Source organism: Dasypus novemcinctus, chromosome 13 (assembly GCF_030445035.2).
Source record: "Dasypus novemcinctus isolate mDasNov1 chromosome 13, mDasNov1.1.hap2, whole genome shotgun sequence".
NCBI lineage: Eukaryota > Metazoa > Chordata > Mammalia > Cingulata > Dasypodidae > Dasypus > Dasypus novemcinctus.
Genome location: NC_080685.1, coordinates 12,265,973 through 13,419,405, shown reverse-complemented (window position 1 = coordinate 13,419,405; position 1,153,433 = coordinate 12,265,973). Strand labels below are relative to the sequence as shown.

At 39.9% G+C, this 1,153,433-nt stretch overlaps 3 protein-coding genes, 1 non-coding gene and 6 pseudogenes across 6 annotated transcripts; 8 read left to right on the top strand and 2 right to left on the bottom strand.

The window, feature by feature from the left end:
• Positions 1-32,276: 32,276 nt before the first annotated feature.
• On the bottom strand, positions 32,277-32,380 carry LOC111759075 (U6 spliceosomal RNA). The gene has a single exon (XR_002793169.1). It is a non-coding gene; the product is annotated as a U6 spliceosomal RNA (small nuclear RNA).
• A 21,210-nt stretch (positions 32,381-53,590) lies between these two features.
• ACTN2 (actinin alpha 2) lies at positions 53,591-126,055 on the top strand. Its single transcript, XM_058309494.1, is given in 23 exon segments — positions 53,591-53,936; positions 84,337-84,451; positions 85,709-85,828; positions 86,427-86,513; positions 89,927-90,014; positions 91,730-91,808; positions 94,743-94,824; positions 98,374-98,459; positions 99,886-99,978; positions 101,728-101,958; positions 104,342-104,489; positions 106,030-106,180; positions 109,009-109,117; positions 111,161-111,301; positions 113,008-113,190; positions 116,636-116,701; positions 116,704-116,772; positions 117,586-117,765; positions 118,373-118,454; positions 118,457-118,533; positions 120,645-120,710; positions 122,359-122,517; positions 123,960-126,055. Coding segments are annotated over 23 exon segments (2,697 nt in total). The 5' UTR covers positions 53,591-53,810; the 3' UTR covers positions 124,119-126,055.
• LOC139436322 (V-type proton ATPase 16 kDa proteolipid subunit c-like) lies at positions 54,008-69,468 on the top strand (annotated as a pseudogene).
• An 18,770-nt stretch (positions 126,056-144,825) lies between the features above and the next one.
• On the top strand, positions 144,826-146,172 carry LOC101432968 (SH2 domain-containing protein 4A pseudogene; annotated as a pseudogene).
• An 8,326-nt stretch (positions 146,173-154,498) lies between these two features.
• Positions 154,499-258,607, top strand: MTR (5-methyltetrahydrofolate-homocysteine methyltransferase). 3 transcript variants are annotated; one of them, XM_058309491.1, is made up of 33 exons: positions 154,499-154,691; positions 165,330-165,541; positions 170,272-170,361; positions 171,793-171,862; positions 174,063-174,155; positions 174,506-174,612; positions 177,203-177,262; positions 178,018-178,112; positions 182,651-182,751; positions 183,850-183,911; positions 185,193-185,260; positions 186,813-186,892; positions 189,993-190,105; positions 194,237-194,377; positions 197,268-197,453; positions 205,483-205,662; positions 207,083-207,199; positions 207,519-207,659; positions 221,542-221,631; positions 222,870-223,022; positions 224,336-224,443; positions 225,469-225,569; positions 230,089-230,156; positions 230,711-230,831; positions 236,892-236,973; positions 241,498-241,596; positions 242,630-242,705; positions 245,412-245,567; positions 247,376-247,572; positions 250,801-251,001; positions 251,711-251,903; positions 253,242-253,354; positions 253,714-258,607. In XM_058309491.1, exons 2-33 carry the CDS (start codon positions 165,332-165,334, stop codon positions 253,798-253,800), a joined length of 3,759 nt encoding a protein of 1,252 aa, XP_058165474.1. In that variant the 5' UTR covers positions 154,499-154,691; positions 165,330-165,331; the 3' UTR covers positions 253,801-258,607. The 3 variants fall into 3 exon arrangements, with proteins under 3 accessions (XP_058165474.1, XP_004473195.2, XP_058165475.1); XM_004473138.5 differs by lacking the exon at positions 154,499-154,691 and adding an exon at positions 154,793-155,233; XM_058309492.2 differs by lacking the exons at positions 154,499-154,691; positions 251,711-251,903; positions 253,242-253,354; positions 253,714-258,607 and adding exons at positions 155,026-155,233; positions 251,417-251,592.
• A 117,702-nt stretch (positions 258,608-376,309) lies between these two features.
• On the bottom strand, positions 376,310-377,058 carry LOC101434130 (U11/U12 small nuclear ribonucleoprotein 35 kDa protein-like; annotated as a pseudogene).
• A 6,468-nt stretch (positions 377,059-383,526) lies between these two features.
• RYR2 (ryanodine receptor 2) lies at positions 383,527-1,119,286 on the top strand. Its single transcript, XM_071207362.1, has 104 exons — positions 383,527-383,736; positions 580,408-580,527; positions 640,895-641,041; positions 680,163-680,237; positions 682,995-683,073; positions 684,944-685,056; positions 699,477-699,576; positions 700,241-700,337; positions 725,498-725,572; positions 735,307-735,463; positions 754,179-754,343; positions 760,560-760,681; positions 766,887-767,070; positions 769,279-769,414; positions 781,778-781,873; positions 797,360-797,478; positions 798,025-798,158; positions 799,586-799,827; positions 803,798-803,990; positions 806,284-806,500; positions 808,113-808,217; positions 812,612-812,715; positions 826,861-826,944; positions 842,803-842,962; positions 846,084-846,231; positions 859,667-859,875; positions 861,853-862,027; positions 875,648-875,856; positions 876,310-876,662; positions 877,243-877,357; positions 879,474-879,634; positions 881,429-881,588; positions 881,976-882,062; positions 884,225-884,451; positions 887,903-888,707; positions 891,070-891,270; positions 897,029-897,134; positions 898,428-898,571; positions 900,160-900,433; positions 904,352-904,466; positions 905,932-906,064; positions 906,289-906,392; positions 911,125-911,260; positions 911,764-911,950; positions 914,135-914,240; positions 918,660-918,780; positions 922,000-922,169; positions 923,380-923,600; positions 926,240-926,330; positions 928,238-928,378; positions 929,763-929,926; positions 932,078-932,156; positions 934,082-934,171; positions 934,993-935,130; positions 937,959-938,036; positions 939,243-939,318; positions 944,002-944,125; positions 944,587-944,702; positions 947,859-947,923; positions 950,433-950,554; positions 956,887-956,936; positions 976,392-976,452; positions 978,228-978,466; positions 979,937-980,018; positions 984,447-984,577; positions 987,520-987,840; positions 989,136-989,376; positions 1,000,371-1,000,458; positions 1,002,798-1,002,890; positions 1,008,447-1,008,617; positions 1,009,713-1,009,772; positions 1,013,590-1,013,724; positions 1,014,846-1,014,882; positions 1,015,703-1,015,814; positions 1,023,531-1,023,627; positions 1,024,985-1,025,088; positions 1,026,551-1,026,602; positions 1,031,323-1,031,376; positions 1,032,613-1,032,636; positions 1,045,880-1,045,979; positions 1,047,279-1,047,358; positions 1,052,009-1,052,085; positions 1,052,880-1,052,953; positions 1,064,425-1,064,505; positions 1,064,941-1,065,029; positions 1,066,424-1,066,552; positions 1,071,454-1,071,558; positions 1,073,493-1,073,574; positions 1,075,487-1,076,784; positions 1,077,563-1,077,633; positions 1,079,221-1,079,368; positions 1,082,167-1,082,253; positions 1,083,446-1,083,664; positions 1,085,258-1,085,388; positions 1,086,664-1,086,706; positions 1,089,345-1,089,478; positions 1,092,496-1,092,556; positions 1,096,948-1,097,094; positions 1,099,491-1,099,625; positions 1,111,620-1,111,776; positions 1,113,282-1,113,346; positions 1,115,387-1,115,487; positions 1,117,066-1,117,117; positions 1,117,887-1,119,286. The coding sequence occupies exons 1-104, from the start codon at positions 383,689-383,691 to the stop codon at positions 1,117,980-1,117,982; spliced, it is 14,937 nt and encodes a 4,978-aa protein (XP_071063463.1). The 5' UTR covers positions 383,527-383,688; the 3' UTR covers positions 1,117,983-1,119,286.
• Positions 650,996-661,272, top strand: LOC139436321 (E3 ubiquitin-protein ligase makorin-2 pseudogene; annotated as a pseudogene).
• On the top strand, positions 685,699-688,029 carry LOC105747570 (SUMO-activating enzyme subunit 2 pseudogene; annotated as a pseudogene).
• LOC139436320 (holocytochrome c-type synthase pseudogene) lies at positions 784,789-785,412 on the top strand (annotated as a pseudogene).
• Positions 1,119,287-1,153,433: the final 34,147 nt, after the last annotated feature.

The window sequence follows — 1,153,433 nt, the reverse complement described above, 5'->3', positions numbered from 1 at the left end:
CAAGTGCTATTATCAGCTCTGACGACTAGGAAAACAAGTCAAGAGGTAGGCCAGTGTAGGAAATCCCATCCTAAAAAAAGATGTGGATGTCTTCATCCTGTTGGTGAGAATCCCTAGCCTTGACTCTGGTCACAGTCTGCTTGGACATGTGGGTGGAGTCTCACGGGGTGTGCTTTCAGTTTAGGCACCTAGAGGATCGCTTCTATCGGGTAAGGCCATGTGGCAGCCCTGTCTGAGAGCTAGGCTGGGTAGGCAGCCCTCTGCGCACTCTGATTCAAAGGGTGAAGACTTCTACCCTCAAAAAAAAAAAAGTTTATATAATAATATTGCTTTCTCCTTGGAGGTGGTGAATAAAAGAAAGAGGAGAGTTTCTAAAAGAGGGAGGATGAGAACGGACCTGTGCCGCTCTGTTTTGGCCTGGCGCTTGCCCGCTTATGCACGCTAGCCTCTGCTGGATGGATTAGCAGACTGGCAAAATGCCTGTAATTAAAAGGACAGTTCCTAAATAAGCCTGTTGCTTTGGATGTGGACATAGCTTGAAGGTTCTCAGTAGGCTTTAAGGTGCCTTTCCAAAATGACGTGTATGCACACCTCAAATTTATCTGTAGAACCAAAACTGTGAACAAGACTGGCTACAAAATCTACAGAGCCCAATTTAATGTGCAGATGCAGATGCCCTTCTTCAAAAATTACTAAGAATCTCAAGTCATCAGCCACGGCAGAGCATTAAACCAAACAAAGGACACTTCCAAGCATGGCCCCCCGGGAGCCTGCCCAGGTCATAGACCCAGGAAGCGGTTTTGTTCACCGTCTTTCCTTTGCCAGGTTTTCAGAGTGTGGTTCTCGGTAGCAGCACCAGCAGCATCTGGGAGCTTGTGGGAAATGTACAGTCTTAGGCCCCATCGATGTTTTAACAAACCTTCCTGGTGATCTGTTTCATTGCCCATAGACGGTGGCTAACCTGATGGACTTCAAGAATGGAAACAATCTTAGGGATCATTTGGCCTAACCACCACATTTGATGAGGAAATTAAGGGCAGATTGAGGCAGAGAGTGGCCTAGAGTTCATGTTTAACTCTCTTCTCCTCTACTCCATAATTCATAAGGCACCAAATGGGCTATTGCATTAGTTAATTACTCATAGTCACCTTACCAGTAAAGCCAGCTCATATCCCAGTTTTAAAGATGAGGAAATCAAAATGCCATAAGTGTTCAATGAGTCGACAAGTGGGGCTGGGATTCAAACCCCAAAGCTCCTCAATCCCCTACTGGAGGGCCTGTCCTTGGTCTTCAGTTAATATGATACAGCTGACAGGTGGACTGAGCTGCTTTCCACTCTACAACAGCTTCAAAGCACAACAGTAACCAGCACAGCCTGACGGTTCCAAGAAATGTGCAATTTGGTTTAGCTCAGTTTGGGGTAATGAGGAAGGACTTATTGAGGGTCCTGTTGTTTTTAAGAAGCTGATATTCGCGAGACGTCCAATGGATGCGTTGTAGATCTTAACACCACCACTGCACTAACATCTTACAGCTTATGAGGTGAGGCTCAGAACACAGAAACCTCTGTACTCGCCGAGGTTCTCTGAGCGTCTGTAAAACATGGTTCTCTATCCTCAGGTCTGCCCCTTGCATTCCTGTCATTAAGTCTCTTTGAAAGCCTTGGCCACGGCTTATCATTTTTTCCATTCTTAGGCCAAGGCTATTTGTAGTTTCTCCACCTGTCACCATATGTGTTAGGCTGCAAAGGCTGAGTGCAACTTCATTAATAGCATAACACGAGCTCAAGCTCATTTAGAACACCAGACTTTCTTTGAATGTTCCATTTTTGGGACCCTATACGAGCTTTCGTGGCTTTTCAGCTGTGATGTTTCAGCTGGGCCTGGTAATTCGTACCTAGATAGGAGCATATTGTGTTAGCTTCTTTCTGTAAGTTATCTGTGATCTTTGGTAACTAAATAATTGCATAATAAACTCACCATTAAAGAAGATAATGTATCTGTTCAAACAATATATAGATGTTATAAAAGAACTGTTATAAAAGAAATACCAATGGAAAGAAAGCAGGAAAACAGTAGAATAGAAAATAAGAGGAACACTTGATTTTCAGAGTGCAAAATGGCAAATAGTCATGAATAATACTAAACTTTAGAAATTATAGAGATTATTAATAAGAAAAGAAAGTGGAATCTTCAAACAGGGAAAACACCGTTGATCAGCCACCCAAAGGCCATTATCCCTTCCACCTTTTTTCCTTGCTAAGAGAATCCTAATTTTATTCAGGAATAGGGCAGTTTTACACTGGGAGCAAATAGAAGGGGCTCGGCCCCTTAGGCCAGAGGGATGAAACTTAACTAATCTAAGCCAGCCATGGTCATTTCATAACTTATCTGCAGCACCTCCTCTCAAGGGGCTGGCCCTGGTGACTTGCTCTCATCAGGAACAGCCTTGAACGCTGAGACCAATGTGCTCTGAAGAAGGCCAGGTTAGCCTCCCTGACGATCAGGGAACTCAGACAGGAGAAGAGAGAGAGAGAAAAAACACACAAAGAGGGGGTCCAGGCACCCCCAGACTCATGAGTGAGGCCAGCACCCACCAGCAGAATGCCGCTCCATGGGAAGCTCAGGCCAGACCTGCAGAACTAGCCGGCCAGTCCACACACCTGAGAACGACAGCAGATTGTGGCAGTTCTAGCCCACTGCATGTGGGGTATGTTATATAAAAACCACAGCCAGTCCACCATCCCCCTGTCTCACGTCGTCACAGTTCTGACCAACAAGATTGGCTGCTGGAGCACTTCTGCAAAGGGGCGTGAGGAAGAGTTCCGCCCTGCCCCCCACTTCTGGAATTGGGGTGTTGCTTGTGAGGATGACTGAGCTGCTGCAGTTGGGGGTAAGCCTGAGAGGAGAAGCCTGTGAGAAGACAGAGGACCACCTGCTGTGGGGAAGAGCAAAAGGCTAAAGAAAATCTGGGGCCTTAACAAAGTTGCTCATTAACCACTCTTGGATCTCCTGGCTCTCCTGGGTGTCCTCTAATGTGGAGCAATACATTTCCTTATTGTTTCTGCCACTTTTAGTAGCTCTTCTGTTACTTGCAGCCAGAAGTTCCTGAAACAAAATAAATAAGGTTTTTGGGTTTTTTGTTTTTTGTTTTAGAAGCTTTCATTTTCACATTGCTTTTCTACAACACGTATGTTCTCAATAAGAGGATGAAAAAGTCTTACTCTTTTTATATAGAAAGCAGAGATCATATATGCAGTACCTAAACAAATGCACACATTATCTGAGGTATTTCAACTTCAAGTGAGGGAGTGGAACAAGGGGAGGGAAGGGACTAAAAATCCCTGTGAGGGTAACAACGAAAAAAAGGTTGAGAAGCACAGCTTTAACATAAAAAATCTGAAACTTAGGTAAGCAGCACGATGTACTGAAAATGACTTTAAATTTGCTGTCAGATGGCCAGCTTCATGACTGGCAAAGTCACCTAAATGCTTTGGCTGCATTTTTTTTTTGTCTGTAAAATTTGGGGATTGCATTTTTGATCTCTACAGGTCTCTTCCAGTTCTATAGTTCATCATTTTGGGTTTTCTTTCTTTCTTTTTTTAATACAACATTTTCTACCTTTAGAATATACTATTATCTGAAGTATTCAGTGTCAATAACACTGTTTAACCTTATAGAATAAGAAACAAGGGAAAAATAAAATAGTGTTGCCCATCATGGAAGTCAAAACTATTTGTCTTCAATTTTCTCTGTACAGGGAGCGCCTCAAGACCATTTACTAGAAAACTTAATTTTGTTTATCTTGCTGATGATAAGGTTCTGAGAGCCATATGTGATTTGTCCCAATTAATGTGTGATAGGGCATTTTTGGTTGATTGGTGCTAGGTTATAGGACAACATGCCCTTCTCCCAATCTATATTCTCCCCTGCCCTCAAACACACAGACCACATTTGTTTGTCTCGATCAATATGCAATTAGAGATTGTATTTTGCAACAGAAAAGGTTGTAGGTGGGGAAGGAACCTGAAGGGGAAGAACGTCAAAAATTGACCAGACTCTGTTTATAAGCCCAGGCATTGAAGGGGACTTGGGGGGCACTTTGTTTAGGAAATGAAGGCTAAAAGTTGAAAAAAGTAACTATCCACTCAATCAGGGCTACTCGGGGTTCCAGATGTTAAAACTGGAAAGCAGGCTCATCTCCTGACCTTGACATGGAACCCGACGCTGCTCGGACACCCCAGTCCTGCAAGCTTTGTGGCCTGGGGGTTGGTGCTCTGCTGATGGGCAGCCACTGAAAGTGGCTCTGAGGGCAATCCACCAGCCGGTGGCAGGGGAAGACCATGCCAGGCACTGGAAGAGAGCAAAGCTAACCAATTACTTCATGTGCACAAAAATAACTATGGGGTACTCTGAGGGGGCCTGAGACCCTCTGGTTGTGCATATGGGGGGGAGGGGGGAGAGCCAGGACATGTCGGGTTAAGAATGAAATCCTGTAGAAAAGTTAACTTGCTAATCATTCAGTGTTCCCACATGTATTAGTCAGCCAAAGAGGTGCTGATGCAAAATACCAGAAATGGGTTGGTTTTTATAAAAGGTATTTATTTGGGGTAGGAGCTTACAGACACCAGGCCATAAAGCCTAAGTTACTTCCCTCACCAAAGTCTGTTTAGAGCAAGATGGCTGCCGATGTCTGCGAGAGTTCAGGTTTCCTGGGTTCCTACGTTCCTGGGGCTTGCTTTCCTTTGGGTTCAAGGTTCCTTTCTTCCTGGGGCTGGCTTCTCTTTCCTCTGTGAGCTTACTTCCCAGGTCTTCAGCATCAAACTCCAACATCAGAAATCCCCAAATCTGTTCTTTGTCATGCCTTTTATTTGTGAGTCTCCAGCACCCTAATCATAACTCATGTCATGCCCAGTATAGATCAGATTACAAGCATAATCCCTTATTTCTTTTTGGAATTCATCAATAATATTGAACTGCTACACCACGATCTTCTTTTCAAATAAAATTAACAAAGCAGAGGTCTGGAGTGCTTGTTTGAAATTCACACAAAGTTGCTAGAGGGCATACCATTTCCAAAAATGTCCTGGATTTTTGTTACATTCAATTTTCTAAGGATGCACTCAAATCAATGGTAGAATGCAGACATTGTGATATTTCATTTAACTTTGGTCAAACTATTCTGGTTATGTTCTCCTCACAGTATTTATTCTGATATCCACTTTGTGCAGGGTCTGCTATTACTAGGATGTCAGAAAAACATTGAAGGCTGGATCTACATGAGGCAAGTATTTCCAAAGAGCAGTAACGGGCCCTCTGCCCCCAGCCCCACCTCCGGGTTGTCTGTCTACAGAGCCAGGTAGAGCAAGAACTCAATGACCTCCAATCAGGCGTCTCGGGACCACCCCGCTCAATTAGGCAAAAAGCAAACATTTGGGAGAAAGGGTGGGAACCGAGGCCATCCCTATAGAAACCCAAATGGCCACACAATTCGGTGGTAAGGTCAGGCCAGCAACTCCGTGGATCCTGTGGGTCGTTTGATGATTGCTGCTTCTGTGGGGCCCCCGCCCCCCAAAATTAAAAGAAGGGAAGTTTGGGGGCCAACACTGGGGGGATGGGTGAGGACTCCTGGCCCTTTTTGGGGCTTTCTTGCACCTCAGATCTTCTAACTAGTTTCACTCTTCTTGGGTCTGTCTGAACTACAGTCTTTAAAATTTCCTTTAGGGAGGGGTTATTAATGGCAAATTCTCATTGAAGATTTCTGGGTTCTCTGAAAATATCTTTATTTTACTCTGGGCATTAAAAAAAATTTGCTGAATATGAATTAGGTTGACAGTAATTTTCTTATAACACTTTAAAGTAATGTTTAACACACTTCATACAAATTTTATTGTGGCAAACTATATACAACATAATATTTATCATTTTAACCATTTTTAAGCATACAATTCAGTGACACTTATTAAATTTATTATGTCGTGCAACTGTCACATCTATTTCTAAAATTTTTTCATCACCCAAACAGAAACTCTTTGCATGAAAGTTTTAACTTTTGATGAAGTTTAACTTATCTAATTTTTTTTTCTACTTGCTTTCCATGTCATATCTAAGAATCCATTGCCAAATCCAAGGCCATAAATGTTTACTCCCATTTTTTTCTAAGAGGTTTATAGTTTTAGCTCTTATATTTAGGTCTGCGATCCAATTGGAGTTAATTTTTCTATATGTATTTGATATGAGGTAGGGGTACAACTTCATTATTTTGCATGTGGAAATCCAGTTGTCTTAGCACCATCTGCTGAAGAGACTATTCTTTCCCTCATTTAATAAACTTGGCACCCTTGTTGATAATAAATTGGCCATAGATATGTGGGTTTATTTCTGGACTCTAAGTTTGATCCCATTGGTCTATAGGCCTATACTTACCAGTACCGCATTGTTTTGATTACTGTAGCTTTGTGGTAAGTTTTGAAATCAGGAGGTATGTGTCCTCCAACTTTGTTCTTTTTCAGGATGGTTTTGGCTATCCCTTGATATTCCATACAAACTTGAAAATCAGCTTTATCATTTCTATAAAAAGGGCCATTGGAATTTTGACAGGAATTGCATTGAATCTATAGATCACTTTGGGTAGTATTGACATCTTAAGAATATTATTTCAATCCATTAACATAAGATATCTTTTCAATTATTTAGGTCTTTAATTTCAGTATTGTGTAATAATTTTCAGCCTACAAGTCTTTCACCTTGGTTAAATTTATTGCTGGGTATTTTATTCTTTCAGATATTATTGTAAATTAAATTCTTTCCTTAATTTCCTTTTTGGATGGATGATTACTGGCACATAGAATCAACTAATTTTTGCATATTGGACTTATGCCCTGCAATATTGCTGAATTCATTTATTAGTTCTAGTAACATTCTTGTGGATTCTTTGGGGTGTTCTGTCTGAAGGACCATCTCATCTAAAAAAAAAAAGTTAATTGTACTTCTTACTTTACAATCTGGATGCCTTTTATTTCTTTGTCTTTCTAACTGCTTTGGCTAAAACTTCCATTACAATGTTGAATAACAGTAGTGAAAGCAGACATCCTTGTCTTGTTCCTGACCTTAAGGGGAAAGCTTTAAGTCTTTTACTATTAGTAGGATGTTAGCTGTGGTTTTTCATAAATGCCTTTTATGATTTTGAAGAATTTCTCTTCTATTCCCAGTTTTCTGAGTGCTTTTTTTAAATTATATTATCATAAAATGGTATTTGGTTTTGTCAAATGCCTTTTCTGAACCAATTGAAATGTGTTTTTTCTTCGTTCTTTTGATGAGGTGTTTTTCATTGATTGATTTTCTTTTCTTGGACCACCTTTTCATTCCTGGAACAAATTCCACTTGGTCAATGGTGTGTAATCCTTTAAATATGCTGTAGGACACAATTTACTAGTATTTTTGTTGAGGATTTTTAAGTCTTCATAAGGGATATTGGTCTGTAATTTTTTCTTTTCTAGTGATTCTGTATCTGGTTTTGGTATCAGGGAAATGCTGATCTCATAGAATGAGTTAGGAATAAAGCAAACTACTTCCTTACTTTCTTTTTTTTTTTAAGATTTATTTTTTATTTATTTCTCTCCCCCTCTACCCCTCAGTTGTCTGTTTTCTGTGTCCATTCGCTGTGTGTTCTTCTGTGACCGCTTCCATCCTTATCAGTGGCACCGAGAATCAGTGTTTCTTTTTGTTGTGTCATCTTGCTGTGTCAGCTCTCTGTGTGTGCAGCGCCATTCTTGGGCAGGCTGCACTTTCTTTCCCGCTGGGTGACTCTCCTTACAGGGCGCACTCCTTGCGCATGGGGGTCCCAAGTGCGGGGGACACCCCTGCGTGGCACGGCACTCCTTGCACGCATCAGTACTGCACATGGGCCAGCTCCACACAGGTCAAGGAGGCCCAGGGTTTGAACTGCAGACCTCCCATGTAGTAGGCGGACGCCCTATCCATTGGGCCAAGTTCGCTTCCCCCTTACTTTCTTATTTGTTTTGTAATTTTAAAAATATGAAGTCACATCCTTTTGAACTTGAGTGATGGGAATTTTTTGGCACCAGTTTTTAAGGTGTGTGTTCCTCCAGACACCATTTGTGTCTGTTTCTACCAGGTGACTATGGGCACTAGCAATTGGTGACCATATTTGTTTTATTTGGGTTTGGCTTGTTAAACAGCTTTATTGAAGTATAATTGTATAATAATCAGCACACATTTAAAATGTACAACTTGGTAAGTTTATTACATGCTATAATAAATACTGTCAATATAATGAGCATATCCATCACCCCTAAAAGTTTTCTTGTGCCCCTTTGTAAAGTCTTACTCTTGCTCCTCCCCATCTTCAGGCAAACACTTATGTCACTATAGTCACTATAGTTTGCATTTTCTAGAATTTTTTGTAAGAGGAATCAAAAAATATATATTATTTTTTGGTCTGGCTTTTTTTTCATGCGGCATAGTTATTTCGAAATTCATCCATGTTGTTGTGTGTATCAGGAGGGATAGTCCATTGCATTTGGGTTTTTTTTTTAAGAGTTATTTTATTTACTTATTTCTCCCCACCCCTTTGTTGTGTCTTTTACTTGCTGAGTCTGTTCTCATCTTTCTTGTTTCTTTAGGAAGCACCAGGAGCCATACCTGGGGCCTCTGATGTGGGAGGGAGGTGCCTAATCGCTTGAGCCACCTCCACTCCCTGCATGTGTTGTGTCTCTCATCGTGTTTTTCTTCCCCATGTCTCTCGTTGCATCATCGTGTTGCATCAGCTCGCCACACCTGTCTGTTGTGTCAGCTTGCTGTCTTCTTTAGTAGGCATCAGGAACCTCTGCTCCCTGCTTTTGTTGTGTTTCTCAATGTTTTTTCTTCTTGTGCCACTTGTGTCAGCTGGCTGTGCCTGCCCTTCACGCAGCTCACTGTCTTCTTTAGGAGACACCAGGATGTGAACCAGGGACCTACCATGTGGTAGGCAGAAGCCCAGTAGCCTGAGCCACATCTCCTTCCCTCCGTTGTATTTGAATTTGTTTCCTGGGACTGCTGTAATGAGTTCCCACAAACTGAGTGGCTTAAAATCACAGAAATTCATTCTCTCACAGTCTGGGGGATAGAAGTCCAAAATCCAGTGGGGCTGCACTCCCTCCAGGGGCAGCAGGGGAGGATCCATTCTTTGCCTCTTCCACTTCTGGTGGCTGTTAGCAGTGCTGGAAAGGGCCCTCATCCCTCCAATCTCTGTCTTCTCCACTTCTGTGTTTTCTGCTCTGTGTGTCTCTTATAGGGAAACTTGTGATTACACTTAGGGACTGCCAAGATAATCCAAGACTATTTCCTCATCTCAAGATCCTTAACTTAATCATATCTGCAAAGACCCTTTTTCCAAGTGAAGCAACATCTACAGGTTCTAAGGATGTGATGTAGATACCTTTTGAGATGCCATTTTATGACTATCACAGTACGGATAACCATTCACCTGTTAATGGTCATTTAACTTATTTCCAGTTTTGGGCTATTATAAATACTTCATGTACAAGTTTTTGTATGCACATATGCTTTTATTTCTCTAGGGTAAATAAGAGTGAATTGGCTAGAAAATGTGGTCAGCATATTTTAACTTTATAAGAAACATCCACAAGCAGTGTATGAGAGTTCTAGTTCTGCATCTTGGCCAACACTTTGTAGGTTCAATCTTTTAAATTTTATCCATTCTCATGGGTAGGTAATGTTATCTTGTTGTGCCTTTAATGTCTATTTCCCTAATGACAAATGACATGGAGTGTCTTTTTTCTGTTTATTTTCCATCCCTATATTTTCATTGATGAAGTATTTGTTCAGTTATGTTGCCTGCTATTTAATATCATCCATTGTGTCTTTCATTATCATAAGCTCTGTTACTTTTCTTTGCAGGCTTTCAAATTGTTCTTTATGTTCATCCAGTTTCTTATTATCCTTTATCTCTTTAGTCATATTTTCCTTCAACTCCTTGAATTGATGTAGTGCATGATTTTCATTGATTAGTTATCTTAAATCCTGTTTCATCAGGATTTTGGTTTGTTCCTTTGGCTGGGCCATCTCTTCCTGTTTCTTAGTGTAGCTTATAATTTTCTGCTGATATCTCAGCATCTGAGTATGTTGGCAGATTTACTCTGACAGTCAAGTTTTCTCTCTTGCTTAGTGGTTTTGTTTCATTGCTCTTCTTTCATTTTTGGCTCAACTTATTCTAAATCTTCAAAATCTCCTAGCTTAAGTTATCAAAATAGGGCCAACAACTCACTAATGGGGCACAGATCTGGTCCAAGAAATCTGGGACCAGAGACGCCTGAAAGTGGTTTTTCTCCTTGCAGTTTCCCAGCTGGCCAGCAAATGGAGCACATCAGCGAATTTTTCAACGGAGGTAACTCTTTCAAACTCAACTTGCACATGATTCTAGTCTGGCCAGAGCCAAGATTCAAAGTGGGCTCTGCTGGCCAAATTCACTGAAGAGAAATGACTCTCTACCCTCTGGCACACCCTCCCTCTTCCGAGGGAGGAAGATGTCTGTTTTCCTCTCAGTTGGATGCAATGAGCCATGGCTTTTATAGGTGCCATTCCTGGCCACTAGGATGAATAACTCATGGTTTTGGTTTTGGCTTCTTGATCTCTCTGTCCCTTACCCTCCTGGAGGATGTGCAGCACTCTTCTGGTCTGCAGATCCCCAAAGCAGCTCCCTTAGACAGCTCTTTGCCCTTCTTCCATTGTTTTTGTGAGAAAGTTGAGCCCTGCCTCCCTACTCTGATGCCATCTTTCTGGAAGCATCCTTCTTTTTAAAATTTGTTTTGGCTGCTATAGATCCTTTGCATTTCTATATGAATTTAAGAATTGGCTTCTCAGTTTTCACAGAAAGTCTTCTTTGATTGTAATTGTATTGAATCTATAGATCAATTTAGGAGGAATTACATCTTAACACTATTGAGTCTCCTGACCCATGAGCACATTATATCATTCACTTTATTGAAGTCTTCCTTAATTTCTCTTAGTGATGACTTACACTTTTCAGTGTACAGGTCTTTCATATATTTCATCAGATTTATCCCTCCATAGTTCATATTTTTAATGCTTTATACAAGTCATTTTAATTACATTTTCTTATTGTTCATTGATAATTCATAGAAATACAATATATTTTTGTATGTCAATCTTGTATCCAGGAACTATATAAAACTCATTTATTAGTTCTAGTAGCTTTTTTTTTGGTACAGTCCATAAAATTTTCTACATAGATAAGTCATCTATAAATAGGATACTTTTCCATCTTTAATCTAGATGGTTTTGATTTATTCTTCTTCCCTTATTGCACTGCCTGGAAACATTAGTATAATGTTTAATAAAAGTGGTGAGAATGAACATCTTCGTATTTTTCTTAATGTTCGTGGGAGGAAGCATTCAATATGTCACCATTGAGTATGATATTAGCTGTAAGTTTGCCCTTCAGCTGGTTGTGGAAGTTCCCTTCTCTTCCTGATGTTCTAAGAGGTTGTTTTATGGTTTTTTTTTTAAATCAAGAATGGATTTGGGGTTTGTGGGATGTTTTTTCTGTGGCTATCAAGATCATTTGAATGTGGTTATCAAGATCATTTGGTTCTTCTTTATTAGTTTTTTTAAAATTTGGTGAACTATATAATTGCTTCAAATATCACCCAACCTTGTATTCTTGAAACAAACCCTACTTTGTCATAATATATTCTTTTTTTATGTATTGCTCAATTTGATTTGCTAAAATTTATTTTAAATTTTTGCATATGAGTTCATGAGAAAAATTGGTCTGTAATTTTTTTCTTGTAGTGTCTTTGTCTGATTTTGGTATTGGAGAAATACTGCCCTCATAAAATGAGTTGGGAAGTATTGCTTCCTCTATACATTCTAGAGGAGTTTAATTAGAATTGATGTTATTGATATAATTAATCAGTTAAGCCATCTGGAGCTTTTTTGTGGAAAGATTTTTTCTTTTTTTTTGTTTTTTGTTTTTTCTTTTTTTTCCTATTCTTTTGTGGGAAGGTTTTTAACTACACTTTCAGTTTCTTCAATGAGGGGGCAGGGATTCAACATTCTACTGATGTGGACCAATCAAAGCCTTAATCATTATTTAATCAAGTAAAAGCAAAACAAAATGTGTAATGGCCTGTATCCATCATTGCAAAGTCATTCAGAACAACTCCAATGTCCCCAAAATGCCTCATGTTACACCAATTCTTCCCTCCTCTTCCCCTCAGTACTTCCAGTGGCCACTGCCTCTATATCAATGTTACAAGTTCTTCCATTGTTAGAATGATAATAATAAGTCTACTCTAATCGATAGTTGCATTGTTCATTCCCATCTTGAAGATTTTAGGATGGTGATGCCCACTCTGTTTCTGATTGAGAGGGGCTGAGATCCAACGAGCCAGATGGGTATAACTGTCTTGCTTACAGTTATAAATACACTGTGTCTGGGGATGAGCGTTGTCCATCATCATCATTTTGTTAGTTGTCCTGGGTGAGTCCAATGAACTGGAAAGTGGGTGTTGGCTGCAACTCTGCTGAGAGTCAGGCCCCAACCAACATATGAACAGCCAGAAAATTTAAGTCTCTGGTACATATATTTAATAGGTATAGTGCTAATTATAAGTTCAAGTAAAAGGGACAGAAGAGCCATGCATATGGGTATTATAAATCAGTCTAACTCTGTTACATTGGGGAACATATATTCCAAGGTGAGGCCCACTGACAGTGTGCCAAATTCCTGAGATTATCTGCCATGTCTATAGTAGCATTCAATGAGATCCTCCTGAGACGTGGATAAACGTAACCTCTGGAGTGACCTCCTAACTCACTTTGAACCTCTTAGCCATAAAAACGCAATTGTATTTAATATTCCCCCCTTTTGGTCAAGGTCTTTTACCAAATGCATTGCTAGTTGGTGCTTGGTAATAATTCCTTAGTGCCAGGGAGGCTCATCCCCAGGAGTCATGTCTCATGCTGGGGGGAAAGTAGTGAGTTGATATGCTGAGTTTGGCTTAAAGAGAGGCAACATTTGAGCAACAATGAGTCTTTCAGGAGGTAACTCAGGCAGTATATAGTACAAAGCTAAGTTGCAATTTCACAAGAACACGGTATATAAGTACAAGCATCAATATCAAGGACCTGGTGTATTGGTCTGTCCTCCTTCGCTAGGCACTGCCTACATACTCTAGGGATTCTTGCCACTCTGTTAGAGAATGTAGCAGGATTTCTCAGAATGGGAATTCAGTTTTCTTTTGGTTATTTTGTGGGTCTCCACCCACTGAGACAATATCCCATGACCACTTGAACATATTCATATTCCATACAGACAAGACCTAGGTGCACCTCTCCCCATATATCCCCATCACTGACACCCTGTACCAGTGATCCTCCTCCCCTGCCACAGCTGCAACCCTTCTGCCATCTGAAGCCTTCCCCAAAACAAAACCAAACAAATAAATGAATATAAATATTAAAAAATAAAATACAGAAGAGGACTTGGCCCAGCGGTTAGGGCGTCTGTCTACCACATGGGAGGTCCGCGGTTCAAACCCCGGGCCTCCTTGACCCGTGTGGAGCTGGCCCATGCGCAGTGCTGATGCACGCAAGGAGTGCCGTGCCATGCAGGGTTGTCCATGTGTAGGGGAGTCCCACACGCAAGGAGTGCGCCCCGTAAGGAGAGCCGCCCAGTGCGAAAGAAAGCGCAGCCTGCCCAGGAATGGTGCCGCACACACGGAGAGCTGACACAGCAAGATGACGCAAGAAAAAGAAACACAGATTCCCGGTGCCGCTGATAAGGATAGAAGTGGTCACAGAAGATCGCACAGCGAATGGACACGGAGAGCAGACAACTGGAGCAGGAGGGGGGGGGGCAGAGAAATAAATAAAAAATAAATCTTAAAAAAAAATAAAAAATAAAAATAATAAAAACAAAATACAATAAGTAAATAAATAAAAATAAAAATTTTCCCATTGTATCTTTCATCACTATATGTTATCTTTCATGTACAGTGACAATTTCTTCTGTAAGTTCCCCCAGTGTCTTATTTTCTTTCACTTTATTTTCAAAGAAGCTTTGGATTAAAGAAAAGTCACAAGAATATATAAGGTATTCCCATATACCCCATCCTATCCCCTTGTCACATGCTCCCCTATTGATAATATCTTACCTGAGTATGGTACATATGTTACAATTGATGAACAAATACTGAAGCATTGCTACCAACCATGGTCAACCATTTACATTATGGATTATACTCTGTCCTGCATACTTCTATAGATTTTGATCAAAACTTATAATGGTCTGGATCCATCAGTGCCAGATCATGCAGAACAATTCCAATGACCCAAAAATGCCCCATGTTCTATCTATTCTATTCTTCCTTCCTCCTCCCCTCAGAACCTATAGTAACCACTAAGTTTCAATTTTTTGAAGAATAAAGTTCATAGTTACATGCGTTAATATTGAGGGTTTGATATATTTGTCTGTTTTCTTTAATTACATACTATGTTCTCTAGAGATTCTTACCTCTCTAATTGAGAACATAGCAGGGGTCCTCAAGGTGGGAGTTTAGTTTATTTTGTGAGTCTCCACACTGAGATAACACACTATGACAAAATGGACATTTTCATATTCCACAGAAGCATGCCCCAGGTCACCCTATCTCACAGATCTCCCCACCCCTGACACCCTGCACCAGTAACCTTCTCCTGCCATAGTTGCCGAAAGAACTCTCCCATCATTGTAGTTTTAACCACAAATCCCCAGAGTTTACCTGTTTCTTCCTCAAGTCCTCTCCCCAGTTCCATGAATAGGCCAATGGAAACCCCACACACACTCCCCCTCACATTCCAACTTACTTCATTCAACTTAAGGCTTACTTCATTTAAAGTAAGGTCTTCAAGATTCACCCATGTTGTCCCAAGTGTTAATACTGTATTCCTTCTTATAGCTGTAATATTCCATTGTATGTATATACCACAATTTGCTTATTCATGGACACTTGGGTTGCTTCCAACTTTTGGCAATAGTGAATAAGGCTGTCATGAACATTCATGTCCTTGCTTTCATTTCTTCTGGGTTTATACCCAGCAGTGGGATTGCTGGTTCATATGGCAGTTTTATACTTAGCTTCCTGAGGAATCACCAAACTGTCCTCTACAATGGCTGCACCAATCTACATTCCCACCAACAGTGGATGAGTGTTCCCTCTCCTTGTTGGGAGGCTTTTGATGTCTGATTAAATCTCTTTACCTGTTATTAGATTTATTTCTTCTTTAGTCAGTGTAGTTAGTTTATGTGTTTCTAGGAATTTGTCCATTGCATCTCGGTTCTATAATTTGCTTTATACTGTCCTCTAATAAATCTTTATATTTCTGTGGGGTCAGTATTACTGTTCCATTTTTCATATCTGATTTTAGTTATTTGTGCCCTCACTCTTTTTTCTCTGTAATCTAGCAAATATTTGTCAATTTTATTTATCTTTTCAAAGCACCAATTTTGGTTTTATTGATCTCTCTCTTGCTTTTTTATTCTCTACTTTGTTCATCTTTGCTCTAATCTTTGTTATTTCTTTCCTTCTTCTCACTTTGGGTTTAATTTGCACTTGTGTTTCTAGCTGCTCTAGATCTTAGGGTAAATCTCTGACTGAGATACTTTTCTTTGTTGATATAAGCATTTATGACTATAAATTTCCCTCAGTATTGTCTTTGCTGCATTCTGAAGTTTGGCATGTTTTGTTTTTGTTTTTATTTGTCTCAACATGTTTTCTAGTTTCTCTTATAATTTCTTCTTTGTCCCATTGTTTGTTTAAGAGTATGTTAATCTAGAGTGGATGTGGCTCAAGCGATTGAGTGATTGAGTGCTTGCTTCCCATATGGACGGAACCAGTTTCATTTCCCAGTGACTCCTAAAAACAAAGAACAAGTGAAACAAATGAAAAAACCAACTCAGGGGAGCTGATGTGGCTGGCTTTCCAGGTACAAGGTCCCATATTCAATCTCCAATACAAAAAAAAAAAAAGAGTGGGTTATCTAATTTTTACATATTTATGGATTTTCCAAGTATCCCTTTGTTACTGATTTATACCTTCATTCTACTTAGTTCAGAGAAAATACATTGTGTGATTGTAATATTTTAAAATTATTGGGACTTGTTTTTTTACCTGATATATGTTCTATCCTGGTGAAGGACACATGGGCACTATAGAAGAATGTGCATTCTGCCATTATTGAATGAAGTGTCCTATGATGTCTGCGATGTCTAGTTAATTTGTGGTATCATTCAAATTTTTTATTTTATTTTTGATCTTTTGTATAAATGTTCTACCCATTATTGAAAGTGGTATATTGAAGTCTCCTAGCATTATGTAGAACTTCCTATTTCTCCCTTCAAATCTGTGAGTATTTGCTTCATATATTTTGGGGCTCAGCTGTTAGGTGATATAGTTTTATAATTGTTATGTCTTCTTTTTTAATTGACCCCTTTATCAGGATATGGTATCCTTCTTTGTCCCATGTAACCGGTTTTTTAATCTGATATTAGTACAGCTACCCAGCTCTCTTTTGATTACTATTTGCATGGAGTATTTTTTCCATCCTTTCACTTTCAACTTGCTTGTGTCTTTGAATTGAAGGTGAGTCTCTTGTAAACAGCATATAATTGGATCATGCTTTTTAAATCCATTCTGCCAATCTCTGTCTTTTGACTGAGGTGTTTAATTCATTTATAGTTAAAGTCAATAGTGATAATGCAGGACTCTCTTCTGCCATTTTTCTATTTGATCGTTGCAAATTCTTGTCCCTCAACTCTTCCACTAATGCCTACTTTCATATTTATTTGATTATTTTGTAGTACACCTTTTTGAATCCCTTTTTATTTCCTTCTATATGTATTTTTCAAATATTTTCTTTGTAGCTACTGTGGGGATTAAATTTAACAATACAAATTGATAACAATTACATTCGATTTGTTAGCAAGTTAAATTCAATAGTATATACAAACCCTGCTCTTTTATCCTACCTCTTTCCACCTTTTTGTTGTACTTGTTACAATTTTGTACTTGAAGAAATCTTTTTATATTGTATATCCAAACCATAAATTTATCATTACTTTTTAAGCATTTGATTTTATAACTTGTAAGGGGCAAAAAAGTGGAGTTACATACCAAAATCACATGATAGTAATGGAGTTGATAATTACCCATATGGTTACTGTATTAGTCTGTCAAAGGGGTGCCAATGCAAAGTACCAGATATCTGGAAAGTTGAACTCAAGGTACCATAAGAGGTACTTTCTTACCAAAGTCAGCTGCCACATTTTGAAGCAAGATGGTAGGTGGTCTTTGCCAGATTTCAGCCTTTCCCACTGGGCTTCCTTTATCAGTCTCAGCTCACTTCACAAGGTCAGCTGTAAACTATCATGCAAATAGTCCATCTCCCTCAGGGCCTTAGCTGTTTGAGCCTTTTCCTTTCTGTCATATGGTAGGATCAACATGACAAAGTTCCCTTCTCTGTGTGTCTTCTTGAGTGTCTGTTTATGTGGGCACACCAAGGGGATGGGGACTCAACCTGAGTCATGCCTTACTGACAAGATCAAATCAAAACCCTAATCTTAACAGATAATTTTATCAAGTGCCCCGGTCAACTGAAGCCGATATAATCAAAGGGCATCACACCCAGAAGAATAGATTAGTTTACAAACATAATCTTTCTCTTTTTGGGATTCACAAAAATAATATCAAACTATCACAGTTACCTTTACCAGAGATCTTTGTTTCTTTACGCTGCCTCAGTTCATGGTTTAGTGTGTTTTCCTCCCAGTCTGAAAACTTCCTTTAGTTTTTGCTTGTAAGTCTAAAGGTGAAAAACTCCTCCAGCTTTTGTTTATCTAGGATTCTTAATCTCTTCCTCATTGGAAAAAAAAGATTAAGACCCCATCCTGAATGAGTTCCTTCTTACAATGAGTTTACAACACAGGAATGGATTAGATTTAAGAACATGTTTTTATGGGGTACATCATTTTCAACGTAGGTTCAAACCATCACACTCCACTCTCTGGACCCCAGAAAGGTATATTCTTTCTACATGGAAATCACATTCATTTCATAACAGTATCCCAGAAGCCTTAAGCCAATGCTCTGTACAAAGTCTAGAAACAATGCTCTGTACAAAGTCTCAACAAAATTGTTTCTGGGAGCACAATTCCACTCTGTCTGTGGACCTGTGAAACCTAGAAAACAAGTTATCTGCTTCCAATATACAACTGAGGTACAAGTAAAGAATAAATATTCCCATTCCCATAGGGAGAAATTGGAAGGAAAACTGGGATCATGGGTCCCAAACAATTCCTAAAATATGCATGGCATATTCCATTAGATGTCAGGGTCTGAGAGTCATCTTTGGAATGACATTTTATCCTCCAGTCCTGATGGAATGGCACTTCTACCCCTTCCAATCACTTGTACATTGGCTGTGCTCCTCCTGAACACCAAGAAAAAGTCTCCACCCTTTTCAAAATTGGTATGGCAGCCAAGCATTGAGGTGGCAGGCAGACTCTTCACAATCCCCAGGGCATGGATTCCACCCTCTGAGAACACTGAGGTAACAGCTCTATTCCTGAACAATGGGGTAGAAGGCCTGCCATCTCCAAGCCCTGGGGCAGACTTATCTTTTCCACACACATCTGACATCTGTCTTCCATCTGACATCAGAACTCAATTTTGCCAAGTTCTCCAACACTTTAAAACGAGGACCACCTTTCCTCCAGTTTCCAATAACACGTTCATCATTTTTTCCTAAGACTTCATTGGAAAGTAACCTTAGCATCCATATTTCAATGAACATTGTTTTCTAAGCAATCTAAGGCTTTTCTATCAAGCACCTCACAATTCTTCCATCTTCTATTCATTACCCAGCTCCAAACCTGGTTTCACATTTTTGGTATTTGCAATAGCAGCACCTACTCTCCTGGTACCAAAATCTGTGTTAGTTTCCTAGGCTGCTTTAAAAAAATACCATGAAATTGTTCAGCTTAAACAATAGGAATTTATTAAGTTACAGTTGTTTTTTGTTTTTTTTTAAGATTTATTTATTTATTTAATTCCCCTCCTCCCCCAGTTGTCTGTTCTCTGTGTCTATTTGCTGCGTCTTGTTTCTTTGTCCGTTTCTGTTGTCGTCAGCAGCACAGAAAGTGTGGGCGGTGCCATTCCTAGGCAGGTTGCACTTTCTTTCACGCTGGGCGGCTCTCCTTATGGGTGCACTCCTTGCACGTGGGGCTCCCCTACGCGGGGGACACCCCTGCGTGGCACGGCATTCCTTGTGCGCATCAGCACTGCGCATGGGCCAGCTCCACACGGGTCAAGGAGGCCCGGGGTTTGAACTGCGGACTTCCCATGTGGTAGATGGACGCCCTAACCACTGGGCCAAGTCCGTTTCCCCCTATTGAGTTACAGTTTTGAGGCTGGGAAAATGTCCAAATCCAGATATCATCATTGCAGGGCTTTCTTTCTGAAAGTCAGCTGCCAATGATACTTGGCTCCTGTCTCACGGCAAGGTGCGTGGCAGTGTCTGCTGGTCTTCATTTCTCTTCTGTGTTTCGTGGATTTCATCTTCTTGCTTCCATGGCTTTCACACTTTCTCTCTGTATTTGTTCTGTTTTTAAAGGACTCCACTAATAGGGTTAAGACCCAACCTGAATGAGATGGGTCATACCTTAACTGAAGTAGCTTCATCAAAAGGTCCTACATACAATGGGTTTATAGCCACAGGAATGAATATGATATAAGAATATGTTTTTCTAGGGTACATACAGCTTCAGATCACCTCAATATTCCTTATGTCTCTTTCTCTCTCTCTCTTTCTTTCTCTCTCTCTCTCTCTTTCTTTCTTTCTTTCTTTCTTTCTTTCTTTCTTTCTTTCTTTCTTTCTTTCTTTCTTTCTTTCTTTCTTTTTCTTTCTTTCTTTCTCTTTCCTCCCTTCCTTCCTCCTTCCTTCCTTCGACTTCTAGGATTCCTTTAATGGCATATATTGGTATGCTTGATGATGTCCCACAGATCTCTTATGCTCTATTTTTTAAATTTCATTTTCTGTCTTTCTGTTCCTCAGCCTAAATCATTTCAATTGTCTTGTCTTTGAGGTCACTGATTCTTTTTCTTCTGCCAACTCTAATATACTATAGAAACCCTCTAAGAAATTTTTCGTTTCAGTTATTGTGGTCTTCAGCTCCAGCATTTCTGTTTGGTTCCTTTTTATAATTTCTATCTCTTTATTGAGATTCTCATATTGTTCATTCATCACTTTTCTGATATCCTTTAGTTCTTTCTCTATGTTTTCTTTTAGCTCTTTGAGCATATTGAAGATCATTTTTTAAAAGTCTTTTTCTGATATGTCCAAAGTCTTATTTTCTTTGTTGATGGTTTCTGAATTTTAACTTGTTTCTTTGGATATCCATCACTTCCTGCCATTGTTTGTTTTGTAATCTTAAATAATTTTACTTATAAAATTTTCCTTTTGAAATTGAAACTTAGCCTAGTATTATATACTGCCTAAGAGTACTTCCTGAGAGCCTCCTTGTTGCTCAAATGTGGCCTCTCTTTAAGCCAAACTCAGCATATAAACTCACTACCTTCCCCCCAGCATGGGACATGATTCCTGGGGATGAGCTTCCATGGCACCAAGGGATTACTACCAAGCACCAACTAACAATGCGTTTGGAAAAAGACCTTGACCAAAAGGGGGAAATGGTCAATACAAATGAGTTTTATGGCTAAGAGATTTTAAAGTGAGTCAGGAGGTCATTCCAGAGGTTATGCTTATGCAAATCTCAGCAGGATCTCATTGACTGCCACAGTAAACAGTGCCTCAAATAGCAGGGCTCCTGAAGGCTCTAAAGATATCCAGAAACAATAAGCAGGGCAGACAGGAATTCAGCACACTTTTAGTGGGCCTTACTTTGGAATTTATGCTTCCCAGTGTAACAGAGTTAGTCTCATTTATAGGCTCTCTACACATGGCTCTTCTGCCCCTTTTATTTGAACCCATAATTAGCACTGTATTTGATAGATATATGTCCCAGAGACATAAAACTTTGATCCATCTATGTGCTAATTGAGCCTGAATTTCAGCAGAGTTTCAACAACTACTCTTCAGTTCATTGGACTCACCTAGGACAATTAGCAAGAAGATGATGATGGACAACACCCATCCCAAGGAACAGAGAGAGTCTGTAACTGCAAACAAGATAACTCCATCCATCTGCACCATGGGATCTAAGTCCTCTCTCAATTAGAAGCAGAGTGGGCATCACCATCCCCCAATTCTCAAGAATGGGGAATGAACTATGGACTAAAGTAGAATTAGGTATAATATGGGCTCTTTTTTGGGACATTGGATTTATCCTGCATGACATTGCAGTGATGGATACAGGTCATTTTATATTTTGTCATAACTTATAAAATTGTGTGGGACAAAGTGTAAACTAAAACATAAACTGTAGTGCATGGTTAGGAGCAATGTTTCAATATGGGTTCATCAATTCTAAGAAATGTACCACACTAATGAAGGATGTTGCTAATGTGGGAAAGTGTGGGAGGAGGAGGGACAGGCATATGGGAATCCCTTATATTTTTTTATGTACCATTGATATAATCTAAGGCTTCTTTAAACATTAAAAAAATTAATTATGTATTTTAAAAATGATGCTAAAAATACTTTCATCATCTTTGCAAAATATCTTTGCTTTGGGGTGGTGTACTCTTTCAGAGCTTAGTTCTCCTACCCAGAAGACCAGCTCAAGGTGAAAGGGCAGGATCATCTCCATCTTTTCTGAGCCTACATTTTGTCCTCATGGCCTTTGCAATTCCCCCACTTATAGGAAGTTAAATGTATCCTCTCCTCCCTAAGAAATAGACTTTCTGCCCTCTCTAATCCTTTATTATACATCTTGAAGCCAGTAATCCTTTGTGGTACCCAGGCAACTTTGACTGGATTGTTTCTTATACTGCTTTAGGTCTGCACCAGACACTTCTGTCTGCATAGCAAGTTCTGAAAGAGCAAGACAGAGATGTTTGTCCTGGTTAAGTCTTATAGGCTGCAATCAGACAGGTTGGCACTGACATATAGGCACCCCAGCATGCTCATCGGGTTTATTTTGCTCTCTCCAGATCAGGGCTAGGGAGCTACAATGTGAGCAGAGGCTGGCTCCACACATACCGGGTAGGGGTAGTAGGAGGGGCCAGCAAGGGCCCCACGACCTTCTATCATTTTAAAGTGTTTTCTTGATTTTGCACCTTCCCAATTACCACAACATTTAACGGTTTTTCAGAGCTCTGAGGGAGATGACTTTGCCAGTTTTTGCTAGTTGTTCAAAGATTTTGTGGGGGAACATAATCTTGGACCATTTTATGCAACCATTGTGGTTAAATGGAAGGCCACTCCACTGTCTTTTGACTTTCTTTGTTTCTGTCAAGAAATAAGTTGTTATTGTTATCTGTTTGTCGCATGTCTTTCTCTGGGTGATTTTTTAAGATTTTTTCTGTATGATTGAATTTGAACAATTTATTGTAGTTTTCTTCATGTTTCTCGTGCCTGAGCTTCCTTGAGTGTCTTGCATCTGTGGTTTTGTAGTGTCCATCATATTTGGAAATATTTCAGACATTATCTCTTCAAATATTTTTTCTATCCCCTCCCCTCACTCCTTTCCTTTGGAATTCTGGTTACTTGTTTTTAGCCTGATTAACGTTGTTCTATCACTCACTGATAAAAAGAAAAAAAATGGATTTATTAGTAATCTCTTTTCCTTCTGTTTTAATTTTGAATAATTTCCCTTGCTAAGTCTTCAAGTTCGCTAATCTTTCCGGTGGCTATTTTAAACCAAACTCTTGGCTTTAGATTTTTGAAAGTGTAATTTTGGGCTGCTTGTCCAAACCAATGTGAGGACCAGCTTATGCTTAAAATTCTTTGGGCAGAACTTTTTTCCCATCCACTCAGCACTAAGATATGCTAGACTACTTTCTTTTTTATCTTCTGCCAGGCCTTCTAGTTTCCTATTCACTGATTATATAGCCTTTTGAAGTTTATGCTTTTTGAGTGTGGATCTTGTATTAGATTTTTTTGTATTGAGTATGCTGCAGCATTTGTCTTCTATGACCTTCACTCTCCATGTCCACAGCATCTCAAAGATCAGGATCACTTTGTTTTTAGCAAATGCCTTCAGATTAAAATTCAAATTCTGGTGTTTGTTTTACATCTCAAGGTTCCCACTTTCACTTGTTTTGCCTTGTTGGTATTTCTTACTTCATTGCCATCTCATAGGGCATTAATGCATTTAAAAAGATATTTTTAAATATTTCATAGAGTTTTTGTTGTCATTGTTTACTTTGTTCATTATTTTTCTTTCATACATTCTTAATTTATTGATTTTGTTCAGCTTCTTTCAATCTCTAGCCTTGATTAGAAATGTTCTGACATTGTCTAGGTAAGAGAATGAATAGGGGAGGGTGAAAGGGACCTTTTCATCATCTCACAAACTTCACTATGCAGACAGTTACCTCTCTCTATAGATAACATTCATCATATCACCTTCTCAAAGGTAGTTTGTCCTGTTATCCATATAGTATTATCCTCTTTTTAAAAGGTTCCTCCTCTATGAAACAAATTTTACAAATTTCTTTCATATTATTCATAATATTTCATATTATTTCTCTTGATTCTCATAAACCCTGGTGAAGTATGCAAGTCAAGAATTATTCACATTTTACAGCTAGAGAAGTTAAAACTTGGGAAATAGTTTATCCATGGTTTAATGGTTAGACTATTGTGTCAACTCAGCCAGGTAATTGTGCCCAGTTGTTTGGTCAAGCAAGCACTGGGCTAACTGTGATACAAGGGCATTTATGGACTTTGGTCACCATTGACTTTACTTCAGTGGTAAATCATAGATAGCTGGTTATAATTACATTAATCAGGGAGGTTGCCATCAGCAGTGAGTGACGCTTAACTCAATCAGATGAATCCCTTAAAAGGGGAAGTGATTCCAGCATTGAGTGAGAACTTCCCAGCTCGTCTTTGGACAGCCAGGGTTTCCCAGAACTCGTCAAGAACCTTCACTGGACTTTCAATGAAGCCCTGGTTGCAGCCTGCCTGCGGAACCTGGACTTGTGCAACCCCACGGCTGCGTGAAAGACTCTTATAAAATTGCATACTATTGACAGACTTTTTTTTTTTTTAAGATATGTCTTGTTGATTCTGTTTCCCTAGGGAACCCTGACTAATACATGTGGTTACACAGATAATTAGTAATAGTGCTGGACCTGAATCTAAATTCTCAAGGCCTCGTGGTGTGCTGTATGAATTAAACCTTACAGTAAACAGCTTGGTTATATATGCTTCTCATCTGTATTTTTTAAAAAAGTTTAAACAGGTTAACTGGTTAATATAATCAACAGATTAATCATAAATATATAGCACAGATTGTTTTAATATAGCAATTCTCTAACTTTAATGTGCAAGCAAGTCAAAGGTAGAGATTGTTAAACTCCAGTTTCTAATGCATGGAGTCAAGGTTTGGATCAAGGTTTAATTTTGTAATAAGATCCCAGGTGAAGCTGAAGGCCTGAAGAGAGCCTACTCTTTGAGCTGTAAGGGTTCAGAGAATTTTTCTAAACAAACAATAACTTATGTTGTAAGTGTCTGTAAAGTGTGATAGAAAAGATCCTGGTCTAGGTTCTGATCTTAAAGAACGACCCACCAGAACTTGAAGCGACATTAGGGATTTTCTAGCCCAGGTTTTTCTTTTTCTGTATGTGTGGAAAACTGACTCAGAGAGGTAAAGAAACTATCTAAGGTCTCATGACTCGAAACATCAAAACCTGAGTCACCCTGACTCTGACGCCTGCTTTTTTCTGCCACAGCATCTTCTTCCCCACATAATTATCAGTTATGGTAAGAATTGGGACAGACCTCATAATCTCTCAGGCATTGGTATTATCATTTGTAAAATGAGAGGGTTGGGCATGATCATTAAGATTCTTCTATCTCATGTATTTGCTAAAGATTTTATCCACTTTATTTCTCATATTGGAGAAAATTAGGAGAAGAAATGTGTTCCCTCTGCTGCTGTAAAACTTTAACCCTATGGCAAATAACCCAAGCACAAAATAGTGCTTAAAATAAAATTTCCAGTGGGAATATTCCCTGTCCAAAGCCAGAAGAGAGCCCTCTGATCCTCAGGTCCTGTGAAGTGAGAAAATTGCATTGCCTTTGCCTCATAAACATCTTACTTCCAGTTGAGTTGGCTTAAGAACTAAATTATAGGGGAGACTTGGACCTTGGCTTACTTTCTGTGACTAAGCAGTGACTCCCCCCCAAAAATCTTCATTCCATCACTTTATTGTTGCCAAATCTTCCAGCAGATAGCTTTAATAACCCTTCAACTATGATCTTCCTTCACTTCCTCACTTCTTTGTTTAGACTCTCAGGGACCATTATGAGGGACTGAGAACAAAATGGACTTTGAAAGATGCATTTGAAGATTTTACTTGGATAAGGGAAATAAAAATCCCTAACCATTTTACATTTGCCAGAAAACGAGTGTATTTGCATGAACATTCAGAATAAGAGGATTTTTAAAAAAAGAATAAGAGGATAATCAAGGCTTATTACTCAATATTACATAGAAAATAAGTAGATGACTAAAATAGAATAGTAAATTTTCAGGCTTTCTACCACAGAAAGACAACTAGCCTTTTGGTATATTCAAGTAGATCAATGCATCCTGATTCCAATTAGGGATAGTTACCAGACATTGTATGTCCTCCCATGGCCCACTGGGTGGACTGTGGGAGAGTGTGGGCTATGATGTGGCCATTGACCATGAGGTGCAGTGGTGCTCAGAGATGTATTCACCAAATGCAATGAATATCTCATGATGATGGAGGAGATTGTTGTTATGGGGGAAGGAGTGAGGTGAGGGGGATGGGGGTATATGGGGACCTCATATTTTTTTAATGTAATATTAAATAAATAAATAAAGACCAAAAAAAAAAGAGGGGAAAAAAAAAGAACCAGCTATGCATTTTTAATCTCCAATAATGAAAGTTTCTCCTACCAATAGGTTTTTTCCTTTGCATTGACCCTCATCTCTATGAACATATTTGAGCAGCACATTCTCATTGGGCAATTTCATCTATGCTAAGACTGATGCCTCTAAAATCTTTCCTTCTAACCAGATCTCCCTCCTGTCCTACTGAATTCATCATCTTCTCCACCCCTTCTCCAAATTCTACCCCCAGTTCTGCTCCTTTTCCTCTCTTGGCTGAAGGAATGGCATTTCCATCTACTACCCAAGTCAGGAACCTAAGGGGAAGCCTCTAATCCTTTCTCTACCTTCCCCAAATTCATCTAATCAACTAATAAATCTTCCTCTTCTACCTTCCATATACCTTGTACCCTTTTCCTCTACTCCATCCCCATTGTCGCCATCCTAGCTCCCTTCTTATCCTTTGCCCCTGGAATGATTTTCTAACATAATGACCCAATCATGGGGCCTTAAGAAAACTCTTCAGTAGGTTCTCTTCACCTATAAAACAAAACCTACACTCTTCAATGTTGTACACAAGGCCCCTCCTCACGGCTTACAGCAGCTTGGGGCTTACGTGTTCAGTCTTACTTCCCACACTCCCTATCCTGCCATCTCACGTTAGACTCCCTCACTCCCAGGCTCTACCAAGCCTCTGTGCCTTTGCACGTGGTGTGCCTTCTTCCTAAACACTGTCCTCAAGCTTATCTACCTGAAAACTCCTGACCACCCTTCACATCCCAGCTCAGATTCCACTCCTCTGTGAAGCCTGTGCTTTCTCACCTAATCACATCTGGTCCTCCCGCCCCATCCTCCCCCACATTTGTGTGCTCTTCCATTACAGCAGGCAAATTATTGTTCTGTCGTTCTGCACTTCTGTGATTCTTTCCCCTTTGATCTATGGCTCCTCGAAGGTGAGAGCAATTTATTTTCTTCTTGTATCACCAGTGCCTGCTGTGGGGCTTGGTACTTAAAATATGTTAAAAAATATTTAATGAGTAAAGAAGTGAATAAATAATATTATTGCATATCACTCTCCCTTTTTGACTAGACTTGTCTGAATTGTTGGACAGAGCCAGAGCTGATCTAGAGAAAGTTATAGAATTTTTCCACTTATTATATGATAGTCTTCCTAAATTGGAGGAGGCCAGGTAGGTGGATCATTTAAGAACAGTAATTGGACTTACTTTCCCCCAAGCATGTGATTGGCAAATTCTTTTGCCTTGAGTTTCCTATTCTCTTTTGGGGAAAATCACTAGACTAAATTCAAGAATTGCATCAGAGGACATTTGACTAGCCTGGATCAGAATTAGCCAGCTAAAATGAGATGGAATTAGATTATGCTTTCAAGAGAAGCAGTATAATATAACGAGTAGTTAAGAAGTTTGGAACCAGACAGCATTTACTAGTCATGGACTGATGAGTCATTATTTGACAATTATTTATTAATGACCTACTCTGTGCTAGGCACTGTTCTAGATTCTGGAGATAATGAGATCTAACATTAGGGACACTTGTAGCACCTGTCTGGCAAACATCATGCCTTTACCATATGGTGGATATTAGTATTAGCAATTCCATACTGATCCCGACATTCAGAATTACAAAGTATTCAAAAGTCTTCACCCACCTTCCTCATTTCCTCCTCCTTTTCTTCTAGCACCATGTTCTCTTCTTCTTTTTTTTTTTTTTTAAGATTTATTGTTATTTATTTTTCTCCCCTTCCCTCATTGTCTGCTCTCTGTGTCCATTCGCTGTGTGTTCTTCTGCGTCCGCTTGCATTATCTGGCAGCACTGGGAAACTGCCTCTCTTTTTTTTGTTGCATCATCTTGCCGCATCAGCTCTCCATGTGTGCAGTGCCACTCCTGCGTGGGCTGTGCTTTTTTTCACGTGGGGCAGCTTTCCTTACTGGGTGCACTCCTTGCACATGGGGCACTCCTATGAGGGGACACCCCTGTGTGGCATGGCACCACTGTGCATCGGCCAGCTCACCACATGGGTCAGGAGGCCCTGGGGATCAAACCCTGGACCCTCCATATGGTATACAGGCACTCCATCAGTTGAGCCACATTCACTTCCCCTGTGTTCTCTTCTTTATCCTCTAACTTCCTACATCCCACTCTCCCAAGCCTTTCCATTTTCTAAAAGTCTATCTTAAATCTCATACCCTACACTCCAAATTCAAACTCACCACATCCAACTCAGACATTTGCTGAATAAAACAATTGGCATGGATAGATGTTTATGAATGGGCAAATTTGACTCTGTAGTATACTGGCTAATCCCCAACCCTGACAGGTAGGTGAGAGTGCTCTCATGGATCTAACCTGGCCAGCATAGACCTTGAAGGGCAAGATTGGCAGGGGAAGATTCAAATTCACCAAAATGGACAGTAGGGAGAGTAAGTGGAAGGGAGGGAGTCCAACGACATTGCCCAGACAAGAGAGGAACTGAGGCACATAGATGGAGTGCAAACCAGAGTATAGAAGAGCTGGGGACATAAGAGTAGAATCTGGACTGACTGAGCAAGAGGGAAGAGACCTCCAGAAAGGGGAGACAGGGCTGCTGTATGTGTGTTTCCCATGCTAGGATGTGAAGGTAATCCTTACATTCCTTACCTTCCATAATTCCCTCCCCCCCTCCCTTGCCTGCCACCTCCCTCCCCACCCCCATCCTCACAGAGGATCATGATCCAGAAGTTAAGTCAACATTAGACAACATAAGACAACAATGCTGTCTTTAGGAAGAATAATCTCTGTACGGTGATATAGAACAATATCCAATATATAGTGTTACATTAAAAAGAGCAAGTCACACGATAGTTCGATCTTGTTTAAGTTTTTTTAAAAAAATAGTATTTGTATATGTGTAAATATGTGGAGAACAATTTTGGAAGAATTCACAAGAGTCTGTTAGTCTGGTTGCCTGTAGGTTCAGGGAAAATTATTAAATTTATAATTAAAAAAAAAACAATTCTGATACTCTCAAGTACTGTTGACTAGCTGCATCTGTACACTGCCCACCTATCCTTTTTCATTTTTAAGGAGCCCTGAACCTTGTGGCAACTCAAGAAGCCCGTAAACATCATCAATAGGAAAAGGAATATCAGCTGACACATGAATGGCTGTTGAAAATGCCAAAGATTTCCTGTTGTTTAAGTCTGTTCTTGACAATAAGTAAGAATAATTGGAGTGAATTTTATCTTTCATTCTAATGCCCACGTTACTTTCTGGTACTGTGAAAAAGACCTACGTGTTTAAACTGACTGCAAGCTCAATAGAAGCTAACTGTGTGCAGACAAAAAAAATCAAATGGAAACTTCAACTGGATTAAAAGATGTGCTGTTCAGTTCTTGATGATATGTTGTTCTCTGAATTGAAAAAACACAGCTGGGATAATAAAGGCTACCATTTATTATAAATATAACATGTACTCACTGTAAAAATCAAACAGTACAAAATTGTATGAAATAAATAATGGAAGTTTCCCATTTCCATCCCCTGCCCATTCCCCATGAGTCACTGATATTACCAGCTTGGAATGTTTTCTTCTGAACACAAACATTTTATAGACATATATAATTTTCTTATACAAAGAAATCACTCCTGAAATTTGCTTTTTTTCTGAATCACAGTCATCTAAATTTATAGATGTACCGTAACTTCCTTAATTATCCCTTAAGATGGACATTTCTCACTGGAAACAATGCTGCAATGAACATGTTAGTACATAAATCTTTAACAATTATGTGAGTTTATCTGTAGGGTAGTTTCATAAAAACAGAATTCCTGGGTCAAGGGGCACATTTATAATTTTTGAGAGGTAATTACAAATCCCTTCCAAAAAGGTTTCATGGAAATCACATTTTTGAAAGCATCATATATATATGTAGGAGTGTTTTCAGAAAAATAAAAGTTAAGAAGGCACTATGACATAGCTGTTAAATGTATGGGCTTCATAATAATTCACTTCTTATTGGAGTTGTGTGACCTGGGACATTAATGTTATATTACATCACCGAGTCTCAGTGTCCTCATCTATAAAATGGGAACTATACTTCCTTCTGGGTGGCTGTGAGGATTAAATGAGATAATTTATGTAACATGCTTACCAGTGTTTGCCACATAGAGAGCTCTTAATAGATGCTGGTATGGTGAATCTGGAAAGAAGTGTCAGTCATGAGGTAATAGAAAAGAACTCTGTGAGAAATATAGTGGCTATATCTACTATTAATGTCTTAAAATATTGAAAGATCATCATGTGGAATCGGATTAGCCATCTTCTCTGAAGCTCCAGAAGAAAGCTGGGGCTTCTACTGGGTAGAAGTTAAAGTAACTCTATCCAAATAGGAATAAGTACAGGAGTTTCTGATTATTTGATTTGGTGGGTCCATTAAAGGAAAAAAGGAATGCAAATTTATTAATTCAAAATTTGATACAGAGTCTTAAAAAAGGTCATGCAAGTAAAGGTCCCTGAAATGTAAACTTCAGTAAATCAGCTTCCAGATGAGTAACCATGGAAAGTGACAAGCCTCCTAGGATAGAAAAATTATTTTCAGGGTCATACCAGCCATGTAATAGTGAAAGTGAGAAAGTAATTTTTTTATGGTGTTCTTCAGTCACTTTCTATGCCAGGTGGAAGTTGAGACTAGATGCCATCCCATAGAGCTTGAACTTCTCAGTTTCCATGAATGTAAATGTTAATAAATGTATAAATGTCCTAAATGTGTATATATCAAAGGAAAAGAAAGAATAAGTAACTCACAATGCGAGTTATTATCAATTTCAATAGTTCTTAATATTTATTTCTCTTAGGAACAAGAATTGCGTGATGATAAAGCAGTAGAAAAATGGAACGAGGAAGATGCAAGAAAAGATGATGAAAGGGCATAGGTAGTAATAAAAATGGAATAAGGAAGGCATATGGTTGGCATATGTTTAAATTTTTAAGTAACTCCCAAACTGTTTTCAAAAGTGGTTGTACCATTTTACATTCCCACTGTAATTTTTTTTTTAGAATTTTTATCCCCCTCCCCTGCCCCCATTGTTGTTCTGTCACCTCTGTGTGTCCATTCTCTGTGTGTGTTTCTGTGTAAGCTTGTCTTCTCTTTAGGTGGCATCAGGAATCAATCCTGGGACCTTCCTGAGTGGGAGAGAGGCACTCAGTTGCTTGCACCACCTCAGCGCCCTAGTCTGCTGCATCTCTTATTGTCTCTCCTCTATGTCTCTTTTTGTTGCATCATCTTGCTGCACCAGCTCTCTGCACAGGCCAGCACTCTGTGCAGGCCAACACCCTGTGTGGGCCAGCACCCTGCATGGGCCAGCATTCCTGATGGGCCAGCATTCCTGATGGGCTGGCTCACCACCCAGGCCAGCTTGCCTTTACCCAGAGGCCCCAGGAATTGAACCCTGTACCTCCCATATGGTAGATGGGAGCCCAATCACTTGAGCCCAATCACTCTTCCCCATTCCCATTGTATTAGTCAGGGTTCTCTAGGGAATCAGATCAACAGGATTTGTGTAAATAGTGTGAGATTCTGTAAGAGTCTCTCATATGACCATGGGGATGCACAAATCAAGGTTCCACAGGCAGACTGCAAACCAGGGTCTCCGATGAAAGTCCAGTGAAAGTCCTCGATGAGTTTCTGGGAGATGTTGGCTGTCCAAAGGCAAGCTGGGAAATTCTCTTTGAATGTTGAAATCACTTTCCCTTCTAAGGCATTCAACTGATTGGATAAAGCATCACTCATTGCTGATGGCAATCTTCCTGGTTGATGCAGATGTAATCAGCTATCTATACAGTAAACTCACTGATGACTAAAGTCCATAAATGTTCTTGTATTATAATTAGCCCAATGCTTGCTTCACCGAACAACTGGGTACAATTACCTGGCTGAGTTGACACATTAGTCTAACCATCACACCACAAACAACATATTAAAATTTCAGCTCCTCCACATCCTAATAGCTAGATTTCATTGGATTTTCTCTATAGATGACAATGTTGTCTATGAATAAAGAGTTTACTTATTCCAAACTGGATAACTGTTTTGAATAGAAGTGGTAAAAGTAGTCATACCCATTTTATTCCTGATTTTAGGGAGAAAGCAGTCAGTTTTCAACAATAAGTATGATAGTTATTGAGGTGGGGTTTTTTTGTTTTTTGTTTTTTAAATATGGAATGTTTCACAAATTTGTGTGTCATCCTTGCACGGAGGCTGTGGTAATCTCTGCATTATTCCAATTTTAGTACTTGTGCTGCTGAAGCAAGCACAGTTACTGGTTTTTGATAGATGCCTTTTTATCAAGTTCAGGAAGTTTCCTTCTATTCCAGTTTGTTGAGAGTTTTATCAATAATGGATGTTGCAATATGTCAAATGCTTTTTTGCATCTATTAAGATGATTGTGTGGTTGTTAATTTTCAATCTGTTAGTATGGTGAATATTGATTGCCTTTCAAATATTAAGCCAACCTTGCATTCTTGGAATAAACCCCACTTGATAATAATGTACCATTTTTTTCTGTAGAAGGGGATAGTCTGAACCAGCCTGCCACCTTTCCCTGTGACCCACAAATAAATCCTGTGCTCAGTTAGATGTGTTAACCTGACTGGTAGGATGGGATCATTACTGTGGGCTAACTCCCTTATCAGGAATGCCTGGAGATAAAACATATCTCCTAGCAGATAGTGGCCTCCTGGTACATTACTTCCCCTCTTGGCCTTGTGCATAGATAAGCATTCACTGGAGACTGCTTGGCTAGGAATGTGCATTATGGCACATCACTCACTCCCACTGCTATAACTGTTCCCAGTGAGGAGGGAGTGGGGTCCCTTACCTATAGCACACAAGAAAGAGGGGTTCATGTAGACCATCTTCCTCTGTTGATTAGGGAGTAAGTCCACTGGCCGTGGGAGACTGACACCTGCTAGTGAATCTGACCTTGCTTTGTCTCTTTTCTATGTGAGTAAACATTGTTCCATCTAGTGTCTGTATACGTCATGTCTTTCTTGATGACCTCAGAACCTGTATTTAAGTGGATTTGATATCTTTTTGCTACGCAATATAAAATAGTACTCCTCTCTGGAGGTGGCAATGGGTCTCTTTCCCCTGGCATATTCAATTTGCTGAAATTTTGTTAAGAATTTTTGCATCTATGTTCATGAGGGATATTGATCTGTAGTTTTCTTTTCTTGTATAATGTCTGTTAGCCTTTGGTATTGAACTAATGCTGGCATTGAAGAATGAGTTGGGAAGCATTTCCTACTTTCCAATTTTCTAATTGTATATAAATGGTTTTTTTTTTTTTTTTTTTAATGTTTAGTAGAATTCACCACTGAAGCCATCTGGACCTTGAGTTTTGTTTTGTTTTGCACTGTTGTTTGTTTTTTTGTTGTTGCTGTTGTTGTTCTTTGTGTGTGTTTTTTTGTAGAAAAGCTTTTAACTACAAATTTAGTTTCATTAATAGATATGAGATATGAGGTATGGTGGTTTAGAGCGGTATGTATAACCCCAGAAAAACACGTTCTTAAACTCGATTCATTGCTGTGGGTGTGAACCCATTGTAAGCAGGGCTTCTTGATGAGGTTACTTCAGTTAAGGTATGACCCCCTCAGTCAGGATGGGTCTTATCCCTAAACTGGAGTCCTTTGTAAGTAGAGTGAAATTCAAACAGATAGGAAGAAAGCCACAGAAACAAGAAGCTGAGCATCAGTGAAACCCAGAGGAGAAGGGAAAGACCAGGAGATGTCACCAGGTTCTTCACCATGTGACAGAGAAGTTAAGGACCAAGGATTGCCAGCAGCCAGCCCAAGAACACCACAATCTTCAGCAAGAAAGCATCACCTTGATGATGTCTTAAATTTGACTTTTCCCCAGCCTCAAACCATAAGCAAATAAATTCCCATTTAACCCAACTCATTTCATGGTATTTGCTTTAGCAGCTCAGGAACTTAAAACAGACTTTGGTACCAGGAGAGTGGATGCTGCTATTGCAAATACAAAAATTGTGAAAATGGCTTTGGAATTGCATAATGGGTAGAAGCTGGAATAATTGAAGTGATTGATAGAAAAAGCTTAGATGGCTTGGAAGAGACTGTTCATAGAAATATGAGTGCTAAAGGTACTTCCAATAAGACATGAAATGAGAATGTGTTAGGGAAAACTGAAGGAAAGGTGATCCTTATTTGAAAATGGCATAGAACTTGGCAAAACTGAGTTCTGATGTCAGATGGAAGGAAGAACTTGAAAGTAATGAACAAGGAGATTTCCAAGCTAAGTGTGGAAGGTGCAGCCTGGTTTCTCCTTGCAGTTTATAGTAAAATGAGAGGGGAAAGGGATAAGCTGAGAACTGAACTCCTGTTACAAGGATACAAGGAAACAGGAATGTGATAGTATAGAAAATTCTGAGCCTATCCAGACAGTGTGCTCTAAGACTGCATTTCAGGGCAAGTCAAGATTGGAAATGCAGTTAAGCAGGAAAGATCTGTGGAAGGCTGTATTGTCTGATGGATTGAACCACTGTGAATTACATGTAAGGTCAGTAAGTCAGTAAGTTTTTTGTGAGGTTTCTATGAACCACTGCCAGCCTGGACCAAAAGAGACAGAGAAAAGGCAAACTGAAGGAAGAATGATTTCAAGGGCAGAACCATGGAAGCATGGAGCCAGAGACATCTCCTTGGGCCAAGAGAGTGGTCTCACCCATTTGTGTGGAAAGGGCAAGTCTGTCCCAGTGCTCGAAGAGAGTGGCGCTTCCAACCTATTGTTCAGGAAGAGTTCTACCACACCAGTGATGAGAGAGGGAGAGGCCTAAGTCCTGAAATTCACAGAAAGCCTGGCTGCCATCCCAGTGCTCAGAAAAGGTGGAACCTTTTTCCAAGTGTTCAGGAAGAGCACAGCTGGCGGACAAGCGCTTGGAAGGGGCAGAAATGATGTTCCATCAGGACCAAGGGAAAAAACCTCAATCTATAGATGACTCTTAGAATTTAAAATCTAATGGAATTTGCCCTGCTAGATATCAGAATTGTTTAGAATCTGTGATCCCTGTTTTCTTTCCACTTTCTCCCTATTAGAATGGATATGTTTATCCTATGCCTGTCCCTCCACGGTATATTGGAAGCAGATAACTTGTTCCCTAGGTTTTACAGGTCCACAAACAGATGGGAATTGTGCACCAGGACAGACCACACCCATAATCAATCTTGATGCAACTTTGTACTTAGCGTTTTTACTGAAATGACTTAAGGCTTCTGGGGTGTTGTGATGGAATGAATATATTTTGCATGTGGAAAGAACTTGTCTTTTTGGGATCCAGAGGGTGGTTTGTCGTGGTTAGAAACTTTATGGACCCCAGAAAAACATGTTCTTAAACTTAATCCTTCCCTGTATGCATGAACCCATTGTAAGTAGGACCTTTTGATGAGGTTAAGGAGTAGCCCACCTCAATTAGGATGGATCTTAATCATATTACTGGAGTCCTTTATAAGAGGAATGAAATACAGATAGAGAAAAAAGGCCACAGAGAGAGCAGCCAGAAGCTGAATATCAAGGGAACCCTGAGGAAAAGGGAGAGACCAGGAGATGCCACCACGTGCCTTGCAATGTGACAAACTAAAGACCAGGATTGGCCAGCAGCAAACCCTAGAACTTCACAGTCTTCAGGAAGAAAACATCACGACCCATTTTATGGTATTTGTTTGAGCAGCTAAGGAAACTCAGCTTAGCTATTTCTACTTTTATAATTTTTTATTTATTTTTAAATTCATTATGAATTTTATTTTTAGAGATGTTTTAGACTACAGGAAGTTCTATCAAAGGTATAAGAGATTTCCATATAACCTTCCCCCATCCTCATACACATTGTCCCCTGTTATTCACATCTTATATTCGTGAGGTATATTTCTTACAATTGATGAACCAAAATTGAAGCATTGCTACTAATCAAGGTCTATAGTTTGTGGTTCACATTCTGCACTCACAGTTTTATAGGGTTTGACAAACATATAGTGTCATATATCTGCCCTTGCAGTTTCTTACAGAACAATTCCAGTGCCCTAAAAATGCCCTGCGTTCCATCTATTCATCCCTCCCCTTCTCCTCTGAACTTCTGGTGACTGCTATCTTTTTTTTTTTTTTTTTTTTTTCAGGAGGTCCCAGGGATTGAACCCAGGACCGGGGTACATGAGTAGCAAGTACTCAACCACTGAGCTACATCCGCACCTCAATGAGAGTTGGTTTTTTCATTAGTTTGTTTGTTTGTTTTTAGGAGGTGCTGGAGATGAACCTGGGACCTCATGCATGGGAAGCAGCCTCAGCCACCTTAGCTACATCCACTCCTTGACCACTATCTGCTTATATCAATGTTACAAGTTCTTCCCTTACCACATGATAATACCCACAATAAAAATAAATCCACATGGATCCATGTTTACAACCTTCAACCCCAATGTTTGCTCCTTACTCTATCTTGAGGAATTTGGGGTGATGTCTGCTCTGACTGCTTTGGACTGAGAGGGGACTTGGAAATTATGGGGCAGATGGAAGGATCTGTTTTGCATACAGTTGTATATTCCTCCTGTTTTTTGGGATGGGGCTTATCCATCATCATCATTTTGTTAGTTGTCCTGGGCAAGGCTGAGGAACTGGAGAGGAGGTTTTGGCCGTAACTTTGTTGGGATTCAGGGCTCAAGTGGCACATGAACAGCCCAAAGATTTAAGTCTCAGATATATATTTAACAAGTATAGTGTTAGTTATAGGCCCAAATAAAAGAGGTAGAAGAATCTCAAGTAGGGAATTTATAAATGAATATGTCTCCATTATATTGGAAATATAAATTATCATATCTTCCCAAATAGGGCCCCCTGAAGGGCTGTTGCTTTCATGGGGCTGTGTGCCTTGCCTACAGAGTCCAGATGGCCCTAGAGCCCTCAGGAGCACTCTGTCTGAGGTTTTGTTTACTGTGGCAGTCGTGAATTCTGCCTAGACCTGCATAAGTGTAACCTCCAGAATGACCTCCCGCCTCACTTTGAAATCTCTAGCCATAAAAACTCTTTGTTGTTGTTGTTGTTCTTGTTGATTTTATTTTATTTTACCATTGCTTCTTAGGGCCCCTTTACTCATGTGCTTTTTTTTTTTAACAACTCAATTTTATTGATACATAGTCACAAAGCGTAAATCCATCCAAAGTATACAATGAATGGTATTCGGTGTAATCACAAAGTTGTGCATTCATCACTCCATTCGTTTTTAGAGCATTTTCCTTATTCTGGTAATACTAATAATGAAACTAAAAAACAAAGACCAAACAACAAAACTCATCACCTCTCAATCTCTCTACAATTCCCCTATTCTACATAGCTACTATTCTGTTTACATCTCTCTAGTTTATATGTATTTATGTTTTGTAATATACTTTATGTATACAATATCACCCATATTTGTATTTTATATGAGGTTTCACTATGTCATACAGTCCCATGTTCGTCTTTTAGCTTTCCTTCTAGTATATAAATGTTCTGAGGCCTTCCCTTTTCACCCACTGTCATACCCATGTAATAACTCTGCTAGTCATAAACAGCATGATGTGCTCTCACCATTTCCATTCATTTCCAAAGATTTACAAACAACCTTTTAACCAATTCTGCACAGATTAACCATCAGCTTTCCAGTCTCTACCCTCATTCTATTTTCTGGTGACCTATATTCTAATTATTAATTCCATGAGTTTACATAATATATTTAATTCATAAGAGCATGATCATACAGTATTTATCCTTTTGTGTCTGTCTTGCTTCACTCAAAATAATGTCCTCCAGGTTCATCCATGTTGTCATATGCTTCGTGACTTCATTTCTTCTTACTGCTGCATAATATTCCATTGTCTGTATACACTACAATTTGTTGATCCATTCATCAGTTGATAAACACCTGGGTTGTTTCCAACATTTGGCTATCATGAATAATGCTGCAATGAACATTAGTGTGCAGATTCTATTCATGTCACTGCTCTCAGTTCTTCTAGGTATGTACCTAGCAATGGTATTGCCAGATTCCATGACAAGTCTATATTCAACTTCCTTAGGAACTGCCAACTGGGCTTCCACAGTGGCCATACCATTCTACATACCGAACAGTGAATAAGCATTCCTATCTCTCCACATCCTCTCCAAAATTTAGTTTTCCGACTTTTTATTAGTGGCCAGACTAATAGGTGTGAAATGATGCCTCATAGTTTTGATTTGCATTTCCCTAATCGCTAGTGATGTTGAAGTTTTTTCATATGTAAACCTCTTTTTTATTTAATGCTTTCCCCTTTTGGTCAAGGTCTATTTCTAAATGTGTCGCTGGTAGAGGCTGGGTGATAAACCCTTGGCGCCAGGGAGACTCATCCCTGGGAGGTTTTTTTAATTTTTAATTTTTTATCAGATAGATTGTAAGTTGACAGAAAAATTATGCATAAAATACAGAGCTCACACCTTATTATTGTTACCTTGTATTAATGTGGTACATTTGTTACAATTGATGAAAGAATATTTTTGTAATTGTACTACTAACTCTATTCTATGGTTTATATTAGTGTTCACTGAGTTGTACAATCCTATGTTTGTTTTTAAAATTTTTATTCTAGTAACATACATACAACCTAAAATTTCTCCTTCAGGCTGCATTCAAATGTATAATTCAGTGCTGTTGATTATATTCACAATGTTGTGCAACCATCGTCAGCATCCATTACCAAAATTTTCCATCACTGCACACAGAAACTCTGTGTAATTTAAGTAGTAACTCCCTGTGGCCTCCGCTGCGGTACCGGGGGCAGGTCACTGCCGGGAGTCAGGCCGAGCCCATGGCCGGACTGGGGCGACAGCGGGCGGCTCAAGGCTTGGTGGGGACGCGCGGTCAGGTGGAAAGAACCACGGAGACGAGGTCTATGCGCAAGTCTGCTTTATTAAGGAAGTACACTTGGCTTTATAGTGCTGGGTAGGGGAGGGGCTGGAGCTAGGGCGGGCTGGCTACGGGGTGGTGGTGGATTGGTGGGTAAGGGCGGGTGGCTATGAGGTAAGCAGTAACTAGGGAAGGAGGCAAATTCTATGTTGGCAATGTGGGCGGGACTGGCGGGAAAAACAGCGACGGCTGGAGGGGGAAGATAACAGCGGCTGGGAGGAGGGGTGGAGGGAGGCAGCAGCATAAGTTGCTGCTGAGAAGGGCCGATATGTAAAAAGGTTATTAAGAACAGGCGGGTAAAGTATAGGGAAGCGAAAAGCAGGGCGGGGGCAGGGGACAACTCCCCATTCCCTAGCCCTGTCCCAGCCCCTGGTAATTTATATTGTATTGTAAATTTTATTATTCACATTATTTCCTGTCAGTGAAATAAAAAAATATTTGCCTTTGGTGTTTCACTTATTTCACTTAACATGATGTCTTCAGGGTTCATCCATGTTATCACATGTATCAGAACTTCATTCCTTTTTACAACTGAATAATATTCCGTTGTATGAATTACCACATTTTGTTAATCCATTCTTCAATTGATGGGCACATGGGTTGCTTCCATCTTTTGGCAATTGTGAGTAATATTTCTGTGAATGTTGATTTGCTGATACGTTTGAGTCCCTGCCTTCGAATCTTTTTGGTAATTACCTAAAAGTAGGATTTCCGGGTCACGTGGTAATTTTATACTTGACTTTTTGAGGAACTGCCAAACTATCTTCCACAGTCGCTGCACTAATTTACATTCCCAAGAACACTGAATGAGTGTTCCTATTTCTCCACATCGTAGCCAATGCTTCTAATCCCCCCTCTCCCTTGTTTTTTAACAGTAGCCATTCTGTTGGGTGTGAAATGGCATCTCATTTTGGTTTTGATTTGTATTATATTTTCCTAATGGCTAATAATGTTGAACATCTTTTCACATGCTTTCTGGCCATTTATATATCTTCTTTGAAGAAATGTATATCAAGTCTTTTGCCCATTTTTTAATTGGGTTGTTTGCCTTTTTATTGGTGAACTGTAGGATTTGTTTATATGTTCTGGATAGTAAACTCTTACTGGATATGTGGTTGCAAATATTTTCTCCCATTGTGCAGGTTGTCATTTTACTTTCATGATAAAGTATTTTGATGCACAAAAGTTTTTAATTTTGATGAGATCCCATTTGTTTATTTTTCCCTTTTTTGCTTGTGCTTTGGATGTAATGTCTAAGTAGCCATTGTCTAACCCAAGGTCCTGAAGATGATTCCCTATGTTTCCTTCTAGGAATTTTAGAGTTCTGGTTACTATATTTAATTCTTTAATCCATTTTTAGTTGATTTTGTGCAAAGTGTAAGGTCGAGATCCACCTTCATCCTTTTGCATGTGGACATCCAGTTTACCTAGCACCATATGTGAGGGACTGTTTTTTTCCCAAATTGAGTGGACTTGGCACCCTTGTCAAAGATCAGTTGATGGGAAGCAGCGGTGGTTCAAGCAATTGAGCTCCTCTTTAACATATGGAGGACCCAGTTCGATTCCCAGGACCTCCTGGTGAAAAAAAGGAAAAATGTGTCCCAGACCTGCGCGGTGAGGCACAGGACCCTGCATGGCAAATCAATGCACCAAAAAGACAATGATGTAACCAGGTAGGGAAAAAAAAAACCCATTGGTCATAAAGTTGAGGAGTACTATCTGAACTCTCAGTTAGATTCCATTGGTCTATTTGTCTGTCCCTGTGCCTGTTCCATAGTGTTTTTTTTATTAGAGCAGTTGTATGTTTACAGAAATATCATGCATAAAATACAAAGCTCCTGTACACCACCCTATTATTAACACCTTCCATTAGTGTGGTACATTGGTTACAATTCATGAAAGAATATTTTAATAATTGTACTATTAACTATAGACCCTTGTTTACAATAGGATTAATGTTTGTGTGCTACAATCCTATGCTTTTTAAAACTTTTATTCTAGTAACATATATACAACCTAATATTTCTCTCTTAATCCACATTCAGATATATAATTCAGTGGTGTTAAATACATTCTCATTGATGTATTTCCATCACTGCTATACATCACCAAAACTTTTCTATTGCTCCAAACAGAAACTCTGTACTAATTAAGAATTAATTCCCCATTTGCTACCTTCATTTTGGCTCCTAGAAGTCTGTATTCTAGTTCTTGACTCTTTGAATTTGTTTATTCTATTTCATATCAGTGAGATCATACAATATTTATTCTTTCATGTCTGGCTTATTACACTCAACATGATGTCTTCAAAGTTCACCTATGTTGTCATACTTGAGTACTATTCCATTGTACATATATACCACATTTTGTTAATCCATTCATTGGTTGATTGACATTTGGGTTGCTTACGTCTTTTGGCAATTGTGAATAACATTGTTATAAACATTGGTGTCCAATGTCATAAACATTGTTATAAACATTGAGTCCCTGCTTTCACTTCTTTTGGATATATACTCAGAAGTAGGATTGCCGGATCATATGGTAATTCTATGCTTAACTTTCTGAGGAACTGCCAAACTGTCTTCCACAGCAGCTGCATCATTTTACATTCCCAACATAATGAGCATTCCTATTTCTCTGCATCCTCTCCAGCATGTCTAATTTTTCATTTTTAGAAATAGTGGTCATTCTAGTGGCTGTAAAATAGTATCTCATTGTTGTTATTCACATTTCCCTAAGCACTAGTGATGTTGAGCATATTTTCTTGTGCTTGTTTGGCTATTTGTATATCTTCTTCAGTGAAATGTTTTTCAAGTCTTTTGCCCATTTTTAAATGAATTGTCTTTTTGTTGTTTGGTTGTAGGATTTCTTTATATATTCTGGCTATTAATCCTTATAAGATATGTGGTTTCCAAATATTTTCACCCATTGAGTAGGTTGTTGTAGCAGTTTGATATGGTTATGAATTCCAAAAATAGATATTGGATTATGCTTTTAATCTGATCTGTAACTGGGCATGATTGAGTTATAATTAGAATGTTGATAAAAGGCATGGCAAAGAGCAGAGTTGAGGGGTTTCTGATGTTGGAGTTTAATGCTGAAGACTTAAACTGGAGCCCCGGGAAGTAAGCTTACAGAAGAAAGAGAAGTCAGCCTCAGGAAGAAAGGAAACTTGAACCCAGAGAAAAGTAATCCCCAGGAACGCAGGAACCCAGGAAGCCTCAACCCTAGCAGACGTTGGCAGCCATCTTGCTCCACATAGACTTTGGTGAGGGAAGTACCTTATGCTTTATGGCTTGGTGTCTGTAAGCTCTTACCCCAAATAAATACCCTTTATAAAAACCAACCAATTTCTGGTATTTTACATCAGCACCCCTTTGGCTGACTAATACAGTTGTCTTATTACTTCCATGATAAAGTTCTAAGATGCACAAAAGTTTTAAATTTTGATGAGGTTCCATTTATCTATTTTTTTCTTTTGTTGCTTGGGCTTTGGATGTAAAGTCTAAGAAACCATTGCCAAACATAAAGTCCTGAAGATGCTTCTCTACATTTTACTCTAGAAGTTTTAAAATTCTGGCGCTTATATTTAGGTCTATGATTCATTTGGGGTTGATTTTTGTATAAGGTGTAAGGCTGGAGTCCACCTTCATTCTTTTGTATGCAGACCTCCAATTTTCCCAGCATTATTAATAAGAGACAATTCTTTCTCCATTGAGTAGACTTGGCAACCTTGTCAAAATCAATTGGCCATAAATCTCAGGGTTGATTTCTGAACTCTCAATTTGATTCCATTGATCTATATGTCTGTTTATATGCCAGCACCTTGCTCTTCTGATAAATATGGCTTTGAGTTAGTTTTAAGATTGGGACATGTGAATCCTCCAACTTCATTGTTCTTTTTCAGGATGGCTATGGCTATTTTGGACCACTTACCTATCCATATTAATTTAATGATTAACTTTTCCATTTCTGCAGAGGAGGGTGTTAGAATTTTGATGGGGATTGTGTTGTAACTGTAAATCTTTCTGGGTAGAATTGACATCTTAACAATATTTAGTCTTCCAATCTATGAACATGGAATTTCCTTCCTTTTATGTAATTTTCTCTGTAAAAGTCCTTTCCATAATAGGTTAAATTTATTCCTAAGTATTTGATTCTTTAGGTTGGTTTTACAAATGAAATTTTTTCTTATCTTCTTCAAATTGTTCATTATTAGTGTATAGAAAAACTATTTTTGCCTGTTGATATTGTACCCATTGTTTTGCTGAATCTGTTAATTAGCTCTAAATTTATCTTTACTTTTTATTTTAGCACCTGTAAGAAGTAAGAAGTAGAGTTAAGTGCCAAAAAATGCAATACAGTAACCCTGGCATTTATAATTACCTATATGATTACCTTTATTGGAAGTCTTTATTTCTTTATGCTGCTTTAATCCAGTAGCTAGTGTCCTTTCCCTTCTGTCTGAGGAACCCCCTTTATCATTGCTTATAAGACAGGTCTAGTAGTGACGAACTTCCTCAGCTTTTGTTTACTTGGGAATGTTTTAATTTCTCCCTCATTTTTTAAGAAAGTCTTGCCAAATATAAAATTCTTGGTTGGCAGATATTTTCTTTCAGCACTTTAAATATTTTGTCCCACTGCCTTTTTGCCTCCATGATTTCTGATGAGAAACTGGCATTTAATCTTATTGAGATTCCCATATTATTCTTTAACATCTATTGAATCTATAGTGATGTCACCTAGTTCATTCCTGATATTGATAATTTGTGTCTTATCTTTTTGCCAATCAGTCTGGCTTGAGGTGTGTCAATTTTATTGATCTCAAAGAACCAGCTTTGGGTTCATTGGTTTTCTTTATTGTTTTTCTGTTCTTAAAATTTTTTACTGATTTCTACTTTGATGTTTATTATTTCCTTTTTCTTTCTTTGGGTTTAATTTGCTTCTTTTTTTCCAGTTTCTTAAAGTGGAAGCTGACGTCATTGACTTAAGATCCTTCTTCTTTTCTAATATTGACATCTAGTGCCATATATTTCCCCTTAAGTATACTGCTTTAGTAGCATTGCACAAATCCTGATATATTGTATTTTCATTTTCATTCAGTTAAAAATACTTTCTAACATCCCTTTTGATTTTTTTTATTGATTCATGGATCAATATGTGATATGTGTTATTGCATTTCTAAATATATGGAAATCTTCCAGAGACCTTTCTGTTACTTATTTCTTTTTTTTTTTAAAGATTTATTTTTATTTATTTCTCTCCCCTTCCCCCCACCCCCCGCGCCCAGTTGTCTGCTCTCTATGTCCATTCACTGTGTGTTCTTCTGTGACCCCTTCTATCCTTATCAGTGGCACTAGGAATCTGTGTTTCTTTTTGCTGCGTCATCTTGTTGTGTCAACTCTCCATGTGTGCGGCACCACTCTTGGGCAGGCTGCACTTTCTTTCATGCTGGGCAGCTCTCCTTATGGGGCGCACTCCTTGCTCATGGGGCTTCCCTACGTGAGGACACCCCTGTGTGGCAGGGCACTCCCTGCGTGCATCAGCACTGTGCGTGGGCCAGCTACACACGGGTCAGTGAGGCCAAGGGTTTGAACTGTGGAACTCCCATGTGGTAGGCGGGCACCCTATCCATTGGGCCAAGTCTGCTTCCCCTTATTTCTAATTTAACTCTATTGTGATCTGAGAACACACTTTGTATGACTTGTGTGGTGGTTTGGAGCTATATACCCCAGAAGAACCTGTTCTTAAACTTAATCCATTCCTGTAGGTGTGAACATTTTGATGACTTCAGTTAAGATGTGACCCAATGCAACCAGGATGGGCCTGAATCTTATTCCTGGAGTCCTTTATAAGCAGAATGAAAGTCAGACAGTTAAAGGAAAAACCACGGGAAGCAAGAAGCTGAAGGTAAGTGGAACACAGAAGAGAAGAGAGAGGCCAGGGAGGCCACCATATGGATTGTTTTTTTTTTTTTAATTTTTATTTCATTTTTATTTTTTTACACTTTTAAAAATTAAAGTTAATAGATCACAAAGAATGTTATATTGGGAAACGGACTTTGGCCCAGTGGTTAGGGCGTCCGTCTACCATATGGGAGGTCCGCGGTTCAAACCCCGGGCCTCCTTGACCCGTGTGGAGCTGGCCATGCGCGGTGCTGATGCGCGCAAGGAGTGCCGTGCCACGCAAGGGTGTCCCCTGCGTGGAGGAGCCCCACGCGCAAGGAGTGCGCCCGTGAGGAAAAGCCGCCCAGTGTGAAAAGAAAGAGTAGCCTGCCCAGGAATGGCGCCGCCCACACTTCCCGTGCCGCTGACGACAACAGAAGCGGACAAAGAAACAAGACGCAGCAAATAGACACCGAGAACAGACAACCAGGGGAGGGGGGGAAATTAAATAAATAAATAAATCTTTAAAAAAAAAAGAAAAAAAAAAGAATGTTATATTAAAAAACATAAGAGGTTCCCATATAAACCACTCCCCACCCCCAACCCCAAAACTTTTTTGTAAATGTATTTTTTTGAAGATATATACATCTCAAATAATGTTAGATTACAAAACATAATAGGGAAGTGGACTTGGCCCAATGGACAGGGCATCCACCAACCACATGGGAGGTTCAAACCCTGGTCCTCCTTGACCCGTGTGGAGCTGGCCCATGCACAGTGCTGATGCGTGCAAGGAGTGCTGTGCCACGCAGGGGTGTCCCCCATGTAGGGGAGCCCCACGCGCAAGGAGTGCACCCAGTAAGGAGAGCCGCCCAGCGCAAAAGAAAGTGCAGCCTGTCCAAGAGTGGTGCCACACACATGGAGAGTTGACACAACAAGATGGTGCAACAAAAAGAAACACAGATTCCTGGTGCTGCGGCAAGGATAGAAGCGGTCACAGAGAAACGCACAGTGATTGGACACAGAAAGCAGACAACTGGGGGGGAGGAAGGGGAGAGAAAGTAATAAATAAATAAATCTTTAAACAACCAAACAAAAAATATAAGCGGTTCCTGTTTATTCCTCACCTCCCCGCCCCACTCCTCCCACAACAATAACATCCCCCATCATTGTGGCACACTCATCGTCCTTGGTGAACGCATTTTGGAGCACTGCTGCACCACATGGATAATAGTTTACGCTGTAGTTCACACTCTTTCCCAGTACATTCAGTGGATTATGGCAGGGTATATAAAGTCCAGCATCTGACCCTGCAATATCATTTAGGACGACTCAAAGTCCCAAAAGTGCCCCAACATCACATCTCTTCTTCCCTCTCTCTGCCCTCAGCAACTACCATGGCCACTTTCTTCACCTCAATGCTGCAATTTCTTCTGTTACTAGTTACAATTGTTTTATAGTGGAATATCAGTAAATCCACTCTAATCCATATTTTATTCATCCATTCTGTGGACCCTGGGATGGTGATGTCCACTCCACCTCTATATCAAGATGGAGCTTAGATTCCACATGGATGATGGATGCAATTCTTCTGCTTGCAGTTGTAGGCACGCTCGAATCCCTGCTGTGGTGGTTGACCATCTTCACCTCCCCATTAGCTGACCTGGGTAAGTCCAACGAACCAGAGAGTGGGAGTTGCAACGCTGCTGAGGCTCAGGGCCCAGCTGACACATGGGCAGTCCAGAGATTCAAGTCCCCTGAGTATACATCATCCCTAGCACCAACCACAGGTTCAGTAAAAGTAACAGAAGAGACATGTGTAGAAAGGTCACCTCTGAGTCCAGCTCCATCACTCAGGAGCACAAATTCCAGAGTAGGGCCTCTGACATGGCACAGAACTCCAAACCCATCTGCCATGACCATCAGCCCTGTGGGTCTCCATAGCATTCAGGAGAACCAGTACCCAGGGTTTTATCTACTTTGGCTTTTTCTGGGGTCCTGCTGAGGCGCGTATAAGCACAATTCCTCTGATGACCTCCTGACTCTTTTTTGAAGACTCTTAGCCATATGAATCCATTTGTCTTTGCCATTTCCCCCTTTTATTCAAAGTGAAAAAGCAGTTTTTAACACCTGATCCTACATGTAGGCTGAGATATTCTGCTGGTCTGAGTTGACCCTTTTATTCAAGGTCTCTTTCTAGTTGCAGCACCAGCTAGTGATTGGTAGCTATCCCTCGGCACCAGGGAGGCTCATCCCCAGGAGTCATGTCCCACATTGGGAGAAAGGTAATGCATTTACATGCTGCATTTGGCTTAGAGAGTGGCCACATTTGAGCAACATGGAGGCTCTCAGGAGGTAACTCTTAGGCACCCTGCAGCTCTACGCCTAGTGCATATTTCAGGCACACAGGCTCATAAGCATAGTCATCAGTATCAAGGGCTCATTATTGGACCATCCTTCCTTGTTGGTCTTTGCTGTTGCACTTGGGGGATTATTGCTGTTCCATTTGGGAAATGTGATAGAGCTCCCCTGGGTAGGAATTCAGCACTCCCTCAGTTGATATTTGTAACTGTAACTACTATGAAAATACCCAACATATATCAGAACATTTTTATGTCCCCTATGTACATGCCCTGGAGAGCGCCTTCCCACCCATGTGGCCCCCATCAATAACACCCCACACCAGTGTTCCTCCCATGCCATAGTTGAACCTCTCTGTGGTCCAAAACTTCTTCAACAATGAAGCCTAATACATTGCCCAATTCAATTAATAGGAAATTAAAATATAGTGATAGGTTTAAAGTTTAGAAATAGAATACATAGTAATTTAGAAAAACTAAAATAAAGTAAAAATAAAATTGGTGTATTAAAAATTAAAAATATTAGCTAACATGGAGGTGAAAAAGGTCAACCACCACACCAGGGAGCCAAGAGTGCCTACAACTGAAAGCAGGAGAATTGCATCCAGCATCCATGTGGAATCTAAGCCCCCTCTTGATATACATGTGGAGTGGATACAACCATTCTAAGGCCCACAGGATGGAGGAATAGGGTATGGATTAGAGTGGACTTACTGATATTCTATTCATGAACTATTGTGTTTAGTAATTGAAGAAAATGAGGCATTGGTATGGAGAAAGTGGCCATGGTGGCTGCTGGGGGTAGGGAGTGGGAGGAAGAGATGTGATGTGGGGGTGTTCTCGGGACTTGGAGTTGTCCTGGGTGGTGCTGCAGGGACAGTTACCAGACACTGTATGTCCATCACTGGGTGGACTGTGGGAAAGTGTGGGCTATGATGTGGACCATTGACCATGAGGTGCAGCAGTGCTCAGAGAGGTATTCACCAAATGCAATGAATGTCTCATGATGATGGAGGAGGTTGTTGTTATGGGGGGAGGAGTGGGGGGAGGGGGTGGGGTATATGGGGACCTCATATTTTTTTTTAATGTAACATTAAAAAAATAAAGACAAAAATTAAAAATATTATAAAGCTTTGTTTTTAACATTTTGCCTTTCATCACTGTAATAGATGTTGCCTTGTTTGTCCAGTGGCAAGGCACTTCCTCAGTGTCTACATCCTTTCCTTTCTTTGTTCTCTAACTTTAAATTTTGTCTTCAAAGAAGTTTTAGATCACAGTAATTCACATATACAATTTAGGGAACTCCCATATATCCAACATAGACTCTTTTCCCTTTTCCCCAGCAATGATCTTTTTACATGTTCATATTATATTTGCTGCAGCTGATGTACAGATTTTGAAACATAGCTGTCAAACATGGTTCCATTTTGGTTTACATTATGGTTTATATTTTAGATTGCACACATTTTAAAATTTTTAGTTTCCTTATGTTTTACATTATGGTTTTTGCCCCCCTGTTGCCCTGCTTCCATCTATTCTATACCTCTTTCCCCCTCCCCTCAGGGTCCACAGTGACAATCAATCTTCACTACTTGAGGGACCAGATTTATAGATACTTACAACAATGCTGAGGGCTTGATGTACTAGACTGCCCTGAAGATAAGTGGAACACAGAAGAGAAGAGAGAAGCCAGGGAGGCCACCATATGCATTGTTATGTGACAGAGGAGCCAAGGACCAAGGATTAGCAGCAACCAGCACCAGCATGCCTCTCTTGAGGAAGAAAGAATTGCCTTGATGATGCTTTGATTTGGACTTCTCCTAGTTTCAAAACCATGTGTTAATAAATTCCAATTGTTTAAGCCAACCCATTGTATGGTATTTGGTTTAGCATTGAGGAACTAAAACAACTTGAATCCTTCAAAGTCTATTGAGACTTGTTTTATGGCTCTAAATATAGTCAGTTTTGATGCTTGTGCTGGTTCCCCATAAACTCCAAGTCTTGTGGGGGTGATGCAATGGCCCATAATGGAAATCTGCACTCAATGGGTGTCATTACTAAAAAGGAACACTAAGGTTTTGTATTCACTACTTTTATAGAAAGCAGAGGGAAGCAGATTTGGCTCAACGGATAGCTCATCCGCCTACCACATGGGAGGTCCAGGGTTCAAACCCAGAGCCTCCTGACCTGTGTGATGAGCTGACCCACGTGCAGTGCTGATCTGCGCAAGGAGTGCTGTGTCATGCAGGGGTGTCCCCCATGTAGGGGAGCCCCACGCACAAGGAACATGCCCTGTAAGGAGAACGACCCCATGTGAAAAAAGTGCAACCTGCCCAGAGTGGCACTGCATACACGGAGAACTGACACAGCAATATGACACAACAAAGAGAGACACAGATTCCCAGTGCCGCTGACAAGAATATAAGTGGACACAGAAGAACATACAGTGAATGGACACAGAGAGTAGACAGCTGGGTGGGGGAGAGTGGGGAAGGGGAGAGAAATAAATAAAAAAACCAAAATCTTAAAAAAAAAAATCTTAGAAAAATATAGAGAGAGCAAGCAGAAGCAAGCCTACTCTTTTTCCAAGAGGATTGTCAAAATATAGTTCTGACAAATGGCTTGTGTATAGAGCTGTCAGAGTCCTACATTCCTGTTATACTCAGCAAGAAAGTGCAGCAATGCTCATGACCCATAGCAGATTGCCTGTCCCAGCAAATTCACGGACATACTTTTCAAATTCTTTTAGATTATTTTTCTTTCTGTGTTTCCTTTTGGATAGTATCTATTACTATTCTTCTATGTTCACTAATCTTTTCTTCTGTAATATCTAATTTGTCCTTAATCTTATCCAGTGTATTCTTAATTTCAGACATTGTAGTTTTCATCTCTATGTGTTTTAGTTGGGTCTTTTTTTTTCATTTATTTTTATTATCTTTTTTTTTTTTAAAGATACATAGATCACACAAAATATTTGGGTCTTTTTTTATATCTCACATTCTTCTAAGTTTGTGAACATATGAAATAAAGTTATAATGTCTTTGTCTACTCATTTTATCTTCTGAGTCAGTTCTGGGTAAGTTTCAATTGATTGTTATCCTTTTATTATGGATTGTGTTTTCCTGCCTCTTCTGTTATTCTATCTTTACTACAAGTGGAAGTCTCCTTACTAATTTTTTTACTTTGGCCATTATTTCTTCAAATATTTTTTCTGTCCTCTCCTCTTAAGGGACTCCAATTATAGGTTTATTAGTCTGCTTGGAGTTTCCCTAAAATTTCTCTCATTTTTCCATGTTGGATTGTTTCTATGGCTATGGCTTCAAGTTCACACATCTTTTCTTCTGCAATGTCTAGCTGCAGTTAAACCCATTCTGTGTATTTTTTACCTCAGATATTGTAGTTTTCATCTCTAGAAATTCAGTTTGGGTTTTTATTATATTTTTTACTTAGCATGTTAAATCTTTCCTCTAGCTTATTGAATATATGGAATACAGTTATAATTATTCTTTTCATATTCATTTCTAGTAATTCTATCATCTGTGTCATTTCTGGGTCAGTTTTGATTGATTGTTATTTTCCTTATTTTGTACCATATTTTCCTGCTTCTTTGCACAACTGGTAATTTTTTTTTTCGTTTAGATTTATTTTATTTATTTCTCTCCCCTTTCCCCCACTGTCTGCTCTCTGTCCATTTGCTATGTGTTCTTCTGTATCCACTTGCATTGTCAGGAGGCACTGGGAAACTGTCTCTTTTTCGCTGCGTCATCTTGCTGCATCAGCTTTCCATGTATGCAGCACCATTCCTGAACGGGCTGCGCTTTTTTTCACGTGGGGTGGCTCTCCTTGCAGGGTGCTCTTCTTGCGCTTGGGGCACCCCTACACAGGGGTGCCCCTGCATGGCAGAGTACTCCTTGCTCACAGCAGCACTGCGTGTGGGCCAGCTCACCACACGGGCCAGGAGGCCTTGGTTATAGAACCCTGGACTCTCCATATGGTAGGCGGATGCGCTATCAGTTGAGCCATGTCCTCTCCCAGTAATTTTCAATTAAATGCCAGAAATTACAAATTTTATCTTGCTGGGTGTTGCATATTTTATAGACGGTTTTGAATTTTGTTCTGGGACAGTCAAGTTTCTTGGAAACAGTTTGTTCCTTTCTGGTCTTGTTCTTGAGCTCCTTCAGGGAGATCCAGTACAACATTCAGTCTAGGGCTAATTTTCCCCCACTTCTGAGGCGAAACTATTCAGCTACTCTACCTGATGCTTTCTGAATTATGATGTTTTCTACTAGGGTTGATGGGAACAAGAATTATTCCTGGCCCTTTATGAGCTCTAAGAATTGTTCTTTGTATTTCTTTTAGGCATGCCTTTTTCTGGTCTCAGGTAGTTTTCTCCTATGTATTCAACCATCTTACTCAAGGGGATCCTCTGCAAATCTCCAGGGTTTACTCTTTTGCAGCTCTATCCTCTCCATTAATTGGCTCTGCAATTTCTATCTGTCTTGATCTCTTTGAATGCACAGTTCCATCCCCTCAACTCAAGGAGACCACTGGGCTAAGCCTGGGTACCTCTTTACTGTTTAGTATCTTAGAAATTCTTTCTAGATAACAAGTTGGAGCAATTGTTGTTTTTTCCCTATCTCTCAGGGTTCACTGTCCTTACTTGCCTGATGACCAAAATCCTTGTTTCATACATTTTCCCTCAGATTTTAGTTGTTTCATGCAGGACAGTAAGTCGGTACCCTTTAGTCTGTCTCATCTGGAACCTGCAGTCCCCACATTAATTTCTAAAGACTAAGTTTAACACTGAAGTATATTTTTGTAATTGTTGACTCAGCTCATTATAGTTAAAATTTATTGATAAATGTGTTCAGAAAGTGAAAATATAAATTTTTATAACAAGTTGACCAAGTAAATGAGCTCAGTCTAGGTATATTTATTCATTCCATATTTATCTGAGAGCCTACTACATACTATGTGCTGGACACACTTTCAGTTGTTTAAAAAGACAAAGTCCCTGCCCTCATGGAGATTACATTCTAGAATGTTAAGAAAATGTTAATGTGACGTATTTGCTAATTGTGAAAATCTTTTGCACAAAGCCTAAAACAATAAAGCTAAATAATGTAAAAATTCTAAGGAACAATATTTCCAAGCCTGCTTTCAGCTTAAAACAGTGCCAACAAATTATTAGTCTTGAGCCACATTCAATCCTATTGCTTCTGTGGCAACTTTTATTGGATTCAGACACAAGCCTCAGCATGGCAGGTGCCTCATCTACCAGGTGCCTTTCAGTCTCCAGTGCCTAACTGCAATGTCTGACATACAGTAGGTGTTCGAAAGATATTTGATGTGTAAATCCACCTGTCCCTTTGATTTGTATTTTGATGGGGGCTTTGTATTTTATAAATACACAATTTTCTAGTTATTGAAAATCGAAAGATAAAAAATATTTGATGGACATTTTTTCCAGCTAACTAGCCCCAAAGGACCTCACTTCGTTTCCTCAGGAGCATCACAGAGAGAACGTCGGCCAGTACCACTGGGATGAAAAGGCTTAAGGGCGGCACTGAAGGGCGAGATGGAAATGTAACATGAAACTGGCTGTTTGTCCTTCATTGTCAGTTCTCCTAAATTTATTGCTGGCAGGTGAGCGCCGACACTTCCTGTCTTTGGCTTAGTTCCTGACATTTTAATATGGTTGGCCCAAGTCCCTTGCCTTGATTTCCCCAGGAGAAGGCAGGGAGGAGTGTAAAAAGAGCGGATTCGGTAGCTTTTAAACTTTCTTTGGTCGGGGTGTGTGCATCTCACGAATCCGTGGCAACAGATGGAAAACTTAAATATGCAAATAATACACGGAAACTTGGACGTGTTGGGGTGGTCGGGGTTCTTCCCCCCAGACACCGCGTCCGGGACGCAGGCCCCGGGGCCCCCGCTCCGCTACACCCACGGCACGTTGCGCCGGGCGGGGAGCCAGCCGCAAGCGGGGTGCGGGGGAGGCGGGGGCTGCCGCTGGCTTCCCGCCGCCTGCGCCCTCCCCACCGCACCCGCACGCGGCAGCAGGGAGGTAGCGGCGGCGGCGAGAGCTGGGACGCGCGGAGCCGAGCGCCGCGCCACCTTGCCGTCCCGCACGTGGCCCGGGGCGCGCGGCGGGGCCAGGCGGGCGCAGGCCCGACGGGCGGGGCAGCGCGGGCGGGCGCGGCCGGGTGGGGGGCCGCGGCGGGGCGGCGCGGGCCGGGCGCGCCACGTGACGGGCGGCGGGGCTCTTAAGCGGCGCCGCAGCTGCTCGCAGCCCGAGCTGGTGCTTCGCCCGAGACCCAGCGCCCAGGCGTGCCGCCCGGAGAGGAGCCCGCGCGAAGGTCACCCGGCGCCCGCCCGCCCCGCCGCCGTCGCCTCTCCAACCTCTGCGCGCCCCGCCCGGGACACCAGCCTCCTCGCCCGCCGGCCTCCGTCTCCGTCCGTCCGTCTGTCCGTCCGAGCCCCGCGCGCGGCCGCCCGCAGCCCAGGCCCCCCGAGCGCCATGAACCAGATCGAGCCCGGCGTGCAGTACAACTACGTCTACGATGACGACGAGTACATGATCCAGGAGGAGGAGTGGGACCGGGACCTGCTCCTCGACCCCGCCTGGGAGAAACAGCAGAGGAAGGTCAGCCGGGGTCCCCGGGCCCGCCGTCGCGCGTGTCCGTGTGTCCCTCGTGCCCTCGCCCGGCCGGCCCCATGGGCCTCACCGACGGCGTGGACCGGCTTAGAGGGCCCTTTGTGGCGGTGCTGTCCCCTGCCAGGGGGACCGCGGGTGCCCCGTTAGAAGGAACACGTTCCGGGGCGGGCACGACACTGGGGAGCGAGTGTGCGCGCGTGGGTGTGTGTCTAAGTAACGTAAGAGTTGCCAAAGGAAGGCCACTGAAGGAGAAAAGTGCAATGTGCGTGTGCTTCTGTTGCTCATATCAACCTGCGGTAGACCTGAGTCGGAAACGACCCCAGGTCTGCTTCTGACCCAGTGAGTCTGTGACCTTGACCGCAGAACTAGATTCTCCTGGCCCCTTGATGTGGTTCGTTTTGCCCTAGCCTACCCCTCGCCCTGTTAGAAAAAAGTCCTGTTAACATCAGCACCACTCCGATTGTCAGAGTTGTGCCATGGAGCAGTTGAAAATTTAGTGTTTGGGGCTTTGTGGGGAGAGATGCTGTAGGCATACCAGCGATTCTCCAAAGGAGTAATACTGATTTCACACTCTATTTATAGTTCACAGAGGTAAGTACCCCGGGACGAGGAAGTCAGCCAGGTTCTAAAAACTCCCAGCCTATCCTGGTTGGCACTCTTTGGGGGCTTACTGGAACATTCCACCGTTTCAAGGTTTCTTCTTGATCCCCTTGGCTGACCCAGGTGGGGAGTGCTCCCAGGCGGCCAAATCCCGCCTCCTCTTTGACTGGGAGCCTGGCCGGAGACCTGCTAACCTGATCTCCTGGTGACAGTGTCTTGGCAAAAGCAAAATGCCTCTATGATTTTCCCCCCTGTTTTTCGGGGAGTGGGATAAGGTGAATTTCCCTTCTAAGGGCCTGATTTAAAGGGTAACTTGTGATCAGCCATGTATGTGGGAAGAGCTCTGTGTACCTACCAGTGTGGGTGATTGCATGATAGCACATGATGAATCGATACTGGAGGTGGAAAACACATTTATCCCATATTTCTCTCCCAGGAAACAGTGTTAGCGATAAGGAGAGAAGTCCCAAATAACCAAGAGCTATTTTTATATCAAGATTTCTCTCTTTTTGCCTAACTTCTCTCTTACAATACCATTTATCACTATTATTTTAGAGCTGTAATTTACTAATTCAGTCTGCCTCACAGTTTCCTAAGGCTTCCACCATCCCTACCTTTCTTGGAAACAAGAGAATGGGAGTGATAAGTAGAAGTTAAGGCTATAAAGGCAAAACGAAATAGCAAACCTTCTAGATTTTTAAAGATTTATTGTGATGGAGCCACTTCACTGAGGGATAGTAATGTGTCATCTCCACTAGTGGGTGTATCATCAATCAGCAAGATGTTCATAAGATGTAGTTTTCTTTAAAAGTGATGAATTTTTTGCTACTTTCTTTTTTTTACTTCTACAATTTGTATTACTACATTTTTCATGGATTTTTTTAACTCCTAAGTTTTTGTTTAAAAGATTACATTTTTTTCATGTGAGAAACCATAAAATAGGTATGCCTGTTATTTTTAAAGTAATGTTGTAATTGCAGTGGGTTTTTAAAAATTATTTTTAAGAAGTACAATAGATTAATAGGGTAACTTTAATGTGAGTCTTCAAAGGTTACATTGGTATATGTCTTCTGCGATATTTAATTTTTTGTGTATTCACAATATTTTCTGATACAATGGCACTGTAATTTTTAAAGTTTGTGATTTCTATGTGAACATATTATTATAATTATATAGCACTTTAAAATCTATTATTGTAAAACAGACATGCTTCATAATCCCCGTTTAAAATAATGCTAAAATGTTTAAAGTGAAAATTCTTTTTTTTCTTTCTTTGAAATAGGTTGGATATTGTAGACACTGGGAGTTAAAAAAAAAAAAAAGTAAAAAAAACTACCTTAAGACACAGACTAGAAAAGATCCAGAAAATACTTTATTTCTACTTTTGGTATGGAACCTGCTCAAGTCAGTAAAATAATATTGACCTGTGAGCTCAGTGCAGCCAGAGCAGTGGCCTCTATTTATGTCCTATGAGACAAACTGCTGGAACAGGCCAAGGATGAAATGCCATTGTTTCTATTTGGGCTACCTTCTCCACACTTGCCATTTCAGTGATATGCCGGGTATGAGATCTGTCAACAGATGCTGGTAACACATGATGACGTCTGTGGCGTTATAATGGTTGTGGTGCCTAATTATATCCACAGTTCAGAGAGTTTCATGGGCTGTGGTAATCCTTGCTCTCTGGGGTGGAATTCCTTGCTGCAGAAGGACTTTAGTAAAAGAGTAACGCTTTTTATAAAAAAGGAAGCAATCCAGAAAATCTTGAAATTTTAAGTGAGTACTCAGAGGCCTTTCACCTTATCTTTCAGGACTGTGTTGACTGAACAGGGATAGGGATACTTATATTTTCTGTAAATAAAATGCCATTTTACGTCATATACCTCATGGGTAGAAGAAAAACTCCTGTAGTTTTATAGATACAATATTTAAAATGCTAATGGCAGGCTAAAAAGACTGAAAGATGAGGCTTACTCCTGCAGTTAGAGGGAAGGCTCTAACCATAGAGGACTCAGGTAAACCAGGCCCTCTTCAGGTTGCTCTTGAGCCTTTTGGGGCTTTGGGGTCCAGAAGCAAACTTCCCTTGGAACCAGGGAGCACATCAGCTTCTATGCACTGAAGCCTAATCAGTTGGTGACTTGTCAGAGCAGCAATGCTGAATATGTGTGCTATCTCAGTGAGCACGGTGTGCTGTCCTTAACTACCCCGGGGAGGCTCGAACGGGCCTTTTAAGGAAATAAAACAGGTGTTTCGATACAAAAAAGGTTCTTGCTGCTTTCATCTCTATATGGCTAGAGGACTGGGAAACCTTTCTGCTGGTCGTAGAGCTGTAAGAGATGAGTTCATCTATTCCACATTCCATTTCGATCCTTGTTAATAGTTCCTGAAGAAATGCAAGTCACTCTCCACGATTCACAGTTTAGATGTACTGAGTCACCTTGGAGTAGCGCCTGTCAGTTGTCTTGTTCAGGTTAAAATGTTGCCGTATAGAAGGACATGTGTGCCGGAGCAGCTGCTCACCAGGCCGGGATTAAACAGAGAGCCTGGCAATCTGAGAGTTGCCCCTCTCAGGTCAGATACCAGTAGAGGGTAACTGGTGAATATGGCCTCAAGGTAAAGTCTGTTCTCTCCTGGATAATGAAACGTATCATTACATACATTATTCCCAGGGGAAAAAAGCGCAAATTCCTTTGTTCCAATAAGGTGAATGATTAACCCCAGGCTTGTGAAATTTCTCAGACTCGTGAGACCCAGATGAATGTCAGCTCTGCCTGGTACGTTCTGTGTGACAGCAATGGGGTCATTTCACCTTTTTGAGCCTCAGCTTCTTCATCTATAAAATAAAGATAATTGATACTTGCTTTTCTCATCTCACAGGTTCTTGTCCAGAACAAATGGATCAACTAATTTATGTTAAAGGGGCTTTCTAAACTGTGAAGCAGTCTGTAAATGTTCAAATACTACTATTATCCTTGTGCAGCAAATATTTGCTAATTTTATCAGGTGGTCTAATAACAGTCAGTGCTCTGCTGGGTCTTGTAAGGGATAATGAAGCACAAGATTTGTCCCTTGGTGAATATGAGATGTACTTTTAAAGATAGAACTCACATACTTGAAAACTTAAGAAATTGTTTAATAGTAAGTGCCAGAATGCTTATTATATAGAGAACAAAAATTATAGGAGGGGGGAGTAGATGTAGTTCAAGCAGTTGAGTGCCTGCTTCCCACATGGGAGGTCCTGGATTCGATCCCCTGTCCCTTCTAAAAACAAAAGCAGACTACAAGTAACAAATGAAAAAACCGACTCAGGGGAGCCACTGTGGCTCAGTGGTTGAGCACTGGCTTCCCACATACGCAGTCCTGGGTTCAATTTCTGGCCCCCGTATTTCAAAAAGGAAAAAAAAAATTATAGGAGGTCAAATAAGGAAAATCATTGTGGATGGAGAAAAATGAGGAAGCGTTTATAAGGGAGCAGAATGTGTGTTGAGCCTTAATTTGAGTAATAACTACAAATTGCCTGAGTGGAGAGGAGACAGTGTTCCTGGCTGAGAAACAGAGTGAAAAGCACGATGTGTGTATGTGTGTGTTTGAGGGGATAGTGGTGGGAAGTGTAATATAGTAATAGTAAATGCTCACTTACCCCTTTGGCACTATCCAAGCATCCTCCTATCCATTATTGCATGGCCCCCCTTTCCCACCCTGTGAAGCACGTCATCTCTGATAAAGAGATGAAGGAACAAGCTCAGAGGGAGCAGTGTACAGAAGGAGAAAGTAACTGAGATGGCCAGGCCAGGATTCAGGTTTTCAGACTCCCAGTTCCATATTCTTGGATGATCCTGTTGCCCATGATGTGTTTGGGCAAGTGTGAAGAGCAGAGAGGCTTAATTGAAGCTAGAGTCCATGTTCAAATTTAGAGGGAATGTTGGCTAGAGAAAACGGAGCCAGATTGCAGAGGACTTTGGGTGCCAGGGTGAGTGTGGACTTTATTCTACAAGCAGTGTGGAGCTCTGGAGGTTTTTGAGCTAAGAAGAGCCGTATTAAAAATAATACTCTGTTTAAAGTAGCATATTGTAGTCAGAATAAATTGGAGTGGGTAAGGTCTGAAGCAGGGCATGGGAGAGCAAGGCAAAAGCCTGTTGTGAGACTACCCAGATGACGTCGTGAGGATTAGAACGAGGGGGCTAACAGGCCATGGCGAGGAAGGCTTCAGTTTGAGCGTGATCAGGAGGGATTATAAAAGTATTAAACCACCACTTGTCATGCCCGTGTAGGCTATTCTATAAATCCAATTAAGCAGGCATGATCCCCACCATCCTGAATTTAAAACTCAAGGCAGTGATATCTGACAAGTAGCAAACTAATGAGGAGCGTCTGTTTATCCTCTAGGAGGTTTTATCTAGCTGGAAAGCTAAATATTTACAGGATGTGCCAGTGTTCGCTGCGGGAAGTGAGCTCCGTTGCTGAGATGGCCATTGCCAGGATGGAGAGCTGGTGCTTCAGATAGCTTTTGAGGTCGGGAGACCATGGTTGACAAGCAGGAATGTAGAGGAAGATTAGGTCACAGGAGAGACCTCTGCACCCGGAGGGACTGTTGTGAGTAGGTGCTCGGTTTGCTGTGGAGAACTGCAGGTGTAGGAGTCAGAAGGTAGAAAAATCGCTTTGTCTTTCCATCCGTTCTTGGGCAGGGTGAGGTGTCCCGGGGTCTGTCCTACCCCACTAGCCAAATTCGTCAAGTAAGGAACCTGACCCCCCAAATAAGACTTTGCGTGAGTGTGGGAGGAGGACTGTGACTCTTGACTGGGAAACTTAATTAATGCCGCTTCAGAAGACTGTCAGAAGGCGCTGCAGTCGCTCGCTGCAGCTGGGAAACACCTACAGAGAGGCACAGCTCTGGAGTGGGAGGGGGAGCTACAGGACGAGCAGAGGAGTTGACGCGGAATACGTTGGAGGACAGTCGGAATTGTACCACTGTTTCCCTGGGAACGGTACGAATTCTTCCAGAAAGAACAGAAAGCAGAGATGAAGGGGAAAGCTAGAAAAAATTCAAAGGAGGAAAACTCTTGAATGCAAGGATTTGGTCTTTCTGAAGAAGTCTGAGGAAAATTTTGCACACAAACACATATCTGTCTCAGCACATGCACACACATGTGCGCACACACGGTCCTTGCCCTCCTCAGAGTTTTCTAGATCAGAAACTAGATGTTTTTCCGTGCAGCCCATTTGAGGAACAAAATATGAATGCAGCACAAGCACGCTCATTCATCCTTCCGTTCATCTGGCAGGCATTTATAATGGTCCAGCTAGGGACCAGGGGTAGAAAATTGAGTTGACCCTACCCTGGTCCTTGAGGAGGTCACAGCTGACGTCAGGAGACAGAAAAGCTCAGTGAGAAGCACAGAGGAGGGGCTGCCGATTCAACCAGGCTAGTAGAAGGAATTAGAAAATATTCCCAAAGTACCCCTCCTGCTGGGTTCCCTCCCATGTGTTCCATAGTGAATGGAAATGTCTGCCACCCAGGTGCCCAAGCCAGGCACCTGGCAGTCATCTGGACCATGTCCCTTCTCCTTTTTTTGGTTTTTCTTTAATTTATTGAAGTATATCACTCATACATAAACATACATAAACAAGAAGTGTGTAGTTATAGTTGTGAACTTAGAAAACAAACATATAGAACATCATCCGGAACTCTCGTACCTCGCCCTATCACCAACACCTTGCATTGTTGTTAAACCTTTTTAACTAATGATTAAAGAGCATTGTCAAAATATTACTACTAACCGAAGTATTTTCCCCCCAATCCACCCTATTATTATTATTAGCTTTATATCATTTATATATGAATATACATAAACAGTAAGTATACAGTAAAAGTTGTGAACTTACAAAGCAAACATGCATAACATCTTACAGGGGTTCTAAACATCAATCCTCCACCAACACCTTGCATTGTCGTGAGATGTTTTTTACAAATTATGAAAGAATATTGTCAAAATCTTACTGCTAATTATAGTCCTTATCTTACGTTTGGTGTGTTTTTTCCCCAACCCACCCTATTATTTTTCTAAATATATTTTTTATGACAGAAGCTGTAAACTTATACAACTATCATGCACAAGTGCAGAATTCCCAAACAACACCTCTCAATCAACACACCACATTGTGGTGGAACATTTGTTACAGATAGTATCATCTGATTGTTACCATGTCCATAGTATACATTTGGCTCACATTTTCTTTACTGCCCCATTATCAACACCGTACATCTTTGGCATAGAAGCAAGAATATTATGTTATTACTGCTAACCACAGTCAAAGGTGCCTCCAGCTATATTTTTCCCATGCTTCTCCACAATCCCACCACCCTGCAAGAGTGATGGAAATTTGCTCTGGCTAGCAAAGGACACTCTTGCATCTGTACCATCAACCACAATTCTCATCCACCTTTTGGTTTACCGTGCTATCCAGTTCCTAGATTATTCTCCAGCACTCTGTCAACCATCATTTACGTACCTAGACCAGCATTTTCAGCCACAACCCCATCTATAAACTAGCTGTTACTATGTGTTACCATCCCCTCTATACATTTCCACACTTTTACCATAAAGCTAATTAAAACTTTAAACATCATAGTCCATCTTAGTCTTCCTCTTATCTCCTTTAAGAATCTACCAGGTCTTGAAGATATTTTCCTACAATTTTTTCTAGAAGCTTTATGGTTCTTGTTTTTATTTTTAGGTTTTTGATCCATTTTGAGTTAAGTTTTGGATAAGGTGTGAGATAGGGGTCCTCTTTCCTTCTTTGGCTATGGATATACAGTTCTTTCAGCATCATTTGTTGAATGGACTGTTCTGCCTCAGCTGTGTAGGTTTGACAGGCTAGTCAAAAATCGCTTGACCATACATGTGAGGGTCTGTTTCTGAACCATCAGTTTGGTTCCATTGGTCTATGTGTCTGTCTTTATGCCGGTACCATGCTGTTTTTACCATTATAGCTAGGTAATATGATTTAAAGCCTGGAGATGAGAGTTTGCGTTTCCTTTTTAAGATGTTTCTGACTATTCAGGACCTCCTATCCTTCCAAGTAAATTTGATAATGGTATTTTCAATTTTTAAAAAATGCTGGTGGAATTTTTATTGGGATTGCATTGAATCTGTGTATCAATTTGAGTAGAATTGACATCTTCATGATACTTAGTCTTCCAATCCATGAACATGGAATGTTCTTCCAGTTATTTAGGACTTTTTAAATTTCTTTTAACATTGAGTTGCAGTTCTCTGAATAAAGTGCTTTATATTGTTGGCTAAGTTTATTCCTGACTATCTGAGTTTTATCTGTCATATTTTATTTTCACCACTCATTTGACACTTTTAGTTAACTTTTACTGATATAATTTTCATTTCTAGACTCTCTTCCAGGCCTCTTTCATCTGTCTTTTCTTTTTAGGCTCTAGCATACCCTTTAGAATTTCCTGAAAATCTGGTCTCTTGGTTAGAAATTCTCTCAGTTTCTGTTTATCTGTGAATATTCTAATCTCACCCTCATTTTTGAAAGACAGTCTAGCTGGATATAAGATTCTTGGCTGGAAGTTTTTCTCTTGTAGTATCTTAAATATATCAGACTACTGTCTTCTTGCCTCCCTTGTTTCTGGTGAGAAATCTGCACTTAATCTTATTGGGTGTTCCTTATATGTTATGCATTGCTTTTCTCTTGCTGTTCTCAGAATTCTTTGTCTTTGGCATTTGACATTCTGATTAGTATGTGTCTTGGAGTTGGTCTATTCAGATTTTTTCGGATGGGAGTATATTGTGCTTCCTGGATACAGTTATCTGAGTCCTTCAGTAGGGTTGGGAAATTTTCTGCCTTTATTTCTTCAAATATTTCTTCTGCCCCTTTTCCTTCTCTTCTCCTTCTGGGACACCCATAACATGTATGCTTGCATGCCTTTTGCTGTCATTTAGTTCCCTGAGACCTTGTTCAATTTTTTCCATTCTTCATCTTTTCTTTTGTATGCTCACTTTCAGAGGCCATTTCTTCAAGCTTAGAAGTCCTTTCTTTTGCCTCCTCAAATCTGCTATTATATGATTCCAATGTTTTTTCAATTTCATTTATTGCGCCATTCATTCCCATAAGATCTGCTATTTTTCTTTGTGGGCTTTCAAATTCTTCTTTGTGCTCATCCAGTGTCTTCTTAATATCCTTAGTCTCTTTAGCCATGTCATTGAATTTATAAAGGAGATTTGTTTGAACATGTACGATTAGTTGTCTCAACTCCTTTATGTCATCTGGAGACTTATCTTGTTCCCTTAACTGTTCCTAAACTGTTTCTTTAACTGTTCTCTGTTTCTTGGTGTGGATTGTAACTTTTGTTGGCTCTTGGCATCTGACTTACTAGAGTGTTTATTCTGGGTGCAGTTTTTCTCTTTAGTTTAGGGCCTCCTGCCCTTTCTCCCTTGCTGGTTGTGCAGTAGGAACCAAGGATGTAGTTGGTGCTATAAGCTGTGGAGGCTCAAGCTGCCCTAATTGCCCTAGGGACCAATGAAACTTCTCCCAACTTTCTCCTTTACTAGGGCCAGGACAGAGTCATAGCTGTGTGGAATAATCCACATTGTGCAGGCCTAGACTGTAGTTATCCAGAGAGACTGATGAAGCTTCAAGCCCCTTTTTCCCCTGCCTGGGGTGGGATGGAGCTGCAGGTGTGGGCAGCAATCTATGCAATGTGGGTCCAAGATGACCGCAGTTGTCCTGGTAGACTTCTGATTATTCAGTCTGTGCCGGCCAAAGGTACCTGCAGTTACCTGGATAAGCTGGTACAGGGCTCGTCAGCCTCCTCCCTGCCAGAGAGGGGGGCTTGAAGCCTAGTCTAGTGCTGCAGGCTGTTCTGGGTGAAAGAAGCTGGTTCCTACTGTCACTGATTTTTGGTCCTGACTTCCCTTGAGGCTGGGGGCAGAGTCAAAATGGCGACCATCGGCCTCTTTCCGACTTGGACAGGTTCAAATTTTAGCTGTTCTTAGGATTATTCTTTAGCCCACTGAATTTACTAATCAGTAAATGATCAGTAAAAGTTGGTGCCCACCCATCTCTTCCTCCCCCATTTTTTGGAATTTCAGCCGTGGAACAGGTTCCGAGGTGGCTTGTGCCTCCAGTGGAGGATGGGCACTGTCCTCCTGGGCGTGGAGCACTTTACTTATGAGTCTTCCCTGCAGATGGGCAGTCTCCTTCTTCCATTCCTTCAACGATGTGGCAGGATGCTCTTCTGTCTCCTGGAGCCCCCAAACAGGGGCTTCAGCTAGTTCCAGAGAGCTCGGGGTGATTGCTAACTGCCCTGTAGCTGGAACTGACTCTAGAAGCTCCTTACTCCACCGCCATCTTGCTGGCTGTACTGTCCTTTCTCTTTTTATGTGCCACTGCCTCCAGTCTTTTCTACATTCCCCGCCAAGATTATGGTGGCAACCTCGGATTTTGTCACCCTTCCACAGATCATGCTTGTATCTAGGCTTTTCTCCCTGATACTGACAAGAATGATCTTTATGAAACACAAGCCTGGCCATGGTATTTTCTGCTGCAAGTTTTTCTATGATTCGTCATTGTCTTCAGGGAAGTTTAGACCTCTTAAAGTGGTTTGCGAGGCCGTGTCTGTGTTGCAGAAAAGAGAACTGTAATTGCTATGAGTAGCTCTTCCTTATGTTGTCAGGAATATATTTGTGTAGATTTACAAAGCAAGTATCTTCATTTTCTTCTTTTATCCCCTTGTCATATAAAATAAGTTGTCTTAACTTTACACCTTAATATTTAAGACACCAGAACTAGCCCTTGTCTACTTTCCGTCTCAGGTACTTTAAGATCCAGCCCTGCTCAGTGTCTCTCAGCACATCTTACTTGCTCCTTTGCCATGTGTACAACCACTCGCTCCTCTCTCTGTCTTGGGAGCGCCTCATCCTTCAGTCCCTCTGCTGAGGCGCCATAGCCCCCAGGCCTGTCCTCTCAAAATTGTCCCACTTGGTGCTTTCTTGTCTCAGCTCCAGTTGTGAGCAGGCACTGGTCTCTGTAGTCATCAGGCCCTACTGTATCCACACAGTCTACACTTGCATTTGCTGAAGGAATGAGTAAGGACTAAACATTTTTGGTATTCTTTATGCTATAAATCCTTGAGCTGTGTGTTTATTAATTCAATTCATACTTGTTTAATTTTTTTTTCTTTAAAAAAACGTTTTTAAAGTCTTTTCTCAGGTCTCCAAAACAATGGAGTCCTCTGGCTTGATTTCATGTTGTTTAAGACTGTTGAGCCTTAAAGATACAACCTTAAAGAAAAAGAATTTGCAATTTAGAGCTTTCAGAATTAAAATCATATGTGCAGATTTATTTAAATTATAACAAAATGTGTCACCATTATTTATGAAAAAAAGTTTTGGTATCATAAATCTGATTCGAATTGAGTGGGTTTTTTTTTTAACCCAGATTAAAAACCTTCATCCACTTAATAAAGAAAATGTGAGATTCATGTATGAGTTGGAGAAATATAAATTAAAATTTTTGTTTTTTTATATAAAACATGGTTTAAATTTTTAAAAAGATGTAGGATGCTTCAAAGATAGTTTGTGGGGAATGGGGAATAGTGTTTAATGTGAAGCTATGATTGACTCTTTAAAAAAATTTTTTTTCTTTATATTTAAGGAGCTTTAGATTACATACATGCTACATATGATTGACTCTTAACAATTGTCTTATGCAGATAATTGTAACTGAGATTGAGAATCAAGAAATCTATCTTTTAGAACCATAAGGAACCTTTAAGTTACTTTATTATAGTCAAATGAGGTGTGAAAATAATAACTATTTAGAAGATAGGTAGTTTCATTGTTCTTTGATAGGATTTTGAGATATTTTATGGGAGATATCAGTTTTCCCAATATTGAACATTTTGACCTCCAAAAATTGCACATTCATACGGTTTAACCCAATAAAACCACTTTCCCACTGCTTTCTCACTGAATGCAAGATCCTTGACCAACACCACACAAAAGCCAAGCCTTTAAACGCAATTCTAATAGTTTCCAGTCTTCTCTCTAATACCTTTAGTATTGGTATATGAAGGGAAGTGGGCTGCTGGGTTTTGAAGAATTTTAAAATGTGGGACTTGGGTTGAGGGCTTGATATCCAATGGAAATACCAAGCAGATAATGGTAGATGAAGAACTGGAGCTCAGGAGAATGGTCAAGGCTAGAGATTTAGGTCTAGGAGTTAGTTGCATATAGGCAATGGTTGAAACTATGGGAATGGAAAATGAAAGATCTTTCAGGAAGGTGCTGAGGTGAGCTAATAGAGGACTTTTAGAGGAAGCAGTGCCACCAGCTAAATGGAAGCCTTCTGTGCGTGAAAGCATGAATGATGGAGGGAGCTGGGAACTCAGACAACTTGGAACCACTTAAACTGTTAGGATGCCTTTGCTTTTCTTTCTGGAAAAATCTCACCTTGCTATTCCATTGCAACTTTATCAGTCAGTCTGAATCTGGCATCTGAATTTGAGTTTTAACTGCTGGAACAGAAACCCTGGGATTTGGCAGTGTGGAATGGGATATCTTTTAGCTCATGAGACAAGTTGTATTTTCAGAGGAAGTGAAAAGCTGTAAAATTATTCATGGTGTTATGTTTAAGTCTGTGACATAGAATTTCTTATGAAATTGGAAAGACGAATAGTAGGCTTTATTGAGAAAGACTAATAAAAATTTGTAAGAATCCTGCAAGAAAGACATTTTCTTTTGTCTTTTAATATGGATTTAATTCAAGATAGTTGTGGTTTTTCTCTATTTTGTAATTCATAAAATTAAGGCAACTAAGCAGAATGGGTATAACCCAGCAGTTGAGCACCTGCTTTGCACGTATGAGGTCTAGGGTTCAATCCCCAGTACTCCCTTAAAAAAAAAATTAGGGCAAATGAATTGAATTCTTTTCCTCATTATTTTGGGCTTAAAAATAATATAAATGTTTTGAGTGTGGGAGTATTAGTCATGAAACTGGTAAAAGAAGTAAAATTAACAGCTTAGAGGTAATATTTTTCTGTTTTAAAAAACATTTTTTGGGGAGAGGAAGGAGCAAGGATCGATCTTGCTGCTATACAGTAGGAGTGGTGTTAGTTGGAAAAATCAACCTATTTTACATTTTGCAAACTGTATAACTTCTATTCCACTATTGAAATTTTATGAAATATAAAGTGGCTAATGATTTTTATTGCATACTTAGGCAATAAAAATTGGCAAAAAAATTTTTTAAATTTGAATAACAGAAGGACGTGTTTCTATTTTTTTCGATATCATGCAAAAACAGATAGAATTCCAGTGAGAGTAAAAGGATATTTTTTTCTTTTTCTTTTTTGCCTTTTTAAAGTGATATTTTAATAAATGGATTTTTGCCAGTTAATTAAAGAAAGACTGGGGGGAGTGGTTTGACATCACTTTTTTTTTTTTTAAGATTTATTTTTTTATTTATTTCTCATTTGCTGTGTGTTCTGTGTCCACTTGTATTTTTGTCAGCACCCGGAAACTGTGTCTCTTTTCGTTGTGTCATCTTCCTGCGTCAGCTCTCCATGTGTGCAGTGCCATTCCTGGGCAGGCTGTACTTTTTTTGTGCTGGGCGGCTCTCCTTACGGGGCGCACTCCTTGTGTGTGGTGCTCCCCTACACAGGGAACACCCCTGCATGGCACAGCACTCCTTGTGCACATCAGCACTGTGCGTGGGCCAGCTCATCACACAGGTCAGGAGGCCCTGGGTTTGAACCTTGGACCTCTCATTTGGTAGGCGGATGCCCTATCCATTGGGCCAAATCCACTTCTGACATATCACTCTTAGTATCCCAACCCCTTTTCACTGTATAAGGCTGAGAAGCAACAATTTATCAAGAATTTCCAGGCACTGAATATATTATTTTATATACTTTTTACTGCGGTCTTGATAGGTGTATGTTAAGCGCATTTTTAAACTGGGGGATTAAGTAACTTGGCCAAGGATAGTTGAGGGGTAGGAAACTGGTAGCTGAAAAATCAATACTTTTGTCTAAATTGTGAAGACAGTTTTGCTTCACAGTTTGGGTTTATAAAATACGGACGGGCTAATTAATTTATTGCCATGTTTATGGCCTGTAAGTGGTAAAGCTGAGTTTCCACTCCAGGCCCTGCTGTTAACTACTACACTTGCTCCGTTTTGGTTGCTTTCTGCTCTGATTGGTAAGATAGTAGTCAGTGCACCAACCCGAAGCCTGGGACTGAGGAGTCTTACTTTTTCACTTACCCAACCACCTGTTGCCCTGCCATTGGTTATAATGGGGAGGCGACGCTGGAAGGCTTTAAGGAGTCCTTGGAGGGTGGTGGGCAGGATGGGGCAGGGGCAGTGATGATCTGGAAGGTTGCGAGGAAGCCAGAGAGCTTGACAAGGAGGAAGATGATGACCAGAGAGCTGTTAAAGATCAGATGTAGAGAGAAACCAATCCTGGGCGGCCAAGGCTGGCGCCTTCCTGTGGGCTGCACACCCCAGGGCAGATGCCTCCAAAATCCACAAGTCCCTCACCTGGTGGGAGGGAGTGTCCTTCCTTTGGGAATCCAGGGACTTTTTAAAGGAATGCTCCGTCCTAATCATGTGTGAATTTTAGTCTATCTCTTCCTTGTACTTTTCAGGTTTGGGGAAGGAATTCCGTCTTGGTGGCCTGCTTGTGTGTGTGTGTGTTTCAGTTGCGATGTACAGTTTGTACTTGGTATTGTCCTGAGTGCTTGCTGCAATGTTCGGGAATTCTCACCCTGGCCGGGTCTTCTTGTTAGAGAGGTTTATACTATTGCTTTGTAAAAAAAGTCTTTTGGTGGGAGTTTTCCAATATTTTTCAACGTCAAAGCCTCCCTGGAAGCTCCTGCTTCCCCAGGTGAGGGAGTGGACACACCGGACTGGACACCTGTGAGGGTTACTGGGATGGAGCAGGGTCTGGCCTTTTCCGGTTAAATGGGGACTTGGGATCTCTGGCGGAGGGTGGGCTCCACTGCCTTGGGAGAGGGGACGGCGTGGCCCAGGGCCCGGACAAGCCTGAGGCAGTGCCTCCTCTCACCTCATGCCAGGGCTCCTTCTCCCCGTCCCCCTGGAATCTCCTCCCCACTCCAGCGTGTGAGGTGGCCCGAGGCCCGCCTGAGGCACAAACAGGAGCCTTGACTTCCAGGCTGGGAGGCCAACGGTGACAGTTCCTCAGGCATTTCCACCACTATTCTGGCCACGTGAAGCTGGTGTGAAACACGCACACACCACCAAACCCTGCTTCCCTCCGGGGAAGGGTGTGTGTGTCTGTGGATTTTTAATGTCTAAACCAGTACAGCGGGAACATCTGATGAGAATGAGAAAGAAAATAAGAGGCGTGGCGCCTCCGCCGCCGCCCGCACACCTGCCCGCACCCCCGCCTTGGCCGCCCAGCTCACCCCCAGCCCTGCCGTGGACTTTTTCCGGCTCCCGGGCAGCCCCGAGTGCGCCTCCTTTTGCGCCATCATGGGTGCCTCGGCTACCATGGTGGCTTTAGCACCCTAGGCGCCGCCTCTGGCACGGCCAAGAGTGGCACGGGCACCGCGGACGTGTCTGTCACGCAGCCAGAACTGATGGTGAAGTCCATCATCCCTGTGGTCATGGCTTGCCTCATCGCCTTCTGTGGCCTGGTGGTGGCCGTCCTCATCACCAGCTCACTGAGAGATGACATCCCCCTCTTCAGAGTTCCCTGCAGCTGGGCGTGGGCCTGTGTGGTCTGGCGACTGGCCTTGCCATTGGCATCGTAGGGGACGCTGGCGTGCGGGGCGCTGCCCTGCAGCCCCAGCTCTTTGTGGGCATGACCTCGATCCTCAGCCTCGCCGAGGTGCTGGGCCTCTCCGGCCTCGTCGTCGCCCTCATCCTTCCCACCAAGTAGCCCCGCAGCCGGTTCCCGTGTAAAGACCCCTTTCATTCCAGAACAGCCCGGCCCGCACGCCCGGGCCCGCCCCCAGCAGCTGGCCTTGCACATGCACGGTATCGCTCCCAGCCCTGCCCCGCGCGTGGACGTCTGCCCGCCGTGTCCCCCGCACCCTGGCCAGGGAGGACGCCGTCCTCTGGCCCCACCTGCCACCCTAGAGGGCCCTGTGTGTAGGGATGGATTGGAGGTGTCGTTGTCTCCTCGTTGGATGTTTATTTATAAAAGATTTGACCCGTCCTTGCGTCTGTGGAGCTGCCCTCGTGTTCCCTCCATGTGGTAGCCCTAGCTAGAGTGCTGCCACGTGGGCTTTCGTGTGCCGAGACTCCCCTGGAGGCAATGCCGCGCCTGGGGGGCGGCGTGTGGGGGCCCTGGGACCTGGCGCAGGAGCTGTGTCCAGTAAAGTCCTCGGATGCGAAAATAAATGAACAAATAAGAGGCACGGCAGAGGTGGTCACCTAAGGGTTTTCTCCCAGTCAGGCTCTGGGGGTTGCTTTGTCCAGCAGAAATGCCAAAGGGGGAGGGAAAGACCCAGGCAAAGCCAACGAAACCTCTCAAGTGGCCTTTTATAGGACAGGCCACTAAGGGCATGCGTTTGGAATTAACTGCTGGGATGTCTGACTCAGTTCCAAAAGAGGCCAGAGTTCAGGATGCCTGAGTATCTGAGTCACCTCCCTGCTGGAAGTGGAAACTGAGGCTTGAAGAGGCAAGAGTGTGGATGAGAAGTCATCCACCTACAGGGGTGATGTCTAAGGCTAGAGCTCCGCAGAGTTTTAGCCCCCCTTGTTTCGGAAAGGCAGTGCCAAGAACTTGCTGTACTTCACGTTAAAGAAATCCTGCATTTCTTTTATTTATTTAATGTTAAGGAAAATTTCAAACATACGCAAAAGCAAAGAGAATATAATGACTCTCTCAGAACCCAATTGGCCAAGGAAAACTAGGTCCCACGAACAAGGGATGTCGGGTTCTCAGATGAATACAACGTTTTTATGTCTAACAAATACTTTATTCTTTAAACAAAAACGTGAAAGACAGGGGCGTGAGGCACAACTGTGAGGTAGACGGCTTGGTCCCTGCTGCTCTCTGCCATTTTGGAGCTCCTCCCCTCACCCCCCTCCTGCATCCCCTCTGGCCTTCCCAGCCTTCTCCCTCCTGTAGTGTACACGTCCCTCAACCCCCAGATTCGCCCACGATCTCTCATCCCCTTAATATTCGAGTTGTCTAATCCTGTAAGTGACAGATTCCTGAGACCCACTTACCCAGAGATCCCTGACATTTGAAAGGTGACCTTTCTGAGACAATGCCCTCTTGTCTAATTCCGGAAGGACCCTGATGGGGAGTTTCAGGCTTAACAGAAGAAGAAGGGATTGAGAAAGCACTTCAGGCACAGGTGAGGCCTCTTACCTGTAACTCCAGGCGGCCCACCCCTGTCGTGCCCACGTGTGACGTCCACACTTAGGGCGCGAGCTGTGGGGAGGCAGCATCTCTGTCCTCCTGGCACAGTATTTGCTGCAGACTCATCCTGTAAACTCTACCAATGAGGCTTACCGATCCAGTCCTCCCTATCCCTGTGAGCTGGAGACGGGGTGGGACAGTGTCTGAGGTGCTGTGTTTCTGCGGCCGCAGCTCGCCTCCGCCAGCCCCGCTGGGCAGAGCAGGAGCACAGGGACGTGGTGAGGGTTCTTGGGGCAAGCTGATCGTGAGGCGCGGTCTTGCCAAGACTGCCTCCCGAGGCGGGGAGCGGGGAGGGGTTTGTTCAGGCGCACACCGGGTCCTCGTCCTCTTAGATACATGAATTTCCGGTGTCACCTCAGAAGTTTCGGGGCTGCGCACATCCAGGACACCTCAGGCATGACCTGAGTCGTTTTACCCCTAGAAGATGCGGGCTCGTGGGAGGAGCAGCAAAATGGCCGCGGGACCTGGGGCAAACCGCTTCCGCTTTCAGGGCCTCTAGGCCTTTTACGTCTGAAACGATGGGGAATGGGGTAATTCCAGAGGTAGGGAGACCCCACGTCCAGATTTGCCCAGGATACTCACAGTTACGACTGTTGCCCCAGAGTAATTGTAAATCTATATACTCACACTTCAGGCCATGTGATATTGTTATCTGTGCTAGGTAGTAAGAATGCTTGTTTTGCACACCTGAAAAATTAGATGTTATTTAACTGTCAGAACCAAAGTCGATCTCTAGCTCTGTTCTGACGGTTGGTCTTTCCTAAAAATCATCGGGATTTATTTGTATGCTTGGATGCTTGAAAATCTGGGAGTGAAATGGTGAAAATATTTTTAAATGGGAAGAAATAAATCTTGTTTTCCTTTGCGAGAATATCATGTTTAATATAAAATTTTCCTTATTTCTATACTTAGAAATAAGGCTAGCCATCACTATTAGAGCCCTAAAAGGACTTGGTGGGGATGCCGGAAAAACCCTGTCAGACATACCTGGGGTGTGACGGCGTGTTCTATTACTGTGACTGGTATCTGGGTAACTGGATACCTTGGACACCAGAGGATTTCTATCCCATGGGTCTAGGACTTGGACAGTGTGTACCTTCCTCACCAGGGTATTAAAATGTAATGTCGAAGCTGGGATTCTAATGTGAAACTTAAAAAAGAATCTTGCAGTAGCACTTCCTGAGTGATTAACCGAAAAAATGTAGGGCTGCTGGAGTATATCAAATTTAAGCCCATAGAGGTGTTATGATAATTAAATGAGTTAGTATGTGTAAATTTTTAGAACAATACCTGGTACATAGTAAATGCTCAATAAATGACAAATCATGCTGCATATGTTGCTCTACAACTTGTATTCTAACATTATACATAGAGGTAGTGTGGGATAATGTTTGAAAGCGTGTGTTCTGAATCTAATCACCTAATGCAAACCTAGTTCCACCCTGTACTAGCTTTGTGACCCAAAGAGTAGGTAACTTTCTCCGCTTCCTCCTCTGGAAAGTGGAGATAATATCTCCTGCATCCTAGCATCGTTAGAAGAATTAAATCAAATAATATATGTAGAACAATTAGAATGACTACCTTGTACTAGTTACTCAAAAGATGCTTATTATCAATACATCATTAAAACTGCTCAGTATTTCATGTTATTGGTATACCATAATTTATTTACCCATTCTATTATAGATGGTGATTTAGATTATTTTTAATTATTCATTGTTACAAAAAGGGCTGCTTACTATAATTCCTTCTACCATTTAAAAATTAAAATAACCTTGTGTCTACCTTCACTTGCATGAAGAAAACTACTGCAGTTAACATTTTTCCACTCTCATTGTAGTTTGCAATCTGAATAAACACTTTCAAGACTGGAAAAAAAAAATTTAAGTAGTTTTTTTCCCCTCTAGTCCATGAATTTGGAGGACTCCTGAGGTAAACAGCATAATTACCGATAACCCAGGGAAGAGCAAAGAAAATAGTTGAGAAGTCTGAGCTAACAAATTGTATATATTTTCCTGAATTACTTTTTAAAGATACATTTTAAAAGTATTACATAATAACACATGTAAAATGTAAATACATGCACACACACACATATGGATAAGAAGATTCAAAAAGGTGCAACCCAGAAAAAATCAGTATTAACGTTTTGCCATAATACCTAATAGGTCACTTTATGCTGTAATGTAGACGTGTATATTATTTATTTATTAGTATATAATGGCCTGAAACAGTGGCCAAGATATGGTCAGCCTTAGGGAAGACCTTGATGGAAGAAATCCCAGCCTTGGTTCTCTCCAGTGTGGAGTTGGCAGGAACTCTGGGAATGCCCAGCTTCCCCTTCTTTTTTTTTTTTTTTTTTAAATCCCATATGTTAACCTGAGTTTTCCCTATCTTTAGAGGAAACTTGTATACATACCTGACTGCAGGCTGTTCCTTACTTAGAGCTGTGCTCTGATCCAGGAAACCAATTCAGAGAATATGGTGCATTACAGAGAGCTGTTTCATTCTCAAATGAATGCTTAAATCCCTGTGTAGGCAGCCATTTATTTGGGCCCCTGAAAATAGTAACAGTTTGGTGAACTTGAATTAAAGAATATTTATTTTGCTCTATGTGTAGTACAAGCTGCTTCCCCAGTTGCCAGGACGGGCTGGGGGAAACACCAGGGTGCTTTTCTTTAAGCTTGAACTCATCCCCGAGCAGAGTGTAATGAAAGGGCAATAAAGGCTGGTGTTGCCTGAAACGGAGCAACAGTTGGGGCTGCCCTGTCACATGGCCGTACCATGCACAGAATTCCGTAGCCTCCGAGGGAAACAAGATATTCTGGGAAGCGTAACTCAGGATCAATCATATGTAAGGATGTTTGTTGGGAGCCTTAAATGCTTCTTACCAGCAAGTACCCAGAGGAACTCTCCAGCTTGGGGGCACCTGTTACTCCGCAGAACATCCAGGCGGTCCCTGCCAGCCTTCTGGCCCCAGGAAGTCCTTAAGGGCCGATGACTGTGCATCAGTAGCTTTTATGGGCTTTTTTGAACTTACTGCCTTATACCTTTTAGAGTAAAAATGACTTAGGTTTTTATTCTAAAACTATTATTTGGGTTAGGTTTAGCCTATGCTTCAGCTCTCAAATAGTTGGAGAAGAATCTGCATATTTCTGGGTTTAACTCTCTTCTGGATTTGATAACAGTTTCATTAAGCATTGTTAGCTGTCGTTTTGAAGTGCGAATGCTGTATTGTTTTGTATATATATAATTAGAATTTTGTTTGAAGAATTTTAAAACACTCCTTGGAATTAGCATAGAGCTTGCGTGGATTGCAAACTAGCATGGGGAATAAATGGCTCAGAAATGACTTTGCTATGTTGCTTAACTCTAATTGGGGGAGGCTATAGAGATATAGAAATGAGTAATTTCAACTGAAAAACAAGAATTAGGAGAATGAGTAATCAGGACTCCTATAAGTGGTATAAAATGTTTGTAGGAAATTGTCTTGAGTGAGGAGGGAATTAACAGATGGAAATACTTTAGTTTCCAGATAAATGTGAGATCTTTGTGAAACAGAGAAGTGTTAAATAATTCAACCCAAACCCAGTATTATTTATGGTGATCAGTATAAGAGCGAACATGGGGACACATATTGGGTTTTAAAAGGAAAGATTGACATGGAAAAGGAATGCAATGGGAGTAAGCCAAAATTTAATGTTATTTTCACAGGACAAGAGGAAGATACTGTCATGTAAGATTAACAAATGGTAGACTGAAATTAGTTCTATGTATCATTCTTGTGTATTTAGTACTATTTGCCATCACTGAAATCAGTGTTTGGACTGGAATAGTGAATTTTTTTTAACATACCTGAATGTTGACCTCTTTTTAGAAGAAAGATAAAACTGAGTATTAAAGGATAATTCTCAAATAAAGGTAAAATCAGATTCCCATACAAATATAAAATGGACATGTGTTAAAAAGTGTTATTTAACTCATTAATGAGAAAACTCATGCAGTGTTACAGCCAGTTCAAAAGAGTGTACAAAAAATAGACACATTTGTAGATCAGGAATGTTGAAATGAATGTCTAGATGGAAGCAAGCTTTTTCTGGTGGGGGGAGGAGGGTTGTCCCTCTATGTCAATGCTTTTGCATGTCTAGAGATAAGAATTACTCTGTATTTTATCAGTTATCTATGACTTAAGAGTTGTAAAATGACAGACTGGGGTATTAGAGACGATGCGTAAATTTTCTATTGAAGCCGGTTTTCTGTGACTCACAGATTTTTCCCTGTATAAAATAGCTTTGTTAGCCATTTCTTCCTTCCATATACCGTAGCTTTAATGTAGTGCATCTTTTTGGAAGATGTGGGAGAGATTCCATATATCAGAGAGGCCATTCCTCAAGCTGAAATGAACTAGATTTGACTTGGCTGAAAAACCTGAAAAACATTGTGTTTTTCCCCCTGTTAAGCAGCTTCAGTGTTTAGCGCCCATATATCTTCTGAGCTAGCGCATGGGCTAAATAGAAGCCAGTATTAAGAGACTGGCAGTTGAACCCTAAAATTCACATTTCAGAATTTCTGATCAAGACCAGAACTGGGTAGGATTTTCTTTTCAAGTACTAGGAGAGCCATCTTTAACCCACCCACTTAAAGTATCATCTATTAGCCTGATTCTATTTTTAGATACCCTTACCAGTGAGATTGCCTTTTGTTTTTTACAAGGTATTTTTTTTCTCAACATTGCCAAATCTTTCTTAACACTTAAAGGATTCTGCAGTTAAGTTTGGAGTGATAATTTAAACCAAAACAGATATAGATTTTTTAGCTCATTAGTTTTTTCAATTAAAAAATCTGATTGCTATCCTTTTGATCTGTCCCAGAAAGTCTGACAAATAAGATCTTCACTCAGCAAATACTGAGTGATACTATGGCACAGGTACTGTTGGAATGTAAAATAGAAATCAAAACAAAGATCCTTGCTGTTCATAAGTCACTTTCACCATCATTTCTTAGAATGTTCAAGGGGTGGGTGATAATTATGACAACTGTTGAGTTGTTTGTGGGCTTTCCTACCCCTTGGTTGAAGTATACTAAGATATTGTATAGAAATAAATCTTGAATCCTGCTTGTGGGAAGTTTGTTGGAGTTGTTGGATGGGAAAAGGCTACCTCTTTTTTTTTTAACCTTGTCTTTGGGTAATTAAAGTTGTATCTCTGCGTATCCCTGGAACTCCATAAAGTTAAAACTTTACTTTGGTGCTGTTCCAATTTATGACTGAAATTGTCTCACAGTTTAAACTTGAAGCATTGACAATTTGAACTTGGACAAGCTCTGCACATGGGAGTGCAGGTGCATGCTCATTCACCAGAAGCATCTGACACCTGCTGGGTGCTGGGCTTTTGGGTGATGCAAACGTGAATACGGTAGGATTTGAGGCTGCTGTGCTCATTTTTGTGCCTTTGATTCATGATATGAATGCTTCCAGGCATAGAAAAGCCTGGGGAGCCCGCCTTGGGCCTGGCTTTTACAATGGAATGAGATGGAATTTACCTTTTTACAGGAATGAATTTTAACTTTTGTACCTGGTGTTTTATGAACCAAATCCTGATTCAAGTACGGCCCATTATTTTAACTGCCCCTTAATAATAAGTTAAAAAAATTTTACTGGCAAAGTATTTTTTACACCTTAATGGCAAAAACACCTTCTACCAGAGGAAGTTAAGCTATGATAATGGTGCTGTTTGTTCTTTGAACGGCAGTCTGCATACTTGCTGATACATGGGAAGAGACAAAGACCCAGGAGCTTTCATTGTTCTTGGATCCCAGACCTTCTTGCTTTCCCCTTCTGTCTGTATACAGCACTCTGTGAATTGTGCCAAGCAACAGCATGTTGATGCTTAGTTACTGGAGGTGGAATACTTCATATGCTCAAGTAGACTTAAATCGTGACTATAGTCTGCCTTTATTTTTCTGAGTTTAACAGTCTTACCCAACCTAAGCAAGATTATGCAATGATTTTGTTCTCTTTAAATTTAAACCCAGAGCACCTCAAATTTCTCTGAATTGCTGTCACCGTTTGCTGTTCTTTTGTGTTTCTGTAGCAGTTATATTTGCAAAATATTTTGCAGTCTTTTATAATCCATCTTATTTCACAGCAAACTAGTTGAGTTAGACTAAGAATGTATTGCTTCAGGGAAGAAACAAGCCATGGGGGGGGGGGCGTGCACTGCCTTGCCCACCCCCCTAAACACCCGCAAACTCCCACCCTGACACGAAGAGCCAGGTTGGAATTTAAGGGCTGCTGTTTCCCAGGGATTGCTTAACTGAGCTGTCACATACCATGTTATCTAACGGGATCCTAAGCAGAGATGTGTGGGCAGAGTATAAAAGGTCTGCCCTCTGTGTAGTTAGAAGCCTGATTATGTAAGTTATGAGAACGTTAGAGCCCGAAATGGACCTGCAAGACATTCTGGCAATTGATTGTGGCACCTGCAGGATCTTAAAAGTTCTTTTACTTACGTATGCCTTGCTTTGATTTGGTTTTTTATTTTGTGTGAGCCGTTGAAAGGTGTACCCGGGCCCTTAGCACCCCATAGTTTTGGAATCTTTTTCAGCATCAAATGATTGTTCCTTCATCAGGCTGAACGGTTAGTCCCCACCGTGTTGACTTCTGGGCCCAGAGAGCCTCTTGATGTCAGCGTGAACTCCAGCAGAAACACCTTTTAAATGCGTGGTGTTTTTAACACTCGAGTGAGTGGAGATTTAAATGTAAGGTCTTGCTGCTGATTCCCAACCAAGTAGTCCTTTTGTTGGGGCCACTGGCAGGAGGATCAAGCACTGCAGTTCCTGGGGCATGTGTGTACCTCTGGGGTCTTTCTGGCGTGGGGGGCTGCTGCTTCGTCCGGACTGTAAAACCTCATAGTGAACCAGTGCTTTCCACTTTTGCCAGCCTGGGGACGGCAGGGCTTTGTGCCCACCCGAGGACTGGGCCCCTGCTCTCCAAAAGGCAGATTCTCCTGTCCTTGTGCTAATGCTGAAATCACGCTTACTTCAGAGCCCCAGCTCCGGCCTCCTCCTCTCCCCACCTTCACGGAAGAGGCTTTAAATTTGGGCAGCTTTCTAGAGCCACCTCGCTCTTCAAACACTTAAAAAGAACCAGGAAAGCTATTAGACGTAACTTTGTAAATTGGGAATTCGTGAAGTGGAAAAGAAAACACGATTGAGGTGATTATTGTAAATAGAAAAATAAATGGAGCACTTTTAGAAAATCGACCTGTCACCCTCGCGCTCTTCGATGGTTTTACGGGAGAGGGCGTTCAGAACGTTGCCATTGGTTTTGCCGGCCGACCCACTGCTCTTCTCTTCCTCTCCGTAACATATTGGACTGTTCCCGAAAGTGGACTCCGACCACCACTGTCCCGGTCTTAGAGTTGCGGAGGTGTCAGGACGTGCAGGACAAATCACTGCATGGTGTCAGAGTCAGGAATAGAACCCCCAGCTGAGCCGCGACTGCGGGCTGGCCCCGCGCCCGGCCCGCTCCCGGCGTCCTCCTGGGTGCCTGGGCTGCTGCTTGCCTTGGTGCCGCGGTCATCCCCCTCCCAGGACACAGGCCTGCACCAGGGTCAGGGCAGGTTTGGAGCGGACAGAATGGACCTTCTGGTGTTTTTACTTACTAGAAATTGAATGTGACCCCTTAAAACCATGAAACACTCTGCGAATGCCCCCAAGCGTGTCGACCTTGGGGGCATTCACAGAGAGCCCTCTAGAACACTAGCCATGCTGTTCTAGAATTGGTTGGTCTAAAAGCGCGGGGCTCTGCCTGAACATCCCAGCAGAGAGCACCGCTCCCGGCGCTCCGTAGGCCCCGCCCTGTTTTGTTCAGAAAAGACCCAGGCCGTAATGCCCCCCTTTCAGAAAAGGTACTCTGAAATGCACATTTTATGAAATTGTTATTTAAGCAAAGGCTGAGCAGTGAGCTACAGAAGGACATTCACCTATGTTGTGTTGCCAGCATTTTTGTGTAGAGAAAATAGAACAGTAAAGATTGAACAGATAGTCTTTTGGGATCCAGTCTCGCCTTAGACCCTTAAGATAAAAAGAGTTAATAATTACCCGACCCCACGAATTGGGGATTGATTTTTGTTTTCCTTATCAATGTGTCCAGGTAATAAATCTCTTCCAGGTAGAATTGTGAACTTGTGCAGTCAAAGAAGAAGAACATAACATAAATAATCATGGATATTACTTTTTTTGGTTAAAAGATCTTTTCTTTCTCTTTCTCTACAGAATAGTCTACAATGTAGGTTTTATTGCTGTAGGCGTAATTAACTTAAAAAGCCGCCACATGAAATAGCAGTTCAATAACACAAGCTTATCTCAGCAGTTCTGCAAGGACATAAACACGTACTGTTTTGCCATTAAGCATGTTGTGCTGATTGTTATATAATTTAACACTGAGAGAGCCAGTGGTCTTAGAGTTAGCCTGGCCTACTGCCTTGACTAGTAAGTCCTTTCATAAAAGAAGAAATGGCTCTCCTTCCCAAAAGTCTGACCTTCACCACAGCCCCGAGTGCTCTGCTTCCTGTGCTGGGGAGTTTGCATACTGGGCCCCTGGGCATGCAGACCAGTCCACAGCTACAGAGCTGCCCACCTGGGCGGTGCCCTGCAGGTCGTGGTCGTGCTGCCTTACATTTAGGAAAGCGTTGCTGGTGTTTGCCAGTTGTCTGAGAACACACCTCGTGAGGCACCGTCTTCCCCTGGATGTCTTCCCGGAACGTGGCTTGAGCATTCCAGCATTCCTTCCCTTAGCCGTGGAGCTCCTTAGCCCCTGGGGCTTGAAAAACCTCTTTCCTTTCTGGGATGGAGGGTTCTGTGGTTTTCCATCTTGTTTCACTGTGTGTGGCCCTGAAACTTCTTCTGTGCCTATTTGCAAGATAATATCTACTTATCACTAGAGGCAGAGGGGCGGAGAAAACCTTTACCCAAGAGCGAGATAGAGGAAGTTCTGCGCTAGAAGCAAGAGAGGTGGGCGGCGTGGTCAGAGGCGGCTGGTCAGCTTCCGGCTGGCAATGGCCTGTGTCTCGCTCCCAGGGCACCATTTCTCTTAAGAAAGGCCGCCTGGCTTGGTGGTCTGCTCTGGCTTTACTGGGGAGTTTGCGAGCCTGGGAATCCTGCCTCCAAAACCACGCGGACCTGCCTTCATTCCCACCTTCCCTCTCTAAGGCCTAGTGCTCAGGGACCTAAAGAGTCAAGCAGGAGGAGAGTCCACAGGACGTCTTCAGGGTAGAGGTGTGGTTTCCGTGGTTGCTTTGGCTGTTTTATCTCTTCTGTGAGGAGTTGGCTTTTCACAGAAACCTGGGAGGAAGGACAGCACCGAGGAGCAGCCTCCCCAGGCTCTGGGACTTAAAACGGTCAAGGGCAGGAAAGGAAACATCCTAATAAAGCTTCATGTTCCTTTTCAGCTACCTGGGCCCCTTTGCCAGCTTTCATTTCAGAGCTTTCGGAGTCCCTTTTGGTATTGCGGGGGGCCAGCCACCACCTCGCTTGGCTCTTAGGAGTACTCACTAAAGATAGGGAGCGTGATCAGGCTCCTCCACATGAATCGACCTTTTAGTTTAAATCCATTCTCTGCATTTGCACAACGGAATAGTTACCTTTGGTAAATTACCTTCATTGTATTCATACCTCTAAAATGGTAATATCCAACAGACTTCCACAGTATTTCCCAGCGGGGGTCGGAAGCTTGCATTGATTTAATAAGCAGGTTTACTGTTAGATCCAGAAGTGCCTCCGCTACCTTTACTATGAAGAGACTTAAATAACAAGGAACTTTACATCAGCAATATTTGCCCATTTTTGAGTAGAATATAAATTTTTAAAAATCTATACATATTTTATATCATTACATAACCCTGATATTCTTTTATCCCTTTTACAGAAAAGATCAGGTATATGATCAGCTTCAATATTGCCAGTTAAAAACAAAACAATTACCTTTTTATTTATTTTTTTACGATCTCTTTATTTTTTCTTTTAATGTTACATTTAAAAAAATAAGTGGTTCCCATATACTCCCCACCCCCCTCACCCCACTACTCCCACATCAACAACCTCTTTCATCATTGTGGCACATTCATTGCATTTGGTGAATACATTTTGGAGCACTGCTGCTCTGCATGGATAATTGTTTACATTGTAGTTTACACTCACCCTCGGTCCATTCAGTGGGTTATGGCAGGATATATAATGTCCAGCATCTGTCCCTGCAATATCATTTAGGACAACTCCAAGTCCAGAAAATGTTCCCGCAATCACATATCGTCTTCCCTCTCCCTGCCCTCAGCAACTACCGTGACCACTTTCTCCATATCATTGCTACAGTTTCTTCCTAGTCACAAGCGTTCCATAGTAGAATATCAGTAAGTCCACTCTAATCCATACACTATTCCTCCATCTTGTGGGCCCTGGGATGGTGATGTCCACTCCACCTCTTTATCGAGAGGGTGCTTAGATTCTACATGGATGATGGATGTGATTCTCCTGCTTGCAGCTTAGGCACTCTCGGTTCCCTGGTGTGGTGGTTGACCATCTTCACCTCCCTGTTAGCTGGCCTGGGTAAGTCCAATGAATCAGAGGGTAGGAGTTGCAAGTCTGCTGAGGCTCATGGCCCAGCTGGCACATGGACAGTCCAGAGATTCAAGTCTTCTGAGTATATACCAACCCCAGCACCAACCACAGGTTCAGTAAAAGTGACAGAAGAAGCATGTGTAGAAAGGCCACATCTGAGTTCAACCCCATCACACTCAGGAACACAAATTCCAAAGTAGGGCCAACTGACATGGCACTGAATTTCAGAGCCACCTGCCATGACCATAGAACCTGTGGGTCTCTGTAGCCCTCAGGAGAACCAGTACCTGGGGTTGTATCCACTTTGGCTGTCTCTGGTACCCTGCTGAGGCGTGCATAAGTGCAACCCCTCTGATGACTTCCAAAATTTTTTTGGAGCCTCTTAGCCATATAAACTCATTTATCCTTTCCATTTCCCCCTTTTATTCAAGGTCAAAAAGCAGTTTTTAATACATGATCCTACATGTAGGCTGAGATATTCTGCTGGTCTGAGTTGACCCTTTTATTCCACGTCTTTTTCTAGTTACATCACCAGCTGGTGGTTGGTAGTAATCCCTCAGCACCAGGGAGGCTCATCCCCAGGAGTCATGTCCCATGCTGGGGAGAAGGTAGGGCATTTATGTGCTGAGTTTGGCTTAGAGAGTGGCTACATTTGAGCAACATGGAGGCTCTCAGGAAGTAACTCTTAGGCACCTTGCAGCTCTAGACCTAGTTCATATTCAGGCACACAGGCTTATAAACATAGTCATCAGTATCAAGGGCTCAAAAATAACACCCCTTTAAAGTAGTTTTGCCTGTGAAAAGACTGTGGGTGTCTTTTACCAGAAGGACTTCATTATCTGGAAACAACCTAAATGACCACCAGTAGGATGCTAGTTACGTAGACTGTAGTATTTACAAAACAGTGGAATACTATGCGGCCACAAAAAAGGAATGAACTGATCTAATGATCTCTGGGTTATATATTTTAAGTGGATAAAAAGCAGGGTACAAAACCATGTGTGTACTATGATTTGTGTTAAAGAGAGAGAGACAAGATGCTGTGCATGTCTGTGGATTTACAGAGGCATAGGACATCATTGAAAGGACACACAGGAGACTCGTGCCTTTTGTTGCCTCTGGGGAGGGAAGCTGGGGGGCCAGGGAACTAGGGTAAGAGGAAGCTTTTATTTTAAACCTTCTTGTCTACTTGAATTTTGAGCCCAGGAAATGTATTACCTATTCTAAAGTAAATAAATGTCATTAATATTTAAATAAATAAATAATGGACTGTTATAATGATCTTAGTTTGAGAAAACAAAACTGAATTATCTAGAGAAGAGTTTTCCAATAGAATTTTCTGCAATGATGGAACTGCACTGTCCAGTATAGCTCTTTGTGGCTATTGAGCACTTGGAAGATGGCTTGTGCAACTGAGGAACTGAATTTTAACTTTCATTTCATTTTAATTAATTTAAATTGAAATAGCTGCATGTGGCTAATGGCTACCATTTGCTCTAGCTACCAGCTCAGATCTAGAGTATATATGACTTAGAGTACCTCTTCTATTTAAACCTGACTGAGGTTTAGATGTGTTTTAGAAGAAACAATTATTAGTTTAGGCTCTCAAGGTAAAATTTATTACAGTAAAATCCAAGAAACAGCCTGAATTTTATTTTTGTTCTAGAATTGAATGCAATCACATGACTCTTAGGCTTGGAAAATCCTCTTTATTACTGGGAAAATCATTTTTATGGACACCTGTGTCTTTTGCAGTCTTACTCGGAAGCAGCCTGTTTTTGAGAGGTTGATTTTCTAATCTTTAGCCCAAACCCTATTTGTGTCCTCCCCCCAATTTAAAGTGCCAGGCAGGCACTTTGTTCCTAAGCCCAGCAGCTGTTGTGAGACTAAGGGACAGTTTGCATTCTTAACCAGCAGCTGCCTGCTGCCTTTCTAATCTGGTTTTGGCAGGAAAGAGTACGCAAGTGGAAGCCAAGTTAAAGGAATCTTGAAAAATAAACAGAATGACTTTGGATGCCACTTCATAAATAGTCCGGCTTTCAGCTGAAGTTTGTTCTAGTAGGTTGTTAGCATGGCTAGATTGTGAGCTCTTCCAGGGCAGGGCTGTATCTAGTGGTCTTTGAAATCCAGGGTCTAGTCCAAGGCCTGGAACATACCGTTAGGAGGTCATTAGCATTATTATTTTTTTAAATGAATGACTGCACTGCAAATTTGTTTAATTGATTTAGTTACTAGCTTAAAACTGTTGTTCATCCAGGATAAACTAGTTGTAGATAATTAATGGTTATGGGCCGCTCCTCTCTTCTTTGTGCTGCACGTTATCACCCACTCTTTGCTCTAAAGTAAGACATTTTGAACATTCTTTAAGTATTATTTATTCATCCATTCTGCAAGCAAGCTTATTTTGGTTGTAAGCAGGGAATAGGCACATCCTAAGTTAGTCCATCTTTCCTACAGAGGAAAAGGCTTTCAGAAGGTGAAGGTAGGGGAGTAAATGTGGTACCTTTTTAAACTAAAAGCAGAAGGTCCTCAGGCTGGTATAGCGAATGAATGAATTTTATCTCAAGAGTAAAGCCTCTTTAGTAAAGCCTCTCCTTTGGGACTCACAGGGTTCTTTCCATCAGACTCTCTGCTTTCTCTGGAAGGCCTGAGGACTCCCCAGGATGTGCGTGGCAGTGGGTGTTTCATGAGTGGGGCTGAGGGTGCAGTCTGGCTGTGGATGGCCCCGTGCTAAGCAGTGTTTGGTTTCCGTCGCAGACCTTCACTGCCTGGTGTAACTCCCACCTAAGAAAAGCTGGCACCCAAATCGAGAACATCGAGGAGGACTTCAGGAATGGTCTTAAGCTCATGCTGCTTTTGGAAGTCATCTCAGGTTGGTGGAAAAACATTTCTCGTGGGTGCAATACCCCGTTCCTACCCGTCTATGAGCAATCAGTAGATACTCACCTATTTAAAGATGATTGCATCCTAAGTTGCCTTTTAACCTGACTGGGAAAGAATGTGGCATCATTGGCAAAGAAATCCTTTTTAAAGAACAGTCTGCCTGGAATTCTTTTTCTGTTGTAAAAACAGAATGAATTCTGTTTAAATTGGCTTCTCAAAATATTTGCACCCCTCACCTTGAAATAAGAGGAAAAAATGATATTTATATGACTACCTACCATTGCCAGCCCCTCCAGCTAATGTGTATCCCAGAAATCATCTTGCACCCAAAAAAGCCAGGGTACATGTTGGCATAACTCTGAGAACACAAGTTAAAATACTGGGTGGACGCGTGGTATGTTTGGTCTTGAATTCCAGTTGGTTGGGTTAGACTTTAGAGGACAGCTCACCCTGGCAGACGTGTGCTGCACAGCAGTACAGCCTGTCTCCTCTAATCCTCCTGTCTTCATAATCAGGGGTTTGGGGTAGGTCCTGGCAGAACCCCTGTGATTTGAACGAGGCTATGTTGACTTCCTCTCGCGGTAGCCAGCAGCTCTGAATGCTCCCGGATAATAACCCACATATCGTCTCTTTACTCATTTGTAAGGGCGCTCACTCTCCAAACCAGACTCTCCCAGGAGGTCCGCAAAGCATGTGGCCTCCAGAGGGTGACTCCTGCTGGTCTACTTGGGCTTGAAAGTTTTTTTGGGGTGAGGGTTCCCTCTGTGTTTTGATTCAGAGTAGCGAGGAGCACATCAGAAAAAGTCAGATAACTCTTTCTACTTTAGGAAAGCCAGGGTTCTGAATTTTAGATCTTGATCCTCATCACAGGGTCATCTCCTCTATGACGACACTATTCTGTTGTTGGTTTTTTTTAATTGTATTTTTTTTGAAGATACATAGATCATGAAAAACGTTACTTTAAAAGATATAAAAGGTTCCCCCAGACCCCACACCCCAACTCCTCCCACATCAACAACCTCTTTCATCAGTGTGGCACGTTCATTGCATTTGGTGAATTCGTTTTGGAGCACAGTTGCACCGCATGGATTATAGTTTACATCACAGTTTACACTCTACCCCAGTACATTCAGTGGGTTGTGGCAGGATCTATAATGTCCAGCATCTATCCCTGCAGTAGCATTTAGGACAACTCCTAATAACTCCTAACAACTCCTAACAGGTCAACTATTCTCTCTTCCGACAGGGGAAAGGCTGCCCAAACCTGACCGAGGGAAAATGCGATTCCACAAAATTGCTAATGTCAACAAAGCCTTGGATTACATAGCGAGCAAAGGTGTGAAACTGGTGTCAATCGGGGCTGAAGGTAAGTGAAGGGGAGGCCAGGCCCTAGGACAGGCTACAAGGACCGGGGTCCACCTCCTCCTCGTTTATACTGGTGGCAGGAACCTGGCAGAACTTCGGCGCCTTAACACAAACTGCTTAACAGGCAGGGAGCGGCCTCTTCATCCTTCCTGGGAGATGAGGGGCCCTGGTCAGGCGGCAGGAGCCGGGACGGCCCTGCACCTGCTTATGCGTCACCGACTCCAGCACCTGCCAGTGGGGAAGCACTGTCAGAGGCGCGGGCTAAGGATGGTGCTGAGGCTGTGCTGTCTGCACTTGATTATTCAGAACCGGCGCTCATGCAGTCTTAAGGTTGTGGAAACTCCTGGGTTGTTTTCAGTGATAATACATATGCAAGCTTGGTGCTTATTATGAACTCAGACTTCATTTAAACTTGAGACATTTGGTTATGAATACTGCATTTATAACTAGACGTACTGTGATGCTTACCAAAAAATAAACTGGTCTTTCTGTATGTATAGTTTCTAATGGCTCTGAAGTCAAAGCTTCCCCGTAACAGAAGGTTATAGACTGATGATGTGGTCTTGGCATTCATTTGTTGTTGTGTTTCTTGCCCCAAGAAATTGTGGACGGCAATGTGAAAATGACCCTGGGTATGATCTGGACCATCATCCTCCGCTTTGCTATTCAGGATATTTCAGTTGAAGGTAAAAGACACACTTAAAAATCTGATTGTATTAAGAGTATAAATTAAATATTTCAATAAGGTATTGTGAAATTGAATAGTCACTTAGAAAATTGAATGAAAGATATGTGAGTTGGGGTTTCATAAGTGTTATATTTGTATGGGAAAAGACGCTGGCAAAGCTGTCTCATTCTTGGGGGTGGAATCATCTTGGAAATGATGAGCACATGTTCAGAATAGAAGTCACTTTTTTAAAATGAGAATTTATTGAGCTTCTTTTTTACTTATGATAAGTTCACAACTGTGACAGAATTCTTTAGGCTTACAGCTGAAACAGGTTTTTTTTTTAAGGTGCAAAAAAGTAATCTATTGAAATCCAACGTTCTTTTTTTTAAGAAACAAAATCTCTAAATCTCTGTTGTCATTATGTCTTTCTGCCTAATAACTATTCCGTCACTGCAATGGAATCTTAATCCTTAGCACTGCCACTAAAGATAAAGATCTTTAGTCTTTTACTCCCACTGCATTCCCAAATATTTTGATGAATTGAGAACTGTTGAAAAGTGTCAAATTGACTTTCTTAAAATTAGAACATTGCCTATTTAGCCCCCAAATCACAAGACGTATAGCTGCAGAATATACTGGACGGCAGCCTGAACTGATCCACCTCCCTAATTTCATCACCATGTTCCTGAGCTGGTGACGGTGGAGGTGTTGTGTTTAATTCTGCCCAGGCCAGACTGCCCTCTGAGTCTGGCCTTTCCAAGTGATTTTATTTACTAATATAGTCATCATACATTGAGAAACCACAGCCTGCCGAACTTTGTGCCATGTGACATAAAAGCTGGAGGATTCAACCTACCTGCCTTTAAGGTGGTTATGATCTATTGAGATTATTCCCTCCTAACACTGAAGATCCATTTAAGTCACCTGAAATCAAACTAAGATATAATGACATTAAAAAATTAACAGTTCGGGCTCAGGGGTGATCATTGACTTGAATTTGTAAATAGTGTGAATTTGAAAGCTTTAAAAAAAAATGTTATTTTGTTGATGGAAACGATAAGATGTTTCTTAAAGGTTTCTGCTTTGTTAAAAAAGTAATTTGTAATCACTTTATCACTTTTTATTTACTTCTAAATTTAAGCATGTAAACAGTCGAACCCACTTTAAAGAAAAAAATACTAGTTTTAAAGACCTTGTTCATGCTGTTGCATAAGCTGAACTTGCAAATCTTTTTTCCATAAATATTACGAAGGTGAACTTGTGTGAGGCAAGGGTCAAGTTTCTTTGTTTTCATGGGTATTTTCAGTTGTCCCAGGACCATTTGTTGGGGAGATTGTCCTTTACCTATTAAATAAAAAAGAAACAATAAAAAAAAAACTAGTAAGAAATGAAACATTAAAAAGGAGCAATTTCATTAGCAAAGCACCTAAATCTGTGCAAGCAGACCTCCTCCAAGCAGAGTCTTCAGCATCCAGCACAATAGATAATAAATTCAACTTATATTTTCATTTGTTTGAGCTTTATGGAATAATTTCTTAACAACCTCACTTAGTTTCTATATGTCTACAGAAAAATCATTTTTATTTGCTTTAATTATATATATTTTGTGGAAAAAGACATTGTGATTAGAACTGAACTCTTTGAGGAGACGTCGTTTCCCTCAACAGAATGATGGGCCTCTTCAAAGACAAAATTCTGGGGAGTGGATGTGGCTCAAGCAGTTGAGCTCCTGCTCACATGGGAGGTCCTGGGTTTGGTCCCCGGTGCCTCCTAAAAACAAACAACAAGCAAACAGATGAAAAAGCCAGCTCGGGGGCCATTGTGGCTCAGGGCTTCCCACATACGAGGTCCCGGGCTCAATCCTGAAAAAACCCCAGAAAGTACAAGATTAGTGTATCTGTGGATGAAGGCAGTCCCTAAATAAATGCATAGATGGGGTTTCTTGGTGCAGACACAGTTTTTCATGATGGAATGGCGGGTGACACTACCAATTTATGACCTGCTTTTGAGAGCCGAGGTCTTGGTTCTGCCTGTGGACGTGTGTGTCAGTGACCACATTTCAAGGTCACCTCCACCTTAGGGATGGAGTTTCCCAAAACCAGGCATCCAGTTGGCACAGGCCTGATAGCCTTTGCTGAAATCAGCTGAAAATGGGCATGGGGGCGGGGGAGGCTCAGCTTTGATTGGAGTAAGGAGATAACCTTTTTGGCATTCATAGCCCAAGAGTGTTCAGATATGCTCAGATAGAAATTTGGTAGGTCAAGTGGCCTACCTCCTTTTGGCACAAAAGGTGTGCCTTTCAATTGCATTATGGGTCAAGGGAAAGTCTGAACTAGAATGGACAGGCGAGATAGAGAATACGTATTTTGGATTTTAGAAAAATCAACCTCAAGCCCCTCCTAAGAGAAGTCCTCGTGCTCATAGGGCTTCTCTAAATTGCTAGCTCTTAAATATGGACAGAATCATAGCTTATATAAGGAACTTTTATATAACTAAGGAACTGTTTAGGTATATGTAGGTTTGGGACCTCTGTGAAGCAGGTACCAAGATGGGATCCGACGTGCCAGAGGTTGGTTGGGGGAAGCACTTGTAAGGGACCAAGGACAGGGAGCAGGAGACCCCTGGGAAAGCTGTCAGACCCCAGGGCGGGTCTGACCCCACATGTGGCTGAGCAGGGATGGGAAGGCTTGGGAGAAGAGGCTCCGCCTCTCATGCTCTCAGCTGCTTCCCACTAAGCTCCTGGGGAGTCCTGAAGCCGAGATTTCTCCTCTGTGGGGTCCCGTGTTGGGCAGGAACTGGCCTGCACTCGTACCCCCACCACACTGCCACTGGCTGGGAGCAGACCTGAGGACACTGGCCTCATCAGGAGCAGCGGTGGACTCAGAAGCGCAGTGGCCGGGGCAGCTGGGTACCTGTGCTCCAGCAGCGGGACAGCCGAGCAGCCCCTTTCCATGGCCTCCAAAATGGGGGGGGGTTAACTTGGTCAAAACTCAAGTGGCTGAACTTGAAATTCACCAATAAAATCCTTGTAAGTATTGTAAAATCACTGGGTAAGGAAATGAATCTGAAGACATATGACCTCACACAGTGAATTCCATTGACCAAAGAACGTAAGCTACAAATAAGATGAGTGACAGGTGAAAGGCATAAACTACACATATTTTTTTTTAAATTTTCATAAACAAGGTTATCAGTAGCCCAGAAGTCTGGTTCTAGTACTTTTTCAATGTTGTAACTTGTGGGTGCTCCTGCATTGTACTTTTGAGAACCCTAAGTGTCATCAGTCACTGGGCTCAGGTGCAGGAAGACCTGCAAGAAGACACGATGCTCTCGGAGATTGGCCACCACGGTAATGCGTGTTTGAAAGGCGCCTGGCGGATGTGTGAACTAAGCAGTATTTTCCTCTGGACACTTTTTCTTTTGTTACAGAAACCTCTGCCAAAGAAGGGCTGCTGCTTTGGTGTCAGAGGAAAACTGCGCCTTACAGAAATGTAAACATTCAGAACTTCCATACTAGGTAAGCAACCTGGAGCTGCGTCTTCTCACTGGAACCCGTGGGCTGTAGGGACAGCTGTATTTACTTTCACTAGTGATTTTCTCCTCCCGACTGAGAGGCATTTGCCCATGCAGGAGAGCTCAGTGTAGAACATTTGGTGCTTAGGGTCTCCCAGGGGAAAGTGGTAAAGGTTTGGGTAGAACAGCGCTGGATTACGAATAAAAACGATGGAGCACTGCATGTTTCCTCAGGACTTGGACGTGTAAGCATGTACCTTACTTTGACCTTCAGCCGTCGTTAGGAGGAGGCACGAATGGCTGTTGCTTCTCAGGGGTCGGAAGGCCTGAGCAGATGCGGCCAACTCCTGTGCACTAGTTGCACTGTGACCCCTCTGCCCCCGGCAGCAGCGCAAGAAAACAGAAAGATCCTTAGTCATTCAGCCCTGTTGAGCTGGAGCTCAAGAGAAGTGGGGAAATTGATTTTGAAAAATTATGGGAAACTGGACAAAAGAAATCCAAGCATAATATGATTTTATTATTTGCTTCAGTCTTCTTCATGAAGATCTTTTGTCATTATGATGTGTAAGTAGAGGAGTTGGTATTCCTCTCTGGATGGTGCTGATGCATGAACATCAGCAGGTTGGTGGGCAGCCACGGAGAAGCAGATAAATGAAGGATAGGGATGAGGCACAAAGAAAAGTCAGGCAGGTCCTTCTCGTCAGACAAATGTGAAAGCATCTACCCGACACCAGGCACCGAGCCAGGCTAGAAAGGGCACAGGTAAAAGGGAAGCCTTCCTTGTCCGGGTGACACACTGCCTGGCAGGTGGGAGGAGCCGTGAAGGGCTGGGACCTTCTGCCAGAATAAACCCTGGAGGTGCCAGACTTGCTTCCCTCTTACTTCTTGCTTTCCGTCCTCTGGCCCGAGTTTGAGCCAACAGTGTAGACTTCCACGGTGTAGCCCTGATGCTTTCATCTAGGGTTTCCCCTTGAGAAACAGAACTCCCACTTCCTGCTTTCCCTGGCCCATGGGTCACCTCCAGCAGGCTCCCAGCCTGGCGTTGCCATAGGAATTTTTAGGGCTGGGGTCTGTCTATAGGGAAACAGACTGGAAACCCAGATCCTCCCTGATAAATGGGTTTCCTCCCCTCCAGTCTCTTAGAGACCTGCCTGTCCGTACCTTTTTAAAACAGGAACAAATGCCCTGAGTAACCTTACAGAGAAAAGCTGAGGAGTACCTAGGAGCTAAAGTGGCTTTTTCAGAACACTAAGGACTCTTGGGAGAAAGTCTGCCCTGGCCATTTCGGGGTAGATGTCCTCGTGTACGTTCAAGGGCAGGTCCTGGATAAGGAACAGGAAGAAGGCTCCAGGAGAACTGGCAGGGCCCGGGCAGAGGAGGAGAGCGGGGAGAGCAGGAGACAGCGCCCTCCTTCAGGCCACAGCCACCTCGTCCCCCCCAGAACCAGGGAACAGGGCCGGGGGCCAGGCCAGGGCCGGCCTGAGGCTGTGACTGGAGCGAAGGACAAGGGGACAAGGGGTCCCCAGCAGGCCCCGGCAAGAAGGGTCCCTGGGCTGGAGGGAGGAGAAGGCGGGTAGCCGGGGCCTTTAGTCCAGTGAGTCAGAAAGGAGCAGGCTGGGGACTGCGGGCCCCAAACTTCAGGCGAGCCCCTGACCAGGAGCCGGAGCGCTCCCTGCCCTGTCCTGACTAACGTTTCCTGTTCTCTCCCTCACTGTGAAGCTGGAAGGATGGCCTTGGACTCTGTGCCCTTATCCACAGACACCGACCTGACCTCATTGACTACTCAAAGCTTAATAAGGTCCTCCGGGCCGCGCAGCATGCAGCCTCGGCCCCGCGCCCCAGCATGCGTCCCCAGCCAGCACATCCGCACGAGTCGCACCCCAGCCCCCCCGCCGCTGCCCGGGAGAGTCAGGGAGAGGGAGGTGGCCCCAGCAAGCCTGTCCCATCACGAGAGGACCACTGGGGAACCCGGAAAGTGGCTCCCTGTCAGAGCCGGGGCAAAGACAAGGCCTCCAGCCGCGTCACTCCGTGTCCAAACCAAGACGTTTGTGGGCTTGTCTGGATTCAATCCGAAGGCTTTACATAGTGCTCCTGAGAAATTTTGCATTCCCAGGTTGCAAATATGAGGAGTGAAGCATATGTTCTGTGGGGGAAAGAAAAGTCCATATATTCCAAGGCTTTTTAACTTTCCCTTTCCCTTTTCTGGAGCTTTTTGGTGGCCGACATATTTATTGAGAGTTGATCAACTTGCTGCTCAACAAGGGTTATTCATTACTATCTTCCTTTTGATAAGACATTAGTTTCCGCCTTAGGAAAGACGTTTTGGTTGTGTTTTTTGGTGGTGGTGGTTTTCCCTGCAGGAAAGTCCGTTTAGAAAGCTTAGTTCTCCCTTTCAGCTTAAGGTATACTGTGTTTAAGTCTCAAATTTAAGGGTTTGGATTCTTCCTTTTAAAGTAGTTTTAAAACGTCATGGAGAAAAGAAATAAGTACCCCTTCTGAATCTTATGGTGGTTGATTTACGTTGCCCAAGAACTAACAACAACCCTTAAAGATTTAAAGCTCAAAGCATCACAGGCCCCTGATAAACATCCCTCCAAGTGCCGGTTCCGTCACCTTACTTTCTGGTTGCTGGTGTGCTTAACGGGCCGTTGGGGTTGTATTCACGCTTCCGGGTCTTGGCACGGAATCCCTCCCTGCTGCATGCTGCCCCTCACCTTTGTGGCACGCTGGTCTGAGAGGCATGCCTTGGCTGTCCCCATCTTTTCAATCATCACTTCCCACCGCCCCTTCCCTGGCCTCGTCTGCATTGACCACAGGGTGTCACGTGAAGAGTTTACTCAGTTCTGAAGGGTAATATTACAACACTGTAATATTGCAAAAGACAATTGAGCAACCAGAGTTTCTTTGCTTTTGGGTGCATGTATTTTCTTATCCTCTGTGTTAATTTGAAATGTTTCACACATATAGGCAAAGTCATTTGGCAAAATGAGGGAATTGTACTGGACAGATCCAGCTTCATTAGCAGTTTATAATGGTCAATTTTTATTTCAAAAGTTAGTGGACCTGTGGCAATTCGCCACTTAAATGGTGCTATACCAGATACTTCTAAATGCATGTGTATAGGCATAAATAAATATATATATGTGTGTGTATAGGCATGCATTATGCATATGAAATACAAATCACACGTACATATTCACTCAATCTTCACAATACACAGTAACCCTATAAAGTAGATAATCATATTATCTCACTTTTACAGATGAATAAACTGAGACACAGAGAAATTTAGTGATCTGCCCAAGGTCACACAGCCAGTTACTGAGCCAGGAAATATTCCATTGCCATATTTAACCCTTTAAGTTTACAGTCTAAATGAGATAGCTTTCAGAGTCTCAGATTCATTCATTACTCCCTGTTTTTAATGCCACACTCTTTCATATATATATATATATCATATATATATATTATAAAAAGCTTTTATTCCGCTATTTGGCTTTGCAAACATTTGCATAAGATATGGAGCTAAGAGTCACTTAATGATACGCTATACTGCTTTCAGTCAAATGACTATATGCTTTATTAAAACAACATTTAATTGAAAAAAATTTTGCCTGAAAAAATTGTTTACTCTGAGGCTAGAAAGCTTAATTTGGTTCCTTCATTTAGCACTGTGAATGTGTTTTTGAAGCCTGCACTTTCCAAATGTTTCACAATTTAAGACGATTATGCTCATTGCAAAACAGTGCAGAGATTTTTAAAATGCTTAAATGGTTTTAACATTAAAATTCATTAAGTTCACCCCTGGACTAACATGACTTTTCATTCTTATTTTTCTATCTTGGACAACCCCAAGCAATTTTAGATTTATAATGTTTAATTTCTTTCATAGATCAAAACAAGAAATTATGTCTTTTAATTTTTTCAGTATTTCAGTTATATACCCTCTGGGTAAATTTTTTTTTAATGTATTCATATTTAACCAGTTTTATAGAAGATAAACTCAATTTTATATACAAAGTTTTCTCCCCCATTTTCTGTTATAATTTTATTTATTTTTTTGAGGAAGTACTGGGGATGGAACCCAGGACCTTGTATGTGGGAAGCAGGACCTCAATACCGAGCTACACCTGCTCCCTTCCCTTGTAATTTAAGATTTTGTAATCTTGTCTAGTCTTTAACATCACAGAAACATAAGTTTTTCTCTCTATGGTCATCTTGTAGCATTCTTTTGTGATCTTAAAGTTTTACTTAGAGCATGTTTCCTTCACTTCTCTATGCTTTAGTTTCCTAATAAAATAATAAATAAAAATATTTGTTATCTTAAATAATAAATGGTAAAAATAAAACTGTTGGACTAAATGATCTTCAGGATTCCCTTTCAGATCTGCAAAATTTCTTTTAGAGTGATTTAAATTGTTATTAGTATGTTGAAAATAAGCTCTGAAGGGTCCAGGTTATTCTTTCTTGTCCATGAGAAAATATTTGACAATTTACCTCCTATCCTCAAAGCATTTGTACTCTTAAACCTTTAGCTCACATTTTATGATTTGGATTATGCATGGCTTGTGTGGTTCTTATATGATTTTTGATGTTTCTCGCACCTTAAAGTGATGGGGGAAAAATAAGAGGTAAAATAATGCTTGTGGGTGGGTGGGAGTGTCTCTTCCCAAAAATGATTCATAAATTCTGTTTAAAATTTTAAAAACGGGTTATGTTGTCTCACATGCAGGATGACCCCATAGGAAATATTAACCTGGCCATGGAAATTGCCGAGAAGCACCTGGATATTCCTAAAATGTTGGACGCCGAAGGTGAGATAAAAATTGTGTTTACTTATTTTTATAAAATCTATGGACTACATATGTTTACAGGAGGACTTCGTAAAACTGTACACCAAGTTGCATCTGAAGTACTTAGGATTCCTAACAAGTGTCTATCATTGGCCACCTGAGTATTAGACAGTTTCGTGTGTAGCTTGTTCATACATTATTTTTTAAAATCCTTCTCAAAACCTTTCAGGAAAGGGTTTAATAAAAAAGTATAGATCACACAGCAAATGGACACAGACAGCAAAAACAGCAGGGTGGGGGGAAAATAAATAAAATAAATACATTTTTTAAAAGTATAACTTCTGTTAAGAAGCAGAATGCTTCAGTTTATTTCAAAGAAAGACTTCCTGTGTTTATGTTTGCAACTACATAATGTATTTTCCTTACCATATGGAGACAAGTTTGGCAGATAAATCCCTTTGTGAAGTAGTTGAGATTCCACAAGGAAAAAAATCCTTCCTTCCAACTAGAAGTTATAGAACTAAAATAAAGAATATGGAATATTTAGCCATCACTGTACCATCTGAATATTTCATTTTTAATTAGTTAAAATTTAATATAATTAGGTCTGGAAGAGCTTCCATATTTTTTTCAGTTTAGCGTCCTTCATCCTGGCGACTAGTTCCAAATACCTTTTGTGCCTTTTATATGGGATGAACACATGTGAGTTGTACCTGTGCCACGCTGCTTAAAGCACAGATCTCTTGAGAATATCCTTTCGTTTCATTTATTCATGGTTCATTTTTCACTCAGCAAACATTCCTGATCCTGTGCTGTGAGCAGGCGCCCTGCTCTCCAGGGACACTACGGGGAATAATTTGATGCAGGAGATGGGGCCTGTCCTCCAGGAGCACAGGTTCCTCTCTGCTGTGCTTGTTAACACTAGCATTCCCTAAAGGCACATCACGTTCTCCAAGCAGAGAACTTGACTCTAGTCCATTTTCCATTCCTCCTTATTTTGGGTGATCTTTCTGTTAGGACTTTAATTTTGCCCTTTAATTGAAAACCTGCTTTGCTGGGTGTTAACCCTCTGCATCACTGCTCAAAATTCTATTTATAGCCTCTCCAAAACTCTTGGGAGAAGAAAGTAAATAAGGAAGAAATGACATAGAAAATTCCCTTTTCTCTTTGTGCCTGTCCTCCCGAAGCTAAGTTTACATTGGCATTGACTCTCCTCTGACCTGTCCATATGGGAAATAACTGCTCAGCGTTGACCCACGTGAATTCACAGCCAGGTTACTACAGAGAGGAGAAAATAGGTGATCGTTCATTTCTAGTTCGTTATTGCCTCCCCAATATCCTAAAATTGAGGGTGAGTTTCATATTCAAAAATGTGTTTACGGTGATCATGAGTCCCCATCATTAGCTTTTCCAGCCTTGCTAACGTTCTTCTTAGGCTTAGGTTTTCTGTCATCTCTGGCTCCTGGCCTGGGCGCGTCTCTTCTGTTAACCCTTCACAGCTGAGGGCACCGTAGCACCGTCTTCATTTCTTCCTCCGGCGTGACTCATTCTTGTGCCCCGCAACTTGCTTCGTCTTTCCTTTTGAACGGTTCAGGAAAATGCTCGCGTGCCATCTTATTGTTGTGTATAGTAATTTCTCATACAAATCTATTAGCAGAGGGCTAAGAACGTGACCAGCTTAGGTGTGAGCCAGCCCCCAACACACTTCCCCCGTGAGTTCCCCTCTGTATCTTTGCCGGAGACACTTGGACTTGCCATCACCACAGGGTGATATGAAAAATGCCTTGTCGTTGCTGTTCTTTTATCAGTAATCCCTTGGCGGACCTTCACTTTCCCTCCTGCTGCTGTCCACCCGATTTTCCCTCGTTCTGCTGGTCCCTGAACCCCAAATGGGGTCTTCTCGTGGCTTATCGACCCACTCATCCACGAGCTGTTATTTAGCAAGACTTTTCCTTAACTATCTACCATGCTTTGAAAACGCTACGAAATCATTTCCCTCTTTTTCTCCACAGTCCTTTCTCAGGTGACTGCTGGGCTTGGCTTTGGGGGTGCCCACGTTCTTTTTGTACTTGGAACAGGAATCCTGGTCACCCCTGGGCCCTCGAAGTGCAGGGCAATAGAAAGCCCACAGGAGCGCGCAGTGTGTGCGTCCCTAGATGCTAGCGTTCTCCCACACGCTGGACGTCTTGTTCTCACCGTGGACGTGGCACTTGCTAGTCTGGGACTCTTGTGGTTTAGCCATGCCCTTCTCTTTGGCAATTCCTGACTTGACAGGTGTGCTTTCTTTGATTTGAGCATGATTTTGACAACTTGGGGAGGGTGGGGTGAAGATTCAGGACTTTGGATTTCTCCACCCCTCTGTGCGGATGCTGTTAGAACACCCAAGCAGTCATCCTTCTTTTCTCCACACAGATTTAGTACACACTGCCAGACCTGACGAGAGAGCCATAGTGACTTATGTTTCCTGTTACTCTCATGCTTTTGCTGGTGCACAGAAGGTGAGGATGTCAAACACGAGTCACCTCTCACCCCTCACCTTCTGGGTCTAAGTTTTTTTTCAATTCTTTCCTCTTTTTTTCCCTCTCCCCTGAGGAAGGAAACCTGCCTCATTCTGAGGAGGCAGTCGTCTGTCTTTTTGAGTCTAGTTTTCTTTGAAACTTACTTTTTGTCCATACAGTAAAAAGCCGTTATGTTCCTTTTCCAGAAGATTCCGTACTGTCACACAAGTCCACATCCTTTCTAATAATATCCTCTGAAAACCGGGTGACCAGGTTTCACTTTAGGGAATGACAAGGTATTTGTGGAATGTTTATGGACTGAATCAGGTTTCAGAACAAGGGTAAAAGGCATTCCACCAGAAAATGGTGCTGCCAGGCTGGAGGTAAAAAGGATGTGTGTCCACAGGCGTGTTTCCTCTCTTCCACGTGGTTATTTCAGCAGCTAATACAAATGGTAGCAAAGGGCATAGTCCGTACCAGCCAGGCATGCCCTTCTCCTGAGATGTTCTGCCACTGCCGGTGGTTTCTGAAATGGTGTGGTAAGTACACAAAGCAGGGAAACGACGTGGCCTCACTGGTAACCACCGGGGCCGTTTACAGAGCAGACAGCCGACAAATGACGGGGGTGGGCGGGAAGGCGGCAGGGGGCTCTGCTCGAATCCTCGGCGTTTTGCCAAGTGACACACATTCCTCAGGGTGAAAGCAGCAGCGACGCGGTCCACCTAAAGACGAGCGGGGCCCTGGGTCCCTGGGAGGGAGGGACGGCTGACGCGCAGCGGGTGGCTTCCCCTCTTAGCGCGTCCAGCCGTCTTTCCAAAACCCACCCAAGAGTCAGGGAGAGCAGGAAGAGAAAGCCAGCCCTCCGTTCAGGCCTCAAGGAAACAGACCTCGCTGGCACGAGGTCCTCTGCGCGCCAGCCCCTTCAGCAGCCGTTGCCGAGGTTGGGGATGTGGGCCCAGGAAACACGCAGAAGCTGACCCTTGTAAACCGACGTGTTCTTGCCTTGTTCACCCTGGTTTCTCCTCTTCATGTGTGTGTGTGTGTTTTCTGTGTTATTTTTCCCTCCCTTCAGACATTGTGAACACTCCCAAACCCGACGAAAGAGCTATCATGACATACGTTTCCTGCTTCTACCACGCTTTTGCGGGCGCAGAGCAGGTACTCGCCACTCGTCCACCCGGGTGCTGGGCTGCTCCTCGGCTGCGGTTCTAGCCGTGTGTGCGTGTGGGCCTGGGGGTGTGTTTGTGCGCTTCCCATCGTACCTTGGACTCTTTCTAAGTGTTTCCTAATGGCTTACTGCGGCACGTTCCAAACTGTGAACACTCAGACCTTTTTTAAACAGCTTCGACCGGTAGTTCCTCACGTGTTTTGGTCTCTTCCCTTTTAAGAGATTTCTTTTACTTTGTTAGTAAATTGTGGGAAACATTTGTGCTTTAGGAAAAAACAAGGGCTGTGAAAATGGAGCCACATTCATGGCGCAGTAAAGGGAATATCTGACAAGGAGAATGAACGCCTTCTCGGTGCCTTGTTCTCCTCCACCTAGAAATTGCCGTCACTGTTCAGTGATTTGTTCTAGCATCTTGAAAGACTAATCTTATTTGAAAAGAAACAGTAGAAGGGGTAACACCGTTAAAACCCCAAAGAAAAGGCACATTTCCTGACACACAGCCTGAGGGCCATTGTAGGGGACGGTCCCTCAGCTCTCCGCCCATCCACCTGTTTCTGCTTCTTGCCCCTTCACATATCTCTCCTTAGAGAACCCTAACAGACTGCGGTGGACAATGCATGTGTTATTTCTGTGATTCTTCTTAGGACTAGCACCAGGAAATAATACCTGGAAATGGGCCCTTCTTAGGGCTTTCCAGGCAAGGTTTGGGGACAGGCTGTGGCCTGGAAGCTGGGACAGGCACGTTTCCCTTCTTAATCCATCACATGACTGTGGTTCAAGGCACCTTGCCATCCTAGCCCAAGTTGCCTTGTCTCAAAACAAGTTTAGAGAATTCTCTACCACCCTCAGCGACTTCTTATGTAGAGGAAGCAAAGCCTTAAAGCTTTGTGGAAGGATTCTATCTAGTGAATTCTAAGTGTTCCTTTCAGCTGAAGAGGCCTTCCGTGAACTCGAGTCCAATAAGCGTATAATTCAGGACCCAGTAATTTTTGCTTTGATTGAAGTATGCAAATGTCCTTCCTACTCCGGGGTCCTGAGATCGATGGAGTATTCAGGGAGACCCGCAGGGACCGATGAGCCTGGTTTCCTTCACCCATATATTTCTGTTACTAACTTGCTTGATGTTTTACAAAGCTTTTGTTTTAGACTAACAGTATCACCCTGTTTTTTTATTCCCCTACCATATATTCAGCTTGCCGTGTAAGTCTGTGTGCAAACTGTAAAAACAAAACAAAACTGTGTGAAACGATTCCTAGTATTAAAAAGCCACCCGCTCGGTCTCACCACACCCCAGCCTGGGATCTGCGCCTCTCACAGCACGCCACCCGCCCCGTGTCCCTCGCCCCTGCCACGTTTGCTGTTGTGCATGCACCTCCTGTCGACAGAGCTGTCCTGTTTACCTATTGTGTTTTACAGGCCGAGACAGCGGCTAACAGGATATGTAAGGTTCTTGCTGTGAATCAAGAGAATGAGAGGCTGATGGAAGAATATGAGAGGCTAGCGAGTGAGGTAAAGGAAACTGGTGCCCTGCAGCCCATCCACACTCACCCAGTGGGTGAGGCCCCGAGGGGGAAGACCGGTGGTCACTGGTATTACTATTTTTTTGCATTTTTCCATCTCAGGTAGAATCCAGGTAGGAAAATACTCTTGACCGCAGAGGTCGTTCATCTCGTAGCAACTTAATTATGGGCAAACACGTAACCCCAGCGGCCTTCTGCAGCAATCCCAAAGCGTAGAGACAGTTTGCACGTTTTAGGATGGTAGAATGGGATGCCACCCTCAGCTGTGTCCCTCCAGGGCCGCACGCCCCCGGAGGATGCTGCATTATTTGTTGTTGTTTTTCTTCCTGCTTCGTTGGCTACTGCCATCACATACGATGCTCTCCTTATTCTGAAGCCTTGCTCCACAAGTGACCCAGTGTCAAAGGAACATGCCCACCCTGTTGTGAGGACATGGCTCAGCCTGGGGTGTGTATAGAAACATCTAGAGGGAAACCTGGGGAAGACAGAGCCCTCCGACCTAGATATTTGTGCCTGGGTCTCTCTGGTGCCTTGCTCAGCTCTGCAGCTGGCTTCTTGGTTAGCGTAGTACTCTTCATACTGTATGCCAGCGTACGTGGCAATCGAGCAGTCTTATTGCCGCCACTACCTTGTGTTTCCTAATCCAAGCTGCGGGCTGAATGAGGTGCACAGCCATTTCCTGTCTAAATGGAACTCAAGCACAGGGACCCGAAGATGAGACCAAATAATTGTTGCTGACTTTATTTAGCTAATATGTGATCTGTACTGGGAAAAGTATCAGGAGACTTGGAATAAATCTACCTAAATTGTATTGTATATTAATCTAGTATAAAGATACTGAATTTATGTGTTTTTATTACCGCTATAGAAAAATTCAATTTGGCAGTGTTGTTTTCATGCTACTGATAAACTTCAGATTGTAGCATGACAAGGACCAAGGGACAGTGGTCCTTAATAATTATATCCTTCCTTTTCTTACTTGGTCCTTCTTTTTATCTTCCCCAGACCCTAAAACTGTGGATATAGCTCTGTTTGAATTATTTTGTATTCTAATCTGATGACATGTTCCAAGTGATCAGTAGGCATCAGTGTAAATAAATGAGTTGTCAGCAAGTCCTTTTGAAGGCCAAGGTGGTAATTCAAGAGATGGGCTGTCTGCTTCACCTTTAGGGATTCCACTACCATTTTCTCTTAAATCATGCAGATTTTCCTAAAAGCTAGATGTTAAAATACACTTTGGCATTGAGTCAGTGCTAGGTTTACAAGACATGCATGTAATAAATTCATTAGACTTGAGCTGACTTAAAAATGAATACTTTTTAAGCAAGACCCAGCTCTTTGCTGATTTTATTATACTGCCTTTCTCACACGTTAGGTTTTTTCTACATTTGAAGGCTCCATCCAGCATTTGTCTGCTATTGTCTGGTCCCTCAGTTTCCTGTAAAGTCTCATTTTTGTAAAACCTGACTTGTGCTGATTTTAAGTTTTCTACCTGTGTATGGGATCATTGGGTGGTGATGAGTGACCACGGGTGAATGGCAGAACTGCCATGTGTATGCCGTGCCATGGTGCCCTGAGGTGCCTTCCCCCCCTTTTAGTCAGGGGTATTTGCAATCACACTTCTGTAATTTTAGGAACATTGAGTTAATCCATTCTAAATGGTTAGGTACCCCTATTTTTTCACTGGGGGAAGTTTGCTGGGGGAGCTTTCAGCAGTATCTCTGTGTTTGGGGAGCAGCTTTTGGAATGGATTCGTCGCACCATCCCCTGGCTAGAGAATCGGACCCCTGAGAAGACCATGCAGGCCATGCAGAAGAAGCTGGAGGACTTCCGGGATTACCGTCGAAAGCACAAGCCCCCGAAGGTGCAGGAGAAGTGCCAGCTGGAGATCAACTTCAACACCCTGCAGACCAAGCTGCGCATCAGCAACCGGCCCGCCTTCATGCCGTCCGAGGGCAAGATGGTGTCGGTGAGCAGCTGGGGGAAGCCCTCTCTTCTCCATCGAGGCTTTGACCCGGGTCCCTTCACTGATGTGCCGCTGAGATGGCGGTATTGGCTTCTTGAATCTTGTCAGCTACATGAATTTAATTTTGGCCGTGGAGCCACTTCATTCTTGATTCTTTTCTCCCTACCATAACGCAATTCTTGACTACCAGCTGTTATTGCCAGGGTCCCTCGCAAAGAGCAGGACTTTAGTGGTGCCTGATGAGTGGCCTTCTCCTCCCCTCCCCTTCTCATGTCCTGGCCTCAGTTCCCTCCACCAGATCCACCAGCATCTGGACCATGTACTCTATTCCCTGCTGACATGACCTGACCTCGTAGACCTTCATTAGCTCCCAGTCTTACATTTGTTTCCTCTGTACTAAATCATTCCCAGGAGCCCACAAAAGTGCTCATGAACCTGCCAAACAAAATTAAAACCTTCATGATTCCACATGCTCTATAGCTACTATCCCATTTCCCTGCTCCCTTTCTAGCAAAATATCTTAAAAGAGCTCTTTAGGGTACTGATTTCCAGCCCCTTCCTTATCATTTACATCTTTGGCTCATCAACCTGCAATAAATAATCGGACTTCTATCTACTCCTCCACTGAAACTGTTCTTGTTAAAGTCAGTAGCTTCCATATTGACAATCCAGCAGTCCCTGTTTATGTTCTGGACTTCTCTGTAGCTTTTGACCCAGCTGACCATCATCTCCTTGAAATTCTTCCCACCCCTGACTCCTGGCTTGCTTTCTGCCTCTCCAGCACGTGCTTCTCAATCCCTTTGGAAGGCCTTGTCTCTTCCGCCCAGCCTCTGGCTGTTCCGTGGCTCCCAGGCTTGGTCCTGAACACTCTTCTCTTCCCTTCGCTTTCTCCAGGTGACCTCCCCAGTCCCACGGCTTTACTGGTCATCTCCCAGATATACATCTCCAGCTCCGACTTCCCTCAGTCCCAGGCTTCTAGATCCATTTGGATGTCTCAGAATCATTTCAAACCTAACATATCCAAAATAGTTCTCCCACAGTTTTTTCAGTCTTACAAATGGCACCACCATCCTCTAGGTTGCTGAAGCTCCAAACCCAAGTGCCATCTTTTATTCTTCCTTTACTGTCACATTCTTGCATCTGATTTCTCAGAAAGTCCTATTGGCTCTATTTCCAGATTACATCTTAAATCTGTGCCATTCTCTCCATCTCCACTTCCATTGCTCTCTTCTAAGCCACCATTCCATCTCTCTCCTTGGACCTTGGAATAACCTCTAATTGGCTCTCTTTTTAACCGTCCCCCCCGCCCCCCAATTCAGACACACAGCCGCCACAGTGATCTTTTAAAATTAAAAGTCAGATCGTGTTTCCTTCCTTCTCAAAGCCCTCCAGTGACTTCCCCAACTGTTTAGATTAAAACCCAAACTCCTTATCCTGGCCCTTGAGGCTGTACATGATGCAGTTCTCACCCCACTCACCCCTCACTGGTCTTTGCTCCTGCGGCTCTGCCCATCACTCACCACACCACAGCCACACTGGCCTTCATTTGTTTCTTCCAGCATCACAAGCTAACCCCCTCCTCTTGCCTTTGAACTTGTTCTTTCAGCCCAGAGCTCTCATTCCCTGGTTCTTCACACTTTTGGCTTTTTGTCTCATTGAGGTCTCAGCTCAAATGCCATCTCCTTAGAGGAGCATTCTCTAAGTAATCTAACTAAAGGAGGCATCCCCCACCAGGCTTTTGATGTCATTTGACCCTGTTTTAGTGTTCCATCATAGCATATGTCGCTATCTGAAATTAACATGCTTATTATTTATTGCCTTTACCTCCCACACACAATCATGAAAGCTACATGGAGGCACATTATAGGTGCTCTTTACTTTTATAAAGTTTCTTACTGCTACACTAATGACTAGCACATACTGGATACTCAATAAATACTTGAAGGTGAATGGATGGGTGGGTGGATGGATGGGTGGGTGGATGGATGGGTGGGTGGGTGGGTGGGTAGATGGATAGATGAATGGTTGGTTGGAAGGGTGGGTGGATGGATACTGGGTGGATGAGCCCAGTCCTGAGTATAATTTGTTTGAATTGAGTCACTTTGAAGCTTTAGCTTCTTCTAGCCAGAAAATGAAAATCCTATCAATCTTTGTCCAAATCTGGAGAAATGTCAGGTATTAATTAGTGGATGATTACACTGTATTGGTTTTTAAATGTCCCAGGGATAATTAAGACATTTGGAAACCCAAGTGGTTTAGTGGTTGTTTTTTTTTTTGGGGGGGGGGGGAGGCAAAAAGGGAAACACTGTGAAACACATAGCTTGGGACATTTATAAAATGAAGCCCAAGAAGCCAGAGTGTAAAGGAATGTCCTTTCCTCTCCCAGGATATTGCGGGTGCTTGGCAGAGGCTGGAGCAGGCAGAGAAGGGTTATGAGGAGTGGTTGCTCAACGAGATCCGGAGACTGGAGCGCCTGGAACACCTGGCTGAGAAATTCAGGCAGAAGGCTTCGACGCATGAAACTTGGGCTTATGGTCAGTAGACTACACTCCGATTTGGTTTTGAAACATTAGAGTCAAGTTGTGAACAGAAGCCATATAAGTAATTACTAGCCCTATCCCTAACATCTTTGACCCTGTGAGCAGGTGTCCTCAGATTTTTCTGCTTTGTTCCCTTAGTACTAAATTTCTTCAAGAAGTGAAGACATGAACATTTATTTTCTAGTTGAGGAGATGATATATTTTTTCCCAAAATGGTACCCAAAGAGTGTTCTTCCCACTCTTACTATGTGAGGCCTGCCCTCCTTCCTTCTTTCTTCCCTTTCTTCTATTTGATTCACCAAGTGTCTTTTTATTTCCAAAGTGTAGATCTGGCCCTGCCCCAGATACAAGCTTCTGATGATTGAATGGTTATTAAATTCCACAAAGCTATGTAATTTCCCACTTAGAAAATCTAGTTGGAAGGGAAGGCTGGAAGGCATCTTTTTTTATACTCTAACTTCCTTATTTCCCTTAGATGCCTCTATTTCGTTCAGGCCTTGCAAACATACCTGTTTTCCATAGCCACGATAACATGCTCGTAATGTGTTCAGGTTGTCTGCTGGACTGAAGAGTTATGTCCTTCCTGCTGAAGTAGAACAAATTCTCCCCCATCACAAGTAATCTATTTTGAGGAAACGGGAGGGAGCTTTCCCCTCCTTTTTTGGTTCATTTTTGCCTTGTTATTGCTCGGTTGTTTATTTTACATAGAAAGGTAGTTAAGGTGATGGGCCCTGGAGCCAGGTAGGGGTTTGGCAGCTCTGATACCTAAGAGCTGTGCACCTTGGACAGGTTCTTATCTTTCTGTGCCTGGTGTCCTTTTCAAAATGCGGAAATCGGTAATACCAGCCTCACTGGGTTTTTATGAAGATTTAATGAGTTCCTATTTACAAAGCATTTAAATCAGTATCTGGCTCATAGTAAGTGCTGTTTTGAGCCTTAAATCAATGAACATTTACTTTCCAGTTCTAGCTTTAGAGAATTAAATTATTAAAGACCATCAGCCAGGGATTAAATTTGGGTCCAGTTAGGACCAAAGCAGTGGATTTATTTAATAAATATTTGGGGGGACATAGGTGAAAGTGTAGAAAGGAAGAAAGCCCTAATTTTAAAAAGTGCAGTATGCATGTAATCATGGAAAATACAGAACGTGAAACAAAAAGAGTTGGGGTAGGGCTGGAACCAGTGAGGAGGCAAATCATCCCAGGGAGCTTTTGTGAGCTAATGATTACTGAGCATCCCACTGGAGAATCAATTACCTGCTACTCAGTCAGGAGTAACACAGCTTTGGTTTTTACCTGTCCTCAGCACGCTGCCCCTGCCTTTCTGTAGACAGGGGCTTTCGGGCCCTCGGGAGGGGTACCCGCCTGAATTCCGGGGGGAACTCCTGCCTGCCTCCTCTGTACTGTCGTTGCCAGCCCCCGCCCGCCTTCTCTTGCTTCTTTGGGATTTTAATGATCCCCGAGAACTTTGCTGAGACCAAGAAGCTGCTGTGTGAAATCAGAGTTTCGCTCATCACCCACCCCCACCTCTTCAGGCAAAGAGCAGATCCTGCTGCAGAAGGATTACGAGTCGGCGTCCCTGACCGAGGTCCGGGCCCTGCTGCGGAAACACGAGGCGTTCGAGAGCGACCTGGCGGCGCACCAGGACCGGGTGGAGCAGATCGCCGCCATCGCCCAGGAGCTGAAGTGGGTGCTATTTCCAGCCGCGCAGCTGCTGACCTTTAGCCGATGCGCTCTTGCCCGTGACCCCGGTCGGGCCTAGGTACAGTGCAGGGATTCCACAGAGAGCTTCCTGGGCGCCGTATCAGGCCCTTCCTGCCCTTGACCGAGAGAGAACCAAACCGGGAGGCTCGATGCCCGCACTTGGCTTGTTGTTTTGTGTGCCTTTTTTTTTTTTTTTTAATAAATAAACGGGCTTCAGCTCTGGTTCTTTGGTTGTGATTGAATCAAAGCTGACGTTATTTTAAGGGAAGAACTAGCATGATGAGTCTTAACATTATTGAGTCCAGGGTGGCATTAAGCCCAGTGGAAGTTGTTTGAGTTCCTCTTTTTTTTAAAATTTGCTTTATTTTTAATATTTTGTTATTTTGAGTCCCTCTTGTCGAGGCAGCCCCTGGGCGTGGCCGCCCTCCCAGAGAAGAGAGGCCTTGAGGCTGCAGGCTATTTTTAAATAAAAAGTTTCATCTCCTACTCCTTCCTCCATCCCCCTGATAACCACTGGTATATCTGAAACATTTTTAGAACCTTTCACATGATGGTAACTTTCAAAAATAAATAACAAAAATTTATTTTAATAACTTTTAAAATTCCCATGTTCCTCCCTTTTAATTAGAGCAAACCCCTTAATTAACAGATATGGGCTTTTTTAAGTGCATCCAATTTTGTAGCCTAACCCAGAGACACTCTTACTTACGCGTGGGCTTCCTGTCTGATTTGTATACTGTATCCGTGGTCTATACAATGCCTTATTTCTCATGCTTCTTGAGTGTTGGCTGTTTGGTTGCTCATTAAAAGCTACTTACAAATAAGAGGGGATGAAAAGAAACTCACGCTATATATCCTGATAGATATCATTCTATAATAGCTCCCACAAGGAATTTGGAATGGTTTTAAGTGGTGCCCATAAAATTTTATAGTATTCTTATTCTTATTCCTGGTATCTCCAATTCTTGTTCTTCACAAGGTCGAGAGATGACCATGTATGAAATTTAAATCTGTGTCCCTCTTGCTGCTTACTAATTAATGGTGCTTTCCTGTTGACCTTCCCTAAAATTGTAAATGGAAGTTTTTGTGCAGTTCTCAAAGTGCATTAAAAAAACCTAGTTATGCACAGCTCAGAACGCTGACTCCTTGCAAGTGGCTGTGTGTAGCACTGTTCTGTGGGAATTGGAGAGAAGATGGGAAATGATGCCCTAAAGAGAACCATGGAGGGTCAGTACTGGCCTCTCCATTGTGAATCAGTGGAAGGATTCCTAGATTTTTGTTTCTGTTTTTGGGAGAAATCTTTCTTCTCTTTAATAGTTGCCTTTTGAAGCATTGGTTTTTTCACTTTGAATTTAGGTGTGTGCAAACTGCCGGTGTGTTTTGGTTGCTTTAGTTTTGTCTTTTGTTGTTGTAACCATAAGCACATGCATCTTAGTTGATCTGTGGCTAGTCAGTGAAGAGCATGTCCATGTGGAAAGCTGCTGTTCACTCTGGGAGCTGAACAAGCTTGATTAGATGACAGCAGGGACTTTCTTACACACTGAAAAAATATCAGATAACACCATATGCATCCCCTTTATTCAGTAACAAAAACTATAAAATTCAATGAGACCAAGCTTAATATTAATTTTTAAAAAAGGAAAAAAAAAAAAAAAACAAGCAGCGAGCTACCAGTGCCTTAAATTTAAGGTTGAAAGAAGAAATAAATGAACTTGAGCTTCAGGGAAATGGATTTGATAGGCTGGAAGGAAATTTGCTGAAAGTTGATTTATCTGGGACTTTTTGAAGTCCCCTGAAGACATCCTTAAACTTCCTTACAGATGAGAATCTACCCTGTGCATTGTTTTGCACTAGAATATTCGACACAAACTTATTGAGTTCATTTTTAAGTATAACTAAACAGGTGATTGAATTTTGTGAAAGGATTCAGACTTTATTCCTTGAGATACTTAGATTAATCTTTAATCAGGCTTTAATGTTAATTTCAAACTGTTCCACCTTACAAAGGATGGAGGATGTGTAGACACATGAGAAATCATTTTGCTTTTCTCTCTAGTGGCGTAAGGTAAATCAGCACCTCTTTGTCCATAAGGAAAAGCTTCGCTCTGTGCACATTTTCTAGCCACTCCCCTGCTAGGTAAAGTCTCAGCGCCCTCTGCAGGCCACGATGCGGCACAACCGCCGTGCCCTTTGACAGCTGCCAAGGACACATGGCAGGGAAACTGATACCTCCTTCCCCTCTTGACTCATTTTGATGTTCTAGTCCCTCTGGCTTCAGCACCGCCCAGAGGACTGCTGTCCAACTCAGATAGTTGGCTTAATTTACAGGCACATTGCCATTTGTGAATAATGCTGTCTGGGTGCTGGCTGATTAAATGAAGGGAGAATAAAGTTAGACAGGCATTAAAAAGACAGTTTCTCTCTGGTCAGAAGTCTGTTGGCTGACAAGAGTTTTACTGATAGGTCTCGTGATTATCAGAGAATGATGATAATGTTGCAGTGGCACTGATTAACAATAGCCTGTGACCATGTCATCTCACTTTCAGACCTTTAAAAACAAACAAAAATTACCTGGGGAGCTGAGGTGGCTCAAGTGATTGGGTGCCTCCCTCCCACATGGGAGGTCCCAGGTTTGGTTCCCAGTGCCTGCTGGAAAGATGATCAGACAGCAGACCAGGGGCTCAAACAATGGTGGGGGGAGGGGAGATAAATTAAGTGAATTTAAAAAAATCATACCTGTTTTTTTGAACCTGTGTCTATTTTTCCTCATAGCGTCTTGGAACGTTAATCTTTATTTTCACTCTTCGTAGTGAACTGGATTATCATGACGCTGTGAATGTCAATGATCGGTGCCAGAAGATTTGTGACCAGTGGGATAGATTGGGAACGCTTACTCAGAAGAGAAGAGAAGCCCTGGAGGTTAAGTCTTTACACACCTGTTGACATGAAAATTTTTAATAGAGGCCTTTAATTAAGTCATCATTATTAATTTTCTGGTAGTCTATGGCATTATGTATATAAAACGAAATAGATTGTCTAATGAAAGGAGTCTCTAAAGAAAATACAAAAAATGGGGGAAGGAATGGAATGGGAGGTTGGTAAACTTCCTGCTATAATGAATTCATACAGCAGTGAAGCATACTTCCAATTAAAAAAATTTCAAGGGTAATGAGATCATGTTATAAACCCATATTGTATCAAATAGTAGTTACAGTGAATTTCAGAAAGCCCTTATGTAAGAGTGAATTGAGCTGCAACTAGGTCAGGAAATCAGGAAGAACCTATCTTTAGATGTGCAAGGGGAAAATGGCAACACATGTTGAAGGGAGGAAAAATTGATGTGAAACAATCAGGTTGAATGTGGCCTTCTCCGAGTAGAAGACTTGTATCCAAATAGCAGTAAGTAGCTGGTATTTAACTGTAGCTAATTATCTTTCATCACTGAAGACTCAGAACATCCGGATAAAGAAATAAATGTTGAGAGAGATAAAGGACCTGGCATATTAACAGAGACAGCTAATGTATATCAGACCAAGAGAAAAATTGAAAGCAAGTGTGGCAGATTTATGGATTCGAATATGTTCCCTTTCTGCTCCCCAACACCTTCGCCACATGAAATAAGCACAGTATTGTTCTCTGTTGCTTGAAACTTGTGATTTCATATGCTCAGAAAGACAAGAGCAAATCTCTCTGTTAAAACCCGAATGATGGGAAGTGGATGTGGCTCAAGTGACTGAGCTCCCGCTTACCACATGGGAGGTCCCAGGTTCGGTTTCCAGTGCCTCCTGGAAAAGACAATCAAGACAGCGAGCTGGTGCAATGGGCAGGTGCAGTGAGCAGACACAACAAAGTGGCATGACAAAGGAAACACAAAGAAGAAAGACAATGAGAGACAGCAAAGCAGGGAGCTGAGGTGGCTCAAGCACTTGGGTGTCTCTCTCCCACATGAGAGGTCCCAAGTTCAGTTCCCATTGTCTCCTAAAGAGAAGAAGAACAGACACAGAGAGCACACAGCAAATGGACACAGAGAACAGGCAGCAAATGCAAATAGTGAGGGGGGGACAATAAATAAATGAAATAAGGAATCTTAAAAAAAAACAAAAACAAAACCCTGAATGATTCTTAATAATTCTTTAAGAGCATTAAACTGTAGCTGAATTTGGGAAGGGCATACTTCTCCACACACTGTTGACTGTGAAATGGGGAAGACACTTGGAATTTTCTATCTAGCATGGTTGGGAATCAGATCCTCTAATTTATAAAGTACTGCTTAATTTGAAAGCAAGTTACTATGTATACTGTGTATGGATTCTCAGTTTTCAAAACAGTAGCATATAGTAGGCTACACTTGATGTTATCAAATCCTTCTTTGATTCAGAAGACACTTAGAAGACTGCAGGGCCTCAATGTAATCATTTCAGGGAAACGAACTTTGGCCCAGTGGTTAGGGCGTCCGTCTACCATATGGGAGGTCCGCGGTTCAAACCCCGGGCCTCCTTGACCCGTGTGGAGCTGGCCATGCGCAGCGCTGATGCGCGCAAGGAGTGCCGTGCCACGCAAGGGTGTCCCCCGCGTGGGGGAGCCCCACGCGCAAGGAGTGCGCCCGTGAGGAGAGCCGTCCAGCGTGAAAAGAAAGAGCAGCCTGCCCAGGAATGGCGCCGCCCACACTTCCCGTGCCGCTGACGACAACAGAAGCGGACAAAGAAACAAGACGCAGCAAATAGACACCGAGAACAGACAACCAGGGGAGGGGGGGAAATTAAATAAATAAATAAATCTTTAAAAAAAAAAAAAAATGTAATCATTTCAGCATCTAGTAGATACACGTTCTTGATGAGAACATCGTGATGGACAAAATGTCAGATAATTTCAGATTACTGTTCTGAAGTAAATATTTACATTTTCAGATAATTTTTTAAAAACTTAGCCTGATGATAACACTTGCTTCTGTTTAATTATCAGAGGACTGAGAAGTTGCTAGAAACTATAGATCAGCTTCACCTGGAGTTTGCCAAAAGAGCTGCCCCTTTCAACAACTGGATGGAGGGCGCTATGGAGGACCTGCAGGACATGTTTATTGTCCACAGCATTGAGGAGATCCAGGTAACGGAACTCGAACTCTCTACTCTTCCTGCATTAGAAGTGAACTGCAGTTAGAACTTGGAGTTCTGTTGGTTTGCTTTTGTTTTGTTTTTTATTAAGAAAATGTGGCAAGAAAACCCAAATTATCCTTTGAATCTTAGCTTAAAAACGTGTTTTATTATTTTGTGCTGCAGCCAAAGTTGCATCAATCAAATAATAAGTACCCATCTAAAAAGGCCTGTTCTTTAACCAAAAAATGCCGAATCATGAAGCAAAATAGATTCATATATACTTATGCTCTTAATGTTATTCATGGAATGATATGAGCTTATTGACTGTTGAATTAACTACTTTTCTAAATGTGTGCATATTGCTGTTTAAGATATAAGAGTTTCTCCAGCTAACAAATCTTCACAGAGTAATACTTCTTACCTCTCACCAATGCAGAATATCCTGTTTATGATTTCTTCTGGAACTTTCAAGTTCTAAACACTCCTCTAAATGGTCATGTTAGGGAGAAGAGGGGCTGCTTTCAAATAGCCAGGGCACAGTGTATTTAGAGACCACTGTACAAGGGAACGGAGGTGGCTCAAGCGATTAGGTGCCTCCCTCCCACATCAGAGATCCTGGGTTCGGTTCCTGGTGCCTCCTCAAGAAACAAGGAAGATGAACAGACTCAGCAAGTGCAAACAACAAGGGGGTGGGGAGAACTAAATAAATAATAAAGACTAAAAAAGAAATAGAGACCATTGTACAGTGAATTAGATTTGTAATAGAATATAAAGAGAAAAAACTTCTTATCCTTTTTATCAATAAAATAGATATGTTGTCAAAAAGGCAAAAAAAGGTAAAGAAAAAAAGAGATAAAGGCTGGGGTTTGAAGCCCTGTCTAGAACATGCAATCTAGGAGGATTTGGCCTGTGTGTAAGGGGAAGGAAATTACTTCCTTGAACACTGCAATGGTTCTGCAGTCCAAAAGGGGTTTGGGTAGTATTTCTCGCATGCACTCTTAAGAACAGGCTAACAGCTAAAACTCTTCTGTTTTGGAATAAGTGGGACTTCTAAGTGTGCCTTGAAAGCCACACTTGACGCACAATGATTTTCCTTTGTTTAGTAAAAGGTCTGTCGGCAGCTGGCCGGCTGCAGCCTTGCTTTTCCCTTGAAGGGGTCTGCGCAGCAGTGAGGTCTCCCTACAGCTGAACTGAAAGGGCTCCTCTCTTACGCACTCAGCCTAAAGTGTAGGTTTGATCTAGAGCCTTCTGGGAAAGAGTTGGTTTCCGTGGCATTTTCTTTTCGAGGAGTAGGGATGTGCTTCCTGATTGCCTTTAGGTATAAAGACAGCAAATGTTATGTATGTTCTTTTGTAGCACTACAAATATAAAACTGGCAGTTAGAAAGAGCAACTAAATTAAGTTCTGCTTGTCAGTGGTGCAAAGATCTGAACAGTAGCTGAGGATCAAAAATAATAAAAGCCAATGTGATTTAAACAAAAAAAATGGAAGACTCTGGGTCAATTAAGTAGACATTAGGCCGTTGCGTAGTCGTCGTCGTATCGTTTTTTCCCCCCATTTTTAAGGAACTTGACTTCTGTGCACCACACAGCTTTTTTAAAACATCCAGTATTTGTTTTCCTCCAAAGCTTTTGGAAATTACAAAGAAAGGATTGCTGCAACCCGTAAGATTAACACTAAAGTAAGCCCGGGTTTCCTCCCCTGTGTCTGGCTTAGAGTCTGATCACGGCCCACGAGCAGTTCAAGGCCACGCTGCCCGAGGCGGATGGCGAGCGGCAGTCCATCATGGCCATCCAGAACGAGGTGGAGAAGGTGATCCAGAGCTACAGCATCCGCATCAGCTCCAGCAACCCCTACAGCACCGTCACCATGGACGAGCTCCGCGCCAAGTGGGACAAGGTGGGCGGCGGAGGGCCGGGCCGAGGCTCTGGGGCAGTTCTGGAAGCCGGGGTGGAGGGAGGAGGTTAAAACCCTGGGGGATGAGAGTGACTCTCTGGTTTTGCATCACGATCAGGATTTTCATTTATCTAAACGTATTTCGCATTTCACAGACAAAATGTGTTAAACTCTGAAATGCCATTCGGCAGCTTCTGCAGCTTGGGGAGAAAGCAGGAAGAGATAGCTTTTCTTAAGAAAAACCTTAGAAATGTTTGCAAAAGAGGAACAGGTTATGTTCATGATACTATGAAGGAAACTGTTTTTAAGCCCCAACTGAAAAAGTTGGTGGAATCAGTACTTTGTGAAAGAATGTTTAGACTATGGGATGGACAATGTCCCAAATGTGCATGAATTTTAAATGCAGAAAACTATAGCCTCTCTGGAGAACCAAACTTTTCCTACTAATTTGCTGCCTTGAAAATTTTGGGAGGTATCCATACATTTCATTATAGTCAAAATGGGATAATTGGAGCCTTTTTACCTCATTCTGAAGATTAATTTATTTTCATGGGTGTGTTCGTCAGCCAAAGGGGTGCTGATGCAAAATACCAGAATTTGGTTGGTTTTTATGAAGGGTGTTTATTTGGGGTAGGAGCTTACAGGTACCAGCCATAAAGCATAAATTACTTCCCTCACCAAAGTCTATTTGGAGCAAGATGGCTGCCGACCTCTGTGAGGGTTCAGGCTTCCTGGGTTCCTCTGGGCTCAGCTGCTCTGTTTTCTCCACAAGGTCAGCTGTAGACTGTCAGGCAAACGGCTCTGTCTCTTTCGCCGGGCCTCCAGCTTAAGACTTCAGCATCAAACTTCAACATCTAAACTTCAACATAAAAAGCCCCCAACTCTGTCCTTCGCCATGCCTTTTATCTGTGAGTCCCCACCCACCAACAGGCGGGTACTCAGTGCCCTACTGACACAAGTAATCCTCTGAATCCAATATAATCTCATATGCCCAGAGGAAAAGGACCAGTTTACAAACATAATCCAGTATTTCTTTTTGGAATTCATCAATATCAAACTGCTACCGTGGGTTTAAAGTTTAGCACAGTCATCTCAGTAGGCTACTACATAGTTTTTGAGGAATAAGTCTACCATTTGAATTTGAGGTGGCTTTCTATGAAAACACACATGTAGCAAGTTAATTTTAAAGGGTGAAGAAGAAATTTTTAAAAATGCATGTGTAGGAAGAAAGGTAGCATTTTTCTAAGAGACAATAGTTAATTACTGCATTTGAGCTTTAAATTTAGCTCTGGTCTTCCTGGCAGCCAAAGTGAAAAGGAAAACAAGTTGAGCTAAGTAGTTTCATTGAAAAGAGGAAAACATACCAGTTCTTAAAGGGAGACAAACTTTTCTGCCAAGTTAATGGTCATGTACTGTTGTAAAAGGGGCACTGAATTATAATGTCTTTATTTATTTATTTATTTTTAAAGATTTATTTTTATTTATTTAATTCCCCTCCCCTCCCCCGGTTGTCTGTTTTCTGTGTCTTTTTGCTGTGTCTTGTTTCTTTGTCCGCTTCTGTTGTCGTCAGCGGCACGGGAAGTGTGGGCGGCACCATTCCTCGGCAGGCTGCTCCCTCCTTCGCGCTGGGCAGCTCTCCTTATGGGTGCACTCCTTGCACGAGGGGCTCCCCTACGCGGGGGACACCCCTGCGTGGCACGGCACTCCTTGTGCGCATCAGCACTGCGCATGGGCCAGCTCCACACAGGTCAAGGAGGCCCGGGGCTTGAATCGCGTGCCTCCCATGTGGTAGACGGACGCCCTAACCACTGGGCCAAAGTCCGTTTTCCCTATAATGTCTTCAGCAGCAGTTTTGCAGAAGACACAAAAAAGATTTCTGAAGAGGCTCTTTCACTTTTTGAGTCAAAGAGAAATGAGGCATATAGTTAAAATGCAGTTCACAGGGCACATTTCTAAATTAAGTGGAAAACATGTAGGCCAGGTACAATCCTTTCCAGTGGTCCAATTTAACATAGAAAACATAGCAGAGGTTCCTAACTTTTTTACGTCATAGATCACTTCAGATAACAATGTTTGAAAATGCATAAAATAGGGAAGCGGACTTGGCCCAGTGGTTAGGGCATCCGTCTACCACATGGTTGGTCCACGGTTTCAAACCCCGGGCCTCCTTGACCCGTGTGGAGCTGGCCCACGTGCAGTGCTGATGAGCGCAAGGAGTGCCGTGCCACGCAGGGGTGCCCCCGTGTAGGGGAGCCCTACGCGCAAGGAGTGCACCCCGTAAGGAGAGCCGCCCAGCGCCAAAGAAAGTGCAGCCTACCCAGGAATGGCGCCGCACACATGGAGAGCTGACACACAAGGTGACGCAACAAAAAGAAACACAGATTCCTGTGCCGCTGACAACAACAGAAGCGGACAAAGAAGAAGACACAGCAAATAGACACAGAGACCAGACAACTGGGGTGGGGGTGGGGTGGAAGGGGAGAGAAATAAATAAATCTTTAAGAAAAAGAAAATGCATAAAATATCTTAAGATTATGAAGTAGACACATTATATTGAAATGGGGTGTACTAAAATATTTAAAAACCAAGCTGGAGTATAATCATTTATATGCCTCTTTATTAGCATATTTGAAAAGAAGATCTAACAGCAGTTCTCATGCCATCATGATTTTGAGGTGGTGATGAGTGTACAAGATACTTGGAGATGCAGGCAGTGAGAGTAATGCCATCGGAGAAAGCGGTAAAAGTTACCGCACTGCTGTGGATTTGCTTCTCACGCTCACAAGTGAAGGAAATGTTAAATTTCACTAAGAGATGAAGAAAGTAAAGGCGTCGTTTGCCCTCATCCACGTGAACGGGCCCTCTGGACTGGGCCCCGCCCCCGGGGGCTTCCCTGCTGGCTGAGACCCGGCTGGAGGGAGGAGCCCCGTCCGGATGTGGGCTTTTCCCTGTCCTTGTCTGACGCGGTCTCTCAGGAGGCAGCAACGCTAGACCCAGCTCTCCCTCTAGTCTTTAGAAACAAGGTCCATCTGCTTTAGATGCCGGACTCTCAGGCAGCAAGTGGACGTTCTAGAATGAGCAACAGGGAACACAGTGCACGGGGCGCCTGTGCAGAGGGCCGGCGTGGTCGGGAAGATGTGGTCGGGAAGACGTAGATAACGTGGGAAGTGCGCGGCCTGCAGCGCAGGCTCGCAGTCAACACGGGGCCCCTCCTCCGCCCTTCTCCTCTTCCCACTTGTCCTCCGTTTCCGTCCCTTCCTTCTTTTCCCCTGTATTCTCCTCTGGCCTTCGCCATCTCTCTCTTCCTCTCTCCTTTACCCCCTCTTTCCCTCTCCCACCCCACCCCTCCTCCTCCCTCTCAGTAGCCTTGGACAGTTACTCATCTACAGGTCATTCCTCTTGGACGCAAAGCTGGTGTCTCACCCCCCTTGCTCTTGGGCCCTGACAGGTGAAGCAGCTTGTGCCAGTCCGGGATCAGTCCCTGCAGGAGGAGCTGGCTCGCCAGCACGCTAACGCGAGCGCCTGCGGCGCCAGTTTGCCGCCCAGGCCAACGCCATCGGGCCCTGGATCCAGAACAAGATGGAGGTAGGTCCAGCCCTCCTGGGGGCTTTCCTCGAAGACTTGACGTTGGCATTAGCTGACGCGCCCGTCGCAGAAACAGCGCCCCCCCGAGCTGTAGTTTCTGGTAGCCCCGCTTCGCACCAGATGAGCCCCTTTCCATTGCCACTTGGTTCTGCCTCTCCGAGCCCTGGGCTTCTGTGGACTGCATGCGTGGAATGGGCATCGGTACTGCAGCGCGGAGGGAGGGGTCACTGAAGGAGGAGGAGGATGTTCTTGCTGCCATCTGTTTATTTTGCAATCTTGATTTTTCAGCCTGTGCAAGACTTAGATTTTGAAATGACTCCATCACTAGGGGACATACTTTGCCTTTTGAGAACATTTAAGGAAAAGTGGTCTTGGAATGACGCGGATTTCTGGGTCCATCCTATCACCAAGAACAGCTGAGAAATGGCCTACCTATTTCTTTTAGTGACAGAAGCTTTACTTTTTTCTTAAAGGGGAGAATATCTAAACATATAAGGAAGTCTTCTGATATGGTCATAAATTTCTCTGGCAGCTCTCCTCCTGCAGCACGTCCCCCCTGTCCCTGCCACAGGAGGGCATGCCCACCTGAAGGGGAGTGTAATCGTCACTTGCATGACTCATTTCTTAGCCTGACTGCAACTAGAGTTCATTTCATTTTGTGACACCACCTCAGTTTCCACTTCATCCAAGAAAATCCCGTGGCTTCGGCTGCTGTCTTGGGCTCACTTAGTATCTGAAGCCACGTGAGGAACGAAGACTCCCACAGAGGTGTCTCAGAGGTCGGGCTAACCCTTGCCTCCTTCCACCTGCCAGGAGATTGCCCGGAGCTCCATCCAGATCACAGGGGCCCTGGAGGACCAGATGAATCAGCTGAAGCAGTACGAGCACAACATCATCAACTACAAGAACAACGTGGACAAGCTGGAGGGCGACCACCAGCTCATCCAGGAGGCCCTGGTCTTCGACAACAAGCACACCAACTACACCATGGAGGTGCGGCCGCCACCGGCTCTTACTTCCGTTGTACCCAGTGGTGGCCAGTTCACCTTTCAGGGTCTCTTTTCACACCTTGCCTCTATTTTTCCCCTACGTGCTACACGTGTAAGTCGGGGATCTTTCAGCCGTTCCTCTCAGGGTGGGCGTGAAACCTTCGTGGACCGGTGCCCGCTCTACATAAATGTCACCAGCAGCAGCATTGTCACCACGGGGGCACCAGTCGCACTCCACTGCGAGCGCCACAGCCTGCACTGCTTCCTTTCCTCAGCTTTGTCCCATTTGATCTCCCAAGAGTCAGTGGATAGAATCCAAGGCCCCTTCTGCTACTCGGAAATTGGGAAGACATTTTTAGTGACAATAGAATATGCTTTTACATTTGTACGTGTCATTCTAGTGCCACGTGGCCCCGTTAGGACCCTGGTCTCACTGCACAGTACTTCCTATTACATAATCTTACAAAAAAGTAGGAAAGTAGAATAAAAACCTGTAGAGGAGTCCACCGCAAGCGCCTCTCTTTGGATTGACCGTCTTGTTATGAAGACGAAGAGGCGAGATTGCGGTGCTGGAGAAATCTGGAGTGATGGTTTCCTTTTCTTCCTTGTAGCACATTCGTGTTGGGTGGGAGCTGCTGTTGACAACCATCGCCAGGACCATCAACGAGGTTGAGACGCAGATCCTCACGAGAGACGCAAGGGCATCACCCAGGAACAAATGAACGAGTTCCGAGCGTCCTTCAACCACTTCGACAGGTACGGCCATTTCCTAGTAGTTTCAAAGGCAGTAGTACTGGGCACATTTTTAAAAACGTATGAAATAAAATTCATGCTTCATTTTTTAAAAGTCTTAATGCCTTAAAAAGTTCACAAGGTGTCAGGGTAACCGATCCACTTCACGTCATCTTCCCACAAGGGGCACAGGGGATGTGAAGGCAGGGACCTTTCCGCAGGCTTCAGAGAGTTACTGAAGGTTCTAGAACATGGTGAGACATGGTCAGAGCTTGCTTCAGAGATGCCTGGCAGCGGGGGTGTAAGGATTGGCGCAAAGGTGGAGGAGGAGGGGGAACTGAGCAGGGGGGTCAGACAGGAGGTGCTCGTATAAGTTAAGGAAGAGGATCAGAACTTCTGGGATGAGATACGAGGGCAAAGGGAAAGAAAAAGAGGACAGACCCCTGATTAACGGTCATAGAAATCCGACAGAATATAACAACAGAATTTGGAGGCTGAGAGGGAAAAAGGAAATCTGATACGGGCATCGCAAGCCGGGAGGACACAGGAGAAGGGCTGGTAAATTGGGGTGCTCATGAGCCACTGTAGCAGGAAGACCCCCGGGTAGTTGGAGCTGCAGTGCTAGAGCGCGGGGCATAGCCTGTGGGAGTCGCCACCGCAGCGATGACATCAAGAGAGAAGGGTGACCCAGATCCTAGGGAGTGGCTGCGTTTAAAGGTGGCCTCAGAGCCAGAGAAGGAGCGCCCAGGGAGGTCAGCAGGGAAAAGAGTGTCAGCAAGGGGGGAAGCACCCCTTTACTGAACACTGCTAAGAGGGCACGGGATAGTGACTAAGGACTGAGGACGGGTGTGACAAGAGACACACCAAGTTTATGTTCGTAATCAAGAGACCTTCTGGAGTTAGCTTTGGGCTAGTTGTTTCACAGGCAAAGGAAAAGACCAGAAAATACCTTCGGTTTAGTAAGTGCCTTGACCAACAAAAGTGTTTTCTTATCTTCAAGTTTCTATCAGTGCCTGAACCTTCACTATCCCTTCAGAACCCTGGAGAAGAGCCTCGACACAACTAGGGGTACCCTTCCCACCATACCAGGCTGTGTTGCCTCCGTTTCACTGGAGTTGGGGTTGCCCTGTGTGCTGACCGGGCCTCGCAGCTCTTGAAAGCTGGTGCCACTTGGGCCTTCTTACACACTGCTTTGTGGAGACCCTCGTTTGATTTTCGGACGAGACTGAGTTTGCCACACTGAGGGGCCCCAACCTCCTGGTCCAAGGGCCTGAGAGTATTTGAGGAATGGCCTTCCGGTTGTTTGAGTGTTCTAGGAAAGTTGTCACCTTTGGGGGAATTTGAGAGATGATGACAATCCAGGATCAGGGAGAGCCTTATAATGTCTCAGAACGTTTATGACCCCTTCTGTCATCAACACTGTACGTGGCAGTAGTTAGCTTCTGCTTGGTTCATTTTCAATGGCACCAGGTAGTTCCTTTTTTCTTTTTCTTTTTTTTTTTATTTTTTTATTTATTTAGTTCCCCTCCCCTCCCCCGGTTGTCTGTTTTCTGTGTCTTTTTGCTGCGTCTTGTTTCTTTGTCTGCTTCTGTTGTTGTCAGCGGCACGGGAAGTGTGGGCGGCACCATTCCTCGGCAGGCTGCTCCCTCCTTCGCGCTGGGTGGCTCTCCTTATGGGTGCACTCCTTGCACGTGGGGCTCCCCTACGCGGGGGACACCCCTGCGTGGCAGGGCACTCCTTGCGCACATCAGCACTGCGCATGGGCCAGCTCCACACGGGTCAAGGAAGCCCGGGGCTTGAACCGTGGACCTCCCATGTGGTAGACGGACGCCCTAACCACTGGGCCAAAGTCCGTTTCCCTGCTTTTTCTTGAATGTGTGATCTCCTTTCATTTTTGTCTGGTCTTTACCTCCCCCTGCCTGCCCCCACCGCTCATTTTTTTCTCTTTAAGAAGTTATTTTGTAACAGCCCTGTGTTGGCTCCATCCCTCCTGTGAGTGAGTCAGTGGTGACCTTCAGGATGCCCTTGGCAGAGCTGTAAGATAGCCTCCTCTGCCTGGATTGTGCTCCTAGTGCTGAGCTCACTTCACAGCAGTGCTGTCTTCTCACCTCCCGTTTTCACACCTTCTCCACTCTTTGTATTTGTCCACAGAGGAAGAATGGCCTGATGGACCATGAAGACTTCAGAGCTTGCCTAATTTCCATGGGATATGATCTGGTATGTGAGAAATGGAGATTTTACTAAGATTTGATATTTTATTGAGATTGGGTTTATATTTTAAGAGATGAATAGGTTAAAGATCCCAAATATAGGACATTTGGGATTAATTAATTTTCATTGTGAGGGAAAAAAAAATATTTAAAGATCTGCTAGTATATAAAAATAACTTCACAGAGTCAAAACTTGTGTTTTTATTCAGTAATTGGTCAGATTTTTTTCCAGTGAAGAAAAAGAGCATAAGGTTTTCTTGACCATTTCTTTTTTTAATAGCTTTATTGAGATCTAATTCACACACCATAAAATCCACCCATTTAAAGTGTACAATTCAGTGGATTTGACTGTCCTGATGATTTTTTTTTAAAACTTTTTAATCTGAAGTAATTTCACACTAACAGGACAGTAGCAAAAATAATACAAAACCCATACAGAGAATTCCAGCATGTGCCCCCCACCTAGTCAGCCAGATCTACCAACTTCTAACATTTCACCACATTTGCTGTCTCGCTCTCTGTATCTATCCATCTGTCCCACTCTCAGCTAGCCAGCTATGTTCTAAACTTTTGAGAGGAGGTTGTGTAATCATTCTCCTTGAACACGTAATATTTCCACGTACATTTCTCAGAACAGAGATATTCACTTATGTGACCACTCGTGGTTTTTAAAGTGCTTTTTCCCCTCTATATTGTAGAAGGTAAGAACTTTTTAGTAATGAGTCAGCTAGGGAAAGCTTACATTTCCCCATGGGCTGAGATGGTCTTGGTGTACCCACACTGCTCCACTACCCACCGATGCGTGTTTGGAACATGAGTGGCTTAGCGCCCTTTCAGCCCCGTACACTGTAGTCTTTAGAGGTATCTTCTGAACTGCCTTCTACTTAGCAACATCATTCCTGACATCTCAGCCTATGCTACGGCAACTTTTTAACTGGTCTGATGGCACCAAACCTGTATGAGTCAGCCAAAGGGGTACTGATACAAAATACCAGGAATTGGTTGGTTTTTATAAAGGGTATTTATTTGGGGTAGGAGCTTACAGATACCAGGCCATAAAGCATAAGTAACTTCCCTCACATGTTGGAGCAAGATTGCTGCCGACGTTTGCAAGGATTCAGGCTTCCTGGGTTCCTCTTTTCCAGGGTCTTGCTTCTCTCTGGGTTCAGGGTTCCTCTCCTCCTGGGGCTTGCTTCTCTTTCCTCTGAGCTTACTTCCTGAGGCTCCAGCTTAAGGCTTCTGCATAAGACTCCAACATCAAAAATGCTCTAACTCTGTCCTTTGCCATGTCTTTTTTCTGTGAGTCCTCACCCACCCAGCAGTGGGGACTGAACCGCCCTACTGGCATAAGAGGTTTACATAATTACTTAATTGAGTAAACCTCTGAATCCAATATAATCTAATATGCCCAGAGGAAAAGATCAGTTTACAAACATAATCCAATTTTCCTTTTGGGAATTCATCAGTAATACCAAACTGCTACAAAACCTATATCACCCAAAGGGGAATCTTTTTCAAAGAAGGTAAACAGGGAATATTTAAATTTTCAAAGAAAAGGAACTTGCATGGTCCTTGGTAGGTAAAAAGCAGCAGACCCGCACTGCCCAGAGTGGTGACTGGCTGACGTAAAGGTTTCTTTGTAACCTCCCCCTCAGGGTGAAGCCGAATTCGCCCGCATTATGACGCTGGTTGATCCCAACGGGCAGGGCACAGTCACCTTCCAGTCCTTCATTGACTTCATGACGAGGGAGACAGCCGACACCGACACGGCGGAGCAGGTCATCGCCTCCTTCCGGATCTTGGCTTCAGATAAGGTCTGCATGGACAGGTTTCACTTCTGTTTTAAAAGCACCAGTCCACTGCATCAGCCCAGCAAGAAAAAGGAACCAGCACTGCAAGAAAACCCTTTTTCAAACTAGTGCATTTTGTACAATGTCAGCACTGAATTCAGAAGGTGGCCCATAAACATAGCAACCGTGTGCCCCGAACAGAGAAAACATTCTGTTCCTGGCATTTGAGCCTACATTGGATTTTATAGAAGGAACCAATAGGATGTGTTTTGTAGGGCTTTTTTCCATTTCACTGGCTCAACCCCACTTTACATTCTGGGTCTATCAGTTTGACTCAGAGGGAAGAAACCACACAAGTCAGATGTTACAGGGCTGAGAACATTCTTGTAAGGCCCAGTGACTCTGGCATTGTGCCAGCTGCTGGAACAAAGTTAAATATAGCCATTCAATCCTTTAAGAATTTGGCAAGCTCTTCATTACACTTGGCCTAGAAATTAAGAAATTAAGTAAGAAAGTAAGTTTAAGTGCAAGTTCGGAATTTTTGAATTTCACTTCCAGAAGAGTAACAGCATCTCAATATGTATGAACTCACTTTGGGACATGCTTCTTTCACCCAGAGTTCTAGCTGAGAGGGAAAAGAACATTACCATAAAGAAGTTAGGAGACTAACATACATTAGCAGAACCAAAGTTACTACTCTAAAAAAATCAGACAATGTCCGCTATCTCAAAAATAATTAGAAGTTTGTTTTAAAATGAATTATTAATCATGTGGAAGGGAGAAAGGTCAACTGATTTAGAAGTTAATAAGCCACGGTTCATCCAACCCCTCAAAAAATCCTTACTATAAGTTATATGGTATTTGTGATTTAATTATTTTTACTCTTCTTACAAGTCAGAGTCTGTTTTACTAGAATTGGTCCTCTTTCCTATTTGACATTTAAAAAAATGCTCCCTTGTTAAATGTCAATTTTATTTTGTCTTAGAGGTTTTCTCAAGTAGCATCTTATTTCTAGTTTTTTAATACACTCAGAAAACAATCCCATTTTCTAAAAGCACATAGCATATCCATTTTAAAAAATCACTTCATCATGCAAGGTAAGTATCCCTGCGTTTTCATCCATGTCTGGGTTTGGACCCTATCCCTTCACCTTTCCAGTATGAAATTGGTTCATAGGACTTTTCACTCATATTATGGCCCAGTTTGAGAAAGACTGATGATAAAGCTACACTTGCCTTTAGGAACCATATTAATTTTCTCCTGGCAAAAAGGTGAATGTAGATATGCAACCACAAGTGCATCTCCGCTTTTTGTCTTTTCGTTGGTTGTCTGCTACTGTGCCCATTAGATTCTCTACCTTTAATCCTTTTCTGAAAATGAGACAAATGCAGGACACGCATACGTAGTAAGCCTTTCCCATTCCAGTGCGCTCTGCGATTGAATTTGCTACACTTCTTTTTTCCCAGCCCTACATCCTGGCAGAGGAGCTGCGCCGAGAGCTGCCCCCAGACCAGGCCCAGTATTGCATCAAGAGGATGCCCGCCTACTCGGGCCCGGGCAGTGTGCCCGGCGCGCTGGATTACACCGCCTTCTCGTCGGCCCTCTACGGGGAGAGTGACCTGTGATCTGGGAGTCTGAGGTTCTGAAATCCTTGAGGCCATTAGAACGCAATAAAAGCTGAAGTCACAGTTTGTTCCCTGGAAACTTGACAAGCTTTATTAAGTTGAGGGGGGAAAAAAGAGAATTTTGAAGCTCAGCACTTGCCAACAATGTAACCTGTCTGAAATGAAGTTTCTGTAGTATAAGACATAGTGTGCTTCATAAATAGATTTCTTTATTTCTTGATTGTTAGCTAAATGCAATGAAATATCAGGTTTGTTTGCTTGATTAACACAAAGTAAATTGCTTGAGTAGTACAAAATTAGGAGGATCTATGGAGAAGGAAAGTGAAAAATGTGAACATCCAAACAAAAACATCCAAGGTTCAAGACCAGAGGTGGGGGGATCACAAATTGGTAAATGTTTGATATTTTTAAAAAATATTCCTCATATCGAGTAGTACACTTATGTCCTTAACCCTAGGGGACTATATTTGGGATGTTAGTTTTATTTTCTTGCTTATCCAAAGATTAGCTATTTATAAGTATAAATGGCACTATAGTTTCTATAGCTGAATTTATTATATTGTGAGATAGAACTTCCAGGGAAGAGATACCCAAAAGAATTTTAATACTTAAATTTTTAAAAATAGAGATTAGAGTCAGCTCTTCATTATTTAGGACTATCTAGTCCAATTAGTGGAGTTTTGATGCCTTACTTATCCTTTAAGGATGCAGAAACACTGAAGTCTGTTTAACTGCCAGAGAGGAAGATGAAGTTACTCGGGTAAAATGAGGTTTTCTTTAGAACTATTTATTGACTACAGGTATTCATGCATTTTATAGAGCTTCTTAGTACAGATGACCCTGTGTAAGTGCTCTGTTTTAAATAAACAGGTTTCTATCATAATAATTTATAAAAAGAGACAAGTCAGAAACCCCCACCCTTATAGCTTTTCAAGCCGAACTTCTCCTTTATGCCTTTAGTTTTCTTACCAGTTAAGGAGAAGCCAAAGGAGAACTTTCATAAATGAGGGTTAATAGGAAAGGTCAAATTCTCAGCACCAGTAGAGGTAAGTTCTTTCATTCTAGACCCTTTATGTCTTCTGGGTGAATTCATGTTGTGTAGCAGAGACTACTGGATGTTTTTACCAGCATTCAGCTTGTGCCCACCACTGTGATTTGACAGTGCATCCTAACACATGCCGAGTCTGGTTCTGTCAGTGTCTAAAACCATACTCTGTTCTAGAGCGACTCTACAGGTATACCCAATCATTGTCTTGATTTGTTGAATGTTCATTAATTTTTCTGCTTATGCTATCGTATGCACTCACTCCCTCTGTTTTTCCATCTTGTTGACAGCTTGTAGAGAATAAAGCAGAAATTCTTTTTATATCCGAATCCTTAGTGATTAGGTTATGAATTATAAACAAACAAAAACAGTTGCAAGCAGCAAAGTGTTACTAGAAAAGCAGTAATGCGCCTATTACCTACAGTCTGTTTCCTCAAATTTTTACAGCTGGAAATGTGATATTTTCCATTCATAACTGTCTGGTGATTTAATGCTTTTACTACATTAACCCATTTAGAACCTTTGACCTTTATAAATTTCATTTAAATTGCTTCATTGTTAAGTAGTCAATGGTTGCCAAATTTCTGAAATATTTGAGTCTTTGAGTTTAATGCCAAAAACTTTTGGGATGGTGTTTAGATGAACTCTATTTTATTTCAAGCAGGTGCTATATTCCAGCCGTAAACATTAAGGAAAACTTGGAAGTTGTTCTTCCTTTAAGGATACCAGGGGGATTTATGGTATTTTTAGGATGGCTATAGGTAACTCATCCACCTAAATTTTTAATCTCTTTACAATATTCAGGCAAGAGAATTGATCAATACTATTTGCTAATAAATGAACAAAGGAAATAAACTCTTAAAAATATTTAATAAACATGTTTATACTCTCATTTTTGCAGTTATTTTTTATTTCTGAAGCTGAATTATCAATTAAACATAATTTTCAAAAGAAAAAGAATCCTTGTTTTTATTTTTTCAAAGAATAACAAGGGAATAGATGTGGCTCAAGTAGTTGAGCTCCTACCTCCACATGGGAGGTCCTGGGTTTGGTTCCTGGTGCCTCCTGAAAACAAAGAAACAAACAACAAGCAAAATAAACAACAACAACAACAAAAACAGTTCAGGGAAGCCAATGTGGTTCTGTGGTTGAGTGCTGGTTTCTCACATATGAAGTCCTGGCTTCAATAACCAGAGCCTGGTACCACATAAAACAAATAAACAAAAAAACTGAGTTTCTTCGTTTAAACACAAACCAATATCCTTACTTAAAATTTCCATCATCTTTAAAAAGTCTCATTTGGGTTAATATTTGCTTCCCTTAAAGAATTAGAGTCTAGCATTGTTGGATGGAGGGTGAATCAGGGTTGCCACTTGGAGGTGAGTGATAATGGATTAGGGAGGAAGTTTTAAGCAGGAGATCACTTCAGAATCTCCTGTAGATATTTTAAAATATATGCACACCCAGCCCCAGCCCCAGAATCCCAAGTTGTGAAGGTCTGGGTTATGACTGGGACATCTGTGCTTTTTAAAGCTCAGTGGGGAACTCTTAATAACCCCCAGATGAGAACAACTAGAGTAGAGGTTAAGGAGAGGTTCATTAGTAATCAAAAAGTCTAAAACCATCACAAACTAAAATAATCCTTACTAGAAAGATTAACAGGACCATATGACTGGCCAGGCAAACTTGCACACTTTCTGGTTTTAGATTAGTACATTGGGCTTAATATTCTTTTCTGGATACCTGGTTCATGTGTATTCATGAAATAAGAACCTGTAGATGAGCTCTTTACTGCCCTTAAGTGAAAGGAAGCAAATCTAAATGATTCAAAGTCAGAAACTTGTATTTTACGGAGAAGATGCTTGTTGAAAGCCAACAAGGATTCACCCACCAGTTTCCCTGGATGATGTGACTAGAAGACATTGAGTGTGCCCAACTGTGTCCTTGAGCTGTTTCAACTACGCGGGAGCCTAGGCAGTACTTTGTCCTTCTAAGGCATTTTCATATTTCAGGTGGAATCAGCAGAGAAAGAGACATTCTCTTTTTCTTTTTGGAATTGATTACTAACTCAGTCAGTAAACAACTGACAGACCATCGGTTTTTACTCTTTTAAGGCTGGGGGCTGGAGGTAGATGGGATTTGTCAATGAAAACGCCTTCATCATGGACACACGTATCCATGGCCTTCCAGACTTTTTAGGTCTTTTAGAAGCAGTTCAGATTTCCCCATTGTTAAAACAGGATGGGCAGACAAAATGTTTGCGAGTCCACCAAAGCAAACTTGCAAATCCTTTTGCATGGCTGAGAATTTCTGGGAAACTGGAGTAGCAGATACACAGATATACAACCTATCTGGATAGGTCTTTTCAAGACAAACTACCAGAAATGGGAAAAAAGATTACTTTTGTAAATCGTTGTTAGAGGGGAAAAAAGAGACTGAATCCTCAGTGTGGAGAAGACATCTTTGTCTACGAGCTATATTATAGCGTCTAATTGTATAATCTAGAAATTAGCTGAATGGCCAATGAGTCTAAACTGAGAAGGGCAACTCTCATCAAAATACAGTAAGAATTATTTTAGCACCCTCCCCTTGTGCTCCGTTGGGGATGTTCATTGAGGAATGCAGGCCCAAAGCCTTCCTTCATGCTGCCCTAAGATTCAAAGGTCCTCTCATTGCCCGGCAACTTTTCCTTCCCCTGACCTGATCCCTCCCCAAAAGGTTCCACTCCTGTGCCTCAGCTCTGGGTGCACAGGAGACTCACCAACGATGTATTTTAAATTACTGATGCCTGGACCTCAGTCCAGGCCACTTAATCAGAATAGGGGTGCGGGTAGAAGGACCCATCCATCTGTATTGGCCTTCCTAGATAAGTCTCATGATCAGCTGGGGTTGAAAACACGGCTCTGTCCAATTAAAATGAAACCTTTCTGTGCTTTGTGCTCTGATTGTTGCTGGGTTATGCAAATAAATGCAAGGAAATCTATGTATTAATGTTAACAAGTGTCTGTAGGGAACCTGCACTTTTCCAGCCTTCTCTTCAGACACCGTTCCCAGAAACACCTCATGCCCATCCTTCTTTGAGCAGTATTATTTCCAAAACATCATCATTTCTTACAATTGTTCCAGAAGTTTCAGTTGCTAGAGAGGTTCTTTGCCCTTCTCCAGTGAGGCCAATCTAGTTGTCCTTCCAGGTGGAGGTCAGATGCTACCTCCTTTGTGAGGCTTCCCCTAGGCTAGCATTAATGATGTGGGGTAGTGGTTTTCACATTGTAATACAGGTTCCCCAGGGGTATATGAAAATTTCCAAGTGCTACGCGGAAACAGATGCTTATAATGCATTTCTAGAGCTTTAACTTCCATATGTGGTCCTTCCTAATAATATGGAAGTCTCCTTTGTCACCTTGTCCAGGCTCTCCTTTGTCACTCTCCTCCTGCTTTTCAAAAGAAAAGTCCACTATTTCTTAGGCATACTGAATCTTACACCGGCGCATTGGCCTAGGGTATAAAACTTCCCTGAGCCTATATTTTGGGGAAGCTCTTATTGAGGTGCTTAATCAAGGCACCATACTCCTCTAAAACTTACTATGTTTTTCTGTCTTCATCATTTTCCTGATAGGAGTGAATTAGGAATGGGACATTTTAACCCTTTGGGACATCTTAAATCAGATTTGTATCCTATAAAGTATTTGACATGGCACTGATGCCAGTTTTCATTCATTGACCTCACCTTTTGCATCCCCCAATTATGGTCTAAAGAACCAATTGCTTTTTCAAAAGGGAGAGTAGTGGCCTGAAAATCACTGCATCCATAAGAAATATTAAACATTGAAATGTTTTTTTCATGTATTTTAACAAGCAATTCCTTTAACCTATTTTCTGTAATAATTCTTAGAACATATCATATCTGCTATAATTTTTTGCATGATTTCCTTTTGATTTGGTGTGTCTTACACAGTAAGGTATCTAAAACACATTTATCAAAGTATTTAAAGTATTTATTCCAGTTACAGTCTTGAACTTACTTCATCCTAAAATATTTAGTATCTGAGATACAAGACCAGTTAATATTTAACAGTCTATAATGTGCTCGTTCATTAAATACATTGAAAATGCTTAATCAGGATATCTAACAAAATTAATGGAATTATTTATGAATTTTATACCTGATTTTTACTTAACTATTCTCAAACACCATAGCTCAATACTTACATGCACACACATTTAACTGAGGAATATCATTCCTTTTAGCATACTCCTTGCTTGAGTAATTTATCATAGTAGCTACATAGTATATTGCATAAATAAATGAGGAAATTTTTCAAAATAAAGACATTAAATTAATACATTATTTTAATCTTAACTGCTTTTATAAAATTGGTTGAGTTATTCATTTCTCAGTGGTTTTCATAATGTTCCTCAAATTGTGTTAGCAGTAATTTGAATTTAGAAATAAAGTCAGATTTGTTTTTTTTGTTTTATTTATTTATTTATTTATTTATTTATTTATTTATTTATTTCCTCCCTCCCCCCCAGTTGTCTGTTCTCTGTGTCTATTGGCTATGTGTTCTTTGTCCGCTTCTGTTGTTCTCAGCAGCACGGGAATCTGTGTTTCTTTTTGTTGCATCATCTTGTTGTGTCAGCTCTCCATGTGTGCGGCGCCATTCCTGGGCAGGCTGCACTTTCTTTTCGTGCTGGGCAGCTCTCCTTACAGGGCGCACTCCTTGCGCATGGGGCTCCCCTACGTGGGGGACACCCTAAGCATGGCACGGCACTCCTTGCGCGTATCAGCACTGCGCATGGGCCAGCTCCACACGGGTCAAGGAGGCCCGGGGTTTGAACCGCGGACCTCCCATGTGGTAGACGGACGCCCTAACCACTGGGCCAAGTCCACTTCCCCAGATTTGTTTTTATATCAGAATGTAAGTCTGATTTAGGCAGTTGTTAAGACTGACTTTGGTAATTAGGCTATATGGTGGACATTTCCATCTTTCCAATTATCTAAATCTGCAGCTTCAATGTTTTTATGGAAATATAATTAAAGCACATGGTATTCTAAAAGAATTTTATTTATTTAAAAATTTGTATTGGCAAAGATGTATTGAAATTAACATTTCCCCAACCCTTGCTGTATATACTGGATTAAACAAGGAGCCTTTAAGAAAAAAATAGCAAGTATAATTAATAGTTATTTGATAAGTCCAAGGGGCTGGCACAGCAATGGTTGGAAGAAACTGGAGTTCTTGATTATGTGCAAGGAGCAGATATGCCCAAGTTACATAGACTAGTCACCTCACAACTGCCCTGTAGAAAAGAAACAAAATTCTGTGTTCTCTAAGCCACTGTATTTTAGGTTTCTTTGTTACAGCAGCCTTTGCTTACCCTGCATAATACAGCATTACCCTTGAGGTTTTGACTTGACTGTGTACTGAGCATAATCTATGTAGCTACAGTTTATATTTTAGATTCAAACTAAACATTTTCATATTTCTTTTTTGTTCCTGCTGGTCTTAATCTGCTTTTCATTAATAAATATGGAAAATGACACTTTGTACCAAATTTAATAAATGTATTTATTTTACAAATACCGAGTATAATTTAATTTTAAACACAATTTTCAGAAACTGTTTTCTGTTCACATGCTTGACTCCTCTCTTTTCTAGACCGTTTTACCCTTCAGTGCCCATCTGATTCTCTCTCTTCAGAGTGAACGAGAAGCTTTATTGTCAGAGTATCTGCATCACTCGCATTAATGTTCTTTGTTCTTCCCCTCCCCGCCGACCCACCATCCTTTTTAAAATACTAATTATTTCTCTACTCTCTTGTGACCCTTATATTGAACTTTTTTTTCCCCATGAAAGAGACCGTGTGTGATAAGGGTCTTGAAAGGGAATCATGCTGCATGTCTTGTCTTCCACTTGGACCTTCCTTACACCATTTTCTTAGGAGATGATTTACAGACCACATTGATGGGGAAGGCTCCTAGCTAGCCTTGCCTCACTCCTTGTCACCTTATTTGTATGATCTGTGGTCACTCAGTTTGGGATCCTGGTTATGTTGGCATGTCATGGCAAACACATTTCAGCCTGCTCCCCTGGCTGCATGTATAGCCAAGGATGTGATCGCAGGACCCGGGTGGAACAGAATATACCTACTGTCCTCTGGAAAACAGTCTCAGGAGCACTGTGCAGCGTGGCTAACTGCATGGGTCACAGGCTGGAAGAGTAAGGCTGGCTACTTACAAAGGCCCTGAACTGGTCTCACCACTCTGTGGAGATTCAGATTTCCAAGAACATGTATTGACTCCATTCTGCTAAAGTGAGCAATAGCGGGCAGGCCCCCTTAGAAAAGGGGGCTGTTAGTAGGCATAAAGACTGTTCCAGGACAGTGGACTTGGCCCAGTGGTTAGGGCGTCCGTCTACCACATGGGAGGTCCACGGTTCAAACCCCGGGCCTCCTTGACCCGTGTGGAGCTGGCCCATGCACAGTGCTGATGTGTGCAAGGAGTACCCTGCCACGCAGGGGTGGGGGAGCCCCATGCGCAAGGAGTGCGCCCCATAAGGAGAGTCGCCCAGCGCGAAAGAAAATGCAGCCTGCCCAGGAATGGTGCCGCACACATGGAGAGCTGACACAGCAAGATGATGCAACAAAAAGAAACACAGATTCCCGTGCTGCTGACGACAACTGAAGCAGACAAAGAAGACACAGCAAATACAGAGAATAGACAACTGGGATGGGGGGGCAGGAAGGGGAGAAAAATAAATCTTTAAAAAAAAAAAAAAAAAAGACCGTTCCAGGAATTTTCTCACGTTTCAAAAATTTCTACAAATTTTCATAGATGTGAAAATAGAGTTTTGTTTTGTTTTCAGTTACACCAAAAGCAGCTCTTTGGGCTCCATGTTTCACACCTTCACCTTCTTTTGCCCATCCTCGCTCTCCTGAACACCCAGGTGCTTGGTCTTGCGCTCCTCTGGGTGAATAAGCATCTTCTTGCCCTATGTACCTGTGAATTTTTGAAGCTTGCTACCCCAGACCTGTGTGATTTATTTGGCTCTTCATGGTGTCCTTAAAAGGCTGCCTTTGATTTTCCCTTTGGCCTCTCACATTCAATTTCTTTGTAGACCATGGGTTTCAATTTCATTTACCTTCCCCTGCATTCCTCTTCCTATTTGGCTTTCTGTTCCTTGTAAACTGGACTAGTTAACCTACTGTTATTTTTTTTTAATTATTATATTATTTCATTGCTACATTTGAAAGGAAAATAAATAGAGAAGTTGCTAGGGCATGCAACTTCCTGAAAATTATGGAACAATGGAGGCAACCATTGGAGGATGTTAAAAGTGACCTAACTTGTAGGGGGTACAAGGACTACATATACCGAGATCATCAATGGTGAGATTACTGAGCATCAGCTATCTGGAATTTATGCACCAATGGGAGTTTTAAAATGAGGGTAACGGAGCATTGGCTACCCCATACCCTTTAACTAGTGAGTATGGATGAGAAGATTGAAGAAGATGCCAAAATTCTCTACAAACACATTAGTTTACAAAAAACAATCCTATAACAAAGACATCCAGACAATGCTGAAATTTGCTCTTGCAAGGAGATCCCCATTTTATGATGTTTGGACACATTCTTTCTCCTGCTGGATAGTTTCCTTTGATGGGAGAGTATGTTTTTCTTCAGTGTTCGTTTTCTTCAGTTTTGACCTGTCGAACTTCTCCACTTCGGACAAGTCTGGCTTATCACTCATCTTGTCTGCAAGCTTGAAGACCTGGTAAGAGACAACTGCTGGGTGCCGACGGCTCCTCGCCCTGGGCAAGACTGGCGTCCCTACTGTTATTTTGTTGTTTGTTTACTTGCTTTCCCTGCTCTATCATTTGCCTAAAGATCCTCCATTAAGATCTTCCTTCCCATTAGATTTGGCAATTAATATTCCACTTAACTAAACAATGTGTCAGTGTTTCCCAAACTTCAATCATTCTTATACACTACCATAATTTTTATAAAATTTGCATATTACTATTTACTCTTTTTATTTTAAATCAACTTGTTTCTTAGATCAGAAAGGAAAATGTATCTCTATTATAAATGGGAAAGCAATATATACTTTTCCCATAAGTAGCAGGTTACTATAAAAATAAATACATAGGGCTCTAACCTGATGGTCCGTTTCACTGCCACTTGCTGCAGATGCCCCCCGTTTCTGCAGACTGTGACTCCACAGAGCCGCCGCCCTCCCAGGGGCGCAGTCCCTGAGTCTGAGGAATTGGCTGATTCTGTTGAAACACTGCGGTGGGCACTTGTGGCAAGAGCAAGCTTACGCGGCAGTACCAGGAGTTAACTGAGGGGTCTTCTTTAGGATTCCTACAGAAGCTCACACTTTGAGGGAGCCAACATGTTTGAATCCCAGTGGGGGGCTGTGTGGGCATCAAGTTGTTGCCATGAAATCACACTTTTATTGCCTCTTCATCCTGTATCCGACAGCCCTTGGTTATCATAAAAGTAACCTTTTATTGCCCCGCCTTGTTTTTCTTACCAGTTTGGTAACTGTGGAAGCTTGTGGGGAGAGTCTGGACGGCAGCTGGGGCTGGCGTGAAGCCAAGCAGGCCAGACTCTAAGCCTCAGGCACGTATGCCAGCCAGTGCTGACTGCCCCTCTGCTCTGCCGTAACTCTCCACCATTCCTGTTAAAATAAGCAATGCTCCTCCACGGATCTAAAACCCTCTTATCAACCACGTTTTGGGAAGTATGGATTTAAAGGTATAAACAAAGTTTCTGGAAACCATGGCCTGAAGATAATCTCATCCCAATCCCTTCATTTGATAGAACTGAGGCTCAGAGATGATGGGGAACACACATTATTACAGCTGATCCTCATCACAATCTCTCAAAGAAAATATTACTCTCATTCAACAGAAGACTGAGACCATCATAGCTAAGTAGTTTAATAATGGCCACCCGGCTAGTTGGCAGCAGAGCTGGGCTAGAATTCACATCTTCTGACTTCTAAGTCTGTTCTTATCTAGTAGCCCGAGATGGATTTTTTTAAGATTTATTTTTTATTTATTTCTCTCCTCTTCCCCGCCCCCTCCAGTTGTCTGCTCTCTGTGTCCATTCACTGTGTGTTCTTCTGTGACTGTTTCTATCCTTATCAGCGGCACCAGGAATCTGTATTTCTTTTTGTTGCGTCATATTGTTGTGTCAGCTCTCCGTGTGTGGCGCCATTCCTGGGCAGGCTGCACTTTCTTTCGCACTGGGCGGCTCTCCTTACGGGGTGCACTCCTTGCGCATGGGGCTCCCCTACACGGGGGACACCTCTTATGGTCATCAGCACTGCGCATGGGCCAGCTCCACACAGGCAAAGGAGGCCCGGGGTTTGAACCGCGGACCTCCCATATGGTAGGCAGACGCCCTATCCATTGGGCCAAGTCTGCTTCCCCCGAGATCCATTTTAAAGGTAGACAGTTCTGGGTCTTATTCTAGGACCAAACACAGGCCATATTCCCTTTTTTTCCCCAGGGCATAGACTTTTTTTTTTAACTTTATTTTTCACATTTAATAACTGAATATATAAACAATTAAAAACCGAAAAGAAAACAAAGTTGATGAAAAACATACATTTCTCAATTAAATGTACTGGACACATATAAAATATTTTGAATCATACAATATGGTACACGATGTATTTGGTTCATAGTAGCGAAATCATACAGTATTTGTCCTTTTGTGTCTGGCTTGCTTCGCTCAACATAATGTCCTCTAGGTTCATCCATGTTGTCTTATGCTTTACCACTTCATTTCTTCTTACAGCTGCAGAATATTCTATTGTGTGAAAAGGCCACAGTTTGTTAATCCACTCATCCATTTATGGACACCGGGGTTGTTTCCAACTTTTGGCAATCATGAATAATATTGCTATGAACACTGCTGTGCAGATGTCTGTTTGTGTCACTGCTCTCAGTTCTTCTGGGTATATACCCAGTAGTGATATTGCAGGGTCATGTGGCAAGTCTATATTAAGTTTCTTTTTTTTTTTTTTTTTAAAGATTTATTTATTTATTTATTTCTCTCCCCTTCTCTCCCCCCACCCCAGTTGTCTGTTCTCTGTGTCTATTTGCTGCGTGTTCTTTGTTCGCTTCTGTTGTTGTCAGCGGCACGGGAATCTGTGTTTCTTTTTGTTGCATCATCTTGTTGTGTCAGCTCTCCGTGTGTGCAGCACCATTCTTGGGCAGACTGTACTTCCCTTAGTGCTGGGCGGCTCTCCTTACAGGGCGCACTCCTTGTGCGTGGGGCTCCCCTGTGCGGCACAGCACTCCTTGTGTACATCAGCACTGCACGTAGGCCAGCTCCACAAAGGTCAAGGAGGCCCCGGGTTTGAACCGCGGACCTCCCATGTTGTAGACAGACTCCCTAACCACTGGGCCAAGTCTGCTTCCCAATATATTAAGTTTCTTTAGGAACTGCCAAACAGTCCTCCACAGTGCCTGTACCAGTCTGCATTCCCACCAAAAGTGATTAAGTGTTCCTATCTCTCCTCATCCTCCTCAACACTTGTAGTTCTCTGTCTTTTTAATAGTGACCATTCTGGTAGGTGTGAAATGATATCTCATTGTAGTTTTGATTTGCATTTCCCTAATCATGGTGATGTTGACCATTTCTTCATGTGTTTTTTTTTGCCATTTGTATTTCTTCTTTGGAGAAATGTCTATTCAAGACTTTTGCCCATTTTTTAATTGGGCTGTCTTTTTATTGTTGAGTTGTAACATCTCTTTATATCCTGGATATTAAACCCTTATTAGATACGTGATTTCCAAATATTTTCTCCTATTGAGTTGGATGACTTTTCACCCTTTGACAAAGTTTTTTGAGGTACAAAAGTATTTAATTTTACAGAGGTCCCATTTGTCTATCTTTTCTTTTGTTGCATGTGCTTTGAATGTAAGGTCCAAGAAACTACCACCTACTACAAGGTCGTGAAGATGTTTCCCTACATTTTCTTCTAGTAGTTTTATGGTCCTGGCTTTTATATTCAGGTCTTTAATCCATTTTGAGTTGATTCTTGTATAGGGAGTGAGATAGGTGTCCTCTTTCATTCTTCTGGTTATAGATAACTAGTTGTCACACCACTATTTGTTGAAGAGACTTGTTTTGACCCATTAATATTAACTTGGTAGGTTTGTCAAAAATCAATTGACTGTATAGGTGAGGGTTTATTTCTGGGTTTTCAATTCTATTCCACTGATTGATGTGTCTCTCTTTATGTCAGTACTATGCTGTTTTGACCACTGTAGCTTTGTAATATGTTTTGAGGTCAGGCAGTGAAATTCCTCCCATGTATCTCTTGTTTTTTAGAATGCTTTTAGCTAGTCAGATGCACTTTCCCTTCCAAATGAACTTGGCAATTGCCTTTTCTAGTTCTGTAAAGTAAACTGGTGGGATTTTGATTGGTAATGCATTAAATCTATAAATCAGTTTGGGTAAGATTGACATCTTCACGATAATTATTCTTCCAATCTATGAACACGGAATGTCTTTCTGTTTAGGCCTTTTAAATTTTCTTTTAGCATTGTTTTGTAGTTTTCTGCATATAGGTTCTATACTGCTTTAGTTAAATTAACTCCTAGGTATTTGAGTCTTTTTGTTTCTATTGAAAATGGATTTTTTCCCCTGATTTCCTCCTCAGTTTTTTCAGTACTAGTGTACAAAAACATACTGATTTTTGTGTGTTGATCTTGTATCCTGCCACTTTGCTGAACTCAATTATTGGCTCAAGTACCTTTGTAGTGGATATTTCAAGATTTTCTAAGTATAAGTCATGTCATCCAAAAACAGTAAGAGTTTTACTTCCTCTTTTCCTATTTGGATGCCTTTAATATTTTTTTTCCTTGTCTAATTGCCCTAGCTAGAACTTCTAGTACAATATTGAATAATAATGGTGACAGTGGGCATCCTTGTCTTGTTTCTGATCTTAGAGGGAAAGCTTTCAACCTTTCCCCATTGACTATGCTTTGGCTATGGGTTTTTCATGTACACCTTTTATCAGATTGAGGAATTTTCCTTCTATTCCTATCTTTTGAAGTATTTTTATCAAAAAAGGATGTTGCATTTTGTAGAATGCCTTTTTGTGTTGATTGAGATGATCGTGTGATTTTTTTTTCTTTAATTTGTTAATGTGGTGTATTACATTGATTGATTTTCTTATGTTGAACCAGCTTTGCATACCAGGAATAAATCCCACTTGGTTGTGAAGTATAAGTATTTTGATTTGCTGTTGGATTCAATTTGCAAGTATTTTGTTCAGAAGTTTTGTATCTATGTTCATTGGAGAGATTGGTCTGTAATTTTCTTTTCCTGTAGTATCTTTATCTGGCTTTGGTATTAGGGTGATGTTGGCTTCATAAAATGTGTTGGGTAATTTTCCCTCCTCAATTTTTTGGAAGAGTTTAAACAGGATTTGTGTTAGTTCTTTTTGAAATGCTTGGTAGAATTCAGCTGTGAAGTCATCTGGTCCTGGACTTTTCTTTGCCTAGAGATTTCTGATGATGGATTCAATCTCTTAAATGTCATTGGTTAGTTAAGTTCTTGTATTTCTTGTAGCATCAGTGTAGGTTGGTTGTGCATTTCTAGGAATTTGTCCATTTCATTTAAGTTGTCTTGTTTGTTGGCATACAGTTTCTCATAATATCCTCTTATGATTCTTTTTATTTCTGTGGGGTCAGTTTTAACTAACCCCCCCCACCCCCCGTCCTTTCATTTCTGATTGCGTTTATTTGCATCTTCTCTCTTTTGTTCTTTGTTAGTCTAGCTAGGGGTTTGTCAGTTTTATTGATCTTCTCAAAGAATCAGCTTTAGGTTTTATTGATTTTCACTATTGCTTTTTGTTCTCAATTTCATTTATTTCTGCTCTAATCTTTATTATTTCTTTCCTTCTGCTTGCTTTGGGATTGGTTTGCTGTGGTTTTTCTAGTTTCCCTAGTTGTTCAGTGAAATCTTTGAGTTTAGCTCTTTCTTCTTTTTTAATATCGCCATTTAGGGTTATAAATTTCTCTCTGAAGACTATGCCTTTGCTGTATTCCAAAAGTTTTGATACATTGTGTTCATTTTCATTTGTCTCAATATATTTACTGATTTCACTTACAATTTCTTCTTTGAGCCACTGATTATTTAGAAGTGTGTTGTTCAGCCTCCACACATTTGCAAATTTACTTTTTTCCTCTCTATTATTGATTTCCAGGTTCATTCCATTATGACCTGAGAAGGTGCTTTGTATAATTTTAATCTTTTTATATTTATTGAGAACTGCATTGTGCCCTAACATGTGGCCTATCCCAGAGAAAGATCCATGGGCAGTTGAGAAGAATATATAACTTGCTGAGTTTGGATGTAGTGTTCAGTCTATGTCTCTTAGGTCTAACTCATTCATCATATTGCTCAAGTTCTCTGTTTCCTTGTTAATCTTCTGTCTAGTTGTTCTACCTAATGATGAGAGTGGAGTGTTGAAGTCTCCAATAATTAGAGGTGCCTATTTCTCCCTTCAGTTTTGCCAGAGTTTGTGTCATGTATTTTGAGGCACCCTGGTTTGGTGCATAGATATTTTTGATTGTTATACCTTCACGGTGGATTGTTCTTTTATTAATATATAATGGTCTTCTCTATCTCATAAATTTTAAAGTCTGTTTTGTCTCTTATTAGTATAACTACCCTTGCTCTTTTCTGGTTACTATTCACATGTAGTATCTTTTTCCAACCTTTCACTTTCAGCTGGTTTGTATTCCTGGGTCGAAGGTGAGTTTCTTGTAAGCAACAAATGGATGGTTCATGTTTTGTTATCCATTTTGTCAGCCTGAATCTTTTAACTGGGGAGTTTAACCCATTCACATTCAATGATATTACTGTAAATGCACTATTTACTTCCTCCATACTATTCTTTGGTTTGCATTTGTCATATCTTATTTTTGTCCATCTTTTTACTCTTTTGGTTATTGTTTCTGCTATTTTTTCTAATACTCTCCTCCAAGACTGTCTCTCCTGTCTTTCTCTTTCAGGTTCTAAGGCTTCCTTGAATATTTCCTGCAAACATGGATTCTTTCTAGCAAACTCTCTTAATTTCTGTTTGTTTGTGAATATTTTATACTCACCTTCATATTTGAAGGACAATTTTGCTGGATAAAGAGTTCTCAGCTGGCAGTTTTTCTCTTTCAGTATTCTAATTGCATCATATCACTGTCTTCTTACCTCTGTGGTTTCTTAAGAAAATCTGTGCTAAGTCTTACTGGACATCCCTTGTAGGTGATGGTTTGCTTCTCCCTTTCTGCTCTGAGAATTTTCTCTTTATCCTTGACATTTGACATTCTGCATAGTATGTGTCTTGGAATAGGTCTATTTGGATTTATTCTGATCGGTTTACACTGAGCTTCTTGGACATTTAAGTTCATTTTTTACATGAAAGTTGGGAAATTTTCAGCTGTGATTTCCTCAAATACTCTTTCTGCCCCTTTTCCCTTTTCTTCTCCTTCTGGAACCCCCATGACATGTATGTTGTTGCGTTGCATTTTGTCATTCAACTCTCTGAGCCCCTGCTCAGTTTTTTCCATTCTTTTCTCTCTCTGTTCTTTCTCCCTTCAAATTTAGCTGTTCTGTTTTCAATGTCACTTATTCTTTCTTCTATCATTTCAAGTCTTCTGTTGTATGCCTCTAATGTGTTTCTGATTTCACCTATTTTGTCTTTCATTTCCATGAGTTCTGTTACTTTTCTGTTCAGGATTTCAATTCTTCATTGTGCTCACTCAATGTCTTCCTAGTGTTATTTATCTCTTTAACCATATTGTCTTTCAACTCATTAATTTGAATTTGGAAATTTGTGTGTACCTGACTGATTAGTTTTCTCAAATTCAGCATCTCTTCTGGGGCTTTGATGTATTCCATTTTTGGGGACACATCTTCTATTTTCTTAGTATGGCTCATAATTTTTTGCTGATATCTAGGCATCTGATTAGGATGTAGTTTACTCAGATGCTCAATTTCTTTTTCTATGGTAGGGATTTAGTGGCAGGAGGCTGTGTGTTACCACTGCTCTTTGATTCTTGACTCAACCTGGATTGCTAGGATTGTCCTGCTGGTTGCTCAAAACTGGGCACTAGACCAGTAATTGGTTGTAGAGTCGCTTCTTAGGGCCTGGGGGATGGAGGCTATAGAGGTCAGAAAAAGCCTCTCCTACTTATTAATTTTCTTGAGTGCACTTCCTTGGTCTGCCAGCCAATGGCGCTCTTTGGCAGTTCTCAGTTCAATGCTTGGTCGGAGTTTCTTTGTTGCAACACCAACCGGATCAATGTGATAGAGCTCCCTGTCTACAAGGTTATGAGCCTTGTAATTCAAACTTTCTCTGGGACAGTTCTCCAGCCTTCTCTGGCAGCTCCCTCCCTTTTCCTGGGTTGCAAATATTTCTACTTCCCTCTGAGTGCTCAACAATCAATTCCCGTTAGTAGATAAGGAGACTGAGAGGCTCAGATCTCTTTAGTCCCTTGGCTGCTCTCAAGGCAAACAATGGTGCAGCCCCACCCAGCCTGGAAGGGCTCCTAGAACACAGCAGCCCAAATTTGTGAGTCAAAAGCTGAGTGTGCCCTCTCTCTCCCGTTTCCTGGGATGTCCTTAGCAATTAGTCCCAGCTAGAAGAGAGGGAGATTGTGAGGTTTGGATTTCTCCAGTCCTTAGCTGGCTCCCAGGCAAACTACAGTGTGGTCCCACCTGTCCTGGAAGGGCTGGTGGGTGGGACACAGCAGACCAAATTTGTGGATCAGAAGCTGAGTCAGCCTGAGGCTGTGTCCCTCTCTCTGCTCCTTCCTGGGGTGGTAGATCCCTGTAGCCCCCTTTGTAGCTGCAGGCCCAGAGACCTGAGAATTCTCCAGTGTCTTTAATGTGGAGGGATGGTGCCAGCAACAGCTGCCACTAGTTTCAACTCACAGTTCTGTCATCGCGATTTCCCTCCTTTGTCCCTCTCTCCTCTTAACAGTGTTCAGCCTTTGTCTGGTGTCCTAAACCCTGGAAGATCTTTTTTCAGGCTGTTTCAGCCTACCCTCTAGCTATTTTTTCTGGAGGAGAAGAGATTCCTATATCTTTCTAGTCCACCATCTTCCCAGAAGTCCCTCAGTGCATAGACTTTAAAGTCATTCTTCCACACTTTTTCCACGGGGCCAGATGTCTGAATCACTCAGTTCTGCTCTATACATGGAATGTTCCACATTAGATCACTTAAAAAATGGGTTTTAAAATATTAAAGGGAAATATATATGCATTTCCAAAGTCAAATGAATCCGTAGCGTGCTGGAGAAGTCATGTAAACAATAAATATATAAAATACAGCCTGTCTCAGATGAATGAAATCCCTTTAGACTTTGTGGGTTTAAACATGTATTTATGTCCACAAACATGTGCCTATTCAATGTTATGAGAGCTAACAATAAAATAGGTTACTTATAGGCTTGGAGATCAGAGAAAAATCTAGTCCCCCAGGCAATATAACCCATGGTCTTTCCTTAAATGCCCCATGTCCAACAAGAATGTGGAATTGAAAATTGTTTGAATCACCAGCAGACTGCAAATTCTTTAAGGACAGAAACCATGCCTTAGTTATCTTTGAATCCCCACTGCCTATCATACTGTTGTCCATATAGCAGGTGCTCAATACATATTTGTTGAATGAATGAGAATATGTGAATGCCAACACCTACCACAGACACGAAACTTGTCTGTTTCTTTGTACTCCAGGGCTTAGGACCCCAGTGATTCTCCAGAGGCAGTGGCTCTTGGGTTACAGTTGTCTCCAGGGCAACTCCAGGATAGTTGATTGGCAGAGTGAAGATGATGGATACTCCTGGGTTGCAGCAGTCTAAGTGTGAGATAAATTCCTGGACTCAGGAGGAGGCACTACAACACAGAGACCTTGGCCAATTTTTCCAAACCTAATTTGATACCACTGAGTTTAGAATCTTCGACTTGATTTATGTTTTTCACCTAAGATAAACTGGATCGACACAGGTTCCTTTTTATTTTTTTATGGCTTTATTAAAGAAGTTGTGGGTCTACAAAATGATCATACATAAAATTCAGGATTCCCCTACACCATTCTACCACTAACACTTTGCATTGGTATGGAACATTTGTTATAATTGTTGATAGCCCATTTTTATACTTGTACTATTAATTAAAGTCCATGTTTTAACCGAGGGTTCATTGTGTAATGTAGTTCCATGGATTTTTAAAAATATTTTTATTCTGTTACCATATATACAATCTAACATTTCCCCTTTTATTCATATTCAGTGCTGGTAATTGCATTCAAAATGTGCTACCATGATCACTATCCATTACCAAGGCATTTCCATCATTCCAAATAGGAACCTTGTACATTTCAAACCTTAATTTCCTATTTCCATTCCCCCCCAGCCCCCCCGTAACATGTATTATATATATTTTTGACTCTATGAATCTGCTTTTTCTAATTGCTCCAAATCAGACATATCATTTGTGTCTGGCTTATTTCACTCAACATGATGTCTTCAAGGTTCATCCATGTTGTTGAATGTATCAGGAAATCAATCCTTTCTATATCTGAATAATATTCCATTGTACATATATACCACATTTCATTTATCCATTCATCGGTTGATGGACACCTGGTTTGCTTCAATCTTTTAGCAATTGTGAATAATGCCACTACGAACATCAGTGTGTAAATATCTGTTAGAGTCCCTGCTTTCAATTCTTTGGGGTATATGCCTAGTAGTGATATTACTGGGTCATATGATAATTATATTCTCAGCTTTCTGAGGAACTAATTGCCAAGCTGTCTTTCACAAAGCATTTATCACTGGCAGCATTTTACATTGCTACCAGTAATAAATGAGTGTTTCTATTTCTCCCAATCCTTTCTAACACTTGCTATTTTTCATTTTTCAAAATAGTACCCACTCTGGGAAGTGGTTTTGGCTCAACTGATAGAGCATCCACCTACCACATGGGAAGTCCAGGGTTCAAACCCAGAGCCTCCTGACCCATGTGGTGAGCTGGCCCATGCGCAGTGCTGATGCACGCAAGGAGTACTGTGCTACGCAGGGGTGTCCCCCGTGTAGGGGAGCCCCATGTGCAAGGAGTGCACCCCATAAGGAGAGCTGCCCCATGTGAAAAAAGCACAGCCTGCCCAGGAGTGGCACTGCACACATGTAGAGCTGACACAGCAAGATGACACAACAAAAAGAAACACAGATTCCCGGTGCCACTAACAAAACTCCAAGTGGACATGGAAGAACACACAGTGAATGGACACAGAGAGCAGACAACAGGGGGTGGGGGGTGGGAAGGGGAAGAGAAAATAAATTAAAAAAACAAAGGGAAACGGACTAGGCCTAGTGGTTAGGGCATCCGTCTACCACATGGAAGGTCCATGGTTCAAACCCCGGGCCTCCTTGACCCTTGTAGAACTGGCCCATGTGCAGTGCTGATGCGTGTAAGGAGTGCACCTTGTAAGGAGAGCCGCCCAGTGTGAAAGAAAGTGCAGCCTGCCTAAGAATGGTGCCACCCACACTGAGAGCTGACACAACAAGATAACACAATAGAGACACAGATTCCCGTGCAGCTGACAACAACAGAAGCAGACAAAGAAACAGGACGCAGCAAATGGACACAGAGCAAAGACAACCGGGGTGGGGAGGGGAGGGGAGAGAAATAAATAAATAAATCTTTAAAAAAAAATAGTTCCCATTCTAATGGTGTTAAATGGTTTCTCATTGTGAGCTTTGATTTTCATTTCCCTGATGTCTAAAAAAAAAAGATGATGAACATCTTTTCAGGGGCTTTCTGATCATTTATATATCTCTTTGAACAGATGTCTGTTCAAGTCTTTTTGCCAATTTTTAAATTGGGTTGTCTGTCTTTTTGTTGTTTAGGTGAAGGATTTCTTTTTATATACTGGATATTAATCCTTTATTGGATATGTGGTTTCCAAATATTTTCTCCTATTGTGAATGTTATCTTTTTACTTTCATGATAAAGTTCTTTGAGGAGCAAAAGCTTTTAATTTTGGTGAGGTCCCATTTATTTTTTCTTTTGTTGTTTGTGCTTTGCGTATAAAGTCTAAGAAACCATTACTGTTAGGTCCTGAAGATGCTTTCTTATGTTTTCCTCTAGGAGTTTGATAGCTCTGGCTCCTATATTTAGGTCTTTGATCCTTTTTGAGTTGATTTTTATGTATGGAGTGAGGTATGAGTCCTCCTACTTTTTTTTGCAAATAGAAATCCAGTTTTCCCAGCACCATTTGTTAAAGACACTATTCTTTCCCAGTTGAGTTGTCTTTGCCCCATTCAAAACCAAAAAATCAGTTGGCCAGGAGGTGTGGGGCTGAGCCAGCGAGCGTGCCTGCGGCAGGCAGCTGGTGTCTGCCGTCTGGAGCAGCTGGCTGGGTTTGGTGAATGCTACTTTGGACAGGATCTTTGGTGTTAGATCCCAGAAGCCAGATCACTGAAGCAGTCAGTCAGGAATTCTGGGCTGTTTGAGTCTCTGTGAAGTTTTGTGGGCACGACAAGTACTAGCCCAAGTGGAGGCACACCTGGAAGCCATTTTCAGGAACTTTTGCCACAGGTGTAAGAAGACTGCAGTAATGCAAAGATGCTGAAACAGAAACTGTAGGAGATGTTCATAGACCCTGATCTACTGGCAGAGCTCAGCGAAGAGCAGAAACAGATGCTGTTCTTCAAGATGAGGGAGGAACAGATCTGATGATGGAAAGAAAGAGAAGCAAGAATGGAAAAATAAGAAGCCCTTGCCAGTGAAATCCAGACCCAAAGAAGAGAATGGTAAATCTGTTCATTGGAAACTGGGAGGTGATAAGTCTGGGTCTGGGTGATGGCTGAACACCACCTAGATAAGCCCTAATGATGTGCTCTGTAATGAAATTATTGCTGAGAGGGCCCAGCTGAAAGCAGAGCAGAAAGCAGAAGAGCTCAGAAAAACTCAGGCTAGAGAAGCCACAAGCAGCTTGAAAACAAAATCACAAAACTGTGATCTGCAAGCACCAAATAACAGGGAGAATCAGGACATCTGTAAGAAAGTGGCAGAAGAGAAGAAACCAGGGGGAGGATCTAGACCAGCACCAGCCTTGAAGAAGATAAACTCCAATCAGCCTCCAGTTCTTCAAGAAATAGTCAATATACGTTGGCAGATTCTATCAAATGTATGAAGTCATGTGGATTTCACCAGAAAACAGAATCCATGAAGACAAAACAAGGTAAAGAAGTAAAACAAACAGGGGAAGAGAAAACCAAGCAGATTTACAAGAAAGGAAAGAAGACTCCAAGGACAGGCATCACTGTGAAAATGCAAAGCAGCTGATAAGAAGAGTCACTCCTTGGCTGAGTGAGCTCTGGAAGCTTATAAGAGGTTATCCCTAGAGGCCCAAAAAAGGAAGGAGCAGTGAGGAGCAGTGAGGGACTGCAGAGCCCCCCAAGTGTTGCAGAGGATACACTCCCCCTTCCATCCAAGCCTTAATTCTTAGACCTGGTGGGATACCCTAGAAAACCTCTTAGAAATCAGGGAGTGATGAGGACAGCATCCAGCTCTGCCCAGGAGGACATCATCCTATGGCTTAAAGAGGAACAGCTACAGCTGCGAGGGGGCTATCAGAAAACTTCATGGTTCCCTGGGATTCTCACACTACAGAGAGCAGAGGAACTTCTGAGCACAGGGGAGCCAGGCAGGTTCCTGATCCGAGTCAGTGAAAAGATCAAAGGCTATAACCTGTCCTATCTGTCCAAGGACAGCTGCAAACATGCCCTCCTAGATGCCTCTGCCGCCTCCTACAGCTTCCTGGGCATGGACCAGCTCCAGCATGCTGCCCTGGCCGACTTGGAGGAATATCACAAGGAGGAACCCGTAACTTTCCTGGGGAAAGAGCTCCTCCTTCATCCCTGCGGGCAGCAGGAGCAACTGTCCAACAACCTGGAGCTCTTTGAATGACAGGCTCCACCTGTGTAATCCTACAACTCCCAACTGGGCATCCTGTGGACAACCCTCCTGAAATGGACATTTTTGTGTGGAGCCAAAATCATCCAGCAGCAGAGCCAATGGCAACCACCTGAGTCCGTATTGAAAGCTCTCTTCTGCACAAACTCTGGGGTTCAACATTAAGAGAAAATTACCTCTGCATCATATGTACTCAAAAGTAAAGGGCGAAGATTCCCCATTCCAGCAAGTAGTTGAAATGGTATCTCATCAAGGGATATCCTAACCTGTTCCTTAGTTCCTCTCTCTCTCTCATGCACGCCCTCGCCTCTACACCCGGACTCCAGCTGCCTTCTCCCCGACTTGGATCACAATGCAAGTAAAATCTGGGCATTTATAACCTATGATGGGCAACTGTAGCCTGAAAATCGGCCTTCTTTATTACTTTTCAACCCCTTCCTCTCTATCTGGGACCCCTGCTCTGTTATTTTCTCCCATTTCTCTTCCCTCCCTACCTGAATAAATTATTGCTGTAACTCACCTGACCTGCTCTTGAAATTCATTTCTGCAGCCTAGTCAAGAACCTAAACGAAATCCGGTAGCCATAAGGCTGTGACTCCTTCTGATAGACTGAGAATACCCGCCTTCTTATTTTATTCCCTCTGGTCCCTCAAAGGCACTAACACTTGCAGGCACAGGTTTCTATTTTCTGAAACACTACATACCTAACACTTCCTACTGTATGGACAGGAACTTGCACTATAGTATCTATTATTCCTAATGCCACCATCCTAAAACCCCAAAATATAGCCTCCTCTAGACAAATACCTAATTTCGGCTCTTTTCTTGAAACCTCACTTCAGCCTCAACAACTGAGTAAACAAAAAAAGAGGCACTTCTTAGGGGACCCAGAATTTGGATATCATGTGCATGATAATCCAGTCCTAGAAAGGCCTGGCATAGGACACACCATCTTTCACAGTCTGTTCTGGTTTGTAGGTATTCCAGTGTGAGAACGAGCAATCCTAAATATCTCCCTGACATTACAGCTATCCTGAATGCAACCATATAGGCCGTAAACAATCAACAACTGGAAATTAATATCCTGGCATCAGTTGTCATACAAAATAGAGGCGCACTGGACGTCTTCACTGCCGTCGTAGGAGGCACTTGTGCAATCATGAATTAAACTTGTTTCTATATTAACAGAATGGGGCAGGTAGAAGAAAATCTCAAAACTTTAAAGGAAAACATAGAAATCATTCAGAGGGCACGAGACAACAGCTACAGAAATCAGTCATGGTTATCCTTATTTCTCTCTTCTCCTCGCCTACATTCAATCTTTTTACCCATTATAACACCCTTACTGATAGGATTGCTGCTGCTGCTTTTTGGTCCTTGTCTCTTACAGCTTCTTGTTCGATTCATATGCCGAATCGTACAATCGGCAACTCAAGAATATGTGAACGGCATCTTTTTGCTACATAAACGCCAATACCAACCTCTTCTGGACCAGAAATGGGAACCCACTGGACAGAATGGAAGGGAACCCTTCGCCGCCCCATAACAGCAGGAAGTAGCCAGACCGAGTTAACGTCCTGAATCCCCTCACCCTTCCGTTCTGCCCAGTATTCCTATTACTTAGGTCCTTCATCACATATATATAATCAAAGTGTTAGGAATGTTAGAGCTTTCCCTTTACAAGGTTTGCAATGATTAAGAGGTCATAAGGTTGTGACTCCATTTTGATAGATTGAGCAATATGCCTAGTGGGCAGGGGAGAATTTCTCCCCAAAGCTAAACTTTATCACAGTGGGAATGGAGCAGATAAGAACCCATCCCTTCCAGACCTCCCCATTCCAAGAATACCCTACCTCCTAGCCCACTACCCCCCAAACCATGCATGAGAAGAATCCACCTTTAACCAGAGGCTATACTCAGAGTTTAATCCCCTCCCCTCAAGCTAACGTTTTCCCACCTATTGATATTCTGTATACATTCACACCTGCACCCTCCAGGAATGGGCTGAAGTCTAATCTTCAGACCCCTCTGTTGGGGGAGCTTCCCAATAAACTCCTGCCTGCCTACAGTCTTCAGTCTCCGTGTTCCAGTGAGTGCCATTTTTTCTCTAACATGTATCTTATTTAATTTTAATGTGTTCAAGCAATATTTCATTTTTGTGAGACATTCAGATGAATGGTTTTGGTTTTCATAAGAACTTTTATATTGAAGTCCTTACTGACAGCTGGCTGTCCAAATATAAAAGCCACCTCGAATATTTCTTGAAGCAGATGTGATATAAATAAAAATATATAATAGCAAGATTAAGCATGTGTTTGAATAAAAGTTAGATTTGTGTTCATCTATTGGTAGCATGATCTATTGGGTTTAACTGAGATTAGCACATATAGAAAAATATACTGTAGCAGTATTACAGGCTGAATGTAAACATGGGATTTATTCTGGATTACTTCTACATGTTAAAGAGATGCTTAATTTAGAAATCCTACCCTTCTGTAATTTCAGAAGTCTTCAGCATGCATCACATGATGTGTTTCCATGGGTGTTCTTAATCATACACCAAATATATCATTGTTCCACTTCAGTGAAAAGACCAGCCGCAGCATAGTTGAGAGTCACCAGAGGACTAGCGGGTCCCCTAGACAAGGGCTGGATGACTTTGATGCCTAGTGCTGTCATGCTACGACAGCCCGAAGCATCCGGTTTCCAAAACTGATCCCAACTGCCCCTTCATCTCAGGAACAAGGCTAAAGATCTCACTGGCAAGGTGGACACTTCTGAGTTTCCTTCTCTGTGCCTCCATTTGCAACCATCACTCATCTCTATGCTGCACTCCACATTTTCAGAGAGGTGCACCATTTCATTACAAGGATCAAAACCTTTACTTAAATGACAGTCAGCTTGACCTGGGGATTTTTTGTTTCATTCAATGTTAACCCAGTGAGACTTGTATCACCATTGGCAAATAAAGGATCATATCTCCAAATTTTAGAGAATGAGTCTAGCTTTCAAGTTACATACTTGTCAAAAACCTCCCCCCGTACCCCCTCTCCTTTGCTCTGCCTTTTATGAAGAGTCTGCTATGAAAGTTGAGCCAGCAGTGTTCATTTTTGATAACGTCCAAACTATAGTGGTTTCCAGATTTCTCCAGCCATCCATGTCTGCAAACATTCTTTATTGACTTGCCATTGTGTGCCAGGTACTAGAAGTTGCTGTAAATATAGCAGTGACCAAGACAGAAAAGGGTCCCACTCTCAGGAAACTTGTCTAGTAACAATCTGGAGGTGATGTTTGGAGATCCTTCTTTTTTTTTTTTTTTTTAAGATTTATTTATTTATTTATTTAATTTCCCCCCCTCCCCTGGTTGTCTGTTCTTGGTGTCTGTTTGCTGTGTCTTGTTTCTTTGTCCGCTTCTGTTGTCGTCAGCGGCACAGGAAGTGTGGGCGGCACCATTCCTGGGCAGGCTGCTCTTTCTTTTCACGCTGGGCGGCTTTCCTCACGGGCGCACTCCTTGCGCGTGGGGTTGCCCCACGCGGGGGACACCCTTGCGTGGCACAGCACTCCTTGCGCGCATCAGCACTGCGCATGGCCAGCTCCACACGGGTCAAGGAGGCCCGGGGTTTGAACCGCGGACCTCCCATATGGTAGACGGACGCCCTAACCACTGGGCCAAAGTCCGTTTCCTGGAGATCCTTCTTTAAATGTTAATTTTTTTATCCATCCCAAACAGGCTAAGTAAAAATAATCTACCATTGAAAACATAACATACTTAAAATTCCAGGAGAATTAAGATGGTATTTGCTTAAATATAAAGATGCAGCAACATCCTATAAACTTATAACATAAATGCAGGCCAGTGAATCTGAGTAAAATTTAAATTGTAAACCATTTGGTATGTCCATTTTTCTAGGGCTTTTCTTTTCAGCTTTTCAAACGGAAGTATAGCAGAGCCTTAGGGCATGAATGCTGAAACCAGTTTTCCCAGGTTTAAGTTCCAACTGTACCATCTGTTAAAAGTGTGACCGTGGGAAAGTTAAGGTTTTTTTTTAAACTTAAGTTCTCTTTACCTTGGTTTTCTGGTCAGTAAAACAAGGACAGTAATAGCACCTACCTTCTAGGGTTCCTTCTCCATAGCACTCATCTTGCTTTATGCTGAAATATTTGATTTTTGTCTGTTTTCCTCACTACGCTGTAGGGCCTGGGTCTGTTTGCCTCATCCTTTTAGCCCCAGTGCCTGGCATATAACAGTGCCAATAAATATTTGTTAAATGAATAAACCCAAACAATTCATAGGATACACTCTGTATACACTAGTGTTTTAAGAACTCTCATTTTTAAAGACTTTGAGATATGTTCCAAATAGAAATTCTTGGTTTCAACTTGATTATTGGACTTGACCTTCAAAGGAGGGCTGAAAACAACTTTGGGTAGTTCACGTCATACTTTTAAATCACCTCTATTTTAAAATTTGCCCTTTAAAGACAAACAAGCAAAATCCTAACTTAGTCTAGAGTGCTGAATGTGTTATGCAGTGACCATTAACCAATTTCTTCTCGTAGTTGACACAAGAATTTGTTCTCAATTAACTTTTCATTTTAAAAATGATTTTTGACTGTCCTCCATGTTTATTATGGAAATTTGTAGGAGTCAAAGATAAGATTTTAAAAGTCTTTGTTAGACCCTTTTCCCCTTCTAACATCTCATTTTAAAAGTAAGATACATTAGCAGTTATCGAGTTTTACTCTCATTTCACCTTCTTCAGCTGAATAAGTACCATGTTATTACGTATTAAACAAAAATATTCACCTGCACCCTTAGGCAAAACAAAGAAACAAAGAAACAGCAAAACCAAATACACAAAATCAAACCCAAACAATAAGAAAGCAAAGCCTTCCACAAATTGTTTGGATTTTCTGAAAAAGTCTGTAAAACATTCTTACAATTAAATTCCCAAATGTCCCCCTGTCTTTTAAGTACTGATATCTTCAATGTTTTTCAGTGTTTAAAAATAAGTCTTTGCTTACTTAACCCATAATTTACTGCACTGTGTTCTAGCAGTGGGCTGCCTGGGTTCCCACTCCATTGCTGCCTGTTTGGGTAAGCCCTTGGTACTTCATTCTCACTAACTTCTTTAAACTTCAATTTCTGCACCTCTAAAATAGGGACAAATATGAACCCTATCTCAGAGGATGAAAATTAAATAAGAGATTACATTTAAGAGCTAAAGAGCTCAATACCTGATATTTTTATGTAATTAGGTAAAGTCCATTTCTGCCTTTCATTCCAGCCTAGTTATGTCTAAATTCAAGTACTAACATAATTAGCCAGGTAAAAGATTAACTATCTTTTGATAATCAAGAATGCTTTTGGAGTGAGTGGAGCAGGTGGCACAAAAACAACTGATAGGGAAACGGACTTTGGCCCAGTGGTTAGGGCGTCCGTCTACCACATGGCAGGTCCGCAGTTCAAACCCCGGGCCTCCTTGACCCGTGTGGAGCTGGCCATGTGCAGTGCTGATGCGCGCAAGGAGTGCCGTGCCACGCAAGGGTGTCCCCCGCGTGGGGGAGCCCCACGTGCAAGGAGTGCACCCATGAGGAAAGCCGCCCAGCGTGAAAAGAAAGAGCAGCATGCCCAGGAATGGCGTCGCCCACACTTCCCGTGCCGCTGACGACAACAGAAGCGGACAAAGAAACAAGACGCAGCAAATAGACACCAAGAACAGACAACCAGGGGAGGGGGGGAAATAAAATAAATAAATAAATCTTTAAAAAAAAAAACCAACAACTGATAGTCCTCAGGTGTCAAGCTTAAAGAGAGAGACAGTGACTGTGCAGAGAAAAAAAGGGGGTGTGAGGCCTTCCCAGGGCTATTGGTTACAATGAAATAACCAGATTTTCATTACTTTCTTTTTTACTTCCTTGTACCTGGTGCCAGGGTTATAGCCTACAGACTGAGTAAATTCAGTTCATTTCGCACATTGCATGTAATTATAATGGTTGTAGACCTATGTGACTCTAGGGGCAGGTTTAAATCTTCAAATTAGGAAAGGGTTTGAGGGAAGGTAGGTAGCGGGCTCACCTTTGCTCAGGTATTATATGGGGAAACCCAAGAGCCCTCTGACAGACTCTGGGGGTGACAATACCTTGTTCCAGATCTGTCCTTCAGTCTATATTCTTAGGACCCTGCTAACAAGACATTAAGACCGACTAATTGGTTTGACACACATAATCAAGCACATAGAATAATGCATAACGTTGGAATATCAATTTACTGCTGGCCTACAATGAGAGTTGGATATTTAGGTTCATCGATCAATACCTGTTACTAAGAAGAAAAACCCGCTGGAAGGAAAGCCGTGTCCTGCGCCCAATGAAGTGGTTGTTTGGAGCCTTATCGCTAAACAATGAGCTTGGGGTTTGGTGCCACCAAAGTCAGATAGTAGGTTCTCTTTTATTGGGATAGAGACTGGAAGCTTTGCCTTGGTGGTCCCACTACTACAAATGTGTACAAATACTTGGTACTTTAAGTTGCTTGCATTTTTAGTACTAGGAATGTACTGCCTTTTAGGCATTATGTAGTCCTTTACTCTTATTTGTTACCCTTTTATGACTTCCAGAAATACTGGATTTAGGCAGTTTAACCCACAAAAGTAAACTTTTGATGACTTTCTGAAAACAGACTAACACACAAGTCCTGGAATTTCTGCTAGGAGAATATGAGGAGGAGGATGGTAGGTGTCTAGGTGCCCAAAAGATCATTTTTTAAGAAACACATTAACAAACTTTGCTGGAGAGGTGATCATTGAAAAACTAGCCAAGAGAGCCATAACAAGATATTCAACTAATAAGGAGCCTCCTCCCTTTCCCAAGCTCTTGTTTGTTTGTCTCACACCACCCACTCCACTTTTTCTCTCATCCAAGGACCATCTTTGATATAATTTATCTAATAAATGATAAAAATTATTTACATAATAAATGATATATATTATTTGATAATTGTTAGAGGTTTGCAATAATTAACAAGCTGTAGCTCAGTTCCCCCTGATATGCACTGGGGAAAGGCTAACCCCATCCCCCATAAGCCTACTGTCCAAGGGCACAGCACTTCCCCACAGGTTAAATAAAGAAACCACATAGAGACGCGAGTAAAGGGAAATGGAAACCTTCCCTACCTACATCTCAGAGGGAGATAAAATCCCTACAGAACAAAGAAACATCTGCTCCTGCAGCATGCCAAGAAACCATAACTCCCTAACCCACTATCTTCTAGTCACCGTCAGGGAAGTTTTCACCTCTAGGGCTTCCTATTGGCCCCTGCACCTCACTCGGACCCTCAACCCCCTCCCACCAACTATCATTTCCTGGCCTAGGAAAGTTCTGTATAAATTCAAGTCCTCCCCTTCCAGGAGTGGGCTGAAGTCTCTCTTCAGACCCCCACCATGGTGGTGCAGGGGCTGAAGTCTGTTCTTCAGACCCCCTCCGTTGGGAGAGCTTCTCAATAAATTCTTCCTCTGCCTGTGGTCATATCAGTCTCCATGTCCCAATAAGTGCCATTTTTCTCCAACAGTAATAATAAATTATTTTCTTAGATTTCAAAATTTAGGTATAATTATATACAGTAAAATAAGGATGCCATGCAAATTTGTGGGGCCTTTTTCTTAAGCTAAGTACATTTTATAATTTGGTCTCAATTTTATTTTTCTAGATTCATCTGCTCTTCTTCACATTGACCATGTTCAGTTATACAGAGGTGTCTTTTCTTTTCACATTCTCTAAATTGCTTTGTTCTACCCAGAGTTCTCCTGATGGGAACGGTGTTACCTGGCACATACATTCTTCTTTCAAGACCCACCCAGCCCTTAAGCCATTTCTTCTCTGAAGCGTTTCCAAACCTCCTTACAGAATTTCTGTCCTCTGAACATCCACAGCTCTTCTGGCACACGTTTTTTTGGGTTTTTTTTTTGCTAGTTATCTGTCTAATTTGGTTGTGAGTCCGTCCTCCCAGACAGGGATGGAGGCCTGCTGGATGCAGCACAGCTTTGCATTCTGACACATAGTAGGTGCTCAATAAGTGTTTACTGTCATTAATGATAATAATATCCATATGTGTACTTCAGTGTTTACCGCGCGTTCACATGATCTCATTTCATCCCCTCCATAACCTTATAAAATAGTAATTATCCTCACCCTCTCATTTCCTGTTCATAGAGTGGAGACTAAGAGGTTAAGGATCTTGCCCAGCGTCAGCACAAAAGCAAAACAGAACCAGAACCTCGTGTTCTGACTCCAGGTTCCGGGCTCTCCACACCGCGCCAGCCGTCGAGGCCCGCGCGCCCTCGGCGCCGGGAGCGCCGCTCGGCAAGGCGGCGCCGGCCCGGGTCCCCGCTCCTCCGCGCCCAGACGCGCACGTTTGCGCACTACGTCTCCCAGAGAGCCCTGGAGCTGGGGCGCAAGTGATTGGGTGGAGCCGGCCAGCCAATGCCTCGGCGATCAGCTAGCACAGGCCAATCAAAGGTCAGAAGGGGCGGGACCCCGCTAACCGGGCTAGATTGAGCTCTGAACGGCGCAGCCTTCCGAGGAGTCCCGAAGCTCCCACAGCCGAGGCGCGGCGCCCCGAGGCCACGTCGGACCCTTGTCGGTCCCCGGCTCCCGCGCCCTCCCAGTGGCTCCGCCTGGGGCCGCGCGGGGCTGCCCGCCGGGCCGACGCCGAGGACAGGCCGGGGACCGCGGAGCACGTGCGCGGCCGGCGGTCGGGGGGAGCGGCGCTCGCCTGTCACCCCGAGCGGCGCGCTTGGCCCCGAGGGAGGCGGCCGCGCGCGGAGTCTTGGTAACCCGGAGGCCCGGGCGCGCCGCGGCTGTCGGGCCGCCGGAGGGCCCTCTCGAGGCCCTCGCGCCCCAGGGCTGTCTGCGGGCGTCAAAAAAGGCCCGACCCTGGTCTGGCAGGCTGTCCCGGCGCGGCGGCGGGGCCGTTACTTGGGGACTTGCCCGCGGCGCGCCCCGCGGGAGGAGGAGACCCCAGGATTCGGCACCCGCGCTCCGACCGCGGCAGCAATCCGGTAACGCCGCGATTCCATCTCCGCGTTCGATTTGTTTGTTTATTGACCCTCGCGGCGGCCTCGCGATCCTTTGGGTCATTCTGACTGGGACTGGCAGGTCCTCGTTGCCCCGCGGGCTGGCGGCGCGGGAGGAGGCACCTTCTGCCTTTTGCGGAGGAGCCCGGAGGCCCACGTTTTTGGTTCGTTGGTTTGGTTTTTTACTTTCTGGTCTCCTTTCCGGACCATCCATCCTTTTTTCTCCGGGCAAACAAACCATCAAAACCCGCAAAGCTCTCTCTCCCCGTGCTCCGGAAATGCACGCTCTATGTCAGACTAACTCTCCCCGTGCAGCTAGACGTGTTCAACGTGGCGTTTTCCAGGGCCCTATTTTTTACATGATTTAACGTTCTTAGCCATAAAATATTTATTGAGAACGTGCTCTGCTCAGCCGAAGAAAGTTCGCGTGCTGAGAAACCGAGAACTGTTTTAAACGATGTAGAATTCTTATTTTCCACTTCCTGGGTAAGAGCAGTTGTGCAGATTCTAGCGTGCATTGATTCACCCAGGAGGGGAACGCAGCAGACAAGCGGGCCCCACCTGCAGATACCAGGGTGGCACGAGGAGTAGCAGTCTCCTTAATCAGTTTTGATGTTGGTGCCTCCGGCAGAGATCAGTAGTGAGGGGGAAAAATGAGGTCCTTAATGTAATTACAGGAGGCTTTGTAATGACATCAGGGGTCTCCATTGTCATCCCTGATGTACTTTGAGGACAAATACACCGTTGAAAGCACGTGGTTGTGAGGTGGGGGATATAAAGAATCAGTTGTAAGGTTAGAACAGTACTTGTCCTGTCCCAGAGACTGAAGATGTTCACTCCCAGGAGGGTAAATACTCAAATCATGAACGACTCTGCAAAACGTTATCAGGTTGGCCGATGGCCTTTTTTATAGGGTTCTGATCAAAGGGACGGGGAGATTGTTCTTGAAATCACTGGAACTATGACTGAGGCACGTTTTATAAACGTTGCTATAAAATAACGTCTTTCTCATAGAGATAGCGTTTTGAGTAATAGCTCTTACTCATGACCTCTTGCCTCCTGCCCCATTAATTTTAGAAAGAATGAGGGGCATTATCCCTTCATCCGAATATAGCTATGTGGGCAGTAAAATGCTTCTGAAGATTTAGAAGCCTTTGAATAGTGAGCGGATCTTTTTACAGAAAGTGAAAGGAACCCTACGGAGTGGTTTGGAACTAGCCCAGTCCCCTCAGCCCACGGCTCACCCCACAGTTGAACACTGAGTGAGGTTTGGCTCAGTCTAGCACGGCTTCTTTTTTTTAATTTTTAATTTATTTTTATTTTTTAGCAGGCCTTCTATGACTCTCTGAGCCAGGCCTTTCTGCTTCTATGTGGGCAGCCTGCATATAGGAATTAGAATCAGGTTTTAATATCCTAATTTTAGGTTTTAGGTTTCCTAAAAACCCTCAGTCACCTACTGGTATCTTCAGTCTTAAAGAGGCTTTTTAATGAAGAACCAGAAATACCTGAATTTCAAGGTTGAGCCTTAAGGCTTAGTGTTTATGACCTTGGACCTTGGTTGTGTCTACTGGGGAAGGAAGCTGTTGTGCCAGCAAACACCTTTTGAGAGAAAATTTCAAATATAGCTGTTTTTTTTTTTTTTTAATATTTAAAAAGGTAACAGATCACATAAAACATTACATTTCAAAACATGAGGTTCCCATAAACCCCACTCCCCAGCCCTCCACCCCCTCAATTTTTTTAATTTTATTTTTTTGAAGATACATAGATCACAAAAAATGTTAAATCCAAAAAATATAAGAGGTTCCCATATACCCCCAACCCCCCCTCAACACACTCCTCCCACATCGACAACCTCCTTCATCATTGTGGCACATTCACTGCATTTGGTGAATACACCCTGGATACTACTGTACCATGTGGACAATAGTTTACATCTTTACATCATAGTTTACACTCTTCCTCAGTACATTCAGTGGGCTATGGCAGGACGTACAGTGTCCAACATCTGTCCCTGCAATATCGTTTAGGACAACAAGTTCAACTATAGCTTCTAAAGTTTGCTTGGGTTCATCCTTGCTTATTAACATTATATATATACTATCGATAACATAGTTGACGAGTGATTAATGAAGGAATGACTAAATACCTCAGTGAATTGATAACAGTGACGTGCTGATTCTTTTCTGGAGTATTAAAGTCAAAGGGGAAATAATATTTTTCAAAAATAGAAATAATGCACAGGCAAAGAAATGCCTACAAGTGTACCAAGTTGGTGCAAACTAGAAATAAGATATCCAGAAATGAATGTGAGAAGTACCTTGCAGGGACTTGCAGGGCAATCCGAGGCAGGGAAGGTGCAGATAAAGCATTCTGATCACTGATTAGACTGCAGAAAGCGATGATTTCTTTTTCTTGCTTTTTGAGTTCTCCATTTGGCCCAATGGAAATGGGAGCCCTTAGTAAATCAGACCTACAAGGAGTCATTGTGTCTTTAGAGGAGAATGTGTTCCTGAGAAGGTAGTTTCTGATTTATTCGGGATTTATTGGCTTATGTCTTCATCTTGTCATTCTATTGGGTAGTTTTTAAGGGTGCTGCTACCTGACTTACTTTTTTTTTTTTAAGATTTATTATTTATTTCTGCCCCCACCCCCCCCCCCCCCGTCTGCTCTCTGTGTCCATTGGCTGCGTGTTCTTCTGTGACCGCTTCTATTCTTGTCAGCGGCACCGGGAATCTGTGTCTCTTTTTGTTGCATCATCTTGCTGCGTCAGCTTTCCGTGTGTGCGGCGTCATTCTTGGGCAGGCTGCACTTTCTTTCACGCTGGGCGGCTCTCCGTGCGGGGTGCACTTGTGGGGCTCCTCTACGCAGGGACAGCCCTGCGTGGCACGGCACTCCTTGCGCTCATCAGCACTGTGCATGGGCTAGCTCCACACGGGTCAAGGAGGCCTGGGGTTTGAACCGCGGACCTCCCATGTGGTAGGCGGACGCCCTATCCATTGGGTCAAATCCACTTCCCCTGACTTACTTTTCTCAACATCTAATTGATGCTTTAACCAGTTAATCCCGTGTCTGTTTATTCTTTGGAACACTTGCTATGAACCAAAATACCACCAGCTAGAAAATAAATGCTAATGGCAAAAAGAAACATCACCCTGAATAAACAAAACCTGTATTCAAAACCTGACTAGTCAGGAGTAAAATGTACAGAACGTTCTAGAACTAATGAACTGAATACAGTCAGAGAGGAGGATTTTTTGTTCTTCACGGTATAGCAACATTTCAGCCATTCTCGATTTGAATGCCCACTATGCCAAGGGAAAGGAGAATTGCCAGTGTGATTTATTCTTAGAAGATTATAGAGGGGGATGGTAATTAGAAGCCAGGGAGATATAACCCTTTACTAGAAGCCAGTGAAATATAACCCCTACTGGAAAAGCTGGGGGAATATGAAAAGAACAGTGAGCACAGGCACAAACAAATCTTTGCAGAAGAAGGCCCCTAAAGTTTCTCTAAAATAGAAATCTCTTACTTACCCTGGCCATCTAACAGGGAGGTGAAGAAGGTCAACCACCACACCAGGGAGCCAAGAGTGCCTACAACTGTAAGCAGGAGAATTGCATCGATCATCCAGGTGGAATCTAAGCCCCCTCTTGCTGTAGAGGGGGATTGGACATAACCATCCCAGGGTCCACAGGATAGAGGTATAGCGTATGGATTAGAGTGGACTTACTGGTGTTTTGCTGTGGAACTATTGTGATTAGTAAGGGAAGAAATTGTAGCACTGATGTGGAGAAAGTGGCCACCGTCGCTGCTGATGGCAGGGAGAGGGAAGAAGAGATAGGATGTGGGGGCATTTTCAGGATTTGGAGTTGTCCTGGGTGATGCTGCAGGGACAGATGTTGGACATTTTGTGTCCTGCCATGGCCCACTGGGTGGACTGGGGGAGAGTGTAGACTACAATGTAGACCACTGTCCATGTGGTGCAGCGGTGCTCCCAAATGTATTCACCAGGTGCAGTGAATGTGCCACGATGATGGAAGAGGTTGTTGATGTGGGAGGAATAGGGTAGAGGGGTGGAGGAGTATATGGGGACCTCATATTTTTTGAAAGTAACATTTAAAAGAAAATAAAGAAAAAAAAGAGAAATCTCTTATATTGTCCCTTAAGGAATAAATAAGCCTGTGTACTAATATGGAAGCAATGATTTTTTTTTTAAGGATCCAGCTGCAGAGGATTGAATTTTTGTATTCAATTCATGCAGTTTTCCATACAATTGTTTTATTATGTATTCCCTTTTTATCCCTATTCTCTAGTCACAATTCTGTTCCCATAGACAACTTGTTTCCTATATATCCATGTATTTGTATGTCTGTATTTGTAATTTATATAAAAATATCTTAGTAGTTGTGATGGTTAGACTATTGTGTCAACTCGGCCAGGTAATTGTGCCCAACTGTTTGGTCAAGCAAGCACTGAGCTAACTGTAATACAAGGGCATTTATGTACTTTAGTCCCCACTGACTTTTCTGCAGTGTTAAATCATAGATAGCTGAGTATAATTACATCAATCAGGGAGGTTGCCATCAGCAATGAGTGACACTTAACTCAATCAGTTGAATCCCTTAAAAGGGGAAGTGATTCCAGCATTGAGTGAGAACTTCCCAACTCGTTTTTGGACAGCCAGCATCTCCCAGAACTCGTCAAGAACCTTCACTGGACTTTCACTGAAGCCCTGGTTGCAGCCTGCCTGCGGAACCTGGACTTGTGCATCCCCACGGCTGCGTGAGAGACTCTTACAGAATCGCATACTATTGACAGATATCCCTTGTTGATTCTAGAGAACCCTGACTAATTCAGTAGTGAACCATTTCACTACTAAGATCCAGCTGCACTGCTGTGGTCTATTCCTGTATAGTGTTCCACAGTGAGCATCTACCATATTTTGCTTGTCTATTTCCCAAGGTTAATTTCTAACTTGCCACTACTACAGATATCCTCTTACATGTGCTCTTACATATAGACCTATGTGCAGCTTTCTCTGGAAAAATACCCAGAAGCCAGATTGCTGGGTCTTCTGCATACTTAATTTTACTAAAGCCTGCTAAAGTGGCTGTACCTGTCTGTGTTCCAGCAAGCACGAATGAAGGTTCCTGTTTCCTTTGGCAGTATTCATTCTTATAGTAGTTGCCCAAGTAGTGGGTAGGAAGTGGGACCACATTGTTTTATTCTCATCTCTGTGAGAACTGTTGAGTTTGAGCATCTGTTCATGTGCTTGCATCTTATCCAGGTTTCCCTTTCCTTGACTTTCCTGTCTATATTTTTTTTTTCCATTTTTTTCTATTTGATTTCTCAGTGATTTGCTGGAGTTTCTTGTACATTTTAGTCATTATACTCCTTTGGTTTTAGACATCGCAGAATCTTCTCTAAATCTGTCATCTCTTTATTGCTTTTGTTTAGGTTGGCTTTCATTTAACAGAAATCCTTAGGTTTTATGTAACCAAATTTATTTATTTTTTTAAATTGTAGTTTAGGCTTTTTGAGTCTTATTAAGAAATGCTTCACCATCCTAAGTCAGAAAGACATTCTCTATTTTACTTGAATTTTTTTTCCCATCTGGTTGCATCATTGTCTTTTTGGTGCATTGCTTCACCACGTGGGCCTCTCCGGGCTGTGCGGGGCCTGCCCCTCACCATACAGTGCTGGTCTGGGATGACTTTTTTCTTTTTTTTACCAGGAGGTCCTGGGATCGAACCTGGGTCCTCCATATAGTAAACGGGAGTTCAACTGGTTGAGCCACAGCCACTTCCCTGAATTATTTTTTATAATAATGGTTTTGTAGTATACCTTAGTAATTTGTGGGGTAAGTAGCCCCTTCCTTGTTCTACTTTTTCAAGTTTAATTTAGCTCTTTCTGGACTTTAAGTCTTACACATAAATTAGAGAATAAGTTTGTCAAGTTTCTTTTTACAAAGCCAGATATGTTGCCTGGAATTCAAAAAAACAAAACCTTTGGTGTGGTGAATCAACAAACAGGATCTCAGATTGAGAGTGTGGGAGGGTGAGGTTATTGGAGTAAGCAAGGTCTTGAAACAAAGTTTGTATTTCTGGATTGAAAAGTGAAAACAGCCTGAGCCCCAAGGAGAAGGGCTGGGACTTGTCTTATATAAAGTTTTTATGAAAGTGGGGGAAGTGGCATTGTCAGATTTGTACAGTGGCATTGTCAGATTTGTAGTGAGTTTAAGGAATTGCGAAGCAAATGGGGACACATCTCCTGGAAGAAAAGCAGGTGGGGAAAACTAGGGATCTGTACAGAGGCAGAATACTAGAAGAGGTGGACCATTGTGGGTGAAGGTATGGCATTTTTAATTTTACGTGTTGTTATGTTAATTTCTCCTTCCTGTCTCCATTAAATGTGTGCTGGGTACTTGCTCAGTGGAGGAGATAGTAGGAGAAAGGGGTGTAAGTAGCATCAATTAGCCGTGGAAGGAAAATCCCTTTGCTGATGCCCAAGGACAAATTTCATTTTTTTTCTAGGAGGTTTGAATACCTTTTTAAGTAGATTACATGCATGACCTACCGCCCCTGTCCCCTAGCCAGCCTTCAGAGTCAGTCACTGACTGAAGTTCATGGGATTGCGTTTCAGTGTGGATTGTAGCTGCATCCTTTTAAGAAGAAAGAAATTCAGTGGTTCACGTTTTTATTACTCTCTTTTCTCATTTGAAACTATCTCCACTGAATAGTTTTCGTTATCCCAGGTCCTGTGATAATGGCAGGGTTGATGGCTTCCATTGTGTAGCAACATGGAAAGCCTTGTCTGAATTACCGTAGCTACCCAGGGGAGCTGGGGCCAAAGCTACTACTTGGCTTTTCTCCCTGTCTACCATATGCTTAATCATTTCAGATCTGGATGCTTATTAGCTGATAAGGCAGCCACATCATGAGGTATCCAAATTAATGACACACTTGAATTTGCTTTGTTAACTATATAGATTGAAACGATTGAATGTTTTACTTGCCTTTCTGTTTCACATGTATCTTTAAGCCCTACCTTTTCTCTACATTTCCAGAAAAGTGATTTTTCTCCCCTTTGGGACTTGAAATACTTCTGGCCAGTTCATTGGATCTTAACTTTGTACCTTTTATTTGTTTTTATTTTTTTATTTAGGGACGTTGTAGATTTACAGAAGAATCATACAGAAAATACAGAGTAACTGTGTTCCCATTTACTTTCTCTATTATTAACACTTTTTATTAGTGTGGTACCTTTGTTACAATTGGCAAAAGAATATTGTACCGTTTTCAGGAAGTATTTTCTCTCACCTGCAAGCTCAATAAACACAGTTAGCCCAGAAGCTGGCTTTGAAAAGGAATATTACTCCCTGAAAGAAACAGAATGCCCTTTGGGAAAGAAACAAGATATTGGCAAGTTTTCCTTGCAGGTTTCTAGAACAGCTGTCCAGATGCCTTAGTGTAGTTGGAATAATTGGGTCAAAATAGCTCCTTGGCCCCCATGTAAGCCCCTGCTCATGTGTTATGTACCTGACACTCTAACAGCAAGAGAAGGCTTGGTTAAATTTGCATCCCGTGCCAGTTTACAGACATTCAGATGTTACTGGTTTGGATTTTAAATGACCTTCACATCTTTTATCTTTTCTCCCTTTTTTGCCGTCTTACTTTACGAATAATCTATTGAACACTTAGGTTCCAGATACTATCCTTGGTATTGCTAGGTATGAAAATGAGTTGTCTAGACAACATCTTTTTTTTCAAAGAGCTCAGGTAGCTTAGACCCAGCTCCACTTATGAGAGCTTTGCTCTTTTCTCAGGGAGCACAGAAGAAGATGTTGACAAGGTTGGCTGGTGTCATCGTGGCTTGTTTTGAGTAACTTGTATTCCCTTTGGTAGGCAGTAGGGAGCTGTTGAAGATGTTTGAACAGGGAGAGCCATTGATGTAAAGTTGTTCTCTGGGAGGATTAATCTGGTGGTGGTGCATTGGACGGTTTGCAGTGCAGGGTGACCAGGCTTGGTGGTGATCTCTTACCTTTGTAGGACACTTGATAGTTTACAAAGTAACTTTACAACTGTGATCTCATTTAACCTGTAAAATGACTCTCTGAGGTAGGTAAAGCAGGTATTCTTATTTTGCTTGTATGCAAACTGAAGCTCAGAGAATTTGTGGTGTCTGGAAAGTGTAGTGCAAACTAGAAAAAAGGGCTTGGCACTGGGGATGGAAGGTGGGACCAGTGTGATAGTGTTTTGGCGACTGAATCTGTGGAGCTTGGGATTAGAGAAGATGTTGGGGATCAGGGAGACTAAGAAGTCAGGTAATACTGAGATTTTTAAGGTTAGGCTTTTGGGAAGGGTGATAATAGTCACAGAAATAGGGAGATAAAGAATATAGCAAGTTTAGTTTTGGATATTAAAATGAGTGGAATGAATATAGCAAGTTCAGTTTTGGATAGTAGAGTGAGTGGAAGGTGGGTATTCTATGTGAAAATATCAGGTAGACAGTTTGAAAGCTGGATCTACGTTTGGGGCTGGGTTTTTTTCTCGTTATTTGTGTGTGTGTATGTGTGTATGTATATATTTGCATGCGTATGTGTGTATACATATATATATAGTTAGAAGGTCATTGGTTATCTTAGAAAGTAATTTCGGTAGAGTGGTGGAGGAAGAAGCCACATCAAGAAGATAAGTAGATGGGGGAACACTGGGAGATGTTGGGGTGGTGGAAATCTTGTGCTTCTTCTTCCTCAGGTAAAGAGAAAGAAAATAGAGTGAGCAAAGTTGCAATAGGACTTTGAGGTGGAATGGATGAGTTTGAGGAACTCCATGCAGAAGAATTGTACAGGATTTGGTGACATCACTAGCAAAGAGTAAAAAAGTTGAGAAGGATTTGGTGCTAGAAGAAAGCAGAGGTTTGGAACAGCAAATGTGTGAAGGCAGAAGATGAATCAAAGAAGAGGTTCATCATTATGAATTTTCAGCGACACCAGTCAGCATTGTTTTGTGACTTTCTGGTGGTTCTTGGAAATCAGAAAATAGGTTTTTTGGGATTAAGAATTAGGGAGAGTGGAGAGAGCTGAGTTTGAGGGTGTTAGCCAATCATTATTTCACAGGTGGAGCAGAAGTGAATAAAATCCTATTTTTTTTCAAAGGTTTCCTATTTCTTTTTTTTCTTTCTCTTTTTTTTAAAGATTTATTTATTTATATATTTCTCTCCCCTTCCTGTCCACCCTGGTTGTCTGTTCTCTGTGTCTATTTGCTGCATCTTCTTTGTCTGCTTCTGTTGTCAGGGGCATGGGAATCTGTGTTTCTTTTTGTTGCGTCATCTTGTGTCAGCTCTCTGTGTGTGCGGCACCATTCCTGGGCAGGCTGCACTTTCTTTCGCGCTGGGCGGCTCTCCTTATGGTGCGCACTCCTTGCACTTGGGGCTCCCCTACGCGGGGGACACCCCTGCATGGCAGGGCACTCCTTGCACGCATCAGCCCTGCACGTGGGCCAGCTCCACATGGGTCATGGAGGCCTGGGGTTTGAACCGCGGATCTCCCATGTAGTAGACGGATGCCCTAACCACTGGGCCAAGTCCGCTGCCTAAAATCCTATTTGTAGGCCATTATTAGTGCTGGCAGTGGGGAGGGGGGAGTAGATGGTCAAAACCAACAGTTTAAGTGGCAGATTGGAATTATTGATGATTTAGCCGTTTATCCATGCTAAATCTCTGTTAAGGGAGCATCTGCACAATATTAACAAGGAAGGGGGGAGCCTTGATGACTTTCTTCAGTATCCTGCCCTAGCCTTGTGTCACCTGAGTCATTGCTGCTGTTTTCCTGTCTCTGACACAGGAGCAACTACAGCCTGCTTTTACCTTGGTTTGTTGCCTCACCATTGATTTTGTGCTGAGTACAATCTTTTATTGCATTAGGTATTGTTATGATTTAATGAACATATTTTGGTCAACATTTTTCTAATGCCATAGAGTTATGAGTGCATCTTTTATGACCTTTGTTCGCTTTCTATATATACATCTTTTCCACCTTTTATTCTTGAAAATCACATTTTCACTTTCTTAACAACAGGTATGAAGAAAACCTTGCAGGATGAGATTGAAGCCATTTTGCGGGAGAGAATTATGGTACTAGATGGAGGGATGGGGACCATGATCCAGCGATACAAGCTAAGTGAGGAATGCTTCCAAGGACAAGAATTTAAGGATCACACCAGGCCGCTGAAAGGCAACAATGACATTTTAAGTATAACTCAACCTGATGTCATTTACCAAATCCATAAGGTAATGTGTACACAGGTTATTACATATTCATTCTGTCATTCATCAAGATGTTTTGTATACCAAGAGCTGATCACTGTGCCCAGTGCTCTGGAGGATACAGAAGAAAATGGAGAGGAACCCAAGTAAAAGTCATGTTCTGTGTTAGACACTTGGGATAAGGAGATGAGGAAGTTACATTTTCTGTCCCAGAGGCATTTATACTCCAGTGAAAAACCAAAAGTCCTGGACAAATTAAGAGTTTTCATGTACATTATCTTATTTAAGTTGCTCAAATAGCTTTGCTGAAGGCAGGTCTCATTTTGTAGGTTTGGAAACTGAAGACCACAGAGGTTAAATAATTTGCCCAATATTACAGAGATTTACTAACTTGAAATCCCATGTTCTTTCATTCCGTTTTCCTGTGTCTGAAAAAAAAATTGCTAGCGAATATAAAGAGAACAGAGCAAGTAACTGGGTGTTATTAGACCTTTTTTTAATTAAAAAAAAAGCTTAGAACTAAACTGTTTCATAAGTCATGAAGGGAATTTCATAGAATTATAAGACTAGAAGAGATAACAGGTTCAGGTGATAGTAATCTTTTTTTTTGATCAGGACCTAATTAGGAGGAGAAAGTATTTTACCAGTTAAGTGAGAAAGTTTTATCATCTGTAGAAGGGCATTGTTAAAGAATTGCCTAACCAAATCACTTAGTGATTAAGTGATTGATTGAGTGTAGAAGGGGGCTCATTTTGCTAGATGGAGTCTGGAGGCAGAACTCCTGCTGAGCCCTCATTTCTCCCTCTTAAGACCTCGGGTGATTGGATGAGGACACCCCACCTTATTGAGGGTAATCTCCTTTCCTTAAAGTCAATAGATTGTAGATGCTAATTGCACTTAGAAAATACCTCCAGGGGACAATTAGGCCAGTGTTTGGTCAGGCAGCTGGCCACCTACTTATCCAAGTTAACACATAAAATTAATCATCATCACGGTCAGATCTTTGATCTGGATAAGAGGCAGAATGGTTTTCAGTTGAAGAAAAACTAAGTCTGTGTTTCCTTTGGTTATAACAGGAATTGTAGATATTGGAAGATTTAAAATTGGTCCTTGAAGAGGCTTTGTTATGCAAGAAGAATGGTAGCAGATTAAGTTTTTCTGCTGGGACCTTGAGAATATGTAGTCAAATCCCATTATAAAATCCAGTATATAGTAGATTTGGACGGTCTTCATGGGTCTGAAATGCTTCACATTCCTACATATATCAGTTGTGACTGTGGAGTTGATGAAATTACAGCATTTGATGCACTATGCCATGTGCCTTCTGTTATTCACATGGATTATCACTAGAAAGTAAACTTCCTGAGGACAGAAATGTATGCCTGTTTTTCATGACTGAATTCCTATGGCCTAGAATAGTATCCAGCACATAGTGAGTACTAAGTAGATATCCTCGTCCTAAGTGTTACATAACTGTAGAGATGGAACCAGGAGCCCACGACAGGTGCATCAGTTAAAACTGGCTCTCATTCCTGGGGAAATATTTACAAAATGGAGTTCTTTGAAGGCAGGGGCCATGCTGTGATCATGGAAAAGAAAGGGGAAAAGACTGGGTTATTCTCACACTTAGTTGTTTCTAGAGGAGTTCACTGGTCATGGGTCAGATCTCCTTAACATTTAATTTTAATGGAATGTCCAAATTTTATTCAAAATGTCTGTTAGCTTATAGAAGTAGCTATTGTTAATGTCTTCCTTTAATCCTAACAGCATTATCCATGAGAAAACTGAGGAACAGAGAGTAGCTTGCCTCAGATCACACTTTTGTTTTTCGTTTTTTTAAAGGTGGTGAAAATAGGTGCTTTAGTTTCCTTTGGCTGCTCAGATACTTTGTAATGGATCAGCTTAAACAATGGGAATTTATTAGCTCATGGTTTTGAGGCTTAAAGAAAGTCCAGATCAAGGCGTCTTCAAAGTGATGCCTTCCTCCTGAGCCTGTGGTGTCCTGGGGCTGGCTGCCGTGAGCCTTGGTCCTTAGCTTGTCACCTGGCAGGGCACCTGGCAGCTTTTCCTGGTCTCCTCCTTCTCTTCCAGGTTCAGTTGATGTTCCACTTCTGGCTGCTGCCTTTGTGGCTCTTTCTCTTCCTGTCTGTATTTCATTCTCTCATATAAAGGATTCCAGTAATAGCATTAAGAACCATCTTGACTGAGGTGGGCCACACCTTAACTTTAAGATCCTACTTACAATGGAATCACACCCTTAGGAATGGACTAGGTTTTAGAAAGTGTTTTTTTTCTAGGGGTACATATAGCTCCAAACAAATCCACAACAGGACTGGAATCTACAGGTGTCATAACCTGAGCTCATGGGTGGGGATGTTCAGACAGAAAAGAATGTGGAGAAGGAGAGTGAAGAGCTAGAAAAAAAGACCTTTTAAACTTCATATTATAGAAATTTTCAAGGGTAAACAAAATTGGAGAGATTGATAACTAGAAATTTATGAATATTTTTCCCTAATTGTAAAGATAATACATGTTCCATGTTAAAAAATCTGGATAGTTAGAAAAGTATAGAAGAAAAAATAAAAAGCACTTGTAGTACTAATACCAAGGCATAAGTTCTATTCACATTTTAAAATTTATATTTCAGTATAGTTTTCTATACTTAGACTTTTAAAAATGAAATTGGGATTATATTGCTTCATACTGTTTTGTTTTTTTTTTAAAGATTTATTTATTCATTTCTCTCCCCTTCCCCCCCACCCCGGTTGTCTGTTCTCTGTGTCTATTTGCTGTGTCGTCTTTGTCCGCTTCTGTTGTTGTCAGCGGCACGGTAATTTGTGTTTCTTTTTGTTGCATCATCTTGCTGTGTCAGCTCTCCGTGTGTGCGGCACCATTTCTGGGCAGGCTGCACTTTCTGTCGTGCTGGGCGGCTCTCCTTACGGGGCGCACTCCTTGTGCATGGGGCTCCCCTACGAGGGAGACACCCCTGCGTGGCAGGGCACTCCTTGCACACATCAGCACTGCACATGGGCCAGCTGCACACGGGTCAAGGAGGCCTGGGGTTTGAACTGCAGACCTCCCATGTGGTAGACGGACGCCCTAACCACTGGGCCAAGTCCGCTGCCCATATTGTTTTGTAACTTGCATTTTTCACCAAATATACCAGGAGCATTAAATACTATGGAACATGGTTTTAATAAATTCATAATCAGGGAAACGGACTTTGGCCCAGTGGTTAGGGCGTCCGTCTACCACATGGGAGGTCCGCGGTTCAAACCCCGGGCCTCCTTGACCTGTGTGGAGCTGGCCATGCGCAGCGCTGATGCGCGCAAGGAGTGCCGTGCCACGCAACGGTGTCCCCCGCGTGGGGGAGCCCCATGCGCAAGGAGTGCGCCCGTGAGAAAAGCCGCCCAGTGTGAAAAGAGAGAACAGCCTGCCCAGGAATGGCGCTGCCCACACTTCCCGAGCCGCTGACGACAACAGAAGCGGACAAAGAAACAAGACACAGCAAATAAACACCAAGAACAGACAACCAGGGGAGGGGGGGAATTAAATAAATAAATAAATCTTTAAAAAAAAAAAAAAATAAATTCATAATCATCTATTCTATGTCTATAACATTATATAGTTAACTAATCCTTTTATTCCTGGGTATTAAGGTGTTTTCAGTTTAAAAAATAATACATATTGATTACTTTTTCTTATTAAAAAACCCTACAGATAAGAGTAAATACCATTTTACCACCACTCTAAATCTCTGTTTTTTCTTCTGAGATAACCACTGATATAAGTTAGTGTATATCCTTTCAGATCCTTTTGCTCTGCATTTATATATATATAAATATATGTGTATATATGTCCATTTGTATCTGTAGAAAACATTACTGTTTATGTGTGTATGTTTGAAATTTAGTGGTGCCATCCTTTATATAACATTCTATTTTTTTTTCTACTCAGCAATGAATATTTTCTACATTAGCATTTGTATATATATATGCAATGTTTATTAGCTGCCACATAGCATGTAGTAAAATGGCTATATTTTAGTATATATAGCTATTTCTCTATTGATGAACATTTAGAATGTTTGTGGCTTTTTGTTATAAATGTATGTATCTTGGTCTTAATTTCTCAACTCTTTCTGTGAACAATATTCATCAGCTTAAAGAGTTTGGGTTTACTTGCTATTGGAAAATCAAAGAATTTGAGAGATTCCAGTATTCTATTCAGATTGAAGTTGAGATGGTGTCCAAAGAGCCTTGAGGTCCCAGGATAGGTGCAATGCTGGTTCAGAGGGATTAGGAGATGTGCAAGGAAAAAATTGAGAGGGTGTTTTAGAACTTGAGATCTCAGAAAAAGAGTATTTCTCAGCAGGGGTTAGATTGTGCCAAAGCAGGGAGAAGGGGTGTGGTGTGCTAGTCACTTGGTAGGCTATCTTGTATTATCGTACAGCCACCCTGTGAAGTAGAGTTCTAGTACTTTCAGTGAGGAAACTGAGACTCAAGAGTTCAAGGAACTTACCTAATACACCGCCCTACCATGTAAACTGTTTGAATTCAAATTCTGTGCTTATTTTACACCACATTCTTTTCTTTGAAATTCTTAAACCTTTTTGCCTGTCTGGTTTCTAGTGCAGTTACATTTAGTAAATGGTCAAAGATGTTTGGGGGTGATGGTGACAGAAAAGACAATTGTTATCACTCGGGGACAAGGGCTCTCAAACTCCTTAGCATTGACCTAAATCTCTCTTGTAGGAGTATTTGCTGGCTGGGGCAGACATCATTGAAACAAATACTTTCAGCAGCACAAGCATTGCCCAAGCTGACTATGGCCTTGAACACTTGGTAAGAATCCCATCTTTTTTCCTGTCTGAGATGCTCACGAGGATTTGCTGCAGTGGTAGTTGTTGGTGAGAAAACCCCACAAAGTTGCATCCTCATGCTAATGCCTACTTATTTGTTGTGGGCAAACAGGGGAAATGGTTTAAATCTCTTGCTCATGAACACAGCAACCCATTCATTTTCCAACTATCTTCTTATGTGGGCACAAGTGATAATCAAATAAAATGATACTTATATAGTAACTGTTGATAAAGGCAAAATTTGACTGTAGGTAGACAATTTTGTGAGGCCTTTTCAAATATTTTGTGGCAGATTTGGTTCCTTTTTAAACAACATGATGCTTCCATATTCAAATTTTGTAAGATATTAATGGTGGAAATTCATACTAGATGCTAAAGTCCCCATTTCTGTGTGATAGTTTCCCAGACACTTGCCTCTGCTTTTTTGCCAGTGTTCTTCTATGAGTCTGGATTTATCCTGTGCTACTGGGGTTTTGTGAGGTCAAAAGTCTTTTGGATTATCAGAGAAAATGAAATTGTGTTCCAGTTCCTTCTGTATTATTTTAGGGCAAAAGTTGGCAAACTTTTTGTGAAGGGCCAGATAGTAAATATTTTAGGCCCTACGGGCTACCTACAGTCTCTGCTGCAACTGTTCAGCTCCATCTTTGTAGTGCAAAAGAAGCCATAGTCGATATGTAAATGAATGGGTTTGGCTAAGACTTTGTAAAAATAGGCTGTAGGTTGGATTTGCCCTGTAAGCCGCAGTTTGCCAATATCTGTTTTAGGATATTTTGTTTTTTTCAGTTATTGGATCTGAGGTTCCAAAGCTCTTAGAATTTGAAGGGATCTTGAAGATCACCTAATCTAGGACCTCCTAACCTGGTCTTGGAAAGGTGTGGCACTTTGTATATATTTGTGCATACGTGCTTTTTACTTCCTATTGAGTAGGTTAATGGCCCTTTACCAACTTCTCAAGGAGTTAATAATCTACCCCAAATTAAGAATCACTGATTCCAACCATTATACAATGGAGTAAATTGAGGATTGGAGAAGCTGTGAAAAAAACTGCCCCAGGGTGTAGTTAGGCAGGGACAGAACTACTACTAGAACCCAGGCCTCGGAAGCCAGTGCTTTTTCCATTTCTGTACTTTCTTCTAATTCTCTGGATATTTAACTCCATCAGCTTATTTTCTGAAGTGTCACTTGTCCAGAGACTGTCTTTTTTCCCCAGCCAGCTCTTGATTTGGGGGAAAAATTTAAAAAGCACTTCCCAAAGACCATTGCCTTTTCTCAATGCCTCCTTTGCTAAGATTTCATTCAGACAATTCACTCTCACGTGTCTTTGAATAATACTGGGTGTTAGGTGATCATGAATTTCTTCTTTATTGTATGGAGGAAACAAAGGCCAATGTAACATTTGTGGTTGATGTATTAGGCCTATCGGTTGAACAAGTGCTCCGCAGGAGTGGCCAGGAAAGCAGCAGAGGAGATAACTCTCCAGACAGGTAAGGATCATTCATTTCCCTTTTCTCACACAGATGATTCTTCTGACTTTCTTGGTCATGATTCTTCTGACTTTCTTGGTCATAATGTGCTATCCTTATTACTGTTTTTCCTTCCATGGCAATTGACCTATCATTAGCAACACTGCAGATACTGTATCCTGGTAGATTACTTCTGCATTTTTCATAATCGAGCATTCAGTCTTTCTGGATGGACCCTATCTTTGTGGACCTCTGCTCAGGACTGCTCTGTGTTTACTCTGCTGGAGGTGGTAGTTTAACTTTGTAGCCAGGACCGTGGATGACTTCCTTGTCTATTTAGAACCCAACTGTTTTCTTTCCCTTTGGAAGCATATCATCAGGTTCTTAATGGCAACAGCTGACTGCTTTCATTATTTTAATTATCCTTGGGCTATTTTACATTCTTTTAAAGCCACTCTTCTCCCTGTGATTGACTTATTTAAATATATTTTCCAATTTATATCACTGATGTCCTTGAAGGCTCTGTGCAGCACACAAAAACATGTGCCATGAGGTGCAGTATTGCTGGGACTCCGAAAGTGGTTCCCCAAAATAACCTCCTGGCTGGCTGCCATCAGAACACTTGGGTACCAGCTGGTGGGGAGGCTTTCAGGGAGGGAAAGGAATAAAAGAAATATACGGAGTCTCCTAAGATTTGGAAATGTGAAATTAGCCAGCAGGAAAGATGTAAAGCAAAATTTTAAGGAAGTTAGACACATAGCATACTAATGAAGACCACAGCAATTTATAGAAACTCTGTTTCTAAGAGATTTTGTTTAAATCTATGGAAAAGCATAGAACATTATACAAACACATTCATAGGTCAGCGGATATTGAACCTATTGAAGCAGGAAAAGAGAAGGACATTTTTCTTATGCCCACATTATTGCTCAGGAAAGTTAAAGAATATCTGTGTCCTATAACCTGCCCAAAGGCTGAGTTATTAAGTAGTCAGTAGTGTTCTCCAGTTAAATTGTAAAACATAGACCAGGTTAATTGAGTTGTTAAAACCACCAAAGGTAGTGAGCAGGCTAATCCCTGGTTTCTGTTAAGATATATAAAATGAAAACTTTTCTGGCTGTTTTAGAATCCCCTAGACTCTAACCTAGATAAAAGGTTATCATTACTTTCTATAAAAGTTTTTAAAAATAAGGTTCAATCTCTTTAATGCTTTAATTTCAGGCTTTATAATTATTAATCTTTATTTAATGTTTTCCTACAATATGATCCTAGAAAACATTTCAAGAAACACTCCTAAAAGGAGCTTTTACAGAACTTAGGATAAGTTCAGGACCTTCAGTGTTTAAGAATAGGTAGAGGAAAGCGGATGTGGCTCAACTGATAGAGTGTCCATCTACCATATAGGAGGTTCAAGGGTTCAAACCCAGGGCCTCCTGGCCCGTGCAGTGAGCTGGCCTATGCGCAGTGCTGCTGTGCACAAGGAGTGCTGTGCCATGCAGGGGCGCCCCCACCTAGGGATGCCCCATGCACAAAAATTGTGCCCTGTAAGGACATCTGCCCCATGTGAAAAAAGCACAGCCTGCCCAGGAGTGGTGCTGCACATACAAAGAGCTGACACAGCAAGATGACGCAACAAAAAGGAGATGCAGTTTCCCAGTGCTTCTGGATAATGCAAGTGGATGCAGAACACACAGCGAATGGACACAGAGAGCAGACAAGGGGGGCAGGGCAGGGAAAGAGGAAAGAAAGAAATAAAATAAATCTTAAAAAAAAAATAAAAAGAATAGATAGAGGGGTAATTGGTCCAAGCATAGCTGTGGTGATGGGAAAGGACTACTTAAGTGCTTGAGGTCACGTTTGTAGGAATTCAGAGGTTTTTGGACTGGCTTCATGATAATAGGTTCTTATCTCCTGTGTTACATGATTTCCCCAACAGAATCTGGGGCAGCCCCCAGAATCATTTCTGCAGCAATATCTATGAATTGTGATCTCACTAAGTGGGATAGAGAATATAACTAACTTACTGTTAGCTCAGGAGAGGTCAGATTTTATTGCCAGATGGATTTAGAAAAAAGTTTGAATTTTCTGAGCTTTTTGGATTTCAGAGTTATGGGGAAGGTACTCTATACCAGTATTCTAGGGAAAATCTTATCGGCTGTTGATGCATAGCAAAAAGATTCAACTATCTAGAGATTTCATGCTTCGTTTTCTTTTTCCAAAGGAATTAAGAGGTTTGTTGCAGGAGCTCTGGGTCCAACTAATAAGACACTCTCCGTGTCGCCATCGGTGGAAAGACCAGATTACAGGAATATCAGTGAGTACTTCACGTGTATAGTAATTGACCTTGAGCAAGAACTTCTGTTCTTCAGTTTCTCATTTGTAGAGTGGGAACAATAATAGAATCTGCTTAGGATTATTGTGAGTTAACCCATGTAATGTGTTTACAGTAATAAAATAGTAAATAGATATGTAAGTAAAAATTAGCTCCTATTATTATTATTAGGGCTTGCTTTCAAATACAGTGTTGTGATTAGCTGTCCTTAAACTATGTATTTTAAACCAGTAATAGTTAGTTCTGAGGTACCAGATCTGAACTCAGCATACCATGGGGCCTTTCAGAGACTACTGATGCTTGACAAGCTGGATGTGATTCATTTTTTGTAGCATTTGATGAGCTGGTGGAAGCATACCAGGAGCAAGCCCGAGGACTTCTAGATGGTGGGGTTGATATTTTACTCATTGAAACTGTTTTTGATACTGCCAATGCTAAGGTAAGTTGAGGGAGGCAAAATGGACAAGGCAGGGGGTGGGAGTTGTGATGAATCCCTAGTATAGTGAGAAGACAATAATAGCCTTTATCAAACTGAAATAAAATGCCTGTATTTGTTCCACTGTATTCTTGAGTATTTAAAAAAATTTTTTTAGAGTGTTTTTAATTGAGACCAGTAAAATAAGAAAAACTTCAAAAGAATTATCTTTTTTAAGCTTTAAAGAACATTTTTTTTATAATTATGAAAATAAATTTCACATATTACTGTTGTGTGTGTGTGTACACTCACACGCACACACACATGGATAAGTAATAAATAGATGCACATGGTTCTAAATTTAAAAAAACATACCTGAGTGTATGTAGTGAAAAGTAAATATCCTTCCCTCTTCAGTTCTTGGGTATCCAGCTCTTTACCGAGATAACTGCTATTACCAGTTTGTTGGTCTTGACAGACGTTCTCTGTAGATATGAGCAAAGTGTTTTCTTTGTCCTTCCCATCACTAAAATAAATTAAGCCTACTCTATATACCAGTATGTCTACTGACTTTTTTTTTTTTTTTTAATAAAATGTCCCCTTTTATCTACTATTTTTGGTTTTGAAGTCTATTTTGTCTGTTAATAGTATTACCACTCCAGATCTTTTATGGTTTCTGTCTGCATGATATATCTTTTTCCGTACTTTGGCTTTCAGCCTATTTGTGTCTTTGAATATAAAGTTATATTTTCTTGAGATAAGAAGTAGAGCTTGTTTTTTTAATCAGTCTGATAATCTCTGCCTTTTTATTGGATTTTTTCAGTCCATTCCATGCAATATAAGTAGAGTGTTCCCAGTGTTTTAATGGATACGTTTTATTCCACTATATGAATATACCATAATCCATTTAACCAGTCCCCTACAGACTTCTAAGTTTCCAGTCTTTTGGTTTTATCAACAATGCTGCAGTATATGGATAGGATAAATTTTGAAAAGTGAAATTGCTGGGTCAAAGGGTACGTACATAGTTAATTTTGATCTTTTGTGCCAAATTACCCTTCTTAGAGATTGCACTAATTTATACTCCCATCAGCAAGGAGCATACAATAGTGGCAGTTTGCTACACCCTCTCTAACACCATGTATTATTAAACTTTTTGATCTCTTCCGATCTGACAGGTAAAAATGATATCTCACTTTGTTTTAATTGTATTTTTCTAACAACAAATGAAATTAACCATCTTTCTTTGAAAGTTTTAGAACCATTTATATTTCATTTTCAGTGATTTATGTCTTATACCTTTTTAAAAATTGGACTTTTTGACTTTTTTATTGAGCCCTTTAGTAAGGAAATCAGGTTTCTGTCAGTGAGTAGCAAATATTATTCTCTAATTGGTTGTTTCACTTTTTACTTGTGGTGATTTTGTGTGGTTGTTGTTGTTTAATGCTGCAGGGAAATTTTAATTTTATATGACTGAACTTGTGGAGTCTGTTTATTTTGGAGGGCAGAGGATTATACTTAGAAGGGCATTCTGCATCCCAAGGGGAAAAAATGATCTCTTTTGTCTCTCGTACTTTCACAGCTTCATCAAATCTTTAATTGCTCAGTTATTGTGAAACTGAGGCCTCCAACTCAGAATTTTTGAAACATGTTTTTTTATTACTTACTAAGTTAATTGCATGAAGGAAGAATGAGAGGCGTGACCACCAGCCAGAGCTATCCTACCTCATTCTTAGCCCAACAGTTTTATGGGTTTTTTTTTTTTTTACACCTTTCCAGAAATGTTGTGAATGTCTTGTAAACAAATTATAATGTGCAAAGTCACTCAGGTATATATTAAAAAAAAAAAAGTAATAAGGTAAGGAATAAATCTGAAATGAGATTCAGATATACCCTTGAAAAGAGCCACAGTATTGTTTAGATTAGGAATGAGGGGGATATAATAATGAGGATAAAGCATTAAGGATATAGTTTGTTAGTGAGTTTTTAAATTTTAGAATGTGTGACAAAAAGTTCTTTTATTTATAGACGGACTGATTTTCCTCATAATACATTTGGAATTTATTTTGCTTGGTTTTAGAAAGATAAATTCTGATACTGTTGATTTCCCATGAGGAAAAAAACTTCATCATTACAGTGAAGTTACAGGTTGCTTTCTGGTTTCAGAAAATTAACTAAGAAAATTTACACATCTTAGACTCAAGAAATATAATAATAAAAAGAAATAAGATGTATTGTCTGGAACTTAAAGCATGGCTGACCAGCCAAGAGTAACATGGGATTTTTACCTTTACAGCCCAGTCTAAGCAACCACCCTTTCCTGCAGTGACAAAACACTGCTGGTTCATATTCCTGCCATGTATCTATAAGGATGTGGACTGCAGCGGCACTCCTTCATTCATTCATTTGAATGAGAGAAGGAAGAAAGACTAGCTTTTCAGAGCCTCCAGAGAGAAAAAAATATGTGATTTCATAGGTGAACCTTCAGTCAGCTTGATGATGTATGTCTTGTCTGTACAGGTCTTGGAACAGGGAGCCTTGTAATCAGGTAATTAGGCTGATCTCAGACCAGATCTCTTAGAAGTAAAGATTTGTTCCACTTTTTCCCAAACAGGCAGCCTTGTTTGCACTCCAGAAACTCTTTGAAGAGAAGTATGCTCCCCGGCCTATTTTTGTAAGTTCTAAAATGGCTACTTTTCTAAAGATGGATTTTAAAAAAATAATGTCATTTTATAGGTAGGGTTTTAATCTCCTTGCATAGTGGAATTATTAATAGTATCCTTTAGGAGCCATCTACTTTAACTTCTGCTCACCTTCTTCCCACCTCCAGTTCTAGACCAATAATAGTCTTATCTCTGGAAATGTTAAGAAAATGTAAGGTAATCTGTTCCAGAGACGCCTGGCTAGATTTGGTCCACTGAAGCCAAAGGCTTAGACTCATTAGGGCCCAAGGAGGGATGAACTTCTATGCTGATTGCAGCGTGCCCAGTGTTGGAGAAGGCAGCAGACTGTCCATGGTTAAATTAGGAGGCAGACCTATAGGAGAGTCATAACAATTGTTTGGTGGGAATAGAATAGAATCAAGGCAGGAGGTGTTAGATGAATCAGGTGTTTCAGTGCAGGAGGCCAGGATAACCTGAGGTGTCTGTGGGAAAGTCTTGTTTAGTGTGACTGGAAGTGTGAAAGAATAAAGCATTTTGGTCATTCATTTTGCCTAGGTGACTCTCCTTTTTCTCTGTTTCTATGACTTACCAACCAACACCCTCTCCCCCCAGGTGACTTTTATTAAGAGTGCTGCCTTTGAGTTTGAGTTCCAAAATTCTCTTCCTTGTAAGAGTACAAAGAAAGTCAGTTTGCTTATTTTATTTTGTCTTTGTGACCATATTCTTAACAGTCTATATTGCTGACTTAGTTTACTTTGTTAATCAGATTTCAGGGACAATTGTTGATAAAAGTGGGCGGACCCTCTCTGGACAGACAGGAGAGGCCTTTGTCATCAGCACGTCTCACGCAGACCCACTCTGGTGAGTGAGCCTCCTTGCCTTGACCTGGCTTCTTTGTGGGGGATCTTTTCTGATGCTTACAGAATGTGACCTGGTTGGAGGGGGCTGTTTTCCAGTTGCCTAGGAGGGATTGCTTCTACATATTTCCAGTGTACCGCTTCCACAGTAGTTTGCCTTTCCTGTAAGTCTATTTAGACTTTTCCGGAAGGGTTAATAAAAGAGCACTGCAACACTGGGAATCTGTGTTTTTTTTTGCTGCATCACCTTGTGTCAGCTCTCCATGTGTGCGGCGCCATTCTTGGGCAGGCTGTACTTTCTTTCGTGCTGGGCGGCTCTCCTTATGGGGCACACTCCTTGCACGTGGGGCTCCCCTACGCGGGGGACACCCCTGCGTGGCAGGGCACTCCTTCCGCGCATCAGCACTGCGCATGGGCCGGCTCCACACGGGTCAAGGAGGCCCAGGGTTTGAACTGCAGACCTCCCATGTAGTAAGCAGACGCCCTAACCACTGGGCCAAGTCCGCTTCCCTCAAGTACCATTCTCATAGTTAAGACTATGCTTGACCTGGTACCACTTTAAAGCTAAATTCTCAGTCTCTTACGTTTTTAGGGTAATGCTTTACAAAGTTCCTCCTTCCCTATTTATGGTGCAACTAGAAACGATCTAGCTTGGAATAGGGTCAGAATACTAAAATTCAGGTTTTTATGCTAAAAATTATTGTGGTTTTATATTCTACTCCAAATTATCTCCACTGTTTTTGTTTTTATATTTTATATAAAAATATTTTAAATGACATGCCATGAGTGAAATGAAAGCCTCGAAAAGATCTAGTCTTTTTGTCCTGGGCCCTTCGCATGCACATATTGTTCCTTCTGGTAGCTATGACTGTTCGCCCCCACCTCCTTTATCTGGCTCACCTCCTTAACCTGTAAAACTCATCTCAGGCATCCTCTCTTCCTCTATGCAGCCTTTCCTTTCTCACCAGCCTAGGTTGGTGTTCTTTCTGAGAGCACTCTGTTCACCTTTATTTATTTATTAAAGATTCATTTATTTCTCCCCCCTCCCTCCATTGTCTGCTCTCTGTGTCCATTTGCTGCGCACTGTTCTGTGTCTGCTCATATTCTCACTAGGTGACTCTGGGAACCGATCCTGGGGCCTTCTGGAGTGGGAGAGAGGCAATCATTCTCTTGCATCAAGTCAGCTCCCTGGCCTGCTGTGCTTCTCATTGTCTCTCCACCATGTCTCTGTTGTGTCATCCTGCTGCTTCAGCTCTTGGCGTGGGCCAGCTTGCCTTCCCCAGGAGGTCCTGGGTATCAAACCCTGGACCTCCCACATGGCAGACGGGAGCCCAGTCACTTGAGCTACGTCTGCTTCCCACCTGTTCACCTTTATTACAGCATTTGCCATAAAAATAATAAACCTTCAATGACAATTTGTTGTATACCAAGCTCTGTTCTCATGTTTTATATGAATTATCTCTTTTAATTCTCTTGTCACCTTGAAGCTGGTAATGCTATTAGCATTCTCATTTTAATGCTAAGGAAACAGAAGTTTTAACTTACTGGAGGTCAAATAGGTAGTACATCTAAGAATATGAGCATGCTCTTAACCATTGTGTTATACAACATTTTCTACAGTATATGATGCTCAGTTTTTCCATACTCGACTATTTCTAATTTCAGATCTCTCACAATTGATTTAATGTGGTAGTATGATTTCTTAAAAGCTGCTTTTAATTCAGGGTGCATTGTTACACAATTGATGGTACCTGATAATCAAGAAAATAACAGTATTGGATTGGGTTGTGTTGCCTGTTCAGCACCTTATGAACTTTTCCAGAGCAGTGTCTAAATAATTTTACTTCCTTAGTGCTAAATAGAATTCTTGGCATAGTAGGGGTTCAGTAAGTGTTTAACACAGAGACAGAAGACAGGAAAGTGTAGGAGTCTCTGAAGACTTTAGTTTATTTGAAAAAAATTTCATTTGCCTTTTTTCAGACATTTTATACATTCCTTCATTTTCTTTTTTTCCCCCTTCTGCTTTGCTAAGTGTTAATTTGTTACCTGGTTAGAACTCCTGGATATTAGATAAAACCTCTATATTGACCAGTGTCACCTCAGGCATCCTACAAACCTTTAGACTGCTGAAAGTTCTCAAAGTGCCCTTAGAAGATGTTCTTCCTGTGCCACTGCTTCACTTGCAGGAAACCAAAGATGGGATTTTATTGAGGTTCTAAATAATTTATTTTCCTATTTAAGTAAACATGCACTTAACTTGATTTTTGCGTCACTCAGTGGTTAGTTTTCTTTTTGTTTTTGTTTTGATTATTCTGTAATCATTCCTAAACTTTTATCATTCATCTATAGCCCACTCACAAGGAGAGAATATGTTTGGTTTCCATTTTATTCTGAATCTTATAGACTGAAGGAGCAGATTGATGACAGCTCAAAAACTAAAGAATTTTTATCAGATCCTATTATATTTTTCTCTGTTTAGAAATCTGAGAGTGGTGCCTACCTAGTGTTCTTCTAGTACAGTACTAAGAGTTGATACCAGTGTAAAGGAGTCTGGTTAAAAAAACAGTAAAATATTTAAAATTAAATGAATAAATATAAAAACTGTATGAAAAGGCAAACAGGTAAGACATTATTGCTTACTGATTTTGATTTGTGATTGTCACAAAAATACAAATGTGTTAACTTTAAGAATAGTAGGACAGGGAAGCGGACTTAGCCCAATGGATAGGGCATCCGTCTACCACATGGGAGGTTCGCGGTTCAAACCCTGGGCCTCCTTGACCCATGTGGAGCTGGCCCATGCGCAGTGCTGATGTGCGCAAGGCATGCCTTGCCATGCGTGGTGTCCCCACGTAGGGGAGCCCCACACGCAAGGAGTGTGCCCCATAAGGAGAGCTGCCCAGCGTGAAAGAAAGTGAGCCTGCCCAGGAATGGTGCCGCACACATGGAGAGCTGACGCAAGAAGATGACACGACAAAAAGAAACACAGATTCCCGGTGCCGCTGATAAGGATAGAAGCAGTCACAGAAGAACACACAGCGAATGGACACAGAGAGCAAACAACTGTGGGGTGGGGATAAGGGGAAGAGAAAGAAAAAAAAAATCTTAAAAAAAAATAGTGGGACAGAACCTTTGTATTATTACTGCTGTTGTTGATGGTAATGGTGATGTTATTATATTATTAATTCATCAAACATTTATTGAGACCCTACTCTATGCCCTGGGAGGCAGATAAAATGCCCAGAAATATATAAATAAATTATAATATAAGACAAAGTGCTATATAGGAGTATAAATAAGAATCTGGCACTGTAGAGGGTGGGGTCATGCTGCTGCTTGTGGGATTCAGGGAAGGCTTTGCAGAGAAAGGTTCTTGGAACACAAGTAGTAATTTACTAAGCAAAGAAGGATAGGATGGATGTATCAGACAAAGGAGTAGTGATATAAGAACTCTACACTTTGTAGACATTTTCATGTCTATAAACTTCTCTACTATCCTGAGGACCGATTGGGCATTTCTCCTCATTCACCAGGTGAGGAACGTGGTTACTTAATTATTAAGGAGGTGATTTGAGTTGAGTTTGGAACTAAGTTTGTCAAAAAGTTTAGAATCCTTTCCAATTATAACAATAATTTTTAAAATTTATTTTGAAATAAATTCAGATATGCAGAAAAGTTACAAAGATAGTACAGAGTTCCTCTTCTACCCTAGTTTTCCGTAATGTTAACATCCCATATAACCATGGTACATTTGTCAAAACTAAAAGTACATTTCTATTACCTAAATTCCAGACTTCATTCACATTTCAGCAGTTTTTCACTAATGTCCCTTTTCTGTTCCGCGATCCAATCTAGGATTTCACGCTGTGCCCAGGAATCAGAGTAAAAAAGTAAATAAATAGAGATCACATAGCTCAGTAGTTTCATGATTGATTCCGGAATCTTGAGGGCCCCAGGGGTTTCAGGCCCTCCGTCCTTAATTCCGTTAAAGTAGCTCTTCTTTGATCTGTTTTGAAACCACAGTCAGGTTCATTTGGAAAAAGACAGTGTTTTGGTGTTACAGATAAAAAAGACAAGTAAACTTTATGAGGCCAAGTTCTTTGTCCAGGGTTACCTAAGCAGTGAGTGATGAAGCAGAGACTAGACTCCTAAGGTGTCTTCTTTCTACCATCTCATGTTCCTCCTATTTCCCCTCCCATAAGTATTTATTAGCAGTGGTGGTTTGCTGGCATTTTTATCCCACAATATACCACTAGCTGAACTGAATTTATTTAAGAAATCATTCACAGGCAGAGTCCTTTGGAGGTCAGATCATCTGAAATTGGAGACATGGGCAAAAATTACTCTGTGCTGTCAGGGACTTCAGAGAGGTGGCTTTGACTATAACTGAATATGAGTGCTTGGAAGTAGATTAGAAATGAATGTCTCAGGAGATTCAGTATCTGCTTGGTTTTGGATGTATTCCTCTCTTTATCATAACTTTTTATGTGGGAGAATATTATGAATGAAAGATTATCTTCTAATATCTTTTTGTTTTTGCAGCATTGGATTAAATTGTGCTCTGGGTGCAGCTGAAATGAGACATTTTATTGAAGTAATGGGAAAGTGTACAACAGCCTATATCCTCTGCTATCCCAACGCAGGCATGTGTTTTCAGAGGGGGTCACACATGGGGAAATAAAAATATATAACCTGTGGAGCAGATATGCTAATAGGTCTTGGTTTAAAATTTTTTTGGCAGGTTTTGGCACATAGTTAACACTTAGCAGGAATTTTCTAAATGAAGGTTATGTTTGAGTGTAGGCCAGTGCTTCCCTTTAGATCAAAGAAATAGTTTGGCTCAGTCTAAAAGTTTTAGAATTGGATGTAGCTTCAGAGAATGAGGCGCAGTCGCTTAACTGACCACAGACCTGCCTTTGGTGACAATGCTTGTCATGTAGACGTGGTCAAAGAGATGGGCATGAAGAGGAGAGGGAGCCCTCATCTCCTTTCCACTGTGTTAGCAAAAGTAAAGTCCTTTGTATTGTTACTTTTTTCCTTTCTAAAAGTTAGACTTCTAGTTTACTGTATGTAAATATTCCTAAGATATTTATAGACAATTCTCCGACCACCCAGAAAACATTGGTACTCTATTCTGGGTTAATCAGATTTCCTGGTGAAAGTTTCTGAGCACTGCTTAGCTACTTATGACTAAAAATCATTTCCCAGTTTTCTTTCTCCAAATACATAACTTTTTATTGAATAATTTTATTTTCCCCTTGGAGTAAGGTAACTGGAAAGGGATAATAGACAAAACGGCAGATTGGATCGTTAAATGCTGAAGTCTTACTTGGGAACATTTATTTGAAAATAAACTCGTTGTTTGTTTTTAATAGCATAGTATGTTCTCATGATTTCAAAGCAGGGGCGATAATCCACCCCCATTGTCTCCTCCCCCCAAGCAGCTGTGTAATAAGAAAGACTTTCCTTTATGGGAAGGGGATGGAGATGGAATTTTCTCTCATATAGCAGGGATTCTTTTCTTTCAAATGGAAAAGAAACACGTGACTTCCATTTCTTCTTTTTTGTATGGCATCTGTCTTTATTATGTAAATATTAAGAATTATTATTTGTTTTGACAAGCAATTACCATTTAATTCTAGATAAAAAGTTTTTCTAACTTTTTAAGCTAAAGCCTTTCCAGGTAAGATGTCTTTTTGCTAAGGCAATTTCTGAGGATGGTTGAAATCATTCTTTCTTAGGTCTTCCCAATACCTTTGGTGGCTATGATGAGACTCCTCACACGATGGCCATGCACCTAAAGGTCAGCTTCTTTCACTTGGATTTTTAAGAGATGGGGAGATAGAATTTTAGATTTAGAATGTTTAGAAGTAGAAGTTTTTCCCCCAGAGAAACTCCAGTGTATACAAGTGAGTCAGGGAGAGGGGCTAGCTGTCAGCGTCCTTAGCCTTGAATGGTATCAGTGGTTTTTGGGAATTCCCTTTGAGGTCCAGTCCAAACCAACTGGAGCTTGGCTCTCCACTGGGATATTGTTTCTTCTGCAGCCCTCCCAAGGTGGCGCTTCCCCTCCACCCGCCAAGCTCCTGGAGCCTGGGTAGATGCCCTCCTTGGCCCTTATTGCCACTCCATTATGCTCCCTTTCTCTCTCACAGACCTTCCCATCTTTGAGTCCTTGGTCATCAGACCATACTACCTACTACCCCTCATTGTACTCATCCATTAATCTCTGGGTCGCTTTAAGTTTTAGTTTCTGGCTCACTGAGATTCTCAACTAAATTATTTTTGACTTAATTCTTATTATTTTTATTTATTTATTTTTTAAATAATTTTATTTCAAATTAAGAAAAAATAATAGAAAAGACAGCTCAACAAGTTATGGAAACATTAATCCTTAAACATTCTTTCCAGGCACTTTCATCTCAACTAATTTCTAACTGCTAACTCAATTGTCCTCTAGTGTTAAGATAGGCAGATGAACATAGATTAGTTAAATGGCATAGTCAAGATCTCTTTATTAATGAAAAAAAAATGTGTATGATTTTAGTGTCTTATGTACATGATCTTTCCTGTAACCTAAGTTGCTTGACTTGCTCTCTCAGTTATCTTGTCCTTCATTTACCAACCTATGGTTAAATTCTCAACCTGCACTCTCCAAAACAGTAGCCACTACCACATGTAGCTACTGAGAACTTGATATGTGACACATATGATTGGAGAATTGAGTTTTTAATTTTTTAAAAATTTAATTTTAATTGAAATATTCATACTTATTTTATTCATTATTTGAAAATGTATTATCCAGATCAAATTCATTCAGCTTAGCACATGGGTAAAGAAATATTTAATATGATCAGATAGGCAAATAAATCTTTCACTGCATTTTGAATGATGTAAATGATTTCATGGTTTTAACCTTAAATCTGGGGCATGTAAAAGCTTTATATCCAGACTTAAGTCTGTTTAGCTCTGTTCTTAATGTCAGCTTAGTTATTTAGGAAATGTAGAGCTCCTTTCTGCTGAGTTGGTAGTGGTGAGTTTAGAATTCAGAGGAACTCTCTGAAACGTTTACTTTTTCTAAATACAGGACTTTGCTATGAATGGCTTTGTCAATATAGTTGGCGGATGCTGTGGTACAACACCAGATCATATCAGGTAATTATCACATGTGAAATATTTTAATTAATAATTAATAATATAGTTATATTTTTAATGAAAAATACCAAAGGTAAAGATAGAATAACAATAAAATGAACCCCTATGTGCCTATATCACAGAATTTCCATAATCTTCAACATTTTGCCTTTCTTACTTTATCTATCTTCAAACTTTATTTTGTCTCTGGAATATTTTAAAGCAAATCCTAGATACAGTATTTTACTCTTAAGTACCTGAATTATATTTGAATTCTCAAGGAGGGAAAGCTTTCATATTTCTTGTGCTTCCATTAGATTCTCTTTGGGAAGAAAAGATAACAGTCCTACAAGCGTTTTGAGGCCAAGAGAAGTGACTTCACTTTGCTCAGCTCAGAGTCATTGCTTAATAAACATTTCTGAGTGCGTGTATGAAGGAAAGAAGTATGAAACCAGAGCATGTTTAATATGTGTTTAATTCCTTTCAGTTTTGTACCTTAGAGGATAATTGGAATTCAGAGAACTGGAATTTTTTTAGAACTTTTTTCCCCCAGAGTGAATGATGGCCAAACTTTGAGCTATTTCTCTGTTCTGAGTCTATATTCTTGCGTATAATATATTTACAATAATGAGTCATCTAGTATTTTAATGCTCTTTTGGCTACTGTAATAGACTTCATTTTTTTTAAAACATCTTTTTTTTTCTTTAAACATCTTTTAAAAATATTCGAAAGGTATCAGTAGTTGAATATAGCCTATCTTTTCATCACAGGCTATCCTTTTGTTTTTAAGGTTATCTCCTTTGTAAAAAGAGCAGTTGCTTTAAAAATAACCATTTATACATGTTACATATATATTTGCTCTTTTTACAGATACATATTAGTTTGGGAGTCAGTAGAATGAGCAATTTTTACTGGTTCTCTTAAATTTAGTCGAGGAGCCAGAAATTTTCAGGTTGATCAAAGATGTGATTCATCAAAGCTGATAAAGTTAAGGAGAGTATTAATGCCTAAAACCAAACCAAATTTTAGGAATCATTATTAGTGCTTTATTTCTCTGTACCCTCTCCTACCATTTGCATGCTGCATTTGGAAAAAAAACAGACCCACAGGACTTAATTCCTTCACTACGAGCACCCCTCTTTTCTGTTCACTCCTTCTCAAAGCTGAAGCCTCTCCACCCCCTTTAAACTATTGATTAAGAAGGAAGTACATATTTCATGAGTATATTTGACTGTGGTGAAGGACACATATAGGTTTGTGAAAAATGGATGGGAATTTGCTGCTTGCATTTGCACAAAGCATCACACATGTGTCTCTAGGTTCACATCCCTGAGTGCAGAAATGGGAACAGTTCACAGCAGACTTGGCAGTGATCATAAAAGTTGAAGTTTATAGATTAATTTTCTGCATTACTGAGAAAACCTAAAGGCATAATTGTTTCTGTACATTTTTGGTACTAGGTATACAATTATGTGCGTTATTATGTTAGACTTAATTTTATAGCTGGTAATTAGCTTGATTAAATTAATTTTGTTCTGAGTTATTAGATATAGTGTTTTCTCTTTCAACTCAGGGAAATTGCTGAAGCTGTGAAAAATTGTAAGCCTAGAGTTCCACCTGCCACTGTTTTTGAAGGGCATATGTTACTGTCTGGTAAGACATAAAGGCATGGCTTTTATGATTTCAGAAACCATTTGTAGAATGTATTGAGTATATTTATTCTAGTTGGTAGTGATGTTTGTGCCAAGCAACTTGTTAATTTTAGGTCAAAGGAGAATACATATTTTTCTTGCAACCTCAATGAATTCTAGTGAAGAACCTTTTCTTTCCCCAAGGGGCGGGTGGAGTTGAGAATGGTGAGTGGGAAGACATTTACTTAAGAATAAGTGTGGAAGAAGGTACACAGATGATTTGACCAGGTAACATCCTTGGTTAGCGGTAGCCCTCGTGTAGTCCTGTCTCTCTTGAACCCCGCTTTCAAACCATACCCTTGGCCACAACCTAACGAGTCTAATAGTCAGGTTTGCTACTGGTAGTTGAGAATACCAAACTATCAAGACCCAGTGTTTTGTAATGGCCCCAGCCTCTTCCTGGAAGATTTTTTTCTCCTAAAAGATCATTATCATGTATTAAATACCAAAGAGTTGTGGTATTTATTACTCTGTTTGGTTTACAACACTCATGTGAGGTAGGCAGCTACCCTTTTTAAGGATGAATTTAAATGTTCAAACATTAGTAAAATAGTTCATTATTCCAACTGTTAGAAAAATAACTGTAAATTTTATACTTTTGCCTTAATACTTTACCAAAGTATTGTTAGATGGTATCTTTAAGAAAAAGATGTATAAACAGATTTTAGAGAATCTGCAAGTCACTCACATGTAATTTTGCGTCATAACTTAAAATTTAACGTCTTTCTAAATTGAAGTATTTTTGTTTTTTAAGTTATCCTAAGTGGAATAAACTACAAGTGATACAGTGAAAGTAATACCCGTTTTTCTCACTCAGAACCTACTGCAGGGAATTAATTCCAGTGAGTGCATGTGAAGGTCAGTTAGAAAACATACCTCTTCATATTAGCCTTTTCTTCTTTTTATGCTCCATATAGCAGATAATGAGATTAGGGAAAGTGGGATTTATGATTTATGATTAACATCCCCCTCTCCACCAAAACCAAAGTGGCCTTTGTCAGTATGTGGCAGGAAAGTTAACTTTTTTTTTTTAATATATTTCTCTCTCCTCCCCCACCCATTGTCAGCTCTCTGTATCTACTCGCTGTGTTTTCTTCTGTGTTTGTCTACATTTTTGTCAGCAGCACTGGGAATCTGTGTCTCTTTTTGTTTTGTCATCTTGCTGTGTTGGCTCTCTGTGTGTGTGGTGCCATTCTTGGGCAGGTTGCACTTTCCTTGCGTGGGGTGGCTCTCCTTGAGGGGCACGCTCCTTGCACATGGGGCTCCCCTACACAGGGCACACCCCTGTGTGGCACGACACTCCTTGCCCGCATCAGCACTGTGTACGGGCCAGCTTTACACGGGTCAAGGAGGCCCGGGGTTTGAAACCTGACCCTCCCATATAATAGATGGGCACTCTATCAGCTGAGCCAAATCTGCTTCCCTAGGAAAGTTAATTTTATCCCTGAAGTTTAAAGCTGTGCATTGACTTCAGCCAAGGACTAGTAATTAAAATACTCGTTATTTTCCAAAATCGAAACAGAAGAGGACCACTTAGATGTGAAATATTTTGGAATTTTTATGTAAGAACTAAAGGCTGCTTTTCCTCCAATTTAAATTCATGCGATATTTCTAATGGCTTTAAAAATCACCTTCAATCAAATTTCAAAAGAATGGCCTCAAACCTGCTCTTTTAAATTGTTCTTTCATAGTCTGCAAACTTGAGAATAAGTTTTTTTAAAATCAGATCCTTCCCATTCCTGGTAGATCAGAAGTGCCTCGTGTGAACTGCTTTGAGGGCGATCACTTAGGAACGCGTTAGTGTTTAAGTGTTGGCATTCCTGCCCCTTTCCCCAGACCTCTGGGTCTGACTGAAGGTCCAGGGAGCCCCTGAGACTGGCGTGGAAGGGGTGGGCATGAGGACCTTGACCAGCGGAAAGAGAGGTCCCAGCTGAAACTGCACTCGGGAGAGTCTCTGCCATCACTGAGCAAATAGCCTGCGATCGTTTTGTGATTTTCCATCTTCCATTAATTGTTCTCCTCTCCTTCATATCTCTTCTTCCACAATGTTGCTTTGGCACAGGATTCAAAAGCCATTTTCATTTATTAGCGACAGCAATGGCCGTGATTGCTGGTGCTTGTTTTGTATTTATGTTTTATCTAGTTTCATTTTTACAATAACATTATGAGATAGATACATTCACTCTCTATTTTATAAGTTCAGAGAGGCCAAGGAAACTTGCCCCAGGATGTTTACTAAGGTAAGTAATAGCTGGGCAGGGATTTGAACCCAAGGAGGCCCCTCTCCTGATGCTTTAAATACAGTGAGTAGACAGAAGCAGTTCATGGCCTTTCTATAGTGATACTTTACATTGTATATGTGTATACTTCAGTGTAGTATGCTCACATTTATGATCTGATAATTATCGCTAAATTGGCGTGACTGGGCAGATGTGATTACCCGTGGCAAATAAGGAAACAGGTACAAAGAGCCTAAGTGACCAACCTAAAGTCGGCTCGTGAGCGGCAGAACTGCACAGCACCGCGTGTGGCCTGGATCTCAGCCGAGGCCCTTCCTGCTGACCTCACTGAGCCTTGCACACATGTCCAGCAGGTTATGGCTCTTGTCCTGCCAGTGACAGAGGTGAGATAAAGCTCTAAACCCACTGTTGGAAGGATTAAGGACTCTTGCTCTATCTAGTTTCAGGCTCATGTCTAAGGGGAAAGCTGTGGAGCAATCCTGTTTTGAAGAATCCTTACTTTCTTCATGGCTTTTGCCCCAGACTCTTTGCTAAATAGGGATATGATCATGTTTCCTGTTTCTCAGAGATAGTATGATTCAACGCTTTAAAGACATTTACAAGATGAAACTCTGAAATACTTCTTTTGAGAGTTTTGATTGTAAATGTAGCTGCAGCAAATAGCCTTTGCTGTGTTTGAATATCCTTAGGGAAGAAGATGTGTTTCCATATTAGATTTCTTATCTGGTCAGATGGGCTGTTCTCTCATGAAAACATTTGTTTTCTGTCTCATTTCAGCCATATGCATTTTCAGAAAATTTTCAAAATGCTTCTCCTTTTAAGGTCTAGAGCCCTTCAGGATTGGACCATACACCAACTTTGTTAACATTGGTGAGCGCTGTAACGTTGCAGGATCAAGGAAGTTTGCTAAACTCATCATGGCAGGCAACTACGAAGTGAGTATCTTAATAAGACCTTACCCTGAGGCTTCTGCCTTGTTTTTGGCTAGATAGCACATAAATGAAATAGCTGTGCCTTTGATAGTGTTATTAGCAGAGCTGCTGGGAAGCTTGAGAAGAATGGGAAAGTGTATTCACAGCAAGGCTGACTAGAGGAGGATGAGGATGAAAAACCAAAGCTGCTCTTGTCAATATTTGTCAAAAAGTTCTGCATTTGGGATGTGAAGTGGGATGAGATGGGGGCAAGCCAGATTCTAACTATTTCTTTGAATTGTGAAATAAGTTTTAAAAATTGAGAACCTGTTTCATTTTGGTTTCTCACAAATCCTTCTAGGGAAAGGGCAAGCCAAGAAAATTTCCGCTCAGTTCCTCATCACCGTATCAAACATTGACTGATGATGGCATTACTGATGTTAGACTGTAGACTAAAATAAACACACAAAAAAAGAAGAAATAGGCCCTTGCTTTGGAAAGTTTTGTGATCATTTTAGTCATAGTGTTTTTAGGTGTAGTTACAGTATGGATGAACAAAAATTAATCCAAAACAAGCTTACCTCAAACAGTTATTAGGTTTTCTTTCTCTTAGGCCAATATTTGAAGTTAACAATGGAGGAATTTCGTCTGGGCTTTAATTATGATTTATGACATCATCAGACTTCTTTTCCTTTAAAGTTTTCAGTCTTTAGGAATAGGTTTTCCAGATACCAGTTTCAAAGCTGACTTAGTTTTACTCTCCAGGGAAGGACCCACTTGTCATCCTTAGGTTCCTATGAATTATACTACTCCTTCGGGGCCCCTCTCAGGGTGCCTTCCTTCTCAGGCTCTCTGCTCTCACAGACCTACATGATGTTTGTAGGTTTCTGAGCTGTTCTCCTTCATTCCTGCTCTGCTCAGGACCACCTGATACGTCATCATGGAACTCCCCCAATCTGAAGCTTTCACAGGGGGCTTTTTTCTGATATAGGATAAAGTCCAAACTCCTTAACCCATCACTCAGTCCTCTGCACTTGGACACCAAACTGCCTTCCATCCTGATATGTTTTCTAAACAATCCAGGAGGCCTGCTACAACCTCCACGCCTTTGTTCATGTTTACCCCCTTCTGAAATACCTTCCTAGTTGTGTAGTGTAATTAAATTTGCAGTGTTTTCATATGTTTTGGTTCTTATGACCATTCTGTGGTCTGTCAGCTCTAAGATTCAGTGGCTTTGATTTTGAGGGGGATTTTTAAGCAGAAGAAAACAGGTGGAAATAATAATACCTATCATTTATTGATATCTTGGTATATGCAAGACACTGTGTTAAGCAGTTTACATCATTACTCATTTAATATTCACAGACTGGTGAGGTAGGTAATATTCTTATCTCCATTTTACAGATGTGGAATTGGAGGCTTGGGCAGGTTAAATTACCTACTGTTTCACTGCAAGTAAGTGGTAGAACCTAAGTTCAAGTTCATACTCTTAACCACTCTACTTCTTGGTCTAGTAGAAGCAGTACAAGGAGGTTGAAGAAGATGATAGAGATACATAGACCCATTAAATTCTGGTTTTCCATGACTTAAGTGATCCCTCCAGACTCTCGGTATAACAGAAAGATCACTGACCTAAAAGATGTTCTAGTCTCACCTTTTTATGCAACCTGTACATCTGCAAACGTTAAGTGCATCTCTCTGAGCCCATATGAGAAGAGTGGCTCTCCAAGATTCCTTGTAGTGCTGATATTCTGTGACTTATGAAATAGATAGTTCAGGTTTGGGCATCTCCGTTTTCCAGGTCTTTTGACTTTCCCGGGGGCTGGCTAAAGACTCCATCCACTCCTTCTCATTTAGATTTTCCATTTCAGTCCACAGAGACCTTTCCCTTTCCTTGATGGTTGTATAATCATTTAGTATTTGACATAGTGTATGGCAGTGCCAGTAGCTTTTTTTTTTTTTTTTTTAGGTACCGGGGCCAGGAATTGAACCTGGGACCTCATGTAGGAAGCCAGTGTTCAACCACTGTGCCACACTGGCTCCCCCAAGTTGGCTTTTTTGTTTGTTGTTTTGTTTTTAGGAGGTACCGGGAATCAAACCTGGCACCTCATGGGAAACAGGCGCTCAACCTCTTGAGCTCCCCACTGGTAGCTTTTTTTTTTTTTCAATTAAAATTTTTTTATTATTATCTTTTTCAAAAAAAGGGTACATGGATCACACAAAGAATTACATTAAAAAATGTAAGAGGTTCCCATAGACCCCCACTCCCCCCCCGCCCACTCCTCCTACATCGACAACTTCTTTCATTAGTGTGGTGCATTCATTGCATTTGATAAGTACATTTTGGAGCATTGCTACACAGCACGTATTATAGCTTATGTTGTAGTTTACACTCTCTTCCCGTCCCTTCAGTGGGTTATGGAGGTATACATAATGTCCTGCATCTGTCCCTGCATTATCATTGAAGACAACTCCAAGTACCGAAAATGCCTTAATTTCACACCTCTTTTTCCCTCTCCCTGCCTTCAGCAACTCCTGTGGGTAGCTTTTTATATGTCTGTGTCATGTGCCCCAATTAGATGTAAGCCCTTCAAGAAAATGAATTGTGACTTATATTTCTTTTTATCCTTTTTAATATTTGCCACATTGCTGACACTGGGAAACATTTTTTGATTTGCTGAATTTATTCATAATCGTTTTTCTCTGTCTAACTTTGAGTTACTACAAGTGGTATTTCCTTGTGGCATAAGTCAAATGGTCTCATGCCAAAATCAAGACAATGACTGCTATAAATTTCTGTTTGTTTTTTTCAGACTAAGAAAAAGTTAGGACATCGTTAGCACACACTGTTGATGTTATCTGTACTTATCTCATTATACTATGAAGTGTACAATGAAGACTTAAACAGAAAAGGTCTCTTCTGTGTCAGTCATAATTGAACGTGTACATTGTGCCCAGCACTGTTCAAAGGAGAGTGAGAGATGCATAAGCCTTTCTTAACTTCCAGACACTTAATATCTATTTGGAGGAATAAACTAATATTCATGAAATTATGAAGAAATGATAATGTTATAAACCATGTGATAATAATTGTAATTGCTGTAGAAGTTCAGAGGTGGCAGATTATTGTAGTATGGGCAATGGTTCTGTGGTACTCTGATCCCACAGGATACTCTGTAAATGGTCATATGTGGGAAATACTGCCTATTATATCCTGTTCTTGGAGGGCTACAATGTATAATAATATACTTTAAAATAGGAAAAGCCTTCCAGTATAAAATCCTGTTGAAATTTATTTACTCACTTTTTCTTCATACTCCTATTAATAGTTCGTGATGGACACTTTGCATGTTTTGCAAACACTGAAGAGTTACTTGACTTTTGGATGGCTTCTCTGAGGACTTTTCTTGGAGGGGTTGAACCTAAGCCAGGTCTTAATAGAGAAGGGAAGGAGTAGGTATTCCAAGAGGAGGAGATGACATGATCCACACAACAGAGGTGGAAATGGGCAGAGTAGTGTTACAGAAGTCATCAGGAAGCAGGCTTGGCTGGGTGGAAAGGCCAGTGGGTGACGAGTGGGATTTACAGTTGGATAAGAAAGTGGGGCCAGGTAACAAAGGCTCTCGAAGGGAAGGCTGAGGAGTTTTGATTCTTTATCATAAGCCTTGGTGGATTCTGAATGGTGAAATGATGCGATGAAAGAGATGTTTAAGAAAGGTTAATCTGTGAAGATTGATGGGAGGAAAGAAGGCCCAAAGTCAGGGAGCCTGGCTAGGAGGATACTGTAGTAGTTTAGGTAGGGGGTATAGAGGATCAGGGCAGAGAGTAAGGACAGGGGACATGGGAAAGTTATAAATCCAAGAGGTTCTCCGTGGGAAAAATGATCAGGACTTGATAATTTACGTTTAAAAGTTGAAGAGTAAAGGAAGAATCAAATTGACTATAAGGTTATAAAATGCAGATTTTTATTAAAAAAAATATGAATGAGTGATGCTTTAGCAGTTCCTTGTGGGTTTGAAATAGAGGTGGTCGTTTCTCTTTTAATTAGTCTAGTGTAAGTGAAAGGACTGCTGGGGCTAGCAGGGGATTGCTGCTGTTAGCTGTGTATTGAGTCACCGCATAGTAATGCTTCTCCCTCTTATGCTCCTCTCTCAGGAAGCGCTGAGTGTCGCCAAAGTCCAGGTGGAAATGGGTGCCCAGGTGCTGGATATCAACATGGATGACGGCATGCTGGACGGTTCAAGCGCAATGACCAGATTTTGCAACTTGATTGCTTCTGAACCTGACATTGCCAAGGTTGTACAAGTTTATAGTTATCAAGGGAATTCACATATCTTACTCTCTCACTCATTTAACTTTGTCAGTTGTCCCCCTGATCTGTCAACTCATTGATACTTGAGAGAATAATGATTTCTGCTTGTCAGCTTTCTTGATTAATGGGAGCCTTTTCTGTATAATCCAGACTTTATAGAGCAGGGGTTCTTAACCAGGTGTCTGTGAGCTTGAATTGAAATTCAAAAAACATTATTCCTCTGGGGACATATTGGTGTGGGTATGATATATTTATTACATATACTCAGTATAGTGTGGACTTAGTAAGGGATCTGTGGTTTTCACCTGACTGGCAAAGAGGTCTGTGGGACAAAAAAGGTTAAGAACCCCTGGTTTAGAGAGTTACGACTTTCTTGGTATCTGTGATTGGTCACGAGAATTGATTGGGCTTCCTCTGGTGTCTGGGCAGACTAAGCCCACTACTCACATTATTTCTGAAGGATATCCTTACCTGTTCCTACTAAATCATTGGTTTCATCCCTATGATAAGGTTAATATTTCCTTGTTGCAGGATGGTGGGACCTTTTTAGGCATCTAAGATTAAGACAAAATATAAAACATGATTAAATCAAGGTATTTTATTTAATCAACTTTTATATTTGTTCTTTAAAAGGTTTAAGTTAATTTTTGAGTTAGTCCCTTAAATTTTTTAATGGGCTCTGAAAACTTTAAAAGTCTCACCTCATACCTTTGCTTAGGAGGTACTGGGCATTGAATTGGAACCTCATTTTATGGGAAGCAGGTACTCAACCGTTGAGCTACACCTGCACCCTCCCCCCCCTTTTTTTTTAAAGACTCTTGCTAGTTGCATTTTTCAGAGAAGGCTGTTAGCTTACTAGTCTTGTGATAAAAAGCCCTGAATTACAATAACCCATCCTTTGTGTCTTTAAAGCACTTTACTAAAAAGACTTATGAATGAGATATTAAGGCACAAAGAAGGTGAGTACTATCAGAATCAGGTGTGGAGCCAGTTGTTTCTTTCAGCCTAAGTAGTGGGAAGAGGGCTGAACTCAGAAGACTTGGGTTTAGTTCCCAGCAAGACCCTCAGGTAAATGGGAATAATCCTTAGCTCTTAAATGGGATAATTATACCTGCTCTGCCTGATTGATGAGTTGTAGAGATATGAATGAGGGCTTGTATTTGAAATAACTGTGAAGTGCCCATGTAATTTAGGACATTATTACTTAGTACTCTGGTTATTAAAATACATGTTTCTTTATTATTCTTCCTGATTTTGACCTAACATCAAAATTTATTAGAGGCCAAATTTTGGCCAGTTGGGGTAGAACGTGAAAACATGGGGTCAGCACCAGTAGGGTGGGATACCAAACTGTCAGCTGGCCCAATGTTTTCATTGCATTTGACTCTTTTCCTAGCAAACCTCTCTTTACTAACATGATACAAAAAAGTGAAATCTGTAGTTTAACAAGGGTCTTTGCTTTGCTTTCTTTTGGGATTGTGACTGAATGTCTAAGAGTCGGGAAGCTCAAGGAAGAGTTCCTTGCTCACTCTGCGGTCATCAGCTGAAATGCCTCCTCCCTGGGGACTCTCCCTGCACACTCCCTTTCCTCTCCCCCAACTTCCCCAGACTGGGTTTAGTGCCCCTGGGATATCTTCGTGATATGAAGTGCCTCTGTCGTGCCCTAACGTTTACAGTGACTTTTACATTGTCATTACTTGTTCAATCATTTGTCTTTACACGCTTAGTGAAGCCAAGGACCTGTCCACCTTGCCGTTTTCCCTAGGACCTAGCATGGGGCCCAACACATGGTAGGCACTTAACTATTCATTGCATGATTAATTAAATAATGGGGCCTCGATCAGCTGCCCCTCTTCATTTCTTTACATCAGGGATTCTTAACCTGTTTTGCTCCATGGACCTCTTTGCCAGTCAAGTGAAATGAATACTACTGTAATTTAATTTATTGCTTACATTCGTAAGTGAAGAATGCTAGATTTCAGTTAGAAGTCAGAGAAAATAAAGATAATAAGTTGATTTTTTTTCAACTCAAGCTCACGGACCCCCTGAAGTCTTTCCACAGCCCCTTGGGAGTCTGTGAACCCCTGGTTAAGAACCCCTGCTCTCCGCCTATGTAGTCCTTCCCTTAAGCACTCACTTTCCCCTTTCCTGGAGCAGAGGTGGGACTGGAAGGGACTGATCGTCATCTGCACACTTCACTTTTGTCTTTTATTTTAGTTATAGCTATCTGTTGCATATTACATCTACTTTTCCTTTCCAGTGTTCATATTCACTTTTTTCTTCCCCCCAGTTAGGAACTGGGCTTTCTAAAGGGAAGATTAAATTTGAATAACTTGACTAGAGGGCTGTTCCCTAAGGGCATGAGGCTAAACATTAATCCCAGAGTCCAAGCAGGGATATCTGAATATTATTTAAGGTGTTTGCTTTGGGGTTTAAGTGCTTGAACAAGGTAAACTAGTAATGAAGCTGCCTACCTGTCATCACTGATTACATTCTGATATACAGCTATGATCTTTGTGCTAGAAATTCCTGGCCCATGCATGGGACCTCTTGTAAGTCTTAAATCACTCCAAGTGTTTTGGGCTCCTGCTTATTTTTGACTTGTAAAAACAAGTTTATTAAAATCCTTTCTCCAGGGGAGCAGATGTAGCTCAGTGGTTGAGCACCTGCTTCTCATGTATGAGGTCCTGGGTTTGATCCCCAGTATTATCTCCTTAAAAAATAAATCTTATCTCCGGAAAAAAAAAGAAAATCCTGATAGTATTATTCACTTATTGTTTATCTAAGAAGAAAAAGGGAATGTTTCAGTGCCCTTCGAAGGGAATTTTTGGTGACTTGTGGCCTTGTAGTGATTTCCTTTCCTTGCTAACTCAGGTGCCCTTGTGCATTGATTCTTCTAATTTCGCTGTGATTGAAGCTGGGTTAAAGTGCTGCCAAGGCAAGTGCATTGTCAATAGTATTAGTCTGAAGGAGGGAGAAGATGACTTTTTGGAAAAGGCCAGAAAGATTAAGAAATTTGGAGCTGCTGTGGTGGTCATGGCTTTCGATGAAGAAGGCCAGGTAAGTGATTTTATATATTTTTTTCTTTTTACATGGCTCTGTTATACTAGCACAGGTTAGACAGCAGTGGGAAGAGAACAGAGTCTGGAAACATTCATATATTTGAAAATTTCATATTTAACAAAATCCTCAATGAAAGAAGGTTGCCTTATTCAGTAAATAATATTGGGAAAATTGACTATCCATTTGACAGAAAATAAACTTAGAGTTATAATAAAATTGACAAGATCCCAATTTTTATTTAATAAAAAAAAATTTATATGGATAAACATGTGACTAAGCAGAGAAACAAATTGGTAGTAGTTAACTAACAAACAGGGATGGGGTAGTCTCAGATAGGCAGATATTGACTTATTATATAATTAAAAGAAGTAGTGGGATTATGTGAACTTTTTCTTTCCTCCCTAGGGGTTTTTTTTAATTTTAAAAGGAAAATAATTTTTTAAAAAAGCTTTATTTTGTAGAAAGGATATATTTTCATTGTAAGAAAAAATTCAAATAATCCAGAATATTACAAAAGAAAAATAAATTTTGGTCAACACATGCTGAACCTTAGCTGGTATCAGGAAAGCACACAGTGTGTGCTAAATCAGTTTTTCCTCCCAACATGTAAATACTGCATATATATTCTTATTATTTTTGAATTACATGTGAGGAAACTAAAGCACAAAGAGGTTACATTAGTTGGCCTTGTCACATAGCCTCGACAGTCTCGAGGTCTTGTTCAAGTCTTGGAGATGTGGTTTCATCAGGGGATAGGAACGAGTTGGCTCCCTTACCCTTTCAACTATTTTAATTGATTCTTTTAGCATTTACCTTCTCATCTTCAAATTCCAGTTTTACTTATTTACTGACTTCCCGCAGTGGTTAAGGATTTAGCGTTATTTACTACCTCCCCACCCCACCCCAAACATCTTTATCTACCTATCCTCCCATATAGTTAATTTTAGGTATAACTATTTTCAGTGTTTACATTATTAAAGAATGTGAAGGCTGAGTCATTGTATTCCATGATTACTTTTCCTTTCCTGTGCCCTATATGTTTTTGTGGGAGGAAGGGCACCCGGCTTGCCTCAGTGGCAAACAGTGCGGCAAGAGGTGACACCGCCTCTGCCCACTGGGCCTAGACAAGGTGACCACGCCTGACTAGGCCTTTGCTGCTAAACGGCTAGCCGGCACCGCCCTCCCCCTTCCTATCTCCCGCCTAGCCCAGCTCTCACTTCCCCTCCCCCCTCCCTTAAACCTAATCTCTTAGTACGCTGTTTGCCCAGCAACAGCTTACAACCACCTATCAGCTTAGTAACAGTGTCAGCCTATCAAGAGTTAGCACATACTCTACTGGCCAGTCACTAGCCCAATGCCAGAACATTGCCTTATATGGAAACAGCATTTGCCCTAGCCAATCAGAACCCGCCACACCACTCCCCAATCCTATAAATCTGCATCCCCTTCCACAATAGACCAGACTTGTGCCATCAGCCTGTCTCCGCGACTCCTTCCTGGGTCGTGCGCCCTCCACGCCTTCGGAGCCCCTGAGGGAAGCCTCAGCGGCCGTACGAGGCTTTCTTCCCCACGCCAGGGACCCCTCTCGTCCCGCAACAGGGACCCCGCTCGTCCCATAACAGGGACCCCGTTTCGTCCCTCAGTTTTCATGAAGTTAATAATAATAATTATTATTTTTTTAGGAGATACTGGGTTGAACCCAGGACCTCGTACATGGGTAGCAGGCGCTCAACTGCTAAGCTACAGCCACTCCCCAATGAGAGTTGGTTTTTTCATTTGTCTGTTTTTAGGAGGTACCAGGGATCAAACCCATGACCTCGTACATGGGAAGCAGGCCTTCAACCACTTGAGCTACATCTGTTCCCAGTAATTACCTTTTTGTTTTCTTTGTTTCCTATATATTTCACCCCCAACTATCCCTTAGTTGTGTAAATCTCCAGTATCAAATGTATCCAAACACATTAAGTAGGTGGTCGTTTTAATTTTTTTTTCTAATCAATGACTTTTAGTATAATCACAATGTTGTACATTCATCTCCACAAAAAATTTTCGTACAATGTCATTACTCCAAAAAGAAAAACTTAACACCCTTTAGCATTCCTTCCTCGGCCCCGCATAACCACCAATCTCGTTTCATCTTTATAAATTGATTTATATTTATATTTTATATAAATATAATCATATGTAGTACTTTGTGTATGTTTTCTTTCACTTAGCATAATGGTTTTTTTAAATCTGATATTAACAGTTTGTAGTATTAACATAAACGGTCTTATACGTGCAGTTTTATCCATATTCATATTTCACATGCGGTTTTACTATCCTATATAGTTCCATGTTGCATTTTTTAGCTTTTCTTTTAGTCATATACATGACCTTAGATTTTCCCTTTAAACCACTTTCATACCTATATAATAATACTGCTAGTTACAAACATTATGTTAAGCTTTTACCTTTTCTATTCATTTCCAAAGATTAATACACAACCTTTTTACCAGTTCTGCACAAGTTAACCCCCAGCTTTCCATTCTCTAAACTCATTCTATTTTCTGGTGACCCATGTTCAAGTTAGTAACTCCATGAGATTACACAATGTATTTAGTTCATAGTAGCGCAATCATACAATAGTTGTCCTTTTGTCTCTGGCTTGCTTCACTCAACATAATGCCCTCTAGGTTCATCCATGTTGTCATTAGCCTTACAACTTCAATTCTTCCAGCTGCACAATATTCCATCATGTGAATACATCACAGTTTGTTTATCCATTCATCAGCTGATGGACACCTGCGTTGTTTCCAACTTGGCAACCGTCAATAATGGCGCTGTGAACATTGGTGTGCAGATGTCTGTTTGTGTCACTGCTCTTAGTTCTTCTGGGTATATATGCCCAGGAGTGGTATCACAAGGTCATGTGGCAAGTCTATATTCAACTTCTTTAGGAACAGCCAAACAGTCCTCCACAGTGGCTGTACCATTCTACATCCCTACCAACAGTGAGTAAGTGTTCCTATCTCTCCACATCCTCTCCATCTGTCTCTTTAATAGTGGCCACTCTGATAGTTGTGAATGATATCTCATTTTAGTTTTGATTTGCATTTCCCTAATTACTAATGATGTTGACCATTTCTTCATGTGTTTTTTTGCCATTTGTATTTCTTCTTTGGAGAAATGTCTATTCAAGACTTTTGCCCATTTTTTAATTGGGTTGTCTTTTTATTGTTGAGTTGTAGCATCTCTTTATATATCCTGGATATTAAACCCTTATCATATATGTGGTTTCCAAATATATTCTTCCATTGAGGTGGCTGCCTTTTTACCCTTTTGACAAATTTTTGTGAGGTGCAGAAGTGTTTAATTTTGAGTAGGTCCCATTTATCTATTTTCTCTTTTGTTGCGCATTCCGTGGTTATAAGTTCCAAGAAACCACCACCTATAACAAGGTCTTGAAGATGTTTCCCTATATTTTCTTCTAGTAGTTTTATGGTTCTGGCTTTTATATTTAGGTCTTTGATCCATTTTGAGTAGATTCTTGTATAGGGAGTGAGATAGGAGTCCTCTTTCATTCTTTTGGTTACGATAGCCAGTTGTTCCAGCATCATTTATTGAAGAGACTGTTTTGTCCTGTTAACATGGACTTGGTAGGTTTGTCAAAAATCAGTTGAGCAGGGAAACGGACTTTGGCCCAGTGGTTAGGGCGTCCGTCTACCATATGGGAGGTCCGCGGTTCAAACCCCAGGCCTCCTTGACCCGTGTGGAGCTGGCCATGCGCAGTGCTGATGCGCGCAAGTAGTGCCGTGCCACGCAAGGGTGTCCCCCGTGTGGGGGAGCCCCACGCGCAAGGAGTGCGCCCGTGAGGAAAGCCGCCCAGCGTGAAAAGAAAGAGCAGCCTGCCCAGGAATGGCGCCGCCCACACTTCCCGTGCCGCTGACGACAACAGAAGCGGACAAAGAAACAAGACGCAGCAAATAGACACCAAGAACAGACAACCAGGGGAGGGGGGGAAATTAAAATAAATAAATAAATCTTTAAAAAAAAAAAAATCAGTTGAGCATAGAAGTGAGGGTTTACTCTGGATTCTCAGTTCTATCCCACTGATCAATATGTCCCTCTTTATGCCAGTATTATGCTGTTTTGACCACTGTAGCTTTATAATGTTTCAAGGTCAGGCAGTAAAATTCCTCCTGTGTCACTCTGCTTTTTTAGACTGCTTTTCACTATTTGGGTGCACTTTCTGTTTCAAATTAATTTGGTAATTGCCATTTCTAATTATGTAAAGTAGGCTCTTAGAATTTTGATTGGTATTGCATTGAATCTATAAATCAGTATGGGTAGGATTGATAACGTTCACAATATTTAGCCTTCCAGTCCATGAACACAGAGTGTCTTGCCATTTGTTTAGGTCTTTATTGATTTCTTTTATCTTTTAGCATTATTTTGTAGTTTTCTGCATGTAGATTTTATACTTGTTTGGTTAAATTAATTCCTAGGTATTTGAGTCTTTTTGTTGCTATTGTAAATGGATTTCCCACCCACCCACCCTCAATTTCCTCCTCAAATTGTTCAATACCAATGTACAAAAACTTTACTGATTTTTGCATGTTGATATTTTACCCTGCCACTTTGCTGAACTCATCTGATACTGGCTCAGGTAGCTTTGTTGTGGATACTTCGGAATTTTCTAAATACAGGATCATGTCATCCACGAACAGTGAGAGTTTTATTTCCTCTTTTCCTATTTGGATGCCTTTAATTTTTTTTTTCCTTGTCTAGTTGCCCTAGCTAGAACTTCTAGTAGAATATTGAATAACAGTGGTGACAGTGGGCATCCTTGTCTTGTTTCCTATCGTAGAGTATGATGTTGGCTTTGGGTTTTTCATATATGCCCTTTACCAGATTGAGGAATTTTCCTTCTATTCCAATCTTTTGAAGTGTTTTTATCAGAAAGATGCTGGATTTTGTCGAATGCCTTTTCTGTGTCGATTGAGATGATCATGTGATTTTTTTCCCTCCAATTTGTTAATGTAGTTTTTACATTGATTGACTTTCTTATGTTGAACCAGCCTTGCATACCAAGAATAAATCCTGCTTAGTCATGATGTATATAAGTCTTTTGATATGCTGCTGAATTTGATTTGGAAGTATTTTATTGAGGATTTGGTCTCTTCTTAATTAATATCCTTTATATTTATTTCATCCTTTTGAATTGATGTAGAAGATTTGTGTGGCTATGTTTGTTTAGTTGTTCCAAATTCTGCATCTCATCTACCTTTTTCCTGTTTCTTGGTGTGGCTTGTAATTTTTTACTGATGTTGGTGCATCTGTTTGTTTTGACTTGTCAACTCTGTTGGTCAGTTTCTCTCTTCCTTAGGGTTTTATTTTATTTGGCTTTATGTTAAGGCTCTTTCTTTGACACTTGTTTTCCCGTTCATTCTAAATCTTTAAAATTGCCCATGTTTAATTGCAAAAAGAAAAGAAAAAAGCAGATAAGGTCAAAAAATTTTTAAAGAAAGGAAAAGATGAAGAATAAGAAAACTGAACCTCTCATGTAGCCAGGGTCCAGGTAGACCCCTCCTCACCAGTCACCCACGCCCACGCCCCGTGGCCTCGGTGCTTCCCTGGCACCTAAGTGTGCCCACCCTGCCTGCTGCTCACGCTGATTGGCCCACAGCCCTGCCGCCACCCTGGCACCAGGCTAGGCCCTCCCTTGCCAGCCCCCCGTGCCTCCCCTATGCCTGACAAGCCTCCTGTCTTAGCGCTGCCTGTGGAGTACAGTGCAGCCTGCCACTCCCTACTCCTATCTCAGCTCTCCCACACTGTGCGTTTTAATACTTTACAGTGTCACTTAGGATTTGGTCCCTGAGCTGTTTGATTCTTAAGTTTCTATGCAGCTTGTTATGTGACAGATTTCCTTGAGTGCCATGAGCCAACACAACCAACTAAAGCAGAAAGCACCTTTCGTAGTCTATGCACCTTAGCTCGTTTGTTGGCTGGTGCTCTCCTTCCGAGTCACATGTTTTCTGAACCTGTGTCTTCCCGTGGACTTGTGCTTCCTAAAGGCCTTGGGGACTCCGCCCTTTACAGGAATCTGAAGGGCCCCTTCACTCTCTGTAACATAGACTTTCCTCCTTGCAGGATATTTCATTGTATGTCTTAAAGCTTGTAGTCCTTTGCCCCAGATGCCTAGGACTGCAGCTGCTCTTGCATGCAGGGCAAGTTGTGGGAGGTCCAGCCTGAGAGGAGTTTCCTGGTTCACTCTTTGTTTTTTTTCTTTTCTTTTCGTTGTTGTTAATTTTTCTTTGTTTGCTTTTTTCTTTTATTTATTCTATTTTCAGTCTTTAAGGCTGCTCCCAGATAGATTGGCACCAACATACCAGCACCCTAGTACTCACACAGAGGTTGTCCTGCTTCCTCTACATCAGGGCCAGGGACCTATAATGGGTGCCAGGCTGTCTACACAAACTGCACTGGGGAGGGGATGGAGTGACCAGCAAGGGTGCCAGGAGGTTTCTCCTGTTATTTTTAAAGCTGTTTTCTAGATTTAGCATTTGCCCATTACTGCATCCCTTTAACTGTGTTCTGGAGTTTTGAGGAAAATGACTCTGCCGGTTTTTGCTCGTTATGCAAAGATTCGGGGCATGGTGGTATGGCGCCCTGGAGTGTCTTACATCACCATCTTGGTCACTTGGCTGCAGATGACTTAGTTTTTGGATTCACTCTAATGATGAGTATTCTTTTTTTTCAGAGTATAACTGATTTTTTATATAACGAGAAATCTTTCAGAATATAAATTGATGACTAAGTTGTGCATTGGGGTTGTAAATTTGAAATTGTTTGAGTAAACGCTGTATTCATTCATTCATCCACAAACAATATTGAGAACATAGTCAGTGACAGGCTCTGGGGATACAGCAAGATGGACATTCTAGTTGGAAGAGACAAGTTAAATAATAATAAATAGCAAATTATTTAAAAAGCAAGTTGCCAAATTAGCATAATTTCAGTAAATGAGAGATGCTCTGAAGAAAGATAAAGCAGGCAAGGGGGATAAAGAATGGAGGTGGCAGGAAGGTGGAGGTTGGGCTGGTTTGGAGAAGGTGATTAAGGAAGGGCTTCTCTGATAAAGACATTTGGTTAGAGACCTGAGTGATGTGAAGTACAAAGCCAAGTGTGTTGTAGACAGTGGAAGCATTAAGTGGAAAGACTGAGGTAGGAACAAGTGTGGCAGGTTTCAGGAACCTCAAAGCGTGGCAGGAGTGAAGTGAGGAGGCAGGTGATAGAAAAGAAATTAGAGCTGCAGCCCCTCCTCTGAGGATAATGGGAAGCATCTGGGAGTTTTAAGCCTTCCAGGGTCATTGTTTTGGAGAGTGATACTAATGTTCATTTATGACTTATGGTCCTGCTTTTCTTTTTTCTTATTCAGTCTCAGTTTCATGGTTGATCTATGTTGTTTATAGCTGTAGTCTGTTCATTTTTACTAACGTATAATATTCCACATCGATAAGCCAGTGTTGTGGCAGAGGGGGAGGGAGTATAAATCTATATCCTTGCATCTACATAGACAGTTATTGCAGGAATACCTAAGAGAGCAGTGGCAGGAGTACTGGGAGTGACAGGACCACTGCAGGCAGGTCCAGAAATGAGGGACACATATTTTTTTATCCTGTCCTTTCGCAGTTTGTATTTTTATCACATGCATGTATTTTTAGAAGCCCATTAATAGACCATATATGTGTGCTCACATGCATGTATTTTTAGAAGCCCATTAATAGACCATATATGTGTGCATAAGATTTGATTTTTACAGAAGCAGTATAGCTGTTGTGCTGATAATAAACACAAAGGAATCTTTAAACTGTTTCCTTCTCTGAGATTATTGATAAAAGTTTAGAAGCTGTTTGGCATTTGGATTTCTATGAAATCCAAGCATTGATACTTGAGTGCCTTTGGTGAGTGAAATGTGCTTCTGCTATTATAGATAACATTTCATCTTTCTATTTCAAATTATATTCTTGACTCCTCTTCCCAGGCGACAGAAAAAGACACTAAAATAAAAGTGTGCACCCGAGCCTACCATCTCCTTGTGAAGAAACTGGACTTTAATCCAAATGACATCATCTTTGACCCCAATATCCTCACCATTGGTACTGGAATGGAAGAGCACAACTTGTATGCTGTAAATTTTATCCATGCAACAAAAGTGATTAAAGTAAGCTAAAGAATTTCTCTCTTCTAGCCAAGACATGGTTTGAATATATTTCATGTCTCCAATGAATGTGTAGAGCTAACATATATATTTACTGGGGTTATAAGTTTGAAATTGTTTGAGTAAAGGCTGTATTCATTCATTCATCCACAAACTGGCTGGGAACATTTTCATTCTTGTTCTTAGGTAGTAAATTGTTTTACTTCATTTAAGTGCCTTTATTTTCTTTTATAAAATTTTATTTTAAATTGTTAAGTGTAACACACATAATGGAGAAGAAATATAACATATATATATAGGATTAATAAATAATTATGAAACGTATACTGCCTTGCACAAATTAAAAGGTGGTTCACACACCCCCATATCCTTCATTTCTGATTATATCCTCATCCTGAATTTTATTAAACAGTCATCATTTTGAGTTTCATGGTATTGTTATTTTTAATAATCACATCCCTTATATATGTATTTCTAAACAATCTAGTTTCTTCTGCTTTGGGACTTAATATAAACAGAATCATAGGAGTCATATATGCCTTTTTTTCTTACTCAGCTTCACTTTTAACATTCATTTGTGTTGCTTGTAGCTGTGGTTTGTTCATTGTTTTTAATGCATAATCCATCATATACTGCAGTTAACCTTTCTACTGTTGATGGACATTTGGGTCATTTCCAGCTGGGGAACACTAGAACGACGCTTCTATGGCCCTTCTTGTCTGTGTATCTTGGGCTCATGTGCATGAGTTTCTCTACAGCATCTACCACGAAGTGGGAATGCTGTGTCAAAGTAGTGGATAATGGCAAGCTATCCCCTCAAACTCCTGAGCCAATTTATTCTTTTACCATCAGTACATGAGAGTTCTTATTGCTTTACATGCATGCTAATGCTTGAAATTGTCATAAGGTATGGTAGGAACCTCCATTTCCTATTTTCTTTTTTCATTGGTTGTAGTGAGCTAAGAAGTTGTTCATTTAGGTTATGATAGCCTTGAGGTATCTTATGCTTTCAATGAATAAGGAACTTCTCCCACACCTTCCACATACACACCTCCCCTTCCTCCCTCCCACCTTCCTTCTCTTCTTTCCTTCCTCCCTTTCATTTATCCAGCAAATATTTTCTGGAACCTCTCTTATGTATCGGCCCTGTCATGGTCACTGTGGAGGCATACAGAGATGAAGTAAAATTTTGTATTTACTCTTAGGGAGAGTAGAGTCTAGTAGGAAAAACTATGAAGCAATGCCTTTGTGGCACTGCAACGTGATAAGCTTTGGTCTATGTCTAGCACAATGAACTCTGAGTAGTTACTATTGAACTTTCTATGTTCTTATTTTCTATTCTTCTATATAAAGCTTAAGAGAAGTGATACTGTTGCTTTTGGTAAAGTAGAGGAATCTTCTAACATTTTACAAATTTTGCCAGGAAACATTACCTGGAGCCAAAATAAGTGGTGGTCTCTCCAATTTGTCCTTCTCCTTCCGAGGAATGGAAGCCATTCGAGAAGCAATGCACGGTGTTTTCCTTTACCATGCAATCAAGGTATGGGAGAAGACTTGTTTGTCCTGTTGAAACCAGCTTGGATTTAGGGCAGGGGTTGGCAAACTTTGGTCTGCAGGCCACATCCAGCTTGCTTCCAGTTTCTATAAATAAAATGTTTTTGGAAACTAGTGACATCTGTTCACTTATATACTGTCTGTGGCTGTATATGCTATGTTTATGCTATAATGACAGAGTTGAATAATTGCAACAGAGACTGTATAGCCTAAAATATTTTCTCTCTGGCCTTTTATAGAAAAACTTTGCTGGCCCCTGGTTTAGGTTATCACTGGGAATCCTCATCCTACTTTTTTGCCCTTAGTTTGGTATGGACATGGGGATCGTGAATGCTGGAAACCTCCCTGTGTATGATGACATCCATAAGGAGCTTCTCCAGCTCTGTGAAGATCTCATCTGGAATAAAGACCCTGAGGCCACCGAGAAGCTCTTACGTTATGCCCAGGTAGGGAGAAGTGTTCTAACAGATGGCTTTTTCCTCTCCTTCACTTATATCACTGGTTATTAGACTTTCCCTAAAGAGCAGAAGCAAGTATCTACTTGTATGCTGGATCATTGAAGATTTCTCCAAAGAATGCAAGAGAAGGTGTTTTGGTTAGTGCGAGGAAGGAAGAGCAGGCCGTACCTAGGCTGCTTCAGTATTCTGAACTTAGGTTTCTTTAAGTTTATTTATTTAAACATAAAGTTAATTTTACTCATAATAAAGTAACACATATTAATTGTAGAACATTTAGAAAATACAGGTAAGCGAAAGAAGAAAAGATAAAGCATTCATAACCCCACCACCCAAAGTTAACCACTCTTGAGATTTTGTTATAACCTTCTAGTCACTTTTTTTCCCCCAAAGTGAATAACATTCATAGGTTTATACACACACGTACACCATTTTTACAAAAATAGGACTATACTCTAGGTACTTTTTTTTGGTAACCTGTTTGTTTAGCAGTATATTGGAAACACCTTTCCATTTTATTAGACACTTTTCTACTTTATCCTTTAAAATGGCTATTTTGCATTTTCTTGTGTGGCCACATTATCATTACCCAATCTTTACTGTAATGTGTTTATGTTTGTATACCTGTTAATATTAGGATCTCTGACCCATCTGTGGCAAGGTTCAACAGTTAAAAACTTGAGGTCTGCATGCATTTGTCTGTAAAATTGAGAATAATTATAGTTAACCAAAAAATCAATTCCTTGTTTCCCATTTATTATGTGTTGGGCACAGTACATATCTATCTCAGGTGCTGCTTCCTAGAATTGAATTTAAAGAAAGGTGAGAGCTTCCTAAAAACTTGATTTTTAATTTGTTCAATAAAGTGATTGCAAAGGAAAACATTTTTCTCACAAAGCATTTTGAAGTGGTAGGATGCTTTTGTGTATATTGCCAATGTTGTTCATGTTTTCCCTGTTAAAATCTGAATTTAACTCTGGCAGAAATGCTAACTTTTCCTTTTCTCCCTAAGGGTACTAAAATGTTCAGGAAGGATAGAACAATTTAGGATTAATTGTATCTTTGATTTATCGGTCTTGTTGTTGGCAGAAGTTTGATTTCTGAAGCTGCTTATGGGAGCCTTAAGCTCAGCAAAGCTGTTTGGAATTTGGACTGTGCCCAGTGATCACATGACATGCTCTCAATCCCTTTAAAACATTTCTAAGTTTCTCATGTGAACCCAGGACAGAGAGTCTTAGGTTTTGGTGATTACAAATAGACATCAAGCTCTGCCTGTAGTTCATTGCCTAAGAAACAATCCCTATTTCCTATTTCCATGTACACAAAGTGCCTAGCCTTATTCTTTGAACATCAATACTATACAAAGGCTTCCAATTGCCTTGGAATGTTAAACCAAAGTTTTAGTTTAGTTTTCAGTCAGAGCCTCTCTTCCATCGTTCATTGATCACTAAGTCAGGGTTCTTCTGAGGGCTAAAAGCACATCATAGCTCCTATAATCATGAAGTTGGCCTGGAGGATTCTTAATGAACCCATTTACTATTTCACCTTTTCCTTCCACCTGTCCAGATGAAGTAGTTCTCTCATCAAAGTTGAGGCTTCTTATTGGTGAGAACATTCATTCACATTTAAGGTTTTATTGGCATTGTATTTTATAGCAGACATTCTTATTTAGTTTGTGCTTTTTTCTTTATATTAAGCTGAGCTGTCCAGAGATTTTGCCCCTAGAGGCATAGCCAAATTGAAAATAATCTAAATAGCAACTGCAAGACTTAATCCATCAAATAGGAAATTGCTTACTCTTAATGTAGACACAACAAACTATTATAAGACATTGACTCGTCTGTCAAGGAGGTTAAATATCTAAATTCAAGGTGACTTCCATTAGCATTAGGGAATCAGTAAACCAAACAGCTGTAATGAAACAACTCCTGGCAAGAGCCAGCTCAGTAGCAATACTTTTGGAGACTGACTGAAATAGAGCACGAAAACAGTAATATTATGAGGCAAATAAGAGTTGACAAGGATTGTTTTTTCCTTTATAAGAGAATGATTATCACTTTTTATTATTAAATAATGTGTCTTCAGCCAAGTTCCTCTCTGATAGATTATTGTAAAGGGTGGGAAGAGTCCTGTCTCTGATCTTCCTAGGATCTCTAATTCCACATTCTGGGAGTAATGGGCTTTATTGAAAAATAATTTCCCTAATTTGGTATAGACAGACCAATTACTATTTTTGGCAATAAAAAGTTCTAGATCTCATGGTACCATAAAATTCATGTGGGGGGAGCAGATGTGGCTGAAGCGGTTGAGTGCTGACTTCCGACTTGGGAGGTCCAGGGTTTGGTTCCCTGTGCCTCCTAGAACAAAAAAAAAAAGAAACCAAACAAATGGAAAAAAAGAAACCAACTCGGGGGAGCTGTGGCTCAGTGGTTGAATGCTGGCTTCCCACTTACAAGGTGTAGCGGGTTCAATCCCCAGCCCTGAAGTAAAAATTCACATGGAGATTCTTTATTAAATGCTACCTTATTAGAGATCATGCCCCCATTGAACTTGAAGCATCTCTACCCTGGATAGGATTGCTATTGAATGACCTCTGGACGCCGGTGAATTCTTCATACTTTGCTGAGAAAGATCCTCAAGCCTTTAGGTTACCTGTTCCTTGATCTGGCCTTGATCTTTCTCTTCACCATTTAAGCTTATGCTCTTATTACATTTCTCTAGAGCAGTTTATTCCCCTTGATGAAGTCCAGTTTTATATCAGGAACAAAACAGCAGAAAACAACTCTAGGGCAGTAGGAAATCATTTTTCTCAACAGCTTTATACACATACAAGGAGTAGCCAGATGTACACAATTAATTGGTCACTTTGTTTGGGTAACTTTGTATTTAGTGAACTTCTATCATGTGCCTGGTGTCAGTATGCAAAAACAATGCAGCACCATGTATTTAGATAATGTAGAATCCCTTACAGAATAACTGTTTAGGAAGATAGGCTCAGCATGCCTTTTTTTTTTTTTTTAATTTCTTCTTTTATTTGAGAAGTTGTGAGTTAACAAGTAATCTCATGATATTTATATTCATAAGGGATACTTGTCTGTAATTTTCTTTTCTTGTGGTATCTTTGGAATTTGGTACATTTCATTTAATGTACTGTTTATTTCTCCCTTCAAATCTGCTAATGTTTGCTTCATATATTTTGGGGCTCTCCCATTAGTCGTATATAACTATTAAGTTTTCTTGTTGAATTGATCTTTTTATCAAAACATAGTGACCTTTTTTGTCCTTAAATCTGGGAATGTCTCAATCTTTCCCTCATTTTTCAAAGACTGCTCATTGGATATAAAATTCTTCGTTAGAAATTGTTTTCTTTCGGCACTTTTAAGTATTTCATTCTACTGCCTTCTTGCCTCCATGGCTTCTGATGAGAAATCAGCATTTAATCTTATTGGGACTCCCTTATACATAACACATTGCTTTACTCTGGCAGCTTTCAGCATTCTTTCTCTGTCCTTTGCGTTCAGTGGTTTGACTACTATTTGTCTGGGTGTGTTCCTCTTCAAGTTTATACTGTTTGATATTTGTTGGGTCTCTTGGGTGTACATATTCATATCTTTGACTTAGTTTGGTAAGTTTTCTGTCATTATTTCTTAGAATATTCCTCTGCCCCTTCCTCTCTTTATTCTTCTCCTGGGACTCCCCTGATGTGTACACTGGTGTGTTTGATTGGGTTTTTCTTCTTTCTCTTCTTTTTTTTTTTCAGGAGGTACTGGGGATTGAACCTGGGACCCTGTATATGTGATGCAGGCACTCAACCATCAAACTACACCTGCTCCCCTCTTTTTGCTTCTCCCAATTCATTTTTCTTTCTGTTCCTAGGCCTGACTCATTTCAGTTGTCTTGTCATTGAGGTCACTGAGTCTTTCTTCTGCCAGCTCCCATCTGCTATTGAAACCCTCTAGAGACCTTTCCATTTTGGTTATTGTCTTCAGCTACAGTAGTTATGTTTGATGCACTTTAAAATTTTCTGTCTCTTTATTAAGATTCTCATATTGGTCATTCATTGTTTTACTTATGTGCTTTAGTTCTTTCTCTATATTTTCCTTCATCTCCTTGCGCATACTAAGGATTATTACATTAAATTCTTTATCTGGTATGTTCATAGGCTGGTATTCTTTATTGATGTTTTCTGGCTATTTATCCCCTTCCTTCAGCTGGACCATCATTTCCTGTTTGTCTTGTAATCATTTTTTGCACACTGTACATTTTAATATTTTTAAATGTTAATGCTTGGTATTTAGTCCCTAAGCTCTCTGTTTCTTGCATTTGTATCCAGCTGGTATTATGACATTTTCCAGAGTGCCAGGTGCTAACAAATAAAGCAAGCCAATGCAAAAACAGCTTTGAATGTCTTTTCTAAATATGCCTTGGGGAGTGAATGTGGCTCAAGCAATTGAGTGCCCACCTCCCACATGGGAGGTCCTGGGTTTGGTTCCTGGTGCTTCCTCAAGAAAGCGAGCAAACAGATGAGGGAGCCAACACAGGGGAGCTGATGTGGCTCAGTAGTTGAGCACTGCCTTTCCCCATATGAGGTCCTGGGTTCAATCTCTAATCCCAATATAAAAAAAAAAAAAAAAAAAAAAAGCTTTGCATTGGCCTGTACTCTCCCTCTCCTTCAGAATGCAGCCCTCCTTTCAAAAAGAGCAGCCTTTTGTGAATGCAGAGTACAGGATCCTCCCTGTCCTCTCTGATCCTGGTCTTGTGCTTGCCAGTGGCCTTAGTAGCTCCCCTGTTTACAGGAATTTGAATGTCCCCTCTGCTCCTTATGAAATAGACTTTCTCCTCTCCTGTCTGCTCTAACGTAGGACTTAAAGCAGGTGTTCTTTTCCCTAGGCTGTTTGTCTTAATTGTTTTTGGTTTGTCTTTTTGGTTTTTTTGGTTGTTATTTTTACAGGAATGCACAAATTATTTTGCTTTTCAGGCATTTACACATAACACAACAGAAAAATTCTTCAGTTGTGTGACTAGTTTCTATAAACTTGCTCGAGTTATGGCACAGCAAGCAACGTCTTTTAAATACATAAATGTTTTATTCTCAGAGATCTTTTCACATAACACAAGTTACAGTTAACCTAAGCTTATCAACCTTATCTTCACATTGACTACACCGTAAGCAGTGATTAGGGTGCTCATGTTGTGAGGGTTTGCAAGGTGTGAACGTAGCAATTCTAATCCATCTTCATACAGTCTCTGAAGAGCTAAGCTTCCATTTTTGAAATATTTTATCTTTGAATATGACCACTCTCTAATGCTTGGCATTCCCTTCCTGTGTAATTAGTATTCACTGTGACTTAGTGTATATGTTGTGAGTTTCTCAATGCTCATCAGTATCTGTAGGAAACTTACTTTTAGGGAAGAGAACCCCTCAGCATATGGCCTGACTTGCTTACACACATAATCAATATGAAGAGATGGTTGTCTACAGGATTCTAACTTCCAACGAAAGCACATCTTGAGCAAGCATTTCTGCAGTGTATTTCAGGAAAGGGACCATAGCAAATGCTGCCACAGCATATGCTTCACCATTAGGGAGGAGAGCTGAGCTTCAGATCCAAGATAAACCTCTAACCTTCACCAGGCATCAGTGAAATGAGCTGAAGGAAAACTCAGAGGCAGGCAAACCCTGCTTTATGCTAAAATAAAATGAAGATTGCAATTTATTTCTGCAGCAGCAAGTGAACTTGGTATTCTGAATCTCTTTGAAGTCAGACTGGTCTTTAAAAAAATCACTTTGCTTTGAGAGGTTCTAATCTAGTAGGACATCAGATGATGGCCTGGGTACTCTCGCTGGGGTGCCTTCAGACTAAGGGGCTGGCACAATGGCAAGCCCGCCTTCTGTTTCAGCAGAAGATAACTTAGGGTGTAGCCAGTGCTGTATTACTACTGAAGACCACCAGAGATCCAGAGATGAAGAAGGCCTGGCGTCACTTGATTATAGTATACAGAGATCAGCATCAGATGATTTTTAAAAATATTTTTCATTCCTTTATTTCAGTGCTTTGATACTTATTCCTGGTTGTGCCTCTCTGCCTGTGATTTATTCTTTTTTACTTTTAATTCTAATCCATTATTCCATGTTTAATTTTAAAAGCATAAAAGATCTGAGATGTGGTTGTGTGTATGTGTGTGTGCATATAACCTGTTAACTCTAGAAACAATAAAGGAGAAAGACAAAGACATTACAGATATATCATCATATAAAAGAGTTCTAGTGCCTGAGTATCTATGTACAGGGGAGCTTTTTTTTTTTTTTCCAAATTCTACTCAATTTATTCATATTTTTAAAAGATATTACATTAAAAAAAATATGAGGTCCCCATTCACCCCCACCACCCCCACCCCATCACTCCCCCCACAGTAACACTCTCCCCCATTATCATGACACATCCATTGCGTCTGGTGAGTACATCTCCAGGCATTGCTGCACCCCATGTCCCGTGTTCCATGCCATAGCCCACACTTTCCCACGTTCCATCCAGTGGGCCATGGGAGGACATACAATATCCGGCAGTTGTCCCTGGGGCACCACCCAGGACAACTTCACGTCCCGAGAATGCCTCCACATCTCTTTTCTTCCTTCCATTCCCCGCACCCAGCAGCCATCATGGCCACTTTTTCCACATCAATGCCACATTTTTCTCGATTATTAACCACAATAGTTCATGATTAGAATATCATTAAGTCCACTCTAATCCTTACTGTATTCCTCCTTCCTGTGGACCTTGGCTTGGTTGTGTCCATTCCACATCTTTGTCAAGGGGAGGTTTAGGTTCCACAAGGATATTGGATGCAATCCTCCTGCTTTCAGTTGTAGGCACTCTAGGCTCCATGGTGTGGTGGTTGACATTCTTCAACTCCATGTTAGCTGAGTGGGGTAAGTCCAATAAATCGGAGTGTAGGAGCTGAAGTCTCTTGAGGCTCAGGGCCTGGCTATCATATTGTCAGTCCAGAGATTCAAATCCCCTAGATATATCTTAAGTCCCAGCATCAACTACAATTCCAGTAAAGTAGCATGAAAGGCTTGTGAAAAGAGATCCCATCTGAGTCCAGCTCCATCACGCAGAAACACCAGCTCCAAAGAAGGGCCAACTGGCATGGCAGTGAACCCCATCTGCCATGACCATAGAACCTGTGGGTCTCTTTAGCCCTCAAAAGGACCAATATCTGGGGTTGTATCTACTTTATCTGTCTCTGAGACTCTGCTCAGGTGTGCATAAGGGCAATCCTTCTGACAACCTCCAGACTCTTTTTTTAGAAACTCATAGCCATATGAACTCATTTGTCTTTTCCATTTCCCCCTTATTTTAGATCAAACAGCATTTTTAACTCCTGTTATTATATGTAGACAGGGATATTCTGCTGGTTTGTGTTGAACCTTTAATTCAAGGTCATTTTCTAGTTACGTCATCAGCTGGTACTTGGTAGTGATTCCTCGGTGCTAGGGAGGCTCATCCCCGGGTGTCATGTCCCATGCTGGGGGGAAGGCAGTGCATTTATATGCTGAGTTTGGCTTTGAGACTGGCCACATTTGAGTAACATGGAGGCTGTCAAGAGGGAACTCTTAGGCACAGTGCTGCTGTAGGCCTTGTTCTTATTTCAGGTGTATAGGCTCACAAGCATAGTCATTAGTATCAGGGGCTCACTGTTGGCCCCGCATTCCTTCCTGGTCCTTACCGTTGCATCTGGGGGACTGCTGCTGCTCCTCTAGGGACCACGACAGAGCAAGGGGGAGCTTTGAAGCAACAAGTAAATGAAAATAGTCCATTTCTATCAAGTTCTGTACCAGCAGACTATATAGCTCCCTATTGAAAAATGAAAAAAAAAAATTAAATTTGTTGGCCATTCTTTTTTTGACTGGTTTCTTATTTTAAAATACTTTACCTTTTTTTTTTAAAGAATAAGTACCTCTTACAGTGTCTCTTTGATAATAGTTGCAGAATCTCAAATACTGTGTCAAGCACTATGTCCCAGAAATTTGGAAACCAGAAATCTGCTATAAGGATTTCGAGATCTGTTCTTTATTGCTGCATTCTCTGAGGAACCTTGACATTATTACTTAAAAATGTAATTTAAATTGGTCATTTATTCTTTTTTTCTTAAAAATATACTATTTCTATATATGATTGTTATTCTGGTCCTGAGCATTTCAACAGTAATTCTTTTTTAATGTAACTTTATTTTTGTTTTCCAAGTAGATGATAATATTCAAAAGTAATAATGTATATGATGTCTGTAAATGAAACCATATTAAGTCATATAATGATACACTGTAAACATTCCATCCAGCCTTCCAGAAACCTTCCATGCATTTAGACCAGTGGTTGGCAAACTATTTCTATAAAAGCCTGATGGTATTTTCAGGTTTGCAGGCTCTGCAGTCTTTGTCACAGCTACTAAATTCTGCCATTTTAATGCTCAAAAGAAGCCAGGGAAAATACATAAATGAGTGCATCTACATTCCAACAAAACTTCATTGATGGGCATTGAAATTAGAATTTGATTTAATTTTCATGTGTCACAAAATATTTGCATCTTTTGATTTTTAAAAATCTATTTTGAAAATGTAAACACTGTTTTTAGCCTTTGAGCCATTAAAAAAAAATGTGGTAGATCAGAATTGGTTTGAAGGTCATAGTTTGCTGACCCCTGGTTTAGAGAATATATAAAACTGTCTTCACAACTTTGGGATTTTTTTAACCAAATTTTGTTATATTAACATAAATATTGATAAAATTGTCTATGGATATGCTTTATGGGAACAACACAAAAGTATAATTACAATTATAGTAAAACAGTATGAAAGTGCATTTTAAAAATACACAACTTAAATTCCACATGTAACACTATAAATTGTCAAGAGCATTTTATTGATAATCCATTTATGGCTTTTGAGATGGTCCACAAATGATAAAGAGGTTGTTTGAAGATCTGAGTAGGGAAGCTGTGCCTTCTGAAACCTACGCTGAGTTGAAGCAGAATATAAACACAAAGGCACAATGTTCTTAAGTTATTTTGAAGCACAGTTTGGAAATGTTTCTTCATGTTTGGCAGAAATAAAATCTCTACATGATTTTCTTTTATGCCATTCAGTTTACCGCCTGCATTAGTCAGCCAAAGGGGTAGAAGCTTAGAGTTATCAGGCCCTAAAGAGCCCAATTCAAGGTCCGGTAAGAGGTACTTTCTCATCTACAGTCTGTTGCCACATGTTGCCACAAGATGGCAGGCGACGTCTGTGAGATTCAGCCTTCCTCTTTTTAAGGCTCTGTGGTCTTAGCTTCTTCCAGTCTGAGCCGTGGGCTGGCATAGGGCATATGTCTCTTCCTTGGGGGCTCTTTTCTTTCTGGACTCAGCTGCCCTGGTCTCTTTACAAGGTCACCTATAAATCACATCAGGCTCATCTCTCTTCCGAGAGTCGCAGGGATCTTCTGTATATCTTTGTGTGTCTACTTCTGTGTGAGAGTCTGTTTTATCAATAGCACTGTTATCTATATTTACCATGTGAGTACCCTCACCAGAGATTAATATTGTCTAATGTCCTTTTAATCTGCACAGCTCTCTTTAGCATCTCTTGTAGGGCTGGTTTAGTGGTGATGAACTCTCTCAGATTTTGTTTACCTGAAATATCTTAATCTTTCTTTCATTTCTGAAAGATACAGAATTCTTGGTTGGTAGTTTATTGCTTTCAGCAATTTAAATATGTTCTCGCACTGCCTTTTTTCCTTTTGTTGTTTTTTTTTTTTTGGTTTTGTTTTGTTTTTTCTCACTGCCTTCTTGCTTTTACAGTTTCTGAAGATAAATCAGCACTCAACAGAGTGTCCCATGTTTTGTGGATTTCAAAATTCTCTTTATCTCTGGCCTTGGTCAGTTTGATTAAAATACTCCATGGAAAGGGTCTATTTGGTTTTATCCACTTTAGAGTTTTTCAGCATTCTTGAGTATATATTCATTTCTTTCATTAAAATTAGAAGGTTTTAGCCATTATTTCTTTGAATATTCTCCCTGCCCCATTCTCTCTCTCTTCTTCTCTGAAACTCTTACAATGCATATTTTGGTGTGCTTGATGTGCTTGATGGTGTCCTACAAGTTCCTCAGTCTCTGTTCACTTTTTTTCATTCTTCTTACTTTCTGCTCTTCAGATGGAATGATTTCACTTGTTTTGTCTTCAAGTTCACTGGTTTCTTTTTCTGTACCTCCAAGCTGTTATGGAGCCCTTCTAGGAAATTTTAAATTTCTGTTACTGTGGTCTTCAGCTGTTTGGCTCATTTCTAGAGTTTTCTTCTCTCTATTGATCTCTTTCTGTTCTTTTATTGTTTTTCTGGTTTCCTTTAATTCCTTGTCCGTGTGTTCCTTTAACTCTGATCATATTTAGGACTATTTTTAAAAATTCTATGGTGTTTCCTAGGTCTGGTCTTCTTAATTGATGTAAAAAATGCTTTAATCTCCTTTGTCTGAGCCAATGTTTCCTGTTTCTTTGTATGTTTTGAAAATTTTTTTTGAAACCTGGTGTTGGGAGAAAAATGGTGCTTACTGGGACATAGAGACTGATTTGATCACAGGCAGAGAAAGAATTTATTGAGAAGCTCTCCCAACAGAGGTCTGAAGAACAGACTTTAGCCCCCCCCACCAGCATGGTGGGGTCTGAAGAGAGACTTCTGCCCACTCCTGGAAGGGGGGGGGCGGTGGATTTGAATTTATACAGAACTTTCCTAGGCGGGGAAGTGATAGTTGGTAGGAGGGGGTTGAGGATTGGAGTGAAGTGCAGGGGCCAATAGGAAGCCCTAGAGGTGGAAACTTTTCTTGATCGTGACTAGAAGATAGTGGGTTAGGGAGTTATGGTTTCCTGGCATGCTGCAGGAGCAGGTGTTTCTTTGATCTGTAGGGATTTTATCTCCCTCTGATATGCAGGTCAGGAAAGTTCCCATTTCCCTTTACTCGGGCTCTATGTGCTTTCTTTGTTTAATCTGTGGGGAAGGGCTGTGCCTTTAGACATATAGGCTTATGGGGATGGGGTTAGCCTTTCCTCAGTGCATATCAGGGGAAGCTGAGCTACAGCTTGTTAATTATTGCAAACCTCCAATACCTGGATTTTTTGATGTGTTATTGCTAGAATTTAGACTCTGAAGCCTGCATTCTTTAAGTTTGTATCTAGCTAGTTTTATGACAGAGCTTCTTCAATGGCAGGAGTTAAAAACAAACAAACAAACAAATTACTGGTGAAAGAATGGAATACTTTTCCCAGGCTTTGCAGATGGCCTGCGCAAGTGCTTTCCTTCAGGCTTATCCATACAAAGAGTTTAGCAGATAGCTGCAGGCAGGGAAATTTCTGGATCAACTATCTCTCAGGCCATCTCCAAACAGATTGTGCCAGAAATACAGTACCTGCTGCTAGTATGTGGAGGAAGGTTACTCTGCTTTCTGCCAAACCTGGACCAGAGATCTGCCCTGGGGACGCAGGCTGGCTCTGTGCTAAGCTGCTGAGGGGTGGGGCTGGGAGCAGGGCTGGGAGCAGCCCTGAGCTTCCACTGCTTCTCAGTAGCCGTTGTCCTGTTTCAGCACTCGCCCTCTTAGGGCAGTCCTTTAACTCTTTTCTGGAGCTTTGAGAATGTTGTTTCTGCCAGTTCTTGCTAGTTTTTCAAAGCCTCTTTGGGGAGACAGAGGCCAGAAGTGTCTCATTCAGCCATCTATATTGGGGCCTAACGTAACTTTTGAAAGTTACTCTGCAGTTTTAGAACTTTGAATAGTAGCCCTCCCCTCATGCCCTCCTCTCTTTCCAGCAATTGCCGGAAAGGTCAAATTGAAACTCCACAGCTTGGATTACTGGCCTCTGTGACTAGGCCTCAACTATCTAGCATAAACATTGCTTCTGCTAAATCAGTTTTATTCAATATTAATTTATTCAGCTAATATTTCTTGAACTCTTGTTTTGTGCTGGACACTTTACTCAAATTAGAGATTCTAACTTGTAAGAGAGGTAAATGTGCCCAAAGCCTCCTAGAGCTAACAGATTAGTGAGAGATCCAGGTAAGTACAGAGGCAGTGGGTTAAATGGTATGGTAAGAAGTGCAGGATGCTACGGGAATGCTTAGAAGAGACACTGGGTCTGAATGTAGAGTCGTTGAGGAAGAGGCTCCCAGGGGAAGTGATGGGCTTAGGTGAGACCTGAAGGATAAATAGATGTTAGCCAGGCTGGGGTGCGGTGCTGGTGGTTGCTGCCAAGGAGGAGTATTTGCATCTAGCCAGTGCCTGGTATTGTGCTAAGTGCTTAAATGAATGTATGTTCAGTGAATGAATATGAAGGCCTAGAAGTAAGAGGTGATGGAGAGTGTAAGGAACTGAGTAGTTTGTTGGGACTGGCAGAAGATGAAGTTTTAAGAGCAAAAAGCCAGTTCCGGGCATTGTGTGGCACAGTAAGGAGTTTTTACTATTATCTAGTATTACTGGGGAATTTATAGAGTTTTTTTGCAGGGGAGTGATTTGTTCAGATTTGCATTTTGAAAAGGTCCCTTGGCTACAGTGTGGAAAGTAAATTGGAGAAAAGAGTAAATCTGGGCTATGGAGGCCATTTAGTTAATTGCTAGGACTGTGATAGTGGAAGTTAGGATGCGTAGAAGACATATTGAGGGGAAGCGGATTTGGCTCAACTGATAGAGCATCCGCCTACCACATGGGAGGTCCAGGGTTCAAACCCAGAGCCTCCTGACCCGTGTGGTGAGCTGGCCCATGCGCAGTGCTGATGTGCGCAAGGAGTGCCGTGCAACGCAGGGGTGTCCCCGTGTAGGGGAGCTACACACGCAAGGAGTGCGCCCCGTAAGGAGAGCCGCCCAGTGTGAAAGAAAGTATGGCCTGCCCAGGAGTGATGCCGCACACACGGAGAGCTGATGTAGCAAGATGACGCAACAAAAGAAACACAGATTCCTGGTGCCGCTGACAAGAATACAAGCGGACACAGAATAACACACAGCAAATGGACACAGAGAACAGACAATGGGGGTGGGGGAAAGGGAGAGAAATAAAAGAAAAAAAAATCTTAAAAAAAAAAAGACATTGAGGCACTGTAGTCCTTAGGGTTGGGTGAGTAACTGAATTTGAGAAATGAATGGGTATTCATGGATTCTCTCTAGACCTGTGGTTTGGGCAGGCAGTGCCAGCAGTTGAGATGGAGGAAAAGAGAAATACAGTTCACCGTGTTGCCATGATCATTGCCACTTTCGTCCCTTAGCTAAACCTGTCTTCTCCTATGACCCAGCTTCTCTGAAACTTCTCTTCAGCCCAGCTTGTGATGACCACTCCTTCCTCAAGATTCCCTTGTACCTAGCATGCATTGTCCTCTTGTTCAGGCCTTGACACTTCTTTTTCCTGTAGCTTAGCTTTCTTCGAGTATTTTCTACTTCCCTCATTATATGGTGAAGACCTTGAGAGCACAAGACCAAGTCTTAACGTCTTAATATGAACACCTTCAGAACGCGGTCTGGCTTAGCCTTTACAGCCTCTTTCCTTAGGTTAGTGGATAGTGGTCACCCTTGTCGTGAGCTTAGAAAGCTCCTCAGGATTGGGATATAGCTTCTCCTACTATCCAGAAATCTTTTTCCTAAGTTATCTTTAAGAAAGAAGGAAAGAAAAAAAATGGAACCTCTTTTTATCTCTCTACTAAAGTTTTCTCTCCCTCTCTCCTTCCCTCACACATTTACTGAGACCTTAATTCATGCTGGACACTTATATGGGGGCTGCAAATATAAAAGAGTAAGACCAGTTTTGCTGCCAGATAGATCAGTCAAGTAACCTGTTGTGCCGTCTCTCTCTTCCGATTTCACTTCAGACGAAGGGCAAAGGAGGGAAGAAAGTCGTTCAGACAGACGAGTGGAGGAACGGCCCCGTTGAAGAGCGCCTGGAGTACGCCCTTGTGAAGGTGAGTCACGGCACACGGAGTGGGCATGACTGGGCGGCCTGGAGGCTGGGGCGCTCCCGACAGAAGTGGAAGGAGGGTCCCTAGACTGGTGGTTCTCAACCAGGGGTGTTTGTGCCCCCAGGACACATTTGACAATGTCCAGAGACAGTCTTGATTGCCACATGTGGAAGGGAGAAGTGCTGCTGGCATCCAGCAGCCAGGGGTGCTGCTGAACATCCTGGAGTGTGCAGGACAGCCCTGTCCAGCACAGAGTTACTCAGCGCAAAACGTCAGAAGTGCCAGGGTTGAGAACCTTGTCCCAGACCTAGGAACTTCAGGGGTCAGCAAGTAAGTCCTGGCAAGATAATCCCTTGGTTTCAGTTCCCTCATTTGCGAGTCTGGAGAATTTCAGAGTTCTTTTTTAGATGTTGTTGTTTTTTTAAACAAATCAATATTATTGATACCTATTAATAAAGCATACAATTCATCCAAAGTGTACAATCAGTGGTATTTGGTATAAGCACATAGTTGAGTGTTCGTCACCTCAGTTACCATGAGAACATTTTCATTATTTCAACAATAAATAAAAAGCAAACAAGAAAGTTCTCCACCTCTTGATCTTGCTGTGCTTCCTGTGCTGTACATAGCTGCTTCTTTTTAAGTCTTAGAATTTAAGTTTAAAATTCTTGGGCCTTTTAGGTTCACATATTTCAGTGAGTGTAACTCACCGGCCGTATTCAAGGATCTTTGAGTTTAGTACTTGGTCAGAGCAGGCGGAATGAGACATTGGCAGCTCACGGCTTTGACCTTTGCATAAGGCCCTGGCCGTTGTTACTCCTCCCTCTCTCCCTCAGCATTGCAGTATGAAAAACACTGATTTTGTGGGGGATACTTATTAAGGTCTAATTTGTTAAACTGCTAGGATTTGAAATATGTATTACTATGAATTTGAACTTAATTATTTGTACTCTTCTCACTAATAGTTCATTTTTACCAAGTACTTAGTGTCAGTAAAGCCTGCTCAGCACTTGGGTTATTTCATTTAATCCTCAGAATAATTATATTTGGTAGGTACTCTTGTGATAGTTTAATTGAGGAATCTGAGGCTTAATGAATTGCCTAAGTTGGTGATAGGAGTCAGCATTTGAACCCATGCAGTCTGCGTCCATAACTCACCCATGTTTCTCTGATACTTTTGTTGGCTGTTTGGACTTAGTCTGATTTTTTATGTATCTTTTTTCTGATTTCTTTTTTTGTAGGGCATTGAAAAACATATCATTGAGGATACTGAGGAAGCCAGATTAAACCAGGAAAAATATCCCCGGCCTCTGAATATAATTGAAGGTCCCCTGATGAATGGCATGAAAGTTGTGGGTGATCTTTTTGGAGCTGGAAAAATGTTTCTGCCTCAGGTGGGCAAATGTTGAGGAGAAATTTTCACAATCGAGTTTTCTTCTTGTCTTTTAATAAATAGTTTGGGAATATTTCTCAGGTTTTAATTTGGATAAGACTCAAGGGCATTGAGATCTGATTATCTCCTCTCTAAAAGTATTTAGCAGCAACATCTGGAAAAAATCCATCTTTTATGATTTGGAGGTTAGTGGTCATATGGAAATTCTTAGCTGGTAGTCTTCATGTTCCAATCTTCTGTACCACCTTTTATGCCTTTATCACCTCTTATGAACAATGCACATTTTTCTCCCCTAACAAAATTAAATAAAACCCAAGATAAATGTAAAGTCAATAAATACTAAGATTTGACTTGACCAGCCAGTATTGAACTTTAAGCATGCATATTTAGAAGGAATTATTTCTGTTTCACGTGGTACATTAAATGATATGTTTCAAGTAAACCCAGAACTTTTATTTTGATTACAATAGCTGCTAATTACATCATTTACAAAATACTTGTTGAGCATCATCTGGGTTAGTGGCTGTGAAGGCATACAAAACACTAAAGGTCTCTGTTTTTGCTTAGGCATAAGGCTTATTTATAAGTGAACCATAATGCTGGGGATTCAGGAGAAAAGGCCGGTAATTGATTCATGATAGAGAAGATCAAAACTTTGAGGATGCATAGAGCTTAGAGAAGTAATGGAAGGCATTTTAGGCAGAGAAAAAACGTGAGAATTTGGAGGACAGAAATTGTATGCCTTTTTTTTTTTTTAATCTGTTTTTTTTTTAAAGGTACATAGATCACACAAAATGTTACACTAAAAATGTGAGGTTCCCACATACCCCTGCTCCCCACACCCCACCCCCACTCCTCCTATATCAACAACCTCTTTCATCAGTGTGGCACATTCATTGCATTTGGAACACTACTACACAGCATGGATTTTAGTTTACATTGTAGTTTACACTCTCTCCCAGTCCATTCAGTGGGTTATGGCAGGATATATAATGTCCTGCATCTGTACCTGCATTATCATTCAGGACAATTCCAAGTCCCAAAAATGCTCCCATATCACACCTCTTCTTCCCTCTCCCTGCCCTCAGCAACTCAAGTGCATGCTTTTGATTTCTAATTTTCCTTCTGCTTATACTTCATTCATTGGTTTTTTCCTACAGGAAGCTTATTCCTTATCTTGCATCACTGTCAAAAGTGATGTTGGCCTGTGGTGGAAAGCATACATTCTTAATTTGTGCTGAAATTTCACAAGTGACCATTAGCAGCCATTTGGGTGGTTTGGTAAAAATGCCTCACTTTGTATATCTATCTCAGGTTATAAAGTCTGCTCGGGTCATGAAAAAGGCTGTTGGCCACCTTATTCCCTTTATGGAAAAAGAACGAGAAGAGACTAGAAAACTCACTGGCACAGTAGAGGAAGAGGTAAGTCATTTTGTCCAGGTCTGAGGCCCTTTAAGGAATTGGCTGGGGTAGGCATCGAGATCTGAGTGACTGGCCTTGGCTACACTGACAATGCAGTAGAGACGATTCAACATTTGCCCCTTCTTTTATCAAGTATCAGCACACCCTGGATTTTCCTTTGAACGTGGGTGGTTTTATTACTTTCTCAGTACAGACATAACATTTCAGTCAAAGCCCATGATTTCAAGACAAAATAAGTTCATTCGTTCATGTACTGTGTAGCCTGTTCTGTGTCAGTTACCAGCTAGGTACTCAGAACTACAAAGATGAATAAGCCTCAGCCCCTGCCCTAGAGATAATTGGATAATAATTGGTTTTGGAGAACGGTTTACCTGAATATTCTCTGTATACTGGCAGTGTCCTTTGCACCACTTCTAGATTTAATTTCATTCTTGTTGGCTGCACCTTCTTAGTAAATCGTTGAGCTTTGTGACCTTGTTTAGCTCCCTCTGAAACTCAGTCAACTTTGGCCCCCAGGATTCTGCATACTTAAACTGATCTGCCTGTGTATCACTCAGAGTATTGATAAAAACCAAGGAAGATAATCAAATGCTCCTCTGGGTTGCTGCAGGTGGTTTTTCAGGTTCTGATAGGACTGATGGAGTTAACCTGCTCCTTGCTCTCATCCCTCTCTCTCTCTCCCTTTACTGTCAACAATAAAATCACTTGCCATATAGTTTGTTTGGGGTTAAGGATATGGACTTCAGCTATGGGATGGTTTTGTGTTTGAATATAAACTGTTCTTTGAGGTAACAGAGCCCATATCCTAGTTGAATGCTTTTGAGCTCACCTACTAGGTAGGGCTCCTTGGACCTGTTCAAATTTACACTTTCTAGTGGGAGAGCACACGATTTGGGTTCTGGGTCTTGAGGTTTTCTTGTTTGTATTAAATTGCTCTCTGTGCTGATATTCATCTGATTCTAGAGCACTGTGTGATCTGCTGTAAAGTGCTTATAGCTACAATTAGGGCTTGGCTTTCTCCCCAGGACCCTTACCAAGGCACCATCATCCTGGCCACTGTCAAAGGTGATGTGCATGACATTGGCAAGAACATCGTTGGAGTAGTCCTTGGCTGTAACAACTTCAGGTACCTTAAGACCTCAGTTCACATCTTTCAAGCCGCCCCCCCCACTTTTTTAATCTAAAAAGGAAAGCATTAATAGGATAATTGTTTATTGAATAGCAGGAATAGGATGTTGAGGCTATTTTTTATTTCCTCTTTTGTTTATCTGTGCTTCCAAATTTTCATAGTGAACGTACTTTTTCAAATGAAATGACTCAGCAATTATTTATCTACCATGTGTTCTTTCAGGACAAAAAATAAAATAAAACCTATTTTATAAAACTCAGGTAAGGTTAAAACAGCCAAGAGCCTTCTTGGTACTTGACCTTGATTGGGACAGAAACTCTAATGGCTGGAATGTTAGGATCTTACCATGACCAGTGTCGTTTATCATCTTTCGTTTTTCCTCTTAGTAGACTCTCAGATTTGGGGGCTGAGATCTTATGAGACCCTGGCTAAACAAGCTGTATAGGAAGGCTCTATCTGTACAATTCTCTCTTTACTTTGATTAGAAGGACCATGAGTGTGTCCTGGTGGTGATGAAGCTCATTTTTGGAATGATGTACATACAAGTAAAATCTCTCTTTGCTGTATCTCATTATAGTGCGTAAATAAGCATAACAAAATCATTTCCATGTAAGACCTGGTGACCTACAATAGTATGTGTATCCTTTGCTCAGATTTCACTATATTCTTTATAATGAAATTCCTAATATAACTAAAGCCTTCTCTGATCCATGCCCTTCCTAGTCATTTTTAGTCATGGACTTCTATTTTCTTTCTAGAGAAGGGAGGCTTGACGAGGCCTATAGCTGTGCCCTTTACGGTTCTCTTCTGCTGTCAAGAAACAGTTACCCCTTAAGCCCCCTCCCTACTGTCAACATTTTACTCCTTCTCTGCCTTTGCCGCTGATTGAACTAAGAGCCATTCAGCAAGGCTGGAAATGGAGGAGCTTTGTCAGAATAACACTGTTTCCTTTGTTTAAAAGCACTTCTATCTTCCTGCTCACTCACTGTAAAAGAGACTTAGATATCTAGAAATGAGTAATACTGTCTCTAGCAATGTATTTATTATTTTTTTTAATTATAAAAAAATGTTAATCGGAGGTACAGTGAAAGTTGTTATAATGGGATATTACTTATGTAATAAGTATTTGGATACGGTGTTTTCTTAAAATCTGCATGGCATTTCTACAATTGCATTCATCATAATTAGTTAAAATTCAGTTCAGTTTAGTTTAATAAGTGTTTATAGATCATCTACTACATGTGAGGCATTTTACTAGCATACGTGATTCAGTCTCCTTTTCTGTTTCAACAAGTTTACAGTTCATAGTACTAAATAGCCAGGTACACATCCAGCTGTGATGATGGAACAAGAACTGTCAAAGAAGACTCTAGGCAAACTTTCCAAAAGCAATTCTTGCAATATCATTGAAGTGATTTTTTTTCATTATTTATTTTGGTTAATGGATAATTAGCTGAGAAGATCATACTAGGAAGGTTTTTCTTCCCAATAAGGACATTTTAGAGTACAGGAAGAATCGTGACTTTTCTCCAGGGTGCTACTGGAAGTGAATGTTAACAGTTGTGAAAGACTGCTTATTAAACTTCAGGCTTTTCTCCAGCACATCTAGTTCCCTGTCTTGCGCATTGAGGGATTGCTTATTTTTGCTAATACATCTAACTACAGAAACATCTGATGAAACTCTAATTTCTTTTTACAAGAGCATAAGTGGATGCACAAACCTCTCAGAGTCAAACAGCCCTTTGGCTTGTGTCTTATAATACATAGACAGAATTAGTGAATTTAATTTCATGGTGTAGGCTAGTGACAAGTGCCCCTGGGAACCCACCTTATGTAGTAATACATATTAATACTTCTGCTGAGCAACAGTTGTGGGCTGCTGTGCCTGGGTGGATCATCCAGCTAGTGAGTGAGTCTAACAAACCACCTGGTATCAAATACAAATACAAATCTTTTGTTTCCAGCTCTTTGTCATTGATGCAGTAAATCTAATGAAATAATACGAACGTTTTTTTCTTTGTGGAGAAAAAAGTAAGGACTAAAAGTGACTATTTTGGCTAAACCAAAAGCAATGTTTTTTTGGGGGAAGTTGACAGGATGCAATAGAATTTGAACATTTGAACAGATCTAGGGATATACCCACCGAGAGTCTTGTAATAACCTAACATTGGCCTAGCACTTCATAATTTATGCAGTGCTTTTACATAACTGACTCTCCCCCTCCTCTTCCTCCTTCTCCATCTCCTTCTTTTCCTTCTTCTCCTTCTCCTCCACCACCTCCTCCTCCTTTTACTTTTCTTTGATCTTTTCTTTTACCCATCCATTTCATGGTTTTGATCCTGCTCTGCCTGCCTTGGGAACCTTATTGTATTTTTCATTGTATAGATCAGAAAACTGAGGCTTAGAGAAGTCATGTGACTTCTTTATGCTCACACAGCTAGAAAGTAGAAAGCCATACTTGGGGTTTCTGCTTCCAAAAGCCAGGCTCCGTGCTATGCCAGTTTACCTTCAACAACTGATTTGCAAACAACTTTAACTTTACTGTCTGATATTGTGCTAGTAAATTCTCCTTAAACATTTAAAAAGTAACTTTGTCAGTTTTGCATAATATGTAGTACAGAAATAATTCAGAGTATTTAAAAATATTTTTTTCAGGTATTTGATTACATGAAAGTTGACTTAGATATAACCTCTAATAATGATATAAAAATAAACATGTGCTTTACCCATTTAATAGATAATGTACTGTTTGTATAAGAAAAGTGATATCAACAAATTTTAAAATTGTATATAATATACATCTAGTGCTTTAAAAAAATGTGCATCTTATGGGAAGGACAGTGAGGCATAATTATATTTTAACAGGTGGCTCTTAATTCTATCTAGTAGAAATAAAATTTCTATCTAGTAGAAATAAAAATTAATATATGACTAAGGAGGAAAACAACTATAAACTGTATAAAAGAGACACAGTTTCCCAGTGCCGCCTGATAATACAAGCGGACGCAGAACACACAGCGAATGGACACAGCACACAACAGGGGGAAGAGGAGAGAAATAAATAAAATAAATCTTTAAAAAAAACAAAAAGAACACACAGCGAATGGACACAGAGCAGACAATGGGGGGAAGGGGAGAGAAATAAATAAATCTTTAAAAATATATATATACATATAACATTGAAAAACAGCTTTGAAACATGCCTTTTTGTCTTGATTTAAAAGCATTATGCTACTTTGCTTTAATTATTTGCAACAGCCTATACTAAGTCATTGTTCAACAATAAATCCAGTTACCAAACTTTATTCAGTATGTTAAAAATTTAAAAAGTGTGGTACCATCTCACTCCTGTTAAAACCTGCAGTGTTTGTTTTTGACTCTGTCAGTGCTAACAAAGCTGAATATAGTTACCACCGATTTGAAATTGTCTTACTTTTTACTCAGGATTCCAGGTGTTAAAACATCCAATGGTATAAAAATGCATATAATGAGGTGCAAGTCTCTTTCTTGCCCCTGGCAGTCTAGCACCTGCTTTTACCAGCTGATATTATGATTTTTTAGTAGTTCTTAAGCATTGATTTTTTTTAATTTAAAAAAGTTTAATTAAATTCCTTAATTTTAAGAATTGTTGACATCATGAAATAATTGAAAATGCATACTCTAATTTGTTAAACATCTTGGAAACAAAAACATAAAATTCTATGAAAAATGACTGCCATTATGAATACTCTTTAAATCTAAAACAGAAGAGTAGTATATAAAATGTTTTTCAGGACATAATTCTTATTCTTTTCTCTGAGTTTCAGTAAGCCCTGCCTTCCATGAGTTGAAATTCCTTTGGCATTATTCTGTTTTCTCAGAATGTGTTCTAGGCTTTCTCTGCCCCAAATTCCCACCTTCCTTCTTGTGTTTACTCACCCAGAATCAGCTTTTCTTTTGAGTCTCATCTGCATATATCTTTTGATAGATTGCTCTCTGATTCATTCTTCTTCCTTCCTTGCCCTAAGTTGAGACCAAATTTCTCTGTCGTTAGTGTTTCACATGCAGAAACTGACTTCTTCCTGCTTATTCTTCTCAGTGGCGTCTATGTACTGTATTGTCAATAGATACTTACTGAGTGGACTTCCCCAGCAGTCTTACTGACCTAATTGCCAGGAGAATGTGTTTTGTGTCAGATCCTGGTACCCCCTCTGCTGCTAATCAGCTTGGTGGCTAGACAAGCTGCTTGACTTCTCTAGGCCCTTCCTCAATGAAATGGAGCCCATAGTTGTACTTTCATCAGGCGGTTGCTCTGAGGGTTACATGAGATTACTTGAGCTTGGCATAGGGCGTGCATGTGGTAAGTGCCTAATAAATGATAGTTGCAGTTGTGGTGTTTGATATTTAGTGTAAGCATTTCCATGTGATTCCAGTTTATAATAGAGTAGAAGTTATTGGCTGAACTAAAAATGGTCATTTTAACTTTGCTTCTAATGCGTTCTCCATCATTTTCTCACGTCTCTTTTCTCTGCCTTAGAGTTATTGATTTAGGAGTCATGACCCCCTGTGATAAGATACTGAAAGCTGCTCTTGACCACAAAGCAGGTACTGTACAGCTGTACTTCTGGGTATTCCACTAAATGTCATTTTCCCCAAGAGTCTGTCTGTCCGTGAATAGTAATGCCCCAGCCCACCTGGGCTCTGTGGGACGTTCAGTCAGTCAAGTGCCAGCTCTTACATGGGGTCTATGTTTATTGCCATTTATAATGAGGGCTGAGAGAAGTGGTTAAGTGGAACTCCTTTATAGCTCTGGAGATGGGGAATGCAGACAGGCATGTTACAAGAGAACAGTGAGTGTTTATTAGATTTTTTTCTGTGCATAGTCATTTTTGTTTCTTTGGGCATTGTGACATGTTCAGATGCGAATGGCTTCCCCAAACTGTGACAATTACATTATTGCAACTCTAAGTTACAAGTCATATTTACTTCCAAGGCAAAAATCAAATTGAAATCCTCTGGTCAGAAAAGATATCTCTGAATTAGAAATTGGAAATTTACGTTAGATCTTTTGATATTAATTACAAAGTTAAAAAAAATAGTTCTTCTCTTCTCTCATCCTCCTCACTCTTTTTTCTTTTCTTTCTTTTTGAAAATAATAGATATAATTGGCCTGTCAGGACTCATCACTCCTTCCCTAGATGAAATGATTTTTGTGGCCAAGGAAATGGAGAGATTAGCTATAAAGATTCCACTGTTGATTGGAGGTGCAACCACTTCCAGGTAAGTTATACTAATGAACTTTGTGCTTTATTTTAAATTTTCTTAAATACCAGTGTTTAAAAACACTGATAAAAGCAGTTTTCCTTGTCTTAGGCTTACTACATTGATTCCTTATATAAAACCTACAAACTTTGCAATCTTCAATTGGACAAGAGCCAGAATACTTTCGGAGCATGCTATATAATCAACTCCTCAGTGATTCACTCACCCCTTGCCCTTTTTTAAATTCCTTTCATGGCAGTGATCTTTTCCTTAATCCTCTCATTTTCCCTCTGGTTCCTGAGATTTCTAATGAACATTTAACTCTCTAGTTAGGTGTGTATCTTTTTTTAAGGAGGTACTGGGGATTGAACCCAGGACCTCACACATGATAAGCACACACTCAACCACTACCTGCACCCATTCCATTCTTAAATCTTTTGAAATCAAACTGGGTTAGTTCGTTTTTGAATGAAGACTCTGCTTGAACTTTTGCCTTCTCTCTATCTTGAAGCAGGTGTCTGATTGAAAAACTGGAATTTCTGTTGGAGAAACTCAGACCCTATAATTGTTTTGAGACAGAAAGCCAACCTAGCTGCAATGAACTGAAAGTTCAGTTTGGGAAGGTTTTTTAAAAGGACAGCTTATGGGGATCAAAGATATAAAGTGTGTGTGGGGGGGTTCAAGTTTGGTCATGTGATCATTGTTCAGCTTGTCATTCCTGGGGTCATGATCATGGTGCTCTTGGTGGGAGATATGCTACTTATGGGTATTAGACTTTTTATAGCACATTTCCTTATGCAACACCTAGTTGGCTTGGACTCCAAGCTGGAGCAGTGGTTCCACAAGCATGCAGTTTATTTTTCTGATGCAAAAATACAACAAAAGTCTGATGAGAGGTATTCCAGGGTTCTTTAAGCCGTTTATAATCTGAATGGATCATTTTCACAAATAGCCACAGTGTTATATATCATTTATTAAGCTGTTCCTCATATTTGAAGAACTTAGCAGTTTAACTATTGTTGCTCATATTAGAAAACTAGGTTTGTTTTTTTCGTGAAGGACTTAACCACTGGGATAAACAATTTAAAAACCCTACCCCTTCGTAGTCACCTCTCAATCTCTCTGTCCTTCCTCATCATACGTAACTGCTAATCTATTTGTCTCTATAATTTATTTGTATAAAATAAATAAATTTTAAATTAATTTACATATTGTTTGAAATCAAACAATATGTAGTAATTTTTGTCCAGCTTCTTTCACTTAGCATACTTCCTTATTTATTTATTTTTTTACCATTTATGGAAGATTTTTGATATATTAGTATACACTAAAGTCCATAGTTTGCTTGTATTGGATTAGCTGAAGTAAAGAGAATGTAAGGGAATCTCTGGGCTATTGTCAGAATAAAAGGCCTTTAAAAATCAAGGTTGTAAAATAAAATGAATAAATATTTAAATGAGCAGATGTAATGAAATACCTTGAGTTATTGTTAAGTGTGGTGCTAGTTTCAAAATAAGAATGATTTTATTTCGTAGGGCACTAAAAAATTCAAGTTCAGGAAACTATACATTGCTACTTGGACAAATTGGAACTTTACCAAATAGCCCATTCTATTATATCTCTTAAGTAAAATCCATCAGATTAAAGAGGATGTTTTAAGTTTAAAACAATTCAGAACAAGAGTTGTCTGAGCAGTGTTACTAGGCTTTCAAGGTACATCATTGGAAAAATTAGCCTTAAATGACTCTTACCACTTAAAATCTGATCTATCAAGTGTCTTTGAGATCCATCTTGTTGCAATACTTTTTTTTTTCCCCATTGTGGGGTAATATTCCATTTTATAATATATTGTGACCTATTTATCAATTCTACTGTTAGTAAAATATTTTTCCACTATGGGGACTATCACGAAGAGTATGGCATACAAACATTCTTATATATGAGTTTAGTGTACGTATGTATGCATTTCTGCCCTGAAGCAAATTTTCATTATATATTGCCAGGCAATTTTGCAAAGTGATTGTATAAGTTTATAATCCCACCGGCAATTATGAGAGTTTCAGTTATTTTATATCCTCTTCAATTTTATACATTTTAGTGGGTATGTAGCAGTATCTTGATATGACTCTGATTTCCATTTCTCTTCTAACTAATGATGTTGAGCATCTTTTTGTATATGTATTGGTTAGTTAGATATGCTTTTCAAGTATATTTTTTAAATTGGGCATTCCGCCTTTTTCTTTGTAGGTATTCTTTATTAATATTGTATATGAATCCTTTATCAGAAATGTATTGCAAATAGACTCTTCCAGTGTAGCTTGCCTTTTCACTGTCTTAGTGGCTATCCAAAGACACTACTTAATTAAATTCAAGTTAATTTTTTATGTTTTTGAACTTAGTTTTAAAAAATTAAACTTAATTTTTATGATGTCTGACTTATCAATTTCTTCCTTTAATGCTTAGTGCTTTTTGTGTCTATATAAGATAGCCATCTACTCAGGGGCAGCCAGCTTTGCTAGAACACATTCAAGACTGTGAATTTCTCAGACACCCTCTGAGAGCCCTTATTTTATTACCTTTCATGGATCTTTTGAAGGCCTCATTCTTAGACCAGTTCTCTTTTCCTAACTGTGTTTGAGCAAATGATGATTCTGAACTTTCAAGTTTTCGTAACAGCATGTATCTGAGGGGCTAGAACTTTGTGGTCTTGCCAGACATCAGTGCCCTGCAGCAGTAGCACGACAGAACTTTAAAACTATGACCCCCAGACATAAATATGAGGTTAAGGCTGTCCAGTGGGTAGCTTCTTAGAGCACTTAGATAGGTTTTACAGATTTGTAGTCAAATGTGAGTGGAAAATGTGCTTGGAGAATCTCTTCTTAATCTGTTGCTGTAAGAGAATAGAAAACTGAATGTCATTCTAAAAAAATCCATATTATTCTGTATTGAGTAATATTCTATCTATAATATAGATGGGTTTGGTATCATAAGCTAGAAATGTTAGCTAGTTAACCACCACAGAGAGGGCCTTACAGAACTTCTCAAAGGTCTAAGATCTAGCAGTATGCTCTCAATTTTTAACTAGTTTATAGCCAATAACGACAAAAAGCTTTTCCATTATTTTTTTATCTACTTTTGAGAATTCAACTGAAAGTCGCATTACTCAAACCCTCGAGGTAATCGAGGTGGTTTTTTGTTGTAAATTCTGGAAAGCAGGTGTTGAATAACTTAACTGGTTTTATTTTCCTCTTTACATTGACCACTGGGAAGCTTACAGTTTAGGCCTGTATATAGGACTTAATGGAATGAATTTTATATGCTAATCTCACTCCTTATTTCATTTTAATTTTCTCCTCTTTATTTTCCCTTTCACCTATTTTTCTCGCAAAATTTAAGTTATTTGGTTATGCTGTACTTATATAAAATTGCCTTCCATCATTTCTGGAATAAGGGCTGATATGAAATAAATGCTTGGAGTACCTGCTCTTTTCCACAGTGTATAAAAAGATCTGTTTTTTCTTTTGAGCTTAACACTATCATGCCCATTTGGCAAGTATGAGAAGTGACTTATTAAATCCTAAATGGTGAGTGGCTTCGCAGAGGCAGCATCTGAGGTTCAGCCCCGGATTCTAGGCCTCTGCTCTTGGCATGTAGGAAGGTGAGGAGAGTTTCACTGTTTTGCATCTTTTCATACTGCAGAATGGAGTCTTCTTCCAGCTAAAGAAACTTGCAATAAGAAAGAAAATGAACTCAGTATCAAATTAACTGATAAGGAACCAGAAACACATTCAGTGCTCAAATCCATGCCTCTGCTCATCTAACTTTAATTTTTATGTTGCAAAAACAGCACTTTGCATTTATTTGTTTTTTAACAGTAGACTCCAACAACTTCTTCTCAAGTGCCCTTGCCCTAAAGACTATCAAGGAGAAAATGGCTAGAATTTCCCTAAGATTCCTGTTGAATGCTTAATAAAAATTAATTGCATTGGTTTCAAAATTTTCAATTATACTGGCTCTCTTTAAGAGAAAAATCATCTAAGCCACTGCAGGCTTAAAATAATGTTTCCTTGAGTAGTGCCATGAAGAATACATATTGAGGTATATTCCTGCACTGGAAGAAGAGAAAGCAAGCTTAGTGTGACTCAATGTTCTATTTTGAAATCGGGTGCAGCTTCTATTTTATAACCTTTCCTACTTTTTTGAAGCCCCTCCCCTTGCAGAAAACCCAGGAGATCTTCAAATCTCTGTTCCTGCGTACATAGTGGCACAAAAAAGGTCCTCAGGAGGCCGTGGAGGTCCCTAGGCTGCTCCAGGGCCTTGGTCTGGCTCCCTCTGCCCCTGCACTCCAGCCTCCCAGCCCAAATCTGCCTCCTGCACCAATTCACTTGGGCCTGAACTTTGGCTTTAGAGCTCTGTTCTTGTAATGTAAGGTTTAATCCTCTGCTTCCTGCTTACGTATGGAGGAAATCTTGGAAAGAGGGAATAGGTTAACTGTTATTGGTCATGTCTGTCTCATGGATGAGTTTTTAGAGCCTTCCATAAGCAGCCTATTAAAAGCACGCTTACATTTATTATTCCTTTTTTTTTTTTCCTAAGCATGATTCTTTTATTTCCCCAACATTTGATAAGGAGATATGAGTGCAGTGCCTTCAAATCAAACATCATACATGAGTGACTTATGGAATTAGAATATCAGAGCCAATGAACATCCTTTAATAGCCTTGGTTTTACAAAAATTACTTCATTAATACATGCATATTAGAACATGTCAAACAATTCAGAGGACTGTAAAGTAAAATTTAGTCTTTTTGTTCTCACCTTCAGTCTTGTCTGTAACCCCCATATAACCAGTGTTGGCACTTCGATGTATATCACTCTGTATTTTTTTCTAGATGTACAGAAACTTACTATGTGGTGGTTGATTGGGATAGGTTGAAGGTGATGGTATTGGAATTGTATTAAACACATTGTTCTGCTACTTTTTTTCCTCAAATATACATTCTGGCCATCTTTCCAAATAAAAATACATTTTAACTGAGGGGAAAGAAGGTGAGGGTACCTAACCTAGGGAAGAGTGCTGCTGCTTCGAGGGAGAGAGAAGGAGAGAAGACTGGAAAGCACTGTACCAGTATTGTGAGAACTACTGCTTGCCACCCTTCCCAAAGGAATTATGGCAAAGTCCACACTTCCTGTCCTATCTCCAGGGCCTTGGTGTAACTACTGTAAGGAGGGCATATTCAGTTTTCAATTCTCACTTTAATTTGTTAGGTTCTATAATGAATTGGCAGGTATGGAGCCTACACTATTGCTACAAACATTGAGTAATCAGAGGGCAATTTGTTTTGCACTTTAGTTAATTAGGTAATTTTAAGGATTAAAGGGTGTTTCTTCTTCAGTACTGTCATTTTCAAGTTTGGCAATAGAAATTTGGGACTGAGCCATTCTCAGCAAAAACATGGTTTTGTTGCCTCTGCCTCTCTCTTGTTTTGTACTGGGTTTTGGGTCTTGGGTTCCTAACTAAAAGTATAGGGTGAAATTGGGGCCAACAAGTGTTGGTATCTGCCATGAATAGGGAAGCAGCAGTGAAAGAGCCGGGTCCTGTGCCGGCACTGTCTCCTCTGCTGGTCCTGATTCTGCAGCGCTGGCTGGTGGCCCTGTCTGTCATTTGGAGGAAGAAACTCAAGTCGACCTTCATGACAGCAAAGTATAATGGCCTGGGACTGGTCACTGCCTCCACTGGTTCAGACAGGCTGCTGGTGGGCGTGAGGCCTTGGGGCTGGTGCCCGGCTGGCAGAAGGCTGGGGGCAAGGTCCTTCCCATTTTGTCCCAGAGTTCTCTGGAGCATGGGCCAAGCAGTTCATGTCTTTTCATCTTGGTTTCCCCATCTTAAAAAAGACTGGGACAAAAGTCATTCTTGTTTTACAAGGGAAATTTGAAGTTCATTATATATAAGTACCTTGAAATCTTTCTCTGGAAAGCACTGTAGAAACACATTATCTCTAATGGTTCTGAACAAGAGTTGTGTAGGAACTGTCAGTGCTGATGGATATGTTTTTCTTCCTGACCCCCTCTTTTCAGAACCCACACAGCAGTTAAAATAGCTCCAAGATACAGTGCCCCTGTAATCCATGTCCTGGATGCATCGAAGAGTGTGGTAGTGGTAAGTATGATTTTATTTCAGATATATTGATTTTTGCCTGATTTTATTTCAGATATATTGAAAAGAGAGAACAAAGAGAACACTTGGAATTCAAGGTGTTGTTGAAGAGTTTTGATTTTTTTTTTTTTGTCCAATTAATTTTTTAAAAAATGTAGAACAGCAACCCAAGCCTTACGATAATAATGCTACTGCAGTGGAGATGCAGATAACTCTTCCACGCTTTCCAGTGCCATTTACTGAATTAGGCAGCCGGACGTGCTGGTCTGAATAACAGAGGAGTGGTAACAAAAGAAACACCTTGGCCACTGGCATCAATCCAGAGAGAGAGAGATTTCAGCTATTTGCAAATATAAATACACACTTGCTTGACTCTGCTGTCAGAGTGAAAAGAAAATAGAATTTTTAAAATGACCTATTTCCAAATAGAAAAAAACACTTAACCTGGGAATGGGCCAATTGACCCTACCCAAAGACAGAAAACATTCACTAGACATTCAACCCCAGAATAATAGATTCTTTTCTCAGTCTGCATAATAAACAACTTCCCCAACTGTCTCTCCCTGCTTTTTTCCTTCAGCAAGTTCTAATTCTTAACGCCTGCCTGTCCTGTCTTCTTACATGCTTCGTTATTTTCACTGAATAATGGAGTGTAATACCTGAAGGGAATCTAAGAGACCATGTGGTTCAGTGGTTTTCAAGTTTGTTTTGACCACAGAAACTGGTTTTCCAGTGAAATCTTAGCTGGAAGTTTGCTCTGGTACAAATAAAAAGCAGAGCAGTCCCTGCCATCCTGTGCCCCACTCCTGGCTCTCATCAGAAGAGCTTAAGTTGGAAACCTCTGATTTTACAGGTGAGGAGACTTATCGAGGGGCCCTGGTGATAGTGAACCTACCAGATGGTATGGTACAGCCTGGAATAAGGTGGATAACATTTCCTGAACTATCTTCCAAATGAATTCTTTCAGATCAGTGAATTTGTTTATATAGAAGCTACACAGTAATTGCTAATGTTTATTGAACATTTACTATGTGCCAGGCACTGTATCAAGTGCTTTACCTGGATTATTTATGTCAACCTTCAGAATAACCTCATAAAGTAGATACTTATATTATTGCCTTCTTGGGGATGAGGAAACAGGACTGGAGAGGCTGGTAACTCTCCTAAGCCACACACCCTTCAAGTAGGAGGTGTGGGATTCAGATGCAGGGAGTCTTCTCTATGCTGCATTAAACTTGCTCCCATTCGTATTTAGCATATTCTCTTCTGTTTAAAAGGATAAAATTAAATCAGGCTCAAATCATAAAATGTCAATTTTATGTTTGCCATTGATGGAAACGAATGTGCAAATAAGCTAGGAGCTTAGATCAGATCTGTGGTTGAGTAGCCAACGGGCAACTCTTTTAAGGCTTGTTGCCATTTTTAAATGCTGATGAGGGGCCCTGAACATTTTGCATTTGGAGGCCAGGCTGCTGGCCCTGATTCAGCTCACGGTGGTCACAGCTCTCCTGCAGGTAGAACACACATTTCCCTGGAAAGAAATTGGGCCCTTGATGCCTCTTTTGCAGGGCAGGTTCCTTCAGTGTCTTCAAGACTTGAAGGAGTGTAGGTCCTGCTGGCAGCTGGGCAGGGGGTGAGGCCCTAGTGTCGTGCTGAGCACAAGGTGGTCCAGCCTAGCCGCCAACGCTGCTTGGCGCTTTTCATAGACAAATGATCGCCTTCTGAAATTGCTCGTACTTGTGTCAGATGGTAAATCATTTGGGCAGTTTCTAGAGACACTTTGCAGGAGTGAATGGTATAACTTACTGAAGTTGGTTGTTGGTTGGTTGTGTTTTGATCTGACTGAAGTGAACATGGAACAGGACCATGCTTTAGCTAACTGTCTAATAGTTTTTAAAGATTCTGAAGTGTAAGCAACTACTTAATGGTTGGAGAGTTAGACCTGCAGATGCCCTGTGCTTTCTTTTCTTCCTTCTTTAATAAAAAATAAGGTGTCCGTTCTTAGTTCTTTTTAAATTGTGTCTTTTTTTCCACTTACTACCTCTTCATTTGCTTCTCACATTATTCTGACTACTCTGATAGCAGGTGAAGGTGTTGCCTTGAAAAAAAAATAAAAGAAAGAAAATAGAAGCTGTGCTATGTCTTGGTGATTGGCATGAACACACATGATGGACTTTGATTATTTTTTCGTGGAAGGACCATGTAGATCAGCCCCTCTCTGGGCCATGAACTTGTTTTCGTCAAGCATTTCAGACTGGGCAGGAATGGTAATTCATTTGAGCGGGCTTGTCCCTATGGCCCTGGGAGGGTGAGGCAGGTGCGTGGAAGGTGCCAGTAAACTGTAGGGGTATGTTGTCCACCTCCTAGTGGACTTGTGTGTTGTTCTTTCCTTAGATTTTAAGGAAACCTGAGTTTTGCTTTCTTAAGAGTTTATAAACTAGCAAAAAGGAACAATGTTTAAAAAAACTTGTAACAATGTTTCCAAGTGGTTACATGTACTCTGGGGATTTCAGCAGGATATGGCACTGTTCTCCTTTGATTCTGCTGGATTCTCTAAGTGAGGATTCCACTAAGGTGGGTTAATGTAAGACTGGGTGGTGTGAACACTTGGGAACCTGTTTTTTATTTTTGGGCCTGCCACAATAACCTTTTCTGATCATATTCCTTAACAAAGTGATTTTATGTTTCACCAACTCATAGGTGATTGAATTGTTACTAGAGATACTCAGAAAAATTCATATAGCTGGTAGGCTCTTCAGCCAGTGTTCATCCAACTTTCTTAATTTCAGATGGTGATAATTAGCTTCCCTGCCTTTTTTGTGTTAGGAAATCCCACTCTAGAATTCAGGGATGAAGCAGTGTGTTGGTTTTTAAACTGATGTGATCAGTAACAGCCATTTATTTTAAATAATTTAATTTTGAGCTTTGATGGTAGTTATTCGTCTACCAATTTGATAATCATAGACATAAACAATATTTAGTTGATCCTAGATTTACAGTTTTTTGAGTAGTTTCAGTGTTTGCATATGATTGATTTCCTTTCTTATTTTAGCAGGTCACATTTTTTTTTTTAAGATTTATTTATTTATTTCTCTCCCCTTCCCCCTCCCCACCCCGGTTGTGTGTTCTCTGTGTCTATTTGGTGCATCTTCTTTGTCTGCTTCTGTTGTCGTCAGCGGCACGGGAATCTGTGTTTCTTTTTGCTGTGCCATCTTGTTGTGTCCGTTCTCTGTGTGTGCGGCGCCATTCCTGGGCAGGCTACACTTTCTTTCGCGCTGGGTGGCTCTCCTTACGGGGCGCACTTCTTGCGCGTGGGGCTCCCCTACGTGGGGGACACCCCTGTGTGGCAGGGCACTCCTTGCGCACATCAGCACTACGCATGGGCCAGCTCCACACGGGTTAAGGAGGCCCAGGGTTTGAACTGCGGGCCTCCCATGTGGCAGACGGACGCCCTAACCACTGGGCTAAGTCCACCGCCAGGTCACATTTCTTTAGCCCCATGGCCTGCTGACCATGGAGGTTAGCCTCATCCCTTCAGTAACTGTTTAGTGAGGACGTACCCTCTACGGGCCAGGCACTGAACTAGGGATATGAAGAGGTTCAAGTGTGGTCCCAGCCCTTCAGAAGCTTATGTTCAAGGGAAGCCTGTGGTGCATGTGATGACAGATGCATGGAATATCCTTGAAACCCTGAAGAGGGGGTACCTAACCCAGTATGTTGGGGATCCCCAAGACCACACTCAGGTTCAGTGATTTGCCAAAAGGATTTACAGAACACAGAAAAACTGTTATATTCACAATTATGGCTTATTAAGCAAAATGATACAAATTGAAATCGGCAAAGGCAAAAGGCACATCAGGTTGAAGTCCAGGAGAGACTGGATGCACGTTTCAGTTGTCCTCGCCCAGTGGCATTGTACAGACAGCAGTAATTCTCGCAGTAACGGTGTGTGACAGCACCCAATGTGGCTGGGGTCCATCACACAGGCTTTGGAGCACCCGTGCGACTGCCCTTAATGACTCTGTCTCCAGCCCTCCAGAGGTCCAGTAGATACAGCCTGGCCCAAGACTCCCCGCCCCCCCCAAGTCATGTTGTTCATATAGACTAACTGGCATGGTCCAGGGCCCCCAAGTACAGAAAGATGTTCTTAATGAGGAGCATCTTCCAGGGGCTTCGAGGCTGTCTCTCCAGAGCAGCCAAGAACCATTCCTTTCTTTGGAATGAGCAGTGTGCAAGGTTTGAACATCCCAAGCCTATTGAGTTGACCCTTTACTGCCTGCCCAGGCAAGAATCAGCAAAGTTGGTAGAGGAAAAGGAAAGGATGTTAGGGATAGTTTCCTCAAGGAGGTGTCATCAGAATTAACCATTATCATACTTTTTCTTTTTTTTACGGGGTACCAGGGATTGAACCTGGGACTTCGTATATGGAAGCAGGCACTCAACCACTGAGCTATACTCACTCCCCTGTTGCACATTTTTAATCTTTGTTGCTGCTCTGTGGTTATTGAATTTTATCTTCATTTTCAGTGTTCTCAGCTACTAGATGAAAATCTAAGAGATGAATACTTTGAGGAAATCATGGAGGAGTATGAAGATATTAGACAGGATCATTACGAGTCTCTCAAGGTATGTGAAAGAAACAGGCCTTTGCTTATTTTGGTAATAAAATGATCCTATAGTCTATATCCTGACTTAATTTGAGGAGGTTAAAGATTTAGGATCATTTTAGAGAAGTCCTATGTTCTAGTTTAAATCAGAGTTCTTTAGTGTCTCAGCTCTAAATAATTTTTGGTTATATTAAAACTAATTTTTTATTTATTCAGCCAGAAACTTAGTGGGTCCCCAGTAGGTGTCAGTGGCTGTGCTAGATACCAGAGTTATGAGAATGAATAAAACATGAGCTCATACCCAGCAGGGAAACAGGACCTAAACAGTGTACCAAAATGATTCCCAGAGGCCTTCTTCTTGAGGAAATAATGGGAAAAAATGAAGGCATTAGACAGGACCGTGGTCAGCTCCTCCCTTGAGCTGCCGGGCACTGACTGTGCAGAAGCAGAAGCGGTGTTTCAGAATCATCCCTCTCCAGATGAGCTTCAGGAATCAGGCAAGGTGGGTCTGATTGCTCCTCAGAAGCCACTGGGATGTTTCTCCCTGGTTATCCTTCTGCCTGTCTTTTCTGGGGCATCTTGGGATTGTTAGGCAAGTGCATCGAGCTAAGAAATCACAAAGGAAACATGCATTTCCGAGATGCTGACTAGCCCAAGACGTTAGGCTCGGCTTTTTTCCCCTCTTCCTAAGTTTGCCCACAGTGGATGGTCTTGGTTCTGCCTCGTGGCTCTCGGAGCATGAGATGCCAATCAGGCTGGGATACCTCCCTGTTGCTCCTCTTACCTCTCCAGCAAGCCTGTGCAGTCAGCCTTATGTTTATAAACAAAGCAACAGGTAACGGCTGTTTAGTGACTCGTTACTGTTTGGTACTGACGTGAAGCCATTTCGGATGGAAAAGGAAAAGCTTTTTACAATAAGGATTTTCATTAATATAAGCATTTGTTTTCTTGGAAAGCTTAATGTACTGGATGTCTTGAAATGCTTTAATAGCAGCTGATGAAAAGTAAAGAGGCACTAAGTAACTTTTTTTTTTTTTTTTTTTTTTTAATAGGAGAGAAGATACTTAACTTTAAGTCAAGCCAGAAAAAACGGTTTCCATATTGACTGGCTATCAGAACCTCCCCCAGGTCTGTTTGACTGTTGGTTAGAAAAAGACTGTGTGTGATAACTGACTATATGCTGAAGAAATCATTGCTTTTACTCAGCTATAAAATTGAACAGGCAACTAGTAGCTCTTGTGTCTAATAGTGACCACAAAGATGACTGAAAAGTAAATGTAAATAAACAGGTACCATTTGTGGAGAGCCTGTCATGTGCCGCTGTCCTGAGATTTACCCCTGTCAGTCTCCCTTAGTCCTTCAGACAACTCTCCCCAACCCCCAGCACCCCCCGGGATGCAGGAGGCCGCGCTCAACCACTGAGCCACATCAGCTGCCCTGTGTTGGCTCCCTCCTCTTTCTGCTTGTTATTTGCTTGTTTTCTTTAGGAGGCACCAGGAACCGAACCTGGGACCTGCCATGGGGGATGCAGGCGCTCAACTGCTTGAGCCACATCCACTCCCAGGCAACTCTTTTTTGAATGTGGGTATTGCCCCCATTTTAATTAGAAGGAACAATTTTAGGAGGTTTAATGACCTAAGAGGTTACCAAGATTCTGTCTTTGATCTGTCTCTTATAAACTTACCGTCTTTTCCTCGGTACGGTGCTTGAGGGACCTCCTTCGGCGCGTCAACAGGCTCTGGAGACCCGCGGAGGTGCTGCTGTAACCAAGGGGGCCCGGTCTTGGAAGGGTGCAGGTGCAGGCAGGGGCCGTGTGAAATGGAAGATGCCTCCGCGTTTTCCGATTTAAACCATTTCAGCAAAGGCAGAACCCCCTATTTCTAGTTCTCTCTTCATTCCCTCTTTTTAGATTTCTTCCCTTTTTTGTTTCCAGCCATCATTTCTGCTTTACATAGGTGTTCACAAGGGAGAAAAATGTGTGAGATGTTTTGACTAGTGCAGAGAGGCGTGAGGTGCAGCAGAGGGGGGGGGGGCTGAGGTTATAGGGATTTCCAAGGTCATGGCACCTGTGTTCTGCACCCGCTCAGCAGAGTTCAGAGGATTAAACTGGAGATGTAGGTGCTCTGGTTCTCATTTCATTTCCGCTGAGGTGCGTCTGCTTTGGGGGACAGCACGCTAGATTGGGAGCTGGGAAGCCCAGGTTCTTACCCTGACTGTTACTAGCTCCTTACCTTCCACCATGATGTTGGACTAATGGTACAAGGGAAAGTCTGTTTTCACCAAATCCAACATCTGAAAAACAAATTGGGGCAGTGGCCCTCTGAAGGCACATGGCTGTGTGAGGCCGGCTGCAGAGGCACTGTCTGTGTGGCCCCACTTTAATCCCCTGTGGGGGCTCATTGAAAGGGGCCTCCCTCAGAAAGGTTTTTGGCTTACCCCAGAAATCCAGTCCTGGGGAAGTTTCTGGAGATAGGGCAAGGGAGAAAGCCTTCTTCTCTCAAAGTCCTTGGTGGGAAAACCTCAAACAAATCTTAAACTCTGTACGACAAGTTTATTCGAGGATAAAGTCCCTCAATTCTACAAAGCAAGATGTTTCTCCCTGTCTTTCAGGCAAGAATAAACTGTCATCAGAAGGATATCTGCATTTTCTTTTTAGGTTCTCTCCTAAGGGGACTATATAGACTCTATTACTAAAAAATCCATGTAATAGAATATTTACAGTGAAGCGATTATCTTGTGTGGTAGAAATAGGTGATGAGGAACAAATGGGAGTTTCCGTGAACGAGTATGAATAGTAGCGATTTTCAGACAGTTAATAAGCTATTCACACTTATTTTTCCTGTACCCTTACCTCTCACTTTTACCATGAAATAAAAAAAAAATATTGAGACGTCACTTTTATCCCAGAACACCCGAGACTGGTGGTATGGGAAGTCTACAATACAGATCAGAAGACTGAGAGACGTGAGGAATCTAATTTTTATAGCTAGCGGCAGAGTCAGCACCTTCCGACTCGACCTGACCCCTCGCTGTATGCTGGGGTGGGACCGTACTGCTGCCCCAGTGTCCCAAGAAAGCCCAGAAGTGCCATCTGTCCCTGCAGTCTTTACCAGTATTTAAAGTATGAAATATTTTAGACTCTTGAAGAAGTGTAGAGAATATGTTGAACATCCATGTATACCCACAAGCCAACTGAAGAACAAACTACCACCCAGTTTTAATAAAATGAAACATACTTGTCATTGTATTGTTGAAGTCCCTAGTGTGCCCTGCCCTGCTCCCATTCCCCTCGCTGCCCTGCAGGAGTACGCTCCTGAGGTGGATGCTGCTTTTCCCTGTCTTTCCACTATGTGCATATGTATCAGTAGATAGCTACATAGCAGTAGATATGCATCAGCAGAGACTATTGTCTTGTGCTTTTAGACTTTATATAAATGACTTACTTTATATGTCTTTCTGCAGTGGTCTTTATTTTATTATGTTCTTAATTTATGCAAGTGAAGATAAAGTTTTGCTTTTTCCTAGGGCAGGGGCTGGGGGTGGGAGGGTTGAGGGAGAAGTTTCCCAGGGTGGTGTAGTCAGGTGACTGGGAAGAGTCATTTTATTTACGATTCGATGCAAAATGGCTCCTTCTCTGAGATCATTTAAAGGTCCCCTCTTTATAAAACAACTCCTACGGGCGACAGGAGCGAGGCCGAGTGTGGGAGCCAAGGAGCAAGTACAGCGCTGGGAAGGAAGGAAGGCCCCTCCCAGGCAGCGCGGGGTGGGGGGCGGCCAGCGCGGCCCGGCCTTGGCACTGAGGCCTCCGCACTGACGCTGCGCTCCTTTCCTTAGTGCGGCCCACCTTCACTGGCACGCACGTCTTTGAGGACTATGACCTGCAGAAGCTGGTGGACTACATCGACTGGAAACCTTTCTTTGATGTCTGGCAGCTCCGAGGCAAATACCCTAATCGAGGCTTTCCCAAGATATTTAACGACAAAGCAGTAGGTGAGTTCAGGCGTCTTCGCTTTCTGCCTCTGATACTCATGGCGTGGTGTTGAGGCTTTGAAGGCAGGAACAGGTGCTGAGCAGTGGGTGTGGGTTACGCGCATAAAGCTGCCTTCATATTGTTCACCTGCTCAGCTTTTTAATGGTTTTTAAACTGCTAGGTTCTTATTATATTGACTTAATTTAGCATTTCATTTCTTTATTCGTTTTTTTTTTTTTTTGAAAATACAAAAATGTAGTTTATTTACTTAATTTACCAAATGGTTAACTATAAAGATACAACTTTTACCTTAGAGTTTAGGCAGTTTCATTTTCACCACCGTTACTTGTTTTTCTTTATTCTTTTAATAAGTATTTGTTAGATCAGTTATCTGCGGGGCTCTGAGTGGGGCCCTGGCGATAAACAAAAGGATCCAGCATCATCCTTGCCTTCTTGTGGCCCCCTGCTGGGTGCGTGGGCAAGCAGGTGGGAAGGCCTGGAGGGCAGCTGAGCTGCTGGGGCTGAGCACAGCCTTCCGTGGAAACGGGAGCTGGGCCTCATGCGGGGCTTAGGGAAGGCTTCCTGAAGGAGTAGTGTGTGAGCTGCCTTTTGAAGGTTAAGTGGGAGGCACTGAGGCTGGGTCTGGGGGTGTGAGGTGGTCTTGAAGAAGAGGGTGTTCCAGGCAGAGGACGGGGTGCGAAGGCAGAGGCTCGGGCCTCTTGGGGACTGCCTGCAGTGCGCAGTGCCTGGGCATCTGGGAAACGGGAGGTGCTGCTCTGAGATAAGCCGGACGAGTCAGTGTAGGAACTGGCCATTGTTACATGATTAAGGAAAACAAGCTACCTTGTAATTGGCTAGAGTACCTTGGGGGGTTATCTCTAGGCCCACCCCGAACTGGCACCCAGAGATATGGGATTAAAATGCTTAACTATTCAAAGGATTAGGTAATAACCAGATAAGAGCATGTTGGAGGGGTAGACAGGTAGAAATAAGAAAGTAAAGGATTAGGGCTGGAGAGAGATGAGAAACTGGCCAGTTGCCAGCCCCAGGGGTGGGGCTGTGGGTGCCTGTTAGGAAGCTGTGGGCTGGACACCTCAGGCTGGCCTGGGTGCTGAGTGAGAGAGTAGGTGCTGGCTCTGAGCTGCCCTGAGTAATGCCCGCGAGCAGCAGCGCAGCCCTGGGAGCTCCCTGGCAGCCTCTTGCAAAGCTGGACAGGTCGTGCCCTTGACAGAATGAACTGAAAACACTGCTGTCTCCTCAGTGTGGGAGGAGCAGCTGTCTTCACAGACACAGATGGAAAGGGGAGAGTATTCTAGCAGTGTGGCTGCCAGTGTGTAAAGGAAAACCCCTCCTGTGAGCTTCCTTCAGCCGAGGTCATTCAGTAGCAGGCTGAAGTGACTGCAGAGGGCTTGGGGTCACACTTTCCTTCCCAACTTATTCCATGAACAGGGAGGTCAGTGAAATCAGTGGAAGTTTGTGTGCATGAGGAAGGACAGTGGTAGAGGAATTTGGCCTGCCTTTTTTCTCTGTCTCATAGACTGCTTGGGGAACCACAGATTTGGCTCTCTGCCTTTTGTTAAATGGAAAATTTCAAGTGGCTTGAGCTAGGAGAAGCCGACTATTGGAGCTGCACTTAGCAGGAACCACTAACGCCAAGCTCTTCCATCTTCAGTTGTGCTGATGACAAACACTGATGAAGTATTTGAGGGGAAAATAAGGGGATGAAGAGAGAAAATTACCAAAGAGGACTAGTGATTTTAAAAAGAAACATTCTTTGCTGCGTATCGTCAGCATATTTAAGTGAATCCTTGCTGTATTTTCATTGTAGGTAAAGAGGCCAGAAAAGTCTATGAAGATGCCCAAAATATGCTGACAGCACTAATTAGTCAAAAGAAACTCCGAGCCAGGGGTGTGGTTGGATTCTGGCCAGCGCAGAGTGTCCAAGACGACATTCACGTGTACGCGGAAGACGCGGTACCGCAGGCTGCAGAGCCCATAGCTACCTTTTACGGGTTACGGCAACAGGTAAAGAAAGCATTAGTGGCACTAATATTTTGGTTTAAACACTGAACAAAACAGAAGTAAGAATTAAATAAGAGGTCTGAGCTTTGTATAAATGACAGATTTTGCTTTCCCCGTCCCCACCAACCCGGATGACCAATGAAAGGCCTGCGCCCAAGGCACTTGTCAGGCGGGTGGAGAGGAGCCACGAGGGCACAGGCCACCCTCTGGGGCACCGGCATGTGTCGTGCTTGCTGTGTTCACCGGATCAATAGCAAACACTGCTGCTGCCTCGGGTGCTCCTACGTCAGTGTTCTCAGGCTCTTTAATTTTGTTTCTAAGTAAAAGAACCTCTACTTACTCAAATAGCATTGGCTTGCATATTTGTATCTTATTAAAAATAAGCTGTTTGGTGACTCCCTTTCTCAAGGGCAGAAGACAAGAGGGGACCAACATTCGCTGAATTTCTGCCATTTGCCAGGTGCTTTATATGCCATCTTGTCTAGTTTCCACAAAGTCCCAATATGAGGCAGGAGGAAGTGAAGGCTGACGGTGGAGGCCCAGAGTTCCTCAGTGTGGCGGGGAGAGCATCCCAGATGGCTGTCCTTTACCTGCACCAGCAGCTCCCTCTTATGTGCCCCCACTTTCAGAAATTCACCTGTCATATGCATAGCCTTTAGCTGCTGTAAAACAGCAGTCCTGATCAAGAACTGGAATAGAGTTGACCAAGTCATTAGAGCAGGGTTGTAGTAAATTATGTTTGCAGAATTTTATTAATAGTTTCACCCATTTAGAAGTGACAGTTGTGCTTTTGACCATGACCTCAGTAGATGTCATGACAGGCACGTCTCTTCCTGCTTGGGTGATGTGCTCAGACTCTGGAGGGAGTGCTGCTCGGTGGTTCCAGGGTCTCGGCTGCATTTGTTGGTTGGAGTCCTCCTGATTCAGATTTTTAACCAAAGCAATATCTGAAGGGATTCTTAGATTTGAGACCTTGAACAGATGCCATAGAGTTGAAGGAAGACAGCTCAATGCTTGTGTATACTCAGGCTCAGACAGAAAAGAAATCAGGGAATGGACTTGTGCTAGGGAGTTCAGCCCCTGCTCACCGGGGAAGCGGTGCTTTCTCTTGACAGGTATAACGGACGCTGTAAAGGATCACCTCTGCCCTGGTCTGGTCTTTGGTCATTCACGTCCCGTGTCCCCTGATCTTTGTTTTTATATCCAACACCGTTTATGTCCTGGGTCAGTCTGTGACAGACTGTACCAGGGCATCATAATGAGCTCTCAGAGTTCACATTTTTAAATTTTTGGATACCAGGTGCCGGGGATTGAACCTGGAACCTCATATGTAGGAAGCTGGCGCTCAACCACTGAGCCCTTTCGGCTTCCCTGAGTTGGTTTTTTTCATTTACTTTGTGTGTGGTTTATTTTTTATTTTTTTTGACAGACACCAGGAACTGAACCCCAGACCTCCTATGTGGGAAGTTGGCACTCAACTGCTTGAGTCACATCCCACTCCCAGAGTTCACCTTTTTAACAGTCTCTGGAAAGGGAAACTAGACTGTGTGTATCTGTTTCCTGGTCAGGTAGATATTTCTGTCTGCTGTTTCTTCTGGTACACTCTGGAAAATTCTAACTGCAGTGACTGTACTCTGGGAGTCTTTGTACAGGAGATCTGTCTCCTTCTAAAGGGCCTTGAGTCTGAGACCTGTCCCTCCTTCTGGTACCGCGAAGCTTTGTATTCCCACTCTGGCTTTTGTCAGCAAAGAACAGTTAATGCATAGCGAACAACTGGAAAACGGTTCCTCCGTGCACAGCTGTCACTGAGCTCTGTGAATTTCTGTGTACCGTTTGACACACCTCCTTTCCTGCAGCCGCTTATCCATTTTCTGCCCAGTGTCAGTGAGGCCACACTTACTTCAGGGGCTTCTGGACTGGCCACTCACTACTGAGTTGGTCTGTCCTCACATTACCACATGGTGGCAAGAGCAGCCTGGGTTGTGGTATCACCCCCTTGGTGCTGCCACTCTCTGGCCTTGAGCTCACTGATCAAGCACCCTCTGCCTCAAATTTTCTTGTCTGTAAAGTGGAGCCGATAGTATCCCTTACTTGGCAAGACTGTTAAAAGGGTTAAATTGGTTTAATTCATATAAAGCACTTAGTGCCTGTCATATAGTATGCACTCAGTAAATGTTAGTTATACTGTGTTTATCTTTTCAGCAATGATTTATTCATTCAATATATGTAGGCCTCAATTGTCAGCTTAATAGGAGGGACGAGTCAGCTGCCAGCTGAAAAGGAGAATAGGCTAGGAGACATACCTGGGCTGGTGGCAAATCCCAGAAGCAAATCCTGCTGAATTCTTTGTTGGGTTCCCCGTGGCCCTGGGATAGCCTTAGCTGTCTCCAGTACCACTATCCATGGCAGGCGGCACATGGCCTGCTTGTTGCTGACCCTAGCAATTTGTTGAACTAATTCTGTTGATGTAAAATGGAGGCTTGTGTATTCAGTGGGCACTGCCAAACATAACTGCAAGGTGGAATGTTCTTGAATTCAAGACATTTTTGGGGACAGATACAGGCCATTATATATATCCTGCCATAACCTACAGGGTTGTGTGGGGGAGAGTGTAAACTACAGTGTAAACTCTAATCCATGCTGAGTGGCGGTGCTCCACCATGTGTTCATCAATTGCAGTGAATGTACCTCACTAATGAGGCATGTTGTTAATGTGGGAAAGTGTGGGAGGTGTGGCGAGCAGGGCATGTGGGAATCCCCTGCATTTTTTATGTAACATTTATGTAATCTAAGTATCTTTAAAAAAATTAAAATTAAAAATAAACAAACAAATAAGTAAGAGAAACAGGAAGGAAAAAAAAACTGCTTTTGGGGAAAGAATTTTTTTTTTGTCCAAATGGTTAGGGTTCTGGTTCCTAGCAGTGCCTGACGGCATTGAGTAGATGTTTGATTAGTGTGTGAATGAGAAAATCAACTGGTTTCTTGACTAGGTTATGTCATGTCATGTCACATTTTTTAAAATTTCATGTTATTTGTTTATTCAACAAATATTTATTGGGTGCTCACTGTGTATCAGGTACAGTTCTAAGTGATGGGGATTAACAGTGAATGAAACAGACACCCGACCCTGTTCACGAAGCTTATGTTTATTTGAAGACCCTAGCCTGTTTCTGCCGCGGGCCGGTGCCACGTCCAGGCTAATGCCCCCTCTCCCCGCTCCCTGGTCGTCAGGCCGAGAAGGACCCTGCTAGCACAGACCCTTACCACTGCCTCTCAGACTTCATCGCGCCCCTGGATTCAGGTGTCCGGGATTACCTGGGCCTGTTTGCCGTCGCCTGCTTCGGGGTTGAAGAGCTGAGCGCGGCCTATGAGCAGGAGTGTGACGACTACAGCAGCATCATGGTCAAGGCGCTGGGCGACAGGCTGGCGGAGGTGAGGCAGCAGCAGTGCTCCAGGGCGGAGCCCGGCGACGGGCCGGGAGCACTGCCCACGTTGTAAAATCACGAATTCCCAAATCGTTCTCACGTACCATCTTTTGGGCAAAGGAAAGCCTTGAACGATGCCGTAGTCGGTTATCGCCCTTAGGGACCTGACCTCTTTGCCTCTTTTCTGAGGTCTCATTTTGGCTTGCTGGGATGTGACATTTTCCTGAGGAACCCAAAAAAGTTAGAAACAGATTTTTGGTTCACAGGTGTTGTAATGTTGTCATCTTCTGTAGATTCTTCAATTTCCTGTGCATGGGATCAGGGTAACCTAAGACATAAGGGCCGTCTTCTCCCCTTTTCCTGGGGCTAACAGTGAAGGAAATAGCAGTCGTAATGGTCCCACTTCTCTTTATGGTCAGTAGAAGTTATGGACGGATCATCAGGAAAACGCTTATGTTAAAAGGCCTGCAATCCTCAGGTCATTAGCTGTGATATTTCAGAGCCCAGCTTAAGGCCCAAATCGAGCAGTAGAGCAGCTAATGAAGGTACGAGCAAGCCGAGAATCAAGTCTGGCTCCTCCTGTCACGTTTTCCTGGCTGGGGGGGGGGGGGGTCTGCGCCTGGATGGCTTTGATCACAGGGTGGAGGGAGGATGATGTTAGGGGCTCTGCATTCTGCCCAAGCCTGCTGGGTGTTCTGGGTTTTCTGGGTTTCCAGGCCTTTGCAGAGGAGCTGCACGAAAGGGTGCGCAGAGAACTGTGGGCCTACTGTGGCAGCGAGCAGCTCGACGTCGCCGACCTGCGCAGGCAGCGGTACGGAGGCATCCGCCCGGCGCCTGGCTACCCCAGCCAGCCCGACCACACCGAGAAGCTCACCATGTGGAGACTGGCCAGCATCAAGGAGTGCACAGGTGTGTGCCCGGGGGATGTGAGCCCATTTCTGTCTTTTTAAAAGAGACACCTTTTTATCAAAGTAATGGTATGGAGGGCTGAAAATTGTAAAGAAAGGAAATGGCTTGTAATGAGAAGAGCGCCTCTCTTCTCCCATCCTGTCTCACTTTAAGCTCTTGGTTCTGGTATCCCTCCATATTACTGAACAGAATTCTTCCACCACCATTTTTAGCTTTATCAGTCTTAGTTATCATCTCTTAACCAGTAACAGAAGGGAGTCTATCTTACTTGTACTTCCCCATCCTTAACTCTTCTGCTCCCTTTCACAGTAAAGGAGTGTGACTGTTTCTGATTCCCCCAGTCGTAGCCTTTAATCTGAGCTCCTGTTTCACCTGAAGTGCCCGTCCCCGGCTTCTGGACAGTATCTCTGGACACTCTGTCTTGTAGGGCTCCCTCCTCCCTTTAGCTCCCTTCTCTCTGCGTTTACCCTCAAGGCTAATAACATTTATATTCCCTTCTGTAACCATAATTCTCTTTTGTGTTTTGTCCATATATTGATTCTAATAGTTGAAAAATCTGAAATAGCTCATGTCCTTTTGAAAAAAAAGGCAGGGGCACGTGACTCTGTTCCTCAGCACAGGAAGTGCATGGTGGTTGCCAGAATGCCAGTCAGAGCTTTTATTGTATAGTCGATACAGTTGGGATGACTCAGTATAAGCTCATTGATTTTCAGTGGGATTAGTCCAAGGCTTACAGTCAAACCTGGTGAAGGTAAAGGAGTCTGGATTTAGGTGAGGGCCTGTGAGGCTGGGTAGAATCTGGGTTAGCAGCAGCAGCACTGGGGTCGTGAGGTCTGGGCTCAAGTCCCATTTCTGCCATAAGCCGGCTGGCAGCCTTTGACAAGGCATCTACCCTTTGTGTGACTCTGTTTCTTTGACCATAAAATGAGTGGCTTAGACTGGATGGCCTCTGTGGTTCTATAATTCTAAGAAAAAGTCCCCTTGCTTTTAATGATTGGTGTGTCATACGCAGGGTGATTGCTCCTTGTGTGATGAGGCTGAAGCTTAGCAGCAAATCAGGGCCTCCTAACTGAGCCTGAAGACAGGGGCAAGTGTATAGGGAGCCGTTTCCAGGCCCTGGGGTAGAGGATATTTGCATGTCCTGATTTCGTTCATTTCCTTGGCAGGAATTTGCTAGACTGTTCTGCTCACAGCTTTCATGCTGTGTCATATGTCCACCCTTAAGGCATATGTTCACTTCCATTCACTTGTTCAACAAGTATTTGAATGCTTACCAACCACCAGGTACTGTGCTAGGCCCTGAACAGAAAGCCTTTTTCTCCATATTGCTCTTTCCAGGCATTCGGTTAACAGAATCATTAGCAATGACACCCGCTTCAGCGGTCTCAGGCCTCTACTTCTCCAATTTGAAGTCCAAATATTTTGCTGTGGGAAGAATTTCCAAGGATCAGGTAAGTTAGCTGCTTCACTGTATCCTAGATGCCTATCTTGTTATAAATGGAATTCTAGAAGCCGTTTTATTTTAAATGTAAGTGAGTAAAACTGAAGGGAAAGGATGAAGAGGTTTGCTTCAGTTAATGTCTTAATTTGATTTCAGCCCATTACCCCGATTCTAGCCCTCCCTCCACTCCACCCTTCCCCCACCCACACACATACCAGCCAGCTTCTAAGCATCAGATATGGTCTCTGTTTAACTCAGTAGGTTGCTATTTAAGACAAGAAATGGAAGGTGTTTGTCTAGCAAGTGCTAAAGTGAACAAGTTTAAAAAGTTATTCTTCAGTATACTAAGCTGCTTCTAATCTTTTGCAGATTGAGGAATATGCATTGAGGAAGAACATGGCTGTGGCTGAAGTTGAGAAATGGCTTGGACCCATTTTGGGATATGATACAGACTAACTTTATCTTCACCTTCTTGACACTTGATGATCCTCGGGGAAACATACTGCAGAGTGCCTTGAGAACAACAACAAAATAAACCCATTGGCATCCGTTAAATTGGCCTGCTTCAGGTTTTGGAAAACTGTAAAAACCCACAGAGATTCGAGGCTTCCTGCGGTATTTGGAGAACAGGAGACCCTGGAAGAAGAGCAGTGAGCAGAACCCACGGTGCCTGTGGTTCCTCAGCACGTGGGGCAAGCTGGGGAAGGAGGTCTTTGTTTGGCATTTCAAAACAAGTTGCTCGTGATTTTGTTTTGTTTTGTTTGTTTTTTTCCATTTTTTACCTTGGATCAAATCCAAATCTCCCATTTTTTTCCTCTTAGAAAAAAGCCTGAAACTCAGTTGAATAGAGGAATATGACTTTGTGGCAAAGTGATGCTGTGAGAAATGGGGCACTTTAATCTAAATGGTTCTAACAGGCCACTCTGACAGGGAGGGCAGGACGTTCTGCTCTCCCCAGAAGACCTCGTTTTCTAAAGGCTCAGTTAAATGGTTACAGAACCCCCTTTGGCAAAAGCCATTCTCTCACCACTTGCTGGTAAGAAATACTCTAGCTCTTTGCCCCAGTGTAGTCAATTACATTTCATCCAAGCATTTTTGTTCCATAATTTCAAACTCCCTCACCCTAAAAAAGAAAAAAAAACCCACAAAAGGAGGTGGAAAGAGGATTTAACATCATCTTTCAGTTTTCCAGAATCGAGCAGCTGCTCAGCCAAGCTGTAGTATCTTGCGCAGAGCTGGGCAGGTGGACGGCGTAATGCCGGGAGCAGAGCTGGGGGAGGAATCTGCGTCAGGCGTGGTCCCTGCCCTCAGGAACAGGCCTCTTACAAGTGCCTGGTACCTGTCTGCTTTTTAACCACAGGCTCTCCTCCTTCCCCCCTTTATTTGTCCAAAATAAAATTCATTCTCTTAGGTTAGTACAATCTTAATTTATTTTTAAAGTCTTCCTTTTCTTTGCTCACCCAACTCATACAATTTAAGAATAGTACATTGACTTGTTCTCTGTTATTTCAGGGGAAATGGTTAAGAGCACAGGCTTTGAAGTTGGCTTACCTGGATTCACATTTCCTTTTTGCCATTTGCTTGTCATGAGATGAGGCAAGTTACCTAAGATCTCCAACCCTCAGTTTCTCATGTGTAAAATTAGGGTTATGATCCTGGTGCCTGTCTCCTGGGCCTGCGGTGAGGGCCACATGAGATGATGCATAAAAGGCAGTTAGCACGGAACCTGGCACACGAGTAAACCAAGAGTAGCTTCTGTAGAGCGCCCTAGGGAGCTCAGCACAGAGAAGATCATGGAAAGGGCATAAGAGAGGAATGAAGGGGAATGGTGAAAGATTTTGAGAAACGTGTATGAATTAGAACCCATTTAACACTGACTGGGAAAGAGGAGCCATCTTCTAGTCATTCTTTTAAGTCCTCCTTTTCTTTGCTCACCCAACTCATAAAACTCATACCATAAGGACCTTACCTCTTAAGGTCTAAACTGGCCTTGCCTGAAGAGCAGTCGTATCAAATTTACAATCAAGTGCATTGGAAGTGAACAGAAAAAAGCCCTTGGCCCAGGGCATCCTAACCCCACACCTCTGTATTACCAGCATGTTTACTTCCAGAGAAACCGCCCTCTCAAGGCACTGTTTGCCATTCAAGTGAAGAGAGCTGGGTGTTTTCTTCAGGTACTTGTGCTAGATAGAGTCTGGGACTTAGTTTCATGAAACACTTGGTTGGAGAACTTATTTTCTGTTTCATAGTAGTAATATTATTCTAGGCTGTGGTACGTTTCTGTTTTTGTTTTGTTTTTGAGAAAGAATAACTTCCTTAAAAATAGTTTAATGCATTTTATCTGAAGTACAATTGCTAAGAGTCTCCTGATTTCATTAAATGTTTACCTTCTTCTGGATGTGTGATAGAATGACTTCCTTATATTGTTGCTATAATCCAAAACTGATTTATATTCTTTTTCCCTGAAGGCAAAAAGAATCAGTGCAAGTTTAAGTGCCTCTGTTTACACTAAAGAATATAAAATAAAACTTGAAGATGCCCTCCTTGGTTTATATCAGGAGTGCCAGAAAAAAACAGAACTAAAGACAGGCAGGTAAACCTTCCAAACCTGGAGTCTTCTATACATTAGTGACTGTTGTATACATCCAGAACATCCCCTTATCATCATTATCTGTGTCTCCGACATTAACTGATTCACTCTCGTCATTTCTCATTTATCTAATCATCAGTGAGATCCCATGGTTTTTCCTCTAAGGAAACACTCATTCAGAATCTTCCGTACTCAGCTGCTTGCTCCGTGATCTACACTGAGGAGGCTGGTTTGTGGGATGATGGTTGAGATGAAGTTTTATAATATCCCATTTCTCTTTGAGATATTCTTCTCTCACCTCCCTCCATTCACAGCTGAACTCAGAATAGTCAATCTTCTTTCTATTTCTCTCAGGCATACCTTTAGGAAATATTTAAATGCCAGCTGCCTTCTCCCAGTATCTTCTTAACTCAGTGATTAAGTCAGGTTTGTACAGCCATCTCTCCTGTTACTGATGATTTCTTAATTGTCAGATCCAATGGCCTTTCCGATGTTTTGTCTTCTCTGTGGGTTTGAATAATATTGACTACTGTTGCCCCAAAACTCTCCTTTTCCTTGTTTCGCCTTGACATCACTCTTTTGGTTAGCCTTCAACTTTTGAAGTCACATCCCTGGCATTTTCATAGTCTTCCTCTGCACACTTAACTATGGTGGCCCAGGGGTCTATCATTAGTTGCCTTCTTGTCTTGTACTGTTTCAATGGGCTCCTCATTGAGCCCCTGCAGAGGTCGATATCTCCACCCAGACTTCCCTGAAGAACTGTATGTACCATAGCCTTCTCCAGTAAGACAGTTATCTCAAACTCAGTATGTTGGACACATTCTCATCTTAATTCTTCTCAGAATTCTTGAACAATTCAGTAATTGTACCACCATGCAAGCAGCAAACCTCAGACTCACCCTATGTCATCTTTCTCTTGGGCTCTTGCTGTTAGCCCCGTAATTTGCACATAAGAGATATATTTATCCTACTGCACTTGCGGTAGTGGTGGGGTTGGTCAGGGAAGGCAGTAGATGAGGTCTGATTTGGGACTTGAAAGATGAAGATGAAGCACAGGAGGAATAGATAAAGAACTATCTCTTTCCGTGAATAGGAATATTAAATGTGACTGTATCAATTTTGTCCACCAAAGTGGTCTGTGTATTCAATGCCATTTCCAGCAAATTACAAGGAGTTTTTTTGTTGAAGTTGACAAGCATAAATTAAAATTTTTCTGGAGTACTAAAGAATTAAGAATGGTCAAGGTGCTTATAAATATGAAGAAGGGGTTGGGGAGACTTACTTTACTAGATAGAAAATGTTATTGTAGAAATCATGTTATGTGGTGCAGAGGTAGGCATTCTGACAAGTGGAACAAAATACAGAGCCTGGAAACTGCCCCATGCATATGCTGACCTTTGAGATACGACAGAATTGGCATGCAAATCAGTGGGGGCAGGAAGGACTGCTCCATAAGAAGTGCTAGAACAATTGGTTATCCACATGAAAAATTTTTTTTTTTAATCTACAGTTTGGATTTGAAATATATTAAGGAGTTAAATACCAACAGGAAAACTTTTGTGTTTGCATGAAAAATCCTTAGGTTAGGAAAGACACAAGGCACTAATCATCAAAAGGAAACATGATTAAAGCATCTGTTTTAAAATTAAGGGCTTCTGTTAAGCAAATAAACAATTTAAGTGAAAAGACAAGGCACACCTTGAGAAGAGATATTTACAACACAAATAACTGGCAAGGGATTAGTAATCATAATATTAAAATATTCCTATTAAGAAAAAACAACAGAAAAATAGAAAAGACTTGAAAAGGAACGTCACAGAAGAGGACACATAAGGCTGATAAAAAGGTGTCCCACAGCATTGGTAATCAGGGAAATAAGATGGCAATGAGATTCCAGTCTACATCCATTAGAGTTGCAAAAGTTAAGGCGTCTGACAGGACCAGGTGATAATGGAGATCTCTGGGAACTCAGATCTCTGGGAACTCACATTTTTGTGGGTGTGTAAACAGGCACTACCAGTTTAGAAAACAATACCTCACAAAGGTGAACATCACAAGCCGCCTTCTGTCCAGCTTCTGATCCCTAGGTACAACAGAAACCCTCCCTGTGTGTACTAGGAGGTATGTTCAAGAATATCCATAGTAACATTCACAATAATTAAGAACTGGAAGAACTGAAATGCCTGTATAGAATGGACAAGTAAATTAGGTATAGTCACACTAAGGGATATGTTGTGTGAAAAGGAATGTCTCCTGCTATACCTCACAATATGAATGAATCTTGGAAAATATTAAGAAAAACAAGTTCTGGGAGACTATATGGTATAATGGTATGACACCATATTTTTTTTAGCTCAAAAGCAAACCAAAGAATATGTATACGCAATAAAACTATATTGTAAATAAAATAATGGAATGATAAACCAAAATTTAACACGAGAGTTACCCCAAGGAAGGGGCAAAGAGATGGGATAAGGAAGGAACACATAGATACAAGTTGTTAGTACTATTCTTGTTTTTGAGTTTGGCGGTAGGTTTATGGGTGTTCATTATATTGTGCTTTATAACTGACATATAATATAGAAAGTTTTGTATGTATTAAGTATATTGCATTTTATACATTATTAAATATATTGTAAAATAATAAAAGCAAAGAGGAGTGAGAAAACGAAATCTGGGGTGGTGATTTTGTATATTTGTACATATCAAATATGTTCTTTAAAGAGAGGAACATTTTAGCTGAAGTGAACAGCACGTACAAGACAGAGGCAAGAGAGTGGTGCATCTGCAGCTCTCCCTGAGGGGGAAGAACCATTAAAAGAGTTTAAGGAGACTTTCTTGTTTCAAGATGAATTTGACAGGCCTATGGAAACAGGGATTGCTGGACCGGGGTTGACGAGAGAGAAGACAGGTTAGCAGTTGTAATAACCCAGGTCAGAAATGAAGATCTGAACTACAGCCATGTCAGTGAGGACAGACAGGAATTCTAAGTGATAGAATCCACTGACTTGGTGACCTGCTCTGCAGGCTAGTGGAAAGGGAGGGGTGCGGAAGTGGGAAAATGGCGGCTCCCCGTATCTGACCTTGGTGAATTAGTGGATGATGGCACCATTAGTTGGGATGGAGAATACAGGAGGGGAGAATAGGTGAGTTTCAGACCAATTTGACATGTCTGGGCTGAATGAGGGCAGTTGGATATGACTTTTGGAATTTAGGAAAAATGTCCAGAAATCAACTTGGGAGACTTGAGTGTGAAGATGGAGGTGTGGGTGGGATTGCTAATTGAGAATGTGATTGAGAAGAACTTAGTTTTAGGCCCAGGGAACTGGAAGGAGTGGGAGCCAGTAGAGGAGTAGCTGCAGGGGGTAAAGGAAACCTAGAGAGGGCAAGGAAACCTAGGACACCAAGGGGAGAGAGAGAGTTGCAAGGCATGGGAACGCAATGCTGCAAAATGGTCCAGAAGTTACCCCAACCCCTCTTTTTTCAATTTCCCATACAACTGTTCCTGAAGCCCTGATGGTTTCACCTACAAATATTCTTGAATCCACGTTTTCCTACCCCTGCCCTGGCTCAGGTTCTCGTCGTTTCCCCTTTGGACTGGGCTGGTTTGCTAGCCTCTGCAGCTGTCAGAGTGAGTCCTTTGATCCCCTGAGTGCCCTGCTTCAGCTTCTCTGCTGCCTAAACCATCTCCCCGTTGACGAAAACACGTCCTAGTTCCTTGGAGAGGCATGCAAAATCTCCCACATTTTGACCCTGCCTTGGAATGTATGCCCCAGAAGCTGTAACTGCCCATGGTTTCCCTTCACGTTGCCCCTCTGCGTGGAGTAACCCCACCCCCCACTGCCACCACCCCACCTCCACTAGTTTCAGGAAGGCTCCCTAAACCATCCCTTCCCCCAAAGCTAAGTGCTGCCTCTTCTTGCGTCCACGCCACTAAGCAGGTACTACCCTCATAATGGAATGACCCATTTCTGCTACCCGACCAAGTTCTTTACGGGTAGGGTTTGGAACCTTATTGAATTTTTTTTTTTTAAGATTTATTTATTTCCCTCCCCTTCCCCCCGTTGCCTGCTCTCTGTGTCCATTCACTGTGTGTTCTTCTTTGTCCGCTTGCATTCTTGTCATGTGGCACCAGGAAACTGTTGCTTTTTTTGTTGCATCATCTTGCTGCATCAGCTCTCCATGTGTGCGGCACCACTCCTGGCAGGCTGTGTTTTTTTCATGCAGGGTGGCTCTCCTTGCAGGGTGCACTCCTTGCACGTGGGGCACCCCTATGCAGGGGACACCCTTGCGTGGCACGGCACTCCTTGCACATGGCAGCACTGCACATGGGCCAGCTTCACCAAATGGGTCAGGAGGCCCTGGGTATCAAACCCTGGACCCTCCATATGGTAGGCAGACGCTCTGTCAGTTGAGCCACAACCACATCCTGAACCTTATTGATTTTAATGTCTAAAATAGTGCTGGGAAGCAGATGTGGCTCCAGTGATTGAGTTCCTGCCTGCCACAAAGGAGGTTCAGGTTCGGTTTCTGGTGCCTCCTAATGAGAACAGGCAAGACAGCCAGGTGATGCCTCAAGATGATGCAGCAAGAGGTACATGGAGGAAAACATAATGACACAACAAAGCCGGGAGCGGAGATGGCTCTCAAGCAATCAGGTGCCTCCCTCCCACACGAGAGGTCCCAGGTTTGGTTTCTGGTGCCTCCTAAAAAAAAGAAGACCAGCACATAGCAAACAGACACAGGAAATGCCAACAATGAGGGGATGAGGAGAAATAAATCTTAAAAAAAAATAAAGCAGTGCTGGTTCCTAACAGGTGCTCATAAATGCCAGCTTGAATGCGTTGATGAGCACATCCTCTCCAGGGAAGGAGGCCAGTAGGGGGAATGATTGTAAAGCTCCACGCGGGCGGGCATTGTGCCTCACTTATTCAGCCCAGAACACCTAGAACCTAGCTCAGTGCCCCATGTAGTTAGTTGTTCCATAAAGTTTTGTTAAATGAGCAGAGGGGAAACCAGGAGTAGTTTTCTCCTGCTAATAAGGAGACTGGAGCATTAAAAGCCCTCGCACCCGCCACCCTCATCTTGAGGATTTCCCATGAGAAGAAATGGCTCTGTTAAGGCTCTGGTGACTGCCTCACAAAGACAGTGCTTTGGCGGCCCTGCAGAGCACCGCCTCACTTCAAAGCCTACTTGCTATGAAGCAACTAGATGTATCTTCAGATTATAGAACAGGAAGTACATTTTTCCATTGTATGTGTGTGTGTGTGTGTGTTTTAAGGGAAAAGATTTGCATTAAAAATGTCTAGAAGAGGGAAGTGGATTTGGCTCAATGGATAGAACATCCGCCTACCATATGGGAGGTCCAGGGTTCAAACCCAGGCCTCCTGGCCATGTGGAGCTGGCCCACACGCAGTGCTGATGCGCACAAGGAGTGCCCTGTCACGCAGCGGTGTCCCCCGCGTAGGGGAGCCCCACGTGCAAGGAGTGTGCCCTGTAAGGAGAGCCGCCCAGCGCAAAAAAAAGCACAGCTGACCAGGAGTGGCACCGCACACACGGAGAGCTGATGCAGCAAGATGACCCAACAAAAAGAGACACAGATTCCTGGTGCCACTGACAAGAATGCAAGCAAACACAGAAGAATACACAGCGAAGGGACACAAAGAGCAGAGAATGGGGCGGGGAAGGGGAGAGAAATAAATAATAAATCTTTTTAAAAAAATGTCTAGAAGGATACATACATGGTTATGTTTGGGGAATACTATTGGGGACCATGGGCAAAGGTCTCATGTTTTGGGAATTTCTCATCCTTTCTGTGCTGTTTCACATTTTAACAACATGCATATATTATTGCATGGTAATAAAAGATTAGTATGGCAAGGAATCCAGCTTGAAATGGATATTTTGAAAAATCTGAGTGAAACATTTGGATTTAAATAAATTAACCCTCAATATCAGTCCTGTGTTCAATACTTGAATATCAAATTTCATTTACACTCTCCATTCTTCAAGTGTAATTTTCAAAGATATCCTTTCCTTAGAATTTTAGAACCCAAAGAACCATGACACAGCAATCCCACTTCTAGGTATAAACCCAAAAGATTGAAAGCAGGGACTTGCACTGATATTTGCACACCAATGTTCATGGCAGCATTATTCACAATAATCAAAAGACAAGCCAACCAAATATCCATCAACATGGACAGAGAAAATGTGATATATGCACACAATGGAATATTACTCATCCTTAAAAAAGAATGAGGTTCTGATGCCTGCTGCCACATGAGTGAATCCTGAAGACATCGTGTGGAGTGAAATAAGTAAGACATAAAGGCACAGATATTGTGTGACTCTTCATACATGAAATAACTAGAGTACACAACGTCAGTGGCAGTACAGTATGAGTTATCTGACATGAGTGCGTGAGGTGGGAAGGGGAATGAGCAGTTATTGCAGTTTGTTTGGTCTGATGGGAAGGTTCTGGTAATGGTTGGGAGTGAGGGTAGCTCAACACTGTGAATGTGATTGATCCTACTGAACGGTATGCTTGGCAGTGGTTAAGATGGGAAATTTGTTATATATATATATATGTTTCCACAATTTAAAAAGAGAAAGAGACTGAAGAGACAATGGACAATGACAAGTAAATGCAATCCATGATCCTAGACAGGATCTAATCATGAAGCCCAAAGGATATTACTGGGATAATTGGAAGAAATGGAATATAGAATATATGCTTTGTATCAATTAAATGTCTTGATAACTATACTTAATGAAATTACATAAGTGAATATCCTGTTCTTAGAAAATATACATGGAAGTAAAGTGCTCAAAAAACAAGATGTATGTGACCTACTCTCAAATGTTTGATTGATAGATAGATAGATAGATAGATAGATAGATAGATATGACAAATGTAGCAAAAGTCGGTAAATCTAGGTAGGGGATATAGTGAGTTTTTCCTGATTGGTTTCATATTATTTTTGTAGCTGTCCTGTAAGTTTAGAATTATTTCAAAATAAAAAAAAACAAAAAAACAAAAAAAAACATTGGGGAAGCTGATGTACAGTATGTTTAAGTGCTAGTTTTTCATTACTAGAGACAAGAATGGTTCCTGGTCTTCAAAATCCCATTTCTTTCCACTGTGACCCAAATTAACTAAATCTTGAATAAAGTTAGGGTTCAAATATCAATAAGTGGGTATATTCATTTAAAAAATTAAAACAAAATAAAAACCAGACCCTATGAACCTTCTGCTCCATTTGCTACAATTGTCCACTGGTGGGAAAAGAGACAAAAGCAAACCTTTACCAGAAAGTTGGCGGCAGGCAAGCATGGTTCCTATTCTACTTGAGAAGATGCCCAAGGAGGAAGATCATATGCCATAACCAATGCCAGAAGGAAATATTTAGAAATTCTACCTGGCACATAGTGGAAACTTACATATTTGTTGAATGGATGAAGTCATATTAGTGGACTGAACACTGAGAAACCAGCTAGGGCTCTTCAGAGATTTTCCAGGCATATCCAGAAATTCGCTGCACCTGCCCAATGTGAAGGAGCAAATAACAGCACAGAACAAACCTGATGCGTCTGTCGGTGGCCTTTCCAAACCTACAAGTCAACCATCATTGATACGCATAATGATGATACATATTTGTTGAATGGATGAAGTCATATTAGTGGACTGAACACTGAGAAACCAGCTAGGGCTCTTCAGAGATTTTCCAGGCATATCCAGAAATTCGCTGCACCTGCCCAATGTGAAGGAGCAAATAACAGCACAGAACAAACCTGATGCGTCTGTCGGTGGCCTTTCCAAACCTACAAGTCAACCATCATTGATACGCATAATGATGACTCATAAGCATTGCAATATCCCTGCAGTGCTCCTTCTGAATCATCAGAGTCATTAAATTCAGTACTTCAGTACTAAGGACATTGTACCATCCTAATTACTGTATTGGAAGGTTGGCCACTGAAGAAGGATAAATGTGATCCTTCTCCCTTCACTGGAATATTGATTATGCAAAAGTTTCCCTTCACTAAGCCAGATAACAGAACATCTCCTACTGCTGTTACTACACGGAAGAAGAACCGAGCCTGGTGTTGTTTAAACCAGAGGGAGGTGCCGAGTGGCAAAGATGGACTCTCAGGCGAATGGAAAGAAGCTGAAGCAGCGTGGTTACAAGCCAGAGGAGCACATCAATGCAGGGATATCAGCACAGACTCTGGAGTACTGCTGAAGGCAGGGTTGAGTCATTTAATGCTATTGGCATTGAGGGGGAAGGAAAATGCTCATTTTGGATGGTTCGTATCAGATTAGCAGGAGTATCTGACTTAAGGAGCCATGTAATTATTGGCTTCTATCAAGTGAAACGAGCATGATGTTTGGTTTTAGATGCCACTTTTAAGTTTTACTCCAACTGTGTGTGGTTGAAGGGGCTGGGGAAAATTGAGATTTCTGGATAGTGGGAAGTGAGAATAAATCTTTTGAAGGGTTTGGTAATAAAAGTAGCAAATCTTTGCGGCTGATCTGGGGGAGGGGAAGGAGTAGGCCAGGGTCATGAAGTCATGATTGCCCTCGGCAGGGAAAAGGGCTGGCGCTCCTTGCCGTGGTGACAGGAGCTGTTCCAATCACTTTGCTCTTTTGCGTACACACAGGCTGTTTCGTTGCACCTCTCGGGTAAACATCGAGAAAACCGTGCTGTTATTTTGTTGATTTGATTGATTCCCTCTTATTCAGGCCATGCCAAGATTTTCAGCATTAGGGGAAAGTCATTTATATCTACCTATTTTTTAAAAGATGTATTTTATTTCTCTCCCCTTCCCTGCTCCCCACCCCCACCCCCAGTTGTCTGCTCTCTGTGTCCATTTGCTGTGTGTTCTTCTGTGTCTACTTGTATTCTTGTCAGCGGCACCGGGAATCTGTGTTTCTCTTTGTTGCGTCATCTTGCTGCATCAGTTCTCCGTGTGTGCGGCGCCATTCCTGGGCAGGCTGCACTTTTTTTCACGCTGGGCCGCTCTCCTTACGGGGCGCACTCCTTGAGTGTGGGGCTCCCCTATGCAGGGCACACCCCTGCGTAGCACGGCACTCCTTGCGTGCATCAGCACTGCGCATGGGCCAGCTCACCAAACGGGTCAGGAGGCCCTGGGTTTGAACCCTGGACCTCCCATGTGGCCCTATCCATTGGGTCAAATCTGCTTCCTTACATCTACCCATTTTAACTTCTCTTCCAATGAGCTCCAACAAAGGTCATGATATTAGAGACGGGAAATTACTGGTTGGAAATTTTTCTTCTACTTTTGCTTTGGCTGATGTTTCCAAGAGGTGTAGTATTTGCTGAAATGCAGCAGCTGTACACTCATCGAATATTTATTGGGCCAGATCCTGTGCTATCCCCTGATGACAAGACCGTGAAATGCCCTGTCCACTTGGAAAACGACATTCTTTGCAGACTTTGTAGTGAACTGCTCTATGTATATTTCGGACCTCTTTCCCAACATCTGCTGCTCCTTCTAAGGGCCACTCCCAGTAGTTTAGAAACCTTTCTTTTGCTTTGCCCGCTTAGCCTCCAGTTTTAGGCTTCATCAAGCAAGCTTGGTTTCATTTCTTCTTGTGGAGCACAGAACACCACGCACTCCTACTGGAATACTGGATCAGTGCCCTGTTACCAGAGCTCTTTCTCAACACCAGTCTCTTCATTGCTATGTCATCAGCAGGCAAGATGGCTGTGCACATGTGGGCGTGGGCTGTACACTGTCTTAGAAGGAAAGGCCTGTGATTAGCCATTGTGCGTAAATACCGCCCAGTGTTGCTTCCTGAATGCAGATCCAATAGCAGCTGTCAAGCTTCGGCTCCACCTTATCTCATCGTGACCTTTTGGGAACACCAGCGCCCCGGACATCTCCCCTTGCAGATTAACAAACTGCCTATCTGAGGATTATTTACTGATAAACATCTGCCTTCCAAAGAGAAACCATCCATTTAACAAACTGCTCTTCCGAGATTTTTACAGAGGCAGCTGGCCTTCCTGCCTTATCTCTAAAATCATGATTCCCTTTATCCTTCTCTCTTTTGCTTTTCTAAAAATTTGTGGGTTTTTTTTTTTTTTTTTAGGATTGGAACAATTTCCAGAGAGTAAATTTCACTTACGTACGTCAAAATGCCCCTGCATTACTTTAAACCATCTTTATTCAATCATTAAAAAATATTTATGAGTAAAATCTACAGAAGTGCCTTGGTTATCACTGTAGGCAGTATGACATGGTTCATGAATTCCAAAAATAAATATTGGATTATATTTGTAAACTGGTCTGTACGTGGACATGGTTAAATTATGATTAGGGCTTTGAATGGGCCACATCGGTAGGGTGTGGAGTCCCTGCCCCTTGGTGGAGGGGGACTCACAGATAAAAGGGCAGAGTTGGAGTTTTGATGTTGGAGTCCCGGGAAGTAAGCACACAGAGGAGCTTGGCAGTGAGGAAAGAAAAGCAAGCCCTAGGAAGAGGGGAGCCCAGGAAGCCTGAACCCTGGCAGACGTTGGCAGCCATCTTGCTCCAACATGTGGCAATAGACTTTGGTGAGGGAAGTAACTTATGCTTTATGGCCTGGTATCTGTAAGCTCCTACCCCAAATGAATACCCTTTATAAAAACCAGCTGATTTCTGGTATTTTGCATCAGCACCCCTTTGGCTGGCTAATACAATCACATTAAGCGATTATGCCCTCAGACGCCTAGTGTTTTAGCTTGCCACAGGGCTGCTAATGCAAAGTACCGAAAATGGGTTGGCATTTATAATGGAATTTTATTTGGGAGAAAAGCTTGTAGTTCTGAGACTGTGAGATGTCCAAATCAAGGCACTATCAGAAATGCTTTCCCACCAAAATCAGCTAGTGACCCTGGTGTCCTGCCACGTAGGTGGTTAGGCATAGGGCAAGGCTTGTCTCCTCAGCCTTGAGCCGCTCTGTGGGCCCGCGGGGACCTCTTTCCAGGCTTCTGTGCTCAGCTGGTTCTAGACTTGGGGACCTCTCTCAGCCTCTCGGGCTTCTCTGCCTTTCTGCAGCTGTAGGCAACCCTGGAGTCTTCTCTCTCACATGACCTGGTCAAAATGGCAGAGCTCTCTTTTCCCTGTGTGTCTTCCTGTGCTTCTCCATTTATATAAGGATCAGCAAGAGGGCGGAAACCCAACCTGTGTCTCTCCTCACTGACGTCCTCCAATCAAAAGGGCCCTACATGGCAAAGGATTAGTTCAAAAACAATCTCTTTTGGGGATTCACCAAATTCCAACTGTCACACCTGCTAATGACAAATAAGTGCCATTAACCACCAAATATCCTTCATGATGAAATCCTTTAGTTCCTTTATCTTGGTCCTTCCTCGGTCACATTTGTGCTATATTTTTGAGGATGAATGTTGCTTTTCAACTCTGCTTGTATGTATTATCTCCCAAATTAGACTAGGATATTTTAAAAGGCAAGAATGATCTTGCCTTAATTTGCCCAGCTGTTAAGACAAATACCACACAATGGGTTGCAAAGAAAGTTCAGGGATATGAAACCTAACTGGTAAATCTGGAAATTTACCAGATAAGCCCATGGGGGGTTAGAAAGGTCATGCTACAAATTAAGAGAAGATGCCTTGTTGGGTTTTGTCAAATATCTCATCATGACTGTAATAACCCATTTTTATATTAACTTTCTCTATTTAAGAGATTTTATTTTAATTTTGGCTGTGCTTATTCCTGAACAAAATCAAAAGTGGGCAAGTTATTTTGTGTTCACAGCTATAGACAATATTCCTGTTACAGGACTGAAATCTTACAAACGAATTCCTTTGTCATTAGAATTATGCCAGACGCAAGGGGTAATTTAGGGGAACCCATTCCACACCTGAAAAATCACCCCAATACGTTAAGCTGTGTTTGCATTTAAAAAGTCCATTTAAAAAGAAATAACATATTTTCATTACAAAATTATTAACTGCAAAATGTTTATAAAATGTAAAAAATGAAGAGGAAAACAAAAACAATTCATAGTTCTATAATCCATATCTAGCTACCATTAATGTTCTGTCGTATTTCCTTGCCTTCCCTTTCCTTTCTCCTTTCCTTCTATCCATCTATCCATTTGTGATATGCTGAAAATTGGCCCCCAAAGATATCCTCATCCAAGACCTGTGAATATTCCTTTATATGGCAGAAGGGTGAATATGGCCTTACATAGGAAAAGAGGCAGTTGTTTTAAGGATCTCTTGAGATGGGGAGATTATTCTGGAGTTCCCAGGTACGGCCTAACGGCAATCAAGTGTCTACCAAAGGGAGGCAGAGGGAGATTTGACACAGAAGAAGGCAATGTCCCACCTGAAGCAAAATGCCATGTGCTAGAGTTGTAAGAGAACAAATGTGTGCTGTTTTAGATTACCAAGTTTGGGGTAATTCGCTACAGCAGCCACAGGAAATGAATACACCATGAATCTGTAAGTCTTTGTATCTATTAATCTACTTACCCATGTAGTTTTTTTTTTTTTTTTTTACTTTCTGCTTGAACCACATCTGCTCTCCCCATGTATCTTTTTTATCTCAGGTTATATATATATATATATATATATATATATATATATATATATATACCCACACACACATAGTATATGAACACATATATTTGATTTCTTTCTTTTTAGGCAGGGCTCATGACATCTCTTTATTTGGTGTCCCTTCCCCCAGGGTGACGAATTCAATAGTTCTCCAATATATTCTTGTGTATATATTGGGGAACTATATACACAAGAAAGGATTTGTGGAATGTCTATTTTGCCTGATTTCCAAGCTCCTATATAAGGTGGTTTGCTCAGAATATTTGTTTGGAATTAAGTAAGGAATTCCACAACTGCTGGTCAGGTGTGATAAGAATAAGAATCCTAAAAGGTACTCAAATTCAAATAGAAATGGTTCATGTATGTTAGGTTGACCCATATAAAATTGCCAATACTTAACTGCTAAAATGGCAGTATCATATAGTTCAACCTAATAATATATAAGCATTTTTAATGGAAAAGTTGAATGTTTTATCATTAAATGTTTTCTTATTTTGCTGAAAGGCTGTTGCTTCATTGTATGAAAGGGCACCAGCAAACATAAAATTAAGATAGTATTGAGCCTCATCTGACACTGTATAGCAAAAATTTATCTCCATTCCTAGTTATTTCCAATGAAAATATCATTAAGCGTTTTGACTCAAATCCAGGGATGGATGTTAGCAATAGTTACAAAATTACATGAGGCCTAAGATAACAATGTTAGCCTTGAATTACATAATTTTTACAAGCAGTTTTTACCTCAGATAACTTCTTGAATTCTGAATATAATTGAAGTCGGCTAGTGAGATAGGGAATCAACAGATGGATCTGGAACCTGGCAGAGAGTCCACGTGGATGTCAATAACCCCAAGATGGCTGCTGGAAGACCCTCCCCAAGATTCTGCCCCCTGCCCCAGCCCCCTGCCCCAGGCCCAGGCCCAGCCCCAGCCCCAGCCCCAGCCTCCAGCCCCAGGCCCAACCCCCAGGCCCAGGCCCAGGCCCCAGCCCCAGCCCCCAGCCCCAGCCCCCAGGCCCAGTCCCAGGCCCAGGTCCAGGCCCAAGCCCCAGCCCCAGGACCCCAGCCCCAGCCCCCAGGCCCAGTCCCAGTCCCAGGCCCAGCCCCCAGCCCCAGCCCCCAGGCCCAGGCCCAGGCCCAGTCCCAGGCCCAGGCCCAGGCCCAGCTGCCAGCGCCAGCCCCCAGGCCCAGGCCTAGCCCCAGCCCCAGGCCCCAGGCCCAGGCCCAGCCCCCAGGCCCAGGCCAAACCCAGCCCCCAGCCCCCAGCCCCCAGCCCCCAGCCCCCAGGCTCCAGGCCCAGCCCCAGCCCCAGCCCCGAGCCCCAGCCCCCAGCCCCAGCCCCCAGCCCCCAGGCCCCAGGCCCAGGCCCAGGCCTAGCCCCAGCCCCAGCCCCAGCCCCAGCCCCCAGCCCCAGCCCCCAGCCCCCAGGCCCCAGGCCCAGGCCCAGGCCTAGCCCCAGCCCCAGCCCCAGCCCCAGCCCTCAGCCCCCAGGGCCGTGGCGGGTAGGAAGCGTCAGGCTTCCAGGCCCGTGCAGGCCGCAGAGGGCGCTCTGCACCCTCACGGCACCCACCCCGCGCCCCGCAGCGCCACGTTCCTTGGGGATCGCGGAGCTAGGACACCTGGCGGGCACGGAGGGGACCATTTGTATCTATTTTAACATATCTAATCCATCCGCAATTAGTTTCTGTACTCCTCCAGCGGCCTGGCCCGGTGACGCCAGCTGGACGGCTGTTGCGGGAGGAAGATGAGCGGTTGGCGTTCTCCTCGGCGGACGCGCGAGGCGTGGGGACGCAGGCGGCCCGCAGTGCTGCCCAAGCCGCCGCGGGGCGTCTTTAGCCCCCAGGTGCACCTGTTCCCGCTCAGCCGGTTTACGAGAAGGAGAAGCGCGGAGGACGGCGGAGCAAGTTCACCACCACCGGGACCAGCCAGCGAGATACAGACGAGGGAAAAGCGGCGGGACCAGCCATTCGGTTTGGTCAGATTCATATTTTTCTATGGTAAATAGGCAATTAGGACTTTGTATATCTACTGGGATCAAGTTTTTTTAAGTTGTACCTTTTTAAAAAAAATTACCCATTTCACCTAAGGCTTAAAATTATTTGTAGAAAGTTGTGTAACTTTCTTATGGGTTTTTATTTTCCTTTATTTTTTGTCTGTTTGTCCGAGAGTCCCTTTTTTTTTTTTAAGATTAATTTAATTTATTTATTTCTCCCCACTGCCGCATTATTTGTGCTTGCTGTGTGCTGTGTCTTTAGGAGGCACTGGGAACTGAACCTGGGACCTCAGATGTGGGAGGGAGGCACCTAACTCCTTGAGCCACCTCTGTTCCCCGCTTTGCTATGTCTGTCTCTCATTATGCCTTTTTTTTTTAAGATTTATTTTTTATTTATCCCCCCCCCCCCCCCCCCCCCCCCCCCGCCAGTTCGCTGTGTGTTCTTCTGGGCCGCTTCTATCCTTATCAGTGGCACTGGGAATCTGTGTTTCTTTTTGTTGCATCATCTTGTTGTGTCAGCTCTCCATGTGTGCGGCTCCATTTCATGCTGGGCGGCTCTCCTTATGGGGCGCACTCCTTGCGCGTGGGGCTCCCCTACGCGGGGGACACCCCTGTGTGGCAGGGCACTCCTTGCGCGCATCAGCACTGTGCATGGGTCAGCTCCACACGGGTGGAGGAGGCCCGGGGTTGGAACCGTGGACCTCCCATGTGGTAGACGGTCGCCCTAACCACTGGGCCAAGTCAGCTTCCCTCTCATTATGTTTTTACTTCTTATGTCCCTTGTATTAGCTTGCCATGCCTGCCCATTGAGTCACCTCACTGTCTTGCTCATTTTCTTCAGGAGACACCAGGAACCTCTGCTCCCTGCTTTGTTCTGTTTCTCATTATGTTTTTCTTCTTGTGTCTCTTGTTGTGTCAGCTTGCTGCACCTGCCCATCACACCAGCTCACTGTCTCCTTTAGGAGGCACCAGGAACTGAACCAGGGACCTCTCATGTGGTAGGTGGGAGCTCAGTCACCTGAGCCATGTCCACTTCCCTTTTGTCATAGCTAATTTTGTGTATTGTGTTCTATTTTCTGATTTGATTGGTTAGCAAATTTTGTTGCCTATTTTGTTGAGTTTTTAAAGAGTCATGTGTTTTGATTTGTGAATCTCCTGGTTTTCTGTTTTCTAAATCATTAATTTCTGTTTGTATCTGTATTAAATCCTTGCTGCAGCTTTCTTTGGTTTTCATTTATGCTTTTTCTAGTTTTTTGATTGGATGTTTAATTCATTCATTTTCATTTTTAAATTTGTATTTTGCTGTGGTATTTAATGCGTAACTCCTCTGATAACTGCTTTAGCTGTATCTCACAGATTATGATATGTACTGTTATACTGTTTCATTATATTCATTTTCAAGAAACTTTGCATTTTTATTTTGTTTCTCCTTTAACCCAGAAGTTAATACTGTGTTTTGCTTGTGACCTAAAGATGGCCACTTTTCTTTTCTTTTCTTTTTAAGATTTATTTATCCCCCGCCTCCCCCTTCACCAACCCTGCTGTTTTTGCTGTCTGTGTTGTCTTCTCATTTTCTCTCCTCTAGAATTCACTGGGATTCGATCCTGGAGACCTCTGATGGGGAGAGAGGTTCCCTGTCAATTGTGCCACCTCAGTTCCTGGTTTCTGCTGCACTTCACCTTCACTCTCCCTTTGTCTCTCTTTTTGATGTGTCATCATCTTGCTGCGTGTCTCACTTGCATGGGGCACTGGCTCACCACACGGGCACTCACATGGGCACTCATGCGGGCACTGGCTCACCACACGGGCACTCATGTGGGCGTTGGCTTACCATGCGGGCATGTTTTCTCTCTTTCATTTTCACCAGGAGGCCCCAGGAATCAAACCCAGGTCCTCCCATACGGTAGGCAGAAGCTCTATCACTTGAGCCCCATCTGCTTCCCAATTTTCTTGAATATTGTACATGAGCTTGAAATGGAGGAGTAGTTTCTATTATTTGGGTTCAGAGTTTGATGTATATTTATAAAATATACATTGTTTAGATTGTATTGTTTAGATCTTCTAGAGCCTCATGACTTTTCCACCCACTTGACTCATCTTGGACTGATAGGAACGTATTAGGTCTCCTATCATTAGTGTGTTTCTGTCGTTTTCTCCTTGCATCTCCTGTATGGAGACTTTACGAAAGCTGTTGCTGTGACTTTTGGTACAAAAAATACATATAGCTATTGGTCTCAATTGTATTCTTTAGTATAATAAAATGTTTTGTTGTTTCCTTTAGTACTATAAATGTGAATACTACTTCATCAGTTAACAGGGCTGAGACCATTGCTTTCTTTTATTTTCATTTGGTAATCTTTGTTTTTGGTATGACTCTTATTTTATAGCATACTGCTAGATTTTGCCTTGCTAGCTAATCTAAAATCTCTTTTTAAGTAGGTGAGTTAAGCCTCCTTCCATTTATTGATGTGATAGGAATGTCTGACTTCAGATCTGTCATATTGTTAAGGTCTCAATAGCTAAGTAGATGAATATCTTCCGCCATATAGTTTATTTTATTGTCTCTCTCCCGTCTCCCTCTATGTCATGTTCTCTGTCTTTCTAGGTATAGATTTTGGCATTGAGAAAGTTCTGTAGTTTTGTTCTGATTGTCACTGTGGTAGGCAGACTCCTCAGGTGGCCCCACCTTCACCCCTTGGTGTTGCTCTCAGTTGACCTCAAGGTTAGGAGAGCATCCTATGGGCCCAAACTAGCCACACGAGTCCTTAAAAGCAGAGCATTTTCTGTGGCTGGTTGCAGAAGAAAAAGTCATAGAGAGTACAATGTGAGAGGAATCTGACACAAGTGAGGTTCTCGGTTGCTGGCTTTGAGATGAAGGGGGCCACAGGGCAAGGAACTGGGAGCAGCCTCTAGGAGCTGAGCATGGTTATCAGCAGGCACGAAAATGGGGGTTTCAGTCCTGCAACCTCAAGGAAGTGAACGCTGCCAGCAGCTTGAATGTGTTGCCTCCAGTGAGGAGCCCAGTATAACCTCCACGTTGATTTCAGCCTTGTGAGACCTTAAGCAGAGAATCTAGTTGAACTCTCCTGACTTTTGACTTACAGAACTGTTCTGGGTATAGTGAGGAGGAATGTAAAAGGACAGCCTCTCCCCAAGCTGAGAGGGTGTATTTGTCAGCCAAAGGGGTGCTGATGCAAAATACCAGAAATGGGTTGGTTTTTATAAAGGGTATTTATTTGGGGTAGGAGCTTACAGATACCAGGCCATAAAGCATAGGTTACTTCTGTCACCAAAGTCTATTTCCACGCGTTGGAGCAAGATGGCTGCCGCGTCTGCGAGGGTTCAGGCTTCCTGCGTTCCTCTCTTCCCAGAGCTTGCTTCTCTCTGGGCTCAGGTCCTCTGTTTTCTCCATAAGGTCAGCTGTAAACTTTGAGGCTCTCTAGGCTTTGCCTCTCTCCACAAGGTCAGCTGTAGACTATCAGGTGAATGACTCTGTCTCTGTCTCTGGGGTTTCTGCTGTGTTTAAGGAGCCATCTCTATTCCTCTGTGTTCTTCTCCTTTCCTCTGTGTGCTTACTTCTGGGGGCTCCAGCTCAAGACTCCAGCATCAAACTCCAAATCAAAGCTCCAACATCAAAATCTCCACCTCTGTCCTTTGCCATGTCTTTTATCTGTGAGTCACTACCCACCAAGGGGTGGGGACTCAACACACTACTGATGTGGCCCAACCATGCCCTAATCATAATTTAATCACACCCAGGTACAGGCCAGTTTACAAACATAATCCAATATCTATTTTTGGAATTTGTAACTATATCAAACTGTACAGAGGGATACATCAGACAAGTACACCTTGACAAGAAAGTGAACACTCATTAGCAGGATCATGTGGGGAAACTCTTCCACAGTGGTGATTCCGAGCCTGGTTGTGGCCTCAGTCCTTGGCAGCAGGAGGAGAGCGGGTGCTTCAAGGCTCAGCATCTGCACCCACTGTGAAAGGAGAGCAGGCTTTTATACCTCATGTCTTCATGCACATGGGGAGGGCACGTGATGGGGAGCGTGGTTCCCACAGAATGCCGTGCTTGGGGCAGATAACATGGGAATGGGCATTTACAATGTTTGTCAGCTGGGCCAAAGTCAAATCTTTACAATAATTACGTGAAGAGTGGCCAAGCAGTTCACAGAACTGATTGCTCTTAGAGTTTCTGGGAGACAAGTTAAAGCATTTATGATACAAGATTTACTTACCAGTCACAAACTCACAGTTACTTCTCAAGGCTTGCTGTGTAACAGTGAAGGACTGAAATGCTTCCATGACTAGAAAGAAAAGAGAGGTGGAAGGAAAATGCAAAGCCATAAAATAAAGGAAAAAAACTATATGACCAGACTGTGAAGTAATAAATGGATGTTAGTTTAAGTCACCAAGTTGTTATGTAGTAATAGAAAACTGATAAAATTACGTTTAAATTAATACCTTTCTAATGCCTAATTATCTATACTTAAAGTTTTAATTGTTATCTACTATTAGAAATATTTAAGTTAGCTACGATTGTTTCTTCCCTATGATATATGGAATAATAACACCTCAAAGATGTCCACATCCTACTTCCTGAAACCTTTTAATATGGTACCTTAAATGGCAAAAGGAATTTTGTAGATGTGATTCACTTAAGGATGTGGGATGGGGAAATTATCCTGGCTTTATCGTGTGGGCTCAGAAGGTCCTTGTAAAAAGCAGGCAGGAGGGCCAGAGCCAGGAGAGAGTAATGGAAGTAGAGGCCAGAGTAATGTGAGGAAGGGGCCAAGGGACGCAGGCAGCTTTGGAGGCTGGAAAAGGCAAGGAGTCTCCGGAAGGAAAGCAGCCCTGCCAGCACCTTGATTTCAGAACTTCTGACTCAGAAATGAAAGACAATACATTTGGGTTGTTTTAGTCACCGAGTTTGTGGTAAATGTCTTTGTCAGGTTGTAACTGTGATGTTTGACTTCATGTGTTTAATATTATGTTTGTGAGACTTTCCACATTGTTGCATCTAGCAGAGTTTATTCACTCTCATGGTGCATGAGAGATATCATTTTAAAAAAAAGACAGTTACAGACCAATATCTCTCTAGAATATAGATAACAAAAAATCCTTAACAAAATATTAGCAAGTCAAAACCAGAACTATACAAAAAAGGTAATAAATAATGATCAAGTGGGGTTTATCCCAAGAATACAAAGTTGATTTAACATTTGGAAATCAAACAGTGTTATGCACCATGTTGATAAAATAAAGGACCATTCAATAGATGCAGAAAAAGCATTTGATGATATTTAAAAAGTACTCATTATAAAAACACTCAGCAAACCAGGAATAGAAGGGAACTTCTTCAACCTGATGATGAGCATTTATGAAAAAAAAATTACAGCTAACATACTTAGCGTTGAAAGACTGAAAGCTTTCCCTCTAAGACTGGGCAGAAGTCAAATCTGTTCTCAGCAATTCTATTCAACATTGTACTGGAAGTTCCTAGTCAGTGCAATAAAGCAAGAAAAGGAAATAAAAGGAATAAGTAAAATTATATTCAGAAATTATATTATTGCTTATATAGAAAATCTTAAGGAATCTACAAAAATCTTTTAGAATTCTTAAGTAAATTTAGCAAGGTCAAAAGACACAAAGTCATACAAAAATCAATTGCGTTTTTTTTTACATCATTAGCAAGCAATTGGAAAATGAAAATTTAAAAGTCTATAATTCTTGAAAATAAAGAATGCTTAGGAAAAAAATCAAATGTTGTGCAAGATTTTTACACTGAAATCTACAAAATATTGCTACAGGAAATGAAGACCTAAATAAATGGAGAAATATACCAATTTCATGGATCGGAAGATTGAATTTTAAACTATCAATGTTGGGAGCAGATGCGGCTCAGACAGTTGAATGCCCCCTCCCACATGGGAGGTTCCAGGTTTGGTTCTTTGTGCCTCTTAAAGAAAAAACAAACAGACAATGAGCAAAAAACATGAGCAGACAATGAGTAAACAACAAGCAAAAACAACAAGCAGACAATGAACACAAACAATGAGCAAAAACAATGGACAAAGACAATGAGCAAACAGACAAGGAAGCCATCTCACGGTGGGGGGAAGAAAATTTTCTAAAAATGTCATTCGTATGTGGTTAAATGTCAGTTTTCCCCAAATTGATCTATAGATTCAACACCATCCCAATCAAATATCCTTGCATGTGTTGTTATAGAATTTGACAGTAATATATAGGGAATTGCAAAGGATTTAGAAAACCCAAAATAATCCTGAAGTTGAACAAACAAACCTGGATGAAGCACACTACCTAATTTCAAACTTACTACAAAGCTACCGTAAGAAAAGCAGTGGAATTTTGGCATAAGGATAGACAAATAGATCAATGGAACAGACTACTGACTGCAGAAATGAACCAATACATATACAGTCAATCGATTTTTTAAAAGATTTATTATTTATTTATTTATCCCCCACCCCTTGTGGCTTGCTTGCTGTCTGCTCTGTGTGTTCTTTCACGGTGCATTCTTCTGTGTCTGCTCGTCTCCCTTTGTTGCGACATTTTGATGTGCCAGCTCTCTGTGGGTGCAGGCCGTCAGCTCTCCACAGGCATGGGTGAGCCTGCCTTCACAAGGAGGCCCTGGGACATGAACCCAGGGCCTCCCATATGGTAGACGGGAGCCCAATCAATTGAGCCACAGTCGCTTTCCCAGTCAATTGATTTTTGACAAGATGACAAGGCAATTAAAAGGAAAGGAAAGGCTTTTCAACAAATAGTGCTTGAATAGCCAGATAAACATATGGAACAAAATAAACCTCAATTCGTACCTCATTCCATATACAAAAATTAAATTAAGTTTGATTATAAACCTAAACACCAAAGCTAAAATATAAACCTTCTAGAAGAAAATGTAGGAGAATATTTTTGCAATCTTGTGGCAGGCAAAGATTTGTTAGAGAGGACGTGGGGAAACTAAACAAAAGAAAAATGTTAAATTAGACTTCATCAATATTATAAACTTCTTTTATCCAAAGTTAACATTAAGAAAATGGACAAGTCAAGACACAGATTGGGGGAAAATATTTGTAATACATACACCTGACATTCATTCAGAATGTATAAAGAATTCTTACAATAGTTTTAAAAGAACAGTAAAATAATAGGCAAAAGACTTGAGCAGACACTTCACAAAAGAAGATAAAGAATTGGTTGATAAACACATGGAAATATGTACATCAATTGTCATCAAGGAAATGCACATTAAAACTATGGCTAAAATTTAAAAGATCAGCAACATCAAATGTTAGCAAGTATGCAGAGCAATTAGAACTCTCATACTTTGCTTGTGGGTGTGTAAATTGGTGCAACCATTTTGGGAAACTATTTGGCTGTTTCTTATGAAGTTAAAACGGGAGTGGATGTGGCTCAAGTGGTTGAGCACCTGTTTCCCACATGGGGGTCCCAGGTTCAGTTCCTGGTGCCTCCTAAAAAGAACCAAACAAAACAACAAGCAAAACAAATGAAAAAAAAAGCAACTCAGGGGAACCGACGTAGCTCAATAGTTGAGCACTGGCTTTCCATATATGAAGGTCCCAGGTTCAATCCCTGGTCCTGGTAAAAAAAAAAAAAAAATTAAAGATACACAAACCTATGACCCAGCAATTCCACCATTAGGTATTTCCCTAAAGAAATATAAATGTGTCCATGAAAAGACTTGTACATGAATGTTGATCGTGGTTTTATGCATAATAACCAAAACTTGGGGAAAAACCCCAAATGTCTATCAATAGGAAAATGGTAAACAAATTGTGGAATATTCATACAATGGAATACTACTCAGTAAAAAAAAAAAAGGAATGAATTACTGATATATACACAAAAACATGAATATATATTTATATATATATACACACATATAATATTCTGTTGAGCAATTGAACCCAGGCATAAAAGAACATATAACTTTCTGATTTCATTTCTATGGAGTTCAAGAATAGGCAGAAGTAATCTATGGTGATAGAATCTAGAACGGTGGTTACTTGGGGGTGGGGTGGGGCTGAGAATTGACTGGAAGAGGGAGGGTTCGAGGGGAATTTCTGGGAAAAAGAAATGTTTATATATGTCTTGGTTGGGGTAAAGATTCCATGAAGTATGTATCTGATAAAACTCAATGTGTTATACATTGTATGAAAAGTTACTTCAGGGAATAAAATAACTTGAACAAATATTGAACTCTACTTAGTAAGTTTGCTTTTTGCAGTGGTTTAGGTAAGCAGTTTTAAAACTACTTTTATTGTGCAGATTTCTCACTATAGGAGAAAGTAGTTACAACTATGGAAAGGGCGAAGATCGGAATGAATCCTGCTATGTTGGTTTGGGCCTGGAGGTATTAGTGTGAAGTCATGGTACTTATGTGTGTATATGTCTATGGTATATGTGTGTGTGTGTACATATAGAAACATAGAAATATATGAACATATTAATCAAAGTTATTTTAAAATCTGTGTCTGATAATTCCATTATTTAGCTACCCTACCTGTTTCAATTTTCTATTATTTTCTCTCAACTTCCTTTTATGTCATATCTTTTTGAATGCCTTTTTATTTTTGTTTGAGTGCTAGATATTATATTTGAAAAGTATAGTGATAATTTGCATTCTCCAGATGATATGTTTTTTTTTTTCAAGGAAGATATTCCTTTGCTTCTTGAAAGCAGCTAGGCTAAGGGCAATAGCAATTCTGCTCATTTTAATCCAATCTGAGATTGAGATCATTTGAAGCTGACTTTCAAGCCCTTGTGGGTCAGTCTATTTCTCCTTTCACCATTCACTTAGTTAGCCCTTTGGACTTCTCAAGGAGAACCTGGGGTGTTTGCTAGTACTCATGTTTTTCTGGGTCCTTAACTCCAATTTTTGCCTTGAATCTAACTGCCTTCTCAGTTACCCTTTGCACTTTTGGAATTGACCAAAAAAAGAGGCTAGGCATGCCTTTCTGAATTTCTCTTCTCTCCTGTATCTTGGTCACACAATTTCTCATTTGATAGCCCTCTCGTGCATTGAAAGAGATGTTTTTGTTGTTGTTTCCCCCTTAGTTTTTCTGGTTGTTTTCAAAGGGAAATTTGAACTAGTCAGCCATTGCCAAAGCTGGACTCTCTGGTATGTCATTTTTAACCTGAATTCTAAAATACTAGGGCATCCAGAGTTTATAAACATTTTGGGTAAATGAGAATTCATTGTAATATTGTTCAGAAGCTTGATAGTTATGTCTTTTGATATATGTTAATTCGCACTGAGGTTTATGCTAAGACCATGCTCTTTTACTTTGCTTTGGTCTTCCCAAACAACGCCTTTTGTAAATTCTTTCCTACAAGAAGCAACAGAGTTTTTCTAAAATATATGCATAAAATAAGAGGAATTTTCTGTCTTTGGTGAGGGCTAAATTGTCTGGTATTCCCACTTGAAGCTGCTTAACTACATTTCTGTTTCTGTAGAGCAAGAGCATCCCAGAAAAGTAATTTTTCTTCTTTTGTAGAAACTTCTTTATCTTGAGAAAATGGTAACTCATCAAACCTGCAGCAGGAGACAACTTTTCAACTCTCAGTCAATTTGATCAACATTAAGCATCCATCAAATAAAGGGCTGGGAGTGATAACCTTATAAAATCCTGCTAGGCAACTAGTTATTGATTCTGTGTTCAGCCTGATAGATGAAAGTACAAAGGCAATGAGTGATTGTAGAAAGCACAAAACTGGCCATCTGCCTCCTTGCTTTGTTCAGCCAGACTTGTGACTGGAAAGCACCATCTTTAGTTTTACCAAAAAGGTAGTTTCTTCTTTATGGTCAATCAGAATTTGATCCAAGCTGGAGGTCTGTTCTTCCTAGCCTTTCCTTGGGATTTTCAGAAAAGTCTGGAGAGCAATTTACAATAAAACTTAAGTGCTTTCAACCTGGCTGTCTGAGGTCCGCTATGGTTAGAACTGTTTTGGGAATGAAATCTGTGATTTATATCAAGAAGAAAAAAATTGGTAAGTTAGTAGTATGAAGGAGATTGTAGGAAGGGTTTCATTTACTTTAGAGATTACATTCTTTTCAGGGGCTTTAGAAGCATTGATTCATATTAAAATAATAAATGTACTAATTACAGTTCAGTCGTTTCAACTCATTAAGCCAGTACCACAAAACCTCTCATTAGCCATACCACATTAGTGGTTGTGAATAATTATAGGTACTGTCCAAGGACTCCTGTGTCAATCAGCTGGCATATGAACCGGGCTAGTCTTGAGCAGAATCAGAAAATATGAGACTGGCTGAGAGTCCTTCTGACTTCCTTGTAGCATCCTTCTCCCTAACTCCATACCTATAGGTGTTCAATGATTTAGGTTTTCTGCCCTAACACTTTTGAAAGTTTTCTTTGACGAGTTACCTTAAGAAGGATCTCAAGGGAACCATGCTTTATTATGGCACTTGTAATGTCCTGTTTTAGTGACTTATTTAGATTTCTCTCCCTACTAGACTGTAAATTCTTGTCAATAAATTTTTTGAATAAAATAATGTATAATTAATGAAAGCTATGCATGACTGATAGTAGTTTACATATTTCAAAGTCATTACATTTTAATGGACTGACTTGTAAATTCCTGGTGGACAAAGAGTAGATCTTGTTTACATTGCATCTCAGAGTATAACACAATGTCCAGCAAAAAATGGTTGCTTAAACAGTAATGGAAAAAATGGTGACACTTTCTGTTTTAGTTTGCTAAGCTGTCAAAGCAGGTACCATAAAATGTGCTGGCACTTAACAATGGAAATGTATTAGCTTACATGCTTACTCTTTTGAGGCTGTGAAAATGCCCAAATTAAGGCATCATCAAGGTGATGCTTTCTTCCTAATGACTGGCTGCTGGTGATCCTGAATTCTTCTGTCACATGGCAAGGCACTCAGTGGCATCTGCTGGTCTCTCCCTTTATCTTCTGGGTTTCACTGCTTTCAGCTTCTTGCACCTGTGTCTTTCTCTTTCTCTCTCTCCATAGTCATCCTGTTTGTAAAGGATTCCAGTAAGAGGATTAAGACTCACCCTGGGCCATACCTTAGCCAAAGTAATCTAATCAAAAGGCCCTACTGGGAAGCGGACTTGGCCCAGTGGTTAGGCCACGTCTAACACATGGGACATCCGCGGTTCAAACCCAGGCCTCCTTGACCCATGTGCAGCTGGCCCATGTGCAGTGCTGATGCACACAAGGAGTGCCCTGCCACGCAGGGTGTCCCCCGTGTAGGGGAGCCACATGTGCAAGGAGTGCGCCCCGTAAGGAGAGCCACCCAGCGCGAAAGAAAGTGCAGCCTGCCCAAGATGGCGCTGCCTGCATGAAGAGCTGACACACAAGATGATGCAACAAAAAGAAATACAGATTCCTGTGCCACTGACAACAACAGAAGAGGACGAAGAAGAAGCCGCAGCAAATAGACACAGAGAACAGACAACCGGGGCAGGGGTGTGGGGGGGGAAGGGGAGAGAAGAAAAAAAAAAAGGCCCTACTTACAATAAGTTTATACCCACAGGAATGGATTAGCTTTAAGAACATGCTCTTCTGGGGAACATACAGTTCCAAACCACCACACTCTCTTGACCCCTAAAGGAGTAAACTAGATGGGAGAATTGTGGCCTTGGAGGAGAGCAGACTTTTGGATGAGCATCTCTCCAGTTGCCCTTAGAGTCACATGGTCTCACACTGGGAGCCCCAAAGGGGTGATGATCGTGTGAGTAACTCTCTTTGACCAAGACCCAGCAGAGCCACCTGCACACAACTACCTCACAGTAGGGAGTCTGCTGTCATTGGAAGAATTCAAGGAGAATCAAAATGCTGTCAGAGTCTCTGGATGAAGATTCCTCCATTGAGTGAATTACACGAGCTCCAAAGTTCTGGGGCTTGTGCACATATTCACTCTGTCATTCAGAGTGACAACAGTGAACTGTCATTATAATCTAATAAGGGCTCAGCATTACCAAAGAAGCAACAAGAACATTTTCCAACCCAGAGCGTGAAATGCTTGTTGCAGCTAGCTGGGATGCTCAAGCACATAAATCAATTCCTGTCTTAATTAGTCAGTGCCTGCTGAAAATGGAAAGGGCCACATAATGAAAATTACATAACAAACCTACAGCTCTAGCCCATCACCCTTAAAATCCTTTCAGTAACTTTGTTCTGATGATCTCTCTTTCCCATCTCGGAAATTGTGAACAAACAGATTCAAGTAAACAATTAACAAGCAAACATTTCAAAATCTCTCCTCCTGCTCTTAGAGGATGTAATTTGGCAGAGTGTTGTATGTTTACTTGAGTTGATTTAAAGAGGGAAAAAGAAAGTCATCTGGCACCATGAAAATCAGCCAGTGAAGTGTCTCGAGGGTGTGATATTTTTACAAAGCAGTCCAGCTCCTTTACACAGTTAGTTTAGAAGAAAATATTCTTTCATCTCCATGCCTAAGTTAAAGGCTTGTTTTGGAAATGGAAGGAAACTTCATGATTCACTGTTGTCCAGCGTTGACATGGAGACGGTTGAATGAAGAGAGAAATGAAAGGGTGATAAAGGTAACTCCAACGTCCTGTGTTATTGATTGGAGGAAGGAGGGAGAGCTTGGCCCTCCTGGTCAACCTTCCAGCTCAGCTTCATACAACTTCCTCCATTGACAGTGGGAACCAAGTCTTCATCAAAGCCTTTTTTTTTTCAAGGCAGATATCTTTAAGCCAGAAATGACCTAGGAGCATGCCTGGAAGGTTCTTGGAGGTGTGTTTGTGTGTGCTCAGAGAATAACAGTGCTAACTCTGAGGATTTATTGAGCTCTGACTTTATCTCATCAAATGGAGAAAAAGTGTTTAAGAGACTGAGGATGCAATAGGAAGCACAAGATAAGGGACAGGCATGTACCTGTGCCTACTCCTGTGCCAGAGAGAGGGAGAAAATGCAGTCACGTGTGTAAGAGAATGAGTCAATGTAAAGAAAACCATAAAACAATGGGGAGAAATGAAGGACAAAGGAACAGAAATTTGTGGGGAAAGCAGAGAAGAAGGAAAGCAGAGTGGATCTCATACTGTCTCTCCTCCCACATCCCCCAGCCACTCATCTGTGCTCTGCTTGAGGCACCACGGCTTCCACTGTCATCCCCACAGCAGCAGTCACACTTGCATACATGTGTGCAGGTGCCTTGATGCCTCTCTTCCTTTCACCCCTCCTCCAGGCCATTGGGAATACATCGCAAAGCCAACTCCTTTTCCTCCACCTCTGCCACCTGCTTCTGGATTCCTGGGCCATGGTCACAGGATGGACTGCTGCTTCCATCCCGTCCTGCTAGGGATGTTCTCTGCACAGCAGGCGCAGCAGTCCTTTTGAAGTGACATGGAGCGTAATGCCCTGCAGTGACTTCTCTGCTCATGCGTGATAAAGCCGAAGCCCTTGTAAGCGCCAGCACAGTCCCGCATGATGTGTCTCTCACCACTTGTCTGCGCTATGCTCAGCTCCAGCTTCCCTGGCCTGCTCTTTCCTTCTCCCATCCCAGGGCCTTCAAACGGTGTTCTTTCCCCTGGAATGTTCTTCTCACAATGTCCCGTGGCTCACTCCCCAACTTCAGCAGGTCTCTGCTCAAACGCCACCTCTCAGAGAGACATTACCTGCCAATTCTTAAAAGGGCAGTTCCCGCCCCCCTATCGCAGTCTAGCCCCCTCATCTGCTTTCTTCATAAAGCATACCCCTACCTCATTGTATTAGTCAGCTAACAGGATGCTGATGTAAAGTACCAGAAATCTGTTGGCCTTTATAAAGGGTATTTATTTGGGGTAGAAGCTTACAGTTACAAGGCCCCAAAGAGTCCAACTTAAGGTTACTTCCTCACCAAAGTCTGTTGCCACATGTTGAAGCAAGATGGCAGATGAGCTCTCCTGGACTCTCCTTCCGTCTTCTTCCTGAGGCTCCGTGGGCCCAGCTTCTTTTGATCTCAGTTGTAGGCTGGCACAGGGCCCGTCTCTCCCTGTGCTCAGCTGCTCCGGGCTCTTCACAAGGTCAGCTGTAAACTATCAAGTGAACAGCTCATCTCTCTTCCAGGGGTCACAGGATCAAAGCTGCAAAGTTCTCTCTTCTGGTATCTTTGGAGCTTCTCTCTTCCCAGGTGTATCTTCTTCTGTGTGTCTTCTTGAGTGAGAGTCTGTTTTATCAGCCCACCAAGGGGGAAGGAGACTCAACCTGAGTCACGCCCTAACGATGTGGTCAAATCAAAGCCCTAATCTTTATTTAATCAAGTAAACATAAAACCTTTGAATTTTATACAGTCAAAGGGTATCACACCCAGAAGAACAGACCAGTTTACAAACATAATCAACATCTTTTTTTGGGAATTCATAAATAATATCAAACTGCTATACTCATCTTACCTTATGTATTGATTTATTGTCTGTCTCCTCCACTAGATTGCAAGCTCCCTGGCAAAGACTTTGTTTTGTTTACTGCTGTATCGTCAATACCTAAGATAATGTTTGACACATAATTGGTGTTTAATAAATATTTGTTGAATGAACCTCTGAATAGATGACTTTTGAGTTCATATTATAATATCCATGGTTGCTATCCTTTACCTCAATTTTTGTATCTGAACATTGGGGTGCCATCTCTTCCCTCCCCAACACCACCCAGTGCCTACCACTTGGGGGATCCAAAATGCCTAGGAAGAAAAGAGCCTGCCATTTCTTACGCTCCTACGATGTGCCCGTCACTGTGTTAGGAGTTACTCTATACCTACTTGGGTAATGAATATATCAATTTGCTGCCTTTAGTAACATGAAACAGGAATGAGGGATGGGCTCTAACATTCTTGGGGTTCCACTAGGAAAAGGTCTTTATTAAGACTTGTTTTTCCTAGAGTTTCCAAAGATGGCGGCCCAGCAGAGAATTGTGCTGTTTACTTTTGTTTCATATTCAGAAATCTGTTTCATTTATTTGTTTACAATGAGAGTTTCCTTGTCAAAGGCACTCCCTCAAAACGAGCAGGCCCTGGGATCTTGGACTTCTGTCTCGGTTGGGGTTTCCTCTCCACGTGGTGGTTTACCAGTCCTCCAGGCTGCGTCAGGTGGAAGGGGAAGCCTCCCGCCTCCATCTCAGTGTCAGCCCTCACCTGTCCCTTCCCAGCTCTGCCCGCGGCCATCTCCGATCTGACAGCTTTTCACTTAAACAATTTTACTCACGACTCTGCACACCTAGAGTGGCTGACAGACGAGGAAGTACCTTTGTTTACTTGAGGGTGTGTTGGCAGGTTCATCAAGCTGCTAATTACTTTAATTAGCACTCCCCCAGGCTGTGAAACTCCATCACCTCAGGCTAGTGACACCAAAAAGCTGTGAGAATCTTGGGAATGCAATCAATATATTTTAGACACCACCGGCAGCTGCGATGACCATCTCTGAGGATTTTCTGAAGTCGTTTTATTTAAATAGTGACCCTGATGGTGAATGGAGGGCCCTCCTCTGCTTCTCCTACCTCCCCAAAGTCCTGTAACAACGAAGCATGTTGAGTATAGGTTGTAGAATTTAAAGTCCTACTATAACTTGGTTGGGGGAGAAAGAATTAAATGTCCAAGCTGGTTTAGCTTAGTCAAATCTGCTCACTGGGTTGTGCTCAGTTGCACTTGACTGAAAATGCTCAGTCTCTCAGAAACCTCTGTCCTCTGACTTCTCTCCCGTAGAGTGTCTGGAGCAGGGTGTGTGGGGTTCACTCCTCGCATACCTTGCATGGGGAGGAGACGGAATTCTTGGCAGCATCTTGTGTGCCCTCTGGTCTTTGGGGTCACATCTCTGACTGTTGGGGAGCTGCTCCGCCCGCTAGCATTTGCAGCTCAAGCCTAAAGCCGTGTAACTTGTCAGTTGGCCTTTCTCTGCCTGGTTAGGGCCAAGTCCGATGGGACTCTCTGCCTTTTTTTTTCTTTTCTTCTCTTTATTTTTTTTTAAATGTTACATTCAAAAAATATGAGGCCCCCTTAAACCCCCCACCCCCCTCACCCCACTCCTCCCACATCAACCTCTTTCATCATCGCAGCACATTCACTGCACCTGGCGAATACATTCTGGAGCACCGCTGCACCACATGGACAGTGGTCTACATTGTAGTCTACACTCTCCCCAGTGCACCCAGTGGCTTTTGAGGCCTGGCTGGGACTCCTACTGGTCAAGGCCTGACGCTAGCTGCAGAGCCACCTCATCCCAGCTCTGGTGAAGGCTGGTCAGCTCGCTCCCCACAGACTCCACCCCTGGAAAGCTCGTCTACACCAAGTTTGGGTGGCAGAAGGCCAAGGTGAGCCACGCCCAGGGCCTGCTCCTGTGACCATGCGTGTGGCCGAGTTTGCTTTGATAAGGTCGCATCCCTGGTTGGTCCGGAGGAGCCTATTTCCATGCATCCTCCCAGAGTCCCAGATCAGGAGACGGGGAGAGCTGCGCTCACCTCTTCTTCCCGCGGTCCCTCCAAGTGGGAGGCGAGCTTTTCTTATATCTCCCTTTGGTCAGATCCTGCTTCTGCCATGGAGGAGCTCAGGTCATAGAGTTATCCCTCCATGCGGTTGTCATAGGCATAGGAGTTATCTTCTCTTCATTTTGGGGGTGACTCTGTGACCCGAGTCATTGGGTTTGATGTTTAATATGCTAATGGAAGAGATGAAGGAAGTTAGAAAATCCTCTCTTAAGGCTGTAGTTTGATTGCAAGACCACTGCCTTAGTACTTAATCCTGCTTTAGATGTCAAAAGCTAACTCTTAGTTAAGTCTTTCTCTGCATTTTCCCTGTGACATTCTCAGCCGTCCCCCAATCCTCCCTCCCACCCACTTGTGCCTGGAGGCACTGGACCAACTAGGAAGATGGTCTTGCGATGAGAAAGGTAAAAGGTAAAGTAGTACCAATTTAAAAAGTATAATTCCTCTTACAATAAATTGATGGATATAGACAGTCACCTATATAAATTCACACCTCTGAGGACATCCTGCTTGAGGGCGGGATTCCTGTTCCCCTCTGTTCCCCTGCAGTCCCCAGGACATTCTCACGTTGCTGAGAAAACTAATAAGTGCATTTAGCTGGATTTTGGCTGCATGAGGAGGGGCATGGGAGGAGAGTGTCTCTAGAGCACTAATATCTTTTTCCAGAATTCCCGTAGGCGGAGGAGTAGGAAGTGTTGTCAAGGCCTAAAGAAACAGGCCCCAGCTGCTTTTCGGAGCTCTGTAAGGAGATGGGAGGTTTCCTTGTTGGCTGCTGTCACCCTCTTTCAGGTGAAGCCACAGCTTAAATATCTCACTAATGGAGTTCTCTGGAGGAGAAGAAATTTGATTTTCTCACTGGAGCTTGCTGCCAACTCGCAGATACTTTCTACAGCGCTGCCAAGGCTGCCAATAAATGTGTCCAGAGAGGGATTTGAAAGAGAAGGAAGATGGAAATGGCTCACTCTTTCTACCTTAACTCCTTCCTTCCCCTCCTCTCTTCTTCCCATCCTTCTCCCCAATCTCATCTCTTCTCTTCTCCTCTCCTCTCCTCTCCTCTCCTCTCCTCTCCTCTCCTCTCCTCTCCTCTCCTCTCCTCTCCTCTCCTCTCTTCTTCTCTTCCCTCTTCCTCCCTCCCTCCCTCTTTCCTCCCTTTCTCTCTTTCTCTTTTTCCTAGACCCTTTTCCTTTAAGGGAACAGCCAGCTTTATGGGGAGCACCCCAGAACAAGCCCTACAAGGAGCAATGGGAAAGTTCAGCTTCCAGGCTCTCTCCCCAAAGCTTTATGCTGGCAGCTCCCTTCTTTCTCCTAAGCCTTTTACCAACTACCATTAAATTAACAAGTAAGCCAGGGGGCAACGAAAGGGAGAGGCTTGGCCTGATAGTACAATACCTGCTTTTTAATTAGCTGTGGAAGGAGAGTGTTATTGTTCATCTTGAAGTGGTAGGTGGTGAGGCTGGACTTGGCTTTGTTAAAGAAGTGACAGAATTTTCTCCCAGAAGTGGCTCCATGTTAGAAGGGGGTGACCATATTCCCCAGGAATGCTAAGAACCATGTTGGAACAGGATTACAACAGTGCCTGGCACATAAAAAGCACTCACGAAATATTAGCCTTGATGCATATCATGTATTGTGTGCTTTGTGGATTATTTCTAATCCTCACAACAGTGCTTCAAAGAATTCCACAGTGATCCCTAGACAGAAGCTGCGCTGTCTTCCTGTCCACACCAAATAAATAGAAATAATAGAAAATATATTTTGAAAACTACAAATTTGCACCTAAAACAAGAACAAGATGACTTATGGGAAGTGTATGTGGCTCAAGTGATAGAGCTTCTGCCTACCATATGAGGGAACCTGGGTTCGATACCTGGGGCTTCCTGGTGAAAAAGAAGAAGACAAAGCATACTCACATGGCAAGCCAGTGCCCATGCGCGTGCCTGCGTGCTAAGCCAGTGCCTGCACGAGTGCCCACGTGAGTTTCTGCATGGTGAGCCAGTGCCCCACACAAGTGAGACATGCAGTAAGATGATGACGCATCAAAAGAGAGACAAGGGGAGAGCCAAGGTGAAGCACAGCAGAGACCAGGAACTGAGGTGGTGCAATTGACAAGGAACCTTTTTCCACATCAGAGGTCCCCAGGATTAAATCCTAGTGAATCCTTGAGGAGAGAAAATGAGAAGAGAAGACAATACAGACAGCAAAAACAGCAGGGAGAGAGGAAAATAGATAGATAGATAGATAGATAGATAGATAGATAGATAGATAGATAGATAGATAGATAGATAGATAGATCTTAAAAAAAAAAAAGACATATATTGACTTGAAAATTTGTGAAATCTCCAAGAGAAAGTAAAGGGAAGGCTCAGAGGGAAGCCTCAGCTGGCAGATGAGCTACAGGTGGGTGCTGTACTTTAGAAGGCCTTGCATCTCACAAATACACTTACATTTGTTAGAGAATGCACAAGTGCGTTTGTCTCTTGGGACCCAGTCCTCAAGTCTGGCACAGGGAGCACTGTAGCCCTCAACATATGCTCTCAAGACTAACACCCTTCATGCCCCAAAGACATCTTCTCCACCTCTGTTGTTCACTGTCTTCAAAGCAAAAAAGTCCATCCAGACTGTCCTTTCTTTACTCTCTCTGAAATTTGAGAATGTCAGAGCAATAGCAAACAACTTCTCCCTCTCTTGACTGGACTGTATGTAAAGAATGGGTGGTTAATCTAAGGGGTGTCAACCATGGAAATGAAAATGCAAATGTTTTGAGGAAACAAATACTACAACTGGACAAACTTAAAGAACTTACACTTGAGGGCACAAAGTTAGAACAATCAGAATAAGATTTTCAAATAAGCAACTTAAAATCTTCAGAGAAATAAAGGAAGATATCACATCTATAAAGCAAGAACAGGTGGTTATGAAACAAGAACATGTGGTTCTGAAGATGGATTATTTAGCTATTTTGGAAATGGAAAATAAAATTTTGCTATAGCAACAGATTCCTTATTGTAAACACTGGCAGAGAGAACATGACAGAGGGATATCTTTAAGATGCCAAGAGAACATAATTTAAACATATAATTCTATATCTAGACAAATAATCATTTAAGAGTAGGGGTGAAATAAAGACATGTTAAGATATACACTATCCTTAAAAAGTTACCACCCATAGACTATGCTTGAAAAATTACTAGAGGATGTATTCCAGTTAGATGATAAAAGAATTTGGGAACAAAAAATATTACATAAGGTGTAATAGGATAAGTAAAACTTATTGTTTTAAAAACAGTCCTTTATTATATAGACCTTAATTTGCAGATAATATCAATATAGTATTTAGAGAGAAAAGAAGTGAGCTTGGGGAAATCTGTATATCTGAGGGAAATAAAATGTGTATAAGGATCCTGGCTTGTGTTAGGGAAGGCTATATCAGGTTGAACCATATTAATATCATTCATTTTTGTAAATAAAAATTGGCCAAATACTGACAATTTCATGTGGTTCAAGCTAATATATATTAATACTAATTAGCTCTAAAAGGGTATATACTAGAAGAATGGAAATAAAATATGTAACTTTCAAATAAATAGAGGGGGGAAAAGGGATTATTTTATAGATAAGGAAACAGAAATGTTTCATAGATTGCTTTGGATTGGAATTGTAGCCTAGCTGATTCCAAAGACACTGAAGTTACTTAAAACAAAATGGCTCCAAAATGTATTCATCAAATGCAATGAATATACCACACTGAAAAAAAAAAAATGATAGAAGAGGGGAGTGGGTGTCGCTCAGTGGTTGAGCCTGCTTCTCATATACAAGGTCCTGGGTTCAATCCCTGGTATCTCCTTTAAAAAAAAAGGTAGAAGAAGAAAAACTCAAAAGAATTTTCAATAGTATCTAAAGTATGAAATATTTAGGTTTAAATGCATTCAATTATGTGCAAGATTTGTATACTAAAAACTACAAAATATTATTTAAGAAAAATTTTAAATGGTCTAAATAAATGAAGAGATATACTGATATAATAACTTCATGGAAAACAAGAGTCAATATTGTTAAGATATCAGTTCTTGACCAAAATTACATAGATGCATGATCTTAATGAAAATCTCGGGGTATTATACAGAAATTAAGGAGCTCATTCTAAAATTTATATGTAAATGAAAAAGACCAAGAATGGCAAAACTTATTTGGAAAATAGTTTTTAATCCAGAATCTGATTGACTTGGACAAGGGGTTCATTGCATAAAGGGCTGAGGGAATTTTTTGTGGTGATGAAAATGTTTTCTATCTTGACTTGAGTAGTGGTTACACAGGTGAATAGATCTGACAGAACTTATTAAATTAGACGCTAAACAAAAAAAAGGAGGAGAAAGGAGGAGGAGGAGAAGGAGGAAGGGATGGGGGAGGGGGAGGGGGAGAAAAACACAAAACAAATAGCAAACAAGCAGGAAAAACGTCCCACCACAGCTCCTTCATCAGGCTCCCTGACTCAATATCCCTCGGTAGTCTCTCAGCTCTGGCTTTCCTTCCCTCTTTGGTTGTCCCCTCAGCTTCTAACTCTTACAAAGTTTACTCCTTTGGTACCAGGAGGGCCACCCTGGGAGCCTACACTGGATGCTGCAGGTTCTTCCCTTGGCAACCAGAAATGTAGGAATAGTGTAGATTGAGTAAAATTGTGGGGCAAACTGATCACATATTCTTCCTTCCCCTGCTCTCCAAGAGGCAGAGGCTCAAATGTGAGTCTTCAGGCAACACCGCCCCTCCCATCTTCCTCTCTCTGTACAAAGAGGTGGAGGTTTTAGTGGAAGGAGTCCAGGGACTGTAAACCTTTTGTTATTGTGCTCTTGGGTGGCTCCATCTTGCAGCCAGGGCTCTGAACAGGCTCTGACTTGGGAGAAGGGTTTCTCTAGCCCCTACCACCAAACAAAGAAGCCAGATGGAGGTCAGGGTGGGCCCTGGAGAAAGAGGCCTGGTGGGGAGGGGTGTGGTGCACCTGGCTGGCTTCTGCTCTGGGAGCTCACCCCATGGTCAGGGCAAGTACATTAGGGGAGAGAATATCTAGGGACTTCCTGCACTTCCCATGACTCTAGAGCTGCAGCAAACAGGAGGATGATTTAAGGATTTCAAGTCCTGTTCTCAGCTCCTTGTGGGAATACCAGGAGTGCATGGCTTTCTCTTTCTCCCTCCCTCCCTCTCTCCCCCTTCTCCTCCCTCCCCCCTCCCTCCTCCCCTCCCTCCATCTCTTCCTTTTTTGAAATAACGTGATGAAAGTTCTCTAACCCAGGAAGCAGTTTGGTGTTCTACAAAGTCCTCAAACTTTGAGAGACAGGTAGAACTGACTTTGAATCTCAACTCCATTTATTAGTAGTATGACTTTGAGTAAGTAACTGGATCTCTTAAAGAATCAGTCTTAGGAAGTGGATGCGGCTCAGGCATTTGGACACCTGCCTACTACATTGGAGGTCCTGGGTTCGGTTGCCAGTGTCTTCTAGAGAAGAAGAACAAGACAGTGAGCTGACCTGAATGGGTGGTGTGATAAACTGGTACAACAAGATGATGCCACAAGGAGACACAAGAGGAAACACAATGAGAGACACAACAAATCAGGGAATGGAGGTGGCACAAGTGATTGAGCACCTCTCTCCCACATGGGAGGTCCCAGGTTCAGCTCCCAGTGCCTCCTAAACAGAAGACAGCAGACACAGAGAACACATAATGAATGGATACAGAGAGCAGACAGCAAGCCCAAACAATGGGGGTGGTGGTGGTGGATAAATAAGTAAATAAGATAAATTTTTACAAAAAAGAATCAGTCTTTAGGAGAGGTTTTGTATGATAATGTGGGCAGTCTCTGGCACATAATGGGCAGCATTGGTTTCCTCTGCTATTCTGTAAGGTAAGGTAGCTAGGAGGGCTTTTAGGGACCCCATAGTAGACACATGAAAATTATTGTATCAAAGGAAAAGATAACAAATAGAATTGTTAATTCAGATGCCATAAAAACTAGTACTTTGAAATGTATAAAATGACTTTGGATATTTTCTTTCTATGAGAACTATGTGCGGCAGTTTGAGATTATTTATAGATTCAGATGAGAAGTCTGATGAAATTATGTTAAGATAAGGGCTTTGATTCAACCACATCATTAGATTGCGACTCAGCGTTGAATCCCTGCTCCCTTGGTGGGCTGATAAAACAGACTCTCACACAGAAATAGACACACAGAGAAACTACACAGAGGATCCTGCAGCCCAGGAAGAGAGATGAGCCTGATACTTTACAGCTGACCTCGTGAAGAAAACAGAGAAGCTGAGCCTGGAAAGAAATGTGCCCTGGGGAGAGAGACAAGCCCTGTGCCAGCCTACAGCTGAGATCAGAAGAAGGTGGGAACATGGAGCCTTAGGAGGAAGAAGGAAGGCTGAACCCTCACAGATATCGCCCACCATCTTGCTTCAATATGTGGCAAATGACTTTGGGTGAGAAAGTACCTCTCATGGTACCTTGAGGTGGACTCTTTAGGGCCATGTAACTGTAAGCTTCCACCCCAAATAAGTCCCCTTTATAAAAGCTAACAGATTTCAGCCCTCCTACATCATGTAATTCTGGAATGTGTACATTAGACAAAGGAAAGACTTTGACTGGAGAGTACTGGGTATATGGGCAAGCTCTGCCTGTAACCTGCAGTGTGGCCCAGGGAAAGTCATTTCTCCTTTTGGGGTCACCTGTAAAGAGGGGTTTGGACTATGATCTTTAACTTCCTCTCCAGCCATATTATTCTGTGATTCTACATATCAGCGTTTGTGTATGAAGCATGTACAACCAAGAGTGCTATTTTATAGTAGATATCAAGCTGTGTTTAGGTGAGAGCTATAATGTGATGTGACTCAGTGATGGGTCTGCACACTTTGCAGCTAGAACATTAGTCATTCCTGAGAACAGATGCCTGGTTTTTAATGAATTTTCCTCCTAGTGCTCTCTTTAATGTATTGGTGCCCTCCTCCCACTCCTCACCAACTTTTAGTTTGTAGGTAATCAGAGACACAAGGTGTACGATCTGAATTCTTCAGAAATTTCAACTTATTTGGAAGTTCTGAGTTTTTTTTTTTGGGGGGGGGCGGGGCTTGTAGAATAATTTTCTCCTAAGAAACCCTTCCAATGCTTCCATTCTCAATTTTGAAATCATAAATTCAACATTACAAAGAGTGGAATATTTTCTTCTATAGGGTATACCGTATGACTAATCTTATTTTTAAAATGTAAAATGCATGGGTACTTGTTTGAGATGTCTCACTTTCTAAAGCAGCCCAGGAATTAGCATCGCCACCCCCATGGTTTGGGCGGGTTCCATCTGGCACTTCCAGGTTTAGCCAGGTTGTCTGAGAGAAGGATGTGTGCCCATGATCGAAGGGGTAACTCCTGCCCTAGGTTTTCCCCTCATGTGCTGTGCTTCAAAGACACAACCCCCAGCCCCCAGAACGATGAGTGTGGACAGTTAACTCCACAGAGAAAATGGGGCAGGAAATGGATGTGGCTCAACCAACTGGACTTCTGTCTACCACCTAGGAGGTCCAGGGTTCGATGCCCAGGGCCTCCTGGTGAAGGCAAGCTGATCCACGTAGTGAGCTGGCCCATGCAGAGTGCCAGCCCACATGGGAATGCTGCCCACACAGGAGTGCCATCCTGCATGGGAATGCCACCCAGCGTGGGAAAGCCACCCCACACAGGAGTGCCAGCTGACATGGAGAGCTGGCATAGCAAGATGACGCAACAAGAGACTCAGAGGAGAGAAAATAAGAAGACATAGCAGAACAGGGGAGCCGAGGTGGCACAAGAGAGTAATTCCCTCTCTCCCACTCTGGAAGGTCCCAGGATCAGTTCTCTGTAGCCATCTAATGAGAATACAAGCAGACACAGAAGAAGACACAGCGAATGGACACAGAGAGTAGACAACGTGGGGCGGGGGACAGGAGATGGGAGGAGAAATTAATAAAATAAATCTTAAAAAAAAAAAAGAAAATGGGGCATAGACCACAATTGGATCCTTCTCTTACCTTCCAAACTTCATCCTCTCCAAAAACCACTGGAAGTTAGAACACAAGACTTCTAATTCATGCCCTGCTACTGTGTGACCTTGAAGATACCACTCAACTTGTATGGACAATGGTTTCCTCAAGTGAAAACAAGAGCAATGGTCTATGCTGGGAATGGCAGGTACATGGCACACACATTACCAGCTGCCCGACTCATGCAAGGAACAGACATCACTAATCAGCTGTAGTGCTCTTCCTGTGAATCCAGATGCTGTCCTAGAATCCTTCTCAACCAAGCCCCGGAGAAAGCCCTTGCTAATTGATTAGGATCGGAATGTAAAATGACATATATTTGTTGTCTTTGGATGAAATGATCTCCAAAGTCTCCTTCAGTTTGATTTGAAATATCAGAAAGTGGAATAGATTGCCAGTTGGCCTGGCTCTTATCTACCTAAAAATAGAAAAAAGTCCTACTTGAAGGCAGGGGAATGGGTAAAATGACCTAAAAATTTCCCTGTGTAGCAGTTGAATTCAATGAAACCAACATTTATTAACATCTACTATGAACAAAGCTCTATGCTAAATGACCGTCCCAAATTTCAAAAACTAAAAATCAACTAGAAGCAGCAGACAGAATGGGAAGGCAGAATATAAGCAACACCTGAGAGCCAAGATACTAGAAGTAATGCCTTACCTCAATGCTTTAAGTACAGAGCCTCATTTAGTCTTCTCAACAACCATATGAAAGGGTATTTATATTATCCCTGATTTTCAGGATGAGGAAACTGAGACCTAATGAGATTAAGAAAATCACCCAGAGTCACACAACTGGTTAGCAGGAGTAAATTTCAGATACTCCGACTCCAGGTTGGGATGCTAAGGAGATTATGGCTAACGTCACAGAGCATGGACTTCTGAGTTGGGCACTGGAAGATAAGAATAGTTTTAGTAGGCAAGGAAGGGGGTGGAACGTTCCAGGCCAAGGGAACAGTGCCAGAGTTGGGCAGAGCTGAGGAAGTGTATGGTCTGCTTTGGGGACTTGAAGAGCACCGTGTGACTGCTGGCATGCTCATGTCCTGTGTTCTGACATTCCCTAGCAGGCAAGTCCCTGGCTCCTAGCAGATGCACAAGAAATTTTGGTTGAATACATGGTTGGTTGGATGAACTATAAAGTGGGAAATGAGGTTGGAAGATATATTTGGGGACAGATTTTGCAGAGCCAAGCTAATGAGTGGAGAGTGGAGAGCCACTTCTGTGGCATTTTGAGAAGACCCATGACCTGTTCTGTCTATAAGGATGATAATTCTGGCATTAATGTGAATGTCCTGGGTAAGGGTAGATAAGACAAGGCCGTTAGAGCTGGGTCAGAGGATGCGTGGGGCTCTGGACAAGGATGACATGGGGGAAGGAGGACTGGGGGAGTGTGGATGTAGGAGAGAAGTGTGAGTGAGCAAGGTGATGACTCCACAGTCTGTAGTCTCTGTGGTAGGGAGAACACGCGCACACATACACACACACACATACACAATTGCTTCTCTGTCCTTACCTGACACTCTTCTGAAAATCCTTTAATAGTTAAGTGAAATATGCTTGAGGGCAGTGAGATACGGTTCCTCCATTTAGTGGCTCTTCAGATTTACAAAATAGAAGGCAGAGCTTGCCAAATACAATCCTCAGGAGTTTGAGTCATTTCAGCAGATACCACCTAAGGGCAGGAATATAGGTATGAAGCGAAGCTGGGGTTCATAGCAAACCCGGAGTTCCTTTCTAAACGATGAGGAACATTGCCTTTCACTTCTGAGTTGTTGCTCTTAAGTGGCACATTTCCAAAGATACCAGGGAAATATTATATCAGCACACACAGTCAAGGTCAGGAAGCAGTGACCTGTACAGAGATAAAAGTAAAGGGATGACCTGTCAGAATCACAAACATCACAAACAGAAAGCCTATTAGTTCAGCACCGCCAGCCCAGCAGATGACTTCATGGTGGTGAAGAGCTACATACCAGTGTCTAGGAAAGAAATTCTCACTGGATTTCCCTGTAAGTCATATCCTGCTGGGGTCGGATGGGCATGAAGTGGTGGTTCAGGTACTGGTTTCTTCCTTACTAGCTCTGTCATTTTGGTGAGACAGTCTCTCAGAGCCTCAATTTCCTCATCTTTAAAACAGGGATATTAAGGAACTTTCCTCATAGGTTTTGTGAGACTTAAATGAGATTGCAGCATGACTAGCTCATAGTGCTCAACAAATAGTAGCTATGATCATCATTAGACTGATTCACAATGTGCATATGTTTATGTAGATTACATATATTGGGTCTCAGATAATGTCCAGGTAGAACTGTATCGTTTTTACCCATCCGATTTTAGTTGTTTTCAATTGAACCTGGCAGGAATCTTAGAGATCATTTGGTCTCACTTTCAAAAAGAATCCAGAATATAATGCATGCATTTCCATCTGTATTTCTTCTTATCCAAAGAAAAGTCTCCATATCAGGGGAAGATATATTACACATATGGAGGTGAAATAGTTAGACAGGAAACCCCAGTGAGGTGGCAGGTGGACAGTTTTCAAACCAGCTGCTAATACACAGTGGGTGATTGATAGTAAACACAGGAAGGCACTGTGGAGCACAGAACTTCTGAGTCATGGGGACACTTTCCAGGTAACGTTCAGGATGAAAGTTGTTCACTCTTCACAAAATGACAAAATCTAGGGCAGGGAAGAGAGAAGGCAAGAGAGAGAGCACGAGTAGAGGGACAGTTTTCACTCCCTCAGTACTGAGAGAGTAGAAATTGTTCTACAAACATTGAAGATGAGCCATACCTTCTTAAATTAGATGTTAACAGATCTGTCCAGCAGGAAATAAAAGCAGATATAACCAGCACCATGGAGCTGTTGCTGCGGAAAACTCTAGATGTAGCATAAAGACGTTGACCTATTAAGTTTGGCCCTGTCTGCTCGGGCAACCCGTGCTACCAGCTGTTACAATGGCTAATCCCTAAATTTGGGTCCTTTCCCACTAGTATCCAGAGTGACTAAACTTGGTGATGTTAGGTTCTTGCTCAGCAGATCCCTAGGAGCCAATAAGAATGCAGAGCAACAGCTTCCCTCCACTCTCCCTTCCTCCACATCCACTAGGGTTGGGCATTGACTTGAGTTCCTGGCTACCATCTTGTTTCCCATTTCCCAGCTAAACAGGAATCTAGCCCCATATAGCATCCAAGTTGGCTGGGACCCAACCTCCTTGGTCAGTTTTTGTCAGCTGAATATGAACATTGGTGTGCAAATATCTGTTTGAGTTCCTATTTGCAGTTCTTTTGAATATACCTAGAAGTGGAATTATCAGGACATATGGTTATTCCATGCTAAACATTCTGCACAATTTTCCACAGCAAGTGTAACATTTTAAATTCCCAACAGCGATGAATGCGGGTTCCTATTTTTCCACATCCTTTCTAACACTTATTATTTTCCATTTTTTTGAACAGTAGCCATTTTAGTGGATGTGCAGTGGTATCTCATTTTGGTGGTTTTGATTTTCATTTTCCTAATGGCTAATAATATTGAGCATTTTTTCATGTGCTTTGTGGCCATTTGTGTTTCTTCTTTGGAGAAATGTCTATTTAAGTCTTTTGCCCAGGTTTTAATTGGGTTCTCTTTTTGCTTTGAGTTGTAGGACTTCTGTGTATAGCCTGATAACCCCTTATCAGGCATGTGGCTTCCAAATATTTTCTCTCATTCTTTAGGTTGTCTTTATACTTTCATGTTGAATCTGTTGATACACATAAGTTTTTAATTTTGATGAGGCCCCATGTATCTATTTTTTCATTTGTTGCTCATGCTTTTGGGCTGAGAAACCAAAGCCTAATACATGGCTCTGAAGATACTCAGGAGTTTGAGGGATGACAAACTCCCTCGGCTTTTGTTTATCTGGAAATGTCTTAATCTCTCCCTAATTTTCAAAAGACCATCCAACTGGTATAAAATTCTTGGTTGGCAATTGTTTTCTTTCAGCACTTTGAATATTCTGTGCCACACCTTTTTGCCTCCATGGTTCCTGATGAGAAATCAGTACTTAATCATATTGGGACTCCCTTACACAAAACACATTGTTTTTCTCTTGCAGCTTTCAGAACTCTCTCCTTGTCCTTGGAATTTGGCAATCTGACTACTATGTGTCTGGGCTTGGTTATCTTTGAGTTTACCCTGTTTGGCTTTTATTGGGCTTCTTGAATGTGCATATGCATGTCTTTGTTGAATATGGGAAGTTTTCTGCCATTATTCCTTTAAATATTTCTTCGGTTTCTTCCTTTCTTTGCCTTCTTGGATTCCTATATGCATATATTGGTATGCTTGATCATGTCCCATAGGTCTCTTAGGCTTTGTTCATTTTCTTTTCATTGTTTTTTTCTCTCTTCTCCTTAGCCAGAATCAATTCAATTGTTTTGTCTTCAAGTTTACTGATTATTTCTTCTGCCAGCTCCAGTCTACTTTTGAACTACTCTAGGGAATTTTTCATTTCTTTTATTGTGGCCTTCAACTCCAGTACTTTTGTCTGGTTTCTTTTTTACATTTCTCTTGCTTTATTGAGATTCTCATATTGTTTGTTCATCATTTCCCTGACATCCTTTATTTCTTTCTCTGTGTTTTCCTTTATCTTCTTGATCATACTGAGGATCATTTAAAAAAATTATCTGTCCATTATGTCCATAGCCTGGTCTTTTTCGTTGATGTTTTTGTATTTTATCTTCTTCCTTTGGATGGGTCGTCATTTCCTGTTTCTTTGTTTGTCATATAATACTTTGTTGCACACTGTACATTTTAATATTTTAACTTGTTATCTCTGGGATTTAGTCCCTGATTTGTGTGTTTCTTAAATTTATATCCAATAGCGATATGACAGAATTTTCCATTATGCCAGGAGCCAACAAAAATAAGCAAACCAATTCCAAAAACACCTTTCACAGTTTTTGCTAATTGGTTCTGCCTTGGCTGGTGCTTTCCTTCTGAGTTAAGCCCTTCCAGCAAGAAGGTCCATCTGAGGCAAAAATGTGACACGCAGGGTCCTCTCCGTCTTTTCTGAGCCTGCATCTTGGCATGGCCTTAGGAATTCCCCTGTTTACAGGAATCTGAATGTCGCTTCTATTCCCTATGAGATCAACTTTCTCTGCCTCTCGGGGTGCTCCTGTATATCCTAAAGCTGGCAATATTTGCCCCAAGCTGCTTCATCTTAATTATTTCTTATACTGCTTTAGCTGTCTGCAAGTTGCTTTTCTGCCTGCAGGACAAGTTCTGGGAGTGTGAGCCAGAGAGGAGGATCCTGGTTCCCTCTTTCAGGCTGGCACGGGATAGACTGGCACTGACATGCAGGCACCCCAGTATGAGCACAGGGGTTTCTCTGCTCCTCCAGAACAGGGCCCGGGACCCACAGTGGGAGCACAGGGCGGCTCCACAATGTGCTGGAGAGGGCTTTAGGGTAGGGTGAACCAGGGCACAGGGAGCTTCCCCTACTTTTTTCTTTCTTTCTTTTTTTTTTTTTAAAGAGGAACAGGCTCTTTTTTTTTTTTTTTTAAAGATTTATTTATCCTTAACCCTCCCTTTGTGGTTTGCTTGATGTCTGCTCTCTGTGTCCATTCACTGTGCATTCTTCTGTGTCTGCTCGTCTCCCTTTGTTGTGTCATTTTGTTGCGCCAGCTTTCTGTGGGTGTGGACTGTCAGTGCTCCATGGCATGGGCCGTCAGCTCTCCATGGCGTGGGCCAGCTTGCCTTTACCAGGAGGCCCTGGAACAAACCCAGGGCCTCCCATATGGTAGACGGGAGCCCAATCACTCGAGCCACATCCGCTTCCCTCCCCTACTGTTTTTAAAGTGGTGTTATAAAAATTTGGTACTTACCTAGTTATTGCAACCCTTTAACTGTTTTCTGGAAATTTTGAGGAAGATGGGTCTGCTAGTTTTTGCTAGCTGCTCAAAGATTCTTTTGGAGGCCGTCACCCTGGATCACCTGAAGCCACCATCTTGGCTCCCTCACGGCCTACCGTCTCCACATTTCTTGAATAATGCAAGTGAAGACTGGCCAGATTGGCAGCAGTGGAAACTGTCAGGAATTTGGCCAAATCACTTGTAATCTTTATGCTACAGCTTGAGGAACATTGGGAGTAAGCACTAGTATGTGGTTTGGATTAGTCAAACCTTGCTTTTGTTAAGAAATAAAGGGGTGCTCATTCATCTCAAGTGCCATCCAGACTGAGAAAGACCCAGAAACTCTGCAAGCAAAGGAGCAAAGGGATCACATTGGCGCAGTCAGCAAATACTCTGCTCATCTGGAAAGGTTCAATATCGGGTGTTGTGAAGGCAGGCTACTACAAAGGGAACTAGACACAGTCCTGGCCACAGAGGAGGTCATAACTGTCATCGTAGGTTGTGCTATACAACCGATAGATTAAGATGGGTTTTTCTCGTCTAAGTCAAGGGAATCCGGGTCACACAGGCTGAGGGGATGCCACATTGTGGAGGAAACCACGTGAGATGCACAGGGTCAGCCACAGGAAGCTTGGGACACCAAAGAAGCTTATCTTCAGTGGGAGGCAATGGCGTAGGGTTTGAGTCTAGACACTGCAGGGGACTTTGGGTGGTTCACAAATCTTTCCCGAGATTCCTCGTCTATAAACTGGGGCTGAGGAATCTCCATGAAACACTATTGTCAGGACAAAATGTTATGCTCACTGTGAAAGCACTTTGGAACCTGTACAATACTATACAAGCATCAGATGTTAGTAATAGAATGGCCTTCCCACTTCCCTTTCTCTCCATCTTCCTTCCCTTTCCATGTGCTCAGTTCCCTTTTGGGAATCTTATCCAGGCCTTTTCCTTCTTGGGAAGAACCTATTCCTCATTTTTACTGTGAACCTCAACCAGTTGGCAAAGAGCAGAGGCGCTGATCAACTAATTCACATTAAGGAATTATGATAAATAATCCCCTTCTTCTAAAATTATTTGCATTTGTAAAGAGGATGCTGGAGGAGGTAAAACTTTAAAGCAAAATGACTCCCTCATGGTAGAGTATAGGCATCTTATAACCAGGTGTGGGAGGGTGCTGGATATTTTTGGCTAGGTGGCCTTCTTGGCACCCTTCACATACCAACATATAGGCAGCCACCTGCTCTGCCCATGAACGAAGCTTGCTCTGGGCAGACAGACTGCATTTTCACTTTCCTTCTGGATTCCAGAGAAATAAACCAGCCTCACCTCTCTGCCTCTAAGGAACACCAGTATTTTTAAAAAGTTCCTTGCATGGCAGCTGTTTCAGTGCTGCCTAGAGAATTTAGCCACTGACCTTGCCAAATGTTGAGCACTAAGGAAGCGGCATTATCTGGCTCAAAGGAAGGAAGAACCCCAATGTGTTCACCATGGCGCAGGGCACAGCCTTCACAGCCGCCATTTCTCACAACCAGCAAGCCGACTTTTGTTCCAGTTGTAGCAAGTTGCAAAGAGAGAAATTTTTTGCTGTGTTTTTGTGGTGAAGAAAGAGAAATAGTATTTTCAGCTTTCTGTGAGAAGAGCAGGGCTCCTGCCTTAGGTAATTCAGACTGGTTGCTAGAATATGGATTCTATTGTTGGCAGAAAACAGGAAGCTGCGCCCAGCAGGTATCAGTTCCCTGCAGGGGAGGTTGTCAGGAGTTCCACCTGTCCTCTGAAGGGACTGGACTCCTACACACTGAGTCTATGAAACCATTCATTATCCCCTTTCTTGTAAAAATGTGTTTGTGTGTGCAGATCTTTTTAACATAAACATTTCAACTCAGAGATCTGTTAGGGCTTTTAGAGCAAAATATCTTATAAATGCTAAAGAATTTTATTTTATCTTGAGAATCAGAGGTTTCCTTTTTCCTTGCTAATCCAAGAGTGATGCTTTTCATAGCTACGCATACATACCTGCAGTTAAGTTTGGGTATTAAAAACAGATGAAATTGGGAAGCAGATATGGCTCAAGAGATAGAGCTTCCGCCTACCATATAGAAGGTCCAGGGTTTGATACCCAGGGCCTCCTGGCCCATGTGGTGAGCTGGCCCATGTGGAGTGCAGCCCCACACAGGTGTGCAGACTGCCCAGGAATGGTGCCGCCCACACAAAGAGCTGATGCAGCAAGATGACACAACAACAACAATAAAAAAGAGACATAGAGAAGAGACAATATGCGATATAGCGAACTAGGGAGCTGAGGTGGAGCAAGAGGATGATCACCTCTCTCCCACTCCAAAAGGTTTCAGGATGGGTTCCTGGAGTAGTCTAATGAGAATACAACAGACACAGAAGAACACACAGTGATTGGACACAGAAAGCAGACAATGGGGGGGGGGGGTGCGGATGGGAGGAAGGGGAGGAGGGGGCAAGAGGGGAGAAATAAGAAAAAAAAAAGGAAAATTAGATGAAATGTTTTGCTCCAATCTCTGTTGGAGAAATAGTGCTCATCATACGTCCATGCCATCATAATAATTACTTCTTTTTCTTTGTTTTCATACAGCTCTCAAGCATAATCCAAAGGCTGTTGCTTATTTATTTACATTTACAGCATGCCAGCAACCTGCTAGGTGATGGACCAGAATTTGTAATTAGCTGCAGCCTTTGCCAGTAGGAATCACTGTCTGAATTCCCTGGTCAGCCAAAGACCAGAAGTTTCTACATCTCCCTTCAGTGGCGATCAGAACTGTGGTGTAAATTCAGGAAAGACGGGGGTTCATTTAGTCAGAGACATGAGGGAGATAGATTTTTCCTAGGACATGATTTTTAGTCATTTACCCGTGACATTTTTTTACTGTGTATGAGAGTTTGAATCTTGTGAATCCAAAAAAGCAAAAGATTATGTTTTAAACTAATCCATTCCTGTGGGTGTGAGACCCATTTGCCTGGATTATGCCAGTGGGGCATGATTCACGTTGAGTCTCTGCCCTCTTGCTGGGTCTGATATAAAGAGAGACACAGAGAGACAGACAGACACAGGAAGAGGGAGCTGCCATATTTGATCCTGTCAAGTGAGAGAGAGGGCTGCAGGAAAACAGAAGCCCCCAAGAAGCCCAAAGAGCTGAGGCCCCAAAAGAGATAAGCCCTATGCCTGATTGCTCACCTCTGGGCTCCAAGAGATGGTAGATTCTGGAGGGGAAGGCAAGGACCTTCACAGAGATGGGCGGCCATCTTGCTTCACCACGTGGCAACAATGCCAGGATTAACAGCAGCTGACTCTGGTGAGAAAGTGTCTCTCCTGATGCCTCAATTTGGACATTTCATGGCCTTGGAAATGTAAGCTTTTACCCCAAATAAATCCACATTATAAAAGCCAACAGATTTTTGGTACTTTACATAAGCAGCTCTCTGGCAAATGAAAATACTGTGTAATGCTTCCAGCTTTCTGAACTAAGTAGGTAAAAATACATTCTTTGGAATAAAGGGGATTCAGCAAAGAGTAGAAATAAGAACAGCTATAGAAAAGATGCTAAGGGGTATGTTGGATTCCGATGGAAGGAAGGAAGGAAGGGAGGGAGGGAGGGAGGGAGGGAGGGAGGAAGGAAGGAAGGAAGGAAGGAGGTCTTCTGGGGTCTGAAATGAAATTGAAGGGATGTGGGGCAATGACTGAAAAAGCAGGTTAAAGGGAAATGTGTCTGGGTAGACTAGTTATACTATGGTAACAAACCCAATGTTCCAGTGGTTTAAACAACCAAAGTTCATATTTTATGCATGCTAATTATCCATCACAGGTCAGTTAAAGGCTCTCCTCTTGTTATATCTAAGTGGATAGAGACTATCAGTGTTTCTATTTCAACACTAAGGCAAGAGAACAAGAACATTCTTTAATTTATATGATGCACTGGATCTTAAATCTCCATCCAACCTGGATACATAGAACTGTCATATTCCATTGCCAAAATTAAACATTTGACCACACCTAACTTTGAAGAGATGGGAAGTGCAATCCCACTGTGTGCTTGGAAAGGAGAACCAGAAATTTTGATGAATAGCACTAATGACTACCACAGAAAAACATCACAGATTAAGAGAAGGATGGGAGGGAGGCATGGAATAGAGTAGTGACCTAGGTCACACACTGGAGAAACTGGGGTGGATTTTGTATGGGGTGGATATATCCAGAAGGGAGCGAGGCGGGGGGGGGGGGGGGGGGGGTAGTATAAATCTAGCAGTGAAGCTATGTTACCAAGTTTCTACTTCTAAAATTCTGAGGTCACTCTAGACTTGCCCTTGTAAACTGTTGCATTGCCATGGGAAATCACACAAAAAAAGCCATTGATTCTTATCAGTTAGTTAAAAAATATCTCTTCAAGTATTACTTTTTTAAATTTTTTCTTTTATTTTTTTTAATGTTACATTCTTCAAGTATTACTTTTGCCCCACTCTCTCTCTCTGGTATGCCAGTTACAACTATGTTAGAAATGTTCACAGTGTCCTATTTGTTTCTTATTTTCTGTACTTTCCAACTTTGTCTTTTTGTGTTTCTTTTCTAGGTATATCTTTTCTGACCTAACTTCCACTTTATTAATTCTCTCTTCTGCTATGTCTAATCTGATGTTAAACCTACACAATTTATTTTTTAAATTTTAGTCATAACATTTTTCATGCTAGAATTTCCTTGTCTATTTTTTATTTTTTAAAGATTTATTTATTTCTCTCCCCTTCTCCCCATTCCCACCCCCGGGTATCTGCTCTCTGTGTCCATTCACTGTGTGTTCTTCTCTGATTGCTTCTATCCTTATCAGCGGCACTGGGAATCTGTGTTTCTTTTTGTTGCATCATCTTGCTGTGTCAGCTCTCCGTGTGTGTGGTGCCATTCTTGGGCAGGCTGCACTTTCTTTCATGCTGGGCAGTTCTCCTTACAAGGCACATTCCTTGCACTTGGGGCTCCCCTATGTGGGGAACGTCCCTGCATGGCACAGCACTCCTTGCACGCATCAGCACTGCGCATGGGCCAGCTCCACACGGGTCAAGGAGGTCCTGTGTTTGAACCACGGACCTCTCATGTGGTAGGCAGATGCCCTATCCTTTGGGCCAAGTTCACTTCCTGTCTTTGTCTCTTTAGTGGCTTTTTTTCTTTTAAATCATCTTATTTACTCCCAAATATACCGTTCAGGGGCATTAATCACATTCACATTGTTGCACTGTGCTCATCATCATCCATTAGCAGAATCTTCACATGATCTGAAACAGAAATCCTAAACCCATTATGCAATAATTCTCCATTCCCCCTCCCCACCTCCCCTGTAACCTGTATATACTTACTGCCTCTGTGAATTTGCATATCCTAGCTATTTCATGTAATGGGAATAATACAATATCTTCCCCTTTGTGCCTGATTATTCCACTCAACATGTTGTCTTCAAGGTTCATTCATGCTATAGCATGTATCAGAACTGCTTTCCTTTGATTCCCCCTTTGATTCCCCTTTATTAGAGAAGTTGTGGGTTTACAGAACAAAATCATGCATGAAATACAGGACTCCCATACACCACCCCCTCCATCAACACCTTGCATTGATGCAGAACATTTGTCACAATTGATGATGGCACATTGTTATAATTGCACCAGTAATTAAAGTCCATGGTTTAACTTAGGGTTCACCATTTGTGTAGTACAGATCCATGGATTTTTAAAAAATTTTATCCATTATCATATATACAATCTAACATTTCCCCTTTTAATCATATTCAGATATATATTTCAGTGCTATTAATTACATTCACAATGTTGTGGTACCATCACCAACATCCATTACAAAAACATTTCCGTCATTCCAAATAGAAACACTGTACCTTTTAAGACTTAACTCCCCATTCCCTATCCCTACTCTGTCCCTTGGTAACTTATATTCTAGATTCTGACTTTTTGCTTACTAATTGTTTCAAATCAGTGAGGTCATACAATATTTTTCCTTTTGTGTCTGGCTTATTTCACTGAACATGATGTCTTCCAGATTCATCCGTGTTGTCACATGTATCAGAACTTCATTCCTTTTTACAACTGAATAGTATTCCATAGCATGTACATACCAGATTTCTTTTTTCTTTTTCTTTTTTAAATTTTTTTTGTCTTTATTTGATTTTTTAATGTTACATTAAAAAAATATGAGGTCCCCATAAACCCCCTCCACCTTCCTCACCCCACTCCTCCCCCATAAGAGCAACCTCCTCCATCATCATGAGACATTCATTGCATTTGGTGAATACATCTCTGAGCACCACTGTACCTCATGGTCAATGGTCCACACCATAGCCCACACTCTCCCACAGTCCACCCAGTGGGTCATGGGAGGACATACAATGTCTGGTAACTGTCCTGCAGCACCACCCAGGACAACTCCAACCCCCCAAAATGCCCCTACATCACATCTCTTCCTGCCACTCCCTACCCCTAGCAGCCACCATGGCCACTTTTTCCACACCAATGCCACATTTTATTTGATTACTAATCACAATAGTTCATGAATAGAATATCAGTAAGTCCACTCTAATCCATACTGTAGTCCTCCATCCTGTGGACCTTAGAATGGTTGTGTCTATTCCACATCTATATCAAGAGGGGGCTTAGATTCCACATGGATGCTAGATGCAATTCTCCTGCTTTCAGTTGTAGGCACTCTTGGCTCCCTGGTGTGGTGGTTGACCTTCTTCACCTCCATGTTAGCTGAGTGGGGTAAGTCCAATAATAAACCAGAGTATAGGAGTTGCAAGTCTGTTGAGGCATGGGGCCTGGCTATCACATGGTTAGTCCAGAGATTCAGGGCCCCTGGGTATACATTAAACCCCAGCACCAACAATAGTTCCGGTAAAAGTAACTGGAGAGACTTGTGGAGAAAGATCATATCTGAGTCCAGCTTCATCACACAGAAACACAAATTCCAAAGTAGGGCCAACTGACATGGCACTGAACTCCATCTGCCATGACCATAGAACCTGTGGGTCTCTGTAGCCCTCAGAAGAACCAATACCTGAGGTGGTATCTACTTTATCTGTCTCTGGGACTCTGCTGAGGTGTGCATAAGGACAACCCCTCTGATAACCTCCTGGCTCTTTTTGGAGACTCATAGCCATATAAACTCATTTGTCCTTTCCATTTCCGCCTTTTGTTCAGGTCAAAAAGCATTTTTAACTCCTGGTATTACATGTAGACTGAGATATTCTGCTTGTCTGTGTTGACCCTTTTATTTAAAGTTATTTTCTAGTTACATCATCAGCTGGTATTTGATAGTAATCCATTGGTGCCAAGGAGGCTCATCCCTGGGAGTCATGTCCCATGCTGGGGGGAAGCAACACATTTACATCCTGAGTTTGGCTTCAAGACTGGCCACATTTGAGCAACATGGGAGCGCTCAGGAGATAACTCCTAGGCACCCTGCAGCTCTAGGCCTTGTTCTTATTTCAGGTGCACAGGCTTATAAGCATAGTCATTAGTATCAAGGGTTCATTGTTGGACCTTCCTTCTTTTTTGGTCTTTGCCATTGCACTTGGGGGATTGTTGCTGTTCCTTTAGGGACTGTGATAGAGCTCCCCTGGCTAGGAACTCAGCACTCCTTCAGTTGTTGTTTTTAATTGTAACCACTATGAAAATATCCAAACATTTTTATGTACCCTTATACCATATTTATTTATCCATACATCAGCTAATGGACACTTGGGTTGCTGCCATCTTTTGGCACTGGTGAATAATGCTGCTATGAACATCAGTTCCTGCTTTCAGTTTTTTTGTTTTTGTTTTTTCTGGGGATTGAACCTGGTACCTTGTAAATGGGAAGCCAGTGCTCATCCACTGAGCCACATTAGCTCCCCTGAGTTGGGTGTTTTGTTTGCTTGTTGTTTGTCTTTGTTTTTAGGAGATACTGGGAACCAAACCGAGACCTCCCATATGAGAAAGCAGGCACTCAACCTCTTGAGCTCCCAGCTTTTAATTCTTCTGGGGCTTGTACTGAGTAATGGGATTGCTGGGTAATATGGTAGTTCTGTACTTATCTCTCTGAGGAATCACCACGCTGTCTTCCACAGCAGCTGCACCACTTTCCATTGCCACCAGCAATGAGTGAGTGTCCCTGTTTCTCTGCATCCTCTTCAACACTGATTATTTTCTGTATTTTAAAATAACTGCCATTACAATGGGTAGGAAATTGCATCTCATTGTGGTTTTGATTTGCATTTCCCTGATGACTAATGATGTTGAGCATCTTTTCAGGTGCTTTCTGGCTGTTTGTATGTAACTAAATTTTTTTTTTTTATGGCTGAGTAATATTCCATTGTACGTATATACCACATTTTGTTTATCCATTCGTCTGCTAATGGACCTTTTGGTTGCTTCCACCTTTGGCTACTGTGAAAATTACTGCTATAAACATTGATGCACACATTTCTTTGAGTCCCTGCTTCCAATTATAAGGAGTATATACCTAGAAGGGGATTTCTAGATTATGTGGAAGTTCTATGTTTAATTTTTTGAGGAGAAAAAACCAACACCAACAATTCATGAGAGTTCCTATTTCTCCATATCCTCAACAGCCCTTGTTATTTTCTGTTTTTTAAATAATAGATGTTCTAGTGGGTATGAGGTAGCTGGTACAATTTTTATAGTTTTAAAAAAATAATTTCTAGTTAGTCATCAAAATTCTTGTCTCATATTCTTGAACATATTAATCATGGTTATTTTAAAGGTTATGCTTGCTTTTTTCTCTGGATTCCCTTGTGGGTCTGTTTCTATTGTTTATTTTTCTTCTTTGTTCTTGGTGATATTTTATCTTGTTCCACCTGATTTTTTAAAATAAGTGCCAGATATTGTATATGAAAAGCCATAGCGATGCATGGAGGTTTTTAATGCTGTTAACCTTTCTCTAGAGAGGTTTCTGGCAGACATCTAGGCTAGGAACACTGGTAATCCCAGATCACTTTAATCCAATCAAGAATTGAGCTTATTTGAAGCCGAGCATCAGACCTTGTGGAGGATGGTCTTGGTTCACACTTACTTCCAGGGTAACTGATAGCTCAGCATATTTACCAGGTCCCTCCTCCTCAGCAGTCTCTGAAACACATAGCCCCTTGATTTTGTAAAAATCTCTACTTGGACTTTCAGCCTCTCAGTTTTCATGTTCAGAATTTGCACATGTCTCTGAGGGAAAGTGGGCCCACATGTCAGGCTACTCTCTTTTCTCTCCTAGACTTGCAGTTCCTCACTGCTTTGGTAGGTCTCTAATACCTCCCAATAGATGCAGCAGCGTTTTCACCACCTTTCTAGTTGTTTTCAGTGGGAGACTCATTTCCAGAAGTGCAACCCCAGAAAGTGACACTTCAGCTGAGACCTGTAAAAGAGCTTGCATTCTTAAAGTCTGGGGAGGAGTGCTCCAGGCGGAGGAAACGTCATGTAAAAACACCGAGGCGGAGAGAACACTTGGTGTGTTCAAGGAATATAGGCCATTGTTGTTGCAGGTTATGAGCAAGGGCACAAATGGAATGAGATGAGTCAGGAAGGCAGATCACACAGGCACTTGGAGGCCATGGACAGGAGTGTGGCTTTCTTCTCAAAGAAAGTTCGAAGAGACGTGGGCACAGTGCTCAGTGTGTATGTGTTGAGTCGGTCCCTGCCTTGTGGTACTTGCTAGAGTTCATTGGAACTTGAAATAAATAATGCAAAAGCCTGATTTGTAGATCTGAATATCTTATCCAGAAGTCCTAAGATGTTAGTGTATCTGAAAACCAGGCAGCCTACCTATATCAGAGGATATTGACATACGGAGCAGCAGAAGATGCTCCCGGCAGGACAAATGTCAAAGACAGAAACTACCCTGGCCTCCTGTACTGAAATACTGCTGATGTGGACCAGGTGCTGCTTAGCAGGGTGCATTCTCCTGTACAAGCTGAACGTCTTAATTTCACACAGTCATAATGATTGGTCTGAACACAATCATTGGTTGGTTTAATCAAGGACTGGCTTAAGAAGCTACAGGATCATGTCACTAAGGGACAGCTCTGAATAAAAAAGGGAAGAAAAACTCTCTCTCTATTAAAATATTCTCAAGTGGCATTTTCTAGTGTGGTGTCCTTCAAGCACATCCCACCTGTGGGGGAAGCTTTTTTGGGCTCGAGAGTGAATCTTCTGTAGAAAGCGCAGCCCATTCAGTCTAAGGGGACACAACTCGCCTTGCACACTGGTCTGTGTGTCTCTCGCCGCACTCGTCACGTCAACGGACAGGCTGCTGGTGCGGCGGAGTGCGCAGCCTGTGGTTTCTTGAAGGACTGACCCACTCTCATCACAGAGCCCTTCGCAGAAACCGCGTCCGCCTGTTTTGTTGTTTCCTGTGACATGTCTGATGAGCAGAGCAGCCTTCTCGCCATGGCAATCCAGATTCTCCAGGACGGTGTCTCAACACCGAGTTCTTTGACAAGGAAATTCAGTGGCAGGAATATTAAAGAACAACTCTGGGTTCCAGAAATGGTGCTGTTTTCCTTCTCCAGAGCTCCGAGCCGGGCAATTAAGATCACAGATGGCCACATAGCACAGGGCCCTCCTGGGAGCCTTCTTAAATCAGATTCTAGAATAAAGCCATTGTTGCACAGGAAGCGGCTGCGAACAAACATTGTGTTCATGAGAATGAAGTTCTGGGGGATGCCCAGCCTGCCTCATCGGTATGCAACATAGCCATCCGAGTCGTTATTTTGAGTTAGGTAAAAAGCATTTCATGGGAAACAAATGGAAAATGAAAGAGGTAAAGTGACTTACTCAAGATCATGTAACAAATCAGTGCCAGATATTAAGAAAACAAATTCACAAAACTAATTTTCTATTCCCCAGCTCAAGATACAGGAACCTGCTGTCAGCCAGCAGTGAGAGGTTAAAGGGGCCAGATATTGATTCATTCATTCATTTATTCACTCAAAACTGTGCATGCATATGTGTGGAGGGGAATCTCACGGGTTAGGTACTGTGCACAGCTGAGAAACAGGCTGCTGCAGTCCCTGCTCCCATGGAATTTTCATTCTAGAGGAGAGAGGCAGACAAGAAATAAGAAACTAAAAATAAATAAATACAGATTGTGACTGGGGCTAGGAAGGAACTAAAGATGTAGATACAGACCAGTACCAAGAGTGACCAGGGAGGTTGCTCAGAGGAGGGGACAGCCGGGAAGCCAAGTCTGAAGGAGAAGCTGGAGCCAACCAAGCACACACCAAGTCTGGGCTGGAGAGTGCCAGGAACAACAAGTAGGGGAACCACTTGGCATATTCTAGAAACTTCCACAGCATCAGCAAGCCTGGGATATGGTGAGCAAGGGATAAAGTGACAAAAGATGGAAGTGGAGGCGAGGGAGCAGCCAGAATTTTAATTATACTCTGAGTGCAAAGATGAGCTACTGAAGGCTTTTTAAGAAGGGGAGGCCATTTCTTGATTTATACTTTAACGAGATCACTCTGGATAGAGTGTGGGAAACTGTGAGTTTGAAGAGACGAGTGACAACAGGTTGTTGGGATATTGAGAGATAATAGAGGCGTGGACCAGGTGATGGCTGCAGGTGCAGGAGGAGTGGATGGGTGCAGATTTTTGGGGGAAGTAGAATTGGCAGCATTTGCCAATGGTAGGATGATGGGATGAGAAGGGAGGAATCAAGAACATTACAAAACTCTTGCAGTTCCTACCCCGTAGACCTCTTGCTCCCCTTGACTTCCACCTCAGGAAACACTAACCCTCTCAACCCAGTTGCTGAAGCCAAACCTTGAGGATATTACATTGAGTGAAATGAGTCACACTCAAAGGATGACTATTGTATAGTCTCATTATTATGAATTAAACATGATGAATAAACTTACGGAGTTAAACTATAGAGTAAAGGGTTAGTAGGAGACAGAGGCTTGAGAAGGGGGAGTTGATACTAATTGTTTGTAGAATATTTAATAAGGTTGACTGTGAATATGTGGAGATGGACAGATTTGATAGTGGTACATTATAATGAGTATAGCTAACACTGTTGATTTATAAATGTGATTGTGGCTGAAAGGGATAGTTTAGGGAGGTTAATATTAATTGAAAGACAGCTATTTTTCATGAAATAGATAAAAAATAAATCTTTTAAAAAAAGAAAGATACATAAATGAGTACAGATTGGTTAAATGACACAACCAAATTCTCCTTGTTAATAAAGAAAATGAAGGGAAAAATGCTTGATCACATTCATATAAAACTAAATCCCATATTCTTTTTTGATCTTTAGCATTGTCATAAGACTTTCTTTGCCTTTGCTACAAAATATTACAACATTACTGCTCACTATAGTCAATAAGTTTCGTTAGTTGTATTTTCCCATGTATCACCATATTCTTAACACCTTGTAATAGAGGAACATTCTTGTATTTATATTAATAACCACAACCCTCATATTCCCAAAATCATTATGTTATGCAATCCCTAGATTACCCTCTAGCTGTCTTTCAATTAATATTAACCTCCCTAAACTATCCCTTTCAGCCACAATCACATTTATAAATCAACAGTGTTAGCTATACTCATTATAATGTGCCACTATCAAATCTGTCCATCTCCACATATTCACAATCAAACTTATTAAATATTCTATAAACAATTAGTATCAACTCCCCCTTCTCAACCCACTTTCTGTCTCCTACTAACCTATACTCTATAGTTTAACTCCGTAAGTTTATTCATCATGTTTAATTCATAATAATGAGACCATACAATATTCATCCTTTTAGGTCTGACTCATTTCACTCAACATGATATCCTCAAGGTTTATCCATCTTGTCTTGTGCTTCCCAGTTCATTTCTTCTTACAGCTGAGTAGTATTCCATCCTATGTATATGATGTTTTTATCCATTCATGGGTTGACGGGCACTTAGGTTGGTTCCATCTTTTAGCAATTGTGAATAATGCCATTAGGAGCAATGGTGTACAAATATCTGTTCACATCCTTGCTTTCAGGTCTTCTGAATGTTTTCCTAGCAGTGGGATTGCCAGATTATATGGCAGTTCTATATTTAGCGTCCTGAGGAACCACCATACCATCTTCCACAGAGGCTGCACCATTTTACATTTCCCCAACAGTGAAGGAATGTTCCTTTTCTCTACATCCTCTTCAGCACTTACAATTTTCTGTGTGTGGTGGTTTTTTTTTTCTCTCCCAGTAATGGCAATTCTGTAAAGCTTAAAATGATCTCTCACTGTAGTTTTGATCTGCATTTCCTTAACAGCTAGTGGTGTTGAGTATCTTTTCATGGGCTTTTGGCCATTTAGAAAAATGTCTATTTAAGTCTTTGGCCCATTTTTAAATTGGGTTGCTTGTCTTGTTGTTGTTGAATTGTGTGATCTCTATATAACATGTAAATAAAACCCTTGTCAGATATGTGCTTTCTAGAAATTTTCTCCCATTGAGTAGGGCTGTCTTTTCTCCTTCTTAATAAAGTCATTTGAAGCACAAAAATGTTTAATTTTGAGGAGGTCTCATTTATCTATTTTTTCTTTCATTGCTTGTGCTTTGGGTGTAAGGTCCAAGAAACCACCACCTACCATAAGATCTTGAAGATGTTTCCCTACATTTTCTTCTAGGAGTCTTGTAGTTCTAGTTTTTCTATTTAGGTCCTTTATCCATTTTGAGTTAATTTTTATGTAATGTGTGGGATAGGGTTCCTCTTTCTTCCTTTTAGATATGGTTATCAAGTTTTCCCACCACCATTTGTTGAATAAACTGTTATGACCCAACTGGGTGGGTTTGACAGCTTGTCAAAAATGAGTTGACCATAGATGTGAGGGTCTGTTTCTGAACTCTCAATTCAATTCCATTGGTCAATCTGTCTTTATGCGGTACCACACTGGTTTTTGTTTGTTTTGTTTGTTCGTTTGTATGTGTGTTTGTTTTTATACTGTAGCTAAGTGATAATATACATAGGAAGTGAGAGTCCTTCAGCTTCATTCTTCTTTTGTAAAGATATTTTTGGCTTTTCAGGACACCTAACCTTTCCAGATAAATTTGATAATTTTAAAAATTTGATAAATTTTCAAAAAAGCCTTCTGGAATTTTTATCAGGTTTGCATTCATTCTGTAAATCAGTTTGGGTAGAATTGACTTCTTAGTGATATTTAGTCTTCCAACCCATGAACACAGAATATCCTTCCATTTTTTCTGGATCTTCTTTGATTTCTTTTAGCAATATTTTGTAGTTTTCTGAAGACAGTTCCTTGGTTAAGTTTATTCCTAAATATTTTATTCTTCCAGTAGCTATTATAAATGGATATTTTCTGACTTCCTCCTCAATTTGCTTATTAGTAGTCTATAGAAACGCTATTGATTTTTGCATATTTATACCAGTGAGATGGTCTTTCAAAAATGAAGCAAAACTGCAATTGTTCAAGAGAAGAGAAAGTTGATGTCCAGTTGCTAAAAGAAAAAAAGAAGTTACAAAGTGGAATGTATAGTATGAGACAAATATTATTCTAAAAAATAAATCATGTATGTGAGTTTTTAATTGAAAAATTCTGGAAGAATCTATATCAAATATAAATATTGGTTTACACTTACCCAGTGGAGGAACAATTATTGTTTTTATTTTTCTTCCTTATGCTTTCTGTATTTTCCAGATTTTCTAAAATGATTGTGTAAATTTCTAAACATTTCAAAAATAAACATTTACAATCAGAAACAAAGAAAAAGAGCAAGTGCCTGTCTCCTCTGTGGTGACTTCCGTTCCCTCTCAGATGCTACGATCCTCTCCAGGGCACATAAAGCTGGAGGTACTTGGTGGGGGAACCCCCTTCCTGAGATTAGGTGTTGACTCAGGGAGCACAGACCCAGGGTGACCCCTTCAATTCTCATTCAATATCCTTCTTTGCATCTCACACTCAGTTCCATTTGCTCATCCTGTTGTCTGCACATTAAAAAACATCCCCAATCCATCCCCTCTCGCCACCTCCGCTTCTGGTAACTTGGTCCTCACTTCCCTGGGATGGCAGTAGCCTTCTCACTGGTCTGTTCCTAACTTGGCCCCTCCTTTCATTTATTCCACATTTAAAAGCAGTCGAAGTGAGCCTTTAAAAATGCCAGTCAGCTCATTTCATTTTTTGCTCAAAACTCTCCCTGGTCCTCACCAGAGCCCTGCACCATCGAGCTGGCTCCAGCCCCCCCTCGCCCTGATCTCCTCATTCCTCCCACTTTTGGCTTCCTTGTTCCTCAGACGCCAAGGATACTCTCATCCCATCTTTGCATTTGCTTTTTTCCTGCCCAGAATAATTTTTTTCTCCAGATACCCCCATGGCTCAGCCTCCTTTATCCTATTGGCTTATCTTTGCTCCAGGGTCACCCAGTAAGAGAGGCTTCCCCAGACCACCCCATGTGAAACAGCACTCTCACTTCTCTGTCTTTCTTATTTGCTCTGTTTTTTTTCTTAAGAACACCTCTCTCTTCTGTGCCTGGGATAGTGCCTGGCACATAGTGTTCAATAAAATCTTGTGGATTAGCCAAATTAATGAATAGATGAGTCACTAATATCTAGCCATTATTAACGCTAATAGGAATCCAGGTTATACTTTTGTTTCCTTCAAAGATATACCAGTGTATAATATTCTCTCACAGAAAACAGAGAAAGCAGTTTCTGAGTCATTCAGTGCCAGGCACAAGTTTTATCTAAATGACCTAGAAAATTGATATCAAACTATAATTTGAACCAAATATAGTAAGAACTGCTTCAGTTTCCTCTCTCATTTTGTCAGTAGCAGCCACGCCCTAGTTTGCTGAGATAAATTAAGATTTTAGCTGAATGCAGTTATGGCTCTCTGGCCTAACTAATGATAATTAAGTGAAGTTTCCATTTTATCTCATTTTACAATGAGACCTTAAATTTACACTAGTAGTTCTTTCTGTACTTCAGACAATTGCTTATGTATACCAAATACTTTAAACAGAGAGTTTTCATTTTAAGGTTTAAGTAATCTTATTTACATAATAAATGTTTTATCTAAATATAAAAAAAATAACTCCTAGTTCTTTGTTTATTCATTGTATAAGTGACTGAAAGTTCTGTCTTTTCACTATTTCTAGAGTATTTTCCTCTGGTGTACTTGAAAAATGAGGGCTTTGTCTCATGCTTTCATCTGAGTCACCTCCTCAGTAGCTGCTTCAGTCCAACCTCATGTTCTGTCCCCTTAGTCTAGGACAAAAAATAAAACATAAGAAAAATAACTAGAGTGATATTCCATGTTCATAGGTTGGAAAACGCAATGCTGTTATGATGCCAGTTCTTCCCAAATTTATCTATATATTCAAATACAAATCAATCAAAATCATAGCAAGCTATTTTGTGATATCTGAAAACTGAATCTAAACTTTATATGGAAAGGCAAAAGATCCAGGATAGCCAACACAGTACTGAAAAAGAACAAAGTTGGAGGACATTATCCAGCTTCAAGAATATAGTAAGCTACAGTAATCAAGACAACATGGTATTGGTGAAAGAATAGATACATCAGTGGAAAAAAATAATGGGCCCAGAAATACATGCACACAAATATAATCAACTGATTTTTAATAATGAAGGGCAGGTTATTCAATGGAGAAAACAAAATTTTTGCAACAAACAGTGTCACAACAAATGGAAAGAAAGAAAAAAAGGAAGGAAGAGAAGGAGGAATGGAGGAAGGGAGGAAGGAAGGAAGGAAGGAAGAAAGGAAAGGAGGGAGAGAGGGAGGAGAGAAAGGAGCCTAAACACAGACCTTGCAATTGTCCCCAAAATAACTCAAAATACATCATAAATACCTAAATGTAAAACACAAAACTATAAAACAGCTAGAAGAAAACTTAGGATACTATCTAGAGATTTTAGTTTTGGTAATGAGTTTTTAGATATTTCAAAAGCATGATCCATGAAAGAAAAATATTGATAAGGACTTCTTAAAATTTAAAACATCTGCTCTATAAAAGATACTCTTAAGAGTATGATAAGCCACAGCCTTGGAGAAATTATTTGCAAAACACATATCTGATAAAGGACTCGTATCCAAAATATAAAAAGAACTCTTAAAACTCAACAATAAGAAAATAAATAACCCACCTAAGAAATGGGCAAAATAGCTGAACAGACTCTTCTTTAAAGAAGATATACAGAAGGCAAATAAGCACTTGAAAGAAATGCTCAATATTGTCTTTAGGGAATTAAAAATTAAAACAACAATGAGAAACTACTACATACCTATTAGAATGGCTAAAATCCAAAAAATCCAACAACACCAAATAGTGATGAGACTGCAGAGCTACAGAAACTCTCATTCATAACTGTAAGGAATGCAAAACAGTACAGCCTCTTTGGAAGGTCTTTTGGCAGTTTCTTAGAAAGCTAAACATAGTCTTATAATATGATCCAACAGTCATGCTCCTAGGTATTTACCCAACTAATTTTAAAACATATGTCTTGTGGTGATTTGAAGTTGTATGTACCCCAGAAAAACATGCTCTTAAATTTAATCCATTCCTCTGGGTGTGACTCCACTGTGAGCAGGACTTTTTGATGAGGCTACTTCCCTTAAGGTATGGCTCAATCAGCTCAATCAGGAGTGGCTTTAATCCTATCACTGGAGTCCTCCATAAGCAAAATGAGATTCAGACAGAGAGAGAAGGAGCCTCAGGCAGTCAGAAACAGAAAGAGTACCAGGAAGAGAAGGAGGACCAGGAGACACTGCCCCATGCCTTGCCAAGAAGCCGAGGAACCAAGGATCACGCACAGCCAGTCCCAGAACGCCAGTCTTCAGGGAGAAGGCATTGCCTTGACGATGCCCTGATTTGCCTGTATTTCCGGCCTCAAAACCATGAGCGAATAAATTCCTATTGTTTAAGCCAAACCATTTCACGGTATGTGCTTCAGTAGCGTAGGAAACTAGGTACCAGGAGAGTGGGGAGCTACTACTGCAAATACCAAAATTGTGGACATAGTTTTGGGATTGGGTAGTGGGTAGAAGATAGAAGAACTGTGAGGTGCTTGATAGAAAAGGCCTAGATTGCTTTGAAGAGACTGTTGGTAGAAACATGAATGCTAAGGTTATTTCTGATGAGGCCTTAGAAGAAAGTCGTGAATGTGCCATTGGAAACTGGAAGAGAGGTGATCCTTGTTTTAAAGGGACAGAGGACTTGGTGAAATTGAGCTCTGGGATTGAATGATTCGAAGTCAGAACTTGAGAGTAATGAACTTGGGTATTTAGCTAAGGAGATTTCTAAGTGTGGAAAGGGCTGCCTGGTTTCTCCTTGCAACTTATAGTAAAATGTGAGAGGAAAGGAATACATTGAGAACTGTACTTCTGGGCACAAGGAAACCAGAAATTGATGGTTTGGAAAATTCTGAGCCTCCACAGAGTGAGTCCCCAGAGAATAGTGCTCAGTGTGAGGGTTTAACTGAACATGGAACCCATCAGCAAGGTCCATGGATGTCAGGATTGGAGAGCAGTTATCCAGGATCTGTGGAAACTTCTTTTGTCTGATGGTTGGGCCCCTGTGAACTACATGTAAAACCAGATTTCTTGTGTGTGCAATTTGTATGAATGCAACTGCTGCCAGCCTGGACTAAAAGGGACAGATGAGGGACAAATTAAGGGAAAAATCACCTGAAGGGCAGAACCATGGAAGGTGAAGTCTGGACTGAAGAGATCTTCTTGGGCCAAGGGAGCAGACCTGTCCATGTGGTGGAGAGGGTGAGTCTGTCCCAACACTTGGGGAGGACAAACCTTCCACCCCATTGTTCAGAAAAAGTGCTCCCACCCCAGTGCTCAGGGAGGGTGGAACCTGTGCCCCAGGATTCAAGGGTGACATAGCCTCTGGGCAAGCACTTGGAAGGGGTAGAGCTGACACTTCATCAGGCCCAGAGGACAAAACATCAATCCATAGATGACCCTCGGACCTTGAAATTGAATGGAGTGTGCCCTGCTGATTTTCGTCATTGCTTGCGACCTGGGATCTGTTTTTCTTCCAATTTCTTCCTATGAGAATGGACATGATTATCCTATGCCTGTCCCTCCGTTGCATATCAGAAGCAGATAATTTGTTTTGTGGGTTTCACAAGTCCACAACCAGGGGAATTGTGCCCCAGCACAGACCACACCCATTACTGATTTTGGTGAGACTTTGTACTAAGCCTGATTTCGGAAACGTGTAAGACTTTTGGGATATTGAGATGGAGCAAATGTATTTTGCATGTAGAAAGTGCGTGTCAATTTTGGGTTCTAGAGGATGGAGTGTGGTGGTGTGAAGCTGTATGTACTCTAGAAAAACCTGTTCTTAAATTTAATCCATTCCTTTAGATGTAAACCCAGTGTAAGTAGAACATTCTGATGAGGTTACTTCAGTTAAGGTGTAACCCATCTCAATCAGGATGGGTCTTAATCCTATCACTGGAGTCCTTCATAAGCAGAATGAATTCAGACAGAGAGAGAGAGAGAGAGCGCGCGCACACCCAGGAAGCAAGAAGCTTAAACAGAACCAGAAGAGAAGGAAGAGACCAGGAAATGCCACCATGTGCCTTGCCATGTGACAGAGGGACAAAGGTCACTGGCAGCCAGCCCCAGAACGCCACAGTCCTGGGGGAGAAAGCATCTCCTTGATGATGCCTTGATTTGGACATTTTTCTGGCCTCAAAACAGTGAATGAATAAATGCCCATTGTTTATGCTGAACTTTTCATGGCTTTTGCTTGAGCAGCCTAGGAAACTAAAACATGTCCACATAAAAACCTGCATGCCAATATTTATAAAAGCTTTATTAATACCCACCCCAAACTGGAAGCAACCACGATGTCCTTCAATAGTGAATGGGTAAACTAATTTTGGTAATTTACACAATGGACGTTATTCACTGATAGAAAAGGAATGAGCTTTCATGATCCCAGAGGACTGAGTTGCAGCTGAGGACACCCTTGGCCAGTGCTTGGGCCTCCATAGGGCCAGGTTCAGGACCATGAGCTGGGTTACATTATATTAGCATAATCACTTCAGTAAATAATTTAGCATTATCCTGTCCAATTGAACATTTGAATATTTGCAGTTCCATTTCTAGGCAAATACCACAGAGAATCTTTAGTACATGTGCACCAAGAGTGTTCATAGAATTCCTGTGCAATATAATAAAAAAATGGAAACAATCCAAATGTCCTTTGACAGGAGAATAAATAAATAAACTGTGGTATATCCATAGAATAGACTATCCTACAACAGTGAAAATAAATGAACTTTGGTCACATGAAACAGCTTGGATGTACCTTAGTTAGGTGATGTTAAAGAACAAGCAAAGTCAAATAATATTTTGGGTAGACATTATACATATCTATTATTATAAAACAAAAAGAAAATGGATAAGATTAATAAACACAAAATTCAAAGTGTTAACTTCTGGGAGGCAAGCAGGAAATGGGACTGTGAACATAGGTAGATGTGTATCATTGGTAAATTTATAATTCTTGAGTGAGTTTTTAGTTTAGCAGTGTTTGTTATGTAATAAAATAAAATATAAGAGAGAGGCTACGAAAGGACCAATGATGATTGTGTGTCATGAACCAAAATGGGTATAATTCTATGCACTTATCATCCAAAATTAAATGAAGCAAAACAAAACAAACAAACGAAAACCAACAAAAGCCTAAGCTGATAACTTTTAAAGTAAGAAACAAAATATCTGACCTAATCATGTGAAGAGGTGCTGCATTTCGGTGGCATTTGCTCTGATAGAGATGTGGGCGACAATAGTCTTATTTTTGTACTTTGCGGAGTTTCTCCTCAAGTGCCAGGTTTCCCCTGAACTTACCTCTGCAGCCCCCAGGCCTGGGCTCCGTTCTCCCATCGGATCTTCCCAGTTCCCAAGGGGGTAAACCTCCTTGCCCACTGCCTGCCCATAGCGTCCACTCTAAGCCCAGTCACACAGTTCTCCTGTGTTAATTTTTATTTCTTTGTAATTGCTTACTTTTAAATTCATATTCATACTTGATTTTGGTTGTGGCTCTGAGGTTTATTAATTGTTGTAATTTTAAGAGTGTGCCACGTAGTGACTGGTGCATTAGTCAATAAGGCAACGTTGGTAGACGCAAGAAGGCAAGGAAACAACTTGCTAGCCCCAACCTTGCAGACACCAAGTCTTAAGTCCACGTATTGCAGTTCTACCCTGGCCTCGCCTGTGTTCTCACCCCTATGCCTTCAATAATAGAATATTTGTTGTAAGCCATGGGGTTGGTCATTACCCTCACAGTGTTGTACGTCACCCCAAACAGAATCTCCACACCCATGACACAATAACTGGGGAGTTATTCGTCCCTTCTCCCAGCCCCTGGTAACCTCTAGTTTACTCTCTGTCTCAATGAGTTTGCCTCTTCTAGGTATTTCATGTAAGTGGAATATTTATTCTTTTGTGTCTGGCTTATTTCCCTTAGCAAATGATTTCAAGGGCTATCCACGTTGTGGCATGTATCAGAACTTAATTTCTTACTATGGCTGAATACTATTCCATTGGATGTGAGTACTATATTTTGTTATTCACTCATCTGCTGATGGACATGCGGGTGGTTTCCACCTTTTGGCTCTTGTGAACAGTGCTGCCATGTACCCTGACATACCGTAGGGCTTTGAGAGTACATCTCACCTAAGAAGGAACCTGGAGATTGACTGTTCCCAAGGTGGTTAATTCACTGGTTCAACAAAGTCGGGAGCCTGGGTCAGCGTCTCGGAGCTTCTCTTGACTTTCCCTCCACATTGCGCGAGGGCTGAGGCAGTGCTGAGCACTGTGTCCTCCCCCAGCCACATCCAGGCAGAAAGGAGGGACAGGAATTTTCTGCACACACCTTTCTTTTTTGTACCAGGGAGGAAAAAGCTTTCCCTATAACACCCTCTGCCTTTCACTGCCATCTCTCAGGTGTCATTGGTCTGAACGGAATCACATACCTACCCCAAATCAATCACTAGCAAAACAGGAGTGGGATTTCCCTGAGTGATTTAGCTCAATCGCGGGTCTCGCCTGGGTCTGACCATAGGACCTCCTGTTCTCTGGGTGCTACTGGGGTTCAGCTAGTAAGGAGGAAGTGTGGCATGGCTGTTGGGAAGGCGAACACTGGCACCTGCCACCCAGTTGCTTCCTTCTGTGCTGCAGAGGTGGTATCGGGTATGGGTTGAATTATATTCCCCCAAAGATATGTTGCAATCCTCATGAGCCATATCTCTGAATGTGACCTCATTTGGAAATCCGGTTATCGCAGATGTAATTAGTTAAGAGGAGGTCACACAGGAAGAGGGTGGGCTCTTAATCCAGCCTGACCAGTGTCCTTACAAGAAGAGAAGAGACACAGCGACAGACACGGGGAGAAAGCCACATAGGGATGAGGCAGCTGGAGTTATCAAGCTTCAAGCCATGGGACACCTAGGATGGCCGCCAGCGCCAGGGCTTGGAAGAGGCAAGGAAGGCTTCCTCCCCCGGAGCCTCCAGGGAGAGGCTGGCCCTGCTGACGCTTTGATTTCAAACTTCTAGTCTCCATAACTGTGGGAGCATAAATTTCTGTTGTGGTACTTTGTTATGGCTGCTCTAGGAAACGAACACAGCATCCAAGGGATGATCCCGAGGCTCTGTGTTTCGCAGCAGTTCACAGTTGGCAAAGCATTCTTGCATGTTATTTTATTCCATTCTCACTACAACGTACAAGAGACAAGGAGAGCTCTTATTCTCCCTCTTTGACAGATAAGGAGACTGAGGATTGTAGGTGTTGGGTGACTCAGCCCTGGTCTTGCAGCTTTTCTGAGCTGGAAATAGCACGAGCTTCTGACATGAGCCTCCAAACTCTCTTCTACTAGTCCTTTCAACAGGCGAGCTGAAGGGTCACCAGCAAGCCAGAGCTACGGCTGCACTGGAAGCTCGGGGTGAACCGCCGCTGTGAGCGGACGCCTGGGTGCTCTCAGCAGGTGTGGACTGAGGGCGCTGACGGCGCGCAGGCAGCTGCGGAGAAGGAGAGGGTGGGGAGGCAACATGCTCCCACAGCCAGCTCGTGTGCAAACCAGGCAGGGCCCGAACGGTACGAGGTCCCGCCGCAGAGGAACAGACAGAGGCTGCAGCTGCGTGAGGTCCACGTGCAGCCCACGTGGAATCAGAAAGCTCCAAAGACATCTCAGCTGCCCAGCTCTGTCAGAAGCAGCTGCTGGCTGGCATCCAGCTGCCAGCAGACGCTTAATGATTTAAACCACGTAGGATAGTGGTGACGGCTTTAAGAAAGCACTCGGAAGCACATGGACACAAAGAAAAACAATTGATGGCAGTTTTTTTAAACCAATCGATTGTATTGATACGTATTAATAAAGCATACAGTTCATCCAAAGTGTACAACCAGTGGTGTTTGGTATAATCACATAGTTGTGCATTCATCACTTCTATCAATATCAGAGCATTTTCGTTATTTCAATAATAATAGTAATAATAAACCAAAACCAGACAAGAAAATTCTTCACCTCAATGTCTCTGTCTCCTGTGCTGTACATCACTGCTGTTTCTGGCTCTTCTTGCATTATTCTTTCTTTATTAAGCAGTTTTGATGAGGCATGTTCACATGCCATTCCATCTAGGATTGAAGGCAGAGGGCGTGTCCCTGGAACTATGAACAGTACTTCCTCTCTGGTTCCCGGACCTGGGCTCCGTCCAGAGGAGTCAACTGGAAAACCATCTGATCATGCGCCTAAGCTTGCCAGCGACAGTCTACGTTGGAGAATTACTTTTGGAAAGTAATTTTGAAATACATATCAAAAAGGGCAAAAAGTTCAGACCACTTCAACTGGGTACCCCACTCTTGAGACCTTACAATAAGAAAATAACTAAAGTGAAAGGAAAAATGATGGTATGCTAATGATTATTATTTTGTTATACGTATATATATGGAGAGACAGGAAGACAACCTAAACATTCAACAGCAGAGAATAACTAAATATATGATCTATTCAGTGGAACCCAAGCAGTATTAATGGTATAATGATAAAGCTTATGATTCATTCAAGAATTGGTTATGGAATGCCTATGATATGCCAAACAGTGTTCTAGAAACTGATAGTTGAAACAACGAACAACATAAAGTCCCTGCTTTCATCAACTTCATACTCAAATGTGTATGGAGAAGGAGAGTGGATGCAACAAGAAAAAAGTTGATTCAGAATTAAGTGAAAAATGCATAAAAGAGGAATTGTATCTATAACATGACACTTATCATGCAATGTACACAATTCTCTGAAAAAAGCATTGGAAGAAGAAAGGAAAAAAATAATGACAGCTGATGGGATGATGTGATTGTGAACATTTTTCTTTATTGTTGTGTCAATGTTTTTAGTGCAATATTTTTTAAAAAATCAAAATGGGAATCAAAAATGTCTGCTATTTTTTAGCATTCACTCCCCCTTTTCAACAGAGGTATATTTAACTGTGTAGAAGTCAAAGAAAAAATGTAATAAAAATATGTTTCTTTGATTCAGTGGAAGGAAGGATGGGAGAATGGGAGGGACAGATATATATATATATACATATGCAGTTTTGCCATTTGATTTAAATACTGGTTTGCTTTTATAAATGAGAAACTTTATATTATCACCACCACGATGGACTAGGGAAATCCAGTGATGGAAAGTTTTCCACACTTGAGAAACAGCAAGTATTTGAGAACTACCTGCAGCCAAATTTGACCACAACCCTTAAATCACAATGCAGGAGTCTGTGCTGTTCTCATGGACAACTGTTTTCTAAGTTCCAGCCACCACCCACCTAGAGGCAGGTGACTCTGTAGACTTTACTGTTGGTATTGGATGGACGCGATGTGTGTTTCTTTAAAATATTGTTTGCTTGTTAACGAGATCCAGTAGGCATCTGTTCCACACATTTTGGGTCATGGAAAAGTCCAGAGCACTTTTGGTAAAGAGGTGGAATTATCAAGCCCCCCCTTTTTTTTGCTACTCAGTTTCTGCCATCTGCTCCTTATATTCAGACTACTTTGAATTCCACTTGCTGCTTCACCAGTCATGTTTTTTGTCTTTGGGTCCTGCCCCAAGGTCCTCTGTGCCATTGCCCTGTGCTGCTGAACAGCTGCTATTTCAGAGCAGGGCTGCATTTCTGTGAGCTACAAGATGGTCCTTGCAGGTGGCTGGTAACATGAATTTTAAGCTTGCCAAATGCTTTGAGATATGGAGCTAAAAATATACGTGTGCGTGTGTGTATGTGATTATTCATTGTGACTATGCGCAGCAAGGGAAAAAGTGACAAGGGAATATATGCTGTTGATGGTTGCTGCATCATTAGCATCATCAAATAATATTTATTAAGCTTCCTGCATATGGTTGAAGTTAAGGTCTCGCAAGTTTACTTGAGAAGAGGATTGGGTTTCTATTTTCTTCCTTTGGCTGTTCCCAGCCCCCAACATTACTTTGCCCTTCACCAGCTCTTGCCTTAGGCATTTCATATGGGTTTCTGTGCTGGGACTTTAACAAACCATGTTTTAAAGGAGAAAAGAAGAGAGATTGCTGGGCAGCCGAAAGTACACACCCATACACTTTTGCAAAGTGCAGGAGGAGCAGGCTCTTGAGCCTACGAAAGCCCTGAAAGCAAAGATTGATCTTTCTCTTGGGGAGAAGGAGGTGCAATACAAGTAGAGGATTTCTGCTTCCAGAATTGGCCCAGTGAAGCATTGTGCTGGACCTGGGGATGCACCACCCAGATGCCCTTTGAAGAAGGATTGCTGCCGCAGCTGCTGGGAGTGTGTAGGCAGATGGCCCTCAGGGGTCTCCTTTTCGGGAATTGCCTCAGCTGCAGAGAACTCCTTGTCCAAGGTCATGCCCTTCCTGCGGTGGCCCACATCCAATGACTGATCACACCAGGGATAAAAAGCCCTGGCCTTTTTGGACCAGCATGGGATAACATGGGCCATTTTGGCAGAACTCCCTGGGGGATCATCTGAATTTGGGCCTAGGTCTACATCATATCTCAGCTTCTTCCTCTGCCCACCCTTTCATCTTTCCCCTCCTTTATGTAGTGTTGATCTCCCTAATAGATATCCTGCCTACTAAGCTCCATCTCAGAGTCAGCTTCCTGGAGAATGCAGTCTGCAATAGCTGATGTTGGAAGTGGCCCAAGGAAGAGAAAGCAAGTGGGTAGATGGGGATTAGGAGCTGAATCACTCTCTGCATGGCTGGAAGGACGATCCCATCACAGACAGCCCCTGGCACAAAGTGGTGATCCAATTGTTAATGTTTTCACCTGCGATGATACACTGAGTGGTATGTCAGTGGAAAGGAATGCACTGGTTGGTGGATATAGCAGGCATTTCAGACATACAGGGGGAATGGTAACTACAAAGGTGATGGAATTGGGGAGCTACTGCTCAGTTTGATTGGTGATCTAGAAAACAATAATGAAGGGCTAAGTACGATGAAAAGGTTCTCATCTCTTCCAAGAGAAGAACAGAGAAAGTTGAGGACCCGGCAGAGGACTTAATCATCAAGGTAGCGGAAGGCCAGATATGAAACTCCTAACAAAGGCAGGCTTGCTATGCCAAAGTCAGGGCCCCAGTTGGGAAAGAACTGGACCCTGACACATGGGATGGGGTCACTCAGGTTGATACTTTTGAAAATCTTGAATCCACAGATTCTCTGGAACTGGCTGGACCTGACAAGTGGCTGCCTACTCTCTCTTAGGACCTGTTACTTGCACTTGCCTGAAGATGATTCAGAGACCCCTTCCCTACAAGCCAGCATGCCCACCTCAGGGTCTGTCCCCACCTCCCTGCCTGGTCACTAGACTTATAACCAAGGTCAAGTTGCTGTATAACCCAGCCAGGGTCATACTGGGCCTGAAAAGGCATGAAATGGGCCAAGCGCCATAGAAGTTGCAAGAACTAACCATCATGTCCCAGCAGGAGCTGGAAGAGTGCACATGGTACTGGATTCTGAGAGTGCTTGATCAAGGAGGCCTGAGCATAAGATCGGACAAGGGAGAATGTGTTGCTTTAAGTAGACTTCCCCAAGGATTTAAGACCATGTTTGAAACTAGAATGAGGCAAGCGAGGCACTGAGGGCACAAAATTTAAGGACGCATCTCAGAACAGTGCAAGTGCCATGTCATGCCTGAGAGTGAGCACCTCCTCCTTAAATTTTGTACCCCAGCCACCACTTTTTCCACACTATAGTCTTACCCCTGCTTAACAACCTGGCAAAGGACTCCAGGAAATGTTTTCTGTGCTCCTGGAAGCATGGAAAAAGTGAAGGCCAAAAAAAGTGAGGTCAAAATGCTAGAATTTTTGGGACATTGGAATTGTCCTGAATGACATTGCAATGACAGATACGGGCCATTATATATCTTGTTATAATTTACAAAGTTGTGTGGGAGAGAGTGTAAATGACAATGTAAACTATAATCCACACTTAGTGGCAATGCTCCAGTGTGTGCTCATCAATTGTAACAAATGTACCACACTAATGCAGGACATTGTTAAGGTAGGAAAACAGGGGAGGGGTAGGGCATATGGGAATCCCCTATATTTTTTAATGTAACATTTATGTAATCTAAGTATCTTTAAAAATCTTTTTAAAAGTATATGTATTTGAAAAATGTTAGAATTGCCAAAACAAAATCTCACCAGAAGATTATGTTCCCCAGAAAAGCCTGGAGGATGCACCATTTACCAAGGACATAAGGATGTGATGGTGAGGGGGCCTCAGGATCACTAAGTCATTCAGGACTGGCTTGCTCCATAGTCCAGAGCTGCTGGCAGGAGAGCCTTTTACAGAACTAGTCTCAGAGATACAACGGAGATGGTAGGACACAAAACAGTAGAGGATGGTGGCGGTGCTTAATGGTTGGAAGCCTGTACGTGGGTACAGGTTGCAATAATTATAATTAGGTAATGAGCAGCAATGCTGGAATGACAACCATGGGGTCCTGGTCTGCAGAGTGTGGAGGGAATGGTTAATAGAACATGGTGCCCCCAGGGGAAAATAGAGGGATACACAACAAGAATGCCACTCAACTTGTGCCATCAGAAGAAATCATCCCAATAAAAAGTCATAATCCTTGCCAATTTCTATACCTGACCAGTCTTTGGAACTGGTTGGCCCAGATTTGAACTATTGATTGAAATAGAGACCATGTCTGCAAGCAGAAGGACCCTGTGATAGCAGTGCAGTGTACACAGTAGCGATTCTCCCAGGCTCCCCTCTAGGGCCTCCTGTAGGAAGTGTGATGAAGGAGTTTGAGAAATGATGATTGGACAGAGTCAACAATGATATTCAAGGACCTACATTGTCATCATAGACTCCTTACTGGAGTCGGGGCGTATGGGAGTTGGGTAATAATATTGCATTGATTTGTCAGAACTCTCTGCTAGTCTGGATATTAACCCTCAGATTATCATATATAACCATCATATTTTTCCTAGTTTGGTCTCTTTGTAAAATTTTTTTAAAAAAGATATTTAGATTACATAAATGTTACATAAAAAATATAGGAGATTCCCATATGGCCCACTCCCCACACCACCCACATTTATCCACATTAACAACATCCTTCATTAGTGTGGTACATTCATTGCAATTAATGAACACATTTTGGAGCACTGCCACTAAACACGAATTATAGTTTACATTGTAGTTTGCACCCTCTCCCATACAGTTCTGTAGGTTATGGCAAGATATATAATAGCCTGTATCTATCACTGTAATGCCATTTGGGACAATTCCCAAGTGCTGAAAATGCCCCTGTATTATACCTGTTTTCCCTCTCCCTGACCTCAGAACCTCGAGTGGTTACTGCCTCCACACCAAAGATATTTCCATTGCTAGAATCAAGTAAGTCTATAGTAGAATACCAGTAAGTCTACTCTAGGCCCTAGTTCATTCCCCACTCCTGAGGATTCTGGGATGGTGATGCCCACTTAACCTCTAATTGATGCCCATTTAACCTCTAAATGAGTAGATGGATGGGACCCTCTTGCTTGCAGTTGTATTATTTGACTCTTAATCAGTTTAGAGTTTTATTTTTTTCCACAGATGATAGCCAGTTGTCCCAACACTGTTTGTGAAAAAAAAATCTAAAAACATACCTTTACAAAGAGGTTCTCTGAACCTAGTCACACCTGACAAATTTTCTACTGATAACTGATGCCAAGCTCTGATTTTCAAGGTAATAAGCAAGTGTGGAGTAGTAGGACTGTTTAAGAGAAGTAAAAGCTATCTAAAGATGATCTGACTGTATTTTTGGGTAAATGCTATCATTCATTAGTGGCTCAAGGGGACACATTGCAGCAAAAATCATTGTGATGAAAAGAGATCCACTAAATCAGTGACAAATAAATGAGTATCTGCTTTCACAGCTGGAAGACCTCCACAAATAGCTTGAGCAAATTTCTGTCATGCCAGGCTAAGAAGCAGGTTTCCCAGCACTATGTGTCTCTGTTGCTCCCTTCTGTGACTTCTGAAAGGATCCTGGAGGTGATTTCACAAGGGTGAGTGATATTTTCTTGGGAGACACAGTGGTGGTAATGGGACAGGAGTCTAAAATCCATTGTTATAGAATTGACTCTGCCAAAAGATGGTGCAGGTCCTTGGGAAATTGGTCTAATTTTTTGTACTCATTTTCCTCATTTACAAAAATGAGGGGTTTGGACCATGTGATATCCTAGCCCCTTTTAACAATAACATTTTATGCAGTTTTATGAAGTACAGAATCTTTCAGTCTGACTCTGGCTTCAGTCTGAAATAATCATTTGTGGTGCTCTACTCTGTAGCTTCATTTCATGTTGTATATGTTGAGCACTATCTGTTAAGAAGAGTTCTTCTGGTTTTATTCTGGGAAGTGAAGGTGAGTTGTCATTATATATAGTCCCAGCACTAAGATTTCTTAGATTTTCATCTTAGAGGGGACTGTGTATCCCATTCCTACTCTTCCATAGAAACTGTCCCATCAGAATGGCTGAAGACCTCATCACTCCTTTTAGTGGTTATTATTTTCTCTATCACAGCATTCATACCACTATGCCTGTTTTTGTCCATGAAACTCTATCATTCTGTGAATTTTTATCCTTTTATTATCCTCATTCTGGGCCACATCTTTTCTGTCTCCACTACTCTCTGTGTTCACCTTCTCTCCAGGAGTGGATATTCCTCCAACTTCTGCCTTAGACCTTCTCTCCTTTCTCCACTAATTCCCTTAGTGAGATTATTCACACCCACGACTTCAGCCATTATTTCTGTGGATCACTCTCCCTGAACACATCTTTAGCTCTGATCACTTTCTGGAATTCTAAATTTCTAACTGCTTTCTGAACATTTCCACTGGAATGTCCTCCCAACACATTGAATTTAGTATATTCAAAATGGACCTCATCATTGTCCCAGAAGCAGTTCTGTTTCCTGATCATTGTTCCCCAGGCATGGAATGTCAGAGCTCCAAAGGCATCCATCAATCACCCTTAATTCCTCTTTTTCTCTCAAGCCACATCCAGTTTGGCCTCCATGGTGTTCTGACAACCTCTCAACGCCTGGACCTTCTACAAATCCAATCAGCTTTATTCCTACAGTTCTATTCCTTCCTTAATCCTGTCCAGGAGAGAAAGCCTTCCTCTTGCTGTGCCTAATTTTCTCTAACAGTACTCTAGGTCCCATCTCCTGAGCTTCTTCACAAACGCTATTCATCACTCCATCAACATCTTCCTCTTCTATCTCTTCAGCCTTTTCCCATTAGTATCCTTCAAATAGATGTTCTCCTCCCATTAACTTTGTTTTTAAAAGAAAAATCCTTGTTCCAGGTCTTTATTTTCTTGTTTTAATTTTTAAAATTTACTGTGCTATCTTGCAAATATCAACAAAAAACCTAACACCTGTTATTTTAGAAATAAAATATTACCAATATAGTAAAGACTTTTTTGCACTTCCTACAAATTGCATCTTTTCTCTACCCAGGCTAATTTAATTTTATATTTGACATTCCCATACATTCTATTTTTATGCCTCTAATTCCTAATAATTTGCTCTCCAACTTTATCCACACATATCATATTGTATATTTCCTTCTGCAAGTTGATATTCATTTACCTTATACTTATGAAATTCATCTATGTTAATATGCTTAGTCCTAGTTCACTCATTTTCACTGCCATATATTATTTCACTATGGAATACACCACAATATACTAAACCTTTCTCATCTCACTTTTCCTGATCAGCCTCAGTTTAGGCAGGACCTGTGTTCCTGGACCTCAGAGGTGAGGTGTGATGAGAATTTTTGACTCTCTCTGCATCAGCTTGTCTTAGTTTGCAAGAGGCTGCCTATGCAAAAATATCAGAAATGGGTTGGCTTTTATAAAGCAGATTTGGGGGGGGGGGGCGTAAAAGCTGACATTTCGGGGGCTGTGAAAATGCCCAAATCAAGGCATCATTAGAAATATTTCCTCACCAATGGTCGGCTGCTGGGAGGTGCTAGGGTCCTGCCACATAGTGAGGCAAGATGGTGGGACTGATCTGTCTCTCTCTACTTCCTCCTCAAGATCAGCTGTGGGTGATCAGGCACCTCTCCCTGGGCCTTGTCTCCTTGAGCTTCTTGAAGCTTCTCTGTCTTTCTGCAGCTATAGGTGAAACTGGAGTCCTCTCACATGGCAGGGTCAAAATGGCTCCCTTTGGGAAGTGGATTTGGCTCAACTGATGGAGCGTCCACCTACCATATGGGAGGTCCAGGGTTCAAACCCAGGGTCTGTGAACCTGTGTGGTGAGCTGGCCCATGCGCAGTGCTGATGCATGCAAGAAGTGCCATGCCACACGGGGGTGTCCCCCACTTAGGGGAGCCCCATGTGCAAAGAGTGCACCCCGCAAGGAGAGCCGCCTTGCATGCAAAAAGCACAGCCTGCCCAGGAGTGGCACTGCACACATGGAGAGCTGATGCAGAAGATGATGCAACAAAAAGAGACACAGATTCTGGGTGCCGCTGATAAGGATAGAAGCAGACATAGAAGAACACACAGCAAATGGACACAGAGAGCAGACAACAGGGGTGGGTGTGTGTGTAAGGGGAGAAAAATAAATAAATAAATCTTTAAAAAAAATGACTTCCTTTTCTACGTGTCTTGTTCACAGCTTACAAAAGATTTAGCAAGAAGGTGGAGACCCAACCTAAGTCACACCTCATGGACATAGTCCAGTCAAAAGTGATCAAACCAAGTGATCTAATCAAGGTGCCTTAACTGAATCTGATGCAATCAACAGGTCTCGTGACTGAATCTAACCAAAGGCCTCCCCATACAATAGGCTTCCATGCACAGGAACTGGTCAGCTTAAGAATGTAATTTTCTGGGGTCCACAAAAGACTCAAACTGGAACACAGCCAAACTTGGCCTTGTATCTGGTAGGTGTTGGGTAGGGAAAAGTTCCCTGCCTTCTCCCCAGTAGCCCATCCCTGTGTGTACTGGTGCAGAATCCTGGGTCAAGAAGTTTTCCTGCCCACTCCTCCAGAGGCAGGTAGTTTATGCTTATACCCTTGTTCCAGCCACAGTTGATCTTGGCCTGGTTCTTGGGGGCAGAACCCCTGTCCTAGAAGCAGTCCTGCTTCTTCCTCAGCAGTCCTGGGGAAGAAAGGGTTTGCTGCTCCCTCTCCCTACATGCCCCTCCCCCCCACATGGCTTAAGGCCTTTGTTTCACACAAGGGGAGAGGAAGGCCTGGGGAAGACGGGGGTGCTTTGTGTTTGTCCCCCAGAGGCATTGTTTACCTCCTGCATGCCTGGTCAGGGAGGGAGTAATCTCAGGTCCCTATGCTGCCACCTCCAGGCTTTCTTGTAAGCACCCAGGGGAGCCCGAGGAGAAAAGCTTGGGATGAATTCAAATTCCCCGTGCATCTGGGATGTTTAGTTCTTCCAAATGGATAACCTGGCCACATGTGGCCTTTATGAATCTATTCAATTTTTAGCTGATTCTTTCTTATTGCAGTCTCTTCTTCCTCTCATGCTCTTCCAATGGTGAAATGGTTAACAGGTCCCATCTGTCCTGGGAGGGCCTAGTCACTCTTTCAAATTCAGTCCCCTTGGTTGCTTTGGAACCTCAGCTCTCTATTGGATTCAAGAAAAGCTGTGATTTTGTAGAGGATCCAACTTTTTCTCATCATTAGAATAGGAGTGATATTCTCTTGGACTTTGTTTATCCTAAATGGAAGCAGAACTCCCTGACTCATCTTTCTGCTTTCTCCTTGTATTAGTCAGTGTTCTCTAGGGAAACAGAATCAACAAGGGATATCTATCAATAGTAAGAGATTTATGAGAGTCTCTCATGCAGCCATGGGGATGCACAAGTCCAGGTTCCATAGGCAGGCTGCAACCAGGAGCTCTGATGAAAGTCAAATGAAGAATCTTGACAAGTTCTGGAAGATGTTGGCTGTCCAAAGAAGAGCTGGGAAATGCTCTCTCAATGCTGGAATCACTTCCCTTTTTAAGGGATTCAACTTGATTGGGTTAAGCATCACTCACTGTTGATGGCAATCTCCCTGACTGATGTAATTATAACCAGCTATCTAGGATTTACTACTGCAGTAAAGTCGATGGTGACTAACGTCCATAGATGCCCTTGTATTACAGTTATCCCAGTGCTTGCTCGACCAAACAACTGGGCACAATTTCCTGGCTAAGTTGACACAATAGCCTAACCATCACAGTCCTCTTTGCTTCCTAAGCCCACACAAATAGGTCCTTCTGTAGTACTGAGGCAAGCTGTTCCCTCTACCAAAAATGTCCTGCCCTACTGCTCCTTTTTGCTCTTATTTATTGTTAGTTTTGTTTTATCCAATTAGTTCGTGTACATAATTTAAAAGCAAGTGTTTTAAAAGGATTGTACTAAAGAAGAGTTCTCCTGCTCCTTCTTTCCTCTCCTTTCCCCTTTCCTACATGGCACCACTGTCAACTCTTGTTAACTGATCTTTTTGGTATTTACCTTCATATCTCTAAACAGTATACTAAGATCGCTATTTCTTGATTTTTCAGTTTTCTAAAGTATCAATATTTCAGTATTTTCTAAAACTATGGAAGGTGAAGATTTGTCTCTCACTCCCTACTATCCACCCACAAATATCTACCCACTTGGTCCCCCATCCTACCCCAACTTCTGAAAATATTTACTTATACCATAATTTCTGTAAGAGCAAACTTTAGAATTTGCCTTAATGTGACGATGTAACTGCTACTCAAGAGTACACCATAGAATAAGCTATTATTATCTTAACTTTCTTGGGAAAAAACAGTCTTCCCTAGAGTCTTGTTTGATCGTTTGCTTAGTTTCTATCACTAATCCAACACTAATCATTAATTAAACCCTAAACTCTGTATCGCTTGTTTAAATTTCCTCTCAGTACCCTCAGATGTAATGGGTATTCTATCAACTTTATCTTCTTTCTGATGTACTCCATTCTAAACTGGTTGCCCTCTATACCTGGTGCCTCATTGTTATCTTGGGTCTTGATTCTCTATCAACCCATTGAATTTCTTGGTTCCTGTATCCCATGTCTTCCTCTTTTTTTGAATTATTTCATTATTTAGATGGAGCATATGCTCAAATAGCTTCCTCAGAGAATTGAAGTTCCCATGGTTCATGACAGGTACACTTTAAGGACTTTACACATCAAGCGGGTCTTTATTCTATCCTGCTGTCTTTGATAGTTTGACTGGATATAGTGTTGTTCTAGGTTGGAAATAACTTTTCCTTTGGAATTTTTAAGACAATTTGACATTGTTTTTAGTTTCTGATGACATTTTGATTTCTGCTTTTTGTTTGTCCTTGGTGTTCGGATATTTTATGATGATACTCCTGGCCACTTCTTGGGTACTTTCGAATGGAAACTGATGTCCTTCAGTTCTTGGAAATTATACTATATTGTTCGTAATTTCCTTCCCTTTCTCTCTTCTTCCTATGAGGTATTTTCCTCCTAAATTGGGACTCCATTTTGTTCATCATTTCTCTCCTATAATCCATCTCTTTTTCATTCTGCTTCATTTTCTAAGAGAATGCTTCAACTTTATCTTCCATTGTTTCTGCTAAATTTCTTATTTTTTCTGTCATTTTTTTTTTAATTTCCAAGAGCTCCTTTTTGTTCTCTGAATGTTTTTCCTTTTTTAAAAAGCATCATGTTCTTGTTTTCTGGATGCAGTATCTTATCTCTCTGATGATATTAAGGAAAGTATTTCTGAAGTTTTCTTCTTGCATCATCTTTGATTCCTTCAAATTCTCTCTTACTATTTGTTTTTGTTTTGTTTTATTTTGTTTTTTTATTTCTAGAGCCTATTTTAGGGGATTTTTCTCAAATGTCTGGTGATTCTCGGTTGTCAATTCATATTTAAGACTGGGGTACTGAAAAGACTGTTGATAATTATAAGTTGTGGTGGGGATTATCAGTTGTGGGGTTCATTGTGGAAAAGGTAAATGGCTGTTGCATTGGAAAAACCCTGTCAGTAGCATTAAGACTTTATTGTGGGGCTAGTCAGATTCCCCAGAGAAAGATCTTCCATTTTCCTATCTATATGCATTCTAAGTGCTGAGTTAGGGAAGAGGGATGGCGATCTCAGCATCTATGAATAAATGTTCTTTAATACCCTTGCTTTCAGGATGTTGCTCTCACCCCCAGTCTGGCCCGTGATCACCAGTCCAGAGAATAAGCCTCCAGTGCTCTACTGGGATGGGGAGGGATTGTCCATACATCTGTAGGGAGGAAGTTAGGGTCCTATTTTGTTTAGACTTGCCTTCACCCTACTTCCAGAGATCCCGAGATAACCAACACCACCTGTTCCTCAGCCTTTGGGGATTCTCCAGTCCAAACTTCTTGGCTTTCCTCCTCATTTCTTGGTTTAGTATATGACATTGTTGGGTCTTCCAGCTAGTTATCACTCTGCCAAAATCTTTCCAGTTTCCTCTCTTTTCCAACCGTATTTTTCTTAGGAATTTTGGCTTTAAAAAAAAAAACGAACAACAACCAACCTCCTCCCCAAATCTTTAATGTTGTTTATTGGGAATTTGGATAGGAACAAAAGTAAATGTGTAGGTTCAAACTGCCATCTTAGTCCTAAAGTCTCCTGTTGCCTGTCTTTACATGGGTAACTTCCACTAGTCCTTCCATTGAGACTTTTCTGATTTTTCCCCTCTCCCTTCTTCTGTCACCTGGGTCGTGTGCTTCCATAGCTCCTATGTGTTTCCATTACATTGTAATGCACTATACTAACTGTTCCTTCATTTCTTCAATTCAGTAAATAGTTATTGAGCATCTACTGTGCTCAAACTCTATTCTGGAGAGTAGTGTTACAGCAATGAATAAAACATACAGAGTCTTTGTTTTCATGGAGATTGCGATCTTCTAGGGGGTGGAACAACCAGCAAACATACAAATAAATGAGATAATTTAAAATAATAAATGCTGTGCAGAAAAGAAAAGAGGGTAAAAGGATAGAGTGGCTTAGGGTGGAAGTGATAGGATACTTTTTTTCCAGAGGTACTGGAGATTGAACCCAGGACTTCCTACATGGGAGGCAGATGCTCAAACCACTGAGCTACATCTACTCCCCTAGGATATCTTGATAATGTGATTTAAGAAATATTTTCTGAGGTGGTTAATTTATTCTCCATTTGAGAGGATACGAAATAATCAGGGTCCTCAGGAGTCACACAAATTTCAGTCAGAGCATAGAGGCAAAGGTACAATTCAGAGAAGAGGTTGAAGATATGGGGGAATTTTTCAGTGGCAGACTACAATTTCCCTAAGGCCCAATGCGAGGGCTCTGGTAGGCTGGGAAGAACGTATGGTCAGCTCACATGAGGGAAGTATGAAGCAATGTAGTAATGAAAGTTCAGATGAGCCTGAATGGGAGGTTAGAACTTCCTATAATGGCTGAGGTAAACAGAGATGAGAGGCATGATGGGATTTTTCATGGAAGGTGAGTCACATGTCCAGGCTAGAACCCAGAATGTGGCTGGCCGTTGTGGAGTCTCAAGCACATATCATGCTGTTAGTAAATTGCTCATGTTAATTCCCCACCTGAGGCTATGGTGCTCTCCTGTGGGAGAAGAAACCCACCAGAGCAGACAGGCAGGTGTTTTGGGGTTACTGATTCAAATCCTTAGTTGTTGGGGAGTCTTGGAGAGGCGAGATGTCACTGGAGCAAACACATGTTGTTGTGCCATCTTCCTCAAGGTGCTCTGACAAGTGCTTGTGTTGGGGTAGTAGGTATATTTATGTGCAGGGACCATTTCACAAGCACCACACAAACATCGTTCATGCTTAATTCAAATGCTGCTTGATGTCCTTCTGTCCTTTACCATGATTGTCTTTCCAGAAGAGGCCAAGTCAGTCCCATGATATTTAGATGACCCTGAGCCCAACTTCCTTGAATGGAGATCCAGAGAGCTGTTGGCATCAGAAGCACCCTGTCTCCCGTGGATGAATGCCTGCTCTAAATCCTCCCTCACCCCCACCTGCTGACAGGGCTGTGCACACGAGGCCTGACAAAGCTGTTCAGTAAGGACAACTTCTTGTCAGTCTGCCACTGAAGCAGCACCTATCAGGGTGGCCTCTGTCCCACCCTTGGCTCGACATCAGTGTCCTCGTGTCCCCTGTGAACCTGAGGTTGACTGATGCTCCGTACCACTCAGGGATTTCACCACAACGACCAGAGGAACCAGATCCAGCACAGCAGTGCTCTCTAAGGTTGGTTTCACCATGTTAAAAAAATTTTTTTAGGAGGTACCGGAAATGACCCTGGGACCGTGTACATGGGAAGTAGGTGCTCAGCCACTTGAGCTACATCCATTCCCAAGGAATACTTTTTGAAGAAAGTTTTCTCCAAACCCCAAGTTCTGGAAAAGATGATGAAAATGCTATCAGTTAGATAAAAGCATTCCAAACCACCATAAGTTCCTCAGCAGGATTTTTTCAGTGGTTTCGACTACAGGACTAAGTGAGGAGATCTGCCTCTGTGCCTGGAGCCGTCGACCGGCTCTGAAGGGCTTCGTCCTTACCTCAGCCTCCCTGCCTGGGAAGCGTGGGGACCACTGGTTTTATAAAGGCCTGGGGCAGGCTGATGGGGTTCCTCACAGACTTTCCTTGTGGCCAGATGAACTTTTCAAGTTTCTGTTTCTTGTCATTTCTGAGCTTTCTCAAAAGGCACAGAGGCAACCAGTGTTCTTAGTGGTCAAGGTAGGGGCTTGAATGAAAGGCACTGAGCCCAACTTCCCTTCCTCCCTTCTCTTCATCCCTACTTGGAAGTTCTTTTCCAGAGAAGGAGAACCCCTGGACCTTCCTCCCATTACCTTATGAGGCCTCTGGGGTTCCTGGTTCTGACTGGTGTGGCCAAAGCCCATTCAATGAGATGAGTCTGAACCAAGATCCTGCCATTACCTAGCTGTGTAGCCTTGGAGAAATCACTAGACCTCTCTGGGCATCCATTTCCCTCCGTGCAATTTGGGGAACTTTAGGGGCCTTCCAGCTCTAAATATTTTGTTATGCTAATGGCTTTCTGGCTATCCCTAGGTAATGCACAATTCTATTTTGCCCTTCATTGGCAGGAGCTGAGAATTTTATTGATTTAGTTTGTTCTGAGGAGAAAAAGTAGCCTAGGCACTCATATTTTCTGAATTAATTTTTAATGAGCCAGCAGCCTGTCTGACAGTTTTCAGTATTACATGTCCAGGACACATGTACCTACCTCTTGGCCGTGGAGCCCAAGTGGTTGCCTGGGAGACACAGCTGTCCTGTTCATCCTGTAGAGACAGTGGGTCTAAGAGGAAAGGCAAAGAGGGTGAATGAGGGAATGAGGGCATGGTAGGAGAAGAACAAGAGGAAAGGAGAGAAGGAGAGACAGAGAGGGAGAGGAGAGGGCTCCAATAATTGCATTGGAATTGTCCTCCTTGAGATGGAAGCCCCTCACCCCACAGCCCCAGAGAATGATGGTCTTCATTTCCTAGCAGGGAAACCCTGAAGTCCAAGGTGGCCCCGTGACTTTCTCCAAGTAACAAATGGCACGGTTGCAACTTGAGCTCCTCTCGGCGGCTTCCTTCACTCAATTAAAGCTGCCTTCCTCCATGACATTAAGTTTTGACCTTTCCGAATGGTCACTGAAAGATAGGAACTTGCGTCATCATTTGCTATCAGAGGACAATTTTCCTCTTATCGGTGAAACCCTGTGGTCCTTGTTACACAGAGCTGTGGAGATCTGGCTGGCATGGGATACCCTTGCCCCAGTGACCGCAGTGCCCTCCTCATACTTTGCTGAAGCACGTATCACGCTGGTAGGACATTGCCTGTATTTGAGTCCTCGCTTGAGTGTGAATGGCCTAAAGAGAGGGACTCTGTCTTGTCCATCTCTGGCTCCCGAATCTAGTCTAGAGTCTGGCACACATGGAGCGTGCCCCTTAAGGATTGTCCAGGGGGTGGGAAATAAAGGAAAATAAATGTGACCCTTGCTTTTACCTTCCATGCAAGTCTGTCCTGGGATTTAGACTGAATTGCTACAGTTTATAGAAGTCGATTCTTTAGGACTATGGTATGTGAGTATGGGGGGAAGAGGTCAGCCAAACATAACCCTTCGATGTATTATATGACCTGTGCTGCGTTTCCAGACTTCTTGATGTAGCAGGGAAAGCCCACATTGAATCTCAAATGATCAATTCCCTCATTTTTTCTTTTCAAGCAGGAAATCTGAGGCCCAGAGAAAATAAATTTGTCAAGTTCCTACCCCTGGTCAATGCTACCACTAACGGAATGCTACTTTCTAATTCTATACTCCTTTTACCATATTATCCTGCCTCCCTGTTTGTTTGCTGCTTTTAAGAATGGAAATTAAGTAGAATTTTCAAAATAGAAATGGAAAAGCAAGTGTGGTAAGTGGGTAGCAAGGAGAATATGTTTTAAGCAGCTTGCTTCAGAATGCAAGCAGTCATCTTTGTCTTGTCCACGACTACCAAAGAAGGACTTGAAGGTATAATTTTCCTAGAGAGGACAAAGGAAACGTAGGTCTATATTCTAGTATTTCCCCATTTCTTCCCCTAAGCTTAAGGCTTCTTGCAGAACTGTTTTGTTTTGTCAGGTTTTTTGGCAATCTTCATTTCCAGACATAGGATGTAAACTAATCTTCTCTCTCTTTTCTATTCTTGCCCAGGTTGAGTTTCTGCTCCCAGTGGTGAGGGAAGACTTGCTCTCGACCTGTGTTTTCAGTGGACTTCTCTTCTTCCTGTGATTGCCAAGTGAGGGCATAGAGAAGAGGGAAGGAGAGGAGGGGGGTGGGGAGAGGGGCCGGCGATGGGAGGAGGGGAGGAGAACGGGGGAAGGACCAGCCACTCTACTGTCTCCAGATACGCTGGCCAGGGGGCCTCGCGGCATGGCTCCAGGGGGCCATGGGGCAGGACCACGGCGCCTCTGGAATTGTGTGGTGATCGCCTGCATGACAGGAGTGGCCTGAACGGAATAGTCCTGGAGTGAAGGCTGTTCCTTCCCGGGAGAAGCCAGAGGTCGGCACCTCCCTGACCTCCTGGTCTGCGTTCATGAAGACCTGGTGCCAACGTCATCAGGGGCCTGCGTTTGGAAGCCAGTCCTTCCGAGCTGCCCCAGGGCTCTTTTCTGACCAAGAATTCCCAATCCACACCAACCGTGAGGACCGAGCTGTCCAGGAGGTGAGGGAATGTGATTCTGCTGTGACTCTTCAGGCCTGGATTAAAGCTGATATTTACCTAGCGCTTTTCTTTATTAGCCATTTAATCCTCACAAGAACCCTGCTTCACCCATGAGGAAACTGAGGCAAACCCCAGGGAGCTGGCCGATACAGTATGGAGCGCTTCACATCCCAGCCGGCTCCTAGGGCCAGGGGGTAAGTTGAGGCAGGTTCTAGTGGCACTGCCTGGTGGAACCCAAGTCTCCATCCTTGCTCCGTGGCCTGCTCATGGGCCCCGCCTCATGACAATGGCCCCCCAAGGCCTGGCTGCACCGCCCCGCACCGGGGCCTTGATCAGGGACACCCCCGCCAGCCGGCCAGTCACTCGGGGGCCTGATCCATTTCCTTCAGGAAGAGACCAAGACTCTCAGTGCTCTCTAGAGCACTAGTGTCTAAGAACACTCAAAGTTGTGTCCCCCAGGACACCCTCACACGGAGGTAAATGCACAAGGTGACTTTCTGCAGACTGAGGAATCCGAGGTGGGAGAGGGGCCCTGGAGAGGGACGTGAGGTGGGAGGGAGAGGGCTGCCTGGTCTTTCCCTCGCCAGCCAGTCTGATGCTCCTGTGGTCCGGTCCCCTCACCCCACTCCAGCGGGAGTTGCAGGTGGCGCAGCTGAGCTTCCTGCCCTCAGGAGGCTTTCTTAGCTGGAGGATGAAAGCCACTAGTTAACGAAGCTGGATGATTGCTTTTCTACTTTCTACTCCCTCCATAGTTTATAAACGTTCCTTTCAGCTTTGCAACTACATGCCATGCTTTAAGGAATGTCAAATTCAGCTTGTATTTAAAGACCACTGCTATAACCAATCCAATATCCACATAGAAGAGGTGGCTTTGGAGTGGGAAAAGTGGACATGGAAGAGATGAGAGGTGGAGGCACCTTTGGGACATGGAGCTGCCCTGGATGGTGCTTCAGGGGCAATCACCGGACAGTGTAAATCCTCACAGGGCCCACTGGATGGAATGGGGGAGAGTATGGGCCATGATGTGGACCATTGACCATGAGGTGCAGAGGTGCCCAAAGATGTACTTACCAAATGCAATGGATGTGTCATGATGATGGGAAGGAGTGTTGCTGGGGGGGGGAAGAGGTGGGGTGGGGGGGAGGGGTTGAATGGGACCTCATATATATATTTTTAATGTAATATTATTACAAAGTCAATAAAAAAAAAAGAAAAAAAAAGAAAGACCACTGCTCACCACTTTGAAATGTAAATTCCCATGTGTAATTTTATAGCTACACTTTTAGACTAGGTATTAGCAATATCCTGAAGTGGAAAGCACAAAAGAGAGTTGTTGCTGTTGCCATGTTACATGTGTATAGGTATACTTTTAGAATTCAGTGATTTTTGTCAGGATTTTGTGAATTCCTGCTTCTTGTTTCCTTTAAATTGCAACATAACTGGAGAATGGATCTGAAGTTGTGTACAAGAGAGCCTCATAGTTATCCCAGGTTTTCAATGGCAAATTCTCTAAGTGATATCATAGAGATTCCAATTTATCTTACAAATGAGTCCCCAGTAATTGAACACACTTAATTTTTAGTCTTTCCTTTTGTTCAAATCTTTATTTCATCTCTTAAAAATACCAGTGCTAGGAAATAAAACACAACACATTATATTTCATGCATAGGCTCCAGGCTAGTTCAGCTCCAAGTAGAATGTTTGGCCTGTGCGTAGCTCTCTCCTGGGGCCTGCTCACAGTAGGTATCCGGTAAATATTTGTTAAATAAATAGATGAATAAATAAAAAAACAAAATGTGATGATGCTAGTACATAACAATTTATCATTCACTTAATTTTTATGCTTATTTTTATGGCCATCTCTCCTCACGAGAACGAGGGTGGCCTGGGGGCAGAGGTGTCCTGAGCTCCTAGTGCAACTGCCTGGCACGTAGTGGACACTCGGAAAGATTTGTTGGACAAAGAATGAGTCTGAGGCCATAGCCACAGGCCCTGCTCCCCTCATCTCAGTCAGATGGTTCTTATATGTGTATCTTTGGTTACAAATAGTTAGAAAGGTTTGGTTAGAAATGTTAAAGAATGAAGGCATTTTGCTCACTTTCCCAGGCTTCTTCACCCAGGTTTAGTCTTCCCACAGGAGCCCTCCCTGGGAATGTGTGAAAAGCACTTGCAGACATCAGTATTCTTTCGTAGGAATTCTTCCAGACAATCTCTAGTTTGTTTGCTCTGAACTTTCTCACTTTGGGCTTTTCCCTTTTCGGTTCTTCCAAGCACCCACTGCTATCCGTTTTGGCTCTGTGGTTCAGCTCGTGCCCTTTCTTGCCCCTTCGTATGTGGTCCCATTTTAAAAATCTATCTCCAGGCTTGAGTCTCACCCTGGCTTAAGGACTCAGCCTCTGCTCTCTGGTTTGAGTGGCACGTTTTCTGGGCATCCCAGGCTGCTGAGTAAATGCTCAACAGTCCAGATTCTGCCACACTGGAGATGCTACATGTCAGGGTAGGTCCACATTTCCAGATGCGACAGCCTCCCAGCTGTCCCCACCAAAGCACTAGACATGTGAGGGAAGCCATCTTGAACCTTCCCATCAGGCCACCTGCCAACTGAGTACCACTCAGCGAATTCAGTCAAGTGCCACACGGAACGGAAGAATTACCCAGTTGAGCCCTGCCTGAATTCCTGACCCACATGATTGTGAGGTACACAGTAATATTGTTTTATTAAGCTACTGAGTTTTGTGTAATTTGTTATACTGCACTAGATAATACCTTTTGCCAGCTAGCAACCACAGAAATTCAAATATAAGCATCAAGCTTAATTTTTTTCATGGTTTATTTATTTATTTTTTTCTTTCCATTGTTCCATGCCTTACAATTCAGCACTAATCATACCAGCATTTTAAAAATCTCATATTGTTATTGACCTGGTAGGAACCCCGTGCCAGCTTTTGAGGTCTGAATGTTTTGCCCCAGTAACCACCACAGCCAAGCTGCCAGCGTGCCTGCTGGTGCTTCTGGCTCATCACCTCTTCTCCCTGCAGTTTCAGAAGCTGAAGGAATGGGCAAATGGTGAAGGAATGGGTATCTGTTGTTGTTTTGGCTTAGTGGGGTCAATAAAGTAGGGGATGCTCTCCCTGGCCTAGAAGCTGCTCTTAGTCCTTAAAGAGCTTCACGGGGCCAGATTTCCTCTCACAAAGTCAAGGGAACACTATCGCAGGTACCTGAATGATTCAGAAAACCCCACCTTTCTGCTACCATCATCCAGATATTTGAAGTGAACACGGCCCCCAGGTTCTAGGTGATGCCCTGCTGGTGGAGACTTGAGCAATAACATAATTGGAAATGGGGAACAGAATAAATGGAATAGACATCATATTATCTAGTATTTTATTTAACCACCAGACCTGTTCTTTTTTTTCAATCGGAGTAATAATGTATCCAGATACCTAGAAATTCATACAGCATAGAAAGGCATAAAATGAGAACACCTCTATTGGCACTGCAGACCACTTCCCAGAAGCAATTGCTGTTTAATTCTTCTGATGTTTATGTCCATCACTTTAAAATGTTTTTTTTTAATCTATTGAACTTAGTTTCTATTTACTCTTAGCTGTTAAAGATGGTGATTTTCCCACTTATACTCTCTCCTACCTCCCCTTCTCTATCCTGTTCACAAACATATTATTTTGAATTCTTCTACTGGTTACTTTTATAACTTTAATAAATATACATAAACCTCTATTTCTTGTTTCATCAATTTTAGAAGTATCTCTTTTCTCCTTCTTGTATAATAAGAACCTTTCTTCTGGGTTTACTTCTCAACTTTTGTTAGCTGTATTATTATTTTTACATTGTTCACTAGTGTACCCCCGGAATCTAGAAAAGTGTCAGCGCATAGTAGGTGCACAGCAAATATCTACTGAGTGAATGAATAAATTGTCAAGGCCTATAAGATTTAGATTTTGTTCTTTAAATCATAATTATATCTTCTGTGCTTTTCCTATGGTTGAGTCTAAAAAGGAAAGAAAGAAACAGCATTAATATGATGATTATATAAATATTATTCATTGCAGAACCAAATGCTGTTATTGAACCCATAGAGAAGGGGATGTTTTTTATGTCACTCTGTCACTATGGTATGTCACTATGGTATAATCAGTTCCACCCATGTTCCATTGGCCAGAACTCAGTCAAATGGTCCCACAAGGGTGGGTGGTAAAAGATGTAATTTAGCTGACACCCAGGAAAGAGAAGGGAAACAAATTTTGGTGAACACCAACAATTTCTACTACATACTCTATCATATTTGAAAGTATGCCGCACCCTGAGCCTCAGCGGAGTTGCAACAGCTACTCTCCAGTTTGTTGGACTTACCCAGGCCAGCTAACAAGGAGGTGAGGATGGACAACTACCACACCAACGAACTGACAGAGTCTACCACTGCAAGCAGGAGAGTCCCATCCATCAGCCATGTGGGATCGAAGCCCTCTCTCAATTAAGTGGTGGAGTGGGCATCACTATCCTAGAGTTCTCAGGATTGGTGAATAAAATATGGACTAGTGTGGACTTGCTGGTATTCTGCTATAGAATTATTGTAACTCTAGCAATGGAAGAAATTTTATCATTGATGTGGAAACAGTGGCCACTGGAGTTGCTGAAGGCAGGGAGAAAGAAAAAGAGATATAATATGGGGGCATTTTCAGGAGTTGGAATTGTCCTGAATGATATTGCAGGGACAGATGCAGGACATTACATATCCTGCCATAACCCATTGAATGGACTGGGAGAGAGTGGAAACTACAATGTAAATTATAATCCATGCTGTGTAGTAATGCTCTAAAATGTAGTCATCAAATGCAATGAATGTATAACACTAATGAAAGAAGTTGTTGATATGGAAAAAATTGGGGGTGTGGACAGTGGAGCATATGGGAATCTCCTATATTTTTTAATGGAACATAGTGTGTGATCTTTGTATCTTTTAAAAATAAATAATCTATATCTATCTTTCTATCTATCTTTCTATCTATCTATCTATCTATCTATCTATCTATCTATCTATCTATCTATCTATCTATAGTTTTGCTTCATATATGTATACTGCCCATCCTTGAAGTCAGATGTGGCTATCTGACAGTTTTTGAATAACGAAATGTGAGCCAGAGCATGCTACATGCTACTTTCTCTCTTCACCACAACAAGATACTGACTACTCTGTCAGCCTGAGTCCTAGACTGAGGACAATACAGAGTGGAGCTCCCAACCGACGGTCAGTGGACATGTAGTATGAAGAAGAAATCTTTGGTGAAGGTAACTGATACTATGGTCTTGTTTGTTACTTCAGCATAGCTTAAACTATGGGGATGGAAACAGATTTCTCCCCTGTTTCCTGTCCTTGTTCTCCCTTCCATTAAACTCTTGACTCTGGAGACTCTATGGAACTCCTTTACTGCCATCCCCTTCACAATTCTCCAACATAGGTTCTGGATTATAGCTTCCTCCACTCTTTTTTAAAAATTTCTCTTGAAATGACCCTGGTCTCCATATTCCAAGATTTGTCAAAAATTCTGCTACATTGATAGATAATATCTCCATTTGTCACATTATTTCGGGTTTATTCCATTTGGTATCTTCTTTTCCTATCAATTAAATAGAATTTGGGGAGGGAAGAGCTGTAGTCACATATATTTCATCAGTGCACCGTACTTGAACCTAAAGCAAGTATTTCAGTTTTGAATGTTGTTTTGGCTTTAATTCAGGGATTAATATATTAGAGCTATTTATTTTGGGTTTTGGTTAAACATTCTGCTTTATTCAGGTCCCCACCATTGAGAGGTAGGAAAGGTTCATGGAACATAAAACTATTGGGAACTGTAGATTATAATTATTGCACTGAGATGGTTTTGGAAATAAGAGAAAATATTTACAATAGAATACATACATAATATGCATATCTATATATTTGAATATCTATATACAAAAATATATGTAGACTTGTATTATCTCTCCAGCATATATGTTTTTTGGTTTGTTTTTTCACCATTATATCCCCATACCTGGTATAGATTAAGTGCCCCATCAACATTGGTTAAATGAATGAGTAAATTTTATAACCACAGAGAGAACAATTGCTGTTTCTGACTTATTGCCAAAAAGTGTTATATGTAGAGAAACCTGAATCTATTAGATCATTTAGCTTTTGATAGACTTTCTTTCTTCTTGTCAAACTATAATAACTACTGTTGTAAATGGCATTTCCTCTCATTCTTTGGAAGATTGTTTTCATTTCTAAACCATTTTATAGTCCAAGTTAATTCTCCTTTCCATATTGCGTGCATATTTTCAATTTTATGAAAAGGCTCAAAATGAATTTTAGGAGTATTAATCCCTGTTTTGAGTATATACAAGAGAAAAATGCTGAAATTTTCTTGTGCAATTTTTAATGCATTTTTATCTCACAACAATTTAGCAATTATTATTTAAGGAAGATATAAAAATTTACCTATATTTTTGTATGAATTTAAGCCATGCATAATGCAATAATTTTTGGTATTACTATTTAGTATGTAACACCCACTATTTGCTAAGTATTATGTAATTAATTTTGTTAGTTTACTTTATATCATTCCTCTAAGGAATATATGAGAACATGTATTTTTTTCCACTTTTTATATTTTAAAAGATGCTTTGATTACATAAATGTTACAGAAAATATACAGGGGCTTTCCATAAGCCCTGCTCCCGACACTTCCCACATTTCACCACATTAGCAACATCTTTCATCAGTGTGTACATTCATTGCGACTGATAAATACATTTTGGAGCATTGCCATTAAGCATGGATTATAGTTTACATTGTAGTTTACACTCTCTCACATTTGACTCTGTAGGATATGGCCGGGTATATAATAATGGCCTGTATCTGTCATTGTAATGCCATTCAGATGACTCCCAATTCCTGAAAATGCTCCCCTAGTACATGTGTTTTTCCCTCTCCCTGGCCCCAGAACATCCATGGGTCACTGCCTCCTTAACAGTGGTATTTCTTGCATTGCTAGACTCACAAGTAGTCTAGAGTAGTTTGTTTTGTCCATAGTTTATTTCCCAATCCTGAGGACCCTGGGATGGTGATGACCACTCCACCATTAATTGAGGGGGCTTTGATCCCATGCATCCAGTAGATGGGACTCTTTTGCTTTCAGTTGTAGGCACTCTCGGTTCCTTGGTAGACAACACATATTTTTAACACTTGTAACATTCTTGAGAGCTAAATATTATAGATCACATGTAACCAATGGTTCAGGATAATAACTGATCTGCCATAAAAGAAAATGGCTAAAAATTCAGGGAAAAGGTAAGATTATGGTGTACATATTTTCTATTATGAATTGCTCTGAAAATACTTTAAATTGTCTCTGGTTCATTTGTCAAGCAAACGTACAGGATCTTTTCTATGCTTTTAGCTTTTCTTTCAAGGTAAGGTTGAGTTAGATTTTTCCCTCAAGCAGGAGTCAGAGGCATGCATTCTGGGTTTTATATTTTATGGGGATCTGGAACTTCCTGAATGCCAAGTAAGGAAAAGTTAAAATAACAGTTTGGACCTTGAATTCTGACTAACTCTACAAAACAAATAGGGTTAGATAATTTGCCTTTATGGGTTTAAGTAACTGAGTTTTAAAAAAAACGTATTTGGAAATGATTTGAGAAGAAAGCAAGACATGGATCAGCAAGAAGAAATCAATAGGAAATCACTCAATCTCGTCAGTTTCCTGAAAGCATCATGGGATGATACCGTTACCTCTCTTTATTCCCTCTGTCCATCACTTCCCTCTTTACAGGCTCCATGTCAGCAACAGAGAAGGGAAAGGGAGTGCAGGGGAGGTCTGCTGAGGATCGAGGGACCAAAATAAGAAAAGTGGAGGGGGAGGGGCTTGGCCTTTACTCAAACTGTCTCAGTTCTTTCTCCTCTTCCTGCTCCTTTTACCAGAATATTCCATTTTCACACATTGCAAGCCTTTGCAAGTGCAACCACAAAGGTTCTTTACTATATCATTCAAGATCTACTTAGGAGAAAGTAGAATTTCTGCCTCTATTTCAACCAGTCAACTACTCCTAGAGGAATTAAATGCCACCTTTACTGGAGTTTCTAGTTTGCAACTGCCCTGTGGAATTCAGACTTGCCAGCTTCCATGGTCTTGCAAGAAGGTGATGTCACCAACATGGCAACGTAAGTCATCCCCTGAAAAACGTCCCCCGAGATTTAGCAAATAAAAGGACAAATCCTGCTTGCTTAGAAATCTGGAGGATGGTAGAGACTGAAGAAGGACACCACAAACAATGAATCAAGAAACAGAAAAATCTCAAGAAGGAAGTTTTCCTCCCAGACCCACCAGTCCACTTCCCTCCCTTTCACTGGGTCCCACACAGCTTGGGAGTTGCTCAGAGGCAGTAACTCGGGTCCCTCCCACTGGGGACACACACTACAGAGCCACTCAGAGCAGTGAGTGAGTACACCTAACTCATTATCCAGGCACAGGCACCCAAGTGCAGAGACCCAGGGTGGGACAAAAGCCACTGAGGAGTGCTGCATACAAGAGGGCCCCCGGGAGGAAGGGGAAGGAGGGAGAGAGACAGACAGACAGCACAGTAGGATGATGGCTGGCAAGTGGGGCACTCAATCCAATTTCTATTGGCTGGATCACCAAAACATAAAATGGAATTTTCTGGAGTGACCCACCTTTCTGGATTGACCCAATATGGCTCCCTGGGGTAGGATACCCTATCAGGGAAGAAACTGGAGGGAGAAAAGCCTCACAGCAAGAACAAAAGGGAGGGGTTTAAAGTGAACTGCTGTAAGACAGGAGGGTCCCAAAAGTGCAAGGAAAATGGGGTACAGTGAAGGAGAGAATTCATACAAATCATAAGATCTGGGGAGAAGAGTCTGCACAGAAACAAACAGAACAAATAAAAATTCCTAGAGAAGGAAGAGATGGAAAAAAGTTCTTTCCTGGGGGTGAAACAATTATAGTAAAAGTGCAACCTTAAAAATTTTACTTCATATCCGGAGAAAGAAACAGACAAAGAAGAGCTGAGAAAATCTGATCAGTAAAATACAGTCTGTTCTAAAGGTCTAGAATAAGTTGAACCAAGCACCAAACAAAGTCAATCAATAATAATAACCTTCAGAGTTCAGTCATCAAGATAATCAGATGCCTAGACATCAACAAAAAATTACAAGCCACACTAAGAAACAGGAATATTGGCTCAGTCAAGGGAACAAATGAAAACTTCAGAGGAAACAGAGAATTTGGAACAACTAATCAAATAAATCAATCCAAAGAGATGAAGAAAATATGCATAAAGAGATAAAGATATTAAGAAGACAGTGCGTGAGCATGAAGAATAATTTGAAAGAATAAAAAGAAACATAACAGAAATTATGGAGATGAAAGTCACAATAGTAGAGGTTAAAAAATACACTAGAGGGAAGCAGATGTGGCTCAACTGATAGAGCATCCATCCATCATATGGAGGGTCTGGGGTTTGATCCCCAGGGCCTCCTGACCCATGTGGTGAGCTGGCCCATGTGCAGTGCTTCTGCGCGCAAAGTGTGCTGTGCCATGCAAGGACATCCCCATGTAGGGGTGCCCCAAGTGCAAGGTGCATGCCCTGCAAGGAAAGCTGCCCCATGTGAGAAAAGTGCAGCCCACCCAAGAGTGGTGCCATACACATGGAGAGCTGATGCAGCAAGATGATGCAACAAAAAAGACGCAGTTTCCCTAGTGCTGCTTGATAATGCAAGCCGACACAGAAGAGCTCCCAGTGGATGGACATAGAGAGCAGACAATGGGGGGCAAGGGGAGAGAAGTAAATAAAAATAAATCTTAAAAAAAAAACACTAGAAGCATAAACAGCAATTTGAACGGGCAGAAGAAAGAATCGGCAAACTGGAAGACAGGACAATTGAAATCATACAGTTAGAAGAACAGACAGTGGAAAGAATAGAAAATATTGAGCAGTGTCTCAGGGATTTGAGTGATAGCATGAAGTGAACAAACATATGTGTCATGGGTGTCCCAGAAGGAGAAGAGGTGGGAAAAGGGGTAGAAAGAACATGTGAATAAATAATGGGCAAAAATTTCCCAACTCTTTTGAAAGACATAAATATACATACATGGCCAAGAAGCACAATGTACTTCAAACAGAATAAAACCTAATAGACCTACTCCAACACATACTAATCAGATTGTCAAATGCCAAAGATAAAGAGAGAGAAAGAGAGAAAAGTGATTCATCACATACAAGGAGATCTTCAATAAGACTAAGTTATGATTTCTCATCAGAAATCATGGAGGTGAGACAGCAATGACATGATATATTTGAGGTACTGAAAGAGAAAAACTGCCCACCCAAAATTTTTATCTGGCAACAGTGTTCTTCAAAAAATGAGGGAGAATTTAAATTATTCACAGATAAAACAGAAACTGAGAGAGTTCATCAATAAAAGGATCTGCCCTACAAGAATTACTAAAGAAATTTCTGCAAGTTGAATGGAAAAGACAGGAGTCTTGTTATAAATAAGTAAGGGTAACTGAAAAGGTAAATGCAAAACACAATAGTAAATGATCCTCAATATACAACTCTACCTTTAATTCCTGTAAGAGTCAGAATACAACTGAACAAGGAAAAAGCAGATTTCCTTATAACAGATGCGCAAAATATAAAGTGGTAAAGTGGGACAAAAATAACATGAAAAAGGACACATGAATTTGGGAGCAGGGAACATGTATGCTGTTGATGCTAAGTTGGTATCTTTTCATTTTAGTAAGTTATAGATGTAGGTTGTGTAATATAAATCCCAAAGAACCACAAAGAAAGTATCTTAAAAATATATGTAGTAAAAATGAGAAAGGGAGCAGTCAGATACATCACAAAAGATCAATTATACAGAAAAGGAGGTTGCAATAAAGGAAGAGAAACAAAAAAGTTGTGATATATAAAAACCAAAGGACAGCTAAAGTTAGTACTACTTTTATAGTAATAATACCAAATGAATGGATTAAACTTCCAATCAAAAGACACAAGTGGGCAGAATGCAGGAAAAAAAGCACAATCGAATATATGTTGTTTACAAGAGACTCACTTAAGACTCAAAGACACAAACAGGTCGACAGTGAAAGGAAGGAAAAAGATATTACATGAAAATAGTAACTAAAAGAGACCTGGGGTAGTATACTAATATCACACAAAATAGACTTTAAGTCAAAAGCTGTTATAAGAGACAGAAAAGGATACTATATATTTTAAAAGGGGAAATAATAACCATAAGTATTTATGCACCGAACCACGGTGCCCAAAATACATGAGGCAAAAACTGGCAAAACTGAAGGGAGAAATAGATGTCTCCACAATAATAGTTGCAAACTTCAATACATCACTCTCTTCATTAGATAGAACATCTATACGGAAGATCAATAAGGAAACAGAAAACTTGAATAATAATGTAAATGAACTGGAACTGACAGAAATATAAGAGAACAGTGTACCCCAAAACTGCTGGATATATCTTCTTCTCAAGTGCAGTAGAAACATTCTCCAGGATAGAGTCCTGTTGGGTCCAAAGCATGTCTCAATACATTTAAAAAGATTGAAATTATACAAAGCATCTTCTCTGACCATAATAGAATAAAGCTAGAAATCAATAATGGGAAGGCAAGTGGAAAATCAACAAATATGTGGAAGTTAAATATCACAATCAGTGAGTCAAAGAAGAAATCGCAAGGAAAATCAGTAAATATCTTGAGACAAATGAAAATGAGAGCACAACACATAAAAACTTATGGGATACAGCATAGGCAGTGCTGAGAGGGAAATTTATACCCAAAATGCTTACACTAAAAAAAGAAGAGAGAGCTAAAGTAAAAAACCTAACTGTACACCTGAAGGAACTAGGAAAAGGACAGCACGCTAACCCCAAAGCAAGCAGAAGGAAAGAAATAACAAAGATTAGAGCACAAATAAAAGAAATTGAGAATAAAAAACAATAGAGATAACAAAAGCAAAAGTTGGTTCTTTGAAAAGATCGATAAAATTAACAAACCCTTAGCTCAGGCTGTCAAGGAAAAAAGAGAAGATTCAAGTAAATAAAATCAGAAATGAGAGGGGGGACATTACCACTGGCACCATAGAAACAAAATGATCATATGAGGATACTATGAACAACTGTATGTCAACAAATTAGACAACCTAGATAAAATGGACAAATTCCTAGAAACACATCAACAGTCTATGCTGAGTCTACAAGAAATAGAAGACTTCAACAAACCAATTACAAGCAGAGAGATTGAATCAGCCATCAGACACCTCCCAACAAAGAAAAGAGGTGAAGTCACAGGTGATTTCAACCAATCCTTCCAAGAAGAATTAATACCAATCCTGCTCAAACCTTTCCTAAAAATTGAAGAGGAGGGAACACTAACTCATTCTATGAGTCTAACATCACCTTAATACCAAAGCCAGATACAGATACTACAAGAAAGTTAGAGACCATTTTCTCTTTTGAATATAGATGCCAAAAATCTCCAACAAAATACTTGCAAACCAAAGTCAACAACATATTAAATGAATTATACACCATGATCAAGTAAGTTTTATTCCAGGTTTGCAAGGGTGGTTCAACACAAGAAAATCAATTAATGTAATACACCACATTAACAAAATCTAAGGGGAAAAATCCACATGATCATCTCAATTAACGCAGAAAAATCCTTTGACAAAATCCAGGACCGGGAAACGGACTTTGGCCCAGTGGTTAGGGCGTCCGTCTACCACATGGGAGGTCCGCGGTTCAAGCCCCGGGCCTCCTTGACCCGTGTGGAGCTGGCCCATGCGCAGTGCTGATGTGCGCAAGGAGTGCCCTGCCACACAGGGGTGTCCCCCGCGTAGGGGAGCCCCACGCACAAGGAGTGCGCCCATAAGGAGAGCCGCCCAGCGCGAAGGAGGGAGCAGCCTGCCGAGGAATGGAGCCGCCCACACTTCCCGTGCCGCTGACGACAACAGAAGCGGACAAAGAAACAAGACACAGCAAAAAGACACAGAGAACAGACAATGGGGGAGGGGAGGGGAATTAAATAAATAAAAATAAATCTTTAAAAAAAAAAAAATCCAGGACCTTTTCTTGATAATAACACTTAGAAAAATAGGAATAGAAGGAAATTTCCTCAACATGATAAAGGGCATATATGAAAAACTCACAGCTAATATCCTACTCAATGGTGCAAGTCTGAAAGTTTTCCTTCTAAGATTAGGAAGAAGACAAATATGTCCACTGTCACTACTGTTATTCAACATTGTACTGGAAGTTCTAGCCAGAGCAATTTGGTAAGAAATAGAAATAAAAGGCATCCAGGTTGGAAAGGAAGAAGCAAAACTTCCACTATTTGCAGATGACATGATCCTATACCTATAAAGTCCCAATAAATCTACAACAAAGCTAGCAGAACTAATCAACAAATTCAACACCATGGCAGGGTAAAAGACCAACATGCAAAAATTAGTAGTGTTTCTATACACCAGTAATGAACAATCTGAGGAGGAAATTAAGAAAAAAGTTTCATTTATAACATCCACTGAAAGAATCAATTATCTAGGAATAAATCTAATCAAGGATGTTAAGGTCTTGTACACAGAAAACCACAAAGCATTGTTTAAAGAAATCAAAGAAGACCTAAATACATGGAAAGACATTCCATGTTCATGCATTGGAGGACTAAATATCATGCCAATTCTATCCAAAATGATTTATCGTTTCAAAGCATTCCCAATAAAAATTCCAACCTTCTTTGTGAAAATGGAAAAGCCAATTATCAAATTTATTCAGAAGGGTAAGAGGCCGGAATAGCCCAAAATATCTTGTGAAAGAAGAATGAAGTTGGAGGACTTACACTTCCTGACTTTAAAGCTACAGTGGTCAAAAGAGCATGGCTCTGGCACAAGGACAGACATATGGACTAAAGTCTATTGAATCGAATTGTAAGTTCAGAAATAAACCTTCATATCTGTGGCCAATTGATTTTTTATTTATTTATTTTTTATTTATTCCCCTTCCCTGCCCGCCCCCCCCCCCAAGTTGGCTTCTCTCTGTGTCCATTAGCTGTGTGTTTTCCTGTGTCTGCTTGTATTCTTGTCAGTGGCACCCAGAATCTGTGTCTCTTTTTGTTGTTGTTGTTGTTGTTGTTGAATTATCTTGCTGCATCAGCTCTCCATGTGTGCAGCACCATTTCTGGGCAGGCTGCACTTTTATCATGCTGGGCGGCTCTCCTTATGGGGCTCACTCCTTGCACGTGGGGCTCCCCTATGTGGGGGACACCCCTGCATGGCACGGCACTCCTTGTCTGCATCAGCACTGCGCATGGGCCAGCTCATCACATGGGTCAGGAGGCCCTGGGTTTGAACCTTGGACCTCCCACGTGGTAGGCGGACACCCTATCCGTTGGGCCAAATCTGCTTCCCTTAATTGATTTTTGACAAGGCTGCGAAGCCCACTCAATTGGGAAAGAAAAGTCTCGTCAACAAATGGTGCTGGGAAAATTGGATACCCATAGTGCAAAAGAATGAAAGAGGACTCCTATCTCACGCCATATGCAAAAATTAACTCAAAATGGATCAAAGACTTCAATATAAGAACCAAGACTATAACGCAGAAGAAAATTAGGGAAGCATCCTTAGGATGTTTTGGTGGTCAATGGTTTCTTGGGCTTTACACTCAGACAATGAAAGGAAAAATAGATAAATGCAACCTCCTCAAAATTAAAAGCTTTTCCACATCAAAGGGCTTTGTTACAAATGTGAAAATGGAAGAAAATATTTGAAAACCATGTAAAATAAGCATTTGATATCCAGAATATATAATGAAATCCTAACATAAACTACACACTATAGTTAATAGTACTATTTTAGTAATCTTTCATTAATTGTAACAAAGGTAGCTACTGTTAAAAAGTAGTATAATTATGGAAAAGTACTGTCATCATTTGTAACAAGTGCTCTACGCCTATGCAAGGTGTTGGTGGTGGGGTGAATCCTGTATTTTATGCATGACTGTTGCATAAGACCACAATTTCTCTAATAATTTTTTAAAAAATCTATTTACATAAAATCAATATCTCTATGCAAAATGTGCATGCAAGATAAACAGGAAACAGTCTCTAGCCATAGGGGATTGCATAAAGGGAAGACAGAAGAAATGCTAGAGGCATACAGTGACATCCAAAAATCAATCACGCGGCTCTCCTTGTCCTGCTGCTAAGCAGCAAATTAGACAGAACCACTAGACCTGACCAGCTAGAGCTAAAGCTGCCCCATTAGGATCAGGGACACACAAAGTGAAGAGATGAGAAAACACTGCAAATTGAAAGTGGCCCCAGCCCAGAAACCAGTTGTGGCACGTAAGCAGTGTGACTGTGTCTAAAGTGTTGGTATTTTTGGGGTACTATTTCTAAAAATGGTGTAATCTAGAACTAGAAAACAACTATGTATGCCTGAAATAAACAACAGACAACTGAAGTTGGCATCCCACTAACCGGTGTGTAAGTAAAGCACTTTAGAATTTGATATCAGAAACATTTAGAACAATTTTGAAAACAGTTTCTTGCCCAGTCTTCACACCAATCCTATAACTTAGGCAGGACATTATCATCCTCGTTTGACCTGCCCAAGGCTGCCTTGGCCGGTGGTACTGCCACTCTCTCCATCACCCAGATTGGCGACCTGCTCATTTCTGAATCATTTAAATTCTCCTTTCTGGGCAGTATCTACCTTTCCTTCGTGTGGTCCCTTTCTTCCATTCCCACGGCCACCTCACCAGGCCAAGGCCATGTGAGCTCTTCGGCTAGTTTTCTGTAGCCTCCAGGGTGAGGGCGCACCTGGTGCCAGCTGCACCAGTCTCCTGGATCTGCCTTTAGCTAGCACCACAAGCCTGAAGCAGCAGGAAAGTGCTGTCTCCCAGGCCTGGAGGCAGGAGCCTGAAATCAGGAGCGGGCAGGACCAGGCGCCCCCTGGCCACCCCCCAGGGAGGCCAGTTCCTGCCTCTTGGAGCTCCCCGTGGCTCACCGGCCTTTCTTGGCCCTCCTTGGCTCACTTCAGTCTCTGCGCCCATCAACACATGGCCCTCTCCTCTGTTTCGGTGCCCACATTTCCCTTTTAGGGCACCAGTCATACTGGATTAGGACTCGGACATATCATTTTGGTGGACACGTTTCGGCTCTCAATACCAGCCTCTGAATACTTTCAACGCCTCCCTCCTGATGTTGATGTCACTCCATGGTAACGCATTCCCCAATGCCCCTGTGGTCTTGAATAAATCTTGGGGCAAGAGAATCCTTTCACTTAAGACCCGACACCCCCATCTGCACACCCACTTTCATCTGAGTCCTCATCTGGTGTCTGCTCTTCCACGCTGCTCCGGCTGGTCCCACTGAGGCAGGACAGGCATGCTTCCCCGCCAAGAGCCTTGCTCCTGGGCTCCTCATCTAGAAAGTACTGTGTTCCCCTCTTTCCTGGACCACAATTTGTCTGTCATTCCAGGGCCAGCCCACTTCCTGTCTTCCTCAACAGCTCCTGTTTTCATGGATTTGCCCTATCCCTCATCCCTTGAAATCGTGTATCAATGTGGAGCTTCATTACTGGGCACCGTCGCACCACTGTTTTAATTGTGTGACACCAATTAGATATTGAATTACCTTCTACTTCTTCCATACCCTGTATCCACTCAGACCTGTACAGTAGCAAATGCTAGACAATTTTTTGGTTAAAGACTTGTCCAGAGCAGGAGAGTAGGACCCAGGCTTACAATTCTCTTTCCACAAAGCCATTGTTCTGGGAGGTACGGTACTTTATGTTCCAATTCTGTGATATTGCCTATGTTTAGCCAGACCACATGACAGGTCTATTTGTCAAGCCAAGTCAGAATTATATTCTCACTGGCAACAAAATAAAACCGGTTTGGCTTTAGTTGTTCTTCTAATTCATTTGACTACATTTGTAAAAAGCAATTGTATTCAAAATCCCTTCATACTTCATATAGTAACAGATTTGGGAATTTTTTAAAAAAGAGTGACTAATGGAAACATGTTTTCTTAGGTTCTTTTAAAAAAACACTTAAATATTACTCTTGTCTACTTTCTAGATCCGATCATCTGAATGTTGTCATCTGGTCTGGCTTTATTTGATAATTAGTATTTTCATTTTAGTGGAATTGGAGTATTTTTGAACACTCATGGAGTCACACAGTTCCATACTTAGCTCTTTGATATAGAAATAGAACACTATCTTAAAATAATTTTAATTGGGTGACTAATCTAACAGAGAGGTGAAACAACTTCTCATTTACTCAAGTTGATTTTGACTATGTTAACAAAGTGGTGGCCAAGGGTACCAGAGCAAATTCGTACTCACCAAATCATTGATTGCCTCAATTTCCTTTGCCCAGCTTCTCAAAACTGAGCCCCCTGCTCACTCTCCTGAAGGGCCAGCCAGCTCCTGTTTCCTGAGGAACCCACATCCAAGGCAGGAGACTGGCTGACAGTTCTGTGACTCCTCTGACAGGGGTCAGAATTAAGACTGTGCTGGGGGGTCTTGGGTGACCCATGCCGCCTCCCAGGGAAATCTGCAGGCTCCTGGGAGCAGCAGTTCTTTCCCTGTGCTTTGTATCTCATTGTGGCGAATCTTATGAAGTAGGTTTTAGTCTTGGCCCCCTTTCCAAAGTTCTTACCCTCCCTGGGGCAGTTCGATATTATTTATGAATTCCAGAAAGAGATATTGATTATGTTTGTAAACTGGTCTGCTTCTCTGGGTGTGATACCTCTTTGATTGTATTAAATTCAGAGGTTTCATTTTTACTTTAATTAAATTAAGATTAGGGCTTTGATTCAACCACGTCCTTGGGGCATGCAGGGTTGAGTCCCTGCTCCCTTGGTTTGCTATATAAATGGACACTCAATCAAGAAACGGAAGTCGATACACAGAGAAGAGACATGACAGAGGTCCTGGGAAGAGAGATGAGCCTGGTAGTTTGCAGCTGAAGAGAACAGAGCAGCTGAGAAGCCCTGAGAGAAGAGCCTTATGTCTGCCCACAGCTGAGATTGGAAGAAGCTGGGACCCCGGAGCCTTAAGAGGAAAGAGGATGGCTGAACCACAGACATGGCCCACCATCTTGCTTTAACACGTGGCAACAGACATTTGGTGAGGAAGTACCTCTTATGGTTCCTTGTGTTGGACTCTTTCGGGCCTTGTGACTGTACGCTTCTACCCCAAATAAATACCCTTTATAAAAGCCAACAGAGTTCTGGTACTTTGCCTCAGCACCCCTCGGCTGGCCGATACACTCCCCCAGGAAGTGGTGTCCACCCTGTGCTGAGTGACTGGAGAGTGGCCAGCACCTGTGAAAGCCCAGCCTATGTGGACAGAGCGAGGCATCTATCCACACAGGCCTCAGTTGACGGCTGGCTGCTTAGTTGTTCCTCTTCTTGGCGGCCCGACTGTCGTGTCAGGCTCCAAGGGCAAAGTCACAGTTCCCGATGGCACATTGAGCCTTGTGGACTTGGCAAGGCAGGTACCTATTTTCTACAAATAGTAGTTCAGCCGGCCTCTGCCCTTTATAAGCTGACGGGATGTCTAGCCCTATATAAATATTTCTTTTTTAGAACTAATTCCCGATTCCTACACCTCTTTTTATGACTGGTTTCTTGAGAAAATAATCTGTCCACATTCACTAGTCACGGGATGCTGACTCAGGCCAGGGTTGCAGGCGGTTTTCCGGCTCTTTGGCCCTGTTGTGTCAGAGCCCGCGCCAGCGCCACGGAGAGGTGCTCCTTCCACCCCAGCTACCGATGCCAGCCCTTCTGCTCCTTCCCTCCTGCCCACTCTTGCCTCACTGGTTGCCAGAGAAACCATAAAAATATTACTCCACATGCTCTAGGAACAAAATGTCAGTGCACTTTACTATTGTTTTAATTTAAAAACGAAAGTGTGAAAATAGCTCGTCTGGAAGAAACTCCCTTTCTGGCAGACAAGGTCCTTTGGAAAGGAGAGAGAGAAAATCACTATGAAGAAATCAGAGCAGCAAAGGACTTCGCTTGTTAAAAGAGCCTAAACTCCTATGTCTAGCACAATAGTAAATGTGCAATAAATTCACTGTTCAGTGATGGTTGAATGAAAAGTGTGGCATAAACTGCGCTGAAAAATTGAGGAATTGTGTGCGTACACGTGTGTGCGTGTGAATTTAAAAGTGAAATGCTCAGTTCCTGGAAGCTACAGTGAATTTGGATTGGTGGACATTTGAGATGAATATTGACGTGTTTCCTTATTTGCTTAGTAGTCAAAGGGCATCTCCTGAACTCCCAAGGTATGTGGAAATGTGAATCATCCTTATAATGATGATTATAAAGAATAGATCATCTATGTATAGGCTATTTTTTTTTCTTTTAAACTTTCAATTTTTGACATTATTTCAGATTGAGAGAAAAGTTGCAAGAATAGTACAAAGAACTTCTCTAGACTCTTTCTGCAGATCTCCCCAGATGTGCCACACTGTCTTATCTCTCTCCCTGCCACTCTCTTTGCACGTGCACATATGTGCATCACCCCACCCCCAAACTGTTTGAGAGTAAGTTATACGCAGGCTATTTTGAGGACTTTTTATTCTCTCCTTTTGCAAAAATGCTCAATGAAGCAGATGTCAGGGGAAGAAAAACGAGGGAAGGACTGGCTGCCCGGGGAGGGAGACTTCTGTAGGGAGGGGCCTCCTTTGGGTCATGAAGACAAGGGGCCTCCTGAGCATAGCCGAGATAATGAAGGTCTAAAAGAGGAAGAGTTAGAGTGCTCTGCTTGCGAAGAACTTGGGGTGCTTCACTGTCGACAGAGAGAAGGAATCCTGGAAAAATGGAGAGTGACAGATAAGGACGGCAAGGGAGCTAGAAGAGGAGGGGGAAAGGAGGGAGGGACACAGAGGGACAAAGAGAACAAGTAGAGAGAAAACTGAGGCTCTGAGGAGAAAAACCGTGGCCAGTGGGGAATTCCTGATGGCAAGCACGGCAGGACTTCTTTTTTTTTTTTTTTAAAGATTTATTTATTTATTTAATTCCCCCCCTCCCCTGGTTGTCTGTTCTTGGTGTCTATTTGCTGCGTCCTGTTTCTTTGTCCGCTTCTGTTGTCGTCAGCGGCACGGGAAGTGTGGGCGGCGCCATTCCTGGGCAGGCTGCTCTTTCTTTCACGCTGGGCGGCTCTCCTTACGGGGCGCACTCCTTGCGCGTGGGGCTCCCCCACGCGGGGGACACCCCTGCGTGGCACGGCACTCCTTGCGCGCATCAGCACTGCGCATGGCCAGCTCCACACGGGTCAAGGAGGCCCGGGGTTTGAACCGCGGACCTCCCATATGGTAGACGGACGCCCTAACCACTGGGCCAAAGTCCGTTTCCCACGGCAGGACTTCTTAAAGCACGCATGTATGATGTTCAGTTTTTAAGTTGTTTGCTGTGGTGCTGTGTCATAACCTGCTTCCTCTGTCCCCCACTTTTTATAAAAGTTCTGCTATTCACAACCGCTTTGATAGAGATGCTTTGGGAAATGAAGGAGACCTGTCAGTGTCCCACGTGGCATGGATGAGGGGTGGCTTCAGTAGCAGAGATTGCTGGTTGTCCCCCGTATCTATTCTCCCCTCTATAGGAATTTAAGCTGGGTACATCTGACGAAAGAGAGCATTTCCCAGTGCTCCTTGCAGCTGGGTGTGTTGCTTCCTGGCCAATGGGATTTGAGCAAAGCCATGTGTGGAGGCCTGGACCGTGCCGCTAGGACAAGAGCGGTGCCTTCATTCTCTTCTGTGTTCCTTCTCGCCGACCAGAATGCGATGTGATGGTGAGGTATTTTGGGCCACTTGAATGAGGTCCACACACTAACAGGGGAGAGCTCAACCAGCAGAAAGACACAGGCGCCCTGACAAAATAGTCCTGGCATCAGCTTTGGGCTATTTATTCCTACGATCTCATAACAATGTGTGAGAGAAATAAACTCCAGTCTACCTTCCATACAGTTGTTCGGAGTCTCTCTGCCACAGCAGCTGAGCCACCACGGACTGGTTCAGCCTCGAAGGGAGTGTAGCGCAAGGTGCAGAGCTGAGAGACTGAAGACCAAGCAGGTGGCCGGGTGGCCTGAGGCAGGAGAAGGATAAGTTTCTCCCAGGACTCTGCATGGGTCTGGCAAGGGGGACACAGGACTTTTCATGGAGGAGGAATTTTGTTCAAGTCAGTTTTGAAAATAACAGGAAAAAATAGGAAAAAAATGACCTGAGTTGTTGAACAGACATCTAGGTTAAATGGAAAAATCCCTGCCTTAGGCTGTGGAATCTTCTTTTCTCTGAAAGAGAAGTCCAAGCTGAAAGAGGGATGCCTGGTGTGCTGAGATGAAGGACTTCTTAAAAATCTCCTATTGAGGGATTTATTAGCCTTGTATCACCAGCCCTCCTCCTGTACTGTTGCTGGTAGGAGCCCTCTCCACGTGGCTCTGACTCCCCGAAGTCACCAGACTATCTAGGAGGGCTCCAAGGGAAGATGCGTTGGGTCATCTGAAGAGATGTCCCAGGGGAAGCTTTGATTCCACCAGAGTGAACCACTGCAGGGTTCTGCAGAACTGGAAGACGTGCTGCCCTTCCTCTGTTGGCGTGAGCTGCGGGCCAGCCCCCTCTCTAACAGGAGAACAAGGTGGCAAGGGAGTCCCAAGTGCTTGGTGTTTTGACCCAAGTTCATTTATCTCCTTCTCCATTTATCCTCTGTGTCATTTCCCTCCTCTGCCTTCTACCTGTTTCTCTCCTAATTCTGATACATTTGTCTCCTAAACACATTCCTATCCAAATGGCAGTAATTCCCAGTTTCAACTGGTGCTTCCCAGGGGAGACAAATGACCTAAGCTTACCTCTGCTGTGTAGTGCAGTATGCCATGTGAAATCCTAGACCTCGGATGTGGATCCTGGTTCATCAAGGAATACATCAGGTAGGGTAATTCATGGATAAGATCACATGTCTTATGCTGGTACAGATCCAATTCTGTTTCCCCCCACTTTTCTGTCCTTCTCTTAATCCTCTCTCCAAAGCTCCAATTCAATTACAAAACTATTAAAATTAGGTTCAAGAAATTTAATAATAGATAGGAAATGCTTAAAGCATAATATTGGGTAGAAAAGATAGACATTGTATTTGTACTGTATGATCTCAATGATATATGTAACTATTTGTAGTATAGATTATGGCAATTCATCTTTTCACTTTTTTATTTTTGTAAATTTAGTGTTTTCCAAAATTGAGATGTACCTATATTATAATGAGAGAAAAAATATTTTTTGAAACATCACATTTGGGGTAGAATTAACATACAACAAAACTCACCAATTTAAGTGTACAATTCAATGAATTTTAACAAAAAACAAATGTATACATTTGTGATGATTAAGCTAATATGTCAACTCAGCCAGGTAATTGTGCCCAGTTGTTTGGTCAAGCTAGCACTGGGCTAATTGTAATACAAGGACATTTATGGACTTTAGTGAGTTTACTGCATAGATAGCTGATTACATCTACATCAATCAGGGAGATTGCCGTCAGTAATGAGTGATGCTTTATCCAATCAGTTGAAACCCTTAAAAGGGGAAGTGATTTCAGCTTTCACAGAGAATTTCCCAGCTCGTCTTTGGACAGCCAGTGTCTCCCAGAAACTCATCAAGGACTTTCATTGGATTTTCATCGGAGCCCCTGGCTTGCAGCCTGCCTGCGGAACCTGGACTTGTGCATCCCCATGGTCACGTGAGAGACCGTTATAAAATCTCTTACTATTGACAGATATGTCCTGTTGATTCTGTTTCCCCAGAGAACCCTGACTAATCCAACAGTTGTGTAACTACCCTGAAAATTCTGATATGTAACATTTTCACCATCCTAAAAAGGTCCCTCACACCCTTTTGCTGTGAATCCCCTCTTTCCAACACTGGCCCCTAACAACCTGATTCTGCTTTTTATAATTATAGTTTTGCCTTTTCTAGGACATCCTACATATGGCATCACACAGATTTAAGCTTTAGTGTCTGCCTTCTTTCATGTGGCGTAAAGCATTTGAGATTCATCCATGTGATTGCCTCTATCAGTAAAGCATTCCTTTGTTTGCATATACCACAGTTTGCTTATCTATTTACCTGTTGTTGGATATAGGGTTGTTTTCAGATTTTAGGCTATTATGAATAAAAGTGCTATAAACATTTTTATACAACTCATAGACAGATGTCTTCATTTCTCTAGAGAAAATACTCAAAGAATGGGGGTTGCTGGGCCATGTGTAAAGTATATGCTTAACTTAATAAGAAACTGCTGAGCTATGCTCCAGTGTGACTGTACATGCAAGAGAGTTCCAGTTGCTCCACATACTCATAACACTTGGTATTGTTGGTCTTTCTAAATTTAGCAATTCTAGTGGGTATGTCTCTTCAAATCTTTTGCCACTTTAAAAAAATCTGGCTGTTTGTCTTGTTGTTGAGTTGTAAGAATTATTTATATTCTGAATATGGGTCCTTTATCAGACGTATGTTTACAAATATTTTCTCCCAGTCTTTGGCTTACATTTTCATTCTCTTAACAAGAAAAGTTTAAACTTTGGAAGAAATTCAATTTATCTGTTTGTCTTTTATCACCTGTACCTTCTATACCTAAGACATCTTTGCCCAGACCAAGATCACAAAAATTTTCTCTGACATCTTCTTCTAGAATTTTCATAGTTTTAGTATTTATGTTTAGGTTTATGATACACTTTGAGCTAATTTTTTTATATGATACAAGGAATGACTTAAAGCTCTTTTTCTTTTGCATGTGGATGTCCAATTGTTCCAGAATAAATGGTTGAAAGACTATTGTTTCCACTACAGAAAGAGGCAGAGAACATGCCATCATATTTTCAGCATCTAGTTCCATGCTTGTTTCATGACAAGGTCTCAAGAAATGGTAGCTAGTTATCATAAGTAACTTAATTTCCATCTTAGGGTAATTTGTGTACCAAAAAGAGGAGTCACATAACATAAATGAGTCTGACTGATGGTTAAAAACTATGAGGGAACACTTGCACCACCCCCTTCCCCAGCCTGTATGTAGATTGTTCGCTCCGTAAGGGCAGGGACTAAGTGTCTTGTTCACCATCGCCTACCCTGTCTTACACGGTGGCTGCTCAGTAAGTATTGCCTGCTCCTTTAGTTTCCTCCAACAGCCAATAATTCACACAGAATCAGCTGTATGTTTGTTAGAGAAAACGGGGCGCTCACTGGGACATGGAGACTGATGATTATAGGCAGAAAGTTTATTGGGAAACTCTCCCAACAGAAGGGGTCTGAAGAATAGACTTCAGCCCACCCCTGGACAGAGGGGATTTGGATTTATACAATACATTCCTAGGAGGAGAAATGATAGTGGGAAGGGGTCAAGGGTTCGAGTGAGGTACGGAGGCCAATAGGAAACTCTAGAGGCAAAAATTTTCCCTTGTATGGCTAGAGGGTGGTGGATTAGGGAGCTATGCATTCTTGGAATGTTTTGATCTGGAGGGAGTGAAGGTCTCTATCTCACTTTACTCCCGTTTCCATATGGTTTCTTTGTTCAACCTTTAGGGGAAGCACTGTGTGCTTTCAGACATGGAGGCTTGGGGGTGGGGCTTGTCATTCCTCAAGGCATGTCAGGGGGAACTGAGTCACAGCTTGTTAATTACTGCAAACCTAGTGAGGGGGAACCTCTAACAATGTTGGAGTGTCAGTTGAACATCACACACCAGAGCTTTCTCCTCACCTCTGCAAACGTGTCTCTACCCTGTGGTACTCGGTAAAACAAGGACCGAGTCTCTTAACATCTCTTCAGCCTACAGGAGCCCATGAACATTTCAAAGGAGCCCCTTCAGAGGTGTTCAGACTAGCCTGCTGATAGCTTTGACTATTTTTTTAAAAACTTCAATGGCAACTGAATTTATGTCCCCAGTCTAGAATTCTAAAAAAATATATTTACTCCATTATCATAGCTGACTATTTTACTTTCTTCATTTTGTACTTTCATCAGCTTCTCTATGTATTTCCTGAAGAGTGACTGACCAAAACTGCATGTAGCATTCCAGGCACAGACACTCAGAGATTTTGCGTGGAGTTGGAGAATATTATTGGCTTTATTTTTAGCACATTACTAAGCATGCCCAGCATAACATTATACCCTTTGGCCTCAGGGGCATTTTTTTTTTAAAATTTCTCTCCTTACGGGGCCCACTCCTTGAGCATGGGGCTCCCCTATGCGGGGGGCACCCCTGTGTGGCAGGGCACTCCTTCAGCGCATCAGCAATGCACATGGGCCAGCTGCACATGGGTCAAGGAGGCCCGGGGTTTGAACCGTGGACCTCCCATGTGGTAAGCGGACGCCCTATCCATTGGGCCAAGTCCACTTTCCATCAGGGACATATTAAGTCAAAGTCTTTTCTGGAAATGGCTCTGAGTTCAAAGCTTAACATGTTACCTGATTTGTATACTTTTCCTCGTTTTGAAATACATGAAGCTTTTTCAGATCATTCTGGCTTGGGAATTGGTTGTTGTGTTTTCAGAACCTGGAATTTCACTACTTAGAAAGGGCAAATGTCATGGGTCAAATTTGCAATCCTGTTTATTCTGGCTTCCAAATCATTTGTGGATTCCAATCAGTGTGTTTAAATAAAGTAGATTTTGTTTTGAGGACTTGGGGCCTCACTGTTTAATTTATTTTTCCTTTTGTTCCTTATCTCTAAATCGATTCTCGTTCTTAGAACCTCATTAAAGGCTATTTGAAAAACTCTGAATAAGCCACATGCACAGATTCTATCTTGTCCACCTGTTGTTTGCACTCTCAGAGAACCCAGAATATGAATTTGGCTTGATTTACGCTTCCCCTTTGTGCCCTAACTTACATATTTACAGAAGTCTGTGCTCTCACCTTTTATTGTGTCTTCCACCAGTTCATCTAGGATGGAAGTATGACTTACTGCTTCCTTCCGTTTTTTTCCCTTGCTGTATTCTTTTAGAAAAATTATTGCCACCTAGTCACATAGAATTCTGTTTGAGAATATGACCTTTCTGATTTGTGATGTACCTCTTACATTTTTTTCTGTCTTTATATGTGTTCTGAAAATCTAAAGATTTCTGTAAAGTTATTAGCTTTTTTTTTTTTTTTTAAACTGCTCCCTTCATGGCCAGGGCTCTATTTCCTGGTGGGATTGGTTTGACCTCCTCCTCAGAGAACGGAATTTAATTGTATTGTGATCACTATTATCCAGAGCTACTCAGCACCCATTTCTCAACAGTCCAGTGAACAGCCTAGTATCTTTCCTTCATCGAGGCTCTAAAACGACTTGCTCTTATGCACGACTTCACCCACAGCTGGTTTAGATGAGGCATTCTGCTAACTGGTGTGTGGGCTATTGAAGTTCTCTGTTGTTACTAACTGACCTAACTTGACGTTTCCCTAGAACTTGCTCAGCTCAGTCTGGGGGCTGTGCTGCTGCGGATGGCCTTACTCCTCAGCGCACCCCTGTCTAGCCCGTCCCCCCACCCATGCTGAACGAAGAGCACGTGTGTTCCCTGATGCACGTGACACACCCGTCTCTCCAAACAGCCCCATTTAACACCCACTACTCAGTCACTTAGTAGCCATCCATTCATTCCTTCTTTTTATTTTATTTTAGCAAATTTTTAAATTGTCTTTTTCTTTAAAGATACATAGATCACACAAAATGTTACATTAAAAAATATAAGAGGTTCCCATATACCCCACTCCCCACCCCACCCCGCTCCTCCCACATCAGCAACCCCTTTCATCAGTGGGGCACATTCATTGCATTTGGTGAATACATTCTGGAGCACTGCTGCACCATATAAATTATAGTTTACATTGTAGTTTACACTCCCCCAGTTCATTCAGTGAATTATGGCAGGATATAAAATGTCCCTACAATATCATTCAGGACAACTCCAAGTACTGAAAATGCACCCATATCACACCTCTTCTTTCCTCTCCCTGCCCTCAGCAACTCCCGTGGCCACTGTCTCCACATCAATGATACAATTTCTTCCATTGCTAGAGTCACAATAGTTCTATAGTAGAATTACGGTCTTTTAATAAATGTTAGTTGACTACCATGCGCCAGGTCCTGGGAACTGGGTGCTTTGAGTACAATAAAGTGGATCGCTCCCAGTAAGCTGTTGGCCTCTCAGGGGTTTCTTCAGACTCAACTTAGAGGCCTTGATTCTGAATTATTAGTTTGATTATTCTCTCCTTCTAGTTTCATCTTTTCTATCTTCCATCTCTGTCCTTTTGTTCTACTTCTAGGAAATCTCCCCAACTTTTTAACTTCTAAGACCTCTATGAAATTTTTCTTTTGGTTAACATTTTACATTTCTAAGAGCTCGTATTTTCTTATTACTTTGGCACAGGCTCCTCTTCTTGTTTGGTGGCTACAATATTTATCATTTCTGTGCTAATATTTATTGGTGTTGTCTTTAGTTTTATTCTGCACCCACATTTTCTATTTCTTAAGTTCTTTTTCCCCTAAAATGTATGCTTATCCCTGGCTTTACATTCTTATTTAGGATTGTGATACTTTAAAGCTTTTTATGAATTCCAGAAAAGATCACGTTCTGGGTGTTAATTTATTCCTGTGGGCGTGGTACCCTTTGATTGGAGTGAATGCAGTTGGAGGTCTTTGATTAGGGTATGTCAGTGAGGCATGACCCAGCGTGGGTCTCAACCCTCTTGCCAGAGTCCTCTATAAATGGGAGAAACATGTGGAGACATACAGAGAAAGAGAGTCACCATTTAATCCTGCCCTGTGAGAGAGGACTCCAGGAGCACCTTGCAGGCACAGAAAGACGGAGAAACCCTGAGAGGCTGAGAGAGAGGCCTGAGGCTGGACTCAGTAGACCAGCCAAAGCTGAAGCAATGAGGAGAGGAGTGGGACGAGCCATGTGCTTGAGTGTCCACAGCTGAGTTCCCGAAGAACCATCTTTAGATAGACTTTCTAGCTGGATTCTGTCTATTCTAATTATCTAATGAGAGTTATTTTTTTTTCTTTATTTATTTTTTTAATATTACATTAAAAAAAATGAGGTCCCCCTATACTCCCCACCCCCCTCACCCACTCCTCCCCCCATAACAACAATCTCCTCCATCATCATGAGACATTCATTGCATTTGGTGAATACATCTCTCTGAGCACCGCTGCACCTCATGGTCAATGGTCCACATCATAGCCCACACTTTACCACGTTCTACCCAGTGGGCCATGGGAGGACATACAATGTCCAGTAACTGTCCCTGCTGCATCACCCAGGACAACTCCAAGTCCCGAAAACGCCTCCACATCTCATCTCTTCCTCCCATTCCCTACCCCCAGCAGCCACCATGGCCACTTTCTCCACACCAATGCCACATTTTCTTTGATTACTAATCACAATAGTTCATGAATAGATTATCTGTAAGTCCACTCTAATCCATACTCTATTCCTCCATCCTGTGGACCTTGGAATGGTTGTGTCCACTCCGCATCTATATCAAGAGGGGCTTAGATTCCACATGGATCCTGGATGCAATCCTCCTGCTTTCAGTTGTAGGCACTCTTGGCTCCATGATGTGGTGGTTGACCTTCTTCAACTCCATGTTAGCTGAGTGGGGTAAGTCCAATAAATCAGAGTGTAGGAGCTGAATAAGAAAGTTCAGGATAGGTCCTCTCCTTTCCCTACATTAATGATGCTATATGGTAACGATGTTCAATATTTCTGCAGCATCGCTCTGCTGACTTAGAAGTGTAATCCTGCTGTGGAATCTAGGTTTTCTTCATCACTATCTACTACCTGTGGCCTATGCTACGTAATCAGCAGAAATTTCCTTCTCTCAAAAGCTCAGACAGAGCTCAAACACAAAGTGGGGCAAACACCTCTCAGGATGCATCATTTTTTTTCCCATGCTGCTTCAAATTCAATTTAGAGACTTCAATTTTGAATTATTTGTTTGATTATTTCCTCCCTATTTTTTGGGGGGGGGAGTAACATTAGATGCCGCATTGCCTAGGTTGATACTCCAGTTTTTTCATCTTTTTTATCTTCTATCTCTGTCTTTGTTCTTTTTCTAGGAAATCTCCTTAACTTTACCTCCCAGGACCTCTACTGAAATTTTTCTTTTGGTTAACATTTTAAATTTCTAAGAGCTCTTATTTTCTTATCATTCAGATTTTGAGATTAAGAACAAAATAATAATTTACATATATAGAAAAATATAAAAGGAAAATTAATTGGCTAAGGAAAATACTTTCTAGGACATGGACTATAAATGGGAATGTTGCAAGAAAGTAAGTGGGGCAGTATAACAGGTGAAACGTAAAGAAATGCTTAAAGTTAGTAAATAAAATTAGAATATTAACACAAATTTCATGAAAAAACTGAAAAAGACAATGTTATAAAAATGAAAGTATTTTTCCTTACTAGAGGGACATGGAAAGGTGATTTTAATTGATAGTGACAGGGTACAGATAAAATTCTAGGATCCCTTCTCTTTCCTCTATCATTCTATATATCAGAATAGCAATTTGGAGGTATAAATAGATCTAAAGTAAGGAAATTTTGAGGGAAAAATTTAAGTGTATCCACATGTTTTGGTTATTTACAGTTTTGAGCACTGAGTAAACATTGTTGCCATTTTAGAGACTTTGTGGGAGATAACTTTGGATATTAACAAAAATAAAACAGTTACATATTTATAATAAAGAGAATCTAGAAGTCTTTATAGACTGTTAAACATAAACTCCAGATCATGACAGAAACTGGAAGAAAATAATGGAAAAACCAATTTATAAATGCTTCAGTAAGATGAGTAGTAAACAGCATGGCTTTGTCAAGGACAAATCCTGTCAGACTCAAATAATCTCCTTCTGTGACAGAATGTAAAGTCTGCTGGGTTGAGGGAGAAGTAATCAATATTAGCCATTATGACTTCAGCAAGGATTTTGATTCTGCTCAGGAAGCAAATAAACAATTTCAGGTGGTGATACTCAGTTAAGAAGGAAATAAAGTAGGGTGACATGAAGGCAAGTGATCAGTGAGGTCGATGCCTTAGAAGTGCTGGTCAGGAGGCCACTCTGGGATGAAGCCTGAGCTGACAAGGAGCCAACTGTGGGAAAACCCAAGGGAGAGTTTCCCACAAAGGGAGCAGCTGTGGGTGGCCTTGGCGTGTGTGATGAATGGAGAGATAGCTAGCAGGGATGAAGGGCAGTGAGTAAGAGAGGGGGGCTCTGAGATGAGGCAGAGAGGTGAAGGGCACGGGCAAGCAGGGCTTTGTGGGTGTCTAAGAAAGGATGTGGATTTTATTGACAGGCAATGGGAAGAGCACAGAAGGTGTTAAGTAGGGGACTGATATGATCCAATCTGCCTTTGTCAAAGGTCATTCTGGCTGCCATGCAGTTACTGGAATAGAGTAGGCAAGAGGGAAGCAGAGATTTGTTGAAGCTGAGCAGAGGGTGGTGGCTTGGAGAAGGGCGTTAGCAGTGGGCATCAGTGGGGGTGGTCATCCATGGATGATGGAGCCACAGAAAGAGGGTCCATCCATGGACGATGCCCAAGTCTTCTCTGGCCTGATCAACTATGCACCACTACTTGAGATGAGGAAGACTCAGGAAGGAGAGCACTGGGGAAGAGAACAGTGTATCTGGAGTTCTATTTGGGGTATGTTGTATTTGAGCTGCTTGCTCACCGTCCAAGTGGAGGGGTTGAGAAGGTAGTTGGGTATCGTTCTGGAGCTTAGGGGAAGAGTTTGGAGTTGAGATAAATCATTTGCAAGTTACAGGACAGAGATGATATTTACATGACCTCATTTGGATGCTCAAGGTTTCTCTATAGTTATAAATAACAGGAGATGAATGTCAGGTGTATCAGTAGTCCAGGTATGACTAGTCATGTCAGTAGAATACAATGTCTGGGAAGAACAAGAGAAATAGGGAGGACAGACTAGAACAAGAGGAGGATTTGCCAGGAGCCAATTTCCACCCCTTCAACCTGGCATTGCTGAATTTAGCAAATAAAAATATTGCATAGGACATACACTAAAAATTATTTGTTACTTATCTGAAATTCAAATTTAACTGTCTTCCCTTTATTTTATCTAGCAACCCTACATCAACATCTACAAACATCTCAAGCCTTCCATATATCCTCTTATTTTCCCCATTACTCCCATCCCTCATGTTCGGCAAGCGTAGCTCTAATTTTTTTAGTGCGCTGTGTTCTAATGGATTTAAGTGTCTTTCCCGCTCTTAGACGTTGTGTGCTTCCTGAAGGCAAGCCCCAGGTATTACCCATCTCTGTGCCACTGTTATATAGGAAGACCAGACTTTAGTAGGGACATGTGGAAAGCAACTTTATTCTTTTCTCTCACCGTCCCTTTGAAAGCCTTAGTCTCTCTTTTTTTTTTTTTCGCCCTGTTCCTTGAATGAAATTTTGTGCCTATTCTTTTTGAAGACACTCCTGTCACTTTTGGTCACAAGAATAGTCTTTGTTCAATAAATAGCATGTTTAATTCAATTTAACACTCACAACCTTACAGCTCCTATAAAAAGTTTCTCCTCTCCTGGAGCTTGGACATCAGGCCGGGAAGCCTAAAGAGGGGGACCACAGGTCATCTTCTCTATTTCCTCGTTTTGCTCCTCCCCTCCTCCTCGCCCCCCTCCCCCAGCCAGGAGAGGCAGCCTTTCATCCTCCAGGGGTGGAGGGGGCAACTGAGAAGAGGAGAAGGCTAAGGAGGCGTGGTCCTAGGTCACCTGCTCTGGTGTCTGCTGGGAAGTGCAGATTCCTCAAGGTGGTCTTTCTCTCAGAGAAGTTTTCAGGGGTTTCTCAGAGGAGCCCAGCCCTCCTCACATCCGCTCCCTGCAGGTGGCTGTGCCTGTCCACCTCCGCCCTCAACTTGTGTCCTCCACACCTTGGCCCTGAGGTACCGGCCCTGAGGGAAGCCCTCTTGGGTAGACTCCCTTAGATCCCAGGGTTCCTTAGCCTGGCCCAGAGGGCAATGCGCACGTCTCCCTGAGGTCTGTGGAAAGGCAACTGGCTCCAATGTGGCTCTCTTTGCCAGGGAGAGCAGGAACCGTCCACCATTTGCATTTCTCAGGCGGGAATTAGACTGGAATCTCCAAGTTCCAGGGACCCATCTCAAACTTTCTGACGAGCTTCCTTGGACCCCTCTTGCTGGCTTGCAGTGGGGGGAATGCAGGCCCCCTGCCTCCCTGCCTCTCATCCCCCAGAGTGGGTGGGTGGGTTTAGGAATGTGACAGCACTCTCACTTTCTCCAAAGAAGTTCTCTCTCGGTCACCTCAGCCTCTAGCCTTTTATATCCTCAAGGGCGAAGAGCTTCAGAATCAGCTTCTGTTGCCTTCCGGGCAAGTCCTGTGCAGGGCCCTAAGCGTCCCTCTTGGAAGACGGGAGTCTTTGCCTCCTGTTCTGCTGTTTTGGCCTTTGGTACCTCCTTAACATCTTGTTACAGTTGTCTCCTTAGCACCTAGCTTGGTGCCTGGGACATAATAGGCACTCAACATCTGTTACTGTGAACAAATTAATTATTAACAGGAAACTAAAGCAAGATAAGGGGGAGGGGAGCAATTCCCAATCCAGACAACCCAGTAGCCTAGGCCAGGCAAAACATTTTCCCCGAACTCTGAGATTTCACACTCAAGATGACAGAGGACCTGAGGAACTTAGAATGTCTGTTAAGTTCCCGGCTTCGCCAAGCACAACAGGAAAAAACCATGGGTGATGAGCCCTCGAGTCATGCTTTGGCCGTCGAGGCTCCGGAGATTCCTGGGGCAGAACCACCACCTCTCAGCTTCATGGGTTCATCCTGGTGCCCTCACCTCGGCCTTGGTGGGCCCTGTGTTCTTCCAATCCTCCAGACCCCTCGTCTTCCTGTACCATCCACCCCACCCCAACCTGGATGGTACCTTCTTACCTTTCAGCTTACACGTCACTTCCTCCAAGGGTCATTCCTCTTATCACCCTCTAGCGCCTTCCCCCATGCCACCAGCCTGTGTGGCCAGCACAGAAGGTGCCTTGCTGCCATGTGCACACCTGTAAGCTCCACGGCAGAAGAGACTCTCCTGTTCAGGGCCAGGCCACAATGACACCGAATGAATGAATGAATGCACTGGTGCCAGAGTGTCTGTGGTAAAGCCTCCTGCGAAGGGTTGGAGGGGAGGTTCTATACTGGGGCTGCACCCTTCAATGCTCAGCGGAGCACAGTGCACCTCCATGGGGGGGCTGATTTGTATAGCCCCACCTCTACTGCTGAATGCACCTGCTGCCGGTGGCTCAGTCCACCTGTGACATCAAGTGTAAGCAGAGACTTTTGGCCAAGAATTACATCACAACAACTGATAAATCATTTTGATTTTGAGGTTTGTTGTAGCTCCTTTTCTCAAATACACACCTTAGTCCATCACTTTTAGGAATTTCACTGTGTTCATTACTTTCAAATGACAAATTAGAAAACATTATTCTGTGTGCATCATAGCACCACTATTCTGTTTGTATCCAGTTAAAAACCGTAGCGGTCAGTGTTTAAGTTCTCTTGGATTTTATACCTTTCCAAAAGTTATACAATGGTGGGTATGTGTGCAACCCAGCTTTATTCTTAGCACCACCTACAACCTAGACAAATGGTTCTCTCATAGTCAAATCAAACTGAAGGCATGATCTTATGGCAAAAAAAATCCAATATATGGTATGTAGCGGAAGTTCAGTGTGCATGACAGGAAAAGCTGGTTAAACTGGAAGATGAAGACAGAGAGAGGAGGCTATTTTAATAAATTACATAATTAGTTTTTTGTGTGCTTTTGAGGATTACATAAAGTATTAGCATCTGGGAATTAAATAAATGGAATCTCTTCATTTGATAACATAAATATCTTCTTTCTTAAAGGACTGTAGACATTCTTGGGACCATTTCTTAAACTGTAAAATCATAGCATTACTATGTACATACAGCAGATGAAAAGATCATAAGGAGATGAAGTCGAATCTCCTGGTTGCCTACTCTATATTCACCTTCCCTTTCTTTCTTATGCACAGAGTTCTGATTTTGTGGACAGAAGCAATGTAACCAGCTAGAACATTTCATAGCTACTCTTTAGGAGTGGTAACTAAATTCTGGCCAATGAGATGTAAGTGGAAGTTATTGATGAGACCTCCAGAAAAGCTCCTTAAATGGTGGGTTGACTCATCTAGCATGAGCCCTTTTGCTCCTCTCTACATCCCTTCTTCCTGTTTGGAACTTGGACCTGATGGCTGGTGCTGCAGCGGCCATTTCTTTGTAAATTAACTTTCTTTCTTTTTTTCTTTGTAATCATTACTGGGTTTTATTCAACCATTAGCCTCCACTCTGGATGCAGCCATAGGAGTCACCCTTACTCTTCTGCTTGTGCTTTACCTTTGTTTCTGGTTTTACTGTGGTTGAGCCTCTATTTACTTCTCTCCCTTTTCTCCCTCCCCTTGACCCTGTCCTCTCTGAAGTCCCTCTCTCTCTCCCAGTCATTTTCAGGCCAGATCCTGGCTACCTCTCTTTCTTGCCTTCTCTTTCTGGACCCCTGCCATGGTCTCCGTCCCTGGTCCTTGAGTCCCAGTGTCTTTCTTGGAATTGCGGTCACATCTTCCTTTTCCATTTTTCCCTCTCCGTAGAGTTCGTTTTTAGCAATCAGCAAATTAATAGATTTTTGAAAAGGCCAATCCCTGCCCCTAAATCTCAGTTGTGCAGATTCCTCCTCCCATACCCCTCCACCTCCTCCAAGTCTCCAGGGAACCCAGCCTTTGAGGTTCCTTTTCAACTCATAGTCGTCCACAAATATCTCAGGATAATCAGTCACTAGATTGCTGGTTTCTCTGTAGGCTTTCAAAAAAGAACGTTCCTCTTGGTATTCTATAAAGGCATAGCCCTTTGAGAAGCCGGTGACCAAGTCCCTCACCAGCCGAAGTCACTGGATGCACCATATCTGGAAAATACTTCCCTTAGCTTTCTCTCTTTGGTCTGCAAGTTTTGTCTTGCCACAAACGGCGTGAGGATGTGACACCCTGTGACTCCTTTGCTGGGGACGTATCATGCCAACCTTGCCCTCCAGAAGGTGTGATTGTGCGGGTCTTCATCGGTGCCATGTCAAGTGGATCATACTCCTTGGCAATGGACATCCAGTCATTCATGGTCAGGATGCTGGTTGTTTGGGGCTGAGACCCGTCCTCTCCCCAGCTAGGAAAGAAGCCCTTTCCCACCTGAGGGTCCTCCTAGCAATTATCGGGCCTCCTTTCCTACAGAGACTCTAAAGTTAACTTTTTATTTTAAATAATTTCAAACTTATAAGACTGTTGCATTAATAATACAAACCCCATACAGGGAACTCCATCACAGCCCCAATCTACCTACCCAGGTCCACCAGTTTTTACAAGCCTGCCAAGCTTCTTGTATCATTCTCTCTCTCTCTCTCTGAGTAGATTGTACACATCATGCTCCTTGAACACTTTATTTCTCTTTCCTAAGAACAAGGGTATTCACTTATGTAATGAACTTAAGCATAGCTATTACATTCAAGAAATTTGACATTGATATAAGGCTTACATCTATATTTCATTTTTTCATGTCCCAGTAATGTTTCTCCTCAATTGTTAGATCCAGTCTAAGATCATACATAGTATATAATTGTCATCGTCTCTTGTACATATATAATATATGGAAACATATAATACCACATAAAATTTCCCATCTCAGCTACTGCTAAGCTTACAATTCAGAGGGATTAATTAATCACTTTCACAGTCTTGTGCTACCCTCAACCACATCCATCACCAGAACCTTTCCCTCACCCAAAACGATGCTCTGTACCCATTATGAAAAATCTCCCAGTCCCTTCCCCCAGACCTCCACCTGCGGAAACCAGTACTCTACATGAATTTGCATATACTAGTTATTTTATATAAGAGGAATCACAATAGCTGTCTCTTTGTGTCTTATTCCCCTCAACATGGTATCTGCAGGATACATCCATACTGCAGCATCTATCAGAACTTCTTTCCTTCTCAAGGCTGAATAATATTCCACTGTATGCAGGCGAAGTGATAGAAAGAAGAACAGAGTTTCGAAATGGAATTTTCCTTCACAGGGAATTGAAACTAGACACTAGGTACGAGGTGGTAAGCTAACAGTCGATGACTCCTGAGAGAAGGGACTTTTCATTCCTACTGAAAAGGATCCTGATAAAAAGTGGATGTCCTGCCTGTGTCTAGGAGATTGCCAGCGCATTTGAGGGCTACTACACGCAGCCACACAGCTAAATCCCTGCCATCTAGGCTAAAGGTTGGGGTTCGGGGGCAGGGGGATGCACAATAGTGACCAACGAGGCCAGCTTTGGACTAGTCCTTGGAGCATTTTGCAGTGCTAGGTGGCAGGGGAGCAGCAAAAGAACAGGCATGGCTGAATACTGCACACGTTTTATCCGAGAAATAGTAGTTTAGTTTGGAGCCCAATCAAGGCAGCACTTAGAAGTAAACATTGAAAAGGTATGTGGAAGACTGTGTTGTGGAGAGCTTGAATGTAATTTGGTAGGCATCTGGGAGCCAGTGAAGGCTTATCAGGCAGGGAAGTGACAAGATGGAAATGTTGTTATAGGAGGTTATTCTGGTGGGAGCCTGGAAGATGACTCACAGTGGAAAAACACAAGGAACAAGAAGATTAGTTACCAAGTTATTGGTACCAATCCTCTCTGTGATGTCAAGGGGAAGGCTGATCCCAAAAGGTAGACTGTGCTCTCTTGATCATCTACATCTAAGTCAGTCCTGACTCTGGAGACCAGGATACTTACTGCAGGATACTTGGGGCTTCATAATTTTAAGATCAATGTAAGAAAATGATAAGATAGTGATAAATAACCTTCAAATCTTGAAAAACTAATTTCCCGTAAGAATCCAAACTGCGTAGGAGGGCACAAGTTGGTTTTTACTTCTGAGCAAATATAACCCCTGTCTGGTTCCAGAACTCACTTGGCACTGCAAGAGCTAGCTGGACCCCCAGGGTTGGCCTGAAACCAGGAACACATCTCCTGGGGCTGCCAGAGCTTTTTATAGTTCATTCTAGTCTAGACTCTATTTTCCACTTTCCGCTCTGGGATGGGGAGTGGGGGGGGGAGGCGGTGGTAGCATAAAAGTGTGAAGGAGCTCAAACTTAATAGTCTGCAGACCACTGACTGACCACGTAGCAGCTGTGTAGCCTTGGTCAAGTTACTTCGCTGTGATTGGGTTTCCGCTTCTCTAAAATGGTTTGGAAGAGTAAAAGAAACACAAAAACACAGTGCCTGGAGCATAGTAAATGCTCAGTAAATGAGCCGCCATCATCATCATCATTTGCAACACCATTCCTGCCCCCTGTGCAATAACGTGGACCTGGGAGTCAGGCCACGCTGCCTGAGGAGCACTTGCACTAAGGAGCCAGGGGACCTGCTGGTGCTTATTTCTAGGGCAGGTGTATGTCAGAATTGTCATATTTTAGAACACATATAATAAAATAGAAATAAAATGGAATTCTATACACTTTTGGTTTGTCAAGTTCTGAAATGGGATAAGAAGAAATGCTTGAAACCTTTCCTAGAGATTTAAACTAGAAATCTGAGTTGAAAAGGAATGGGCTAAATGTCAGGATGTTAAGACCTCTCAAATTCTAATTTTATAATGACCTAATATGACAACTTCAGAGGGCTTAACTTCAGCACTAAGGTCTTGAATTTTTGTGACCGTAAGTGATAGAAGCTGGATTAAAATAACACTGAGTATTTTAGCTGACTTTCTATAGGAACCGTGAGGAAGAGGGCAATTTTCTAATGCTTTTATACATCATTGGGAAGCTTAGTAAGTTCTAAGTCAAAATGAAAAATCTTACTTTTTTTCCTAAAATTTTTTCTTCTTTAAGGATGTCTGGAGTGCTACCAATGAGTAGTGGGCTACGTTGGGTCATTAGATGACTGAAGAAAAAAGGAAATATGATTTTTTTTTCTCTTGCATGATATAAAATTGGTCATAAGGGGGAAAAAACTATCCAAATTTGGACTAAAAATTATGGAAATGTCATCCTCTAAACAACTTGGAATTATGATTAATAAAGACCTTAAATGGAGGTGTTATGGGAAACTCAGTGTCTATTGAGGATAAAGATTACAATAAAGCAATAGTAAACTTACAGATTTCAATGGGGAATAGCAACATAAACTATTATATGTAATATGCATTTAGAGAAAAAGAAACATTTTTGTAAAAGTTATAAAACCACAGGTATCAAGTATTGGATGCCTATGAAAACTCAAAATAAACAAAAACATTTTTTCTATTTTATGACCTATAGCCTGTGAAGTTGGGGGTTTGCTAATCCCTTAGAGTGTGAGTCGGTGATAAGAAATGAAGACATCGAACATAAACTTTAAACTGTATCAAAACATATTTCTTTCCCTCAATTAAAATGATAATTAGAGTTGAGATTAGTTCTCATTCTCTGATATTTCCACTTAACAACAAATTTGCCTACTATAGTTGTTAATCAGAAAAAGAAAGCAGGTATTGCTAATCAAATCAAACCAACCAACAGTCAAATTTCTGTAAGTAAAAATTTTCCACAGCTTTCATGTAAGTAGTTTTCTTGTAAAAGTTATTTTAGTTTTTAAAATTAAGAAATTTGTCAAATAAAGAGAACCAAATTTATTATTATACTCACATACCCACCACCATTATTGATATCCTTGAAATTTTTGCTACAGTTCTCCTTTTGAAAGTGAATATTATGAATCTTTCTCGAACATGTTGGAATACCTTTAAGACTGTTTTACAGACTAGAGAGTACTTGAACTTATTTGGCTGCTCAAGCAAATACCATGGGATGGGTCTGGTTAAACAACACGGATTTATTCGCCTATGGTTTTGAGACTAAAAGAAAGTCTAAATCAAGGTGTCATCAAGGTGATGCTTTCTACCAGAAGACTGGCGTTGAGGTTGGCTGCCCGCAGCCCCCGGTCCTGGCTCCTCTGTCACTTAGAAATGCACATGGTGCCTTACCTGGCCTTTCCATTCGCTTCCAGGTTCCGCTGAGATTCAGCTCCTTGCTTCACTGGCTTTCTCTCTCTGCCTGAATTTCATTCTGCTTATAGAGGACTCCAGTATTAGGATTAAGACTTGCCCTGATTGGGCTGGGCCACACTTTACCTGAAGTAACGTCATCAAAAGGTCCTACAAGGGGTTCTCACCCACAGGAATGATTCCATTTAAGAAGGTGATTTTCCTGGGTATATACAGCTTCAAATCACTGCAGGCATCTATAAATCTCATAGTATTATTGTATTTTTATGATTTAAAGTCCACATAAAAGGTATTAAAAATTGGAATGTTTCATAAGCATCTACTGTAAGCGTGCTAGTGAAGGGTACATATGGTGAATAACAGTAATCGATTGTGAAAGTCATTGAACATTATATCAATTAGGTTGAGAGAATTAAAGAAATAAAAAACATAACTCTTGCTGGGACAGATTACAGTGTAGTTAAAATGCCAAAATGCAAAAGGGTTTACCTTGAGTACCCTGATTGCCCATTTAAAGGTTCCTAAGAGTTAAAAATTCTGCTAAATAATAATGGCTTAAGATTTAGTTAGTTGTTCTGGACCAGTGTACAAGAATATGCCAAGTACTTAGATAGGATGACTAGCACACCTCCATGAGGTAGGGCAGTGGATTACTAGTCCCTGCCAATGACCAAGACTGTAGATGTATTCTTTATGGGCTCCCTTCAACTGGAGATCAAAACTAGAGCAAAAAGTATAAAGTTAAGGAAAGCTGAAAAGGAAATGCCAGCTGTAACATGTGGAGCTTAGGTAAACTGATGCAAAATCTCTATTTTACAGTTTTTGCTGTTTTTAAAGATGGACATTTGGAACCTTAACTCTACTGTGCTTTCCATACTTATTTTTAAGTATCCTAAAAATACTTAAAGAGCTGCAGCATAGGAAGAGCTCTAAGCTTTCTTGTTCAGATCGTCTCAGGAGGTGACTCTTAGGCACCCTGCAGCTCTAGGCCTAGTTCATTTTTCAGGCACACAGGCTCATGAGCACAGTCATCACTGTCAAGGGCTCATTGTTGGACCATCCTTCTTTATTGGTCTTTGCTGTTGCACTTGGGGGATTGTTATTGTTCAATTGGGGAATGTGACAGAGCTCCCCTGGGTGGGAACTCAGCACTCCCTCAGGTGACATTTGTAACTGTAACTACTATAAAAAATACCCACATATATCAGAACATTTTTATGTCCCCTATATACATGCCCTGGAGCACTCCCCCCCACCCATGTGCCCCCCATCAATAACACCCCACACCAGTGTTCTTCCTCTGCCATAATTCTTCCTTTGACTGATGGGTCATTATGTGAATCATTTTCCTAAAACAAATTTCCATTTGCATATTCGAAACCAATTCTTCTTTAAAATTAATTGGATTTTAATACACTATTTTATTTGTGAGTATCTTATTTTGACTTGTTGGACCTAAATTCCTATGAGATTGGTCTGTGGTTTTCTTTGAGCTGCTGTCTTTGTAAGGTTTTATGATTAAGGTTTTCAGAGCTTCACACAATAAATTTGGGAACGTTCAACATGAAAAAGAAAAAAAAAATCGTCTCCCCTGGCATTTCTGACGGCCCTCTGTCCAATGGGGCTTCAGTGAGCGACCGCGAGGGTGGGGGGACGACCGCGGGAGCCAGACCTGCTCTCTGAGGCCCAATGGCCGGATCTCCTCAGAAGCAAATGGCTTTCTAGTGAGGGTAAGAACAGAGCTCAGATCCAGCCATGATTCGGACTTACAGATAATGTCCCATACTTGACCACAATGCCTTGTTGTGTCTAATCGAGACGATAAACTCTCACGTCTATCACGCACCAGTGTCTGACAATTGCGCCACATGTTTGGCGAAGGAATTCGTTACCCAAGTTCTGCGTACCCCAAACGCGCCCTTCGTATGGATAGGCCAGAGATATCAAAATAACAAATACTGTCTGTGAAAAGAGAGCATGGTGCAGCAAAACGAAATACTGAAAAATCTTCCTGCTGGCGGTGAACAGAGGGCACCCAAGTTGGAAACCCAGTACCGAAGGCTGGGGTAGCCACTTGGGGATGTCCCACCGAGCGCGCCCAAGGGACAGCCGTGCCACCCGAGGGACTGGGGAAGCTCCCGCTGTCCTCCGGGCCGGCAGAAAGGAGGACCGCGCCCTGGGCTGAAGGTGGGCAGGGGCCAGGGCCGGCGCGCAGGGGCCCCCCGGCCCCGCGCAGGTAGCAGGCTGGGCGCCGCCGCCGGCCCCCGATCCCCGGCGCGGCCAGTAAGCGGCGCTGGGCCCCGCGCCTGGGCGCCGGGGGGGCCGGCTGCGGACTACCTGCAGCAGCGGGGGAGCCGGCGAGCTCCTCCCCGCCCGCCCCCAGCGCCCGCCCCCAGCGCCGCACCAGCCCGGCTCCGCCAGCTCGGGGCACAGGCTCGCAGGCGCCGGGGCCGAGCGGGCGGCCTGCGGCAGGCGGGGAGCGGCGCGCCGCGGGCCAGGCGGGGGCTGCCGGGGCGCCTCCCGCGTCCTCCCGGGCCCCAGGGCCCCCTCCTCGCTCCCGGGCCGCTGCGGGGAGGCCCCCCGCCGCCTCGCTCGCCCCCGCCCGCCGCCTCCCGGCACCCGCCCGTTGCCCCCCCCACCTCGCGGCCGCAGCGGGAAGCGCGGGGGGCGGGCGCGGGGCCCCGCGGGGCTCGGGAGCCGGCTCGGGCGAGGAGGCGCGGAGCCATGGCCGAGGCGGGCGAAGGCGAGGATGAGATCCAGTTCCTGCGGACTGTAAGCGCCGCGCGGGGCGTGGGCTGCGAGGGGGCCGGGGGCGCCCACGGGCGGGGAGCGGGGCGTCCCGGGCGCTGCGGGCGGGGAGGACCGGGCGCCCCCGGGCTGGCGGGGAGGGCTGGGGTTCGCCGCGGCGGTGCAGGTGTGCGTGCTGGCGGGGCGAGGTGCGTGGCTGGGCGAGCGCGGTCCACCCCCGAGGCAGCGCGCGGCGGGCGCACGGGCTCCGGCCCCGGGGGCGCCTCGGAGCTGCGGGGGCCGGGCGGGGGCGACCGAGCCGGGCCCGAGCCGCCGGCGGGGCTGGGACCCCCCGCGCGGCGGGGCAGAGGGGCGCAGAGCCGGGGGGCGCGCGGGGGCTGGCGGAGACGCGGGCATTGGCGGGGAAGCCTGCCCCAGCGCTGCGTCTGGGCTTGCGGGCTGCACGCGCGCGCCGTCGCGGGGCGAGGAGAGGCGTGTGCGGCCGTGGCGGAGCGCGCGCCGGGGCCCGCGGGCCGGGGGTGCCCGGCGCCGCCCGGAGATGCCCCACAGGCCAGGCGCGGCGGGGCGGGAGGAGGCGCCGGGTCCCCGCGGGTCCCGGAGCGGGTGCCCGGGTGGTGCGGTGCCTGGTGGCGGAGCGTGGAAGGGACGGGAAGCGCGCGCGTGTGTGTGTGCGTGCGCGGCGTGGCGGGGGAGGTGCGGCGTGAACGTGTCGTTCTCCAAATGCTGGTTTCCTGAACGCCGGGTGCAGCAAAGGGTGCGTGGAAGGGAGCAGCCTGGAATGGCCACCCTGGGTGGCGCGCAGGGGCAGGCTGGCTGCGCAGGGCTGCCCTGTTGTTCTCCTCCGGTCCCCCTTGGCACTGCCTCTTCGGGTTTGTGGTCTGGGGTGTTGAAACACTGCAGATACTTCCCCGGCGTAGGCACTGCTTACCTCCAAGCCGGGACCGGAGCACCTCTTGACCAAGAGGGGGCCCCAACTTCGTGTTCCCAAAAGCCAGTGAGCGTTTCCAGCCTCTTCTTTCCTCCTCCCCTGGGATAGTCATGCACGGGGTTCCCTGCCATCCGCTAGGACCGTAGTTTCTGCTGCTGCTCCTTTCCTCGCGGTGAAAGCTGTCACTTCCCACTTAGAGTTCCCTCCGTAATCACCTAAAATCGTCGAGGTGGCTGAGTTTTTGAAATCGTAACCAGACAGGAACTTTTAGATGTGAAAATAGACTTGGTGATTTTGGCTACTGAACGAGTGAGAACAGTTAAATTTGCACGAGAACATTGTAAATGACTTTTTTCCCCCTTCTGCTCTATTTTCTTTTTGGCACTCTCGTATTTTAAAGGGGGGGTGCCTTTGGGAAGGCTGAAATCCAGAGTACTTAGTATCAGGAGGTTTGGCTGAAGAGCTGCCCGTTTTGCACCTTGGCATTTGCTCTTGGAGGTATATTGGCCCAATGCCTTGTTCACGGGGAATATTTTCAGCCTAATTTTTTAAAAGTAGGAATTGTCCTTAATTAAAAAAAAAAGCCACGTACAAAGAGTTCCCTAAAAAAAAACTAAGTGTTCTTTTATTCTTGTGGACAAAATATGTAATTTTTAAGTTCGATGTTTGGTCCACCTCATAGGGTTAAAATGAGCTAGAACATTTTGGAAGGCTTTGTGCACTCAAGGGCTTGCTGCAGGCGTCACTGTTAAGCCGGTCTCCTGGAGGTGGTGTTATCAGAATGCTGAACGGGGCCGCTGGGTTCTGGACATATAAAGTCATGTCGCTCTGTGCCCCTCGACAGCTGCCCGTCAGCAGAGTGACACCTCTGATAAGTGGCTCTTGGGTGGAGACCAGGCCGACCTGGGCCAGGAACTTTCTTTTAATAACGCATCCGTAGGTGGTTGTGCTGATGGTAAATGACCTTGAAGGAGGTGGCACTTCAAACAGGGTCTTTTTAGTTTTATTTTTTTGTGTAGCATTAACATCTGAAAGGAGGCATCCCTTTTCCCTCCTATTTTACAGTTTTCGTATGGCAGCTCTCCGATCCTGTGTGAACCCCTCTGTCAGCGGCCTTTGATCCTTTCTGTTTTATTCTCTTCACCTGCACGTGGTGATGGTTCAGTAATGTTAATGTGTTGGTAAGGGGAGACTAGTTGTTACGTTAAATTCATCTGTTTCTTTTCTGGGGCATTTATTTCTTGTGGTCAATGTGATTTTTAAAAAAAGCCATAGCCCAGGAAGTATTAATAATCAGCAAATCTAGATAAATAGTACATGGGAGACTTCCTGGTAGTAATGAATGAAGGTATTCTGCTTAGAAAAAGAAAATCACACAGTCATTAAAGGACTGTAATTATGAAGTTGACCCGACGTTTCATATATTCTGATTAGGGCACTCTAATTAGGATCTTGAGCAGGTCACTGCCCGTTGAACTTTTATCCAGCTCTCTAGTGCATCTAGACATCCTTCCCCTGAAAGCTTTTTTGTTTGTTTTGTAGAAGAGGTCTGAGGTCACGGCTCAGGGAAGCAGAGGTGAAATCTTTAATGGATTGTATCCATGAGTTATGTCTGCTGCTGTAGATTAATTCTTCATTAGTGAGGGGGAGTTTTGTCCCTGTGCCTGTCCCCTCTCCATTCCTTTTCCATTGGGCTGTTCCTTGTGGGTTTGCTAACATTCTTACAAAGAGCTATTTATATAGATAGATGGTCTCTTTGATCCAGTGGCTCCCCCACCAGCTGGAAACACGCCCTCTCTGATCTGTTTATCTTTGAGAGAGATTGAGAATATGGATGGGTAAACTCTGAGTGTGCTGGGACACTTAGGAGAAGCCTGTCCTAATACAAGCTGCTTAGCCCATGGTGCATTTGTTCACTGTCCTATCCAGACAGATCCACGCTTTGCAATGTGTGGCATCTTTTATTGAAAAAAACTTATTAACGTAACCAATCTTGCAATGGACTATAATTTGGTCTTTAAGAACAGGCATCTTTATAGTTCTTCTTTTTTTTTTTTTTCCCAGAATTTTATAGAAGGAATTCCTCTGACTTTAAGAAAACGGTGGTATAAAATGACCTTGGCCAAGGGTTGATTTTTCTAAGTATTTTGCCTTTCTTTCATTTGTGTAAGCACCATTGAGTTATTCTTGGGGTATCCCGTGTCATGTAGTCTTGTATTTATGCATGGATTGAGACTTAAAACTGAGTCTTGGCTGCAAAAATTAGATAGGAATGTTTGTAGCTTTCCTCCTGTCTTCCTTTGCAGAATGAGCTATTTTACTATAGATTTCTCCTCAGTGCTTGTCCATGTTGCTCCAGACTGATAGGAAGCATCTTGGAAAGGATCCAGCAATTAGGACTAATAATATAGATATCAAAGTACCACACTCCTGTGAAATAGGTAGAGCAGGATTTTTTAGCGCTAGTTTCTAGGGGCCCAGAGAGGTTGACTCCATGAGGCCAGTGGCTCAGCAGAGCAGAACTAGGACTAAAACCTAGATCTTAAGCTAATGTCCTTTCCAGGAGAGAAAGGCTCCTTTGTCAGCTGTTGAAAGTTTTATAGCAAATAAGAAACCAAATCAGGTTTCTTAACTGAAGGAATGTCACACAGTAGAAATGAAAAGGCTCTGAGGGGTCAGTGAGAATTTCTGCCTTTTGCTCCTTTGATAATGAAGCTGCAGGAACTTAAGATAAACACGCACTGGCTTTTTCTCAAGGAACCTGACAGAAAGCCCACCCAGGCTTTCAGACTTTTATTTTTAAACTTAGAAACTGGTGTACACATTGGCAGGAAAGGCAGGATTTAAGGCACTTAGGACACTAAGTTATTTGACAGCCATTCTTGTTTGCATGTTGGCTTTAGATAAGTGTTTTTTAATCAAGGCTGACTTCCTTGAGAAAGGATTCCAACTTCTGGAGGACTGTGCTTCTGTAGATTTTGATGGAGAGGGAGCGAAGACGAAGTACATGTTTGTCTCCTGAAACACTGACATTGGGGGAATTTTATTCAGGAAAGCATTGGTTGAACACCTACTGTGTACATGGAATGCTATTAGGTGTTAAGGAAGCATTCACAATAAGTGGGGAAGTGTCTTACATTTATAAATGCCAAGAAAGATGTAGAGGCTGCATGGAACAATTAGAAGGTTCACGCATATGCGTGACTCTAGGATATTAGGGTAGGAAGAGACCTTCAGAGAAGTTACCCAGTCCACCCCCATGACCCTCCATTTTGCAGAAAAGAAAACTGAAGCTGAGAGAGATGGCATGACTTGACCTAAAGTCACTCTCCGAGTTAGCAGCCTAGAATAATCCAGAATTTATTGAGCTCCAAAGAACTGCCAAAAAGGCAGTTTGCCAGTGGATGGTTCTTTATAGAGTAGATTTTAAAACCTAGCCTCCTTTCTCCTTTTTCCTTATCACTTTACACATCTCACTGTCCAAATCTGCCCCCTGTCTTTTTCAGCCATTGAAAAGGTCTCTTTCCTCCTTTTAAAGTCTGCAATCTCTCATGTCCTAGATATCAATATTATTTCCCTGTGCCCATGGTGAAAATCCTTGGCAAGTATTCCACCTTTTTGCTCCTTCTCTACTTACTCCTTCTGTTTCATCTTGAAGCATGTTAACTTCTACCACCTAAGCATTTCATTGTTGGACCCTGCTGCCTCATTTAGCTGCAAACCTCCTTCCACAGTGGTCTCCACCCACCTCTGTCTCCACATCCCCTGGTAATTACCTAGCTTCTCCTCCTCCTCAAAACTGTTGTATTGGATGCTGCCAGTCACCACCTCCTTGCCTCATCCAAGTGTTCCTCTCCATCCTTTTTCCTTTGGATCCTTTCTCAAACTCTAGTAACCTTTTCTTCCTTTTTTGAAACTACTGTTTGGCATGTTATTTCGGATGGTGGCCTTTTCTGGGTTCTTTCCTCTACTTCCATTCAGAATCTCTGATTATCCCAGAAGATTCTGTTCTGTTTCCTTGTCTGTCTTTTCTGCCTTCATGACTTTATCTGTGCTACCATATCTAGATCCTTCGAATAATGGTGTTTGAGTTTGAAAAGCCTTCAGATGGCCACGTCCTCCTCGGAGAGGCAGAGAGGGTCTGTGAACTTGGCCGGAGCCAGTCCCATTTAGGGAGATGACCCTGAACCCACCTACAGATCTGCCAGCTCTTGGTCCTCGTTGCTGGCTCCCTCTTGCCTCTTCTGTTTGGGGTACCCGCCCCCCTCCCCCAGCGCATCATACCTTCGTGTCTCTAAGTGGCTCTTATCCCCAGGTGGCGCCATGATGTTGAGTGGCCCTGCCCTTCTGAGCTTGCGGCTTAGATACACCGTGGATCCTCACCTCCAGAAAACCTGATCCAGTAACTGAAGCTTTATGGGCTTGGGAAATTAAAAAAAAAATTTCCCTTGCCACATAAAGGTAATATTACACATCTAAGAGAGAGTTTTGAAGGTCAAATAATAGAACATACGTGAAAAAGCTCTTACGGTGTTGGCTCGTGGTAGGCACTCGATGCACCAGTTTAGTTTTCTTTTTTCTCTCCCTTTATCTAAATTTTCATCATCTCCTGATATGTCGTCCTTTGCAATCTGGCTCGGATACAGCTTTCTTTCATATTCCTACTTTATCATTTATACCCCATTATTTGTTCTAACTTCATCATTTTCCCCCCTTGCCCCCAGCAAATCAGCGCCTGCCTTGGATACCCCTTCCACTTTATCCTCCTGAAGCCTTTGCTTTCATCCTACCTCTCCAGCGTCCTGTCACATCAAGTCCAACTTTTCTCCTTGGCTCATGGCCTTTCATAATCTGGCATTGCCATCTCTCCTCTAATACCTTGCATAAATTTTCCATCCTTAGGCATGGAGCTTGCTTGGCTGACTCCAACTGATTCTGATATTATCTCTCTTTGACCATCCCCATTGCATGCATTTCTACCACTTATTTGTTATCAGTCCTTTGAAAGCTCTGTGGGAGCATTGGGGCTGTGTTGGGGGTATTCGATCGTCCCAAGTAGAAGACTGGGACAATAGAAGAAGCTGTCCTCCCCTCCATTTCAGTGCGAAGATCACTTGAATGTGTTCAAATGCAGAAGGAAGGATTGTGATGAGGGAAGTGGGCAGAGACAGTGGATTCCTTCTAGAGGCAAGGCAGTGGTTGCTGGACTGCGTGTGCTCCTGGGGCGGGCAGGAGCATACACCTGTCCTTGGATTTGTATGGGAAATTGGAGAGAGGGAAGTTTGCTACAGGTGAACTAAAGTGTAAGAGAATAAATTCGGGATTAAGTGAGCTGAGTGATTTGGGGCTGCCCAGAGAAACACTGGCTTCTAGATAGCATTTGTATTTTAAGTGAGAAATAGCTCCTAGATGGTGATGTGAGCTCCAGGGGTGCCGCAGGAGCATCTGGTGAAGAAGTTTTAGCTCCATCTTTCATCTTTGTTAATCATGGGACGAGTGCTGGCATGGGGTTGTGTGATGTTAACCTGGAGAGGCAGAGGGGAGGACTGTCATATAAAAAATTCTTCCAGGAAAGCTAAAATGAGTTAGTTATTTCTGAGGTGGTTACAAGTTGTCATGTAAATGTAAAGTCCTGGAGTTGGCCAGACTCAAAACCATTTAGGTAGGATGAGTGTGTTGGTCTGGGTTCTCTAGGGAAGCAGAACCGATGGAGATATCTGTACAACGTAGGAGAGTTTATAAAATCAGCTCACACAATCGTGGGGATGCTCAAGTCCAAATTCTGCGGGACAGGCTGCAAGCCAGGGGCTCCAATGAAGGTCCTTGATGAGTCCCCAGGAGATGCTGCCTGCCTGAAGCAGAGATGGGAATTCTCTCGCTGAATGCTGAAATCACTTCCTTATTAAGGCCTTCAGCTCATTGGGTGAGCCGTCACTTGTTGCTGATGGCGAGCTCTTCAGTTGATTGTAATCAGCCATCTGTGCAGTCACCTCACTGATGATCAAAGTCCATGAAATGTCCTTGTGTTAGTTAGCCCAGTGCTTGCTTAATAACTGGGTGCCATTACCTGGCTGAGTGGACACATTAGCCTAACCATCACAATGAGCATAAGGAAAACTTGTCTTTGCACTGGAATTATATATTTTGAATGATCTTGGGGTCCTTGGAAACTTTGTCACCAAAGTAAATTCCTTCTGACCTTGGTTACTAATTCTCTCTACTGGCTTGGCTGTGACATGCTTCTCTGGCTTCTCCTTTCCTGGACTGGGTGAAGAACGACATGTTTCTTAAAAAGTTAGTGAGCTGCAAAGCCCAGAGGGAGGGTTTACTTCTGGGTGCTTATGACCCAATAAAGGTTTCATGATATTTTTTCTGTGAAGAAACAGAACTCTGAGGCTTTACCTTTTTCTAACTTGGCATGTTCCAAGGCCCTGTGTCTAATTGCTTTGGCGCTTGTTACCCAGCAAAGCTTTCCTTCTAGATTAAGGGTCAGGAAGAGTTGGCATCACCTCCATGCTGGATACCTTTACCCAAGATCTACCATCTATCAGCTGACGTCTCTTCTCACCTGAAGGAAACCTTACGTCAAGCTGGGGGGCCAAGACAGGAGGGCAGAGTGAGGGGAATAGCAGTAAATGCTTTGGGAGCTCAGAGGTATGGTAGAAGGGCCTCTGTAGGTATGAGAAGGGCTGAGACAGGAGTTACCTGGTGGGTTCTGTGGTCACCTGTTTGCTTCTGGGGACACTGGAAACTGGGGAAACTGGAACCCACGTGTGATTAGTGAAGGCAGGACACAGGCTCACACATCCCATCCCTGCTCTGCAAAAACAACTCTCTGTGGCCAGTTTATCTTTTCTACTAAGGCAAACCTTTTTTTTTTCCCCCTTAAAAATTTTTGTGATTAAAATTATTTTTGCACATTTGTGCCATTGTTATTGAAAAATTTTCTTATCTCCCTCTGAGTACAGAATCTGCGACTCAAAACGTTCATATCAACTCATGACTTTCACTCATCTTTAATATATAATCAAAGTTATGAAATAAAGGACGTATTTTCAGAGGATGAAAAAAATGACAGGAAAAGTCAAGTCCTTTGTTTTTTGTAAATTGGGATGTTGTTAAAATGAGTGCTAAATATCACACTGAGTTGATAGCTATTAAAAGTTGTGCTCTCTTATTTTCCACAGCAGGTCTCTGGTTTATTATCAAAATAAAATGAATTGTGATTTGACGTCTTTTATCTTTCATTGGTGCTTATATTTATTTCGCATTCAAAGAAACTGTTTTCATGAGGAAATTTGGCCCCGTAAAAACAATAAAGAAAGATGGTACTTCGTATTTCCTGTCACCAAATTTTGAATCTGAAGTGGCAGTCCACTGACTTAATTCATGGGTAGCAGTGAAATGATGGCTTCTGTTACCCTACCAATGCTTTTTTTTAAAAAAACCTTTAATTAAAAAAAAGTTTTTAAAGCTGCGAGCTACAGGGCTCACTAGTGAGTGGGCTGTGAGAGGGGCCATTTTGATAAGGACTAGGGCCAACATGAAGCACGTGCCATTTCAGGATTTAGGGAAAATGGCACCTGTTTCTTTTCAGGTTCCTGTGGCATGCTTAGGGCACATCTGAAGAGCCCCTAGAGGCTGGTGGAAATGCCACTTTCCTGGAACATGGTATCACCTCTCGGGCTGAACCATCCTGGCGTGGTTGGTCCTTGGGCGGGTGGCCAGAACGGTTTTACAGTGACCTGCTTACTGCTGTTGATAACTTTGCTTCTGCAGGTTCATTTATATGTACAACCCAGTGTGTTTGTGCTAAGTATTTTATATGCATTTTCTCATGAAATCCTTACAAAATCTGTAAGAGGGAAAGTAGAAAGAGTGACCTGCCCAATGTTGGCAGATTGGAGTGGAGGAGGGAGCATGCTTAATATTGAGTGTGAATTCCTTAAACCAGCAGTGCCTCCCTGGAGATCTACCACGTCATACGCCCTCATTAAATGTTTGTGGAAGAGAATTGAGCTAATGCTGTGAAACGATATTTAGGTAATATAGAGTAGAACAATTGTGTGCCATGTTCATTAAGTTCTCTTCATCCAAGAGGCATGTCGAGTATCTACTTTCACCATATGGGCCTAGAAGATTCCACTGAGGCAGAGGAGAGGCCCGAGAAGAGAGCTGAGGCATCAAAATGGGAATCTTGTACCCATCACTGCAGGGACAGCAAACTCGTGGTCCTGGGAGGACACTGCTCTGCGGGTTGGAAGGGGAGACGAGGCATGGGGCTTCGAGACGCCACCTCCACTGGAGTGAATGGGTGGGAAGCACGGTAGACTGTATATTAAATGAGAAATTAAAACAGAAGATGGTATCTGGATCATAGAACAATGTATTATGCAGGATTGATGCTTCATGAAAGGCCACACGGTCTCTGAAAGTGCCCCCAAATCCCTGTTGTAGAGTTTCTGAGAAAGTTTGACTCATTTCTTTTTGGATCTGCTGAAATTTGGGGGTGAAACACATCAAAGTGCCCTTTTTTTAAGGCTTAAGATTTTGAAGAACTGTCTTTCAGGGGGCATGTAGCAGTGAGGAGTCGATGTGGTAGAGCACATTTTTATTTCTTCCTTTCAGGAAAGAAGAATATTGAAGGATGATTGGGGGCCTTGGAAGATTTGAAGGAGCACACACACGCGTGACTGATGCCTCAATGCCCTTTGACCCTCTCCTTTTATCCTTTAGGATCCCCCCCTCGTCCCCTTTGTGTCTGGACACAGCTGACAAGATTTGTCTGAAGGACAGTGCCCGTGGTTGAGAGTTGTTTTGGCTTGTAGGCTCAGTGAAATGTCAAGAGAAAATTTCTTCTTGAGTCACAGAACAAATGGAAATCTGCAGAGGACATGCTTCTGATTGATGGCTGTCAAAGAAGCTCAAAGTATTCTAGGATTCCTCTCCCGTCCTCTCTATGACAGTAAAGGGAAGCCAGCATCCCCTGAAGATGGGGTATCACTGAGTTGTAAGGTCCTACTATTGTTAAGATCAGCAACTTGAGGGAAACATGCAAAATCAGTCAAATTCAGGTCATTTTCATGCACACGAGACAGGTAAACCGGTGAATGAGAAGAGAGAACTGTGGTTTCATCGCTTCCTGCACCATACCTTTAGTTCATTCTGAAATATTTATTGACTACCTACTAAGTGTCAAGCACTGTGCTTGGTATTGGAAGTCAAATAGATCCAGAGTTATCCCCACGCACAAGGAGTTTATTAGATAGCTCAGGTGTGGGGGAGGATTGGGAATAAGAAGAAAACAAATGTTCTATGACAGAGAAGACACGAGGGGCAAATCCTTGATAAAAGGGGCATGTGTTAGGGGAGGATGTTTAAGAGGGAGATACCTGTGTCCTGTTAGTGTGATTATTCAAGGCTTCTTGGGGGAGACGGCTTTCATAATCACAGAATTTTCTGACTTAAAAAGGAACTTCAGGGATCACAGTGCAACCCCACGATTTTATGGTGAAGGGAAATGAGAGGCCCTCAAGTCCTTTGGCTACTGTGTAGTCAGCTCGGACACAGTAGCCACAATTCATTGAGTTCCTAGAGCAATTGGTTTAGTTCATACAGTGGTTAATTGCCTTTAATACAGGAAACTGAGTTGCAGGGAGGTGAAGTGAGTTGCTCAGAGGTAATTAATAAGTGACATTACTGGCAAAACTCGGGTCGCCCCCTTTTTTTTTTAAAATTAACTGGGAGTTTGACATTTTTATTTTCATTCTATAGTCTGGGGTCATGCAGAATAGACATTACATGGAAAGAAAGTGTTTAAACTCTCCAGATCTTTTTAAGCGGTTTTGTTGAGAGACATTCATGTACCATACAATCTATCCAAAGTGTACAATCAGTGGCTTCCAGTATGGTCACAGTGTTGCGTGATCATCACCACAAAAATTTTTAGAACAATTTCATTACTCTAAAAAGAAAAGCGCCACACCCCTTAGCAGTCATCTCTCAATCCCTCTCTCGTTCCCAACCCCAAAACCCGATGCCAAAGTCCCTTTCCTTCCCTCCCCTCCCCCCTTCCCCCGCCTTCCTTCCTTCCTTCTGCAAAAAAATTGTGAAAGACTGTGAATTGGACAATGAAAAGAATTGTGGGGGTCCTGTCCACCTCGCTTGCCCACTGTGTTAGCTCTGTCTGTCCTTTGTCTTTCAGCTATATTGCAACTCTACTTTGTAGAAAATGGACATTAATGATTCTCGATTGTATGATTCTTGATCATAGAAAATGCAAATCTGTCTGTTAGAATGCAATTGTGGATATTGATCAGTTGTACATTCATCCTGCAAATTCGTTCCAGCATTCTTCATGGGCTCTTATGGTTGCATGTTCTTTGGAGTCTCCTTTGAGTCCATTGTAACACGATGCTTGTTCCTTCATTATTTAATGAAGTAAATAAAATCTTTGATGAGTATTCATTTTATATGAGTATGTCATGTTTTACTTCTGTTCAAATTAATCTTTGACGTTACTAATGTTCCTCCCAGAGGTGAATTAGGGGAGGATGAGAAAACAGGACTCCAGATGAAAAGGGGAATGTGAGTGGGGCATTGTGTTGATTAGTCTCGGTTTGACTCATCCCAAGATGTGTTTTCCACTCTGCCTGCTCAGTGCCCAGGAGACCCCCACTTTTGCTGGGCCCTGGGAGCACTCTTTCCATCCCTTGCTGCTTCAGATGCAGAGGTGGTGCCAGCATGCTTCCTACTGCTGCTACTCACTGGATGTCCCACCAGCTCTTGTTGGACCCACCAGCCTGGCCACACCTTGGTAACTGCTCCCTTTGTCAAATCTTTTAAATCACACCCTTTGAGAGTGCCGGCCCTTTCCTTGGAGCAGGCTGGAAACCTCTAGGGCATGTTTGGGAAGGAGACTGTTTTAGAGCATGGATTATTGTAACCCCAGAAGGACTGGAAAGCCTTGGGACCAGACTCTGGGACTTGTACTTAATTTATAAGGTAAGGGGAGGTCTTGGAATTTTCTTTCCTTTTTTTCTTTCCCAAGGGAGGGAAATGGGTCAGAACTGTTCTTCAAGAAGATTAATGTGGCAGGAATTTGTAAGATTAATTGATATAGAGAGAGACCAGAGAGAGACTAGAGCTAAGAGGTCTTTTAGGAGTTTGGCTAGTAGTTGTGGGAATGAAAAGGAAGAGGTTTAAAAGATACTGTGAAGAAAGGGTTTATGGGATTGGGAACTGGCATGATCTAAGGAGAAGAAAAGGACAAAAATGAGTTTAGGGAACTCGAAAAAAGCTGGTGCCATTAATTTGGAAGTCAGGAGGAAGAGCAGGTTTTAGGGGAAGCCGGTGGGATTTGGTGTGGACATAGTGATTCTGTACAAAGCTGGAAATAAACGTGGATCTAGTAGTTTTGGAGCAAGGGTGAGCCTAATGAGGGAGATTTGGGCACCACGGGTGTGAGAGCAAAGCCATGAACATGCGTGAGATGATCTCAGGTGGGGGCACGACGAGTACTCAAGAGTTGCAGATGTTATAGCTAAGACTGAGAGGAAGGTGGCCCCAAAGCCCTTGGAAGTGACCACGACAATTTCATCAGAGCTCTTTAGGAGAGAGGTGGCAACAGAAGCCAGACTGCAAAAGATTAAGAAGTGAGAGGGTGGCAACACATTGTCTCCAGTGTGTTGGAGACAAACACATTACTTCTCACCACATGTGTTCGTGAAGGATAGGGAGAGGAAGTGGTAGCTTGAGGGGGAAGCAAGGTTGAAGAAAGCTACTCTTTTTTTTTTTCTTTTCCTCTTGGGAGAGACATAATGTCAGGTTCTGGAGTGGTAGGAGTGATGGATGGAGCCAAGACCTTGGTACAGGGCAAGTTAGAGCGCCTGCCATGCCCACCACCGTCACAGCCTTCCCTTCTTTGCAAATACTTAATTATTTACTGCTTTACCTCATTTGAGAACACGCACGTATTTTCATTTGACTTTGGTTTAGCTTTGCATAATTTCATTTTCTGCTGGGGACCTTTTGGTAAGCAATTAAAAGTAGAGCTCTAGAACGCTTCATTGCTTCTAAGCTGGGCGGGGTTTGTTTCAATGTTGTGTGGTGTTGGTGATTAAATAATCCAGCTAGGCTTGTAGCAAGCCCATCTCATTAGGATGAGTGGGAGAAGTTCATTTTGCTAATGTGATTTTTTTTCCCCATAGCTGCTGACTCAGAAAGACTGTAGGGCCTATATAGGTATTTAGAGGTTTTTTTTTTTTTTTTTTTTTTTAGCAAGTGGACAGCCAAAGAATATATTAGAACAATTTTCTGATAGGTAGTTTAGATCAGAAAAATGTTGACATATTTTAGGAAACAAAATGATCTGCCAGTAGGAATTGCCCTTGCCTCTACTGTGAAGAACAACTTAGGTGGCTTCAGAAATTTAAGTAATTTTTTTCAGAATATTAAGCAATTAGTATTTTCTGAGATATTAGTTCCACATTTTTAATTGGTTCTATACTCTATATACATTTAATTGGTAATTGGTTCTATACTCTATATACAATTTTGTTAACTTGTAAAGCATTTTTAAATAGAAATTTAGGCAGTAAATGTGTATAGCATTTAAGTATGCTAATTCCACAATTTATTTCATACTTAACACCAATGATTTAAAAAATGTCTGCACTTAACAAGTTAATCTGTTTAGTGTCCTGAATGAGTATTTATCACCCTTTCTTAAAAGGAATTTACAGGGGAGGGGATGAGTAGTTGAGTGCCTGCTTTCTAGACCGGAGGTCCTAGATTCAGTTTCCGGTGCCTCATACAAAAAACAGAAAAACAGGTAAGACCAACGGAAAAACCAGCTTAGGGGAGCTGATATGCCTCAGTGAGCACTAACTTCCCAAAAACAAGGTCCTGGGTTCAATCCCTGGCCCTTGATACCTCAAAAAAAAAAAAAGTAATTTACTTTTGAGATTATTATTATTATAGGATCTGCTCAAATTAGTAGAACCAATTTACCAGGTATCAAATGCTGATTAAGAAAACAGTGTGTAACCTGCCCCTGTCAAATTAGATATTCACAACGCATCTTACGTTACCTAAATGTATATGTGATATGGAGATATGTGTATGCCAAATGCCAGTCAAAGCTTTATACTCCTGTGACTTTTTAACAACTTTATTCAACCAGTGAAGTGCTAGATGATAATGTGGCGACACAGCATGTCTCCTTGCACAGTCCAAAAAAAAGCCTTTGGGCAGGCACAGGCTTTTGCAGTTTGCCAGGCAGTCGCCTTTCCACATGTCACAGTTACATTTTGGAATAAGCTCAGACTCAAACTCAGCAAGCCCCCACCTATCTGGCTCTCACTTCTTTCTTAGAGCATAAACTTACCCTTGTGCAAATGTCGTAAAAGAGAATTTGGAATTCACTATGGGGGGACGAGAGTGGACCGGATGACTGTGGGCCCTCTTGCTGGCGAGCCCTGAGAGTCTGTCATCTTATCACCTGGTTACAGTGTTTGGGGACCCTGGTGTGGGGATGGGAGATGAAGAGGGCAGTACTACTCAGGCACCATTTAGAAGGTGAGGAGCTAGCTCCCCAGTCCTGTTTTTATTATAGTGTGATGCGAAACTGCCGTAACTACTGCTAGTAGAACATTTTCTAGCACGGGCTCTGCCAAGGACATTTTCTACTAGACAAGGTTCTGAGAATTTCACATGATTGGCAGAACGAGAGACATGACATGTTATACTAAACAAAAATATTGTTCTGAAAAGGCTTGTAGCAAAGACCGGAATGCCAGTAGAGAAATGGTATCAGCCATTCTATAAATTACACTGGTTTCTGCAGTCACAGAGGAGGACATCCCCCTTGACAGATGGGGAAACCGACGCCCAGAGTTTTGTAGGAAGGGGCTATGTATTTAGGTATGCTAGATGACTTAGGATATAGAAATGGACCTTAAAATCTCAGTGTTAGCAATGATGATGGCATTGCTCTCTAATCTGAATAATGGAGCAAAGTAAAATCTGACCAGAACAGAATCCGGTAAATAAATCAAGGAGAAGGGACACGCAAGTGTTTGCATAAGAGATAAGATGAGTGATGACACTCTCTTCTGCTGGATGTTCATACCAGCAGGAGTCAAGCGTTCTGCATAATTTAGCAGCACAACTTCCAAGAGAGGAATGGAAGCTTTTAGGGTTAGATAAATTCTATTTTTATGGGCAGGGGAAAGTTATTGCTAAAGCGTTTTTCATACAATTCCTCTGTCCCATAACCTGAAATACTGAGTATAACAGGTTTTCGTTTGAGTACGGTGGGGAAAAGAAAACACACTGTAGGAGACTCAGGCTGTGTTTTGAGTACTGAATTAAGAGGTTCTCAGGCATTTGTTACCATTTAACAATGTGATTGCTTTGTGGTTGATCCAGTTGGTTACGAATGTGATAAAGATTGGTTTGACCATTTGTTAGGCGGATGTTTCCATTGCACAGTGATCGCATGGATGTACGGGGTGGGACCTTGACTACTTATGTATGCATTTTCCTTCGTTCAACAAAGACACTTTCACTACCTCCTGTGTGTCAGGTATTTGTGGCGTGCTGTAGCCTTATCCCTGGGGCTTCCTTCTTCAGGGCATGCACATTTAAAAATACTCTCCATGTAGGCATTAATAAGACTTCTAAGCAGGAGAGGGCTGAGGCGAGAATTCTGGTGGCCAAACGTGTAAGATTTCCTTCCAGTCTGGATGACATCATCCTGTCTACAATTTCAATTTTATCCAAGGGGAAATTCATGAAGACAATCAAATGCTGACTGAAAACTTTCATATATGTCTCTCTGTATAAATTATAGATAAATTTATATTATGATGAAGATCTTAGTATTTCTAAATACCTATTATAGGTGAGGTATTTTACCTGCATCTGTGGATATAATGAGATGTAAAGACATAGTCCTTGCACAAGAAACTCTTCCTAAAACTAATTTATTTGACTCATAGATTGGATTTTCCCTGATTGTTCAATCTTTCTCAAGTAACTTAAAAAAACTTTTAGAATTGATGTGTAAAATACAACATTCATACAGTAAAGTACACACATCTCAAGTTTATAGCTTGATGAAGTTTTGCAGCATGAATACTGTATCTTCTGCTCTGATCAACACACAGAAATTTTTAAGAGCCTGGAAGCCTCCTTCCTACCCCTGCCCAGTAATTCCCTGCCTCCTCAGAGGTGACCACAATTCTGACTTCTAGCACAATAGATACTTTTGCTTGTTTTTGTACTTTATTTAAATGGAATAATACAATAAATACTCTTTGGTGTCTAGCTTTTGCTTAATAATATGTCTGTGAGATGCATCTGCATTGAGATGTAGTGGAGGCTCATTGTCATCTATACCACAGTTTATTCATTGATGGCTATTGGACTGTTGCCAGTTTTCACTGTTGGGAATAGTGTTCTTCAGTGTTAATTGTTGCAGGTATGTGTGCATTTCTGTCGTGTATATACCCATGAGTGGAATTGCTGACTGAGATATATATATACACATATGTTAAAAGCTTTCCAGTTTCTAGAGTGGTTGTACCAATTAAAACTCCCACCAGCAATATGGAATAAATGTTTTTTAAAAAATTGTTAGTGGCTATGGTGGATGTGCAAAGGTATTTCATTGTGATTTTAATTTGCATTTCACTGATGACTCATGATGTTGAAACTCTTTTCATGTTTTTAATGGCCAATTAGATAATGTCTTTTGTGAAGTACCTAGTCACACTTTAGCCTCTCTCCAAAATATAAGGTTATCTCTTTCTTCTTAATTTGTTGAAAGTTTTTATATGTTCTGCATATTGTTAGTCAGATATATATGTTATAAATATCTTCAAGTCTGTTACTCTTTTTCATTCTCCAAATGGTGTTTTTTGTTGTTGAACAGCAGTTTTTCATTTTAATGAAGCCCAGTTTATCATTTTTTCCTTTTATGATTTGTACTCTCCTGTGTCCTGTTTAAGAAAGCTTTGTCTACCCAAAGGTCTTGAAGATATTCTCCCATGTTATCTTCTAGAAACTTTATTATTTTAACTTTGACATTTGAGTCTGTGCTCCGTCTAGATAATATAGTTTGAGGTCGAGATCAGTTGTTTTTTTCTGTACGGATGTTCAGTTGATCTACTATCAAGACCAACTTTTCCCCATTGCATTGCAGTGGAACCTTTATAGTAAATCGGGTGACCATAAATATGGGAGTCTAGTTCTGTTTCATTGTTTTATTTGTCTTTTCTTGCTCCATTGCTATAACTTTTTAAGTTGCTTTAGCTTTATACTGTCTCATTATATGTTGGTGTTAGTCTTCTAACTTTGTTCTAATTCTTCAAAATTGTTTTTCCCTCTTTTTGGCTCTTTCCATTCCAGTCTAAAATTTAGAATTATTAATCGCTTGTAAATTTTCCACAAAATAAACTGCTGGAGTTTTTACTGGGAGAGAATCGAATCTATAGATCAATTGGAGAAGAACTGATATCCTTAGAATATTAAGTCTTCCAATCTACGAACATGGTATATCTTTATATTTAGGTATTTAAAAATTTCTTTCAGTAATGCCCCTGAGTTTTCTATGAAGAAGTTTTGCTCATTTTTTGGGTAAGATTTATTCCTGAATACTTAATGTTTATTGATGTTAATGTGAATGTTATCATTTGAAGATTGTTTTCTGGAACATGCAAGTTTATTTGTTTTTATGTATTGACTTTGTATCTAGCAACCTTGTTAATTTCACTGATCAATTATAATAGTTTATAGGTTGTTTTGGGTTTTCTTTGCATGAAATCATGTCATCTGTGTACAGTGACCATTTTATTTTTTGTTTTCCAGTTTTCAGTTTCTTTTTCTTGCCTAATTTCACTGGCCAAGACCTAAATAAATGTTGACTAGAAGGGGTGATAACAGATATCTTTGGTCTTTTCCCTCAATTTCAGGGAAAACTTAGAGAATTTCATCAATAAGTGTGATGTTTGTGGTGGCTTACTAAGAGGTTTTGCTTTTGTTAGTCAAGCTGATCTCTGCTTGGTATTGGGACTCTTACCCTATATGTTATGCAGCGTAGGGATATTTGGGTTAAAATCTGCTATCTTCCTATTTATTCTGTTAGATCTTGTTTTATTTTTTTTCCTTTTTTGCCCTTTTAGATTGATCAGGTATTTATTGACAAACTTCTACTAGCTTGTTAGTTACCTTTCACCTACTTTTCCCATTGGTTACAGTTTATTTAACTATAGTACAATATCCAAACCAGAAAATCAGCATTGGTATGAAGCCTGTGTATAGCTTTATGTTATTTTATCACGTGTAGATTCATGTAATCACCACAGTCACGAAGACCCAGGACTAATCATCACCACAACAGTCTCTCGTTGATACTTCTGTATAGTCCCTGTAGTTACACATATCCTCCTTATCCCCACCGTCCCTAAGCCCTGGCAACCGCTGATCCATTCTCCATCATATGAGATGCTATGTAAATGGAATCAGACAGTATGTCACCTTTTGAGATTGGTATTTATGACTCAGCATAGTGCTCTTGAGGTCCCTCTGAGTTGTGTCAGTTTGTTCTCTTTTATTGTTGAGTAATATTCCATGCTATGGATGTACCAAAGTTTGTTTAACTATTTATCTATTATATAGGATGTTTTGATTGTGTCTACTTTTTTGGCTGTTGTAATTAAAGCTGCTATGAATAATCTTGTATGGGTATTTATGTTGAAATAACTTTATATTTCTTGGGGATAAATTCCCAGGAATGTGATTGGTGATTAAATGGTAAGTCTATATTTAGTTTAAAAAAAAATATCCTACCAGTCTATTTTTCAGGTTGGCTCTGCCATTTTATATCCCAGCCTGCAATGTAGGAGAGATCCAATTTCTATTGGTTGTCATTAGCTGTTGTTATGGTCACTATTTTTATTTTAGCTGTTCTAAGTGTTTAGTGATATCTCGTCATGCTCTTAATTGACATTTCCTTATGGCTAGTGTATTGAAGGTCTTTTCACATGCTTATTTGCCATTTGTATAATTTCTGGTGAAATGTCTCTTCCTGCCTTTTGATCATCTTTAATTGGATTTTTTTTTTCCCCTGTTGGGTTTTGGAAGTTCTTTATAAATTCTTGTCCTTTACTGGATATATGGTTTGCAAGTATTTCCTCCCAGTCTCTTGCTCATCTTTTCTTCCTCTTAACAGGGTCTTTTGCAGAGCAAAATTTTAAATTTTGGTGAAGTCCAATTTATCAGTATTTTTCATTTATGCACCATGCACTTTGTGTCATATTTAAGGCTCTTCACCATGTCCTAGGTCCCAAATATTTTCCCCTAAATTTTCTCCTAAAAGCATTGTAATTTTATGTTTTACATTTAAATTATCCATTTTGCATTACTTTTTAAAAAAAGATTTATTTTTTTATTTCTCTCTCTTTCCCACCTCCCCCCTAGTTGTCTGCTCTCTGTGTCCATTCGCTGTGTGTTCTTCTGTGCCTGCTTGTGTTCTTGTCAGCCCAGGAATCTGTGTCTCTTTTTGTTGGTCATCTTGCTGCATCAGCTCTGTGTGTGCGTGGTGCCACTCCTGGGCAGGCTGGGCTTTCTTTTGCACTGGGCAACTCTCCTTACAGGGCGCACTCCTTGCGCATGGGGCTCCCCTATGCAGGAGACACCCCTGCATGGCACAGCACTCCTTGCGCACAACAGCACTGCACATGGGCCAGCTCCACATGGGTCAAGGAGGTCCTGGGTTTGAACTGCGGAACTCCCATGTGGTAGGCGGACGCTCTATCCATTGAGCCAATTCTGCTTCCCTGCATTACTTTTTGTATAATGTGTGAGACTTATGTCAAGGTTCTCTTTTTGGGGGGGCGGCTATGGATACTTAAGTATTCTAACACCATTTGTCAAAAAGACTATCATCCATCATTGAGTTACTTTCACACCTTTAAAAAAATTAGTGGGCTCTATTTATTTGGGACTCTTTCTGGGTTCTGCATTCTTTCTCATTAATCTGTGTTTCTTCCTCTGCCAATACCACACGATCTTGATTACTGTAGTTACATGAGAAGACTTAAAATCAGGGAGAGGGTTTATTTCCTCTTTTCCGAAATTGATTTATCTATTCCAGTTCTTTTGCCTTGTGTTTTAATTTGATAAAGGCTGCCACTGCAATACACCAGAAATGGGTTGGCTTTTATACTGGGAATTTATTAGGTTAAAAGCTTAAGTCCCGAGGCTGTGAAAATGTTCAAATCAAGGCTTCATCAGAGATGCTGTCTCACTGAAGGTTGGCTGCTGGGGACCCTGGACTTCAACCATGTGGCAAGGCACAATGGTGGCTCTGAGGTCTCTGCCTTCTCCTCTGGGCTCACTTTCTCCCTGAGCTCAGTTGTAGGCAGTCTGGCACATGGCAGGGCATAATGACTGTATCTGCTTGTCTCTCCTGGCTCTGTCTGCTTCTGTGGCACTTTTCCTGTGTCTGAGGCTTTTATTTCCCAGTTTATCAGGGACTCCAGTAAGACGATTAAGACCCATCCTGGGCTATGCCCTACTGGAGCACTCTAATCAAAATGGCCCTTAACTCATCTAATCAAGGGGTCACAGTAGGTTCAATTTAAAAACACAGTTTTCTGGGGTCCACATAAAAGACTCAAAGCAGCATATCTTGTCATGTACATTTTAGAATAAACTTGTTTATATTTCCAAAAATCTCACTGGTATTTTGATCATTTCACCAAACCTGTATATCAGTATGGGGTGAATTGGCATCTTTAGAATATTGAGTTTTCCAGTTCTTGAATACCATACTTTAGGTGCTTTAAATTTGGCTTACTGTGGAATGTGTGAGGGTTCTTTCTTTCTAAATTCTCTTCTGTTAACATTTAGTGCTCAATTTATTCCATCATCTTTTCCTTAGCTGCATTTCTTTTTTACCTGCAGACATGTTAATTTCACCATTGGTTCTTGATGAGCACAATGAGCCCTCATTGTATTGTTCTATATAGAGTTTGCAGTGCAATTAATCATGTCATACAACTAAGTCACTAACAAACTCAAACTGCCATGCCTTAATTTATCCAAAACTTTGTATTTCTGGCTATACGATGTACTTTTTTTAGACGTCTTCACTTTCTCTTCTTGTCAGTTAATGGCACTGGTCACTTGACTTTCTTTCTGGGGCGGAGTTTACTCAGAGAAAAAAAGTTTAAAAAATTCTTTTTAATACATTATGAAAAGTATATACAGTGTGGTGATGTCAACAAAGCCACACTGGCGTGCAGAGATTGACATTGGGCTGGGATCTCACTTGTCAATAGGAAAAATTTATGTCTCAGCAAAAATATTGGTTTTATAGGTCCTGAACCTTTAGCATGGTTCAAGAGCCATGGAAATTGATCTTATTTACATAGGGCTGTTGAAACTTTTGTTATGATAGATAAGACAATGTTGGCTGCCACCTGCCATTGGCTACTGTGGCTGTCAGTATAAATAGATTCTTTGTTTCCGTCTGCAGTTCAACATTTTCCCTGGTAAGTTAGTTCCTGGGGATTCTCTATTCTTGCGGAGTTTCTAAAAACTTCCTGATCATTAATTGAGTCTTATATATCTTGTATTCTTATTGTGATTATATTTACCCTGACCTCTGCAGAAATGGGTTTGAATATGGAAATTTCCTTACTCTGTTATGATGGAAGCAGATATTTAGTATGTGAATATTTAAGTGAATTCTTGTTCACCACAATTCTTTATTTCACTTTGAGCTTTAAGCAGTTTCAATGGTACTATTTTCTGGCCTTTGATGTAGGAAGTAAATTTTCTGTTACTGTTAGAATACCCCTGCAATGTGGCCTTTAAATGGTATTTTCTTCCAAGCTGCTCCTAGGTGAGCAAGTTGGAAAAAAACCATACAACAGATACATTGTACTGGGTCAAAATCTCCTGGATCTGTTAAAAATTGGACATAATCATCGCAACTCCAGGAGAACTCCCTTTCTCAGAAAAGAGTAATTGAAGTAAAAAAAAAACCAAAAAACAAAAAACCCCAACAATTTAATGATGGTTAAGGAAAATGGCACATTAGAACATTTTGATCTCTGGAGCTGCTAATTTTTAAAAATAGAATTCAAGTCTCTTCCTCATAGGTTGCTCTGGAGGAGTGATGGTGAACGAATTCTGGGCCTGGAAAAATCCATATAAGAAATTGCAGCTTATCTCAGTTATGCACCATTTACAGATAATTTGGTTCTCTTTTGTGATGATAAGAGATCAGGGAAGAGAAAAGCTTAGCAATAAATAGAACTTGAAGGGAATGATTTTAAAAAAGGAGATTGTGTGTGTAGTGATACATACGTTTACCTTTTTAGGGATTTAATAATTTTTAAATTACTAACTTCTAATGTAAACAATACCTTTCAAAATAGACCCAGCAAGCTAGACATTTATAGCTTGTACGATGGGTACACAGAGGACTTTTGTACTAGCCATAATTATTAATGTCAGCATCCAGAGGACTAAAAGTAGTCCATGAAAATCAGGAATGTTTATGTAACATTTAACTTAAGAGAAGTATTTCCCAAGGAAAAGACTTGATGATACTTTTTGTCAGGCAATACTGTTGCCTCTCACAATTTTTTTTTAGCCTTTGTGAAGTACTAAAATATACATAGTGAAAATGTCCTTCAATATTTTGTCTGAGCGCATTCTTTCCCTCTAAACAATATCAGAAGAGAGTTTGGACTCTTTTGCGTATTTTATTTGCAAAGCTTTTAGCTTATTTTTGTTAGGTTCTTTCTCAACGCCTACTTTTGTTTTTATTTTTTTATGACTATGCTTTTCTTATTTTTCACTTTAATACTCGTTGGGGATCAATTCGTGTCCCCAGTAAAAGGCGTGCTCAAGTCACAACCCTTGGGTCTGTGGCTTTGAACGTGCCGTTTGGAAATATGCCCTTTGAAGGTCTTTTTGGTGAAGGTGTGCTCAAACTGAACGAGGGTGGGCCTTGATCTGATACTGGTGACGTCTTTATAAGCAAAGGAAACTGGGTGCAGAAAGAGAAGCCACGGGAGAAGCAAGGGAGCTGGAAGTCAACGGAACCCAGAAGAGAAAGAAGATGCTGCCATGTGCATTACATGCAACAGAAAAGCCAAGGAGCCCCAAAGATTGCCGGCCCGCCGAGGACACCAGCCCCGGGAGGAAGCCAGCCAGCCTTCTGGCCTTGGAAACTACGTGCCAATAGCTCCCCGTTATTAAGGGAAGGACTGGGAAACCAAGACAATCCTGATTTTTCCCAACCATTGCTTTTATTAGGAAGTGCTTCTTAAAAACTTATATTTGAAATTGAAATGAACATAGAACATGGATTGAGGTTAAAACATCTTTTATTCCCCTCACCCTAAAATTTTAATTGTTTTTCATAGCCCATCATAGTATTATAAGTTCATCATACAGTATTAAGAACAACTTGCTTGTCCAGTTGTCTTTCGGGAGGATAGTTTGACAGATCTATGTTTGAGTCTAACTTTTTACTTTTCCATTTTTTGTGTTTTTCCCTTGCACACTGACCTGGAACAGAATCGGTAGGATGTTCTGTTCATCTGTCAGTCAACAGCAGATCACTCTAGTGAATAAAATGCAGTATAAAATATGGTTCCTGCCCTCAGGGATCTTAAAATCGAGAGTCATAGTATCTAACGGCATTAAGCAGGGAGAAGTCCACGCTAAGAGAATAGTGCAGCTTTTAGGGTTGGTTAGAATTTAGGAAAGTTTCCTTCCTGCTGGTCAGGGGGCTTGTGGGCATTGAGGATGAGGAAAGGCAGGTGAGGGAGACACCAGAAGCCAAGGAGGACAGACACGAGGTGTGTTTAGGTGGCGCTGGGACTAGGGCTTCTTGGATTCTTTCCATCAGTGCGTCAACCAGCCAGAGGGAGCAAGGGGAGAGGTTGGAGCATTTTTGGGGTGTCTGTTTTAAAGCTCCTGTTGTCAACACAAAATGTATTTGATGACTTATCTTGAAACTGAGTAAGGTTTGGCCTTTTCTTTCAGTATATATCAGAGCATTTTAATGTAAGAGTAATTAAAATTACTCACCCTTCATTATATTGTGTTTACCTTGTGAACTTTTTCTACCTTCATCCCCCTACACATCTGGGTTTTTTCATGATAGTTTGGCCACTAGAATAGTAGATTCACAAAGTGGAACAGAGGGAGATGGAGCACAAAGTGGGAAAAGGCCTATGTTGAATGCCATTCTTAAAGAATTTGGATTTTATTCAGGATTATTTAATTGATTGATTGACAGCTGTGCTTACTGAATGCCTAATTTGTGGTCAGGGTAAAGAATTCAAATATGGCTCCTACTTCAGGTGAATCCCCACTTTTGAGCTAGCAAGTCTGCTTGTGTTAGGGGTTCGTTCACCCAGCTGCAGCACGGGAGGTGGGCAGGGGAGCTCTCCATGGTGTGTACTTGAGATGATTGCTGTTTAGAGCCACGTGTAGCCACGGAGCACTTGAAATGTGGCTGGCCTGAGGCAGGGTAAGGGTAAAATACACATCAGATTGCACAGACTTGGTGTGACCCAAAGAATACACTCTCTCATTAATAATTTGTTACTATGGATTACATATTATAATGATACTATTTTGGATATATTGGATTATATGGAATATTGGTAGAATTAATTTCATTTCCTTTTTTGCGTGGCCACTAGAAATGTAAAATCACTAGTGTGGCTCGCGTTACATGCTGTTGGCCTGCGTTTTCTGATCTGTATGACAGTGTTGGGAATGAGAAGAAAAGGTTGGGCCTTCTGGAACGAAGACGTGACAGTGGTGGGAGACTGATAGAGGAAGGTGGCTTTCCAGCCGTGGACGCCTCGTGCAGATTCCTCAGGAGGTCTTTGCATTCATCTGTAGCCACCTGCTTTGGTCTTTTATGTAACCTGTTTCAGATATTCTGCCCATGCCATGGCCTCTCCCAGCTCAGACATATTTCTGTTATTTAGTGATTAGTTACTCTCGATGAGTACAATGCACCTGAAAGTGCCACGTCAACGATGACTATTGTCAACCCGTGGTGGCTGCCTCCTTTGGCCCGGGCTCTAGTTTAGGGTTAAGTGAGAGTGAGGGTCAAGGAGAACAGTCTGTCAGCCTTTTCTCAAGAGAGTTTGCGTTTGTCTAGCAAACTGGAGCAACTGTTGTATTATTAATAGGTAGAGGGACGCCCCTGGAAAGAGGTAATTTGTGGGCTGGGACGATGACTCCCTGGTTTTCCAGATGGGTGGTGTGTGTAAGTAGAAATATTGCACAAGCAGCTGGAAGGGTGTGGCTGGTCTTTGAAAGGGGGGTCAGGGCTGATACCCCACAGTTGGGAGCCTCAGCCATCGAGAGAGTGACGCTGTGGGAGTCAACCGGCATGAAGAGCTGAACTTGCTCTGATTTGGGTTGTATGCTTTGATGTCATTGCTGTGTATTTAAAATATGGGGCTCTAAGCAAGATTTTGGAAAGTCTGTTTCAGAATTCCGTTTCGGCAGAGTTTCCCACCCTTTCTGCCCCTGTACTTTTACCTGCCTTAAGAGGAGAAAAAAAATGTGAGAAGAAAGGTGGTGGGAAATTATTAAGTTAGTATTGCTTTTCATGGCAGAGCAAGCGTTTGGGGTGGCCAGTGGAAAAGTAGGGGGTCAGTGGTTGACGGTGCCTGCTGCAGGATGGAGTGATGCTTTACTTTCATCATCCCTCATCCCAGCCCCAATTCCTAGGAGCTGGTTTGCAGCTCCTTGGTGCCTTCCCTGTTCCAGTTTTACTGCTTAGGGAATACTGCTCAGTAAGGCATTTCCTGAATGTGCCAAGCTCTTTTCAGTTCTCTAGAAAGAAAATTAAATTAAAAGCTGATTTGGGACTAATTAGAAGGTGAAGTTAGCTGCTGCTCTCACCCTCTGCGGCCACGCAGGAAGCAGAGAAGAGCCTGCCTGTGAGGGCTTTGGTCACAGAGGGCCCCGGCTAGCTTTGTCCTCAGAGCCATGACCCCTAAATATTGAGTAATGCTGGGAAGGCTCAGCTTTCACAAGGCATTTTTATGTTCATTATTTCATATTTTAAAGTAGGCATTTCATTGAGCTGTCGTTAAAAACCGTGCTAGGGTGTTATTGTCATTTATGTTCATTTTTGGTATGGTGAGTGAAATTGGAATTGAAACATTCTGTTTTATTAAGAGTTTCTCTAAGGTTTACGTAGGGGTCTTCGGGATGTGAGGGTGGGCGTCTACGGTGACGTTGTTCTTCCTGAACAGGACTGTTTTGTGACACGCCTGGTCATCTCTGCTGTCGGGAAGAAGCTGGTTTGGTGGGGAGAAGGGCTTTGGAGTCAGAAAGCCGGGTTCAGTTCCCGGTTTCACGATTAGAAACGATGCTTTCACCTCTCCAAGCCCTGTTCCTATTTGCACAAAACAGAATCTACCCCCAAGGCCCTTTCTTCCCTTGATCGGTCGCTGCTTGTCTCCTCTCTGCTCTTCCTAGAAGCCGGTGGGGAGAAGGGCAGCAATGAGACCGAGCAGGCTGCGGCCCGGCATGGAACCAGCTGCGTGCCGGGGCCAGTGTCATGGTGTGCTCAGGCCCTTGCAGTGGAAAGCTCTGGTACGCGATGCCAGGTCGGCCCAGTGAGAGGGTCCTGGGCATTTGAGGGGAGACCCCAGGGGAGGAGAGCTGTGCAGAAGGGGATGGGAAGATCGGGGAGGCTGCTGCTGCTTTGGCGTTTTAACCAAGACGTGCTCTGCACTTTTCCATCTCCGAGGTCAAGATTTCTAGACTCTTCTGTGTTCTGGACTCATCCTTTGCTCCCCCGCAGCTGCTACTGTGTCTTACTAAGATAAGGTGGTGGCAGGCAGGAAGGGAGCCGACTGCATGGGGATTTCCCGTCGTGAACTGGCCCTGGCCAGGCGGTGCTTAGGGGGATCCATTTCCTGCTCTATAATTGCACCCCTGTGCTTAGGCTGGCTCCCCGGAAGGTATTGCCGAGTTTTTCCTCCCTGCTTCCCTCCTCCTCGCCTGGTCCCCCATTTTTAAATAGCTTGCTACCTGGAGCCCTTGTGAAGGTTTTTGTAAGAGTTTGGAAGGTAAATGTATCTTGTTTCCAGTTTTCACTATCCCCCTTTTTTTGGGCTATTATTCCCTTCATCCCTTCAAGAGCAGCCCGGAGAGAAACTGAAGTCAGAAAAGCAGCATGGCAGGGGCCAGAGGAGGAGGAGGAGAGGGGCACCCTTAGAGACGGAGGTGGGGGCGCGCTGCTCTGCCCTGGGGTGCTGTGGTGCTTGGGCTCCGCAGGGAGCCGCTGGAGGCTGGACTCGGGGCCCGAGTGTGCAAAGGTAACAGGCCCCATTTCCAGCTGCAGGAGAACCCTGTAGTCTGGAAGCAGCCCGTCCTAGAAACTAGACAGAACTGATAAGAATGGACAAGTGGAGGCTGCGCCGGGGCGAGGGTGCTTGTAGGATGGGTACATATACCTACGTACGGCTTTGAACTTAGAGCGCTCCGGCTTGGCCTATGGTGGCGGCTCAAACGCGAGGCCTTGCCCAGGTGCACCAGAGTCAGAAGTGACCCCCGGGTCTTGAGAAGAGAAGGGGTTTCTTCCACAGAGGTGAGCCTCGCGGAGTCAGCGGAGACGGGAGGGCAGGCCTCAGAGCTGTCTTCCTGAGCGGGGGGTGCTCAGGGTTTTCATGGGGCAGTGGGGTTGCAGGGCTGAGGGGAGGATAACTGTGCCATCGCGGCGAGCGTGGCAGCTGGGCACGGTGCTGACTCTGGTGTGGCGTGGCTAGACAGTGGCGTTCTGCGCACGATGAGGGGGTGGTTTGAGATGACGGGGTCAGAGGTGGTCTCATCTCGGGGGATGCGCAGATGGGCGACGTGCTCGTTCCCCTGAAGTTTACGGTTTAGGTTATTGCGCACGTCAGGCGCTAACTCTGATTAGAATTGGCTTGGTCGGTCTGGCCTGACTCATGGTATTTCAGGAGTATCAGACTTCAGGGTTGCAGAATAAGGTAAGGGGATCCAAGGGGGACCAGTTACTACTTGTTTTGTTACTCTTCAGTTACAAGGTGTAAAGATTATGCAGTTTACAAAACAGAGCATCAACCTCAAAGAAACAAGGCATTTGGATTATAGTGCAGTGAGTTACAACAGTTGTAGATATTTGCTTCCAGCTATTTTAAAAGTTTAACATACATTAATGCTATAATGCAATATATCAGGGTTGGTAAGTTCCTAAAATACAATTTAGAGAGGCTAAAACATACTTGTTAATTTATAACTGGTTACAATATGGATTCTTCTCTTTTCAGAACTGTGTAGTGTGTTTTCTTGGTCACTGGTCCTGAAAAAAATGACTACTCACAGCTTGCACATGGAAGATAGGAGGCCCTCTTCCACATTAAAGCTTTGATTCCCTGCAGGACATACAGCTCTGAGGAAAGCTTTTGAGTTGCTGAATTTCTCTTCTTCCTCCACTAGTTGTAGCTGCTTTCCCATGGCACCTGAACCAGCATCTGGGCTTAGAGATCTGGGTTTAGAGATTAATATACTGACCAGTTTTCATTCACTGGGCTTCATTTTTATTGGATGGAGGCATTGCAAATCTGTGGCTCCTTGTTGATAAGCCTCTGTCTGTTTCTAGGTTCACTTCCAGAGTTTAAGATGTACTGCTCATTTGGCAATTATTTGCAACATTTTTTTTGGGTAACCTGGTTACTTACAGGGATGAATCATCAGATTTTATAGTCTAGCAAACTCAGGATAAAAAATGTAAATGTTTTTGTTTAAATGGAGATGCAAAATGTGAGAAGTATAATGAGTAATGATTCACTCTTCAAGTACCATTTGTGGATGTAGATTTATTCCTAATACCAGATGCACCAGGACACATTTTTTCTTTTCATCCCACAGAGCTGTTGATAAGCAGAAAATGGCATTCACTCATCTTGTCAGAAACCAAGTGCACAGAAGTTGAACTTAGTGGATCTCACCAAATTTTCAGATTTGAGATATTGTCAGAATTGATGTCCCTCTGTGTTTGGGTCTCCATTTTGGGTTTCCCTTCCCTCATTCCTCCTTCCACAGTGAGCTTACGCATCACCACCAACCATGACCCTCAAAGCCTGATGTGGTAGTCTTAAAATGTCCTAGGGGATCTCCTGTAATTCCAGGCAAACCCTTCTTTACCTCCATTGTGTAGGTGCAGTCCTATTTCCCCTTGATAGTCAGAATCAGTTCCCCTAGCCAGTACAGTAGTTCCCTTCTTTGCCTGTTGATTCAGAGGCATGAGGAACCCAGAGAGGCCAGGTGGCAGTCTTAACTACCAGTTCCATGGAATCATTGTTGTGTTCCCTGGTGGAAGCGCTCCTCCTGTTGGAACTAAGACCTGTAGACCAGCAGAGCTGGTGCCCATGTGCCCATTCCTGTACCTCATTTGCTGGGAAGTGGGTTCCTTGATCAGAAGCAATGCAGGGTGGAATGCCGTGACGCTGGATAAGGCGTTCTGTAAGTCCACAGATGGTAGTTTTGGAAGAAGCATGGTGTGAAGGGAAGGCAAACCTGGAGTATGTGTCTATTCAGGTTGGATCAAATTGCTGCCCCTTCGATGATGGGAGTGGTCCAATTAATCAACCTGCCACCAGGTAGCAGGCTGGTCACTTCCGGGAATGATGCCATATTGGTGGCTGAGTGTGAGTGTCTGCTGCTGGCAGATTGGGCACTCAGCCATGGCTGTAGCCAGGTTGGCTTGGTAAGGGGAAGTCTATGTTGCCGAGCCCTTACATAACCTCCATCCCTATCACCATGGCTGCTTTGTTCACTGAGCCCATTGGGCAATAACAGGAGTGGCTGGGGAAAGAGGCTGAGTGCTAGCCACAGAACAGTACCTTATCCACTTGATTATTAAAATCTTCCTCTGCTGAAGTCACCTTCTGGTGAGCATTCATGTGGGACATAAATATCTTCATGTTTTTGCCCACTCAGAAAGGTCTATCCACATACTTCTTCTCCAGACCTCTTTGTCACAAATTTTCCAATCGTGTTCCTTCCACATCCCTGACCATCCAGACAGACCATTGGCGACAGCCCATGAATCAGTGTACAAACACACCTCTGGCCATTTCTCTTTCCAAGCAAAATGAACAACCAGGTGCACTGCTTGAAGTTCTACCCACTGGGAGGATTTCTTCTCATTCCTTCCCTTCATGGATGCTCCAGAAGGGGCTGCAGTGCTGCAGCTGTCTACTTTTGGGTGGTATCTGCATATCATCCAGAACCATCTGTTAACAAGGCCTGAGATTTCTCTTCCTCAGTCATCTGATTTTAAGGAACTCCCCAGGAAGCCATAGACACGGGCTGGGAAAGAGAAAGTAATAACAGCAGGAATGGTGATCATGGGCATTTGGACCATTTCCTCACATAATTTACTTGTGCCTTCAGGACCCACTTGAGCCCTGTCTTGTATATACCACTTCCACTTGACGATGGAGTGCTGGTGTGCACGCCCAACTTTATGGATTAGTGGGACAGAAAACACCCAGCTCATGACCACCACTTCGGATTGCATGCTAACTTAGTGGTCCATTGTTAAGTGTCTGGTCTCTACTGTGGCCCAGCTGTTTCTCAAAAGGAGACTAGTTATCTGCAGAGGATGGCAAGGCTTTGCACCAAAATCCTAAGGGTCTGCATTGAGCTTCTCCTGTAGGGGCCTGTCAGAAGCTCCAGACAGCATCTCTGTTTGCCACTGCCACTGCCAGCACCATTGGATCTGCTGGATCATATGGCCCAAGTGGCATGGCACCTTTCACAGCAGCTTGGACCTGTTGCAGAGCCTCTTTTTGTTCTGGTCCCCACTCAGAAACTGGCAGCTTTTCTGGTCACTTGGTAATTGGGCTGGATTAGCACACCCAAATGAGGAATATGTTGTCTCCAGAATCCAAAGAGGCCAACTAGGTGTTGTGCCTCCTTTTTGGTCATAGGAGGGGCCAGATGCAACAGACTTAGAAGAGATATCTTGATATACCCCACACCACTGAACACCTAGAAATTTCATTGTGGTGGAAGGTCCCTGTATTTTTGTTGGATTTATCGTCCATCCTCTCTCACACAGTTGTCTTACCAATACATCCTAGAGTAGTTACTACTTCTTTCTTACTAGGCCCAATCAACATGATATCATCAATATAATGGACCAGTGTGATATCTTGAGGGAGGGAGAGAGGATCAAGTTCCCTGTGGAAAATATTATGACATAGGGCTGGAGAGTTGATTTACCCCTGAGGTAGGTAGACCAGTGAAGGTATATTGCTGGCTTTGCCAGCTGAAAGCAAAATGGTTTCTGGTCATCCTTATTAATAATAAGTGAGAAAAAAGCATTTGATAGATCAGTAGCTACGTACCAGGTACCAGGGAATGTGTTGATTTGCTCAAGCAGTGAAACCACATCTGGAACAGGAGATGCAATTTGAGTCACCACCTGGTTAAGTTTTCTATAATCCACTGGCATCCTCCAAGATCCATGTGTTTTCTGCACAGACCAAATGGAGGTTGAGTGGGGATGTGGTGGGACTCACCACTCCTGCGTCCTTCAGATTCTTGATTGTGGCACTGATCTCTGCAGTCCCTTCAGGAATCCAGTATTACTTTAGATTTACTGTTTGGCTAGATAGGGGCATTTCCAGTTGACCTTTTCTGCCATAATAGCCCTCACTCCACAAGTCAGTAAAACAATCTGGGGATTCTGCCTGTTGCTGAATATGTCTGTTCCCATTTTTGCATTCCAGAAGTGGGGAAGTAACCACAGAATGGACCCGGGGACCCTCTGAATCCACTGTGAGATGGACCTGAACTAAAACTACATCACCTAATTTCCATAAGCCCCTACTTTGACTGGTGGACCACAGTGATGGTTTGGGTCTCCTGGAATTAGTGTCACTTCTAAGCCATTTTCTGATAATCTCTGAAATGTCTGTTCATTTCCTTTTCCCTGTTGTGTAGTTAACCCAGTAAAAGAGATATTGGTCTGTAGTTTTCTTTTCTTGTGGTAGTTTGAGGCTTTTCTGGACCCCAGAAAATCATGTCCTTAAAGCTTATCCATTCCTGTGGGTATAAAACTATTGTACTTGGGACCTTTTGATTAGATTATTTCGGTATGGCCTGGCCCAGGGTGGGTCTTAATCCTCTTACGGGATTCCTTATAACCAGGATGAATATGGAGGGATAAACCCACAGAAGCACAGAAAGCAAGCGACAGGAGTAGAGAGAAAGTCAGAGGAAATGAGTAGCTGAAAATAGAAGAACTTGGAAGAGACAAGCAGATATGCCACATGTCTTGCCATGTGAAAGAGGAATCCAGAATGACCAGTAGCCAGTCTTCAGTGAGAAAACATTGCCTGTTGATGCCTGGATTTGGACACTTACACAAACTCAGAATTGTAAGCTTGCGACCTAATAAATCCCCATTGTATTAGCAAACTCTTTTCTGGTATATTGCTCTCAGCAGCCATTAGCAAACTAAAACGCCTGGTCAGGTGAGATGGAAAGTAAAGACTCTTACTTTCCTTTCTTTCTTGTACTTTATTTGTAAGAATTTACCATATTCTTAGGTTCATTCAACAACTTTGTAAACTAGTATCATATGTATACTAGATGTTGGGCAGAGGAGAGATAGTTTCTACTATCTCACACCCCAAACTCCAGTGCCTTATGAAACAAAGTGAAAACCCAAACCAGGGGTGTTAGTGTTGTATATAATTTTTCTGAGGTTCTAACCTATGATTTATCCTTCTAAGTTTTTGGGTTTCATTGCTTGAAACACAAGCAAAAAGTTAAATTAGGGAATCATAAATTGGCCAACGTTGGCTTTCTGTTGCTTTGGAAAATATTTGAGTGGGAAGATAAGTTTCCTACTCACCACATTCATCCTTTCTGTGCTAGGTTGTCCTTTATCCATACTTCCTAGACATGTTAGATTCAGCTGTCATGTGAAGGGTAGAAGAGAGAGCTTATAATATCTTGCCTTCTAAAGGGACAACAGGACAGGATTTGGAGACAGCATTTTATTTGAATTTGAATCGAGAATTTTTTGTAAAGCCCAAATAACCCTTTCTTGCTTGAGTTCCACTGTAGCAGGCAAAGCGTTTTCTTCTCCCAGTGACAAACTAAGCCCTTATAATCCCCGGGAAGCTGGGACTCTCATTCTCAGATTAAAAATAGCCCCAAATTCATGGAAAGGCACCCTCCAGTTTTCTGCCCTTTCTACCTGCTGAGTCTTAACCTATTAAGTAACCTTTCAGGAGATCCCTGCTAATTCTGTCCATTTCATCTGTCTCCAGCTCAACCCATTCCTAATGGGGGGTAACTTTTTTTCCATAATGGATCTTAGAATAGTTTTTCTTAGATATAAATGAAAAGGACTAATGTCTAGGTAGGCATGTTTGAGAATAAGCAGAGCATTTTCTTCCCATTCCTTTAATTGTTAGAATTTTAAATGCATTTCCAAATAAGATAGTGGTATAATAGAGAATAACCATTTCTTTTCATACACAGTGTCATTCTCTTAGAGTACATTTATTGTTTGTAATAAAAGTGGGACCTCATAAAAATTAAAAACTTTTTTCCTCAAAAGACTTCATCATGAAAGCAAAATGAAAACCTACACCATGGGAGAAAATATTTATAAACTGTATGTCTGATAAATGTTTAATATCCAGACTATCTAAAAAAATCTTTCAACTTAACATAAAGAAAAAATTCCCAATGAAAAAATGGCTGGGAGCAGATGTGTCTCAAGTAGTTGAGTGCCTGCTTCCCACATGGGAGGCCCTGGGTTTGGTTCCTGGGGCCTCCTAAAAAAAAAAGGGCCAAAAGATTTGAGCAGACATCTGTCCAAAGAAGATATATAAATGTGCACATGAAAAGATGCTCAACATCATTAGCCACCACAGAACTGCAAATCAAAACTACAATGAGATAGCATTTTGTACCCATTTGAATGGCTGCTATTCAAAACAAACAAACAGAAAATAACAAGTGTTGGAGACAGTGTGGAGAAATAGGAAGACTCCTTCATTTCTGATGGCAATGTAGAGTGGTACAACCACTGTGGAAGACAGATTGACGGTTCCTCAGAAAGCTAAGTATAGAACTACCACATGGCCCAGCAGTCTCACTACTCTCTATATACCCAAAGAATTGGAAGCAGGAAATTGAACAAGTATTTGCACACTGGTGTTCAAATGGCATTATTCACAGTTGCCAAAAGATTGGAGCAATCTAAGTGTCCATCAACTGATGAATGCATAAACAAAATATGGTATATAAATACAGTGGAATACTGTTGAGCTGTAAAAAGGAATGGAGTCCTGATCCTGCAGATACCTTGAGGATATTATGCTGAGTGAAATAAGACAGACACAAAAGAACAAATATTATATCATTTTTCTGAAAAGAACTGATTATAGTAAGTAAACTCACAAAGTAAGTAAGAATCTAGAATATAGGTTACCAGGGGACAGGTGGGGACAGAGAAGGGGAAGTTAAGGCTTAAAATGTACAGTGTTCCTCTTTAGAATGATGGTAATATTTGGTAGTGGATGTTGGTTATGTAGCACAACATTGTAAATGCAATTAACAACACTGAATTATATATTTGAATGTAATTAAAAGGGGACATGTTAGATTATATGGTAACAGTAAAAATTTAAATTCAAACATTGAACTCTCAGTCAAATCGTGGACTATCGTTAATGGTAGAATTGCAAAAATGTGCTTTTACCAGTTGACACAAATATCTCCACACCAGTGCAAGGTGTTGGTGGTGAGGTGATCTGTGGGAATCCTGTGTTTTATGCCTGATTGTTCCATCAACCCACAACTTCTTTAATAAAGGAAAGAAAAATGAAATGACCAGTAGAAGAATGGACAAACAAAATGTGGAATATCCATGTGGTGGAGTATTAGTCAAGAAAAGGAATGAAGTTCGGATGCGTGCCACAACATGGATGCACCTTGAAAACACAATGTTAATTGACCCAAGCCAGAACCAATGGCTTCCACGTCTGTGAAATACCTAGAATAAACAAATACGTAGAGATGGAAAGTAGGTTAGCAGTGGCCAGCGGCTGAAAGGAGTGAGAAATGGGGAGTTATTGCTTAATGAGTGTGGAGTTACTGGTGGGGTGATAAAAAATTTTGGTAATTAGCCCTCTGCGTACCACAGCCACATCAGTGCACTGTCACAGCACCGTCCAGTAGACCTCTCTGTGATGATAGCAAGCGTCCATCTGCACTATCCACATGGGCCTGGAAGTCCTTGAAATGTGGCATTTGCAACTGAGGAACTGACTTGAAAGTTTATGACATTTCAAGAGCCCCATGAGGCTGGCGGCTGCTGTCCTGGCTCCATTAGATCATTTGAGATGAGATAATGGCCTGAAGCTGAGAGCTGGGGTGGGAGGTCCTTGGGGGACCTTGGATTGGAAGTTAGAAGCCCTTGAGAATGGTGTCCTTCCGGGGAGAGCTAAGAAGTGGCTGAGACTTTTAGAACAATCTTGAGAATGTCCGTAGAGGGCACATGATTCATTCATGCCATGGCGCTGCCTGGGCAGTCAACCAGGGAAGAGGTGAAGAATGGGTGAGAGCAAGGACAGCTCAGAGAGGCTTTAACAGGAGCACAATCCCAGAGAGCTTCCCTGACAGAGTTCAGGCACGACCCTGGGCCTGGAGAGAGGATTTCAGCCCACGAGGACAGGGGACTCAGAAAGAAAGATTGCTTTGCTTCTCCAGGACCGCATGCTCTGGGGGAAGCGGGCACATAGATGGACAGAGCGACTCTGAGGAATTGGAGCTTGAAGAGGAGCCGAGTGTTGGCAGGCATGAAATAGGAGTGGCCAAAAGAAATGAATCAAATCTTTTGTCGAATGTAGTCAGTCGTGATGATTTACCAGAAGTTTAGCTAACTTGTGTGTACTTTGTGTTCCTGAGATTCTCTGCACACAGTTAGCCGCTAGCCAGCCAGACCAGCGTGCTTTCCCTGAGTGGACCCAGGGCAGGCCATGGACACCAGGGGAGGCAGCGGTCCTGGGAAGTTGGAGGCTAGACCCCTGATCTCAGGAGGGAAGCGGCAGGGGAGCCTTCTGTTTGGAGGGGCCTGTGGGGTGGGGGCACTGGCCCATCCTCCTTCCTTGGTCCCTTCATTTCCTCTCTGTCTTCTCACAGCTCCATCTGGCCTCACAAATAGGTGTGTTTCTGAACAGTTGAGTCTAATAGAAAAAAAAAACACACACCAAATCAACGTACAGCTTAAATGCATTTAGGGGAAAGCTTGCTATGTACAGGAACCCTGTACAAGGTCCTTTTGTTATTGCAGACAACTAACCATCTAATGTATTGGTTTTGTGGGGCTCCGTTGTACTTCACTTGCACTTTAACTTCCTCTTTATGTGTGATTTGTAAAAGCTCTTACGGCTTTTTTGTTATTTCTTTCTGTGTATCATTAACATGCCAGACAATAAAATTCTTGTGAGCAAGGACCACGGGTCTCTTTTTATGAAGCGGGAGGGCAGTGTCATTGGCGGGAGGGCATAAGTCCTTGAATGTGAATTGTGCTCAATAGATATTGATTGGTGGAAGTGACTTAATTTCTGTCAACCTCCCTGTAGTAGAAATCCCTCATATTTTCTGTCTTTCAGAACAATATTAGTAAATAATAGCAGCTGTCATTTATTGGGTGTTTTGGTGCCTTGCGTTGTGCTAAACACCTTACATGGCGTGTGTTACTTAAACCTTGAACAGCCTCATGAGGTAAGTGTTATCCTAATTTATGGGATTCTGAGGCCGAGAGTGGTTAAGTGCTTCTTCAGGCACTGGTTGCAAATTAAAATGTGAAAAATATTACCATCTGCATCACTTTTCTCCCTTCACTAATTTTCCCTTAAAATCCCAGAGAAAAAATACGATGGACAGAGAGCTGGAAAAGTCGTTGAGCTGGAGCTCCCACCTGGTCCATCTAACCCTGAAGCCCTTGTTTTTCCACGCTACCTTGTGGATTCTTGGCAGCAGGGAAAGGAAAGTTGCCTGGAAAACAAAAGGGTCACCCATCTCTCCTCAGGTTTGGAGAGCAGCAGTGGAGAGTGGAACTAGGCGCTCACCGGATGGGCTGAGGGCATTGGGTACGGGAGACAGGCCTGGGGTGAGGGGACATCCAGCCTGGAGGCCGAGGCTGAGAGAAGCAGCAGGACAGAAAGAGGAGAGTGAGCAGATTCCTGAGGGAGAGTTCACAGGGTTTGCTACTCCACCATGTGCTTCTAGGACACTAAAATATTGACTGTAAGACTGTACACGTAGGTAGCCTTTTCTCCCTTCACATTTTTTCCCCTTAAAATTTGAGACAATAAAGGGCAGAGAGAAGTTAAACAGTAAGACAAACTATTTACCCATTTGTCTTACTAAGGAAATCCTTGGCTTCAGTTCTGAAACTTTGCAAGTTTGTGCTCCAGAGTTGGACACTGTACATTTCTAGAACCTGGTCATCAACTGAACGCTGTACTTACCTGCAGACTGACTTGGCAGCATCTCTAGGACCATCCAGACTATTCCAACCTGGACAATCTGGATTTGGCAACAACCTTCCTGCCGTGGGTTTATGAGCAGTGTCACCTCTCACTCTGATGATGTCTGAAGGCACTCTGCAGCCGTAAATTGCTATGCAAAATAAAAGTTTTCTTTTTCTTTTCTGTCATAGTTTTAGCTGACAGCAGGACTGGCTTGGCTTCTTTCTCACTAAAGGGAAATGCCCCCGAGGCAAGCATCCCCATGACCTGGTAACTGGAGATCAGGGAGCGAACTTTTGGCGTTCCATCCATGAGGAGCACTTTGCATCTGGGAGGGCTTTAGGAGATGGTAACACCCAGTCATTTCTACAAGATGTTCCCAGCTGGGAAGAGGTTATATATGAAGGACACCAACTGGAAGCCAGGACAGCATGTGATTGCATGGCTCAGGTATGGCTCAGGCCAGAAGAATCAGAAAAACAAGATATGGGGATGCCAGCTGGATCTAGAGCCGTGGTCTTGTGGTTGACCTTGAAGGCTGGATATTCCAGGCTGAAGGGTCAGCTGGAGCCCCCAGTAAACATGGTTCTGCTCAAATAGCTCTATTAGAGTCGTTGTCCTATTTTATGTGGAGGTATGAGTACTTAAATAGATAATTGTGAAGAATTGGATTTTTAAGGTATTACAGCAAAATGGTGAGGGTCATGTACACTGGGATCTTGAAAATAATTTTCTATTTGCATGGACTTCCACAGTTCCTGGAGTTAGGGGGAGGAGGAATAAAACCCAGATTTGACAGCCTCTTCCCTTCATTAGAAGGGACATGCCTTTTTGGTTTCTGATGTTAAGCAACGACCTATTTTACATACTTTCCACTGAAGAAAGAGTGCCCTTTGCTGTCCAATGGCCAGTCTGGTAAATGTCTTCCTGGGCATGTTTTGTTTGGGGATGAAATCACATGGAACTCTTTTCTTCAGCTTCTGTCCTTTCGACTTGAGACACCCCTACTTCCTTATCATTTCTAAACTGTAAAATTTTTTTCCTTTCTTTTTTTAAATCATTTGGAGTTTTTTTTATGCCAGGTTCCTAGGAGAATGGTTTCTTTACAGCACTGTGTGGAGGATAACAAGATGATTTGAAATGTAAAGTATGTTGGGCCACGTTGTTTCCAATTTTAATTTCCCTGAACAGCTTTACAGTTTTGCAAGGAAATGTACATTGGCATTTTACTTTTCTAAACCCAGTAACGGTAACTGGGAGTAGGGTTGATGTCTATGCTACCATTTGCAACCTGCTTCGGAAAAATTGTTTTCAAAGATGCTTAACTATAAATTACAAGCTAGTCAGGATTTCACCATTGGGACCAAAGCTGGAAATTCTAGAAGAGGACAGTCTGAGCTCTCCTGGCATGATAGAACCTGCCTTCTATGACCTTGCCACCAGAGGGCGACTTGGGAGTCGGGGGCAGTGGAGCGGGGAGGGTATGCTTAGGAAAAATTTTCTCCTAAATTTTATTGAATTGGAAATCTTACACCCTGAAGCATTTGAAATGGATGACCAGTGCAGCAGTGAGCTGTGGGAGTAAAGCTCCAAATGAAAGCTGTTCAGTGGCACTTGTGATTTTGGTCTATTTTTAGTTTCACTTATTTATTCAAAACCTTACTAAAGTTGGGGTTGACTAATGGCCCTCTTAAAATTGGCTTGATTTTAACTTGGGTATATATTTTCTTTTCTTTCTCCATTTCTGGATTGCATATATTCCAACTAGTATGATTCAAGTATTCCAGTGAAGTAAAGGGTCCAAATTATGTCCCTTAGGTAGATAAATAGGGAATAGAATTCTTTAGGGCTGCCAGACTGATCTTTTCCATTAGCACTGAACTCTCTGAAAAGCAGTACAGATCTTTAAGGCCTTGAGATAAAGGGGAAGAAACTGAGAAATTTGAGTTAATGAATCCAGGAGAATTTATTGTTTGGTTTTTCATTCTGGCAAAAGAACTGCGATAGCAGATAGAAGAGAGCTTTATTGGGGGCAGGTGAGGGGGGGGGAACTTGAGTCCAACAAAAGAAGGAAAGTGGTGGTTGTTAGGAGAGTTCTTTTTTTTTTTTAAACAAATCAATTTTATTGATACATATTAATAAAGCATAAATCTATCCAAAGTAGACAGTCAGTGGTATTTGGTGTAATCACATAGTTGTGCAGTCATCACTTCAGTCATTCTTAGAGCACTTCCATTATTCCAGTAATTTATAATAATAACAACAAGCAAAACTCATCACCTCGCAATCCCTCTAGGCTTCCCCTGCGTACATAGCTTTATTCTTTTTCCTTCTCTCTGGTCTCATTGTATTTATATTTTGTACAAGCAGTTATATAAGCAATATCAGGGCGACTTCTCTTCCAGCTGCTTGTTGGAACCTCGGGGCAGAAGGACACTCGTTGGAAACTGAGTGGTCAGGGCTCAGGCCTCTTTCTTTTGTCCCGTTTCCTAAGTCTTGTCGGAGTCTGCGCCAGGTCGAGGACTGTCCACCTGTGCCACTTTGCCTTAGCCGTTAGGTAACTGGGACCTGACGGTCAAGTTAGAGTTCCTCGAATGATTCTTCTATATTGATGTTTAGTTAGAGTGTGACCCCAGATGCCAGACCTGATTTTCTTTTATTGGGTGACTGTTGAAAACTATTTCATTGCTTAACTCAGGTTAAAGAAGAAATAATTATGCTGCCCATGTCTGGCCTCTGCGTCCTCGGTGTTTTTACAGATCTTTCTGCTTCTCTTTCTACTTATCTGTGTCTAGTGCTCTGGAGCCACCCACACCACCACCTTCTCATATAAGAGATTGGAAAGGGTGAGCAGAAGAAACGTCTCTTTTATACTGCAATCAAATTTTAAAAAATTAATTTTGGCAGGGAGGAAAGCGAGCGGCTTCATTGGATCCCATCTGAAAATGCATGTTTTTTTTTAGAACAGTGCATCTTCTCAGGGAGCCAGGCTCACTCAAGGGGTAGAGTGGTCTAGAGACCAGGAAGGGGAGAGAGCACACCTTCTCTTTCCTGTCCCGCCATCTCCTGCCGCGTGTCTGGCCCTCTCCTGTTTGTCTGCTGCAGTGGTCCCAGCTGTGTATGTTTGTACTTGAGAAAAATATATTGGGTCAGGATTTGAATTTGAAATATAATTTCTTTACCATTTTCTCTCTTGAAATATATGCATGAAAATGTCTATGGTTTAAGATGAAAGTCAAGATTGACCCTGATGATCCCTTTTCCTGCCCTGACCCACAGGAAGGGCAAATGTTCCACTATCTGGGTGTGAAAATGGCACTCAGGGCCTCAGAAACGGAGAACATTTGACCGGGAAGGTCACTTCTGCCTTAACATTTCCGAAGGCAGAAGAAAGGGCAATGATTTAATTGGGCCTGGAAGAGAAGCCCAAGTGACTTAGACCTCGGCTCAGTGGACGTGAGGCTGCCTCCCCTACCGCTCGTCACAGCCGCCGTGGCCTCCAGCGCGAGTCGTGGGCCCCCTTACATAGGACGCAGGAAGGACCCCAAAACCAGCCACCTTCCTCGCCTGCATGGGCGCTGCGCCGCATGCCGTCCGGTATTTATTTTCTTGATCCCACTTGAACAGTGAGAAAACACAATAATGTAAATAGAATATTTGGGTCCGCTCAACCTGGTGGGTTAGGAGAGGTTGATGGTGAAGATGTCAGCATTTTCTCTGCGTTCCAGGATCACAGGCTTAAGCCACCTTCGTCAGCCGCTTCTCCAGCTCTGTGCCATTGGTTACAAGATGAATTCAAGGGGAGGGCATGAATCTCCACGTACAAATCACAAATTAAAAATCCTTCTCTCTACTAGGAAATTATCTGGTACCCCGTACACTAGGCCGAATGAAGAGAGTCTTCTTTTTGTCTGAAAAACATTGCATTTTGAAACAAATATTTAAGAATTTATTTGCGAAAAGAATCGAGGAAGGGGTGTGTGGTAATATCTAGTGTTCATTGAATGCCAGGCTCTATTCTAATAATTTACTCATTTATTCTTCCCCAAAATGTTAGGAAGAAGGGACATCTTGTTTTCTGTTTTACAAATGTGGAAATGGAGGCACAGAGACTTTCTGTAGCTTTTCCAAGGTTAAGCAGCTTACTGGAAGCAGATCTGGGCTCAGGCTGGGTGCCTTCAAAGCCCGCCCGCTCAAGTGCTAGAGCCACACGCCCCGCCTCTTGGTACCTTCTGGAAAACCTGCCTCTGTTCTCCCCCTGCTCTCGCCTCAGCTCCTGGCGTGGAGTACCCGCAGCCCCGTGAACTGCGTTCTCGTGGCCTGTGTCTTCTCTCTGGAGCCTCCACTGCCCGGGTGGCTTCCTGGTCTAGAACAGAAGCAGGCAGTTGGAAGAGCCGAGGGAGCAGACGCCAGGGCAGGGAAGCGCTGCCTGCCTGACTCAGGGCTCTCCAGACTCAGCCATGCAGCCGCCTTTCTGTTTGGGCGGAGCTGCGGGCCCTCTGAAGCCGTTGGGGCCCAGCCCCTGGCACCCTGCCTCCCCTTTCTGCACCGGCCTGAGGGTCGCCCCTTTCTGTCCAGGCCCGGCCCTGGCACCCTGCCTCCCCTTTCTGCACCGGCCTGAGGGTTGCCCCTTTCTGTCCAGGCCCTGACGTCCGGCCCGGCACCAGCCGGTTCCTTGTCTGGTGTGATTTGTCCCTGGGTGACTGTTAAGCTGGCTTGGCTCTGCCACCTCTCCCTCTGGGTGACGGGGCCGCCAGCGGTGCTGCGCCGTGGCCTCTCTTTCAGGGTCCGGAAGCTTCTCTTTCAGCCTTCCTTCCAGTCTGGGGCCCATTGTCCACCTGCAGGACAAGGCTCCTTTTCACTCACTGGCGGAGCCGAGGTGACTTCCAGGCTCCCGGCTCAGCGAATGAGGACGTTCAGCCACTTGCTCTGTCCAGTTGGATCTCACACTGATCCCTAGAGGCCGCCAGGGAAATTACCTGCCAGATTTCAGCCGCTACATTTTATAAGTTAAAAAACTAAACACCTTGAAAACAAAGCTTTTTTTTTTGGTGCAGATGCATCAGTAAGCAATCTCACTTTTAGTAAGGGGGACACCTTTAGAACAGTGTTAGATTTTGTTTATTTTACAGAAAATAGTCTTCATCTGTTTAGTCAGTCAATTAAATCCTATTTGTTGAGCACTTACTAGGTTCTAAATTAAAATGATCAGCGCAGAGAGAACCAGAGAATTCCTGTTCATACAATGGTCGCAATGGTGCACATGTGAGGCTAATTAACAGTGTAAGAAGGTAGCAGGTAAGTGCCAAATGGGCCTCCAGATGGGATTATAAACACCGCACACCTTTATTTGTACAGAAGTAAAAACAGGCAAGCTCAGCCTTATCAGAGGAGTTATTGACCCACATCCCAGGAAGGTCTTAAAAATTATATAGAATGGACTTTTCATTTCTGTTTATTTCCAGGTTCACCTTTTAGGTCAATCAATATTATCGATTAATTAATATTATCAATTAATATTTCTCCCCAAGTCTGGGGAGGGAGTACGAGAGAGAATTCCTCCATTTACAACGTGATTTCAGTCATTTAAAGTTTGTGTAGTCGTACCCAGTGAACTGCTAATGTACGGCAGTGGAGATGTATGTGCGTAATGGGCCGGAGCCAGCGACTGCGGGAGGAGTTCGGAGGCCCGGGCTCGGTGGGCGTTGAGAAGCTGTGTGAAGGCTTCTTGGCAGACTCGGGGCTGAGAAGATGCTTAACGGCAGGCGGGACTTGATGGCACAGGACACGTAGGGGGTGAAAACGTCACAGGGGAAGAAGGAATGCGAGCGGGGGCCCAGGAGTCTACCTGAGTGTGAGGTCAGTGAAGGGGAGAGCTGCTGCTGCTGCTGCTGCTGCTGGTGGCTCGGAGAGGAAACAGGGAAGGTCAACAGTGCACTTGTCTCCACTTCCCACCCCATGTGCGTGCACACATGTGTGCACATGGCGCCAAGGAGTCTTCTGTACTTCATGGCTCTTTTTTCTAAATACAAATACATGAAGGAGGTTTATTCTTACTGCCCTTTTAATAAAGAATTAAGAAATAAGGGGCTGTATATTGATAAATAAAGAGAAACTCGGGTGTTTTTCTTCTCGTTTTGATCAACTGCCCTGGATGTTATTTTATTTCACAGGTAGCGAGAGAAGGCTGTGTTTTGCTCTTGTCTTTGTGTTTTTTTTGGAGCATGGGGTACTTCCTAGAAAGGCACATCTCAGCCCTGGATTATAGATATGTGGTTAGTCCAGTAAGACTTGAGAGATTGTTCGAGACGTCCACTGGAAATTGTGTTGGGTTAGAAACTGCTTGGTGGACGTGGAAAGTGGTTTATTTGGGCTGTCCAGCCTTGGCACTCTGCCCCGTGCTGGGGGGCGCCGCCCCGGTGCGGCTCACCGTGCCTCCCGCAGCAGAGGCTGAGCAGGCCGGTCCCTGCTTTCCCTGAACCTGAGGCCAGGGCTTTGCCCTGGTGCTTGCACGGCCCGAAGTAAGTACCGGGGCACTGAGGGCAGGTGAGAGCTTCGCTCGCCTGTCGGTGCCGGCTCGTCCTGACTGCCCTCGCCGGGTGCCCTGGCTCCTGGCCCTGTTCCAGCTGGCGGTGAGCTCCTGCCCGTTTTCCAGGCCAGATTCTCGCATCTTCCCTCCACTCTGTGCGCTCCCCCAGCACTGCTCACTCTGCTGCTGGGGGCTGCAGCCAGGAACACTGCCTGCCTCTCTTGGTCTAGCACTGTTTAGTAGCTCTCCTGTGGCCCCCGTGCTGGGGGCTGCAGGTGCCTCTATCAGTCTGTATGTACCTTTATTAGTCCACGTACACAGATGGCATTATTAGTCTGTATTCCTCAGGAGGTTTCTTAATTTTTAGTGGCTGTAACTCCAGTGCCGCCATGAACACATCTGCCCACCTTGTCATCGTTTCTAGGGGGCTGCTCTGCTCTCTCCAGCCCTGGCCACTTATTTTTGGCAGTCAGGTCTGCAGAGATGAGCTGCAATGTGTTGGAAGTGACTGCATGTGTCCCTGGACTCTGGGGCTTTGGCCCGTGCCCCCTCGCATTGCACTGGGTGCCCAGAGGCCTCCGCGGGGACAAGGCTTCACGCTGCCACAGCTCCCCGGGATTTCTGCTCCATGCTCTGGCCCGTGTTCTCTTCCACCCAGTTCGAGGGCCTTCTCCCGCTCTCCGCAGAGTCCTCGGTGAGTGGCCGGGCAGTTCTGTGCCGTGGACCCTCCTTCCCCTCCCCGCTGCTCCGGCCCTAGCTCCCCCTGCCGGGCAGGCAGCCTCCCTCCACCCTGTCCCTGCAGCTGGCCCCCCAACAACCTGTCCTGCTTTAGAACCCGGTGGACTCCTTCCCGCCGCACAGAGCCGACTGCTGGCGTTTCATCTCCCCCACCCCTGGCCTCACTTTCCCCGCTGCTCAGTCATGGTCAGGGCCGCTGCCGCTGGCAGTGCTGTGTGTGGCTCTGCCTCCGCTCGCCCCTCTTCCTCCTTTCCTTGCTTGGTAAGTGCTGGTGGCTCTTTAGCCACCTCCTCTCTGAGTCCTTTGTGACAGTGGCCCCGGGGGGGGGGGGGGGGGGGGCGGGGAACGTGCATGTCGCTGTTGCAGGTTTTCCTGCACCGTGACTATGCAGCAGCCGGCCAATGGCGCTCATCTCTTAGGCTGGACCCTGAGGTCCTCTTTTTTTTTTTTTAAGATTTATTTTTCATTTATTTCTCTTCCCTTCCCCTCGCCTTCCCCCAGTTGTCTGCTGTCTGTGTCCATTCGCTGTGTGTTCTTCTGTGTCCACTTGCATTCTTGTCAGCGGCACTGGGAATCTGTGTCTCTTTTTGTTGCATCATCTTGCTGTGTCAGCTCTCTGTGTGTGCAGTGCCATTCCTGGGCAAGCTGTGTTTTTTTTTCACGTGGGGCAGCTCTCCTTACAGGGTGCACTCCTTGCGCGTGGGGCTCCCCAACATGGGGACACCCCTGCGTGGCATGGCACTCCTTGCGTACATCAATACTGCACGTGGGCCAGCTCACCACATGGGTCAGGAGGCCCTGGGTTTGAACCTTGGACCTCCCACGTGGTAGGCGGATGCTCTTTCTGTTGAGCCAAATCTGCTTCCTGCATCTCCTCTTAATCTGGGTGCCTGGTTTCTGAGCACAGTGCCTGCTGGGCATGGGCTCTCTGTAACGTCCCCGGTTGGGGAATGGATGGTTGGGGAATGGACACCTTGGTGTCCAGAGGGTGATGGTCAAGGTCTCACAGCAGTCCTCCTCCCAAAGGCCTGAGGCAAATGCCCACAGCTGCAAGCCCTCTGGCAGACTGTCAGGGGAGAAATTTTGGTGCAGAAAGACCTTCTGGAACCTTGCAAACAAGATCTCAAGGAAGGGTTGCTGCTCACGCTCTCAGTCCACTTGGTCTAAGGTTTTTAATTCTGGCACAGGGATGGGTGACGTGTGGCAGAGCTTTGACCTAGCCTTGCCGTTTTCTTCACGTTGCATCTGGGGAGGCAACAGGTATTTGCTGAACACATACTACGTCCCAGGCACTATTCGAGATGCTGAGGTACATTGTTGAGCAAATGTTCTGTAGATTCTGGTGGTATAACAGCAAATAAAAAAGGAACACAAAGTGCATTGCATTGTATTTTAGAAGGTCATAAGTACTATGGGGAAGATGAAAAGTGGAACAAGATAAGGGGGTTGAAGGAGGGAACAAGTGGCCATCCTAAATTTGGTTATCAGCTGGGGCTTCTTTAGATGGTCATGTGTGAGCAGATTTGAGGGGATGAGGGAGTTGATCCAGGGCATCTGGGGACAGAGAGACCAGCCAGCAGGGCTTTGCATGCAAGGGTAACTTGCTCTGATTTTTGTTTGGCAAGGGTGCCTTTGGCTTAACTGCAGCCAGGTAAGGGAGGAAGCAGGGAGACGAGCCTCTCTGTACCAGCTCCTGCTGTAACTGGGGTAAGGTCTGGTGGTGGCTTGTACCAGGTGGCAGCAGCTGAAGAGGTGAAAAGCAGGAGGATTCTGTTTATCTCCTGAAGGCAATGCCAGTGGGATTTCCTGATGGACTGGCTGTGGGTGGTGAGAAGAAAAGAGGAAGTGAGGATCACTCCAGAGCTTTTGAAGGTGATTGGAGTTGCCTTGAGCTCAGGTGGAGACAGGCAGTGCAGCAGGAGGAGGGTTTTGTGTGTCTGTTAGGAGAGTGGTTGGTAGGTGGCGAGTGTGGAGCTCAGGAGAGACGTCTGAGCTGGAGATGGAAATCGTCAACGAGAAAGTGGGTTTCTTAGTGTCATCTACTTAGTGTCCCTCCTCAAAATGGAGTGGTTCATCTGGACAAGAGATGTAAAACCATATGGGAAAAATAGAGTTGGAAGATTAAGGCAGGAGTGCACCTATAAAGGCTCTGGTCATCCTCGTAGTTACTAAAATGAGCCAGCCCAGCCCGTTAAAAATGACGTCAACATACCAGTGACGATATATTCTTTATAGGTCTTAACTTAGAAGTCCCGAGTATTGCAGTGTGAATCTCAGTTATGATTCTTTTTCTTCTTAGAAAACATTACAGATCTCACTTCCCTGAAACTTTAGATAATGGGATGCTTATAAATTAATTTTACTCCATTGCAGGTAACACCTGTGCCAAGGACTTGATTGTGATTTCTGACACGCACGCACGTGCACACACCCATGCTCACACATGCTCATGCACACTCACACACATACATGCGTCCACACACACAAACCCCATATATTCACTTATTTTGAAATAATTACACATTCATAGGAGGTTGCAAAGAATGTACAGGGGGAGTCCCATGTAGCCCTTGAATTTAAAGTTTTTGACAGAAAAAGGCTTTTCTGAAGTTGGCAAAGAATGTGCAATTACAGTCAGGCATAGAGTAACTTTGGGAGAAAACTGCCCTGAAAAAGACTTTTTTGAATGCACGGAACTGTATTTAAAAACATATATACAACGACGACAGAGGAAAGGCCTTGAGTTCACAGGGGGACATGCGTTGGCAGCCCCTGCTTTTCCAGGATGGATTAGAGGTTGTCAGGCTTGGTGGGGTCGCTTCGACCAGCCGACCCAGGCACACCAGCAGGGCCAGGGCAACAGTCAGGAGAGATGGCTGAGTTGTGTGCTACCCAGCATGGTGGCTGGTGGGCGTGCGGTCAAGAAAAGGAAGATTTTTTTTTAACATTGATGCTTGCTTGTGATGTTAGCTGTATATTTTGGCAAATTTAAAAGCAATATCAGACAGGGAGCGAGTGTGACTCAAATGATTGAGCTCCCGCCTACCACATGGGAGGTCCTGGGTTTGGTTTCTAGTGCCTCCTAAAGAAGACAAGCAAGATAGCAAGCTGATGCAACAGGCTGGTGCAGTGAGCTGACGCAACAAGATGACCCCACTAGAGACACAAGGAGGAAAACATAATGAGAGACCAAACAAAGCAGGGAGCAAAGGTGGCTCAAACAATTAAGTGCCTCCCTTCCATATGGGAGGCCCAGGGTTCTTGTCCTGCTGCCTCCTGAAAGGAAGACAAGTACACAGTGGAACAGACAGCAAGTGCAAACTACAAGGGGGTGGAGAGAAATAAAAAAATAAAACACATCTTTAAAAAAACACCAAGCAATGCCAGATTATCTGTGCTTTATGTCCATAAAACCACTGACATAGCAAAGAAAGGTCTCTGCGATGGGGCAGTGAGTCTGGGCAGTGAGAGGTGCCTGCGGCCAGGGGTGGGGCAGCACCCTGCAGCAGGGTTGCAAGGCAGTAGATTTGGGAAAATGTAAAAAACAGGTGTTAAGTCAGGGAAATAGGAAAAGTTCGATGATTCCTGACCTGACCACTGCTATTTTCCAGAAGATTACCTCCGAGGGGGCTTTTTGCCTTAAATGTCATCTTCAGGGTCTTCAGCAACATTTATCGGGCACACGACCTGCTCTGAGAGCACAGAGAATTGCCCGGGTAACAGGGCCGGAGCTCGGTCCGCAGACAGACTCCCAGCCAGTACAGGGTGGTGCGCTCCACCGCCTTCGCCAAGTGGAGGTCCTGGTTTCCCTGCCCTTGCTCTGGAAAGGTACAAAGGCTGGGCCTCGCTCTATCCGGTTCCGATTTTCCTTCTAGGACTATAGGCCCCCAGAACCGACTTTCCTGTGCCCCTAACCTCCCCACGCACCAGTGGCCCCCGACTCACGGGGTCAGCATCAGCTGCCGGGCTCGTTCAAGGGCAGCCCGCTGGCCCCACGCCCACAGTTTCTGCTTAGCTCAGTGCCAGGTAGGGCCCGAGCGTTCGCCTTCCTAGTCACTTCTCAGATGGTGGGTGTCTCAGTTTTCTAGGGCTCCTGAGACAAAGAACCAGCAGCTAGGTGCCCGCCTCCCGTTCCGGAAGGGGAAGGCTGCGAGCAGGGGCCGCATTCCCTCTGCCACCTGCAGAGGACACCCTCCCTGGACCCCTGGCTCCTGTGGCGGCTGGCAATCCTTGCGCTCCTGGGACTTGTAAATGCGTCCCTGTTGTCTCTTCCCCCATATCCTCGTGGGCCTCTTTCATGTCCATCTTTATGTGTGGTCTCGTCTCTATGTTGTGTCCAAATTCTTCCTCTTAGGTGGGCAGCGGTCCTGCTGGATCAGGGCCCGAGTCCGGCTTGGCCTTTTCCTGACTAATCACCTCACCGAAGACCCTGCTCACAAATAGGCTTATGTCCTGAAGTGTTGGGGTTAGGACTTGACGTATCCTTTTGGGGACACAGTTCAATCTATCCAGCGTAGCTGCTGCCAATCCAGGGGACACATGGCCCAAGGCAAACCCGGCAAATTCCTGTTAATTTTTTTTTTTAAGATATATTTCTCTGCCCCTCCCCCGTCCGCTCTCTGTGCCCATTCGCTGTGTGTTCTTCTGTGTCTGCTTGTATTCTCATTAGGTGGCTCTGGGAGCTGATCCTGGGACCTTCTGGAGTGGGAGAGAGGTGATCATTGTCTTGTGCCCCCTCAGCTCCTTGTTCTGCCACGTCTCCTATTGTCTCTCCTCTGTGTCTCTTTTTGTTGTGTCATCTTGCTGCACCAGCTCTCTGTGTCGGCTGGCACTCCTGCGCAGGGCTGCTTTCCTGAGCCACGTGAGCCAGCTCACCACATGGGCCAGCTCGCCTTCACCAGGAGGCCCTGGGTGTCGAACCCTGGACCTCCTGTATGGTAGACGGGAGCCCAACTGCTTGAGCCACATCCATTTCCCACAAATTCCTTTCAGGTGCACCCTCATATCTTCTCAGGTCAGCACTGTCCCTTCGCCAGTCTGTGTCATTGCAGCCTCATTTCTCTCGAAAGGCTCCAGAACCTTCTGTTGTGGAATAGGCAATCTGTTTGATTAGTTTAGACTGAGATATCAGATTCATTGTAGCTCAAAAGTGAGTCCTTGCCCGATGTGCTCTCTAGTCAATTAAGTGACAGCAGGATTTTGAGATGGGAAAAAGTTCATTCAGCAAGGGTGAGCCTTGTGGAGACAAGATGGCAGTTCTTAAACTGTCTCTCCGAACTGGAGAAACTTGCCGTGTTTTGTGGCATTCAAACAAAGGCGGACAGGCTTAGGAGGAGGAGGAGGCCGGAGGTGTTCTCATCATTGACCCTGCATAGACTGGCTCGTTCACTTGGAGTGTAAGGTTTTGGCTGCTGCGCATGTCAGGCGGGCCTGCTCTGCTTAGAACTGGCTTGGTCTAGCGAGATAGTTTAGAAATTGGGATGGTTAATTTTTTGGTTGACTCATGTTACTTCATTAATAAACATTGAGGAAAGTAGACTTGGCCCAGTGGTTAGGGCATCCTCTACCACATGGGAGGTCTGCAGTTCAAACCCCGGGCCTCTTTGACCCGTGTGGAGCTGGCCCACGTGCACTGCTGACGCATGCAAGGAGTGCCCTGCCACGCAGGGGTGTCCCCGCATAGGGGAGCCCCACGCGCAAGGAGTGCACCCTGTAAGGAGAGCCGCCCAGCGCAAAAGAAAGTGCAGCTGCCCACATGGAGAGCTGACACAACAAGATGACACAACAAAAAGAAACACAGATTCCCGTGCCACTGACAGCAACAGAAGCGGACACAGAGAACAGACAACCGGGGCCAGGGGTGGGGGTGGGGAAAAGGGGAGAGAAATAAATAAATAAATAAATAAATCTTTAAAACAAAAACAACAACAACAAAAAAACATTGAGGGGTTACACGCAGGTGCATTAGCCTGGAGGGTTGCAAAACAAGATAAAGGAGTATAAGCAGGGCCAGTTACAAGTTGTTGCATTACTGTCCAGCTACAGGATACGGATGCGCTTACAAAACATAGAATCAGCATCCAAGGAGCGGGGCATCTGGGTGACGGTTCAGTGAATCACAACAGCCACGGGTGTTTGCTTCTGGCCCCATCACAATAGATCAGAAGGTCAGAAGGCACCTGGACAGTGGTTCAGTGACTGTGGTCATGTTTGTCAGCTCCTGGTCACATCTCCTGCCAGTGCAGACCTTGGTTATTTAATCGTCACCTTGTGAGGTAAATTTTGTAGTACCACTTTGTGGAGACCCAGAGAGTTCAATGACGGCCAAGGTCAGGGGTGCGGATTCTCACCCGCGTGGCCCCTGTCCCCACCTCTGTACGTGAAGTCCTTCTGAGGAGCACTTGGCTCAGCCGTCTGAAGAGAGAGTGCTCAGACTGAGTCAGGGAATCCCCCTGTGGTGACACTGCTGGACTGTAACAGGAGGGACAGCCGTTGGACGAGAAGGACTTCGGTGGCCCTCCTCTTGCTGGGTCGTGTATAGGATCGCCTGTTCCACCAATGGCCCTTCGCTCTCCTCTCTCCTCTCCAAAGTGGCCAAGGATGACGGAGAGGTCATCGAATTTGCTTCTGAGGGGAAATGATTGGAGTTCATTCCTTTCCTCTCCCTTCCAGCATAGCTTCTGTAGAGGACAGAGACCTGGGTGGTGCTGAGGCGGCTGAGGACCAGCGATGTGCTGAGGAGGCGGCCTTCGTGGGTGTTTCGAGGGGAAACAAAAATTTGGAGTAGTGAGCGCAAAGTGTGTTTTGGGCTGGGCGTGGAAACTGCCAAATGGAATGACGGGGCTGTTCTTTGGATTCTCTTCAGTTTTTTTTACAAATTTCTGCCCATCCTCTCAGGGACATTTCAGGGTAGGAGACACACCTGCCCGGGCTCACCTGATGCCGCCACACACGAGCTCTGGTTATGTTGTCTGTTCTCTCTCGTCTCTAAAACGGGGATGACAAAGTTTAATTCACTCCACAGTGAGTGCGTGACTGCGGCACCGCGTCTGTCTGTCCCTCTGTGACGTCTCCATGCCTTGCCCTGTGGCTCCCCGGCAAGTGACGGTTTACCGGGTGCGTGGATGGACGATGGGGGTCCAGGATTGAGAGACTAAATGAACGAGCACGCGGCAGAGGGGCCTCGGATGACGCAATTCTCTCCCCTTTATTTGACTGGTCTCACACTTCCCTTGTTTCTTTCGTTCACCTTTTCCATTAAGTATTTTCGGCCCAGCCTTTCTTTTCTTTCTAAACTACAGCATTAAAAAAAAAAGATCTCATGGCTCACCCCTTCCAGCACATTTCTAGGATTAGGACTTAATGCTTCCTTCCTTGGTATCAGGCCTCCCCTTTCAGCCCACATATAGTAATAATTATAGTTTTACACTTCTGGGAATCCACGTTTACTTGATTTGTTCCCCTATTAGAAAGCCTCTTAGGAATGGGGACCATGATTCTTCCGTGACGTGTAGCTGACATTAAAATAACAACTGAGTTTCTGGCTCCTATTTCGTTTATGTTCCATTGTGTAATTTGCTGTCATTCTTGTGTTTAGCTGGTTTATCTTTAATCCCGTATCTTGGTTGTTTGCTTTTTTATCCCTAAGTGTCCTCTGTTGCAGAGCTGCAGCGTAATATAAATATTTATTAAATAAGCTTAACGAAATCCTACCAGGGGCTCTATTCACAGATCCCAGCAGGACGCTGCTTCCCACGTGGGCTTCCGCGTTCCCCATCCCAGGTACTATACTTGGTAGGAGTCAAGGGTAAGCCTCGGCTTTTTAGGGATGCACAGTTTTCGAGCTGAGGTTATAAGCTTGGAAGGGGATCCTCTCCTCCCCTCCCAAGAGTGGGACTGCGCCAGCCTCCTTGTCGCAAGGCTCTGTCACATGCGTGTTTAAGGGCTGCACATGGTCCCCGGGGCCTGGAATCAGGCTCACCCATTCTTGTTTTGTTTTTTGTTTTTTTTCATTTTTTTAAATTGACTTTGTAATAATATTACATTAAAAATATATATATATGAGGTCCCATTGAACCCTACCACCCCCACCCCACCTCTCCCCCCCCCCAACAACACTCCCTCCCATCATCATGACACATCCATTGCATTTGGCAAGTACATCTCTGGGCACCCCCGCACCCCATGGTCAACGGTCCACACCATGGCCCCCACTCTCCCCCATTCCATCCAGTGGGCCCTGTGAGGATTTACAATGTCCGGTGATTGCCCCTGAAGCACCATCCAGGGCAGCTCCATGTCCCAAAGACGCCTCCACCTCTCATCTCTTCCTGCCTTTCCCCATACCCATCAGCCATCATGTCCACTTTTCTCAATCCAATGCCACCTTTTCTATGTGGACATTGGATTGGTTGTGTCCATTGCACCTCTATGTCAAGAGGAGGCTCAGATTCCACATGGATGCTGGATGCAATCCTCCCACTTTCAGTTGTAATCACTCTAGGCTCCATGGTGTGGTGGTTGTCCTTCTTCAACTCCATCTTAGCTGAGTGTGCTCACCCATTCTTGTATCCCACCGCACCTAGCACAGCTTCTGGACCAGAGAGAGCTGCAGAGCTGCTCGTGGAATTGAATCGAGACCCTCGTGAAACAGCATAGCTGATCCACGCAGCACGCTTGCTAAAAGGCAGCTCACAACCAGAATTATGCAGGTAAAGGGACAGAGAGCAAGAAGGTGGAATTCAGTAGGCTCCCAGCTGTCGGGTAGTTGAGACATGAATCTCAGTATGTTGATTTAAATGTCTCTGAGCTTCTTATTTCTGAAGATTGCATGAGAATAAATACATCTTGAAAAGATACCATTGCTATGTCCGTTAACTCTTCTTTAAGAATTAAAGGGAGAGAAGGAAAACTCGGCGAGGACCCTAGACCAGGCAGAGCAGGTGGCCTTGGCATCGTGTTTCCTCTCCTCGGTCCTTCCTGCTTCAAACCTGCGTACAATTTGCCTCCTCTCACATCCACTCTCCCAGTGAATGCAGAGTCAAAAAGGGGGCGAGGGGTGGGGGAGACTTTTATTGCACAGACAGAAGTATTTAAAAAATACAGATGCCCCTGGAAAACATACAAATTCAACTGATATAAACTGTACAGAAGTGATTCTTTTTGGTTAAACATTCAGGCAGAAGGGAAAGGTCAAAGAGCCAGAGACCACTAAGGCACACTTGGCCTCTTCCAGTGTTACCAGGACTGGCCCGGATGCTAATAATTTTTCCCCCTTATTTTGTTCTCATTTTCTTGTTGACAGCGAACTCTGTTAAGTCTGATCTTTAATATACCTGTTAAAAACCTTAACCATGGCAAATAGCATTTTACATAAAAACCTTTGATTAACAAGACATATTCTGTCATCATAAAACTTTCCAGAGTGAATTAAATTGAAGGCCTCTTCACCTCTGGAAAGCGATATTGAATTACAGAAGTCACTGAGAGTATGAGTATAACATATTTGAGTTCAGACACTTTAGCCCTTCCAAAAGCTTGTCAATATTTATATTTAAAAGCTGCTGTTCTTCCATTTACATCATTCTGGGAAATCATTTTGGAAATTGGACTCTTGAGGAGAAAAAAACCCAGCGTGACTAGAACATGACTCCACTGGGAAATGTTAGCTTAGGAAAGTAACGGGGGGCAGGGGCCAGTCTGCACAGCGATCAGAGCCGGGGCTCTGCAGCCAGAGGGCCTCGTTGCAGATGGGCTCCATGTGCCTAAGCTGCCCGGTGGCATGCGGCCCGTGCTTGGTGGGTGACTCTGTAAGATGGGAGTTGTGGCAGGATTTCACCTGTAGGGTGATCGGGAGGATTCCTTGGGTTAATACGTGCAAAGCCATGCCAGAAGCAGAATGTGATGGATGCACTGCCCTCCCGTGGACTGCTCTGCTGTAAAGGTGGTCCGGGGAGCTGCAAGGTACAAGGTCGTCAGTCACTCCCCAGCGATGTGATGGGAAGGGGCTCCCCAGACCTCAAGATCCCAGTGCAAGGCAGGAGAAGGCAGGAGGTGAGGCTTTGTGTCCCTTTCCCCCCAACGCTGTCCTGGTGAGTCCTGCTAGTGGCTGCTGGACGGAACCCTAGCTGGCCCCAGAGCCCCTGTCCCCCCGGCTCTGAGGGTCCCTTGGCAGCACCTGCTTTCGGGGTGTCTGCTGGAAGCTGGGGGTCCTTCTTCCCCCTCTGTATCCACAGGCACCTGCAGAGAGCAGCCCCCCACAAGGCTAATTCTCTGAAAATCTTAATAACCCCCAGCTCCGCTTGACTCCAGTGCCAGCGACAGTTCCATGCAGTCAAAGAAACAATGGAAAGTGTCTTGTTCAGGTTTTTTTTTTTTGGAAAGCGTGACATATTTTCCCTTCTGAGATGACGTTTGCCTTCTTGGAAATGAAGTCGATTTTATGGTAATTACTACCAAAGATGGGTTCATTTTTCACACGTAAAATGGGCGAAAGCCCCAAACAGGAAGCAGCTTTGATTTCAGAAAGAGGCAGGAAGGTGTCTGTGCCTCAGGCCGAGGAGGCGTGCAGGAGTGGGAAGCGCTCTCTTGGGGCACCGCAGGCTAGTGCACGAAGCTTGCAGGTTGCTCCCAAGTTGTTGTTTTAATCCAGTGTGCTCTAGACAGGAAGATTTAATGAGATATTGAGTTTAAGGACATTTGGTCGTCATGGGTCATTTAGTATATTGCTTTGAGCAAGTATTTACTTCCCGTGAATGGCTGAGAAATGTGAGAATGTGTAGACCCGTGAGAAAAGAAAAATTAGGAGGAGAAGTTAATAGATCAAAGGGTGACTTCAGTTGACCTTAAGACTGAAGTTATGATCTCAGAAGCTGATATTTAAGAATTATACTTCTTTCAGAGTGACTTTTTTCCCCCCAATCTTTTATTTTGAAATAATTTCAGCATTGCAGGGCAGTTGGAAAAATAATACACAACACATATTGGGAACTCCAGTGTCCCTTCCCCATCCCATATCTTCATATCCACCAATTTTAACATTTTGCCACATTTCACATTTGCTGTTTCATGCTTTCAATGTATCTGCCTATTTTCTGAACATTTGAATTATTAAATAAATACACAATATAGTGTGAACTTAGTCAGGGATCTGTGGTTTTCACCTGACTGGCAAAGGAGTCCATGGAACAAAAGAAGTTAGCTCTTTAATACGTATGTACTACCTGCACCAACACATCTTCATAAGAATAATGCTTTTTTGAATTTAATTCAAGCTCACAGATCCCTGGTTAAGAAGCCCTGAACTAAAGTGACGATGACAAGTAAATGTAATACGTGATCCTAGGTGAGATCTAAAAAAGAAGGCAAAAAGGCTCAAAAGCACATACGAAAACTGGAATATAGACTGTGTATTTTTATCAAGGCTAGATTTCTTGAACTATGTAAGGTGGTTATGTAATTAATTATCTTTGTTCTTCAGAAATGTGTATGGAAGTATTATATGTTCAAGGAGAATATTGTACAGGGTCCTATTCAAATGTTTTGTGCATCTAAGGACATTATTAAGAAAGTGAAAAGAAAGCCAACAGAAAGGGAGAAAAATATTTGGAAACCATATATCCCTGCTTTAGTTTTTCTTTATTCCTTTTAAAAAAATTATAGAAACTTATATATAACATGAATCTTCCCATCTTAGCCACTCTCACGCATACCACTCAGTGGGGTTAATCACCTTCACAGTGTTGGGTACCCTCACCATCATCCATTACTCGAACTTTCTCATCAGCCCAAACAGAAATCCTCACCCATTATGCATCAACTCCCACCCCCAGCCCCTACTCCTGGTACCCTGTACTCTACTTTTTGTCTGTATTTGTTGGCATGTTCTAGCTGTTCCATGTAAGTGGAATTGTATGGTATCTGTCACTTTATGTCTGACTTATTTTATTCAACACAATATCTTGAAGGTTCACCCATGGGTAGTATATTTCAGAACTTCATTCCTTTTCAAGGCTGAGTAATATTCTGTTGTATGTATATACCACATTTTGTTTATACATTCAGCTGTCAGCGGACGTTTGGGTTCTTTGTACCTTTAGGCTATTGTGAATAATGGTGCTGTGAACATTGGTGTACAAATACTTGTCCGAGTCCTGGCCTTCAGTTCTTTCTGGTATTTAGCTAGAAGTGGGATTGCCAGATCATATGATGGTTCTATGCTTAGCTTTCTGAGGAACTGTCAACCTCTTTTCCACAGTGGCTACACCATTATACATTCCCACCAGCAATGTCTGAGAGTTCCCATTTCTTCACATCCTCACCAGCACTTATTTAAAAAAAAAAAAAAAGCGCCATTCTAGTTGGTATGATGTGGTTTCTCATTGTGATTTTGATTTGCATTTCCCTAACGGCTAATGGTATTGAGCATCTTTTCATGTGCTTATTGGCCACTTAGATATCTTCTTTGGAGAAGTTCCTGCTTAAGTCCTTTGTCCATATTTTAATTGGGTTGTTTGCTTTTTTGTTTTTGAGTTATAGGAGTTCTTAGTACATTCTGGATATTAAACTCTTAGGAGATATATGGTTTCTAAATATTTTTCTCCCATTCTGTTGGTTTTCTTTTCACTTTCTTAATGATGTCCTTAGATGGACAAAAGTTTTTAGTTTTGATGAAGTTCAGTTTATTTATTTTTTCTTTTGTTGCTTATGCTTTTGGTGTAAAGCCGAGCAGGTCCTAGTTTGATGAAGGAGGTAGACGTAATAGAAAATACTCTGATAAAATAGAGGTGTGAGGAAATGCTCTGAGTTCCCAGACCATAGAGCCACACCTTGGTGGGGTGAGCTGAAGAAAAAGGCTGCATCATGAAGTTTGCAAAAGCCATTCATATAAAGACGGTCATGAGGGAAATGGGGAGAATAGCAAATGCAAAAGGAAGGAGAAATGTTATCAGACTATTTTAGAGAACAGTGAGACGTATAGTGTAGTAGAATAGGAGATACTGTTTGGGGCAGGATGGAAGTGTTAGTAGGAATGGTAGCTTGACCTTATCCATTACACTAAGAGGTTCTCATCTAGGCACTGGGGCTCAGTGGAGGTTTGAAAATAGAGGAGAAACAGGATCAGGTTGACCCATTGGAAAGAAAAATATGGTAGCAAGGGTGGATGATGGACAAGGTGGGTAGAAGCCCTCATCTTTTTTGTTTGATCTTCTGTCTACACTGGGTATCTCTGGTTTCCTGCAGTGAGGTTGATGAGGACCTCATGCCCTGAGGTGGGATATCAGCTAGCCTTAGAAGGAGTTAGTGCCTGTGATGGGTTGGCTGTAATTTCAACCAGGTTTTCAACCTTCTGCTTTTGCAACACACACCCAAATACCTGCTAATAAGTTTTTTCCCATTTCGGAAGAGCTTAGGGGGATGTGCACAAATATAGATGCATGGTAAATTAAAGCTGATTGAGATTTAGTTACTTTGTTCTTTGAAAATTTTTGAGGATTAGATTTTTCCAGATGCATCCAAAACTAGGGTTGAGAGTTACCACCATAGAGAACTAAAGTTCTTTCCACTGACCTAACAGAAAGTGTTTGTTCCAGACCTCGTATGATAATTGTACACATCATGGAAGCTACAGATATTGGCTGGATTTGGGAAAGAAACTAAAGTATTCACCACTCAGTACCTGCTACCAGATCCTGTGCTTGGCCCTGGAGGAAAAAATAATTATTCATGATCACTGCTCTCACTGAGAAGGCTCATAAGCTAGACAAAATGCCACATGCGAGTGTACGTGGCTAAATTATTTTTTGTTTTGAATACATTGTCTGTAAGCACTTCCTTCAGAAGGTCTCATTGTCTTCACTTTATAGAGGGGGAAACCCAGGTTCAGAGTTTGGGGTAGCTAGGCAAAGAGCACATGGCTCATCAGAGAAGAGACTATTTTGTTTTTTTTAATAAAAAAAAATTTTTTTTAACAAAAGCAATGAATGTTCCCTACTCTTCCTTGAGGTAAGTTTAGCCTTTATCCCTGTGCCTGTATATGAATGTATTCTCTTTACAAAATTGGTATTATTCTGAACTTATGATTTCATAATCACACGTTTTACTTAGTAGAGTGTTGTGGTCTTTTTCTAAGTCATCAACATTCCTCTACGGCATGGTTTTTTATGGTTGTATAGGACTCCACAAAACAACATGATCATTTCTTTAAATGTTGAAGATTTAGGATCTAAAGTTTGCTAATGTAAAGTGTGATGCAATAAACATCCTCTTATATAAACCCTAGGGATACATTTTTACAAGTGAAATTGAACCGAAAGGATTAAGTATTTTTAAGGACTTTCCTTTTCTACTTGTTATTGACAACGTTATTCCAGTAATTATGGTTAAAGGAGCCTGAATTTATTACTTTTAATTTTTACACCTTCTCAGTTCACCTGAGAAGGAAAATTAAAAAAATTTCTGTACAAAATGCGTTTAAACTGCCCTGAGTCATTGTCAAGAGGCTTAAGTCTAACGTGTGCGCACTCTCATCTTGGTGTGCTCGGCTAGCACCTGGATGCCGGGCCGGGCCGTGGCAGGCTGGACTCCAGGTGAGCAGAGACAGAAGTGCAGGTGGCAGGTGGGCACTCTGGGCGCCAGGGGGACCTTCTCTCCAAGGAGGGGCCTTGTGTTTGGGGGACCCGTGTTGGATGAGTGGAAGGAAAGGCCAGCTTCACCTGGCGCTGCGGGGCCACTGGACTGTTCAGTAGCTGTGGCTGAAGTCAGGGCTTAAGGACCTGAACGGACCCACGTGAGGGGCGAAGGGCCTGCCTCTGTCGCCTCTCCATACTGGCAGCCTGGTCCGGCTCCTGCAGGCTGCCGTGGAGGCGCGCTCTACACGTCTGTACAGCCTGTTCGTTGTTGCCTCGCCCTGTCTTGGCCTCTGTTCCCTGGACCTCATTTTTATTCATGCACAGTTTTAGGTTTTGGTCTCAACATATGTTATTACACAATAAATTAAATCCTGTTTATGCTAAAACTTAATTTTATTAAAGGACAGAGCCATCACCTTTCTCTTAGGATACAGGTACGTGCTTATAGGCCGAATACCCAGGTGCGGTTTCTTATAAGCAGAAGTAGTAAGTGCAGTGTTAATTTTTATCGTCTCTAGAGTCAGAGTATTTGGATTTGACTCAATAGATAAACTCCATTGTGTTCCTAAAATTTATTAAGTTCTCTGATCCTCAGTTTCCTCATCTGTGAAATTAGCTGAATAGTAGTTTTTACTTAGAGATATTTGGGGGGATTACTGAGCTGGTTTATTTATGAGCCATGTCACACTGCCTGGCATATTATAAGCACCTGATAAATGTTGGTGCCTATTATAGTATTATTTAAACATCCCATCAAGGTGTATCCAGGAGTTTCAGTGGATGGGATGATGGATTTTAATTTCCTACACCTTTTATTTGATGTTTATCGCCACTTAAATTTGTGTCAGACATTTAGTGGGTTGAGTGTTGCTGGCTCATCTCTAACCTGAAGGGTGGTTCTGAGTCTAAATGAGGTGATGCATGCGCAGCATTTAACGTGTGAATGCACTCGAGCAGGTGCTCAGTAACTGGTGACTTTCAAGTGCATGGGCTGGAGATGGATGGGATCTTGGTTTGAGTCCAGCTCTGCCTCTTAAGCAGCTTTGTGACTCTCAGTTCCCTCAGTGGTAAAACGTAAACAGTCGTTGAACCTTCCCTGTGAAGTTTGTCGTGAGGCTCAAATGTGTTCTTGTTATTGTTGACGTTCTCTGATGCAGTTCTCTGAAACATGTAATGGCTAATGAGGGCCAAAGGCTTTTCAACAAATGTAATGTGAGTGACGGTGAGGAGATCTGCCTGCTGCTTCTGTCACCCACCTGGTCGACAGGTGCTCTGGAGCCCTGGGTGGTAATTTCCCCCTCATGCCATGCGGGTCCCTCCTGAGGCTGTGGGCTGTGTCCAAAAGGATGACCTTCCCAGATGGAGGAGGGCAGCTCTCTGGGCAGAGAAATAGGAGTGGATTCCATCTTCTGCTGGAAGCTTCAGCTGCAGCCTTGCATGGTGTGTGTGTGGCATTTGTGAGACTCCGGGGGCATGTAGAAGGGGACATACCGACTTGTAGGGGTGGAGACAGAAAGGATCAATATTCCAGAGAGGTGAGACTTGTGCAGTTTCCAAAATGCAGACAAACCAACAAGCATCACCTCTTTTTGGTTGTATTTAGGTCAAGGAGAAAAATGAATATGATTCTCTCTGCTGCTGATGAAATGGGGAAAGGAAGCCAGCACAGGTTTTTGAGGACCAATGCAGTGCCAGGCACCTGGCTGGCATTTTATAAAAATTCTCTCATTTGGTTTAAGTCTGCAAATGAGGATAGAAAGAGAGTTTTCAATTCCCATTCTGCTTTCTTGATCAAAGAGAAGGATGTTTAGAGTAAAAATGTACGTGTAAGAGAGTTGAAGCCCAGGAAAAGTAAGGGGATGCTAAGTTCCAGATGTGTTGGTCTACTGATCCAGACAGGCTGTTCCTAGGATTTCTGCAGAATCTGTACTGGAGGTTACAGAACCATTGCCATTAGTCTTGAGGTCTAGAGGTCATAGAAGACAGAGAGGCCAAATTCTACAAACTGTAGATTGATGTTCTTGGTATCCGTCTCAGGGGAAATTCTTAACTGATCATCAACTGTAAGTTTTATGCAAAAGAAGATGTGGGCACTGGATACCACCATGGGTTCACTGAAGCAAGCATGGCAAGGTGACCTTGGGTTTGTAAATGGCACTGCTACCCTGGAAACATGAGTGTAGAGATGGTACCTGAAAATACGGACATGCTCTACTTTCTACAGTCACCTTGGTATCCTTGTGAAAGTAGTGAAACCTATGAAAAAGTACAGTGGACCATGGTTCATTAATCAGTGCAGTGGCTGTTTCCTCAAAATCCTGGTTAGTGGGTTGAGATCCCCTAGAGGGAAGTCTGCATTAGCTTCTTTGGTGTCAAAAATTTTATCTGTATCTTGATAATAGATGGATAGATGATAGGGTCTTCAGATTTGTGGAAGATAAAGGGCTAGTAAGTGATAGTTGTCGGAAGAGGTGGGTGGCAGCTGGGGGCAGTAAGGGGTCAAGGAACTGCTGATGATCCAGTAAAGAAAGTGATGATTGAGACAGAGTAATTCTTGCAGTAAAGTTCCTTCATATAAGCTGTGTGCTGATTTGAAATGAAAAAAAAAGGGGTTGGTTCCTCAATAAGGAAAGACTTAACAGAATGATCACCTTTCATTTTCAAAAGATGAAAACTACAAGGGAACATGCACAAAAATGATGGCATATATAAGATAAATAAAAACTACTTCAGCAAATTCTAGAATCCTAATTAAAAGATAGGAGAAACAGTTAGCTAACTTTCTCTTTTAGGCATACTGCCTGATTTTTGTTAGATGCTGCAGAAGTACCAAATTTTGTGGTTGCAGACAAGTTTAAGCTATTCATAAATGTGCCATCGCTTTCTGAAACAATTTTTATTGAAAATTAACATTTCATAAAAATATCCTTTTTATGGAAAACTTTATGCATATAAGGGCTAAAATAAAGTCTCCAGAGACTCTGAGATAAAAAGATATTTATATTTTCCCTTGAAGTTACATAACGAACAAGTGTCAATGTTGTAGCTATTGTATATAATACAATTCTGTTAAATACTGTATTGCAAAGTGTGTGTGCATGTCTGTCTTTTGAACTATACCACATGTTCCCATCCTCTCTAACACAGTGGTTTTCAAACTTTTTAGACTGTGACCTATAGAGAGATCTATATTTTGGATGGAGACCCGGTTCATACACTCTCCATAGACACACTACATACACAATTGACACAAAAAGTCATGAAACAACACTTACTCTATGTCTGATAATTTCTTATATTTTCTGTTTTAATTCTTTTCAATTATTAAAAATCAGATCAAAACCCACTGTTTTGATTTTACTGCCTGCTATTTTCAAGACACTGCTTTGGCATACTGTCCTGTCTTGTTCATGGCAGAGATTCAATACATGTTAAAAGTTATAGCTGTTTCTTTCTTCCAAGGAGAAACTTTTATATTATCATCTCATATTACATCATTACAAATGATGTCAAGTGAAATACTTCTAGAGAACTCAGAGTTTCTTTTTGACAGAGCAGAGTCACAGTGAGTTGTGAGTAGTAATCCTGAAGCAAGCTGGAGTCTGATCATTGGCTTATGGACATTTTGGGGTGACTTGCCCCAAATCTGCAAACTACCTCATGTCCAGAAATTAGAATATATTTGTTTCCAGACTCTTAGAGCTGGAAAGAGTTATGAAGGGCACCTATTTTAACTTCTTACTCATGGCAGGAGTCACTTCTCTCTTCATGTTCAGCATCTGATTTTGTTCAGAAACAGGGAGTTGACTGTATTAGTTTGCTATTGCTGCTGTAACAAATTACCACAAATGCAGTGGCTTAAAACAACACAAACATCATATAGTTCTCTGGTTCAGATTTTGATGTGGGCTTTACCAGGCTAAAATCAAGGTGTTGACAGGGCTCCTTTTTGGAGGCTTTAGAGGACAAGCTGTTTTCTTGCCCTTTTTCCAACTTCTGGAGGATGCCTGCATTCTGTGGTTCCCTTCCATCTTCACCGCCAGGAAGGACCACTGAGTCTCTCTGAGACCTAGTCACTCCACCCTCTAGTTGTTCTGTCTTACTCTTCCACTTCTAAGGGACTCTTGAGGTGATTCCATTAGTCTCACCCATTTAATCCAGGATAATCTATTTTAAGATCAGCTGATTAGCAAGTTTATTTCCATCTGTAACCTTAAAGCCCTCTTTGCCATGCAACAGGTGAGTTTTGAAAAGTAAAATAAGGAAATCTGAAATCTGAAAAATTTCAACTTTGAGAAGACTAGCCGTGTTAAATGCTGAAACAGAGAAAACCATGGTGAAAGCAGCTGTAGAGTTGAAACTAATTTATAAGAAGTAAGGTCTCCATCGAGGCTGTGAAGTTAACATGTACATTTTGCAGAGAGAAATATTTGCTGGGTATTTGTGTGAAAGAGGAGAAACAATGGAATTAATTCAGAATCTTGAACAAAGGGTCTAGAATAATCAGTCAGACATCGGGACGGTTAATATCTTAGTTACACTGTCCTTACTTGGTCAGTGTTGGTCAGGCTTCACACACGCCACAGAGTTCCGTTGGTTGTGAGTGGTTATGGGCATTCTTTGACAGTGCTAATTTTATTAGAGATTCTAATTCTGCTGAGCCATGTGAGTTTGGTTTGCTGCCTGTGATTCTTAGCCACAGAGGGGAAATGACTAACCAAAGTGAATGACTTAATAAAGGCTTTTAAAAAACCCTGCAGGTCTTGTGATTTGCTTGTTGACTCTGTTAACAGTGATAATGTAACAGTTGAGTAACCCTTTAAGTTATTTTACTATTATGGGAATACCTTCATTTGGAAAGATTAAAAAATTTTTTTAACAGATCAATTCTATTGGTACATATTAAAAAATCATATATCTATCCAAAGTGTGCAGTCAGTGGTATTTGGTGTAATCCCATATTTGCACATTCACCACTCCAATCTTAGAACACTTTCATTGTTATAATAATAATAAAACTCATCATTTCTCAGTCTCTCTATGCTTTTCCTGCCACGTGTAGCTGTGTGATGTTAGGCTAATGGATCAACTCGGCCAGGTAACTGGGCCCAGTTGTTTGGTCAAGCAAGCCCTGGGCTAACTGTAATACAAGGGCATATATGGGCTTTAGTCATCAGTAGGTTTACTGCATAGATGACTGATTACATCTTTGATTAACCAGGGAGATTGTCATCAGTAATGAGTGACATTTTATCCAATCAGTTGAATACCTTGAAAGGAGAAGTGATTTCAGCATTCAGAGAGAATTTCCCAGCTCGTCTTTGGACAGCCAGCATCTTCTGGACACTTATCAAGGGTTCAGGCTGCTTCTTCCTCTCAAGGCTCTGTGTTCCTGCTGCTTCTAATGTCAGCTGTAGGCTGGGATAAGTCTCATCTCTCTCCCAGGGTGCGTTTCTCTCCGGGCTCGGCTGCTCTGCTCGCTCTACAAGGCCAGCTGTAAACTATGAGGCAAACAGCTCTCTCTCTTCCCAGGGCCTCTGCCGTGTGTATCGGAGCATTCTCTTTCCTCACATATCTGCTTCTCTGTGTATTTACTTCCCCGACCTCCAGCATTAAAACTCTTACTTTTCTCTTCTGCCATGTCATTTTCTCTGAGTCTCTGCCCCCTTGGTCCTATTGATGAGGCCCAATCAAAACTGTAATCATAATTTAATCAAGTAAAAGTGAAACTTCTCAATCCAATACAATATAATATGCCCAGAGGAACAGACCAGTTTACAAACATAATCCAGTATCTATTTTAGGAATTCATGAGCAATACCAAACCACTACAAACTGCTATTCTTTTTTCATTTTTTCTAGTATATTGGTATTTATATTTTGTAAAAACAGCATTATGTATGCAGTGTCACCCATATTTGTGTTTTACTTGGAAGTTTTACTGTCATATACAGTACCATGTTACAGTTTGTGCTTTCCTTCTAGTAATATACAGGGTAATATACATTTCCCTTTCAACCACTGTCATATCCATACAATAGCACTGCTGTTTACAAACACTGTGATATGCTTTGACCATTTCTATTCATTTCCAAAGATTTACCAACAAAGTTTTTTTACCAGTTCTGCATAGATTAAACGTCAGCTTTCTGTCCTCTAACGTCACTCTATTTTCTGGTGACCTATATTCTAATTATTAAATCTGTGAGTTATATATTTAGTTCATATAGTGCAGTTATATAATATTTGTCCCTTCATGTCTGGCTTGCTTCACTCAATGTCCTGCAGGTTCATCCATGTTTTGTCATATGCTTCACGACTTTATTTCTTCTTAGTGCTGCGTAATATTCCATCATGTGTATATACCACAGTTTGTTTATCCATTCCTCAGTTGATGGACACCTGGGTTGTTTCCAGCTTTTGTCATTTGTGAATAATGCCATTATGAACATCAGTGTGCAGATGTCTGTTCACATCTCCGCTCTCTGTAATGGTATCGCAGGGTCCTGTGTCAACTCTCTGTTCAACCTTATTAGGAACTGCCAAACAGTCCTCCATTGTGGCTGTACCATCTGCACTGCCACCAACAGTGAATTAAGTATTCCTAGAGAGATGAAGATTTAGTTGTAGACTTGGAAAATGGTTCAAGTAAAGAGCATAAAAGATTTCACGATACTGTTCCTATTTTTCCTCAAGTATGTTTAGAATATTATTGAACTACATGGAAAACAGTTTAGTCAGGTTTGCCCAGTTAAGGTTCTTTGTGAAAAGCTAAATAAACATACGTAATAAAATTAATTTTACTTTTTTCCTTGGTGCCTACCTATTTTGGTTTTAGTTTAGAGTGGACAAGAAGAGACCTTAATTATTATAAAAATGAAACTACTCCTTTTCAAAATGGTACTTTCTCTGTTGTATACTGGTTTGAGTTAATAGTGGCAAAAAATGTGTGGTGGCAGTCATGGACGTGTGCCACTCAGCTCTCCATTTCAGAGAAGCGGCTGGGAGAAGAGTGCTGGGCTGACCGCCTCCAGCTGTTGCACCTGCAGATACGCTGCTGGGGTGCTAGAGGTGGGCCATTCCAGGCTGGCTCAGGACTCCTTGGAAGGGCAGTCATTGCTGCTTCCCCGTCCCCTCTCACCCACCATGTTTGCCTTGCCATAACATTCCCAGGACAGCACTGCTGGCTGGGGCTTCTCCTCTCTAGCTCTCCTTCCTTCCCTCCTGCTCTTGCAGATGTCAGGCCCACATCATATCCCTCCCTATTCCTGCTGCTTTCCCCCTTTAACCTTCATAGATGTTCCTTCCAGGAAGTTGCTTGCATGTCTGGTTCTGTCTTAGGATCTGCTTCTTGGAGATCTGAACTGGTTCATGTGTCATGAATCAATCATTTAATGAATTTGAAGATAATATCAGTAACTCATTGAGGTTTGCCTGAGATTTTTCTGTTTGTTTTTTTTTCCAATGAAAGTCCCACATCCTGGGCCAACTGGGACATTTGTCCACCCTAGTTGGGATATGTGTACATGCATCAATTTATTATTCCAATTTTTTTTTGTGTGAAAAAGAGTTGAAGTATCTCCCAACCAAGGATTATAAAAGTTAATATTAATAAAATTTAAATATAGAGTCAAGTAAAGAAAGAAGTAAATATGCTAGCCATAAAAGCTGATGTATTTTTGTGGAAACAGTTTTTCCTTGACATTAAATTCTTTTTTTTTTTAAAGATTTATTTTTTATTTATTTCTCTCCCCTTCCCCCTTCCCCCCCCAGTTGTCTGCTCTCTGTGTCCTTTCACTGTGTGTTCTTCTTATCCTTATCAGCGGGAATCTGTGTTTCTCTTTGTTGCGTCATCTTGCTGTGTCAGCTCTCCGTGTGTGCAGCCCCACTCCTGGGCAGGCTGCACTTTCTTTCACGCTGGGCGGCTCTCCTTACGGGGCGCACTCCTTGCGCGTAGGGCTGCCCTACGTTGGGACACCCCTGCCTGGCAGGGCACTCCTTGCGCGCATCAGCACTGTGCATGGACCAGCTCCACACGGGTCAAGGAGACCCCGGGTTTGAACCTTGAACCTCCCATGTGGTAGGCAGACGCCCTATCCGTTGGGCAAGTCCGCTTCTCGACATTAAATTCTTAAAGGTATTTCTTTGGGCTTCATACAGGGACAAGGAGTAATGTAAACTGAATCCTTGATAGTATCTTTTCAGTAAATTAAAAAGTTTTCATATGGGCTCTTTCATATCATGATCTTTGAGAAAAATCAAGGGTTAGATATTCAAGTGCAACTTCGCAGTATTGATTTTATAGGATCCTCAACCCATGAAGTGCAAGTGTACAGTATTCTGGTCATCTGGCATTATTAAAAGAAAAAGCTTTGAGTACCAGGAAGACTGGATGCATGCATTGTCTTTTATTTCTTAGAAAAGGGTTTTTCAGAGATAAATAGGTTCAAAATTTACTCCTATTAAAAATATTGAAATTAATCCCTTGAAGTAGCCTATAAATGATCAGTGTAATAGCAGAATGCTGAAAAACATGCAAATATCTATCTTAGGAATAAATGGGCTTTTTGTTTCTGTTAATGTAGAATACCCCAGAACTTTGAGAGAATTATTTATGGAATACAAGATAAAAGAGAAGTTTAACGACCACATCCTTCATTTATTCAACAAATAGTTACTTGCTCGACTTAGTTCCAGATGCTGGAGGTATAGCAGTGTGTATAATTTCTCCTTACATGGAGCCGATAACCTAGTATGAGGAGATAGGAATGAATAAGTAAGGGAATGAAACATATAGTGTGGTAGATGGCAAAAAGGGCTGTGGGGAAAAATAAAGAAAGAAGAGGAGCTGGGATTGGTGGCAGTTCTCTATAGAATCCTTGGGGAAGGCTTCACTGAGAAGATGGATTTGAAAGCAGACCTGGGCGAAGTGAGAGGGGAAACCAACTGAGTGCTTTGGGGAAGGCTTCCCAGTTGGAAGAATCAGCTACTACAAGTTTCCTGAGGCAGGTGTGTGCCTGGCATGTTTGAGTGATGGCAAAGAGGCCAGTATGCTGGAGCTCAGTGAATAGATAATGAGTGGTAGGAGTTGAGGTCAAAGAGGTACTTGCAGTGCTGGGTAGAGGGATGGTGTAGACTGTTGGACCTCCTGGGTTATTATATGGCATTGGACCATTACTCTGAGCGAGATGCGATCCATCAGGAGTTTTGAGTGAAGGACTTATATTTTAGCAAGATCAGTTTCTCTCCAGACTAGACTGGATGGCAGGGAATTGGCGGCGGGGGGGGGGGGCGGGGGGGGAAGAGGATCATAATGTGATGGACCAAAGTAGAATCAATGAGAACAGTTGGGAGGATATTACAGTAATCCAAGTGAGAAATGGTAGTGGCTTGTATCAGCATGGCAGCCATGGAGGGAGGGAGAGGAGGTCGAATTCTCAATGTATTTCAAATGTAGAGCTAATAGAACTTACTGTTGATAGGAGTGAAAAAGATGTTAAAGCTGATGTCCTGGTTTTTGGCCTAAGAAGTTTGCGGGATGGAGTTGCCCTTTATTGGAATTAAGAAGACTGAAGGGAGGTTGTTTTGAGTGGAAAAAGGCAGAGTTTGTGTTTAGAGATGTTAGTTTTGAAATACTTTGTAGACATCCAGGTGGAGATGTATAATAGGTAGTTGGATCTCTGGCTGCTTCTTCTCACTTGTTGGCAACCCTCCTGATCCAAGACACCATCTCTCATTACTCTGTGTGTGGAATTACTGTGGTAGCATCCTAATCCTTGCTTCTGTCCTTGCCACTCTTCTATTTCTACACGGCATCCAGAGGTAGTCTGTTTAAACTTAAGTCAGAAAATTTTTGCTTCTGCTATTGGTGGTCTAGGTAATTGGCACCTTCCTTCCTGCTGAGGACAACTAAGAAAATTAGACAAAGTATTTTAAAAATCAGCTTGATGACATTAGATAGCTAACATGATGGTGAGGAGTTACTGGCCAAGATCTGGGAGAATTTAAAAATCTAGAAAGGTGAGCTTGCAATCAGGGGCTGCATTTCTCTGGGATGTGTGCTTAGTCTAGAAAAGATCACTGAAAGACTGAGAAGCAATTTTGACAGATTTAGGAGACTGGGGGGGGGGGAAGTGGATGTGTCTCAAGTGATAAGGCCTGCACCTACTATATGGGAGGACCCGGGTTTGATCCCTGGGGCCTCCTGGTGGAAAAGAAGAAGAGAAACCATGCCTATGTGGCGAGCCAGTGCCCGCATGGCAAGCTGAGTGCCCATGTGGTTGCCTGCGCAGTGAGCCAAGTGTCCACACAGTGAGCTGAGTGCCCACACAGTGAGCCGAGTGCTCATGAGTGCCCGCCTGGTGAGCCAATGCCCATGTGGTGAGCCAAGTGCCCATGAAGCAAACTGAGTGCCCACACGGTGATCCAGTGCCCACACAAGTGAGTCACGCAGCAAGATGATGATGCAACAAAAGAGAGGAAGGGGAGAGTCAAGGTGAAGAGCAGCAGAGACCAGGAACTGAGGTGGCGCAATTGACAGGGAACTCTCTCCACATCAGAGGTCCCCAGGATTGAATCCCGGGAAATCCTAGAGGAGAAAGACAAGAAGAGAAGACAAAAAAAAAAAAAGAGAAACATACAGAAGATCACATTTTGAATGAACACAGGCATCAAGAGCCGTGAGGAGGGGAAGGGGAAGAGGAAGGGGGAGGGGAAGGAAAAAAGAAGAGACTGTAAGGAAAAGCTGGAGTACGGGACCTGCCGGGGGGAAATCTCTGTACTTGAGGCTGATAGCCTGGAGGACTACCCAACAGGAATAAGAGTGAACTGAAAATATTCCAATAGGTTTGCTGGCACAGGGCTTTAAGCCCCACTGAAAATGGCCTCATTATCTGACATTAAAGTGATCCCAAATTGTGATCAGGTGCCAGGTGAAGCAGCTGTCAGTCTTCTCTGGAGAAAGATGTCTTCATAAGTCTCAAGTTACTTATAAAAAGTTTTTCAGTAAAGGAAATCTAAATAGCCCTGCTTATCAGCAAGGGATAGGAAAGGAATACCAAGAAAACCCCACCCCTGATACAGGTACACAGGGTTGTCTAAAACCAAGATCAGAATAAACAAATGGAGAAACCCTTCTGCCCCACCCTGAGCTTTATTCCAGGTAAGAAGAGCAATAGTATTGTATTGCCAAGTGAGCGGGGAAGAACAGAGAAATATGGTCTGTATGGCACAGATGATTAGGGCCTGTTGAAAGCTGAGGGTGGAGAAGGAATAATGAGAAAAGTCACTCAAAGCCTCAAACTCAGCACAAGGTTGTGACATTTCCACTGAAGGAATTGAAGTTTGTGGAGCATTTTAGGTGACCACAGAAACAACAAAACCCAAACCGAGCTTAACCTCCACTCGATTGCTAGATTGACTCAACTTCCCACACCAGTAGCCTGACAGAAGAGGTGTACTCATTCCTGGTTGTAAATAGTATTCACCTTCGTCTTTCTAGTTTTTAAAAATAGAATGTATGATATTAAAAAAAGAGCAAGGAACTAAAAAAAAGATTCATTGTCAAGAAATATAATAGTCAATAGAAGCAGATATTGGTACTATGATAGAGGGACATTAAAATAACTGTGATTAATATGTTAATGGGTCCAGGGGAAGAGACGAGCGATCAGTGTAAAGTGCTTGTGAATTTTAGGAATGAGATGGAAATTATAAAAATTAACTGCAAATGCTAGACATGAAAAAAACAAACAAAAACCCCCACAATACCAGAGGTGAAGAATTCTTCTAATGGGATGATAGCCATCCCCTAAAATGATCCCTAACAATCCTTGACTTGTAGTATTCACACCTGTGTACTCCCTTTACACACCAGATAGGGCTTACTTGTCTAACTAATGCAGAAATGACAGTGTGTAACTAATGCGGATGGACTTATGAGCAGACTAGAAAATTTACGTGACAGAATCAGTGAACTTGAATATAGGCCAATAAAAGTCATTGAAATAAAAAACAAGCATGCCCCCTCCCCAAATCAAAACCAAAATCAAAAACAGAATAGCGAGATATATGGGGTAACACATGGTTTAATGTACCCACAATTGGACTCATAAGGAAAAGAGAGAAAATAAGGCAGAAGAAATATTTTAAAAACCAGTAGGTGAGAATTTTCTCCAAATTAATGGAAAACAACAAACCACAGATTCAGGAAGCTCAGAGAACCTCAGGCAAAATACATATATAGAAAAACACACCTGAACATACAGTAGTCAAATTTTTGAGAACCTAAGGTAAAGAGAAAATCTTGAGGACATACCAGGAAACAGAAATATTACAAACAGAAGACTAAAGAGAAGAATGCCATCTGCATTCTCATGATAGACTACCCAAGGCAGAAGACAATGGAGTGCTATCTTTAAAGTACTGGAGAAAAAATCCCAAACAAATTAATCCTGCCAACCTAAATAACCTAAATTCTTACCTAGAGAAAACCTCTTTCAAAAATGCAGGTAAAATAAAGATATTTTTAGATAAACAAATGCTGAGAAAATTCGTTACCAGCAGACAAGCACATGAAATTTTAAGTGGTGTTCATCAGGCAGATGGAAAATAACTGATGTCTGAATCTACATGGAGGAAAGAAGAGCACTGGAAGTGGAAAAATGTGGGTAAATAAAAACTGACATTTTCCTCTAATTTTTCATCTTCTTAAACAACAATTGACTATCTAAAGAAAAACAATAGTGCCTTATGGGATTTATAGCATAATAGAAGTAGAATATATGGCAGCAATAATACAAAGGGCAGGAGGTTGCAAACGGAAGTATACTGTTGTAAGAGTTTTATACCTTATGAGAAGTGGAATGGTATGATTTGCAGGTGGACTCTGGTAAGTAAACAATGCAATTGTAAATGCTGGAGCAATAACTAAAAAATTAGAATGAAGCAATATAGCTATTAGTCAAGTAGTAGAGATAAAATGAAATCATAAAACCATCAATATAAAAGACAAAAGGAGAAAAAAGGAAAAAAAGAACAGATGGAGCAAGATGGTAGATGCGTATCCAACATATTGATAATTGTGTTACATTTAAGTAATTTAAATGATCTAATGAAAAGACAGAGTATTAGATTGAAATAAAATGCAATACTCTTTATAAAAAACCTGCTTTAAATATAAGAACACAGATAAGTATAGAAAAATACTCAAACACCAATCAAAAGAAATTAGGAGTTATATATCTGACAAAGCAAACACCAGAAGAGGAAATATTACCAGGGATAAGGAAGAACATTATGTAATGATGAAAGGGTCAATTCGCCAAGAATATAACAATTTTAAATGCGTATGAATCATATGACAGAACTTGAGAATACATAATGGAAAAACCAATAGCCCTGAAAAGAGAAATAGACAAATCCCCAATTATAGCTGGATATTTCCATATTGTTGTCTCAATAATCAATAGAAAAAAACAAAATCAGTAAGAATACAGAAAACCTGAACAGCATTGCCAACCAGTAACGGTTATAGCACACGCACCCAACGCCAGAGATCACATTTTTCTTTTCAAGTACCTATGGACGTCCATCAGTGCTGGCCATATTCTGAGCTGTAAAACCAATCTCAATAACTTTAAGGATTGAAATCACAAAGTATGTTCTCTGTTCAAAATGAAGTTAAACTGGAAATCTATAACATAAAGATATCTGGAAAATATACAAATATTTGGAAATTTAACAACATTCTTTGATATAACCTATAGATTAAAGAAGAAATGACAAGGGAAATTAGAAACTCTTTTTAACTGAATCAGAACGTAGTAATAAAATGGCTAGGTCATTTCAGACGAGGGCAGCAAAGGAGAGAAAAAGTGGTACACGTGTAGATGTTAAGACTGTTAAGAGAAGCAAGGAAAGAAAGTGAGAATAATGATTATATTTGTGATGAGAGAGGAGATAGTCATTAAGTTGGGTCACCAGTGGATTTTTGAGATGTTTTATTTATTTATTTATTTTTAAGATTTATTTATTTATTTAACTTATTTCTCTCCCCGCTGCATCTATTTGCTGCGCATTCTTCTTTTTGTCCGCTTCTGTTGTTGTCAGTTGTATGGGAATCTGTGTTTCTTTTTGTTGCGTCATCTTGTTGTGTCAGCTCTCCATGTGTGTGGCGCCATTCCTGGTCAGGCTGCACTTTCTTTCACGTTCACGCTGGGCGGCTCTCCTTACCGGTGCATTCCTTGTGCGTGGGACTCCCCTACGCAGGGGACGCCCCTGCGTGGCATGGCACTCCCTGCGCGCATCAGCACTGCGCATCAGCACTGCGCATGGGCCAGCTCCACATGGGTCAAGGAGGCCCGGGGTTTGAACCGCGGACCTCCTGTGTGGTGGACGGACGCCCTAACCACTGGGCCAAGTCCGCTTCCCAGATGTTTTATTTCTTGACATGAGTTGTGGCTGCACGGGTGTTTTATGGGGGTGTATATTTTGGTTCTGTACACTTTTCTATATGCTTGTCATATTTTAAAGTAAAACAGATTAAAATGGTACAATTCGATTCACATCACCCCTGCTCAAAACCTGATAAAGTGTCCTTACAAGTTGCCACCGTGGGCCTACTAGGCCTGACAAAATCTGGCTCCCTTATTATTTCTCTCCTCGTCATTTCCTGTCCTCCCTTGGCCACTCAGCTTTAGTGCCACTGGCTCCTTGGTGTCGCTTTGAACAGGCTCAGCCTTGCACCAGCTCTGTCCTGCACCTGGAACCTCCATCCTCAGTTATCTGCAGGAATCACTCGATGCTTCTGCAGGTCTTGACGCAACCCGTTACCTTCTCAGAGAAGCCGTCGCTGGCTCTGCCGTCTGTAATGGCAGGCATCCCTTCTCCCACATACTCTCCCTGTCCCCTGCCCATATTCATCTTCCTCCTAAGCAGCCTCTCTAACAGCCAGTGTGTTTTATTTATCTGGGTTATTGTCTGATTCCCTTATTATCACCATCGCTCCATGGGAGCAGGAATTTGTACTCTTTTGGTCTCTGCTCTACCCTGGGTGCCTATGCCTGGCGTAAGAAACATACTTAATAAATACCGTTGACTGAAAAAATGGATTAGATTCACGAATCTGGAGTTCAGAGGGGTTGTGTGGAGATACAAATCCAGGCTCCTTCAGGGTACTGATGATATTTAAAGCGGTCTGACTAGATGAGAGCCATAAGGGAGAGAAGAGAAGAGGACTAAGGACTCAGTCCTGGAATGAGGAGGACCCGAGAAAGGACCGAGAAGTAGTAGCCTGTGAGGGAGGCAGAAAAGCTGGAGAGCTGAGGTTCTGAAAACCCAGGGCAGAAATGCTTCAAGGAGTAAGATAATACTGGAAACAGCCTCATTCCTGGCAGTGCGTCCAAGCATTTTATATATGCTAACTTGTTTAATCTTGAACACCGATATGAAGTAGAGACTATTATTTTCATCCCTGTTTTACAGATGAGGAAACTGAGGCACTCATTTATCCAGTGTCACCCACGAAGTGAGAGGCAGCGCCAGGATTTGACCTCAGGCAGTGCAGCGTGAGAGCCTGTGCTCCTGACAGTGCTTCCACGCTCTGTCTTAAGTAAAAGGGTGATTGAGAATTGGATTTGTCACTTGGAGTTTGTTGATGACCTTAACACATGGTTATGGGGGTGAACTTCTGATTGCAGTGGTTCAAGAGCAAATGACAGGAGAGGAATTATATTCAGTGAGTAGGGACAATCCTTCAATTATTTGGTTCTAAAAGAAACGAGAAAAATGGGGTTGGGAAGCAGTCAGGAGGCTCTTAACACGGGAGAGGTGAACACATCTGAGTATGCTGATGTCACGGGCCCACTTGAGAGGGCAAAGGCGATCATGCAGGGAAGAGAAGGGAGTGATGCCCTTGAGCAGAAGAAAAGAAGGAATGGGACGTGCTCTTCCCAGCTAAGGGTTTGACCTGTCCGTAGGTAGCTTTGATTCTAAATCATTGATTTAGAATGTGTAGCCCAGGTGACTTTTCTTATTTGAGCTTTTGAAAAGAGTTAGTAAATAATTAGAAGTTCGGTCTCTGATGAAGACCCAGATATTTAGCTGGCAATGGTTGGACCAGGAGGTAGAACTGAATTCTCCCACGGAAGCTGAGAAGTATACCATTCCCACTCATTTGGAATATCTGTGTTGTAATCTAGACCCAAGAAGAAAATGTTCAGAGCAGTGTGTGTGTTTGCACCTTTTAATACTCTGTGCTCTGGATTGGGGAGCCTCAAAGGGCAATTAGATCTTCCTCCGGTTGTTGGAAGGGAGTGGAAGGGAACTCCTGATGCTGGGAGTGGGCGTCACTTAGTTTGGAAAAGTTGGAAACTGTGCGCCTGTTGGTTGCCCATATTCCTGTCTGCTGTTGGGAGGCTTCTGGGTTTGGAGCATCGTGCTCAGTGGGGTGACTTCTGGTGAGTCACCCGCTGGTCTGACTGAGTCGGCACCTGGAGTAAACGAAGGGCATTGGGCTGTGTCTGTGACACCACTGGGAGCAGCGGGTGGAGTTTCTGGCACAGACTACTTCTCTGGGACATGGTGGTTCCAGCTGGAATGTGAGGCAGTCTGTAACCGTTGCTCTGATGTTCTCATTTTTTTTTTTTTAAATTTATTTCTCTCCCCTTGCCCCCCCCCCCCGCCCCAGTTGTCTGCTCTCTTTGTCCATTTGCTGTGTGTTCTTCTGTGTCCATTTCTATTCTTGTCAGCGGCACCAGGAATCTGTGTCTCTTTTTGTTTTGCCATCTTGCTGCGTCAGCTCTCCGCGTGTGCGGCGCCACTCCTGGGTAGGTTGCACTTTTTTTGTGCAGGGCAGCTCTTCTTGTGGGGCATACTTCTTGTGTGTGGGGCACCCCCGTGTAGGGGTGCCCCTGTGTGGCACGGCACTCCTTGTGCGCATCAGCACTGCACGTGGGCCAGCTCACCATACAGGTCAGGAGGCCCTGGGTTTGAACCCTGGACCTCCCATGTGGTAGACGGACGCTCTATCCATTGAGCCAAGTCCGCCTCACTGATGTTCCCTTTAATTATAATACATGTAAAGATGAAGTTAGTCAAATAGAATTTATCGCTGTTTTTTCAAAGCAGGTAGTCAAAGAAACTGTCAAACCCCTTGATTCTAAAGTGAGGATGACAGTAAACACTTAGCATGGAGAAGGTGCCAGGGACAATTCTAGACACTATATTTATTAACTCCTTTAATCCTCAGCTCTGTGTTGTTATCGTCCCTATTCTACAGATGGAGAAATTGAGTTATAGACCAAATAAGTGGCAGAGTTGGGATTCAAACCCAGGTAGTTTGGCTCCAGATTCTTTGCCCTAATTACTATGCTGCACTGTGTCTCATTGCAGCAAAAAAAAAAAATCAGAATTGAACGGAACCACACAGGGATCTTCAAAGTGGAGGCAGAGTACAGAGAACATAAAGCTTAGATTGCTTTAACTTAACAAGTAAGCTGTTTGCCACATCTTTAATATTCAAGTCCTTGGTGGTAGATGACTCACGATTTGAATGTGTTATGTAAGGTTCCATGTAGTTTATTTTCAGGTATCTTCAGGAAATCTTAGCAACCAGGGATGGTATGGCATCCCTTTTCAGTTACCTTTGTGATACAATACTGGGAGGCGAGAAAAACGTCCCTGTACTAGAATTTCACAGAGCGCAGAGGTTTCTCATTGCTCTTAGGGTTTATCAATTCTAAGGTCGCTTTGCCTGGCCCCGACCCCTTCAGCTTGGTGTTTACCGCTTGTGTTTCATGGGAAGTTTTGATTTATGGCTTATCGAGGAGCCTAGTTTTGCTGGATTTGTCTTTTCTGACAAGCTTTTGATTAAGCTGTCACTGTCACTCCTTGCATGTACGTGGCTCCCTCGAGAGGGTCTCCCATCAGCTGAAGGCAGCATTGGGCGCTGCCCGTGTGACGTGGAGAGGAAGGGCAGTGCTCTGACAAGGTGGGGGGCTGTGCAGATTCGCTGTAGACCGACCCCTCGGCCTCGCGATGGGCTCGTGGGGAGCACGCAGGCACCTGCCCACAGTTCGTGCTGTGGAGAAGGAAGGCCACTTTGCTGTTCCTTTTTCAGGTCCTAGCGTATTTGCACAGGGGCTTACGGGCAGGGGTTGCACAGGGGCTCGTGAGCACTAGGTTGGGTGGGGACAGTCTTTCTATCTAGATGTATGTGATTAACTCGCTGATGTTACTCGAGTGTCCATGAGAAACCTCCGCTTCTGCCCTTATTCCGGTTGCGCTTTATTAACGCTATCTGATGAATAATAAAGTAGAACTGGTGCTCTGCTGCACGCCTAGAATTCTGTTGCAATGTGAAGAGAAAATGTGGAGGGTGATAGCACGATAATGCAGAGCTTCTTGGAAAAGTTAGCACAAGGCAGAGCTGTGTATGAGGCTCGCTAACTGAGTTAGTTCCTTCTCACTGTGAGAAGTCCCATCACCTTGTCTGCAGTGACTTGGGCTGGGTGACAGTCATGTGCTCATGGTCAGGAGGATTTCCAGGGGCTTCAGGAAACGGAGGGCCACAGCAGACCGTTGTCTCCTCTCTCTTCCTCCACTGCAGTCGACGGGTGATCAGAACCCCCACCAGCTTATAAAGGGCACGGCCTGCTTCCCGCCGGCGCTGGCAGGGTTGGCTGTCCTATGCTGACTGCCTCAGTTCATTCTAGACCAGGCTGTGTGTGTGTGTCTATGTCTGTGCGGAGAGAAGGGGTTGCCTGGTGAGATGCACTGCCGTGTGCAAGCAGAGTTGTAGTTCTTATTATATCAAAGATTATAGGTTGGTAGTTATGGAAAGGAAAGCTGAATAAAATGGTCCAGAGCCTGCTTACCAGTGTCCGCCGTGACCTACTCATGGCTCCACTGGGCACCTTGCAAATGTCTTCTTTTCTTTGGGCTCACCAAGTGACAATTTCTTACTCTCTGTTGTAACCATTATTTTCCCTTCCCTTAATATCCGATTGCAGGAGTCTGAGTTGGTGAGTGTGGAGAGCGTGACTGCTCGTCGTTTTTCGCACGTTTGTTCTGGTGGGCTGAGCCTAGTTCTCCTGCTCTAAAGTCATTTACTGGAGCACAGGGTTTTAGAGCCACTGTGGCGTGGTCTTTCTGCTGCAATAACTTCATGTGAGAAGGAGGCCCAGGTGCTACCTCCAGGGGTGTGCTTAGAGTTGCCAAGAATATCAAGGATGTCAGGATTTTGCAATAAATATAGGTCTCAGTAAACTCACAGCAAATTGTTTGTTGAAGGGGAGTCCCTCAGAGGAACAGGTTATCTTTGAAAGCATCACTTCGGTTTAGCTGAGTAAATTAAGGCGTGTGGTGTAGTCTCTGTTCAAATAAGGAAAAAGGATCAAAGAATGATAATGCTATCTTCTTAATTGCCAGCTTTGGATGGATTTTAAGTCATTTCTTTTGCACCAATAAATATACCACTGCCCGTGAGCTTTGTGTGGGCAAAATTTTGTTTTTCAACTTTTTTATTGTGAAATAAAAAGTCCACGCACCCTATCCAAACAATTGAGTAAATAAGTGAACGTTTGTCAAATCACGGCTGAGATAGAACATCTCCGCCCCACAGGCGCTCCCTCTGTGTCCTTCCTCTCCTACAATGGGTAACTGCTATCTGCCTTTGTGATCATTGCTTCTTTGCTGTCCTTTCTAGTTTTATCACCTTTGTACTGGACATATTTAAAAATGGGTCCCAAGGTGTTTTCATTAATCTTGATGCTGCTGCTGTCCACTTAATTCTGTTAGAAAGAGGCTTGGCCTGGGAGAGGAGACGCTTACTTACTGTTTCTCTAGTCCAGTCTCGTTTTGTCATGTAAAGTCTCTGGGCTTATTTTCTCATATTTGGAAGAAACAAATGTAAGATGTAATTATATTAGTGGTTTAATGTTGTTTTTTTTTAAAAAAGTCAGATGAATTTGTTTATGAAACCCTGACAGTAAAACAAAAATTAGTGTTTATTTTGTAAGTTGAGAATTATAAAATTTACTCATTATAAAGTCAGTAAATGAGAACACATTAGCATATTGGCAGTACTCAGTGTGTTAAAAGTTGGAATCTGAAGTCCTCTAATTTGAATGTAATTCTACTTTAAAAATGCCTGGAAGTTGAATGTGTGCTGGCTGATAAGTATATGAAGAGATGCCCTACATCATTAATTATTAGGGAAATACTAATCAAAACCACAATGTGATATCGCTTCACATCTCCCAGAGTGGCTAAAGTAAAAAAGAGAGACAGACAAAAAAGACAAGTATTGGTGAAGATGTGAAGAAATCAGAACCCTTGTACACTGCGGGTGGAAATGTAAAATGGTGCAGCACCTTTGAAAAGCAGTCTGGCAGCTCCTCAAACAATTAAACAGAGTTACCATATGAGCAAGCAGTGCCACTCAGGTATATACCCAAGAGAAAGGAAAAGATACATCCACACAAAAATTTGTAGATGAATGTTCATAGCAGAATTATTCATAATAGTCAAGAGGAGAAACCCAAATGCCCATCAACTGATGAAATGGAAAATAAAATGTAGTGTAGCCTTACAATGGAATATTACTTGGCCATAAAAAGGAATGAAGTACTAGTATATGCTGCAATACAGAAGAACCTTGAAAACATTACGCTAAGTGAGAGATGCTGGTCACAAAAGACTACATATTATATGATTCCATTTATATGAAATGTCCAGAATAGGTGTATTTAGAGACAGAAAGTAGATTAATGATTGCCAGGGTCCAAGGGGGTGGAAGGATTAAAAGGAGATGGCTAAGGGTTTTTTTGGGGGGGTGATGGTTGTGAAAATGTTATAAAATTGATTGTGGTGATGGTTACATGTATCTGTGCATATACTAGAAGCCATTGAATTGTACAGCTTAAATGCACAGATTGGATGGTATATGAATTATATCTCAATAAAGCTGTTAAAAAAAGTTGAATGTGCAAACATGGTGTTGCATGACATTAAGTGGTGAGTAGGGGGTGGAGAGGATGGGCCTGAGAGAACAATACTGTGCTAAAATTCCTGAAAGCAATATCTAATATTTATCCAGCAGATTCTTTACATTTCCTTCACAGTCTACCCCACTGACCATGGCTGGAGTCACTTCTAATGATTTTCTTGGTCTCAGTTATCATCAGTGTGTGAGAGCTATGCTTCTTATTACTGGTGTTTGTACTTTCATTTTTTTCCTATTTATTTCATTTTTATAAATAATAAGAGCAAGATGCACTAACCTTCAAATAATTTTACAAACTCTACTGTACTGAGAACTACTGACAAAATGGAACTGCTGGCAGCACATGGTGATAGTTCAAAATGAGTTAGGTGATGCATGCAAGTTGAACACCGTAAAGAGAAGGCCATGTATGCAGTAAGGTGTGGTTTGTTTAAAAGTGGAGCTTAGAAAAGTTGAAAATTGCCTGAGTACAACACGTTAGAATATGTTTTTAAAAAGTTTTGTTAAGTTTGAAATCTGTTGGAAAAAGATATCTGAATTAAATGTTCATGGCCTCTGAAGCACAAAGGAGAGTATAGTTTGTAAATCACTAGATTAGATTGTAAATCTTTTTCAGCTTTCATATTTTATTATTTAGTTAGGTTAAAGGCACTTTCCTTTTTTTTTTTTTTTTGCTTCCATCTGAAGGATTTGATGGTTGATTTTGATCTGTACCAACTTGGTAGCTTGGTTGTTTGTATGATAGAACTTAAGTTTGTCTTAGTGCTAGTTTATAGTGGAGATTTCTTTTGTAAGAAAATGCAAATCTGGTAAGTTGTGATTGATTTTTCCTCACACTGCTATGAAAACCTTAATTTTATCTTAAAAAATATACAATACTGATGTCCTATCTGAGGGTGTCTGGAACACTGCAGCACAAAAGTCATATACCCACAAGTTCATTTATGTTTCCCTGTATAGAGTAAGAGGCCAGGAAAACTATTGGAAATGATCTTGTTCAGCTTTCTCGTTTGTAAGTGAGTAAACAGTTTGAAATTAGGAACCCCCTAGGTGGTGGAATTTCTTGGTGAAGTCTATGGTGTAACTTTGGAAATTTATAATTTGGTAAGTTTTTTATTTTAAAAAAAGAAGTCTTTGGAAACCTGTGGAATTTTCCCAGTCCAGACCATATTTGTTGTTATGGAAATGGATCAGTTGTTCTTTAGAACTTCTAAACCAGGAGTTCTTAACCTTTTTTGTTCCATGGACACCTTTTCCAGTTACGTGAAAACCACAGACCCCTTACTAAATCCACACTATACTCTGTATTATTTAATTAACATGTTATACTCGTACTAGCACATCCCCATAATAATATTGCTTTTTTAAAATATATTTCCTGTTTTTTTTGTGCACACACAAATATACAATGTATTTTGAAAATGGCACTTACAATATATAGTTTAATCACCTGGTATTATAACCAAATACATTTTAAACATTTTCCCTTCTATAGCAGTTAAAATAATTACATAGTATGGAGAAAACAATTTAGTAACCAATCTTGTTGGAGGACATTGAAATACAGTTTTTTCCCAAGGAGTCTTAATCCTCCTTCCAGTGCCTTGGGAAGAAGAGGCACTCTTGTCTTTCATGGCTTTCTGCAGGTGACAGGAACTCGTTCCTCTACATCCATCTAACCATCAAGCAAGTAATGCATTTTCTTTTTTTCGCTGTCTCTCCATTTGCTTCTTCTTTTCTTCCCCATCTCTCTGGGACACAGGCATCCTTCCTTTACCCTAGCGCTCCTGTCCCCTCACCTCCAGCCTCTGCCTCCTCCCCTCAAGTTTTCTCCCTTTAAAATGCTTTCTTGCCATTTCTTTTACAGATACTGTCTTTACTGACTTTGATCTTCTCTACTCAAAACTTTATCCTTCATCCCACCTTAGGGTTAGCCTTTAAAAACCTGGAGGTAGAATCCAATTGTTTAAAAGAAAAATGTTGGGAAGTGGATTTGGTTCAATGGATAGCCTACCACATGGGAGGTCCAGGATTCAAACCCAGGGCCTCCTGACCCATGTGGTGAGCTGGCCCACACACAGTGCTGATGCGCACATGGAGTGCTGTGCCACGCAGGGGTGTCCCCCACCCAGGGGAGCCCCTCGTGCAAGGAGTGCACCCCATAAGGAGAGCCGCCCTGTGCGAAAAAAGTGCAGCCTGCCCAGGAATGGCGCTGCACACACGGAGAGCTGACACAGCAAGGTGACGCAACAAAAAGAAACACAGATTCTCGTGCTGCTGACAATAACAGAAGCGGACAAAGAAGACACAGCAAATAGACACAGAGAACAGACAACCCGGGGCGGGGGGGGGGGGGGGGGGGGGAGGGTGCGGCAGGGAGGAAGGGGAGAGAAATAAATAAATAAAATAAATCTTTAAAAAAAATAAAAGAAAAATGTTAAACTCTTTGTTAGAGCTAATCTCAAGAAACACAGGACAAGGGCACAGTGTAGATATGGGTGACTTTTTTTTAAAAAGTAGGTTTTTTGTGCGTGTGGGGGTGGAGCCGAGGAAAGGAGCTGGTGCTTTAAGGAAGCTTTAGGGACCATATGGAAATGTACTCATTTCAAGGCAACTAACAAATGATCATCTCTCAGTTGGGGCATTCGAGCAGCTACCTCGCTGTCCGCCGTGACATTCCCATGGCATCTGGTCTTGTTCTGGAGAAAGGCAGGGGTTGGTTAATGGTACCTCTGTATGGGGAGACAGGGGCAGCCAGCCTAGGTACAGGCAACCGGCGCCCATCCTGGAGCCCTGGAGGTCATGCGGTGCTCACGCATCACACGGCCCTGCAACAGGGAGGAAGGTCCATGAAGAGCAGTGGCGCAAACCTTGCCAGCACATATACATGGGGCACTTCTGGGGAGCCAGGGGCCCTGGGCACAGAGCCCTGGTTCTCTCTGCATGTCATGCTCACAGTGCCGCCCGTAGAAGCAGCGGGGGCAGGCACGAGAGGTCCCGAGCGGGCAGGTGTCCCCGTTCAGACGGCAGGTTTGGTGGAGCTGTCCTGGATTCCTGTGAATGGCACGGACAGGGAAGACTGGTGATGAGTCTCAGGCTCCTCCTGGGACTGAATGCTAGCACCTCCGAGGTCCCGGTGCCCCAGCAACAGGCGCACGAGTGCACGGTGGCCCAGTGCAGCAGTAAGCGTGGTTCAAAGGCGTTGGAAATGACCCTGATCGCAATGACACTGGAAGAAAAGCTCGTCATCTTCTTGCAGCCCATAGCGCTTAACAATCCAGGAAAAAAACCTTAGCATGGCTGTAATGGACACAGTCATTGCCAGCATGCCCAAAGAAAATCATTAATCTCCTGAAGCCAAAGGTACTTAAAAAGAAAAATAACCCGAATCAGAAAAGCACTTTCCCCAGAAGGTCTTAGGAGCAGCAGAACTCAAGGTGGCCAGAAAATTGTTTTCTTGAATCTCAGTTCAAGCTGATGTTTGTTAAAAACCCCCGCATCTGTTCCAGGTAAACTTGACTTGGTTTGGTTCATAGGCTTTCTCTGGAGTATCTGGATAAAATCCATCTATAATACCAGGATTTAGCTTCATTTTTCCCAGCCTTTCAGTATCCTCTAGGTACTCAGTTAGACAGTCTCTTCTTTATTAGCAGCTGCAGGCTAAAAGATGGGTCTGTGTGGTATGTTCCATTGTAGCAATATATTGCAATTTATACATTTTCCTATGGATGGAAATTTAGGTGTTTCCTTTTTTTTAACCTCGAATCTCCCTTACAAAACATTCTAAACTGCATGATCTTGTATGTTCTTTGAGCACATTGTGAGAATATCTTTCAGAGATAGTTAGGAATGGAATTGCTAAGTAATCAAGTGTGCACTTTCTTTTTTTAAAAAATTGTAATAGGATAGTCTTTATTTTTTTATTGTCTTTTTTAAAAAAAGCTAAATAGATCACGCAAAATGTTATATTAAAAAACATAAGAGGTTCCCATGTACCCCACTCCACACCCCACCCTGCTCCTCCCATATCAACATCCCCTTTCATCAGTGAGGCACATTCACTGCCCTGGGTGAATACTGTTCCTGCAGAGCGAGGCTTGCTAGAGCTATGGTGAATAGAAACAATGGTACAGATATTCTTGTCTTTTTCCTGACTTGAAGATTTCAAATGCTTGACCATTAATTAAGATGTTTGCGGTAGGTATTTGGTAGAATTCCTTTGGCACATGACCAAGCTTGCCAGTGGCTATGAGAAGTACCACACAGCGGGTTGGCTTACACAAGGGAGATTTATGGTCTCACGATTTCAGAGGCTGGAAGGCTTGCTTCTCTGGGGGTGGGCGAGTCCCGGCTGGCCGGCAGTCCTTGGGTTCCTTGGCCTTCCCATCACTTGGCCACACCCTCCTCCTCCTCTTTCTCTCCCGGTTCCGTTGGCTTTTGGCTCCCGGCTTCTTCCCCGTGGCTTTCTCTTTATAAAGCCTCCGGTGATAGGGTGAAGACCCATCCTGGTTCAGCCGGCCACACTTGGACTAGAAACGTGATAAAGGTCCTCTGTACAATGAGTTCATGCCCACAGGAGTGGGTTTAAGAATGCATTTTATTCTGGAGTACATCATTCACCCTACCACAGCAGATAAAGGAAATTATCTTTTATTCCTATTTTGGTAAAAATTTTTATCATGCATGCTGGCTGTATTTTAGCAAAAGCTTTTTTAGCCAACTCTGTTGTAATCCAGTCCTCCAGGATGTTTCTAAGGGGGTATCCCCCAAGTTCCCGACGGTCTCAGCGTTGATGGGGTAACCTGGGGCCGCTGATGACGAAGTGGAGCCTTCCTATATTGGCGGGAGACATGTAACTTTCAGTTCGCTGCAGCGTACCAGGGACCTCCGCTTCATTCCCCCAAAGAATTTATGGCATTTGCCAACAATAGACCCCTCCTTCCAGCTGGTGGGTCAACTACAGTCTTACGTGAGAGGCTGCTCTGACTCATTAGAGAGGGAAATGATACGGTAGGCTCAAGAGGAATGCTTCTATGGGAAGTGGACGTGGCTCAACTGATAGAACATTTGCCTACCATATGGAGGGTCCAGGGTTCGATCCCCAGGGCCTCCTGACCCATGTGGTGAGCTGGCCCATGACAATGCAAGCGGACACAGAAGAACACACAGTGAATGGACACAGAGAGCAGACAAGGAGGGGAAAGGGAGAGAAATGAATAAAAGAAATCTTAAAAAGCAAAGAAAGGAAAAACAGGAATGCTTCTAATCATGTGGGTAGACACCCAGGAGTGGGTGGAAAGGTGGCTTGACGACGCCAGGTATCCTGCTCTCCTGTGACGGTGGCGCCTTTCGATGGTGGGTCAGTTGCGAGGGGCACGTTGCTCCTTTGGGGAGATGTTTCTCATGCTGTGCTTGTTGATCTCATTTTCATTGTGAGCTCAAGGCCTGATGCACAGAAGGGCTCTGAGTCCTTGAGGGCAGCACCTTACTCCTCACCGACAGTTTATTTTATGTTATTCTTTCCCCACCTCACTGAAAGCTGTTTATGGGCAGAGAATGTCAGAGACATTCTCACTGGAAATTATCTTCAAGGAAGATGGAAACAAGTGATAGGGGTAATTTCCGCCTGTCTGCAGGTCTCATCTGCTCCATGATAGCAAAGGCATGCATCATCTGACTGAAAAATTGGCCAGCACCCAAGAGATTAAGATTGTCTCCCTGATCTCTTCTTGTCTGAGGAGGGAAGGCTCGGTTGATCCATGGTGTTTTTAACGTTCACCATGTGTCATTGGCAAGTAACTCCTACAGTCCATGAGTATGGATTTGTAAATTTGCTGAGGCACCAAGTTACTCCATTTTCCTATTGGCTTGTTTTCCTGAGTCATGGTGTGGAAATATAACTCATTATGTAAAACATCAGCTCAAGCCTTACATAAAATCAAGTCATTCCTGTACTCTACAGCACTCCTGTGGCTTCTCCACTGCACTTCAGCTAAAACCCAAGCTCCTTCACGTGGGTGAAAACGCCCCGAGGATCAGAAAGCCTACCTGGATCTCTGCTTCACCCGGTCCTACCTGGCCTGCTACCCACCTGCCATAGGAGCCCCCACCTTTCAGTTCCTTGAACCTCTTCTTCTACCTGCAAGGTTTTGCCTCAACTCAATTATAAATCCCACCTGTTCCCTCAGAGAGGTGACGTGTACTTCCAAAGGCAGACATCAGCATCTCTTTTTGGAGGAGATTCCTCTAACTACCATACTGGCTAGTTCCTGCGAATTTGTGTCCGGGCTCCCCTCAGGAACCCCCTAACTGTCCAGTAAGGGTGGGTGAAAGCCCGGCCTCCTTGCTGGCAGGGGCAGTGCTCAGCCAGAACTTCCACTTGGAGGTCCCCTGCTGGCATGGCATGACGAGGCCGCCTTGCTGGGCATGTTCTTCCTCCTTGTTTTACTTCCTCCACTCCTTTAACTAGTCTCCCAGGAACACCTCCTTCCCAATGTGTTTGCACACAAATCCTCCTTTTAGACCTGTTTGCTGGGACTCTAACCTCAGACACATCTCCCAATTTATTCCCTCTGGAACCACTCTCCAGTCCCAGCTGACCCATGCCTATCCCTTGCATTTTATTTTCTTCACATCTTTTTGAATGCAGTATTTGATACAAATAATTTCTGTAACTACACCTAAGTTAGAAAGCACAGTATATCAGCCAGGGTTCTCTAGGGAAACAGACCCAACAGGAGAGATCTGTAAATAGTAAGAGATTTTATAAAATCGTCTCACACGGCTGTGGGGATGTGGCAGTCCAAATTCCACAGGGCAGGCCACACACCTGGGACTCTGATGAAGGACCACACTGAGTTCTGTCTAAAGTAGAGATGGGAATTCTTTCTCTTGATTGCCTTCAAATGAGACGTCACTCATGGTGGAAGGCAGCCTCTTCAGTTGATGTAATCAGCCGCACATCCAATCAACTCACCGATGATTTAAGCCCTTGAAACGCAGGCATAGTAATGATCAGGCCAGAGTTTGCTTGACCAAACAGCCTGACACCATTACTTGGCCAAGTTGACACATGGCCATAACCTTCGCATACAATGACATTGAACCCAGCACCCAACTAGGCCTTGCTTCCGCTCCAACTCTATTCTGTCCCCCTGACTCCCTTCCAGAAGTCTCTTAACCTGGATTTTGTGGTTATTCTTTGCTTTTTAAAGTTTAGTGGTTTTTTTTTAATTGTTTATATTTACTAAAATATACTAGCTGGAGAGTAATAAGGCAACTCACAGAGTATTGGAAGATAAACCAAGAACATATTACCACTTAAGACTCAAATAGAATATGTAATGAACATCTACAAATTGAAAGAATAAGTCTGAAAATACAATATAAAAAATGAACAAAAGATTCGAACAGTTTTTTAGAAAATAAAACATGTATGGCTGATAACACATGAAAAGGGATTAGTCATTAGAAAAGTGTAAGTTAAAACTCATCCATGAAATACACTTTAAAACAGGAATAATGAAAATAAATGAAAAATAATACATTTCCATAATCTACTCATGAGAGTGCAAATTGACATAACATTTTGGAAGAATCGTTTAGCAATACCTTTTAAAATTGAATATATGCTCTGGCCCTTTTTTTCCCTTTATTTTCTTTTAAATGTTACATTCAAAAAATATGAGGTCCCCATATACCCCCCATCCCCCTCACCCACTCCTCCCACATCGACAACCTCTTCCATCATCATGGCACATCCACTGCACCTGGTGAATAAATTTTGGCACGCTGCTGCACCACGTGGACAGTGGTCTACATTGTAGTCTACACTCTTCCCCAGTCCACCCAGTGGGCCATGGCAGGACACTTGTTTTTTTTTTTTAAATCACTAATGCCTATTTCCCTAAACAATGTATTGTTTATTCTGCTTCATTTGAGCTAAAATAAAAATGGTACCCTAAAAGTAGTCTTCTGGGACTAACCCTTTTCCATTAGAATTATGTTGCATGCAGCTGTGCCTATCCATTTTTGGTCACATGTAATATTCTGTTATATGACTATATGCACCCTTTATCCATTCTCCTGCCTGTAGATGACTTGGCTGTTTCCTGTTTTGATGTCAGGAACATTCTTGTCATGCCTCCTGGCGCCATGTGCAAGAGTTGCTCTGGTGTGGACAACTAGGAGTGGAATTTCTGGGCACCCTGTTTTATTTTTTCATAACGTTTACGTCTTTGAAAATATCTCATTCATCCTTTTGTTTATGATATATCTCCTCCCCATCCCACACCAGTGTAAACTGAGTGGTCCTTTGTCTTGTCCTCCTGTGTGTATGCACTAAGTCCTTGTGTACGTGCAGGACTTGCTGTCCACACAAACGGGAATGGCCCAGCTTCTGATATCCGCAGAATGCCAGCTCTCCATTCTGGTCGTGGCAGGGGAGGAGAAAATGAGGAACACTAGGGGACCGTTGGCTTTTAGCCTGAAATTAGAAGTTTTAGGAGAGAAATTACACTTCTGGGCTGTGTTTTTAGATGTGAGGGTTTCTGACTGCCAAGGTCTATTATTTAGTTACAGTTGAAGGGTTTTTCCTTCCAGTTGCCACTATGTGTGTGTGTGTTTTTTTTTTAAGATTTATTCTTTTAAATTTATTTCTCTCCCCTCTCCCCCCACCCCTTGTCTGCTCTCTGTCCATTCGCTGTGTGTTCTTCTGTGTCCGCTTGCATTCTTGTTGGTGGCACTGGGAATCTGTGTCTCTTCTGTTGCATCATCTTGCTGTGTCAGCTCTCTGTGTGTGCAACTCCAGGGCAGGCTGAACTTTTTCACACTGGGCGGCTCTCCTTATGGCATGCTCATTGAGTGTAGGGCTCCCCTATGCAGGGGACACCCCTGCGTGGCACGGCACTCCTTGCACCCATCAGCACTGCGCATGGGCCAGCTCACCACATCAACCAGGAGGTCCTGGGTTTGAACCCTGGACCTGCCATGTGGTAGGCAGATGCTCTATCAGTTGAGCCAGTTCCACTTCCCTGCCACTGTGTTTTGAATGAACAAAAATCATTTTTAAGGCTTCAAAGTCTCAGTAAACAGGATAGATGCCAATATGATAAGGGCGTGAGAACAAAGTTTTCTAAGAGAATGTGTGCTGATAAGAGATATTGATGATAGAAGGACTATAGTGGACTGAATAATGACTCCCCCCATTCATGTCCACTTAGAACCTGCAAATATAACCTTCCTTGGAAAGAGGTTCTTTGCAAATATAATTAGCTAAGATGAGATCACACTGGATTCGAGTGGGCCCTAACCCAGTATGGCAGGTGTCCTTATAAAAAGAGGGAAATTTGGGTAGAGACACACAGGGAAGATGACCGTGTGAAGACATAGGTGGAGAGTGGAGTTAGGCTGGCAAAAGCCATGGAACCCTGGGGCTACCAGAAGCCAAGAAGCAAGGAGGGATCTTCCCTAGAGGCTTCTAGAGAACCTGGCCCAGCCGCCCTCAGGTCAGACTTCTGGCCTCCGGAAGTGTGAGACAATGCGTTTCTGTTGGTTTAAGCTGCCTTGGTTGTGGCTGTTTGTTTTAGCAGCCCTGGGAACCTAATACAAGCTAGCAAATATGGTATGTGCTGTGTTTGGTGTAATGAATGCGCAATTGATTGCTGATTATCTCTTAAAAAGCCATCTCTTTTTAGATGGGGTGAAAAAGGCTTATCAGATGGTGGGGTCTGGAAGTTTAGGGAGATGCCTAAATATAACTCAGAAGCTGACCTCATTGATTCCAGTATTTTTAATCCTGATTTAGTGTGCGTTATCTATAGGCTGTCAGTAAGCTATCTAAAGAACACACCAGTGTTGGGAAGTGGCGCTGTTAAATTGAGCATGTGGTTTGTGTCTTGGAGAATGTTGTCTCTGTTGACATGGGGAGGAATGCGTGGGAAAGCAGTTCCAAGAATCACTGACTTGGCTCTCCTGGGAACCCACTTCAAATATGGAGATAACATAACAGCCAGGATTTCTAGGGTAAACAACACCCACTGTTTATAGGATACTTTTCTTCTTATAGCACTGCTGTATTGCCAGCTGTTTTTCCTGACTAATTCAATTGTGACAATGTAAATCCTTTAAAAATTCATTTTTATGAGTTTCTGTCCACTAGTAAAAATTTCTCTTTGGCTCCCTGGAGACCTGAACTCTTTTGAGTTGTCATTTTGCCAGTTTTCTTTCACTTGGGGAATATGTTCATCTATTTCCAGAAAGCATTTTAAGAATTACCCTCATCTATTCTAGTAGTTTAATTTCTGAATTTTAAACTATAGATTCATCATTCTGTTGAATCTGTAAAGTGATTATAGTTTGGAGCCATATCTCCTTTTGGAGTTTCTTTCCACTTAAACTCTAGAATAATTACCTATTTATAATTGGTTTAGCATCAAACATAATACCATTATAAAATTTAAATTTGCCCTTACTGTTGTACTGCCTTTAAAATTTGATTATGTCTGAAAAGAACTCTTGGTAATAAGTCTTTGGGGTCAGCTAGACAACTTGAAAATATAAAGATTTGGAATCACAGGGAACTCTTCTTACCTGAAAATATTAAGTGCCAGGATAGAATTCCATGCTGTAATACATATATATATACACACATACATACACACACTTAAATAAGAAGGACCAAGAATTATTACTCTTTGGTTGAAAAATAAAACAAGTTTTAAAACATTTTTAGTTTAGCTTAGTAATGAAACAAACAAGCGAGTCTTGCTAATTTTGGTATATTTCTATCATTATAAGAGAGACAGGTCTGCAGCTGTTCTGGTAATAACTCTAACAAGATTCCTTATATTTCTTGAAATAAAATATTGTGAGTATGGAGTTGGGGATGGGAGATACATATATTATCTGTTGCTTATTCTTTCTTCCATCTTTTCATCTAAACCTGAGCTCCTTACAAATCCATCTTTGTCTTGTTCAAACTGTCACACCTGCAACAATTTGAATTTGTCTAGGGTCAGTCCCATAATTTTGAGATTTATTGGTGATCTCTTTAAAAAATTTCATTAGGAGTAACTTTTCTCTGTGGTTGCTACCAATCTCGTTTGGGTACATAATGTAAAATAAGTTCCTTATTTGATAAGAGGAGCCATGTCTTAAATGTTTGTATATTCTCCTCTTAGTGTACCTGGCACAGAGTCATTATTCCCCTGATATTTTTTTAACTGAATGTTTTGGAATCCTGGAGCACAGTGGCTATAGCAAAGACCACACATGTAGTCATTTACTACAAAGTCCTCTTGGGTTAGATAAAAATAAAGTGATGCTGGCAAATTTCAGTGCTGTTTGACAGGATTTCCACTGTTCACCTTTCCTTGACCTTCAGTTTCTGATGGCACCCTGATCTGGCTTTCAATCAGGCTAGACTCAATTACCTTTAGGAAGCCAAGTGGTTCGGTCACCTGAAACTTTGATATAACATGGCGAGTCTCTCCTGAAATATACTCCACCCCAAGTAATGTCACATGGACATTGTGGAGAGGACATGGGCATGCAGATGGGTTGTGACTAAAGTGTTCAGGGGTAGGATAAAGGAGATAGTTAATAAAAACAGATTCTCCTTTCTAACTTCCCTTTCTTGGGAGATTGGTTTTTATTGAAATATGTATATTTGGATGGCTTTTTGTATATTTAATATAAACACAAATTTATTGGAAAAGGCAGCACAAAGAAATGGAAGGGATTTGGGTTTTGAAACCAGCTGGACTTGCATTTGAATCCTGGTTCTGGCTGTGTGGCCTTGGGCCAGTCATATGTAAAATATGGTGATAATTATGCCTACTTTGTAGGATTGTTGTAAAGATAAGAGGTGCACGTAAATTGCCTGGTGCAAGTCATTATCTTTGTCATCATTGGACTCACCCTACCCTTTAAGGTCTGGACAAGATTGCTTCTGAGCCCCATTTTTCAGCTTAAATCCAGTGCCATATCCCAGATTTTATGAAATCCTCAGATTCTTGTGTTTCTGTGGTTGCTACTGGCCCTACGCTTTACCTTTCTCTGAACTGATTTCCTTTTTGAGTGAGCAAATCAAATTGTTAAAAGTATTGATGGGACATTCAGAGGATCAAACATACTGGGAGAGAGGAACTCGGAAACCAAAGCAATAATTGGTGCCAAACACAATAGAGGGAACAATTTTAGGTCTGGATAGTTTGCTTGAAAGGCACCACATATTTTTTTCTACGTCTGTCTATATCCTTGAAATAATGGACAATTGAAGGAATATTTTAAAGGAGCTAGAGAAAGGGGTGTGAAAAATGCTTGGCTAGTTGGTTTCCAGTTAGATATAGCAGATAGTTTACAATGACGTTTTGGCGAAAGGTAGTATTAGGTCCCCCAAATACATTTGCTAATAAAATACCATAAAAAAATAAGATTTATTTGACCTGGGTGGTGCTCCAATTTGAAGGAGAAGAATGCATGACAGTGGCCAGTTAATTGTTCCTAGATCCCATTAAGAGTGGAGTGAGGGCCTTTTGTTTTCTATGAAGTGTGATGAGGGTCTCTGCCTCCCACCTGTTACCACTGCAGTGCATTGTATTCAAGTTTTCTTTTTACTTCACCATTAAGTTCATTGTAACATCAATGTATTTCATAACTGGCCCTTGGTTTTCAGCGTACCTTACTCGTTTTCATGTGAGACGGCTCTTAGGCTACTCCAGTGCTGCCCCTCTGGGAATTTTTACATTAGGAAGATGGACACTGGTGTTTTCAAAATACTTGAGGCATTGTTCTTATGATTCACACCTGGATGCTCTTTCTACCCAGGAAAGCTCATTAGTGAGGTGGTGTGTTTTGTAAACATTTTGAAGGCTTGGTTTAATCCAACAACCACTATTGCTGTTCTTCTACCATGAGAACAAGCAATGTTTACGGAGAACTTAGATGTGCCAGGCACAAGACTGAGTATCCCCTGTGCACTGATGACAACCTTGTACAGCTCCTTCTTTCATTATTTTCCTTTGTTTCTTTCTTTTAGGGCAGAGAGACATTAACGTTCCCAAGGATAGACAAATGTAAATAGCAGAATTAGAACTTGAGCAAGATCTGTCTGACTTAAAAGTCTTCATCATCATGGTATATGCTTCCACTTCCGCCATAGCTGCTGCTTGAATGGTGAAGTTCAGAAGCGTGCTCACAAAGATAGCATTTGGTTTCACGCTGAACCATGGCTTAGCCTTTGGACTAGCAATGTTATTAATGGAGTGAGGTCACATGGAAGCAGGTTCTTGGAAAACAACCTTCTGGACAAGACTGTGATCAAGACTTCCTTTTTTTTTTTTTTTTAGTGCTTATTCTAATGCCTGGCTCATGGAATGTTCTTGAATTTAGGGAGGCAGGTACTTTTCTTGAATTAGTTGGAAAGTTTTTTTATTTATTTTTGTTGTTTTTTTCTCTCTCACATAGCATGATCTGCAGAATCATCTCCAACATATGAAAGAAAACAGTATAAGTAGAAAACAGGCAAATGGAAATATTGGACCTCTTGCTGTGATACAGTTTATAGGTTTTCAATAATATATTTGGGGAATTTGAAAATGCAGGGATCAAGTTCTTGTACGTTTCAACTGGAGTTTTCTGGAAATCCTCCTGGATTTCATGTCTGGAGGAATTAATAGAAAAGCCCACAGATTTTGGCTTCAAAAGCTTTAATTTTGCTTTTGATTATTAGGGGTCTACTTAACTCCATGTGCTGCTGGACCAAGAGAATTCTAATTTGCTAACATGAGGGACAAGGGCTTAACTTGGTGATTTTAGTTTTACTTTGATAACCTCTTTTCTTAGATCTCCAGGTCACTATTTTGGGGATGAGATTTAACAGGCAAACAGCATTCATAGGAGAAATAGGTTGGGTTGATTCTAGATTTTGACTTACAATTAGTTTTAGATCTAGAAATAATGATGCTGTCAGGAAAATTGTTTTAGGGGCTATTTAATTTTGCATTAGGATTGTACTGTGTCTGATTTTTAATTTTAAGCTATGTATCAAGAAATTAGTATTCAGATATAGTTCTGTAATTGCTCGAACTGTCCAGAGACCAAAGTGTGCTTCTCCCGAAAGACCTTATTACTTACTTAAAACGAAAGTTGGGCATGTGCCTGCTCATGTAATGGATATGTCAGCATGGAATAATTATCCTCTCAGTGGCAGTCACCCCTACTTTTAGTGTTTTGGCTCAAGAGAAAATGACTTTTAGCAATGCATAGGACACTCTTCAAAATGTTCTTTAAATTTACTTGTAATTGCTATTTAGAAATGACTCAAATTAAGTGAAGTTTCCTATAGTACTAGACCTTTAAGCAGGGTGATGATATGACTGTAAAGTTGTCAGTCCTAAGTTCAGATTTTTCTGCATGTAAATCAAATCTATTTTGTCAGAAAAAAAACCAGTGTTTTCATCTGCTAAGTGAGGGTATAAATTCTATAAGAGGTTTCGAGGTGTATGATGTTGAGCTCATTGCATGACTGTTACTACTCTTAGAGTTGCATGCGATAATGGCAATGTCAAGATGCCTGCTGACAGAGCATGGGAATGATCTTACAGCTGGTGCCCTTTAGGAAATGGAGGTGGGCGAAATGGGGATTCAGAGATTTTTAAGCAGGGGGGCAGGACGTGGCCATTGATGCAACACGTATTTACTAAGGACCTTAAAAACAGTCGCTGTGCTAGGTGCCCGATGAGATTTGTGTTTTGGAAGGGTGCGTTGGAGGTTGTGTAGAGAGACTGGAAATGGGAGCCCAGTTAGGACTTTATTCACGGGCGGGAGCAGACAGCTCTGGGGGTCATTCAGAATCAAGAATGGATGGACGGAGGAACGGGGGGAAGGAAAGGTTTCTGATGTTGACAGTTGGATAACAGGATTTTATTAGTGGAGACAGGGCATATATGATAATAGGAGCAAGCTTGCAGCGGAAATGGGGACAATGTGTTCCCTGGGAAGTCTTTACTTGAAACTTAAATTTGTTCTGAGTTTTTGGATTATGTAACGATTGGCCTTTAGTGCCCATAATTTTTCTGACAGTTCAAATTAGGTGATAATATTTCTATGAAATAATACTGGTGCATTGATGCAGTACGTTCAGTGATAAAGAATAATGAATTTAATGTTGAGTCAGTTGGTGTGGAACAGTTATCCGTCTATAACTGTATCAAGGATGTGTATGCAGAACATTTTTTGGTAGTTCTTGAAGATCATCAACCACAATTCAATAAACATGTTTTGTGTTTTTCTTCCAACAAGTTTGCAGACAACTTGCAAAACCATTTTTCAGGCCATGGGTAACAAATGAACATCATAAATTCAGATGCTGCTGCTCTGAATTGTTACATATTTTTCATTTAAATCACCCCAAGGCTACATTTGTATTGGAAATATAAAGAAATAGTTTTCTACTCTAGAAATACTGTGTCACCAGTGGACAAAGAGTACTTTTTGATTCTGAAAAAAAGGTTAAACTAATGATAAGTCTTTTCTTGTTTTCTGGGTCAGTACTTAACACTTAAAAGTTTCTGTTTTAAAGAACAGTAGATTTAAAAAGTAGATGACATTGGGTACCGGTCTGTCATAAGCTGATAAATATGATTTAAGAGGAAGATGAATGGGATTCTGGAAGGTCCCAGTATGGGTTCCTGGAGCCACCTGATGAGAATACAAGCAGGCACAGAAGCACACACAGCAAATGGACATAGAGAGCAGACAATGGATGGAGCGGGGGAAGAAAAAAATTAAACAAACAAACAACAACAACAACAAAAACTACAACCTGGAAGAGGTGGCCTTGGGCTCTACTGCAGTCACAAGACAGCATTGCTAATTGGGAATTACACCCTGGAAGTGAAGCAGTCACAGGAGTTGTTGGATTATGAGTTGGGCCCTTTTTCAGGCAAGTAAGAGTCTGGCCTTTTTCTCTATTTGGATTTACATTTCTGAACAGGATACAGTGGGGCTGCATCCTTGCTTCCCTGCTACTGTACCATGACACACACAAGGGACCTCGCCCCGGATGAGCGATGAGTCATTGCTTTTCTGAAGAGCTGCGTATAAAATTGTATATGCACAAGCAGTCTGGGCTCTGAGACGCGCAGTGATTTGCTGATGAGGTTAGCCCTTGTGAGGGCTGAAGGACCGTTGGCTGAGGCAAGAACTTTGCAGCTTACTTTCGGTATTTGATTGGTGGGTGAAACACTTTGGGACCGCTTACCCAGCATTTTCACCTGAGAAACTCAGTAGCGACTTGAATGGAACGAGGCCTCCTTCGTGTCTCTAGAAAGGTTTTAAAGATGTCAGTCTGTAGAATGTGAAATGCTGAAAGTGTATTATATTGTGTATGTTTTTCCTCAGACTCTCCTTTTGTTGGCTTTAGGCATGAACAGGATTTTTAAAACGTACTGAGTTCCCCTGTAGCAAGCTGCCCTTCTTGTCTGTCAGGTGAAGGATGCCCTGTTGTCGAGAATTAAAGGAAGAGGCCGCGTCACTGTTTTCCTCTCCTACTGCCTTTGTGACGTCTCAGATGCCACCATGGGCCGGTTGCTCAAGGCTCAGGGGTCCTTAGGTGCGGGGAGCCACCCGAACTCCGCCACGTTGTGAGAGGCTGTAAACAGACCTCACAGCGGGTGCCTCCCCACACCTAGGGACCTTGGGATTTCCCAAAGTGACTGTGGTCTCTTCGTTTCTTCGCGTTAAACTACCCGATGAAAGAGGGAAGGAAGTATATTGATACACGAAACAGAACTGTTATTGGATAAAAATACATTAAACTACAGAAAGGGAAAATAAGGTTTGGCTTTGGAATTTTATTTAGGGACAGGGTGCTACTGCTCAAACGCTGGGTTCTTGGCCCGATGTGCTCCAAAATGATCAATATGCGAGGCCTCGGGGTTATGCGAGAGAAGGAGTTTATTGATAGCACATAGCAAGGAGATCAGATCAAATCTGTGTCCCCGAACTGCAGTAATTCTGAGAGTTTTATAGTATCCAAAGACAGGCAGGTTTATGCTAATGAGGACAGTGGTTTGAGATGAGCACAAGATGATGTAGTTACTGAGCATGCCCAGACTGATCACATGGCTGGTCACAGAAGCTACTGCACGTGTCCGAGCGAGCCTATTTTGATGACGTCTAGCATCGCCTAGCAACATAGCTTCATTAATAAACCTTAGGGGGCTGTCTAGTGATCATGAGATTTCAGAGTGGTAAAACAGATGGGGCGGGGTACAAGCGGGGTAAATCACAAGGTTTATACAATCATAAGGTAAAGTTACTTAGTTTTACAATCATTATCAGAGACCAAGGTGTCTGGATTCTGGTTGATCAAGTTTCAGTATTTTCAGATATTTGATTTTGGTTCTTCTACGATATGCTAGAAAGTTAAAAGGCATAATGACTTGATAATCATAATCATTTGCGAATTCTTAACCCTCAGTTACAGGAGTAGGTGATTTGATTTGAAATTGAAGGTGGATGTTTCTAATTTTGTATGGGAAGAAAACTCAATACATTTTCACAAAATAAAGTAGATGCTCATTTAAGTGTTAATAAGTTCACAGTTCCCTATGAACATCCAGCTAATTAATCTTCTCCAGGATACTAAGTTGCCATTGCCTGCTTGATGGTGCTTTTCTCACACTAAATGGTAATCTGCCTAAGGGCAGGGGTGAGACCACTTTCGTAGTCCTAGAATACAGGTCAGATTAAGCCTTGAATAAATATGTTAGATGAACATACTTAAATCAATACAATAACCTGCCGAACACGTTTTTTGAAAGGGACATGGAGTCCGAGAGACCAAGGCACAAGTCCTGGCCCTGTCCCATTCAGCTGGGTGACCTTCAGTGAACTCCCTGAACTCCGACTTTTCATTTTGTCGTCTATTAAATGGAAATAAAAATACCTTCTTCTTGCAGTTGTTGTCAGGCTTAAAAGAGTTTTAAGTGTTTGGCATAGAAGGTACCAAATAAATGTAATTCCTTTCTCTTCCCCACAGAAAGCGAAATTACCATAAATCAGTTATAGATGCAGTGATTTGGGTTTTCAGATGAGATTACTTCCAGCTGTGGGAATCAAGGAAGGTTTTGTCTTCATATAAGTTTAACAGTGGAAAGAGTTGTACATGTGCAGATAAAAGGGAAAGGACGTCGAGGAGAGAGAACAAGATGAATAAACATCCAAAAGCAAGAAAGTGGAGTATCCATATGAACAAAAATGTGTTCATGTCCATGCTTTATTCTTTTTATATTTTCCTTTTCTGCGACATTTGAGGAGGAAATTTGTGATTTTTTCCTCCTTAGACATACCTATCCAGATCAGTTTTGCTCTCCTTATTTTCCTTTCTCACTCCCATTTGCTTCCCCTCTTATTTGTAAAAAATGACTTTATTGTTCCCATGTTCAGCTTTTAAGCTCTTTGATATGCTTTGTCTTTTGTCCAAAATATTCTTATGCTATTTTGAGGAACAGTGAAACCGTATTCAGTTTCATCTCCTCAGTGCTTAGCATCGTGCTCAGCACAAGGTTGTTATGGCATAAGTAAGTAATTGCAGGTGAATGAATGAAGGGTGTCTCTAGTTCCATCTCTGTAAGACTGAGGTTAGGGCCTCAGATGTGTTTATGTGAAGTGCAATGGTCGCTAATGTTAGAAAGCAGGTCCTGTTGTTTAGACTTGCTGTGATCTGGCTGAGAGCAGCGTGTTCACATGCAGTAGAGTGATCCAGGTTGTCCACCGGCTTTAGAAAGGGCTGGCAAAAAAGCCAAACTAGAAAAACAGGTGAATTCACAGATCATCTTTTTTGGTCCAGGACAAAGGGTCTATGGAGACTGCACCTAAGGAGGAAGAGGATTCACGCTGGAGAGTTTTGGTGCATGTGTGTAGATGGAGGCATGGATTTAGTGATGGTCACTGTATTGTTATGGCAGTGGTGATTCAGTTCAGCAAGTATTTAAATGTGTGCTGGGCGGTGCCCTGGGCATCAGAGTGATACAGGGACTTACACTAAATTGATCCTTTGAACATTTTTCAGTCTTATAGGGAAACAAAGCTTACAAATCTGAGCGATCTTTTAAGGCCCATGCCAATCACCATAAGAAAATCACCTCTAAGAAATCATCTCCAGGGAAAACTGAGTCCTGTGAAATTGTTAGTATGCAACTGGAAACTTAATTTTTTATCTATTTATATTGTTTACTGATTGCTTCCAATTTGGGCATAAGTCTTATTTTTCCCTCCAGTTTGGATATTGAGGTCAGGAGCCTTACTATGTTAATGAAACTAGTACTAGGATATGCTAATAGAATATCCTTACGTGATTCCTGAGTTAGCTAACCATCACTGCTTGACAAACATATGCTATCCAAACACCAGATTCTGTAAATTAATTGCCTTAACATTGAAGAAGAATATCTTATGCTGATATAAGGTAGTTCAGTGTATTAAACATGTTTATATGTATTATTCATATTAATTTTATTAGAATCTGGATTAATTAGGATTAATAATTTGGAAACAGGATTGTCAATTTTTTTGACCAGATTTTTCCTTTGATGCTGATGTGGTTCAACAGTTTTATCATGGTCCTCAGTTATATTTTTCCCTTATTTCTCTAATATAATTTCCAAATTCTTAAATTCCACTAAACAGTAATACCAAGCTGTATTGGTATACTGCATGAAGAAGGTATTTTTATTTCCATTTAAAAGATGAAGAAATGAAGAGTCAGAGTTCAAGGAGTTCACTGAAAGTCACCCAGCTGAATGGGACAGTGCCAGGACTTGTGCCTTGGTCTCGGGGACTCCATGTCCCTTTCAAAAAATGTGTTTGACACGCTATTGTATTGATTTAAATATGTTTATCCAACACATATTTATTCAAGGCTTAATCTGACCTGTATTCTAGGACTACAGAAGTGGTCCCACCCCTGCCCTCAACAGTAATACCAATACCTTCTAATTTCTACTAGAATTTCCAAAATTTGACATTCTAAAAGGTAACGAGATTTAGTTTTTTTCTTATCTTTGAGTCCTTGTTTTGGACTAGGAACAAATGTCTTATTGTTTTTCAATGACAGTGTGGCTCTGAGTGAATGTATATTTGTCCTGTTAACTGAGTTGTCCATTTTACTTAGGTTTACTGACAGCCTCTCCTTGATCATTATAATTCTTCCTTGGGAAGGTGAGATTTTATTGGCTCAGGATGATTGGTTTAAGCATGGATTTTTTTTCTTATTGATGGTTAAAAAAAAAACTAAGACCCTAATAATTTATTCTGAGAGTTGATACAAGAATTACTTTTTGTAACTTAAAGTTGATAGAAGAATTACTCTTCGTAACTTAATTCTGTGTCATTATAATTTATGGTTCATAGTTAATTATTTATACATTCAAAGCATAGAAAGTTTCCACATGGGTTTATCCCCATTCTTGGGTGTTAGAGTCACCATGGAATTTTGTCTAGCTAGAGTTTTATTGTCCTTTGCAGTTCTCTTTATAGAAATTTAAGAAATTATAAAATTTAAAATTGCTTAAAAAATAACTAAATAATACATTTGATAGAGTACTCAATTTGGAAGCTGTGATATTTGTAGATTACAAATCATTCGTTTGAACTGTGGACTGTGTGTTCCTGTTAGAATGCATTAAATGTCATGGATAAAAAGGATTATTTAAGCATTTTGAGAATCATCTGTTACCAGATGAAGTTGTGATTATATTGTGTGTTATATTATGACTTGTCACTTCTTTTTGTAAACAAGATGAATTTGAAGCACTCTTAGTTTCTAAGATAATCCCAAAGAAGTTCCATTACTTTTTAGATTTTTGCATCTTTTGTACTATATCAGATACACCTTTGATCACTATAGCATAACTTTTGAAAAAAAAATGAAAGATTAAGAAAAAATGTGCACAGAGTTGATAACAAGTTTAAATATAAGAAGTAATTTATAATTATATCAACTTGGAGATTTTCTAGCTCATTGATCAATTCAACAGTTTGATAAATATGTTTACACTGAGAGTGCTGTCTACCTAGTTTTAATTTGAAGATAAAATATAGACATTGCTAGACATCTTTCTCTTAAAAATTTCCACATGATATTTTCAAGTAAATTACAAGTGAATCGCCTCCCTTGCATAATTAAGGAGTGGTTGTTTTGGATAACTTTAAATATCGTCTCATGTATTTATCCCCTCACAAATAAATGCAAATATACTTATTAATATATATGGTGATACAGTAATAAAAAAGACCTAGTACTTATGCTGAAGAATCTCACAGTTGGCTAGAAATGTGCAAAGCAATTAATAAAATAAACTATAGAATCTAGTAAAACAACTAAACTAGCCAGGTTTTTTTAAGTAGCCTGTTGGTTGTCACTATAACAAAGAAGGCAAGCAATTTTTTCTTTTGTGTAATGTTTGTTGAGCACCTACTATGTTTCAGGAATTGTTTTTCTGCACTGTCCAAATGTGGGCATTTAAATTAAAATGAATTTAAATTGAACAGACATCTCATGACAAAAAACATGTTTAAACTTAACAAACTTTAGCTCTCAATTTTACATTATACATTGCTATTGTTTCCCTTTAAAAATGTGTGGAATGTACAAGAAGTTTTTTTATAGCAAAGTGGAATTTTGATAGAAAATAAAATCACAGGTTGTAGGAAGATGTCAAAATAACCAGTCCCAGCCACCTGAAATGTTCAGTAAGCAGCATGATACATTACCATCTGAGACTCCTAGTGATTTGAGGAATGGATGACATGGATGAGATATTTTTCACATTTAATAAGTGGTACCATCAATTGCCTTTGTTGCGGAATAAAAGGTCTTAAACATAATTGGATCCAGCCATTGCCTTTTCAGCTGTGTTTGATACTTGTGTAAGGAAAGTGTGGTATAAAAGTCAGATTGCCATTTCAAAAACATATAATACTCGCAAAGAAAGATATGACTTTAAAGATCATTAAAATTATTACTTGTGTTTATGTGGATTTTATGCTTTATTAATAGAAATTAAAACTAAGAACTTTACAGTTTATTAATTTAAAGCATCAATAACAAAGTAAATGACATAAATAACATTTTTATGAAAAATACCATTTAATGAGACAATTGGCACTGATTTACGTTTTTGTAAATGTGTCCTGTTTGACCTAATAGGTGGTTAGGATTGCCATATGTGCTGTTGTATTCAGCCAGTTGCCATCTGTTGCTTTGGTTAATGTGTGAGAAGAAATGGGTGCCTCCTAGAGCTGTGAGGTTGGCAAAGGGAGGACCTTTTGGACTCCCTGGAAGAGAATATGGGACCCCCCGGGTCCTTGGGTCACCTCTTGGAACCGCTCTTCCAATCTACGTTTGCTGAGCTCTCTGTATGTTCAAACCTTAAGGCACTTCACATAAAGCTGCCATCCCTCAAAGCTCCAGACGTAGCCGAGCAGAGAACATAATGAATTCAGTTCACTTAATTTAATAAGGATCCTTGGAGCTTCGTCTAAAATTCCTGAACACCTGTTTTATTCACTTCCCTAGTAAAAAGGAAGTTGTGTGCCTAGCGTGACTCTAGGGCTCTTTTAAATTAGGGAGAAAGGGTTATGTGGAGCGAAGGAACACTCAGTACCATGCTATGCGGGAAACTCTTTCAATAGGACAGTGTTAGGCCAGTTGGAAGAAAACCTGCTGTGAGTATCTCACTGTCTCACCACCTGCTGGCAACAGAGTTTCAGTTTCTCCAGCGGGCTAACCTGGCCATCACTCAAGTGTGACCACTGAGTGGTCCTATAATTTCCACGGGAAAGAGCCTTCATCTCCGATCTGAAGATGGACATAAAAGGCACTCAGTTCTGTAACCGTGCTTCAGCAAAACAGGGGTCACTTGGAAATGCGCCATAGGCCGGGCCTTTGCTCTTGTGGCTGTTATTTACTCATGGCCTACCTAGAGACAGGTCCGTCAGGTCCTCTTAGCTTTTAACGTTTAATTGAAATACACAACAACCCCTACCACCCATAGCCAGTTTTGAGAATCTCCAGGGACCTCTAAAATAGCCCCAATACCGTTCCTAAGGACAGTGTTAGCCAGCGGATCCTTCTTTTTATCCTCCTCAGGAATGTGACATACCGTAATTCAATAAATAGCATTTCCTCATTAGTTACTGAAGAGGGATAAATGAACGTCTTATGGCTGTATATTGTATTATGTGGATGCGCACATTGCAACTTTTCTTTAGGTTTAAAGAACTAATTGCTTTAAAGATTGTTTTCCCCCTTATCTCTTTTATAAAACGTTGTTCACTTGAGGAAACTCTGTTCTCAGAGTGCACGTAAGGGGTGGTTAGCTCATTGGTCTTTCCTTTTGAAAACTGGAGTCAAAAGAGAGAGAGCTGGAATACGTGCTCTCCTTTTGTGAGCTCCCACGTGTGTTAGTTTTATTGTAAAGATTAGATGATCAGTTGGCAGATCTAGAATTTGGGGAGTGTGTCAGCCACTAGGCTTGGGAAACTCCACGTGTGGACAAACACGAAGGGGTGAGTGAAGAGAGGAGGGCCTGTCTGTGCCCCACAAAATAGAGGAGCTGTGCACCTTGCAGGACCAGAAGTTTGAATTCATTGGTGTCCTGTTCTTAATGACAACAGTGACTCCAACTTGGAAAGCTCACAAGAAAAGGAGGAATGAAACCAAAGGGCCGATGGGCTATCCTCAGCTGGGAAGCTGACTGTGGGCTGGGCCGGGCTCACGCGGCTGCCCAGCTGTAGCCTGGGCGAGCCGCGCTCTTGGTTTGTTCATCAGCCCGTAGTGCCAGGCGACAGGGTGAGAGAGGCAGAGGGGATTCCTGCCGGTGGAGCTTGAGGTTGGGTGGTAGGCTGCGAGGGAGGGAAGAGAGACGGACGACACACAAACAAACAAGAAAGCCATCAGGAGATGAGGAGTGTGGTGCAGGGAGGGACCCACTGCTGGTCCCTGAGGCCCCCGTGACGTTCAGCCCGCGGGCCCTTGGTGGGCATCCAGGACCCGGCAACCCCCCACCTTTCCGACAGACTTCAGCTTTCTCTAGTTAGGTTTATAAATCCAACCCAGACCCGACCAGAGCTCTCTCCGGTGGCCTTGCAGATCTTTGTTTTCAGGTTTACTCCTGTATTTCGCCATCCTTCACTCTCAAAAGGCAGTCTTGCCCCTCCTTTTTTCCCCCCCAGTTCCTTGGGGCTTCATCACCTCTCCATATGTCTTGTGTACCTTTTCGGGTATATTTAAAATCATGAGAAAACCAGACCCCGTGTATGAAGATATTGCAGATAATTAATTGCAGTGCCGTCATTTTCAAGTTTTATGTGATTTATTCATTCTCTTTTCTTATCCCTAGAATGAGAGTACTGATGGAGAAGGCTGGGACAGTGAGGGGAAGTGTGGATGTCCCAGAGATGATGGGAAATCAGTAGCAATCTAGAAACGGAACTTATTTTCAGCAGAAAAGTCTTACGTATTATTAACAAAGTGGTGGGCAAATTCCTGCTGTACTAGCAGAGATGAAAATCTGTTCTAACTTGCTTCATTTGAAAGTACTGTAGAGAGAGTTGTGAATTACAAAGTTCTGATACTGTCAAAATTTGGGCCTTGGTCTTCTTAAGGTTGGGGTAAGTTATGAACTGCCTACCCCCAAGTTATACAATGCTTAATATCTTTTGAAAGAATAGTCTTTCATTTATTATTAACATTGCAAAGTAGAAAAATGTGTGAGGGTGGCTTCAAAGCCCCACCTACCATCAGGTGGGTGTTTCTCCACTCCCCTTGGCTGTCCATCCCCATGGGCATCTGTGGGGCTGGTCGGAGTCTAATCCTCTGACCTACAACACCTGAGCATTTTGCCAACTACCAGTGCCTTCTCTATTACTTGTCAGCAGCCTTTTGAAAATAATATCAGCAATGTAACAGATCCTTTCTTCGTGAATGTGTTTGGAGGCAAAAAGGTGAGGCAATTAAACATTTTATTTTATAGTGCATATAACATGCTGGTACACACAGATGGTTTCTCTGAAATTTGTGATTGGTTACTGTTTACAATGACTTTTTTTTTTTTTTAATTTCTCTCCCCTTCCCTGACCTCCCCACCCCCCACTTGTCTGCTCTCTGTGTCCATTTGCTGTGTGTTCTTCTGTCTCCACTTCTATTCTTGTCAGCGGCATTGGGAATCTATGTCTTTTTTTTGTTGCGTTGTCTTGCTGTGTCAGCTCTCTGTGTGCAGTGCCACTCCTGGGCAGGCTGCGCTTTTTTCACGCGGGGCAGCTCTCCTTGCAGGGCGCACTCCTTGCATGTGGGACTCCCCTATGTGGGGGACACCCCTGCGTGGCACGGCACTCCTTGTGCACATCAGCACTGAGCATGGGCCAACTCACCACATGGTCAGGAGGCCCTGGGTTTGAACCCTGGACCTCCCATGTGGTAGATGGACGCTCTATCCATTGAGCCAAATCCGCTTCCCTACAATGACATTTAGACCAACATCAGTAAGGGTTGTAACTCAGATTTTTAATTATTTGGAGCACTTCTTTTTATCATGAAATTCCTCTAAAGAAAGTGAAATTAGTTATGTATTTCAGAATGCATGAATGTAACAGTTAACTATTGGAAAGCAGGTAGAAAACAGCAGGTGTTTTATTCTTTAGACATATTATATCATTGGGTGATAGAATGAGTATTTAAGAAAAAAAACCAGTTCTCTGGAGCATTGACTTCCACGATGGCAATTGGACATAATGGAGCAATTGCAATTCTAAGTACAATTTGTACTGCAGCACAGGTCTTGCTGAGCTTAGAACATTTGCCACTCCAAATTGGTTTAGCGACGAGAAAATAAAAACAATCAGGGTGCACTCATTAGGTTCTAGGCTTTCAGGTTCAATCTCTGTACAAAAAGATTTAACAAGAAAATCAGCAGTCACCAGAGAGGATGCTTGGCATGGAATTATGAAGGGCAGCTAAATGCTTTTGTTTGAGTTTGAACAAAAATATGCTGGAAAATAATGAAGCAACAAATGAACTTCAAAACAAAACCCAGCCTCTTCCCTGCAGATTGGCTGTTAGCATTCTGAGATAGTTCAAAAAGGCTAGAACGACAGCTTTTTAATTTGATTTTGAAAGCTGTGCTGATTTTGAAAGCTGTGCTTTGTTGAATATTTGATGAAACAGACTGCAGAGAGCTGCAGTGGTGTGCTTAGTGCCTCTTGCCGGCATCTTTTGGAGTCCATACTCCTGGAGATTTCCAGGGGTTGATTCCCAGTCTGGCGAGCTGGAGAGAGAAGGGTGATTATCATAGTCCAGTGGGCGGGGGCTAGGATAATAGGTGAACATTCAGAATTTCTTGCCTTCAAATGAAAATTCCACGTACCGTTTGGAATAATGGTCCTCACGTCAAGCAGAGTAGTGGTCACGCTTTCCTTAAAGGGACACACTGTCCAGCAGTTTGCCTCCTGTAAGGTCAGTTTAGCTGAGGAACGTCTTGGGCTGATAGTGAGGATATCTGTGGTTTGCAGTAACTTTTTTTTTTTTCAAGATTTATTTTTTATTTATTTCTCTCCCCTTCCCTGTCCCACCCCGTTGTCTGCTCTCTGTGTCCATTTGCTGTGTGTTCTTCTGTGTCTGCTTGCATTCTTGTCGGTGGCACCAGGAATCTCTGTCTCTTTTTGTTGCGTCATCTTGCTGCGTCAGCTCTCTGTATGTGCAGCACCACTTCTGGGCAGCCTGCACTTTTTTCGCGCAGGGCGGTTCTCCTTGTGGGGCGCACTCCTTGCACATGGGGCTCCCCTATGGACGCCCCTGCATGGCATGGCACTCCTTGTGCACATCAGCACAGTGTGTGGGCCAGCTCACCCCACGGGTCAGGAGGCCCGGGGGTTTGAACCCTGGACCTCCTATATGGTAGATGGACGCTCTATCCGTTGAGCCACATCCACTTCCCTGCAGTAAATTTTGGCCTTAGCAAATATGCTAGCACGACCATTCCCACCTCTCAGGCAGAGAAGTAAGCGGTGCAGCCTGTGCAATAGTCATGTTGTCTCAAGAAGAGAGTAAGTGCAGTTCTGTGATTAGGTGAAGAGACTCAAGTTTAAAAGCATGTTCACATGCAACGGGGTGCCCATGGTTGGAAGTCGTAAATTCTAGGCGTAGGCTGACTTCTGTTCTCTTACAGAAACAAAGCCCACGCAGGAACGGTCCCTTCTTTCCTGGGATACTGGTTGAGTAAGACACTCATCCCAGGAGAGCAATGATGCTGGGGACGGGGATGGAGGGAGTAGGGTCGGGGAACCAGAACGTGTGGCTGTGGCTGTCACAGTGTCTTGGCAAAGCCCTTGTATTTCCACGGTTCACCTGTAAATGCTCTTTGTGGACGCTGAGGGGGATTGGCAGGCCTGGCCGGCTCCGGCAGAGGTCGAGTGGTAGGCAGAGCCTTGCTGTAACGTCCTGCTCAGATTCCTGCATCTTCCCTGTCAAATGTTTGCTTAGAAACGAAGCTTTAAGGAAAACGGGGCTTGAACTTCAGTGCCAGGAGAAAGAGACCAGCTTAGGAATTTAATATCAGTATTTCTGACGTCAGCTTTTCCCCCTGGATCCTTAATTTCTCTGAGAGGAACATCGGTGTTTTCTGAGGGTGGAGGTGGAAAAGCTTATGGTGTTGTACTCATGCACTTGAATTATAGTTTGGGTGAAAGTTTTGGGGGGTATGAAATTGAATATTTTTAGATTTCACTTGTCTCTGTTTCTGCTAAATTTGCGTGCCCTTGTGAAAAACAAACAAGAGCTGGCTTCTGTTAGTTATGCCCTGCTTTCAGACATTAAATGCTCTTGTTGGCGGTAGATTTAATCGGATGTTTAAAAGCTGTTTTTCCTTTCAGTAGTTTAGAGTGTTGATTGAAATGTAGTTTAAATACAAATCCATCCAATTCTTTCCTTCCACGAGGTCTGTGCCATTTAAGACATTGTTATTGATCTCTCTGCTTTTGTCTTACGCTTTTCTAGCCAACCAAAAAAGAAGAGAGTTGAGGAAATATTCCATTTCAGATATTTTATTTCATGGCATTTTTTTTTTTTCCATCTTTGGCTCTTCTGTAATCAGAATAGGAAATTTTGAGTACATTTGATATGTCGTGGTGATTTCTTTTTTCTTTTGGCAGTAATTCAGTGAGATGTCTGGGATTCCATGACATGTTAAATTTTATTAAATTGTAGTTAGTGCGAATATGTAGTGATTATTTTCTAAATGTCATCTGATCCTATTCTAATTTATTTTTCCTCCAAACATAAAAAAGGTCATTATTTTTGTTTTGTTTTGGCTTTTAATGTGAATGGGTGTCTGCATAGGATTGCTTTCTTACCAGGTGAAATGCATTTTTAATTTCTTGCTAGGTTTTAAAAATAAAGATAACTGAAAATTTACTTTCACATATCTAAATACATAATGTAGTTGTAGCATAGTAAGCAAAACAATGATAAGGTAAGCAGATATGCCTGAAACTCTAGAAATAATTGTACCATTAGTACCTAAATTGGTTTTTGTTGCATATATAATTCATATACTATAATAATGTAAAGGCATGTTATGCTTTTTAGGGAAAATTCTAAGAATGAGTACCACTTCAACCCAAACTGTTTAGACAACATGTAAAACTTTTTATTTAAAAATTCCCCTAAAATAGCTGTCTAATAATATGGATGTAGCTATAGCTTTGACCTCTTCTCTTTCCCTTTATCTCCTTCCTGAGTGCACATTTTGTAAAGTCATTCTTCTAGGTTCTAGGAGTTATTGCTGAACAAAATAGCCAAACTCCCTTCTTTCTTGAGGTTTGCCTTGGTACGTGGAGGGGGTCTGGTAATAAACAAACAAACAAACAAACAAAAGAGATAATTGCAAACGGATAATGTTTTGGAGGAAAAAGCCACACAGTAATGGGAAAGGGAGCAGTGTGGTAGTTGAGTCAGCCATTCTGTTCTGTGGCTGTGCCTTGTGGGTTAAATCCTGAATGAATGGAGAGCCACCCATCGTGAGATCTAGGGAAGCAGCTCCTGCCGTCCATTGGAGCACTTCAAACAGGAACTCTCGTTGGCCTGAGCTGGAGGGGCTGGGAATTCCCATGGCTAAGGGAATGTGCCCAAAGAGAAACCACTTTGTAGTTTGTAAAAGTGTATATTTCATCTCACCGTCATAATAACCCTATTTTTAAAAAATTTTTCCAATAAGCTGAGGGTTAATCTGGGTAGAATTGGTTAAAAGATTGTTTATGAATCTTTGGGAATGGTGAGAGCACATGATGGTGTTTGTAGCTGGCAGAGCTATTGTATGAATATGACAGCGACTGAAAAAAGTCTAAGGACATGTGTATTACTAGAAGGAAAGCTAAAAACTAACACGGCACTGTATAAAGTAGTGAAACCTCATGTCAAATATGAATATGGGTAATATTGCATATATAAGACTGTTTTTACATAATATAAATTCAAATAAACTAGAAAGATGGACAGAGAATAGCAGCTATGTATGGCAGGCAAAACAGATTGAGAAATGAGTTGTCTGTTTCTTGCTTATTATTATTATTGAAATAATGAAAATGCTCTAATAATGATTGAAGTGCTAAAGGCACAACTATGTAGTTATACCACATACCATTGATTGTATATTTGGATGCATTTATGCTTTATTAATATGTATCAGTAAAATTGATTTGTTTAAAAAAAGAGGAAAACTAAAGAGACAATGACAAAAAAAGATAAATGAGTGCCTAATTCAGCTTACTCAAGCAAATAGGAATCTTGGTCTCTGAGAGATAAAATAATTTGCTATGTATTTATAATATAATGTGTCATATAACTAGAAGGCTGAATATTAACTGTCTCAAAATTTTAAAATAAAATACTTTCATGAAAACATGTTTCCAATAAATATCTGTTAAAATGCTTTTTCAGGATACAAAAAGGAATTTAAGACACAGAAGAGGTTATTTTCCACAGATACAGGACACTGTCCAAAAATGTACTGAGAAGGAACATATGGCTGATGGTCAGAAGTTGAGCTGGATGAAGATGTAGCTTCTATATGAGCTTAAAAACAGTTCTAGAACACAGAATTTTGTATATGTAGATATATGTGTAGGAGTAGGTATAGGTGTATATGTTAGTGTAGAAATAGGAGTAGGTTTAGGTGTAGGAGTGGGTGTAGGAGTAGGTACAGTGTAGATGAAGGTGTTAGAGTAGATGGAGGAGTAGGCGTGGGTGTCGGAGTAGCAGTGGGTATAAGAGTAGCAGTGGGTGGAGGAGTAGGTGTAGGCATGGGTGGAGGAGTAGGAGTAGGTATGGGTGGAGGAGTGGGTGTGGGTGGAGGTGTAAGGGTGGGTGTGGGTGGAGGAGTAGGTGTGGTTTAAGAGTAGGAGTAGGTGTGGGTGGAGGAGTGGGTATGGGTGGAGGAGTAGGAGTAGGCATGGGTATAGGAGTGGGTGTAAGGGTAGGTGTGGGTATAGTAGTGGGTGTGGGTGTAGGAATAGGTGTGGGTATAGGAGTAGGAGTGGGTGTGGGTGTAGGAGTGGGTATGGGTGGAGGAGTAGGTGTGGGTGTAAGAGTAGGAGTAGGTGTGGGTGTAGGGGTGGGTGTGGGTGGAGGAGTAGGAGTGGGTGTAGGAGTAGGTGGGGGTGAAGGAGTAGGCCTGGGTGGAGGAGTAGGTGTAGATGTGGGTGTGGGTTTAGGGGTAGGAGTAAATGTACTTCTGGCACTAGTGATTTTCAGTTCTAAATAGTTCTAGGAGTTTTTAGAAAATTCCAGAAGTGAGATTGGTTATGATAAAGAGGAGAGTGAAGTACATGAGTAGAATTCTCTTGAACAGAGATTCTCCTTTAAAAAAATGAAGTTTCAAAATACCCTGCTTTAAATTGCCGATAACATTCCAAGCTTTGGCAGGAAGCCATTTTCCAGTGAGTGACAGGACTCGCTCATTTTCAACCCGGTTGACCCCATTTCTATCACTCTCTTGGTCTGTCCTTTGATCACCTCCAGAGAAAATACAAGAGTCGATATTAATACCTACATCTGAATGCCTGCGATTTATTTTCCCTCTCTTCCCGATGCCCATTTCCTCATCCTGGTTAGAATACCTTGCAGCTCAGAGTCACGTAACCTGCCTCTTGCTATTTTGGCTGTTGGCCGTTTGCATTATCACGATATCATGCAGTACTGTCTCGGCATGAGCAAAGATCCCTGCGACTCTTCTGGAACTTACTATTGAAAACACGCAGTCTTCAGAGCTCCTCTAATTATGCGGTGCAGTGGTTTAGATAAAGGCTGCGGTGGAGCCACGTGTGCTCGGCTCACTGCTTTAGATTTCCATACTGCACAGTGAGTAATGTTCTCCTTTCGCCTCCCAAACAGGTTGAAGATCACGGAGCTCTATGCAAACATCAGTCGTTTCTCAGCTGGAATGTCAGTGCTTTTACTCCCAGGTTCCTCTGCTTTGCTCTCCAAGAGGTTAAAAGCTCGTTTCATTCCTGTTGATATCGTGTTTCCTGGACATCGGTCCTGGTTACAGCCGAGTCTGTTAAACAGCAAGTCCGCTCGGCTCTGCCCTTGAGAGGACAGAGATCTTTGAGAAGAGAGAAGCAAGTTAATCAGGGTCCCCGGCTTACCTGTTCTCATTCCAGGAATAATTAACTCCCTTTTTAATTCCTTTCTATTAGGGAAATCTTCTTCCTTTTTAATCACGTTCTTAGTGTATGCTCATAAAAGGTGAATTTTATCAGTGGCTTTTTCACTAGACGTTGCATTTCGTATGCTGTTGAGTAGATGAAACTCATTACGCTTCACAGGCAGTGATCCAGTCAGACAATTTTCTGTTATTAACCTGGTTTCCATCAAGGAAACAATGTACAAACCGGTTACCACCTGGGGGAAGCATTATGTAAGAGGTCAGGGGTGAGAGTCTAGAAAAAGCATTATGAGAGAGGTCAGGGGTGTCGTCTAGTTCACAGTATAATGTGTAGAAGAGGAAACAAAGAAGTTGATAATTTTGTAACTGTTACTTTTAATTTTAAATACCTATTACATTTTTTTTTTGGAAGAGGGAGCTAGGGCTGAATGAGCAGAGCATCTCACCAAGCCAGGGGCCAACATCCCATGCTTTGCTTAGCAGGGGGACAAAGAGATCAGAAGGAAGGGCAGAAAATATTTTCAGAAATTTACAAAATTTTCTTTTGCCCCAGGATGCTTCTGGCAAAATCAGGATTTTGCTTACTAATTTTCTTGGAAGACTCTGTGTGCAGAATGCTGGAGCCAGAACGACTGGCCTTGCCGGGTGGTGAAGTTGACTGTGGGGTCATGTTCCTTCGAGGCTCCTGAGGGGCCGGTGGGTGAGAGAGCTGGGGTGGGGCCCTGGGCTTTCCCGAGGCTGGGACGGTCCTGTGCACTCGGCCATGAAATTCGCACGGAACCACGGGTGGGTTTATGTTCTAGGTGAGCTCCTCTGCTGTGCTCTGATACCAGAACCTGCATTTAGAATACTGCTGCCAAATGCCTGCTGGTACGAGGTGCTCGCCAATCGTCGGGCATCCAGAGAATCACATCATTTCATCCTCGTACTAACTCTTTGAAGGTGATGATTATTTTCGCTCAGTCTTATTGACCTGAATTGTCAGATGAGGAAAAAGAGGTCCAGAAAGATGAATCTGAAAGCAGGTGCCTTGGCACAGATGCTCTACACTCAGCTAAGCTCTCCTTCCCTTGGATGCTGACTGCATCCACACAGGGTTAGCTGTGGTTCTGAGAGTGAAAAAAAAGTCAGCCTCAGCACAGTTTTGGGTGCTAACTGCTAACCAGTTAACCTTGCTAACTGCTCCATCCGGGCAAAGGAACTGAAGATAGGGGGTTCGAGTCCTGGCACTGCGGCATGTAATCTGTGTGCCTTGGGCAAGTTACTTACTCTCTCCAGACTTTAATTGCTTCATTTGTAAAACGAGGACAGCAATGGTCCGTGTCTCTGGTGGTGAGGATTAGAGGAGCTCTGGGTGCGGTGCCCAGAGGAGGCCTGCACCCGCTCAGCTCTCCATAATCCTCAGCCACTGTCATTCTTACAGTTGCTTCTTTGGGAAAACACACTGACTCTAAGCTGAGCAGAGTTGCTGGAGGGGGTAGCTGGGCCAGGTGGAAGTCTTTCACCTTGGGGATGACCTTGCTTTTTGTCTGCATGTGAAGTTTTCCACACGGATGGACTGGGACATAAATTGCACACACTGTAAATGCCTTTCCCTGCCTGTGCACGTGCAGTTTTTAGGCATGTTTATGATGATTCTTAATTGCTGTGTAGGTCTTAGAAAATTGGACAGGATCATTAAAAGTGAGTTTGACCTTCATGATAAAAGATTAGCATGGTTAATCTTGTTGAATTTAGAAGGGAGAGTCCCAGGGATACTTGATGATGGCAGAGCATTTAACATTATGAAGAACATGAGGATGTTTCATTTTCATTCAGTCTACTTTGATATTCAAATGGAAGGTATTTAATGAGGTTAGAGGGCGGTGCATTTTGTAAGAAATCAGTATGGTTCAGAGTTGTCCTCGACTATCTCGAGTTTTATTTGGTGCTCAGATTTGTAGCAGTATTAAGTAAATAGTAAGCCACCAGTCTGTTTCTTATTAATACCAGGCTGGTTTGTTAACACCTCATATGATCTTGTGTCTGCTTAGCTCCGAGGTATCACCTTCAGTCACTTCCTCCTAAGCTAGGCTTCATTTGTACTGAATGTTGATTTCCTCAAATGCATCTGCTCCCTCTTGAGGCTGTGCTTATGAACCTTCCCACCCCCGCTTCTTACCCACTTTCCCCCCCAAGCCCTGCTTTTCACCAGGCTCAATTCTCTTTCCAGATTTTCAGCCTGGCCCCATTCCCTCCAGGAAGCACCCCCCTGTCCTCCCTGTGCTGGCGCAGGTCCACCTCCCGCTCACGGGCCACCATGCCTTCCTCTGATTACACTCAGAGATAGAGTTGCAGTTGCCTATTTCGTTTTCTGTTTTCCCCCAAGACTAATCTGAAATTTGCCAATCTCATGCTCTTCCTAATACACCTACTGCTATTTCAGATGGCAGTCAGCGAAGTGTGGTGAATGCATTTCATTTGTGCTAATGAAATGTGGTAGTTTAGGAGGTAACTTCACGATGGATCTCTTTTGGCCTCTGCTCTTATAAATACTGCAAAAATGCGGCAAATCGGGATTAAATAATGTGCAATGTATTTCGATCACTTTGGGAAAGGTGATCTATGTGATAGGGTCCACATTAAAAAAAACAAATCACTGCTCTAATAAAGGTTAAAGAAAGATTACGTCAGTATTGGTTTTCTCTTGGCAAAAATTCTTAACAAATATTTTTTTCTCCAGATTTTAAGAGTATTATCATGAGTCAGCTGTTACGATTGCAAAACCTTAGCCTTCTTAATAGTGTATCACTTCCAAATGAATCCTGCTTATGCATAGCACTTCAATATGCAAATTTTGTAATACTCATAATCTGAAGGATCATATTTTTCTGTTTATTTAAAAAATGTTAACTCTCATTTGCATTACATTTTATAGATTTATTATGTACCGTACAATCTCTACAGATGACATCAATCTGGATTGCGTCCCCTTAGGGGACCTTAATTATATGCTGTAGCTCTTGAACTCCTTTATGTATTTTTCAGAAATAATTTCTCCTCTTATTTTCCTTATGGCATATCTTAAAATAGCTAAAATGGTTGCTCAGGAACCTAATGTTTTAGATGCCAGTCTTCTGGAAGTGTTTTCAGATTTTTTTTTTTTTTTTTCTTCTTCTGCCCTTTAGAACATTTAGTATTGCTTCAGAGTCAGGTCCATAACCCATGTGTGAATCTTTTTTTCACTATGTTTATTTGTATATACAGCTACACACTTAATATCAATGCTTACATGTGAATATGTATTTGAAAATTGGTTGTATTGCAGTGGTTTTAGCAGAGATGATTGAACAATTGCTGTGAACTCTCTTGGGATATAAAGCTTGACTCTTGTATATGTTTTATATATAACTTCCGAATGATTTCAGAGCTTAAGAACATCTCTGCAAGCCTAGTGCCCTGATGAGATGGTGCCTGCCAGGACAACATCAGTTGCTTTCCAAGTTTGTCCTGGTCTCATTCGAGTGTTCTTCACTTACAGCCAGAAGGACTTGTACCATGGACCCTTTCTTATAGCTGTAGTTTGTGAAGTCCCATAGCAGATACTTTACTTTGGTACTCTATAGCCTCAGTACATACAATATTAGACACAGTCTAGACCAGACTGGTGAGAACGTTACTTTTAAAATCATGAGAGTTCCCCATTAACGTAAGACAAATGGCAAAGATTATTTCACTCTTATTCACTTTGTAGATTTTTCTCAGATAGTTTTGTCAAATAATAATTGACAGTGGTTTCTACTGTATTTTAAAATACACGGTCATGTATAAATGCTTTATGGTTATATTATTATGAAATTCAAAAATGGCCAAAAGGCAGTTTTATTGGGTTCTGGAACTTAGTTGCACTGGTTATGCTTTGGAATAAGTAAATCTTTGGTTTTGACTTGGAACTCTTGTTATTTTTTAAAAAAACCAAAACTTTAATATTACAGGTTTTGCTAAATTAATACATGAACTTTAACATTTTCATTGGCTTCCCTAAATCTGATCAGAGTATCAGTACTTTCTATACTTTGGTAACTATGCATTTTTAAAAAGATTAAGTAAAAAATCTCAGCACTGGAGGTGTTAACTTTTTGCCTGGGATCATGGGGAAAATACTGGTACTTTATCTCATATAGTTGATAGCAAATCCTTCATTTGCCTTTTACTGCTGTGTATCTGGTGAAGAAAGTCTCTAAGTGTACATGAAAGAGTCATAGAAGATTCAGGAACATAGAATTTCAACAAAACTGTATCTGAAAAAGTTAATACTGGTAACAGATATGTGTGCCAGGTGTTTAATTGTGGAGGAGGAAATAATGTCCTGATGCATCCTGATTGCTTTCGCAAACAGAATAGGTAGATACCATTGTAAGAGCAAAAGAGTCTTTAGTATATGCTCTGCTGTCCTTCAGAGTAGTGTCTCTTTACCAACCCCACAAAGCAGGGAGCCCGACTTGGACAACTGGGAAGAGTATTTCGTTGCTCTATTTTGCTGGCAGTACCCTTGTCTCCAGGCTTTTCTGGATTTGCCACTACACAATAAAGTCAGCCTTTTACTTTAGAATTGCACTGTGATTTTAGGACATTTTGCAAATAGTAAACTTGATATGAAATTCCTTTAAAATTATGGAATTTTAGGTATTTAAAATAATGTTACACATGTGAATTATGACAGCTGATAACAAATTGAAAATATACAAACATGCCATCCATTTCAAGGAATATCACCAACTTCAGTCGGTCCCTGTGAGGATTTTCCTGAACCAATTCTTTCTTCCAAGAGATAATCCATATTCTGAATTTTTTTCCTACTTCCTTGCTTTTCTGTGTTTCAAACCACATATGCAGCATTACTTGCTTGTTTTTAAACTTAAAAAATCATTTCACACACTATATGTGTATTCTTTTGCACCTTGCTATTTTCACTTAATATTAGGTTTCTAAGGATGATCCACCTTGATATATGTAATATCCTTATTCTTTTCTGTGTCTTTTTAGGAATACGTGTGTAGCAGTTTGGTATTATTGATGAATTCCAAAAAGAAATATTGGATTATGTTTGTAAACTGTTCTTTTCTTCTGGGCATATTAGAGTGTATTGGATTCAGAGGTTACATTTGCTTAATTAAATTATGATGAGGGCTTTGATTGGTCAGTAGAGCATTGAGTCCCCACCCCTTGGTCGATGGGGACTCACAGATAAAAGACATGGCAAAAGAAGGGAGCTGGAGTTTCGATGCTGGAGTTTTGATGTTGGAATCTTGAGCTTGAACCCTGGGAAGTAAGCACACAGAGGCACTTGGTTGTGAGGAAAGAGAAGCAAGCCCTGGGAAGTGAGGAACCCAGGAAGCCTGAACCCTGGCAGATGTCAACAGCCATCTTGCTCCAACACATGGCAAAAGACTTGTTGAGGGAAGTAGCTTATGCTTTATGGCCTGGTAAGCTTCTACCCAAAATAAATACCCTTTATAAAAACCAACTGATTTCTGGTAATTTGCATCAGCACCCTTTTGGCTAACTAATACACATGTAAGCATTTCTCTAAGATTTATACCCCAAAGACAAATGACTGGGTTGTAGGGTGTGGGCATGTTAATGTTTACAAGATGCTGCTGAACTGTTTTCCAGAGATTTCAAAGCAGGGTCTATATTTATATATGGACAAATGTGTTTCTGGGGTAACAAATATATATTATATCACAAGACATTGTCAAATTGCTTTTCAATATATAATCTCACCAGCGATGTATATGAATGATGGCTATTTTCATCTTTGCCATACTTGATATTGTCAGACTTTAATTTTTGCCAGTATGTAGATTACAAAATAAAACCTCATTGTGGTTTAATAAGCATTTTGCTGATTCATAAAGGGTTAATATCTTTTCAGATGGTTACTGGCTTTTCAGAAGGCTATCTTTTCACTGGAGACACTTCTCATTCAATTATTGCTTATGCCTATTACCATTTTTCTTATTTTCTTCATATATCCTAGGTGGTGATTCATGGTCAATGATATGTACCATGAACATGGTCCTTCAGTTTATGACTTATCAGTTTCATTCTTGCGAGTCCTTTGTTGAACAGGCTTTTTTTGGGGGGGGTAAGGAGAGAGAGAGATATTGGGGATTGAACCCAGGACCTCATATGTAGGAAGCAGGTACTCAAACCACTGTGCTACACTCACCTAAACAGGCATTTTTTATTTTTATAGTAGGAGCATTTGGCTATTTTTTTTCTTTATGGTGAGACTTTCTGGTTTTTGCTTTAAGAAATCCTTCCCTTTGTCCAAAGCACGGGACTGTATAGCACAGGGAATCCAGTGGTGGAAGATGGACTGCAGTTAAGATACACATGATAAGGTTCTCTCATGAATGATAACAAATATCTAATACTAATACAGGGTGTTAATAATTGGGTGGGTTGGGGACAAATAACCAAATGTAAGATATGGGCTATAGTTAGTAGTCATATTTTGACAATGCTCTTTCAGAGTTTTGTGCAACAAATGTTTCACAACAATGCGAGGTGGTGTTGATGGGGAGATGTATGGGAGTCTTGTATGATATGCATGTTTGTTTTGTAAATTTACAAATTTTACTATTAAAAAAGAGAAATCCCTCCCTATTCCAAGGTCATAGATACATTCCTCCTGGGAAAAAAAGGCCCAAGTGTTGCTTTCAACCTTCAGGTTCTTAATATATCTGGAATATTTATTTCTGTATACTGTATGACGTGAGTAAGATGTCCAATATTTTTTCAAAGCATGTGTAAACCAAGTAAACTATCATCCTAGCATGTTTTTTGAATAGTCTGACTTTGCTCATTGCCACCTTTATTATATGTTTGTTTCTGAGTATTCTGTTAAATTTATTTCTCTCTGGGGTAATCCTGCCTGACCTGTAATAGCTATTATAATATGTCTGTTATCTTTTAGAGCATATTCTTGTTCTTCTTTTTCAAGAGTGTCCTGAAAAGCAAATTTTATCTCTGCCGTATGGCTGGTACCAAAGAAAGAGAAATAATATTAGGATTTCTATGCTGGTTTCACTCATGTCCAGAAATATTTTATTTCAAATAATTAAGAGAGAGACTCTTAGAGCTTGTTGACAAAGACAGAGCAAAACTGCTACCTACTGATAAGTGTAATACATTGTGTTTAGCTCAGTCTCTCTCATTACATTTTTATAGGCAAGCTCGAAGATTTAGCAGGGAATTTAGGAGCTGGTATTAGATTCTACTTGTGATCCCCCAGGAAATTCTTTAAATTTAGGAGGCTAGAAATACCTTCAGATGTCCTTGAGACTTCCAGCAGAGCAGAGGGAGGAGCAACAAAGAAAGAGCTAACATTTATTGGCACCTGCAGATGCCAGCTGCTCTGCTGAGCCCTTTATCTACTTTATTTCAGTTAGCATCACAACAGCTCTCGGAGGGGGTTTTTCTTCTTACCCTATAGCCAAGAAAACGACTCAGAGGAGTGAAGTCACTGAAGTCCCAAGCTCGGGAGCGTCTGATCTGGGCTCAGAACCCAACACCTGCCTTCTTCCCGCACACGTGGGCTCTCTAGAAAGAACTCTGCGTGGCGGATTGTGCTCTGGGACGGGACCCACGGGAACGTGTGGAAGAGATAAAGACAGCCTTGTGGAGGCAAGAGAGCCATCGGCAGGTGACACACCAGATGAGCAGGGTGCCTGCCCCCCAAGTCTGGGGAACCCTGTACCACAGCGGCAGTTCTCCTCATCCTTGGGGAGCTCCAGGCTGTAGCAACTAGGATCAGGAGGGTCAGCATGCCTTTTGGGGGCCTGGAAGACAGAGCAAGAAGCTAAGACCTGGGCTTTCTGGCCAGATTTTCAGGGTGGGACCCAGCGAGAGAGAGGTCCCTGCCTCCTGGGGCGTGGGTGGTGTGGGGGCAGCTTTCCGAGCCACGTCCTTGGTGTCCACGTTGAGCCACGGTCAGTGGAAAGCAGTCCAGGATCCCCAGGGGGGAAGGCAGGCTGGGAGGCAGAGCCAGGGACAGGGGCTGCTTTTCCTTCCCAGGCCTGGCGAGCAGGGCTCCTGTGTGGGGTCGAGGGGCAGGGGCCAGCGGGGGGCCCTGGCCACATGGGGCACTCCAGGCCACCCGCCCTGACTGTCCCTCCCTCCTTTCAGCTCTAGACCCTGGCTGCCCCGTGAGGCCTGCGCTGTGAACATTTTCTTGGTTTCTGTCCTTTTTGTCCTCTGGTAGCCCTTCCTTCCTCCAGCCCCTTATATTTCCTCTCCAGTGAGACTTGGCCAAACCTTCAAGACTTCCCCAACTTCTGATCCTGCAGCACAACCTCTCTTGTCCTGCTTTGTCTTTCTGGTCCAGCACTGATACCCTGCAGCTTGATAACTACCACCATCTCCATGATCAACACCAACGCCAAAGATTGTAATCATTATTATTATTTCTAACCCTTCCTGGGCACTGACTCGGCTACTTTTCTAGGTGCTCTCGTGAGTCATCTCATCAAATCCTCGTAATAACTGTGCCCCTTTGAAAACACAGCAAGGTTAGCTTCTTTGCTCAAGGCCAGTGGTAGGTGAGTGGTGGAGTCAGGATTTGAACCCAGGCGGGGAGCTGCAAAACATCCCAGGCACAATCTCCACTGCCACCGAAGAGACAGACCAACCGATGTCAGAACTGCCCGGAGTGTTTCAGATGAAACACTGTAGATGGTGTGCCACAATTGTGGATTGCTGGTATTCCCATGCACACAGTTGACTCCAGTATTGCTCAACTAGGAATAAAGCGGCACACAGGATACAAAACTAACCAACCAGCCAGGCTCAGTGTCCTATGAAAATAACCCAAAGCGCAGTGGCTGCCAAGGTTAATTACAAATCTAAAATATATACTGAATGGATGCAATGTAAATTCGATGTGCCAGGGGTTAAGAAACCGAGATGGTATATTTTTAAAAGAGAAGGACTAGTGGCGACTTATACTTTTATTCAAAGCTGGCATTCCTGTAACAGCCAACCTGTGACTCAGGGTTTAATCCAGAAGGACTTGGGTCAGAATCCTGCTGGGAAAGAGGAGGGACCTGCCCTTATCAAAGCTTGTGTGTGTTAAAGTGAACTGCAGTCCGGCTGTGGGCAGCTGTGGGGTGGCACGGCATGCGTGATCTTAAATTTTTTAAGATAATGAAACATTTGGTACATACAAAAGAACTCATGTATGCATGTGAAGGAAGCTCCCTGGGCATCCCTGGTTTATCTCTTTCCTCACCCCCTTTCCAAATTGCCATCTCCTTGTTATTTTCCCACCCCTTTGCTTGCCTTTACTTTTACCATAGAAATCACGAATGTGCTCGCAAACAATATAATTTTAGATTTGCTCTTGCTTTCCAACTTTGTAAGAATGGTTTCACATACTCTATAGCCAAGGGTTCTTAACCTTTTGTGTTCCGTGGACCCCTCTGCCAGCCAGGTGAAAACCATAGACCCTTTACTAAGTCCACACTACACTGTGCGTTATTTAATAAATATATCACATCAACATGTCCCCACTAGAGTAATGTTTTGGTTTTTTAAAAATTTCAGTTCAAGCTCATAGACTCTTTGTTGAGAACCCCTGCTATATACATTCTTTGGTGACTTGACGTTTTAAGATTTATCTGCTGATATTTGTGGCTATACATTTTTTCATTTACACAACTATATGCTATTCCACTGGGTGGACATACCCAATTTTCAAAAATCTGGTGTTTCCTGTTTTCCGATGATTAGATCCAGCTTGACACATTTGAGGGACCCATAAAAAAGCCAGGAAGGCTTGAAAGGCAGGGGCCAAGGCCCTAGGCACTGCAGACCAGTATAAGGAGTTCGGCTTTTATTCTAAAATCCTGTGAGACTCCAAAGATGGTTTTAAGCAGGCGGATCTGATTGAATTTATAATGATTTACGTCATCTTTCTTTATTTTTTTTTTTAGGATATACCATACTCTGGGGAAATAGGCATGAAAACAGATAACTCTCATCTAGTTTGGTGGTGAAAGTATCAGTGGGCTGAGCAGATGGCAGTTCAGTTGAATATACCCCAGCTTTGGCACCGCAAGTCACTGCTCTTTCCTGGCCAGAGCCTGACTTGGGCCCTGCTGGGTGAGCCAGTACGTGTCAAGTCGCCTGTCACAGAGTTACCGGTGTGAATAAAATTAGAACCCACCACTCGTCCTTCAACATACATCACCCCTGTTTCTCTGCCCTTCCTGCACAGAACCTACTTTGCATTCATTCAGCATATATTTTTAGTGCAATCCCGGGGCACAAACCATTCGCCAAGAGTTTGGTGGAAGGAGAACCTGTGGAAAGTGACTGGGAAAGATAAGTTAGAGCAAAAGGACAAGATACGGGAAAGGAATTTAGGGGAAGGTAGTCTCCCCCTGCCCCCCCAAATTCATGTCTATCTGGAACTGGAGAATTGGCCCTTATTTTAGAGAGAGGGTCTTTGGGCAGCGGACTTGGCCCAGTGGTTAGGGCGTCCGTCTACCACATGGGAGGTCCACGGTTCAAACCCTGGGCCTCCCTGACCCATGTGCAGCTGGCCCATGTGCAGTGCTGATGCGCGCAAGGATTTCCGTGCCACGCAGGGGTGTCCCCCACGTAGGGAGCCCCACGTGCAAGGAGTGCGCCCTGTAAGGAGAGCCGCCCAGCGTGAAAGAAAGTGCAGCCTGCCCAGGAATGGCGCTGCACACATGGAGAGCTGACACAACAAGATGACGCAACAAAAAGAGACACAGATTCCCATGCCGCTGACAACAACAGAAGCGGACAAAGACGCAGCAAATAGGCACAGAGAACAGACAACCGGGGTCGGGGGCAGGGGAGAGAAATAAATAAATCTTTAAAAAAACAAAAAACGAAGAGGGTCTTTGCAGATGTAGTGAGTTAGGATGAGGTTATATGGATTCAGGCGGGCCCTAAACCCAATGACTGGCCACGTTATAAAAGGGTCACGTGTGGTCACACACACACAGGGAGAAGGTGGCCAAGTGGGGACTGAGGCAGAGCCTGAAGTGATGCTACTACAAGGGATACCAAGGCAGCTGTCAGGAGCTAGGAGCAGCAAGGATTTTTCCCTGGAACCTTCAGAGAGCATGATCCCGCCGACACCTTGCTTTTTATAGTTCTGCTCCAGACTGCGAGAGAATACACTTGTTGTTGAAGCCACCCAGTTTTTTTGTGGCTTTTTTTTTTCTTTCACGTACTGGGGGTCAGGAATTGAACCTGGGACCTCGTGTGTGGGAAGCTGGTGCTCGACCACTGAGCCACATCAGCTCCCCTGCGTTGTTGTTTTCGTTTGTTGTGTTTTTTTTTTTTTTAGGAGGCACCAGGAACTGAACCTGGGGCCTCCCATGTGGGAGGCAGGCCCTCAACTGCTTGAGTCACAGCTGCTCCCTGGTTTGTGGTCTTTTGCTCTGGCAGCTGCAGGAAGCGGTAAGGTGTACGTTCAATGGATAAGAAGGCAATGGCCAGTAGGATCAAAGGAAGTCTAAAACAGGTAGGAAAGAGGCCATTCCTGATAGCAGTTTTAGGAAAGATGTGGGGAGGGAAGCCACTGAGGACCCGATGAAGGAAAATGTATTTAAATGTAAATATGACACATTGAGTTTAGGAGAAAGTATTTCCAGATAGTGAAGATAAGGAAAATCTAGTGAAACAAGTTGTGGGGACTCCTTTAAGGTGACCTTAGTAAATGGTCACAGTTGAGACTGTGGCCCATATCCTGTCTTAGCCTTTGTTCCATTTAGAAACCTACTTTTGCTAAAATACCAGTGACAAGAGGACAAGGGCTGAATAGCAGGGAGGGCTGTTATCAGTCCATGAGGGCTGCTGCTAGCAGCCAGATTTTCCATAATCCCTTAAGTTTCTCTGCCTTAGAGTGAAGAAATACCTTCCTATTGCTGAGTCAGCGGGGAGCATTCTGGAAATGCAGTTCCCTGGTTTCCAAAGACTGTAAGGCCTTGCAGTAAAATGGATCCGGGCTGATGAGCACATCCTTTCCACATTATGTGTTGCTTGGGGAGGACTTCTGTCTCACTGGCCCCTTCTGGGAGGGAGGGTCCTGGGGTCGAGGTGTGACCCCCGCAGGGGCTGCTGCAGCGTCTTGGCCTGCCAGAGCCCATGGAGCTTCCGGCCACCTGCCTCCCTCTGGGAAAAGCCTTGGGTCTCAGACCCAGTGTGCCCGGGAGAAGGACCCTGTAGAGTGATCCATCTCCCTGTCTTGGAGGACATGTGGCTCCTGCTCCTTCTCCCAATTAGGAGGTGGGAAGATGCTGACTCAGCTTTATCTGCTCCAGAGGATGCAAGCTTTAAGCTTCCTCAAGTTAGAGAATACAAGTTATGAGAAAAGCGCTCCTTTCTAGGACCCATAAATAATCGTCCTTAAAGCTTAATTTAATCAACAGGGATATATTGTCCAGAGGCTTACGTAATTTATTTTCTGCTAAATAAAAGGGAGGGTTGCATAACTTGTAAGTTTGTTGACAAAAATAATCTGTGCATAGGCTGCTTTTATTTAAAGATTAGGGAATGATGGACACTGGCAATTGCTGAAGTACCATGTCGGGGAAAGACGGTGGTCTATAAACAGTCCAGGATGTTCACAGTCCAGTTTGTCTACGTTAATGTTTATCATCTCATAATGCTTCTGTTTTTTTTCTAGAAAGGAAGATTTATTTGTGATTTTTTACTGTTTCTATTTTCTGCTAAAAGCGTATAGAGCCTCCTGAGGTCTTGCCGAAAGCGGTACCAATTTCTTCTTTAGGTGAAGAGAAGGATCTCTGGCACCTTCTGGAAAGTCATTATATAAAAGTCCTGAATATCACTATTATATATAACTACTACATAGGGTAACGTTAGATTTTGTTACGTAAATACAATATATGTATGTGTTTCAAAGTTTACTTCAGTGAGGTTCTGAGGTCCCCACATTCCAAACAGTTCCTCTCTCTCCTCAGAAAGCTCCTTTGCCTCACGGGTGCCTTGTTCCCAGCCCTGTCCACAGTGGTCTTTGGGTTGGTAGCCTGTGGGGTCAAAGGAAGCGTCCCAGACACTCTCCCAGGCCTCCTGTGGGCAGGAAAGTCTTAAGCAGCGAACCCTCGAGCGCCTCGGAGGTGCATGGAGAGACAAACCAGGGGAAGGCGAGCCTCCCGTTCTCCACGGCCGCGGGCTCTGGCTGGGGAGGTCAGTGGCGGCACCCAGTTCCGTGTGCCGTGGCCCGGGAGTGTGGGCGTTGGGGCCACGGGGTGCCCGGGCGGCTGCTGGGCTGTGTCTGGCGCCCTCGGGCTTTTGCACCGGGCCCGGGATGGGATTCCCAGGCGCCCCGAAGCGGCCGACCCCTTGGCCCTGCCCGGCTCCGGTGCGGTCCCGTGCGCATGCGTGCGGGCAGCGCCGTCGCTCCGCCCTCCCTCTGCGGGGTTAAGGCGCGAGCTCCCAGTCCCCGAGGTCTCGTGGAGATGTGGGCGAAGAACGTTTAATTGCCGGCCCACGTCCATCTCTGTGTCCCGGGGCCTCAATTTCCTGGGTTCCCGGGGGTCCAGAACCGCCGCGCCAGGGCTCGTGGGAGACGACTTTCTCCTCGGACTCCAGAGGCCTCTCGTCGGTGAATGACGCCTTCTCGGTCACGAGAGATGGCATCTTGACTTGCAGGACTTTATAGAGTCCTGAATCAGGAAAACGGTTCTCGCTGTCCCTTTCCCTGTATATCACTCCCAGACACAATTAGGGGCAAGGGCTCCCTGTTGGTGCAGACTGTAGGTTTAGAACCGTGGCTGAGCTCGAGTGTTCCGGTTCTGTTTTCCTCTTTCACAGCACACTGTTGCACATGCAAAACAAAATATATCCTCGCCTGGGAGCCTCGATATGCTAATGAGGACTCGTTGCCCTCAGTCTCCGAAACCTAGTTTCAGGTTAACTAGACCAAATCGAACACGTGGAGCTGAATGCAGGAAGTGGCTTGATTTTTTTAACTTCTAAGGTATCAGGGAACCCCCAGTTTTTGGCCAGATGTTTTCATCAACGAATTACTTTTTCAGATTGGATGACCAAGATTGGAAGATGTGCCGGATGATTATTTTGGACTTGGCCTTCTCATGAAACGGCATAAAAGGCCGTGTCACTGTGCCGGAAAGTACAGGCTGTCCTTTTCCCTCTGTCCCCAGAAATCCCAGCGTCGTGATTTACTGTTGAAGCCGGAGAGTAGAGCCTTGAACGAACCATCATCCCGCCTTGCCGTGGTTGTGAGCGTAGCCCAGGCCCGCAGTGCGTTTCTGCGTCTGGACGTATTTGTGTCAAATGGCCGCAGAGCTATAGGCTGCGGAGGAGCCAGCTGCGCCGCGCGGCCTCGGGGGAGCCTGGCCATCAGCCCCGTTCCGCTGCGGCGTCTGAGCACTGGTGGCCCAGGAACCAGCAGCAAAGTGGGGAGAGGGGCCCGTGGAAAGGCTAGCAGCTTTTCAGCCAGTTCCAAAAGCCAGAGCCAGAGCTGGCTGCAGCCTTGCTGGGACCTGCTTGTTTGCTGGAAGTTCAAGTTCAGAATGTAAAGCAGTGGGATCCTTGGTGCACTCACCCTTTCCTCCAATTCAGACTCCAGTTCTCATAAACACTTAGTGGTAAGAGTCTCCCGTAGACGCTTTAATCACAGTACTGTTCTCTTGGCAAGAGGCAGATGACAAAAATCACCCGATCTTCTTGTGGACTGAGCAATTTGGGGATTATTTTAAGAACCTGAGGCCCTTATAAAACGACATTTATTAGAGTAGGGATTTCGTGTACTTGATGATTTGGTTACAATTTGCTTTTTAGTTGTTATGTCTATGGAGAACCTGTAAGTTCTTTTTCCACTTAGCTCTTGGTCATATTGTTCCTGCTTCTAAAGATCATCTTTCGTACTTCGATTTAACTTATATTTCCCTTTTTCCGGATCACATTAAAACATTAAAAATGCCTCCTAGTCCCCAGGCCTTGAGCTGTTAGTTTGAGAGAGGCAGAGAACGGAAATCTATCCTGTCTGGCTGACTGCTAGTCTCGGGGTAGTAGTATAAGCCTACTGTAATTCTGCTGTTAAAGGTAGGCGAGTGAGTATGTACAAGTAGTAAATGTGTTTGCTCAAAGGTGGTTTTCTAGTATATCTTCATACATAGAAGGAAGGGGGAAGATCGAGGCACTCCTCATCTTGGGGGGTTACCATAGACGACAGAGGGAAAAAACCCGGGAAACTGACGTCGTGTGTCTCCATTTGTTTTTCTAAAGCTCAGTGTTGCTGTTTGGCTCTTCATTTTGCTTAATTAGAAAAAGATAGCATCTGCTGTGATTTTTTATTCTCTCATGTAGATAACTCTTTAATCAAGCAAGGTCTGAGGCCATGCAGTATGCAGGACTCTTACCAGTCCCGGCTTGGGGTGCTGGGGTTCTTAACAGGGTATGGCTTCTCTAAGCCTCGCTATTTTGTGTAAATTGGGGATAATAATTCCGGGGATGGCTATTGGGATTATTAAATGAGATAGCAAATCTTCTAGCACAGTACCTGACATGTATGTTCAATGAGTGCTTGTCATTATCATGATGCCATTTAATAGGGATTCTTAGATGAATTTATCTGGGAATTCTCTCGTTGCAGGTATTATTTTTATAATCTCAGTATTGACTGCCTTAGATTTTATCAGACAAGACTCTTCACCAGTATTAAAAAGAAAAGTGAGCTCTTTGCTGTAAAATGTTTCTTTTGCTGCGTAAAATGGACTGTTGCCAGTTTTGTGTTCTGATTGAGATCAGCATAATCAAACCATAAAGTATAGTCTGTGGACAAATCATTTCTAATTTATAATGATGAAAAGAATATTTTCATAACCCTCGCTTTAACCATCTAAACAGTGGATATTTACGATTCTTGCCAACAAATAACAGTTTTATGTGAAAAACTCAATTAACAATTTAAAGTATCAATTAATTCATGGAAACTTTTACCAAGGAAAAGGTAGATAATATGCATTTTCTGCTGGTGTTGTTACTGCTGAACAACATTTGCTATGTTTATGGGTCAGGTCCCTTAAGTGAAAATAACAAGGTTTTGTGCTTTGAAGTCGCTGATCAGCCAGAGATACTTTCTGAATTTCTTCCGTGGGATCATCACAGCACCTGCCATGAAATAAGGTAGAACTGATGTTTCTGGGCAAATTTCACTGTGAGGAAGGTAAGCTTTAGAGGAGACAGAAGACTTTTTCAAGACTTGGCAGCTCAGAATGTCTGTGGTACTGGGTTCTATGCTCCTTCCTTGACAAAATTATTTCAGAGAGCATTTAATAAATTGATCCATAATCCCCAATTCTGTGAAGTCTCATATATAACAGAGACCCCATATTCAACTACCAGGCCAATTTTAATCAGCTTTTTGGACAGTACCTTTACAAAGGAGCCAACAGAGCACTGTAGGAATTAATCATATTAAAATTCAAGAAAGGTAAGAAGGCAGAGGGCATTATTTTCAGCTAAGGGGTTTAGAACCAAGACATGTGACTGTTAAATATACATTACTAAAAGGCTCATTTTCTTGATTTTTATTTTACCCCACAGAAATAAGCGTCTTCAAATTGAGAATAATGGAATAAAATATTCATCAAGATGCATCGTTTGTATCAATATTCTAGATATTATAGGTAGTCAGACTGTTTGATGCCGGTTAGAATCCAGACACAATGCTATAGCTAGAATGAATGTGTTCCGCATTCTTCCAAATCAAAAATCCGTTGGTAAAGGATGACACTAGTTTGGACCTTCTCTGAAAATTAACTTTTAAATATACTTTGGTTGAATGTTTTGGACTGACTCGTCTCAATGGCGATTGGTCCAGTGGGAATTGATGGCATTCCACAGGCCAGTACCAGACACCCCCCAGTGCCAGGTACCCAGTATTGCTTCTCGGGGAAGAGGCAGTTGAAAATCGCGCAGTATTTTTATATAACTCACACTTCCTATTTTCCAAAAACTGTTAAAGAACTTTTTCAAAGTGAGAAGCATATTTTCTACTGATGTCAAACCTAACAAGTCTGTCTACAAAGGCATACGCATACCATCAGACCAAGTCACAGACATCAGGACCTTGACCAAATTCAAGAGAAATGCATTTGTTACATCTTCTCTTTTTTTACCTCACCCCACTCCAGCAGTTTGATGAAAAAGGCTTTAATGGTGATTGTTTTCAGCATGGTCTCACGACTTCCCTTCCATCTTGAACTTGGCTTTTTTCTTTTCAACTCTGAGGCAGCAGACTCCTTTTGATATCTTCCAGGGCTTGCCGTTGACTGGAGCTTTGAAAAGGAATTTTGCCGGGAATTGTCTTTCTTAGGTGTTCTCAAATATTTCCTTTGCACAAATGCATTGAGTTTCTTCATCTCTTGACCTTGATGTCGTTGCTGACCGAGCACAGATAGGACTGCATAATTCTTTGGCATCTGCCGGTTCTGCTTTCTCATCCTCATCACTGGCAGGACAGGCTGGGAGGCATCAGGATTAGAAAGCTCTCAAGAGGAGAAGAGAAATTGTGTGGCTTTCACAGTCATGAAGGTCAAGAGCATCAGTGACACCCTTTACTGAACCACCACTGGGAACTACACGTGAACGAGACACAGCCCACAGGGCGCTGTCCCAGCCCAGTGGCTGAGAGGATGGTGGGGAGGGCGACCTGGGAGTACCGCATGTGAGGGGCAGCGAGGGGGCTTGGCTGAGCTCGGGAGGTACCCGCAGGTGCCGTGCTAGGCAGGGAAGCCTGAGGTTCAGGGCCTTCCAGAGATCAGTGATGACCTCTGCCGTAGAACCTGCCCCCTTCCTTACTGAAGGGGGCGAGGGAGAGGAAGTGCTGGACTCACAGAACTAAGGAGCTGTCAGAGAGAAGAATGACAAAGCATCTTTGCTCCTCCCTGAGTCTGAGAAAGAGAGCCAGGAGTTTGAAGAGCAGCTACTTTCCAGATACCACCTTGTTCTTAAAGGTGGCTTTCCTGGATGTCCTAGAAAGGCACCTGAGGATTCGTGGAAGCAGCCCTGAACTGGAATCCTGGGTGTGTATCCAGAGATGTGTCTTCCTCTGTGAATTCTTTGAACCCGTTCCTTCATATGTAGAGCTGAGATCATGCTCGGCAAGTATAATATGGAGGTTTTTGCACAAATGCCTGATGTTTGCACGAAGTGATCATTTGATGTTTATTAAATGTGATCTGTCAATAGACATGTTAAGATTTCTCTAAACGCCTTTAGCTCTTTTAAGCCTTAATTAAGCTGTCATGTCCATGCAGAAAAGTGTATAGGCCTTCATCTATTTTCTTGTTATTTTTCCATTATGCTTTTATTATTGAAGTTTAACATGCTCATTGTATCAATTTTGGAAAATACAGAAAAATGAGAATTATTCAATTTAGAAAGGAAGAAATAAATCACTCATCCTGGCACTTAAAAAAAAGAAGCCTGCATTAAAAGTGGTCTCCTGGAAGCAGATGTGGCTCAATTGATAGAGTGTCACCTATCATATAGGAGGTCCAGGGTTCGGTACCCAGGGCCTCCTGGCCTATGTGGTGAGCTGGCCCACGCGCAGTGCTGCCATTCGCAAGGAGTGCTGTGCCACGCAGGGGTGCCCCCCACACAAGGAGTGTGCCCTGCAATGAGAGCCGCCTCACACAAAAAATGCAGCACGCCCAGGAGTGGCGCCGCACACACGGAGAGCTGACGTGGTAAGATGACACAACAAAAAGAGACACGGATTCCCAGTGCCAACCGACAAGAATACAAGCAGATGCAGAAGAACACACAGCAAAAGGGCACAGAGAGCAGACAATGGTGGCGGGGGGGAAGAGGAGAGAAATAAATAAAATCTTTAGAAAAAACAAACCAAAAAAACTGGTCTTCTTTAAAACTTCATACATTAATTAGGTTATGCATATGTCGAAGCTGTGTGGAATAGTGAAAAATAGAAAAGAAAAATACCACTTGGCACCAGGCAGGCCTAGGTTCTAGTCCTGAGTCTACCATCAGAAATTGTGTAGATCTGGCTCAGTTTTTGATGGCAATGGAAGTCATATCACCAATTTCATTGTGTAGAGATGAGGAGTAAGTGTGATAATGTATGTGAAGGGCTTAGCATAATACCCAGGGCATACTAAGCACTTAAATAAACGTTAACTGTGCTTGTTATTGAATTAAACAAATGTAATTCTTTGGAAAAAGGTCATTATGATTTCAGCCTTCAGATATTATCTAAAAGTCTCTCTTGTCTGACAGGTCTTTTTCAATTATTCGATCATTGGGTACTGAAGAGTTACTGAAAAGAACCCATTCATTTCTTTTCCAAACTCAGGAGAAACCTCTCAAGGACATCATAGAAGTGCTTTCCTTTTTTATAATGCAAAGGTCAGGGTAAGCTAAGAAATCATTACTTATGAGTGCCAAATAAATGGCAGCGTGAGGAACAACGAGATGTATTAGGGAAATGTACTTTTGTTAGATTCTAATAACAAATTCTTTTAGTTGCATTTAAAGCATATTAAGTATATTGAGACAAGGAAAACATTTAAAAGAGTTGTTGATTGGATAACCTCGGTAGAATAACGTCACATGGAACAACAGCTGTTTGACTTTAAAATAATGATATTGCCTCCTTATATTTCTATGGTTTGCCTTGTGTTTTTCAAGCTGCTTTGCATTATCTGATTAGATTATTTGTCCCCCCCCAAATGCTAAAAGCTAGGTAGGTAGGTCGGTGGGTAAGAAATTGATGTGTAGAATGGTTGGTCACACAGTGAAATGTTGACAGAGCTAAGGTTAGAACTAAGTTCTCTATCTCTAATCGGATAGTCTTTTAGCCAAACTATTATCTATGGTCACCCATTGTAAAAAGTCTGTGATCTACCTATTAGGATTTGTCTAGCAGAAAAATCTCTTTGGGCTTTAAAAATAAATTAATATTTTTGATTCTCTAATAAAAAATCAATAAAAATTAACTTTCCAAGTCAATATATCTTAAAATTAACTCTGGCCTTTGACATTAGCTCTTGTTCACAATTAAAAGTTATTTCGTTGTTATTATTTTAAAAGATCTTACCCATATCTAGCTTAGGCTCCATCTTTATTGACACAGATTGTATACTGGGTTGATGTATTTGGACCATGTTATATAAATCAGTTCCTTAAGCAGACTGTAAAATTATTTTCTTTATTTAAACTTTGAAGTGTAATTTACATAAAATTAAATGCATCCATTTAAAAGTATGCAGTTTGAGTTTTGACAAACACATACACCAGGGTAACTACCACCACCATCAGTTTACAGAATGTTTCCATCACCCCCAACCGTTACCTTGGGCCCCTTTAACAACTTTTAATTTCAATAATATTTGTACTAATAGAGGAGAGGGAAAATCGTAAATGAGTTTTATCAGGATTTCTTAACCTTGACACTGTTGACATTTAGGAACAGGTAAGTTCTTTGCTTTGTGGGGGCTTGCCCTGTGTTACGGGATGTTTAGCAGCATCCCTCTGTCCCCACTAGGTGGCGGTCACACCCCCACCGCAAAGGTTACAATGACAGATGTCTTAGGCAGTGCCATTTATTATAAATGTCCCCTGGGGGTGCAAAACCAACCAGGTTGAGAACCACTGGGTTAGGAAAACAAAGAGAGGCTCCATCAGGACTTAGGCAGTTTGTAAATCGAGACTACCCTAAATTTGTATGTAGTGTAAAATAAATTAAAGATATTTTTATTAAGGAGATTTTTTTCAAAGCTTTTTATATGGAGAGTGCTAAGACAAATTAAGACTATAAGGAAAAAAATTTCTAGAGATTGTAAAAAAAAATGAAGGCATTTGTCACCTTTGTTCTCTAATAGTCTGGGAAAACTATATAGGTTTATTAGCAACAGTAAGTACATCCAAAAGGCTACTACTATATTCCTGGTTTGAAGATGAGGAAACTGATGGAAAGGTTGACGTGACCGAGGATACCACGTAGCTGGTAAATTTTTGCTCTTAACCTCTTCTCTAAACTCCCTTTCAACTTAGGAAAAGGATGGTGATATTTTCTAGGGTCAGAATTTTAGTGTTATAAGGGAATTTAGTTGCTATCTAGTTCAGACTCCCATAGTTTGAATCTGACACAGACATCTAAACTTGAATGTTGTCCCTGTAATTTCATGCCTACATCTTACAGTAAAAGATACTTTAGCATTGAGCGCAAGAAAAATGAAGAGATCCGTTTTCACTAATTTTTATATGCTATATTTTTACATTTCCAATGAAAATGAATTGAGGAATGGGGTGATCTGTGCATATAACATATTCTTTTCAAATATTGCTTGTTGTCACTAAAGATCACATTTATTCCTGTAATTCATTAGTTTGATCATTCATTAATTCATTCAAGAAACTTGAATGTTTCAAGAAACTTGAAGTTTCTTGAATGAATTGTTTTAGTCTCCGCAAATATGTTAGAACATTCCAGGTGAGACCATAAATGATGTGACAAATTGAACATATTGTGAGTGGGAAGAGAGAAGAGCCTCTCTGGGGGAAAAAATGGGAAGCTGGAAAATTACTTTTTAAAATCAGATTATTGAGATAATTCATATGCCATACATTTTGTGCTTTTAGAGTGTATAACTCAAAGAATTTTAATATATTCAAATATAAGTGTAACCATCACCACAGTAAATTTTATCACATTTTCATCACCCCAGAAAGAAACTCTGTACCCTTAGCTATCATCCTTCTATTCTTCCAGCCTTCTCCACACCCCACTTCCCAATAGCCCAAGGCAACCACTAATCAACGTCCTTTCTCTATAGATTTTCCTGTTGTCGACATTTCATATGAATGGAATCTTATAGTATGTGGTCTTTTGTCACTGACTTATTTAGGCTAATGTTTTCAAAGTTCATCCCATGTTGTGGCATATATTAGTACTTCATTGCCTTTTATAGCCAAATAATTTTCCGGTTGTATGGATATATGCCACATTTTGTTTGTGCATTCATCAACTGATGGACATTTAGGTTGTCTCCACTTTTTGCCTATTATGAATAATACTGCTATAAACTTTTCATGTACAAGATTTATGTGGACATAAACTCTCATTTCTCTTGGGCATATGCCTTGGAGAGGAATTGCAGGATAATATGGCAACCTAAGGTTTAATCATTTTGAGGAACTGCCAGATGCGACACCAGTTTACATTCTCTTAAGCACTGTTTGGGGTTCTGATTTCTCTACATTCTCGTCAATGCCTATTAATATCTGAATTTTGGATTCGTACTTATGAGAATGAAATGATATCTCATTGTGGCTTTCTTTCACAGTTCCCTAATGACTAATGATGTAGAGCAGCTTTTTTCGAAGTTTAATTTATCTATATTTTTTTCTTTACTGCTCGTACTTTTGGTGTCATGACCAAGTCTAAGGTTATGAAGGTTTACCCATGTTTTCTTATGAGAGTTTTTTACTTTATTTTTACATTTAGTCTTTGATCCATTTTGAGTTAAGTTTTGTATATGGTTTGAGGTAAGAGTCTAACTTCAGGCTCTCGCATGTGGATATCCAGTTGTTTCAGCACCATTTGTTGAAAAATCTGGTGTTTCCCCATGGGATGGTCTTGGCACGCCTTGCTGAACATCAGTTGACTAGAGACACATGGATTTATTTCTGAATTTTAAGATCTTTTCCATTGATCTCTATACCTGTCTTTGCTCCAGTACCACACTGTTTTGATTACCATTGCTTTGTAATAGGTTTTGAAATTGGGAAGTGAGTTCTCCACTTTTTCTGGATTGATTTTGTGATACTGGGTCTCTTCCAATTCCATCTGAATTTTAGAATGAACTTATCCATTCCTACAAAGGGTCAGCTGGGATTTTGATAGGGATTGTGTCGAATCTGTGGATCAGATTGAAGAGGAGTGCCATCTTAACAATAGTAAGTCTTCTGCATGAAGATAGAATAGTTTCCATTTATCTAGGTCTCTCTTAAATTTCGTACAACAATGTTTTATAGTATTCAGAGTATAAGTTTGGTACTTCTTTTGTTAAATTTATTCCTAAGTATTAATAGCCTCCTTTTGATGCTGCTGTTAATGGAATTACTTTCTTAATTTCATTTTTAGGTTGTTTATTTCAAATGTATAATATAAAACACATCATTTTAAAAATATTTATCTTAAATTCAGCAACCTTGGTGAACTCGTTTATTAGTTCTAATCTTTTTTTTAGTGGATTAATAAGGATTTCCTATATGCAAAATCATGAATAGCGATAGACTTATTTGTTCGTTTTCAACCTGGCTGCCTTTTATTTCTTCCTCTTGTCTGACTGCCCTGGCCAGATCCTCCTGGACAGTGTAGAATAGAGGTTGGTAAAGGTGCACACCCTTGTTTTGTTCCTGATCTTAGGGGGGGAGTCTACCATTTCACCATTAAGTATGATGTTAGCTGTGGGTTATTCATAGCTGCCTTGCTGGATGATTACTTTGTAAAGAATTTAATTTCTGGCTGCCTGAGAAAGTCACTTTGATAATGTTCCATATGATTATATTAGTTGTCTTATGATCATTTCTGATGTTTAATAACTCATCCTTTCACAGTAATTTCAGTTTTTAAAGAAACTCATGCTCCACACTCAAAAATACTCAGGGAGAACTGAATTCTAAACTCCTTTTCACCTGGTTGTCCTATGATGGAGATGTTTATGTGGGTCTGTATGGTTAAAAGATAAATGTGGAATCTGGAGTATGCCTCCCTGTTTGTGTGGATTATATCCATCTAGTTTTAAGGCCCCAGTTGAAATTTCATTTTCTTAATATACTCTTCCCTGATTATTATAGTCCACATTCATGTCCTCTGTCTCCAAATTCCTCAAAGTTTAAAAGCATTTTTAATAAAGAAATATTTCACAGATACTCAAAAGTATGGAGAGTATTGACATGAACACTCATTTGCTTGCTTCCCAGATTAAAAGAGAAAGAATTACAGGTATTACTATTACAGAAACATATTGGGTGCTCCCTGGTCCCTTCCCCTCTCCTGCCTCTCTAGATTTGGTGTTTTCATACTTATATACATTTTTCTTTGACTACATATGCATATGCATGCATCTAATATGTGGTATTCTTTTGCATGTTTTAGAACATGTTAAAATTATATAACTTTTTGTTTTCTTCTGTAACTTACTTTATTTCGTCAGCTTTGCTTTGAGAGGTCTCCAGATTTGTAAATTTGATCCCCATCATTGATTTTGGTCATGTTCCACTATTCCATTTTATCGCATGTACTACATTTCTTCATCCATTCTCCTGTCTTTGGGTATTTAGATTGTTTTCAGGTGCTCTTCTTTTTCTGACTTAAACCTGTGTTCCCGTGAACATATTTGTCATGTCTCCTAGGGAGCATGTGCAAGAATTTCTCTAGGCTGTAGGCCTAGTGGAGGAATTGCTGCATCTGAGGACTTGTGCGTCTTCAGCTTTTGTAGCTATTGCCGAATTACTACCCCACAAGAATTCCTGATTCTCCCAGTCATTGCCAACACTTGACATTGTCAGGTTTAAGCAATTTTTGCCATTATGAGGGAGATAAGATTTAAAGGTTTTAAAATGACATCTTAGTACTACGCAGCCAAGTTTTGTGATTTTCATGCAGTGGCTTCCATAACTGGAGTTTGGGTTTGGGGCATGGGAATGCAGGTAGGGAGATTAATCAAAAGGTTGTGGGTTGCAAGGTGGTTGTGGCGTAATGGCCAGGAAACTAGAGAACTGCTGAGGGAATTCTCTTAAAAGTGAAGTTTATCTGCTCACTCATTATCGGGGCCGCTTAAGGAAGGAAACAAAGTCAAGAGCAGGCTAATATACCTGGACAAATTGTTAGGGACCAGAGAGGTTAAAGGTGAATGAGGTTAAATGTTAGGATTTTTGACAGTGAGGCACTGAGAGCAACAGAAGAAAGAAGGTTGTGATTAGACAGAGGGAGATTAGAAGATTTTGGAAGAGGAGATTTTGAGATACAGTGTTGAGGTTGTGGCCATGCATTTTGGAATTTTTTGTAGGATGGTTTTCAGATAGCACTTCAGATGAGTCAGTTCTGCTTAAATTGCCTGCAAATAAAATGACCCACTGTTCCCATCTGCAATAAAACACTTTTTATTATTGTGGAACTGTTTACTTTATGTGTTGAGCCTACAAAATTGTTGAGCTGGTTATTCCGTCATTATACAAATGTATCATCATCTGAACTGTGTCCCATTTCCATGAAATATGGTATGTGCTATATAATGCTTACATTTAAAAGGAATTAAATTGGTGATGATCCTCATTAAATATGTTTGAATACAGTGTTTTCTTGATTTGGGGGGGATGTCATTTTTTTTTTTTTTGAATTCTTTTTATCTTCCTAGTTTATGTGCTTTTAGAATTTATAAATAAGAAGAGGAAAATACTTTGTTTTCTCAAGTAGGCCTCCAACCTAAGTGTTGAAAAGAATAGGTTTTCAACTTGGAATGATCTTGGCTGCTCTTAGGAGGAGATTGTACTGAATTCAGTGAAGGTCAGACTGTAACCAGTGTCTAGAATTTATTTTGTAAATCCACAATTTTTCGGGATTTGGAAAACTTGAAAAGGATTCCAAAAGTCGCTATAGAAAAAAAAGTTTTTCTTTTGAAATATGTTAGTTTTTTTATTCCCCTGGAGAGATAATCCCTGTGTGAACTAAGAAAGGTTTTCAACAGCTCGAAGGATTATATTCTAACCAAGTTGGCCAAGTGTTCTTCTTTTTTAATATTGTTGAATTTATTTATTCTCCCTGCTCCTAGATGGCTCCCTTGTCTGCTTGCTCATTGTTATTGTTTTTCTCATTGTTTGCACTCATTGTTCATTGTCTGTTTTATCTTTAGGAGGCATCGGGAACTGAACCTGGGACCTCCCTTGTGGGAGGCAGGTGCTCAACTGCCCAAGCCTCAACTGCTCCCTGCTTATTGTTTTGTTTTGCTTGTTGTCTGCTTGTTGTTTTTGCTCAATGTCTGCTCATTGTTTGTCTTCTTTGGGAGGCACTGGGAACCAACCTGGGACCACCCATGTGGGAGGTGGGAGCTCAACTGCTTGAACCACACCAACTCCCAAGTTTTCTTCATTTTATTTACGAATTTAACAAACTTAAATCCAGCGCCATATAGTTATCATTGATTAATACAGTTTTGATTAATTTGGCAAGTATTTATTGACTGCCATCTTTGTGCTTTATATTTTGCAGGGTCCAACAAAGTAAATGAAATGAAGTTTAGATGTTAATTTGGTTTGTAAGGAAATCTTACTTTCATGTTAGAGGCAAAACATTCTTAGGTAAAATAAAGAACAATGCAGAACAGCATAAGGTCACCTCAGTTCTCAAGATTGTTTCAGCTCTGTGGGTCTATGAAAGAGAATTTTATGCCTATCATCTAGGCATTTCCCCTTATTCAGGGGAAAAACTAACTGTAAAATAGTTTCCTACTGAAATTGAAATGTATATCCCTATCTACATTTCTATTAAAGTTCTAAATTGTGCTATTTGTTTCAAAAGATTTTTGTTAGTCATATTGTTTTTGTTTATTATAATAAATATCTCTTTAGGACATGATCCATGCCAAGAACTAAGGGCTTTACTGGTGGTAATTTTTTTTATCTGTCATAGAAACCATATGAGATGGGCCTGTTATCACCATCACTCTTGTGGAAAAAAAGGAAAGAAGTAATTTGACAATGTCTCAAACCTAATATATGGTAGAACTGGATTTGAATTCTGGCAGTCCAGTTCAAGTCTCTTAGTCACTATGCTATGCTGACTCTTTATCTCTAGTCTTTTGTAGGTTTAATCTTCATCATCTATTCTCAATATTGTCCTTTAATTTTTCCCCTCATTCTTTAATGAATGAAGCAGAAATAGCCACGGTCAGAAAGCAAGTGGAAAGTTTGCAAAGTTTTTAGAGCTTGCTTTTGCCATTCTGGAGCATATTTTTATCAGTTTTGAATAACTTAATACTGTGGGTTTATATTATGATATCTTACCTCTCTTAAAAGATAGCAAGTATACACAGCAAATAGATAGTACACCTTGTTATATAATGATAATATAATTTTGAGTGCTTATTTTTCTGAATTTGTTTTAAAAGAACCTTGGTTTTCCCCAAAACTGCATTCCATGACAGTATCTCTTTTAGTTTTGACTCACTGAGAGGACTGCTTTGGGACTCGTCCATGTGGAGTGGCGGTAGAATGGGAGAGGAGCGCTCAGGAATCTGGCTCTTACTATCACGCGGATCACATAGGAGTGATCAGTAAGTTAGGGTTTCCAAGGCGGATTCCTATTCCTTTTTCCAGGCCTTCCCACATGGATCTTAATGATGCAGGGCGATGTTTGTGGAAAGATGGTAATTTTAAAGCGAAGAAAAAGCAAAGGTTTTATTTTATTGAGTTTTTTAAACTTTTTATTTTGAAATAATTTTAAACTTGCAAGAAGATTTGCAAAAATAATGCAAAAACAATACCTAGAACTTTAGTCTCCCCCCCCCAGATACTCAGATTTACCATCTTTTATCATTTTGTGACATTTTATATATCTACCTATCTATCTAATCATCCATCCTATCTTGCCTGTCTCTTTCAGTCTCTCTCTCAGGCTATTGCCTAAACATTTGAGAATAGGTTGCATACATCATGTTCCTCTAACCCTTAACAATTCCAGGGACACTTCCATGAGAACAGGGACACTTACTATGTAACCACTTTAAATACACCTATCAAGTTCATGACATTTAATGTTGATATCAAGCATATAGTCCATATGCCAAATTTTTCAATTTTCCCTATAAAGTCTTTTTTTTCCTGGGTTCTAATTTTTTTCTTTAGTCACTTCCTTGAGTTTTGATTTTAAAATAAGCCCCTTTTAGCTAAGATTTGACAATGTCTGACCCGAGTCCGTCGTTACCTTCCCTCGCCAGCGACTGACTGAGAGGAATCAGCCTGGCTCGATGCCTGTTTACTTCCGCAGTCTGTTAGTGTCACTGTGAGGTCCTGGCACTGCCCTTACCCAAGGTCTTGATTTACTGGCAGGACTTGGCCTTGACAGCTATCTGTTCTTCCCCCAATAGTTCTGGACAGATCATGTTGATTTATAGCATCAGATGAGATGCAGCCTTGTCAGTTCGGATGAAAATAGCTTTGTGATTCGTGTGGAATCTCATTTGTGTGTTTTCTGGCCATTATGGGGGAATTGTAAGCAGACATGGGCAGAATGTCCTTTCTTAAAAGCTGGATGTACTACAAACAAGATTAATGACTAGTTCAGTGTTTAAAATAATTTAGGCAAATCCCTTTCCACACTCTGGCATTCTCCTCCTCCGGCTCATGGAGGTTTAAAAGAAGACCCCACTTACATAAGGAATTCTCGTTGGACGGGGGTCTCTCGAGGCTGCAGGTGCCTTCCTCTGCTGTGGCTGTAGGATTACTTCGGCACTGGTCTCTGTGGGGAAGGAGTATGACAGGCCTGCCGTTTATGCTAACAGCACCTGTCAGGCGATGGACTAGAAGATAGATGATACTTGGGATTAGTTTGATAAGCACTTTTCCTTTCTATTGAGTTATTTCATCATACCATCTGATTTGTTGCATTAACTGCCGGAGGAAGAAAAGCTAGGGGATCACGGTTTAAGTAGGTCTTCTCCCGTAAGGCAGCTCCAGATGCGCAAGTGCAGGACTGAAAGCATTGTTAACAGAGAAGCTGGAGCCGTGAGGCTGGGTAGGCAAATGCTCTAATGTGCAGGGCCGCAGTAGATACTACTGGCTACAGTGAATTTTGAGAAGAAAACTATTTATTGTAGGAAAGGAGTCTCATCCTAACAGCACCAAAATCCTGTATTGACTTTTACATTTGCATTAAAATTTTCTGCAAGATAGATGTGTGTGAACTCTGGCAGGTGAATATCTGATGATGTTCTGCTCTCATTTGCTCGCTGCTCGTTTCTAATGGCAAGCCCTTCTCCTGCTTGGCTTTGGTTATGAGTATTTAAGCCCTGATGCACTGATAACAGTGGTGTATTAGTCAGCCAAAGGGCACTGATGCAAAGTACCAGAAATCTGTTGGCTTTTATAAAAGGGCATTTATTTGGGGGTAAAAGCTTACAGTTACAAGACCCTAAAGAGTAAGTCAGGGTTACTTCCTTACCGAACTCTGTTGCCACGTGTTGAAGCAAGATGGCAGGTGATGTCTGCAAGGGTTCAGCCATCCTCTTCCTCCTAAGCTCAGTGGGTCCAACTTTTCCCTTTCTCGCCTGGAGGACTCGTTTCTTTCTGGGCTCGGCTGCTCTGGTTTCTTCACAAGATCACCTGTGGACTGTTAGGTGAATTAGTCAGCTCTCTCTTCCCAGGGCCTCTGCCCTGTCTCTGGAGCTGTCTCTCTCCCTCTGTGTTCTTCTCTGTGTATCTACTTCTCCTCCTCCTTTATGTGAGAGTATGTTTTATCAGCCCACCAAGGGTGCAGGGACTCAACCCTGCATGCCCTAATGATGTGGTCAATCAAAACCCTAATCTTAATTTAATCGAATGTATCTGAGCTGAATCTAATAAAATCAAAGGGTATCACACTCGAAGGAAAAGACCAGTTTACAAACATAATCAAATATCTCTTTTTGGAAGTCATAAATAATATCAAACTGCCACAAGTAACATAATCTAGATTTCCCTCCAGTCCATTTCATTGACAAATTATACACGGTGTTTCCTTTTTAAAGGGCAAGAAATGCTTTTTAACTGAAAACTTACCCTGAAGAGTATTCATTCATCCAGACCATCTGAATATGGCAGAATGTATCTTTTGAGAGTGTTGTTTCCCCCTGAAAAGTGTTCTCTGTGCTCTGCTCTCTTGGCTCCATGATGAGGCCGTATAGAGAAGGAGGACATTGGCAAGTGGGCAAGTAAACGAGATGTTTACCAGAGGAACGAGATCACAAAGTCACATAATAAAAGTTTCCTTAAGAAGGGAAAGTGTTCTACCACATTTTCACCCTATTAATCACCTGGATTTTTTTGCATGAATAGTCAGCTATAGTCTTTATAGATATTATAATATCGACAGATCTTCTTAAGTTGGCTTATAAACTTAACATTGCATCATACTATTTTATTCATCCTATAATTCAGTTACTAAATTGTTTCAAGCATTTTGCTAGATAACATGGTTTTAGAAATGCCATCATCTTAAATCTTTATTTTAAATGATAAATGACATGAGGTGTCTCCAGGAATCACATATACCTGAGTGTTTACATATATTCCAGCTTTGTTCTGTTGTTTAGCTTTGCCGTATTATAAAATCAGCTTGGTTTTTTCCCCGTGAGCAGTATGAGTCTAGCTGTATTTTTTTTTAAAGATTTATTTAACGCCCCCCGTTGTCTCCTCTCTCTGTCCACTCGCTCGCTGTGTGTTCTTCTGTGCTTCTGTGCCCTCTTGCACCCTCAGTGGCACCGGGAAACTGCATCTCTTTTTTGTTACATCATCTTGTTGCGTCACCTCTCCATGTGTGCGGCACCACTCCTGGGCAGGCTGCGCTTTTCTCACATGGGGCAGTTCTCCTTGCAGGGCGCACTCCTTGCGCGGGGGGCTTCCCTACACAGCGGACACCCCTGCGTGGCACGGCACTCCTTGCGCGCGACAGCTCTGTGCGTGGGCCAGTTCACCACACGGGCCAGGAGGCCCTGGGGATGGAACCCTGGACCCTCCATATGGTAGGAGGACGCTCTGTCAGCCGAGCCACAACCCCTTCCCTAAGTGGATTTAAAAGATCAGATCAGGGACTGGTCTGAAACATTCCTAACATTTGGGAGAGATTGTACTTCTCTTTTTCTCTCTTAATTCATAGTTATTTTTTATTAGAAGTGCAACATGTAGAAAATTTGAATAATACAAAAATATGCACAAAATAAAAACCACTTGCGTTCATCCTAACAGAGATAAACTGCTCTTACTAGTTAATATATTTTATTCTTTTCTTTCTCTGTGTACACTGTTCTTTCCTTTTATATTTAAAAATAAAATTGGGGGAAACGGACTTTGGCCCAGTGGTTAGGGCGTCCGTCTACCACATGGGAGGTCCGCGGTTCAAACCCCGGGCCTCCTTGACCCGTGTGGAGCTGGCCCATGCGCAGTGCTGATGCGCGCAAGGAGTGCCGCGCCACGCAGGGGTGTCCCCCGCGCAGGGGAGCCCCACGCGCAAGGAGTGCGCCCATAAGGAGAGCCGCCCAGCGCGAAGGAGGGAGCAGCCTGCTGAGGAATGGCGCCGCCCACACTTCCCGTGCTGCTGACGACAACAGAAGCGGACAAAGAAACAAGACACAGCAAAAAAAAAAGACAGAAAACAGACAACCGGGGGAGGGGAGGGGAATTAAATAAATAAAAATAAATCTAAAAAACGAAACAAAACAAAACATGAGGTTCCCATATAACCCACTCCCCACTCCCCCACCCCCATCATTTCTGTAAATTGTATTTTTTTGAAGATACATACATCACAAAAAAAGTTACATAATAAAAAACATAAGAGGTTCCCTTGTACCCTCCTTCCCCCCCACTCCCACACAACAACCGCCCCCATCATTGTGGCACACTCCTCCCACTGGGGAACACATTTTGGAGCACTGCTGCACCATGTGAATAACAGTTTACTCTGTAGTTCACTCTCTCCCCCAGGCCACCCAGTGGGCCATGGCAAGACATACAATGTCCAGTATCTGACCCTGCAGTAAATTTAGGACAACTCCAAAGTCCCAAAAATGCCCCCACATCACATCTCTTCTTCCCACTCCCTGCCCTCAGCAACTACTGTGGCCACTTTCTCCCCATCAAATAATACCATTTATTCTATTAATAGTCACAAAAGTTTTATAATAGAATATCAGTTAAGTCCACTTTAGTCCATATTTTATTCCTCCATCCTGTGGGCCCTGGGATGGTGGTGTCTACTCCACCAGTATATCGAGAGGGGGCTTAGATCCCACATGGATGATGGATGCAATTCGCATCTGTTTTTCACATTTGCACTCCAAACCAACCCCTGATATTTTCAGAGTTGCGTTTCTTGCGGGTGAAGAAATGAAGGTGCTGATAGCCACATAGCTAGTAAGCACTACAGTTTGGGATGAGAAAGCTGTTTTTCCTACACCAAGTTGAGTACTTTCCACCCTTGTACCAATTCCTAAACCCAGCCGCTGAATCATTTACTTTCCAGAAGGCAAGTGCTTTGCGATGGATTTATTCTTTGCTTTATCATTTATCCACTTGACAGATCCTTGAACCATGATGGCCCCACATCACCAATGCTGTGCCTGATTTACCTGAATGCCAAAGTGCTTTCAGTGTTTTTCGTGTAATTGTGGTGTGTGTTTAGGGATTATTCTCAGCGATCCAGCCTCCTTAACTTTGCTTCAACTGGCATGATTTATTACTCCTGAGGATGGTTGATAAGTAGGGTACTCACTGGTGTGTGGGACATCTTGGGAGAAAATGGATTGAAGGAAATGAAGTTAATGAGATGAGTTAAATTAAAATAGGTAAATAAAATATTTGAGGTCAGATTTGCACAGAGCAACAAAGATATTTGTGAATTTTATGATAGTGCCATCTTAATGTGTTTGGCAGGTGCCTAAGCATTAAAAATTGCAAAATATTGTTCTCGAATTTTATTTTCTTGCAGTGTTCTTTATTTTGTTGTTGGTTTTTATAAAGAATGTTCTGTGGATAAAGTTCAGAAAATACTGAAAACAATTAATTGATGTAAGCACCCCTATACTTTTTTATGCCGTACATGTTAACCTTCTTTTCTCATTTAAAAAAACATATTTTAGACATCTTTCCAATTTAATAAATCCAGTTACTCAACAACATTTTTAATGACGTCATGGTATTCCATTGTATTCAACCTCCTATTAATGAATATTTAGGTTGTTTCCAGTTTTTCACCATTATAAATGGACATGTATGTTTGTGAACTTGTTAAATTCTTCATAAAAATTCCTAGAAGCAGCATTGCCTGATTGAAGCTCTGTGCTTTAAGTCTTTTAGAACGTATTGCCAAAATAGGTCATACTGATGCACATTCTCAGCCACATAAAATAACATTTCTATATACGTTAACCTACATTGATTATTTTTAATCTTTTTCACTTGCCAGGTTGATATGTTAAAAAAATAATTAATTGACATTTCTGTAGTTTTGTGTTTCAGTAGTGAGGTTGAATTTTCTCTATCTTTATTGCCCACATGTATTGCTTCTTTTGTGAGTTTTCTACTTAATATTGTTTGCCTATTTTTCTATGGGAGAGCTCCTTTTTCTTCTCAATGTGTAGGAACTGTTTATATGATAAGAATATTTTCCCTTAGTGGAATATACGTGATGGTTTTTTCCAGTTTATAATTTACCTTTAACTGCATTTATGGTGCAGAACTTTTAAATTTTATGTAGTCAAATATGTTTTTCTTCCTAGCAGTGATTTACTAAAATATTTTATGGGTTTTCCTCCCCTTTTTTAGGATTTAAATCTTTAATCCATCTCAAATTTATTCTAGCATATGGCATGAGGTAGACCTTTATTTTTTTCACGTGGTTACCCAGATGTCCAACTCATTTACTGTCTCCTTGATTTGTGCTGCTTTAATGTATATATGCAAAATTCTAAACCTTTTTCACTAATATTGAAGCGTCATATTTAATTGCTATAACTTTGTATCCCATTTTAATTTGATATAGGACTAGCTTCATCTAATACATTTGTTTTTGCAGCATTTGCTTTCTCATGGATTTTATCCTTCCAGATGAACTTTAAGAATAAAAATATTAATTGAATATATTTGCCAAACCCATGCAAGCAATATAGTGGGAATTAGATTGTGTTCTCATAGCAAAGGCATCTTAGAGTGCATATATATCCAGGAGTTTGAAATAGATTTTCAAAATTTTGCAAACATTTAAAGTTCTTGAGAAGGAGAAAAAAACCGTCCCAAGAATGTCTTCCTCACATAAGATGAAGTCACCACAGGGAAGCTGAGGCTGTATTGGTTTGCGTTCACTCTGTTCTGTGAACAGGAACTAGTAACTTAATTGTGGCACTTTTTAAACCCAAGAAGAGAGCCAGGAATCCCAGGATAAAGCAGCCTTGAAGTTTTTACCAAAATCATTTGGAAAACTTTTGCTTGTGAAAAGATGCCCCTTGTCTTCATCTGCCTTCAGTGTCGAAGAGCCATTGGTTTCCTAGGCACCTATGACTCAGTGCTTAAAAGAGATCTTTTCTCTTACAATATGGGATACCTAATTAATTGCAGTGAAACTAGGATCTTTAGTTTATTACCATATCGCCAGGTCTTCCCACCTCCTTTTAAAAACTTCATGTGCCATCCCCCTGCTTTTTTAAAAAAAGATTCAATTAATTTATGTATCCCCCTTCCCCAGATAGTTCTCTTGTCTTTCTGCTCTTTGTTTGCTCGCCTTCCCCAGGAGACACTGGGAACCGAACTCAAGACCTCCCACATGGGAGGCGAGTGCCCACCCACCTGAGCCGCATATGCTCCCTGTGGGCTGCGGCGTCTGCTGGCTTGTGTGGCACCTGCACATTTAGGCAGAGGGGTGCGGCATCTAGCTTGTTGTGGCAGGTGTGGCATCTGTTCCTTGTCTTTAGGAGGCACCAGACCCTGAACCTGGGACCTCCCGTGTGGTAGGCGGGCACCCGACTGGTTAAGCCACATCCACTTCCCAGCCCCACTGCTTTTCAATCATTATTAGTCCTATCTCTAAAAACCCTTTAGTACTTTTGAGCTGCCCCCTTCAAAAGTGTTTAAAGGTTTTAGTTTTAAAATAGCCTTCAGGGGAAGTTGGATTTGGCTCAATGGATAGAGCATCTGACTACCACATGGGAGGTCCAGGGTTCAAACCCAGGGCCTCCTGATCCATGTAGTGAGCTGGCCCACGCACAGTGCTGATGTACAAGGAAGCCATGCCAATGCGCCCCATAAGTAGAGCTGCCCTGCATGAAGAAAGTGCAGCCTGCCCAGGAGTGGCGCCATACACGTGGAGAGCTGATGCAGCAAGACGACACAACAACCAAAAAAAGACACAGATTCTTGGTGCCGCTGACAAGAATATAAGTGGACACAGAAGAACATACAGCGAATGGACACAGAACAGACAATTGGGGGGTGGGGAGGGGGAAGGGGAGAGAAATAAATTAAAAAATTTGAAAAAATCTTTAAAAATAAAATAAAATAGCCATCAGGTTCTATTTTCATTTACTGTATAAAAAAATGTGATCAAAAGTGAAAGAGTAAGAAAAATAGGTAGCGTTTCCTATTGGCATTCTTTTCCTTTAGAATTACTATATTGTATTTTGAATTTTTTCCGGGGAAATACAACAAAAACCTGAAAATGCTTTAATTAGAAAAGATAGCACTGCATTTTGAATTTGGGGAGTAAAATGACCAAGAACCACCCTCCATTTTAATTTGTGGAAGGACCAGCTTCATTCAATACATTTCTTTTTGCAGTATTTACTTTCTCATGAATTTATTCTTCCAGATGAACTTTATGGAAAAAAAAATTGTTCACAACCGTGAAAAAGTCAGAATATCCTGGCTGGAAACCTGGATGGAAAATGAGATGTACCTACAGTGACCACAGGAATATTTGGGGAAATTTGGCTTTGGACAGCAGCTATTTGTCACCAATGGCTGTAGTGATTTAGAGCAGACGCTTTGGCATGATCCTGGCTGGCTTTGAATCCTGGTTGCACACCACATACCAGCCATGCAGCCCTGGGCTGGTGATTGCTCTGTGCCTCAGTTCCCTCGTCAGTCCGAGGAGGGTAGTAAGAGCACCTGGCTCACAGGCTTGCAAGTGCTGTGTCCGGTGCAGAGTCAGAAGCTAGTGAAAGAGGTGGAGGTGATGATGATGGCGGAATATGTGTGCAGACCCCAAGGTATCCCGCCCGGAGGGTATGAAGCAGTTGTATCCTCTGATTAAGCAGCAGGAATGCCTGCTGACTCCCAAGAAGACTCAAATTCTATCTGACTGCCCCTGCGTAAGTGCTGATAGGAGAAATTTGTACGTAAGATTTGTGGTTTGGATACCTACTTGGCTGTATACGCTTTGCTTGAATGGTTTATTGCTATGGCTTTCAAAATAATAGTTAATGGGGATATGGAGATTAATAGTGAAATTTAAAAATCACTTAATGACTAATAACTTCTGTACCTTGATATGCAGGGTGGATATTCTATTAACATTTCTAAACTGTTTTAAGAGTCCACTGGATGCTTTGCAGAGCACATTCATTTTTCATCTTTGCTCTTCCATTCAGGAAACATCAATAGGGTTTAATAACTTCCTGTCCTTCTGGGAAGATAAATAATATTATGGATGATTAAGGATTATATTTTCATTTTGGAGGTGGAGAAAAATTTAGAGGAATCCTTGCCGAAAGAAAATTATGACTTATTGACTACGATTACAGGGTTAATATGAAACCATTCACACGTTTCAGTCCTTGTAGATTCTTTTCCTGTGCTGCTGCAGATTAAAGAATGCTGGTGATTATGATTATATCTTGGTTATTGCAAACCTACTGTGTGCACACTGAATTATATACTTGATATGCTTATCTCTGACCTTAACAATAGCTTCTCAGAGCAGGTAATGCAGCTGAGAAATGCAGACTTAGAGATGTGCAACAACTGTTCCAAGATTGTACAGGTTTCAACTCCTACGATTGAGTTCTTTCCACTGTATTTTTCAGTTAAAGTTTTTTTTTTAATAGAATTGACTGTTCCTTAAAAAAATTATTTCCAAATGAAAATCTAGCCTGTAGAAGCAAGTTCACTAGGGTGAATTTGGAATTTGAGTGCTATAGTCAAATGCTGTGATGTGGGGATTAAATAATGTGCACCAACTGTCTTGCCTGGGACCTTGCCACGAAGTCATGCTTTTCTTCACCCCAGCCCCTAGGTTGGATTTGGCGCCCGCTATTCTTTTACAAATACAATGCCAGGCCCTTCCAACCTGCCCCCTGGGAAAATCCCCCGTTGTCATTTCCATGTTCTCTAAATGACATCATAGTCTTTCAACCCAATGGATGGTGACTCTGCCTCCCCCCATCCCTTTTTTCTAAAATAGAAACATTGGGAATTTAAGGAAGAGCTTCCCCCAAAGCAGATGGTGGAGATGTGTGCCAATAACCCTGGGCGTGTGCCGTGCAGAGGTGGTGCTAGTGGCCAAGGGGAGACTTGTGCGTTTGCATTTCTCATGGGCATATTGCATTTGTGTGACATTTTTCTGTCTTTCAGAATGTGTCAGAATGGAGGCTTGGGACCAGGGACATGTTGGTAATCAATAGGCCAGAGAGAAGCTTTAAAGGTTACGGCTCTTGAAACAGACTCCAAACCTCTTCTATTTGACCAGCCGGAATCTGCTATACCTTCTTTCTTCAAATTTGTCATAGAATGCTGGCAAGAAATGTCTTGGTTCTTTCTTGATGATTTCAGCCTGTATTTATGGTTTCAACAATGTAGGCAGACACACACTCTGCTTTTAGATTTTGGGAAAATTTCCTATTAGTAGTTCAGTTGCAGCAGCATTTTCCACCCCCAAATCCAGGTTTCTTCTCCATGTTATTCTTTTTTTAAGCCTAGAAATGAGAGCAGAGGTTGACCTAAGATACCTTAGGCATGTTGTGCTTGTCTGAAAAATGAGGTGTCTCTCTGCTTCTCATCGCCCAGCTTTCATCTAAACAGTGGTTCCCGATGTTCACTGCCAGAATTAAGTAGACACTAAAAGATAACATGTGCCCTGAAAAATAGCCCTGGTGATTCATCAGAGCCTTTTATCTGAGTCAGTTAATCATACTCTGTGTGGCTCTGTGATAGCAAAGCAGACACTTAAGTTCCTGAGGAATGCTAAGTTAAGCAAGAAAATCAGTTTTGGGTACTAATGAGATGGAAGGTCTTTGACAACCTAACTTTTATTCCTGGAGTTGGTATTTTAGCTGTAGGCATATTTGGTCCATTAAAATATACTCCGGTGATTCAAATGACAAAATTTTCTTTCCTACTCCAACTAAAAAAAACCCACATTAATAGGTCTTAGAGAGAAATGACTACTCCCGGGCTTTAGAAAATCCTGGGCAAAGAATGAATGACTTTTTTCCATCATTCAGAAAAAATATGGCCAGACCATAGTTTGCTAAGTCTAGATTCAGGCACAGCAGAAATTTGGAGGGCAGGTGATGAGCAGTTACTAACATGAAAAACAAAATCAGGAACAAAACTCTCTTTGCTTTTTGTACCGGCCGGTGTGCGCTCACAGAATTTTCTCCTCTTTGTGTGAGCCAAAACTGTTTTTTCAGGAGATGGTTTCGACAGTGGACAGATGTTTTCTGGTACTCATTATTCTTGGAGGGACTCCTGTGGATATGAACTTTTATGGCATCAAGTGTGTAATGAATGAGGACTTTCTTCAAACCATCTTGGGGAGTGAAAAAACAAAGCAGTAACATTACACAAGATGGTAATATTTGTAATAGCCAACATTTATTTAGCTTGTTTTTTGTTTTTTTGTTTTTAGGAGGTACTGGGGATTGAACCCAGGACCTCATGCGTGGGAAGCTGGCATTCAACCACCGAGCTACATCTGCTCCCCTATTTAGCTTATTTTGCCCAGGTGTGTTCCAAGATCTTTTCATATATTAATAATCCTATGAGTTACTCTTGTCATCCCTATTTTACCGGTGGGAAAGCTTAGACCACGTGAGGTTAAGAAATTTGTCAACAGCCTTATAATTGGCAGAGGGGATTGGAATCTCTTTCTTGTTTCAGGTTCTGTTCTCTTAACCACCATGCTGTTTCCACAGGTTCTGATCACTGCAGAGCTTTTGCTCATTCTCTATTGCAAAACCATTAGAGCTTAGAATTTGTTTGAATCTCTGAGAAAGCACCTCAGAGATACAAACAGTAATGGTACTGTTTCTCTGAGGGGACCCAGTCAACAGCATCTGTTTTCATGCCTAGATTCTGAAGAACTTGGGAAATAGAAGAGTAAAAGCAGGTGAGATGAAAACATCATACTTATTGCTGACTGAGTGTATTAGTCAGCCCAAGGGGTATGATGCATATATCAGAACTCTGTTGGTATTTAGAAAGGGTATTTATTTAGGGTAGAAGCTTACAGTCACAAGGCCCGAAAGAGTCCAACTCAGGGTATCCTAAGAGGTAGTTTCTTACCCAAACTCTGTTGCCAGGTGTTGATGCAAGATGGCGGGTGACATCTGTGAGGGTTCAGGCTTCCTCCTTCCTCTTAAGGCTCCGTGGTCCCAGTTTCTTCCAATCTCAGCTGTAGGCTGGCATAAGTCTTGTCTCTCTCCCCAGGGCTTGTTTTTTTCCTGGGCTCAGCTGCTCTGTTCTCTTCACAAGGTCAGCTGTAGACTCTCAGGCTCATCTCTCTTTCCAGGACCTCTGCTGTGTCTAATGAGCTGTCTCTCTTCCTCTGTGTTGTTCTTCTCTGTGTATCTCCTTCTGTGTGAGAGTCTGTTTTATCAGCCCATCAAGGGGGCTGTGACTCAACACTGAGTTGCACTGTAATGACATGGATGAATCAAAGCCCTAATCTTAATTTAATCAGACACCTCAGCTGAATCTAATACAGACAAAAGGTTATCACACCCAGAGGAACAGACAAGTTTACAAATATAAAAAATCTCATTTTGGAATTCATGAATAATATGAAACTGCCAGGTAGAGTGGCTCATTTTTCCTGTGAGTTGCATGCTCTCAAGAGCAACAAAGGGCAGAGCCGAGGTGTGCATACCCATTTATTCCCAGACTTACCAGTCGGCTAAGTCGTCATTTCATCTAGGTGGAGGGAATGAAGTGACAGAAAGAGAGCAGGAGTGGACAGTTAGGGCGAGTCCTTCCAAAAGGAACCAGGAATGGGCGAGGGGCCCCCCTCCGACATTAGCGTTCTGTGTTGACCAAATCTGGATCCCTAGCAAAAAGCTACTTACCTGCAGACGCAGAAAATGGGAGAGATTGTTAGGGTGTTCAGTAAAAGTTCTGTGGGTTGGTGGGAAATTGCAAGTTGGTATAAATATAGTTAGAATCCTCTCCTGAGTTCTTATTAAGTTCTTGGACATTTCACCTCTCATTGATTTCTGGAATTTAAAAATGTATCCCTGTGCAGCTTGGTACTTTTGTTCCTTTGATATGTTATTTTTCCCCCTTATGTTTTCAGTGACTTTGTTTACGTATTTTTAATACTGATAATGTGCCCAATTATTGTGCTTCAGAAAGCATTGTTGTCTTAGTTTTAAGTAATATGGGTAGTAATTCTATTTATTTAGAAAATCGCCTCAATCTCTAAGCAATTTAGAGAGCTTACAAAGCAGTATCTGAATAGACATTGCTGAGAGATTACTTAGTAAGTCATTAGAATCCAGCTTGTGCCAGTTTGTAATAATCATTTAAGGGTATACAACACTGGATTTCTATTTTGCATTGTAGGGACAAGGTGATTAGTTGTGAAATTTAAGGTGTTTAAAGGTGACAAGACAATTTAAGGGACCAGGCTTTAAATTCTAGAGGTATCGTCTAGAATGGAGTGACCCCTAGTGTTTAATGGCAATCATAGTAAATGGTACCGACTTATACATTCCAAAATTTACGTAAAATATTATCTAAGACAAATAGCCAAATTCTTTTCATTTCGTGGTTTTTGAATGCTATTTGGTGTGTTGTTTGAACTAGAAACCCTTTGGTGACAAGAAAGAAATAGAAAAAGGAATTGGAGTTGTTAAAATTTATTGTGCACTTACAGTGTGCCAAGAACTGTGCCGAGCACTCTATGTCATCGTTGCACCTGCTTCCACGAGGTGCTGACCATTGTATGGAGGTGCTGTCTAAGGCGCCGGGTGGTTATGTTACCTTCTCAAGGTCACACAGCTAATTGGCAATAGAGCTGTAAGCCCAGCTCCGTGGACTTGCGATGCGGTCAAGGAGAGAGGGCGGGAGTGCTCTGTCAGTCTGCTGTCAATCTGGTTGTGATGACAACATGGGAAAACACTTAATTACCTGTATGTGAATACATGCAAAAGAGAAGAGCTCAGGTTCAGCCAGGGTGGAGCAACGGAGGCCGCGCGAAGTGGGGAACTTGTTTGGTTGTCAGCTCTGGGGAACAGAGTAGGTGTTTGTGGGGCAACCAGCAGGGTAAGAGCATTCCTCTACTTCCTGCGTGGTGGGGTGGCGGCCAGTGTGCTTGCTGGTTTTGTGTTGCATCACGTCTCCTGTGGGGAGCTTGCTCGATGCTCCTTTAGTGAAGGACTCTGGCCGGAGGCTTTGCTCAAGGGCTAGTGGGCTGCCATCCCAGCTCAGCTTTTGGCGACGTGGACGCGCCCCTGTCGTAAGCATCGTGGGCGTCCAGGCAGGGACTGGGTCAGGCTCCCGCCAACTCTGAAGCAGCCTGTGTTTGGAATGGCTGCCTGCGGGTGGAGACAGCACCTGTGCCCGCCAGCCTGCTGCTGAGCATTCCTGAGCTGAGAGGATGTTCCTCCCCTGTCTTGATGCTCAAAACTAAAAGATTTGAAAGCCAGAGGGCTCCGAGCTGAAGTTTATTGTGCACCGGATCTCAGGGGCTTCTAAACACAACCCAACCTCCCACCACCCTTGCCTCCCCCAAACGAGGGCATCCGTGACCAGGTGGGCTGCTGCGGAGCATCTCTCCCAGCACCTGCCTGTTGGCTCACGGGTCCGCAGAGGAGCGCAGGGAGGTAGCCTGCCTGCCTTCTGGTCCACTGCCATCTGTTTCCATAATGCAACCATCAGACTGCTTCACTGTCCTAATATATGCTCTTAGTTTTAAAGGTGAATTGAGTGTAGAGATACTGCGTTACCCTAAGAGAAATTACTAAAATTAAGCTTAAAAAGCAACAGTCTTTTGTTTCTACTGGAAGAAATACTGAATTGAACAAAAACCCAGCTCTTAAATTGTGGCTAAAATAAGCAGAAAGAACAAAAATGGAATGTTACTGAAAGGTCTAATGCATGCTAACATAACTATTACCCAGTGCTTTTTGATTTGTTTAAAAGAGAATGCTGATACATCTCTCCTTTATGTATCATAATAGTTTTAGATTTGTTATCAAATCATTTAGTGGCAAATGACTTTAAGGTAAGACAAAAGTCACACCCAAAAATCACTTGAAGTGAATAAACAGGTCTCTCAAATTTCTTCTCATTATTTTTTTCATATTGAGATATTCTAAGCAACTGACATTGAAAGTAGAGACATATTCAGTTTAAAAATACAAGCTCATCTTTTTTACCAAATGTCAGGGTAGCATTGCTCCTGATAATTGGCTTAATTGAAGGCAATTGTATACTAGGATGTTTTATTTCTAACATGATACTCCTAGAGAGCACGTGTGGCTCAAGTGGGTGAGCTCCCACCTCCCACCTGGGAGGTTCCGGGTTTGGTCCCTGGTGCCTCCTGAGAAAGCAGAAACAAACAACAAGGAAAACAAATGAAAAATCCAACTCAGGGAGGTCGATGTGGCTCAGCGTTTGAGCTCCAGATTCCCACATGTGAGGTCCCAGGTTCAATCCTCGGTACCTGAAAAAAAAAAGTTATTCCTAAAATTATGACTTGTAATTTGGAACATACTTGCCTTTTCTTGTTACATCTTTGGTAATTTTGAGAAAAGTATGATATTAGCATGATGAGTGAGATAATGAATTTGTTTATGTAGCTGCTTGAGTTTTTTGTATTAAGCAGGTTTACATCAAAGAAATATATCTATATTTCTGTTAGTCTTTGCATCTAACTTCCCATTTATTATAATAATAATAATAACTATTTTTTGAGGTACTGGGGCCAGGGACTGAACTGGACCTCATGTGTGGGAAGCTGGAGCTCAGCCTTTGAGCCACATTGGCTCCCCTGAGTTGGTTTTCTCGTTTGTTTGCTTGTCGTTTGCTTTTAGGAGGCACCAGGGACTGGACCTGGGACTTCCCATGTGGGAAGCAGGAGTTCAACTGCTTAAGCCACAATCACTCCCCATCCCGTTTATTTCTTAAGCCAGTTAAATGCCTTGCTAAAGAGGACCGGATAAAGCCAATGCATGTTTTTATAAAATGTCCTCAACAAATTTAGTTTACGGATCCACGTTGGAGAACCCAGCATTAGGATTAGGGGATGGATGTGGTTTGCTAATATCAATATAATACCTAGTCTCTATTTCGTTTTATCCACATAAACTCCCCCATGAGGCCAGTCTACGTAACATAGCACAGGAAAGTGTCACAGATTACAGAAAGTGCTTGTTCCGTGTTCCCCGATGAAGCAAAAACGCATGTGGGATTAGAGGAGCGCACCGCCAGGCAGCGCGCCCACCTGACCCGCTCTCCCGGGCGTGCGTGGCCCGCAGTCATGGTGCTGGACCTTCACCTGCCCCCACCCTCCCGCTCCATCCTGCTCCACTTCGCACTTGGCGTTTTTCAAGAAGACAGCGTGAAGACCTGTTTGCTTTGCTGAGACTGAGGGTGGCGACTGACGGAGCACAGGACGCCTGAGACCTCACCTGAGGGCCTCGGTTTCCCTGGTGATGTGTCCGTAGGCGGCATGGGCAGATGAGGTCTCCTGCTACTGACCCAGGGTCATTTTGCTCCCTTCTAACTAATGAACTTGAGGGAGCACAGCTCTAGCGCTCTTCATGGGAAAACGGGAACAGTGGAGAGCATGTTTTGAGTTCTGGAATCATACGAAATTAGGTTGAAGGCCTTTCAACACTGAGGGCATTTTGATCACTGGGTCAGCCATGGGGATGTTTATGATAAGCTAAACCCAAGGGGTATTTTTTACCATTTGTGTGTAGCTCGATAGGATATAGAAGGAGAAAGCTGGACGCTTGCAGAAAGCAGCGTGAAGGTGGATGAAACATGACCTTGCAGTTACCTGGCACTCCTTAGTTAAGAGGAAGTACCCGGAGATAGTTCCTACGTTCTGATGAATTCTATAAATTAGTTTTTGCAAGTGTCTGTGCTCTAATTCATTTCAATGCCTAAAAGGTGTTTAATTATACTGTGGGAACACATTGCTAAATCGGAACTTAGACTGCTTTTATAGGTTCATAGATTCCTTTTTCCTTCTCAAAATCTGTTCTCACTGCGCAGGCTTAACTCCGGTGGAACAGAATCTTTTCTTATTTTGGGGAGAAAATCAGAAGTTTCTGATGTAAACGGTCATTTTAGCTATTTAATGTTTTTCTTTCTCTCTTCATCGTCTCCGGTAATTTCAACGATGGTCTCTTTTTCACTAACTATCGGTACTCTTTTTCCATTGGGTGAATTTCTGAGGAATATTGACTATATTTTTATGCATGTTATATGGCTTATGCATATGCATGATTCAATCAGAACTGATGGTGATTAGCCTTGCTATTCTCAGCTTGGTAGTTTTATATATATATATTTTTATATCTGGTGTGTGACTCGGTGTGATCTTTAGGAGCAATGTGCCCTCACTATGTAACTTGGTTAGATATTCTACAAATCCTACTTTTCATTTAAATATAAATATAACTCTCTTAAACAATATTGTCAGTAATAGCAGCTTACCTGCCAATCAAACAGGGAGGGATAGTCCACTTTGTCAGAGGTATGACTGATACGCTGAGGGACTGCTTACCTTTGCTTCGTAGACCCGTCGCTAGAAATCTGGATCAAATCTCCTATTGGATAATTCTTCCTGGTATTCTCCCACTTAGATAATTAGCATCAAAATACCAAAAGAATAGAAACTTATGGAATCTTCTTTTAGAAGTTCTAGGCAATCTCTCTCCTATTTGTAGGAGTAATAGTTTTCTGCGCCTACCCTCAACGCTCTCAGGGCCTTTTCTCTTTCTAGGAAGATTCTCTCGTACCAGAGCCTACTGTATTTTGAACAGCCTTCTCTTAACAAGAAAGTGTATCTCACTTTTTGTGGTGGAAACTGATCCTACAGTTTCCTAAATTTTTGCTTTTTTCAGGTCATCAAATAACCCCAGCCTTACCAATTATGGAAAAGAAAACTAAGGATTTAAATAAAAATTTTTAAAAGTACCTGTTTTTTCTTAATTGGTTGTGTTGGGTTACACTTTTAACTCTATCTTTGACCATTTTTGTTATTTTGTATGCAAAATATTTGGTGGTAATTCTGTTTAAATTACTATGTCGATCATTATATTTGCCTAAGGGAGAGTGTCTTGACTATAGCCAGGAAACATTTACTGAAGACATATAAGATATTGGGCCTACTTGTCAGTGCTAGGTATGTAGAGGGACATGTCATGTAACTGATCTCAAGGAAAGCCTGGGAAGAGTGACGTCACCAAGATGGTGGAGGAACTCCCGGTGAATGCACTGGGTTTGCATTTTCCGTGATTATTAGAGCTGCCTATATTTTGTTTCTAGTATATCCTGAAGTAATCTTGACCTTGGAGTAAAACCCTTTATTCTTCTGCAAGAATCAAATCTCCCTAACTCTGCTTTTTCTCCTTCATAAAAACCAAGCAGAGCCTTTGAAATGATTCTCTTTCACCCCTTCCTCTGTCAAACCCCCACCCCTTCTTCATCACCCTTTTCGCCATGCCTAGGCAGAATTCACACCACTTCCCAGAGAATGGTTGCAGCTAGTTAGTAAATTATGGTATTTAATTCCTTCACGGATTCCTCCCCATACAGTCTGTGAAATATGCAGAAGTGTACATGTGAAATCTCTCTCCAGTGCGAGTTGGCTTGCCATCGAATCTATGGTGTTAAAATATGTTTTTACATACCCACTATGGGAATCATCTGAAGGAATGAATTGAAACATGTAAATGTGAGTGTAAATGTACTCATAATTATAAATTAATTTTCTTTTTATTATGACTATTAAACAAATGGTGGAGTCAAGGATAATATTGTTCTAGACATTCTGAAATCTTTTTGTACAGTCTGTAAAATACTGTTTAAGTATATGGAAGTTAAGGTGTGATACTTTATTTAATTGTTCATTCAGAAACATTCAGTAGTACCCATTAATTTCCAGACATTGCAAATAAAGTTGATGTTGTCAGGAAGGTCGCAGTTTTATGATTTTTTGTTCGCTTTTGCTGCAAAATCTCATTATAGTTTTAAAGTAGCTTATGAGTACTGTAGAAAATACATCTCCAGTCATAACGACTGGGCGTTGCTGCAGCATTGCCGCAGCTTCTCCTCGGGGTTTGAGGTCCATTTGGGTCCCTTTCTAGAGGTCTTAGGTCAGAAGCCCAGGCATCCTTTCCAAACTTCACACTGATTCTTAAAGGATTGGGTTTTACTCTTTGATCTATTCCCTCCAATCCAGTCCACATGTGTTGACTTTTCCTCTTCATATAGTATATGGCAAAAGCTTGTCTTTTAAAGGAGACGTGTGTTGGGACCTTTAGGCTAAGACCCTTCTTGGTCTGGGGAGGTCCCAGCTGCTGCTGCCCAGGAGACCTCCAGGGCCCCCCAGAGTCTCCTTCTCCTGGTCACTGCTGCCCAGTTCTTGTTGATCTGCCACCACCCTCTCCTGGTCACTGCAGCCCAGTAAGTGGAATCAGGAGCTGGTGGTCAGCGGATGAGATCACGTGGGGATCCATATAACCTCTGATCTTGGCTTTAGCAATCCAATGATTTACCTGGATTAGTTTTGTGGTTACTGAAGACTTAGGGCTGACTCTCAGAATGGCTCCTGGATACTGTCACGAGTTAATCTGAATTTGCTGCACAGTTCCTCCTCCTCCCAGCTAGCAAGAAGGGATGGCGGAATGAACTGCCTGGATCTTCAGACATGTGGAAAAGTTTCCTTTTGGTTATTTGCAGTTGCAGCATTGATTGGCATTACAAGGAAATGTGGAGACAAATACACGAATACTCATAACATGCAAGTAAGTAGGTCTAAAAGAGTATAGATGCCTCCTCTTCATCTTCTGTTGAGATACTTTTCCGTCATCCATTAAGGCTAGGACCAAGGGTCATCAACTAGTTTTTAGGGGAAAGGGTAAGGGACATCTGTGCCATCATTCAAAATAACATGTGCCAAGCTTTGGTTTTTGTGTCTGTATGTTTGAGATAAGCATTTGAAACAAGTGTAGCTATCCCAGCACGTGTTCTGAGGGAATTTGGGCCCCCACAGTGTCCTATCCACCCATTTTTCAAATTACCAATCATTGAAAAACACCAAAAACCCATTTAAAAATGGGCGACCATTATTATTAATGACGAATCAGTGGCTGTCATTCATTATCCCTGAAACAAAAAGGAAGGTCGTACCTGCTGTGTCACACTCCCTTGCTTATTGCTGTGTTAGAACATCTCCCTTTTGCAAGTAGCAGTTATTGCGAGATACTTGTGAGTAGCATTGAGGTTTTCTTATTTTGGACTTCTACTTGGAACTTGAACAGCATTGAGATTTTCTTATTTTGGACTCTCTTACTTGAAACTTTATCATTAATTTTTTTTCCTCCTTGGGAAGTGCCAGAAAAGGATTAGGAACTTAGGAAAAATGCAGATGGGCGTAGGCATGTGCTTAAAGAGAGGCTAAGGAACAGTGTCCAACCTATTGCTACAGGATGAGCATTTACTTAGTAAAACCCTCAGAAATCTGCAAATTTCTCCTGATACTTTATTTTGTAGATGAGGAACTTTAGGTTCAGGAAAGTTCAATCTTTATCTAGTTCAAAGTTATCTAAGGTTGGACAGATGGTGGAGATGATAATAGGACCCAAATCAATTCTCAAGTCTGAGGCCCTTTTCAATATGGAAAATAAGTAAGAGAAACTACTGAAGACAGAAGGCAACAGACTTTATCTTTTGAGCAGATAATAAGAGAAAAAATAATGTCTACGTAATTTAAGATAAGCTTTTTTTGGATGGTGGAAGCTCTTAGAAATGGAATGGGTGCTTTGAAATATTATTTAAGGGAGATCTGAAAAGTAAGATATTTTTGGGAAACGGACTTTGGCCCAGTGGTTAGGGCGTCCGTCTACCACATGGGAGGCCCGCGGTTCAAGCCCCGGGCCTCCTTGACCCGTGTGGAGCTGGCCCGTGCGCAGTGCTGATGCGCGCAAGGAGTGCCGTGCCACACAGGGGTGTCCCCCGCGTAGGGGAACCCTACGCGCAAGGAGTGCACCCATAAGGAGAGCCGCCCAGCGCGAAGGAGGGAGCAGCCTGCCGAGGAATGGCGCCGCCCACACTTCCCGTGCCGCTGACAACAGAAGCGGACAAAGAAACAGACAAACAAGACGCAGCAAAAAGACACAGAAAACAGACAACCGAGGGAGGGGAGGGGAATTAAATAAATAAAAATAAATCTTTAAAAAAAAAAAAGATATTTTTGGTATGATCCTTCTCTGAGAGGGGGATGGGAGTAGTTGGAGGCTCCATCAGTATCCTTGGATCACTTACTATGATGTACTGTGAGAATGGCCTTGGCCGCCACCTCCACTGGGCCAAGCCATGAAAGGACTGTGACAGGAAGCCAGCCAGGCTGTTCTGGGTTTCTCTTCCTTTCATCTGTAGCTCTCCAGTGTGTCCAAGTCAATATTAGACCTGTGAGTCACTTCAGACCTATAATAACTTTGCACTTGACCTTTGCAGTTGGTGGTTTAACTTTGTTTTGAATGAAGAGTGAAATATTCGCTAGCATTTATTTACTAGCATTTGTGAGTCACTCATTCGTGAAGAACATCCATCAAGCACACTGTCTTAGTTTTTCAAGTTGCTATGACAAACACCACCCAGTGGGTGGATTTCACACTAGGAGTTTCTCATTTCATGGTTTTGGAGGCCAGAAGTCCAAAATGAAGATCTCAACAAGCCTTGCTATCTTCTGGAGCCTGGAGCTTCCTGTGCTGGTGTGTGGCCGTGCTGTGTCGTGTGGCTCTGTCATGTGGCCTCCCCTGGATCCTGCTTCTCCTGTTCCGCCGCCTGTGCCTCTGTGCAGATTTCTTCTCCTTATAAAGATTCAGCCCTCTAGATGAAGGCCCACCCTGATTCCATTCGTCCTCCTCTAAATAGGCTCTGTAGACCCGGTTCATAGTGGAGTCCATTCCTTACCGAGCTATAACATCTTTGAAGGCCCTATATATATATTTTAAGGTTTACTTATTTATTTATTTCACCCCCTTCCTTTCCCCCTCCTCCTGCCCTGCTGTTTTTGCTCTTTGTGTTCATTCACCGTGCGATCTTCTGTGTCTCTTTTTCTTTTTTGGTCTTCTCATTTTTTTCTCCTCTAGGATTCGCCAGGATTGGATCCTGGGGACCTCTGATGTGGAGAGAGGTTCCCTGTTAGCTGTGCCACCTCAGTTCCTGGTTTCTGCTGCACTTCACCTTGACTCTCCCCTTTGTCTCTTGTTGCATCATTATCTTGCTGCGTGACTCACTTGTGCAAGCACTCGGCTTGTGGTACAGGCACTCGTTCACCACATGGGCACTGGCTCACTGCGCAGGCACACTCTCTCTTCTTTTTCACCAGGACACCTCTGGGATCGAACCTGGGTCCTCCCATAAGGTAGGCAGAAGCCCTATCACTTGAGCCACATCTGCTTCCCCAAAGGCCCTATTTGCAGTAGTTCACAGGAACACAGGTTAAGACTTGGGTGATTCAGTCCCCAACAGACACTAAACCAATCAGGATGGTTTGCAGGCATTCAGGTGAGCCATCCTTCACCACGTCAACATCAACAACATATGGTTTTCCCAGTCAGGATCTGTTCTAGCCTCCTTCTTCAGGCAGACACTTAGCGTGTTCAGGATGAGAAGCAGCAGATTATCTCATACAATTATAGTATTTTTATATTATAAAAATAATAAAAATGTACCGCACAAAAGATGGAATGAATGCACATAGGTGGAAACAAGTACTTATTTTTGTTATTCTTTTGAAAAATGCCCCTTCTTTTGCATCTCTGCAATTACGAGTGCTCTGCAGTTGGTCATTCAGCAGCACTTTTGAGCGAGGCTCTTAAGTTTTCATTTTTCTTTCTTAATAGTTGTTGTACTGTGTAGTATAAAGAGAAAGCATCTCACTTTTTCATCAGCATTTCATCCTGCAATATTGCAGGGATTCTGAGGAATAATTATGATTTAAATATTCCCAGCAGCGAGGGAGGGAGTTTGTATAAAAGTTTATCTTTCCCTTTCTCTCTTAGGATTTTATCACTAGAAAAGATCATCTGGCCTGCTCAATAAGACTGTCATTAGGTGCTTAAGCACAAAGATAGCCGTATGCTTTCACAGTGTCACTTCACCTGGCATTTAATTCCGAGGGATGAGATTTGGAATTATTAGGGATCATGAGCTCATCTCTTGCCCAGGTTTTCAACACTGTATAATTCTCCTCACTGTAGCTTTGGCGGATTTTCTGTTCCATTTGTGGCAGAGGGGGCCTTAGAATATAGATTTCCCCAGTGGTTTGGAGAGTGGTCTGAGGAAACTCGGCAGTGCTTGGACAGCCTTTTCTCCCAGGATGTTCCTCTGTGCTTCCTGTCCTCCCCCTGGCTGCCCTCAGGAATCCTCTGAAGCTCCGTCTCCTTGTAGCTGCCTTCCCTCTGTGTGGGAAGGTCCTGGCCTCCCTGCCCGGACACTTGCCCGTCCCTTGTCCCTTGCTCTCTGGCAGGCTGCCCTGCGCTGGAGCTTTCTCCTCCACGCGTCCACAGGCCTGGCGCTTTTATTGAGAGCTCTTACCGACATGGTACTCTTTCTTTTGGCCTGTTTTCTACTGAAATCTGAAGAGCCTTTGAAGGCCGGAAACGTTGCTGAATCACCTCAGAATCCCCGTTGTCAGCACTGCCACCGTGCACGTAGTAAGTACACAGTGGCGTTTACTACATTGCCTCTCTCGAAGAAAGATCCCCTAGTAGATGACTTAGGCTGGGACATTGCAGCTTGGAAGTACCAGGGGAGGTGGGGACTCACTGAGCCCTTGGGCGGGTCCTTTACTCTTACCTAACAAACAGGAGGCCAGTAGATAAGGAACAATATGACAAATCGAGGGGAGTTGTGCTGATATCCTTGTGGTACCATGTCCTTCCTTTTCTTTCGTGGTGAGGTAGGTCATGGTCCATAATTCCTCAACTCATTGAATCTGCATAGAACCCAAATTGTGATCCTGTGTCATATACCCCCCAGACACCTTTTCTTAGCACTTTACGGAAACTGATTCATGCAACAGTAGAAAAATTGGGGTGAGGAATTTGAAGCTGACGTGCTCATCATGGTTCTGTCACTAACTAGCTTGGTGACCTTGAGTATTTTACTAAACCCTTCTGGTTTTAGTTTGCTGATAGTAAAACGGGAGTTGTATTGGATGGTCTGTATGTTTTCTCTTTGGCTATAAAACTGCGATGAAATATTCCTCAGGTAGATATTCCTATGGTAGATATTTAAAATAAAATGTTGCAAGTGAAGTATTTTATTCTGGCCCCCATAAACTACCCCATCCATAACTCCCCAATCTAAAATACGAGTTAGGGATGCTTAGAGGGGCCACTCACAGTGGTTGGGAAGTTGAGCTAATGCCGTCCTAAGTTGCCGTTCAACTCCAATAGTTCATGATAAAGTTACTTTCTTTCCTTAAATTACCTGTATCATTTTTCTATAGGTAATATTTAAGTGTAGAAAAAGTATTCCACTTAGAAGATAAGTGAACGAATGGAAATGGTAAGACTACTTTTAATAACACCATCTAAAGATGATACAGCATTTTATACTTTTCAAAAATCAGACACAGACACTTTAGATCAAGTGGAAATGGGACAAAATGAATGCCACAATATATTCCAAGTCTTAATTGTTAGCTTAAAGGTAGCTGGCGTTTTGGGAAGCAGGCAAACCTTGTTAATTAGAAGCCTGTGCTGCTGAGCATAACCAATAAGGAAGAGGAAAGTCACGTATATACTGTTGTTTTTTTTTTAAGATTTATTTTTTATTTATTTCTCTCCCCTTCCCTGCCCACCCCACCGCCCCTCAGTTGTCTGCTCTCTGTGTCCATTCGATTTGTGTTCTGTGTTCATTTCTATCCTTATCAGCGGCACCGGGAATCTGTGTCTCTCTTTGTTGCATCATCTTGCTGCGTCAGCACTCTCTGTGTGTGGTGCCATTCCTGGGCAGGCTGCACTTTTTTTTTCATTTGGGGTGGCTCTCCTTATGGGCGCACTCCTTGCACATGGGGCTCCCCTACGTGGGGGACACCCCTGTGTGGCATGTCACTCCTTGCGTGCATCAGCACTGCATGTGGGCCAGCTAATCACATGGGTCAGGAGGTCCTGGATTTGAACCCTGGACTTCCCATGTGGTAGGTGGACGCCCTATCTGTTGGGCCACATCCGCTTCCCTACGCATGTACTGTTAATCTGTTGAAGGACCTCATTTGAACCAGGTTCTGTCTTCTTTAGAACAATTAGTTATACTGTGCTGTGCTATGGGTTTTGCTAACTGTATGTAATCCATGTATTGTGCATCTTTAATTCAAATGTGTTAAAATGTGAAATAGTGGGTCTTAGAATGAATGAAATATGATATATCCCTATAACTAATTTTGGAAGCGATGAACTGGAGTTTATATTTTGAATTATTCTGTGATCAGACTAAGTGTTTCACCTGAAATTCAGTTGGCCACCGTATTTGTTTCTCCACATGAACCACAGGGTAGTCTTTTTAATCAGGACATGGTAGCACTCAATAAATTGTTAAAAATAGGTCATAGATAGAAGGGCCTATTTTCTTCTTGACTATTTCAAAGATTTCAGCTCTTCAGAGAAACAAAGGAAAGGAAACTTCTATTACTAGAAAGCTTGTAATAAATGGAAGAATTTTTATTTTTGTAGCAGTATTTAAGAAGATAGAATTATAATATACTGGTGATTGATGATTTGGTTATGCCTTTTATATGTCAAAAGCCACATTTTTCTATCATCTCTTAAGTCCAGGGTTTTGTTTCATTATGCCTAAGCATTATTTTATCAGCTTTTTTTGGTGTGTGTGCCAGTTTGGAAGGCAATAAAATCAAATGTAAAGAATCCTCAGAGAATTTTAAGAACTAGAAGAGACTTAAGAAATCATCTTGTACGGCCTCCTCATTATCCAAAAGAGTGAACTTAGACTCAGAGACGTAAGTGCCTTGTCATACACCTAGATCAGTGGCAAAGCCTTCTAACTGCTAGACCAGGATGATGCTGGAATTTAGGATAAAGGAAAGCAGAACGATGATTGGAAAAACTTCTGAAGAACTTCAAATCAAGTCAAATAGATGAAGTGGATACCTTTGACCACTGGAATTTATAACAACTGTAAAGAGTTTAATACTTAGATATATATCTTTAGCATATACATCTTCCAGATGTTAGTGTGAGATAAGAGGTCCAAAAAGTATGTAACATGAATTCTCTTAGATGAGTGATAACCTCATGAGATCCTTTCAGCACAAGGTCCTCAATGAAATTTCCTTTAGAAAATTATCTCCGTTTGACAGAAAAGGTTTTGGATTTGAGATTCTGTGAATTTGGAGTTCTAAAGTGTTAATGAATTGGAAGTTCTAATGTTGATGCTATATTGAGTCACTTGAGTCCCTGATGAGGTGAACATTTTGGTTTATTGGAATGCTTTTGGATGTAAGTGCAGAAATGCATTTCACAGTGGTTTAAAACAGAATAAAGAAGGGTCATATTGTAGCCTCATGTAATTGGGAAATCCCGGGGTAGAATAAATTCAAGTTTAGCTGTTTCCAGGGACTCAAACACTGCCATTACAACTGGTCCCCCTTTGTTTCTTGGCCATGCTTTCTTCAGCATTGCCTTCATGTGCGGGCAGGTTTACCCTGTGAGTGGTAAGATGGTTACCAGCATCTCCCCACTTACATTCTACTAGCTTTGAGCCTGGCAGAAACAAGAGCTTCTCCTTCCCCATAGTTCCCTTGCCAGGATTGAGTCCTGGTGTCCCATCTTGGGTCATGGCGCTAGGAAGCTGGAAGGTGACGTTGGCAGAGGTTTCATCAGCTCTACTCAAATCACGTGAACCCAGTCCCTGGGAGGAGCAGTGACTCCAATGAGGAACATCAAGTGCTCTCACCAGGAGGGCGGCAACTCCTGGGCTGCCCAGACGAGAGCCTGCTTTCCTTCCGCTTACATTTTACTATCTGTGTGCATCCATGCACAAGGTGGTTATATAGAAATTTAGAAAAAAGTCTTCCTTCCACATTTAGTGCTTATTTGGTTCTAGTCATACCCCACTAGTCCAAGTAGAGGCTTCCTTTATAGCAAACTCTTCAAGTCTGTCTTGTAATTACCAAGGAATTTATTGTTTTAAGAATCACCTTAATCATTCACTGTTTTAATATTTTATCAGTGCTTGTTAAAGATAAGTTGATACGTGTATTAGGACCAGGCCCTTTAAAAATTCCTTTGGTTCTGTTTGGACCCCTCCTTGTGACCTCTGGAGCTTTGACTAGACCTAGTTTCCCACACATTAAGCTACTGCATGAGACAACTTCCGCACCGGCTTCTAAAGGCAAACAGGTACCTATTAATGTAGAAATAACAATCAGCTATATTCCCATCTTTGTCAGGACCCAGGAACAGTAAGGATGCAGGATTAGAGCGTGTAGGGGAAAAGTCCATGCCATTAAAGTATATAAATAGTGTGAGGTCACAGAACTGTCAAAAGCAAGCCTTGCACAAATTTAGACTCAGGTGTGATGTCGATTAAGGGCTTTTAATCTGCATGTCAAATTGGGAGGAAAAACGCAACAAAGATAGTATTGTGTAAGAGCAGTGCTGATTAGGGAAGACTTATAGCCTAATTTTAAATTGGAAAATCTCCGTTCTTCTCTTCATAGACGCTAAAATAGGTTTGTCAGTCAACAATTGTTGAACATTTAGTTTAATTGTACACTCAGATTTTATCTGAAGTTGCTTTATGCCCAAGTGTTTCAATCTGTTTTCATTCTTCTTACTTTTACCACTCACATAGACCCCCATCTTTACCAGCAGCACATCCCATTATCTAGGATTTTCATTGCTAGTCTGTTAAGCAGGTTCATTCTTCAACTTTTTGCACCCTGTGCTGTTTAGGAAACATTTTAACCCACTAGTGACATTGATAATTTCTTACTCATTTTGAATCTAATTAAATCTCCTTCTCCTTCTGTAATATTTGGCCTGGTTCTTTGTGGCTTTTACTGCCGTATTAGATTTTTTGTTTCTCAGAAATAAGATTTCACATCATGAATTTTATTTTTAAATAATGTTTGTTTTTGGAAAGTTTGAGGCCTGTTTAATTACATCTGTTAATTACATGATTTGATGGACACTAAGTTAATTTATAAATTGAGCTAAACAATGGAGACTTTTCGAACATATGGTTGTCAGTTTTAAAATGGAAGATGAATAGAAATTTTTGTTCTAGTTATAATGCTATTTCTTGTGGTCTTGTATATTATTTTGCAAGTGATTATTGGTATTTTTGAAAGATGTTTTAGAATTTTCCTTTGTCTAAGACTGGTACTAGTCAAACATTGCTTGTATTCACTTAAGATCTTTTAATGATTGATAGCTTTTTCTTAGCTGTTTTACAATGATTTTCTTTCTTACCTTTTCTCTGAGATTGCTTGAGAAGCAGAGAAAGGAAAAAACCCTCAATATTATTAAATGGCTCAAGAAGAGTATATAAGTGCTTTGAAAAAAATAATTGTTTCTTTAAAATCTGTCTCTGTCTACAGCTTCACTTTGGTTGCCATTTCATTTTGCTTTCAAGTTTTAAATTACACAGACTTTCACAGTTTCAGTGCCCATTCTCCCACTCCTGCCTAGTGCCCCCTTTTCCTTTTCATCAGAAGGATTCCTGTCGGGGGTAATCTTGAATAAGAGAGGTAGTGACGGTAACTACAGGGTGAAGGAAACGTTTAAAAAATGAGCACATTCAGTGTCACGATCTGCAAGCCATCAGTGGGTTGGAAGCTTCGTTCATGTTCAGCTGCCAGCAGAGACTTCCTCTTCCCAGAGTTGATTAGAAAAAGGACTCAGATGACAGCTGAATAGCTGCCCTTCGCTGGCCATTGTGGCTCCCTCAGGAGTGTGGGCACCATGGGAAGAACACACAAAAGCGAAAGATTTTATGGAACAAAGACCGCTCCACGGGTATTTAGCTAACAGGAGAGGGTAGAATAGAACTGCATGGGGAGGGAGGAGAGAGAAAGAGTAGTGATTGTTTGGAGCGGGAAATCTGTTCCTGGTTAAACCCAAAGAAAAGAAGAGACAAAACAGTAGAAATGGTCCAAGACCTCTTAGGTGGGCCTTGAGGATGGGACGTTATACTGTCACTGACAATGTGGAGAGGCTGAGCCAATTCAGAAGTTTCCAACAATGCTGCTACCTCAGCAATAAATCACAATGCCTGAGTGTTTTTGCAGAATCTCATTAGAGGTAATATAAAGATGATACATAATTTGGAAAAATCCATCTCTTTGAAAGAAACACTGCCTTGTGTTGTATTTCAGTCACAATTTGACCAAATCATCTTTTGGAAAAGCATCTTTAAGGTGAACCCTCGGGTGTTTTCCAGGTTTTTATTTCCCCTCATCAGTAATCAGCTAGCGATTCCCAGGCAGCAAATTGATTTTTAGCCCCTTTCTTCTTCTTTAATATGCAATTTTGTTTTTGCTTATAATATAGACTTCACAGCTTTTGATGTCTAGAAAATGCTAGAAAAGACTTTTATAATATAACTGGATATTTGATCTTGGAGGAAGGAAGGAACCCAAATTTCATGATTAAGAAACTTAAAAAGGAGAGTTGTAATGCTACCATAACACAGAGAGGTTATAAAAAAAGTCAAGTTTGGTGTTAAAATACATACAAATATGGCTAATCTTTCAATCTAAAGATTAAACAATTTATTGAATTGAGATTCCTTGTTATAGGATATCAGAAACCAGTGGGATTTAAAGGTTCCATCTGGAGGAAATGTTTGGGGAGAACCTGTGGGAGATTAGTTATTTCTTTGTCCAAACCAAATGTAGCTTTCACAGACTCATAATGAATGCCTTTTTAGCATTTTTCTTAAAGCTTCGTCTTGCTTAATGCTGTTGTCAGTCTTTCATGGGTCATGTCAAACTTAATGAGTGCAGTCTTCTCATGGATGATTGGTTTCACTGTTAATTGATTTCTGACCCCTGTTGCTGATCTAAGTTAACAGTCATGTTAGTAATGGCCAATTATTGTATGATACATCGAAGTTTACAAAGGGCTTTCGTGTGTTGCTTTTTTTTTATTTTTAAAAAATTTGTTGAAATATGTCACTCATACATAAACATACATAAACCATACATGTATGATAGTAGTGAACTTATAAAACAAACACATATAACATCATACATGACCCTCATACCTCACCCTACCACCAATACCTTGCATTGTTGTTAAACATTTTTAACTAATGATTAAAGAACATTGTCAAAATATTACTGCTAACCAAAGTATTTTCCCCCAACCCACCCTATTATTATTATTATCTTTATATCATTTATATATGAACATACATAAACAATAAGTGTGTAGGAAAAGCTGTGAACTTACAAAGCAAACATGCATAACATCATATAGGATTCCATAGATCAAACTTCCACCAACACCTTGTATTGTCATGAGACATTTGTTACAAATTATGAAAGAATATTGTCAAAATGTTACTACTAATTAGAGTCCTTATCTTACATTTGGTGCACTTTTCCCCCAACCCACCCTGTTATTATTTTTAAAATATATTTTTATGACAGAACTTGTAAACTTACAAAATAATCATGCACATGTGCAGAATTCCCAAATAACACCCCTCTATCAACATACCACACTGTGATGGAACCTCTGTTACAGATTATAAGGTAATATTATCCAATTGTTAACATGTCCATAGTATACATTTGGCACACATTTACCATACTGCCCCATTATCAATACAGTACATCTTTGGCATAGATGCAAGAATATTGCATTATTACTGCTAACCACAGTTCATAGGTCACTCAGTTGTATTTTTCCCATGCTTCTCCACATTCCCACCACCCTACAATAGTGACGTACATTTTCTCTAGCTAACAAAGGACACTCTTGTATCTGTAGCATCAAAGACAATTCTCATTCACCTCTGGGTTTACTGTGCTATTCATTTCCTAGATTATTTCTAGCATTCTGTCAATTGGCATTTACATCCCTAGATTACCATTTTCAGCCACACCCCCATTTATAAACTAGCTGTTACTCACTATGTGTTACCATCAACTCTATTCATTGCCACACTTTTACAGTAAAGCTAATTAAAATTTCTACATGCATTAAACATCAATAGTCCATCTCAGTCCTCCTCTTATCTCCTTTAAACATCCACCATCTACCACCAGGTCTTGAAGCCTGAAAATATTTTCCTATATTTTCTTCTAGAAGTTTTATGGTTCTTTTATATTTAGGTTTTTGATCCATTTTGAGTTAATTTTTAGATAAGGTGTGAGGTAGGGGTCCTCTTTCCTTCTTTAGGCTATGGATATCTTGTTATCTCAGCTATCTGTTGAATGGACTGTTCTGCCTGAGGTGGCTAGTCAAAAATCACTTGACCATCATGTAAGGGTCTGTTTCTGAACGTGAACTTGGTTCCATTGGTCTCTATCTTTTGCCAGTACCATGCTGTTTTTACCACTGTACTTAGGTAATATGATTTAAAGTCTGGGGATAAGAGTCCTCCAACTTAGCTTTTCCTTTAAGATGTTTCTGACTATTCAGGACCCTTTACCTTTCCGAATAAATTTGATAATCATGTTTTCAATTTATTTAAAAAATGCTGTGGAATTTTTATTGGGATTGCATTGAATCTGTATATCAATTTGAGTAGAACTGACATCTTAATGATATTTAATCTTCCAACCTATGAGCGTGGAATGTTCTTCCAATTATTTAGGCTTTTTAAAATTTCTTTTAACACTGAGTTACAGTTTTCTGAATACAAGTGCTTTACATTGTTAGTAAAGCTTATTCCTGAATATTTGGGTTTTATCTGTCATATTTTATTTTCACCACTCTTTTGATACTTTTAGTTACTTTATTGATGTAATCTTCATTTCTAGACTCTCTGTGCCAGGTCTCTCTCTCTCCTGTCTTTTATTTTCAGGCTCTACCACAACCTTAATATTTCCTGAAAACCTGGTCTCTTGATTAGAAATTCTTTCAATTTCTGTTTATTTGTGAATATTCTGAACTTGCCCTCATGTTTGAAAGACAGTCTTATTGGATATAAGATTCTTGGCTGGAAGTTTTTCTCTTGTAGTATCTTAAATATATCATACCACTGTCTTTTTGTCTTCAAAGTTTCTGGTAAGAAATCAGCACTTAATCGTATTGGGTATCCCTTACATATTATGCATTGCTTTTCTCTTGCTGCTTTCAGATTATCTTTGGCATTTGATATTCTGATTTGTGTCTCATAGTTGGTCTACTTTGATTTTTTCAGATGGCAGTACATTGTGTTTCTTGGACATGGATATCTATGTCCTTCAGTTGGGTTGGGAAATTTTCTACCATTATTTCTTCAAATATTCCTTCTGTCCCTTTTCCCTTCTCTTCTTCTGGGACACCAATGATATGCATGTTTGCACGTCTCTTGCTGTCATTTAGTTCCCTGAGGCCTTGTTCAATTTTTTCCATTCTTTAGCTGTTCTTTTTTATGTCCACTTTAAGAGGCCATTTCTTCAAGCTCACCAATCCTTTCTTCTGCCTCCTCAAATCTGCTATTATATGATTCCAATGTATTTTAAATTTCATTTATTGTGCCTTTCATTCCCATAAGATCTGCTCTTTTTTGTATGTATGCTGACAAATTCTTCTTTGTGCTCATCCAATGCCTTCTTAATATTCTTTTTTAAATTTTACTATTTTTTATTTCATTTTTTAAAAAAATTACATTAAAAAAATATGAGGTCCCCATTCACCCCCACTGCTCCCACCCCACCACTCTCCCCCACCACTCCCCCCACAACAGCACTCTCCCCCATCATCATGACACATCCATTGCATTTGGTGAGTACATCTCTGGGCATCGCTGCACCTCATGGTCAATGGTCCACATCATAGCCCATACTCTCCCACGTTCCATCTAGTGGGCCATGGAAGGATCTACAATGTCCGGTAATTGTCCCTGCAGCACCACCCAGGACAACACCAAGTCCCAAAAATGCCTCCACATCTCATCTCTTCCTCCCATTCCCCGCACCCAGCAGCCAAGGCCATTTTTTCCACACCAATGCCACATTTTCTCTATTACTAACCACAATAGTTCATGAATAGAATATCAGTAAGTCCACTCTAATCCTTACTGTAGTCCTCCTTCCTGTGGACCTTGGATTGGTTGTGTCCATTCCACATCTATGTCAAGAGGGGGCTTAGATTCCACATGGATACTGGATACAATCCTCCTGCTTTCAGTTGTAGGCACTCTAGGCTCCATGGTGTGGTGGTTGACATTCTTCAACTCCATGTTAGCTGAGTGGGGTAAGTCCACTAAATCAGAGTGTAGGAGCTGAAGTCTGTTGAGGCTCAGGGCCTGGCTATCATATTGTCAGTCCAGAGATTCAGATCCCCTAGATATATCTTAAACCCCAGCACCAACTACAATTCCAGTAAAGTAACAAGAAAGGCTTGTGAAAAGAGATCACATCTGAGTCCAGCTCCATCATGCAGAGACACCAACTCTAAATATTCTTAATCTCTTTAGCCATCTCATTGAATTTATTAAGGAGATTTGTTTGAACATTTATGATCAGTTGTCTCAACTCCTTTATGTCATTTGTAGGCTTATCTTATTCATTTAACTGGGCCATAGCTTCCTGTTTCTTGGTGTGGATTGTAATTTTTTGTTGGTGTCTTCGCATCTGGCTTACTAGAGTATTTATTCTGGGTGCAGATTTTCTTTTTAGTTTAGGGCTTCCTGCCCTTTCTCCCTTGCTGGTTGTGCAGTAGGAGCCATGGATGTAGTTGGTGCTGAAACCTGTGGAAGCTCAAGCTGCCCTCATTGCCCCAGGGACCAATGAAACTTCTCCCATCTTTCTCCTTTGCCAGGGACAGGAACAGAGTCACAGCTGTGTGGAACAATCCAAGTCATGCAGGCCTAAACTGTCATTTCCCAGAGAGACTGATGAGGCTTCATGTCCTTTTCTCCCCTGCTTGGGGCAGGGATGGATCTCAGGTATGGGCAGCAATCTATGCTGTGTGGGTCCAAGATGACCACAGTTGCCCTGGAAGACTTCTCATTATTCAGTCTGTGCCTGCTAAAGGTACCTGCAGTTACCTGGATAGGCTAGTAGAGGGCCCACCAGCCACCTCCTTCCAGAGTTGGGGCTGAAGCCTAGGCTAGGGCCACAGGCCAGTCTGGGTGAAAGAAACCTGTTCCTATCATCACTGTGATTTTCGGTCAGCCCAGCTTCCCCTTAGGCTGAGGGCAGAGTAAAAATGTTGGCCACTTACCTCTTTCTGACCCAGACAGGTTCAAACTTTAGCTATTCTCAGGATTATACTTTAACCCACTGAATTTACTTCTCAGTAGCTGAAGTTGGTGCCCAACTATCTCTTCCTCCCCCATTTTTGGGAGGTGGAGCTTCCAATTCCAGCCGTGGAACAGCTCCTGAGGTGGCTTGTGCCTCAATGGAGATGGGCACTGGCCTCCGTGGTGTGGAACATTCTACTTATGAATCTTCTCTGTAGATGGGCAGTCTCCTCCTTCCTTTCATTCAAGGATGCTGCAGGATGCTCTTTGGGTCTCCTGGAGCCCCCAAATAGGTGCTTCTGATAGCCCTGGGTGTTTAGTAACTCCTTTGTAGCAGGAGCTGACTCTAGGAGCACCTTATTCCACCACCATCTTGCTGGTTGTCTCTCTCTTATGTCTTTTTAAAGAAAATTTTATTGAAGTATATTACACATATATAAACAATATAAACAATAAGTGTGCATTAAAAGTTGTGAACTTGATAACCAAACATGCATATCATCATACAGGGCTCCCATAAATCACCCCACTGTCAACACCTTGCATTGTCGTGAAACATTTGTTATGAACTATGAAATAGCATCGTCAAAATACTACTGCTAACATAGCCCATAGTTTACGTTTGGTGCATCTCCCTCCCAACCCACCCTATTATGTTAATGCCCTGTATTACTATTCTTTATTTGTCATAGTTCATGAAAGAGTGCTCTCTTAATTAGTCCATCTTCCACCACTGAATTCCCTGTGTTATACAGCCTCATGTTTTGTACAATCCATTCAAAGTGTACACTCGATGGCTTTCATATTTATCACAGAGTTATGCTGTCATCACCTTAGTCAATTTTAGAGTGTTTTCATTACTCCAAAAGGAAAAATCCCACTCCCCCTTATACCTCCCTATAATTGTCTCTTAGAATTTATGTAATATCATCTTTGCCGTTGCTGCAAAAATATTAGTGTTACTGTTAACTATCGTCCATTAGTTACATTAGTTGTAATTTTCCCATGCATCACCATATCCTTAAATGGTTCTTTTTAAAAAACATTCTTATATTTATAATATTAGTCACAGCCTTCATCTATCACCAAAATCACTATTTTGTACATACCCTAAATTATTCTCTAGTTTCCTTTCAACTGACATTTACTTCGACATGCTACCCCTTTCATCCATAATTTCACTTACAAATCAGCAGTGTTATTTTTTTTTAAAGATTTATTATTTACTTATTTCTCCCTTCCCCGCCCCCCCCCCCAGTTGTCTGCTCTCTGTGTCCATTCACTGTGTGTTCTTCTGTGACCACTTCTATCCTTATCAGCAGCTCTGGGAATCTGTGTTTCTTTTTGTTACATCATCTTGTTGTGTCAGCTCTCCGTGTGTGTGGCGCCATTCTTGGGCAGGCTGCACTTTCTTTCGTGCTGGGCGGCTCTCCTTATGGGGCGCGCTTCTTGTACGTGGGGCTCCCTTACGTGGAGGTCACCCCTGCGTGGCACAGCACTCCTTTCATGCATCAGCACTGCACATGGGCCAGCTCCACACGGGTCAAGGAGGCCCGGGGTTTGAACCACGGACCTCCTATGTGGTAGTCGGATGCCCTATCCATTGGGCCAAGGCAACTTCCCTGCAATTTCTTCTTTGACCCACTGGTTATTTAAGAGTGTGTTGTTTAATCTCCATATATTTGTGAATTTCCTTTTTCCATCCATTATTTATTTCCAACTTCATTCCATTATGTTTAGAGAAAGTGTTTTGTATAAATTCAGTCTTTCTACATTTATTGAGATCCTTCTTGTGACCCAACCTATGGTCTCACCTGGACAGGGATCTATGAGCAGTTGAGAACAATGTATATCCTGTTGTTTTGGGGTGTAACACTCTATAAATGTCTGTTAGGTCAGGTTCATTTTTTCGTATTATTCAAGATCTTTGTTACCTTATTTAGCCCCTGTATTATTCAGCCACAGGGTTGCTGATGCCAAATACCAGAAATCTGTTGGCTTTTATAAAGGGTATTTATTTGGGGTAGAAGCTTACAGTTACCAGGCCATAAAGCATAAGTTACTTCCCTCACCAAAGTCTATTTTCACTTGTTGGAGGAAGATGGCTGCTGATGTCTGTGAGGGTTCAGGCTTCCTGGGTTCCTCCTTGCCAGGGTCTTGCTTCTGTCTGGGTTCAGGGTTCCTCACTTCCCAGGGCTGCAGCTTCAGCATCATTCTCTAATATCAGAACTCCAACATTAAGAACCCTCAACTCTGTCCTTTGCCATTCCTTTTAACTGTGAGTCCCCACCCACCAAGGGGTGGGGACTCAATGCCCTAATGACATGGCCCAATCAAAGCCCTAATCATAACTCAGTCATGCCCAGGTACAGATCAGATTATAAACATAATCCAATATCTATTTTTGGAATTCATAACCATATCAAACTGCTACACCCCCTTTCCAGATATTCTATCCAATGCTGTAAATTCTGTTTTGAAGTCTCCAACTTGGTGAATTGCCCCTTTTATTAATATGTAATGATTTTCTTTATCCCTTATAACACTTTTCTATTTTAAATTTCTTTTGTTGGATATTAGCATTGCTACTCCAGATCTTTTTTTGATTACTCTGTGTGTGGGATATCTTTTTCCACCCTTTCACTTTCAACCTGATTGTGTCCTTATGTCTAAGGTGAGTCTCTTGGAGATAGCATATAGATGGCTAATATTTTTTTAATCCATTCTGCCAATCTGTTTCTTTTGATTGGGGAATTCAATCCAGTAAAGTTCATTATTACTATAAAGGAGTTACTTACTTCATCCATTTTATCCTTTGGCTTTCTTTTGTCAGTTCTTACTATTATCTGTCTTTTTACTCTTTAAGTTACCTTTACTAATAATCTTCACTCTATACTCTTCTCCATGTATCTTGCCCTGCCTTTTCCTTTCAGAGTGTAGTACTCCCTTTACTACCCTTGTAAATCTGGTCTTTTGCTAACATACTATTTCAGCTTTTGTTTGTGTGTGAAAACTTTAAACTCACCTCCCTTTTTTTTTGAAGGACATTTTTGCCAGATAAGGATGTCTTGACTGGCAAATTTTCTCTTTTGGTACCTGAAATACTTCATACCACTTTCTTCTTGCCTCCATGCTTTTTGATTAGAGATCGACCCTATGTCTTATTGAAGTTCTCTTGTGTGTATGACACATTGCTTTTCTTGTGCTACTTTCAGAGTCCTTTCTTTATCTCCAGTATTTGTCATTCTGATTAGTAGGTGTCTCAGCATAGATCTCTTTGCATTTATTTTGTTTGGGGTGCGTTAATCTTCTTAGACATTGATATTTATGTCTTTCATAAGGTTTGGGACATTTTCAATCATTATTTCCTCAGATATTCTTTCTGCTTCTTTTCCATTCTCTTCCCCTTCTTGCACACTGGTAATATATGTTTGTGCATTTCACATTATCATTCAATTTCCTGAGAACCTGTCCCATTTTTTCTATTCTTTTTTCTCCTGTCTTTTTAAGTTCAGATGTTCTGTCTTCGATTTCACTATTCTTTCCTCCATCAATTCAGATCTACTGTTATATGCATCTAATATATTTTTAATCTCACCAGTGTGTTCTTTATGTTTACCCCAGTGTCTTCTTAATGTCCTTTATCTTTTTAGTTATATTTTCCTTCAACTCCTTGGATTTAGGAGATTTGTGTAATTATCATTGATTAGTTTTCTTAAATCGTTTGTCTTGCCAGGATTTTTGGTTTGTTCCATTGGCTGGGCCATATTTTCCTTTTTCCTAGTAGGGCTTGACATTTTTTACTGATGTCTAGACATCTGAGTACGTTGGTGGATTTACTGTTATGGTCATTTTCTCTTTGCTTCATGGCTCCTCCTTGATTTTTGGTTCAACTAATTTTCAGCCTTCAAAATTGCCCAGATTAAGTTATCAAAGTAGGGCGAGGGACTCCCTAATGGGGCTCATATCCGCCTTCAGTAGTTTTAGACAAGAGATACCTAAAAGCGATTTTTTTCCTTGCAGTGTCCTGGTTGGCCAGCAGATGGTGCTTGTAGACCCAACTTTCCATGCAGGTAGATCTTTCAGCCTCCACTTTCTCATGATTCTGGTCTGGCCAGAGCCAAGATTCAAAGCAGACTCTGCCGGCCAAACTCACATTCTACTCCCTGTTGCACATTCCCTCTTCCCAGGGAAGAAGACATCTGTTCCTCTCTCAGTTGGCTGCAGTGAGCCATGGGTTTTATCCAGGCTGTTTGCCTTGAGGGTGGGGTATGGGTGCCATTACAGGCTGTGGGGGTTGATAACTCTCAGTTTTCATTTCAGATTCTAACCCACCCTGGGCTACTGTCCCTTGCCTTCCTGGGGGGTGCACAGCACTCTCTTGGTTTGCAGAGCTCCAAAGCTAGTCCCTCTTGTTTCTGTGAGCGAGTTGAGCCCTACCTTCCTATTCTGGCATCATCTTCCTGGAAGCCTCTCTCGTGTTTTTATTTAATTTGATCTTTATAACAGTTATGTGAAGTAGATCAGGAAAGGTATCTTTTTTAAATTTAAAAACATTTTTTTTTTTACAATTCTCTTTTTATGGATGGTGTGTTTGAGTCTCACCAAAATGGACTATTTCAAGATCAACAAGCTAGTAAGTAAAGACTTGATATTTTAACCAGGTGATTTGAGTTGTAGTTTGGAATTCTTTCCTCTATAATGGGTTGTAGCAGTTTGATATTATCGATGAATTCCAAAAATAAATATTGGATTATATTTGTAAATATATTGTATATTTGTATTTTCCTCCAGGCATATTAGAGTGTATTGAATTCAGAGGTTTTACTTTGACTTGATTAAATAGTGATTACGGCTTTTATTGGGCCACATCAGTAGGATGTTCAGTCCCTACCCCTTGGTGGGCAGGGACTCACAGAGTAACTATACTGCAGAGAAGGGAGGTGGAGTCTTGAGCTGTGGCCCTGGAAAGTAAGCACATAGAGGAGTTTGGTTGTGAGGAAAGAGAAGCAAGCCCCAGGAAAAGAGGAACCCTGAGCCCGGAGGGAAGCCAGCCCCGGGAAGCCTGAACCCTAGCTGATATCAGCAGCCATCTTGTTCAACATATGGCAAAACACTTCAGTGAGGGAAGTAACTTATGCCTTATGGCCTGGTAACTGTAAGCTTCTAACACAAATAAATACCCTTTACAAAACCAACTGATTTCTGGTATTTTGCATCAGTATCTTTGGCTGCCTAATACATGGGTGCCTCAAAATATCATCGAACCCATGATGAGAAATGCTATTAGTTGCTTTCTCATTTTTTCACTTTGATTAGTGTTTCATTCATGTATATTTTATTTGCATCTTTTTCATTCATTTATCCATCTATCCATCCATCCATCCATCCAGTATTGTTCGAACACCTATTACGTACCTGGGACAATACTAGCTCCTGAGTTAGGAGAAAAAGCCATGGTCTTTGTCCTTAAAGAGGGAATCTGTGGGAGAAGGGAGTGTTTTAAATGAGAAGTAGGATATGTGTTTTTTTTTAATCATGGTACTGATGAGAAGATTCATCAGTCTACTTCAAGAACTACAGAGTAATTTACACTTTGATCTTGTGGTGGTGTATTTTTTCAGGTGACTATACAGCCTTTCTCAATATGAACTCAGGTAGTACTGGGATGAAATGATTGGAGTGAAGGCAACTGTATAGGAGATTAGAACAGCTCTTGAGAAGTCTAGAAGAGTCAGGGACACAGCCGTGAGGCCGTGATGACTCTCCCAGTGGGGCTCATCCTTTCTGTGTGCTCCTCCCAGCACCTGATCTTTCTTCTCATCTGCACTTTATATACTGTATTATAATCAATTGCCCACTTGCATTCTTTCCCCAGTGTACTCTAGTGCTTTGAGGCCACTTGTCACAAACATCGCTAGAATACTTAACTGGGTATGACCAACTTGTGCACACAGTGCATTTTATGCACTCAGCCATTTTCCCTCCCTTTTCTATTCTTTATTAAACTGCTGTGTATTTCCATTGTATTTTAGAGCTTACAGATATCTCATTTGAAAGTTTCATCTAAAATGTAAGAATTCTAACCTCAGTTCCCCATTTTCCCTAGGCAGTTCACTGTCTTGTGTTCCCTAAAACCCTCTTCCCATCTCACTCTCAGGGGATGACCTTCTTATTTCACTGAAAAAAGAGAAGCAGTTGGAAGAGAACTTCTGCATCCTCCTATTACTAAACTACCGAGCTTACCATGAACTCCACCTTTGCTTCCTTCGGAGGCCGCCACCTGTTCCTCTGCTCTGGAGCTCAGGTGGAGGTGCGCCTATGCCATTTCTCTCTGGAATCAGCAGCCGTTACGCTTTACTGGATTTTTTCAGACTTATTCCCATCAGCATATAGATGTGTGATAACATCTCACTGTTTCTCAAGTATGTTGAGAACATCTTCTTGAAACCTCCTAGATATTCTCATGGCTTGCTCCCTTACTTCATTCAGACAAATGTCATCTTATTAGAGAGAACCTGCCTGTAGGACTTATTTAAAATATTAACTCCTATCGTTTCTCTGTCTCATTCTTTTTTATTTTACTTCACAGCATTTCCCCAAGATTGCTATATATGTTTGTTTTAGTTGCTTAGGCTGCTCAAAACAGCTACCATGGGATGAGTTGGCTTTTAACAGTGGAAATTTATTAGCTCAGATTTTTGAGGCTTAGAAAAGTGTCCAAACCAAGGCATCCTCAAGATGATACTTTCTTCTCGAAGACCGGCTGCCAGCAATCCTGGACTCCTTTGCCACGTGGCAGGCACATGGCGGCGTGTGCTGGTCTCTCCCTTCTCTTCCAAGTTTCATTGCTTTCAGCTTCTTTTTTCTGTGGCTTTCTCTCTGTCTGAATTTCATTCTCTTATAAATGACTCCAGTAAGAGGATTAGAACCCACCCTGAGCCACGCCTTAACTGAAGTAACCTCGTCAAGAGTTACTTTATAATAGGTTTACACCACAGGAATGTATTAGTTTTAAACATCATTTTCTGGGGTACGTACAGTTTCAAATCACCGTATTGTTTATTGTCTGTCTTTTGAATTCAGCTCCACATGAGAGCAGGAGTTTTGTATATTTTGTTCACCTCTCTCTATGGTGCCCAGAAGAGTGCCTCAATATTGGAGAAACCCCAAAATATTTCTTTTCTTAACTTCACATTCCTTCAGGTACTCTACCATTTCTCTGCTTCCTTTTATAGTAAAGTTCAGACGAGTTGTCTAGACTTGCTGGTCCATTCACTCTCCTCCCGTCTCTCTTAAACCTACTCTATTTGGGTCTCATCTGTACCACTTCACGAAATGGCACTTGGCAAGGCCCCCAATGAAGACCACGTTGCCAAATGTGATGTCGGTTTTAACCCTTCTTCTCTTGTAACCTCTATGTAGCATTCCACATGGTTGACTAGTTTTTTTCTTTTGTAAACAGCTTATATCACTTGGCTCTTTTTTCTCCTCCTACTATAAAAGCCCTTCCCTGTAATGCTCCTTGGTTGGATTCTTATCTTCTCAACCTCCTTATACTTGTATTCCCACCTGCCTACTTCTCATTTGGATGTGTCAAAACCATCACAGGCCTAACATACTGAAAAATGGGCGTCACTCCTCACTGGCTTCCATGGAAACCTACTTTTACTCCAGCATTCCCTCTTTTAGTACATAGTACCCCTGTTACAATTTATCAGTCTTTTTCTTCTCTGTCTCCATCCCACATCAGCAAACCCATCAGCTCTACATTTAGATTATACTTAGATTCTGACTACTTCTCAGAACTTCTACTGGTGACTTCCCAGTGGAAGCCACCACCATCTTTTCACTTGAAATATGCTAATAACCTCTCACCTCATCACCCTGTTCCCAACATGGCAGCCTAAGTGCTTCTTTTGAGGTGGAAATGAGTCATGCCACTTCTCTGCCCACACCCCACAATGGTTCCCATCATACTGTGAGCAACTCCAGAGTTCTTCCCATGATTTACCAGACCCTTTTGGCAGGTGTCTGACCCTGCTGTCTGTGCCCTCATCTCCTTCACTCACTCCTCACTGTGCTCTGGTCCCACTAGCCCCAGTGCTCTTCCTAACTCACCATCCCCTCTCCATGCAGGGCTTTTGTGTTTGCTGCCAACTTTGTTTAGATCTTTGCTCAATGTTACTTACTCAGAGAGGCCTTCCTGACCACTGTCCCCAGTATAATGCCTGTCATTACTCTTGATCCTTCTACTCTGTCCTTTTTATTCTTGGCCCTTAATACTTACCAGTTTTTTTTTAAAGATTTATTTATTTATTTCTCTCCCCTCCCCCCCCACCCTGGTTGTCTATTCTATGTGTCTATTTGTTGCGTCGTTGTTGTTGTCCGCTTCTGTTGTTGTCAGCGGCACGGGAATCTGTGTTTCTTTTTGCTGCATCATCTTGTTGTGTCATTTTCTCCGTGTGTGCGGTATCATTCCTGGGCAGGCTGCACTTTCTTTCGCGCTGGGCAGCTCTCCTTATGGGGTGCACTCCTTGTGCGTGGGGCTCCCCTACGCGGGGGACACCCCTGCGTGGCACGGCACTCCTTGCGCGCATCAGCACTGCACATGGGCCAGCTCCACACGGGTCAAGGAGGCCCAGGGTTTGAACCGCGGACCTCCCATGTGGTAGACGGACGCCCCAACCACTGGGCCAAGTCCGCCGCCACTTACCAGTTTTTAATTTTAGAACTATTCATTTACGTATTTTCTATCTCTTCCACAAATGTAAACACTATGAGTGTAGGAACTTAATTCTGTTTTGTTCACTGTCATGTGTTGAATGAATGAATTTAATCCTTATACCACTGGGGATGAAGTAACAATTATTAATAGTCTTTCCTAAGCATGTATAATATTATATTTTCGATTAATTTAATTGCTGGCAATAACACTCTATACCTTCTCTGTAGGAATTATCTCCATGTCAAAGATGAAAAACTGACTCACAGTGACCAGTAAAAGGAGACCTGGGATTCAAACCCCTGGTGCATCTGATTCAAAATAACGCCCTTTCCACATAATTTATATTCTTTATACATGTAGATTTAGATGTATGTTATAGATTATTAAGTACTGCTTTAACAAATGATAAGAAAGTATTATATAACTTCTTATTTCCACTTAGCTGAGAACACTGAGGACAAAGTGATGAGTCAGTTGTATATGATCACGCAGCCAGGAGGTGTAGAAGAGGGCCTTCAGACCCGGGTTTTCTGATTATGCTCCTGTGACCTCTTTGTACAACCACAGACCTTCTGTGACACCGACTCCTTGTGCTTCTTTACCTGGGCAACTTTCATGATTTCCATTCATTGTATTTGACCCGTTATAAACATCTTCGCATTCAACACTTCGTTTTTTAAAATCTAGTACTAAGGCTTGTATCACAATTTTGCTTCATGTACTCATTAACCTTCTATTAGTCTTTATAATACTTGTGTAAGATGAAGGAAAATAACAAAAGAACTGCAATTTTCTGTTTTCTTGATTCACTTTCTGTGGTGCCAAGTTACAATCTGACTCTTACCAGGAATAGTTTATTGCTCGGGTATAATTTGCTGGTTCATTGATTCATTCCAGGTGTGAGAAAAGCCCTCATTGTATTTACTGATTGCAAGAAAAATGAGGTAATTTACTAAAGGCCTATAAAAATAAGTGGGTATGGTAACTGATATACTGGGTTGTAATCTCTATTTTAATTAAATAATTTATAATTAACAGGAACAGAATCTAAGGGTTGCCACTTATAGAAATAAACTGGAGGCTGCAATTGCAAACTAATATTTCACTGATTTTTCAAAAGCAAATCTGTGAATTCATACATAAATGTTATGCCCATACCCTGTATAAGCAGCTGTTTGGGAAATACATATCAAAACATATCCCAGAGACGAGATAAAATTTACTTCTATGAGTAATATTATAGCATGTCCCATTTTGTTGCTGAAACCTTTGTGGTGTTAATTCTCCTTTCAGTGGTATACTATTTATCTGTCCAGGCTACTGTTAGGATTTTGTTAGATTAGTTTTAAAAATTACTTGTCCTGTGTCGTGCAATGTAGGAAAACTGCATTTGCTGGAGGTCATAGAGTTGTCTGTGTAACACCTAAAAGAGATTATATATATGATACAAGAAAGCACAGTGTTCTTTGAAATTTAAATTGCCTTGTGTTGAAATAACACGTTTGGGATATATGGACTCATCTTGAAAATTCCCTCTAGAATTACTATTCCATCTTTTCTCGTATAATATTTGTTGTTTATGCAGCAAACTAGTCTTTTCAGTATCCTTCCTTAAAATGGTAGGTTCTTTTCAGGATTTCATTGTGACTTATATACCTGAATCGAGGATGGTTTTTTGTGAATTTCTCCCATTTGCCCACTGTGGTCTCAGCCATTCTTCAGAGAGGAGGATGATCATCTTCAACATTCTAAACTCTGCATACAACTTAATATGTTATGTATAATATACACATACGTTTATGCTTACACATGGCTCTCATTTGCCCTGCCTAGATGCTATTTTAGAATAGTAAGCCTAAGGTATTTCATGTTTCATAGAAATGTACTCTCTCAAAAATAGTTTGTAGACTAGGGAACACTCTGGTATAATTGTTGGAGTGGAGCTCAGGGGTCCACAGTGGGGTATCCCTCTGTCCTCTCAGTGCTTTATGTTTGTGCATCAGTACGGTGAATGGGACCCAACATTGAGTACTAACTCATGTTGTTTTCTCCATGTTTAATTTTAGTACTTTTTCTGTGCAAATAGGACCAGCCGTTTTCTTTAGTAGTCATTTCTTTGATTATATACCGCTTAGAGTTGTGTGAGTCAGAATACTATTCTTACACTCAGCAAGTATATTAAGATGAGTTTTCACAAGAGTCTTAAGGGTGAGGCGATTTTCAATATCAAGTAGGGAATTCGGATCTCTCCAGAGCTGGGAACATAGGCATAGATTTTACTCATGCTGTTTTTTAAGTGGAAAGAGAGAGAGATGCAGTTTGGTCAATTGCTATGTTTGGTGCATCTGTCAACCTTCATGTCTTTCTCACGTGAGACAGCTATTGAGTTTAAATGTCTGATGTCCAGCCTTTCGAGTTCTGATTTTTTCCTTGCGTGTCAGTTTTCTTGTGATGAAGGTTGTTATGGATTGAATGTGTTCCACAGAAAGATATGTTCTAGTCCTAACTCCTCAGAACTAGAATGTGACCTCGTTGGAACATAGGGTCATTGCAGATGGAGTTAGTTAGGATGAGGTCTGCCAAGGCAAGAGAGGAGAATTTCATTGGCTCATGCAGTGGGGATTGATGAGGTTAAAAGCCTGCAGTTCTGAGGCTGCGAAGGTGTGCCCATCAGGACATCCTCAGAGGCGCTGCCCACTGAGCGGCAGCTGGGCGAGCAGTCCCATCGCGGTGTCTGCTCCCCGCTCCTCTCTCCCCTCTCCTCCGGACCTCGTTGCTTTCGTCTTCTGCCTGAAGTGGCTTCCTCCACTCCCGGGCCCTGCTCTCCCTGCTTCTGGGTGTCTTTCTGTCTCTGCCATTTTGTATTCTCCATTTATAAGCCCCACCCTGGGCTACGCAGTCTAATCAGTGGCCCGGAATGGAAGTCATTTAAATCACAAGGTCCCATGTAGGATCGCTTTCCACATTTGGGAATGGACCAGCTCCAGGGACAGTATTTGCTGGGGTTCCCACAAGCCTCCACTGCCACAGGCGGGGATGTGAAGGGGAGCTCTGTTATGCTGCCGCAAGCCAGGGGATGCCAGCCATCCCTCAAAGCCAGGACGAGCGGGGGAGGCTCCTCTCCTAGAGGCTCTGGGAGCCGAGGCCCGGCCGACACCCCCCTATTGTGCTTCTAACTTCCAGGACCCGGAGAGAACGTATTTCTATTGTTTTAAGCCACCCAGCAGCCCTAGGAAACGAAGACAAAGGTCAGATTAAGTGCTTAATATTTTAAAGCTTCCCACCTAGTTATGATTTTACATAAATCACATATGTTATCTAAGCTGTTGTAGGCTCTTAAATTACTTTTATCTTTTCCCACCCCAATTTTTATTTCACCACAACTATTAAAATGTTTAAGAGACTTCCTTATTTTCAAGGACTTGTATAATTCAGGAACAAAGAAATTTCCTCTACCTCATGGTTTCTGGAGAATGGTGTTTTCCTCTTTGCTCAGAATCTCTAAGAGAGGGTGCTGTCACTAAATCTTTGGTGATAGTCAGATTTTGACTAAAATTTCACGAGAGAATAATGAGATACGTTGTACCATGATACTGAAATTATTTTTTATGTGGTCTTATGAGGGCATTCAGTCCTGACCCCTCTCAGTCCTTTTGTGGTGGGGGCTAGATAGATCGAGAATTGTATCTGCATCCATCAGCTCTTTGGGTGATATTCTGGTTTGTGCTGTTTAATATACTGACCATTGCATGTGTGGGTTTAGCTTTCCTTCATTAGTTTTGTAATTTAGCAGTTCTAATATTCATCTACATACCAGATCCAAGGATGTGGTACAGAAAGGGGTGGTGGGGTGGTGGGATGGCTTGGAGGGAGCAGTCGTGGTGGCTAGGAGCTCGTGCACCAGCGGTGGCTGGAATTGCCTGTGCCTAGTGATGATAACAGGCGACCGACTTTTTGTCGGTTCTCTGTTTCGAAGCTCCGTACAGAGTGCTTTGCCTGCATCTAGGGCAGGCCGCTCCTGTGCCCCCTCCACCTGGTGCACCGCTTTATTATTTCATCTCTTAGGCTTTCAGGGTGACAGGGAACTCGAGAAAGCAGTGATTGAGGAGGGGGACGTTGTACTGAGTTTAAAGCAAACAGCCTTATCAAATACTTTGATGCGTTCCAAAGGATGTGGCAGGTATTAACACGTTCATCTTTCTATAGTATCCGAGAAAATTAGGCTTAAAACCAGTGTTTGATTTTTCCATCTCTAAATGGGAATTACAAATCTCCCTTCTGCCTCTTCTGTTCGTGTTGCTCTCCCTTTTCTACTTGGCTTTTCTCTGTCCTTTCCTAACAATCTACCCAGTAGCATTACTTTAGACTATCCTTTCTTACTCTTATTTTTAATTATCAGCTGCACTTTCATTACGTGTTAATGATATATCCAACCTTCATTTTCTATCTCTCCATTGCCTGCTGCATCTCTTTTCAAACCCATCTGCTTGCTATTTTCTGTAAATTTCTTTCTCATTTGGCTCTCTGTGTTTTTGCTAACACAGTTCAATCTGCATATAATAACTCTATTCCCTTTTTTCTGCAGCAACATCATCAAAACATACTTGATTAAAGGAAATGAGGATTTTATTAGGGTCACTTTCTGGATAGAATGCTTAATTTCCTTAGCCAGACTTTTAGCGCAGTAATTTTATAGCATTGCAGGAGGCAGTGTAGCAGAGAGATTAGGAACCTACAGTTTGTGGTCAGGTGGACCTAGATTTGGTTCTATTCAACCACTTACCAGCTGTATCACCATAGCCAGATTCCTTAATCTCTCAGGCATCCCTTTTCCAATCTGTGAGGTATGCTTGAGGCTCCTTCTGTTCGTCTGTGGACTGTCTGCTCTGTGCCAGATGCTCGGCTAACATGGCTCTTGTCCTTGATGTGGCTTGGAGATAATGCACAGTGCCTGGGAGCCTGATGATTGTTAGCTGCCCCAGGGGAGGAGGGATTGCCAGCATAGGAGAAACGAGAGCTCCTTTCCCTGAAAGGGCCATTGGGGTTATGCATTCATCCTCTTAGTCTTCACTTGTCTTTTATTGAATACCTACTACGCGCTGAGGACAAGGGTTAGAGTGTGAACAAATACAGGATCATGCATTCTTGAGGGGGAAGTCAGCGAGCCAACTCCCCCTCCCCCAATGAAGACAATCGCAAGTGTGATCCTTTTCAGAAAGGATTAGAGAAACGGGGGTGGGAAGGGGTGGTAACGAGACTGGGAAACAGACTTGGCCAAGATTTGGGGGAAGAATATTTTCAGCAAGGGAATAAACAAGCAAGAGCCTGTGGCAAAAGGGCTTGCCCAGTTGAAGAATGGACAGGAGGCCTGTAGGGCTGGATCGTAGTGAGCAAAGCAGAGTGACGTGTGAGATGTGGCCGAGATCCACTAGAAATAGCCGTGTGAGGGGCTGCCTTATTCTAGGCCGGATGATGTGGGGAAGGCAGGGAGAATTTAGGTGGTTAGTAAATGGGAAATAATAAGGACAGTGCCAGGTTTCTGGTGTCAATTATTGGTTGGGTGGCAGTCCCAGTTATTACAGATAAGAAATGGGATGGGTAAAATTTGGAGGAATTAAAACACGATTTATATTGTAGGTGTGTTAAATTCCAAGGAGAACATAAACCTTTAAATATGTGATCCTGATTTGTGGCTATTCCTAGCGTAAAGGCTTATCTCCATCTTCTTTTATGTTTCTCTCGGTTTCTATGATATCTAAGAAAGGCACCCAGTTTTCTAGTTTTATTTTTGCTAAATTCTTAGTGGGGAGGAAGCAAAAAATTCAAGTGACTGAAGATTTCACTGGTGAGGAAACCATCAATGTTGGACTCTGGAATAGAGGGTTGATGACAAACCGTCAAGGGACACTAAAGGCTTTATCTAGAGTTTAATGGTGCTGTAAATTTTCTCAGTACTGATGGATTCCTGATTTCGTGTATTAAAGATGGAAAATGTAAATTTCCCTTCTGACAAAAGTGCTTATTTCTACAAACTGGGAATAAAAAGGCAATGCCAAAATGTGTATATATTTAGAGAAAACATTGTGCTTTCTGCTTTGACTTGAGAGTCTCAAGTCACTTGACACTGTTGGAAATTAAGGGGGACGTCTAAAATCTGGATCATCTCAGATATTTTGGTGTCTCTGTCCAGCTCCCCTTCAGCTGACATTCCACAGGCATGTTTTTAATGCTGGCCTCCCGGTCCATGGTCTCTTTACATGTCATTTTGTGTACATGCTTTTGCATAATATTCTTCAGCCCAGAATAAGAGATTATTTCTGTAGCTAAAGTATCTTACAAGATAAAAAAGATCTTACTACCACCTTGCATGCAACCACACACACAGCGTGAATAATGAGGATACTAATGAAATATCCCTTAGTTCCTTCTGAAAAAAATAAAGGGACTAGACAGACTTAAATGTAAAAGAAAAAGGTATACTTATTTATACTTAATTTATTTCCCTTGAATTTGCACAGGGCAGGAATTCTCTCCTTTCTTTTCACCTTTTCCATACAAACATAGCATGTGAGTTCTGGAAGGAACCTTGGAGGACATTTGGTTCATCTGCTAGTGAGGAGTTGGAGGACTAGATACACTGTTGTCCAAACCAGATCACACTGCTGCAAATAAAATTATCACTAAGGAGACTATATTTTCCCCAGCGTTCCTATGTTCTTATAATGCCGATATATTGGCCCTTCCCATCTCTTAGTAGACTTTCATATACCTGCTCATTTTAAGCGTGTGATAGATTATGAGTTTTGCTTCAGTGCCATTAGTTTTATTGTAAATAGTAGGTCTTTTGGCCAGGAACCAACTAGTCATTTGTGAAATGCATCCTACTTAAGGTACAATTTGATGTCATGATTCCTCTCTTTTCCAAAACTAGTGACCATTGTTACTGATGTCCAACTCTGCTTGATCCTTTAGGCTGCCATGCCTGTCCCTGTGTCACATAATAGATCCACATTAAAGAGTACTCCCCACACATATTGGCGTTTTAGAGTTTCAACTCTCAAGTGCTCTCCTTGACCCACTCCTTACCATTGAATCACTTGGTTATCCAATGTTATAGTTGATTCTATTATTTTTCTTGCCTCTTCTGTTGAAACATTCATGATTTTGGTGCCTGTTAACAACAATTAGGTTCTGCTTCCTATTACATTTTAAGTAGACTCTTTAAAGGGCTTTGACTTTTATATCTGTAGTAGCAGCCAAAGGGGTGCTGATGCAAAATACCAGAAATCTGCTGGCTTTTATAAAGGGTATTTATTTAGGGTGGGAGCTTACAGATAACAGGCCATAAAGCATAAGTTCCTTCCCTCACCAAAGTCTCTTTTTACATATTGGAGCAAGATGGCTGCCGATGTCTGTGAGGGTTTAGGCTTCCTGGGTTCCTCTCTTCCTGGGTCTTGCTTCTCTCCAGGCTCAGGGTTCCTTTCTTCCTGGGGCTCCTTCTCTCTTTCCTCTGTGTGCTGACTTCCTGGTGCTCCAGTTTAAGACTTCAGTATCAAACTTCAACATCAAAAACCTTCAACTCTGTCCTTTGTCATGTCTTTGATCTGTGAGTCCCCACCCACCAAGGGGCAGGGACTCAATGCCCTAGTGGCACAAGAGGTTTACATGATTACTCTTTTTGGAATTCATCAATAATATCAAACTGCTACAATATCCAACTACTCTAGCTTTGGAGAAAGGAAACCAGACAATTTGGGATTGTTATGTTTGGAAACCATATGTATGTTAGGTATAAGGAAATATTATAAAATTATGTACCCAACACTCAGATAGTAGAACATTAACTAAGACCCTTGAAGACTCCTGTTTGCTTCTTTCCAGCTGCATTTCCCCACCCCACCCCCTCACCCAAACCTCAAGGTATTCATGCTCTTGAATTTTGTTTTAATCGTTCCTGATCTTTTACTTATGGTTTCATTTTATATGTATGGGTCACTATAATATATATTGTCTAGTTTGGTGTATTTTTGACTTTTGATCTTGATATAATTTTATTATACTACCTTTATTCTTTTGTGAAAAGTTTTTTTTTTAACTCAACATTAAGTTTATGAGATTCATCCATGTTGCTGTATATAGCTGTAATTTATTCTTCTTTACTGCTGGGTACGTTTTTATGACTATACTGTAATTAATTTATCTACTGGTTATGGGCATTTGGGCTGTTAACAACATTTTTATAGCCACAATGCTACTATGAACCTTCTGTGTGCTTCTCCACACTTCCTAAAAATTCTCGAGGGATTTACTTAGGAATACAGCTAGCGGCTTGTAGGGGATGCTTATTTTCAGCTTGCCCCTGGACAGGCTGTTCTAGAGGAGTGCTTAGAGGGGTCCTTCTAAAATGTAAGATAAATTATGTCACTTCCCTACCTAAGCTCTGTAGTGGCGCCCATTTCACTCCCTTAAAGCCAGAGCCTGACGCTGGCCTCAGGCCTTGCATGAGCTGGCCTGTCACTGCCACCTGCTCTCCCCCACTCTGCTCTTGCCACGGGGTCTCCTTTCCTGGCCTTGAACAAGCCGGGGCCTTTCCCTGGCTGACTCTTCAGCGTGCTCTTCCTCCACACGCTCACTTGGCGAAGTCCCTCATCTCCTGCAAGTCTTTCCTCCGCTGTCACTACTCAAGTGAGACCCTGCAGTTCTGCCTCCCCACCTCATCAACTTAACACTGTTTAATTTTTTTCCCTATAGATGTTTCACCTTTGGCATAATTTGCAAATTTGTTGTTTAGTTTTGTTTATTTTTTTTTATTTTTATTTTTTATTTTATTGACTTTGTAATAATATTACATTAAAAATATATATGTGAGGTCCCATTCATCCCCACCCCCCTCTCCCTCTCCCCCCCCAACAACACTCGTTCCCATCATCATGACATATCCATCGGATTTGGTAAGTACATCTTTGGGCACCTCTGCACCTCATAGACAATGGTCCACATCATGGTCCATACTCGCCTCCATTCCATCCAGTGGGCCCTTCCCACCGAATTGACGTCCAGACACCTTCCAACCAGCAAAAATCCCCGAAACAGCGCGGTCCCAAAGAGCCTTCAACGCTGCCCAACCGTCCCCTGCAGAGACACTACTAGGTAAGCTCACGCAGCCACCATCTTCCCAGCATCCCCCAGCTAGTTTTGTTTATTATCTCTCTGTTCTGGCCAGAAGATTGGCCTAATGGGTTTGGGGATCTTTGGTTTTTCCAGTGATTATCTCCAAGGGTTAGAACATTTCATAGCACATATGAATCTCAGTAAGTATTTAATGAATGATGAATGAATGTTTGAAAGAAATTGTAGAATGTTGTTTGATAACTATTTTCCTTATAACTGTTTGAATTAGTCAGCCAATGGAGTGCTGATGCAAAATACCAGAAACTGGTTGGTTTTTAAAAAGGATATTTACTTGGGGTAGGAGCTTACAGGTGCCAGGCCATAAGCATAAGTTACTTCCCTCACCAAAGTCTATTTTCATGTGTTGGAGCAAGATGGCTGCCAACGTCTGCCAGGGTTCAGGCTTCCTGCATTCCTGCGTTCCTACGTTCCTGGGTCTTGCTTTTCTCTGGGTTCAAGGTTCCTTTCATCCTGGGGCTGGCTTCACTTTCCTCTGTGTGCTGACTTCCCAGGGCTCCAGCTTAAGTTTTTAGCATCAGATTCCAACATCAGAAAACCCTCAACTCTGTCCTTTGCCATGCCTTTTTTCTGTGAGTCCCCACCAAGGGGTGGGGACTCAATGCCCTAATCATAACTCAGTCATGTCCAGGTACAGATCAGATTACAAGCATAATCCAATATTTCTTTTTGGAATTCATCAATAATATTAAACTGCTATACTCTACCCTCTGAATTCCAAAAAGCAAAAAGACATTACAATGTTAAAAAAAAAAAACCAAAACCTTAAATCAGTTACAATGCAAGTACTAAATCATATCACAATCAATTTAAAGAAACAGTTTGTCTTGGGGCAGAGTCCTGTCTGCTATAGATCTCTGAAACTTACAAAACAATTCATCTGTTTCAAATACACAAATGGACAGACATTGGATAAACATTTTCATTACAATAAGGAGAAATTGGGAAGGGAAACATGAGTCACGGGTCCTCTACAGTTCAGTAAACCTGCAGGGCATTCTCCATTCGATTTCAGTCTGAGAATCATTCTTAAGATGATGGTTTCTTCTCCTTGGGGCCATATGGGGACCCACCCTTTCCACAGTTTTGCCCAATGGCAAGCATCTGGGTATTGACCAAGCTCCAGACCTCTCTCTCCAAGAGTGTTGGGGTGATTGCCACACCTCACTAAAACTTTGGGTTAGAGTCTTAACCCCCCTAGTACAGTGAAGTGAAGACAACATTCCCCCTAATCTTTGGCATACAGGCTCAACCCTCTCAGAGCAACGGGTTGACCACCTGGCCTTCCCTAACCTTTGGGGGACAGGTCCACCCCACTCAGACTTGTGGGGTGTTGACTTTAACCACCTTAATCCTTGAGGAATATGCTCCACCCTCTCTGTACCCTGGGGCAGCAAAACTCTCCCAGAACATCTGTGGGAACATCCACCCTCTTCAACTGCTGGAGTAAACTCACCCTCTGTGTACACATGGGTGGGGTTCCTCTCTTGGCCCAAGGTGATGTCCAAATTCCAGATCTTAGCTTCCCTGGTTTTCCTCTTAAAGCCGTTTCTCCTTCAATTTTTTCTTTCCATGTCCTTTTTATTCCAGGCTGACGGTGGTTTTGTTCATACAGCTCTCTCAAAAACCTTGCTAGTTTAGCATGCAGGAAGCAGGGGTCCAAACCATCAGACAGTAAGACTTTCCATAAGTCTTCCGACATGCTTGCATCCTCCATCCTTATTTACAAGTTCCAAGTTTAGTTAAGTCCTCCAATGGGGCACTTTCATCTGGGATCTTGATCTCCAGACACTTGAAATTTCCAGAATAAGTTTCTGTTTTCTTTGTACCCGACAATTCAGTCCTCAGCATATCTCTCTCATCTAATATTTTGCTATAAGCTGCAAGCAGAAGCCAATTGCGTTCTCCGGGTTTACTTTGGAAAGTTCTTCAGCTAAATGCCCAGGCATGCCATTTTCAAATTTTGCCTTCTGTGCAACACCAGGAGTTAATCTTGCTAAGCTCTCTGCAACTTTAAAATGTGGATCGCCTTTCCTCCAGTTTCCAATAATAGTTTCATCATTTACTTCTAAGGCATCATAAAAAGTCTCTTTAGCATCCATATTGCTATCAACAGTCTCTTCAAAGCACTGAGGTCTTTTCTTCCAAGCATCTCACAATTCTTCCAAAAAATACCCCTTACCGTTTATAAAACCATTTCAGCATTTTGGTAATTGCAAAAGCATTTCCCACTCCTCGTTACCAAATTCTGTATTAGTCAGCCAAAGGGGTGCTGATGCAAAATATCAGAAATGGGTTGGTTTTTATAAAGGGTATTTATTTGGGGTAGGAGCTTACAGATAGCAGGCCATAAAGCATACGTTACTTCCTTCACCAAAGTCTGTTTGGAGCAAGATGGCTGCCGACGTCTGCAAGGGTTCAGGCTTCCTGGGTTCCTACATTCCTGGGTCTTGCTTTTCTCTGGATTCAAGGTTCCTTTCTTCCTGGGGCTGGCTTCTCTTTCTTCTGTGAGCTTACTTCCCGGGGCTCTAGCTTAAGTCTTCAGCATCAGACTCCAACATCAGAAAACCCTCAGCTTTGTTCCCCCCTAACCTTTGGCACACAGGCTCAGTCCTCTCAGAGCAATGCCTTTTATCTGTGAGCCCCCACCCCTTGTGCCCTAATCATAACTCAATCATGCCCAGGTATAGATCAGATTACAAGCACAATCCAATATTTTTTTGGAATTCATCAATAGTATTAAATTGCTTCACTGTTTTAAGCAGACATGACAGCATTTGTTATGGAAATCATGTCTTATTCACAAGTCTCAAAATTGTCTGGCATGCAATATTCTATGACTGGCTGTGCCCTGTGCATGTTAGATCTCTGTTCTAAAGAATTTTAAGGTGATGGGAAGAAGACAAGTGAATTTAATAAAAGGAATTCAATTCAGCATATTTTTATTGAGCATTTCCTATGTGTATTGTCTAAATTGAATAATGATATGATTGCTTTAGGTTTTAACTAAAACATTTTTTTTCGTTTAGAAAAAGTTTATTGAAGTATATCACTCACACATAAACATACATAAACAATAAGTGTATAGTAATAGTTGTGAACTTACAAAGCAAACATATGTAGCATCATACGGACTCTCATAACTCACCCTACCACCAATACCTTGCATTGTTGTTAAATATTTTAAACTAATGATTAAAGAGCATTGTCAAAATATTACTACTAACCAAAGTATTTTCCCCCAACCCAGCCTATTATTATTATCTTTATATCATTTGTATATGAACATACATAAACAATAAGTATATAGTAAAAGTTGTGGACTTACAAAGCAAACGTGCATAACATCTTACAGGGGTCCCATACATCAACCCTCCACCAACACCTTGCATTGTCATGAGACATTTGTTACCGATTATGAAAGAATATTGTCAAAATCTTACTACTAATTATAGTCCTTATCTTACATTTGGTGTACTTAAAGCATTTATTTTCATTGGAGTCCTCATTTCAGTGGAATTTAACCTGACCTGCCTGACTGGTTAACCACAGGATAAATTATGAATATATGGTGAACTTTTTGGGTTGGAAATAATGATGGAAAAAATTTCAGGAGGTAACTGAGGGAAAGGATCAGTTGTAGAATGTCTGATAAGAGTTTAAGGAAAGTACTTGGCATGATGTGAATGATTTGGAATGAATCACTTGGAATGATTTTTTTAATTATCAGAGTTCTAAAGAGCATTTCTTGGTTTTTCAAAATTACAATGACTTGCTTAGATTGTGTATAAAAAGAGCATTATAATCAAAGTTATGTTGCATTTATGTTGAAATAGGGGGGAAAAATGAGGGACCAGATCTTGCTTTTTCTCCATTAATCTAAGTGTGTTCTATATTGACACAACAGATGCCTTAAAAATTTTTCATAGATGTAATAAAATAATTTTCCTCTGATATTGACCTATTTCCTGGCTGTATGAAGCCATGAAATCACTTTCTAATTAAAAGAGTTGATCAAATACCTGTTCTTTTACTACCCTAATGTGTCCTGTTTCTTCAAGTTTGAAATGTTGAAATGTAAATGGTTAGACTTTTGGGGAATTTCCCAGTGAGAATCTGTTCAAGTGAGACTGACAAATAAGTCACCCCCCTCTTGATGTAGTACCTCTTAAGGACCATTTGGATTTCACTCACGGTTTAAGGCACCTAGCCTCGTTCCCCTCATCATTTTAGAGATTCTGTGCCCTACCTAGTACATGGCAGAGCTGGGATGGAAATCCATACCTCCATTTTAAAGTCCTGCTCCTTGCAGTCTTTCGCTGCCTCTCCTGAGTCATTCTGTTTATCATATATTCCCATGCCAAGCTTTCCCCTTAATCTCTGCTTTATTAATTGATTAGGAACTGATTTGAACTAACACATTGTCTCTGTATGCCTTTTTAAGCATCCCAAGGTCATTCCACCTCTGATTAAAGATGACTTTTTTAGTCAATTTTGAACCCAGAAGCTCTGTTCTTGACTGGTATTTCTTTCTTGGTCTTGGCACAGTGTGTGTGTCTGCTATTAAAATTTGTTCTGTTCTTGGTGACACTTGATGCCTTGGGAATATGGGAGATGATTTCTTGGTGATACTGGCGATTTAAACTGTGTAGGAGTACGAATGTGGAAATCATATAGTTTACTGTCTGCTGTGCAGTTTGCCTTTATGGGGTCAGTAATGATAGTGAGAAAACTGTTGATTGCCTGGTACGATTATCATACCCCCCACCCCCTGAGCTACCTTTCTACAAATAGAATTGCCCTAGGAATTGATTCTGTGGTATTTGTTAATGGTTGCTTTTACACTTGGCTCTGAATTTTAAAATGCACTAAACTCATTCTACTAGAACTGATCTAGAGCATTTAGTCATGTCAAGTCTCCCTGTTTTTCTTTTCTCTCCTCTCTGCAGGATGATGAAGTGGTTCTGCAGTGTACTGCAACCGTCCACAAAGAGCAGCAGAAACTGTGTTTGGCGGCAGAAGGATTTGGCAACAGACTTTGTTTCTTGGAGTCTACGTCCAATTCCAAGGTAGGATAAATCCTTTTGAGGCTCTTCAGATATTTGGATTTTACTAGTAGCTTTGAAACTTTTTATGGACACTTGACTACTTTTTTGGGGGACACACAAACTAAAGGAGATAAGAGCTATTATTTTTACTTATAGATTGAGCACATTTTAATCGAGCTCCTACTGTGTGCAAAAATCTAGGCTAGGGTGCTTAACAAGAATGAAGACATTGTCCTCCTGTTCTGTATTAGTGGAAAACAAAACAAGTAAATAAGGGATATATAGATATAATTTCACAACTGGTAAGGGCCATGAAGAAAATCAAAGTAATATGGTTGATAATGGTGGTGGTGGGGGAATCACCATGTTACAGAAGGTCCTTAAAGAAGATGTTTCTGATGCAGTGACGTGTGAACTGACTCAAAGTGAGGAAGTGAGCGGCACCAAATTTTCGAGCTTTCCAGAAAGGGCAACCAGGAAATACAAGGGCCCTGACTTAGGAGTGAGTTTGCAGAGTGTTTAAGGACAGCGAGGAGGCCCCAGGGCTGTTGATGTGATTAGTGATAGGAGATGAGGTTTCAAAGGGGCCCTGATGAGGAGGTAAGATTTCTTTCTAGTCTGAAGGTAGGTGTCACAGAGCCCTTAGAGCCCTGGGAGCTGCGGTATGATTTACATAGTTAAATACTTGTTTTAGCTCATTTATGGATTCGAGGGTAGAAGGAGAGCAAGAGTCCAAGCAGAGAGAGCAGCTGAAGGCCCCTGCGGAGGCCAGGTGAGAGCTGATCATGCCTCCCACAAGCGCAGAAGCAGTGGCAGTCGGTACTCTCGTGTCCTAGCCTTCGATACCGCGCACACCCGATTTCTCTACAACAGCAGTAGTGGGAGGGTGGGTGGATTTGGAATGTGCTTTAAGGATGTAGAGGTTTGGCTGATGGAAACAATCGTATGGAACAAGAGAAAGAAAGGAAACACATATATCTCCAGTGGGAAATCAACTAGAAAACAGTCAATTTAATAATCTTTTGTGTATTAACTTTTTATTACAGAGCACTTTACCCAGTCTCATTTAATTTCTACAATTGAATAGTGTAGTTTTTGTTATATTCATTTTACAGATGTGGAAACTAGAAACTAACAAAAATTGAGTACTATATTTTAAGTATCTAATGTGACTTGGGTAGCAATGTTAGGAGCTTATGCCTGGGTCTTTTGGTTTCAAATCCCTGATTCTTTCCTCTCTACTGTAGTACCTCGTTGGTGATTCCGGAAAATAATATTGTGAAATAAACATACATATATAATTATGGTAATTCATTATGATAATTTAATACCAGGTGACATGATAATTGCTTGTGGCAAGAATTACGTGTTTTATAAGCCATAAGTAGATCTGTTTTCAATTTGACAAGAGTTTATTGACCATTATCTTTCTATAGATCACTACAGTAAGTGCCAGTGGAAAAAGATTTCTTCTTTAAAAAGAACATATTGCACATTTTCATATTTGGCACCTTCTCTGTAGTTTCTTGTATTTCATAGTGGCCAGCACTGTTTAGACCACTTTACTAGCTATTGTTCTCTTGGTTCTTAATTTAAGATTTGGTTTCATATACAGTGAATGCCCCAGTTCTATGGTAGCAGCTAAAGCATGACCTTGGACTAGGCTTTCCTTTAAGCTGGTTACTACCTACTATGGTTTCTTGATGATATAGATGCTACTGATGAACATTTTAACACTTTTTTTGTTGTGGTCTTACCTAATACCTGCCTGATTTTTCTGAAAATTGGCATTTAAGATGAGATATTGAGATTGTTTATCAAGCATAGAATAAAGAAGCAGCTGATATCCAATAAACCAAGGAGTACTTTCTTAAAAAGTTCTTACAGCATAAATAACTTTTCTTTCAGTTCACCCAGATTACTTCATGATCCCCCGCATTGTCAGTTTTTTCGTAACTCCCATTGTCTTTGTTCTCTTTGACTTGTATGTCTTTCCTGTAGTTTTCTGCCCACTGAAATATGACGTCTTTCAAAGCCTGTCTCCTGCAGGCTTTTTTTTTTTACTTAAAATTTTTTTCCTTATTTAATTGTCTTTTTTTTTTTTAAAGATACCTAGATCACAAAAAAAGCTACATTAAAAAATATAAGAAGTTCTCATATATTCACATCCCACCCCATCCCACTCCTCCCACAACAACAACCTCTTTCATCATGTGGGCCATTCATTGCATTTGGTGAATACATTTTGGAGCACTGCAATTATAGTTTACATTGTATCTGCAGGCCTTTTATGTTGCCTTTTTCCAATGCCTTAGGTCTCTTCTCTGTGCTACTTAATTGCTTTGTTTATACTTCTATTATATTGCCAGTGGACTTAATTCTGCATAATACCTGTGCAACCTTCTTTCCTACACATACACATACTCTCAGATACATAAGCTAGTTTCTGAGCTACCTGGCGGCCTGAGCAGATCACGTTCATTTCCTTATCTTTTAGTATCTAGCACAATGCCCTGAACTATTAGGTGATTCATAAAATTTAATGGATTGTTGTTAGATATAGAACCAATAATCTTAGGACAATTATATTTTTATAAGAAAGACTTTCAGTTTTCCATAGCATGAAAACCTTGTATCTCAGTGTCCTTAAAAATAAGCAAACCTTTGTACATGTGTGTTTCATGCAGATTTTTCTGTATTTAAGTTTCATTGGTAGAAAACGGGAGATGGTCTTTTCCCTCAAACTGGCACATCCTGCATTTGTTTTGAAGGTGGGGAGAACAGAATGATTGTTGGCAGTAACTAGTCAGACACTGAATGCTGTAAATTATATATGTGTTCCTGGAAATGATCCCAGAAATATCTTAAGCTGCAGAAACTTTTAATCAAAGGCAGGCGTTACTTCTTTACCATGGCTGTGTTTCATGCTCTTAGGTTATCTATTCAAGCTGATCTGTGTTCATAATTTCAGCATAGATATTCTTGCAGCAAATATAAACATTTAAATCCTATGGTAAATTTTAATTAATCATAATTTGTAATGGTAGATATTTGCAGTGTAGTCTTTATTAGTATCTTCATTTCTAGATTTTAGAATTTAAAAGAGTGCTTTTGCTTTTAGGAACCAGTCACTCTGAGGCCTTCCCACTTTGTTCTTATTAAAAGTTCAGGGAGAAAATCAGAAGGTATGGAGGCATAATTTTAAAATCTTGTACTTAGTCCTAAAAACAGACATAGCTACTGAAATGGAAAAACCCCTTACCAGACAGTATAATATAATCATATAATTTCTGCTAATTTAGATTCATTATTTTATAAACATGTGCACACACACTTCTGTTAAAAGTCAGCTCCCTATTTAAAAGGGAATGGCTGAAGCCAAGTGCACGTTAAAGAAGGATGGTCGCTATCTCCACTGCTAGATGTGGCTCTGTTAGAGTTATGAGGCAATGTAATTAGATGAAGAGACTTAAGATTGAAAATGAAGAAGTAAAATTGTCTCTAGCTGCAGATTATTTGATCATGTATCTTAAGAATTCCAGATGAATTGATGGAAAAAACTCCTACAAAAAATGAGAGAAATCCATAAGGTGCAGATTATAAAATCAATGTAGGGATACCCGCGCCCTGTATTTATATATGCATACAAACATACATACATACACACACACACACAAAGACAGAAGGTACATTGGAATATGCTCATATATAGAATGATTCATGGCATATACATATTCAAACATGTCTGCATGCAAGTTTACATATGTTATGTTAGAAGAGGGATCAGTAACAGCCTTAGGCCAAATAATTTGCCAGTGTATTTGTTAAACTTGAATACCATGCATGCTTATTTGCTATTTTTGTAACATAGTATTAATTTATTAATTATGTTTATATCATTTGTGTATGTGCTAATCATTCATTTCCTATGTGTGTGGCATCAGTAAACTTAGAGAAAGCTGGTTTTGAAGTAGTGTTTCTCTTTTTTGTGGAGTTTTTTTTTTTTTTAAGTCAAGTTGGATCATAGAGTTTTCTGAAGATACTCCTTTCTTCTGCGGAAAAGAAAACATGCTTAGTCCCAGGGACATCTGCTCTCCAAATAGAAACTATGATTTTCCATCATTTATATCTTTAATTAATGTTCTTTAAAATTGGATTAACTCTGGAAAACAGTAGGATAGAATGATACCATGAATATTTTTTTTTTCTGGATGATAAGTAACTGAATATAATTTGTATTCCTGAGGGCTGGTGTTAAATATTTTCAACCTCTTTCTACTATGTGGCATACCTTTTTAAAAAGTAATATTTTGCACTCATTGCTGCATGGATAAAGTGGAATGAACCTCTGAACATGGTCTGGATGTGGTCTGGACTCATCTGCTGTTGCTATAGCAGAAACTCAGCTCCAGGCCTCAGCAGCTGGTAGTACTGGCCATTGGTGAGGCAGTAGCATGCTGTTGCTCTTCCTTCTTCCCTTTCATCTGTCATCATTTTATAATCAGGAAAATACTTGATTAAGCAGAATAATTGTCAGTACATGTCATGTTCTTTTGGTAATTCCAGGGTTCTAACTTTAATTAGGTAAAGAACTCATTTTTACTTGGTATTTAATAATTATAATCAGGCACGTCCAATCTATCAGCTGATTTTAAAGAAGCGTTATGTGTTTTTTCATAGGTAGCAGAATGGCTTTGATCAGCTCAAATAGACCAGACTAGATTGAGCTCTTAGGAGGGGGGCTGTTAGTTTAAATAATGATCCAGTGGAGAATGGACTAAATGAAACTGCCTGTGTGTTTGCTATGGTATTTGATGTGCCACTTTCCCTGGGCCACACTTGGGACAAGATGCAGGTTATGATAATAAGCCATGATTAATACTGGCCGCTTCGTATGAAGCTCTGTGCCGTGGCGTCTCGGCTTGTTTGGATGGTCAACACTCATGGCAGTAACTACTTTAAAATCATCAAATGTCTAATTTTGGACTACCGTAAATTCCCATTTCTACTAGACGTTATAAAAAAAGAAACAGTGACAGTTTGTAAATAGGTCAGAACAAAGATACTGAAAAATATTAAAAATTGAGAAAAGTTATAAACTTGGGAGATTTTAGCCTAAGAACACAATGCTGAATCTCATGGAATACCAGGAGGAGCATGGCTTGAGGATGGTTGTTTTATACAAATAGGATGATTGAATTAATAGTTATGAAATATGTCCCCCCAAAAGAAAATTCTGCTTTTTTTCTCCCCTTTTTGATGAGTCATCCTTGTTTAATGGTCTTATTACTAAAAGCATGGTGGCTTTTTAGGGTCTAACTTTGTGAGCTCAGGTCAGAGGTAGTAGGAAGTTTTTAAAGATTTATTTCATTGCAACACTTCAGTGACTTTATATGTCTAAAGCCTGGTCCATACATACCATATGCGTATGTTTTTTTATTAGACTTCAGAAAAGGAAATTGATCCTTATAGATGCATGATATCAAGAGGTTTTGCGATTTTTTCTCCAATTTCTACAGCATCACTTTAATTAAAAGTATTTCTTCCCACAATGGAACACAATAAAGCAATATTTTACTTTCTGTGACTTCTCATTTCAGGATATTATTCACCACCATAAATTATGCATTAGGATATTAATGATGCATAATAGTTGTGATATTCCAGATGAAACTGCTCTTCTTATTCAAGTGTGAATTTTTGAATGATGAAAATGTCAGTGTAAGATAAATGCTTGATGATGTAAGAAAGACTCACTTTAAAAAGGGACTTTATGAAACATCTTTAACTATGAATTCTTGTTTCTTGTTGGGTTTCCCCTAAAAATGAATGGAAGCAATGAGTGAATTACAGGAGCTAAATATTAACATTATTGTTGGCCTCTTTACCTGAACACTGTGACTTCCATGGAATTTTCGAGCAAAAGGGAGGCAGAAGAAAAGAACAGTGTGGTTGACAAAGAACATAATTTATCAGTAACTATATATTTGTTTCTCAAAAATTTTATGTTTCAGTTATATGATTAATTACTTCTTAAACAAGGTAGATGATAGGAGTGTCAGTAAAGACACGGTCTAATGATGTTTGAATATCCAGTCTATATAAAATAAAAGATTACATGCTTAATCAGAGTTCTGGTAGAAGAGGGGTGATAAGAAAATATCTAATAATTTTTGGCAGATTATTATATTGGGACAGAAAAGGACTGTTTGTTGAATTGTGTTTTGTGGATATAATTCTTTTCAACTATTTTAAACATGCATTGATTCTGCTACCCAGTTAGGAAAGGATGGTGATAGAAAATACAAAGGAGATATAACTGAAAATCGCCAGAGGAGAAAGCATTGGGGGACTACTTTAATACTTTAATAATACAACATTAATGAATTGCCCTGTGAGCTAATGATTCATTCTGGGACTCTTAAAAATTTTAAAGAATCCTCAAGGTATTATTAGTTTTTAGCTGTTAAAAAGAACTCTATTGTAAAATTGTAAAATAAAATAGAAAAATAGATTGGAAGACACTACAAATTTTAAAAGAAAGTGTAAAGCCAGGTTAGATTTAATATAATCAATTTATAAGAAAGAGATAGTACAGCAACAAACATTTATAAATGTAAATAATACTAAAATAGAAAATACTTATAACAATCCTAATTTTTGTATAACAGCTCAAACTATTGGACATAATTTCTAAGAATGAAATAAATTATTGACCTCATGGTAGTCAAAGATGTGTTCCTGATTTCCCATTTTGTTTCTTGTTACACATGGAAAATGAAATGAAAACTTAATAAAACAATGAAATCTAAAACTTAAAGACAATTCCTCCTGTAATCTGGGAGAGAGAGCACTACTCATTATAAGGCAGATGGAGGCAGGTGGAGAAACCCCTACATGGCATTTACCTTTGGCACACTCAGCATCACCTCAAACACTGAAGACAATGATTGGATGCCACTTTACCTCAACTGACCTATTTGCCTCTGTTCAGAGACCGAGGGCTGTGCCCACAAGGGATGTGAATGGTAATCTTTTGTACCCTTGCACCATTTTCCCACATCAATTCAGACTCCCCCCCCCCCCCCCCCCCCCCCCCCCCCCAGATAACTAAAGGACAGGGAATCGGAGGGGCCAGGGTGGTGTGGGCACTGGTAGGCAGGAGAATGGGATATTGCATTCTGAGAGCTCCAGTCCCCACAAATACAGTGCTCAGGGTATGGCAAGGATAGGAAAAGCATCGGTGCAAGTTCAGCCCAGAAACTGGGACTTTGCTTATAGCGTTTTCTATTGCATTGACAGGGATCGGAACCAAGAGTAGGGGAAGGCGAAGCTGCCAGGGTAGGGGATCGGAGCTGAACTGAGTGAATGCCTCTGAAAAGCTGAAAACTGCCCTGATACTGCTCACCGTCGTACTTTCTAGATCTGACAGTTTGCTTGAACCATCATGGAGTGAACACGGTGCAGCAAATGATGATCTAACACGGGCTGGCACGCTTTTTCTGTGAAGAGCCAGATAGTAAATATTTTAGTCTTTATGGGCCATATGTTTTTTATCTCAACTACTCAATTCTGCCATTGTAGCATGAAAGCAGCCATAGTCAGTACATAAACAAATGAGCATGGCTGTGTTCCAACAAAACTGTATTTATGGGCTTTGACATTTGAATTTTATATAATTTTCACGTCATAAAATATTGTCCTCCTTGTGATCTTCTTTCAAACGAATGGAAAACACAAAAACCCTTCTTAGCCTGTGGGCCATGCAAAAATAGGTTTGCCCTGTGGAGGATAATGTACCTCTCCCTGATGTAATATGGGGGCAATATTTTATTCCCAAAGGCGAGGCTACAACAGATGCAATAGGAGCAAGACCCAAAGACACGAGAGAACAAAAGTTTCTGCCTGTGGATTACATGCACTCACCCTGTTCTTCAGTTACAAGCTGGAGTTGGGGGAGAGAATACTTCTGGCTGGAGCCATTAGTGAAGGTGGATGCATGGCATTGGAGTGGGACCTTAACAGATGGGGAAACACAAGTAGGTAATTAGTGAATGTGTTTTGACATTTGAACTTGTGAAAGAATAAATGGCAAGACATGAATGTAACTATATAGAATGTGGTGTGGAAGCAAGTGTTTCGTAAGGAGGACACAGAAAAAGGCAAGACGAAAAGAGATGTTTGATTCTGCCTTGGGACTCCCAGGTATTCTGTTGAGAGTTGGGTGTGGCTTCAAAGCCATGATGACCAGCCTCAAGTTTATTGGAAAGATAAAGGGATGTACTGAAAGTTCTAGAACAATCGATTGCATTATTTCATTTGGTGCTATTTATTAATTTGTATAGGTAGACATACATATACTTCCCTGGAGGTATAAATAACCCAGCCTGCCTGACTTGACTGCAAGATGGCATGCCTTGGAGTACGCTTTATTGTCCTGGAAAAGGCTTGTACACTTCTTGACCTGAAGAAAGCAAATCCTTGCAGGCAGGGGTCCAGTATTCCTTCCTCTGTAAAGCCTTCCTGCATTTATAATGCATCCCTCTCCTCCATGCAGAACTAACTGACTGAATAAATGCTTCTCTCTTTCCCTGTCTCAAGCAAAATAAATTCTTTCTTCTAATGTGCTGCTTGCTGCTATATCGTGTGTCACTTTACTTTAGGATTACTTTTTGTCTTTCTCTAATGAGGAAAGCATCTGCAGCCAGAGGCAGCATCTTGTTCATCTTGTAACTCAGGTACATAATACATTTTTGAAGGAAGCACCTGCTCAATAAATGTTAATTGATTTTAACTGATTTTTTTCCTTCTTTAGATCTATGACTTAGTTAATATGGATATATCTGCTCTGACATTTCACCAGTTCATTTGGGTTCTTTTTCCTGTGGTATCTTCCCAGAATGCACACATTTTCTTCCTTTTTCAAGGGATTAATTTTAATGTCTTTCATATTGCCAGAAGAAATATTCATAGAAGACTATAATAGTGCTTAACCCTATATAGATAGATAACCAACTTGGTGCAGTGCATTTTCAGTAATATTTAATTTACTATTTTATGTAAAGGATAAATCTTTGTTAGCATGCTTATGCATAATTTAAAGATTCAGATCCTTTACAGGAAAATTATTAAAATATACAAACAATTGTCAACAAAGTAAATAGAGAATGCTAAGAATTTTCGGCGGCCTAACTTTCCAATTTCTTGGCATCGAAATATGTATTGCATAAAGTGTTTACAGTAAGTAATAAAGAATTTTAAATTATATTTCTGTTTTATTTAAATGAATTTATAGGTCAGGCAACATTACTCCTAAAATGCTTTAACATATTTTACTATTAAAATAATTTTTTTTTCTTGAAGAACTTAAAATCAATCTCACACTGCAGAGAACGGGGACATAAAAGTAACCAGAAAAAAACACAAAATGTTTGTTTAATCAAATGTACTAATGGATCATTTAGTAATGGTGGTCAGTAAGATATCAAAGAAGGGAAAGCTCCCTGTCAGTTGAGTAATCAAGAGAAGTTTTGGAGCTGAGTTGTACTAGAGGTGGATTCTAAAGTATTTGCAGTGGTTGCACTGGTGAGGAATGTTTTAGTGTCCTGTGCTAAAAAGGGGAAGGGTGATAGGTCATGATCTCAACTTGAAGATGGCCAAGAAGGGGTTGACGATGACAATATGAGAGCACTGAGAAGAGTACGGGTGTAGCAGTTTGATATTGTTTATGAATGACAAAAACAGATATTGGATTATGTTTGTGAACTAGTCTTTTCCTCTGGGCATATTAGATTATATTGGATTCAGAGGTTTCACTTTTACTTTATTAAATAATGATTAAGGCCTTGTTGGGTGGGGTCTCACAAAAAAACTGTACCACAGAGAAGGAAGGTTGTAGTTTTTGAGCTGGAGCCCCGGGAAGTAAACACGCAGGAGAAGAACAGAGAGTAATAGAGATGGATCCATAGATATGGCAGAAGGCCCAGGAAAAGAGAGAGAGCCTCATAGTCTATAGCCCACCTGGTGGAGAGAACAGAGCAGCTGAGCCTGGAGAGAAATGAGCCCCAAGAGAGAAACAAGATTTATCCCAGCCTACAACTGATATTGGAAGGAGCTGGGACCACGGAGCCAGAAGAGGAAGAGGGAGGCTGGACTCTGGTAGATGTTGGCAGCCATCTTGGTCCAACACATGGCAAAAGACTTTGGCAAGGGAAGTAACTTATGCTTTAGGGCCTGGTAACTGTAAGCTTCTACCCCAAATAAATACCAGAAATCTGTTGGCTTTTATAAAGGATAGTTTGCATCAGCACCCCTTTGACTGACTAATACAGTGGGCTAATTCAGAGTCAAAAAAGCCAAGAGAGCATTTTTGGTAGGAACAAAGTGATAAACAGTGTTAACTGCAGAAGTGAATCTATGGGTGATGAGGAAAGGGAAAAGGCAAATGGATTTGTCTGGAATGCCATTGGAAAACTTAGGACTATTTCCACCTAGTGCTGAGATTCAAAAATGTATTTGTGTAGGCGGTAAATAAGCACAAGAAAAGATGATCAACATTAATAGTTATTAGGGAAATGCACATTAATACCACAATGAAACACTACTGCATACCTTCTGGAATGGTTGAAATTTAAAAGACTGTCAATACCAAGTGTTGATAATACCAAGAGCAACTGGAAATCTCATCTATTGCTGGTACAATGCAAATTAGTACAATCATTTTGGAAAAGAGTTTGTCAGTTTCTTATAATGTTAAACATATACTTACCATAAAATCCAATATTTCCACACCTAAATATTTATTTAAGATTAACCCATGTTTCTAACCAAAATCTTACACTTAAATGTTTGAACCAATTTTAATTTATAAAAGTCTAAAATTGAAAAGGTCCCGAATTTCCATCAGATAATAAAGGGAGACTAGCAATAAAAAGAATCATAGACACTAAATTATTCTATTTATATAAAATTGCAGAAAGGAAAACTGTAATGACAAAAAGATCAGTGGCTGGCAAAGGGTGGGGAAGGAGGTGGGAATTCCCTGCAAAGAGATGTGCAGAGACTTTTTAGTGTGATGAGAATGTCCTATTTTATAATTGTGGTGATAGTTAAAAGATTGTAGATAACTGTTAAAACTCAAGAGTTATATTCTTACAAAGGATGAATTTTACAGTATGTAAATTATACCTTCATAACACTGGCTTTTAAAAAATCCAGAAAAGCACAAACCACAAAGCAAAAAAATATCTATTTAACTGCATTAAAATTAGAGGATTCTGAACAGCAATAACTGCCACAATAAATAAGGCAAAAAGACAAGCCTCAGACTGGGAGAAGATATTTTAAATGTGCCTACGGGAAAGCGGATATGGCTCAGCAGATAGAATGTCTGCCTACCATGTAGGAGGTCCAAGGGTTTGATACCCAGGGCCTCCTGGCTTGTGTGGTGAGCTGGTCCATGCGCAGTGCTGCTGCATGCAAGGAGTGCCAGCCCACACAGGGATGCCCCAGCATAAGGGTGCCCCCCGTACAAGGAGTAGCCCTTGTGCAAGGAAAGCCACCCTGTGGAAAACTGTAGCCTGCCCAGGAGTGGTGCTGCACACATGGAGAGCTGATGCCTCAAGATGACACAACAAAAAGAGAAACAGATTCCCAGTGCCGCCTGATGAGAATACAAGCGGACAGAGAGGAACACACAGCGAATGGACACAGATAGCAGACAACAGTGGGGTGGGAGGGAAAAATAAAATAATCTTTAAAATATAAAATAAAATAAAATTGGCACATAAATGCTCATCTGAATTTTTTTTTTTGTAATATTAAAAAAATTAAATGGCCATCAGTAGGGGAATTGTGGTGTCCAAACAATGTTATACTGCACATAGTGGGACTATAACCACACATACCAGCAAGGATAAATCCTAGAAACATAATATTGAGCAAAAATCTAAAAGCAAATTGCTGATGGGTATATAGAATGCCATACCATTTGTATCATATTAAAATGTGCAAAACAATTCTGTGAATACTATTAAAAATATATATATGTAGTGTATTAGCCAAAGGGGTGCTGATGCAAAATACCAGAAATCAGTTGGTTTTTATAAAGGATATTTATTTGCAGTAGAAACTTACAGTTACCAGGCCATAAAGCATAAATTACTTCCCTCACTAAAGTCTATTGCCACGTGTTGGAGGAAGATGGCTGCCGACATCTGCCAGGGTTCAGGCTTCCTGGGTTCCTCTCTTCCTGGGGTTCATTTCTCTCTCAGCTCAGCTGCTCTGTTTTCTCCACAAAACCAGCTGTAGACTGTGAGGCTCTCTAAGCTTTGTCTGTCTCCACAAGGCCAGCTGCAGACTATCAGGCAACAGGCTCTGTCTCTCTCCCCGGGGCTTCTGCCATATCTAAGGAGCTGTGTCTATTTTTCTATGTTATTCTCACTTTCCAGAATTCAGCTCGGAACTCCAGTATCAGAACTCCAACGAACTCCTCAGCTCTGCCGTATAGTTTTCTCTGTGAGTCTCCACCCACCAAGGAGGAGGGACTCAATGTCCTTCTGATGTGGCCCAATCAAAGCCTTAATCATTATTCAATCAAGAAAAGTAAAACCTCTGAATCCAATGTAATCTAATATGCCTGGAGGAAAAGACCAGTTTACAAACATAATCCAATATTTCTTTTTTCTTTTTTAAGATTTATTTTTATTTATTTAATTCCCCTCCCCTCCCCCGGTTGTCTGTTCTCTGTATCTATTTGCTGTGTCTTGTTTCTTTGTCCGCTTCTGTTGTCGTCAGCCGCAGGGGAAGTGTGGGCGGCGCCATTCCTCGGCAGGCTGCTCCCTCCTTCGCGCTGGGCGGCTCTCCTTATGGGTGCACTCCTTGCGCGTGGGGCTCCCCTACGCGGGAATCCAATATTTCTTTTTGGAATTCATCATTAATGTCAAACTGCTACATGTAGTAAAATTCTGAAAAAAGACACATGTATAATAAACACTAAATTCAACATACTGGTTGTATTAGTCTGCCAAAGGGCTACCAAGGCAAAGAACCAGAAATCTGTTGCTTTTGTAATGGGGATTTATTTGGGGGTAAAACTTACAGTTTCAAGGCCTAATCAAAGCATCAGCAGAGATGCTTTCTCACCAAAGTCAGCTACTTTTGATCCTGGCATTGTTGCCATGTGGTGAAGCAAGATGGCCGCCAATCTCTGTGAGGGTTCAGCCTTCCTCTTGGGGCTTCCTGTCTCAGGCTCAGCTGCTCTACTTTCTTCCCCAATTCAGCTGAAAGTTGGTGTATTCGTCAGCCAAAGGAGTACCGATGCAAAGTACCAGAACTCCGTTGATGTTTATAAAGGGTATTTATTGGGGGTAGGAGGTTATAGTCACAAGACTCTAAAGAGGTACCGTAAGAGGTCCTTTCTCACCCAAAGTCTATTGCCATGTGTTGAAGCAAGATGGCAGGCGATATCTGTGAGGGCTCAGCCTTCCTCTTTTCTCTTAAGGCTCCATGGTCTCAGCTTCTTCCAATCTCAGCTGTAGGCTGGCATAAGGCTCATCTCTCTTCCCAGGCTGCAGGATCCTCTGTATCTTCTCTGTGTATCTACTTCTCTTGCCTTCTTGGTTGAATATCCCTTTATAGAGGCCACCAAGGGGACAGGGACGAGGGAGCAGGGACTCAACCCTGCAGGCTCTGATGATGTGGTGGAATCAAAGCCCTAATCTTAACATAATTTAATCAGGCATCTTAGCAGAATCCAATACAATCAAAGAATCATCATGCCCAGAGAAACAGACCAGTTGACAAACATAATCAATATTTCCTTTTGGAATTCATAAATAATCACAAATTGCCACAGCTGGCATAGGGCTTGTTTCTTTCCGGGACTCCTCTATCAGTCTTGACTGGTCTGCTCTCTTCCCAGTCTCAGCTGTGAGCTCTCAGGCAAATGGCTCAGGTCTCCCTGGGGCCTCAGCTATTTGAGCCTTCTCCTGTCTGTCACATGGCAGAATGAAAAATGACAGAGCTTTGTCTTCCTGTCTCTTCTTATGTCTGTCTGTTAGGTGAGTCTGTTTATATCAGACCCAGCAAGGGGGCGGGGGACTCAACCTGAGTCACGCCTTAACAAGTAATCTAATCAAGGGCCCCTCCCCTGAGCTTAATGCAATCAAAGAGGATCACACTCAGACTTAGTTTACAGACATTATCTTTCTCTTTTTGGGATTCATAATATAATCTCAAACGCCACACTGGTTCCTGCTTCAGGGCAATGAGGAGTGGAATCAGGGTTGGTTACTTACTGGGCGTCAGTAGTAGATCTAATCATTTATTTTTTAGCTGTCTGTGGGAATACGGGTATTTCTTATGGTATTTTTATACTGTTTTTTTATGTCTGAGGAATTCCATTAGAAAACAGCTTATGAGAAATGTTGTTTGATTTGTAGCCAGAATATATTTAAAATTGGCAGCAAACACTTGAGTAATTAAGGTAGGAAGTTTTGATGGCATAGGAGTTGTGAATAATAATTTTTTTCCTGTTAGATTTGCATTTTTAAGGTCATGGTTTAAAGGCTTGTAGCAGAAATGGTATTAGTGAAATGTGATTGTAATTCAGGATTTAGTGTAGGGATAAGATAGTCTATTTGGTGAGTAGGAACACAGGAACAGAGAAGAGCTGAGATGTTTGCTGTAGAGAACTGTACTGCCAACAGCATTTTCAGTGGGCTGCAGTTTAGACTTACGTTCTAGCCACTACTAACTAGAACTCACCTTTGGTCTCCTAGTACCTAAATCTCAGTCTGAATGAAGGCATATGGCCAATGTCAGCGTCCCAGGGACCATCCAGTCTCCCATTCACATGCCAGCTCATGGTATCTCTCTAATTTTCACAGATATGGCCTCACAGTCATTTTAAAATACACTGTTATAGTTAGCTACCTTCAGTAGCCCCAGAAATAGAACCTCTTTGCCATCTGGGGTTGATCAGGGTAAGGTCAGTTTTGCTTTGCTGACAAAGAAATGGACTCCCAGATGTCAATGGCTTTCTGTGCAGTAAAGGTTCAATTCATATCCATGTGGCTTGTCCAGTCCTGGTTAGGCGGCTCTGCTGCTGAGGTCACTTAGGAACCCCTTTGGCTGACTAATATAGATTGTTTTTCTTTTTGTTGTTGCATTCTAAAATTCTTTATATAGTCTGGATATTAAATCCTTATCTGATACAAAGTTTGTCACTGTTTCCTCCCATTCTAAAAGTTGTCTTTTCACTTTCTTGATGATTTCCTTTTATACACAGAAGTTTTAAATTTTAACAAAGTTCAATTTATCTATTTCTTTTGTTTCTCATACTTTTGGTGTCATATTTAAGAATCTATTGCCAAATCCTAACTCATGAAGATATGCCCCAATGTTATCTTCTAAGAGTTTTGTAGTTTTAGCTCTTCTATTTAGGTCCTTGATCCATTTTGTGTTGTTTTCTTATATAGTGTGAGATAGGAGTCTAAGATAGGGGTATAATTTCATTATTTTGCATGGGGATATACAGTTTATAGCACCAGTTGTTGAAGAGACTCTTCTTTCCCCATTGCTGGTACTTAGCACCCTTGTTGAAAAGAGTTGGGAAATTTGAGGGATCACATGTCTAAAAGCAGTATTTTTGTCCCTCGAGCTGAAGCTTAGAGTATTAGGCTCACTGTGATTTAGAAGGATCTGATCAAAAGGAGCTGCATTTGGTAAGGGATGGCACAGCATATAACATGGTGTTGTCTGATTTAGCAAGCCATAAAGTTGGACATGCACACCAACACTCCATCATCAAGTGGAAGTGGTATATATGACATTGGGCTCAATCAGGCCGTGAAGGAAAAGTAAGTTATATGAGGAAGGAGCCTAAAAGCCCAGAGTCTCCACTCTTGCTGTATTACCTTCTCTCTCATCTATGGTCTCATGGGTTCCCTATTTTTCAGTTGACTGAGAAAGAGAAAATTCATGCTTGGTTTACAGATGGTTCTGTGTGATACACACATGTCAGCTGACAGTTGACAACTGGACCCCATAGCTCCTTTCTGGAATATCCTTGAGAGATTGTGATGAAGGGAAATCCCAGTGGGCAGAATTTTGAACAGTGTACCTGATTGTATATGTGCCTGGAAGGAGAAATGGCCAGAGGAATAATTGTATATTGATTAATGGGCTGTGGCCAATAGTTTGTATGGATAGCCATGGACTTGGATGGAACATGACTGGAAAATTGGTGACTAGTAAGTGTGGGGAAGATATACAGACTCTCTGAGTAGGCAAAAAATGTGAAAATATTTATTAATAGATCCCATGTGAATGCTCACCAATGAGGGACTTCTGCAGAGGAGATTTTTAAATGACTAAAATGACCCATTGTATGGATATCCATGAGTCCTATCCCCCAGCCCTCCTGTCATTGCCTAATGGGATAGACGTGTAGCCATGTATCAGGGATGGAGGGTATCCGTGGCCTTAGTAACATAGACTTCCACTCAGCAAAGCCAACCTGGCTGTAGCCACTGCAGAGTGCCAAATCTGCCAGCAGCAGAGACAATGCTGCACCATCAGTCAGCTGACTGACTGCAGGTTGATTATACTGTATCACATCTGTATTAGTCAGCCAAAGGGGTGCTGATGCAAAGTACCAGAAGTCTGTTGACTTTTTTTTTTTAAAGATGTATTTTATTTATTTCTCTCCCCTCCCCCAGCCCCACCCCAGTTGTCTGCTCTCTGTGTCCATTCACTGTGTGTTCTTTTTGTCTGCTTCTGTTGTTGTCAGTGGCTTGGGAATCTATGTTTCTTTTTTTGTTGTTGTTGCGTCATCTGGTTGTGTCAGCTCTCCATGTGTGCGGTGCCATTCTTGGGCAGTCTGCATTTTCTTTCACGCTGGGTGACTCTCCTTAAGGGGCACACTCCTTGCGCGTGGCGCTCCCCTACATGGGGGACACCCCTGCGTGGCACGGCACTCCTTGCGTGTATCAGCACTGTGCATAGGCCAGCTCCACATGGGTCAAGAAGGCCCGGGGTTTGAAACGTGGACCTCCCATGTGGTAGACGGACGCCCTATCCACTGGGCCAAGTCTGCTTCCCTGTTGGCTTTTATAAGCGGTACTTATTTGGGGTAGAAGCTTAAAGTCACAAGGCCCTAAAGAGTCTAACTCAAGGTTCCATAAGAGGTACTTTCTCACCCAAAGTCATTGGCCATGTGTTGAAGCAAGATGGCGGGCAATGTCTGTGTGGGTTCAGCCTTCCTTCTTCCTCTTAAGGCTCTGTGTTCCCCGCTTCTTCTGATCTCAACTGTAGGCTGGCACAAGGTTTGTCTTTCTTCCTGAGGTTTGTTTCTTTCTGGTCTCATCACAAAGTTGGCTGTAGACTGTCAGGCTCATCTCTCTTCCCTGGGCCTCCGCCACGTCTATTGGTTGAATCAAAGCCCCAATCTTAATATAATTTAATCAAAGTCATCTCAGCTGAATCTAATACAATCAAAGGGTATGACACCCAGAGGAACAGACCAGTTTACAAACATAATCATTATCTCATTTTTGGAATTCATAAATAATATCAAACTGTCACAACATCCATCATGGAAGGGGCAGCATTTTCTTCTTCCTGAAACAGACATTTACTCTGGATACAGATTTGCCTTCCTTACATACGGTACTTTTGCAAAATTACCATGTGCCTTAGCCACTGTCATGGTCTTCCACACAGCATTGCTTCTGGTCCAAGGACTTATTTCACAACAGTGATTCCGTGCTGATGGAATTCCCTGGTCGTAACCGTGTTCACCATCATCCTGAAGCAGCTGGCTTCCTTAGAACAATGGAATGGCCTTTGAGACTTACAGCTAGTTAAGTGGCAGTAACTTGCAGGTCTGGGGCAGTGTTTCCAGGAGGTTGCATGTGCTCTAAATCAGCATCCAAATGTGGGACTTTTTCTCCCCTGGCCAAGATTCATGGGTACAAGAAACAAGGGGGTAGAAATGGGATGGCACCACTCATGATCACCACTCGTGATTAATTGGCAATAGCAGTAGAGCAGCTCTGTGCTCTACTGGACTGCGCTCTTAGTTCCAAAGGGAGGAATGCTTCCATCAGGAGGCACACCAGTCATTCTTGAATGATAAGATCAGATGGCCACCTGGCCAATTTGGTCTCCTATTCCTCTGAATCAGCAGGCAAAGAAGGGAGTTACTGTATTGGCTGAGATGACTGGTCTTGATTACGAGAGGAAATTGGATGGCTCCTACCCAGTGGAGGTAAATAAGAGTGGGCTTGGAATACAGGAGATCCTTAGGGCTTCTCTTAGTACTAGTGTGCCCTATGATTAAAGTCAACAGAAAACTGCAACAAGCCAATTCAGGAAAGACTACTAATGGGCCACACCCTTCACAAATGAAGGTTTGGAGCATCCCACTAGACAAAGGACCATGACCAGCTGAGGGGCTTTCTGATGGCAAAGGCATAAGGAATGAGTAGTGGAAGAAGGTAGTAATAAATATGAGCTACATCTATGTGAACTGTTGCAGAAATGAAGGCTGTCATTATCACAAATACGTCTTCCTTATTCTTTTGTGAATACGTCTGTAATATATGTGTATTGTTAAGCAAACATCTTCATTTTCTTATTCCTTTATCATGCAACATAAGCTGTATTAGCCTTCCATTGTGGCATTTATGTTACGAGGAGTGACATTTCCCTAGGCCTTTGCATCCTCGTGGAGAGAAATGGTTAGGAGTTTCTAGGTGTATGCAGGATGGCGGTATCATGTTAAGCAGAAGCATGCCTTTGTTACTGTCTTGGAGATTAAGTATGGTTTAAGGAGATGTGTACGCCTGCCAAGCTGACAAGGAGCGGACTGTGATGGCTAATTTTGTTTCAAGGTGGCTAGGCTATGGTGCCCTGTTGTTTGGTTGAACACTATTCTAAATGTTGCAGTGAAAATAGGTTACAGGTATGTCTAACATCTACAGTCGGTTGACTTTAATTCAGGGGTCCTTAACAAGGGGTGGATCCATGAGCTTGAATTGAAATTCAAAAAAACATGATTCTTGTGGGGACATGCTGGTGCGGGTGTGATATATTTATTAGATAATACACAGTGTAGTGTGGACTTACTAAGGGGTCCATGGAACAAAACAGGTTAAGAACCTCTGCTTTAAGTAAAGGAGATTACCCCTGATAATGTGGGTGGGCCTCATAGAAGCAGTTAAAGCCTTAAGACCTTAAGAGCAAAAAGCACAGGAATCCTGGAGAAGGAATTCTGCCTTCACGTGACAGCAGCTTTTCTTGGTCTCCGGCCTGCCAGGCTGCCCTCCAGGTTCTGGACTCAGGGCTGCAACATCAGCTGTTGCCCGAGTGTCCAGCTTGCTGGCCTGGTGGCTCCTGCAGTTGTGAGACCACCTCTCTTTACACACCCACCTACAGGTGATTCGGGGGAATTTTGATTGATACAGAGCTTTATAAAGATCACCTGGTGGAAAGATTTAGTTTAGTTTTTTTTTAAAAGATTTATTTTTTATTTCTCCCCCCTTCCCTACCTTCCCCTTTCCCCCCACCCCCCCTCCCCCGGTTGTCTGCTGTCTGTGTCCATTTTGCTGTGTGTTCTTCTGCATCTGCCTATATTCTTGTCAGTGGCACTGGGAATCTGTGTCTCTTTTTGTTGTGTCATCTTGCTGCATCAGTTCTCTGTGTGTGCGGCGCTATTCTTGGGCAGGCTGCACTTTTTTTCACACTGGGCAGCTCTCCTTACGGGGCATACGCCTTGTGCGTGGGGCTCCCCTATGCGGGGGACACCCGTGCATGGCACAGCACTCCTTGAGCACATCAACACTGTGCGTGGGTCAAGGAGGCCCTGGGTTTGAACCCTGGACCTCCCATGTGGTAGGTGGATGCCCTATCAGTTGAGCCAAATCTGCTTCCTGAGATTTAGTTTTATAAATGAACAAAATGAATCCTAGTGACTTGCCCAAAGACATAAAGACAGTTGGTTACACTTTTGGGGCTAGTTTAAGTAAGAGAGAGACCAAACTGTCACTATGTATAGACAATGTAGTTATAGAGAAAATCTAAGATAATCTACTGATTAATTATTAGAACTAATAAGATCATTCGGCAAAATTACTAGAGATAGCATTTATATACAATACAATTCCTGTATTCCATTAATGACTGATTAGAAAATTTAGTAGAAAAATGTAATTCAAAATAAAATTATAAGACATATGAAAGCAAATGAAGTAAAGGCTGTATGAGGTCTCTGTGTTGAAAATGCCAGTCTTACTGATAGATACAAGAGTAGATCTGAATATGAAAGAGTGTATTCAGGGAAACGGACTTTGGCCCAGTGGTTAGGGCGTCCGTCTACCACATGGGAGGCCTGCGGTTCAAGCCCCGGGCCTCCTTGACCCGTGTGGAGCTGGCCCATGCGCAGTGCTGATGCGCGCAAGGAGTGCCCTGCCACGCAGGGGTGTCCCCCGCGTAGGGGAGCCCCACGCGCAAGGAGTGCACCCGTAAGGAGAGCCGCCCAGCGCGAAGGAGGGAGCAGCCTGCCGAGGAATGGCGCCGCCCACACTTCCCGTGCCGCTGACGACAACAGAAGGGGACAAAGAAACAAGACGCAGCAAAAAAAAAAAAGACACAGAAAACAGACAACCGGGAAAGGGGAGGGGAATTAAATAAATAAAAATAAATCTTTTAAAAAAAAAAAAGAGTGTATTCTTTGGGCAAACAATGAAATATAATTATAGAAATTGTAACAAAACTGGTTCTATATAAACCTAAACAAAGATGGAGGAGATTCTTAGAGAATGTGAGCCCCAGTATTGAATATGTATTGTCTATGTTTGGCTAACATCTTGAAGTGGAAAAATATGTTTTAGGATGTGTTAACCTGAGTGTAATGTTTTAGAACTACATATAATCCTTTTTATATAGTCTCTGATTGCTATCTTATATCTGTTAAAGGAAGTAGTAGGGGATATTTAAATGATGAATGGGAGTAGAATATAGCTTCTGCAAATTGGTGCTATAAAAAAGCAGATAAATGTTTTGGGTTTGCCTTGTTTGGTGAAGAGAATCATTTTTAATTGTATTAAAAATACCAAAATAGTAATTATAGCCACTGTAGGCTTTTGGTGTGAGCATGTCCCATTGTTAATGCCTCTCTTTCTTAGTATCTTTGTAGAATTTGTGAGGTAATAGCACTTCATGGTATCATAAGTATTATATATGATAATAGAAAGTGTGTCAAATAGTGCCCTTTTAAAATGCATAGTAAATGTAATCAGTTTTTTTACTGTTTCTTATTATTATATAGAATTTTGACCAGTTTTCATTTCTGCATTTCTACAGAAAATTAAATAAGAATGGATTCTACAAATGAGTTTGGATAGATTTTCAGAAGAATTCTTTCTGTTAAAGTTAATTAAGAATAAAAAATAACCCATAGAGGGTGAGAGGAGATTTAATATTTTCAGAGGTAGTGGAGTTGGTCTTGGATAGTTTGAAAACTGGCTGGTTTTCAGTTATGAAAAAGGTCTTCACTCTTTAAAAATTCTTAGGTGTTCTGTTAAGTTTTGGACAATTTGTTCAGTAATGCACTCAATAAACATTTATTGAGCACTTGGTAGATGTTAGACTGTACAGATGAAATGGGTTAATAACACATGATACCTGCTGTGGTTAAGCTTTTAGATGTGGTATGGAGACAGAAAGTAAATAGTTATCTTCACATCATGTGTGGTCTACAGTGGCCAGTACAAGATGGAACCCACGAGAAGATCACATTGATCAATCCTGGGCTTTCCGGAAAGTGATGCCTATGTCAAACCCTAATGAATGAGTTTGGCTAGCTATGGGACGAACCTATAGATTAGTAGACCACGCCTATGCACAAGCCATAATTACTATAGTAAAACAGAGACACAGAGGGTAGGTTGGCTTACCCTCAATCCAGGCTCACTTCTTTCAGATGTAGAGTTTACATCCCAACTAACATGTGCTTTCAAGGGTTGAGTTAATTTTCTAAGGATCGTTAAACACATCTGCAAGGAATTTTCAATAGATTCAAATTTTAAGACATGACTTTTTAAGATATTGACATTTTATTATATATCCATTGAAAATATCACACATCATTGTTACTTAAGCACTGCTTACTTGAATGTCAGACATTTTTATTTTCAATGAACAGAGTGAAATTAGTAAGTTAAAAAGCAATACGTTACTAAGTTTAAAATCTTCAAGTAAGTGTACTGCTTTGTTATGACGATGGCTCTTCTTCCATGTTTGAACAGAAGAAATGATGGACACTTATAAAAAAATTGTTTTTTAGTTTATTTTCAAAATGTTTTGTCACTTTTGGTTTAGAGACGTCCATTAGTACTAATGAGAATAGCATTAATTTCCAAACTTATCAAAGTAGAGTAATACTACTTTTAGGGATCTCTTTAATACATTTTTATTACTTGCTTAAATAACATTTGAGCAAGAAAAAGTGAATATATGTACCCATATACCTTCATATGTAACACACATATGTACATGCATTTTCAAGATACGTGAATTATTCAGTGCATAGAAATGCTCCTGGAAGCCTGGTCTCATTGGTCCCTTCTTATAACCCTTCTGGCTTACAAGTTGGCAATCACAGAATTAGGGGTTGGGGATTTCAAAAAGATTGTTTAACTAGAGCACAGAGTCTTTTGAGGGGTGTTAGTGAAATTGTACTTATGAGTGCAGTTTTTTTGGATATAGGAGTTTCTTAAATGAAGAAACTGTTCTTACAGTGTTTGGAACAAAAATGGTAGGAGAGAAGCCTGAAGAAGGGAGAGAGGAATCCTGTTTGCAGTAACCTGAAGTGGAATGTAATGAAAATTCTGCCCTAGATTGGTGGAAAAAGGAGGAGCCCAGGAAATTTGGAGAGGAAAGCCTTTTAAGGGACATTGAGACACAGCCTATCTGCATTTCTATTAATTACTTAAAATATAATGATTTCGAATGTACTATTCATTTCATGAGGGTTCGGAGTCGATATAATTTCTGGGATATTTAAACACTGTAATTGGTAGTCTTAGCAAATATGTTACTATTGCTTATTGGCTAAATTTTTCATGAGAATTGTTTAAAATGAGTAAGTTTGAGATCTTTTAGAGTCAATTTTTTTTTACTGATGATATAATTTTGCCACATATATGCCATAATTCAGCCAAGAATTTAATCAAAAGTAACTTGTTTTAAATATGTTTTTTCCTCTTTTTTAAAATGTTACATTAAAAAAAATATGAGGTCCCCACCTACCCCCTATCCCCCTCACCCCACTCCTCCCACATCGACAACCTCTTTCATCATCATGGGACATTAATTGCATTTGGCGAATACATTTTGGAGCACTGCTACACCACATGGATAATAGTTTACATTGTAGTTTACGCTCTCCCCCAGTCCACCCAGTGGGACATGGCAGGACATCCATTTTCCAGCTTCTGTCCCTGTAGTACTACCTAGGACAACTCCAAGTCCTGAAAATGCCCCCACATCATATCTCTATCTCTTCTTCCCTCTCCCTGCCCTCAGCAGCTACCGTGGCCACTTTCTCCACAACAATGCTACATTTTCTTCCATTACTAATCACAATAGTTCCGTAGTAGAATACCAGTAAGTCCGCTCCAATCCATACTCTGTTGCTCCATCCTGTGGACCCTGGGATGGTTATGTCCACTCCACCTCTTTATTGAGATGGGGCTTTGATTCCACATGGATGATGGATGCAGTTCTCCTGCTTGCAGTTGTGGGTACTGTTGGCTCCCTGGTGTGGCGGTTGACCTTCTTCACCTCCCTGTTAGCTGGCCAGGGTAAGTCCAATAAACCATAGGGTAGGAGTTGCAAGTCTGTTGAGACTCAGGACCTGGCTGTCACATGGACAGTCTAGCGATTCAGGTCCCCTGAGTATACACCAACCCCAGTGCCAACCACAGGTCTGGGAAAAGTAACAGGAGAGGCTTGTGTAGAAAGGTCACATCTGAGTCCAACTCCATCACACTCAGGAACACAAACTCCAAAGTAGGGCCAACTGATATAATATCAGGTGTTAAAAACTGCTTTTTGACCTTGAATAAAAGGGGAAAATGGAAAGGACAAATGAGTTTATATGGCTATAGTCTCCAAAAAAGAGTCAGGAGGTCATCTGCTGAGTCGTGCTTATGCATGCCTCAGCAGGGTCCCAGAGACAGCCAAAGTAGATACAAGCCCAGGTATTGGTTCTTCTGAGGGCTACAGAGATCCACAGGTTCTAAATGTATGTTTTATGTGATGAGCACTTGCTCAGGTGAGTAAACATACTTAATCAAACTGCAGCGATAACTTGCCATTAAAAGGGAAAAAAATTGATGCCATTAAATCAGAGTTTGAATTGGGACTTTTTTGTGGATTGTATTTAAAATAATGTCAGATTTGTTCATTCAATAAGCACTTTATTGAGTGCCTACTGTGTGCTGAATAATGTCCAAAGATATGGGGATAAAGCAGTGGTTGAGGTAGGTGAAGTTCATTGTCTTGGGGATCTTTCCTTCTAGTGGGAGGAAGATAGAAACCGAGCAAATAATTTAACAATGTCATGGAGAAAATCACAATAAGTAAGATGGTAGTAAACAACAGGATGACTGCATTAGATTGGTTTGTCAGTGGAAGATTTCTCTGGGGAGGGAATGATGGAGTTGAGAGCAGAATAACCAGAAGGAAGCGGGCTTTGGATTTGTTGAGGAAGGAGCTTTGGAGGCAGCTAAGAATGCTAGTGCAAAGACCCTAGGTAAGAATAGTGTGGGCTGTGCAAAGAACAGACGAGGCCATGTGCTTGGAGTCCAGAAGGTAAAGGGGGAAAATGATAGCAGGTGAGAATGGGGAGGTAGACAGGATCCAAATCATCAAGGGCTTTGAAAGCTAGTGTGAGAAGTTTGTTTTTTCTTTTAAGTTCAATGGAAAGTTATTGGATGGTTTTAAACAAATGTATTATAGGGTCTGATTTTTGTGTCTAAATGGTTATACTGGATGCTGCATAGAGAATGGGTTGGAAAAAGCAAGAGGTGATAGTGCCTTGAACTGGGGTGCTGATAGGGTGATAAAGTAGTTGGATTCATAACACTTTTGAGGGAGGAAGAGTACATAAGACTTGTGTCAGATTGGATTTTATGAGTAAGGGAAAGGGAGGAATCAATAATTTGGGGATTTGTTGAGTGCATTGTTGAGAGGAGGAAGATTGGTGGAGGTCATAGAGAGAAGAAGAATTATTCATATTAAGAGTTCTATTTGACTATATATTAAATTCGTGACATCCAAGTGGAGACACCAATTGAGCAGCTCAAAATTAGTCTGGAGTACTTAGGAGACATCAAGGCTAGAGATACAGATCTGGAGCCACTGGGTTATATTAGGCTATTTTAAACCTTGTGTTTGGGTGATCATCTGGGGACATTTGGAGTTATAGAAGAGAAGGGGACTCTGGTCAGTCACCTTCATGTTTAGAGAGAGATCAGGGGAGAAGGACCTACAAAAGGACACAGTTGCCTTTGAGTCTTCTAATAATATCAGAATCTTCCTCTGACTCCTTATTGTCTAAATGAACTGAAAGAATGGTTTAAGAGTTTAATAATGTACAAATCCATTGGGGACTAAAGTGTAAATGTTGTATATAGTTTAGTTTTAGTGGCAACTATATTTTATTGCTACAAAAGTTGAAGCAGATAAAATAACCTTTTTGGAAGTTATTTTTGCCAGTAACTGCATTTGGAAAAAAATAAGGAATGAAAAAAGAACAAAACAGTTGTCAAAAATACAAATGATAAGAACAAAGAAATAATTATGGTCATATTCCTTTGTGGGAAAAGAAAGAAAAAGAAACTAACAGAAAACTCCACCCCAGAAAAAGAAAGACTTGAGATGGAGAAGAAGATTGATTTATAAAGGAGAAGGGATTATAATAAAAGAAAATGAAGCCATGAGACCGATCCTTGGATTTAAATAATTGGAGGGAGTGGAGGGAGAGGGTGGAGGTAACGTGGTTGCGGGAACAGAGAAGGCATAGCTTTTCAGGGTGTTTTCACACAAAATAATGACTTCTATAAAAGTTAAAATCCCCATCTGTCATTTTCACAATACCCTTCCTACAGGAAAATAAGTTAAAGGTGGGTGTTAGACTTAAAAATCTCAGTGCACTATGAAAAGGCACTTCTAACTCCCAGGAAGAATAAACAATTTATAACACTTTTAAAGTATTTGTAGTAGAATAACATTAATGGGGAGTGAATGTGATGATTTGATTCAGAGTAAGTTCAAGGCACTAAAACTGCCCTTAAATATCAACAGTGACTTAGGCTTTGAAGTTTCTTAGTTTTTTTGTTTGCTTTTAAAGATTTATTTTTTTATTTCTCACCCCTCCCTCCATCGTCTTTTCTCTGTGTCCATTTGCTGTGTGTTCTTCTGTGCCTGCCTGTATTCTTATTATTCGGCTCTGGGAACCGATCCTGTGACCTTCTGGAGTGGGAAAGAGGTGCTCAATCTCTTACACCACCTTAGCTCCCTGGTCTGCTGCATCTCTGTATTATCTCTCCTCTGTTTCCTCTTTTTGTTATGTCATCTTGCTGTGTCAGCTCTTCGCATGGGCCAGCACTCCTGCATGGGGCAGCAAGCACTCCTGTGTGGGGCAGCACTCCTGTGTGGGACAGCACTCCTGTGTGGGCCAGCTTGCCACATGGGCCAGCTTACCTTCACCAGGAGGCCCTGGGTATCGAACCCTTGACCTCCTATATGGTAGACGGGAGCCCAACTGCTTGAGCCACATCTGCTTCCCAGTTTCTTAGTTTTAAAAGATATTCTGGGAATCAGATTGAAAATTTCACTGTAAAAGAGTATTCATAATATATTGGGGACATTCATATATCAGTTTAGTAATTGGCCTCCTGTAAAAGGGAGCTTTTTTCTCATATTTTTTTTCTCTAAGACATAGTTTTTAATGTATGACAATGACACTACTAAGACATTTAAATCATTTGTTCCTTAAGGAGCAAGTTATCCATCCTTTGTTACACCGTTCCCTAGACTAACCAAATTATTCTTTGTGATAATCATTCATTCATCACTTGATCATGGGCATGCTTTCCTGTTCACCAACTCTACCACTGTCTGGATGCGGGAATCCAAAGATGGTACCGGCATCCAGAGATGACGAAGATGCAGTTCTGACCTCAAGGACCACGTTGTCTAGTGCAAAGATCCTCAGCATCCAAGGATGGCCTGCAAGAACTCATAGCCCTTGGTAGTCACATCAAAAATTATGTGTATATTTTTTATGCATTTTTCATCACATCAACAAAAAGGTCTGTGACCAGGAAAAAAAGGACTAAGACCTGTGGGTCTGTACTCTGCAGGTGTGATGTATGATTGTAGTATACAGTTTTTGGTTTTGTTTTCAAGTTCTTCTAATCCTCTTGCTTGGAATAAAAAGTCTTAATTTGGCTTCATTTAGCTTCATTCTGTTTTCTTTGGGACTTCCGTCAGCACCAAGAGACAACTATCACTGTATCACCTTGATAGCAGGGTGAATGAAGCAAATTTTTCTATATAAAAGAAAAAATTTCGTTTTAAGATATACTTTTATTTTGCTTTTGTGTCACATGTGTGCCTGTTTGTTAAACTGTTCACCACACCTGTAAATGTCCTCAGTGGTGTTTCTTAGTGAAAATCATGAACACTTAAGTACAATTCTTGGAATATTTTTGTTTCATGGAGCTATGTAGGTTTGGTGCTAAATGGTAAATTTAGAGTTAGTTTAAATTCTTAAAATGCTATGGACCATTTTTTTTAAAATCTCCTCTATATTTTGGTGATGAAATTAAGAGTTATCCATCAATCACTAGTTATTCCCATAATGTAGCTTCCAGAAGATGAGTTTCCGCTAGAAAGAAAGGAGCTAGGGATGAAACTTGTACTGTTTGAGAATAAAAGAAGAAAAGTATAAGGTTTGAGGCACTGAGTAGGTTAATAACAAAGAGAAGGAATGATATAAGATAAGATTATCGAGGGGGGTCTTTGAGCATGAGACTGCTTTCAGAACTCTGCAAGAGAAGATGCTCAGCACGGCAGTGACAGGTTGGGGTCGGTGGACTTCTGGGCCAGAAGATGATTACTAAGGCATCCGAGAACCACCCCCCCCCGCCCCAAGTCCATGACTTCAGTCGTAGCAGGAGGGGTTCCATCTAAGTATAGCATCCCTGAGTGGTGACTTAATACCATCTGCTAATAAAATGTTGTGCAATTGAACCTGTTCTGCTAAGGTTTTTTGTGGGCTGGGAGTGTTTCATGTCCTCTTAGGGGCTTTAGGAGAATGTTCTCACAGCACGTGGTGCCCTTATACTGTGAAACGAAGCAATGGGTGTTAATTCTGCCAAGGGCTGCAGATCCCTTAGCTGCTGACGATGTCATAAGCGTTTTAAAATGCTGGGATGAAAGTACGCATCAAAGGCTTATCCTGGAAAATGGTTTGGAAATAACTTGCTTTGCTGAGATGCCCCATCTCATTTTTATTTCTCAAGTTGAAGAATAAGGTTGCCTGTCCTTGAGACCCATCTTGTGTTCATTCACCTGCTTGATGAAGGAGAAAATGTGCAGATCTTGAGTTTAGGAGATGCGAGTTCTGGGCCGGGTTTTACATTGACTTTCTGGGTGAATTGGGACATGTCACCTGACACTAAAACCTGCCTACGCTTTGGCTAGAACATGGGGAGAGCTATTGTGCCTGCCGAGGAGGATTTTGGAGAGAATCAAACGAGACAAAGCTCTATAGGAGCAAACAGTAAAACTTTGCCTGAGCTCTCTGTTTTGGTCAAGAGGGGTGGTTTTAAATCTTAACTGGCAGAGCTGTTAGGACTTTTTGCCTAGTTGGGAATCTGGTTAATTTTGGTAATCTCTCTCCCTTTTGATCTTGCTGCATCGGCTAAGTCTATTAAACATGACTATCTGGCAGTGAGCTGCACTTCCCTGTGTGCCCTACTTGACCTGCGGAAAAGATGTCATTTTCGTATTTGCCTGGTCTCTTCAACACGTGGGAGAGGACCAAGCAGTACCCTTTGCTGCTAAAGTATTGAGGAAAGCGGCGCTCTGTCTGTAGTAAGCCTTTGTCTGCTAATGTGTGTGCGCTCTTGGTTAAGAGTTGCCACCCGTTCATGAGACAAAATAGTATTTCCAGTGCGTAATAGGGCAAAGGGCCTCTCCCCTAATATTCCTGATAATGCTCCTACAGTTTGGCATTAGGTACAGATAAAACGGTAGAGAATTAATTAGTGTTAGACGGGATATTTGTGAACTCTCCACATTTTTGATCAAGCGCTTGAAGCTTGTTGGAGATTCCAGACTTTACTTCTGTGATGCTGAGGACATGGTGACACCAATGAAATCTCTTTCTGCCATTCGGACTGGCTTGTAACCTAGTATTTGTTACTGGGTTATGATCATTGACGTAAATTGAATGGAAAAGCAGAGCTCCTCATTTGTAGTCTGCACTCAGTAAATGCTTGTGGAATTGCAGTGATAAGGCCTTTTATTCCCCAAGGAGAAAGAAGGGAGTGTATTATAAATAATTCTTGGAATTGTGTTGTTTATGACACATGGCTTGCATTTAAATATATGCTAACTTTACAGGGCCTAGTCAAGGGCCATTTATTCTTTAAACACTGATACAGTAAATCAAATAATTAAAATAATTGATAATTAAATAATAGTTTTAAAAATCATAAATTCATAATTAAAATTCTACAACTGTGCTCTTCTAATACAAAGTCATGCTTATGTGAATCCCAACATTTTGCGGACATTTAAATCAGCTTTCTTTTGAAATTAATGAAAATGGAGAGCAACTACTCAACATTGTTCTCTTTGTACTTTGTGTGATTGATATTTTAAATAGTTACTCAGCCTTTCCTTTTCTTTGGTATACATCCTTCCCCTAATGCTTTGACTTACATGCATGGGATTTAGTTTTCATTATTTACATTGCGTTTGTGGCCATTAAAGCAGCAGAACCAGATCACTTAGGGGTGTGGGTAAAGCCAGGGAAGGTGTTCCCTGTTGATGCTGTTGAGAAAATGAATTCGATGGAACCATAAAGATGATTTTACCCCTTCTGCTTACTTCTTGAGGAAATTGGAGCATTGAGATTAAGTATGCTAAGAGAAATTTATGAATTCAGGCCTTCTAAATTCCAGTACGTCATTTCTGTGTATTCATGCCACCTTGATGTTAGGATTTGTTAAAATCCAAATTTAAAATTTAATCAGTAGGAATATGACTCAACCCTTTTGTGATACACATTTACACCCCAATACTTTCAGTAGCTTGTGTGTAAGAAAATAGCAACACCTTGATGAGTCATATTTAGCTTACTGTTTTCTATTGAATATTCTCTAATATATGTTCCCGTTTTATTTGCTGTATTTGAATCCAGCCAGTATTTTCTTTTCTAACCTAGATTTCAAAATAATTAAGACATTGCCACTTTTTTTTTTGCATATACATGGTGTATCAGAATCTGACCTTTATTACACAAGGATAATCTTTTACTTCTTCTTTGCATCATGAGGAAGAATCTGAAGTTCAGAGTGTGATAGGTGATTAGCAACAGGTGAGTAGCAGAGGTGGGATGCTAACCAGTCTTTCTGCTGACCATATAAACTGCCTTTAGCACAAATTAAGCAGTTGGCTCAGTAATAAATTTACAGTTGTTCTTAAACTGAGAAGTAAGGAGGAATTCTTGTCTGGATTTTCATAGTGTTATCATGAGAAGGTCAGGTGGAACAAAAACTCAGCTTTTACAATCCTGATTGCTATCATGAATAAGTTCACTATGATTTTAGCTTCTTAGTATATTTATGGCCTTTTTTGTTTATTAAACTTTATCACTTGTCAAGCTCATTTCAATTTCAGTTCTTTTTGCCATGTTTTGTTAGCATTCTGTCATACTTCAGGACACTGAAATTTTTGGTATAAACCCTAGAGTCTATTGCATACCTTATGATTTCATACGGATTCTGCAAACTGTTGTTCCCAGTACTAAATCCAGTGTAATGCGGTTTTATGTATCTGTAAATTATGTTTGGACTGTTAATAATTACTTTGTAAATAAGGCCTTTTAGTTGGCTATACAATCTACTTGATATTATTATTCTATATTAGTTTATAGAATAGACTACTGCTAATAGTATCTACAATAGCAGTTATACCACTAGAAGATACAGTAAGGCAATTCAGTACAGTGTGGGAAGATAATATTATAATGTCCACTTATTTTTCTCTAAAAATATAAGAAATTTAATTTTGCTAATATTTACTGCAGCTTTACTCTGAATGACATATCATCCATAGGAACTGCAACTTCATTTGTATGGTGTTCCGTAGAGTAAGTGGGAATTTCACAAGTAGTATTTAATTGGTTTTAGAATATCACAACAAAACATTAAGTTAATGTAGAAGATGTCCGTGTTATGTAAGTTTCTAGGTGAAATGAGTTAATAAATGCCAGGTGCTTAGAGGAATAACCAGCCTAGACAAGCACTAGGTGTTAGCCATTATGATTATTTATTAATGTTGATACTGTTAAATATTAATGTTATGACGCATTCTCGACCTAAGCGAATTAGCTCAAAATGTAGACACTGGCTTTAAGATATTCTGCAGAGAAACCACAGACTGAAGTTTCACCTTAGTAATGGAAACATACATTAGTAAAAAGAAAATAGCAGCGCTAATATTTCTAGCACAGACTCTTTTCCACTTTGAGGTCAAAACAATGACTGTTGAGGAGGAGCTGCCAAAAATTACTTTTTATGTGGCCAAAACCATTCAAGTCTACCAGGAAGGGGTATATATGGATTTCCATTATTGCTATTGCAAACCTTGTCCTATGGACCTGTTGTGCCTGGAGATATGTCATCAGGATTAGTGAGGCATTTAAAACTCAACATTTACAGCATAAAAACTGAGTGTTATATGACTGTAAATATCCCAGGAAAAATATTTAGAAGCCCCTCTTTTTTGCCTTCTTCTTTAATAGTGAAAATCAAAAAGCTGCATTCCATTGGGAAAAATCACTTATTGTTATCATCATAGAACTGACTGAAATAATACTTGTAAAGCAGACTTGTCACATGTCAAATGCATTCCTGCACTAGAAAATATTATTGGAAGACACACAGAAAAATTGCTGAATTTTTGAAGGATGAAATACCAGGAAAATTACTTAGCATGGGACATTTACTATAGAATTGCATTGATTCTGTTTTAACAGTGGAAATCCTAAAAAGTTTCTTTTGTAAGGCACTAAAGGAAACATCATGGAGTAGATACATTCTTGATAGTAAACAAAGTTTTTGGTATAACTAAGGATTTGGGGGACAATAGATGGAATTAATGAGGGGAAATGTGAAAATATAATCACTAATGGAGTTGGTGCTTTAATTGGAATTAAAAGAGGAATTATGGGGTAAGTTTACACAACTAGGACTGTACATGGAATCCATTCACTTTTCTGATCAAGCTGATTTAGCAAAGAAGCCAGAATATAAAATCTTAATAGTACTTTATAATGAAATGTGAGATGACCACGGTAGTACTTTTACCATACACAGCCTTCTTATAAACTTGTGGCAAAGTACTGAAAGTGTTTCTCATTGTACAAAAGGCTTAGTGTTTTGTACTTGCCATGATAACCAGGAACTTTCTATAGCTATTCCCTAGGAGATATTTTCAAGGTCCAGATGACATTTTTAACAATGAGTTGGTGCCTGCTTTCTAAAAGAAACCTTACTCTGCAGAGAACATTTTGAAAATGGATGTGTGGGTATGTTTCCATCATTACGTGATATGCTGTTGACAATGATCTAATTCACCTTTAAAAACTCTGGCATAGGCGGTGTACTTGGCCCAGTGGTGAGGGCGTCTGCCTACCACATGGGAGGTCCATGATTCAAACCCCGGGCCTCCTTGACCCGTGTGGAGCTGGCCCACGCGCAGTGCTGATGTGCGCAAGGAGTGCCGTGCCACTCAGGGGTGTCCCCCGTGTAGGGGAGCCCCACGTGCAAGGAGTGCATCCCGTAAGGAGAGCCGCCCAGTGCAAAAGAAAGTGCAGCCTGCCCAGGAATGGTGCCGCACACATGGAGAGCTGACACAACAAGATGACGCAACAAAGAGAGACACAGATTCCCGGTGCCGCTGATAAGGATAGAAGTGGTCACAGAAGAATACGCAGCGAATGGACACAGAAAACAGACAAGTGGGGGGGGGGGGTCGGGGGAAGGGGAGAGAAATAAATCAAAAGTAAATCTTTAAATAAATAAATAAATAAATAAATAAATAAATAAATAAATAAAATCTCCTGCATATGCAGACTTGAAAAACTCTTAAGTAGAAATTCTAATCATTCAGATAAAGAGGTTAAGTGACATCTGAATTGGATATATAAAAAGAAATGCACTGTGATTACTTTGTAAGAAATAATTGACAACACAGAAGATGGAAATGTACTAGCTAAATTGCAACACAATCCTTTTTATAATTGGTGGATTAAATGAAAAATGAGAATTATTTTCCATTTGTATCTGCATGATTGTGAGATTTCTTTTTCAGTTCTAAAAACTATTTAAACAAAATATTAATTTAGACTGGACTTAAAACCGGACCTTTGTGTCGTATCATAAAGTTTTTATCTAAGATTTAAAAAGTGTATGTGCTAATCATCCATTGTAATAAATGTTTCACACCAGTGCAAGGTGCTGGTATTTGGGGTGGTATGTGGGAATCCTGTATTTTATTCAGTAGTATTCTGTAAACCCACAACTTCCCTAATATAAAAAATTAATGGAGCATGTTCAGTCACATAGCATTCTCAACAAGTGTAAAAAGATTCTTACTAAAAGTATAATAAAATTATAGAAAATATTACTTTTTTTACTGATTTTTAATTTTAATTTTTCTATGTGTATAATGTATGTGTATGAGTACTAGAATACAACTATACAATTTAAATAATTTATTAATATGCTCCTGCAAATATATGCAAAAAATATTAGTTTGTGGAGTGTGATAGGCTGAATAAGTCCCAGAAATACTTAGTTCTTAGCGGCTGTAACCTGGATGTTACCTTCTGTTGCAAAAGTGACTTTGCAGGTGTGATTAGAGATCTTATCCTGGATTACCTGGCTGGGCCTTGGATGCCATCAGACAAGTCCAGAAGAGGAGAAGGCGCTGGGATGACTGACGCAGAGATGGGGGCGACGGGCTTTGAAGGTGGAGGAAGGGGCCACAGATGGGCTACAGGCTGCTGCTGGGAGCTGAGTGTGGCCAGGGAAAGGCCTGCAGAGGGAACCCCCTGACACCTTGACTTTAGCCCAGTGAAAGTGTCTGCAGGCTTCCTCGCCCCTCCCCAGAAGTGAAAGACAATAAAGTGATGCTGTTGTAAGCCAGTAAATTGGAGGTCATTTGTCACAGCAGCCCCAGGAAACTCATAAAGGTGAAACGAATGTGGAGGCCTCACGCCTCCAATTGGTTTCTTAATGAACAAGCCTGTTCGAGGTTCATGGACTTGACCTTGAGTGGTTTTTTTTTTGCATCCCCTTTCTTTTTCTTTCTTTGGTGGCTGCCTAGCATCATGTTGCTGATTTCTTGCGTTTCTGGATTAGATCCCAGTATTCCACTTCACATCAAATGTTCAGAAGTTCTTTGGGAAGATTGTATGAATAGCTTAATAAGAAAATCAAATATAAAAAGGTGACTATTCAGGAAGCAAAATAGCATTTCTTGTTTCAATATGAATTTTCAAGGGTGAAAACTAATTTCGCACATTCCAGTTAGGTGGTCTTGAAAAGAAAGCTCTATTAAAAAAGAGGTCGAATAAAAAAAAGAAGTGACTAATCCAGATTTGCACATACTGTGACAAATGAATGCTAGTTTTATCGAGTATATATGAATTCATTGTGAGTTGTTGAATGTTGTTGTAGGTGTACTATAAATTGAAAAAAAGAAGTTGAGCGGTTTCATGCTTAAAGATTAGAATGTCCTGTTGAACAGAAATGCGGGCTTTGCGGAAGCTCTTGGTACACTGTAGCTCCTTCTCCTCACTTGCCTTTATTGCCTTGTGCTCTGTCATAAAAGGAAATGAAACTGATTTCTGCAGGAAATTAAATTAGTTCAGCAAAGATACAACTCAGCAGGCACCCAAAACTGACCGTGTCTTTCATTCTTTAACCACTTACAGATGTAAACATCAATAGCTGTGTAATGTGAATGAAATTAATATAAATTGGTATTAACTTGGAGAAAATAGATGGGTGGTATTTTAATAACTGACCACCTACTAGGATTAACCTGTCGTCCACTAGAAGTGTGAATTTTTTTTTTTTAAACCAAGTGATTTTACTCCTTTAAAACTCTATATCTTTTAGGTTAGTAACCTATAGGTGAATGGGCAGGGTGTGTATGAATTAATTTACTTTCCTGAAAAGGAGTCTCCTTAGAAACTGCTATTAAACTCTGGATAGAAAGTTTTGATTTTTAAATGTTTTGACTCCATGAAGATATTAATTTTTTCAAGATCAGCATAAATCAAATTTTTAGACCATTATCAAAACTGTTGTTTGGATATGTCAGTGTATGTTTCCCTTCCAAAAAACCATGTCTACCTGCTGTAAGATTCATTAGTTAACACTTTAATAATAATTTAAAAATATTCTCTAGGGCTTAATTATAAATATATTTTATCTGTGGTTCAGTCAATGTTTTTTCTGTATAATGAGATGATATGTGTGTCATGTCATGAAATTATGTTTTTCTTTAATTGACTGAACACGCAAAACAGGCAATCTTAATAACAAAAATTCAACAAAATACTCAACAATTAATGTGTTATGGAGATTAAGAGAGTCTCATTAGCTTATAAAGTAGCGTGAAATATATATATGTAAATACATGTAATTCAGGGCAGTTTTTGTAATCAGGAAATGCTTCATGTAGGAGGCAGTATTTGAACTTGGATTAAAGATTGGGTAGAAACTGAACAAAGGAGAAAGATGGGAAAAGGAAATGTGATTGTGAGAGGTAGAGAGTTACTTAATTGGATGCAATTTTACTAAGCCTAAATATAGGCTGGAAAATTAGGTTGGAACCGTAATGTGAATGCCTGGGGAGCTTGGACTTCACTTTTTAGGTGGTAGGGTTGTTAAGTCCCTGACAGGTCTCAAGTGACATTGTGGAAAAACCAATTTCGTGGTTGTATTAGTCAGCCAAAGGGGTGCTGATGCAAAGTACCAGAAATCTGTTGGCTTTTATAAAGGGTATTTATTTGGAGTAAAAGCTTACAGTTATAAGGCCCTAAAGAGTCCAACTCATTTACCAAAAGAGGTTCTTTCTTTCTTTCTTTTTTTTTAAAGATTTATTTTTCTCCCCTTTCCCCACCCCCACTTGTCTGCTCTCTGTGTCCATTCGCTGTGTGTTCTTCTGTGACCGCTTCTATCCTTATCAGCAGCACCAGGAATCTGTGTTTCTTTTTTGTTGCATCATCTTGTTGTGTCGGCTCTCCATGTATGCGGTGCCATTCCTGGACAGCCTGCACTTTCTTTCGCACTGGGCGGCTTTCCTTATGGGGTGTACTCCTTGCTTGTGGGGCTCCCCTATGTGGAGGACACCCCTGTGTGGCACGGTACTCCTTCCATGCATCAGCACTGCACATGCGCCAGCTCCACATGGGTCAAGGAGGCCTGGGGTTTGAACCACAGACCTCCCATGTGGTAGGCGGATGCCTTCTCCATTGGGCCAAGTCCACTTCCCAGAGGTACTTTCTAGTACAAGTCACTAGTCACTTGTTGAAGCAAGATGGTGGGTGGTCTCTGCCTGATCTCTCCTTCCTTCTTCTTAGGCTCTTCTTCTGACCTCAGTTGTCATGACAAAATTCTCACCTCTGTCAACTATGGAGTTCTTTCTCTTTTCTCATGTATCTTTTTCTGTGTCTTCTTGAATGAGGGTCTGTTTCTATCAGCCCACCAAGGGGGCAGGGACTCAACTCTGAGTCACGCCCTACTGTTGTGGTCAAGTCAAAGCCCTAATCTTGATTTAATCAAGTAAACACCAAACCTTTGAATTTAATATAATCAAAGGGTATCACACCTAGAGGAACAGACCAGTTTATAAACATAATATCTCTTTTTGGAATTCATAAAAAATACTAATCTGCTGTAGTAGCAATGAGTAGAATTGACTGGAAATGAAGAGTCAGTCATCCAGGAAATTTTAGATGTTCCAGTGTAAAGACAAAAAATGTTGACAGATTAAATGAAAATAACTCATTTTGAAAATTACATGGGAAATTGAATTTAAAATTCCCTTTTATACCAGTTAGAGTTTTTTTTGTGCTTGATTTCTAGTTTCAGATATGCCTATTATGGTCTATTTTTAGGACACTGATGATTGAATTAAAAATACATCTATGAATAATATATTATTAATATCTTGTAGCATTTCTTGCCTTTCATATACTTTTCATGTTCCAGTTGCAATAGATAGTTTCTTCTGTTATCATTCTCCATCTGTTACTGTTAGGAGATAGACTAAGCTTTCATGGAACTCTTGAAACAGATTCTTCCCCTACTATTTCTAAAAAAACTATGTCTTTCATGTCCTTGGTGATCTTAGTCATCAGACCCAGAGACCTTTGGTTTTGTCATCACGTTTTACCTTCTGCTAGAATAATAGCTTTGAAACTCAGTGATTTTCCACCTCTTTGTCCTATTTTTTCTTCTTGGTCTTTTTTTTTTTTTGCCTATTCAGAAGATCATTATGAATTCTCAAGAATTTAGTAAATGTTGACTGAGGACAGGCACGTCATAATCCTCCAATGAGTGTTAACAGTTATCGTCTTGATATAGAAGATATTCAGGTCCTGCTGGACCAGATATGCATCCCTGTGGCATACCTGGAATCCCTCCATAAAGTCCACTTGTGCCTAAACTTAGTGTGCCCTCAGTAAGTGTACATGGTCTTCCTCCTCAAATCTGCTTCTCCTTCTGTGATCCTTATTTCAGTTCTTATCAGCACCGTCTGTACAAAATTTCAGGTTAAAACCACAGATTAATCTCTACCTCTCCTTTACCTTTTCTGTTGAATCAGTGATCAAATCCTGTTTTTTCCTCCCCTTTAGTACTGCACCTCATATTCATCTTTTGCCCTGGTTTAGGTTCTCCTTGGCTTAGTTTAATTTTTAAACTGACCATTTAATCCCATTACCTCTTCCCTGGAATTATTATTATGAGAGACGCAGGTCCGGTCATCCCATTGCCATCCTCTCTGGAGGTGGCTCAGTCTGCGTGGTGCTCTTGGCTGGCCAGCAACCACTGATCAGTTCACTGTGCCTGCATGGAAATGCCGCCCGAAGGGTGGAGTGAAGGGGTTACAGACTAGGTTGCTAGGGAGAACATTTTCTAATATTTTTTTTCCTCCCTGATTTTTTTCTATGCACTCCAGGGGAAAATTTCTATTGATTTATCTTGAAGTTCACTATTTCTTTTTTTCAACTTCAATCTGCTCTTGAATCCCTCTAGTGATTTTTTAAAAAATATTCAGTTATTATACCCTTCAATTTCAGAATTTCCATTTGGTTCTTTTTAATAAAATTCTTTATACTTTATAAGAGTCTATTTTTGACTCATTGTTATAATACTTTCCTTTAATTCTCTAAACAGTTTAGTTCTTTGAACATATCTATAATAGCTGCTTTGAAACCTTTGTCCACTAAATCCAACATCTGGGGTTACTCAGAGACAGTTTCTATTGGCTATATTTTTCTCTTTTATTATGGGTCACACTTTCCCCTTTCTCTCTCCTTTCCTCTCTTCCTCCTTCCCTTCTCTCCCTTCTCTCCCCTTTCCCTCCTTTTCCTTTGCTTTCTTTCCTTTCTTTTGTCTGTCTCATAATTTTTTTGTTGAAACTGGACATTTTATTTATTCTTATTTTTTAACAAATCAATTTTATTGATACATCTCAATAGAACATAAATCCATACAAAGTGTACAATCAATAGTATTTGGTATAAGCACATATTTGTGCATTCATCACATCAATCCTTCTTAGAGCACTTTCATTATTCTGATGATAATAAACAAAAACCAAACAAAACTCATCACCTCTCAATCCCTCTATCCTTCCCCTGCCGTACATAGTTGCTATTCTCGTTCTTTTTCTATAGTATAACAAATAATATTTCATTCTCAAATATTATGGCCTACTCTATCTGTCCCTTTTTTGGAGTAGTCCAGACAGTTAGTTCTGATGCATTGGAAATTAAGGATTCCAGTTCAGTCTCCTATTTTGGCCAGGTAGGATTTCATCAAGAAACATTCTGTTCCTTGATTGTCTCAAAGAGTTCACTTCAAAAATGCAAAATCTGTTTCAAAAGGATCAGGTGATAAGATGTGATCAAAGTCAGATACTACTTGAACTAAGCAATCCATGAAAGTTTTATAATTTAACAGCCTGATTACCCATTAAACAATCACTGTGTGCTTACCATATGTGCCAGGTGGAAAACTAAGTCAATCAGTGTACTATCTACTAGTAAGACTGTCATCTGACTGCTGAAGGCAGTTTACTGACTTATGAGCCAAAAAGGAAGGAGAGTTAGAAGGCAGAATTAAGTTGTTTCTCAGACAGTATAATCAACTTTTGGTCTGATAATATACATTAGGCAATATATTTATCAGCATCTTGAATGTAAGTGTTTTCTCTCTCCATTGGCCTGCAAATAGTCACTGACTCTACTTTTTCCAGGCCAAGTGGTAAATGTTAGTTTATTCACTGAAGTATTTTATAATTAATTTATAATTATTTTGAAAACCTAACTGGGTCATGTGACCTAAGGATGCCAAGTTAAAAAGAATGTTTAAAATTAAAATTACCTGTAAGATCTAGAACATATGGTCACTGTGTTTATACTTTTTTATATTATACTTTTTAACTTTTTAAAAAGATACTTAGATTACATAAATGTTACCTAAAAAATATGGGGGATTCCCATATGCCCCCTTCCTTACCCTTCCCACATTTTCCCACATTAACAACATCCTTCATCAGTGAGGTACATTTGTTACACTTGATGAACACACTTTGGAGCATTGCCACTAAGCATGGATTATAGTTTACATTGCAGTTTAAACTCTCTCCCACACAATTTTGTAAGTTATGAAAGATATATAATGGCCTGTATTTGTCATTGCAATGTCATTCAGGACAATTCCCAAGTCCCAAAAATGCCCCCATGTAACGCTTGTTCTCTCTTTCTTCCCTCAGAATCTCCAGTGGCCACTGTCTCCACATTAATGATAACAATTCTTCCATTGCTAGAATCACAAAAAGTCTATAGTAGAATAACAGTAATTCTACTCTAGTCCATGGTCCATTCCCTAATACTTAGGATTCTAGGGTGGTGATGCCCACTCCACCTCTAATTGAGAGGGGGCTTAGATCCCTTGGGGCAGATGGATGGAACTATCTTGCTTACAGTTGCAGACTGTCTTGGTTCCTTGGTATGGTGGTTGACCATCATCATCTCCTTGTTGGTTGTCCCGGGTGAAAAAACCAGACATATTAGATATATTATAACAACTCTGAATCCTAATTTTTCCCACACTGAAGGTTGTTGCTGTTTTTTTTTTTTTTTTTCTCTTTTTTTCTTTGTTTAGTGGCTTGCCTGGACTAAATCTGTGACATTTATCCCACTAATCATGTGTAGCCTCTAATGTCTCTGCTCAATTAAAAAAATTCTCAGTTTAATTTTTTGCTTGGCTTCCTGGGGTGCCCCTGTTTCAGGAAAGCCTAGTGGTCAGCAAGTGATTATATAGAGGTTGGACTCTAACACATCCAGCAGTTAAGGTTTCAGTTCTCTGCCAGCAGATCTATGTGTGAGTAGGGAAGTACATTCTAAGAGAAGGAGTTTTGTTTTTCTTGTTTCTGTTTTTCAAATATATTGTTAAAATTTTTTAGAAGATAGATTACACAAATTGTTACACAAAAAAATTGAAGGGATTCCCATATGCCCCACTCCCCATGCCTCCCACCCTTCCACACATTAACAACTTCTTTCATTAGTGTGGTGCATACATTGCTATTGATGAACACATTTGGAGCATTGCCACTAAGCATGGATTGTAGTTAACATTGTGGTTTACTCTCTCTCCCACTCAATTCTGTAGGTTATAGCCGGATATATAATGGCCTGTATCTGTCATTGCAGTGTCATTCAGGACAATTTCAAGTCCCGAAAATGTCCCCATATTACAACTCTTTTTCCCTCTCCCTGCCTTCAGCACCTCCAGTGGCCACTGTCTCCACATGAATGCTATAACTTCCTCCATTGCAATAATTATAGTAAATCTATAGTAAAATACCAATAAGTCCACTCTAGTTCATATTTTATTCCTCAATCCTGAGGATTCTGGGATGATGATGCCCACTCCACCTCTAATTGAGAAGGGGCCTCAATCCCATATGATTGATGGATGAGACTCTCTTGCTTGCAGTTGTAGACTCTCTTGGTTCCTTGGTATGGTAGTTGTCCATCCTCACCTCCTTGTTAGTTATCCTGGGTGAGTCCCATGAACTGGAGAGTAGGTATTGTGACTCCACTGAGGTTTAGGGCCCAGCTGGCACATGGACAGCCCAAAGGTTCAAGCCTCTTGGACATATACCTACCAACTCCAGTACCAACTACAGGTTCAAAAAGAAGAGACAGAAGAGGTATGTGTAGAGAAGTCATGACTGAGTCCAACACTGTCCCACTTGGGAGCACAAACTCCAAAGTAGGGCCCACTGGCAAGGTACCAAACTCTGGGGCTATCTGCCATGGCTATAGGACCTGAGTGTCTCCAGAGCCCTCAGGAGCCCTGCTATCTGGGATAGTATCTACTTTGGCAGTCTATGAGATCCTGCTGAGACGCGCATAAGCGTTACCTCTGGGATGACCTTCCAACTCATTTTGAAGTCATTTAGCTATATAAACTCATTTGTCTTTACCCTTTCCACCTTTTATTCAAAGTCTTTTTCCAGTTGCATTGTTAGTTGGTGCTTGGTAGTAATCCCTTGGTGCCGGGGAGGCTTATCCCTGGGAGTCATGTCCCATGCTGGGGGGAAGGTAATGCACTTATATGCTGAGTTTGGCTTAGAGAGAGGCCACATTTGAGCAACATAGATGCTCTCAGGAGGTAACTCTTAGGCATCCTATAGCACTAGGCAAAGTTGCAATTTCAAGAGCAAAGACTCATAAGCATAGTCATCAATATCAAGGGCCCAGCAATGGATGATCCTTCTTCTCTAGTCATAGCTCCTGCACTTGGGGGATTGTTGTTGTTCCATTAGAGAATGTGGCAGAGCTCCCCAGGATAAGAATTCAATATTCTTTTGTTTTTTGTGTGAATTGTCACCCACTATGACAATGTCCCATGAACATTTGATCATGTTTATATACCTATATGTATATCCAGGTCAACTTCCTCCTATGTATCCCTCATCACTGACACCCCACACCAATGATCCTCCCCTGCCACAGTTGTAACCCTTCTGTGATCCAAAACGTCTTAAAAAATGAAGCCAAGAATATCATCAAATACAATTAACAGGAACATGAAATAGTAATGATAGATTTAAACATAAGAAATAAAACACATAATATTTTAGAAAAACTAAAGCTCAAATAAAATAACAAAATTGGGATATTAAAAAATAATGAAAAATATTTTAAAAAATTTTTGATGTTTTGCCTTTTATCACTGTAATATCTGTTGTCCTCTATGTACAGTGAAATTTTCTTCTATGTCTTCCCCATTGTCTTACTTTTTTTCATTTTATTTTCAAAGAAGTTTTATGAAACAGTAAAGTCACATACAGAACACAGGGGACTCCCATATACCCAACATCCTCCCCCTTTTTCCCCTTCCAGTTATCAATAATCTTTTTATATGTGGATGGTATATTTGTTACAACTGATGTACAAATATTGAAACATAGCCACTAACCATGGTCAGTGGTTTATATTATGGTCTGCACTCTATACTGTACACTTTTATACATTTTTGATGAAATTCAACATGGCCTGTATCCATCATTGCAAAATCAATGCAGAATATTTCCATTGCCCCCTAAATACACCCTCTCCCATCTACTCTATTCCTTCTTCCCCCTCACCTCAGGGCCCACAGCTACCATCAGCCTTCACTCCTTGAAAGACAAGATTCATCGTTACTTGCAACAACACTGAGGGCTTGACACACTGGTCTTTCCTCCTGTATTAGGAACTGCCCATTCTGTCTTGAGACACTGATCCCTCTGAGAACATATTTGCCCTCCTCAGGATGGGAGTCCAATTCCTTCCTGCTCATTAGGTGGGTCTCCACCCACTGGTACAACACAGTATGACAAAGTGATCACTTGCACATTCTCTATAAGACTGCCCCAGGTATACCCTGTCCAAACTGTGACCCCATCCAACACCCTAAACCAGTAACCCTTCCTTGTCATATTGCCAAAAGAGCTTTCCCAACATTGTGGTTTCAACCACATACTCACCAGTCCCCAGTGTTTACCTGCTCCCTCCCCTAACCCTCTCTCACTGACTGTCCAACCCACCTTCCCCACTCTACCTCCCGTCAAACCTGCACTACCCAACCCAATAGTATCACCACACCCTGGCATATCCCTTCCTGCACAACTACTCGTACCTTATAATGGATTTTCCCTATATGGGTGTTGACTCACAACCTTCTTCCTTTTTATTTATTGTAAACATATGTTCCAGACTCTATCTCTCTGAGTCTGCTTGATTTCCTTAATTCATATCCGTGAGGTCATTAATATTTGTCCTTCAGTGCCTGGGTTGCTTCACTCAACATAAGGTCCTCAAGATTCATCAATGTTATTCCGTGTGTATTCATTCTTACAGCTGAGTAATATTCCATTGTATGTATATAACACATTTTGTTTAATCATTCATCTGTTGACAGGCATTTGGGTTGATTCCAACTTTTGGCAATAGTGAATGATGCCCCTATGAACATTGGTGTGCATATATCTGGTCATGTACTTGCTTTCAGTTTCTCTGGATGTACACCCAGCAGTGCAATTGCTGGATCTTATGGCAAATCTAAAGTTACTTTTTTGAGGAACCACAAAATTGTCCTCCACAATGGTTAGGCCATTCTACATTCCCACCAGTAGTGGATGAGGGTTCCTATTCCTTTACATCCTCTCTAACACTAGTAGTCCTCTGCTTTTTTAATGGCTACCAGCCTAATGGGTGTAAGATGGTATCTCATTGTAGTTTTGATTTGCATTTCTCTGATAGGTAGTGATGTTGAACAACTTGTCATGTGCTTTTTAACCATTTCTATTTCTTCTTTGGAGAAGTGTCTGTTCAAATCACTTGCCCATTCTTAAAATGGATTGTTTTTTTATTTTATTTTATTTTATTTTATTTTTTAAAGATTTATTTTTATTTATTTAATTCCCCTCCCCCGGTTGTCTGTTTTCTGTGTCTTTTGCTGCGTCTTGTTTCTTTGTCCGCTTCTGTTGTCGTCAGCGGCACGGGAAGTGTGGGCGGCGCCATTCCTCGGCAGGCTGCTCCCTCCTTCGTGCTGGGCGGCTCTCCTTATGGGTGCACTCCTTGCGCGTGGGGCTCCCCTACGCGGGGGGGCACCCCTACGCGGGGGGCACCCCTGCGCGGCCGGCACTCCTTGCGCGCATCAGCACTGCGCATGGGCCAGCTCCACACGGGTCAAGGAGGCCCGGGGCTTGAACCGCGGACCTCCCATGTGGTAGACGGTTATTTTAGAGATACAGGATTCTTTTATATATGCTGGATATTAGGCTCCTATCAGATATATGGTTACCAAATATTTTCTCCCATTGGGTAGTCTGTCTTTTCACTTTCTTGACCAAGCTCTTTGAGATGAAAAAGTTTTTAATTTTGAGGAAGTCCTATTTATCTCTTTTTTCTTTTGCTGCTCATGCTTTGGGTGTGACATTCTACTTCATGAGACCGTTTCCTATTACAAGGTCTTGTAGCTGCTTCCCTACATTATCTTCCAAGGTCTTTATAGTCTTGGCTCTTATATATAGATCTTTGATCCATCTTGAGTTGATTTATATAAGGTGCGAGATAGTGATCCTCTCTCATTCTTTTGGATATGGATATACAGTTCTCCAAGGACCGTTTGTTGAAGAGGCCATTCTCTCCCAGTTGAGTGGGCTTGGTGGCCTTGTTGAATATCAGATGACTGTATATGTGAGGATCTATTTCAGAACTCTCTGTTTCCATTGGTTGGTATGTCTATCCTTGTGCCAATACCATGCAGTTTTGACTACTGTAGCTTTGTGTAGTTTGTTTTAAAGTCAGGTAGTGTGATTCCTCCCATTTAATTTTTCTTTTTCAATATGTCTTTGGCTATTTGGGACCTCTTGCCCTTCCAAAAAATTTCATAGTTATTTTTTCCAATTTGGTAAAAAAAAAAAAATGCTGTGTTGATTTTTATTGGGATTGCATTAAATCTGTAGATCAGTTTGGGTAGGATAGACATCTTAATGATGCCATTGTTCCATCCATGAACAGGGAATATTTTTCCTTTATTTAAGTCTTCTTTTATTTCCTTTATCAGTTTTGTGTAATTTTCTGTGTATAAGTCACTTACATCTTTAGTTAAATTTATTTCTAGGCATTTGATTCCTTTAGTTGCTATTGTAAATGGGATTTTTTCCTTGATTTCCTCCTCAGATTGCTCATTATTGGTGTACAGAAATTCCACTGTTTTTGTGCATTGATTTTATAGCCTGTGACTTAACTGAACTCATTTAAAGGCTCTAGAATCTTATGGATTTTTCAGGGCTTTCTATGTATGGGATCATGTAGTCTGCAAATAGTGAAATTTTGACTTCTTTCTTTCCAATTTGGATGACTTTTATATCTTTTTTCTTGCCAAAGTGTTCAAGCAAGTTCTTCTAACACAATGTTAAATATGAGTGGTGATAGTGGGCATCCTTGTTTTGTTCCCAATCTTAGAGGGAAAGCTTTTAGGATGTCAGCATTGTATATGATGTTAGTTGTGGGTTTTTCATTTATAGCCTTTATCATGTTGAGGAAGTTTCCTTCTATTCCTATCCTTTGCAGTGTTTCTATCAGGAAAGTGTGCTCCTGTATTTTGATGACTATTTTTTCTGCGTCTGTAGAGATGATCATGTTATTTTTTTCTTCACTTCTGTTTCTGTAGTGTTATACATTGATTTATTTTCTTATATTGAACCATCCTTACATACCAGGGATGAAACCCACTTTGCCTTGGTGTATAATTCCTTTGATGTACTATTGAATACGATTAGCAAGTATATACTTTTTTTTTGAGGATTTTAGCATCTAGGTTTATTAGAGAAATTGGTCTGTAATTTTCCTTTCTTGTAGCTTCTGTTTGGCTTTGGTATTAGGGTAATGTCAGCATCATAGAATGAGTAAGACAAAATTCTTCTACTTTTTTCTTTTTGGTAGAGTTTAAGCAGGATTGGTCTTAGTTCTTTCTGGAATATTTGGTAGAATTCATCTGTGTAGCCATCTGGTCCTGGGCTCTTCTTAGTTGGGAGGTTTTTGATGGCTATTTCAATCTCATTACTTGTGATTTGTCTATTGAGTTCATCAATTTACTTTTGTGAATTTAGGCTGCTTGTAAGTCTAGGCATTTGTCCATTTCCTCTAAATTATCATTCTTGTTGGCATATAATTTTTCAAAGTGTCTTCTTATGATACTCTTTATTTCTGTGGGTTATTGGTGATATTCCCTTCCTCATTTCTTATTTTGTGTGTTTGCATTTTCTTTCTTTTTTTCTTTGTTAGTCTAGCTAAGGGCTTGTCAATTTTATTGATCTTCTTGAGGAACCAGCTTTTGGTTTTGTTTACTTTTTCTAGTGCTTTTAAAAAATTTTCTATTTCATTTAGTTCTACTCTAATCTTTGCTGTTTCCTTCTTTCTACTTCCTTTGTTATTAGTTTGTTGTTCTTTTCCTAATTCCTCTAGGGGTGCTGTTAGGCCCTTGATTTTTGCTCTTCTTTCTTTTTTGATATATACATTTATGGCTATGAATTCCCCTCTCAGTACAGCTTTTGCTGCATCCCATAGGTTTTGATATATTGTTTTGTCATTTCCTTTCATTTCAAGATAGTTACTGATTTCTTTTGTAATTTCCTCCTTGACCCACTGATTGTCTAAAATTGTGTTGTTTAACTTCCATAGTTTTGTGCCTAATCTGGTTCTCTGACCCTTGCTGATTTTCAGCTTCATTCCATTGTGGTCAGAAAAATTACTTTGTATAATTTTAATCTTTCTGAATTCATTGAGAGTTGTTCTTTGGCCTAGCATGTGGTCTGTCTTGGAGCATGATCCATGTGCACTTGAGAAGAAAGTATATCCCACTGTATTTGGTTGTAGTGTTCTGGACATGTCTATCAAGTCCAGATCCTCTAATGTATTATTCACAGTCTTTGTTTCTTTATTGATCCTTTGTCGAGATGTTCTGCCTAATGGTGATAATGGTGTATTAAAGCCCCTGCAATCATCGTAGAGGCATCTATTCTCTGCTTAGTTTTTCCAATGTTTCCTCATGTATTTTGAGGTTCCCTGGTTAAGTGCATAAATGTTTATGATCTTTCTTCTTGAAAGATTACCTCTTTTACTAATATATAGTATCCAACTTTGTCTCTTAGAATAGTTTTGCATTTAAAGTCTATTTTTTTCCATTATTAATATAGCTACTCCTGCCCTTTTTTGGTGGTTGTTTGCTTGTAAAATTGTTTTCCAGCCATTCACTTTCAGCCTCCCTGAATCCATGGGTCTAAGGTGGGTTTCTTGTAGACAGCATATAGATGAGTCATATTTCCTTATCCATTCTGCTAATCTGTGTCTCTTGACTGGTGAATTTAATCCATTAACATTCAGTATCATTACTGTCAAGGAATTACTTGCATTAGCCATGTTTTCTTTGGGCTTCTGCATGTCATATGTTTAAAATTTTTTTTTCTTACACTCTCCTCTAATGCTCTTGTTTTTTCTTTCAACCTGTAGCACTCCCTTTATTACTTCTTGATGGGCACATTTCTTATTGGCATACTTTCTTAATATTTGTTTATCTGTGAATATTTTGAATTCCCCATCATTTTTGAATGCCAGCTTTGCTGGATAGAGAATTCTTGGCTGGAAATTTTTTTCCTTTGGCACCTTACTATGTCATACCACTGCCTTCTTGCCTCAATGGTTTCAGATGAGAAATCAGCACTTAATCTTATTGTGCTTCCCTTGTATGTGATGGTTCTCTTTTCTCTTGCTACTTTCAGTATTCTGTCTTTGTCTTTAGCATTGGAGAATTTGATAAGTATATGTTGTGGAGTGGGCCTGTTTGGATTTATACTGTTTGGGGTACACTGTGTTTCCTGGACATGTACATCCATCTCCCTCAATAGGGTTGGGAACTTTCAGCTGTTATTTCCTCCAACACTCCTTCTGTCCCCTTTCCATTATCTTCTCCCTCTGGGATGCCTATAATGCATTTGTTTGTGTGTTTTGTGTTGTTGTTCAGATCCCTAAGTCCATGCTTAGATTTTTTCTTTTTATCTATCTGTTCTACTCTCTGTTTGATTTCAGATGTAATGTCTTCCACATTACTAATTCTTTCCGCTGCCTATTCAAATCTACTGTTATGTGCTTCCAGTGTATTCTTGACTTCTTGGATGGTGCCTTTCATCACCATCATATCTGTTATATGTTTACAGTTTCTTCAGTATGTTCTCCCAGTGTCTTCTCAATATCCTTAATCTCTTCCTTCACTTCTTTAAGTTGGTTCATGATATTTGTTTGGAGAGCTCTGATTAGTTGTTCCATATTCTGCATCTCCTTCTGGTTTTTAGTTTGTTCTTGGACTAGGCCATGTCTTCCTGTTTCTTAGTATGGTTTGTCATTTTTTGTTGGTGTTTAGGCTTCTCTTTATCTTGATGGGTTTATTCAGTTGATTACTTTCTCTACTCTAGGGTTTTATTTTGTTGCTGTTTTCGTCTGTGTGTTGTTTTCTCTTTGACACTTTGTTCCTCTTAGTCTCTTTCCTTGCTGTTGTCTATGTTCCATTGAAAGAAAAAGATGAGGCCCAGAGTACAGGAAAGAGGTAAGAAGAGAAAAAGTATAATTATAGTAATAAAGTAGTAAAGGTAGAAGAGGAACCATATAAGACCTAGGAAAATGCATCATTAACTCATAAGAAGTGCAGGCGAATAAGATTTTAAAAGTGGGGTACAAAGAAATGAAAAATCTAATAGAGAAAAATATCTAGAATAAATTATTTTAAAGGCCAGAATGATAAGAAGACAAGGAAAGAGAAAAGACAAGACAATAAGAAAAAAAGTTAAAAAAAGAGAGAAAATAGAACAGAGCAGATAGAAATAAAGACAAGAAAAACTGACAACTAAACAAAGAGAGGTGGACTGTAAGAACTAAAACAGAAAGCAGAAGATAGGAAGATGAAGGAAGGAAAAGAAATAGCATAGGTAGACAAAATTGGTATGCAAAAAGGGAAATAAGGGAAAAACACGGCAAACAAACAAGACAACAATACCTAATTTAAAAAAAACGGGGGGGGGGCAGTAAAAGAGGGGAAAAAAAAGAACAAAACACAAACACTCAAGCAGCAATCAAACAAAAACTTAGGAAAAACAGCTTTCCCTCTTAGGCCCCAGAGGAGCTTCTCAGGCTGCCCGTGTTTCTCAATCAGTTACCCTGACGCCTGCCCCCTGCAGGCTTTGAATCAGGTTTTAGCTAGTAAACAAAGTTAAATTTTAAAAAAAGAACCTTTTTAAAGAAAAATAAGGGGACCAAGAGAAGGTAATACAAAAATAATGTCTATATGTTCCCTGTCCTAAAATATCAGCTGGGTGTTTGATAACCTGGTGAATCACTACTCTAAGAGGAGCTGGGAATCAAACCAGGGACCTCGTATATTCAAAGCAGACTTCTCCACTGAACTAAACTTTCTCATGGGTCATTTAGCCAGAGAGCTGTCCAGTCACTTTCCCTTGAGCAGGTTAGGTTTGACTCTGCAGTTGGGTAGATTCCTGTTGATTAGGAGCCTGTCTGTCCCTGCCCCCTTTCTATTATTACTGCTTTCTCTCCCAGTGCAGCAGATCATGATAGCCTGTGTGATCTGAACCCCCCTCCCCTCACCTGGTCATGTTGAGTTCCCTTCTGAAATTCCAATGGGACCCTGGTATCTGAGCTCACTGCTGAGAAATGACTCTCAACCTTCTTCCAGACCTCCTCCTCCTCCCAGGGAACCCTAAATAGGACCTTGGAATGATATTAAGCGTTTCCTACTGCCCACCTCCCTTAGGGGAGTTGGAATTTTGGTAGTTTACAGCCCTGGACTAGGGAATTGCCTGGCTCTGGCCTCTCCCAGCCCCAGTTCCTCTCTCCCAGGTCGGCTAGGTAAACCAGGCCGTGGGGGCAGATTCGCCTCTCCCCTCTTCCCGGGGCCACCTCTTGCTAGCTGGTGTGCACCCTAAAGTTCAAAGGGGGTAAAGGTAACCAAACCCACAGAGAGGAAACCCCTCTCCGCCCTTCCCCCGAACCCTCTAACTCCCAGAGAATGCTCCCTGGTGGGAGTCGGGGGGGTTCAGAGGCTTTTGCTTTGAGGGTGGGGCTTAGCCACCCACCGTTTCTAGCCACTGGGGTGAGAAACTCATGGTTTTCCCTTGGGCTTTTTTATCTCTTTGTCCAGTTCCCTTCAGATCCATGCCTGAAGCCTCCTGCTCAGGCAGTATCTTGCCCCTTCGTTTTTTGGGAGAGAGCTGGTGAATGCCCATTTAAACCGACACCATCCTGCTGGATCTCCCAAAGTAGAGGTTTTTAAGTCTTCCTTGTCTTGCACTTTCTTCTCGGTCCTTTTTAGTGCGCCTGTGAGTAGCTTGGGGCCTATCTCACTATGTACTTGCAACCATTGTCAGAAACATGCTGAGGGGCTGGAAGAGCTTTAAGTCCTCTCTGGAAAGTGTCATTTTTCATAGACTGTGCCACTAGCCCCGGCAGCACAGCTGCTGGTTCTCCCAGCCTGGCCCCCACCACACCCTTGCAGAACCTCTGGGTCAACAGGGTGGGGGCAGAGTTGAGAGGAGGAAACATATCCTTTCTGTGCTTACCTAAAGCTCAGCAGTTTTCTAGTATCCACATTGCTCAGGTGTTGGCACCCCTTTGGTCAATTTCCAATACTCTGAAATGGTTATTTTTGTCAGTGTTATCCTGCTTGCTTTTTGATGAGATGACTTGGCACACTCCTCATTTGGCCATAGGGGGATGTCCCATAATTTCTTTTCAAAATACAGGTCATAAAGCTTTTTCTTTTTCCTGAATTGGTCTTAGAATTAAAAAAAATTTCCCACCGTGGCTGTAGTTCATCATATACCCAACTGATAAAATATCCTTTGATTTCTTCATGTTACATGCAGATCTTCTGAATCACATTATGTGTTAGCTGAGATGGGTTACCCTTGTATTTGAGTCATGGTAACTTCACCTATTGGTTTATAGTTTATATGGATTTATGGGACGATAAAGTATGTCGGGACCACCCAAAGGTAAATCAGTTTCAAGTATCACAAATACGGTTGTAGTTTCAGTTCCATAAAACGTTTCTGAGCCTCATAATCTCCTCTCATATTGTTGTCTAATTCTACTGTACACCTCACCCATCAAGACTCTTTAACTAGAAGATATTGTATCTCCCTAATGTCCCTTTGAAATGGTGACCCTCACCTTGCAGGCAGCAAGGCAAAGGTCTGTAATCCAAATAGACCCACAACATGTCCATCCAGGTAGAATCAGTATTTTAACGCTCCTGCAAGTACATTCGTCCCAGACGGCTCATATTAGGCTATGCATTTCTCAAATGGTCTTCAGGCTAAAGCCCTGGAGTTGGGCGTTTTTACTCCAAATCTGTGTTTGAGCTCCTTTAGAGCAGGATTACTGTTGTATTTAGGCTAACTTTATCAACATTCAATACTTCTACCAAAGTACAGGAAAATAAAATTGAGAGAGAAACCAGCTGAGAACAGGGCTGATAGGATTTTGAGGAAGGCAATGTGGTGTGGTTTTAGGCTGACCAGATATGCCTTTAGTAAATTCTGGCTTAGGACAAGCTATTTAATTTTCTGGCTCTCTGTTTACTCATTTCTGAAGTGGGGATCATAAGCTATGTTGTTATGAATAATAGGATCTAGCCCATAGAAGATACTTAAAGTGATATAGTTATTACTTATGGGTTTGTATCCACATGGCTATTTCATACATTCTTGAAGCTGCATAGAAATTCCATGCTGATGCTGTGTTCCTAATCATTTTTCTAGTAAGAATTCTAAGGTACTGCAGGTTTCAGCTTGAGTCTACTTGGAGTTTCTAGTGTCTGAGGTTCTAGGTGATATAATTAATTGATTTTAGCTTGATTTTCTTTGGACTGATACTGAGTAATTAACTTGGCCCTTGCCATTTTCAGTTATTTAGATGATATTAATCCAGCGTATTTTCACAGAATAAGACATCTTCAATGAGTGAGATGGTTGGTATTTGTATGGTTTTCCCTGACTAAATTTATGCCTATTACATAGTTAACTCCGAAGTTAACTTGTCACTTAATTTGGAAGTCATAATTCTTTTTTTTTCTTCTCCTTTTCAAGCTGTAAGGAAATAAAAAAAAAAAATCTGTTTTATGTCCTCAACCACGTGTTTGTGTGAGTTGCTCAACCTCTTTTCAGCAGATGATGAGACAAGTGACTATGGCTGTTGTGGCAAAGGTCATTTTGCTTATAATTAGGTTGACTCAGTTGCTGGGAAAATTACTTTCGTCCCAGATGCTTTTTCAGGCAATGAATCCATGCATACGTTCTACTTAAATCTGCTTACACAAAATTCACTGGAGACAACAACTGTTTGTTGATCATCACAAAATTTCTCTGAAAGGTCTTCCAAGGTTTTTCCTTGTCTCTGCTTTACTGGGCTCTTACAGAGAGTATTAGAGTAAAGCTGAGACATCACTGATCTGATATTCAGTAGATACTTGGGTCATAAATGACTTTCCATTTATTTGTCACTGTATCCTTGTTATCAGGGCAGTGCTAGATGTTTACTAGGCACACAGTACCCATATATCATACTGTGCTGATTTTAAAAAATCTTGAGTGGAGAGTGAACCCTTGCTCCAAAGTTTGAACTATGACAGCGTTTCAAATATTTCACCTAATTTTTCTTGTTGTTTGTTCATTCATTAATTCATCTGTTTACTCTTTTGCCTCTAAGCTGCTGAATTTACTTTTTTAAAGTAACTTTTTTACAGTAGATTTTTCAACTTAGAGCATAACTTCTCAGCAAATCATTCTAATTTGTTTATATTACTAGAAATTATGTTTTTAAAATGCACCTTCGGTAAGTGGGTTTACCTGGAGTGTGTGGAGTTGTTGTGGAGCTCTTATTGAGATTGTGATATATGTTGTTATGAATAATAGGCAAAAATCAGTCTACTTGAGATGGGCTTGATTTAGAAACCAGAGGCTGCATGAGATGAAATAATAGGTTTCATATCTGAATTTTGAAGACCCACATATTATAGTGAGGCTCAGTTTATAGCTGAAGTCCCTTCTCTGGTTTCTCTTGTTTTCTTAATACCATGTTCTTGGTGCTCATCAACAGTGGCTCCACTCAAGATACGTGTGAGAGATTTGACATCAAACGACATCCCTGTTGTGGCCTGAAAGTGAGACGTGCAATGGGCAATCGAGACTAGTATACGTCTAGAGTCACATTGAGAAATGGGGGTCATTTGAATTTGCAAATATTAGTAAGAATAGCATGGATTGCCATATGCACTTAACATTACATTACAGGACCTTGTATTACAAAAGATGTAGGCCAGGGAGCAAAATAACCACTGAGCAAATCTTATGAACCTCTACTAATGCACTCGGGATTTTCATAATTAACTGCTATGTTGGCTCAGCTGTGCCTCTTTGTCGGGCCATGTACTGCTAATAACCTGCTAATGGAGCCTTCCCCACCTGGCACACTGTAGTTAAGAATGCCAAGAGGAACGCTTGATTTTGGTTTGAAGAGGTTAAACTGTTTTAAGTTTGGGGACCCCAGACATAACAACTGTTGCCATCACATTTAGCCTTGTCTTAAAACAAAAAAAACAAACTGATCTGAAAGAACTGACACAGGGGAAAATGTTTCCTTCTCAAAGGGAAGCTCAGGTAAACCTTTGCTACAAAATGGGATGAGGGGAAAACTACCCACAACCGTGAACTCCTGTGGAATGGTGTGAGACCTGGAACTAGCCACGTTTCCAGGCTGGGAATATGGTGAATTATTATGTTTGGAGTTTTAAAGAAGCATAAAAAGGAAAATGTGAACTAACATATCGCCCTATTTCCTGCTGGATATTTCTTTTCTACCTGTTTCATGGTGCCTGTAGAATAGAACCACTTTACAGAATATTATTACATATCTGCCAGGTGAAATTTTACCTGGTTCATTGTCCCAGGTGGTAAATTAAAAAAACAACAATAAAAAAATAAACTCGTTTAGGTTTTGGAAAATATAGTTTGGTATCCCCACATTTTGGGGAGATGTTGACCCTTAAGTTATGCTGCCCAGATAGACGTGCCGTACTTGAGACCAGCTGCTCTGTTGAAAAGTGTGCTGTCCCCACGTTTCTTGGAAGAGTAGCTTTTCTCTTCATTTACATTTAGCAATTTTGAGCTTTCAATCTGATTTAGGGTTTCTTAGATCAGGCAGATAAAATTATATCTTTGAGTACCTTTACAGTTCAGGATGCAATTCATGGTGGTTTTTCTAAACAGGATAAATATTTTTCCACTTCACTCCTGCGGATGTTCAGACTAGCTTACCTAATGTCCCTTGGCTGGTTATACAGTGAACCAGAATCCCACGTGTCCTGATACAGTGACTCTGCCCATGTCCCTTTGCTGTCAAATGATCAATATTTCCTAAATCATTAATTCTACCTGAGACACCTTTTTGTCAGACTGCAGGTTCCTTGGAGCAGTGTTTAAAAGGCAGTATAAAAAATAAATCAAAGTAAACAAAAGGAAAAGGCAGCGTGTAAAGGTAAATTAGTCTTTATAACAGAAACCTAGGATTACTAAAATAATACCAAAAGTAAAGAGACTTGTCATTAGAATTGTAACTACCTGTATCTCTATATATACAGTTGTTTAATTCTCGAGAAATAGATGAAATTGTAGTCTGGTTGGACTCCTCAAAAGTTGCCTTTGTGTAGTCACTGTATCACGCTGGGAGGGGGGTGTGCAGGGCAAAGGTATAAGTTGAATTAAAATGTTCTCTCATTAACTATAACAAGTCTATACAATCCCGATATATAATGTTAATAATGGGGAGGGTGTGTGTGTGTGGAAAAAATATACCAAGTGTACGCTGTGGACCACAGGCTAATTGCCCGATCACGTTCTTTCATGATCTGTAGCAGATGTTCCACAGCAATGTACGGTGTTTGTGTGGAGGGGTGATGTGTAGGAATTCTGCACATTATGCAGGATTGTTTTGTAAGCTCACAACTTCGCTAATAAAAAATGAAAAAAAAGCTGTTTCACGGCACAAACGTTGAAACACTATTCAGTAGGATAATGGCTGATCATGGTATATCTAGATCCTGCAGCAGTCATGAAGAATGAAATAGATTGATATGTATACTATGTAATATACACACATACGTACTGACAGCCATTGCCAAGATATTGCAGTAAATTTACAAGTTGTAATTGGTATAAAGTGAGACTATAAATGTGAAAAAAACTCAAAACCAATGCATATATTTCTGTATGAGCATATTTATATGTGTAAATGCATAGATAAAGGCTGGGAAAGAGGCACATAAAAAAGTGAAGAGAGGTTATGTATGAAAAGGAGTATAAAGTTGGCAAGAGAAAATTTTCAGTTGTTTAATATTATTTGCCTTTTCTACAGTGAAAATGTTTTTAGCTGTGATTTTAAAATGTGAAATGGCTTCTGATTACAAGAAGTATCTGATGGGATGTCTAAACTGGTTATCTATAAAAAAATTTATAAATATTAAAAGATACGTAGGAGACCATGCAGAAAGGATTACTTCGTGGGGGATTCTGGGAGGGTTTTTCAGGGAAAGTGGAATTTGAACTGGGCCTTATCGACTTTCCATCGGAGGACCCTGGAGATTGATATTTCAGGGTGAGGAGAAAACATGAGCAAAGGTCTGAGGCTGTTAAAAAGGAGTAGTTTGTTGATATGCAGTTGTAAGGCATATAACCAGAGAGATAGTCTACAGTGGTTTACATAGCCCCAAGTTATTGCTTACAGTTCAGTAAGGTAATTACGTGTTTCAGTAGATTTTTAAGCGAGCTAGGCAGATACATCTGTGGAAGCCAAATGGCTTGCTGGATACCTCAGTTGGAAACCCTAAGATTTGCCTAGCAGTTCCATTGCCAGCAAAGCCAGGTCCTGCTTTGTGCTTATTCCAAATCCCTAAGAATAGGGGATCACGAGGCAGAGAGCGAAGACCAATTTGCTTCTTAAAAAGCAGCTGCTGGTTCAAGGTTTGTCACCTTTGCTGGGTGCACAGAGCTGGTGTGGTCTACACATATTAATCTCCTGCCTGCTCGTTTTGGGTACTGTTCTGGCCAGCCTACGCCATCATATTTAGACAGACTGAATTGTCGTCTCTGACTTCACGTATGACAGATAATACTGGCTTTAGTAAGTGTGTATGGGTCAGATAGGTGTATGTGCTGTGCTCTCCTTCTTAGTTTTCTGTTCTGACCCAGTCTGGGTACTTTTTTAGCACCTGCAATGTAAGGCATACGCACCCCACAGCATTTCTCTTATGCTTTGTGAGCATGCTCAGTGTTAAAATTGAAATTTTAAAAATTCCGTATCTCAGTAATAAGACTTGAGAACAAAATTAGGGCTAACAGTAAGATAGCTTGAAATGCTTGTGAATTAGAACTTCCACAGCAGATGTCTATAGAACGTCTTGCCTCATTTGCTGAGCCTGATGTTATGAGTAGTAATTTTGGTTTAGGGTCATTTAATTGGTCTTTGATTAATAAATGCAACCTTTTATTTTTGGGGCATGGGAAAAATGGCCTAATATAAATCCTATAACATGGTATAACTGTAAAAATTTCAAGATTATTTTAAGAAATATACATCTAAAGTAAGGGATACTTTTAGTACTTTATTTTAAAAGCTAAGTTTTTGGCAATAATCTGTTACCTGAAATAACTTTCCTGTAGAGCAAAACTGACAGATCTACAAAACTCTAGTTTGCATTGTTTCAAGTTTTCCTGAAAGGGGTAAGCAGTCTACTTTTGGTGTCTGAGCTTTCCTATTATTTATGTGCCTAGGGCATGTGTGTATGTGTGTGTAGTGTGTGTATTTGTGTGCACATAGACGTGTCAGAGAGCAAGGGGGCCTCGCAGAGAATGTGTCAGAACACGTTCAGCGAGGCCATAAGAGGCAGAACTGCTTTTGGGGCTTGTCAGCATGTTTATTCCTGCTAACTCCCACTTTCTGGGAGGACATCTGTATAACTCTGGAAAAAATGAATTTAGTTTGGCAGGATTAATTCATTCTAATGTGGTTTTAAAGGATCTTGAAAATAACTAAGATATTGTAGCAATCCATACTTTAACATTTTTGTCAAAGCTAGTCATGAACCAATTTAAATACGCACAGGATAGCAAAACTAGAATGTTTTGGATGTTGTGAACAGGTGCATACTTACAGACTTGTTTTCAAACATGATTTCTCCAAATAGAATCCATTTAAGAACCGTTTTTTAAATAGATGGCTGGTACTTCATTAACGCCAGGACTGGGGAGCAATGGCAGTATGCAGAGTTAGTGAATGATAATGGCATACTTACTTGGAGTTCTCGCTGTGTTCTTGAGACTGTGGTAGGCTCTTTACATATATTACCTCATTTAATTTTCACAACCTTATGAACATGGTACCACGATTATCCCATTTTTCAGAGAAGGAAAGCAAGGATAAGAGAAATTAACCTCTAGTAAGAAGACAGCCCTCCAGGCTTCTTCCTGAGGCCGTCTTTTATAGAATCTGTGCTGTTAACCACTGTGTCATTTAATTAATGAATTATTAATGAACATTGATCCTATATAAGTCCCCTACTGTGCTGAAAATTCAGGCTTGGACTCCTGAGAGTTGGTTGTTAAATATTTAGGTTGGGGAGCCAAGTTGTGACTTTCGGTACTTTGAAATCAGCGATGATAGAAGTATTTAAACCAAATAAATGGGAAAATCCTACAGATCAGGGTTGGGGTTTTGTTTGTTTGTTTGTTTTTGAGTTGGTTTACCGGCACACCACTTAATATAGTATCATGTAAGTAGTTCAGTCCAGCATATTTATCGGAGTCCATCTACTAAAATCTCACGTTTTAAATGGGGATAGGTGAAATCAATATTTCCAATACAGTTGATTTTCCCAGTAGGGCTTACCTTGTCCTGAGAAGTTGTAATTTGTATAGCTAGGACATAAAAAATTAAATTTAAAAGTATTCATTAATAAGTATCATAGTAGTAGACAGTGTATTTCCAAGCCTCCAGTATTTCATCTGAGGACTTTGGAGAGAAACCTTGTGTGGCAGAGTTTAAAAGCAGTAGTAGCTGTGTTTAGATTTGAGGTTCCTGTGACTGCAGTGTTTTGAGGAAGAGTGGAAAATGGTAGGCTTGGAGGGCAGATAGAAGGATGGAGGAATCCAGAGAAGACAAGTTTCTGAAAAAAAAAAGCATAGGTGCAAATAAGGTTTGTGGGGTATGCGTAAGGTTTGTGGCCTGCTCATACGTTGCTTTTATCTATAAAATGATTTTACCTTTAATTCTGAAGCCCTAGTACTTAATCCTATCTTGAAACCATAAAGCATCATGCTCTCTGCTGGTGAGAATCATTCCATTCATATTGGTTCCGATGAAATAAACACTCAACATTATAAATTGTCATTTTGATTGCATTGCATCATATGACCCAGTTTATTTTCCCAGTGTTTTTTGTATGATGAAGACATACTCTTGCCTGCATTTTACTGGAGTGCGTGCATAATGAACTTCAAATATGAGATTCTCCTGTGAGCATCTGTCTATACGGGCCTGGATTGCAAACTGGATCCTGCTTTTCTCAAGGGAAAGCACAGATGACTGTTCTTGATCGGAATAGCTCTCTCCAACTCACCAATCAACTGTTTTCCTGTTTCCTTTACCTTGGTAGTTCCTTTTTGAGATTTTTAGAATTTATGGGGTTATAGACTAGAATGGAGTATAAGGGAAGACAAAGAATGGGTAATGAGAAAACAAAGCAGTACATGCAAGGCACAGGACTGGAGCCAAATCACCTCACCCCAAATTAGAGGCAAGATATGTCCTCCAACCCTCAGTAAAACGAACTAGTTGTTATCTTTGTGGCTAAGGAGAAGCCTGTGCAAATGAATGTTTTATACGAATTTACTTTCATATTTGCTAACTTCAATATTAATTTGAGGCAAGTGTTATTTTTCTTTCCTTTATATTGCATGTCAGCAGGCTTCTTGGTAGGTTAGAAATGAATGCTCTAGAGCAGGGGTTCTGACCCTTTTTTGTTCCACGGACCCCTTTTCCAGTCAGGTGAAAACCACAGACCTCTTACAAAGTCTACAGTATACTGTGTGTTTTTTAATAAATATATCACACCCACACCAACACCCCCCCCCCACAAGAATAATTTTTTTAAATTTTTTATTTCAATTCCAGCTCATGGACCCCTGCTTAAGAATCGCTCTAGAGTCAGAGAAAATCTGGACTTTAATCCTGGCTTATAAATTTAGTAACTCTGCAACTTTGGAAAAGTAGCCTAACTTCTGTTTTCTTGTCCACATAATGATAGTAATAATCCTTCCTCTAGGGGAACTTAGGAGCTGTTGGTAAAGCTCTAGGTACAATACCTGTTGGAGTTGGCCATCAGTAAGTGGTAGCTATCGTTATCCATAGTTTTAAAAAAATGTCTGTTGTCTGAACTGTATAGACATTGTATCTTGGTGATTTGGGAACTCATATTAGACAGGTGACAAGCACTCTTACTTTTCCTGAAAATAAAAGTCAAGTGTCATAGGATAAATTAGGCCTGGATGATGGATTATGATGATGCTGATGATGGCTTTTCCTCCTTCCCAACAGAATGTTCCACCAGATCTGTCCATCTGTACCTTTGTGTTGGAACAGTCCCTGTCTGTCCGGGCCCTGCAGGAGATGCTGGCTAACACGGTGGAGAAATCAGAAGGGGCAAGTACCAAATTTATGTCGAATTGCACTATTTTAATGACTGTGTCACTGTGTGTGCAGTTTCTTTCACAGGTGTTGGGGATTCTCTTTTGGTTGGAATAAGTCGTTGCCTTTTCTCATTCCCTTATGTTTGATGTTCTGCTTTTATGCAGCAGACCTGTGGGGTCCTAAAGAACTTAAAATAAATCCAACTTCCAGGGGCTCGGTGTCACTGAAGCTTATGTTTTTGTAGATGGTTTAAAACAGAATGGTGCTTTGAGAATTTGTGTGTCTTCTTACATTTTCAGAGTTAGTCATATTTTACCTGATCGCTTTATGCATGGCCATTTGTCATAGCCTTTGTTTTATTTCCAAATCCCTCTCACCATGTGACTGTGCTCTCAGCTTCTTTCTGGCATGTCCAATTTCATGGCACTGTTGTATATCTGAAATGATGAAAATAGGGTGCTCCTACTTTAGTCCTTTGTAATTTGGCAAACAGCTAATCGGTTTTATTTTCTTCTTAAAATTTGAAATTCCTCTTCTCCTAATGCCAATAATTTTTTCCGAAAGCTCATGTGGTTATTTAATGATTTTTCTATGAAACTTGCTCGGACTGAATTTGGGATGTTCCCTCTCCAAAGCTGATAATTAAAGCAGGAGGATGAATGATCAGTGTTTGTTTCCTGATTCCACACCCTGCCCCCACCTTGGTACTGGGATTACAACAGTGTATGGGTTAGTCACCTATACTACTTCCAGGTATAAAATGGAAAGTTTTCTTTTGCCATTATTGGTCTATGCATCATTCTTCTCATTCTTAATCATTATTCCTGTCTAAGTAGAAATTAAAAAATATGATTATCCATGGCTCAATAGAAAATGAGTGACCAATTATGATGTAACTTTGTTTTCATCAGTCTTAAGTTTGCTTATTATAGTTTTATACAGCTTAGGACTTTAATTGATAGGTGCATTAATTTGAAATTCATTTTGAATTTTAACTATATTTCTAATAACTGGAGAAGAATCTTTAGTGGTTTTTATTTTGAGTTAGTAATTTTTTCATTATAAGGAAGGTTGAAGTTACCGTATTAAAATACAGTATTTCTTTTAAAACTTCTACTCTTCATGCAAAACTTATACAGTAGGCTCAAATTAAACTGTATAACTTTTCTCAGTGCAGCTAGTTTAGTTTCTACTTGAGATAACTAACCCCTCCTGATTTTTAAATACCACTGAGGTATGCCGACTTCGAAATGCAAATCTGTCTTTAAATAGAAAAATCATTTTTCTTTTTACATTAGTATCTAGAAAAATGTATACTGCCATTGTACCTTTGTAGATTCTGACATGGGACTAAGTTGTCATAAATTTACTTTTTCATATTTTTAAGTTGCTTTTTCTAAATTCAGTATTTTTGAAAAAATGTTTTATCTCCCATATAATGGAGGAGTTGGACCAGGGAAGTTCAAAATTTTCTTTCTATAGGAAGTGATTTGAAGCACTGTTTTAAGATTTATGTTTTTTTAATATGTAAAAGTTAGAAATTTGAACACCAAACTATTTTTATTTAGCTGGATTTTATTTTGCATTTTTACCCATCTTGAAATTTTCTATTCAAGAAAAAGTGGTGATTTATGTGATGTGTGTGGAACACCGTTTTATAAAGCCTGGGATAGCTACCATATGACATTAATTACAGAATATAATTTAAGAAAAATCTGCTTCAGGAAAGGAACATATTTCATTGAGCTGAATCTCATTTTCAACTCCTAGTAACTCTTGGAAGAAATGATTCTCCAAATAGTTCAAGGGGATGTTGTCTTTGGGAGAAAAGAAAGATTTTATTTTAGTTTCCTGAGCAGTTTTGATTGTGTCTAACAGTGGTGCTCAAATATTTCACGAAATAGTTTGACATGGGCACAGTTAATCAGAGTGGCCCCACACAGTGCTAGAGGAAAGGTCTTGGAGAGCTCCCCTGTGTTTATGGATTTTGGAGTGGTCTGTATGATTTGGGTGGAATCATGGAGGACCCCTGAAATGTCAAGGTAAGGGAGCATTCTGGGGACTTGGGGCAGCAATTAGCAAACAGAAGTTACAGAACTTTCCATTATTTTAACAACTGTAATAGTCCCACTAGTGAATACTGGCTAACTATCGTGTCTGATTATATGTGACCAATGGATGCTGCTAGCATTGCAGGAATCAAATATTTTGGACTCACTAGGTATCCATAGTTGTTAGGGCCTCCTTGAATTTATTATGGGAATTGTAGCAGTTTGATATTGTTTATGAATTCCAAAAACAGATATTAGATTATGTTTGTGAACTGGTCTGTTCCTCTTGGCATATTAGATTGTATTAAATTCAGAGGTTTCACTTTTACTTGATTAAATTATGATTAGGGCTTTGAGTCATCCATGTCAGTAGGATGTTGATGTCCCCGTCACTTGATGGGACTCACAGAGAAACGACATGGCAGAGGAGAGAGAGTTTTAGGGTTTTTTTTTTGTGTGTGTGTATGCTGGAGCCCTGGGAAGTAAATATGTGGAGAAGGGGAATGCAGAGAGCAAGAACACAGAAGCAGATATGCAGGAAGAGAGTGTTCTCCATAACTGTGGCCTGGGAAAAGAGATGAGCCTGATAGTCTACAGCTGACCTTGTGGAGAGACCAGAGCGGCTGAGCCTAGAAAGAAATGAGTCCCAGGAGGGTGATGAGCCTTATGCCAGCCCATTAGCTGTGGTTAGAAGAAGCTGGGACCATGGAGCCTTAAGAGGAAGGAGGAAGGGTGAACCCTCGCAAATACTGCCTGCCATCTTGGTTCAAGACTTGGCAACAGACTTGGATGAGAAAGTACCTCTTATGGTACCTTGAGGAGGACTCTTTAGGGCCTGGTAACCGTAAGCTTCTACCCCAAATAAATACCCTTTATAAAAGCCACCGGATTTCCGGTACTTTGCATCAGCACCCTTTTGGCTGACTAATACAGGAATCTTACAGTGAATCCTTTGGTCAAGTAAATAGTCATATCTAACCTAATGTTACATGTAGCAGATATGCTTACAGAAAGGTCTACATTTCCTAGGATAAGGTGTGTTGGCAGGGTAATCTAATTTTCATGAAATAACTTCTTTTCTTACAGATTGGCAGCTTATCAAAATGAACCTTGCATATCACCTGATTGCCCACTCTGATAATCAACTTTCTTACAATGTCTTATTATTTTTAATGATTTTGCTTAATTCTGTATATTTAGCTTAATCCTCTAAATTGAGTGATATTGATATTATTTAATGCCCCAAGTGCTGTCATATGTACCTATCAGTGTAAACATACTTGAAGATGATAAGGCAGGTTTTCCAGTTGGAACCATGCCTGTTTTGTGGTTAGGTATCACTTTGCTCCTGTTCTTGAATCCCACTGTATAAACACATGATTTTCTAGAGGCAGAAGGAAATTTCCAGCACCCTTTGGTGACAAATGAAATTCTGAAAATTACTGATAAAAAAGAAAGCTATATAAGGTGGAAAAATATTCACTTAGTTATCTGAATTCTTAAAGAGTTGTTTATTGAAATTATTAGTAAAATAACTCATTTTTGTGGCACAGAAAGAATTCTAAAGGATTTCATTTGAAGGGATTTTCTGAAATATCTGTTCAATGAAACCTGTGTGATAAGATGGTAATCTGCATCATATATATATATATATATATATATATATATATATATATATATTTCCATTGACTGTCATTATTTCTCAGTTTGTATGTTTTATTTTAGAGAGTATATTCTAAAAATATAACAATGAGGGCCCTTTCTGTCTTTTTGTTACGTTGTTCCAGCAGAAATATAGAACCCTGCCCCCTTTGACTTTGGCTTGTGGTCACTTGACTGTTAGTTGCTTTGTTGAGTATTTAGGAAATAACCAAAATTAAAGTTAACCAATTTTTGCCTTTTGTGTTCTGCTCTTTGGTGGGAAAGTAGGTCAAAATTAATAATTTAGATGATGTTGGTTTGTAGCATTCATTGAATTGAATGTATGTCATGTATTTTCCCCATTATTATGGGTAACTGATAGCTTAACCATGACTTAAATGACATTCAGAATGTTACATTATAAATAGTATTTATTATTAATAAAAGCATTTAATTATACTGGTTTATTAATTTAATGCAAACTTTTAAAACACTTACAAAATATGCTTCACAAGGCTCTGTGGACAGAATGATGAATAGAAAATGATTTTGTCATCAGTGAGTTCACAATCTAATGCAGAGATGGAAAAAAGCATTAATGGTGCAATCTGATATCTTAGAGTTGTATGTAAGTACAGTGTTAGGACAAGCAAGGAATGGATCAAATGGAACTTGTGATTCCTTTGAATTTTCTTTGTTATTTCTAGGATCATTCCCAAGGCAAGTAGAACTAATTTAGAAACTTTGAATATAAAAATCATATCAAATTTCTCTCCAAGAAAAATTTGATTTTATCTTTTCTTTAGAATTAATAATAAATAATAAAAACCCGTACCTTCCAGTACTATTATCTTAACACATCTAAAGATATTCTTAAAATAATTGTTTCAAGTTACTAAAATGATTTATTATTTTACATGAAACCCTGAATATTTCATTTATAAATTATTTACTATCTTCTAATTAAAGGTGCCAAATACTTCAGCTTAATAATAGATGTACATATCAAATTCAGACATTTCCAGTTTTTATGAAATATGGAGTTGTAGAATGTAATAGGTCAATACAATTGTGCTGTTCTTTCAATAAAGCCCCTCCCTTTTTAAAGCGTATGCTCTGATAATCATTAAAAAATGCATCAAGAAGCAACTTAGCTAAGTTTACTCATAAATGAGATTTTTAAAAATATGTTTTAGAGAAGTAAATAGCAGAAGATGAAATTTAAGATCTATGCTAAACCCCATGTAGTTGGTAAGAGCTTAGATTCTGAGTTCTATTCCCCGTGACTTCTAGACAAGTTATTTCACCTTTCTGTGCCTAAGTTTTCTCTTTTCTAAGTGGAGAAAACACTCCTATTTCCATTATTGTGAGAATTAAATAGGTTAATGTAAGTAGTACATTTAGAAAAGTATCTGACACATAAAAACATTGTGTACAGTATTTTTGTTATTATTTATTTTTAATATGGCTGAGCAAGCTATGAGATCTGATCCTTCTGTAGAAAACAACTTTAAACTCAAAACAAAAATCAAACAAAACCCTAACAACCTGAAGCTACTACAGAGTAGCTGCAGTACTGCTACACAAAAGTAGGTAGATTCAGGAGAGCCGTGAAACATGAAGGATATAGAGTGAGTCCCCCAGTTTTAAGACTAAACTGTTTTAAGTTTTAAGACTGACTAAAACTCAGTCTTTCAGAGGAGAATTCAGGGCCTTTGGAAAGTGAGGGAATAATTCTGGATAGGAGAAAATCAGAAAAGGGGAGCCCCAAATTTTGTATATAAACTCTGCCAAAGCTCAGGCTGACCCTTGAACCATATTTGCATGGGACAGTCGTCAATTGCCACAAATAAGAAAACTGAACTGAGATTTGAGCCACTGCCCCAAAGACAGAGTGTGCAGTGTAAATCCAACCAAAGTAATTGCCTGCTAAAACAAAGCTGTCAACGTTCTTCAGAAGCATATAACAAAATCCAAAGTCTCAACATTAGAACAGGATAGGATACAATCCAAAATTGCTCATCATGCGAAGAAGCATGAAAATGTGACCCAGTCTCAAAGGACAACCAAGGACAACCCTGAGATGATCCTAGCAGACAAGGATGTAAAGCATCTATTATTACTGTGCTCAATGAAATAAAGGAAAATATGCTTACAGTGAATGAAAAGATTCAAAACCTCAATACAAGAAAAAAAATGATTCTTAGGAACCAGATGGAATTTCAAAGATTGAAAACTACAACATCTGGAAAGGTTACATAACTGGTAAGTGGGCCAATTAGGCTATGAATCCATGTCCAATATCGCTGCTTTTAAACTTTGTATTATGGGATCTCCATGTAACAAGAATAGGTAGAAGAGCCTATTAAAGCAGTGGGCAGAGGAGGATGGGGAGCCCTTGAAAAACTCTGGAAAGATACAGTCAAAGAGATACAAGAAGAACCAAGAGAGGCTAGAGTCACAGAAGCCATGTGTAGTAGTTTTCTGTTGTGTGATGTAATAAATTACCACATGTTCAGTGGCTTAAAACAACACCAATTTATTGTTTTATAGCTCTGGAAATCATAAGTCTAAAATTAGTCTCACTTGCTTAAAATCAGAGTGTTGGCAAGGATGTGTTCTTTCTAGAGATTGTTGTAGAGAATCTGTTTTCTTGCCTTATCCAGCTTGCATTCCTTGGCTTGTGGCCCCATCTTCCATCTTCAAAGCCAGCAGTGTAGCAACAGGTAACTTTTTCACAGATTCTAGGGATTATGACATGGATGTTTTTTGAGTGGGCATTATTCACCCTTAAACATCATGGAAATACTGATGGTTCAAATGTGTATTTCTTTAATGACTGGCTAGTTTTGACTCAAGGGAAGACTGCTCTACTAAATTTATTTATTGACATCAGGTTCTCAAATTAGTGCCGAATTAGGGCCAAACCAGAGCCAGCAGTTAAATCCTTTAGTCTGTGCTAGGTGTCTCCATCTGGGGAGTCCAGCAATCTGGAAAGCCCCTTTCCCTTCTCCATCCCACTGCTTATAGCACTCATTCCACGAAGAGGATATATTTGACTGAAGAGTCATAAGAATGCATCCTTGCTCTTAAGGGATTCAACAATCTAATAGTGAAGAGAGGTAAATAATAATTCAGGGTGAAACATGCTCTGAGATTAAATAGTTCAAGGAGAGCACAGTGACGAGATTTCCTCATTACTAACCCAATAGTACACTCTCAGATCCAGATGTGTCCATCACCCCTTAAATGGCTGCTGGTCCCAGCAGGTGAAAACTGTGAAAAGCTTAATGGATTATTCTGTTCATATTGTACACAGTATTTTGCTACTAGCTGTTTATATCTAAAACTGCAATTCCCAACTATCTACCAGAATCTACCATTGCTTCCCCAGAGACTGGACTCTGTTTATGTTCCTGTTCAGGAACATTCCTGGTAAAGCATAAATATTGCCTCTGGATGTAACTATAATTTAAAACAATTAACAAATTTACTGTCTTGTTGAAAAGCTCTGGTACATAAACATATTTGCCCTTCATCTCTGAAGCTGGTGCAGACATTTTTAAGTGAATATGATTTTCATCTCCTGAAGGGTAGACTTAGTTATAGCTAAAAATATTCACTCATCAGCAACTATATCTGTTATTTTTGTGAATGTGAAAATTTGTGTATATTCAGCTTCTATTTGTTGACACTTTCTCAGTTTTATTGATGTTCTGACTGTAGAAAGACTACCTTCTACTCAGCATCTAGGGATGCTACATTTTGCTATATATTTGAAAGATACAGTATGAATGAGCTGCATAGACTCTAGCATCAAACTTAATAAGGAGGTCAGTTTAACTGGCATGTAATTTAATCACAATGGCACAGTTATGTACTGTTTTAGATTATGAGTCTTAAACGTATAGCTTATTTTATTTGATTACTGCCTTTTAGTTTGAGCATCTTCCTCAAAATTTTTGGGCATTTATGATAAAAATATTTTTTGTATTTTAATATTTGGTAGCAAATGAAGCATCCTCAGAAATCTGATGTGTTTATAATCGAAAAATATTTTCATGTGTTAATGTTTTATAGCAAATGAATTGGATGGTAAACTTCTGTGATAAACTATTGCTGGATTTCCCAGGGATTAAAGATATTTATAACCTATTATTCTCTTAAATTTCTGAATTTGTTTTATTGAAGCATTTAGTCTAGTTTGATAGAACACTTCCCTCCCTCACCACTCTCTATTAAATGGCACCCCTTATATTACTGCCCTCGGCCCAACTAGCACTCTTCCTTAACCTTGCTTTATTTTTCTCCAAAGCATTTATTATCTTCTGACATATTATATACTTCTGCTTGATTGACTGCCTCTTCCCATTAGAGTGCAAATGCTAAAGCAGGGCTTTTTGTTTGGTGTGTTCACTTGCCAAACCAGGGGTACCTAGAACAAGGCATGCTACATATTACATTTGCTGACTGGAGGGATTGCAAGATAACAGCTACACACCCTAGACCAAACATCAAAGAACAATTGCTAAAAAGTATATTGCTGTTCCATTTTCAGTGGTTTTGAACACAAGGTACAGCTTTTGCCTGTTAAGTGCAGCTCTTTCTACTTTGCCTTTCTATTATGGGGAAAAGGAATATTTTTGGAAGGGAAAATGAGAAATTAACTATTTGGGATCAAGTAAGCATACATCCTTTTTTCCTAGCACAGCCCCAGGTGACCCTGGTTGTCCAAGCTTAATTACTGTTAGTCCCCCTTTCCCTGTCCGAAGTGTTCTAGTTTGGATGATAAATGATATGATCACCTCTATATGTGGGTATCTGTGAATCTGATGAAAAGTAACACCTCTCCCCAGAAAAAAATACATACACTATGATACAGACAAAACTGTGTGTATAAGTTCAGGGATTTGAAGAGCTCATAAAGCAGGCCAAGCAACTCCTTTGACCTGCAGTCAAATTCTGAGACGCTATTTGTCTTAGTTTCCCAAGGCTACTATGACAAATGACCAGAACTGGGCGGCCAAAAACCACAGTTCTGGAGGCGGGACGTACAAAGTCATGGTGTCGGCAGGGCATGCTCCCTCAGAAGAGCCTGGGTTGGAGATGTGCCATGCCTCTCCTGCCAATGGTGGTTGCCGCCCTCAAGGTCCTCTAGCTTGTGGCAGCACATCTCCAATCCCTGCTTCCATCTTCACCTGCCCTTCCCCATGCGTGCATCTGTGTGTTTGTGTTGGTGTCTAAATTTCCTACCCTAATCCAGTATGACCTCATCTTCACTAATCCTCAGAGTCCCTGTTTCCAAATAGGGTCATATCTACAGGTTCTGGGTGGACATGAATTTTAGAGGAAGACTCTTAAACATTACACTTCTCTGCCACTAATTATATAGAGTATGAGAGAGACACAAATGAATGATAAAGGCTAGCGTGGATCTACAGAACTAGAGGATTAGAGAGAGCAGATGGAATATTCTGACAGCATAAAGGCAGTTCTGGCAGTGCCGATGGGTTATTTTTACGTGGCTTCCAATATGATGTGAGGTAAGAACATATTGAAAGCAGTGTGTTATCTGACCAGAGAGAGAGGGTCCCAAATCTAACATACCAATGAGATTAGGTAGTCCAAAGACTGAGGTAAATGAAAGGCAATCAACAGCTGAGACCACGGAAGAAACAAGTAAAGCCTGCAAAATCTACCATTTCCTAAGCTGGATTTAAACTGCATTTGTTAATTCTGTAGTTCTCTCATCAGTAACTATATTCTAGACTCTGTGTAGAGGAAATGATGAGAGAGTATGAGGTGCTTGAGATGTTTCATCCAGGGCAGGACATAACTGGGATGTTTCCATCATAAATATAAGCACCCAGTAAATATTTGCTGAGTGAAGGAATGAAAAGATATCAAGCTCAGAGATGATATCCAAGCCTGTTTTTACATACCCATGGCCTGGAGGTGTTTTGTTTTGTTTTGTTTTCTTTCCTTTGGTTTCTAAATAGTTTCTAGAATAGAAGTTTTAGTGTGTATAAATATTATATGTAGGGTAATCAGTTATATCATTGATTTAGTCTATATTTCTCTAAGGGATTTGAGGTACAAGCTATTAATTGCATATGTGGGTGGCGGACTTGGCCCAGTGGTTAGGGCGTCCGTCTACCACATGGGAGGTCCACGGTTCAAACCCGGGTCTCCTTGACCCGTGTGGAGCTGGCCCATGTGCAGTGCTGATGCGCGCAAGGAGTGCCATGCCACGCAGGGGAGTCCCCCACGTAGGGGTGCCCCACGTGCCGCACACACAGAGAACTGACACCACAAGATGATGCAACAAAAAGAAACACAGATTCCCCTGCTGCTGATAGCAATAGAAGCAGACGAAGAAGACGCAGCAAATAGACACAGAGAACAGACAACCGGGGTGAGGGGTAAGGGGAGATAGAGAGATATATAGAGAGATAGATAGAGAGATTAGATAGATTAGATAGATAGATAGATAGATAGATAGATAGATAGATAGATAGATTAGATTAGATAGATAACCTATGTGTTTAAATTTAGTAGATGTGCATGCAGTTTGCCAATAAGGAATTTTCAGTTCTTCTCAAAGCTCTATTCAAGCATTGGTTAGAAGAAATATCTGCAGCTGGATGGATTCACCCAACAAATGGATCACTCTTCTGATGTTTTGTCAAGGAGATGACAAGATGTTCACCTTGATTAAGTCTGCTTTCAAGGTCTTTAACTTGCCTATATGGCTGGTATAACTGCCCTCTGATTAGCCTCCTAGTAATTTAATAAGTTGTCATGTGACTTCAGTTCACATGAGGGAATTTAAAGCTTTAGTTTTTCTTTATTTCTAGTTTTAGTTAACTCTTCATACTATCCATTCTCTATCCAAATTTGACTCACTATCTCAATATGCTCCATTTTACCCAACTATGTATTTGTGCCATTCTAATTCCTCAGCCTAGAATTCTGAGCCTTTCAAAATGTCAGCCCATCCTCTCTGTACCTGTCCGGGAATGTGTATTCCTTAACTCCTTTAATGATCAGCCTAGTTGGAAGTAATATTTCTACTCATGGAATCCCATATCACTTGTTTCATTAAATTTCTTTATTATTTGTCTTGATTTATGTTTTAATTATTAGGTATGCATTATATACACTTTATATTGGAATACTTTAAAAATCACTATATCCCTCTTTGTACCCAACACTTTTTCATAGTAAAAGATCTGGAGTTTATAGGATTTTATCAGTGGAGCTTATTATTATTCATAGTAGATCCAATCAGCATTTATTTGGGGATATTGTCTATGATTGGAATTTAAATTTACTTTTCCCCCAGTGGCTAAGCAATAGGCACATTATTACTCATGACTAATGATTCTCTTCCTTATTCAGTTGGGATACCTTTTTAATCATACATTAAAATCATACACATTTTAAGATGTCTTACTCTAAGCTAAATATTGGTGTTACACGTTCTGTCTATTGTGCCAAACAACACTGACTTAACCCCTGTATTTTAGAAAATGTTTTAATCTTAGCAGGGCTAATTCCACCTCATTGCATTTTTTCCTCCACAAAGTTTTCATATTCTCCTTGCCTAATTATTCTTCCAAATGAAACTTCTTTTGGTATTTAATTGGATTTAGTCATTCTGATAAGCAGCATATATGGAAGACAGGCACTATGTGAGTTACTTAGCAGCTATCCATTTAAATTTAACATTAAAGTTTATGCAAGAAGAATTTTAACATATTCTGTTCTTACAGAAAGAGAGGGTATTGGTAATTTTAAGTTAGAAAGAGAACATATGCTCCTGAGAATTTGGACAAATTCAGAAAGCATTTATATAGTATTACAGGAACTGTTCCTATTCTAAAATAGGAATAATTTAGGAAGCAGTAGATTTGAGTCCTTTCTTACCTTGGTTAAATTAAAAAAAAATTTTTTTTAAACTTTAGAGGAGAAATTCTAACTCCTTTCCTTGAATTACGTTGTGAAGTTGTGTGTGTGTTAGAGTGTGAGATTGAAAATTATAATATATTGTTTAAGTCTGTTTCATTGTTTGGCACATCTGAAAAAGATGAGATTCTGCTTGATTAATCCAAAATGAGAATAAGGTCAGGATATTGGGCTAAAATACAATTCTGTGAATTACTGGACTTACCTCATAGCTTATTTTGTTAATTAAGCTTGGAGTGAAATTTTTTCTCAAACTGATGGCAAGGAAGACTTTGGGGTCTCCTGTAGTTTAAAATACAAATAACATTCATTATTCCTCTGTAGAGGCATAACTTTTCTGTTACAATTTTCCCGACAGTAGCTTCATATCTATTTGTCCTAATTTAGTACTTTTTAAAAATTTTAAAATTACCTGGGAATGAACTATGTAGGCCAAAAAGAAAGTAGTTTTAATCTGTTTTGAATCCTTTATTATTTGGGTCAGACTTGTTTGAAAAAAAATTAGAGAAAGAATTCAGTAGTTTCACTTGCAGTTTATAGTAGACCAATGTACTGGGTAAAGGAAGGAACTAGGATTCAATTTTAAAAGAAATCTGTTTGAAGGAATTAGGAACTTCTGAGGTATCTTTACATGCAGGGGTCAAGACTCCAGAGACAAGAAACAATTCATTGAGGTTGCCCTAACATTTTGCATACCACTTTTTCCCTTTGGGGCATTTGTTAAGCTGTGTAGAGACTGAGGCATGGAAGCCTGAGGAGCTTTATGCAACCTCAGGTGGCTGTGGAGACAAAAATTCATAGTTTGGATCTGCCAAAAGAGTCAGAACTTGAGTGTACAAGATAATGAAGGAAAAGGAGGCAGAGAGAAATAAGGCTAATACTCTCCAAGGTGTTCCCCTTCAAGACATTTTTCTGTTCTTAAGCCTTGCAGAGCAGCATCTAAGAAGCTTAGCAGAAAGTGGCTGAGAAGCTCAGCAGCATTAATATGTGACCAAATTTAGGTGAATAATGATTATACAAAACCATCTTAATATGTCTTGTGGTATTTAATTCTTGTGCTGGGGAGGCAAACATTGTATTTCAGTATTTGTCAAGAAGTAGGGGCCCTGACAGTCACTCCAGGCTCTCACTTGGGACACCTGGAGATTGTGCAAAGTAGGACAGGCAGGGAAACAGGAGAATGCTATGTCCTGCTAAGTCTGCAACCCAGCCTTTGGTTTGTTCAATCCTTAATTGGATTGAAGTGATCGGCCTGTCATCGAGCTGATAACCACGGGTAATTCCCTTTTGGAGGAAAAAACACTATGTAGTTCCTATATAAATCTTAACACATAATAACTACAATACAATTGAAAAATAGGCATACCAAGAATCAGAACCAAGAGAAAGAAAACAATGGTAGAAGTAGATGCATAGGTGATCTAGATACTGAGATTATCATAGACTTAAAATAACTGTGGAATCTATAGTGAGAAATCAAATGGGAATTCTAAAACTGAAAAATACAATTAGTAAATTAAGAACTCAATAGATGAGTTTAACAAGATTTTGGACATAGCTGAAGAGAGGGTTCATGAACTGGAAAATAAGCCAATTGAAAATATGCAGACTGACACATTTCATAGAATATGAAAAATAAGGCATATTAGAGGTGGTACAAATATCTAACATACAAGTGTTGGAGTCCAGACTCGAATAGAAGCACTGTTTGAAGATAATGGTGCATACTTTTTGAAAATTAAAGAAAGATATTAATCCACAGTTTCAAGAAGCATTACCAATTCCATATAAGATAAATACATAGAAGAAAATCACACCTTGGTTTGTTACTGTAAAACTACTGAAAACCAGAAAAAGAGTAATAACAAAAACATTTAAAGTAGCTGGAAGGTGGAAAACAAAGGTACTTCAATAAGATTGATATTTGTCTGTTCAATAAAACAATGTAAGCACTAAGACAAATTCATATCTTTAAAGCTGAAGAAAGAAATAATAATCACTAACTTGGAGTTCTCTGCCAGCTAAGATAGCCTTCAAAACTGATGGTGAAATAAATACATTTCTAGGCAAACAAAATGAGGTCGTTTGGAGACAGGAGACTCACATTAAAAGAAATACTAAAAGGATATCTTTAGGCAGAAGCATAGTGATTCTAGATAGAGAAATAAATGCAGAAGAAAGGACTAAAGGTAAAAGTGTGTCTAAATATAAATCAATACTACCTATATAAAGCAATATTAATGTCTTGTTGGACTTAGAAATTTGTATAGTTAAAATGTATGATATCAAATGAAAGGTAGGAGAGTATAAAATTGTTAAAAAGTATTCTAAGGTCCTAGTTTTTTTCTGGAAAGTGGTTAAGTTACTAATTGGTACTGTATTATAAATTGCTATGGTTGCATATGAAATCTCTAGGCTACTAACTCATGATATAATAAAGAGAGGTATAACCAACAGCCTTTTAAAGAGAAAATGGAATAATAAAAATATTTGACTAATGTAAAAGTAGGAAGAAAAGAGAGAAAAAGGAAAGAAGAATATATGGGACCGAAACTGTTAAAATTAGATTATGGTATGGTTGAACAACTCTAAATTTACTAAATACCATTGCAATTTGCACTTTAAATCGATGAACTTTATGGTATGTGAGATATATCTCAGTAAAGCTATTACAAAAGAACATATGAGTCAAATAGAATACAATCTGTAAGATGGTATTGGAAATCCAGATTTCAGTAATACAACTAAATGTAAATTGACTAAACAATTAAAATGCATGGATTGTCTGCCCTGATTAAACAACAGCTATCTACAGTTTACCTCAAGGTTTTATTACAGCCAGAAGTTGTACATTCAAATGCTTATCAATGAATGCAGATATAGTGATTTTGATATCAGTTAAAGAATTTAAGCATTAGAAGCAGCATTAGAAATAAACATGGTCATTTTATTATGATGAAAGGGAATTTGTACAAATCTAATGATATCATTTTCCAATTTATGAAATTAGGTATTGAGACAATTTTAAGCAGAAACATACCATTCCACCATTATGGTAGAAGACCATACCCTTCTCAGTGATTGATAGAATAATCAGGCAAATAGATCAGTGGGGATATAGAAAATCTAGCATGATTAATAAACTTATATATGTATTATATTATGTCAATACATATATATAGTATGTCATCCAGTTCTGACGATAAACATTTGTTTCAAGTGCTGATGGAACACTTACCAAAATTCGCTGTGGAGCAAATATAAATAGATAAAAAAGGTTTGAAATAATTTAAATATGTGTTCCTTGAGTGCAGTATAATTAAGCTAGAAATTAATAACAAAAAGAGATACATAGAAAATCAACAAGTCTATGAGAGTTAATGACAATGGAAAGTTAAAAAATATTTTGAGTTGGGTGATTTTGAAAAAGACTATCAAAATTTGTGAATACAAATAAAACTTGTTGGAGGGAAATTTTTAGCCTGAAATGCATAGATTAGAAAAGAAGCATTGAATAATAAATTATCTAAGTCTCTTAATAAGACAAAAAAAGATTAAAAAATTAAACCAAAAATTATAAAGAGAGGAAATAATAAACAGCAATTAATGAAATAAAAAACCAACTTAATATAGTGTATACCATCTAAGCCAAGAGTTGATTCTTTGAAAAGACTAATAAAATCAATGCACTCTTTCCAAGGGTGAACAACAACAACAAAAAGATAAAAGGCAAAATTAACAATATTAGGAATGAAAAAGAGGAAATCACTATAGCACTTCTGGACATTAAAAAGATAGAGAATATTGTGATAAATTCATTTCAATGAAAGAAAATTTAGAAGAATGGACAAATTCCCATAAAAATACAGTTTATCAACACATATCAGCAATAGAAAGCATCAACTATCTCACATATATTAAAGAAACTGAATTGATAATTAAAAGCATTGCCACAAAGAAATCCAGGCCCGCATGACTTCACTAGTCAAGTTTGCTGGACAATTGTGGAGGCAACAATACTGATTTTAAACTATCTCAGAACACTTCCCAAATCATTTGATAAGGCCAGCATAACCTTGATCCTAAAATCTGGCAAATACATTGTGAGAAAGAAGTTACAGACCAATACTGCTCATTAACAGAGATGCAGAAATTCTCCAGAAAATACCAACAAATTTAATCCAGTTATATAGAAAATGGTTAGTAAATTACATCCCATTCGAGATTCAAAAACCAATTGAACATAATTCACCATATTAGGGGAAGAAAAAGGAGAAAATGTATATAGTTATTTTAATAGATGCCAAAGAAAACAGGTCCTAAAATTAAATACCTATTCATGTTAAAACTAGTAAATTAGTAATGTAAGGGAGCTTTCTTAATCTCATAGAAATGATCTATAAATAGAAAACAATGTAACTTTGAATGCTTTTGAAAGTACAATGTTGAATAAAAAAAGTGGTGAAAGGTGGGCACTGTTAGATATAAAATGTAAATTTAGCAAAGTCACTGCTCAATATTATTCAGTCACCTTTTTAAACACTAGCAATACACAATTTGGAAATAATAATTTTTAAAACTTTGCTTATAATGGTATAAGAAAACACCATATACCTAGGAATATTTCTTATGAAAGATATGAAAACATTTCTTTACATGAGAAATTGAAAAGCCTTTTTGAGAGAATTAAAGATGACCTACAGGACTGGATGTGGCTCAAGCAGTTGAGTATCTGCCTCCCACTTGGGAGGGCGCATGCTTGGTTCCTGGTGCCTCCTGAGAAAACAAAAAGCCAAACGCAAAAGAGACAAAAAAAAAAAACCAACTCTGGGAAGCCAGTGTGGTTCCGTGGATAGAGAGTTGGCTTCCCATATAGGAGGTCCTGGGTTCAATCCCCAGGCCCCAGGCCCTCAAAACAAAGCAAAACAAAATAAAACAAAGAAACAAAACCTAAAAATAAAAATGGATACTGGAAGACTCAATATAATAAAGATGCCAATTTTCTCCAATTGATCTGAAGATCAACATAATCTAAATAAAAATTCCAGTAGGGTGAGTAGTGTGTGTGTGTGTGTGTGTGTGTGTGTGTGTGTGTGAGAGAGAGAGAGAGAGAGAGAGAGAGAGAATAAACAAAATTAACAAAGCCCATATTAAAAATTATAGGACATGAAGAGGTCCAATATTAGCAAATACAATCTTGTGGAAAGTAAGAGTGGAGCCTGACTACCAGGTGTCAAGAATTATTTTAGTGTTACAATAATTATGATAAGGTATTAGCATAAGTATAGAAAAATAGGGCATTAAAACAGAATAGGGTTCAAAAATAGTTCCCCATGTTAGTAACTTGATTTATGATATAGGTAACAATGCAGTGCAGTGGAGAAACTCTGGTCTTTTTAATAAACCTAGGTGCCGGGTATGCTGATGAGAGTGGTACCACTTTGGAAAGCTGTTTGGCATTATCTACCATAGCTAAACATTTATTATATTTACTATAAAACTGTTATATTCATACAAAGGAACTTTATAGGCAGTGAAAATGAAGTAAATGCTGCTACCTGCAACGATGTGATGAACTTCACACACACAGAGTCGGCTAAAGAAGCTGGCTGCAGGAGAGAGCTTGCTCCATCTCTCCAGACTCAAAAAAGGCGAAACTCATCCCAGGTGCTGGAGTAGCAGCCACCCATTGGGAGGCATGAGGTCTGCTTCTGTGCTGTAGGTCTTGGTTTTTCCTTTCTAGATCTGGGTGTTGATGACACCAGTTTGTTTACTTAATCAATTTTATGAAGCTATACACTTATGACATATTCATTTTTCTGTGTTTGTTATATAGAGTAAAGTCATAATTTCACTTAAAAACCTCTAAATGGCCCAGCCCAGCCACAGCCAGCACCAGGTTGGTCAGTGGCAGGTGTTTAGTGCATCGTGTTGTCGGCAAGGAAACCAGCACCTGTTCTCACTCGACTTGGCAAGCAGCAAGCCATCCACCATCTGGCAGGTTGAGCTTATTTTATAAATCCCAAAATGAGAAAGCTGATGCTTGTAAACTAATCTCTTCCTCTGGGTGTGGTTCCATGTGATGGCCTTAAATTTGGTTGAGGGGCCTTTGATTGGATTACTCAGTAAGATTGCTTTAGGGCTTCTGAATGACTATGTCAGTGAGGTGTGACTCATGTTGAGTCGTCCACCTCCCCAGAGCCCCTGGCTGGCTCTGATACAATCCGGCAGGCTGGCAGACAGACAGACACAGGAAAAGAAAGCCGCCATGTTTAATGCTGCCATGTTAGAGAGGCAGTTGCTTAAACACGAAGCCCCGAGAGGCTGGGCCCCATGGAGCAGCCCAAGAGGAGACCAGCCCTGCTATGTGTCTGAGAGCTCACAGCTCAACTTGGGAAGAGAGTGGAACAGCTGACAGAGGATAGAGGAGACCCTAAGAGATAAACCCCATGCCTAGTTGCTCACAGTGAGCTCCAAGAGATGGCAGATTCTGGAGGGCAAGGCAGAGACATGCATAGAGATGGACGGCCATCTTACTTCGCCATGTGGCAGCATGGCCAGGATCAACAGTAGCTGACTTTGGTGGGAAAGCCTCTCTCTTGGTGCCTTGAGTTGGACTTTTCATGGCCTTGGAAGGGTGAGCTTTTACCCCACATAAATCCCCATTATAAAAGTCAACCCATTTCTGGTACTTTGCATTGGTAGCCCTTTGGCAAGCTAAAACACAACATTAGCAAATTCTGTGGGACTCGTTGAAGATCCAGTCACACGAGGCCCTTGGCTGGCCCTGGTGTGCTGTGGTCACCATGCCCCCCCAGCGAGCCCTCCCGGTTTCCTGAAGCCCTCCCCTACTCCTGATCTTCCTGCATCTATTCTGAAAACTAACTGACGCCAACCTGGGAAATGTGAAAAGAGAACGTCGGTATTGAAGAGACCAAAAGCTCTGTGGCCTGGCTAAAGAAAAGGCTTGATGCTGTGAGGTGAGTAATACAGCAGCACCAGTGGCCTCCAGGGTAGCCCTGAGACGAAGCTGCTTTCCTACCAGAAGCAATCAGGAGTGGCCTTGATCATGTAGAAGTCACTAGTGGGCTACAGCTTGGCCCCCAGGCAGCTGCAGGGGAATGCCAGTTTGAAGATGCCCATGTCTGCTGTGTGGGGAAGTGTGTGGAATCTGTAGCTTGTGGGTCCTGCACCTATTTGACCTGGAGCGGAGGAAAGTAACGAGATCTGTGTGTCGACATTTGGACGTGAGATGGAAAAGGCCTTTGCCTTCCAGACAAGTCAGGACAAAGTGCAGTATCTACGTGGAAGAGATCCTCGAGAAGGCATTAGCTGCTGCCAGGAGGTTCTGGATTCTCTCCAACTGCAGTCCCACTACTGCATGTCCTGCCTGCGACAGCGGAGGAATCCCAAGTGGTTTGAGAACCCCGTGGTTGGTCTTATCCAGAATGCCATGATATCAGTTTGTAATGCCAAGTGTGTACTGCGTAGAAGATCAGAATAGAAAGAAGTTGACTGAAGTTTTCAAACAGGGAGTGGGTGGGTCGGTGGGTAGGGGAAGCTTGTAGTAAGTACATGGAGCAAGGCAAGGGTATGTGCCCTTTTGGAAGCAAGTGGCTTTACTGTCATCCTGGTGGGTCGCTCGCAAGCCTGAGAAGCCAACAAATGACGGCACTGGAGGTTCTTGAATTCAGCGCAGCTCCAGGATTTCATCGAGAACGGAGAGCATCCCGGACACTGACGTGCTGGCATGGCAGAACTTGGGGACCTCTTTCCAGAGTGGAGTCAGCAGAGCCCTGAAGACTCGAGTCCAGGCTCGCCCCCTGCCTCTTGGGCTTCTCCTGGCCGAGCCTTTCCCGACCTAGTGGGTGCAGCACGTCCTTGCACTGCCGCCCTAGGTGGCGTCACCTGGATTTGAGTGGGCTTGCCCTTGACCTTGGTCTGATCCACCCTCCTCGGAAAGAGTGAAGGGGATAGTGGAATCTACAAGTATGTGGGATAGCCATCTTCAGAGTTGTTATGTTAGTCGCAGCTCCAGCTAGCCATTCAGGCCAAGCTCTGATTGGTGGCTTTTAACCACATCTGGTGCCTGTGCTTCTTGGTCTTTCCTCCCCCCCAAACAGTGAACTTGCAGCTGCCCCTAAAGCCGCAGGCTTGTTTCTCGAACAAAGGGTTCCTCTGGAGATCCTGGTGGTTTTTAAATATCCGTGCCTTACACGGAGGTTTTCAACAAGTGCGGGTTCCTCCCCCGTAGTAGGAAGCTTTCCTGCCGTCTCTTCACCTGGTGTGGTTCTTCGGAGTTCTCTGACGGGTTCACGCTCAGCCGCTTCCTCCCAGGGAAAAGCTGTTCTTTGGTGGCGCCGGAAGTGGTATGGCGGCTCACCTGGAAGTGGAAGAGGCAGGTGAGAAGGAAGAACCGCAGTCCTCCTGCCAGTAAACAAGTGAAAGTAGAAATCCTGCTTCCTGAAAGGGAGGCTCATGGAGTAGCAGAAAATCCGGTTGGAGTGCGGCTTGGACTGTAAGGTGGTTGCACCTGTCCCTCAGGGAAAACAAGTCCCTAGCCCCCATCGCCCTCCCCCCTCCCCCATCCGCAGCCTCCCGCTCCCCCCGGAGGCTTTGCCTCTGGCCCACGCCTGAGGGGAAATAGTATTTAGGGCTCCCTGTAATGTGTGGTTCCTATGCTAGCCATTCTTATCTCTAAAGCCTGGCTTTGTTTGAAATTTCTTAAAAACTTTATGGAACCAAAGAAAATCCCTGGCTCTGTATCCAGCAGAGGTCCTAAAAAAGAACGGAGTGCAAGTCTTCTGTCCTCAGTTGTGATTTTAACTGAACGAGCGATATAATCTTGTAAATCAGAATGAGCTCACCTCCAAGTCTGAATTTATCTATTTTTGTGAAATCTCTAGATACCACCTGTTTTATAAAATTCTTTAAAGTGTGGGTCGGAAAAGGTCTTTTAGTTAAATCCTTAAACCTTTATATTTCAAGTGTTTTTTTGCTTGATTTTTATAAATGGTTAACTCTTAAAAGGGCTACAAAGAGCATTGACAAAGGCTGAATTAAATTCATTTCCAGCCTAGCTTTGGGCCCATTTCCAGCTGCTTGGTTCTGCTCCAGAGGGGAGTATTAGTTTATGTCCTGGAGAATACTAGTTTATGTCCCGCTGCTTCAGGGAGTGAGCAAGTTGAGAGTTAAAGCTGTAAGCTCAGTGGTCTTAACCTTTGACACTTTATTACTTTAAAAGGAGTTAACAGCCATGAAACTTAATTTTAACTTATTTTATTAAAATAATGTAATTGAGGAACCATAGGATAATAACTATATTTCTTCAGGCACAATAAAAAGAAAATTAAAACCCATCTTATCAAGAAATACAAACTAAATGAATTCATTCTGTTTTTGAGTTCTGGGACACAGTACGCAATAATTTTCAAATTTTTTCCTCAATCTTAATAACTAAAAACAGGTGAAGAATTATTTATAGGGTTGAGTAGTATTTTGTTTTTCGTTTTTCTCTAATTTTTAAAAAAATTAACAATGATAATGAATTATAGGCATGCATTAAATATTTTAATTACTTTTCTTGTGCCATGCCTCAATATTAGAATATTAGAAGCTTTAAATTTGTTGTGAATGTCTTATTGTTTTAGTACAGTTATCTAAAAATGTATCTGTGCAAAGAAAAACAGCCTGTTGTTTGAACCAATGAAACTAAATTACATCTTTCTTTATATAAGACTCTTTAGTGAATTTCATTATTCTCTTATCTTGACGTTACCTTGTTCTTAGCATGTTTTTTAGGTGGCCACTGTCATAAGAAATAGGCTGTCAAGGAATTCCAAATTAAATACAGATAAAATTTTGGTGAACATAGAGGTAGCTTAAGAGATGGGACTTGGAAGTCAGAGATGCAAGCTCAAGTTCCAACTCCAATGTTCAGTAGCTATGTGATATTTTTTAGCATTGTGGAAAATTTGTAACTCCTTTATACACAATTTACTTCCTCATATATAAAATGCAGACAATGAGATCACATCTAAAGTGTTTGGCTCAAAGCCAGGCATAAAGTAACAAGTTCACGTGTGACCTATAGACTTAATAATAGAATTTTCCATCTTAAATGGTAAAACAAAGTTAAGCAATTTGAAATGACTGATGAAAATATTTTTTTAGGTTCAAGTTTTTGTAACCTAAACTTATTAATTAATATATGAAAACTAAGAGAGATGGCATAAGAATGTTCTACTCCTCCTATTAGGATAAGATATAATTTAGAGTTAATTATATTTTGTATCATATTCTTAATTTATGTCGTTTCTTCAGAATCAAGTTGGTAGTTAAATGACTATTTTGTTTAACTCTAGTAAAAAAATATTTTTAAAATGAGGTCTTTTTTCTTAGTTTTAATATAATAAAATATTTTAATGTAATTTCTTACATATATTAAATCTAAATTGAGTCAATATATTTTTAAAAATCCTTATAATTAGATAATAAATTATTAGAAAAGTATTCATTTGTCTTATATGCTTTATGGATTTGGTAATTATGTAGTAATTCTAAAACAGGTCCATTTCTTATGAATTTTATATTTCCCTTACTTGATTAGCCCTATATAAATCATTCTCATCTTTATTGTTTGCAGGTATTTAATTAAATGATTCCTGTTAATGTTTATGACAGACGTGTCATGAAATCACTCTACGTTGCTTATGCATAATAACAACTTTGTTGCCCTTTCGTCAGTCTTTCAGCTCTGTGGACATTTGTCTCGTCTTCTGTGTTTTGTTGATAATTCACTTCCCACACATGCTGTTGGCCCAGCCTTTCTTTGGGTGTTTGGATATTGCCTCTGGCATGATATTGCTACTGACTTGAGCTATTGCGGACCCTGTTTTCTGGTCGGTGCCTCTTGCCTTCCTTTGCTTCAATATGGGTGTGGATCAGAGGAGGCCAGCAGAAGTATGCATATTCAACTATGGAAAGTAAACTTTCTCTTCAGATTCATATAGCCGGTTTCTAAAATGAGGATTAGCTGTTTAGCGGATAATCATCTTCAAAATTGAAAATTTAAAACTGTTTTCTTTCATAATATAAATTATTTAGAAATGTGTTATCCTGTAAAAGTGTAAGGTATTAACTATTGCAAATACTTTTAACTATGGCTCTTGAGAACAAATTCTCTTTCTTCTGGAAAAATTTCCCCCAACACTTTACCTTTGTACCAATATGAGTGTGCATGCATGCTTGCTGATGTGTGAATGTCTGATATTTAGACATGAACATGGCTTTGATAATCATTGAAACCCCTAAAAGTTGGGTATATCCTCTTTTCTTGGTAAATATAAAAAGGAAGTAATTTCAAATGTCCTTGAATTATTTTTTGGGAGAGAAAATAAATATAAGAATTTGTTCTTCTGGGGGTAAAAATGTGAGTAGTAGTTGCACTATACTGGACATGACTATAAATTGCTTCTCTTTGCCTCATGATCAAAAGAAATGGATCCACCTCTCTAATAGGTTAATGTTTAAAGTGAGGACTTGAACTTTATATACTAGCCAAATATTTTGAAAAATGTGTAATGAAAACCAGGCTTTTCCATTTTAGTAAAGTATTCTTTTCTAAACAATGACTGTACATTTTTAAACTTCAGAATGAGGGGTAGATTTAGAACAGATTTTTCTAGTGACTAAATAAATGAAGAAACTAAACCATTTCGTTATAACCTACTGAATTTTTGCCAGGGCTTCAAAACAATTCCACCTGTATATTTAGATTATATATTTTTATTGCTACCATTTTATAACATCTTAAAAATAATCATTCTGATGGAGCATTTTATGCTCATTGCCTACCAGGAGCTTGATTACTGTAGGTTAACACTTAGCTACAGCCCAAGATTTCCTCCTCAATAACATTAGTTTCTTACCTGATTAATTTTCTAAGGAAGAACATTACAAATAAAGTTAAATGCATGAAGATTCTGAAGCAAACCTCAGAATGCTAATACATTCTTATAGAAGGGGTTGTTTATGGAAACCTATCTTTGAAAGTGAATATACTCATTGTTAAAATTTTTTGTTCTTAATGATTTGCTAGGAATCCTAGGACATTGTAGAAGTTTACAGTAGTCTTTTTTGACATCTGGCTTTTTAATTTGTTTGGTGGATATAATTACACTCATTTATTTTTTAAAGAGTCACATAATGATGATGAGACTAACATACAATCATTAAGATAATTAAAAATAATTTCATTCTAATATAATTTCAAAGTTATTTGGCAAGGCCTGCCTTTTATATTGTGAACTTTTATATAATGCTAGAAAGATTAGGGTAAGATAATTTTTACTTTAATATCAGGAAAGAATTATAGTTAGACACTATTTCTATAAATTAACCTTTTTCATTAAATAGATGCTTATATTTAGAGAATATTGTACCTAACTTGAGACGTGTTAGGTTTGAGAATTAGGTAAATGTTCATGTTTACTTTTGATTTTATTGAGTTATCATTATTTCAGTAACCTGATGCAATTCCAGCCTCATGCCATTTGAAGTTTGGATTATTAGATTAATTGAGCTTTTTTTGTGTGTGTTTGAGGAGATTACATGTTGTTAAATAAAAGTTTGAATACTGAGCTTTATCATTTAGAATCAGAAGTAGATTTTGGTGCAGCCATCACATTTCAGTATATTTAAATGACAGTGATTGAAATGCTGTTAGCTCTTTGTTTTGCTTATTTATTTTGGTTTTTTCTTTTTACAGCAAGTTGATGTGGAAAAATGGGTATGTGTTTCCATGTATTTACAAAGAAATTGTGATCTAAACAAGTGCATGTTTGCTGTTGCCTCTAATCTTTTTATTTTGCTTTCTAGTGTGGCTTGTACTTCTAGTGTTCAAATGACTGCTATATATAATAAACAAATATTTTACAGTTCTCTAATTAGCACCTTATAAATTTGTGATTTTGCCTCATCTGAAATGCAGTGTATTAAAATATTCTCCATCATCAGAACCAGGTAGTCCCTACATAATTGGCTTTATAATTATAATATGCTTCTGACAAACAGAATGGCTTCTCTTATTAATACTGTGTATCTTTTGCCAAATAAACCTTGAGTTTAATCTTAAAGTCCCACTCTTTAGCCCTTTTATTTTTTCCATGTACTCTAGTTAAATGCAATCATAATGTGGACGCTATCGTGTAAAAAGAATGCAGTTGCAGGATCTGAAGATTAAATCCTAAGACCAACATTGCCACAAATTGTGCAATAGGAAAGGAAACCTAAGATTCCTTCCATTCTTTTTGGCCACGTGATTATGAATGGAAATTAGACTCTAGTCAACACTCATATCCCTCCTTATTCTACATTTTTCCTGAGTGCAAAAACAGTGACATTTTTTGTTGTTGTAGGATTTTAGTTTTATTTGCCTTGCTGAGTTAATATGATGACCAGCTTAACTGATGGCTTCATTTTTTTCCACATTATTTTTCCTGGTTCTGGCATCCAATTCTCATGATGCAGTATTTTGAGAGTTTTGCTCGGTTTTCAGTAGTATTTCAGTGCCCCTTCAGTAAAATTTCCCCAAACTTGCATGATCACCTGGCTTTCTTATGGGTCTTTTCTCTTTTTACTTATTTCAGGCTTTATATTCAAGAAATCTTTTGCTTTTAAATTTACCAATTCCATGAAGTTGACACCCATATTGAATTTTGAGAACTACCGTTTCTATATTATGTGCCTAAGTATAATTAAATTCTTTGTCCATCCCTCCAAGCTACTTCTCATTTAAGTATTGCTTTTAGAACTTCCATATTCTCCTTTGTGCCTATAGTTAAGTTTCTGATCCATGCCTTACATTTTTATTTCCTTAGAAATGGAAATTCTCTGCCTTTTCTTCATCTTTGCATCCCATCACCTCCATGGCAATATTTCTCTGCCATACCCAGATTGGTATTTTGAACCAACTGCTCAAGCTGCTTCAGTTCTTTTGGAAATGGAATAGAATAATAAATGATGAAAGTCACCACTTTCTCATTGTCCATAAGTATTTCCATTTGTTCCTCAATGTACTTGGTTACTTTTCATCTGTTTCCCTATGCAGTTTTTCCGTCTCTTGTTTCCATGTTTTCTCGTCTCTTGTTTCCATGTTTTCTCATCTCAAAATTTATTTTTTAAAGTTTATTTGAAAACCTTGACAGTAGTGATTGCTTTCTAGTTCTGAAAAAGTAATGGAAATATCACTGAGCTGAAATTTAAGGATTAGCTTGGCCAGTGAGTTATTAATTTTACAACTTGATGTAGGTTATTTGTATGTCGTAATCTCCTTGTCTTTCGGATTAGAATGTGGAGTAGTCCTTTCTTGTATTAAAATATTTCTACTATATTAATGATGCAATTTATTGATACTGAAATATATGTTCATTTAGATATCATATAAATGGAAGATTCTGCTTGACTTGTTTTACAGCACCGATGATCATTGTGTTTACATCAGTAAATTTGAAATTTGAGTTCTTTCTTTCTCAGAGACCTGTATATTTCAAATCATATGCTTTTGCCTTTATGAAGTTTTGAAATTCTACTGTAACTGTTAGTGCTTTAAAGGGCAACAGAAAAAATGTAACTCCCTGCTCACTACCTCAGGGCAGTTCAAACTGCTCTTTGGGTTTCCCCTGGGCCTTGAGTTAAATCTGGGGTCCATCCCATGACTTTTCTCATCATATTCAGATGATGAAACATTCCAAAGTCATGTTTAGTCACAGAAGTCTCCTTTCAGTAATTAAAACACCCAGTTCTCTGTAATAGGCGATACTCAGAATTTAAATCAAGTTAACTCGTCTCCTTCAGCTCAGGAAGCTCCAGGCAGGAGGCTGAGAGGAAATGGGGGTGTGGGACGCTGCTTCTCACTTCACTCGGCTGCTTTCTTGGGCACCTCTTCGTTGCCTGGAACATCTGACCCTTTTGAGGGTACAAAGGAAAGGAGGGAGAAGAGGAGAATTGGCAGGAGAGGTCTTTGGTCATGGAGCCGTTCAGCGGGTGTGCCAGGTGTTGAAGACTGACTTTTCTAGTGGGTACTTGGCAGTTTCTTTGGAAGAGCTCCTAGCATCAGAAACCGAGAGTGGTCTTCTGTAGCCTGGCTTGTCTCTGTGTGCTGAGATCTCCAGGCCCTTCCATCTTAGACAGTCTTAGACAGTCCCAGGTCTTTGCCGAATAGTATGGCCCCTGGCAGCTTGGTGTCAGTGCTGCCACATCTCACTTATAGAACTGTGATCTGCTATGAGAGCCTGGCTTGGCCAGCCTCGTGCCTTTCCATCTCTAGGCATTGTTAGATACTGGTCTGTTTTGTCCCAGCTTTTGGGGACATGGATCTCCCTGATGCCACTCTCACTGGGCTTGAGGGGACAAGAGGCTTGGGAAGGAGGTAATATCCAAAGTCTGCTGACCCCTTGCTCTAAGAAACCATCACTCTCCTTTCCATCCTCTTCAGATATACGAGAGGAGGGTGGTCAGCCCCTGCCTTCAGCATTCCTGCTCAGGTGGCTTGAGCAGTGTGTTAATACTTGCCACGGTTTAGCTCTGAGGCAGGTGCCCTACTTTACACCTTGTTATACTTGCTTGTCTGCAGAATATGTTTATCAATCCCAGGTTAAGACCTTCTGATAGCATTAATTCTGGATCATGTCATCAGTCACATTACAACTGAATACTAGACCCTCCCCCATCTCTCTCCACCCCCCACCCCACCTTTCTCCTTCTTTCATCAGTCTCTTGGATCATCTGTGCATTCGCTTCCTCATAAGCCCCCTGAGTCATCTAACACTGCTCTTCACAATTTTTTCAAAAGCACATACCTTTTCTTAGAACTGGATTAAAAAGTGTTTGGTATTTCCGTTTATTCTAACTCCCAGCCTCCCCTACTACGCAGCATTGATTTCCAACCTGGAAGCCTGGGATTGCACATCATGGGTGGAGGTGGGTTAGGAAGGAAATGGAAGAGATTGGAAACTATTTTACCTTGTTTATAGTCCAGATGGTTTCATGTACAAATACTTCCTTTGTTCCCAAATATGTTGATGCTGTTGTAATTGTTAAAAATATAAAATCATTTCAAATGTTCCTAAATCAGTAGTAATCTTAAGAACTGATATATTTCAACTACTATTGTGTGAAGGTCCTTGAAATGTTTTCATGTTATGAGGCTTCATTCATGTTTGAAATGGTTGAAAAGTACAGAGAAATATTCTATATCCTGATTGAGAGGCATTTTCTATGTAGGTGGTAATCTGAGTACAGGATGGGGTTATGTGTCTTCAGGTCATTATTATACACCTGTACCCTGTAGAGATCAATTTGATTTTTTTTCAATTTAGAGAAATTTTCTCTTGAGACAAGCTGGGAAAGAAAGAAAGCCCTACATATCTCTTCTATTTCATATTTTAATCATCTCTGCAGCTCAGTGATTTATAAACGTGTCAAAAAGATAAAATGTTAGGATTTACAGTAGCATATTGGAATAGTTTATTTTCCTTTACCATTCTAAAGAAGAACTGGATAATTATATACATATATTAATATATGCCAAATCTATTATAGTCAAAAGAAAAGACAGCCCACTTAAATACTGTCTGTACGCAGTTGTAGATAGTTTGAAAAATACAGTTGTTGCTAACAACCTGCCAACAAGAATATAGTGAATTCTTTTTAATCATACCAGAAAGTACATGTAACTAGATGCCAGTCAGGGTCATTACCATGAGTGAAGCAAGAACTTTGCTGTGGATTATATCATTATATATATATAATAGCTCTTTCATGGGCTGAATATAGAACTTTGTCTTGCCTTATGGGGCTACAATTAACATGTCAGTCTATCAGTGAATTCTTGGTGGAAACCACAGAGAATTAAGCATTTAAATTGGATATTTCCTACTTAGGCACAGTAGTTGAAGTTGTCCACAAATATATATCCATATATGTTACTAGATATTGTTGATATATGCTTGGAACTTGGAATTTTTCATCTTAAAATTTTCTTTGTCTCCTAAAATTTGTTGGGAGAATCATTAATTAAAGCATTCTCACCAAACTTAAGTTCGTGGTGGCGAAGTAACTTTTTCTTTCCTCAACATAATGAAGTTTCCAAGGTATTTCCTCACTCACAAAAGAGGGGTTTTACAAGGCGGAGGGTTCTGGAGAATCCTGGTGTCTTAATACAAGGAGAGAAAAGATGATAAAGGAGGCTAAATTCGATGGGTGTATTGTGTGCTGCCTAGGACATTTCACACCTTAATGGAAACCTAATGACAGAAGGACTCTTAAGCTTAAGTTTTGCACTTATCTCTGAGGTTATTCTGTTTAATAATTCTTTTTGATGACCATCCTCCCCCAAAATGTTTGTTTTGTTGCTTTGCCTATAGTTCTTTGTATAACTTTTGAGGAGACTTCAGTAAAAGTTCTTTAATAATACACTGAAATTGTTCACAAAATTTAAGATTGAACTGAAAGGCATAATTATGGAAGGGTACTTTTTTACATCGTCTGGGTCCCTGTTTATTTCTTTGCTCAAATAACAGACAGGATGTAATTATTCATTCTCTTGCTGGCCAATATTTGTTCACAATTTTCATAAAAAAGTATTGTGATTGTGTTTCTTTATTTACAATCATTTGCCAATGCTAAGAAAATCTCTTAGGACTTTCGACTTACTAAATTAAGGGATACATACTCTTAGCGCAGAGACCATCTTCTTTTTGTCACCCACTTGACTCCCAGTGCCATCTATATTTTTGTTATAACATAAGGATAGCTATTTCCCTTCCTGGCTTTCAAGCTAACATAACCTAATGGGGAATTATGCCTCCAACTCTTGCTCACATTGGAGCTGCATCCGACCTCTTCGTTCCGAAGTATTAATAATTAACCATGTGACCATGAGTTACTGCCCCTTGCAGTTTTATCTTTAAGAACTTTACCCTGTTTGTATTTCTGTGAAAATTGATCATCTTCCAAAAAATTCTTCTAAGAAGCAGTGCCAGAATCCATGCCATGTGCTTGTAGGATAATTGTCATCTTGTACTGCATCCTTTGGCTCTTGTCTAATGAAATTTCCTTGAGTAAAATAAATCAAGAGTTCCTGTGTCAAGTATATTATGAGCATAAAAGCAATATTTTCCAGACCTAAACTGTGCTACTTTCTTCAGTATTTATCTTTATGTTTGAGTTTTTTCCCCTTTCTTCTCTCATGTAACCAATTTTTAAGGGTTTTTTTGGGTGGTGGTGGTGGTGGTGGTTATTCTTGGTCTGCTTGTTGCTTTTCATCATACCTCAGCATTTTAAAGTTAGAAGAATACATTCATCCTTTTTTGTTTTAGTGTAGTTTCCTTCTTTCTTTGATCCCTTTTTTGGGGATATTTCATAATACATAACTTAGGTAATATCCAGCCCTTAAGCCAGTAATGCCACAAATGGTCTTTCTTGTTCTTGATTATCTTTTGAAAATAATGTGTCTATTATAAATATGTTATTCTTTCTTTAAATGGATATTTGGCCGTTTCTTACTAGTGCTGTAGTCGTTCTACTTGATCATATATTCAGATTACTCTCTTCTGTGATTTTGTTCCTCCCGCAGTCAAGCACAACTGATAAATTCTGAATAGAACCCAGTAACTCTACTGACCATCCTTTTTCTATCCATTACAATTTTAAAGTATTTTGACCTAGAAAACTGACAAAATGAAGCTGCAAACATTTTATTAAAGAAAAATTGCAAAAAGCCTAGCACAAGATTTTTTAAAAGTCTCATGAAGAATGTTCCATAGCGAAGTTTTGTGTTTTTTTCCCCATTGAGTCAGGGCTTAAAAATTATTTTTTTCTGAACAAGGACTTAATTTACTCTCTGAAAGTGCCATCATGTGACTGGTTGGTTTCAAGGTGGAAAATATCTTTTCTGATATTATTTCCCTTTAATATTAGTTACAAAATATAATGAAATATTCTTTATTTTTTAAGGTGAGAGTGAAATGGTTCTTCAGAATTTCCCCATACAATTATAATATTGAAAATGAGAAAATCAGTCTTAATAGATTCACAATTGAGTACTATGCATATTATTCTCAGGAAAACAGCTGTAATATTTCAGAAATCAGAAAACTTTCCCGTGCTGTTTTCTCTAAAATTAATGTTTATATGCATATCTTTTTTTTTCCTGTAGGATTCAGACCTGCTCCTGACAACTAAATTCATCCCTTAGCTCTTTTTCACCTTTGTATGTCTCTTAGGAGTAAGCAGTCAAAAGAAACTTTACAGGTTTAGAGAAAATGAAGGAAAAATATATACACAATGTATTTTGTAGCTAAAAAAAGAGGTGGTATAATATAAATCACGGGAAGAGACTGTGCCATTTTATAGGAAAGAGTAATGTTTCTCTGATTTTTCTTCAAAATTTACCTCTCAATATATAGTCTAAGAAATTGCTTACTGTTATTTTGCCAGAAATATGAACAGCTCAAAGCAGCATATTAGTTTATGATCTACTTTACCTATTTCTAATCCGCTATTTTTTCTGAAATTAATTGGATTATCAGTGTATCACTGCATCTTATGCAGGAGATAAAATGAAGTGTCTTTAAAGCACTTCTGAAGTATTCCACCTTTAATGCTTAAAAGTATTGTAACATGAATCACGCACTAGACTGGCATGTTTTCATGTAAAAATAAGTACTGATATAAAAACGTTTTAAAAATAGTTTTGCTTGTTACAGCTTTTCTCTAGCATGTAGTTGATATTAAGCTTTGTATGACAACACAGTGAATGTTTTTTGTTTACTGTTCACATGCCTCCATTTAGAGAATGGAGCTTTTATAAATAGATACTTTAATTAAAATTGGTCTTTGAAATGATGTATATGTAACATTATCTCTCTTTTCCTTATGCCCCTACAGAAATTCATGATGAAGGTAAGTCACTGGATCATCTGCTAGATATGTAATACCTTGTGGGTTAGTTTGGTTATACTAACTTGTTTTATTTTTCAAAACACTGGCGGTTTTCTTCACATACAAAAGTTTTAAAAAATGAAATCAAACTTTCGAATTAAAAAATGTAAATTAGTAAAATTACATGTTTAGATGTAATGATAAACAGTATTTGACATCTTTGGGTCATAGAGTAGCATATTAAGTTTTTTTGTCAACATTAGAATTTTCTTCCATTAAAAGTTTTTTTATAGCTGTCTCTTAGGGTTTTCATTCTGGGTGTAATGTTGGCAGAAATAATGTGAAAATAATTCGACCTCTTTACATTTCTAATCAAATGAGAAAATTGGATAGGTTTTAAGGGGAGACAAAAGAAGCGTATGAAACATGATATGCCGGTGAAGAGAAGATGCTGGGAAAGAACAGGAAGAGGAGAGTAGGGTTCCTTCAGGACATACTATACTATAGAAAATGTTTCTTTTTTTTTTTTTTTATCTTCCGCATTTTTCATACAACATTGATGAAATCTAATTTTTCTCTTCTAAAAGCTGAGAGAGAAAATATAGAGCAATTTATTTGTATTCAGTAAATGAAGGCTTGATATAATTTTGAATTTGAAAAGAATGCTGTTTCACATGGCACAGACTCTTAAAATGTTAAATGGAATCCAGATCTAGATTTTAAAGGTTGTTTTGAAGAAAGGGAGGCAGGGTACTCAGGTCTCTCTCTTGAGTTACTTAGCTATGCCTCCTGTTCATATTTTGCAAAATGCTGAACCAGGTACATTGTGGAATATCAAAAACTGAATCTTATTTGCCAACCATAAGAATTTACAGTTTGGATGGGATGATTGAACAGCAGACTCTTTTGAAGCCAATAAGGAAATAAAACATCTTCCTAAATTTAACTCCAGCTATCATTTTTCAGTAGAAAATGTTATTACATTGAGACTGGATATTAACCAGTAAAGAGACATATCATTAAACAAGGGTGTGAGTTGGAAAAATGTTGTAAGCGGCAGCAGGATACAGTTATTTCCTCTTGCAAATATTAACAAATATATAATGAAATTTGGTTGGAAAAAACAGTTTTTCTAAATCTTTGTTTACTTTACTCATTTGATCTCCTAACAACCCCTATGTTCTCCCCCATCCAATGCCATGTCTACTTCCCTTTAAAGAGTGAATGGAATCATTGCCTGAAACAGATATGACCAGCTCTTTCATGAGACTGGATTCATATAAAAACCAGTGCAATTGAAAAGATGATGCAGAATCAGTTAAAACCAGATGGTTTGCCTGAACAGTTTAATTAGGCCCTGATTTCTTCTAACTGTCAAGCCAGAAGGCCAGTGCCTTATTTTCATACCTACATTGGATGATCTGGAAAGGTTAGAATTTGATTAAGGGGAGGACATATGCATGAAATTATAGTAATTTAAGCCACTTAAAAGGAGAATGATGCTGAATTTTATTTAGCTTTCACCTGTCAGCCTTGATTCACTTTGGAGTTCCTACCAGGAAATACATTGTTTAACTTCCTGGAACCAGGAAGATGCTTTCTCACCAAGGGAGCCAGTTTCTGCTTGTGGGCACTGAACCGTGGTTACTAATGGCATGAGACTGGTTCCCATGGGAGACTTTTGGTCAAAATGCCACTACAAGTAAATCATTCGGGACCACCTGGGTGTCTTGACAGTGTTCATCCAGCTTTCCCGGGCACATTTATTTTGCACTGAAGTCATGTTTCTCATTAATTATTATATCCTGCTCTTCGATTCGCCACTTAAAGAAAGCGGGGCTGTTTGAACGTCTCCTGCTGCTGGGGACCCACAGATGGATTGAAATGCCTGGCTCCACAACCCATGGGCTGCTCTTGTGTACCGTGTGCTGTTTGTGTTTGCATTTGGAAGTCATTCTCAGGAGGGGGCAAGGATTAAGCTTAGAGATATTTTTCTGTCTTTTTCCCTTGAGCAACTCATTTTTCCATTTCTCCAGTACTACTATTGTTGTTTGAATGTGAAGTTAAAAGCTTCTCTACTAAAATGTCTGAGTACTATAAAAAAGTATAAGTGCTCTGATGTGAATTTCTTTTTTGTAGTTTTCTTTCATTTTTAACTTGGGGGCTATAATTCAGTATTGCCTAATAATAAACTACATGTAAGATTCCATTGTTTTATTTCTAAAATAGCAAGTTATGTTATAGATGTCAAGGTATATAGAAAGTTTCCCTGTTGAATCTGATTTATTTTAAAATATCCTTGCATAATAAGGGCCTAGAATTATGAGAAATGTCCTACCTTGGTTAACATAGTATTTTTCTACTGAAAAGATGATCAGGGAAACAGAAAACCTTAAGATATTTAGATTTTATATAGTTAGCTATATAATTGGCTTTAATATGCAGTAACACAAGGAACAGGTAAATAAGCAAATGCATACTGCAAGCATATATTTAAAAAGCACAGAGCAAATAATTTATATGTATGTAAACTTCTTTAGTGAATATTAGTCCTTACTGTTCCGGTTTTATGTAGTAGGTGCCTGTTACATTTTAGACTTCTAACAGTTATATTTTAAATAACCCAATTGGTCCCTCTCACTACAGAAAAATGTAACAGATGAATAAATTATGCTGCTTGACTGCATATTATTCTAAATAAATGTTGACATAAAAGTATCTACACTAAAGCTTTTGCTTACAATATCCCTTCCCTAATTGGACGTCTTTGGCAAGATCCCGGAAAACTAGAGACATAGAATGCTTAATACTAAGATGGTGTTAGATTCATTGGTAGAAAATCTGAGGTGAGGACTATTTAGCATAGGCAGAACTGTGCTGTTTAGATTTTCTCTGAATGTCCTCAGAAGGCTTTTATCCACTTCCGTGTCATGAGTTTGTATACTGCTGTGCAACTTTAACTCTGGGGATCCCTGAGGGGCAGTGGAACTAAACCCGGACCTATAGAGAACTGAAAAAAAAAGTGGCTATTTTCAGTAGGTCAAATTTTGCCTTTTATTAAATGATGCTTGGCTCCCTTATGTCAGAAATATTTAGATTTTTGTGAGGACTTTGACACTGTTGTTTTCTTCCAAAGAGTAGAGCAGTCCCTCATGTTTAGACCGCAGTGGTCTAGAGCAGACTGCAGTGGTCTGGCTGCCTTCACCCCCCTGGTCATGAAGAAGGGCTGGTGGCAGCTGCTAACTCTGCCCTCAGTCTAGGCAATTTGGGGAGGGGCGCTGGGTTCCAGGTAGGAACCCAGGTCCTTTCCCAAAGGGACCCGATAACCCATCATAGAGTCGGGGATGTTAAGAAATACACAGAGACATAGTTCTGAAACTTCCATTTTTATTTTTTTTGCTGCTAATGTGCAAATATTTTGAAGGGAATTATATGGACCTCAGTAAATATTTGTTGACTGAGTGAATTAGAGTTTTCAGGAAAAAACGCTCATCTACAAGGCAGAGGAAAACTAAGACTGGGAGCTTATGCATATTGTGCTGTGTCTCTCATACAAGAGATACCTAATATTTTTCATATGAATAGGAAAGAGTGTTTCTTATATGTAATATTTTTTGCTGGAAGATTAACAGGACCATTTGAAGTATAGATGACATTCTTGCAATCTTTTATTATGTAATAATAGTTACATATTTATGTAATACAATCCTTATATTACGTAAGATTTAAATTTCTAATTTTCCTTTTAGTTGGTGTAACTAAAAGCTACTTACTGTACGAGTGCTATAGATTCCATGAAACACTTAATTTAGAAACTTCAAATACAAAAGATTATTTTTTTCCTAAGCATTATCTTGAAAGTCAGGCCAACCTTGGATTTTGCTGCCCTATTGTTTGAGTCTAATTTAGTTGGTCCTGGCTGGACTCCCAAAAGTGACTATGGTAATATCACTGTGCTTATAATTTCAGGTTTTAGGGGTTTAAAGGGAGAAACTGAGCTCTTGGTCCAGAGTACTGAATTGCTATTACTTCTGATATATTACCCAACAGTGATAGCCTTTTACTCATTGAAATCCCCTGGGGGAGTCCCATAGTCCAATTAAGGGATGTTGTTGTAGAATCTTGAAGGAATAGCCCTAGAAAGGGCTGGCTGGTAGGTGGTATAACTGTCCTACTTATGGTAGTTATTCACATCAGAGGAGGTTGATAAATAATTGTTGAATTAAATTAAAGCAAGGATCAGGCCAAATTTAAAAGAAAATCAACATGAAATAAAAATACATAGAATAGCATCAAAATGTCTCTTGGGATACCTCATATCCACAAACCTTTTGAAAAATGTTCATTGAATGGACAAGTTATCCAACCTGCCCAGGAATGTAAATTATGCATTTTAGTTTTTCTGAATCAGAGCCAATTAGCCTAGTATGATTTAAAAGTGCAGATCAGACAATGTGATAGCCAGATCCTGAGCCTCAACAGACTCCAGCACCTACAATCTGATTTATTGGACTTACCACACTCAGCTAAGATGGAGGTGAAGAAGGACAACCACCACACCATGGAGCCTAGAGTGATTACAACTGAAAATGGGAGGATTGCATCCAGCATCCAGGTGGAATCTGAGCCTCCTCTTGACATAAAGGTGCAATGGACACAACCAATCCAGTGTCCACATAGAAGAGGTGGCATTGGATTGGGAAAAGTGGACATAATGGACAAAGGGTATGGGGAAAGGCAGGAAGAGATGAGAGGTGGAGGCGTCTTCGGGACATGGAGCTGCCCTGGATGGTGCTTCAGAGGTAATCACCGGACATTGTAAATCCTCACAGGGCCTATATGATGGAATAGAGGAGAGTATGGGCCATGATGTGAACCAATGTATATGAGGTGCAGAGGTGCCCAAAGATGTACTTACCAAATCCAATGGATGTGTCATGATGATGGGAACGAGTGTTGTTGGGGGGGCGGAGAGGGGGGGTGGGGGGGGTGGGGTTGAATGGGACCTCACATATATATTTTTATTGTAATATTATTACAAAGTCAATAAAAAATAAAAAAATTAAAAAAAAAAAAAAAAAAAATAAAAGTGCAGATCAGAGCAGAAGTCCTACAGACCATGCCACAGATGGTGAGAACAGTAACTTGATCTTTTAAGTAACAAAATTAAATTAGTATGGCTTATTATAAGACTTTACAAGAGTCCTATTAGAGCCCAGTATATGGCATAATTTAGCATTTAAACAAGAGAAAAAATATATAGTGTAAAATCTATAATTCAAAGAAAATTCAGACACTAAAAAAATGTTCTCTTAGCTTAATGATTTTGAACACACACACACAGATATAAAGTTGAAATGCAGAAGCAAAACTTTACAGCAGAGGGAACACTTTCTTGTTACATCCAAGCCTTGTGCTTCATTAAGAATAAATGATTGGTTTGACTCTCCAAGTGTATTAAATTCAGTTTGATTTTATAGCTTTGGAAATAGATTATGATATGAAGAGATGCACTCTCAACAATCCAAAGAAAACCAGATGAACAAAATTTTTCTGCTGTTTCTCTCCATAATGCAATACTACAATCCCATGAGCATGTCCTCTTTCTTAAATACTTTATAATTATATATCATGATGCCTTAACTCATACCCTTCATTTAGTATTTTTGTTAATAAATACCATACAATGGGTTGGTTTAACAGCAGAAATTTATTGGCTCATGGTTTCAGAGGCAAGAAGGCTGACTTCCTCCCATGGTGGTCCCTCTGACTGGCCTGCAACCTTAGGGGTTCTTGGCTTTTCTGTCATATGGCCATGCACATGGCGATGTCTTCTCCTTTCTCGTCTATGTTATGTTGACTTCCAGCTTCTGGCTGCTCCCTGTGGCATCTCTCTCTATGTCCAGTTTCCTTTGCTTATAAGGACTTCAGCGATACGAGATTAAGGCCCACTCTCCTTCAGTTTGGGCAACCTTGACTAATGGCATCTTCAAAGGTCCTATTTATAAATGGTTCACATCCTCAGGAGCAGGGGTTGGGACCTGAACAGCCCTTTTATGGTGGGCATGACTCAATCCCCAACACTCAGGGTGGAAAGAACTGCCCCGCATCCATTCATTTTTCATCCAGTAAATACTTATTGAGTGCTCAGTATGGTCTGGCATTGTGCTCAGACTGGAAATGAAACAGAAATCAAGACAGGATTGCTGTGTTGGTGAGCTCACAGTCTGGTCTGGGAGAGAAAGATAATAGCATTGTGAAGGGACGCCTCTGAAGCATAGATGTACACCAAGAGGGAAGTAGCTCAGTTTGAGTGAACCAGATGAAGCTTCATAGAGGAGGTTGCCTTTAAGCTGAGATTTAAAACATGAATAATTTATAAAGCAGCAAAGACTTCAGATGGAGGGAATATTATATTCCAAGACAGAGCAACATTAGCACAGGGTGATAAGGCTCTAAATGTTCAAGACTAAATGTCCTTTATGTTTGTACCACTCAAAGTGTGGTCCCTGGACCAGCAGCATCAGCATCACCTAGGAGATTTGGAAATCACTCTCCGAATCTACCCCAGACCTACTGCAACAGAATCTCAGGGGTAATGCCAGGAATCTGTGTTTTAACACACTCTCCAGGCGATTCTTCTGCATGCAAAAATTTGAGAAGCACTGTTCTATTTCATATGAAGGATTTTGGTTTCTCATCCTATAAGCAATTGGAAGGTATGAAATGTTTTAAAGCTTGGAAGTGACATGATCAACTTTGTGTTTTAGCAAGACTCATTCATTAAATTATTTAATGCCTACTATGTGCAAGGCATTTTGCTAGGCTCCGTGGGATACAAGGTGAACAACAAGATGCCACGGTCTCTGCACAATGGAAATCATAATAAGTAAACTACAAAAAAAAAATCATTACCTATTTAGATGGGTATTATGAAATGAACACCAAGGTTTGTGATAGCAAGTAGTGGGGACTAGAGGACATTTGGTTTCCTACCTAATGTAGAAGTCTCAAGTGGTCTTTCTGAAGAGTGACATTAAAGTGGAGACATGGAAGATAACGCAGTTAGAAATTGCATTTCCAGCCACAAAAGTAACCATGTACGAGATATATCTTGGATCTTGAAAGAATAACAGCGATATCTGGAGTGGAGTAAGGGGCATGAGATGCATATGGAAGGGAAGGCAGGGGCTCGGGTGGGGAGTTGGATTTAAGTGCAATGGAAAGCATGCATTGTTGGTGATAAGAAGAGAGAATGGAGATAAGGCTAGCTAGGAATCTGTTGCTTTTAGCCACGAGACAGGTACTGAGCATTTGAACTAATGAGAAAGAGAACAGGTGTCTGAATGAGTGATGGAAAGAGAGAAATCAATAAGTGACTGTCCTATTTACTGAAAGCAAATTCATTCTTCAAGTACTAGATCAAACACCCCACAGTAGAGACTTCCTTGACAATTTTACTTCTTTCCTACTAAATGTGAAGTTCTCTGAGAGCAACAGTGTTCTGTTTACTTAGTTAAGTTGACTCTTTTGTGTTTTTCTCCCTTTGCCCTTTTCTCCTCTTAATGCAGACTGCTCAAGGCGGTGGCCATCGAACACTCCTCTATGGACATGCCATATTGCTACGTCATTCTTATAGTGGCATGGTGAGTAGACATTTTGATTTCATCTATCCCATGATCATGCTGATCCATATGGAGGTACATACTCAGGAAATGTCGGCATCATTTCAGCGATGACCTTAATAAACTTGGATATGAGTGTTCTTTAAGCTGTTTGCACCTTGTTTAGTTTTCTCATTTATAAGGTGAAGGTTACCTTACATGATCTCTAACGTCTTTCAGTTCTGTCATCCAGTTTTTCTTATTTTAAATATATTACTTTTGATAGACTAATTTTGGAAGGAGAGAGGTTTCAGGGTCAAATACAAAATACTACTCATTTTCTTTTAAGCAGTTCATCTATTAAGTGAAAGATATGATTCAAGAAAAAAATCTACCTGGGAATTACACTGTCATTTCTACCCACCAGCTTCTTTGGCTTCTTAAGTAGATGATCTCTTTCTTTTTCACATCATTCCTTCTCTCACCAGTTATCCACTGGTCTCATCCCAGGCACAATTTTTAAAAAAATTTTCTACCTCCCACATATTTAAAAGAAAAGTTTCTTTATATTCTTTAAAAAGCTGTATTAAGTTTTAAAAGCAATAGATTTTCAATCTATAATACTTTGAAATTATAGTAAAAACCAATTCATGATCACACTAAAGAGAGAACATCATTTGGGACTTTTAAAAAATTCTTAATCTTTTCTCTTAATTTTTTTTTAGTGTAATAGAGATCTAACCAAATTTCTATCCTGACTTTTTTACACCTTATCATAACATACATGTTTTTCCATGATATTTGAACTTTCTATCAACATAATTTTGGTGGCTTCACAGTATTCCGTTTTCTTGATGTATAATGTAATTGATGGTTCATTATCATTCTGTTAAACTTGTAAGGAGATAAATTGTTCCAGAGCAATATATTGACTAAGCGTGGCCTCAATGCCAGTACCTGACAAGCACGCAAAAAATTGTCAGCCTCAATCATGAATATATTGGTGTGAAATTCTGATTTAAAGGACTGGCTAATGGAATTCCAAAGTATAGGAAAAGTGTAGATATGTTTTATTTGTTATTTAATATTAGCATTTCTGTTACTAACCTGCATCATGTAAATAGGTCAGATAAGAAAAATTGGACCATCTTCGTAAGTGCTGAAAAAGGTAATTAATAAAACTCAACACCCATTTCTAGTAAATATTTTTTAAACTAAGCATTGATAATTATTCCCTCAATCATAAAGAATATTAATGTTAAATCAATGGCCAACATCATACTTAATTGTGAAATGATGAAGCTAGTCTTGATAAACAAACAATAAAAGAATATGTTCTTTCACCACTGCTGTCTAATGCTGTTCTGAAAATCTTGGCTAAATATCATAAGATATGGAGTAAAATAGTGTAAAACACTTTAGTAAAAGTGACTGGATATGAGACCAATCTATAAAAACAACCTTTTTGTTTATAGCAGTTATTCATTAAAACTTCAGGGAAAGAATTCAGTTTTCCTTAGCAATCAGAGCACATACACCTTATGAATTAACCTGAACAGTAAAAGCCAGCGGCTGTTTTAAGAAAAGAAGGAGCCCAGGGCTGAGAGGCTGGAGGTGGCGCTAGATGTGGATTTGCTTTCACTTTGCTGCTTGCTGTGAGACTTGGACCCCTCAGTGAACCTCTCTCAGCCTGTAATTACATCTGAAAACTCATCCATTCATTCAAGAAATATTATTCACACCTACTGTGTTCTAGACACTGTTGGGTATTGGGATACAGTAGTGGTGGGATGAAGCTATTGTGCCAATGGAACTAACTATAAATATTCTACTGAAGGTCACTGCTTCTACCTCAGAGCCCATCGTGCTGCCTTCTATCCAATGTGCCAGCATCTCTGGCCCCAGGTGTGCCTATCTCCTGCCTTCTCACACTTACATGCACCCATTAGCCAGATGGATCCTCTTCCATGATAGGAACTTTTAGGCTTTGCCTGAGTTTTCCAGTGTTTCTGGTTGTCTGGGCTTGCTCAGTCCCCAGACTTGCTTCTCAGGACACTTTGGGGGGCTCCTGTTCTTGTGGGCACTTGGCTGGTGTAGATGGTGACGTATTTTGAGGTCATGCCATATTCATCTTTGTGTTCCCACTTTTAATATCCTTAAGGTTTCTGAGATTGGAATGGGCATAGGGGACTTGGCCTAAAAAAATCATCCTGAGCTTTATGTCCAAGGAAATACAGTTGGAAAAACCTAGGGAGTTTTTCAGAAGGCTTAAGGAGAAGATGGTGTTGTAAGAGTTTGACAGCTCCTGGTTCAAAAACGTTCACCTACACGGCAGTCCCTCACTTTGCGTGACACGCTGCACCCCGCAGTCAATTCCAGGTGGACTTCAAAGGGTTAAATCTTGTGAGTGAAAACAAAACTGGAAGAATAAATGTGAATAGCTTTCAAATTTCTGTTTGGGAGAAAGATTTCTAACCATCGTATCAGGTTGTTCTTTTCCTTTTGCTCTTGAATATCACATGAAGCGCGAGATGTGCAAACACATCCTCAATTACTTGCCTTCTTTTATTGACAGAACACCTCTTTTTAGTCTTTTATGAGGAGAAAAAAGACCAAATTTCTCTCCTAGAGTCATTCCTGATGAATGCTAAGTGCTCGTCTGCCTCTCAGACAATTAAACGCCCGGGCTTTGTGCAGAGCACCCAGGTTTGAGGGAAAACGCCGATGCAGCCAGAACAGGCTATCCCCAACTTGCATTGCAGAACCTGTAGTGACGATGCCTGATTCTTTAATTTCTAGTATCTCTGCTGCCTGTCCACCTCCCGGTCTTCAACTGATAAACTGGCCTTTGACGTTGGCTTGCAAGAGGATACGACAGGTGAGCACCTTGGGCCACGGTGAGGAGGCGGTGTTCAGAGGTATCCCTGCAGGCCGAGATGGGATGAGAGTAAGTCATGAGCTGTGTTAGCAGAGACACTACATGGATATTGTTGTGGATGCAGTTAGGAAGAAAGTAACGTCCTCCTGAGAAAAGTTTTCAGTAGAAGAGGAAGTGCATATTGTTTCTATTGGCCATTCCCATGTTATTAGCTTGCATCTTTATTCTCTTTATGCGTTTGGAAAGAAAACCTACTTACTACATGATTTACTGGTGCTGACCATATTAATTTGCACTGATAAGTTTATGAAGTATCACTACCCAGCTCTTCTGTTATCCTTTATACATTGAGATGGTTATATAGTAAGTCAACATAATAAAACAAATCCTAATCCCTGTAGGCTCTTGTTTTCACCCATAGCTCTCTACTTCTTCTAAATTGCTGAATTATTTATTATGTTTATTATTTGTTGTCTGCCTTCCTTCACCAGAATTAAGTCACAAGGTCAGATAATTTTTTCTTATTTTTAAAAATTGAGCTGTCCCCTGCTACTAAAGAAATGACTGGCAAATAATAGGTACTCCATGCACATGTGAGCAAATGAATGAAAACTTAAAACTTTAAAGCCATGAATTAGGTGAGTAAAAGTAGGGAATTCTGCTAGTTGATATTCAAGTAAAGGCTGTTTTGTCTAGGAGAAGCAGCACAAGGCAAAGGTTATATATTGACTAAAAATGTTTGAGAAATAGTATTTATGACTCATTTACTCATTCATACAAAATGAATTTTATGAAATGCCTGTAATATGTTAGTAGGAGCTGGTGAGATACCACAGTGAACAAAACATAAGAAGTCCCTGCTAGTATAGAACTTATATCCCGGTTGGGGTCTTAAAAAGGAAGAAAAATTTAGTATTATGGAATAATAATAAAGTTGCATAAGGGGAAAGAGAATGGTAATTATCAAATAACAGATACCACTGAAACACTATTCTTATGTTTGGATAGAGCTTAATTTAAGTTTCAAAAGAAACTGTGAATGCATTAAAGAATTGTTTGCCTAAGTTTACATCTTAGGTAATTGAACTGAAGAATGATGGTGGGTAGGGTATGTGGTTCGTGAGGCTTGTGCTTGTCTTGTTTAAGAAGATAAAAAAGTAAAGAGAAGAAAAAAAAAAGAAAAGAAAAGAAATTATTTGACCTAACATCTGTCCAGATCTTTTTACAATAAATTTATCTATAGTAGAATTCTCTTGGCATTTTGCCCTTAGATGAATAGAAATGACCACATTTTAAAATAACAAAATAATAGGACAAAAAAGGACAGGGTCATAAAATTTTAGATGACAGAACTTTGAAAGCCTTTTTTGAATTATAATTCAAAAACAGTACTGAGATTTTTTGATTGTTACATGCAACTCTAGCATTACAAAACCCCAAGTTCTTTGACACAAATTAAATGTTATAGAGAGAAATGTGACTTGTATAAAGAATGAGATCAGATCAGCATGAGTGGTGAATTTGGCCATATATTAGCATATATATCCTTTCTAAATCATGCTTAATTGGGGGGAAAAGACTCCAAACTTCTCAGAATGTCACAACCAGATTCTGTGAGAAGAATCTTTGCACTTTAGTATATCTACATATTATCTAAGCTAATTTGGCTCAATTCTTTTGGTGTAAAGATTAATTTGTATTAAATTTCAAATTTCTTCAGGGTTGTGTGTGAATGGAATAATTTAGTTTTAAGGAGACTGATTTTGAGGACTTATTTCATTTCCCCCCTTTATTTTGGAGATACTGGCAGAGAAAATAAATTTTGAATTGAGGTATGTAATTCAGGTCTCATGTTTCCATCATTCCACAGGTGAGGCTTGTTGGTGGACCATCCACCCTGCCTCTAAGCAGCGATCAGAAGGAGAAAAAGTTCGGGTTGGAGATGACCTCATCTTAGTTAGTGTGTCCTCCGAAAGGTACTTGGTAAGTACAGAAAGCAGGATCGTGCACTTGGTGAGATGAGAAATGACAGGTCAATGAAATTAGCTCTCTAAGGCTTCGATTGCAAATTATCTAGGAGAATAGCCTGTAAACAAGGCTGTATCTCTGTTTGATGAACTATAAGTAACTCTCTCAGTATGTGTAGAAGGGTTGCTCACGAGGTTTATTTAGGAAGACTTCCCTTGCGACCTTAATGTACTTGTCCATGATATTGATAGTGCCTGTTCATGGGTTATTTTATTTTTTTAAAGTCTTGTAAAAACATTCAGATCAGGAATTCAAAATCTTATGGTCTTTATTTTGTGCCCAGTGTAAAGGCTATTTTAAGAAAGTTATATTACCTATTTTGATATTAATAAAAGCAAATTATTTTGTGAGAAACACTTGCGTGTCAAAAAGGGAGAAATAGAATAAAAGAAAAGTTTCATTTTATCATTGCTACAGCATGCTTCGAACGGTTGGTCCTACAGAGTAGAGATGAAGAAAGAAGTTTATGTTGTCAATACAGAATATATTTTTGATTGTTGTGATGACGCTTATAGATATTTAATGTAACTTATTTAGTAAATAGTTTTTCTGCTAAAGAATAATCATATACAAAAGTTTGCAGAATATTGAAATCAATGAAAGTGTGAAGGATGCAAATGCAGAACACTTTTTTTTTAAAGGTTAAAATGCTAATTAAACAAATATAAAATGGGGTATTATAAACTTTTCATGAATATCCTTATAAAATAAATCCCAGGCATGTTCTCGCACTTCTGTCTGGGTCATGGGCTTGGCCTTTCCCCCATAGCACTTCCTGGGGGTTTCCCAGGAGCTGGCTGGCAGGGGCTGGGTGCTGGTGTGGGCTGGTGGCACCGGCTGTGGGCTGGTGGCACCGGCTGTGAGCAGAGTCAGCTGCCAGTGCTTCAAGTCCCTCCGCTCACCAGGCCCTCCCACTTGGACCGGATTGATCTGTAGACTATCGATGTTAGCGACCTCAGCAAGCAGTTTTTTTGTTTCAAAAGAAGCTTGTGTTGGAATATCAAAGCCACAGGCTGCCAAAGAAGGTGTACTGCATTTTTACTGAAAATGAGTATCATTAGCTTACCATGACAGTGTCATGGACCCCGACAGAAATATGAAATATTTTCACCATTCAATATTGATTTTGAATGATTTAGATAACAGAGCTGCCTCCAACCAGGTAAATAGGATGTGTCTGGCAGCTGATGTCCCTCTTATTGAGAGTAGAACTGCTAGTTATCTTAGACCAGGAACTATTTTCTGAAAGGATGTGACCGAGTGTTATAAATATCATCCTAAACCAACCCAGAGAACTTTTCCTGGCTGTACGAATTGTAAACACCTTCAGAGCCTATTCATTGGATTGTTTGAACAAAGTTTTTGTTCAACTGATTGGGGAAGGAGATGCTGGTCTCCTGACAGAGCTGACTGTGAAGCTGCCTGGGAACCAGTGGAAGCTGAAACCAGAGCATCTAATAAAGACAGTGACATATAATGTATTTACACTAAGGAATGGGCTACGTCAACTGCATGTGATGCAGTTAAACTTTTTAACCAAGCTTTTAAAAGTTGTCACTGAGTGTATCTGTTGACAATGAACAAACAATGGCAGAAAAGGAAACCTCCAGTTCCGTTGGACTGGGCTGACGCACAACGTCGAGTTGAAGAAACCAGTGCATAAGATCAACAAAACGTAACTCCATTCAGGTCGGAAAGACCAGGAGGTTCTAGATGTAAAGAGCTTTGCAAGTCTTTTTCAAAGAGCATTGAGATTTTGAGAGTTCATTTGGCAGGAAAAGGAGTTGGGGCTGAGCTCATAGGGAACAGGGCTGACCCATCTGCAGTGGACTTTGTCACCTCTGCTGCAAACCTCCACATGCATGTTTCCAGTAGGAATATGAAGAGCAGAATTGATGTAAAATCCTTGTAAAAAATATTATTCCTGCCAAGCACCTTTACAACCCAGTGATTGCTGGGTTGGTAGTGTTGGAAGGGTTGAAGATTCTAACAGGAAAAAATAGACCAGTGTAGAACAGTTTTTTTTAATAAACACCCAAACCCAAGAAAGAAGCTCCTTGTACTATGTGTACTAATTGTTAATGTGTGCCAGCAAGCCAAGGTGACTGCATAGCCAGATGTCCATAAATTGACTGTTCTCAATTTACAAGAGATGGTATTGAAAGAAAAAAAAATGCTGTGGTAGCACCAGATATCCCAACTGAAGATGGGAATGGAACAATCCTAACATCTTCAAAAGAGGGAGAGACAGAGCTAGTAATTGTAAGAAGTTGTCAGAATTTAGGAATGGCAGCCGCTTCAAACAGATGACTTCCTTCAGGACTACACTTCACTGATCAACATCCTTCAGAGTGAAAACCTAAAGAAAGATGTTGAATTTGAAGTTGCTGGTGATGCCCCTGAAAAAGTGGGGCCCAACGAAGCTGAAGATGCTGCCAAAAGTATAACCAATAACAGTGACGATGGAGCTCAGTCTTCCCCATCCACAGCACAAGACTCATAGTTGACTCAGATAAAGATGGCCTTTCAGACAATGCTGACATCAGTGAAGAAGGGAGAAGTCGCAAGAGGAAATTAGTTGAGAAAGAGAAGGATGGTGTAAACAGGTCCCATACAGACAACAGAACTTGTTGATCTTAAAGCATTAAATTGAACAGAAAAGCCTCTAAATGGAACTTTGGATTGCAATAGGTCACCTGGGCAGACCAATATTATTTGTTATGCTTTTTGTTTCAAAGGAAAAATAATTTACACCAATGACTTGAAGACAGTCTGCTCCTTTTGAAAATGTTCATTTTGTGAGAATTATTAGGAACATGGCCGTCTGCTGTATGGAAAGCAGTAAAGTAGTTTAAAAACCCTCCGAACAAAGTATGTGCTTAGACAGTCATGAGATAAAACACTGTGTATGTTGCTTTTTTAATGTAAACACCCTTACATATCATTTAATAGTTTTAGTAAAGTTGATACCTGGTTATAAAATCATCCCTTTATTTTTGGTTAGAAGTAGATTTATTTTTAGATTAAATCTAACCATTTTCATACTCAGATTGAAACATTAAAAAAAAGTATCAAGTTCTATGCATTGAAACATGTTTTTAAATGTTAAAGGGCACTATGTTTATTGCTGTAACAATGTTAATTTGCTAAATTTTCACCTTGTACTGCCTGTCATGTCTGTGTAAGAAGCCTATTTCTGTGTATTGTTGCAGTTTCAGATTATTTATATTTGATATTTTACAAAATTCAAGTAAAGTACACTGTAGTTATGGGCCAGATAAATGGCATCTTCCTACTTCTTAAATATATCTGTACATGTCATGTTTCTGCTGCTTCTACTGGGTTATAAAGTCTGTGTACCCCAAGTATACTGAATTCTTCTCATTTAAAAATAATTCCTATGATGATGTGAAGCCAAATGTACCCCAGAAAAGTATGTTCTTAGAGTTAATCTATTCCTGTGGGTGTGGAGCTATTATATGTAGGATCTTTTAGTGAGTAGGAGCGTAAGATGTGACCATCTTCATTCAGGGTGGGTCTCAATCCTCTTACTGGAGTTCTTTTATAAAAGAATGAAATTCAGACAAGGAGAAAAAGCCATGGAAGCAAGAGCTGGAAGTAACAAAATATGGAAGAGAAGGGAGAGACCAGCAGATGCCTCTTTGTGCCTTGCCATGTGATAGAGGAGTCCAGGATCACTGACAGTTGGTCTTCAGGAAGAAATGTCTTAATGATGCCTTGATCTGGACATTTTCTGTGCTTTAGAGCTGTATGCTTGTAAACTAATACATCCCCATTGCTTTCAGTAGCCTGACAAACTATTAGGCTGGTGCAAAAGGAATTGCGCCTTTAGACCTTGAATTTTAAATCATTATAACTAGTCTCAAACACATCTTTATTAATAAAAAGTTACCCTTACAATGAACACATTTTTGCCAATGAGAAATAAGTTTGTTTATTTCTGTAAGCGTAAAAATCTGTGCTTCTGGATTTGACAAACTCAAAGCATTTTCTGCATCCTGCTGGTTGTGGAAGCATTTTCCCTACAAAAAGTTGTCAAGATGCTGAAGTGGTAGTCGGTTGGTGATAGGTCAGTTGAATATAGCAGATGAGAAAAAAGTTCTTAGCCCAATTCATTCAACTTTTGAAGCATTGGTTGTGCAACATGCAGTTGGACATTGTCATGGAGATGAATTGGGCCCTTTATGTTGACAATGCTGTCTGCAGGCATTGTACTTTTTGGTGCATCTCATTGATTTGCTGATGCTCCTTCTCAGATGTAATGGTTTCGCTGGGATTCAGAAAGCTGTAGTGGATCAGACTGGCAACAGAACACCAAACAGTGACCATGACCTTTTTTTGGGGTGCAGTTTGGCTTTGGGAAGTGCTTTGGAGCTTCTTAGTCTAGCCACTGAGCTGGTCATTGCTGGTTGTCATATAAAATCCACTTTTTTTTGCACTTCACAATCAGAATTAGAAATGATTCATTGTTGTGTAGAATAAGAGAAGATGATACCTCAAAATGACAGTTTTTTTTTTTTTTTTTTTAATTTCTGGTCAGCTCATGAGGTACCCACTTACCAGACTTTCTCTCCAATTTGCTTCAAATGCCAAACAACCATAGAATAGCTGATGTTGAGTTCTTTGGCAACTTCTCATGTAGTTTAAGAAGATCAGCTTTGATGATTGCTCTCGATTGGTCGTTGTCAACTTCCGATGACTGGTCACTATGCTCCTCATCTTCAAGGCTCTTGTCTCCTTGGCAAAACTTCTTGAACCACTCCAGCATTGTATGTTCGTTAGCGGTTCCTGGGCCAAATGCGTTGATATTGTGAGTTGTCTGCTGCTTTACGACCCATTTTGAACTCAAATAAGAAAATCACTAATTTGCTTTTTGTCTAACATCATTTCCATAGTCTAAAATAAATATAAAATAAGCAGCAAGTAATAAGTCATTAACAAAAAACTTAAAGTGAGAAATACACATTAAAATGATGTATAACATAACCACATTTATTTAAGAATGTATGCGAATATTAAATTAACAGCAAATTTCAACAGTGCAAAACCATAATTACTTGTGCATCAACCTAATAGAAAGATTTTGGTACCAGGAAAGTGGTCTGCCACTGTTGCAAATAGTAAGAATATTTAACGAAAAAAGGCTTTTTAATTGGCTAAACAGAGAGGTGAGGAAGAATTGTGAGATACTTGATGGAAAAGGTCTAGATTGCTTTGAAAAGACTGTTGGTAGAAATATGAATGCTAATTAGCATGGAACTTTAAAAGATTTCCACTATTTGCCATAGATAAGTACTTTCTAAAATAAGGCTTTCATGGCCAAAAAAAAAAAAAAACAAAACACAACCAATCCGGGGCATCACAGATGATGATTGAAACAAAAATAAGAAATACAGCTTTGTTGCAGTTAAGCACACACTGCATTACAGAAAGTATCTTACCACTGTCATAAATAATAAATCAAAATGTTATTTGTAATTGATTAATTTAGGATTTAATACCCGTTTACCCTATAAACATAGAGTAGAATTAGGATCATGAGTCAGTTTTTGTTTGCCAATACATTTTGTTTCCATTTTTTTCCTCCCCACTCCTGGGGTGTCTGTGTCCATTCACTGTGTGCTATTCTGTGTCTGTTTCTTTTTTGGTCTTCTCTTCTTGTTTTTCTCCTCTGGGCTTCACTGGGACTTTATCCTGGAGACCTCCAATGTGGGTGAAAGGTATCATGTCACTTGTACCACTTCAGTTCCTGGTTTCTGTTGTATTTTGCCTTGACTCTCCCCTACATCTCTCTCTTGTTATGTCATCATCTTGCTGCATTACTCCCTACATGGGATTGGGTTGCCTTGTACCAGGAGGCCCCAGAGATCGAACTTAGGTCCTTCTATATGGTAGACGGAAGCCCAATTGCTTGAGCCACGTCCACTTCTCAGATAGAAGCCCAATTGCTTGACCACATCTGCTTCCCTTGTTTCCATTTTGAAGCATTTCTAGGAAGAGGAGGTTTGTTTCACTTGCTTTGTATAAAGAGGTAATGAGAAAAACAAGAATGGTGAAACACTGTTTTAGGTAACTGATAGGAACTATTGCATTGAAGGAACTGTCTAAGGTTGTATAGCTATAGGGAATCCTGGAGCTTTTTTCTACTTTTGTTTCTTAACAAATATAGGTAGAAATGCACCATGCATCCCTTTGAGGCAATGCAACTGTGTGTGATGAATGTGTCACTGTCAAGCATTCATGAAGCTCTTGCCATGTGTTATGTGCTGAATGTGATAAGGTAATATATTTTGATTAGGAGATGTAGTTTTTGCATTTTGAATTGTAGTTATGCTGAGAAACCAATAGCAGTAGAAATAATTCATAGAGCAGTTTTCAGTGTATAAATTCCATTTATATCTTATTTTGATTTGGGCATAACTATGCAATTTGTTGCTGTTGTGCAGTTTGTACTTTCCACCACATACTGACATTTGACAGGATGGCAGCAATATGCGCTGAAGGAGTGGAAACATGGAACCTGACAAAAGCCTTGGCTTCAACATCAATTCTGTCACTGTCTGCCTGAATGTATCACTTAATTTTGGGAACTCTGACTTCCCCATTTGTAACCTGGGAATGATGCTGATAATAATAGTTAATGGCAAAATTATTATTAGGAAGCAGTGAGATAATGAGTTGGAAATTCTTACGAATTGAAAAGCACTAAACAAACTATAGCAATAAAAATAATACATGAGGCTCATCTTTTATTTCCTTTGGTAATAAACTTCTTGATTAAATTCAGGATAATTTGCAAGCTACATTTTAGCCAGCCTCTTTAGTTTCCTTTATATAGAGCTTCAGAACAGTGGCCAGCTAGATTACTTAAATTTTACTTTCATTTGTAATGAACTCACTGTTTTTATTATTTATCTCTGTGGGCCTAGTGTATAGTAGAAACTACAAGAAATACCAAAGACATGTTACACATGGTTTCTGCCCTCAAAGAATTAATTGAGAAAACAAGCTAAATACATATGGAACTATCTCGGAATATTATAAGACAATAAGTGTGTTACCATATATTTAGACATGCTACAGGAATTACCTATAGCTACATGGACAGTTAATTTTTCTCTCACATGTCCATCTGTGATTGATTAGTAGTGGGCATGTAGAATATTATCTTTATGGATTCAAAGATTACTTAGTGAGAAATCTTTAGAAAATGGTGGAAGGACAAGAAGTGAGCTTGTAAAAGGACTTTGGAATGGACAGAAGCTGCTGGAATATCCATATACTGAACGCTGAATAACTAAAAGTGAGTTGGGTACATGTTTGTTTTTTAGTATAGATTTTACCTGACTGACACCAGCAGATTAGAATATGAAGAGGCCAAGATTTGTTGTCTATATGGAGTTATTTAGCTCGATTTTATTGACATGGGTTTGTTCTTACATTACACTGCAGTGGTTAAAAGTTTAAGCTATGGATTCGGGGCCTGAGTTTGATGCCCAGGCTACTAGTTCATCTGTGTGAGTCTGGCCTGATAACTTAACCTCCCTAAACCCTCAAGTGTTTTTCATATGCAATATGGGAATAACAAACCACCTAGTTCATTACAGGTATATATTAGGGTTCTCCAGAGAAACAGAACAGCAGGATATGTATATACACATCTAAAAAATTTATTATAAAGAATTGGCTCATGCAGCTGTGGGAGCTGGCAAGTAGGAACTTCGTAGGGTAGGCTGCATGCGAAAAATTCCCGTAAAGGTAAGGCGGAAGTCCTTTGTCTCAATTCCCTGGGGCAAGCTGGCTGGCCCTAAATTCCAGCAAGAGCCATTGCTGACATCGAGACTTTCTGACCTCAGAAATGCTCAATTCTGGCTTTTCAGACCTCTACCTCACTGGTGGAGGGGACTTCCCACCTTGCTGAGGGCAAGCTCCTTTATTGATGGTAGATGCAATCAAGGGATTATAGAGGCAGATTCCATCTCAGATACCCTCAAGCAGCCCTCTGCTTGACCATAGACTGGCCACCGTAACCTAGCCCAGGGGTTCTTGACCTCTTTTGTTCCATGGACCCCTCTGCCAGTCAGGTGAAAACCCTGACCCCTTCTCAGAATGTAGCGGCAAATAGTTTCATGACACTCAATGTGGACGTGTCTTTAAATTAAATTTTAAGATTATTCAAAATTACGTTTTACAACTTTACCGTAATTTCAATACATGATAACCTAACATGGTTCAACATGTATTCAGACGGTCATTTTCAGCAAACATTTAGAAATTTGCATTTTCACATGGCATCATAAAACCATCTCTGCCATCCTTACCAACTTTTTTGCAAGTAGTTATCCACCACATTCAGAACACACTACATCAAAATAAAAATCATACTAAGTCCACGTGTACTGTGTATTATTTAATAAATATATCACACCCGCACGAACATGTGCCCAGAAGAATGTTTTTAAATGCATAAAATAAAATTACAGAGGAAATCGGTTACATATATTGAAACTCAATTACTAAAAAAAAAACATGATATAAAAGTATACGTGTGATTCCTTCTTAACACATTAAAAAATAATCCAGTACATCAAAAATACAGGAAAGTTAGTTAAATTTTATTTTTTAAAGACATGTCACTGTGCAGACTTTTCTATTTACCTTGACTAAGAACATTAAACTGTGATATAATATTTGACAAGGTAACACACATACATGTGAGACATCTAATTGAGTTGATTTTTTTCAATTCAGGCTTAACCAGACCCCTGGTTAAGAACCACTGACCTAGTTTAACCCTCACCTGAAATAAACCATCCCAGGGTATTAGAAAGATGAAATGCTTTAATCCAAGCAAGGCTATAAGCTCTGTGAGTTGCACACACAAGAGTTACTATCATGATCTGCCTTAAGATATCTGCCTGTTAAAGGTTTTAAAGAAAATGCAGATATTTTAACCTGAGGAAGAAAAAACTGGTTGGGGAGTGAGAAAGAATATTCTAGTTGTCTTTAAAATTTGGTCTATAGAATGAAAGCAAGTTTCATATTCTGAAAAGCAGCTGATGTGGTAAAAACTAATAAGTTAAAATTTGGCTGAAAACAAATTAATTAAAACTAATTACTAATGTAGTGTAGGTTGGTGGAAGGTGGAATGTGGGATGAGGAAGAGGAGATGATACTGGACTTATGTATAATGTTTAATAAGGTCAGATGTAAATATGCGGTAATGATTGGACTTGATGGTAACATAATGAATGTAATAAACACTTTTATGGATATAATTGTAGCTGAAACAAGTAGTCTAGGAAGATTAATGTTAGTTGGAGACAGCTGGAGGATAATATTGGGAATGTATAACAATGATTTTGTAAGTAGAAGAGGATTGTAGTTAATATAAATGCAGAAATATTTTTCTACTACAGGGTGTTATGAATGGTGAAACATGGGAAAAGTATAACCCTAATTCATGGACTACAGTTAACAGCCTTGCAATGTTTTTGTAGCAAAAGTAAAGCTGATACTATATTAATGGTAAAGGTCAAAAAAAGAATATGGGGTTTGGTTTTGTGAGATATGAATACAATTAAGCCTTTTCTTTCTCATCTTCATTTTGTTTTCCTTAATAGGGAGACTTTGGCTATGTAGTTAACTAACCTGTTCAGCTGTGCATCTTTTTGAACACTAGAGGAACGGTTGAGTTAGTAGATGGAGTTAGATGAGATAAAAGTGCCTGAAAACTTTTTACAAGTAATGTTTCCTTAACTTGTTGAGCTGCCTTTTTAATGTTTTTTTCATTTAAAAAAAAAATTGAAGTAACCTTTTAAAAAAATGAAATTAATTACTAAAAAAAGGAACATTTGCAGTCTTGACTTTTGTTACTTTTCAGTCTTTGGTATCTGTTCACCATTTTTCCTTCACTTAAAGTCATGGTTGAGCTTAAACTAAAATATCTAATTGTGTATTTAGTACAGGTAAGACTATTGGAATGCTGCATTAATTAAAACTGATTTAAATGATTAGTCTGCAGCCTCTCCTCTGTGGAGGTGCCTAATGGATGGAAGAGAAAGGGTGCTTTGGCGGGGTCCCAGGCCTCTCAGGCTTTACCTAGGAGAGGTCTGCTCTAGTCAGCTTGACATACTGCATCTTTGCATCTGACTTCCTAGGAATAAAGGATCTTCTTTCCAAAAATATTTGCAAACCACCCATGTAAATAATGTCTTTTCTCATCTTTCAGTTTTATATTCTAATATGAGAAAGTATGTTAATCCTCTTTTCAGGAACGTAAAAGTAGATGTTCCCCAATTGAAACTTTTTTTTTTTCTTTTAAGGAAGGCTTTATCAAAAGTTCTTAAATACAAGAAAAAATATATAATTTAAATAGAAATGACATGGCCTAGTGGGTATTACTGAATGTAAATAAAGCTAAACAAAATAAGGTAAAGTATACAAAACAACTTTTACATGTGTTAGAATGTATGTAAAAATCACCCCAATGGAAAAATACTTTGGTTAGTAGTAATATTTCAACAATGTTCTTTAATCATTAGTTAAAAAAGTTTAACAACAATGTAAGGAGTTGGTGGTAGGGTGAGTTATGAGAGTCCTGTATGGTGTTATATATGTTTGTTTGGTAAGCTCACAGCTATTACTATACACTTATTGTTTATGTTTGTGTGTGGGTGATATATTTCAATAAGTTAATTAAAAATTTTTAAAAAATCACCCCAGGATGCACTCAGGAGTTTTCAATCTATGGATTGGATTGTTTCATTTGTAAACAATGATTTTTTTTCCCGGTAGTTTCCAAGTCAGATGTTCTTTTTTTAATTATCTTTTTTTAAAGATACATAGATCACACAAAATGTTATATTAAAAAATATAAGAGGTTCCCATATACCTCCACTTCCCACTCCCCACCCCAATTCCTCCCACATCAATAACCTCTTTCATCATTGTGGCACATTCATTGCATTTGATGAATACATTTTAGAGCACTGCTGCACAACATGGATTATAGTTTACATTGTAGTTTACACTCGTTCCCAGTCCATTCAGTGGGTTATGGCAGGATATATAATGTTCCTGCAGAATCACTTAGGACAGCTCCAAGTCCTGAAAATGCCCCCATATCACACCTCTTCTTCCCTATCCCTGTCTTCAGCAACTCCCGTTGTCACTGCCTCCACATCAATGATACAGTTTCTTCCATTGCTAGAGTCACAATAATTCTATAGTAGAATACCAGTAAGTCCACTCTAAACCATATTTTATTCCTCCATCCTGAGGACCCTGGTATGTCAAAGTCCATTCCACCTCTAAATTGAGAGGGGGATAGATCCCACATGGCTGATGATTGAATTCTCCTGCTTGCAGTTGTAGACTCTTTTGGTTCCCTGGTGAGTTGGTTGACCACCCTCCCCTCCCTGTTAGCTGACCTGGGTAAGTCCAATGAACCAGAGAGTAGGTGTTGCAACTCTGCTGAGGCTCAGGGCCCAGCTGGTACATGGATGGTCCAGAGATTCAAGTCTTCTGAGCATGCACCAACCCTCCCTTCATTGTGGGACATGATTCCCGGGGATGAGCCTCCCTGGTACTGAGGGATTACTACCAAGCACCAGCTGGTGATACAACTAGAAAAAGACCTTGAATAAAAGGGGAGAAATGGTAAAGACAAATGAGTTTATATGGCTAAGAGACTTCAAAATGAGTTGGGAGGTCGTCATAGGGGTCGCACTGAATGTACATCTGAGCAGGATCTCACAGACAGCCAAAGTAGATACAACTCTGGGTAGTGGTGCTCCTGAGGGCTATGGAGACACCCAGGTACTACAATCAGGACAGATGACTCTGGAGTTCAGTGCCTTGCCAGTGCACCCTACTTTGGAATTTGTGCTACTGAGTGTGATCGAGTTGGACTCGATGTGAACTCTCTGCACATGACTCTTCTGTCACTTTTTCTGAACCTGTGGTTGGCCCTGGGGTTGGTGTAAACATTGATTTTTTTTTTTTTTACCTTTTCCCAACTGACCAGGTCTCCTATAGAAAGAGTTTTTAAGAATCATGAAAACATTGCCAAACAAATTGTCTAAAAATAAATGAGGAAAAACAGAACCCTACACCCTCCAAATTTGTTTACAAAAATTTTGGTGTGTTTTAAATATTTGTACTTAACATATTAACATTATTAATATAAATACTCAAGTCCAGTGTATGTGTAAACTTATTTAGAGATACCATCTCCAAATATATACTGTCTGCATATTTGGCCCACTGCTGTTTCAAACTCCCTTATCCCACCTGAAATCTCTATAACTACTTGTGGAAATGCTACCTGTTCTTCAGAGCCCATTACAAGGAGCTTTTTAAAAAAATTACAATGACTGAAGTGTTTTCTCAGTTCCTACAGCACTTTAATTACAATTCTTTTGACTTTTTTATGTACAGATTCGATGCATCTTGTATCTATATTTTATCTCCCTTTCTAGTTTACAACCCCCTTTGAAGATTTGTAATGTGCTATACAAAGTACATTCAGTCAGTCCATGATGAACTAACAAATGACGGTAGTTTATATGCTTATCATAATATGGCATGAACTTTCCTTGTTTCAAAAGTAAATAAATGAATTTTGAATTGTTTTCTGGTATCATTTTATAGGGTTTGGTTTTTTTTTTTAACTTGTTTTTGGCTCAGATAATTAAAATAGGAATAGTTACAGAATAACAAACTATTTTTTAAAAAATTCATGCTTCCTTTTAAAAAGGTTTTGTTGGCTTCTCCACATCTGTTTATTGGCTAGCACTGCTAGATGCTAGGGAGACAAGTCATGACCTTGCTGTTACATAGCTTACAAGAATGGAGAGAAAGTAAAATAAATAAATAAACCAAATAATTACATTGTGTAGTGATTGCTATCAGGGAAATTATATATATGTTGCTTTTATTTTATAAGCAGATGGGATTTAATTTATTTGTAAGTAATTAGTTTAACTTATCAGCAAATTTACTCCGTAGTGGAGCCTTGGCTGGGTTGATGCTGAAGAAAGTAAAGCCAGTTGAGATGAGGAGGGGGTAAGAATGGATCTGATACATTACCTGGCAAACTTTGAATTCTATTGTTTGAAAAATTGACTAATCAAGTAGCATGTATGTCAAAATGTCTGAAGTTTTTCTCAGTTTTTTATTGAAGGGAAAAACTGAAATACCCTGTTTCTCCTGGGGACTTGCATGTAGTATATTTAAGTAAAATAGACCCTTCACATGCTGGAAAACTGTGCAGTACATGTGGGGTGACTGGTATTCCTCTCTGGGGTGAGAGGGGTTTTGGAAAGTTAGGGTCTGAATAAAGTCTTTAAAATCTCAGGATGTCAGGAAGGTGTTGCAGAAATACTACAGAAATATTGGTGATGTTTACTGAGAAGACTCCAAGAAATTAGGTGATTGTTCTATGTATGTTTGAAATTTTGGGGACAGCCAAATAGTGTTTAATAAAATAAGCAAGGCATTTGGCTGTGCTCATAATTCTATTTTTCTTTGATTATCATATAATAACATACATTTTTTTATTCTCTAAGACATGACACATGGTCTAATTTTAATGCATTTCTGTTTTTAAGAAGGGAAGTCTGAATTTCTTATATCTGAATTTTGGAGGAAAATTATTAGCCTGGTTTCAGATAACTATTAACATGGTTTTGGATAACTCTTAGGCAATATTGCCCTCTCATGACAAATACATCAAATTTCAGATAAAAGTTTCTAGTGAATCCCATAAAATTAATACATTGTGGTAATAATAAGGTGGTGTATGGGAATCTTACATTTTACGCATGATGTTCTGTAAATCCACGTTTGTGATAAAGAAAAAATTAAGACATAGGTTGGTCCAGTAGGCTTCACCTACTTTGTTGTTACAAATACTGTCTCAATATGATTTGTAGAAAACTGAAGTTATAATTTTAATTATAAATGCCCACATTGTGTTTGTGTTGTTCATCAATAAGGCTTAAAACATATATAGTTCTAGTTTCACAAATAAATTTCTTTTTGTTTTGTTTTTTTGGTAACTGAGGCTTGATCATTTTCTGATTATCAGATTAAGTCAGTAACTCTCAGGATGAAGCCGAAAAATTACCTCAGTTCACACGGGAGCTCTCGTTGATGTGTGTTTGTATATATTATATACGATATGTATATATGTATTTATTTATTTTTCCCTACCAGTCTTTTAATTTTGGAATGACATTGTGAAATAGCTGTTTTCTGTGGGCATTTCCAGCTCTGATATGTTAGGTTTGAATGGCCAGAAGCACCTCTGAATAACTGAAGTGAGTGCCTCCTTTTGCCTCCTCCTCTAGCACTTGTCTTATGGGAACGGCAGCTTACACGTGGACGCAGCCTTCCAGCAGACGCTGTGGAGCGTGGCCCCCATCAGCTCAGGGAGTGAAGCAGCCCAAGGTAAAACCACCACCTAGAGGGGTCCAGTTGGAGAACTTTGATGCAAAATCAACAGTCATTTGTAGAATCAAGAGAATGAGCTGATCATTAATTGGAGCTTTTTTGTGTGTGTTGAAATATTCCATAAGGCAGACACATGACATTTGAGAATCTTTTAAATTGCTCTTTAAAAGTGATGCTTGTGTTAAGACTTCTCTAATTTTTGTGCTGTTGTCATCTTCAGCTTATTCGCATGTGATTTGCATGCTGGCTTTCTAGGGTTTGTTTTCTCTACTGTTTGGCCTTGATATTGCTCAAGTAGGCTATAGCCCAAAGTTCTCCTCCAGGTTCAGAGTCTCGTGGCTGGGCCATAGCAATGCTTCTGCAACAGGGTTACCAGGGGAGGATTGGATTATTCTAACCTATGTAGGTTTAAATATGAACCTGTACTTTTTTGCATTTTAGTGCAGAATTGCATGGCCATGGATCAGACGGGAGCAAGGCTAACTGTGGGGCTCAGCAGCCTGGGATCACATGCTACAGTTGGCCTCTTGGTACATTACTTAAGCCTCCCTAGACTTCTCTTCCTCTGTCTATGGAAATAGAAGACTGGGCCAGATGGTCTCTGTAGCTCTAAACATCTGACATGGACAGTCCCAGTTCCAATGATTGTTAATCCTTGCAGGTTATCTAATTGGTGGCGATGTACTCAGGTTGCTGCATGGACACATGGACGAGTGCCTCACGGTCCCTTCAGGAGAACATGGGGAAGAGCAGCGGAGGTGGGTGCTCCAGCCCTGTGTGGAGGCTTGCACTCTTTCCCTTGGCATTTTAATTAAGGCTATGTCTGTTTAGGCCTTTAGTATAGTACAAAGTAAGCCGCTCACAGTCACCATCCACTGAAGTGATGTATTCGCTGTCCTCCTTAAAAGTTTTTTCTCACATTATGTTTTTGTTAGTACAAAGGGAAGATCTGAACATTTTCACATGGTAAAAACATATTAAAAAGCTTGAAACCAAATAAACTGGGAGAAGTGAACACCTTAAATGAAAACTTCATTAAATATTCACTAGTTTTGATTAATTCTCACTCTAGAATGTTTATTCTCAAACTCAGTTTCAAAATGAGAGTTCTCAACTGACCCTAAATTTCAAGACCTTTTTCTAATACTTCCATTTATTTATGTAGATTATATAATTGACTAATTCCCCGAATACATTATTTGATATCATACCCCTCCCACATTAATACTATTTGGCATTGGGCCAAGATGAAAATAGTCTGGATACACTGGGAAAATTACACAACTAATATAAAGCCATATAAATATTTAGGATGATTTGATTGTTGGTACTTTGCGTCACAAATTCATTGATGAATATAGTAAGTTGAATATATAAAAGAAAAGACAGTGGTCTGGATAGTTTTTTACATGTCTTTGAATTTTTACGTGGATATTTCTCATATTTCTCTGTATTAACATGTACACTTAAGTAACTGCAATAAATATTTCATGTTTATTAATATATAATAAAGTTACTGGGAAAATTTAGGAAGTTATTAATTAGTTAACTAGCTGTGTACTCGGGAAAATCACTTGAGACTCTGTCACTTGTCTGACCTCCATCACCAGGCAGGTTTGGTTTATGGTAAAGAGTGTCAGAGCCTGGAAAAATTCCCTAAGCTAAAAATGGTATGAGTAGAGTGAGTGTATGTATAAAGGTGAGGGGGATTTCAAAGAACAGTTGGTTCGGGGGAGTAATTCTAAACAGAAAGATGAAAATAAGTCCCACAGGGATGGCAGCATATTCTGGGAAAAGCAAGTGTTCTAGAATGTATCAATGAGGTACCTCCAGAGAAACAAAACCAATATACAAATATATATATTAAAAGATTTATTTTAAGGAATTGGCTCACATGATTATGAAGACTGGCACATTTGAAATTTGTAGGGCAGGCCAACAGGCTGGAAACTCAAACAGAAATTGATACTGTAGCCTTGAGGCAGAGTTTCTTCTTAATCTGGGTGTTTTAGTTTGCCAACAGGCTGACAATGCAAAGTACCAGACATGGGTTGGCTTTTATAAAGGGAATTTATTTGGGTTAAAAGCTTAAGGTTCCAAGGTCATGAAATGCCTAAATTGAGGCACCACTGGAGGTGCTTTCTCACCCAGGTCAGCTGCTATTGGTTCTGTTCAGCCACGTAGCAAAGCAAGATGACTCCCAATCTCTGCCTTCCCCTCCAGAATCTGCCATCTCCTGGAGCTCAGCTGTGGGCAGCCAGGCATAGGGCATGTCTCTTTCTGGTCCTCCTCTATCAGTCTCAAACTGCTCAGCTTCCTTCCTGAGTTTAGCTGCAAGCTATCAGGCATATGGCTCATCTCTTTCTGGGCCTCAACAATTTGAGCCTCTTCGGGGGCTTCTCTTCTCGCAAAGGGCCCACACACCCACAGGAATGGATTAGTTCAAAAACCTAATCTTTCTCTTTTTGGGATTCATCATATTCAAAATGTCAAACTGGGTGACCTTAGTTTTTGCTCTTGAGACCCTCAGTTGCTTAGATGAGACCCACCCACTTCATTGAGGGTGTTCCCCTTTACTCTAAGTCAACTGGTTGTAGCTGTTAAAAACATCTACAAAACACCTTCACAGAACATCTAGACACTAGTGTTTGACCAAACAACTGGATACAATAGTGTGGCCAGATTGACACAGCATGACTAAGATGGAAAAAAATTAGAAATTAGATAAGACTGAGTAGTTTTGGTCAGCTCCTAAAGGGTCCTTGGTGCCATTCCCTTGAACCTGGTGTTCACACTGAGATCCTTAGGAAGGAGTGTGGGAGGTGGGGTGGGGATGAAATGGTCAGGTCTTTTTTTAATAAGGATTCAGATTGTTATGAGAAGGTTAGATTAGAGGTGGGGAGGATCTGAGTCAGGGAAGACAATTGGGACAAGGCTGTTCAGTAGTTCCCCTGAAAGCTGATGAGCACCTTACCTGAATATTGGTCAGTTAAGAATGGAGAGGACCACAGAATCAAGAGACATTTTCTGCAAAAAATTGATTGAGTTAAGGGTGGACTAGATGGAGAGTGTGAGAGAAGGTGGTATCAAATTAAGGAGAACATGGATGGTGCTAGGATTGCAGGAGATTCTGCATATCTGATACAAAAGGCTGAGTTAAATTTTGGGCACAGGTGGGACAGAGTTTATGGAACATCAAGAAGGAAATTGGGATTTCTGAGTCCTACATTTAGAAGACGCTTCAGTGATATGTAAATCGTAAGTATATAGAACATAGTTGAAAGAATGAGAGTACATACATTTACTCAGATGGGGAGGGAGAAGCTACCATGGGGATGTGTGACTCAGTTTGGGCATAGATTTAGAAGGGTTGTGGTGCAGTGGAGTAGACCAACCAGAGAGGAGGGCTAAGAGTGAAATTCTACAGAACACTGATGTTTAAGACATGGACAGAGGAAGAAGTGTCAGCAAAACAGCCAGAATGATAGTTAAGTTGAGAAATGATAGTGGAAGGAAATACATCATGGAACCGAAGGAGATTTGGGATGTAGATGGGTTGCTAAATGCAGTGATACATTCATATAGAGAAAGGAGTAAAAAGAGGCCATGAGAAAACTAGAACATGTAGACAAGATGGACAAATTCCTAGAAACACATGGACCACCTACACTGACCCTAGAAGAAATAGAAGACCTTCAATAAACCAATCACTATGAAGAGATTGACACAGTCATCAAAAACATCCCAAAGATGAAAAGTCCAGGACCAGATGGCTTCACAGATGAATTCTATGAGTCATTCAAAGATGAACTAATACCGATCTTGCTCAAGGTTTTCCAAAAAAGTTACCAGGAGAGAATGCTACGAAACTCATTCTATGAAGCCAACATCACCCTAATACCAAAACCAGATAAAGATAGTGGGAAAAAGAAAATTACAGACCAATATCTGTAAAAAGAGGCCGTGTTGGGTCCCTGATTTCTTAAATGAAACTTTTAGATTGAATGATTTAGAGCTCTTCTAGCTCTTTCTGCAGACATTGTAGAGATTTGTGGTTAAGGGAAGGAGGTATAGTTCTAGATAGACCTGGGTTTGGACCTTCACTCTGCCACATGAGTTTTGTGACTTATACAAATGACTTAATCTCTTTAAACATCAGTTTTCCTATCTATAAAATGCAGCTTAAATTTTAGCTCTGACTTCCTGGGGTTGTGGTAAAGATTAGGTAAGAAAATGCATGTAAAGTAACTGACACATATTAAGAGATTAACAAACATTTTATTACCAGTAGTAGTAGTAGTAGTATTTAGACTGAAGAGGCAGCATTTATCCAGATATAGTGGAAAAGTTTGGGAGACTTTCTGCAGGAGGAAGAAATTATGGTGGCATGTAGACCGCAGGGAGAGCGACAAGACTGTATCAAAGAAAATACTTTAGAAGTGAATGTAAGATTAGCATGTGATGGAGAAAGATTGCTTATTCTTGCTGAGGCTTAGAAGCCCAAAATGGTTGGTTTGTTTTAGTAGTTTGATACTTCATTTTAAAGTAAAACTCTTAAGAGTCTGAGGCTAAGTGATTGATCCCAGATTGCCTTAGCTGCCTGGCAACAACTGCAGTTTTCCACGTCTCCTGGGCATTAGCGATCCAGGATGTTAAATAGGTGTTTTAGTGAACATGGCACTTGGTAACAGAGTGGAGATTCTGGTAATTCTTTAGCTGGATGATTATTACTGCAGAAAAAACTATAGGACGTTTCAAAAGTGTTTTAATATTGTCCTGAACCCATCCTCACATTGTTTACATGTCAAAGCTTTCTCCCCTTTATGGGATTAATTGCATCCGCCGAAAAGATATGTCAAGGTCCTCACCCCAAGAACCTTAGAATGTGATCTTATTTGGAAGTCGGGCCATTGCAGACAGAAGTAGTTACACTCAAGTGAGGTCATACTGGTAGAGCGGGGCCCTTAATCCAGTTTAATTGTTTGTCCTTAAAGGGAAAAGAAACCCAGCCAGATGCAGAGGGGAGAGTGCATCTAGAGACAGGAAGAGATTGTAGGGATACATTTGCTAGTCAAGGAGCACCCAGGATGGCTGGTCAACCAGCAGCAGCTGAAGAGCAAGGGGGAGGGGGTTCTTCCCTACAGGTTTCAGAGGAAACTCAGCCCTGCTGACACCTTGACTTCAAACTTGTAGTCTCCACAACTCTTAGATAAGAAATTTCTCTTGTTGTAAGCTACCTGGTTTGTGATATTTTGTTACAGAAGCCCTAGGGACCTAATGCATCCCGCAAAGTTATTATTCTTGATTTAATATTGGTAGTTTCTATATCAGTTTAATCTCAGTACATATTCAGATCTCTCTATCAGGGCTTTTTATAAATAGTGATGGCAGTAAAGAACAAATCTCTTTGCATCCCTTTGCACAGCATGTTTATGCTGGTGAAATTAGATTAAAATGGATGTCAGATCATGACTTGAGGGAGAAAATGAGTCAGAAATTGGCAGCATAGAGTGCAAGGGATGTTCTTAAAGATGAGTTATATTTGTCTTGATTACATAGTAAGGTTGAGCAATTATTTGCATATAATGACAAAAATAATTTCTTAAAGTTTAAGTGCAAAGAGCACTTTATTATTTCAAATCTGGTTACTATCATTGTACAGACAATTTTTAATCTGCCCTTGCCCTAGCCCTAAGTTACTGCCAGTGCTTCAGGGAACCGTGAGAAGCAAAGCACAGCTCAGCTTGGAGGCAGCATTTCTTTAATTGATATGAATCCGTATTTGGGCAGAAATACATAAGGACAACCGAAGTCAGTGTATATTTGATTATTTTTTTTAAAAGCAGTGAAAATAATTTGATTTTTGGAAGATGATCTAAAAGCTGGAAAAGTTGCAGGGAAATAGGTGTAATTTTCTTTTGCCTTTTAGCTCTTTGCTATAATTATGATCTGGCTGTACTTATTGATTTTATCCTATCCTTAGAGTTAAATAACTAAAGTCAAATTAGGTTATAAGAAGCAGTGGAAATGATGAAGATGATGACCAAAAGTTATATGTACTTCAGAGTAATTTGGGAACATTTTGGTCATAAATGCTATGTTGCTAAAGGGTTTTGTCAATCTATCCATTTCTAGTTCCATTAACAGTTATTGAATATGCATAATTATTCTGGTAGCTACTGAAAATACATAAGGAGGGTTATTAAAACTCTTAGAGTAAAAGCCTGCAGTACTGCTCCATTCAGTTATGTAGAACTGAATTGGAGAATAAGTACTATCAAAGTTAAACTAAATGTGTTTTTCCCATGCTTTTACCTCTATTGCCTTTATCTTTTTATTTTTATTTTTTAAAAGATTTTATTTTATTTATTTCTCTCCCCTTCCCCCCACCCCAGTTGTCTGTTCTCTTTGTCCATTTGCTGCATTTGTTGCATGTTCTTTCTTTGTCCGCTTCTGTTGTTGTCAGCGGCACGGGAATCTGTGTCTCTTTTTGTTGCGTCATTTTGTTGTGTCAGCTCTCCGTGTGTGTGGCGCCATTCCTGGGCAGGCTGTACTTTTTTTCGTGCCGGGTGGCTCTCCTTACAGGGCGCACTCCTTGCGCATGGGGCTCCCCTACACGGGGTACACCCCTGCGTGGCACGGCACTCCTTGTGTGCATCAGCACTGTGTGTGGGCCAGCTCCACCCGGGTCAAGGAGGCCCAGGTCAACCGCGGACCTTCCATGTGGTAGACGGACGCCCTAACCACTGGGACAAGTCCACTTCCCCGTCTATTGCCTTTATTGAATGAATTCTGAGATGCTTGTGAAATATAGCATTACTATTTTTTTTTAATTTTCTGAGATTTTCTCTAAAACTGGTAGACAATTTATCTAAAGTACAATAAAAGTAGCACAAATACAAGCTCTAGAAATTGTGAAAGGGAGAGATGCATACAGTAATACCTGGAGTCTCATAATTTCTTAGATTCCTTACTCAGACACTTCAAATAGTGAAATGAAATAATTTAAGGATGAACAGGTCATAGTACTTGGTAGGGAATTTGTCAGATGTTTTAATTATTGCTTTAAAAATAAACTTTCAGGGGAGTGGATGTGGCTCAGTGAGTGGCTGAGTGCCTTCTTCCCATGTATGAGGTCTTGGGTTCAATCCCCAGTACTTCCTAAAAAAATAAATAAATAAATTTCTTTCTGGAGGCTTGAATTTTCATTATCACAATTTATTCAAGAATGAAATGTTTTATGTGGAGAGTATTTTCTCTTCTAGATTTTGCTTCTGGATTGTATTTTACTGTTTTCTTCCTTAACTTTATCTTGAATATACTAAAATATCAACAAAGGCAATTCCTTTATTTGAACACGTCCTTACTTAGGGATTAAATATGCACTATCTGAATCAAGTGTACCATACTTTAAGCTAAATATTTTAAAATGAATAAATTAGTTTTTGACAAGTTGGCCGTTAACCAATGGTAGTTGGTAAGAAGAATGTGTAACAAAAGGAGATTAAAAAAAGAGCAAATAGGCGGCAGACTTGGCCCAGTGGTTAGGGCGTCCGTCTGCCACATGGGAGGTCCGCGGTTCAAACCCCGGGCCTCCTTGACCCATGTGGAGCTGGCCCACGCGCAGTGCTGATGCATGCAAGGAGTGCCAGTGCCACGCAGGGGTATCCTCCACGTAGGGGAGCCCCACGTGCAAGGAGTGCGCCCCATAAGGAGAGCCACCCAGCGCGAAAGAAAGTGCAGCCTGCCCAGGAATGGCGCCGCACACACGGAGAGCTGACACAAGATGACGCGACAAAAAGAAACTCAGATTCCCATGCCTCTGCCAACAACAGAAGTGGACAAAGAAGACTCAGCAAATAGACACAGAGAACGGACAACCAGGGTGGGGGGGTGAAGGGGAGAGAAATAAAGAAATCTTAAAAAAAAAAAAGAGCAAATAAACAAGAAGTTGATCCATTTTTAAGGAAGATAGGTATGATGTGAAAGCACCAGGCTCTGTTCAATATAAGAATATGGGAAAAGACTAGTTATAAGGACTCAGGGAACCAAAATAGCATCTGATGGCCTTAAGATCATGCTTTCGAATTGAGCCTTACTCATCTGCAGGATATTCAGGGTGCATTTATGAAATTCAAGCTAAATACTGAGGATGTTCAACGGCTGCTTGACTCACTTCCTTACCCGTGACAGAATATGCTCCATGGTTAAAGGTGGACCATGACTGAGCTCATCATGTTGATGCTGTGACTCCACGGGTATCTTGATGGTTATAAAGCTTTGTTCTGTGTGAGTTTTCCTAAGGAACACAACAATCAGAACAGAAAGCCCTCCTACCCTCATCACTAACAAGCCCACCACATCCAGAGGAGGATAATGGAGACCATGACCCCAGAAGGGTAGACAACAGTTGCTTCCAAACGCCATTGGGAAAGACCTAGAAAAGGCTTGCCCATCTGTTTATACCCTCCATGATATGTTCATTTAAAAAGTAATAAGGCCGAGGAAGCCCAAGTTTGAACTGGGGAAACTTGTGGAGCTTCATGGTAAAGGTAGTGATTCTGGAAATCTGAGGGTGAGACAGGCACTTGAGATGAAGAAATTGATGGATATGAGACTTCAGTTCAAATATCTATTTAAAATTCAGACCTTTAATGGTGACCAAAAAGTGTCTTACTAGTGGGGAAAAAAGAGAGCAAATTAGGAGGAAATTATTAAGGAATTATTATTTGGGATCTTTGATTTGAAACTAGTATTAGGGGAATATTGCTTAAGAAGCATTGCCTGTATATTAAAACAGATTTTGCTGCATAGCTCAAAAACAGTGTGTCTTAGTAAAAAAGTATAGAGAGTTATTATCAGTTCTAGATGCTGTGGTTATGGTAGGGAACAAAAAGAAACAATGTCTCTTCTCGAGTTTACATTCTAGTGGGGGTAGGTGAGAAAGAAAATAATGCCATAAACATGTCAATTTATAAATGCAAACATGTATGTGCACACACATACCACACATGGATATATAAAATATGTGGTGATAATAGCTATGTAGAAAAATAAAGCAGGAAAGAGGATGGAGAGTGTTCAGTTTGTGTGTAGGAGAGAGCATCTTACCCTTGGTATATACTTGCTGTGTCTTGTTACTTTCAAATGCAGGACAATTAAGTCAATTTCTGAAAATATCTGGAAATAAATGTAGCATTAGCTTTCCAGAATGTGACTCAGCAGGCAGAAACCATGCCATATGCATGACAATATTTTTGCTTCCAGTGCCCCTTTTAATATTGCAATGATTTAATGAGCTTTGGTTGTAAATAATTGATAGTCTGAGATGGGTTAGATAAACTGAATGCACTGTTTCTTGGTCTTGCATAGAAAGAGATGCATGGTTTGGGTTCATGAACACAATTGGATGGCTGATATTCTTGATGATTTGTATGCCCTTTGTCACATGAGAGGGAAATTTGAAAGCTGCTCTATTACATTTGAAATGATCAAAGATAACATATAAGGGCTTTCCTTCCTTCTCTTCTCCTTAATTTCTTGTGTGCACATTTTTCACCCATCGAAACAGTTTTGATGGAAGAGGCAGTACATAAAGGAGAGCTATTTTCTCTTCCTTGTCCCTTCTCCCTTGGGAGAGATTCTCTAATCCCCCAATTTAACTCCCCGCTGATTGTAGAAAGCACAATAGCCAAACTTCAGCCTGCCGTCCTCTAGCAGCCTGACTTGGTTTAGAGCCACGGTCTCCAGGGATGACTAGCTAAAAATGGACAATTTTTAAAAGTAAAGATTTTCATGGCAAAGGATAAAAATACTTATAGGGATTTGAGCCATTTCATTTTAGTAAAAATAAACTGTTGGTGATGTTTGCATTTAGGAAAGGTGAATTGAAAAAGAGACAATAGATTAAAAGTCAACATTAAGGAAAAGGAATCTCTTGATTATTTTTTCAATTAATATTTAAGGCCATTTCTATTTGTCTACATTTGAATTATTAACTTAATCTAGATGTAATCAGTGTATTTCAGGAGGAAAAAAGAGAAAAGCTTCCTTTTCTTTTTAATTTCTAAATGACTGTGATTGTGTTATATCCTGGGTGGGATGAAAAGTAAAAGTAACAATGTCTCTTTTGCAATTTTTCTGCTGTAGCCACATTTCCATGATTCTTTTGGTTTGCAGTGTAAGGATATTATTGTTTTTCACCCATGCTGTTTCATTTGTATGTTATACAGATGTGTCATCTCAAAACATGCTTATTTTTCTTTGTGTGGCTACTTAAATAGAACTATTATATAGGAAACTGAGCCCCTGAATAATTTGTAATGTTTCTTTAAATGCTTTTTGGGCATATACTTCTTGAGGTCTCTATTACTGTGAAGAGATTCTTGACAGCTTGTACCTGCTTATAACTCGGCTTGCTCAGCCAAGCACTCACGTGGGCACTTACATGGAATACTGTTGTAAAAGTAAAAACTCGACAGGGAAAAATGTGTAAACTGAAATACTTAAAATTTCTCTCTGAAATAACCTTTTAAGCCTGTGTCTACTTTTTAATCACTTCAGGTCAGTTCCTTTAAGTTTTGTTGAGAGACTTCTTCATCCCAGGATATTCCATGTGAGCTGGATATAAAAGATGAATGAGACCTAATGCCTGTCCTTAAGAATCTTGGAGTCTCTTAAGACCCAGGCACTATATGCAGGAAGAAGTGAATTTTCATCTTGTAGGAGTCATTCAGAATCTTTTTTAAAAATGGGTTGTCGAAAGCATAGCTTACTACTATTCTACCATTGGAATTTACCATTGACTTCATTTACCATTGGAGGGGAATCGGGCAAAGCAGGAAACTTTGTTCAGCCTTGATTTTGAGATGATTCTTCAGTCAGCCTTGAATAGTTTCTGAAACAAGTCTTGCTTTCCACTTGTACCTTTTTTTGAACCTGCCAACTCTAAAGGGAGATTGTGTATCAGTCATTTTTTTATGACACTAATTGTTTTTCAGAGGTTTGGTAAATGAATTTGTAAAATTTAGTGTCTGTGACTACACTAACACAGGGGTCATGTTAGTGGTAGCCCTGTCTTTAACTTCCTCACACATGTGGCCCTCTTCCCATACCAACATTTCCTGACTTTATTGGTGTACATCTTTATCTCTTCTATAAAGTTTTGGCCAGGGTTTTGACACTCATTCATGGATCTATTTTACGTAGTGAGCTGTAGACAGGAATCTGCATATAAGTGTTTTGTTACTTTGTATCTGTGAAAGGAATAAATGGAGGAAAAACTTATGCATTTTACTATGTTGTTTACGGAGAACAGCCAGCCCCCTGCATTTGAGAATCATGCTGGGCTGACTTGGAAGAGTTTGAGGTCTCTCATGTGTGTTATTTTGGCAACTCCTGTAGAACTGTTAGAAAACTAACAGTTTTCTACATGGGACGTACTGTTATTTCAAGTGACTCCACAGTTGCACTCCTGGACCTATAGCAAAAATCTGAGCCTTGAAGACTGATTTTTATTTTACTTCGGAGGTTGTGGAGCTCCTGCATTGTGTAGATTCCTCCTAAAATGTACACATATTCAGGTAAAATGTTGCAGATGGAATGATGTGGTGGCCGTTACCTTTTGTTTCCCATATTCTCTCCTTTTCCTCCTCTGAGCCCTTGTTTAAGGGCTCCTTGTTTAAGGGAAGGTTTGAGACTTGGCAAATAGCAGGAGTTTCCTGCAAGTGCTTTCCTTCCTGACTTCAGTCCCTCAAGACTACATCTAGTGAGGTTGTGAGGTTTAATACCTTGGCCAGAAAGGAAAGAGGGATTGCCTCTGACAGAAAAGGAAGAGAGAAGCAGGAATTTTCCCCAGACATAAAAGATATTTACACAGAACAATTGGATATCCATAGGCAAAAAATTTTAAACTTTACTTCTTACTCAAAAATTAATTCAGATTGGATCACAGACTTAAAGGTTAAACTCGAAACTATAAACCTTTAAAGGAAAAAAAAAATAGAAAATTTTAGGAGTCTGAGGCACTCGGCCAAGAGTTCTTAGACTTTGACACCAAAAGCCTGGATCCATAAAAGGGAAAAAAATGATATATTGGACCCCATCAGTCTCACAAACTTTTGCTCTATAAATGCTACGTGAAAAGCTTACAAACACAAGCCCCAGACTGGGAGAAATATTTGCAAATCATATATTTGACAAAGGACTACTATCCAAAATATATTAAGAATTCTCAAACTTCAGCAGTAAAAACAACATTCCAATGGTCAAAAGCCATCAATAGACATTTCAGTGGCAAGGATATCCTGGAGGCAAATGAAAAGACATTTTACATCATTAGCTCTTAGGGAAATGCAAATGAAGACCACAGTGAGATATATCTGCCCAGTTACCAGAGGGCTAAAACCAAATATAGTAATAGCACCAATGCCAGCAAGGTACAAAGAAACAGGATCACTCATATATTGCTTGTGAGTTGTACAGCCACTCTGGAAAACAGTTTGGCAGTTTCTTCAAAAACTAAACATGCAGCCACCTTACAGCCCAGCAGTTGCACTCCTGGACATTTATCCCAGGGAATTGAAAACTTAGGTTTACATAAAAACCTGTGGATGACTGTTCAGTGTAAAGAAACCTTATTTCTATAAAAACTGGAATCAGCCCAGATGTCTTTCACTGAGTAAATGGTTAAACACACACTGATGTATCCCTTGCCTGAATATTACTCAGCAATAAAAAGAAATGAACTATTGATAAACCCAAAAACATGAATGAATCTCCATGGAATTGTGCTGAGCAGAAAACGTCCACCTCAAAGGCTATATGGTATGTGATTCCATTTTTAAATTTTTTTCTGTTTTTTAAATTCCATTTATATAACATTTTTGAAATAACATTTTGGGATTGAAGGACAGGTTAGTAGTTGGAATGGGATAGAAAAGAGGGGTGGGAGGAAAGGGTGCAGCCACAAAGGGCAACACGAGGGATCCTTGTGACATAGAAGTTGTTCAGTGTCTTTACTGTGATGCTGGATACATGAACCTGTGCAGGTGAAGAAAATTGTATAGAACTTAATTCACACATGCACAAATGAGTACAAGTACAATGGGAAGTCTAATAAGTGGGCAGATCATATCAATGTCAACATCTTGTTTACAAAATTATGCTACAGCTTTGCAAAATATTACCATTATGGGGAACTGGGCAAAGTATATTATATTATTTCTTAAAACTGCATGTGAACCTTGTTTTATATAAATTTTTTAAAAAGGCATTCACAAAGACTGGCAAGGGAACAGTTTTCCGGGTTCCACTTTCAGGCGTGACCAGCTTTCTGCTGCCTGGTGGCTTTTGCTTTCCATGCCATCCTTCTAAGGTGGTGGCAAGAACTCAGATGCAAATAGCTATGGAGTTGTTTTTTTTTTTTTTTTTTTTTTTTAATTTAAGCTAAGTGTCCCGTGCTTCTTCAGTGATTTAAAAACAGTAGCCCTCAGACTGGAAGGGACCATGTAGTTAGAGACACTGTGTATAGGAGATTTAACAATTGGTTTGGTCTAACCCAATATCTGGGATTGCTGTACTACTCTAGATTATACCAAGAATGATTAAGGCTTGAATTCCCTCTTAATTTAATGGCATGGGGGCTTGGAGTTGAAAGTAATTATATTTTAAAGACAATTTTAAAATTAGATATTGATAACAATAGTAGATATTATTTCAAACCAGTCCTACTGCTGTGATAAACTAAAGATGCTGGACACCCCCCTCCCTTTAACACATAAACACACACACACACAAAGCTGTTTTTGAAGATAAGAGAGAGTAAGCAAGGCAGCGAAGATGTGTGGGGCCAAGGTTCCCAAAAAGAAAACCCAGAGAAGTAAGGTTAGCATTTGTAATAGCTTTTTTCTCCAGGGGATTATAATGAATGAGGGACTGAAAGAAGGGCAGAACTATTGGAAGAGTCACGTGGTTGAAGTAGATCAAAAAATTCTAAGGAGCAAGTATAGCTCAAGTGGTTGATGGCCTGCTTCCTATGTATGAGGTCCTGGGTTCAATCCCTGGTGCCTCCTAAAAACAAATAAATAAATTCTTACCTTTTTCTTCCTGTTCATCCGATGCCCCAGTCCATCCAGAGCTTTGAACATGGCTTGCTATTTCAAGATCCCATGACCTTTGTCACTCATTCTGTCATGCTGTCTGAAATATCTAAAGATATTCATGAGGGAACCCAAAACTTACCTTTTATGAACTCTTTCTGGAATTTTTCTGGAATTTTTCTTGATAATTATTCTTTTATCTTTCTCCTTCTCTCCTCTCTTTTTCTCTCATTTGCTTTCTCCTCCTTCCCTCTGTCTCCCCCTGCCTCTGTCCCACTCTTCCTCCTCTACACCCATGCATCCATATATCCATCCATCCATGCATCCATCCATCCATCCATCCAAACGTTTATAGTTTCTCACATTACCATGCAGACTGTTTTTTGGTTTTTATATCTTACAACATTAAACTGCACATTCTTGGGTGTAGGAATTTTGGTGTCTTCATTTGTCTTCTTAAACTCTGTAACCAAGTGCCTTGAATATGAAGATAAGTAATGTGTTTTTTTAAAAGATAATTATAATTATACTTCTAATTTACTTTTTTGAAGAACTGGGGACTGGGGATTTAACCCAGGGCCTTGTATGTGGGAAACTGACACTCAACCATTGAGCCACATCAGCTTTCCTGAATTGTTTTTGTTTGTTTCATTTGTTTTTGTTTTTTTCAGAAGGCACTGGGAACTGAACCTGGGACTTCCCACGTGGGGATGCGGGAGCTTAACCACTTGAGCAGTAACTGCTCCCTACTTTTTGCTTATATATTAAAAAACATAAGGACAGTAGAACTTAATATTTTTTACTTTTACAATGTTTACACATAAAAATTTCTAACTCTTTGCCCTTCCTTTTTATAGAGAAGCCCCAAAGTTTATTTGAGATAACTTGGTCTAATTGTGTGTCAATCTGGAAAGAGAGAAAAGCATAAAAATGTCTTTGCAAATTTTACAACCATACTGTTCTTTTTCCTCCTAATGTTTTAGTATTTGTTGAGCTTAGGGTTGCTAAGTAATGGGATTTTAAATAATCACACTTATGTATACAAAAGGAGAGAAACTTATCATTTTTGCTGTCATACTGGTCTTCAAGTAGTACATTCCTTTTGAAATAAAAACTAGCAGTAATTCCCATACATATCCATTAAGACATTTATAATCTACTTTGTTAAGATCATTAAATAACCACTGATTTATTGGAGAACTCAATCTCATGCATTCCGTGGACATTAAGTTTGAAAAAATGCTGGTGATTTCTCAAATTATCTTCTTGCCCAGCATTGCAGTAAAGCAAAATTTGAAAACACCAAATTATGTCATATGGAGACCATAAATCTCAGCATGTTTTTTTCATATCTGACTGCGTCATCGTCTTTTTGGTGTGTTGCTTCACCGTCCAGGGGCGTGTGCTTCTCAGCACCGTGCAGGTCTGGGACGCCTTTTTTCTTTTTTTACCAGGAGGTCCCAGGGTTTGAACCTGGGTCTTCTGTATGATAAACAGGAGCTCAGTTGCTTGAGCCACAGCCACTTCCTCTGCATGATTTTTTAAACATTCAAATTCTTATTGGTAAAGTAAAATTAGCTGATAATACTGTGCATATAGCTAACAAGTTAATTGTGATCATTCTCCCAATTTTTAGAACTGTGATCTTAAATGAAGGTTATTTTTTTAATCTTTAATTATAATTTTTAAGATAATCTTTAGTATACAATTCAGACATTTAAGGTATAGTTTTCTATTTATAAGCCTGGATCGTTTTCCGAAGATAAACTTCTAAATAAATAATGGTTCCTCTATAATAGTGACACATTTCTTCAAATTGAAGGAATTTTTATTTTTCTGCTGCTGTACATACTTAATACAAAAGGAAAAAAAAGTTTATGCTTTTCATAGCTTTTCATTGATCAGACTCTCTTGAGCACCTTAAGTGAGTTTCATGTTTGTTAGATTTTTAAGCTTTTGTTCTTGGAAGTCATACTTAGTTTATGAAGGGAAGTTTGCTGATGTTCCGACAAGCAGTGACTGGAGAGAATAAAATGGTTTGTGTTGTAAATTTTTGCCATAAAATTGGACTTTGATATAAAAAAACAAAATTTAAAAATTGGTAAGACTTTCCCCCCTCTCCTGCATTCCACATAAACCTGTGAAAACTGAATGTAGATTGGCAAGGGAACTTTCTGAAGTTGACAAAATACTCTTCTTCTCTATCTTTAACTTGTGTAATTAATTCATTATCAAAGCTAGATGTGACTGATTATGTTGTGTTTTATTGTTTCCTATTTTGCTCTTCAACATTTCTTGTGCACTCTGGCCTCTTGTCTTGACAAAAATGAAACCAAAATGTGTACACGTTCAGAAAGTGGAATTTGGCTTGCTCTTCCCATAGCTCTGCTGCTTTAAATCACATGATAAATGCAAAAAAGAAAAAAAGAAAATTCACTTGGAAAAAAGTGTCTTTGGTACTATGGTAGTCATCTGCTATATAAGCTATTCAGTGTTAAAATAATTAACTTCTATACAGGCTTCTTTATGATTAGAAAACAAAAGTATTTTTTTAAAATGCCCATTTTTGTTTGTTTTTGTGGTATAGGTGTAAGACATTTATTTCCATTGTTTATACCTCAGTGACCAATTGAAATTTTTTTGACATGAGCCGAGTACTGAATTTATCTGTATTTCCTGGGGAAGAGGAGTACTCACAGTGCAGATATTAGTAACAGATTAAAAAATGGGATTCAAGATAAGTAAGTTAAATATCTGAAAGCTGGCTTTTCTGTCAACTAATTATGACATTTTCAGATCCTGGAATTCATCTACATAATTCTCTTTGAGATTAAAATGATCAAGAATGTGAGCAGGACTTTTTAGAACCAGAGCTGGCCAGCAAGCAGTGGCCCCTGAATCAAATCTGGCCTACCACTTGTTTTTATAAATCAAGTTTTATTTGATAACTCTGACCATTTGTTTACATATTACCTGTGGCCACTTTTGTATTGCAGCAGCAGAGTTGAGTTTTTGTGGCAGATACCCCATGACCTGCAACGTCTTTAGTATTAACTCTCCGGCCCTTTACAGCAGAAATTTGTCATTCATTTGCGGTATCACCCTTGCATGGTGGTAGTGAAAGTCTGGAATGGACTGCCAGCCTCAACAGTCCTGAAGACACTTGGCAAGGCTGTACTGAGAGCCAAAGAAGTAGATTTTTGGAAGAGAGAGATGATGGTCATGAAAAAAAGTATCTTTTTAATTTGTCTAATGTATGCATTATTTTTGCAACTTGACTTTACTATCAAAGTATATTACAGCTGATACCAAAAGTCCACATTGATTTGTACATGAATTCTAAGAGTGCAAAATATATTCAGAATTATTTTGTTTGATATCTAGAACTACTAAAAGCAAAGGGGTAATGTAGCTCATGGTGGGAAAGGAACCCTGTGCACCTATTTTTACCCAGGCTATCATACCCTGGAAGGACTCTTATGATTTGAGAACACATTGCAAAGCAGGAGCACTGACCTGTGCTGAGTTAAGAATGAAGACTAAGTGTAGCAGTTTGATATTGTGATGAATTCCAAAAATAGATATTGGATTGCATTTTTGTAAACTGGTCTGTACCTCTGGGCATATTAGATTGTATTGGATACAGAGGTTTCATGTTTACTTGATTAAATTATGATTAAGGCTTTGATTGGGCCACGTCAGTAGGAAGTTGAGTCCCCACCCCCTTGGTGAAAATGACACAGCAGAGCAGAGAATGGAGTGTTAACGCTGGAGCCCCAGGAAGTACATACACAGAGAAGCAGATATATGAGGAAGAGAGAAGCCTTCATTAAACGTGGCAGAGGTCCCAGGAAGAGAGACAAACTGTTTGCCTGATAAATTACAGTTGGTTTTGTGGAGAGAGCACAGCAGCTGCGCCCACAGAGAAATACACCCCTGTAGAGAGATGAGACTTATCCCAGCCTACAGATGATATTGGAAGAAGTTGGGACCATGGAGCCTTAAGAGGAAGAGGAAGCCTAAACGTTTGCAGATGTTGGCAGCCATCTTGCTCTAACACATGGCAATAGACTTTGGTGAAGGAAGTAACTTACACTTTATGTCCTGGTAACTGTAAGCTTCTACCCCAAATAAATTCCCTTTATAAAAGCTAACAGATCTCTGGTATTTTGCATCAGCACTCCTTTAGGTGACTAACATATTAGGTAAGCTTCATTTCCCACATGTTTTCACAAGTGATTTTATAAATTGGACTTAACACTTTGAATATCAAGAAGTACATAATACTATTGATTTGGTAACTCTCAAATTCAAATAAAAATTATTGAATTCTTGGGGTATGGAATGATTGTGCAAATCATCATTGTCATCCTCTTCGGACCTAATGTTTACTGTGTAAAGACTATTCTAGGGCTTAGCATGGGCAATAGCATTTATTCAATAATCATAATAGTCCAAGGAAATCTATCCCCATTTTACATATGAAGAAAATGAGGTACAGAGAAGTAAAGTAACTTGCACAAGATCCTATTAGAAGAGGCATCTTCAGAAGTTTAATAACAAATGTGAAAGTGATTATAAACTTCTTAGTGCCCTGCAAAAAAAAAGTGAGCTAATAACTAGTGTAGCCTAGTGAAGGAGTTTTGGGGTACAACTCACAATGAAAGAAAAGAGTGTACTTGCAAGGTAGATGGTTCTCTTTACATTGTAGAATCTTTGATTCTTGGTGTAAATGTGTTTTATGATTCTTTACTAAAGTCCACTAATTACGTGTCATATAAAATTTTATTATAAATATATGCCATGTGTGAAAGAGGACCGGAGGAAAACACAGAAGCCCTGAGGGCTAAGAGAGGTCCTGGAGTCTGCAACCAGTGGAGCACAGAGGTCCCTGAGGGCCTGGGCTCACAGAGCAGCCCAAGGCTGAAGTGATGAACCCTGTGCAGTGTTTGCCCACAGCTGAGCTCTGGTAGACAGTAGATTCTGAAGAGGAAGGCAGAGACCTCAGCAGAGACTGGTGGCCATCCTGCTTCACTATGTGGCAGGAGCCTGAAAAAGCATTTCTGCTGATGCCTTGATTTGGACATTTTACGGCCTTGGACCTATAAGCTTTTACTTCAAATAAATCCCCTTTGTAAAAGCCAACCCATTTCTCATACTTTTTATCTGCAGTCCTATGGCAAACTAAGACAATATACAATTTTCCATCTTGTTTATTTTACTTAAAAGCACATCACAGGGTCTTAGCGCATCTAGAAGGATTACTACAAGCCTTCAGATGTTGCTTTTTGGGATTCAGAAGAGAATGAGTCCCACATACTCTTTTATCTATAAACCACTTTCACCAACCATTCTCCCACCTTCTGCTGTCCTGATGCCTACCTTCTCAGTCTGGATTTTGGGGAACCTCTCCCCAAAGAGGCATTAGAGAGGAATGCCAGGCATTAAAATTTTTTCAAGAAGTGGCAGCATTTGGAACCGAGAAGCTTTTTCAGTAAGAAGCAGCAGTCCACCTAGTAAGGTGTCTGGGTTACACTCAGAACCTCCAAAGTAAGGGGGAACTTCTAGAGTAGATGGCACTTGGAAGGACCCTCCCCTCTCAAAAAAAGAAGAAAGCTGTATTCATCAATGAGTCAGAATACTGACTAGGTAAAGTTTACTTGTGAAACATAGTTTATTATGAAGTATTCTTTTGTTTTTAAAAGATTTATTTATTTATTTCTCTCCCCTTCCCCCCCACCCCCACCCCAGTTGTCTGTTCTCTGTGTCTGTTTTGCTGCGCGTTCTTCTTTGTCCGCTTCTGTTGTTTGTCAGTGGCGTGGGAATCTGTGTTTCTTTTTGTTGTGTCATCTTGTTGTGTCAGTTCCCCGTGTGTGCAGCACCATTCCTGGGCAGGCTGTACTTTCTTTCACACTGGGTGGCTCTCCTTACAGGGCACACTCCTTGTGCGTGGGGCTCCCCTACGCGGGGACATCCCTGCGTGGCACGGCACTTGTTGCGTGTATCAGCACTGTGCGTGGGCCAGCTCCACATGGGTCAAGGAGGCCCAGGGTTTGAACTGCAGACCTCCCATGTGGTAGATCGACGCCCTAACCACTGGGCCAAGTCCACTTCCCATGAAGTATTCTTTTATTTTCACTATGTTCTAGGTAAGGCATAGGTTTGATTTCCTCTTCTACCTATGAATTATGTAGGAGAGTTTCCTAATTTTCCAAGTTCTTTTTTGGTCTTCTCTTTAGTATTTGTTTCTCATTTTGTTGATTATGATAAATGTGATTTGTAAAAATCTTTACTTTTTAAAAACCTGATGTTTTTCTTTATGACTAAGTACATGGTCATTTTTTTTTAATTAAAAAAATTATTGAGGTATATCACTCATACATAAACATACATAAACAATAAGTGTAGAATAATAGTTGTGAACTTAAAGAACAAACATACATAGCATCATACAGGGTTCTCATACTTCACCCCACCACCAATACCTTGCATTGTTGTGAAACATTTTTAACTAATGATTTAAGAGCATCCTTAAAATATTACTACTAACCAAATTATCTTACATTTGGTGTATTTTCTCCCCAAACTGCCCTATTTTTTAATATCATTTATACATGAACATACATAAACAATAAGTGTAAGAGTTGTGAACTTACAAAGCAAACATGCATAACATCATACAGGAATCCCATACATCAACCCACCACCAACACCTTGCATTGTTGTGAGATATTGATATAAGTTATGAAAGAATATCATCAAAATCTTACTACAAACTATAATCCTTGTTTTACATTAGGTGGCTTTCCCCCCAAACTACCCTATTATTTTTTAAAATATATTTTTATGACAGAAGTTGTAAACTTACAAAACAATCATGCGCATGTACTAACTTTCATACAATACCCTTCCATCAACACATCACACCATGGTAGAACTTTTGTTACAGATTATGAGATAATATCATCAGATTATTACCAGGTACACAGCATACATTTTCCACACATTTCCCATACTCCCCCACTATCAACACAGTGCATCTTTGGCATTGATGCATGAATATTACATTACTACTTTAACCACAGTCCACAGGTCACTCTAGTTGTATTTTTTCCCATGCCTCTCCACATTCCTACCACTCTGTAATAGTGATGTACATCTGCTGTAGCTCACAAAGGACACTCTTACATCTGTGCCATCAACCGCAATTCTCATCTACCTCTTGGTTTTCTGTGTTACTCAGTCCCTAGACTATTTTCTAGCTTTCTTTCAATTGGCATTTACATCCCTACACTACCCCTTTCAGCCACATTCCCATTTATAAACCAGCTGCTACTCACTATGATGTGTTACCATCAACTCTATACATTTCCACTCTTTTACAGTAAAGTTAATTGAAATTTCTACATACATTAAACATCAGCAGTCCATCTCAGTCCTCCTCTATCTCCTTTAAGAGTCTACCACCTATCACCAAGTCTTGAAGATATTTTCCTACATTTTCTTCTAGAAGCTCTATGGTTCTTATTTTTATATTTAGGTTTTTGTTCCATTTTTGTTTAAGGTGTGAGATAGGGGTCTTCTTTCTTCTTTTGTCTATGGTTATCCAGTTCTTCCAGCAGCATTTGTTGAATGGACTGTTCGGCTTGAGCTGGGTGGGTTTGGCAGGCTTGTCAAAAATCTCTTGACCTCTAGATGTGAGAGTTTGTTTCTGAACCAGCAGTTTGGTTTCATTGGTCTGTGTATCTGTCATTATGCCAATACAAGTGGCATACAGTGTTTTTTTTTACCACTGTAGCTAGGTAATATGATAAAGAGTCTGGAAGAGAGAGTTCTCCAACTTTGCTTTTCCTTTTTAAGATATTTCTGGCTATTCAGAACCTCTCACCCTTCCAAACAAATTTGATAATTGTGCTTTCTATTTCTTTAAAAAATGCGAGTGGAATTTTTACCAGGATTTCATGAACCTGTATATCAATTTGAGTAAAATTGACATCTTAATGATGTTTAGTCTACCAATCCGTGAGCATGGAATGTTCTTCCAATTATTTAGGTCTTTTTAAAAATATTTTTTAGGGAAACGGACTTTGGCCCAGTGGTTAGGGCGTCCATCTACCATATGGGAGGTCCGCGGTTCAAACCCCGGGCCTCCTTGACCCGTGTGGAGCTGGCCAGGCACAGCGCTGATGCGCGCAAGGAGTGCCGTGCCACGCAAGGGTGTCCCCCGCGTGGCCCCCACGTGCAAGGAGTGCGCCCGTGAGGAGAGCCGCCCAGCGTGAAAAAGAAAGAGCAGCCTGCCCAGAAATGGCGCCGCCCACACTTCCCGTGCCACTGACGACAACAGAAGCGGACAAAGAAACAAGACGCAGCAAATAGACACCAAGAACAGACAACCAGGGGAGGGGGGGAAATTAAATAAATAAATAAATCTTTTAAAAAAAATAAATAAATAAAAAATAAAAATATTTTTAAACGAGTAGTAGTTTCTTTAATACAAGTGCTTTGCATTGTTGGTTAAGTTTATTCCTAAATATTTGGGTTTTACCTGTCATGTTTTATCTTCACTCTTTTGAGACTTTTAGTTACTTTTGCTGATATAATCTTCATTTTCTGATATAATCTTCAAGCCTCTCTCTCCTGTCTTTTCTTTTCAGGCTGTAGCATACCCTTTAGTATTTCCTGCAAAGCCAGTCTCTTGGTTACAAACTCTCTGTTTCTTTTTATCTGTGAGTATTCTAAACTCTCCCTCATTTTTGAAAGACAGTCTTGTTGGATGTAAGATTCTTGACTGAAAGTTTTTCTCTTGCAGTATCTTAAATATACCATTGTCTTTTTGCCTCTATTGTTTGTGATGAGAAATTGGCATTTAATCTTATTGGATATTCCTTATATGTTATGCATTGCTTTTCTCTTGCTGCTTTCAGAATTCTCTCTTTGTCTTTGGCATTTGACATTTTGATTAGTATGTGTCTTGGAGTTTATCAATTCAGATTAATTTCGGATGGGAGTATGTTGTGCTTCTTGGACGCAGATATCCATGTTGTTTTATAGGGTTGGGAAATTTTCTACCATTATTTCTTTGAATATTCCTTCTGCCCCTTTTTCCTTCTCTTTCTGTGAAAGCCATGACATATAGGTTTGCACATCTCTTGCTGTTGTTTATTTCCCTGAGACCTTGTTCAATTTTTTCCATTCATTTCTCCATCTTTTCTTTTATATGTTTGCTTTCAGAGGCCATTTCTTCAGGCTCACCAGTTCTTTCTTCTGTCTCCTCAAATCTGCTATTGTATACTTCCAGTGTATGCTTAATTTCATTTATTGTCCCTTTCATTCTCATAAGATATGCTATTTTTCTATGTATGCTTTCAAATTATTCTTTGTGCTTATCAAATGTATTCTTAATATCCTTAATCTCTTTAGCCATTTCATTGAATTTATTAAGGAGATTCGTTTGAACATCTATGATTAGTTTTCTCAACTCCTTTATGTCATCTGGAGGCTTACCTTGTTCCTTTAACTGGGCCATATCTTCCTGTTTCTTGGTGTGGATTGTAGTTTTTTGTTGCTTTCTTGTCATTTGCCTTACTGGAGTATTTATTCTGGGTGCAGTTTTTCTTTTTAGTTTAGGGCTTCCTGCTCTTTCTCCCTTGCTGGTTGTGCAGTAGGAGCCATACATATAGTTGGTGCTAAAACCTGTGGAAACTCAAGCTGCTCTCATTGCTCCAGGGACCAATGAAGCTTTTCCTAATGTTTTCTCTTGCCAGGGGTAGGGACAGAGCTACAGCCATGTGTAATAATCCAGGCTGTGCAGGCCTAGACTGTAGTTGCTCAGAGAGACTGATGAAGCTTCATAGCCCTTTCTCCCCTGCCTGGGGTGGGTATGGGGCTGCAAGTGTGGGCAGTAATCTATGCTGTATGGGTCCAAGATGACTGCAGTTGCCCTGGTAGACTTCTAATTATTCAATCTGTGCAGCCAAAGGTACCTGCAGCTACCTGGATAGGCTTGTGCAGGGCCTGCCAGCCTCCTCCCTGCCAGAGGTAGGGCTGAAGCCTAGCCTAGGGCTGCAGGCTGATCTGGGTGAAAGAAGCTGGTCCCCACCATCACTGTGATTTTAAATCAGCCCAGCTTCCCCTCATGCTGGGGGCTGAGTAAAAAACACAGCTACTGGCCTCTTTCCTACTTGGACTGGTTCAATGTTTAGTTGTTCTTAGGGTTATACTTTAGCCAGCCGAATTTACTAATCAGTAGCTGAACTCAGTGGCCTACCATCTCTTCCTGTCGTTTTTGAGAAATAGAACTTCCAATTCCAGGCATGGAGTAATTCCTGAGGCAGCTTGTGCCACCAGAGTAGGATGACCACCATCCTCTGTGGTGTGGCCTGTAGCTGCCTGGAGAGGCTGGTGCAGGTCCCCCCAGCCTCCTCCCTGCTGGAGGTGGCACGGGGGCCTATGCTAGAGCTTCAGTCTGATCTGGATGGAAAGAAGCTGGTCCCCACTAGCACTGTAATTTTCAGTCTGCCCTGCTTTCCCTCATGCCTGGTGCAGAGTTAAGATGGCATCTCCCAGCCTCCTTCTGACCTGGACAGGCTCAAACTTCAGCTGTCCTCAGGATTAGACTGTAGCCTGCTGAATTTACTCATCCGTAGCTGAAGCTGGTGTCCAACTGTCTCTTCCTCCCCCATTTTTGGGAAGTGGAGCTTCCAATTCCAGCCATGGAACAGCTCCCCAGGTGGCTTGTTCCTCCAGTAGAGGATGGACTCTGGCCTCCTGGGCGTGGAGCCTCTACTTACCAGTTTTCCCTGCAGATGGGAAGTGTCCTCCTTCCATTCCTTCAAGGATGTGGCAGGATGCTCTTCTGGTCTCCTGGAGCCCCCAAACAGGTACTTGAGATAGCTCTGGGTGATTACTAACTGCCCTGTAGCACAAGCTGACTGTAGGAGCGCCTTCCTTAGTTGCCCTCTTGCTGGGTGTTACAAGGTCATTTTTTAAAGGTCTGATTGATTTAAAAATCTTAGCTGTATCTGTATATATGTATGTGTATGTCTATATATAAATAGATACACACACACACAAATACTATTTCTGTATTTTGTCATTCATATTCAAAGTATATACCCAGAGATTCTAATTTAATTGGTTTGAGTGTTGTCTGCTCATTTGAATATTTGAAGTTCCCCAGGCATATCGTGGATTCTACTATACATGCATTGTGAAGAACCAGTGCCCTAACAGAATAATAGTGCTAGCCCTGTTCTCAGAATATGGGCCAGCCGCAGCCACGGCCTTTAGGAACTTGTTAGATATACAAATTCTCGGGCCTCACCCCATACTTAGTAAATTAGAATCTCTGTGGTGGAGCCCAGCACTCTGTGTTTCAGCAAGCCCTGGAGGTGATTATAATACTTAGTAAAGATTGAGAACCGCTGATGTAGGTCAGCGGCCCCCAACTGGGAGTGAGTTAGCGCCTGCTCCCCAGGGAACATTTGATAAGGTCTGGTGACATTTCTCATTTTCTGATAGCTGAGGACTTTCATGGGCCTAGTTAAATGAGTAAGGCGAATCCATTCTTTGGTTGAAGAGAGAGAGAAAGTGAGGAAGAAAGAGTGGCACACAGAGAATGCTTACACCAAAAGTTTATTCAGGGCAAACTTACGTGGACCACTGTTACTGTTATTTGGTTATGTTTAGTTCCAGCTATAAGGTCTCCTGCCAAAAGTAGAACTTGAACTGTTTATCCACAGACTTTTCCCACATGCTTTACTCTTTTAATTGGCTTGTGACAGGTTAAACTCAAGGTTGTGCTTTCTCTTTTCCCACAGAACTGTTCATTATGAAGGAGGTGCTGTATCTGTCCACGCACGCTCCCTTTGGAGACTAGAGACGCTAAGGGTTGCGTAAGTAGAACTTCTTAACAGCCTCATACTCCAAATGCACAAACTAATTCTAGTGTCCTTGACCCGTACTTCAATGCAAAATGGTCATGTTAACAACATCCAACGAGCAAGTAGTCAGAAGACTGTAAAGGTGGCAGAGAGTTCCTCTTTCCTCTTCTATGTCCTTCTGCCTTAATTTCTCTTTCATTAGCCTAGGTCCACTCAGGTGGTCAACTTGAGAAATAAGCAGTGATTTTGGACAATCCACTTTTGCCTTTCACTGCATTTGTTTTTGTAACATCATTGTATCCCAGGCCATATATCTTCTGGCAGAAAGTGCTTCTAGAACAGAGTGATGTGAACTTTGGTGACAAGACAAATTGTTTGCAGGTCTGCCTCATATTTCAGGTCTGATGGACTGTAGATTTAGCTTTCTAAAGGCACATGGAAGACAGAGGAAACTTCAGCATAAACAAGAGTACAGCAGTCTTACTAGTAGTCATAGTCTTTACTTACAAATTGCTTGATAGCAGAGTAAGAAATTTGAATTTCCACACAGTCACTGTGTATTCATTATAATAATAAGTATACACACACACACATCACAGTTTTTATCTCGTGACCGATGATATGCTCATCTTCTAAAAGCTCCATGAAGATTTGCTTTTAGTTCCTTTACATAAGTGCAGTATTGATGGGACAGGTGTCATTTTGAACTCTTTTATAAAAGATTAAAGTATCAATAAGATTTTGTAAATGATTGGAAGGTTCAGTCCTTTGCCTTAAAAGGAACATGTTTTCAATGTGTTTATATCCCTAATATATTGCACTTCAAAGGAACTATTGATTTTATGGTTTAGATTTCATGGTTTTGGTTGGGACTATCTCATTATAGAATAGTTGTCTTTGTAGACATTTTGTTCTGAGGTTATTGCTCATCTAATGATGATCAAAATAGTTTAGTGTAATCTTCAATTGTTTTTTGCTCACATATCACATAAAATAATTTTGAAAAACTGTATATGTCCTTGCACTTTGAAAAATTGACAAAGAAAATTTTTCATCATCAGTTTATATAGATGCATGGAATGTAACTTCCAGTGAATTTTAAGAAGTGACATTTAAAATATAATAAAAGTGACATTTAAAATAAAAAAAGTTTACCCCTCTTTAAGAGTATCTACCTGACTATACATACCACTGTTACTTAATACCTGCCACATGTATTTTAAAGAATCATGAACCTAGTGTTCTTTGTCACTAAAAAATATACAATTATTCTTTTTTTTTCCTTGAGACCATGTTTCTATTATTCTTCCATGACAGAATTTTATTCCAAGGTAATATATTTTTATGATCAAAATATTTTCCCTGTTCCCCTTATAAGTCATATACTTACCAAACATACATATATCATGTATATAAACTAATGTTATTTTTTATTTTTCCCTGTGACAGTAAGACTATAACTGTTAAAAACTTATTCTATATTGTCACCATTAATAATAATTATTAATTAATGCTATGAACTTTCTCATATATAAACGCACAGTTGATCAAAACCAGCTATTAAAACTTTCACTAAATATTGCTTTTAAAGAGTAAAGTTTTATGGGAAATGCATCTCTTAATGAACCAAGTGGGAAGGTTGCAGTGGTATTGTACTTAAAGCCAGATTTGCTGACACCAAATATGTTAGATAAGTTTTTTTTGAGACACAGAGGTTTTCATGCTTCTGTGCAACTCATCTCAGTAGATTCAGGATGGGTGAAAATAATGTCTTTTATTTTTGCTTTTTGTATAATGAGAAAAGAATGAGTGACAAAGATGGGGTGGGGAAGGAAAACTAACCAAACTTCTTGTCAGTGGTTAAGTTCTCAGGCAGCTCAATGTAGGAAATAATGCATAAGGAAATTGTGGATCTGGAAGTTGAATTCTTTAAAACTACCCATGTCTGTAGTGGGAGAGGGGGTACATCACCAGTTGACATTCTACTGGTCTAGAGAAATTTTAGAGCATGATCATTGGGGACATTAAAAGAATATTCCTGGTGGTATAATTTATAATAATAAAAACTTGAAAACAACCTAAATATCCATCAATAGAAAAAATGATAAATTGTGACAGTCATTAAATAACTATTATATGGCAGTGAAAATGAATAAAATAGAACTATATATCTAAACATGGATGAATTTTAAAACAAATTGTTTAACAAAAAAGTAATTTGCAGAAGAATGCATTTGGTATGATGCCATTTATATAAAGTTTAAAACATGAAAACAATCCTATGCATTATTGTAGATATATACATATGTAGTAGGAGTATAAAGAGTTAAATATGTTCAGTAGAATGATATTCATCCACATTCAGTGTAGAAGTTAACTCTGGGACAGGGACTTCTATTGTGTTTTTAATATATCTTAAGATACATGGGTACATACAAGTGTTCATTATATTGGTTTAAATACCTTTGAGGATTTCAATCATTTATTGAAATGAAGAGAAATTAGGTAATAGAGGTAGCAGAGACAGTTTCTTTGAGGCTTGGTTATTATTTAGGTGACAAGGCAGAGATTGTTTAAAGTTATGTGAGGTACTTGGGCTTTTCATGGTGAAAAAAAAGCTACATTCAATTTGTCAGTCTGTAAGTACAGCTTATTCAGTTACACTGTAGAAGGAAACAACCGCCTTTGCAGACATAGGGTGGGTCTGAGAGGCAGAATTTCTTAAGACACACAAACTACAAATTCCAGGTCTCACAGCTGCCAAGACTCTGAAGAGTCTGAGGTTTGCCCCTACGTGCAAGCTAATATGTTGACCTGCCACAGTTGCATACATACTGGGAGAAGACAAGAGACTCCTGGATCAGAAACAAAAGACATGATTATTCACAGCACACAAAGTCACATGAGCTTCATGTTTATATCAGTTCCCCTTGCTCCTTAATCCATGAGAACACAGAGGGTTTGGGCTAGGTGGATGCTTCTTAAGGGGTTTATGACACAGTTTGGGAACCCAGAGCCTAACTTTTGCCCCATGGGAAGACAACATCTGGAAGCAAATCTGTTCTTTTCCCCAGAGGGAGACATTATATCTCTATTTTCCAAAGCTTGAGGTGATAGTCCTGAATAATGTTGTCAATGCCCCTTGCTCAGATGTGCAGAAATGTAAGGGACCCATGAAGAATTGTCTCCTAACAAAGTATGTCAAATAAATTCTGTGATTTCCTGGAATATTATTTCCAAAACTCTATTGCATAGATAGAGACCACATTGCCGTTAATAGAGAATTCTGTTTGTATAGAATTATATGTCAATGTACATTTTAGAAAGTAGCTTGTAGGCAGTTTGCGCAACCTGTGGGGTTAAGTAATAGTTCTGAAATATTTAAGCATAACCATATTTATGTGATGCTGGGCATTATCTGATTGGGAAAGAGACATTGACCACAGAGGAGAGAGTGAATAAACTCAAGCATTCAAGTCCTTGATAGGGTAAAAATAGGTAAGATCTAGAGCTAGACTAAAGAGTGTAGGGATTGATCCTTGATGGCATAAGGAGACTTTCTCCATTGTAATTGGAAAAGAAGAATGAGATAGCTGCAGTTACACATAGGTTTATAAACTTGGTGATGGAAATGAGGATATAATCATCTGATAATTACTTTCACTCTAAGTGTTTCATGAGTGAGGGTCATCAGCAGATATCAGGTAAAAGGTTTAAATTCGATATGTAAGGGCAGTGTGAAGTGGACATTGGTGAGATTAAGTTTAACAAAGAATTGGTAGGATTGCTGATCAGCGTTGAATCATCTTTTGAAGGTGATAATCCAAAGTGTCTGGGTTTATATAGGATGTGATTTAGTGGATTGCATGTTTTATAGAAGGGTATGAGAAAACACTGACTTGTATTTATTCAGTTACTTCCCGTTCTTTGATTGTAAAGATCTTGAGGTCAAACATGAATCACTGAAGCAACAAAAAAGTTCTTTGCAGGCATGTGTGTGGAGCACAAATTGATTTAAAGAATGTATCTCACACCAAATATCTACAGTCTCCTTGCTTCCTCGTTATCTTCTTTTGATCCCCTGAACATGTCACATTCTATTTTTATCTACTTCTTACCAGAGCACTGTATTTAGTGGGCAATAAGAATATGGAATATCATAAGTGAATACCCACTAACATATTTGTGTCTTTGGCTAGGATTTTTGAAACAAACTCCATTATTTGAGTGCATATGTCTCCTGAGATTTCCAGTCTGATGTCCTACATTTAAATGGAGGGCAAAGAGGAAGGCATTTTTTCCCCCTCTTTTATCTGTCTTATCTCAGCATCAGTGGAACTGTACACTTTTAGCTGTACTTTAAGCACAAGGTTCTAACACCTAGAAAAAATTGTGAGAGGAATGAGGTAGAGACAGATTTAGGAGGCAAAAGGAGGAAAAACTCATAACATTTCTATGGTTGGAAAATTACTCAGAGATCTTAGAGAAAGAAGGTGTGAAATTTATTTATTTATTTATTTATTTCTCACCCCTCCCCACCCCCCCCAGTTGTCTGCTCTCTGTGACCATTTGCTGTGTGTTCTTCTGTAAGCACTTCTATCCTTATCAGTGGTACCAGAAATCTGTGTTTCTTTTTGTCGCGTCATCTTGTTGTGTCAGCTTTCTGTGTGTGTAGTGCCATTCTTGGGCAGGCTGCACTTTCTTTCATGCTGGGCGGCTCTCCTTACGGGGCACAGGCTCCCCTACATGGGGGACACCCCTGCGTGGCAGGGCACTCCTTGCACGCATCAGCACTGTGCATGGGCCAGCTCTACATGAGTCAAGGAGGCCTAGGGTTTGAACCACGGACCTCCCATGTGGTAGGTGGATGCCCTATCCATTGGGCCAAGTCCGCTTCCCTGAAATTTATATATATGTTACCTATGTCCTGTGCATTATGAAAATGACAACTTAGAGAAATGGTACACAAGATTAAATGACCAACAAAAATAAGAGGTTTCACTGCCTTTAAGAAATGGATTCTAGATGCATTTTCAAAATGTATAGATATGGGGGAACAGGTGTATCTGAAGTGGCTGAGCATCTGCTTCCCATGTACAAGGTCCTGGGTTTGATCCCTGGTACTTCTAAAAACAAAAACAAACAAACAAATGAGCAAACCAGCTCTTCTCATTGGGGAGCAGATGCAGCACAGTAGTTGTGCACCTGCTTCCCATGTATGCGGTCTTAGGTTCAATCTCCAGTACCTCTATCTCTATATACCTATATTTGTATAGGTATATACCTATATGTGTGTAGATATGCCTTCCCTTCATGATTGTGCACTTAAACAAGTAGATGTTTTTTTAAGCAGATAAGTCCCTAAATCTATCTCAGTTTTATAGTTTAAAAAGTGCATGAGAGCTTCTGGAAAGCTGATGGAATTTCATTTTTATTGACAAATACTTTTATTGATGAGACATAATCACATAAATACAGATTATTCTCCAGTCTTCTGCGCACCTTTCCATTAAGTGGTCTTAATTCTGTTTCTCTACTGTTGGCTCTTTTTTGAAGTTTTGAAATAGAAAGTATGGAGTTTATTTTAATTTTCAATTTGGATGATATATAGGAAAGACATGGTCTTATCGTCAGCTGGAGGTGAAAGAGGTCTTTTACCATTGTAGTTATTTTATGATACTTCTCATAATCTCGAAGATACTGAGAGGAATTTGATTGCAAAAGGTAGATAGTTTCTCAACCCTTTTAAAGAGTAAAGACAGATGCTTTTGTTTTCTTCTCTCACTCCAGATTAATACCATTTCACTTTCTTGTCTACAACAAAGAGCAGAGGGGTCACATATAATTATAAGGTTATTTTGTTTGTTTGTTTGTTTGGATTAAGGTAAATCTTTGACCTACTTTGGATTTTTCATGAATGACCAGATTAAATTGCATTAGAGTTATTATGAGCAATGGCCCATAATTATTAATTTTTACTTAGGCTATTATAGTCAGAAATCCTGTTTGATATTTATAATAGAACTATGTTTCCAAATCACAATGTTTTTATTATGGTATTTGAATATTCTTTTTTTCTTTCCATCAGTGCAGTGCCAGACTATATATTTGTTTTTTTTACTCCAGCCATTATATCTTTTATTTTGCATGCTTTTACAAATAAAATAAATATTGTCAAAAACCTTTAGTGTTAGGAACAATTTATTAAAGTAAGCTGTAATGTAGAGAGTAAAATTTCATATAAAAAGCTCTCCTATATTTTACTATAATTCAAATTTTACAAGAGCATAATAACTGAGATATATGATAGTTGCTGTAATGGGAATGATAATTGCAGTTATAAATTTGTTATATATATTTTAAATTTCAGTTTCTTATATGTTACATATCAACAAAATCAAAGGTTGACATATCATGAACAGTGGCCAATACTTTCCATTTCCTTTGAGAGAAGTAAATATAGATAATACATACAGATCAGTTTTCTGGTTTATGACCACAGGGAATTTAAAGAAATCTAGTACTATTACTCATTTCAATTTTTCTAGGTATTATTTTTTTTCTTCTTGATTTTCCTGGGCTTGCCCTCCTTTCTTTTGGGCCAAGGACATATAAGATCAGACTAATTTGAGTTGTCCATAAGCTAAGAAGATATGCTTAAGCTTCACAATTAATTTTGCTTTGAAAACTGGCCAAATTCATTTCTTTTCTATTCGAATCCCCATAGTGACTTGAAAGGAGCACTTGTACATATGAACCCAATTAAAATAGATTTGATCTTAGTATCCAGAGCCATCTCAATAAATTCTGTTAAAAGTATGTATTTGGACTGTTTTGAAAACGAAGCCATTTTCTAGGATGGCTAAGATGAATCAATTTTGGAGAAAATATTCAAATATGTCTTCAATCAATAGAAATGAATATTCAAGATAATTATGTTTTTCATAGTATTTGTAAACAATACACTTAATTTTATAAGAGGAAACTACACAGGGCTTGTTTATTATTAAACTAGAAATCATTTAACATGTTATTGTTGATAGAAACTTTAATTTCATTTTAAAACAATATGGTGTTATCAAGGTTTATTATACATGATTATTAATATAGTTGAGAGACTTCAAATTAGTTGTCTTTTTAACCTTATTACAACGACATTCTGTTACTTTTTCATTCTAGTATCTCAAATTAAAAAATGGATTAGGAAAACTATGTAAAATTGTTATATGTAGTGTACTATGATCAGTGAATTTGAAGAAAGTGTTCTCAATTTGTAGAATGTAGAGGTTTCAATTTTTATTAATATGTATTAAAACAGAATTTTTAATTGAGCAAACCATAATTGAAATTCTCCATACTCTTATTTTTTTTAAAATCTCTTTGATTCATTATGCATTATAAAATCTTCTATTGTAATTGTCTTTTTAAAAAAATCTTTATGGTTCAATTTTAGAGTACCCCTTCTAATGCATTTTGCCTTGAATTCTAATTTTTCTAGTATCAACTTTGCCATCACTTTTTTTTTTTTGGTTTTCATTTCCATGGTAAATATTTCCCACTCATTTATTAATATTTTGAGTCTTTTAAAACTTGATTTTACGTATCTCAATATCTATTCAGTCCTTGCTTTGTACAATACCATGTTAACTGAAGTTTTTTTTTTTTTATAAAATTTTTTTTTATTCCCGCCCCCAACCTTGCAGCTTGCTTGCTGTCTGCTCTCTGTGTCCATTCGCTGTGAACGCTTCTGTGTTTTTTCCTTGTCTCCCTTTTTGTTGCATCACCTTGCTGAATCAGCTTTCTGCGGTGCTTGCGGGCTGGGTGGCACTCTGCGGCACTTGCAGGCCAGCGGCTCTCCGCGGTGTGTGGGCAAGCCTGCCTTCACAAGGAGGCCCCGGGACATGAACCCAGGGCCTCCCATATGGTAGTTGGGAGCCCAACTGATTGAGCCACAGCCGCTTCCCATGTTAATTGAAATTTGCACATTCTTGAACATTGGCTTATAAGTATCTGAGTCCTTGCTTTCAGTTTTTGGGGATGTATATCTAGAAGTGGAATTGCTGAGTTATATGGTAGTTCTGTGTTTAATTTTTCAAGAAATTTCAAACTGTTTTTCACAGCAGCTTCATCATTCTACATTGCTGCTAGCAGTGTGCTAAGGTTCCAGTGTCTTTATATCATTATCATCACCATTTGTTATTTTCCTTTTCTTTGATTATAGCAATCCCTGTAGTTGTGATGTGGTATCTCATTTTAGTTTTGAATTGCATTCCTCCCCTGGCTAATGATGTGTTAAGCATCTTTTCATGTGCTTCTTGGCCATTGATGTATCTTCTTTGGAGAAATGTGTAATCAATCCTTTGCCCATTTTTTAATTGGGTTGTCTTTTTGTTGTTGTAACAGTTCTTTATATATTCTGGATATTAAACCCTCATGAGATAAATGAATTGCAACAATTTCTCCCATTCTGTGGATGGTGTTTTCACTCTCTTGATACTGTTCTTTGATGTACAAAAATTTTAGTTTTGATGAAGTCAGGATTATCTATTTTTTCTTTTATTACCTGTGCTTTTGACATTATTTTTAAGAAACCATTGCTATATCCAAGGTTATGAAGATTTGTCTCTGTGTTTTATTTTAAGAGTTTTATAGCTTAAACTCTTAAATTTAGGTCTTTGATCCATTTTGAGTTCATTTTTTTACTCCGCCCCTCCTATGGCTTTTTATGTGCTGTCTCCTCTCTGTGTCCGTTCATTGTGTGTTCTTCTGTGTCTGTATTATTTATTTTATTTCCCCTCACCCTTTGTGGCTTGCTTGTTGTCTGCTCTCTGTATCCATTCACTGCACGTTCTTCTGTGTTTTTGCTTGTTTCCCTTTCTTGCTGAGTCAGCTCTCCACGGTGCTTGCGGACCAGACAGTACTGCAAGGCATCTGTGGGCCGAGTGGCTCTCCACAGTGTGTGGGCGAGCCTGCCTCCACAAGGAGGCCCTGGAACACGAACCCAGGGTCTCCCATATGGTAGACAGGAGCCCAACTGACTGAGCCACAGCTGCTTCCCCATTTTGAGTTCATTTTTGTGTATGTGTAACGTTAGGGACAAACTTTCATTCTTTCACATGTGGATGTCCAGTTTTCCCAGCACCATTTGTTGAAGATACTATTCTTCCTCCATTAACTGAGCTTGGCATGTTTATTGATTTTTAATGATATGATTATCTCACAATATTAAATTTTAAAGCGTCAAAATTGATTTTTGCCAGGTAAATATGTTCTGCATATATTTTAGTTTATGTATGTGTGTGTGTTCCAATTAATTATTGAGTATAATATTGAGTATAATATTGTTATTTTCAAATCTGTACAAATACAGGAAAAGTTTTTAACTAATAATTTGTAAAATATCATTTACAGTTATAATTTCTTTATCTATGACTCCTGATTAGAGTTTGACGTGGAACACAGGCTCTTAGTTATTATTGTGTAATGTATAGTGTAATATTGAAAGCCAGAAGACATTAAATTTCAGTACTACTTATTATTAAGTGGATATTACTTAATCATTCTGAATTACCATTTCATTATTGGTAAAATGAAATTAACACCATCCACGTAATAAGGACTTTGAGAACTCCAACAAGAAAATTTAAGAAAAGCACCCTTCTTGATTGCCTGACATAAACATTTTAATTGATACTTCTTCTATTATTGTGGATGTTATTGGATCAAGTCCTAAATTTTTTTGGTAGATGGAGTGGAAGCCACATAAGATGGGGTCAGCCATTCCGACTACGACATGTAACAACGGGAAAATATTTGAGTCTCATGGAAGATAAAAACCTTCTACTAATGGACAAAGAAAAAGCTGATGTAAAATCAACAGCATTTACCTTCCGTTCTTCCAAGGTAAGACAGAAAATACCATTTTTGATTACCTCTAAGTATATACCTATTATATTCCCTTTGTTTTTAGAAACTCAGAAAGAAATGATATAAGCATTATTTATACATATTTCCAATTCCCAGTTTCTTTTCCATCCATTTCTCTCCAGTAAAACTCATTTCCTAAACTACTAAAATCTACCCAAGTAATGCACCAGGCTCATAGTTCTGTGGTTATTTAGACATGATGAAGCCATCCAGTGACTTTCTGTTTTCTTAGGCACAGCGTTACCACAAATATAGTACTTTTGTTGTATGACACTATGATGGTAAGGCATACCAGAATCTTTTTTTTCGAAGAAATATTTTATATCCATTCAAATATGTAAACTGTTTTTCTTATTTCTACTGAATCTTTTGTTAAAATAGAACCTCCAGAGACCTTTAGATATTTAAGGAGAATTTCATCTCCAGACTAGATGATGAGTGGAACAGCAAAAAAATTAAGGCACACCAAAGCCAGGTTGGAATGTTGATGCATCAATACAACTAGGCCCAAACAGTACTCAAGAATTCATTTCCAGCCTACCTACCCCACAATAAAATTGGATTCCCTGTCATGCCTCTGCAATTTAATCAATGCCCTGCCCATTTGCTATCTCAGGTATACTTGTAAATCACATGTTCAGTTTACAAACACCAAGTGTCTTTTGTATTCATTTTCATAATAATTGCATAATTCAGCCCCTAATTTCATGAAACTTGGACATAGTCATAGGAATGATATTAAATTACTGGTTTTGGCTCAGAAAGACAAAACTTTATTCTTGTGTTGCAGATAAAAGTTTGATATTGATTTGTGTTTCTAAAATTACTATCTGCTCATCTCGGTAGCACCTTCAGAGTGTTAGACAAGGCTCATCTTTTTAAAACCTAGTTTTTTGTTTGCTTTCTCTGCTGGAAGAATCTCAGTATTCTGCACACTTCCCTATATTTTGCATTCTGCCTGAATCCAGTTTGGATTTATGATAGTAGTAGTATAAGACGAGGAATGATAAAACCATTACATATATTTCTTACAATGTCAAGATTTGGGTTAGTAAGACTCCCAAGTAAGTACAAGTACCTTTTTTCATTTTTTGCCTTAGATTTTATATTTATACTTTCTTTCGAGATATCTATATGTCAGTTAAGTATTCTCTAAATATTTTGTAAGAATTAACAAAGGATTAATTATTTGTTGCTTGGAGAAAACATTTTTCTTAAAGACCAATTTTCTGTGTGCTTAATTAATTTCATGTTGTTAATCTTAAAATGTTGTCATGTCACTTCACAGAACTTGTAGCTTTATAAATGCAAATTTTTTTTAACTTTGGGGGTATTTGCAGACCTTGGGTTTGTAGTTATCTTGATGCCATTGACCTTTCTTTTTACATTAATTCCTTTGGTCTAGGCTTCACCAGTCAGTCAGAAAATAAAGAATATATATTTTGTTACTTAGGGAAATAAACTCTTTTCACAAAATTCTTAATGATATAATTCATATAAATCATTTCTGACTGATACAAGAAAACATACATGATTTAGATAATTGTAAGAAACATAAGGAATTATAATTATTTGTAGCTATTTAAATTTTTAGGCCTTTGATAATTTTTTCTTCTGATTTTAGAAAGTTTGGTAAAAACAGAAAAATGTATATAAGTAAGAAATTTCCTATAATTGTGTAATTGATGAATTTCCTTCTGAATCTATTATTTTTCTTACTTTGAAAATATCTATACATTTATAAAATGAGGATGTAGTTTTAGTCCGTTCTATCTCCCTTTGACAGTATATAATGGACATATTTCAGAATTCTTCTTGTATGCATATAGCGTTTCATCCAGCAATTACATATTTTGGGCAGTGGGGTCAGGGTGTCCTACAGAAATAAAATAATGCTAACAGGTAATGATATTTCTGAGTTAATTTCAACATTGTTTGTTATGGCAAAAACCTTAACAAGACTCAGTAAAGTACTGAATACTTTCATATTCAGTAAAGTATGGATCTGTCCATAATATTGAATGGTATTAGCTATCAGAATGTACTGATCTGGAAAAATAACCATGATGTTGTTTTTGAGTGAATGCAAGCCAGTCATAAGATACTAGGTCTTGCAAATCTAATTTGTTTACCTATAAAAAATCCATGTGTGTTTGTATAATCATATATTCATATATGATAAATGTGGAAGGACACACACTAATCTTTAACCTGAAATACTTTCAGGAGATCAAAATGGAAGGTGTGTGAGAATGTAAAGAATGTAAGGGGACTTTTTCTTGTTCTTAAGAAATCCTGGATATTTCGTTTGTTAAGAAAGATATATTGGGAAGTAGATGTGGCTCAAACGATTGAGCTCCTGCCTACCACATGGGAGTTCCCTGGTTCGGTTCCTGGTGCTTCCTAAAGAAGACAGAGAGCTAGCATAACAAGCTGACAAAACAAGAGACACAAGAAGAAAAACATAATGTGAGACACAGCAAAGCAGGGAGTGGAGGTTCCCGATGCCTCCTAAAGAAGATGAGCTAGACAGCTAACATGATGGGCAGGTGCAACAAATTGATGTAACAAGAGACATAAGAAGAAAAACATAATGAGAGACACAGCAAAGCAGGGAACAGAGGTGGCTCAAGCCAATTAGGCACCTCCCTTACCACATCAGAGGTCCTGGGTTCAGTTCCTGGTGCCTCCTAAAGAAACAAGGAAGACAGACACAGCAATAAAGGGGTGGAGAGAAATAAAATAATGTGAAAAGAAAAAGAAATATTTAATGTTATCACCACGGTGACGTAAAACATCCTCCAGAAGTGTTTCTTCTCAGAATCCACTAATGAAAGACAGAGCCCACTTGCTTGGATCTTTGGAGTATGATCGACTGGAGAAGCACTCCACAAATGCTGAATCAGGAAAAAACCACCACCACAATCAGGCTGGCGATTTGCATGCTGGGTCTGCTGGTCCATGTCCCTCCTCTGGCTTGGTCCAGCACAGGGGCAGCCCCCAGGTGCCTCCTGCTGTGGGTGCACTCCATAGAGGCGCCCAGCCGTGCGCTACAGCCTGACGCACAGCCCGGCCAGGGAACCAGGTCTGCTGAGACTCAGGGCGGAGCTCGAGCAGCTGGGAGCACCCTTGCCAAAGTGCCCCTGGGGAAAAGGAGACCAGGCGGTACTGCAGGGGAGAGGCGCCTGCGCAACCCTGCTCTGCTGGGCCGCATAGACGCAGAATGATGCTGCCTGGCTGCCGGGGGCAGGTTTCCCAACAGGGAAGAAACTGGGGGCAGAAAAGCCTCATGGAGAAAATAAGACAAGAGGAATCCCAGAAATGAGGAGTAGTGGAAAGGGGGACAGAGTGAAGGAAAGAATTTAAACAAATCATAGGTGTTGGGGAGAAAATTGTGCACACAAAGGAACAGATAATAGTGCCTAATTCCTTGGTAATATTTTACCTAATTTTGATTGGTAGAAAATATTTATAGAAATAGAAGATGTTTTATGACACTAGAGAAGACGCTAACATCCAACTACAGGGTCCTTGGCAAAAGTGCTCTAATTAACACACCATGATTTGATAGCTAAGTTTTATTTAAAATCATTTTCAAAATACAAACTGGCATCCTAGGAAAAATAAATGGCACAGGAATAAACAAAAATGCACTCAAATATACAGATATATTGTGAACAATTAAAGAGTAATTGATAGTCATGATTATAATGTTTAAAATATAATCTCATTTTAATTGGAAGAAAGGGAGTCTGATGAAATTAAAATCCATTCATGCTGAATAGTGTTTTCTGCAATTACAAATCAAAGAAGCATTGAATTTAGAGCTAAGTGAAATAGAATAAAAGTAGATGCCCGGGTTGAAGATGAAATTATGTATCTTTTAAAATGAAACATTGTTTTTACATTGTCAACATTTTAGAGAAAAATGGTGGAGTTAAACAGTTTCACTGGTCCCTTTGTTAATTATCATATTGGGTCATGGCCCCTGGTCTTTGAAACCTGTCCTGGGTTCACTTAAATGTATAATTGATGTTTTGTTTTGTTTTCCTCAGTCCCACTGATAGGTAGAAAATACTTGCCATATCTTTATGTATATATGTGTGTGTATTTTATTATCCATTTCCATTGTAAATGAGTACTTAAGTTTCTGGAAGACAAAGACTTTTTAATGTACCCTATTTTTTAGGGATACTTTGAGTATACAAGTAGTCTTGAAGTATGCTTTGATAATGCATTTAATAAATGCCTAACAGTTAACATGATTATTGTGTTACAAATCAGGTTTTCATTGTTGCTAATGAGTTATGCTTTTCTAGGCCAGTTGAAAACAGTAACTTCAATCTTGCATTGAGGGTAGGGTTTTGGAAAGCCCACAGCCAAGGTCCTCACTCATGAACTCTTACATTTACATTAGCCTCCCCCTACCTAAAACTGTGTGAGACTTTTTTGAGAGTATAAGTAACCCCTTAATAATTTTCATGTTGTTAAGATGATTCTTACTTAAAATTATAAGCGAGAAAGTTTTAAAAATCTTATGCTGCTAATTGATATAAGGAGCATATCATTTGTCATTTTGCTGACTTTCACGCCAACTGAACATTCATTAGTCTCAGACTTAGATTTAATGGAAGAATGTGTAACTGCTGACAACCATATATGCAGAATAAACTGACTAAAGTAGATAGTTTGTTTCTCTCTTAATGAAAACATTTTATATAATAAAGAATGTAGTTTTCTTATACATATTCTTCACTTTCTCCTCTAGAACTTTTAACTATGGCTTTCAAGTATGTCGAAATGTTGTTTATAATCATATGGTAGGCCTTGCCAATACTCACTCCCAGAAAGTAGTTGTTAAATTTAAAATATATTAACACATTCCTCTGTAGGTAACTTCTTCCAACTATCCCACCCCATTCATCAAAAATAGAAATATTTTGCAACTGAAATGGAATACCAACCTCAATTACGATTGCTAATGGTATTACAAGGATCCTGAAGCAAAGGATAAACATAGAAAGAACAAGACATTTTAGGATATAATTTTAAATATTTTGTTAAATATTGTTTGTATTTGGAGTTTTTCTTTGTTTAGAAAATATTTTGAAGATTTTGAAGTATTCTCACAAAATGAAAATAATTTATTGTTTGCCAAAAAATGGGCTAAGTACCTTACATGTATTATCTCATTTAATCCTGCTACAGCTGCATGAAGGTTAGATACTATTTTTAATCTTCATTATGGCTATGCAGATGAGGAAACTGGGACTCTGATAAATTATGTGGCAGATCAAGACGTTGAACCTAAATGATTAAACTAAAACACTTTAGTAAGAAAATTAAAGATTTAATAATAAAAATAAAATAAGGTTGTATGCTTTATTAATATGTATCAATAAAACGGATTGTTTTAAAAATATTTAATAATAATCCTGGTAATATTAAGAATAACAAAGAAGCTGTGTTACTCACCTGTGATCATCAGATTATTATAGTTGGCCAATATTTAAATTCTTAAGATCTTAAAAGCAAAATGGACTTGTAGTCTTCTTTTTAAACTTACCTAAATAGTCGTACAAATTAGTTGATGGAGATATTAGTTTTATTTAATCAGGATTAAACGCAAGTAGAAATTTTCTTCAGTAACCTTTTCATAAGAGGTTGTTGATAATAAGAAATAATGTCAATTATGATTTTACCACAGACACAGAAGTTCAACTATAGTTGTTATATTGACCCTTTTTAATAGCAGCAGGCCTAAGCGTGACTTTCCTGAAGCCTTTTGTGGTTAAGACACCGGGTATCGGGATTCAGCCAGAGAAACAGCATTACTAAGAGAGATAATACAAATAAATTCGGGGATTTATTACAAAGATTTGCCTTGTGCAGTTGTCAGGACTGGCTAAGTCAGAAGTCCAAAAGGGATCATGAGAAGGCTGGAACCGTCAAACATAGGCTCAACCTTTTGTCCGCAGGCTGTCAAAAGTTAGATTGAAGCTGACGGGCACTGAGCTCAGGGAAGGCCTAGGCCTGCTTTAGCAGGCGATCTGATGAAGTCAGGCCCACCCAGGATAATTTCTCATTTGATTGGCTCAAAGTCAACTGATTAGGGCCCTAAAGTAACCTAATCACAGGAGTGCAATCCCACCATATTCACTGGTCTTGCCCACACTCAAGAGAAGCGGATTTTACACAGTATTAGAGGACTTCTCCTAAAGCTCTGTGACCTTGTTTCACTGCTGCTATGGCAGCCTCAAAACACAGCACATGAAGGCAGGGAGAGGGAAAATTAGAGGTGTAATATAGGGGCATTTGGAATTGTCCTGAATGACATTGCAATGACAGATACGGGCCATTATGTATTCCTGCCGTAATCTACAGAATGGGAGAGATTGTAAACTACAATATAAATTATAATCCATGCTTAGTGGCAGTGCTCCAAGTGTGTTCATCAGTTGCAATCAGTGTACCACACTAATGAAAAGTTGTTAATGTGGGGAAGGGTGGCAGGTATGGGGAGTGGGGCAGATGGGGATCTCTTATATTTTTGTGTGTAACATTTTGTGTAATCTAAGTATTTTTAAAAGATATATATAGATATTAAAAAACAAAACAAAACACAGCACAAGAAATTTTCACAATTCCTCTTCTCCATAACCCAAACACCAGGGTGAATCCTTATGAAATTCCTGAACAGGAGGGATAAAGAGAACTATTTTATGCGTCTCTGACCTGGGTGAGCTTAGCCTGGCTGGACCTGCCATGCCCAATCATTTCTCTGACTTGCATTTTCTGACTTATCTCTCACAGAACTCTATTAGTCAGCCGAAGGGGTGCTGATGCAAGATACCAGAAATTGGTTGGTTTTTATAAAGGGTATTCATTTGGGGTAGGAGCTTACAGATACCAGGCCATAAAGCATAAGTTACTTCCCTTACCAATGTCTGTTGACACGTGTTGGAGCAAGATGGCTGCCAACGTCTGCAAGGGTTCGGGCTTCTTGGGTTCCTCTCTTCCTGACCTTCTCTCTTTCCAGGCTCAGCTGCTCTAGTATCTCCACAAGGCCAGCTGTAGACTATTAGGCGAATGGCTTGTCTCTCTTCCTGGGGCCTTCTCTTTCCTCATGACCAAACTGCTCTCTGTTTACTTCCCGGGGTTCCAGCTCAAGACTCCAGCATCAAAACTCCAATGACAAAAGTCTAACTCTGTCCTTTGCCATGCCTTTTATCTGTGAGTCCCCACCCACCAAGGGGTGGGAACTCAACACCCTACCGATATGGCCCAATCAAAGCCCTAATCATAATTTAATCACCCCCAGGCACAGACCAGTTTACAAATATAATCCCATATTTCTTTTTGGAATTCATCAATAATATCAAACTGCTACAGTGACCAACTATTCTGTGCTACAATGTGGTACCATAGAGAAGCAAATTGAAAGAATCAAGAGATTTTTTAAACTTTTAAACTTTCCTGTCTTATTTTATCCATTATTTGTCATAAGGAGCTCTAGCTATTAAAAAACAGAAAAACAAAAAAACAAAAAACCCTCCCTCTTCAAGGGGTATGGACTTTCTTTTTCCTGTCAGCCACTTGACAGAATAATTTGTGTAGATTTAAGATTGATTTCAATTAATACTACAGGATGTCTTTCTGAACCACCTGGTCCTTACAGTAATCCTACAGTACTAGTTTTGGTTTTCCTGTGGTGTTTATTTGGTATACCCAATGCTTACGTGTCACTTAATAAGGCCACAATTGTCAGAAATAGTTTTGGCTTCACAATGAGTCAGTTTGGTATAGCCAATGCCAAAATGTCACTGAATGAGTTTCAGCCCCGTCTTTTTAATTTGTGGAACCATTTTGATATTCATTTGCAAATTAGATTTTCCAAGGATGCATTAAAAATGGAATTATTTGAATGCTAGGATTGGAAGTAGTTTGTCAGCACATTTTATATGGGAAATTCGAAGGAGAGCCTTCTTTATATGATTTCTCTCTACAAATTCATTTATCCATTCATTCATTCACTCAAGAAATCTTTATTGACCACCTACCATTTGTACTGTTCTTGGTCCTGGGAATGTAAGGGATGAGAGTGGTAGAACCATACATATGATTCTTGCCCTTGAGATGCTGGTTGATAGTCAAGTGGGAGAGATGACAGTTGAGAAGTTCCATAAAGTGTGAGCCTTGCTCTGATCATGGAAATACTGAATGCTGTGAATGTACACAAATAAAAAAAAAACAACGACCCTAAATCATCACATTGAGAACTGTGTTGAAAGCTGATGTTTCATCTTTAAGCGTTTTTCTGGTTCTCAAGATTGACAGGGAACTCATTAGACTACTAAATTAAAAAAAAAATAGGTGTTAAGGAATACTAGGACAGTAGAGTAAATCTCAACATTTTCTTGATTAATGCAGAAAGTATGGAAATTAGATTTTTTTTTTTTAAGATTTTTTATTTATTTCTCTCCCCTCTCCCCCCAGTTGTCTGCTTTCTGTGTCCATTCGCTGTGTTGTTCTGTGACCACTTCTATCCTTATTAGCGGCACTGGGAATCTGTGTTTCTTTTTTTTCTGTTGCGTCATCTTGTTGTGTCAGCTCTCCCTGTGTGTGGCGCCATTCTTGGGCAGGCTGCACTTTCTTTCGCGCTGGGCAACTCTCCTTAGGGGGGACCCTCCTTGCGTGTGGGGCTCCCCTACGCAGGGGACACCCCTGCGTGGCACGGCACTCACTTCTTGTGTGCATCAGCACTGCGCATGGGCCACCTCTACATGGGTCAAGGAGGCCCAGGATTTGAACCGCGGACCTCCCATGTGGTAGGCAGACGCCCTATCCATTGGGCCAAGTTCGCTTCCCAGAAATTAGTTAATTATACATTGTTAGGTAATAGACTCTGTCTTTGCCCCTTTTTCAGAGGAATAGGGGAATACTATCTCTTAGTTTGACTAAAAGAAAAATAGATCTCTAGGAAACCTGTAAAGAGAAACCATAAATGAGTTAGTGGAGGATCCTTTAGATCTTTTTAGTAAATAATTCAGCAACCCAATTAAAGTCTATATTTTATCAGTTCTGATGGAACCTTTTGAGGTAGTCTCTCAGGCTAAGAACATACATAGCTCATGATATGCTGCTGGTCACAACCAAAATACAGAGAAGAATTTTTACTATTCATGAACGATGGCCCAAGTGATTTCTCTCACCTGTAGGTCCTACAGTGGACCCATGATACAGAGTTGTCATGGACTTTTCTCCTCAGGAATTCAGTAACTTGGGCCACTTTAAAATGTCTGCTTCAGAAGACAAATCACTGGGTGGCAGAAGGCTAGGGAGAACGTTAGCTGTAAAGGCATATGAGGGAACTTTGTAGAGGGTTGGGAATGTTCTATATCTTTATATTGATTGTGGTGGTAGGAATCATATGCTTGGCAAAACTCATCTAACATTCATTTAAATGCATGTAAATATACCTCAATAAACATAGCTAAAGGAAAAGTTTTTAAAAATGTATTTATATCAAGCAATAATTTTTCTCTTTTCTGGCAAAAGAATCTTTCTTAAATAACCTTGGGAGAAATACCAAAACTGGAGCTTATTTTTATGCCACTTAAAACATTAACATAAAAAGCTTGTCTATATTTTCTTCATGAACTTTAGGACGTTCTAGTACTTTTGAAGATTAAATAGTGTTGGTTTTAACAAAAATAATGTCGGCATCCTACTTAAAATTGAGAGAACCCCAGCATTATCTAGAAACAGGCATGAGACATGGTCCTCAGTCCTGTCAAATTATTTTTCCAATTGTTGATTGAACATTGAAGGACCTTGGAAGGATAGTCCTTTTAAATCGAGGTGGGGTGTCAGGGAGAGATTGGGAAAAAACTCTGTTATTGCCTAGTTAAATTCAAACAACATATGATAAACTACCAAAATGATGGAAATGTTAAACTACATATACATAATAGTCAGCTAGTAAAAAAGTAAAGGTCAGTGTTAGGAAAAGAAGAGACTCTTATAGGTACAGTTATCATCTTTAGAGTGACATTCGTTTTTGCCTTTATTTTAAATTTGTAAATAACTTGTTATAGCTTGCGAGTGCATTGGTTGAAACTCATCCTCTCAGTGAGAATGATAATAAAACTGTTGGTAGACCTCTGTTGAGCATGTCTGTATGCTAGCTCTGTGCTGGGTACTCTGCAGCCAGCATTTTATTTCATTTTAACCATGGCAAAATGAGTTATGTATATATAGTTTTTAATCTCTGTTTCTCAGAAGAGCAAACAGGCTCATCCAGGCTGTCGTTAAACTGAGATGATGTCACTAGTGAGTGGCAAAAACCCAGTGTCATCCTTCTCTGGCTTGAAAGCCAGAGCTCCTATGCAAGACTTAACTTACTAAAGACACCAAAATCACATGATCCTTTAAAGATCTTTTAAAAGGCTGAGTACTTACCTGCTGTGTAAATTACCCATTATCCTTCTATTTCATGAATCCCGAAGATAAAATCTTACTTGAACTTCATTTTAGGAAAACAATTCATACTTCAAAGATAATTACTGCTTTTATTTATTAAAGGGTCAACTTCTACTCCGAAAATTAGGGTTGTTTCTCCCTCCCCTTATCTGATTTAGTGTCAAAATAATAATTATCTCATTTCAAATGCCTTGGGGTATATCTCTCTTTACTATAAATGACCTCTTGTTATTAAACTCTTTTTTATGCTAGTTTTACTTGTATAAGGTGAACTGAAAGCTATTCAAGACTGTAGTTATAAGATCGAAAGAAGAAATAACACACAATTGATAATTTCCCAATACCTCAGTAAAAGGGATGTAGTAATATTGAATATTAGAGTATCTCAAGCAGTCCAGTTTTCTGTGCTGTGCAGAAATTCTTCTGGCACATTCCTGAATCTTAAGGTTTGTTCAAACACTGATTTTAAACTTAATCATATTAATATTTTCCAAAAATCCACCACTTTAATCATTTTGCTGAATAGTGTGTGGTTGATCAATGCTCCTGTTAATTTCTGATTAAAAAAAAAAGATAATTAGAAAAGTCGTATAGGGTAAAAGTAAATTGTCACTGAAGGATAGTTTCTTTTTTGAAAAACATTCATTTTGTATATTACAAGTTTTTATAGTGACAATTATTTAGTAGAAATAAAGTTATTTTACTTTTAATTATGGAAAGTTTGAAATATAAAGTACACTGAGATAATAATCCCTGTAAATCTATCATTTAGATGTTCAAAAATTTTCAACATTCTCCCATTCTTGTTTAATCCATATCTCTACCATCTTTCCACTAGATTGTTGCTGTTATTTGTGCCAGTTTTTGCGACAAAAAATGTATATGTAAATGGAAATTAAAAACTTAAAAAAACTTAGCTGCACAGTTTTGACAAATGAATACTCACATGGTCCATATACTTATCACAATTTGGAACATTTCCGTTTCTCCAGAAATTTGCCCAATATTCCTTCCCAGGTTATTTCCACCCCTTCCCCCTGAGAGGTAACACAGATTTTTTTTTTTTTAAACCTGGTCTATAAATGGAAACATACAGTATGTGCTCTTTTGTGTCAGGCTTTCTTTCACTGCCATCTATCCATGCTGCTATGTGTATCTATTAATTTCTTTTTATTATTTAGTAGTGTTCATCATTGTTTTTTTAATGTCCACAATTTGATGTTCTCTTGTTGATTGGTGCATGAGTTATTTTCAACTTTTGGCTATTATAAATAAAGGTGCTATGTATACATTCTTATACAAGTCTTTTTATGGGCATGTGTTTTCATTTCTCTTGGGTATATACCAAGGTGTGGAATTGCTGGGTGAAAGGGTAGGTATTTGCTTAACTTTATAAGAAACTGCCAAACATTTTCCAGAATAATTTTAGCATTTTATATTCCTACAAGAAATGTATGTGACTTAAAATTGTTCCAAGTGCTTGGCAACAATTGATGTTGTCAGTCTTTTACATTTTAGACATTCTAGTGAGTGTGTAGTTTGCTTTTTCCTTCTTGAGTGTGTTTTATTGTGATTTTAATTAGCTTTTCTTTGATGACTAATCATATAGAGCCCTATTTAGTGTGTTTATTGGCTGTTTATAAACTTCCTTTAAAAGTGTTAAAGTATTTTGTCCATTTATTAAAAATTGTTTTGACTTATTTAGGTGTAAAAGTTCTTTATATATACCAGGTACATGTTAGGTTATATTTTGTCATTTTCTCCTAGTACATGACTTGATTATTTTCTTAATGATATCATTTGATGAAAAGAAGTTTTGAATTTTGATAAAGTCTTATCAATTATTTTCTTTTTTGGTTTGTGCTTTTTAGCATACAACGGGTTTTGATTATAGTTTCCCATATTTTCTTATAAAACCTTTGTTATTTCAGCTGTTATAGTGACATCTATGATCCATCTCCAGTTCACTTTTGTTGTTTTGTAAGTTATGGGTCAACATTTCTTATTTCCATATGGATATACAGTTGCTCCAACAACATTAATTGGAAAGATTTTTCTTTCCAGATTAAGTTGCTTTGACACCTTTGACAGAAATCAGCTTATTTTTATTTTTTATTTTACCTCATTTCATTTATTTAATCACAACAAGCAACCAATTGCTAAGAGATCCCTGCACATGGGTATCTAAAATAGAAGTTCCTCAAGAGTGCTTCCTCTTCCTGTTCTCAATCACTTGCAATACAGCTGCTGGTATGATGTGGTGAACCTCATTTAGACTCAGCTGATTTTTAAATGTGGATCCGTGTATTAATCCTCTCTTCTCTACCTCATTCTACTTGTCTGTTTTTAGGCCAGTACCTCACTGTCTTGAACAGCAACTTTATAGTTCATCTTGCAGTTTGGTACTGTAAGTCCCCCAGCTTTGTTCTTCACCCCCTTCAAGAATCTTTTGGTTATTCTAGTCCTTTGCCTTACCACACAAATTTTATAATCATCTTGTCAATGTCTAGTAAAAGTGATTCTGTTGGAAATATGATTGATTTTGTATTGAATTAATTATAGGAGAATTGACATCCTAACAACCAATCTACCAATTAAGTCATTAATGTATTTGGAACAGTCTCTTCATTAATTTGGCCTAAATTTCTTCTTAGTTTTGTAGGTTTTAGTATAGAGGTGTTGCATGTTCTTAAACATTTTATGCTTTTTGAAACTGCTGTAAATGAAAATTTTAAACTATTATGTTGTAATAATTTGTGGTAATGTTAAATTTTTGCTTGTTGATCTTATGTCTGAGATTGTGTAGATTTATCATATTAGTTTTAGTTGTTTTGCTATTATAGTCATTGTTGTTTTACTTCTTCCTTTTCCATCTGTATGTCTTCCTGTTTGTTTGTTTTTACCCCTTGCTTTATATCTTTGGCTAGGACCTCAAGTACGATGTTGACTAGCAAAGGTAAGAGCAGATATATTGTTTCTTAGGGGAAGTTTTCCAAGGTTTTACTATTAGGTATGTTGTGAGCCATAGAGTTTTCATAAATATCCTTTATCAGTTTGAAGTTTTCTTCTATTCCTATATTGCTGAGTATTTTTTTAATCAAGAATGGTGTTAAGTTTTGTCAATTACATTTTCTTTCTTTACTGAGATGGTCATATGTTATTGATCCTTTATTCTGTTAATGTAGTCAATTACATATATTTGATTTTCAGATATTTATGAAACTTTGCTTTACCAGCATAAATTCTGCTTCGTCATGATATATTCATCTTATTTTATATTGCTGGATATATTTGCTAACATTTTGCTAACGTTTTGTTTAGGATATTTGTGTCTATGCTCATGAGGGGGATATTGGAATTCACATTTCTTTTTTTTTTTCTGGTGATATTATCTTTGGTTTTGGTATCAGGGTAATGCTGATATCATAAAATAAGTTTAGTGGTATTTATCTGGGACAGAAGTTTACAGATACCAGGCCATAAAGCATAAGTTACTTACCTCACCAAAATCTTTTCCCATGTGTTAGAGCAAGATGGCTGCCAGCGTCTGCCAGGGTTCAGCTCCTGGGTTCCTCTCTTCTAGGGTCTTCTCTCTGGGTTCAGGGTTCCTCTCTTCCCAGGGCTTGCTTCCTCCTGGGCTCAGCGTTCCTCTCTTCCAGGGGTTGGCTTCTCTTTCCTCTCTGAGCTTACTTCCCGGGGCTCCAGCTTAAGGCTTTAGCATCAAACTCCGACATCAAAACTCCTAATGACGTGGCCCAATAAAAGCCCTAGTCATAACTTAATCATGCCCAGGTACAGACCAGTTTACAAATATAATCCAATATCTATTTTTGGAATTCACGAACCATATCAAACTGCTACACCTACCAATGACATTATCCACCAAAGATAATAAATTTTTTCCTAAAACTTTTCCAGAGAGAGAACTAAAGGTCAAATTTATTAATAAAAATAAAAAACCTTTATTTTGACTTAATTTTTGAAGGATGTTTTTGCTGGATTATGAGTTGATAGGTTTTTCTTTAAATATTTTTAAGGCCATCATTTGTATTAGTTATCTTTCATTTCATTCACATTTACCTCAAATCTAAATGACTTAAACAATAAGCGTTTAAAGTCTCCCATTTTTTCTGAGTTAGAAATGCTGAAGTGGTTGAGCTGGATGCTCTGACCTGGAGTCTTTTAAGAGACTGTAGTCACAATATTGTTCAGGCTGCAGTTATCTGATGACTTAACTAGGATTAGAGCAGGGGTTATCAAACTTTTTCTTTAAAGGGCCAAATAGTAAACAGGTTTTGGACGGTGCAGTCTCTACTGTAATTACTCATCTCTACCATCGTATTGTGAAATCAGTCATAAACAATACATAAATAACTGATCATAGCTCTGTTCTAATAAGCATTATTTATGGACTTTCATACATTTTTAATATGTCGCAAAATATTTTTCTTTTGAATTTTGTACAACCATTTAAAATGTAAAAATCACTAATTAGCTCATGGGACAGTAAAAATCAGGTCAGGACAGGTTTGGCCAGAGGGCTGTAGTTTCCTGACCCCTGGACTAGAGGATCCATTTATAGGATTGCTCACTCATATGGCTAGGAAGTCTGTGCACTGTTTGCAGAAAACTTTGTTCCTTGCCACAGGTCTGCTTGGGCATCTGCTGGACATGGTGGCTTGCTTCTTTCAGAGGAGGGTGATCCAACAGCGAGAAATCAAGAAAGAAGAGTATCTTTTATGGGTTCGTCTCAGGTGTCACTCATTGTCATTTCCACCACATGCTGTTCTTTATAAGCTCGTCACTAAATCTGACCCTTACATAAGGTGAAGAAAATTAGATTCCCACTTTTGAAGAGAGTACTGTCAAAGAATTTATGAACATGTTTTGAAATTACTGCATCATTTCATTTTCTTCAGATGGCCATTGTTTTTTTTATGGGAAATTTGTCGTCATTTGTGTTATTTTTTTCTTGTAGGTATTGTGTCTTTTTTCTGACTGCTTTGAAGTTGGCTTAAGAAATGCCTAGGTTTCATTTTATTTTTATTCATCCTGCTTGGGATTTTTTGAGATTCTTTTAAGTTAAAATATCTTTATCAAAGTTAAAAAGTTTGGGACCATTATTTTTGCAGATATTTTTCTCTGCCTTGTATTCTCTTTCCCACCTTCTCTTTCTACAACACCAGTTACACTTAACATTAGAGTGCTCAATATTATACCACAGGTCTCTGAGGCTCTATTTATTTTTCTTATTTCTGATTTTTAAAAAATCTCTGATCTTCAGATTGAAAAATTTCTACTACCTACTTTTAACTACACTGACTCTTTGTTCTACAATTTCAATCTGTTAAATCCATCTAGTGAAGTTTGTTTTTCAATTGTTATTTTCATTTTATCACTTTTTAAATTTCATGGTTGCAATTCCTCATCCCTTTCTTCATTATGCATGTATTTTTCTTTATGCCCTTGAACGTATTTCATTTTTATAGTTCTAAGACCTTGTCTGTTAATGCTAACATCTTGGCCATTTTGTGGTCATTTTCTATTTCCTGCTTAGTTGTTTCTTTAGTTTCAGTCATATCTTCTTGTTCTGTCATATCTACTTATTTTTGACTGTATACTAGATATTAGAAATATGCTGTAGAGACTGAATTTTGCTAAGTTTTCCTAAAGAGTGATTTTGGTTTTGTCAGGCAGTTAACTTTGCTGGAGTGAAACTACAGTTTTCTTCTCTTCTGCAGTGGGCAGTTGATTATATTTCTGCTTCCATCTGCTGCCTTCCCTGAATATGCTTGGTTAAGTGACCAGCAAGAATTTGGTTGAATTTTGTATTGTTAAAACTACCTCTGTAGTTCAGGATTTTGCCAATCTAACCTTTTGGCAGCTTGTGAGGCCTCAGCTCTATCCTCTTGATACTTCACGAGCTCAAGGCTACAACTTTCCTCTGCCCGAGCTGTGGGCAGTTTGGGCAGGACATGCCCTAGGGTACAAGGCCACAACTTTCAGAGCTCACCATTTATCTTTCAGGAGATGTCATCCTCCAGTGTTTTCCTGCTTTTGGTGACTCTCACTAGCCTTAAGCAGATGCTCAAAAATATTTTGTCCAGATTTTGTTATCGTTACCTATGGGAGGCTTAATCCAACTAAACTACTCCATCATTCCTCAATGCTTGAAAGACCTCCAACAAAGAAACAAATTGAAGATTATGCCAAAATTAAAGCCCATTAATTTAGATGTAATTCAACTAATACAGAGATTTAGTAAGATTATTACTGTCTGATCAGGAATCTTTAATTCTAGTAATACAGGATAATTTTCTGTTGGATGCTTTTGGCAGCTCTCACATTCTTGGCTTGTCATGTTTACGATCAGTCTAAAGCATCTAGATTGTTTTCACTTGAATTTCTCTGAACCACAGAAAATGGCAGGAAATTAAAGGAAAGAATATGATTGGCATTCAGTCTTTCATACAGCAAATGATCACACTTCTTTTTTATGATGTTACTGTAGCAGTTCTTACCTGAGGTGAGGATCAGAGTAATCACCAATGCAGTCATTGTGAAATTTCTCAGTTAAAACTTCTAGTCGAGAGAGTGATATGAACCACTTCAATAAAGAAGCAAAACAAAGCATAACGTTACAGTTAATAATTGTGGCTTCTTAAAATGTAATCCAGAAGCCTATAAATAACAACAAACTAATTCTCTTGTATAAAGCAAAAGACAAAGTGAATATTAGAGGCTTATTGTTTTATTCTGAAGAAATAATTCCATTGTTTTGTTTTTTCCTTAGGATTTAATTTTCCTGTGAATTATGTTGGTACAAATAGATTAGTTGTTCATCTCATTTGATAGAATGAAATTGGAATGGCTTATTATCTGTTTTATTGCAGATTCTTGGAGTAGTATTTCAAATTATTTGCATAACATTTAAATTAACTTAATTTATCATTGCATTCACTTACTTGGATTACCTTGATTTATTTGTATTGAGAATTTCTCCCCATTTTAATGTTAATTTTCAATTGTTGATGGAGTGTTCATAATCATTTTCAGGTCATTAGTCATTAGTACAGCATACAGATGAAATGGACTGTCAGAATTTTGCTTTATTTGAATTGTTCCTTTTCATGTAATGGACAAATTTCATTCCAGCCTAATCTTCAAAAACATTTCTCTAATTGATTATTACTGATTTCAAAAACAGTCAAATAACCAAAGACACAGAGAACATTTAAAGTAAAATTTAACAAGAAAAGGTAGACCAGGGAGGAGAATAATAAGAAACCACAGAAAGAGGAACTGAAAGCTTTTTTTTTCATTGTTTCAAGGACTACACTGAACTTCTAGACATAATGAGTTCTTTAAGATGAAAAATAAGCATGGTAAGAAAAAATTGAAATGGCACATGTCAGAGGATGAAACATCAAAAATAAATAGATATTTGAATGAAACACCTAATTGGTGTCAGAGGATTGATTGATTGACAATAGCAGAGGGTATTCTGGCATGGTCACCCTTTAGAAGTAAATGCTTCTGTAGTCCAGGTTGGAAATTGTACAAGTGAACAGTGAATTATAGCTTTGATTAGTTGAAAAGAAATGATCATTATTATTAACATCCTCATCAACATCATCAACCCCCATCATCAGGTCAAAATTACTAAAATTTATTAGTGTTTATCAGGGAATTATGCTGAAAACTTTACATGTATTCTTCCTTTTCCTCTGTTGTTATGGAGGAGGTACTTTTATTACCTTATTTACAAATGAGAAAACAGGCTTAAAATAGGTTTAACCAACTGTCCCAAGGTCATGGAGGTAATAAATGACAAAGATTGGACTCATAACTGGATCTAAATCTTAATCTCTTCCAGTCAATGAAAAAAAAATTGGGAAAGTATTAAACTGTTATTTTGAGATCTCTTATTTAGAGCTTGTCTTTAAGCAGTATAAAATTGTTATCAACAAATGATTTTCTACTATTGTGAATAATTTAAGAAGTTATTTATTTTTATAGTTTTTTCTACATCAATTTTCAATAGCTATTGAGCTGCTAGAATAGACAATTCAACTATTATTATTTCATGGGGGTTCAGAGGGCTGATTTTTTTTCCTAAGTACATATTTATAACCAAGCAAGATTCTTTTGATATGTATAAATACTTTAAAAATGTTTGATTACTTCATTTTTTGCTCTCTCTCCTTAGGAAAAGTTGGATGTAGGGGTAAGAAAAGAAGTAGATGGCATGGGAACATCTGAAATAAAATATGGTGACTCGATATGCTATATACAGCATGTAGATACAGGCCTATGGCTTACTTACCAGTCTGTGGATGCAAAATCTGTGAGAATGGGATCTATACAACGGAAGGTAAGATTATATGACAACACAATTTATTGTACTCATTTTATATGAGTAAGAAGCAAAAACCCAAGATAAAAGAGACAGCTAACAATTTCAGCTGCCTGCTAAAGTTCTTTTTTTTCATGCTAGAGGTCAAATCCCACCATAATAGATGTTTTGATTTTTGTAACATGAACATTGCTGGAAGTACATCACTGATATATAGGATTTATGCATATAAGTGAAATATTATTAAGTGAAGAGAAATAGTTTTCTCTGGATTCTAGCTTAATCTCCAACCCTAATCCATTTGTCTTCCATGATGCTGCTAGGATTTTCGTTTGTAAAATGCAGATGTATTCATGTACTATATCAGCTGTAAGTTTGTCAGTGACATCTTGATGCTTACAAAGTAGAGGCTGATTATTTTGTTATTGCCATAGTACACATCCTGACCCTGGGCTCCTGCCTTGTCTGTGCCCAGTTCTTCTCCTCTTCACCACTCTGCAGCCATCAGCTTCAGTTTACCAAGATTGCCATTTATAGCATTCCTTCATTCCTCTTAAAAATGTGTTTTGTTCGTTTGTTTGTTATACATTTGACCCCTTAAGTATTCTGTTTCTTTTTCTTTTTTACATTAAATATTATTTTATTTTCTATTTTTTTAAAAAAGATATTTAGATTACATAAATGTTACATAAAAAATATAGGGGATTCCCATATGCCCCGCTCCCCACATCACCCACATTTGCTCACATTAACAACATCCTTCATTAGTGTGGTACATTCATTACAATTGATTAACACATTTTGGAGCATTGCCACTAAACATGAATTACAGTTTGCATTGTAGTTTACACTCTCTCCCACTCAATTCTGTAGGTTATGGCAAGACATATAATGGCCTGCATCTGTTGTTGCAGTGTCATTCAGGACAATTCCCAAGTCCTGAAAATGCCCCTGTATTACTTTGTTTAGAATACCCTTTAAAACTGTTCCTATCTATACAAATTTTATTCATCCTTCAAAGTTTGAAGATCATCCTAGAACTTCTTCCTATTTCAGCTTATCAGCTATACCCTCCTTTAAGTTCTCATGATAAGTTTATATAATTTATTAAGTTTTGCATATTCTCCCTGTACAATTTTATTTCCTCATCTACATGCCCCTCTCTCCTCATTTGAGGGCAGGACCTATATACATAGTGCTCATATTTTTACACCTAATGTACAGCTCAGTAAATGGCACCAAATAAAGGGACAAAAATTATTTCTGCCTGTGTGAGCTTAGGATGAAATGGGAGTATGGGAGTGGGACAAAAACTTTTACTTCCCATATAGTTATTAGTCACATATATATACACACACATTCCGTTGCACATTGTTCAACATTCTGGTCTTCTGTTTACAGTGATCGTTGCTGATTGGGGTGAAGTTGGAGACTGAGTCTGCATTAGTTGGGTTTACCTTAAATGCATCTCCACAAAGCTTTAATCAGAGTTTTCATTCATGGGGATCCTCATACAACTATCTTCCAGATAGCTACATTACACTGTCTTCAAGATCTGTGTAATCTTTATAATCAGGCAGGTCCCTATCTGCGAGGTCTGAGATCTGGATTCATGAAGGACATGTAATTATCAGTCTCTGCGAAGCATTCTTTATGTCCTGTAACTGAGCCTGGCTGTTTTTAAACTTGTTTATTGTAAAGAATTTAAATATAGGGAAGTGGACTTGGCCCAATAGATAGGGCATCTGCCTACCACATGGGAGGTCTGCTGTTCAAACCCCCAGCCTCCTTCACCCATGTGGAGCTGGCCCATGTGCAGTGCTGATGCAGCCTGCCCAAGAATGGTGCTGCACACAGAGAGCTGACACAACAAGATGATGCAACAAAAAGAAACACAGATTACTGGTGCCACTGATAAGGATAGAAGCGGTCACAGAAGAACACACAGCAAATGGACACAGAGAGCAGACAACTGGGGGGGGGTGGGGAAGGGGAGAGAAATAAATAAATAAATAAGAATTTAAATATAGACATAGGAAACAGAATAGTATACTGAACCCTTATGTGTCTATCACTAAGCTTTAACATTTTCAGTATTCTCCCGTTCTTGTTTCAAATGTCTCCACCTCTTGCTGTCTTTCACTAGATTATTTACATTACTTTATATTCAGTTTTTTCAAGGTAAAATTGATATACATACATTGAAATGCAAAAACTTCTCTATAGACTTTTGACATATGGATACACCCACATACTTATGATACAAAACATTTCCATTTCCCCAGAAAGTTCTTAAATGTTGCCTTCTAGGTTTTGTATAGTAGAAGTTGTGAACTTACAAAACAAACATGCTGGTGTTCCCATACATCACCCTACCACCAACACCTTGTAAAACATTTGTTACAAACTATGAAAGAGCATCAGCAATATTTTGCTGTTAATAATTCTACTAACTATAGCCCATATGTCCAATTAGGTGTATTCTCTACCCCCAGCCCATTATTCAAACCCATATTAGTACTATGTATTTGTTATAGTTGAAGAGAGAACGTTCTCATATATGTTCTGTTAACCACAGTCCCATCTTCCATCACTGGATTCCCTGTGTTTTACTGACCCATGCTTTGTACAATCTATTTAAAGTTGCACATATGTAGTTTTATGCAAACTTTATATCAGTCTCTTAAATATCCTCTGTGGAAACTAAATACTAAGACTTTTCACAATTTCCTTGATTCATTCTCCTAAATGCAATAAACCATGAAGACATGGCAATTTTATTTTCAAGATATCTCTTTTATCTGTCTCCCCTGTCCATCATTACGAATCTAGTTCAGCCTTTACCATCTCTTGTTTGGGTTATTTCCATGGCTCTGCCTCCAGTCTTACCTCTTTCCAGTCATTCTGGCTGTTTGTATGACTGCCATGCTTAAACCCCTGCCAGCCTCTTACCACAACATGTCAGACCACTTACCTTTTCACACCCCTACCCACCAAGTTCTCAGTGGTACTCCAGGAATGCCCGTGGTCTCTGTCATTATCCCTCTGACTTCACTTCTTAACCATGGATAAATCTAAACTCAAAATGGGACTCACATTCTCCATGTTAGACAAACATGGAGGTTGCTTTTCTAGAATAGTTATACTATAGTGGTTGAGACCTTTTGCTTAAATTTGTGAAGTGTGAAACAGTCTTTGTAGGCTATAGAAGAACAAATCTAATATTAATCTCTAGAATTATTACTACAGTGAGGCTGTGATATACTACACTTTCTCCAGTCTTGACCTCCTAATTGTTGTATACTTGCCAGTTAGCTAAAGACTTCAGATCATTTATTTTTTTAAGGAAAATCATGTCGGTGGTATAGTCTCCCCTTGGCATATTCAACACTGTCTTCCATGTCATTGTTCCAGTGTCAATGTTGTCATTTCATGTGCTTTAAAAACTTGTTTAAAATATTTCTGATTCACTAGTTATAGTTTTTATTTATCCAATGTAGTATGAGTATTCATTTGTTTTGCTAGAGAAATATAACACATTCTAGCACACTGGGGTGTTAGAGTTGATATGCCATATTACATTTTTAGGAAATTCAGTTGGCACTGAGAGTATTTTAACTGGTATATATAGATCTTTTTAAAACTGAGAGAACTAACGTGGCTGAAGTTTTGGTTTCTGTCTTTGTGCAGTTTCAGCTTCCTAGATCCTTTGTGGAGAACATGAGTCCCTCATCTCTGAGTTGCCCTTTTCTCTGTCTATGCTCTTAACTCTGTCTCTACGTTTTGCTTCTCAGTGTTTCCTCCAAGTCACTAATTTTATTCTCTGTGGTGCTGTTCTGTTCTTTAATCTCTTTCAAGCTATTGAAATTTTCCTTTTTGTTGTTATGGTTGTTGTTGACGTCTCACGCAGTTCACTTTTTATCTCTGCTTTTTGTCTTTTCATCTGTTCTGGTTGTTTATTCATCTCAGCATGTTTTCTCACTGTGAATTTTCACTACTCTGTAGAAATCATAACGTGCTGCATCCTGTGGTCAGTTGAGTTTTCATATATGTAAATTGTATCCTTCTATTCTTATTTTACAGAGCTTTTCAAAAAATTAGGACTGATTGCTGAAATTTATCAAACGAGATTAAAATCATATTGCAGTATCCCTTAATTTGCTGGTAAAATAAATAAATAGATATCCTGATATTAAAAAATTATTAAATTCATGAATAAGACCTTTGGGGCCATAGTATATGAACCTTAGGGAATTATTTTTTGAAATCCTACTGGATTTTATTAAATAATATTATAATTATCATTGTTGTTTATTCATGAATGAAATTATTTGTCTTTATTTATGGATACTAAAATTTGATTTTCCTATAGTCTGCATGTGCATGTTCTTCTTTTGGTCATTTTCAACCATTTAAAATGGTAATAATTATTCACAGGCCAAACTCAACCAGGCAGCAGGCCATAGTTTGCCTACCCGTGGCCAGACCAACCTGTCTTTGGGAGTAGGTGTTCTCTCAGCTGCAAAACCATTGAGCCCTAGGGTCTTTCCTCACCTTTTTAATCCCTGTAAATAGTGTATCTTTATTAATCATGCCCTTCTTTGAGCAAAACAGATTTAATTTACAGACAACTATTTTCTTGACAAAGACTTTTTTTAAAAGGTGGATACAGGAAACTTGAACCAACATGTTTACCATGAAATTTAGGCAGTGGTCAGAACACATAATGGAATAGAACAGAGAATTCCTGAGCCCTCTGAATGAAATGTGTGGGGGATCAGAAGTCATAAAATAGAAGTCACAGCAAATTAGACTTCCTCTTTTGCAAGGACTATCAGAATGGAAAATCACAGAAACCTTATAGGAGATGGGCTGAGTGTACCTCAGATCTTTTAAATGTCAATCTCTTCTAAAGGAACTACCCTAATCACATTTTCTACCTTGGTGGAGGGATTCCTTTTGATTATTCTTGATTTGCTAGGAAGCCATTCGTTTCCTCTGTGATATCCCCCTTTTTAGGTCATAGAGTTGCATATAGTATTGTCTTACAATGACTTTAATCTTTTCTGTCTTAATCCTAATCCTCTATGTTTTACTTTCTCTCTCTTTTTCTTTAGCCTGGTTTATGAGAGCTATCTTCTCTCACAGTGATCTTTTCATCTTTCATCTCAAAGAATCAAAATTTTAGTTTATTCCTCCCTTCTGGTATTTTATTTGGTTCCTAGTTCATTAATTAGTTTGCTCTTTCAACTTTATTTTCATTTGTTTTGTTGTTCTTTATCGAGAGTCTTAATAGAAATAATTGCTTCATGTAGTCATTTTTTTCTATTCATGAATCCTATAGTTTTGCTTTTGAATACAAATCAAGTATAAAGAGTTCTTCTTTACATTGCTTTCTAGATTGGCTATAATTTTAGGTCTGATTACTAATTTTAGTTCAGTACACCTGATTAGGTGTACTAAAATATCTTGCTATAAATGTTGAGTGAAGGAATCCACCCACAAGAGTACATGTTATAGAGCTCCATTTATATATAGTACGAAAGAGGCACAGCTCATCTCTGCAATTAAGTCAGGAGAATAGCAACCTTGATTAGGACAGGGACAGAAGGGAGCCCTCCGGGGTCTGGATTTTAAGGTGCTTTCATGCCCTTTTCTTGCTCTGGGTGTAGCTTACACAGGTGTGGTCACTTTGTGAAATTTATTGAGCTAAGTGCTTAAGATTTTTGGAATTATCTGTCCAAATGTTGCAGAATGCCATAGAAAGTTCAAAAATGAAAAGCCTAACAAAAGGAATAATAAAATGACCTTCATTCATTCAATCAGTTTATTCATTTTTAGAATTTGGTAGCCTTAGCAAACCACAGTTGATTAACCACTGTGTGTTCAGAACTACTAAATAACTTGTGGTACACGTGAAATATTTTCTTTCACTGCAGAGACTTGCTTAGGCTGAGGATCAATCATAGAATATAGATATATGAAAACGCCTCACTGTTTGTCTCAGCTTAGTGCATTCATTGTTTCATTCTTTAAAATAGTAGTTAAATGAATGCAGTAAATGGCTAGTTTGTACATGTCCTGTGCCTATTATCTTAGCTAGACACAATAGGTTTTTTAGCTTACCACCTTTTCTTTCTATTTATTATTACGGTTTGCCTTTTTGAGTTGACAAAAGAAAAGAAATGTTTGCAAAAGAAATGTTGGGCATGACACTACTCCTGTTTTTTGTAGGCTATTATGCACCATGAGGGCCACATGGATGATGGGTTAAATTTATCTCGGTCTCAGCATGAAGAATCACGTACAGCACGAGTCATTCGCAGCACAGTCTTCCTCTTCAATAGATTTATAAGGTATGCTTTCCTTTGATGTGGTGGTGGTTTGGTATTTTATTTCCATTTCTTTATTGAATCTTGAAATAGACAATTGAAAATATACTATGGTGAGAAGAAAAACATTATTATAATGTGACATGATAAATTTTGTACAACTTGTTCAGTCAGTAGAAAACATAAGAAAATATTTAGTTTTTATGTCTTATTTTTCAAACAAGCTTTTTTAAAAAATGAAGATGCTTTTACAAATTCTGTGTGTAACCTGCAATTGATAACTGCTGGTCAAGATTTATAACATACCCTTTGCTAGACCTATTTAATTCCCCTTTAAAAGAGAATAATTAAGCCTAGATATAGATACTTGTTGAGTTTTGAGCTGTATTAAAAATGAAATGATTCTTAGGATAACCAAGTTTTTCTACCTAACAATTGAAACAATTGCGTTTCTATAAACTAAACCAAACTTGTGCCGAAGTGTTTTCTAATACCATTATACCAATTAATACTCTGACCGTGATGGGTATCATCTTTTTAAACTTTGCCGCTTTATCAACAACAAAAAATGTGTATCTGTGTGTGTGTGTATATGTATATATGTATGTATCTGCTTGTTTTTTAAGTTTACATTTATTTGAGAATTGTGAGGATTTATATATTTCATGTTTGTCGACCATATTTCTTCATTTATTTTTTCTTTTGTGACTTACCGTATTATTTGCCCATATTTCTATTAGGCTGTTTTGAGTGTCTATTATGTTAGAGATATTAATTTCCTGTCATTACATTTAAGTTCCAAATATTTTCTCTGATTTATTGGTTTGGAAAAGAATTTTAAAGCACTTTGTGCATAGAATTTAAATCAATAAATTATATTGGCTTCACAGCACAAAAAGGCCTTCTCCACCAAGATTATATAAATATTCACCTATTTTTTCTGCTTCATTTATAAATCATCCCAGTGTGTGTGTGCACATGCATCTCTATGTTTACATATGTAATCAAAGAATGTGCATGCTGCTCTGCTTTATCACATCCTTAGAATTCATCCCATTTCTCCGCCTCATCTAAACCTTAAACTTCATCACATGGCATGATACTTAGAAACAGGGTATGCGTCAGATAATTATATTGTATTTATTATTTTGTTACTTTTGAATATTACTTATTTTTTCGTTCTGTTTACTCCTGACTATTTTATAACAAATAAAATCTATTACATTTTAATGAAGTATAAAATTAGTGATGTCAAAAAGTACTACTTGGAAATGATAGCTATAGAATCAATTAAACTTAGCTTTTTTCTGTATTGTTCTTTCTGTTAGTTCTTTTTTTAAATATATTTTTTTAAAAAGGTACCTACATTACATAAAATGTTACATAAATATAAGGGATTCCCATATACCCCACTCCCCACACCTCTCACTTTTCCCGCATTAAAAACTTCTTTCATTAGTGTGGTACATTCATTGCAATTGATGAATACATTTTGGAGCATTGCCACTAACTAAGCATGGGTGATAGTTTACCTTGTAGTTCACACTCTCTCCCACTCAATTCTGTAGGTTATGGCAGGATATATAATGTTCTGTATCTGTCTTTGCAATGTCATTCAGGAAAATTCCTAGTCCCGAAAATGCCCTCATATTATAACTCTTTTTCCCTCTCCCTGAATTTGCACCTCCAGTGACCACTGACTCCACATCAATGATATAATTTCTTCCATTGCTCAAATCACAATAAGTCTATAGTAGAATTCCAGTAAGTCCACTTTTGTCCATATTTTATTCCCCAGTCCTGAGGACTCTGGGATGGTGATGCCCACTCTTCCTCTAATTGAGTGGGGACATGAATCCCCTACGGCTGATGGATGGGACTCTCTTGCTTTGCAGTTGTAGAGTCTCAGTTCCTTTGGTATGGTGGTTGTCCATCATCACCTCCTTGTTAGTTGCCCTGGATGAGTCCCATGAACTGGAGAGTAGGTGTTGTAACTCTGCTGAGGCTCAGGGCCCCGTTGGATCATGGACAGTCCAAAGATTTAAGTCTCTTAAAGACTGCCCATGTGTGCCCTGTCCCAAATGCCCCCTATCCAACACCCTAAACCAGTAACCCTTCCTTGTCATATTGCTAAAAGAGCTTTCCCAGCATTGTACTTTCAACCACATACCCGCCAATCCCCAGTACCCACCTGCTCCCTCCCCCAACCCTCCCCCAATTTCCATGGACCATCCAACCCACCCTCCCCATCGTACCCCCTGTCAAACTTGTACCGCCCAACCCAGTAGTATCACTATACCCCTGTCAAGTCCCTTCACTGCACAACTACTCATATCCACCTTATCATATGGGCATTGGCTCACAACCTTCTTCCTTTCTATTTTCTGTTTAACCTGTCTTCCAGATTCTAGCTCTCTGAGTCTGCTCAATTTGCTTAATTCATTATCAGTGAGGCCATGTAATATTTGTCATTCAATGCCTTGCTTGCTTCACTCAATATAAGGTCCTCAAGATTTATCCATGTTATTCCTTCTTACAGCGGAGTAATATTCCATTATATGTATATACCACATTTTGTTTATCCATTCATCTGTTGGTGGGCATTTGGGTTGATTCTAACTTTTGGCAATAGTTGGCTGCTATGACCATTGGTGTGCATATATCTCTTCATGTCCTTGCTTTCAATTCTACTGGATATGTACTCGGCAGTGGGGTTGCTGGATCAATTGGCAGATTTATAGTTAGTTTTTTGAGGATCCGCCAAACTGTCCTCTACAATGGCTGGGCCATTCTAAATTCCCACCAGCAGTGGATGAGGGTTCTCATTCCTCCACATCCTCTCCATACTCTTGTAGTCTTCTGGTTTTTAAATGGCCTCCAGTCTAATGGGTGTAAGATGGCGTCTCACTGTAGTTTTGATTTGCCTTTGCCTAATAGCTAGTGATGATGAGCATCTTTTCATGTGCTGTTTAGCCATTTGTATTTCTTCTTCGAAGAAGTGTCTGTTCAAATCACTTGCCCATTTTTAAAATGGGTTGTTTGTCTTTTTATTTTTGAGATACAGGATTTTTTATATATGCTGGGTATTAGGCTCTTCTCAGATATTTGGTTACCAAATATTTTCTCCCATTGGGTAGGCTGTCTTTTCACTTTCTTGACAAACTCTTTTGAGGTGCAAAAGTTTTTAATTTTGAGGAGTCCCATTTATCTATCTTTTCTTGGCTGCTCATGCTTTCATGAAGCCATTTCCTATTACAAAGTCCTGTAGATGCCTCCCTACATTATCTTCCAAGATCCTTATGGTCTTGGCTCATATGTATAGATTTTTGATCTGTCTTGAGATGTTTTTTGTATAAGGTGTGAGACAGTGTTCTTCTCTCATTCTTTTGCGTATTGGGTATCCAGTTTCCAAACACCATTTGTTGAAGAGGCCCTTCTCTCCCAGTTGAGTAGGCTTAGTGGCCTTGTCGAATATCAGATGACTGTATATGTGAGGATCTGTTTAAGAACTCTCAATTTGTTTCCATTGGTTGGTTGGTCTATCCTTGTGCCAATACCATGCAATTTTGACTATTGTAGCTTTGTAGTATGTTTTAAAGTCAGGTAGTGTGATTCCTCCCACTTCAATTTTCTTTTTCAATATGTCTTAGGCTATTTGGGGCCTCTTGCCCTTCCAAATAAATTTCATAGTTAGTTTTACTATTTAGTAAAAATGTTGCATTGATTTTTATTGGGATTGCATTAAATCTGTAGATTAGTTTGAGTAGAATAGACATCTTAATGATGTTTAGTCTTCCCCTCTGTGAACAGGGAATATTTTTCCATTTATTTAAGTCTTTTTGATTTCCTTTAACAGTGTTGTATTATTTTCTGTGTCTAAGTTGTTTATATCTTTAGTTAAATTTATTCCTAGGTATTTGATTCTTTTAGTTACTATTGTAAATGGGATCTTTTCCTTGATTTCCATCTCAAATTGCTAATTATCGGTGTACAGAATGCTACTATTTTTGCGCATTGATCTCATAACCTGCGACTTTAGTGAACTTATTTATAAACTCTAGAAGCTTTGTTGTAGATTCTCAGGGCTTCCTACATATAGGATCAGGTTGTCTGCAAATAGTGAAATTTCAACTTCTTCCTTTACAGTTTGGATGCCTTTCATATCTTTTTCTTGCCAAAGTGTTCAAGCAAATACTTCTAACACAGTGTTAAATAGGAGTGGTAATAGTGGGCATCCTTGTTTTGTTCCCGATCTTAGAGGGAAAGCTTTTAGGATTTCACCTTGTATTTGATGTTAGCTGTGGGTGTTTCATATCTCCTCTTTATCATGTTGAGGAAATTTCCTTCTATTCCTGTGCTTAGCAGTGCTTTTATCAGGAAATTATGCTTTTTTTGTTGTTGAATGCTTTTTCTGTCTATAGAGATGATCATGTGATTTTTTTCTTTCAATCTGTTTCTGTGGTATATTACATTGATTGATTTTCTTATGGTGAACCATCTTTGCATACCGGGGCTGAAACCCACTTGGTCATGGTGTGTAATTCGTTTGATGTGTTGTTGAATATGATTAGCAAATATTTTGTTGAGGACTTTGGCATCTAGGTTCATTATACAGATTGGTCTGTAATTTTCCTGTCTTGTAGTGTCTTTGTTTGGCTTTGGTATTAGGGTAATGTTGGCATCATAGAACGAGTTAGCCAATATTCCTTCTATTTCGATTTTTTGGAAGAGTTTAAGCAGGATTGGTGTTAGTTCTTTCTGGAATGTTTGGTAGAATTCACCTGTGAAGCCATCTTGTTCTGGGCTCTTCTTAGTTGGGAGGTTTTTGATGACTGATTGAAACTCGTCACTTGTGACTAATCTGTTGAGTTCATTGATTTCTTATTTCATCAGTTTAGGCTGCTTGTGTGTTTTCTAGGAATCTGTCCATTTACTCTAAATTAATCTTCTTGCTGCTATACAAATTTTCAAAGTATCCTCTTATCATATTCTTTATTTCTGTGGGATCAGTGGTCTTATCCCCTTCTTCATTTATTTTGCATATTTGCATCTTCTCTCTTTTTTTCTTTGTTAGTCTAGCTAAGGGTTTATCTTATTTGCCAATGAGTTCCATGATAGTTGTTGAGCAAGATAATTATTGATCTTTAGAAAATGTCAATTTTATATTAAATGATCCCCATCAGTACTGAATATGAACAGTATTTTTAAAAATTACAGTATGACTTTTGTAGTCTTCAGTGTACTATGGAAAGTTTATTTGGTAAGCAATAGCAAAGAAATAAGTGATTACTTTTATTTTGTCAAAATTATAGTATATCCATGTTTAGACTTAATGTAGCAATGTTTTAGCATAAGTTGAATTTTATATGTTAACTCAGATACTAAAATTCATCTAAGTTAAACCATGGGCTATAGTTAATGGTGCAATTATAAAAATGTGCTTTCAAAAATTGTAAGAAATGTTCCATACCAATGTGAAGTGTTAATAATAGGATGGTATTTAGGAATCCTGTATTTTATTTTGGTTGATTGATTTTTTTTCTCCATTGTCAACTACATTTTCATGCTTCTTTACATGCCTGCTTATTTTTGTTGAGTTGCCAGACATTATGCATTTTACCTTGTTGGCATGCTGGATATTTTTGTATTCCTATGATATTCTTGAGCGTTTTTTTTCTTGGATACAGTTATGTTACTTGGAAACAGTTTAACTCTTTGAGATCTTTCAGGATTTTTTTTTTATGATGAAACCAAAGCAGAGCTTATTTTAGGGCTAATTATTTCTCCACTGTTGAGACAAGACCCTCTTTTGTACTCTATCCAATGTCCTATGTATTATGAGATTTTCAATTGTGACTGGAGGAAATAGGCACTGTTTCTGGTCCTGTATGAGGGTATTTTGATACATTGTTTCCAGACGGCAATTTTCTAAATTAACATCCTTCAAATTTATTTTTTAAAATGACACGAGTTCAACAGGACAGTGAGTATCAAGGAGAATATAGCAGCGGAGCTGGCGGAGCTCAGTGGCTGGGCACAGGCTTTGCACCTACGAGGTCTGGGGTATGAATATATTCAGTATTGCCATTTGAGGCAGAGATGGATCTCGCACATTCATTTTCCAGTGGAATGGGGGGAGAGAATAAAGCTGGGAAATCACCTAGAAACACTATAAATAAAATAAAATTGTATATCCCTGACGTGGAGAAATGTCTGCCATTTGTGTTAGGGGTCTGGATGCTCTGAGCAAGAAGGTGAAGACTCCCGCAGTGGATCTGCCCATAGAGTCAGTAAGTCTGAGCCTGCAGGACCTGATCGGCTACTTCCACCCGCCGGATGAGCACTTGGAGCACGAGGACAAGCAGAACCGGCTACGGGCCCTGAAGAACCGGCAGAATCTCTTCCAGGAAGAGGTAAGTGTCTTCTTGAGACAATAACTTCCTCCTGGGGAAAATTCGCCATCTCTTGGGCACCTTTGCGTTTTGGGTTAGAGAGGAGAGGTTATGCTACTATACAAAGGAAACAGGCTTTGGGGGAATCCTGCCATTACTTTAATTTCTTTACTGGTTGAGTGTTCATTTTTAAAAGGATGAAACTTTGTACCACCCTGGCCAGGAGCATTTAGTTTTACTGTCTGCTCGGCTCTCACACTGGTCATTCCTAAGCACGATAGCTTGCTTCATGCTGGCTACATAAAGCAGGATTCTCAAAATGCCTGAGTGAATAGGGCTTAGAAAGCAACAGGCTTTCCAGACTGGTCTCCAGGTTTGGGGGAGATCCTTGAGTGCCTCAGGATCCCCCGGGAGCTCCATGGTGGGGATGGACGTGCCAGGAGAGGGCTGCCCTGGGAAGCAGAGCACCAGGTACCCCACTTGGAGACAGCAACCCACATTTCCCTTTTGCATGTATGAAGTATCAGTATGTGCTCTTATTTCTCCAAAAGTTTCCCTGCTAGACCATGCTTGAGAGCCATATTCTTCGACAGAACCCCTGAAGGGCTGCGTGCCTTGTCTGATGTCCTAATGCTGCCATCAGAAGAGTCTGACATAGCTCTCTTTGTTCAACAGTTTCAGTAGGATGACAGGGGTGCCCGGGCCAATCAGGCTAGGTCAGCATGTATTCTCTACTTCTCAATGCTCTTTGCATGTGGTGTAATGAAATTTTGTGAGTAAAAGTATCTAATAAAAAGGTTTGAGCACATTGCTGGGTTCCCATATTCCCCAAGTCCTTGTTCCTGTCATTTTAAAGCTGTGTTCTAAATTCCCATCAGAACTCTTTGAAGCTGACATAATTTTTGAGGTTTTTCTTCCCTGTATATACATGGGGAAATTACCTATCTGGAGACTATAATGACAAGAAGCAAGGAAATGTCCATGAAATCCACTAATAATAAGGCACGGTTCCTGGGAACTTCTCTTTTCGTGAATGCCAGATTGGTGGACCATTTACTATACTGTGTTTATTTGATATCTGGAAAAAGAAAACCAAGTATTAGGCTGTGAAAATTTCAAAACATGATTTTGGTTTTGTTTTTCTTTTTTCTTTTCTCATGTAAGACAATCTGGAAGTGGATCTAGAAATGTTTTCAGGTGATGGTGCTTTTAAAATTCTCTGGGTGAACTAGGTTAATTTGATAAGTCAGCTCTTATAGCTCTTTCTTTCATGCACTTTTCCTCATTCTGAAAACCTTGATCTCACAGCAATAATAAAAGCATGACTACAAATTTAGACCTCATCCTGCCAACTTCTATATTGAATTTTTGAATTGCTTTAAAGATGTCTTTGATGAAATTTTCTCTATTTCCTGTACTATTTCTTCACAAGTACTGACAATCCTGCCTCTCCTAAGAAGGGTCTGCTCTTGTGCACATTTGCAATAGATAACTGTGAGGACAGATTCACTTAGTTTTAAATAGCAAACAGAAGTATGAAATATGTTTTTATGATACTCTGCTTCTGTTTAACTGAGGTTGGCATTCAGGATTTAAAATCCCCTTTAATTATTTGAAGAACTTTTCATTTGGCAAGCACGTTTGTTTCTTCCTGCCTTTGAAGACACTATCTAAATTGTCTTTATGATTTAAAAACTTATTTAGGGCGGCGGACTTGGCCCAGTGGTTAGGGCGTCCATCTACCACATGGGAGGTCTACAGTTCAAACCCCAGGCCTCCTTGACCCTTGTGGAGCTGGCCCATGCACAGTGCTGATGCTTGCATGGAGTGCCCTGCCACACAGGGGTGTACCCGGCGTGGGGGAGCCCCATGTGTAAGGAGTGTGCCCTGTAAGGAGAGCCGTCCAGCACGAAAGAAAGTGCAGCCTGCCCAGGAATGGTGCCGCTCACACGGAGAGCTGATGCGTCAAGATGACTCAACAAAAAGAAACACAAATTCCTGTGCCGCTGACAACAACAGAAGCGGACAAAGAAGACAAAGCAAATAGACACAGAGAACAGACAACCGGGGTAGGGGGGGAAAGGGGAGATATAAATAAATAAATTAATTAAAAAACAAAAACAAAAAAAATCTTACTTCAAGTGACTCTTTTTTTTATCCACTTAACATTTTTCTTCTGCATGCATAGGATGACAATCCACAATGGTAATTCCCTCTTTTTCCTTGCAGGGGATGATTAACCTTGTGCTTGAATGCATCGACCGCCTGCACGTCTACAGCAGTGCAGCTCACTTTGCTGATGTCGCTGGGAGGGAAGCAGGAGAATCTTGGAAATCTATTCTAAATTCTCTGTATGAGTTGCTGGGTAAGACATAGGATTGCCTTTTCAGGGCAACTGAGTTATGACTATTGAAAATGATCACACAATGGTTGCAGCAATTTTATAACTAGCTTGCTATTTGAGGTTGTCATTGATTAGCATTAGCTGGACTATAAAATGAAGTTTCCTACCTAAACCCTTCTCTGAGCACCAGAACCGCGACAGTCACCTCCTCTGGTTAAAGGAGGAGAGTCATCTGGGTCAGTTTTTGCAGGTTAGTGCCTCTCCGTGAATATGTGTTAAGTACTTCCTTTTTGGAATTTCATAGTTGCTCCCTCTCACGTCCTTACAACCCTTTCTTGCCAGAGATTTCTTCCAGTCTTCTCTAGTCTTAGTCTTCTGCATTTGGCAACTTATGGTTGTTCTTGATAGAGTAAGCAAACTTGGTGTGGTTTGTAATGCATTCCTGGTGGCTCTCCGCAGATACAGTATCTTCTACTTGTTTCTTCTTAAGATTGTAAAGGATCTGAGATTTTTACCTTACTTGCAAGCCAGCAAGTTGACTTGCAATGAAGGCAAAGAAGGTGAAGTTAGTCTTCACAGCTTACCTTACTTGCAAGCCAGCAAGTTGGCTTGCAATGAGGGTAAAGAAGGAGAAGTTAGTCTTCAAGTTAGTCTTCACAGCAGTAGATGGAGCTGGAACACAGTGCCTTTTATGTGTGTGTCAGGTCCCTTAGCTTAGTTTTCATAGGACAGTGTTATACAGAGGACTTCTGAGTTGAGGGTGTAAGTGTGTCTACCCTGCTCTAGAAAGAGGCACTCTGTCTATCTCCCAGGGCTGCTCACTACAAGTATTCTTGGAAAGATAGCCCAGAAAATCAGTACCTCATTTGCAAGATGATAAGCGACCCATGAAGAACTGTAGTGCACTGCAACTACATGTCCCTATCCTACGTGGAAGTTTTTCCTTGAAGGAAAAGTTCAGATTTCCTGGTCCCCAGAAAACCCGTGCAGCCGGGTCTTTTCACATTCGCTTCCTTAGTCACCAGGCTGCTTTGACAAATACCATACAGTGGGTTGGCCTGAATGACGGGGATGGATTGCCTCTGGTTTCAGAGTCTAGAAGACTTGGATCCTCCCGGGTCTGGAGCCGGCGGTCCGTGGTTTCCTTGGCGTTCCTGTCATGGCAGTGTCCTCTCCATTCTCTTCCGGGTTCCTTTGACTTCTGGCTTCTAGTGCCTCTCTCTGTCTTTTTCTCACTATTTCTTAATTTCTCTGTTAAAAGATGTCCACTCATCTGGATTAAGACTCACCCTCATTCATTCAGGCTACACCTTAATTAAAAATAATATCTTCAAGATATTCTGTTTATAAGGGGTTCACACCCACGGGAATGTGGATAAAGAGTAAGAACTTGTCTAAATTTGGAGTACATGAAACTCAAGCCACTGTGCTCTTCTTTCCCCTACCGTACCACAGTTTTTGACCATCCCATATGTGTTCTCTGACATTTCTTTACCCTTACATTTTCCTATGTGTCAATCCCTAGATGTCCGTCAAGGCCCAGTTCACATGCCACTGGTTCTTGAAGTTTCTCTTGAGATTTTTCCCAGTTCGCAAGCACAATTAAAACCTCTGTCCCTGGGCTTTCTGAGTATTTAGCTTTACCTGTATTGTAGTAGGTATCACTTTGCTGATTTAGTCATGTATGTGGCTGGGATCTCAAGGGCAAAAGTAAAGCTTTCTGATATTTGCATCTCTGTCATAGAACTTAATGTAGGTACTAAGTAAATATGTACTAATGAAGTGACTGAGTCCTTATAGAATAGGAAAGTAAGCCTAAATATAAGAAGCAATCTCACATTTTTATGTGAATAATGAAGGTGGGTTATCAAAACAGTTGTTTTCAAAATATTTGAAAATTCTCTATAATCTAATTGGGCTTCATTTAAATTTATAGTCAAGATAGTATTTAGCAAATGAAAGTCTGATGCCTACTGAAATTTTTAATATGTTCCTATTGTGTGGACTATTTGTTATGCCATTAAAATTGAACACGGGCACTTTGGTACCGCCAGGCTACATGCATTATGCCAAAAGTAACATTTGTCCAGCATCACTGTGAACGGACCAGGAGCTTTGAAATGTCATAGGAACCCGAGTTCATTATTTTTCCCACAGCAATGATCAGGATAAGGATTTTATGACATCGTACTTCTAAAAACTTTTTCTTTACAAGTGCTTAATAAGGAAGCACTCTATTTCAGAATATAGTAGAGATGGAAATAATGGTGGTTGCTTTAGCACCTCAGTTTAATTTCTGTGCTGCATTAATTCCCGTAACAGGTCAGATGCTTTAGGTGAAGAGGTGCTTCATTTGCCTGTGTCTGAGGTTAGAGAGGGTCATGCAAAATGGTGAAAATTTTTATTGCAGGTAAATCTCGATTGTGTGCATCTCACTTATATTTTCTTCGTGACTCTTTTCTCAGTCTCTGCTGATCCCTTTCACAGGTCCATATGCTTATGTATCCATGCATGTTCAGAGAGAGTTATAATCATTTTTCTGTAATCATAGAAAGAGATTTCAGCACAGGCAAAACTTCAGTTGTATCCTTTAGAGCTGTTTATCCCTCAAGCCTATGCTCCATTTAACTCCACAGAGGTTTGGGAATTAAATTTGATGATTTTAGAATTGATTGAAGTAGCAATAATATACTCCACAAAATGCTGGGATCCTTGCTGGTTGTGAGCAGAATTTCTCATCATAGATAGTGTTATGAGTAAAGTTTTAATTGAAACATGGCTAGAGATGTGATGTTAAAATGGCATATTGACTCAGAGAATGGGAAGAAGCAGTTGTTTAGGTGGAATTATGTATCTATTAGGATGTGTTCATTTGGAAATGGTAGAATACTTAAAGTCAAATTCACTTAAAAAACAGAGAGGATGTATTGGCTTGCACAACTGGCAGTCTACCAGTGGTTATGTCTTAATGGCTCAATTGCATCATCAAGAACCATTTTCTTTAGTTCTCTCCACTGTCTCCTGTGGCATCAGCCTCTCCCAATGCTGGCTTCCCTTTACAGTCTCAAATGGTTGCTACCAATTCCCAGTGCTACATAGTCCTCTTTGATACACAAAGAATGAAAGAAAGCTGTTTCTGGAAATTATATCTTAAGAAAGAGGATGCTATTTCCTGAAACTTCAACAAACTACTCATTGTGTCCATTAGCTCAGACTGTGTCTAGGCAATTTCTGAACCAGTCGCTCTGGCAAAGGGGTGGGAATTTCACCAACATTGGCTTTGATGATCCAGGACCTGCTCCTAAAACTGGACCAGGTGCTTTGCTTGACTGTGAGGGCAGAGAAGCAGCTACCGTGGACTCTGCAAATAACTCATATGCTTAACTCAGAGTGCTTTTATCGGCTACCTAGCATCATGCTTAACTGTAGTCGATGCTCAATAAATACATTTTAAAAATTATTTAACAAACACTTTACAGAGCTTCATGTTCAGGATAGATTTCGCCATCTACTCACTTTATTAAAAGTCAGTGAACCCATTACTCCTCTTCTAGTGTGTCCTTGTCTTAAAAGCAAAAGCTTAATATTTACCTGTAGCCAATAACCTCTGAAAAAATGCCCATCCTCCCTCCACACCAGTCAGATTCTCAGAATCTCAGCTTTGCCACTTATGTGACTTTGGGAAATGAGTAAATTTGTGCTCACTCCCATCTTCTGCAGCTTGAGAGAAGTAACAGTACCTACTCTCTGGGGCTTTTGTGCCAATTGCAAGAGGCATGTAAAGTACATAGATGCTCGGCACAGGGGGCACCTATTATTTTAAATATGATCTGTAAAACGCAATAAAAACCCCCTTCAGAAGGTTGTTGGAAGACTTAACATGTTAATTATGATTTAGTCCCTGAGCAGACTCTTAAGTTTATATTTATATTCAGCTAGTAATATGATGGAGATTTCCTTGAGTGTTCGTAGTTAAAAATGATGAACAAACCGAGGCAACAAAATTCCTTTCACAGTCTTTGCAAATTGGCTCTGTTTTGTCTGGTTCTCTCCTGAATTTAGTCTTCCTTCCATGATGATCAGCACAAGGGGAAAGCATAGGGTCCTCTGTCTTTCTTGGCCGAGTCTTGTAAGGGGCCTGTACTTACTTGAGGCCTTAGGAATCCCCCATCTCCAGGAATTTGAATGCCCCCTCTCCCTGAGAAATAGACTTTCTCCCTCTCTTAGGTGCTCTATTGTATTTCTTGAAGGCAATAATCCTTTGCCCCAGGCCACCTTGGTTTAATTATTTCCTATAGTGCCTCAGTTGTGAGCAAGCTGCTTCTGAGCAGGGCAGGTTCTGGGCCAGCAAGACCGGGAGAAATTTCCCGATTACCTCTTTCAGGCCACCAATAGATTGACTTCAACATACAGGCACCCCAGTAAATGCATAGGGATTACTCTGCTCCCCCTGGAACATGGCCAGAACCCATGATAAGAGCATGGAGTAGCACCACACTGTTCCCAGGGGATCTGGGGGGAGGAGTCAGTAAGGGCTTCATGAACATCTACTGTTATTAGTTGTGTTTTCTTGATTTGGCACATGCCAAGTTACTACAACCCTGTAATTGTTTTCTGGAGTTCTGAGGACTGTGACTCTGCCAGATTTTGCTAGCTGTTCACAGATCCTGTGGGTGAGAGGATGCCCAGGGCGTCCTATACCGCCATCTTGGTTACCAGGAATCAAGTCTTCCTTGTGGTTATGTGTGAAATAAGCCACCTTCTTTGCTTTTTCTTCTTCTTTTTTCTTCAGCCTATCTATTTAGCGTGGTTAGAAAAAAAGAGAGGCTGAGAATGATGATATATAACAATTTAGTATTTGACACGGGTATATTTAATATGTGTTTTAGGTAGAGGATGACAAAAGTGGATTTATGGGCCTGCCATCTGGAAGAGGTAGGTTCTTACAAACACCCATAGTCCTAGTTTGAGAAGCATGGCTGTGGCATGCTTTCATACATCTATTCTGACAGCCACACAATCAATCTGTGAGAGGCCTGCAAGCCAGGATGATTTTCTAAAGATGTATGAAAAATGGCTATGGGCAAAGTCTATGAGCACTCATTGTATAATGACTCAAAGAATGAAACAAACAGAATAGATTGCTGTTCTTTTTAGTATTGTGGAATTAACTAATTTCTGAACTCTTAAACACTTGGAAAGAGTACAGACAGAAGGGATCTTTGTGCATCCAGTCTATTTTCCAAATATTTTAGAGAGGCAGGTCCTTGTAAAACACTGAGGGAAGGCACTCAGATAGCAGAGTTCACAGGCTTCAGATGCTCTCACATCAGATGTGGTTCTAGGGTTCTGCAGCTAGATATTTCCTGTCATTCCACAGGAAACCTGAAAAGACATTTTATAATGAAACACTTTCCCCCTCCCCCATCTTGGTAAATGTCTCATCTTTATAAAATGATCATGGCAGCCATTAATATCTTTTTAATGGAATTTTATTTTATAACCAATTTCGTAAGAGCCCCACTTTCTTATCTGCTTGCACTATCAGGACCCCACCCTTTTTATCACTTCAATCAGGAGGTGATGTGGTGAGAGCACAACACAGAACATGAGCCATAAACTGCCTGGGTTCAAATCCTGGCTGCACTCTTTGTGGGTGTGAACAAGGTATTGTCTCTCCACTCACCTTCTTTACTGGAAAGCTGCCGTTTCCCCCTTGGTCAGGACAGAGGGAGGCCAGGTTAGGAGATTGGACAGCCCTTGTTTGGATAGGTGGCTTCTTGCCCCCCAGGCTCTGGGGAGAGGGCTCTAGCTGACCTCCCAGTGGCCTGGCGCTGACTCCTTATCTTATGGGCTTGGTGGAGGTTCCCAACCAAGCCCCCTTTTCTTAGAGTTCCTGTGCTGGGTAGCTGCACCTCTGTCCTGGGCAGCTATTTGCAGCTCCTTCTTTACTCCATATTTACCTAGTAGTATATTGCCAATATTTTACTATTATGAAGTGTTGTGATAAACTTCCTTGTATTTCTCTGTGTACTTTTCCATTTTTTTTTCAGAAATTCCTTTAACTGATTTCTTCCTAACTTGCTGAATTATGATTTGCATACTCCATTTCTTCTGTAAGACCTACTAATTGATGCTAAAAACTTACACTAAAACACTAAAAACACTAAAAACTTGTACCTTATTAATAGACTACTTCTAGTATGCCTGCGTATTTCTGGTCCCACTGAATGTTTATACATGTCAAGGGTCCAATGTGTTTATTTATGATTCAGTGTGTGCCAATTGTATTTGTAATTATTATTATGTAATAGAATTGAATATCCTGTAAAACAGTGCACTATGAGAATGAAAAGTAAAAAAAGTTATTTTTTCTATGAAAACCAATTAAATGATTTGAAATACTAAAAGTAAAACAACAACTCTGGACAGTAAGACAATTGTAAAACACTGCAGATAAAATTCTAGAAAGATTCTGCATGTAAATTGTATCAGAAAGATTGTCGAAGAAATATATACTTATATTTTTTTACTTAAAATCGGGTATCCTTATATCGTTTGTAGGGTGCATATTTTAACAAATATTCTGATTACCTAAACTTTTTGGGTCTCTACTGCATAAGAAAGCTTCTGAGTTTATTCATTCATTCCTCATGTTCCAGTTGTCTATTGCTCTTTAACAGAAACCCCAAAACTTTGTGATTTTAAGTAATACCCATTTATTAAATCTCAGTATTTATGGGTAGGACTCTAGGTAGAGCTCAGCTGGGATTCTTCCATGCCCCATGGCGTCAGTGGAGGCCACTTGGTGGTTTTAGTTGTTGGACAGGCTGTTGTGGAGGGTCCAAGATGGCAGTGCTCTCATGCCTGGTCCCTTGTAGCAGGACAGCTGAAGAGCTGGCGTCAGCTGGAACTGTTGACCAGAGCTTTAACATACACTATCCAGCTCGATAGTGTCAGGGCAGGTGGAATTCTTGCATCACAGCTCAGACTTGTCAGAAAGATGATTCCAAAAAGTCCAACTTAAAGCAGCAAGAGTTCTTTTGACCCAGCTAGGACGTCCTAAAGCATTACGTTGCCTACATACCATTGGTAAGGTTGCTGAGGCCAAGCCAGATTGAAGGGAAGGGTGAGCAGATGCCTTTTCTCAAGGGAGAAATAGCAAAGATATTTTCTTGGAACAGATTTCTGGGTAAAAAAAGTATTTAAAATTTTGTTTAAAGTAAGTTTCAAAACATATTTAAAACTTTGAAGTACTTGTCATATTGCCCTTCAGAAAGACTATTCCTGCCTTGGATCGCCCCAAAATGATATTTGCATGCCTGTTTTCCCACACTTTTACCAATAATGAACAATATAAATCATTGTAATAGTTGCCATTTTAATTTTTTAAAAAACTCATTTTTATTTTTCATACTAGTGTGTAATTCCTAATATATTTGTCAGTGATTTCCATTTCTTATGATCGTCTGATATTATGCCTATTTTTCTATTGAGATTTATATGTTTGTTTTATATGTGACAAATATTTTATATTGTCACATATTTCTGTTTTTTATAAGCTTTCACAATCTCTTGCATTAGTAAGTGCACAATAAGATTTGTTGAATAAATGTGGCAATTTTTTTCCTGGCATGTGACTTGCCATACATTTATCTGTGGTACCTTTTTCCACACTGAAAGTGTTTTAAAAATGTATTTAAAGTCATCGGTGCTTCCTTTATTGGTTTCTACCATTGATGTCTTTCCCAGATGATGAAAATATTCACCTGTATTTTTTTCTAGTACTTTTATATTTTTGTGTTACTTTTAAGCCTTTCATCAATTTGAACTTGCTCCCTTTGAAAAAAAATTCTTTTTATACTATGAATGGGAGAAGTTTAGATTCAGTATTTTTTTTTTCCAAGAACTAGTCAGTTGATTGTATTAGCATGTATTCAACAATCTGTACTGATATCAGCAACTAAAAATACCCTGCATATTAAAATTACGTATATATATGTCTGTGTATGTATGTGTACATGTGTATATGTATATATATATCAGACTCATGCACACATTCACACACTCCTAATAGACAGCTCTAGCTCCTTCTTTTGTCCTCTATTCTATTCTATTCTATTTGTTCTATTCTTTCTATTCACCTCTTTTCCTATGCAAGTACCACACTGTTTTAATTGAAGCAGCATTATAATGTATTATAAAATTCTGTTTTTCAAGACTGTTTTCATTATTTTTTAGTCTGTTTCCTGATATATCTGCATTTATTTGTCCAGATAGACTTTAATATTTTATTAAGTTCCTGGGGATATGCTGAGGAGGTTTTGTTTGAGATTGCAATTCGTTTTTAGATTACTCTGGAGAGATTAGACATTTTAATAATATTGAGCTGTTCTAGCTAAGAATGAAGTATCATAAAATCCTCAGTAGAGTGTTATAATTATATAGGTTTATACATTTTTTCTTAGTTTTTTTTTTTACTTTTTTGGTAAAAATGATCTTTTATTTTCTACTTTATTTTAAGAAAACTATTGATTTATTTGTATTTCCTTTTTTTTTTGAAAGACGATATCAGATTTGAACCCAAGACCTCATACATGGGAAGCAGATGCTCAACCTGCTCCCCAATGAGAGTTGGTTTTTTCATTTGTTTGTTTTGTTTTGTTTTCTGGGAGGTACTGGGTATCAAACCCAGGACCTTGTACATGGGAAGCAGGCTCTCAATCACTTGAGCTACATCTGCTCCCCTTTATTTACTTTTTAATCAGGTACCTTGCTAAACCCTTTATTATTTTTAATTGTTTTAAAGTTGATTCTTAGTGTTTTCAAAATAAACTCTTAAATTATTTGCAAATAATTGTCCTTTTTCTTCTCTATAATATGGGGATATCTGTTTCTCTTTTTTTCCTTTTGCATTATCTAGTACTTCTGGAACAATGTTAGATCACAGTGTTAATAGTGGACATTCTCTTTCTAATTTATGTGGAAATACTTGTATTGTTTCACCATTTTGCATGAGGAAACTGACTTGTTTTGGCATATGCACACACATACTTACTTGTAATGTAATATCCTATTTTGCTGAGTTCACTTCTTTAAAAAATTACAAACATACAGGAGAGTAGATGTAGCTGAAGTGGTTGAGCTCCTGCTTCCCGTGTACAAGGTCCCAGGTTTGATCCCCAATGCCTCCTAAAAACAAAAACAAGCAAACAAACAAAAACCCAACTCTCAGTGGAGAGTGGATATAGCTCAGTGGTTGAGTGCCCACTTCCCATTACGAGTCCTGGGTTCAATCCCCAGTACTGCCTAACAATAAACAAGCAAACATATACAGTTCAGAGTATGTTGAGATCCTCATTTGTTTCATTTTTGAATTATTGATAGATTTTCTAAAATGTAACCATTTCTGCACTATAGGAATGAACCTGCCTTTGGGTTAATGCTGCGGAATTTGATTTGTAAATACTGTCCTTGTGCAAGAACTTTGCATTTACAATTCATAAGCAAATGCTCCCCCTAGTTTTCTTATGCACGTGCTCTCTTTGTTAGCCTTTGATATCAAAGAATTAGGTAGGTTCACTTGAGTTTCTTTACTTTGGAAGAGTTTTAATAGTATTTCTTGAGTATAATAAAAATATGTTGTCTTTGACATTCTTCTTAAAATTGTTCATGATGTTTTTTAGTCTCTTTACATTTTTTCTTTTCTATTGGGTCACTTTTACATATGTGTGTGCATGTGTTATCTACCTGTGGCTCTTTAGAAACCATTCTTTCTCCTAGATGTTGAAAACTTTCTTTCTCCTAGATGCCCAGAAATATATAAAGTGGCTGTGTTTTAACTCCTTTTCCTTCTTAATTTTGTTCTTTTTCTCTTTTCTTCTTGATTAAAAGTAGTTGGTAAATAGCTTATGTCTTTCCTTAAAGTCCTTGAATATATTGACCAATCCTATTATTTCTAATTTATTATATTGATCAATTTTACTTTTCCTAATGTCCTTTCTACTTTTATGCTATTAATTTTTCTTTTCTTTTTTACTTATGTTTCTTGGTATTAATTTTTATATTCATGAAAGGGATATTTAATTTACAGTTTTTACTTTGTTGCTTAGCATTGAAAGTGTTTAAATCTCCTCGGAGTACATTTTGGCCATCTTCCTTTGGTTGCATCAGGTAGTGTTCTCATTTTTTATATTTACTTAAATATTTTGTAACTGTGGCTTAGATTCCTTCACTAACCCCAAAATTATTTAGGATAGAGTTTATTTTTTGCTTGTTTTTATTTTTGTTTCTGGTTTTCTAGTCTCATTCCACTGTTGTCAGAAAATGTGGCCTAGACCATTTCTCTTTGTAATTTAATTATGTAATTTAAGGATGCTTCCTTTGTGGCTTTCTCTATGATTTTCTTAAATGTCCCATGGCTTATTAAAAAATCATTCTTGCATTGTGGGTTTTTTCAAGAATCATCTAATCTTTAACATCTGACCTTTATACAATATATATCTGTAGTTTTCAATGACAGAAATAAAATTAAAAGAGTAAGTTAAAATTTAAAAGTATGAGACTATGGCAATTAAAAACTTCACCATATACTTTGCCCTGTTGCTGTTGTTCCAAATTAGTTTAGAGTTAGAAGTCCCATTTAATCGATATGACACCCCATTCCTCCACGACCTATCACCCTTGCCCTTTGTTTCTGGCACTCCTATTCAATTTGATTACTACTTATTGTTGGAGGCTCTGGTACCAGAGCTATAAGAGGCTGGAAGTAATTTGGAGTATCATTTTTTAATCTTTGTAAACATGTTAGGGCAATTCTGTAAACCAAAAAGTTCTTTTCAAGTAGGAGAAGCCTCCCTCTTTCTTTCTTTGTTTCTTTTCCTACATGCAATTCAGTTAACCACTGTTCTCTTTCTTTTTAAAACATTTCTTGGAAAGAATGAAAGTGAAGAGAGTCTAAGTTTGATTGTGCTCTGTAATTATGGGTCTCCTACCTCCTGCTTAACAAGTAGATGAATAGGCAGTACCCTCAAACTTCAGTTCTCGGAACTGCTTCCTAGTTACCAGATTTTAAGTAGACTCATTTCTTATAGAAATATGTCTTTTCTCTTTGTTTTAGTTTCGCAGCTGCTAAAACAAATACCATATACAATGGGTTGACTGAAGCAGTAGGAATTTATTGGCTCATGGTTTTGAGGTTAGGAGAAATACAAAATTGAGGCATCAGCAAACTGAGGCTTTCTTCCTAGTCTGTCCTGCTCTGGGTCTGCTGCCAGTGATCCTTGGTCCGTAGCTCTTCTGTCACATGGCACTGCACATGGCAGCCTCTCCTGGCTTCTCTCCTGTCTGACTTTCACTCTGCTATAAAGGATGGGGTACTGTAGATTAAAGCCCACCCTGATTCAGTGAGGGTGAATTGAAGTAACACCTGGAAGATGTCCTGTTTACAAGGGGTCCACATGCACCAGAATGCAGACCAAGACCAAGAGCATGTCCAAAGTGGGGTAGTTTCATCCCCCATTCTCTACAAGTGTCATATTGTTTAGAAATCTCACAGATCTCTTATAAACAGGTATACCTAAGTTATATGGTTTCTGAACAGTTTATGGGTATAGTAGAATTTTTATAACATTTTCACCAGACTTGCTTTGAAAGAATTGAATAATTTTGAAAAATCAGAAGTTTTAAATTGAGAACATAAACTGCATTGAAAGAGATCCTAAAAACCATGGAGAAACTCCATATGAGATGGGTTCTTTGATGAAAGAAGTTAGAAAAATTAATTTAAGGAAAGTTATAATAGGCTTCTTTATGGCATAATTTCTCAGTCTTTGATATGTATTGTGAATCTCTGAATGGGGAAAAGACATATAGGAGAAAAATGGTTTTTAAACATATTGGCCATTGGCCTTCCCGCCCTGTTATTCCAAGAAACATTTGGTTATACTCCTCAGTATTTTGAGGTACATATTCAGGAAAATTGATGTGCTCTTAAATTCTCTACAATGTATGTAAGAAAATTGTGCCCTAGGGAGAATTAATTCAGTCTCACAAATAATTAAAGGCAAAGCAGTATTAAAATCCAAGTGAGGAAATTCCCAGGACAGTGGTTTTTCCTTTATCCTTCATTATTACCTTCCTCATGATATTAATTTTTGAAATTATATTTCTTTTAATGAGCAGGTTTTTTCCATTCCCTATTGATAAATATCAATTAGCTTTTTAATGTCTTGGTTTCATGTATGTGAGTATATATTTTGTGTATGATTTAGATATAAAGTAAAAGTATTTAGTTTTTGATTCAGCATTTTAGGGCTACTATTGATTTTTGAACTGTAGGAAGGAAAATCATACAACTGTGAAATCTGTTTTTTTTTTTTGCAGCTGCACTAATTAGAGGAAATCGTAAAAACTGTGCTCAATTTTCTGGCTCCCTTGATTGGTTGATCAGCAGATTGGAAAGATTGGAAGCTTCTTCTGGTATGTTTTCCAGTTATCACCTTGTTATGTTATATTATTCCTATTTTCTGCTGTTTTAACATCTTTTAAGATATAACAAACTCTGAGGTTCTGTGTAATAAAAATGTTTTCTTTTAATAGGTTAAAAAAGTTTTATTTTTTGGTGAAATCATTAATGCTTTTATTTATAATTCCTAAATAGCAATGTGTAGTATCCTGTTCATTTACATTTTTAAAAAGTCTAATTATAGAGTACAGGGAAACTCTGTAAAGAGCCAGAATTCTCATTATTTTTTCAAAGCAGTTACTCGTAATGTGCTATACAAGCAAAAGATCAGTTTGGAATTCCCATTTTTCCCTTTTGTCCATATAATAATTTGAACAAATTTGGCAAAAAAAATTAGTTTTCCAAATCACATAGCAGAATATTTTACTTATAAGGATTTAGTAAATACTAATCAGTAGTCTGCATCATAGTTAATAGTTATAGTCAATAAACCTGATAGTCCCATCTCTGACCAGTAGGTTAATCTTACAGGTGATTGGCATTCCTCCCGGAAGCCTCCAGCACCATACATTGAACCGTTGACACTCCAAACCAAATCTCTTGTGCCTCCATCTTTGCATATAATATTTCATTCTTTGTCCTCCTATAGCACTCATCCCCTTGTGTGCCACTATTTATTTTTCCTATCAATTTCCTAAACTAGTAAGAAACTCCTTGAAGGCAAAAGCATAATTTCATTAATCCTTGTATTTTCTATGCCTTGCATACCAACTTGTACCTAGTAGATGTTTAAGAGTGTTTGTTGAATGAATGAATGTTTGAATTAACTTAAGAAAATGCCAGTGTCAATAGAAAAATAATTCCATGACTTTTGGACATATATTATCTTCTTCAAACACAATGTGTTTTTTTTCAGGTATTTTCTACTTTCTGTGATGACAAGTATATAGTTATTTGGTGAATGAAATCTGATGTTCTGTAAAATTCACTTACTTGCTATCATGACAGATTAAATTGCTAATGATGAGTTTTAAATATTTGGCAATTAAAGCACAGAAAGGACTCTATGATGGGATATTTCTCCTTGGGTCCTTTTATATTAAATAGGATTTCCGTAATTTACTATCATTATTTTACCTAGTAGGTAAATTCTGTTCACTTTAGTAATAATAATAATGTAACAAAAATAGCTAAAACCTCTTGGCTGTTCATTATGCCCTTTACATGCCTTGTCTCCTTTAATCATAAGAACCACCCTGTAAAGAAGGTGCTGATTTACTGCCACTATCACATAGGGAAACTGAGGTCCTGAAAAGTTACTTGCTAAAGACCTGTGTCTAGAAAGTCTTAAAATGAGACCTCAGATCAGGCAGTAGGACTCCAGTGCCTGTGTCCTGAACTTTTTTACACTGCTGTACCCTGGTAATAAAATGTGTTAACAAAAAATACTTGGAGAAGGAGAAAGGGAGAAGGAGAAGAGCCTGTTATCATTGGAACACTTGAAAGTTACTTGCAACAGAAATCAAACGTGCCTGTTACTCCTTTTATTCTATTTGACTAGAACCATTATAAAAGCTCTTAAAACATTATGTATCAAATAAAAGTAAAACCTACAGGAGACACAAGATACTCAAATGCAAGTTCATCTCTTATATGCCTTCATGCATAAAATGATATTTTTGAAATGGTGTAATAAGGCCAGATGTTTATTTAGCATGAGAAAAATCTTTCCTTTTTTATAGGTTAAATCATTTTTTGATTTTTTTCCCCTATCCTAAATTTTATAAAATTTTGTACTTTATTATATGATTCATGGGCTTCAGATTGTGGTGATGTTCAGCACAAGCTATCAAAATCCCGTTAAGGAGTATTTACATTCTCTAGTGTGCTCAATATGAGTTTTAAGTGTTTTAGTGCATTTCTTGTTAATTTTAAATACATTACGAAATGCCAATGAGGTGATGTACTTATGGCTTGGAAATGATGCCTAATACTTTGTTAGAGCTCTTATGACCCTAATTTTTTGTTCTGTGTTATATTTGTTTTTGTTTTCTGCTATTTTTCCTTTGCATTATCTTAATTTTCCCAAATAAGTTCTCTCTCCATTCAGACAATGTATTCTTTACAGGCAATGACAAAATATGTGTATTTTCGTATAAAACAGTGCTTTATGTGGAATGGGTACTCAATAAATGTTTCATGAGTAGAGTATGTACAGGTGCTAATTTTGAAGTTGGGGGTAGTAGTTGATTCTGTGATGAAAATGATAGAGTGACATTCTGTGGTACCTTTTAAGCTGTGCTGTCAGAGGCCTTAGGAGGTGATGAGGTGTCAGTTGGTGAGTGTCAATGGTTCTGGTAGACTATTTGTCAGTGGGTAGACTGAGGGAATTTGAAGGGTAGTGTGAGTTTGCTGCAGAATCACCAGAAACTCTTCTGGACTGCAAGGACTGCGTAGCCAGCAGGAGAGACACAGGGAGAAGGGAGGCAGGACTTAATGATATGAGGTCCTGGAGCATTTGTGGATTGTGAAGACCTGTGGAAAATACAGTTCAGGTAAAACCCTGAGCTTTTACAGTAGACGAAGTGCCTGATGTGCCTGTGGTCTTCTCACGAATGGAGGGATGGGTGGCAGTGGTGACCCTGACTGGTTGTGGGGAAGGCGGTGGCCAGGCCCCTGCTCTGGGCCTGGGTTGGCGGTTTGAGGTGAGATCACCACCTGGAGCAGCCTGTGGGAGGAGTCATTGTGCGTTTAGGATCCTTTGGATTGGGCACCGGGATTTCTCCACCCACGGGTTTCTCTGCACCCGCTGTGGTTGCATCAGACCCCAAATGCTTCAGTCCACCACACACGGTCCCCACCTCCAGGATGTCCCTGTGTGAAGGGAAACGAGAGACTGGCCTGTGAGAGCAAAGCCCTCTGACTCCACTCTGTGGCTGCCCGCCAGAAACATGCGTGGGAGACGAGGAGGGTCCCTTTAGGGCTGCGCATCCGAGAGAAAGGAGAGCCTCGACCCTCCAAGTCTGATGCTACCACCTGGTCAGATGCCGCCCCATCAGCCATCTGCACTGTGTACAGTCAGAGAGGAGGCCTCCCTTCCCAGAGCAGACTGAGGAGGAGCGGGTTTATCCGTCAGAGCAGGTGTGTTGGAATGCGGTGTTAAAGAAGGGTGGAAGTGGAAAGAGGACCTGTGTCATATCATTAGCATCCACGACCAGAACCACCAGCAGGCCTGCAAGGAGGTCTGAAGTGGGAAGCCCTTCAAGCTGCTGAATGTCCTTGTCGTCCACCTCGATCCAGCTTGAAGGGAAAGCTAAACAATATTCAGCAAGGGCGAGAAGTTTTTCCTGGATGGGGTGTGAATCACCTTTCAACAGACATGACTGGATCATCAGCCGTTGTGGAACAGGAGTTGGATAGATCATGGATTACCACAATGGCGGCAAGTAAATAAGAACTCTGAGTTCTTCCTCTTGGATGTCTATCCCAGGTTCCATTCTCTTTCAGCAGTATGGGGCAGAAGAAGGTCGCTGGGTGGCGCTGGACTTCATAACCACTGTTTTATTTGAGATACAAAAATATATACTATTTTTTTTCCTGAGAGATTTGAAGCTATTTTCCCCAAGCTGAATTGCATTCTTGATGTAATGGGAACTTCAAGTTGGTAATCACATTTGCTTCCTTCACGTAGAGAAGGGTCCCATACGCTGTTCTCTCTTGATCCATATTTTGCTTTGCAGTGCAGAGCAGATAATGTTCTCTTCCCACTTAGCTTAAATAGTGGTCCCTTAGTTTTCCCTTTTAAGTACGTTGTTGCCTCTATATTTAATTTAGAAAAGTCTGAACAACCTCTGAAAAAGAACTTTGTTTTAAAATGTGGAGAAAGCCACCTTTGTGCTTTTCTTACTGTTTTCCCATGGATTTGATATGGAAAAACTGAGAGCCAATTTGATGCTCAGGAGCTTTTACCTAGTAAAATATTTTAACTAAAACCATTCATTTCAGGTGAGCAATAGTTATGCTTTTCAAAACGGTACTAGTATTTCTGAGGTACCTACAGTATAGAAGTGACCCCTGAACGTAATGCAAAGGTATCTACTGGGGATGGAGTCAGCAAAACCAAGGGTCTTGGAGCTCCAAATTCCCATTTGAATGAATTTTCTAGACTGGACCTTGTTAGAGAATAGTTTGATTTGATGCTACTCTTCTTTGGAATATATAAAATTTTAAAATGTTTCCTGCTGCTGCTGCTGTTCTAATACATCTCCCTGCTCCAAACAAATGGGTCTCCTCATGGTCCCTTGGTATTTGTCAGGCTATCCTAGCTTTCAGTCTGGTTCCTTCTGCCTGAAGTCTTCACCAGGCCACCAAATTCTAAACCTTGAAGCCTGGCCTAAGCCACAATGCCGAAAATGGGCCAAGTGCTAACATTTACTTGTATTTTGAGTTAAAATTCTTGAGGAGAGTGTATGAGTGGTTTATTTTGTTTGTTTTTCTTTTCAGATGTAGAATGTTTGAATGAACTCACCCTCTCCATTTTAAGGGCAGTCTAAGTTTGCCATTGAAATTCTTTTGAACCAATAAATCATAAACTGGTTGTTCTAATTCTAGTAGTATTACAAATGACTTTTTCTTAAAGTGTTGATAACATTAAATCCTTTCATTTATCCTAAATACTGTAGTGTTAAATTAGTGCATGAAATTTGATATTAATAGTATGGATTTCTTTGTCAGGCCAGTTTTGTCTTTTGGTTTTAAAACCAACAACCTTCAACTCTTGTATATTGAAAAATATTTGGGTATTTAAAAATAAAGCTGATAGTTAACAGTTTTTGGAAAAGGGAAAAAAGATAGGGGATCAACATCTGCTGGAAGAATGAATGGATGGAGTTTAGAGCTTTTAATTTTGATAGTTATTATGCCAACAGGTTTGACCAGCTGAGAATCAGTCCTGTGGATGGACGTATGTGTGAATCACTGGCGTGCTTTCAGCCTTCTGAATTTAGGATAAGGAAAAAACCTCAATAACGAGGTGGGTCACACTGTTGTAGAATTTGAGAGAGGTTTAATTATTTGCGTATAGAAAAGCGAGGACTCAGGAATTGATTTTGAGAAGGAAAAGTGGTTTATTGACGGCTGGCCAGACTTGGGAACTTTCTGTTGCAAACCGGAGCCCTGAACAGGATTTCCAAGTTCTCCTTATACAGGGTGGGGAGTCAAATGGTGCTTTTATCAAAGAAAGCTACTTTCTTTGTTAGTTAAAGTCTTTGCCTGAGTACCACAAAGGTTTTGAATTAACATATCACCTACTTTTCAGGTGAGCTTGAATTAGCATCTTGCCACATTCCCTCTGGATGCAACTTTAAATACACATTCAGTCTTACATCCTTTCTGAACATTCAAAGCCCATATCACTTAACTGGATTTCTAGAGACTAGGCACACTTGGATACAGAATTAGATGATTTTGAATTTATGCACAGGCTGTATTCTATTTCCCATTCGAGGCCAAGTCCAAGTTCCCTTAAGTTTCGGCATCACCACCATCAGAGTTTCCCTGGACTGACTGGTATGTATATAGCTTTTGCATTGCTAAATTGCCTCCCAGAACTGGAGTCATTGCCATGGTCACCAAGGGCAGGACTGTAGCCTCTTACCATCCCACACCCACAAGTCACAGACAGCTTAGGTTATCTCTGAAAAGACAAGGAACCTCCCACCCATAGCCCACATCAACACCTTAACTGAAGTGGCCTGCTTACAAAGGGTGCATACCCAGAGGAAGGGATTACATTTAAGAACATGTTTTTCTGGGGTACTTATACCTTCAGACCACCAGAGTGTCACAGAGAAGTAGGGGTCTGGCATCACTAACAAGTCTTCTCTTCCGCCTGCCTTTTTCTTTCTTTCTCCATCTTACATCCTATGACTAAAATTGAACTACAGGAGAAATTGATAATCCAAAGAATTACCTCTAAATTTAAATATCCAAATAAACAGTCCTCTCCCAAAGCATTTGCATCTGCTCAACACATTTGGTTTCCCTTAGGAATTCCTCATCTACTTGAATTTACTTTCAAGTTTTTCCCCCACAATAGCGTAGGTCCTAGTTCCAGGCATGTCTGTTTCTAATAGAAAAAGAGAGGCTCATGGTTATGGAATGGGAAAAGATGTGTAGGTAGAAAAGTGAATGGCTGTGCTGAAGCGTACTGGCATTGAGAGGTGCAGGCTGCTAAGAGACGGTAAACCCTGGACTGCTGGGAGTGTGCCGGCATGTGTGCCAGAGGCACTGACGGTGGATGGCTAATCCTGCATAGTGGACGAGTGGTTTAAGTTTATTTATCCTGACCATGTGCAAAGGGTTACCTAAAGGATTTCCAACTCAGTTTTCTGAAAGTTTCTGGGACTGTGGTCAGATTTAGGAAGTTAGAATGACTACCTATATATAAAATCAGAACTTTAACATTTGTTAGGCCGATCTCATAGATTGGCTAATGTGGCAACCTTTGGCTTAATTTCTCTTGCCTTTCTTGTTTTTTGTTTTTTTAAAAAAATTTCTCCCCCCCTCCCACCTCGCCTACCCCATTGTCTGCTCCTCTGTCCATTGGCTGTGCATTCTATTGTGTCTGTTGTACTCTCATTAGGTGGCTCTGGGAACCCACCCTTGGATCTTCCAGTGTGGGAGAGAGTGATCATTCTCTTGTATCACCTCAGCTCCCTAGTTCATTCTCATATTGTCTCTTCTCTGCGTCTCTTTTTATTGCATCATCTTGCTGCATCAGCTTTCCGTGTCGGCAGCACTGCTCCTGGGCAGGGATACTCCACGTGGGCCAGCTCACCACATGGGCGAGGAGGCCCTGGGTATCGAACCCTGGACCTCCTATATGATAGGCGGAAGCTCTATCTGTTGAGCCATATCTGCTTCCCCCTTCCTTAGTTTTAAAAGCTGAGAAGCAAAATTCTCAAAATCTTAATCTCACTTAGAACTAGGATTGCCCATGTTGGATGGTTCCGACTGGTGCTAGTAGGGAAAATGCCAGTGAGAACTTCACTTCCCAAAATCTTTCTACAGGAAAGCCCCTGGGTCCATCTGCAGTCTTCGTGCTTGGAACAAAGATGTAGTAAAAAGTATTCAGCAGCCGTCTTGCCACAGTGTAAGAAAGAAAACCACACACAAAGGTTTATGGAGCAGAAAATGGAAGGAATCCCCATCCTTGATGGTATGGAACTAATGCCCTAGAGACTCTTGTTATAGTGGAACAGCTGGCCCCTTCCTGGGGTAAGCCAGGAGAGTTGCACTTTCCTTGATGCAGCCAAACACCATTTTTACAGAAGGCCTCTTAAGATTTATGTCTACAGCAAAGCAGCTTTGTACATGAAATTTTTGGAGAGAGAGAACTCTTATTTAACAGACACTTACTGTGTGCCAGGTACTCTCATGTGCTTTCCAAGTATTCATTTAATCCTCATAGCAACCCTATGGCCTAAATACCATTATTGCCGCCATTTTATAGATGAAGGAACTGAGGCACAGAGAAATTAAATATCTTGTCCAAGCCAGAGTCAGCCCTTGAGCCCAGGGAGTCTCTCTCCATTATCCATATTTTAACCATTGACCTAGGCCGCCCGTCTAAAAAGTCTTACTGGGTATTGATGTGGGCTATGGGTGGGAGGCTCTTTCTCTCTTCAGAGATAACCTTAACCTAAACTGTCTGTCCTGACTTGTGGGTGTGGAACGGTAAAAGGCTGCAGTCCTGCTCTTGGTGGCCACGGCAATGACTCCAGTCTCAGGAGGCAATTTAGCAATGCAAAAGCTATATACATACCAGTCAGTCCAGGGAAACTCTGATGGTGGTGATGCCGAAACTTAAGGGAACTTGGACTTGGCCTCGAATGGGAAATAGAATATAGCCTGTGCATAAATTCAAAATCATCTAATTCTGTATCCAAGTGTGCCTAGTCTCTAGAAATCCAGTTAAGTGATATGGGCTTTGAATGTTCAGAAAGGATGTAAGACTGAATGTGTATTCAAGGTTGCATCCAAACAGAATGTGGGCAAGTTGCTAATTCAAGCTCACCTGAGGTGTGAGTGATAATGTTAATTCAAAACCTATGTGGTACTCAGGCAAAGACTTAACTAACAAAGAAAGTAGCTTTCTTTGATAAAAGCACCACTTGACTCCCCACCCTGTAAAAAAGGAACTTGGAAATCTTGTTCAGGGCTCGGTTTGCAACAGAAAGCTCCGGAGTCTGGCCAGCTGTCTTCTCAAAATCATTCCTGAGTCCTGGCCTTTCTATACACAAATAATTGAACCGCTCTCGAATTCTACAACAGTATGACAGTATTAATGGATATTAAGGTATGTTCAGTTATATTGATGTGACATTCTTTTGTTTTTAAAATTCAGTTTTCTATGTTCTACTTTTATTTTTCAGCAAACTTGAAAATTTCTAACCAAGCTTTCATGGGATTTCTCCTGATCTAAATTCCTTGACCATTTTTTTTACAGTCTTCTCCTTCATTTATAAATGCTACTTGTGAGAAAGGATCAGAAACCTGAATGTTAGGAAATAAGATAACAGAGGATTGTGGAGAAAGTGTTGTCGAATTTGAGAGAGGTTCAATTATTTGCGTATAGAGAGGCCAGGACTCAGGAATGATTTTGAGAAGGAAAAATGGTTTATTGACGGACGACTGTACTTGGGAGCTTTCTGTTTCAATCCCGAGCCCTGAAAAAGATTTTCAAATTTCTTTTATACAGAGAGGAAAGGCCAAATGGCCCCTTTGTTTCAGTTCTCTATAGGCTTGAGTTAGCATATATATCTTTCACATCTTAGGTAAGCTTTTAGCATGGACTCCAGACATTCTAAATAAGCTTTTAGCATATTTTGTTTGCATTTCCCCTAAATACTTAAAGTTTATAAATCTTACATTGTTAAACTGTTTGCTGGGACTGGAGTCCTTGCCATTGTTACTAAGGGCAGGACTGCAGCCACTTACCGTTCCACACCCTCAAGTTAAACAGCTTAAGTTATCTCTGAAGAGATAAAGAGCCTTCCACCCATAGCCCACATCAAAAGGAGTGATTTTTTCAGCCGAAGTGACAGCGAAGATTATAGGTGGGCATATCACAATCACCAAGGGAGCTTTAAAACTTACCTATGTCTACTTCCCAACCTAGACCAGCTGAATTGGAGTCTCTAGGGCAAGGGTAGAGTAGTGGGGCAGTGGTGTTGATTTTAAAGCTTCCTAGATGTTTCTAAGCTCACTGAAAGTCAAGAACCATTCATGTTTTTAAAAAGCCAAAAGTAAAAAATAAAAAACAAAAAACCAAAAAACATCAGAAAAAAGAACCATTCCTTTAGCCTCTGCACTTCCATATGGGAGCAACAGAGCTGGGGAACTCTACAAAATAAACTTGTGCAAACTTAAATAGAAAGAAATTTGTTGAAGATTTGAAAAGGATCAGGATAAGGAAGTATTCGTGAAATTTATCCTAGTTGGGGTTAGACCAGAAGGAGACCCTGGGACAAAGACTCAAAGGCAAGTGTGTGATTTGGATCTTGAATGGGGCTGTGAGGCAAGGCAGTGAAGGAGCCAGCAGAAGTGTGTAATCAAGCAAATTACCACTGTCAGGTAGGTCTTTTCATTGGGGAATTTTGGTGAACTGTGTAGAACACATGCCTTCGGGTTAACCCACATGAGGGGCCAGGGAGTCCATCAGTGGTTGGTGCTGTGCCCAGGAGACAATAATTCCATGGTATTACCAGCTGCCACTATGCCTAGAACAGATCTTCAAAAAAAAAAAAAAAATACAGGGAAGCAGATGTGGTTCAAGTGATTGAGCTCTCACCTACCACATGGGAGGTCCTGGGTTTGGTTCCTGGTGCCTCCTGGAGAAGATGAGCAAGACAGTGGGCTGATGTGATGGGCAGGCGCAGCAAGCTGACATAACAAGATGACTCAACAAGGACATGCAAAGAGGAAAGGCAATGAGAGAGACAACAAAGCAGAGAGCTGAGGTGGCTCAAGTGATTGAGTGCCTCTCTCCCACATGGGAGGTCCTAGGTTCATTTCCTACTGCCTCCTAAAGAGAAGAAGAGCATGCAGTGAATGGACACAGAGAGCAGACAGTAAGTGCAAACAACAGGGAGTGGGAATAAATAAAATAAAATAAATATTTTTAAAAATGCAGGTGTAGGCAGTTGGACATTAGGCAGTGTGCACTGAATAGTAAGGACAAGGGTTTGGGCAGGGCACTGACAGTGTCTGTAACACAGCCAAGCTACTCTAGCTCACTGATGTGATAGGAAGTCTCAGACAGAGTAGCTGAACAGATTTTTTTTTTTGCTGATTCTGTATCATCTAAAACTAACCAGTGTCCCTAGTACACAAAGCTATATTAGAGTATCTGATCAGTTTGTAAGAAGGACCACTATGAAATCCTTGGAGGAATCAAAGATAAATTAGATATTGTTCCAGGCTTCATGTGTGGCTATTTCTCTGAGCCAAAATTAATTGAAAAGACAGAAGATTTTTATAAGCAAATGCAGTCGAAGGAATTGATGTATTTCTGAAGGCTGGGATTTTCTTTAGTGTATTTTCAGCATTTGAAATACTATTTGGGGGAAAATATAGATGACCAAAGATAGTCAGGGGGCCACAAACTTTTTCTGAGATTTTATTTTTTCTGCAGTCTGTGCCCAGGACAGTTGCAGTGATTAAAGTGGTTTCCCTCTGGGATTCCTGCCAGTTCCTCTCGGCTTAGTAAATCCCAGGGAATGAAGTCTCTTCTGGATTTAAGCAAAATAAGGAATCTTTGACTGCTTTTGATATGCAAAAATATGCTCACAAACAAGACAATTATTAACTGGAAATATGACATTTTAACGCTTCCAAGGTTTTCAAGTGATACCAACAATTCAAGCAACACAAGTGAGAACAGAAAAAGAAGTGGTTTTCCAAGAGGTAGTCTTGGAAAAGTCAACTTTAGCTTTTGATTCAAAGATTAATTTGGTAGAAAGTCCGCCATGGATCCCAGGGACTATGCATATGAACATTATGAGAAAAAGGAAATCAGGATCATGCTGACCTTGGAGACTTCTTTAAAGAAAATGTTTTATGATAGCTATTGGGATTAGTACCTATTTGGCCCTATCACTTCACCTCTGGTACGTTACAGATGATTGGTATTTTTAAGAATGATCCTGGGTCAAGATATTTCAATTATGCTTAATGCCAATGGATCACTTAAGAAGACATTCTTCAAAGATATTCAGTTCTAAATGAACAGGTGCTCAACCACTGAGCTACATCCACTCATCCTTAGTTGATTTTATGATTAATTTTCCCATAGTTGCTTTCTGAACCATATCATTTCTTTAGAGTGAGAGGGGTTAAAATTTCAGGAAAACCAGATGTAATTGTACCACAGGCGCCATGGGCTGTCATTGACCCGTGCAGGTCTAGACCACCTTGTTCCTGTGGGGGGCTCTCTGAAATCTGTAATGAATTGGCAAGGTCTTTGGGTCCTTTAATATGCTTTGACAATAAATGGGAATTTCAAATTCACAGATAGGCATTTGGTTTCTCAGGTATTTGTATCATGCTTATTTTAAATTCTTGATCTGTCTGTCTGACTAATTCTGCCTCAGATGGTATATGTTTGATAATTGTGCTTATCAGGTATCTGCTCCTCTTAGCCAAGGAGCTTGGTTTCACTGCTCATCTCTGTGTGCTGCCAGCAATGCTTTGTGGAAACTTAATAAATACTTCTGACTAGTAGTTAGAAGGAATGTACTAATCCTTCTTTGTAGGAGGAAGTGGGGGTAACTGAGGCTGTAAAGGAAGGCTGAACCACAAGGCAAGGGACCTACATACCAACCTAAAAGGAATGGACTTTACCTTGGAGGCTCAGGGAAGCCATTGAAAATTATAAGCTGGGAAGTGACATTTATAATATGTGTGTTATAGAAAAAGAACTGCCCACAATTCTGGAGGATGAATTGGAAAGGGAGGAGAGACTAGAAGCAGGGAAGTAGTAAGAGGGTGTTCATGAACATATTAACTAAAAGTGGTAATGGAGAAAGAATGGAGGTATTTAAGATGCAGAATTGGGGAGTGGATGAAGCTCAGTGGTTGAGTGCCTGCTCTGCATGTACAAGGTCCCAGATTCAAACCCTGGTACCTCCTTAAAAAAAAAAAAGGCTTAATGACTAGATATGAGAAATTGAGAAAGTGAATTCAAGAATGACCTGAGGTTTTTAGCTTGAGAATATGAATGGATAATATGGTACCACAAAAGACTGGACATGCCTGTGAAGAAGCAATTTTAAGGAGTGTGGTGTATGTTTAGTTTCAGAAAAGTTGGATTTGAGGTACGTGGAGACATCTCGGTTGAAATATCCAGACAATTAGGAAATAGTGTTTAAAATCCACCTAGAATCTCAACCTAAGTTTTTTTTTTTTTAATTAACGGAAAAAAAATAAGCTCATGTAACTTAGATGAAGTATAAGATTTTTGCTCAAATAGAATCTTTCCATACATCAGTAGTCAATTTATATGTGGCAAAATGTTAGACGTGGATAAATCTGGGTATCTGCGTAGGGGTAAATGGAGTTCCCGGCATTGGTTTCGTATTATTTTTGCAACTGTCCCAAGTTTGAAGTTATTTCAAAATAAAAAGTTAAAAAAATGTCAGTTATAATTATATATTAAATAGAATGCAGGCAGGGAGTGCCATTACCCAGTTTTGTCAGGAAAGTAGGATTAAGTTGCATGAATTAAGATTTATTGGCAGAAATAGAGTCGACATGGACATTACTTATACTATCTTGTGTTCTTTTAAAAATATTTCTACTGTAAAAGGTATGCATGCTTATTTCATAAAATTATGAAATATTGAAAAATAAAGAGAAATATGCTAATGCAGCATAACCAGAATTAACAGCTTGATGTATTAAACACTGGTGTTTTTCTGAAATATATATTCTATGCAAAAACATAATTTACATAGTTGCAATCATAATATATGTCCAATGTTATATCTGCTCTTGAAACTTTACACTATATTTTATTCATTTTCCATGTTTATAAAAATTTCACTAAAATAATGTGATTTATTAAAATTTGTAAAATCAGTACCTTTATTCTTTTATAATTCTCAGTACATTCATATTTCTTTCATTCCTCTATTACTGGGATGATCTACCAAGCTTTAAAATATTTCTTTGAGAATTTGACAATAAGCATTATGTACTATTTCCAATTCTGGGTCTTATTTGGCGTAGTTAGCATTTAGTGGTAAAATGATCTTTAGTTGAGTAATGCCACTTTATCTTCCCCAAGCACTCTTTCTCTGTTTCATTTTTCACTTAAGGGTACAATCTACATATCAACATAATTTAAATAGACATAAAATATAATGTAGCTAGTGTTAATTCTTTTGAAAATAGGTTTCTTGGGTTTTTTCAATTTGTTTTTCTTTAACAATTTAAGTATTTGCAATTTATTCCAACAGTTGAAAAGAAAAGTAGCTTTTTCTTTTCAACAAAATGACAACATTTTGTTGTCAGTACTAGTAGAATTAGAGGCAGTCATTCCTTTCAAGCAAATATTTATTTATTATATCTGACTTGGCTCAATTGAAGAGTATGTTTTAATGTTAAATTAAGGAAGTAAAGCCTTCTACCAGAGTAGGCTGGATATGAGAAAAATCAACTATTTATCCTCACATTACCATTTTCACATTTTGTAATATGTGCTCTTCTCTTCCAAAATCTTTACCTATAACTTTTCTGGTATTTTCAGGTTACTGTTTACTATTGCCCTTCATGAGTATTTATTTGTAGGAGGGTTTATTCCTGGTTAACTCCTATTTCTGGCTCTTTTTTTCTTAATGGTTATAATCAGTAGTAAGAGTTGGCAAACATTTTCTGTAAGGGCCAGATAGATAAACATTTTAGGTTCCATGGACAACACGGTCTCTGTTAGAACCACTCAACTCTGCATCTGTAGCACAAAAGCAGTCATAGATGAGATGTAAACTTTATTTACAAAAATAGGCAGTGTTTCAATAAAATTTTATTTACAAAAGTGAACTGACATGATTTCCTAAACCCTGTTCTATAACAATAAATAATGTAGAGAAAACAAACAAAAAATATCAGGATAACATGATTAATCTTTTAAAAATGCTTTTCTTGATCTATTATTTTAATTTTAGCTCAGAATGAATGGGTTTGTTTCACTGCTGTATTTTTAATAGTAGCAAGAGTAGTATTCATATTCAGTGTCAGGTCACTAATATTAACATCTTTTTAAACTTCTCTATCAGCTTATTGTATTTAGTTTTGATATTCTTGATTTTTAACTGTCATGGACTCTTGGAACACAGCAATTGATTTTGAACCCCACCAAAAATTAACTCTTTTTTTTGGATATTCTTTTTAATCAAATACACGTCAGATTTCAGTCATTAATGAAGAAATTAGCTTTAACATCCCTCATATTATAATGACTTGGTAGTTGGGATTTGGATCAACTACAGATTGTGATAAGCATAGTGAATTCCTACTATATCCCCAGCAATCTGCAAACATGAGCACTTTACATTTCTTTTCTTGGACAGTGAACTCCATTTGAGATGTATAAAACCTTCCCACGGGGTTCCTCCGAGGCCCTTTCCCAATACCACTCAGCCTTTGCGGGGAGATCACATATTTGGAAGTTCGTATCTAATTGCTAAATATGGCCTGCTTTCTCATTATTGATAAGGCAGGCTTGCTCTGAGAAAACTAAAATCACATATATTCATTAAGCTTTTCAAGTTCATGCCCAAAAGCATGGTAATGAAATGTATTTTTTATGTATTTTGTTTTAAACTTTAGGATAAGAAAGGATATATGTCATTTTGCCTTGTGATGGCTAGGACCTAAAAAACATCACTATTCTTAATCAGATTTTGCATATTTTATATACAGTATTATTCTATTATTTTGTATATTTCTCTTGTTTTGCAAACTAAGATGTTCTCTGTGGGTTAGGATACAGTGTTGCAAAATAATACTTTTAGGGATAAGCTGCTTCATCAGCTGGCCTTCTCCTACACGTCCATCCATCCCTGCTCTGTATTTCATGCATACCAGGAAACTTGCCCTCCCTCGAGACTCCACTTTGCCTGGACTACCCTTTCCTGTCTTCTTTATGGAAATGTGTCATTAATGTAACCTTTAAAGCTTTAACTGACTGGCTGTCTTTCCTACCTCCGCCAGGCAGAGTTACTTACACAGCTAAACACTGTATATGAGTTGTTCATGCCTTTAACTCACTGAACTGGAATTTAATTGTCTTTGGGCATCAGTCCTCTCTCTCCAATAGCACCGCTTACTCAAGTCAGTAAGCAGATGATAATTATTTGTTGAACATATAGAGAAAAAGGAAGACATTAGTTACTGAAGACTGGTTTCATGTTTTTCTCCTTCCTTCATTTTACTTTTAGGCATTCTTGAAGTTTTACACTGTGTGTTAGTGGAAAGTCCGGAAGCTCTAAATATTATAAAAGAAGGACATATTAAATCCATTATCTCACTTTTAGACAAGCATGGCAGGAATCACAAGGTAAATGAGCCAATTTATTTATTTATTGCTATGAAGTGCATTCTGGAATAATTTAAAATCCAATATTTTAAAATAAGACAACTCCTTAAAAGCTGTATCAGAATTTTGAGTGTTTTACACCTATCAATTATGATCAAGTGAGATTATTCAGTGCTTATTCATAGCCTCAATGGCACTTCTCGGTTTGTGTATGAAGGAAAACTGGAATATCAGTGTCAAAAGTAATTGGAGGAGGGAGTGAATGTAGCTCAAGCAGTTGAGTGCCTGCTTCCCATATGGGAAGTCCTGGGTTCAGTTTCTGGTGCCTCCTAAAAGCAAGGATAAACAACAAGCAAACAAAGGGAAAAAACCAGGAGCTGATGTGGCTCAGTGGCTGAGAGCCACATTCCCACATATGAGGTCCTGGGTTCAATCCCCAGCTGCGGTACCTCAAAAAAAAAAAAAAATCAGAGGGAATGTACTTAGACTTGCTTTTGTGAAAAGTGCTGCCAATGTTCGAATATGAAGGAGCATTTAGAGTCAGCTCAAAGTAGTTTCTCTTTTCAGGTTTTGGACGTCTTGTGCTCTCTCTGTGTTTGCCATGGAGTTGCAGTTCGTTCTAACCAGCATCTCATCTGTGACAATCTCCTACCAGGAAGAGATCTGTTACTGCAGACACGTCTTGTCAATCATGTCAGCAGGTAAATTCAGATCGACAGTGTCACCAGATATGGAGAATAACAAAAGATACCCCGTGTTCTATTCATTTTATTAGGATTTTTAACTTATTTTCCCAGTATATAGTAAGAATTTTTTTTCTGCCAGTAGATGGGTGAATAGTAACAATAGATGAATCAAGCAAAATGTTCATTTATCACCAACGAATGTGTAAGGCCTTTTATTCATATTCATATGTAAATAGATTATAATTGAAAATTTTTGGAAGCAGGTTGACAGTTATGAAGGGGTTGTAGTTGTAAATAATTACATTTTATACCCTCTTAGAGTTAACCAAAGACAATATCCTTCAATTCAAACTTTGAGGGGTCCACTATGTAGGGCAAAAGACATAATTAGAATATCCAAAGTATAATAAATTCCACAAATGACCACTAAATTATATCTTCAGTCAGACCTACCTTCAAAGTATCTAACATTTCATTGCATACTCTGTACCAGCGACTATACTAAGTACTTTACATGCACTATATACTGTTTGCATTTGTACTTTCCTAGGTAGTTCTCCTTTCCACATTTCATACATTAAAAACCCAGAACTGGAAATGGACCTGCTGTCTAACAACTCCAGAGACTGAGCTCTTAAAGCACCATTCCACACTCCCTCCTTTATAAAAAAAATAAAAAATTGCCTAGTTAAAATTTAATAGTGTAACTTTTGCATACTGCATCTAGCCGCAGTCCAGGAAATAGATGATATTTTATCCTATTTTAAACAAAAATTTAGGGTTCAGCCTACATTTATGTGTCGTTTAAAAAGCAAAACAGTACCCATTTAAGGCATCCTGCATGCTTCTTTTTTATGAGTGATATTTCATGAGGCCTTCACTAATCCCCAGGATTACCATAGGGGATAATTCTCTCCTAAAATACAGTTAAATACAACTTACTAAAGAGTCTTCTGTTCACAGTGATGCATAGGGAAATAACTAATAAGCTGATGAGTCACCTCAGTTCCTTCACTAACAAAATGACTTGTGCTTCAGCCTTATTCCATGTGTGAAACAAAGCTTGGCTTAGGAAAACTTCTGCATGTCCTGGATTAATAATAGCTATACCAACTCTACGGACCTGCTATACTGAGGGTCTCAGTTTGTGCCTTAAACCTGATTACAGTTATAAAATATGGTAATGAGTTAAGAAAAAAAAAATTAGACCTCACATGTCATTGTCAAGTAATCCAGAAAGGAAACACTGTTCACTGAATGTTAACTGCAGGGCTGGGATAGCACTGCTTTCTATCATAGGGGTTGTTTTAATGAGCTTCTAGTATTTTAAGGAAACGTGACATCTTAGGAAAGCAACAAGTGCTCAAAACAATGAGATATAAATTAAAATAATGAAAGGTTTATGCAGACTTTTCTCATGTGATATTTCTATCTCTTTAAAGCATGAGGCCCAATATTTTTTTGGGCGTCAGTGAAGGGTCGGCTCAGTATAAAAAATGGTACTATGAATTGATGGTGGACCACACAGAGCCATTTGTGACAGCGGAGGCCACTCACCTCAGAGTGGGCTGGGCTTCCACAGAAGGCTACTCTCCTTACCCTGGAGGGGGCGAAGAGTGGGGTGGAAACGGTGTTGGAGATGACCTCTTCTCCTACGGATTTGATGGACTTCACCTCTGGTCAGGTAAATGCTACCTGGTTTCATTCACATCATTCCAGAAGTGGCTCTTTTGCCCTTTTTGTACATTTGTGAAACTTAATGGTGCTGTTCATATTAGATGAAAAGCAAATATCACTAGGGGAAAAAGAAAACAATTAGAACTGTCATGTATTTCCAAAGGATAATACTGCTTAGGAATTCTGTATTTAAAAAGTGATATTCCAATTTATGAGTCAACCGGTAAAATCATGTGTCTCCTACACACCTTAACTGGTATGTGTGAAGCTTCACTTCCAATTTAAAAAGAACTAATAACAAACCCTGGCAAATAATTGGGAGAAACAGGCTAAGTTCACCTTTCTGCCATATAATGTATTGTGAGGAATCATTAATATAATGCGTCATAAATAACACTTTGTTTCAGAAGCATAGAACTGTTTAAAACTCCATGTGTAGAGAGTGAATGTAGCTCAGGTGGTGGAGCACCTGCTTCTCTGTACGAGATCCTAGGCTTGACCCCCGGTACCTCCTAAAAACAAAAAACAAACAAGCAAACTCTCATTGCATAGCTCAATGGTTGGGTGCCTGCCTCCCATGTACGAGGTCCTGGGTTCAATCCCTGGTACCACCGTAGGTAGGTAGGTAGGTAGATAAAATTTTTCCAGCTACTGACTATCAGTTGAGCTTGTAGTAAAACTGAGTACTATGAATTTTAAAAGTAGATTCTTTTCTCTGAAAATAATGAAGAGGAGTTTTGGGTTTTATGTTTTCCCACCCTACTCCAACCCCCATTTTGTTCTGCAGAAACTCTTCTGTAACATTAAAGATTTTGATCTTGATTATTTAGAGGTTTCTTAGCTATTAGAATTCTGCAGAAATGTATTTGTGTTAATAAAGTTGCATTTAGAATACAGTATAATCCTTATATGACCTTGACATTTTTTGTAAAGGGTTTAGTATATATAAATTACAGAAAGTTACCTCACTTTACTAAACAATGAATGTTTCTTCTTATGGTTTGTAGGCAATAAGTACTTACATATTAATTCGTTATAGGCCTAATAAATTAATTTTGAAAATAATTTTAAAAATTAAATTGAATTAAATCTAAGCCTTATGGTGTGAGTTTATAAACAAAGGATTTAATATAATTATGTTGAAAAATATTGCATTTTTTTTTCATTTTTTCAATGCCAGTAACTCAGTTGTCTTCAAGATTAAGCTGTAGCTTTGATAGTTCATCTAAACATTGGAGGACGTTACTGAGAGTTTTGCAGTAGTATGGACTGTCTCTTGGTCCAGTGTTCACTAAGAGTGTAGTCAGTTAGTGTCTGTCTTGTTACCATAGTAAATTTTTCCTACTGACCAACCAAAGGTAAGGAATGCTAACTTCAGAAAACGAATCAAGTGTAAAACAGGGCTGATGTCTATTTTACAATATATTTTAACTACCATCCTTCTGTAATTATCCCATTATAGAACTTTAAATTTTTTTAGTTCCTACTATTGCTTAGCACAAAATAGGTACTGGAATGAATGAAAAACATTCACTTGTTTTCCCAATACAGAACGAGGTTAGGGAGAAAACATTATCTGATAAGACAATATGGAATTGTATCCAAAAACCTTAGCCATTTCACCATTTTTGCTGCATTCCATTTCAAGCTATTTCTTTCTTTAAACAAATAGAAAGAATTCAATACCTAAGGAATAGAATTATGCTGTGTTCATTATGCCTTTCATTCCAAAGTATCTATTAAAATAGAACAATTACAAAAAAAAATTAGTGAATTTATGAGCATATCACTTGTTAAGTTTCCTGTAGGCTCATAGAAAGGATGGTAGGTTCTGGAATTTCAGGGGGAAAGCATCTGGACACTTCATTATCAAGAGAAAGTATTTGTCCTTTTTCAAAATGGCAGGAAGATTGGCACTCTGTCGTGCCTAAGTGACCCTGTGGTTGAAAGGTGTGTTCTCTCAAGCCACGTGGGGACTCTTAAGTGATTTGCTGATTTTAGGTTCTTAGTCAACAAAAATAATCTAATTTAATTGGAGTCTAAGTAAGATATTAAGTCAGAATCCATGGTGATTTAGGTAATCTTCCTGGGATTATTCTTGTATTCCTCTTCTTCTGAATGGTGAAAGTGGAATTTAAAGTATTAAATATTTGTGGTTTCTAAGAGATAGTACATTTCTTTACCACATTTTGCAACAGAGGATCATTCCTGATATCTAGGATTTACCTCATTGGCAAAAGTTTTGAGCCATACCTTCATTTATTCTCTCCATTGTGAAACTTTCTCAGTTTTGCTATGTTTTCCCTCTGTGAAAGAGAGTTTGGTTTTGGTACCATATCAGCCGGTATTTGTAAGAGGCAAAAGTATGAAAAATCTTATTGCTTTTAGGGGATTTAAATATGGAAGAAGAAGAATGTAAATACAGAACAGTTCAGGAGAAGATGGATACAGATTTCTAATCCAGACAAATAAGACTGCTGCTATCTTCCTTTATGGCTAATGGAGAGAATGGGAATGTAGTTTTCCTATGAACTGCATAAAGAGTTTATAGAAATGCAACCTGGAAATGCTGCTAAGTGGATTAGACAGTGTGAGTGCCATTCAGAATGTTAACCTTAGGCTGTTCACCAGGTGATCTTTTCTATGTTATTTCTTTTAGGCAATATAAAACAGTTTACTTTAGTTCAGATAATCATTAGTATTAGCATAAAATTAAGCTGAGCAATATATTTGGGCTGCGGTAAATATCTGTTTAACAACATTTTTAACAGCTAAAGGTCTTGATACAAATGAGAATAGACTTTATTTCTGAGCTGCAGTGTTTTTATATGATTTTTTTAAAGCTTCCTTTATTATATTCAGGGAATTCTAGAAAAGTCATTTATTTGATAGTGAATTGATCGCTTTCAGATTTGAATATTGGGTCAAATAAAGAGTGAACACATTTTTAAAAGTAGATATTCCCTTCTACTGGAATTTCAAAAGTCCTATTGGTAAAATCTTGGCATGCTGGAGATAAAAGAGGTCTTATAAAAAATGCAAAGCTTGTATCATGAAATTTATTTTTGTTTTTGCCCAGACTCTAAAGTGTTTTTATTTGTATATGCATGTGATTAGGAAAAACTTTTCTTCCAGTGTGCTATGAGAAACAGATTCCCATGAGACTAATTAGCAAAGGAGTTCTGATACAGTCAAGCATGGGCTCAGACTTCCTTGCCCTTGCTAGGGCAAGAAATGGCATTTATCAAATATCACTTTCGTGCCTCACATTTTATCTTGTTGTACTAAAGAAACCGGTCCAGATCTATGTGAAATAAATTTAATCGCTAAACAACAACAACAAAAATTGTTAATCTCTTGATAAACAATGCATAAGTGATCCTGTTTTCTGTTTTCATTATCTTTATATATTTTTATTTTGAGCTTATAGAACAAAGGGGAGCTAGTATTAGGAAAAAAGGGTTAACACTATGAAGTACTGGCTATGTTTGAGATTCTTTGCTACTTGTAAGCCACTAATTGAATTTTCATAAAAATTCTTTAAGCTGATGATATTTAGTGTCCTATCAAAGTTCAGAGAGGTTAAGTAATTTGCTGGTGGTTATACGATTAGTAGATTATAAGGTAGCTATTTGAGCTCAATGCTTTCTTCTAGAGAATTTCCTCTGATGTTACAGTATTACCTGCTCTAAGATTATTTCTGCATTAAATGCTACCCATATACATGATGGAATTTCTGCATATTTGATGGTCTATTTTAAATAAAGATAGTAGCATGTCTCCTAGGGAAAAAAACAACAGCATTTTTTAAACGAAGTTTTTAAACATAGGGCCTCAGTTAACATTCAAGATTTATTCCATTCTAGTGTTGTGCACTGGTCTTTCACTACCTATTCAAGTTTTTTACTTTGCCTCTGAAAATGGTACTCAAAGAAAAAAAAAATACATTACCTTCCTTAATGTTTTTTCCCCAATAGGTTGTATTGCCCGTACTGTAAGCTCACCAAACCAACATCTGTTGAGAACTGATGATGTCATCAGTTGCTGTTTAGATCTAAGTGCCCCAAGCATCTCATTCAGAATTAATGGACAACCTGTTCAAGGAATGTTTGAGAATTTCAACATTGATGGCCTCTTCTTCCCAGTTGTTAGTTTCTCTGCAGGAATAAAGTTAGTATTTCTTTGTTTTTTGGTCTGTCTCCCTTCTCCCTTCTCAAACGTTCACAGAAGACTGCACTGCCATCCCTCTGCTGCTCTAACCTTTGTTCTCATTTCTGGACATCTGTCCACAGGGTGCTTTGCCTGTTGCACGAAGGTAAGTTTCACCCAAGAAGCGACTCTCGGGAGATTGACTGCTTTGTCCACATATTCTGCCATTAGATGTAAGCAGCCTAATAACGATCTGAAACCAGTTTCTTGAGATATTTCAAGTGCATTTAAAAAACTTTAATAAAAGGGAGGAATAGGTTGTTTAAAAAACCACATTTTAAAAATCTATTTTCATTGATTTTCCTTTTCTTTTCACTATATTTCCCACCCCACTCTAACCCCCCTTTTTTTCTACAGAAACTAAATATTCTTGTTGATCACGTCGAAATGGCTTCTTCAATGCTACCTCTACCTGTTAGACTTCATAAATTACCTGTCTAAGATCAACTATGTCAAGATGAATATTTCTGCTTTCCTTTTTTGGTATTAGCCACAGGGACATGAAAATTAAAATTATGAGTCATTGGAATTGTACAAAGAGGATTTTCATAAATGGTGGTCTGTTGTAGTAAGGACCACTCTGTCATCCATAACTATATGGATATATAGATCTCCCTGCTGAGAGTGGCTCCAAACAGCTGTCAAACACTCATTTATTTGGGTTATTCTTTTTAATTATTACTATACTAACTTGAATAGTTCCTCATTTAAAAAACACTTTTCAATAAAGAAGGAACAGAATGATCATGAAATAGTAGTTATCCAAGTGCCAATAATCTTTTTTGGTGTGGTTACATAACTAATGTTTCTTTCTGTAAGCTTTTGGAATGTTTTGAAGATTTCATTTCTCCTTGCTCTCTTTTCTTGCTTTCTATTTTATTTTATTTATTTTATTTATTTTTTGGCCTGAAATTTGGATGCAAATCACTAAATAAATATTGCAAAGAAGATGAAAGTTCAAATTGATATTTGTAAGTGGAGAGCTTCAAGAAATTACTATCAATTATCTGTTTCAAAAAATATAATTGAGTGGAATACAGATTAAATTATTTAAATTGGGAAGTGGACTTGGCCCAATGGATAGAGTGTCCACGGTTCAAACCTTGGGCCTCCTTGACCCGTGTGGAGCTGGCCCATGCATAGTGCTGATGTGCTCAAGGAGTGCCCTGCCATGCAGGGGTGTCCCCCACGTAGGGGAGCCCCACGCGTAAGGAGCGTGCCCCGTAAGGAGAGCCATCCAGCGTGAAAGAACGTGCAGCCTGCCCAAGAATGGTGCTGCACACGCAGAGAGCTGACACAAGATAGAAGTTGTCACAGAAGAACACACAGTGAATGGACACAGACAGCAGACAACTGGGGGGTGGAGGGGAAGGGAGAGAAATAAATAAAAAATCTTTTAAAAATTATTTAAATTAAGTGATTATGATATATACATGATTTTAGGAAGAACTTTGGTGTTTTGAATAGGTAAGGGATAAGAAATATGGTCATCTTCTTTCTTTAGGAAATGAAAATACCATCTGACTGCCTTTTAAGAAATTTCATTAGGAAATTGGGCATTAAAAACTGATTGTTTTGGGGAGCAGATGTGGCTCACGTGGTTGAGTGCCTGCTTCCCACATGGGAGGTCTGGGCTCAGTTCCTGGTGCCTCCTGAAGAAAATGGAAACAGTGAGAAAAAACAAACTTAGGAACCAACTCGGGGGGCGCCAGTGTGTCTTAGTGGTTGAGCACTGGCTTCCCACATATGAGGTCATGGGTTCACTCCCCAGCCCATGGTACCCCCCCACACACACAGCACACACACACAAGTGGTAGCTTTTTCTTTTTTATCATACCTAGTGATTTTAAATTATCATACCTGTGATTTTAAACATAAAGATATTTAAATCACCCTGCTTTTTTCCTGGTGATTAGTTCGGCATCTTAGGACATCAAATGGCCAGCTCCTTCACATAGAAATATCATGCGGGATCTTTGGGTGATTTTTCCAGGGGTCTAAAGATTTTCTCTGATCCATTGACATAATTTTAGCAGGTCTGGTGTGATTCCTTCATATTTTACCTTTTATGATTAGAGCCTCTTAGACTCTAATGTCATGGCTTAATAAAGGTACTTAGGGGATGCACATACACAGACAAGTGGCTTCTAATAAAGTTAATTTTATATTAATAACTCCTTCCTTATATGTTGAGGATGAGATAGATTTTTTATATGCCAGAGATATAATTGACCCTGACGTGCATCATTTTTAGAGTGCGCTTTCTGCTTGGAGGGAGACACGGAGAATTTAAATTCCTTCCTCCGCCTGGGTATGCTCCTTGTTATGAAGCTGTTCTGCCAAAAGAAAAGCTGAAAGTGGAACACAGCCGAGAATACAAGCAAGAGCGAACTTATACCCGGGACCTCCTGGGCCCCACAGTTTCTCTGACACAAGCAGCCTTCACCCCGATTCCTGTGGATACCAGCCAGGTACCGTGACCAGCTGTAAGGGCAGCAGCTTGGGTTGTAGGCAACCTCATATGCAGTGACTTGCAAACGTTTGTGACTGTAACCCACTGGCTTGCATTTTACATTTTAACTGTATAACTGAAACAAGTTTCATACAATATTACTCACCTTTACCACACCCATTCACCTCTTTTCTATTCTTTTTCTTGTGTAGAGTTTGATTTCATGGGCTCTACAGTCCAGATGTCTGGGACCAAATACCTGGTTTGGGGCCGTGAACATGTTACCTTGTCAGTTGAGATGCCAAGTGTATGTTTGACACAGTTAATAGATGGCCCATTAGCACAATGCTTGGCAAATAGGTGTCCAAGAAATATCAGCCACATTTCTTGTTTTTATTTGTTGCTGTTTCCTAGATGCAAAGAGATCCCAAGGTTGCTAATGAATTAAATATTGCTTCGGTCTGGTATGAAGTTACTTCAGTGAGGTTGGGTAGATACTCCAAGTTTTATTAGTTTTGCTTTAATGGACTCATTTTGTTTAGTTTTATTAGTGTTTGAAGATCAAAGGCATTGTTTCTAAAGTGAGACATCAAATTAATACCAGGCCTCAAAAGCTTCAATTTAGCACCAGTTATTTAGCTGCTAGAGTCATGTTTGTTGTCTTTCTCTGCTAGCATTTTACCATTTTATATTAAGTGGTAAAGTAACCATGCAAGCATTGTTCAAGCCTAAAATTCAGTTTGTGTTGGCCATTGCTGCAGGGTGGCAGGATATGTATACTTCCACTGAAGGTTGCTAATCCACAGTATTGGGGGAATTGGGGTAGGCTGAAATGGTCCCCTGGATTATGCAATGGCAACACATTTAGGATGACTTGAGTCCTGGACAACCTCTACTGTTTCAGAGAGAATAAGCAGGGATACCCTCAACCCATGGGCTTCATGGGTATGCAACTGCTCTATTTCTTGGGATACTGGCATAGGATGACAATTAAGTATGTTATCAAGATGCAAACAACCAGCCCCTCACCTTGAAAACCATTTTTCATTCTTTATGAAAAAGTCACTAAACTTCCTCCTTTTAATGGGAGCATGTTTAATGGGGCCATTGCCTTGAGGCTTATATTTGGAAACCACCAAAAGTAATGGACCAGAGTTCAGGGCAACATTAATCACTGCAGTCAGTTATTTACAGGCTCAAAGAGCTGATGGATTAGCCTTCAGACACTGCTGTGCCTTCACTCCAGCCTCTGGATGCTGGCCAGGTTAGTTTAAGAGCTTTGAGGTGATTTCTCTGTTTAAATAATGCATGCTTTGGTGTAATTTTCTCACACCCGTTAAACTTCTTTCAGTTGTCCCCAACAGCACTCCACTTTCTGTCTTTCTAAGCTTTATTCATAAATTCATTTGGAAACCTAGGTTTTCAAAAAGAATGGTCCTAGAATCAGAATTTATCACTTAAAGAATGCCATAAAATGAATGGTTTAGAACAATAATCTGTTATTACATTTTATTAGTAGTACATTTTGTTTACTAGACAGTCCAATTCTTAGTGAGGACAACTGCCACTGCGTTTTATTGTATTTGCCTGTAATGCATGTTTTTTTTCCCCTTTCTTTTTTTAAATTTTAGATTGTATTGCCTCCTCACCTGGAGAGGATAAGAGAAAAACTGGCAGAGAATATCCATGAACTTTGGGTTATGAATAAAATTGAACTTGGCTGGCAGTATGGTCCGGTACATAATTTTGAAAATTTATTTTCAGATTCTATTAATGTATCTTTAAGAAAACATAACTTTTTCTCAGGTATCCTGCTTGGTGGTGGCATGAATCGATGGGATTGACTTTTTGCCCTACATATTAGTTTTTGGGCATTTTATTTTTCCTGGCTAGAATGGCCTTATTGGTGGAATCACTGAAGGATTGCTTAGTTGCCTGGATAATTGAAAAGTTATCAATCCTTGGACTGATAATTATATTTTCAAATCGAGTTTTAAACATATGCAGACAATAGGAATTGATTTCAAGCTACTCTAAAAAAATAAAAAATATCTCATCGAAAGTGAAAGGGAAAACTGAAAATGGAAAGAAAGAAGTCAATTTGCTTTTCTCTTTCTGGGTATTTCCCTTCTAGTCCCAATTGTGTGCAGCACTGTCCAGGTCCTGTGACCACACATTCATAGTTGGTTTCACAACTGTAAGATGAACTGAGGAGTAATGATTACACATGTTTTCAAATGCTTCTTTGTTAAATACCGTAGTATATGGTTTGGCACATGAATTTAGATTTTTAGAAAAACTTCTTTTGTAATTCCAGTGTTTCATATATCTATTTTTAACAGAACCATGGTAATATTCATTTTTATAACATTTTTCCAAGTATTCCAAAACCTATAGTACTTCCTTGTACTTGAGAGAATATAGACATCAGTGTATTCACTCAAAGCAATAGTTTATTGCATCTGAATGTGGAACATTTATTATCAGTGTTAGTAGTAATGGCATCTTATACTCTGTACTACTCAAAGGTGCTTGTATGTTTATGTAGTGCTGTGCAGTTTTACACTTTCACAGCAGATTATGAGGTTGAGTTTTCCTCACGGCACGTTGAGATAGGTGCTATTTCAGTTTTACTGGTGATGACATAACTGAGAATTCTCATGGGTTGTTAAATACCTTGGCAGGAGCCATTGCTGGAGAAGAGCAGAGCTGGGGCTGGAACCCAAGTTTCGTAACTTCTCGACCGACACTATATCCTCTCGAGGCTTGGTCGGGAAACAGGATCATTTCATTAACTAAATAATTGTTAGACATCTGTCTAATCCAGCAAATACTTAATAGAACCTAGTTTTTTGCTATATCTATTGATTTTTTTAAAAAATTCATTCTTTTTTTTCTGTTTTTTTTTTTGTCTTTTTTTAACATTACATTAAAAAAATGTGAGGTCCCCATATACCCCCAACCCCCCTCATCCCACTCCTCCCCCTATAACAACAATCTCCTCCATCATCATGAGACATTCATTGCATTTGGTGAATACATCTCTGAGCACCGCTGCACCTCATGGTCAATGGTCCACATCATAGCCCACACTCTCCCACAGTCCACCCAGGGGGCCATGGGAGGACATACGATGTCCAGTACCTGTCCCCGCAGCACTACCCAGGACAACTCTAAGTCCCGAAAACGCCCCACATCTCATCTCTTCCTCCCACTCCCTACCCCCAGCAGCCACCATGGCCACTTTCTCCACACCAATGCCACATTTTCTTTGATTACTAATCACAATAGTTCATGAATAGAATATCAGTAAGTCCACTCTAATCCATATTCTATTCCTCCATCCTGTAGACCTTAGAATAGTTATGTCCACTCCACATCTATATCAAGAGGGGGCTTAGATTTCACATAGATGCTGGATGCAATTCTCCTGCTTTCAGTTGTAGGCACTCTTGGCTCCCTGGTGTGGTGGTTCTTAACAATTAAGGAACTATATGAATGCTAAGTAAAAGATTTAACCATTAATTAAAGTTAGTAAGAGGAGAGATGTTTTAAATGTATATATAGTTAATGGCCAGATGAATTATAGACAGAATTCACCAGGTCTTTCAAGATGAGGGAAAGATTATTACTATAGACTTAAGAAGGTTTAAAAAAGATTTCATATTCAAAGCACATACACACACTCACATAAACCATATAGCAACTATTTCTTGGCCTTATGCTCAGCAAAGAGCTCCCTTGTCAAGTTCATAAGATCACCCAAGTGATTATATTTTGTAATGAAGTCTTAGTTATATTTAAAACAATATATACTTCTCCAGTTAAGTTCATTTCAGTTCAATATCATGCATCATATCCCTGCTACATTCCAAGTACTCTTTAAGTTTCCAGTGTCTCAGATTTTTTCTTCCCACAGTAACCCAAGTTATTCTTTATCTGGTCTGAGGCTTATAAAAGCAGCGTTGAGCTTTATGGGCCTCAAGGGGAGAAACTAAACTTGGCTGCTGCTGTAGTATAAGCACCTAGAAACTTTCCTGGTGTAGGGCATATGTCAATAAATATTTGCTGATGAAGAGAATTGTTTTCTCAGGGCCCCATATGGGCAAGGACAGCTCCAGGCACTGTGTCAGAAGACCAGCAACTTGGGAGAGTCTAAAACTGACAGGGGAGGCGATTTCACATCATTACATTTAAAATATGATTTTGCTTCATGCTTCTTTTCCTAGCTCTTCTGTAAAACTCCTCTTCTTCAGATAGTTATGATCCCCGACTTAATGATTTCTTAATCTAGACTAATGTACATGCCAGTTATTAGGGTAAATCCATAAATTCTCTAAAATTTTCTGTAGCGGTTTGGAAGATTGAGATGTATTTTTCTTTGGAGTCATTTAAACTAAGCTGTCAAGCATGTTGAATAAGATTTTTTGGCAAGGAAGTTATATAGTTTCTTTTGAAAAATTTTGGAAAATACCAGGAATTCTATTCTATAGAATGACGTCAGCCAAACCTATTTAGTCACTGATGTGTCCCTTTGACACTTCCATACACCTGCTACTTGCCAGGCTTTCTACTGGTCCTGGGGTCCCAGAGTTGAAGATGCCTTGCCTTTGAGGTACTGTGCTTGCCTTTTAGGAATCCCCAGTTTAGTTGTGGGAAAGACATGCAAACAGTTACAAGCTGAGCCCTGAACTGGAGGGTCTAATAGCATGCAGAAGGAATAGTTAGGTCTTTCCTGGGAAATCAAGGAAGGCTTCTCAGGAGGTGATATTTCATCTAAACCTGAAGAACAAGAATGAGTTGGCTAGCAGTCAGGGAGAAGCAGAGGATCTAGGCCAAGGAGCTGAAGTGTGTGGAGGTGGAAGGAGCAAGGCATTCACTAGTTCAGTCTTGCCAGAGAATGAAAAACGAGGTGCTGGTGAGGCAGAGGAAGCACATGGCAGGCAGCCTGGAAGCGTATGCCAGAGGGCAGAACCTGACTTTGATCTGTGAGGTGGTGCGGACCGTTGAAGGACATTCAGGAGGAGGGTGGCAGAAGACTCGGGAGAGGGCCAGGAGCCGCAGTGAAAGGTGATAAGTTCCACAGCAGTGCGCCTGGAAGTAGGGTGCAGAGGTGTGCTGGGCTCAAGGGCATGATAGGGGTCAGAGGAAAGGGGATCTGGTTAGATGGCTGAGTGTAGCTTGGACACCTGAGAGGATGGTGCTATCAGTTATTCTCTGGTGTGGGGAAAAAAGGGGAAGCAGAGGTTACAGAAATGGGGAGTAGATTGTCTCAGAACTCAGAGACACTGGCTTTGATGTTTCCATATTTGCTTAGTTTTATGTGGCATTTATAGAAGCTAGTAATTATCCCCAGGCAACATCTGCTTGTCACCTAGGAGCTACTGTGGCAGTCATGCCTATGTAACTGAGGCCTCCAAGAAGATACAAAGCCTAATCTCTAATGGAAGGAGATGGGACATCGTTCTCATTCATTCATTCTTAAAATCTGAACTTCGTTTCATCCGATAGCTACTATGGACTTTGAAGAATTAACGGGAAGCTATGTATTATGCTAACCAGTCTGATGAAAGTGGTGGGTGATTTGAGAGCCGGAGGTAACTGACAGTGTTTCAGGAACAGCTGCACCCACCTGATTCAGCTGATAGCAGCCAGTCAGCTCTAAACACATAAAAATACTGTACATTCAAACTAAGCCGTTATCACACCCTTCTTACACACAATTCATGTCAGGTCACAAAGTATTTATTGCCTGCCCGTACTGTGCCAAGTGTTACTCAGAGACCAAAGTGCCCGCTCTTGGTTTCTGTTCTAGTGTGGAGAGATGGCCGGTATCTTAATCAGTCAGGTGCTCGTCTGTCAGAGGGTGGTAGGTGTTATGGACGAATGAAAAGGGGTAGTAGGGTAGGTGCGCATGCTAGGAAGTTTGGCAGAGTAAGCCTCACCAAGAATGGGAGGTGTAAGCAAATGCCGGATGGAACCGAGCAAGTGGGCTGGCTGGGTATCTGGGTGGGAATCGCCTGGCACAGGCCCTGTGAACTGTGCCAAGTGGAGAATGAGGGAGAGCCGTCACCGTCGGTAGTGTTTGTTAATGGCGGCTGTTACATGCCCATTTCTTGTACTGTTGCAGGTTAGAGATGACAATAAGAGACAACACCCATGTCTGGTGGAGTTCTCCAAGCTACCTGAACAGGAGCGCAATTATAATTTACAGATGTCTCTTGAGACCCTGAAGTGAGTTTAATCCCTTCCCCCCATCTGCCTTATCTGAAGGAAACAAGGTATAGATGTTATTTTAATTCCAGTTAGCACTTTTCATAATCTATAAATGGATCCTATTACTGTTTGTCTGGAATTAGACCTTGATCCTATTATTTTCTGTCTTTAAGCTTTACGTCAGTATTTCCAAAAGCGTATTCTATGATGTAAATGTGTAAATGGGTACTGCTCAGTAGGAGGCTTCTGTGATCTTACAGAGGGACCCTGGGTGTGAGCCCAGGGCTACCATCTGGGGCCAGTGCAGATTGTTTACAACTGGTCTGTGGCAAAAAAATAAAGCTGGTAAGAATAAGTGTAGAGAAACTTTTATACTAATTTGAGAGATCAATTATCTATCTATTGAATATAACTAATTTTTAAAAGAAATTTTAAAACTTGAATCTTTTATGTCTTCATTTTGAAATGTGGGCACTGAGTGAGGTTAGTCTCTGCTACTAACTTAGAAGGAAAAGGAGTATATACAAATCAATTGTGAATCTATTAGAAATAAAAAATGACAAGGGTTGCCTATAATAAAGAATGCATAATATGTGCATGTGACCCGTTTACCTTATTTCCAGCATTTCCTGTCCTTTTTTGTGCTCATGATGTAAAACTCACCAATTTAACTTGGTAATTCAGGGCAGCTCATTATTTCTCCATCTTTACAGCAAAATGTCTTTTTTGAAAGGTCATGGTCTAACATAATTTAGTTAAATTTGCAATAAATTCTCTATAATTTTAGGAATTGACAGCTAAGCCAGCTAGTGCAAATAGTAAATCCTGGGAAGCACTAGAGTGTAGCAATCTACATTTGCATTTATTTGTTGAGCCTTTCCTGCATATAATCTCATCTCTAACAGCTCCTGGTTTGATTACGCATCAGGCTGCATGTACCATGGAGCTGTTCCCTGTGGTGAAGGCTAATGATTCTTTTCATGAGCTAGACCTTAACATTTCTTTGTTGATGTTGAAAGGTCATCAGCATCAACATCAGTGGTGCTTGTAGCAGTTTTATGATGAGCTGGCTTTGCCTATTTCTTTCAAATTCAAATTAGGGGGAAAAAGCCCTTATCCAAAATTCACACTATGTCCAATTCCAGTAGGTCAGAGAAAGCACAGTACTTACTTTCTGTATTTCCTTTATTCACTTACTTAGTTGACAGAAACCAGAACATAGTAGGTAATGAGCCCATATCCTGGAGTTGGCTGTCCTGGGTCCAATTATTTGGAATCTTGCTGGAGTAAGATAACTTATCTGAGCCTTAGATTTTCTTCTCATCAGTAAAATGTAGATTACAATGTATTTACTTTGTGGAATAGTTGAGGGAACTAAAGAGATAATGGATAAAACCTTAAGTACCATATATCTGACCAAAAAAAAAAAACTCTAAAAGATAACTTTTTTTGTTATAAAATATCAGTAGAGAAGTTAATAACTTTATTTAAATCCTGTGTGTCTCAAATAACAAGCAAGGAATCATTCCAGAATATCCTTATTTTGGGTTTGGGGTTGATTCAATGTGAATATGACATTCTGATATTCTTTCTCTGATTTTCTGTCATGTGAATTGTTGACAAAGACAGCTTACTTTAAACTTGAACTGTCATCTCTGTATTGTACAGTACAGCGAAGTTCTGACACCCTCGTCCAGAACAGCGTGTTCCAGCATGCCTGTCAGCTGTTCCCCCAGTTTACCAATACTAATGAACTTTCAGTTTCTGGCTTAGTTCTCAGTACTTATTTTCCAAATGCCAGCTCTTCATTTCAGAATAAATGACTCATGTTTTGGAAAATAACATTGGATGATTTTTAATCAATGTGTAGTATGCTTTCATGTAATCTTTCTTTGAAAGTTAACAAAAATGTAAGTACAATACAACAGAACATTTGTTCTAGTCCAGTATTTTGTCCTTCAGATTTATTTAAGATAATGCAATATGCTCCTGTACATACCTCTGTATGGAGGAGGAGTGGGGGGCAGGGACACGGGAGAGTTAGAAGAGCAATATGGAAGGAAGAGAGAAAACCAGCAGAGGGAAGGCATCATTTGGGCTAAAGGAGCAGGCTTCCTCCTACCTCTATACCCTCTTCCTTTTAGCCTTTCTTGCTCGCAGTCCCCTTCCCAGGCTCTCAACATTGTGATTCTTCATGCACACTCCAGCACCCTTTCTTTCTTTTCACTGTGCACATTCTTTGGAGGTATCCTCACCACACCCTGACTTAAGTACCACCAGTTCTCCAAATGCACACCTCTACCCAGACCTGTCCTCTGAGCCACAGAATTGTGTATTCCATACTTGACGTCACTCCTCGATGTATCAGAAGCATCTTGAACTTACAGCCTTACTTCTGCTGCTCCTCCCCAATGAACGGTGCCCCCATTCATCCTTCTGCTCAGGCCAGAAACCTGGGAGTCATCCCTGACACTCCCTTTTGTGTATCCCTCCCTTTAGCTCATCACCAGGGCCTCCCAAGCATTTCTCGAATCTATGCCCTTTTCCATTTCCACAGCAGTCACCCTAGTCCCAGCCACCTCGATCTGTCACCTTGACTGCCACAACAGTGTCCTACCTGCTCCTTCTAGTTGTCCTCTAGCTTTCTCTCTTTTAGCTCATTCTGCACCCAGCAGCCCCCTCTCCACCAAACATAAATTTCTCAAAACCAGTCAATGGCTTCCCTTTACACGTAAGTAGAATCCAAAACCCTCAGATCTGGATGCTCTGACACCTCCTTCTGTCTCGGTGTATCTTGAATCACATTTCCTCTTGTTAACTCTGTTCCAGCTCCCTCGTCTTTTAGGCAACAGCTTTTGTTAAGCTTTTTACTGTCTCACATATATAGTTTTCTTTGCCTGGAAAGTTCTTTCTGTCACCTTTTGACTACTTCCTACACAGACCTCAGATCTCTGCTTAACAGTCTGTCTCTGGAAAAGTTTCCCCATTACTTCCTTTCCCCCTCTTATAATATTTTATTAAGTTCTTATAACTCTCACCACAATTTGTAATACTGCTTTCACAGTTAATTTAATATTTGCCATTCATGTTCAGTGGTAAACCCCATGTAGTCAGTGACCAAGATTTTTAAATATTTACTACCATATTCCTCATCCCAGCAACCAGGTGTCCAGCACATATCATTTGCTCCAGTGCTGCCTTGCTGGGATGTTTTTAATGGACCTCAAATGCAGTGATTTCCACCCCCCTCTAATCCTATAGCACAAACCAATTATATAGGAGTCATTCTTGACATTTTCTCTTTAACAGAGACTGTAAAGCTCAGTTTCTATAAGGTTTTTTTGTGGTTGTTGTTGATATTGGTTTTTTTTATAAAGCCTGTCCCACGCACCCTTTATTTATAATAATAAAGTCCTTTCACAAATCATTATTTCGGTTCATCAGCTGTGAGGGAGACAGGGCAGGGAAGGCTGCCTGATTTGCTAGGCTGGATTCACGATCGAGTCTTCTCGTCCAGAAGGCATAGAGTGGCGCACGCCTCAAGGCAAGCTAGGGCACCTGCGGCCTCTCTCAGCTCTTCCCCGTGGGCTTCCTTCTGCCTGGCCCCATGCTGGGTTCTAACCCAACAATTGCCCCCATCTGTCAAAATTAGCCACCTTTTTGCGCGCCAGTCTGCCCTGGTTCCACCTTCCAATTTAAGGCGATCGTCTGATTGGCCTTTGATTTTGTCAATCCACGCAGAGCTGCGCGCACTCCCCACGCTGAGTGGCCTCCGCCCCTTCGCCCCGCCCCCAGACTCTCACTTTCACCGGTTTGGGCAAAATGGTGGCGCTGCAGGTAATGATGACTGACCTTGATGGTACTAGACTCCGACCTGAGGCGCCCCACGAGGCCCCGTCCTCGCGACCTTTCCGCGAGCTTGGCCTGCTCCCGAGAGCTCCCTATCAGAAGGTGGCCAAGGCCACCCAGATAGCCGCCCAGATGCCATCGCTCAGCTCCTCCCCTGACCCTGCGGTGGACCCCTCGCAATCAAGGTTTTTACATATCAAGTGCTTATCTACGGGATGCCTCAAATTCCCTTTGTGGTTCTGTGCCAGTCTGTTTACTCTCATTATCTGCAAATATGAAGTTGAAGTATAAGAAGGTCATATTAACCAATTCTTGCTGCTTAATCTATTAGTCAATATTTATTGAATGCATATGCAAGATACCGTGGAAGGAACAAGTGTAAGACTAACACACCCTCAGCTAGTTTTTTTTTTCTTTCATAATTGAGATTTTATTGGTTGTTTTGAAGATCACAGACATTATGAACAATTTGTACACAATTCTTAATGTACGTACCAAAAACCTAAAAAGCCATGTAGCTGTTTTTCTCAAGTTATTCCAATGACTTTCCAGCTTAAAATTTGGAGGCAAGTTTTCCTTAAGAGGATTTCAAGTACCAATATCTTCAAATGTTGATAAACTATTATATCTTTAAGTTCCACTAATTCACAATTTAATACCAGGCATACATTTCTAATAGTGCACAGCACATAACAAAGTTACTAGAAAAACTGGATGACCACAACCGAGGATGTTACAGAGTTCTGAGAGGGAGAGCCAAGATCAGGGAGTGGTTGTAAGAAACATGCCTACTAAAAAACATGGGTCTAGGAGTAATTAAAATGTTCAACACATATTAAATGCATGACTGTGATTCCAAGTCACCATTTTAGTATGTGTTGTATTATAGGGTATAAAAACCGTCAGGCCCAGTGGAATGTTGACACCCAAGACAGTCAAAGCAGCCGATAATTCAATATCCCACCTATTTTCTGGTTGTATCAAAAAATAAACAACCAGCAAATGATTTCCCCTCTTAAAAAAAAAAGCATTTGCATTAAAAAAAATGGGACAGGGTTGGATTCTAATTGCCTTCCTAAAAATGTTTCTTCTAGATCTACTAAAAAACTTGCATTTACAAAATAGCTGATAAAAATATTCCCCTGGATGTATAAGAAGGGAGAAACAGGGACCCCTGATAAGACGTGGTATATGGTATTAACCAGACTTGGCTTCTTTCTCTCCTGCTTTATCAGAGGCTGGACTCTCCCATTTTTAGTTTCTCCATTTTCTGCAGGTAAATCTTAGTTTCTTGGTTAGCCACTTCAGCTTATTTTCCCTTTGCTCCCCTTTTTCTTTTTGGTTGCACTTTTTTGTCTGAAGGTTTATCCTATCCCACTGCCTTTTATGACTTCGCTTCCACTTTCACTGGAGCAGGTTTAGTGAATAGCATCGCTGACCTCCTCCTGCGCTTCTCCTTCCCTGCCGCTTCAGCCTGATCTTTCTCTTGGGCATCTTGGTGGTGCTACAGGACGCCGAGCACCAAGAGCCTTCTGGAAGCCAGGCTGCTGGCCACTACTGTTCCTCCCGCTGTCCGTTCAACTAGTCTTTTATGCTTCTCTAATTCTGTCATTCTTCACTACATTTCAGAACAGCTAATCTGTTTACAGCATGGTTTGTGGTTTGATCCTTCACTTTCACTGCCCCTAAGGCAGACTTTTTTAAACAAGTAGGCAAAACAGCATTAAATCATCAAATATGATGGTCTTAATAACCATCAGCCAGAGACCAAAGAATTTTTATTCAAAGAACTTGGTGTGACTTACAGAATTCCAAATGGTATTAAAATTATCTGTTGCTCATTTTCAACATTACCTCCTTGGGTTAGGCATAGGATCCTTAGATATAACACCAAATATGTGATACATAAAATTTTAAAAATTAATAAACTGGATTTCATGAAAAGTAAAACTTTTTACTTCAAAAGAAACCATTAAGAACATGAAAAAAATGAAAAGAGCTGGTTTCCAGTCACCCAAGATGGTGGTATGAGATGCTCCAAGGTGCTGTTCCCCACAGGATGTTTGATCTACTAGCAAAAACTGGCAGAGCCATCTTCCTGAGAAACTCTGGAACGCAGTTAAAGGGTTGCAGTAACTGGGCAAGTGTCAAATCAAGAATACACAGCTTTAAAAGTGGTAGGTAGGGGAAGCTTCTGGCAGCCTTCCAGCCCCTTTGCCCAAACTGTTCCCAGGGCAGTGTGGAGTCAGCCTGCACTCCCATTTTGGGGCCCTGGCCCTGTTCTTGCAGAAGCAGAACAGACCCTTTTGTGCATACTGAGGTATCTGTATGTAAGTGCCACCCAATCAGAGGACAGCCTGGAAGACTTACTAGGAAACTTATCTCTGGCTCCCCCTCCCAGAACATGCCTTGCATACAGAGTCAGATTGCATATAGCTCAAACAGTGTAAGAAACAATTTAAAGCAGCCTATGACAGAATTGCCTGCTTTAAGTCATGTAATAGAGCACCTTTGAGGGTAAGAAAGTCAGTTTCATAGGGAATAGAAGAGGCACTTGAATTCCTGTAAATGGGAATTCCTAAGGCCATGAGCAAACACAAGCCCAGGAAAAGACACATGCTTAGAAAAGACAGAGAGGATGCTGCACTTCACATTCACCTCAGGCTGGTCTTCTTGATAGGATGGTTCAATGCTGAAGAAGAGTACCAGCTAATGCACACCTATTTGCAAGGTGAAAGGTACTTTTTGGATGGGTTTCTTTGTCTATATATCCTGGACTCAAGGAAATCTCTCTTGTATCACTAGCTGGATACAAACATAACAGAAAAGACAGCTCAAAGACTAAATCCCAGGTTCAACAATTTAAAATACTAAAATGTACAGCTTTGAACAAAAGATGATAAGACTAATACGAAACAGGAAATGATGGTCCTTCCAAAGGAAGAGGATAAAAAAACCAGAAACTATCAAAGACTTTGGACATACCAGAAAAATACTTTGAAAACAAGTCCCCAGTATACTCAAGGAGATAGAGGAAAACAAAGAAAAAGAACTAAAGGTTATCAGGAAAACAATTAATGAATGATTTTAGAATCTCATTAAATACAGAGAAACAAGCAGAAATACTGGTAGTTGAGGAGAGGACCACAATAACTGAAATGATAAGAGGGTTTTAACAGCAGATTGGAGTTGGCAGAAGAAAGGATTTGTAAACTTAAGACAGGACAAATGAAATGATTCAGGCTGAGGAACAGAAAAGAAAAGGAATGAAAAAAAAAAAACAGAACTGAAAAGACCTGTGGGACCCCATCAAGCCTGCCAATGTACATACTGTGGGAGTTGTAGAAGGAGAGGGAAGAAAGACAGGTACTGATGGAATATTCAAAGAAATAAAGGCAGAAAGTTTTCCAATTTAATAAAAAGACATGAACATGCACATTCACGATGCCCAACCAATCCCAATGGAGTAAAGTCAAAGAGAAACAGGCCAAAATACATATTAGTCAAACTGTCAAATGTCAGGGACAAGGAGAGAGTCCATAAAGCTGCAAGATTAAAGCAATGTGTTATGTACAAGTGAGTCCCAATAAAATTGAGTGCCTGTTTCTCATCAGAAGCCATGAAGGCACAAAAGCAGTGAGAAGAAAAATTTAAAGCGCTGGAAGAAAGCAATTTGCCAACTATGCATTTTGTATCTAGTGAAACTGTCTTTCAAAAATGAGGGAGAAATAAAATAAAAGTGAATAAATAAAAGAGTAAGAGATTAAGATATTCCCAGATAAACAAAACCTAAGGGAATTTGCTACCATAGATCTACTCTACAAAGCAGTGCTAAAGGGAGTTCTTCAGACTAAAAGGAAAGGATGCTAGACTGTTGATCAAAGCAGCATAACGAATAAAAACCTCTGGTAAAGGTAATTATAAATGCCAGTACTATTGTATTTTATGATATGCAACTCCACATTATACTTCTTACAGATTCTAAAATGCAAATGCAAAAGAAGTAAGGATAAATCTATGGTTTGTAACAAATAGAACAAAAAAGTGGGCAGCAGAGAGGTATAGGGATCATATTTATGTGTGCTATTGAAGTTAAGCTGGTATCAAATCAGACATGACTGCTATATATTTAGGATATTTAACTTTAGCCCCATGGTAACCACAAAAAGAAATATGAAAAATATACATGGAAAGAAATAAGAAAGGACTAAAAATGATACAATACAAAAAATCAATTGTGAAAGTAGGCATTAACAGAAGAATTACAAAGATCATGTAGCAAATAGCAGAAGAAAGTCCTGCATTATCAGTAGTTATTTTAAATGTAAAGGGTTTAATCTCTCCAGATATTGGCAGAAAGGATTAAAAAAAGCAGTACCCAGTATATGCTATTTACAATACACTCACCTGAAGTTCAAAGACAAATAGGCTGAAAGTGAAAGGATATGGGAAAATAAGCCACACAAATGGAAAACTAGAACTGGGCTAGATATGCTAGCATCACATAAAATAGACTAAGTCAAAAACAGTTTAGAAGGAGAAAGGTCATTGATAAAGTGTCATTTTAGTAGGAAGACCGCAATTTTAAACATCTATACACCTGTGGCAGTTGGGTATTTATGAATTCCAAAAATAGATATTGGATTATGTTTGTAAACTGATCTTTTCTTCTGGGCATATTAGATTGTATTAAATTAAGAGGTTTCACTTTTATTGATTAAATTATGATTAGGGCTTTGATTTGGGATATTGAGTCCTAAATAGTAGGTAGGGACTCACAGAGAAAATGACATGACAGAGAAGAGAGTTTTTTAGTTTTTGATGCTTGAGTTCCCGGAAGTAAATAAATGGAGAAGGAGAACACAGAGAAGAAGAATACAGAGGAAGAAAGAGAGCTCAGCAGACAGGATCCTGCAGCCCTGAGAAGAGAGATGAGCCTGATAGTTTACGGCTGACCTTGTGAAGAGAGCAGAGCAGCAGAGCAGCTGAGCCTAGAAAGAAATGAGTCCTGGGAGGAGAGATGAGCCCTATGCCAGCTTACAGCTGAGATCAGAAGAAGCTGGGACCATGGAGCCTTTAGAGAAAAGAGGAAGGCTGAACCCTTGAGGGCATTTCCTGCCATCTTATGTTAACACGCGGCAACAGACTTTGGGTGAGAAAGTATCTCTTAAGTAACCTTGAGTTGCACTATTTAGGGCCTTGCAACTATAAGCTTGTAGCCCAAATAAATACCCTTTATAAAAGCCAACAGACTTCTGGTACTTTGTATCAGCACCTCTTGGACTGACTACTATAGCACCCAGTGGCAGAGCTCCAGAACATAGCATGCATATAGTGACAGATTTGAAGAGAGAGATAGATGGTTCTACATTGATAGTAGGTGACTAATATACCACTTTCAATACGGATGGAAAATCTAGTCAAAAGATGAAAAGGAAAACAGAAGACTAGAATGATACTATATGTCTATTAGACAAACATATATGTAGAACACATCACCCAACAGCACCAGAATACACATTTTTTCAGTGTACATGGATCATGCTCTAGTATTGACCATGTTAGATCAAACAAGTTTCAATAAATTAAAAAATATTTAAGTCTTACTATTATTCTCTGACCACAATGGAATGAATCAAGATATGAATAACAGAGAAAGAACTGGAATGTAGGGAAATGTATGGAAATTAAACAACACACTCTTACACAACAAATGGATTAAAGGAAAAATCACACAGGAAATTAGCAAATATATCAAGTCAAATGAAAATTGAAATATGACATTCCAGAATATATGGGATGAGGCAAAGGCAGTACTCAGAGGGAAAATTATAGCTCTATATGCTTAAATATAAAAGAGGAAAGATCTCAAATCAGAAACCTAACCTTACAACTGGAGGATCTAGAAAAAGAAGAGTAAACTAAAGCTAAAATGAGCAGAAGGAAATAAAAATGATTAGAACTGACATAAATGAAATAGGGAATGAAAACGAAAACAGTAAAGAAAATCAAGGTAACCAAAATTAGTTCCTTTGAAAGAATCTATTAAATTGACAGATCTTTAGTTAGACTGACAAAGAAGAAGAGAGGACACAACTGTCTAAAATTAGGAATAAAAGGGAGGCATTACTAATGACCCTCCAGAAATGGAAAAGATCATGAAATGTTACTACAAGTATATATCACCAAATTAGATAACCTAGATGAAATGGACAAATTCTTAGAAACACACAAACTACCTACATGGACTCAAGATGACATAGACACTCTCAACAGATAAGTAACAAGCAAAGAGACTAAATCAGTAATCAAAAACCTCCCCCAAAAGAGAAGCACAGGACTAGATGGTTTTACTTTTGAAGTTTGCTAAACATTCCAGGAAGAATTAACACCAGTCCTGCTCAAAATATTGAAGAGGGAGGAAGACTCTCTTACTAAATCTATGGTGGGCTGCCTGATTCTAATACCTTATAATTAGCCAGATAATGATGCCACAAAATTATAGACCATTATCTCTTAAGAATAGAGATGCATAAATCCTCAGAAAAATACTAGCAAACTGAATCTGAAAGCATATTAAATAATTAAACACCATGAACAAGTGAGGTTTATCTTAGTGGTACAAGGGTGGTTCAATAAGAAAATCAATTAATGTAACATACCACATTAATAGGACAAAGGGGAAAAAAAGCAACAACATGATCATCTCAGTTGTCGCAGAGAAAGCATTTGCCAAAATCCAGCACCCTTCTTGATAAAAACACTTATAAAACTAGGAGTAATAGCAAGTTTCCTCGATATGATAAAGGACATATATGAGAAGCCTGCAGCTTCCATATCCACCAGTGAAAGACTGAAAGCTTTCCTTCTATAATCAGGAACAATACAAGGATGCCTATGGTCCTCACTCTTGTTCAACATTGTAGTGAACATCCTACATCCTAACATCCATAGAGCAGTTAGACAGGAAAACCAAATAAAAGACATCCAATTTGGAAAGGAAGAGGTAAACTTTTCCCTATTTGCAGATAAAGGATTCTATATATAGAAAATTCTGAAAAACCCACAACAAAGCTGCTAGAGCTAATTAATCCTGCAAAGTGACAAGATATAAACTCAACACCCCAAAATCAGTAGTGTTTCTTGAAACACAACCATCTTGAAAAAGAAGAAGTTGAAGGACAAATGCTTCCTGGTTTTAAAACTTAGTACAAAGCTTCAGGAATCAAAACAGCATGGTACTTATATAAGGAGAGACATACAGACTAATAGAATCAAGTTCAGAGTTCAGAAGTAGACTCTCATATCTCTGGCCTCTTGGTTTTTCACAAGGGTCCCAAGTACACTCAATGGGGAAAGAACAGTCTCTTCAAAAATGGGGCTGAGAAAACTCTATATGCTAACGAATGAAGGAAGACCCCTACTTCACACCTTAAATAAAAATTAACTCAGAATTCAACAGAGACCTAAATATGAGAACCTGAACTATAAGACTCCTAGAAGAAACATATGTCATAAAAGTGAAAAGAAAACCTATAGAGTGAGAGAAAATATTTGGAAACCACCTATCTTGTACAGTTTTAATATCTAGAATATATAAAGAAATCCTAAACAACAAAAGCCAACCCAGTTATATAATAGGTAAATGATTTGAATAAATATTTTTCCAAAGATATACAAATGTCTAAAAAGCCAATGAGAAGATTGTCAACATCATTGGTCATTAGGGAAATGCAAATGAAAACCACAATGAGATACCATTTCACCCCCACTAGAATTGCTGCTAATTAATAATACAAAAAATAATGTTGGATAGGCCATGGAGAAATAGGAACACTCATTTATTCCTAGTAGAAATGTCAGTCCTGGGGTAGGGAATGGGAAGTTATTGCTTAATTGGTACAGGTTTGAGGTGTTGGAAGTGTTTTGGTAGTGGATGGTGTTGATGGTAGCACAATATTGTAAATGTAATGAACTCCTTAACATGACATATTTGAATGTGGTTAAAATGGGCAATTTTCACTTGTACATAGGGTACTATAAATTTTTGAAAACCCGACAATAAGGACTGCAGATCATAAACAGTTAAACAGCGAACCTTCACGACCTTCATGTAACTATGGACCATCGTTAATAGCACAATTATTCTCTCTTCAGTTTTATCGGAGTTACCATACATATATAGAAGAAAATGAAAGACAAGCCACAGACTGGGAGAAAGTATTTCTAAATCATATATCTAATAAAGAATTGGACCCAGAATTTGTAAGAACTTGTACAACTCAATATTAAGTATACAGCTCATTTTAAAACTGGGCAAAGGTTTTGAGTAAATATTTTACCAAGGTATATATGTGAATGGTTAATGAGCACATTGAAAGCTACTTGATATCATTAGTCATTAGGAATATGTAAATTAAAACCACAGTGTGCTACTACTACATGTATCCTAGAATGGCTCATTCATAAAGACAGGGAAACCGTAAATGCCTGCAACTGGATGCTAGGGAGAAAATGCCGAGTGGGCACATGCCAACATGAACTCCTGGGAGTGACACAGAGAGGGTTTAGCAGAAGTTGAAAACACACTCCACCTGTTTACCTAGATGGGTAGCTGCTAAAATAATGGGAGAGATGGTGCATAAGTAGGATTTGTAGTTTTACATGCAAACATTTCTTCTGTTGGGAATGGAGAAACCACTCATTCTTTTGGGTACAAAAGGCAAGCGTTTCTGTATAAGCCTTGAGGAATAAAGGATGAACTCTAAATGTGAATTGTAAGGATGTTTCTTGGAAAAATAAATGAGATCGTTCAGCATAGGAAGAACTACAGGGAATCTAAAAAATATGAATAAACAATCCCTGGCAAATTGGGGCCCTGACACGTTATGTGAAATGAGATGTTTCTAGACTAGAAAGTCCAGAAGTACTCAAAATGCATATGGGAATTTATTATATGATAAAGTGGCAATTCAAATTAGTAAAAGATGCGTTATCCAGTAAATGTTCTGTGGACAGCTGGGTGACCATCTGGGGAAAAAAAAATAAAGTAGAATCCCTACCTCAAGCCATGTAATAGACTAACAAAAACAAAAAAGCATAGAATATATTTTTAAAAATGACTTGAGAATGGGAACTCTCATTACCTAGAAACCTTATCTCAAAACCTAGAAACAATCAAAATAAAAAAAACCTGGACAATTTAGTTATGTAAAAACAAAACTGTGCATAGAAAAAACATCATAAAGTAAAAAGATAAAAAACTAGAGAAAAGTATTGTAACTCATAGTTCAGAGTTTATTTGAAGAGGTTCTAATACACAACTACAAAGAAAATCCGGATCAAATAGAAAAGTGAGAAAAGAATATGCTCACAATAAAAGGGAGTGCAGATATCTCCTAAACATATGAATAAATTGCTCAGGTCCATTTATAATAAGAAAAATGCAAATTAAAACTATAATGAGATTCTATTTTAAGCCTATTGACAGAGATCAAACAGTTTGATATCTCTGGGTTGAAGAAGGTATGGGAAATGGGTTATGTTATACATTGTTGGTGGGCTGATAAATTCTTACTAACTGTACAAAGAGATATTTGGCAATATTTGTTGAACTTCATAATGCATATACTCTCTGACCCAGTAATGCGACATACAGGAAATTATCCTACAGATGTAAGATAAAGTACATGGATTAAAATATCTGATATTATTCATTGCAGCATTGCTGGTAATAGTAAAAGCCTGGAAAGAGCCTTAAAGACTGAACCTCTGAGAATTCGTTAAAAACATTATGGCATATTTAACTAATGGAACACTGCAGAGCTATTTTTTTTAAAAAAAACCAGCTTTATATGAAAGAACAATGATATCAAAGTTCATGCTGTAAAGTAAAAAATAGCAAGTTGTGGAACCGTTTTTGTTTTCTTATATATAGCCTTTATATAAAAGGGAGTAAAACAATACACACATACATTAGGGTGTGCATGTGTGTTGACTCTTTTTAGAAAGCCATATGATATATTGGTAGCATCCAGTGTCTCTGGGAAAGGAGAAGAAGGTGTGGAAAGAAGACTTACTTTTCAATATATTCTTTTATTTGTGCCATTAAAATTTCCAATGTCTCACACTTTTCTCAAAAGTAAATAATTTATAAATAATTAAATTTCCCTTTTGCCCCACCTGCCCAAGACTTTGCTCTTTTCTCAAGATGAAATAGTATGTTTTATTCCCATCTTTTACTTTGTTGGGTTATTCTGGACCTATCGCCCTATGGAGAAATTATTGTAGCATATCTCTGGTTTTGTTTTTCAGGACTTTGTTGGCATTAGGATGTCATGTAGGTATATCAGATGAACATGCTGAAGAAAAGGTGAAAAAAATGAAGCTACCCAAGAAGTAAGTTGAATGTCTTATTGATATATTAAAGTAGTTTATACAGAGATGTATTGCACTCAAATAACTCTTGACAGAAACCCAGATGTATTGCTTATACTTAAGTTATAAAATTCAAGTTCAAAAATGTAAACTGCTGAATTACGTTTGATACAGTCTCAGAATATATTTGGAGGTATAAGAAGTGTGTCATTTTCCCTGTGTGCATATGTGTGCACACATGTGTGTCCACATTTCTTACTGATTATATGTGGCTTTCCACTTTTCACCAAAAATATCTATTTACTAATCTTATTTACTTTCACAAAGAAAATATATTTATAGAGTAAGTATGATATCAGCAGTATTACTGCCATTTTAAGATGAGTAAATGGAAGCAAGTAGTAGTTTTGCCTGGTTGTCCCACTACCTCTATCTGTTATCCTATTTAACCTCTCAAAAGTACAGCTTTCTCATTTGCTAAGCTAGTAGTAGTAGTACCTACTTCATAGACATGTTTTAGGTATTAAATGTTAGTAATTGCTCAAGAAATGATAGCTATTTCCTATCTTTTTTAAAAAAATTTACATATTTGAGTAAATTTCCTGAGATCTGTGGATTATAAATAGCAACCTAGAAATATTTTCAGTAATATAATGAAGATAGAAACAAAGGAGCCAAACCATAATTTCTGTCAGTCTCTCAGGCCCCCAAATTATCCCAAATAAATATAAAATCCAAGTGGAAATTATATGCTTTGCTAAAAGAATTGATGAAAACTATATTATTAACTTGAACATTTTTTAGTTAACTTCTAAAATTTTTCATCAAAAGTTTAAATGTTACAAAGGTTGAAATTTCTGTTTACATTTTGAAATGACACTTTTACATCAACTTTAAGGGTATCCAATGAAAGCAGCACTGTTATGATTTGATTCCTACTATCATCCATTTGAAAACTGCATGAACATATTGCAAAATAATAGGGAATTTAATATTATTTTGACTTGTATTTTCAATGCATTTTCCTCATTGAACATTATATTTTGTCAGTCAACTGATCATGCTGATATACCTCTCTATAATCAAATTATGTAACTGAATTGAAATTGAAATTTTAAAAAAATTTCATATTCTCTAAGTGTGAAAATTTCTTCTGTTATTATAATTGTTCTGTATACAGTTGTTGACATCAACATGAATTTTTGGTTAAATATAAAAATATAAAAATATAAAATATAAAATATAAAAAAGTTTTACTAGAAATAGCTCATAGTGAGATCAACTCAGCTCTTTTTTCCCAATTAGACCACATATCCTTGCTTAAATATTTTTCACTGATAGAAAAACTTAAGATCCCATAAAAAAACTATATAAAAAATGAGGCTTTTTGTTATCAAAAATGCATTTTCAGTTCACTGAAACAAAAATAGCATATTGATTCATCACCAGAAATCATATTTAATGATCTATCAGGTGACAACTCAATAAAACTATAAAATACCTGACTTGCAGAGTATTCGCTATGCTCTCATTAAAACCATTCACTCTCAAATTTTTAAGAAAGTATACCAAAAAGGTATTATAAGGGGAAAAAAACACCCACAAAAACCAACAACTATTAATTACACCTGTTACTCTTTCACTTTGAGGCACCTTATTTAATCTGATATTCACAGGAATAGGAAAATAGAAATTTAATACACCATTATTAAAGTCATTGAATTTAACAGATTAGTTTCATCATGTTTTATGCATGTATGTGTGTATATGTGAATGCATATACATATATGGCCTTTTTTTGTCCATTAACACCTTGGCGCTTATTCCACTTTGGGGATATGTATGTCTGCCATTAAACCTAATTGGGAAAACCACTTTTCACTATCAGAACAACCAGCCTATACAGAATTATGTTTTGTCAAAAGAAGTCTGGCTTCCTTTTTCTGTTAAAAGGGATTACATGCTCCTATGGCAGCCATCTCAATTCTGACTTCTAAATTAGATAGGTAGATAGGTAGACAGACAGACATGGCACAGGACTTTACCGAATGTTTATCTTCTTGAAATAAGGTCCTCTGCTTTCAGGCTGCTTATTCTGATGCTTTTCTTTGTGTTCTTCACATAGCTTTGCATTTTTTCAGAGTAGATGGGAAAATGGAAAAGGCGAGCTCATTAAATGAGCTCACATCTGCTGACAGCATATATTATATCTGAATTCCCAACATACTATTTTATTCGTACACTATGAGCTAAAATTAAGGAATCTTGATAACAATTGTTGATGTGAATGCAGATCAGCAAACATCTAAAAGTTGGGAGAAGTTTTTATAACCATTTTAAAACCAGTTTGCAACATTGTTTAAAATGAAACATGAGCACATCTTCTAACTCAGCTGCTCTGCTCCAGGATTTATGCCCTAGAGAAAGTGCATGCCCCCAACCCCAGTAGATAACAAACATGTCAACTGTTGTTCGTAGAAACATTGTGATTGCAGAACAATCGGGGGAGGTGGGTGGGAAGGAGAATGAGTAATGTTCTCAGTAGAAAATAAATAAAGTTCAATAATAATCACATAGTGAAGTAAAATATATCTCACAAGTTGAAACACAGTAATAAACCTTTTTTTTTTCTTTTCTTTTCTTTCTTTTTTTTTTTTTTTTTTGCAGCTCCCAAACAAGTAAAACTAAATAATATATATTGTTTTGGAATATATGCTTATTTGATGAGGATATATTTTTTAAAGCAAGCAAATTATTATTCTAGATATTAATTGTCTTTGGGATGAGGTATAGGCAGGGATGTGGGGTGAAGAGGAACACACAGATTGTAAAGGTATTGGTAATATTCTAATTATAATGCTTTAAAGCATATTCTTTTATATGTGTCAAATATAAAGTTATTATTTTTAAAAATAAAATGACATGTAATCTAAATGTATCATTCATCACGAAATATGTAAATGCTTTAAATCTCCAGTTAAGAGACAGAGATCGTCAGATTGGATTTAAAAAGATAAGTCACTCTGCATAAAATCTATCTATAGTAGAAACATCAAGAACTTTAGGGAAGCGGACTTGGCCCAGTGTTTGGGGTGTCTGTCTACCACACGGGAGGTCCATGGTTCAAACCCCGGGCCTCCTTGACCCATGTGGAGCTGGCCCATGCGCAGTGCTGATGTGTGCAAGGAGTGCCCTGCCATGCAGGGGTGTCCCCTGCGTAGGGGAGCCCCACACACAAGGAATGTGCCCCGTAAGGAGAGCTGCCCAGCATGAAAGAAAGTGTAGCCTGCCCAAGAATGGCGCCGCACACATGGAGAGCTGACATAACAAGATGACACAACAAAAAGAAACACAGATTCCCATGTCGCTGACAACAACAGAAGTGGACAAAAAAGAACACACGGCAAATAGACACAGAGAACAGACAACTGGGGCAGGGAGAAGAGGAGAGAAATAAATAAAATCTAAAAAAAGAACTTTAGAAAATAGGAAATTTGGAAATAAAATATTAGAAAATGATGTTATCAGGCAGTATGACTCAAAAGGAAACTGGATGGAAGCATATTAATATAAGACAAAAATAATAGATCTTAAGGCAAAGATAATATTGGAAAAAGGTCACTACGTAAGGATCAAAAAATACAAGCATCATGCTGTAACAATGTATGCACCAAATAAAACAACCTCAAAAATATTAATGGATTTTCAAGAAGAAATAGACAAATCTATAATCATACTGGTAGATGAAAACTCAATTCTTTTACCAATGAATATCTGTAGCAAACAAATATGATTAAAAATTAATAAAGATTTAAAGCCCTACAATTAAAAGCATGACATATATAGAACTCTGCTTCCTAGAGTAGGTGAGTATTAATTCTCCAGCATACCTGGACTGTTTAAAAAACTTGACATCCTTTAACCCATAGGACACTGGTATCATAATGATCACATCCACTGAATCCAAAGAATTACAGCAACAACAAACATATAAAGCCATGGCATTTAGGAATTTTAAAACACTTCTATATAGCTCATGGATCAAAGATACTATCATGAAATATTTAAAATGTAAGAAAGGAAAGAGGAAACACTTCATATAAAATATATGGACTGAACATTTACAGTAATTCTTGGAGAAAGTTAAAACAAATGATAAGTGCAGAAACTAATAAATTTGGTGGGAATGGAAAGACCAGTGATACCAATGGGGGTGTTCTCTTGATAATTTTAGGAATATTTTTAAGAGAGATAGCAAAACAACAGTTTTGTGCCCCCCAAAATTTAAAGTTTAAGTGAAATGGGCAGTTATGTAGAATAATATCAAAACAGAAGAAGAAAGAAAACATGGAGACCTATTAGCTGTTTAAAAAATGAATTAGTAATTTAAAATATAAATATGCATACATGCACGATAGGCCCAAACAGCTTGTCTATAGATTTCTACCAAATCTTCTAGAACAGATACTCTCAAACGAAAAAGAAAGCAGCACTTCACAGCTTGTTTTGAGATTAGTATAACCTTGATTCCAAAACCCAGATCAGAGCAGTATGAGAGAGGGAAATTATAATCCAATCTTACTTATGGACATAGACACAAAAATGCTAAATAAAATATCAGCTAACAATCCAGCATGTCCTAGGAAAGTATATTATGACTGAGCTGTTTATTACAGTAATGAAAGGATGGGTTAACATTAGAAAATGAACTTGGTAAAATCCTTAATAAAGGAGAAAATTCATATGCTCTTAGTTACACATATGCAAAATGGGTAAAGGATGTGAACAGATAATTCATAGAAAAGGAATCTTCTTTCTTGTTGAGACTGGGGATGGCACTGAAGGGCTAGGGACTCAGGGTCAAAATTTGAGCCTCTTCCTCAGTAAAATTGACCTGCTAACCTCTGGACTAAAAGTTAGTGAAACTCCGGGCTTGAGCACAGAGAGTGGAGCTCCAATCCCAGAGGAACTCAGGGAGAAGAGAACTGAAAGGGTTCAGAAGGGCACCTTTGCCCAACCTGCTTGTTGTCTTAGGAACCATCATTGTTCCCATCACCTCCCATCCTTATCACCTCCTATCCTCTTTGCCTCCCCTCCTCTTCACCTCCCATCCTCATTGCCAAACCTGATAAAAGAAAAACTCTTCATGTAGCTTAGGATCTTATAACTTCATTGCCGGACTTCTGAATTGGGCAGTCTTCCATTCAGAAAGGGGAAGGGGCTTTAGGGAGGGGGTGAGAAAGGAAGCTCACACAGGGCGACCCTCTGGAAGAAGTGAAGAAACGTCCTGATTGGCTGACATTGTTTCCATCTTACAAAGGGGGCGGGGCTCTTACCACAAAGGGACCTGATATTCATTGATTAGTACCATAAACTTCTCTGATCTGATAAACTAGCTCTCCTGGACAGCAATTAGTTTTATCACCAGGTGTTGCTTATCAGCAACCATGTAGGGTGTGTTCCACTGTCTCAGAAAACCCCTGCAGGCCAGTAGTTGGTGTCTTCTGGACAAGTCCTTCTCTGAAAGGGGTCTTCGGCAATGCCCATGTAGGGGTCACTTTATTTTACTTAGTATAGTTTTTAAGTGAGAGGTGATGGTTACAAGAGCAAGATCTCCCATGTCCCCTTCCCTCCTGGTGTAAGTTCTTCCTTCCAAGGGACTTTAATAGTGGCTGGATTAGAGGGGAGCAAGATTCAAATGTGACCTACTGGTGATTTAAAAAGATACCCTTCCAACTTAGTTGTGTGCATGCATGGCCAATAATCTCTGGATAAGTAGATGAAAAATTAGAAATGTTCAGAGATTGGGACATGGCAGATTAGAAATTATGTCTTAGTTTTTCTTTAAAGAAATCAGTCAACTGAAATATTTATGGTGTTCATCAGAAGATTAATTTTTCATCAAAGCTTGATAAGAACTGGTACTCGATTATTTTCTGCTGTTGCTTTTTACCGGGTCTTCCTCTGCCATTTTCCACTTTGACTTACTTGTTGTTTGCCTTTGTTGGAAGTGTATCTTCTCTAAATGCCAAGGTTTTAGTGGGTACACATGTGCCCTTAGAGTTGCTTTTATTTTAGCTATTAGAAACAAGGCAGATTTGCACACACAGCCTTTGGGCTATGATCTGTGTAAGAGCATCTAGTTTAATAAATGGTCACAGTTAAAACTAATTCTCTTCTGTTTCTTTCATATATATATTTCTCTGACCACTCATAAACCTGGAGTTTAAAAGCAAAGCTCTGAAATAAAATTCATTGGCGTGGTAGTGGGGCAGCCTCTTGTACATGTCCTTTTATCATTAATGATATTGTTCAATTTAGCTATGCTGCAGGTGCAAGAGAGTATCTTAGAGACACTTTGATAATCAGGTCAAGTGTGATAAAGTAATTGGAATTAAATGCTGCTATCTGCACTGGGAAATAGGCAATTTGAATATTAGGTTTTTTCCCTGATATTTAGTACACATTTCATAAAAAGTCATCTTGGGTAACTTGACTGCCCTAAAATTCCTTAAGGATTATTCCAAAATATATGATTCATTGTACTTCTTTTTTTTTTTAAATTTTATTTTACTTCTCCATTTCTCCTTTTCTTCCTCTCCCTCCTCTCAAAATAAGTAATTGAAGAGTACCCCTCATTATCATCTATTCTTAAATTCATAGATCTTTGTACATTTGTTGTAAAATTAAACTCTTGATCTTGGCATAGTTTGATAAGACAAATTAGTACAGGAATGAAGAAAACTGCAGCTGAGAAGAAATCCATTCCAAGAGCTTGTAGTCCCCAATAGCTAACATGTGTGAATAATTGAAATATGTGTAGATTTAAATGAAAGTGACATCCTTGTTTGAATATGAATGCCGTTTATTTGAAGTTTTTTTTTGGTTTTGTTTTGTTCTTGTAGCATTTTTCTGTTATTAAATCAATGCCAAATACAGTAGGTCACAAACTATATATCTTATATATCATTGGGAAATAAGAGGGAGTATCAGACAGTGAAAAGAGTGTTAGAATCCTGTAAGGGACTATTTTAAAACTTGTGCTAGATATTGCCTCCCCCACTTGATTCCCCCCAATACTGAAGCCACTGCCAGTGATAGAAATGGAGCATGAGATGTGGTGTCCCTCAGGTATTCGGGCAGATGAAAGCCTGATCATTATATTCTCAGTGTATGTATGTGTATATCATTTTAAAGCCACTTCCTGAAATGAATAATCAGATGCCGAATGTGCATCCATATGTATACACTGTTTATATAGACACAAGCACATGTACAAAATTAAGTTGATGTAAATATTTTCTTAAATGAAAAATGGTGTTACAAATATAGTTAGGCTTTTTCTATAAAGACAAGGGACCGTGATTGTGAAGGAATAAACTTTATATACTCTATTTATATAGAGTGGGTAAATTTCATAGGTCACAAATTTTTAAATGCGTTAATAATAGGTAGAACTTCCTTTTTCTTTTTCCCTGACTGGGCTTAATTTTGGGTTTTAACCCAGTCGGCCTTGTCCCCAAAGGACTGGTAATAAAAACATAATCCTACTTAATCCTACTTGTTCCAACCCTGCTCCTGAAGGGCACGAGTTGGTGTGGCCTTGAGACCAAAGAACACCTGTGGCATTTAGTCAGGTACAAGCTTTATTGGGCCTTATGGACAGGAGAGAATCTCTGATGGTGGCAGTTCAGGGAATGAAGATAGCGCTCCAATAAGAGATGAGAAGATGAGGAGTGGTATATAAAGGGTTTCAGAACAAGGACATCCCATCGGGTTCAAGAACAGAGTTCCTGCTAGGGTGAAGCATACACAAGGGGTGTGGTGAGGTTTCCACTGTGCTGTGGGAAGGACATTTACCAAGGACGTTTACTGCTTTGGGAAGATGGTACTTTATGATACCATCTATGCCTTTTCTCCCTTCTGGGGGCAGTGGTTGTTGACCTTTAACTAATGTCTGGGTCACACAGGTGCTACTTGCTGAGGACTTAGGGGGTAGGCCCTGGATCCCCACACTACTCTGTTTAGTCTATATTCAATTAAATCAATGTTTTCTGTGTCTGTTCCCACCTTTAGGCCCTGATTCGAAGGCCGCCTCAAAGAGTCTTCCTCAGTCTCTTTATTGTTTTTGGTTAAAGATTTGTTTATTAATTTATTCCCACCCCATTGTTTGTGATCACTGTCTCTTCTCTGTGCTGTTCATTGTGTGCTCTCTGTGTCTGTCTGTCTTCTTTCAGGAGGCACCGGGAACTGAACCCAGGACCTCCCATGTGGGAGGGAGGCACTCAATTGCTTGAGCCACATGTATTCCCTGCTCATGTCTCTCATGTCTCATCATTGTGTCTCCTCCTTGCATCATCTCATTGCGTCTGCTTGCTGCTCCAACTTGTCATGTCAGGTCGCTGTCTTGCTTGTCTTCTTTAGGAAGCACCAAGAACTGAACTGAACCTGCTGGAGGCGGGTGCCCAACTGCATAAGCCACAGCTGCTCCCCTGTATTTTTTTTTTTTTTTTTTTTTTTATGGTACTGGGACCTCATATGTGGGAGACTGGCATCTAGCCACTGAGCTACATCAGCTCCCTGGCTTCTGCGATTGCTTTTAAAATTGTACCCTCTATAAAAATGTGCTTCTTCTCTTCTCCCTTTTTCTACTTTATTTTTCTTCACAACGCTTACCCATTCTATTATCTCACTTTACATATTCATTTTGTTTACTACCTGATTCCCCACCAGAATGTAATTTCAATAAGAACATGTATTTTGGTCTGTATTATTCAATGATTCATCATTAGTTCCTAAAACAGGGTCTGAAACATTCTCCCACTGAATAAATATTTTTTGTTGCATTTGAACTCAAGGCTTATCTCCTTCTCCCAGGGTTACCTGGAGTTCTGGGCATGCACCTGATGGGGAGGGCATTCGAGCCTCAGTCGTTCTGATGTGAGTTTTACTGCCATCAGCTGAATTGTTGACTCAGCTGGCATCTCAGGGATGGAGGTTTTCCCAGGTGATCTTTGGAGATAGGGCGGCACTCTCGTGTGCTCTCCTAACATCCGCTGGGAGTCCTCAGTCACTCTCTCTCAGCGTCTTCCGTGCCTCTACCTGGGAGCATTGGAGAAGAAGCTTGCTCTCTGGGAGGCTGGGGATAGCAGTCTGTGGTGAGGAGAAGTGAGAGAATTGCCTCAGGTCCTATCAACCCCTATCAACCGAGACTTGCTTTGTCAAAGGTCTTTCTCCTGAAGCTGTACTGCTCAGAGGTTTGCATGACGGTGATTCTGGAGCTTTGCTGTTTTCTGAGTAAAATCTGGGAAGCCAGGGGAAAAGTTCACTTGGGCTCTGGAATACCCTTGGTCTCCAGCCCAGCCCCAGAGGGGTAGGACTTGTTTGCTCCTCCAGGCTATGGACTGTGCCTGTCTGGGATAGGAAAGCCTTGGCTCAAGATCCAGGCTTCCTTTATATCCTGCTCTTCGGTATTCTTTGGAAAATCAGAAGGCATTTCTCTCAAGACTGTGGTCTCAGCATGAAATTTAAAAGCCCATTTTAAAAAAACCCAAACCTAGAATGGCTTTCTCTGGTCTCTTTCTTGAAATGACCCTTTCTTGGGGCAGTAAGTAGCTCAGGATCTTGTTTCAGAAGGCATGGGGGTAGAGGAGGATCTTAGAATAGAAAGGAATGGGGGCGGGGGTTGGTATGCACATCTTCCTATTACATATTATATTTATTTAAGAACAAAACAGCTGAAATGATAGGTGAAACATATCCCTTATCATTCCCTTTCTAATTTCTGCAATGAAATTCTACTTCTTTATTTGCTCTCTGAAGAATGGATTTTGAATATTCTATATATCCTTTCTGTGAAAATGTGAGCCCAGTATTAATTTTAAATAGCTGTGCTTCCAGCCAAACTTGTTCTTAATATCTCTAGTGAGCAGTTGTCTGAGATAGTCCCATTTGTTCCAAGGTGCTTGAAAGGCTGATTTGGTTTTGAAGTTTACAGCTAACATCCGCTGAACTTGGGCCTAATCTTTCCATGTGTACCTCCAGTCTTTCACACGTAATGACTTCCAAGCTTCATTTAACTTGATTCATATGAAACAATCAGAACTCTCAGGGTAGGGTAGCTGGAAAAAAGGAAAGGCTTGTCTCTCTGCTTTTGATATTCTGCCACGTTGTTGGTGCACCACTTTAGTTGGCATTTTAGTGATATTATACTGAACATTTTTTTCAAAGGCACATTTAGAGTACCTACTTAGGAAAAATGTGGGTCAGATGGGAATGAAGCACAAAATAGAATTTCCACTTAATAGACCAATTCATAAGTGGGGCCAAATGCTATCAATTCTTTGTTTATTCCCTGGTAATTTGATGCAAATCAGATTGGAAGTTTGCCACTCCCTGCCCAAAGAGCTTTTTTAAAAAGAAATATTACAAGGAAACTGAAGCCCAGGAAATTTATGTAATTTTTTAATCTCACTTTAAAAACTTTTATTAAATTATACACTGTGTCAAAGTGAAACTGAGAGTTACTGACTAAAAAAGAAATTTGATAGCAAGTAAAGGTATTTAATATATATTTTAATTCCATATATAGTACTCCTAAGTTATTTTGCAAAATGATTGATGGCAATCAATCTTGCATGTTAAAGTAGGAAAAGGAAAAGTGTATACTTATTAAACAAATAGATTGGCAGACAAATTAATTGACTGATTCTGGCAGAATTTTCCCAGAAAGTTCAAGAAGGCAGAATATGCTACACAGATATTTTTAATGTGAGCTGTACGTATTTTCTATTCATAGTTAATGATCACATGTCCTGTGAAAGACAAATCATTTGAGTCAAGTTTGCAGACTACAGCCTTTTATTTGGGACACCAAAATTTAGCTGCTGCAAAGTAAGCGACAATGGCAGTAGCTTCAGGGTTGTGGGGATGGCAAAGGAGTTTTATGGACATAGAAAGGAAAATACCTTGACTTCTATTGACTGGACCAGGGTTTGTCCATCTCACAGGGGCCAGTTTAGGGCAGGCAGGCTTTATTTTGTATTGGCTTAATTGTAATGAAGTAGGAGCTTGATTGACTATCTGGGCTAGCTGCCTTGGTGGGCATTTCAAATTTCAAACTATAAAGAGTAAGCTACAGAGGGCATGTTTTTTGACTCTGTTGTTTTTGGCTCTGAGATGGCCCAGGATTTTATCACACCTTTCCTTATTATTCATGCTAGGAAATGCTACTTCCCAAGAATTCTTAGAGCAATCTCCCCCCTTTATTGGGAAAATATTCGAAGCTATACTTGAAAGCTTGTAGCTTCCAAGATTAATGCCAATCACATTTTATTCAAAAGCCTTTGTCTTTGTTCTTTTCAACCACAAGTAGTTAATCAACATTAGCAGTTGATTGCCTTTTGTGTATCTAATTAAATTGTATTAAGATAAAATGGACATTCTTGACCAAATTACATTTGTGTACTTTTAAAAATATTTCAATTCAATTTAATTTGATTCTTAGCTACTTTGTCAAGATGTACTACAAAACAGAAAAAGTGTTTTATAAATCATTGTTGAAACCATTAATTCATATTGGTTAAACATTCATTATGCCAGAAAATAAATAAGGTGAAGTCTATGAATTTCAAGATAGGTCTACTTATTTTCACTGTATAAGATGGTTTAAAGTACAACAGAGGTGGAAATACAAAAGATTTTAATGAAGTGTAAGTTAGTAACTTTTATTTGGATTTGGGTATTATCCATATAAAAGAACCTCCTTAGGTTTCAAATCCTTTCTTGCACAGTTTTGAAAAGCAAGTAAAATACATTGTTGTCTACATATGAAAATGAGTGTGAACTTAACTTCTGTGCTATTTAAAATCAATGTATGCAAATGCCTCTCCATGGGTTTTCATTGCTGTCACAGATTAAAGTAACCCTAAAGGAAAGTCTATATTTAGAAAATTAAGAGAGATGTATATGTGATTATTTTCCAGCTTCACACATTAGTAGAGTTTGTCCATAAATTTGATTTGGAAAGACATCCTTTCCTACCTTCCACCTTTCAAAAGCACCTCCCCATTCCATCTGAGAGATTGCTGGAAATTCTACCATTAGAACTGGTTGCCAAGGGAAGGATCATTCCACTTTTAGAATGTACATATTTTTCATTGGTATTATGGACTTTTAGCAATTATCCACAGATGACTATCAATTACTTTGTCATATTTTTATCATATCAGCTTTGTGACAGCCAGGTGGGATCAGGGCCACTGGAAAGCGAGAAAAGAAGGTTATGTGTTATCTTTATTATTATTATTATTTAGTTTTTTAAAAATCCATTTTATCGATACTTATTCATAAAACATACAATCCATACAAAGTGTACAATCAGTAGTATTTTGTATAATCAGAGTTGTGCATGCATCACTTCAATCAATATTAGGGTGTTTTCATTACTCCAATAATAATAATAATGAAAAGCAAACAAACAAAAAACTCTACCCCTTGATAATCACCTCTCAATCTCCCTATCCTTTCCCTGCCGTAAAACCCTGCTATTCTGTTTCCATTTCTCTAATTTATTTGTTTTTATATTTTGTATAGATGGGCTCAAACCATATATAGTACTTTTATCTAATTTCTTTCACTTAGTATATTTCCTTTTTTTACCCTCATTAGAAGGTTATTAATATATTACTGTGCATTACTGTCCATAGTTTGCTTTGATTGTATTTTTGCCTGATATTGACATCTTGTAACATTAGTGTACATTTGTTCTGTTTCAAAGAAAAACAGTATTATATATGCACTATTACCCATACTCACATGAGGTTTTGCTATGCTTTGCTGCTTTGACAACTGTAGATTTGTAATATGTTTCAGTGTCAGGCAGTAAATGCCCTCTGACTTTGCTCTTCTTTTTTAGGATATTTTTGGCCGCTTGGTCCCCTTTCCATTCCAAATAAATTTGATAATTGCCTTTTATATTTCTGTAAAGTTGGCTGTTGAAATTTTGATAGGTATTGCATTATATCTATAAATCAGTTTGGATAGGATTGACATCTTCAGGATATTTAGTCTTCCAATCCATGAACATGGAATGTCTTTCCATTTGTTTAGATCTTCTTTGATTTCTTTTAGCAGTGTTTTGTTATTTTCTGGATACATGTCCTTTACATCTTTGGTTAAATTGAAACCTAGGTATTTGAGTCTTTTCTTGCTATTGTAAATGATTTTTCCCCCTGATTTCCTCCTCAGATTGTTCAATACTTGTGTATAGAATCACTACTGATTTTTGCATGTTGATCTTGTATCCTGTCACTTTGCTAAGCTTATTTATGAACTCAAATAGCTTTTTAATAGATACTTCAGAATTTTCTGATTATAGGATCGTGCCATCTGTGAATAGTGAGGGTTTTACTTCCTCTTTTCCAATTTGGATGCCTTTTTTTTTCATGTCTAATTGCCCTAGCTAGAACTTCTAGCACAATGTTGAATCCACTGTGGTGGATCCTTATCTCTTTCCCAATCTCAGAGGGAATGATTTCAACCTTTCTCCATTGAGTACGATATTAGTTGTGGGTTTTCATATATGCCCTTTATCATATTGAGGAACTTTCCTTTAGTCCTATCTTTAGAAGTGTTTTTATCAATATAGGATGCTGGATTTTGTTCAATGCCTTTTCTGTATCATATGTGCTATCTTGAGTTGGGTGAGTGTGGTGGAGGCACAGTCAGACTGGATGAGGGAGAGAATTTAGAGGTGGGAAGATGAGAGTACGAAAGACTGAGCTATTTATCTTTGTTCCTAAAATTCCTTCTAGCAAATAGTGTTAAACTTGGAATTTAGATTGTGCTAGTCTTATCACCTGACTATGCATTTGAAATACATTGTGAGCTCTTTCTTGAACAAAATATTTTCTGAAGGAGAACTTATTTATAGGGTTGTGCTTACAGTTTCCAGATTTGCTTGTCTATTAGGGACCAGAATTCTAAAAAATATAACGATTTGTATGAGTGGTTAAAAAATCTCCTGTGGCTTCTGTATTAAAAAAAGAAGAAAAGAAAAAAAATATAATATTGCTCATTGCCTATCCATATATGGTTCTGATTTTTTAAAAAATGAGATTTCATGTCTATAAATTTTACTTCTGAATGCAAGTCAAATGACATAAGCCTATAATTAGCCATAATTGTTGCAACTGCTAGACCAATCTAATTTACTTAAACAAAATTTTCTAAAATTTGCTTGTAGATAAATTAGTTATAAAATGAGATGTTTAATATTGATATAGGAGTAATTGAGGTAAAGCCAATGGGATTCAACCTTAAAAAATTATTTATTGCCGAAATACATTGATTCATTCAACAAATTTTATTGAATGCCTACCATGTATTGGTCACTATTTAAGGTATTAGTAGTAGCTATAAACAGATTCCTTGTTGCCAAAGAGCTTTTATCTTATAATGATGGTAGCCATAACCTAGAATAATAAATGAAGAAAGATGATTTTTAGTTTTTTAGTTTGTGTATTTTTTTTCTTGCTTGTTGTCTGTTTTTCTTTATGAGGCATCAAGAGGTAGGCACTCAGCTGCTTGAGCCACATCCATTCCCTGTTCATTTACTTTTTGTTCATTGCTCATTGTTTTTGCTCATTGTCTGCTCATTTTTTGTTTGTTTTCTTTAGAAGGCACGAGGAACTGAACCTGAGACCTTTCATGTGGGAGGCAGGTGCTCAACTGCTTGAGCCACATCCCCTTCCCCAGTTTGTATCTTAAGAGCATTTTCTCATGTTCTGATAATGTGTCTTACCAACGGAATTGTCTGGGGAATTTTCTTTTCTTTTTCACAAGAGGAGAATCTTTGAGATGAAGATGCATGTATATTTATATGAATGCGATAAAGTTAATTATTTGAACAACTCTATTTTGAAAGACTGCTATCTGCCCAGAACTGTTGTGAGCATAATGGCAGTTAGTAAAATGGACCGGAAGCAGATTCTGACCTCAGGAGGCTTACATTGTAATTATAGAGAATGTAACAAAGGCAGAAGAATGGAAGAGAAGCAGCTCTGAAATAGACTTTGTGCCAGTCTAAGTAGATAAATGAAATGAGACAATGTTTATGCTAGGGGTTGGGGCAGTGCCATCACCTTAGCCCTTTGATATGTGCATTGAAAATTTAGTATTTTCAATTTTAGAATTCTTCCAAAAGAATAAAACTTAACCCATTACATTACCATCTTGCTCCAACTCTAGAGTATGGAAGTGTTCTCTTTCTTTCCATTTAAAAAGTCCATTAAAATCTAGGCCAAGATAATATATTTGATCATTACCTAGCTGAGACTTTCTCCACTTCCTTGCTTCTGTCTTATTTGGAGGCTCCAAATAATAAAAATAGGCAGGCAATAGAGAAATAAATTAAAAATACATTAAATTTCCCTATAGAATAGTAAACAGTGTCTAAGCGGATTCATTGATTTATGAAATAAAAATTAATATTACATTCAAAAGTTGAGGAAAGATGAGGATGTTAAGAGAAATCTAAAATGTTTTAATAGGTAACCAATATTTTGATAAAGTCTGTATAGGAGCCTCAAAGCCTTTTAGGAACATGTGATAAGTCCTCCAGTTTGGCAGATAGGTAAGTTGTCACATTTCTCTAGGTGAGAGAAAGAAAACCTAGAGATCATGTGGCTCTTCCACCCAGTCATTTACTAGCTCAAGTGACAGGAGCCCAAGCTTCCTGACTGCTGCTTTACCAGTGGTTACCACTGTGATTTATGGACTAGAGTTACGTGGGGTCATGTAAAAGACTAGTACAGGGAATTTAAAATCTTCACTTTTGTAAAATGATAACTTACATTTTTCTTTTGCTTTGCTTTGTAGTTACCAGCTGACAAGTGGATACAAGCCTGCTCCAATGGACCTTAGCTTTATCAAACTCACCCCATCTCAGGAAGCAATGGTGGACAAATTGGCCGAAAATGCTCATAATGTGTGGGCTCGAGATCGAATCAGGCAGGGGTGGACTTATGGTATACAGCAGGTACACAAGGAACTTCAGAGTTCTACAGCATGTAACCCACTCGTGTGGGAATCAGCATAATTAGTAACAAGAGAGATAATGTGACAACTGCTTTAAGAGTCATAGAGAATATAACTGATATTGTACACGTGCAGAAAACCCCTCTTTCGTGCTGGACTCAAGAAACTAGATGACCATAACTCTGGGTGTTACCATGAAAGAGACACATTTGTTAGACTGTGGCTATTACTAGAACTGTGATTTAGAATGTGGTTTTTAATCATTTCTGTCTCAGATTCTTAGGGGAAACTGGAAATATAAGAAGAGTGAAATAAAATAATAATAAGACTGGTCCACAATCCCCTTGTTCCAAACCTTTGGGGCCAGATGTATTTCTGAATTCAGGTGCTTTTTGTTTTTTAGAATGGTGGTTTACCGATACAGCACATATTACATTTCACCTTTAGTGGGACAGTAGACTCTAAATTAATATTTGTTTGGCAGACATAGAGATGGTCATTCCAGAAAGAATAAAGACTGTGCACAGCCTCCTACCTGTTCAGATAAGGTTTTGCCACCAAATGAGTTTTCATTAAAGTTAGAAGCAGCCCGACGTGTTCAGTGTTTTCTGGATTTTAGAATCAGAGACAGATGGTCACGGGTTTCTGTTAGTGGTGGTGCTTGTGGGAACAGCTGACAGTAATTGCCATGCATTGAGGCAGCACAGAAGAGGGCGTCAGAGCACATTTTGGTCTTGCCTCCTAGTGTTTGTGTGATCTTGGAGAAACTACTTAAATACTCTGTGCCACTGCTTTCCTTGTCTGTGAGTTAGTTAACTTCATTTAATAGCTTCTGTCAGTGAAAAGCTTACGGTGGAGCCTGGCACCCAACTGAGACTATATAATAAGTAGCTCTTACTACTCCATGCTGGTCACTATGCCCAGAGTCTTAGATGTCTCTTCTTCTTTAACTTTCATAACCCCATGAAGGATGAACAAGTCTTATTCCCAATTCTCATACTATGTACATGCAGCCTTCAAGCAGTGTATGCAAGGATGCACGGTTTGTGGGGGCAGAGCTGGCGTTTGGACCTTCTGACACCAGGAGCCAAGGCTTTTGTACTGCTGCAATACACTGCCTCTTGCTGGGACATGCTGAAATGTCCTTATAAAAGATTTTCAAGAATGAAAGGAGAGTTACTTATAGGCTTGGAATATGGTTCAAGATAAAGCTTGAAAGTTAGTTTGAAAAATTTACTTCACTTTCTACTCCAGTGACTTTTGTCATTTAGAAGAAAAAAGAAAACTTGAATAGCTTTGACTTACGTCATAAAATCATACAGTTTTGTATGTTGAATTGGTTAAATTGATGGGAATGTCAATGCTAAATCTGTTTAAGCTTGTGTGTATGTGTGTGTGTTTTAAGCTGAACCTTATACTACAGAGGCAAAATGAATAAGGAGTCTATTGGTTCTCTTGAAAGGGAACTTCTATCAGGCAAACCAGGATTTCCATGATGCCTGCCTCTTCCTGGTGGCTGCCCTTCCCTGGACATGTGGGTCCTCCTCATCATAAAAAGTCAAGGCTCTGTCTGAGCCAGTGGAAGCTGTCATTTGACCTGTTCTTCATTCCCTCTCAGCTTCCTCCATCCCTCCACCACGTCCCCCACTGACATAGCAGGTGTTTACCAGACTATTTGAATGAGCACGCTCCTTAATTTTTCTTCACTTTCATGTTTATCGTACTCTAGCACAGAGTTCTTCCTTAATTTATCTTCTTATACTTGGTATTATATAAACTCGAGGGCAGGAGTTTGCTTACATTAACTCTTCTCTGTCTCTCTAGCACAGCTGAACTCAAACGTTAGTGTGCATGGAACCACTTGAGCAAGTCCTTTTAACACTCAACTTCCCAGGATAACATTTCCAGAGAGGCTACAGAGTTTCTATATAGGAAAAGTTGGGAAACAGTAATCATGTTGGAAGAGAGAAACATTGGGCAATATGTTTTGAAACTGCATTGGCAGTGCATACACTTGGCTTATAATTGTTTATTTTGGGGTGCTTTGGAGTGGTACTGAAGGAAATTCTCCAGAGTACCCACTCTCAGTGCTATCCCAATGAGCTTTCCAAAAGATTTTAACTCTGGGTGTCAATAGACCACATTTGGAAAGTCCTTATAGGTTTTTAGAACAGATATGCTGAACGGAACAGTGGGAGGAAGGAAAGAGTTTCCTTACTGTGGTCCACCAGAACAACCTGTCTACCCCCCTAGCCAATTTTCATTAGAAGGTGTAGGCATATCCAGCCTCCCAACTCCTCTTATGATCACGTAAATTGAGAACTGATTGTACTTCTTGAAATATGGAGACTTTGATAAATAATACAGCAGGGTCTCAGTTAGTATTTGGAAATAATTTCTCAAGTGGTGGTGCTCTAGAGGATTGGAGGAGTGAAGGGGAATCCACCATTCCAGAGAAAGTCAGTTTTGTACTTCTAAAATTGGGCATCCTTTTGCCAAGATAGTAAGATAGCCTCTCCTCCCTTTTTGACAATAGCACTTTAACAACATTTACCTTTAGATCCTATTTTATAATAAATGACTATTATAATTTTGAGTTTCATAGTCATTTTAGTACTCCTCCTATCAATTTTACTAGTGGATGGAGCCAACTTAATTCCTATTTTTCAAACTCTTTGAGAGTGCCTCTCTTGAACACACTGGGTTATCTCTGCAGAAGGGAAAGCAGTCTTATGTTGTTCCTTGACTCCTAATCACCGAGGAATGGCCAGTACTAATTTGGCTCTTCTTGTAAGAAAGGCTTGTCAGTGAACTGAAACAGGAAATTACATGTTCTGTAAGTTAGCCCTTGCCTTGTGACCATGCCATGTGGCAGATGGTTAAAGACACCTTCGAGGTTGTTTTTTTGTTGTTGTTGTTATTGTTTTACTCTCCTTTCCTATGGAGAGAGCTAGTTTTAAATTGATACACTCATTTATCTTTAATATAGATAGTTTAATATAGATAACCAGGGAGTTAGGAAAGGCAATTTTAATCCTGGGAGATAACTTTGATTTGGTAGCTTTCTCATTTCCAAGAACCATTGGCATCGCTTTGATGTGCACCTTTTTTCCTTCTTGTAGGATGTAAAAAATAGAAGAAACCCGCGCCTTGTTCCCTATGCTCTCCTAGATGACCGCACCAAGAAGTCAAATAAAGACAGCCTCCGGGAGGCTGTGCGGACGTTGCTGGGATATGGGTACAGCCTGGAAGCTCCTGATCAAGATCATGGTATTTTTTTTTTTAACTGTGCTCACCTCTGGTTGCAAAATCATGGCGTAACCAAATGAGTAAATAAAATGGGAAGTACTAAGTAGAGTACTCTGGTACGTCCCAGTTAGGGCAGCGGTTTAGAGTAGTTTTCTTTTCTCCTGCCCCAGGGCACCTGAAGCACTAGAATCTTCTCTCAGTGTGGCTTCAGTACTGTAGTGGTTCTGTGCCAGGAAGGAAGGCTTAGCTTCTGGAAACTGAGCTGAATAGGAGCCCCTTAACCAATCCTAATTACTTGCTCCCACCCCCACCCAAGGCCAGCCTTCCTTCAAAAGTGCTGATTTCAGTTGATTAAAGTTCTGAACCTGTGGTAGGATTTAGTACTTTCCAAAATCCCACCATTATTTATAGTTCTATGTATAGGAGATATTAATTAATGCACTATTTTGCTTTATGGAAAATCATTAAAGTAGTCATTCAATAAATATGTGTTGGATAAATGGAGTTTTAAAGATTCTTTGAAAACAAGTTTCTCTTAAATAACACCTTTAAAGATTATGGTTTAAAATGCTTGACTCCTTAATCCTTTGTTCATATGGTTTAAATGTTATCAATACCCATCTTTTAAAATTGGAAAAAGTGAAATGAGGATTGTGTTTTAATTCTTGTTCCTATATTTTTTGACAAATTTTTTTAAGTCTCCTCCGAAGACCCTGTAATGACTAATATGATGAGTATGATACCTGTGCTGAGTAATGAATCTAGATCGTAAAGTAATAATAGTGAATATTTATATCCTGCTCATCATGTGCAGCAAATGTTTCTATGACCTTTACAGTTACTATTTAATCCTCACATCCTCTATGAGGATGTCACTTGTATTCTACTCATTTTATAGTATAGGAAACTGAGATTCAGAGACTTCTGTGTTTTCCATTTTACAAAGTATTGGGTGCAGGATCCCAAGCCCAGGCACCTAACTCCAGAGTTTAGTCCTTTAATTGAGTGAGTCTGTCTAGTATGGAATATGTTCTTAAAGCTATTATATTTTTAAGGTGAGGTATGAAGTTACACAGTAAAATGCACAGATCCTAAGTGTTCCATCAGCTTTATTTATAAAAGGACTACCACCCAACACAACTTAGCAAACCTCTCCATCATCCCAGAAAGTCTCCCCTCCTCCTTTCCTGGCAACACCCTATTCTCCCACCTTTTGACTTTTGTCAAAAGATTAATTTTGCCTCTCCTTGCACTTTGTATGATTGGAATCATTACAATATGTATTTTTTTTGGTAGCTGACTTCTTTTGTTCCTCATAATGTTTTTGCAACCATATATGTTGTTATACATTATCACAGAAATTATTGCTGAGTAGGATTCCGTTGTTTCAGTATGCTACAATTTGTTTATCCATTCTCCATTGATGATAATGTGGGTTGTTTCATGTTTTTGTCTATTATGAATAAAGCTGTTATAAATGTTCTATACAACCCTTTGGGTAGAGTTAGGCTTTTATTTCTTGGAGTGAATACGTAGGAGTATAATTGTTGGATCAAAGGATAGATAGGTGCTTAACTTTCTAAGCAACTTCTAAACAGTTCTACAAATTATTCTCCCATAACCAATATATGAGGGGTTGAGTTCCCACATCCTGACCAAGAATTGCTAGTTAGTCTTTCTAATTTTAGCCACTCTTTGATTGGTGTGAGATGCTAACTTGTTGTGCTTTTAATTTGCACTTTCTTCATGAATAATAATTTTGATGCTTTTCTTGTGCTTATTAGCCATAGGTATATCTTCTTTTGTGGAATTTATGTTCAAATCTTGTGTCCATTTTAAGCATTGGGTGGTTTTTCTTTGGTTTGTTTTCTTTTCATTGAATTGTAAGTGCTCTTTATATATATTTTGGAAATGAGCACTACATCAAATATTGCAAATGTTTTCTCCCAATTAGTGGCTTGCTTCATTTCTTAATGAGGTCTTTCAGAGAGCAAAATTCTTAATTTTAATTAAGTCCAACTTATCTTTTTTTTTTTTGCTTTATGGTTGTGTTTTGTGCTCTAAAAAATCTTTGCTTATGCAAAAAAGAACACAAAGATTTCCTTCTATGTTTTCTTCCAGAAGTTTTATTATTTGAGCTTCCACATTTAGGTTTATGATCCATTTTGAGTTAATTTTTGTGTATGATGTGAGATAAGGGTCAAGGTTCGTTATTTTCTTTTTTTTTGTCTACAGTTTTTTAGCTGTTCCCACACCATTGGTTGAAAAAATTATGCTTTCCCCATTAAAGTACTTTGGCACCTTTTTCAAGTATCTGTTGACCAGATATTCATGAATCTTTCTGGGCAATCTACTTGTCCCATTGCTACTTTATAATAAATTTCAAAATCAGTTGGTATATATCCTTCAACTTTTTTCTTCTTTTTTAGAGGTTTCTTTGCTCTTCTGTTTCCTTTTCATTTCTTTATACATTTTAGAGTCAACTCAGTTTGATTTTGATTGGAATTTCTAGATCAATTTTGAGGGAATTGACAATAAATTTTGTCATCCAGTTCATGAACATGGTATATCTCTCAATTATTTAGGCCTTCTTTAATTTATCTCAGCATTACTTTGTAGTTTTCAGTGTAGAGGTCTGGCACATCATTTGTAAGACTTATTTGCTATTTCTGTTACTTTTGCAAATGAGATTCGTTTTCATTTCATATAATTTTCCAATTGTTCATTATTAAAATGAAAAACAGTCATTATTTGTATATTGATGTTGTATCCTGTGACTTGACTAAATTTATCATTTCAGAATTTTTTATAGATTCAGTTTTCTATATACATACTCATGAGTTCTGAAAAAAAAAGGCAATTTCACTTTTTTCCTTTATAATTTTCCAATGCCTGCATTTTCTTTTTGACTTAATGAACTGGTAAAGATTTCATTACAAGGTTGAATAGAAGTGGTGAGAGATTATTGGCATCTTATTCCAAATTAGAAAGAAGAAAGTTTAAATGTCTTTTTCATTATATATTTATATTAACTATGGTTTTTTTGTAGATGCCTTTTATTACATTGAAAAATGTTCTTTCTGTTCCTTCTTTGCTAAGAACTTTTATCACAAATGGGGTATTGAATTTTGTCAAATACTTTTTTTTTGCCATATTTTGAGAAGATTATATATTTCTCCTTTATTCTTTTAATATCCTGAATAACTGATCTTTTAAGATGTTTTATATAAACTTTGCATTTCTAGGATAATTATAGTGAGTCATTGTTGTATTATCCTTTTATATATTTTTATATAGCTAGATTCTCTTTGCTAATATTTCATTAAGGATTTTTTCATCTATGTAATATTGGTGTGTAATTTCCTTTTCTTGTCTTGTTTTTGTCAGTTTTGATATCTGTGTAATGCTGGCCTCATAAGAGTTCATTATAGCCAATATCCAAGAGAGGGAGTATATTTAACCTATCCAAGGAAATGTTCCATACATGATAGATGATTTTTTTTTTAATGAATTGTAGTTAAATTTTAGAGACATTATTGGTTAAGGACAAAACATGTACTCAATTTCTTCTGATATATTCATTTTTACAGAGAATTTTATTCCAACATGATGCTGGACATACAAGATATTATTTTGATACCATACAGTATTTTATACTGATTACAACTATTTACAACTATGTTATAATTTCATCTTTCTAACACTCCTGTGGAACAACGTGTTACTGCCATATAGTTACATACTTTCTTGTGAATTATTTGAATTTCCAAGTGGAAAGGAAAGGAGTTTCTATAGTATGAAATCCATGTTTGGGTTTCATGTCACCTCCATGAAATTATCCTCATGTCCATTTGGTTTTATCGCATAGTTACTGAACACCTTCTGTGCCCACTTCTGGGGATTCAAGAGTATATAAGATAGTTTTTGTCTACAGGTAGTTGTCAATGTAAGCAAGGAAGGTAGACTAAATTACCAACACTACTATATAGTGTAAGAATTATACCCAACTGTGGCATCACAGAGGTCTTAACTCAGCCAGGTGGTGTGAGGGAAATCTCAAGGAGGGTGAGATATTAGTTATCAATTACTGTGTGAAAAATTACTCCAAACAACTAGATAGAAATACCAGGATGTTGTTATGTATATGGGTATAATGCTATGACTGAAGCTAGAGGGAAACAGGATTAAACATTTCATTTTTTTAATGGGATAAACTTGAGTGTATTTCTTTATCAAGGGAAAGAACTAGTAGAAGTGGAGAGTAAAAATAAAGGAGAGAGAGAATGAACTTGATGAAGTTTGGTCTCTGAGGAGGTAGGAGGGAATGAAATTCAAAGCATGAGTGAAGATGTTGGCTTTATATAAGAAGGAGAATATCTCTTCCCCTAAAGCTAGAGGGCAAAGATAAGGATTGGAGAGAATGCAGAAGCCTGTGTTCCTGGAGAATCAGGAGGAAACAGAGGGTTTTCCTATTGTCCAGGTACTATTTTCTGGTTGAAATAAAAAATGAGTTTATTTGCTAAGGTGATGGGGAGGGCTAGACTGAGTTAGGAACCTTGAAGCAATAAATATTTCCTGGATATAGAATTATTAGCAGAGAATCTTTCTAACCCCCTCCTCACTGCCTTCTGGCCTTCATGGTCCCTGATGAGAAATTGACTGTTGATCTTTTTGAGGACTGCTTGTATGCCAAGAGGTACTTCTTTCCTGCAGCTTTCAAGATACTGTTTTTGTTTTTTGACAGTTTGATCTAGGTGTGAATCTCTTTAAGTTTCTCCTCCTTAGAATTCATTGACCTTATTGGATGTGTAGATTTTTTTTTTTAATCAAATTTGATAAGTGTTGGACCATTATTTCTTCAGATATTCTTTCTGCCCCTTTCTCTCTCTCTCTCGTTCTCTCTCTCTCGCTCTTATACTTCTGGGACTCCCAGAAACGTTGGAATAGACTTGATGGTGTCCCTCAAGTCTCTGAGGCTCTTAATTTTCTTTCATTTTTTCTTCTTTTTGTTCCTCAGATTGGATAATTTCAATTGAGCTCTCTTCAAGTTCGTTGATTCTTTCTTTTGCTAGCTCAAATATGCTGTTAAGGCCCCAAGTAAATTTTTTGTTTTATTTATTGTACTTTTCCAGAATTTCTGTTTGGCAAGACATCACTCTCATACTTTCTTTTAGTTCATTGGACATATTTAAAATAGTTGATTTTAAATCTTTGTCTAGTAAAGTCAACATTTGGACTGAATTAGTTACAATTTCTATGCACTACTGACTGTTTTACTGTGTTTGGGCCATAGTTTGTTTTGTTGCATCTCTTGCAAATTTCTGCTAGAAAGTAGGCATTAAAAATGATGTAATGTGGGAACTCTGGAATCCCTCCCTTCTCCAGGATTTGTTCCTATTACATGTAATAGTTCTGTTTTTTGTTTTTTGTTTTTCAACTTATGCAGGTAAGTTTAGTGATTAGAACAAAATGGGATAAATTAAGAAAAATTATATATGGGAGATGTCTTACACAAAATAATATATCCTTTTCATGCTGACTATTTTAACAGGGTTTAAAACAAGTGATTATTCTTCAGTCTTCTGAACTAAAATGTTCAGGGTCTATAAAGCCTGGAAATGCAGACCACATATATAGCTGTTTACTGATAATAAATGCTATGTTCAATGCGTTGTTTCTAACAAATAAAAAGGTTGTGCAAAATTGCAATGAACAATGTACACCAAGGCAGCATTTCCATCAATCCTTGTATATACACCTGCATTGCATTGCCTTAGATGATCTGTATCTCTAATTTTTACTGAATAAACTTGTACCTTTAGCATAACTGAGAAAAAGTAATCAAGGGAATTAACTTCATTAAAAAATATATATTGTCTATGTTTCCAGACTTTTTGGCCACCTATATTTTATTTTTTGTAACATTCATCTACTGTAAATTTTATAAACATTTTTATCATTTGTATATATGAAGAAAAAATGGATTCCAGTTATGAGATAATGGAGAAAATAGTAACAAAAACATATCTTCTTGGTTTTCAAATAATTCTATATCAAAATATTTTGCTGAAAATAAAATGACTTTTAATCTATAGATAAAAGATTCTCTGAATGATGTTGAGTATATACTATAAATTTGGTTTTAAAATAGATTTAATTTTATAACAGGTCTTACAATAATTTCAGTAAATCAGGTGCCCCAGAACACAATGTGGAAGTACAACAACTATGTGATGACAATTTAAGGCTCTAAGGGGATAAAGATCTTTTTCAAATACAGAAAGAAATTAAATCTCTATAATGCTACCTCTAAGATCTATTCTCCTTTATAGATTGTAATATTATTGTCAATTTCATATACTTTTATTTTATAAAGAACTCCTACAGAAAGAAATTTCTGAAGGTTTTCCCAGATATATACAGCCACATTTTCTGTCATGCTCACAATATCAGTGAAGTGTAGGGCACATCCAGATCCAGATTCTGGTGATCGAGGGGCTTCCTAATTACCTCCTGCATAAACTCTGTGAGATCATTCATGTTTGTAACCATCCCTGGAACAGGGTCAGTCTCTCTATATACTGTCACCATGGCCATTTGGATTGTTGCATTTCCCAGTTTTTTTTTGTCTTTATTTTTTTTAATGTTATGTTAAAAAAATATGAGTTCCCCATATAGCCCCCATCCCCCTCACCCCACTCCTCCCACATCAACAACCTCTTTCATCATTGTGGTACATTCATTGCATTTGGTGAATACATTTTGGAGCACTGCTGCTCCACATGGATAGTGGTTTACATTGTGGTTTACACTGTTCCCCAGTCCACCCAGTGGGCCATGGCAGGACACACAATGTCCAGCATCTGTCCCTGAAGTACCACCCAGGACAACTCCAAGTCCTGAAAATGCCCCCACATCATATCTCTCCTTCCCTCTCTCTACCCTCAGCAGCTACCATGGCCACTCTCTCCACATTATTGCTCAGAGATTTGCTATGGAGCTGGTGGATTGCACCGAAGGAGACTAATCAGAACACTTGTGCATGCCAACGACAGCCTTCTCTGGAACTCACCGAGCTCCTGGTCTTCCAAGCCCATGCACCTAGGCATACCCTTCCTCCCTGGGCCCACAGAGGTAGGGAGAAGGCACCCCCATCTGCGTTTGTGCCTGATAGTTCTTTTTTAAATGACTTTTCTGAACTAATTTTGTGAAGTCTTCTTTTGTTTTTTTTTTGAGTGTGGCCACAGTATCCTCTGGTCCATTAGTTTAGTGGTCAGCTAGTGAATTGGACAGAGCTTTCCTCAAATACCTGGAACCAATGAATCTCTGAGTCTTTGCCAAGGGACTGGGTGTGCATATTGGGGCACACGTTCAACACTCAGCCTGGCAGTTCACAGCTGCACTTTACCCCTCACTTCCTGCTTGCACAGAGCCTCAAGGTCAGCCAGACCTGAGAGCTCAGGGTCATCTTGGGTCTTTCCTGGACATGCACGTGATCTGGAAATGCATGTGGCCTTCTATTTTCTCAGGAAATAGTTGGAACTTTTCACAGCCCCCTATGGATTTCTCCTTCCCCAGCTTTGCCTTTTAAGCTTTTGGTCAGTTTATGGTTTTCCCCAGCTATTACTGCCATCTCCAGCAGCTGCAATGTTGAACAATTGCTCCTGATTGGGTTCCATAAACACCTCCAGGAAAGAGGCTGCTTCACTGGGTAAACTCTGAGTCAGGTCAAATAAAGACAAGCCTTGTGAAAGGGATTTTCCGGGGGACTTCAGAAAGATCAAATAATGAAAGTTATATAGGAATTAGGCTTTGAGGGAACCCCAATCCCATTCTTGCTCTCCAGACACTTCTAAGCTGCTGATTTTCACTATGATTGAGGAACTATTGGATTTTTAAGACTAACACAAGGCTTGGGAGGCAGAAAAAGACAAAGGCAGACACCACAGAGCTCTCTGTTCTTATCAAGATTAAGCTGTTTTTATTGAATAAGTACTCCCCGATTTTTGCAAACCTTTGGTTAGTTACCAGAGTTCTGAAAATGTTGATTTTGACTATTTTGCCAGTGTTCTCATTGTTCTTTTGAAGCAGAGGATTTCTGCAAGTTTTTATTTTGCCACTCTGCAATAAGGATTATAAAAATATTTTTTATGGGATAAAACAGAGAGGAGACTGCAAACAGGTAAAATGATTGCTGAGCAATATTCACAGTCCAACTGAAGTTGGAGAACATGAGTTAGTAGTGGTGCTAGTCTGTGGATTGTGCAGATATGTTCCAGCAATGCTCACGTAAGCAGGGATAAACATTGAGAATAGAGACAGTGAAATAGAGAGCAAGTGAGGAAGAAGGATAATAAAGCAAGAAGGTATGAAAAGATATATAGGTAAGCAAGGGAAGCCAAGAAGGAAATGTAATGAGTTTGAAGAGTGAAAAGTTTTGTTTAAAGCAATGTGAGAACTGGGAGGAAACAATGGTGATCAGAGAATATTGCATGGTCTCATACCTTTAGAATCTAAAGATAGAACCATTGACAGTTGATGGACAATGTTCAATCCTAAAAAAACTTATATGAACAATGAACAGTGAAGTTAGTGTGGTATATTCCACAGTCCAACCAAGATTATGTTTTTGTTTACTACTGTTTCCTAGAATTAAACAATATGCCTACTCATGATAAGGATTCAGTTAATCTTTATGGAAAATACATTACGATTAATTTTCCAATTGGAGGATTCAATAAAGTAGAAAATGGCATCTGCATTAGATATTGAAGGGATCAAAATTTCAACACCCAGAGATCACTGTCAGAAAGGATGTTCCTTTCAGATGTGCTGAAGTATATAGCAAGAGTTGAGGAATGGTTAGTAATCTAGTTAGGTTGAAATGTGACTCCCTATGTAAACGTGGGGAGAAAACAGTAACAGATGAAGGTGGAAAGATAGAGTAAGACAATGTATGCAAAACTTTGAAAACCCAGTAAAGAAATGTGATTAAGTTTGTGCAGTAAGTACCAGCACTAAGAATTTAAAGGAAGAGACTGGTGTGTGGGCAGTTTACATTAGCAATGTAACTACGGTGACAGTGTAGAAAAAGAGGTGGAAGGAGGACAGTGCTTAGAGGTAGGGATACTAGTTGAAAAGGTTTGGAAAGATGGTGATTTTCTGAATGAGGAAGGTAAAAAGGAAATTAAAAGATGGATGTGAGATAGTTCATCGTCTAAAGCAAAATAAATCTGGTGATCACTGAAATGAGACTAGAAAGACTAATTCATAATTGGTATACTGCTCTTGCTGATACTTTTAAAAAGTTAAGGGCATTAAAATTTGATAAAATTGAATGTAAATCTGTTATTAAGGTTTTAATGTATTTCATAGCAGATTAAATGTGAAGTCAGTCTTTGAATTGTCTATATCTGAAATATTGTTCTAAATAATATTTTAAATCCTTTGAAAATGTATGTTATTCATACTTATTTACAAGGTTTTATCAAGGGTTAAATTTACTTATAAATAATACCGGGGTATTGAAAGGATAGCTGGTAAATATAAATAATTTCTTTACATATTACATAAATACCTAAAGGACTCTAAATATGTGTAAATTTTTAAAGAGACTCCCACGCCTTCCTTCATAGCTTGTTATAAATCACTTGTAATTTTAATACAGAATTAGATCTTGCGTGCCCTCTACTGGTAATAGTCTTTTAAATATATGCTTGGGTATGCTTTTTTTGAGTTCCTATATGATGAGTTGTTTGTGAGCCCCCTCTGTGCCAGGTCTGTAGAGTACTGTTGACTTGAATCAGGCCTTGCTTTCACTCTTGAGAGTGGTTTGTTATAGAGGGAATTCTTCAATCTCTACTGTTTTCTGTACCAACGGCCTTGATAAATACATATTAGGAATATATCTGCTTTTATTGTTATATTCAGAAAATCAATATAAAAATAATTTATACAACACACTTATATGAGTTATATATATATAACAAACATGAATATAGGGTGTTTAAAATCACTCATAGCAAAAGAACTCTATGTCTGGCGGCGCGTTCTCTGCCGTTTTACAGTGGTGATGCACATTAGCTATTTGCTTGGGCTCTTGAATCCATGGTTTGGCAGTCTTTGTACTTAGATTGGTTTCAGCAGTTATTTATGGAACACATACTTTGTAGTCAGGTGTTTGATGGTATAGAGCATGCAAAACAGATTTTGATACAGATTGCCTGGCTCCCTTCTGCTTTGTTTGGTTTTGTTTTTAACCTCTGTGGATCCAGATTTTCATTTAGTGTTAGTATTTTCTCACAAAACAGAATGATCTGTTGCTTCTTTAGATAACTGTTGCTATTTGCTATAAATGAATCTAAGAGAGTATGGCAGACAGGAACTACACTGATGTTTGAGGAAGCTCTGTGGAAGTTCAAAGAAAAAGTAAATTGCTCTGAAGTCCTTTGCATGACAGTGTCTCTGAGTAGCATGTTCATTTCAAGTCCAGTTTGAGTATCCTCGAATGAAAGAATAGTGCAACCACTTAGGGTAAGAAAAAAAAATACCAAGGCTAAGAAATTGCATGTTACGACTGCTTATTACTGTATGTTTTCCATGTAGTCCCAGATTTTTACTGCCTATGTCAGTGAAGGGGATTAATGGTATATCTTTTTTTTTTTTTTTAAGATTTATATATTTATTTATCCCCCCCCCACACACACACACACCTGTTGTCTGCTCCCTGTGTTCATTCGCTGTGTGTTCTTCTGTCTGCTTGCCTTCTCTTTAGGCAGCACCAGGAACTGATCCTGGGACCTTCCAGAGTGGGAGAGAGATGCTCAATCTCTTGTGCCACCTCAGCTCCCTGGTCTGCTCTGTCTTTTATTGTCTGTCCTCTGTGTCTCTTTTTGTTGCAACATCTTGTTGTTCTAGCTCTCTGCTTGGACCAGCTTGCTGTGTGGGCCAGCACTCCGCTCAGATCAGCTCACGATGTGGGCCAGCACTCTGCATGGGCCGGCACTCTGCATGGGCCGGCTTTCCATTTGGGCCAGCTTGCCATGTGAGCCAGCTTGCCTCATGGGCCAGCTTGCCTCACCAGGGGGCCCTGGAAATCAAACCCTGGATCTCCCATATGGTAGATGGGAGCCTGAATGCTTGAGTCACATCCACTTCCCAGTGGTGTATTCTAATAGCAAAAGACATTTATAGTAGGATCTTGAAGAAATTAGATGTTACATTTTTTATGTAATTTGCTTTCCAAAATATTTAACCAATATTAAAGATTGTTTGCAGTCTTTGAGCACAGCGTATATAATTGTGGAGGCAATGTACTGGAAACATACTAGGGGTACAGTGAACTTGGAATATTTCAGTTGTTAGACTTTGTAAAAAACTATTCATACTTAGAAACTTGAGAATTGTATTTGTATAGAGTAGGACTTAATGAAGATTTACATTATCATCTGTAGGCATCATTAAAAGTTACTATCTGAGGGCATTTTTACCTCTTGAAAAATAATTTTTGTGTTCATAGTTTATATTCTATATCTTTTAGATTTGTTTATGGCCGATTACACCTGTGATCTAAAGAAACAACAGATCAGCTTGCTGTTTCTAGAGAAAATACTAACTCTGAATGAAAATTGGACTTCTTTTTTGTAGTATTGCAGCTTTTAATTTAACTGCCTTTAAGTATCATGAAACATGACAGTACTTTTTAGTCAAAAAGTAGTTTCTATCTTATCTTTCAAAAACCAGTTATTAATAAAATGACCATTTTTTTTACCGTTCACTGTAGAGATGTTGATGTCTCACTCAGAACCCTTTCCATCTCCAATTTGAATATTTCGAAAGCACTTTCTCATCACAGCATTCGGACATAATCAATATAGTGAATTAAATGCATATTGTTAAATGGTGTTAATGCATTTATTTTTTCAGTAAGGTATTTGAATGCATTTTATGGTATGCACATGTATGTGTTTGAGTGCATGTATGCAAAGTGGATTTGAGGCTGTCACTGCTGAAGAGATGAGCATTGGCTGGGGGGAGCCAAGTTGGCAGACATGTGTATGTGTGTATTTGTGGGGGAAAGATGAGAAGGCTGAGTGTTGCCTATTCAGAACCTTAATCCATTTTTGAAAGGCTGATCAGTAGATACAGTTCAGCCTTATGCTGTAATTACTACCACCGCCATCAAAAAGCACTTATTGAGCATATCACATTCCTATTAGGTACAGGAACTCAATCCATTTTTCTTTACATCAGCTATCTTAAATTGTTACATATGATCTAGCTATGTGTTTACTGGCTAATCTTTAGAGCTTGTCTAGATTATTTTTATGGTTCTAATTTGGTCATACCAAATCAATTATTAAAATGTTATTAAACTCTTTATTATAGATAAGGTCTTCCCTAAGTCTAGAAAGATGAAAAGATGAGAATTACTATTTAGCAAGTATCTACTTATTATGTGCTATGTTCTAGAGCAGCACAGCAGAGTGGAAAGAGCACAGGATCAGTGTTAGGCAGCTATGGAATCCTGCCTCTTACTAGTTGTGTGGCCTTGGTCAAGTCACTTACGTTTCTCCATCTGTATCTAACGTAGCACTAGCTGAGATCACCTTATCCTTTGAAATATAAATGCAGGGGGCCTTAGACTTATCCCTTTTGATTTACTAGGGATGATATTCTCAGTGTCATTCTGCTCTCCGAATCCTTGCTCTAAGTTCCTAACTCAGAGTCTTTGTTTTCCAGAACACCCGATCTCGCTCACATCTCATTTCCTACAAGTATTCTATTCCTTTTGCACCTCATGGGTTGACCTTTTCAAAACACTTTTTGCTCGGATCTAATAAACACAATCTGTATGTGTATCATACCACAATGAAGATTTGGAATAGTGGAGAAGTTTTAAATCACATCAGTGAACAAACAACTGCATTAAACTGGATGGGTCCTTTAGACCCCATGTCGGGGAAACTTGTCATTGGCCACCATCCTCTGTAGTTTACTACTTCACCTTGTTGTCTTTCTCTGTGTCCACCTCATTGCTGCTACTTACCTCTCCTCTCACACCCAAAATTGTCCATTTCTTATACAGGAGAGTTTGGGTCTCTTTTATTGTCTTCTTTCAATCCATGCTTTCAGGTCATCTTCTCTTCTACTCCTAAGCCCCCACGTGGCTTATAGGTATTCTTCTAAATAAAGGCAGGGCCCTCCTGAGAAGGAGCATCTCCCACCCTTGCCGTGTTCCTGAGTATTAGTCACTAGTTTCTCCTTCTGCAGCCCTCATGCTTTTTCCACTTCATCCGATGCTTCCCCCGACAGCGGCTTAGCTGAAAAATCATACACATGTGAACACTTTGACAAATGTGTAACGGGGAGCTGGACGGTCTCGTCGTCAGCCGCAGCTCTGTAAATGTAATGGCTCAAGTCACGTGACAGGCTCCCTCGGCTTTCAATTCCACAGCCGCCAGAGCTGAGGTGTGCAGCGGCACCGGGGAGAGGTTCCGGATCTTCCGCGCCGAGAAGACCTACGCCGTGCAGGCAGGGAGGTGGTATTTTGAATTTGAGGCCATCACTGCTGGAGACATGCGAGTGGGCTGGAGCAGACCGGGTTGTCAGCCCGACCAGGAGCTCGGCGCGGATGAGTGTGCTTTTGCCTTCGACGGCTTCAAGGTGAGTGCACTCGGCTGTGTACCAGGTGCCGCCTTTTGTGCACTCCTGCCTCTGGCAGGCCCCGGGTGCCAGGCCGCCGGAGGCTGCGGACCCCGCGTGCCGGGTCCTGCCGGAGACAGCGGGCCCCGCGTGACGGGCCGCGGGAGGCTGTGGGCTCCCCTGTACCGGATACTGCCGGAGGCTGCGGGCCCCACGTGCCAAGCTCCTGAAGGCTACCGGCCCCCATGTGCCAGGCCGCCAGAGTCTGCAGGCTCCCGTGTGCTGGGCTGCCGCAGGCTGCGTGTTCCCACGTGGTGGTTGCTGATTTGCTCCGTGTGGTAATATGGTGAGAACAGTGCTTTCAAGAGCACGGTTTTAGAAAACAGTCTGTAGACTTTTGTCTTTGTGGTCTCAAGACATTTCCCCCACCCTACAAATTCGGTGAAATTCAAAAAGTATGATAAAACGTTGCTTCTCCACGATTATAAAAAAATGAATCGTCCTTGTTTATCAAATCTTAAAAATACATACATATTCTAAAAAAATGTGTATAACTTCGATACAGCAATTTCATATAAGAAATTTATCTTTAAGCAATAATTAATGATATGTGTACAGATTTAATAGTCACAGCGATGTTCGTTTATCATCACGAAAAGATTGCATTTTGAAAATTACTAGAAATTTCTATTAAGCTGGGTGAAAGCTGGATGAATGCTTACTTTATTACTTATATATTATATCAGTGTTAAATGATTATTCCTATGTGTATAAATATTTTAAGTTAAAAAAATTAAAAATGTATATAATAGCCACATTAGAATAATGATAGTTATTTCTAATTGATGAAATTATAGATGCTTTATTATTTTACCTTCTTCAATGAATTTGTATTCTTTTCCATATGAGAAAAGTTCTTTTTAATTTAAAAAAGAAACAAAATTAAAATAGATAAGCAGTATGAAGAGAGTTGACTTTTGGGATTTCAGACATTGTGACCTGTGTAGGAAAGTAATTCTAGACTAGAAATTAGTGCTGTGTCTTCTAGGACAATTGACTCACTTTGTTGTGAAGCTTTATATTTCTGGGATTCTGTTTTTTCTATTACAGATGGAAAATTTCGAGACCATTTGCTGCCTAATTTGGTTCAGTTTTTATTTGTTTTTTCCTAATTAGATTTTTAAAAAATGTGATGTGCTATGCTTGAGGAGTAATGACATTGTTTTGTGTTGATGCTGTTACATATCAAATCACCATGAAGGTGGTGCTTAAGGTGAAAATGAAAAAAATTTTCCCATAAAATAACAAATATAACCAGCTTTATACATATAAATTAGTGGAATATACTTGTAGATCCAAAAGTCACATTTATCAAAATTGTGTTTCAAATGTATTTGTTAATCTGAGACTTACTAGTCTGATTACATAAAAGTAGCTTGGAATGTATGCTTAATATTTAGCTTGTTTTTCAACAAATATCTTTAGAAATTTTTAGGTTTGATTTTAAGAATTTTTCGTTTTAGTGTATAACTGAAATGTTTTTAGATGATCATTTGTTGACACATCAGTGTCATTGGTTCCAAAGAGTGGTACTTCTTCCCGAAGTAGATGAAAATGAAAATGTCATTTTTAATGATAAACTCTCAATTTGATTCCCAGCTTCTGATTCTTTTTTATTTGTGGGAATGGAGAAAATCAACCTATATCCCAGGAAGCATTCATTGTAATGAGAAAGCAAATTGTAAAGACATAAAGCTTTACACTGAATAGAAAGTATCTGGCGTTAGACTTCTAAAATAATCGTTTCTCCAAATCATGAAGTAATACTTGGTTTACAACTCCTTATCAGTTAGGACATTGCATAGATAGATTTCCTGGCTAGAGTTCAGAACATCTGTCTGTTCTGGCTAGAGTTCAGAAGTGTCTCATGGTGAGTCATGCCAGCGAGTGGGCGTAGGTGCTATTCTCTGTGACAAGCGGCTCTTCTTTCCTCCTTAGGCCCAGCGATGGCACCAGGGCAATGAGCACTATGGCCGCTCCTGGCAAGCAGGTGATGTTGTTGGGTGTATGGTTGACATGAATGAACATACCATGATGTTCACACTGAATGGTGAAATCCTTCTTGATGATTCTGGTTCAGAGCTGGCTTTCAAGGACTTTGAGGTTGGTGATGGTAAGTGTCCTGCATTTTGTGTTGTGTTCAGATTTGCAGCATAACAAAGCTGTTTGTTCTAAAGCTTTATGACTCTCCATCTTTTCTATGAAGGTGAATGAGAACATGAGTTGTAGCTTCAAATCATTGGTGCCATGTAGCTTATTTGGTCAGACCCCTTGAAATTACCTTAGCAAAAGTACTCTCTCTACTATTTAGCTAGGATGCCAATACAGCAGAAGTGGTTTTTATGAGTGTGAATTAGAAAATAAATGGCAGGCAGAAGTTTTCCACAAAAGTTAAATTTTTGTTGAGAACTTCCTTGTTCGCTCTTCCTTTTAATTAATTTCACATAAACTTAATGCAAACCAACCATGTCAAGATGCCAGGGTGACAAAGATGAATAAACAAAGATCGCAGTTTACTGGGGGAAGTCGACACTAATAATTTCTGTTCAGTGGATAAGGTCTAAAATAAAGCAATGCAGAATGTTCTATGGAAATACAATGCGGGGAGCAAATCACCCTGCCTATGGGACTCTGAGATGACTGCTGAGCAGAATTTAAAGGAAAGGTGAAAGGAGTTTGGGAGGCAAAGAAGGTAGTATTTGATTTTCAGAGCTGCACTTCCAGTTAAGTGGTCACTAGGAACATGGGGCAATTCAAATTTAAATTAAGTTAAATGAAGATGAAATTGAGTTTATCAGTCATGCTAGCTAAGTTTCCAATGCCCAATACCCACCTGGAATTAGGGGCTCCCCTACTGGACAGTGCAGATATAGAATTTCCATCATCCCAAATTTTCAAGGACAGCACTGCTCTAGAGCATACAAACTAGATAGTATTTAATAAAATATTATATGAATATATCATTTTAAAATGAACTAACACATTTTTCCAAAATGGCATATTATTTGAATATACCTACTTAGATTTAAAAATATATCTCAATTAATATTTTTAATGTGCTCCACACTTGTTACTGGTCCTAAAACTGTTAGTCATTTGCCAGCTCATTAATTTCTATTCCTGTAACATGCTTTTGAGTCTGTATAACCATTTCCCAGAGATTTTCAAAATAAATGGGAATTTTATATTTATGTAAGTTAATTTCTATTTTGAATACCTATACCTTTGGGCAGTAAAACTGGTCTTCTAACCCTTCCATCACCAATCTCCCTTTCCCCAGTATTTCCTTTAGGAGTGTCAAAGTATCAGGGCAAGGACAGGGGCTTCTTTTCCTCAGAGTCACCTATCTGTGCTGGTCACATAGATACATGTATATATTTATGTGTTGAGAGCAGCCTCCAGCTGACATCCAGCAAGAAAGCAGAGACCGCCATCCTACAACCACAAAGAAATGACTTCTGTCTAAACCAGGGTGCCTTGAAGAGGAACCCAACCTCCAGGCAAGAATGCAGACCCAGCTGACACCTTGATACCAGCCTTGAGACCTTGAGCAGAGAACCATGTTGTGCCATGCCTGGACTTCTGCCTTCCATAACTATGGGATGAAAAGTGTGTGTTGTTTTAAGCTGCTGAATTTGTTTTGCTGCAATAGAAAACCAAGACACCAGCCAAGGAAGGGGCTTTGTGAGTTCAACTGAACCCTCCAACTCAGAACTATCATAGGTCCCCTTTGTGCCATCTGCTCAGAGGGATGGAGAACAGGAATCAGCAGAGCAACATGAGGCACTCCTTTAGAGCAGATCCAAAACTGATCCCTAGATTCAATTTATAGATCATGTGTTGTCAATCAAAATTCCAACAAGTTTTTCATGGGATTTGGTATGATTCTGAAACATACAAAAAGGTAAAGGATTAATATAAATGACTCCTTCTGAAGAAGGACAGAAGTTCTATCAGATGTCAGGATTTATTGTGAACCTAAAGTCAGTAAGAATGTGGTATTTGTGTAGGGATAGCTAAATTGACAAATAAGATGAAATAAGTACACAAGAAACATACCAGCACATGAGGAATCTTAGAACATGGCAAAGGTGGCGTGCCAGAAAGTGGGGGAAAGGGTGAGTTGTTCAATGCAGGGGGCTATTAAAGATGTGATCTGTATGGAAAAGGTAAGGTTGGATTCCTTCCTCACACCATATGTAATAGTCAACCCCAAAGGGGCTGAGGACTTAAATGTAAAAAATAAAACTAACACTCTCAGTAGAAACTATAGGCAAATCTTTTAGACTGTGGGATAGAAATTTCTCTTAAGACCAACCAAAAAATCCAGTCATAGTAAAAGAAAATACTAATTTAGCTCTAAAGATTTATGAAGTTTTACCAAAAAACACCTTAAAGGAAGTGAAAAATGAATTTACTAATGGGGAAAAGCTATTTGCGATATGTATAATTCAAGCAAGATTAATACTAAAAATATATATAAAAAGAATTTCTGAAATTAATGAGAAAAATTGGGAAAAGACATGAAAAAGCATTTCACAGGGTAAATTTGGAGGGTCAGTAAACAACTGGGATGTTTAATATTAATGATCAGGAAACAAGAACCTTAATTAGATACCTTTTACATTCATTCATTCAGCAGACATTTAAGTCTGACAATATCAAGTATTGTCAAATGCCAGGGTCCTCCCAGGCTCTCATTTACATTGCTCTTAGGAGTGTGAATTGGTGCCCTTAACTTGAAAAGCAATTGGACATTATCATTCAAAGTTGCATTTTCACATATTCATGACCTAGAAATTCTGCTCTATTTTTTCTGTCACATTTGCATGTCTCTACAGCAGGACCTATGTAGGAGAATGGTCATAGGAGCACTGTTCACAGTAGCTAAAGGCAGGAAACAGCAAATGCATTTCCACAGGAGAGTAAGTGAATCAACTTGGAATTACAGTAATACATGATGATATAAATATTAAATGAAAGAAGTAACTCCCAGAAGATAACTAGGGTGACAAAATAATGGCCCTCAAAAGATGTCCCCATTCGAATCCCCCAAACCTATGAATATGTTATTTTGCAGGGCAAAAGGGATTTTGCAGGTGTGATTAAATTAGTGTCTTGTTATTGGAAGGTTATTGTGGATTACGCACTTTAGCCTAGTAGTCACATTTGGGTCCTTATAAGTGGGGAGGCAGGAGTGTCGGGGGGAGGGAAAGAAAGAGACAGTGAATGAAAGATGCTACAGTGCTGGACTGGACCATGGAGCAGGCGGACCATGGGTCAAGGAATGTATGTGACCTCTAGATGCTGTCAGTGGCCAGGACACGGAGCCTTCCTACAGCCTTCAGGAGGAACGCTGCCCTTCTGGGCACTGGCCTTTCGCCGTGTTAGACCCATTTCAGACTTCTGACATTCAGAAGTGAAAGATAATAAATTTGTGCTCTTTTGAGCCACTGTATTTGTGGGGATTTGTTACAACAGTAAGAGGAAACTGACAAAATAACATATAGTATGTTACCATTTTTATAGAAATTATAAATGACCGAAATTTTGAAAAAATATTGTTAAGAATACATATATGGGAAATGGACTTGGCCCAGTGGTTAGGGTGTCCGTCTACCACATGGGAGGTCCGCGGTTCAAACCCTGGGCCTCCTTGACCCATGTGGAGCTGGCCCATGCGCAGTGCTGATGCGCACAAGGAGTGCCGCCCCATGCAGGGGTGTCCCCCGCGTAGGGGAGCCCCACGCGCAAGGAGTGTGCCCGTGAGGAGAGCCGCCCAGCGCGAAAGAACGAGCAGCCTGCCCAGGAATGGCGCCGCCCACACTTCCCATGCCGCTGACTACAACAGAAGCGGACAAAGAAACAGGACACAGCAAAAAGACACAGAGAACAGACAACCAGGGGAGGGGGGAAATTAAATAAATAAATCTTTAAAAAAAAAAAAAAGAATACATATAAAGGAAAGTATAGAAATGTTGATGGAAGGATTCAGGGTGACAGTTTCCTCAGGTGGAGGGGGCAGGAGGAAAATACGATGAGAGGTAGGTTATTGCTGAGGTTTCTCAATTTGTCAAATAGTTTAAACTGCAAATTCTTTTGCACAATATAAATATTTTACCCAACGTTTATGTAATTCAGTCTTCAATGTAAGAAAAACTAAATGAAACAATAAAACAAAGAAGAGAACAGTAATGACAAAAGAGCATCAGTGAAAATGCAGGGAGATCACATTTACCCAATGTGTTGACATCATTGGGAAAAAGATGCACGCAATTTTCTCTGATGTAAAACTTGCAGTCTGTAAGAAGGACTTAGATACCACGAGCCAGTGTCCACCGCTAGTGGTGCTTGGCTCGTTCTAAGGTGTGTGAAATCCCAACTATTCTCCCTAAGAAAATTAAAAAGAAGAAATACCTTGTAGGAATTTTAAAAGAAACTCCTTATAACGTAGAATTCAAAGTCTCTTAACCCCAGGATTCCTGCAGTGTTCCCTGGGGATCCTGCAGAGCTGGCTTTGGGGATGTGTCTGCTGACAGGTAACAATCCAGAATATAAAACATATTTCCATCCCACTCCCTCTTCACTTCTCTCTTTCTCTAATAATCTAATGTTATGTTTTTTACTCTTATGGGCAGTGAACTATCATGTTTCTGATAGTTTCAAAAGCTAATCATATCCTTAATTTACAACAAGTAATAGAGTCATTTAAAATCTTGCCATATGGTGAAAGAATAGCTACTTATTCTCTGAGATCACCTGCATTTTATACAGTCTGCTGTGGGTAAATGTCTTCTGGAAATGCCTCATTATGCTGGAGCTTTTTCCAGCTTGTCAGCCCTTTCTGTAAGTAAAGAAAATGCCAGGACCCTCGGGTTATATCCATATATATATACATGATTAAAATCAAGTCCAGAAATAATGCTTTTGATTTTAAACTCACCAGCCAAAAGGAGTGTGAACAAAACCGAATCGCTGGTGCTAAGAGACCTCTTGGGATTTCCTTCATGAAAGAAAAACAGAAGAATTATTTTGTAATTTAGTTAACGGCATACCTCTAGTCAAAAAGCCCTCTAATGAAAAAAAAAAAAAGAAGAGTAATAATTTCCCATTATTGATTTTATCGTGTGATCCTTAAAAAACACACACACACACACACACCAACAGGATATAGAATTGTCAGTTTATTTTTACAATACTCTTTTTACCCTTAGTTGAGATATTATGGTAATTAGATTATTTAATGCCTGTCTGTGTCTCATACAATAGGGTGGTTTTTCCACATGGCGTGACTTAAGGTTAGGTGGTCTGCACCATTCCAAAATACCCATTTCCTGGCTCCATTCTAACACCTGTAGAATCAGTCACTCTGTAGAACTTGCCAATATGTTACAGGCCTGGGACAGTACCTCCTTATTGGGAATCTTCCTCATTTTAAGGTTAGCACTTGTAGAGGCGGAAAGAAGTCAGGATTGTGAGCATAGAGGGAAGGGGGTTCGGTATTTGATGGTTTCGGTGAACAGCCTGCCATAAAGTGGTAGGTGAATTCTAAATAGTATGAAGGTGTAGGAAACCAGAATAATGGAGTTCTTAGTTTTGTCTGAAATCAGAAATAAGAGCTATCCTAGAAATTCTTTTGGGTTTTCCAGCAATAAAGCTTTTCACACTTTGAATGCCTTTAATATATACCATATTAAAAGAGTGCTTTAAAAATGAGATTTTAAATTTTGAATACTTAGAGTTAAATTTCAGATTGTTATTGAATTTACTTTTTTTTTTTCAGTTTATGGGCATGGTACCTAAACATGTTACTTGGGAAAATTTATCGTAAAATAATTGGTAAAGTCAGTGAAAATTTAACTTAAATTTTAACTTAGCTTAAACTCACTAGTTGATTGACAGTTAAGTTTTATGTGCTGCAGAAAAGTACTATCTCATAAACCATTTTGAGAATGATTAAAACTAGTAGGTAATTAGTAATATAATTTGCATATCATTCAACCTCCATGCATATCAGCGGTTTTGCATATAACATATGTTTGAGGTACTGAAAAGAACAGTTCTCAAATACAACACCAAAGCTCTGTGCTTTGGGTGTTTTGAGGTTGATATGTTGCCAAATGTTTATTTTGTCAAATAATAACGGAAAAAAACAGTGATATCTACACTTACCATTATTTTATTTAATTAAAAAATAGGAAGTCCATAATCTCAAAGTCCTTAAGTTAATATATTGAGTTTTATGAAACACTTACTGTATTATTTTTCATTTTATTGTGAATTTTAGGATCACTGTCCTAGAACTTGAGGTAGTGTATGGCTTTGACAGTAATGTGGTGAATTTTGCTGACAGGATAATCCAGTTTAAAGGGTCAAATGTTGGATAACTTGGATAACAAAAATAATTATTGAGAGGCATTAAAAATTATTTTTTTCATAGGTACTAAAATAGAACAACTGTGTATGAATGTGGTAGAACCAAATAACAAGAGCTCTTGTTGGAAGGACTTAGTGTTAGATGGTTTACATTTTACTAAAGAGATTACGGATTCAGTTAGAGTGAAAAATGTCAAAACTTAGACTATATTAAACTTTTCTTTTGATTTGGATTGATGAAGCAAATGAGATGGCTTTAAAATAGTATTCACAGGCAAAAATAAAAATCCTAATCTCATGGAGACTATGAGCCATAGTTAATAGTATAATTGTAATAGTATTGTTTCATCTGTTAGAAAAAAGATACCACACAAATGAAACATGTTAATATAGGGAAAACTGTGTTGTGAGGAGTGGTATATGGGAACTCTGTACTTTCTGCCTGATTTTTCTATAAACCTACAACTGCTGTAGTAAAAATTTATTTTAAAAACATGACCAAAAACCCTAATCATCTTGATTATCTGAAATAAACCAAGAGCCAGGAAGAAAGCATAAGTATGTCAGTGTAGGTATTACAAAATCCATTCACTAAAGATCATGCACTTGCATCATGATTAATTCCCTAAGACCTCATTTAACATATTTGTTAATTGATTTTCTAAGCCAAAATGGGATGGGCGCAACAGATTTATTATCTTGAACCTGGGTTTCAGATCCAGTTTGTGGGACGGACATTGGATAAATAGCCTCTCGGTTTTCATTTCCTTAAAATAGAAGCACAAATTGGAAATGATCTCTTCATATCTTTTCCAATTCAAAAGACCTGGAAATCTAAAACGAGTATATTTGTTTTTGTTTTCCTTTACCCTCCCTCTCAGCATCTTTGATTCAAATCCTGGCATTCCACTGAGCTAGCTGTAGGACCGTGGACAGATGATTTAACATCTTAGCCTGCTTTCTCACCTAGAAAAATGGGGTTCATGATAAATAATATATGGAGAAATGCTTATGTATTTCCTGGCACAAAGTTGACTACCTATAAGGGTTACCCTTTCTTTTATTCAAATCAAATACTTAAAATTTATATTTTAGTATAATTTTGCCTTTTGGTTTAGATTGTACATAGGAGTTCCTATCTTTGTTTTAGAAATTTCAAAGTCTGAAACTCTGTGCCCAGAAAAAGCTGGTAGGACTGTGATCTGCTTTGTCTTCTTTCTCTTTTAGCCCCAAACACAGATTTCACATGTACATCAATCCCCCATATCCTAGTGGTTGCCAATTTTTTTTGGTGGACTTGCCTGCTCTTCACACCTCCCTCTGCTCTGGAGCATGGAGGCTCATAAAAGAGGGAAAGCTAAAATTTGTCAAAGCCATCTGTTTTATGTTGGAGGAAGCATCTTAGACATAAGTTGTAGCTACTGTTTTAACAGATTTACAAATAGGATGGGCCTGGCTGTGGCCCAAAAAACCAATTGGACTTTTGTGCTTTAATTTAAGATCTAGTACAGGCAGAAACCTTCCCTTAGATATCATCAAATTCTTTTATTTGCAGGGTATCAGTTAAAGTAGCTGAGATAAAAGATTGAGAACACAGAGGACAGGAAGGGATGAGGAAATTTTATGTATGCCAGAGTGTATGCGTGTATTTGTGGAAATCTGTTTTATTGTGTTGGGATATTTGTGTGTTCTGCCTACTTTATAGTAATAAAAATGGAAACTTAATTATCATGTTTACTATGGAGCAGTTATTTAAAAAGTTATCATTTATCAACCTGTCTTGATCAATTCATGCCAAACGATGGTATTTTTCATCTCCTGACATTATATTATGTTTTAATATATAGGTAACTGTGTATTTATTTACTTATTTGTGTTTTAAGTCACAGATAAGCTCCATAAAGGCAGGGGATTCTTCGGATTCCCTTTTTATAGCTGTAACCCTAGTGCTTAGAACAGGGTCTGGTAGACTAGACATTCGTTAAATATTTGTTGCAGGGGTACCTGATAAAGTGTAAAGGCAATCTAGAATAGTAGCTTAGAGCAGGGTGGCAGACTGAGGCCTGAGGGCTAAGTCCAGTCCCCCACCTGTTTTTGTAAATACAGTTTGATTGGAACACAGCACCACACATTCATTTACAAATTACCTCCAGTGCTTTTATGCTACAAGGCAGAACTGAGAAGTTGCGACAGGGAGCATATGGTCCACAAAGCCTACAATTTATACTGTTTGGCCCTTTACAGAGAAAGTGTGCCGAACCCTGGCTTAAAGCACGAACCTGGGGATTGTCCAGACTTGGGTTTCTATTCTGGCCACTTAACTGTCTCCGAGGGCAAGTTATTTAACCTAAGACTGGTTTCCTTCCATGGAAAAGGGCAATAGTGAATCCTAGGTCACTAAATGGCTATAAGGGGTTCAGTCAGATGAAGCATGTAAACTGCGTTGAACAAACACTCAGGGAGCATAAGCTGCTATTACGGAGCCACCGATATGATGTATTTCATTCATTAAGTCAGCACCTTCCCTGCACAGGGCACAGTGCCAACTACTGGGCACACGGGCATGGCTGAGGTGTAAGGACATCACAGTGTGGTATCTGTGTGGTCTCTCCACTTGCCACGCCTTCCACTGGCCCTGCAGCCATCCTTCTCATTCCTGGTGCATATATGCTGATTTCATAAATAAAAATAGTTATTAAAGATATTGGTTGTTTTATTATGTTGGCATTTATTGAAACCGCCTCTTCGGAAGTCAGAATCTGTTTTGATTTTTATAGTTAAATTCTACTTCTTTAAAGAAAGGATAAAAACAAATACTATCTACATATGGACGTACTTAAATAAATGTATTGCTTTAAAGCAGGCCCAAACAATGGAGCAATAAAAATAGCACCTACAGGGATAGCTGCTGCAAACTGAAAAATATTAACATGTACTTTTTAAAATATAAAAGTAATATATACTTGTTAAAAATTTAGAAAATACAAAAAAGTAAAATGAAAATGGTTAGCAACCATATATTCTCCCACTTCCCAGAGAGAAACTTGACTTTTTAAATATATTTCTCATTTAAAAATTATGATATTGTAAAAGTGATTTTCTGTTCTGCCTTTTCTTTTATAAATGTACCATCATACAAGCATTTTAAACATAATTTTAAAATTTACCAACTTTTTATTTCTACACATCCTCCCTTCAGAAAAGTTACAAGAATAGTACAATGAACATGTGTATACTCTTCACCTGGAGTCACCAGTTGATTGTGTTTTGGTGTATTTATTTTACCTCTCCATAGTTTTATTTTGATGACCCTATATGCTAGTTAACCATTCTTTTCTTACGGCTAGTTTCCTTCCTCCTTTTATTTTCCATTTTTTAGTATAGTTCAGTGAGCAACCATGTTAAGCACTATATATACAGGATCTCATTTTTAAAAATTGTAATCTTGGGGGGTTGGTATTCCAGAAGAAGGATGAAAGCTGAGAGAATTTAAGATGCTAAAGATCAAATATCTGAGAAGTAATGGAGCTGAGACTCAAATCCAGGTCTATTCAGTTCTTAACTGCCTTACCACATCCTAGGGCTGCCTCTCTGCCAGCGTCATAGATGGCAACTTTTGAAAAACTTTACTGACTCCCCCTGTCTCTTCACTCTTGTTCTGCTCTAGCACCCATCTGCTTGGATGGGTCAGATGGTTTATTTTGATACTACTTGTTTACTTGTCTTTCAACTCACTGGATTGTGAGGACTTTGTGGCTAGGGCCTGTGTGCTAGTCACCTTTGTATGTCCAGTTTCTGGCACACGATAGCCATGTTATCAAATACATAAATAAATGGGTGAATGGCAATGTATACTGCATCTTGCTTTACAGAAATCATGTGCTAATTTTACTTTTATTAGCAAGAATTCTGAAATTGATCTCGTCACATACTCGCTAGCACCGGGTTTTAGAACTTGAACGTTTGGCTCATTTCATGTCCACCTTACTTATACTTAATCTTAGAAATTTCAGTATGAGAAAGGTGAAGGCATATCTCATTTTATGAAATAAATGCAAGCTGTCACTTGTTATGATAAGGAAATACATATTTGTAGAAGAAAATATGTTAAATTGAGAGACATAAAAAAGAGAAAAAAAGTGTTTAAAATCCCACTATGAAACTTGTGACAAAAAGCCTTCTCTTAGTGTTTTCGTATCTTTAAAAATCAAACTATAGATATTTCTTCAAATACCATTTACTTTGAATATTTCCTCATACATTAATGAACCTTTAAAAACCAGATTTTCAAATGCTAAATAGTATCCCATTTCATGAAAAAAAATTATTGTCAAATCGATATTCTAGGATTGTAACCATAGCTTTAGTGAACAGTTTAGGACAGAAATCTTTGTGAATATCACTAGTTAATTAATTTTTAGTTGTAAATATTTTAAACACACAGAAAAGTTCAGATATTCATATAATACCAAATATATACTCTGCAGAATTATATAAGTAGCCCATAATTTTAGCACTCCTTCTGCAAACAAATGGAAATAGATGTATGCCATCTGAGGAGGATTTTCTATCTGGTTAGCACTTAGTTTATAGCAATTGTTAGATTTGCCTGTTTTGCTAATATAGTTAAAATTGTCGTGTATCTATTGTATTTATCAAATCCTTTTTTTTTTTATTCTGTTCAAACACTTGTTTAAAACTATATTCCTTGACTACTCTCACTCTCACAGCTGCGGACTCAGCTGTGATTGTTTTCCTTTTTTCACACTTTCTTGAACACAGCTGGATGTGTTTTTGATTCCTGGTTGGTAGATCTGTTATGTAACCATTCATTTGCATATCTGTTGGTGAATACAAACTGGGTGAAAGCATTATGAATTATTGGATGTAATTTCTACAGTCTTGTGCTATTTTGGGTGCTATATATGGTTTTAACTATAACTAATTTCAACAAGGGAAGAATAATATATCAGTGATAGAACAAATTGCAATTCTCTTTGTGAAAAATGATGGCTTATTATTAGGATCCACACTGCATGGAAACTAAATTTTTTATTTACAAGTTAGATCCTCCAATTTGTTGTTTGCATTCCAAAACTGATCTTATTTGCTAAATACTTGAAATTTTGTGTAAAATAGTATAGAAACCATGAAGAGCACATAATGAGGTGGCCAAAAAGTCCCACACAATATACCATCCCATCCCCCTACCAAAGACAATTCTAAAGAACTCAAAGAAACAACAAATGTAGTTAATGTAATGTTCTTCTTTATTCAGCAGTGGAAAGACTTGCTGACCCTATCACACATTAGCTTAGGTTGTGAAATTATTTTATTAGGTGTTGTATTAGTCAGCCAAAGGGGTGCTAATGCAAAATACCAAGAATGTGCTGGTATTTATAAAGAGTATTTATTTGGAGTAGAAGCTTACAGTTACCAGGCCATAAAGCCTAAGTTACTTCCTTCTCCAAAGTCTGTTGCCACCTGTTGAAACAAGATGGCTGCCTATACCTGCAAGGGTTCAGGCTTCCTCTCCCTCTTAAAGCTCTTCCATGGTCTCAGCTTCTTCCAAAATCAGCTGTAGGCTGGGATAAGTCTTGTCTCTCTCCTGGGGCTCATTCCTCTCTGGTTTCAGCTGCTCTGTTCTTTCTACAAGGTCAGCTGTAGACTATCAGGCTTTCTCTCCTCGTGAGGCCTCTGTATGTCTATGGAGCCTTCTCTATTTCTCTTTGTTCCTCTCCTGTGTGTTTACTTCCCAGGGCTCCAGCAAAAACTCTTAACTTCTCCCCCATGTCATTTTCTCTGTGAGTCCCTACCCACCAAGGGGACGGGGATTTGCCCTCCCACTGACATAGCCCAGTCAAAGCCCTAATAATTTAATCAAGTCAAAGTGAAACCTCTGAAGTTAATACAATCTAATGTACCCAGAGGAACAGACCAGTTTACAAACATAATCCAATATCTATTTTTGGAATTCATAAACAGTACTGAACTACTACAGGTGTATTTACCCTATTGCTTATTAACCTTTAGATTCAGTTTCTTGTTTACTTAAAACAACTATTTTGATTTTATATCTTAGTTATTTAGGTTATATGCATTCCTTAGCTTAATTTACAGTGGTAGCAGCATTGAAGAGAAAGTGATGGAGTTTCAGTAAGACTTTAGCAATTACTTCTGAAGATTGGCATGTATCTTCTTGGAGGTCAAAGAGTGAGGCTACTTTCCTTTTTTTGAAGTATCATTTTTCAAACTCTGCGGTTGCATGTATAGTCATACTTAGACCAGAAAAAGAGGCAAAATTCACTTCAGAGATCAAAAGGAGCTATTGGGGGATGAAAACCTACCAATCCCTCTTCCCTTTTCTTTTTTGGCTTAGTTTTCCTCTCCTCTCCTCTCCTCCTCTCCCGTCCCCTCCCCTCCCCTTCCTCCCACCCCAGTTGTCTGTTCTCTGTGTCTATCTGCTGTGTGTTCTTCTTTGTCCGCTTCTGTTGTTGTCAGCGGCACGGGAATCTGTGTTTCTTTTTGTTGCGTCATCTTGCTGTGTCAGCTCACTGTGTTTGCGGTGCCATTCCTGGGCAGGCTGCACTTTCTTTTGCACTGGGTGGCTCTCCTTATGGGGCGCACTCCTTGCACGTGGGGCTCCCCTATGCGGGGACACCCCTGCGTGGCAGGGCACTCCTTGCATGCATCAGCACTGCGCATGGGCCAGCTCCACGCGGGTCAAGGAGGCCCGGGTTTGAACCACGGACCTCTCATGTGGTAGACGGATGCCCTAACCACTGGGCCAAGTCCGCTTCCCTCTTTTTTAATTTTAAAAACAATTTATTGAAGTATTTCATACATACATGAACATACATCCTTCTTCCCTTGAGTTATGTGTGAGGAAATCTGTATCTCCAACTGTGTTTGGTGTTTGTACATAGCAAACTCTTTAGATGGTAGCAAACCCCTTGGCACTTACGTCTTTCTTCCTTTCCCTGTATGTGGGAGTCACCTGTTCTGCTGAGCAGACAGGTTGTGGGGCCGGGATTTCCTTCTCTGACTGGACTTTTGGATCCTTCGATGATGAGGAGCTGCCTAACAGTTTTCTCATTTTACAGAAGAACTTGTGGTAAAGGAAGCAACCTATTTAGGATTCATAGCTTTAAATTTTGATGCCAAGATTCAAATACCAGCCTCCTAACCCTTACATTTGCTACTCCACTCCAGGGTCTCTTTATTATACTATTGTTTTCGAACTAGGGTGGTGCCTCCCACAGAAATAAGCATCTGGAGCAATACAGTTGGCGATTCCCTACTAACTGGATTTTATGTTCATGATGCTGAAGATTTTGATTTTCCTTTTTCTTCCTAGGATTCATACCTGTATGTAGCCTTGGTGTGGCTCAGGTGGGCAGGATGAACTTTGGAAAGGATGTCAGCACCTTGAAATACTTCACCATCTGTGGCTTACAAGAGGGCTATGAACCATTTGCTGTTAATACAAACAGGGATATTACCATGTGGCTGAGCAAGAGGCTTCCTCAGTTTCTTCAAGTTCCATCAAACCATGAACATATTGAGGTCTGCTTTGTCTTTAAAAATCAGACCATTGCCAAATCCAGGAGTGTCGTGCTTTACCTGTGGGAGTCCCTCCTTGAACAATGGTTGTAACTTACAGTGGTGACCCTGATGTGGTGGCATAGCTTACGTTTGCCTCTGATATGAGTTACTGTGTGAATAGCTGATTATACTGAATAAGAAAACTCAATTGCCTTTTCACGCAGGCAATAGCAGGCCCAATTTGTATATGTGCAGTTGTCACATGACTTCCCAAATAATTTTTTGAGTTAGAAGCAGAACTGTGAATATATCTCCAGTGCAGTATATTCTATGTTTTATCACCCCCTTTACAAAATGATGCCATCTGTGGGCCCTGTTGGGGAGTCTGAAAACATGGTATGCATTAATCGTCTCTAGAATTGGGAACTAGAAACCAGTAACCAGAACTTGAACTCTCACTTCTTCATCTGGTAGGTGACCCGAATAGATGGCACCATCGACAGCTCCCCGTGTCTGAAGGTCACTCAGAAGTCTTTCGGCTCTCAGAACAGCAACACTGACATCATGTTCTACCGCCTGAGCATGCCCATCGAGTGTGCAGAGGTCTTTTCTAAGACCGCGGCAGGAGGGCTTCCTGGCGCCAGCCTCTTTGGGCCCAAGAATGACCTGGAGGATTATGATGCGGATTCGGACTTTGAAGTTTTAATGAAGACAGCTCATGGCCATTTGGTGCCAGACCGGGTTGAAAAGGAAAAAGAAACGACAAAAGCAGAGTTTAATAACCACAAAGATTATGCTCAAGAAAAGCCCTCTCGTCTGAAACAAAGGTCATTAGTACATGCAACATGATTTTCCCATAGATGGTTATTATGTGGGGAGAGTTAGGGTAGAAAGTAAGTGCTTTCCCAACGATACTCTGTTCCTTCTTTTTCTTGTACAAGGCTTTCTACAGGAATGCAACCCCTTGGCCATCTAGTTAGTTAACATAGATATAATCTAGCCCAAGATTTATTTCCTAAGATATCTGTATTTACATTCTTGGTTGAAGCACGGAGTGTGCTCTCTAAAACAGTGCTATTTACGGGCAAGAAGACAAGTTACGTTGGTATCCTTCCTTGCACTAGACCAGGGTGCCTTAGCCTCACTACTGTTGGCACTTGGGGCCAGGTAATTCTTGGTGGTGGGGGCTGCCCTGAACGTGGATGCATGTGAGGCAGTGCCCTGGGGGCCAGTAGCGCTCTCCCCTAGCTATAGCCACAGATGTCTCCAGACATTGCCCATGGCTTCGGCAGGGGGGCAAAAGGGGCCCCAGTAGAGAACCACTCTGCTAAATTGATTACATGCTCATCTTGTCAGTGGGCAGTATGTTTTAATGTTGCTTATTCCTAGCCATCCAACCCATTTCAGATTTTTGCTTAGAAGAACAAAACCAGATTACAGCACAAGCCACTCTGCCAGACTCACTGAAGATGTCCTTGCAGATGATCGGGATGACTATGATTACTTGATGCAAACGTCCACGGTATGAGGTTGCCGCTTTTACTGTTTTTTTTCTGTTTGCCAGTTATTATACTTTACATTTCAGATATGTAATTAATGATACTTGATGTATTTTGCGGATTTGATTCATTGAATCTAGCAAGCTTGTTTTTAAAATAATAATTAGTTGCATGTTTAGATGCATTTGGGTACCTGAAAAGTTGAAAAATATGTATATTATGCAATAAGAGTGCTAATTTAGGGGGGGAAACCGTATCTTTAGTGACTCCTTTAACTCCAATTTTTCGATCTTATTTCTTGGCAAATTTTTAATTTTGCCACTTGACTCTTCCATTACCTATAATTTCATCTCAGTATTATGTTTAAAAAAAATTAATTCATCATGCTAGGTTCATCATCATATTAGAGGCCAGGTTTTACTGTTCACCTTTTCATTTTTCTTAAATGCCAAATTGAAGAAAAAATAATTGTGGCCCCTTTAGAATGTTCCCATGTTTGAATTTGATTCCACATATTAGACTGAACTATTTCAAAATGGTTTTAAGGTATCAAAGTATCATATGTACATGGCAAAAATCCCGAATGTGGAGTGCTTTACTTCAATCTGGAACCAAGATCGGAGAGAGCGTATTTAAAGAGGTGTTGTTACTGGATTTTATCTAGGTTCTTTGACTATGCTGCAGAAATGAATTTCAAGAGCACACTGGATGAGTTAGGCCAATAATTTATTCAGGTAGGGAGGGAAGAGAAATGGTAGAAAATAACAGAGCAGGGGTCCCAGATAGTGAGGAAGGGGATGAAAAGGGATGAAGAAGGCTGATTTACAGGCTACAATTCCCCATTATAGATTATAAATGCCCAGGGTTACTTGCGTGACCAGGTGGCAGAGGAAAAATGATGACAGCAGTGCACAGAGGGCAGGGAACAGGTCCAGAGGCAGGAGAGCAGGGCGAAAAAGAGCGAGCTCAAGCCTTGCTGTATGCTTTTAAACTGCTAATTATTCTGCCCCCTTGTTAATGGCAGGGGAGGGGGTTTCAGCAGTTTACTGTTTTGATTGATTACCCCACCCATCAATTCCTTAGTGAGGACCCAATTACAAAGTTCCTAGAGAACATCTAGGCTTTTCCTTGTTCCCAGGAAGAAGCCTTTGTTCTGAGTAGCAGAATCCCGGTGGGGGGGGGGGTCCTCCAGCAGCCATCATCTCTGGGGTTACCAAAGTCTACGTGGACCCTTGTCAGGTTCCAGATCTGTTTATTAACTCCGTATCTTATTAACCTGCTTCAGTGGGTGGCAGGTTAAAAACATCTATTAGAGATTAGTGTACCTGGGAACTTGAAGAGTTTGGGCTTTACCTGCCTATAGATTATCTTCCTACATCAGTATACTATTATGTGTGTGTGTAAGTATACATGCTCACATACATACTTGAGAATATAAAAAGTCTCAAATCATTCAGCATGCTTCCTCAGATAGATGCCTTTTCTCTCTTTCCTCTGGTTTCTGGTTTAATTCAGGTCCTCTGTTACAGGACCTTGCTCATTTTACAGTGTCAGACCTTTGTGCTTACAGTATTTTAATTAGACCAAATAATTTTAAATAAGAAAATGCATTTTTAGGCAACTCAGAGACTCAAAAAACAGCTAAGGGAGGCGGACTTGGTCTAATGGATGGGGCGTCTGCCTACCACATGGGAGGTCTGTGGTTCAGGCCCTGGACCTCTTTGACCCATGTGGAGCTGGTCCACGCGCAGTGCTGATGTGCATGGGGAGTGCCGTTCCATGCAGGGATGTCCCCTGTGTGGGGAAGCCCCACACACAGGGAATGTGCCCCATGGGGAGAGCCGCCCAGTGCGAAAGAGAGGTGCAGCCTGCCCAAGAGTGGCGCCGTACATGTGGAGAGCTGACACGGCAAGATGACACAACAAGGAGAGGCGCAGATTCCCAGTGCCGCTGGTGAGGATGGAGGCAGTCACGGGGGAGCGCATGGCGGGTGGACACAGAGAACAGATGGCTGGGGGGTGGAAGGGGAGAGAAATAAGTAAACAATAAATCCCTAAAAAAGAAGGAAATAGGTGACATTGCAAATCAAAACTTTTATTTTTATTTTCTGCCAACACTTTGCTTTTGATCTCTTGACAGTACTATTATTCAGTGAGAATCTTTCCTGGACAAGAACCTGCCAACGTCTGGGTGGGCTGGATTACATCAGATTTCCATCAATATGATTCCGGCTTTGACTTGGACAGAGTTCGAACAGTAACGGTTACTCTAGGAGATGAAAAAGGAAAAGTACATGAAAGGTCGGTTTTCTTTAATTTTTTCACATGAATGAAATCTGATTAAAAATACTGGTGATTTTTTTCCTTAGATTTCATGCCCAGGAACTATCTCCATTTATAGGAGCAATATAGCAAACCTTTAATTTCAGTGGCTTTTGTTACTCATCCAAACCAGTAAGGAATCTCAATATATTAAAGTAAGAGTAGGGCATTCTTTTTGGCAACTAATCATATATTCCTTTAGGTGACATTATATATGACTAACAACTTGGGATACTAATACTTAGCCTTTGTTTAGGGATTAGGGAAGGGCAAATACAAGGCATTTAATGCATGGTCTGATATATATCTTGGGAACTGGTTATGACGTTGGGGAGATACATGTGAGGACAGTGTGGGCTAGTAGTTTAGCCCAGGTGAGCACATTTCAACTCAGACTGAGGAGTAGTGGGTTCTTTCCTCAGCTTGGCCATTGACTCACTGTGTGGCTTTGGGTAAGTCAGTTAAACTTTCTGTGCCATTCTTTTTCATTTGTAAAACAAACCAAACTCAGACCAAACCTTCAAAAAAGTGAAGAAGGCCATCTTCCCTGCAGAATAAGACCAGAGAAGGCCTTACCACTCACAGCCACCTTCTGTGCCTACCCATCCTCTCTGATCTGCTGTACAGGTCTGGAAAGAACCCCCCTAATGTGGCTTTACTCCTATAGCTGCACCATCATTTTTGGTGCCTGGGAAACTCACTCTCCTGCCTTCAGGTGGTAACATGTGAAACATAATGGTGCCCTGCACTTAAATCACTGGTCCTAGCAAAAATCCTGAATGAAGAATGCTTTCCTTCAGTATGGAAATAAGAACAACAGAAGTCTCTAGAAATTTCTTGAGGAACACCTTTGATTTTCAGAGATGGTGACAATATAAGAAGATAATTCACTATAGAGTAGGGTAACTGATAGTTGATTTTGGTATGAGAAATAAAGAAATTAAGGGTAGGAAAGGTGGTTGAATCTTATGTAATTAGTAAAAAGAAATTGTATCTGAATTTTGATATTCAGAAACTGACTTAATACTTTCACTCAGCCTTCTTGTTCTTTTCCTCCTGCTTGCCTGTCTGGCTCTTTCTTCCTTTCTTCCTTTCTTTCCTTTCTTTTCTCCTCTCATTGTATATTCAGTGTACAGTGACAGAGAAAACAAATGGAGTTGAGGTTGAAATCACTTGTTACCATATTTGGTAAAAGTTTAGGTTAAGAATTAAAAAGGGAGAAGTTTTGTTGTTATTTTCATTTATTTTGTGTATAGTATAAGTCTTTCATAAAAAAATAAGTGGAAATTGTCCATAAAGGGACATTAATTTTAGCCAAATTTTTAATGTATTGACTCACTGATGACTTATGTAGAATTTGAGTACTTGGATAAGTGTTTGGAAACTAATGCATCTCATCTTGGAACAAGTGGTAAAAACCATGAGACTGAGAATTGCAAATTTGGATGACTATTCAATAAACTTTTTTGAACCTCAGATAGAAGGTCCAGTTTGGTTTGCGTTCTTTTGAGGGAAGGTGCAGGTCAGTTCTTACTTGGTTTAAACTTTAAACTTGTTGACCTGTCTCCATTAGGTGTTAAATTTAGAGATGTTTAAGACCCAAATGAGAATTTCCACTAAAACCGATGGAATCACAGAACTGGGCCCATTGAGCACCTCTCCCATTACAGCATGAGCTTGTTGCTTGCACAGTATAATATCAGTTTAGTTTGCAAGATGTACAGGCTTCTCTTTTATCTGTGGTTGTATAAAGATTACTTTTTAAAAATTTAGCATCAAACGCAGCAACTGCTACATGGTGTGTGCGGGTGAGAGTATGAGCCCTGGACAAGGGCGCAACAATAATGGATTGGAAATCGGCTGTGTGGTTGATGCTGCCAGCGGCTTGCTCACGTTTACTGCAAATGGCAAAGAATTGAGTACATATTATCAGGTATGTGTTCATTGATGACCTCATGCTTCTATGGAGGAAAAGTGTATTTTACCCAGTAAGGAGAAATATTTTTAAGATCAAAAGGTAAATAAAAGGTAAATAAAAAGTTAGAAGAAAATGAAAAAGAAATGAATTCATTATGCATTTTTATTTGTTTGAATGATAATAGTACTCTAAGCCTCCAAAACTGTTCACAGTTCATTCCTCTAAAAATATTCACTTAATAATGAAATATTCACCCTCATTATTAAGAGGGGATGTCCATATGACAGATAGAAAACATCCCTGGTCATCTTCTGTACTTTGTTTCTTAGTTGTAAGGAAAAAAATATTTCCTTTGCTTTCCTTACCTAACTAATATTATTCAATCCGTTTTTTCAATTTAAGGTGGAGCCAAGTACAAAATTATTTCCCGCAGTTTTTGCACAAGCTACAAGTCCCAATGTTTTCCAGTTTGAATTGGGAAGAATTAAGGTAAGAAAGACTTATTCCTTGTATTATATTTGTATTATTTTCTATTGGGGCACAGCATTTGGTTCTTCTTAATTGAATTCAGCATTTTATTAGCTCTTTCATAAAATAAAAAGTCATTCCTCAAAAGAAAGGTAGCCATGTTTGAAAATTCTGTAATCTCTTTCAGGTCATTAGGATATACTTAAATAAAAAGGGTTTCTCTTTGGTTAAGATAAATATAGAAAACAAAGAGTGAAAGCATGGAAGCCCAGGTACTCAAACAAAGAATGCCATCTAGGATATGTCTGGACATTGAAATGGGTAGAAGGTAGACCAATTTCGAGTTGGAAAGACCTTGTACACTATACTAAGAAGGTGGCACCTTTATGTAGACAGTAGCAATCTATTGGACACTTGAAGAAGGGGGCTGCATACAATGAGACGTGTTTTAGAAAAATATCTGGATAGTAATGTGGATGACAGTAGCACTTAGAACATTCAGCCAGTCTGAATGGGAAATGAGGATGAGAACCATGGAAATGATAATGGAGAGAAAGTGTTAAAGGTGAAGATGTTTAAGAGGAGAAATTAATTGGAACTGACAGTGAATTGGATTACTAGGATTTGTTGATGAATTGAATGCAGGTACTTAAGGAAAAAGAAGACAGAAAGATTAATTTAAATTTTCTAGTTTGGGTACCTGGGGGATGCTAATACAACAACACGAGCTTGTTGAAATTCAGGAAAAAAGATTAGATTTGATTTTTAAATTGTAAGAAAAATTGAGGTGCTAAGCCTACATCCAGATGAAATGATAAAATTTTACCATGCAAGCTTGATGACCTTGGACATATTACTTAAATTATGTAAGCTTCTTTCTGCTTTTGTATAATGAAGTCCACAATACCTGTTGTATGAGTTTAGAAACAAAATAAAATATTTGACCAATGCTTTGTACATAGTAACTCCTCAATTATATATATATATTATATATTTATCTATAATACAAATGTATAACACACATACAATTGTGCTATAAAAAGGAAGGCTAAATTAGAGATTTAAGATTTTAGTCGTTAAGCAATGAGTTAGAGTTAAATTTGGAGAGTGAATGAGCTATCTTAGGGCAAATGAAGAGTGAAAGAGAAGATAACTGAGTATAGAACCTGGCTAAAGAGGAACCTATAGAGAGACTGAGGAGACTATCAGAAGTATAGGAGTTGAATCAAAAGTGATCATCTTAATGGGAGTCAAGTGAGGGAAATTTTCAGAATCTGGAGTGGTCAACAGTATCAGAAGCTATATGAAGGCAGGGATTTTGTCTGTTCATTGATATACTCTCAGTGCCTAAATCAATGCCTGGTATTTTTTTTTTTATTAATGGAAGGGAATGGAAAAGTAGTTTTTGGGGATGAGACAGTCTAGAGAATGTGGTAGAGAAGGTTCTAGAAAGGGAAATATTGAGAGTAATGGAGAAATGGGAAATAATCGTTTTTATATGGTCCCCGAAGAGACACACAGGAATGATAGTGATGCCTATGTTTTGGCAAAGTAAGGACCTCTCTCTCCCTGAGACTAGCCTGAACTAGCCTGAAGAATGTCAGGATGGCAGAAGATTCACATTTTGAGGCAGAGAAAGATGGAGAAGTAAATTGCATTAGTTTGTGCCTGATCAATTCTGTTTTCTCAGTTGATAATCAGGGTTACCGTTGAATTATTTCTGATATTCCACTGGTTAGAGCAAGTGGTTTAAAGATGAGGCAGGTGAGCAGGAGACAGCCAGTGAGAGAAAGCCAAAAGTCTCCTTCCGGAAGTTTGGCACTGAAAGCAGCTAAAGCCTGCCAGGTTTCCCTAGAGGCCTAGCGTGATACAGAAATACGAAGTCTATATAGCTGTCCTTGGTTGTATTTGCATTTCTGGTATGCCATAGAGCATACATGAAAGAAGCATTCCAAGGCCTCTTTGTCTGCCCTGAAGTTTTAGATGTTTTCTCTCCTTATATTTTCTCTACTTATCCTTTCAGAAGCTTTTTAACCCAATTTATGATATTTCCTTTGTTGATTTTGCTTGACTCATAGTGTATCTTACTTCCACTTCTCTTTTCTGTGCAGGATTCTAGTCATTACTTTATTGACCCCAAGGGATGTTATAAATTAATTCTTTTTCTGCTTTACCATCTCTAGAATGTAATGCCTCTATCAGCTGGATTATTCAAAAGTGAGCATAAAAACCCTGTGCCACAATGCCCGCCCCGTCTCCACGTGCAATTTTTATCGCACGTTCTTTGGAGCAGAATGCCAAACCAGTTTTTGAAGGTCGATGTCTCTCGAATAAGTGAACGCCAAGGCTGGCTGGTACAGTGTTTGGATCCTTTGCAGTTCATGTCTCTTCATATCCCAGAGGAGAACAGGTTAGCCCTGTGTATCCTTTAACGTAGGGAGGGAACTCCCCGGGGGTGCAGGGATGGTGCTGGACAAACAACCAAAAAAGGTCTTTAAAAAATATCTAGTTTCTTTTGGCATTGGAGACATTACTTTGCATACTCCAAATATGAATCTATTTCTCAACCACTTAATTAATGAAAGAATTATTAAACTACAGTTGAAGAGGCCATTTGTTATTAGAGATGGAATCATACTTCAACCCTTTTAATTTACAGACGTGTGAATCTGAGGCTAAAGAGGTAGTGATGAAATAAAATTATGAAACTCTTTTGAGGGCTTTGAAAACAAGTGGGTATATATTTCAGGCAGTAATATAAAGTGTAAAAAATATTCAAATGTGGTTTCGTTTATGATTTTCAGTTTTTTCCACATTATAACCAGTTAAAGTATAGAGATTTCATTTTAGCAGTCTCATTATCAGTAAGGAACTAATTTTTTAAGTTTTGGAGATTTTTCTCCCAAAATACCGTAAATGAGTTCAGCCACCTACTAAGCAAAAACATGGAATGAAATATTTTTGTTGTCCTTTTTTTTTAAAAAAGAAACACTTTAATCTTAAGACAATTATAGTATCTATGTCCATATTTTATATATTAGGAGATGCTTGACATTTTTCCTTTATTTCTAGAATCTTTAAAAATTAATCTGTGCTTTGGAAAGCAGTTTGGAGGTTCCTCAAAAAGTTGCATATATAGTTACTAGATGACCAAGCAATTCTACTCCTAAATATATACCCAAGAAAAATGAAAACATGACTCTACAAAAGCTTGCACATGAATGTTCATAGCAGCATTATTCATAAAAGCCAAAAAGTGGAAGCACCCCTATTGCCCATCAACTGATGAGTGGATAAATAATTATTCAGCAATAAATATCATTTCACAATAAAAAGGATTGAAGTACTGATGCTTGTTACAACATGGATGAACCTTGAAAACATTGTGCCTTCTGAAAAGAAGCCAGTTACCCAAGACCACATATTGTAGGATTCCATTTCCATGAAAACTCCAGAATAAACAAATCTATAGAGACAGAAAATAGATTAACAGTTACGTAGGGCTTAGGGGTTTGGATAGGGAATGACTGCTAATGGGCACTAGGTTTCTTTTTGGAGTGATGAAAGTGGTGTAAACTTAATCTGTAGTTATGTTTGCACAACTCTAATATTCTAAAACCGTCAAATTATATATTCTTAATAGGTTAATTATATAGTGAGTTCTCTCTCAATAAAGATGTTAAAACAAAACAGAAATCCCCCAAAACAAAACAGGACTCCCGCCACATGAGTCCTTTTCTTATGTATCCTTTTAAACAAAATAATTAAAACGATTTGACATTCAGAATGTTTTTTTTTTTTTTTGAATTATTTCTTTATTTTTAAAGGAGCTTTAGCCTATGTAAATGTTCCATCAAAAATATAGGGGATTCCCATGTACTCCACCCCCTCCACCTCCCATACTTTTCCCCATTAGCAACATCTGTCATTAGTATGGTTCATTTACTACAACTGATGAACACATTTTGAAGCATTGCTACTACCCATGGTCTAGAGTCCACATGATGGTTTATACTTTGCACTACGTAATTTTGTAGCATAATGTACTCTTTAGATGACCATATTGTATTTTAATCTCACAATTTTTATTTTTGTGAGAAAATTATTGGAATTTTGTGTTTGATAATGTTTAGAAAAAATTCTTAACAACCAAAAGAAACATAACAGTTGGAAGAGCATTTCCCCTGGTGAGGGAAAATATCCCCTCTCTAATTACAGAATTTTAAGATTGTAATTTAATATTTGACATGCCATACTCATAAACTCAATTTACAATCCTGCTTTATTCATTAAACTTAGAATTTATATTAATTGCCAGTGATAAATTTGTATATGAATGAATGGATAATTTGAACCCTCATCATAGACAAAAATGGATTTGAGGCAGTTTTCCAAAGTACTCAGAATATAAACACCTAAAAATGTGTCAGTGGGATCAGGTTGTAGGGAAGGTGGGGTCTAACCCTAACAAGCTAAGGGTCAGACAGACACAGTAATTCATAAGAAGGTATCAGTGGGATCAGGGTGTAGAGAAGGTGGCATGAAAACCTAACAAGCTAAGTGTCAGACTTCACAGCATTCATACAACCCCATTCTGTGTGGCTCATGAACTCAAGCCACACATTCGTCTCATGTTTCCTAAGCAGCCAAAGGAAAATTGTATGAGTTTCAAAATTTAGATTCCAAAAGGTAAGTGCCAACTGGTGATTAATAAGAATCTTTCTTTCCTGACACCCCAATAACAGGGCAAATAATTAAAATTCAAGGTGATGGTAGATATATGTCAGTACTGTTTGTTTGCTTCATAAAACATATTCCATTTACCCAGATACATAACCCATAACTTGTGCTCATAGTACACAACTCATCATGTAGTTTATTAATATTCTGTGTGATCTCCCTCCTCATCTAGGCAGTGAGCTCCCCGAGGGCAGGACTTTATATTGTTCACCACCTGTCAGAAGTGCCTAGCACAGTACTTACCACATAAGAGGCACTCAGTAATATTTGTTCATAAATCAATGAAAATGAGCTCTGAGAGAAATTTTTCTGGTGGGAACTGTTAAATAGTATGAGTTGCATTAGCGTTTACTGCAATAACAAACCACCCAAAATTCTCAGGGACTGTCTAACCAACATTTATTTCTTGCTTGTGTTACAAGAGGTTGTGGGTCCACTCCAACTCTGCTCAAGACTGCGGATGTGTCTCACTTACCTTCTCATCCTGAGAGCCCCGCTGAAGGGGCAGCCTTCAGCTATGATATACAGTTTTCATGGAAAAGATCAGATGTGCAGGGGGGCTGACAGAAACTTCCAGGGCCTCTCAAGGTTTTTTTTGTTGTTGTCGTTTGGGTCATAGCTGATGTTATGTCCTCTTAGATCCTGTTGGCTAAAATCAGTACTCACAAGGTCATACCCAAGTAAGGCAGGTGAGATTACTCCATCCGGAGAGAAGAAGGATGTAGAATTTTTGTGGACAATAATATAATCTACTGCACGTGGGCTAAGGAGGTATTAGAATTATATTTGGCATTGCCAAATAATATTATAATATTAAAGTATGAGTTATATCTTTTGCTGTCTCCTGTTCAAGCCATAATTCATTAAAGGATGACTATTTCTATATGAAGTTGATGTAGGGAAATTAACTAAATTAGTTCATGTATAGCCCAGTGTAAACTTTGACTCCCAATAGAAACTTGAGCTACTCTTTTTTGTTTCCCAAGTGTAAATATACTTATTAGTGTCTGTTTCAATAATGTTTTGAAATCTCTGATGTCCACAGATTTATTCTCTGATTCAGAATTTTCAAAAATATTTGATGCTGACTCTTCCTAATAATACCCTTCTCCTTTCTGCAGATCTGTTGACATTTTAGAATTGACCGAGCAGGAAGAATTGCTCAAGTTCCACTATCACACGCTGCGCCTCTACTCGGCCGTCTGTGCCCTGGGGAACCACCGCGTGGCCCACGCGCTGTGCAGCCATGTGGACGAGCCGCAGCTCCTCTACGCCATCGAGAACAAGTACATGCCCGGCTTGCTGCGCTCCGGGTACTATGACCTGCTCATTGACATCCACCTTAGCTCCTACGCCACTGCCAGGCTCATGATGAACAACGAGTTCATTGTCCCCATGACGGAGGAGACCAAGAGCATCACCCTTTTCCCTGATGAGAACAAAAAGCACGGCCTCCCGGGCATCGGGCTCAGCACATCGCTCAGGCCGCGGATGCAGTTCTCCTCCCCCAGTTTTGTAAGCGTGAATCACGAATGTTACCAGCACAGCCCAGAGTTCCCACTGGACATACTGAAGGCCAAAACCATACAGATGCTGACGGAGGCCGTGAAAGAGGGCATCCTTCACGCCCGGGACCCCGTGGGTGGGACCACCGAGTTCCTCTTTGTGCCTCTCATCAAGCTCTTCTACACCCTGCTCATCATGGGGGTCTTTCACAGCGAGGACTTGAAGCACATCCTGCAGCTGATTGAGCCCAGGGTTTTTAAGGAAGCTGCCCCCACAGAGGAGGAGGGGGGTGTGCCGGAGCGAGAGCTCAGCACAGAGGAGCTGAGGCCAGAAGGGGCTGCCGAGGAGGAAGCCAGAGGGGGCAAGAGGCCGAAGGAGGGCCTGCTCCAGATGAAACTGCCCGAGCCAGTGAAGCTGCAGGTAACCGGCGCACAGCGTGGTGGCTTTCCCTAGGCGCTCGGGCCTTGGGTTTTGACTTTGACTCTGTGTGTGCTTGTGCACGTGTGTGGTCCGACTAGGTGGAGCTTCTTCCTAAAGCTAAATTCTTCTTTTTTATTTTTATTTTTTGAGCAATGCCAGTCTGATTTGCTTGCATTTGAAATGGAATCAATGCATTTTCAAGTAGAGTCAATTGACGATGGTTACCAAAGCTAAATTTAGGGTTTTTGTCATGTCAGTTTCCTTGGCCAAGTACCTTTCTTGTCTGTCCTAGACATCTAGGAAGAGTGTGTGACAGAAAAGAGCAGAGAAGGTGGGACCTACCCTCTCTAGTTCTTCTTCTCCCTCCTATTCTCTCTTGTTTTGCAGGAAAATTTTCCCTCTACAGTTGTGTTACCTCTCAATTATGTTGGAATGCTGGTGCAGGCATTTAATGCCGATGTTCAGCCTCCACCTCTACTCTCCCCAACCTTTTGTTTGGAAAACTTGTCCACCATGGTATCCCCTTTCTCATATAGCAATATTTTATTCCCTACAATTACGTTTCTAAGTAATCGGCGCTATCCCTTTGTGCTCATCAAGAAGTCCAAAGGGCTTTCTTAATACCCCTTTAGTTCATTGAAGACGACTTGATATTTGGATCATGCCATGCTGATTTGTTCCTTGCTCCTTCAGTCTCTATTGATTGAAGTCTCACTCTGTGTCAGACACTTGGAGCTGGGAGAGGGAAACAGATGTGGTCCCTCCCTTCAGAAGCTCACCGTCTCTGGAGGGGGAAATATACTTTTATTTATACATTTCTTTTAAAATATTTTCTTGTTAGTTGCATTAAACGTTGTGAAGGAAAAGAATGAATTATTAGAAGACAGAAAATTTAGATTATACTAATTTGAAAAAAGGTTAGGAAAGGCCCCTCTAGGATGATGGTGCGTTTTGGGCTGAGGTTAGATGGATGAATTAGAGTATGGTAGGTGCAGTGGGAGGTGTGGGAGGTGTTCTGAGAGCTATCTGCAGAGCAGATAGCAGGGCAGAAGGTCCTGCAGCAGGAAGGGGACAGTGTGGCTGCTGCTGAATGTGCTGGGGAGATACAAGGAGGAGATCTCACTGACTTGGGTGGGAGCAGTTCGTATTGGATCAAGCCTGTTTGCTGAAACCTGCCTTGTCATGAATTTGAATTTATTTGAAGTATAATGAAAACCAATGAAGAATTTTTTAGCAGGAGCATTTTATTGTAAAAAGCTTAGTCTAGGTGATGGGAAAAAAATAAAGAGAGGAAGGAGAGGGTGGCACAGAGTCCAGCTCAAGAGGCCACTGGCCTGGGCCACACCAAGGGGGATGGTGACTTACATTAGAGGAGGGTCAAAGGAGAAAGACAGAAGTCGATGGACTCAGGGTGTTTTAGAGATGAAGCTGACATAAACTAGTTATATTTTTGATGGGGATATACAACTTTTTGAAAGTCCTCTTTAACACCACTGTGCCTTTATATCCCACCTGGTATTAAATGTATTGGAGTGTTAGTTTCTAACATTTGCTCCTTTGGTAGGCGTGTTTCTACCAATGTGCTGTATCAGTTAAAAATCCTTTCAGCTTCTACTAAGAGAATACCCAGCTAACCATTTAAAAAATAAGCTATAAAAAGGCTTGGCTTACGTAAGAAGAGGTAGATGGTTCTAGAACTGGCACAGTGGCTCAGTGACCTCATCAAGAACCCGTCTTTCTGCCCTCTGTTGCTTGGATGTGCTTTTCATCCTAAGACACATGCCTCATTCTTTCCTCCAATCATTATTTCATTACCCACTTGCACTCATTTTGAAAGGAGGGTGTTCTCTTCTGTTTTTAATGATGGAAACTCTTTCCCAGAAAACCCCGGCAAAAAAAGGGTATAGAGTTTCCTTTGGGGGGTGATGAAAATATTTTAGAACTAGGTAGAGATGGTAGTCTTATGAATCTGCTAAATGCCACTGGCCCGTTTACCTTGAAATGGTTAATTTTATGCTACGTGAATTTCACCTTGATTTAAAAAATCAATTTAAAGTAAAAGCAATAAAAGAAAAGAACACACCGAGCAAACATCTCCTTATATATCTCACTGGCCTTAGCACATGTAGCTGTAGTGGCATCTGGGAAAGTATTAGCTACCAAAGGGAACTGCATTTGCTGTTGGACTTTGACAAATGTTTCTTCCTCTGGGACTGAGCAAATTGCTGCGTACACAAAAGCAGGATTGTTCTTATAAGGGAAAAGAGTAGGCATCGAGGCAGGTGTCATCAATTACTGTTTGATATGTATTGAATATTGGAGGATTCAAGTATTAAATTTGGTGTTTTGATTGTCTTCTCAGATGTGCCTGCTCCTTCAGTACCTCTGTGACTGCCAGGTTCGGCACCGGATAGAAGCCATAGTAGCCTTTTCAGATGACTTTGTAGCTAAGCTTCAGGACAATCAGCGCTTCCGATATAACGAAGTGATGCAAGCCTTAAACATGTCAGCTGCGCTCACAGCTCGGAAAACAAAGGAATTTAGATCGCCACCTCAAGAACAGGTAGAAGAATGAACTGGAAAGTTCTTTTACTTTGGTCTTTGTTTGAGAGTACAATTGCACCTGTTACAAATGTAGTGGTTTTTTTCCCCCCAGGTCTGCTTAAACTAGCCAAGTCGATTTAGTCAATATCCTTAGCTTCACAAAAAGAATTGTCTAGTTAAACAAAAGAGGAAGCTGTTAAAAGATATCAGGTGGTTCTCAACCTCTCGGAGGGTGTGGCCAGATTCTGAAGTTCTGCAAATAAGAACACTGTGCAACACCAAAATAGGGTCTTCTTTCGCTCATGCAGCACTGTCCTCGCTAATAAGAATGCTTGGTCCTAGAATTTAATGCTAGAACTTTCTATTTCCTCCCTAGAAGAATGGACTGTCCCTGCCACCAAGCTTCTTAGAAGAGAAGATTGTTCACACTGTTTGTGGCTTTTTCTCTTGTCATTCCCTTCCAAAGCCAGGTCTCTGAAGGTACAGCAGAACCTGGTCCCATGCCAGAGCCAGAACCTAAACTAGTCTGGGGATGTGAGTTTTCCAGAATGTACCGTGACATGGGACTCCTAATGTGGGAAGTTGCCCAGATGTAGGGATGGTGATGAAAAGTTATAACTGAGTGATTTGTTTTTCAGTGTTTTCCCCTCTCCATCCAAGGTGCCTGAGAATGAAAGTGTTTATGGAGTAATTGCAGAATTTATTATTTCAAACAGAACATAATTTGTATGAGAGAAAGGAATAGAATTTTCTTCATTGCCAGGAACATTTATTGAGCAGAGAGCAACCCAGACCTCTCCCATATTACTCTGTCAGTTAAAATATTGTTGAGGGAACTTCCATTTCTAGGATGATGGAGTACAGGTGCTTTTCCCCATTTTTCCTTCTACGTACAATTGAAAATCCCAAAAATGAAGTATAAGACAAACACTTGAAGGCTCCTAAAGATGGATAGAAGGAGGCAGGTGGGCTAGAGAATGTAAGACTCTAGAGAAGACACGCTGGTGAGTTCCCGGGATTTACTCTTAGCCTCATCCATCCCATACTTGGAATTAAAGAAGATGGCAACCCAGAAGCAAAAATGAGGCACAGTCCAAACAAGCACCACAGAAACCTGCTCTCTCTAGCCAAAGGATGAGGCCAGGGGCAGCCTAGCAAGATAGAAAACTCTTAGACCATAACTCTTCTCCTCTAACCAAAACTACCTTAAAAAACAAACAAATGGAAAATACCTGTGGCCCCCCTTACACTCATACCAGCAAAGGCCAGGTGGGGAGCTGAGACCTTCTCTGTCACTCAGCCGTAATGAGTTGCCACAATCTTCCAGCCCAGTGGTGGCAGGGAAGGCCAAGTAGGGGGTCAGAACTCCCATTCTTACTGAGCAATGGCACATCCCCACCACCTCTCCATAAGACCAGAGGGGAGAGTAGTAACAAGGCACTCCCAGCCTGGGTGGTAGCAGCACAGAGCTGAAATCATACCGAGTGTGTTACAGTGAAATCAAACCTCGAGAGCAATAACAGAGAGAGAACAGGGAAGTCTCCAAATGTTTGGAAACTAAATAGCACGCTTCAGAATAATCCATGGGATGTGGAGCAAGTTTCAAGGAAATGAAAAAAAAATGCATGAAAGTGAAATGAAAATGAAAATACCACATATCAAAATTTGTGGGACACAGTGTGACCAGTGCTGAGAGGGAAGTTTATGGCAAAAAAAAGAGAGGAAAACACTGAAATCAATGATCAAAGTCCCCAACTCAATACCTAGAAAAAGAAAAGTAAAATAAACTCAAAGCAAGCAGAAGGAAGGAAATAAAGACAAGAACAGAAATCAGTAAAATTGAAAAACAATAGGTAAAATCAATGAATCATAAAATGGTTTTCTGAAAAGACCAACCAAGATCAATAACATAGACAAATCTCTGAAAAAGATTGACAAAGACCGATACAAATTACCAATATAAGGAATGAAATAGGATATTACTGGCAAACCCAGCAGATAGCAGAAGGTTAATTAAGGAATATTATGAACAACTCTATATATGTAATTTTGACAACTTGGAAGAAATGGACTAATTCCTCTAAAACATATACTACCACAACTCATCCAATGCAAAATAAATACTTTGAATAGTCCTATAAGTATTAAGGAAATTAAATTGGTAATTTAAAAATCTCCCAAAAAAGTAATCTGCAGGCCCAAATTTCCCTGGAGAATTCTACCAAACATTAATGAAAAATGAACACAAATTCTATGTAATTTATTCCAGCAAATACAAAAGGTGGTTACACTTCTCAATTCATTTTTTTCCAAAGGATTTATTTTATTTATTTCTCCCCATTCCCTTGTTGTTTGCACTTGCTTTGTCTATTCATCTACCTTTTAGGAGGCACTGGGAACTGAACCCAGGAACTCCCATGTGGGAGGGAGGTGCCTAATCACTTGAGCCACCTCCACTCTTTGCTTTGTTGTGTGCCTCACTATGTTTTCCTTCTTGTGTCTCTTGTTGCATCATCTAGTTGCATCACGTGCTGGCACCAGCCCATCGCATCAGCTTGCTATCTTGCTCATCTTCTTTAGGAGGCACTGGGAACCAAATCTGGGACCTCCCATGTTGTAGGTGGGAGCTCAGTCACTTGAACCACTTCTGCTTTCCCCCAAAATCATTTTAAGAAGCTAGTATTACTGTGATACCAAAACCAAAAGGAAGAAAACTGCAGACCAGTATCCTCATGCATTTGGATGATTCTTAACAAAATGAGCAAGTAGATTCAGTTGAACACATAAAGAATTATATGCCATGGCTAAGTGGGGTTTATGCCAGGGCGGTAAGGCTGGTTTAATATTCAAAAGTCAATAAATATTGACTTAGGATGAAAACTCACATGATCATATCAATTAATACAGAAAAAGCATTGGACAGAATTCAATACCTATTCCTCATAAAAACTGTCAGTTACATGGATATGGGGAGGAGCGTCTTCAGCTTGCTAAAGAGAATCTACAAAGTCCTCACAGCCAACATTACACTTAATGATGAACCACTGAAAGCTTCCTGCCTAGGCCGGGCACAAGGCAGGACATCCACGTCCGTCACTCTTCCCAGCTTAGAGCCAGCCATTCTAGCCAGTGCAGTGAGGCAAGAAAAGGAAATAATAGGTATGCAGGCTGGAAAAGGAGAAGTCAAACTGTTTCTCTTTGCAGATGACATATGACATGAATGTCTATGTAGAAAATCCCAAGGGATCTACAAAAATACTCCTAAAAGTAGTAAATCAGGTCAGCAAGTTCACAGGATGTAAGGTAAATATAACCAATTATATTTCTGTACACTAACAATGAACATGTGAGCAATGAAGTCACTTAAATAAATGAAATACTTAGGGGTAAATCTAACAAAACATTCATAGGAGTTACTAATATGAATATTACATAACACTGATGCTTTAAAGAAATGAAGGAAGGTCAAAATAAATGAAAAGACATACAGTGTTGCTGAATCAGGAGGCTCAAGATAGTTAAGATAACATCTCTCTCCAAGTTGTAAACTGGCTTAATGAAATTCCTATCAAAATCCCAGCAAGATATTTTGTAGATGCAAATAGTATTCTAACACATACATAAAGGCAAAAGAACTGGAGTAGTTAAAACAGTATTTGGAAGAGAAGAAAGTTGGATGGGTTACTCTACTCAGTTTCAGGAAAACATAAAGACCCTGGTGTTAGTGGAGAGGTAGAGACATGGATTAATGGAACTGAATGGTGAACCCCGAAAGACCTACTCAGGCCCAGCTGGATTTTTGACAAAGGAGCAAAAACAATTCCACAGAATCAGGATCTCTTTTCCTCAAATGATGACTGAGCAATTGGACATCCATATACAAAAACGAGCCTTTATGTAAACCTCATACACTTTACCGAAATTAACTCAATATGGATTACAGACTTAAATATAAAACTATAAGACTTTTAGAAAGAAAAACAGGAGAAAAATGTGTTATGACCTTGGGTTGGCAAAAAGTTTTAAACATGACATGATTCATAAAAGAAAATATCAGTCAGTTGGACTTTATCAAAATTTAAAACTTTTGTTCTGTGAAAAGCCCTGTTAATGGGATGGAAAGGCAAGCTACAGCCTCAGAGAAAATATTTGCAAATCACATATCTGACAAAGGACTAATACCTTAATACTTAACAGTAAAAAAGCAAACAGTCTAATTAGAAAATGGGCAAAAGACATGAACAGACCAATGTGGATATACTGGTGCACATAAGTGTGTGAAAAGATGCGCAACATCATTAGCCATGAGGGAAATACAAATTAAAGCACAATGAAATATCACTACACAATAATGAGAAGGGCAAAAAAATAAATAGTGACAACACCTTATGCTGGCATGGCTGCCGAGAAACTGGATCACAATTACATTGCTAGTTTAATATAAAATGGTACAGCTACTCTGGACTGTAGTTCTGCAATTTCTTTAATAACTAAATGGAGAATTAGCCCATAACCTACTATTACATTCTTGGTTATTTACTGTGGGAAAATGAAAACTTATGTTAACATAAAAACCTGTATGCAAATGAACGTTCATAAGCTTTACTGGTAATAGCAAAAAACAAAAAAATGAAAAAAAACGAGAAACAACCAGTATGTTTTTCAAGAGAAGAATGGTTAAACCAGGTGTGGTCTACCCATACCATGGATACTACTCAGCAATAGAAAGCAATGAATAGTTGTTACCCAGAACAGCCTGGATGAATCTCCAGAGAACTATGCTGAGTGAAAAAAGCCATTCCAGAATTTACCTGCTGCATGATGCCTTTTAAATGATATTCTTAAAATGAAAAAAAAAAAAAATTTGTAGGAATGGAGTCCAGATTATTGGTTGCAAGGAGTTAGATATGAGGAGCAGGCAGTCAATAGGGCCATCAAAGGGCAACAGAAAGGACTCTTATGGTGATGGAAATGTTCTCTCTTTTGACTGGACCAGCCTCAGCACCCTTGGGATGGACCAGAGTTGTGGACAATGTTACCGTTGGGGCAACCTGGGAAAAGGGCTGGGCGGGATCTCTCTCATTGTTTCTATGATTATCTCAAAGTAACAATTGAATTTTTTTAAATCGCATTTAAAAATTCTGTAAAGAACGTTTCAATTTGTTTCCAAAGGTAAAATCATGCGACAGCAGCAGACTTTTCTTTATACGTAAATTTAATGTTATAGTGTTTAAAACTAAAACGTGTGAAGTTTCCCTCAGTTGGTTTAAGTGAACCAGTAACGTTAGCAACGGCATAATTATCTACTCTGTTATTACTTTTCAATAATAAATACATTTTTCTTTTTTGCATCTATCTTTCTCAAAAAGAGCTCTTAAAAATATTCACTAAAGGGTGAAAGTAGCTAGGAAAAAAGGAATATAAATCTAGGGGAAACATAATAAAACATGTAAAAAAAATAACATTTAGATCCCTTACTTGAGTTAATAATGCTGCTAAATGTGTGCATGAATCCAGTATGCTGTGGAAATGAGAAAGAGGAAGCAATGCTTTTGATGATTGGCCAGGTTATTAAGCTTTGAATAATTCTATTTGTTTTGTGGTACTAGTTGCGTGGTGTAGGCAACTCTTTCTCACCTGTTGGGCAATAATTATGAATACCCAAAAGCAGATTTTGCAATCTTTTCTTTTTATGATCTTTGGAGTTTTTTTGCTGTGTCAAGCCTGAATTCACCTTTCTTTTCTCCCTTGCTCTTCTTGTTTTTACAAACTTTCAGATCAATATGCTTCTCAATTTTAAGGATGACAAAAGCGAATGTCCATGTCCTGAAGAAATTAGAGACCAACTCTTGGATTTTCATGAAGATTTGATGACGCATTGTGGTAAGGTCTTCTTGATTTACAATTCTTATTATATGTAATCCACATGGATGCAAAATTAAATGTGTATATATATTCATATATATGTGTAAGTGGGTTCACAAATATACACAATACCTGTTAGGCATTAGTACCAGAATATTTATTATGGCAAATGGTTAAGTGTTCCTATTATGAGGCAATCAGAGGAGCAGGAAGATCAGAAAGTCAGGCAGAGTGAGGAGAAAAAGATGGCAAAATCCTTTCTCTCTTTTCCCTCATTCCCCCATTGGCAGGCAGTAGGAAGAGGGCATCGGGAGCATGGAGTCAGGTGCTTTTATGGAGAGCTGTGAATATTAGGTTGGTTTAGCCTAAAACTATTTGAACACAAGTAGTTGTAGATAAACACTTTCAAGGGTCCTTTTTAGGACTGTGCTAGGAAATTCAGCATATATCTTTTGAAATTAACTAATGCCTAAGGAAATTCTGCATTAAGTTAACTGTCAACCATCCAAATCTAAGGGAAATCCTCTCCCCTCCTTTTAGTCTAGAATTTTAAACATATAACTTATTAAGTGTTCTGGGTATAGTTCTTTTCTTCCTTTATGCAATCTTGTGGATAAGATTTATGAATCAGTGAAAGAAAAGGAATTAGCTATGTCTTAAGTGAATATATATAGCACAAGTGGTGCTTATTTTTACTTTTATTTTAATAGAGTATAAACATACCATCTTGCATATTAATTCAACTTATGATTGAAGTAACACAACATGACTGCAGGAAAATTATAGTATATATATATTATAAATAAAGGAATACTCCAAGATAGTAGAATTGTTGCTTTAAATATGAAGTATTCCCTGGTTTATTTTACCTAATTATGCCTGATCTGTCACTCTACTTATCAAAATACCACTGAACTTTTTGGAGGCAAGTGAGGAGAATGAAGGTCCAGAAAGGGTTTTAGACAGGACAGGGCTATAGGTCTAGGCTGACCATGCCCAAAGTTAAGGATGTTGAAGGGTCAACTCCTCAAATGTCCATTTGGTCTCTGGTCAGTTTTATATTTTGTTCTGGCTGCTGGTAGCTCTGACCTCACAGTAATGAGGAAAACAGAAAGAGGGTAGCAGAGGAAAATGAATTTTATCCATGATTGCTAGTAGGCAAGATTGCACAATTCAATGTTGACTGAGACATGGCAGAATTGCTATAAAGTATGAATGGGAAAAGTTTCAAGGCCTGAGAATTATTTCCCCCAAATGTATTTCTTATAATTTTTTTCTTTTTTTGCTTTATTCTTATATTTTTCATCCTAGGAATTGAGCTGGATGAAGATGGGTCTCTAGATGGAAACAGTGATTTAACAATTAGAGGACGTCTTCTCTCCCTGGTAGAAAAAGTGACATACCTGAAGAAGAAACAAGCAGAAAAATCAGTTGAGAGTGACTCCAAGAAGTCCTGTAAGCAGTATGAAATGACACTGGCAAAATGACTCACCTGCTGGAAGCTGTTGCTCCTGTGAATGAATATTACCCTAGATGAGCCAGTGAGATCATTGCGTTTGCAACATCCAATACTCAGATTATTAAATAGATGCCTGTAGGTGCCAGAAATAGCAACAGCAAAGTATATTTCTAGGTCGAGAGAAGCACATAAGGTGGATGGAACTCCTTAGAGAACTAAAAATTTAGGTATTTGGTCAGAACTAACTACTGAGAAAAAGTATAAAGGGGTCAATTTAACATTCATATCTAAATGTTTTGCTGTTGCATTTTACAAAAATTAAACCTTTTCTTAAAGTTTAAATACATATTGCCTATAGCAATATTTGGGTTCTAAAATATTTTCTTAAGTGGCTATGCATTTCTGATGCATCTATATCCCATTTAACTGAAGGGTAACAGCTGCTAGTCCATGAAACCACATTTATTTTAAGATGTAGAACTCTTTTATTAACAGTTTTTCCAAAAGAAAAAAAAAACTCACTAAAAGTTTTTTAGTTTTTCTTAACTAACTTGCAGTTGGAAACCTTTATGTTTACAATTGCCTCTCAATTTCTTCTTCAGTATCACAAATTTGAGTTAAGTGTTTCACAAAACCAGAGATCAAAGTTTCTTAATCGCTTTCTGTTACTAATATTTTCAGGTTCATAATCTTGACTTACTAAAACTGACAGCATGATTTTGACATCTATAAAAGTATATTGGCATATTATCTGCCTTTTTTATTATATTAAATGGTAGTTTTTCCTTAAATGATTTATAGATGCAAGTTAAATAGCTTTTTTCTTAAAATCAGCCAGTGTGTCTATAGCATCAATGTGTATGAATTGGTCACATCAATCCCTCTTAGCTTTTGTAATTTTATTGTTTACTTTAAGAGGTTTGGAAGTTCGTGTTGCATTTAAATGCACTATATTGGAGGAGGCATTGCAAGTAATCTTCTGTGAATAAAATAACTTTTCACTTTAATACAGCTTTGCAGTCTAATCCTTTTAAGTGGCATTTTAAGTGACAATTAGGAATCCAAATTTAAGTAAACATATAACTACATGTATTCATTATTGCAAGTGGCTTAATTGAGGAGACAGTTGGACAAACAAATACCTCTTTGAATGTTCATGACTGATCTTTATGAAGATATATACTGTAAGAATTTCTGGGAGGAATATAGCAAAGCAAATAGAAGTAAAATTAATAGGGCCTCTCATATTAATTGCCATACATCCAGTTATTCACAGATTGCCAAGTGTGATTTTGACAAAGCGACTCATTTTGAAACAGCTTAAACACTTTAACTTTGGTTTTTAAAAGAAAGGTTTACATATTTTTATCTTTTTATGTCCATAATGGATTTTAATTGAGATATGTATGCTATCTATTCATATTAAATGAAGTTTATTTTCTTCAAAGAATAGTCTCAGCTTTTAGTTCCAGTGCAAATATAGATACTAATTTGGGATTATAGGTTATGCAGTTGAACATTCAATTGATTTGTGTTCTCTTATTATTTTCCTTTTTAAAAAAAATACCCATAATGATGTCACAGCCACTCTTCAGCAGTTGATTTCTGAGACCATGGTCCGATGGGCTCAAGAGTCCATCATTGAAGACCCTGAGCTGGTGAGGGCCATGTTTGTGTTGCTCCATCGACAGTATGATGGTATCGGGGGTCTGGTTCGGGCTCTGCCAAAGACATACACTATAAATGGTGTCTCCGTGGAAGATACCATCAACCTGCTGGCATCTCTTGGTCAGATACGTTCTTTGCTGAGTGTCAGGATGGGCAAAGAAGAAGAGAAGCTTATGATTCGTGGATTAGGGTAAATTGTTTAAGTCTTGTCTTGTAAGCCTTTGTCTTATAATTTCTTCTTTCCTAGTGTTTGTCTTAGTAGTTGTACAATAGGTATATTAATGCAAATATACTATCTGGATGATATGATTAAAATAGATTTAATTTTAGAGACTGTTTTAAAGCTAAATAAGAAAGTTGCTCAGTAACAAAATATGAATCATTTGAAAACTAGATGCTAATGAAGCCGTGATATGCAACAAATACCTTAGAGTTTTTTTAATCCCTCAGTAAAGTACAATCATATATAAAGATACAGGTTAATAATCACATTAAAATCCAAGAGGGGGAGCTTATCTGCAGAAGAAAAGGGTGCTTGCCACTATCTACTTGGCCCAGGATAAAGGCAGGGGAAAAGAATCTGAGAGTTCAACATCATGAACTTGTGCCTTATATGGATTTGGGAATTACAGTTTATACTCATTTAGAGTCTGAGTTTCCCCAAACTGAAAAATAAACATAGAAATTGGTCAGGACGGAAGCTTTCTTAACTCATATCAGAATGAAATCTCTCAGGGAAAACCTAAATACTACTCATGATTAACCCACAATCAAAACTTGTAAGTCACATAAGGATACAATCTACCAAGAGTGAGTATGCAGATAAGTAATCAGTGGCATTAGATTCCTAAGAACTTCAGACAATAGAATGGCAGTCAGAAAGAAAATATAAAATTAATTCATTTAAAGTGGTTAAAAAACAGAAGGGAATAAGACAAATCTCCAAGAATAAGACATAAAAAAAGTTTGGGAAGCTTTGGAAAAGGTCCAACTAGAGCTTCTAAAATAGGCATGAAAAACAGTAAATTGATTAAACTGCAGCTAGATATAGCTGAAGAGAAAATTAATAAATTGAATCATCGATCTGAGGAATTTACTTAGAAGAGCACAGAAGGGTAAGGATAAGGAAATATAAAAGAGAAATTAGACCAAGAGGATAGTATAAAAGTTCCAGCATATGCTGAACGCAATGTCTAGAAAAAAACATAATAGATGAATTACAGGATGTGAATATTTGAGTAGTTTTTCAGAATTGATGAAAAACATGAATTCATGAATTCATAAAGCACATTAGCTCCACATCCATGGTGAGATATACTGTAGTGACACTACATCACTAAAGATAAATAGACCATATTAAAACAATAGAAAGGAAATCCAGAATTCTTGTAAATAAAAAATATTTAGAATTCCCAACAGCAAAACTATAGATCAGAACTCTGTGGAAAATAACCAATTTAGAATGTGTTACTGAATTGAGAATTCAAATCATGTTTCTGCTTCATGTAGACTTGGAGGTTAGAATTTATACCCCATATTCAAGAATAAGGGCAAAATAAAAGTATTTTCAGAATATTTACTTGCAGTCTGTCATTGAAAGAACTTCTAAAATTTTTATCCTAAATGCTGTACTTTAGGAAAAAGTAAAAGAATTGAGAGGGAAAGAATGGGATGCAATAAGTTTTAGTAAGTATACTACTGGGTATATATGGGTAAATCTAAGCAGCCATTAATAAGCATGAATAATTCAGGGATATGGAAATAAGATGGAATTAAAATACCATATAAAAATAAAAGCAAATCAAGCTATAACATGTTCTCCAAAAATACCTAAACATACAGATTAAGAAATTTGGAATGTGGAATGTTGCAAAGTGATGTACATGACAATTATATAGTGAAAAAAGAAAACAAAAGCTAATATAGTTGTAAATATTGTATAATATCACATAAGTATAAATATCCCACAGAAAAGGATATAATGAAGATAATTTCTGACCTGAATAAAATAGAACACAATAACAAAAAGATCAAGGAAACTTAGAGTCAGTTCTTTGGAAAAAACTAATGAAATGGACTAACCATATTTTTTCCTTGACTGAACTCAAAATCAATCCTGAGTGAAGAAAAAGAAGTGTAGAAAGATTCAGATAGCTTGATATTATTGCTATATGCTTTAAACTAAAAAACACTCTACATTGGTCATAGGCCTATTAAATATTTATAATTAAAAGATTACATTCCAAACTCTTGATAATGTTTGCCTCTTGGTTAGGAAAGGGTAATGGTCATAAATTATGTGCACACTAAGAATATGTAGTTTAATGGGGCCGAGCAGGAACAGAACAGCCAAAATATCATAAGCAAATTGTACAGACTTTATTTTTAAATGCATGGGTATGGGTCATTTCTGAACACCAATATTTAAATACTAATACCTTTTAAATACTAATATTTAAATCTAACCTGAAGAAACCTCTCAAAGAAGTGATCTTAATGAATGAAATGGAAAAAAGAAAATCTTCCAGAAAACGAAGAGCACTTTATTTCTTAACATACAACAGCATTTTCTGTTAGTGTATATAAATCACTCAGTAGTGTCAAAACTCAAAATGTTATGGTATTAGAAATATTCCACAGAGGACGGCTTAATAAATGGCAACCTGCCTACTAGGCAGTAGAATTATAAATCTTTTTTATTTACTTAGTAGTAAAGTTAAAGTTTTGTAATTAAATATTTCCCAAATATAGTTCATTTAAAAGGATTTGAATTAATTAGAGAATAAATACCGTGAATAAAGTTGTGGTTTGAAAGTTGAAAGTTTTATTGTCAAATATGCTGTGTCTCTAATGTAAAGGGAAAGAATCCCTTTCTCTGCCTTAGTTTTTTCTTGCATGAACTAGATCAGACCTGTATTAGTCTTTGTTCCCCAAATAACTTTGAGTCATGCTCTAAATAAGCTCTCTTTATTAAAACAGTAAACAATAAGAATCATACTATTCTACTTTTTGATATAGCCAGGGTACCTGAAATTTAGCATAAATTGACTAAATGAATAGTTGTACAACACAGAGATAGTTGAATATCAAGACTTTATATAGGGGTGTTCATATAAATATAATACCGAGTCATATTACTATACACAAGGAGGTTGAACACATAGTTGAATATCCATAAATTAGGAAGTGTAAGTGTCCAAAATATATTTCATAAAAATTGTTTACATATTTAATGCTTTTCTTGTAATTAAGAAATCAGATTGAAGGAAAGATTTCAGTTTTGCAAGCTGTACATTACTTTCTTGCTGTAGTTCTGACAGGATAGGGTTTTATAGAAAAGACCCTTGCATTGATTTGATTTTTCTAAAAAGCAGCCAATGAACTCTTTATTTGCAAAAGTAGTAATGCAGACTAAACATTAAGATCCTTAGAAATACTTTTCACACACAGTTGCAGTAATATGAAATAGAGTACTAATAATTTGAAATATGTAAGTATCATCTACTGCTGTTTCTTTAAATTGAATATCTTAATTAGTTAATTATTTCTGCCTGTTCTTTGTGTGTATTTAGTTTCTCTTGGAGAATATGTAATTTTAAAAGCCTTTCATCAGAATGATGACATGAATGTAACAGTAAATAACATTACAGTAATTATACATACAAATAATAAATATAGTACTGTAAATATATATGCAAAGCAGAGATAGTTATATATAAAGAATTTATGTAGGAGTTTTCATAAAATATAGTATAATATTGACTCATTATGGTACAATGTATGTACAATACGGTACATAGTTGGAGATCTATAAATTAGGAATGATAAGTGTTCAAAATATATTTCATAAAAATTACTTACATGTTTAATAGTTTTTTCTTTTAAGAATTGAATATTTGTATACCATTTTCATAATATTTTCAATATCTTTGAGGAAAATGCAATTAGTTGCACTAATGTTAAATTTGTGGCTTAACTATGATTACTTTTACTTTTTCATACAGATCAGTAATGATTTCTAACAGATTTATTAGAAACTCTTCAATACACTTGTATTTAACTTTTCCTTCACCTCTTTGCTTTCCCCATTCTATCCTGTCCGTTTTAGGGATATCATGAATAATAAAGTGTTTTACCAGCACCCTAATCTCATGAGGGCTCTTGGGATGCACGAGACAGTGATGGAAGTCATGGTCAACGTCCTGGGAGGTGGTGAGTCCAAGGTAAAGAACAGCCTTTGCTTCTTGGTATGTAATTTATTTATCACCTCCCAGAATACAGGAGCACATGTTATTAATAGAGACGTTCATAGTCATCTTAAGAAGATTATTTTTTAAAGAACATTCATTGGAAAAACAAAACTAAATCTTAGAAACTGAGAGTTGGATGTCCTACTTTTTTCTTCTTCCTAATATTAACAAAATTTTCTGTTTTATACTGTGTGTGTTTCAGTCTCTTAAATTATTCTCTCTTAGAGGATATTTAAAAACTTTAAAAGTTAATACTATATCAATTATTTTTCTGATTTTGAATTATGAGCCTTCACATTAGAATTCCCTTACATAAGCATGTTCTTGAGATTCAGCAAATTCCCTGAATTATATTAAAGCTAATGCAACTAAAATCTTGATTCAGATCCAAATTTGAGATTGATACTCTGGAGTATATTGTATTTGTTCTAAGTCTCTGAAATGAATTTTTAAGTAACTAAATTTGAAATAGTTTCATTAAAACCAAATTAGTAGACTAATATAGCAAGTAACTTCATGTAAATCAATGCAATTTTCTGACCTCTAATATACAAAATACTTCAATATTTCATATATTTTGCGATGTATTTTTTATTTTCTTTTATTGAAATATATCACTCATACATAAACATACATAAACAATTAGTGTATTTTTTAATATATGGAAATGGGTCCATATATTCCTTGTTCAGGCTACCAGTTAGACTTATAAAGATAGGTATAATAAGTTCTATTACAGGATTCCAGAGAGCAACTGAGTATACTCTTATAAAGATAGGTATAATAAGTTCTACTACAGGATTCCAGAGAGCAACTGAGTATACTGTAACAAGATTTAGCCTCCAAGGGAGATGTGTTTGGTGGAGCCTAGCAGACAGGGCTTCCAGGCAGGGCACTCATCTCAGTAGGCAAGAGGTGTGCAAATCTGTGAGCTTGTGAAACCCTGGAGAATCAGTCCATATCATTATGTGGTTCCTACTATGGAGATTGGGTATTTTTTCATAAAGTATCTCATTGAATCCTTTCTCCCCTTTCCTAAAATAGTATTACTGTCTATATCATTTCAGTTTCACAGAACTGAATCAAAGATGTTGCATAATTGTCCCAAGGAACATGGCTAATAGTGGCCTAGTCAGGAATCACAATTGAATCCACCAGATTCCTAAACCAGGTTCAAGCCACCTTTGGGTTCAGGGCGATAGCTTAATTCCAGATCCAACCCACTGATGGTGCTGAGGTTCTGATTTAGTGCCAGGCCTGATTTTCAGTGGATCAAAGACCTGGTGACTCAAAGTTGCCACATTTGAAGGTTTTATTAGCTGAGGATTGGCAGACATGGGTGCACGTGGATTGGCAATATGATGTGACCTTCATTTCTGAAATCAGTTTTATAAAGATCATTTGCTTTCACAATTAACTAAATGCTTTCTTTGAACAGGAAATCACCTTTCCCAAGATGGTGGCCAACTGTTGCCGTTTTCTATGTTACTTCTGTCGTATAAGTAGGCAGAATCAAAAAGCTATGTTTGATCATCTTAGTTATTTACTGGAAAACAGCAGTGTTGGTCTCGGTAAGTAAAGGTATACCTTTTACTTAATCTTTAAGATATAAAGGGGTGTGTGTGTGTGTGTGTAGATCGCATTCAGGAACTAAACTTTAATGTAAATTAATTTTAAATTAATGCTATATATAGATTGCATTTAGAAATTATATTTTAATAGAAAGTGTGTTTTCATGTGGAATTCTGTATTACGGCACAATCCAAGTTTTTTTCCTCTTCCTTTGCATGAACAGCGTCCCCAGCTATGAGGGGTTCAACACCACTGGATGTGGCGGCAGCCTCTGTGATGGATAATAATGAACTAGCATTAGCTTTACGTGAGCCAGATCTTGAAAAGGTAAAGCAGAATTCCTTCCCAATGTGTATGTGTGATACTTCTTTATAGTTGTTTTTCAAGTGATAAAGAAATAGAAGATGAAGATAATGCATTTCCTCTGATCGTGTAGAACTTTGTATGGTGGTTTGAGCTAGGTTATCAACTTACTCTATCTGCATTCTTGTATGTTTTTTTCCTTTGATGATACCTTGCTATCAATTTTGCTTTAATTGTACAGTTTCAGTTCCTGAAAAGATTGTTTTAATATCTCATACCCACATCTCTAATATACGTAAGTTGATATACACCAGTGTGAGGCATCAGTGATACCCTGAGGCCATGCATTTTAAGCATAAGAAGCCATTCATGCTTACCGGAATATAGATTTCCCCCCCATATTGTAATTGCAGTAGCATTCTAAGGGGAACCCTGATCCCACCCTTAGTCCCCTATAGCCTGTACTTAAATTAGTAGCCATAATCCTCTGAAAAGGATCATGCCAGTCCTTTGCTCCAAATACTTCCTTTTCACTCAGGAAAAAAGAAGTCCTGCATCATTCCATCCTATGTATCAGTCGAGTCCATATCCTTCCTTTCTCCTCTCTCTTACTTTGCTCCAGTTACACTGAAGCATGGCACATATGCTTCTGCCTCAGGGCCTTTACACTTCTGTTCCTGTTGTCTGCTGTATTCTTCCACAGATAGCCTCTTGGCTCCCTTCCAGATCTCCTTCCAGTCATTCCTGAAAAGGTACCTTCTTGATCAAATCTTCCATGCCCAGGCTCTTTGAAACTGAAGCCTCTTCTCCCAGTCTTTTCTTAAGGTCTTCCTGTCCCAGTGTGCTGCTTCATATTCAAAATTTGAAAAAAAAAGTACTATATACATAAATATATTTTCATCTTGTTTATAGTTATGTAAATATTATTCACATTTCATATATTTATATTTTTAGATAAATGTATTTTATTAAAATCTATCTTTTGATATATTTTATAAAATCTTCTCATTATAATGTAAGTTCAGTGAGGTCAGAGAATTTTTTTCTCTTGTTCACTGCTTTGTCTGTGTCTTATAGAATTTAGCATTGGCCCTGGGTAGACATTCAATAAATATCTGTTGAAGTCATGAAGGAATTAACTTTCACAAAAATTTTTGACATGCCAATTGAGTAGCATAAATCTATACATTTTTGACCAATCTTAGGAGAACTTTTTCCCATATATTACTTAAAATCTTTTATCTATCTACCAATTATAGTGGCTAAAATTAAAAAAAAAAAGATTGACAATAGCAAGTAGTGGGAAGGATGTGGAGCAATTGGAGCTTTCATACCTTGCCATTGGGCATAAAAATGGTACAGTCACTTTGGAAAACAGTTTGTTAGTTTCTTAAAGTTACCATATACCTACCATATAACCTGGTCTTTTCATTTCTAGGTTTTTACTCAAGAGAGAGGAAAATATATGCTCATACAAAGATTTATGCTTTATTAAAAATAGCCCAAATGTCCATCAACTGATGTATGAATAAACAAAATTGGGGTATATCTGTATAGTGGAATGATATTCATTAATAAAAAGGAATGAGGTAGTGAGATATGCTACACATGGATTAATCTGAAAATCATCATGCTGAGCAAAAGAAGCCAGGCACAGGCAGATGCATACTGGACGGTAGCATTTATCAAAAGTTCTGGAAAATGCAAGCTAATCTGTAGTGTTAGAAAGCAGATCAGTTGGTGTCTGTGACTGAGTTGTAGGGAGGGACTGTCTGCAAGGGGCAGGGTACCGGGGTGGGGCAATGGGCCTTTTTACCTCTTGATTGTGGTCGTGCTTTTGCAGATGTATACATCTGTCAAAACTTATTGAATGTATAAAATGGATGACTTTATTGTATGTAAATTATATCTCAGTAAACTTGGTATAAAATAATTTAAACTACATTACTCATTTCTTTTTAGAACTGCTTTAACTTGAGCTATTTGTAAATAGCTCTAGCAGTCTGATATCATATTTATTGCTTTAGGGGTTTTTAAGAAATTGAATCACTTTTAAAATATTTTAGAGGACCAGCATTAACATAGAAAAAACATTTGGAAAAACGAAACTAAAGAAAAATTTAATGTGGTAAATTAAACAATTGAAAAGTGGTAGTGTTATCCCAAATTTTATAGACACAAAACTGGCTCAAAAACTGTTTCTCTGTCAGCATGGTCTTTGCTGCATCCCATAAATTTTGGTATATTGTATTTTTGTTTTCATTTGCCTTACAATAGTTCCTTTTTAATCCATTGATTGTTTAAGAGTGCATTGTTTAATTGCCACAAATTTGTGAGTGCCCCATTTCTCCCCTTGTTACCAAATTTTAGCTTTATTTCATTGAGATCAGAGAAAATACATCATATGATTTCAATATGTTTGAATTTTTGTGACTTGGGTGAAGTGCCCTCTATATGTCTGTTAGGTCTAGTTGGTTTAATGACTTGTTCAAGTTTCATATTTTCTTATTGATCTTCTGTCTAGATATTCTGTTATTGAAAGTGGAATGCAACAAAGGCAGTCCTCAGAGGGAAATGTTTAGCTCTAAATGTTTATGTTGACAAGAGGAAAGATTTCAAGTTAGAGACCCAACCTCAAAACTTGAAGAACTAGAAAAAGGAGAACAAACTGAACCCAAAACAAGCAGAAGGAAGGAAATAACAAAGATGAGAGCAGAGATAAATTAAATAGACAATAGAAAAACAATAGAGAGAATCTACAAAACCAAAATTTGATTCTTTGAAAAGATCAATGAAATTTACAAACCATTAGCTAGATTAACAAGGAAAAAAGAGAGAGTACCCAATGAACTAAACTCAGAAATGAAAAGCGGGACATTACTATCCACACCACTGTTAGAACTAGGACTATTAAAGAATACTGTGAACAGCTGCTGCCAACAAATTAGATAACCTGGATGAAATGGATTAACTACCTACACTCCCTCTAGAAGAAACAGATCTCAACAAAGCAATAACTAGTAAAGAGATTGAATCATTGATCAGAAACCTTCCAGCAGAGAAAAGCCCAGGACCAGATGGCTTCATAGGGGAACCACACCAGAACTTCTAAGAATTAATGCCAATCCTTCTCAAACTCTTCCACAGATTAGAGAGGAGGGAGCACTCCCTAATTCATTCTCGGAGGCCAGAATCACTTTCATACCAAAAGCTCGATGAAGATACCACGAGAAAACTACAGTCCAGTATCTCTTATGACTACAGATGCAAAAATCCTTGACCAAATACTAGGGAACTGAACCCAATAACACTTTAAAAGAATTATATACTATGACCAAGTGAGATTCATCCCAGGTTTCCAAGAGAGGTTTACATAAGAAAATCAATTAATGTAATATACCACATTAGCAGTATGAAGGAAAAAAAACACTCACAATCATCTCAATTGATGAATAAAGGGCATTTGATAAAATCCAGCACCCCTAGTTGACAAAAACATTTAGAAAACTAGGAATAAAAGGAACTTCCTAAACATGATAAAGGCCATAAAAAACAGTAACAACAACAACAAAACCCCACAGCTTACATCCTAGTTAATGGTGAAAGACTAAAGCTTTTCTTCTAAGATCAGGAACAAGACACAGATACCCACTGTCACCACTGTTGTTCAATATTGTGCTGGAAGTTCTAGCCAGAGCAGTTAGCCAAGAAAAGGAAATGAAAGGCATCAGAATTGGAAAAGAGGTAGTAAAATGTTCCCTATTTGCAGATGCATGATCTTACTATACAGAGAAAATCATGAAAAATCCACAACAGAGCTTCTAGAGCTAATAAATGAATTCACCAAAGTGATAGGGTAGAAGGTCAACACCCCAAAATCCATAATTTTTTATACACTAGTAATGAACAGTTGGAAGAAGAAATCAAGAAAAATTTTCCATTCACAATTGCTATTAAAAGAATCAAATTTTTAGGAATAAATCTAAACAAAGGTGTAAAGGACTTATACCCAGAGAACTACAAAACATTGCTAAAGGAAATTAAGGAAGACCTAACTAAATGGAAGGACATCCCATGCTCATGAATTGGAAGACTAAATATTGTTAAGATGTCACTTCTACCCTAAGTTATTCACAGATTCAATACTGAATTGTATTTCAAATGTGGTTAAAAGGAGGAATGTTAGGTTACATATACGGTACTAGACTAAAATTTTTTTAAAAATTAAGTAATGTGCTCAAACTGATGCATCAAGATTTGAACCCAAGGGTGTTTGACTCTAGGTTTTCTTTACTTCTCTGCTGTCTTCTCAAACCCTGCTCACTCCCATTAAGTTGATACATCATAATTCATCTCTTTAAAATACCTTTGTATCTTAGGTGGCTCTTTCAATATCTTAGATAGATTCAAACTTTTTTTTTTGCTTTTGGCCAAAGATCTTTCACATTTTTGAAGTTTAGCAAATATTCCTTTTGTTAAGTAAGCGTCTCAAAATTAAATGAAATTCAGGAATATTTTTCTTTCTTGGACTTAGTTCAGATTTTTAGTATGATTGCAATTTTTGTGATTTTTAAATCGTTCTTAATTCTGAGGTTTCACTAAAAGTTCATGTGAATTATCATGGGATTAAAAAATTTACTTGCAAAAATGCATTTGCTTAAAATTGTTCTTTAAGGATATCAGTTTTCATTTCCAGTGTAAGTATTGAACGATTCTTCTCCCAGGGGTTAACCCTTGCTTATCATCTTGTTTGTAGGTAGTTCGATATTTGGCTGGTTGTGGACTGCAAAGCTGCCAAATGCTGGTGTCTAAGGGCTATCCCGACATTGGGTGGAATCCAGTTGAAGGAGAGAGATATCTTGACTTTCTCCGATTTGCTGTCTTCTGTAATGGTAGGATGAGATTGCTCAGTGTTCTTCCTTGGTCATTATTAAAAACCACATAGAAATCAGTAAAAAAGAATATGGATTTATCCCAGAATTTTCAACAAGGAAAAGGAATATTAGTAAAGAAATCATACACGTTATAATCAGTAGTTTTCTTTAATTTTTCTCACAGAATTTGTTTTGGTAGTAATGCCTTGATTTCATGATTAAATTAAAATCTTTAGGCACATCACCGTTTATAAATTTTATATAACTGAATTGCAGATAACAGTTAGAATTAGGACATTATTTCCCGAAACAAATTAATGATAATGAATAGTTTATACCCCCATAATGCTTTTACTTTGAAAATTGTAGGGGCACAAAATGTTTACTGCGTGTTGTTTTTGTAAGTAAAATTAGCATGTGGATTGAATATTGGTTTTACAAACTGACTGGTATAATACATACTTGCTCAGAACTTCGGTATAATCAATACTTGTTTATTTATGTTCCCCATTTCATTTTAGGGGAGAGTGTGGAAGAGAATGCAAATGTTGTGGTCAGATTGCTTATTCGCAGGCCTGAGTGTTTTGGTCCGGCTTTGAGGGGAGAAGGTGGAAATGGTCTTCTTGCAGTGATGGAAGAAGCTATAAAAATAGCTGAGGATCCTTCCAGAGATGGTCCCTCACCAGCTAGTGGATCCAGTAAAACACCGTAGGTCTAATGTACACACCTTCAGAAATAAGTGATAGTACATGACGGGAAATTTTACAGCACATAATTTGCATTCTATTGATTGTACTGACTCCCAAGTACTTAAGATTTCTCCCTTTGAAAATAGAATGCTTTAGACTTGGAGGAAAAATGGAATTTGTTATTGAAATAGGTTAAATGAACAAAGAATGAGCCAAGAATGATTGTATAGATATAAGAGAAATTTTGGTTTTAAGAGGTAATACTTTCTGTAGATTTTCCCAGAGATGATGGCAAAGTGATTTATTACAAAAGATGGAAGATGAGCCTTTGGAATTGGACTAGAGTTAGTGGGAGGCTAGTAGAGAATGCATTTTCATGATTATTGTGTGAGAGAACAAGACCTTTACAGGAGCACTGGCCACTTGCCTAAACTGGAATGGTGGTGTATTAGTCTGTCAAAGGGCTAAATACAAAAATCGGTTGGCTTTTATAAAGGGTATTTATTTGAGGTAATAGCTTAGTTACAAGGCTATAAAAAGTACATCTCAAGGTTACTTGCTCACCAAAGCCAGTTGCCACATGTTGCCCTGACCCCTGCCTGGGCTCTCCTTCCGTTCTGGCCTTCCTCTTCCTCTTCAGGTTCCTTAGGCCCTGCTTCTTCCCCTTCTCTGCTGCAGGCTGGCATAGGGCTTCCTTTGTCAGTCTCCACTGTTTCTTCTCAATCTAGCTGTAAGCTATCAGGCAAAATGCTCATCTCTCCTCCAGGCTTCAGCTGTTTGAGCTTTCTTCTTTCTGTCACATGTCGGGATCAAAAATGACAGAGCTCTCTCTTCTGTATGTCTGTCTGTATGACAGACCCAGCAAGGGGGCTGGGACTCAACCTAAGTCACGCCTATCGACACAGTCAACTCAAAAGCCCTAATCTTAACGGGTAATCTAATCAACGACACCTCCGCTGAATTTAATGCAGTAAAGGGTAGCACACCCAGAGGAATAGGTCAGTTTATAAACATACTCTTTCTGTCTTTGGAATTCATAAAATAATCGCAAACTGCCACAGTTGTAAAGTCTAGAAGGAGAATGTGGTCATTCAAGGAGGTAAGTGACAGATAGGGGAGGCAGCTGTTCGCTTTCATTTCTTCACTCGATCCCTTGCTGGTGCTTGATTCTGATGATAGACATGAATCAACTCAGCATTTTGTTTATTGAACTTTCAAATGTCTTTTACCTGTGGAGGTGAGAGTCATGCAAGAGGGCCTCCCACCCACAGCATTTGCACAGCTGGTGCAGCTATAACGTAGGGCTTACTGGGGAACACTGTCAAGCCCCAGAGCAGCAGCGTGCACACGGTCCTGCCAGCCTCTTCCTCCCACGTATAGCCTGGACCTCCCTGTTTTGTACATGCCACAGCCAGGATGGATTCTAGATGGGAGCATGAGCTCGCTGGCTGAGGCCCACGCCAGCAAGCGGGTATTCCTGGGGCCCTGGGAACAGCCTGCTGTACAGGAACAGGTCATCGCCCAGGCCTGGCTCTCCCGCTGTGCCCTGCTGAATCCAGCAGAGTCAGCTCCCTGCCAAGCTGCCTCGAACAGCGGGAGGGACGGGAGCCTCCAGGGCTATAGAGATTTGCCTCCAGTCAGCCAGATAATAAAATATCTCTATTTTTCTCACTGCAAAGGGGAGGGAGACATGAGGGTTTTGGAGGGGAGGCATGGGGCAGCGTGGATAGGTGAGTAAATGAAATAACATCTATAAAGTGTTGATTTTAGGCAAAGCACTGTATTGGGTGCCTTATATTACTATTTTTATGTGATAGATCTTTTCCACTGTTTCTATAAATGTGTACTATTTACAAAGTAGTCTAAACTTAGATAGTTCTACCATTAATTATTTTTAATTCATGTAAATACTCTACCACTAGAAATAAGCAGACTCTTTCAAATTAACAATTCCTCTCTTTCCTCTTTGGGAGGAGCCATAAAATTCCCCCAGGTGTGCTCCTGATGATAGAATCTCAAATCTGGTCTTTAACCCGTTGTTATTTCCCTTTAGAAATGTCAAACTGTAGCTAAAAAATCTTACATGAACAGCACCAGAAGAAAAAGAAGGGAAGGTCTCTTTCTTCTGAGCTGTATGTCACATGCCCGAGAGAGTGCTTTATTATCCCGTTTCCTTCTGTTTCCTTTGAAAAATCCATGGAAGTGATTCAGAAGAGGAGGAGGACGACACGATCCACATGGGCAATGCCATCATGACCTTTTATGCGGCTCTGATCGACCTGCTAGGGCGCTGCGCTCCCGAAATGCACGTGAGTGCCCCCCCGGGCTGCTTTCCCTGCCAGGGTACAGGCACAGGCTCCTGGCAGAGCACACGGAACCATCCAGAACCAGTCGTCCTCCTGTGCCATTAAAAATAATGCTCAGACCTAATTTCTTGCCACGTTTGTTTAGTTGGAAATGTCTTATTGGTTGTAAAAATTAGTAATGCGATTTCAGTACAAGTCATTAATAGAAGGGAAAGACGCTCATCATTTCTAAACTCATATCCTTTCCACATCTTAAAAAGAAACAAAGTCTTTTCCCTCTGCTGTTTTAGCCTGCGCAGAAAGCAACTGCTGCTACCAAGAATAGTGTTCTTAATGTACAATCTTCAGTCCTTGTGAGGGGCTTCTGTGTGCTTGCCGCTGGTTTGGGGAATGGGGGAGGAAGTGGGGGATAGCAAGAGCCGACATGGTTGATTAGTGATTCCAGAACTTTTTAACAAAGATGAAATTAAAGTGCCATGGATTAATACTTTTACTCTATGATATACTCTGGTATGTTCTACTTTATCATAATCTATTGCTTTGTTCTGTTATAGTCATTTTTAAAATGCTAGCCAGTACCCATAAAATTGGCCATAAATCGCTTTTATGATCTGACAATGAGAAACAAGCCACAGTTTGACCTGGGCTGCAGTAGACGGATTTTGAACTACAAATATGCTCTAAATATACTGGAGAATATTAGAATCTTAGAAAATCTAAAGTCCAGATTTTGAAACAACTTTGCTGCTAGTGAGATTTTCATCTTATTAAACGGGATATTGAGGCGGCGGACTTGGCCCAGTGGTAAGGGCATCCGTCTACCACATGGGAGGTCCGCAGTTCCTTGACCCGTGTGGAGCTGGCCCATGTGCAGTGCTGATGCACTCAAGGAGTGCCCTGCCACGCAGGGGTGTCCCTGCATAGGGAAGCCGCACACGCAAGGAGTGCGCCCCATAAGGAGAGCCACCAGTGCAAAAGAAAGTGCAGCCTGCCCAGGAATGGCACCGTACACGTGGAGAGCTGACACAGCAAGATGATGCAACAAGAAGAAACACAGATTCCCGTGCCACTGACAACAGAAGTGGACGAAGAAGACGCAGCAAATAGACACAGAGAACAGACAACTGGGGTGGGGGGAGAGGAAGAGAAATAAATAAATAAATCTCTAAAAAAAAATGGGATATTGAAATATCACAAATTTGTATGCAGGCGGTGATCACAGACAAAAAACCTTATACTCATGGTATTTCTTCATTTTCCTATTAGAATGAAAATGTCGGAGGAACTAAGAGAGAAATTATGCTCATAAAATGAGGTTTTGTTCTTGTGTCCTGTCTGTATTTAAGGGGAAAAGAACCAAAGCAAATGGGGACCCAGCCTTGTCACCTCTGAAATGTATTCGTCTTCAACAACTATTAGATGAAGGCCTCCAATATGTCAGAAATTGTGCTGTTTCACTTCAGTGGAAAAAGAAAGAGATGTGCGGCGGCTTGCTCGGTCGGTAGAGGTGGGGTCTGGCTGCGGACGAGGGGTCGGTCCAGCTCTGGACGAGGGGTCGGTCCCGCTTGGGACGAGGGGTCGGTCCCACTTGGGACGAGGGGTCGGTCCGGCAGCAGACGAGGGATCAGTCTCACAAGGGGTTGCGTGGTTCGGCTGACGGGGTCGCCCGGCGAAGCCGGCGACGAAGGGGTCGCCCGGAGAAACAGGCGACGAACTGGGGACAAGGGAGGCCAGGCCCTTGTTGGGGGCTCTCAGGACTGGAGGGCGCACGGCAGAAGAACTACCGCGGAGACAAGGTAAACACGCAAGTCCACTTTATTGAGGGAGAGGCAACAGTTTTATAGGGGCTGGGGAAGGCTGATTGGTCGAAGCCACGCCCTGTTCTGATTGGTTGCTGGAGAAAGGTCAGTGGGCGGTGCTGGATGGGGGAGGGGTGGTGGTTAGGGATTGGCTGTCGCTGTTGCTGGGGGAAGGGGCAGGGTTTAGGGATTGGTGGCTGCTGTTGCTGGGGTGGAGGGCAGACTTGAGTTTCCCGCCCACGCCTGGCTGTTGCTGCTGTCGGGGGAGGGGAAAAGGGCAGACTGGAATTTTCTGCCCTGCGCCTGAGCAGGGAGAAGGAAGAAGAAGGGTGCCGCCCCACAAGGCATCGGGTGGCGCCATCTGGGAGGAGGGGCGGCCACGGAAGCATGGCTGCTGAGAAGGGGAGACCCGAGGGGAGGGCACCCTGTGCCCATGCCGAGCTTCCTTCAGGGGTGGCAGTGGGCCCGACCAACCACCCTATTATGGGGGCAGTGGAATTAGGCCTACCGCGGCCGCTCCCCTCGCCAGGCCAGCAAACCACACTTCAGCCCAAGGGGTGACCGCAGAGATGTGCGTTCTGCTGCAGGGAACCTGCGTTATGTTAGAGGCTCACTGAGATTCTTGGTTGTGTCTTGGGTATTTTATTAGCCAGTGACAGTCTAAAAGCCCAGGACTGTTAGGATTCCTGTGCTGCATTTTTTTCCCTACACTATAAACCCATCCTTTGGAGAAACCAGGGTGGAATATAAATGACTATACAATGAAATTCTCATCACCTAGCAGGAAAGAGGCTAAATCCATCGTAAATATTAGTATATGTTCAGAGACTAAAAATAGTTGTTTTCCCTTCATATTAGATTTTCTTTTTCTCTTTTCATTCTTGGAATTTGATTGTACTGCTGCTGATTATAAATTAGTGCTAAAATATTGTTATCCCTCATGAGGCTTGGCATTGCATGTGATTTTTATAAAATAGAAAAGGAGAAATTACTAAGCAGCCATTCAAAAATGTGATTTTAAGTTTCTCTAGCTTCTATGTGATCCAAAATTTTCTTCTTAGAGGCCCTTTTCCCAATTCCCAACTGCTGGTTTTAAGGGAAAATAGAATATTTTCAAATTTCTTATGAAATGAATTCTTTTAATATGTATTTCCTTGATTAATAATATCACCATCTATTTTTAGCCACATAGACTTTAAAAGCCATTTTTATAATATACTAATTTTTCACATGCCTGGGTCTTTTGTTGGATCTTTTATACTTTTCTTTTGACCTTCTTGTCTTTTTCTGTATCTATTACTCTTTGGATTATTATGGATTTATATGATAATTTATTCCCAAAAGAGCTTTGTGCTCCATTTGATAAACAGTATTTGTGCAAGGTAGTTTGAAACACTTTTGTATCACTTTTTGATAAGCAGTATTTTTTTTTTTACTATGTGGATGATAAAAATTTGAAGTGCTCTTTGCTATATAATGAAGTTAAGTGCCTTCCAGGAAATCACATCTATAATCTTATCATCAACATTATAGTCTAACTTTTGAGTTCTTAAACAGAGGTTCCTGTTACATAAAGGTTTGTATATTTAATTGGGGAGAGGGATGAGTGTCCATGGACTCATCACATTCTCAGTATGTTTTTAGACCCTGAAGGGGATTAAAAACCATTGTGGTGGGAAACGGACTTTGGCCCAGTGGTTAGGGCGTCCGTCTACCACATGGGAGGTCCGCGGTTCAAGCCCCGGGCCTCCCTGACCCGTGTGGAACTGGCCTAAGCGCAGTGCTGATGCGCGTAAGGAGTGCCGTGCTACACAGGGGTGTCCCCCGCGTAGGGGAGCCCCACGCGCAAGGAGTGCACCCATAAGGAGAGCCGCCCAGCGCGAAGGAGGGAGCAGCCTGCCGAGGAATGGCGCTGCCCACATTTCCCGTGCCGCTGACGACAACAGAAGCGAACAAAGAAACAAGACGCAGCAAAAAGACACAGAAAACAGACAACCGGGGTAGGGGAGGGGAATTAAATAAATAAAAATAAATCTTTAAAAAAAAATAAAAATAAAAAGATAAAAACCATTGTGGTAGGAGTGGATATGGCTCAAGCAGTTGAGTGCCTGCCTTCCACATGGGAGGTCCTGGGTTTGGTTCCCAATGCCTCCTGAAGAAGACAAACAAAAAAACAAACAATGAGCAAACCACAAGCAAAACAGAGCAAAAATGAGCAAAAACAACAAGCGAAACAAACAGACAAGGGAGTCAACTCACAGGAGGCGATGTGGCTCAGTGGTTGAGAGCCAGCCTTCTGCATATGAGATCCCAAGTTCAATCCCTGGTCCTGGTACCTCAAAAAAAAAAAAAACAACACAAAAACCATTGCTCTAATGAACAAACCAGCTGCCTGGAATATAGTAAAGTTTGTTGTAGGTTGAATTCACTGAAAACTATATAGACAGTTAATTATCTATCTGCAAGCCTAAAGCAACCATTTCTGAGAGAGTTCTACCTTTATATGTATACTTACAGAAAATTATTTTAGACATGGTTCCTGTACTTCAAGTTTTCTAGATAGAATTACAACACTGATTTTACAACGTTATTTTAATTTCCCTTTATTTTTCTTCTTGTTTAGTTGATTCATGCTGGTAAGGGAGAAGCCATTAGGATCAGGTCTATTTTGAGATCCTTAATTCCACTGGGAGATTTGGTGGGAGTAATCAGCATTGCTTTTCAGATGCCCACAGTTGCCAAAGGTAAGCCCAGCTTCCATTCCTTGTAATGCATTACTAAGTTGGATGAAAAGATGGCTTAAATAATATTGTTAGTACTCAATAGTTTCCCCCTTGCAGCATAGTTACACTAAGTTTCTTAAAACAAAGTATGTTATTTTTAAAATATTTTCTATTCTTATTGTGGTGTTTTAAACAACCATCTTTGCAATGAGGTTTTAATTCTTTGCATGACCTTTTGTATGTCATTTCCCTCCTGGGCTCTTTGGTTTCCATTCTTCTTTATCTTTTGTGACTTCAACTCCTTAATTCATTCTTTGTGACAATTTTCATTGTCTCTCTTGAATGAATCTTCTTAAATGATGGTCATAGCTTTTGACTTGGACTATTGAAAATTTTCAGGGTGCTGACAAAAGTGTTCTTTTCAAGATTAAGGAGAAAATATTTTTAAAGATTTGACTAATTAGTAAAAGTAAGACTAGATTCGAGAGCTCCACAAGTACCTGAAGGTAGTTTATTTGCAAGCCGTATGATTATGAAAAAAGAAAGTCTCTTGAAAAGTTACTTTCCAAACCCATATCTGTAAAGTGAAATGAATTGCCATAGTGATTGAACACTCATTGTGACTTTAGGAGGGAAAGTTGGACCTTAAAATTATTCTGATAGCTTTATTTTACTAAATGTTTACTTTAGGCCATTTCTTTTTCTTGTGTACATATCTACTTGCATTTTTATCTGACTTCTAACTCATGTTGATTTAAGTAGAAAATCTTTTCCTTCCCTTCCATTTTGAACTACAAAACTTATTTAAAACTTCAAAGATAAGAATACCAGTGGCATACAGATTAGGAAATAGGGAAGCCTATATTTTGATATAATATTGGAAATAACTAAGAATGAAAAAATGGACTGCAGTTCCTCTTGGAATTACCCTAAAAGTCTCCACATACCTCCCAGTTTTCTTTCAAATATCTGCCTTTAGCAGCCTTCAAGATTTTTTAAGTTGGTTTCTTTTCCATTCTACCTAGTTGTGCCATATTTTTATTTTATGTTGTTTTTATTCATAAATGTGAAATATTTGTCCACATTGTGCATCAAAAGTTTTTCTTTTGAGCTATTGCAATTAAAATGAAAATTCATTTTGAAACAATCATCTGCCATTGTTAAATGTCCACATTTTTCATTTAAAGCTTTCCTTTTACAGAGAAGGCAGACAGAAACCTGTATGTTTTTATTTTACTGTGGATATGTGTTTAAATCAGCTACAAAACCTCAACCGTCAATATTTTCTTTATATATGTCAATAACAAGTTTGTTGTTTCTGCAAGCATCTTTGGTTGTCCATAATTATTATTATAGGTTGTATGCTTAGTATATGAGGTTTGCCTCTGCAGCTTGATCCCCCTCTCACCCCCCATCCCTGCAATATTAGCTGAGGGACTTCCTTACACATTTTTATCATCCTTGTCTTAGAGCTGAACTGTGCCCTCAGAATAATGGTGAGAGAAGCAGGCATGGGGGTGGGGTAAAGAGTCTGGAACCCTTCAGCACAGAATCTCACAAGATGATGTCCTGCTCTTGCAACCAGGCAGTTTGATGGGCTGCCTGAGGCATTAATTTCAGATGGGATGAACATTGCTGCTTCCCTAGAGTAAAGCCTGTCCACCCAGCCAGCTGGTCTAGTTCCAGTTCAAATGCCAGTAGTGGGAGAGGAGGCAGTTCATTAGATTCTTGTCTCCAGTGGGTTTGGGGAGGTCATGAAAATAAAGCATCACCTGTAGCAAACTGAAGAGTCCTGAGTCCCATGAGATATAGCTGTGGCAGAATTAAAAGTGTAATAAAATAAATGCCTGTTTGAGTGAGTGTTGAACAAATCTTATAATAGGATCAATGAGTTGCCCACCTTTTTCTTAGATACAGCTCTACAAGAAAATGATAGAATCCTATAAATTTAAATTCCCCATGATGTGAACTTTTGGATAAATGGACTGGACATTCATGCTAATTTTTAATTAAGAAGTACAGCAAAATGACTTAACACTTAGGGTTAAATCAACATTGGTGGAATTTTAAATCCCACTTAGTTGGTTTCATTCCAGTTTTGCCCATTACTGCACGGACAGCCTTGAACATGTTACTTAAGTTCCTCAAAGACCAGTTTTCCTCATCTGCTAAAAGAGGATGATAATGCCAACTTCATAATGGGATTATGAGGGGTGCATGAAATCATCTGCAACACCCCAGCGCAGTGCCTGCCAATGGCACAGACAACAAGAGCCGTGGTTCTCATTGTTATAACAAGAAATGGAAGGTGTTAGGCATACCACAGCCTCTTACATAATTCAAATACAAGATGCATTTATTGACTACAAGTGGAACAAAAGTAGTCACCTTATTCTTATCAGTGTGATTAGGAGTACGCATCATCTTTCCCTGGGGCCTTCCAAAGATTCTATGATATTATTTGTAGAGTTTTACCCTATGTTATACATTTTATTTAGATAGCACTAGTTTGGTATAAGTATCATATGGTCAAATGGGAAACAAATCCGTTCTCTAATATACCAGATTGGTACATAATCCATAATTCCTCATATTAGTAGTCCTCAGTTGGCGAACCCATGGAGCTATTAATTATCAGGGGTTCATGAATCTTTATGGGCATCAAGCATTATCTGTAGATGGAGAAATAATATGGCTCTCAAATATGTTTTAAGTATAGTGCTATTATAATTAATGAAACATATTTCATTTAAAAGCCATACTGGTTTCATAGTATTTTTTAAACATGCTGTCTTTTTCTAAGACATGGATATGTAAATGCACCTTATTTTTCTATATGGGTATATTAGATGTACTAGCATTTAAAAGAGGCTCTTATTCTTGAAATAATTGAAAGTGCCATTTACCTTTTAACAGTTCATGTTAAAAATTTCATTTGCTTCTAATTTTACAGCGTAGATTTGGGGTGCTTTTTTGTTGCCTTCTCAGCATCTAGAATAATGCTATGTCCTTAGCACATAGTCCATTAAAAACGGATGCCAAATAACATTTTCACTGACCTCGGCTTTAACTTGCACTGCCATGTTTTCTTACCCAACTTGCTTTGGGTATTAAGAACAGAAAATCACTCAACTGCTTATTTATTTTTTAAATGGAAAGGATGGAAAGAAGCCATTTTAGTAATCTTACTTCACCAATGGCATTGCCGGTAACGCCAAAATGTCACTTTCTCTCTTTTAGATGGGAATGTGGTGGAGCCTGACATGTCTGCAGGGTTTTGCCCAGATCACAAGGCAGCCATGGTTTTGTTCCTTGACAGGGTCTATGGAATTGAAGTTCAAGATTTCCTCCTCCATCTTCTTGAGGTTGGCTTTCTGCCAGATCTCCGGGCTGCTGCATCTTTAGATACGGTAATGGTTTGAGTAATTGGCTCCTCTGTTTTTTTCATCTCAGTCTGTGGTTTAATGATATTCTGTCATAAATATAATCATTCATTTTTAAATTAACAAACATGTATTGAGCACCTGCTATGTTTTCAGGCACCTTGGTAGCAGTGGGTAAACAGAGAGAAAAGAAAACAGACTATGTCCTCAAGAAATTTACTGAAGAGTGGACCAAATGACAAACTTAAAGATTAAGAATTCTGATAGGATGCTATGGGAGGCAATAAGAGAGTCACATAACCTATTCTGGGAAGTCACCAGCCCTCTTGTTAACCACCGTTTCGTGTTAACCTCCATTTTCACTTAAAACAGTATTACTTCTGAATGAAAGCAATGAAACTATTAAGAAGGTTGAATGGACATTGTTGAATTATGCTAATTATGTCATCATCCTGGTACCTTTGTTCTTTGAGGACCAAATCATTTAAAATCTGCCCTGCCTGTTAATGACTCACAATATCAGTGGAAATGTTCTGTTCTTTGAGACATTGTAGAATAAGCTGAAGTTACAAGTATTATTCTAGTACTATTAGTGATACCTTCTTTTATTTTCAATGAAATAGGCCCTTTTGATTCCAGAGGAAATAAGATTGTAAATTGCCAATAATCTTTTCATGAAGTCCATAAGAGCAGAATCATAAAAATGAAGCTGATGTTTCTACTTTCTTTGTTGTGTGTGTTCAAAATTAATTCTGAATCTCAGCCAGCACTGATGATAATAAAGTCCTACAATCAACCTTTGATTATTGATGCTGAAGGACATGAAAAGAAATATAAATAAGTAGAATTCAGACAGAATGTATGAATGTGAGAGCTATTATGAGAGAGAAGCTCCTTTCCCCCTCCATCCCTACCAAAGAAAGTGCTCCCGTTGTTTGATGTCATTAGTCTCTTCATCTTATATTGATTCTATCATTGATATTTTATTATAGAACCTGAACCTCTTGGGCGTTTTGGGGAGATGGCATTACATTCATTATTTATCTATGAAAAATTGAAAATTGATTTTATTTAGGGTTGAAAGATTATATGAACCACTTTAGAGGAATACATTGCCCTTTTTCATATTTTTGTCATTTTCTAGATGGAGAGTGCAATTACAAGACAACACGTTGATCTCATTGAAAGTTGTCTGCTGCCAAACAAATGATTTTTTGCTCTCTGATTCCTTTTGTAGGCCGCTTTGAGTGCTACGGACATGGCCTTGGCCCTCAATCGATACCTCTGCACTGCCGTCTTGCCTTTGCTAACAAGATGTGCTCCTCTTTTTGCGGGCACCGAGCACCATGCCTCCCTCATTGACTCTTTGCTTCATACTGTGTATAGGCTCTCCAAGGGCTGCTCACTTACCAAAGCTCAACGGGACTCCATAGAAATTTGTTTACTCTCTATTTGTGGGTAAGTGGGCATCTAGCTTTACATCAAGTTTCTTCTTTAACATAAAAGTGCCCAGCCAGAACTTTTTAGGAGTAATATTTCCATAACTTGCTGAGCTGCCTTTTTCTGTTATTTTATTTTTTCGAATTTGAAATAAAGTTATAAAATACTGTGCTTTGTTGAGAAGGTGTTAGTGGAACCACAAATAAGGGTCACAGACCTTTTGACTAGAGGCAGATATGGGGAAAACAATAGAAGCATCAGGTAGTAGAAGCAACAGGGTTCTTGACTGATCAGAAGTGCTATGGCCTTGGAGAGATGATATCAGGAGTCTTAGAAAGCTGGTACCAGGTCTCACTGACTTAATGAAGTACTGATGGATAGCTAATCCCCACCTTCCAATCTAGATAGCTGGAATCACTCTGTTTTAGAGCTATCATTGCAACCTAAATTGATTTTCCTAGATACAGAGAACCTCTCAAGCTAGAAGGAGACTAAAAGAATGAATATGGAAAGGGTGTATGAGTCTGTGTGTGTCTAGAGTGTTTGGGTAGAGTGGACAAGGAGGGTCAAAGAAAAGAACAAACTCTTTGAACATGTAATGGGTCCCTGTTAAAAGACAAGCAGACATCAAAAAGACCTCTCCTTAACCAATACATTTTGCCTTACCTACAGAAATAACTGAAAACTGCCTGAAAATATGTTAAATACTTGCTTTTCAGGGTTTGGCCTCTTTATATTTCTTTTATTCTTTGATGAAAGGAAATGCTCATTTAATTATTTTAGTGACCTAGAATTTATAATTCTTGCAACAGGTTATATGTTTTAGGACACATATTGCCCCACAGGTTTATGGTCCGAAACCTTGAACTTTGTTTCCTAAATAAATAATCAGGTTCATAGGACAACACAGACATTACATAATTGATAAACTAGAGGAATACTAGTCTTATAAGAATGAAATAGCATAGGTAACTCTCCTCTTGGGCACACGTCCAAGTGATATGATAACCAGGAACATATCTCCCCCTGCTGTCTGCCAGTGGAAGTGACACTTCCTCAAGCCTGTGGCAGGGATGATCACTCTGATCCTTGAGCTTTGGGAGGGGATGACTTGCAGCCTGGAGTTCATGAGTAAAAAGGCCAGGTTTTGCTTAGAGAGTGGCTATTTGAGCAACAGGGAGGCTCTCAGGTTGGACTTACCCAAGTCAGCTAATAGGGAGGTGAAGATAGTCAACCACCACACCAGGGAACGGAGAAAGTCTACAACTGCAAGCAGGAGAATCACATCCATCATCCATGTGGAATCTAAGCCCCCTCTCGATTTAGAGGTGGAGTGGACATCACTATCCCAGGGTCCACAGGATAGAGGAATAAAATAAGGATTAGAGTGGACTTACTGATATTCTACTATAGAACTATTGTGACTAGTAATAGGAGAAACTGTAGCATTGATGTGGAGAAGGTGGCCACAGTAGTTGCTGAGGGCAGGGAGAGGGAAGAAGAGATGTGAGGTGGGGGCATTTTTGGGACTTGTCCTAGATGATGTTGCAGAGACAGTTGCTGGACATTATCTATCCTGCCATGGCCCACTGAGTATACTGTGAGTGTGCCACAATGATGAGGGCGGTTGTTGATGTGGGAGGAGTCGGGGGTGTGGGGTGTGGGGTATATGGGAATCTCTTGTATTTTTTAGTGTGACATTTTTTGTGATATGTCTTCAGAAAAATACAATTAAAAAAAAAAGCCAGGTTTTTCATGCTTGGTGGAATTATGGGATTAGAAGCCAGATGAGGCTGAAGGAGGTAAGGAAAAAACAGGAGAGGAGAGTTTAGGAGGAGGTTTTGCAGCAGAGCAACAGAATGAGGTTTAGCCTCTTCCTATTCCCCAATTTTTCCTCCTTTCCATTTATAGAAGAGGACAGAGAAAGCCAGATAAAAAAGCTCAAGTGGAAAGAAGAGAAGAATAAACATGGGTTCTTGAGTTAGTGTCTGTCTCTGAGCTCCTCACTAATTACGTGACCTTAGATTATTTGCATAATTTCCTAGACCTTTAGGTTCTGTGAAATGGAATCCATGATACCTCTTCCACAGGATTTTTGTAGATAGTCAATGGGGCAAAGGGCTTAGCAGAGCCTGATGTGGCAGGTGTTCACTCTGTGCTAGTTTTCTTTTCCTTCCATCTCTGGCAAAATTGCTGTCCCGGTCTCCTCCCACCCTCCACCCCACACCCCCCTTCCTGCTCCTACACTCCCTTTTCTTTCTGCTTCTCATCTAGTCAGTGACGACTCCCATTTTCTAAAATTTTAGAAGCATTTTCTAAAATTTTAGAAGCATTTTCTAAAATTAATGGACAAAGGTCTCTGCAAATGGGTTCTGTATTTGTGAGCAGTTGAGAAGGGAAGGAACAGAAGAGAAACATGTTTTTCTATAGGAGAAAGGGGGTGTTGTTCAGATCTGGGGGATGGAGATGAATTGGGAAGTGTAACTTGTTATAAATTCACATCAGTAGTTCATCTTTGGGCCAGTAACACCTAATTATTACCATCTGAAGAAAGCTATAGGTACAGGTGATCATTTCATATGATTTAGTCTAATGGGTTATCTACTTAGTTTAAAAACATTTCTCTTCATTCTAAAAAAATTGCTTTGTTCCACCAGCCAATTGAGACCTTCTATGATGCAGCACTTACTTAGAAGATTAGTATTTGATATCCCATTATTAAATGAACATGCAAAGATGCCTCTTAAGGTAAGTATAGGGGACACTCAGAGTTATTTGACTACCGGTTATTGTTACAACATGTAAATCTCTTACAATATGTTTGGTATTTGGTATTGTTTTTTCTAATACTGAAATGGACAGATAAGTTATAGAAATGTGTATGTGCACCTAAAATAAACAAGTAATAAAATGATCGTAGAAATCCTAGGATTGATTTCCAAGTAGATAGCCTACCAATTAGATAGGAAGGAAAAAATGAGCCAAGATATTCTGAGCTGGAAAACTAGGGTAATTGGCCTGGCCTAAGATATTATTAGCAACTTCAAGGGATGAAGAATAGGATTTAAAAACAACATTTTCCAAATTCATAATCAAAAGACATCTCCAAATACCATTTCATACAGTTCTCAATTAAGGAATCAGGACACTTCCTACATATGCAGGTGTAGTTTGTCAGAGTATGTAGGGAATCACTGACATTTTCTCCACCCACTTTCCTCTTCTGTTCATGAAAGATCAAGTCTTATACTGTCTATTGCCTTGAAAATAATTGTCTGTCATCTAACATCCTAATTCAGACTCATGATGGTATGCTCTGTGCATCAAGTTTATGTGATGATATAATGGGCTTTTTACAAGTAACCACTGTACCCTGCCATCTAGCAAGCATCATTTTTTTCCTATAGCCACTCAATAATAGTGCTGTTAATGTTAACCATCCCTAGATATTTAGCAAAAATAATATTTCTCCATGAAAATATATTTTGGTGTAATCTAGAGAAATAAAAGAATTACATAAATGATGTCCTTCCTAAAAATGCCATTTTTAATGTTTTCATCAATTAGGATATACCTTCTCATACAAAATTTTCTTTATGTAAATGAACAGGAAGATACCTGAAAAAGATACAATATTATTTTTTATCTTTATGTGACACAATCTTTTATGTTATTGATATTTTCCATGTTAATCCAAACAAAAATCTCAGTATTTCAGCAATTGAAATTCCTCAATTGTGTGAATGTGTTTTGAAGCTTCAAGGGGACCAAAATAGAAGAAATATTTCAATACTCAGATGTAATTAGCCTTAAGAACAATAATCCTTATCGATTTATTTCCTTCTTAGATGTAGAAAAGAAAGTACAACAAAGGTGATTCATAAACATCATTTTATTAATTTGGTAAATACTTATGAATATTAGTTTATAATGCCAGAATAAACTATCCAATGAGCTAACAAATAATTGAAAGATTCTATATGTATCTTTGCACTTCTAATTTAGTCCTGAATAAACAAATTATGAATAGCTGAAAACCTAAGGAGTATCACAGACACTACAGCAAGGCAATAAATTGCATCCATAACCACTAAAGAAATGCAGGTGAAGGAAAGAGTCAAGTTAGAGCTGGGGTAGGGGTTTACTGGGGGTAGAACGTTTTGAGGCAAGAATGAAGTATGATACTTAAGGATTGGCGGAGAGGAAGCAAAAATAATCACGGATGTGTGGTTTCCTTAGAAAGTGCATTTTAGGTGCTGTTCCCTATAGGCGCTTAGCTCTTTCCACTTAATGGCCCTGTGAATTGCCCTGACAATCCCCCTGTTTTAAGGATAGATTCCAGGGTGTAAAAATTCATAAAATTCTGAGTGAATGTTCGTAGCTACGTTAAAACTCAGGGATGCAAAGATAACCAAACCATCTCATAAAGAATTCTATTCAAGAGAAGTTATTTTTAAAATCAGTCCTTTGGTCCTCATTTCATTTTCTGTGTTACCTCTTAATGAGACAGTACTCTCTCAAATACCTCACATGGGATTGAGAAGTTTCACTTCAGTTGATCTTATTGCTTGGCATTCGGATGCCATATGGGAGGAGCTAGAAAAAAATAGAAGGTGTCTTTGGCTCATTGCTTTTATAATTGGTTTCCCACATAGCTGCTGACAAATCATTATGAAAGATGCTGGAAATACTACTGTCTGCCTGGAGGGTGGGGAAACTTTGGTGCTGCCTCAGAAGAAGAACTTCATTTGTCAAGGAAGTTGTTCTGGGGCATTTTTGATGCCCTGTCTCAAAAGGTAATTTAATGTCTTGTGGATTTATTTGTATTGCTAAAATAATAAAAAATCATGGGTTCTTGACAGGATAGTATTCGTCGTGGAATAGTATATTATTCAAGACTTACATAGCTCGATTGATTAGGTTTTCTCATATAATAACAAATGTTGAGAATGCAATTTGTATGGACTTTTCAGAGTCATTATGGTAGTGTGTTCTTTCTGATCATAACATTGTTTTTGAATTTAAAGAGCTAAGCATGTCAGGAAATGCATGGGTTGATACATTTCTGGTGCGTTTGGACTTATTTGAACTCAAACCCTCACTTCTCACCAACTCCACTCTTAAAAAACCTGAAGAAATCTTATAAAATAAAAAACATATAAAATCTTACACAATTATAAAATTCTAATGACCTTACTGAGTTTTCTTGCTCTGCTGCTATGGAACCTTAACTACCTCTACTCAGTATTGCTTTATATATACAACATTTTTTTATAGATGTCTTGTCATAATGAGTATTTCGTATGTGTTTAGATTATAGAAGGATAGTTATTTCAGAGAAAATCAGCACAACATACTTTGCATGCTCACTCTTAAATGATTTTCAAAATCAGTTTAAATTCCCAGAGAGACATTATTAGATCACTGGAATAGTACTATATTCAGAAATTTGCTGCTCAGTAGAGAAAAGATTATCTAGGATTAAATTACATAGCTTACCTATTGATGGTTTTGTTTTACTGAATTTCCATTGGTAGACAAATAGAAGGTATTTGTAGATGTATTTAAAGATCAACTTAAAATTGAACATTTAGAGTGAGATAAATTTTAAAGGTATTTTTAACTTAAAAATTTATAAACATAAATGTAACTGTGTAATTAGCACACAAATATGTCTTCCTAGAAATTTTCATTATATACTGCCTATAGAATTTCTTTCCCCATTGAGAATTTTATTTTTCACACCTGTGTAAAGCCATACAGGTTAGTTAAAATTTCTCACTCTTTGAAATGTCCTTTATGTATTTTGTTTGTATCATCACTATAAAGTAGTACAACAATAACTTATAATTAAGTATAAGAAATGTAGTCCTCATTGCCTAAAATGTATTTATGTTGTTGAGACAGGCAATAAACTTAGCATATTCAAGTACATTTCATTTGAAATATTGAAGGGTAAAATTTTGGAGAAGGCAGATTTTATCCTTATGCTGTAACTGCAGTAAATCTGACTTTTCTTATCTTTGATGAGATTTCAGGCTGCAGGTTCCATTTTCTAGAGAAAGAATCTGTCAGAATTTTAAGGTAGCCCAGTATAATTCAGATTTTCTCCTGCAGCCTTGAATCAGCCACAGTGATGTTGGCAATTTTTTAATTGACTGCCTTCCATTTTCTTTCCAGAAATATGAACAAGAACTTTTCAAACTGGCACTGCCTTGCCTGAGTGCAGTTGCAGGAGCTTTGCCTCCAGACTACATGGAGTCAAATTATGTCAGTCTGATGGAAAAACAGTCATCAATGGATTCTGAAGGGAACTTTAACCCACAACCTGTTGATACCTCAAAGTATGGACTCTTTCTATTGCAGCAGATTTTTATTGTAAATGATGTGTGAAGTCTGAAATTGAATAAGGTACTAAAGTGAACTTTCTCTAATCCATGCCCCCTTTGAACTGGTATCCTTTTAATAGGGGTCCCTTTCATTTATAAAATAACAGTAGTTACAGAAATGATTATACATATATCAGAAATAGATACAAATGTACTTTCTAGAATACTCTTAATGTAATCAGGATTTTCAGGAGGATGAAACCACAACTGTAGTATCTATAATAAATTCAAGAAACTATATTAATTATATTTTTAGTTGGAAATTTACCCTAAATGTTTCTTAATAATTACCACCAATATCTGTACAGCATCTTTTACTCAGGGTGATCCCAGCGAAGCTGTTTATGTAAACTGCAGGGCTCCACTTCTCATCACTCCATCTCAGCAAGGCCTAGGATTTAGCAACTTGTGTTCAGCATCATAAAGCGCAGCAAGAGATTGAAGGAAATACCAAATGGCAATACTTGTGGAAAATTTAGTGTGCGGTTAGTCTGCAGTTTGACAGCCATAACCAGATATAAAACATCGTTATTTAACATTATGAAACTTTTTATATGTGCTTGACTCTATAACGTGTTCTATAAATAGAATTTGCGCGTACTTTAGGTATTTGAAATCTCAGCCTTTTTTTTTCTCACAATTGTCTTTAAGTAGGATCATGGTTTCCCATTTTCAAGGAAAGCTGCCACATTTTCTTATTGATTCCAGGGTGATTCAGCAGGATCAGTGTTAGCAACATGGTAGTCACTATTCACAGCTGAATTTGCTTTGGAGTTTCTACTTGGAGGCTTCTGGGTGGTCCCTGGTTGGTTTAGCTTCTATAATTAAATCAGACTTTCAACCTTAAATTGGCATGTTTGGTTTCTGATGACAGTCCTGTGAAAAAAGACTCTACCCCCAGTATTTGGCTTATGTGATTGATCCTTTCTATCTCTTCCAAAGTAAGTAAGCCAAAATATCGCACGTGCATATTCCTACATGGGTAAGTTTATGGTTTGCTAACAAACAACAAAATCCAGGTTTACATAAAAACATCAGAACAATGTCATGGTTTCAATGTTGATTAATTAAATCCAACAAGCAAGTGTTGGGCATGTGTATTAATTTATCTAGGCTTGTAGATTTACATAATGATATGTAATAATCTCTACATCTTTGTGATTTTTACATATTTACTTTTTAAGTTATGTATATCATATATTTCATTTAATGATTGATATCTTTGCTGGAAAAAAACAATAAAGATCATCCCATTATCTAGTTTATATATAGAATTCTATTCTCAAAGTTAATAGCTTTAATAAGTTATATTTACTAGTGAATGGAATTATGTATTTCAGTTTTCCATTCATGGATATATTTGATATTCACAAGTCTTATATTTACCACCAGACTTATTCATCAATTGCATGCACTCACCATTCCTTCAAGGAATTAAATATTTAAACATGAAAGGAATCAAGAAAAAAATGTTATCAAGAGTAATAAAGCATGAGTTGGTTAATTACTTTCCCCTGTGGTTGAAATTGGTAACATTTAGAGTGTTACATAGACCATGTATATTTAAAAATATTAGCACATCACTAATTGTATGAAATTAATTAAAAATTTTAGTGCATTAAAAAAATATAACAGGTTGGATTTCAGCAGCCTTTACCCATTCATAGTTGTTACAGAAGGGACTTAAGACAGAAAAAGAAAACTACCTTCAAAGAAGGAATATGGAAGAGAAGTGTGTCTTTATGTTCACTGAGTCTAATCATGGTTTAGTTTTGTTGTTTTTAAAATTTTTTGGTATATTATTCCCATCTTTAAATATATTTTAATTATTTTTATTTATATTATGTATAATGTTTATATATAATTTATTATACTATTAAAACAAATAAAGTATGGATCAATATAAGATGAGTAGTTAGAACATTATCTGCTTGACTTTCCTTATGTTGTTCCCACAAATGTGAAAAGGTAATACTTTGTTAAAAGTTTTTTTTAACAGTGATGCATTGAATGGGATCTAAGAATTCATAAGCTGTGTGTAAATTGTTAATATGGTTTTCTGTACGTTCTGTGAAAATCAAGCTTTCCTCTTTATTTTTCTCACAGTATTACAATTCCTGAAAAGTTGGAATACTTCATTAACAAATATGCAGAACATTCCCATGACAAATGGTCAATGGACAAGGTAAAGGTTATTTCAGTACTGTCATTTTTTGGAATACTGCTTAAATATTTCTGACAATGAAAATTGAATACTTTAAAGAGAGAACTTTGTATAGATAAGAAAAGGAAATTTAATACAATTTGCTAATTTTAGCTACTTCTGCCATTAACACAAGTATGATACATATATGAATTAGAATATTTGTGTTCATAAAAAGCACAATTTTGGGGGAGCAAATGTAGCTCAAGTGGCTGGGTGCTTGCTTCCCATGTATAGGGTCTTGGTCCCTGGAACCTCTTATTAAAAAAGCACAATTTTAAGATTTCAAAACATCTATTAAGTCAGAAATTCGGTTTCTAAGCACATGTTGTATATAGTATAAAAAGTAATTGTCATGAGGGGTTTTAAGAGGAACTGTCTATAATTTATCTTTTTAAGGAATCTTGGCTTTATATTTAGTGGTTTTTTTTTAAAAGATTTATTTATTTTTCTCCCTTTCCCCCTTCCCCCCATTTGTCTGCTCTCTGTCTCTATTCGCTGTATGTTCTTCTGTGACTGCTTCTATCCTTATCAGTGGCTCCAGGAATCTGTGTTTCTTTTTGTTGCATCATCTTGTTGTGTCAGCTCTCTGTGTGTGTGGCGCCATTCTTGGGCAGGCTGCACTTTCTTTCTCACTGGGCTGCTCTCCTTATGGGGTGCACTTCTTGCGTGTGGGGCTCCCCCACGCGGGGGACACCCCTGTGTGGCAGGGCACTCCTTGCCCTGCACTGTGCATGGACCAGCTCCACACGGGTCAAGGAGGCCCGGGGTTTAACATGGACCTCCCATGTGGTAGGCAGACACCCTATCCATTAGGCTAAGTCCGCTTCCCTATATTTAGTTTATATTAGATAAACCTTGAAAAACCTTAAACAAGATTTAATAATTGCTTCCCTTCCTACTTTTCTGTTGTATTTTTCACTAACAAGCAGATCTGCAGCTTACTAAATATGGATTATATTGACCAGATAACAAATTTGTGTTTTCAGGGGGAAAAAAAACAAAATAATTAAAGCAGTGCCAATCCATGACATAATTCCTATGTATTATGGGATTTTCTAAAGGAAATATATTACGCCAAAGTAGTCATTTGAGTTGAACCTAGTTTAAATTTGAGAGAAGTTGAGTGAGATAGTGTAAGAAACTAAAATAAGCATGTACTGATTGGATTAAGTGAAAATCACAAAGCAAAAGTTCAAGAAGAGCCTTATATTTTACAGCAACTCAGTATCCTCATGCTAGATTTCCTAGCAGGTCTTAGCCTTTGTCCTGGCCAAGCAGCCCCTTACTGCCTCTAAGAAAATGTCTTTTTGCTTTGATAAAATGGCTCTTTGTTCAGTAAGTGATTTATTCAGTAAGCGAACAAGTCACATGTCTGTTTTATATAGACATTCTATAAAGTACTGAACTGGTAAGGGTGTTAATGGAGGGAAAATGATTGGGCAAAATAACATGGAACAAACAGACTGAGAGAGAACTAGATAGCAGAATGGGCAAAACAGATAACAGTATTTAAGGAGAAGTTTCAAGGCACCTACCCTGATTTTTCTGTTCAAAATGAGCTTTTCACACATGTGTGACTCCAGGGGAGCCCAAGATGTACCAGAATAAATATATAGGTGCTGTGCATTACCGTAGCCTCTTTCTAAGCATGTGATGTTGGAATCCTTACTGACCTGGCTCCATTCAAGGAACGCAAGGTCATTTTAATCTCTGGATTAAAAGTTTTGTTCCAGATAATTATTCAAAATAGGACTGATTGGGATGGAAATCTTTTTTTGACTTATTCTACATAAAATTCAAACCTTTATCTTAGTTCATTTCAGTTTTATTTAAAGCATGCACTTAAAGACATAAATACCTACACACTCTCTAAAATTACTATATGTAAGATTTTTTTTTTTTAGTTGGCAAATGGATGGATTTATGGAGAAATATATTCAGACTCCTCTAAAGTTCAACCATTAATGAAACCTTATAAACTGTTATCTGAAAAGGTAAGGCTGTTTTTCTGTTGTTGTTTTAGTTGTTTTTTAATGTATGTGTTTGTTTTAATGTTTTTCTTTCAGGAAAATAAATTTCTTTAATACTTTTCATATTAAAATATCTTATTTAATATCTACTTTTTTTTTAACCTTCATTCAGTGTTCCCATGTATTAACTTCTTGTATGTTGTCTTTTTCTCTCTATTCTCATTTGCTGCAGTATTTTATTGGTAATTTTCTTCTCTACCTGTATTTTTTGGTTCCTTTTCAATTATTATTTCTCGCCCTTATTGTTATGGACTTTAGAAAATACTATTCTTATTCTTAGGAGTTTCTTCACGAGTGATAATGGTACAATAATTTAATGTTTATATGCTTTCATTTATTTATTTTGGGGGGAGGAATTTACTTCCTTTAAAATGAAATGAGAAGACTTTTCCAGCTCGATGGTTATGGGGAAAGTGTTACTTGTCTATTTATTCAGATGATAGAAAGGTTTTACACATTTATCTCATAATCTGTCATTTTCTCTAATTGTGTTTCTCCTTTCCAGTTCTTTTGTAAGATATCAGGAACTGGGAAATTAAAGAAATTTATCCTCCATGCCATCACAATCTGTGATCCCCCTTAGCAACCTTAGTCAAATTGGGCCCCAGCTTACACTCTGGTTTTTAGTTTTCTGGGTTTTTTTGTAGTTTTTACTTTTCTTTTCTTTTTTTAAAAATAACCAATGCCAAATTTTTAACAAAGTGAAGGCAGCCTATTTCTGAAGCAACTATTAAAGATTATTTCCATTGAAGTTCGTAATATCGTTGGGCTGTTTTTTTCCCTAGGAAAAAGAAATTTACCGCTGGCCAATCAAGGAATCTTTAAAAACAATGCTGGCTTGGGGTTGGAGAATTGAAAGAACACGGGAGGGAGACAGTATGGCTCTTTATAATCGGACGCGCCGTATTTCACAGACAAGCCAGGTAAGAAGAACAGTGCTTAATCAATTTTTTACGTTACTTTAAAAAGATATTTAATCTTCTATTTAATTATTGGGGTTTTCACAACAAATAATTTGAAAATTTTGAAGACAAACATAAAATTTAGAAGAGGGAAAAAACTGTTACTTCCTCTTTGGTTTTAAGCAGGGTTAAAGCAGTGATGCTTATATATCCGGTCGTAGTTTCTCTGGCATGTAGAGGAGCATCCCATAGTATGGTCCTGAAACTTAGTAAAATGTTCGTTTGCGACAATCAGGTTGTTTATATAGCTTTCTTCTTATTTCCAATAAGAGAAGAAGGGTGATTCTTTATGGAACAATAAGATGAGAAGACTAGGACCCGGAAGCATGAGCCATGCAAAGGAGTCAGAACTTGAGCACCCACCCACCCGTGTAGCTACAAAGGAAACTAGACCCAGTCGCGGTGGGCACAAGCTCACAATGGGCCATCCCAAAGAAGTCTGACTTCACTTAGCAAGGCTCTAGCCCCGGGGTTCAGTTCAAGGTGGGAACGCAGTACCAGGTCTTGAAAGTCAGCGACAGGGTTACCTGAGCAGCTTACCTCTGGCATGATCCCTTTCCTGACAACTCGGGCCACTGTATTTGGTTTACACAAAATATTGTGTTTATTATTGCTTTTTATACAGATACCCTTTTTGAAGAAAAATATAAGGATACTAAAAGCGTTTGCTTCCCATGCTTCATATTTGAAACATACTTTTAAATAAATTAGGTCCTAATTTGTGCATATTTTATATTAAGAACTATGTGGATGAAGGCTAAAAAGAAAATTTATCTATTTTTTTCATGTGCACTCCTAACTAGATTGCATTTTGTTTGAGCCCATTTAAGGAAAACTTTAGCACAAACTGTTCTAAGCAATAGGAATACAGAGATATTAAGACCCAGTTGTAATTCTAAATCCTACTACAACATATTGCAGTAACTGTTAGACTAGTGGTACATATGTAGTACTACAGGGTCCAGAGGAAAGAAGGAATTTTTTTTCCCTCTAAGGTAGATAGGAGGTAAGGAAATTACTACACAATGGAGAGGACTTTAACTTTGCCCTGAAAAATAAGATGTATTCTCCCACTGCTCTTAATTAGCAAGAACATGGTGCATAAATTAAAATTACACGTATCTCTTTCCCCTCCTCCCTATCCCTCCACCACCACCACCAGCTCCTAGCATATTTCTTATTGCACTTTAAGTGTCCTCACTAGACTCTGTTAGCTGCCATCTGTGGAACCAGGGGAGATTGGAGACTGGGCTGGAGCAGATATTGGCAGTCTGGATGTTAGAATAGTTCAGTGGTGGTTGCAAGTGAAGGGCAATGAATTTAAGGCCATTAACACCAGTTTAATCTTTTCCCTTTTCTTTTTTTTCTCAAGTAAGGGGTGAGGTAATCAGCTATAAGTGATGAGGAGGGAGAGGAATTAAAAGGTAAAAAAAAAAAAATTAAGAACCCCCCAAAAAGATTAAGTATTGAAATATTCATCATTATAAGGGATTTGTGCCAAAAAGGATGAACTAAAATTACTGCTGTAAGGGCCCAATTGGAGTGGGATTAGTAACTTTTTAATGACTTTCCTATAACTTTCATCAGTCTGGGAGCAAGAGTAGTCACTTGACCAACCTGTGAGTGTTCAGCTCAGTAACAAAAATGTTACTGACGCTTTACAAGTTTAAGCATCCCTTTAAAACTCACATTTATTGTTTTCAATTTAAAGTCAGGATTTCCCTTATTGTTATAAGCCTCTTCAAAAAACTTAATGTAGAAATGCACTTTTAAATTGGGCCAGGAGCTTGCCTGAGTAATGAAAAACCAGGCATGATCTTAGTCTAGTATTAGAATATTGCACATTCCTTTATTACAATGTGCTGACCAGTGAGTATGATACAGCAGCCCGGTACCAGGCAAAATGGACTGGTAAGTTAAATATAGCTCATAAGCCCTTATTAATTTTAGCAGAGATAATTTTCCCTTCTTACAACTATGAATTTTTATGTACCTTTTTATTTTTTTTGTTTATCCCTATGTAGTAAGTGAAAGTGCACATTATGAATTATAACAAGATATAATTCCAAGTTTATAAGTATAAATTAGAGCTTATTTCTATGGCACACGTTCACGATAGGCATAGTTAAATATGCCTTTGGGTAGAATGAGGTAAGTGCAAAGTACAATAATGAAACCTTTTTACAGGTAGTGAGAAGGTATACTTCATTTTTTAAAAAGTCACATTTAGAAATGAAGGAAGTCCTTTGGTTATTGAGGATTTCTTTTAAGCCATTGACTACCATATGCTAGACTTTTATCATTTAAAAGTAGCTTATATCTTATCCTAACATTTGACCCGTAAAGACATTTTAAAATTGATTTACAAAATGATTGATTACAAATTGATTTATGAAATTGGTTATTGCATGGATAGGGAAGAGCAAATTTAATTGCAGTCCATTTGGATTTATGAGAAACTTGGGAATAAAATGGTCCTTTACATAAGTTAATGTTGCAGAATTCTGGATCCATTGCACAGTTTGTCCAATTCTGATGATTAATTTTGGCAATTGTTCATTCCTAAGATACTGGGATGTATTATTTAATCATAAATAATTGTCAGACACACAACAATTTAATTTGGTTGGTATGCTCGTTGAGTCATTTTGGGTTCTGTCTGCCAGTTGTATCTGAGACATTATTTTTGCAGGTTTGTTTGCCCTTTGTTTCTTTGCTAATACCTAACATATCACTTCTCCCTTGGCTTGTTTTTTAACACGACAGTATTTTTCACATAAATGGTCTAGGTCTCTGTAGATGCAGCCCATGGCTACAGCCCCCGAGCCACTGACATGAGCAACGTTACGCTCTCCAGAGATCTGCATGTAAGTCCTGACTTACCATATTCTTCAAATTTGGATGTACAGAATCACACCATGGAACGCTTTCCTGTGCCTGTTTTGTAACAGAATTGTTTGAGTGGGGTGGTCATATCATAGGTCCATGGAGTTTATAGATTACGTACCCTAACTTTCCGTACTCTAAAAGTTCATGTTCATCTAAGTTTTCTAGGATTGTCCTTCCTGAAAATGTATTTTTCTTTAAAAATAATGTCCATTAAAAATCCTCACATGATTAAATAGCTCTGCAGAAGAGAATAAATTATAATTAAGGACACTGAGCTCAAGGATCACCTTAATTACTCACTAAGGAATATGTAATTTGAGTTCCTTTTCCAAGGAAACTTTGCTCCATCCATTGTCTTACCTGATTTTTTTATGTGACAAAGGAACTTACTGATAAAACTGCAGGTTTGAGTGAAAGATAAAATTTATTGCCATGGAACCTAAGTCAAGAGGTTGATATGGTGATTAAACAATGATTTTGGCATTGTTAGTGTTATTCCAAGAGCAGTAAGCATTAAATATAGAATCCCTGTATTGCCGAATTGTTCAGTTTGTCCTTTGTTACTGCTCCTGTAAGAATGCATTAAAGTAAATTAGTAAACTTGAAGATCCAAAGTGAAAGCAATCTTAGAGGTAATCTTATCAATATCCAAAAGGCCACAGATAGCTAAGGTGACTTGTTCAAGGTTCCACTCCTAGTGAGGCAGAGGTTGATCTTGAAGGTCTTTGATTCTCTGCCAACTATTCTTTGCATTCAGTGATGAATAATTTTTAAGTCACCTTTAAAACATTGGAAATTAAAATAAAAACCTGTAAACAAATATATTTCCTGTTAAAGCCCATAGCCATTTATAGTTTTAGTATTGAAGTAATATAACATATGTCTTTACACATTATAAATTTAAAAGAACAGTGACCATTCCCATCAAACATAACAGCACTGAATCATCTCTACTGCTCACTACTGTGTAGGTAGTCAAATCATTAAAATTCTCTGGGATTCAGATTCCAAACATAAGAAAGTTGTGTTTGATTGTCTTTAAATGAATATTAGCACTAACATGCTATGACTTTATAAATATATAGCATGTCTTGCTGTTACATGTGGGAAAGCAATGTTATACTGTAGTATGCATTAAATATGATATATGATAATGTAGCTGCTAAATATTTTGTTCATTTAAGGCCATGGCTGAAATGATGGCAGAAAACTACCATAATATATGGGCAAAGAAAAAGAAAATTGAACTGGAGTCCAAAGGTAATATTTTCTAAAACTTACATTAAAACAAATCAGAGGGTAGCAGATGTGGCTGAAGCGATTGGGCTCCAGTCTACTATATGGGAAGCCTGGGCTCAATTCCTGGGGCCTCCTGATGAAGGCAAGCTGACCTGTACCGCTGTGGAGAGCTTAGAGCAGACCCCAAGCCCAAACAACAAGGGGTGGACAAGGATAAATAAATAAAGTAAAATAAATAAATCTTTTTTAAAAAATCAGAGTTTTACTATGTAAGTATATGATATGGATAAAAAAGTACTCTTTTTAGAATGGGGCTCATTATACCTTCATTTTGTACAATGGTCCAAATATGCCCATAACAGATTGAAGATGGAAATTTTATAGTTTCCTGGCTGCTAGTATATATTCCCCCATGCCTCAGAATTCCTGTGGTTCTCTATTGCCCGTTTTGGCATATAAATATCTATACCTTTCATCCTAATATCCCATGTCTTCTATTAATTATGTAGACTTCCCTCACTGACTTCTCTCTCTCTCCTGTCTCATCCCTGTCAATTTCCCATCTCAGCCTCTTTATTAACCCCAGTCCAGTTAAGATAATACTTTCTTACATTCTCTTGCTTTCTTTTTTCTCCTTTTTTACTTAAAACCAAAATGACCCCTTATTCATTTTCACTTAGTCTTCTCAAATCTTTTCTTAACTTGCTTGCATAAATATTTTCTTCACTGCATATAACACTTGTTATCTTCACTGTTATTTATTCAGCATTGGTCTATGTACATATTGTTTATAATAAATATATTTATGTGCTTGCTTTCTTTTATTCTCTATATAGGTTTCTTTCCCACAACCAGAAAATATTCTTATCAAGTTCAGGGTCACAACTTCTGTTTATTTAGTAATTCTTATTGTACATTTCTGGGCACCAAGAAACCCTTTATTTATCATTGGAATAAGTGAAAACATAAAAGATGAGAATTTTGAAGGGTGTGGATATTTTCACAGTAAGAGCATAGTTGTAATATTGAAAGATGATGCCAGGTACCCATCATTAGGAAACAGAGTAACATAAATTAAGATGGATCACAAAGAGGAAAGGAAAGGATTCCATGTACCAAAATTGCCTATTCCAAAATTTAACTCAGGGCCACTCTAGAAATAGTCCATAAATTTTGATAAATGGGAGTGATTCTTTGGCTGGCTGACTGACAGTCTTGATAACTAGTCATATCGAGTTTTGCTTAGTGAAATTCTTGAAAGGGCATTGTCCACATGGCTAGTAAACAAAATTGTAGTTTTTACATGAGCAGATGACATGAAAAAAATCTGTTCCTTTTTTTTTCCAAATTTGTTTCAGTTACTGTGGTTGGGTTAAAATAAAGAGTAAGAAGGGGCATCTTACTACTGCTCTTTCAACTTAAGAGTTCTAGGAAATCATCATTGATTTTAGTTTCTGGGCCAGGCATTTAGCTCTTCTCCAGTCAGTGTTTTCTTTAAGGCACACCACTCTTAGTGGGACAGCTGTACCCTGGCATTCAGCCTGTACGGGCGCAAATACATCGCATAGGTGTAAGACAGAGCTGCAGTTGGCTAAACGGTGAGGTCAGTGAAATCAGCCTTCACAATCTTAACTTTAATCATTCTTTTTACTTCATGTATGTGCTTCCTTTTGAAGGAGGAAGTGAGTTGTTCCAGACCAAACAGCAGACTTATAGGAAAAGGGTTGATGTACATAGCACTGGATCTTGGTGTTTAGGTTTATCGAAACTGATGAAACAAAGAAATGAATCTTGGAAAGAGATGATAAGGCTAGAGACTAGCGACATTTTTAGAATAGAATCTACATGTGTCTTTTTTCAAATTTGTTCTCTTACTAGGGGACTTTCACTGTGGTGAGGACTCTTAAACCAACTCATGTTCTGCCATTTCTTCTTCCATGATGAAGGAAGATCTGGCTGAGAGTGAGGGTGACCACTCTCGCCACCCTGTGTCCTGGTACCTGTGTGTGTGCGCGCGTGCGTGCATGAGAGGGTGATGGACAGAAGGTAGAGACACAGGGAGTCAGGAACAAGAGATAGAGATTGAGAGACCACGTCTAAAATAGTCAGTGCTTAAGCTACACAGTTTGGTTTCTGTTCCATCCCGTCTCTTATTTTTCTTTGTATCCGTTTGTAGATTAATAAGCTTTAAGAAAATCTGGAAAAAAAATTCCTTTTTTCTTAGTCTTGGTCATCTGCTCCTCAGTGCCATCCCAATTTGTTTTAAGATCTAGAAGATTTTGGGGGAAATCAGGCAGCCTAAGGAGTATATCATTAACATTAATAAAGGAGTGAAAGCCCCCCAAATATTGTCAATACAACCAAATTAGTGAAAAAGGTAAAGTACTACCATTCCATTCAGTCTTCTCTCCTAACTCCCACTTCCCATTTTGTATTGCGATATGCTGTCATCAAGGTAAGAAGAGATCTGATATCAAGCCTTTTATCCTTTAGGATAAATCAATTCCAGAGCCAGTGTGGTACATTTGCAGCAGCATCCTAAGAATTACATGGGAAATGCATCCTGCAAATTCATTTACCTCCCACATTTAGCACATTTCTTTCCCACACACTGACATTCAAGATATCTGTGCCCATATTATAAATGGGGAAGATGAAGATTGGAAGTGCCAGGCACCTTTCCCAAAGTCACACTGCTATTAAATGGCAAAGCAAAGACAAAAACCCTAGTCCGCTGGCAGATTCAAAGTGCCCACCCTCCCTAATTCAAAGGAGATTTAATAAGGTGGGGAGAGTTTGAGAGTCAGAAGGTACTTTGTGTTCTTTGTTCATATTTGTTCATGCCTGTGTTCTCTTTCTCTCCCCCCCACTCTCCCCCTCTCCTTTTCCCTCTCTTCTCTCCTACCCCCCATCTTCCCTACCCAGTGTAATCTGTTGGTTTCAGGCCCCAAAATTACTGAGGAGTACATATTGAGTTGCCAAACTAATATAATTTTATGGGAGTAAATGTTACAATAGAGCGCAAAATAGGTGATTAAATTAGATGCTCAGATTTTAAAAACGCTTTTTCTGCCACAAAGTATCCTGTAAAATGACATCTTTGATTGTGATCAAAGTCAAGCTTTGTTCCCAGTACACATAGTAATGTATTGTAAATCCTTCTTGCTGTTGACAAAATGCTTGTATAGTATTGTCTTCTGACAATTATATTATATTTGGTACTAATACCATATAATGAAAGAAAGGATGGTTCATTAGTAGTATTTGCTAGCTTAGTAGTTCTTAACTTACACCTTTCTATTGATGATTTTAGAGTGTCACCTAATGGTCAAAAAGTTCAGTGCAGCGATTACGTTTCTGTAGATAGCACTCTCCACTCAAAGCAAACGCTAGTAAAACCTGGCACTTTTGCCTTTGCCTTTTTGTTTGCTTATTTATTTTGTAGAGAAAACTCAATATTTGTGATTCTTTTAGTAGATCTTGGTTAAACCACATTGGACACTGATTTAATAGGTTGAATGCCATCCTCATAATTCCAACAAAAAATTTATTCGTCTTTCTGAAATTCCCTTAGCAGTTATTTTTCAGGACAGTTCAGCATCCCACAAACATATTACCATAGGTGTTTTATAAACTTTGAATTTGAAGCATATCATGCTAGTCACTCTGTTACTGCTTTTATAGCCTTCTTTGTATCAGAGCTTTATATCTAGAACTAACTGCATTTTTTAATTTTTTAAATAATTTTTACTAAAATGCTTCTCTTCATTTATTTTTTTCATAATATTTAATTTAATTAATTTATTTTACATTTTTTCCTTCATTTTTAAAAATTGTTACATTCAAAAAATATAAGAGGTCCCCATATACTTCCCACCCCCTTCACCCTACCCCTCCCACATCAGCAACCTCTTTCATCGTCATGGCATATTCATTGCATTTGGTGAATACATTTTGGAGCAGTGCTGCACTGCATGAATAATGGTTTTTACATTGTAGTTTACACTCTCCCCCAGTCCACCCAGTGAATTTCTAAACCTAAAATAATGTGTTCAGGATTTTTCACCAGAAAATAGGTATGTTAGAAACATAGGCTCTTGCTAGAGGTTACTTGCCAGCATCTTTGAATACTGAAGTAGGCGTGGTATTCTTATTAGCTATTTAAGGGGATCAAGTTTTAACTCAGCATGTCTTAGTATGGTTCTTGTGTATTCAGAAACGATAGGGAATGATATAGTAGTTTCTGATCTGGGAGGCATAATAAAAACTCTATTTAAGCTATTATTTTCTCTTTTCTGTATGGGACAGAGAATAAAGCAGACACTTTGAAATGTGCCTTATAATTACACTAGCTCCAGCTGTGCATTTTTTAGTGTCTATTTCCACCCTCCACATGCAGAGTTTGTTTGAACAGATAAGAGAATGCAGCTTCGGCTCACTCCTTGGTGACTGCGAATGTTATTAGCATTTGGTATTATAAATGCATGTTTTCATGTTTCAGTTGTCTCTGAGAAGTCATGTGCACTGTCTTTATTTGCACATGTTTCTTAAAATGAACCATAGCAGCTCTAGGTGGAGAAGAGTCTTATCTGCTCTATTGCAAAAGTCCTGTGCTGTGTCCTGTTATTATTACACATGCATCCACCTCTCCTCTTGGATTATTTTCTCATTACTGTGCTGAGTTCTTGTCTCCATATTCTCCAGGAGGTGGAAACCATCCCCTGCTGGTGCCCTACGATACACTGACAGCCAAAGAAAAAGCCAAGGACAGGGAAAAAGCCCAGGATATTCTTAAATTCTTACAGATCAATGGATATGCTGTATCGAGGTAAAAACACACCTACTCCAGTTACAACTTCTTTTTAGAAGACAGAATATTTCAATACCCCCATTAGATTTAATGCTGAAAATGAATCCAGTGATCCGTTTAAACGTTCAAGCTACTATTTAGTATGTTCAAAATGCACACCTGCCAGAAACATCGTTTGCTACATAACTGTGTTCCTTTTGATAGTTAAATTAAAGTACCCTCCCATCATTTAGGCAAAATCCCTAGGTAAAATTTACACTCTGCTTTTCTATAGTTGATATTTTGTTGTGTAGTAATAGTTGTTGACTATAGTTTACTATCACATGTAAAGTACGCTTATAAATTAAATCTCATTTTTGCCTTGAGCTACAAGAATATGAGATAATTTCTAAAAATGTACAATTTTTAAATAAAAATTTACCTTCTATAATAGGCAATGTATAAAGTAGTTTCCACATCTCAATTTTCTGCTGTTCTAGAGGATTCAAGGACCTGGAATTGGACACACCTTCTATTGAAAAGCGATTTGCCTATAGTTTCCTGCAACAGCTCATTCGCTATGTGGACGAAGCCCATCAGTATATCCTGGAGTTTGGTACGTACCGCAGTCCTGTTACTACAGCCCAGCGTTTGTTATTCCTGATATTTACAGCATTGTTATAGAACAGCAGGGTTAACTGGGCTGTTCACGGTCTGTTCCCTGATGGCATCAGCACATTTTATCCATCCTAGTGCTAAATGCAGCCCAACAGTCAATGGGAAAACAAGTTTTGTTCTTATTAGCAATGGGTAAATTTTGAGAACTTTAAAAAAAATCTAATATATAATCCTTCTCTCCTTTTAACATTTCTGGATATTAATTTTTCTCTCTATAAAAGAAATGGGAAGGCCATTACAATTTTAAGATATAGTTAAATATTTCCTATGAAATTAATTGGTTTTAATAAAACTCTACAACCTTATGGATTCCCCACCTTCCTAAACAATGCAAAGACCGTGACTTTAGCCCTTGTGTAACACATTTACACCAGAGTGCAGAATATTTTATTTTCTTCTTAGAATAAAAGAAAGACCTCGTCCCCATCTGGCCCAGACCCACATAAATATAAAATGAATTCATTGTTTTAAGTCTTAGCTTCAGAAAAGATAATCAAGGCCGACTCCTCTCACTGCTGTTAATTTGTGATCGCCTTCAACATTGGTGAATTAAAATCCCAGGGACTTCGTTACTGACCTTCAGGACAAATCACTTACCAGCCACTGGCTGATATTGACAGATGAGGAATTCCAGTTTCGTCCCTCTTTTAAAACAGTGTTCTTTTCTGGTAACTTTGTTTTTATTTTATTTTCCATTCTCAACTTTTAAAAATGCCCATCCTTTCTGTACTTTCAGTTTGTCATCTCCTCCCTTAGGGTCTACAGTCCTAGATCCCTTAGAAACTACATCAATGATAAAACCCTCCCAGCCAAGGGCTCCTACTACTGTTTTTCTTAGGATTTAGACTTAGTTTCTGGCACAGCATTAGATTAGAGTTTGTAGAAATTTGAGCCTTATTGTTATCTCTTTCCTGACCTCCTGTACCCCAATGGGTTTGCAGATTTTCTAGTTGAGTGTTGTGCTCACAAAGAACCTTCCTCTCTGTCAACCTGCCTCATTATCTGTAGTCCAAGTGCTGTAATTTTGCTCTCTTCTTAAACAATTTTTTTAAAAAGCCAGTTATGCAAATTTATGTATAACATATAGTATCTTTTTATTTCATACAAGTACAATTTGGGTAAAAAAGATTTCTGATTCATTGTGACTGGTTGCCAGATTAGTCTGAATTAGTGAAATTTGACCAAAGAACAAAAATGAGATAGTGGTAGATTTTTGAAGCTTTTATTCACAAAGTTAAATATTGAAAAGAATCTGAAATGGGTAACAATTCCAAGAGCCAGTCCTCTTTTTTTTGGCAACATGGGCTATAACAGGGAAATAAAGAAAAACCATTTAGAGAGAAAACAGGTGTTCGTTTGTTTGTTTTGCTTTGTTTTTTAATTCCTGTGGATAGGAAAAACACACATTTGAGGAATGGCACTGTATTTAAATATTATTGCCACTCTATTAAAATTTATGAACGAACTGTCTACTATAGTGTTTGTGTTTAGGAGAGGCGGAAACGTTGATCCAGGGCTAGTTACCCCCTTAGCACATTTCATAATTTTCACAAGGTAAAGAATCTTATAAACAGAATTCTGAGGGAGAAAGTCAGGCTAGTAAAATATAGTACCCAACAAAACAGCTTTTTATCTGAAATTCCCAATTTTTGCAGTGCTGTAACATGGTAAATTATGGATAAGAACTCAGAGGAACAGGTTGACTTTGGATTGTCAACGCCATTATTTTTAAATTTTCCTTTATTGTAGCTACAAATACAACTTTGTAATGCCTTTTTTCTATCTTTCAATGTATTGCTTTCATAATCTTTAATTTATTCTTAGAAATAGGCTAATTTCAATATTAAGAATATAATATTCTCTCTAATAGTTGTGTTATTTCATAGGCCGTTTTCTCTTCAGATCTTTTTCATATTTTCATATAAGCATTTTTGTTGACATGTATAATGAAAGGAAAGATATTTTCTATTTAATTCCTTGAAATATTAGCAGATTTGACTGTGTCTTGACATAATTTATATGAGAGAGTTCCTTATATGGATCCAGCCATTTCTCATAAATATACTTAAGAAATGTGGGGCAAATGTGATAAAAAAATGGAATTTACAAGTATAAAAGCCATTATTTTCTTTACTTGTTTGAAAGATCATTGTTCTGGAATTACAAAATATTACCTAAATTTCCTAAAAATTTTCCTGAGTCTATGTCTAAGATTTGATAAAGTATATCTCAAATTATTTTTTATCTCTATTTTTCAAAAGAACTTTTTCAAGCAAAAGTCATTTTGATTCTTACAGAAACCAGAGGTTCTACCTACAATCATCCTATAACCATATTCCAATTCTGAAATCTGTAACTTTCCAATATATTTTGCATATCATCCTGGCTATTATAGTGTATTATTACCTTTTCTATACACATGAAACCTGCTCTGTATGCATGGAAGTTAGAAAGCCTGCCTCCTTCTAAATTTAATGCTCTAGGTCAATCAGTTCTTAACCTTGAAATCATTTTCTAAGCCATGGGGAAAACTTGGGTATTTTTGCTCCACTTATGTCAATTCTCCTTTGACATAAGTGAATTTCTTTTTTCTTTAGCAGAATGTTAATTTTCCAACCTGATATTAAAATTGCAATCCTCTGCCTCCTTGCAGGCCCCGATTTCCTTTAACTTTTCAGTTGGTGTATTATGATTGGAAGCTCTTATGTCACAGGAAGAAGTACCATCTTGATTACTCAGTCTTCACTCATTTTTTTCACCCCAGTGAGAATCCCTTCATAAAGGCTGTTGAAGATGTAGTATTTTTACTTTACTCTCTTCCAGTTTTCCCTCTACATGTCCATAGAAGCTCATGGCCACACAATTGTTATGTTCATAGCTAGGTATATGAGCTGTCCTCAGAGCTTTTTATTTGAATTTGGGTGTTTTTAAAAAATTCTTTTGTATTTTCATTTCTTTCATGTCTTTGATTGGTTCTTTATGTTCATTGTAACAGAGTAGCACATTTAGCAATGTATTCTCAAGTGTGCATTTGGGTGAATATCATGTAATGTTTGAAGTGTGACATGTACCTAAAAACTCTTCCTATCTACAGATGGTGGCAGCAGAAGCAAAGGAGAACATTTCCCTTATGAACAAGAAATCAAGTTCTTTGCTAAAGTACAGTATACAGTCCATCTTGGTTTTGCTTCAATATGTTTGTTTGAAAAATAGACTCTAGATATTTGCCTCATTTCAGAACGTACTTGTCTACAAATGTGAGTTGTGCTACAAGTAAACATTCTGTGGCACAAAAATCACTGCATGAATCACGTGGAATGAATTTGCCTCTTTGGTTTTCAGCACACTTGGTTACAATTTAACATGCTCTGCTCTCCCTACCATACTTCTTAAATGACTCAGTCCTGTATGAGGTGGGATTCAAAGGTCTGAATTTTCAACTTTGTCATAGGACATAGAAGAAAATTACGTAATCTCTTAACATTTGAATATTGTTATGATATAAAATATTATATAGCCATTTCTTTTATAAGGAGAAAAAACAACAGCTAATTTATAAATAGGCACATTAAAAGATCCTTTACTGGGGAATTTTTGTTATGGGGCCTTGGCCTGCTCATTTTACAGATGACAAAATGAAGGCTCAGAATAGAAATTGGTTCTATATAAAGAATATCCCACTATGGTTACTCAATTTAAATATTTATCAAGAATTTATATATGCCTGGAATTATTCCATGCCATCCTCTCAGCCTCTAGAGGATGGAGATGAAGAGTTGCAGAGTCGCTAGATTGGGTTTGTTCACTCAGTGTTCAGGGTGTGTGGCAGCTCTGTCAGGCATTAGACAGTGTCCTGGGGATTCCCAGGGTTCACTCTTGAGCACAGCAGTCACGGATGCTATCAGGAAGACAGAATAAGACAAAATGCCCCTGGGATGTTTTCCTTTTTATAATACCTTGCTGTTAACCTGAAGATACAGTGATTGCTATCAATTGCCTTTCAAAGTATTTGCATTTGGTATTATTATAGATCATTTGCTCTCAATTGGACTTTTTGAGGACTTTAAAATGGCATGCTATTTCAGTCTATTCCTATTTAGTTTCTATAATGGTTTTAGAATTGTGGCCTTTACTGTGAGGCGGTGTCTCTCGTGGTCTCTTCTTTCCACTCAGGATGGCACTCAGAGTCTGTACCTGTCATCTGAGTTTGTCTTCAGCAGCAAATAGGCAGTCATCTTTTTTTATGTGTATAACCAGTCTCTACCAGGATGTAATTCCCCTTGGTAGCCACTGATCAGAAAGGCTGTATTCATGGCCTCTAATCACACCTTTGAGATACATGCCCTTACTGAGTTGCCCCCACACTCGGTGCCCCTAGTGATTGTGAGTACAGATGCGTAATGTGGCTTAACGCCTATTAAGCCTGTGATTCCTTCACTCACTGTGTTTATTGAGTCCCTTCTATGTCCTGGTCACTAAGTTCTGACAGTGTCATAACCTTCAAGCAAGATCAGTAAAAACTTTCAGATTCCCATTATATATAAACTTGGTAAAACCGCATGGTAGGAAAAAAAAAACTGTTGTCACACAGACTTAAGTGTGCCTACTGGTAATGGCAATTTTTATCCCCTTTTCCATTCTTCTTTATTCATTTTTTCATTCAATGAATATTGATCTAGTGCTTGCTGTAGGCCCAGCAAAGTCCTAATGTGAGGGATTGAGTGGCTATCAAAACAGACGAATAGCAATCCTGGAGGCCAGGAAATGGCTGTAATGGGAATCAAAACCAGAAATGTGTTTTGCTGTCCTGGACCTTCTAGACTCTTAGGGGAAAAGAGACTTTCATCCAAAATCACACATATTAAATGTAAAATTGCAACTAATGCTTTGAGAGCAAAGAATACATGTATTCTGTTTTGTCCAGGAGGTCAGCAAAGGTTTATCTGATAGAGTACGACAGGGCTGAGATCTGAAGGAAGGTAGCGTCCATCTGTTGAAGGGTAGGGAAGGGGTTATGCAAAGCCTGGGCCGTGAGCCCAGAGCCGGAGGGGGAGGAGCGGCCCGCAGCAGTGGGATTGACTGCAGAAGTGGGGTAGGAGTGGACTCTGAGGGAGATGGGCGAGGGAACGTGGTGTGGGTAGGGAAGTATTAGTGTGACTTTGGGGTGGTCTCTCGCATTCACTTTCATTGTCTAAAGCAGAGTTGATGACACCTACCAAACAGTAGTTCCTAGGAGAAAGGCGGTGACAGTTTGCCAGTCTGTACAGTAATGCCTCCCAAGTAGTGAAGACCTGGTAAATGGTAGTAATGTATTATCTTTGGGCCTTTTGGGCCCTGCACTATACTATATGAAAAGAATTGAGAATAGTTTTTCAAACTTAAAAATTTGATCTGTTCCCCATAATCACACCCTGCTACCCACACACACACAAAGTCATACATACACACACAGACACCTGCATACTCATATAGGGAGTGGAGATTGAAGAATGAGATTTAAAAGAGGAGTACTCTGAAGTGGTGCTCCCTGGCATGGCTTTGGATGGGGCGGAGGGGTAGGGACCATTGCATGTGAATAGAGGTTTGCTGCTTTGAGGAGGCCTCAGCCCTCCTTTATCTCCTGACAGAATCCACTGTGTAGATATGCTTTTCCTTTACTTTCTTTCAGGTCGTGCTTCCTTTAATCGATCAGTATTTCAAAAACCACCGCTTATACTTCTTATCTGCAGCAAGCAGGCCCCTCTGTTCTGGAGGACATGCATCAAACAAAGAGAAAGAAATGGTGACTAGGTAAACAGCTCTAAAAATAAAGAATGTTGTTTGAATTATGTGTATATGCATTTGGTAAAACACGTGGGACTTGGAAGTGGGAGCAGGTGGAGCTTACCTCACCCATCTTTCTCGACCCCTGTCCTCTTGGCCTCAAGACTCCGTAAGCAGGAGAGTTTCACACAGTAACACATGAGCTGTAGATGTTGAAATTCCTTCTGATTTGCTGCCAAACAAAATGCTGAGTGGAAGGAATAAAAAAATCCCTCAGTCCAAAATCTGCAAATGAAGGTTGGAGGCCCATCACTGTATTCATATTTTTGATACATGGTTTTTAAACAGTAGTTCTTAAAGTTTTCTGCAAACCTGTATTATTTTTGTCAGCTTTTGTTTTCCAGAAAGGCAGAAATCACTTTACACAAATCTTAATTTTTAAATATTTTCTTTTTCTTGTTCACAATGGCCATTACGGAAGGAAATGTCACAAAAATAGCTTCTATATGAGCAGCTTCCCTCACATCACTGAAGCCAACGTCTTCTCACTTCTTTTTAAACCAAAGTATTCTTTATAGGTTTTTTCATGATTCTTTTGGGGATTTGGGGTCTAATTCCTCAAAATTCTGCTAAAACTTAGTATACATGAAAACCAAGTCCTGAGCAAGTCTGCTTCTTAGCTGTCCTATTGCTCAGGAGTCCATACTGAGCAGTTAGAATGTGTCTGAACAGAATCTTATGAAAGTGAGTAAACTATATAAACCAGAACATCAGAGAAAAGACAAGCTTTCCTTGGACTTGACTTTAATAAGATGCTGCTACCCAGGGAATGGCAGTATAGTATCAACCTAGGAGACAAAGTGTGATGAGATGTGAAGTGGTGGAGTAGAAATAAGATTTCTGCACTGTGTAATATTTGGGATGGGAACTTGCATGGAGTTTTAAGCTCTTCTGTTTCATTTATTGTATATTTCGCTATGACCAACTGGTAAGTAGCCAGTCATGTGATGTAGGATTGCAACAGTATTAAAAATGTCCCCAAACTTCTTAAAAAATAATTTTCTTATAAATTTGTTAAAATTGATTATAGTTCAAATAACAGAACCCCCACCCAGGGGCATAACTACCCACCCCCACCCCCCCGCAAACTGTCTTACCAGAAGGAGAAACGATAAAATACCGCTGTCCAAGATGTAAAGTCCCTCCCTTGCCCCACCTTGGCAAGGCCTTCCTTCTGCCTTCCCCTTGAGGGAAGTATCCTATCAATCACTGCTTCACTCGTGTACTTGTCTGCTGCTTTGAGCCAGTATCTTCCTTGCAGCCTCAGTGTGCACACAAGTTGCTGGCAAACATGGCCTTACCAAGTTACCATGAAAATCATGGCATTCAGGATCCTGGAAAGTCTTAGAATCCTCTCTGGGTCCAGTAAATCTTCAGTGACAAAAGCTTTATTCCCAGAGAGTTTTGTTAATTTAGACTTTACTTGATTAAATAAATCAAGAGGAACAGTATTTCGAGAATAGAGTGAAAAAAATACAAATAAAGTCATGTAAATTCTACTTCTTCCCCTCTCCTGTGATTTATTATCCTCATTCTCTTTTCATCCTTACCCTAAGAACCATTCACTGAGCATAAAATTATCTTATTTTCCTTTACCAACTCTGTATCCCTTATAGCCTAAATCAGAAGAGCTGCCTTATTCTCTCCTAACCTCAGTCAATGCATTTTTGTGTCCCTAGATTACCTCTCTCTACCAAACTGTTAGAACTAGAATATTGTTTAATTTTTCATCTTTGGCTTATCTTCACCTCATGAGAAGAGGGTTAGTAAATTTTGCTTCTCCCATTAGCTCCTTAAGAAAGCAAAATAGACCATTTAAAATTCCAGCACACAGGAATGAGGTGACTAATTGTAGGGATACCTTATTTCATCACAGTGCTTTAGTGCCAAACATATGTAGAATTTGACCTTGGAGAGAAAAATTCAGGATTGAAGAAACCAAGATAATGGCTAAATAAATTACGGCACATGTATATTTTAAAAATGCTGTGCAGTCATTAAAATTTTGATGTACATGATATGTAATTACTTAGGGAAATGATCATGATAAAAAACAAAATAGTATCCTAAATTTTTAAAAAATTTAAAACTCAGTATAGAAAAATACTGATAAGGAATAAAATAAAACTTAAGTTTAGCAGGTGTTTCCTTTGGATAATGTGTTATAAACTTTTTTTAAATGAAAAAGCCTTTTATAGTCATACAAATATGTTTTTAAAATAACACATATCACCACTACAATAAAACACAAATAATTTCTTTATCATGTTTAAATGCAATCGTTGAAATTTATAAACATCTGTTTTCTTCCACTTCAATTAGATATTACAACTTAAGTAAATCTGAGGTACTACACTAATGTTTACTGATAAAACAGGCAAAATAAGTCCTGATCCTGACATTTTGAATAAACAAGCATGACTTTATATACATGATAAACATTTTAGTGATGGTCTTAGTTTACAAAGAACAGTTGATCTTTATAACAGTTGTGAGCAGGAGTAGTTGAATGGGTCTAAGTTAACTTCTCTACAGCTAAAAACTGATTGTTTTCATTAGATGTTTAGATACTTAATTATTGGTACTAGAAATTATGTACTGAGCATTAGCTCTGTCTGAAGTTAGTAAGACTTGATCTCTGCACTCCAGGAGTGTCCATTGCAGTAACTAAGCATGTGAGTATGAATTTAATAGCTCTAATGGAAGAACAAAGTCAAGCAGTGCTATTGGATTCAAAGTAAAGTAAGACAGAATTGGATAGGTGTGAGTAGGCTAGAGATTTATGGGAGTCATGTCATTCTAAGTTGACCATAGAGAGTTTGAAGGTCATAGGTTGAGGAAGGGGAATATTTTCTAAATGTAGTTAACTAACTGTAGAAATAGATAATTTAGGGGGGATGTAGATTATGTTGATTTTTTATAGGGTATTGTAATGAAGTTTAACTGCCAAAATAAGCCTTGCTTGTTTGTTTTTTCATTCTTTCTCGCTTGCTTGCTTGCTTTCTTGCTTTCCTTCTTACCCTCTTTCCTGCCTTCTTGCCTTCCTTTTTGAAAATTCATTAGCACTAAGAAACCATGAAGATTCTTAAGTAAGAGCAGAACTGCCCTTTGGGAAGGATATTCTGGCAGCAAAAGTTGGATTGATAAGAATGGGAGCATTAGGAGGCTATGGTAGATGTTAGGAGACTCTTGTCACAAACCAGGTTATTGTAGCAGTAGCACCACCTCTGATAGGTGGTGCCACTGGATGATTTGGAAGTAAATGTTTTAGAGTGTCTGCCATGTCCAACGTGCTATACTAGGTTCTATTAGGTTCTGGGATAAACACACAGGCACACATGGGAAAATACAGTTCCAAAATTTAATGAATTTAGAAGTAAAACAGAGTAGACAGATGTAGCATATAGAGCTAACAGTATAATAAATTGTGTTGAGTGTAAAATGAAGACATTTATAAAATGTGGGAAGCATTGAAGAGAGAAAATTTACATAACTTGGCCATGAGTAAATATGGCAAGTAGAAAGGAGTCCATGTGGTGCTGAAGGTATAAGCCTGAATAATTAGAACAATGTTGATGCCAATAATGAAACCAAGAAATTTCAGAAGAACTAGTTTGGAGGAGAAGAGGTTAAATTTGACTGGTATCTATGAACTGAGAAGTACTGGCAGGTCGTTAGGTTGGAGATACCAGCAGACAGTTGGAATTATGGGTTTGGTGCTAGTGGAGAGATGAGAACAATAAATACATATGTGGGAAATCTCCCAGCTTTGACACACCCATAATGCTCAAAGCTCTGAAAGTAGATGAGGCTAAGGGACAGTGGAGAGAGAGGTAAAAAGATTTGAATAGCAAAACTTGGAGAATTTTTACCTTTTGAGGGTTTTGGAAACTAGACCTTTGCTAATATTAATGATAAGGTCAGGGGGAAATATTGCTGAAAAATAGAATCTAAGGGTGGTAAGAGTTTCAAAGATTTAAGTAGTAGAGTCTGCTAAGTACTGTAATGAGTGCTCTAAGAAAACTGAAAAAGATGTTATTGAATTAGATGTTTAGGGGTCACTGGCGAATTTTAAGAGTGTTTCAACATAGAAAGCAAATTTACATGGCAATGAAGTAATGTGAAGTGTAGATGTATCATAAATTCTTAAGAATATTGGTAGCAGAAAAAGGGGACAATAGTATTAAGGAAAAAATATTTTTGAGTGAAGGGAATGAGCCAAAGTTTCATGTATTCTGTATACAAACTCTGCCCTGAGAGTGGATGGCATAAGAGAGGAAAAGAGAGTCTAGATCTGTATTTCATTCAGATGGCACTTCTGTTACTGATGTGGTTAGGGAGCAGCTGAGATTTTAAAGAAATCTCCTTTCTCTGATAGATTCTCAGGCATTATGAGATCTGATGAAATGGCATACAGGGCAATTCTGTTTTCCATTACAGCACAACATCCTAGTCTGGATTAACTGAGTTAAGATGTAACCCTAGCTTTATAAATTCAGCATCATCAGGAATATCTCAGGATCTTTCACCCTGAATACAAGAGCTTCTCTGTTAGTGATACATAAAAGATATCACTTAAAGAAGCTGGGATGCAGGGATCCAAATTATGAACAATTCAAAGATGTGATCATTCAGTTTAGAAGGTAATAGACCCTTGTTGAGTTAACATGCACAGCAGTCATCAACCATAAATCTCAGTAGATAAGGTCACCTGAGGAAAAAGGACCTCATTAATTGTTTTTAAAAATTAGAACACAAAGATAAATAATTCAGATCAAGTATTTAAGGTCACATGTCTCATGGCTACTTGAGTAGATCATTATTTTATAGTTTTAGCTCTGGTTTCCCCAAACCTCAAATCCGTTTTGTCATTTATGGATGAACACTTTCTAGGGAAAGCTCCAAAGAGCTCTATGTATTAATTTCCATCAACAAATTATTCTACATTTGTTTCTGAAGTGATGTGTGAAGGCTGAAACTCACTTCAGAAGGTAAATAACACAGGTGGGACCTTCTCCATCTCCTTTCCTCCCATCCTGCAGTTGATTTATTGCCTTCTGGTTCTTCATGGCACAGTCCTATCCCTAGTCCTGGTGAGCCATATGCTTGAACATTGCTGGAAATGGGAGAGCTCAGCAAGAGAGTGTGGAGCAGGGAGGATAGACCTGTTAACGTTATTGGGGAAATCAGGCTGTGTGTGGTGCTGTGCAAATGGATTTTCAATGTTAGGCTTTTGGCCAAATCGAGCTGACACACTCTGAGAGTTTAGTCTGCTGTGAGTAAATATTGAAGTAAGGCCAGTTGTGATATGTACGGGGTAAGTGCCACGGTAGAGATATGGAAAAGCCCCCTGGGAGCAGCTGCAAAGGCACTTAGTTCAGCTTGGGATGGGAGTGGTGAAGGAGCCCTGGGTGTCAGAAAGGGTTTCTTGGAGCAAACCCCTCCAAGCTGAAGTACAGCATGGTATTCCTGGAAAGAGGAACACACAGGAAAAGACAGGAAGGTAGCAAGTATCTCCCAGTTCCTGGGATCTGATCCGTGAGTTAGTGGACACCACTCTGTCATGCTGGATGCCTTCCTTCAGCAACCTCTCAGGTATCTCCCATTGCTACACACCCTGAAGCCCACACAGGCCCAAGAGCTGTTCTAGAGGAGCTGAGAAACATGTTTAACTCATTCACTAGCATTGACAGTCTTTTAAGTCATCACCTTTGTAATGCTTTCCTGAGTGATTATCAGGTGTTCAAATTCTGAATCTCCCTCAGCATTTTCAATTTCATTGGTTGTTTTGGTATATGTGTAACAGGTGTGATCAAGGTTGGGGAAGAAGGAAAGTTCAAACAATAAAATATGCTAAACTAGACCTATGGCCAAAGTACCATATTTCCGTTTTAATAATGCCCATAATATAAAAAATTCTAGAAATTTAATTGGTATATTTGGGCAGATAAAATTAATTTTCTTCATTGTGGATTTTCAGAAGGATATTCTTGTGGGGTTCATATAGATCGCTTCTATATTAGCTTTGCTTTCAAAATTTGTTTTGGTTTCTTATAATATGTGCTTTTTTAACCATGTTTGTTAAAGATATGCACTCAAAGACTTTCTTTATTGCCTTTATTCCACATTCTGCTAGAGAATTGATTCTTTCTGCGTGACATCATGTTGCTTTTTTCCGGCTCATGTATCAGCTGTTTATTTTCTTTTTTCTTTTTTTTTTTTTTTTTTTAATTTCTCCCTGTCTTTTCTACCTTCCCTTTCCCCTTCCCTTTACTCTTTTATTTTTCTTTTGTCTTCAGCCTGTTCTGCAAACTTGGAGTTCTTGTCAGGCATAGGATTTCACTATTTGGTAAGGAGACCCTTGAAAAATTACTAGCATGGCCCCCACTTGGTTTTCTTTGCCATTTTTGCACTGTGTTGTGTGCTGCTGCTATGATGCATGAATGCATGGTTGCACGGCTGCATGCTTGATCGTGATAGGCCAAGATAAGGTCCCTTGGTTATTGATGTGTAGCATTATCTGTGGTGCAGTTGGGGGGTTTAACATTTTCACGGTAGTCCAAAGCACAACTGAAAATCAAAGGTTTTGTTATTAAGCAGCAAATGAATGAAAATGGCACTCCAGAGGGGTCAAGCAAAACCAGGCCCTTGAATTCAAGTTTGGTTATCTCTAATAGATTAAATAATAAGCCGTTATAAATTGAAATTTTTGAACTTTACTGATTTTTAAAAAATGCTCTTGACTACAAATTTGCATGTCTCCTGCATTCCACATTGGTGCTTCATAGCAGGAAAATAGCCAAAAGCGATCTTTTCAGCACCATTTGCCCCAGAGTCAGTTTTTGTTTGTTTCTGAAAAATCACATCGCTGAAGTCCATGTTCCCAAGTACCTGCTTCTGGACAACCATGCAGGGCAGTCACTCACTTTTCACAGACTTTTTCTGCTATGGGTCTTTAGGAATCTTTAGCAACTGGCAGAATTTGTGTTTTACATTTTCCTATATCTGCTTTTCTAAGGTACCAAAGCACAGTTTAGCCCTTTGCTCTAAGGGTTTTGAGGCAGTTTGGGGACAATTTCAGTGTAGAATATTTAGAGTATTGCTAGAGATGCTATAAATCCAGTTCCTTTTATAATAAAAATTGAGGATTAAAAAAAATTAAGTCCCTTCTATAAGAGCTACTGCTAATGAACTGAGGTGTAGACCTACATGCAAATAACTTTTAAGTTCTATTCAACAGTACAATTATTTGAAAAATGATAGTTTCTGGACATAAGTAATGTTGTATTTGCTTTCTGTTATTTTTTTTATTATAGCCAATATTTATTGCTCATAGATTTAGTACTTAACAGTGATTTTTCATGTAAGTTTTCTGAGTTTCTTTGCTTTAATATTTCAGTTATTTAAAATTGATAGGGAAATTATCTGCAGAGTAATTTCCAGTTGACTGACTTTTGTTTAACTTCAGCAGAAAAAAAATTTCTATTGAAATTGTGCAGACAAGATTTTCATGAACTCTTTAACCTCATAATAACAGTGGATTCAAATATTCTACATTTGTCTCCAGAGAGAACAATCTAATTATATATAGCTTTCAGCTGCAATTTGTGCATTCTTATAAATGAGCATAATAATGCTTTCTGTTGTGCTATTTCTACTTTCCTACATATTGTATATTCTTGTATTCTTATGTTGTATCTCACTATAATTTCCTTTTGTAAAAAAAATTTTGAGGTGTTCCATGCAGACAATAGAGTCCACAAGTCCAACAGCTTAATATAATTTTATATATACAACCATTTAATCATTACTCAAGTCAAGACATTGGAATAGTTCCAGCACCCCAGAAGGCTCCCTTGTGCCATCTCCCAAACCATAACCTTCTCCAAAGGAACATTATGTTGACTTCCGTTACCATGGATTAATTACCTTGAATAGGCTGGGAAGGTGGGACTGGAGATTAGCAAAGAACATCAAAATAAATAAACAAAAACACTTGTCTTAGTGTTAATAATTATGGCGACCAAGGTTTGATGGATAATGTAATCTGTATTCCAGGTTGGCTACGAAGTTGTAGTTATGTCTTCAGACTTCATGTGCAGTTGACATATTTTTGGTATAAAAAGTGGACATTTACAAAATTTGAGTTTCTATATTTGTGTATAGCTTTTTTCTTCTTGAAACTATTTTCTATATTTTGAAGTACACTAAGAATCATATAGAGAGATCAATAAATTGTGTTTATATACCTCATGTATTCTTTTTGAGGCATTTAAAGCATTCTACTTTATATTTTAAAAAGGTAAGAGTCTTTTCAAAGAGGAACAAGCTGTATTCCCACAGAAGAGTAATTAAATATTTTGTGAGAAAATAAAAAATCACATCTTGTTTAAATTCAGGCTTCCCTGTTGTTGGAATTCTAAAATGCTTGCTAGTGATTGTAAGTTGGTCCACTCATGGACTTCTGGAAATTCAGTGAGGACATTACTAGGACCTAGTTGGTTGACAGGTGATAAGGATCCCATGTGTCATTTTCAAAGACCCATTATTGACTAAAATACTGCTTTTTAAATCCCATCATTTCCTACTTAATTAGAAATTCTGATGACTAACAAGACAGTTAAAGATTGTATATAGCCCCTTCTAATTCAGCTATTTTAACTGTTCAGTCATTTTTCAAGGAAGCAGAATTCAGTACCTGAGTCTCTGATAGACAATTACAAAAATAAGGATGTTGATGGTGGTACAGGGGCACACATATCAAGGCTTAAGGGCTTTATTTTCACATTTGAAGGTAAACCTATGCATAATGACTTTCATTTTTATGCATTCATTCAATACACATTTCTAGTGTGTCTGCTCTGTGTGAGGTCTTCTGTCAAGCTGTGAGGGTAGAAAAATGATCAAGACTTCTTTACCTGTTCACTGCTACCAAGTGAAGCCAGTGTACAAACATCTTTCACCTCTTTAAGTGTGCATTCCCCATTCTCGCGCTAGCCTGTGTCGATGGCCATGTCATTTGAAAACATGGGTCTGTCATAAAACACTCCTCTATGCTTAGTGGCTCCCCATGTCTTTTAAGGTCAGAATTCTTAAAATGGCCACATTGTTTCCAGTTTCTACCCGATAGGCCACTCCTTCCATATTTCCCAGCATGCTCTCTCAGATTATCTGCCCTTCTCTCAGCTTCTTAAATAGGTTATATTCTTTCCTTCCCCAGGGTCTTTGCACATGCAGTACTCACTGCCTGGAATGGGGCCCCCATGTAAACACTCCCCTCCACAATTCCTCACACCCTTAGTGGAGTAAACTACTCAATCCTTAAGATTTCAACCCAAATATCACTCTCTTGGGGAGATCCTTCCCTGGCCTCCTTGATTATACTTCCTCCTCCTCCTATTGTAATATTTCCATTTAACTTTTCTTCATATCGCTGATAGTGTTAATACTTAATTAAAGACATCTCCCACGCAAAGCCCTCAGCTCTGTGAGGGCAGGAGACATCCCCGGTCTTGCTTGTTTTTGTATCCCTAGTGCATATCAGGAAATCTGGCACATATTATCCATGTTGAGTGAATGTATGATACCATTCATTCAACATGTATAATATATACCAAGTAATATTTACTTGGAAGTAAATATTAAGTAAAGTATACTAAATTCTATCAACTGCTATTTTTCTCTGATTAATACATTAGTGGGTTAAACTTACATTGGTACTTCTGATACCTCCTCCCCAAAATACATTAATATGTTTAAAAAATGATGACAGGCTCTCTTGTAATAGGGGATATTAGAAATTTAAAACATATTTGCATTATTCCTAACAGATCAGGATGTGCTTGTGTTGTTTAATAGACACATATAATGAAAGGAAAATCATTTCTATACTAAGGATCTCTGAGGACTATGCATATCTGTGACTTAAATGTGCCTTTACATTAAGAATTGAATGGTTCGATCCTGCACAAACTGCTGCCATTTGCTAAACGTTGTTATTCATAATTGAGGATCCTTAGATTCTTTCTCCAATTTAAATTTTCTGTAGTTCTGAAACAATACCCCTGGCCAAGATAAGAGTTTCCTGGATTTAATTTGTTTATATGCTCTATAAAAACATCAGACATTTCAGTCATACAACTATAATGAAAATAATGTCAGAAGATATTAGAACGATATACATATTTCTTTAATATAAACACTATGAATATAATTAATGCCACTGAATTGTATAATTGAAAGTGGATAAATGGGAAATTTTAGGTTGTATATATGTTAATAAATAAAAATGTAAATATGAAAAAAAAGTAATAATTTGAACCTAGCCTTTTGGGAGAATTTCCTGACTTCAGGACAAATAGGATGTATAATTATCTAAATGTATTAGTCTAACTGAAACTTCTCACCAAATTAGGGAATCAACCAATTTTACTATTTTCAGTATCACAAATTTCAAAAGTAATAAAGTCATTGTCATACTTCACTTTCTCTCTGTCTTCTCATAGTTTTGAGAGAAATGATCTGTTAGCACAATTTTATTTAACAATAATAAGTATTATTCCAAGATTAATTATTTCTTCAGAGAATATAATAAGACATTGTTTCAGGAACCATGTTACAAAGATAGAGAAGAATAAAAATTAAAATGATTGTTATTGCTATTTCCAGAGAAGAGAGAGTAATTCAGCGTTCTCCAAATCTTCAGTGTATCAGATCACTAGGCAGAGTCTGTTCATGAGGTGTTAAATTTGGGGTAACTTTGAAAATCCTTGAGTGGTAGAAATCTTATGGTCAAAACCACAAAACTTATGTTTTTTAGTAAAATACAAAAACAAATCTTTGGAGTCTAATAGCTTTAATTTTGATATTATTTCGACTTTTGCAAGAGTTATAGTGTTTTAGAAAAACATTTTATCTTGAAATATGTACAAAATTGCAAGGCATTTACAAAACTAAAACAAAACCAACACAGAGAACCGACAATACTCCTCCCTGCCCCAGTGCCCAGGTCCACCAGTTTCAACGTTTTTCCACACTTGCCATGTCATTCTGTCTAATCCATCCATTTATCTGACTGACTGTTTATCTTCCTATCAGTCCATTTTCTGAACACTAGAGTGTAGGATATATATATCATGTTCCTTGAACACTTAATACTACCATGTACATTGCCTAAGAACAATAATATTCACTTATATAACCACGTTAAGTGCAATTATCAAGAAATTTAACATTGCTATAAAGGTATCCAGTCTATATTCCAGTTTTTCCATATGCCCCAATAAGTCCCTTAGAATATTTTTTCCTCCATTACTAGATCCCATCCATCATCATATATTGCATTTAATTGTCATTGTCTCTTTGGTTGCTCTCCCTTTTCCTCTTTAAATTGTGGAAGCATATATACAACATAAAGTTTCCCATCTCAACCACTCCCAAACGTATCACTCAGTAGGCTTAATTATATTCATAATACAACACTACTCTTACCATTGCCTATTACTAAAACTTTCCCATCTACCCAGACACAAACCCTATCCCATTATTCATTAACTCCCCATTCCCCCAAGCTGCCACTCCATACCCACAGCAACTGGAACTCTAATTTCTGTCTCTATGAGCTTGCACATTCTCCCATATTTTCTTTGTAGTTACCATGGGGCTTAAATTTAACATTTAAATCTGTAACAATCTTGTGTACTTCTCAACTTATCTTAACTTCAAGAGTATACCCAAACTATGTGCCTATACACTTCTGCCCCACCACCTTTAAGTAGTTCTTGTCACAAATTACGTGATTTTACATTAGGAGTCCAGTCGTTACATTTTGTACATTTGCCTTTTAGATCCTGTAGGAAGTAAAACATACAGTTACAAACCAAAATATAATAGCATTGGTGTTTATATTTACCCATGTTGTTAACCTTACCATAGATCTTCTTTTCATCATGTGACTTTGTTCTATTGTCTACTGTTTTATCCTTTAAACCTGTAGAGTTCTCTTTACCATCCCTTGTAGTACTAGTCTACTAGTGATGAACTCTTCTGCTTTACTTCATCTGGAAATGTCATAATCCATTCTTCACTTTTTTTCCTTTGTTTTTTAATTTATTTTTGTTAAAAAAAGTTGTAGGTTTACAGAAAAATCATGGAGAAAATGCAGAGTTTCCCCTATCTCCACACTCAGATTTTCACCTATTATTAATAATTTGCATTAGTGTTGTAACTTTGTTACAACTGATAAAGCAGTAGTATTATAATTATACTATTCACTGTAGTCTGTAGTTTACATTAGGGATCACTGTTTGTGTTCTACAGCCCAAATGTTTGTTTTTAATTCTAGTAGCATATATACAACCTAAAATTTCCCCTTTCAGTCACATGCGAATATATATAATTCAGTGGTGGTAATTATATTCACAATGTTGTACTGCCATCACCACCCTCCATTACCAAAACTTTTCCATCATCTCAAAACTGTTCCAATTAAGCATTAACTCCCCATTCCCTACCCTACCCAGCCCCTGATAACCTGTATTGTAGTTTCTGACTCTATGAAATTACTTATTCTAATTATTTGATATCAACAAGATCATACAATATTTTTCCTTTTGTGACTGGTTTATTTCATTCAACATGATGTCTTCAAAGTTCATCCATGTTGGGTCTCTTCCATCTTTTGGCAATTGTGAATAATGCCTCTGTGAACTTCAGTGTGCAAGTATCTGTTGAGTCCCTGTTTTCACTTCTTTGTGGTATGTGTATAACTTCAAAGTGGGATTGGCAAGTCATATGGTAATTCTGTATTTAACTTTCTGAAGAACTACAAAAATGTTTCCAATAGCAGCTGCACCATTTTACATTTCCACCAACAAGGAACAAATGTTCCTATTTCTCCACATCCTCTCTGATACTTATTTTTTTCATTTTAAATAATAGCCATTTGGATGGATGTGAAATGGTGTCTCGTGCTTATTGACCATTTATATCTTCTTTGGAGAAATGTCTACTCAAGTCTTTTGTCCATTTTAAAATTGGTTTATTTATCTTATTGGATATATGGTTTCCAAATACTTTCTCCCATTCTCTTGGTTGTCTTTTTACTTTCAGGATGAAATCCTTTAATGCAATGGAATTTTCCATTTTTGCTGGTGCTTTTGATGTTGAAGTATAAGAAACCATTGCCTAAGACAAGGCCCTGAAGGTGCTTCCCTGTGTTTTTTTACAGGAGCTTAATTGTGTAGTTCTTGTATTTAGGTTTTTGATCTGTTTTTTTTTTTCCCTTCTCCTCCCCCTTTCCCTCCCCCTCCCTCACCCTGCTGTTTTTGCTGTCTGTGTTCAAGTGCTGTGTGATCTGTATCTATTTCTCTTTTTGTCTTCTCTTCTTGTCTTTTTCCTCTAGGATTCACCAGGATTCAATCCTGGGGACCTCTGATGTGGCTAGGGGTTCCCTGTCAATTGCACCACCTCAGTTCCTAGTCTCTGCTGTGCTTCACCTTGAGTCTCCCCTGTGTCTCTCTTTTATTGTTTCATCATCTTGCTGCGTGAGTCACTTGTGTGGAAACTGGCTCACTGCGTGGGCACTTGGCTCACCATACGGCACTGGCTTTCCCTGTGGGCACTGACTCACAACATGGGCACTCATGTGGGCACTCAGCTCACCTTGCGGGCACTTGCATCGCCACACGGACATTCATATGGGCATTCGGCTCATCACGTGGGTACTTGGCTCTCTGTGTGGGCACTTGGCTTGCCATGTGGGCACACTTTCTCCTCTTCTTTTTCACCAGGAGGCCCCAGGGATAGAACCCAGTTCCTCCCATATTGTAAGTGGAGGCCTAATCACTTGAGTCACATCTGCTTCCCTCTTTGTTTGTATATGGTAAGATATAAGATCTGCCTTCACTGTTTTCATATGGATGTCCAGTTTTCCCAGCACCATTTGAGGAAGAGACTATTCTTTCTCCAATAAGTGGACTTGACACCCTTTTTAAAAGACAGTTGACCTTACATGTGAGGAATTATTATCGAATTATCAATTTGATTCCATTGGTCTATATGTCTTTGTGCCAGTACCAAGGTGTTTCAATTTACTGTAGTTTTGTAATAAGTTTTAAGATCAGATCGTGTGAGTCTAACTTCATTCTTCTTTCTCAAGGTGGTTTTGGCTATTCAGGACCTCTTATCCTTCCATATGGGTTGTTGATAGACCTTTCTACTTCTTCAAAGAAGGCTTTGGATTTGGTTTCCTAGTATTTTGTTGAGGATTTTTAAAAATCTGTATTCCTAAGGGATACAGGTCTGTGTTCTATGTTTGTGCACTATTTCTATCTGGTTCTGGTGATATGGTGGTTTTGAGCTCATAGGAGCAGTTAGGAAGTGCTCCCTCCTCTTCATATTTTTGGAAAAGTTTTGGCAGAATTGGTATTTATTCTTTTTGGAATGTTTGGTAAAATTCACCAGTGAAGTCATCTTGTCCTGGGATTTATTTTGGTGGGCAGTTTTTGATTACTGGTTTTGTCTTATTAATATTTGGTGGTCTGTTGAGATCTTCTCTTTCATCTTGAGTCAGTGCAGGTAGTTTTTGTGTTTCTAGGAATTCAGCCATTTCATCTAGGTTATTTAATTTGTGGGAGTACACTTGTTCATAGATCTTTTTTTTTTTTAAGATTTATTCTTTATTTATTTCTCTCCCCTCTCCGCCCCCCCACCCCCACCCCAGTTGTCTGCTCTCTGTCCACTTGCTGTGTGCTCCTCAATGACTGCTCCCATTCCTGTCAGCAGCACTGGGAATCCATGTTTCTTTTTGTTGCATCATCCTGCTGTGTCAGCTCTCCGTGTGTGTGGCATCACTCCTGGGCAGGCTGCATCTTCCTTTGCACTGGTTGACTCTCCTTATGGGGCGCACTCCCTGCACGTGAGGCTCCCCTATGCAGGGACACCCCTGCGTGGCATGACACTCCCTGTATGCATCAACACTGCACAGGCCAGCTCCGCATGGGTAAAGGAGGCCCGGGGTTTGAACCACAGACCTCCCATGTGGTAGACAGATGCCCTAACCACTGGGCCAAGTCCACCACCCCCCCTTTCATTTTTCACTTTAGTTATTTGCATCCTTTTTTTTTTTCTTCGTCAGTCTTGCTGAAGGTTTCTTGATATTCTTGATCTTTACAAAGAAGCAAATTTTAGTCTCCTTGATTCTCTCTTCTTAATTCTGTTCCATTTATCTCTACTGTAATCTTTGTTATTTCCTTCCTTCTGCTCACTTTAGTTTAAGTTTGTTCTACTTTTCCTGGATCCTCCCATTATTAGATTAGTTCTCAGATCTTACTTCTTTATAATGTAAGCATTTACACTGCCTTTGATACATCCCATAAATTTTGTTGTTTTTTTTTTCATTTGTCTCAAGATATTTCCTAATTTCCCTTGCAATTATTCTTTAACCATTTGTTGTTTTAAAATGTGTTGTTTAATTTTTGCATATTTATGAATTTTCTGTTTCTTCCATTGTTATTGATTTCAATCTTCATCCCATTTGGCCAGAGAAGAAACATTGTATGATTTCAGTATTTTAAAATTTATTTAGGTTTGTTTTGTGACCTAACATGTGGTCTAGCCTAAAGAATAATGTGTATTCTGCTGCTTTTCAGTGACGTGTTCTATATATATCTGTTAGTTCTAGTTGGTTTATAGCGTTATTCAAGTCTCCTGTTTCCTTAATGATCATCTGTCTAGTCATTCAATAAGTTATTGAAAGTAGTGTATTGAAGTCTCCTACTATTAATATAGAACCATGTATTTCTTCAAATCTGTCAATGTTTGCTTCATATATTTTGGGGCTCTGCTGTTAGGTGCATATATATTTATATTATGTCCAGTTGAATTGACACTTTTATCAGTATATAGTAGCCTTCTTGTCCCTCATCTGATCTTATCTAATATTAGTAGATACCCCAGCTCTTTTTTGGTTACTATACGCATGGTATATTTTTTCTATTCTTTCACTTTCAACTTACTTGTGTCTTAATTTAATATATATCTTTTGTAAATAGTCATGCTTTTTCTTTTTTATCCGTTCTGTCAATCTCTACCTTTTGACTGGAGAGTTTAATCCATTTACCTATAAGTAACTACTGATAATACTAGGCTTTCTTATGCAGTTTTTCCTATTTGGCCTTTGTAAGTCTTATGCTTTTGTTGTCCTTCAGTTCTTCTATTAATGCCTACTTTCATATTTATTTGATTTTCAGTGTGCTATTGTGAATCCCTTCTCATTTCTTTCTGCATATGTTTTTTGCAGATATTTTCTTCATTTACCATCGGCTTAAATTTAACATCCTAAATCTATAATAATAATATTTGCTTTGATACCTACTTAACTTCAATATCATACCCCTCCACACAGCCCCACTTTTTATTGTACTTGTCCTAATTATATTTTTATATACTGTATGTTCAAAGCCATTACACTATCGTTACTTTTAATGTGCTGTGCTTGTATTTTAAAACCTGTAAGAAGTAAAAAGTAGAGTTAAATAACAAAAAAATACAGAACTGGCACTTGTGATTACCTTGTGGTTATCTTTACTGAAGGTCTTTATTTCTTTATGCTGCTGTGATACACTCTCTAGTATCCTTTTCTTTCAGTCTAAAGAACTCCCTTTAGCATTGCCTTAAAGGCTGGTCTAGTGGTGATGAACTCCCTCTGCTTCTGTTTGTGTACACATGTCTCAATCTCTCCCTTATTATTGAAGGACAGTTTTGCCAGATGTAGAATTCTTGGTTGGCCATTATTTTGCTTTCAGCCTTTTGTATCATCCCACTGCCTTCTTGTCTTCATGTTACTTGTGTGTTTGTTTTGAGGAGATTGAACCTGGCACCTCCTATCTGGGAAGCTGGCACTCAACCACCAGGCCACATTCACTTCCCTGAGTTTTTTTTTGTTTTTGCTTTTGTTTTTGCTTGTTGTTTGTTATTTTTTTCAGGAGGCACTGGAAACCAAACCTGGAACCTCCCATGTGGGAGACAAGCGCTCAACTGCTTGAGTCACATACATTCTCTTCATGGTTTTGATTAACACTAAACATTCCATCTTAATAAGGATTTCTTATATGTGACATGTTGCTTCTCTGTTGTGGCTTTCAGAATTCTCTATCTTTGATATCAGCAGTTTGACTATAATATGCCATGCTGTGGGTATTTTGGGGTTTATCCCATTTGGAGTTTGTTGAACATCTTGAATCTGTATATTCTTGTCTTTCATGAGATTTGGGATGTTCTCAGTCATTATTTGAATTTTCCCTCTACCCTCCTTTCTTCCACTTCTTAGACTCAGGATGCATATATCCATATGTTTTGTCTTGTCCCACAGGTTATCAGGTTCTGTTCGCTTTTCTTCATTCTTTCTTCTTTCTGCTTCTCAGACTAAATGATTTCAATTGTCTTATCTTCAGGCTCTTCAGTTCTTTCTTCTGCCAGCTCCAATCTGCTGTTGAACCCCTCTAGGAAATTTTAAATTTCTGCTATTGTGGTTTTCTGCTCTTTGGCTCCTTTTTATAATTTTATACTTTCCATCTGTGTATTGATCATCTTTTTGTGTTCATCATTTTTTCCCTGGTATCTTTTAGTTTTTTTGTCCATGTTTTCCTTTAGCTCTTTGAACATATTTAGGACTATTCTTATGAAGTCTTTGGTATGTCCCAGGTGTGGTCCTCCTCAGTGATCATTTCTAATACTATAAGCTTCTCCTTTGACTGGGCCATGACTTCCTTTTTCTTTGTATGTTTTGTCGCCTTTCATTGAAACTTGGGCATCTTGATATTTTAGCATGTTACTGCTGCAATTTTGCTTGAGGTTGTACCCAGCTAGTGTTATAACAGAGTGGTCCTTGATTGACAGGAGTTAAGAAAAAAATAAAGGAAAAAAGAAAACACCTTGGGGTGACAGACTTGGCCCAGTGGTTAAGGCTGCCGTCTACCACATGGGAGGTCCGTTGTTCAAACCCCGGGCCTCCTTGACCTGTGTGGAGGTGGCCCATGCATAGTGCTGATGCGTGCAAGAAGTACCATGCCACGCAGGGGTGTCACTTGCATAGGGGAGTCCCATGCGCAAGGAGTGCACCCCATAAGGAGAGCAGCCCAGCACAAAAGAAAGTGCAGCCTGCCCAGGAATGGTGCCGCACACATGGAGAGCTGACACAGCAAGATGACGCAACAAAAGAAATACAGATTCCCATGCTGCTGACAACAACAGAAGAGGACAAAGAAGACGCAGCAAATAGACACAGAAAACAACCGGGGTGCGGGGGGGAAGGGGAGAGAAATAAATAAATAAATAAATCTTTAAAAAAAAAAGAAAATGAAAACACCTTTACCAGTCCTTGCAGATTGGCCTATGTAATTGGTCTCTGTATTAGTCATTCAAAGGTGTGCTGATGCAAAGTACCAGAAATTGGTTGGCCTTTGTAAAGGGCATTTATTTGGGGTAGGAGCTACAGATACCATAAAGTATAAGTTACTTCCCTCACCAAAGTCTGTTGCCATGTGTTGGAGCAAGATGGCTGCCAATGTCTTCCAGGGCTCAGGCTTCCTGGGTTCCTCTCTTCTCAGGTCTTGCTTCTCTCCAGGCTCAGGTCCTCTGTTTTCTCCATAAAGTCAGCTCTAGACTATTAGGTGAATGGCTGTATCTCTCTCCCTGGGGTTTCTGCCATGTCTGAGGAGCTGTTTCTATTTCTCTGTGTTCTTCTCCTGGCTCAGGTCCTCTCTTTCCAGGGCTTGCTTCTTTTTCCTCTCTTTGCTTACTTCCCAGGGTTCCAGCTCAAGCATCCAGCATCAAATTCCAAATCAAAACTCTAATGTCAAAATCTTCCAGCATCAAAAAGCTCCAACTCTGTCCTTTGCCTTGCCTTTTGTCTGTGAGTCCCCACCTGCCAAGGGGTGGGGACTTAACACCCTACTGATGTGACCCAATCAAAGCCCTAACCATAACTTAATCATGCCCAGGTACAGACCAGTTTACAAACATAATCCAGTATCTATTTTTGAAATTCATAACTATATCAAACTGCTACAGTGTCCTTCAGGGCTTATCTATACATTGACTTTGGAAAATAGCTCCAGGCCAAAGCACTGGGGCCTTCTTGATCTTTTCTGTGCATGTGTCTTGCTTTGGGCATGCACAGGTGGCCCTAGGAAGTCACCGATTTACAGGGTTCCAAACATCACTTCTTCCTTAGGAAACAGTTTCCTCACAGTTCTGGGCTCTGCACTGTATCCTATAGCCAGCAATCCATTGCCCCAGGAAGCTTGACTTCTCTCCCACAGAGTTCTGTAGGAGAGTTCTCTGAACTGCCTTCATCATATGGGACAAGTTCTGCAATGACAAATCCCTGAGGCAGCCACTCTCCAGACAGGGCCAGACGTACGTGTTCCCTTTGTGAACACAATGTATTCTTGGCTCCCTCTGGAACTGGAACCAGAGCTCTGCAGTGGAAGCATGGGCTGGCTCCCTGCCTAGCCAGTGGAGAGGAGGGGAGGGGCCAGCCAGGGAGCCAGTATATCCTACTGCTTTTGAGTAGTCTTTATCTTGATTCAGCACTGCATTTTTATTGCAGTTCTTAAACTGTTTCTTAAAGCTTTGAGAAATGTTTCTACCAGTTCTTGCTGGATGTTCAAGGCTTCTCTGAAGCATCTCACTCTGCCATCTTGATTGAGGTGGGGTCTTGAGAATTGTTATAGTATATTTTAACACCCAGTTTTGTCATTTGTTCTTAGGATTAGCTATGATCTGTGGTTAAAATTATGTATCTTTTATGCTCACATACACACACACACAAACACAGAGTCTCATTCAGATGCAAAATCCTAAAAACAAATTGGATAACCTCAAGTGTTTACCTACATGTTTAGAGGTAGTGAGATGTCTATTTGAGAACAGGTGAAGTAGCAGGAAATAGGGTGAGTTGAAAGATATCAAACTTTTGGTTTTTATACTACTCAGAGCTGTTGAGCAATTACATAAAGATAAGTCAATCACCACCTTAAAATTTTACCCTCTTACCACACTTAACACTAGCCCTTCTTGTTCTTATCAATAGCAAGGTTGTTGTTGCTGTAATAATTATGGTGATCTGGGTAACCTAAGAAAGGCAATATTCAAGTGGTTATTCTTATTTTATTTAAAAGCTTTACTCAGGTTACTTACCACTAAGCAACCTTTTTCAGATGTACTGTCTTCCACATCACTTATTCTATCCTCTGCCTGTTCAAATCTGCTGTTATTTGCTGGGCGTGTCTTTTTTATTTCTTGGATTGTGCCATTTATCACCATCATATCTGTTATCTTTTTGTGTATGTTTACAATTTCTTCAGTATGCTCTCCAAGTGTTTTCTTAATATCCTTAATCTGTTCCTTCACTTCATTAAGTTAGCCCATGATATTTGTTTGGAGAGCTTTGATTAGTTGCTTGATGTTTTACTCCTTTTCCTGGTTTTTAGCTTATTCATTGAATTGGGCCATGTCTTCCTGACTGTTGGTATGGTTTGTAATTTTTTGTTGCTGTCTGATCATCATTTTATCTTGATGGGTTTGTTTAGCTGATTAGCTTCTCCCCCTAGTCTTGGGTTTTATTTAATTGCTGTTTTTGTGTGTGTATGTTAAGTTTTTTCTTTGATACTTTGTTCTTATTCTGTTTCCTTGTTGTTGTCTAAGTTCTGCTGAAGGAAAAATATTAGGAACAGGGAAAGCAAAAGAGGTATGAAAAGAAAAAGTACAATAGTAATATTGATAGTAAAAGCTAGTAGAAAAACCTTATAAGACCTAGGAGAATGAATATTAAACTCATGTAAGCAGTGTAGAGTTACAGGAATAAAAAAATGGAGTACCTACAATGAAATGGGAAACTGAATATGAAGAATATAGTATGAATTAAAAGGCCAGTGTGATGAGCAGAGAGGGGAAGAGAAAAGAAAGGACAGAAACAGAAAGAGTTAATAAATGATAGAAAACAGAACAGAAATGAAGAAATAAAAAGCCAGAAAAATTGGGGGCCAAACAAAGAGAGGTGGATTGTAAGAGGAACAACAGAAGGTGGAAGGTAGAAAAATGTGGGAAGGAAAAGAGATAACGTTGGTAAACAAAATCAGTACACACAGAAAAGAGGAAATTGAAGAAGTTGAAGCATAGCAAACAAGAAACAAGCTGACAGTACCTAATTGGAAAAAAAAAAAGGTGGGAGGGATAAAGAGGAAGGAAAGATAAGAAAACAAAAAAGCAGGGAAACCTACAAGCAAGGAGTCAACCAAACATTAAGAAAAAACAACCTTCCCTCTTAAGCCCCTGTGGAGCTTGTCAGGCTGCTGGTGTTAATCAGTTACCCTGCAGCTTTCTCACTGCAAATTTTGAAGTGAGTTTTAATTTAAACTAAGTTAAATTATTTTTTTTTAGGAAAAACGAGATCCAAGGGAAGCTATTACAAGAATAATGTCTAAGTTTTCCCTGTCCTAAAGTATCAGCTAGATGTTTCATGTCCCAGTGGGTCACTACTCTAAGAGGAAATTGGAATTGAACTAGAGGCTTTGCACATTCAAGGCTGAAACTGTTCCCCTGAGCTAAACTTTCTTCCTGGGTTGATTTGCTCTTCAGAAAGAGTCCCTTTCCCAGGGCAAGATCGCCTCTTTGCAATTGGATAAACTGCTGATTAGAAATATGTCCTCCCCTCCCCTTCCCCCCCACCCCCCCTACCTCCCTGCCTTTTTTTAACTTCTTTCTCTCCCAGGGGTTGCAGGAAGCCTTTGTGAGAGTTCCCTTTTGAAATTCAATTGGGACCCTGGTGACTTAACTCACCACAGAAAAAATGACTCTCAGTCTTTTTGAGAGAGAGTACCCACACCTTGCTGGGAACCCTAAATATGCTCTTGAAAGCCTACCAAGGACTTCCTACTGTCCTGCTCCTTTGGGTGTGTTGCACAGGACTAGTTAATTGCCTGGCTCCACCTTCTCCCAGACTAATTTACCCTATCCCAGGAAGGTTAGGTAAATCAGGCTGCCTCAGAAGATTTGCCTCTGCCCTCTTCCTGGTTTTTCCTCAAGCCAGCTGTTATGCTCCTCAAAGCTCAAAAAAGAGGGTCCAGACAATTGTTGAACCTCTCTCCACCTTTCAACAGAACCCTCCCACTCTCAGAGTTTGTCTCCAGCTGTGTGACTGAGAAGGTTGGGGAAATGCCACAGCTTCCTGCCCTGAGGGAGAGGCTTAGCTGTCCCATAGCTCCAGCCTCAAGTGCCAGAAACCCACAGTTTTACCTTGAGCAATTACTCTTTTTGTCGCGCTCTCTCCAGATAGATGTCTCAAAGCCTCCTTCTTTGTGGGTTCCCAAAACAGCTCACTCAGGCAGAACTTTGTCCCCACCCAGCTGTTTTTCCCATAGGAGAAGTGATGTGGTACACTTACACTAACGCCATCTTGCCCCTCCTCTCTCTGAGCAGTCTTTTTAAGACTAGCCATTATTTCAAGCTTCTTAAGCATGCTAAAGGAATTGATGCATTTGCTTCTTCTCCAAATTAAAGTGTTGTAGATTCATGATTTTTTGTTGTTGTTTGTTTGTATTCCTTAGGCCTTTTGCACCATTTTTACAATGATATAGCCATGTAAAGTTGTGATCCATCTAATATGGGCTATATGGAAATATGTGGATTCATGGAGTCTGCAATTTGTTAGTTTTTTTAGTGACTGAAATTTCGTATTCCCAACACCAGTTTTCATTTGACCTACAGAATTTGCCTGGCCATTGGAGCTATTGCCAACTCTTTTCCCTCACATCTCACAGTCATTCTGCAAAATATTTAATCGAGTGCCTGCTGTATGTCAAACCCTACGTAAGGGAGCAAAGCAAACAAAACTCACAGCCTCATGGACTTCTATGAATGGAAGTTTAAGATATCCTTGGCAGCCCTTTTGGAAAAGGATACAGGTAGCCTTAACACAAAGTGCAGTCACTGATAATCTGTAGTAGGAGACAGTAGATGAGAATGGAAAGGGTCAGAAAAAGAAACATGTGTTTTAGGAAGGAGTGAGAGACCTGCTTCTTTGCTTTAGCACTAATTAAGAATTTCTCTTCTTCCTTATCAGCCTTCGCTTTCTCATTTTCTGTGCTGAATCCTTATCTTTCTGCCTTCAAACATTGGAGGCCCAGAAACTTCTTTTCTTCTATGTTTATATTCACTCTGGGTGATTTAATTCAAGCACATGATTTTAAAAATGACTCATGTGCTCAAGATACCTCCATTTATATCTCTGGCTTGCATTTCTCCTGAACATTCATATTTTTATATAAATTTTTATATTCCACATATCTACTCAAATGCTTTGTGGGCCCATGTCCATAGCACATCTCTTGTTTCTCAACTCCACCACTACCCCCACCCCTAATATGCTTCTTTCTTGTGTTTTTTCCAAATTATTAAATCGTACCACCATTCACCCAGCAGCCCAGGCAGAAAACCTTGGAATTATTCTTGACTCCTTTATTTTCCCTCTCACCCCATATACATTGCATAAGCAGATCCTTTTGTTGCTACCTTTAATGTATATCCTTACTATTTTCACTAATTCAGAGTTATCATTGTCCATTGTCTGCTCTGGATTATTGCAGTACCTCCCTAACAACTCTCCCTTCTTTCACTCTAGCCCTTCCAGGGTCTTGTGCACTGTGAAATAATCCTGTAAAAATGGAACTAAGATCATATCGCCATTCTCATGTGTCTTTCTATTTCTATTGCACTTAAAAAAAAAAAAAAGAGGGAAAACGGACTTTGGCCCAGTGGTTAGGGCATCCGTCTACCATATGGGAGGTCCGCGGTTCAAACCCCGGGCCTCCTCGACCCGTGTGGAGCTGGCCATGCGCAGTGCTGATGCGCGCAAGGAGTGCCGAGCCACGCAGGTGTGTCCCCCGCGTGGGGGAGCCCCACGCGCAAGGAGTGCGCCCGTGAGGAAAGCCGCCCAGCGTGAAAAGAAAGAGCAGCCTGCCCAGGAATGGCGCCGCCCACACTTCCTGTGCCGCTGACGACAACAGAAGCGGACAAAGAAACAAAAGCAGACAAAGAAACAAGACGCAACAAATAGACACCAAGAATAGACAACCAGGGGAGGGGGGGAAATTAAATAAATAAATAAATCTTTAAAAAAAAAAAGAGGAAAGAGAATCTAAGTGCTTACCCTTAAAGTTTCTAGACCGTGGTCTCTCTCTGTGTCTCCACCTCATGTCCTACCTCTTTCTTCCTTAATCTGATCACATTCACTGCTTTGGCCTCCTTGCCTGGAACTCCAGTTTCGCTTTTGCCTCAAACGCACCTGCTGTTCCCTCTAGCTGGCTCTTCTCCCAGGTAGTTGTGTGGTGTGGTGCTTCCGGTCATTCAAATCTCTTCCCAAATGCCTCAGGACCGCCTTCCCTTGATGACCTTGCCAGGTGCTCTGATCCCTCTTCCTTGCTATATATTTTTATTGTGACCTGATAATTAGCGATTCTTAGTTCTTAATCTGTGTGCCTCGTTAGGATGCAAGTACCATGTGGATGCTATTTTGCTTAATTCTGAATTTGTGAGCATGTCTGGCACCTAAAATGTCTTTGTTGAATGATTAAATTATTAAAATTAAATGAATACTACTTCGAGGGGCTGTGGTAGAAGCACTGGACCCAGCATCTGCCAATAGACAGGGAAATAACAAATTCAGCCTTTGTTTTCATTAGTATCACAAATTCTGAGATTTGAAGCACAGGATGAATGGAACATTTTCTTCAAGAACTCAGAGTCTCAGTAATACCTACTTTCTTATTTGTATCCTATCACTAAACTGACTTGTCTGTGTTCTGAGGGTCATTATTAATTCCCTTGTATACTCACTCAATTCATCCATTTTAGGATACTCTTCTAAACTATTTTTTTAAGGTTTAACATATTCGGGTGTTGTAGCAACTTACATTCAAATAAGACTTGACAACCTATACCTAGGAGGTGACTATATATGTGGGAAAGTATAGGATGGGGAAGTGGTATCAAACTATATTGTGAGTGGTAGAATTGCCATGTTGCTTTGGATTCATTCTTTTATTTGCTTTCCTGTATCCTTGTCACAGAGAAGAGCGTATGTGCTTGTATCGTACATATTTCTATAGCTCCTGATAAAATGTACCAGTCAAATTAGTGAATTTCATCTTACTTTCAAAAAGAGTTAGTTTTGCTTGGACTATGTTCCAGGAAGAATATTAATCTTCTTCATTCTCTAATGCCTTTTTGCATGATTTGACACTGCCTTTTAGTCAAAGATCAACAACATTCAGGCAAATTAATTCGTCTTAGTTGACTGCAGTGAGCCAAAAGAATCACTTGCAGTATTTAAAATGGAATTAAACTTTATTAGATTTTTAGCCTACCTTATTTCTTAAAGGATATAAGCTGATTAAAAAGTTTGCATACAATATGTTTTAAAAGTAAGATGGACTAATATGGTGAGAGAAATATAATTGAATAATTCAGGTAAACCTCTTTTAACGTGATGCAGTGCTTTTTAATGCTTCTTCTTGAGTATGTCAGCTATCTATGAGACATGCTTTATTGCTTTTCTACTTACAGCTGCATAACCACTTTTAAGCAGAAAAACTGCATGATTTTAAACTTGATTATTAAAATCTTTGAAACTGCATTATTATCGAGTTATGTCATTGATTAATTTTTGTTAACACAAGTATTAATAAAAAGAGCATTGAGGAATTCTCAGTGTAATTCATGGAGCATTTTGTTTCCTCTTTAGGCAATGATGCAACATCAATTGTCAACTGTCTTCATATTTTGGGTCAAACTTTGGATGCAAGGTAAAATGGATATATTTTTATCTAAATCAATGAATTGACACATAAGAATATAAAGAAGTACCTAATGTCCTGATTTTCTTCTTTGGAATTGTAATTAAGACTAAGACCAGAGTAAATTAAAAAAGAAGTTTGTAAATTTTCTGGGCTGCTCAAGCAAATACCATGAAATGGGTCAGGTTAAACAATGGGAGTTTATTTGCCTATGAGTTGAGGCTGGGAAAAAGTCCAAATCAAGGGGTCATCAAGGTGATGCTTTTATCCTGAAGACTGCGGCGTGCTGGGGCTGGCTGCTGGCCATCCTTGGTCTTTATCTTGTCCCATGGCAGGGCACGTGGCGGCATCTCCTGTTCTCTTCTCTTCTGGGTTCCAGGCTCCAGGTTCTGCTGATGTTCAGTTTCTTGCTTCCTGCAGCTTTCTCTCTCCTGCCTGAGTTTCTTTCTACTTTTAAAGGACTCCAGTAATAGGATTAACACCCATCCTGACCAAGCTGGGCCACATCTTAACTGAAGACACCTTATCAAAAAGTCCTCCTTACAATGGGTTCACAGCACAGGAATGGATCAGGCTTAAGGACATGTTTTTCTGGCGTATATACAGTTCAAACCACCCATAATTATTTTTAAAAATAGCAGTTTATTGTTTTTTTAATAAGCTATAGTTTATTTAAATTTCAAGTAATTTCTTTAGCAGCTAGAAGACACAGCATTAATATCCGTCAATGGATGAATGGGTATTGTATTTATATACCACATTCAATGAATGTTATTATTCAGCCATAAAAATATGTAACTGAAGATTGAATTGGAAACATATGTAAGGAAAAAAATGGTAAACTACTCTAGAGCTCTTCTTAGTTTCCAAGCACAGTACCGATGCTTCACAGTTGCAAAAACATTTACCCTTATAGGAAACACGAGAGTTTTATTCTCATTTTACAGATGAGTGTAGTGAAGCTTAAGATTGCCTAGTAAGTATGGAAGTAGACTCATCCCCAATTCTGTGTGTGTTCCACTCTGCCATTACTATGAAGACGATCAGAAATCTAACATGTTGACTAAATACAAAACCAGTTTAGTTAGCATGGTCGATTCAGCCTTTAAGCCATACATTTAATGAATAATATATGTAGGATAAATCTAAATAAAAGTTCCTAAATGTCTAGTACAGAGACTATTCCATGATACTCTTTAATTATCCATTCTCCTGTTTAAAATTCTATATGAGCTATTTTCTATAGTAAATGAAGAAAAGAGATGCCATTATATATCTTTATTTCCTGCTAGAAATACTGGCATTGAAGTGTCATTTCTTTATAAAGTCCAACCGTCAGAGGCTTGTTTAGATAAAATTTGATTGCTATTCCTTAAAGTCCAAAATTACATGTACCATTTGGTGACTTGATTTAGCTGGCATTATATTTTTCTTTCTTACCCATTGTCTCAGGAAATATTCTAGTTTTTTTGGATTTGGGATTAACTAAACTCGCTCAGAAGTTGTGTTTTGAGTCTACTGATGGAAAACATGAGTCATTAGTACCTGCTTTTTGCTCCAAGGTCCTAATTAAATTGATTACAAAGGCGTTGGAAAATACTGTGCATTTACAGAGTCATATTGCTATAATGTCAAGTGTATTCAACAAATAGATTAAAGTCTGTTTTTAAAACTTAGTTGTCTAGGTGGATGCTATAATTGAGAAATACACATAAATTAGATACATATTTTATTAGCATCTCATGTGCTAATAAGGTAATAAAACTGACCCATGTACTTCCTAGGACCGTGATGAAGACTGGCCTGGAGACTGTTAAAAGTGCGCTCAGGGCGTTTCTGGACAATGCAGCGGAGGACCTGGAGAAGACAATGGAAAATCTTAAGCAGGGCCAGTTCACCCACACCCGAAACCAACCCAAAGGTGTCACTCAGATTATCAATTATACCACCGTGGCCCTGTTGCCAATGCTGTCATCATTATTTGAACATATTGGCCAACATCAGTTTGGAGAAGATCTAATATGTATGTAAATCTATTAACATTTCATTATCTGTGAGGTGCAATCTGAAATTACAGAAACTACATCTGGGTTATTTAAACACTACTTAGACATTAAAATGCTTTTGCAAAACATTTTAGATTGACATTTGAGTTATAAAAGCTCTTCTTCTAGATAATATAGTATAGCTCTATCGCTGAATCACATGGACTCGCAGAGAGGACCAGGAAGGTGCTAGTTATAGAAAGTAACTTTCATATTTTTGAAGTACAAATTCCAAGTTTTACTATTTCTATGTTACTTCTTTTCATGTGGATTTTCTTATGCAGTTTGCCCATATTGCATGCAGCATTAAATATTTACTAATTACTTCTGGGTCATTGCAGATTGTTTCCACTGAACTATAGAGTATATTGAGGCAAAGTCTTTGTCTGATTGTCCTACTAGGATGGCTCAAATATCTCATATTTATAGGTTTCAGTGTTTCAGTCTATTTTTCATGGGGATTTGATTGACTGTTTTTGGCTAGAATTCTGTAATTATTAAAAATATTCACAGAATTCCCAGAGCCAGATTATAGGGGAAAAATAACATATAAACTGTCCTAACTTCCTGCTCTGAACATGAAAAATATATGCCTTCCCTGAGCAGGTGCCTGGTCCTCACTGCAGAGCCAGTGAATTAAACTCTCAGGATTTAGGCTCCCCAGGTAACAGGCAGCTCGGTTTAAAAACTGCTGCGTAATTCAGAGGATGCCCATTGCTCTTAGTTGTAGTACATTTAATTTAACCATACATGCATTGCTCATAGCACAGTGTGCTAAGACAAGGATTCTTCATTCAATATCTCAGTGTTTCTGTCAGGAAATGGTATCAGAATTGGAATTAGAAGTTTCAGATGCATAGATTTCTTCACCTTTTATGTATGTCTCTCAGATAATTGATAATTTATAAGGTTTTATTTGATTTTCTAACTTTAAATCGCTTTTGTTATAATAATCTGACTTGAATGACAGGTCATTTGAGAAATAAACTAACATGCTACATCCTCCAGCATTCTCATTAGCATTCCTTTGAGAGTTAAAGTAAAAGATAAAATCCTTATATTCCTTTTGAACGAAAAATTGTCTTTCCCCCCAGATATTCTTGTGCTTTATTTTATTCTTGGAGAAATCTTTTATTCTCATACCTAGAAAAAATTTTTAAAGAACTTGCTTCTAGGAATGTTATGAATCACTATAGCACATTATTTAGATTGTTTTCAGCTCCTTAAAGAAAAGAATTTTGTTTGAGAAAAAGCCTTTATACTAATTTTATGTATCAGCTTATTTTATTTTTTTTTTGCTCTTTTTCAAATGTTAATATATTAGTATACTTTAATATGGAATTTTGTTCTAAGCCTAAACTTTCTCAGAACAATGTATAAATAAGAAGTGGTTTTTGGGGATTTTTTGTTTTTGTTTTTTTTTCAAGTAAGATTCTCTTTTTCTTTAGTGGAAGATGTACAGGTCTCTTGTTATAGAATTCTCACTAGCTTATATGCCTTGGGAACCAGCAAGAGTATTTATGTGGAAAGGTAAGATTTTGAAAATATTAATTTTTATTAATAGCTGTTTCAAGTCTAATAAATATTTATACCAATAGTCCTTAATTTTAAACTAAGACAGATTGACCTAATTAGACAGTATTTACACTAAATAAGACTTGATGTAATAAAGGACAGGGGAGTTACGCACAAAAAGTAAAGCAGTAATGGTAAATACCATATTTAATACAAAGTTTAAACTTAAAATATTTATGAGTCTTATGAAAGAATCTGGTAGTTTTTCACTGTGTATCAGAAATACCTTGTAAGCATGAATATAGATAATTGCTATTAAAACAAGTTTTGTTTTTTCACATTCTCAGGTTTCAAAAAGGGTATCATTAACAGTGTCAAGTGATATGGACTGGCCAAGTGAAATAAGGTGTCATCAATGAATTTAACAGTAAGAGATCACTTGGTCACTTGGCAACTTCAGGAATAAATTTCTTTGAAATAGATAACAGGAGAGCATTTTTTAGAAAAGACTTGACTAAATTTTAAAAAATTCTGATATAAAGATTTAATGTTGAATAAATGTAAATTCTTCCCAAATTAATCTATAGTTAATTACAATACAATCCAAGTAGAAATATGCTTTTTTTGAACTTGACAAGGTAATTCAAAAGTTCATTTGAAAGAATAAATCCATGCGACTAGGCAATAAAATTATTTCAAAGGGATAAAAGGAGTAATGAAATGTTACTCATTTAGCCTACCAGATATTAAAATTACAAAGCTTCAATAATTAAAGTGATGTGACACTAACATAGAAATAGGAAAATAGATCAATGGAAGAGGATTATTGGATTCATTCTGAATATTTTTACACTTTTACCTGCTTTTTAACCTAGCTATATTTTATGTGATTTTTATGGCTACAAAATGTTTTATCTTAAGGGAAGTATTATCATTTATTCAAATGTTAATTTATGTTTGGACATGTAGGTTATATTCTCTTTTCCCTTACTTAAATAATGTGAAAATTTTGTTAATTAATTTTTATGTATGCTTATGTTTATATCCTTTAGCTATATTAAAATTTAGAATTCTAGGTTAAATGGTATACATATATGAGGACTTTGATATACATTTCTAACTATTTTTTTCAGAAAATTAATTCAGTTTATACTTTCAAGTTTTACAAAAGATTCCTCATTTCCTTACAGTTTTTATTTCTGATTGTCATTCTTTTTACTGTTTGCAAATGTAATAACTAAAAAAGGTATCTAATCTTAAATTTCAGATATATTTCTGTATTTACTGGATACTTTGCTAATTTTGTATATTTACTTTGCCATCTTTATTTCTTCTTTTTTTAAATTACCACTTCTCATCCTTTTTCCATTTGTTTGTTGATGTCTTTCTTGTCTTACTGACTTGTTATAACTGTTTTATTTATTAAAACTATTAAAAGTATTCTTGTCCATTTCTGCTTCAGTTTTTAAGGCTTTATTGTATTTATATGTAATTTTTTATGACATGAGGATTTTGAGGGTTTTTTTTAGGAGGTACTGGGGATTGAACCCAGAACTTTGTACACATGTAGCACACAATCAACTACTGAGCTACACCTCTTCAAGATTTTGAATTTTTATGTAATTGATCAGTTATTTCATGTGTATTTTTTTCTCTTTAGTTCTATGATTTTGAAAAGTTTTCTCTACACTTTACCAAATAAAAATGCAAAATATTTCTCCAAGGTTTTGATGCTCTCAGTTGTTTAGATAAGACTTTCTATTCCTTTTGTTCACTCAATAAATATTTATTAAGTGCCAGGCTCTGGGCAACAAGATGCATTCCTGCCCTCACAGGGCTTAAATTTGATGGGGGAAGCAGGAAAAAAATGCAAAACAGGTAAACTGAAAAATACAATAGAGGGAGATTATAATTTGTCTCAGGAATAAACCAACAATATAGAAAACAACATGAATGACTATACTTAAGGTAGTCGGCAGTATGTTTTCAAAATGACTTTTAAAATTCAAAAATTTCTTGCATGCAACAAAAGAAGGTAGATGATGGATCAGCCGTAGATAGACTTGTGTCTGATAGCTTCCATTGTCTTAGTAAAGTATGAAGTGAGTCCTTCTCCAGTGATGGTTGAGAAAGGAGGTATTGGAAGTTTGAGGAAAATACAGAAAGTATGAAATGACTGTCTCTGGAAGTCAGGTGGGAAACTTACTAAAAATGCACCTGATTTTTATTTTTCTCTCTGATGCTATGTAAAATTCAAGCTCAATTTTTAAAAATCGATAACTACTTTTAAAACAATCATTTACTAAGTATTTATTTTATCCTGTGAATTATTATAAAACCTTTATTGACATCATAAATTAAGTCAGGTTATATTTCTTGACTTTCTATTCTTTTCTATTATTTGATTTTAAATTATTAGGTCAATATTTCCTAAATTGTTAATATTTTATAATACATTTCAGTATCTGGTAGTCCGAACCCTCTCATGCTCTTGTTACACATACTGCTGGGGTAATTGTTTCTATCCTTGTTTATTTGCTCTTCTTCGTGAAATTTGGGATCAGTTTGCTGAGTTCTTAAAAAAAACATATTTAAGTTTTTGTTTTTCTTTTTTTGCAAGTAAATTTTTTGGTATAAAGTGATTTCAGAAGAATATAAAATTTTGAAGATGAGTACAAGATATTTAGAAAAATGCAAAAGCCTACGTTGTGCTGATAAAAAATGTAGATATTTAAATACAATTCATGCAAGAGGAAAATTGCTATTTCCAGATTATATGAATTTTGAATATGAATATTAATTAAATTAAAGGGCTAGTCCAAATAGATGTAAGAAAACAAATTGTCTATTTTGGTATGAAATATTTAGGATATTAAATTCTTAAATAAATTATTTCTTATAATTAAAAAAAATTTTTTGAACCCATACTATATGGCAGAAAATTTGCAGTTTTACATCCCTATTTTCAGGTAAGGGAAGCAAAACTTAGAATGTGTCAGTGATTTTAGTATAGTCACACAAGTGTCCGTAACTAGGATTGGGGCCCAGGTCTGTGTGACTGGAAGTCTGTGCTCTTTGTAAATTCTCAGGGTGCCTTGATGTCCTAAATTATTTTTAATAATGAAATGTTATTAAATTTTGAAATAACACTATTTTATTCAATGTCATTTTATGAGGGACCTTTATTTCCTCTTGGCTGACTACGTATCAGTTATTCTTTTAATTAAAATATTAAATAATCAGGCCTTGTTAATTTGAAGTAGCCATCTTTTTCCTTTAAGACATTTGAAATGATCTCCTAGGAAACTTAATCTTTTCTTTATTAAGTCAATTATATTGACTTGTAAAATAAAATATTAATATGAAACATTTTAAGTAGTTCATAATATACTGAAATAAATCTGTATTTGTCAGGGTTATCCAGAAAGAGAACTGATAGGATGGAGGTTATAGGAATTGGTTTATGTGACTGGGGGATTGGCAGTCCAAATTCTGTAGGGCAGGCTACAAGCTAGAAACTCTGGTGAAGCTGAAATTGTATTCCCTAGGAGAAGCAGATTGGCTGAAGAAAAGGCAAAAATTCTTCTTTCTGACTTCTAAAATCCTCAAGTCCTGCCTTTAGACATCCAAATGATTGGATGGGAGCCTCCCCTCATTGCTGGGAGCAATCTCCTTTGCTGATGATAAATGCAAGGAGCAGTAGACCCAATAGACTGAATATAGATGATTCTTTATCAGACACCTGCACAGGAACCATCAGCCAGTGCTCCCTTGACTAAACAACTGGACACCATAACTTAGCCAAGTTGACACATGAACTTGACCATCACAAATCCCCACAGCATTCTATATCAAGCCAATACTTAAAGTTCACACAAAACCTTGGACACTTCTATCAGAGGCAGAGAGAGTCTTAGGCCATATCTTATCCTTAATCAACTGATTAACATCTGATTCCTTAAAACCTTCCTTCCCTTTATCATGATAATTCAGTTTTTAGTGTCACCAGTGGTTTTTAGCCTTTAATATGTCTTTAATATGTCTTAACATTTCATAGTTACCCTTAAGTTACTTATACAAGGCAAAATTGGAGAAAATATGTTAATGCTTCATTTTTTCTTTCTTAATCTGCTCCTTCACATGCAGGAATTCTTCCTCAGCAGGTCATTCCCCTTTGAAAAAGAATGATAGTGAAGAAGAAGAAGAAAAGGAAAACAAAAAGATGCCCAAATGTGTTATTTTGATCTGTACTGTTTTTAACTTTTTTTCTTTTCAGATAACAGACATTTAGCTTTTTTTAAATGATAAGGGTTTTGTTGGTGAGAGCGTAGGATGTTTTACAATATAGAAATTGTTTAGGTCAAAGTTGTCAATTTTAATTTAATTTCTTCTTCAGTTATTCACTTGGAAAACATTTTAAAAATTAGCATTTTCTGCTTCTAGGCAACGTTCTGCATTGGGAGAATGCCTGGCTGCCTTGGCCGGTGCCTTTCCTGTAGCATTTTTGGAAACTCATCTTGACAAACATAATATTTACTCAATCTACAACACGAAGACTGCAAGGGAGAGAGCAGGTAATGGGGAAGCATGTGCAGAATTTGAGATATGAAGCTAAAACTTAATCATATTTATTTTATTTTTCTACCGGGATCTTTATTGGTCATTTCATGTGACTATCTCCAATGCTGATAGTTCTTAGGTTTTAGTATTTAGTATTGCATTTTTGTGGAACTCTGTATACTATTCCCCTAGTGATTCTGAAAGAAAATTAGTTTGATTTCTTCTAAGTTAATGAACTACAGACAAATGAACACTGACAGCAATAAGATAAAAAGCCCATGGATATAGGAAAAAAATAGGTCAGTCTGATTTCTGATTCAGTTATCTCCTCTAGTCAGCAAGGTGTATGTCATTCTTATTAATTATGCTTATTGATTTATAGCCTTCATTTTTCTTTGCTTACCAGATATGTCTAACCTATTGGGGCAGCTTTATTCTATGCGATGTTTTTCCTAATAATTTGGTCCTATTTTAATCATTAAAAAATTTAAAAACATTAATCTGGGATACAATTGATCAACGACTTTAATTGGTACTTGACTCTGGCATGTGTATTCCTAAGATTTTTCTGTCTATATGTACACTAGGTATCTATATATACTCATGTGTCTTGGTGCTTTCCATTTGGAAAAATATGATTATTTGCTGAGCAGATAGGCACATGTTTTTCAACTGTCCCATTGGAAAATCATTGTAAATCATCTCTTTATGGGGACTGCTATTTACACTAATTTTATAGTGAACTTTAACACATAAGAATCTTTTAAAATCTTGAATAACCATTATTTACTTACTTTGAAATACCAAGTTTCATGTAACAAATTAAGTTTAATGTGATTTAGTACTTTCTATGTACTTTTCACAGTATATTTGTTAATTAGTTGGTGTTGGAGTTTGCATTATGAATCCTCTTTGTAAATGTATAATAGAGTTGTCTTATCAAGGCATTTTGATTGGTTAATATTTTTGCCATGTTCAAGAATGAAGCAGATTTGTTGTTTCATTGCTGATAAAGAAATACACAAATCAGATAGTGCATCTATTTTTGTTTCTATCACATATTCTTGGCATAAAATAAAAGAATTAAATTTACCAATCCTTTCATCATTTATTTAATCAGTGCTTCAACAAATCTTTGTTCATATTACACAGAATGGTAGATGGAGATGTGATGCAAAGATGAGTAAGTATTGATTCTTTTCCTCAGAGAATTTTCACTTGAAGTAGAGGGAAAGAAATCAATATTAAACAATAAAATTGAGCATAAAAAAGCAGTTTCAGCTGGGATACCTGGAAAGGCTGCAAAACAGACGTGGTACAAGACTGACCTTGAAATTAGAAAGTATCAAACCCTAGTTCAGGGGGAGAAATCACGAGCTTTTTGTCCATCCAGCCTGGAGATAGCTTTCAGATCAGAAAGGGGTGAAAGATGAGAAAAGAATGAAATCCAGAGGTTAGGTAGGCTTTGTATGTCTGGCAAAGAGCTTATTATGGCTTTAAAGGGGGAAGCAAAGAGTAGATTTGCAGTTTAGAAAAAGCTCTTGACTGCATTAAGGGCGGTGAGTTGGGTGAGTCACCAGCCAGCAAATGATTGTTGCTGTAGTAAAAGACAACAGGCTGAATGAAGGCCCCTTGACTGGATGCATCATGAAGTTGTCCCAGAGACCCTCCAGGGACAGTCACCTTGCACAGATGGCGGGGAGCATCACTGCAGCCTAGGATTCCTGCCTGGTTTCTAGCTTGGGTGACTGAGAAATAATGCCATCTTTACCAGGTTGGTGCATGCTCAGGAAGTAGGTTAAAGAGAAAAGACAAAGTTGAAGTTTAGAACTGTTGTATTTTAAATGCATTCAAGGCATCCAGTATTAGAAAGTAATGTTTAAGAAATATGTCTTTGACTGTTATTAGCTAATATTCAAAATCCATAGGAATTCCAGGGTTGCCTAAGGGAACATTGAAGCCAAAAGGAGTTAAATATTGATTTCTGAAGAAAACCAACCTTAAAAATCCAGCAAGGAGAAAAGAGTCAGTAAAGGGGACTGATGAAATGCAGAAGAGAACCCAGAAATCCTTGATGCACTGAAGGAGAGAAGTGGTTTTAGGAAAAGGAAATTTGGTCAGTGAGAGGAAATGTCACCGAGCAGTCATGTAAGATAAGGATTGTAAAAGAGTAAATTTAGTGAGTGGTATAAGGCAGAAAGCCTCATTACTGGAGATTAAACAGTGCCTGGAAAGCACAACAATTTAGGAGGGATTTGAGCACAGGTAGATGCCACTGTGGGTATGGGGCAGACATTGGAGAGGAGGTTGAAAATATACTGTAGAGCAGGGGTTCTGAACCTTTTTTGTTCCATGGACCCCTTGCCAGTCAGGTGAAAACCGTGCACCCCTTACTAAGTCCACACCACACTGTGTATTATTTAGTAAATATATTACAGCTGCACCAACATATCCCCACAAGAATAATGCTGTTTTGAATTTCAGTTCAAGCTCACGGGCCCCTGGTTAAGAGCCCCTGCATTAGAGCAAGGTCCCAGACATGGGGAAGGTCAGGGCATCACGAACATGGGTGAAATCATGAATTGGGACCTCAAAACGTCTTCCTCTAAAAATGGAAAATGGATGTAGAAGTGTGGTCAGACGTGAAAAATGTGTAGGCCGGGGAGCAGGAAGTTGAAGAAAGTGACATTTGTATCCCCCTTTGCTGTGAAGTCAGAGGGATGGTCATCACTGACTTCAAGGGAGTGGTGGTAGGGTGGGCACTTGGAGAGAAGAGCGAGGTTTGAAATCACCGCCATGAGCAGAGGGCAAAGGAGCCAGTTAAAGGCGTGCCAAGTCTTGCTGAGTTTTGAAGCCCAAAATGAAATTGTTGCCTGTGACTGTTTTAAAGGGTGGAAATCTAGCATGTATATCAATTCTTGCCTTAAATGCAATCCATGTTTCTGTGTTTTCCCAGCTCTCAGTTTGCCAGCTAATGTGGAAGGGGTCTGTCCAAATATACCATCTTTGGAGAAACTCATGGAAGACATTGTGGAATTAGCAGAGTCTGGCATTCGCTATACACAAATGCCCCATGTCATGGAAGTTATACTGCCCATGCTTTGTAGCTACATGTCACGTTGGTGGGAGTATGGACCTGAAAACAATATGGAAAGGGCTGAAATGTGCTGTACAGCTGTGAACTCAGAGCACATGAACACGCTTCTGGGAAATATCCTAAAAATTATATATAATAACTTGGGAATTGATGAGGGTGCCTGGATGAAGAGGTTAGCAGGTAAGAATTCAAATAAATGAATATGCCATATAGATCTTTTTCAAAAAAGATTAGAAGTGCAGGACACTAGAATTTTCCTATCACATCATCATCATTAATATTTTGTGCTCAAAATAGGATTTGTCTTCTCTCATGTTATATCTTTGGAAAATTTAGATATAAGCAGACATTAGATAACGTTCTATATGGTTGCTACTTTTAAGGAAGGAAACATTTCCTGAATTTGACAATCTTTATAAGATTAGTCCATAAACTTAGCAGTAAAAACAAATGATTTTCTAGACAGAGACAAATAAAACTGCGTTTCTCTACAACTCACTGTTAGCAGTCTGTCCTATGGGGTGGGGGTGGGCGGGAGAGGAGTGATAATCAAAAGATGCAGTCAAATATTTACATTAAAGTTTATGTATCACTGTATTATTTATATTAAAAAATTGGAAGAAATCTAAATCTCCAAAAACTAGAGAATAGTTGAATAGGTTATATGTCATCCATATACCAAAATGTATGCTATCCTTAAACATTAAGGTTTTAAAATTGTATCATGAATTGGAAAATTCTCATAGTATCAGTGAGGATGGAAATAGATTTATAAACAATACAGAATGAAATATGTATAATATATATGTTTTTGAAAAAATCTGAAAAACACTGAAGAATTTACTGAATGTTCTTAGTAAATAATGTAGAATGATTATATTTGATTTTAGTTTTTCCATTTCATATGTTTACCTAAAGGATATGTGTTACTTTTAGAGGGGAAAATTCCTTTTAAAACTGGCTGTTTCAAGTTTGGAACTATTACTCACAAGTTCAACGCTTATTAACTAGAATAGGAGTGTTATATGTAATCTAACTCTTGTATTCAGCCATGATTAGAGACAGAGTGAGAGTAACATTCTCCACCAATATGTAGCTCCTTACATAATAATATCCAGTGGTAGGTATATCTCTTCTCCTCAGTGAAAAGGATAGGAGAAGCTTTATCCATTTGTGGATTTTACTTTTTTATGGAAAATAATTGATTTCCAAAGAGAGTCTTTTTTCCCCTATCCTATTCTAAGCTACCAACCCTTTTATTTACAAAGAAGCACACTGAATTCAGTTCTGCGTCATTTTTGAACAGCAACTTCACAGTTAGGTTTTGGAGATACAGAAATGACTGTGGCATGGGCACTATAGCCTTAAGGAAGCCCTGTTCAGAGACAGAGGGACTTCATGCTACAGTCACAATTATAATCTATCCTCACTTTAAGGAATGCATGTGCAGAGTATTAATGTTTGTCTTCTAACAGTGTTCTCCCAGCCTATTATAAATAAAGTGAAACCTCAGCTCTTGAAAACTCATTTCTTGCCATTAATGGAGAAACTCAAGAAAAAGGCAGCAATGGTGGTGTCTGAGGAAGACCATCTGAAAGCTGAGGCCAGGGGTGATATGTCCGAGGCCGAACTCCTCATTCTAGATGAATTTACCACGCTGGCCAGAGACCTCTATGCCTTCTACCCTCTCTTGATTAGATTCGTGGACTATAACAGGTATGACGTCCAAAGGTGATTCGTGTCTCTGATTCAGTCAGGAAGCTATCTTGGTTCACATGTCTCTACTGAATTGACCCATCCACTAAGTACTTGGTGATGAGCTTGCTTAGGAAGATAGCATCACTAAGTGTTTTTAGAGAAGTTGTCACCTTGAATTTTAAAATTAAAATCTGAATTCTTACTCTGTGACAGTCTCCATTCTTCATATAACTGTTCTCAGTTTGACAGCTGTGTTTTAATTTTTAAATGTTTTTTAAAATTAATTTTTATTCTAGTAACATTTATACAACCTAAAATTTCTCATTTCAACCACATTCACCATTTCAATTCACAATTCATTGCTGTTAATCACTTTCACAATGCAGTGCTACCATCCCCATCATCCTTTACCAAAACTTTACAATCAAATAGAGACTCTGTATACCTTAAGCTTTAACTCACCATTGTCTACCCCCAGCCTAGCCCTATAGATCCATATTCTAAATTCTGACCGTAAGAGTTTGCTTATTCTAATTGTTCTTATCAGCATGATCATAAAATATTTGTACTTTTGTGTCTGACTTACTTCACTCAACATGATGTCTTCAAGGTTCATCCATGCTGTCACATGTATCAGGACTTCATTCCTTTTTACAGCTGAAAATATTCCATTGTATGTATGTACGTCATTTTGTTTATCCATTCATTGGTTGATGGACAGTGACACTGAGACCATTGTTATGCAAATATCTGTTCCAGTCCCTGCTTTCAATTCTTTAGGGTATACACCTAGAAGTGGGACTTGCTGGGTCATTTGTTAATTCTATTCTTAGCTTTCTGAGGAAACAACAAACTGTTTTACACAGCGTCAGCACCATTTTACATTCCTATCGGCAATGAGTGAATGCTCTTAATTCTCCACATCCTCTGCAATGCTTTTATTTACTGATTTTTAAATATTAGACATCCTATTGGGTATGAAATGGTATCTTCTGGGTTTGAATTGCATTTCCCAGATGGCTAAAGATGTTGAGCATCTTCTCCTATGCTTTCTGCCCATTTTGCTCATTTGTATATCTTTTTTGGAGAGATGTCTTAAATAGTCTTTTGCCCATTTTTTAAATGGGCTCTCTTATTTTTTTTTAATTTTTAAATTTTTATTTGTCTTTTTTTTAAAGATATGCAGATCATGGAAAAATGTTACATTAAAAAGTAAAAGAGGTTCCCATATACTCTACACCCCACCCCACCTCTCCTCCCACATCAACAACCTCTTTCATCATTGCGGCATATTCATTGCATTTGGTGAATACATTTTGGAGCACTGCTGCACTGCATGGGTTATAGTTTACACTGTAGTTTACACTCTTCCCCCAGTCCATTCAGTGGGTTGTGGCAGGATATATAATGTCCTGCATCTGTTCCTGTGATATCATTCAGGAGACCTCCAAGTCCAAAAATGGCCCCCTGTCATACCTTTTCTTCCCTCTCCCTGCCCTCAGCAACTCCTGTGGCCACTGTCTCCACATCAATGATAAAATTTCTTCCATTTCTAGAGTCACAATAGTTCTATAGTAGAATACCAGTAAGTCCACTCTAATCCATATTTTATTCCTCCCATCTTGTGGACCCTGGGATGGTGATGTCCACTCCATTTCTAAATCACAAGGGGGCTTAGATCCCACATGGCTGATGTATATGATTCCCCTGCTTGCAATTGTAGACACTCTTAGCTCCCTGATGTGGTGGTTGACCACCTTCAACTCCCTGTTAGCTGACCTGGGTAAGTCCAACAAACTGGAGAGTAGGTGTTGCAACCCTGCTGAGGCTCAGGACCCAGCTGGCATATGGCCAGTACAGAGATTCAAGACTCCTGGGCATACACCAACCCCAGCACCAACCATGGGTTCAGTAAAAGTGACAGAAGAGGCATTTGTAGAAAGGTCACATCTGAGTCCAACTCCATCCCACTCAGGAGCACAAATTCCAAAGTAGGGCCCACTGACAAGGCACTAAACTACAGAGCCATCTGCCATGAACATAAAACCTGCGTGTTTCTGTAGTCCTCAGGAGCACCAGTACCTGGGGTTGTATATACTTTGGCTGTCTCTGGGATACTGCTGAGACATGCATAAGTGTAACCCCCCTGATGATCTCCCAACTCATTTTAAAGTCTCTTAGCCATATAAACTCAATTGTCTTTACCATTTCCCCCTTTTATTCAAGATCTTTTTATAGTTGCATCACTACCTGGTGATTGGTAGTAATCCCTCAGCACCAGGGAGGGTCATCCCTAGGAGTCATACCTTACACTGTGGGGAAGGTAATGCATTTATGTGCTGAGTTTGGCATAGAGAGTCTTTTCAGTTTCTTGATAAAGTCCTTTGAGGTGCAAAAGGCTTTAATTTTGAGGTGTTCCCATTTATCTATGTTTTCTTTTGCTGCTTGTCTTTTGGGTGTAAATTTGATGAAACTATTTCCTATTATCAGGTCCTGTAGATGCTTCCCTGCTTTGTTTTCCAAAGTCTTTATGGTCTTGGCTCTTATATGTAGGTCTTTGATCCATCTTGAATTGGTTTTTGTATAAGGTGTGATATGATAATCCTCTCTCATTCTTTTGCATATGGATATCCAGCTCTCCAACACCATTTGTTGAAGAGCCCATTCTCTCCCAGTTGAGTGGACTTGGTGGTCTTGTCAATTATCAGATGACTGTATATGTGAGGATCTATTTCAGAATTTTCAGTTTGGTTCCGTTGGTCAGTATGCCTATCCTAGTACCAATACCATGTTGTTTTGAACACTTTATCTTTGTAGTATGTTTTGAAGTCAGGTAGTGTGATTCCTCCAGTTTCATTTTTCTTTTTGAGTATTTCTTTGGCTATTTGGGGTCTCTTTCTTTTCCAAATAAATTTCATAGTTAGTTTTTCTAGTTCATTTAAAAATGCTGTGTTGATTTTTCTTGGGATTGCATTAAATCTGTAGATCAGGTTGGGTAGGATAGACATCTTAATGACATTTAGTCTTCCTATCCATGAACAGGGAATATTCTTCCATTTATTTAAGTCTTCTTTGCTTTCTTTTAACAGTGTTGTGTAGTTGTCTGTGTAAAAGTCTTTTACATCTTTAGTTAAATTCCTAGGTATTTGATTTTTTCATCTAATATTGTAAATGGTATTTGTCTTTTGATTTCCTCCTAAGATTGCTCATTATTGGTGTACAGAAATGCTACAGATTTTTGCACATTGATCTTACAACCTGCGACTTTACTCAACTCATTTATTAGTTCTAGAAGCTTTTGAATTTTTGGTAGAATTCACCTATGAAGCCATGTAGCCCAGGGCTCTTCTTAGTTGGGAGGTTTTTAATGACTGATTCAATCTCTTTGCTTGTAGTTGGTTTGTTGAGATCATCATTTTCTTCTTTTGTCAATGTAGGCTACTTGTGTGTTTCTAGGAGTTTATCTGTTTCCTCTAAATTGTCCTTCTTGTTGGCATACAGTTTTTCAAAGTATCCTCTTATGATAGACTTTATTTCTGTGGGGTCAGTGGTGATATCCCTTTTCTCATTTCCTTTTTGTGCATTTGCACCTTCTCCATTTTTTTGTTTGTTAGTCTAGCTAAGGGTTTGTCAATTTTATTGATCTTCTCAAAGAACTAGCTCTTCATTTTATTTATTTTTCTAGAGCTTTCTTATTTTCTATTTCATTCTACTGTGATCTTCATTATTTCTTCTCCCTTTGTGGTTAGTTTGTTGTTTTTTTAAATAATTCCTCTAAGTGTGCTGTTAGAGCTTCAATTTTAGTTCTTTTTTTGATGTATGAATTTATGGCTATGAATTCCCCTCTCAGTACAGCTTTTGCTGCATCCCATAAGTTTTGATATGTTGTGTTGTCGTTTTCATTGGTTTCAAGGTAGTTACTAATTTCTTTTGAGATGTCCTCCTTGATCCACTGTTTGTCTAAGAGTGTGTTGCTTAACTTCCTTATCTTTGTGCCTAATATAGTTCTTTGGCCCTTGCAGATTTCCAGCTTCATTCCACTGTGGTTAGAGAAATTATTTTGTATGATTTCAATCTTTCTGAATGCATTGAGACTTTCTGTGTGACCTAGCATGTGGTCTATCTTGGATAATGGTCCATGTGCTTGAGAAGAATGTGAATCCTGATATATTTGGGTGTAATGTTTTGTGTATGTCTGTTAGATCCAGATCCTCTAATATATTGTCCAAAGTCTTTGTTTCTTTATTGATTCTCTGTAGAGATGTTCTGTCCAATGGTGATAATGGTGCATTTAAGATCCCCCCTATAATTGTAGAGGCATCTATTCCTTCACTTAGTTTTTCCAGTGTTTGCCTCATGTATTTGGAGATGCCTTGGTTAGGAGAATAAATGTTTTTGATTATTCTTTCTTCTTGAAAGATTATCCCTTTTACTAATATGTAATGTCCATCTTTGTCTTTCACAATAGTTTTGCATTTAAAGTCTATTTTATCCGATACTAATATAGCTACTCCTGCCCTTTTTTTGCTTATTGTTTACTTGTAAGATTGTTTTCCAGCCATTCGCTTTCAACCTCCTTGAATCCCTGGGTTTAAGATGGGTTTCTTGTAGACAGCATATTGATGGGTCATATTTCCTTATCCATTCTGCCATTCTTTGTCTCTTGACAGATGTGTTTAATCCATTGTCATTCAGTGTTATTACTCTCAAGGAATTACTTATGTTAGCCATATTTTCTTTAGATTTGTGTATATCATATGTTGTTTTTCTTTCTCTTTTTGTCTTTTTAGTTGTTCTTACACTCTTTTCCAATTCTGTCTCTTCTGTATTTTTCTTTTCTCCTGCAGAACTCCCTTTAGTGTTTCTTGATGGGCAGGTTTCTTGTTGGCATACTTTCTTGGTTTCTGTCTGTCATTTTTGAGTGCCAGCTTGCTGGATAGAATATTATTGGCTGTAAGTTTTTTTCTTTTAGTATCTTGACTATGTCTTACCTCTGTCTTCTTGCCTTCATGGTTTCAGATGAGAAATCAGCACTTAATTATTGAGCTTCCCTTGTATGTGATGGTTCTCTTTTCTCTTGCAGCCTTCACTATTTCCTCTTTGTCTTGAGGACTGGATAATTTGACAAGTATATGTCTTGGGGTAGCCCTTTTGGCATTATGCTGTTTGGGGTGTGTTGTGCTTCCTGGGCTTGTACATCAATCTCCCTCAAAAGGGTTGGGAACTTTTCGGCCCTTATTTCCTCCAGCACCCCTTTTGTCCTCCTTCCCTCCTCTTCTCCTTCTGGAATACCTATCACGTATATGATTGTGTATTTTGTGTTGTCATTCAGATCCCTAAGTCCCTGCTGGATTTTTTTCTGTCTTTTTATCTACCAATTCTATCTGTTTGATTTCAGATGTACTGTCTTCCACATCACTAATTCTTTCCTCTGCCTCATCAAATCTGCTGTTACTTGCTGAGAGTGTATTTTTTTAAGATTTTTTTTTTTATTTCTCTCCCCTTACCCGCCCCCCACCAGTTGTCTGCTCTCTGTTTCCACTTGCTGTGTGTTCCTCTGTGACTGCTTCTGTCCTTATCAGTGGCACCGGGAATCTGTGTTTCTTTTTGATGCATCATCTTGTTGTGTCAGCTCTCCGTGTGTGTGGTGTCATTACTGGGCAGGCTGCATTTTCTTTCACACTGGGTGGCTCTCCTTATGGGGTACACTCCTTGCGCTTGGGGCTCCCCTATGCAGGGGACACCCCTGTGTGTCAGGGCACTCCTTGCATGCATCAGCACCGCACATGGTCCAGCTCCACATGGGTCAAGGAGGCCCAGGGTTTGAACCACGGACCTCCCATGGTAGGGAGACGTCCTATCCATTGGGTCAAGTCCGCTTCCATGAGAGTGTATTTTTGATTTTTTGGATTATGCCTTTCAATACTATGATAGCCATTATATTTTTGTATATATTTACAGTTTTTTCTGTATGCTCTCCAAGTGTTTTCTTAATATCCTTAATCTCTCCATTCACTTTATTACATTGGCCCATGATATTTGTTTGGAGAGCTTTGATTAGATGTTCAGTGTTCTGCTTCTCTTCCTGGATTTTAGTTTGTTCATTGGATTGGGCCATGTCTTCCTGACTGTTGGTATGGTTTGCAATTTTTTGTTGCTGTCTGGTCATATTTTATTTTATTTTATTTTTTTTTAAAGATTTATTTATTTATTTTTAATTTCCCCCCTCCCCCCGGTTGTCTGTTCTCTGTGTATTTGCTGCGTCTTGTTTCTTTGTCCACTTCTGTTGTCATCAACGGCATGGGAAGTGTGGGTGGCGCCATTCCTGGGCAGGCTGCACTCTCTTACGCGCCGGGCAGCTCTCCCTATGGGTGCACTCCTTGCACGTGGGGCTCCCCCACATGGGGGACAGCTCTGCGTGGCATGGCACTCCTTGCACGCATCAGCACTGCGCATGGGCCAGCTCCACACAGGTCAAGGAGGCCCGGGGCTTGAACCACAGACCTCCCATGTGGTAGACGGACGCCCTAACCACTGGGCCAAGTCCGTTTCCCGGTCATCATTTTATCTTGATGGGCTTGTTCAGTTGATTAGCTTCTCCATCTAGTCCTATGGTTTATTTAGATGTTTTTGCATGTGTGGTAAGTCTTCTCTTTGACACTTTATTCTTCTCACTTTATTTCCTTGTTCTATAAATTCCCTTGAACGAAAAATATTAGGGCCAGGGAAAGCAAAAGTAGTAAGAAAAGAAAAAGTGTAATAGTAGTATTTGACAATAAATATTAGCAGAACTATTTGTAAGACCTAGGAGAATGCATATTAAACTCATGTAAGCTGTGTAGAGGTATAGCTATAAAAAAGTGGAATATGTACAGTGAGATGGGAAACAGTATATGGAGAAGAATATTGTGTGAATTAAAAGGTCAGTGTGATCAGGAGAGAGGGAAAGAGAAAAGAAAGGACAATAACATAAATAGTGAATAAAAGATAAAAAATAGAATAGAGGTGTTAGAAATAAAAAGAAAAATTGAGGGCTGAACAAATAGAGTTGGAATGTAAGAGTAAGAGCAACAAAAGACAGAAGATGGAAAGATGTAAAGGAAAGGGGATAGCATTGGTAGGCAAAATCAGTACACACAGAAAAGAGGAAATAGAGGAGGAGGAAGCACAGCAAACAAGAAACACTACCTGCAGCACCTAATAGAAAAAAAGGGGGAAAAACGTGTGGTGGAGGGATAAGGAGGAGGGAAAGACTAGAAAACAAACAAAAAATAAAAACAGACAAGCCCTGAAGCAAGGAGTCCTCTTTGCAATTGAATAAACTGCTTAGGTATCTGTCCTTCCACCCTTTATCCCTTCCTCACCTCTCTCTCTCCCAAGGCTGCAGGAAGCACAAGTGAGAGCTGCCCTCCGAGATTCAAATGGGACCCTGGTGAACCAACTCACCACAGAAAATAACAACTCTCTGTCTTTTTGAGAGCTAGCACCCACACCTTGCCTGGAACTCAAAATATGCTATTGGAAGCCTACCATGCACGTCCTACTGTCCGCCTCCCTTAGGTGTGTTCCACAGGACTAGTTAATTGCCTGACTCCACCTTCTCCTAGATCAGTTTTCCCTATCCCAGGGCATTTGGGTAAATCGGGCTGCCTCAGGAGATTCACCTCTCCTCTCTTTGTAGCCTCTACCCAAGCCAGGTGGCATGTTCCTCCCAGCTCAAAAAAGGGGGAACCAGACAATTGAACCCACACTCCTCGGGCCCCTCTGTACCCCTCACCATAAGCCTCCATGTCTCCAAGTTTGTCCGAGACCAGTGGGCTCGGGTATGCTGTGGTTTGGGGATCACTGGGCTCAGGGAACAGGTCAGAAACATGGGCTTGGAGAATGCAGGTTTGGGGAACATAGGGTACGGGAAATGTGGGGTTCAGGGAACACCGGTTCAGAGATCACAGGTTTGGGGAACAAGGGGCTTGTGAACGCCGCCGTGCCACCGGTGGTGTGGTTCAGGGAACGCTGTGGTTATCAGCCCCAGGGGAAGGGTTTAGCCTTCCCGCAGCTTTGGGCACAAGTGCCAGAAACCCCTGGTTTTACCTTGAGCAAGCACTCCTTTTGTTGCACTCTTTTCAGATTGATGTCCAGAAACCTCTTGCTTTTTCCCAAAACAGCTCACTCTGGCAGGATTCAATTCTCACTCAGCCAGCTTTTGCAGGAGAGATGATGAGGGTGCACTCACTTGGATGCCATCTTGCCCCACCTGTCTTTTTATTCTTGAGTTATAGGATTTCTTTATATATTTTGAATATTATACCATTATCAGATAAGTGGTTTACAAATATTTTCTCCTATGGAGTAAGTGGTCTTTTTCCTTTTATGAAAAGTCCTTTGATGAACAAATTTTTTAAAAAATTTTGTTAAGTGTGCCCTTTTATCAATTTTTTTATTTTGATGCTTGGGCTTTGGGTGTAATATCTAAGAAATGATGGCCTAACACAATATCCTCAAGATGCTTACCTGTATTTTCTTCTAGGAATTTTAAAGTCGTTATAATTTTATTTATGTCTTTGATCCCCTTTGAGTTTATTTTTGTATATGGCATGCTTCTTATGCATAAGGATATCCAGTTTTCCTAGCACTATTTGTTAGACTATTCTTTCCCAATTGAGTGGACTTAGCAGCCTTGTCAAAATTTAATTAGCCATAGATGTGAAGGTCTATTTCTGAACTCTCTATTCAATTCCATTTGTCTATGAATCTACCTCTGTGCCAGTGCCATGCTGTTTTGACCATTGTAGTTTTGTCATAAGTTTCAAAGTCAGGATGTGTGAGTCTTCCAACTCTAGTTTTTCTTTTTCAGGGTGGTTTTGGCTATTCAGGGCCCCTTACCCTTCCAAATAAATTTGATGAGTGACTCTTCCATTTCTACAAACCTGAAGAACTCCCTTTAGCCATTCTTGTAGGGCATGTCTTTTGGTTACAAACTCTCACAGTTTCTGTAAAGGTTTTAATCTTTCCCATATTTTTAAAGGACAGTTTTGCCAGATAAAGAATTTTGTGCTGACAGTTTTTCTCTTTCAGTATCTGAAACATATCCTACCTTCTTACATCCATGGTTTCTGGTAAGAAATTGGCATTTAAGAGCTATTGAGGATCCCTTGTATATGATGAATCACTTTTCTCTTGCTCCTTTTAGAATTCTCTCTTTATCTTTGATATTTGACATACTGACTAGTTTGTGTATTAGATTATGTCTGTTAGGGTTTATTCTGTTTGCAGTTCATTGCACTTCTTGGATATGTATATAATATATATAATATGTTTTTCATAAGAGTTGGGAAATTTGGGGCCATTATTTCTTCAAAAAGTCCTTCTCCCCCTTTTCCCTTCTCTTCTCATTCTGGAACTCCCATGTTGCATATGTTCATACATTTCATCGTGTCACTCATGTCCCTGAGATACTGCTCAATTTTGTCTATTCTTTTTTCTATTTTTTCTTCTGATTGTATGATTTCACATTACCTGTCTTCTTGTTTGATGATTCTTTCTTCTGCCTGTTCAAACCTGCTATTGTATTCCTCTAGTGTATTTTTAAGCTCAATTACTATACCTTTCATTCCCATAATTTCTGTCATGTTTCTTTGTAAACTTTCTAATTTTACTTGCGTATAGTCTTCTTAATATCCTTTAGCTTATATCCACCATTAGCTTATTTCTCTCCATATCTTCCTTCATCTTCTAGAATTGGTTTAGGAGATAATGGTCCAAATTCTCTGAATCCTGTGAACTTTTCATCTGTCCCCTTGTCTCAGCCATATTCTCCTGTTTCTTAGTATAGGTAGTATTTTTTGCTCATGTCTGGGTATCTGATTATTTTTATGCAGTAACTCTTAAGGTCAGTTTCTCCCCTTTGCCTAGGGTTTTATTGTATTTTAGCTTTGTGTTAAGCTATGTGATACATGGCCAAAATTATACTGGACCTAGAGTAGCCCAGGTTTTACTGTTTAGATTTTCTCAGGTCCTGTACACCTGATTATTGCAGGACAACTTTTAAGATTGCCCTTTGATGTACACTTGTTTCACCTCAGAGGATAGCTTCCTTTCCTCTGTTCCTTCTCCAGGAATTCTGATCTGTTCTGTTCATTTTTGTGCAGAATTTTCTTCACACCTCCTATGATTTGTTTAACTTTTCTCCCTCTCTCAGTGCTCATTTTTATTATACTTTCTAGTTCTGAATCCAGTCCTGTGTTACAGCAGTCCAGTTTTCCTCTTTTATTTTTCTGTGAGGTTTTTCTGCATCTGGTTACTTCCCATTAGGGTATCCCACCCCAAGAGCCATATTGGTTCAATCCAAAAAGTGCTGTTTTTCCTTTTAGGCCACCCAGCAGTCAGAGACTGGGCTAAGTGTGTGTACCTCTTACCAGAAGTTCTGCCTGGTCTCTCTTATTCTCTGGGGGCCCTTTTGGATGCAGCCCTCCTCAGCCACATGTGTTCTGCAGACTTGGATCCCTATACCTGGATATGTGTGGGGTTCTAACTCGCTGCTGTGAGCAGCTCTGTGGTCTGCAGCCATGGCAGGAGGGTGGCCGTACTGCCTCTGTGTGACGGTTAAGCTGCACAGCACCGAGTGAGGGGGAGGGCTCCAGACTGGTAGGTCCAGGATGTAAATTTTCTACCTATTTTTAGTGTGTTTTTTTTTTTTTTCTTTTTCCTCAGTTCGGCATTTGTGGAGTCCTTCTCCAATTGCTATTGTCCTCCAGAGTTTTAGGCATGTGGGACTTGTCCTTTTATTAACTGTTTCTGTGGCGAGAATGTCTTACCAGCCATTTGATAATGTCAGCTTCAGTTTTCATTCCTGTTAGTTACCTGTTACAAAGAAGCCACTGTGCCTTCTGTGGGCAGCATGCTCTTCCTTGGCTACCGGATTTCAAATTCAACTTCAGAAGGAGACTTTTTTTTTTCTTTTTTTTAACTTTTAGGAGTAACTGAGACATCATTTTATTTATTGTGTGATGTAGGGCAAAGTGGCTAAAAGAGCCTAATCCAGAAGCAGAGGAACTTTTCCGTATGGTGGCTGAAGTGTTTATCTACTGGTCAAAATCCCATGTAAGTATGAAAACATTGGGAGACGGTGTGTACTGCTTGGTTCATATTGAAGGATTTTAGATTTTTAACCAATTTCCCAATCTCAATCCCCTCAGTTATTCCCTCTGGTAATGTTTCTCAAACTTGTCTAGTAGCAATCACTAACAGTTCAGGAGAGGGACTAGTTTTCCCTGAGGAGTTTTGGGGGAATATCAGCCTTCTTTTGAGTTTCGAGACTTAGGCTTAAATTTACAGAGATTTTTGATTACACGCCACAAACGTTTTTTAGTTTCCCCCTAAATCTTAGATTAATATTGACATTACAGAGAGAGGTGCCATTTTTATCCTCTAATTTTCTCTGTGTATAGCAGCAGAAGCATGCCTCAGTATAGCCATTGCTGAGCTGGACTAGTGGTTTTTCAATAGTAGGAAACACTTGTGAAGGTACTTCATATTCCCTTAAATTTATAAATTATCATCATGGGCTTCAAGATCTGTAGAACTTTACTTTTGCTTACCTTTTAGAATCAGTTAGCTTTTAAAATAAAGCTTCTGCTTAAGGAACTCTGTTGATAGAATTTCTAAAGCACATCTTTTTTGGTTTTCATTATCTTATATGTTGCAAGTAGAACTATGTATTTTAAAATCAAACAAGTTGGTAATCACTGCAACAGTTATGTGGTATTCTATCAGGTATTTCAACTAATTAGCAGAGTTAGGGTAAATGAACATTTACTATTGCCCCAAATTTTCTCAAAGGCTTAGAAGATTTGTACTAATTATAATACATTTTTCTTTGTAAATGCTAGATTCTAAGAAAGTAAAAATAAAATCCTTACCTCAGTTTTATCATCTGAGATATCTTCCTAGTTTACTTAATCAGAATGTTAGATAAAAATCAGATTGCTTTGAAAATGTAAATTTTTTAAAAAGAAAAATTTTGAATTTTAATATAGAGGATAATATTATTGATTTTCTACATTTGAGGACTTGGTAAAATGTATTCCCAAAATCTGTATTAAAACATGTAAAAATACATAGCATGAAGAATATACCACATAATGGCTATTTTAACATTTGGATTTGTATCTTCACATTTTGTGTTTACTCTCCATGGTGTCATAGGAAATTCTTTATGTTCATCTAGGTAAATGCAAATTATTTCTTACCCTATTTAACTCCTGTTTGGAGGATGCATTAGATCATTCAGAGTACTTGTGAAACAAAATTTGAAATCCAGAGGAAATCACTCCATCAAAGACAAAGATGGATTTTAGTTTGTTTTTACCTTTTATTTTCTCTCCCAGGTTACACCAGCTATGATGCCCACTAGGCAAGGCAAATAGGAGAAGCACAGGAGTAAAGACTTAAGAAAACAAAACTCCGTAATTTTTCTTCTTCTACTTCATCAATCACTGAATTACCAAGAAGCTTCTTTAAGTTTATATTTGATACTGGACTTTTGACCAAAAGTATCATAATCAGTTAGTTTTTAGATGACCGTCTAATGGTACTTTAAAGAATAACAGGAAGAATTTGAATATGTGCTTTCAAATACCATGGGCACATTCAAAACACAAATAATATGTTACATTATTCTTCATTTATTTAAAGATTAAACTCCATGAGCAGCCATATGATTATTAATAGTAAAATTGGTATGTGAGCTGCGAATTAACGCTTCTACTGTTTTCATATAAAATTGTTTAGTGCTCATCAATAAATAACATATTTAGATGCATACTATGGAATCACTTTATAGGAGTTTTGCTCATTTGAAGAAAAGGAAGACATATATACAGTTAGATCTTTAATTTTTCTTTTAAAACTCTATTTTTACTTTCATTTTGGATTTGCTTTCTCTATTAGTATTACTCAAACAATCGCCTTTGCCAGTGTTTTTATGTTCCTGAATTAAAAATGAATAAAACAATGTCATGGTATTTTAAGAAGTAGGTAAAATATCTGACAGAATAGAAAGTTACATGGTAATTGTCTGTCTCTTAGGGAAGTCTGTGTTTGTCACAGGAGGAGCGTATGGTTTTTAGCCAGCTAAATCTGCTTTTGGGTATCCAGTCTACCCCTTGGCAGATGTGTGACCTTGTTACTTAAGCATTCTGAACCCTAGTTTTACCGTCTTTCACGCAAACATATTCATATCTAGTTCCTCTAATTTTTGTCCGTAGTCAAATGCCCTCATTAGGTATTACACAAATTAATAGCTCCCTTTCTTGATAAGTCTTTTCTATCAAATTAATAGACTTCACTTTGTAGAAGCTTTTGAGTCTTCTGGAGACTGTAATTATATGAACTTCTTGTCTAAGTGGTTTTTAACTGAAATTTCCTTTGCAACTTCTCAGAATTTCAAAAGAGAAGAGCAGAACTTCGTGGTACAGAATGAAATCAATAACATGTCTTTCCTTATTACTGATACCAAGTCAAAGATGTCAAAGGTATTATAATTTTGTTTTCCGGTTTAGAAAATATCCTACTGTAACTTTCATTGGTTGAATTTTTTAGACTTTGAAGGTTTATAGGAAATCTCATAGATTTGGTAATGTTATTTATGGATTACACACACACACACATACAAAGACATTCACAAAACTGCCAGTCAGTCCAATGCATATATACCTAATCAATGTTACATATCCATCAATGAATATATATGTACTTACATGTGCCAGATATACAGACCTCAAAATAATTAGCTAAATTATTTAAGAACCACATGGATAAAGATCACATTCTCCCACATGAGGTCAGAAGTATGCCTCCAAATTTTTTATTTCTATCTCACTCATGTAGGGGAAGAGAAGGAAGTTTCCTTTCAAAACATTTAAAAGTCCATGCCTTTGTATTTTGAATTACACTAAATAAGATAAAAACACATATTAAATGGGATAACACAGCAAATATGCTGCCAAATGTCCCTTAATGCAAAAAGACCAAGGAAATCAATTTCTACCACCTGACTAAATTATAAGAAGAAAGTCACTGTATGAAGTACACCTCCTCCCCCGAGCTCCACGAGCAGCTGTGACATTTGACATTGCTGGCACCACCAGTGCAATTAGATAGTATCATTTGATAAATCTAGTCTTATTTAGCTTTTTAAATGCCACGTATTTGACACCACAAGCAGAAGCTGGATGCTAATGCCTACTAAACCTTGGCATTATCTAGAACATTTATCCAACTACTATAGGCGGTTACTGCACATGACCTTGCTCTTGAAACACACATAAGAATAATTTTTCTGTCCTTTAGGCTGTCCGTGTTCCTTGAGGGGATGCAGTTTTAAGTGTACAAACTTCAGGGATGTTTTAAACTGAAAGCTGTGACAATTTCTCTGCTCAGGCAACTTATTGTCAGTTTGCTCCAGTGTCAACATTTCCTTTGGAATGATTACAGTGGTTCCAATGTACCATCAAACTTGACACATGTTAAAGGTCTTTAGAGCAGAGCTCTGCATATCCCTTATACAGGCGTCCTTTCTCATCTTTTACATCATTCTAGTCCAGTGGTTTGTCCACTACGTTTGTCTTATACTAGACTGGGTCATCTATAAACATTGACTAATAGTAGCATTTCCTCCTATTTGTAGAGAAAATTTGATAATAATCAGTAGAAACATATCAATTTTAACATGTCCCAAAATAAATTTTCTCAAACCTTTTAGTCTTTTTTATCATGTGACTATTGGCACTTGGAGACAAGACAGTTAGCAAATAATAATAGTGATGAGAAATTTAGAAATTGCTGATTATGCTTAGTTTCCTTAAAATTTGTTTGTTTTTACCTGCACATGTGCTTGGAATATTTGTATTGCATAAATCCATTTTCCTAGATAGAATGATTCTGTTTCAAAGAATGGAGTCCAACACACTTAATATTTCATATTGTTTTACTAAAGGAATCATGGTGTCCATGTGTTTCAGAATTGGGCCAAGTTTGGGAGTCATTATGTTAGCCACAGAGGCATCAAAACGGCAGTTTATTTTTATCATTCAGGTAGCATGAAGGACCCAAATAGCATGAAGGACCCAAAATAGGGATGAGATCAGGGGATGAGTGCATTTATACCAAAAAGTCCCACTATTAAGATCTGGAGCAAAGAACTGATAGCAGGGAATTAGCCATAGGTGTTATATACAGAGCTGAAATGGACAGAAGGGTGTTCTCCATGTGACGCTGAGAACCAAGAGATATAGGAAGCTTTGGGGATTCCTTTAACAAAAAGCTCATGCAGTTTTCCTGAGGCATGACAGCAGCAGGCAGAGCCACCCACCAGAGTCCTGAAGGAAAAACTAACTCCTTTTGAACAGAGCTTTAGAGCAAAGATAATACAGAACCACATACAAACACAAACCAAAGGACAAATTTTCAGATGGGTCTTAGCCACTGCTACCCAAACAGGAGATAATCACTATTTGTGTTGCAAATAATGCAAACAATTGCAAAGTTAGAAAAGAAGATAAAATAGGTGAGTGAGGCTGGCAGGCCAACTTGGAAGATGGCCCCCTGGGAGAGAGATTTTAAACAAAATGTCCACAGCCCGTGAAGCAGAGAGACAAGGTATTTAGGATTGGATACAATCCCATGAGAAGGAGAGTGACCTAATGAGCATGATGTGAAAGCCCCTGCTCTGCCTCTCCTGCTTGCACAGTCGTGGTGGTGACTGCAGAAGCATGCACAAATCTCCAGGGGATAGTACTGCACTTTGACTCAAGTTTGTGCCTCACATGCGCTTTGTCCATGGCCCTGTGTGTGGTGAGTGAGGCATGGTGAGCTGTGCCCCTCTTCCTCTGCCCCGTGAGCTCTCTGAGCCCGTGGTTCCTCTTAGTAGGTAGGCTCTTTCTCAATGGCAGGGAACCTGTTTTATTCAGTTGGTAACCCTAAAGCTCAGTGAAATGCTTGGGCTATCGTAGCCACTTAAGTCATGTGGATACATTAAATTAAATTTTGAAATTTTAAGAAGTTTGCAATTTGGGTATTAGCCTAGGCTTTTTAATATGTCTTATTATATTTTCCTGTTGCTTTTACTGACTCACTGTTTCAGTGGTACAAAATGGATTATGTTGGCTCATTATATGGCCAGCATTGCTGAAGTTTTTAATTCCATGGCTTGTTTTAAGAACTCTTACACTTAGCATTTATTATGCCTTCTCTATGTTAGTTTGACATTTCAAGAAAGCAAATGGGTTTTTGCCTGTTGCACTATTGAATTGTATCCTATTTTTTCTTAAGGTTTCAATTGCCATTGAAATTTAACAGAAAGACTTGGAAATTTAAAGCCAGGTTGACTTTCATAAGTTGTGTATCTAATGCTAAAAAAATATCATACAGAAAATATATCTTTTGATTTTTTTGGTGGACTACTATGATATAGGAATAGTAGAAACATCTTTGTTAATTATCACTCACAGGATAGTTGATAAATACAACAAACTGAACAAGGGCCCCATGTTCTTAGTGTGGTATAGGAAAGATCACAGTTTTAGAAGCAAAACTTAGAGTGCCCACTTGCTCCCTTAGCACTATGATACCTTGACCAATTTCTTAAACTTCACTCTCCAGATTAGCGACAATTAGTAATGTCATTTACCTTGAGGGATAGTTATAAAAATTAAAATACTGTGTGCATAGTACCTCACAGATTGCAGGCACCCAACAAATTTTAACTATTCTCATAGTAACAATAATGATAAAGGGAAAATACATTTGCGCACTTAGCAGTGATACAGATTTTAACTACGTAGAGACTATTAGAGAAGAGAATGGCTAGGACAGTCAAAGATTTCATTGGCGGTAAAGATTTGGGTTTAGTATTGAAAAATGAACAGTTGTAGATTGATCTTGAGGAAAGGGTCAAGGTCCTCAGTCATAGAAATGTTTAATTGAAGGCCAGCAGTATCTCTTTAGAATAGTCTGCTTGATGTTTTTTATTCACTTTCTTCTGATCCTCTGTTAAATTCAAGTCTATTTTATATGGACATTTTAGGTTCATATATGTGTGGCAGAGATAATGAGATAGGAGAGAGTGAGATTAATTGATTGGTTTAAGAGAAGGCTCGTTTTATCTCACTTTCTTCCAGAACGAAGCGACATGTTGGCCATTTTATTGTATATTCATATCTAATTCATATGTTAGGGAATAGATTAAAACTGGAATATAATTCAAATTCAATAGTTTTAGCAGTTCTGCTTAAATTATTAAGCAGTTCCCATCACCAACGCTCAATGGTTGGTTCTGAATCTAGGAGGGACCAGAACAGCTTTGGCCCTGGCCCTCATGGAGCTCATAGTCTAGGGAGGAAAACAGACCCTAATCAAACAAAGAAACAACCAATATATATAGATAGGAGGATGCCTGATTACTTGTAGATTTAATTTCTTCATGACTAGAAGTGGACTATATCACCCCAAAATATTCAAAGATTTAGTAACTTATATTTTGAGTTACTGGCTTCTTGTAGTATAGAAAAGAAGATTATTATCTGAGCATAAGTAGGAAGTCTTTTGTGTAGTGCATCTCAAAACTGAATACTTTATAGTTGCATTTAGTGTTGATTTAAATTCTTTTTTATGATAAGGTCACTTAAATGTTTATACATATAAAAGTAGGTATAAACTTCTGCAGACTCCTACATTTCATACTACCATAAAAGCAAAAGAAATGGACAATTTAAATTCAAAGAAATTTCTAAAATCAATAAAGTTCATATATATTGGGTAATATTTTGCTGAAATTAAGTTATCAATGTTAGAAGTATGTTTGCATAAATTATATCAATATGCTTACTTTTTAAGATGATGATTAATCATTTGGTAATTATTTTTGCTATTGTAGTTATGTTTCCTTTTTAACAAAGCACATATTTTAAATCATGGATCTGTTATTTTTAGGGTTAAACAATTTAATAGTGCAAATAGTTATTCAATGTGCTTTTTCTACAAAACTTGCAAATGATCTCTTCAACATTGGTGCATATAAAAATGAGTTCCATGTAATAAGTACATCTCTTTGGAATGTGATTATGATTCTGATTGTTATGTCTAAATATATAGCTTCAATATTATATATCATTATATAACCCAATATATATTATATTATATTTTAATGTGATATGTTTTGCTTTATTTGGGGGAAAGCAAATCGTTTGTGTATTAAATTCCCTTTTGTTTTTCTCCTAAGACTATTATAATACGCTATTTTCATGAAAGTATCTTATAAGTGTGAATTATTGGTACAAAAAATCCAACATGCATGAAGTAGACATGGAGAAATTATTTTAACTTTGATTCTTCTCTTACTAGCAAGACGAATGCTCACTGTCCAGTAGAAATTAAACCTGGTCATTTGAGATGATCCCTTTACACCAGCATATTCCTCTACTATATCACAAAGAGAGCCCTAAGTAGCATGGCAGTCCTCAGCTGAAAGGTGGCAGTCCACATAGTCCTGAATATTTGTTTACAAAGCACTGATTAGTGTGTCATTTCTTCTTATGCTAGAGAGGGATCGAGGCCCTGGGGAGACAAGTCTACGGACTATATAAAAGGGCAATGTATTTCTATAATTTCTATGTATGTGTATGTTTTTTTTATCAAATAAACATTTGTCAAACCAGAGGTGAATCCCTTTTTAACAAAAATTTTCTCTTAAGGGTTTAAGTCTAAAAAACATACCATATCTGAAATTACCATAGAATTTCTCATATATCCATCTCATTCCCTGAAACTACAATGTGCATTTTCCTTCTAAAAATTACATGAAATTGGGTGTCGGTGAAATGTAATAACTGGACAGTGTGAGAGTGGGACTTAAAATTAGCAAGAGATGCTAAGAAGGAAAGAGAAAATTATTTTCAGAAGAGTAGAACTGTCAAAAATAAGGACCAACAGAAAATGAGGAAGCGAGAACCACAATCAAGTTAGCTTCATAGGTGGCAAGTTCTCAATTTGAGCAAAGCAGGTGCAGGTCCCAATGCTTGTTTGTTTCACAGGCAGCTGTCTCTGACCAGGAAAGGAAGAAAATGAAACGTAAAGGAGACCGGTATTCCATGCAGACCTCTCTTATTGTAGCTGCTCTGAAGCGATTACTGCCCATTGGCTTGAACATTTGTGCCCCTGGGGACCAGGAGCTCATTGCTCTGGCCAAAAATCGATTTAGTATGGTAAGTTTCCTCCTCATACCTGTGGTAATGATCATTCAACCTCCAGACGTTCAAGTGTATGAACTCCTTTGTCTCAGTGCTCTATACCAATCTTTGTTTTGCATTATGTATTTTATTAAGCAGTTATTCTTTACAAGCCCAAGGACTGAGAAACAAAAAATACCTACTTTGGGGGTCAGAGGGGCATTTTTATTTCTTAGTTATGTTTATTACCTCCGAGGCATATTCAGGATCCAAGCAGAAAAGACACAAACAAATATCTGACCATGAAAATAAAAATGGATTTCATATGAACTCATATATCAAATTAGTGATGAAAGGTATATTCAGACTTATGCAGGAAGATTTTTCAGTGCTAGAAGCATGATGCATTATGCTGATTGTGGAATAGAAAAGCTGCTGACTTAAATCAGTAGCTCCACTCCTCCATTAGCATTAAGATTTCAGATTCTCAAGATTTCATGTCCTCTGTTTTTCTTCTTCATGATTATGGAGATGAGGATGAAATCTTTCAAAAATATACATTGAAATTATTTTTCTTATATTTATGTACATTAGAAGATGTATTCCCTTTCCCCCATGCCCACAGAGAATCACTGAAATACCCACCTGTATATCCAGAATTTGACACTCAAAAGTGAGCAAATTGAAGGACTGATGTGGCAGAGTGGTTTGCAACTTTATTGGCAGTGATCTAACATTTGGGCCTCAGATATGGCTCCTGACTTTTACTGGATCAATGGGGTACTGAGTTAAAATAGCTTGGTGGACATTTGGGAGTTTGCTGGAAACATACTCCCTCTTTGTCCAAGGGAACATGTTTCTGCCGTTCTTGTTAAGACTTTGGAATCTTAGTTCCATGGGTAGTAATGCATTTAAGGTGGAGTTCAAGTGGGTTTCTATTTCGTTTCAAGTCACAGCAGTATCCAGAAATTATCTGGAATAGAAACCCTGATATTTGGGTCACATATAGGGATCCTGTAAAGATGTTTTTCAGGCATATACTATTTCAAGAAAGATTTGAGTTATTTCTATTCATTTGTAACAATTGATGCATTATAAGAGTTCCTTTAGATAACATTTATTTCTTGACAGAAAGACACTGAGGAGGAAGTACGAGATATAATCCGTAGTAATATTCATTTACAAGGCAAGGTAAGCCAAATTTTATTCTAAAGTGATTTAGTGTATGTGAATCAGTTGATCATTCTTTAAAAATAATGTTACCTTAGCAATTAAAGTAGTGAATTTATATTATTATATAAATATAAAAAAGATGGCTCCCTTGTCTGTTCGCTTGTTGTTTTATTGCTCATTGTTTGTGCTTGTTGTCTCCTCTTTTTTTGTCTTTTGTTTTTTATTTTTGTGCTAGTTGTCTGCTCTCGTCTGTTTTTTTCTTGAGGAGGCACCAGGAACTGAACGCAGGACCATCCATGAGGGAGGTGGGCACTCAACTGCCTGAGCCACATTTGCTCCCGATTTATATCATTTTAATTAGTCACTATTCTACTTGCAAATCTTAAAGATAATAGACGATGTTATCGTCTTCATCAGGGATTGTCAAACTTTGAAAAAAAAAGTCTGTCACCAGTTGAAATAAAATTTGGATATGTCCTTTGTGTAGATGAGTTTGAGGGCATTTGGGATGGAGGCAGGAATCCATAAAAAATTAAGATTTTACATCTGGTGCTCATTAATTAACTATGTGTATTTAAGAGTCATTAGTACATAAGAATTTTTGCAATTGGAGCAAATGGGTTTACCCAAGGAGGGGAGTGCACATTTAGAAGAAGAACATGGATGGAAATTGAAATAACACCTAGAGTTGGTTTTGTAGTTCAGGAAGAATTTTTTATTAAGTTTCTCTACTGCTAAAACAATAAAGTGCCTGTGGTTGGCTTAAGAGCAAGAATTGATTGGCTCAGTTTGAGACTCAGGCACCCTGTCGTCCTTGGTTCTTGGCTTTTCCCACACAAGGCAGTGCATATGGTGGCCTCTCCTTTCTCTTCTGAGGTCCGTTAACTTCCAGCTTCTGGTTGCTCCCTGTGGCTTTTTTTTCCGTGTCCAGTTTCCTTTGCTTATAGTGACTTCAGCCCTGTTTAGGCCCGCACTCATTGAGCTCACTTTTATTCTTTTTTTTTTTCCTTTTCTTTTTTTATCTGCCCCTGCCCCCTTCCACTCCATTGCCTGCTCTTTGTGTCCAATCACTGTGCATTTTTCTCTGTTTGTTATATTCTCATTAGGCGGCTTTGGGAACCCATCCTGGGACCTTCTGGAGTGGGAGACAGGTGATCAATCTCTTGCATCACCTCAGCACCCTAGTTCGCTGCATCTCTTATTGTCTCTTCTCTTTGTCTCTTTTTTGTTGTTCTATCATCTTGCTGCGTCAGCTCTCCATGTGGGCTGCACCACTCCTGTGTGTGCTGCACTCCTTGTGCGGGGGCCACTCCTTGCACGGGCGGCACCCCTGTTTGGGGTGCAACAGCACTCCACATAGGCCAGCTCACCACACGGGCCAGGAGGCCCTGGGTATTGAGCCCCGGACCTCCTATATGGTAGGCAGAAGCTCTGTCAGTTGAGCCATATCTACTTCCCTGCTTTTATTCTGACATCCATTCTGAGTTTTGTTTTGTTTTTAATTATGAAAATGTCCAAATGTCAAAAACTAGTGCGTATAGGATAAAGTATGCCTTTCTGGGTATTAAAATGCCTCCTTCCAAAGATCCAAACCATATCATTTTATTTTTAGTGCTTCACAATATAATATGTTAAAGGTGAGACATGCCTTTGTAATATTCACAATGCACAAATGTTTATTTGGAGCAAAATTCATGTGAATGTTGCTAGGTACTCAGTCGTACATTCAGTGTTAACTTTTCCATAATAGGATGCTAATTCCTGTTAGAGCATATTCTCTTTTCATAGGGCAAGAAGATTGTTAATAGTTACACTAAAACTTTTTCCCCTTTATGAAGAGACAATACCTATTTTTGCATGTAGGTGTTTGAGGATGACCATGCACCCCTGTAAGTGTTGTGGGGGCTTTTCGGGGGACCCCAGGCCTCACTTTGAGAATCAGTGGAATAAGAAGCATCACTGCTGAGTATAGAGAGGAAATGTCCAAGACTTCCAAAGAAGGGCTTTAAGCCTGTCTCAGGAAATAACCAAATGAGGAAGGTTATTTCTTAGATAAGCAGAAAGAAATTCTTCCACTATTTTAAGAGATCACTTGTAAGAATTCTCTGGATAATTTCAATTATATACTGGGGACGGGGAGAAAGGGAAGAGCAGAAAAGAAACACATTTTTAGTCAATATTTCACCTCTAAATGAATGAAACCTCAAAGTAAAGAGGAAAGGAATATATATTCTTTCTGACATTTCAATCTCAACTTCTTATGCGATGAGTTATGTCTAGATATTATGGAGATACACAGGATTGCAAAAAAATGAATGTTTTGTTCCTAACTCCTTGAACGCATTGTCTTGACATTGTAGGGATGGTAATCCTGGAGGGGGGAGGAGTACACTTTATATTCGAGAAAATATTCTACTTATTTTGCCTAATATAGGTAAGAATGTATCATTAAAATCATAAAGTACTATACCACAGCATCATCCTCAGATGATAAAAGTACATGAAGAAAAAGTACTTTGTGTTATCAAAGGACAAATGGTGTTCACCATGTCATCCAATATACAAAATTCTATCTCTGTTTCTTCTAAATGAAAGTTAATTTTGACATTTCAGTGTATGCTTTACCAGGCTAGGAGTTATGAAGTTTTAGATGCTGTCCATTTAGTTCTGGTTCAAAACATTGTCTCCTATTTTTAATAAGAATTTTAAAGAGGATGAGAAGGATAAGGGGTTGCTTTGCCTGTTTTTATTGATTAATGCTTATTCTGTTTTTTGTTGTTGTTCTTTTGATTTCTTTTTTTTTTCATTATTTATTATTATTTTTTTAATGTTATATTAAAAAAATATCAGGTCCCCATATACCCTCCTACCCCCCTCACCCCACTCCCCCCATAACAACAACCTCCTCCTCATCATGGGACATTCATTGCACTTGGTGAATACATCTTTGAGCACTGCTGCACCACATGGTCAATGGTCCACATTATAGTTTACACTCTCCCCCAGTCCACCTAGTGGGCCATGGGAGGACATACAGAGTCCAGTAACGGTCCCTGCAGCACCACCCAGGACAACTCCAAGTCCTGAAAATGCCCCACATCACATCTCTTGTTCCCACTCCCTACCCTCAGCAGCTACTATGGCCACTTTCTCCATCTCAGTGCTACATTTACTTCCATTTGAAGTTATGTGCTCTAACTCTTAAGATGCTTGTCCTTTCATTTTCTACAATTTATAATGATATTTTTTAAAGCATGCAGATCTCAGTTATGTCTTGCACTAAGGAAATTTGACAGTATTAAAAAACAAAATGTGTGAATTCCTTTATTGTAAGAATATGATTATATTAATCCCATTGATTTTTATTATTTAATATCTTTGTTTCAGTGAGTCTAAGTTCTGTTGTAGAGTCCCTATGTGATCCTATGTCTTTGCCTAAAAAGTAAATTTATAAATCTTTCAACAGCCTAACTGTGAAAGAGGAAGATCAAGATACAAGGTTTCCTTTCCTTGACAAATTCGGACTTACCCAAAGTGCTAGTTGAAACTTCTCTTGTTTAAAAAAATCTTCCCAACCACTGACAGATTAGGTTAAGTCTCATGGAACTCTGTATTTCTTTATAGTAGCCCTTATCACACAGGTAAATATTTGTTAAATATCTGTCTTCTGCACTAATTGTAAATTCCATGAGTCCAAAGACTTTGTCTGCCGTGATTTCTATCAGAGCTTTAACACTGTGCTATATTCAATAAATAATTGTCGATAGCTTCTCTGGAAGTCAGTCTTCCTCTCTTTAGACTGCAATCATTTTATTTTATAAACTTTTTCCTACAGTTAGAGGATCCTGCGATTAGATGGCAAATGGCTCTTTACAAAGACTTACCAAACAGAACAGAAGATACTTCAGATCCAGAGAAGACTGTAGAAAGAGTATTGGATATAGCGAATGTCCTTTTTCATCTTGAACAGGTTAGATTTTGTGTTGATTTAATAATATTTGCCTTAACTACGTAAAAATATCTTAAAAAGAGGATGTGTATTAAGTATGAGTTAAAAAACTTACTTGTTCAGGTTATTCATGGTAAGGTAAATCATGAAAGGAGGATTTTTTTGTCAAAGGATTTTTGAGTAAAAAGAAATTGTTAGCTGTCATAGACTTGAAAAGATGGGAAGATACCTGTGTAGAATTTCTTTAATACCCCTGTTCGAATAGAAATTTGTGGCTGAAGCATAGAGACTTTGCAAAGAAAATTTTAACCTAAGCTCAGTACAAAAGCAGTAGGTACACAGGAAATATTTGTTGATATAATCTATCTACAAATTCAGTGTCCTTTTAAAATGTGTGTTTTTGTGTTGTGTATCTGCTTTTTTTTTTCCCCCAGGAGAGCAGGCTGGCTCTTTTGAATTTCCTAAAACTCAAATTCCAGCCAAGCCGGCACATTAGTACACGGAGACATTCCAAGTTATGGGATACATTTTGGCATTAACCTTTGAATCATAGATCTTATTTTAGATAGCTTTTTGCTTCAGTATTGGAAAAACTCACTGCTTATGGTCTTTCATTGTATAGTAGAAAAATGATGAACTCCATGATGGCAGGGACCTTTTCTCTCCTGTTCACTACTGTTTCTGCAATGCCTTGGTATGCAGTATTGTTGATATGTTGATTGTCCTCCCTCCTCCTCAGAATCCCTTACTCCCATAAAAAGCTTCATTTGCAGTTTTGAATCTGGAAATTTAAATCAAAATGTGTTGGATCTCTTTAAACAAACAGTACTGTTGATTCTGTTTTCATCTATAATGTTGTCTCCACAGTGTTTTATCCTGTTTAACATACTCATCACCAAGAAAATTAAAGTGGACATTTAGGAAAACAATACTTTTTTATCTTGATATATGGAAAGTGGTTTATTTTGTTTCAAGACAAAATACAAGTTGTTTCTTTAAAATTTCTAAACCACTGTGGTCCAAACATGATTAATGTTTTCTGTAGGCAATACAATATTCATATTTTGACCCTTTTATAATAAAAAGGATAATAAATTCAGTTTTACTTATTTAGCTAACATAACCATTTTTATTTCTTCCAGAAATACACAAGTCTGAGCCGGAGATATTACAGTCTGGGAAGTATAGTGTTCAGTTGCCTAGCAATTACTAATTAATTTAGAATTATTTAGGGATTTTTTTCTGTTTCATATTTATAATTAATCTTTCTCCACCTGCAGCTTCAAACACCACTAGCTAATAAATAACTTGCTTGTCTCATTTACTATAACTTTTGAATTCCCATTTCTATCTAACAAAAGAGTTAGAAATATTTTAACATTTTTGCAAAATTAAATACTTTTGCCCACTCCTAATACTGTTTTCACAAAGTCTTGTCATCTTCTACTCATCCTGTTACATTAAGGAACAGGAAGATTTTCGCTCAAATTTTCTTTAACCACCTCTATTCGTGTTTACAGCTTTTGCTCTTATGATATAATTAGTTGCAATGGATACATAAACAAGAATGAAGTGTTTGGTTGTTGTTGTTTTTTTATATAGACAGAAAATGTATTTTGGAACCACAGTGTAAAAGGCAAAGGAAATTTTGAGAAGGATGCAAAATAATTTTATAGATATTGGTTTTATTTTTCTTTGACTAAAGAGATGACATAGCATCTAAAAATGCACATTATTGGGAAAATTGGGTATTTTTAAAGAAAATTATATAACATTTTATATCAAGTTAGTATTGGGTAATTTTTCGGACATGGATTTTTCCCACAAGAACTTAAAGGTGCTTTTCTAATTGGAATTCCAAATGTAGGTTACTTTAAAAGTGCCGCTGTTTAGAATTGTATTTTTGAGTGCAGTTTGGTGTGTAAATTATTGATTTCTCTCTTTACCTCTGTCTGTGGGTGTTCTATTTACTTATTTATATTTGTCGTTCTGCCACAGGTGGAGCATCCTCAGAGATCAAAAAAGGCTGTGTGGCACAAATTGCTCTCTAAGCAGAGGAAAAGAGCGGTGGTAGCCTGCTTCCGAATGGCTCCTTTATATAATCTGCCAAGGTCCGAATACGTAGGATATTTACAATAGTTATTTTCCCCTAATAAGTAACAGAGTCTAGCATCTGCCTTAACATGAATACAATAGACCAAAAAGAAGGATGAAAGAGATTTATCTGCTCTTCTGTATAATGCTTGTTCCTGTTTTTCTTTTGAATATTCTCTGAGAACCACAGTCTGAAATGTACTCAGTAAATGACTTTTATATACTAAGATCTGCTCACTACTGTGAGACTAAGTGGAATAAGTAGGAACTGATGTTTTTGCGATTCAGACTGCCTGGATTTGAATCTTGGCATGTCAGATCACTGACTGTAAAACCTTGGTCCAGTTACTTACCTCTCCATCTTGTAGTTTTCCCACACAATAATAGCACCATAGAGTTGTTTAAATTATTTAATGGGTCTCAGTGTATGCAGAGCACTTAGAACATGCTTGGCTCAATGTATGTTCATTGTAAATATTTGATAATTATTAGCATTCAGGGGAAAGACTAAGGCCAATGAATTTGACAGACCCATCAATTTTCTCTTAGAGGTATAGCAGGCATACTTGTTAATCGAGGAGTAAACTAATACCTTCAAATCTGGCCTGATGCCTAGGGTCCCTTTCAGGCTTTTGGCTGTTTTTCTAAGAAACCATGCTCTTTCACACTCTGAACATTACGCAAGTGGCATAATCCCCACAACTATTAAACAAGACTTAGCTAATTCTCTTTTATGATGTCTCTGACCAATCCTACTTTTTGCAAATTGAATGCTTCCTCCTATTTGTTTCCAAGGCACTGTTTAAAAATAAAATTTTATTGAAGTGTAGCATTTATGCATGAACATACATAAACAATAAGGGGATAGTAAAAGTTAACTTAAAAAGCAAACACACATAACATCATAAGGATTGCTATACATCACCCCACCACCAACACCATGGAATGCCATGAAACTTTTGTTACAAACTATGAAATAGCATCTTCAAAATATTACTACTTACTATAGCCACATCTTACATGTGGTGTATTTTCCCCTAACCAGCCTAATTATTTACATCCTGGTTTAGTATTATATATTTGTTATAATTCACGAGACAAGAGTATCATATTTATCCTGTTAACCAGAGTCCATCCTCCATCACTGGATTCCCTGTGTTATACATCCCATGTTTTATACAATCCATCTAAAGTGTACCCTCGGTGGATTTCAGTTTCATCACAGAGTTGTGCTGTCATCTTCTCAGTCAATTTTAGAGCATTTTTGTTATTCCAAAAGGAAAAATCCCATTTTCTCTTATATCCTCCCTGTTGTTCTTGAGAATTAGTATAATTTCTTTGCCATTTTTGTAAAAATATTACAATATTACTGTTAACTATTATCTATAAGTTATATTAGTTGTAATTTCTCATGTATCACCATATTCTTAACACTTTGTAAAAGAACGTACTTATAGTTATACCTTTAGCGACTACCTTCATCTACCACTGAAATCACTTTTATACCTACACCAGATTACTCTCTAGTTTCCTTTCAATTGACCTTTATATCCTTTCAGCCACAATCTCGTTTAGAAATCAGTAGTGTTAGTTATAATCATTATAATGTTCTACCATAAACTCTGTTCATTTCAACACTTTTACAATAAACCTTATTAAAAATACTACATACACCAAGCATCAGCTCCCATTCTCACCCCACATTCTCTTTCCTGGTAACCTGTACTCTAGAGTTTACCTCCATTTTGTCTATGTTGTCTAGTTTGATGGCATACAGTTGTTCATAGTATCATCTTATGATCTCTGTCATTTCTGTGGGGTTAGTGGTAATGTACCCCCTCCCATTTTTTACTTTATTTTTTGTATCTTCTCTCTTTTTTCCTTTGTCAGTCTAGCTAAGGGTTTGTTGATTTTGTTGATTATTTCAAAGAACCAATTTTTTGTTTTATTGGTTCTCTCTATTGTCTTTTTATCCTTCATTTCATTTATTCTCTGATCTTTATTATTTCTTTTGGTTTAGTTTGGGATTTGTTTGCTGTTCATTTTCTAGTTCCTCCAGGTATGCACTTAGGTCTTCGATTTTAGCTCTTTCATCTTTTTTAATGAAGAATAAGCATTATTCTTAATGTAAGCATTGAGGGCTTACATTAAAGCACTGCCTTTAAGTACTTCCAGCACTGCCTGTCAGCACTGCCTTTGCTGAATCTCATAGGTTTGATATGTTGTGTTCTTGTTTTCACTGGTCTCAGTACATTTACTGATTTTTTTTCAATTTCTTTTTGACCCACTGATTAATTAAAAGTGTATTGTTTAATCTCTATATATTGGTGAATTTTCCCTTTTTTCCATCCATTATTAATTTTCAACTTCATTCCATTATGGCCAGAGGAAGTGTTTCATATCATTTCAGTCTTTTTACATTTATTGAGACCTATCTTGTGACCCAATATGTTGTGCATTTTGGGTACCAATGTTAGCTGAATAAATATTTCTGATTGATATTTCTTGTAGGTATATTGTCTCTTTTATTAATATATAATGACCTTCTTCATTTCTTATAAAAGTTTTGCATTTAAAATCTATTTTGTCTGATATTTGTATCGCTACTCCAGAACTTTTTTGATTAGTATTTGCATGGAATATCTTTTTCCAGTCTTTCACTTTCAGCCTGATTGTGTCTTATAGAAAGCATATAAATGTCTCATATTTTATATCCATTCTGTCAGTCTATGTCTTTTGATTGAGCAGCTCAATCCATTAACCTTCAATGTTATTACTGTAAAGGCATTATTTATTTTGTACATTTTATACTTTGGCTTTCTGTTGTCGTATCTACTGTTGTCTGTCTTTTTACCCTTATAGTTACCCTTACTAATATTCTTCATTTCTATACTTTTCTCCAAGTCTCTTTCCCTTGTCTTTTTCCTTTCAGCCTGCAGAATGCCCTTTAGTATCTCTTGTATATCCAGTCTTTTGGTAATAACTCTCTGAGTTTTGTTTATTTCTGATGACTTTACATTTATCCTTATTTTTGAAGGGCCTTTTGCTAGATAAAGAATCTTAATTGTCAGTTTTTATCTTTGACAACCTTAAGTACATCATAGCACTCTATTCTCACTTCCATGTTTTCTGGTGAGATTGGTACTTAGTCTTACTGAGTTTCCCATATATATGATGCATTGCTTTTCTCTTGTTGCTTTCAGAATTGTCTCTTTATCTCTAGCATTTGACATTCTGAACAGTAGGTATCTCAGATTACATCTGTTCAGATTTATTCTGTTTTGGGTGTAATGTCCTTGGATATTGATAATTATGTCTTTTATAAGGGGCAACAACTTTTTGGTCATTATTTCTTCAGATATTTTTTTCTGCCCTTTTCCTGTTCTTTCCTCCCTCAGGGATACCTATTATACATATGTTTGTGTGTTTTATGTTGCCATTCAATCCTCTGTTCCTTTTTTCCATTCTTTTCTCTTTCTTTTCTCCTGTATTTTCAAGTTCAGATGCTCTGTCCTCCAATTCACTAATTCTGTGCTCCACCAATTCAAATCTGTTATATGCCTCTAATGTATTTTTAATCTTTCCATTGTGTCTTTCATTCCCACTGTTATTTTTATTTGCAGGCTTTCCAATTTTTTTTTATGCTCACCCAGTGTGTTCTAATATCCTCTATCTTTTAGCCATACTTGCCTTCAACTCTTAGAATTGATTTGTTTTTAATTTGTTTGATCATCATTGATCAGCTGTCTTATATCCTGTGTCTTTTCAGGATTTTTTATTTGTAACTTTGGCTGGGCTACATTTTCCTGTTTCTTAGTATGTACATTTATGCTGATGTCTAGGTATCTGATTGTGTTGGTGAATTTACTCCGATGTTCAATTTCTCTTTTGCATTTTGTTTCACTTCTCTTCTTTGATTTTTGGTTCAGCTTATTCTAAATCTTTAATATTGCCCAGCTTATGTTTTCAGAACAGGTCCGGGGACCCACTAATGGGGTGCAGACCAGATTCAAGATTGCCTGGCTTGAGAGACTCCAGAAGGCTTTTTTACTTATTGCAGTTTCCCAGCCTGCCAGCTGATGGCACTCTTTTATCAACCTTTCCACCAGGGTGTCTTTTTGAACCTCCACTCACTGGTGATTCTGGTCTGGTGAGAGCCAAGATTCAAAACAGAATCCGCTTGTCAAACTCACTGAAGTGCAGCCACACTCTTCCCTCTAATACACCCTTCCTCCTCATAGGGAGGAAGTTCCCCTCTCAGTTGGCTGCAGTGTCTGTTGGTTTTACCCAGGATGTTTGCCTTGAGGGTGAGCAGCGGGTGCTGTTCCTGGCCACGGAGGCTAAAAACTCACAGTTGCGTCTTCGACCTCGTCATCTCTCTGTCCCTCTCCCTCCTGGACAATGCATAGCACTCTCCTGGACTGCAGACCCCCATAGCAGGTCCTTCAGTCAGCTTTTTGCCTTTCTTCCATTGTTTTTGTAAGAGAGTTTAACGTGCCACCCTCCTGTGACACCATATTCCTAGAAGTCTTCAGGGCACTTTTGTTCATACCTTTAATCATAGAACTTCCCTGATGGCATTGGGGCTATTTGTCTCTCTGATTCAGATGTTGAGACCTTTTAGAGTTTTGTTCAATTTTATATCCTCAGCATGTAAAGCAGTGCCTTGGGACACTTAAACATTCAGTAAGTGCTTGAATACATGAATAATAGAAGGCAGAGAGCTGGGGGAAAAAATCCCCCCAAAAGAAAAACAAGCAAAAGTCACATCTGTCCCCTTCACTTTGAAGTGTTCTACCTTGGAGATTATTCAGAAGGTAAAAGATGGTCCACATTATTTAGGTTATTTATCTTTATAGAAGGTGCAGGGTCAAAATTTAACCATTTTGATGCCAATGATGTAAAATATTTAGCTGTGTTTTCTTCAATTGCTAAATAATGAATGCACCAGATACTTTCACCTCATGTATGACTGCTGTCATCATCTTAGAGGTGGTATAAGTGGTGTGAGGAATTTTTTGATAAAGGCATGTCCTGAGGCTTTCAAAAGAAGAAAATATAATAATTTCCTGTTAGCATATGAAATAGACGGGAATGCTTTAAATTCTCCTCAAAATTGAGCAACTCTCCTTTCATTACCATTTTATTTCACTGACAAAGCCAATTTGGCATGAAGTTTCTCAATTTACTTTTGACTTCCTCTCAGTACTTTTGTTTCTGTATCCTTGTCTTCTACTCCTTTCCTTATAGCCTGCCTACTAGTTTCATAAAAGAGGTAGCACTCATCTTTTTGAAAGATCATGTTTTAATCTATTTCCTGGCATATTTACCAAACTTCTGCCCTCATCTTCAAAACATATATAAGTATTCTTCATCTTAAAAATGAATTAAAAATTAAATAATCACTTGGTTTTTACTACATGATGAAATGATAATCACTAACATCTGTGAGGTTCCTTGTTTTGTGTCAGGTCAATGGTAGATAATTATATGTTGATCACCCCATTGCTTCTTCACACACCTGTGGAGATAAGTGATATGCTGAATAGTAAACATCTGTTAAGTCAGGGAGCCAGGATTCAAATTTGAATTAGTCTAACTCAGGATCAATACTTGTGACGACATTATAGAGGTACGTTTACAACCAGCTCAAGATACGAAGTCCAAAGCTGCCCCCTGCTATAGCAGAATGACCACGGGAAAGTTAGTAACACCCCAGAATCACCGTTTCTTTCCCTATGAAATGGTTACTACCTCAACAAGCTCTTGTTCTGAGTAGGAGAATGTATTTTAAGTAGTTAGTACTGTCTGAGCTTCGCCCTCCCACATCTCTCCTTTACATCATTGCTGGCTCTCTCTTTTTCCCCACCCCTTCCATTCTTAACCACAGGCATCTGCCCCCGTCTCTGTATTCTGCTGATAGACATAATTCAGTACCCTTTCCAAGTGTCTGCTGGAAGCAAGGAATTGTGAACTTCTCTCAAAAGGCAGTAATTCCCATCTTCCATCCCATCTTCTTTCCTGACCTTCACTTTTCTTTGCCTCTCAGATGCATTTGTCACCAAAAGCCACCCCTTTCCTTTTAAAACTGTTCTTTCCCATGATTTCTAAAGACTGTGTAACTTTAGTTCTCTTCTTATATATCCCCTACCACCTTTTCTTTTTCACCCTTTCCATGTTCAGTCTTCGATATTAAAATTTATACTGGGCCTTCTTTTATCCTTGAAGACTTCTCATGTCATAGCTTCAACCATAACTTCTTGCAGATTATCCCTCAATATACATGTCCAGGCTCGTATCTCTAATTGCCAAACAGTCAGGTGCCTTGCCGTCCACATCACACTCACTGAGTCTAACACATATTAACTTCCTCCTCAAACCATCTGCCACTTCCACATTTCCTGTCTCTCAGATGGTGCCACTGTTAGTGAAATCAAATATTAAGTTTGAATTCATGTTCTTACAGCTTTTCTGGTTGCTCCTATAAAGTCTTTCTCCATGTGTGATGCATTTTTCTTTGAACTCTGTTTTTGCCCATTCCTTCCCTTTCTGACAACCTCTCCAAGCCACCTGTTTATTGTCTATTATCAAGTTGATGGCAGCAGCTTCAAGCTACTTTTGTGATGTCACCTAGCCTGTTTTGCACTCTCTCCCATATACTGTTTTCACAGTTTTAGCCGTTATCACAGCTGTTCTCAGCCTGTTATTTTTAAGAAATGCATTTAAAGACATCTCAGAAATATCCAAACCCCAGCCTAGCAAATCAGGATTTCTATGAGTGGGGCCCAGCAGGTGTGTTTTTTAAAAGTTGCACAGGTGATTCTCATGTACCAGTAAGGTTGAAAACGTCCTTTGTCGTGTCAGTGTCATGTACCAGAGCTTATGGTGATTTCCAGCAGTTCTTTGCTGTGCTGTCAGTTCCTCTCCCTGATTTTTAAGGCCCTTCCTGAACCCATCCATGTCCATGATGCCTCAGCACACCCACTTGGTTGCATTAAGCATCTCTTTGTCCCGCAGAAGCACTGTTCTCATTCTACCCTCTCTTTATATTCCTTTATGATGTTCCCTTATTGTCATTACTTTCTTTTATCCTTTCATGTATTAAAATCTTATCTACTGTTCATCTCACACCAACTGCATGAAATTTTTTGGTTTTGTTTTTTCCTTATTCTTCCGGTCTTCACTGGTCTTCTTTAATTCCATAGGAGACTGTTTCTCATTAGTATCCCAGAATTTAATCTGTGATTAATACTCCCTAAAAGCTCTTTAATATGTTTTGTTTTGGCATCCTCAGGGCCTCTGTCTAATGTTAACTTAAACACTGAATAATTCTTCTAATTAACTATTTAGACTTTTATCCCAGCCACTGTATATAATAGTAGCTACCATTTAATGAGCACCTAGTCCATGTGCTGTATATTTTTTACCTCATTATAAGTCTCACAAAAATTAAATGTAGACTGAATTATCCCGGTTTTATGAAGATGGAAAATGATAATCTGGGAAGTAAATTGCCCAGTGTTACAAAACTTAGAAATGGCTGAGCCAGGATTTAAACCCAACTCAGTGTGTTCCCCAAAGCCTTGCTCTGTATACGACAATGTGTTGCCTCCCCAGTCACAAACAGGAAGTTTGTTTTTATTTAACAAACAGATTATCCAGCGATAAAGCATTGCTGAATATCTTTTCAATTTATAAAAATCCCTTTGTTTGAAATTGTGCTTGTCTTTTAGGCATCGGGCTGTCAATCTCTTTCTTCAGGGATATGAAAAGTCATGGATTGAAACAGAAGAACATTATTTTGAAGATAAACTGATAGAAGATTTAGCAGTATGTTTTTAATGGAGTTATAGAATTAAGAGGGTTTGGGCTTGGTGAAAAAAAGTTGGCATGGGCAGTTATTCTTTTAAATTCTTCCTCAGAGCATCTTTAAAAACTTCAGAACCAGGATATAATTTTTGGTGGAAAGAATTAGCTACCAAAAATATAGTGAAGGTTAACCAAAGTCCATGAGAATTGCTGGTTTTAGAAAATACACAGGACAGAAGAGTAGACTGGGCAGCAGGAAGTCGTAATAAATATAGAGACAAATACATGTATAGAGTTATGATAAATATAGAGATGATTAGTCTGTCAGTGTTTTTAAGGTGAATTGTGCTATTGAGAGTGCAGCATGCAAGGGAGAAATCGTCATAACCTTTTGTAAGTCAAGCTTGTATGACAAAGCTGTGGGCCATAATTTCACAATAATTTATAATCATACAGCTCACAAAATCGTACAAACTAGTTCAGAGGCTTCACATTCCCCAGTTAAGAACTTCTTGTCTAAATTGTTTTTTAACTCAGATTATCTGAGAATATAATGGATTAACTACTCCAATTATTCAAAGACTAACTCCTGATTGCTCCCATATTTCTTTACCTTAATTCACGTTTTTTTCAAATGAAAATAACCAATAAAATATTCAGAGCTTTTGTAGAAATTAGCCCAACACATACAATAATAGTTACTAAATCCAGGAAATCATAACATTTTGTAGAGAAAAAACAATTCTAAATGGATAAGTCAATAGAGAAATAAAATTCATTAGATCAATCAACAAAAAAATAGGATTAATTAATTCTACAGTCAATAAAAATGGTAAGTTTCCTGACTTAAGGGTTTTACTCAATAGTTAAGAAGTTTTGAAAGTAACTGAAAATGAAATAAAATTAATTTTAAGTGATTCAAGTATTAACTAATTTATCATTGTTGGTTTATGTGTGCACAAAGGAACTGTTTGATTTGGTAATTCATTTTCGTTTCTCTGTGAAGTAGATTTTTATACTTGGGATGACTTAGCATCTTATTGCAAATCTTTATAAATTGCACCATCTTTCAAGCTGGTATCTGTGTGTCAATACACTTTCAGTTAATGATGCTTCTGCTTTATAAGAACAACAAGCAGAATTTTTAAATGCATATGTCATCCTTGACCATACTGTTATGTGGTCAGATTTTAAATGTCTCTGTTTTAACCTGCATAGCTTTACCCTGATCATGTAATATACATATTTGTATATATATAAGTTATATATAATATCTACAAAACACACACAGGGTTATTCCTAACCCTCGTATTTCTCCTGGATTTGAGTGGACATTTCATTTCAATGTGAAGTTGTCTAAATTTGACTTTTGTTGTAGAAACCTGGAGCAGAACCTCCAGAAGAAGATGAAGGCACTAAGAGAGTTGATCCTCTCCATCAGCTGATCCTTCTGTTTAGTCGAACGGCTTTAACAGAGAAATGGTATGGTGGGGAAGGTTCATGTGTGCCATAGAAGGACAAATAAAGTAACCCATATCTGAGTACTCTATGTATCTTGTAGTCATATTTCATTCCCATCTTGTTCTTGTATGACCAGTTTAGCATATACCTATGGACCCAACTCTCACTCAAGTTCAGTCTTAGATACTGATGAGTTCTAGATTTCCTCAACATGTAATTAGCCAATTTATTTTATTCTGATTCTTCATAAAAAATGGTTTTGCTCTCGACCATGACCAGCCTTTATAAATAAAACAAAACATCCTGGGGCAAACTCTAGTTCCAATAGTGTATGGAGACTGATGGTCACCCAAACTTTCCTAGGTTAATTGTATCCTCACCACGGAATGGGTCTTGGGAAGCCTATAAGGCCCAAATGAACCATTGTCCCAACTGGGAAGTTTCTTGGAGTCTGATTTTGAGGGCACTCCCTGTTTTTTCTTTGTTTTTGCAGTCGTAGTTATAAGAATTCACCAAAGTCCCAAAAGGCAAATCTCTAAGCATTTAAATGAGAAATGCATGATGTCTGATCATCAAAGTACACTCAGCATCTGCTCCCTACAGGAGCTTCTACCCAGGTTGGCTCTGCAGAGGAGAGCTTTCCCAGGTTACACAGTCTTTATCTGCTCCCAGGCCATGGGAAGAAAGCCTGCTTTACCCCAGGCCTTTGCCTGCCTCTGCTTCACTTGGGAGCTAATTATAGTCTGCATCCACATGCCTCTTCTCAGAAGTCTTCCTGGGTTCATTTGACCACTTCGCATACCATAATTATGTACATTTCTTCCTCTTAGCTAATGTACCCATCCTCTCTCTCACTATTTCTCTTATTATTTCCTAACTAACAAAATCATCTCATCCCTAAGCATAGAGCAACGCCCTGTCTGGCATTGTCAGGTAATGAGGTATTTCTCATAAGTGGATTTTTCTGATGGCTAGAAAACTGCAAAAATGGTTTTACAAATTTTAGGTATTTTTTTGATGGAAACTTCTCTTAATATATTAATTGTTTCTACAGTTCTTAAAAAAAAAGAGGATAAACATTTTAGCCTTTCTTGATTTTTAAGGATAATCATTATGGCCATCTTATTTTTTTTAACTATATAGTAAAATCACATTTTGGGGAGTTTTGCCATCAAATGTCAAATGTCACTTCTGCTGTCAAAACCCCTACCTCATTTAAATATGCTTCACCCAAACTTTGTAGGCCATTTATTTTATGAGACATAAAAGCCTTTCTGTAAGTTAAGATGGGAGAGCTATTTAGGAAGTCTTTCCTTTTTGGAACTAGGATATTTTTGAATGGCTGGTGTTGCCTAATTATTTGTTCATTTAATTTTAAAAAGCATACTCATCGAAAACAAAGATTAGTATATACAGTGATGGTATTTTTATATATGACTAAGCTTCACTTAAAAGTTGATTTTTTTTTTCTTGTTTTCCAAAGCAAACTGGAGGAAGATTTTTTGTATATGGCTTATGCAGATATTATGGCAAAGGTAAATAACTGTCCTTACTGACTTCTCATGTTTAAGTTTAATAGAGGATAATAATTTTGATCTGAAGAAGTTAAAAATCTATGAATTTCTGTAATAAACAAAAATATTGTTGACTTTTAGAAACAGTAAGGGGCATTGATCTCAACTTCCCACTGGTTACATGAATCTTTGCTGTTCTTGCAGGAAAATCATTGTAACCTCCTTTAACATTTCATTTATGAGGAGCTTATTACTGTTCTAAAGAGTCATTCATTCAACAGATATTCACTGGACAAGAAGGTGTTGGGGATAAAAGTGAATAAGCAATAAACACATTTTCTTAGTTTCTTGGTTGCTAAAACAAATACCATACAATGGGTTGGCCTAAACAACAGGAATTTATTGGCTCAGGGTTTTGAAGCTAGAACTACAAAATTGAGTCATCAGCAAAGCAAGCCTTTCTCCAAAGTTGGTGACATTTGGAGGTGGGCTACCACTGATCCTTGGAGTTCTTAGCTTTTCTGTCACCTGGCATTGCATATGGCAATATCTTCCCTAACTTCTGGCTGCTCCCTGTGACTTTCTCTTCTGTATCCAGTTTTCTTTGCTCGTAAGGATTGTAGCCATACTGGGTTAAGGCCTACCCTCATTACCATAACTAGTAACATCCTCAAAGGTCCTATTTACAAATGGTTTCACACCCACAGGGCCAGAGGTTAGAACCTGAACATGCCTTTTGTGTGGGGGACATGATTCAGTCCCCACCACATGCAGCATGCTTTCCTGGAGTTTGCCATCCGATGGGGAAGAAAAATTTAAACAAATGATTAGAAAAAGAACAAAACTCTTAAGCATTATGGTAGAGGAAGTTCTAGGTGTATTAGGAATAGGTTACATAGCATAATAGTGAGACCCACTTAGAGTAAGGCTTACGGAAGTCCTTGACTTGTATATGATGAATTGTCATGCCAAAATAGTAATAGCTAGAATTTGCTGAGTGTTTATTTCATTTAATCCTCAAAACAGGAGTATGAATGAGGGAATGAAGATAAAAGAGGCAACAAGGAATTTCTGACTTGGGCAGCTGGGAAGATGATGGTTCATTTACCAAAATGGGGAGCACCAGAATAACTGTAGGCTTAGACTAAAGAGGGCAGATGAAAAGTTCAGTTTGGGCCAGGTGAGTCATCTAACTGCAGGTGTCAAACGTGATTAGACATTCATATCTGTTGCCCATTACCTCAGGTAAGGTTATCTATACAGATCGGGGCTTCATCAGTATAACTGAGGCTTCAAGGTGGATGACCTATCGTGCTCAGGATAGAAAGGCAGAGTGAGACAAGACGACGGTGTATGGCTGGGCCTGTAAGGACACTGAAATTTAAGGTTAGGAAAAAAGAGCCCATAAAAATAACAGAAGACAGTCTTAAGTGTGAACTGATATAGGAACTTTAGGAGGAAGAATGCGGTCAACAAAGTTAAATCCTGCTGAAAGTCTAGCCGAGTAAGGGCTGAAAATTCTCCGGATTTATCACATGTGCTTCATGTCACCATGGTGACAAGAGTTTCAGAGAATTGTGGTGTAGGAGCCTTGGTGGTGGAAGCACTGTATTGTGAGGAAGTAAGTAGTGATTCACATGTGAAGAACCATAGCAAAGACTGCTTTCCTGAGAAGACTGAGAGGAAAGGCAGAGACAAGGAGAAATGTATCCAAATGGAATTGTGAGGTGGGGGGGTTCATTTTGTTTGTTTGCCATTTGTTTGCTTGGTTATTTAGACAAATTTAAGTATGCTTATATCTTGGTGAGAAGGCACAGATAAAGTGGGCAAGTGAATGATTTAACTAAGTGAAAAATGTAATTAAAATAAATAAATAAATAATTTTTTAAAAAAAAGATAAAAAAAAAAAAACTAAGTGAAAAATAGTGACTTTACAACTTTATTTTACACCAAAACCCACATTAAGAAATATATTTATCTGGTACATTTCTAGAAACATAAATATGTACACCTTGAAAGAAAAAAAATCGTGAAATTACACCCTTCCTAAGAGGAGTTTATTTTCTATTCTGTTTCAATAAAAAAATTGTTTGTAATCATGTTGCTTCAATTTGATTTCTTGTCCAGTTTTGAAAAACTCTGAATGAAAGGATTAAACAGAAAGGATACTTACTCTTTTGTAGCAAAAGGAAGCTGGAGAGGATGGCCAGGATAGTGGAAGCTTGGAATTTCCTTTTAGGGTATTAAGTTCTCAGACAGAAGAAGACAGTGCAGTCATCTGCTGAGACTGAACGAAAAGACTGAGAGACTCTGGAGAGTATTGTTTGTGGAAACAGAGAAGAGTTGAAAGATATTATTGAGTTTGGGGTGGAGTATTGATTAGATATTAAATTAGGATTCCCAGGCAGTATAGAAAGCCTGGTTTAATTTATTGTCTATGAATTTGTAGCAGTACCAGTCTTTCTGATTGTGTGGCTTTTCTTTAGCAGTTCTCAGAATCAAATGCAAATTCAGAGAAGGAATAAGTTGGATTAATCAAGGGTTAGGATTTTTGCCAGATGGCTGCTGGAGGGCAATGGGTCATAGGGGTTTTGTATATTGTGAGAGTGGTTGAGTTGTTGAATCGTGGATTCTAACTAGAATAATAAGAAAATGAGGATACAGAAGAGCTGATAAATGAGATAATTCATGGACTGAATGTCCTTTGCAATTGAAGAACTGATGAGCAAGTGGGCTAAGAAGATAAAAGCTTCTGATCTAAGAGCCAGATATTTCTAATAAAGTTCTTGTGACTAAAAGCAATATCTGCCTTCCCATTTGTTCTAGTTGTAACCCAAAGTTAAATCTAATCTCTTTTCCACTGTTAGATGGTCAAGCATTTGATAATGATTCATGCTCACCCTTTCTCTGACTATTTTCCATTTCATAGTCAAATAATCTTATTCTTTTTATTCTTTAATGTATGGAAGGAATGCCAAGCTTTCATCACCCAGTTTGTTCTACTCTACACATATGTGCCATTCGGAGTCTATGGAACACAGAGTTCCAGTTATGAGCTTACCTGTGAAGTATATGATGGGACTATATCCTCTTATTCTCACTTCAGATTGAATACATTTACAATAAATTATAAGAATTTGTTAAATTTTAGGCAGCCAGGTTGCATTTTTCAGTCCTTTTGAACTTGCCTATCAATCTAAATTCCAAAGTCATTGATTAATTTCTATTGAGTTATATTTCACACACTTAGTATTTGGAGAGTTTATTTTTTTAATTAAGTATGCGTGATTATTTCTCTAATTAGAGTCAGACCTGTTCAAGGCTTATTGAAATCTTTTTTTAAGTTACTTGTTTTCGTGGGAAAACATACTAGTTTCCGTATGGCGAAAATGATACAAGTTTATGTTCCCATCTTTATTTCCTCCTTTGTAAAGCCATATATGATTGTAAGTAGAAAGGGTGGTGCTTAATATATTTTTGTTGAATGCATGAAAGAATGTGACAAACCTTTTGTAATCAAGTGAGTGGAGGGATCATATTTTGTATTGTCTTCCATGTCCACATTATCTCTATACCCAAAGTGCTGTGAATCTTTGAATTAAAGATAATTCTCCAGATTTATAACTTACATTTAAACACTTACCTCCCTATACATCTCTAATACACTAGGAGCTTATCAGATATGGGAAACATTTAGAAGGTTGGCACAATCTAACTTTGAAAAGCTATAGGTTTCTTCCTACCATAGGTATTGGCTAATGAACATCTTCCTTTGATCACCATTGTACTCTTAATTCCAGACCAAAATAATTAATAGCAACTGAGATTGATTAAAAACATATTATTTTTCAGGCACTTTATCTTAAATTGCAAACAGTTTACATAGATTAACTAATTTGATTCTTTCAAAAAACCAGGTATTTTTCTTATTATTTCCATTTTAGACACAGAGAAACTGAGCCATAGAGGGATGAAGGAACTTGCCCGAAGCTGTAAGCTAATAAGTAGCAGCATCAGGATTTCAAGCAGACACTGTCTCTGGATCACATATTCCTAACCACAATCCGCAAACTTCCTTATCAAGTAGAGTTTCAGTTGTGGAAAATAGATAAGAATATATGTAGAGAAAACAAACAAATTAATAAAGAATATGTGTAGGGTGATCATAGGCCCTTTATCATTTCTGGAAAATTAATTCAAAATAATGGAAGAGTCAATTGTATGATTTTTTGGTATAAAGAGTAACAGTCGTAGAAGTTCACTTTCCTCCTTCAGACCAGATACAGTAAAAAATGAACCTAAAAAATAAAACGATTATAAGATTAATCATTTAAAACGATTTTAATGGTTTCATTGTTTTTAATTAACTATCTCATGTACCTCTATTAGTAATGGCAGGGTGAAATAAGAGAAATGAATTTGGTTTGAACAAAGCAAAGGCATGAATATTTAATATGTGTAGTATCATGTGGACCTCATATGTATGTATATATGTAGTACATATAATATTTAATTCAGCATTTTAATTTTGTAAAGACATCTAGAATATAAGTTTTTAGGCCATGATTTCATTAATCATGTCATCCAAACTTACTGTGTCTAAGATATGATATATATTGAAACAAGGTTGATAAGAAACTAATACAAATGAGTCAGTATTCTGTGTCGAATCCTGTTGTACTTTCTGCCTCATCATATTCCTTTTGACCTCTTCTCTGTTTTGTTTGTTTACTTACATCAGAGTTGTCATGATGAGGAAGATGATGATGGTGAAGAAGAAGTGAAGAGTTTTGAAGTAAGAGCGATTCTTCTAGATTTACCTTTTGTTCTGTTTTGAAGCATTATTTCATAGCTTATAACTGACATTTATGTTTCTTGCTTCATGGCTTATTGCAGCTTATTGTGTCAAGGAACTGCATGTCAGAAGCTGGATGGATAAGTCCGAGTCCTAACACTTGCTGAAGTTAAAACCAAGGACCATAGAATAGTTACTGATAAATCCCATATGTTCAGAATGAGTGTTCCTGAGTGCCCTTATTGCGAGATGAGATCGTTCTAGTTTTTCTCATCTCAGTGAATGTTGTGGTCTGGAACTTCCCACAGAAATGTGAGGAAAACATTTATTGAAGAGCAACATGATGCCCAAGTTTTTGATTAACCCCTTGGTTTAGTATTTTTTTTCTGAATTGAAGAAGTCTTAAAGATTTGGCCCATTATGACTTCTGCCTAATTCGGTCACTCATTCCTTGTACATATGTAGACGGTGCCACATAATGCAGTTTGCTTGCATGAGGTAGGAGTGCATATATTCTTAGGACTGTATTCTATTTTATGATGATTTTCTTAAACGTTCTCAGCTTTTAAATATCCTATATAACTTGAAATGCTGCTTACTGTTAATTAGCCAGAGGGAAAGTAAATATTATTTTCCCCTTTTGCTTATACTGTACTTTCTTTTTTGTGTATGAGAAAAGCTAGTTGTTGCTATCTACTACTCTTTTGTTTTGATTTTTTTTTTTTTCATTTTCAAAAAGAAATCAAGCGGGAGGAAATAGATTAGATTTTTTTTCCCATTAATTTACACGTCTGGGCCTTGAGCTAGAAGTCTGCCAGTATGTCAGTAACGGGCAATGAGCATTTCATTACAGTGGACTTGTATATGAAAGAATAGCCGAGGAATAGACTAGAGTAGTGCCCCTTCCAGAAACAACTGGGTAGGAACATCTCTGCAGCATTGACATCAATGTGTAAAACATTGAAAAACACACAGTAATTTGAGAAGAATCAGTAACTCCTGCTGTCTGAGAAAAATGCCATAAGGTTAATTTCCTATATGGCATGATAGTATTTTCTAATATATATTTATTCCATTCCAATCATTCTTATTGATAAAAAAATGGAAGTAAATTTGAATGAGCTGTAAACAGCCAATGGTATGTTTTTCTGAAGTACACACCATTTATGGTCTATTAGTTGTCTTCAGAGCAATTGTTTATTGCTATTTTGCTTCTTATCCTCATCCTTCCTTAAGGTCACAGGATCCCAACGCAGCAAGGTAAAACTATATATATTTGTGTGTATTTGTCTGGGTCTGAGTTTCAGTTTCTTTGTGACATTTACCTTTGTTAGACCCAACATCTTGGATTCATTTGTATCGAAGGTCTTGAACATCTTTCTGCAAGTTTGTAGCTGCAGGGCAATTGGTCTCTTCAGTATCCCTTCCTTTACACAGGTTTATTTTTCGTGTAATTTAAATGATTCATAATTTGAAATTTTATTCTACATGTACATTTTGAGCTGTATACTGTGCTGGGATAAAAGAAGCCAACTCTTTATATTACTAACTTTGGGCTAAGGAATTTTCAGTGCAGCATCTGGTCTCATCCCTCTTGATGTTCTTTTTAAATAAGTCTTGTTACTTGAAAATAGACAAAAATAAAAGCATTGTTGGTGAAACTGGAAAAAAGTCTGCTATTTGCCTCTGCTAGTAATAACTCTAATAACTGCAGATTATATTCCATAATTGCAATATAGATTTCATCCTGTTATTACAGTGAAGAACTAGATGACTTTTTTTTATAAAAGTGAAGTATGATCTTTTAATATGATTTTAAATGACAAGGAATCTATTTAGAAGAAACAAATGATAATATTTTTAACTCAATATTTAATTTGAGGAATATTTTGTTCTTACAATATCTCGTGGTCCTTGCAAATTTTTAAATTTGAGTTCATTCAGATACTATCAGATATAGCTGGTGGACATAATAGTTAAGGCATACAATGGCAATAACACTTCACTTAACCTGATGAGCTTAAATAATAGCTAATAATGAATACATTCATATTTTGGTAGAGCTTTGTATTTTCATCACTAATTATCTCAGAGTGAAAATATGAAGGGGCCTCCTAATATCAACCAAAAATTTGATTCCCTAATGGGCACACACAGTTTGTGCCGGTATTTGCAGGATGGATGGAGGCAAGGCAAGACCAGAGGGTGTTGCTGGTTAAGGAAACCTTTTTTAATTTGAAAGAGGAGTGCATTTTCTGGGAGATCTGAAGGCAAATACAATTTGGTAAACAGAGTCAAATTTGGTGGCTTTAGAAAGGTCACCAATTTTGGGAAAGAAGGCTTGGAATGTTTAGTGGTGGAATCTTAGTAGTGTATATTGTTCATGGCAGGCCAAGAGCAAGAAATCAGCTGAGGTATCAAGCCTGACCTGAGAGAAAGGGGTACTATGCCTTTGGATTTGGAAACGCTGGCAAATTCACTTAATAGTGAAACCTAGCAATTAATCCCAAGTAAGGGGTGTGGGCCAGGAGGTGTGGTGAGGCGAGAGTTCAAGATTTAAATTGCCATGTATTCATCTATTGTGCTACTATAGTGCAATAGACAAGATTTGGGAATTTTTACTTCTTAAGCATTAATAGTTGTACCGATCTCCATGTAATTTGGGGCTAATTATTCCTAATTTATGAAGTTATGCCAACTATGGTCAGATGCATACTCTATGAGTAAGCAATATGAACTCTTTCCAAGTTCAAAAACAGTTATTTGTATACGAGCATCTATGATGTTCTCTAAGGCTGACCCAGTGACACTAACAAAACCATTAAAAAATTTGACCAGACAATTAGATTATTACTCTCCCTTTATAAAATTAGTAACCTACCAGACTTTCTTCATTGAGGTGTCTGGTTGTTTGACAATATCTATTAATAGAATAATCTAATGGTGGAATTTTTCATATATTACAATGAATTTGAAAGGTTATTTGGCAGTTTCAATAATTCTTATAACAAATTATGTTAAAGGGAATAACTTAGCATGTATGGTAATTGAATTTTGTTCCTATAACTTGTCTGGTTATTAATATTTACTGTCATTTCTCCTTAAATACTCCACCTGCCAAGTTTTCAGCAGACATTGAGAAGAGGAAAGCAACAGCTATAATACAGAATTATGAGGGCATTTTCCATAGGAATAAAAGAGGCTCATGAAAAACAGAAAGCAGGGCATAGAGACTGAACTATCCTCAAATATGCAAATATATACAAGTATTTTTCTTTATCTGGTGCATATATTTTTTGTTGATATGTTCCTGTTAAAACTTACCTACTTTAATGTGATAATTTAATTCCCTGTTTCATCTATAACATATAAATATGCTTTTCCTGAAAAATTCATGTTTATTTAATCATTTTCTTTCAAATTTACTTAGGCATCAAATTTATTATGCATGCCCTTTTTAAGATGCAGGGCTACTTCAACATTAAAACCACTAAAGAGGACAACTAAAATTTAAAAAGAAGCTAAAATTAATTGACAGTAAAGAAATGTTTTACCAGTAACCAGGCAAGTTAATTACTGCAATTGAGTGCTGTATTTAGCTTTAAGTTTCTCATAAGCAAAGGAAATAATAAAGTTTCAAGTAACAGTCTCAAGTTTTCAGTGAAAGTCTCAAGTGAAGTAGCTTTGTGTTTCTGAGCATGATGAGAATTTTTCAACAAAGGGCTTTGGTATCATTGGAGACGACATTTTAACTATGATTTTGCAAATGATACAGAAACATTTTTCAAGTGAGCGCTTCTGCTGTTGCCCATCTCTAAAATCTGAGGCTGTAACATTAAAAATAGTAAAAGCTTTTCTGTGGCATATTAAGGTAATATAATGTAGATTTATTGCCTATTTTAAAATCCTGAATTTCAGTAGAGCTTAGGGTTGACTAGAGGAGGGGAACATTAATGTTAAACATCTTTCTCAAATATTAGGCAAGCAGTATCATCCTTTGGCAGGTGCCCAACTTGTAATTCACAGATGAATTCGCTGATGAGTCCCTGAGGTTCTTGTATTCTATACTATTGATTAAAAGAATTTCTTGTGTCTTAAATGCTAAATATGCCTGTGGCAAAGTTGACATTCTAGAAGTAAAACTTAAGAGACTGGCTTACATTCTCTCCCAGATGGGCCTCAAGCATACATAAAATATCATACATACTGAACTACTCAGCCCAATAACCAGTTTGTACTCCAAAGTAATGCACCTTTAGGTATAATATATAGGTCCATGTATTAATCTGGATTCTCTAGGGGAGCCAAACCAACAGGGGATATTTGTAAATAGTATGAGATTTTACAAAATTGTCTCACAGGCCCATGGGGATGTACAAGTCCAGATTCTGTAGGGCAAGCTGCAAGCTGGGAACTCCTATGAGGGTCTTCACGGTTTCCCTGGGAGATGTTGGCAATTGGAAGTAGAGATGGAAATTCTCTCTCAGTGCTGAAATCACTTCTCCTTTTAAGGTCTTCAGCTGATTGGTTGCATTCATTGCCGACAGTAGTCTCCTGAGTTGATTGTAGCCATAGATGCAATCAACTCACTGATGATTAAAGTCTGTGAAATGTCCTTGCATTACAATTAGCCCAGTGCTTGCTTACCCAAACAACTGGATACTATTACCTGACCAAGTTGGCATATTAGCCTAACCATCAAAGTTCAAAACGTTTTAAGAGCTGGTGTTTTATAAATACAACTCTAAGAAAGAAAAAAAAAACTTTTGTCTGGTGCCTCCAAGCATCTAATTTTGAATAGAACTTCTTTTGGTAATTCTGCAAGAACGAAATGGCTATATGATATACTCTTTCTTCTCCCTACCCCACCCCAGGTAGTGACATGATTTGAACGTTGAATGGGTTTATTTCATGCTGTCCATTTAAACACTTGTGAGAAATATTGTTGGAAGAAAATGTTGCTCGTTTTAATACAGTTGGTGATAGCCCAGTCTTCCTATGTTAAGTAACTTTCATTTGGGAGAGGCTTCCTTCCCATTTGCTTTGTCTGAAATTAGGGAGACTAACATCTCACCTCTTGATCCAGGAGAGATTATCAAGAAGCGTACTCTTGACACCACCAACATCATGTCATCACTATCAAGTGACAGTACTTTTCTTCTATCCTGTCTTAACACATCTAATTCATCTTGCAAATTCACCAAGAGATTTAAATGAAAATTCAAGAGGAGGGGAGCTGGAACATTTTTTCTTATGTGCAATATGGAGTTAAAACCTTACCTATAATGATACCGTTCCCTTTTTTTTTTTCAAGATACATGGCCGTCTTTATTCTTCTCTTTATAAATTTTATTTTTAGAGATGTTTTAGATTCAGAAAGTTACATCAAAAGTGTAGGGGATTCCTATATAATCTATCCTCCCCCCTCCCACATTTCCCTCTATTAATAACATCTTATATTAGTGTGGGACATTTTTCACTGTTGGTGAACTAATATTGAAGTATTGCTACTAGCCAACATCTATAGTTTGCATTATGGTTTACATAATGTACACTATACAGTATTAAAGATTTTGACAAAATGTATAATGGCTTGTATCTGCCATTGCAATATCATGCAGAACAATTCCATTATCCTAAACATGTCCTATGTTTCACCTATTCTTACCTTCCCCTCCCCACAGAATCTCTGGTAATCTTTGTATCAATATTGTATCTTTGTATCAATATTGTAAATTCTTCCATTACTGCAATAATAATAAGTCTACTTTGGTCCATCATTCCTTTCTTCTTTAGTTCTAGCATCAATATTACAGGACAGAACTTTGAAGAAGAATTAATAGACTGGAATCTGTGCTATGTGTGCAGATTGGTTTATAGAGATTTCTTGTCTATGGATAAAAGATCACCACAGATTAATGCATCCTTTCAAATGTCTCACATTAATCTTAATAGTATAGAGCACAGTAGAGCAATGCCAATTGTTGGATCGTACTTGAAATTTGCTTGTAAGGGATTGGAATTTTAATTAATTGAGATTAATTACTATTAGTGGATAAGGAAGCTTACCCAGAATTTTGAAAGTAAAATCTGCTGTCTAGTATGTCTGCATTGGAGATGAGCTTATCCTTTTTAAATGTGGGTAAGACTATATATTTAGCTTTCATTAGAGAACATAGTTTTTCAAGGACTGGTATCTACCACCCAAGAAAGAGTCTGTGATGATAGTCTATTATATTAAGATAGCTCCTAAAGTATTTTTTAGTTTAAAGTAAACTAGGTAAATTACAGTAATTTCAAGTAGATGGACTTCTGGGTCTTAGGAAAGAAAGCCCCTAAATGTACAAAAATTGGAAATATATCAGTACTGGAACAATTATTGAAATAACTGTCTAATCATGAAAAAGTATAGTTCTTTGGTTCTTTCTGAAGAAGCTATATGGTATCCAAAATATGGATTAAAGAGCTAAGAGTTGTTTTCTATACTATTGAATCATAGAACAGAGAAAGGAAAGGAATGTTGATAGCCAGTGGTCTCCATTAATCATGCCATCTGCCAGTACCATCTGCATTTTTTATCTGTGAAATGGTTGCTCTCAAGTAATGCCTTTTTTTTCCGTCTATTTTTTTTTTAAATGTTACATTACAAAAATATAAGAGTTCCCCATACGCCCCCCAACCTCCTCACCCCTCTCCTCCCACATCAACAACCTCTTTCATCATCGTGGCACATTGCATTTGGTGAATACATTTTGGAGCACTGCTGCACTACGTGAATAATCGTTTACATTGTAGTTTACATTCTCCCCCAGTCCGCCCAGTGGCCATGGCAGGACATACATTGTCCAGCATCTGTCCCTGCAGTACTGCCCAGGACAACTCTAAGTCCTGAAAATGCCCCCACATCATCTCTTCTTCCTTCTCCCTACCCTCAGCAGCTACCGTGGCCACTTTCTCCACATCAGTGCTACAATTTCTTCCATTACTAATCACAATAGTTCATAGTAGAATATCAGTAAGTTTAATCCATACTCTATTTCTCCATCCTATGGACCCTGGGATGATTATGTCCACTCCACCTCTATATCGAGATGGTGCTTAGATTTCATATGGATGATGGATGATGGAGTTCTCCTGCTTGCAGTTGTAGGGCACTCTTGGCTCCCTGGTGTGGTAGTTGACCTTCTTCCCCTCCCTGTTAGCTGGCTGGGGTAAATCCAATAAACCAGATGGCAGGAATTGCAAGTCTGCTGAGGCTCAGGGTCTGGCTGTCACATGGACAGTTCAGAGATAAAAGTCTCCTGAGTAAACACCAAACCCAGCACCAAGTAATGTCTTAGCCTGAGTTCCATAGTAAGCAGAGGCATAAAGCTTATGTGCTAATGCTAACATTTCACAGGGAGGGATGGGGAATGGGGAGGGGATGTTATAATCCCAAGGAATCGAGAATGAGATGAAAAGAAAAATTCTGCAGAGAAGGAGGACGAGCAAATACAAGGTAGAGCATTCCTGAGCTGGCTGCAGCTCCACAGCAGTGCAGCTAGTGGCTCACTTGTGTGGCTGCCTCTCCAAAGACCTTCCGCATCATGGAACAGTTCCTCCTGGGGAAGCAGGGTGAGCACTTTATCTGCTGACTGCCCCATCTCTCATTGGTCACAGAATTAATTTCTTTCTTCCTGCTGATACTGCCCAGCTCATCCTGGCAACCCCTGGGGAAGCCAGAGCCTCCTTGGGTCCAGCCTGGCCGGTGCACATGCACTGGAGTCTCTCCATATCCATCAGGGCCATGCTTGGGGTCTTCTTCCTGGGTGAGTGGCAGTGAAGGCAGCAGCGAGCTACCACTCCTAGGGCCACCCTCGCCCAAAAGCCAAGCAAGCAACCAAGGACTGGAGAGAAGGGAGCATGGAAAAGAGGGGTGGTAAGGCGGGATGGGGTACTGGGAAAATTCCCAGAGCACTGTTCTCTACACTGTGTAGTTTATGCAAATAGAAGCACCTACATTTAAACATATAATTGTATATTTTTAATAAGCATAATAAATTTGACTTTAAGTGCTTCATTTTTAAAGTAATACCAGTTGAAGCTTATACTTGATCACAACTTCTGTCATAAATGGGAGGTAGCAGAGAGGCTAAGAGCAAAGACATTGGGCTCGACCATCCATGCTTGAATCCCAGCTACTAGCTGTGTGATCTTATTCCTCAGTTTTTCTGTCTATAAAATGGGACTATGTGTTGTATTTCCTTTGTAGGGTTGTTAGGAGGACTAAATTAGTTAATACACCTAAAGCACTTAGAACATTGCCTAGCGCCTAGCAAGCCCTATGTGTGTGTTTGCTATTATTATTACAGTTAACCATTGTCACTTTCCCTAGTAGAAACGCATCAGGGAAACCCATAGACACACTTTTAGGGGATTGTGAATGTAGGACTACTCGAGGCAGGAGACCTGGATTCTTGTCCTGATGTGTGACCTTCATCAAGTCACTTTAAACTACTATGTCGCAGCCTTTTCTTCCTTGAATTAAAATCTATGGAATAGATATTCTCAGGGGTCATTTCCCCCTTTAAAATTGCCTGATTTACTGCACATAAGTAAGTTCTTACCAGTTCTCAGGACAATTTCACAATTCTTCTATGTGTATAAATACTGATAAAAGCATACAATTTTTAATTGTTTTTTTTTCCTCTGCTCTTTGGGGATGATTGAAAAAGAGACAAGCTCTGTATTTGTTTTAGTAAAGAAATGTAGCAATACATGTCATAGAAAATAATACCTAGCATATATATTTATATATGTATATATTCACCTTTTCCAAGTGTACTGCACAATCATAATATAGTAAGATGGGAATAAAAAGGAAATGATGAGGGATAAAAGGAGGTAGAGGCGCCAGCAGAGCCTTCCAAGAGTGGGATTAATGCACAAGTGTGTATTGTAGAGTCTTGTTGATTTGCTGTGGGTGGTTGTCACAGTTGAGTCCAAGCTTTCTAGGAGCCAAAATAAAACTACCTAATTCAACAGTTCATTGTATCAATAAAGACAAACTACTCCTTTGGGAGAAACATAAATATTCCTGCAGCTAACATCCGACATTTTTTGTCCTGAGAGCAACTCAGTAAAAGTAATTATTGAGAGGCCAATACAGTAAAGTCCAGCTTTACATCTCTTCTGAGGATGGCTTAGTGTAGGATAGAAGCCAGGTATCTAGAGGAATACAAGGAGTATATAGCTTGAAAGCAATCTCCTGGAAAATCCTCCTCTCAGCCAATAGGCAACACTTGGCGGGGAAATGGAGTCTTTACTAAGGAGGTTGAGAGCACCTGTTCAGCAGGAGTTAATCAGAGTAGCATGAATAACCATTTGTGAAAACTGAGAATAACAGACTTCAGAGCTTCTGCTGTTGGGAATTCTTAAAATCCAAATAATGAATTGTTATGATCCAGTCTACTGTAAAAGTTATTCTGACTTTTCATTTTTTAACTAATTAATCCAACTTCTGGCATCTTCAAGATCTAACCATATTTTCATATTATTAGCTGTCATCAAAAACCTTGTTCTTATTCTGCCTTTTTGTCAGGTTGTACTAACTGAAAAAGGACTACCTAGCACTTGCTTTTCGTGCTCAAGATGATGTCCAGCACTTCAAAGGCTTAACCAACCAACCAGGTCTAAGTGAGGGCTGCTTTAAATCAATACTGTGCTCAGGATAAATCACATTCCCTCTTCTGGTTTTAGAGTTATTCTTTTCTCTCATTTTTACAGCTTGTTAATGAAACTATTTGTAGTGTAGTATAAATTTGAACAGTAGGACCCTGAAAGAGAAAACTTTTAATTCACCTGGGTTTTATGCATTAGGATGCTATGTATAAATTCTAATTAGGCTGAATCCAGGTGAAACAAAAATCCAACTGAATGCAATATCTATGATACAGAGAAAAGTAAAATGTAAAGTCACATTACCAAGACACCTAAACTTCTGAACCTCCAGCACATTAACTAAAATATATTTTTCTGGTTTAGTGTTTTTGTTGCCTCTGATCCTATGTTAGTAAAGCTTTGTTTTGGCATTTAAACAAAGTTTGCTTAGGAAAAGACGTTTCTTTTATTGGAAAGTTTTAGAGAGAACATTAGAAACTGCTAATCTGATTGAGAAGTAGAACTCTGGCAGAGTATTATACTATTTGAAAGTTCAGTTAACAAAAAGAATGGGTGATGATTAAAGGTACAGACAAGAAATTAAATGAGCTAACCCATAATTTAATTATTATTTCTGTATAATTCATAATTCTAAAGACATCTCTGACCATATATACTGAAAAATGCATTTTTAAAAATGTTTCATATTTTATTCATTTTGTAATTCTTCAAACAAAAAGATAATGTTAAAAATATTTCATACTCATTGTCCAAACTACATGACATTACATTATTTAGTTCCGGCATTCAAATTTTATTGAACACCTGTTATGTGCAGGGAACCATAATATGTGTACAGTATATGTATTCTGGTGGTATGATTTAAACAGACAAATGAGCAAAACAATTCTATACCCTGTGCTGGAACTTCATAGAAATTCTACATCCATTTATTTTAGGTGTTTTTATTCTGTTTTGTTTTTTATTTTTTATTTTTGTTTTTTGTCTTTCGTTTTTCAAATTCTCAATTTAGTCATTTTTTAAAAAAATATTACATGCAAAAAATATGAGGTCCCCATTCACCCCCACCGCCCCCACCCCACCACTCCCCCCACTTTTTTGTTTTTTTAATTTTGGGAACCATCCATATTAAACAAGGTTGCAATCTTAAAATTGTTTTACTAGGTTTGCTAGCACTGTGAGTCAATTGTATATGAGTGCCAGCTCATCTATCATTTCAGGAGTTGGAGTAGAGAACAAAATTAGTGGAAGTGAAGATTGTGACTCTTATCCATCCTTTTATCTTTCCCGCCTCAGTTCTATGTTGGCCTGTTTGTGTCGTAAACCAAATAAGTAGTAACCTTTACCACATTTTCATCTTTTTCCCCATAGTTAGCCAATTGAATTGCCTATGTTTCAGTGTTTTATTTCTTATAATATTGAAATTCAACATCCCTTTCCAGGTTTTAACTACATTTAAGATGCAAAGTAAAAATATTTCATGTTAACTTAAAATATTATTAAATTATAGATTTTTTTTAAGTTCAGTTAATGGAAATTTCCATTTTCTTATGACTTGTTTCTGCATGTAGTATAAGATGAAAATCTTTTCAGAGATGTTGAAGACTTGGAAATGCAAAGAAATAAAACAAGATACCAGGGCTCATTCTGCCTGATTCACAGCCATAGATTTGGAAGCCCTTGCCTTCGAAAGGCTTGTTTGCCCCAAATGTCCACATAATTGAGGATGGCCCTTTAGAAAACAATGTGAATTTCTTTGCTGTCCTTAGGTTGCCCCAGATTCAAATTATCTTTCCATCTCCATTATGGAAATAAACATCTCTTTTTTTTTTTTTGCATGAAGGAGCAAGGGACAATTATAATTTCTTCTTCTTCTTTTATTATTTCTTTTTCCTGTAAGGCAAGATAGTTTTTTTTTCTTCAAGCCTTTCTCCTTTTTCCCCTTCAAGTGCTAAAAGATTGAGACACTCTTAGGTAAAATGAAAGAAAATTAACAATTTTATTACAAACTTCATTTATACTAAAAGCAAATCACAATGACGAATGCTTCCATTCAGGGATAGTAATTTGATTCTGGGTTGGTATTTGACCACACTTGAACTTGAAAAGACTCCTAACAATCTTATTAGGATAACAGCTGATAATTCTTGGTTGCTTCTGCCAATCAGAACTTTTTACCTAAGGGAAAATTCAAATTATGGAGCTGCTCCTTTTTTACTTAGCCTTCCTCTGTAACCTTGGAAAAATTTAAAAGTCTACCCTGCAGCTGTAGGTATAATTGTATTTATTTAAGACTCTTTGGCAGTTCAGGCAGAATGGGGGGGATGGTATACTTTTTAAAAGTTGCTTTCTAGATCTTGGTTCCCTAAAGACACTTTTAAAAGATCTATCTCCAGTCTGCTTAGAAACGCTTATCTGCAGTAAATTTGAAGTGAGAGAAATTTCTTCTTTCCACATAATCCATCATTTTATGGTCTGAAAACGTTCTGGTTTAATTTTCAAGGTTTTTATTTTTTATTATTTATTTATTTATTTTTGCATTGTAATGCAGTTTCCAATGATAGGATTAAATTATGTACCCAGAAGCAGTTCTCAAAAGATATGGCACAGGAAAGAAATAACATTAAAGTGCTTCCAAAGCAAGACTTCCAACTCATTCTAAGAAAGGAAAAATTCAAGAGAGATGTTGACTTGATTGCTCCCCATGAAGGACATCTTTTCCTGCTTCTAGATCAGAGTATCTTAGAGGGTCAGTGTTTAATCAAGCAAGTCTCATTAGCGCCCTAAGATATTTATTTATTATTATTGCAAATTAGACACAATGTTAAAAAAAAATGACAGTGATCTTTGCCACAGAAGGTTTATTCTAGTTCATTTTCTGAAGAAGGCAAATGGATTTCCATCCTCTTTCTTGATTCTCCTGAGATCCACCCACGCAACAGATCTCAGCATCCATTACGCAAGCTCCTCTGCCAGGTCTTTGAGCCTCTCTACCTGTGCATTGGGCACAAACCGCAAAGTACTTTTTTGGTCAAGCATTTATGACATGCCTCCATCATTAATCTTCTTTGGGTTTCTTTTTTTGACTTGCTTTTTCTGACTGCCTTGCCTCTTTAGTTGATGAAAACGATAGGGCAATTCCTTAAGCTAATAATTTCTTACCATTTTCTTATGGAAAAACTCTTTCACAAAGTAAGTTGGTTCAACTGGGAAGCCAGAGTTCCTCATCCAGCTCTGGCAATGGGAGGAAAGTAAAAGATTGTTGGGTCTAAAAGGAAGAATCAAATGTTGCTTATCAATTTTAAACAATACCTGAAGAGCAGGTGAAAGGGTCTTCTTTCAGTTTTGTTTTCTTTTTTTTCCCTGAAACTGTGTTGTAATGACAATATAGTTTTGTGTGTCCGTGTGGTTTTGTTTTTGTTTTGTTTTTGACTTCACAGGAAGAGGTTTAAACATGAAGGCAAACCTTTTAGGTGTTAGCATGGCTACATATAAAGCAAAGCTGCCTTTTCTTTTCTTTTCTCTGCTTCCATTTAGGCCTATCACATAATTTAAGAAAAAATAAAATTTAACCACAGGAGCTCTAACTATAGTGTGAAAAAAAACCCTGATCAATTTTGTTTTCGCAGCACGATATTATCAAAGATTTAAGAAACAAATTTGCCAGCCTCGGCGAGAACTCTCTGGTAACAGCATAAATGTCTGTGTTGGTTGCTTTTGATTTAAAGGTTTCTTTTTTCATTTGTTTGAGCCCATTTCTTTCCCCCCCTCCTTTTAGTTTACTTTATTTGTCATATTCTGTAACTAGCAAGCCTTCATTTTTTAAACCTCTTCCATCTTCCAGTGTCTATTTTCTGTACTTTGGATGGAAAGTTTATGGCAGCAAAGCTGTCACCCTGGCTACCTCTGCTGCAGCTCTTCCTGCTCTTAGGTCACATATGTTTTGGCCGTTGTGTTTATGGACATGATACTAATTGACTGTTTCATGTCCCATTGACTAAGCTTCTCTACCACGCCATTTGATGGACGCGCTGTCATAGGGCTCTATGCAACTTGCACTCTGCAACTTGTACTGCTTAGTTCCTTCTCAATTCTCCAGCGAACTGGATTGCTCAAGTGAATGACCATACCCGTCTTGACCTCGCTGTGCCTTTATATTTTACTTTTATTTTCTTCTTTATGTTTTCAGTGGTAGTTTTAAGTGGAAAAGAGTACACCTCAGCCATTGCTCTAGCAGCACCATGCAGTATCGTTTGTTACCACCAGAGAATACAAAATATAAAGGCACATTGCATCCTTTACTCCTTGGGGGTGACCGGGTGATCTGTATCATACGTCACTTCTTAGTTGAGCCTTCCTTTTTAATCCACATCAGCTTTCAATTTTGCTTAAACTCTAAGACGTCTCAGTTAAAGTTTTTCTGCGATTCAGTGATGACTTGCAACTCGAGCTGTTTGCTGAGCAGTATCAAGTTATGGCCATGACCTGGGAGATTATGAAAAATGTGACAAACTTATGCACAAATGTATAATTCAGAAAGTGCAAGTTTAAATGATGCAGTCCAGTGCTCCAAAACTATGCTACAGGCTTTGGGCAAATCAAATCATTAAAATTGAGAAAATCCATCCTGATCAACCAGTACCAAAAGTATCTCAAGAAAAATATAAGGGGAAAAACAAAGAGTCAAACATGTTCATATCTGTTTAATAACATCGTTGGTGTTGAAATGGTCCATAATGTTGTCATAGAGCCCATACATGAAGAGATGACTAAAAATATGGTCTTTGGAACGCTGCTATGCTCACTGTTAGCCACAACATAAATGGTTGGGATTTGTGTTCAGGAAAAAGAGATGGAAAAGCAAAAGCTTCTGTACCAGCAAGCCAGACTGCATGACCGAGGTGCTGCTGAGATGGTTCTCCAGACAATCAGTGCCAGCAAAGGTGAGGTGGTTTCCCTGCCCGCGGAAGTGTTCCCCCTTCTCGTTTCCTTTCTGCCCTGGAGGTGCTCTCACAGGTCAACTCCGCTGATTTAGTCCCCAGATTTCTTGTTCTTCACTGTGTTGGGGCCTGTTCAGAGATATGATCAGCGATTCACCAGGTCCAATGTTGATCTGTTTCAGGCTCTTAAGAGACTTATTTTTCTTTCTGTTCTTGAAGTTTGGGAATCCATACTGTTATGACTAAACTAGTGAACTGATCACATGACCTGGGGCCAGCAGACTTTTTCCATAAAAGGCCAGGCAAGTGAGCCTTTGCAGCTTTGCCGGCTTGTTGACCCCTATTGCAGCTCTTCACCTCTCCCCCTGTAGCCTGACAGCAGCCGTACATTCATAAACAAATGGGCCTGGCTGTCTTCCAGTGACGCTTAATTTACAGCAACAGGTGGCAAGCTGGACTCGGCCCTCGTGTAGTTCACCTATCCTTCATGTAAATGTTTAGACTTTTGAAAGTGGGTGCTTTTCAACACTTAATCAAAGTACTGTTGAATAGCTCAGTAACCAGCCTTTTCAATATGTTTTATCTTATAGTAGTAACATGTTCCTTATGACACCTTTCAATATAAATTTTAACATAATTTAGAATAATTTTAATAGTGATAGTCTGCTTTTAAGCCTCTTCCTCCTCCAAATTAAGGATATTATAGCTATTTTTAAGATAGGTAAATGTGAATAACTTAAAAATAAATATAGTATGCTAAATGATAGACACCTAGTTGAATTTAAAAAATTTTTCACTGTAACTGAATGATTATAAAATTGAGAATACTTATCCTACTAAAGCAAGACTGTAAGCATATTAAGATGAAAGTGATACAAAAAAACAAAAGCTTTTCAATTAAAATTTGCTGGGGTACAAGTGGGAGAGGGAAAGTTTTGCTTAAAGCAACTTTTAAGTAGCTCATATTCATCTCAATATCATTTAATCACATGATTAAAGGTGAAGCTTAATAATTTCAGGTCTCTGTATTTCAAAAACAATTCTTTCTGTTTTTTTTTTTTTAAATACCCTCATGTAGTTTTAATTCGGGTATATTACACAGAATTTAGTAAAAGCATTACAAACTATTCATTATGTTTTAATATTTTTTGGTAAATTAAGATGTCTGCTCCATTCCACCATTATACAGTATGGATTTGTAGGGGCTAATAACAGTTTTAAAAGAAAAAATTTTGAGATAGAATAAGTTAATGTAGCAAGTGAAATGATATAAAGTTGGATGAAATTTTTTGTATTTTTCAGGAGAAACTGGACCAATGGTAGCTGCTACTTTGAAACTTGGAATTGCCATCTTAAATGGTGGGAACTCAACAGTACAGCAGGTAATGTCTTTAAGCAGCTTATATAATGTTCTTTTCAAATAAGTGGACTATATAGTAACAAAACTTATTAGCGGTAGAAATTTTTCATTTTCTATCTAAAATATCTCTCTTGTGTGGTCAGATTGTCCCAATATCCAAGCATCTCCTTGTTAGCAAATTAAATATCCCATAAGAGACATTAACTCAATTTAAAAGTCTGAAGACATGTCATATGTGCCGTTATCTGACATGCTACATTTCATGTGAATAAGTCACCTATAAAAACTGCTGTTTTTAAAAGGTGATAACAAATATTCTTACTTAGAGAACCTGTTGGTATCTTCCTGAAGTCATAGTTTATAATAGTGTTCATCCTGTAAATTGACTCCTGGGATTTTACTGTAATTTGCTATGACTTCTGTTCCTAGGCAAACATGTAAGAAGAAGAAAAACACCAAAGTGTTTTGCCTTGTAATTCTTTCTAGTCCCCCAGGGATGAGAAAATCATATCCCAACCAGGTTTTGTAATTATGGTATCTTTAAAAGTCAGACATGGGGGAAGTGGACTTGGCCCAATGGATAGGGCATCTGCCTACCACATGGGAAGTCCGCGGTTCAAACCTCGGGCCTCCTTGACTCGTGTGGAGCTGGCCCATGCGCAGTGCTGATGCGCACAAGGAGTCCCCTGCCACACAGGGGTGTCCCCCACGTAGGGGAGCCCCACATGCAAGGAGTGCGCCCCCTAAGGAGAGCCGCCCAGTGCAAAAGAAAGTTCAGCCTGCCCAAGAATGGTGCCGCACACACGGAGAGCTGACACAACAAGATGACGCAACAAAAAGAAACACAGATTCCCAGTGCTGCTGATAAGGATAGAAGCAGTCACAGAAGAACACACAGCAAATGGACACAGAGAGTAGACAACTGGGGGTGTGGGGGGAGAGAGAAATAAATAAATAAATCTTTAAAAAAATAAAATAAAAGTCAGACATGATCTAGGCTGGGATTTAATAACTTCAACCAGTTGTGACAAAAGTGAGCAATCCCTATATCTGATTAAAGACTAAAGTCTGTGAGTTTGTTAGAATGTATATTTGAGTGACTCAGAAAAAAGGAAAAACAACCTGTCAGAAAGAGGATGTCACAAAACGTGCACAGCAGTCCCCTGGGGATCCAACCACTCTTCTGGACTGTGATGGGCCCTGAGCTCAGAAATATTATTTTTCTAATTGAAAAGGAAAGATAACAAAACAAAAACCCCAGTATACCAGTTTTTTAGTAGCAGATTGTGTTATTTTAAAACTAAAATCTACCTCTAATTTTTGTATGTTGGCTTCTGTTTAGAAAGGAAAAAAGGACCTAATAACTTGAAACTAGTAGCCATTCTTTCCTGGATAAGTTTTATCTAGGCAGATAAAGGGTTAACCTGACAGAAGGAAGGAAAGGCAGGTGGAAAGCTCAGAACAGCTGACTTCAAGTTGCTGTGAATCTTAGAATCACCACATTTGGAGACAAAGCCAAAAATATGCTCCTAGAAGACCTCTGAGTCAAGGAAAAGAAAAGCAGAGAAAAATTGACAGTTGCTTGTTTTGTTGAAATTTTGGATTACATTAAGCAGTGATTGTGAATAGTTGAAAAATTCATCTGTAAATTTTTCTCAAATTGTGTCTTCCTTCCATAAATACAGTCATGACATTTTAGGAATGGAAGAGAACATAGAGAAAATCCATGCCAAGGGATTTTTAGCCTTTTATTTTATTTTATTTTATTTTATTTTATTTTATTTTATTTTCCAAATTCTACTCAATTTATTCATTTTTTTAAAAGATATTACATTAAAAAAAAATATGAGGTCCCCATTCGCCCCCACCACCCCCACCCCACTACTCCCCCCACAGTAACACTCTCCCCCATCATCATGTCACATCCATTGCGTCTGGTGAGTACATCTCCGGGTAATCGCTGCACCCCATGTCCCGTGTTCCACACCATAGCCCACACTTTCCCACGTTCCATCCAGTGTAGCCTTTTATTTTAATACCATAGACCCCTCTGACACTCTGGTAAATCTTATTGACTCTTTTCAGAATAATGCTTTTAAATGCATGAAATAAAAATTGCATGGGTTTACATAAGAAACCAAATATATTGAAATTCAGTTCTCGAAATGTTATGAAACAGATTTTTGATAAAGTAATATGTGTGTTTCTTTATGAACTCATTAAATAAAAGATCTACTACTTGGTTTAATTACCATAATTGAGAAAAATGATTAACATAAGTTATATTTTGAAATACCTACAGCAACTATAATATGAAATAAAAATACCAGTAATTTCTATTGGTTTCTAAATAATCCAGTCCTAATTTTGTTTATTGCCTTCATTAATAGTTGAAAGGAATACTAAATTTCAGTTAGAAATGAATGAAAATGAAGATGTATTTTTCCTGTCCAATTTCACAGATGTCCTGACTTCTCCATGAGTCTGTATCAGAATCACTGATGTTTAATTTTATAGGTGAAGCAATATTGAGTCAAAATGTATTCTATCTTCTGTCTCTCATTGAGTCATGTATATGGAGAGTCTAACAATTTGGACTGAGAAATGATTGAACTCCAAGGCGAACTTGGTGACAGCTTGCCAAAATGCTTGACAGAGCATAAGAGAAGTAAGGCTATGTGATGGTCTTACAACTCCAAACATAAAAATGGTGGCAAATATCACAAAAACATTAGTAGTCTAAGTTTGTCCTTTTATCATACAAATGAATTCTTTTTGGGGTATTAATCGCTCTCTGATACTCCTTATATGAAGCCATGAATATGTGAACAAAATTTTTGGCTTACAGCACCTATCTGAGCTAACTAGTTCTTTTGATTCCCCTTTCCTTAGCTAAATGGCAATGACTTAAGAAAAGGATGCAGGGGAGGGAGGGAGAGAGGAAGGAAGGAAGGAAAAGAAGAAAACCTACCTAATCATTCTACAATATTTATTTTTAAAAATTCCCTTGCCTTTGTTTCATTTCAAAAGATCTTCATTGTATGGTTCATGCATATACTCAGGAATCCTTGGAGCCTGAAGGAGCTTGGAGAGAGCATGTACCACTGTCGATGTTCTTTATATAGGTTAAGCTTTTTTTCTCTAGGACTTCAGATATGAATTCTACTACTACTCTCTGGCCCTCTAAGCCACATTTCTTAACCTTAAAAGAACAGTGATAGAAAGTGCTTAGTTTTGGGAAGTGGACTTGGCCCAGTGGATAGGGTGTCCGTCTACCACATGGGAGGTCCGCAGTTCAAACCCCGGGCCTCCTTGACCTGTGTGGAGCTGGCCTACGCGCAGTGCTGATGCACGCAAGGAGTGCCCTGCCACGCAGGGGTGTCCCCGCATAGGGAAGCCCCACGCGCAAGGAGTGCGCCCCGTAAGGAGAGCTGCGCAGCACGAAAGGAAGTGCAGCCTGCCCAGGAATGGTGCTGCACACACGGAGAGCTGACACAACAAGATGACGCCACAAAAAGAAACACAGATTCCTGTGCCGCTGACGACAACAGAAGCGGACAAAAACAAGAACACGCAGCAGATGGACACAGAACAGACAACTGGGGGTAGGGGAGAGAAATAAATAAAATAAATCTTAAAAAAAAAAGTGCTTAGTTTTATTAGACCAATATGTTGTCATATACCCCCAGAAAGACTTTGTATTTGTGTGTGTGCATATGTACATATATGTGTGTACATACATATACACGTATGTATCCTTTATATGTGTGTGAATATATGTATTCCTTATATATTTAGTTTTATGATACCTTTGATTTCTGGGGGGGAAAATTACTACAGAAATTTTAGCTGCTAAGCTGAACCCTGTATCAAACAGCACAGATAAATGGAAATTAAGCTGTTCTACTTTGGATTGAGAGAAAAGTAGTATTTTTATTTCTTTAAAACTTTTTATTTTACCATCATCTTATTTACTCTTCTTATTTGACACCCCCAATACATTTTATCTCCATTAGAAATAACTTTGACTATGCTATGGAAAAATAAGCAAAAGAGATGGAGTCATACCTTACTTCAGCATTTTCTGCGTTTATATTTAACCAAAACTTTGAGCACAGATTCTGGACGTCATTCTAAGAACAGGAGAAAAATTTAATAGTCAAAAGATACTTAGTATTCCTTAGGTTTGGATGCTATAGTGATGAAAACTGAATTTATGACTGTAACATTAGCATGTGACAGAATATAATGCCCTGTAAATCTTCTCTGACTGGCATCCAGGTAGATCTGCTTCACACTTCACTTGTACTCAATGTCGGGGTCTCCAAATACTTGAAAAATAGCAGGAAGCGAATTAAGGGAAGATGTATTATTTCCCCCAAATCTTTAGGATGATTCTGGTGTCTTTGTGAAGCAGCTTCCTTGTCCCAAGCTGTGCTTATTTACTATTGCAACTATCAATGTACACCTATGTTTCTTTGACATATTTGTCGCTTTTTCATGGTAAAGGTGGCATTAGTAATATTTGTATATACTGAGTATTTTTCATCTGTATTCCAGAATTGAAAACATGTTTTTGTTGTGTATGTGTGTATGTTAATCTTGCTATGTTCATGTAGCAAAAAAACACAATTTTTGTTCAGTGGCCCTATGGTTTATATATTTACTTTAGAAAATGCTTGACTACCTCAAGGAAAAAAAGGACGTGGGCTTCTTTCAGAGCCTTGCTGGCCTGATGCAGTCTTGTAGGTAAGGAAGTGTTGTCTTTCCCTTTTTTCTATTTGGTTGGTTCTATTTTACAAAGTACTTGCTTTATGTTATTGACAATACAAAAAATTTTTTCGTGATTAAGTGCACCCTAAAGCAGGGTAACCAGTAGTACCTTGTTTTCTAACTTGTTATTAGGGGGTTGGTAACATCTTAACTAACTTAGTTTCTCTATGTTAGTAATGTCTTAAGATAGTCTTTCCTATACTTAAATTGTTGCCAAGAAGCCTTGAAGGATTGATGTGCATTCTGAATACTTGAAAATGAGTAGTGTATAATTTAAAAAGAGAAGAAAGAAAACTCTATTCAGTTTTATTTGGGAATCTGTAGGCCATTTCTGGTTTTTCTAACTAAACGATCCTTAACCAGCTAATCTGTAATAATCATTTTCTAATTTTTATAGTATTTAAAATCATTTGGCAAGCATTTGACTAAGGAGCCTGAGGAATACTTTAAGGAATAAGCTATTCTAACTGGGGAAAAAAATGTTCTTATGATTAGATTTCAGTATGTCTTCTAGCTTTGCAGTATGGTCCTAAAGTTGAAACTCATCATTGCCTTCTGTTTGGCTTTGTCATAGTGTTTGGCTCTAGGGAGAGTCTGGTCCACTGCTAGGGAAAGATGATGAATAGACAGTGAAAGGAGGCATGTTTTTAGTATACGGTTAACATTTGGTTCGCATTTCAAGATATGCACTTTTTAGACATGGATTTGCTCTCTTCAACAAAGACAATTCTTTATTAGTTCTCTAAATGCTCTTCTCCCTGTTATCGTAGTGTCCTTGACCTGAATGCGTTTGAGCGGCAAAACAAAGCTGAAGGACTTGGAATGGTGACAGAAGAAGGCTCAGGTATTGGTCATCACCTGTCCCCCTGCTCCCCTGAAATGAGCCAAACAGAACTTACCTTTTGAAGCAGAGAGATGAAAGAGTCATTTCAAAATTGACAAAATACTTTTATGACTCATTTAAACATAGATAACTAAATATAGAGGTCATACCCAAAAACCAATCATATATGTCAGTCACTAACTCCTTTTTCCCAGGTTCTGGCCAGTGGCCTGCCCCCTAGCCATACTGTTTGATGAAAGAGTAATTTTTGCATTCCAATGACTCTCTAATCATGTTATTTACACATGCACTAAAATAATAATATATAATCTTAGAGTTTTTTCTCTGTAAATATAAGCAGGTGTAAACTGAAACATGGAGTGCACAATGCATTTAAAGTAGAAACATTGCTGCGCTTTCACTTGAGTATTTATTAAGAAAAAAATTCTCTTTAGTTCTCTCTTCTGATTTGTTGTTATTGTTTTATGTTTGATTTTTAAACTAATTTAGTTTCAGTAAGACCCTTTGTGTCTACCTTGTTTTTGTTTGGTCTGTTTTGAAGTTGTCTCTGGAACATTGGGTCTTCTATCTTTTTGCAAAAAGAAAATTTCTCCCATCTGACCTGGGTAGTTGTTGCTTGCCTTTCTGAAATATTTCAAAATTAACCAAACCTATCTCTCTGCACTTTTGTTCACTCAAGTAGGTAAATGAATTAACTGCACATTTCTTACTCTACTTTAAAGTCTATCATTTATGCATATTCTAACATTGCTACTACTATGTTCCCCTGTATCATTTCATTTTCCGCTTGGCATTTGAGTGTATAGCTTCAATCATCAAATACTAAGCCATATGATTGCTTAGTTGAGTTACCGACCTTCAAGAAAAAGAATAAGCACTACTCGAAATTCACTTAGGTTTTCTGAAAATGAAATTGAGTATCAAGCCATTTCTCTCTTTTACCAACGTTATTGTATCAACTCTTGGTTTAAGCCCCATCTGGAAAACATGGAGCTACTACCAGTCTCTGGCGTGTTGCCTGCCTGCTTCTAGAGCCTTGCAGACACCCCAGGCATTTCTCAGCTACAAAGTGCCTGGCCTCCCTTTCTTGGAATTATAAGTCAGTTTCATTTTACCCCTGCAGTTATCACATCATACCGTGTCACAGTGTTCCAGAGGCTCTGAACACAACCCTGTTCATCGTTCTTAATCACTATTAGTATCAGCTCCCACAAAGGAACCACTGCCAGTCTCCTACCCTTGGTCAGCCAGATGCATATTGGGAAAAATGTATGATTCCCAAATTAGAAATAACTTAATATGAGTTACTTTTCTGATGTGAGAATTATTTACATCTCTAAGTACAACATTGGTGTGATTTGTTTATTTTTTTTAACTAAAAATTAATTGCTCAAACTGATGAACTAGTTTCATATTTTGTGTCCTTACAAATGGCAAAACAGAAACAAAATCTCAACTTCTTTCTTTTCCCCCATTTTCTTTTCTTTCAACTACTGTAAATGTACTGTCCTTACTTCCTCAGTCATCACCCATGAGCGTGGTAATTATGAAAAAACAACTTCCTTTTGTTTATTTGCTCCTCTATTTGTTGTTAGCTTTGTGTACATTTCACAGTGGAAGTTTTTGTGCATTTTTTCCTTTTATAGACTGTTTAAGCAAGTAGATTACTTAATTTCCATCTTTGTGCATCCTGTTATTTTAAAAATATTTATACCTAGCTTTCTCTCTCTTTTTTTTTTCTTCTTTCTATGAGGATGTGCAGTTATTAACTTATTCGATATGAAGGGCAACAAGCATTTAAATTACTTTTTTGGATTTGTTTTGTCCTTTTTTCTTTCATATAAAAACATTTCTAGCGGGCCCAGTGTTTGCAGCTGTTGTATAAGTGAATGATACTAGATGTGTGCTGTAGTCTCTTTGTGGCACTGCTGTTTTGAACATACTGTGGCTTTATGGCTGTACTGACTGGTGCAGGGGAAATCACAGCAGGTCCAGCATGGGCCACAGTGGGCTGTTCCTCTCAGCCAGTGTGTGCTGGTAATTCCCTCCCACATTTTAGGAGATCTGTGGTGATTTTCTCTATTTCTTTGAAAATATCACGGATTAAAAATCTGCTTACCATAAAAAACTAATTTTCGTTCTTGAGACCAAATTCAAAGAGCAGTATAAACAAGAGCAAGTATTTGCTTTTCCAACTAATATAATAATAAAGATGGCGTTAGTATTTCAAAGTGGCTTCTAAAAGACATTTATGCCATGGTAATGAAGGGATTAGTTTTCGAATGGTGCCTAGTAGGTCAACATGTTTTAGAGATTAAATTGTACTTTCTGGAAACAGTCTATTGCCTTCATCAAGAGACATAATAGAAAAAAAAGCAAGGGCAGATTATTAGCTCTATGAATATTACATTGTTTCCCAGATTGTTTTAAGAACACCTATACAGATTCTACCTTTTGGTGTATTTTTACATTTTCTGTTACTTGGCCATCTTTGTGTTTAAGATTCTACAAAAGTTAAGAAAAATTCGTACCATCATAGGAGAAGGAAAAAAAATCAAACATTTCCCTAGGAATGTATGGAAAAGGCAGAAAAAAATCTACATTTGTTAGTGATAGCATTGTTTTAAATCATGAAGCACAGACAGCATAGGCTGGGCCCTAAGAAAATAATCTAAATCTTCTCTTCCCTAATTTCCTCACCTTATTAGAGCTAAATCTCTACATGTCGGTAACCTAAGCATAAGTTACACAGCAATGGAATATGTAGAAACTTAAATGCATGAACTTTTTGATACCTTCAACCCTCTGAAGAGATAGGTATTATCTACATTTTACAAAGGAAGGGACTGAGAAACAGAAAGTTTGCCTGGCTCACAGAAGATGAAGTGCAGTCATTTGCCTTCCACAGCTTTATTTAGCAATTCCTAGTCACCTTTTTGCCCATCTTTCAATAATATTTGGAGTTTATTACATGTCCAACCCTAGTTTAGATAGTATTTTTTACCCCTCTACTCCCTTCAAAGGCACCTAGAAAATATTGTCCAATTGCTTACCAATGTTTGGATTTATTGTGAAAGTTTTAAAATCACTTCTGAACATTTATAGATGTAAGAAAATGTTCCTGATCTGTTACTGAGGTATCTCTAGGAAATAGGTACTTGTCCAAGGTTTGTATATAAAGATTTCAGACTAATTAATTATATTCTTTTTTCTACTGCTGATATTATCATGTAAGTTCACCCTGTGTCCCTTTGTACCCTTGTCTTAGTAAATTTCCCCCATTTCTACAAAAACCAGGACCTCCCACTTTTTTTTTTAAGGTTTTCCAGCAAGTGTGTTTTATAAGTTTGTGACATGCTCAGTGTTGTCCTCTGTGTATATATTTTATTCATATGTATTTTCTTTGAACAGTATAATGAAATTCAAAACCAAAAATCTATATGAATATTTAGAATTTCATTCCAACCTTGGGTTTTTTATTTTATTTTATTTTTACCAGAACCATTTAACCTCATCACTAAATCATTATGAGCTTGAAAGTGCAATTTTCCTTCTTGTCAAGATTCTTCTTGGAATATAGCAAAAGACATTGCATTTTATTTTTTGACCATTTTATAGTGGCCCTAAGCTTCAAAAATGATATGAAATTTTAAAGTTGATCTGATTTCTCAGAAATTATTTCATTTTTAAATATAGTATATAAAACATTAATTATTAACCTTTCCAAAATTTTCATCTATATCTGATAATAAGGTTATTATTGATAACATTATAATGACCCCATCAAAATTATGTGGAATTGAAGCAAAACAGGTTAATATTGATTAAATTACTACAGTCTTTAAGTATTGGCTGCCCTAATTTTTTTTTCTTTTGTTGTTCTTTCTTGTTTTCTTTTTGTTTTATTTTCTTTCTTGTCATTTTTTATTATTTTCTCTTCTTGTCTAATTTTTTTAACTTTGAATTTTGAAATAATTTCAAACTTATAGGAAAAGTTGCAAAAATAATGAAAACTCCAGACAGAGAACTCCAGCACACCTCCACTGCCCCAGATACCCAGATCTACCTATTTTAACATTTTGCCCCCCCCCCATAGCATTTTATCTATCATCTATGTATTTATCTATGTACCTATCTATATCTCTAATTTCTGAACATTTGAGAGCAGGTAGCTCACATCATTCTTCTTCAACACAAAATATTTCCACATACATTTCCTAAGAACAAATACATTCACTTATGTAATTACCTTATGTGCAGTTATCAAGTACAAGAAAGTTAACATTGATATAAAGCTTACATTCTACGTTCCAATTTTTTCCTATGTCCCAATAATGTCTTTTAGGCGTTTTCTCCTTTCTTAGAGCCCCCCATTATCATGCATTGTATTTAATTTTAATTATCCCTTATAGTTTTTCTTTCTTTTTGTTAGAAACAGTTATACAATGTAAATTTTATCTCAGCCCCTCTCAAGGATACCATTCAGTGGCATTACTCACATTCCCAGTGTTGCAGTACCCTGACCACCATCCATTTCTAAAACTTTCCATTCACCCCAAACAGAAACCCTACACTGATTTTGCATTAACTTCCCTGCCCCTGCTAACCTGTACTTTATTTCTGTCTCTGAGAGTTTGCATATTCTCTTATTTTCTTTGCAGTTAATATGGGGCTTAAATTTGACATCCTAAATCTATAACAGTCATGTTTACTTTAGTATCTTCTTCAATGTCATATATAAACTATATTCCTATATACCCCTCCGTCCTCCTTCTTTTATATAATTCTTGTCACAAAGTACATATTTATACATTATGTGTCCAAAACCGTTGACTTATAATTAAATTTTATGCATTTGCCTTTCAGATCCTGTAGGAAGTTAAAAAAGGAGTTGCAAATCAAAAATACAATAGTACTGCTGTTTATTTTTACCCATATCATTATCTTTACTGGGATCTTTTTTTCTTCATATGACTTTAGTCAATTTTATTGTATCCTTTTCTGTTAACCCTCAGAAATCCCTTTTGCATTTTCCTAGGGCAAGTCTATTGGTGAAGAATTCCTTCCACTTTTGTTTATCAGGGAATGTCTTAATTCCTGTCTCATTTGAAAGACCATCTTGCCAATATAGCAATTGTTCAGCAGGTTTTTGCTTTGAGCACTTTAAATACGTCTTCCCCACTGCCTTCTTGCCAACGTGGTTTCCAATGAAGGATTGACTCTTCACCCTGTTGAGATCCCCATGTATGTGACTTGTGTCTTTCTTGCAGCTTTCAGAATTCTCTATTTTTGAAATCTGACAGTTTGATTATTATAACATGTTATGGTGTGGATCTATTTGGGTTTCTCCTGTTTGGAGTTTGTTGAGCATCATGGATATTCATCTCTTTCATTACATTTGGGAAAGTTTCAACCATTATTTCTTAGCATATTCTCTCTGCTCCTTCTCTCTTTCTTCTTCTGAGACTCCCACATGTGAATACTGGTATACATGATGGTATCCTGCAAGTTCCTCTGGCTCTTTCCATTTTTCTTCCTTCATTCTTCTTTCTGCTCCTGAGTGATTTCAATCATCTTATATCTTTATCTCCAAGTTCTCTGTTTCTTTCTACTCCAGTTCCAATCTATTGTTGAACCTCTCTGGGGAATTTTTAATTTCTGTTACTGTGGTCTTGAGCTGTTTGGTTCTTTTTCATAATTTCCATCTCTCTAATGATATTCTCTTTGTGTTCATTGTTTTCCTGATTTCCTTTCGTTCTTCTCTGTTTTCCTTTAGGTCTTTGAGAATATTTGGTAACATTTTTAAAGTCCTTCTCTGGAATATCCATGTCTGATCCTCCCCATTGATGATTCCTAATCCTTTCGTCTCCTTTGACCATCAAATCCTGCTTCTTCATATGTTTTACAATATTTTATTGAAACTTGGATAGTTAGATATTTTAAAGTGTTATTATAGGAACGTAGATTCTGAGGTGACTGTTCAGTAAGTTTGTATCCAGCTGGTGTTATGACAAAATTTTCCTTGAATGGCAGGAGCCAGCAAAAAAAGAAGGAAAAAAGGAAATCACCTTTCACAGTATTTGCAGATTGACCTGTGCTTGCGCTCTCCTTCTGGGCTTATCCATAGAATGCCTTTAGAGAATAGCTGGAGGCCAAAGCATAGGTCTCCCTGATCCTTTTTGTGTATTTATCTTGTTGTGGACTTGTGCACGTGGCCCTAGGAATGCTCCCATTTATAGGCTGTAGATTTCCCCTTTTCCCAAGAAAACAGTTTCCTCATGGTCCTGGACACTGTGCTGTATGTCCAACAGCTGGCAGTCCCTGGCCCCAGGCAACCTGCTCTGACTGTTCTCCCACAGTGTGCTGTAGAAGAGCTCAGTGAGCTGCCTTCCACATGCCAGGCAAGTTCTGAGACAGTGAATTCCTCAGGCCACCACCAGACACATTGGACCAGACCTGCCCATCCCCAGTGTGTGCACCAGACTTACTTGTTCCCTCCGGAAGCAGGAGGAGAGATCTGCACTGGGTTCATAGGTGGCCCCTGTCCCAGGCCTGTGAGAAGCACCGGAAGATGCTACTGCTTTTTTAAGTGTTCTTTTTCTTGATTTAGCACTTGCCCTATTGCTGCAATCCTTTAACTGTTTTCTGATGCTTTTAGAAAGATACTTGGGCCAGTTGTTGTCTGTTGTTCAAAGCTTCTGCAGGGATCAGAGCTTCAAAGCATCTCACTCAGCCATCTTGATCGGGACCTCTTTTTTTTTTTTTTTTTAATATTTCAATTGCTTTATTATTAAAGGACTATCTTTTACCCCATATTTTCAAAGTACTTTTCACATTTGCAGCCCAGTGCTAATACCTGGGTTCTGTTCATGCTATTCTGCCATTCCTGTGGGTAAACTTTCACTTCAGAGAAAGGCCATGATGTTGGTTCATGGCACCACTGATTTTATTAACATCCTTACAGTTTTTAAACTTTGAAGCAGTCATTTAATTTGAATGACTGTTATGTGCTAGATGCTGTCCTTGGCAGTGGAGATACTTGAGAATCTCAGTCTGGTGGCAACAGACTTATAAACGAATCACTTCAGACCAGTGCTCTTTCTGTTGAAGCAAACATAGTTGTAGTATTTAAATGTCAAGGGTATGAGGATCGCATCATAATAGAAGTAATATGACATAATTCTTGGAAGGAAAATAGGAGTTGCTCTGGTGGATAAGGAAGTCATAGACATTCCAATCAAAGGGATTTCACGTAGTGATCATTTTTGTTGTCTTAGGAACTGAAATAAGAATGCATTCTAAACAATGGTGTCAGGTTGTTACTGACATTTGACTCAATGCACCTAATGGAATTTCCAGGTTATTTATCATACCCACAACCTACTTATTCTATATTTTAGGAATCCAGGTCTTCTTTTGACCTTATGACTCAACAACATTGAAACTTTCCATTTATTCTTATTGTGCTTTGGATATTTCAAAGCACTTTTACTTGCATGAGTCCGTTTGATCCTCTCAACAACACAATTGAAATAAGCTGGTCAGGTGTTTGTTAATTCCAACATTAGAATTATGAAACTAAAGCTTATTAAGGGCATTGACTGTCCCAAAGACACATATCTAGAAAGCAGTTTCCCCAGGTTCAAACGTGATGAAAACAAAGGTCGTTCATAATTTGAATAATATATAGAACATGTAATAATTCTTAGCCAAAGATCTTATTGCTTTCTGATGTGCACTTTATGAATTTTAGAAACCATGGCATACTGGATTCAGAAAGACCATAGAATATTGAAATGATTTCTTTGCTGCCTGTCTCTTCCATTAGACTATGAACTTGCAGAGGTTGGGGATTTTGTTCCATTAGTCTGTTTATCCCCATTGCCTTATATGGTGCCTGGCATGTAAGACACATTGAGTGAGTGTTTATTCTTTCACTTCACTGGGTTCAAATCCTGGCTTTTACCAGCTATTGGCTGTATGACATTAGTCAAGTCATTTATTTTCTCAGGTTTACTGAACCACAAAATGGAACTTACGTTACTATCCTCACCAGATTATTATCACCGTGAAGTGCAATAATGAGCGACTATAACTCCAATGTCTGGCACGCTGTGGTCACTAGCTAAATGCTAACTCTGAACACATTTTGAAATACTGTTCTTTCCTAATTGAATATTAAAACTACCCATATGGAATAAAATACCTGAATTTTCATCATTTAAAAATATTTTTAGCACTATAAAATGCCAAGAGAATTGTAGTTCTTCTCTTTTACCATTATATAAAATAGATATTTAGGTCCTCTGAAGGTTAGTTGTCAAAAAGATTTCATTCATGCAGTGGGATGCTCTTGCGTTACATTTAACAGTAGCTTATAGGGAATTCTATTTCAGCTTGTCTCACCGTGCTACAGACCCTTTTAGCTTTGCATTATTAGGGATAGAGAAATTGATGTAAGATCCCTTACATCAATGAAAATCTTCATCTTTTAGAGTATATTTATTCCTAATTCTGTTATTTTTGTATATCTACTGTATTTTCTTTGTCCTTTTTTCATTAATTTTCTTTTTTTTTTTTGGTCTGTTTTTACCAGTTGAGCTACTTTCCAAGCTTTCTCTGTAGAATAGGCTGAGAACTTTGAGCTGTGTCCTTGGATATTCTAACTGTTCACTATGGACACATGCAAAAATGTGTTTCATTGAATTTAAGCAGAGACTTGTGTACTTTTCTATTATTTGGGTAAACCAGTTGTGACAAGAACAGTAGCCTATGAAAGTGTGTTACCTTGATTAAATTTTAAAAGAAGATATTATTTCACTGGTAGCTTGAATAAATATTATTCCTAAATTAAAATTATTGAGAACATTACTCTTGGCCCATTAAAATCAATAGGATTCAGAAATATGAATGCATTTAATGAATATATTCAAATAACCAAATTAATTGCCTAGGCATGCTGTTTCCATCTTTATTTAGTGTTATTGCCACCAACATGAACTCTTACATTTTATTTTAAAAATCACCTATATTATGAAGAGCCAGTGAGGTAGACATAGTACATGTTGTTATCCTCATTTTATAAATGAGAAAACTAAGACTCAAAGAACTAAGGCAGCAGCAGCAATATTGAAATAATTCTCCCTCTATTACAGTATTAGTAATAATAAATCCCCCTGTAATTAAAAACGAAACTAAAGGGATGCCCTTCACAATATTTATTTGGCCATCATGCAGCTATTAAAAACAGTATTTTAAGAACGTAAGAGCACTTTCAACGCCATTGTACTGCATCTCTCTATTTGTTATTAATCCATCTTACAATGGAATTTCTTTTGCATCCTCCACCAAATAGACTATTGATCCTGTACCTTCTACAGACATAAAGCCATCATCCATCTCTGTTACTGCACCACTCATAGGCAGCATGGGCAATGGCAGCATTTTAATCAGAGTGACGTGTTCATTCAGCAGTAGCAGCCCAGTTTTCACACGATATCACTGGATGCTAACCAAAGCCTTGAGCCACCCCTCCCGTAACCCTTTCCCACTGGTCTGCTGTGTGCAGTGTGTCATTATGTGAATGGAGTTACTCGTATGTGTATGGGTATACAGACAAGAAAATACTATGCATGCCAACAATAAGTACAAGTTTTTGCTATAACTATTTGCATCATGCAGAGGACTTTTAGGTACACAGGCAGACTATATCATTTTTATTTCAGTGTTAACTTTTCTCTCAATTCTTTCTAGCAAATTTTACTTACTTCACATTAAATGTGTGAACCTTGAAAATATGTACATGGTTTATTGAATCATTTTCTGAAAAAAAAAAAACCTCTTTAGACAGGCTCATAGGGAACAATCCAAGAGTCTATGTAACTCATATTTTGATTTAAAGAACTTTTAAAGTATTTTCTGATTAAAATAGCTCATGAAATGATAGTAAATATCATCAATGAAGAGTTTATTTTGCTTAATACCCTAAATGTTCTCTCTTCCTCTCCTATCCTGTCATGGATTTAAAACACTGAGGAATGGACTTAACAGCCATGTATTGAGATTCAAAACAATGTGTCTCTAACACTTAAACTGCCGTGACTTTTGGTTTGCATACTTGGTGATATTATTTTGGTCACCAAATAGCTTATCTTGCAGGCTAACAGGGAAATGAGTACAGTGATTTTATGTACTTTTTTTAATGTTTATATTAGTTTTCAAAATGGTTTTGCTTCCTAACCCTACCATTGCATGAAGCCTCTCACTTTGAAAGTCACAGACTGCGGACTGGTAAGTCCATCAGTTCTCTGTCATAAGGTCATGAGATCACTTGTAATTTTAGTTGAAGTAAACACATGATCATTGCATATTTTTCTTTCTTAGCCCAAATTATTTCCAGTCTGTGAAAACTTCTCTCTTTTTTTTTTAAATACATAAGTACATCCATTCACTTGCTTAAAAAACATTTTTCTTCATTTTGCTTTCTAAACAAATTTAGATTCTGGAGCTCACACTCATGATGTTAAAAATATTTTTCACTGATACTATGTTTTTAAAATCAGCTTTCATTTGTGTGGTTTTGTTTCTTGTTTGTTTGTTTCTTTGTGTTTTTGGCTTTCAACGTAATTTGTGATCAACATTCACTTAAATTGAAAATTGAAATAGAGGTAAACTATCTGAATCCTTTTCTGAGGCTTCATCCTTGACCCACAAACATATTTTTTTTAGTTTTTGTTGATGCAGAGTAGCTTCTGTGACTACGGGATGTCTTTCTTTTTCTTGCTTTGTTACATTATCTCTCAGGTCATGAGCCACAAAGTCTTTCAGTTGGTTTGATATTTAGAATTAAGTCTCTTTGCCAGTTCTTACTCTTTTGGGAGTAATATTCCAACCAATCACATGTCTATTTTAGATTTCTGAAGTCTTTCTTAACTTTTTCTTAATAAACAAACTGATGAGACATTCAATTAAAATGAGTCAATAAACTTTTTCTAGAATTTAGTTTCACAAAAATCCTTTCATTATTATTTAATTAAAAACTTTTGACCCTTTTTAAATATATACATTGAAAGCCTTTGCATTGAGTCACTTGACCATACACTGGGAACAAAGCGAATTTAACATTAACATTCTAAAGAGATGCACAGATCATATCTATACACAACTTATCAAAAAAAAAAGTTTTTAAACCTTCAGGTTGTTCATAAAATGTTGCCAAACCCATGCTGCTACCTTTAACAGAGAAAAATCTGACTTTTAAGATTTAAATGTTCTTTTCTCACAAAGAAAAAGTGCATCTATCTGCCAAGCGCATGGTCATATGAGCTTCAGATAGAAACGTGGCTATGATTTGTGACTTTTTGGTTCAGAAAGATGCTAGATGAACAATGCAAGTCTTATGAGGTGGGGAGAGAAAGGGAGGGATGGGATGGGGTAGCTGATTATGTTTACCCCATCTGGCCTTTCTGCAGGAGAAAAGGTCCTGCAGGATGATGAATTTACCTGTGACCTCTTCCGCTTCCTCCAGCTTCTTTGTGAGGGACACAACTCAGGTTTGTGAGATCCCAGACTCTCTGATGGTAACAAGAAAAACATATTTTGAAGCCAGTAGGAACAGTTAGTAGTTCCAGTGCTTCATCCCTTGAAGCAACAGATGATTCTTAAGCATAATAATGTACGCATTGTGTACCATGCCATCTTGTGTATTGTTTTGTGACTTTCGGAATCCTGTCATAGCCATTTTACTTCATCCTTATCAATTGTTCTTATGTGTTGGCAAGACAAGTGATAGGTGAAGAAAGGTATAGCTTATGTAGATATACATAGAGAAGTATATAGCTTTATGTCTTTGGTACCACTTCTCTTTACCTAGGGAATATACCTTCTCTGTATTACTTAGCGTGATGTGGTTTTTGTCATTTTTCAAGTAACTGAACTCATTTTAAGCTTTTGAGTGAGCTTTAACAACACTTTTTGATCTTATGTAGATTTTCAAAATTACCTGAGAACTCAGACTGGCAATAATACAACTGTCAACATAATCATTTCTACCGTGGACTACTTGCTGAGAGTTCAGGTACATTGCCTTACATGTTAGTAACAAACCCAAAGCACTTGGAGCAGTGGAAATTATATAGCAGAGCTGTTCAGCTGTCATGCTTTAAAGTGTTTTGGTTTATGACTAGGCAATATTTCAAGACATTTTATCTTTGATCATAGGCATTTGCCAAGTCTTAGGGTGAACTGCCACTATCATGGCCTCAGATCCTGGCTCCCTATTTGGTGTTATTCCTACAAGTGGGGGTTTTTCCCCTCCGTTTTTAACTTGATAGTATTTTTAATTCATTTTTATTTTGTAAAGCACTTACACACTCAGCTCCTTCTACAATTGGTAGTTACAATTGGGGAAGAATATTTGAAACATTCTTAGGAATGGGCAAAAAAGGCTTTCCAACTACTTAAATATTTTGAAGTTTGATAGCCTAAGGTTATTTCCTTCTAAAATTGGCATTAATTTTCAAATTCAGTTTAACTCTCCCATCGCTTAAAACTCATTCTGGTATCATAGTCATATTTTACCTTGTCAGTAAATCTGTCAAAATAAATCTGAAGGTATCAGCCTCTTAAGTAATAAGAGCCCTATACAACTTTTATTGCCCTCATTTATTTATTTGAATGACAGCAAATTCAGACTTTTCATTTTCTTCCTTAATCACTGAGTGTGTAACAGTACAACTCTTTTTTACTTAAAGTTTAATGGGGGAAAAAAGTCAATTTTTGAAGCAAATAAAAAAAGTGTTGGCAAAACATGTCTTGATTTAGAATCATGTCTCACAACCTAAATATAGTTTACTCCCTGGACTAAATGGAAATACCCACTTAGCCAACTAAAATTCCTTCAAAATGTAGGTTATTATTGAAAACAACCTGTTTGGAAAGATTGTTCTTATTTAGATTTTTGTTTAATGTTTTTCTCAGTATTTATTAGCAGTCCAGCCAGTTTTTTAGAGCAGTCACAAAAGCAATGAATATCCTGGAGTTCTCACCTAGAAATGCAATTGACTTTATTGGAGAAAAAGGAGATCAGATGTCATAACTCCCAAAGTTATTAGACCGTGATTTGTCTAATTTCTATGCTCACATGGTTAACATCTAACTTTGCTCACTGGATAATTATGTGTTAGTCTTAGGAATCTTTATATTTGTGAAGTTTAAGGTCACAAGACACAGAAAACCATTGTTAAAGCTGTTTTCTATTTCTTTTCTTCTCTCTCGTTGCTATTTATACCTATGAAGGGGATTGTTATATTTTATTACGGAAAGGCTACTGAGAATGGTATTTACTTTACACGTGTATTTGTTGGCTTCCAAATATTTTTTTGAAAATATTTTTCTATTACATAGTCCAAAACTGAACAGGACAGCAATCATTTTAGAATGTGCCTTAATGATATCATCTCTATTTTCCAGGAGTCAATTAGTGATTTTTATTGGTATTACTCTGGAAAAGATGTTATTGATGAACAAGGACAACGGAATTTCTCCAAAGCAATTCAAGTAGCAAAGCAAGTCTTTAACACACTTACAGAGTATATTCAGGTAAACATTTAAACATTTCTGATATTTTAAATAGGGGAAAGAAAGGGTCTACTGGTCAGAATTTAATTCCACAGGAAAATGAAATATGCCTAAAATAGTTGATCACATAAAAATACAATACAAAATTGATAATTTTTACCAACATTTACAACAGATTTTGCGGGGGCGGGGGGGACTTGGTTATTACCAGCCGTTATAAAATCATGGTCTGGAATAGACCATTTTAATTTTTCCTGCCATCTTCCACATTTCCTCCTTATCCCTTTTTTGCCAGTGACCCCAATTAAAATATTGGGTTGAGATATGAATTAATATGGAATGACCTTGCTTTTCCTTTTGGCAGATGGAGATATCATTAACTCCTTAGGGGCAAGAACCATTGGTTGTCTCTGTTGTATTCCCAGGGCCTGGTATATATTAATCCACTCTGTAGATATTAAAGAAGGAAGGGAGGGAGAGAGGGAGAGCACTAAACCACTCTTTAAGTAAGAGTGAGGAAGATGTTTGTCTCAGGCCATTGGTCACTCACCTCCCATGGGGAAGGTCCTGGGTTCAGTTCCCGGTGCCTCCTGGAGAAGGAGAGCCAACAGTGAGCAGACAGATGAGAGAACCATCTAGGGGGGAGAGGGGAAGGGGAGGAATAACTTTTAAAAATTAAAAAAACCTCATCACTAATTAATATAGAGTGTAGATAAAATTACAGATACCTTGAAAGATATAATGACTTTACCTTGGTTTTTTGTATTCCCCTTAGCCTAAACTTCTGGCCTTCTGAATTTTAAAAAGAATTTTTTAAAAATTCTGTTTCCTTCAACCAGCAGAACTCGGCTATTTCCTAGAAAACCAGTCATCCTCTTTCCTTTCTTTCTTCCATCCCAGTGGCCAATATTACTTTGAATTAGTTACTTTTTGAAATAATGTGTGCTGAGGATAAAATAGCAGGCACTCAAAGTTTGCTTTGTCGGACTAAACATCGTCTTGTTGGTGGGGGAGGGAGGTTAAATAAAAACAAGAGATTGTCTCCTCAGTGCCTAGCCTAGTTCTGGGTGGCTGTAGCATGACAGTTTGGGTGAAAGAATGATTTGTGGCCGCAGACCAACAGCGAGTGCTGTAGAGGGAGGTGTGGAATGTTGCTCACCTCCTCGAGGTTCCTTCTCTCTTCTTCACTCAGGATTTTGGGAACAGCTCACATTTTTCATTTTCTCCTGGTGGTTGGGGGCACCAGGGAGGAAGAGTCAGTCCTTATTTCAGCATTCCAAGATGGAAGAGCTACACTTGGAAATCCTAACAACTTATTTTTAAAATCAAATAAAAGTAAAATTTAAATCAGTGTTAATCTGCTCATCCTCTCATTTCCTTATCTTCCCTGGCTTCCTTATTGCCCTAGTATTCTTATCCATGTCTAGAAAGGTAGCAGTACAATGACATTCAATGTGAACTGTCCTAGTTGAACATAGCTTGATGGGTGGTATTAGCAAGCCAATGAAGTTTGTAGAAATTGTGTTGTAAAATGTTTGTTATATAACCAATTGGAACTTAAACTTTTTTGCCAAGAAGCAAACATTTCTTGAGTCCTAAAATAAGTGAGGACCTGAATTTACATACAGTCAGAGCATCCATTGAGTTCTCCCTATGTGTAAAATTCTGTTGGGTATTGATTTCTAAATGAATGTCAAGGGATATCAAAACCGCATGGCTTATTGCAGTGTGTTCACTTATTAATTTCTCCCTTTGCTCCCTATATTTTTTAAATAATTTGTAAAATATGTATTTTAATAAACATTTTCATGTGCAATAAATTTAGATTTACAGAAAAGTTTCTTACACAGATAGTTCAGAGAGTTCCCATATACCATTCACCCAGCTTTCCTTAATGTTAACGTTTTACCTAACCATGGTACATCTGTCAAGACAAATAAATTAACATCAGTACAATCCCTTTAAATTATAGACTTCATTCTCATTTCACCAGTTTTCCCGTTAATGTCCTTTTTCTGTTTCTGGATCCAAATCAGGTTACACCATGTTTAATAAAATGTGTTTTGAAGAAGCTTGCATTTCATATTTGTTTTCAAATAGTAATGCTGTGAATAAAAGCTCATGCTTACCTTTATGCATATTTTGGAGCCTTTTATATTACAGCATTGCAGATTGTCATTTACTCAATTTTTTGCCAACTATAGACAATAATGTAAGGGAGAGATCAAAACCCACTGGAATGAAGTTAATGAGCAATAGGATTCCAATTCCAGTTTTAATAAAAAGGGGAGAATGGGACAAAGGCATTGTATTGTCAAGGTTTTCTAGGATAAGACCAGGAGGTAATTGATGAGAAAAGGGAAAGCTTTATTTGTTATTGCAATAAGATCGACTCTGAAAATAATAAGATTCTGCCCTCCGGCAGTTAGCAAAGGTTTTCTGTTTTGCAGGCACTGAACTGATCATGAGAAACAGAAATTCGAGGCAGTAAGCATGATTACTTAACAGTTCTCACAAGTGGATGGCCTAAGATTAAGCAAATTCCAGAGAGTACATCCTGCCTCTTTCAGATTTAGAAAGATAAACGGGTACACTGGCCTTGAAGCTTGCAACTCTTTGTCACATAAAGGTTGAAAAAACAAGTCTAGATCACACAGGGTTTGCAGAAGACCTTAACCTTTTATAATATAATCCTTTAATTTTTTATTGAAATCATAAATATCACATGAAAGCAATACAATACAACACAATACAATACAATTTCTTTTCTTAGAAATAGCGTTACTGTATTCACCGAACGTTCTTCTGTGATATTTGCACAGTGAAGCACAATGCTGACGTTAGGTTTCAAATGAAATCCTGAAGAGCCATTGCTTTAAGACCAGAGTTATTATAACAGCCAGACAGGGTGAAAAAAACACCCAACATGGGGGAAACTGTACAACTGCTATCTCTGGGACATTATATGAGCTGAATTCAATAACCTACAGATTAAAGTGATCTCATTCCTTCTCACAACCAGACTTGCTCAGTGGACCATTTCTTTACCACTCCTTGGATGAATCTCATGCATGGGCCACTCTCTGATGACTAAAATTCCTTCAGTAACTTTGTCCCAAGAATAGTGTCATTCCAGTAATAATACAGTATCAGGAAAGTTCTCCCCTGATGGAGGTAACCTGGGACTGTACCAGGAGCTGACCCTCTGGTGTAGGGTATATTCTCTCTGAAAAGTCAGGGCTTGTATGGGTTCCTCAGAGATGCTCCCACTTGGCCCTTTTGCTGCCTCTAGTTCCTGGAAATGCCTCTTTTCAATTTAAAATTACCCCCCCCCCCCCCGCCCCAAAAATATTTTCACAGACCCTGTGTATCTGGTAGCCCCTGTTGCCTTGGAATCACTTTACCCCTTCAGGCCCTGCTGTTGGACAAGATTTAGAATGGGGCAGGAAGTCCACCTCCTAAGCAGCCGGGATCAGGCCATAAGAAACACTCATGTGCCTGTTTTCTTTCATCATCTCTTGAAGTGTATTTTGCACTTCCTCTGTGTCACTCCTTCTAATACCAGACCTCGTGGTACTGAGCTTCAGAAAATAGAAGCCAAGCTCTCCTGATCGTTGTCTTGAAGTTTCCTCTCTCATTTGGCTTCAGGGATTAGGAAGCAGCTCCTGCCTCTCCCTTTGCAGTAGGGACAGAAGCTTAGGTGCTTAGCAAGTGGAGAACTCAACCCAAAATCTCTTCCTGTTCACCTTCAACCCTTTCATAGCCTATTGTGGAAAGACCTATTTTCAGTCGCCCTTGTGCAGGTACTGAGTCTAGCAACTTGCTTTCGAGATGTGGAGGTATTTGGCACTTTTTTTTTTTTCTCAGCCTTTAGGGCCTCAGTAGAGACTGAAACAGAAAAAATATTCTATTTCAACATCTTGTTGGTAACCTCAATGTAGTTGTCTTTTTCAGTTATGTATTTCTAGAGCAAAATCTGAAATACTGGAATGTGCTCTCCAATTTAAATGTATTATGAGTTGTTTGTCTAAAGGAATGGAAGAAATGGAATTCATTAAGAAGTATGTTTTATCTAGTTTTCCTTTTGAAGTAAAATCCCTGCTACTTCTTTACCTGGTTGTTGTTGCATTTGTTTGCAAAACTTGTTGTTAGAATTTTCCCTTGGAAAATAAATTGTCTCCATCAAAAGCTTCTGCCTAAACAACGCACACTCTTCTAGTGTCACAGAAAGGATCACTTCAGGAATAAAAGCTAAGAACAAAGTTCCATTCCAACTACCTTGCTTTCTGGATTCATCAAGTGAATAACCAAGTATTAATCTTTTATAAACTCAATGGTTATAAAATTTGTGTAACAGTTGTGAAAGTAAGAAAGAAAATGTTGAAAAGTTTTTTTTTCCTTCTATCAAACCTTTTTTTTTTCCTTCTATCAAACCTTTATCCAGGTGTCTGTTTAGGAGTGAGAAATAATTAGCTCTCATCTGAAGAAGAATCTCAGATTCTTTTCAATCAAAGTAGTGGTTACTGGTTGAGTTGACTTTTAATAGCCAAGGCAACTTTGCTTTCCCCTTTTTTTCTAAATAAAAGAAACCAAAGCCAGACAAAAATGAAACGATTCATCAATCTGTTTTGTTAGTGTTTTTTTTTTTTTTACTCATAAGGGAAATGGAATGTGAAAATCCTTGAGAAACTGTTTTCAGAATTTATTATATTAAATATTTTGAAGAAAAGCCTTTTTATCTCCTAAGGGGTGGTTCTGTTATCATTACTCTATGTCTTTCTTTCATTGAGGGAGTCTATCTTTTTCAGATAACACCTTGAGGATAAGATATGTGAACACTAAGTTGATTGTGTCCTGTTATAAAGTTTGTTTTGGTAATTGAATTATCAGGAATGATTGTTGTTTGGCCCTTTATGTTTCAGGGTCCTTGCACTGGAAATCAGCAAAGTTTGGCACACAGCAGGCTGTGGGATGCCGTGGTTGGTTTTCTTCATGTGTTTGCACACATGCAGATGAAGCTGTCTCAGGTAAATTCATTGTCATCCACTATCCTAACTGATAAACTGGGTAATCATCAGCAGAGTAAACATCTTCCTTTGTATGAGCTTTATCTTTTTTTGGATTACTGCTTTATACATCTTTTGCTTTGTATTAAGAAACAACAGCATATAAATAAAAGAAACCTCATTCAAACTGCAAGTAGTTGAGGACCATTATTCAAATTTCAGAACCTAAGGATCTTGAATGTAATGGAGAGAGGTAAAACATAATAATCCCCATTTCCTTGTAATTACTTACTGGAATTTTTCTCCCCCACTGTAGGTTATTGCAAAAGGGCTTGTTGCCTGTTATCACTGGGCTTGTTAAAGGAAACAATTATATTTGGTCACAAACAAGCAGCTTTTTCTCAGTAGATGATATCCACCCATTAACAGGAAGGTTAATTTTGTGAAAGTCAAAGAGGAAAAAAAACAGCTGTAAGGATAAACAAATAAAGAATAAACACATTTTTCACAATGTCATTTTGGGAGTGCCTACTGAAAACATCATTTTGTTGTTTTCACACAACTATGTTTATTCCATCTAAAACTAAAACATGAAGAGAAAAATTGTTCATATAAATCTTGAGAAAGTATGTCCCCTTAATGTAGTAGGTTTTGATAATGTGTCCTGAGATACGACCTATCTGTCAGGGCATGGATATTGTTAGGTAGAAAAAAGAATGCTAGATTTTAAGTCAAAAGCCCAGCCCCCACTTATTTGTTACCTTGTTTCCTGGTGTGGGTGGTCTAGCCCTTCTCTGGGCAGCCTTCCCTCCAGGATGAAGTGAGGCTCATCACACCTGCCCCGGGCCTACTTGTTGGAGCATTATCTAGTTAACAGCGATTTAAAGCAAATACAGAATTCCCACAATTCATTCATTAATCACTGGTGACATTTTATTTTATTTTATTTATTTATTTTTAAAGATTAATTTTATTTATTTCTCTCTCCTTCCCTCCCCCCCACCCCACCCGTTGTCTGCTCTCTTGTGCCCATTCGCTGTGTGTTCTTCTGTGTCCACTTGCATTCTCAGCAGCACTGGGAATCTGTGTGTCTTTTTGTTGTATCATCTTGCTGCATCAACTCTCTGTGTGCAGCGCCACTCCTGGGCAGGCTGCGCTTTTTTTGTGCGGGGTAGCCTTCCTTGCAGGGCGCACCTTACGCATGGGGCTCCCCTACGCGGGGGACACCTCTCTGTGGCATGGCACTCCTTGTGCATGACAGCACTGTGCATGGGCCAGCTCACCACACGGGTCTGGAGGCCCTGGGTTTGCACCCTGCACCTCCTATATGGTAGGCAGATGCTCTATCAGTTGAGCCACATCTGCTTCCCACTGGTGACATTTTAGTAAGTAAAGATAATGACTTGAATCAAATTGGTTCATTCACAAGAGAGTTCTCATGTTGATGATTTTCATCATTTCATTAACATTTAGTGCTACCTAGCTGAGACTCATGTCATTTGTAGACTGAGTAACAGCTTTTAGGAAGGAATTAGTCTCATTTTTTAATAATAATTTTTATAATACACTATTGCAGCACTAGGTAATAAGTTGGAAGGAAAAAACAAAGCACCATCTATTCAAATCAAAGAAGTATATCAAATGAGCAAAAGTGCCTGAGTCTTGTCTACCAGTTGAGAGCTCCACCGCAACATAAATTCAATATTCTTGTTCGATATGTTTTCTTTACAAATATGTTAATGAATGTGATATAAAATCAAGCATAGATACTCTTGAATTCTGAAGTGTATCTATTTTTAATAGCTACATACTTATATTTAGCTTTCCTGTAGTGATACAGTAAGTAGAAATGTTGACTCTTGCTGTTGTGGCACTCTTTTTGTGAGAATAAGTATGCTATTCTTGCTGCCTAGTTTTCTTATATTGTCTTAAGAGGGATATGTTACTATTTCCAGGATTCCAGTCAAATTGAATTATTAAAAGAATTAATGGATCTGCAGAAGGATATGGTGGTCATGTTGCTGTCCATGTTAGAAGGTACTTTTGAAATATGTTTTCACATTCCTGTTATTGCTTTTATTGGGGGATCAGTATGTGCTTCCTTGTAGAGTCAGCATCCTGCAACAAATGAAATAACACTAAGAAGAGACACAGGCATTAGATTTATTGATGGCTTTATTACTCTTTTCTCAAGTTAGTTTTCGAAAAGAAAATTATGCATATCCGGGATTCCCTGTCTGGCCAAATGCAGACAGAACTACTTTAAAATGACACTTTTTATTTCATAGTGATACCCTAAAGAGAAAACTCTTCAGATGGGTAGTATATAAACAAGATTTTGTTCCCTGGTTTAAGTCAGTGTGGGTTGCAGCCGTTTGGATAAATTCCAACTGTGTGTGGGGCTGCTTTTGAGATTCCCCTGTAGGACACTGCTGGCGACATAGGCCCACCTAAGCTGCTGAGGGGCATTCTCTCTCATTTCTCTTCCCCACTCCTTTTTCTTTGCTACTGAATTTCTTTCTTTATCAAGCAGCAAACTTGGTGGTTAAGAGCTTGGGCTCCACGAGCCACCACAGGGTTCAAGTCCTGGCTTTCCCCCTTCCTAGTGGGGTGGTCTTTGGGCAAGTTATTTCTCCATTTCTCATTTTCTCTTCTGCAAAATGGACCTTCCAAAAAAAACTACATAGAAGGATTGCTGTGAGAAATCATGTAAATAGACCAACGAACCAAGAAGCTTTTGTGATTTTGTTAACCTATCCTCTTTAAAAATTGTCCCTTTTTTTTTTTTCTTTCTGTACCTCTTTCTTAGACTGCCATTCATTGCTCATTTCCTCTTCAGTGAACTCAGGCTGTTCTCCCACCATGTGCTGGGGCTTCAAAATGCAGCTTCTGCTTAAAACCCTTAGTGGCCGCACCACTGACCACTTTATGCCCTCCAGCACAAGATGCATTCACTAAGACCCCACAGCAAGTTTCAGTCTAAATGATGATCATAACAACAGCAATTACAACTTAAAACTTACCTCTTAAAATTTGCCAATACTGATTTACACGCTTAGTTCATCCTAATAGCACGAGGAACCTGAGGTCCAGCAAGGTTAAGGAATCTGCCTGGGGTTCTCAGCTCTAGAAGGTGGCGTCTGGACTGACCCCCGTGGCGCAGCTCCAGACGCCACACTCCTAACTACGAGGTTTACCAGTAGACTCACACACCTCCTTTCCATGCCTCCTTTCTAAAGCATCTTCCATTATGTTACACAGCACATTGCATTCGAGGAATAAAAGCATTCTATGACTCTGTAATTTAAAATAATATCTAATGTTCTCCGGCTAATCAGTAATGTGCCATTTTCCAACTATTAACACTCCAGACCATGAAGAAATATAGGAAGATGCTTTTCTTGTAAATAAGAAAGAGCATTTTATTTGCTCTCAGATCTGGCATGGCGTCCTGGCACTGACCCTCATTAATCATGTCACTAGTGGGCACATTTATGTAGCTTTTTAAAATCTCAGTTCCCCATCTGTAAAACCAGCATTAATAAAAGGTGCCTGCCTGATAGACATAAACATTAAATTGGAGATTGTCTATGAATAGTAGTTTTTCAATTGTAAAGGGCTGTGCAAATATTCATTTTTAATACTGCATTTCAGTTTCCTGGCTGTTTGCCCCCATTTTCTTTATCCTAAAGCACATTTCTTCTTTTGTTCAAGTGTTGTTTTTCATTTGTTCATCTTATTACTTTGTAAATAAGATTTTGCATGTGTTGGTGTAATCACGCTTTCTAAACTATAGTTCACAAATAATTATCCGTCTTTTCTTGAGATTTCATAGATAAAGATAAACAAGGAGATAATCCTTAATCCTGTCTATGCTGCTATTTTCTCTGTAAGTACTAGTTTTATTAAGACTGTCCATTTTGAACAAATGCAATTACTTTACTGCCAGGTAATGTTGTCAATGGAACAATTGGCAAACAGATGGTTGATATGCTTGTGGAATCTTCCAACAACGTAGAGATGATTCTCAAATTTTTTGACATGTTCTTGAAACTAAAGGATTTGACATCTTCTGATACGTTTAAAGAATATGACCCCGATGGCAAAGGAGTCATTTCCAAGAGGGACTTCCATAAAGCGATGGAGGGCCATAAACACTACACACAATCCGAAACAGAGTTTCTCTTGTCCTGTGCTGAGACGGATGAAAATGAAACTCTTGACTATGAAGAGTTTGTAAAACGGTTCCACGAACCTGCAAAGGACATCAGCTTCAATGTTGCTGTCCTTCTGACAAATCTTTCCGAGCACATGCCCAATGATACCCGACTGCAGACATTCCTTGAATTAGCAGAGAGCGTGCTGAATTATTTTCAGCCATTTCTAGGGCGCATCGAGATCATGGGAAGTGCCAAACGCATCGAGAGGGTTTACTTTGAAATCAGTGAGTCTAGCCGAACCCAGTGGGAGAAGCCCCAGGTCAAGGAATCCAAAAGGCAGTTCATATTTGACGTGGTCAATGAAGGAGGAGAAAAAGAGAAGATGGAACTTTTTGTTAACTTCTGTGAAGACACCATATTTGAAATGCAGCTGGCAGCTCAGATCTCAGAGTCAGATTTGAACGAGAGGTCGACCACCAAAGAAGAGGGGGAGAAGGAGAAACCCGAAGAGCAGGAGCCAAGGATGGGCTTCTTTTCCATTCTGACGGTCAGGTCTGCCCTGTTTGCACTCAGGAATAACATCTTGACCCTTATGAGAATGCTCAGCCTGAAGAGCTTGAAGAAGCAGATGAAAAGAGTGAAGAAGATGACTGTGAAGGACATGGTCATGGCCTTCTTCTCATCCTACTGGAGTATTTTTCTGAGCCTCTTGCACTTTGTGGCCAGCGTTTTTAGAGGCTTTTTCCGCATCATTTGCAGCCTACTGCTGGGAGGAAGCCTAGTAGAAGGTGCTAAAAAGATCAAAGTTGCAGAACTCTTAGCCAACATGCCAGACCCCACTCAGGACGAGGTCAGAGGAGACGGAGAGGAGGTAGAGAGGAAGGCCATGGAGAGTGCCCTGCCCTCTGAAGATCTGACCGACCTAAAGGAGTTGACAGAGGAGAGTGACCTTCTTTCAGACATATTTGGCTTGGATCTAAAGAGAGAAGGAGGGCAGTACAAGCTTATTCCTCATAATCCAAATGCCGGCCTTAGTGAGCTAATGAGCAACCAGGTCCCCATCCCTGAGGTGCAGGAAAAACTTCAGGTAATTTCTCTCTAATTCACAGATGCTCTCTGAGCTTCAGGTGGGTACCGTGAATGAACTTTAGATCAGGTCTCATGCTACTGCCAGAGTGAGGTTAAATATGTAAGTTAAATTTCCAAAGGGACATGGCTTTGGGGTCAGCAAAGATAGCCTTTTCGGATTCTTTACAAATTATTAAATGATCTTAATCTTAAGATGTAAGCCCACCCTGATGACATTAGTCAGTTGAACAACCTGTTCCATCCATAAAATCTGGCACCGGTAGATATCATAGGGAATTAAAAGGAATATATGAAATGTGGCACTGCTTTCAAGTGGCCTTAAATAGTTTTTAGAGAGCGAAAACTAACGTACATAAAGTAATAACTAGATAATTATTAAGTATTAAGTAGTATAAGCAGTAGTAGACAGTAGGCCCCCCAAAATTTAGAAACAGAGTTTGGAGAAGTTGGATTAGATATAAGAGGTGAGACTCTAAAATGGCCTTGAAAGATGAATAAGATTTGAGTAGAAATTCCTGAAATGAGGAAATAAAGTAGAAAGGAGCCCAGAAGTTTGTACATGCTGCTGGCGCAGTAAGTGCATGCAGAAGAGAAGGGGCAAATGTTTCAACCCGTAGAATGAAAGACAGGCAGGGCCATTTTATCTCAGTACAAGGCAAGAACTAGATTAGATTACAAATCTAATTTGTAGATTACAGTCCAGCACATGGCCACATCCTAATGCATCAAAGGTGGTGTATAATCCTGCTTTTCTTTTCCCCATTGACTCATTCAAGGAACAGAAGAAGGTAAAAGAAGAAGAAAAGGAAGAAAAAGAAGAAACCAAATCTGAACCTGAAAAAGCTGAGTATGTATCATTTCTGTAAATTTTCCTTGGTTTCAGTAAGTCTCTTTTCTTGTCCTCTCCCTTCGGGGTTGGTAATGGAAATCTCATGCTCTTATACTACGGCAACCTCCAGTCCTGCGAAGGAGCTGCATGGTGGAATCCCACTGTTGCTAGGGAGAGGCTCTGGCAGTGAAGACCTCGATGTGGTGGCTCAGCCTGTTGACAGGGACGAGTGCAGCCCCCAGCCTGCCATTCTGGTCCCCCCTCCCCATTCCATGAGCACTTCATTTGTGTTCAGCAGAACAGTCTCTGCTGATCCCATGTCATGCTCCCCACAAGATGACCATCTTTAAAATAATGCTTGTGCTTCTATCCTTTTAATGAAGTGGGAAGGAAATGAGCATTCTGTAGGCAATCCTAGCAGAGTGGTGTATTTCCAGGACCACCTGCCTAAAAATGACCTGGAGCGTTTGTTAAAAACACACATCCAAGGACCCCAAGCTGGAGATGCTGCCTCAGCAGGTCTTGTGTGGGGTCCAGGAGTCATTTTCTCTAACACTCTTTGTGTTGTGGAGCACAAATATGCAGGTAACAGTAGGAAATAAAGAGCTGGATGTGGGACAATGAAAGCAGTATAAATACAATTTCTAACACTGGGTTTCTATTAATAATATAACCCTCCATTTTGCAAATTTATATAATATTATATGCACAATTGTAAAACTTGGGAAACAAAAGAACAAAAATTAGTGCCACTCTTCTCACCCAGCATCTTATTTTTTTCTTCTCTTCTGTTACTTTCCTTGGCCTCTTCCCACTGTCTGTTCTTTAAATTCAGCACTACTGATTGTCATATATTTTGCATTGTTGGCTGAGCTGTAAAAATGGCCACAGAAGTGAGTGTTATGGTAAAATGCAGACATACGTAATGGGGTAGGACTGGCATTTCAATGGCAGTTCTTTCACTAATGTTATAAAGAATGTTAGATATGCTTTTATGGATTAAGGTAAGGTTGGTTTTTTGAAACATGAATACACAACTACCCTTATACATAAATACATTTTCATGAGGTGCTGGGTTTTTTTGCATGTAAAGATTTCAGTGCTTCTAATTCCATTATTGTCTGCCAAATAAATATATTGACGTCCTTTGTACCTGGCAACCAAGCATATGTGCCTTGGATTTTAAATGCTAATGGCTAGTCAATATTAAAGATTTAACATTGACATTATAATTTAAAAATAAAATATGTTAGAAAGTCACAGCCAGGAAAGAATTCTTTATTAAGTTACACTCTTTTTCAATTAAAAATTTTTATTGTACAATTGGAAGCATATTTGCCATCTGTAGAAGTAAAGACTCTTCAGCCCTATAAGATCTCTCCAAGATTTGAACTTCACAGAATTATCCATCTACAGGGAGCTATGATCAACAGAAAATCCTACCCTAATTCTAAAGCTCTGACTATTATAATTCATTGGAAGAGGCATTACTTTTTGAAAATGACATTAAGATCTAAAATATGTGCATGCACATATTTTTCACAAAATCTATTGAGTTTCTTTGTTTTTTTGATGGTTTGTATTTCATTCATTCTTTTTCCACAGAGGAGAAGATGGAGAAAAAGAAGAAAAAAACAAAGAAGACAAGGGTAAACAAAAATTGAGGCAGCTTCACACACACAGATATGGAGAGCCAGAAGTTCCGGAGTCAGCATTCTGGAAGAAAATCATAGCATATCAACAGAAACTTCTAGTAAGATGTCTAGAATGAATATTGTTACTGATGTATAACGAGACCATAATGATTCAGGCTTGGTAAATATTCACTGACTTCTTAGGAGACTGTCAGGGAACAAAATCAGACCTGTGGATGTTTTGTTTGTCCATCTAGTGTCGCTATTTTCTATAGTGAATGCCTTTTGGTTCACTGCTCCCTTTTATCGAACCCCTAACCTCTACATCCATCCACACTGCCTAAAGCCATTTGAGTGGACCACAGTCAGGACAAGAGCTCCCAGAGCCTTCCAAAGAAGACTTTCGAGCAAATCAGTAAATGTATTCTGAGGCTCCATTCTCAGCAGGCCACAGCTTGAGGCCCTGAGCAGATTAAGCAAAGCATGTCCTCCCAAATTAACAAAATACACATTAGTATTTGGAAACAGAGAAAGAAGATGTGGCTTTCCATCTGTTTGTATACACACAGGCAAGAATTCTTAAAAATCATGTTCAAACAGCCTTTTTTATGTATGATTACATATGTGTGCCTATAAAGGGAGAAGGATAGGGTGAGTGTGTAGAAGAAACATACAAGAAGAACTAACCAGTAATGTGAGACCTACAAATTAAGTACAGCACCCCCTTAAAATCAGCCGTTTGAAAGGTAAAGTGCCTTCCAGCTTGAGAAACAAAAACAGACAGTTGAAAAACTGGATGTACTGTAGAACCTCACCTTTCATCAGAATGAATTGTCCTGAGTAGTTATATCTTCTAACTGCTTGTGTACAAATATGTACAGATGATACTTATTTTATATACAAATTTATAGTTGAATAGTTTTAAATACATTTCCCTTAAGCTGTTTTGTATCTTCCTATATTACTTAATACAAAGTGCACTGAACAGAAGTATTTTCCTGATAACTCTAGATGATCATCATTTTGATATGTTGAATGTTGCCCTGGCTGTAAGTGTATCTAAAATATATATGGTATAACACATGAGGTTGAACTGGCTGCACAATACTCTGAAAGAGCCCCGGTGAATTGTTGAAGGACATATTGACCTCAGGTTGTGTGGATCAAGTAATTGAGGCCTTCCTTCCATCTGTCTATCAGAGAATTAGTATGTTCCTTTTCTCTGCACAGCTCCTGGATTTTCCTTCTTCACTTTGCAGTCTGACTCTGCTCACTATTTCACATCCACAGGACTAGTAATGGCCACCCCAAGCCTCCACAGGCTTGTTCCCCAAATCTTTGTGGCCTGCCAGCTCAGATCCCCAGGGTTACCTGGCTCAGCCTCTGTATCCCAATTCTGCCTTCTCAGAGGACCACTGTGACCCAGTTTGCATTTCATGCTTGGTCCAATAAGCTGTGGCCATAAAGGCAGGGTCGTCATCACTGAAGAATGGGGCTGTGGACAGAGAGAGGAACCATAAGGCATGTTACCATTTTTATGATCGTAAAGCACATGACATATCCACTTGGATATCTTATAGACATCTCACACTTAACATTATAACAAAATACTGACTTCCTCCCATAGCCTATTTCCTCTAAACCCACTTTTCTTCTAGGTTTTTGGCTTGTTTGTTTTGTTTTGTTTTTCAGTTCAATAAATGACACCAGCCATGTATATAGTTTTGTTGCTTAGACCAAAAATCCAGGAGTTAGCATCTTTGAGTCGTCTCTTTTCCAATTCTATACAATCCAGCAATGATTCTTCTCAGGTCTTCCTTCCAAATATATACAGAATCTGCCTGCTTCTTGCCATGTCCACAGCTTACACCCCAGTCTAAGCCACCACCACCATCCTCCTCCTCACCATTGCCCCCAACATCTCTTCCTGTGCTCCTGTAAACTCTTTCTAACTGGTCCCCTTGCTTCTATGCTTGTCCCCTCCTATCTGTTTTCCACAAAATAGCTAGAGTAATCTTTCCAAAACGTAATTCTGATTGCATCATGCCCTATTCAAAATCCCCCAATAGGATGAAATAATAATTACAGCTATAATACAATGAGAAACTGCCATCTTTTATATGCCAGGCACTGACATAGGGGCAATCCCTATATTCTTTTAATCCTCCCGGCGTATGGGTGAGATGGGTACTGGTGTAACACTTTGACAAATAAGAAGAGTTATGTAAGGAGAAGGATTATGTGGCTTGTCCAAGATCCCACAGCTAGTAAGCGAAGGGGACACAATTCTTATCTAGTGGGATCCCAGGCAGTGGGATTCCAGACTTCTCTGCTGGACCACTGCACAACAAGTGGACTTTCACCCAGTGGACAATTGGACTTTGACCAGAGGCTCATGGAGCCCTAACCTCCCCCCGCCATGCTCTCCTCCCCTTGTTGTGCTTCCTGCTTCCTAGTTCTTGGGCTCACCAGCACCATTCTGGACTTTGGCCCTTGTTGTTCCATCTCTCTGAACTCTTCCTCCATACCTTCTCTTGGTTTCCTACCTGACTGCATTCAGATAGGAAGTCACACTTGCAGAGACAACCCTTCCCTGACCACCTATTTAAAAGAGCACCCTCATTCCCGATGCCCAAACTAAACTGATGGGTTATATTTTCTTTATCGCATTTAGCATTCTCTGAAACTATGTTTTATGTGTGTATATGTGTTTGTATCTTTATTATTTGTTTTCTCTGGAGAGGCAGGTTTCTTACACACTGCCATCTCTAGGGCACCGAGAATAGTGCTTGAAACATAGTAGGCTCCCAACACATATTGAGTGAATGAATGAATGAATGAATGGTTTATTTAATTGCCTACAAATTTCAAGTCTCCTGAGTCCATGACCTTTTGATATATATTTTTTTACCTTTAGAACTATTTTGCTCGCAACTTTTACAACATGAGAATGCTAGCCTTATTTGTCGCATTTGCAATCAATTTCATCTTGCTCTTTTATAAGGTACGTACATTTTACTGTTTTAATTATCAGTGTAAAACTACAAATAGACTGAATTGAATTGAAAGATTTCACAGATAAACTAGTGAACCCATGTAAACCTATTCTAAAATACATTGTGATGAATGAGAAAACTTGAACTCAGGTACATCACTGATTATCTAGTAAGGCAGAAATAGATTATTCATCCATCCAAAGTAAGAAGTACCTCAGGTGAAGAATGTTTGATCTGGTAGAGGGTTCATCCACAATTTCACTCATCTAATTAGGCTGAATATCAGTGTATCTAGGTGCAGCATACCTGTCTTACATTAAATTATTTTGATAATTGGGAAGCCAGTTTAGCTATCTAATTTTTCCTTGCATGCATTGGAATTATCTTAATTCTTGGTTGGATTAGAATGAATTGAGAAAAGTTCAAGAATATTCATTGCTTACCTTTGGCTTTTGATTTTTTTGGGGGGGTTCATTTTTATAGTGGATTTTTATTGGAAAAAAGTAAACTAGTGCTTTTTTTTCACATTTTTCCCTTGTACTTTTTTTATTAGAAAAGTTATAGGTTTACAGGAAAAGCATGCGTAAAATACAGAGTTCCTGTACACTATCCTACTGTTAACACCTTGCATTAGCTGATGCATTTGTTACAATTGATGGAAGGACATTTTTATAATCGTTCTATTAACCATAATACATGGTTACATTAGAGTTCACTGTGTTCTACAGTCCTTTGTTTTTAAAATTTTTGTTCGGGTAACACATACAACCTAATACATAATTTATTGCTGTTAATTGCATTCACAGTGTTGTACTACCTTTGTCATCATCCATTACCAAAATGTTTCCATCATCCCAAATAGAAACTCTACAATTTTAGCATTAACTCTGCCTTCCCTACCCCCACCCTGACCCCTGGTAAGCTATATTCTAGATTCTGACTCTTTCCATCTGCTAGTTCTAATTATTTCATATCAGTGAGATTATATAATATTTGTCCAGTTGTGTCTGGCTTAGTTCACACCACATAATGTCATCAAGTTTCATCCACACGTGCCTTTGGTATTTGAAGAGTCATCTTAGCACCAAACTTCATATGCAATTTGCTGAAAAGGCGGTGTTTGCACAACTTTATCATGTGTTATCTAAAATGATATCTTAAATTCAGTGAACTCACTACACTTTAAATGGTTCACATTAGGTCTCCACTTCTTCTGTGGTTGAAGGAAAGGAGCTCCCCACTCGAAGTTCAAGTGAAAACACCAAGGTCAGCAGCCTGGACAGTGGCTCACCTCGGATTATTGCAGTCCACTATGTTCTGGAGGAGAGCAGTGGCTACATGGAACCCACACTGCGTATTTTAGCCATTCTCCACACTGTTATTTCTTTCTTCTGCATCATTGGATACTACTGCTTGAAAGTAAGATGGTCAGGACCAAGGCACCCATGTGTGTCCATCTGTACTTGCATGTCTCCTGCAAGTTGGACTTCCCGGGGGCCAATTTCTGAGATGTGTGAAGTTTATGAGTGACTGTTCCCCGAACCAACACCTATGGGGCCAGGGTTGGAGGCAGATGGGGCAGAGGGAAATTTGGGCTACGGTGCAGCCATGGCAGGGTGCAGCCACAGCTCTTGGCCTCTCAAGCTGGGATGTACCTTCTGTGTTGTCCTGGGTTGGGCCAAGGGGGCCCGGCCTTTATACCCCCATGTGGACTGGTCATTGGCTGCATGCTGCCCTGGCCAGGGGCATGTGTCCTTGCGCTGTTTTATTGTAGCTTTCCTTCACGTATTGTTAATTATTCACGTGATAGACAATTTCTACTTACAACCTGACTCCACAGTAGAGATCACACCTACCCACACTGTCTCGTAGCAGTGGTCCAGGGTGCTAGGAATTCTAGAAATGCATCGTGTTGAACCTATGAGTCATTTGGATGGTTCCATTATTACCTACGTATCTATTGCCATCCTTGGCAGGAATGCTTTACAGTTTGTTACAGTTCCTCCAGAAAATAATGCGGCTCTATAAATAGGACTAGACTTTACCTAGAGCCCTGCTAAGGGAATGATGCAGTTTGGTGACTAGCTCTTTCAGGACAGTGTCTCTGGATGCTCAGGGCTGCCCGAAACCTTTGCAAGCCCCTTTGTCTTTTTCTAGCTTTCATTGGAATGCTTTTGTTTTACTGTCTTCTGCCTTTGTTGTGAGGCTTCCAAAAGACTTTGGAAAAACCAAGGCCCCGCCTAAAAAACTGGAGTGTAAAGTTTACTTCAGAGACTCCCCTCCCCCTCTTTCCTTCCTTGTTTTATGTGGGAAATGCTTTTGGATACTTCCAGAATGTTTGCATCTTTCTTGCAAGTTTGTCTATATGAAAGAGAATCAGTATGTTCTGGAGACATTTTGGCAATCTGACCATGGTTTTTGCTGATGCTGCAATTAAAATTTACTGAAAACTATCATGTGGGGGGAGCGGGTATAGCTCAGTGGTTTGAGTGCCTGCTTCCCATGTATGAGGTCCTGGGTTCAATCCCTGATACCTCCTAAAAAATAAAAAAAAGTAGGTGGGCACACTGATCAGGGAATTATTAGATTTCAGAAATAAAATTGCATTTTTTTTTCGTAGCGTGCATTTTGGAACTTTAGTAGGATTGTATTTTATTATAGCCATTCACATTGCCATGCATACACACACATAAGCAGGAAAAAGAACATAATTTTGCATAATTGTCTTTGTTTTTTAATAGTGATATCATTAGTGCAATTGTCTGAACTCCTATGTGTTTAAAAGCATACATATCCATATGTACATACATAAATACACACACACAATATCTAGCCTATCTTCTGTTTTTCTAAAATCTTAGTTCTTAAATGTAAGCATTTTCCCTCAATATTAACCTTCCTTGGAAATACATGAAAAATATTTCTTTCCAAAAGCTGTTTTGTAAAGATAGTGACCACAGAAGATGCCAGTAAATCTAAACTAATATTACCATGTTTATTTTTCAAATGTAGGTCCCACTGGTTATTTTTAAGCGAGAAAAGGAAGTAGCACGTAAATTGGAATTTGATGGGCTTTATATTACAGAACAGCCTTCTGAAGATGATATTAAAGGCCAGTGGGATAGACTTGTAATCAACACACAGTGAGTAAAGAATTATAGGAGACATTTCTATGCTCAAAAAATTTCAAGACCTAGAAATGCTTTGCTGGAGTTCCAGGAGATTTGTCAAAAAGTTTAGCAGAGGTGAATAATAGTTATATATTCAGCCAAGAAAATCAAAAGACAGAGCACCATCAGCCTCCTAATGGATGTCATCAATTTCTGCCCTCTGTGTTCTGAATTCCCTAATCAAAAATGGCTGTGAGTCCATTTCCACAGCACAGATGGAACGTAACATCCATTACTCAGAGTTCAGGGAAGTATGTAGCTGGAGGTCCGCAGTGAGGGGTTATCTCATCCAAAAGCACAAAGAAAGCAAAAAGTATTAGCATCATAGCATTAAAGGCAAAAATACTGAATTTTACACTTTTAATGTGTCTGAATGTTAGACTTCATTTGGTACCATCAAGCAGGCTAGCATAAAGCTAAATCAGTGTTATAACACGTAAAATATGAGAGAGTAAAAAGCAAATACTTTTTCTATCCACTAAATATTTGGCCTTGTGAGAGGAAGACCCAAAGTGCTACCTGATATTCCAGGGATACATCTATCCCAAGTATATCATTTTTCACCATAAAAAGAATTAGTGATAGAATGTTTTCAAGTAGTTTACACTACTCAAGAGCAAAATACCTTCTTTTCATTGTGATTTATTTTGCTTATCCTTAAAAATGTTATAATAATAGATTCTGACTTTTCAAATTGGGATGATATAATTTATACATTATAAATGAGCAACTCCACCATTATAACAATTGAATCAAAGCAGTCTTTTTAATTGAACTCTATATTTGTTCAAGATAGCATGTGACAGAGTCATGGTTTTGGTGTGATGCTAAAAATTTACTTGAGGAAATCTAGAGAGAATGAGATTTTTTTCCTTCATAGAAAAACAATGACACATTTCTAAATACTTTTAATTTTGAAAAACAATTGACAAAAAATGTATTGACATGTTATAATTAATATAAATATAAAAATGCTATTAATAAATATGCTTATATTCTTTTTCACTAAAATTTATAATCTTTGTCATTTACATGTGTATCAATGTATATGTTAGTATTTAAAACAGTATTTAGTATACCCATGATGCAGAAAAGTTTTGGGATGTTAAGTGAATCCATTGTAATTTTTTGTGGAATGCGAGATATATATTTGCATATAATTTTTTATGTATTTTGTAAATCCCAATCTATGTTATCCATCATTTTTTAAAATAGACTATTTTACCTCTGTGTTTTTATTTCTTTTAGATCATTTCCCAACAACTACTGGGACAAATTTGTTAAAAGAAAGGTAATACTTCTTAAAAGGAATAAATTCTCCATTCTTTTCTAATGTGCAATTCAGATTTGAATTTGATGTGACATTATACGTAGAATGAGATATTGAGGTGTGTTTTATCTGACTGCTAATGTCATTTCAAAATGGCAATAGAATTGAATATGAATTTCAAAAATAGCACCATAGAAATCCATACTCTGCAGCTTCAAAATAAAGAGGCATTGTTTCCTTCACTCTACTCTCTGACTCAAGTGAATAAATAGTGCTTGGGTTCAAAGGATTAACAAGAATTGATAAGAACTTTCTTAGAAATGGTTTAGGAAACCTAAGTTGACTGAAGGCTATTTTCTGATAAGGCAGCTGATAAATCACTAGGGCTGCATCCTCATTTACATGGAAGAAGCAAACGTGGGGTTGATAAAAGGATATTATTCACTTTATATAACTTTAAAGATTTTAAAAATAAAGCTTTCTTCTTCTGATGCTAACTGCATTACTACAAAGGGTAATAGAAAGACCCCCAAAACTGAGCTCAGCTAGTGGACTGGTACTTACAAAAGCTCAGATTTTGAGAACTTCTGACCTGAGGGCGATGTGCATAACCATCACACAAGATTTTAATGGGGATCATGGTTGCTGGGATGAGAACACATATCTAACATGCTGTGCTTTGTAAAATACTGTGATCATTATTTTGTGGGTCCTTACTTGATCCTCGAAGGGCTCCAGGGGTCAGAGGGACTCGGTTCACTCTGTATTCCATCCTGAGTTCTGTGTCAAGTGAATGCTGTTCCTAGCAAATGGCCAGAAATGGTAGCCACATGAGGAGGTCTTTTTCCCTTTGATTCTCCAAGTTCAGTGCTACTCTAAGGGGGACCGGCGACAGGCAGCCCACGACCTCTGTTACGGTTCTAGAGGAGACCCTGAGCTTGCACTGAGAATAACTAACCACACCGCTAAGCACACTGGTCTTCTCTCTTTAATAGCAAGACATGCTAGGTGATAGAAGCAGTGTGTGTCTGCATGTTTTATTTTGTTTTGCTTTTATTTGGAAGCAAGTTTTTTGTCTCCTTGAGATCATGGGAGAAGATGCCTGGCATTTTTGAGTATCACTTCTCTATGAGCACATCCAAATTAAGTAGAAGCTTTGAGAGGATAATTTTTAAGTAATTTTGAATATTAATTATTGAATAGAATAAAGAGACTTCTAAATTATGGAAGCAACTATACATATAAAATTATCAATTTAATAGTCAAATAAATAGATAAATTCTAATGGAAGCTAAGACTATTCAAGGCATTCCCACTACAATACCCAGTTTGTTCTCCAGGAAATGGGATGAGAATTCCCATAGAGAATTCCCACTCAGATCATCCCACCCCATTTTTAGGGCTGGGAGAATAATGCCACAGTGTTTTAATTAATTTAAATACTATATGTCCATGTGCTATTGAGCTACCATTACTCTTTTGTGTTTTAAGTTCATGATGATATGACTTAAGAAAAAGCCTTTTTCTTTCTGCATATCCCCTTTCCTTCCCTTTTTTGTTTTTCCTTCACCCCTTCTTTTACATTAAAATTCTCTTTTTCTCCAAACCTTAGTTCCCATGTTTCTGTTGTATTCATCCTACTTGCTTTCCTACTGCTCTTTTCCCTTTTCGCTGCAATGTTTCTTCTCTTCCTGCTTTTCTCTCATTTCTTTTCCTCTTCTCTCTGTTTCGTTGTTGATTGGGGCTGTCTTGGCATATAAACTTTAGCCCAAGGATAGATATATCACAGAGTTGGGTGTACTGGGCTCAGGTTAAAGGCTTTGGCCTAGTCAAAGTGGGCTGTGACCCCATATCCAAAGCCCAGAGCCGAATACATGAAAAATGGGCAAAGCCAGGCCACTACGACAGAAGGAGAGAAGGCGAGAGGTGCAAGGGAACTGAGGGCAGTACGCTAAGGCATGATTTTAGTTAGGACAAGGAATGTGTTCTAGATAAGAAATAAACTGAGGACAGAGGACGGGGATGGACAATCCAAAGGGCTAGGGGCCAGTGGATTACAGGTCAGAAGAGGGAGGGCTGTGGTTAGAGAGTAGAGTGGTTGAAATGGAGATCACAGAGAGGCTGCCATTACCGTATTGTCCAAACCGAGGGCCACACGGTGATAACCTATACAGAAGATCTTTGGCTGGTAAGTCAGGATTGCCTCGATTTTTCCTGACCCCATCTCTTGCCAAACATATCAGCCTTGGGCACCTTATGTTAAGTTTCCTAAGACACACTTTATCTGCAAAATGAGAGAATAACATGAAACTCACCTATTGCATGGCAGTCACATGAGATAAAGCATGTCTAAGTTCTTAGCATAATTCCAGACTCAAAGCATGAATTTGGTAAAGGCTACTTTCTTTTCCATTTCCTCCCACTTCTTGCCCTTTCACTTCTGCCCATCCTCTTCCTTTCATGTGTCTTCCTCTCTTGAGTTAGAAATCTTGATCCTCAGATAGGGGTGTGTTGGGCTGCAAACACCTAATTAACTTTATACTTACTAAATATTTGTTATATTTCAAAGTTCATTTAAAAATGTAGTTTATGGTTCAGCTTCTCTGATTCCGTTTCTCAAAGCCTGAAGCCGGTAAAACTTTTTTTTCCTGACTCCTAGGTTATGGATAAATATGGAGAGTTCTATGGCCGAGATAGAATCAGTGAATTATTAGGCATGGACAAAGCAGCTTTGGATTTCAGTGATGCCAGAGAAAAGAAGAAGCCGAAGAAAGACAGCTCCTTGTCAGCCGTGTGAGTGGGATTTCTGCTCTGATCATTAGGTTTAGGTCAAAAAGGAGAAAAAAATGAATACATTGCTAAGCTTGCTAGTACATTGAGTGCATTTTCTCTTAGTGATGGAGGAATATACCAATGAGGCAAACAGAATAAATATGTGAAGTCTACTTTTACCATTCTGGGTACTTTGAGTATTGAAATGATTGGGTTTTTTTAAAATTAAATTTTGAAGGTGACTTTCTTTTTCAGTTAAGGAAGAGAAAAAATTTTAAATCATGTAATTTAATTTGCCTTTTCTCTCTTTAAATGACACAAGTCTAAGACACATGCAAAAGCACAAATATATGACTCTATCTTATGAAGCTTCCTGTTTGAAAAAAAGTTGGTTTTTCTTGTGTTTTAGAAAAGGGATTTATGCTGTCCTTTTATTAGAAGTGTTCAAAATCCTTATCATTTTTGTAGAACAACTATATTTTCTTTAAACGTCAGAAACTTACTATGCCAGAAACTGCTATACTGCCATACTATTACTTGAAAAGTTTACTTCAAAATGGACTCTTAATATAGTACTAGCATAGAGTAATATAATACAGCTAAAAGTATGTAAACCAGTTGAATTAACTTTAAGATTGAATGTCTGTCTGTATGTACATATGTGTGAGTGTACAAACGTATATATATTTGATCAGCTTAAATTCTGCAGTAAATATAAAACATGCATGCATTTTAATATGTAATTTCTTACTGTAGACATGTAACAATTTTAAAAGAAATGTGAGTGTCCTTCCTTAGGGATGTGTCAACATTTCTTATGCCTATTTATGCTCTCAGTTAATTAGAAATCTTTGAAAACATAGATAATTTTGGTTCTGTGTGTAAATCTTAGATAAATATTAAAGCTATCATTTAGAAATATATTGGCTGACCTATCTCATTGGCCATATGTTTCTCTCTCTGAAAAATTGGGTAGAGCTACTTGGTTCTTTAAAAATATTGTGAAGAATAGTTGCAGAATAGTTAGGTAAGTAAATGTATAATAGAAACTGTAAATTTAAATCTAAAATATTACTTAAGTACTTTAGGAAAATGAATGTGTTACTTAAAGTTGTCACTGTATGTGAAATGAAACAACAGTAGAAAATCCATAGGTGCTTAGGTGCTTATATTATAAAAACCATATTGTGAGTAGAGCGAACTTTCCACTGTCATTTTCAGACCATTATGAGTAATGTAGAATTAAATAGTTTTACTGAATTATGAATTTTCCATAGTCATATTTGCGACACTACAAAATGAGAAATCAAAAGGATATTTGAGACTTTTTTACTATAAATAAATAAATTGGTGGAGTTTCCCAGTGATTTACACAGTACATGCTTGTAAACTTGACTGCTAACAAAATGCCAAGAAATTAATCCATGGCATTTGTTGATGACCTTTAAATATACATAGTAAAAGAAGAAGAATGACGATGTCGTGAGTGGTGTACATTACTGGGGAAAATACTTACACGTAGTGCTTGGTATGTGAACATTTAAATAGGTGGCCAGCTCCTGGCCAGCGCGTCAAAGGGCACTAGCAGCAGCCAGGGCTACTTGCTACCTCAGTTACATCTCCATGGGGGAGGGGAGAGAGCCTATCTCAAAACCATGGAGCAGAGCTCCTCCACCACAGTTTACAGTCTACCCCTGAACCAGTCCCTGTGGTGGGTGAGTGCTGTGCCCTGACTGGCCCAGATCAGCCATGGCTCCTCAATGGAGGAGGGGCCTGTCCCACCCAGGCCGCATGGTGAGAAAGCAGTGCTGTCCACTGCAAAAGAGGAAATGCTGCTTAATGGAGCTGGTGTGCAACTTGTCACCTCGGCATGTGAAAAGCATGGAAAAAAACTAGTCCTAAGAAGATAAAGTAATGGATAAACTACCACGAGATATTCAGATTTTATAATATAAATCCTTATTTTGTTTTAGGTTGCTTTCATGGAAAATAATTATGCCCTCTTGCAAATTGCCCCATTGTTTTGGTTTCTTTTCCCATGTTTTTCTTTTTTATTTAAGAAAAACTCTTCTTGTATTGAAACCTATTGTGAATATTCATGAAAGTTTTTTTAAAGCTCCTTTAATAATACAATGTATTAATTATAGCTAGAAGAAAACTTCATTTCTTAAAAAATATCCTGAGCTAAGGTACCCATTAGGAAGAAAAAGAATCCTTAAGATGTCAGCTCTGATTAGCAACTAATTATCCTAGCACTTATAATTTAGGATGGTTCTAATTGAAAGAAATTATTAAAGAAGTTATTAAAGACTAAAACATTGTTTAGAGGGTCCAGTTTGAAAAAACATATCATATCATACATATCATATCACATATTAGCTCATCTCATCTCAATTACTTGGAATATTGGAGGGTCGGCAGAATCATTGTAATTTCTAGTCTATATATCAGGGAACCAGGGGGAAGAGTTAAATTCCTGCCAGATAGAGAAAGAAATAGAAAGGTGAAGTTTCTTAAAATGAAGGTAAGCCAAAAGAAAATGAAAAAAGCCTTTTCATTAACAAAATAACTATATCTATAAAATAAATGTGGATATTTATGTAAGTTTTCATTGTTATTTCAGTCAAAATTTATCCTGTCAGAATGTAGTTATAAATATGTAATGAAATTTAGTGATGAACATTTTCATGTACATATTTTGGTTAATTTTGTACAGTTTCCAAGAACAAATGTCATATATAAAGTGAGTTCAACTTATATTTCATAGAGGAAAAGAAAAGATGAAAAAGAAAGCACTGCTCTTAAATAATGGAAGAATGTGGTGGGATTGGGTTGCGTTTGGGTTTGGTTTTCCAAAATTCGTCTGAGATAAATTACCCAAGGAAGCTATCACCTCTTCCCTTGGTGCCTGGTACAGGACTAATCTCTTGAAGTAGTTTCCAGTCTTGAGGCATGGAAAGGGAGTGCTGGCAGGCTCTTGTAAGCCTGGGAGTCTTTAATTAATGCACATAACTACATATTCTTTTCTGTCCTTCCAGACTGAACTCTATTGATGTGAAGTATCAGATGTGGAAACTCGGAGTCGTTTTCACAGACAACGTAAGCTGGCTTCCTTCCCACGAAATGAAATGCACTCTGATTAAGTGAAATCTGTTGGTGTTCTGCAGATGTTAAAGGCAGTTGTTTATGAAAGTTATCTACATAGCAATTCGTTTAGTGAAGATCATATCTCTGAAAAACCCAAGGAAAGATAGGATTAATCAGCCCTTCTCATTCCATGTTTTTCAATAGCTGAAAGAATAAAATGGAAATATATTTATACAGGAAAAAGTCACTGAGATGCAAATCCATGTATATTTTCATTCAGTTTTAGCTGGGCAATGGCACTCTTCAAAGTTTTAAACATGTTAAAAAGAAATTTCCAAATGAAAAAAAAAAGATATTAATTGTGATAAATTTTGTTTCCCCAAATTAAAGTACATTTAATTATTTGGTCCTTTGCCTTCATTAATCCTTCTTTTGTCATAGAAAATTTGGAAACTCAACATAGAGCCAAGTATATATATATATATATATATATATATATATCCAAAATAGAATGAGAAAAATCACATACCACTAAAAGCCAACAGCTCTCAGAGCAGGTGGTCCCGTTTCACTGCCCTGGTCAGCTCAGTATTTTGAACCTTTTTTTTCAAGATTTATTTTTATTTTATTTTATTTTATTTTATTTCTCTCCCCTTCCCCACCCCAGTTGTCTGTTTTCTGTGTCCATTTGCTGTGTGTTCTTCTGTGTCCGCTTGTATCCTTGTTAGCGGCACTGGGAATCTGTGTCTCTCTTTTGTTATTGTTGCTGCGTCAGCTCTCCGTGTGTGGGGCACCACTCCTGGGCAGGCTGCACTTTCTTTCTCACTGGGTGGCTCTCCTTACAGGGTGCACTCCTTGCACATGGGGCTCCGCTACACAGGGGACACACCCCTGCATGTCACGGCACTCCTTGCACGCATCAGCGCTGTGCATGGGCCAGCTCCACATGGGTCAAGGAGGCCTGGACTTTGAACTGCAGATCTCCCATGTGGTAGGCGGATGCCCTATCCATTGAGCCAAGTCCGTTTCCCATTTGACATTTTTGATTCTTAGAGTTCTCAGTTTAAATAATCCTTGCTGTCGTTGATTTTTCTGCTCCCATGTGTTGGCTGTGGGAAGTTGCTGGAGATCATTGTGAAATTCCGCTGACTAGACCAACTACAGATTTCGCTGCCTGACCTCAGCCCACACCCTCACTGCTCCTTTATTATCCTCTGTCGAAGCATCCTCGTCCTCACCCCCTCCTGTGGGAATGTGCAAACCCACCTTCAGGCCTGCAGCTCCTGTTGCTGAGCTCCTCCTTTGGACTTCTCCTTTAATCTTAGAATATCAGTTTGTAACTTTAGCTCTGGCTCTTGTAGCAAAAATCAGCCCTATTCTCCCACGTGAAGGCTTGTGGCATCTCCTCAAATCCCTGGCCTCCGTCCCTCCACCCAGAACTCTGGGTGTCTTAGGGACCCTCCAAAGCGCTCAGAGTCAGGCTTTTTAAATAAGACTCTTCCAGGACCTTAGACTGGTAATACCATATCTTGCAGCAAATGTCTAGGGTGATAATCAAAGGGACTTCCCTGAGTAAAAAGGAAGCAGCCTCAACTCCAGCCTGGTGGTTCCCTGCAGACAGCCCAGCCATCCTCGCCTTCCACCTCGCAGAGGCCGACCCTCCCTGCTGCTTTGCTGGTAGAATCAGCTTTTGCCCAGGTGCAGCCTGGCCACTTTAATATCACTGTGTAGGTCTCTTGTCCTTCGGCGAGTAGGGCATGGGCAGATCCTGGCCGGAGTCTAAAGAACCTTCTTCAGGCATCTTTCTGCTACCTTATTAGGCTTTCATCCATCTGCAGTTTCCTGGCTTCTGTCTGGCCAATCACCTGTCATCACATCTTCCTTCTTCACAAAGCACAGTTTCTCTAGAGGCCAGCTAGGATTGCCAGATGAAATGCAGGCTGCCCAGCTAAATTTGAAATTCAGATAACCAATGAATAAGTTTTCAGTACGAGTATGTCCCACATATCACATGGGACATACGTAGACTTCCATTTATTCACTGGTTATCTGAAATTCAAATTCAACTGGGCAGCCTGCATGTTCATTTGATAAATCTCGCTCCCCTCAAGTGCAGTCCATATGTGCACCCTTGGCTCAGCTCATGTCTTACGTATGTCTTCTGACTCATGTTTATACCAACAATCCTTTTCCCTCAGCATTTTCATTTCCTAATAGCTCCTGAATATCTCCACCTAAATGTCCAAAGGCAAATATATCGTTTTTCCTCCCTTCTTCTCTTCCCCCAAACTCAGTTCCCTGTCCACAACTTTCTCTTTCTGTCCATAATTTTGTTCTTTTTTTTAATCTAAGCTCAAGTTATTAGCTTGGATTCCTCCTTTTTCCTCTTTTCAGTGCATATGTTTGCTCAGTTGCCTACACTTGGTCATATTTCTGTCTTTCATAATTCTCACTTCTGCCCAGTGCCCCTGTTTTTCTGCCAGTTATGGCTCTCATCACCTCACCCTTGCACTTGTCCAGGAATCTCCTGACTTAACAACTTTGCCACTTAGAAAAATCGCTTAAGTTGATTGCGTTCACTTACCTCATTTGTGATTTTGAGATAAGGGTAACTATTCATCAGGTTTGTTTGCTAGAAAAAAAGGAAATTGTATGTTTTAGTTTGCTAAAGGCTTCAAAGGCAATATACCAGAAATGGCTTGGCCTTTATAGGGGCGATTTATTAACTTATAAGCTCACAGTTCCGAGGCTGTGAAGGTGTCCAGCTGAAGGCATCATCAGGCAATGCTATCTCCCTGAGCTGCAGCTGTGGGCACTCAGGCACGCAGCAGTGTCCGCCCTTCACCTTGAGGCCTCGTTGCTTTCAGTTTCCAGCATCCTCGCCCCCAGGTTCCGCTGATGTCAGTTTCTTGCTCCTGTGCATTCTCTCTGCTCCTGTGGTGTTCTCTCTGTCTCTGAGGCCTCCTCTCTTCATATTACTCCATTTAGAGAGGAATCCAGAAAGGAGGATTAAGACCCACCCTGGGACATGCCCTGCTGAAGTGATCTAATCAAAAGGAAGTTCCCTTGAGTGAATCTAATCAAGAGGTCCTATCCCAACAATAGGTTTTACACTCAACAGGAGTGGATTAGCTTAAGAACATAATTTTCTGGTCTTTTCCACAAAAGACTCAAACCACCACACTGTATGTGCAAATATTTGGGATATCAACCAGCACTAAGTAGGTTCTGAGGAAATTTCCCTAAAATGCCACTTTTCCCGTATGGTTATTGTGCTCACAATGCTCCAGTGACTCCCAGATACTTAAAGGGTGAGTTCTGTATCCCTCCACAACCTACCCCACTGGATGTTTTCCAGCCTTGTCTTCCTGGACTTGAACCCAACACTCTGCCTGGTCTTACCCCAGGGTCTGTCTTTAGCTGCTGTTTTCTTTCCTTATGCTTCTCTATCCCCAGTTCTATATTGCCCATGAAATCTCTTAAGCTACCTCAGCCCCTCTGTCTTCTTTTTGTTCTCTGTTAAAGATTCAGATATAATAAAAATAAAAGTTGCCACCCTTTCCCGAAGCGGGTATCACCTTCCTCCAGGGCTACAACATGCCTTATGAAGAGTCACAGTATCTTTTGTTCTACCTAATTGATTAACCCTGCAAAAAAGTATTAATACTTCTGAGTCTGTGTACAGTGGATCCCTTACATTTATTATAATTCAGGAGATTTCTGTAAATAGTACTATTCCATTCGGCATTGCCCTCAGTGATATCAAATAGTATTTGCATTTTCTCTTAGACTTTCAGATCATGTAAAGTGAGATGCATGGTTAACAAAGCACCTCGTGTAACTAGTGGGTCTCAGCAAACACTAATTTTGTGAGTGAATAACTGGAAAGTGAAGGAAGGGAGGAAAGCTGGTTGGTTCTTTGGTTTACTGTAAGGCAGTGGTTTTCAGCAGGAGGCAGGTTTATCCCTCCCTCCCCCCGAGGACTTTTGTCAATGTCTGGAGACATTTTTGGTTGACACCACTGGGGGGCAGGGTGCTACTGGCATCTAGTGGGTTAGAAGCACAGCGCAGCCCTCCAAAACAAAAAGTTTTCTGCCCGGAATATCAGTACCGCCCAGGTGGAGAATTCCTGCTGTAGAGTAGTAAGCCAATAAATTTTGCTTTGTAGGAAGATAAAGCAGTCCCTCTGTTTTAAGGAAAAAATTGCATTTACTCTTTAAGAACAAATGAAATAAAAAGAAAATACACAAAGAGCAAACTAATACAGCTAATGGGAATGATAAAAACCTAAGTTTTAAGAAGACAAAATAGCTCCAGTGACTGTAATAGATGGAATTAGAGTAGCTTTTGACAATGGTTATGTGTTCCACTCTGACGTGCTTTCCCCTGTTTCATCTTAACAGTCCTTCCTCTACCTAGCCTGGTATATGACTATGTCTGTTCTTGGACACTACAACAACTTTTTTTTTGCTGCTCATCTTCTTGACATTGCTATGGGATTCAAGACGTTACGAACCATTTTGTCATCAGTAACTCACAATGGCAAACAGGTAAAAATTTATCTTTTTTTTTTCTCTGCAGAAGCTAAAAATTAACAAATAAGCAAGCAAAGATAAAACCAGTTCCTTGCATGACAATGTACATTTTTAAAGATTTATTTGAACAGAGGGCCTGTACTTCTTTTCTTTTCTCATGGGGATTAGTAGTTTTAGAGTCCCCAAGACCGAGGTTGAATTCTTGGCTCAATGAATTAGCTGTGTGATCATGGATAAATTATTTAGCATCTCTTAAATCTCAACTGCCTCATTTTGTGAAATGGAAATAAGAAAAGTACCTACGATATAGGGTTTTTGTGAGATTTAAATAAAAATATAAATGTTAAGGTGTTAGCATAGTCCCTGGCACATAGTAAGTGCTCAAGATATTAGTTATTTTGTTCCTAATACAATGTTTGCACCATTTAATACTCAGGGAAACCAAAATATGTTACAGCACCTTGATGTACTAGTTGTATTGTTAATAAAATATCAGGTGCTGCATTATTAATTTAATCTCATATTTTAAAACTGGATATTCATGTGCTTTTATCTCTACTTTTAAATTGAACAAAACTAATAATAACTCTGGATGATTACTTGGAAGAAAACTGGTCCAGGTATAGATAAGCAACTTAGGTTCTAATGAAATCCAATTATATTGTTAAAATTTTCCATGATTATGAACCATATTCCAGAAGCATGCATTTATGAATATGTTGCAGATTTATTTATCAAGTGTCTACCAGATAACATATTTTCTCTTAGCTATATGGATTAAAAGAAGAACACAGAATCATTCTTTCACAGACTCTTACAGTCCAACACATTTCTTTAATCTGTTCCACTCCAAAATCTTGAACTACTTCCATCATTAAATTCATATCATCATGAACATTAGTTTTCCAAATTTCAGTCATGGTTTTTACATATATCACTTTAGTTTCTGAATCTGACTATGATGTGCTTCGTCCAGTGGCAAAAAGTGTACTTGGCTTATTCATTAGTTAGTAAACAGTTTTTGAGGGCCCAATACATGTAAAGAATTGGACATACCGAATCAATTATGTGTTTTCACACAAAAGGTCTGACACTACTTTCCACTGATCTCTCAACTTTTTTGTTATTTCTTTTCTTTTTGAAGCATCAACTTTTCATCTGTAGAAATATAGCGAGCTTAATAGTCCTAATAGGTAGCACATTTAGAAATTTACAGAGACATTGAATTTTACATATGGAAGTGAATTGAGCCCTCTGTTAAGATAATGTTTCCTTTAGATAATTATGAAATAATTAAAAAAAGAACTAAGTCAATTATATGTAGTCAAGGACATAGAGATGCATTATAATCAGAGGACATCTACAGTAAACAAATATTTTATTGCATTTAGTATACTGTAACCAGAAATATATTTTCACCAACTTAATCAAAGTCACTCTTAAAATACACAAATTCTGCAAAATGTATCAACATGTATTCATAAACAATACATTTTTGAATTAAAGAAAGATTGCATAGAGCTGAATGAAGACCTTTGCAACTGTGACAATTAATTATACATTGATAAAACTTACTTTCAAAATATCACAGATGGGTAGCACAGTATTTTTAAATGTAATTAATATCACAATTGTATTAATAACATTTGGGCCCTTGGGGGTGGTTAAATGGAAAATTATAAGTTGTATACATGTTAATACAATAAAAAGTTTAAAAATGAAAAAAATAATTAAAAATATATCATTGGTCATTAAACTGTGGTGCCTTTCACTTTGATCATCTCTTTATATTAACAAAGCAGGACTTCTTGGATTTAGTTTTTAAAATATTTATATTATAAATTATTAACAATTGGGTGTTCCCCAATTTCAAAAGCAATCCAAATTCCTTTTTAGTTTATATTTGTCTTTTAGGACGTGATTGAAAAGAAAATATTTCCAACCACTTTTACTATCATAACAAATATGAGAATATTTTTATTAGGAGTGTAAATTATTTAAAGAGAACAGACCTCATTAAAAGTGAGACTACTTAATGCAGTATTTACTGCAGCATATTTAGGTGATAGTGAACATTTTGAACATCTTATTAATATTGTTAATATCAATTTGGATGTGACACTAAATCATAGTTAATTCACACTCTAGTGATGCTTAACATGTGTTAGCCAATTAAATAATCATAATTTGCATAACGTAGCCTGGCAACTTGGTAAAATAAAGAGAATATGAATATAAAATTTCCCACTAGGAGTCAAAAAAGGTGGCAGAATAATGACTATGGGCCCCTTTAACTTCTAGTCAGCAAATCCAGTGAAGACTCACTAGCCCGTTCCCCTCCCCCACCCAGGAGACATGTCAGTCAGTGTCTTGTATTTGTAATACATGTTCATTGTCACATTTCTTTCCAGCTTGTATTAACTGTTGGCTTATTAGCTGTTGTCGTATACCTGTATACTGTTGTGGCATTCAATTTTTTCCGAAAATTCTACAATAAGAGTGAAGATGGTGATACGCCAGATATGAAATGTGATGATATGCTAACGGTAAGTTCATGTATTTTGAGCTCATATTAATGAAAAATATTCTTCTGCCTCATTGTGTATTCATTCTTTGAAACTGCAGAATAGGAAATAGTGTACACAGTAAGAAGCCACTGTGACTTTTTAAAGATTTTTGTTTTCAACAGTTCTCATTTTTAGCAGAACACAAAGGATCCACCTTTGTCCATTTTTCACTTCTGCTTGGCCAACCTGATAATTAGTAGAATTCCTAAGTTAAATAGTTAGGACTAGAAGGATTAATGTCACCTCTTTAGCTTGTTCATCCATTCCAGAACAGCAGGTCAAATTATTTCCTTGGAGAACAATCTGAAGCCTTGATTATTTGTTCACTTTAATTATTTTAACTGAAGTTACTAAGGTTCGTTAATAATTCTCTTAATAGAAGTGATAGTTTTTGCATTTATGCTGAGTATCCTGGGTTAAATTTTCTTTTAAGTCTTGGTTTTCAAATCAACAGATGTTAAAGCTTTGATACTGTTTTGTACAACTGTCCTGTAACCAGTAATAAATCAACAATTACCATATATGAGATCTTTGCTATGATATGCGAAAATTAGATGAAATCCGTAATGCCAGATAGAAAGAGATGGACCTGGAAAGAGCATCGATGAACTCTTAATCAAAATACCTGCCTAATGGAGGTTGAGGAGCAAGTAAGGGAGGTTGAACTAGTGATACCAGAAATACTCTGGAGAAAAGAAACATTCTAAAAGAGTAATGAAAGAAAACTACCAAGATTATAAAGACTAATAATTAATTGACAGTTTTATACTAGAGAATGACAAATCAAGGGAACAGAGGGTGTAGACATAGATGCAAATACATATGAAAATGAAAAATGTGGCTTTTTAAATAAGTGAAAAAATAATTCAATAAATGGTATTGGTACCTTGTACAAACTGTTTAGAGAAAATAATAAAAATGTACAATGCCCTTTAAATAAACATTAATTCTGAATGGAACAAAGATTCAAGGTAGAATAAAGAAAAAGGAACAATGAAAATTAGAACATAATTTGACTTTTAAAAGTAATAATACTTTTTAAATTTGGAAAGGTTTTTCTGAATCTGAAATAAAACCCAAGATCCATGAAAGCATTTTTTTAAAAAAGAATAATGACAAACAAAACTTTAAAGGCAAGCAACAAACTGGAAAAATATATTCTACATTCTAACAAGGGGCCAGTTTCCTTATTCTACAAAACCCTTTATCATATCAGTACGAAGAAATAGACAAGCCAATAGAAAAATGGGCCAGTTATATGACCGGACAATTCACAGTAAAATGAATTCAGTCTGATTGTAAATGTGAAAGATGCTCAGTTTTTATCATATTTAAAGAAATAAAAATCAAAATGAAGTACCATTTTTGGCCCATCAGATTTGGAAATTTTTAAAGTATGTTAATATCCAGAGTTGGTGAATTGGTGGGGAAATTGGCATTCTCATTAAGTTGTTGGGAATTTGAATCGGTGTAACATCTTTAGAGAGATTTTTCAATAGCTCTCTAATTTTCAAGCATACATATCCTCTTACCTGTCAATTCTGCTTCTAGGAATTGGCCTAAATGTATACTCATAAAGTATCCTACTCTATGTTCAAGGATGCTAAATGCTATGGCAAACTGGAGATAATCTAAATCATTATCAAGAGTACTCATTAAATCAATTATAGTAAATGCATGCAACGGAAAGTTATGCAGCTATTTAAAAATGAGGTCAATCTGTATATGCTCATATGGAAAGACATACAAATTATATTAAAATGAAAAAAAACCAACAAGGTGTCCCGGACAGTGTTGTGCCATGATCCTCATTGTGTAAGATTATATAAATATACACACACATGCTAGATGTATATTTTAGATAGGTTAAAATATGCATAAAATATTTCTGGAAATTTTTCATAAGAAACTTAACAAAGATTCCTTCAGAGAGTGGTACCAAAGGTAGGGGAAAGAGAAAGACTTAAGTTTTTCATTTTATATACTTCTCTCCTGCCAGTTATTACTGGGTTTTCCCATATGCATGTTATTTGTTTTATTTTTTTAAATCAGGGGAAAAAAAGAAATCTTAATTCAGTTCTTCTCAGAAGGGAACAGAATGTACAGATAGCTGACCTGAGGGAATTAACAGGGCAGAAGGATGAGAAATGCTGCTCCAACCTGATATTACACTTGCCAACCACTGCCTAACTGTATTTGAGCCATTTGCACTCAGGTTTTACTTATTTTGTGAAAATATTTGCCATCACTTAAGAATAAGTTTTCATCATAAATGATCATTAATGCAGAATCTTCAATCCTCCCTGTCTTTTTAATTAATATCCTGCCTTCTAATTACCAGTTTCGAGATCTTCCAGCAAGATTGTCATTCCCTAGGTTTTCATGTCTACCCATTCTTTTTCTCTTCCCTACTTTTTCCTAAGAAGAAAACCAAAATCTGAAAAACAATAAAGTATAACTCTCAAATGAATTGCAGGTTACTTAAAAATTTGGAACACATGATAGCTTATTGGCATGAAAATTAATACTGTTTTCCTAGGTCAAGATATCATCTTGAAGGTTGGAACATTAGGGATGTTATTTTATAGGGAGAATGCAGAAAAAAATAATCACATAGGTCCATATGTGATTGACAGCAGAGAAAATCATGTTCTTATGAAAATAACTGATAATTTCAGTTATGTCATATCATTATTACTGTTCTAGCAATGTTTTACGTATAACTGTGATTTCTGGGTACTAGTCATCTGCTCAGAGAACATAAAATGTTAACAGCTGAAAGGTCTGTGATGATCATGGCATTACATTCAAAAGTAGTATCCCAGTTATAAGTTCAAAGTCTTGACTTTTAGATTATTTACCTATTTATCAAGTACTTTCATAGCACTTGCTATAAATGACATTGTGCCAGGTATTATCTGAAGCAATTTATAAATATTAACTCATTTAATCTCCTCTAACAATTCTGCACTTTAGTTAGGCACTGTTGCTATCTCCGTTTTACAGGTGAGGAACCTGAGGAACTGAGTATTTAAGATACTTGTCAAAGGTCAGAAAGCAAAAAGGAACCAGACTCTTCTTTTATTTATTTATTTTTGTTTTTTAAGCAGAGTGTAGCTTGTGTGGGGTTTTTTTTTCATGTATTTTTTTTTCTTTATCAGAAGAGTTGTGGGTTTACAGAACAATGTATAAAATTGAGGATTCCCATATATCACCCTATTATTAACACCTTCCATTGATTGGTGTGGTACATTTGTTCCAACTGATGATAACACATTTTTATAATTGTACTACTAACTATAGTCCATGGTTTAACTTAAGTTTCACTGGTTGTATAGTGTAGTACCATGGATTTTCAAAAAATTTTTATTCTATTATCCTATAATAGTACTGAAATATATATCTGAATGAGACTGGACCCTTTAACCATTACTCTGTGCTGCCTCATAGACATTACTTCCATTAACGCTTGTGTTTATTATTTCAGTTCACTCAATTTGCATTTTGCTATTTTTGTGCCAGGTACTTGCTGGGGACAAGGAATACTCAAACACAGTCCCTACCCTCAAATAAATTGCTTTTTAAACACTTTCCTATAAATTCTGCTAAGCTCATTATTTTTCTAAGAAGAACATCCAAAAGAAAGAATGCCCCTGAAATTCCAGATGTTTGGGGAAAATTTGCAGTTACCCAGTTAGTATTCCTATTGCATATAGAACAATTGTTTAATGATACTAACCTTAAAAACAATGGTTGATTGAACATCACCCTTTAAATGCCACAACTGAATAGTTAACTTTCAGTTGCTGGTGGCCAGGGCAACAAGAAAGAACGTTTTAATAAGACATCTTACTAGAGGATAGAGGAGAGAGAGATGAATAGCTATCAGAATGTTTTAAATAATGCTGCAGAGCCATGGTAGGTCTGAGATGTAAGATATACTCTTTGACCCAGGGTTTTCTTCTCTGTTTAATTTCTGGGCAAAATAACCCAAGTGCCCTGTTCCTGGAGCTCTTTCTGTCTGCCTAGCTTTCCACAGAACCCTGGATTTGGGCCACTTGTACCCCTTTCTTGTAACCATCTCCCGTCCTTCCTTTTGTTGGCCTGTCGTACTGGCTAGCACAACAGAGGAAAAGAAGTGTGACTTTCTGCCCATTCCTTCATTCCTTCATTCATTTTTGCTCTTAGCAATTACAAGAAAATTAGCTTCAGCGCAGAAGGAACCTGCATGGTCACCAGTAATACCTCTCCACCAGTGTCATCAGGCTGACCCGTTGCCATCCCCTGCCTTCCCCACTCGTCCCAGGCCCAGGCCTTTAGATGTCCTTTTCTGCCTGCTGCCCATAATCACTGCCATCTTGCACATTCCTCAGTACCTCGAGCCCCGAAAGACTTGGGGAGGGGGCTAACCGGAGAGCAGGGAGGGAAGGGGAAGGCTGGCAGAAGATAGGAAGTTATGGAGGCCATTGCAGAGGTGTGGGCAGCAGGCTGTTTCGCCTGCAGTGGCACCAGGGAGATTGCTTTTTATTCCAGAAAACACACCAGGCAATGTTTCGAAATCTCAAAATCCACCAGACTCTGACCGGAAAGTTTACATCAGTCCTTCCTTCCCAGAGGGTAGGATGTGTGGTGACTGGCTCCCACACGGTGGCCAGGAGGGCGGTTTCCAGATGGTGACAGTGTAGCTGCCAGCTCTAGCTCCTCCCCAGAGCCCTGCACTGGCCTGTGCTCCCTTTAGTCACCCTGTGTTCGTGCTGGAACCCATTCAGGTTTAGTAATGGTATCTTTAGAAGGGCACGTTTTGAATTTCACTCTCATTGTGAGTTCCCATCACTTTTGTTAATTTTCCTAATGTCTTTTTTTTTTTTTAGGATTTATTTATTTCTCTCCCTTTTCCCCCTCTTTGTCTGCTCTCTATCCATTTGCTGTGTGTTCTTCTGTGTCCACTTGCATTATCAGGCGGCACCAGGAAATTGCATCCCTTTTTTGTTGCATCATCTTGCTGCATTAGCTCTCCATGTGTGCGGCTCCACTTCTGGTCAGGCTGCACTTTTTTCACATGGGGCGACTCTCCTTGCAGGGCTCACACCTTGCTCATGGGGCACCCCTATGCGGGGGTGCCCCTGCGTGGCACAGGACTCCTTGCGCACATCAGCACTGCACTTGGGCCAGCTCCACACGGTCAGGAGGCCCTGGGGATTGAACCCTGGACCCTCCATATGGTAGGCAGATGCTCTATCAGTTGAACCATATTTGCTTCCCTCCTAATGTCTTTTGAGAAGAATCCATGAAGAAGCGGTTGAATAGCTGGTTGATTACACCCAGTTATGTGGGATATATTGAGAGAGAGATAGAGAGGGGACAAAAATCTGCCTTGTTATAATATAGCTAATTTATGGACTAAGTCAACATCGTAATGTTTTTGTAGCAAAAACAATATTTGTGCTATATTCTAAAGGTGAAAAAAAGAATATGGGATTTGGTTTTGTGAGATCTGAATAGGAATAAGCAGTTTTTTCTCTTCATTTTTTTTTCATTACTAAGGGGACCTTGACTATGTCCTTTAATCTTTGTTTATATCTGTACATTTTTCTGAACACTAGGGGAACAACTGAGTTAGCAGTTGGAATTGGATGAGATTAAAGTGCCCAAAAAAGAAGTTTTTAGAAGTAATATTTCCATAACTTGTTGAGCTGCTTTTTTCTGTTCTTTTATATTTTTGAATTTGCAATAAAGTTATTTTTGAAAAAAGAAATCTGCCTCATTTTTTGCCCAAGGAAATAGGCCCCTTAAAGTTTAAAACAATGAGTTTAGGACTTAGCTAAAGTCTGGATTCTCTGTCTTTTGAGGAATTTCTGTACTCATCAGGTGAGACTCTTGACGACCAGCTCTGTTTTAGGGGTTTCTGTCTCTACACCTAACAGTATATTTGCCATCTTGCTTTTTGTCTGGGATGAGGTTCGGGGCATCATAAGTATGCATCTTGGACTTTTCCTGATATTTCTTCTTGCAAGAGAAAACTCAGCTCCAAGGCTCTAACCTGCATCTCAGCTCTTAGCTCCTTCTCAGCCTTGTACTTCTGCATAGTACCACAGGAGTCCGTGTGCTTTGAGCAAGCCGGTCACTCCTAGCAAGATAAAAGCCACCACACCGAGCTGACTGTACTTAAAAGCTGAGTTAGAGGCCAAGTCATCTAAATCTAAAAATTTTCAGGTCTAAAAACCCCTTTTTAATACTTCTGCACCAACTTCTTAAAAAGCCAACAAAATTAAATATTTCACTGATCATTTACAGTCCCACTTATTATAAACAGACTTACAGTAGCAGCAATCTTAACAAGAAAAAACTTTGTGACAAAATTGTCAGGTTTAATTTCTTTAATTTAGTTCTCAAAAGGTAGTCCCTTTCTAACCATCTTTTAGCCTTAACTTTTCACAAGGTGGAGTCTGGTCTTCCCTCGTGAGCTATGGCTCTCCTCACTGAGAGTCCTCACTTCACAGATCATTGGCATAATCCTGAGCTTCCCTTGCCTCTGTTCTTTCAGGTGGCTTCTGCCAGCGGGAAGGAATGTTTTAGGTTCTCATAGTAGCCCTCTCTCCAGCAGGGGGCACTACCGCTGCAGTTTTACAGACCCAATGAAGATTCACAGATGGATTTATTTTTTACGGTGTTTTGAGTCTGAGAATCTAATTAACCAACAGATTCCTGATAGAATTTGAACCTCCCTTCCAAGAATGTAGGCGGAGAAAGTAAAAAATGATGTAAAGTCCAGGGTAAAAATATGACTGTGGCTAGATAGCCCGGAGACGGACTTCAAACATAGGAGGTCATGTATCAGAAAGGCTTGTTCTAACCTGAAAGGCACACAGGCGGCCCAGGCCAGCTTTTTATAAATTCACAGGTCTGAGGCTTTACCCCAGGCCCACAAACTTTGGAAAGAGCTTTCCAGGTGATGGGGATAAAGAGGAGATCCCCAGGGAAGTTATCTATCCTGGCCATTGTTCTCCATCACTTAGTTACCCTACCTCCCAACACATAATCTCCATCTCTTTCTCATTCTCTGGTTCTCTCTCTCTCTCTCTGAATTTGCTCTCCCTCTACTTTTGCCAAAGTAAAGATCTTAGGATCTTCACCAGTCCCCTAGAAGCTGGCCTTCCTTCTCTCTAAAAGCCATATAAACAAAGATGAGCCCAGATGAATCAGTTTAGGAGCTGGATAAGGGAGAAAAGCTATAAAATATCAAATCTGGGGAATTCATAACTGCCTCGCCCCAGTTTTTGTAGGGCCAGGTCCCTTCCCAGATCATTAGTCATGTTCTCTGAATGAAGTGTATCTTTTTTGCCTTCTAGTACTACTCTTTCCATTTTCCAACTCCTATTTCCATGTCTGGGCTAAGTCTATGAAAAGGAAGGTGGAAGAAGGGGTTTCCATTTTCGGGAGGAGCATTTAATAGCCCCAGTTGGTGGGTGTCACCTCACTGCCTCGTGTTTCCCTGTCACAGCCATCTGTCTGCTTCGTTCTGGGCACAGGCAGGTAGTGAAGGAGAGAAATTGGGAAACTCAATACCAAAATCCCAAAGGTAAAGTGTGAGCTTCATTCTTTTGACTGTATTATTTAATTGAGCCTAAATAATCAAATCCACAAGAGTCTACCCATCTTTTCAGCATCACCATAAGCATAAGTCTTCTGTTGAACTACACCAGTGTCCCTTCCTCAAAGTTCTCAGTGCTGATGTAGAATGAAGGGATATTGCCAGGAGAGGCTGTTAGAGGGCTGCCAAAGGATCTGAAAAGAATGGCGTGTTCACCTTGGTAATGTGGCCTCATTCCATGGTCTGGTCCTCAAATTTGCTAGTCTAGAAAGTAAAAGCAAATCTTTCTTTGGGGTGGGGCTGGAAAGGGGGGAGGACGTGGGCTCCCACTAACGAGGTTCATAAGAGTTTGATGTATGTTTCAGAATACCAACCAACATATTACTCAGTAGAGTTCATGCAACACATCAGTACATTCTCTTCCTTAAAGAAAAAAAAATCTACGTGGAAAATCAAATTACAGTTCCAAAACAATCTTGGTCATCAAGAATCAGAGCAAGGGGAGTTAGCTGGATGATTGTAGTTACTACTGCTGTCAGATACAGCTTCTCCAACAACAGGGACTGGGAGAGGTATGGCATCCTAGAGATGTGGACTGGATGTGGCAGTGATAGGCTGTTTGTCCACGGTGGATTTGGTGTGGGGATTCAGCGGACCAGGCTTAGAGATTTGGAGAAGTGCCAGAGCAGAGCCAGGTGGGACATTCCCCCAACTGAGTGCCCAGCCCAAAGAGAGCTAGACAAAGGGGGGTTCCAAACACAAAGCCAAGCGTTGTGAGCCAGAATAGCATGAGCATTGGGAGGGACACCTAGGTGAGTTTGTTAAAATAAAGAACAAGCAGGCAAAAGCAAAACTCTATCCACTTCCTGTGGGACATTAGGCACATATGAAGACAAACTTGGAGAAAACTTGTAACCCCAATTGTTTTCTTAATAAAAATAATGTGCATATAAGAATAATTCAAATAGTATTGAATGATGGACAAGTCCCTTCCCCCCAAAACAAAGAGTATCTACAACTCCAAGCCAAACAACTCCTTCCCCCTGCCCCAGAATACCTAAGCCCCCTCTCAGCCTGAAGTAGTCCAAGCAGAATCATCCCAAATCCCCCAAGACTGAGGAATGAACAACCATAAGGGGAAGTGTACCCACAAATCAAAGTAGGTTTATTGATATTGTAGCTACTACCTTGTGTTAACAGAAGAACTTGTGGTACTGTTATAAAGAAAGTGGCTGCCAGAAGTTCAGGGGGGAAGGGAAGGGATGAATAGGTGGAACACAGGGCACTTTTAGGGTAGTGAAACTGTTCTGTATGATAGATAGGACATTCTATGTTTGTCAAAGCCTATAAAACGGTACAGCGGGGGGCCAATGTTGCTCAGCAGTTGAACACCTGCTTCCCATGTATGAGGTCTTGGGTTCAATCTCTGGTACCTCCTAAAAAAAAACAAAACAGCACTAAGTGTAAACCATAATGTCCACTATAGACTTTGGTTAGTAGCAGTGCTTCAATTTTGGTTCATCAACTGTAACAAACGTACCACACTAATGTAAGATGCTAATAAAAGGGGAAACTACATATGGGGGGAAGGGGGATTATGGGCATTCCCTATACTTGCAGTGTAATTTTTCTGTAAATTTTTAGGGTTTCTCTAAAATAAAATTTTATTGCTATGAAAAAAAAGTATACAGTAAAAATAAAAGTTCCTATTATCACAGATCTACTGTTACCAGTTGCAAGCAGTTAGTTTTGAGAAATTAATGTAATATCTTGAGGGATTTTTTTAAAATGAATCTTCAAAATTTTATTTCCAGTGGTTATGATGTGGGCTATGGGTGGGAGGCTCTTTGTCTCTTTGGAGATAACCTTAACCTAAGCTGTCTGTCCTGACTTGTGGGTGTGAGATGGTGAGAGGCTGCAGACCCGCCCTTGGTAACCATGGCAACAACTCCAGTCCCAGGAAACAATTTATCAATGCAAACTCTATAAACTTTAAATATTCAGGGGAAATGCAAACCAAATATGCTAAAAGTTTATCTAGAATATATGAAGTCCATGCTAAAAGCTTACCTAGGATGTGGAAGATATATATGCTAATTCAAGCCTATTGAGAACTGAAACAAAAGGACCATTTGGCCTTTCCTCTCTGTATAAAAGGGACTCAAAAATCTTGTTTGGGGCTTGGGTTCAAAACAGAAAGCTCCTGAGTCCAGCCGGTCGTCAATAAACCATTTTTCCTTCTCAAAATCATTCCTGAGTCCTGGCCTTTCTATATGCAAATAATTGAACCTCTCTCAAATTCTACATTTTATCCAGTAGGTATACCAGGAATTCAAGATCTTTAAGTGTCCAGGAGATTCTGGTGCATGCTCAGATTTCAGCTCCGCCAGCCTAATCCAGCTGCAGGGCACCCCTAACTCAACCTCCAGAGCGACTTTGCATTGGGGCAGCCGCTGGCAAGCTGCCCTATGCTGCTGTTTGTTGTGTGCCAGGCTGACAGTCCCCACTTCCAAGTGACACATTCATTATTTAGTTTGATTAATATTATTGAGTAAATTCTGGTCCTTTGACCCAAAATGTTTTACCCTCTGCATCTCTTGGGTCCCAGAGATGCTGGCTTGGTGGGTGAGTGGGAGCATTTTGGTGTCACCTTGCTCCCTGTTCTGCCTTACCTGGATACTTTTTAAAGTAGCCTAAGAATTTGAGGTCCCCCAGTTGAGGCAGTGAACTCTCCATGAAAACAGCTGGCCAGTTGTGAACTCTCACTCCTCATTCTTCCCACAAATAATTTTTTCAGTAACAAGTTGTGTGAGATATTATTTTAGGCCCTAGAGACAGAGCAGAAACCAAAATAACTCCTGTTGTAATGGAGTCATTTCTAGTGGAGTGAAATAGACATATTAAAAGGATGGGTATACAAGTGTGGAATTCAGTAAAGAGAAACAGGCTGGAAATGGAACTATTGGGAAGTAATTGACACAACCCTGGAACTGGGAAAGTTCACCAAGGGAGTTACTAAAGGAAAAAGGTACAGAACTGAGTGTTGGGACATTAGTTCATGAAGAAATAGGGAGATGAGAGAGAACTAGCAAAGGAGTCTGAGAAGGAATGGGCAGGAATGGAGAAGTCAGGAGGGGGGGTGGGGTCTCTCCAAGTGGAGAAATGTCTCCAGTCCTCTTCAAAGGGCTGCACATAAATACGGTTTCAATAAATGAATGACAGTTGGCTGAGTCAGTGTGTCTGGGACAGGCTGAGAAGGCCTCATGGAGGAAGTATTAATTTAATAACTCAGCCCAGAGGGATGAGTAGCCATGGGATAAGCAAGGGAACAGACATTGAAAAGTAAGGAAACATGTAAGCAAGGCTATAGAGTAGGAATAGATTATTAAGAGGAGGGTAGGAAACTGGTGTCAGCATGAAGGGCAGCGGTTGGGAGGAGTGAAGATCAACTTAGAGAGGTCAAGTGTGGCTAAATTATGGGGCTTGAAGAGGGGAGTTTGGATTTATGCAAATAAAGAGCAAGCACTGGATGCTCTAAGCCCGTGGTTCTCAACAGGGGCTGATTTTGCCCCCAAGGAACATTTAGCAAAGTCTGGAGACATTTTTGATTGTCGATGTGGGGTGGAGTGCTACTGGCATTTAGAGGCCAGAGGCCAGAACTGTTACTTTTAGTCCTGCAGTGCACAGGGCAGCCTTCCACGAATACCAGGGGTGCTGAGGCCGAGACACGCCCCAGAGAGCAGTTCCCTGAGCCTCCCCTTGGTCAGCACTGGGTACCAGCTGCCGGGTTGTTGCTGGTTGTTCCAATGTTCTGGGATTGAAACAAAACCCTCCCTCACCCCTTTTTCTTATTTAGCCTAGACATTAAAGTAGAGAACAAGGTCTCAGCAGAGTGTGATGTGTCCCATACATGATAGGGCAGAGGAGGGTAAGTGTTAAGTCTGGTTTTTTTCTAGCTTAAATTTCTAAGGTTCTATCTTTTTTTCACACTTTGGGCTTTTGCGTCCCCTTTCCTGTGTCTGTTATGCTGAAAAGAACAGAGCAGTACAATTAAACATAACCTTGTGCGCCTTCACGTGATGACCTTATCAGCACAGATGCTCTGGAGCCAAGATCCTAGCAAGGTGTTTTTCATTTTCTCCAAAGCAAGACAGAAGGTGCAAAGCAGAACCTGCAGTTCAGAGCTTTGTTTAAACACTTGGAAGGTTCAAGGGTTTGTAGCACAATGAGAAATATTGAAATAAAAAGAGGTAATCTGAGAGGCAACAAGCTGCTCAACCTTTCCAGAGTCAGGATTCGGAGCCGGAGAGAGACCCTTAGGCTTAGGGAGGCTAAAACAGGGCACTGCCCCTCCCTGGAGTGACTGCTTCTCCCTCTTCCAGTGCTACATGTTCCACATGTACGTCGGGGTCCGTGCTGGAGGTGGCATAGGGGACGAGATCGAAGACCCGGCAGGGGATGAGTATGAGATCTACCGGATCATCTTTGACATCACTTTCTTCTTCTTTGTCATTGTCATTCTCTTGGCCATAATCCAAGGTAAGCATCACCCCCACTGAAGCTGAAGAAAGTTTAGAATTTGAGCCAGGTATTTTTGGGACTAATATTAAAGGTAGGGTAAGAATGTTCAATGTATGGAAAAAACTACATGGGACTTTTCCTTTCGGTATTTCTTCGCTGTGAATTCTGTAGAGAAAAAACAAACCTTGGGGCCCTGGTGTAAGGAGGAAGGAGGGTATGGTTTTGTCTCCTTTCAGAGAATATAAGGGAAAGAGCACTTTTAGTTACACAGACCTGGGTTCGAATCCCAGCCCCAACACTTGCTAACTTTGGTGGGTGAGCCATTTAACCTCTCTGGGTCGAAAAAAAGAAAAACGGAATTCCCTAAATCTCTTCAGCCCCATAAAGTTCAGTAAAAAAAAAAAAGTATATACATTAAGGTATCCAGCCCAGTACCTGAGGCATAATTGGCCCCTCATAAATAACCACAGAGCTGTCATTGTTTTGTGCCTACTATGTGCCAGGCCCATGTCTTAATCCATTTTACTCTCACAACAACCCCATGAGGCCTGCCTGTGCTGTCCGCACTTCACACGTGCGGAAGCTGAGCCACAAGAGGGTCACGTGACTTGGCCAGGCCTCAGCTGGAGCGAAGCCCTCGCGTGGACCTGTGCCGCTCTGTTGACCCGCACGTTCTGCCTTTTATGCCAGCGTGACTTGGAAGATGGTGCTTGCCTCATCTGAAAAGAAAGGCACTCATGTTATCTTTTTCTACATAGCCATTTATCCTGGTTTAAAATAACTCTGTTAAGTGTGACATTATTTAAGTTCCACACCCATCAAATGGTCCTTTATTTTTTTTCAGTAAAGTACATGAACAAGATTAAAGGACTCATAACCCACTCTTTGTGTCTTTACTGAGTGTAGCAAGAATATGTTTTATAAGAGGGCAAAACCATAAAACACTTGCCAGAAAATGTGCAGCCAGTAAGTCACAGGAGGGAAAAAGAGACTAAAACAGAACATCTCACTGCAGTTAGTTTCTGACTGAAGCTATTAATAAATTAAGGAAGGGTTTATTTATGAGGAACTTGCAAAGAAAATGTGCTTGAGGCAAATTTCTTACAGTATTTGTTATTGCTAGGCTAACAGTTAATATCATAATGTTTTATTTCCAAATTAGTACTTAAACATTTTATTAGTGAAGTTTTCTATACTTTATAACCATAGATTTCCATTTTTCTTTCTTAGCATGAAGTAGTTAATAACATCTTTCTATGCCAAGTTGAATAAAACTTTTTCTCTTTTATAGCTCCATTTTTAAACACCTTTTCAGGAAATGCTTGCCCCAGTAACTGCATGTACTTCGCTCCCAAAGAGATAATGCCATTTCCCTAAGTAGGAATATCAAGTTTGCTCTAAGGATTTTCCAAGTCAGTTGTATATTTTCCCTTTACTTTGAAGGATTGGCTGTGGTGCTATGAATTTAATTATTATTATTCTCTGGTTGATAAAGATTCAATCTTGTATTTATTTAACACCAGGTTTAATTATTGATGCTTTTGGAGAATTAAGAGACCAACAGGAACAGGTCAAAGAAGACATGGAGGTAAGTCCTTCATTTATGGCTCAGCATTTTTGTGTGTGGACACTGGTTTTTCTTCCTGCCTTTATCAGAGAATCAAAAATGTAGGAAAAGAGTGAAAGGACAGAGGCAGCAACTGCTTTCCATTGGTCTGTTTTCAATTCAGGAAATAAAAAGAGCAGAGCAGTGTGCTGGACTGGAACTGTGGGAGGCTCCAGGTATATACAAACGAAAGTGGGGCAACCACTCCTTCTAAAAGGGCGATACACTGATAACAAGTAAACAGGCAATCTCAGGACAGTGCAAAGCACCCTGAGTGCTGGGCTCTCCCAGAGGGGTGACTGATTCATTCCTGCACCATCAGGAAATCCTAAAAGGAGATTTCAAAGTTGAGGCTTGAAGGTTGCGAAGGTGCCAGTCTTTGGAGGGATTTGAGCTGGTTAGAGAGAACAGGGCACATCTGGCAGCTTCCCTAGCCCTGCCCACCCCCAGCCCCATTGGATCTCCAGGGGCAGCGCGCACATTGTCTTCAGTAAGAACACTGCCCCTGAGGTTGTATACCAAGACCCTGATTTAGGGACAGAGGTGAGAGGGAAAAAAAGCATTTTATCTGGAAAGCATAAGCATTCAGGATGACTAAGGCAAGGCACTGCAGGGAGAGAACGAAGAAGGCCAGCCAAGGAAGGGACTCCTGACTCACTTGAGAAATTTACAGTTTAACTTGTGGACTGTGAGCAACAAGAAGAAGGATTTCAAGCAGGGCAGGGAGGTGATTGGATTTGCATTTTTACAAGGTAAGTATGGCTTGAAGTGTGGGCACTGAATTAGGAACCGGTAAGGACAGGGGCAGGGATGTGGGCCGTCAGTGGCTTCTAGGTAGGGGACTCTGCTGCATTTGCTAAGGTAGTGCCGCTGAGCGCACAGGACACTGAATGAGCTCAGTAAAGCCTTGGAGTAGCTGGCCCAAGGCAGAAGTTGAAGAGGATGGCGTGAGCAAGGATGGTCCTCCAGTTTTGGGCACGAGCAACCTGGTACCTCCTGTGGGTAGCACAGGAGGAAGAGCAGGTTCACGGGCAAAGCCGACGAGTTCAGTTTTAACCTCCTTGGTTTAAGAGACTACCGAATGGGTGACTGAGAACCTGATGGTCCTCCCCAGTGGCCAAGTGTGACTTATCAGCTGGCAGGAGTTGTGATTGGTCAGGCAGTTAGAATTTTACAAACCATCCTAATCATCGTGATCCCAGGCCTTAGAACCCAGGGCATCATAAACATGCCTTGAGTGGCGTAAAGCCACTTACTGACCTGCAGGCAAGATGAGCATCTTCAGTCACATGAGGGTGATAATTATTGCATTCATTTGAGTTGAGACATAGGAAATTCCTGTCGTGAGATGGAGGGTCTACTTCTGCTTGAGCCTTGTGTGTCAGCCCTGCAGGTGGCAGGTTCAAGCAGGTACCTCTCGACAGTCTGCATGGAGGGTGGCGTGGTTGGCAGGAGGAGGCAGAGGACCAGGCACCTGCTGCCTGGAGCTGAAAACCATTGCCAGACACTAGCCAAAAGGCTGCAGTGCCCGCACACAGCATACCCCCTCAGTAGAGCTTTGTGTGTGTTTGCCCCTCCTCAAAGGGAAGCCATCTGCACCCTTTTCCCTTCTGTGTCAGGCTTCATTCAGCCAGGTTCCAAGTTTGCAGTCCACCTGAGGTCACATCCGTTTTGCCCAGATAGCTTTAGTCAATGTCATAAGCATGGGACAACATCAAGAGGTAGGTCTGGAAATTTTCACTTAGGACAGAGAAAATAAGGGACAGACATATCGCCTTTCAGCCGTCGTCATCCCAGACTTGCTGCATCTGGTACATCTTGCTGCCTCTGCCGATTGGCGTTTAAACGAACAGTAAGGTTTGTGAAAACAGTTAAATTTCTGTCCACATGCTTGGCACACTCTCCGTGTGGTCCTTTCACGTATACCGAGGAAACAAAACAGCTGCCCCTCCGTGGTAAGTTGTATTCTCCTTTCGTTTTGCTCTGGGAACTGATGCTTCGTCGTTTCCCTGTGTCTTCTAGACCAAGTGCTTCATCTGCGGGATAGGCAACGATTACTTCGACACAGTGCCGCACGGCTTTGAAACCCACACTTTACAGGAACACAACTTGGCCAATTACCTGTGAGTGCACCAGTCCCAGACCTCCCGCTGCTGCCCACGTCCACCAATTCTTCTCCATCCCTAGAAGCCGGAGAAACACGAGAGAGCCGCTTCTTTTTCTTTACCTTTGCATTCAGTCTGCTGATACCTCTTTGAGAGAAAATGCAGTGGCAGCTAGTGGTTCTCTGTTCTCCTGAAATAGGTTGACTTAAGAATGAAGTTTCTGCTCTCATGTAAATGATACACTTCTAGAACACCGAGTGGAAAGGTGGAAAGGACAAACAGACTGCCTTCGTGAGCCTCTTGGAATGCCCTGGCTGTGCTTCCCATTTTCAATAGGAAGACTCCCTGTTCCTCTAGAGATAGATGAATCTCCATATTTCTTTCCTGAAGACTTACAGATCCATTTAGGCACTATTGGAAATGCAGTAAAAAAAAAAAATGGCCTTTAAAAAATATATAGAAATCCTAATTGGAAACAAGCCAAAACTGCTGTTTGGTAAATGCTATGCTCCCCCGTTTCTGACCTGATCTTAATAGCAAGTAGAAGAGATGCAGAATAGCCTTGTAGAAAAAAGTGTGGGCTCTGCAATTCACAGCTGAGTGGCACTCGACAAGTTAGTTGCCTTTTTTTTGAAAGCCTGAGCTTTCCAAAGGGGGATCGCGATTCCCACCCCACAAGAGAACAGATGTGGTACAGGTGCAGGTGGAGCCAGGCCCTGAGCCTGGCTGGCCTGTAAGGCTCCCAGGAGATGGAACTTCACATTTCACAGTTTACGCTTCGGGGTCCACAGCATTTCTTGCTTTGCCATTTTCACCCACTTTTTTCCTCTGGCATAGTGTGAGGAGAGGGCTTGACGCACGTAGGAATCTTGGATGAACAATAACCATGGGCATGATCGCCGCGCATCCGCAGGCCCTTGCCACAGCTTTCCCGGAAATTAATCTTCTGTATAATCCATCATTAATATTTCTAGTAGAAGCCAGTAGAAAATACAGTCTGACTCAGAGAAACAGAATTTGGAAGAAATAATGCCACAAAGCCTAGGATATACCTAGGATATACCATAAAAACACATTCCCAGTGATAAAAGTTACCTTGGTAAAACTTGTCATGAAAAGTTAAAACAAATAATTGTATCAAATCTTCGTTATAAAATTTGGGGAAAAATTGATGATCATGAACATGTTTTAAGTAAAATAGAAAGACATGGGGGAAAAAAAGCAGAATCGGTTTAACTATACTCAATTGAATCTTGATCAAGAAAGTAGAACTCCTTGTTAGGTTAGTCTTCAGGGAAAATTCATCAGTGTTGATTTGATTCTGACAAAACGTTTATGCTCCTAACCTGAAGCCAAAGTGTTTCCAAGGTAAAACCACCCGTAGGATCAGAAAGGTCAAGTCAAAACACAGCCTTACCTATTTTCTGGTACACTGTAATTAAGCTTCCAGAAAATGCATTTGTATTGTTGTTTTGTTTTTCTCTGTGCCTACCAGAATTGAATGCAACATATAATATTTTAAAACATGTATTTCCTATCTGCTTTTGCTGATATTTTTATACAATCCACTTCTGATAAGTCTCTCTGTATCTGTAGGTTTTTTCTGATGTATCTCATAAACAAAGATGAAACAGAACATACAGGACAGGTAGGTAAACAGTGACTACTCTGTACTGTCTTCTGAAGGAAATGATAGGAAGTGAATCCCTACACATGGGAGCAGCTGTATGCATTAAACATGATGGGGTAGAATTACTTTCAGATATTAGTTGTGGTATTTTCGTATAAAATTACTGTTAATATTGGAGGAGTATGGGAGGATGACCTTTGTTGAAAAAATTAAATTCCAATTTCACATATCAAATAATCCTTTTTCAAAAAGTTTACGTGAAAATGCTGAGACTGGTTTTTGACATCTCTGTTATAAGAAAATTAAGTGTTCCTAATTAATGTCCATGATTGCTTAAACAGATAGTGGATGATTTCAATGAATTTAACCCACATTATTATTGTCAGTTAAAAATGATTGTTTATTAATTGTCTAATGTTCTTCTTAAGCTATTTGAAATCCACCCCCACTCTGTTCACTTCCCAAGGTTGTTCACTTCCAATTAGTTTGAATTTGAAATAGTTAGGATGCAATTAATAATAATAGTAATAATATGTTTAAAGAAACCTCAAAAACATATACCACAAAGGTAGATTTTTAATTATTGGTTATTATGGTTAGGTTGAAGAGTGATTGTTTATTACTGGTAGTAAATAAGGCCTGGTACAGTTAGTTTGGAACTATCTAAATGATTTTGGACTTCCCCAATTACATGTGATATAAAGATAAGTTTTTTTTTAATATTTTGTAGTAGCACACAGATTTTGGGAAAAGATACACTGTTAATACATTTCCTTTACTTTCCCAGGAATCTTATGTCTGGAAGATGTATCAAGAAAGGTGCTGGGAGTTTTTCCCAGCAGGGGATTGTTTCCGGAAACAGTATGAAGACCAGCTAAATTAAACTCCAGATCACCTCTAGAAACCAAATCCCTTTCTCTCTGTCTCTCTCCCCTCCCTTCCTTCCCCTCCCCCCATCTCACTTGTGCTGATTTTGTGAATTGCCAACATTGTGTGCTTTCTGGGAGCACTGAAGCTCTATTTTTGAAGACCTGACTGTGCTTTCCCCCCACCTTGTATATTTTCTTTGAGAATAAAGACTGAAGAATAATCTAAATTCATACACAGACAAACAAGGAACTCTGGAAAGAGAACCATTCTAGATACTCTGTCATAACATAAGCAGACAGATTTCCTTCTGAGACTCCTGGAAATCTCCTTGAGCCATGGGACATTGACATTGACAGCGTGGTAGCTGCACTCATCTGGTCTCTTTATTTCACCATCCCGAAAGGACCCATCCAGTGGTCACTGAGCACTGTAGCACTTAACAGATGGCCTTGGACACAAGTTGCGAAGGGAAATAGTGCCTTACTATATGTGGGTTGAGCTATGCAGAAGATATGTGCATGAAAAAAATCATCTTTATTCCTTTATGTCAACCTTTTTTTCTTAGATTGATTTTGTAAGGTTTTTTCCTTTATTTTCTTTACTTGGTGGGGGAGGGTAAGAAAAGCAGTTTGTGCGCACCTTTCTAAAAAGATGGCGTGTCTCAGGACGTGAGGAAGCTCTTCTCATTCCGCTAAATTAATTCACATTTACCCTCCCCATGTGCTCCTGCTGTTATTTTGGTAATGCTCTGATGCAACACTGCAACTTTATGAAATCTTTGTATGAAAACAAAAAGACTGCAAAAAATACACTTTCAAAAGAAATAGTTCATTGCATGTTTATTATGCAAGTTTAAACAAAGAAAACCTTCAGAAGCAAGTTGATCAACGTGAGAGAATTTTCATGATAATTATATTCATAGTAATAAAGTGTCGTGGGCTTACTTGTATACTTGGAGCCAGTGTCATCAACCAACAATGTGATACGTTACGAACTTGACAGTAGTTTTGGGTTTTTCTCTTTCTTTTTGGCCACCTGTGATCAGTTGTTGATTAAGGACTTCTTGTCAGGCCATTTTTTTAAATATCAAAGCTGAAGCAATATCCATTCAGGGATTTCATCAGTTGCATCACAGAACATGGATGATAATATAAATCACTCCATTTTGAGTCCTTTTAAATGTAATGCTAATCTTTACAAATAAAAAGAATCAGAATGGAAGCAAGGTCATTTTGCAAACATTGGAGCTCTTTTATTACAAGTCTGCTTGTTAATTTTAGAATTGTAAAATTGCTCTGATTAAACTATTTAACTAACTTTGCACCCTCTGCTTTCTCCATTTCATGTACAACTGGGCACCTTAACTTGAAAGCCTTTAGCTTTTAACTTGAAGTGGACATAGGGTAAATCCCAAACACTGCACTGGAAACTTCAGCCTTGCCAGATTTCTTTGCAGCTGAGCAAGCTGGCTGCGTTTATGGGGAATCTCAGAGTCCCCAGGCTCCTCAGGTTGCCTGTCTCACCCCCGTCCACCACCTTACCCAGTCATAGGGTTCTCCAGACTTCTTGAATTCCTCCACGATAGAAAACCATCACTATTTCTCAAGTCATTTATTTTTCTTTAAATGCAGCTTTCCATTTTAGACAGCTCTTCCTTGCTCAGGGCAAATTCATCTCCTTGAAATACCAGGAATCTGATTTCTATCTTAATACGAAAAAGGTTTGATACACTAGCATGAAGTCTGCCAAGCCCTTGAATACTAATTGGCCATTGGCTGTGTGTCAAGGACTGGCCTGGGCTATCGTGACATAGCTGTCACATTGCAGTTTGTAGGCACAACGATGAACTATAGTATTGAGGTTGCACATGTAGGTTTTGGTACCATTTTTATTTGAGGAAGGATGTAATTTGGCTGCAGCTTGGGAATTTCCCAGCCTGCTCAGGGAGGTGACCTTATGCAATGAGGAGTATGAATAAAGGAATTCAGGGCGGCTCCATGTGGCATCAAAGAACACCTGCCCCTTGGCCATGAAATCCTGTAGAGCAACCTGGCACTGGAGAGGAGTAAATGTTTTTCCTCTGCATAAAGTGCATTGATAGATTCTGCCCTTTCATTTATAAGGCCACAATCAGAGTTGACATAAAACAATGGCACAGGTGAGAGGCGAAGGAACAAATTCATAGGACTCTTGGGTTTTGCGGACTCCTGTAGATTCTTCTGGACAATTGGACAGTCTCAGGAGATGACATGCAGGAGTGATTCAGAGAAGGGGGGCTTCCCTCAGCCAGTGGGCTTCCAGGCATCAGTTTTAGAGGGACAGGAAAGGAGTCAAGCCCTGTCACTTTAACAGTCCCCCCTTCCCAGACTCACTGTCTTCTCATTCTCCTGAAGGGAGACAGGTCTGTGTTAGCATTATAATTCCCCCGAAAGGGTCACAGGGCATCTCAGACGCTCTGAGGCTCTCCTCTGAGCAAACTTAGTGCTTCCTGATCCAAACTCAAGAAAGAAAGCTCTTTTAAAAACAGTTATGCAAATAAATACTCAAACACTTACAAAATAAAAGATGGTAATGAACTATCTATCCAGATTCTAGTTTCAACAATTAAGACATGATTCTACCATTCTTCATCTATTCCTCTCACTTTTTTTTTCCCCTGGCAAAACATAATATCATTTGATCCTGCTCCATAAAATATATTTAGAATCATAGTTTGAATAGAAGTTTTCTAAATCCGCTATGGTCATGTCTGTCGTAGGTGGTACCGCTCTGACTGATAGTCTTTTTTTTTCATGTAAAGGAGGCAGTTTGTTATTACTCCACAAAAACTCATTAGAAAGCCATAGTGCAGTGAAAGTACTTTATGCTTGATTGTAAAAATCATATCTAAGAAAACTGCATATTTTCCACTATCACTTCACTGGGGAAATGTTCAGATTTCGTAAGCTCCAATTTTCTGGGTGAATGTACCAGTGTGGTCCCATTGGCTGTTAATGTCTTTGGCTGGCTGGCTGTGGTGAGTACCTCATTGTAGTGGACTCAATAAAAGAAGACTTTTTAAAGTGTATTTATTATATTTACCCAAGCATGGAATTCATGTAAACTTGATGTGAAGAAAGCTTGGGCTGGTATTCATTCCTCAGATTATTTCATAAATGTCTACTGTGTAGAGGAGAGGTGGGCCTCACTATCATCTCACGGATAGTATTTCTGCCCAGTGTTTTGAAATATCTGAAATATAAGCTGGAAGAAGAGTATCTTGATTTTGATACAAGTGCATGGGTGGCATCTAGGTTTTTTAATAGCCATAAAGATTAACAGCACACACTTCTTAACAGGATGAAGTTCAAGTCCATATCATCTAAAATCATAAAATTTAATTATTTGGCTAATGTAAATATTATGCAGATACCTAAATGAATCCTCAAAGTACCATGTTCCCCAAAATCACGGAATTTTTAAATAATGTCACAACTCAGTACAGAAAATGAGAAGTAGTATCACTGATTTCCTTGTATAGGGCATTTGTTGCTTCCTAGAATGTTAGAGCTGGGAGAGGTTTAGGAAATCGTGTTCCAGATGAAGCAATCTCGGCAGGTGAAATGGCTTGGCTGAAGTGACAATACTGGTTACTGGAAGAGCTGGAGGTTTCTCGAGGAGCATATGTCAAGTTTCTTGTTAATCTTTTTCCTATTACAGCCAGAATGGTTTGAAAAATAACAGGTTTCTCGTGCCTTAGCAAAACTGAAATAATAAAGCAAATATCTACAAAAGTTTTGATGAAATATATCATTGGGGTTCACTGATACTCTGCTTCTCTGATAAGGGACATTCCAGAGGCAATTAAATCAAACAAATAACTGGTTTCAAAATGCACCTTTGAACACCACTATTTCCAAATAAAGACCAAGTGTCAATTTTAGTCCAAGACAGTAGAGAAAGCTCCATCTTGTTATTTTGCTTCAGTATCTACCTTAATTAATGATCTGAGGCTTCATGTTTCATTGGTTTTCATAACTGGCCTTAGTTATGTTCTTGTGGCTGAAAGATGTTGTGGCCAGTTGTAAGAATTATGATTAAAATAATTTTGGTAAATATTTTCTTCATAAAGCGTTTGGATGTCACTGGTGAGAAAAGTTTTACGTTATCAAAGAATCCTACATGTTAGTATGTCAATGGCATTTTAATGGCAAAGGAGCATCTAATTTGCCTGTCTTGTCCACCAGTCCCCACATATCCAGTGTTCCAATTCCTTCCATACAACATAAAATTATATTTATTTTCTTCCAAGAAATCTATGGATTCAATAAACATGTACTCCATCTCCACTAAACACTGCTAAATCTTTGAATATTGTTTTGTAGCACCACTAAATTTTATAAAATGGAATGTGACTAATATTAAGAATATTAACATGTAAACAAAAACGCACAAGTTAAATTTTTTAGACCAAAACCCAAAAGTTATTACACATTTGATTTTGAATTAGCTGCAGTATTTAACCTGATACTCAAAAATGTATTAAAATAAGCTTTATACATTTTGTGTGTAAATTCAGAAATATAAATTAGCTTGGCAGATGTATTATCAAGAATAAGAATAATAGATGGGCTTGAAATGGTTAAGTTTTATTGAAAGAAAGAAAAATTGGGAATATCTATGCTCTTAATATTATGACCAAACTAAAAGGCTTCCCTCCTGCATAAAATAAAGATGAATGGAGTGGAAACCCTTAGCAAGACGTTATATTAAGAATTAATAAAGATCCATGGCCTTACTATTATCAGTTTAATCTTTTATTTATGTACATATTGAAGAAAACCATTGTTTAAACAAATTTTTCACTAGTGAGATAAATTGGTGGGAATTCTATTATTTTAAGAGTATAAATCATGAAATGACTGCTTTGACATAAAAGTGTCATGAAGCTAAGTTCCAGAATGATCTGCTGCTAAATGCTACACATAAATAATTTATATTCCATACTTGGCATAATAGCAAGAAAGGAATTCTTTTCTGTTTATTTTGGGTAATGTGTAGATGGTCTTTCTTACTCTACCATCTAGCCTGATGCAAGGATTGAGGGGACTATATTTTATTGGGGCAGCCAGAGCAGCAAGGGTCAAGAGAGCAGGTAGTGACTTAAGGAAAACTGTGAGGGAAGCGAACCTGCCCCAGTGGTTAGGGTGTCCGTCTACCACATGGGAGGTCCGCGGTTCAAACCCCGGGCCTCCTTGACCCGTGTGGAGCTGGCCCATGCGCAGTGCTGATGCGCGCAAGGAGTGCCCTGCCACGGAGGGGTGTCCCCGTGTAGGGGAGCCCCACATGCAAGGAGTGCGCCCCATGAAGAGAGCTGCCTAGCACGAAAGAAAGTGCAGCCTGCCCAGGAATGGTGCCGCACACACGGAGAGCTGACACAGCAACATGACACAGCAAAAAGACACAGATTCCAGGTGCCGCTGATAAGGATAGGAGCGGTCAGCGAAGAACACACAGGGAATGGACACAGAGGGCAGACAACTGCGGGGGGGGGGGGGGGCGGGAGGGAGGTAAAGGGGAGAGAAATAAATAAATATTAAAAAAACAACAACTGTGAAGCCATGCAAAATAATGCGTTCAAATAATGAATTCATGCACTGGCTACCACTCCACTGTGAGGCAGAAAGAGAAAGTAAGTTGCTTTGCAGGTGTGTCCAATTAGCTAGCTGGGACTTTACAAACATGCTGCAAAGACATGTAGTGCATTGGAGTAGTTTCATGAGAGGGAGAAAGGACAGAAGATGCGGCTGCCACTTCCCTCCCATCTCCTGTTTCCCATCAGTCAATGTTCACCCCAGGGGGTATCAACGCCCCCTCCACCTGCTGGATTGCATCACCTGGCCTCTCAGGAGATCACACTGGGTGCCAGATCTGTACCCTATAGTGTGCAGTTGCATCCAATTCTGGAAGTGCCAGGAGGAGCCAGAAACTCCAGTGTGCAGCAGGTCAGCCTCGCTGCACAAGAGGAGCGAAGGCATGGGCCCAGCACTCCCCGGGTGAGAGACTGATCAGCCAGGCAGCTGATATGAAGGCTGGAAGCAGGCAGCCCCAGGGTGCCTCTGAGGAGGCACAGGAGGTTTGGGTCTGACACAATTGTGCCATATAATTTTTTCTTTTGCTTTCTATATGTTTGAAATTTCAAATATTAAAAATGATAAAGGTCAAGTTGCTTCAAAGCTTGGGGGTTATGGTAGCTGATAGCAGTCACAGAAAGAAAACAAAATTCTCTAACACTTCTCTATTCTCTAGCAAGGAAAATGGGTACAATTGATCATGTAGATGAACACATAGATGATCTGCTCGTCAGATTTGCAAAATGCAGGTTCCTGGAGATGTCGTAGGGAAAAAAAAGACACTTTCTCTTTTGTCCAAGATGTTCAATAGAACCAGTTATTAGAGGTAATAAAAAGACAATCTTTCTCTTAAAGGAGCCTCCCAGTGGTCTTTTAATACATGTGCCCAACAGTAGGCTAGGCGACTTTGAGAGGTAATTTGCTCCCCGTTACTGGCATTTAAATAGAGGCAGTGTTGGAAGTTGTCAGAATTCCTAGAAAATGTATTTTCAAATAAGTGCATAAAAATCATTTGGGAATTCACAAATAATTCAGATTCCTCAGCCATTCTCCAAAATATTCTGATTTGGAAGGTTTGGTGAGGGCAGGGACTCTGCATTTCAAAAACATACCCACTCCTTTCCCCCTAAGATTTTGTTAAAGTGGTTCACAGACCACAGTTTAAGTAAACGTTTCATTAATGATCTTGAAACCCTAAGATCCTGTGACCATATTATGATTATACGGGTGTGAGGTGTCAGAGCACTAGGCTAGGAATCAGCAGAACTGGATTCCAACCCCAGCTCCAGTACTTACTAGCCACAGAACTTTGATAAATTTATTTAACCTGCATTGATGAGTTCATTTAACCTAACTAAGACTTATTGCTTTATCTGATACCCAATGGCAGAATTTTGAGGGAAAAGATTATGGGAATATTGAAAGTTTAAAAACACTATTTAAAGAAAGGAACTAATACTATCAACTTTCCCAAAGTAACAAAATGAAGTTATACAAGAGATAATCAGCACTCCTCAACTTAAAAGTTTTTCTAAAATGAAGGTGAAATTTTTTATCACTTCAGTGTATTCATTAATGTTAAACTTAGTACCTTCATTATGAATGAAGGCAAATCATTAGGCAAATCTAAAATGGTGCATTTCCCTGTAATTCCAATAGTTTAATTTGTTTCTATTTTATTCTCTGTGATTGTAAGAGATCATTCTTGCATTTATTATCCCATGTGAATTTCTTGCTTAGTTATTTTTAAGAACCTAGGGTTCCTCCTGTTTCTCTGAGAAGATGACCGAAACAGGATCATTCCTGGTAAAGAGTATTAACCTTCCAGGGAAACTGAGTCTGTCCAGGCTAAAGATTTACAAAGAACTCAATCATTGACCATGTGCTATAAATTTCTTCTTTGTCTGAATTACTGGGTAAGATGAAGCTAAAGCAGTACACAGAGGCAAATTTATAGCTTAAAATGCTCATATTAATTAAAAAAGGCAAGATTTGAAATCAATTATGTAAGTTTCCATATTTAAAAGTTAAGATAAACACAGGGAATTAAATCCAAAGTGGAAGGAAATAATGAATATATGAGCTGAAATCTACACCACAAAGAGAAAATGAGCAAAGCCAAAAATTGGTTCTTCAAAAGGAATAATAAAACTGACAAATCATTAGCAAGAATGAACAAGGAAAAAAGAGAAAAAGTACAAATAACCAATATCATAAATAAGAGTGGATATCTTAAGAGGATAACATATTTTAATATCTACCAGAAAAAACTCTCTATCATCATTTATCATTTCTTCCCAAAGTCTTGACTTTCCTAATACATTAATTCTCTTGAGTCCCAAAAATTCCCATTAGAACTTTGCTTATAATTTTATTAAAATTATTAATTAATTTGTAGAAAATTGATATCCTTATTGGTTGGATATTTAGAAACATTTTGAATTCCCAATTTCTTCATGTTATTTTATGTCCTGAAGTAAAGATTTTTGGGTATCTTCTTATGAAGCAGTGTTTCTCAAATCTTTGATGACAGTGAAATCTCTATAAGAATCTAAACGTTTTAAGTTTTCACTTCCAAACTAAAATAAGTCCATTATTGAAGATAATGATCATTGATTTACACAAAACAACAGCAACAATACCTTGTCAAAGTTAAGAATACGTTGCTGGGAGTCTGGGGAAGTCAATGTAGCTGGTTATGGGGGCAGAGTACTGGAAAGAAAAAGGGGGCACAGAGAGAGAGCACACCAGCTCTTCAGCGCATCCTCTCCCACCTTCAGCTGAGTAATCAAGAAGAAACTAGCTGAGGCCAGAAAAGAAGCACCTGGAAGAACTTTCTCAGCTGGAAGCAGTGAAGAGATGAGTCTGTAGGGGAGGTTAGAGAGATTCAAATTGTGAAAAGGACTTGAACCAATATTGCTAGCTATAAAGGTGGAGGCAGGGGCCAGGAGACAAGGAATGCAATTCTCCCCCAGAAGCTGAAAATGATGCACAAAATAGCCCTCAAGGGGTCAGGGACTCAGTTCTACAGCAGCATGGAATTGAATTCTGCCAATGACCTGGATAAGTTGGAAAGTATATTCATCCCCAGAGGCTCCCAAAAGGAGCACAGCCTTGCCAACACCTTGATGGCAATCTTAGGACACCTGGGGTATAGAATCAGCTGGGCCAACCTCTGACCTACAGAACTGTGTGTTGATAAATGTTCTCCAACATTTATTCCTTGCTTTCTTGCCAACTCATCAAGTGCTTATGAAAAGTCGATTTCTTTGTGTGGTAGTGTCTACTAAAGGTGATCCTATGTATACCCTGTGAACCAGAAATTCCACTGCTAGTATATTCCCAAGTGTACATATGTGAACCAAAAGAATAGAATAGTTTTCTATTCTATTCTTTTATCCACAGTAGCTATTATCCACATTAGCATTATCCACAGTAGCTAAACACTGATGGTGGGAGAGAAATGTCCTTCAACTCTTCAAGAGCCTACAGACTGAATTCTACACTTATGTGCTACATTTATAAAATGGAATACTATACCAATAAAGAAGAATGAACTACTGAACATTCAGCAATATGGATGAATCTCACAGGTGAGTAAAAGAAACCAGGTGCAGAATTTAGATCTTGTATGGTTCTAAATAGTCAAAACTAACCTATGGTTTAAAGTCAACTTTATAGGAGGGATTTCGTGGCTGAGAAGGTGACACAGGGCTGGCTTTTGAAATGCAAATAGTGTTACTTTTGCTACTCAGATATCTTCACTTTGTCTTCACTTTGTGACAATTTATTCAACCATGCAAATTATTTGCACATTTTTCTGTATGTATTTAATACTTCAAAGAAGATATTTATCTTTCATTGTTTACTTTTTGATGTGAGGTTTTTCAATGAGAAGTTTATTTAAAACAAAGTATTTTTTTAAAAAACAGTTTATTGAGTATTTTTATCTGTTTTCCCTGGAAGGGATAATCAGGATAGCTAGCCTACCATACCACCTGAAATGAAGCCCCTCCTCACTGTACTTTGCGTGGATTTTTAACTATTCCTATCATAGGAAACTTTTGTGTTTTTAATAAAAAATTGTTTGTTTACTAGACAGCGAACTCCTGAAGGGCAGTGCCGATGCCATATTCTGCTTCTATTCGGCAGCACCTAGAATAATTTTCAGTAAGTTATAGATGCTCAGCAAACATTTGTTAAATGAATGAACAAATGACTTCTGTCCAGTTGAGTACGTAACGTGAGTGAACTTTCTGGCCTCGTCTTAGAAAAATGCTCCTTGGTTGACTTGGCCTTATGGCTCTCCTTTTGGGCACCCTGGTGTCGACTGGCTTGGGTTTAATCTGACTCGGGCTGGGGTTTACTTCTCAGCATTTGGGGGCCTTTCCTTGTAAGACACTACCATAAAAACCTGGTCGACGTTCTGGTGGAATTCTCTCATATTGAAGTGGCAGCCTTGGTAGTGAAGCTTTACAACCTAATTAACACCACTGGAGAAGGTGCCAGCAGAGCCAGTAAAGTCAACTGAACAGAGCTAAAGAGATGCAATTTTCATTAGAACAGAGTTTCAAGGCTGGAATGTCTCCCTGGAGGTGGCAAATGGAGGAGACAAGCAGTGGGAAAGCACTTTGGGGAGGTCTGTTTGATGCTACCTCCGGTTTGCATCCGCACAGCAAGTTCTGCTCCTAATATCATTATCATCACATCACGTTGCACCGAATGGAGACAACCTGACTGCTTAATTCAAGTAGCTTCATAAATGAAGACTGGACAGTTCCTCTCCTTACTATAGGGCATATGACATGTGTTGCCTCAAGTATCCGCTTCTGATTTTATTCTATCTCAGCTCATTACTATGTGCCTAGAACATAGTCAAAGCTAAATATTATTAGTCTTAATCAAATTTGTTAATGGTCTTTATCCATGCTTCATCCATATATATGATAAATAAAAGGTATTAAATTATTCTTAGTGTTTTTAGTTACATTGTTTTAGTAGTTTAAAATTGCACACCTTTAAACAAGAAGTTTAAATTTGCACAACTGCCAAGTCCGGTGTGGTCAGGGTTGGGATTTCATTATGGCAATCTTTAAAATGGGATCGTAATAAACTGCAGATGCCTCAAGATGATGTGTTTCTTTGACACATAAGAAAAGTTTATGGTCTTTTCTATTTATCTATCATTTTGTTTGCTTACTGGAAGCCGATAAACTCTAAATGGTTCCCTCGTGTTCCTCAGCCTGGATTCCTTTCCCGCATGATTTGTATTTGCCTTCCACCTTATGTGCCCATTCAATTATAGAACAAGTATTTATTTTTTTAAACTCCCTTGCTGAGAATTTAAAGAAGGAATTTAATCACATTTATAAAAGTGTTGTAGACATGTTTTATTTGGATGCCACCCAGAGATGCCCCCCTCCTCCATCTTACTTTGCTTGTTACTTTTGAGCTCAGTCTGAACTTTTGCCGCCTCTTCAATTCCAGAACTGCAAAGGTTAAATTTCTGACTCTCCTGGGTCACCAGTAGTAAAAAATCACGGAGTTCTTTACTTATCCTAAATCATTTGTATTGACTTGCAGCCAAATACATCCAGATTTTGCAACAAATTTCCTCACTCATACAAATGTCTTTAGCATGAACTTCTTGTCAATATACTGCTTACAGCTGCTAAAATAAACTTCCTAAACTTTATTTTCTTTTTCTATTCTTTTATTTACTTCCCCCTCCTTGCCATTTGCGCTGCCTGTCTCCTTTCTGTGTCCATTCACTGCACGTTCTTCTGGTTCTGCTTGTCTTCTCTTCTAGTTTTCTCTTTAGGAGGCACTGGGAACCGATCCCAAGGCCTTCCAATGTGGGAGAGATGCACTCAATCACCCGAGCCACCCCAGCATCCTGGTCGGCAGTGTCTCTCATTGTCTCCTTCCTCTGTGTTTCTGTTTGGTTCTTGCTGCGTCATCTTGTTGCTTCAGCTCTCTGCACGGCCTGCTTGCCCTCACCAGGAGGCCCTGGGAATCAAACCCAGGACCTCCCATGTGGTAGGTGGGAGCCCAATTGTTTGAGTCACATCCACTTCCCAACTTTGTTTCTTAATCTACTCATCTTGTCCATCCTTCCCTTAACAACTTCTCTTCTGCCTTTGCTTCCTACACTATCTAAAGACGCTCATTCTTACAAATGTTCTTCTCTACCTCTGATCTTCTGACTTCAACCCACACCCACCGGCTTCACTCAAATGTTCTCTCAGTGGAGAGTCCTTCTGTCTTTCTCTTTCTCATCCTTGCACTTCCTTTCCCCCAGTTCCCCACTGCGGCATCAGGGATACCGACTTCTCCCCCCTTCCCATCATCTAGGATTAGAAACAGCATAGATAACAGCAGAAGGCCTATTCTTTCCTGTAAAATATAACCCACTTGAAAGAGTTTTTCAGGCTTTAGGTGGAATCTTTTCAGGCTGATAATCACCATATTGTCCCAATGCCATGCTTTCTTCCTAAAACACCCTTAGAGGTAGACCATGAACTCACAGAGGATGAGAACTAGTCACATGCCTGTAACTACTGTTGCCTGATTCCTCTAGGCTCTTGGCTATGTTATATAAAAGAATTTAAGAGCATGGCAGTTTAGTCAGGCCAGCAGTTTATTCACGAAATGAGAGAAAAGAATAGAATGGGAGAGAATTACAGATTATGGGTTCCCAGGTGTACTTGCGGGCTGGCCCAGGCAGAGAAGGAACCATTTAGCGTCTGCACTTACTTTTTTTTAAAATTAATACTTTAAAAAATTTTTTTAAATGCTTTAGATCCAATAAATGTTACATAAAAATATAGATGGGATTCCCATATGCCCCACACCCTACCCCCTCCACACTTCCCCACATTAACAACACCTTCGTTAGCGTGGTACATTTGTTATAGCCGACGAACACACATTGGAGCGCTGGCACTAAGCGTGGACTGTAGTTTGCTTATACTTTACACTGTCCCATAGTTGTCTATGTTATGAAAATATATATAATTGTATCCATTCTTGTAACATCAATTACTCCCCACCGTGTTCACGTTCAGGGGAGGGGGCCCAGTTGTTTGTTGTTTTGACTGGGTACCCCACCCATCAACTGGAGAGGGGGTCATGGGGGGGCAATGATGAGGGTCCTTGGGAGAATCCGGGGCTTTTCCTTGATCCCGCACGAAGTCTCGTTCCAAGTGGGGGATCTCGTGGGGTCCCTCCAGGGCCCTTCTTGTGGGGTCTTTCTCTCCGGGGATCTCTAGGTGGAATCCCATGACCACGTGTCTCACAGCCATGTTTCTCTGCCAGGTTTTAGCCTCATCTCCCCACTGTCCACGCTGGCCGGCCTCAATCAGGGCGCACGTTTGTCAGGCTAGGGGAGCACTGCTTTCCTCGGGGCGCTGCAGCGTCCCTTCCTTGACTTAGACAGTGAAGGTCATGTTTCCTGTGTAGGTCTGAATGTTAACCTCCTCCTGCCAGTCACCGTGGGTGTGATTTTTAACCAGTCAAGTAATTAATTTCTGAAGACACCCTGGCCTTTACAAACTGGCCTGGCTGCCTTAGTGTAATTTCCTCTTGCTCTTCAAATACATGATTAGTCACAATGTGATAAGTATATAAATCAACTCCCTGCCCTCTAGGACTTTGCACATTTAAATTTAGATTCTAAATTAGCTTGGTTACACTGAAAAGATTTGAAAACACTCCATCTAAATCACATATAGCCACTTCAGAAGAGGGCACTCTGCATTGTGGGCTGAAATTATTTTCCCAAATGCTGTTGTTTAAGCAGCTACCTTTGCCACTTCCATCCTTGAGGGTTTAGAGTGAGGGGATTCAGAGTCTGGCAGGAACTTTTCAGGCAGGGACGGGCTTCCACGAGACAGTGGCAAGCCCAGTATTGTGCTTGAAGCAAACTCCTCTGGAGCTTTAGGGGATGGGACATCTTCTCTCTGCTTGACTTAATGAGACATCCATCCCTCCACTACACAGGACTCTTCTCAAATGTGTCCTGTGACCTTTTCAAATGCAGGTTCAAATCACTTTGGAGAGTTTTACAGTGTTCTTGGAAATAATTGATGGCACTCCAGACCATCACGAAACAATCCTGATGTTACCGGATTTCGTTTAGGTTCTTGACTGTGCTGCAGAAACGAATTTCGATAGCAGTTCAGGTGAGTTAGGCCAGTTATTTATTCAGGCAGGGAGGGAAGAGAAATGGGAGAAAATCACAGAGCAGGGGTCCCAGGTAGAGGGGAAGGGGCTGAAAGGGGATAAAGAGGGCTGACTTACAGACTACAATTCCCCATTATAGGTTATAAAATGCCCAGGTTTTACTTGCATGGCCACATGACAGAGGAAAAACGGTGAGAGCAGTGCGCAGAGGGCAGGATGGGGGTCCAGAGGTGAGAGAGAGCTTAGACCTCGTGCCTGCCCTTTGGAAGTGTTGATAATCCCACCCCTGCTAACGGCAGGGGAGGAGTTCCGGCTTTCACTGCTTTGATTGCTTATTTCTCCCATCAGTCTCCCAGGAGGGCCCAATGAGAAAGTCCTTGGGGACTATCGGGGGCTTCTCCTGGCTTCTGGAGGAAGTCTTCTTCTGAGTGGCCAAATCTTGGGGAGGGTCTTGCAGCAGCCATCCTGGGGTGACTGATGTCCACGCGGACTCTCTGCCAGGTCTAGCTGAAGTTGTCTATTGATTCCCTGTCTTACTAGCCTGCTTCAGTGGGAACCATTGCTTTTATTTCCTTTCTAACTTTCCGTTGTAAACAAGTAGCACCAGATGGAGGACTTGGGGACGAGCCGTGCCATTTGGAGAATTAGACTAGAACTAGAAAATAAAAAGGACTGGTGGTAGACACGTCGTTGCGCCTCTCACAGCGGCTCTGCCCCGCACGCTCCGCGGGCTGCTCCGGCTTCCTGCAGCTGCGCTGCCAGGGCGGCCCGCGCCGGGCCCCGTCCCCCCGCTTCCCGCGCTGGCCCTCGCCGAGGCTGCAGTGTGAGATGCCGGGGCTCCCCCACCTGCCACCCCAAAGTGCAGCCCCGGAGGTAAATCTCCTGAGGTCCCGGCGATTGCCTCTCCTCTCCCGGCCTGGGGCTGCACGCCCTGCTCACTTGCTCATTAGCTGCCTGCAAGCCTCTATGGCCCGCCAGCTTGCAGGCGAACCCAGGCTAAGACATCACCCTTTGGGCCAGTTCAAAAGTCACTCCCTTAGACGACCAGTTCTCTCCCGTGGAGGGAAAGCGGGAGGGGAAGCCAATGATTATCTAGGCACAGAGGGGCGCACAGAGCCCCCAGCTATACGGATGGGTTAGCAAAACAAAAGATTCACAAACTCATCATGTTACAAGGAGGGGCAGCAAATCGGTAATTAGGATAAAATCTAGCAGGGGCAAGGGAAGTGACTTTAGCAAATGCATATTTAATGATTTAGCAAGATAAGGTAATTAGGCATAGGCTACTGAGTGGTGGGTGGGAGGGGAGGTGGAAAGACTCAGAACTGAGAGATCAAAGCTCATTTATAAAGTAATTAGGTCTCAAGTGCTGCTGTGGCCCAAAGGAATTTAATTTAACTAAAAAATATATATCTTTGACTCAATTTTTGAAAAGTGGGTTATGGCTAAGCCTGAAGGCTAGCTAGCTGGCTGGGAGCCAGGCAGCAGTCTATTTGCAAATCCTGCTGGACACGGGAGTGGGTACTCGGCAGAAGAGGGGCGTTTGCCACCCTCAGGCCTCTCCCACCCTGGCAAATGAGGTGGGCACGGAGGCGGGCGGGGCCTGGGGAAGGCTGTCTGCTAGACGCTGTGTGTACCTTCCTCGTTTAAGCCCACAACAACCTTTAAAAGTAGGTACCGCTGACTCCGTTTCACAAGCACAATAGAAGATGCGGAACAGTGGGGATATTTGGACTCAAATTTGAGACTTGGGTTTAGCCAGTACCTGGAAGACATTGACAACAGCTCAACTTTAATCATCCTTGCTGGAAAGGGGAGTAGAATATAAAAGAAGTTCCAGTGTTTTCAGATTCTGTACACAAATAGCTGAGATTATACATGAATTCTGTAAAATGTATGTAGACCTACAGTCCTACTTGTGATGATGATGTGGAGTTTTCCAACAGTGAGAAAATAAATACACTGGCCATGGTTTTTCAAGCATCCTCCGCCACTTGCCATCTAGTTTACTTGCCAGAGTCTTTGATTTTTGTTTAAGGTGCCGATGTTGGAGAGACGAATCAAGTCAGAGGAGCTACCAAAAAAAAAAAAAGTTTCTCGATTTGAAAGTAAAAAAGCCCCCAGTTCTTTCCTTCCCGGGGCCTTCTCTGCTGGCCCATCCGTGAGCCAACTTAACCTTGATCCTCCAAGTTCCATTAAAGTAGCTGAAAAATAACATGAGAAAACCCCTATCATAAGATGCTGCTATTCCAACATGGCTATTATTTTTAAATTACAAATCACATTCAGTCACATGTCTACCAGTAAACTATTGATTCAAAAACATTTATCTTCATGCTGGGTGCTATGGATACAAAAATTAACCACAATAATGAAGAATAATAGTAACATTTATGTAATATTCACTTTGCGCTAGGTACTATTCTAATTTGGTATACCCATTAGCTTATCTAATTCTCACAAAAACCTTTTTTAAGTTCCATTATCATCTTCATTTTACAGAAGAGGAAATTGAGGCAAAGGGAAGCTGAGAATCTCACCTAATAATAAGACAGCCTGGGAAGCAGACGTGGCTCAACTGATAGAGTGTCCATCTACTACATGGAGGGTCCAGGGTTCAATCCCCAGGGCCTCCTGACCTGTGTGGTAAGCTGGCCCATGCGCAGTGCTGCTGCGTGCAAGGAGTGCCGTGCCATATAGGGGTGCCCCCACGTAGGGGTGCCCCATGCACAAGAGAGCGCCCCACAAGGAGAGCTGCCCTGCGTGAAAAAAGCGCACTTGAGTGGCACTGCACACATGGAGAGTTGATGCAGCAAGATGACATGACAAAAAGAGACACAGATTTTCAGTGCCACCGGATAATGCACGTGGACGCAGAAGAACACACAGTGAATAGACACAGAAAGCAGACAATGGGGGAAGGGGGGGTGGGGAAGGGGAGAGAGAAAAAAAAAGTAAGACAGCCTATTGTCTGGTGGCTAATATAGAGACATATAAACTGTACTATAAGGTGATAATGCGATTACAGAAGCATGTAAGGAACATGCTAGAAAGAGAGCAAGGTGTGATGTGTGACACCTGGAGGAGGTGGGGAGCCTTCAGCAGGCAGGTGACATCAGAATGGCTCCGGAGGAATGAAAAGCAGCTTTTACAATAGGCCAGGGACGGCATTACAGAGAGAGGGCGGCAGATATTCAAGCGTTCTTTCAAAAACCTAAAAGAACCTTCAAGTGAGTAGATAAAATATTAAGCCATACAGATCTTATAACTTAGAAAAAATATTAGCTAATTAGTTCATTTATTCTTTCTTTCACTTAATTGGCTTCACAAAAAAATGAAGATTCCTTTCCCTATAAATGAAACCCATCTCAGACTAGTTCAAGCATTTTTGTTCCTTCGTTTTGGATCAATGGACACATGCTTGAATGAGGTAATGATTTTATGTATATTTATGATGGTCTTTTTTTTCCACCAATAAAGAAAGTTTTAATGGTAGAATAGCAGCTACTGGATGTCACGGCTTTTTTTCACGCAGGGCACCGTGGCTTCCAGGTGCTCGGCTCCAAAGGCCTCACGACCGCAGCTGGAGCTCTGTGGGGAGCGGGCCCACCACGCTGGGCTCTTGGTGGCTTCAGCGCAAGAAAGAGTTCCCAGGTGTGCCAGTTTTAGAAGGCGGGGAACGAGTTTATTAAGAGACAAGGAAAGAGACAGCCCACACCTCAGACACGGTGGGGCGGGCTGCAGGGTGAGGCCTGCGTGGGCTCGGGGTCGTGTGGGGTCCAGGGTCATGTGCGGCTTGGGGTCGTGTGGGGCTGGGCGGTTGTTTGGGGGCTCCAGGGTCGGGTGGAGCTGGGGGTGGTGTGTGGCTGGGGCTGGTGTGTGGCTGGGGCTGGTGTGGGGCTGGGGCTGGTGTGGGGCTGGGGCTGGTGTGTGGCTGGGGGTGGTGTGTGGCTGGGGCTGGTGTGGGGCTGGGGGTGGTGTGGGGCTGGGGCTGGTGTGGGGCTGGGGGTGGTGTGGGGCTGGGGCTGGTGTGGGGCTGGGGGTCGTGTGGGGCTGGGGCTGGTGTGGGGCTGGGGGTGGTGTGGGGCTGGGGGTGGTGTGTGGCTGGGGCTGGTGTGTGGCTGGGGCTGGTGTGGGGCTGGGGCTGGTGTGGGGCTGGGGGTGGTGTGGGGCTGGGGCTGGTGTGGGGCTGGGGCTGGTGTGGGGCTGGGGGTCGTGTGGGGCTGGGGCTGGTGTGGGGCTGGGGCTGGTGTGGGGCTGGGGGTGGTGTGGGGCTGGGGGTGGTGTGTGGCTGGGGCTGGTGTGGGGCTGGGGCTGGTGTGTGGCTGGGGCTGGTGTGGGGCTGGGGCTGGTGTGGGGCTGGGGCTGGTGTGGGGCTGGGGGTCGTGTGGGGCTGGGGGCTCAGGCTTTTTAGGGCCTTTCCTCCCCCCTCCCCATATTAAGGAGGGTTCCCAGCTCTCTGCTGCCCTGATTGTCTTTCTGCCTTCACCTGTCAGCTCTCGGGGACCCAAGAGGGGGGTCTTTCTCTGTGGAGTAATCCGGGGCTTCTTTTGAGTCCGGGAGTTCCTAATAGGACCTCACGGCCAGGGTTGGGGCGGGTTTTCCTGCCGTGGCTGTGGCTTTGTTCCCAGCAGCCGCCTTCCGGCAGGGGCTTTCCGGGCGGGGTGTCAGGCCGCGCTCTCTGCAGGGTCCCAGGCATGACAGGGCGCCTTTCCTCCTTCCCTGTACTCACCTGCCTCGGTAGATTGAGTGGCGGGCTCTGATTTAGACATATTCTTCATCTTAATCTGCGTTCCTGTGGGTGTGAACCCGCTGAATCAGGATCTTTTGGAAATGTTATTGTAATGAAGGTGTGGCCCAGCTGAATGAGGGCGAGCCTTTATCCGACTCCTGGAACCCTTAGTGAGTAGAAGAAATTCAGACGTGGTCAGAGAAGGCCACATGAGGAGCCAGAGGCCAGAAGTCAGTGGAACCTGGAGAAAGTAGACGACACGCCTTGAGGCACAAGGCAGGGATACGAGCCCGAGAATGCCAAAAATTGCCAGCAGCAGCACCAGAGTGTCACAGACTTCGGGGAGAAAGCTTCGCCTTGTGATGCCTCAATTTTGGACTTCTAGTCTCAAGACTTACCAGGTTTGCCTAGGTTCTTGACTGTTCTGCAGGAATGAATTTCAAGAGCATGTTGGGTGAGGTAGGCCAGTAATTTATTCAGGTAGGGAGGGAAGAAAAATGGGAGAAAATACCAGATCATGGGTCCCAGGTAGAGAGGAAGAGGCTGAAAAGTGATAAAGAGGGCTGACTTACAGACTACAATCTCTCCCTATAGACTATCAATACCCAGGTTTTACTTGTGTGGCCATCATGGCGGAGTAAAAACGGCAAGAGCAGGGCACAGAGGGCAGGAACTGGCACACGGACCAGCACTGGGACATGGTGAAGGCAAGAGGGCAGAAGAGCTTGGCACTTGCTTTTTAAACCATTGATTATTCCACCCCTTTGCTAATGGCAGGGGAGGAGTTCCAGCTGCTTGCTGTTTTGATTGGTTACTCTACCCATCAGTCCCCCATGAGGGCCCAATGATAAAGTCCTTGGGGGATATCTGGGGCTTTTCCTGGCTTCTGAAGGAAGTCTTGTTCTGAGTGGCAGAATCTTGTGTGTGTATGGGGGCGGGGGGGTCATCCAGCAGCCATCTTGGGGGATATTAATGTCCACATGGACTTCTTGCCAGGTTCCAGATCCATCTATTGATTCACTATCTTACCAGTTGGCTTCATTTCCCCCCTCAGAGAGTTTACAACTTTATTCTTAAAGGGGTGCTGAAGGGAGATGATCATTCTTCTGTAGCTACTTCCTGCTGGTTAGAGGCAGTAGGCCCTACCTGACCAGGTGTAGAACCCTCTGGCTGTCCTATCTCAGTTGGAGGAAGATGGATCAGGCATCCTGGGCAAAGCTGGATGAAGTCCCCATATGGCTAACAAGATGTTGATTCTGGAAGAAATAAACTTGATTCAAATTTTGAGAATATATGGTCCCACTAAGAGGATACTGGACCACAAAAGTAGAAAAGGCCAGGTGCCAGTAAAGGCTGCGTTTTCCCAAAGTTTCCCAAAGAAACAGTATTTTGCCTTCAGTTATTTTATGCTATTGATTAACTATAGAGTGAGATTGCAATAGGCAATGGGGCTTGGTATAAGTTGCCAATCCTAGTTCCTATGGTAGAGGAGAGGAATGAAAAGAGGCATTGCCATTTTTCGTTAAGTTAAAGGAGATGAAAACAGACAAGGTTTCTTAAAGGATGTCTGGTTTGCCCTCCCCCTAGCAACAGGCATGTGGGTTAGAGTTAGAGGGAACAGCTGACTTTGACACAGATACTACTTAGCTTTATCTCTTGAAGAGCTATTTCTGGCCATCCAGTGACTGGCATTCATGCGTCCCATTAGTGCTTCTGGTGAGCTGGGACTTTCTTGGGCAGCTGGTTTCACTCGGGATTAGTGCACCAACCTGGAAACTCTTTTAACTTTAATAGCAACTTTAATAGGAAATAGAGTAAATTTCCTTACATTTTGGCTCTAATTGAGAATGAGGCTTGTTTTTTTGTTTTTTTGGTGTTTTTTTTTTTTTGCCAAGTTTTGGTCAGAACCTGGTTTGCAGGTCCTGGGTGAGGAAAGGTTGCCTGTGGACCATCTCGATGGGGCTAAGTTGATGTGGGTCTTTGATGTTTCCCTTCTGGTGGGGAAATGCTTAGCCCTGGTATGATGGCATGTGGTAAGCCAGCCTCCCAGGGTATGAGTGGGACAGGTTCTGGATTAAAGGGAAGGAGGGAGACCTGGGTCAAACATGTTCTCTCATCTGGTGTGGGATGAAGACTGAGAGGTCATCCCCAAGTTAATTTAGTGCTTTTTAAATTAAAAGGGCAGTTGCTCCCACTGCTCTCAGGCAAGGTGGCCATTCTTTTATCTTATAGGTGCTTTCTTTAACTACTTAGAAAATGAAGTTAACCAGGACTTTTAACATGTTCAGTATTTCTCTGCACATGGTCTTTTAACATGTTCAATATTTCTCTGCATCATAATTATCAGGCGTTTATCTAGAATAGGATATAGGTGTAGTACTTAATACTATTTAATGTACTACTCAATGCATAAGTTTCTCTTTGAGCTGCAATTAATAGATTCAAGTTCCAGGTTTGCAATACCCTACATGTTGTCTCTCCATGGAAGCAGGCCATAAAGTCAATTATTTTTAAGTTCTATTCATAGTATTCTGGTGATCATTGCTCCATTCGGTATGTTCTTCATACAGTCAGCATGTTGCAGCATTGTTGACCCTAGAGAGAAGCTAGAAAAGTATACTCCAGTATTCCACTGGCTTGGCGCATAGCACCAGTGGCAGTTTGATATTATTGGTGAATTCCAAAAAGAAATATTAGATTATGTTTGTAAACTGATCTTCTCCTCTGGGCGTATTAGATTATACTGGATTCATAGGTTTACTTGATTAAGCAATTATGTAAACCTCTTGTGCCAGTACAGCAGATAAAAGACATGGCAAAGGACAGAGTTGGAGGGTTCTTAATGTTGTAGTTTTGATGTTGGAATTTGATGCTAAAGCCTTAAGCTGGAGCCCTAGAAAGTAAGCTCACAGAAGAAAGAGAAGCAAGTCCCAGGAAGACAGGAACCCTGAACCCAGAGAGAAGCAAGGCCCCAGAAGGGAGGAATCCAGGAAGCCTGAACCCTCACAGACATCAGCAGCCATCTTGCTCCAACACATGAAAATAGACTTGGTGAGGGAAGTGACTTATGCTTTATGGCTTGGTATCTGTAAGCTCCCACCCGAAATAAATACCCTTTATAAAGACCAACTCATTTCTGGTGTTTTTGCATCAGCACCCCTTTGACTGAATAATACAACACCCTTTGGCACAATGAAACAGTGCTAGTCTGGAGGTGATATTCACCTATATCAAGTCATCATTGGCTGCTGTAGGAGTTTGAAACTGCAACATAGTCTCCATCGACTTCAGGAGCACAATCAGGGATTTAGTAGACTATTGTTTTAGGGGTCAGTGACCAACCTAGCCAATAACTCAAATGGAGAGGCAACCTGCAGTGTATTGAAGGCCTGGTTTGAATGCACAAGAGAGTTTGACAATGCTGGTCTATCTCTTGATTTTATACATTTTTAAAAACACTTTCAATGCAATGTGTAAAACATCAAATGAACTTAACTTTTTAGTATTTTGCTTCTTACTTCTACACTTTTACCATGAAGACATTAATTAGCAGGTACTCTTAGTTACAGTTTCTAGTAAGCTTTTACTTTAAGGTGAATTGGATACCTTTGTTAACTAAGCCAAAGAATTTTATTAGTAACAACTTTGTGAAGTTTCTCTGCTTTTCTAGCAGTTGAATCAATTCTACTTGTGATTTATACATTAAACCCACTCACAAGACAGTATTGACAATTAAAGACTCATTTTTAGATTGCTTTTCACCATTATCCAATTTGTAACAGGTGAACCCCAAATCTATTTCCTAGCAACAAGCAAACTGACAATTAAACACAGATTTCAAAGTTGAACATGAAGTCAAGCAGATTAAAACACAAGAGAGAGTTTTATACTCTTAGCATTTCTAGGAACTTTTTGATTTTACTTGATGGCACATGAGGTTTCTTATTTTCCAGGAAAGGTTTAGTAACTGGTCTGGATCTTGATTACTGCTCACACCTTTTATAGGCACAACTGAGTTTAAACTGAGAAGGCTGTTTTGTCCTCTTCTTTTTACACTGGTTTAACTGGAATTCAGGGTTTCATACAGAGGCTGATCTTGGCTATACTGTGGCCATGTAGAGCAGCAGTAGGCAGGATTTCCTGATTCTTGAGAAGACATTCTTTGGAGAGTTTGCTGGTATGCTAGAGCTGCACCCATTATTCCAGGAAGAATGAAGAAGCACTTTTTAGTTGACTGACCTGGTGTCCCAGAGTCCAAGTCTGACTAAAACGTTCACCACTCCTCATAATTTGGAGCTGATGCTCTGTTCTCAGTGTTTTGAGAATTTACTCCAGAACCCTGTCAACAGTTCTTCCTGTGGCAACTTAGGTCTTGGGTAGTACCTGAAAACTCCAAAGTTCAGGCCAAAGTGCCCAAGACTGATTGGTGTGAGACGTTCTGAGCAGTTACCCCAAATCAAAGCGCCTGAGATGTCTGCACTCTGAACGGAAGGGCCCAAGGAATGGGGGCCATTCAGAGTTTACTGCTCTGGTCATTTCAGGGTCCAAGACTGACTGCACTATTGCCCAAACAGAAGCACCTGAAATCTCAGGGGACGTTTGGCTGCTCTCTGAATTGAAGCGCCCAAGCCTTCAAGTCTTGGGGGACATTCAGACTTACTTCTCTGGTTCCTGCCACCCCAGGAATCACACAGACCCTGCCATCAGGCATTTCTGGTCCATTCTGGACTTGGGAGACAGGCTGAATGGATCTCGGGGTCGAATAGATTTCAACCTGAAACTGCGAAGCAGAATATTTCTCCTCCTTGGAGATGAGGCAAAAAGCTGCTTCTTCCTGTTCTTAAAGAGGTATTTAAAAGTTTCCTAGTTTCCTGACTTTACTGTCCAGGAGTTTTCCAGTTAGACCAACCACCAAAAGGCCATTGAGTGATTAGAGGTCAATTGTTCTAACTAGCAAGCCTTGGGGCCCTGAGGCAATCACTTCCTTGTTAGCCAAAGGCATTTTTAGTTTTACAGTTTTTAGGACATTCCAAAGCATTTTAACACAAACCTGTAATGAGAAATTCAGGAGTAGGAAGTAGGAAGGTAAAACGCAGGTAAACTTATGCATGGGTGTCCTGGCCGGTGACCCCCCAGGGAATGGGGACTCCCACAGCATCCGTTTTGGCCCTGCCTGCTGCCTTCCTGTTTCATCTCAGACCAGGCAGGGCAGACTTGCCGAGGCAGGCGTGCACCCGCTGGGAGGGGCAGGCCCCCAGCTCTCGCCAGGGCCAGGCTGCGGAAGGGAGAGGCCGGGAGAAAGCAATGGCAGCCAGGCCTGAGGGCAACGCCACTGGCTGCTGAAAGGGCTTCGCAAAGATGCTTCGCAGCGCCTGGCGCTCTGCTGGCAACCTCTGTCTTGGCAGGGCCATGATTTGAGCCGCTGCCCTATGCCCCAGCCACCCTGGCTGGGGGCAGATCTAACAAGCCTGGAGTTGCATTCCCCGGCCTCTTCCCTCGTGGAATTCCGTCCTGTAGGGGCTCATATGCAAACCCGTTCAAAGCGGAGAACCAAAGGCAGATATAAGCAGGCCGTAGGCCAGTTTCCCTCACCAATAGCCTCCTGGCTGTGGCTTGCCAAATATGTTATTGGATCTTATCTAGGTTCTTGACTATGCTGCAGAAATGAATTTCAAGAGCACGCTGGGTGAGTTAGACCAGTAATTTATTCAGGTAGGGAGGGAAGAGAAATGGGAGAAAATAACAGAGCAGGGGTCCCAGGTAGAGAGAAAGGTGATAAAGAGGGCTGATTTACAGACTACAGTTTCCCAGTATAGATTATAAATGCCCAGGTTTTACTTGCATGGCCATGATAATAGGGGAAAAACAGCAAGAGCAGGGCGCAGAGGGCAGGAAAAGGCACACAGACTGGCACCAGGACACGGCAAAGGCAAGAGGGCAGAAGAGCTCGGCGCTTGCATATTAAACCATTAATTATTCCCCCCCTTTGTTAATGGCCTAGGAGAGTTCCAGCAGTTTTCTGTTTTGATTGATTACCCCACCCATCAATCCCCCGTGAGCCCAATGATAAAGTCCTTGGAAATATCTGGGGCTTCTCCTGGCTTCTGGAGGAAATCCTGTACTGAAGGGCAGGATCTTGTGTGTGTGTGTGTGTGTGTTGGCGGGGGGGGGGGGGGGGGGGGGGGGGGGGGGTGTAGGGGTGGTCTTCCAACAGCCATCTCGGGGTTATCGATGTCCACATGGACTTCTTGCTAAGTTCCAGATCCATCTATTGATTCCCTATCTTACTAGCTGGCTTCAAGACCATGAACCAATAAACACCTGCTGTTTAACCAACCCAGTATGTGGTGCTAGTCATAGCAGCTGGGAAACTAAGACAGAGGCTAAATGGTTAAAATGACAAACGTGTCTATGATTTTCTGATATCAGTTGTAAATATATATATGTGTATATAGACATGTATATATATGTTTGCTTATAAAAATATACTTAAAGTAGTAAAAATTTCACCATGGACTCTACCATGTGGTGTGCGTATTTCCTTCCAGCCTTTTACGCCCCTATGTGCAGGTTTGATGCATCTTTGTTTAATAGTTGGTTTGATTTAAAATTAGTTATAATCATTTTGGAATTTTCTGTCCATGATTTTCATTTAAGACTATAACAAGAATATTTTCATGGTATTACATATTTTCATAAACATAAATGTTAATAGGTATAAGATATTCTATTAAGTCAGTATCCTTTAGACTAACCATTTCCTGTGTTTGAATAGGTCAGTATTTCAGTTTCCTTTATTTACTGTTACAAATGTCATAAAGGAAAGAACATTTGAAATCAGAAATAAATGGCTCTAATTCTAGCTTTGCTGCTTATAGCTAGAAGGTTCCTAAGCCAATTTGAGTCTGTTTTCTGATCTATAAAATGGGGATAATCCCTACTTCATAAAGTCACTTTGAGCATTAAATAAATATTACTTGTGAAGCAACAAGTGCGAGTGCAATGCTGTTGGTAAATGTTTAATAAAAATATTTGTCTCCTACCTCTCTTTTGACATGCCTTAACTACCACACCATTACAGGTTACTAGGGAAATACAAATGCTTTCCTTTATTAAGTACTAGCATTTTACAGAAGAAACTATGAAATTTATGACCTCGGCCTAAAATATTCTACAATTAGAGCTTAACAATTTTCCACCAGGTCCATAAACCAGTAGAAGGTTCACTTTTAAACAGGACTGTATTTGAATGGATGGCCTTTATGAGTCAGCCCATAATGAGCTCCTAAATAAATAGATGAGTTGTTCTTTCAGATAGAATTACTTTTTTGTTTTTCTGTTTTTCCTTTTCTTGATTAATACAAAGCTGTTTTGTTTTTTTTTTTTTGGCTAGGATTTGTCTAATAAGTCAGGAGGCTTCTCGAGGCCACTTTTGGAATTTGAAGATGACATCAGCCTAAGAGGAAGGTTCTTACCTTTCTGTTTGCTGAGGGAGAGGGTATAGGCTTACAGTTTACATAAATACCAAAACAAATTATTTATGTGTATTTTTTTTATTTTAAAGGCTGCCTGCTATCCACTGGGAACTGGACCACTACTATTAGCATTCTCTCTTTGACAACCACTTCATTCATCAAATAAAACCTTTAAAGAGTGTTATGTCAGGAGCTATGCTGATTGACATAAACAGACACACAGCACCCATTTCTGTCCGAGAGCACAGTCCAGTTGAGGAGAAAGACCTGGAGTGAGGACCTGCAGGGGGACAAGGGCTGGACTTGGGCTAAGCCTTCCCTCCTTCAGGCATTAAATCTCCATGGGTAACCCAGGATTGGCCACACTTGTGCTGGAAAAAGGAGGCAAAGACCGAGTTCAGGTTCTGCTCCTTGTCTGTGTGCCCTTTCTAGGAGTTCTTTGGAAAGGCCAGCGTTCTTATTTCTCTTTTCTTCTCCTGGTGTAACTGAATTCAAGCAGTGGGGGTAATCAGTTAGTTGAAACCAGAAGCTGAATAAAACAAGCATTTGCCCTGTAGGAACTCGGTCTGGGCTGAAGGATTTGGCTCTTATCTCTTTGTAGCAGTGCCTGCCTTGAGGTCACCTGAGTCTACTTGCTTTTCAAATCCTCTGTTTTGCAGTAACCTGACGTTTGTTGTTTCTCTGTTTTAAAAGTGAAGGAAAATTAATGTAAATTTGTTCTTAGTCATGTAAAGAAGATTTAACTAGTCACTTAAGAGTATAATCTTCTTCCTGAATTCAAAAATTGGAGCTGGACTGTTCTTTTCTGGATTTAAACCATTTCTTCCCATTAGTCCTGAGGGAAAAGAGTCTAATCCATTTTGTTCTCCAGAAGATATACTGCTGACCCCGGAACCCCAATGTGCCTCTTGCTATAAATTCCTATTCACGCCCACAGGAATAAATTAAGGTCAAAAACATGCTTTTTCTAGTTTCATAGCTCCATGCGTTCACATATACCCAGGCCACTGACTTCCTTCTCTTTATACAGCCTGTGCGAGAACCTAAAAAAGATGTGAAGCCAAGGCAGTTATGGAATGGAATTCTGTGGTTTGATCTTCCCAAATTAAAGAGGAGAAAATAGAAAGGAAATACTGGAATGGGGAAGAATGGAGAGGACTGCCATGGGGGCAAGGGAATGGTCTTTGGAATCAAACACATTCAAATGCAAATTTGGATTTCCAAGTGGATCCACTCTAATGCCCTGTTTTTCAGTGTCCTGGGCTCCACAGAAGCTGGGAAGTCATCAAGCAAACATTCAAAAAGCTATTTGAGATCTGGGATGGAGATTTAGGGAAGTCCTGGAAAACTGGGACTTTAAATTGCTCCTCTACTTCACAGACTATTAGAGTTGGAAGAGAATTCTAGAGGTCACCCTGTTCCATAGTCTGTACAGGCCGTAGATTACATTCTTCCATTCATCATTCATTCATTAAATGTTTGTTGAATGTCTACTATATAAACTGTGCTCTCCTATGTAGCCTAACATTTTTAAACTCAGAAATCTCGTATCTATTTTAAGGTGGGGTTAATATAACCTACTTCATATGTCGTTGTAAGCATTACATAAAATAATCCATGGAAATTGCTTACAAAGTGCCTAGCATGTTGTATGGTCTTAAAAATAGTAATTATTTTGTTTTCTAAACATTTATTTCAAGGGTTAAAACGTGCAATGCAATATTTTCCTTCCAAAGCCATCTGTACCTTTCACATGGCCAAGTTCACCAGGTTAAACTCGTGCTTAATTCCCAACTTCGTTTTGTTTTTAACTTTACCCATGCATTGAAATAAATGTTTCACATAACATTTAAACAACATTGCCTTTGTGCTCTGCCCACTTTTCCATTAATATATTCTGGTGTATGTTTTCATCAGATATCAGCTGGAGAAGTACTTTCATTGTGCTCCCATATTTCAATGTTTAATTACTTTCCACATTTTATTTTTCATTAGTGGCCAACAGAAGATGGCTCTGAGATACCGAAGGTTAAAAAAGAAAAAGGCTAAAATGCCAATTTAGGAAATCTTATAATGCAGAAGCAGTGGGGTGAAGAAGCAGGACTCATTCTCAGGAAACACAGAACATCAAGTTGGCCCCACACCAGGGGTGCTGAGTCAACGCAGAGGTGTCTCAGGGCCTTGGTGTCATCTTCCGGGGGCTGTTCCAATAGACTGCGTTAGGCTGGTCTGCGGGTCATTGTGAAAACGGTTGACTCATCGAATGGAAATGTGACTTTGATAGAGGGCTTCTTGTCTGGCCTTCATTAGGAACGGACTTATTTATGAGCCCTTTCCTATCACCCGCCTCTGTAGCTTCCTAGGCAAGAGCAAATGCCAAAAACAGCTCGCTTGCAGATCGGGAGCTTCTGAAAGACACAAGCAAGAGAGCATGCAGGGCACTATCAGGAGCGTGCAGCCCGCCTGAGCCAAGGGCCCAATGCAGAACAGGACATAGCTGCAGAAAGGCCCGTTTGGCCCTCGGCTCGCCTCCCTCGCTTCCTCTGTAATGACTTCAGGGAGCTCAGCAACAAATCCAAGAAACTCACCACCTCTTCCCACCCATGGTCCAATGAAAGTAATCTTCCCCGTACATCGAACACATCCTCAGGCCTTGTGGGAAGATACAACAGGAGAAGGTCCTGCTGTGCACTCCGGGCGTGCCGAGGGGCATACTTGCCACCGTGCACAAACAAGTCCTTATTCCTCCCAGCGATGGGCCTTCTGGACGGAAGGCAGATTACATATAAACAGAGAAAAAGAGGGGTGGCCGCAGTGTGCAGAGACCATGAGCCATAAACAGGCCGTCACGCTTGTGTAAACCAAAGGACGTTCACACTTGTGGCTTGTCTCAACATACAAGAAACTGTTAACTTCACTTATTTCAGTGCGGAGGTACTAGGCGTGGGGAATGGGAGTTCCTTTCTTTTGCTTTGTGCTTTTTTTTTCTAATTTGGACATGCCATGTAGTATTTTTATGGGTGAGATTTTAGGCCTTTTTTGTGGTCTTTATACTTTAAAAATTGTATTTAAAAATAGTTTATAAGTACTGCTTTAAAATGAGACAAAAATACAGATAAGGGTTGGTGAGGTTGTGCAGAAATTGGAACATTCATGCAATGCTGGTGGAATGTAAAATGGTATAGCTATGTTGGAAAGCAGTCCAGCAGGTCCTTAAAGGGTTAAATAGAGAGTTGCCACATGACGCAGCAATTTCACTCCTAGGATATACCCAAGAGAAATAAAAACAGAGTCCACACAAAAATGTGTATACAAATGTTCACAGCAGGTTATAGACAAATAGCCATAAGTGGAAACAATCCAAATGTCCATCAATTGACTGGTAAGCAAAATGTGGCATATTCATGCAATAGATACTATTCAGAATAAAAAGGAATGAAGAACTGATGCATGCTACAACATGGATGAACCTTGACAACATTATTCTAAGGGAAAGAAGCCACACACTGATTCCATTTGTATGAAATACCCAGAATAAGTGAATCTGTAGACCTAGAAAGTAGGCTGGTCGTTGCCAAGGTCTGGTGGGGAGCGATAATGGGTTTCTTTTGATCAAACTGTTACAATGATGGTTGTAGAACTCTATGAATAGACTAAAAAGCACTGAATTGTTCACTTTAAATGGATGCTTTGTGTGGAATGTGAGTTACATCTCAATAAAGCTAAATAATGAGAACTCAAGGCTAGGTGTCTGAGCAGAAGACAGTGCTGTATTTGCCACTGGACTGGTGATTTGTCCTTGTGGCATTTTTATTCCTTGGTCAAGAACTTTTACTCAAGAGGAAAAATGAGTTGTGCACATTTCGAATAGGAAATCTGAAGTCTTTGTGCTTTTTAATTTTCAAAAGATAAAGATAATTAAGCACATGGAAAGGTACAAGCTTTTGTTCTCATGAAGCTCTTTTCATAGATCACAGGGATTCTAAAGAGCAAAGAAGGCAGAAAGCCTGTGGCCCTCAAAGTCTGCCCTTGCCAGAAATTCCTACATTAGAAAACAAATGGGTTCTGCTTAAACTACATCCTTTCTGGGGGAATCTTCTAGGCTCCTCTCTCTAAATTTGGCTAAATTAAGTCACAGTGTGGGTGTGATTCACTCAGTAGATGCTCTCTGAGTTCCTGTTCTGTGCCAGGCCTTTTGCCCTGGACAGCAGAAAGAGAATTTTCAAGGGTAAAGCCTGCCCACTGACGAGCCATGATGTTGACTACCAATGAGAACCCAATTTCCCAACAATCACCTTATGCACTGATCAGACTCCGGCAGCAGCAACCCCTCAGCTTGCTAATACTGGGAAGGAGAGTATTGTGAACCCTAAAATTTCATGGGCTGCCTTCCTTTGAGCCTCACGGTTCCCTACAGCTCTAAGCATGAGTTCTCGGTCTTGCCAGATACGGCCCGACCCAGTGGGAAAGGCTCCCCACCTGGTTAGTCACCTCTCACCTGGACCACTGCGATCTACTCAGCCCTCACTCCAACAGGCTTCACCTCCTTGCCAGCTTGTGAAATATTCAAACAAGCCCATCACATTCTTCCACAGAAACCTGGAGCCACCTCATCACTTCATACTGCAAAGACCACCTCCCATAGCCCCTGCTTGTTCACTCTTTTCCCAAGAATAAACCCACGTGGCCCTGCCTGCCATGTTATCCTCCGGGCTCCATATTGGATTAGTAGGCTTTTATTTCTTTTTTGTCTGACTGCTGTCATGTCATGTGTTCAGCAAGTTCATACTATTTAGGGCAGAGGACACCTCTCTCACCAAAGGGGTGAATGGGAGGCAATCAAAACAATATATGTAGGTATATACATACATAAAAAATCATCAATCTATACAGAACATTAGAACTGCTTATATGCTTCATTGTATACACTTTATGCTTCAATTTTTTTTTTTTTAAATTACATAGATAGAGAGCTGTTAAACCCCTGATCCTGTTGTCATGTGACCTGGAGATTTAGCCTCTTCCAGCCTGGCAGGGGACAGTTTAACTGGGATCAGAGATCCTTAGACTTTAGGAGTGCTAAGTATCTAGCAAGACAGTGTTTAATATTATAGACATATATTCCTCCATCAATGTTACTCTGAAGAAGTAGACCCTTCTAAATGGGGAAGAAATGTAAACACTGGTATTTTGTGGTCCAACAAGACTGGAGTCTACTAATTTTCACATATACACAGAGCTTCCAATCAGCTTTTGTGCTACCTTATGTGAATGGACAAGATAAATATCTGAAGAAATATTGTGATGATTAAGTTCCTGTGTCAGCTTGGCTGGATTATGGTGTCCAGTTGTTTGATCAAGCAAGCACTGGCCTGATTCTTATGATGAGGATATTTCCTGGATTTAAATCATTAGTCAGTTGATTGCATCTATGGCTGATTACATCCACAATCAACAAAGGAGGTGGCCTTCAGCAATGAGAGGAGTCTCATCCTATCAGCTGAAAGCCTTAAAAGGAAAAACAATGATTTCATCAGTCAGAGACAAGACTTTCTATCTCTACTTCAGCCATTCCCTGGGGAATTCATCAGTGTTTCTAACTTGTGGCCTGAATTATGGGAATTTGGACTTGCCAATCCCTACTGTCTGAGGAGCCAGCTCTTATAACATTGATGTCAGTTTTGTTTCTCTGGAGAATCTTGACTAATACTAATATTAATATAGAATTCTAGAAAAACAAGATTGAGGGGAATAATTAAAATATTAGACTTTTTCCTGAGCTAAAAGCAATGAATCTGAGATTGAAATTCTTCTCCATCAACCAAGCACAATAAATAAAAATGGCTCCAGAAATAGTCTTAGAATAGTGATAAAGCATAACCCAAATTCTAATGCAAATGAAATATCCAAGGACAGATGACTACAAAGGATCAGAAGTCAGAATGGCATTAGATTGCAACATTGAAAGCTGAAATCAATGGGGCAATACTTTCAAAATATAGAGAAAACTACTTCCAATCTATAATATGGTATCTAGCTAAACTATCAAGAATGAGTGTAGAAAAATGATACCCTTAGACATCTACATTCTCAAAGTAGGCCTCATGAGTCATTGTTTCCTAGATTGATGTGATGTATGCCATCAGAAGCTGGTAATAAGCAAAGAGGCATGATCTGCCTCTTCATGAGAAAAGGATGATATTGAAGGGAAATATTTGGCTGACAGCTGTGCAGTAGGCCTAGAGAGCAACTACTCAGATTAGGAGGGTATGTTGACACATAAATGCTTTACAAGATAAATGAATGCTAGGCACATGGAGAAATAAACAAAATCAGCAAAGATTGTATCCAGAAACCCCGAAGGTATATAAAAATTACATTATAGCTCTGGCTTTATCTGATCAGTCCTGTAGTTAAAGGGTAAATAGTCATCAACTTTGCTAGATATTGGTTTCACTAAATTTGGAGGATATAATGAGAGTAAGGAAGAATTAAGATGGAAATATTAATCTACTGGAATTTACTAGAGACCATTTAGAAGTAGACAGATGCGAAAAAATAGTATTATAAGCAAGCCTACAAATGGGGCCTCTGGGTAAAATAAAATTTCCAATGTAGTTGAGGATGTATATATTAAGAAGCTATTTAAAGCAATAATCCAAACTGCTGCTTGTCTTCAGAGCAGGGACTCAAGTTCAAACAAAGTAATTTTGGACAAGGGCTCTTCAATTCAGGAGTACATTATAATAATTTCTTTCTGTAAGAATATTCTTTTCTCTCTTTTGACTAGACTAAGTTCTAACAAGAACTGAGGGTGAGGAATCCAGGAACACTCTACATCTACTGACACATGTGGTGTAGAACATTTATCCTGCAAGAGTCTCTGAGAAGAGTGTCTATGGCTGTGATGGCTAGGCTCATGCATCACCTTAGCCAGGTATTGGTGCCCAGTGGTTTGATCAAGCAAGGACTAGCCTAATTGTTATTGTGAGGACAGTTTATGGACTTAAATCATCAGTAAGTGTTGATTGTAACTATGTCTGATTACATCTACAATCAGCAACGACAGACACCTCATTCAATCAGTTGAAGGCCTTAAAAGGAGAAGTGGTGATTTTAGCAGTCAGAAGAGAGAGTTTCCATCTCTACTTCAGCCAGCCAACTTCTCTTGGAGAATTCACCCAAAACCTTCATTGGAGTTCCCAGTTTGCAGCCTGACCTATGGAAAATGGACTCATGCATTCCCAAAGTGCCTGAGACAATTTTATAAAATCTCATTATATTTATAGATATCGCCTGTCAGATGGTCAAATATGTTTGAGATATGCATTTCTACCTCTTTTTGTAGTTTGCAGGATATTGATGGATCAGGCTATGAAGTCCTGCTAGAAGGAAACTGGCTTGACTTCAGGGTTCTCTAAACTTGATCACAGTATACTTTACCCAAAATCTAGGAATATGTCATGGAATGTGTTGTTCACAGAAGAATCTTGGAAACATTGCACTAAGCCTCACCCTTCAACTGTAACTCTCTCGGCAAGTCAGCTAGGGACAGTGGGCTACGATGTGGACCATTGACCATGAGGTGCAGCGATGCTCAGAGATGTATTCACCAAATGCAATGAATGTCTCATGATGATGGAGGAGAATGTTGCTATGGGGGGAGTAGTGGGGTGAGGGGGCTGGGGGGTATATGGGGACCTCATATTTTTTGAATGTAACATTTAAAAAATGAATAAAGACCAAAAAAAAAAAAGCCACATACATAAAGTAACTGCAAGATTAAAAAAAAAAAAAGATAAGGAAGGACTGAGACTTCTTTTTTACCATCTAGGGAAGGATATTGACAACCCTATGCTAAGAGATGAGGAGCAGGTTCTATGTAGAGGCGTAAGCACCAGCAGCGCCTTTTCTTTGATTGGATCCAGCACTAGATCCAGTATTAGTATAAGTGTCACCATGCTACCCTGCAAAACAGACATATTACTTAGACACTGAATATATAGCCTAAATGCCAGGCACTGGATTAAGCTAACCTTCCATTTTTTGTTGGAAATCCAGATACCTGTTTTATTACATTGATTTTATGTGGAGGACCACACACACTTGCTTTGTGTTAGAGGTCTAGTCAAGAACTCACTACTATACTGATCTTTTTAATATTGTTTATTTTTATTGGAGAAGTTGTGGGTTTACAAAACATTCAGGCATAAAATACAGGATTCATATGTATCACCCCACCACCAACACCTTGCATTGGTGTGGAACATTTGTTACAATTGCTGACAGCACTTTTGTTTTTTATAATTGTACTATTTTTTATTAAGTAGTTTTGAAATTTATTCACACAGTAAAATCCATCCAAAGTGTACAATCAATGGCTCTCAGTATAATCACAGAGTTGTGCATTCATCACCATAATCAGTTTCAGAACATATTCATTACCCCCAAAAGAAAACCCCCATACTCCTTATAGCCTCTGTGGCAGTTTGAGATTATTTATGAATCTCCAAATGAGAGATTATGTTTGTAAACTGGTCTGTTCCTCTGGGTGTGATAGGGCCTTGTAACTGTAAGTTTTTACCCCAAATAAATATCCTTTATAAAAGCCAACAGATTTTTGGGACTTTACATCAGTACCCCTTTGGCTGACTAATACAGCCCCCTATTATTGACGTTTATCATTGGAATGGTAACTTTGTTACAATTGATAAAGAATATTAAAATATTACTTTTAAGTATAGTCCATACTTTGCATTAGGTGTGTTTTCCTCATATGTCACCCTAGTATTAACAATAATAGTGTAATAGTGATGTGATTATTCTAGGTTATGAAAGAACATTCTTATATTTGTACAATTAGGCAGAGTTACTGTCCACAACAGTGTTCTCTGTGTTATACAAACCCATACTTTTTTTTGTAGAAAAGATGTAGGTTTACAGAAAAGTTATGCAAAAATACAACATTCTCATAAACACCCTATTATCAATACTTCGCATTGGTGTGGGACTTTTTAAAAAATTGATGAAAGAATATTAAAATATTACTAATTGTAATCTATAGTTTACATCAGGTGTATTTTTTCTCTATACAACCCTATTACAAACACCATGTAATTGTATTGTACATTTGGTATGCTTCATGAAAGAACGTTCTTATATTTATAATGTTAACCACAGTCTATCATTCACCACACAGGTCCCTGTGTTATACAGTCCCATGTTTTATTCAATTCACCCAAAGTGTACACTCAATGGCTTTCAATCTAATCACAGAGAAGTGCTGTCATCACCAGAGTCAATTTTAGAATATTTTCTTTACTTCATTTTGTTAATGTGGTGTATAATGATAATTGATTTCCTTGTGTGGAACCATCCTTGCATACCTGAGGTAAAACCCACTTGATCATGGTGAATAATTCCTTTAATGTGCTGCTGGATTCTGTTTACAAGTGAAGATT

Bases quoted from the DNA above. Each gene is read 5' to 3' on its own strand.
- MTR (XM_058309491.1), top strand. From the start codon at position 165,332: ATGAAGAAAACCTTGCAGGATGAGATTGAAGCCATTTTGCGGGAGAGA. The intron at 165,542-170,271 runs GTAATGTGTACA...TCTCTCTTGTAG, and splicing joins TCATTTACCAAATCCATAAG to GAGTATTTGCTGGCTGGGGC. The intron at 230,832-236,891 runs GTAAGTTATACT...CCCTCTTTTCAG, and splicing joins GGAGGTGCAACCACTTCCAG to AACCCACACAGCAGTTAAAA.
- RYR2 (XM_071207362.1), top strand. From the start codon at position 383,689: ATGGCCGAGGCGGGCGAAGGCGAGGATGAGATCCAGTTCCTGCGGACT. The intron at 754,344-760,559 runs GTAAGATTATAT...TGTTTTTTGTAG, and splicing joins TGGGATCTATACAACGGAAG to GCTATTATGCACCATGAGGG. The intron at 926,331-928,237 runs GTAAGTATAGGG...TTTCCCACATAG, and splicing joins ATGCAAAGATGCCTCTTAAG to CTGCTGACAAATCATTATGA.